This window comes from Hyperolius riggenbachi, chromosome 5, assembly GCF_040937935.1.
Source record: "Hyperolius riggenbachi isolate aHypRig1 chromosome 5, aHypRig1.pri, whole genome shotgun sequence".
In the NCBI taxonomy this organism is placed as follows: domain Eukaryota; kingdom Metazoa; phylum Chordata; class Amphibia; order Anura; family Hyperoliidae; genus Hyperolius; species Hyperolius riggenbachi.
This window is the reverse complement of record NC_090650.1, coordinates 372240087-373328440: the sequence shown is the minus strand read 5'-3', so window position 1 is coordinate 373328440 and position 1088354 is coordinate 372240087. Positions and strand designations below refer to the sequence as shown.

At 43.6% G+C, this 1088354-nt stretch overlaps 1 protein-coding gene and 2 long non-coding RNA genes across 8 annotated transcripts; 2 read left to right on the top strand and 1 right to left on the bottom strand.

The window, feature by feature from the left end:
• Window positions 1-118243: 118243 nt before the first annotated feature.
• RALYL (RALY RNA binding protein like) lies at window positions 118244-953449 on the bottom strand. 6 transcript variants are annotated; one of them, XM_068237569.1, is made up of 11 exons: window positions 952939-953447; window positions 952048-952108; window positions 700291-700375; window positions 584632-584910; window positions 318555-318630; window positions 243541-243588; window positions 194142-194299; window positions 171467-171580; window positions 133523-133692; window positions 129468-129523; window positions 118244-119447 (listed from the first exon to the last, which is right to left on the bottom strand). In XM_068237569.1, exons 4-10 carry the CDS (start codon window positions 584885-584887, stop codon window positions 129482-129484), a joined length of 864 nt encoding a protein of 287 aa, XP_068093670.1. In that variant the 5' UTR covers window positions 584888-584910; window positions 700291-700375; window positions 952048-952108; window positions 952939-953447; the 3' UTR covers window positions 118244-119447; window positions 129468-129481. The 6 variants fall into 6 exon arrangements, with proteins under 6 accessions (XP_068093670.1, XP_068093671.1, XP_068093672.1 ...); XM_068237570.1 differs by lacking the exon at window positions 952048-952108; XM_068237571.1 differs by lacking the exons at window positions 952048-952108; window positions 952939-953447 and adding an exon at window positions 951950-952036.
• LOC137519005 (uncharacterized) lies at window positions 262115-274301 on the top strand. The gene is made up of 3 exons (XR_011020943.1): window positions 262115-262313; window positions 264649-264837; window positions 273746-274301. It is a non-coding gene; the product is annotated as an uncharacterized lncRNA (long non-coding RNA).
• Window positions 953450-987275: 33826 nt separating the features above from the next.
• On the top strand, window positions 987276-1026571 carry LOC137517810 (uncharacterized). The gene is made up of 3 exons (XR_011020674.1): window positions 987276-987311; window positions 989977-990037; window positions 1026507-1026571. It is a non-coding gene; the product is annotated as an uncharacterized lncRNA (long non-coding RNA).
• The last annotated feature ends 61783 nt before the right edge of the window (window positions 1026572-1088354 follow it).

The window sequence follows — 1088354 nt, the reverse complement described above, 5'->3', positions numbered from 1 at the left end:
CTCCTAGGAGAAAACTCAGGTGAAAAAGTGAATTGCATACGGGCCCTGGGCTCTTATGCAATTCACTTTATCTGCTAAATTTTATCCTATGATATCATTTTTCATCTTCTGTTTAAAATAACTTTTTAGCAATCTGCAATTGAGAAGGTACTAAAAAATAGGTGAAAAGGTACTATCAAAATCAGGGCCGGGCCGAGGCAGAGGCGAGAGAGGCTCCAGCCTTAGGGCGTTGTGTAGGAAGGGTCGCACAACTCACTCAGCTATTATTCCCCTATTGTGTTTGAAACAGAGAGAAATGAGAAAAGGGGATACATGGCAGTGTCTGCAAGCCAGATAACTAGAGATCAAGGTGTTGGGGAGGGGACCCTGGGGCGCATGTTAGTCTAATAGCAATCAGTGTGTGACGGTTGGGGTGGGAGGGAGAGAGGTGTGCACTTTGGGTCTCAGCCTTGGGTGCTGGAGGACCTTGTCCTCCTGGCTCTGATTAAAATTATTTTGAGTATATTTTTGCTTGCTGGTGGTTTAAAAGGCATTTTATTGACAAGTTTGAAAATATCACCTAGGAGAAAACTCAGGAGAAAAAGTAAATTGCATATGGGCCATGGTGTGACCATGCTTTCCCTTGAAAGTGTAAAGATGTGTACTTATATCCATCTTTACGCCTGATGGTCTTTTAAACTGGTGATTTGAATGACTTGAAGTCCAAACAACAAGTTGTTCAGACGTCATGTACACACTGACCAACCAAGTGGCTGATGTGCTAATTTACCTAATTTACATGTCGTTTAACCAACTTGATAATTGAAAATGGACTGGAATGGATAGATAGAACAATGGACTAGACTGAATGTCTATTAGTGTCCAAGTAATAGGCATTCAAACAGCAAGTTGTTTGATCAGTCATTTAATACATAATACATAAAGTCGTTTGCACACACGTATGGAACTAATGCTGGGTACACACGTTAAGATTTCCCGCTCGATTCGCGGTTCGATTCGATTATTTAAAACATGCTCGATCGGATTACGATCGTTTTTGCATACTTAACATGGAAAAAAAACATCGAAATCCAATCGAGCATGTTTGAAATAATCGAATCGAACCGTTCGATCCCGCGAATCAAGCGGGAAATCTCAACGTGTGTACCCAGCATAACAGCCGTAGAACGACAGTTGGTCTAACCGATCCGCTGGGCAAATCGGCTGTTATCAGTCACTGGACAGCGCTTATACACATCTAACTTGTCGTTCAAATGACAAGTTGGATGACAAGTTGTTCAAAAGAGTTGGGCGTATGTACGTACCTTTACTCTGACCATTAAGCTACAATTTTACGATACTGTGAAACTCACTTCATCAGTGAAGTTCTGATGGTTCTCACCACCTTTCTTTAGTCTCTTGTCATCCAGTGGGGCTGTGAGGCATTTGATGAGTGCCTTGTAGACTCCCTAACACTGCTACTGCCAACTGAGAACGCCCTAGTGGCTGCAGCACTGGTGCTTTGAGTCCGCTTAGAGAAAAGCATGATATAAATGTTCAGTGTCTTGTTTAGGAATGCAACCAATCAAAAACTGTCACTGCTACAGCCCCTCCCACTTGCAGTCAGAACACCAGGATGATGCCATCCAAGCAGAAGGAGCTGCACCATGAAGCCTGAAACTAACTGCCTAACTGCGTCTGGTCATGTAATCCAAATTGCAAGACAAGATATCTAGCTGCAGAAACCTTATGTATTTCTCATAAGAAGTAACATCTGAGCTCTCTGGCTAGTAAGCTATTAAATGGTGTTTGTAGATTTGCGCTCTGAGGTGAACTGAGAGGAATACAGTATGTAGGCAGGCTACCATTGCTGACTCACTTTTGAAAAATGCCACTTGCCTTGCCTGAATATTGTACACATTCTCAGCCTTTTTTGATCTTTGAACCACAGACCCAGTGGTGTAGCTAAGGAACTATGGGTTGATTCACTATAACAAACAGTGTGCCTTATTAGAGTTAACATACATTATCAGAGTTAACATGACTTATCAGAGTTAACATGCCTTATCAGAGTTAACATGCCTTATCAGAGTAGCATAGCGAGCACTACGAACTTATGCCTGCTAATTGGCAATGATGAAAGCTCCACTCTTCCTGCCCTGAGCCCATCAGGTCCAATCACTATAAAGGACATTCTCCCCGCACTTTGATTGGCCCAATAGGCTGCCTGACAGGAAACTTGACAGGCAGCCTATTGGGCCAATCAAAGGGATAATGTCCATTAGAGTAATTGGACCAACCTCCAAGGTTTATAATTTTATGTTAATTACCGATATAATATGCATTGTACTTATACTGTTTTTATGTTGGATACAACACTGTACTATTTGTTACACTACTATGACTGTTGATCTTGCTTTTGTTTACGTTAAAACCAATAAAAAATTATTGAAACACATAAAGTGATTGGACCTGCAGGGGCTCAGGGCAGGAAGAGTGGAGCTTTCGTTTGTAGCGCTCGCTATGCTACTCTGATAAAGCATGTTAACTCTGATAAGGCATGTTAACTCTGATAAGGCACACTATTTGTTATAGTGAATTAACCTCTATGGACCCTAGACTAAGTTCTGCACCAAGACCTTTCAAGCAATCTATACAATTATGGTAATATGGAACAACCAGTGGCGTAACTAGAAATCTGGGGCCCCCAGCAAAGCTTTTATAGGGCCCTCCAACGTTCATACCCTTTCCCCTGCATACCCCTGGTGACCCTCACAGCCTGGGGCCCACCTTGCAAGAGTCATAATACAAGTGTGGACACTCATAACAAGTGTAGCGACAAAAACACCTGATCTGAAGAATGGACCCTTTATCAGAGGGAGTGACATAGTAATTGAGCCCCCTTACAGCTCTGGGCCCATATGCAGTCGCAAGGGCTGCTCCCCTGTAGATATGCCCCTGGAATAACAATACTTTTAGCCATAGATGCTGAACAAGCATAGAGATCAGATGTTTGACTGAAGTTTGACTGGATTTGCTGCATGCTTGTTACAGGTGTGTTATTCAAACACTACTCATGCATGAGAGATCAGCAGGATGCCATGCAACTAGTATTGTTTAAAAAAATATATATAAATATGGCATCCTCCATATCCTTCTAACTTCAAGTGTCCTTTAATTTTATACATACAGATATCCTTTAGGCTGCTTTCTCACCAAGACGTTGCGTTTAGGGGACGTTATAGGTCGCATAACGTGCCCCTAACGCAACGCCTGGTGGTGGTGGAGGAGGACGCTACCAAGAGCTGCGTTAAAAGCAGCTCGTGGTGCGCCCTTTCTGTCGCATAAGCTGCGGAGACCACATGAGCGGAGCGGAGCATCACGTGGTCCCGCCAGCCAATCAGCGGCCGCTCCCGGAAGTAAACACTGCAAGTGCAGTGAATAATAAGTAGCCATGTGCCTGGCTACGTAGCGGACTCTCCCCGCCTCCTCTCCGCTCATAAAATAAAAAAGAATCACCCATACTGAGCATGTGTAAACAGTCTAACGCGGCTTAAGCTGTTAGAACGCACAGTATGCTGCACTTCAAAAGAACGTGCAGCGTTACTGTGTAACGCAACGTGGGCACTGTGAACAGCCCATTGATTTTTCATTGCTGTGCGGTGGGGGTGCGTTACAGGCTGCACTAACGTCTTACTGTTCAAGCAGCCTTAAGGTAGAAATTACTCGCGGAAGAAAAAAAAGAGGTTCCCTTTAAATTTTGCTCCACGCTGAATTCTATCCGGGTTTTCAAGATTCCAAAACTCAGTTCCCAAATGGATCAGAAATAGAACACTTACTTCCAGTTTTCTTTATTTTCTCACATTGTCCTTGAGATGTCTTCGGAGCAAAGTGGTTCAACAGTGTCGGCAGCTCATATAAAAGGAGGAAAAAAATCATTTTTTTCTACAACATAATTGGCTTCAAAATGATCAGTCCAAAAATAGATATGAAAGGAACGCAGATTGCTTGCTTTTCTACAAAGTTCAACTTAAAAAAAAAAAAAAAAGAAAAGAAAAAATGAGAGATTAAAAAAGGCTTTATCAAAAAGATGCTTTGTATCATGGGTAGAAGTGATTGTACTGTTGCCTATAACATTTCTCAAATGATTGCAGTCATAATGGAGAAAAAGATGGAAGGTGATTGTTAAAGGGCAATACAATACCACGTAAAAGCCCATCTTTCTAACTCTAAGGATAGTATCTTTCTTCCCCCTTCATACTTATAAGTACTCCAGGAATCAAAAAGATGATGTCACACTGAAGCTCCACCAGCTTACCCAGTTCACTTTTAGCAGGAGTTTAGTTTTACTCTTATAAAACAGAAAGGACAGAATATGTCCAGCAATTACAGCATAAGAACTTACATGCACGCACGTGCATGCATGCACACACGCGTGCACGCACAGCACGCACGCACGCACGCACACACACACACACACACACAAAACACAAACCAAAAACAAAACAATAGTATACCATAATTCTATTCAAACCATTTTGGAATTTAATACTATCAACCACTTTTCTACTAAGGGTTTTTCACCTTAAAATCCAGAGCAATTTTCACATTTCATGCTGCTCCCATTCATTCGCCTTCAACTTTATCGCTACTTATCACAGCTAAATGAGCTATACATTTTTTTTGCCACAAATTAGGATGTCTCTGAGTGGTATTTTTTGCTAAGAATTATTTTATTTTATATGCATTGTAAAGGAAAGAAGAAATACAATTGAAAAATGTACAATTTCTTACTTTTCAGCTGTTAAAAAAAATTGGCCCTAGACTACGATACATACACTGACTACACGATACATACTTAGACATATGGCTATGGTAGGGACTAGATCGTGAGCTCCTCCGAGGGACAGTTAGTGACAAGACAATATATACTCTGTACAGCGCTGCGTAAGATGTCGGCGCTATATAAATACTAAATAATAATAATAAATTAAATGTAAAACCCACACATTTTATTTGGCCATTTGTGTGAGTTAATACAACTTTTAAATGATGTCCCTAATACAATGTATGGTGAATATTTTATTTGGAAATAAAGGTGTTTTTTTCCATTTTGTGTTTATTTATACTATAAAAATAATTACGAGCCCTTATTTTCAAAAATAACGGTAATATACCTTATTGACATACTTGTTTTCCCTAAGGTAACTATTTATGTATTTTTAAATGCTGCCACTTTTTTTTTTTTTTTTTTTTTTTTTAAACAAGTGTTTTATTTTGATAATAAACGTGGAGGGGTAAATAAAATGTTAAAGTGAGCCATTGGGTAACATGGACATTTCCTTCCTGGGCTGCACATCAGTTCAGTTATGCTGACAGGAAATCGTCCAGTGTAAGAAGACCCGACTGGTATAGTTCACACAAAGCAGGCCTGCAACCATTGGAACACTATAATGCTGGGTACACACTATGAGATTTTCTGGACGATTTACTATCAGATCGATTATTTCCAACATGTCCGATCTGCTTTCCGATCGATTTCCAAGCATTGTACGATCAATTTCCGTTCACTTTAATAGGAAATCGATTGGAAAATGCTCGGAAATTGATCGGAAAGCAGATTGGACATGTTGGAAATAATCGATCTGATAGTAAATCGGCCAGAAATTCGCATAGTGTGTACCCAGCATTAGGCTCCTTTCACACATCATCCATTGCGTTGTAGAATAATTCTGAAAGTCAGCTCACTGCCCATACAATTCTATGGCCTGTTCACACTTCTGCGTTGTAACGGATCTCTTAATTCTAACTGAATGTTGGTTGGAATCAATGTCTACGGCCAGTCTGCATTGCAGTTCACACTCATTATTATGCGTGTGTTGTGCAACAAACATAGTGTGAATCCAGCCTAAGAGAGGATTTCTATCCTTTTCTCACCTCTATAGAATGTCCCAAGACTCCTCCTTTGTAAGTATATTTACCAGAAAAAAAACATTGAAACCACCTTCCTATTATGGAATACACTCCACTTCACAAGACCTTGAACAGTGGCCTGTAGTATCTGGCACCAATATGTTAGCAGCAAATCCTTTAAAGTGGACCTGAACTCTTGCATAGTACAGAAGAAAACAGAAAAATGCCCCCCGTGTGTATTTACAGAGTTTAGCCTGTCTAATTCCCCCTCATCTGTGACTAATCACAAGCTGTAATTTTTATCGATCAGCTGTGTCAGCTGACTGCCACGGCAGATAGGCTAATTTGAAAACACCGGATATTAATATGTCTGCTTCATGGAATCGAGCCACTAAGTACGTCTTCTCTATCCACCATATTGTCCCCTGCAGACTTACTTATGTGATGCGGGAGATCAGGCGAGGTAGAGTGCGTAGGCCTTTGGTCACGGGAAATGCGGATGCTGCCACTGTCTGGGCTGTGTTGAGTGGATGCCACTTTCTTGGCGTTTTTTTTTGAGAGCTGCGAGGTGGGGAGGGAGACGCTGGGATTGCTGCTGGCGATTTCTAGTGTCTCTTTTGGCGAGTGGAGTTTCCGAGCTGCGCCCGCGTGTGCCGGGCGCCATCTTGGGGCCTGTTGTGTGTGCGGAGGTAGAGCCTGTGAGTGCAAAATATGTCTGAATGCTGGTCCGGCTGCACAGATCTCTGTTACGGGAGGTCACCCGTGACTCTCCTTTCAACATGGGACTCGATCAGGTACTGCACTGATCTGCGCTGCACTTTACAGTATTACTTTATAAAGTATTTAGTCAATGTGTGAATCAGAATCAGAATCAATTTATTTTGCCAAGAAAGTTTGCACTTACAAGGAATTTGTCTTGGCAGTTGCCAAACAAACACAAACAAACAACAACAACAACAAAATACAAGGACAGACAGTATGTATCTTACAAGTCAAGGACAGTATGTGAGTATAGTGGCAGTAAGCAAGGTGGGAATTGTTCATTTTCAGTTCTGTGCTAATTACTTTTAAGTCCTAGCAGCTATAGTGTGGTTTAGCATTAAGTATGGCTACCACCTGAGGAAAAAAGATGTTCCTGTGTCTAGAGGTTTTAGTTGTGATTGACCGGAATCTTACTCCTGAAGGCATGGAGTGAGCCGGGTGAGAGGAGTCAGAGGCAATTTTGGTTGCTCTCTCTCTGCACCTGCTAGTGTAAAGATCCTGCAGGGAAGGTAAGCGACAGCCAATTATCCTTTCCGCTGTTCCGATGATGCGCTGCAGCCTCCCCTTTTCTAATGCTGAGCGGGAGCCGAACCATACAGTCATAGATGATGTTATGGTGGATTCGATGATTGCAGTGTAGATTAGAACTGCACCATTCGATTTTTAGGTAGGCCAAACTTTCTCAGCTGCCGTAGATGGTACATCCCCTGCTGCGCTTTCTTGACGATAGTGGCAGTATTGTTATCCCATTTTAGGTTACACTGATTTACATTCTCACATTTATTACAGCTGGCAGCATCATAACTACTGACAAGGTGCATCACTGTTGGAAGTTTGATTGTTGGAAAGTGAGCAGAAACAACATCTGGTGTAAGCATCACTGGAAGGGAAGGGTTATATACAAATACACGGCAATACAGAGGACAAAGGTAGGCATGCATGGTAAAGCCGAAAAATGTCTCAACCTGCTCCTGCAAAAGTCCCGTCAGCATTAATTACTATTCCTCTTCTAGGCAGGCATTGACATTGGGGTAAGATGCAATGCAGCTTACAGCTTTTGCTGGTGACTGAATAAGGCCCAGTTCACATCTGCAGGTTTTTTTGCAGATCGGCCGTATAAATCCGGCCATCTGGATCTGGGAAATCGGTCAGTTTTTACAGCCGGTGTACTGTAAAACGTCCGTTTTTATAGGTTCCTATTGTGCTGCAAAACCTTCCGTTTCCGTTCCGCTGAGTGAAACGGTCCGGAAAATTGGGTCCTGCAGCATTTTATGGTCCGTTCAGCGGAAGGAAAACCGGAACTGTACGGCCAGATCGTCAGGTAAAAGCTAATGTGAACCGGGCCTTACGCTGTTTTTACCATATTTTGGGTTCCGTCCTTTGACGGTGCCCAAATTACTGTCATAATTCACATTACGGTCTATTGTGGCACCCAAATTTCCAGCGCCATTTTTGCATAACTTGCAAAGATAAATATAGGATCTTTTTCTGATGCTGACACCAGGATAATTACCATAAAAGTGAGTCTTCTGAAGAATGTATTACATTACAGTATGGTTCCTACCTTTGACATTGGATGGATTTTATTAACTCCTTTTGTCTTAAAGAGGCATCATAGTGACATATAGTAGAATGCACTAAATTGTTCAGGATGCCAACTTTTACATTACATTATCCTGTTTTCAGCATCAGAAATACGTCTTACAGCTATATATTGCTGTATATTTTTATGTAGCCATGCCCTCTCACTGATATCATGGTCTAGGCTGTTTAGCTATGTGGAAATCTCCTCCCAGTGCATTCGGGGAGTCCAGGTATTATTTCTACTTCAGAACACAAAATACACAAACATTCTACAGAGATGCACCTGACAGCACTAAAGATGTTGCCACCTCTAAAAAAAATTCAGAATGTAAATCAGAGTGAGGGAAGAGTTTACAATGGGCAAACAATCACTACACAATGTATAAAGTAATATTGTAAAAAAAATATATATATATTATTAATTATGTTATTTCCGGTACAGTTCTTTAAGCTTTTGAATTGATTTCTCAACTGTAGACTGATCATTTTTTATCAAAATAGAAAAAGTGCTTAAATAATATATTTTGCAGAAAAAGCAGTGCTTAAAATGATGACTGTCTCCAAAATTCCATTTATCTTTCAAAACATACCAAGTGAGTCACCTCAAGGCTTTTTTAAAAACTAATTATTAGAAAATTCTCTGGGAGGTACAATGTTATTATGTTTTTTTGGAATGAAACGTAGTGATTAATGTCTGTAAACTGCAGGTTATCTTTCAAAGTACAAATTTAGAATGGGAGCATCCTCTCTTATTGAATGTTAAAGCAGGTTCTAAAGTACTGAAATCATAGACTTACCTTTAATTAAAAGACGCTGGTGTGACCTTTCTTAAACTTACTAACAGAAAAATTATTTCCGACTAGAAATAACCACTAATCTTTTTCGGAAATAAAATGGAAATGTTCTAAAAATTTGGCGTTTTATTAAAGGGCTGTCAGAATGGGATGCGTCTCAGAATCAGATGCCAGACGTAGACTACTAGGGAGAGAACAGATTTGCAGTTTATTTCTTGTCTAAAAAAAAAAAACTCTGGAAACTTGGAGATTGTCTAAAGATGTTTGAAGAACTTTTTTGAAAGCACACCTGGAGAACGAGGGATATGGAGGCTGACATATTTATTTAATTTTAAACAATGCATATTGCCATAAAGGGAACCAGAGACGAACGATTCCAAATAAAATATACATACCTGGGGCTTCCTCCAGCCCCATCCGGCCTGAGCGATCCCACAGCGTCCTGTTCTTCCTCTACATTCACCTGCAATTAGCCCCGGAAATTCCTCCGGTCCAGGGCCAACTGCGCGATCTCCTGACACGTTGCGCTCATATCGCCTGGAGCGTTCTGCAACTGCACAGTACTACTGCATAGGTGCAGAACGCTCCCAGCACTGGGAGCGACACGGGGAGCATGCCTGGCCAGACTGCGCATGCGCCAACTGGCCCCAACAGACTGATTTTTTGGGTCCAGTACCAGGCAAATGGAGAGGAAGAAGAGGACGGCATAGGAGCAATCAGGCTGGAGGGGGCTGGAGGAAGCCCCAGGTATGTATATTTTATTGGGAATCATTTGTTTCTGGTACACTTTAATGGCTCCCCCCACAAACAGCAGGTTAGTTGTGACTGTCGGTTGGTAGAGTCCCGGATAGCCAGGACTCTACTGTACCTTATATTTATAGGCCTTTATTGTAGAGGTTCTCTGCGGAAAGAAGTAAACCAGTGGTGGATTGTGTAGTGTTGTAAGACGATACTTTTCTACATTTATTTATTGTCTATCATCATATTGTGGCACTCTGCACTCTGCAAAATCACCCCAACACGGTGACAGACAAGTGTTTGAGATCATTTTTTTTAAAGAGGGAGCCAGATGCCTCCATAGATTTTTAGAGTCAAAGTTAAACATATTCTTGGTAAAACACGTTATCAGAGGCTTAAAGTGGGATAAAACTCTTACATAACATTCAATAAAAATGTGCTTTCCTAATTTGTTTTACCCATAATGTTACCATTTGATTTTGTGCACAAGCAATATTGCCTGTTTACAATTTACAAGTTCCCAAAGTACAGTTTATCTGCTCTGAAAGCTGCCACTGCATTTTATTGTATAGCTGCTGTATTTATATATTAAAATCTATCTAGTGATCATTTGTCAGCTGTCTCTGCTTTTACTATGTGTGGCAGCTCAGTTCCAGCACACTGCTAATGTTTACATTCCTTTGTGAGCTACAATTAATAAACAAAAGATAAGATATCACATCTTTGGATGCGGCCAGAAGCTACTAGGGTGTGCCACTGTAGTGTGCTGAATAGGTGCTGGCTTACTGAACAGGAAGAGCTGAGATTCAAACCCAGGTCTTCTTCAGCACAGGTGTCATCAGTAGTCTATCAGTTATTCAAATGATTTTCCTATAGGCAGGTAGAGGTAAGAATCTTTTACAATTCCCTTGTAAAATACCATTTTTTTCAGACTATAAGATGCTGGGACTTTTTCTCCCCACTTTTGGTCTTACAGCACACACAGGGAGTGAAGCAAGGGAACACAGAGGCAGACACTGGGGGACACGGAGGCAGACACAAAGGAGGACATGGAGGAGAACACTGGGGGACTGGAGGAGGACACTGGGTGATGGGAGGAGGACACCGAGGGGGACAGGAGAAGGACACCTAGGGGGACAAGAGGGGAGCACAATAATTGGGGGGGGGGGGCATCTTCAAGACACTCCTGGACCATGGACGCAACAGGTTTAGTATATATTTGTTTCCCTGGTTTTTGCCCTCTAAACCCGTGTCTTATAGCCCAAAGCTCATAAAGTCCAAAAAATAAGGTATTGGACCTTTTTTTATGAATAAAGTAAATTTTGAATTAAATCATTAAAGGGACACTGTAAGGGGGTCAGGGGAAAATGAGTTGAAGTTACCTGGGGCTTCTAATGGTCCCCTGCAGACATCCTGTGCCCACGCAGCCACTCCCCAATGCTCTGGCCCCGCCTCCGGGTTACGTCTGGAATTTCAGACTTTAAAGTCTGAAAACCACTGCGCCTGCGTTGCCGTGTCCTCACTCCCGCTGATGGCATGAGGAGCGTACTGCGCAGGCCCAGTATGGTCTGTGCCTCCGCCATGCGCTCCTGGTGACATCAGGGGAAGCGAGGACACGGATATGCAGGCGCAGTGGTTTTCAGACTGTAAAGTCTGAAATTCCAGAAGTGAACCGGAGGCGGAGCCGGAGTATCGGTGAGTGGCTGCACGGGCACAGGATGTCTGTGGGGGACCATTTGAAGCCTTGGGTAACTTCAACTCATTTTCCCCTGACCCCCCTACAGTATCCCTTTAACAATATTCATAGACAGTACAACATTTATAATAATGGTGTTAAAAATTCGCATGAAGAACTATTTTTATGTGGCATTTAAAAAATGAAGTGGGGGGGGGGGTTAAAGGCACAGTAATTGTTAAGCTACATACAGTATAAAATATAGCTTTTAATTACAATATTAATAATTGGTCACATCATGTAACAAAATTATATATTAAAAAGTCCTTTTTGCATATTTGTCACAATCGGTAAGCGCGTAATAAGGACTTTTTAATATATATTTTTGTTATATGTGACCAATTATTAATATTGTAATTAAAAGCTATGTTTTATATGTAACTTGGCATTTACTGTGCCTTTAAATCCTCCCCCTTGGTTCTATATTTAAAAAATGCTTAGCGTGGTTTACCCTCTTAAAACAGAAGGTACTTGCGATAATTCAGATCTAAGTGTGTAATTGTGTTTACCCACAATGCACACTGCTGAATATGCAAATTATATCTTTATGCCCCTGAAGCCAGACTTACATCCAGAAGTGCTGGTGTATAACAAACCTATACAGTAGCTTTAACTTTTACAGAAACACATCAACCCAACATGCAGAAAGCCTGTTTTGGACAGTTGGTCCTCCTCAGTACATAGCAGGGATTGATATAGCTCTATGGGATAGGGCTTGGACCAGTACAACAGAGTAACCAAGCAGCTCAGGTTGACCCCAAACCATTAAGAAAGTATAGGGGACTAAAAGAGACTGAAAAGCCACACTAAGCATTGTTTTTTATGTCTCTTTTAGTCCCCTATACTTTCCTAGTGGTTTTTGGTTTCTTGGTTACTCTCTCCTTTAAAAAATGAGATACATTTGAAATTCTTGTACCTTGTTTTATTTTTCACTAGCTTTTAAAATAATGGTGTTAACTATTAGGCTGAATAGCTATTTTTAGGTTACATAAAAAATGAGATGCATTTAATACACTTGTGTAACTCCCCAAAAGATAGTTACAGATTACTTAAAGAGGAGCTGTTAGGTATAAGGTCTCAGAGAAAATAAACAAATATATCAGTAGCTAAAGATTGGCTGTACTTACATTACATATGCATTTCACTGTCCACGTTTGTACTTCACAGAATTTTTATATAGTATATGCAGAGATTGATGCTCCTGACAGCTCATGGCAGGTTCCATGTTTTTCTGACTTCTATGAAGCCAAATGTGTCGTCATGTCCTGCCTGCTTCCTGATCACAGAAAAGCTCGTACTGAATAACACAGTGTGCAGTAAATATTAATTAGCCATGTGGCTAGGAACAATAGCTGACTCCTGCAGTGTACTCTGCCCGGAGATTTATCAGTGCTACGCGCTGGACTGATTACAAGCTGCTGTAACGTCTCATTAGCAGCCGAGGGGAGGGCCCCAGAATGCTTTGCAGTATAGTATGCGACTTGCGTCCTGCTTGGGTCTAACAGCTTTGCTGATAAGCACACATCAAAGGTAAGAGAGATTTTTATCTTCAGTAATGCCTTTTTGGCTTCCTTCTACACTGTTTAACACAGGAGAATAGAGGTTTAAATTAGCTTCTGCAGCCTGACAGTTACTCTTTAAGCATTACTATTTGTGTGGAGCCTTTAAAACTAAGTATCATGCTGCTAGAACCAAAACGGTGCATGAGAAGGGCCAGTAAGCGAAGGAAAGGTTGCATAACCTGTTGTTAGGCGACCACAGTATGCAAAGTAGGGGAATTTGCTAGGACTTTCCCGGGCCCCCGCACAGCCTGTCAGAGAGAAACAGTGCAGGCACATGGGGCAGAGTCCAGAAGGGTGTAACTGGCGGGAACTAGTTGGAGCCAGTTGAAAAGCGGGAGAGAGTGTGGAAGGAGAGAGGACTTGAGCAGGAGCAAGTGGTGCGGAGCAGGGTGGGTGCCCAGACCAGCGCAGAGAAAGGCCGTAGCAGTCACCCGGAAGCTAAGGGGACCCGGCGCCCATACAGTAAGGACAGCGGCAGTTATCCGGACACTACCCAGAGGCCGGAGGCGGCAGACCCGGATTAACCTTGACCTAAAGACGTTCGCAGTCAGATGAGTATAGGCCTGAGAGCCACATCTAAGCCATAAAGTGTGTACAGTTAGTAGCCAGTGTCCAGTGTCACTTGCTGAAGATAGCAAACTATAACCTGGAGAGGCCCAGATTGTATCCCTGAGTGGTATTGCTAAAGACTGCCTATGTAAGAGTGCTGTACAGTCACATAGACTTTGTGCTGAGAATACAGTTATTTCTGCAGAAGAAAGCCGCTGATCTAAAGTGAGACAAGTTGCTATTGCTTATAAAAAGTCCAGACCCTACTGTCACTGAGAGACATTCTCTACTACCCGAGGTACCCTGCTAAGCTGACACAGCCCCCGCTTGCCTATGGTCCTGTTGTATAGAGATATTATCCCTGTTAAGTCCGTTTCAAGTCAAGAGTTAAACTTCAGATGTTGATGTGTTCTGCATGATTACAAAGAGTTTGATATTTAAAGAGAACCTGTCAGTATTACAAAGTTAAGTGAAGAGGAGGAGTTGCAAGTTACTTGTGATACTAAAGTGTGCTACAGAGAAAGTGAACTGTCATCTGATCAGGATACAAAGTTAACCTACTTGGATTACAAGTTTTGCATCAACTCTAATTCAGAGCTTATTCAGCCTTAAAGTCAAAGTGAAAGTTCTATTGTAGGAGGGTGGTGTTGATGGTATAGAGGGGTGCATCGGTCACTTTATATATTTTTTTTAATCTCTATTTTGCTTTAACCCTTTTTGATTATTTGATTTATATTTTGTTTTGTTTGTTGTTTTGGGGAGCCCAATCCAGAGGGGAGGTATTAAGAGTAAAGTGTATTGAGTGCTACAAATACAACCTAAAGAGTCTAAAATATCTTGGAGCAAGGTGAATGTCCTAATTGGACCAACCAACGAACTGTCAACTATTCAGTACCATATTGCGAACTGTCACGAGTTTCCCCCAAGGTTTTGCTGAGCAATATAGCTTGGACTTGGTTGCAAGGGACTGAGAACTGATTAGGTACTGGACTTAATTGCTCAGTAGACCAACCCTTTTCCCAGCCCATGCCCAACATCGGTACTGTGATCTGTATATGCTGTAAAGTGGTTGATTGTTGAATGAGAAGACCTATTGTAGCTCACTATAATTTCTGTGTAACTAACCGTTTCCTTCCGCAGGTTTTACCAGTGCACCGGCTGTGAAGACTAGATATTGTGTATTTTTGACATTTGATGTGCAAGGGAGGAGTATTTTGGCATTGAAGTGTTTTGGCTGATAATAATTTACGTGACCACTGTTTGGTTCCGAAATAAATCTTTGATAATTTCATCGGAGTCTGTGTCTGGTGGATTCCACTCAGCCGGAGCCTGGGGATAGCGGTTTTATACGGGTTACACTTGTACCTTGATTTTTTATTGTTTTGTATTCACATTTAGAAGAGTTGAATGATGTAATTATTCAGCAATCAGCACATGTGGAGCATAATACTCCAGTTTAAAAATCAGGATCCAGAACTGAGTAAAATGGCCTCAAGTTATAGTGATTTTCTAAACATCAACATAAAAAATGTATGAGAAAAAATTCTGACATTTGATAGTATCATTTTTAAAGAAAGTAAAACATTTATAAAATATACATGAAAAGCTGGAGTGAGAGCTCTCAAAGCAACTTAGAAACAGCAACAAGACTCGGAACAAAAACTATGAAATGGCTGCAGATCTGAGGCCGGTTTATTCAAGGATATGAGCAGTGAGTTTCTAACCTTGTGCAAGTTCAAATAATCTGGTCCAGGACCAGGGCTGGATTATTTCTGTAAAGGGCACAAAGGCCTGGGCCTTTAGCGGTTGCAGCCCTAAGGAGCACCTGGACATGAAATAGAGGTTGCTACATATGAAAGAGAAGGTTGCAGATGGAGAACAACACATAAAAAAAGGAACAACAACAATAGAAAAAAGAGCTGGCACCAGATGCCGGCAGAATGGATGACTGGGTGCACCGGATCATGTATTGCTTGCGTAACGTGCTCTCAGAGTAAGTCCATCCATATCAAAAGAAGAGACACTCGGCACTGTATATGCAAAAAATGAATACCTTTTAATCAACGGTGAGTAGACACACGTGTATACACAGTGGGGGTAAGGGAGGCCTAACAGTTGTTTCGCTAAAAAAGCTTCCTCGGAGGCCAAAAAAGCTGAACAACTTAATCCAGGTAATTCCCCGTTATAAATGATTTCACTCACCGCTTCACAGCGATGTGCAAAGCCCACACAAAGCAGCCGCAGCGTCCCGGCATCCACGCTCCGCCCCCCGGAAGTGACATTAGCGCTGATCAAACCAATTGGTGAGGGGCGAATCTCCTCGCTTCCTGCGCGTCATTACTTCCTGGATTGGACGTCATTGTGAGCCTGCCTATTGGCTGCAAGTGTTAGTCAGTTGCCATAGAGATCTAAAACCTTCACCAGGGCATACGAGGGGACACAATCGTCTCATACATAATAGACATGAATTTAGAGCATCAAAAGCTATTAACAAAGAAGGAAAAGATACTAACATCTAGTATTACAGAGAGATACATTAGTCAATACTTGGAGAGGAAACAATGAAGCTCATTTCTTTCATTCATTCCTAACGGACCACAGGCTCCAGTTTTAGAAATCAACCTAGATACATGTTGGAGCAACATTTGCTCCTGATTACCTCCCCTGCGTGGAATAGGAATTTGTTTTAGACCCATACATTTTAGAGAATGTGCATTACCATTATGACAGTCACGCATGTGCATAATAAATCTTCCTGCACCTATGCCTGTTCTGATAGAGTTCACATGCTCCTGAAACCTAGTACAAATCATGCAAGTCGTCTGTCCTATATAAAAACGATCACATGAGCAGGTTATTGCATACACAGTGTTTGTAGAGCGGCAGTGCAAGAACTGCTTAAAATAAATGGTTTTTGTGCCAAGACGTGCGCTTTTTCCAGGTTTAAATTGCTGGCAGTGATTGCACTTTCCGCATCTAAAGTTCCCAGTCGGGATGCGTTTCTGCAACCAACACTGCTCATGTGTCGTTCTGAATTCACTGTTAGTGACCACATCTCCAATGGTTTGAGCTCTCCTAAAGGAGATGAGTGGTTTGCTGCTAGCAAAACTTAAAGGCCCCACATTGGCCTAAAATTCGCACCAGTGTCTATAAACTATGGCTTTGATTCTGTCTGCCATTGGTGAATAGTCAAAGACACAGGTGAATTTATGACTGGCAGATCCTTGACTTCGTCTTGTCCTGTTCCTATTTGTCATTAGATCATCCCGGTTCCGAGCATCAGCCCTTCTGAATGCTTGATTCAGATCACTCATCATGTTTCCCCTAATGGACAGTCTGATGGCCAACTCTTTACTCTTGAGGACAAAGTCCTCTCTTTTTGAGTTGTTCCTTTTAAGCCTCACAAACTGTCCATAGGGGATTGCTTGGATCATGTGAGGAGGGTGGAAGCCAGTCTGGAGGAGCACGGAGTTGATCGCAGTTTCTTTCCTGTGTCCTCTGCTGAGGACACAATTATCCTCAACGTACAGTTCTAGGTCCAAAAAGCACAGATTTGGATTAGCCAAAACACCCGTTGAGCTCGTTACAATTGGTATGTGCAAGAAAAAAGGAAGCTGATGCCCAAGGGAGCTGAAAGAGAGGGGTGCTGCACATGGATGTTATACAAGAAAGAGGGGGCTACATGTGGAAATGGAGAAGCACTGCCGCACGGGAAAGGGTAGCCACAACATACTTGGCCTGAGTTCAGAAAAACTCTAAATCCGCCTTCGGCTAGCACATTGTCTGCATGGAGTTTGTATTTTATCCCGTGTTTGAGTTGGTTTCCTCTGGGTGCTTTGACAAGGCACTGTTTATATTTTTTCTGCTTTTGGCTTCCCTTCCATGTGCAATATCCATCCTCCTATTCCATGTACAGCCCCTCTACAAGGTGAAGCACTCATTTATAGCTGCCCTTTTCTTTCATGAACAGTTCCCTTGAACAGCAGCTTCCCTTTTCCCTGTGTTTCCCCCATTTTCAGCATCCCTTTTTCATTTGCAGCTTGCAGTAACCTCTCTTCTATGTCCAGCCTCCCCCTTGCGCAGCAGCCACCCAAGGCTCGACCTTTTGTACCCAGCTCTAAACTTCAGTTTCCTACCACATCCCAAATGTCTCGGAGGTGCCCAATAGTTAATATTTTTTTTTAAACCAGGTTAAACTGGTATAAAATTACTTATATCTCAACAGATGGTCGCATACAACAAATAAAGCAAATATTATTTTATTGATTGTTTTACATAATCACCATTTGTATGCACAGTCTATACAGTAGCCAATCATTTGAATAGGTAAGCACTGGCACCGAAACCAAACACCACATGGAAATAATAGCCACGTACCAGCTATATAGTAGCCAATCACCGGGCACCTTGACTGATAAATAGAGATGGCCCGAACGGTTCGCTGGCGAATGGTTCCAGGCGAACTTCCGGTGGTTCGCGTTCGCCATGTAAGGCAAACTTTTCCGGAAGTTCGGTTCGCCCCATAGTGCACCATCAGGGTCAGTGAACCCACCTCATCACTGCATATGCCTACCTGTTGTGTTCAGTGCACCCACCTCATCACTGCATATACCTACCTGTTGTGTTCAGTGAACCCACCTCATCACTGCATATACCTACCTGTTGTGTTCAGTGGCACGCTTTGCGGACATTCAGCGGAGAAGCAACTTGCCAGTGAGACGCTTGATATGTGATAGCCCGACTCGCTGGAATTTGACCCTGGTCATGTTCTCTCGCCTGCTAGAACAGGAGAAAGCCGTCACCCTGTACCTGTACAATTACAGTAGAAGGACACAATCTGGGAAGATGGGGATGTTGTGGCCCAACAACTGGACACTGATGCGAAATGCATGCAGGCTCATGCAGCCGTTTGAGGAGGTGACCAACCTGGTGAGTCGCAGTGAAGGCACCATCAAACTTGCCCTCCATAACAGATTCTCGTTAAAGGATTTAAAGTTGATTCATTTCACATATACAGCGGGACCTCGAAAGTCCTCCTGTATTGTTATTTTTGGTCACTACCTTGGGACGTGCATGTCTGCCTGCTGCCTTCCTTGGATGTGTGGTGGTAGCCGTTTGTTAGGCTCCAACTCCGGACCGGAATCGAACCAGGATTCCCCGGCCATTACCCGTGGTCACTCGCAATGGCAGACTTGCCCTCCATAACAGATTCTCGCCTCCTTGAGGAGGTGACCAACCTGGTGAGTCGCAGTGAAGGCACCATCAGACTTGCCCTCCATAACAGATTCTCGTTAAAGGATTTAAAGTTGAATCATTTCACATAAACAGCAGGGCCTCAAAAGTCCCCCTGTATTGTTATTTTTGGTCATTACCTCGGGACGTGCATGCCATGGCTGCTGCCTTCCTTGGATGTGCGGGGGTGGTAGCCGTTTCTTAGGCTCCCACTCCGGACCAGAATCGAACCAGGATTCCCCGGCCATTACCCGTGGTCACTCGCAATGGCAGACTTGTCCTCCATAACAGATTCTCGCCTCCTTGAGGAGGTGACCAACCTGGTGAGTCGCAGTGAAGGCACCATCTGACTTGCCCTCCATAACAGATTCTCATTAAAGTATTTAAAGTTGATTCATTTCACATATACAGCAGGGCCTCCAAAGTCCTCCTGTATTGTTATTTTTGGTCACTACCTCGGGACGTACATGCCATGCCTGCTGCCTTCCTTGGATGTGCAGGGGTGGTAGCCGTTTTTTAGGCTCCCACTCCGGACCGGAATCGAACCAGGATTCCCCGGACATTTCCCGTGGTCACTCGCAATGGCAGACTTGCCCTCCATAACAGATTCTCGCTGCAGGTACTGAACGGCAAGTAGAACAAGTATTTAAAGTAATAGATGTAAGCGTTAACAATGGTAGAGAAAGAACCATTGAAAGTTGATAAGGCAGTCAGACATTACCTGACATCACTGAGTGAGGAAGAGCAATCTCACCATGGTGCGCACCAGTCCAGCACGGCCGTCACTAAGCAAGCAGCTGTTTGCGGTGCATTACACAGTTAGTTTGGTGTGTCAGTATGAAGCAGTACTCTAATTACACTACCTGATTGTTGTATACACATGCAAGATGTTTTAAAGCACTTTAGGCCTGCAATTTAGCATTCAATGTGATTTCTGCCCTTAAAACGATGCTTTGCGTCAAATCCAGATTTTTTCGGGACTTTTGGCATGTATCCCACTCCGCCACGCCCCCCTCCAGGTGTTAGACCTATTGAAACATCTTTTCCATCACTTTTGTGGCAGCATAATTTCTTCTAGTTTTCAAAGTTCGCCTCCCCATTGAAGTCTATTGCGGTTTGCGAAAGTTTGCGCGAACCGAACCTTTTGCGGAACCCGATTCGCGAACCGAAAATCGGAGGTTCGGGCCATCTCTACTGATAAAGCACCCAAACATCTGGCAACACAAGAGCCAATCTATTGTATAGTCCAGTGACTGCGCCTGAATCAGCAGGGCGTGCCACATAGCTGCATTTTTACATTGTGGTCTGTGGCAATGGCTAATATACCAGAGGAGGCAAAATCACCTGACTTCAAAGGAGTGCACTGTAAGACAGTGGGAGAGAATGAGGATTCTTAGAAAAAAGCTTCATGTTGCATACATTGTATTCTGTATATATAGATTTTCCATGTTGTCTGACAGCTTCAGCAGTGTAATGCCTCTGAACATGTGGGGTGGGGGTGAAGCTTATGGGTGAGTTTTGGGGGCATGATATTGAATAAATGTCAGTGAATAAACTAACAAAAATAAGGTAATTTAGCTAATGCATATTTCACATTTTGCTTACACTTTATATTGCTTTGATTTTTCTGTAAAATATTGTAATGTTTTACCACAAATCCAGGCAAAGTCTCATTTTTTTCCATGAACAGTCTTGAGTTTTTGCTTTTCTAACTTTAAATGTATCTTTATAAAGTGGGATAAGTAAATTCACATGCTTCAAAACGTTTAAACAACTGTCAGACATTAAAATAGTAGGCAAAGAGAAATCCTCCTCCACACTAATTAGAACTTTGTAACTTTACTTTAAAACTTTTCTTCTTGCAGTGTAATCTGTCATTCCATAAAATCGAGAAATATACATAATGCAGGAAAAAATATTCTCCCCAAGAAAGCTAGCAGAGTGCACAATTTTCCAGTGCTGTGCAAACAGTGATAGTGACTTAGCGAGTGATACTATAAACAGAAGGTCAAACTAAAAGCTCAGTTGAAAAGCAATACTAAAGTAACCTAGAGTAAAATTTTATTTTCTGGCGTATAAGACTACTTTTTATACGCCGGGTGTCGTCTTATAGGGCGGGTGCCGAAATTGCCGAGCTGGACTGGAGAATCAGTGGTTGCCACATATGGTGGTGGTGGTGGGGGGGACTTAAAAACGTCTGCGGCGGCATCCCCGCCATATGCGGCGACCATATGAAAGCAGCAAGGACGGTGCTTTACAAGTATGGTAAAAGAAACTCCACTCACCAGGATTTGTGGTAAGAAGTATCTTACCTCAGGAAGTAGTATCTTACCTCAGGGAGTAGTTATGGCAAACTCTATATCTGCATTTAAAGAGGGCTTGGATGCTTTTCTTGCATTAACCTCCCTGGCGTTCTATTAAGATCGCCAGGGCGGCTGCGGGAGGGTTTTTTTTAAATAAAGAAAAAACTGTTTCATGCAGCCAACTGAAAGTTGGCTGCATGAAAGCCCACTAGAGGGCGCTCCGGAAGCGTCATTCTGATCGCCTCCGGCGACCAGAATAAACAAGGAAGGCCGCAATGAGCAGCCTTCCTTGTTTTGCTTACATCGTCGCCATAGCGAAGAGTGGAGTGACGTCATGGACGTCAGCCGACGTCCTGACGTCAGCCGCCTCCGATCCAGCCCTTAGCGCTGGCCGGAACTTTTGTTCCGGCTGCGCAGGGCTCGGGTGGCTGGGGGGACCCTCTTTCGCCGCTGCTCGCGGCGGATCGCCACAGAGCGGCGGCGATCAGGCAGCACACGCGGCTGGCAAAGTGCCGGCTGCGTGTGCTGCTTTTTATTTCATTAAAATCGGCCCAGCAGGGCCTGAGCGGCAACCTCCGGCGGTGATGGACGTATATATTCGTCCATACCGCTGAGGAGGTTAAAGGGCATCCACGACTATAATTTTTAGGTAATTCCTGGAAGAGTTGATCCAGGGATTTATCTGACTGCCATCTGGGGTCGGGAAGGAATTTTTCCCTTTTAAGGCTAATTGGTCCAGGCCTTGTAAGGTTTTTTTGCCTTCTTCCTGATCAACTGGGATATGTATCAACTGGGATATGTGCAGGTTTAGCATGGTGTTTTATTTTTATTTTATTTATTAGATTTTTTTATTATTATTCTTTATTTATATTTTTTCCTGGGTGGACTTGATGGACGAAGGTCTTTTTCAACCAAACTAACTATGTAACTATGTAAGTTACTTAACACGGTCCCGATGACGAGGTGTGGGGGCACCTCACTGGGAAGGTGTAAGTGAGGGATGGAGTGAGCTGCAGGCGTCCAGGACGCCCTGGTATGGAAAAAAGAGATAGAGTGGCGCTGTGCCCAGAAAAACATGTCTCATTTACCCCTCTGCCCTGCCCTTGTATCCTATTACCGTACCTCCTTCTCTGCCTCTCAGATCTCACTCCTGAGGACTGCAGTGAAGAGGCACAGGCACGCATGTGCAAGATCTGAGAGGCAGAGAAGGAGGTAATAGTATACAAGGGCGGGCCAGATGGATGAAAAAGGCATGTTTGCGCTACACAGTATGAAGAAAAGAGGTGCACTGGGCCACCACACTTGGTCACTCCGGAGTGCTCCAGACCCAGAGTAGGTTCAACAAGCCAAGTACTAAAGTAGATGAAAGCGGCTGGGCACATCCAGTAAAAAAAAGACCTTTATTGCAAATGATTAAAAACTGATATGAGGCTTCAAAGGCTGCAGGTGCCAGGAGAGAGAGGGACAAGCAGAAAAGAACAGTCGACAGCTGTTTCGCACTCAGACAAAAGAGCGCTTCCTCAGGACATGTGAGCCCCCCAAGAGTCACCCCTTAAATACTATACTCACGGTAAGCAGCAGCCGAGGGAGGAGGACGCCATATCGGACACACCTACCATCACCGCAAAGAGTCCTTCCTGAACGCCACCTGCGTTCCAGAGAGCGGAAGAGGCGGAGCGGAAGTGGTTTAATACCAAACCTAAAGGACCAATAGCGAGCGCATACAATGCGCTCTGTACGCTATGGCTGCACGGGCTGGAAGACCCCGCCCCTACCCCCGACGTAATGCAGGCAAAAGTTGGAGGTATGCCCCCTGCCTGCTCACAAGTAAGGGGGGAGCGGACCTCGGAGGTCCGCCTCCCCACATCAAAAAGAGAGCCACGGCATCCCCCGCAGCCAAATAGACTCAGATACAAAAACTGACAGCGATGGCTGTCTATGGGCAAAAAAGCAGTGGGGGCAAAAAGAGAAGGCCAAAAATTAGGTACTATGAAGTCAATGCACAAGGACACAATAGTGCGGGAGAATGGCTAAACAGACCCCAACGGGCTTAGCCCGCACAACAATACCTGGCCCCAGGAAAGGTACCACAGATAGGTGATGCTGCAGACGGCCTCCCCCTCCTCAGCGCCGACCCTAAACGTAAAAATAGGGGATAAGAAAGAGGAGATAAATACAAGTATATAACAATACAAAGTGAAATTATTTAAAAAAGAGAATAAACAACCATAGCAACTACAAGAATACTGATAAATCATTGCGTTCATTTAATCCCATAGGGCCAGTTGCCTCAAAGTAAGAGATCCAGAAGCTTTCCCTGCGTAGCAACTTTTTAACCCAATCACCACCCCTAGTGTCTTTTTCCACTACCTCCAATCCAAAAAATCTCAACTGAGAAGAATCACCTGAATGTATATTATTCATATGTTCCATAACCCTAGGGCACCCTTTGGCTCGAGGATTCCCCAGGGATCTACAGTGTTCCTGGTATCTATCCTGCATCATACGTGTAGATAACCCAATGTAAATAAATTGGCAGGGGCAGATGAGTGCGTAAATGATTCCTTTACTTTTACAGTTAATGAATTGTCTAAATCTAACCGTTTTTCCAAATCTAGCAAACTCCTTACCTGTAACCAAAAAGTTACAGCAAGAACAAGAATTGCACCTATAGTTCCCAGATGGTCTATTTCTGCCTAGCCAATTACAAGAGTTCTGACTCACAAATTCACTATGGGACAGTTGGTCTTTAAGGTTAGGGACTTTTTTATATGAAATACATGGAGTCTGTTTACATTTATCCACTAACAATTTGTCCTCTTGTAGGATCCACCAATTATTTTTAATAGATTTTTTAATCGTCTCAAACATGGGGGAGTATGTAAAATGCATAAAAAACCTATCCTGTCGTTTTTTTACTTTAGGAGTCAACAAAGACTTCTTATCTCTGTTGGCAGCTTTATCAAAGGCCTCAGCAATAATCTCTTCCCTATATCCTCTAGCCAATAATCTGCCCCTAAGGGATTCTGCCTGATCAATAAAATCTTCCATGGTTGTTGCGTTTCTCCTCAAACGGAGAAACTGACTATAAGGTAAAGATCTAATTGTTGATGGGGGATGGTAGCTAGAGGAATGTAGGATAGAATTGACAGCCGTGGGTTTTCTAAAGGTGTTGGTTATCACTGCCCCTCTACTTACATCGATGTCTAAATCCAAAAATTCCACCCGTTCTTCTCCCCATGTGGAGGTAAAAGCCATGTTTACATCATTCTCATTTATCTGGGCCATAAACTCCGAGAACGACACCTGGTCGCCGTCCCACACCACCAAGATGTCGTCAATAAAGCGAATCCAGAGTTTGATCCTCCCCAGGAACGCGCTCCCCGCCGTGAAGACGTGGTTGGCCTCCCAGTGGCCCATGAAGAGGCCGGCATAGGTGGGGGCCACTGGGGTCCCCATTGCCGTGCCGACCTCCTGACGGTACCACTGGCGGTCAAACAGGAACGCATTCCTGGTGAGGACAAACTCCAGACCCGCCAAGAGGAATCGCTGTTCCCCATCTGTGTACTGCAAAGACGGCAAAAATTCCGCTACAGCCCGTAGGCCATCGCAGTGACAAATCCTGTTATACAGTGACACAACATCTATGGTAGCTAGATGATAGGAAGGCTGCCATTCAAATACATTCAAGATATTTAACACTTCCACTGTATCCCCCACAAATGCTGGCAGGGATCTCAAGAGGGGTCTGAATTTAAAATCTAGAAATTGGGACAAGGACTCAGTTAAGGAGCCAATTGCCGAAACAATTGGCCTCCCTGGGGGCTTGTCTGCAGATTTGTGGATCTTGGGGATGGTGTACCATACAGGGCTTCTTGGGAATTGGGGGACCAATTTATTGGCCAACGTCCTATCAAGGATCCCATCAGTCACTGCCTTTGTGAGTAGATTTTTCAATTCCAGGCTATAAGACGGGGTGGGGTCACACGGTAGCCTTGTGTAGGTAGATCTGTCCCGTAGTTGTCTTAGACATTCATCCTGATAGTCCCCGGTAGCCAAGATCACTACCCCCCCACCTTTGTCTGCCTCCCTGATAGTAAGATCTTTATTTTCCTTTAACCATTTTAATGCTTGTATTTCTGATGCAGACAAGTTACTTGGGGTAGAGGGGTAGATGAGTGCCCTGCATTCCTCCATCACATTTTTAACAAAAAGTTCCACAGAACCCCCAGGGATAGCTGGAGGGTTGAAGGTAGAGCGGCTACCTATGTGATATGGAACCGGCCGGTTGGTATCAACCAAATTGGGACCATACTCGCCAGTTAGTTCACATAGGTCCTTTAAAGCTTCTGTGTCCCAATAGTTCCAACGATCACCCATTAGGGGGGGCACAGAGATGAAATTGGGGATAGTTTGGATTTGAGGTTTTTTCTGACTCTGGAAGAAACGATGAAGAGACAATTTTCTTGAATTGAAGAACAATTCTTGCTCGAATTTTATAAAATCAAAAGAGGCAGTGGGACAGAATGTCATACCCTTTGTTAACAGGGATATACAGGCAGGATTCAGATCGATACCCGATAGATTGTATACTTTTATTTCTTCCTGTTGCGTTCTGATCTCCTCAGTTGTTCCTTATTCCAACTGATTTGTTTTAATATGCCCCTTTTGTTTCCTCTTACTCCTCCTGATTTTCCTTCTCCCAAAGGGAGATCATCTTCAGATGAGCTGTTAGTATCTCTCCCGGAAGCCAAAGCACCACCAGACGAGCCCACCGAGGTATCTGGGTCAGAGGATCCCCTGTTTTTGGAGTTGCGCCTCCGTCTCTGATGTCGCTTCCTGTTTCCTCCATTGCCATTCCTATAACTGTTTCTCCATGAGAAGAACTTGTCCTGTTCATAGTCCAAACGATCTCTAACAAATTTCTCATTCTTATCTTTTTTTACTTGATCCTGAACAGGGACAAGTTTTCGCTCAATCCGGTCTATAATCTCCTGGAGCTGTTCCTCACTTGAGATCGCCACGATAATCGATTTTACTTTTGCAATTTCATCCGTTATTTCAACATAATCGATCTCATTTTCTTCTATTACAACGTCAAGAAAAGCTAAAATAAATCTCTTAAATAAGTTATCACATTTTTCCTTTGCAGATGGCCGTGTTCTGGCTTGCATTAGTTGTTTATAAAATCTGACTCCCCTTGGAGCACGACTATAATTTTTAGGTAATTCCTGGAAGAGTTGATCCAGGGATTTATCTGACTGCCATCTGGGGTCGGGAAGGAATTTTTCCCTTTTAAGGCTAATTGGTCCAGGCCTTGTAAGGTTTTTTTGCCTTCTTCCTGATCAACTGGGATATGTATCAACTGGGATATGTGCAGGTTTAGCATGGTGTTTTATTTTTATTTTATTTATTAGATTTTTTTATTATTATTCTTTATTTATATTTTTTCCTGGGTGGACTTGATGGACGAAGGTCTTTTTCAACCAAACTAACTATGTAACTATGTAAGTTACTTAACACGGTCCCGATGACGAGGTGTGGGGGCACCTCACTGGGAAGGTGTAAGTGAGGGATGGAGTGAGCTGCAGGCGTCCAGGACGCCCTGGTATGGAAAAAAGAGATAGAGTGGCGCTGTGCCCAGAAAAACATGTCTCATTTACCCCTCTGCCCTGCCCTTGTATCCTATTACCGTACCTCCTTCTCTGCCTCTCAGATCTCACTCCTGAGGACTGCAGTGAAGAGGCACAGGCACGCATGTGCAAGATCTGAGAGGCAGAGAAGGAGGTAATAGTATACAAGGGCGGGCCAGATGGATGAAAAAGGCATGTTTGCGCTACCACTCTGACAGTCTTGGAGACAGGGATAGCTGACCAATCCAAGCAGGCTTTGTATACAACAACCAGCCAATCGGCGGTAAGGTACATCTCTTGCCATGATTGGCTGGCTGTTGTATATTGGGTACCACATACAGTACAGCACCAGTACATACAGTACAGTATACAAATGTCCAACAGTCAAGAGGGGTAGTCTTATACGGCGAGTATATTTCTAAAAAATGTATATTTTAACTGGAAAAGTTGGGGGTCATCTTATGCACTGGAAAATACGGTAGTTAATTACTCACAAAACAGTGGAGTAAACAACGTGGAGAGGTACGAGTGAAAACACTAATACAGATCAAGATAAAATAACATAATTTTTATTCAATGCAGATCAAAAAGGATAGCACACCAACACACAATTAAAAAATGCAGGATGGCCATCCAGCATACATATAGCGCTGCCACACCCAGGGCCGGGCCGAGGCATAGGCTGGAGAGGCTCCAGCCTCAGGGCGCAGTGTAGGAGGGGGCGCAAAATTCATTCAGCTGTCATTCCTAATTGTGTTTGAAGGAGAAAGAAATAAGAAAAGGGGATATATGGCAGTGACTGCAAGCCAGATAACTAGATATTAAGGTGTTGGGGAGGTTGTGGGCCCTGTGGCGCCTCTTAGTCTAATAGCAATCAGTGTGTGACGGCTGGGGAGGCAGGGATGGAGGGGCGCACTTTGGTGTCTCAGCCTTGGGTGCTGGAGGACCTTGTCCCGGCTCTGGCCACACCAATCAACACTACACCACACACACAACACAAGAATCTCCAAAAAGTCTGTGCATCAAACCATATGCACATTACTGGGATTAACACATTTGCAGGGCCATTTTTCACTGCAATTCCTGGGTCTCCGTTGGCTTTTGCATTCGCGTTTTCCACAAATGTTTTCCCCCAATCTTTTCCATGTTTCTAGTGAGGAATATAGGGAAAAAAACGGAGAGCCCAATATAGTGTAGTAAGTATTGGAACAGGGAGGAAATATTGAATCGTAAGTATTATACTTACAAACCGGAGTTATCCCTAAAGCCTCATCTACACGGGTAGATGAGGCTGCGATCCGGCGGCTCGATTAGCCGCCGGATCGCCTCTTCCGCGTCCCTGCACGTGCCCGCCGCGTCACCGCTTGCTGCTCGTGCGCCGGATTCGATTCCGCGCTCGTCCCCGCCGGCGCCGCTTATCTTCCGCTCGATTCCCTGCCATTGTCCCCTCGCGGGGAACGAGCAGGGAATCGGCGGTGGGGAGATCCGTCCTGTCGGATCTTATCAATCGAGCCGCATCAGTGGCTCGATTGATAAGCCACATCACCGCCGCATCTACGCGTGTAGATGCGGCTTAAGGCAACCACTGTAAAGGCAGGTGGAGAGATTAGGCCTGTCCCCACTCAGCACTAAGATGTCGCTCTCTGTGAATAGAAGAAAAGGAGGGTGTACCACCCTTCCACCAAGGGTGAATATCTTGTTTTGTACAGGTGTACAGAGGCGCCAAAAGAGTAAAAATGGCTAAAATTGTTTAAAATGTTTCGGAGGCAGCGGTAGACCAGTCACTCTACAAAACAGCCACGATGCTGTAGGTTAAGGTAGTAACAATTTATTCATATACTCCTAGAAACATCTGGCAACACGTTTCATGGGCATAGTCCCGCTTCATCAAGCAATATACAACAGGAGTATCACACTGTAAATTGACAGAGATAAAAAGCAAGATCAGAAGGCTGTGTGTGGCATTACTGTGTGATATGCATGTGTTTCCATGTTTCTGGCGGCATGTACTGTATGCGAAAACGTGCATTGAGAGGGAAAAAGCATAAATCTATGCGAAATAGATCTATGTGGAATATGCTCCTTCCCAGCATGAGAAATGCTAGATTTCTTTGCACCATAGTCAATTTATGAGATACTGTGCTACTGATATGCCTACGCTGGGGAATGCCTAAATCATGGGTTCGCAACGTGTGGTACACGTACCCCAGGGGGTACCTCTGAGGGTTCCAGCGGGTACTCAGCTTGATATACTTAACCAAGAATAACAAATTTATAGTTTTAGAAAATGATAAATCTTATTTAAACAAGACCAAATTAGTATTTTAGGTAATTAAAAGCAATAGTAAATGTTTGGAAATTGTTTAGAAGCAATTATAATGTACTACGATTAAATACATATTTGTCGAGGGGTTCTTGTGTGATAATGTTTACTATGGTAGGGGGTACTTTGCGAATACAGGGTTTTAAAAGGGGTACATACCAATAAAATGATGAGAAACACTGGCCTAAATCACGCCTGCTGCAATCTAAATACCGTATGCATTCTTTTTTAAACTGTTCAACAGCATTTCAGAGGGAGTTGCTTGGCTGCCATGAAAGTTCCGTAGCATCGCTAAACAGAAGAACTCTATTTGACTTTTGTGTTGGGAATTGCAATTTAAACTTGTATCCTCTCCAAAGAGCTTATCTAGGCGTGTGTTTTATTGAACTGAGTAAAACGCGTAAAATGGATCATGTCAGGCTGAGGATTACAATGACCAGGATATTTCAGAAGCACCGCCAGAGCTGAAGGGGGTTTCTACCGTGTGAATTATATGCAGGTTGGCTGCTGTCTGTGTTATTTTTTGTGTCTGAATAGATTGCCCATTTGGATTGTCTGAAAAACACTGTGTGGAAAAAAAGGATACAATAAACTGGTGTATTCCACTTAACTGGTAGGAAGAAGAATGAAGCTTACTGTAAAATATCTAAGCTTGTAATATGAAGACTCTATTGTTGCAAAAGTTTACCTTGCTTGCTACAGTAGAACTTGTGGACATGAGCCTCATTTTCTGGAGATACGAATATTTACAACCTTGCTTGGGCGTAAAACAGTGGGTTGGGCTTGATGTACCCATGCTAGTTACTACTGTTTAAAGGGAACCAGAGACGAAGCATCCTCATGTATTTTACCATATATATCAGTGGGAACATAAGAGAAAACACCTACCCTGCTCTCTGTTTCATTCTTCACTGCTCAACTCGCTTCTTATCAGCCCTGAAAAAAATCCCCGACTGAGCATTCAGCCTGGCTTTGCTCAGGAATCTTTATAGCTGAGTTTGTGTTCTCTAATGTCTATTCAAGCCCAAGCCCGCCCGCTTGTGGCTCTGCTATAATGATTCAGCTATAATGATTCCTGAGCAAAGCCAGACTGAATGCTCAGTCGGGGATTTTATCAGGGCTGCTAAGAAGCAAGTTGAACAGTGAAGAATGAAACAGAGAGCAGGGTAGGTGTTTTCTCTAATGTTCCCACTGATATATATGCTAAAATACATGAGGGTGCTTCATCTCTGGTTCACTTTAATGAAGAACTGTAGTGAAAATAACATAATGAATAAAATTGCTTATTTTTTACAATATTCATTTACAGATTATTTAGTCAGTGTTTTCCCATTGTAAAATTTTTCCTTTCCCTTATTTACATTCTGAAATGTGTTCATTGGTGGCGACATGTATAGTTCTACCAGGTGATCTGGATGGGAGTGCTTGTTACTAAGGGTTCTAAGCACAGAGGGAGATATTTCTTGCTTGGTAGTTGAAAAAAGCCATTATTTCCCACACTGCAGCAAGATTCACAGACAGCAAACTGTCAGGACCATGGTAATGACATCACATTGTGGGAGGGGTTTTATCACAATATCACCCACTCAGACATCTCAGGTGATTTATTTTAGAAACGTTAAAGATTTCTCGTGGTAAAGGGAGTATCAGCTACTGAGTGGAATGACGTTTAATCCTTGCTTGAAGTTCCTCTTTAAAGGTATGCTTTTCCCCAGTGATGAGCGAAAATGCAAAAATTCTTTTTGCTGAATTTGCACTGAAAAAAGCACTAATTTCTTTTCGACGGGCGAATTTTTCGATCGAATATTTTTGCATTAATTTTCGCCTAATGTCCGTTATTTTCATGTTAAAATCATAGTTCATCGCGTACGTATTTCCGCGGAGTCATAGTATCGCTATGTGAAGCTTCGCCCGCTACGCGTAGTTGACGTATGTATTGCGAAGTCAACTATGCGTGCGGTAACTGCGTCTATACGGATCATTGCGCATGCGCAGAAACATTATTGCCCTTCTATACGTATACAATTCCGCATTGGAAGGTGGAATGTACGCATGTATTAGTTCACCCATGCGCATATTTAGCGGATTATTGCGGAAATGTTTCTGCAGAAAGGGCATAAGCGTCCGCATACAGCGAAGTTTCTGTAATTTTCGCTGCTGGTCGAAAACGCGAATATTTCTGAAGATTTTCGTGAAAATTCGCTGAATTCGAAAACGGGATTTTCAATGCCAAAAAGACTGGTGCGAAAATTCGCAAGCAACACTGCTTTTCCCATTTGTGCCCATTTGCAATTGACTTTTTCTCCTGAGTTTTCTCCTAGGTGATACTTTCACACATTGGCGTCAATTCACCAGAGAGGATTTACTAAGAGAAAAAAGGTAGGTAGTTTATCTCATGAGGTATTTTAACACTCTGGAGTCAATTCACCAGTGTGAGAGGACAGAGAGAAAAGTGTTGGATAGCAGGGGATAATGGAGAGATATGCATGAGGAAAGTGTGAGAAAGCAGAGAGTTAGGTCATCGGTATTAATGATTTACATGGGATACTTTTCCTCTCTGTAAGCTTAAAAGTGAAGCATTGTGGGTAGGAGGCAGAGTTTTAACACTACCTGACCAGAGAATTCCCGCCTTTTACTGCCGGATCATATCATAAATCATATCACGAGTGAGTCTGAACTTCTTCACCACCTCTGTCTCAGTAAAATTATCAAGAACTGTTCTCTCACGAAAAATACGAGGGGCGATTAAACAGACCCTCCTCCTGCGCCTTCGTCTCCTCATAATAGAAGCAAGCTCTAAGGCCTAGTGCACACCAGAGCGGTTTGGCTGCGTTTTGCGATCCGCTTGCGGCTGCGGATACGCTTGGGTAATGTATTTCAATGGGCTGGTGCACACCAGAGCGGGAGGCATTTTGCAGAAACGCATACTCCCGGGCTGCTGCAGATTTTGGATTGCGGAGGCGTTTCTGCCTCAATGTTAAGTATAGGGAAAACACAAACCGCTCTGAAAAACGGCACTTCAGAGCGGTTTTGCAGGCAGTTTTTGTTACAGTAGCTGTTCAGTAACAGCTTTACTGTAACAATACATGAAATCTCCTCACCAAAAACGCTTCACAAAACTGCAAAATGCTAGCTGAAACGCTACAGAAAAATAAGAAAAAGCGTTTCAAAATCTGCTAGCATTTTGCGGATCTGCTAGCGGTTTTTGGTGTGCTCCAGGCCTAACAGAGTAAGCTCAAAAGGCTCCATCTTCCACAGCAGCAGCTGCTGTGTGAAAACCACGATATCTCCAGGTTCATTCAGGGGATAAAGAGATGAAAAAATAACGAATGGCCACACCCCCTTTCTTCCCTGGTGAATTGTGATTTGGAGAAAAACTAACTACTAACTATCACTTATTTATCTCATACTTATCTCACATTTATCTCTTGCATTTCTCTCTGTCGATACTTCTGGAGAATTGCTATTTGGAGATATCACAGGAGGTAAATTACCTCCCAAGAGATAAATAGGTTGGTAACCTCTGGTGAATTGACGCCAATGTCATAATCAAAAAATGCCTTTTAAGCCACCAGCAAGCAAAAAAATACTCAAAGTACTTTTGATAGTACCTTTTCATCAACTTTTAGGTACTTTTTCAATTGTAAAATACTTAAAAGTTATTTTAAAGAGAATATGAAAATTATCTTTGAGGAGATAACTCGAGAAAAAGTGAATTGCATATGGGCCAGTATGTCTGAGCGGCAAAGAGCAGGAGGTGTAAGGAAGGAGGACAATGGACTTGGCCAGCGCTGGGACAAGATGATCTGGCAGTCTGGACCTTTGACGATGCATCGTGGAGCATAACATGCCTGATTATTATTATTTATTGTATTTATAAAGCACCGACCTAATATTCAGCACTGGACAATCAAAAGGGATGCAATATAATACAATACAATGGTAACAAAGGATGGCAGAGTACAAGACATGATCATGCGATTTGGCTACAGAGACCCAACAATTCTAGTATGCGAAGCAGCAAGTGATAGTTGCTTGGAGTGGGGAGGGAGGTGAACTGTTCCTACTAGTCTTCCGCTGCTCTTACTCTGCCATGGAGGGGAGGCCCGGCGGGGAGAGGGAGGGAGAACTTGGGCCCCCCTCCCCACGGCTGAGTCCCAATGTGGCTGCAGCTCCCCCCTCCATCACTGCTCCCCACTTCCCTCATTGCGTTCCGGGTGGACTCCTGCCAGGCCTGCCCCTAGAAACGGGGCTGGTGGTGCGACACTACAGTGAAGCATACAGTATGTTCACAACACAACCTGAACAGTGTGAAAGAGCTTTTAGAGATGAACATGCAGTTAGTTAGAATGAAAGACTAGTGGAAATATACACATTTGTTCAATTATAGAAACAACTACTGTATGTAGTATGAGAATTAACATATTGGGCTTGATTTAGTAAGCGGTGCTAACCTACTTAGCACGTATAAAGTGTTTAGGCGTGCTAACCAGGGTGCTAAGTAGGTTAGCACTGGACTAGATTGCTTGAGACACAACGCTAGATTCCCAGGATTAAATGTTGGTCAGGACCTTATCTTGTTGGAGTTTGTGTGTCCTCCTCATGTTGGAGTGAGTGTTCTCTGGATACTCTGGCTTCCTCACACATCCCAGAAAAAAGACTGAGGTGATATCTGATTTCCCACCAAAATATGACATTAGACCATAAGAGGAACATTAGAGCTTTTCTGAGGGGCGTTTAGTGATATGCATTGTTTCATGTACTCTAAACAGCACTATGGAACATGTCAATGCCTTATAAATGAATTATAATTATTATGAAAGCAACTTGTAGATCATCCATCACTGAGACAGATGTTCCCAATGGTGGTAGCAAATTTTATTATGTTTATTGGCATTTTTGTTTATCATGAGATGAACCTTGAAAGTTTAATGTAGTACAAATGAACTATACACAACAAACAAAACTGATACCAAAGATTATTGTAATTGTTGCATGTTGGTGCCTGTAAACTATTGATTCCTTTTTAGCGGTTTTGTGTTGAGTGGAATTTTGAGCATTGATACATATACTTAAAATACAGCGAATTTTGATCCAGAAAGTAACAGCTCTTTACTTTTATCTGCCATGTGATGAGGTATTCTTCCTGTGTAATGTAATTTGCATTTGACAGGTTTATCTCTTAATTCCCTGCACTGCTTGTCACATGACTGCAGAATGCCGGTTACTGTTTGCTCAGCAGCATTAACAAGAAGCCCCCCCCCCCCCATCCCTACTCCCTCTAAGAAAACTCTTTGAATGAGAAGGTGTGTCCAAACTTTTGGTCTGTACTGTATATACAGTGGGTTGCAAAAGTATTCGGCCCCCTTGAAGTTTTCCACATTTTGTCACATTACATGAATCAATGTTATTGGAATTCCACATGAAAGACCAACACAAAGTGGTGTACACATGAGAAGTGGAACGGAAATCATACATGATTCCAAACATTTTTCACAAATAAATAACTGCAAAGTGGTGTGTGCATAATTATTCAGCTCCTTTGATCTGAGTGCAGTCAGTTGCCTATAGACATTGCCTGATGAGTACTAATGACTAAATAGAGTGCACCTGTGTGTAATCTAATGTCAGTACAAATACAGCTGCTCTGTGAGGACCTCAGAGAATATTGGGAGCAACAACACCGTCAAGTCCAAAGAACACACAAGACAGGTCCGAAATCAAGTTATTGAGAAATTTAAAGCAGGCTTAGACTACAAAAAGACTTCCAAAGCCTTGAACATCCCAAGGAGCACTGTTCAAGCGATCATTCAGAAATGGAAGGAGTATGGCACAACTGTAAACCTACCAAGACAAGGCCATCCACCTAAACTCACAGGCCGAACAAAGAGAGCGCAGATCAGAAATGCAGTCAAGAGCCCCATGGTGACTCTGGATGAGCTGCAGAGATCTACAGCTCAGGTGGGAGACTCTGTCCATAGGACAACTATTAGTCATGCACTGTACAAAGTTGGCCTTTATGGAAGAGTGGCAAGAAGAAAGGCATTGTTAACAGAAAGCATAAGAAGTCCCGTTTGCAGTTTGCCACAAGCCATGTGGGGGAAACAGCAACCATGTGGAAGAATGTGCTCTGGTCAGATGAGACCAAAATGGAACTTTTTGGCCAAAATGCAAAAAGCTATGTGTGGCAGAAAACTAACACTGCACATCACTCTGAACACACCATCCCCACTGTCAAATATGGTGGTGGCAGCATCATGCTCGGGGGGTGCATCTCTTCAGCAGGGACAGGGAAGCTGGTCAGAGTTGATGGGAAGATGGATGGAACCAAATACAGTGCAATCTTGGAGGAAAACCTCTTGGAGTCTGCCAAAGACTTGAGACTGGGGCGGAGGTTCACCTTCCAGCAGGACAATGACCCTAAACATAAAGCCAGGGCAACAATGGAATGGTTTAAAACAAAACATATCCATGTGTTAGAATGGCCCAGTCAAAGTCCAGATCTAAATCCAATCGAGAATCTGTGGCAAGATCTGAAAACTGCTGTTCACGAACGCTGTCCATCTAATCTGACTGAGCTGGAGCTGTTTTGCAAAGAATAATGGGCAAGGATTTCAGTCTCTAGATGTGCAAAGCTGGTAGAGACATAACCTAAAAGACTTATTATTATTTTTATTATTTTTTTTTTTTAATTATTATTATTTATTGTATTTATAAAGCGCCAACATATTACTAGTGTACATGTAATATTTTGAGTTTTTTTTTTACTTTTCAATAAATTAGCAAAATTGTCTAAAATCTTGTTTTCACTCTGGTATTTCAGGGCACTGAGTAATTGGTACTTTGTATGGGATGATATAGAAAAGACTATATATAAGAAATATAAATATGTGACAAAAATATGCTGCTCAGAATTGCCTCTAAGTAGGGACTACAGGATAATGCCAGGTGGTCGCATGTTTTTCAAAAATGCATGGCACCTGCGTTGTTGGCCGCTTTGATGCTGACCCCATTCAAGTTTAGCACATTGAAATGCATGCAGCAGTGCATTGCCAGAACACACTGTTGGGCAGTTCATGAGTGAAGTCACCAGTGCTGCTGTCTATGCACTGTCTGAAGTCCTTGTGGATCGCACAGCCCCTGAGTGCAAATCCAACCTTTCCACAGTACACACAACACAGTTGACATTATTCTGTAAACAGGTTTTATTAATAGTAATAACACCATGATTGCTCTCTTGTTCCCATCACGCTTACAGGAGATGGGTGCAGAGAGTTTCGATGACTCGAAAGTTAATGTAATATCTGTTTTTTCCTAGACAACCCCTTCAGCTAAGTCTAGTTTTATAAACCTTACAAATTCTTGAAAACAGATCATTGATGATTAGACATAGTGATGGGCGAACACCTGGATGTTCGGGTTCGGGCCGAACAGGCAGAACATGGGCCAGATGTTCGGCATGTTCGGCCCGAACCCCGAACTCAATGCAAGTCAATGGGGACCCGAACATGCCGCAATACGGCCCCCCTATGGGGTCGCAGGCATAAGGGGGGAGCATGCCCCGATCGCGGGGGGGGGGTCGGAAATTCCCCCCACCCCCTCCGCTAGCGCTCCCCCCTCTGCCCGCTTCCCCATAAAAAAGTTGGCGTAAAGTTAAATATTACCGGTGGTGGCTGCTGCAGTGGCTGGCTGGCAGTGGTGTGAGTGAGGACTAGGAGGAGGAGTCCGAGTATGACGCGTTGAGGCCAGGCAGCGGGCGGTTCAGCGGTAGTACCCTTGTGGTACTTCCGCCCTTTCTCTGACCTCACATCCTCTACGTGATGACGCATACGATGGTACGCGTGACGCGTACCCTCGTATGCGTCATCACGTAGAGGACGTGAGGTCAGAGAAAGGGCGGAAGTACCACAAGGGTACTACCGCTGAACCGCCCGCTGCCTGGCCTCAACGCGTCATACTCGGACTCCTCCTCCTCATTCACACCACTGCCAGCCAGCCACTGCAGCAGCCACCACTGGTAATATTTAACTTTACGCCAACTTTTTTTATGGGGAAGCGGGCAGAGGGGGGAGCGCTAGCGGAGGGGGTGGGGGGAATTTCCGACCCCCCCCCGCGATCGGGGCATGCTCCCCCCTTATGCCTGCGACCCCATAGGGGGGCGGTATTCGGCCGAACAGGGCCCTGTTCGGCCGAACAGGGGCCCTGTTCGGCCCTGTTCGGCCGGGCATTTAGTAGTTCGGGCGAACCCGAACGGTTTGGCCGAACACCATCAGGTGTTCGGCCGAACTCGAACATCACCCGAACAGGGTGATGTTCTGCAGAACCCGAACAGTGGCGAACACTGTTCGCCCAACACTAATTAGACACAGTAGTAGTTATGGCATTGTTGTGAAATACCACAAATCGATGTCTTGGAAGTAAAGTATTGGTTTATTTACTGTACAGGAGACGAAATTTTAGTCTACTGAATAAGGCTCGTAACAGAAGTTATATACCCCAAATTACACATTACAATCATTCCTCCTACCAATAACCTGATTGGATCCTCACAAAATCTCTGAGTTAACTATTGGAATACAGAATACAGCATAAATGAATACATGAATACATATTAATATTTAAGTGGATGAGATCAGTCAGTCGTTAATTATTATTAGAGGTACATATTTCATCAGTAGCTTGTTTAATTTAAGGCTAGTTTGACTGGTGAGATTCACACAGCGCCATCCTTATCTACAAGACAGACAAATCTCCTAGTAGCACATTCCAAACCCCTGAGACCATGTAAAAAAAGAGAACAAAGGGAGTATGGCAAAATGGCTTACAGGTGGCCATTTTATTTATCAATTTTACTTCAGCATCTGCAGATGTCTGAAGCAACCAAACACAGCAGCAACAGTAACACAATTCCATCTGGGAGGAGCTGGTTACTAGGGATATAATTATTGTGCTCATCAAAGGAAAGGGCAACACAGTGAGATATTGTTTCATCCAGGAAAGTAAATTAAAAGCAGGGATGGTCGTAGTCAGCCAACTTCACTACGCTGGAACTACGCGTAGTTTTACGTAATTATGCTTCACCAAACTCTGGCTTCGAAATGAAATATTCGCTTTGTGTGCATTTCGTAGACTATGCGTTAAAATACGCAATTACGTGTAGTGCAAAGCGTAGTGTATGCAGATGCTGATGCCCTTATGCGGAAAATTTTACGCATTAATTCCTCTCTTTTTAAAGGTTATACCAGGAACTCTTCTATGCGTACATTCCCCTTTCCAAAGCGTACATTTATAAGCATACAATCGCATGCAGAAAAGTTGCCGTAATTAACACATACATAGTTCACTATTCCGCGCTACACATGTTAACTACGCGTAGTGGGCGTAAGCTACGCGTAGCTGTACTTCGCTACGCGTAAATTTGTAAGCATAGTTTTTAAACTTCGCCTACGAACTACGATACGTAGATGCGAACTACGATGCGTAAATTCGCACTGGCGTAATTTCTGCTCATCCCTGATTAAAAGTAATAATGGCAATGAAGCATGGAGAAGAAGTCAAGTGGCAAAAGAAATGAAAGAAGAGAGAGCAAAGAGGAAAATGAAGGGGAGGTGAACGGTTACATAAACCCATAGGATATTAGCATGCAGGTGTCTTGATAAACTAGAGACAGATAATATACATTAAGTAAAGGCAATTGAAATTCTAAAGGTGCTGCGAGGTCTTGGTGGAAATAAAGTAAAAATGGGGAAAAAAATGATCATAAAGTCATTTGACTGTGTCTGCCTTTGAAGAAATGAGGAGAAGGAGACTTCAACATTTTAGTGATTGCTTGGGGGCAGAAGCAAAGAAGAAGAAGAAGAAGATCACCATTAAAGATATATGCTTTGGAGAAATCCTTGATTCTTGGAAAAATTGAGGGCAAAAGAAGATAAGGATGTCAGATGCTAAGATGGACAGACAGCATATGTGAAGCCATGAACATGCTTATGCAACAGCTGAAAGAAGCAGTGATTGACCCACGCATCTAGGGCTTGATTCACTAAGACAAATAGCATGCCTTATCCAAGTTAACACGCCTTATCAGAGATAATTCGCCTTATCAAAGTTAACACTCCTTATCAGAGTAGCATAGTGAGCGTGACAAACTTATGCCTGCTAATTGGCAATGACGAGAGCACCACTCGTCCTGTCCTGACCACCTGCCGGTCCGTAGCGCTCGCTATGCTACTCTGATAAGGCGTGTTAACTTGGATACGGCGTGCTATTTGTCTTAGTGAATCAAGCCACTAGAGTGCAAAAGTACATACTGGTCAAAGACAGTCTGAGTCGACTAAAAGAATGAGATGGAAGAATGTGAAAATGAACTGATTATATGAATATTCGAAGCAGGGGCGTAGTAAATAGGGGGTGCAGAGGTAGCGACCGCATCGGGGCCCTTGGGCAAGAGGAGCCCCGAGGGACCCTCCCCCAAATACAGTATTAGCTCTCTATTGGTCCTGTGCTCATAATATCACTTCTATAGATCCTTTGAATAGTGGTAATCCTTAACAAACTGTTCCCCATCCCCTTCTTGCTCCTCTGACACTGTCATTGCCATTGGCAGGTTTTGGTGTGTCGTATCAATTGTTATGTATAGAGTGCTTGGGGGGCCCATTGTAAAACTTGCATCGGGGCCCACAGCTCCATAGCTACGCCACTGATTCGAAGAACTAAAAGGCAAATAAGTATGCAGTTGAAATCAGCTATATACAGCCTCAAAGACACACCAAAGTGTTTCTTTTATTTTTTCCACTTGGAATGTGATTAAGATGTGAGAGTAGTACCTACTGTGGCTTTACTGTTAGCAGAGGAATTATAGGTTGTGTCTAGACTAATTAGCTAAGGCAGTATATTTGGCAAAGGTTTCCCAAGGTATTGCTTTGTTCCTTTATAATGGAATAATTAGATCAGATTCATCTGCTAGGAGAAAACTGGGGAAGCTAATAGTTTTTTGTTTGTTTCTTCCTCCTTTTTATTTTCCTACTTTCCCTCTTCCCTTTATACTGTAAATGGCTTTTGACTTCTCTCTCTCTCTCAGAGATTTCTTCTTAAGTTTCTAATAACTTGTTCAGCTTGCACAGCTTGGGAATAGAACTAACACATGCTTGTCGATTATTTTTTCTTTCATCTGTGATTTACAAGTGTTTTCCCTACTCTCTGGGTTACTATTTTCATCTTTCCATTTCTATATATATATTTTTTGTTTCCTTTTGCTGTTTTGAATGTTGATGCAAAGTACAGGAGTGTATATGGGTAATATAGAGCCCATGGTAAACACTGAAATTGCCCCTCCCCCCCAGTCAGAGCCCACTTGCCCTCTAAAAACAGCATCCTTTCTCACGTACATGAATTATGGTTGCCTATGTTTTTTGGCTCGTAATATTGCTAAGTTACTTTTTCTCTTTCTTCTTATTCCCTCTCTGCCCTCTTTTCTAACGCTAAGCCAAGTGCACCCTACGTACATAAATTAAGTAGCCATGTTCCCGAGATGACCAAATTAATCTGATCTGAGGTCTGAGTGTTGGGGAGGCACAGGGCAGGCATGGCAGGGCAGCACAGGAGCAGGCATGGTGGTTCAGCACAGGGGCAGGCATTGTGGTTCAGCACAGGGGCAGGCTTGGGGCACAGCATGGGGGCAGGCATGAGCCATGTCTGCACCCCTCTAGATACGCCTCTGGAAAAGTATGTGTCCAAGGAAGCAGGAACCTGGCAATGAAGTCCGTTTTATAACTGGCCAGGCATGAGGTTCTTGGCTGATGTTTGTAAATAAAAATTGTATCTTATATATACATTAGACTTTCCAAACTACACATCAATTGTATGTATTTGTACTTGTCACTGGATGTCCTGATTGTAGAGTATGTTGAACTGCTCATTTATCCATGCGCTCCACCAGGGGCGTAACTAGAAATCACTGGGCCCCCCTGTGAAATTTTGGATGGGGCCCCCTCCCCCCATGTTCTGTCTAGAGAGGTAAACTGAGATCCAATGTTGATCAGTTGACTAGTGCACACTTGAATGTGTTTTCCCCATACAGATAAAAACAGAGAGCAGTGAAGCACTGCAGGAATTTTCTCTATCAATTACATTAGCTTCTGTGATAAAATGTGCATGTTTTCACACATTCAAACATACATGGTGTGCAGAAAATGCATACAGAAAAGTGACAGACTAGTGTGTAGCCAGCCTCAGCTTATTACACTCACTCTGTCCATCTCTGATAGAGCAGAATTGATTGGCTCTGCAGACTTCTCCAGCATCACTACAGTACACAGCACTTGGCCAGGGGTAGAGAGTTTGGGGGCAAGACCCTGCTGCACACTGAGTAGGCATATCTCCCAACTGTCCCTCTTTTGGAGGGACAGTTTCTCTTTGGGAGCCCTGTACCTCTGTCCCTCTTTCCTCCACATTTGTCCCTCTTTCAGGACTTTGTCCCTCTTTCTATGTAAATATATATATTTCTCTACTAAAAATGTGTTTGAATGACTCTAAACTTTATTCCCATCCTTTAAATTAATATATTACTAATTTTAAAATGTTAATATGAAGGAAAATGAACCAGGATAGAGAGGACCAGTGTGGTTTGAATTATAAAACACCATATTTTTCTTATGAAATCTTTATGGTATGCGTGACTAGGGGTGTGTCAGAGGCGTGATTAGGGGTGTGGCAGGGGTGTGGCTTACGTGTCCCTCTTTCTCATCTCAAAAAGTTGGGAGGTATGGAGTAGGGACTAGCTACAGAACAAATCTTTGTATGATTCCTTATCAGTGGCTGAGCAGATGCAGTCATTAGAAAAATTGTGCAGAGAACAGTAAGCTTTTTCTCTCAGTGCCCTTAGTTATCAGTCTCTCATGACAAGGAAAAGAAACTTCTCCCCCGACAGGGCCCTCAGCGGCTTCTGGGCCCCCCTGTGGCTGCATGCCTTGCAGGGTCTATTGTTACGCCCCTGCGCTCCACTATTATTATTTTGTACTAAGTACAAGGATACAGAAGATGTTGGTGCTGTATAAATAAATACAATAACGTATCTGTTGAACTGGTACAACATATAGTCTCTAGTCACAAAATTGAACAAAAACTTTTAGGGCACCTGATATGAACAATGCTAGTTGCCATGCAGAGTTGTTTTTAAATCAGAAAAAAAAACATAACCAGGCACATCGCCTCTGTCCCAGGAGAGGACGTCAGGATGTGTGCTCCTAATCCCTAGATAGGTTTGATGCAATGAATGTTTGCATGTCTGCACTATGCATGTTACAGGGCCAGAGTTAGGACACCTATGTTTACCAGGGTACTTCTGCGCAGTGTAGCATAAGAATGCATTCTTCAGTGAACTAAGACCCCGGCTTTTAACTTACAGTAGCTGTAGGGATAACAGTGGTGCCTGGATGAGTGAATGCATTTGTTTTAACATTTGCATGCAAACGTGCGAAGGGTTAATTGATTTTTGTTGTTTTTAAATCAGACACATTGCTACCTCAGCAACACAAACTTGTCTCATTAATGAGGCTCTCTTGCACCCTACTAATTCCCAGCATTTGACCGAACATCTTGGTTTGGAAGCCCAGCCCCTCCAAACCCTACCTTGCCTCCTGCTGTCCTTCCTATACCTGGCCTGTGCACCAATACCGAGGCTAGGCAGTGATCACATGGGGAGTGGGAGGGAGTTAGCATTTAAAGTGAACCCGAGGTGAAAATGATCTGATGAGATAAACAATTGTATCTTCCTACTCCTAAAAATTATTTTTTTAGATATCCCATGGTTTTATTTTATGTTTAAACATTTAGATAGCAGATTTAATATTTCATTGCCTCTGCGCAATGGCAGTTTATTAAAGAGACACTGAAGCGAGAATAAATCTCGCTTCAGAGCTTATATTCAGCAGGGGCATGTGTGCCCCTGCTAAAATGCTGCTATCCCGCGGCTAAATGGGGGTCCCTTACCCCCCAAATCCCCCCTGCAAAATCAACGACCAACTTGGTCGTAGATTTTGCTGCTGTTGAGGCAGGGCTAATGGCTGCAGCCCTGCTTCTCAGCGCCCTCTATCAGCGGTGCATCGCCTCCTCTCCCCCGCCCCTCTCAGCGAAGGAAGTCTGAGAGGGGCGGGGAGAGGCAGAGATACGCGCTGATAGACGCGCATGGAGGCAGGGCTGCGGCCATTAGCCCTGCCTCACCAGGAAGAGATCCCCGGGACTCCACGAGGGGATTTGGGAGGTAAGGGACCCCCGTTTAAGCGCATGATAGCGGCGTTTTAGCAGGGGCATGCATGCCCCTGCTGAAGATAAGCTCTGAAGCGAGATTTATTCTTGCTTCAGAGTCTCTTTAAGTGTTCCAGAGCTAAAATACATGAATTGACATTGTTTATTTATCCCTTGAAGTCGAAGTTCTCCTCAGTTCGTGCAGTTTTAAGCTTTAAGTTCGTGTTCAAAGTCCAAAAAGACTTGTTGGGGCCAAACAGAGCCCTGCTTGTGATAACAGCCAATGCTATTGAGGTAATATGGCCATATATTTTGCAGCATTACTGTCAGATACAGAAGCAGTGGCCCACTACAGTTCTTTTTTATTCTACCCATAATAAACTATTAAACCAAGACAGCCACCGTGCTCCTTGTGTGTTTTTATAGCTAGGTTTTCCGGGAGAGTGTTCTATTGCAAGAAATGGCAAGCGTGTCTGCCTTGGAAAGGTCGCCTACACTTGTCCTTTCAAATATAAAGCAGAAATATATTTTCTTTGCTTTCCAAACTTTTAAGTGTTTTGCTTTTGAAATAGTTCTGTGCGTCCATCAAATTTCAAGAACAAAGCAGAATAAAATGGGTAAGAGTGCAGAATATGCTTGACATCAGCACACCACATACAGCAATAAAGAGCACACACCACTCAACTCTGAGAAATCCAAATATTTGTCATGCTGACATTTCCCTGAATGATGGATGCGCACAAAATAACTATAGCGAATTATAGTTAAAAGCTGTCTCCCGGGTCTTCAGGGCTGGAGTAGCAGAACTGTATGATGATGATATACAAATGGTTTCCTCTTGTCTGCTTGTGCTTGGAGTCATAAATCAGGGATACGAAGGTTAATTAAAAAATAGAACATTTTCATTGACATTTATAAGTGAATGTGATTAATAGCTTGCTATAATTAGATATTCAAAGTTCCTAGACACAATAGCGCCACAAGAAAATGAAAACTACACATTTACATGACTTAGAGTGGGACACTGGTTTAATTTCAAGATTAGATCTACAGTACATCTTTGGCGTAAGGCAGATCTTGTAAATAGACCGTAAAGCAATACTATAAATAAAAATAATACTAAAATTCAGTGTTTCTTGCTGCTGTTTACCTTTATGGAAATTGCACACAAAGGATATATCGAGACTCTCTGTTTTACAAAATAGTCATACAAATTTGACATTAGAGATGGTCAGTGAGATGGTGTTAAAAAAAATTGTTTGCTCATTTATTTAATTGTTGAAGAGTCAGACACTGATGTGTTCCTATTTGTATTATGTTGCATATCACTACTGCATATTCTTAAAGGGGCACTACAGCGAAAAACTGTAAAATGTAAAATATGTTCAAACACATACAAATAAGAAGTACATTTTTTCCAGAGTAAAATGAGCCATAAATTACTTTTTTCCTATGTTGCTGTCACTTACAGTAGGTAATATAAATCTGACAGAAGTGACAGGTTTTGGACTAGTCCATCTCTTTATAGGGGATTCTCAGGGATATATTTATTTTCAAAAGCACTTAGTGAATGGCAGTTGCTCCGTCCAACTGCCAAAAAACTGTGTAGCGGGCAGGGAAGCTGGCCAACATCACTGTTTAAATCCTTTTTCGGGAATATCTTTATAAAGAATAAAAGCCTTGCTGAGAATTTCTACTGCCTACTGTAAGTGACAGCAACATAGGAGAAAAGTAATTTATGGCTCATTTTACTCTGGAAAAAAATGTACTTCTTATTTGTATATGTTTGCACATATTTTAAATTTTACAGTTTTTCGCTGTAGTGCCCCTTTAAACAGTTTTCTACACTACCCACTACAGCACAGATGTGAACATGGGAGGTAGCAGGGGGAGTAGCTCCTGCCATTGAGGTGGGCCCAGAGCTGTAGGGGGCCCCAACTACTTACCTTCCCTTCCTCCGATACCAGTGACTATACTTCACATCAGGTGTTTTTGTGGCTACACTTGTTATGGGTGTGAAGATCATGATGTCCACATTCGTTTTATGACCCTCGTGAGATGGGTCACAAGCCTGTGAAGGGCATCAATGGGAGGCAAGGGAAGGGGTGTCAAACTTGGTGGTGCCGCATCAAAGTTTTTCTAGGGGGCTCCATGAATTGTAGTTATGCCACTAGGAGGTAGATCCAGGGGCAAGTGTGACATTACCACAGTTGGCTAGGTTCATAGTCCCAGGGAGTCCACCACAGTAGGACAGCAGCAGGGAATGGGTGAAGGCAGCAGCACAAGTTCTCAAACAGGTCTTAGATGTGTGCGGTAACCAGTACATTGTTATATTTATTTGGAGTACAATATAAGAGGATGAAGCCACATCATGTGGAGAGGATTGTAGACCTGGTCTTTGGGGGCACAAGTGCAGCAGGCTCTTCTTCTGCAGGAACTAGCAAAGCAGTGAAAGGGAACACACACCCACACAACAGTCAGTGTTGCAAATGTGTCTGTTCCTCCCAATGACTCTCCCATGCTGTTTGAGAGTGAGCCTGAAGATCTTTCAGTGCAAGCAACAGAGCAGGAGTCAGCCTTTGATACGTTTGGAGCGTGTGGTCTGGTACCTGATGGGTGCTCTAAAAGCAGCAGATGCAACTGGATCAGTGGCTGCAAATGCAGAGGATAGCATAGATGAAATTGAGTGTGATGATGATCGTAATGTCACCTGGGAATTACCGCCATGTAGAAGAGCCAGCAGCAGTTCTGACACAGACATAGAGGAAATGCCACAGCAGACTAGGGATGGACGGGGACATCAATCTGCCTCATGTAAGTCAAAAAGAAAAGATAGAAGTGTAGGCACAAACAGTGGAACAGTCAGGGAGGATGTGACCATTGAGAAAGTGGAGCAGGAAGAGGCGGAAGATACGCGGCAGCAGACAAGGGAAAATGGTTGCATGCACCAGTGTGCGCTTTTTTAAACACTCTGCATCTTGTGCAGAAAACTGATCCACAGAGGATAGGCGAGATCTTGTTTGGGTACAATATGCCAGCTTTCCCACATGTGCAAGAACCACAAAATTTAGGGGGACCAGTATCTAAAATCTCTTGAAGGAGGTTAAAGGTCCGTACACACGCCGGACTTTAGGCAACGACGGGTCCGTCGTTGCCTCCCGCTGGGTGGGCGTGCCAGCGACAGTCCGGCATGTGTACGCTCTATCGTCAGACTGATACGGCTGTTTCTGAGCGATCCGCCCGGCGGATTGCTCAGGAACAGCCGTATCAGTCTGACGACAGAGCGTACACACGCCGGACTGTCGCTGGCACGCCCACCCAGCGGGAGGCAACGACGGACCCGTCGTTGCCTAAAGTCCGGCGTGTGTACGGACCTTAAGGCTCATCAACTCTTCCACCTCCTTCACCTTCTATGACTCCTTCTCCACCAACTCCCAATTGGTATTGCATCGCAGAAGGTCAGGTCAAGCCTGGTTGCCAGGGTTGAGGAAGTACCAGGTTCTGGCCGTGGCCAAAGATTTTGTGGGGTGAGACAACATTTGTGAATGCAAGCTGGGTACTCTAGTGACCCCTTATTTTCCCCCATCCCTCAGTCCCTTCAGCCTACTCTACCGAAGGTCTGCACAAGGCTTCTGACTATGGCGCCAACAAGCAAAAAAATCATTGTGGACTTTTGTGTTCTGATGCCATTGCCAATGCTTTTCACCCAGCTCATGCTGCCAGCTAGCAATGCGGCCTCCCTGGCGACAGCTTACCAGAGATCACATCGTTCAACTGCTCTCACTGACCCACACTCCACATCAGGTGTAGTGTTGGGCGAACACCTAGATGTTCGGGTTCGAGAACGTTCGCCGAACATCGCCGCGATGTTCGGGTGTTCGCGCCGAACTCCGAACATAATGGAAGTCAATGGGGACCCGAACTTTCGTGCTTTGTAAAGCTTCCTTACATGCTACATACCCCAAATTAGCAGGGTATGTGCACCTTGGTAGTGGGTACAAGAGGAAAAAAAATATTTGAAAAAGAGCTTATAGTTTTTGAGAAAATTGATTGTAAAGTTTCAAAGGAAAAACTGTCTTTTAAATGCGGAAAATGTCATGTTTCTTTGCACAGGTAACATGCTTTTTACCGCCATGCAGTCAAAAATGTAATAAAGAGAAGAGGTTCCATAAACAGGGACCGGTAACGCTAACCCAGCAGCAGCAGCAGCACACGTGATGGAACAGGAGGAGGCGCAGGAGGAGAAGGCCACGCTTTGAGACACAACAACCCAGGCCTTGCATGAGGACAAGAAGCGTGCGGATAGCATTCTTTTTACCGCCATGCAGTCATAAATGTAATAAAGATGAGAGGTTCCATAAACAGGGACCGGTAACGCTAACCCAGCAGCAGCAGCAGCAGCACACGTGATGGAACAGAAGGAGGCGCAGGAGGAGAAGGCCACGCTTTGAGACACAACAACCCAGGCCTTGCATGAGGACAAGAAGCGTGCGGATAGCATGCTTTTTACCGCCATGCAGTCATAAATGTAATAAAGATGAGAGGTTCCATAAACAGGGACCGGTAACGCTAACCCAGCAGCAGCAGCAGCACACGTGATGGAACAAGAGGAGGCGCAGGAGGAGAAGGCCACGTTTTGAGACACAACAACCCAGGCCTTGCATGAGGACAAGAAGCGTGCGGATAGCATGCTTTTTACCGCCATGCAGTCATAAATGTAATAAAGAGAAGAGGTTCCATAAACAGGGACCGGTAACGCTAACCCAGCAGCAGCAGCAGCACACGTGATGGAACAGGAGGAGGCGCAGGAGGAGAAGGCCACGCTTTGAGACACAACAACCCAGGCCTTGCATGAGGACAAGAAGCGTGCGGATAGCATGCTTTTTACCGCCATGCAGTCATAAATGTAATAAAGAGAAGAGGTTCCATAAACAGGGACCGGTAACGCTAACCCAGCAGCAGCAGCAGCACACGTGATGGAACAGGAGGAGGCGCAGGAGGAGAAGGCCACGCTTTGAGACACAACAACCCAGGCCTTGCATGAGGACAAGAAGCGTGCGGATAGCATGCTTTTTACCGCCATGCAGTCATAAATGTAATAAAGATGAGAGGTTCCATAAACAGGGACCGGTAACGCTAACCCAGCAGCAGCAGCACACGTGATGGAACAGGAGGAGGCGCAGGAGGAGAAGGCCACGCTTTGAGACACAACAACCCAGGCCTTGCATGAGGACAAGAAGCGTGCGGATAGCATGCTTTTTACCGCCATGCAGTCATAAATGTAATAAAGATGAGAGGTTCCATAAACAGGGACCGGTAACGCTAACCCAGCAGCAGCAGCAGCACACGTGATGGAACAGGAGGAGGCGCAGGAGGAGAAGGCCACGTTTTGAGACACAACAACCCAGGCCTTGCATGAGGACAAGAAGCGTGCGGATAGCATGCTTTTTACCGCCATGCAGTCATAAATGTAATAAAGAGAAGAGGTTCCATAAACAGGGACCGGTAACGCTAACCCAGCAGCAGCAGCAGCACACGTGATGGAACAGGAGGAGGCGCAGGAGGAGAAGGCCACGCTTTGAGACACAAAAACCCAGGCCTTGCATGAGGACAAGAAGCGTGCGGATAGCATGCTTTTTACCGCCATGCAGTCATAAATGTAATAAAGATGAGAGGTTCCATAAACAGGGACCGGTAACGCTAAACCAGCAGCAGCAGCAGCAGCACACGTGATGGAACAGAAGGAGGCGCAGGAGGAGAAGGCCACGCTTTGAGACACAACAACCCAGGCCTTGCATGAGGACAAGAAGCGTGCGGATAGCATGCTTTTTACCGCCATGCAGTCATAAATGTAATAAAGAGAAGAGGTTCCATAAACAGGGACCGGTAACGCTAACCCAGCAGCAGCAGCAGCACACGTGATGGAACAGGAGGAGGCGCAGGAGGAGAAGGCCACGCTTTGAGACACAACAACCCAGGCCTTGCATGAGGACAAGAAGCGTGCGGATAGCATGCTTTTTACCGCCATGCAGTCATAAATGTAATAAAGATGAGAGGTTCCATAAACAGGGACCGGTAACGCTAACCCAGCAGCAGCAGCAGCAGCAGCACACGTGATGGAACAGGAGGAGGCGCAGGAGGAGAAGGCCACGCTTTGAGACACAACAACCCAGGCCTTGCATGAGGACAAGAAGCGTGCGGATAGCATGCTTTTTACCGCCATGCAGTCATAAATGTAATAAAGAGAAGAGGTTCCATAAACAGGGACCGGTAACGCTAACCCAGCAGCAGCAGCAGCACACGTGATGGAACAGGAGGAGGCACAGGAGGAGAAGGCCACGCTTTGAGACACAACAACCCAGGCCTTGCATGAGGACAAGAAGCGTGCGGATAGCATTCTTTTTACCGCCATGCAGCCATAAATGTAATAAAGATGAGAGGTTCCATAAACAGGGACCGGTAACGCTAACCCAGCAGCAGCAGCAGCACACGTGATGGAACAGGAGGAGGCGCAGGAGGAGAAGGCCACGTTTTGAGACACAACAACCCAGGCCTTGCATGAGGACAAGAAGCGTGCGGATAGCATGCTTTTTACCGCCATGCAGTCATAAATGTAATAAAGAGAAGAGGTTCCATAAACAGGGACCGGTAACGCTAACCCAGCAGCAGCAGCAGCACACGTGATGGAACAGGAGGAGGCGCAGGAGGAGAAGGCCACGCTTTGAGACACAACAACCCAGGCCTTGCATGAGGACAAGAAGCGTGCGAATAGCATGCTTTTTACCGCCATGCAGTCATAAATGAAATAAAGAGAAGAGGTTCCATAAACAGGGACCGGCAACGCTAACCCAGCAGCAGCAGCACACGTGATGGAACAGGAGCAGGCGCAGGAGGAGAAGGCCACGCTTTTTGAGACACAACAACCCAGGCCTTGCATGAGGACAAAAAGCGTGCGGATATAGCAGCAATGCTTTTTGCCGCCATGCAGTCATAAATGTAATACAGATGAGAGGTTCAATAAACAGGGACCGGAAACGCTAAACCATCCCAGATGTTCATTGGTCATGTTACTTGGTTGGGGTCCTGGAGTGTTGCGTAGTCGTTTCCAATCCAGGATTGATTCATTTTAATTTGAGTCAGACGGTCTGCATTTTCTGTGGAGAGGCGGATACGCCGATTTGTGACGATGCCTCCGGCAGCACTGAAACAGCGTTCCGACATAACGCTGGCTACCGGGCAAGCCAGCACCTCTATTGCGTACATTGCCAGTTCGTGCCAGGTGTCTAGCTTCGATACCCAATAGTTGAAGGGTGCAGATGGATTGTTAGACACAGCTACGCCATCTGACATGTAGTCCTTGACCATCTTCTCCAGGCGATCGGTGTTGGAGGTGGATCTGCACGCTTGCTGTTCAGTGGGCTGCTGCTGCATGGGTGTCAGAAAATTTTCCCACTCCAAGGACACTGCCGATACCATTCCCTTTTGGGCACTAGCTGCGGCTTGCGTTGTTTGCTGCCCTCCTGGTCGTCCTGGGTTTGCGGAAGTCAGTCTGTCGGCGTACAACTGGCTAGAGGAGGGGGAGGATGTCAATCTCCTCTCTAAAGTCTCCACAAGGGCCTGCTGGTATTCTTCCATTTTGACCTGTCTGACTCTTTCTTCAAGCAGTTTTGGAACATTGTGTTTGTACCGTGGATCCAGAAGGGTATAAACCCAGTAATTGGTGTTGTCCAGAATGCGCACAATGCGTGGGTCATGTTCAATGCAGTCTAGCATGAATTGAGCCATGTGTGCCAGAGTCCTACCAGAATCCTCATCATCCTCTTGTGAGCGTTGTGATAGTTGTTGTGATGCATTATAGTCGTCACCTTCTTCCTGGTCTGCTTCTGCTGACCATTCGCGCTGAATTGTGGAAGTCCAACGTGCACCGCTCTGGCCCTCGTCAGTGGTGGCAGGAAATTCCTGCTCCAACTCCAGCTGTTCCTTCTCCTCTTCTTCGTCATAGCTGCTGGGGCCAGCGTTTCCTGAGACGGATGGCCTGATGTTGGTACCATCACGCTGATCGTTTTCTCCTTCAGATTCCTCCAGTTGCATCATGACAGCTGTTTCCTTGATTTTCAACATTGACCTCTTCAGTAAACACAGCAGTGGTATGGTAATGCTGACTGAAGAGTTGCCACTGCTCACAAGCAACGTGGATTGCTCAAAATTTTGGAGGACTTGGCAGAGGTCCAACATGTTGGCCCAATCGGATCCACAGAAGCTTGGCAGCTGGCCGGATGCGCCTCGGTACTGCGCCGTCATGTACTGGACCACTGCACTCTTCTGCTCGCAAAAGCGGGCTAGCATGTGCAGCGTAGAATTCCAGCGCGTAGGGACATCACACAGCAAGCGATGGTGGGGGAGATTGAAGCGCTCCTGCATCTTGGCGAGTGCCCCCGAAGCAGTACTTGAATTTCTACAATGTTTGGCCACTCGTCGCACCTTCAACAGAAGATCGGCCATGCCTGGGTATGTCTTCAGGAACCGCTGAACTACTAGGTTCATCACGTGCGCCAGGCAAGGGATGTGTGTCAGCTTAGCCAACCTTAAAGCGCGAATGAGATTACTCCCATTATCACACACAACCATGCCCGGTTTCAGGTCCAGCGGTGCCAGCCACAAATCCGTCTTTTCCTTTATTCCCCTCCAAATTTCCTCCCCTGTGTGCTGCTTATCCCCAAGGCAGATCAGCTTCAGCAACGCTTGCTGACGCATGCCAACAGCTGTGCTGCACTGCTTCCACGATCCTACTGCTGCTGGTGCTGGGTTCGTGTTTCCGGATGAGGTACAGCTTTGAGATGCGTTGGAGGAGAAGGAGTCAGAGAGGTAGCTGCTGCTGTTGTTATCCAGTGGGAGGGACGGCGGTGCAGCTGTTTGCGGCGTGGGCAACACCCGCGCCGTAGCAGGTGAGGAATCGCTGCCAGGCTCCACAAGGTTCACCCAGTGCGCGGTAAGGGAGATGTATCGACCCTGGCCGAATGCACTTGTCCAGGTGTCAGTGGTGAGGTGAACCTTGCAGGCAACGGCATTCTTCAAGCTTCGGGTTATTTTGCTGACCACGTGCTCATGCAACTCAGGCACTGCAGAGCGCGCAAAGTGGTAGCGGCTGGGAACCACGTAACGTGGGATGGCCACTGACATCATGCCCTTGAAGCTGTTTGTCTCCACCACTCGATATGGCAGCATTTCGCAGGCCAGAAGCTTGGCTATGCTGGCTGTTACTGCCACGGCCCGGGGGTCATTTGCTGGCAATTTCCTCTTGCGCTCAAACATCTCCGAGACAGACAACTGAACCGTAGGGCTGCACACTGAAGGGCTGTTGGTTGTTGTGTTTGATGAAGACTGGGAGACCTCAAGAGCACTACTCCGGAAAGTGACAGTGTCAGCGTCGTCTGATGTTTGTGAATGTTGTGAACCACGCAATGGCTGGGCTACTGCTGCTGCTGAGGCGGGTCTGGTGGTGAGTCTGGTGAACCCAAGGGAGGCAGTGTTGCTGGTACCCTGTCCTGTCGATTTTGACCACAGAGTGGGATGTTTGGATAGCATGTGGCGGCTCATGCTGGTGGTGGAGAGGTTGTTAATACTTTTCCCCCTGCTCAGGCGGGTCTTGCACACCTTGCAAATCGCCATGGTAACATCCTCAGTGCAGTCTTCAAAGAAAGCCCAGACTTTGGAGCACCTGCCTTGCTGGCAATTTCTGTTTGCGCCTCTTTTGCCTCTCACTTGAACTTCCACGCTTGTGGTGCCTGAAATTTCGCGCCGCCTACCTTGTGGCACAAGGCGAACTCGTGCAGCAGTGGGTTCTTCAACAGACTCATCTGTGCTGCTGCTACGACGGCGATGTTCTCGTTCACAAACAAAATCTGGGTCTCTGTCCACATTGTCCATACCCTCCTCTTCCATCTCCTCAAACTCGTCATATGTCATTGTGGGGGGCCGCCGCCGTGGAGTAGAGCTCCCCAGAACAACCTCTGCGCAGCTCACTCCAACGTCGTCTTCCAGAGCTTCTCGGCCGACCTCCTGCAATTGCAACCCCTCCTCCCCAACTTGCTCTGGGATTTGGGTTTCAAAGTCCTCGGACTCGCCTTGTTGTATTTCAGTGCCCGGTGCATTTCCCACAGTTAATGGTTGTGAATCCGGGCACAACATTTCTGGCTGTTCCTCCATTGACCTTTCAAAGGTGGAAGTTTGTTGGCCTGGGAATAGCTCCTGCGAATACCCCATTGTGTCCTGAGGTAATTCATCGGACTGGTTATCTGGCAGTTGTGTGCGTGGTGTCGCTGCCGGTTGTGTCAGCTTTGTGCCCACTGGCTCCTTGTAACTGGCTGAGGACTCGGACCTCGTGCGTGATGTGCTGGTGCTGCTTAACCCACTGCTGGACGCTTGAGAGGTCATCCAAGTAATTATCTGGTCCTGTTCTTTTGGATCTGTGAGGGTTGTTGTCCTGGACAACATGGGCGGTATTAAGTGGGTTTTCTTGGGTGCTCCCCTGTGGCCTGTACGTGAACCGTCAGGGGAAACACCTCTTCCCTTGCCCCTCCCTCTTTCACCGGATTTCTTCCTCATTTCACTTATCCTTACAGTACACGCTGACTGGCAGCAGTACAGTGGCAGTACAGAAATGCTATACAGTGGTGGGTGAGCGGTGTACCACTATTGCCAGCAGCGACACAGAGCACAATGCTATACAGTGGCGGGTGAGCGGTGTACTACTGTTCCCAGCAGACACAGAGTGGCAGTAAACACAATGCTATATAGTGTGGCTGAGCGGTGTACAGAGAGTGGCAGTACACACAATGCTATATAGTCTGGCTGAGCGGTGTACACAGAGTGGCAGTACACACAATGCTATATAGTCTGGCTGAGCCGTGTACACAGAGTGGCAGTAAACAATGCTATATAGTCTGGCTGAGCGGTGTACACAGAGTGGCAGTACACACAATGCTATATAGTCTGGCTGAGCTGTGTACACAGAGTGGAAGTAAACAATGCTATATAGTCTGGCTGAGCGGTGTACACAGAGTGGCAGTACACACAATGCTATATAGTCTGGCTGAGCGGTGTACACAGAGTGGCAGTACACACAATGATATATAGTCTGGCTGAGCGGTGTACACAGAGTGGCAGTAAACAATGCTATATAGTCTGGCTGAGCGGTGTACACAGAGTGGCAGTAAACAATGCTATATAGTCTGGCTGAGCGGTGTACACAGAGTGGCAGTACACACAATGCTATATAGTCTGGCTGAGCGGTGTACACACAGTGGCAGTAAACAATGCTATATAGTCTGGCTGAGCGGTGTACACAGAGTGGCAGTACACACAATGCTATATAGTCTGGCTGAGCGGTGTACACACAGTGGCAGTACACACAATGCTTTATAGTCTGGCTGAGCGGTGTACACAGAGTGGCAGTACACACAATGCTATATAGTCTGGCTGAGCGGTGTACACAGAGTGGCAGTAAACAATGCTATATAGTCTGGCTGAGCGGTGTACACAGAGTGGCAGTAAACAATGCTATATAGTCTGGCTGAGCGGTGTACACAGAGTGGCAGTACACACAATGCTATATAGTCTGGCTGAGCGGTGTACACAGAGTGGCAGTAAACAATGCTATGTAGTCTGGCTGAGCAGTGTACACAGAGTGGCAGTACACACAATGCTATATAGTCTGGCTGAGCGGTGTACACAGAGTGGCAGTACACACAATGCTATATAGTCTGGCTGAGCGGTGTACACAGAGTGGCAGTAAACAATGCTATATAGTCTGGCTGAGCGGTGTACACACAGTGGCAGTACACACAATGCTATATAGTCTGGCTGAGCGGTGTACACAGAGTGGCAGTACACACAATGCTATATAGTCTGGCTGAGCGGTGTACACAGATAGCTGTGTAGGCGTAAAGAAAGAAAAAAACCACAGGGACACCGGGAGCCCTTATAGTGTATTATCTCAGGTTAAAGAGATAAAAATAATAAGAATATTACTACTCACAAACTTAGGTTGCTTTATGAGGCAACCACTCAACTGCGCATGTGGGGAAATCCCGTCCCCACTCGGTCTTTGTTAGGGTCGGTCGCTGCTCCTTTAGACAAAATTCCTCACTTCCGAAGGTCGTGAGAGCCCCACACCGTGGGGTGAACAAACAGGTTACAGTAGCAGTAGGAGGCGCCCTTTTGTGTTGTATATCTTATTACTCTTGTAAAATGATAAGAATAGTAGTGTTTGCCTACCTTATTTGAAGGAGACTTCCAGATTTGTTAAAAGATTATATAAATACTTTATTACGATCAAGCACTTCCGACAACGCGTTTCGTGGTACAAACCGCTGCCTCAGGTCAAATAGTGTGCCCTTAAATGTAAATAGGAATGGCATTCAGAATCTCGTCGAACATAAAACATGATAAATTATATGCATATTTGTATAAGAGAGTACAGATACAATATAATAGTAAAAATTATATATAAAAAACGTAAGGGCTGGGTTTAAAACATTATTATAAATCAAAAGTGTAATAAACAACATAAGCATGATAAAACAACAATTATAAAATACTGTACAAAGCATAGTAGTAAGGCTGATGCAAAACCGTTGGGTAAGTATTATATGAAAGCACAGTTGGGATCATATCAAAGTGATGAGTGACTGTCTTATGACAGTGGTTAGATGAAAGCTACTATGGACTGCGTGGTATACTGAAGAGAAAGTATATGGAGTAAGGGATTGTAGTTAAGTAGAAATGAGGAGTAATGTACGGGGAGAAGTGTGGTTAGGATTACCTAATAGGCACAAATGCTGGCGTGGGTGGGTCACCTGGACAGTGATAAGGCTGAAGTAAGATCACACAATGTTTGTTAGGTGATCTCTGAGGTGTCTGGGTGGTCTGCAGGGGAACTGGCTGGTGACAGCGGAACGCTGTCCAAGCGAAGGATGGGCTACGAGGTGGGACCACACATCAGATGGTACTGGTAATGATGAGGTGGTGTCGGACAGAAGAAGGGAGTAATGTGGACCGGAGGCTGGGGTAAAGAAAGTGGCTGGTCGGCTTACCTTGCCGTAAGGGACAGAGATTCCGGGCGCCAAAAATGTAGGATGGTGTTGTGAGCGTGCATAAATACTCATGCACGCTCATAGAGGTCGCGTGATGACGCACGGGGAGGGGGCGGCGCCTATGTGTAGATGGATATGAGTCCGGGACATGTAAGCGCTCGCGTGAGGGGGCATGGTTAGCCGGGATCTCCATGGGTTAGAAGAGACGGCCTCTAGGGGGGGTGTGGGTGTATGTAAATGTAAACCCTGTGGCGTCCCCCTATTGGACAGGAAATTAAAAGTATGCACGTAGGAAGAACCGAGTGGCGTCGATCCCTAGATGGGTAGTCAAGGCAACCAGGACGCTGGGAGGGATGAGTGGGGAACAAAAAACGATGCTCCATGGTATGACTGAGAACTCGTGGAGCGGTGTGTATGTTAACAGGAACCAGTGTGTCAGAGGTGGAAGTAATGTGCAGTAGGGATAAGAGTGGCGTGTGCGCCCTAGTGTAGCTGCACAGGGGGTAGATAGATAGTAATATAGGGCATGCTTTAAGGAGAAATGTACATCTATACATAAGTATATATATACATACATACATACACACATGCAAAGGTAATAAAAAACAATTCACAGCAGCATGTAGTAGTAAATAGAGGTATCAATGAGAAAATAGTCAGTCGGGGCCAGAGCTGCAACAATATTGTGTATGTATAAATAGGGCATACTCAAGGAGAAATATACATCTATACATAAGTATATATATATATATACACACACACATGCAAAGGTAACAAAAATAATTCACAAAAGCATATAGTAGTAAATAGAGATATCAATGAGCATCTAGCTAATCGCGGTCAGAGTTGCAAGAATATTGTATATGTATTAATCAATAATTGTGATCCCTGGATAGATCAAATATATTTGGGATGGTATGGATTTAATATAAAGTTAGCATCGTGGGATATATACAAGTAGTTTAAGAAAGTTCGGTAGAATCCTGGCAGTAGAGGGGTACGTGTATTGGTAGTGGAGAACAGTAGGAAGGTACATATTTATGTGCACATCCCTGGGGGCTAAGTAATAGAATCTAGATTGAAATATATAAGTCAATGTAGAATGGTGTGTGTTGCTCGCTTTAGAAGGACATGTGGGTACGTGTGCCCCAGTTTGTTGTTGATGTACAACAAGGCAGGAAACTGCGGTGACGTATATATTGATCCATATGTGGGACCAGGGTGTAGGATTAGGGGAGGTAAAGGCAGGGGGGGGGGGAGAGGGGAGAAGGGGAGGTGTGGAGGGACAGAGGAGGAACGGGTGGGGTAGGAGGAATCGGAGAGTAGGGGAAGGGTATGTGGGAAACTGGGGGAAGGGGGGGGGGGGTTATTATGGGTAAAAGGGTGGGGCTGTAATATGGATGTGGCTATATAAATGGTTAGGACGGTTATGATGGTTATTAAGGTAAGGGAGCTTTACAGTGTTGTCGTCTTCGAGGAGATAGTGTTATAGGTTATGTTCTAGGCAAATGTTCAGACCTTCTGGTTGAAGGGTTCTTAGTTTGAAGACCCAAAACATTTCTCTTGCTTTTAGTACCGTATTTTTCGCCGTATAAGACGCACTTTTTCTCCCCCAAAAATAGGGAGAAAAAGTCCCTGCGTCTTATACGGCAAAGGCAGGGAATCCCCGACTTACGAACGCCCGCCGATACGAACCGCCGACCCACCGCCATGTCGGGGATTCCCTGCCTTTCAGTGCCTGCTTGGGTGCCTTCCTTCCTCCCTCCCGCCCGCCCGCCCGAGTTTTCTGATCCCCGATGTGCGTCATCAGTTCAAGCCAGTCACTAGAGCGCGAAGTGCCGGGGAGAGGGATGTCTCCAGTCATCGCGGGCGCATCGTGGAGGTAAGCTGCCGCTACTTCACACACCCGGGGGGCCAGATCCGCAAGGGGGAGGGAGCGCATGCTAGCGGGGGGCAGCACAATTATGTGGGATCGGCGCGGGAGCATGTGAAAGGTAAGTTGCCGCTATTGACACTCGGGGACGGACGGGGGGGATCAGAAAACTCTGGTGGGAGGGAGGGAGGAAGGCAGGGGGCCACAGGAGGCCACATGGGGGGACAGAGGCGATATGAGGGGCAAGTGGAGACACATTGGGGGCCACAGGACTGGAGGACATGGGGGGCACAGAGGCAACATGAGGGGCAAATGAGGACACATTGGGGGCCACAGGAGGACATATGGGGGGCACAGAGGTGACATGTGGGGCAAATGAGGACACATTGGGGCCACAGGAGGACATATGGGGGGCACAGAGGTGACATGAGGGGCAAATGAGGACACATTGGGGGCCACAGGAGGACATATGGAGGGCACAGAAGCACACATGAGGGGGCACATAAGGACACACAGGACACATGGGGGGGCACATGAGGACACATGGGGGGCACAGGAGGACACATGAAGGGCACATGGGGGGCACAGGAGGACACATGGGGGCACAGGAGCACATATGGAGGGCACAGGAGGACATATGGAGGGCACAGAAGCACACATGAGGGGGCACAGAAGGACACATGGGGGGGCACATGAGGACACACAGGACACATGGGGGGCACAGGAGGACATATGGGGGGCACAGGAGGACACACAGAAGGACACATGGGGATATGGAAAGCACAGGAGCACACATGAGGACACACAGAAGGACATGTACAAGACGCTCCTGGAATATGGACGCACCAGGTTTAGTATTTTTTTTCCCCTGGTTTTTGCCCTCCAAACTTGGGTGCGTCTTATATTCCGGAGCGTCTTATACGGCGGAAAATACGGTATTTCTTTTCTGTTGTGAGCATCTGTTGTTATATGTTCTATAGGGCAAACTTTGATCCCAGAGTGGTCCTGGTTGTGTTTCTCATTGCAATGTCTTGATAGGCCGTGTTTGTTGAAGCCTTTACTGATATTCCGCCTGTGTTGTCCCCATCTCTCTCTTAGTTGTTGTGTTGTCCGGCCTATGTACTGGAGACCACATACACATGTTAGCAGATAAATAATGAAGGTAGAGGAGCAATCCAAGTGTTGAAGTATGTGGTAAGAGTCTCCTGTCGTGGTAGATTTAAAGGACATCTGACCGTCTGAAATCTTCTCGCAGCAGAGGCATTTTTTCTGATTGCATCTCTTGACTCCTGTTTTCTCTTGTAGCTTGGATCTAGGCTTTACTGACTTCTTTAGTTTAGTGGGGGCGAGTTCATTTTTGAGTGATTTTGCTCTCCTGAAGGTACAATGTGGCTGTTCCTCGATAGTGCTTCTTAAGTAAGGGTCACTCTGTAGTATGGACCAATGTTTTGATAATATTTTTCTTATGGAGGTGTGGTTACTGGAAAAACGGGTAATAAATTTCGTCTGGTTCTGGCATTCGTCTGGTTCTTTGGGTCTTGGTTTTGTGGTCAGTAGTGTAGATCTGTCCGTTTTTCTTGCTTTCTTCCGTGCTGCGGTTATAAGCTTGGTGGGAAAATTCCTTTCCTTGAATTTCTTGGTGAGTGTTTTTGCTTGTAAGTCAAAGGTGTTGATATCTGAGCAATTTTTCCGAATCCTTAGGAATTGGCCGTATGGGATATTGTTCTTCCAAGGTCTGTGATGGCAGCTTTTATAGTCTATGTAGGCATTGGAGTCCACCGGCTTAAAATAGTTTTTCGATTTGATTTCTTCTCCGTTGGTGAATAGGAATACATCTAGGTACTCTATTTCTTTTTCATTGTAGTTTGAGGTGAATGTAAGGCCCCAATTGTTGTTATTCATATGATGTACAAAATCGGATATTGACGTGGTGTCTCCATCCCAGATCAGGATGAGATCGTCTATGTATCGACGGTAGTAGACGATTTTGGTGGTGAAGGAATTGTTTTGTTCGATTTTTAGTAGCTCAAACAGACCCATGGTGAGGTTTGCATAGCTGGGAGCCATGCTTGACCCCATTGCTGTTCCCCGTTTTTGTCGGTAGGTGCTGTCCATGAAGGTAAAATAGTTGTGAGTTACTATGTATTGGATGGAGTTGATAAGGAATATTTTTTGTTTCAATGGAAGGTTCGGGTCTTTCTCCAGAAAGTACCATACTGCCCTCAGGCCTATTTTGTGGTGGATGTTAGAATATAGGGCCGATACATCTAGGGTCACCCATTTGTAGCTTGGTCTCCATGGTATCTCTGATAGTTCTTTCAGGAGCTGTGTGGAATCCTTTAGAAATGACGGTAGTTCTCTTACTTTTACCTGAAGATGGTAGTCGACTAATTCTGATAAATGCGATGTTAATGAGTTTATTCCTGATATTATTGGTCTGCCTGGTGGATTAGTAAGAGATTTGTGAATTTTTGGTAACTGATAGAAGTGTGCTATTGTGGGATTATGTATTAGTGCAAACTCTTTTTCCGATTTGGTAAGAATTCCTTCTTCGTATGCCGTTGTGATTAGGTTCTTTAGTTCCTTGAAATAGATGTTTGTTGGGTCCTGGTCTAATACTTCATAATATTCTTCATCCTTAAGTATCCTATAGGCTTCGTTAATGTAGTCCTCTTTGTTCATAATAACAATTCCACCTCCCTTATCTGCTGGTTTGATAATAATTGTTGAGTTGCTTTTAAGGTGTTTTAATGCTCGTTGTTCAAGTCTTGTTAGGTTGGCTGTATGATTCAAAGTGTCGTCTCCTTTATTGGTTGCCTCATAAAGCAACCTAAGTTTGTGAGTAGTAATATTCTTATTATTTTTATCTCTTTAACCTGAGATAATACACTATAAGGGCTCCCGGTGTCCCTGTGGTTTTTTTCTTTCTTTACGCCTACACAGCTACCTGATTACCCACGGAGGTAACCCTAGAGGATATCACCGTTACCCACAGTTACATCGGTTGAGACCACTACGTACCAGACTAACAGAATGGAACTGTTTGAGGACCGATCCACACACCGGGCAAGATTATTTAACCAGTTCAAGAAAATAAATTTCAAACCCAGAGAGGAAGCAACTGATAAAAACGCGGAAACTGCAAGTAACACCAATCGGACTACCCCAGATCTGAGTCCACTTTTCTTTGCACTAGAGAGACTCCTGAAAACGGAATTTTTTAACCTAGCCGACATTTAGATGCAATCGGTTTACATAGAGGAAGAAATCTCACCAGGGGGCCTTAGAGACCCCACTGAATCCCCTTTCCCAAATGATGAGGTCTTCACAAAAGAATGGTATGAGTTCTTAGAACTCTGCTCTAAAGGAAAAATGGAAAGGATAATCAATAAACGGAAATCAATTCTAGCAGAGATACAGCCCCAAATCACCACAGCTAAAATTGAACTAGCACAATATAGTGAATCCATTGAATATAAATCCTTCTCACATATCCTGCATAACAAAATCACCAAATTTGAGTTGGACATCTCAGAGGGAAAACTAAACAAACTCAATAGGGACAGAAACCTATACTTACAAAACAAACAACGCTCACACAAAAAGGGAGTGTTTAACCATCCAAAAAACCCAAAGTCAGTAAACACACAAATCATACCCAATCAACAGAATCCCCAGACCAGCACCGAGAATACCACAACACATAGACCGTCCTCCCCTACATGGAGACCACAGAAAAGAAGAGTTGAGAGGAGATACTCCTACAAAGGACCAAAACAACAGACAGTGGAGGGCACCATCCGGGAAAATATCATAGAAAAACAAAAGAAAATAGAAAAGGTCCCACTGAAGGAACCAACAACTATCAAAACGAGCAAGAATCCGATTAACAGAATTCTCAACACTGAAACAATACAACAGGAACAACCACCAAACTCTAATACAAATACAGAACCTATAACAAGACGAACACATACCCCACTTAAAAGAGGCAGACCATCGGACGACGAAGATGAAGTATTCAGTACACCACTACTACACCATAAGAAAAAAGAACAGAAAACAGACAGACTATCTACAACATCAGATGATCTACTAAACCTCAGCATTTACAGCACCCAAGAAAAATCGCCGCCTAAGGAAGAACAATCTTCTGAATCACAGAAAAATACCCTTGACAGAACACATAAAGTACACACAAAAAATCCCTCTACTTCAAGGATCCCCCAGCCAACTAACTCCTATAGACAGATCAAACAACATACAACTAAATATATAAGACCTATTACGGAGTTCTTCACCCCTACACAGGAACCCGCAAGCAGTAGCTCGGAGTACAATACAACAGGAAGCACCTCAACGAGTTCTTTTTTAGAACTTCCCACCATCCTGAGGGACACAACTCCGCTACGACCAATGATGCCACACCCCCTCAATCACCTGGCACCCCCGGTCACTATAACACCAACGAGACCCCCCCAAAAACGTACGAAAAACGGAGAAAGAGGGGAAAAAGAGGAGGGAAAGGAAGAAACAAAAGAAAAAGACACGAAAATAAAGATGAATTAATGAGGAAATCAACAGAAAAGCAAAACGAAATTAGACCTAAATCCATCTTCAACCTTTCCACCTATACACTCAATAAAACCGAAGAGTGTGTTCTAGGCCATGGTCTGTCCTTTTGCCCCACCAAACCGGCCAGCCTATACGAACTGTTTGTTGATCTTAATCATTTCATACGGAAACTTACCTTAAAACGGTATTTTGCCCTACAAAGATTGAAAAGAAACCCTAAAAAAACCCACAACATTGGGGACCCGACACCAATAATACTCAATAATGAGGATACATCAGTTACATTCTATGACACAGGAGAAATGGAAATGGAAAGATATATACATACACAATTGAAAAATAAATCAAATTTTTATCCCACCACCTACAGAGGACCCCAAATAGAAAGTTTCTATAGTCAAGTCCTAGAGGAGTTCAGGAATATCAATAAAGGAGATGACACTTTGAATCATACAGCCAACCTAACAAGACTTGAACAACGAGCATTAAAACACCTTGAAAGCAACTCAACAATTATTATCAAACCAGCAGATAAGGGAGGTGGAATTGTTATTATGAACAAAGAGGACTACATTAACGAAGCCTATAGGATACTTAAGGATGAAGAATATTATGAAGTATTAGACCAGGACCCAACAAACATCTATTTCAAGGAACTAAAGAACCTAATCACAACGGCATACGAAGAAGGAATTCTTACCAAATCGGAAAAAGAGTTTGCACTAATACATAATCCCACAATAGCACACTTCTATCAGTTACCAAAAATTCACAAATCTCTTACTAATCCACCAGGCAGACCAATAATATCAGGAATAAACTCATTAACATCGCATTTATCAGAATTAGTCGACTACCATCTTCAGGTAAAAGTAAGAGAACTACCGTCATTTCTAAAGGATTCCACACAGCTCCTGAAAGAACTATCAGAGATACCATGGAGACCAAGCTACAAATGGGTGACCCTAGATGTATCGGCCCTATATTCTAACATCCACCACAAAATAGGCCTGAGGGCAGTATGGTACTTTCTGGAGAAAGACCCGAACCTTCCATTGAAACAAAAAATATTCCTTATCAACTCCATCCAATACATAGTAACTCACAACTATTTTACCTTCATGGACAGCACCTACCGACAAAAACGGGGAACAGCAATGGGGTCAAGCATGGCTCCCAGCTATGCAAACCTCACCATGGGTCTGTTTGAGCTACTAAAAATCGAACAAAACAATTCCTTCACCACCAAAATCGTCTACTACCGTCGATACATAGACGATCTCATCCTGATCTGGGATGGAGACACCACGTCAATATCCGATTTTGTACATCATATGAATAACAACAATTGGGGCCTTACATTCACCTCAAACTACAATGAAAAAGAAATAGAGTACCTAGATGTATTCCTATTCACCAACGGAGAAAAAATCAAATCGAAAAACTATTTTAAGCCGGTGGACTCCAATGCCTACATAGACTATAAAAGCTGCCATCACAGACCTTGGAAGAACAATATCCCATACGGCCAATTCCTAAGGATTCGGAAAAATTGCTCAGATATCAACACCTTTGACTTACAAGCAAAAACACTCACCAAGAAATTCAAGGAAAGGAATTTTCCCACCAAGCTTATAACCGCAGCACGGAAGAAAGCAAGAAAAACGGACAGATCTACACTACTGACCACAAAACCAAGACCCAAAGAACCAGACGAATGCCAGAACCAGACGAAATTTATTACCCGTTTTTCCAGTAACCACACCTCCATAAGAAAAATATTATCAAAACATTGGTCCATACTACAGAGTGACCCTTACTTAAGAAGCACTATCGAGGAACAGCCACATTGTACCTTCAGGAGAGCAAAATCACTCAAAAATGAACTCGCCCCCACTAAACTAAAGAAGTCAGTAAAGCCTAGATCCAAGCTACAAGAGAAAACAGGAGTCAAGAGATGCAATCAGAAAAAATGCCTCTGCTGCGAGAAGATTTCAGACGGTCAGATGTCCTTTAAATCTACCACGACAGGAGACTCTTACCACATACTTCAACACTTGGATTGCTCCTCTACCTTCATTATTTATCTGCTAACATGTGTATGTGGTCTCCAGTACATAGGCCGGACAACACAACAACTAAGAGAGAGATGGGGACAACACAGGCGGAATATCAGTAAAGGCTTCAACAAACACGGCCTATCAAGACATTGCAATGAGAAACACAACCAGGACCACTCTGGGATCAAAGTTTGCCCTATAGAACATATAACATCAGATGCTCACAACAGAAAAGAAATACTAAAAGCAAGAAAAATGTTTTGGGTCTTCAAACTAAGAACCCTTCAACCAGAAGGTCTGAACATTTGCCTAGAACATAACCTATAACACTATCTCCTCGAAGACGACAACACTGTAAAGCTCCCTTACCTTAATAACCATCATAACCGTCCTAACCATTTATATAGCCACATCCATATTACAGCCCCACCCTTTTACCCATAATAACCCCCCCCTTCCCCCAGTTTCCCACATACCCTTCCCCTACTCTCCGATCCCTCCTACCCCACCCGTTCCTCCTCTGTCCCTCCACACCCCCCCTTCTCCCCTCTCCCCCCCCCTGCCTTTACCTCCCCTAATCCTACACCCTGGTCCCACATATGGATCAATATATACGTCACCGCAGTTTCCTGGCTTGTTGTACATCAACAACAAACTGGGGCACACGTACCCACATGTCCTTCTAAAGCGAGCAACACACACCATTCTACATTGACTTATATATTTCAATCTAGATTCTATTGCTTAGCCCCCAGGGATGTGCACATAAATATGTACCTTCCTACTGTTCTCCACTACCAATACACGTACCCCTCTACTGCCAGGATTCTACCGAACTTCCTTAAACTACTTGTATATATCCCACGATGCTAACTTTATATTAAATCCATACCATCCCAAATATATTTGATCTATCCAGGGATCACAATTATTGATTAATACATATACAATATTCTTGCAACTCTGACCGCGATTAGCTAGATGCTCATTGATATCTCTATTTACTACTATATGCTTTTGTGAATTATTTTTGTTACCTTTGCATGTGTGTGTGTATATATATATATATATACTTATGTATAGATGTATATTTCTCCTTGAGTATGCCCTATCTATACATACACAATATTGTTGCAGCTCTGGCCCCGACTGACTATTTTCTCATTGATACCTCTATTTACTACTACATGCTGCTGTGAATTGTTTTTTATTACCTTTGCATGTGTGTGTGTATGTATGTATGTATATATATACTTATGTATAGATGTACATTTCTCCTTAAAGCATGCCCTATATTACTATCTATCTACCCCCTGTGCAGCTACACTAGGGCGCACACGCCACTCTTATCCCTACTGCACATTACTTCCACCTCTGACACACTGGTTCCTGTTAACATACACACCGCTCCATGAGTTCTCAGTCATACCATGGAGCATCGTTTTTTGTTCCCCACTCATCCCTCCCAGCGTCCTGGTTGCCTTGACTACCCATCTAGGGATCGACGCCACTCGGTTCTTCCTACGTGCATACTTTTAATTTCCTGTCCAATAGGGGGACGCCACAGGGTTTACATTTACATACACCCACACCCCCCCTAGAGGCCGTCTCTTCTAACCCATGGAGATCCCGGCTAACCACGCCCCCTCACGCGAGCGCTAACATGTCCCGGACTCATATCCATCTACACATAGGCGCCGCCCCCTCCCCGTGCGTCATCACGCGACCTCTATGAGCGTGCATGAGTATTTATGCACGCTCACAACACCATCCTACATTTTTGGCGCCCGGAATCTCTGTCCCTTACGGCAAGGTAAGCCGACCAGCCACTTTCTTTACCCCAGCCTCCGGTCCACATTACTCCCTTCTTCTGTCCGACACCACCTCATCATTACCAGTACCATCTGATGTGTGGTCCCACCTCGTAGCCCATCCTTCGCTTGGACAGCGTTCCGCTGTCACCAGCCAGTTCCCCTGCAGACCACCCAGACACCTCAGAGATCACCTAACAAACATTGTGTGATCTTACTTCAGCCTTATCACTGTCCAGGTGACCCACCCACGCCAGCATTTGTGCCTATTAGGTAATCCTAACCACACTTCTCCCCGTACATTACTCCTCATTTCTACTTAACTACAATCCCTTACTCCATATACTTTCTCATCAGTATACCACGCAGTCCATAGCAGCTTTCATCTAACCACTGTCATAAGACAGTCACTCATCACTTTGATATGATCCCAACTGTGCTTTCATTTAATTCTTACCCAACGGTTTTGCATCAGCCTTACTACTATGCTTTGTACAGTATTTTATAATTGTTGTTTTATCATGCTTATGTTATTTATTACACTTTTGATTTATAATAATGTTTTAAACCCAGCCCTTACGTTTTTTATATATAATTTTTACTATTATATTGTATCTGTACTCTCTTATACAAATATGCATATAATTTATCATGTTTTATGTTCGACGAGATTCTGAATGCCATTCCTATTTACATTTAAGGGCACACTATTTGACCTAAGGAAGCGGTTTGTACCGCGAAACGCGTTGTCGGAAGTGCTTGATCGTAATAAAGTATTTATATAATCTTTTAACAAATCTGGAAGTCTCCTTCAAATAAGGTAGGCAAACACTACTATTCTTATCATTTTACAAGAGTAATAAGATATACAACACAAAAGGGCGCCTCCTACTGCTACTGTAACCTGGTGTACACAGAGTGGCAGTAAACAATGCTATATAGTCTGGCTGAGCGGTGTACACAGAGTGGCAGTAAACAATGCTATATAGTCTGGTTGAGCAGTGTACACAGAGTGGCAGTACACACAATGCTATATAGTCTGGCTGAGCCGTGTACACAGAGTGGCAGTAAACAATGCTATATAGTCTGGCTGAGCGGTGTACACACAGTGGCAGTACACACAATGCTATATAGTCTGGCTGAGCGGTGTACACACAGTGGCAGTACACACAATGCTATATAGTCTGGCTGAGCGGTGTACACAGAGTGGCAGTACACACAATGCTATATAGTCTGGCTGAGCCGTGTACACACAGTGGCAGTAAACAATGCTATATATAGCGTGGCTGAGCGAGGTACACAGTGGCAGCAGTACACACAATGCTATATAGTGTGGCTGAGCGAGCGGTGTACTACTGTTCCCAGCAGCGACACACAATGACTGGGGGGACCCTGGCTAGCGTGGCTGGAGCGCGAACTAACCTGCCTGCCTACCCAAAGCTAAACCCACAGACAAATGGCGGAGATATGACGTGGTTCGGGTATTTATTTACCCGAACCACGTGACCGTTCGGCCAATCAGAGCGCGTTCGGGCCGAACCACGTGACCCGTTCGGCCAATCAGAGCGCGTTCGGGGGCCAAACCACGTGACCCGTTCGGCCAATCACAGCGCTAGCCGAACGTTCGGGGAACGTTCGGCCATGCGCTCTTAGTTCGGCCATGTGGCCGAACGGTTTGGCCGAGCACCATCAGGTGTTCGGCCGAACTCGAACATCACCCAAACAGGGTGATGTTCTGCAGAACCCGAACAGTGGCGAACACTGTTCGCCCAACACTAATCAGGTCCTCCATCCTTGGGCCTAATGTCACTGTGCTAATTGTAAAAACCTTTATGGGTGACATTCATTCCATGGATGGGATGGCACATGAGTGAGCAGCTTCTTTCAAGTGGAAAAGTGAAAATATACTGTACAATACTCATTCACACTCATTCATTTCATCATTTAACGATGTGTCCTATGCTCTGTTTGCTCACTTAACAGAGTCATGGGACACATAAGATTCTTGGGCGAAATATCACACAAGTGTCTCTACCAAGTTTTTTCTAGAGTATTCATTAGCCTTTAAATCATCCTTGAAAAATGAAGTGTTGGTATTAGGTTACTAGTAGGGAAAAGACTACGCACAGGCTAAGGGATTAGTAATGCAAAGGAAGGGGTTAAGGATAATAAGCTAGATAGGGTACGGATCATAGAAGGTGGTGAGATTGCTGTTAGGATGGGTGGGTGGGGGTGGCGGGTGTTGAGGGATGTGGACTAAACTATCCCAAGAATTCTTATATATTTGGGGAAGATTAAGTCAAAAGTATCTTGCTATACACTTCCACCAAATTCAGGGCAAAGAATCAGTCCACCACCAATTCACCATGCATCTTTATACAGGGTGGTGCACAAAAGACCGGCCCAGCTGCCTGTCACAAGCGCACATATACAGGAAGATGCCGGCCAGTCTCTGTGTGCCTCTTACTCTATCCCTGCTGTGCGCACCTTCTCTTGCTTAATTGAAGTCTGTGTTGCCTGCATTTACCCATACAGCAAATGCAGGTGACACAGGCTTCAATAAAGACGCATAGAGCAGGGATAGAGTAAGCGGTGCACAGAGACCAGCTGGCAACTGCTTGTATATTCTCTGCTCTTGACAGGCAGCCGGGGCTGGTCTTTTGTGTGCCACCCTGTACATGCTCTTATCACTTTTCTGACCTAGCACAATGGCAAAGTCAAGCGACCAAAACGCCCACTTATCAATAAATAAAACTTAACTTTTAATTGGTATGATTACATTGATTGGGCTGGCATAAGTGCAAGGGCAGTGCAAACAAAAAACAAAAGTGCACCCAGCGCTTGGGCAAAGGAGAATGCAAAGAAGCCCTGTTATAACAGTGCAGCACAATGGATGGAGATGCATATACACCACCACCATATGTAAACACTTGGAGCACTGTTGAAGGGGGCTGAGACCCCCTGAGGGGAAGTAGCCATGAGGACTGGTCTGAGTACTCTCCTGTCTAAAGCTGAGAGGTGGCTAGGAGCATATAGATTTCTGTCAATGGTGATGAGCCCCTCCAAGCAGTACATAGTGGCCTACACTCATAACCACATCCCAAATCCCATCATGTTTCGCCTCTAGAAGGGCTTTGTCAGAGGACAATAAATCATGTACAAAAATACACTAATGCAGTGAAGTGCGGAGTGTAGTGCATGCAGTGTAGCCCAAGTCTATGCTGTTTCCATAATTTGTATTTAAACTTTATCTTTGATAGCTTTTTATTGTCTTCCTCATTTTGAGCTTTTACTTATGAAACCACACAATCAGCTAATCACAGATAAGCTCCATGCATGTCAGTAGCTCCTGACACCTTCTAAGAATAATAAGTTACATTGGAAGATTCAAGTTTATTCATGCAGAAATTCCTCCTTAGACCATGGTAGTAAATAATTGATGGGCTACAAGTTAACATTTGGAGCATACGTGGTAGCAGACACAGCCAAAGTGTCATAAATGAATAACTAGTCTCATTAGTCCATGTGCCTTATAAAAAAGAGATGTCAATATAACCCCACATCACCCGTTTAATGGCTATAAAGGGAGAACAGAGCCAATTCGACATATACGTCAGTTGTTACTAATAGTGTTTTTTGTGAATGTGTTTGCTTTTCCTTGTAAAATGATTCAAATTAGTATTTTTGATTCATTTACATTTTTATGTATTTTGGAGTCCTGGTTTGTTGGCTGCTCTAGCCTGAATTGTGGCCATATTAGAGAGCGGCGATAAGCAAACTTCTCAAATTCTGCTCTGCCAAGAAGTTGATTTTGCCCCTGTGGGATAACTATCCATGATAAATAGCAGCTTTCTCAATAATGGCCCTAGGTCTGTCTAGTATATACAGGAAAAAATACTCCCTACTGAATTTTAACACATTTTCTCTTTTAGAACTTTAAAATACGCAGATTAAATATTTGAGGGTAAGCTAAGAGAATTGGGAAAGGGGGGGGGACGGGACTTCTTAACATCTTGGACCAAGAAAGAGTAATGATAATGATCATGATGATGATGATGTTAGAAATAAGATTATTTAAAATGTACCTGTAGGGAAAAAGTGCCCCCTACTTAGTGCTCTTCTCAGTAGGAGGAAGCCTCTCTATCCTCCGAAGACTTCCCTGTCCAGCGATGGGACCCCCTAAAACCCGCTCCTTGACAGCTTGCACTTGCACAGTATCACACACCCGCTCGGGCTCCAACTGAAAAAGCATGCTTCTGCACATGCCATGCCTTCTGCTCCTGTTTGTTCTGCCGAAACTTGAGAGGATCCCTGCTACTGCGCAGGCTCAGTGTGGCCGCACTTCAGAGGTCTCATTGCTGGATCGGCCTGGCAAAAGAGGACAGTGAGCCTTTTTAGGATCCAGAGGCTTACCTCTTCTGAGAAAAGTATGTGAAATAGCCTGCAGCAGCAAACCTCATAGGTTCTTAACCCATTCGCGTTCCGTCGTTTTCACTTGAGAAATGTTCACCTCCCATTCATTAGCCTATAACTTTATCACTACTTATCACAATGAACTGATCTATATCTTGTTTTTTCCGCCACCAATTAGGCTTTCTTTGGGGGGTACATTTTGCTAAGAGCCACTTTACTGTAAATGTATTTTAACAGGAAGAATAAGAAAAAAACGGAAAAAATTCATTATTTCTCAGTTTTCAGCCATTATAGTTTTAAAATAATACATGCCTCCATAATTAAAACTCACGTATTGTATTTGCCCATATGTCCCGGTTATTACACCGTTAAAATTATGTCCCTATCACAATGTATGGCGACAATATTTTATTTGGAAATAAAGGTGCATTTTTTCCGTTTTGCATCTAAATATAGAAGTATTTCATCTTTACATTGATATTTAAAAAGTTTAGACCCTTAGGTAAATATTTACATGGTTTTTTTTTTATTGTAATGTTTTTTTTTTTTTTTTTATATTAAACATTTTATTTGGGTAGTTTCGGGAGGGTGGGATGTAAACAAGTGATTTATAATGTAAATGTGTGTTTTAATTTTTTTTTTTTTTACTTTTAGTTGTAGTTTTACTTTTTGGCCACAAGATGGCGGCCATGAGTTTGTTTACATGACGTCACTCTAAGCGTAACAAACGCTTAGAGCGACGCATGGGGTACGTTACAGCCAGAAAAAGCGAAGCTTCCGAGAGAAGCTGTCGCTTTTTCAGCGGTGGACAGGAATCAGTGATCGGGCACCATAGCCCGATTCACTGATTGCCTGGCTAACGGACCGCGGGCCGGGAGCGTGCGTGCACGCGTGAACCAAAATAGGTTAAAGAGAATCTGTACTCTAAAATTTTTACAGCAAAAAGCATACCATTCTATTCATTATGTTCTCCTGGGCCCCTCTGTGCTGTTTCTGCCACTCTCTGCTGCAATCCTGGCTTGTAATTAACAGTTTTAGGCAGTGTTTACAAACAAACTAACCAGCTTGTGATAGGCTCACATAAGCAGAGCCTGCAGGGGGCCTGGAGGGGGTGTGTATAGCTTCTACCAATCACAAGCAGCCCTGCACATTCCACACATTCAAGCCTTAGCCCGACTGTGCCGACAGAAGAAAACAGATTAGATCAACAGAGATAACACAGCCACTGTGCAATTAGGAAAAGCTGCAGTAAGCCAGATCACATTAGAACAGGCAAAGGAACTTATTGGATAGAAGAACTAAGGATGAAAATTTTGTTACAGAATACAGAGTCTCTTTAAGGATTTTTTTCTCCGAATGTAGGCAGTTTCACAGCAGAGCACTGTGTACTATCTATCTAGCTATTATCAGCAGCAGTGTTGAGCTTGAATACTCACCAAAGCAATTTTTGCATCGAAAATGTTATTTTTGAGTTCGAAAATATATTTGGGAAAATACATTTCTATTTTCACAATATGGTCACCAAATACAAGTATTAGAAATGAACACGAAAACACAAGTTTTCGTTCTCTAAAACAAGGGCTATATTTGAAATGTGCTTGCTAATGTGAATATAAACAGGAAATAATTTCCTTCCACTCCATATTAGGACTCCCATGATTCCATGCATTACTATTGACTCAAGGACCTCATGAATAACGGTACAGCTGTGTGGCTGTCTGTGAATGCATTTACACAATTGTGCTTTATCTGTGTATGTGTGTTCGCAGAATACTTGAATCCTCAAAACTTGCAAAATTATTTGGATTTTTCACAAAAATGTGCAATAAGAATGTTGGCTTTTTCACTTATCACTGATAACCAGTGGGATGCACTGATATGGGCAGGGCCGGCCGTAGGTTTCACAGTGCCCTGAGCAAAACATGATTTTAGTGGCCGCACCCCCCACCCCCCCCCTCATCCTCTTCGCAGGTGCACACACACACACACACACACACACACACACACACACACACACACACACACACACACACACACACACACACACACAGACTCATATGCAATTCACCTTTTCTCCTGAGTTATCTCTTTGAAATCGTGACACATCACACCAAGTGCTCAGATCTCCGTGACACATCACATATGTATAATAGAAAAATACTAATAACCACAAATGGATGGAAAGAGTGCAGTATCCTGAATACACTTAAAAATGAAGGCTAGAAACTTTCAGGAATATTAATAAAAACAATCAGTGGGACAGTTAGCCCCCCATCCCCAATTTGGAATGATAGCGCAGCACCGACAATTTTCACCACGCTTTATAGCCGCAGTGCCCCCCCCCCCCAAAAAAAAAGAAAATGCCCTCGGACTCAGTATAGGTAGGTAGCCAGGTATAGGTGCCCCCTGTATAGATCTCATGAGAAGGTGCCCTCAATATAGGTAGCCAAGCATAGGTGCCCCCAGTATAAGAAGTCAGGTGTAGGTCTCCCCCCCCCCCCCAATAGGTAGCCAGGCGTCAGTGCCTCCAGTATAGGTAGCCAGGTGTTGGTGCCCTCAGTATATGTAGCCAGGAGTAGGTGCCCTCCCTCAGTTAGATAGCCAGCTCTAGGCGCCCCCTTGGAAGATGGCGCCCTGAGTGACCGCTCTGGGCGCTCAGGTCAAAGGCCGGCTATGGATATGGGAGTGGTTTTGGGAATGTGGGATGGGATGTTGTGGGAAGAGAAGGATTTGGGGCAGTGCAGTAGGGATGGTAGAAATATAACTAACTAACTTTGGAACAAGTACTTCATATGTTGTGTATTTTCCAGTCAGCCTCAATAAACTATAGTACTTATAGGTTTGTTGATTTTTATTGTTTGTGAGCGTGGGTTGCCTGAATAGAGAAACAAGATACAGTAGAAGCATTACAGCTCAATGATTTGTACTGCAAGCTAAAAACTTTACTCTTAACTAGATTGCTTCAAATGAGAACTAATAGTACACAACAGACAGTTGGATGGTAAATGCACTTAATAATAATGATGAATGAGGACATAATCATGCTAAGGCAAAGGAACATGCACTGCATTACGTCTAGGGATAATCATTTGATTACTGGGAAATCATTTTCTACACAAAACGTAAGTTTTGCCAGCGGCAGCATTGTTCTGAAAACGTGCTCCAACTTCACAATGTGTTGTTTGTATAAGATGCCTAAAGTGAGAGGGATATGGAGGCTGCAGTATTTATTTCCTATTGACCCTTTCCCTGCCAAGCACAAACCATGTACGTTTTGGCTGGCAAGGGCTCCAGCCCGCAACACTGTACCTAGTAATTTTTTGGCCATTTTGTCCCCCCAGGAAGCAGTGGGCCGTTATGATTCCTCTCTCCCTCCACATGGGCCCCCCTCCTGTGCGTCACTGCAGAGCTGGAACAGCAGTGCGGTGTGTAATTAAGTCACCTGATCGCTCGCTCCATGCCATGTGTCCCCGCCGGTAGCTGTCTTCTGTCTACTCCCTGTTTCCTGCATGATGTGTAATTACGCATCATACAGAAATCGGGTGGCCAGAGAGGAGCCTGCTGCCAGCGAGGACACATCACATGGAGCGTGTGAGCAGGTGAATTAATTACACACCACACTACTGCACTCCAGCTCTGTAGGGGGGCACAGGAAGGGAGCCCACGTGGAGGGGAGGGAGGATGATGTCAGCCCCCATCCCCGCAGTGGAAATTCTACCTGTTTCCTATACTGGGGCACCTATACTGGGGCAACTATCCCTGCTACCTATACTGTGGGCACCTATACCTGCTACCTATATTGGGGCACCAATACTTGCTACCTATACTGGGGCACCTATACCTGCTGCCTATACTGGGGCACCTATTCCAGGCAACCTGTACTGGCTGCACCTATACGTGGCTATCTGTATTGGCTGCACCTATACCTTATCTGGCAACCTGTACTGGGGGCATCTATTTCTGGCTACCTATACTGGCTGCATCTATATCTGGCGGCACCTATGTCTGGCGGCACCTATTCCAGTACAGGAAAAGTGGGATACCAATACATATCTGGTATTGTTGGATTCAGCTGAATCAGGACTTTCACAAAACAGTAACATTTTTGTTAGTAAATGTAATTTTTCTTTGAAAAAAAAAAAAACACAACAGAAAAATATTTTATTTTTCATTTAACTTTTTTTTAACTCCAAAATTTTGTTATACAGGTCCTTTGCATATTGTGATAAAATTCAGTATTTTCTGTAATGTACTGATAAACATTAGACTTCCATATGTTTTAGATTCTTTACACACAACTGAAGTAGTTCAAGCCTTTTATTGTTTTAATATTGATGATTTTGGCATACAGCTCATGAAAACCCAAAATTCCTATCTCCAGGGACAGGGGCCCAGACCTGATGATGTGTGAGGGGCCCCAAAATTTCTGATGGCGGCCCTGTCAATAACGCAAATGTTGACCGATCGATTTCCATCCGAAATCAATAAATTCAGTCGATCTGGCCTGGTGGAAGATTTTGCTCGATCGCAGGCGGGTCAGTAGCGCGTCATGAGCAACGATGAACCAATGCAGCATAGCGGCAGTGATACATTACCTGTCCGCCAGCGTGAGTTCCCGTCCGTACTGACACTTTCTCTGGCTGGTCTGAGCGCCCTCTACTGTTTGTACTTTCGCTAGTCACAGGAGACAGGAAGTAATGTGGAGACAGGCCAGCTGGAGAAAGTGTCAGCCCGGACGGGAACTCGCGGCGGTGGACAGGTAATGAATCACTGCCGCCCCGAGGAGCACATGGGGAGGCGAGCAGGCGGTACCTCCACAGGTTGTGAATGGATTTCAAGCTGAAATCGATTAAAAATCTGTGTGCAGTAATGGGCAGCCAATAGATCCCTCTCTGATCAGATTCAATCAGAGAGGGATCTATCTGTTGGTCGATCTGGTGGCAATCGACCATTGTATGGCTGCCTTAAAGAGGAACTCCAGTGAAAATAATGTAATAAAAAAAGTGCTTCATTTTTACAATAATTATGTATAAATGATTTAGTCATTGTTTGCCCATTGTAAAACCTTTTAAAGCCCCAATTTACATTTTGACATTTATTACATGGTGACATTTTTACTGCTGGCAGGTGATGTAGCTGCTGCATGCTTTTTTTGGCAGTTGGGAACAGCTGTAAACAGCTATTTCCCACAATGCAGCAAGGTTCACAGACAGGGAACTGCCAAGAGTACGTACTCAGAATTTCTTTGTGGGAGGGGTTTCCCCACAATATCAGCCATACAGCGCCCCCTGATGGTCTGTTTGTGAAAAGTAAAGATTTCTCATGTAAAAGGGGGTATCAGCTACTGATTGGGATAAAGTTCAATTCTTGGTCGGAGTTTCTCTTTAAACAACTGATCAGAACAACAAATGAAAGCAGCTAAAAATCTCACTCATACTGGCAGTGGATTGAGCCACAGAAAAGTGGTTCTATTATACATCAAGCACTAGAAAACCATAAAAGCCCTACACAGTACATTCATCTTTATTCTATTACTGATATTTTGATCAGAGAGAATTGATTTTGAGCAGCACTGGACCACTTTTTGCCTGTGTTTAGGTATCTTAATCTATCCCTAAATAAACTGCATTAAAGGAAAGTGACAGCATCATCAGTGGCGTAGCTAAGGAGCTGAGGGCCCCGATGCAAATTTTACAATGCCCCCCCAAGCACTCTATACATAACAATTGATACGACGCACCAAAACCTGCCAATGGCAACTACAGTGTCAGAGGTGCAAGAAGGGGATGGGGAACAGTTTGTTGATGATTACTACTATTGAAAGTATCTATAGAAGTGATTATTACCAGCACAGGACCAATAGAGAGGTAATACTGTAGTTGAGGAAGGGCCCTTCGGGGCCCCTTTGGCCTAGGGGCCCCGATGCGGTGGCTACCTCTGCAACCCCTATTGCTACGCCCCTGAGCGTCATCACTGTCACTGTTACATATAAAACACCAGGTGTTTTCACAGCAATTTTGCTTTTCTATGCTTAAAACTTAATTTGAGTGCTGTAAAGATGCTACATGCAGCGCTTTTGCAATTGTAAAAGAAAAAAACAAATTGCTGTAGTGGGGAAACTGTCATAGGATTGTCAAATCATTTTTTTTCTTTTTTAAACACTAGCAATCAGAAAAGCGCTAAGCACTTTAGGTTTAAAACAGCCATTATTCCATTAGGGCCTGAGCACAGTGACTCAGTTGTGTCCGCTTTTCAGTTACACATCAATGTTACAGATGCTGAAAAGCGGACAAAACTGCACTCAACTGCCTAAGGCCTCGTTCACATCTAGTAACGCAGATGGCTGTGCGATCCAAACGCAGCGCATCCGATCGCCAGCCATCTGCGCGGCTGACCGCTGCGCTGCTGATCCCATCCATTGACAGTGATGGGATCAGCTCTGCGCTTCCGGGAAAAATGCAGGAAGCAGTACGCAAGCACTTCCCAGCACATCGTACTGCTGCGCAGTGCAGTAGATGTGAATGGTAGAAGAGCAGTCTATGCCCTTCTGCCTTTCTTACGTTACAGCACATCATACACGCTTCCATATCCGCACGGAAGCGCATATGATGTGAACGAGGCCTCAGTGGGCTCAGGCCCTCAGTGAATGTCAGTCAGACTATGCTTCCACTTTGAGTTAGCTATGACAATTTACTAGCTGCAATGAAACTGGAGTAGCAGTTCCGCTGAATGCCAGATGGTGGCATGTAAGCCCCAAAGACATGAACCCATTGCAGTAATAGCTGGGGCTAAGCTGTAGGAGACACAGAAGGCTTTGTACACAGTGGCATTTGCATTGCCTTCCCTGTAAAAAAAAAAAAAGGAACACACCAGAATGGAAGAGTCACAAGTAGGGATGCTCATTCTGATTTCGCGGAATTTAAATTTCCGATCAGAAATCCGAATTTCCGAGCGGAACTCGGAAGTCGGAAAACGGATTTCTGCAGAAATAATGCATTACTGCAATTTGGTAATTTTTAGCCCAATTACAGAAGTTGAAATCAGAGCATGCAGAAACAACTCGGAATTATTTGGCCAATCAGAGAGGCAAAAAATGACAAAAAAACACTACTCAGAAATTGGATTTCTGTGGAAATACTGCATTACCGCAACTCAACAACAATTTTAGCCCAATCACAGAACTCAGAAGCAGTGGACCAATCAGAGAATGCTGGGTCAACTTGAAAGTATTTGGCCAATCAAATGCAAAAAAATGACCCAAAAAATACTACTCGGAAATCGGAAATCCGAACTTGAAAATCGATCAGAATTTCGTGAAATCGGTAATCAGCATTGCCGTAAATCGGAATTTCAGTGGAATTGGAAATTGACATTTCTGACCATCTCTAGTCAAAAGTACCTGTATGCCAGTTGCTTTACAGTGAAGTATAAAGTCAATGAAAAGTAAACTTCACTGTCGCTGTTAGTTAGTGATGGGCCGAACCGTTCGTCCGGCGAACTGCTCTGGGCCTCTTACTACTTCCAGGTCGCAATGACCCGGAGTAGTACGCCTGCGCTGCCCGGCGGATAGCGTCCTAGATTGCGCTCCTGTTGCCGGGCACTCTCACTCATGACGTCATGCACATGCGCAGAGAGTGCCCGGCAACAGGAGCGTGATCTAGGACGCTCTCCGCCGGGCAGCACAGGCGTACTACTCCGGGTCATTGCGACCCGGAAGTAGTAAGAGGCCCATGGAATAAGAGATGTTCGCCGGCGAACGGTTCGGGAACCGTTCTCCACATCTCTACTGTTAGTGTGCATATTTTGCGGTAATGGACTGCATTCAGTGCATCGGGTTGCTGCACGCCGCTGGATTGAACCGGACACGCTGGGAATGTCGCATAGCATTTACATTGCTGTGCCAGGTTCCACATTACAGTGCGTTTGTTACGTCACTCCACAATGCCCCATTGTGACCAGGACCTCAGGGCAGACATGACCCGACCCGGACACAGGAGTCCCTCTTTACAACCCTTCTCACATTTTACCTGACTGTGCAAATTGGTTTGAAACTGGACAGTGTACACGATAATTAAAAAATTCCAAGTAATGTAAAATTGCATATGGATGTACATTTAGCATATTCCTATGGCATACTGTGATTTGTAAAACCATTTGTAATTTCTACTTTGCTATTTTCCTGCATTTAAAAAAACAACAGGCACTACTTTTTCACATACCGCATGCAGTGAGTTCATTTGGATGGGTACGCGTATGTACTGCGCTTGTTTACGCAAGAATTTGGATGAAAAAAATTCACATATAAAATGCACATACAAAAATGCAAACGCCTACATAACCCACACAAAAGCATATAAAATGCATGCTTTTTCATTGATCCCCTCACTTTAAGTAACTCAGAAATAAGCACATTAAGATTGAGCTTAACATATGTCCGCTAATATGGTGCTGTAACACAATTCACAGCACCTGCCATGCCTTTCACCACCCCTCTGAGTTCCCGCAATCTATATTTTAATTCTGCAACTGGGAAACCTGTTGAATACTGTAGAGGAGGAAGAGGCAGTTATCCATCCAGTCTCTGTGATATCCCTCCCAGTTTCCACCCCTTGCCACCCAGTCTCCGCCCCCTCCAAGCACTCTGTTCACAGCAGCATTCCAGCTCTCAGTGCAGAGAAAGAGAGAGATAGCTGAGAGGTAAGGATGCTGCTGGATGTGGAAACGGTGACTTTGAAAGCGGTTCCGGGGTCAGCGCCATTTTAAAGATGGAGGACCCGTTATTTGTTCATAGACAGCAGCCAAACAGGGCTCTGGAGGAACATGACAGGAAGCCGGGCTGAATCTGCGGGAAGTAAGTATTTGAAAAATGGTTTTCTTTTTGTATAGGTCAGGGGTACATTAAAGGACCACTATCATGACATTTTTAATTTTTAAAGATTATTGCCAAACTGTTTCTGATGAAGCGAGGGTGATCCGTGTGAAACGCGTCAGCCACTGCATGCATTTTTTTTGTCCAATAAATGTTTGTTCCTCACCTACTGGTGCAAATAGCCTGTGATTTCCTAATATCCTGATCAGGCTGAGGACACATCTGTAGAGCTTCAGCGGCTTCCATATTGGTTCCCTGGATGGTGCTTCCACATGGGGAGGATGATCGGGATCGAGGCCAGATCCTCAGTGGTGTATCCACTAACATGCTTGCATGCTGAACTGTCCATATTGGCATTGTCAGCCCTCTAATAAAGTGAGCCACGCTCTGCAAGGAGGCAAGGATCTAGATTCTACTATTAAGCACGAAGAGTACCTCCTTCTTATCTTTTTTAAAGCCTATGAGGAGATGGACTAGTCCAAAACCTGTAAGATCTATTAGAGGTTACTACCTACTGTAAGTGACAGCAACATAGGAAAAAAGTAATTTCTACTGCATTTTACTCTGGGGGGAATGTACATGCTAGATTTTAAAGAGGAACTGTAACGAAAAGGTGACAAAAATAATTGACATATTGCAAAGTGAGACGTTAAAAAAATAGAAGAGAGATCAAGAAATGATTGATATTCATCATGCAATTTGTTCATATTATTTGACTCACATTCAGCCTGCATGTCATCATTTCTGCTACTGGCAGACATGAAAAAAACAAACAGACAACACCAACTGCCATTATCTATAACTATACCCCCTAACAATGCGATAGGCTAAAAGGTTGTTTTTTATAGAGATACATATGCACAGAGGGAGATACAGGTTACTTGCTTGGCAGTTGGAAACAACCATTATTTCCACAATGCAACAAGGTTCACAGACAGCAAACTTTCAGGACCATGGTCATGACATCACACTGTGGGAGGGGTTTCAACACAATATTAGCCATACAGACCCCCTGATGATCTATTCGGGAAAAGGCAAAGATTCAAAAAAAAAAAAAAAGATTCAAAAAAAGACATACGTCCATCGAGTTCAACCAGAGAACAAAGTACAACACCAGCTCTTGATGGGAAATAGGGTATCAGCTTGATAGTGGAACTTGAATGAACGACATGCTTTTATTTTATGCAGTGTTGGGTTTATTTTCTGTCAGTTTAGTTCAAATTGTATCGAGTTAGATTAGAACTTGCTATAAGAATCCTATTAACTTGCATACAAGGCTCTGCTCATCAGTATCTTCGCTGCGTTTGAGTTATATCTCCTGATTAGTGCGGCAGTCCACAGTTCAGGATATCTGATGTCTATGGTACCCTGGAAAATCATTAGGAAGGCTTCAGCTACAATAATTATCTTTTGTACTTCACTGCGCAGGCTAATGACCATCTGAATCCCCAGTAACCTTTTCATTAAATATGAGGCTTGCCTCCTCTCCGCAGAGAACTTCAAGCATAGATCTATTTATATAGAATATAGAGCCACCGGATGAACCCAGGCACATTTACAATAATGTACTTACGGGGCACAGCCTGATCAGCAGGGTAGGAAGAAGCAGCAACAAAGCACAATAATGACAATATTTATACTTTTATTTATTCACTCTTTTTTAGCTCATCTGGCTTATTTGAGGATGTCTTCCAGCAGCACAGATGGATGTGGATCATTATGCACAGAATACATTGCTGCTGAAATCACCGTCTTCCTTTGTAAGGCTCATGATCACTTGTAATTATTATTACTATCTTTTATTTGTATACCGCCAACATCTTCTGTAGCTCTGTACATAGTGAAAAACACAACAGTGAGGGCTCAGATAGATACATGCCAATGCTTGTCGATAGAGTAGTTTCCATTGCACATGAATTTTGCAATGTGACCCGGGAAAAGAATAGGATGCATGCTGCAGATATCCGCAGCACGCATGCGATTCCCCTAGGCAATAACATACAGCTGCATCTGGACTTCTGGAACACAACCTGAAGTCACCTGTGGCTATATGCGGCATGATGCAATACAATTGCATCAGCGCAATGGAAAGGGGCCCTAATACATGATTATACAGTCAGGACATCAAGCGACACAAGTACACATAAATACAATGGGTGTGTGGTTTGAGGCATTACTAATACTGGTATATTTGATAAGATAACATAAAACACTCAGGGCAGGTCCCTGCCCTAGCAAGCGAGCTTACAGTCTAGAGCAAAGGTGCCAAGCTCGAGGCCCGTGGGCCGAATCTGGCCCTCCTCACCATTTTATGTGGGCCTCAAGAGCTTCAAGTGTGCATGATTGTAAGCAGTAGAAAACAAGAGGAGATTGAGAGCACCAACCTGTGTTTTGCATGCGCTCACAGCAAGCTAGAAATTACAACATAGTAGGGTGCCCTGGCTGGCACTTGCACCAGCAGCATCTGGTGTTTCTCTGAAGACGTGTCACACGGCTGTCCCCAGTACAGCGCTGCTGCTGCTGATTGCAGCGCTGTACATGTAAATACACGGCGGCTTTGCCGTGTAACAGTCTTCCGAGCGGCGATTGCCGCTTGGAGACTGAAGGTGGAGCTCTGCTCCGCCCACCAGGCAGGAGATGGGCGCGCAGCCTGCGCGCGATCTCCTGCAAACTGTTGCCTTAGGACTTTACGCCAATCGGCGTTAGCTGGTCCTGGGGCTGCCGCCACGCCCATCGGCGTGACGCGGTCAGGAGGAGGTCAATGTAGTAATATGTGATTTAAAGGAGTCCAGAGTTACCGCCACCACCCCTGATGGAGAGCTTAAGGAGTTGAGGTTATTAGGATGTTTTCTACATTGATGGTAACTACAGGTCAGGGTGCGGAGTTAGAAGGTGGAAATATCCCAATTTCCATTTTATTTTTAACTTTTGTTAAGTTTGAGGAAACATGATGACATGAATGCAGACAGAGCAGACATAAGATAATAGTGTAAATAGGTCAAGAGCTGAGAGATAGATTTGACTGTGATCAGCGTAGAGTAGGGATGAGTGAGAATGCCTCTGGTAGTCTTTTCCATGAACTTTGGGTGGTACTGGTATTACACATTTTTGTCAAAGCTAATTAATTCCATTAAAGCCAATGGACAGATTTTAAAGGTTAATAGCAAAGCTCCTATACGTGTTAGAACCACCAGAAATGTGTTGGAGAACGGAGACAACAAGGGAAAAAATGTTCCCAAAGATCGAGTGGTTTTTCAGAAAATCGCAGTTAAAGTGATAGCAGGCAAATTGGAATTTTGCTTGATGGATTCAGGGCCGGATTTACTATAAGGCACTGTAAGCACATGCCTACAGGCGCCTGAGGATGGAAAGGTGGCTCACTCCCCTCCCCCAGTGCTTCCCTCCCTCCTTACCTATGCAGAGTCCTGAGGAGAGTGTAAATAAGATGTCACTCTGCTCTCTCATTCTACTGACGAGATCTCCCTTCCGTCAGGAGCAGTTCTAGCTAATTACGGTAGTACTTAATACTAGCTACCTAATAGTTGGGGCAACACTAGCACCTGAATATTTAGTGTACTTCTGGATACCTAATACTAAGGGGCACTTGTAGCTACCTATGATGGGCAAGGGAAGAAAAGGAGAAGTGACAGCTGGGCAAGTCAGCACACTCGCGGTGCGATTCGGCTGGGGTTTGTAGGTTCATGGTGGGTGAAATGTAAGGTGTCAGGACATCTGTGCCCATAGGCTCCTATGAGGTAAATCAAGGTCTGGATGGACAGCATGCAGAAGGCAGCGGAAAAATTAGGCCATGGAACTGAGATTGAGAAGGGTAGTGCTAAGTGTCAGCTCAGCCCAGTAGCATCAGTCTCTGCCATCAAAACAGCAGGACACCACATTGCCTTCTGGCATCATGAACTGAATGGTATCCGGAAAAAATGCCCCCATAAAGGCGTCTAGAAGTAGCACAGTGACATTAGGCCTAAGAATGGAAGACTAGAGATGGCGCATGGGCCAGTGAAGGGAATAGCTCTGTGCAGCTTCTTGTAACGATCTTAAACGTTACCTCTGTGGTGGAAAGCAGCGCAGCCATCCCGGGTGTTGCTTCCCGACTCAGCTGGGACAGGGATCTCTGTTGCAGCAGCTTGGGTCCACACGCCTGCGCATGGAGCAAAAGGACCTTTACATGGAGCTAAAGGACCTTTATGGGCAGAGGAGACAGATCAGCTGACTTTGTGGTCAGCTGACTTCCACCTGTCAATCTTCCTTGCAGGTTGGTTCAGCCCCTCGGACGGGGCTGCTTGAATCTGCGGTAAGTATTTAAACCTGGAGTTGTTACTCTGCCTTTGTCTGTCGTCGTGAACGCTTGTGTGTCAGCACTCAGACCATAGTTAGATCCCAAAGTGTGCTAGAACCGGCTGGAGCTGGGGATCCACACTTAGCCAGATTCTGTTGATAGCTTAAAGTACTAATTGTCTGTATCTGTGTTCTAGCATAGTTTCCAAAGGTATTGACGGCCACGGATCTCACACCTTAGCGTTAGGAAATTATACTGTATTATCTGTTATGACCTCCTGCTTGCCTGACTATTCTTCTGAACTCTGATCCTGTACCTTGCTATTCTGATACTCTTAAAGTTGCGAATGGTGTTGCGCCTAGAATTGAATGGTGCTGCTGAGTCTGAGTTATTGAGTATCCCAATCTCAAAAGGAAAAAATAGTGTAAATCTGTACCAGACTGCGCTTAGGTTAGATTAATTATATCAATTTATTAATATAAAAGTAAATTAAAAACACGATTTTATTACTATAAAATCACTGATAGTGACATTTGAACCTATAGAATTAGCTAACATTAGACCAGCTGTTATGTATCCTGGTATATTAGTGCCTCCAGATATACTCTGTAAGGGATCAATATCCCTCATAGAGGAACCTAACAATTGCTATAGCAATAAATGTCCAGTCTTCATAGAACTTAAATAACTGATGCTGTATGCGGGTGGTCTGGGATTAATATCCGTGCAACTCGTAATGAGAACAATTGTTATTTGGGAGAGATTCTCCTTAGAATGCTTATAGACAATCTCCTGCTGCTTGGTAAGCTTGTATTCTATATCCTGCTCACGGACGATCTTTCTCATATGATCTAGGGAAGATGTCTCTAATCCCTCCCTTGGATATATATTCCAAGATCCTGAATATCCGATATATTAATAAAGCATAAGTTGCAATAGATGGTCACATGACAGGGGTACCCCTGGATGATAACTCACGGTCCCAGCGTCTTGGTGGTTCTGTAGGATGCGTGTAGGAAGCCGCTCAATCCCACTGGCCCCGGCTGGCGGCTCACAGTGGGAGAGTCTGGACGTAGGTTTGGAACTCTTACGTCGGGCTAGCACGCCTGGTTCCAGTTGCTGACAAGGCGCCGTAAAGATTTGGGTTTCTCTGCCGGAGTTCTGTCTCTAGCCGGCAAGTTTCCGTACTCCGTCCTGTGGCCACACCTCCTACCATGTGGTGAGTGACGTCACTACTCAAGAGCCAATTGCTGACGCGTTTCGAGAGGTCCGCCTCTCTCAAAGCCAGCTCCGTGGGATAGAGGGATAGTATATATAGCCACTAGTAGCGTCCTTTTATGTTGTTATAGCGACGCCTTCATAGATGATTTAACTTTACACGCTTCTCCCACTGTGAGCCGCCAGCCGGGGCCGGTGGGATTGAGCGGCTTCCTACACGCATCCTACAGAACCACCAAGACCACGGGACCGTGAGTTATCATCCAGGGGTACCCCTGTCATGTGACCATCTATTGCAACTTATGCTTTATTAATATATCGGATATTCAGGATCTTGGAATATATATCCAAGGGAGGGATTAGAGACATCTTCCCTAGATCATATGAGAAAGATCGTCCGTGAGCAGGATATAGAATACAAGCTTACCAAGCAGCAGGAGACTGTCTATAAGCATTCTAAGGAGAATCTCTCCCAAATAACAATTGTTCTCATTACGAGTTGCACGGATATTAATCCCAGACCACCCGCATACAGCATCAGCTATTTAACTTCTATGAAGACTGGACATTTATTGCTATAGCAATTGTTAGGTTCCTCTACGAGGGATATTGATCCCTTACAGAGTATATCTGGAGGCACTAATATACCAGGATACATAACAGCTGGTCTAATGTTAGCTAATTTTAAAGGTTCAAATGTCACTATCAGTGATTTTATAGTAATAAAATCGTGTTTTTAATTTACTTTTATATTAATAAATTGATATAATTAATCTAACCTAAGCGCAGTCTGGTACAGATTTACACTATTCTGATACTCTGTTGCCGAACACCGGCTTACCCTTAGACTCTGCACCTGCCTCCTGATTCTGTACCCCGATATATCTGATACCCTATTGCCGAACCCTGCCTGTTTACTAGACTCCGCTTCTGCCTTCTGAATCTGTACTGTATCTGTCCGTGTGTTTACGACCTGGCTTGTCTGACCTCGAGAACTATCTCTCCTGTTAGGAGATAGTTCGCAGATCTGTCAGTGACACTTCCTCCATTGGTGTCACTCACGTTCTGTCCTTCCCTCTCCCTGTCTGACTCCTCCCCGTGGAGAGTCCAGACTATGGAAGGAACTTGTTGCTGAGCAGTATTCCTATCTGCTCTTGCACCTGTCTTTCAGGGGCGGTCCCCAAAGTATTACTGTTTGCACCTTAACACTTACACTCGCACAGGTGACCATTTGAGCCGTGTTATTTGTATCTCTTAGACTGCAGTAAGGTCTGAATCACCTGCTCCACGGGTGACCATTAGAGCCGTGTTATTTGTATCTCTTAGACTGCAGTAAGGTCTGAATCACCGGCTCCACAGGTGACCATTAGAACCGTGTTATTTGTATCTCTTAGACTGCAGTAAGGTCTGAATCACCTGCTCCACAGGTGACCATTAGAGCCGTGTTATTTGTATCTCTTAGACTGCAGTAAGGTCTGAATCACCTGCTCCACAGGTGACCATTAGAGCCGTGTTATTTGTATCTCTTAGACTGCAGTAAGGTCTGAATCACCTGCTCCACAGGTGACCATTAGAGCCGTGTTATTTGTATCTCTTAGACTGCAGTAAGGTCTGAATCACCTGCTCCACAGGTGACCGTTAGTACAGTATTTTTCTGTCTGTATCTTCCAGCCCCACTAGGGGGCCTTCTGTCTAGTCTGTTCTGTCGGTGTCCTGAGTGTTCCTTACCAACTCCTGTGGTAAGGTCCTGTAAAACCATTAGTGTTACGGTGGCACCAGACACACACTTACGCTCTGCTCTCGTTCTTGCTATACTGGCATTATTGGTGATACTGCGGATCACACATAATCGAGTATAGCGTCTGTATTCTTGGTGATTCCGCAGATCACCAATAATCAGTCATCTGAGTAGTGGCATAACCGTTACACTTCTGGTCAGGTTAGACCGCATTACTAACTGGCAGCTGAGTGGAGTCCATTGGCAATGCTACCCAGAAGTGCAAATACAAGTTGCATCAGTAAACTACTGAACGCAGCAGCAGCTGCAAGAGGAGAAGGCGGTGGGCCCTGAGACGGAGCATGGACCGCATTGCTAGCTGGCAGTGGTGGTGCAGTACTATTCAACACATAGGTTTCTTAAACAATTAAGTAACTGAGCAAACTATTTTTGCAACACTTCTGTGGTGCAATCAATGCTGAAGAAACCCTTTGCAACAGGTCACTGTCTTAAACAATTAAATTAAATGAGCATACCGTAACATTTTTTGCAACGCCTCCGTGGTGCAATCAGTGGTGGTGCAACCCTATGCAACATATCAGTGTCTTAAATGAAGTAAATAAATAAATGAGCATATTGGTTTTGTTTATGTATTAGGGTACTACAAAGACATTAGGAAAATAATTATCAAGAATGTTTACAAAATACTACAAATACATGTTTAGCTCTACCCGATGTGATTTAACTGGTTAAATTTAATGAGCAGAAGAGGATGTCATGTTACTGTTGCAGAAAAGGTGCCACTAGTGTTACAAAAACTAGGTCCCCAGAACTGGAGAATTAAAACCTGTCCTGGTGCTCCATATTTTTATCACACAGCAGTTAAACAAGGACTTTCTGCAGCTTGTAAGGCAAGTCAGTCAAAGCAGCAGGTGTCGCTCCTAACGGATTTCACATTTATAGTTTTAAAAAATAATCAATCTATTATTTTTAAAGAGGAACTTCAACCTTGGATTGGACTATATCCAAATAAGCAACCGATAGCCCCTTTCACATGAGATATTGTATACATCTTCTCAAACAGATTATCAGAAGCCTTTGTATGGCCGATATTGTGGTGAAATCCCTCCCAGAGTGTGATGTCAGGACCATGGCCCTGACAGTTCCGGTCTGTGAACATTGTTGCATTGTGGGGGAAACAACTGCTGTTACCAACTGCCAAGCAACCAGTATCTCCCTCTGTGAAATGTCAGTTTACTGAGAGTTCTATGCACCTGGCAGGACTAAAGATATCACCATTTGTGATGAATTCCAGAATGTAATTCAGGGAGAGGAACGGACTAAATATTCTATAAATTAATATTGTAAAAAAAATAGGCAATATTATTCATTAAATAATTTTCACTACAGTTCCTCTTTAAAGGGATCCTGTAGGGGGTCGGGGGAAAATGAGCTTAACTTACTTCTAATGGTCCCCCGCAGACATCCTGTGTTGGCGCAGCCACTCACCGATGCTCCGGCCCCGCCTCCAGTTCACTTCTGGAATTTCTGACCTTAAAGTCAGAAAACCACTGCTCCTGCACGCCCGTGTCCTCGCTCCCGCTGATGTCACCAGGAGTGTACTGTGCAGGCACAGACCATACTGGGCCTGCGCTGTGCGCTCTTCATGACATCAGCGGGATCGAGGACACGGCAATGCAGGCGCAGTGGTTTTCAGACTTTAAAGTCTGAAATTCCAGAAGTGAACCGGAGGCGGGGCCGGAGCATCGGTGAGTGGCTGCGCCAACACAGGATGTCTGCGGGGGACCATTAGAAGCCCCGGGTAACTTCAACTCATTTTCCCCGACCCCCCTACAGTATCCCTTTAAGGTAAGAATTTATTTTTATTCTCTAATTTTAGGCTCTTAAGTGCCTCTTTAATTAGCTCTATAATAATCAAGCTTAACAGTGTAGGAAAATTATAAAAATCAGATATTGCTATGCCATGATTATCAAGGGGCAGCAGAAGCTCAATAGGAGTGCATGTACTACAATAGCCCAATTAATGGAATCTCCTAAAGAGCAAATTGGTAGAATGCTGAGTCCTGAGTGCAGCTCACAACTGATTGGGACTAACCTACCTTCTGTATCCTAAAATAATGCCAACTCTGGTTAAAAATAGAATGTGCTTAATTGTCATACAATAAACTTAAATTATAATTGTTTGAATGCTCAGATGTAGCATCGTTTATAAAAGGAATTAATCATGACCACTGTTTTGTTTATTGGTAGACTAATATGATTGCTTTTCTAAAATGAAAATGGATAGAGTTTGTAGGCAGAACAGGCCAGGGCTGATGTTTACCAGTATATTGCATATCATTTGGGAGAACTCTATGCCTAACCAACCAACAGATGCCTTATGTCTCTCCTTAAAGTGGTATAAAACTGTGACTTAACATTCAATAAAAATGTGTTTTCCTACTTTTTATCACCCATTCAGTTACTATACCATATTTGCTTTTGTACAAAAGTAATATTGTCCATTAACAAATTACAAGTTCCCAGAGTACAGTTTATGTGTTCTGAAAGCTGCCATTGCATTTTATTCATAACAGCTTGTATCATATATTAAAATCTTCTAGTGATAATATTTCAACTGTGTGCATGCATGCTTGAAGCAGAGAGAGCTCGTTTAAAGCACAACTAGCATTGTAACAACCGTGGAATGTAAACAAAAGATAATGTTAACACCTCTTTGGATGCGGATCATAAGCTAAAGGAGCTTTCCACTGCCGAACAAAGCATTGTGTTTAACTGTTTGCATGCTGTTCTGCTACATTTTTTTGTAGTAGTAGGTTAAAGACTGTAAATAATATTTTACAGTAAAAAAGAAATGCTGAGTTTCAGACCACTTTAACCACTTTGTCCTCCTTGACGTATAAAAATGTCAAGGAGGACAGGCGCGCTCCCGCGGCCGATCGCGCGCGTGCACGCGCACTCCCGGCCGCGGAGTCGGTAGCCACGGAATCAATGTGTCGGGCTATGGAGCCCGATCATTGATTCCTCTCCCCCGCTGAAAAAGCGACAGCTTCTCTCGGAAGCTTCGCTCTTTCTGAAGCTGTGTCCCTCTAAGCGTACATTGTACGCTTAGAGTGACGTCATGTAAAAAAAATCGAGATTGCCATCTTGTGGCCAAAAAGTAAAACTACAAGTAAATACCCAAAAACATTACACTACACCAATATTTCCCCAAATAAAACACTTTTATATCTCACCCTCCCAAAAATGCCCACATAAAATGTTTAATAAAAAAAAAAAAAAACATTACTATAAAAAAAAAACACATAAATATTTACCTAAGGGTCTAAAGTTTTTAAATATCTATGTAAAGATGAAATATTTCTCTCTATTTTTTTTTTTATAAGCTTGTAAATAGTGATGTATGCAAAACGGAAAAAATGCTCTTTTATTTCCAAATAAAATATTGTCGCGATACATTGTGATAGGGACATAATTTAAATGGTGAAATAACCGTGACAAATGGGCAATAACAATACGTGGGTTTTAATTATGGAGGCATGTATTATTTTAAAACTATAATGGCCTAAAACTGACAAATAATGAATTTTTTCATTTTTTTTCTTATTCTTCCTGTTAAAATGCATTTACAATAAAGTGGCTCTTAGCAAAATGTACCCCCCAAAGAAAGCCTAATTGGTGGCGGAAAAAACAAGCTATAGATCAGTTCATTGTGATAAGTAGTGATAAAGTTATAGGCTGATGAATGGGAGGTGAACATTGCTCGGATGCATAAGCTGAAAACGACTGAGATGTTAAGTGGTTAATAAGGCAAAATCTTTGTTCATTATAAAATGACCATGAAAAAAGATGGATGCTCCCTAAGTCTTTTTGTAGTTTAATGTTATTAAAAAACATTTTACCATTTCTATCTGTAGCCAGCTAAGAATTTCCAAAATTGATTGAAAAGCAGACCTACAGTCTGGATTAACATACATTGAAGAAAAAAATGTATGTTTCCCAAATCCTTATGAACTGTAAGGATATTGCTTTTGCTAAAATGTCATGCATTTGGTAAAGCTATCATGCAAATACTACATTTTTACCAATGTTTTATTTAAGTTTTGGAAAGATGAAAATATGGTTTGAGTGGTTTTAGGGATACAATGGGCTTTAAATGGCCCAGAAGAGGCATGAACCTTCTTGCAGCTACTCTGAACAATACAATTGTAAAGCGCCCTGTAAGCTAGCACTACATAAATCTATAACAGTAGTAAAAATTGGATGCATTATTTAGCTGATGAAGGGATCTAGGGGGAAATAAAGAGAATGAGTCTCATCATCAGTCTTTGGGGTGACTCACAGGGCCACATTTCTGCAAAGGCTTCAAAGATTAACCCATTAGTAGCTTCAAAGGAATTGTCTCATTTGATAAAAGTGCAATGCTTTTGACCTCAGTCAGCAGAACTTGTTGTGCTGCAAATTCTTTGAATGCTTTGATGTCTCTCTGCTAGCAGAGGATGTAGAAACTGAAAGCAGAAGACTCCTATGATTGTCTCACACTGCCCCCTAGTGACAAGTTGCCCTAAATACACATTACAGCGGTACTAATTAGTAGTAAGGAAATGTAACAATAAATACAAGTGTGCTAAAATTAATTGGCCTAGATCACTTGCAAGCCTCTAAATACATTGGCTGCTAAAGAGTTGTTAGTGGGGGCAACATTTCCAAGGATGAGTCTACAAATGGAATAAAAGGCAAGCCAAAAGAGACTGCAGATGGAAGTAAAGGGCTGCTACACAGGAGAGCTTTAGTTTGAAGTCACCAATGGGGTAATGTTGGGAGTGGTGGGGAGCGGTAATCCAACATCATCTACTGAAACTGTCAAAAATGTTAGTAAATGGTGGGTGACCTGAGTATGAATTATAGTAGTACAGGTGGTCACTGTGGGGATACCACGGTCACCTGTATGACAAGGAGAGACCAGGAGCCAAATGGTGCAGTATTGTGGGGTATTAGATGTTAGATTGTAGTACAAGAGTATTTATACTCACAAAGGTGGGTTGCAGTCCCTGCAACCACCGTATATCGCCAACAGGGAAATAACCATCCCCGCTCCATATTCCAGGTCCTACAGGAACTGGATGGTCGCACTCCTGGTTGGTCCTTCTTGGTTGTAGATAACACCACACCTGGAAGGTGAACACCTCCAAAGGAGATAAAAACAGGGAACACCAAGAGCCCCAATAGTGTAATACGTACTGGATAAGGTGGCAATAAATTCGTATTGCTAGATACTCACAAGTCAGGGTCACCAGCAGGCAACCACTGTAAAGGCAGGTGGGGAGATTGTCCTGACCCCACTCAGGATTAAGAAGTCGCTCTCTATAGACAGGAAGAAAGGGCAGCAACCCTCCACCAAGGGTGGACTCAAAATTGTATACAATGAACAGAGGCGCCAAAAGTATAAAATTAGATTAAATGAGCTTAAAAACCAACTCAAATGGCAAAAATGAAGGAGGAAGTGGTGGTCTTACCTCCCTCAAGCAGACACGACAAAGACTGCGATTCAGACAGTCAAACGCATTTATTAGAAACTCCCCCAAAAACATTTGCAACGCATTTCGCAGGCTCAATCCCGCTTCATCAGGCAATACAGGGAGGAGTATCAAGCGACCTGCACAAGGATTCAAGTTAAGCACCTCCAAAGGAGATGTAATGTATAGTCCTGGGGTTGTGGAGACGCCCAAAAATAGGTAATGTAATGAAACAAAAAGATATATGGTGGAGGGAGGTGTCTTTACACTCCAGATGAAAGAACCCAAACAACAGGGTTCATGTAAAAAGATTAAATTATTTATTCAGCACGATTAAAAGCACTATTAATTATAGTCACAATGAACACCGGGGGAGCTAAGCTGCAATGGTCTGATCTGAGTTATATGACGGTGAGCTATGGCACGCTCTGGAGAGTGTTTGTGCTTGTAATTGCAGTTACTATTTAAAGTGGAACTAAACCAAGAACTTCCTCTCTGCTCTAACAGATAAGCAACTGGATAATAACATTTACAGAAAACATTTATTTGTTACAGCCTATAAAGCTCCTCAGAGTTGCTGTAGTATAGTTACTTCCTGGTTTGCTGGGAGCACATAATGGGTTAAACTCCTTTGTTAACATATACAATACAATACAATACAATACAATAACATTTCTATAGCGCTTTTCTCCCATAGGACTCAAAGCGCTTAGGCTCTCTCAGATTCAGTAATTAGTAGGATGAAGTATTCACACAACAAAAGTTATATTTCTGCAAATGCCAGACTGAACAGGTGGGTTTTCAGTCTGGATTTAAACACGTCCAGGGATGGGGCTGTCCTGATCTGTTGAGGTAAGGAGTTCCAAAACGTAGGGGCAGCATGACAGAAGGCTCTGGGACCAAAAGTTTCCAAGTGGACTCTGGGTATGACTAGATTATTAGAACCTGTGGATCTGAGAATGCGGGGATTGATACGCAGCTGTAACATATCTTTCATGTATCCAGGGCCTAGATTATTCAGGGATTTAAATGTCAGTAGGCCGATCTTGAATAGGACCCTCCATTCTATAGGTAGCCAGTGAAGGGAATGCAGGACTGGCATTATGTGGCAGTGACGGGGTTGGTTGGTTAGCAGTCTGGCAGCAGTATTCTGTATCAGCTGTAGGCGGTACAAGACCTTTTTTGGAAGGCCAGTGTAGAGAGCATTGCAGTAGTCCAGTCGGGATGTGATGAAGGCGTGGACTAAGGTTGGCAGATCTTCTGGGGGTATGAGGTGCTTGATTTTTGCAATGTTCTTCAGGTGAAAATAGGATGATTTCACCACAGCAGAGATTTGAGTTCTGAAGTTTAAATCCCCATCAATTAGAACTCCCAGGCTACGCACATGATCAGAGCTGCGTAGATCCGTGCCTCCTATTCCCAGTGGTGAAGACTGCAAGTTAAGTTGTTTTGTTATCATGTTCTGCCCTCCAATCAGAAGGACTTCAGTTTTGTCTGCATTTAGTTTCAGCCAGTTGTCATTCATCCATTGCTGTAGTTCACGTAAGCAGAAGCAGGGGAGAGAGGATTGAGCCCTGGGGCACCCCATACTTAAGTGTTACAGGGGTGGACAGGAAGGGCCCCATAGACACTTTGTGGGTTCTGCCACTCAAGAAGGATTGGAACCACTGAAGTACTATGCCATCAATGCCGCAGTATTCCTGTAGCCTGTTTATCAAGATGTCATGGTCAACTGTGTCAAAGGCTGCAGAAAGGTCTAGCAGTATGAGGATCGAGCACTCTCCTCTGTCTCTTGCCATGAGCAGGTGGTTGCATATTTGGATGAGGGCAGTTTCCGTGCTGTGGTGTTTCCTGAAGCCAGACTGGAATGGGTCATAACTGTTATTTTGTAGGATTCTGGCTTCTAGCTGGAGGTATACAGCTTTTTCAATTAGCTTGCCCAGAAAGGGGAGGTTAGAGACAGGTCTGTAGCTGGTCATTGCATCTGGGTCCAGGGAGGGTTTTTTGAGGAGAGGCCTGATGATTGCTTCCTTCAGTAAAGCAGGAAATATCCCTGATTGTAAGGAACAGTTAACAATTTTGAGGAATACCGGTACGAACAGGTCGGGGCAGTTCAACATGAACTGTGTTGGGCCAGGATCCAGGTCACAGGTAGTTAGGCGGACGTGAAGGAGGATGCTTGATGTGACTTCTTCATCAATTTCTTTGACGTTTGACCAAGGTGTTACGTTGTCTCTGCTAATGGTCTTCGGCGCTATATTAGGCTCAGATGCTGTAAGTTGGATGGCGGACCTTATAGCGGAGACTTTGTCTGTGAAGAAATGGGCAAATTGGTCACAGAGGTCCTTTGAAGACTCGATATTAAGTTTTTGACATGCTGGGTTGCAGAGTTTTTCCACTGTGCGGAACAGTTGGGCTGGTTTGTTAACTGCATTTGCAATCTCTTGTGATAGAAAGGATGATTTTTTTCCCGTGATTACCTTTTGGTAGCTCTTCAAGTGGAAGATTAAGGCATGTTTGTCTTCTGGGGACTGAGATTTGCGCCACAGCCTCTCAAGTTTTCGGCCTTGTCTTTTCAGCTCTTTTATAGCGTTATCAAACCACTGTGCATGATGGTGTGGAGTAAGATATTTGGTGCGCAGAGGAGCAATGGTCTCAAAGGTGGAGGACACACATTTGTTGTATTTAAACACCAGAGTATCAGGGTCCAAGCTGGAGTCAGTCAATTCATCAAAGCTAAGGTTATCTCGGATATGTTGAGGTGTTAGCCCTTTTTAGCGGCGATATGTTATTTGATTCTTGACCTGGTGTTTGACGGCTGGTATTGAGAGGGAGAAGTGGATAGTGTGATGGTCTGACCAGGCAACAGGATTAATTTCCACATTGGCTATTGACAGCCCAGTATGGAATATAAGGTCCATATGTAGCCTGTCTTAATGTGGACCCAAATTAAAAATACAAGATTTCAGAAATAAAATCTATTTTCTAAATTATAATCAAAAATAGCAACCTTTTTTTCAGCTGTGTGGTGACAAATATAAAATATCTTACATTTTTGGAGAATCCCCTCCATTCCTTTCATATTGCTGGGACAGAATCCGGCAGACTGGTGGAGTGGGAAGTGTCCGGCAAAGGAGTAATTGCTAATGGTTGCCACCTGTATAACCCTAGTTATGAAAAGAGAAGGGTGAAAAGCATGCACTGAAATGCTTGTAGGCTTGAAAGGAGTGTTTATTTATCTTTGTATGTGTCAGAGTGGTGCAACTAAATATTTTGAATTAAAAAAATGTTTGGTTTGGGTCCGCTTTAACATGACACTGTGGCACAGTTCAGATGGTGCTGACAGCTCAAATTACAGTGGCTCATTACAAGCAGATAATGGAGAATTAGACAGGCTGTTGTCTCTAAATACAAACAGGGTGGGTTTCTCTGTGTTTTCCTTCTCTCCTGTGGAAGAGTTTAGGTCCTTTTTAAGCATAATCCTAGCCACCACCGAGGTTTCAAACGGGCAAATTTCATCCCCCATTCGATCTAATCTGAAAGCTGCACGTACTCTACTGAGTGCCAGAAATATTAACACACTGATGGCAGTCTTATGAGTAAATAATCCCTTTAGAGACTCTCAACGTTCACTTAAAATATACTTCAAATTATGTTCACAATTGCAATGAATTAATGTTCCTCTGAAGGTGTTGATGAAGTCACTTGATAGGTCCAGAGAAACATTTGCTCAGGCCTTTGTGACATTATGAATGCTTTTAGTCTGGAAATGAATATTCAGCATTTCAGAAATATCTTCCTGTGCTCAAGCAGCATGGATTCCGCTGGCATATTTCATCTTCAAGACATATTACCTCTTTTTTTTAAGTTTCATAGTTCATTTTTCCAAGCGGTCTACTTATATGCTTCATGCACGACTAGTTATTCCTTTTTTTTGTTATCTTCTTATTTTTAAACTATTCCTAAATACAGCTGGGGCATAATAGTTTAAAGCTCGGCTAGCTTCAAATAAACAGCAGCAATCTGTCCTCAATGTGGGTTCAGAATCTCTGTGCAAATGAATAATCATTAAAGGGCAGGAGACTCGAGAAACTAAAAAGTGGGAAAGCTGTTCATCATTCTACTAAACTGTGTGAAGCAAGAATAATCCTGAATAATTTAACATAATCAACATAACTTAGACATCTGCTAGAGTTGGTGCCGCGTACAAGACAAGAATATTAGAATACCCATAGTAACCGCTGTTTAACTTGAAGCTAATTAAACTTTGGATGGGGATTTTTTTTTAATTATGCGCAAAACTGTTTCAGTTTGGACTTTATGATTACTTCTTAAACAGTTTTGATAAACACACAGAGATAAGAATTGACTTGAAATTAAATAAATTGATTTTCTGATGAATTTTGTGTGGAAGTAAAGTTAAATGCTAAATTATGGAAAGCAAAAGTAATAACAATGATCAGTGGTGTACCAAGGGTATTTGACACCCGGTGCTAATTATTTACAGACCCCCCATCAAATTGGGAGGGGGGTTAAAGGAGTCATCATGGGAAATCTAGTAAAATGAGTGGTACTTACCGGGGGCTTCCTTCAGCCCCAAGCTCCCAGGACCTCCCTCGGCGCAGCTCTGCCCGCAGCCGTTCGCCGGAGCTCCGACCCGGTCCCTGGCGATGACGTCAGAGCAACCTGAAGGTCGCTCTGTACTGCGCCTGTGTGATCGGCGCTGTCAATCACCGCCACGTGGGCCGGTGCAGAACTACTGTGCCTGCGCAGTCCGTTCTGGCCCACGTGGTGTTGATTGAAAGCGCTGATTGCGCAGGCGCAGTACAGAGCGGCCTCCAGGTTGCTCTGACGTCATCGCCGGGGACCGGGTCGGAGCTCCGGCGAACGGCTGCGGGCAGAGCTGTGGTGAGGGAGGTCCTGGGAGCTTGGGGCTGGAGGAAGCCCCCGGTAAGTACAACTCATTTTACTAGATTTCCCCTGATGACTCCTTTAAGGGGGTGGCATGACAAATGCATTGGGTCAACATTTTAAAAGTAGTGAGGGTGACATGCTCTTGGCCAGGGCCGGATTTACCATAAGGCACTGTAGGCACGTGCCTACAGGCGCATGATGATGGAAAGGTGGCTCACTCCCCTTCCCTGAGTGCCTACCTCCCTCTTTCCCTTTGCAGAGTCCTGATGAGAGTGTAAATGAGAGGTCACTCACACTGCTTTTGGCATTCCATTGACAACATTCCACTAACTTCAGACAGGGGCATCTCTAGCTACTTAATACTGAGATTCCTCTAGCTGCTAAATACTTGGGGGCACCTCTAGCTACTTAATATTGAGGGTACTTCTGGCTACCTAATACTAAGGGACACCTGTAACTACCTATGAAGGGCAAGGGAAGTTTGGTAGGGGTTTGTAGGTTGATGGAGGGCGAAGTCTAGGGTGCCATGACATCTGTGCCCATAGGCTCCTGTGAGGTAAATCCGGGCCTGCTCTAGGCACCACATTGTAAAATAGGTGTGACAGGATGTGGCCGGAGCTAACTATAATGTAACAGTGTTACTAACATGCAGTGGGACAGATTTCCTTACCATTAAATTGAGAAACAGGATCTTGCTTTCACTCACAGTAAATGTCAGTCATGTATTTTTTAACTTTCTACTCACAAGTGACACCAGGGACAGCTTAGATCTTCACCAGACGAGGTGGATGTTGTGAACATATTAAATCCAGAGCTTTGAGCTGAATGCCAGATAACCATATATATGCTGCCACGCCCATAATCCTAATTGCAAGCAGGCATAGGCTGGTGGACATGGTGCCCCCAAGGCCCTCCTCTGGGTCTCATGCACCCCGCTTTCTGTGACTCACTACCTTAGGCCATTCCAGAAGCATTTCAAAGCACAGGCACCACAGGGATTGCCTCCAGGGCAGAGCTGTCTAGAAAAGCACTGTAAATATTCTGGCAGTCCAGGAAAAAAAAAGTATATTTTTCTTGTCCTGAGAGACTGACAACTAAAAGCAAGACGTTTTAAATCAGGATGATACCATTTATTGGCTAACTAAAAATGGATAAAAATAAGCAAGCTTTCGGCCTTGCAGCCTTCATCGGGCTTACATCCTGTAAATAACAGGAAACAAATATGGCCGCTTCCATTTCCCCTTCCATTACAGTTGTCCTTTTTTTTAAGATTTCAAAAATTAACTCAACTTTTCATTTTATGCTTAGTTTCAGATTTCAAAGCAAACATAAAAATTTTAATATACATTCAAGTAAACATGTTGTTTTAAACCATTGGATATCTTTTTCCCATATAGATGAAATGTTCAGTGTGTGCGTTTGAGCTCTTAGATGAGTCATTACACACAGCTTTAGAAGACTGGTAGATTATTTTTTTCTTGATTTCCTCTGCTTGTAAATGAGGAGACATTTGTGTTGAAAGGTTGCCTTTTGTGTTGTATTCAGAGCTGATTATGTTTATTATAGAAATGGAGCCCCTTCTCTTGTATCAGACATGCCATCTGACCCATCTGCGAAGTAACAGGATTGTTAGTGTTCATATTAAGGTCGCAACATTTCATTTAATTAATATGGATTTTTCTTTACGGCATACTTACCCCTTGACCACCCCAACAAGGAATCAAAGAATGCCACCTTCTTACAGCTGCTACATAAGAAGTATGCAGTATAATCATATAATTATAGAGGAAATAAATGCCAGGTGTTTCATCATCATCATCGTGAAAATAAAAAAAATCTGTGAAGTACGCAGGATGGAAAACTTTAGATGATTGCAAAGGAATGTTCTGTAATTTTGGCTGCTGTAGATCATTGTACGGTGTACAATTTCTGACTATGCATTTTGAAATTTGAGTGACCGAAACATCTATTCAAATTGATAATTTGGAAAAATCTATGCTGTGGCACTACCGGTGTGTTCTTTGATTAGTTTCTACTTCGATCAGCATTAAATGTTTTGATTGGAGAAAAAATAAAACAGGATGTTCTATCGACAGGGCCGGGCCGAGGCATAGGCTGGAGAGGCTCCAGCCTCAGGGCGCAGTGTAGGAGGGGGCGCACAATTCATTCAGTTGTCATTCCTAATTGTGTATGAAGCAAAAATAAATAAGAAAAGGGCATACATAGCAGTGACTGCAAGCCAGATAACTAGATATTAAGGTGTTGGGGAGGTTGTGGGTCCTGTGGCCCTCTTAGTCTAATAGCAAACAGTGTGTGACGGCTGGGGTGGGAGGGATGGAGGAGCGCACTTTGGTGTCTCAGCCTTGGGTGCAGGAGGACCTTGTCCCGCCTCTGTCTATCGATTATTCAGAACTTGATAAATGTATGCAGTGACATAACAATAGCACTCTGAACCCACAATAGCATGGGGGAGTGGCCCAGGGACTGTGGGAACCCGCTTCTCCTAACTCTCCCCACCAAGGTGAAACATTTGCATCAGGCGCAGAGATATCAGGGGTAGCATTTTTGTACTGTGTCTGTGTACCTTCCTAAGGAGGAATGGAGTGGCTGAGGATGAGCAGTTTTGTTTGTCACAGATCCACCACCAGACAGCCAGCTGTGTTGAGCTGCAGCACATCACGTGAGAACATTAAATAAAGCAGAGTAAATTGTTGGGTGATGTGCGATCTTTCCAAATCGGAAGGGGGGGGGGCTGGCGAATCCTCACAAGTTTGCCTCAGGCAGCAAAAAGTCTAGAGCCAGCACTGGCAGCAGAGAGTAGGGATGCTCATTCGGATTCCGCGGAAATGCAATTTCCGAAATTCCGATCGGAAATTGCATTTCCGCATCGGAATGCGGAAATCGGTAATGCAAGTGCGGTAGGCGGATATCCGCCAGAAATCGCGAAAATTTCCGCCGGAAATCACGGAAATTCTGATAAGAGAGAGAGAAAACCAATCTTGCACTGCACCAAGGTTTTTTAATTTGTCAGTTCAATCTTCGTATATATGTACAAACAGAGCATTCCATCAATGTAAAAATTCTGACATACCCTTCAAGTCCTGGCTGTGGGGCAATGTGGGGACGGCAGCGGCTTGCCTGACGACCTGTGGTATTAAGTCGTTTGCTAGTTTCTCTGACAAAAAGCCTCTCTCTACCCCTCTCCTCAATAATGACCTCAAACTCCCCATGAATTTCAATGTGGGATTTCCTTTCAGAGGTTTATAAGTTTCCTCATCTCGCAATTGTCTCATTGCTTCCTCATTGTATTGTTGTGTTGTCATCACTACCAGCGCTCCTCCCTTATCTGCCTTCTTCATTAGTAGGTCTGGTCTATCCTTAAACCATTTCAGTGCTTTCTCATCATTTCTGTTCAAATTGGGTTTTGTTTCTTTATATTTCAGTGCCTTTAGGTCGTTCTCTATCTGATTTTGAAAGATGTCTATTGCTGATCCTGGTGTAACCGGGAAAGGTCTAATCGATCTACATGGCCGGAATTCCTCTCTTTCCTTTTCCTGTGTCTCATCCAATTCCAAATACTCTTGTTTATTACTCTCCATCCATAATTCCTCTAATATTTTTAATGTCCTTTTGTCTTCTGTATTCCAATCTGGGTTGGGAATGAAACCTACAGGACCTATACCTCTCCCATGATCCTTTCCTAACTGTTGATTAAATAACTTTCTTTTTTCAAAGTGACTCCTAATATTCATCCTCCTCACTCCCTTATATAGATCTATTTTGAAATTACAAAAATCGAACTTCTGTGTACATGAGAAATTTAAACCTTTCCTCAAGAGATCATAGCATTCTGTAGGTAGAGGTTGGTTGCTTAAATTTACGATTTCTACAGGTTGTTCCTCCTGTAGAACTTTCTCTTCTTGGGTCTCTGTTCGTCTTGATTCCATTCCCCTCGATCTCCTTTCCAACTGACTTGTTTTACCACGGCGGAACATGGACAGGAAGTTATGCGTAGCGACGTCACGTGCCCGGAACACGGAACTACTGCCCGGCAGTATAAAATTTCCCATGCTGGGATGTGTTGTGCGCACGGAGCCTCAGAGGAAGCTCGTACTGAGCGAAACGGTCGTCAGGCAAGCCGCTGCCGTCCCCACATTGCCCCACATCCAGGACTTGAAGGGTATGTCAGAATTTTTACATTGATGGAATGCTCTGTTTGTACATATATACGAAGATTGAACTGACGAATTAAAAAACCTTGGTGCAGTGCAAGATTGGTTTTCTCTCTCTCTTATCATCATATTGCATCTACTTTCTACGATCTGAGCATGCAAAAGGTGATACCCTGTACTCCAATACCATCAGGTGGAACCCTCCCCAGTAGTGGATATCCACTGTGCCCACCCGTTTTAAATCTATGTACCAGTATCACGGTAATTCTACCCGACTTTAACATCGATTTTCTCGAAAACTGTAAAGTCTTTTTGCAAACTTTTTTTGCATCTTCTTCACAAGATTCAGTTTAATAATCCCTGAAAAATTGGTGTTTCTAGGACTTAAGGGGGCTTTGTTATTAACCGCTAAATTCGGCGGATTTTTACTGTAATGTAAAATGCAGAAAATCTGCATCTGTCTATTTTCTGCATTTTACATTACAGTAAATAGCAAAGCCCCCATTAGTCCGAGAAACACCACATTTTCAGAGTTTATTAAACTGAATCTTCTGAACAAGATGCAAAAAAAAAGTTTTCAAAAAGACCTTATAGTTTTTGAGAAAATCGATGTTAAAGTCGGGCGGAATTTCCGCGATTTCCGGCGGAAATTCCGCATTGGAATGCGGAAATTGGTAGCGGAAAGCGGAATCAGTAATTGGCAATGGCGGAATGCGGATTTACCGCGGAATTGGAAATTGGCATTTCCGACCATCCCTAGCAGAGAGTGTGCAGTTGTGATGCATTGAGGTGGCACCACAGTGCTGGTACAGGTAAACATTACAGAACTTCTTGCACTAATCTGCATGGCAGTAGGGGCAGGGCCGATTTGTACTTTCCAGCACCCCCCCCCTTCCCTGCCACTGACTGCCCTCCCCCTCCCTCCACCCAATATCATTTGTCCAACATCCCATCACTGATTTGCAGGAGGAAAAGTCTGTTTTATGGCTGGTACACACAGAGCAATTTCCCATCAGATCGAAGGGGTCAAATCGATAATTTCCGGTCAAATCTTATTTGATTCTTTTTCTGATAAATTTTCCGATTCAGTTGTTTAAAAAAATTGATTCGACCCGTTGATCTGATGGGAAATTGCATGGTCTGTACCAGGCATTAGTGATTCATGTACATGTGTGTATGTTTCCTCTCAGCTGACAAATCATTGTATTTCCTGTCAGAGCAGCGAGTTCTTCAGTAGTGAAGTAGCATAGCTGAGAGCAATCAGAGAAGTGCTCATCTCCCTTTATATATACTGGGGGACACGGTTCAATTTTTTTTACTGATGGCTAACATGGTTCAATACTCTACCTTTAAAATGAGCCAGCAAGGGGTTAAATTTTAGGATAGAGGATTTTGCCACAAATTCCTCTAGGGTAAAAAAATCTTATCTCTTTCTGTTAAAGATTTAAGAGTCAAGGGGTGAGAGAAGAAGGAATGGAGGGCGGCTGGCCACCAATACTGTCTGACAACTGGAGTTCTAAAGTGGTCTCAATACACACCAGGAAGTAAGGAAGATGCACGGAGCTCTAGAATTCAGGCTGTGCATAGCAAAGCAGGGTGACTTTGGGCCAGAAGAAATTAATTACTTTGACATTTGGCTTCTTATCTCTCCCAAGTCCTTCCATCCTTCTGCTTTTTCAGCACCAAAGACCATGGTCTTTGTGGCCTTTCTAGAAATCCGACCCTGGGGAGGGGGTGGCGGGGGATGGTTTGTGTGTGTGTGGAGTATTTCTATTTCTATTTTTTCTTTATTGGCTGGTTGCACTTGTGGTGTGAGGAGAATTGATGGGCCTGTGGATCCCAGCTGGCAGTGTGTCCCCATATATTCTAGTTACGCCCCTAAATGTATGGCTACCTTTTGTCAGGCTTATTGAATAATAATCCGAACATTTGTATAGCGTTTTTCTCCTGTTGGACTCAAAGCACTCAAGAGCTGCAGCCACTAAGGGCGCACTCAAGAGGCCACCCTGCAGTGTTAGGGAGTCTTGCCTTGAACTCCTTACTGAATTGGTACTGACCCTAGCCAGGATTCAAACCCTGGTCTCCCATGTCAAAGGCATTGCCCTTAATCAGTACACTAACCAGCCACTATTATTAAAGTTCCTGGAAGATGAGTACAGTTCCAACTGTATGAATCAAACTTTATGTTCTTTCTGGCATAATATGTTTGTGTTATCTTACTACATAAAGTAAACAAGGAAACTTTGTGCAACAAACTTTCTTCGGTAGAGGGTTTTACGATTACTTTTTAAAATGATTGTGTATGGTTTCCTAAATTAAATTAAGTACTATGAGAGAAAATCTAAGCAAAAATTTGAAAACAGTAATTTATTGAATAGACCAAAATGATGCACATTATAAATATAACAAAGCACGTCTGTAAGAAGCGTGCGTCTTCCGCCACCTCCGTACAGCGCTAGACGATACAGAAAATGAATGCAGCGTAGTATATCAGTAGCTTGCAGTGTTTCTTGACAAAGGCTCCTCTGCTTAGAATGATTAATGATGATCCAAGCAAATCCATTTATATGCAAATGCCAAATATCGTCGTCATCCATATTTTAGGACTAACTGGACTATGGAAGAATAAAGTGTACAGCAAGAAGTAGCGTAATTATGGAAGAATAATTTATTACCTATTTGTACTGCTTCCTGATTACAGTCTCTGAGTGAGTTATAAGCAATCTGTATTCTTCGCTTTGCAGAAACAATTGACCTTTTAATACATTTGCTGCAAGGAAATGTTTGGTTTGCTGAAATCTCATTGTGCATCTACTGAACGAGCAGGACAAGCTGAACTTGTCAGTAATATCCTTGAAATTACTAATGATTCCTATTTGTCCTAACTTTAGAAGAGGTGGTTGGAAAGGAGGTCATTTAGGGTTAGTGGCATAGAATCAGTGTATAAAGATGCCTTCCTTCATGTTATGGCCAATCTTATGGACAGCTGCTTAAAGGGAAACTGAAGAGAGAGGTATATGGAGGCTGCCATGTTTATTTCCTTTTAAGCAATACCAGTTGCCCGGCAGCCCTGCTGATCCTCTGCCTCTAATATTATTAGCCATAGCCATAGCCCCTGAACAAGCATGCAGCAGATCAGGTGTTTCAGACTTTAAAGCCAGATCTGACAAGACTAGCTGCATGCTTGTTTCTGGTGTTATTCAGATACTACTGCAGAGAAATAGACCAGCAGGGCTGCCAGGCAACTGCTATTGATTAAAAGGAAATAAATATAGCAGCCTCTGTATAGCTCTTACTTCAGTTCCCCTTTAAAGCCACCCTGAAGCGACCTAAAAAAAGACTTAGATACTCACCTAAGAAGGCTTGAGATCCCATAGAGCTTTTCTGGCCCTCTTTGTCTCCTTGTTTCACCCCGTCCCCTGTTCAAAATTAGTGACGACCGTAATCGGCGAATTATGATTGCACAAAATCACAAAATGTAGTGTACATTTTTGCAGTTTTGCCCATATGTAATCACGATGTAACGCTGGGTAATACAGTATGATAAATCATAGTCAGATCATCAGCTATGGTCATACACGTAATATCAGATAATCTGTGGTACAAAAGGACTGAGGCAAGGCTAGGTCAATAACGGGCTGAGTTCATACACTGGTAGTCAGATGGCTGAAGTACACTGGGCTGAGACAGAGAATAAGTCGTTAAAAAGACTGAAGTCATATATATAAGATCAGATGGCTGAGGTACAGACAAGGAGGAGACAGAGTCAGAGTGAGGGGCTAGCCGGGTCATACACAGAAAAACAATCAGGAGAATATACAATATACAATATACAAGTCTGATCTAACTAGAGTACATATATATCAGTGTCTGTTATGTATGTATATATATATATAGCTCTGAAGACTAGCTAAACTAGGCTCAGCAGTAAGGTCGCTGCATTCCGCGATTCCGGACGGAGTTTGGTGATTCTGGTTCCGAAGCGATGGAACGGGATTGCTATAGCCCTAATTCGAAATTTTAGCGAAACAAAACAAAATTCCGCGGAATTTTACATTTTTTTTCCCTTCTTACTAATTCTTGCCTATTTTTTACTCAATATACTCCCTTACTCCCTCCTCCCGGAGGGAGGGAGGGTCTCGTCTTCCAGGGAATTGTAGGATTTCAAAAGCCAGCTTACATAACTTGGCCAGGAATTGAACCCAGGTCTTGGCTGGGAATTGAACCCAGGTCTAGTGCTCGGTAGGTAGCTCTCTTCACCACAATACCACCAGCAACACTACATGCTGAAGCCAGCCTAGCATGTACCATTATGATATATCCAAGAGAAAAATGAGCTTGCTTAGTGAATTGTAGGATTTAAAAAGCCAACTTACATACATTGGCCAGGCCCAGGAATTGAACCCAGGCCTACCACTCTGTAGGCTGCTATCCTAACCATTATACCACCAATACAACACACTACAATGCTACATGCTGAAGCCAGCCTAGCATGTGTCATTGTGATATACCCAAGAGAAAAATGAGCTCTCTCTTTCTCTCTCTCTCTCTCTAGGACTTGATGCCATTGAACTGAATTTTCAGCTTAAAACCATCAACGGATACTGGCAGAATTTCACAGGCAATTTCGGAATTCCGCCAGATTGAAAAAGCAATTCCGTTCCGACCAAACGGAATGGAATGACAAATTTCCGCCTAACATTGCGGAAAATACAATTCCGCGGAAAGCGGTGACCTTCCCTACTAGAGAGAGAGAGAGATAGATGAATCTACATGGCTATCTGGGGTTCTCTTCGGACAACTGTTGAACACAAAAGGCAAGGCCATGCCTGGGTGGGTTTGAAACACCAACCTTGCAGTTAACAGCCAAACGCACTAACCAATTGTGCCAACGAGACTGTGTACCACATAGACTGTGCATGCAGTTGCTGTTGAATGATTTTATGGGGATGTATGTGTGTCTTTTGGAGGGAGGAAGTAAGTCTGCTACAAGAAGTTTCAGCATATAGTGTTGGTGGTATGGATAGCAGCCTACCGAGCACTAGACCTGGGTTCAATTCCCGGCCAATGTATGTAAGCTGGCTTTTGACATCCTACAATTCCCTAAGCAAGCTCATTTTTCTCTTGGATATATCACAATGGTACATGCTAGGCTGGCTTCAGCATGCAGCATTGTAGTGTGTTGTGTTGGTGGTATAATGGTTAGGATAGCAGCCTACAGAGCGGTAGGCCTGGGTTCAATTCCTGCTAGGCTGGCTTCAGCATATAGTGTTGGTGGTGGTATAGTGGTGAAAAGAGCTACCTACCGAGCACTAGACCTGGGTTCAATTCCCAGCCAAGACCTGGGTTCAATTCCCGGCCAAGGTATGTAAGCTGGCTTTTGAAATCCTACAATTCCCTGGAAGACAAGACCCTCCTGGGAGGAAGGAGAAAAAGGACTAAGGGAACAGTCACTAGAGTCTATGGGCTACTATATAGCATAAACAAGGTTCTATTTGTGATTATTTTAAATTTTCCAGCGGAATCCAGAATTCCATGGAATTTCGTAAAAATCCGGCGGAATTTTAATAGCGACGGAATTTAGCTCTGACGGAATCCGTGAATTCTGGCAGAACAGAGTTTGCTCCTTCCGATCATCCCTAACAGTGAGCAACTGAATGCCCAGAGCTTATATAGCAGGAATAGATCACAGACCAAGCCCCCAGGAAAATCGGACCAATCAGCAACATTCCTGCAGCAAGGGTCAGCTGCCCGCAGGAATCAGCTGACACACCTCAGACACGCCTCCTTAACCTATAAAGGCAGCTCTGAGCTGCGCGTGTCCTCCTAGGGAGACTGCTAGAAACAATACGCTGACTCACATCTCCAGGGAAGCCAGGGATGCCTCTGAACAAAGAGGAAGAGGAAGCTTTCTCCAGCTGCTCAACACTGTCAGAGCAGCCTGCAGAGACAACACCAGATAAGTTTGTTACATAAGATTTGTAAATTCAATCGATTTTGTGTACAGTAATCCATTCGTAATTTTACAAAATTTTGTGCCGACTAACAGTTAATAGCAAAGCCCTATTACATGCTACTGTTGCCAAAATTGCTACATACGTTAAAAAGAATAGTGGGTGCAAGTCAAAGTTTTTGAGAAAATTGATTTTAAAGATGCAAAGGAAAAATTGGTCTTAAATCTTTTTGAAAATTTTTTTTACCTGTACCCACTATTCTCCTTAACATTTGTAGCAATTTTGAATGTATTGGGGCTGTGCTATTAACCCCTAGCAAGTCAGCACAAAATTACACAAATTATGTAAAAATGGCAAATTATGGTTCCTGATTACAATTACAGATGAAACTAATAACAATTTTTTCCAAAATTTCGCATTACGATTTTGCATCGTAATTGTGAATTTCGAAGCAAAATTATGACTATGCGAAATTTGTGCTAATCTCTATTCAAAATTTTTGCCTTCAGGACTCCTTGGAAGGCTTCAAAAGCACTGTGCTTACGAAGATGGGAGCATCTGTACTGTGCATGCATGAGCCCGCAATCGGGCATGTGCAGTAAGGATCCATCCACTCATCTTCTGAAATACTCAGGGACACAATGTATCTGACCAGCTGGTCAAATCTTTTCAGTGGGGAATTGGGGTGGAGTGAGGGGATGGAGAGAGGACGGGGAAGCCGCTATGAGATCCAGAACCTTTCCTCTTCGTAGGTGAGTATAAGTCTTTTTTTCCTAGGTCAGTCACCTCTGGTCCACTTTAAGTGCCTTTTTTTCATAAAAACAAAAATGTAAATTTCTCTAGCCAGTGCTGTTATGAAGTTACACCACCATGGAAGATGCGGTTATATGCTTTCAAAATAGTGTAATACAGCTCAACCACCCTAAGAAACTTTCCATTTGGAAAATCAGACATGTGACCCAGAATCCATTAACAAAAGCTTGCATAGAGAGTGGGTGTTCCCCAGTTATCTCTGCTGAACATACCCCACCCACCTTCTACCCAGGGCCAGCCCGCTCATGAGGCGGGGTGAAACTTTTGCCTCAGGCGGCACTTCTAGGGGGGCGGCAACCGCCCGTCCGTGGGTGTGGGGGGGAGCGGCCTGCCAAGCTGGAGGGGTAGAGGGCAGAAAGGGGGTATTGGGCCTGGCGGTGGGGAATTGGGGTCAGACCCCCCTCTCCCTCGCCTGGGTCCCCCGATCTGCGCTCCACCTCCAGCTTTAAATGGTTACATAGCAGCCGATAGTAAGAGGGACGGGCGGGGATCACTCACCTCTTCCGGTTCCAGCGTGTGCTCCACTGACGTCACTTCCTGCAACGCCGCCCACTGTATTGTAAGTGGACGGCGTTGCAGGAAGTGACGTCAGTGGAGTGCACGCTGGAACCGGAAAAGGTGAGTGATCCCCGCCCGTCCCTCTTACTATCGGCTGCTATGTAACCATTTAAAGCTGTAGGTGGAGCGCAGATCGCGGGACCCAGGCAAGGGAGGGGGGGTCCGACCCCCCTCCCCGCCGCTAGGCCCTTGTCATCATGCTGTAGTTGCACTGGTGGCAGGCCCGGATTTCCATCACAGGAGCCTATAGGCACAGATGTCTTGGCACCCTAGACTTTGCCCTCCATTAGCCTACAAACCTGCCAAACCGCACCACAAGTGTGCTGGCTTGCCCAGTTGTCACTTCATCCTTACTTCTCTTGCCCATCATAGATAGCTACAGGGGCCCCTTAGCATTAGGTAGCCAGAGGTACCCTCAGTATAAAGTTACACAGGAAAGGAGGGAGGTAGCAGTGTGTTGGACTGGGAGGTAGGAGAGCTGAGGCTATACACCTGCTGGCCAAGCAGCAGTAATCAGGTGCTGCTGCTCACAGTGAAGACAGCTACAGATTTCTATTGGGAGTGATAACACAGGGTATCTGCTGCTTGGCCAGCAGGTGGATTTTCTAAATTTTTCCACCTCCCAGTCCCACACTGGGAGGTAGGCACTTGAGGAGCAGAGTGAGCTGCCTTTCTATCATGAGGCACCTGTAGGCCCTGAGTAGTGGTCACAAAGAGTTAATCTCTCACCAGCATGTGGAGGTGGGAGGGGTCAAGAGATCTGTACCTACAGGTAAGGACTATTACTCCCTCCCTAACTACCTAATGGGTGTGGTCATAGGAAGGGAGAGGTGTCTGAACAGATTTCTTTACAGTAAAACTGCAACTAAAGGAGCTAGCCATCCAAGTAATTTCAGTTATATGTGCTGCAAAAAGTATAGATGGCTAATTCACAAAGCATTGCACATTGCTTGTTAATTCAAAGGTACAATTATCGGTATATGCATTCAAATTGGGAATTTGAGCTAAGGAAACTGAAATGGGAGACTGAACTAGGGCTGTAATAGAGTGTTCCCAGTTATTGCTTTTGTGGTCTCACTACTCGCTGCTGCCCTTCGAACACAGGTTCTTAGTATAGAGGGTAGAACTGCAGTTCTGCTGGGGGCCAATAGCTCTGTGAGTATACCGGGGGAATATGCTTGTTCTGGGTCACCTATCCTATAAATAATGAAGCTATGATAATCAGGACACTAGACACTAAAAGGCCAGCAAGACAAATTCTCGCCTGGCAGGCAAACTTTAATAAGGCAACAAGAGACAACAAGATAATCCTATCCTGAAGTCATTGTACAGCGTAGCAGTGGTAGTACACTGAGCTAAGTTCCATTTTTATAAAACATATGGAAGTTAGATCAAAGACAATGTTCACAGAAATTCTAACTTGGAGAACACACTCCTTAGCATGTGTATCTGTGCTGTGCAATTTCCTTCCTTAAAAGGACCCTGAACATGTTATAAAATCAGAATTTTCACTTATTTGGGGACTTCTTCCAGTCACCAGGGCTGCTTACCGCTGCATACGATATGGGTCATCACACCAGCCGGCTATGCGTCATGTTGCTGGTCAGTGCCAGAGTCTCGCGCATGCGCAGTTATCTAAGATTGAACCACGCATGCGCAGGACTCTCACACTGGCCGGTGTGATGATGCGTATCATCTGCAGTGGGAAGCAGCCCTGACAACTTCAGGCCCGAAGTGGCCACCATCGAGAACAGGAAGGAGCAAGGAGGACCTCGTGGGCTACGGTTGGCTGGAGGAAGGCCCAGGTAAGTGAAAATTCTGATTTTGTAACCTGTTCATGGTCCCTTTAACAAGATAGCTGCTGGAACCGAGTAAGAGGCAATATACATATTTACATCCAGCTGCAAAATCAGCGCCATTTCCAAATGGGAATTGTTCCGGTAAAGGAACAGAAAGCAATTGTGTGGCTTACGGGATGACCCACAGAATAAAGGCTGCAGCCCTTAAGTTCATTGAGATACTATATTTCAGTGAGGAACCACAGCATATCACTAACTACATAAGGATTGATGCCTGAAACAGCGTCATGCTGTAACACCTGTTTTTTGGGCCCAGTTTACCCTGCCAATTTTATCTTCAGCTTCTGTGCCTTTTGTCACATTATAGATTGAACAGTATTCCTGCTAGGATCTATTGAAAATCGATGTGCACTGTGGGGTAGGAATCAGGGGTGTAACTAAAGGGGAGCAGGGGGGGGGCAGAGCTGTAAGAGGGGCCCAATTAATACTTTTCTCAACTACACTTCCTCTGATAAATGGGTCCGTCCTTCAGATCAGGTGTTTTTGTGGCTAAACTTGTTATAGGTATGAAGATATTGATGGCCATACTTGTTTTATGACCCTTGCAAGATGGGCCCCCAGGCTGTGAGGGTCACAAGTTTTTGGCAAAGGAAAGGGTGAGAACATTGGGGAGCCCCATCAATGTTGTGCCCCTGGTAGGAATCAATTCCTTCCTGAATGGTTTCCTTTCAGAGAGGAGTTAACCATTTTGCCACATTGGGTGGCGATCTATAAGTGCATGGGTAGCTTTAGAGTAAATTTTTTGCAAACTTTCATCTGTGGGAATCACATACGATTCCCTGCCCGCATTTTGTCGCACTTTGTGCAATCTGCAGAGCATTTTAACTACCATTTGTTTTTAATAGTAGCCAATGATTTCTATTGAAAATCGTATGCGTTTTGCGTTAGTGCAGGTGGTATCTTTTTTTAAATGCTATGCGGAATCTCATATGCCTCTGGAAAATGCAGCAGCACCGCATACTGTCATCATATGCGATTCCACGTGCGTTTTTGTCTGTGACAAAACTGCATATTTTCTCAAGTGTTACCCCTGCCTTAGTTGTAACCTGTGATATTTTCCAGTTTTAGGCCTTTTCCTGCCTCTGTAGGAATAAGTAGGGTGCTACATCAGAAACAAGTGACATCATATCACCTTCGCTTTATTGCACCTTTACAACCTGTGTAAACAGGGCAGAATTACGTTACTAGCATTGATGTGCATTGGGATAGTATTCCAATAATTTATTTGGTCTCACAAATCATACCACTTATGATTTAAAGGGAAACTGAAGGTGGCAGTGCTTCTAGTTACCTGGCACTAGCTGTCCTGTTGACCTCTTTGGCTGCTTTATTATGTAAATCACACACCTGAAACAAGCATGTGGCCAGGGCCAATATTTCTGGTATGGTCACAAAGGCCTGGGCCTTGGGCGGCTGCCACTGTGGGTGGCATTGAAGAGAGAGGAGACTTGTGGGACGTGACGCATGCAGCACTCCGACACACTGGAACGCAAGGAAGAGGTGAGCCCCACCCGCTGCCGCCAAATTAACTTTTAAGCTGCACTAATAGTTGGAGGGGGAGCAGGGATGGGAGAACCCAGGTGAGGGAGGTGGGTCCAATCCCCCTCCCCATTGCTGTGCCCGCTGCTCCTCCTTCCTGGCTGCTGCCCCTTCCAGGCTACCTGTACGGGGGACACTTGTACTGCCTATACAGGGGGTAATTATACTACCTATATGGGAGGAAAGTGTACTACCTATACTTGAGGTAACTATATTACCTGTACTAGGGCAACTGTAATACCTATCTATACTCTACCAACTATACTAGCTACCTATACTAAGGCAACTATACTAGCAACCTTACAGGGGCAACTATACTGGCTACCTACACAGGGGGGGGGGGGGAATATACCTGGCTACCCTATACAGGGGCACCTATACGTGGCTACCTACTGATATTGACAATTTTCGGCTGTGCAGTCATTCCAAATGGATAGGGGGAAGGGGGGGGGGTGCCAGGCAATTTGCATTGTTTAAAAAAAGATACATATGTCAGCCTATATATTCCTCTCACTTCAGGTGTGTTTTAAACAGCAGTATGTTAAATACAGACATTTTGTTGAAGGACTTATGGGCCTTAGCTAGAATTAACAGACAGGCTCTCACGATGCCTGACTTTCTCCAGATCATCAGGTGGGTTGTTTGTTCAGTGTGTCTCATGTGAATGTTTGCAGATATCCAGGTGGTTTCAGAGAAAGCTCCAGATAAGAGCGTTTACTGCTTAAGAGAAAGACCTTGATATTCAGTTCTTCTAGGTTGATGCCGCTTCTCATGGGAAATGGAAAACAATTTTGTCCCCTCATTATTCTAATTATGTTGTTATTTCAATAAGAATTTGTGATGAGCCGCGTTCTGCATTCATCAGTTCTACATGCTTTGTGAACACCATATACAGGATGGGCTCAGCTCATTAAAATTTCCACTCACCTGTCAGACTCATCCCTAATTATATTAATAACTTTTGTTCTAGATTCACAGATCAAATAGCGTGTACAACTTACATCTCATAGCCTGTCCTGTACCCTAGAATGTTGACTCTATTGAATTCATTGGGTGACCATGACAATACATACAAGAAAAAACAAAACATCCGTATGCACAAAACTTTTTGCCCATCTATTTTTTTAGTGTACCTAGTTTGCAGCAAGGAGTAGAACAGTATATCTTCGTTGACCTCGTGTATAAGTCGACTCAAATATTTGCCCCTCTTAAGTTGGAATATTTTATTGACTCAAGTATAAGTCTACCCAGCAAAGTTAATGGCTGCACTTGGAGACCTGTAGGAGTTAATGACTGCACTGCATACAGTATTGCAGCCCTTAACCGCGACTGTTCCTAAAGTGCAGCCAATAACTCCTCCAGGCCCCCTAGTGCAGCAATTATTCACTCCTCTTCCTGCAGCCCAGTATTTTCCCCCTGCCCCTTTCCTGGCTAATTGTTGAGGCCAGGATTTTCAGATCTATGCTTTCTTGGCATTTCCTTTATCAAGAAAGTGTCACTTACGACTAGGTAAATTTCTGCTAATGGGAATGTCATTAACAGTACACACTTTACTCAGTGTGCTCAGTGCTGCTCGTGACTGATGTAAAAGTCGACCCTATACTTTTATTTAGTGAGTCAGACCTCTTTCTAGACTTATAGTTGATTATACAGTATACAGTAATAAGTTATAATTTCAATTATGAAACACAAACAAATTAATACATAAGTCCAAGAAAATATTTATTTACAAACATTTAAAAAGTATATTACACATTTCAACAAAAAAAAACAAAAAACATCCTTCTTACATAACATAGTTCTAGGTACGCACAAAGTAACATTTTTACTGTAAACAGAATTTAATAAAATATCATGATAATTGACAGAAAATTAATCATTATCATATAAATTGTTAATGGATATCAATGATTGATGAAGGATTGAAAGTGGAGTCCCTTATGTTGGCAGGATGGGGGAAGGGAATGGATACCAGTTGTTCCATGACATTTAGCGAGGGATGTGTAGGCCAAAGGATCACTAATGTGGGTAGAAGGAAAAACTTTGTTGAGTTGATCCCCATTTTATTTTCTGTGATAAATAGAGGATGTGAAACATTTTAGATCATATTCAATGGTAGCTCAGGTTAATAATCAGGTTGAAGATAACCACCCACCACCACTATAACATCTGCTAAAGTTGAGACCTAAATCTTTTAAAGGAAACCTGAACTGAAAATGGACTTTAACTTACCTGGGGCTTCTACTAGCCCCCTGCTGCCACCATGTGCCCACACTGTCACTAAGTGTTCCTCCAGTTCTCTGCAGCGACCCTCTTCTGGCCGGCCGACTGGTGAGTTGATGGGCCACTGTGCATGCGCAGAGTGGCCACGGTTATCCAGGATAATGCTCCCATTGCCAGGAGTGTTCTGCTCATGCTCAGTAGAGATTTTTTTGTACTGCACATGCACAGAGCGCTCCCATGCATGGGAACACAATCAGGGGGTGCACAAACTGGGGTAGCGTATCAAAAGGAAACTAGGGAACTAAGGTTAACCGGAGGATTGGTCAGTGATGGTGTGGGCACAGGGCAGAAACTAGGGAACTAAGGTTGACCAGAGGATTGGTCAGTGATGGTGTGGGCACAGGGCAGCTAGAAGCCCCAGATAAGTGAAACTCTCTTTTTCAGTTTAGGTGGAGGCAGAGCTTTCGTCTGCAGCTCTGCCTAAATGCACGTCAATCAGCCGCGGATCTCCGCCTCTCCCTGAGAGGGCCGGGGAGAGGTGGCGATCAGTACTGATAGACGCGTGTAGAGCTGAAAGCTCTGCCTCTCACGGAAGCGCTCCCCGCAATGTGCCCCAGGGGATTTGGGGGGTAAAGACCTCTTGTTCTGCCGTGGGATAGCTGCGTTTTAACAGGGGCAAACATGCCTCACATAAATAAAAGCCGTTTTTAAACTGGCTTTAGTGTCTCTTTAAACCACTGACAAGCAAGAACATACTGTACTAAGAATCAGTTTGGCAGTACTTTATCTTTTTGGTACTTTTTCAATTACAAAGTGCTGAAAAATTATTTTAAAGAGAAAATGAAAAATTATCTCCTAGGAGAAAACTTAGGAGAAAAAAAAAGTTATTTGTATATGGGCCAGAGAGTATGGGCTGCAGCACCTCCCACAAACATGGAAAAGTTGGGGACTTTGGGGATAATTTGGCCATAATTAATTTATTAGTTGTAGGGCTGAAACCAAGAAGGTGGCCAACTGGATAGCACTTTGTAGTTACAAATTCTGGGATTGATAATATGAAATTTTTTATAGGTTTACTATAAATAATAATTTATAACCTACATTTTATTGATAATGTACTTCCCCCATAAATTGGCCCTGGGCTGTGCCTTCAACATTACATTATAAGCTCTTTTAAGACACAGTGGGTGATATTATTCTTTATTATTTTTTGTGTAAAGTGCTGCAGAAAAGTGTCAGTGCTATACAAGTAATTAAAATAGAAAATAATAAAGGTTAGCTCTGGATAACAGACCTGCATGACTTAATTTTCAGACCCAAAGCCTGCTTTCCACACCTGATCTGCAACCCTACCTGAGCCGGCTTTGCCCTTCTCCTCCTAAAATACACACCGTGGCCCATATGCAATTCACATTTTCACCTGAGTTTTCTCCTAGGTGATATTTTCACAATTTGTAAATAAACTGCTTTTTAAACCACCAGCAAGCAAACAAATACTGAAAATAATTTGGATAGTACTTTTTCACCTACTTTTTGGTATTTTTTTCATTACAAAGTGCTAAAAAGTTATTTTAAATTGAAGATTAAAAATGATCTCCTAGGAGAAAAGTGAATTGCATATGGGCCTGTAAGTCTAACTGGAATGCTGAAAAGTAAATTGAACATATTTGCATAAACAAATATGTTCTCTTTTTTTTATTTTATTGAATCAATGTAAGGAACAGAATGTAATAGTCCTCAGTGCATAACAGAACAAAACTGTCCCTGCCCACTTATTTTTGGGGCCATGCAGATCACTATTAAACTAATTAAACTATACAGATGGAGGAGAGTTAGCTAGACTAGTGCTACTTAGGCTAGTCACACACCAGGACGTTGCGTTTAGGGGACGTTATAGGGCACATAACATGCCCCTAACGCAACGCCTGGTGCTCTCTGGTGTTGACGTCGGAGTGAGCCGCGTTGTGCAGCTCACTCTGGCGTCCGTGATGCCGTGATGCGTACTCTTGGACGCATGCGGCATCACGTGGTCCCGCCCGGCCAATCGCCGCACAGAGCGGCCGCTCCAGGAAGTAAACACTGCACGTCACTGAGTGCAGTGAATATTAATTAGCCATGTGCCCGGCCGCTCTCCCCTCCTCCCCAACATGACTGAGCATGTGCAAACAGTCTAACGCGGCTTAGCCGTGGAGAACGCACAGCATGCAGCACTTTGCTGCGTTACAATGTAACGCAACGTGGGCAGTGTGAACAACCCACTTGTGTTACATTGCTGTGTGTTGGGGGAGCGTTACAGGCTGCACCAACGTGCGCCTGTAACGTCCCTGTGTGCAAGAAGCCTTAGTCAAGAAATGAATCTTCTGATAATAGCAGCCATCACAAAAAGGGCAGTTTCTGGCCATTTTGTTGCCCTAAACCCCTAGGCAGTCTATATGCTGTTGTGCCCAATCCCATCTGGACTGGTTTTGGGCTGAAATCTAAGTACAGTATAATTTGTGAAATACCAGAACAAAAAAGTAATCAAATGACTTGTCAACTGACTGCACTTAACTAAAATAGACTGATTTACAGTAGCCATAATCTTCTATTAATTGTGGCCTCTTCACCTCCGACAGCACTAACCCTAACTAACTATAACTAACTCACTGTATTCCTCACACTTGAATCCTAACAGTTCACAATAACCTAACCTTAACCTTTTAAAATATCCCTAAAATTAATTGTCCAACCTAAATATTGCATCCCTAACAATATCTAATAGTTCTAAACTTAGCTAATAGCTAAAATAAATTAAACCTGAAAACATAGCACCAATTAAATTCTAACTTGTCCTTTAGCACACTAATCATAACTTGTCCTTTCCATATTGGTTAGTGTTTGGCATCATTGGAAGGGTAAGTTATTGGTTAGGGTTAATGCCTACTGCTAGCCTTAGGCATTGTTGGAGGGATAAGGGTATTTTTTTGTTTAGGGCTAGGTCAGTGCAGTCAGCTTTGGTGGCATACACATAGAAATTGCCCTTTTTACTTCTGTAAGCAATAGCATTTTACTGGGTAATACTAGCCAAACCTGAACCAATGCACAACCCAACTGCAAATAATGCAGTTTACCCATTTCAGACCCAAATTTTAGGTGTCCCACGTGTACCTAACTCAATGCAGGTCTCTCACCTGGATGCAACAATTAGTATTTCTTTGACTATGGCCTCAATTCACTAAGCTTTATCAAACACTTTACTGACGTTTGATAATTTACCTCATGGGTAAAATCTAATTTTGAATTCACTAAGGTGTTATATATTTATCGAATGTTTTATTGATAAAACATTCATCAAATCTGTAAGACCTTAGTGAATTCAAAATTAGATTTTACCGATGAGGTAAATTATCAAACTTTCGGTAAATTGTTCGATAAAGCTTAGTGAATTGAGGTCTAAGTGTTTTTTGAACTACAACTAAATAAAATTAAAAATTGATATATACCAGTCAAACAAACAATTTAAAAATATTTTGTCTGTACCTCTCTTCTATGTTTACATGTCTTAAAATACTCTATTTTAATTATGTTTAATAAAAGCAATGTTAATCTTTTGATAGCATTTATTTTATTATAATCTAGTTCTTTCAGAAACAAAACTAGTTACAACTTTCAATATTTACTGAAATGTTTGTTTGGGCTCATAATAAAATACCTGGCGATGATGACAAGGGCCACATAAACCCATAACTAGCAATTAGCAAACACATTTGTATTTAAATTGTCTAAATAAGGGAGTAAAAATGAAACCTTTACAGACAGTTAATAGTTTTACTAGTAAATGCTGACATATTAAGCTATTTACATTTTCAATAAACCATTTTGAAATTAAAGCACAACAGTGCAAATCTACTTATATACACATATATATCAGTGCAGACCATGAATAAAACTCACAGGCAGAAAAAAATAGTGGTGCCATTGGTATAGAAACAAAATGTGCTATTTGTAAAAAGTGGCTCTTACAAATATACATGTGTGTACAAATTTTCCATTATGATACAACTTAAATTAAAACGGAATTCCAGGACCATGAACAAAGTGAAAGCCATGGCTTTAATTAAGAAAAAAAAAGGTCTCCTAATCTTGTATTTAAGTGAAATTTGTGGTTACATTAATGCTATTGCCCTCTTCCTCCTTGCCTCCTTTTTGCTGCTGTCCCAGGGATAATGATGCAGCATTCACTAAAGCGGGCCTAAATTCCAAACTGTACTTTAGCAAATAGGTCTTTAAATGATTAATGCTGCAGAAAAGGAAGTTTTTATATTTCTCCTGTGAAATGTAAATACGTATATATATGTGTATGTATATATACATATATACTGTTTATTCCTGGAATTCCACTTTAAACAACAAAATTAAGGAATATGAAAAAGGCAAATGCAAAAAAGAAAAAAAAAAAAGATGCTCACATTACAGTGTAAATAATAAAACATACAATAATACCATTCAAAAACATGTAAGTCAAAGTCAGTACTTTTCCAAGTTTCTGTGCAGTCAGATCAGTAAACATACAATTTATATGCTTCTCACAATCCTCTGGATCATAATTAATTCATTCATATAGTACCTGTTGAACAAACATAAAAAATCTTTAATAATAATAATAATAAAAAAAAAAAATGAATAAACTTCAATGCATACATACAAATACTGAGCTAAACTGTTCCAAAAATAAAGTATAGTACAATTTCTATTTTTTGTTCACCAAAACTCTTAAAAGTAGCTCCTGCGAGAATACAAGTAAAATGGACTTGCGGTTTTGCTTCTATAAGTATGTATTGCATGGAAAAACACCAGAGGCTCATTGTTGCAAACAGCTACAGTATAGAGCCATGTCTAGAGTCATAGCCATAACCCTGCTGAAAATGTTGGTAAGGACTAAAGCTCTGCTCTCTTAATATTGATTAATAATCATTATGTAATATATTGTCATTACAAAATAGGTTTTTTTCTGTGTATAAATATAAGGTACAGTTATATAGTTTAGAGAATTTTAAAATATATGGCTTTATTTCTTTATTAACTTCTGTGCTAAAAAAACTGTATTGTTTTATAAAGATGATATAACATTTTACAAATTATTATTATTAATATTATTATTTAGTTTGTTGCTTAAAGGGGAACTCCAGTGAAAATAATGTAATGAAAATTTACTGTACTTCATTTGTACAATCATTATGTATAAATGATTTAGTCAGTATTTTCCCATTGCAAGATCTTTCCTCTCCCTGATTTACATTCTGACATTTACCACATAGCTGCAAGGCTCCCACAGTGTGATGTCAGAACCAGGTCCTGACATCACACTGTGAAACGGGTGTCACCACAATATCAGCCATACAGAGCCTCTTGATGATTTGTTGGAGAAAAGGAAAATAATTCTCATGGGAAAGGGGGGTATTAGCTATAGCTACTGGTTGGGCTGAAGTTCAATTTTTGGTTACGGTTTCTCTTTAAAGAGTAACTGTCAGGCTGCAGAAGCTAATTTAAACCTCTATTCTCCTGTGTTAAACAGTTTAGAAGGAAGCCATAAAGGCATTATTGAAGATAAAAATCTCTTTTACCTTTGATGTGTTCTTATCAGAAAAGCTGTTAGACCTAAGAGGACGCAAGCCGCATACTATACTGCAAAGCATTCTGGGGCCCTCCCCTCGGCTGCTAATGAGACGTTTCAGCAGCTTGTAACTCAGTCCAGCGCGTAGCACTGATAAATCTCCGGGGCAGAGTACACTGCAGGAGTCAGCTATTGTTCCTAGCCACATGGCTCATTAATATTCACTGCACACTGTGTTGTTCAAGTAGGAGCTTATCTGTGATCAGGAAGCAGGCAGGACATGACGACACATTTGACAGAAAAACATGGAGCCTGCCATGAGCTGTCAGGAGCATCAATCTCTGCATATACTATATACAAATTCTGTGAAGTACCAACGTGGACAGTGAAATGCATATGTAATGTAAGTACAGCCAATCTTTAGCTACTGATATATGTGTTTATTTTCTCTGAGACCTTATACCTAACAGCTCCTCTTTAAGGCCTATACATGCTTAATTGATATAGTCTGATGGGGATTGGAACCTGATTCCTCGGGTGACATCACTGGACCGAGGCCATGCAGACACGCATCACTTGGCCAAATTGATCCGCCTGCCAATTCGGTCTCTAGTCAGGGTCTACTGTACACACACGCCAGATCATTGGCTGAGGTGGCCGTTATTGGCTGGTTTAGCCAACTTTAATCTAGCATGTGTATGAGGGCTTTAGATTCTTATTTTATTGTTCTCCATAAATGTATCCACAGCATATGGTTCTCTATATATGTATATGCAAAAACATTTCTAGATACAACGCCTGTCCTGTCAACCAACAAGTATTGAGCCATTAAAAAATAATCCCATTATCTATATCAGGGCTGCCCAATAGGTCGATCGCGATCTACCGGTAGATCGCGACCGCCTTCTTGGTAGATCGCGGCCTCTTGGCCGCGTCTCATTAAATTTTGCGGCCAGCAGCATGTTTAGCTGCCGGCCAATAAGAATGCAGGGCAGAAGACGCGGCGAGGAGAGAGGGAGGAGAGAGGCGGCGCGGCCGCTACGTCATGGCTGGGGGCGGCGCCGGGCAGCCTGCAACGTGCGTGCTTGTAACATGCCCGGCGCCACCCCCAGCCATGACGTAGCGGCTGCGCCGCCTCTCTCCTCCCTCTCTCCTCGCCGCGTCTTGCCGTCTTCTCCCTGACGACATTCTTATTGGCCAGCGGACTGCCTGCCGGAGGTCCCAGGAGTCCAGAGGACCCTGGCTAACCTACGCTGCAGGTACATAAACCTGACTAAGCTACACTGAGGGCTACTATACCTGGCTAAGCTACATTGAGTGCCCCTATACCTGGCTAAGCTACACTGAGGGCCCCTATACCTGACTAAGCTACACTGAGGGCCCCTATACCTGGCTAAGCTACACTGAGGGCTTCTATACTTGGCTAACCTACACTGAGGGCCCCTATACCTGACTAAGCTACACTGAGGGCCCCTATACCTGGCTAAGCTACACTGAGGGCTTCTATACTTGGCTAACCTACACTGAGGGCCCCTATACCTGGCTAAGCTACACTGAGTGCCCCTATACCTGGCTAAGCTACACTGAGGGCCCCTATACCTGGCTAAGCTACACTGAGGGCTCCTATACTTGGCTAAGCTACACTGAGGGCCCCTATACCTGGCTAAGCTACACTGAGGGCTCCTATACTTGGCTAAGCTACACTGAGGGCCCCTATACCTGGCTAAGCTACACTGAGGGCTTCTATACTTGGCTAACCTACACTGAGGGCCCCTATACCTGGCTAAGCTACACTGAGGGCCCCTATACCTGGCTAAGCTACACTGAGGGCTTCTATACTTGGCTAACCTACACTGAGGGCCCCTATACCTGGCTAAGCTACACTGAGGGCCCCTATACCTGGCTAACCTACACTAGGGGCCCATATACATGGCTAAGCTACACTGAGGGCTCCTATACCTGGCTAAGCTACACTGAGGGCTCCTATACTTGGCTAAGCTACACTGAGGGCTCCTATACCTGGCTAAGCTACACTGAGGGCTCCTATACCTGGCTAAGCTACACTGAGGGGCCCTATACCTGGCTAAGCTACACTGAGGGGCCCTATACCTGGCTAAGCTACACTGAGGGCCCCTATACCTGGCTAAGCTACACTGAGGGCTTCTATACTTGGCTAACCTACACTGAGGGCCCCTATACCTGGCTAACCTACACTGAGGGCCCCTATACCTGGCTTAGCTACACTGAGGGCCCCTATACCTGGCTAAGCTACACTGAGGGCTCCTATACATGGCTAAGCTACACTGAGGGCTCCTATACCTGGCTAAGCTACACTAAGGGCTCCTATACTTGGCTAAGCTACACTGAGGGCCCCTATACCTGGCTAACCTACACTAGGGGCCCATATACATGGCTAAGCTACACTGAGGGCTCCTATACCTGGCTAAGCTACACTGAGGGCCCCTATACCTGGATAAGCTACACTGGGGGCCCCTATACCTGGCTAACCTACACTGGGGGCCCAAATGCCAGGCTAACCTACACTGGGGGCCCAAATGCCAGGCTAACCTACACTGGGGGCCCAAATGCCAGGCTAACCTACACTGGGGGCCCATATGCCTGGCTAACCTACACTGGGGGCCCATATGCCTGGCTAACCTACACTGGGGGCCCATATGCCTGGCCAACCTTGACTGGGGGCCCATATACCTGGCTAACCTATACTGAGGGCCCATATACCTGGCTAACCTATACTGAGGGCACGTAACCTATGCTGCAGGCACATACACCTGGCTAACCTACGTTGGGGGGGGGGGGCATGCTTAGCATTTGGGACGTTGGTAGATCTCCTGGCCTCGGCAAATTTTAAAGTAGCTCGCGAGCCGAAAAAGTGTGGGCACCCCTGATCTATATTATTAAAGACCCCTTTTTTTCTTATTTTGTACAACACTACAGTTGGAGCTTTAGAAATTAATAATAATAATAATAATAGTAATAATCATCATCATCAACTTAGGTGAATATAAACATGTATCTACATCATATTTGTTACTTTCAAAGAAGAAAATGAGAATTGTTTTTTAGCTTCTAGTTTGTAATCCACTGGTGAACATCCTGCTGAGAACACTTGAAAATTGCTTCTAAACAGGAATAGTAAGCTTTATCACACATTTTATATTCTCAGGTGTGTTGACCAAAATGCATCAAAGACAAAATGTAACTGATAAAAGGCATGTGCAACTTAGATTGGTAGGGCAATTTAACAACTGAAACATAAATAAATAAAAATAACAAACTGTCCTTAAAGTATACCTTAAAGGGGCACTACAGTGAAAAACTGTAAAATGTAAAATATATACAAATAAGAAGTACATTTTTTCCAGAGTAAAATGAGCCATAAATGTATTTTCTCCTATGTTGCTGTCACTTACAGTAGGTAGTAGAAATCTGACAGAAGTGACAGGTTTTGGACTAGTCCATCTCTTTATAGGGGATTCTCAGGGATGTATTTATTTTCAAAAGCACTTAGTAAATGGCATTTGCTCTGTCCAACTGCCAAAAAAACTGTGTAGCAAGCAGGGAAGCTGGCCGGCATCATTGTTTAAATCCTTTTTAAGGAATATCTTTATAAAGAATAAAAGCCTTGCTGAAAATCCCCTATGAAGCGATGGACTAGTCCAAAACCTGTCACTTCTTTCAGATTTCTACTACCTACTGTAAGTGACAGCAACATAGGAGAAAAGTAATTTATGGCTTATTTTACTCTGGAAAAAATGTACTTCTTATTTGTATATGTTTGCACAACATTTTAAATGTTACAGTTTTTCGCTGTAGGACCCCTTTAAGTGAAAATAAACTGATGAAATAAACAACCCCCTTCTCCTAAAACTCCTAGATTTCCCACAGTTTTAGGTTCTGTTTAAAAAGTTTAAAAAGTAGATGTATTGTTTTATCTCAGCTCAATAACACAGTTATGTCTCAGAGAGCTAAAATATATGAACTAATAACCTTTTTTATCTACCCTCTGCTCTCAGAAGCATGGTACTCTGCCAGAAAAGTGGTGTGTGGCTATAATTTCTTATCAGTGATTGACACTATAGTCTGGCTAAGTCCTGGGTGGAGAGACAATGTCAGTTGAATGGCTGAATATTAATACTTTCAGGCAGAGAAAGAAGAAAAGGACTTTGATAACCTAAAATAAGTCTCAGCAGGAGGGGCTACATACCAATATACAGTAATATATAGCTATAATGAGGCATTTCTGATGGTATTTCTTAAATCAGGATATTTAACATAGAAGTGAATATCTTGAATAATTTACTGCATTCTACTATATGTTGTTACAGTTCCTCTAACGCCAGAACCTCGTCTGTGACTGTCCTGCTTGTGTGTCCTATGACAGCACTTTTTTTCGATGAAGAGAAAACAATCAATTTTTTTTTCAATAAACATCTGATTGGATGTGTTAGAAAAATCAGATAGAGTATAAAAACTGAGTTTTATTCAATTGTTTGTTTGAAATTTTCTTAAAAAAATTATCATAAATGTTTTGATTTTTCTGATTATTTGATCAAGTGAAAATCACATTTGCCTGGTCCAAAATACCTCAAAAATTGAATTGGCCACCTAGAGAATTACTGTATTTTCTTTAGATCTGTCAGTCAAGCAATCTGTTGCTACAAATAACTCTCTGATTTATTCCAGGTTATTTTTAAGGTGGCTATACAAATCGAAGCAATCATTTTTTTTTCAATCAAAACAATTGTATAAGAAGTAAAAAAGAAACAAAAACAAAACATTTTTTAAGACTACCAGATTTTTAGTTCTTCATGAAAATCTGATCTGATGTGTTGAAAAAAATCAGAAAGAAAAATATAAAAACTGAGTTTTATTCAGTTATTTGTTTGATATTTTTGGAAAAAATGTATCAGTGTATGATATATTAGTTTGATTTTTTTGATTGATCAATGAGATTTATTGTTCGGAAAAAAAAAACACATTTAATTACATATGGCCTCCTTTAGAACACTAAAGTCACAGGCTGAAAAAAGTTTTGCAGATAACTTTTGAAAGACACAATCATTTAAATAGATACAAAATACAAACTGTATTCCTATTTACAGTAATGTCCAATCTAACAACATGTCATGATTTCTCCTTTCAGTTGTTTAGAGTAAAACCATATTTTTTTCCAATAATGAAACATAATAAATGCTCTAAAAGATAAAAATTATGTAAAAAAAAAAAAAAAAAAAAAAGAGAAACTCTCCACTTGCGTTGGATACAGAATTACTGCCAGCTACATGAAAAAAAGGATTTTATCTGCCATTGTTATATCACATTGTATGTCTGGGAGCTCACTGCCATTATCTGCAGCAGAAGCTTTGGTGGCTACTCCTAGACAAGCATTATGTGCCTAATAAAAAGGTGCTTTTAATGCATTACTGATACAATAGCAATCATTAAAATAAATGAACACGCATATGCTACTCAAGTTACGACATACATTCATGTCCTTCGCCTTTCAAGATGTCAACATTTATATTCTGCTGTAAATGGCACTCAGGGCTTTTATCATTAGGAAGATGGAGTTTGTACGTCTCCATGTGCAGGATGTGAAGGCCTCATGCTAATATTATTCTCAGCCTGGCTTTTCCAGTCATTATTTTTTTCTTTTCTTTTCAGTCTCCTGAGTTTTAGGATAAATGATTAAATATAAAAAGTATGTACAAACCTTGTAACACTAAAGTAGGTCAGGAACATTAAAGAGCAGTATTGAGCAGAAAACACCAGAGATCGCCATTATATTGACTGGTGAGATGTCTCTTTTTTTACATTTATTATTTGCTATAACTGAACTCTTGCTATAACTTTATTTTTTCAGCTTAGCACAGTGCTGTCAAACTCCAGTCCTCATGTACCGATGTCCTTGCACATTTCTGGCACAGCTCAAATGAATTGATGGGAGTGAATAAGGAAAGGTGTGGTCCATCAAGTAGAACACATTCCTAGATTTCTCTGTATATCCTAAACACTGGCATGGATGTGTCCCTTAAGGACTGGAGTTGGACAGCCCTGGTTAGCATATAGAATCTGCTCTGTGGGTTGTCCATAGAAGTTTTGGATTTTTAGTAGTAGTCCTAAATAAACACAGATTCCCTAGGTTGAGAAAGACCTGCAAAGTACAGCATTTAATTTTCTTAAAATAGAAGCAGTGATGATCGTAATTTGCTAATTACGATTACGCCAAATTACACATACATTTTTGCAATTACGCCTATATATAATTACAATTTCGTAATTCAATTGACTTTGTATAATCATTTGTAATTACGCATGGATTTATGCGTAATTTAGTGCCAACTTTGGCGGTGAATAGCAAAGCCCCCATATATGCTATTGCTACCAAAATTGCTACATATGTTAAGGAGAATAGTGGGTACAAGTAAAAAAAAACTTTTCAAAAAGACCTTGTGGTTTTTGATAAAATCAATTTTAATACTGCAAAGAAAAATGCTTTTTAAACCCAGAAAAATGTTTAAAAACCTTTTTTTGTATATTTAAAATCGATTTTGCTTAAAAACTACAAGGTCTTTTTGAACAATTCGTTTTGTAACTTTACCCACTATTCTTCTTAACATATGTAGACAATTTGGCAATAGCATGTATGGGGGCTTTGCTATTCACCACCAAAGTCAGCACGGAATTACGCGTAAATTACACGTAAATTACACGTAAATTCATGCGTAATTACTTATTGTGATAAATAACTATGCAATTACGCTATTTCACATTACGATTATGATGCGTAATTGCGTACTATGATGCGTAATTATGCATGGGCATAATTTCTGCTCATCACTAAATAGAATTTTTTGTTTCCTTTTTTTCTGCCTCATCAAGCCAGGCGTACACAAAGTACAATTTTATTGTACAAAGTACAACACAAAGCTAAATTATTCAGGATACTCATTTTTAGTGTTGGCATTTGAATTTGGGAACACTTGTTTTGGAACAAGAACAGCCACATTCATCACCATTTCAGCACTGGACAGCAGGACTGGGTGCGTTCCACCAGGATCTGATACTTCCTCCTTCCAGCTTGGAATCAGCAAGTATCAGAGGTAAATGAAACACATCCCATCCTGCTGTCCAGTGCTGAAATCGTGATGAATCTGGCTTTTCTGGTTCCAAACCACGTGGTCCTGAAATTGAACACCCACAGTAAAAATTAAGACCTTGAAATATTTAGTATGTGCAACCATATGTCATTACGGGTCTTCTTTAAATACTTTCATTAAAATAGTAGCACTGTGTGTATGCCTGGATTGATTAGGCAGAAGAAAATGACTTGTATGGTTCTGTTCACAGTCCTGAAGTAATGCACTATAGTCCTACTTTTTACTGTTGTAGTCTTACTTACTGTAGTCTTACTTACTATTTGGTTTCTGAACCACCTGGTCCCGAATTTGAACACCAACACTATTCATTGTATTGTAATTATCTTAAATTCAGCATCAGAAACATTTTTTATATCTATATATTTCTGTATATTGGTAACCCCGCCCTCCCAATGATACTTAGCCTATGCTATGATGTTATGCAGCCTTCTCCCTAAGAGCACTCTAGGAGATCACGTGATGTTCCTGCTAATTGTGCAGTAAAAATCTAATTGTGATTCACCTTGCCAGCAGTCAAAATGTTGGCATCTCTGATAAAATTAATAAATGTAAATCAGGGCGAGGTAAGTTTTTACAATGGGCAGACACTGACTAACAACTTTATACATTACTATTGTAAAATATAAGCATTTTTATTCAAAGTGTTGTACAGTAAAGTTCCTCTTTTTTAATTAGGCAGTCATTACGCACCATGAAGGCTGCAAAGCCGAAAGCTTACTTATTCTTATTCTTTTTAGTTAGCCAATAAATGGTATCATCCTGATTTAAAACTTCTTGTTTTAACCGAACTTACAAATAGATATTTGAAGCTGCTTTTTGCCCTCATTTCAAAGTATGGGTTGGTTCGGATTCTGGACTCTGGAGATGTCAGGCTGGTGAAAGGAAAGCCCTGTTTTTTTGTCACACTGTCTGCTTTATTATGAATTGTAGGTGGCACCAGTACAGAATGCAACAAACAGAAAGCACAGCTTCACAGAGGAACGGATTCTTTTACACGTTTCACACCAACAGGTCCTTGGAAGAAAAAAAAACATTTCAAAAGAAAATTTCCTTTGACACTTTTTCTTGTTCTCCCTCTCTAAAAAGTTGGATGCAAAGGGACATTTCCTGTTCCTCAATAAAGTGTTTGGCAAGGAATTTATTTCTCCTAGCCTTTGCAAAAGGGTCCCTTTTCCCACATTAAATTAACTTTTCAATTTAATATTTAATTAATGTAGGTAAAACACGCCTGAACTAAATTTAAAGCGTCAATTCAGTCAAAATTTCACAGTCTATGCTATCCTCTAATAGAAAGTTATAATTTGCTTGTCCGCTGGCTTCCGATGTGCATCTCCACCATCTTGCTGAATTGTGCCAAGGAGCTTTCGATATTCAAGATAAAAAAAGTGGCACAGTAGCGCCATGGCTCTTTTCTGCAAGAAGGCGGGGCTACATGCGGAAGCGGGCTGACACAGGGCTCTGGGATTGATTCAATAGAAAAAGATCTGGCAGGTAATTATTACTTTGAATTAGAAGAGGTTCCACAGAATGTGAAATTTTGACTGAATAGGCTCTTTTAATATAAGCGCTGGTCACACCAGGAGGGGAAGGGGGCGTTCGGGGGTTGGTTGGGAGATGGGTGGACTGCTAAGCTGAGTAGAGGGCACCTGGGGCTATGAGGAGCACTGAAAATCTTCCAAGCATTGGCAGCAGTTATATTTATTTTTAGTTCACTTGTGCTTCAAATATTTTTTTTTTTATAATTTCTGAAATTAGATACAATCTACTGATAAAAATAAACACACAAAACAGATCATAAACAGGGTACAGCATTGTTCCTTTTAGAAATACAATTATTATTCTAAAAACTTACCAGAAGTCATCATTTCAGTTACTTGTGTCTTCAATGTCTGATACATGATTTTCCATCTAAAACAGAATAAATACAAAATACATTCTGACTTAGTTGGGTTATGATACTTTTAGCTAGTAAAGGAAAACTATTATTAAATTGGTCACTTCTAAAAACAGGAAGGAAACATTCCTGGCAAAATACCAGACACGTTTCTAATGCTCGGTAGTATTAAAGTTTCACCTTAAATGCCCTTTTGTCCACATTATCTGTATGTCTGCTTTTGCTGCTGCTTATGACAGATGACAGTGGACTGAGCCAGGTAAAATCTCTGCAATCCACTCCCAGCACAACTTTAACAACTCTTTTTTTTTCTATCATTAGGGGACAATAGGGAAAAGAGGTGCTCTAGTTGGATAAAAGCATCTAAAAGCATCTTAGAAACAACAACAAAAAAAAAAATGAGGCGTCTTACCTCAATGACGAAATCTTTGTAATTTTACAAAAGATTTTTTATTTAGCACAGGCAACACGTTTCACGGGTCTGAGCCAGCTTCCTCAAGCCAATAACAGTGCCAAATGAATACATCTATTCAGCAAAGGGAGCCTCACTAATAGATTTATTCATTTGCCACTGTTATTGGCCTGAGGAAGCGGGCTCAGACCCGCGAAATGCATTTCCTGAGCTAAATAAAAAATCTTTTGTAAAATTACAAAGATTTCGTCAACATCTCGTTTCTTTTTCGTTTTTAAGCTGCTTTTAGATGATTTTAATCCAACTAGGGTGCCTCTTTTCCCTATCGTGCTTAATTTACCCCCACTCATATCCTGTTTGAGGGGTGGCAACAGAACATCCGTGGTTCCCTCCACGGTGAACATCTGTTGCCTTTTTTCTTCAAGAGAGCGACCACATCTGGGTCCTGGCTAGGACTACACTGAGTGGAGTTGGGTTAATGGTCTCCACCTGCTTTCTGTGGTCGGTTACCCCTTGCAACCCTCCTTTGTAAGTAGCATTTTTCTTATTTCACTTATCATACCTACTTTTGACATATTACCCTATTTGGGCTCCTGTTTTTTTGTCTCCTGTGCCTTTTCCCCATAAGGTGCCAAGACACCCCTACGACACTTCTATCATTAGGGGACTTTTCATGAAACAGCAACAAATACTATGTGAGAACATAACCCGTGTTGCTTTATACACAAACATGTTGCTCTATACACACACGTTTTATAAAGTTGCTCGTACACACAATGTTTCTGTTGTGTGTATAATGTGTGTTACGCTAATTGCATAATGCATGTTCCACACTTTCTGTAAAGGCCTGTAAATGTTATGTACACATCCTGAGCACAAATTACCAGCATTTTTTGAATATTCCCTTAGATGTGAAGTACAGCAGGTAGCTCTACCTGTTATCTGAATGACTGGCTTGCTGCCCAGTCCACATTGGCCATCACTAACAGCACAACGCATATAAATAACAGTTAACATGCTGTGTGTAAAAAACAGCGAGAAGTAAAAGATATATATGGGTCATATGCAATTAACTTTTTATCCTAATTTTACTCCTAGGATATAATTGTTCATCTTTGTTTAAAATAACTTTTTATCACTCTGCAATTAAAAAAGTACCAAAAGGTAGGTGGAAAAGAACTGCAAAATTATTCTGAGTATTTTCTTGCTTGCTGGTGGCTTAAGGCCTCTTTCACACCAAGACGTTGCGTTTTAGGGGACGTTAAGGTCGCATAACGTGCCCCTAACACAATGCATGGTGGTGTTGATGTTGGATGTCAGATTGAGCCACGTTATGAGGCTCTTGGTGCTATCCTGGGAAGTCCGGATCTTTTCAATGATTCGGATGATTCGAATTGGATCATTGAAAAGATCTGGATCTTTGAATCGAATCTTTGAATCATTTTACTAGGGAAGCAGGAAGCAGGGGTGCAGCAGAGTGAGAGGTGCAGGAGAATGAAGGCACATTGAGGGTGCTAATGGGGAAGGGAGAGATGCAGCAGGAATTGTGCTTCTGCACAGAAGCTGCAGTTCCTGTTTCTTCCAGACATCCACTGTGAACCGAATCCTTCATTGTGATGATGCGGATGATTCGACTCACAAAAAAGATCCGGAATAAAGATCCGAATCGTTCATGATCTGGACAACACTACAGTGCAATGAATATTAATTAGCCATGTGGCTAGGAACAATAGCGGACTCTCCCCTTACTGAGCATGTGCAAACAGTCTAGCAGCTAAAACCACCTATAACGCACAGCATGCTGCACTTTCTTTGAACGTCCAGCGTTACAATGTAACGCAACGTGGGCACTGTGAACAGCCCATTGATTTTTCATTACTGTGAGTTGGGCTGCGTTACAGGCTGCTCTAACGTGCGCCTGTAACGTCCCACTGTGAAAGCAGCCTAAAAGGCATTTTATGAATCAGATATAAAAATATCACCTAGGAGAAAACTTAGGAGAAAGTGAATTGCATATGGTCTATAGCCACATAAGTAAGAGCCTCACATTTCATTTATCAATTTGTCAAAATTCCTTTTAAAATGTGATTCTGTTTCCCATCTAACCAGACATGACTGCAATATTTAACATTCACAAGTACTTGCAGTTATCTGGGATGCACAAATATCTGTGTTACCTCCTGTCTGAAGTTATTTTAGTTACTTGTAGCAGAAGGGGAGCTGTCTATACTGTGACAGACTTCCTGTCATCTATATCTTGCTGTCAAGCAGGGATTTCATATACACAGATCCTCTTTACAAATGTATACAGCGCCCTTAGAGGCCAGAAAAATGACTGCTGAATGAAAAAAATAAATGGAGAAAGACCTCAAGGACTGGAAAGTAAGCACAGGCAGGGCCGTGCGGAGGGCTGGAGAGGTGCTAGCCTCTGGGCACAGAGCTGTGAAGGGCAGGTTTAGCAAGAAGCACTTGACAAAGGGTGACTGGCCCGAAACGTCGTCCTGACATGCTGTACAACCACTAGAAAATACAATAAAAATACTTGGTTATGCAGTATATCCGTGGAGAGTCGAGTTCTCTATGGGAAATTTCGTGCATGCTGTGGGGTGTAGCGAGAACCCACCCTCCATGATTCCTGTGCGGCCTGGCCCCTCCCCCGGCCATGGCAGAGGCGCGAGTGGAGCATTATAGAGCAGTTAGTCACCTTTTTGTGCTTCACTCCCTTCAGCCATGTTCAGCGTCCTGATACAAAAACATTTTGCTACAGTAGGGGCTTAATTTTAAAGGTTGTGGGCTCCCCAGTCAAATTCTGCTGGCTGGGCCCACCTGCAACCCACCCCCCTCCCCCTCAGCCCCATTTAGAGCAGGTGCAGCATCATACATTTTATGTATCTCGCAGACCAATATGTCTCCTGTCAGCTCCTGTCCCTGCATGTCAGTCTATCTTCTGTCTTAATTACCTCCTGAGCTGAGGGATAACTGAACACTTCATCCCAGCACACAGGTTTTATGTGCGCAAGGAACGGAGACTATGGCCAAGAAGGCAAATGTTCCACCAAAACCACACTGAGTAGATACAGGTATGAGGATAATGAACAGTCCAGGTTGGCAACAGGAGGTCAGAATAGCATAGTACAAAACGTAAGACACAGCTAACTCAGCATGGGTCCAGGGGTCATACACAGCAGATCAGTTGTATTGCAGTACCAGAGACTAAGGGCCCATTTCCACTAGCTGCATTGCCGCGGTGTAATGCAATCATCATGGCCAGCCAGGGGGTAGTTGCTTTTGGGATGTGGCGCAACACTATGGCTATGGAACTATGGATGCATGCTGTAGGAAACTGCAGCATGCTACCCATAATTTTAGTCGTGTCACATCGCACTGCGTACAGAAATTCACGATTGCGATAATGCAATGATCGCACTGCACCATCTGTAGTGGATACAGGCCCTTAGACTAGAGCAGGACAGGTTAAATTCCATGGTTGGTCCAAGCAGCAATCCACATTATGGTCAATAGGTCAGGCAATAGTCATTAACGAGAAATCCACAGAAAATAACAACCAGCAGAGCACAATGATTAGATAGCAAGATCTTACCAGCTCATTGCTTCCATCTTCATCAAAGTCTTCCTCTATCCCATCTGTCATCTCTTCTCCATCTGCATCGTGTTCTCCTCCAGCATGTTCCTCAATGGAATTCTCAGCTGTTTCCGACTTGCATTCTTCTTGAGCCAAATCTGAATGATCTTCCAATTGCTTTTTCTGACCTGCAATATGAAGATGCAATGATGCTATTATTTTGTTGTTCTTGTCTTAACATAAATAATATAGCTTCATTACGTTCTGTTTAAAAAGGCACCATCATCAATTCATATTGCTAACCTTCCTAAACTCTGGCAAGTGAAGAAGATAATTATTTACTTGAATTGTTGGTGTGCTTATACATATTGTGTTTGAAATAACTTAAAGGAGACCTGAAGTGAGAGGGATATGGAGGCTGCCAATATTTATTTCCTTTTAAAGCTGACCTGAACTCAGAACTTCCTGTCCGCTCTAAAAGATAAGCAACAGCATAATGACCTTTAAAGAAAAAAACATGCCTTTTGTTACAGCTTATAGAACTCCAGCAATAAATCTGCAGTGTGTCTGCTTCCTGGTTTCATGGAAGTAGAAAAAGGGTTAACATCCTGTGTTTACATATTAGCTGCGTCTGCCAAGACTGCCACATTTCTGTACTGACACAGCTGAGAGCTCAAATTACACTTGTGATTACTTCAGGATGAGGGGGAATTAGACAAGCTCTTCTCTCTAAAAACATACAGGGTGCATTTCTCTCTGTTTTTCTTTGTGTCCTGTGCAAGAGTTCCTGTTGATTTTTCTGCAGATGAAAATTTGGCCAATCAAAATTGGATACATGTAGCAGACTTTACTGGCCCAATTTCAGGAGCTGTGACTCAAATCAGGCTTTCCTTGTAGCATCCTTGGGGAAGGTGTTTTGTTCAGAGGTAACAGGAATTAATGGTTCAGCATGACAGCCATGAAACTATCATTTTTAAGCAGGGATAAAGACAATCGTCGTATTCATCTCACTAGAATGGTCCAGTAAAAAGAGAGGATCAGTATAACAGTCAAATAAGTAGGTTTATTTTTTTTAAAGGTAAAATAAACGTATGTTATAATGAATTGTTTGTGTAGTGCAGCGGATGCTGGGAATACACAATGCATTTTTGCGGTCGATTTGCCGTTCGATCATGTTTCGATTCATTTTTCCCGCTTGATTATGTTTTCTTATCAATTTCCCTTAACTTCTATCAGAAATCGAGCGGAAAATCAATCGAAAGTGAGATCGGACATGTCGGAAATTATCTATCGAACCATCTATCTGCCTAAAAAAATGCATGGTTTATTCCCAGCATAAGAAATAGAACACTAGTTGCAAAGATCTGAGTCTCATATTATTTCCAGTACAGGAAGAGTTAAGAAACTTCACTTGTTACGTATGCAAAAGAGCTTCTCCGAGCTCTCTGACTAATTTAGCTAGAGAGCAGTGCTATTTTCTGAAGCACTTAAACATCAAAGAAACAGTGAATGACAACTTCAGATGAGATTTTACTGCAGGGAAGTTCAAAGGGTCATTAGCTCTGCTCCGTTTCATAGTTTAGAGTGTAGTTTGTAAACTGCAAATATTAGAGAATGATGCAATGTGTTTTTTTTTAAAAAAAACCTATATAACTGAAAATAAAAATATGAGACTCTTTACTTTGCTACTAATATTATATTAATTATCTATACTATACATACAATTAATTATAGAATAAGTTTTTTTTTTCACTTCAGTGTCCCTTTAAGGAAGTTGGCAATAGTGCTTTTTATAGGTCTTTCAAGTCACGTTTCTTTCAAAGATAATGATCACAATGTAAGATTACATACACAGTGCCTGTGCTCTGAGAAGACTAAGGGCGATGACAGACCGCTGCAGCTCCACGTCAGTCAGTTATATGGATTGCTACACGGAGGCTTGCAGAGGAATTGGTATCCATCATCCGTTTAACAGTACCAAGGATGTTCACATCTGCTTTACCTGCGCAGCAATCCCATCTTACTGATTAATGTTTGTGTCTTGGCACAGAGATAGATTCAGAGAACGGCTAAATTAGCCGTGCAGTGTTCTGCTTTCAGAAAACAGGTCTGAATTCAAACCAATCAGAAACGTATTACCAGTACCACATCCTAAAAACATAATGGTAGGTTAACCGGAGTCCCTTCGTACAAAAGTAGAGGGTGTGGTACCAGTGAAGGACCTTCGAAAGGAGACAAAAAAACAAGACAGGGAAACCAGAAGCCCCTAATGGTGTAGTATGTCGAGTTTATGAGACACTCAACAATGGTAAGTGCAGAATGGTCACAAGGACATACCTCCCAACTTTTTGAGATAAGAAAGAGGGACACTTAAGCCACGCCCCTGCCACACCCCTGATCATGCCCCGTCACACCCCTAGTCACATATACCATAAAGATTTGATAAGAAAACTATGTTTAATAATTCAAACCACACTGGTTCTTTCTACCCTTGTTCATTTTCCTTCACATTAACAATTTTAAAATTTGTCATTTATCAATTTAAAGGATGGGAATAAAGTTTAGAGTCAATCAAAAACATTTTTTGTAGAAATAATATATTATATATATATACACATACACATACACACACACACATTATATATATATATATATATATATATATATATATATATATATATATACACATAAAAAGAGGGACAAATTCCTGAAAGAGGGACAAATGAGGAGGAAAGAGGGACAGAGGGACAGGGCTCCCAAAGAGGGACTGTACCTCCAAAAGAGGGACAGTTGGGAGCTATGCAAGGATAGGTTGCAAGATTGGCAACCACAGTGAAACAGCTGGTGAGGCAAAGCCTGTCCTCACTTGTGTTTTTTGGTCTTCGACAATGTGGGTCACAATCCAGAAAAAGGGTTCCAAGGAACCAATATACACGACATACATGACATACACGACCAGACCCCCCTCAGTACCCAGATATGTACTTGAGTCCTGAAAGAGGGACAAATGAGGAAGAAATCGGGACAGGGGTATTTTGTTTCCAACTAGGGACTGACCTTCCAAAAATGGGACAGTTGAGAACTATGATTAACAGCCAGCAGGAGAGCATAACTAGGGGGTGGCAGGCAGCAAGTTCACAAGTGTGCGTGCAGGGGAAGGGGGAGGGGGATAGGTCAGTGGAGAGGAGGGGTGTGGACTTCCTCCTCCTCCCCCTGGGTCCCCCTCCAATGCTCCCCTGCCTGTGTCAGACCCAGAGATCACTGCAATACTGTCTGGGGCTTACCTTCAGGTCTCTCCAATCTTCAGGTCCCTCGAACACTGTCTCTCTGCATGTCACACATGACGTGAGACCAAGAGGAAGACAGAGACCAGAGATGACTGCCACCTAGTGGCTGCAACGGGAGGACTAAAGAGACCTGACAGTGGAAGAGGTAAGCCCTAACACTGCGACAAGCTGATCTGTGGGTCTGACACAGGCAGGGTGGAATAGGAGGAGGGCCCTGGTGTAGGAGGACATCCACGTCATGGGAGCTGCTACCCCATAGTTATGCCCCCCTGCTGGCCATAAATCTCTGGTAAAGAAGCATACATGGGGCCCCATCCACTGTATTGATATTGATATGGAGCCCAAAAACGTAAAACAAGGACAGCTGCAGTGTCCAAGAGGTGTAATCATAGTAAGGAAACAGTTTGTTAAAAATTACCACCATCAATGCACACATAGGGCCTGATTCACAAAGCGGTGCAAAGTGTTTGCACGCTTGTGAAAAGCCCCTTATCACGCCTAAACTCAGTTTAGGCATGATAAAATGAAACTCGCGCGAAATTCCCGTGCGCAAGGTTTTGCACGCTAAATTCCAGCGCGCAAAGTTTTGCGCGCAGTGCACGCGATGCGCCCATTAAATCCTATGGGCGCTGCGAGCGGAATTACGTGATTGCGCACGTAAAACTTTACGCGCGGGACTTTGCACGCGATAAAGAGCACAAATCAGTGCTAACTCAGCGGTGCAAAGCTTATCATGCCTAAAGTCTTTTAGGCGTGATAACTGAGTTATCACCGCTTTGTGAATCAGGCCCATAGAGGTGTTCATTACCAGCATAGCACAAATACAATGCTAATAAGGTTGATGAAGGAGGGCCCCTAGCAGTGGCAACCTCTGCATCTCCTATTGCTACACCACTGATAAGTTATATCAAAATTGCTGAAGAGAACAGGAATAATGTTTTTTCTTACATTCCATGTAAGGTAGACAGGGTGGTCTTTTTGTCCTCTTCCTGCAAATATTACAGCACAGCGTAAATAACGATAATGCAGAAAAAATAGCTATTGATCAGCCATTAACATTATTTGAGGATACAATTTCTATGAAACCTTTCCATTACTATTTATGAAAGGCATAATGCTAAACTACAGTAAGTGTGGCCACTATAAATAATTCAGGGATGCCAGTGGCAAGGTATTGAAGAAAGAAAGAAGGCTTTTCAAAATCAGTCTTTGATTCCCCAAAAAATCTTGAGACCAGTCTAGCAACCCATACAGAGCAAATGAAACAAAGGACCAAATCAGCGAAAGAATCTTAAACATAAGCACATTTAGAGATGTCATACAGTGACTTTCGTTTTCCCCTAAACTTTATTCTCAATGGGCTCGATTCACAAAGCGGTGCAAAGTGTTAGCACCGTGGTGAAAAGGCCCTTATCACGCCTAAAGTCACTTTAGGCATGATAAGAAGAAACTCGTGCGAAGTTGCCGCGCGTACGCGCGTAAGTGCGCGCGCAACACCCGACGCTTCGCGCGAAGCTCCCATTAAGCCCTATGGGACTTTGCGCGCGCTCTCACGCGCGTACGCGCGAAAACTTCGCGCGAAGAGCAGGAAAAATCGGTGATAACTCAGTGGTGAAAAGGTCATCACGCCTAAAGTCTTTTAGGCGTGATAACTGGGTTATCACCGCTTTGTGAATCGAGGCCAATGTTTCAAAAGTTTATGAAAGATCTTCAGCTTTGCAACAAAGCTGTCTTGAGATCCTTACAACTCATCTTCTTAGACACATCCTAGATGTCTTTTCTGTTAAGAATCTATTGTACAGCGAACCTGATGCATCGGCGAGAGCTCTCGACTGATGGATAATCTTGTTGGAGTGCAGGCCGAGCCCATTGCTCTTCTCCTGCTCTGTCATGAGCCGCACCATTATTCCTCTGTTCCCCTCCATAGCATAATCCACATTATACTAGCAACCGGGGTTGCCCTGGTGACGCAGATTGCGCTAATTGCGCACGTGCTATAACTGCCATACGTTCCTGAGAATACTCCCAAGGTGAGAAAGAGAATGTAGTGTAAAAATATTATTTAATGAGGTTATGTTAATACACCCCTTTGTTACTTTTTGCTTTTTAATTACTATTTAAAAAAAAGAACTGTTTTCCAGCTGGATGTAGCTAGGTACGGATTGTTTTCTTCAGGCACCGGAGCTGTTTCAAAAGCGTTCTCTTTTCTTTGTGGGAGGGTTGACAGTAGGTAAGGGCAGTGGCATAACTACAAATCATGTGGCTTCCCGGCAAAATTTTGATGCCTCCTCCCCCCCCCCCCCCCAATGTTTACACTCTTTCCCTTGACTACCTTGGTGAAACTCACAGCTTTTGGGCCATCTTGCAAGGGACTTAAAACAAGTGTGGGCATTGTAATCCTCACACCCATAACAAGTATAGCCACAAAAACACCTGATGTGAAGGATGGATCCCTTTATCAGGGATTGAAGTAGCAGTTGGGGTTCCTTTACAGCTCTGGGCTCCCCTGCGGTTACAGGGGCTGCTACTGTGTAGAGATGTTGTGGACGGTTCGCCGGCGAACGGTTCCAGGCGAACTTCGGTGGTTCGCGTTTGCCTACCAAAGGCGAGCTTTCCCGGAAGTTCGATTCACCCCATAATGCTCTATTGAGCAAAACTTTGACCCTCTACATCACAGTCAGCAGACACATTGTTGCCAAACACACTGCTCTCAATGCTGGAGGCCCGTCCCCCCTCCCTCCCTCCAAGCAAGGTCCTTATACCATTTGACTCACTTATCTGCCTACACAAATTAGTTAAGGGACAGCTGCTACACACTCTGCTAGGGAGATTTTAATTAGCCTCTTGTGGGCCCCTCCTCCCTCCTACCCTTCTACCCTCCTACCTATTCCCTCCTCCCTTCTACCCTTCTACCTATTCCCTCCTCCCTCCTACCGGAGGGAGGATGGTCTCATCTGCCAGGGAATTCCAGTATTTCAAAAAACAGCTTACATACCGTGACAGGGATTTGAACCCAGGTCTCAGTGTATGGTAGGTAACTAACATATCCATTATACCACCAACACTACTAGCTGAAAGTAGCTGAAAGTAGCTGAAAGTAGTTGAAACTAGTCTAGCATGTACCATTTATGCTCAATGCAAGAGGAAAATTAGACAAGACAAATAACATTTATATCACACTTTTCTCCTGGCAGACTCAAAGCACCAGAGCTGCAGCCACTAGGGCACACTATAGGCAGTAGCAGTGTTAGGAAGACTTGCCTAAGGTCTACTACTGAATAGGTGCTAGCTTACTGAACAGACAGAGACGAGATTCAAACCCTGGTCTCCTGTGTCAGAGCCCTTAACCATTACACCATGCAGCCACTGCTTATAGATATGTAGCCAGACATGGCCTTGTCTTTTGTGTTCAACAGTTGTCAAGAGAAAAATTAGACAATATAGCAGTGTTAGGAAGACTTGCCTAAGGTCTCCTACTGAATAGGTGCTGGCTTACTGAGCATACAGAGCTGAGATTTGAACTCTGGTCTCCTGTGTCAGAGGCAGAGCCCTTAACCATTACACCCTGCAGCCACTGCTTACGGATATGTAGCCAGGCATGGCCTTGTCTTTTGTGTTCAACAGTTGTCCAAAGAGAACCCCAGATAGCCAGGTAGATTCATCTCTCTCTCTCTCTCTCTCTCTCTCTCTCTCTCTCTCTCTCTCTCTCTCTCTCTCTCACCAACACTACATGCTGAAGCCAGCCTAGCATGTACCATTTATGCTCAAAAATACAATTCCGCGGAAAGCGGTGACCATCCCTACTAGAGAGAGAGAGATATTAATCTACCTGGCTATCTGGGGTTCTCTTTGGACAACTGTTGAACACAAAAGGCAAGGCCATGTCTGGCTACATATCCATATGCAGTGGCTGCATGGTGTAATGGTTAAGGGCTCTGCCTCTGACACAGGAGACCAGGGTTTGAATCTCGTCTCTGTCTGTTCAGTAAGCCAGCACCTATTCAGTAGGAGACCTTAGGCTAGTCTTCCTAACACTGCTATCTTGTCTAATTTTTCTCTTGACAACTGTTGAACACAAAAGACAAGGCCATGTCTGGCTACATATCTGTAAGCAGTGGCTGCATGGTGTAATGGTTAAGGGCTCTGCCTCTGACACAGGAGACCAGGGTTTGAATCTCGTCTCTGTCTGTTCAGTAAGCCAGCACCTATTCAGTAGGAGACCTTAGGCAAGGCTTCCTAACACTGCTACTGCCTATATAGTGTGCCCTAGTGGCTGTCAGTGGTGCTCAGCAGAGCTCGAATATTCGAGTAGCTCGAATATTCGAGCTCTTTTTCAGCTATCCGAGCTCGGTATTCGAGCTCCGAATAGCTGTAGCTATTCGAATGGGCTATCCGAGTACACTCGAATAGCCCATTCACTATTCGAGCTATTCGAGCAAACGGCGCTATTCGAGCTCGGTACCGAGCTCGAATAGCGTCATAGCCCAGATTGATGTCCTTAGAGCCAATCAGAGGGCTCCCAGGCCCTCTGACGGCAGCCAATCACAGAGGGGGACCCTGGCCAGCCCCTACCCTATAAATAGCGGCCGCCATGTTCCGTTTCTCCATGCTTGCCTGAGACTTGTACAGAGAGAGAGTTGCTCCTTTGTGCTTTGGCTTAGCAAGTGCTCTATTGTGATCATTTACCTAGCGTTTTTGCTCACCTACACCTGCCATATACACCTATATTGTTGTTAGTTAGATAGACATTGTATTTTAGTTAGTAGCTTGTGTGTTACATTAGAGACAGGCAGCTGCTGCAAGCTTACAGGTTTAGGCCTCAGGGGGGCCTTGCCTCTGTGGGCAGCTGTCCTCTGTTTATTTCTCTCATCTATACCAGTATTTCTGCTGTCCTTTACTAATAGTATTGTAGTTATACTGTACTAGGAGTAGGACACTCACTGACTGTCACTGTTTATAGGCTACTAGCTAGCTCCTGCGTGTGTGCACTCACTCACTGTCTGTGTGTACACACACTCTATTTCCTTCTGATTACTGATAGATTATTGTTAGTTAGTTGTACTTACTGTTACTACTTACTCTTACTGTACTAGGAGTCTAGGACACTCAGTCAGACAGTCACTGTGTTCATAGGCTACTAGCTCCTGCGTGCGGTCACTCACTGTCTGAGTGTACACACACCACCCACACTCCATTTCCTTCTGATCGCTGATTGATTATTGTAATTAGTTAGTTCTACTTACTGTTACTACTTACTCTTACTGTACTAGGAGTCTAGGACACTCAGTCACTGTGTGTTCATAGGCTACTAGCTCCTGCGTGCGGTCACTCACTGTCTGAGTGTACACACACCACCCACACTCCATTTCCTTCTGATCGCTGATTGATTATTGTAATTAGTTAGTTCTACTTACTGTTACTACTTACTCTTACTGTACTAGGAGTCTAGGACACTCAGTCACTGTGTTCATAGGCTACTAGCTCCTGCGTGCGGGCACTCACTGTCTGAGTGTACACACACCACCCACACTCCATTTCCTTCTGATCGCTGATTGATTATTGTAATTAGTTAGTTCTACTTACTGTTACTACTTACTCTTACTGTACTAGGAGTCTAGGACACTCAGTCACTGTGTGTTCATAGGCTACTAGCTCCTGCGTGCGGTCACTCACTGTCTGAGTGTACACACACCACCCACACTCCATTTCCTTCTGATCGCTGATTGATTATTGTAATTAGTTAGTTCTACTTACTGTTACTACTTACTCTTACTGTACTAGGAGTCTAGGACACTCAGTCACTGTGTTCATAGGCTACTAGCTCCTGCGTGCGGTCACTCACTGTCTGAGTGTACACACACCACCCACACTCCATTTCCTTCTGATCGCTGATTGATTATTGTAATTAGTTAGTTCTACTTACTGTTACTACTTACTCTTACTGTACTAGGAGTCTAGGACACTCAGTCACTGTGTTCATAGGCTACTAGCTCCTGCGTGCGGGCACTCACTGTCTGAGTGTACACACACCACCCACACTCCATTTCCTTCTGATCGCTGATTGATTATTAGTTAGTTCTACTTACTGTTACTACTTACTCTTACTGTACTAGGAGTCTAGGACACTCAGTCACTGTGTTCATAGGCTACTAGCTCCTGCGTGCGGGCACTCACTGTCTGAGTGTACACACACCACCCACACTCCATTTCCTTCTGATCGCTGATTGATTATTAGTTAGTTCTACTTACTGTTACTACTTACTCTTACTGTACTAGGAGTCTAGGACACTCAGTCACTGTGTGTTCATAGGCTACTAGCTCCTGCGTGCGGTCACTCACTGTCTGAGTGTACACACACCACCCACACTCCATTTCCTTCTGATCGCTGATTGATTATTGTAATTAGTTAGTTCTACTTACTGTTACTACTTACTCTTACTGTACTAGGAGTCTAGGACACTCAGTCACTGTGTTCATAGGCTACTAGCTCCTGCGTGCGGGCACTCACTGTCTGAGTGTACACACACCACCCACACTCCATTTCCTTCTGATCGCTGATTGATTATTAGTTAGTTCTACTTACTGTTACTACTTACTCTTACTGTACTAGGAGTCTAGGACACTCAGTCACTGTGTGTTCATAGGCTACTAGCTCCTGCGTGCGGTCACTCACTGTCTGAGTGTACACACACCACCCACACTCCATTTCCTTCTGATCGCTGATTGATTATTGTAATTAGTTAGTTCTACTTACTGTTACTACTTACTCTTACTGTACTAGGAGTCTAGGACACTCAGTCACTGTGTTCATAGGCTACTAGCTCCTGCGTGCGGGCACTCACTGTCTGAGTGTACACACACCACCCACACTCCATTTCCTTCTGATCGCTGATTGATTATTAGTTAGTTCTACTTACTGTTACTACTTACTCTTACTGTACTAGGAGTCTAGGACACTCAGTCACTGTGTTCATAGGCTACTAGCTCCTGCGTGCGGTCACTCACTGTCTGAGTGTACACACACCACCCACACTCCATTTCCTTCTGATCGCTGATTGATTATTGTAATTAGTTAGTTCTACTTACTGTTACTACTTACTCTTACTGTACTAGGAGTCTAGGACACTCAGTCATTGTGTTCATAGGCTACTAGCTCCTGCGTGCGGGCACTCACTGTCTGAGTGTACACACACCACCCACACTCCATTTCCTTCTGATCGCTGATTGATTATTAGTTAGTTCTACTTACTGTTACTACTTACTCTTACTGTACTAGGAGTCTAGGACACTCAGTCACTGTGTGTTCATAGGCTACTAGCTCCTGCGTGCGGTCACTCACTGTCTGAGTGTACACACACCACCCACACTCCATTTCCTTCTGATCGCTGATTGATTATTGTAATTAGTTAGTTCTACTTACTGTTACTACTTACTCTTACTGTACTAGGAGTCTAGGACACTCAGTCACTGTGTTCATAGGCTACTAGCTCCTGCGTGCGGGCACTCACTGTCTGAGTGTACACACACTAAATTTACTTGTGATTACTACTGATTATTGTAACTGCTAGTTGTACTTCCTGACTGTTACTACTTACTTACTGTACTAGGGGACACTCACTCAGTCACCTCACCAACCAACCCACTCCATTAAAGTACCCCACTTTTCACCCGCCCTTTTAAAAAACTTTTGTCTATACGCCCAAAACATTGAAGATGTCTGGAAGTGGCAGCCAGCGCGGTTTGGGCAAGGGGAAGGGCAGCAAGGGAATCAGGAGGAGAGGGAGCAGCATTGTGGCAAGCCGCGGCCGCGGGCGCGCCACCATGCACAGTTCCGCAGCAGCAGCAGCAGCGTCAGTGGCTAACATTCCTCCCATAGCCACTGGCCGTGGACGCCTTGGGCGCCGCCCAGCAGGAGCATCTGCAACTCACGCTGCAGAGACACAGCAGCAGCAGCGTGTAGCACCTGCTCCCATTTTCCTCCAGCCGGGTCGGAAACGTCCCATTGAGGAAAAGGATGCAGACACTGTGGTGCAACTCATGACGGAGGATGAGCAGCCCGCCATCAGCTCTGCATCCGAGGCCTCCACCCTCACCACCACCACCACCCCTGTTCGCAGCAGCCGCCCAGCAGGGTCTGGGGAGGAGGCCAGTTCACCGTCACTCGCCGACCTGTCATTCAGCAGTCTTTTGACCCCAGGCATCATGAGTAAATTGTCTGCTGTTGTTGGCGATCTTGAGGAGGAGATGCTGATGGGCACTTTGGGGGATGAGGGATTGGACAGCAAGACTGTGGCGACAGTCAAGCAGCCCATCCATGCATCAGGAGAGGAGTTTGGGGGGTCCTCATCCCAGCAGGACATGTTTCAGGAGGGGGAGGATGATGATGACCCGGTGACAGACAGAGACTGGGTGCCACCACCTCCAGGGGATGTCGTCCTCAGCAGCTCTGAGGAGGAGGAGGAGGATGCGCTTGTGGGCCTTGCAAGGAGGCGCATCATTGCAAGCATTGGCAGCGTCCCACACCCTGCTGGTGTCTCAGGCTCAGCAGCAGCAGCATCAGCCAGTACCACCACCAGCACCCAAGCCCCCCCCCCAACCACCACAGGGAGACAGGCAGCAGCGCTTCCATGCCGTAGGGGGATGTTTCTGTCACCAATCTGGCGCTTTTTCACCATGCCCACTGTGTACAGCAAGTACGCCACTTGCAACCACTGTCAGCGGAAGTTGAGCAGAGGTGCAGACCCCTTAAAGTTCAGCACCAGCTCGCTCATCAACCACCTTGCGGCTAAACATTTCCACCAGCATGAGGAGTTCCAGAGGCTGAAGGCATCTGGTGCTGGCAGTGGCACCACACCCATCACTGCACAGCCTTCAGCAGCAGCAGCAGCAACAGCAGCCACCCGCCCTCCTGCTCCTCCAGCAGCACCAGCAGGAGTGCGGAAACGCACTGCTCCTCCCCCCTCTGCAACTCCTGCCGCCGACACTGAGGCCTGTTCTGGCAGCCAGTCCTCAGTGGCCTCCTCTGCTGTGTCTGCTGATTCCCGTGTCAGCAAAAGGCCACGCCAGAGCCTTTTGAGCGAGTCCTTCCAGGGGGTGGTTAGGGCTCTGCCTCCCAGCAGCCGTCGCGTGCGGCAGCTGAACGGCTTGCTGGCACGGGCCATGTGCTCCCAACTCCTGCCGTACACGCTCGTGCAGGAGGGGAGCGACATTCGTGCGCTGCTTGCTTGCGCAGCCCCAGACTGGCAGCTCCCCAGCAGACACTTTTTCTCCCGCAAGGCCATTCCTGCACTGCACCGCTTTGTGATGGCCAATGTGGAGCGAGGGCTGGAGCACGCGGTTGGTGAAAGGGTCCACGTCACCATGGACTCCTGGAGCAGCCGCTTCGGGACAGGCCGCTACCTGTCCTTCACTGTCCACTGGGTCAGCTTGGTGGAAGGGGGTGAGGATGGGAGAGCAGCAGCGGGCACAGCAGCAGCAGCAACACAGTGGGTGGTGCCACCCCGCAGGCTCAGGGGAACTGCAGCAGGTTCCTCCGATCCTCTGCCATCCTCCGGCACACCTGGCCAAACCCCCCGCCTCAGCAGCAGCGTGAAGGCCCGCCACTGCCAAGCGCTGCTGCACTTGGTCAGCCTTGGGAAGACCAAGCTGACGGCAACCCATGTGTTGGCCAAACTCCAGGAGCAGGAGAGGATTTGGCTGACCCCCAGAGGCCTCAGAGTCGGAGAGGTGGTGGCCGACAATGGGGCCAATCTGGTTGCCGCAATACACAGGGGAAACCTGACCCACATCCCCTGTCTTGCCCACGTGCTGAACCTGGTGGTGCAGAAGTTCCTGCGCACCTACCAGGGGATGGGCGAACTGCTGGAAACGGCAAGGAATGTTGTGCGTCACTTCCGGCGCTCGGCTGCAGCCTGTGCGAGCCTGGAAGACGTGCAAAAGGAGCTGGATCTGCCACGCCATCGGCTGATCCTTGACGTTCCGACTCGCTGGAACTCCACCCTGGCGATGTTGGAGCGTCTGGTTGAACAGAGGCACGCTGTCAAACAGTACCTTGCCCTGGCCACTGTTTCCGCAGCTCTGAGAAGGGACAAGACCAGCAACTTCCCGTCCATCGTCCCCGATGATGACTGGAGGCACATGCAGCAGGTGTGCTTAGTGCTGGCTCCCTTCCTGCAGGCCACAAACATGGTGAGCAGGGACCATGCTATGGTCTGCGAGTGGGTGCCCCTGGTTTCTCTGCTGAACAGGGCCCTCGATGCTTTGCTGGAACAGGGAGCGGCAGCCTTGGACCAGCAGGAGCGGCAACCAGCTGCGCAGTCCACCTCTGAGGGGGAGGAGGAGGAGGACTTGGTGGAGGTCCCTGACCTGGCTGCTGATGAGGGGGATCAGCACAGCGCAGCTGAGTTGGTGCGGGGGTGGAGAGAGGATGAGGCGGCAGAGGAGGAGGATGAGGACAGCACTGACGTCGATGTGCCAGCAGACGTGGCCCGCCTCTTCCCAATGGCAGCGCACATGCTGACGTGCCTGCGCAGGGACCCCAGGGTGATCCAGATGAAGCAGAGGGAGGACATCTGGATCAGCATGATGTTGGACCCACGCCTCAAGGGGAAGTTGAGCCAGTTCCTGCCGCCTGCAGGAGGAGACCCAGCGCAACAAATAAGGAGCTTGCAGCAGGCCCTTGTTGAGCGCTTGGAGGAAGCCTTCCCCCAGCCTTCCACCCCCACTGTCCAGCAGCCAGCACAGAGGCAGCAGCAGGTGCCTGCATCCAGCAGCAGCAAGCGCCCCACAGACCTGCTGTCTCTCAGCCACGAGCTCTACAGGACTGTAGAGGCTCCGGCAGCAGTGACTAGAGAGGAGATGCATGCAGCAGCATCCTCCTCCGGTCACAGCCAGCGCCTGACCCGCATGGTGGCTGACTACATGGGGTCGTACAGCGGGCTTGACAGCGATGCCCCTGTTGATCCCATGGAGTATTGGGTCAAGCGCATGGAGATCTGGAGCGAGCTGGCGCAGTACGCCCTGGAAGTGCTGTGCTGCCCCCCTTCCAGCGTGCTGTCCGAGCGCTGCTTCAGTGCAGCTGGTGGCGTGGTCACCGAGAAACGCTCACGTCTGTCTCACAAGTCTGTGGACAGACTGACGTTTCTCAAGATGAACCAGGCGTGGGTGGAAGGCGAGTTCCTGGCCCCTGTTGTCGGCGAGAGGGGGACATGAACTGGCTGCCGGAACCATCGTTAATGTGCCTTACCACCCTTTACCACCTCCTGGCTCCTGCTCACTAAGCCAGCCTGGTTCACTTTGACTATTACGTCGCCTGCAGCCACACATTTTACACCTACAGTGGGCTGCTGTGTACTGCCCTTCTGCTGTCTGTCTGTGTTTCCCACTGCCAGGGTATACAGATGATTTACCTTCTGCTGCACTCTGCCACCAGCTATTACGTCAAACAATGGCTATATTGGTTGCAAAACCAAAAACCAAAAAACCATAAAAAAAAAAAAAAGGTTTAATTTTTCTGAGGTGCCCGGGTTGAAAACTGTGTTGTCCCAGTTGTGTATTGGACACAATGTGGGCTGCACGACCGCTGTCTGGGACCTCCTGTTGTGTTTATTTACAGCCCTGGTATCACCGCTAGGTACCAGGGCTATTATGTCACGCTGCCTACCTGCTGCCACACTCACACTGCTCCTCCATACCTCCTCCTGCTGCTGCTGCTGCTGCTGTCTGTCTGTGTTTCCCACTGCCAGGGTAAACAGATGATTTACCTACTGCTGCCACTCTGCCACCAGCTATTACGTCAAACAATAGCTGCTCGCCTACTCCTCCATTCCTCCTCCTGCTGCTGCTGTCTGTCTGTGTTTCCCACTGCCAGGGTACACAGATGATTTACCTTCTGCTGCCACTCTGCCACCAGCTATTACGTCAAACAATAGCTATATTGGTTGCAAAACCAAAAACCAAAAAACCATAAAAAAAAAAAAAAGGTTTAATTTTTCTGAGGTGCCCGGGTTGAAAACTGTGTTGTCCCAGTTGTGTATTGGACACAATGTGGGCTGCACGACCGCTGTCTGGGACCTCCTGTTGTGTTTATTTACAGCCCTGGTATCACCGCTAGGTACCAGGGCTATTATGTCACGCTGCCTACCTGCTGCCACACTCACACTGCTCCTCCATACCTCCTCCTGCTGCTGCTGCTGCTGTCTGTCTGTGTTTCCCACTGCCAGGGTACACAGATGATTTACCTTCTGCTGCCACTCTGCCACCAGCTATTACGTCAAACAATAGCTGCTCGCCTACTCCTCCATTCCTCCTCCTGCTGCTGCTGTCTGTCTGTGTTTCCCACTGCCAGGGTACACAGATGATTTACCTTCTGCTGCCACTCTGCCACCAGCTATTACGTCAAACAATGGCTATATTGGTTGCAAAACCAAAAACCAAAAAACCATAAAAAAAAAAAAAAGGTTTAATTTTTCTGAGGTGCCCGGGTTGAAAACTGTGTTGTCCCAGTTGTGTATTGGACACAATGTGGGCTGCACGACCGCTGTCTGGGACCTCCTGTTGTGTTTATTTACAGCCCTGGTATCACCGCTAGGTACCAGGGCTATTATGTCACGCTGCCTACCTGCTGCCACACTCACACTGCTCCTCCATACCTCCTCCTGCTGCTGCTGCTGCTGCTGTCTGTCTGTGTTTCCCACTGCCAGGGTAAACAGATGATTTACCTACTGCTGCCACTCTGCCACCAGCTATTACGTCAAACAATAGCTGCTCGCCTACTCCTCCATTCCTCCTCCTGCTGCTGCTGTCTGTCTGTGTTTCCCACTGCCAGGGTACACAGATGATTTACCTTCTGCTGCCACTCTGCCACCAGCTATTACGTCAAACAATAGCTATATTGGTTGCAAAACCAAAACCAAAAAACCATAAAAAAAAAAAAAGGTTTAATTTTTCTGAGGTGCCCGGGTTGAAAACTGTGTTGTCCCAGTTGTGTATTGGACACAATGTGGGCTGCACGACCGCTGTCTGGGACCTCCTGTTGTGTTTATTTACAGCCCTGGTATCACCGCTAGGTACCAGGGCTATTATGTCACGCTGCCTACCTGCTGCCACACTCACACTGCTCCTCCATACCTCCTCCTGCTGCTGCTGCTGCTGTCTGTCTGTGTTTCCCACTGCCAGGGTACACAGATGATTTACCTTCTGCTGCCACTCTGCCACCAGCTATTACGTCAAACAATAGCTGCTCGCCTACTCCTCCATTCCTCCTCCTGCTGCTGCTGTCTGTCTGTGTTTCCCACTGCCAGGGTACACAGATGATTTACCTTCTGCTGCCACTCTGCCACCAGCTATTACGTCAAACAATAGCTATATTGGTTGCAAAACCAAAAACCAAAAAACCATAAAAAAAAAAAAAAGGTTTAATTTTTCTGAGGTGCCCGGGTTGAAAACTGTGTTGTCCCAGTTGTGTATTGGACACAATGTGGGCTGCACGACCGCTGTCTGGGACCTCCTGTTGTGTTTATTTACAGCCCTGGTATCACCGCTAGGTACCAGGGCTATTATGTCACGGCGAGCTGCCTGCCTCATTGACTGCCTGCTGCCACACACTCATCCTCCTCCTCCTGCTGCTGAATTTACCTCCTGCTGTCTTTGTGTTTCCACTGCCAGGGAGCACATACAATGGCGCTTCCAACATGCGTGCGCCCACCAGCTATTTGTTACGCTCAAAAATAGCTGCATTTCTTTAAAAAAAAATTGAAAAGAGAAATACGTGAAGAAGACGATATTGAAAAGGAAGGAGAAGATGAAGAGAAGAAGAAGAAGAAGAAGAAGAAGAAGAAGAGAAGAAGAAGAAGATGAAGAAGAAGAAGATGAAGAAGAAGAAGAAGAAGAAGAAGAAGAAGAAGAAGAAGAAGAAGAAGAAGAAGAAGAAGAGAAGAAGAGAAGAAGAAGAAGAAGAAGAAGAAGAAGAAGAAGAAGAAGAAGAAGAAGAAGAAGAAGAAGAAGAAGAAGAAGAAGAAGAAGAAGAAGAAGAAGAAGAAGAAGAAGAAGAAGAAGAAGAAGAAGAAGAAGAAGAAGAAGAAGAAGAAGAAAGAAGAAGAAGAAGAAGAAGAAGAAGAAGAAGAAGAAGAAGAAGAAGAAGAAGAAGAAGAAGAAGAAGAAGAAGAAGAAGAAGAAGAAGAAGAAGAAGAAGAAGAAGAAGAAGAAGAAGAAGAAGAAGAAGAAGAAGAAGAAGAAGATATAGAAGAAGAAGAAGAAGAAGAAGATATAGAAGAAGACGATATAGAAGAAGATATAGAAGAAGATATAGAAGAAGACGATATAGAAGAAGATATAGAAGAAGACGATATAGAAGAAGACGATATAGAAGAAGACGATATAGAAGAAGACGATATAGAAGAAGAAGATATAGAAGAAGACGATATAGAAGAAGAAGAAGAAAGATAAAGAAGAAGAAGAACAAGTATATACAGTAACACTACTGAACAAAATTAAGGACACAACTTCTCTTTCCACATTTTCTTTTAAAGGAACATCCCCACATAATCACTTGCTGTTGTTACTTGGAAAAAAAGAGGTTTCTTGCATCATTCACCCTCAAAACAAGTGTTGGAAGCTATTTAAGGCCAATTCGAATAGTCAGCTCGAATAGTTAGCTCGAATACCGACTCGAATAGTGAGCTCGAAGTCCGAGGTCGAATCGAATAGTAAAAATTATTCGACTCGAATATTCGAATGACCTCGAATAATTTACTATTCGAATTCGACCAAACTCGAATTTTAAAAAGGGGTATTTGAGCACCACTAGTGGCTGTAGCTCTGGTGCTTTGAGTCTGCCAGGAGAAAAGTGTGATATAAATGTTATTTGTCTTGTCTAAATTTTCCTCTTGCATTTAACATAAATGGTACATGCTAGGCTAGTTTCAGCTACTTTCAGCTACTTTCAGCTACTTTCAGCTAGTAGTGTTGGTGGTATAATGGATATGTTAGTTACCTACCATACACTGAGACCTGGGTTCAAATCCCTGTCATGGTATGCAAGCTGGCTTTTGAAATACTGGAATTCCCTGGCAGATGAGACCCTCCTCCCTCCAGTAGGAGGGAGGAGGGAATAGGTAGAAGGGTAGGAGGGTGGAGTGGAGGAGGGTGGAGGGTGGAGGGTGGAGGCCTAAAATAGGGGCTTATGTGAAAACTAGATTTTTGCCTGGGACTTTTGATGTGTATTTCATTGAATCATGTCTGCCTCCAGGTATTAGAGCCCTCGAAACATGTTTTCTATAATTTTTCCAGCTGTCAGAATTTTTTCTATTTTTCAAAGTTCGCCTCCCCATTGAAGTCTATTGCGGTTCACGTACTTTTTCGTGAACTGAACCTTTCACGGAGGTTCGCGAACAGGGTTCTACTCTCTACTCCTGTGCAGTTATGCCACTGTGTAAGGGTTTAAAAGAGGATTAGAGTCAAGGGTTTTAGGGTTAGGGTGAGAGTTTGGTCAGTGTTAGTTTGGTTGAGGGTCAGGGTAGAATATCTGCTGTAATATAGTCTTTAAATACAGCTGTGTAGACCCCATTTAGCAGTTGAGAAAGATGTTCTCTTCCCTTCCTCATTTTCCCCCAGCTTATTAGCTGCAGAATATCTTATATGTAAAATCCTCCTGTGTGGGGCAATAGCCCAGGTTATCAGAGTTGCTCAGTAGGATGACTGTCACCACCAAAAGACCATGTGGAAGACATGTTTCTTCTCCCATAGGATTCAATGGTCACATTAATCATCTGTTGCAGGACCCAATGCATTATGGGTTCATCTGCTTATTTTTGTTTTGGTATTATGGCCATTACTTATATCCAAACTCAATTCTGCATCTGTAACATGTCAGATTTTTACCGCTTTGTAATTAACGGTCGGGAAGACTTCCATCTCTTCACGAGGGATTCTCAGTGTTTGTGTTATTTCAAAGAACCTACTGAACAAAATCACTGGCAGGGAGAAGGTGTCCCAAAAAATAACTATGCATGTAATAAATGTAAAATGGCTTGCCTCTAAGAAGAAGGGACAACGGCAATATTAGAAATAAATTTTAATAATCAGACACGAAATCAATGTTATTGTTTCGTGGGGGCTGTCATCGGGGAGGAGGGGCGTGGATTTCTTCCTTCCTCCTCCACCAGGGGCGTTGCCCCTTCTTAGAGATAAGCCATTTTACATTTATTGCATCCATGGTTATTTTTTGGGGTACCTTCTCTCTCCCAGTGATATTATGTACAGCCCCCTAGCTATTAGAGGTTGCTGTCAATTGCTTGTTTTGTGTACCTAAACAACCCTTTTTTCTGGAGTGCGACCCATACATTTGAAGACAAAGAACCTGAGTGGGATTTCCTCACTTGCTTTCATACTGTGGTTGCTGGTCTTACCACCTTTGTGAGTACCTCATCACTTTGTATTTATCCAGAACCTGACTTTAACATACTACACCATAAGGGGCTCCTGGTCTTTCTGTGTTTTTCCTGTATCTGTAGGTAGTTTCAGGACTCCTCTGGACAATACACCTCCCTACACTACTGTGCAAAAGCTACTAAGTCCACCTGCCAAGATAGTATGCAAATGAGTAAGGAGGCTGGCCAGCATGTTATTGCAGATCATTTCCAGGTAGTAGCTTTGTCAAGAATAAATGAAATGCTGAGAATACCGTCAGATCTGTCAGCTTTTTGATATCTACTTTAAGTGAAAGAAAATAGTACACGTTAAGCTGGCCATACACTTATAGATTTCCACCCAATGTTCCAAAACGAACTATTCCTTTCCAAAAAAAATTTGGCATTGGATTCCTACCGTACACTACACATCAATTTCCAATAGATTTCAGCATGGAATCTATTGAGAGTCGATCGAAACTGCAGAGTTGCACTGTCCAATGCAGTGCAAATCTATAGGCCATTGATCTGCCAATACTCTTGCCCCGCCCTCATTTGTTTTTACATTTTCCAACTTTTTCTGATTGAATCTTTTGATTTTTGATTAAAATATATAAAAAATCGATCAATCTGACAATCGAAAATCGATTCCCAGCAGATTAATTGAATCTGCAAGGAAACAAATAAGAAAATTGATGAGAGTATGGCCACCCTACTCTACATTTACATGTGGTTTAGATCTTTTAATTTTTTTTGCAATGATGTATTTTAAAAGTTACCTAAGCACTAGAGAAAAGTTCCTCAACCATGTTCCTTACCTACGAGGTGGTGCCCTCAGCCTATATGACATGTGCCATTGTCTCCACTTGACTGGCAGCTTCTGCTGGCTTTTGTAATCCCTGGCAATGTCATGTGCGCGTACTGCAATGCATCCTGGGAGATGTAGTCCATGGATGCAAGTACAGCTCTGTCCTTCACAAAATACATGCAGATATCAAGTACTTCATATGACACGAGTTAGATTGGTGATGAAAAATTTGTGAGTCTTATAATCCTTTTCACACAGGAGGGGAAGCAGAACACGGTAGATTAACAGCCTGGCAACTGCTCCCATGCACCGGTTGGGTGCTTGCTAGCACTCGGCAAGGGTAGTGGAGAGGCAGCCCCCCCTGTATGTCACATTTGACCACAGTTGGCAGAACTGCCCAACAGGTCAGACAAGTGTGCAGTTCAGCCTCCTGTGTAAAATAGGCCTTACTGTGCTTTACCCTAAAGTCTAATATGTTGCTGAGAATCTGGCTAGCCAATACACAATTCTGAAATAGTTGCTATGTAAGGCATTGACTGATGCTCATTCACTGATCTTTGTACTGGGAGGTATAATTCGCTGGTCATTACTGACAGTGTTTGGCAAGCCGTAGGGTATCTGGAATATTGTTGTGTCTGAAAGTATCAACTGCTGCTTTGAGGATGGCTGCAAGGGAGTGACTTTGTTCAAGTATTACAGCCTCCAATGACACCTGGAGGATACTTTCCAAGCTAATACATGCTTGCGTGTCCTTCACCACTGAAGTTTGTGCTGCACCATGAATGAAGATACCACCAACTCTACTACCTCAAAGTCTGTATATGGATTAGATTTAATGAGGTTTGAGAATCCTGGAGAATTAGAATCAATTTTGTTTGGCTAAATAGGTTTGCACTTACAAGGAGTTTGAGACTTGGCAGTTGCTTAGACCCAGACAATAAAAAAGGGCATACAGTGAAGGTAACTGCAAGTCAATGACAGCATATAAGTTAAAGTGGTGGAAAACAGGGTGAAAAGTGTTTATTTTCAGTTCTATGCTGTAATGCTTGCCAGTTCTAGCAACTCTAGTGTGGTTCTACATTAACCACTGTGTGCGCTCAGGAAGGTATACAGTATCTATGCCCGCCCGCAGGACTTCAGTTCCTACCCAGGAGCATAGATATTCATCTTTTGCGGCGGATGGCCACCGCTCGCTCCCGCATGGGTACTCGCCGTTGCCCATTAGAGGGGAGATGAATGAATGGGAACGCAGTTCCCATTCATTGATCTAAGTCCCTGTGTCAATGATCGCCGGCATCAATGAGATGCCATGGTCATTTGTAACTTCCAAAGTAACACATCCATGCATTACTTCCTGTTAGTGTACTTATATTACACTAACAGGAAATAATGCACGAGGACATCTTGTGGCCAAATAGTAAAATTACACCTAAATTCATTTTAATAAAAAGACCCATATACACAATTCAAATTAACTCTTTACCTCCTGTTCTCTCCTATAGTTAAATAAATAAATTGGATGCATATAAAAAATGACAAATAAAAACATAATAATACATAAATAGTTACCTTAGGGACTGAACTTTTTTTTAATATGCATGTCAAAAGGGTATATTGTTGTCATTTATGAAATTATGGGCTTGTAATTAGTGATGGACTCAAAATTGAAAAAATGCACCTTTATTTCCAAAGAAAATATTGGTGCCATACATTTTACTAGGGAAATATTTTAAACATTTTAATAACCGGAACAAATTGGCTAACAAAATGTGTGGGTTTTAATTATGGTAGCAGGTATTATTTTAAAAATATAATGGCTGAAAACAGAAATAATAAATTGTTTCTATTTTTTCTTATTTTTCCCATTAAAATGCACTCAGAATAAAATAATTCTTAGCAAAATGTAACACTCAAAGAAAGCCTAATGGAAGTGACAAAAGATACAGATAATTTCCTTGTGATAAGCAGTAATAAAGTTATAAGCAAATGAATGGAAGTAGCGCTGAAAGCTGTAAATTGCTCTGGTACAGAAGGGGAAAAAACCCTCATTAGGGAAGCGGTTAATGCAGATCCGAGATGAAAAACTATAACAAGTAACTTGTCTAAATATTTTATCTAAAGTTTAGATGGTTTACACAACAAATCTAGCTGCAAACAGCTTAAACAGTAGATGATTATTTCTTCCTGTGATACAATGACAGCAGCCATGTTCTGCTTGTGATCATTACACACAGGCAAGCTGCTCTGCATTCTCCACCCCTCAGCCTGTGAAAATTTCACTCCCCTATCCTCCTCTCCCCTCTGCCTCTGAAATCTTTGGCTAGTAACCTCCTCCTTCCCAGACTGAGCTCCCATAAGCCCTTGCTACATGGGTCTCAGAGTGCCTAGGCGCCGGAGGAGCTGTGGACAAGGCTTGTTTAGTTTATAGGGAATTAGGGTATTAAACCCATTAAAACAAAAGTATTTGGCTTGTGGAATGCCCTATAAACTATGTAAGGAACACAATTATGCAATGAGTAAGAGTCTATATTGGATCCACTTTAAGCATGGCTACCACCTGAAGGAAGAAAATTTTCCTGTGCCTGGAAGTTTTTGTTGCAACTGATCGGTATCTTACTCATGAAGGCATAAGCTGGAAGATGGAGGGAGCAGGGTGAGAGGGGTCTAGGGCAATCTTAGCCACTCTCTTTCTGGACCTGCAAGCATACAGATCTTGCAGGGAATGTAAGCTACAGCCAATTATTCTTTCTGCTGATCGGATCATATGCTGCAGTCTCACTGTTTCTTATATGGAGCATAAGCTGAACCAGATAGTCATAAATGATGTCAGAATGTGAGCAATCCAACAAACCTGCCTGTTCTATTGATGTTCAGCTATCTAGACTTGTACTAAAATCTGAATCAACAGTAAACTCTATCCAGGAAATGTTTCTGCCTATGTCCTTAAAGAGGAACGCCAGTGAAAATAATGTAATAAAAAAAGGGCTTCATTTTTACAATAATTGTGTATAAATAATTTAGTTAGTGTTTGCCCAGTATAAAATCTTTGTTCTCTGATATACATTCTGACATTTATCACATGGTGACATTTTTACTGCTGGCAGGTGATGTCAGTGGAAGGAGAAGCTGCTTGCTTTTTTGGCAATTGTAAACAGCTGTTATTTCCCACAATGAAACAAGGCTACCAGTGTGATGTCAGGACCTTGGTCCTAACATCACACTGTGGGAGGGGTTTCACCACAATATCAGCCATACGGAGCCCCTTGAAGATCTGTTTGAGAAAAGGAATAGATTTCTCGTGGAAACAGGGGTATCAGCTACTGATTGGGATGAAGTTAAATTCTTGGTTACGGTTTCTCTTTAAAGAGAATCCGAGGTGGGTTTGAAAAATGGGGTGGGAGGGATGGAGGGGCGCACTTTGGTGTCTCAGCCTTGGGTGCTGGAGGACCTTGTCCCGGCTCTGGTTATCTGCATACAGAGTCTGGATCTCCCTTTACAGCCCAGCCTCTGTTGCTATCCCAAACCCCCCTAAGGTCCTTCTGCACTCTGCAATCCCTCATAAATACAGCCTCGCTGTCGACACACAGCATGTCGCAGCAGGCTGTGTTAATCTCTATAGTGTCAGTCTGCTGCTCTCCCCGCCTTCTGCAGAACTCTGGTCCCCACCTGCATCCCTTCCCTCCCCGCTGATTGGAGGGAAGGGACGGGGCAGGGACCGGAGCTTTGCAGGAGGCGGGGGGGGGGAGCAGCCGAGGCTGACACTACAGATGTAAACACAGCCCACACAGTGCGGCTGTGATTTATGTCTGATTGCAGAGTGCAGGGGGACCTTAGGGGGGTTTGGGATAGCAACAGAGGCTGGGCTGTATAGGCAGATCCAGCCTCTGTATGCAGATAACATTCTTCAAACACACCTCGGGTTCTCTTTAAAGTATTATTGCATAAAAATACAGATCATTTGATAAGGATTAAATTCCTCACTGGACTTTTTTGCTGTAATTCATCCTTCAAGGCAAGAGAAGCATGAAGAAGGATGGGAGGAATGATAGATGGGCGTTATATAGCAGAATACACAGGCAGGATAGAGAGATAAACAGACTCTCCATGGGCACAAGAAGGAACATGGCTCTAAGAAAACAGTTACACCAAGATAAAGGAGTATGATTCAAAGATAAATGACTTCAGCTAAACAACCTATTAAATGAGACACTAGTACATTAAATAAAAGGAGAGTGAAAAAAACAACATGGTGAATACAAGAAAACAATAGAAGTAAAGAACAACAAGAGAGATTATACTGAAGCAGGTTTGATCTGATTCCCAATTGTTTTTCTGATTGATTTTCTGATCTGATTCCAAATTGTTTTTCTGATTGATTTTGTATAGAAAGTGATCAGAAAATCAATCAGAAAAACGATTGGGAATCAGATCAGACCTGTCGGAAATAATCGATTTGACCGTAAATCCAATGTAAACTTACATTGAGTGTACCAAGCATAAAATCCTCATACACATGCCTGATTTAAAGCGGAATATAACCCTTCATTTCAACTTTGCTCTAAAACATTATTTACAGTATATTATATGCAACCAGCATTTTTTTTTTTACTAGACCAGCATTGGAAGGGTTACACAGAGCTTTAGGTTCCTGGAGAGAACTGCAGACGCATCCGAAGCTTACATAGATACATTTTGTTTACATAAATGTATCTAAGTGTTGAATGTGACTCACTCTCTCTGACTGAGAAGGAGCTGGAGGACAGCCAAAGAGTGTGTAACATTTATCACTTGTTACATTCTATTTAGTTAAATGTATCTATCTGAACTTCTGCATATCTCTCCACAGAACTTTAAACCTCTGTGTTTAACCCTTCCAATGCTGGTCTAGTAAAAAAAATGCTGGTTTCATATAATATGCTGTAAATAATGTTTTAGAGCAAAGTTGAAATGCAGGGTTATATTCCGCTTTAAGTTGGCCGAGGTGGCTGATAACTACACCCCCAGCCGACAATCAGGTGTGTGTAGGGCAGCCGGCAACCTCGATCCCCAATCCATGAACGATCCAGTGGGCGAATCGACTCAACCCCAGTGACATCGATCTCCTGCCGATCCCATTGTCCGCGCCGCTCTCCCATATGCCGTTTTACATCACACACGTGCCGCTCATTGTCCCTCCATCATACCCCAGCATAGTAACACAGCACGTCATCAGCTACACAGCTGACAGTTGTGTGTGCAGCACGCCCAGCGATGTCATCCAAGGGGATCAGATACATTTTGGGCTATGACCAATAATTTGTTGGCCTACCATGTTTCCCCGAAAATAAGACAGTGTCTTATATTTATTTTTGCTCCAAAAGATGTGCTAGGGCTTATTTTTGGGGCATGTCTTATATTTATATCAGGAAGTGTCTCTCAGCAGAACATTTGCTGTTGCTTTGTACTGTTCCTGGATTTGAAGGTATGCTACTGTACTGATCAGGCACCTGCCCCGTAATCCCAGCACACAGCTGATAACCTTGCTGTGTGCTGGGATGACTGGACTGGTGCCCGATCGGCGCTGTGTCACTGTTTCCTGGCCACCTCTTCCTCCTCTAACTTCCACTAGAGCTTATTGTCGGGGTAGGGCTTATATTTCAAGCATGCTCAAAATTCCAGCTAGGGCTTATTTTCAGGTTAGGTCTTATTTTCAGGCAAAGGTATATAAAATTGTCAGCAGATTCGAAGGGGAAATTAATATTATTCTGTTTTTTTTAATCCCTCTCACGTGCATGTGTTATGGCGCCACCGGTGAGTTGGTCGCAGGGTGAGCCATCTGCTGCCGCTCAAATTCCTGTCAGCGTTAAACACTATTCCCCCTCTGAGTTGTAGTAATCGGAACTCAAATTACCCTTCTGCACCCCGCGTACTATAACATTAATGCTACAGCGGGGCCTCCCAAGCCTCTGCTGTAGATCTTTGCTCTCATTGGGGTAATTGTGCTGTAGTGTGCGCTATGCACCCCTTACATAGCAGCGCTCACTGCCATGTAAGGAGCGTGCCTTTCTTAGTTACACGCATTGCTTCCTTAGCAATGCACGTAACATTAACTGCAGGTGTAATGTTACGTGCATTGCTAAGGAAGCAATGCGTGTAACTAAGGAAGGCATGCTCCTTACATGGCAGGGAGCGCTGCTATGTAAGGCGTGCATAGCGCGCACTACAGCACAATAACATGCTCTGCTTTAGCAGCTCAGCTTGATGAATCAAGCCCATTCTGTTTTATAGTCCATCAGGAATAGAGCTAGTGATTTTGTCATAAGCATAACCTACATTGTGCTGAATCAATACCTCTGCAGAAAATAAACCATAAATCCATTGGTAATTAAAACATAATTAACTAGCCTTACTCCATGCTTAAAATAATGAAAGGCAAGACAAATTCAATGAATGAATGATTTTTGTGCTCATGGTAGTTTTTCCCGTGCTTAGCAATTTAATTTGAAAAAGGAGCTTCTGAAGTACTTGTCTTACTAAATATGAATTCATATGAATCATAGTTCCTGCTGCTAGAATGTAAATAAAGATTTGACGAACAGACATAAAAACCTGCTTATTATTATGCCACAGACTGTCTATTGCTGTTTGCAGTGCCTGCCTGGCTGTGTTCACAATAGTATCCCTCAAAGCAAGACAGAGGGTATCATCAGTAGTGACATGGTGGACGTGTTAACGTATAGATGTATATGCATTATTAAAGGACAACTGTAGTGCGAGTGATATGGAGGCTGCCATATTTATTTCCTTTCAAGCAATACAAGTTGCCTGGCAGCCCTGCTGCTCTGTTTGGCTTCAGTAGTGTCTGAATAACACCAGAAACAAGCATGCAGCTAATCTCGTCAGATCTGACAATAATGTCAGAAACACCTGATCTGTTGCATGCTTGTTCAGGCTCTATAGCAAAGGCTAGCTGCACACTTAGAAGAAACGCTAGCAATGCGGAAAACGCTGCATTTTTGCCGCTAATGGAAGTCTATGGGTCGCATGAAAAAACGCATATAAAAAATGCATATGCATTTTGTATGCAGGCATTTTTAAAAACGCTGGTTTTGTTGCATTTATTAAAAAAACGCATCATAAATGCACATAATGAAAGTCAATGAGAATGCAACGTTTTGCGTTTTGTATGCATTTTTCATGCATTTTCTCAAAAAAAAAATAGTTTTGTGATGTTTTTCCACTTCCTGTTGTCTTCCTAGTGATTTGCATAAATCAAAATATAAAAATGCATACAAAACGGATATGCATTTTGTATATGCGAACCGCATATGCATAAAAACGCATGCAAAATGCTAGAAAAACCCATATGCGGGGAAAACGCAAACGCACTAAAAACGCACACAAAACAAATACCTCACATGACAGAAAACGCAACCTTTCACGCTCTTATGTCTGCAGCCAGAAAATAAGTAGTATCGGCAGAGGATCAGCAGGATAGCAGGTAACTGGTATCGCTTATAAATAAATAAATATGGCAGCCTTCATATCCCTCTCTCTTCAGTTGTCCTTGAAAGGAGGAGTACATATTCAAGCAAGCCCTCAAAACTTCCCTCTTCATCCTTCTTCGCCTAGAAACTCCCCTAGATACCACACGGCAACTTTCTCTGCTGAATACTTATTCTACAGCCCTGATGAAGAACGTGCAGATGTTCACCTGGCTCGGATTTGAACTGTGGACCCAGTGCTGCAAGGTGAAAGCGCCAACTGCTACGCCACTGAGCTGCCTGACATATATACATCTATATTAGAAAATGTCAGCTTTGAATAACTAAATAATAATATACCTTTGTGTTTTCACCTGTACAAGTTTTAAACACAAATAGCTTTGTTCCTAATATAGAAACATGCCAGCGAGTGCAGTTACTCTGAGTACATTGTATCACGCAGAAAGACACATATGCGTTAATTATGGCACTGAGCCAGTGCATTTCAATAGCACCATTCTGTATATGTGATGGGAAGGGTGCGCTATTGAAACGCACTGCAGGAGCAATTTCAGTGAACGGTAATGCAAACTATTGCTGAATGTGTTGTATAGCAGTGTTTCTCAACATTATTACATACTAGTATACCCAGCCCGTTTAGAAACAGGCTCTAGGTCTACGGCCACCGCCGCCAGTGTGCATGCGTGCGCACGCATCTGCCGCGCGCCCGGCGCAGGCGCGCACCCGCCCACCTCGCTTGCCCGCACCCACCCAGCTCCCTGGTCCCAGCTGTCCGTTACTGCGCACATGCGCAGTAACAAAAATCCTGGGACACAGGGACAAAACTGCTGGACGCAGCAACACTTAGCTTTTATTAGGTAGGATTATGTAGGGACAGGTACCCGACAAGTGCCTATGTTAATATTGTCAATCAACAGAAATTTGGGCCCCATCAGCATCTGACAAAATAGTGAAGGGCATGCTATTTGTTACATAGTTACATAGTTTGATTGAAAAAAAAAAACATCTGTCCATCATGTCCATCCAGAAATAACGAAAAAAATAAAAACACCATCCTGAAACCCGCACATATCTCAGTTGATGAAGGTTGAGAAGGCGAAAAACCTTACAAGGCTGGTGCCAATTAGCCTTAAAGATAGTCTGAAGCGAGAATAGATCTCACTTCAGACATAGCTAGCAGGGGCATGTGTGCCCCTGCTAAAACGCCGCTATCCCGCGGCTTAACGGGGGTCCCTGTCCCCCCAAATACCCTCCGTAATGCGGGGGAGCGCTTCCGCATTGGGGCAGGGCTAACCGCCGCAGCCCTGCCCCACGCGTGTCTGTCAGCGCGTATCTCCGCCTCTCCCCCGCCCCTCTCAGTCTTCCTTCACTGAGAGGGGCGAGGGAGAGGCGGCGATGCGCGTCTGATAGACGCGCTGTGAGGCAGGGCTGCAGCCGTTAGCCCTGCCTCTAGGAAGGGCTAATCTGTGACCAAGAAGACGACCAAGGTTTGCGGGGGGTGGGTTGGGGGGTCAGGGACCCTCGTTCAGCTGCGGGATAGCGGCGTTTTAGCAGGGGCACACATGCCCCTGCTATATATGAGAGCTGAAGCGAGATTTAGTCTCGCTTCAGTGTCTCTTTAAAAGGGAAAAATTCCTTTCTGACTCCAGTTGGCAGTCAGATAAATCCCTGAATCAACTTTCACTGCTTGCATAGTGGGCAGACCCAGCACCCCAATTGTTTGTATATGATTTATCTTTTGACAATAACAAGTGAGTATGTGTACCATGCGTTGAGGACCTAGGCTACATACAGTGACTCCAATAATACTTCAGACAGTATCAGTTATACAGTAACAGGAGATGTCCTGATTTATATACTATCAAATATTGTACTGATACCATACTTCGTATTATGTGACTTATTATGGCTATAGCATCTGGGATCTCTGATGCCTGACACTTACTTATCACTCTAAGGGCTCTTTCCCACTAAGACGTTGCGTTAGATGTGACGTTAAGGTTGCATAATGTGCCCCTAACGCAACGCATGTGAGCTTTGAAGCTGGACGTTATATAGAGCTGCGCTATGCGTCTCTTAAAGCGTCCGTGATGCATACTTTTTGACGCATACTAGCGGACGAAAACGGCGCATGCGCCAAAGGGCTGGAGACCATGTGATCGGAAAACTCTGCATCACGTGGTCCCGCCAGTGATGTCCGCACAGTGCAGTGAATATTAATTAGCCATCTGGCTACTCACAATACATATCACTGAGCATGTGCGAACAGTCTAACACAGCATGCTGCACTTTCATAGAGCGTGCAGCGTTACAATGTAACGCAACATGGGCACTGTGAACAGCCCATTAATTTATCATTACTGTGAGTTGGGCTGCGTTACAGGCTGCTCTAACGTGCGCCTGTAACGTCCAACTGTGAAAGCAGCCTAAGGGTTGGCCACGTTAGAGGAACCTTCAGTAACTAGCTACACCTCTTAGTAGTCTTTTGATCTGTTCATGTGAAACACCTCTGAGTTCGGTTGCATACAATAATTCACTTCGAAATTTCCAAATTTGGCTAAGTAAAAAAATTCAACAAACAATAAGGAGGAACTAGGAGCAGCACTAGAGTGGCCTCATGGCCTAGCCAAACTAAAGCTTTTGCTGAATCCTTATTGAAGTCATATAATGATTATTTTAGGTAAGTAGAATGGGAAATGGAGTTGGCGCTTGGCAGTGGTGGGAAAACGAAGTGCACTAAAAGCAAACTTTTTGAAGACCCCTTTCTACTTCCTATTCTTGTAACAATAATGAACGGCCGGTTTAAGGTGAAGCCCATTCTAGCAATTTTTTCTAGAGGTGAATGTAATATCTCCGGTGCTTTTAATCAAGCAGAACAAATATTTTAATAGGTATGAATAAAACATGGTATTATTTTTAAGTGTCTAGTCAAATAAAATGTCCTGATGTTCTATAGAGCAAGTATTTGTTTAGAGCTGTGGTTTAATTAAAAAGTAGACATATTACCCATAGACAATCACAGTGTGGGACTGAGCTCAGAGTTTTAGATGAAACAGTTAAAACACATAGGGCTCGATTCACAAAGCGGCGCTAACTGTTAGCGCCACTGTGAAAAGCCTTTAATGCCCGTTAAGTAGCTCTGCGCGCACTAACGGCCGCGCAGAGCTACTTTGTGCACAGCCCCGCTCAAGCCTTTTTTGTGCCCCTTAAGTAGCTGTGCGCGCACTAACAGCCGTGCAGAGCTACTTTGCGCACAGCCCCGCTCAGTGCGCGCACACTGCTGTGCACCTGTATTAGTGCGCGGTGCGACGATAACGGCGCATCGGGTGTCCCCGAAGCGGCACATTGATGTGCTGTTTCAGAAGCACCCAATGCGCCGTTATAGTCGCACCATGCACTAATACAGGCGCACAGCAGTGTGCGTGCACTGAGCGGGGCTGAGAATAATGTGTGGGCACAAACTACTTAGTGCCGTGGTTTGCGCCCACTAAGTGATAGGGCTCACTAGCAGCTTAGCGCCGGTTAGTGAATCAAGCCTATTTTGGTCTGCAGTGTTTTGGTCATTATTTGATTTTTTTTAGATAATGAGATCTTTAGGTTTCAAAATGTGATCCTAAGGACTCCTCTGTTTAATACTACAATTAAATTGCACTTTATCCTATACAATAAAACACAAGTGTCCCTGCGTCTATCCTTGTGTCAGTGCTTTGCGCTACTGCGCATGTCAAGCACTGACAGCCGTTGGGACAGGACGCAGGGCGGTTGGCTGAGCGTGTGCGCAGGACGGGTGGGTGGGTGTGGCAGGCGGCACCCATGCCGTGTGCGGTGGGTGGCGGCGGTGGCGGCGTGAAGAGACCTAGAGCCCATTTTTAAACTGTCTTTAATGATCCGCTCAGCTGGCTGCACAGGCAGACAGCTGTTTGACCATTCCTTGACTCTGTGGGGTGCAGGTCTCTGCAAGCTTCAGACCTGCTCTGCTGGGGAATTTGCATATACTGATTATGTAAATTCCCTAGTCGCCTCCCTTGAAGGCTTGCAGCATAAATACCATGTGATTCCACAGTCCTTCGCTGGTCATCATGGTTTGTTACTGTTGAAACAATCCTGGAGTGTCAGCCCTGCTATCGTTTGCTAAAGTTATCTTAGAGTAATTCTTGGGACTGCACTAGGCAGCTTCTCTAGTGCTAGTCAGGTTGCTGCATCTGTTCTGTCTGTGTTGCCTCTTTGCTGCGATTGTCCTGTCGCCAGCGGTGGTCGACAGGAAATCGTTCTGTCTGTCTGGGGGGTGCTAACCAGAGCAGCAGTTGCTACTGGTAGCCCCTTCTGTTCATCTGTTTGGATCGCACTAGCCTCTAGCGGTAGCGGCTGTGGATCCTTCTGATCTGTGTTCCTGGAATGTAAGCTAGAGCAGCGGTTGCTACTAGCTACCTCACCTATCTCTTTTGCAGTGAATCCTGCTAAACCTATTCTGTACTTGGTTCACACTCGCTCTGGCGGAAAGAGCAGTGGATCCTGCTAGCTCTGTTTCAGTACTTGGTTCGCACTCGCTCTGGCAGAAAGAGCAGTGGATCCTACTAGCTCTGTTTCAGTACTTGGTTCACACTCGCTCTGGCGGAAAGAGCAGTGGATCTTTCCTGTCCTGTCCCTGAACCCGGATCGCACTCGCTCTGGCGGAAGAGCGGTGGATCTTATCTGTCCTATTCCTGTTTTCCGTCCGTCCATCTATCTTGTCTGATACGAACGCTTGCTGTAGGCTCGGTGAGGTAACAGTTAAGCAAGCGCTCGCGTTCTCTATTTCGTGTTTGTGTGTCATTGGTTAGTTAGGGTGGCGTGCTTGTCTCTGTTGCGCTTAATGTGCGGAGACCGCGCCGTGAACGCGTTCTCTGTTGCGAATGAGTGCGGTGTTTGCGTTTAGTTAGCGTTTGTCATTTTCCTTATCTTCTCATTGTTGTTGCTGTGCCTTTGCTACTCTCGTGCTCTGTCTAGCTTAAGTCTTGTGTCACTTCTGGTAATCGCCTCTCTCGCGATTGCGTTCCTACTTTTTTTCTGCTGTTGTGTGTGCACCGTCGCGGGTTGGCGACTAGATTGGTGCACACACATACAATCTGTCCCTGTGCTCATTCTCATTTGCAATCGCTTCTCTTGCGATTGCGTTCTCACTTGGTTTCCTCTGTTGTGTGTTCACCGTCGCAGGTTGGCGACGAGAATGGTGGACATACATACATCCCTTCTCTGTGCTTATTCAGTCTTGTGCCGCTGTTAGCAATCGCCATCTCTTGTGATTGCTTTCCCACCTGATCTTCACGGTTGTGTGTTCATCGTCGCGGGTTGGCGAATAGATAGGTGGACACACATACACCCTGTCGCTGTGTTCTCTCTCTTTAAGGGCTATCTTGCCCTGCATTGCTTCTACTGGTACAATTCCTATCTGGCATCTGTGGCTGTGCAGAGGATATGTTCCTCTGCACTCCACGGCTCCATCTGCCGGCAGGAATTCCCCTCTACAGGTGCATTGCACCTTTTGCTGGGTTCTCTCCGATTATACGCTTGTGGAGGATTTCTGCAGTGTCAGCGCGCATCCTGTGCGCTGACCACGGAGAGAATTCCACAATCGTTACAGGTCTTAGGTCAATTAGTTTACAATAAAATGGGTTGTCAAATCTGTTTGAATTTGTCATACAGCAGATACAAAGTCGGTCTCAGCTCTGACAGAGGCTGATGCTGTTGAGGAAATGCTGTAAATATTGTTTAATGTTATACACTGTACATTGTTCTCACTTCCTGATGAAGCCTTTCGGGTGAAACATGTTGAAGTTTGCGTCACTGTAAATATTTGCACTCTTTATGTTTCTCGCAGTTTGGTTTTAGTAGCTTGTGCTGGGCAGTCTTACATTGACTCTTAGTGACTAGATAGTACCAGATAGCAACACATATGTGGCTAACCTTGTGCTATATCACGTTTGGGCCCCCTGCCCAATCAGCTTCACTAGATTTGCTTATCCCTACACATGTGTGAGATAGCTACGCCCTTCCCTGCTTGCTGACATTTAGGGGAGGTGGTGGATCAGCGAGGATTCGAACACGTGCATTTGACTTTGTATCTGCTGTATGACAAATACAGACAGATTTGACATTGAAAACTAATTTTATTGTAAATAAAATATAATTTTGTTGTAGTGCTAAAAAGGGGTGTCCTTGGGACCACATTTTGGAGCAACGTTTCCCTAGTATGCTTTTTCGGATATTTGCAGTCCATCTCCTGGTTTCAGCTAGTCTTCTAATAGCCCATTTTATCACACTAGAAAAATGATTAACAGATTGGGTATTAGGACGATTTTTTACTTTTATCAACCTTTTTTATTCTTTTCACCTTCACTGCATTACTTGACCTTTTACGGAAAAATGTCTTTCTAGTTAATTTTCATATAAATGTACTCAGATCTGAGCACAGTACTCTGATTTAATAGACATCCATGAAGCAAATACAATTTTACATTTAGTAATGGCTTATACCAGAGAACCTTCATTAGTTATGTTGGGTCTTTAAAGGACTTCTCCTTTCGGAACTTCATCAATATAATCCTCCTTTATGATGTTCTCATACAGCCTCATTTATAAAAGTGCCAGATTTCCTTCCTGGACTTTCAACAAAACAGCTGCTGGGAACACTCCATTTATGTCAGCAGTCCCGCGCGTCTCCACTGTGGCAGTACCTGGCTGTCCAGCAAACAAACAGACTGCCCAGCATTTGTGAGATGACCGGGGATGCAAGTCAAGGCATGCATGCTTCTATAATCAGGTTCATTTATTAACAAGGGATGACCTTCCTGTACTCATTGATAGGAGATGCAGAGGGAAGAATAGGTATCTACCTGGGCCATACAATATATGGTACCCTTGAACAGGCTTATTAATAATAAAGCTTTTGCAGTTGATGTTTAGAACAGCGGTTCTCAAAGTTCTGTGGCCTGTGAATGACTTTTCGGAATTTTGTCTTTCATCTAAATGTGGTTCCTTTCTCCTACCTGTTAGGCCTACAAAGAAGTTTGTAAGCACCCTGTATGAAGCACCTGAGAGGGTGATCACAGGCTGTTATTTGGCCATTTCAACTACTGTTCTTTCAAGCAGTCATAGGTGCGCTGTGTCCAGGCCTGCTAAAGCAGGTTCTACAGTATCTAATGAGGTCAAGTGCCTGGACTTCCAGAGTGCTATATTACACCTAGCAGTCTACTAATAGTGATGGCTGGACATCACGATTTTGCTTTCACCAACATGTTTGCAAATTTTACTGTAAAAATTTGCAAACTGGAAGTTCAAGGCGAGCCCCATTGACTTTAATGGTAGGCGTCACAAAACCTCCAGGGCATCTCTGATTGGCCCAATAGACTGCCTGTTACTTGACAGGAAACTTGACAGACAGCCTACTGGGCCAAAGTGCGAGGATAATGTCCTTTAAAGGGCAACAGAAGTGAGAGGACTGTGTAGGCTGCCATGTTTATTTCCTTTTAAACAATACCAGTTGCCTGGCAGCCCTGCTGGTCTGTTTGGCTGCAGAAGTGTCAGTAACACCAGAAACAAGCATGCAGCTAATTTGTCAGATCTGACAATAATGTCAGAAACACCTGATCTGCTGCATGCTTGTTCAGGGTATATGGCTGAAAGTATTAGAGGAATATAGGGTCAGCAGGGCTGCCAGGCAACTGGTATTGCTTAAAAGGAAATAAACATGACATCCTCCATATACCTCTTTCACCAGTTGTCCTTTAAAGTGATTGGATCCGCAGGGGCTCAGGGCAGGATGAGTGGAGCTCTTGTCATTGCCAATTAACAGGCATAAGCTCATAGCGCTCGCTATGCTACTCTGATAAGGCACGCTAATGCTTATAAGGCATGTTAACTCTGCTAAGTCATGTCAACACTGATAAGGCATGTTAACTGTGATAAGGCACACTATTTATTATAGTGAATCAACCCCCAAAGTGTCTGCAACTAGTGGGGCTTTGGAAGAAAAAGCAAAACAAAAAACATAAAAAGAAAAGAAAGAAAAGAAATGGTATGGCTATATATATATTGCTAATTATTATGGAATTATTATTGTGAAAAAAATAATTACTATTTAATACTTTAAAGCACAGGGCCAGCAGTAATGAACCTGCTATGAAGATGGAGCCCCAACCATGAGTCAATGTTACCAAAGGGCTGCATATTAGAAGTTACCATATGATGCAAAGCATTTCTATGCCACACCAAATCAAAACTCCATCATATCAAAAGCTTCCTTTTATAGTTACCATGAGTTACAAGTAGAAACTTCCAAGTGCTGAAGATACTGTTATGCTTATTGCTCCTCATTTTACTCAGTAGCTTCTGCATGCCTTCCTGTAGCTCTGAGTAGTAGTGGTGTGGTGCAGTGGTTACCTTTGAATTGTGTATATTTTACAAATCTCTCTCTTGGATCCATTACTTACTACACTGGATTGTCTTTTCGGTACTGTTGCACATTTTGTTCCCTGAGATTTTCTCCTCCTTAATTGCAGTTTTAATAACAAGATTTAGAGGATCACATTTTCACCAGCGTGATGCCTTAATAAATAAGATTCAGTGTATTTGCTACTTTCTTATAGTATAGCTCATAGATAATATAGCTCATAGATAGTATAGCTCATAGATATATAAAAATAGCTACATTCTTAATAAACTGATTATTTATATAACATCAACATCCTCCCCAGCACTGTATAGAGTATATTGTCTTGTCACTTAACTGTCCCTCAGAGGGGCTCACAATCTAATCTCTATCACAGTCATTTATCTATAGCATGAGCATGTATCATAGTCTAGGGCCAATTTAGGGGAAGCCAATGAATCTGTATGGTTTTGGGGGGATGTGCGAGGAAACCAGAGTGCATAGAGGAATCCTCCGCAGACAAGGGAAGAAAATTCAAACTCCATGCAGATAGTGCCCTGGCGAGAGTTTGAACCAAAGACCCAGCCCTGCAAGGTGAGGGCACTAATCACTACGCCACCCTGCCGCCCATAAAATTGCCCTATACAATAGAATCTCTTTACAGTAAACTATATAGTAAACCTCTGGCTATAGTAAACTCAGCCCCCAGGTCTCTACCATGCGCCTGTATGAAAACTACAATGTATAACGAATCCTGATATTGTAAACTTCTGATAAAGTACACTACTTGGCCAGGTCCATTGGAGTTTAATAGAAAGGAATTCTACTGTACTTCTCAAAACTCAGCATTAGCTGCGTAAAAAGCACAGTGAGCCCTGTGGCACTTTTATTCGTGCTATTATATAATGAACCTGGGCTGCCTCTTTTTATTGACTATGTCCCTGTGTACTGCCCTAGTTCACCTGGGCCCCCCACGCCCTCAGCTTGGCTGAGATAACTAATGATGTATGGACCCCCTGCAGCTCTTTTTTGCGCGAGGTCTGGATGGCGGTTAACGCTGAGATGTAAAGTGCTGGATCTCTGTTATTCAGACACCTGAGGTGGTCTACAGCCAGGATAAGCCTCTCTTTCACGCTCACATGATACATATCAGCTCCCGCTAAGTTCGAGGCACTTATTTCCAGACAGTGAAAAATCCAACACCAACCACGTTATTACCGAGCCGCTCTATGGCATTTATCACCCTGTGATATTACCTAGTTTAATGAATTATTTTAATAACACTTATCTTCAGCAAAGAAATAAAAAAAAAAAACACCTTATGGTATATTAAAATGACACAATCTACATTGCCACCAAACAGTAATACTTTTGTTAACGGATATGAAGACCAGCTATGTGATGTTGTGCTTATTTTATCTCAATTCCCATAACGTTCAATATCTGCTTCGTGTTCATAGATTTTCTATTCATTCCTAGAAATTTCGCGGCTCTGAGTTATGCTTTCCCTAGCTTTAATTTCCGTCTTAATGAGATTTCAAAGACTGTGCCATAAATCATTCGCACCAACCTGCTTCAGCCTTCTGCTGTTTTTCAATTTTTTCCAGCCTGCCCAGCAAAGAGTCGATCTTGGTTTTGATTTGGGTCAGTTCCTTCTTGATCGTCTGCAGCTCATCAGACTTCACTGGGGAAAGAGAAATGGACAAAAAAAAGCTTGAAAACAATAATTTTATCCCAAAGGACAGATAGCAAAAACCAGCTCAAATGTTCCGTGTATTACGGCGCAGTCATGGGGTATAATTTCCCTGCCTGCTATTTGCGATGTTGTAGGTGATTTTCTGCAGATATTTTTCCAGACGGAGAATAGGGTTCACATCAAGGATCCCAAAAGATGTCACTTTTCAAAGAGAGCCATCAGGCAAACCGAAGATTTAGTGCACTATCATTTTAAGTCAATGTTGCCATTTATTTTATCTGAATCCATCCGCTTCAAAGTGTAGCATAATAGTATGTATTTTCAGCGAGCACTGTATTATCCACGGCTGCACGGTAAGCGGTGTTTGGTTTAAATATGCGTCTAGGTTTTTTGTGCTATATATCTGACAAGGTCAAGAGCTGTGCATTGCATTTTATTCAGACCAGCCTCTTATATCCGCTTACCGATCATCTATACAGCAATGACTGTGGAACTTTGAAGTGTGGCTGCCGCCTAGAGCAGTCTGAACAAAGGTACAGAGTGGACAACACCACCAGGAGTGACATCCACAAGGTCATCGATGCTGAAATGTGTATTGGTGGTTACAGGAGAACTTTTGGGTTTATGGTTTGAAGACATGTTATATGTGGAGTATAATTTTGTGACACTTACGTACTTCACACTTTACAAAATACTTTTGGTGCTTTTCAAAGTGTGCAGCAGTTCCAATTTGTCCTGCTTGATCACGGCTCATGCCTGCGGACTAGCACTGAGCCAAACTGGCTCGGCTTATTCCACTGCGCAGGTGTGAACCGTCCAGTGACTGCATGTTGTGGCTGCTCTTACTCTAGTACAGGGACATGGCCACGAGCTTTGGAGGTCCCAGTGCTGGAACAGTGAGGTGAATGGGATGAGGGGAGCCTCTGGAGGACCTAGAGGTTTCCCTCTAGTAAAGTAAATATCCGAAATTTCCCCCCAAATACCTCAGGCTTGCTTTAAAGGATATTGTATGTAGGGAATGGTAAATTCTTCACCACAATATATCAAATGCTCAGAGGTAGGTATCCGCCAAACATCAAAACTAGAAAAGGCTTACCAGCTCCCAACAACCCACATTATAAGGTTGTGAAATGGCTCATGTCACAGATAACGTCCAGGGAACATCAGACGTCGTGAAGATCCAGTGGACATCCGTGTGGAGGTAAAGTTTCAGGAATTTATATAGGAAAACAAAAACGGCAATATCTAAGCGTAACCCGTTTATTTAGATAAAATTTCTTTAAAAGGCAGTAGACATAAAAACGATAACTCACATACGGGGCCCATAAACAGGGAACCCCAGAAGATTAGCGCGCATGTAATGGTCAATCGAAGATCAATAGACAATGGTGCCGCCTGTTACCTGGGAAGGTAACAGGCGGCACCATTGTCTATTGATCTTCGATTGACCATTACATGCGCGCTAATCTTCTGGGGTTCCCTGTTTATGGGCCCCGTATGTGAGTTATCGTTTTATGTCTACTGCCTTTTAAAGAAATTTTATCTAAATAAACGGGTTACGCTTAGATATTGCCGTTTTTGTTTTCCTATATAAATTCCTGAAACTTTACCTCCACACGGATGTCCACTGGATCTTCACGACGTCTGATGTTCCCTGGACGTTATCTGTGACATGAGCCATTTCACAACCTTATAATGTGGGTTGTTGGGAGCTGGTAAGCCTTTTCTAGTTTTGATGTTTGGCGGATACCTACCTCTGAGCATTTGATATATTGTGGTGAAGAATTTACCATTCCCTACATACAATGACTTTCTAAACCTGCGCTGACCTTTGATGTATGCCTGACTTCTGAACTTTTGGACATTGTTCTTCTCAGCGGCGGTTCCATTGTCCCTTGGCGCCGATATATTTGCTACTATATATTGCTTTAAAGGATACCCGAGGTGACGTGACATTATGATATAGACATGGGTATGTACAGTGCCTAGCACACAAATAACTAGGCTGTGTTCCTTTTTTGCTTTCTCTGCCTGAAAGAGTTAAACATTAGGTATGTAAGTGGCAGTTCCTGTCTGAGTCAGGACTGGGTCAGACTAAAGTGTGACCCTCACTGATAAGAAATTACAACTTAAACCACTTTCCTAGCAGAAAATGGCTGAGAGCAGGAAAGGGATAAAAAGGCTAAATAGCTCATAGATTTTAGCTCTGGCACACTTCAATGAATGTGTAATTGAGCAAAAACAACAAAACAGTAAAAACTTAAAAAGTAGATTTAAATATAAAATAAAACAGTATCTTAAAAAGTCATTTTTAGGAGAAGGAGGATAGATACAATTGTTTATGTCATTAGGCTTGGAAAAATGTAAAGATATGAAACCGAGAGCCCAATATAGTGTAGTACGTCTTAATGAATGGAATAAGACAAAACATCAACGAGTAATATACTCACAAGTCTGGGTTACCACTAAGGCAACCACTGGAAAAGCAGGTGGGGAGAATTATGACCTGACCCCACTCAGGTTTAAGAAATCGCTCTCTGTAGACAGGAAAAAATGGGGATACACCCCTCCACCAAGGGTGGACTAGATCAATGGATAATAGGGAGTAACAGAGGCGCCAAATTAGAGTAAAATGTTTTAAAAACAGCTTAAAAGGAGGGGGGTTGGTGGTTACCACCCTCAAGTATATAGTGACCAGCCAATGAGTCGTATATATATATATAGATAATACAATTTATTTTGCCTGGAGATTTTAAAATAAATTGTATTATCTATATATATATATATATATATATATATATATATATATATATATATATATATATATATATATATCTATATGTATACGACTCATTGGCTGGTCACTATATTCTTGAGGGTGGTAACCACCAACCCCCCTCCTTTTAAGCTGTTTTTAACACATTTTAATCTAATTTGGCGCCTCTGTTACTCCCTATTATCCATTGTTTATGTCATTAGTTTATTTTCACCCCATGTATGCTTTAAACGTTTACTATTATTATACTACTTATTATTAGTAGTAATAGTGTTGCTAGTGGTGGTAGAGGTGGTAGTAGTAGTATTATCTTAGAAATAGGAATAAATGATCCCAACCAATAATGTTTAATATCTTTCTTCAGAGCAAATCTTATTGCAGCTCCCATTTCTACGAAACAGTAAAAAGGGGCGCATGCAGCAAGTGGATGCATTTTTTTGAGATTCGGAGAGGAAATTTGGGCGCCCACTCAGTTAGGATGAAATATAGGAGATAGATGGCCTAACAGACCTTTGGTCTCTGAGGAAGCGGGCTGTCACACGAAACGGCTGTTAGGCCATCTAACTCCTTTATGCCTGTGTGCAACTTAATAAATTTGGAAGCATTTTGGAGCCCAGCGCTATTTTCTACTACAACATCTAGAAACTGAGAGAGAACCTGCAGTAATAAAGTACAAACTGGCTTATAGATCAATGGTATGTGTGATAGCAATTTTGTTTACTCAAAAAGGAGTTACATTTTAAATCCTGCAACTGCATTTCCTTTCTTGCAGTCTTATTCAAAGATCTATGCACAGACCATCGTAAAAATAAAAGCAACTTAATTCACAATGTGGAAATATTGGCACAGTGCCTGCTACGCCTATTCAAATGAGGCCTGTTCATCTTTATTAAGTGTGTCTGAGACAGGTGCTGAGGCAGAACAAATATTAGAGCAACCACCACAAATAAATGCTGCTGATGGTTTATTCAGAGTGAAGTGGCCATCATTGCTAGCTATTTATTGATAAAGCACATGCCTGACCCATTTATCTTTGGAATGTATATTTCTGGAGCACTTGGGTGTGAAGAAAAGGAAAAATATAAGCCATGGAAGCACTAGGATAGGAATCTTTTGAAAGGAACAGATTTGCTACTAATAATAAGATATTTTTTTTTGATTGAGGAGATAATGAACTAGCAAAGCATAAGCTTCCAGGCAGAGAGATTTCATTGGTCTCTGGTATAGCTCACAACTCATGATGGTGAACGTCTTGTGGTGCTGTTCACCCGGCGAACATGATGGTCAAATGTCTTACGCTGTAGTTTGCCAGCAGACTGGTGAAGCCAAAAACTAATATTTGCAAATCTCGATGCTGGTCCACTATGTGTCTGTCGACCTGCATTGCAAGTTTGTAGTAGTTACAGAGGCGCCAGCAGAATAAAATTAGTAATCTATTAAAACCAAATAAACAATTGGGGGACTGCAAATATAAGACCATAAACTGAATTATTATTTGTGTATTTTATTTTTGCAATGGTCTATGCAGTGTTTCTTAAAAGTGCAACAGAAAAAAATTACACACTTTGTAATGGGTGTGATGAGACTAAAAATATATGACCATGAGCTGAAGTAAAAAAGTAGGCTGCATGCAATACATTGCTACTAAATTCCTCCAGTCCCTGCAACTATAGAAAAAAATCAGTTCTTTTAACAACAAAAAATCTTAGCTATCTATTCAGCAGCAACACTATGTGCCTAGCTAGATCTAATTCCATATGCAGAGAGGAGTGGGAACAATTTTGGGAAAAGAAGTGTTCAGGCCGTGTAAGCAGGGGTTAACTCATCTAGACCTCTGCCTCCCTTCAGATGTGCTCCACTACACTCTTCAGCTTCAGATACTTCCACCTTCTTAACCGGAATGTTTTCTGTAATGGTGGAAGTGTTAAATGGTGGAGAGCAGAGTGGAGAGCAGAGTGGAGCACAGACACGGTGTAGGTGAGTTAACCCCTAGCCTGACAACAACAGAAAAAAGGCCTTAGAGGGGATCTAATTAACACGTATAAATACATCAGAAGGCAATATAAAAGCTTGGCGGATGAGCTTTTTGTCCCTAGGCCTTCACAAAGGACTAGAGGACATGATATGCGCATGGAGGAAAAACGTTTCAGCCATTTAGGAAAGGGTTCTTTACAGTAAGAGTGATTAAGATGTGGAATGCATTGCCACAGGAAGTAGTAATGGCAAATTCTATATCTGCATTTAAAGCAGGCTTAGATTATTTTCTTTGCATTGAAAGACATCCATGGCTACAATTTCTAGGCAATGCCCAGTGATGCTGATCAGGGATTTTATCTGATTGCCATCTGGAGTCGGGAAGGATTTTTTTTCCCTTTTGGGGCTAATTGGACCATGCCTTGTAAGGGTTTTTTGCCTTCCTCTGGATCAACAGGGATATGTGAGGGAGCAGGCTGGAGTTGTACTTTGTTTTCTGGTTGAACTCGATTGACGTATGTCTTTTTCAACCCAAATAACCATGTAACTATATAACCCCTGAACACTCAGGAACAATTTTGCTTTTCCCAAAATTGATCTTGCTCATTCCTGGTCACATATCTCTTATTTTGTAGAACTTTCGAGTGGCCAAATACTAAGTTATCAAGGTAGCCCATAGGATAACTGCTGCTGGTTTACACCCCTGCTGCTCTCTGGCTACTAAATTTGGACCAGTACATAATGGGATAGATCACCAAGTGCTATAGTTTCTTTTTGTTTTCGCACAATACTGCCAATGTTTGATTTGGCTAGAATTTTTTATTTGTTTGTTTTTTCAATAGAATTTAGTTTGAATTCAATAATTTCCCCTCGATCAGGGATGTTAAACTCCAGTCTTCAAGGGCCAAGGTCCTCGCACATTTGAGGCACAGCTCAAATTAATTGATGGGACCAAGTCAGGAAAGGCATTGTTCATCAAGTAGAACACATTTCATTATTTCTCGGTCCATCCTTAACACTGACATGGACATGGCCCTCAAGGACTGATGTCTGACACCTGTGAGCTGTGATCTATATAGTAGCACTATCTATTTTTCTTGATGCAGGATAATGGACTGAACAGGGTGGTGCACACTCCCTTCAAATGCAAGTATTTATGTACTGTGACTTGGACTGCATAGTGTTTTTGGGAAGATTCATTCAATTTGACCTAGAAAGTAGTGATGAGCACAAATTTTGCATAGTTGTAATTTTGCATTGATGCAAAATCATAATGCGAAATTTTAAGAAAAGTTGTAATTAATTTTGTCTGTAAATGTAATCAGGAACCATAATTTCACATTTTTAAGTAATTTTTGTCTAATTTTGTGCCGACTTTAGCAGTTAATAGCACAGCCCCCATACAGGATATTGTCACCAATTGCTACATACTGTATGTTAAGAAGAATAGTGGGTACAAGGAAAAAAATGTTTTCAAAAAGATCTTTCAAATAGTTTTTAAACTCAAAAACTAGTATGTAAGTAAGTATGGAGGCTTTGCTATTAACCACTGAAGCCGTTAATTACGCATGGGTGTAATTGCAAAAATTTACAAGGAATTTCACATAATTGTAATTAGCTGATTAAGATAATTACTACTAGAAACCAGAAGGTGATAGGTCAGTGTAGAAAAATGCATACAGGACATTTTAGCGCATTGGAGCGAATACGTTTGTTTAAATTCCTCGATCTCCACAGGTCCAGACATTCTTCCCGCTCGAGCATCTCCTACTTTTTGAAGTCAATTTTCTTTGATTGGTTTTAAGAAAGTTTTGCGGTTTACCCTTTCTTAATCATGAAAGGCTTTTTTTTTTTTTTTTTTTTTGTTTAAATATGGCTATTCAACATATTTTCTCATTGAGCCCTTCTCATCTGAACCCATCTTTACTTGCTTTGAAGGAAAGAAAAACTCATCAGCGCCATAAGTGATCTGTGAATTTGTTCAAATTCAATTTCAAAAGACGTATAATGAAAAGGCATAAAGATTCGGATGTGAGCAAAATGACTTCTGTTCGATGAATGACAAGGGAATAACTTTTCTAAGTACCTTTCAAACCATCCTGAAGTTAAATCCTCGGCTGCAATGGAATGAATAATTTGAGAATGAATAGAGCCCTTTCTGCGCGCGTAGATTCGTATAACCCATCATTCCGGCATCTGCTATCGGTGTCACAGCGGCGCAATAGAAGTGGGAATCCGCCAGCAACAAATGGCTTTGGAGTCTTAAAAAATAAATATTGTTTTATAAGAGACGGTAAGAAAACTTCCATTTATCTTTAGGCGCGGCGGCATTAGTAACGGAAAACAGGCCTTGCATTAAGCTAAAGAAATTCAGCTTTTCCGAGGCAATTTATTAACATAATGCTAACGGCGCCTTGGGAGCTTTTTATGGAATGGCAAAATATATAAACCTATTAATGGTATGTATTCACAGGAGGCTGTAAACTCATAGCCTAGCGGTATTTATAAAGGCATGAAGGATAATGCATGCCGCTGCTGTGGGCATTTGTTAAACTGATCAATATGAACTGGAAACGTACCACGTTCTTGCACAGTGTGGAAAATACAAACTAAGTAGGGCGTGTAAATTCTTCTATCGGCGTTTAGTAGGAGATTAGATTGTAAGCTCCACTGATGCTCAGACCGATAGGATTCCAAAAATAATTCTGGCATGATTTAAATGTACTCTCTTTAAAGTGCACCTGAAAACACACAGGGTGCCACTTTGTATCTCCATGTCTGACATCAATGCCATTCAAGACCAGTTCTAGCTACAATGTGGTCCTGGGCAATATTAACGTAGAGACTAGAAATGGCCCGAACCTCAGATTTTCAGTTTGCGAACCGCAAACACGAACTTCCGCGAAAGTTCGATTCAAGCGTACTTTCGCAAACTGCAATAGACTTCAATGGGAAGGCGAACTTTAAAAACTAGAAACCCTTATGCTGGCCACAAAAGTGATGGAAAAGATGTTTCAAGGGGTCTAACATCTGAGATTTTGCATGAATGAGTGGGATAGACGCCAAAAGTCCAGGGCAGAAATCACATTGAATGCTAAGTTGCAGGCCTAAAGTGCTTTCAAACATCTTGCATGTGTATACATCAACCAGGGAATGTAATTAGAGTTCTGCTTCACAATGACACACCAAACTCACTGTGTAACGCACCGCAAACAGCTGTTTGTGTTGTGACGGCCGTGCTGGACTGGTGCACACCATGGCCAGAGTGCAGGCCATGGCGGTTTTCAAGCCCTAATGGTCGCCGGGTTGTGGTAGCTCAATGATAGAACAACAGTGACTGCCCAGCTGATCAAATTTGGTCTGTCCACAATGAAGCAATGACCTTATTATCTTGGGTGTGCTCCCCCCCCCGAGACACTCATATAGCCATCGGTCATTGCTTCATTGTGATACGCAAGCCCCTTCACCTCAGCAAGGTAATGATCACGAAGGGGAATTGGCACATATACATGCCTTTTGTTTTGTTCTTGCAGCTGAAGTGCAGCCAGAAAAATTAGGCAGGCATGTACACGCACCAGAAAAAATTAGTATAGCGGCAAATTCTGGAATCCGCCTCGAGTCCTGGACCCTGCTGGTGGTGGCAGAGAAGGCAGTCAAGTGGCCTGCGGGCAGAGGTGCTGTATGGGGAGTGACTTAGTCTTGGGGCAGGCAGTCACACGGCGTGCAGGCAGAGATGCTGTGTGTGGGGACTGACTTAGTCTTGGGGCGGGCAGGAGCCCTCCGGGATCCATGCCTCATTAATTTTGATAAAGGTGAGGTACTGAACACTTTTGTGACCTAGGCAACTTCTCTTCTCAGTGACAATGCCTCCAGCTGCGCTGAAGGTCCTTTCTGACAGGTCGCTTGAGGCAGGGTAAGACAGAAGTTGGATGGCAAATTGTGACAGCTCTGGCCACAGGTCAAGCTTGCACACCCAGTAGTCCAAGGGTTCATCGCTGCTCACAGTGTCTACATCCAGACTTAAGGCCAGGTAGTCGGCTACCTGCCGGTCCAGACATTGGTGGAGGGTGGATCCGTAAGCGCTAAGGCGAGGCATTGGACTAAAGAATGTCCGCATGTCCGACATCACCATGAGATTGCTGGTGCGTCCTGTCCTTGCCTGTGTGGACATAGGAGAAGGATTACTGGCAGTGGTACCTTTATTGCGTTGTGCTGTGACATCACCCTTAAACGCATTGTAAAGCATAGTTGCCAGCTTTTTCTGCAAGTGCTGCATCCTTTCTGCCTTCAGGTGATTTGGAAACATCTCCGCCACTTTGCGCCTATACCGAGGGTCTAGTAGCATGGCCACCCAGTACAGCTCATTCCCCTTGGAACCGCTCACGGAGGAGGGAGGCTGTGATTGTGAATGATGCACCTGAAGGAGGAAGAGGAGAAAGAGGGTGGCTTTGCTTTTGTGTGCTGCTTTTCCTCAGGTGCTCTTCCCATTGCAGTTCGTGCTTTTTCTGCAGGTGCCTTAGTAAGGCAGTTGTGCCTACGTGGGTGTTGGCCTTTCCACGGCTCCAATTTTGGTGGCAGAGAGTACAGATGGCAGTGCTCTGATCTTTGGCATACACACTAAAAAATGTCCACACCGCTGAGCTACCCTGGGGTGTGGGCACTATGGTGGCCTCAGCAGCTGACGTTGAAGGGCATGTTGGCTGGCTGTCCATAGGTGGCGACACATGGCGCCGGACACTGCCACCAGCTGTTTCTGATGATGAGCTCCCCCTACTTCTTTCAGGAACTCGTCTCCTCCTACTCCTCTCTGACTCCCCTTTTGAACTGTCCCCCTTATTTTCATGTCTCTTAGGATCCCACGGGGCATCCGTATCATCATAATCATCCACCCCAGCTTCGCTTGCCTCAGACATAAACTGCACCAACAGCAGGTACTTCATCATCCTCCTCCTAACACCTTACGTCCATAGTTTTGCCTAACTCAGACATATGAGGTGATGTAACTTGCTTAGCGCCTTCATCTTGTTGTAACAAGAATGGCTGTGCATCAGTGATTTCCCCACCAAATAACTCCTGCGAAGTGTCAAATGCAGCAAGTAGTGTCAAGTGGTGCTAGTAGTAGCACTTGTGGCTGCGGAAGATGAGGTGTTCTGTGTTAAATAGTCAACCACGTCCTGACAATCTTGGGAGGTGATGGGACGTGCCTTCTTTTGAGCACTGTACTTTGGTCCAGGGCCACACAAAATCACAACAGCACAACCTCGCACAGACCTGCCAGGTGGCCTTCCTATGGGTCTGCCTCTACCTGTTTTGACCATATCAGGGGGATGAAGTGAAAGGTATGCACTGATTTGACTAATATAATGTGCAGTCACACAGGTGCAGTGAAAGGTATGCAGTGACTGGTATTACAATACAATGTGCAGCTGTCACAAAGTTGCAGTTAACCGGTATGCTTGGAATGGTATATTACACAGCGTGTTGTCACACAGGTAGTGTGAGCAATTATGCAATGACTGGTATTACAAATGTGCACCTGTCACACACAGACAGGTACCGGACAGGCACGGTGACACTGCGTGCGCTCACATAGGTAGGTGGGTGCACTGAATGAAGTGAACAACAGGTAGGTATATGCAGTGATGGGTATTACAATGTGCACCTGTCACACACAGACAGGTACCGAACAGGAACAGTGACACTGCGTGTGCTCATGTAGATAGATGGGTGCACTGACTAAAGTGAACAACAGGTAGGTATATGCAGTGATAGGTATTACAATGTGAAGCTGCCTGTCACACACACAGGTAGTCACTGAATATGCTGGGCCTGGCAGTGGCACAGTAGGAATTACCAAGGCTGTCTATGCAACACAAGTGTCAGTGGGACACACACACACCAAAAAAAATAGATCACAAGAACAAGATTAGCTCTCACAAGAGCTGTTGAGGGGTGCTTTTTTAGCAATAAGAATCAGCAAGGAGCAAGCTAAGAAGCCTACAAGAGCCTAACTAAGCTTTCCCTATAGCTCTCTGTGCAACAGCTCTCCTCTAATTACTGCAGGCACACGAGTGAGTCCAAAGCCTGGCGCTGCCTGCCTTTTATAAAGGGGGAGTGGAGTGTAGCCCGATTGGCTACAATGTGCCTGCTGATTGTGATGTAGAGGGTCAAAGTTAATCCTCATGATGCACTATGGGGGTGAATCGAACTTCCGGAAAAGTATGCGTTCGATAGCGAACAACCGAAATTCCCCGGTTCCCGTTCGCCCGCGAACCGTTCGGGCCATCTGTAGTAGAGACCTCTTAACCCCGCTTTCCCCCAAAACACTATTAATGGTAGTGGAGTAACAATAGACCTTGTGGGGGTGGTGGGGCAGGGCTATAGAGGCTCACTTTTCCTCCCCCCTCTTGTGCAGAGTAAGTGCAGGTAGCACGGTTATAAATACCTACGCCATGGTGCAATTTAAAAAACAAAGTAAGACAAAAAACTGAGCCCGAGATAGTATAGTAAATCACAACCAAGGGTGGTAGCAGATGCCAATCAAATAGGAGTAATACTAACAAACATGGGCTACCCAGAAGTAACCACTAAGCAGGCGGTGGGGAGATACAAACCTGCCCCCAGTCAGGATTAAGAAGTCGCTCGCTGTAGTAGGAATTTAAGGGGATGCACTGCTCCACCAAGGGTGGACACATATGAACCAAAAGGTTGGAAAACAATATAAAAACAATAACACAGAGTAGAGACACCAAGAGCCAAATGTAGTGTAGTAGTACTGGTAGTTGAAATTAAGTATGATAGAGTAATAAGCTATACTCACAAAGCAGGGTTACCTCAAAGGCAACCACTGTATAGGCAGGTGGGGAGATTAGACCTGTCCCCATTCAGAACTAAGTGGCTCTCCATAGATGAGGAAAAAGGGGGGTAACACCCCTAAACCGGGGTGGACTCGATATAGCATAGTATGGATACAGAGGCGCCAAAAGAATAAAAGTATCTAAACAGTTTTTAACATGAGGAAGCAGTGGTGGACTTACCTCCTCCAAGCAGACACAAAAATTGCCAGAGTGTTTGTCAAATACAAGTTTATTTACATACTCCGGGGGACTATGCTTTGTCAGCATTGTCCCCCAGAGTATGTAAATAAACTTGTTGTATTTGATGATATGAAGAAAAGAAGAAAATAGACAATCGAGAGCCCCCAATCATGTATTATTGGTGATACAAATTGAATATGCTGTTTAATGAATAATACTCACAAGTGTGGGTTGCCGAGAACAGGCAACCACTAGATAGGTGCGCGGGGAGATTAGGCCTGTCCCCACTCAGGCTAAGAAGTCACTCTCCGTAGAATTAGAAAGAAGAGTGTTCACACCCATCCACCAGGTTGATAAACTTAAATAATATGATACAGAGGCGCCTCTGTATCATAGTATCATTGCTGTATTTGACAAAGACATTGCCAATTTTTGTGTCTGCTTGGAGGAGATAAGTCCACCACTGCCTCCTCACGTTTTAAACTTTTTAGATACTTTTATCTTTTCGGCACCAGGAATCCACACTACGCAATATTAAAACAATATTTTTATCCTTTTCTGGCACCTCCGTTTTTCAAACTTGTAATGGATGCTGCATCTGGTTTCCTTTCCTTCGAGCCAGGCACTCTATGCTGCCATCCTGAGGATCCTGGCGACACGCATCAGGAGCCCGAGGATGTCAGCAAGCATACAATGCGCAGGTGCAGGAGGAGGAGGAGACTGGATGCAGCATGGACTAGGTAAATATAACATCATTCCCTGTGCTTACTCTGCAATGTAGGAGTGGAGGAGGATCACAACAACTGGCCTCTATGGGGGTTGTGAGCGAGAATGGCCCTAACACGAGCGGGACGGGGGGGGGGGGGGGGTGTACATAGCTCCACCACGAGCCCGGTTGTTTTTGACAAATCATCCCCCAAGGTCCACTCTGGTCCACCCCCCAACTTTAAACTGCACATACTGGGGTTGGCATGTGCAAGTCTTTAAAGGGCATACAATAAATAATGAAACTGTAAGGCTTTATTGATTGGTGGCTCATTTTGTAATTTTAAGCATAATGTAGACTTTAGAACAAAAAAGTATAAAATCTCTGCATGAATGACCCGGCACGGACGGGCAGAGTTTCCCTCCTGGAACCCTCAAGGTTTAGCTGCTTTTAGATTAAATAAGCAGCCCTGAGGCTGCTTCAGCATAATTCGGCTCTGACTCTGAAACATATTGCTTTCATGTTTGCATGAGGCCACACAAAGGGTTTTCCCTTTCTTGTTGAAAGCGCATTCATAGACGGAGGCAAAACGGCAAATATATAGCAACCCTAAGTGACCCATTATTTTCCGTTATGTGCAACAAATGGCTGGAGCTCACTGCTGTGAAAAGTTTGTTCAGTGCTTGATCATTAACCATCCTGCACAGATCTATAAGTAGACACAAGTTTAAAGCTAAAATCAGGATCATGGTAAAATAAACTAATGTCATACATTAACCCCTGATTAGGTACAATCTCACACAGAACAAAAGTTTACACCGACTTCCAGAAAACACTAAAAAAGTTGAGGCTCCCATAATGCAATGGTGGTGAAACGGGAAGGAGTCAAAAATATATTGTACTCATTACCGCAAGCCTACAAAAGTTGTATTTGTAAGCATGGATGAGACAAAGCAGGTATATTGGGCGTTGGCTACACTAGGTGCTCAAATATACCGTAATGTCAATTGCTGTATATGGTGCTTAACCTGGTGAGTTTGTCACCCAAGTTGCTAGCCGATTGCTAGCCTTCTAATAGTTTGGCTATGAGATTCAGCTAGTATTGAGTGGCTGTTACCAGCCAATCCAGTAATAATTCGGCTAATGCGTTCAGGTTGTATTAGCCTATTGGCTAATCTAGCTAGTACTGCCGATAGAGCATTATGGTGGTTCGGGCAACAGATCGGGGGTACAGTTAGGCAATAGGTGGGGGTTAGAGTTGTCAGTGTTAGGCATTAGAAAGGAGGGTTAGCTTTAGAATTAGGCACAGTTGATAGGAAAATATCAGTAATAATATATTACCAATATTTCAACTGTTGCCATGAACCCGGTGCCCAAATTAACAGCGATATAGCATAACATACTCTTGTTGAGATGCTTAAAGCAGTCTATTTCTTTGTTTAATTTTTGGAGGCTACTTAGCAGAGAACCATTTAAGCTCACAAATTTAATTTTACCTCTGAAAAATTAAAGTATTCAATGTGGCATCTTCTTCAATCTTCAGCTCTTGAAGTGCTGATGCATGGCAAGTTTGCTTTATGTGAAGTTTTTCTATGGCTGCCTACGGACTCCATGATATAACTCTATTCCTGGCCCCATGTACTCATTCAATTTGATTATATACCCACCGTGTACATTGGTACAGAGGCAGGAGTGGCAATACTCAGAAGACTGGCAGGATCATGCAGATAATCCTTAAAAGGGAGGTGCTCAAATGTATAAAAGGGGAACACCGTTAAAGTTACAGTAACAAGACATCGTAATTTACCTGAGACATGTCCCAGAATTAGGGTCCCAATCCCAGGCACAAAATATGTCCCAGGTGGGCCGCCGAATGTCTCAGCCACCGCACTCCATTCGCAACACAATTTGTGCCCACCTCCTAAAAACATTAGGTAGTGGATTGGGTCAATCTGATAATCCCTCTCTGCGATTGGGCGTCTCAGGACCTGTGGGTTTAAATAGAAGTAAATAGAAAGGTATACGTGTAGTCAATGCATTTCACAGGTCTCAGCCTGCTTCCTCGGGGCAGTACACACCTTTAGTATTGCTTTGGTCTGCTACAGCCACCCATGCCGACCACAGCAATACGAAAGGTTTTTTACTGACCTTAGGAAGCGGCCTGAGATCCATGAAACGTGTTGTCTACACGTATACCTGTCTATTTACAATAAAGAACCTTTTTACCTAATATGAGTCTAGAACAAAGGTAAGCCACCTCATTTTTCTTATATACATATATCATTACTATATTCCAAGGGTGCCTCCTGCAAAAACCCTATCCAGTCCAAAAAACATTCTCCCCCACAGATCACAGGCATAGCTGGAGGGAGCAAAGGGCTACTCCTTGCATGCAGGCTTTGCATTAAAGTCTATGTCCAGTCTCCATTGCTGTTCACAGTCATTATAAACGTGCGCAATATGCAATCCAGCCTCAGTCTTAACTGTTGAGGTAAAACCTGAACCCAGTGCCCTCACTATTTATTTATACAGCTCTGGAAAAAGAAGCGTTAACTGCAATTTATTTTTAAGTCAACACCTCTATGAGTATTGCGCAAAAGGTGGATCAACGCAACACCAGGCCGCCTCCGAATGGCCTCCATCAGAGATGCGCTGAGCCCCCCCAGGAACTACAAACGCACCTTGAACCCAAACAGAAGCTCTGCATATACACCAAAAGCATGGCTGTTAAGTGGGAGCAGCCGACCAAAAACGAATTACATTAGTACACAGCAAGGAAATGAGCAGCGCTACTTAAAAACAGACTAGTGCCTACCTGCAAAAGAGTGCAAGCCCCACTTGTGGGGTCGAATACACACCGAGCATACACATGACCTGTCTACCACTAGAGGAGGATGTTGGTTTCCATTAACAGCTTGCATGCAACCTATTAAGTACTCGTCCCTCCCACTGCGAAGAAGTCAATCCTCCATGGGAGGGGCCTAACACTAACTAAATCCTAACCTATGTATATGCATAGCCTGGGTGCGGCTAATCAAATAATTCGGAGGCGGCCTGGTGTTGCGCTGATCCACCTTTTGCGCAATTTTCAATTTTCGATTTTATTTGATTAGCCGCAGGTAGGCACTAGTCTGTTCTTAAGTAGCGCTGCTCATTTCCTTGCTGTGTACCTCTATGAGTATGACAACCGTTCCATGCCAATGTCTCTGAAATTACTACATAAGCACACGGCAGTCTACTTTATGAGGTAATGATTAAGTGATCACCTGAATCAAATCTCATTTAATAAGGAAACACTTCTATAATCAACACTCTCCTCTTGCAATGTCTCCAGTTGGCTGGAAGGGGAAGATGGTTGGTCACAAACAGGGCCGGTTTTAGCAACAATGGGGCCCCAGGGCAAAATAAACCTGTGGGGCCCCCCAACAGATACCCCAGAACAAAAATTGGCATTAACCTCCTTAGCGGTAACCCCGTGCTGGACACGGGGTAAGCCGCCTCGGAGGATATCTCAACCCCTGGTGGGGCGATTTTTATTCTGAAAAGTGCTGTACGCGCATGGCCGCGGCGATTAAGCTATACGCGTGGCTAGCAAACTGCTAGCCACGCGTACAGCTTGATCACCGCTGCCATGCGGCCATCGGCCGCACGCAGCGGCAAAAGAGGCCCCCCCCGCCAGAGCCCTGCGCAGCCCAGACCAATCACTCCCGGGCAGCGCAAAGGGCTGGATCAGGTGCGCCTGACGTCAGGACGTCGGGTGACGTCCATGACGTCATTCCGATCATCAAAAATTAAAAATCAAGTATACCTGCACACCAATTTTGTATGTTGCAAAAAAGTTTTATATTTAAATAATCAAAAAGCTAGACAATCACATGTAACAACAATATAGTAACAGCTGAGATAAACACTCAATTAAGACACTCTGTAAATGGTGGTACACCATAGAAGTACATAACATCAATGACTGCAGTGAACAGCAATAAGTCTAACATCAGTAGGACTAGGTGATGCCGGGGATGCCAAAAACAATTTTTTGTTTGTAAACCTATGGTGCTGACCACATGAAAATACAGCGAAAGAGATCCTAGTAAAGCAGCCACAATACAAGCTTGGAGGCACAGGATCCTACAGTATCTGTAGCAGAGTATCAAATGTCCATTACCCTGACAGCGCTGTTTCGGAAAATCCTTCGTCAGAGGGTCAGGAGACGCCCAAGGAGTGCTGTCAGGGTAATGGACATTTGATACTCTGCTACAGATACTGTAGGATCCTGTGCCTCCAAGCTTGTATTGTGGCTGCTTTACTAGGATCTCTTTCGCTGTATTTTCATGTGGTCAGCACCATAGGTTTACAAACAAAAAATTGTTTTTGGCATCCCCGGCATCACCTAGTCCTACTGATGTTAGACTTATTGCTGTTCACTGCAGTCATTGATGTTATGTACTTCTATGGTGTACCACCATTTACAGAGTGTCTTAATTGAGTGTTTATCTCAGCTGTTACTATATTGTTGTTACATGTGATTGTCTAGCTTTTTGATTATTTAAATATAAAACTTTTTTGCAACATACAAAATTGGTGTGCAGGTATACTTGATTTTTAATGTATTGGGGGGGCTGTCAGCCCTATTTATCTTACCTAGCACCCAGTCGCACTGATGTCATATGCTTGATTGTGGGTGTGCATACCATATTTTTATACGTCATTCTGATCATCGCCATGGCAACAGGAGAAGCCAAACAGGAGATCGCGTTCTATACGCGATCTCCTGTTTGCTTTTGTTGCCGGCGGCGATCGGACTAGAGGGACACATGTGCCCTCTAGTGGTGTTTCATGTAGCTACCACTTGGGTAGCTAAATGAAACAAAAAAAAAATTACAAAAAAAATGTAATGCAGCCTCCTTGGCGAAAAAATTGTACCGCCAAGGAGGTTAAGGGACCTATTTTGCAGCTGGTATAGTCAGGGTGTGAAGCCCCAATCGGTCAGAGCTCCACATTGTGGCTATCCCAGCCTGCATGGGGGACAAGGGGTTAAAAAGTTTCAGGAGGGTCGACCCCACACAATTAAAAAAAAAAATTCCCACACTCTAATCCTAAAAAATTGGGAAAATAGGAAAAAATGCCAGGGATCTTCATACTCCCATAATGCGGCTGTATAGCAATCCCTGGTAGCAGGGGCATATCTAGAAAGCCCCGGGGCCCCCTGCAAAAAAAAAAAATCTGCCCCTCCCCCCAGGGCCCGCTCAGGGACTTTTTGGGGGCAGGAGAGGTCGCAGCATAAGAGGAGAGCTGTGGTTTACACAGGAAGTTCCATAAAGCACTTAGTGATCGGAGACCGGCCAGAAGGAGGTATGTGCTTAGCTTGCCTACCGCCGCCGCCATTGCTGCTACGAGCACCACCAATGATTGCAGGAGGGGAGCGCTAAGAGGAGATCCTGAGGTGAGGGAGGGGGGGGGGAATTTCCCCCCTCCCCACCGATCTGCGGCCACAGCTCTCCTCTTATGCTGCGACCCCTCCTGCCCCCAAAAAGTCCCCGAGCGGGCCCTAGGAGGGCACCGGGCCCCCCCCCCCCCGCGATGGCAGGGGTCGCATCCCCTATTGTTACGCCAGTGCCCTGGCCAAAGCATTGCGGCTGCGGAGGGGTTTCCTGGAAACCCCGTCAGGAAATTCATTGCTCTTTCTTTTGATACATGTAAAAATTACACTACCGTTAGGTTTGCTACTAAAAGTGACATTTACCGCATTTAAAAGTATACTTTTTTCCTTTGAAACTTTAAAAACGATTTTCTCAAAAACTATAAAGTCTTTTTGAAAAATAGTTTTTTCCTCTTATTCCCAATAATCTCCATAACATATCCTGCAAATTTAGGGTTTCTAGCATTTAAGGTGGATTTGCTATTAACCATTAAAGTCGGCGGGTTTTCAAATGTGTATTTTTTTTCCTTTGAAACTTTAAAATAGATTTTCTCAAACTATAAGGTCTTTTTGAAAAAAAATTCCCCTCTTGTAGCCACTGGGAGCCCCTACAGGCTCTAGGGTCCTGGGGCAAATTGCCTCCTTTGCCTCTATGGTAGCGCCGGCCCTGGTCACAAAACATCAAGCAAAAAACTGGGTAAAAACTAGTGGAGAGCCCACCAAAGCTGTGATTGCAAATCAGCGTTAATCTAACAAACACTAATTTCTGCTGTTTAGTCAAAACATTATTGCCGGTTTGTTTAAGAGTGAACAGGGTATTTATTTTCTTTGAATTACGGTATTCAAGTGTTGCAAACACTTTATCCTTTTTCTTATTTTTCTCTTATTTTGATGTACTCTCATTTCCTTTAAAATTATGCTCTAGTGAACAATAATTTTGATTGAAAAATGAGAAATTTTGACAGAAGATCTTAAAAACTAAAACCTGGTACCCACTTTCAATTATGTTTCGCTGATCGCTCACTAATTTTACCACCTCCATGTAGTAGGAGTTTCAACAGACATTGAAGACTAGGGGCTTGTTTCACTAAACTGTGATAACTCAACTCATGGCCGCTTTTCGCGCGCATTTTCGCGTGATCGTGAATTATCGCGCGCAATCCGAATTTTTTTACGAAAACTGCTGTGATAGGAGTTATCACAGTTTTGTGAATCAATCTCTTTGAGCTGACTGTGTAGGTAAACCCTCATAACACATGCGGGTGGTAAAATTGGTCAGTGATTGGCCAATCATAATTGAAAGTAAGTACCAGGCTTAAGGCAAAGCTATTCAGTTCAGTACTTGCACCTATAAAGTTGAAGCTGTGGTCTCTTATTTTTATTTCCAGAGCTGCACATACACACCATATTCACTCTTAGTCCTAATTGTTGCTATAGGCTGTAGATGTGCATTATCTACTCTCTAGCTGCTATGGTCACTAACATTTGACAACAAAAAGCACTTTACTTAGGACTCTCTCACTTGAATGGCTGAGCAGTGCACTTTGCACGCTGTTTAGCCTTCAACCTGCCAGTCACCAAGTGTCTGCAATTTAATGTATCCAAATGGCACTTACATAATTATGCGTGTCAGCGTTTGACATGCAGCATGGTTACTAGGCAACAAAAAATACACCATGTCCCATTTCAGTATGGTTAATTCGAAGTCAAATTGGAGTCAATGGGGTTAACACCTTTCCACTGCCCATGCCAGGAGCTTGTAAGTGGTAGAAGCACCGCCAGCAGCTGTCTGTCAGAAAGAGCCCTAAGGGTGACCTATGTGTCAGGACAGGAGTCACTGAAGGGCAGAAAAGGGGTAGATGATGAAAAGGGTAGATGTGGATAAGCAGTAGGGACATTAGTGGACTGTAAAAAGTAAGCCTAGTACTAGTGAACAATGTTCATTCCCACTTTAACCAGTGGTCTCTTTACTGACGGTAACATGGATGATAGTCAGCTCTAGCCATGGCCGGATTTACAACTCAGAGACTTGTAGGCATGGGTGTTCTGGCACACTGAACTCCACCCCTGAACACAGGCCACACCCCCAAGTAAAATATTCTGAACTCTAAATCCTGCCTTATGTCACTAACTGTCCTTAAAATCTTACACTACAATCTCTGTCTGATTTCATCCTTAGTGACATGAGACAAGGATTAGGGTGTACGTGCCTGAGGTCAGTGATATGAGGTAAGAATTAGACTAAGTAAGCTCCTGAGGTCAGTGACCTGAGGAGAAGGGGCTGCCTCTCCCCCATATGGCACCTTTAGGCATGTGCTTACAGTGCCTTATGAAAAATCTGGCCCTGGTTCTAACATTACCTCCTTCACTCAATGATGCAATACTATAGTAATACTGCAGGTACATCTTTTGTTATTATACAGATGATGAGTTGATGACCTCATTTGAAAGGCAAAAACATTTTTTAAATCTAAACTTCAACTTTTAATTGTGATCATAAATTACAGCATTTCATGTAATGCTTCTGATGTCTATGCCACGAATACGCTGAACTAATCTCATTTCTATACACTCCGTGCAGGAATCGAATCATATATGCTTGGATTAATAAACTTACAAAGTCAATTCTGGAGTGAAATCATGTGTGAAAGAAAATTATTATGCTAACTCCATATTTCAGTGTACATTTTCAATGTGCATAAAATTATTTGTTTCAAACCACTAGAGCATCAAATAGATTTTATTATGCGTTACTAGGGCAGTTCAGTTTTATAATCTATCTTTTCTGTTGTTTATTCCCTACTTAACCAAAAGCAGCTCATAAACCATCGCCTAGCTTAAAAGGGGGTTTACAAATGGCCATTAAACGTTGGATGCATTGCTGTCACGGCCTTGTAATATAATGCACGCCTCACATGGTTTTCAAACTTCATGCTACGCTCTAGAGCAGGAGTTCTCAGACTTTTGCCAGCAAGACTTTTTTCCAATAGTGCTTTTCTCCTATTGGACTCAAAGTGCTTGCGAGGCAGCCACTAGGAAAGGCGTATTTAATATGTGTATTTTTCTATATGATACCATCAGCAACTCGTACTGCGCATGTGGAGGAGGCTTCCTGTGATGGGAGAGTGATTGAGGATGTGCATGGCCAGGGCCGTACAGTGGTCATCAACTGGATAAATCACCAAAAACAAAACTGAGTCGCTGAGGGGGACTCAGCGACTCAGTCACGGGCATTGTTCCCGTGATAGCTTGGACAGAGGGCGGCTGCAGGGGGTTGGTAGAAGCTCCAGGTAAGTAAAATTCTTTTTTGAAAAAATGATTCAAAGCCAAAGCAGATGCTTAAAGTGACCAATCAGCGCTATTGTTTTGAGCATCCGCTCTACTTTTGCCCCAATTTTCTGTGCACTTGTTTTGATAAATCTGACCCAGGGGTGGTCTCAAAATTGTCTTAACAACTAAAAACCAACAGTTATCCCTTCTTCCTCTGCAGGCAACCATTGATGGCTCAGAACTGAGAAGACAAAATTCTGCATTTAGGAGGACACTCAGTTACATTGACACACATTACATTACTTACGACAGTCATGTGACAGGGTTAGTGGTGGAGTTTGTGGCAGCTCTTTTGAGTAGTTGTGTGTAGAACATCACAATAGCCTCAATTCACTAAGATCATGCTGGAGATAATAAGGCAAGAGAAAACTTGCCACCACACAGTGAGACAGTTATCTTATCTATTCATTACTTAAGATACCTCCTCTGTAGTTATTTTCACACGCAGTTAATTAACAGCCTGTTAGAATTCTGGAGTTATTTTAACCCTCTGGGCGATACAATTATATCGCCCAGGAGGTGGCGCACCACTATTTTTTTAAATTTTTTATTTTTTAAATCATGTAGCGAGCCCAGGGCTCACTACATGATAGCCGCAGCGCAGCGGCATCCCCCCACCCACTCCGATCGCCTTCGGCGATCAGAGTTAGCAGGAAATCCCGTTCAGAACGGTATTTCCTGCTGGGCTTCCCCGGTCGCCATGGCGACGGGGCGGGATGACGTCACCGACGTCATGGACGTTGTGACGTCAGAGGGAGTTCCGATCCACCCCTCAGCGCTGCCTGGCACTGATTAGCCAGGCTGCGCAAGGAGTCGGGAAGGGGGGGGGGGCGCGGCACGGCGGGTAGCGGCGGATTGGCGGCAATAGGAAGTTACACGCAGCTAGCTAAGTGCTAGCTGCATGTAACAAAAAAAAATTATGCAAATCGGCCCACCAGGGCCTAAGAAATCCTCCTGCGTGATATACCCCGAGCTCAGCTCGGGATTATCGCTCAGGAGGTTAAGGACTGAAGAGTTAACTTTAGGTTTGCCTGAGGTAAAATGTTTCCTGGATACTACATGCCTCATCACCATGGTGATAACCCTAGAAACGTTATTAAAGACAGGAGATGAGCTTAGTGAATTGAGGCCAATGTCAGTTTGCTGGCATATGCAATTCTTCATGTCATACAGTTTCTCTAATCCTTACAAGTGTTTATTTCTTTTATGAGCTTTCTTCTTGATACATCTAAGCATGGTAAATTGTCATCACCCATTTTACATAATATTCCTAATATCCATGCAGGAAGCACTTAGCAGGCACTCACGTTTTGAACCTGATGAAGAAGCAGCTGACCGTGACGCCCCTTTTAAAGAGAAGACTCCTTTCCCTCTGCGTGTGGCGGGCACAGTTATCCTGGGGCGCTTCAATGGAATGACAGCCCGTGGTGGGGGTGGAACACGTCCATGTCCATAATCAAACAAACTTGAAAGTATAAAAACATAGTATTAATCACAGGTTCTATATGTCACTGTATTTTTCTGCAAACTATAACCAATTTCATGGAAAACTCTCAGATTTTTTATCAAACATACTGCAAAATAAGCGTAATATTTGTAGTGTGTATCTTTTCACATTCGTTAGTCCTTTAACAGGGGCGTCGGGCGTATCTGGGTAGTATAGAGCCAATGGCAAACCCAGTCAGAGCCCCCTTCTCCTCTAAAAACAGCATCCTTTCTCTAATACATTTGTTATGGTTGCCTGTGTTTTTTGGCTAAGGATATTGCTGAAGTTACTTTTTTGGAAATCTTTTTATTCCCTCTCTGACTGTCCTCTTTTCTAAGACTAAGCTGAATGCACCCTACATACACAAGTTAAGTAGCCATGCTCCCCAGATAACAGAATGAATCAGATCTGAGGTCTGAGTGATGGGGACAGGCATGGTGGCACAGAAAAGGGGCAAGCGTGGCGCCCCTGGTGCTGTGGCACCCACAGCACAAGCTATGCCTGCACCTCTCTAGATACGCCTCTGTCCTTTAAAGCTATTATCTGTAGACATTTTTATACTCCTACAATATCTCTCTTGTCACTTTTGTGCCCCCCCCCCCCAGCTATTAATATCTTCTCAGCTGCTGGATTCACACTTGTAGACATAATGCAGTCTACAGGTTCATGCTTGCTTGAGAGATTCCATCAACAGAATTGGAAGATTTCATCAACTGGCTTACATCACTGATGGTATTAGGCTGGTGCTCTAAATGCAAAGGAGCAAGGAAAACTGTGTGCCAGAGTCTCTGGGGAAATGTGGGTGCTGCTATAGGCACCCATACAAATAGCGGCTATGAAGGAAAATTTAGGCGATGTAGAGGCATGATACAATGGCTTTGCTAATTGCAGTTACAAATAGCAGGCGCAAGCGGCACCCAGATTTCACTGGTGCGCACATTTTTTTGCGGTGAACGCAGTGCATATATCGGTGGTTTTGCGACAGAGTAGAGAATTAAGGTTAGACATTACAGGGGGGAAGGAGCGTCAGTTAGGGTTAGCCATAGCTAGGCAGAGGGGTTATTAGATTTAGGCATCAGCATGGGGGTTGGTTAGGTTTAGGCATCAGTAAAGGGGGTCGGTAGGGTTAGGCATCAATGAGGGTTGGTTAGTGTTAGGTATCAGGGCGAGTGTCATTTAGGGTTAGGCATCAGTAGAGGGAGAGCTCTGTGTCAGAATACAGTCAGGTTTAGCAATAATAAAATATTGGTAACATTTATAGAGATTTTACGAGCAGAGCTAGTATTGCACCCACATTTCCCTGGTGCCCAGTTGCATGCAAATGCAAATAGTGGGGATCCATTTCAACATTTTAATTCCCCCTCATTCCAATGCAATTTCCCACCCATTTTCCCTCCCAGGCTCTGCATGTGTATATACTAACTAATTTCTCCACTCCCCGCACTTCATTCATCTGGCACATCCTCTCCTTGAGCTCCTCCACATGATTTTAGTGCTAGTGTTTGGTAGTCATATGAAGAAGAACGCAAAGAAGGGCAGAGAGAACATTCAGCCCAGCTGAGACCTCCTTTGCGTGTGGGCCCCACTGCAGCTGCTAAGGCTTTTAGGACTATTGATATGCCTTTGTTTTAAGTCAACTAGCGAGAGACAAACTTTGGGGAATGATAAAAATCACTCTGCAATAATAACTTCTGAAGGACAAAGTCGTTCTCATTTATTGCTAAATACGATAAAACATCAATATATTCTTGAAAGGTCACTGAGCTTATTGGGTAACTTAAGTGCTGCCTCATCTTGGTAAGTTATAGGATACTACAACATCCAGTGAATTTGTACGCTTTTTTCTAGTAAAATCAATCAGATCCTCTTGTTTCAAAAATACACAGATAACAGCTAACTACTAAGTGAAAGATATCTTTATTGCATATGTTAAGGCTCGTACACATGTCCAACATGCACACAACCACACGACCGACACGACAAACCACACAACCCGATGAACCACACGACAAACCACACAACCTGACGAACCACACGACCTGTATGTCCACACGCCTTGACAGCTAAACAACCAACTCAATTAACATACTGCGCATACAAGAGGAATGACGGACTATGCATTCAAAACAAGTACAAGTCTTTCAAATAACTTTTACACACGCACCAACTGCATGATACCAGACCAACATAGATCCAACAGTTGAATTCGGCAAACCGCCTGTTATCATTTGCTCGTCAAGTTGTTTGCGCGCGTACACATGTCTGATTGTGTCATCCAACAGACTAAAGTCAGATGATAATCAGACTGCAGATTGGTCTGTGTCTACTTAGCTGTACAGCCAAAGACAGAAGTCGGCCAAAGAGGGAACTGGCCGAGCATTTGAAATGTATTATGTGAAGCATCACTGGCAAAAGTCCAATATTGGTTGGCCAATGTGCATAATGGTTTTTCTCAGTGCTGGGCCGAAATTACGCATGAGCGTAATTACGCATCGTAATTCAATGTAAATTTACGCGTAACTTACGGTCTTACGCGTAATTATTTACGCGTAAGACCGTAAGTGGTATCGTAATTACACTGTCTACCGTAATTGCTAGGCATGCGTAATTTTACGAACACTTACGCGTAATTTTACGCGTAATTACTAACGTAAAATCTCCCATTTTCTAAGAGTAGCCAATCAGTCAACATCCTAAGCAACCAATAGTATCTTCTCCCGCCCTTCAGTATAAGCGTACGTTTTGACGCATACGAATGATATGTACGCAATAACTGTCACATTGACGGCTATTGTGTACATATCGTCCGCATGCGTAAAAAAATACGCATTAATGGGCATTACGGCACTACGCGTAACATTGTAGTGTAAGCGCCTTCATTACGGTATCCTTACGCGTAATTGCGTAAGTTTACGCGTAATTACAGTGATGTACCGTAGATAATTTCCTACGCCGTAACCGTAATTGCGTAATGCGTAATAGCGTAAAATTACGCGTAATGATCCGTAAGCATAGATTTTTCCATTACGACCAGCACTGGTTTTTCTGCCATTTCACTATTTGCCTAGTGTAGTCACTTTCTTGGACACAGAGACTTGGAAAGGTTAGGGTTGGGCAGAGGAGAGGGGGGAGGGGGGGAGAGAAGTGGTAAGCACAGGAGAGGGGAAGTTAGTGTCAGGCACAGGACCAGGGATGTTAGTGTTAGGCAGAGGTGAGTAGAGAGGGGAGATTAGGGGGAGGTTAGAATTAGTTACTAGAGAGGTAGTGGTTAATGTTAGGCATAGGCCTGCAGGTTGCACATTCGGGAGAAAAAACTTTCTTTGTCACTTCACCCTTACATCTGCCCTTGGCCACTTCCCATATTGGCCGGCCAACATGGGAACTGCCCACACCTCTGGCTTTGGCCATAACAAACAGAGTCCTGCACTCTGATGGATCTCACACTTTTAGCCTTACACCATCTTGTAGTGCTAAGCATTTCCACTGTAATACTCCTGTATAGGTTACTGGTCTAGGCATCTTGCTCAGTTCAATTCAAATGTCAATGTGTACTATTAGTATCGAAATTACCATGTGCATTATATAATTATTATTTCTGTATAAAGTATTAACCCTTGTATGAAACCTGTTATTTTTAATTGGGTTCCTCTGCTTCTGGCTTTCAAGACCACGTGACATAAATTAATTATGGTCATAGTATAATAAGAGACACTCGCCTCCCAAAGTTACCATCAACAACAGAGGGACTCCCATATTATATAAGATTACAAGATTTGAAAGATTAAGTCTGCCCGAGACACACAAAATGCTTCCTTTAAATAACTTTTTTTTGTAATTTCATGGGAATAGTCTCATCTGAGGGAAGTGTAGCAGCATGGTATGGGAAAACTGCCTGGGGGGACAACCACCTGGCTGGATATTGAAGGTACATTTTTATCATTCTTATCAGGGCTGGATTTACCATAAGGTACTGTAGGCACATGCCTACAGGTGCCTGATGATGAAAAGGTGGCTCACTTACCTTATACCCCCTCCCCCTGTCCTCCTTCCTTCCATAGGCAGAGTCCCAAGTGGAGCATAAATGAGAGGTTATTCCCTCAGCTCTCTGCATTCCACTGACGAGATCTCCATTTAGTTGGGGGCGCCTCTAGATGCCAAATACCTGGGGGCTACCTCTAGATACTAGTATTAGGTAGTGAGAGGTACAATCAGAAATAAGGGGACTCTATGACTATCAACACTGGGCAGGGTAAGTAAGGGAGAAATGACAGTGGGGAGATTTGTGCCCACAGGCTCCAGTGATGTAAGTCTTGGCCTGATTGTTATTTAATATTTCAAAAATACCTATACCAGTCTGTCTTCTGAAAGTAAAATACAGTAACAATGATGATAATGATTATCAAACGTGTGTGCATTATCTGCATACAGAGGCTGGATCTGCCTATACAGCCCAGCCTCTGTTGCTATTACAAACCCCACTAAGGTCCCCCTGCACTCTGCAATCCCTCATAAATCACAGCCATGCTGTGAGGCTGTGTTTACATCTGTAGTGTCAGTCTCAGCTGTTCCCCCGCCTCCTGCATAGCTCCGGTCCCTGCCGCCATTTCTTCCCTCCAATCAGCAGGGAGGGAAGGGATGCAGGCGGGGACTGGAGTTCTGCAGGAGGCGGGGAGAGCAGCAGACTGACACTATAGAGATAAACACAGCCAGCTCTGACAAGCTGTTTGTCAGCAGCGTGGCTGTGATTTATGAGGGATTGCAGAGTACAGGGGGACCTTAGTGGGGTTTGGGATAGCAACAGAGGCTGGGCTGTATAGGCAGATCCAGCCTCTGTATGCAGATAATATTGTTCAAACCCACCTCAGGTTCTCTTTAACTAAATATAATATTTTTTATTAATATTATGCATTTGTGTTTCCTTTCTCAAAAACAGAATATTTTATTCAATGGGTAAGAATAATAATAATACTAATAATACTTTAATATCACTTTGATTAAAAAAGGCTATATTTGCGTTCTCACAGCGTACAGCATCTTGTATTTGCGGGAAGCAGAGAGTGTGCTCATCTTGACAAAAAGGTATAACAAGCTATGACTAATCAGCAAAGCTTTGACATACAAATCTCAGTATTAAAGGAAATGTAAGATTTTTTTCCCCAGTAAATGCTGCTCATTCTTGTAGGCAAAGTAATTGCACATCAGCGATACGCATAACAGCTTACAAATTAAAATCAAGATTCTGATTAGTATTCTCATTACTTGCATTGTTCCCACTCATAACCTTTGCCAGGCATTTCACACCCTCCTGGTCACATTTCAGGAGATCAGCCTGAATATGTTGCTGTTACAGCTAGATCCTTGCCTGCCTAGATACGATGCATAATTGGAACACAAGAACTGGTCCTTTTGTCGGTATTTTCTATGTTTGATTTTTTTTAAGGGCCATTAAATCTAAATTGGTAGCAGATAAATGATGAACAGGCATTTTGTGAAACAATTCGAGAGATGGCTGTAGAGGTCTGTGAATTTTTTCTACTTCCAGGCAAGAAACCAAGCCATGCTTATATTATAAAAAGGCATACCCTACATTCTGATACACTCATTTCTATATACAGCAGGACTGCAAGTATCCAGCACAGGTGGGGATTGCTTAATGCCGACTTCGTGTGCTTGCCGGTTGCCCCGTGCAGCTGAAAATACTCACCTAGCCTTCAGGCACCATCTTCTACCCTTCCTGTAGCTACTTTCTGATGTCCTCTGTGTACGGCTCCCAGGATGTCACCTGACCTGCATCGTAGTAACGTGACATGCCGGGAGCTGTGCATGGACACTGGGAAGCCAAAGGGAGCTGCAGGAAGAGTAGAAGATGGCACCTGGGGGCTCAGTAAGTGTTTTCTGCCCTGCAAACTCCACAAAGCACTGTCCCAGTTACAGTGCTTTGGGGGGGTTAATGTAGCAACATCAGTAGTGTGCACACAGCTCTGGGTGTCAGTGAGCTGTGGAGAGTCACACACAAAAAAAACACAGGAGACCGATGTACTAGCCCTCAAAAGGGCTGTTTGCGGTGGTTTCACAGCAAGTGAGGAACAAGAACACAGGCCTAGCTAATGCTTCCCCTACCTATCTGCAGCAAGTCTGACCCTGCTCTCATTAACAGTCAGCAGCCAGCAGACAATGAATCCAATATGACTACCCCAACTGCTTTTTGAGATGGGGGTCCTGGAGGGGGTGCTAGCTGATTGGCTGCCATGTGTCTGGTGACTGTGAGGTAAGGGGTCAAAGTTTAGCTTAATGATGATGTATAGGGGGCAGGTTGACATTCCAAATGTTTGCTGTTCGTCGCACATGAACAGCGGAAGTTCGCAGAATACTGTTTGCCAGTGAACTGTTCAGGCCATCTCTAACTCCCGTAGGATTGATTGCTGTCGACAGTTGCTGTTGAAAGTTTTAAGGGGCACCCAATCCCCCTTATTAAAGGTAATTACTGATCTTGAGTTCAGAGGTAAATTTTTTTGAAAATCTTTCACATTTGTGTAAATAATTTATTTTATATTTTCATAAGAAAACACTGAAGATATGATGCTTTGAAGCAATGTAAAGTAGCCAGTGTACAGGTGTATAACAGTGTAAATTTGCTGTCCCATCAAAATAACTCAACACTTAATATCTAAACCGCCACTGATGTTCACCCCTGACACATGATAGCCGTGAGTTTGACTTTAAGATAGCCAAACTCTGGTTCCCCGGAAGACAAATTCGGTGCTTTAGCCACAAGGCAAGAGTTTGGCTATAATACTAATAATTCTAGCCACTTGGTGCACCATAGCCACAATTATCAATTGCAGTCTATGACGACGCTCAAATTCCAAATAGAAGGCAGCTCACTCGTCCAACCTTTCACTTTCTTTTATGTGATGCGGTTGTGGTTGCATGAGCCTCTCGCTTGCCCACTTAATTAGTATTACAGGAGGGGACAGACTGACACAAAGGGAGGGAGGGAGTTGAGCTTTACTAAAGATCACCCTTAATTTATGATGGGGAAGGGGGGGTTTATATAGAAAGGCAGCTAAATATATGCTGAAAAAGATACTTACCTAGGTAGAAATCCAAATAGAACTTTAGATAACAAAATTATTATAATGAGATAAACAGAGGAACACCAAGAGACCCAATAGTGTAGTATGTATTGACAAAGGGGATAATGACAAAGAGTAATAGTTGTTATACTCACAAGCATGGGTCACCAATAGGCAACCACTGTAAAAGGCAGGTGGGGAGATTATCCTGACCCCACTCAGGAATAAGAAGTCGCTCTCTGTAGATAGTAGAAAAGGGTCGCAACCCTCCACCCAGGGTGGATACAATATTATATAGGAGAGAACAGAGGCGCCAAAAGGATAAAAGGGGTTTTAAAGGAGCTTAAAAGCCAAAAAATTTGGTAATTAGAGGAGGCAGTGGTGGACTTACCTCCTCCAAGCAGACACAACACGACTGTACATTCAGTCTATTTATTAACGAACTCCAGATAAAACAAAGCAACGCGTTTCACGGGTCCGTGCCCGCTTCCTCAGGCAATAGAAAAAGGAGTTACAGCATCTAGCAAAACAAACAACACTCGGCACCTCTGGCACAGAGGTGCAGAGTGTTGTTTGTTTTGCTAGATGCTGTAACTCCTTTTTCTATTGCCTGAGGAAGCGGGCACGGACCCGTGAAACGCGTTGCTTTGTTTTATCTGGAGTCCGTTAATAAATAGACTGAATGTACAGTCTTGGTGTGTCTGCTTGGAGTAGGTAAGTCCACCACTGCCTCCTCTACTTACCAAATTTTTTGGCTTTTAAGCTCCTTTACAACCCCTTTTATTCTTTTGGCGCCTCTGTTCTCTCCTATATAAAATTATTATAATAGCTTAGGTTTGTTTTAATTAACTCATTAGCAGCTTCAATAGAGCGATCTTGTAACAAGTGTACTGCCTTTGACCTCAGTCAGCAGAAGTCGTGCTGTAAATTCTTGGAATTCTTTGATCTCTTTGTACTATTTATTAATTGTATTTATAAAGCGCCAACATATTACGCAGAGCTGGACATTCGTTAAGGTTACAGACAATATTTAGGGGTGACATACAGCAATAAGACAATACAGGAATACATGAAAACCAGATCACTCAGCACAGTATGAGTACAAGGTAATGCTTAAGCTGGCCACTAACTGTCCAATCTCTATCGAAAAATCGTTCGAGCGATCAGAAATTCTGATCGGAAGTGAAATATTGTGATACATCGTTCACTACACCATCAACGAACCAATCTTAGCTTCCTATCTATCACAACCAACAAGAAAATCCAAATTTTGGTTAAGACGAAAACTAATTCGGACATTTTTTTTCACTCGTTCATAATCGATTGTGTCCACCAATGGAAATTATTTACAACCAATCCAATCAGAATTTCTGATCGCTCGAACGATTTTTCGATAGAAATTGGACAGTTAGTGGCCACCTTTAGTCAGTCGCTGTATGGGAGCATGGAGATTAGGCAAGTAGTGTTCATTTAAGAGTTCACTCAGATCCCTAGGATGGGTGTACGGTAATGGAGGTGCATGAACAGGTAGGAGACATAAGGAGGAGGACTCTGACTGAAGGCTTACAATCTAGAGGGAGAGGTAGGGACATGAAAGGTAGGGGACCAGAGTTCAGCTGCGGGTTTAGAGCACTAGCTACTACTAGCAGAAAATATAGAAACCTAAAGCAGAAGTCCTCTGTTATTGTCTCACACTGCCCCCAGTGACAAGTGGCCATAAATACACACTACAGCAGTACTAATTAGAAGCAGGGAAATGTAACAAAAGGACTAAAATAATTGGTCTGGAACACTTGCAAACCTCTAAATAAAGTGGCTACTAAAGGTAAAAATAAATTGCTTCAAGCACTAAAATTTTATGAAAAAAAATATTTTTATTGTTTCTGTACAATCTCCATTGATTATATTCCAAGTAGGTCATATGTTTTATCTTCTGTCCTCATCGCTTGTTATTTATACTACAGGTGTTGCTTGCAGTAATAATTTATTACCTTTCAGGCATACATACTGTTATGTGAAAGGGAAATTCAAACTACAAAGGAGTTAAAAGTCATTCTGTAGATAGAAATTCCTGAGCCTGGCAGGGAAGGCATTTCAACCCACACAATCCACTGTATTTAATGTTGATTGGCATGTGACAGTTCTTCAGGGCTCGGCTTATGCCATATGCTCTCCTCAGTTCTCAAAGCAAAGTAAAAGGAGAGGAGATATGTGTACAGGGAGTACTGCGCTGTGCTTTTTTCCCCTACTCTTTCTCGAGTTGCTGAAACATATGGCAGCAACATTAAATCAGCTTAATGTGTCATCATTTGGGAAGAGCAGTCAATCTAATTCTTTTTTCACCCGGTGTAGTTGCCCATTATTCATGTTTAACGGAGATAAGTGAATAGTTCCTCTGAGGTACTATGTTTAATCTATGTACGCGCAGATGCCAGCCGCGGTAATGAATAAATAAACAGACTCTGCATACTGATGTTTATGAAAATGCATATTTGTTCATTAGAAGCTATGATTATTCAATTAAATAATCTATATATGCGGGATGTCTGATTGTGAATAACGATGTTACAGACTGAGTTATTCAATGGCGAGCATAGAGTGCGTGACGTCATCACACGCCTAAAAGCCTTCGTTCAGGTCGAGGTTATATAGACATTTAATGTAATATTATTTTAAGTTAATTATGCATAAAAGGTTTTGTAAAAACACATTTTAGCTTTTTTCAGAATTAAAAAAACAACAACAACAAGGTACATGCTTCAACAAGTCATTCATTCTCTTCACGTCCTCCATGATCTACTATTGCCTGCTCACTTCCAAAAATAATTGCTCACATGAGAGTACAAAGGGACTGTGGCGTAGCAACAGAGGATGCAGAGGTTGTGACCGCACCAGGGCCACTGGACCAGAGGCACTAGATAGCTATCTAGTGGTTGTGCTACTAATAAATCAAGCTATAATTGCAGAAATCCAGGTCGAGACCCAGTTGTTTGTTCTTTTCAGTGGTGGGCCGAAATTCACAATTAAACATCGTAATGCAACATTTCAGAGAAAATCTTAAGTAATTTCGTATGTAATAGTAGTATTATAAAATTTTGCGTAATTTTTCACATAATTTTTTGCGAAATGTTGTGCCGACTTTAGAGGTTAATAGCAAAGCCCCCATACTACCAAAATTGCTACATATGTTAAGCAGACTAGTGGGTATAAGTCACAAAAATAATTTTTCAAAAAGACCTTGTAGTTTTTTAGAAACTCGATTTTAAAAATGCAAAGAAAAATGGTTTTTAAACTGTCATTCTTCTAAGTTTAAAAAACATTTTTTACTTGCATTTTTAAAATTGAGTTTCTCAAAAACTACAAGGTCTTTTTGAAAAATTCTTCTTAACATATGTAGCAATTTTGGTGTCAATAGCATGTATGGGGCTTTGCTATTCATTGCTAAAGTTGGCAAGAAATTTTATTCGAAATTACGAATGGACTACACAATCAATTTATTTTGCAAATTGTAATTACGTATAAGTGCAATTGCGAAAATGTACGCGAAATTTAGCGAAATCGTCATTTGTTGATTACGATCACCACTAGACTTCTTTTCAAATTGTATTTTGACACCTGTTGCTGGGATTTGGGTGTTGGATGGTTGACTCCCTGGTTGAGAAAAGATTTGTGGTCTGAGTGATTGGGCAAATAATTTTTTTCCACTGGACCAGAGGAGCAGGAGCCAACTAGGGGCCTTCCTTCACCCATCTTGTTAGCTTTGCATTGGTGCTATGCTGGTCATGAACATCTCTGTATGTGCATTGCATGGTGGTAATCCTTAACCCTCCTGGCGGTCTAAAAAATTCCACCAGGAGGCAGCGCAGCAGTTTTTGTCTTTTTTTTAAACCATGTAGCGATCCCAGGGCTCACTACATGATAGCCGCTGCTCAGCGGCATCCCCCCGCCCGCTTCGATCGCCTTCGGCGATCTCCAATCAGGAAATCCTGTTCAAAGAACGGGATTTCCTGGAGGGCTTTCCCCGTCGCCATGGCGACGGGGCGGGATAAAGTCACCGACGTCGGGACGTCATTGGGAGTCCCGATCCACCCCTCAGCGCTGCCTGCCACTGATTGGCCAGGCAGCGCACGGGGTCTGGAGAGCGGGGGTCCGCCCGGCGCGACGGATAGTGGCGATCGAGCGCGGGGTGGCGGCGATCTGTGTGCTGACGCAGCTAGCAAAGTGCTAGCTGCGTGAGCAAAAAAAAAATTCAACAGATCGGGCGAGCAGGGCCGGAGAAAACCTCCTGCGCGGCTTACCCCGAACTACGTTCGGGGTTACCGCCAAGGAGGTTAACGAACAGTTCCCTTACTCTAAATGCATCTCTATGACACTGCAGCTGTCCTTGGTAGGCTTTTGGGCTCCATATAAATATGTAAAACTTGCACTGGGGCCCCAAGCTTCTTAGTTACACCACTGCACAGGGACAATACCGCTCTTAGTTGAATCTTTGCAGCTGTCACCACACAGTGAAGAAAGGGAATATGGGGCTTCAGACTTACTTGGGTCAGCGAGCCCTGGAGGTCGCTCAGGATCTGTGGTGCTCAACAAGATTTCGGATATCTGAACTACCCAGATAATCCAAACTTTTTCCACTATCCGAACTTTGAATAGCAATTCGGATATTTTTTAAAATCCGAATAGACTATCCGAGCAAACTCGGATTTCCCATCTGAAATTTGGGCGAATTAGATCCAGATAGTGAAAAGTGGTATCCAAGCGGCACTGCTCAGGATCTGTGAATTGGCACAGCGTGTGTTTTTCTTTCCTATGTGGCGTCTTTTTTAATGGGTACCCAAGGTGACATGTGACATGATGAGAGGAACATGCGTATGTACAGTGCCAAACATATTACAGGGCAACTGAACTGAGAAGGATATGGAGACTGAAATGTATTTCTTTTTAAACAATACCAGTTGCCTGGCAGCAGTGCTGATCTATTTGGCTGCAGTAGTGTCTGAATAACACCAGAAACAAGCATGCAGCTAATCTCGTAAGTTCTGGCAATAATGACAGAAACACCTGATTTGCTTCATGCTTGTTCAGGGTCTATGGCTAAAAGCATTAGAGGCAGAGGATCAGCAGGCTAGCCAGGCAACTGGTGTTGCTTAAAAGGAAATACATATGGCAGCCTCCATATTCTTCTCACTACAGTTGTCCTTTAAAAACTAGACTGTGCTCCTTTTTTTTCTTTTTCTGCTTAAGAGAGTTAACCTTCAGGTTTGCAGGACTATAGCGCAACCCTCACTGATAGGGTATTACAATCATAAACTCTTTCCTGCTGAGAACAACCTAAATACAGGGGAAGGATTAAACAGGTCAATAGTTCATATATTTTAGCTCTGGGACACGTAATAGACTGTCACTGAGCAGACACAATAAAACATTAAATCTACTTTGTAAATATTTAAAAAATAGTAAGGTAGGATTTTGGTAGTGACCATTCAGAAATTAGATAATACTTAATAGTTAAAGAGGAACTTCACCCTAAACAAACATACTGTCATTAAGTTACATTAGTTATGTTAATTAAGATAGATAGGTAATATAATCTCTTACCCACCCTGTTTTAAAAGAACAGGCAAATGTTTGATTTTGATGATGGCAGCCATCTTTTTGGTTGAAAGGAGGCGACAGGGCAACTGTCCTGTGTCCTGAGTACCTCTCCCAGTTGCTAGGCAACGTGCACAACAACATAGGAAATCCCATCATGCTCTGCACAGCATCAGGGAAGAAAAGCCTGGGCTTTTTTTCTTTGATGGGTGGAGCTTAGTTAAAAATGCAGCTAAAAATGATGCTTTGGTAAGAAAAACAAAGTTCTGATGCTGTGAAACTGTTAAACACCAAGCGTTTTCAGTTCTGCTGAGTAGATTTTTAGTCCGGAGGTTCACTTTAACATTGTTGTAATCTTTCGTAGAATCCCAGTAAGTATGACCATATATCATATCATACAACGTTCTCTTTTAAAACATTTTGTTATATACTTTACCCGTTAAATTTAAAGTCTAATCCTATTTATAAAACTATTTATAAAACCAAGAACTTACTTTGGAATGTGACCCAAATACCCTTAACTTGCCTTACACTATACCTAATATTTAAATAGACAGGTACAGCTGGAATTATATTATCCTCTCTGTGACCTTCTTCAGAGCAGTATTCAAGGACAAATTCAGCTCCTGTTTATCATTGCTATTGTTTGGCTTACATTCAACAGAATCCACAATACAAGGCATGATTGATTAATATTATTTACCTTTTCAAACTAGAAACACTAAATGATTAACTTTGAACTCAGCCCATAGAGGACTCTCTGGTGATAATCACCTGTCCAGACACCCACTATTGTTAGCAGCGCTGCTGGAGAGCATTGTGTGCTCGTAACACCCCTGGTGGTATGATTATTTCTGGATTTTAGGGTCTAAAAGCGGTGGAATTTTTTTGCAGGCTTTAAGACCCTAAAACCAGGAAAAAATCATGCTGCTAGAGAGCCTGCAGCAGCCCAGCACTCACTCACCTCCCGGAATCGGCGCCTGTTGTCATGACGACAAATGGCGGTCTCACCAGCGGGATGCAGAGCCTCCATAGCGGGTGATCGGATGTTTAAGATTCCGGAGGACTCCTGTGCTAAATGCTGCGATCATTTGAACTCTCGGTTGGGCCTGCCATGCTCTGCCGCAGGATGTCACGTGTACCTGCCAGCAGGAAAATGGATCAGGTAACACTCGTTGTCGATGTCGCCGTTATCCATCTTCCTGTGTCGTTAGGTGAGTATTCAGCTTTAGTTAACATGTCCTGATTCCCATCCATCATGTTCCAGCCAACCCGGACTGTTCACACAGCACTGACATCTACTACGGCGCTTTAAGAGAACCAGAGATGAAGCACCCTCATGAATTTTACCATATATATCAGTGGGAACATTAGAGAAAACACCTACCCTGCTCTCTGTTTCATCCTTCACTGCTCAGCCTTCTTGTTATCATCCCTGATAAAATCCCCGACTGAGCATTCAGTCTGGTTTTGCTCAGGAATCATAGCAGAGCCAGAAGGGAGCAGGCTTGGGCTTGAAAAGACATCAGAGAAGACAGACTCAGCTATAATGATTCCTGAGCAAAGCCAGTCTGAATGCTCAGTCGGGGGATATTATCAGGGCTGATTAGAAGCAGGCTGAGCAATTAAGGATGAAACAGAAAGCAGTGTAGGTGTTTTCTCTAATGTTCCCACTGATATATATGGTAAAATACATGAGGGTGCTTCGTCTCTGGTTCACTTTAAGGGCTCCTTCATATGGCCTGTCAGTTGCTCTCTTTGACCAGCCGCGTACTTCTTGGAGCTCAGTACCAGAGAAGGACATCACATCTGAGCGCTGGCACCAAGGCCGGATTTATACTTTTTGTACCTCTAGGCCAGGTATGTTGCTCCCTTTTTATCTGCAGCAGCCCCCCTCACATTCCATGTGCAGCCCCCTCTTCTATGTGAATCATCAGGTTCCATTTTTCATGTGCTGCTCTCCATTTTCAGCCTTCTCTTTCACATGTAGCAACCCCTCAACCCCACAAGGCCTTTGTGTCCTCCCTAGAAATCCCGACCTGACTGGAGCCCTGCTATAGTCACATGTCCTTTATAGTCTAGGACCAATTTCAGCAGGAAGCCAGTTGACGTGTGTATGTTTTGGGGATTTGTTAAATGTCTTAAAATAAATGAATATACGTCATTATTGATTTTAGCCCTATTTTATAATATAAAGCTGCATCTCATAGTTTATTGTAACTGTCTTCTGATTGGCTCATATGCCTGTAAGTGTGGGCTTATATCAGGCCCGGATTTACATCACAGGAGCCTATAGGCACTGATGTCCCAGCACCCTAAACCTTGCCCTTCATAAACCTACAAACCCCCCATCGAACTGCACCGCAAGTGTGTTGGCTGGCCCAGCTGTTCAGGTGGGTTCACATTGAAGACTGAATAGCGATTGCGATTTGAAGGTCAAAATCTTGTGTTTTACCTTGATTTGCACTTATGATTCCCTTTCCATACAACAAGAATCAAAGCGCAATCGCCAGCAAAGCACTGCATGCAGCGCGTTTGCGATTGATCGCAATCGCAAATGCTAACGGATACATTAGCAGCAGCGCTTTGCTGATTGATCAGCACAGCGCTTCCAAAGCGTCAAGTGTGAACCAGCCCTCACTTCTCCCTTACTTCCCTTTATAGCAACAGGTGTCCCTTAGCATTAGGTAGCCAGAGGTACCCTAAATATTAAGTAGCTAGTGGTTCCCCCAAGTGAAGAGAGATCTTGTCAGTAAAATGCCAAGAGCTGGGTGAGTAACCTCTCATTTAAGCTCTGCTCAGGACACTGCATAGGTAAGGCAGGAGAGAAGAACTAGGGGAGGGGAGTGAGCCGCCTTCCATCATCAGGCGCCTATAGGCACAGGCCTACAGTGCCTTATGGTAAGTCCAGTTCTAGCTAATATGCTATTAATGAGTGCAGATAAACAGCTTACAATAGAGAAAAAATGGAGCACATCAGAAGCAGTTTGCACATTTAAAGGATTACTGTTATGAAAAGTTGTATCATTTAAATGTACACATATTTATACACATACTGTATTTATAAGTAGTACAATTTTTCCTGATTAAAATGTACTATAAATAACTTTTCTACAATGTTCCTGTTCCTTACAGTACACAGTAAAAAAACAATCTGACACGTTTTGGGCTAGTCCACCTCCTCATGGGAGATTCTCAATATCTCTTTTATACTTTAAAAAAAAGTAATCCCAGGATCTATACGAAAATGTCAGCAAACCTGCTTACTCATTTGTACACTATTTTGGCAGACTGAGTATTCCATTCAGGTTTTGTACATAAAGGTAACCCTGAGACTCCCCTATGAAGTCCAAAACCTGTCAGATTTTACAGTCTACTGTAGGTAACAGGAATAGTAGAAAAGTAATTTATAGTGCACTTTAATCAGGGAGAACTGTACTTATAACTATGTGAGCACATGTACAGGTAATCCCCGACTTACGAACACCCGGCTTAAGAATGACCCGCTGATATGAACAGGATCACGTTGTGTTGACGTGATTTCTGTTTGAGGGAAGGTGGGAGTCCTGGCACGTGTCACCCGCAGCAGCAGCAGTGCTTGGCTCACCTACGAACCGAGTCCAGCTCGGTCTGTTCTCTCTCCACCATCATCTGGCTCTTGTGCACGGCATTTCTTCCTGTGTGTCTTGTGATATACAGGAAGGGATGCTGTTCACTAGAGGCTGCAGGAGAGTAGATAGATGGACAGCCCAGGACTTAGGCTGGAAGGTGAGTCCAGCACTGCTGCTGCAGATGAAGCACTACAAGGCTGGTGGACAAAGCGACACAGTGTGGGACAGAGAGACAGAGGGAAATAAAGCGGCACAGAAGGGGACAGAGGCACATAGAGGCATAGAGGGGCCAAAGAGGCACAAAAGGGACAATGAGGCACAGAGGTGACAGGGAGGAAAAGAGGCACAGGGTACCAGAGGCACAGCGGGGGACAAACAGGCATATAGGGGGATAGAGAGGCAAAGAAGGGGTCAGAGAGGCACAGAGGGGACAGAGAGGTGAAGGAGGGGGGGGGGGGGGCAATTGGGAGGCAAGGGGGGGGGGCAATTGGGAGGCAAAGGGGATACTGGTGGAATAGTGTTCTGACTTAAAGCAGGATTGCCAGCCACAAAATCAAATTCCATTTTAACACTACAATATATTTATAATGCTGCCAGTAATCTCACCCTGCAGTGCCAGCTCTCCAATCTACTCAGAAATCTCTCTGCTGTAATTATCTTATCTCAGTATACCAAGCTCTAATCTCTCGCCGATGCAGAAGTCAGTGAGAGGGGGAAGCTTGTCATCTCCCCTCCCACATTCCTGCTCCTCTCTGATTGGGCTGAGTGACGGCTGAGGTTGAAATCTGATGCTTGTGCTAACACATGGTTAGAAAGCAAGCCTGAATGACACAGTAGATTGGAGGAGAACTAAGGGAAGAAATAACATATGGCTGTGGGAAAAAAACATGGAGACTGCCAAGAACAGAATTCTCTTCATTTATTATATAAAATTCACTGAAATCAAAATGTGGACAGACCAAAACATCTGTTATATAAGTAGATCATGTACTTATCTACTTGTGTATGTGTTTTTTTTCCTGGCATAGTATGGCTGACCCTCCTGCCTTAAGAATAGATTCGGGTTAAGTTTTTTAAAGGGGACAACCTGTCTTTTAAATGTTAAAATTTTTCGCAAAAGTTATAGTACTGGGGATTATTCACAAAACCAAAGGTCATTGTGCGAATGTTTGTGCCTGTCAGAAAATGTAACAGGAAATGCTTGGATCCAGTCACAGATGCTACAGATGTATGCCAGGTGCTAGAAGAAGAGTCATCACACTAGTCTTGAGTCTCCCGTATAGCGTACCAATTGAACAACAACATTCACCTTGCTGTGCGAAGGAAGATACCCCCCCCATTTGTGAATCAGGTCATTGAGCACAGCAACATTTCACACAGCAGAAAGCTGACCAGGGCCTGTATAATACATTCTTGTTATGTTTGTGAACAGAAATTCAATTAGCATCCATTCCTCATACACAAAATGTGCATAATTACCGATAACTGTTATTTAAGCTGCTCTGGGTAAATTGTTTTAAAGTAGAATGCTACTTGATTCCAATCAGCAGATTAGCGTGTCAGACGTGTACTTCACGGTATGCTAATATATTGGAAAAGGCATCTAAATGCAGGACTGGAGAGTCAGTAATGGCCACATTTGTGAGAAGACATTATAATTCACTTTTGTGTTGCTCTGGCTCAATGGGTTTTGCATTAGGGAGGCTGAAATTCTCCTTCTAATTCCCTTTGTCCATTTGTTTCACATGGTTAAAGATTCACGGATTCATGCACAGGAAGCCAGAAATGCAGATTAGAACATTTCAAGTGCTTGTATCATAGGCAAAGCAGCGTTAAAGAATTCCAGAGCTGAAACAAAAAGTAAAAACAGGAGAGCAGGCGTATATATGAAGTAGTCCTCATACCCACCACTGCCCCTGTTCTCCTCTGTTACCCTCCTTCCTTGTGCAAATGCCCCTAGCAGCTACTTCCTGGTTGGCTGGGTCAGGCATTAGTGTGCAGGCGCTGGTCCCAGGGCCAGGCAGAGGCAGAGGCAAGAGAGGCTCCAGCCTCAGGGCGCAGTGTAGGAGGGGGTGCACAACTCACTCAGCTATCATTCCCCTATTGTGTTTGAAGCACAGAGAAATAAGAAAAGGGAATACATGGTAGTGACTGCAAGCCAGATAACTAAAGATTAAGGTGTTGGGGGAGCCCTGGGGCGCATCTTAGTCTAATAGCAATCACTTTGGTGTCTCAGCCTTGGGTGCTGGAGGACCTTGGCTGGCCCAGCTGCAGGTGTCCTTGATCAGCCTGCATCTGGGCCAGCGCCTGCACACTAATGCCTGACCCGGCTGACCAGGAAGCTGCCGGGGGCAATGGCGCAAGGAAGGAGGGGGATGGAGGAGAACAGGGGGAGTGGTGGGCCTGAAGACTACTTCATAAATATGCCTGCCCCTCCCATTTTTACTTTTCGTTTCAGCTCTGGTATCCTTTAAAGGCAAACTGTACTCCACCAAGCTGCATCTGCAACCGCTTCCTGAAAAGCAATCTGATATGAACAAGATCCAGACATATAGCTGTACATATGGTGCAGAGGCTCAAGTATAATAATGTACTGTATGCTTCAGAAGCGGTTTTGGCATCAATGGTTGCATGCTGAGCTACCAAAACAGTGTAAAAAGTGCTGGCAAAGAAATTATGAAAGTAAGTAAATGTACTCACAAACCCGGGTTATCTCCAAGGTAACCAGTGTAAATGCAGGTGGGGAGATTAGACCTGTCCCCATTCAAGATTAGGAAGTTGCTCTCTGTAGATCAGGAAGAAAAGGGAGGGGGGGGTGTCACCCCTCCAACCGGGGTTACTCAACTAAGATATAAAGCAAACAGAGGCGCCAACAGGATAAAACATACTAAAAAACGTAAAATTGCTTAGGAGGCAGTGGTGGACTTACTTCCCAAAAGCAGACACTAGAACTGTCGGTTTCAAAAACAGACATACATTTATTGGCATACTCCAAAACAAAGTTGCAACGCATTTCGCAGGTTTAACCCCACTTCATCAGGCAATAAAACAAGGAGTATATGGCAGCAATAGGTCAGACATAAGCTCAGCGCCTCTGTTGATGGAACAGCAAATTTATGTTATACAAGCTGTGCAGTGACTACATTCTATCAAAGTGTCATATCTTCTTGAAGACTCTCTGGTCCCTTGCAGCAGTTCCTTCCTCTTCCTGCTGTCACCCAGTGCCGGCACTACCATTAAGGCAAGGGTGCACTGGGCCCCTAGGCCCCAGTGCTCAGGGGGTCCCCCCCCAAGCCTGTCCCATCTTCAGCTTTTAAAAATGTAATACGGCCGGCCGGGCTGCCGCGTACCGCGGTTGATAGTTGGGCAGGCAGTGGCATGCAGAAGGAGAAAGAGTCTCTCCTAGTGTCCCTTCCCCCCCCCTCGCCTGCCCATATGCAGAGTGATGAGTGGAAGCAGGACATTACAACTCACCTGTCAGCGCTTCCGGGAACTTCTCCAAATCTTCTCTTCTCCCAATCACAGAATTCCGGGTCTCCTCTCTGCTGCCCCCTAGTGGTGTCTCACATTACTGCACCACTAAAGGAGTCAGAAAGGAGACACAGAACTCCGTGATTGGGAGAAGTTCCCGGCGGCGGCGCTGACAGGTGAGTGTTATTGTTGCTTCTGCTGGCATCACTCTGCATATGGTGGGGGAAGGGGGAGGCCACCTAAAATGGGGGGGGGGAATCTATACTAGGGGGAGACTACCTAATACTGGGGGGTACAGCTGTCGCTTTACACTTGGGGGGGGGGGGCACTACCTAATCCTGTGGGGCACACCTGGCTATCTTTACTGTGGGGAGGCTGCGTAATGTAATGGGGCACATCTGACTATATATATACTGGGCCGGGGGCAACAGTATCTTTGGGGGCATATCTGGCTATACATACTGGGGGGCTAAATAATCCTTGGGGACACATCTCACTATACTGGGGGTAGGCTATCTAATCCTGGGAGACATCTGGCTATCTATGCTGGGGGGACTACCTACGGCAGCGCAGTGGTGGAATCGTTCAGGGTGTCAAGGGGGCCCCCAAGTTACTTTTGCCTGGGGGCCCTACTGGAGCTAGAACCGGCCCTGCTGTCACCCACTCTCAGGCGCGTACTGTCCATGCAAACAATGCTCCCTGCAGCAGGAGGTGATCACCAGTGGAGTGCACCACCATGCATGTACAGAAGACACCATCTGCTGGGTCAGCAAGAACTTCGAGCCTGGCAGCAGGAGACTGGAAGACGAAACTGCTGTGCGGAGTGTCTTCTAGGGGCTTGAAGAAGCCTCAGGTAAGTAAATCTGCATATCTTTCAACAACTTTAAAGACTGGATTCCACGGCTCCCCCAAGGTTAATATACTTTCAATTACACTATTTTAAAAAGTAATACGGAGTTCATGGTATTTATATAGAGTGGGGCATAGTTCTGTATTAGCTAGGCCTATTAACACAACATTTTTAAACATCATGCAACCAGAAAAGCACAAGTATCCAGCATCAGCCAATCACCATCGGTGCCGGATAACAGAAACTACTGTATAAAACTAAGTTCTGACTCTGCATGTCCCCTGCAAAGAACTGTTTTTGGTAACTGATTGTTCAAAACTGATACATCAAACTAGAACATCTCTGGACACAACATTGATTTTTGTTGCTTTATACATACTTGACGCCTGTAATTGTTACTCTGCTTGATTACCACTATTGACATACTGCTTGTATTGCTGTATGGCGGTTCATTAAGACAAGAGCCACACCACAATATTCAGGATAAGCTTTTATTTGATCTAGCAAGCCATACTAAATCCTGATTCTACTGTCACAGGGGCTACGAAGTTACTGTTTTATTTACACAAAAAAGTCATAAAGATATAAACACATGCAATTATCAGCAAGATATTTTGTTGTACAAGAGCAAGGTCGGATTGGGACACTGAGGGCCAACCAGAGAGTTTTCAGCCTTGGGCCCACTCGCCCCATAATTTGAATCTCTCATACCTATGTACTCTGTTAAAGAGGAACTCTCAGTGAAAATAATGTAATAAAAAAATTGCTTAATTTTTACAATAATTATGTATAAATGATTTAGTCAGTGTTTGCCCATTGTAATATCTTTTAAATCCCTGATTTATATTTCTGACATTTATTACATGGTGACATTTTTACTGTTGGCAGGTGATGTAGCTGCTGCATGCTTTTTTGGCAGTTGGAAACAGCTGTAAACAGCTATTTCCCACAATGCAACAAGGTTCACAGACAGGAAACTGCCAGGAGTACCACAGTCCTCAGAGTTTCTTGTGTGAGGGGTTTCACCACAATATCAGTCATACAGCGCCCCCCTGATGGTCTGTTTGTGAAAAAGAATAGAGTTCTCATGTAAAAGGGGGTATCAGCTACTGATTGGGATAAAGTTCAATTCTTGGTCGGAGTTTCTCTTTAAGTACTGCTAAAGATGTAATTGGTACATACAAATAATATGGTTGGCAGTACATTAGACTATGGTAGGGATTAGATTGTGAGTTACTCAGCAACATGAATATGCAGGGGCGGTTCCAGGATTTGTTTAGTGAGGGTAGTGTGCAAGTGCTGAATTCACTAGGTGGGCAAATGTACATAACATAAGTAGAGGTGTTATTCAGACAGTGGGCCTGTCTAGAAAAACTTTGGATGAAGCCTCCTCTACTTTCATTAAAAGTAAGGCCAATGTTAGCACACTCATGGCAGGGATTAGATCAGTGCTGCATAAGAGGTCAGTGTTATATAAATACATAATAAGAATATGGAAGGACATTATACTAAGTATGGTAGGATTAGATTGAGAGCTCCTCTGAGGACAGTCAGTGACATGACTATGTACTCTGTAAAGTGCTGCAAAAGATGTCAGTGCTATATAAATATATAATAATAATAATATGGTAGGCCATTAGACTATGACTAAGGTAGGACGAGATTGTGAGTTCCTCTGAGGACAGTAAGCGACATGGCTATGTACTTAGTAAAGCGCTGCAGAAGATTTCAGCATGTGGAGAGATGTCTGGCGTAGAGCTGGTGGAGAAGAATCCATTTTTTTAAAATAGCTGCATTTCAGGCAGATGAAAGATTTGTAAAGAGATCTGTGCAGTAGTGCACCTGCCAGGCTTCTCTCCACATGCATGCAACATGCATGATGCCATCATGTCAATATGGACCAAAATCTCTGAAGGAAGAATAAAGCCAGTTCTGAAGGCAAAAAGGGGGTCAACTAAGTACTGTCAAGACGTACGTAATTAACTGGCCAACAAAAATGTACATTTTTTTTTGTCAATGTGTGTGTTTGGCCTCAAAATGGCACATGCTGGAACAATAACCTCAACATACTAAATACAGCAATCATTACCGTCAAATCATAAATTCAGCAATCACTGCCCTACATGAGAAACGTGGTAGGCATTACCCACATATGAAATGCAGCATATATTATTGGCTGTACTTTCTGTTTTTCCTAGGAAGAAGGTCACTGGAGCTAGTGGGAGAGGGAAAAGGTGACTAGCGCTAGTGGGGAGAGGGAGAAGGTCACTGGGGCTAGTGGGGGGAAAGAGAAGGTCATTGGGGCTAGTGGGAGGAAAGAGAAGGTCATTGGGGCTAGTGGGGACAGAGAGAAGATCACTGGGGCTAGTGGGAGAAGGAAAAGGTTATTGGAGCTAGTGGGGGTAGAGTGAAGATTACTGGGGCTATTGAGCAGAGGGAGAAGGTCACTCAAGCTAGTAGGGGGAAGGTCACTAGGGCTAGTAAGGGGAGAGAAAAGATTGCACATTCTCTTCTCCCATTTACTCTTCACCCATCCTGTCCGCTCCTAACCTCTCCTCTCCCTCCCCTTGCTCTCTTTGTGGTGTTCATACATCTGGCCTGTAGATGGCACTGTTCTGTTTGTATTGTTGTATACTATCATTCATACTGTTGTGGATTGTTTGTTCCTGTCTTGCCCTAGCTAGGAACATGGAGTGAAAACATGGTTTATGTAGAAAGCTGGTGAGTCCTGTAAATAAACCTAGTTTCAGTTTTTCCACATCCGTAACTACTGAACACAAAACTCCTCTACCTTCCTCTTCTCAACCATTTACTCCCATCCTCACCTCTTTCCTCCTCTCCTCTCCCACCCACTCCTTTCCCACTCTCTCTGCTCTTCTCCCTCCTTTTCTCCTCTTTATTCCTCACTCCAATCCTCCTTCCTATTGTAAATTTGTAAGCAAAACATTTACGTAGAATTGACTTAAAACAAGTATAGTTTTGCTTTTGCTAAGATGTTTACATTTCACTTATTTTAAACCATTATCAGCCACACTAACCTCCCCTCTCCACGGCTAATACTAATCTTCATCTCCATGGCTAACACTAACCTCCCTCTCCACGGTTAACATTAACCTCCCTCTCCATGGCTAACACTAACCTCCCTCTCCACGGCTAACACTAACCTCCCTCTCCACGGCTAACACTAACCTCCCTCTCCACGGCTAACACTAACCTCCCTCTCCACAGCTAACATTAACCTCCCTCTCCACGGCTAACACTAACCTCCCTCTCCACAGCTAACACTAACCTCTCTCTCCACAGCTAACACTAACCTCCCTCTCCACAGCTAACACTAACCTCCCTCTCCATGGCTAACACTAACCTCCCTCTCCATGGTCAACACTAACCTCCCTCCCCGGTACCTTACCGTCTAAGGCCCCCATTCACAGTGGGTGTTGCGGTCCCTGTCAAAGCAGGAACACAACAAACATAAGAACCGGACGCTAATATCTGCATGTTGCATTGCATACAGCATAGCGTACAGTCAATAAAAAGTGTGCTTTACTATTACTGTTAACGTGTGTATTTTGCAGTAACACACTGTATGCAATGCGTTGGGTGCCACTTGCTGTTAAACCACACCGGCCATACTGTGAACATCGCAGGTGTTGCATTGCAGTGCGATGTTCTGTGTTGCAATGTAGCCCTTACGTTGCACCTTAACACACCACTGAGAACATAGCCGAACACTAACCCTCAAGGCTTGGCTACATCATAGCCAACCCCCCTTACAGTGTAGCCACACTCATTACCAATCCATGTACTCAGCTATATCATAACCGAGTGACTGTGCCCAAACTAATCCCTTGGTGGCGTATGTTTGAGCTGTGCGCGGCTGCCCCCTCATATCCCGGGCAGTGTTAAATACTATTGCTAGTCGTGTCAACTCAAAGGGAGAAGCAATTCAGGGTTTGGCAATTACCTTTATAAGCCCTGCTCACTATAGAATTACTGCTATAGCGGCACCTAGTTTCTGCGCTGGGCGCCATAGCCACCTGCTTCACCTCTGTGTGCCCCATAGCCACAAATTTTTATTTAAATCTTTGGAGGGGGCGAGTAGCGACAGACCCATCACGCTAAACCACCTGATTCGAGGAGACACCAGCTTTTCACGCAACAAAAATAGAAATAGAATTCTATGTGAAGGTTTTCCGCTGCTACTCGTCGAATAAAAGCACAATACAGCTTGACGGCATCAGCTGAATCATATCTTCTAATTTACACGTTTTCCAACTGTATTTTTTCCCCCACGGAGGCACAACAATACAAATTGACATTTCAGTGTACCCAGGAGAAATTCATCTGGTTTAATTCTTATACACACTGCATTGTTGAGATTAGACAGGCAATCCAAACAATAATCTATATGTTGATGAGCCATTTAATGAAAGCAATATTATTTATAAAAAAATGAATAATGTCTGAAGAAGTGAAAATACTGTAGCTTGGAACTGAATAGCTGCAAAAAATTAATGCATGAATTTAAATCCTCTGTCAAGTTAATTACATATTATCTAGATAACTGCTATCAGCAAACGCCACAGTGACTTGTTAGCAGTGAAATGTGAAAAGTCTTCAGAATTACTGCGAGGATATTAACTCCTAAGTAGCTCTTAGCTGCTGTAATGACAGGAAGTCCTAGGAAATACACTTGTTCCATGTTGCTGATAAAAAGAGGGGGCAATGATAAGCGGAATTTCATTCTGGAAAAACAAGATTCCCCATTAGTTGAAAATCAGCCTTTACTCCATTACATCCCCTTCCATGCTTACACTTACTATGCATGGAAACAAGCTACTAAAATTATTTTCTGTTAATAGACTTACAGGAATTTAAAGCAGAGCTACAGTAGATCTCTTGCACTTATGGTAGTAATAATATCTAAAGCGAACCTGATCTCTAGTGATTTTTTTTTTTAATAATTCGTTAGGTGTACTTAGGGATGATCGTAGTCAGCCAACTTCGCTACGCTGGAACTACGCGTAGTTCTACGCAATTACGCTTCGCAAACTATGGCTACGAAATCAGAAACTTCGCTACGTTTGCATTTCATAGACTACGCGTTAAAATATGGAAGCTTTGCGTAGTGCGAAGCGTAGTTTATGCGGATGTTTATGCCCTTATGCGGAAACATTTCCGCAATAATCCGCTAACTATGCGCATGGGTGAACTAATATATGCGTACATTCTACCTTCCAATGCGGAATTGTATACGTATGTAAGGGCAATAATATTTCTGTGCATGCGCAATGATCCGTATAGGCGCAGTTACCGCACGCGTAGTTGACTTCGCAATACATACGTCAAATACGCGAAGCGAGCAAAGCTTCGCATAGCGGTACTATGACTACGCGGAAATACGTACGCAAAGTTTTTAAACTTCGTCTATGAACTACGATGCGTAGTTGCGGACTACGACGCGTAGATTCGCACTGGCGTAGTTTACGAGCAACCCTGCTTTATAGGGATGGTCGGAGTTCCAGTTTCTGTTTTCCCGATTTTAATTTCCGAGGAGGCTGTTTTTGGTCATTGCTTTTGATTGGCCAATTACTTCCGAGTTGACTCTGCATTCTCCGATTGAGCCAATGCTTCTGAGTTCTGTGATTGGATAAATTTACTGAGTTGCGGTAATATGAAATTCAATTTCTGTTTTTTTTAATGCCGGAGTTCTGATCAGAAATGCTGATTTCCAATAGGAAATGCGGAAATTGAATTTCCTCAAAATCCGAATTTTCATCCCTAGTTTATACTTCATTTATTGTTGATTCACTGACACGGTTTAGGTCCATCCACTCATTCAATCACTGTTGCTTACAGGGATCCAAACTTGATCCCCAAGGTAAATGTTCGAGGGGCAAATATTGTGCAGAAGTGACACAAACCTCCAGGCTAGCAACGCATTCTGTTGCTATGGAGCGGAGCAAAGGACTTATGGCACGGCGCATGACAGAATGGAACAGTGAGTAGAACAGTGCCCTTGGTCGGCCCTGGCTAAGACGATCAGCTGGGCTGATTATCCTCCAGTGAATTAAGGGTTGCATTGTACACATACTAGATTTTCAGCAATAGCTGCCCTGACTGGCCACCTTGACCAAGGAGCATCTAGCGTGTGGCAGTAGGACTTGTCTACCTGCGCTCTCTCCCTCCTGTAAAAAGCTATATCTCGGAGAAGCCTAGAGGCAGAAACTGAATTGCTTAAAATCAGAAAAAGTGTGTCAGAGAGAGGTAATATCAATTTTCAGAAATTACAGAGAACAAAGTGGCAGCCCCTGTGAGACAGAGAATGGCATTGGTGTTCAAATTCGGCATGACAAATCCTGGACACCCAAATACTGCGCCAAACACCACACCCACCTCAGCACCAGTTCAGCACTGAACAAATGGACAGGGTTGGGGGAGTTCACTGCGTGGGCTGCATGCCGTGTTTCACATGGCTCTGACATTTCCTCTTTACAGCTTTGGAAGAAGGAAGCATCGGAATCATATGAAATGCACTGTAAAGCGCAAGTAGTGAACTCCCTGGACTCTGTCCACTTGCCCAGTACTGAAATGGGGCTGAAATGTGGTGTTAGGCACAGAATTCAGGTGTCCCAAATTCAATATGCTGAATTCGAACACTCTACTAGAGACAATACATTATTGAACACTTTAGATAGCAGTGTTTATAAGCAAGACAATGTTATTTCAGTACGCAGAAAAAAAAATGGACGGAGAGAAGGAAACTTGAGCTCAAGTTTGTTTTGAAGGATCACTATTCACTATAGTAAAACATTTTTACATTCTGCTCTCTTTAAAGGAAAACTGAAGTGAGAAGACTATAGAGGCAGCCATATTTATTTTCTTTTAAACAATACCAGTTGCTTGGCAGCCCTGCTGATCTATTTGGATGCAGTAGTTTCTGAACAACACCAGAAACAAGAATGCAGCTAATCATGTCAGATCTGACAATAATGCCAGAAACACCTGATCTGCTGCTTGCTTGTTCAGTGTCTATGGCTAAAAGTATTATGTCTGGTACATATCATGCAATTTTCCCTAAGACTGACAGTCATTTTAGTCTATTTCTGATGGGTTCAACCTGATTTCCGTTTTTTCTGATTGATTTTCCGATCACTTCTAAGCAAAAGCGGTCTTATGAAAAAAAAAAAAGAAATCAGATCGGATCTGTTGGAAATAATTGATTTGACTGAATGGATAGAAAATTGCGGATTTTCAGAGATTCTCAGAGCCGAGCGCCGAAACTGGGTACCCCATAGCAGCAATGCAATGCTGCACGGGGCGTGTAGCGGTAGTTCGGGGCTCTGGCAGCTGCCAGACCCCGAATTACATCTCCCTCCGAGTTGCGACAACTCGGAGGGGGGATAGTTTGCCGCCTCTGAGTTTAGAGGCAGCGGTGAGAGCAGTACTGCTCAGGCGCAGTTCAAGAAAACTTCGTACTGTGCCGGCGCATTAAGACCTGATGACGTGCACGGGAGAGAACACACGTGCAGCAATGGCTGCGCAGCCTCAGTTCTAGTCGTCTAGTTAGATGAATAATTACAACGGCGCTGGCGGCGGGGAATGGAGCTTCGGAGGAGGACGTCAGAGGAGGATGGCGCGGGAGTTGGGACATTACAGCTGCAGGGGGCTGATAGAAGCCGCAGGTAAGTGTCAGTTTTAGTTTTTTTAAACCCACAAGAGAACCCCTTGAAGTCATTCTTGTAACAGCAGCAGAATAAAGTTACCAATATACTTTGGGGTTAATTCACAAAACCCCCATTAAAATTGCCACGAGCTGTCAGTGCGCAGACATTGTACAGAATCTACTGCCAGCAGTTAAAGATGTAAAATCTACATCAATAACTGTTTTGGATGAGCGTACAACAGCACAGCACGCGTACTCGCTGAATACACAATACAGGTCACATCAAATGAACTGCTTTACAATAAGCGTTCCCTTCAGATTCTTCCAAGGTTTAATATCCTTTTTAGAATTCATAGCCTGATGGTGAGAAGTGCAACTCGCTGACTGTGAAACCATCTAAAGGCATTAAAAAACAAAGAACTGCTGTGAACACTATTAAAACTGATTGTTTTAAACTAACGGTATTCTACAATTATCATAAGGCCTTTGTTAGAAGGAAAGCAATTATCTATTTAGGAACAAAAGATAGCTAATGCACTTACTGTTTACCAGGAATACAGATACATTTCAAGTTAATGTCAATTATTATATTAAAGTGTGGCCAGATATGCTTGGAACCATTCACACCTTCGAAAGCAAACAAATGAATAAAACATTTTTTTTTTTTGTAAATCTGATATGCTTGAACACCCGTTTCTTAGTAATGATTAGGTGAGAAAATAATTTACACAATAGTCATCACCCAACTCAATCAAAACAAAGCAATAAGTACTGTAAAACCGTAGCAGGCAGCACTAATACTGTAGTGTGCACCAATGGGGTAACTACAAATCATAGCCCCCACCAAAAAAAAACTTTGATGGGGACCCCCAATGTTCAAACCGTTACTCTCTGATGACACTCACAGCCTGGGGGCCCATCTTGCAAATGTCATAAAATAAGTGTGGACTTCATAATTCTCATACCCATAACAAGTGTAGCCATAAAACGAAGCATGGACCTCTTCAGAGGGAGTGAAGTAGTTGTTGGGGCCCCCTCACAGCTCTGGGACCCCCTGCAGTTGCAGTGGCTTCTCCTCTCTAGTTACGCAAGGGGTTCCGGTGATCACTGGACCCCAAATTACTTCTTCCTTCGAGTTATGACTCGGAGAGGGAACACTATTTGGTGCTGCCGAGAATTTAAATGGCAGCAGGGTGAGCCGTCATTCTGCTCACCCTGCGCCCAACTCACCGAGTCACCGGCGGCGTACATACACATACGCCCTTAAAACAGTTAATTTCTAGCCCTACGTCAAATCTGACATAGAACCCTCTAACAGTAAAGCTGCTTAGTATGTAGCTTTAAAGGGACACTTAAGTCAAACAAAAAAAATGAGTTTTACTCACCTAGGGCTTCCAATAGCCCACTGCAGCTGTCCGGTACCCTCGCCGTCTCCCTCCGATCCTCCTGGCCCCGCCGGCAGCCACTTCCTGTTTCGGTGACAGGAGCTGACATGCTGGGGACGTGAGTGATTCTTCGCGTTCCCAGACACATTAGCACCCTCTATGCTGCTATGTGGTATATGATATATGCTATAGCAGCATAGATAGCGCTATTGTGGCCAGGAACGCGAAGAATCACTCGCGTCCCCAGCCTGTCAGCTCCTGTCACCGAAACAGGAAGTGGCTGCCGGTGGGGCCAGGAGGATCGGAGGGAGACGGTGAGGGCACCGGACAGCTGCAGGGGGCTAGTGGAAGCCCCAGGTGAGTAAAACTCATTTTTTTTGTTTGACTTAAGTGTCCCTTTAATGTATATTAAAAAAAAAAAGCACTGATAGGTCCTTCTGCAACTCTACTTCCTGGTCAGGGTCTGTAGCTACAGACTTCTGAGCCTTGATACCAAATACGAACCTTGCTCCCACCAACTGTTCTTCATGTTACCTTGTGACATCAAGACTGATCCACAATGCAGATCTTTAGTAGGTTCAGGGCGTAACTACAAGGAAGCAGATCCTGCGAGTGCAGGGCAGACCAGAGCTGTTAGGGGGCCCCGACTCTGCTTCACTCCCTCCGATAAAGGGATCCATCCTTTGGATCAGGTGTGGTCACACTTGTCCTGGGTGTGAAGATAATGATGCCCACACTTGTACAATTGGGGGTTCCATCAAAATTTTTCTGGGGAGCCCCATGCGTTGCAGTTACACCTCTAAGTAGGTTGTGAAATAAATGATGGCTATATCAATTGTAATATCGACAACAAAATCAAATGGTAAGTGCTGTTTCTGTAAGCCTTCAGCTGGCCATACACCATTCACTGACAGAGCATTCCATCACCATACTCTGCACTCACGGTGATGCTGGTTGTCTCTATAATACACATGACAACCATATTTCAAAGATAAAATGATAGATCCTCTTTAACCAAATCCTGATGTCCGTGTTGGATGCTGTCATCTTTTCACCAGGTTTGCATTATGTGTTGTCTTTATGGATCATTACTCTACATTCATACTGGTTAATTATCACTCATTTCCAAGGGCTGTAATTTTTCCTCCTGAAAGCTTCCTTGATTTTGTATACAAATCAGTTCCATAATGGCCTCTCCAGTTCTTTGCTGTGCTTAACACTAACGATCTAATTATAATATACTCACTGGCTTGAAAAAAAAAAAGTGTATGTTTTGTAATGCCACAGGGAAGTATTTTATGATGAAATTGAGTCAATAAGTTAGGGTAGGGTAGCTGCTGAATGAGTTTATAAAAAATAACTAAAAAATTATTAGTTAACCTAGCAAAATGGATTGTTACGTTGTGTTCTATTGAGACTTGGGTCTTAAAGTATGAGGCTGGTCCTTGGCAGTGTTGCTTGCGAATATTTTCGCATCGAAAATTCTATTTTCGATTTTGATTTTTGTGAATAGCTTGTATGGCAAAAAATCGTTATTTCACTGGGAAAATTGCAAAAACCTGGAAAACCAATATTTTTATTGCAAAAATTTGCAAAAAACATGAAAAAAAAGACCTTATTTTCTATGGAATTTTCGCTCGAAGATCAAATTTAACATTATTTCGGTAAAATGAATGTGATTAGAATATTGCCATTTTTGCTCATCACTGATCCTGAAAAGGAATATGGCCCCCGGGGACACTCGAAATATAGCGGTGTTAGGTGCCCCTTCCTTTACCAGATTAGGTGGATTTAGTTCCTTCCACCCCCCAGATAGCAGCATACAGTGCACTCTGCCCTGTTCCCACAAATAGCAGAATTAGGCATCCTTTGTCTACCCCCCTCCCCGATCACAGCATTAGGTGGCCTCTGCCCCCCCCCCCCCCCCAACACACCAGATAGCAGCATCAGGTGACCTTTGCCATCCTTCCAGAGTGCAGCATTATTTGGCCTTTGTGACTTCAGCACCCATGTGATTGAAGGTGGAGCTGGTTGGGTCAGACAGAAGGGGAGTGGGTGGGAACCTGGTTATTGGTAGTGACTGAGCAGATCAGCTCAGCACCAGTTACCTTCTACATAAGCTTTTCTACATTTTTACATTTTAAAACTTAAAATAAAAATCTTGTACAATCTTACCACATGTATGTAGTGGCAAACAGAATCAGTAGAGAACAGTTTCTCAAACGTGCACGTGATCGTGCAAACCTTTGTTTACACGCAAACGTAATCCTTTACGCGTGCAAACCTTTGCGCGTGGCAGATCGCGTGATAACTGCTGTGAGGGCAGTTATCACACTTTTGTGAATCAAGCCCTATGAGTGAAATGGTGGTCAGTGGTCCTAACACACTTCTGAGTAAAATCATTTTTAACTGAAAATTAAAAAAATAGTATACTTAAATCAAAATTGCCCAAAATATATTCAGAATTTGATTACATTTTTAATGTACAGTTCATATGATTTCATAGGGTTGATTTATGAAACTTTTTGCCTGAGATTTCTCAAAATAAATAATTACACAAGAAGTTTTCACCACCTAAAGTACTACAAAGTCACTAAGAAAAGTAATATGAAATTAGGGCAACCTATTTTGAGTACTTGCTTGCTGGTGCCCAAAATAGTATTTAATTAATACGGTGTGAAAACCTCTCCTGTGAGAAAACTCAAAGCTAATTGGAGCAGGACTGACACCTAAATACCATTTCCAATCACCAAAAGGCAAAACAGTAATTAAAATATAATGTCCCCAAATAACTTAAATCTGATGATACTTTTCTTACCATGTTTTCAGTACATTTTCACTTGCTATGTGCTTAAAAGTTATTTTGTATAGAAACATCTCCTGGGAAGAACTCAAGAGAAAAGTTAAATTGAATCATTGCTCTTGCCTATAAAAAAACTTCTCAGCACTTTCCAAGCAAAAGAGGTATATATATATATACACACTAATTTGGACTTCCTCACATCTCCCCAGAGCTCTTGGGTCGTCCACTAGGCAGCTCAGTAAATTGGCTAAGTCGCGCTGTCGCACATGCGTGGGCCAGCCACAGTCTTTCCCCCGTCGCACTCCTGTGGCCGTCCTGCGCATGTGCAAAAAAGTGCAACTGAGTTACTGGGCTTCCTAGTGGACAGTGAGGGAGCCCACAACCCAAGGGCTTTTTGTGCAATAATTTTTTTATGTGCAATAATTTTTTTATAGAGATAAGGTGTAATACAGATAATGGAGGACCGTTTGTCATGCTATAACAATGTTTTGTGAATCAACCTTTACACCAATCGAAACATAACGCACCTTAAACTAATTTTGTTTCATCAATAAATATGCTATATTTAAGTTTTTAATGTGAACAAAAAGCAAAAAAGTAAAGTAATACACTCTCTACTCATAATTTATTCCTGAACCTTGTTCCACTGCTTATCAAGAACGTAAAAATGGCCATACAGATATGGGTTTCCTCCCAATGTTGTAAATCAGTCAATTCCTCTCATCTGAATAAGGCAATCGCTGTTCTATCATTTTAAAGTGAAACTCTGAAGTAGAAACTTCACTGTTAACAACATTTCTCCATTATTGCTGTAAAAATACGATTAGTCTGGCAGCCCTCCTGCTAAACTTTGGCAAGTGGCCTTCCCAGAGGCCAGATACCTATCCAGATATATTGTTGTTCTAGGGCTGGAGTCGGGGGCATGCACTTGTACTGCATGTACTGTATAGTGCTTCTTTAAAGGGGAACTTCAGCCTAAACATACATACTGTCATTAAGTTACATTAGTTATGTTAATTAGAATAGATGGGTAATATAATTTTTTACCCACCCTGTTTTAAAAGAACAGGCAAATGTTTGTGATTCATGGGGGCTGCCATCTTTGTCATGGGGGCAGCCATCTTTTTGGTTGAAAGGAGGTGACAAGGAGCAGGAGACACAGTTCCAACTGTCCTGTGTCCTGATCACCCCTCCCAGCTGCACACGCTAGGCTTCAAACATCAAATTCAAAATGTAAAAAAAAAAAATTGCACCAAAACAGCAGAACGAGGGCAACAACATCAGAAATCCCATCATGCTTTGCACAGCATCAGGGGAAAAAAGCCCGGGCAGTTTTCTTCTGTGCAGCTAAAAATAAGGCTTGGATAAGAGAAACAAAGTTCTGATGCTGTGAAACTGTTAAAGAAACACCAGGCCTTTTCAGTGCTGCTGAGTCGATTTTTAGTCCGGAGGTTCACTTTAAGCTGTATCTACAGTATATGCATAGCATTCACATCGAGCCTCTGAGGAAGCGGCATACTATTGTATTTGGGTACACCCAGCATTAAGGGTCATAACAATAGCCCCCGTGACCCCCACCTTCGTGGGGGAGGGGGGACACTGCTCCTGTGTTAATGCAGACTAGCAACAGCAGGTGCAGCAGCAGCAGAGCATTATGTTACCAGCCTCTGATGGTCAGCCAGCTCTTCTGCTCTCCTCTTTATTTTACAAGCGCCATACAGCACCACGCGGCTCCTGTCCCTATGTCATGTGACATGCAGGAGAGAGTGGCATGGTGCTGTACGGCACTTGTATAGTGAGGAGAGCAGAAGAACTGGCCGACCATCAGAGGCTAGTAATGTACAGCTCTGGTGCTGCTGCGGCTATTCATTAACACAGGAGCACCCCACTGTAGCCCCCAGGCCGGGACAGAGAATATGTCATACTGCATACAGATGGGGGGGCTAGGGAGCAGCCCACTGAAAGTAATTCCATGCTAGCTCCCCCCACAACAGCCCACTCCATTTATGAACCTTTCTTAGGGGGAGTTTTGTGTTATATATTTTTTAGTCAAGGAGCTCAGATGTCCAATTTTGGTAGCAGGTAAAAAGGGCGCCGGCTGAGGGTGGACAAAAAGGGCGCTGCCATAGACTAATGCAATTATCGTTAATATGGCAAGAGGGCAAAAAAAAGGGCACCGTAATAAATATCGTTAACAACATTAGAACATTATAGTTTCTGAAGTATGTCGTTTTAGAAGCTTGCAACGTTATAATTTGTGTCATTTCGTTTATATTTACAAATTTTATGTTATCAAAGATATTATCATTACTATGTGTAAAAGGGTGTTTCTGCAGAGGGAGTGGTTAGGGTTAGGCACCACCAGGGGGAGTGGTTAGGGTTAGGCACCACCAGGGGGAGTGGTTAGGGTTAGGCACCACTCGGGCGGTGGTTAGTTTCAGGCAACACGTGGGGGGTGGTTAGGGTTATGCACCACTCGGGCAGCGGTGGTTAGGCACCGCCAGGGGGGTGGTTAGGATTAGGCACCACCAGGGGGGTGGTTAGGATTAGGCACCACCAGGGGGGTGGTTAGGGTTAGGCACCACCAGGGGGGTGGTTAGGCGCCACCAGGGGAGTGGTAAGTTTTAGGCACCACCAGAGGAGGGTTCTGTGTGAGGGGAGGGTTGGGTCAAGCTGTATTGTTGAATTACGTAACGATATTCAACGTTAATATCTTTTCGTTATTTCTCATCTGTTTTTTACAACGGTATTTATCGTTAACAAAGCTTGACAACAATGTTTATCATTATCAGATTTCGTTAATAAACGACGCCATTTTGTTATCAACTCGGGCCCTTTTTCACGGTGCTCTTTTTTCATGCACACCCATTTTTTATGCCTTTTATAATGTTGTTAAAGTGTAACAGGTTACGGCAAATAAAAGTATTTACTAAGGTGAAGATGTCATGAGTAGGGATGCGGAATTTGGAAAATGGGAAAACAGAAATCAGAAATCAGAATTCTGTGGAAATCCAATTTGCTGCAACTCGGTGATTTTAGCCCAATCAGAAAACTCTGAAACATTGGACCAATCAGAGAATGTAGAATGTAGATTTTTTTCTGCAAAATTTTAATTGTAGACCAATCGCAAGACTGATTTTCCATTTTTTTTCCACTTTTCTCTATGTTTTGCACTCTCTGATGCATATAAATGAAAATGACTAATAAAATACTCCTCGAAAATCGGAAATCAGAAAATCGGAAATACAGAAAATCGGAAATTGGAATTTTTGCTGAATTGGAAATGGGCTTTTCCAGCCATCCCTAGTGAGGAGGACCTTCTCTGAACTGATTTATCACAAACTCCCTATATCTCAACAATGACATTTTACTTTGACATGCCAAATACAGGCAAACTAAGCTAAATGTATGTGTCATGGATCTAAGTTCAGTTCAGTGGATGTCATTTGAACTGGTGGAGCTAGTTCTTATCACCGTGTATAACGCGATAATAGAAAACCTGTTCTGCTACATTGCAAGCATTTTATCACTGTATTTTGACAGAAAGAGAAAAAAAAGTCATTTCTCCCGGTAAAATGACAGGATTAAGGAGAATGGTTTGTACTGCTGAATTATGTGCTATAAATAGGAGAGAAAGCAGCTGCGATGATATATCTTTTCTTGAAAGTTCCTGTGCTTTTCAGAATCGTCTCGCTAATATTTCACCGTGAACTTGGCCATTGTCACAGGAAAGAATTTGTTCCTGGTATTCTGCTCAGACACAAAGACGTTCTCTTTACAAAACTCGAGACACTGGATGTGTCAACTATCTCTATAACCAACCTTTTATCTGAGCGGTTTAAAAATATGTCTGCTGTGGATCATATTTTTGTTGTTGCTGAAGAAGAAAGTAAATGTGTGGATACAGATAACAATACAGAGGGTGCTCGATTTGCTGAACTGTACTTTTGCTCTGGCTTTGGACAGGGTTTGAATTGCTTTATTTCTTTAGTCGAGACGAGCTCAGCACAAAATGTACTTTGCAAATGCATTAGTGCTGCCGATATTGTTACAGCATCAATGAAGATTGCAGGTCCACACAGGTGACCCCTGGAATGGATATTGTACTTTAAAAGTGCTAGTGAGAGTGCATGTAATAGTGTTATAGCAAGGGAGTACTTGCGTAGGCTAAAAATCCTTCTCTGATCCTGTCCCCATTTCTCTCCTTACCATTGCAAATAGGGGAAGTTATCGGGATCAATGAGAAAATGAGAGAGAACACCGAGAGCCCAATATAGTGCAGTATGTATTGGATTGATGTGGGTGATGAGAGGCAAGTATGTAAAGGAATACTCACAAACATGGGTTACCACTAAACCACAACACCGGCTGGCCGACTTATGGTTGGTTTATACCAAAGGTGAGGAGTTTTGTTCTGCATGGGTTACCACTAAGGCAACCGCTGTAAATGCAGGTGGGAAGATTAGACCTGACCCCACTCAGGATTAAGTCGCTTTCTGTAGATCTGGAAACAAGGGGTTAACACCCTTCCACCATGGGTGGACTCGAACAATGTGGCCATGAACAGAGGCGCAAAAAGGCAGAGAGGCTCTAGGCTGAGACAGACACTTGTTGCAGTATGCTCTATCCACTATTGCATGATGAAGCGGGGCCACTCCTGCGAAACGCGTTGCAATGACCCTTTGGAGTGTATATATAAATAAATGTGCTTGTTGATATAATATCAACCTGTTTTGTATCTGCTTGGAGGGGGTAAGTCCACCACTGCCTCTCCCCCCCTTTTTTTTTTTTTGTAGCTACTTTTATCCTTTTGCTCCTCTGTTCAGTTCCACATTATAGGGATCAATGATACAGAGGCACCAGTGAGAATAAAAGCATCTAAAAACTGTTTAAAAAGGAGATAGTGGTGGACTTACCTCTAACATTCAAAACACCAATGGTGCCATTTCAACCAGTGTTTCTTTAATTACGAAAAAAAACCACAATAACTCTACCTCTATGACAGAGAGACACTTTTAACCTGAGTGAGGACAGGATTGGAATCCCCATCTGCAATTCTAGTGGTCGCCTGTGCGGTGACTCACTCTTGTGAGTATATTTCATTTATTGCACTTTCCAATTTTGTCCAGTACATACTACACTATTGGGGCTCTCAGTTTCTGTTTTATCTCTTTGCAAAAGGGGGACGTGGCAAGCAAGGGGAGAGTGGACGAATAGTGTATTGGTTAAGGGCACTGCCTCTGACAAAAGAGACAAGGGCTTGCTTGTTTGCTTGTTTAAGAAAAAAATATTTTAGGCAGTGCAGCTGTCAACCCCTCCTGGTCCCCAAGTGCAGCCGTTAACGTTGCTGGTTAGACTTATACTTGAGTCATCAAAAAATTCCAGCTTAAAATGAACCTGAGATGGCTCACAGTGCATTATTCATACTTACTTATGGCTTCCACTAGCTACATGAGGTGTGTGGACTCCCTTGCCGTCCCTCCTGGGCTTCTCCGTTCTCCCCTGGTAGCCGCTAAGTATAAATAATGCAGTGTGAACCGTCTTAGGATGACTTATACATGAATATGACTTATATTCAAGTCTATACAGTATACTTAAAGGGAACCAGAGACGAAGCACCCTTGTGTATTTTACCATATATATCAGTAAGAACATTAGAGAAAACACTTACTCTCTGTTTCATCCTCACTGGTAAATGTGTCTGTTATCAGCTGCAGGATAAGAATCCCGGACTGAGCATTCAGTCTGGCTTTGCAGGGAATAATTATAGCTGAGTCATTATAGCAGAGCCACAAGGGGGCAGACTTGGGCTTGAAAAGACACCAGAGAAGACAGACTCAGCTATAATCTTTCCATAGCAAAGCTAGACTGGGTGCTCAGTCGGAGATTCTTATCAGAGGTGATAACAGTCAGATTAAACAGAGAACAATGAAACAAAGAGCAGATTAGGTGTTTACTGCCATGTTCCCACTGATTTATAAGGTAAAATACAAGAGGGTGCTTCATCTCTGGTTCTCTTTAAATGTCAGTCATATCCAGATAACAATAACAAATGGTATACCTATTTATTACTACAGCTGTTTGCTTTATGGTCCGTGATGTCTGCATTGATAGCTTACAGTCAAAAAGATTAAACTAAATCCCTCTATTGATCTTAGGTAGAAGATACATAAATCATTTACCAGTAACATAAAATGTAAGAGCTCAGAGCACTAGTGTTTATTGTAATCTTCTATTTACAGTTACACAATAGTTTGCGTACATTTTCACAATTACGGCCATACGTAAATTTTGATTTGGACATTCAATTGATTTTGTGTAATCCATTTATAATTTTGCATAATTTTTGCATAATTTTGTGCTGATTTACCGTAAGCTATTGTTAACAAAGCCCCCATCCATTCTATTGTCACCATTTTCATGTATGTTAGTGATGACTATCGTGACCAAAATTGGCAACTGGCAAGTATGTTTAGGGGAATAGTAGGAATAACTCATAAAATAATTTTACAAAAAGACCAAGTAGTTTTTGAGAAAATAGATTCTAAAAATGAAAAATGACAATTTAAAAACCATTTTCCTCTGCATTTTTAAAATAGAGTTTCTCAAAACTACAAGGTATTTTTGAAAAATAATTTTTATGACTTATACCCACTATTCTGCCTAACATATGTAGCAATTTTGGTAGCAATAGCATGTATTGGGGCTTTGCTATTAACCTCTAAAGTCGGCACAAAATTTCGCAAAAACGTGAAAAATTACGCAAAATTTGATACTACTATTATTACATACAAAATTACTTACGATTTTCTCTGAACTTTTGTATTACAATTACGATGTGTAATTGTGAATCCCACTATTCCGCTTAACATACCTAGCAATTTTGGTGATGATAGCATGTATGGAGGCTTTGCTATTAACAGCTAAAGTTGGCACTAAATTACGCCAAATTGCAAAATTACAATTCCTGATTATGTTTACATGCGAATGTTTACATTCCCGAAATTTCGCATTGTGATTTTGCAGTGTAATTGTGTGAATCACAATGCAAAATTATGATTATGCAAAATTTGTGCTCAACACTAGATTACAGAGCCCCCACCAGTAAAGAGCTGTTGTTACTGAGCAGTGTCTATTGAGGAGGTATGAATCTTTTAGGGATTACATGCACATTAATAGGTAGAGGGGGCCCCTGAAAATTGTGGGGATGGGTATTTTGTTGAGCATTCCATTTGTAAAGTTCAGATTCAGAATAGTAAATATATGATTTTACAGAAACTGAAGTTGATATAATGGTAATTGTAGATTATGTCAACATTTTATATAATAAGAATGGGCTGAAAGTTCAAAATATGCCTCTATTCCACTAATTACACCCCAATTTCAGTGGCACCAGGGGGGGTGCGTTGGGGTGCTGAAGCCCCCCCTAAAATTGTCCAAGCACTCCTAAAGCACCCCCAGCGTGAACTGACTTTCAGCGTCTAATAGACGCCGCGTCAGTTCACTGGCAGCAGCAGCTCATAGCGCAGCTCTGGCAGTGGCAGAGCAGGGCTACGGTAAAATGGCGTCCAAAGCCCTGCTCTGCAGACTGAGTCTGCAGTACAGGGTTTCGGGTGCCATTTTCCCATAGCCCTGCTCTCAGCGTGGGAGGTTTCAGTTCAGGAAGTCGGGGACGCTGCTGGCTGACTGCAGAGGATTGTGGGAGCTGCGCACCGGATGAAGACCGGGACGGAAGGTCTTCTACAGGTGAGTACATTTTTTTATTTTTATTTATTAGCATTATTTCTGGTCAAGTCTGCCACATGATTGAAGTGTGTTCTGGTCAAGCTTGCCACATGGTTGAAGTGTTTTCTAGTCAAGTCTGCCACATGATTGAAGTGTTTTCTGGTCAAATCTGCCGACATGATTGCACATATTTTAAATCAAGTCTGCTACATGATTGAACGTGTTTTCTGGTCAAGTCTGCCACATGATTGCACATATTTTCTGGTCAAGTCTGCCACATGATTGCACATATTTTCTGGTCAAGTCTGCCACATGATTGCACGTATTTTCTGGTCAAGTCTGCCACATGATTGAACGTGTTTTCTGGTCAAGTCTGCCACATGATTGCACGTATTTTCTGGTCAAGTCTGCCACATGATTGCACGTATTTTTTGGTCAAGTCTGCCACATGATTGCACGTATTTTCTGGTCAAGTCTGCCACATGATTGCACGTATTTTCTGGTCAAGTCTGCCACATAATTGAACGTGTTTTCTGGTCAAATCTGCCGACATAATTGAACGTGTTTTCTGGTCAAATCTGCCGACATAATTGAACGTGTTTTCTGGTCAAATTTGCCACATGATTGCACGTATTTTCTGGGCAAATCTGCTCACATTACATGCATTTTCTTGAGAAAACCTGCACAATGTGAATTTTCTGGGGAAAAGGTCACCAAAACTTGGGCCCACTGTCTTTGCATTGCACTTTTAAATTAAAGCTAGCTCCACCCATATCCGGTCATAGCCACACATTTTTTGCAGAGGCACGCATCAGCTACCCCATAAGTTGGTCCAGCACCTGCATGGCACCCCCCAAAAAAATGTCCTGGAGCTGCCACTGCCTAGTTTACAACCCCAAAAAATTTGATATCAAAACCTGGTTGTACGGAAAAAAATGTTCTGCTTATCTAGTGTTCCTGGATATCAATTAGTTGGTGAAAAATTTTAGATATTGGGGCTAAGGGCTAGTTCATTCTGCTGTCATCCGTCTATGTCATTTAGTGACCGGATTCACCCTGCCCCACACTGAGATGAATGAAAGTGTTAATCTCAAAGCGTTTACCAGCAATTGCACAAGCACAGCCACCTATTGGATTTTTACAAGACGTTTCCGGTTCTGTATCCCCCTAGAGGCTGAAAACACCATGACAAAACTGAGGGAACCGATGCCAAATGAGATGACAATGTAGCAAGGATGGAACAGAGGCGCCAATAACAGGATAAAACCAATAAAAATCATTTAAAAGAGGAGGTAGTGGTGGACTTACCTTTCCAGTAAGTAGACACTGTATTGGTTGATGTAATGGTCAACAATGAAATTGATCTATACACAATGCAACGCATTTGGCAGGATCAAACCCGCTTCATCAGGCAATAACTAGTACTGGTCAGTGGAGCAGCCAAGCGCCTCTGCTAAATGAGACCCCAGCAGCCTACTGTGTGATCTGGCCCTAAAGCACACACATGCAATATGGTTCTCAGACAGTCCACACTGTAGAGAGAAGGAACACTCACAAAATAAGTTTTTTTTAGAGGTGTGTCACGACCAGCAGCCCAGTACCATTGGGGTCCAAAAGTCCCTCAAATACAAAAGAGGTCGGCGCCACCAGGAGTATTTACAGCTCAGTTACATTTATTGCACCAAAAACACATAACATAAGCAGTGACAGACTGCTATTTCGGACCACGTTCTTTATCAAGCTGTATGTAGTCCTTTATGCAGCTTGATAAAAGTCTGAAACTATGTTGTGTCTTTTTGTGCAACAAATGTAACAGCTTTAAATACTCCCGGTAGTGCCGACCTTTTTGTATTTGTAGATTGTTCTCAGTGGCGGAAGCAGACTGTATTGCACTCTGCCCTGAACGGTCGCCTGAGGGATCAAGTCCCAATCCATGTGGGTCACATTCTTGGTATATGTGCACACACCTTCACTACGATGGTTCTCAGGAAAAATCTTACCCCAAATGAAACCACAAACATGAAAATGAAAGTGCATAGATCTGTTGGATGCTAGTATGTCTACTAGTATATGCGCCTTCAGCCAGGGATGCTCACCCGGATTTTGGATATCCGGGTAATTTTTCAACTATCCGACTTGGATTTCGGATTTTTTTTTAAATCCGGATAGCTATCTGCAGATAACTAAAAAATCCAGATCAATTCAGATTTTAAACAGTACTATCCAAGCATCCCTGCCTTCAGCCTGTGATAGAAGACAATAGCAGTAACAAAAAAAAATAAAATATATATATATATATATATATATATATATATATATACACATTATATATATATATATATATATATATATATATATACACATTATATATATATATATATATATATATTATATATATATATATATATATATATATATATATATATATATATATATATCCTTGCAAACAGATGGAGAACATTCAAGCTAAATGCACATAATGTCTTTGGAGGGAATCAATCCCGAGACACCAATACTGCCAAACTAAAGGGCAACGGCTTGGCCACCATCTGCTAGCACAAGGCTACTGTTGTCGGCACTTGACCTTCATCCTTCATTGGCCACAATGATAAATCCCCGTTTGCTTTTACAAATTATGAATCAATTCCTTAGCTTGTAGCTGGATCAGACTACGAAATAATACTTTGAAACAGAGGAAATCTATAGCACTTTTTGAAGTCAAGTTTATCAACAGTAAAATATTAGCATTAGCAGTTTTGACATTTGAACCGAAATTAAACAAACCAAAGAAAGATACTGTGTTGCCTGCAGTCTTACTTATGTCCAGTATTTTTACTGAGCCACAGCTGTACAGGCCCTGTTACAAATAAACTATATCTCCATATAACAAGAGTTCCAGTTTCATATAAAAGAATGCAATGAGTTATTCAAGATCCCCACTTTTACATTCATTTTGGTGTCCGCATCAGAAACACTGCCTATATATATCTATTGCTGTATATTGCTATGCAACCCCACAGTCACCCAGTGATGGTTAGCCTAGGCCAGTGATGGCTAACCTTGGCACTCCAGCTGTGACAAAACTACAAATCCCATCATGCCTCTGTCTCCTCGAGTTATGCTAAGAGCTGTCAGAGTATTGCAATGCCTCATGGGACTTGTAGTTCCACCACAGCTGGAGTGCCAAGGTTAGCCATCACCTGCCTAGGCTATTTATTATGCAGAACTTCTTCCAATGCACTTTGGGAGACCAGGGGTTGTTTCTATTGAGTTCAGAACACACAGCAAACAAGCAGTCCAAGAAAGGGAAGTCCGCACAGTTGTCTCCAATATCAAAAGTGTATCAAAATAATAATTTATTCAGGACGTATCCACAACCATCAGAAAGCAATCGACTAACATGTTTCGGACACCAGGTCCTTAATCATAGTTGTTGAACAGCTTAACAAGTGAGGTTTAAAAAGAAAAGAGAGGGGGATGGAGCAGTGGAGGGCAGGACAAGGCCACTCCCACCAATAGGCGGGAGAAGGGGGAAAAAAAGCCTCCCTCATGCCTCTACACATACCCCATAATAAAGAAGCATATTAAAAACCACACATAATCTAAAAAGGAGCAAAATACATGTATGAGGAGTGCATTAGAAACAAGCAGTCCGCAGTAATGCATCTGCCAGCAGTAAAGATGTCAGCTTTAAAGTTTAGAATATAAACTTTAAACTTCAGAACATAAATCAGGATGAGGAAAGGGTGAGGAAAGATTTTACAATGGGCAAACACTGACTAAGTGATTTATAAAAGTAATTTTGTAAAAAATAAGCAATTCATTATGTTATATTCATTTAAGTTTTTCTTTAAGTGACAGGGTCACCAAGAACTGGACGAGAGGCAAAAATCATACTCAAATGGAAACAAAGACACTTATAACAGTACTTTTTTAGTAGCATTGGAAAATGGTAGAATACGTTTGAGAATAATGTTTGCATTCTCTCTACTTTCAGTAACAATGTCAGACTCAGAGTGAACCATCACAATAAGAACACAACAACAATATATCCCGAATGTTTATTGAAGGTGGCCACACACTATACAATTTTTTTAAAATACCATTTCAATTCAAGAATTGCAATCAATTTTTGTGACCGATTGTAACATTTCAAAAATTTGATCGATGTATGAAACATACGTTCGGTTTTTCCTCAGTTATGATAAAAAATATTGGAAACTCTCAGAAAATGAATTACCTTAAGCATATACTATACAATAATGCTCAAGTGTCGCTGTGTCTCTCCTGTCCATGTGTCCATGCTTTTGGCGCACCACACATACAGGAGAAGGACGGGCCAGGGGGGCAGGCGTGTGCGTGGGAGGCGTGCTCGGCTTTTGAGAAAGTGTGGCAGGGAGTGCGAGGGTCGTGGCCAAATCCTAGCGCCCATTTAAATGGGCTTTAGGCCTAGTATATTAATTTTTGACAATGTGCCACACACCATTAAACTTTCATACAAATTGATCAGAAAAATCCAGCCTTCCTGATCAACTTTTATCAAATGAAAATGGGAAATCTATCGGATTTCTTGCTCAAATAAAAAACAAGCTTGATATTTCGGGAAATCTGATCTTTATCGTATTGCTGTAAAACCGGATCATTTTATTGTAGTGTGTGTGGCTACCTTTACTCTTACCCACTCTGTTCAAAAAGAAAAAAAATATCACATAAAGCAATAAATGTAATAATAAACATACTGATAAATGTAACATGCATTACTCATCTTAAAGCGAACAGAGGGCTCCTTGACTGCTTATTATTTATAAAAACATCCCCATTACCAGTAGTCTTTTCCCCATATAAAGCAATGTTTGTTGCTTCTGCCAGGCATACATATAATAAAGGCCCCCTACAAAAAAGTGCACCGGATATTGCCGCTAGTAAAATACCTCCACACAGTGAGAGAGCTATCCTATCTCTTCATTCCTAATGTTACCTCCTCTGTAGTTAATTTACCTCCGCTGTAGTTATTTTCACACGCAGTTAATAAACAGCCTGTCTTTAAAGAGACACTGAAGTGAAAAAAAAATATGATATAATGAATTGGTTGTGTACTATGAATAATTACTAGAAGATTAGCAGCAAAGAAAATATTCTCATATTTTTATTTTCAGGTATATAGTGTGTTTTCTAACATTGCATCATTCTCTAATATGTGCAGATTACACAACACTCTGCATTCAAAATTATTCTTTCAGAGCAGTCTGTGAACTAATGACCTCTCTAGCAGATCAAAAGAAAACTGTTCACTTATAGTTGAGATAATAAAAGTCAGAAGACAGCCCTCTCCACGACTTTGAAAGTCGTAGAGATTAATGGCTTTTTTGCATAGAGATAACAACTGTAGTTTCTTAACTCTTCCTGTACTGGAAACAATTAGACTGATGTATCTGATCTTAATGTTTTATTTCTTAGCTGTGCTACACATACAAATCATAATATCATAATTTTTTTCTCGCTTCAGTGTCTCTAACTCTGGAGTCATTTTAAGGATTGTAGAGTTAACTTAAAGACAGAAGAGTTAACTTTAGGTTTGCCTGAGGTAAAAAGTTTCCTGAATACTACATGCCTTATCACCATGGTAACAACTCTACAAACGTTATTAAAGACATGAGATAAGCTTAGATAATTGAAGCCAATGTGTTCAATTTCTTAGTAGAAGAAAAAAAAAGTTAACAGTCTTGATACAAGCCTGCAGAAAACACTGCAGATCATTGTTAGGCCTCTTTTCCATTAGAAGCTGAAGGCAGTGAATTAACTGCCTGTCTGCTGCTCCCTTTCGCTGGACCACACTTGATAGCGCTCAGAATGGGCGGTGGACAGGTGCTCACTGCTTCCCCTGAGCATGGCAGTTGCCGTCCTCCGATGCAATGAGAATACACTTTTTTTGCCACTGGTTAATAAAGCCACCACACGTTAAACGTGACACCTGTGGTATTACCAAACACTGCCAATTGGCTGCATGTAATTGCAGCCAAGTGGCGCTTGCAGCTGGCAGCAGTTCAGCTGCCCGTGGAAAAGAGGCCTATGAAGACCAATGGACTTTAAGTAAACCTGAAGTAAAATGAAAAGAAACTTATGACATAAGCCAATGTATCTGTAGAACTGTTCGTAAACAGAACTTTCCTGGAATCCGATATTCTTAGTCTAGTTTTAAGGGTTGAAAATCACAGTTTGAACGCTGAGTCTTATTTAACATCACACTTACATTACTGCTGTTTGTTCAACTCCCACACAGAATGATGACCTAATGAACTTTTACTTACTATCTGACAGTGCGGAATGTTTAAACAGCTGCACAGACGTTTTACGACCTCTAATTTATTATCAGGAAATCTGCCTGACACAGACTTTTCTCTGACTACAAAGATAAAGCACTGGTTTATTAACTGTTGCAATGAAAGAACTAAATAAAAAGGGGAAGTTCTAAGTAGGAATGGTACTAAATTGGTACGTTGGTACGTTTAGGAGTGGTACGTTTATCTCATCATGTCACGTGTCACTTTTGGTACTGTTAAATTTCCTACCACTTTATAAAGTCTGAACCACAGCTATGTGCACACCTTAAATCTTTGTTTCTTAAAATGATCATTCTTGTACATCTAAGGTGAGGTCTGTCCTCGATAGAGATGTAGCGAACGGTTCGCCAGCGAATGGTTCCAGGCGAACTTTGGGGGTTGGCGTTCACCTGGACCAAGCAAATTTTTGCGGAAGTTCAATTCGCCCCATAATGCACTACGAGGGTCAACTTTGACCCTCTGCATCACAGTCAGCAGGTACATTGTAGCCATTCAGGCTACACTAAGTCCTGGAGCCCCCCCCCCCCTTACATAAGGCAGGTTTGCCGGCCATTACACCCACTCGTGTGCCTGCTAGAGACAGGCTAGGGACAGCTGCTGCAGACTTGTTCTCCTAGGGAAAGATTAGTTAGGCTCTTGGCTTGCTCCTGGCTGATTGTTATTGCTAAAATAGCACCCCTCAACAGCACTTTTGAGAGCTCTAATGTTTTCCTGATGTGTTTTTTTTTGTGTGTGTGTGTTGCTCACTGAATTATACAGCCCTATCTGTTGCAGCTGGACCTTGGTAATTGTTATTACTGTGCCAGCCAGGCCCTTCCTAACTATCTATACTGGGACATCTACCTATGCCTACCTAACTACTGGGGCACCTACTTACCTATACGGGGACACCTACCTACCTACCTATACTAGGGGACCTACCTATGCCTACCTACCTATACTGGGACTCCTACCTATGCCTAGCTAACTACTGGGACACCTACCTATGCCTACCTACCTATACTGGGACTCCTACCTATGCCTACCTACCTGTACTGGGACTCCTACCTATGCCTAGCTAACTACTGGGACACCTACCTATGCCTACCTACATACAAGAAGATAATAAGGTCGTTGCTTCATTGTGAACAGACCAAATTTGATCAGCTGGACAGTCACTGTTGTTCTATCATTGAGCTACCACAGCCCGGCGACCATATGGGCTTGAAAACCGCCACGGCCTACACTCTCACCATGGTGCGCACCAGTCCAGCATGGCCGTCACTACGCAAACAGCTGTTTGCGGTGCGTTACACTGCGAGTTTGGTGCGTCAGTGTGAAGCAGAACTCTAATTACACTCCCTGATTGATGTTTACACATGCAAGATGTTTTTAAGCACTTTAGGCCTGCAATTTAGCATTCAATGTCATTTCTGCCCTTAAAACGCTGCTTTGCGTCACATCCAGATTTTTCCCCGGGACTTTGGGCATGTATCGCACTCCGCCATGCCCCCCTCCAGGTGTTAGACCCCTTGAAACATCTTTTCCATCACTTTTGTGGCCAGCATAATTTTTTCTATTTTTCAAAGTTCGCATCCCCATTGAAGTCTATTGCGGTTCGCGAACTTTTTGGCGAACCGAACCTTCCGCGAAGGTTCGCAAACCAAAAAATCGGAGGTTCGCGACATCTCTAGTCCTCGATCAATGTAAAGACCTGTGGATTGGCTCTTGGATGAGCAACATATTTATCTCAACTGAGTGCAGGGGCAAACAGTGCCATCCAAGTATTTTCTGCTTTGGCTTATAACAGAAGGGCAGGTCCAATGCAGGAAAAAAGGGCACAGAAGCTCTTTGGGAAAAAATGCAGCCCCCATAGGTGGCTATTGTAACAGCAGCCATAGGCATCTATTATAAAAGCCGCAATTAGCGGCAAAAAAAGGAAATTTGGTTGCACGACAGCAGCCGCTATTGGCCGCCTTTGGGCCCCAAAATGCACCTTCTTTGCTTTTTATAATAGCCGTGAAATGCAGCAAATGTAGGTAAATTCACCCGATTAGCGGTAATTATTTGAAATATCAGGCACTGGGGCTTGCGGAAATGCAAATAGCGGCATTGCATAGTGGGTGTGGAGTGGATATGCCGTGGGGGGGGGGGGGGGGGTAAAGGTTTAGAGGGGTTTAGAAATAGGTGCCACCAGGGGGTTTATGCTTTGGCGCCACCAGGGAGAGTCTTAAGATTAGGCACCACTGGGGGGAGAGGGTCTTAGGGTTTAGCACCACCAGGAGGGTTAGGCATCGATAGAGGTAGGGTTCTATATGAGAGTAGGGTTAGGTTTAGCCATGGTAAAATATAGGTAAATATTAATGATATTTCACTATCGGAATATCGCTAATTTTAGCATGATTTTACTAGTGGCAAACCCCTGTGCCCTGCTTTCTAAGTGCCTTTTTTACATAAATGACCTGTACACAGAATAATTACCATCCAAAAATCTAGAATGATTATTTTGGATGATAAGATGAAGTCTTTGGTGAGTATGTAGCTTCAGGGGTAAAGCCACTGTTATTAACTCATGCATTCTGCACAGAGAAGTAATTATTGATGGTATAAGTCCTCCATGTTCCTTCTAACTCTTCACAAGTTATTCACATGTTATTAAAACTTTTTAGAAGGATGCACATATCCACCAAAATAGCAATGAGAAGAAATAACAGCACATACCGATTGTAGAAATCTTCTCGGTAGTAATCATAATCAAACTCATAGCCGCTGTGGAAGAGAAAACAAAGAGCAGTAATGATCTGGTGCCTCAAATAATTACATTCATTGATGTCTGGGGAATGAAAGTTACAATTTAGCTCTACAGTGAAAGGCATCATTTGAAGCCTTTATCTGAATGTGCACAGAAGATTAGTTAAGTATGGTAATTTCTGAGCCTTCCACAGTGTCACATCTAACTGCTATGCCATTGTGGCTAAAGAACATGATTAAATAACAGACCTTTTACCACTATTCAGTAAAAAGGGGAGATATTATTTACATGTTATTATCAACAAAGACTTCTGGGTACGTTTAAAAGAGATCTGATAGATATCCCTAAACAAAGCCCTTTTACTTACTAATGCCTACCCCCCCCCCCCTCCCCCATTGTAACTTCTTAAGGTGGCCATACATCAAGCGACTTGGTGGCCGATCGACCATCTGGTGACTTGGTGCCAGATATGAAGCCAGCAGAAAATAGAAAAAAACAATATCAAGGACTCAGCTATACAAAAAGTTATCATTTATTGAAATATAAGTAAGGTAATAGTCGATCACATAATAGTTCGGCTCAATAGTGGATGCCCATAGCCTACTTTGCATTCAGCTAGTGGGCGCCCAAACCGCATCCATTTGAAAAGGGCGCCTGGAAAAAGAGGTGCCTGGTGTAGCCCATATATGCCAAATTCAGCTACAAAAAGGATACCTGGTGTAGCCCATATGCCAACTTTGGCTACAAAGGGCGCCTGGTGTAGCCCATATATGTCAAATTCAGTTATAAAAGGCACCTGGTGTAGCCCATGTCAAATTCGGCTACAAAGGGTGCCTGTTGTAGCCCATATGCCAAATTCCACTACAAAGGGCGCCTGGTGAAGCCCATATATGCCAAATTTGGCTACAAATGGCACCTGGTGTAGCCAAAAAAGCTAACTTTAGTTTATAAAAGGGATGCTCTTATAGGCAAAATTTGTTGGGCTATAAAAGGGCTCTAGATATAGCTGAGAAAAGTGATTACTATGACCTAACTTCTCCCTACTCTCACACAGAACCCCCCATGGTGGTGCCTAACCCTAAGACAGCCCCTGGTGATTACTATGAACGTCTCCCTACTCTCATACAGAACCCTCCCCTAACCCCACCTGGTGGTTCCTAACCCTAAGACCCCCCCATGTGGTGCCTAACCCTTAGACTCCCCTGTTGGTGCCTAACCGTAAGACACCCCAGGTGGTGTCTAACCCTAAGATTCCGCAGGTGGTGTCTAACCCTAAGACTCCCCAGGAGGTGTCTAACCCTAAGACTCCCCAGGTGGTGTCTAACCCTAAGACTCCCCAGGTGGTGTCTAACCCTAAGACTCCCCTGGTGGTGTCTAACCCTAAGACTCCCCTGGTGGTGTCTAACCCTAAGACTCCCCTGGTGGTGTCTAACCCTAAGACTCCCCTGGTGGTGTCTAACCCTAAGACTCCCCTGGTGGTGTCTAACCCTAAGACTCCCCTGGTGGTGTCTAACCCTAAGACTCCCCTGGTGGTGTCTAACCCTAAGACTCCCCTGGTGGTGTCTAACCCTAAGACTCCCCTGGTGGTGTCTAACCCTAAGACTCCCCTGGTGGTGTCTAACCCTAAGACTCCCCTGGTGGTGTCTAACCCTAAGACTCCCCTGGTGGTGTCTAACCCTAAGACTCCCCTGGTGGTGTCTAACCCTAAGACTCCCCTGGTGGTGTCTAACCCTAAGACTCCCCTGGTGGTGTCTAACCCTAAGACTCCCCTGGTGGTGTCTAACCCTAAGACTCCCCTGGTGGTGTCTAACCCTAAGACTCCCCTGGTGGTGTCTAACCCTAAGACTCCCCTGGTGGTGTCTAACCCTAAGACTCCCCTGGTGGTGCCTAACCCTAAGACTCCCCAGGTGGTGCCTAACCCTAAGACTCCCCAGGTGGTGCCTAACCCTAAGACTCCCCAGGTGGTGCCTAAACCCAAGACTCCACAGGTGGTGCCTAACCCCAAGACTCCCCAGGTGGTGCCTAACCCTAAGACTCCCCAGGTGGTGCCTAACCCTAAGACCCCCCCAGGTGGTGCCTAACCCTAAGACCCCCCAGGTGGTGCCTAACCCTAAGACCCCCCCAGGTGGTGCCTAACCCTAAGACCCCCCCAATGGTGCTTAACCACCCTAGTGGTGCCTAACCCTAAGACAGCCCCTGGTGATTACTATGAACGTCTCCCTACTCTCACACAGAACCCTCCCCTAACCCCACCTGGTGGTTCCTAACCCTAAGACCCCCCCATGTGGTGCCTAACCCTTAGACTCCCCTGCTGGTGCCTAACCGTAAGACACCCCAGGTGGTGTCTAACCCTAAGACTCCCCAGGTGGTGCCTAACCCTAAGACTCCCCAGGTGGTGCCTAACCCTAAGACTCCCCTGGTGGTGTCTAACCCTAAGAATCCCCAGATGGTGCCTAACCCTAAGACCCTCCCCTGTTGGTGCCTAACCATAAGACACCCCAGGTGGTGTCTAACCCTAAGATTCCCCAGGTGGTGTCTAACCCTAAGACTCCCCTGGTGGTGTCTAACCCTAAGACTCCCCAGGTGGTGCCTAACCCTAAGACTCCCGAAGTGGTGTCTAACCCTAAGACTCCCCTGGTGGTGTCTAACCCTAAGACTCCCCTGGTGGTGTCTAACCCTAAGACTCCCCTGGTGGTGTCTATCCCTAAGACTCCCCAGGTGGTGTCTAACCCTAAGACTCCCCTGGTGGTGTCTAACCCTAGGACTCCCCTGGTGGTGTCTAACCCTAAGACTCCCCTGGTGGTGTCTATCCCTAAGACTCCCCTGGTGGTGTCTATCCCTAAGACTCCCCTGGTGGTGTCTATCCCTAAGACTCCCCAGGTGGTGTCTAACCCTAAGACTCCCCTGGTGGTGTCTAACCCTAAGACTCCCCTGGTGGTGTCTAACCCTAAGACTCCCCTGGTGGTGTCTAACCCTAAGACTCCTCTGGTGGTGTCTAACCCTAAGACTCCCCAGGTGGTGTCTAACCCTAAGACTCCCCTGGTGGTGTCTAACCCTAAGACCCCCCTGGTGGTGTCTAACCTTAAGACCCCCCAGGTGGTGCTCCCTTTTTTAGCAGAATTAAAAACCTTGTAGCCGAAAACCTTGTAGCTGAATAGAAAATATGGGCTACAAAGGGGCACCCTACTGTAGTCGAAAACATTGTAGCCAAATAAAAAATATGGGCTACAAAGGGGCTCCCTTTTGTAGCCAAAAAACTTGTAGCCGAACAAAAAATATAGGATACAAAGGGGCGCCCTACTGTAGCTGAAAACCTTGCAGCCGAATAAAAATATGGGCTACAAAGGGGCACCCTTTTGTAGCCGAAAACCTTGTATCCAAATAAAAATGATGGGCTACATAGGGGTGCCTGCTTGTAGCCTATATCAAAACTCGGGCGCCCTTTTCACCACCTTGTAGCCAATATTTGTAGAAATAACATTGATGTTTATGGAGGCACCCTTTTCATATAGGCAGCTCAGGCGCCCTTTTCAACTGATCCCCCCCCCCCCCCCCCCAACCAACTGCATCACCAAAATTACCCCAAACTATTTTCTTTAATGAATGTGGACTAGGAAGGGCTTGATAGTTTGACCTTTTTTTTTAATTGTTTATTATCCTAAATTAGTTGTGGGCACTGGTACAGCTAAAGAGTCATGGGTCCCAGTGCAAATTTTACACTGACATCCCCCGAGTACCGTATGCATATTATTAACATGATGCTGACCACTAAAACCAACTTTCCAAAAATAACCAATGTGTAAGAGAGGCGTATGGAGTCACATGTTGAAAATAAAATAGTTGGCAGGAATTTTAATAATCCGAGATATGCCAATGATACCACTCTGATGGCTGAAACTGAGGAAGAATCGAAGAGTCTATTCATAAATGTCAACCAAGAAAGTGCCAAAGCACTACTGCTTAACATAAAAAAAAACTAAAATCATGTAATCTGCTCCAATGAACCATCTACAAATCGATGGGGAAAAGTAGAAGTTGTAACAGATTTCATCCTACTGGGATCGAAGATATCTACAGATGGTGACTACTGCAGCCATGAACTTAAAGTACCCCTGACCTAGTCTCCAATACTTTTAATATATTTTGCTCCTGGTGCTGTGTGACTAGCACACAGCTCCCTCCTCCCACCTCCTGCGCCCCCACTCTGAGCGCGGCTCCCTTGCACGCTGTGTGCAGTGATTCATATGGGTAACTATGGCAGTGAGTGGAGGGGGCTAATTTATAGACGGGCAGAGGGGAGGAAGAACTGCCACTTCCTCCCCACCCATATTTGACATCCTGCCTCAGTCGAAGATTACGACTGAGCAGAACAGGGCCACAGAGACACAGGAGGGGGGAGGATGGTGCTGTGTGTTAGTCACACAGCACCAGTAACAAAACATAATAAAAGTATCAGGGGGGAGGGAACTAGGTCAGGGGTACTTTAAGAGACACTTGTTGCTTGGGAGGAAAGCTGTGGCAAATTTAGACAGGATACTTAAAGAGAAACTCCGACCAAGAATTGAACTTTATCCCAATCAGTAGCCGATACCCCCTTTTACATGAGAAATCTATTCCTTTTCACAAACAGACCATCAGGGGGCGATGTATGGCTGATATTGTGGTGAACCCCCTCCCACAAAAGTTCTGAGTACATACTCTTGGCAGTTTCCTGTCTGTGAACCCTGTTGCATTGTGGGAAATAGCTGTTTCCAACTGCCAAAACAGCAAGCAGCAGCTACATCATTTGCCAGCAGTAAAAATGTCACCATGTGATAAATGTCAGAATGTAAATCAGGGATTTAAAATATTTTACAATGGACAAACACTGACTAAATTATTTATACATAATTGTAAAAAATGAAGCACTTTTTTATTACATTATTTTCACTGGAGTTCCTATTTAAGAATAGAGCGGTCACCTTACCAAAAAAGATCAGGATAGCTAAAGCTATGGGGTTCCCAGTAGTAACAAATGGATGCGAAAGTTTGACTATCAGACAGTTAGGTCATGTGTATTAAAACTGATGATTTTGAACTGTAAGCATGGAGAAAGCTACAGAGTTCCCCAGACTTCCAGATGATCAATACTTAAAGAAATAAGGCCAAAGTGTTCACTTGAAGGGTTGATACTATTGTTAAAACTCAAATTAAATACTTTGGTCTCATAAAGAAGAATAGATTCTTCGGAAAAATCCGAGGTGGGCTCATAACATTTTTTAAAAATAGGCTACCTGATCCGGAGAGCTGAGCGGATCAGATAGCCACCAAAACCACAGCTATCCGCCGCTCCTGTGGGTCACACTGGCCCACTTTCACTTTCGTGACCTCTGGGTCACAATGCTGCAAGAAGAGAGATCACTGTCTCTCAACATGCAGGGAGGCAAGGGAGCAGCAGGGGGCATGGCCAGGGAGAGAAACCCTGCAGGAATGTCCCTGGTGGGCATTTTGAACAGGGAATCCCTCTCCTCTGTTTACCCTCAGAGATAGCGAAAAAAGTTTGTCACTAACTTTGGAGGGCTATAGCGTGGGGGAGGGGGGGGCAGAGTGGCGGTTGAGGGACACAAGGGCATATCATGAGGCAGAGAAGATGACTTTGTGTCCCATCTGCCCCTTAAGGAACTGCCTCGGGTTCTCTTTAATGTTTGGAAAAATTGAGGACAAAAGAAGAAAGAAAAGATTGTAAGCTCGCAAGGGCAGGGTCATCCTCCTAATGTTTACTGTTCTTGTAACAATATTTGTGCTGCTTGGAACTCTGCTGTACATTTTGACAAGTAGATGTACAGAGGCGCCAAAAGGATAACATATGCTAAAATGTTTAAAATATTCGGGTGGCGGCGGTGGACCGGCCACTCAGAAATAGACTCGATGCTGTCGCTTAAGCTAAAGACAGTTTATTCACATTCTCCATGAACAGAACCGCAACGCGTTTCACGGGTATATTCCCGCTTCCTCAGGCAATAAACAGATAGGAGTACACAGTACAGTCTCAAGGTCACGAATAGCGCCTCTGTTCACTACTGCAGCTAAAGAGGTCAGCAGGACAGCCAGGGAATTTGTATTGTTTAAAACGAAGCATCCATATCGCTCTCAGTTAAGGTTCCCTTTAAAATTATATCTCCCTCCAAGTTGCAACAACTCAGAGGGGGAAATGTATTTAACTCCGCCTCGGAGTTCAGCGGCAGCAGGGAGAGACGTAATTTGGCTCTCCTTGCGCCGAACTGAGCGGCGTCGCCACAATAGACAGAGACCATTTATATCACGCTTTTCTCTTGGCAGACTCAAAGCCAGGGCTGGATTTCTGGCAAGGCCACATAGGCCATGGCCTAGGGCACCAGAAATGTAGGGGCGGCTCAGTGAGGGGCAGTAAAGTTGTTCTACGCAGCCATCCCTATCTACAAGGACAGCTTTAACCTTTGAACTCTGTCCTGTACGCTGTACTGTCCTTGTATCATCCCTGTAAGACCTGTAAGCTCTATCCTGCAGGTACACATCAGCCTAACTCTTATGGTGACACAATGGGTCCATCATTAACGAGATAGCAAACATAACATAAAAGTTCAAAACATAACTTATGATCTATACGCATATTACTAAAATAGTTATTGTCTGTGGCAACCAATGATGGAAAGTAAGCAGAATTCTCATTGGGGCACACAGAGATAACAACCATACAGACAGTATAGTTGGCCTTGGGTGGTAAAAAGTACAAATCCGGTCCTGCTCAAAGCGCCAGAGCTACAGCCACTAGGACACGCTCTATAGGCAGTAACAGCATTAGGGAGTCTTGACTAAGGTCTCCTACTGAATAGGTGCTGGCTTACTGAACAGGCAGAGCCGAGATTCAAACCCAGGTCGCCTGTGTCAGAGGCAGAGCCCTTAACCATTACACTATTCAGCCGTTCCAATATGAACTCTTGACTGTGGGACACTCAGGGACTACTATGGGTCACTCAGGTCCAGAGGCCCTGGGCCTGGCATGGCCGTAAGCTCTTTATCCCTTATTGCTACACCAGTGGCTGGAACCTAAACAGAGGGATATGGATATTTCCTTTTAACCAATATCAGTTGCCTGGCAGCCCTGCTGATCTCTTTAGCTACAGTAGAGGCTGAGTCACACACCTGAAACAAGCATGCCGCTAATCCAGTCTGACTTCAGTCAGAGCACCTGATTTGCATGCTTCTTGAGGGGCTGAAAGTATTACACAGGATCAGCAGAAGAGTCAGGCAACTGGTATTATTTTAAAAGGAAAAATCCTTTTCTTTCTCCGTTTTGGTTCACCTTAGCTTGCTGGCTCCTCTGGTTCCTCTGACAGTCCATGATGAGACTATAATGCTGGGAATGACAAGCAGATTGCTCACAGATGAATGTGAAAAGCAGAGGATTCTGGGAAGCGGACATAAAGAAAGATATCATGTAGCTATCCTAGCAGTGTTTAAAAATGTATTTAATGAGAAGACAACATGAAATATAGCGGCATTAATAAGTTACATCTGAATTGGAATATATTAACTTGTAAAGAAGTGTAATGCAGCTGTATAAATTATCACAGTTCTGTGTTTGATGTTCTTCCCAGCACATCCATAAGATGAAAATATCTCTGTGCCAGAAATGATTAAATAAGATTTTCTTCATAGCTATAAATGCCCAAATACACCATCAGAGTTCTTTGTTCTGTGGAAGATGGGAGTTAAAATGCTGAGTGTTCTCTTGGTTCACCGTTGAATTATTGACAGGTCCCTGATGCCTGAGGGACAAACCAACAGTTTCCTATATCGTCTAGATTTTTCCTAAGGCCCAATTTTAAGCGTTACAAAAACTTGCCTCAAGTAAGTAAACCATCACTGCGCACAGCAGACAGTTTAAAAGCCAATCCAGTTGTCCATTTAACATATGCACTGCCATGTAAAAGTTTTCTCACCTCAGACCACTAATATAAATGGGCTTTGTTAAAATAATCTGACAAAAATTGTAAACAACCAGAATCATTAAAGAGGAACTGAAGTGAGAAGTATATGGAGGCTGCCATAGTTATTCCCCTTCAAAGAGGAACTCCAGTGAAATAATGTAATAAAAAGTGCTTTATTTTTACAATAATTATGTATAAATGATTTAGTCAGTGTTTGCCCATTGTAAAATCTTTCCTCTCCCTGATTTACATTCTGACATTTATCACATGGTGACATTTTTACTGCTGGCAGGTGATGTCAGTGGAAGGAGATGCTGCTTTTTTGGCAGTTGTAAACAGCTGTTATTTCCCACAATACAACAAGGCTCCCACGGTGTGATGTCAGAACCATGGTCCTGATATCACACTGTGGGAGTAGTTTCACCACAATATCAGCCATACAGAGCCCTCTGATGATGCATTTGAGAAAAGGAATAGATTTCTCATGGGATAGGGGATTTCAGCTACTGACTGGGATGAAGTTCAATTCTTGGTTATGGTTTCTCTTTAAGGCTGGTTTCACAGTGGGACGTTACAGGCGCACGTTAGAGCAGCCTGTAACGCAGCCCACTGCACAGTAATGAAAAATCAATGGGGCTGTTCAGAGTGCGGACGTTGCGTTACATTGTAACGCTGCGTCACAAGACAACGTACTGCATGCAGTACTTTAGACGCGGCTGAGCTGCGTTAGACTTCTTGCACATGCTCAGTAATGTTGGGGAGGAGCGGAGAGCGGCCAGGCACATGGCTAATTAATATGCACTGCACGTTATGACGTGCAGTGTTTACTTCCTGGAGCAGCCACTCTGTGCGGCGATTGGCTGGCGGGACCACGTGATGCCACATGCGCACAAGAGTGCGCATCACGGCATCACTGACGCCAGAGTGAGCTGCACAACGCGGCTCACTCTGACGTCCAGATCCAGCACCACCAGGCGTTGAGTTAGGGGGAAGTTATGCGACCTTAACGCCCCCTCTAAAGCAACGTCCTGGTGTGAAATTAGCCTAAAGGACATCCAAGGCAAAGGATAAAAACTAGCTTTACTTACCTGGGGCTTCTTGCAGTTGCAGCCCCTCTTCTGCTTCTATACACTGTTGGCTGCTATATGTGTTGGCGCCTACAGTATTTGGGCAGTACATCTTTGGTCTTAAATGGTTTTAAATGACATACAGAGAAATCAACAGCCAAGATTGGGCAGGTTGAGCAATTTGCCCAAATCAGCACAGACTTATTCTTTCTGCTGGATATTTCAGGACAATAGGTAGGAAAAAGTAACATGTTCACTTAAAGGCAATTTTCATTTTTTTTCCTGTATTGTTGGACTGTGTGAACATTTGTGTGTATTCAATAAGCAGGGGCGTAACAGTAGACCCCGCAAGGGATGCAGCCACAGGGGGGCACAGAAGCCACAGGGGGCCCGTCCCGAGACACTGACAACTAAGAGCATGGAGAGGAAAAGCTTTCTGTCCTCTGCATAATTGTTCTAATGACTGCATCTGCTCAACCACTGATAATGTATCATGCAAAGTTTTGTAGACAAACATTTGTAGACAGACCCTATTCAGTGTGCAGGGTGAGGGGCCCCCTTCCAAAGTTTTGCAGGTGGGCCCAGTGATTTGTAGTTAATAAGCATCAGGTCAGTGGGCCTAAGTACATGGAATCTGCAAAATTAATTTTCAGATTACATTAATTTTCAGCATGCTTGCTAAAAAAAATGCCAGCCTGTGGAATTCCTTCCAGGTGTGTGTGCCAACCCAGTAACCAGTCACAGTCAGTCACAGTCAGTTACAGCAGTTACTGATTAGCTAGAATTAAGACACTCCAGCCTGGGAGCTCATAGTTTGTCTTTGAGAGTTGAAATTTAAAGTTATTTTGGAGAAAAAGTGATTGTGTGAGTGAGTGAGGGAAGGCAGGAAGGTAGGTGTAATATTTTTGTTAGATTTCTGTAGGCAGACAGCAATGCAATATTGTCGGCCCGGGTCAGTGATGTACAACTCCTAAGAGCTACTGTAGCACAAATTGCCGTTAATGCTGGCTATTAAATAGAGGTATCAGAACATTGAGGCCTGTTTCACACCTATTAATAGCGGTGTGAGGCAGTGCAAGCACCGCCTAAATCTGCTTTCACGGTGCGGCGTCAAGGTCATATGCATAGATCCACCCCCTGCTCAGTGAGGTACTCCATGACATCAGTGTCAGTAAAATGGAGGATCACTGCTGTTAACATGCATCAGCGCGGCACAGAGTTTTTGCAACTTAATGAGATTAAAGGGGTTTGTAACCTCAAAAAAATGAATTTTTTTCAAAAAATAGTTAGTGCTTCCAAAATGCAAGTAACCCTCTTTTTTTTTCTAAAATAGATCCCTATATGTCCCCCAATTTTATTTATTTTTACCTGATCTGGGGCGAATTTGCCTAACTGCAGGAGCTGCGCAGTGCCAGCGGGATTGTGGGAAGATTTTTCTCTACCAAAGTAAAAAGATTATCTCAGTATGCAAATAACAGAAAGCATCGTATTTCAGATACAACAGGGACACTATGGCCAGATGATTATTGAATCCTTCCACTCCTCCCGTTAAAGTGGTTGAGTGACTGGCAAGAATTTACTGTGGCAAATCGTAGAGCTTGACTTCATATGTATTGCTCAATAAAGGTGCTATTTCACTTTAACTGGCTTTTGAATATACTCTTCACCCTAACTTGTACTGAGAAAAATTTTGAGCTGCTTTTTAAACAATGCTCGTAGCTTGGCCACTATGCTGATTCTCTGACATTTGCAGTTGAGAACACACATGTAACCAGTGAAGTCAGAATGACATTAAAAACACTTCTGCATTTTTTTTTCTGGGTAAGTGACTAAGAAAGCATTAAGTGCAGGGGAAAAATATACAACCAATCAAGCTAGGAAGTCAGCAATGACAAGTTTCTTTTTTTCCTAAGAACAGGCATCATTTGAAAACAAGATCAAATGAGATCTTGCTGTGTTCCTGTGATATTTTATACTTGCATTTTTATTATTTATATTTTATAGAACACTGAAATCTTCAGCAGCACTTTACGGAGTACATAGTCAAGTCACTAAGGCTGGGTTCACTCTTCCATAATCTGCTAATCAAAGCGAAACTGAGCCAATCAGCAGACATGCAAAATGATCCTATGCAAGACATCAGGATTTATTCATATCTGTCTGTTTGGAATTGACCTCTTCGTTAAGTTCTGATGAGTGGAGCTGAAGGCTCTGCGGGACCTGATAATTGTGGATATGGGCATGGATCGTTGATGCAGCGCAAGGCACTGAATCAATGAAAGCCTATGAGAATGGAGAGTGTCTATTCTCACTAGGCTGGTTGCTACATATTTTTCTGAACTGTATGACTCCCTTGTCTTCTGTCACTTTGGGTCCACCATCACTGGCGTCACTGCCGCTTGGGTCCACTGCTGAGGACAAGTGCTGGTATATGAATCAGAGCCACTGCAGAAGCATGGGGCTCTCTTTTGGATTGTGACAGACCAATGGGAATACTCACAAAGGAGCATGGCTGGTTCAACGCCCGATAGGGTCCAGGGGCAAAGGTAACCTGTCCCCACACCCCAGCAAACTCATCCCCTAGGCCCCCCAAGCCAACTGCCACCTCCTAATCTTCCCCTTTAACTCTGACATGCTCCCTGGGGCCCCTTCCCCTGTAACAGCATTGTTATCTCACCTGTTCCAGCGGCAGGGCCAGCGCTACCATACAGGCAAAAGGGGCAATTTACCTAGGGCCCCAGAGTCTGTAGGGGCCTCCTAAGGTGTGTTCTGGTGGGTGCACACATCTGTGGCTAAATGCACTCAATGCACTTCTGTCCTCATCTCTCTTCTGCTTCTATGCACTGTTGGCTGCAGCGGTGGCTGGCTGCATCTTCTCTGTGACTTGCAGCATGATATTACGTAATAACATGCGCCAGGTCATGGAGAACCTACCCCTGTGAGAATAAAATTGAGGATTGCATGGAGCCATAGATCGACACAGATTTGCTCCCCTTTCTTGTGCAGCAGTGCCCCTCCCATTCCATGTGCAGCCCCCTCTTACATGTGTATAATCCAGGCCCAGATTTACATCTTAGGAGCCTATAGGCACAGATGTCCTGCCACCTTAGACTTCACCCTCCATGAACCTACAAACCCTTGCCGAACTGTCCCAGCTGTCACTTCTCCCTTACTTCCCTTGCTCATCACAGGTAGCTACAGGTGTCCCTTAGCATTAGGTAGCCAGAGGTACCCTAGTACTAGGTAGCTAGAGGTATCCCTTCCTATTAGATAGCTAGGGGAACCTCAGCATTAGGTAGCTAGAGATGCCTCTGACTGAAAGGAGATCTTGTCAGTGGAATGCCGAGGCTCGGGTGACTAACCTCTCATACGCTCTGCTCAGAAGTCTGCATAGGGAAGGAGGGAGGCAATGGGGAGGGAAAGTGAGCCACCTTTCCATCATCAGACGCCTGTAGGCATGTGCCTACAGTGCCTTATGGTAAATCATGCCTTGGTATCATCCATATATGCAGCTCCCTCTTTCATGTGTATCATCCATGTACAGAAGCCCCTCTATTTGTTGAACAGCTCATTTGAGCATTAGTTCCCTTTTTTTTATGTGTAAGCAGCTCCTCTTTCATGTCCAGGTGCCCTCTTGGGCTGCAGCCGCCCAAGGTTTGGGCCTTTGTGACCTTTCCAGCCCTGCTTAGTACGTAGGCTATAGCTTCATGTGCAGCTGTGATACCCAGGGCCGGGCCGAGGCATAGGCTGGAGAGGCTCCAGCCTCAGGGCGCTGTGTAGGAGAGGGCGCAGAATTCATTCAGCTGTCATTCCTAATTGTGTTTGAAGCAGAAAGAAATAATAAAAGGGGATACATGGCAGTGACTGCAAGCCAGATACCTAGATATTAAGGTGTTGGGGAGGTTGTGGGCCCTGTGGCGCCTCTTATAGCAATCAGTGTGTGATGGCTGGAGTGGGAGGGATGGAGGGGCGCACTTTGGTGTCTCAGCCTTGGGTGCTGGAGGACCTTGTCCCGGCTCTGGCGATACCTGATGATGAATTTGGATGAATTCAGAGTATGGTAATATTGGCACTGATCTAACTGCAGATTGTTCCCTTTTGTGTGCTCTCTTTGTTTCTTTGTTTAAGAGATGTATTATTACATATATTTTATGTTCATAATAAAAACTGCTAGTAGGGTTTAGTCAATCATTGTGACAGGCAGACAGACAAGCTCCCACATTGGCCTCATCCTTATATCTGATGGTTCTTCCTTGCTGCAAGGAATTTGGAATTATTACTAACCAAGAAACACAGTTTTATATAGACAGTGTGATAGGAGATGGAAATGCTTGACATTCCATCATGTCCTCATGAACAAAATCTACGAAACGTTTTTTGTTAGATATTTTTGTTGTTGACAGTTACAGTATTGTATAAACTGTTATAAGTAGTTTTAAACACTTTAAAGGCACATTGAAAACAAAAAACTGTAAACTGTATGTCCAAATCCAGAGTTAGCCAACAGAAAAATCAATTACGTATCCACAAGCACTCTATACAGAACAATTAATACAGCGCACCAAAACCTGCCAAGGACAAGTATAGTGTCAGAGGTGCAAGAAGGGGATGGGGAACAGCTTGTTAACCTCCCTGGCGCCTGGCTCCCTGAAATCCGTCCTGCGCCGCTCACAGGGGGAGGGAGAGGGAGGGAAGGGGAAGGAGGCCAGGAAGCGCTGCGGAGGGGGGCTTTGAAGAGCCCCCCCGCAAGCGCAAGCAGCCGGCGGCGATCAGACCCCCCCAGCAGGACATCCCCCTAGTGGGGAAAAAAGGGGGGGAAGTCTGATCGGCCTGGCTGCAACCTGATCTGTGCTGTGGGCTGGAGAGCCCACGCAGCACAGATCAGCACAAAATTTCATGGTATAGAAGTGGTTAAAATCTCACCTAGGAGAAAACTCAGGAGAAAAAGGGAATTGCATATGGGCCCAGCTGTCTAGAGTTCTAGTTAAGTTTGAGACAAATGCTGGCACCACCTTCTATAGGCACAACAGGCACGTGTCTTGGAACCATATGATTTCCCTTTTTACTGTAGACTGGACCTATACTGAAATAGCTATATATAACACCAATATCCCAATAAAGAACAAACATTAACAACCAAATACAGAACAGGTGGACTATTTATGGTGTGGTAGGATAAATATTTACACTCATGTAGTACCATTCATGCCACAGAGGGAAAAACACGTTTTATTCACTCTTCATAAAATAACATCATGGAGCATTCAGATGTAAATTTCAATATATAATTTTCCATAAAAGACAATGGTTAAGCTAAATCATAGGTACAGTAACAACAAATCTTGATGCCCATTTTGTAGAGCTGCAATTATCTCTACAAAACAACTTCAACCTCAGCCATAATAATATAATACTTTGTATATAAGACATAATTACTAAAATGTAAAAAAACAACATGTGTAGAACCTGGTAGGTGTGAGTTCTGTGCAGGTCTTCAACGTAGGTGTCCACCAGAATGGTGGACCAGGAGCTTCTCTTCTGTATATCAGTTCTGTAGTCAGGGTACAGAAGTACTTCTGACACTTCCCCACTTCAGTGACTTTGTTTCAGTTGGTCACACATTTTTATACAAGCTTGGTTGAAGTTTTTACTCACCTCGGAAAGTGTTATTGCTTTTCTTCAAAACAGCTTAAAAGATACCCGAGGTGACATGTGACATGATGAGATAGACATGTGTATGTACAGTGCCAGGCACACAAATGATTAGGCTGTGTTCCTTTATTTCTTTCTCTGACTGAAAGAGTTAAATATCAGGTGTAAAAGTGGATGACTCAGTCCTGGCTCAGACAGGAAGTGACTACAGTGTGAACCTCACTGATAAGAATATCAAACTATAAAACACTTTCCTAGCAGTAAATGGCTTCTGAGAGCAGGAAAGAGATAAAATGGGTCAATAGTTCATAGATTTTAGCTCTTTAATGAATGTGTCATTGAGGGAAAACAATAGAACTGTTAAAACATAAAAAGTAGATTTAAACACAAAATAAAACTGTGGAATATCTTAAGTCATTTTAGGAGAAGGAAGTTAGATACAGTTGTTTATTTCATTAGTTTATTCTCGCCCCGGGTGTCCTTTAAGATCATTCTTGTCTTTTATGGAGAATTATACGATGGACATTAAAATGTAGTCTTCTACGGGCTATTTTAGAACTATTTAACAAAAATGTTTTTATTATAACCTGAATGTTACTGTATAAATCTTTATCCTAATTATCACTCCTTAAATAGCCCACCTGTTCTGTATTTGATTGCTTCTGTGGAGCATATCTAATCATTTTAGAAACCGGCTCTATAATTTAAATAATACCAGTGAATTAACTAGTGCTTTATTGTAAGCTATGATTAACTGCTTTAGAAATAACAATCAGAAGCTAGGGCAGGTGAAGACTAATTGCCATCTTAAAAAAGGATGGGTTAATAACGAATTGCCAGGCCAGCTACAAGGTGGTAGTAGTGGCTTCTCGTCTTGCTGAAAGGGATGACTGGCACAGCTGCTGATGGAAAGACACACAGCTAAAATGGTAAAGCATAAAATGCTACCAGCTAAAAAGACACCAGTCATCAAGACAATAAAGCCCACATAAAGAGGCATTCCCTGTTTACCGCACCATATTTCTTTCACTTTTTGTAATGTATTCCCATGGTGAGTAGTGCTACAGTTCTCAAACCTCCCACATGCCAAAAACATGCAGATAGGTTTAAACCCCCCCCCCCAGCCACCGGAAAGTGGCCTTATGCTGGGAATACACGGTTCGTTTATTTCTTATCAATCGAGCCACTGATGGCTCAATTGATAATTTCCGACAGGTCCAATGACCCCGCTCAATCCCCGCGGGCGGACAATGGGCAGAAAACGAGCAGAAGATAAGGAGCGCCCGCGGGGATGAGCAGGGATGCACCAGGATCGAGCCGCGCTCGATCCGGCGCATAATCTACTCAGTGTATTCCCAGCATCAGACTACAATAGGAACACAAGATAATGACTAACTACGAATGGGGTTAGATTGTGATCTCCTCTGAGCAGAACAATTAGCAACATGACTATACACTGTATATATAAGGCAGTGGCTCATCATAGCCTATTCTATCATTTGATTAGGATATTACTACTCAGGCTGCTTATCCTTTTTATAAACATGCTTACTCTTGTTGGATTTGCCTATTTAAAACATGTATAAAAAGATTAAGAATTCATTTCAGATTAATCTAAATTTTAAATAGTTTTCCATTGAAGTCAAGTCAATGGAGGCTAGTCAAACTGCTTTTTATAAAAGTAGAATAAGTGTTAGTTCTCCAGATGCAATTTGCCATCTACTAGCTGGTGAACTGCATGCATAATCTGTGAGAGGCCGTGCCCTCTAGTGGTTGTGTGTTGTAACATAGCTGTGTATTCAATTTTGTCTATAAACAATGCAATCAATTCCCGTATACAACAAAGGCTTTTACAGTTAAATCCATTTAGTTTGAGACCAGTACTACTTAAAGTGATCCCGAGAAGAAGCTTGGGATCAAAATCAGATACTTAAAGAGAGGAAAGCCTCAGGATCCTATTGAGGCTTCCCTCGCTACTCCGTTGTCCCCTGTTGCTGAGCAAGGCCCCCCTCCACGTTGGGGCAGCAAAGCTCTTCTTCCTGAAGCATGGGTGTGCAGTACCACAGTCAGAGCCCGCGGCTGCAACTAACTGCGCATGTGCGGGCGGGATAGGTCGGCTATTATAGGACCACGGTTAAGGAAGAGGAGCTGCGTGGCCCCGATATGATTAGTGACAACACTCAAGCACGGGGGACATCAGAGAGGAGCTTTAATAGGATTCTGAAACGTCCCTCTTTATGTAAGTATCTAATTTTGTACCTGAGCTTTGGCTTAGGTACTCTTTAATGTCTGTATTATAATTTCTCCACATCCTTCGAACATTATGAAGTTTATAAATATGACAGACTATGGTCATCAGACTAGGTACAAAAACAGCAGACCTTATTCAGAATCAGTATTACTACTGACCCTTCACTGATATATTTTATCCCAATCTGCACAGTTTGCATCACATTTTATCTGTGTTGGTTCTGCACACATTAATTCAGCAGATATTATCTACACAGCCCCACTGAGTACGGTAATTAATATACATTGTCAAGCAGGAATTAAATTACTATAATTGCAAATGCCCAATGAGCTAATACAAGATTCAATGCCGTCTTCATTATTATCAGAACAGAGAGAGTCAGCAGTCTTATCAATAGGAGCTTGACATGAAACTATAGAAATTGATAAACTGTAACAAATAGTAGTAATTAACTTAAAAATCAAACTGAGTATGAATTTCCAATTTCCATTTGCTTCATAGATATTATTCACATATATGCCTTTCAGTTTTTCTAATCACTTTTTTACACCTTCTACCCTAGGAAACCTCTCACATAACAAGATTATGAAAATGTACATGACATGTTAAAATCAGGCAGCTTATAGTATTTATACACTGCGCACGCTTTCCTAAGATGCCCATTAACTGTACAATCACCCAAACAATCGACTGTCTGATACGATCATTGCGATCAATCATAAATGTGTACATAGCTTAAGTCAACTGAGGAATCTACCAGCACAGTGGCGTAGTGGCTCGCATTCTCGCCTTGCACAGCTAGATCCCTGGTTAAAATCCCAGCCAGGGCACTATTATTATTATTATTAATAATAATAATTGTATTTATAAAGCGCCAACATATTACGCAGCGCTGGACAATAAACAGAGATACATACATTGCAACAAGGAGTGACAGACAGAGAGGTAGCAAGCGGTTATACAACATAGCACAAGGTTAGACATGCAATCAGGGTATAAAATGCGTTTTACAGAGACCCGGCAAAACAAGTCCGAGTTAGTCCATGAGAAGGGTGTCATTACTGGGTAGTAAAATTAAGAAGGACATACTAAGGGAGGGGGAGGCCCTGCCAAAGGCTTACACTCTAAAGGGTGGGGGGAGGGAGACATAAGGTAGGACTGTGGAAAGGGTGGTTGACAGAGAGTTAGAGTGTGGTAGTTGTATATGTGGGGTAGGCCATTTTAAAGAAATGTGTTTTGAGGGCTCGCTTGAAGGTGTTGAATCTGCACAAAGTTTATATGGTCTACCCATATCTGTGCGAGTTTCCTCCAGGCACTCCAGTTTTCTCCCACATCCCAAAACCATACAGATAAGTTACTTGGCCCCCCTAATATTGGCCCTAGACTATGATGGACATATGAAGAATGTGCACTCAATGTATTATCAACCACTAGTCACAGATTGGGTTGCCACTGCTTCTTTTGCATGTACATTTACCACTGACTGCCTACCATCATCTAATTCTGAAAACATTCAACTATTTTCTATAACGGTTTCTTGCTATAATCATTTTACTGCACTTTACGGGGGTCACACCATCACCTTGATGCCTTGTTCCTGCGCTGTCACCCCCCAGTAGCAGTATCTGACTGATCGGTCCACTGCAGGAGGCCCTCGGAATGGTAGCAGAGTACTCGTGAAGAAGGGTTGCCCCAATCTGCACCTGCACTAGAACGCTCTTTCGCATGCACATGCAGTCTCCCGAAGACTTCCAAAGCCTCCCATGGCAGTGGGTTCAAACAGGGGTGACATCGGTGGAAGAAGGCTTTATAGAACCCATTAGGTAAGTATTTGTTTTGTTTGGGTTTTTTTTTTGTTTCCCATTATCTTTAACCAGTACACTATCCAGCCTCTGATAGACTAGACAAGGTGGAAGACAGATGAGGGTGAATCATTTATGAGAATTGTTTTGTGAATGAACTCCAAAAATGAACTGTAATAAAGTACATAAGCACATTTGGCAAATGAAGCAGGTTTCACATTCACCACTTTGCTGTTATACACTGTTGGTATTCACTCATCAACCTAATTGCTATTAGAATTTGCCTTGTTGAATTGAGAGTTTAGCTGGGCTTTACAAGACTGCTTGCCGAGGCTCAATATGAAAATGATTGTTTTTATCAGGATGCTGGCAACTGCAGAGCCCTTGGCACTACGCTTAGCAGTTTAGGTGGGTACCAAGCAAGCCAAAGATTCTGGAATTGTTATTGTTTTATCCATTAATACAGCACTTACAATATTCTACAGAGCTTTAAAGAGAATATCAATTGGACAATTCCCATCACAGACTGCACCTCAGGATTATTTACAGTCCACCACATTCAGGTGTGAGTAATCCTATCAGTATATGGGGTGTGAAAAAAGAAGCTTGGACATTTGGTGGAGCCCACACAAGCACAGGGCAAAGCATACAGAGGTCCATCTGAACTGTCCTGGCTAGGCTTCAAACCCAGGATCTTACCACTTCAAAGAAAGAGTGCTGTCTCCTATATCACTGGCATATTCCTCCCTATTAGCAGACTGAAGAGTGACACTTGGTGGTTACCCGTGACCTCAGAGATTCTGAAAATGAAAGAGACCAGGAGCCCAATGGTGTGACTTCGCTACTACAAGTAGATAGATTCAAAGTAATATATACTCACAAAGGTGGTTTGCAATAACTGCACCCACCAACATAGCCTATGGAAAATGACCAAGGGATCCCTGAACTGCTGATCCGGCTATGTAAGTACTTAGTTTTCCTTGTAGTTATTAAAGCACTTGAAGGGTCTTCACAACTTATAAACCCTGAAGAGTAGAAACACCAAAAGTTCCATTATCAAAATCAAGTACAGTAGAATCTCGTTATAGTAAGTTCTGATATACTCAGATTTAGTAAAGCAAGGAGAACGCCAGCGCATACCACTAAGGCTGCATCTGAAATGACCACCAGCTCAGTGTGCAGCACCTATATAGACTTTCTGCACACTTCGCATTCAATTCAGATGCAAATCATATGCAAATCTGCTACTACTTATCATGCAAACAGGAAACTCAGGAGGAGGGGCTGGGAGCAGCTAACCTGACATGTTACATAGTTACAAAGTTAAGGAAAGGTGGGGGGGAAAGGCTGCGCATCCCTAAACACATGTTGCAATTGAATGGTTAATCGCACAGGCATACACCGCCTCTGCCAGACTGAAAAATGCATGCCCTGCATCCAAGACAAGTGCTAACATTTATTAAACTAGGACTTTAAACTTTGCATGCAAACCATATTGGAAGCTAAAGTACCTCCTAGTTTAATAAATGTTAGCACTTGTCTTGGATGCAGGGCATGCATTTTTCAGTCTGGCAGAGGCGGTGTATGCCTGTGCGATTAACCATTCAATTGCAACATGTGTTTAGGGATGCGCAGCCTTTCCCCCCCACCTTTCCTTAACTTTGTAACTATGTAACATGTCAGGTTAGCTGCTCCAAGCCCCTCCTCCTGAGTTTCCTGTTTGCATGATAAGTAGTAGCAGATTTGCATATGATTTGCATCTGAATTGAATGCGAAGTGTGCAGAAAGTCTATATAGGTGCTACACACTGAGCTGGTGGTCATTTCAGATGCAGCCTTAGTGGTATGTGCTGGCATTCTCCTTGCTGTTCTACCAAATGTAAGTTACACATTTTTTTTTTGCATAGCTGCTCCCGAGGTTTTAAATTTAGGTTAGGTCACTTGCCCGGAGGTCTGCCTCACCGTGGCGCAAGTGTCTAGTATAATATACTTTGCATGCAAACCATATTGGAAGCTAAAGTACCTCCTAGTTTAATAAATGTTAGCACTTGTCTTGGATGCAGGGCATGCATTTTTCAGTCTGGCAGAGGCGGTGTATGCCTGTGCGATTAACCATTCAATTGCAACATGTGTTTAGGGATGCGCAGCCTTTCCCCCCCACCTTCCCTCAGATTTAGTAAAACCTTTTGCCTTTGTCAGGGGAATGACGAAGGTGTGAAGATAAAACCCTGGGTCAGGAACTGAATTTCATTTGTAATATATCAATTTTTGTAACATAAGTGGTTTGGTCTTGTGCGTGCCGCCAACATTGGTGCAGTCTGTACTATCTTTCCTGTTATTCCTCCCCCTGTGCACAGAAACTGCGCTGGTCCACCTTTCCAGTAACGCAGACAGAAGGATGCAGATGGGAGTATAGCCGCTATGAACCAGAAAACAGCTGATCACTGCAATGCGAGCGAGTCCTGAACTTGTGGATGACTGGCTTTCCTGCTATCATTGACTTTAACACCATTAGAACTCCCCACTCTCCCGTACATCTGGCGGTGGTAAGAACACGATTGTGCTTTCCAGACTGTCTTTATACGAAGGACCGGGACTATCTCAGGTTCCTGGCTGCTGGTTGTTGCACCTCTACTATCCATATACACTAACCAGATACTCTGAAATACTGTCATATGGGTCAGAAAGAGTGACTCTCATACAACTACAAGAGATGCTTTATGTAGGATTAACTATATTTGTAAATAGGGATCTATTTCTAATAATTCCCAAATTCACAATTTGCGTAGAGGGATGTTGGATCACACCCCATTACACTTGTGGTGAAAGAAACGATGGAGGTTCAACCCCTTATAGCTCAGCATTTTCCTGAACTATCTTTGCTGATAGAAGCTAGCGCCAAGGAGATTGAAGCAACTGAGCTGCACGTTCCAAGAAGGGAGTCCCTGAACCCTCAAATGTAAATGATTACAATAAATACAATAGATGAAGGAACATGCGCTATTTCTAGATCAAAAACTTATTTTAATAGATTCCTATTATACAGAATATAAAACAAGGTTAAAACCACACCTATTGATCAATCACTCATGCACTCTTCCTTTCCTGTAAAAACCTGGCAAAAACCCCTCTTCCTATTCAATCTAGTTAGAACCAGCTGTTGCAATCTAGTATGTAGATTCACAGTTGTTAATATCGCATAATCCACATAGGTTATGGGATACGTCACTTCCTGTTGGTAAATCCAGTGTGACGCTCGCTGTCTGTCCCAGCAAGCCGTGTGCAGTTTCTTCTGGTGACGTCACCAACAGGAAGTGACGTATGCGACCCAGCGTTGCCGAGAGCTGAACGGACAAGGGAGCTCGGAAGCACCCGGAGGAGCTTATAATTCAAATACCCGGGAGACGAGCTTTTTCATCACAGAGGTACTCTGTTTGAACATAGTGTTACTGCAAAGTTGGACGCTATCAGATGTTTTCTATGAAACTGTCAGCATTTGCTAAAGACGGGCTGAGTTCATTGAAGCCGATATATATGCACTGTTGAAATTGGGATCCATTAACTTGATAAGTTGATCAACTTTTTTTCAAGGTTTTTTACATATGACCCATTTTTTATAAACTATTGCTGGAAACCCACCTTTTTCCATAAGCTATGTGGATTATGCGATATTAACAACTGTGAATCTACATACTAGATTGCAACAGCTGGTTCTAACTAGATTGAATAGGAAGAGGGTTTTTTGCCAGGTTTTTACAGGAAAGGAAGAGTGCATGAGTGATTGATCAATAGGTGTGGTTTTAACCTTATTTTCCTGAACTAGATAAGATTGAATTAAAATTGACTATACATTGGATAATACGATTAAGGAGGTTAATTGTAGGCCTTAAAAAATTTAATCTCAGACAGGTACACTAAAAATTGTGTATACTAAAATTGCTAAAAGCTTCCGTGATTTCTACGCCAATTCTTATATGTCCCAAGTAGTGGCCAATGAGGAACAAACAGAGACATCTCACTGATGTAACCAAGGGGGTTACTAGAAATCAATGGGCCCACCTGAAAAAGTTTGGATGGGCCCCCCTCCTCCTACACATTGAATAGGGACTGTCTACGAATGTTTTTCTACAAAACGTTGTATGAATCATTATCAGTGATATCAGTGGGCAGATGCAGTCATTAGAGCAATTGTGCAGAGAGCAGAAGGTTTTTTCTCTCCGTGCCATTAGTGGTCACTCTCTCAGTACGGGGCCCCCTGTGGCTTCTGGGCCCCCTGCGGCTGCATCCCTTGCAGGGTCTATTGTTACGCCCCTGGATGTAACATATCCTGGAGTACCCATCGAAGAAAGGAAATCTCTAAACACAGGTATCTCAGCTGATGAAGTTAGAGTGTCTATAATTGGGTATATCCACTAACCACACATACACAGTGCATGTAAATGTTACTGTCATAAACTGAAGGAACATGCATTGCGCAAATAGCACAACTTAGGTTATGTACACAAGATGTGTGATGCTTCTATACTGCGCATTAAACTGTTTGCAATGTGCTTTGTTTGCATAACAAGTGTTGCGATATGTGTGCAACTCATGTTATGTTGCTTGCATAAGAAAACAGTAAAATTTGCAGTGTGCTGTCTGCACACTGCATTTTTATCATAGGTAATGAATTTGTTATTGGTTCCTGCAAAACAAAATAATGTAGACTACAATCTTCTTATTAAAGCGGACCTGAACTCAGAACTTTATCTCTGCTCTAAAAGATATGCAACAGCACAATAACCTTTAAAGAGGAACTTTTCTATGTTACAGCTGATACAAATCCTGCAATAAACCTGCAATGTGCCTACTTCTTGCTTTTATGGAAGCAGACAGCGTTAACATCCTGTGTTTACAAATTAGCAGCTCTGCTATGGCAGAGGAAATTCCTCAGCTGACACAGTTGAAGAGATCAAATTACAGTGGTGATTAGTCATAGATAAGGGGCTAGACAGGCAAAACTCTCTAAACAAATATAAGGTGTAGTTCTTTATGTTTTCCTTCTGTCATGTGCAAGCGTTCAGATCCACTTTAAGAAGACTGGTGGGTGCTAAGGGTGTCTTGCCTAGGGCACCAAAATGGCCAGAAATTGCCCTGGATTAATAAATTAAAAACATGAGCCCTGAAGGTATGATATCTAAGTGGATAGCTCCAGACATCCTCTATCCAGTTATGTGGATCAAATTGACTAATAATGTCCTGCCTTTTTAGTTAAGTTATATTAAAAAACAAGGAGTATTTTGGAGAATTGGATAAAGACTGGAAGATATGCATGGAGTCTCCCCTCATCCATTTCCCCACGACTAACGAATGTAGGAGCCAGCTACTGCCACAAAATTGAGTTTGGCTACATAGTAGACATATTCCATTGCAAATTACTGCCGCTAAATAATTACTTATTATTCTATAGAGAAGCTCTGGTGCCCAACACCCAAATTACCTTCCTTGCCTTCCTGCCACTGATTTCCATAGCAGGTTATGGTGGCTCCCAAATTCAGACACGATCTGCGCCCAAATTAACTGATTTGTGTGAACTCATGTATTCTAAATTTAAAAAATTTTCGGGATAGTGATGATATAAGTCTATGCATTTCTGGGGCCCCTTACAATACAGTGCTTGGAAGTAGGGCAGTTTCTAGGCTAAATTTCACCCAGGGCGAGGGTGTAAAAATCGCCCCCCCATCCCATGGAGCCAGGCATAGGTGCCCGCAGTATAGGTTAGCTATGTAGGTGCCTCCAGTATAGTGTAGCCTGTATAGTTGCCCCCATTAAAGGTTAGATAGGTAGTTGCCCCCAGTATAGGTTAGATAGGTAGGTGCCTGCAGTATAGGTTAGCTACGTAGGTGCCTTCAGTATAGCTCACTCCAACCTGAATTATCACAAATTCTTTCTGTTTTAGGAAAGCAAACTTTTGTTTTTCTTAACATCTTAGTAAGGGGGCTTTTAGGACCATTGTAGTCCCTTACACACCCCAATGAGTTCTGGGTCACCATGAGCTTGCTGGTTAGTCTGTGCCTCTCGGATTTACAAGCCCTACTCCATAGAGCCAAATCAATCCATGCCATGCACTGATTAGGATCAAACAATCCGAAACAGTCTGTATGCATGTTGGATTATTATGGCTCTGCACATATTAACAAGCTGACACATCATTGCATTCCAGCGGTTCTGGAGGTGTGTTTAGCTTCTAAGGGTACAATGGTTAATTTGCATATATTCAGCAGTGGTGCCTGGGAGACATCTCGAGCTCACTCCAACCTGAATGATCGCAAATTCTTTCTGTTTTAGGAAAGCAAACTTTTGTTTTTCTTAACATCTTAGTAAGGGGGCTTTTAGGACCATTGTAGTCCCTTACACACCCCAATGAGTTCTGGGTCACCATGAGCTTGCTGGTTAGTCTGTGCCTCTCGGATTTACAAGCCCTACTCCATAGAGCCAAATTAATCCATGCCATGCACTGATGAGGATCAAACAATCCAAAACAGTCTGTATGCATGTTGGATTATTATGGCTCTGTACATATTACCAAGCTGACACATCATTGCATTCCAGCGGTTCTGGAGGTGTGTTTAGCTTCTAAAGGTACAATGGTTAATTTGCATATATTCAGCAGTGGTGCCTGGGAGACATCTCGAGCTCACTCCAACCTGAATGATCGCAAATTCTTTCTGTTTTAGGAAAGCAAACTTTTGTTTTCCTTCAGTATAGGGTAGCCCATATAGTTGCCACCAGTATGGGTTAGATAGGTAGGTGCCCCCAGTATAGTTTAGAATAGTTTAGATAGGTAGGTGCCCGCAGTATAGGTTAGATAGGTAGGTTCCCGCAGTATAGGTTAGATAGGTAGGTTCCCCCAGTATGGGTTAGAAAGGTAGGTTCCCGCAGTATAGGTTAGATAGGTAGGTTCCCGCAGTATAGGTTAGATAGGTAGGTTCCCGCAGTATAGGTTAGGTAGGTTGCCGCAGTATAGGTTAGTTAGGTAGGTTCCAGCAGTATAGGTTAGTTAGGTAGGTTGCCGCAGTATAGGTTAGTTAGGTAGGTGCCTGCAGTATAGGTTAGATAGGTAGGTTCCCTCAGTATGGGTTAGATAGGTAAGTTCCCCCAGTATGGGTTAGATTGGTAGGTTCCTGCAGTATAGGTTAGTTAGGTAGGTTTCCCGCAGTATAGGTTAGTTAGGTTCCCGCAGTTTAGGTCAGTTAGGTAGGTTCCCGCAGTTTAGGTCAGTTAGGTAGGTTCCCGCAGTTTAGGTCAGTTAGGTAGGTTCCCGCAGTTTAGGTCAGTTAGGTAGGTTCCCGCAGTTTAGGTCAGTTAGGTAGGTTCACGCAGTTTAGGTTAGTTAGGTAGGTTCACGCAGATAGGTCAGTTAGGTAGGTGCCCGCAGTTTAGGTCAGTTAGGTAGGTGCCCGCAGTTTAGGTCAGTTAGGTAGGTTCACGCAGTTTAGGTCAGTTAGGTAGGTTCACGCAGTTTAGGTCAGTTAGGTAGGTGCCCGCAGTTTAGGTTAGTTAGGTAGGTGTCCGCAGTTTAGGTTAGTTAGGTAGGTGCCAGCAGTTTAGGTCAGTTAGGTAGGTGCCCGCAGTTTAGGTTAGTTAGGTAGGTTCACGCAGTTTAGGTTAGTTAGGTAGGTGCCAGCAGTTTAGGTCAGTTAGGTAGGTGCCCGCAGTTTAGGTTAGTTAGGTAGGTTCCCGCAGTTTAGGTCAGTTAGGTAGGTGCCAGCAGTTTAGGTCAGTTAGGTAGGTGCCCGCAGTTTAGGTTAGTTAGGTAGGTTCCCGCAGTTTAGGTCAGTTAGGTAGGTTCCCGCAGTTTAGGTCAGTTAGGTAGGTTCCCGCAGTTTAGGTCAGTTAGGTAGGTTCCCGCAGTTTAGGTCAGTTAGGTAGGTTCCCGCAGTTCAGGTCAGTTAGGTAGGTTCCCGCAGTTCAGGTCAGTTAGGTAGGTTCCCGCAGTTTAGATCAGTTAGGTAGGTTCCCGCAGCTTAGGTCAGTTAGGTAGGTGCCAGCAGTTTAGGTCAGTTAGGTAGGTGCCAGCAGTTTAGGACAGTTAGGTAGGTGCCCGCAGTTGTGTGGCAGGCTGGGGGAGCGGACATAATAGTTACAACTCACCTCCTTCCACCGAACCCGCGCTGCTTCAATGTCCTTCCTTTCCCGGCATCTGTCTCAGTAACAGCGCTCCCTGTGATGACACGCGATACGTCATCACAGGGGGCGCTGTTACCAGGCGACGGACGCCGGGAAATGAAAGACATTGAAGCTGCGGGGGAACGGCTGGAGAAGGTGAGTGTTAATTATTATGTCTGTTCCCCCGGCCCCAGCGCCCCCGCCTGCCGCAAAATAAAGCGCCCCGGACGATGGCACGTGTCGCACGCCCATAGAAACGGGGCTGCTTGGAAGCCACTACTTGAGTGGGCTTTCTTCAGAAATTGTTATTTTCCCATTAATCTCTGATCATGCATTGCATCTGGCTTCCCCCATCTCACCTCTAAAGTACCAAACGTACAGTACGCTTGGATGAACTGAGTGAACATTTTTATAGCTCAGTATATGACATTTGCCAGTTGCATTTTCCAGAGAGACTTTGGGTGGAAGCAGGAAATGTTGGTGCCCGTGGCTAATGGATGATTAGGGCGGCGCTACAGGTGTGAACTAAAATATCCGCTATTGGGAACTAAAAGCAGAAATTTGGGCACCTGATAAGTTTTGAAAATTATAACTGCCTTATATAGTTTTTGAACTTTTTATCGCTTTGAAAACAGAACTTTAAAGTTGTTGAAATTGTTATTGTTTTGCAAGCTAGAAAGTTAGTGTTTTAAATATTTTCCAATTTTGAAAATTATAAGGTTTGAAAGGGGTGTGTGAGGCGCAGGAGCAGACTGACAACTCATGGGGCCCCCGGGCAATAGGAGATTATGGGGCCCCCATACCAGTGTTTCCCACCTTTCCCATTATATTTTTACAGACTAAGATATAATAATTTACTGACAACAGTAAATATGTTGTATTGTGATATTTTATACTTTCAAAAACCCCTGCACCGCGCGTAACGCGGCGCGCCAAAAAATGGGTGTGGTCACGCAACAGAATGTGGGCATGGTCATGGGTGGGGCAAAATATACATGACCTTAGCAGTGGTGTAAAAGGTCTGCCAGGGAAGTTTGATTTCTGCCATAGTGTTTCCCCCCAAAGTACATGTAATCTGACAGCATTTCACCAAAAATCCATGCAATTTGGCAGAGGTTCCTCCAAAATACAGATAATATGGCAGTTGTTCCCCCAAAATAGACGTCATCTGGCAGCAGCGGTTCCCCCAAATACACATAATTTGGCAGCGGCTCCCCAAAATATGCGTAATCTGGCAGCGGATCACCAAACATACATGTAGCAGCAGTGGTTCCCCCAAAATACACACAATCAGGAACCAGCAGTTCCCTCATTATACACAATCTGGCAGCAGTTCCCCAAAAATACACATAATCTGGCAGCTGTTTCTCAAAATACACTTAATCTGGCAGCAGCAGTTCCCCAAAAATAGGTGCCCCCAGTATAGGTAACCAGGTCAAAAGGTATCCCCAGTGGAAGTAACCAGGTCTATAAGTTTTCCCAGTGCAGGTATCCAGGTCTATAGGTGTCCCCAGTATAAGTAGCCTAGTCTACAGGTGTGCCCAGAATAGATAACCAGGTCTATAGATGTCCCCAGTTAAGATAGCCAGGTCTATAGGTGTCCCCAGTATAGGTAGTCAGGTCTACAGGTGTCTCCAGAATAGGTAGCCAGGCCTATAGGTGTCCCCAGTACAGATAGCCAGGTCTATAGGTGTCCCCAGTACAGATAGCCAGGTCTATAGGTGTCTCCTGTATAGATAGCCAGGTCTTTAGGTGTCCCCAGTATATGTAGCCAGGTGTATAGGTGTCCCCAGTATATGTAGTCAGGTGTATAAGTGCCCCCAGTATATCCAGCCAGGTGTATAGGTCTCCCCAGTATATGCAGCCAGGTGTATAGGTCTCCCCCAGTATAGCCAAGTCTATAGGTGCCCTCAGTATATGTAGCTAGGTCTATAAGTGCCCCCAGTATATGCAGCCAGGCTTGTAGGTGTCTACAGGAGGGGAGACAGCCAGTGAAGGAGGGCGATGGGCATAGCAGCAGAGAAAGGGGGACATTCCCCCCTCCCCCCTTCCCTCACCTTGGGAGCCCCCCTTCCTGGCTCTTCCCTCCAGAATCTGTAAAGTATCGGAGGGAGCGCTGATCTGTGTGCCACTAGTCTGGGCTTGAGAAGCCCAGACTAGTGGCACACAGATCAGCGCTCCCTCCGGTGGCTGTACAGCGGTAAGTCTCTGCCCGCTGTCAGCCGCTGCTCGCTGTGCGAGTCCGACACTTTACAGATTCTGGAGGGGAGAGCCAGGAAGGAGGGCCCCAAGGTGAGGGAAGGGGGGAAACTTCCCCCCTTCTCCGCTGCTATGCCCATCGCCCTCCTTCACTGTCTGTCTCCCCTCCTGCTCAGGGTTCTCTGGCGGGCCCCCCCTTAACACGGGCCCTCGGCCCGTGCCCGAGTGCCCTAATGGTCAGTCCGCCCCTGGTGAGGCGTCAGGAAGGTGCGTTTTAGGGTTATGCATCAAGAAGAGGGGTTTTAGGGCAAGATGTTAAGGGGGGTTTAAGGTAGGGCATCAAGAAGGGGGGTTTTAGGGTTAGTCATCAGGATAGGAGGTTTTAGGGTTAGGCATCAGGAAGGAGGGTGGCAAGTTATTTGTGAGAGTAGGGCTAGGTTTAGTTGTAGTAAAATACTGGTAAAATGTACCAATGTTTTACTATCGTCATAACCACTGTAAATATTTTTTCATTTTCATCTGTTGCCCAGTTCACAACATTATTTATAATTTACACTTACATTGGCTTCACCCGATGCTCATTTTCTCTTGCACCCCTATTTCATGCAAGTCTTTAAAACCACCCCTACACGTCTGGCAGCCCCCTATAAAACCATATTACTTCAGTTACATTAACAGTTTGCCGTAAAAAGTATAAAATACTTTAGGACTTAGGGAACTGTGTCCTTTAATGTCAAAGACATTTTCTTAAATACTTCATTTAAAAAAAAATGTCAGGAATCAAAATAAAAAAGTGCACCTAAAATGCCATTTAACTTCCTCCAGATTTTTTGACTTGACCTTTAAAGTAGATTTATGAAGCTGTCAGGATTAGTTATAAATATTTGGAGAATATGTTTGAGTGCCAGCAAATTTCTTCTCTCTCCAGTGCTGTTCTTCACCACTTAGCTCTTGAACTCAGACAATGCCATAACCTTGTTTTCAGAAAAAGTCCATTGACAAAAATATCACGTCTTCAGTTGCAGTGCGCCACATATTTCAAATAACGTTTTACTTTTCCTCCTTCTCTAACACTAAACAAACAGAATAATCAATCTATGTTTATAGTGGCTACCAAACTCCGGAACGGACAGGACACAACTCTCATATATCAATAACCAATTAATTGGATGCTCGAGGATTTTGCCCAAGGCATATCATATTCCATCAAGCAATCGTAGTGAAGCAGAAAAATCTCACTTAAGATGACTTTGCTGACAGGCACCTGTGACTCTGTGACCAAACATATAGAAGACAAAACTGCATTTAGCCGGAACCTTAGCCCAGAGCTTTCATCCATCATCTGCGCATAAGATTGCTCAATCAAAACTGCATCGTTTCCCTCAAACTCGAGTACCCAACTAGATAACCACAGAAGCATTCCGAGATCTATTAAATGTGTGCAGCTTGGAGTTCACCAGTTCATCCCTGGAACAGATCGCAAACCGTGATAATTGAAAATAGCTTTGTGTCGTGAAAATATTGGATTTCAACTTACAGGAATGCTTGGAGAAACAAGAGTTTGGAAGGTCTTGGGAGTTCTCTTCACATATGTGTTAGGTGTGTGACAAAGGAAACAATAACAATGCAAGTCTGATGGCAAGGACAGCTTCTTTTGCCACCATCAAGTTTGTTTTTGTTTTTTTTCTTCACCCAGTGTGCCACATACAAGGCTCAACCTGAGATACTGGCTGAGCACTGTCTGAGGTGCCAGGGACCACTGTACACATGCTAGATATTCGGCATAGGCGATCATTATCTGCCATCTTGGCCAAGTTTCATCTATCATGTCCACGCAGCATAACACTACTATATTCTGCAGTCATATTAGACAGATTCAGTCTGTGCCACCCCCTGTGCAGTCTGAACTGTAGGATGATGGTAGCCTCCAGGCAGCAGCAGTAAACGCAAAAAGCCTGAAACTTACTGTGTGCACAACATCAGCAGGAACAGGGGCGTAACTAGGGGGAACAGCCCCTAAAACCAGAGGAGGGCACAGAGGTGTATGTGTGTGTGTGTGGGGGGGGGGTGGGGGGGTGGGGGGGGAGAATACTAAGCTTCCCTTTCTCTGATACTCCAGATCAGGCGTTTTTGTGGCTACACATGTTATGGGTGTGGAAATCCTGATGGCCAGACTTGTTTCATGACCCTTGTGAGATGGGCCCTCAGGCTGTGAGGGTCAACAAGAAGAGGCAATGGAAGGGTTGTGAACATTCAGGGGCCCCATCAAAGTTTTGTTGGTGTCCCCATGATTTGTAGTTACGCCCCTGAACATCAGGTCATACAATTAAAATTTTAGGCTTCAGAAAAAAAATTCCCAGAACAAAGTAGCATTTGGGTGCTCTGATTGCCAAGCTATTATGTTGGAAATAGACGGCTCAATTCTGAGTCGTTTAGATGGCTCGATAGATAATTTCCTACACGTCCGATCTCCCGTCCGATCGTTTCACCACTCAATTCCGCATTGAACACAATGGAAAAAGATAAGAAAAACAAGCGGAAGATAAGAGAATCGACTTGCAGAATCGAGCGGGGAATCGATCGAGCGGAAGAATCGAGCAGTGTATGCCCAGCATAAGATTGTATATTTAGATCTGTGACTGTAAATGTAATGTAAAAGAATGGTTGGGAAAAGGGGTATAACATAGTCTAACATAGCTCATTGGTAAGCAGCCATCTTTCCAACCAACATTCCAAAAAGCAGATGAGGCTCAGCAATACGAGCGGAAAGAAGTCTGAAAATACACTCTACTACTCTTTTTATGTTATTGTTTTTTCTTCAAATGCCACTGATGCAGAATAAAATTCTTGGCAGAAGAAAAAGATTAAAAAAAAAATATTGCTTAGAAAGGCTCCTGCGGATTACTGAATTTTGTACATTGCTTTTTGCCGTCCTGATTAAGCCGGTTATTGTAGAAAGCTAAAGAGTCTGTCTGCAATACAAACTCTTGACATGGGAGACTTGCTTCGGGTGTCATCTTATACCATCACTTGTAAAGCTGAAAAAAATATAGGAAAAGTCAAGAAATTGATCTGTTCTTTTGAGGACAGGAAGCCAAAATGCCATTAAATGATACGAGATCTTTCATGTTCGGATACTTTCTCATATGATTGAATCAGATGCATTTGGCTTCCAGGCATATCACAAAATGGGCTATGTGCTGCAATAATCATCCAATTTAAACAGTGCACTCAGCTCATTTAGTTCAAATTTTAATTAGTGTAGAATGTTGCAATTATTGCTATTGGATGTTAACATGTTCTGCCAATCATTTTGATTCCTTTGTATTGCAGTTTGCTGCCGGCACCTCTAAAAAAGCCTTATTGTATTTATAAAAAGTTCCCAATTTTACCCAGAAGCCCTATTTAAAGTGTAACTACATTTTGTGACTTTAAAAAAAATACATATATAATACAAATGTTCTAATTCAATGTTATTAAAGGAGGCTGTTACATCCTAAAGTAGAAAATTGCCCCAAAAATAGTTAGTGCTCTAAAATATGTTACCCCCTCCCCCACCTTTTTTTCCCTAAAAATATGTCCTTACATGTCTCCCAATTTGTCCCCGTTTTACCTGGTCATTGTGCCTCTGCCTAACTGCAGGAACTGTACAGTACCAGCAGGATAGTGGTGGGGATTTTTTTTTTTTGTAAGCTACAGTAACAAGCTTATCTTAGCATGCAAATAACAGAAATCTTCCTATTTCAGATAAGATGCGGACACTATGACCAGAAGGTGATTGCATCCCTCCTCCCTTTGAAGAGTTTACGCAGCCATGTAATCTTGTTTTCTAGATTATGTTTGCTGTGGGAGGGACAGTAAACTGTGGTAGTAGGGAGGAAAAATTAACACTGAGCTGGGTTGAAAAAAAGGGGGAGAAGTGATGTCACTTTTGGCATCACAGAGAAACAGTCAACATGGGAACCAGCATAAATATTCTTTTTTCATATCACATTCTCTTATACCCGACAATGAACACTAAAACAAAAACAACAGGAAAGTTGAGCTAAATAAGTAATTTCTTCATGGATTTTTAAAATATTTCAACCCACTTTTAATTATTCTTTAAGTTCAGCGTGCATTCGACTAGGATTGTCTAATGGTGCTCTGCCCTAAATTCTTATCTTTGCATGCCTTGCTCTAATGAATGCCAATGTAGCCAATGAAAGAGCTGCTGTCTGCAAGTTGGATTAGCATGGCTCTATAAAATGATAAGCCAGTGGTCGTAGATATGTATTTGGCTGTCGGAGACCTAAAGGAATACTTTCCATATTCACTCAATGACTGAAATTGCTTCTTGCTAACACAAAGCAGAATAATTTCAAATACCTTCTGTTTTCCGAAGACAAACTTATTTTTCTGCAGTTAGTGTTTCTTATATGAGCATAGAATGTTCACACCTATCAATCAGAATGGTGATTTCTAGTTATGCCCCTGTGAGTAAGTGCACAATTTTTTTCTAAATTATATGTTTTTATTTGCAAACCCTCTGCTTAATTGCCAACAAAAGCAAGTAAGCAGGATGAGTATAGGAACACTTTAGAGCTGATGAGTAGATATAGTACTAGTTCTAATAATTTTATAATATAATAATACCAGAAATGTCTATTCAAGCACAAAAGTATGACACCACGTTTCGCTGGTGCTTGCCAGCTTCTTCAGGTCAGTAAAGATAAAAAAAGGACCTTTTTGTCTGGCTGTGATGAATGTGAGCATCTCTACCTAGATAGTGGTTTTCATGATTATGTTTTTGGCCAACAAAGATCTGTTCAGATAGCAAAACATCTTTTTTTTTGCCTCAAATGGTTGCCCCAAAATGCTGATATTTGCTTTTCTAAGTCCAAATAAAGACCATGTGTGTTGATGGTGTTTTATTGGAAAGACTAGAGGTGATCAATTTTGTCTACATAACTTCTCAAATGAGAATTAATGTAGGAGCATTTGAAAAATGTGCAAGTCTCTGATTGGCTGGTTAAGGTCCTTCATCTATGGCGCACTTGTTTCCTGTGCAATTTAAAGTAGTGAAAAAAAGCAGGGAAAAAAAATGTAACATGATCACATGCTCTTATCCCAGCCAGTAGAGCCCTCCACATCAATCACCTGAACACGATCACTAGATTCTCCACAAATTTTGTTCACTGAGAATTTCTGTAAAATACATTTACATCTCAACTAAAAACAACTTCATTTTCACATCCAAAACATCCTGCAACTTCCCCAGAAACTCTAACATATTCTGTCAAGGAATGTTAATCTCATTCTACATACTCTACTCCACCATACATAAAGCACAGCTGGAAGGTCCACCTACCCGCAAACTGCGGGAATCAGTCTATAGCGGCGCTCAGTTAGTAACGTCGGCTCAAGTCAAAGTTGCTTAAAAAACACAATAATTCGGCCTCCAACAATCGCTGGAAGCCGATTTCATTCCCCCACTATCCATGGCAGCCTGGAGGGGGAATAGTAAATAACCTCCCTGGCGGTTCATTAAAATCCGCCAGGGGGCAGCAAATACGTTTTTTTTTGGGGGGTTTTTTCCGCTCAGCGGCATCCCCCCAGCCCCTCCGATCGCCTCCAGCAATCGGAGATCAGGAGATCCCATGGCGACGGGGCGGGATGACGTCATCGACGTCGTGACGTCAAAGGGGATTCCGATCCACCCCACAGCGCTGCCTGGCACTGATTGGCAAAGCAGCGCACGGGGTCTGGGGGGGGGCAGCTGCGGTGACGCGGATAGCGGTGGATCGGCGGGTAGCGGCGGCGATCGGGCACTGCACGCAGCTAGCAAAGTGCTAGCTGCGTGCAGCAAAAAAAAAATCATGCACATCGGCCCAGCGGGGCCTGAGCGGTGCCTTCTGGCGGCATAGCCCGAGCTCAGCTCGGGCTTACCGCCAGGAAGGTTAAAACGGCCCGGACTTATGCAGAAGTAGGATCAGCTATATATCGCTGTATCCTGCACCCAAGTCTACCGGCGCCGATTTCAAATGTACTCATTGCAATATCCTCCTGGTGTTCTATTCTACAAAAAATGCTACATTCTACCATGCACACTGTTGACGTACCTATCCCTCTCACTATAGTCTTTGTCTGCTAGACATCTCAACAAAGACTTTACTGGCTTCCTATTCACTCCAGACAGACTTAAATACTAAACCTTTGTTGTCTTTTTTGATTAACCACAGACCCACCATCTCTTCTATTTTGTCTTGTACCACCCACTTCTTTGTGGACATGTAAAGGATTGCGGATATGCCACCGCGCGGCCTGGCGGCGGGGCAGCTGTCTCCGCGTTCAGACCGGCGGTTTCCACACAGCAGCATGCGTCTGGTTTGTCTGAGCCTTCTAGTGCACACAGATGGAGAGCTACGCGTGCGCTGGGAGGCAGGAGCTTTATGCCAGGAGGAGAGGGATCAGCTGATCAGGTTGGTCAGCTGATCCCAGCGCAGACTGTCATTGGCTGAGTAGTGCTGGGTGGCACTGAGGAGCGCTGTACTATATATAGATCTCGCTGGTCAGTCTCAGGTTGTCTGCCGTTGCGAATACATATGTGTGAGCACTCAGACCATAGTCAGATCCCACAGTGTGTTAGAACCAGGTGGACCTGGGAATTCACACTTAGCCAGATGAAGCTTGTGTCATTACTGTGTTATACTTTAGATCCGTTCCAGGGTGTTGTGACCAAGGACCTCACACCCAAGCTTAGGAATACTGTGTCATTGCTATGTTATACTTTAGACCAGTTCCAGGGTGTTGTGACCACGGACCTCACACCCAAGCTTAGGAATACTGTGTCATTGCTGTGCTATACTTTAGACCAGTTCCAGGGTGTTGTGACCACGGACCTCACACCCAAGCTTAGGAATACTGTGTCATTGCTGTGTTATACTTTAGACCAGTTCCAGGGTGTTGTGACCAAGGACCTCACACCCAAGCTTAGGAATACTGTGTCATTGCTGTGTTATACTTTAGACCAGTTTCTGGGTGTTGAGGCCACGGACCTCACACTCTAGACTAGACATCTGCTTTATCTGTTATGACCAATTGCTCTCTAGACCTCTCTCCTGCTTTCTGATTCGGTACCTATGCATATCTGCCTACCTGTTGCCAAACCCTGCCTGTACCTGGTTACCGAATCAGCCTTCTGTCTCTGTACCTTATCTGCTCGTGTGTTGCTGACCTGGCCTGGCTAACCCTTCTGGCTGTCACTCATACTTTGAGTGTTCAGTCTGTCTGTACTACCTGTGACACTACCCCGCCAAGGTAGCTGCAGAGACCTCCTGTTCCTCAGAGAGGCCTCTCGGCAGTCCAATCAGGGGCTCTCTCCCTTAGGAGTCCTTTGGCTGCAGTATAGCCTGATTCCCAGTATTGCAGGGAATCATTGGCTCGCAGGTTATCTCTATCCCCTTTCCTAGGAGATAGTTCACACCCTGCCAAGGGCCACCTGCTCCTCAGGTGGTCCATGCTCATTGTTATCTGCGTCTCCCGCCCCACGGGAGACAGCCTACTGTTGCACCAAAACACTTACACTTTATCAGGTGTCCAGAGGTTAGTCATACTTCTGTCATACTGATTCTGCAGATCATCAATAATCGGGTATATATCTGTATTGTTGGTGATACTGCAGATCACCAATAATCAGATTCTCTCTGTGTGCTGACACCGATTGTTACAGGACAGAAGGAAAACAGAGAGAAATGCACCCTGTGTGTGTTTAGAGAGTTTAGCCTGTCTAATTCCCCATCTGTGAATCATCACAAGTGTAATTTGATCTCTTAGCTGGTGCCAGCATGCACACTGTAGCTCCTCGACCTGCACATGCTCCAGCATAATTATGTTATTACGTAGCACAGTGTGGTGCTGAAGGGACTAAAAGTATCAGACTTTGTCTAACACTTTGAGGCACATAGCCACATGGATCTGGCAGTTGTGCCGGCAGCCAAATGTGCCCATATAATATTTATACTACGTATCACAGTGGAGGTGGATGGGGCCGGCAACAATCAAAGTGCTGATCTTAGATGCTTTGATCTAAAGAGGCTGACCTAGTGGCATCGATTTCTCACACGTCAGGCTGTTGGGCCTTTACTTAAAAGTGCCAGATATAGTCCCACACAGGATCAGGAAGGGCTAATACTTGGAATATCTGGAAGTTTAAACATTTCTCCTCTTAAGATAGCAACACAGTAATCATTCCGATCCACTATAAGAAAGCTTGGTGTACTTTCCTGAAGTCAGCTGCTCTATTGTATTTATGAAGATTCTCGGAACTAAAAGGATATTTACAGTAGGTGGTTTTACAAAAGTGGAATACAGGAAAAAATTTTTTCACAAAAATGTAATTTTCATGAATATATATATATATATATATATATATCAGCCTTTTGTTCTGTTTGCTAGCTGCATACATTGATTTTTTATTACCAAAGGTGATATGAGATGGATTTTTTGATTTTTTAACCTTAATAATAGCACAGACACTGCAGTGCTCTTGACATGAGCATGAAGCAGTACACATGCCTGTTTGATTACCCAATTTATTGGGAATATTGTGTGTGTCAGTGCGGTTCTGTGGTCTTGGTTCTGACAAGTGCAGAGGGTGCCCCTGACAGCTGCATCAGGCAGTGATGGGTATAAACACTAAGACGTTTTGGCATGAGGTTCTGAGTGACAGTCTGATAAATTAAAATTACAGTTGAAGAATAAGCTATAAACACTTTAAAGACTGTAAACAGCAACTCCATCAACTTTCCGTACAGATGACAGTACAATCTAGAAGGGATTGTATGCTTTTAGCAGAAAAAAAGAAGAATCCCTAAACCTTTAAAAGCCTTGCAGTCCAAGCATTAAACCCACATAAGGACTCCGGAGGCAAGTATATTTTTCCATAGGTGAAATGTTTTGGTCAGTCTCTAACTATAGTAAGTAACATAAAATAGTAACATTAGAGACTTTCTTGAAGGCTAAATAGTGATCTCCTAACTGCCGCCAGATGCTCCACAATGGGGCTGATTTGGCTGTCTTTGACCAGTGAGGCCTGTTGGGTGACCAGTTTTAGGTTCCTGGTGTGGCCCGGAGCTTTAAAATGAAAGTGAAAATAATGCAATAAAAAAAGTGCTTCATTTTTATAATAATTATGTATAAATGATTTAGTCAGTGTTTGGCCACTGTAACATCTTTCCTCTCCCTGATTTACATTCTGACATTTATCACATGGTGACATTTTTACTGTTGGCAGGTAATGTAGCTGCTGCATGCTTTTTTGTAAACAGCTATTTTGTAAACCGCTATTTCCCACAATGCAACAAGGTTCACAACCAGGAAATGCCAGGAGTACCACGGTCCTCAGAGTTTCTTGTGGGAGGGGTTTCACCACAATATCAGTCATACAGCACCCCCTGATGGTCTGTGTGCGAAAAGGAATAGATTTCTCATGTAAAAGGGGGTATCAGCTACTGATTGGGATAAAGTTCAATTCTTGGTCGGAGTTTCTCTTTAAAGAAGAACTGTAGTTAAAATAACAATAAATACAATTTCACTATTCATCTACAGATTATTTAGTCAATGTTTGTCCATTGTAAAATCTTTCCTTTCCCCGATTTACATTCTGAAATTTATCACTGGTTCTTTAGTTCTGCAAAGTGATCTGTGCGGAATGTTCATTACTGAGAGTCCTATGCACAGAGGGAGATGTTGCTTGCTTGGCAGCTGGAAAAAGCTGTTATTTCCCACAGTGCAATGAGGTTCCCAGACAGGAAACTCTCAGGACCATGGTCATGACATCGCACTGTGCAAGGGATTTCACCACAATATCAGCCATAAAGATTTCCCTGGTGATGCTCTATTCGAGAAAGGTAAATATTTCTCATGGGAAAAGGGGTATCAGCTACTGATTGGGATGAAGTTCAATCCTTTGTTAAAGTTCCTCTTTAAACGTTCCCTATAGAAGAGCACGAGCACGAGCACACACACGAGCACACACACACACACGAGCACACACACACACACACGAGCACACACACACACACACGAGCACACACACACACACGAGCACACACACACACACACACACACACACACACACACACACACACACACACACACACACACACACACACACACACACACACACACACACACACACACACACACACACACACACACACTGCATGATTGCAGAAAGAGCATGAGAACAAGAGCAATTCAAAATGACATCAGGTCAGGAATGGTCGGATATAAACACAACATGTGCACAAGCGGTTACTGTATATCCTTGAATATACGTCGACCTCGTGTATAAGTTGACTTCAATATTTGACCCTTTTAAGCTGGAATTTTTATTGAGTCAAGTATAAGTCTACCCAGCAAAGTTAATGGCTGCACTTGTGGACAAGAAAGAATAACCAGCTGCACTTGGGGACCAGGAGGGGTTAATGACTGCACTGCATACAGTATTGCAGCCATTAACCCCTCCTGTCCCTCAAGTGCAATAATTATTCCCCTTCCCCCGTTCCTTGTTGATTGTTGTGGCCAAGACTTTCAGACATGTTTTCTTGGCATTTCCTTTATCCCAAAAGTATAACTTACCACGGGGTAAATTGCTGCAAATCGGAATGTCACTAATAGTACACACATTACTCAATGTGCACAGCGTTGCTCATGACTCATGTACAAGTCGACCTCTATACTTTTATTTAGTGAGTCAGACCTAAATTTCTAGACTTATAGTTGAGTAACAGTAAATAAACAAGAAAAAACAAAAATCAAATCATAACACAGTAATAGCGACAGTAATGGAAGGTTGTAAGAAATACGTTTTTGTTTCATGCTTCCCAGAATGAAAAAGAAAAAACTCTGCATCTAAGTGCTAATATGTTACAAGAGAATAACACCCACCAACATAACAACATCAGCTTTACAACTAAAAAAATCAATGAAAAACGTATGTCTATAGAACAATGTGCGGATACTAGGTACAGTTATTAACTTCAAAAAATGTTATTCCAGTGTTTACAGCAAGCGTGTAAATACTTGAGAATAAGCTCTAAATACTTTAAAGTGTTAGTGTACTTATATTTAAGAGTGCTTAAAATATCTTAAAATTGGGCCCCAATCAATAAAGAATTTTACCTGCATTATTTATTTCACCTTCAAGAAATAGACATGTCGGCAGCAGTGTGATAATCATAACCCTAAGGCTGCTTACACACAGGGACGTTACAGGCGCACGTTAGTGCAGCCTGTAACGCTCCCTCAACGTACAGCAATGTAACACAAGTGGGCTGTTCACACTGCCCACGTTGCGTTACATGTAACGCTGCACGTTCTTTCGAAAGTGCAGTATGCTACGGCGTTACAGCGGCTTAAGCCGCGTTAGACAGTCTGCACATGCGCAGTCATGTTGGGGAGGAGCGGAGAGCGGCCAGGCACATGGCTAATTAATATTCACTGCACGTTGTGACGTGCAGTGTTTACTTCCTGGTGCGGCCGCTCTGTGAGGCGATTGGCCAGCGGGACCACGTGATGCCGCATGCGTCCAAGAGTACGCATCACGGACGCCAGAGTGAGCTGCACAACGCGGCTCACTCTGACGTTCCCAACGAAGAGCACCAGGCCTTGCGTTAGGTGCACATTATGCGACCTTAACCTAGCACCTAACGCAACGTCTTGGTGTGCAAGTAGCCTTAATTAATACAATTTTTTTTACCTCTTTAAATCCATCCAGCAACACGCACACAAGTGGGCTGTCACAACAAGCTGGGGGTAGGGATTGCGGTTTGAGTCCTACAGGAGAAAAGCGCTTTACAAATGTTTTGTTATTGTTGTATATACATGTTGCCATTTTGATGTAAGAGGTGAGATAACCGGCCTGATGCTGCTTTCTTATCTTATGAGTTCTAGCAGATCTCTGACAGAGGTTAAAATGCACACAGACACCATTGCTTTGGTTTCTCTCAGGAACACTCACTGTTTTTTTTCTGCTCTCTGAGTAAACTTTAACACTTCCTGGTTCCTGGTTGGACTATCCACAGACTTATTTCTACTGAGGTAAGTATTCAACTTTTTATTTTTAAACTTGACCCCGCTCCCTCAGTGAACTAGCGCCAGGGGCGCGAAACGGACGCTTGCCTGGAATCCTTCAGCCTGGCACCCACCTAGCCGCTCTTAGCTTTGCCTGACTCATGCACCTGTAAGTGTCTTAAACTTCCTAACCACTTTCTCCTCCTGGACGTAGAGCTACGTCCAGGAGGCCATGTGCGCTCCCGCGCGCTCCCATGGCCGATTGCGCGTGTGCACATGCAATCCCGGCCGCGGATCGTTAGCCCAGGAAACAATGAATCGGGCCATGGTGCCAGATCACTGATTCCTCTCCCCCGCAGGAAAAGCGTCAGCTTCTCTCGAAAGCCTTGCATTTCCTGCCGCCTACGTCCCTCTAAGCGTACATGTTACGCTTAAAATGAAGTCTTGTAAACAGACCTAAGTAAAACTACATCTACATTAAAAAAAAATATATTTACATTAAAAAAATTACTATTTATATCCCACCCTCCCAAAAATACCCAAATAAAATGTTTAATAAAAAAAAAACATTACAATAAAAAAACACATAAATATTTACCTAAGGGTCTAAACTTTTTAAATAGCTATGTAAAGATGAAATTTCTTTTTTTTATTATAAGCTTGCACATAGTGATGGATGCGAAATGGAAAAAATGCACTTTTATTTCCAAATAAAATATTGTCGCCATACATTGTGATAGGGACATAATTTAAATGGCGTAATAACCGGGACAAATGGGCAAATACAATACGTGGGTTTTAATTATGGAGGCATGTATTATTTTAAAACTATAATGGCTGAAAACTGAGAAAATGATTTTTTTTCAGTTTTTTTCTTATTCTTACTGTTAAAATGCATTTACATTAACCACCCTGGCGTTCTATTGAGATCGCCAGGGCGGCTGCGGGAGGGTTTTTTTTTTAATTAAAAAAAAACTATTTCATGCAGCCAACTGAAAGTTGGCTGCATGAAAGCCCACTAGAGGGCGCTCCGGAGGCGTTCTTCCGATCGCCTCCGGCAAGCATAAGTAACAAGGAAGGCTGCAATGAGCAGCCTTCCTTGTTTGGCTTTCCTCGTCGCCATGGCGACGAGCGGAGTGACGTCATGGACGTCAGCCGACGTCCTGACGTCAGCCGCCTCCGATCCAGCCCTTTGCGCAGGCCGGAACTATTTGTTCCGGCTGTGCAGGGCTCGGGCGGCTGGGGGGACCCTCTTTCGCCGCTGCTCGCGGCGGATCGCCGCAGAGCGGCGGCGATCAGGCAGCACACGCGGCTGGCAAAGTGCCGGCTGCGTGTGCTGCTTTTTATTTGAATAAAATCGGCCCAGCAGGGCCTGAGCGGCACCCTCTGGCGGTAATGGACGAGCTGAGCTCGTCCATACCGCTAAGGTGGTTAAGGTAGCTCTTAGCAAAATGTACCACCCAAAGAAAGCCTAATTGGTGGCGGAAAAAACAAGATGTAGATCAGTTCATTGTGATAAGTAGTGGAGGTGAACATTGCTCGGATGCATAAAGTGAAAACGACTGAGGGCTGAAGTGGTTAATAAACATGTGGAGCTGCAGGGCCAGGCCTACCTCTCCCTCCATTAAATATTTCTAAACTTCAGTAACGCTTTTAAACATACAAAACTAAAGTTTTCTGGTCTTCGATGTAAGTGCACATATGAGAGCTCTTAGTTGTTTTAATGCAGCAGTCCATGTCACACTAATAGGTTGTACTCGGATTTCTTGTAGTCACCCTCAGAGGCACAGGAGAAATCAATTAGAATGGCCGTCAAACATTTTGCCAGTTATTTTTGTACTCTTAAAGACAAAGTTTTGAAAATGGGCTTCTCCCACGCTTCCTTCTCACTTGCTAATCAGGGAAGCTGTCTAACCGCAGCATAGATGAAGGGAGAGTACAGGAGCTGCCATTGCTACCAGGGGAAATTAGGACACCAGTTCAAAAATAATCTATAGCAAAACCAGTCACATGTGGTTCAAGGAAGAATTCATGCGATCCAGTGGAGATTTCCTGCAGAAATGAAGCTTAATTGGTTGCCATGGGTAACCGATCTATTTTTGCTCTGGATTTTGCTGTTCTAGGTTTTGCATATCATTGATAACTGACTAATAAAGATATCACAGCAGTGAAAAGTTGTATAACTAACATTGCTGTGCAATAACACAACAAAAAGGTTCAATGAATAACACAAAAATTGTGTAACTCTGAATTAGTCTCTCTGAACAGATAAGCACAACTCTTTAAAGAGAAACTCCAGTGAAAATAATGTAATAAAAAAAGTGCTTCATTTTTACAATAATTATGTATAAATGATTTAGTCAGTGTTTGCCCATTGTAAAATCTTTTAAATCCCTGATTTACATTCTGACATTTATTACATGGTGACATTTTTACTGTTGGCAGGTGATGTAGCTGCTGCATGCTTTTTTGCAGTTGGAAACCGCTGTAAACAGCTATTTCCCACAATGCAACAAGGTTCACAGACAGGAAACTGCCAGTAGTACCACGGTCCTCAGAGTTTCTTGTGGGAGGGGTTTCACCACAATATCAGTCATACAGCACCCCCTGATGGTCTGTTTGTGAAAAGGAATAGATTTCTCATGTAAAAGGGGGTATCAGCTACTGATTGGGATAAAGTTAAATTCTTGGTCAGAGTTTCTCTTTAAAATTCCACCCCCCACTTTGCATTCAACTTAGATGGAATTCTAAAGGTGGGTACACACGTCAGATAAAAGTCTTTGGAAAATGAAAGATCACAGACCAATTTTACCCCCTTTCATGTAGTATGAGAGCCATACCTACACAGTCTATTCTATTGAGCTGAACTCCCCATCAGATAAAAATCTTTGCAAGATGCTGCACACAAAGACCGCTGTACACATGCAACAGATCAGTATCTGCAAAAGATCTGTTCCTGCAAAAGATCCATTCCTGCAAAACGCATTCATAGTCCATGATATCTGCAGACCTCATACACACCTTGTTTAACGGACAATTATCTGTAGATCAGATCCACCAGGTTGGATCTTCAGATCGGCAGATAATTGGCTGATCTGCAGATGAATGTCCATTAAACAAGGTGTGTATGGGATCTGCAGATATCAGACTATGAATGCATTTTGCAGGAATGGATCTTTTGCAGGAACAGATCTTTTGCAGATACTGATCTGTTGCATGTGTACAGCATCTTTGTGTGCAGCATCTTGCAAAGATTTCTATCTGATGGGGAGTTCAGCTCCATAGAATAGACTGTGTAGAGTATGGCTCTCATACTACATGAAAGGGGGTAAAATTGGTCTGTGATCTTTCATTTTCCAAAGACTTTTATCTGACGTGTGTACGCACCTTAAGTTTCCTTTAATAAATAAAGGTCGGAATCTGGCCCATTCTCCAGAGAAAACCTGGTTTCAGGACACAGTGCAGCACTGCTCTCTGAATGTCAAATAATGCCGATGTATTCTGTAATGAAAACATTGGCCTATTTTTACTCTGCAGCGAATTCCTCATGACAGCTCAGCCACTACTAAAGTGCATGGGGAAAAAAAACAGCCTCACCTCGCATACTAATAACTGCACTGTTAAATGCTCACCTCTTGTGAACTGGAATGCCTAAGAATGAAAGTAATGCCCTGCAAAATCAAGCAACTAGGCAGGAATATTCATGTAGAAATGAAAAAAATAATATATATAGACACACAGACAGATAGTTGTTATTCAATCTTGGTACAAAAAAAAGTTAGGTACTTATTGGTACCTCTGTAGGAGGAAGCCTCTGGATGATATTGTCTCCCTACACCCTTTCTGCGCTGTGCTGGGACCCTCTGTACAATCTTCAAAATTAAAGTTAAAGATTGCTTGCTAGTGTAGCGGAACTGCATCGCCGCAAAGTTTGGCCTGCGCAGAACCACGGAACCATTTGTTTGCAACTTTTTCTCTGTGCAGGAGCAGCTCCTTGCTGCTGCGTAGGTACGTACATTTGCATTTAAGTTTTAAAGTGAACCTGTGACTTTGTTAAATGCAGAAAATGGATACTTACCTAAGGAGAGCAAAGCTTCTGGATCCTAAAAAGGACTTCCCCCGTCCTTAGTCAGGTCGATTCAGCGATGCAACCCCCGAAACGCAGTACACTGTCCCTGCACAGTAGCCCGGACCTGCTCGGGCTCCGGAGGAAAAAGTCAAGCCGATCAGGTCGGTGCTACAGTGCAGGTGCAAAGGTTGAAAGTGGCTTTTCAGGGGGTCCCACTGTTGGAACAGGCCGGTGGAGGAGGAGGAAGGCTCACCAGGATCCAGAAGCTTCCTGAATTGAGTACCCTGTAGGCACACTTTTTCCCTTAAAGGGGAACTTCAGCCTAAACAAACATACTGTCATTAAGTTACATTAGTTATGTTAATTAGAATAGATGGGTAATATAATTTTTTACCCACCGTTTTAAAAGAACAGACAAATGTTTGTGATTCATGGGGGCTGCCATCTTTGTCATGGGGGCAGCCATCTTTTTGGTTGAAAGGAGGTGACAAGGAGCAGGAGACAGTTCCAACTGTCCTGTGTCCTGATAACCTCTCCCAGCTGCACACGCTAGGCTTCAAATGTAAGATTCAAAATGTAAAAAAAAAAAAAAAAAATTGCACCAAAACAGCAAAATGAGAGCAACAACATCAGAAATCCCATCATGCTTTGCACAGCATCAGGGGAAAAAAGCCTGGGCAGTTTTCTTCTGTGCAGCTAAAAATGAGGCTTGGATAAGAGAAACAAAGTTCTGATGCTATGAAACTGTTAAAGAAACACCAGGCCTTTTCAGTGCTGCTGAGTAGATTTTTAGTCCGGAGGTTCACTTTAAGGTGCACTTTAAGCTCAGCTTATAAAAAAGTTAATATTTCAATCAAAAATTGGTCAAGAATGCACTACTTTCTCAAACTTTTACCTTCAATCCAATGTTTTTTATTGAATCGAACATCTAAGTTGATGAAAACATTGCACAGTGTATGGCTGGCTCTATGAAGTGGTCGGTCAGCACACCAGCTTCTCAATGAGCGTAATTTATTTCCAAATCACATGTCAACACTAAGGTTAACAATTGTTTCGGGGCCACTCAGGGTCCCCTTCTTCAGAACTGACCGGCCACTTTTACTACTGGATTACAATGGGGTGTTGCTTAGTACCCAAGGTTATGCACCCGGAGTTCAACAAGGACAAGTGTGCCTATCTGCATCTTTTCACTTTTTTGGCTCTATGAAAGGACGTCTGAAGTGAGAGGGATATGGAGGCTGCCATATTTATTTCCCTTTAAACAATACAGTTACCTGGCGGCCCTGCTTTTCTTTCAGGCACCAGTAATGCCTGAATCACACACCTGAAACAACCATGCGGCTAATCCAGTTAGGCTTCAGCCAGAAACATCTGATCTGCATGCTTGTTTACTTGTTTCTATCAGGGTTTGAGAATTTCCGCCAGTCATTTTTTCGTCTAAAATGTTATTTTCAACATTGCATTACAAAATGTTATTTTCAACATTGCATTACAAAATTGATTTTGAACAGCATTTTTTTCTTGAAAGTCGAATTATACATTATTTTTGCGAAAATGAAGGCAAAAAGAATATCAACATTTTTGCTCATCACTGCTGTCTAGGAAAGGGATAAGCAGGGCAGCCAGGCAATCTGCATTGTTTAAAAGGAAATAAATATGGCAGCCTTCATATCCCTCTCACTTCAGGTGTGCTTTAAAGAGAATATGCACTGTAAAATTCTTACAATAAAAAGCATACTATTCTATTCATTATGTTCTCCTGTACCCCTCTGTGCTGTTTCTGCCTCTCCCTGCTGCAATCCTGGCTTGTAATTGTAATTGCCATTTTTATGCAGTGTTTACAAACAAAATACATAGCAAGTGATACACTGAGAGTAGCTCAGTGTGTGAGTCATACAGAGTGTGCATGGGCCTGGAGAGGGTGTGTATAGCTTCTATCCAATCACAAGCAGCACAGCACATTTCAGCCTGACTGCCTCAGCCCAACAGAGCCGACAGAGGATTAAAAGAGATAATACAGCCACTGTGCAAATAGGAAAGGCTGCAGTAAGACAGAGCACATTAGAACAGCTATAGGAACATATAGGATAGAAGAAATAAGGCTCAACATTTTGTTACAGAGTCTCTTTAAGAGCGTCTTTACAGCAGTGAAGACCACAGTGACAGTCTTATAAATGTCACAGTCTCCACTGTTTGACAAGGAGGCCCAACCTGTCTGCCAATCTGCTGTTTGTGCCATCTGGTTGGACTGTCTTGAGCCATGAGCATCAAAGAATGATCAGAATTAGAAATTTTTTGGGAAAGAAAAGGCATCTTACATATGCCATATGCTTTGTTTCAGCTGCACATTTAGCTTTTTGCTCAGAGTTCAGCTTTAAAGCCTCTAAAAATCCAATAATGCAGTTTATCATGCTCATTATGACACTTCTGGGAACTCAGCAAGAGCCCATTTGTCTTCCCATCAGGCAGCGCTGGGAGGTTGTTATATGATGCCAATGCCCAATGGAAATCTACAGCAATAGAAGTCTACATTAAGCATATGCTATTTTCTTCAGCCGCATAAGGTGTGCCCTGAATCTGAACTTCCCATATGACTTCTATACAAAACATTTGTGGTTATTTGTGGTTTGAAGTTCTATTTCACTGGCTTTATGCAACATGCAAATTTGTTTCCCAAGATAAATTTAAAATTCTACTGCTGCACCACACAAGCATAAATAAGTTGTGAAAACTAAGCAAGAGGCAGCGCTTAAAGTGTACATGAACTGAATTTAAAAATCCTCAACTGAAACTGGCACCATTCAGACTTAAAAGTCTCATACCATCATATAAATGTTTCCTACTCTCCTCGTTAGCGGATTACAATACAAGTCAAATGTATGTCTAAGGAGCCACATTGTGCCCGTGGCCAACAAACATGGCTACCGTATGTACTGTACTGATATGGTTACACACTACATGCCACAACAACAAATGACACACATTAAAGTGAACCTAAAGTGAAAAAAAAAACATGAAATAATGAAATGTATGTGTAGTGTGCATAAGTAATAGAATATTAGTAGCATAGAAAAGAGTGTCATATTTTTATTTCCCACTATAAAGCTTAGTGAAAAGGGGCGCCTAAGTGTAGATACAATTTGAGTTAAAAACAGTAAAAATATAAAAAGGAGAGGTGGCTCTCACTCAGTGCTTTTCGCTCCCGAATCCATTAGCACTTTGATTGGCCTGAGGAAGTGGGCTCAGTCCCACAAAATGCATTGCCTGTGCTAAATAAACTCTTTGTCTTATCAGACTGTTATTGAGGTAAGCCACCTCTCCTTTTTATATTAACTGTTTTGAACTAAGTTTTATCCACACCTGGGTGCCTCTTAACCCCATTGTGCATATATACCCCCAACTCATCAAGGTTGGAGGGGTTCTCCTGGCCTCACATAATGTTATCATGAGAGGCAGCCCTTTTCTCACCAGGAGAGGGACTGCATCCAGTCCAGGCTTGACGCGTACATTTAAAAAAGTCGCGGTCAAATTTAAGCGCGATTTATCGGGAAAAGAAAGATATCGTAATTTAAAAATATCGATAATGTAATGGTATTTGTAATGTAAAATCAATGATTCTGATTATTATTATTACAGGTATAAAACAGATGTGAGATGAAAACGAAAATATAACGTTAAATATCGTAATGTAATTCAACAACACATCTTAACCCAACCCTACTCTCACACAGAACCCTCTCTTGGTGGTGCCTAACCCTAACCACCCCCCTTGGTGGTGCCTAACCCCCCATGGTGGTGGCTAACCCTAAATGTACCTAACCCTACTCTGACACAGAACCCTCCCTGTACCTATTCCTAACCCTTAGACCCCCCTAGTGGTTCCTAACCCTAACCACCCCCCTGGTGGTGCCTAACCCTAACCACCCCCCCTGGTGGTGCCTAACCCTAACCACCCCACCTGGTGGTGCCTAACCCTAACCACCCCTCCCCCCCCCGGTGGTGCCTAACCTTAAAACTCCCCTGGTGGTGCCTAACCCTAACCACCCCCCTGATGGTGCCTAACCTTAAAACTCCCCTGGTGGTGCTTAACCCTAACCACCCCCTGGTGGTGTCTAACCCTAAATTATCGTAAATACTTCATATATTATTGTAAATAGAAATGTCAAATATCGTTATTACATCTGTACAGTGAATGTTCTATTTTCGTAATTACAAAATTATATGTATTTGGACAGAATTTGCTTACATTCCATCATTAAACATGTTCATTTACCGTTATTACAAAAGACTTTTTAAGTTATCGTTATGACTTACATCATTTTTCTTTATTTAACGTTCTGATATTCTTTCTGATATATTATCATAAACTTTAAATTACCGATATTACCGATTCCACAACAAAATTAGGAATATTACCGAGTTTACTTTATCGATTTACGTAAAATATCGATTTTAGGCACTTGCGCCCAAACGTATGCAAAATTGAGTGTAAATTTACAAAAACGATAATTAACATTAGAAATATAGCCGCGCCCAAATCTATTAGCGCTATTTTTAGCTGACACGGGCTTGACACCCCGAGGGGAGTTGGGTTACCTATCTCCATCTGCCTCAGCTGGTCGGTTGCCCCTTCTGCAACTCACCTTTGTAATTTTTGGGACTATTTGGACTCCCATTTTCTCTGTGTTCTTTTTTAAGGTGTCAAGAGCACCTCACTTTCTTCCTTGTCTCAGATCAGTACATAGTGATGTGTTACAGGTTAAAAAGTGATGTAATTATAAATGCCAGACTAACAATCAGCATTTTTAGTGAATTGACATTTCACAAAATGTTTTGTAAAATCAATTGTTTTCTGCTTTATTACTAGTGCAATTTCGCATAGACCTAATTTCACATCAAATAGGCATTAATGATTTGAAATCGTAATGCAAAATTTTGGAAAAAGCGTAATTTTGCCTGTAATTGTAATTATATATGTTATTGTCACCAAAATTGCTACATATGTTAAAGGGACACAGAGCAGTGCAGAAACTATGGAAAGATGCATACCATTTTGAAGCTCTCTTTCTCCTCTTTTCAACAATATATAAACTGCCGCCCTACGCCTTTTAGTTTTCGCTATTTTCGTGATCGAAGTCGCGGCAAATGCTATTTTGATTGCAAAAATAACGAAAACTAAAAGGCGTAGGGCGGTGGTTTAGGTGTCGTTGGAAAGAGGAGAAAGAGAGCTTTAAAATGGTATGCATCTTTCCATAGTTACTTGTATTACACAGGACGACTTTTCCCCAAGTCGGCAACTGAATGGAGCTGCTGACACTGGGGAAAGTGTTGTCCTGTGTAATACAAGTAACTATGGAAAGATGCATACCATTTTAAAGCTCTCTTTCTCCTCTTTCCAACGACACCTAAATCACCGCCCTATGCCTTTTAGTTTTCGTTATTTATGCGATCAAAATCGCTTTTGCTGCGACTTCGAAAACGAAAACTAAAAGGCGTAGGGTGGCGGTTTATATATCGTTGGAAAGAGGAGAAAGAGAGCTTCAAAATGGTATGCATCTTTCCATAGTTTCTGCACTGCTCGGAGTCCCTTTAAGGAGAATAGTGGATACAAGTCAAAACAAATAATTTTTCAAAAAGACCAGTTTTTAATTTTAAAAGATGCAATGGAAAAAAAAGGGTGATTAAACTGTCAATTTTCTGAGTTTCATAACCGTTTTTCCATCGAAATTTTAAAATCTATTTTCTCAAAAATCACAAGGCCTTTTTGAACAATTTTTTTGTTTACTTGTACACACTATTCTCCTTAACGTACGTTTTGCTATCCACTGCAAATTCAGCACAAATAATGCAAGAATTATGCAAAATTGCCAATTATTACATGAAATCAATTGAATTTACAAGTCATACTTACATATGGGCGTAATTGTGAAAATGTACATGAAATTTCACGTAAACATTATTATTAGCTTATTACGATCATCATGGTTTACCACATGTCCTAATGCTTAGTGAATTGAAGTCGCAGTGTCTCACAATGAATCTGTGGGATCTTGAGTCATATTAGGGAGCTTTCTGACTGCCCAGTGCAATCCTGTTGCAGCTGCCAAGTAGCTCCATTCACTAACTGTAAGCCTTAGAGTGTGAAATGGTTTTCAAAGCGCTTGTGTTTCCAGGGCGCTGACAATACTATCTTTATACCGCTGATGCCTTTCTGGGCTTTGATTCCCTCCACTGGAACACCGTTAAATAGAGCTGTCAAACAGATGTTTACATGCATAAAACCTGTCCGTGTAACTAATGCACTGGTTTTCTGGATGAAATGTCCTTCCGCAAAGCTTTTATCCCCTTGTAATTGTGTCATGTCTGCATGACGGGCTCTGCTTTATGCTATTTTTTCCAATGATGAACATTTAAAAGGATAATAATTAGCCATTTCTGCTGCATGAGTACTCAGCGCTCATCTTTAGACGTATTTATAAAGAGAGCTGAGAATTATTGTCTGCTGGGAGAGTCACAACACAGGAAGAACAATGCATTGTGTGTTTGTACAATACAAAGAGGTAGATACCTTTATTTTATGTTCAACAGGAACTTCTAATGCACTTCTTTTTGTTCCTAGCTAAAAATCAAACGTGTGATGAAAAAAACAGAAAATACAAAAACTTCAGAGATGTATTATTATGGTATAAAGAAATATGTCACCACAATACCTCTTGTTTCTCTTTTATTTTGATTCTTTGTTATATTTTTTATTTTATGTTCTACATTTTAGCTTTCATTTTGTTGTTACTTATTAATCCTGTTTGGTGTAGATTGTTGCTGCTGTCATGAATTGATTTTTTTTTTTAATGATTTAAATCTGTTAAAAGTTTTTATGTGTCTGAAAGTTTGGGGTCTATCTAGTACACGTGTTGAACTCCAGGCCTGGAGGGCCAGATCCATGCCAGTGTTTAGGACGGACTGAGAAAGTAAGGAATGTGTTCTACCTGATGGACCACACCTTTCCCGATTCAGACCCATCAAGTAATTTGAGCTGTATCAAAAATGTGTGAGGATCTCGGCCCGCGTAGGACCGGTTTTACATACCTTATCTAGTATCTGAATCCGTGTAGGTATCATTACAGAGAAAATTTAATTCAGGATTGAACTTCATCACAATCAGTAGGCAATGCCCCCTTTCCCTCAAGAAATCTTTACTTTTTCTAAAATGGATCATCTGGGAAGTCTATGTGGCTGATATTGTGGTGAAACTTCTCCCACAATGGAATGTCCTCGTCCTGACAAATGCCTGTGAACCCTGTTGCATTGTGGGAAAAATGGCTGTTTTCAACTCCCAAGCAAGCAGTTTTTCTCTCTATGCATAAATATATAGAGGATCTTCTAAAAAAATTAGCATCTTGTGATAAAGTTCATTATTTTCTGTAATGTACTGATAAACATTAGACTTTCATATATTTTAGATTCAAATACACACAACTGAAGTAGTTCAAGCCTTTTATTGTTTTAATATTGATGATTTTGGCATACAGCTCATGAAAACCCAAAATTCCGATCTCAAAAAATTTGCATATTTCATCCGACCAATAAAAGAAAAGTGTTTTTAAAACAAAAAAAAGTCAACCTTCAAATAATGAGCCCTATAGCTCGGGGTGACCCATGCGTCACTCCTTTCCCATGCAGTGCCCCCAAGTTAATGCGCAGTAGCAGAACGCAATGGACGTTAAAGAGGAACTCCAGTGAAAATAATGTAGTAAAAAAAAGTGCTTCATTTTTTATCATGATTATGTATAAATGATTTAGTCAGTGTTTGCTCATTGTAAAATCTTTCCTCTCCCCGATTTACATTCTGACATTTATTACATGGTGACATTTTTACTGTGGGCAGGTTATGTAGCTGCTCCTAGCTGTTTTGGCTGTTAGAGACGGAAGCGGGAAAAAAGGCCTGCGGTGGACAAAAAGGGCGCCGCCATTCACTCTCATAATAAATAACGTTTAATGGGCGCCGAGCAGGAAAAAAGGGCGCAGGACATAAATAACTTTTACAAACGGCGCCAGGAGATTTTTAATGATTTATAAGTGTGCTTGTGGTGATTTACGTTTATAAAATGCACCCGTGCCGAATAACGTTTATAAAAATACTAAACATATTTATCTTATTTAACTAATTAAAACATTATTTAAAGTTTTATCCCTTACTGTTTGTAAAACATTATTATTCACAAAATAAAGCGATCAGTACGTAACGTAAATTGCAATATATTTTTTGCAGCCACAATTAGTAAAACATTATTATCCACATAATAAAGGGGGGTCTTAGGTTTAGGCACCAACAGGGGGGTCTAGGGGTTAGGGGTAGGTACAGGGAGGGTTACTTAGGCACCAACAGGGGGGGGGGGTCTTAGGTTTAGGCACCAACAGGGGGGTCTTAGGTTTAGGCACCAACAGGGGGGGTCTTAGGTTTAGGCACCAACAGGGGGGGTCTTAGGTTTAGGCACCAACAGGGGGGTCTTAGGTTTAGGCACCAACAGGGGGAGTCTAGGGGTTAGGGATAGGTACAGGGAGGGTTCTGTGTAAGAGTAGGCTTAGGTATAGTTTTAGTAAAATTTTAGTAATAATTACTAATGTTTTACAACACTTATTACGAACGTAGTTATATTTATATCATCGTTATAAAGAATATTTTAAGATTTTATTATAAGAACAAACCATAAATGAAGGTTATTCACAATAATATACAATTATAACAATTAAACATATTATTGTTTTTTTTAATAAACGTAATTATAAGTTTAACTTTTGAAACAGGGAAGATTAACGTTTTCACAATTTCTGATTTCATAAACATTATTTAATGATTTATAATTTTGTTAAACATTATTTGTAAACAAAATATAGCACACTATTTTTATAAACCCTATTAATGATTAATTATTATTTAGAGTTTACACCCCGCGCCCTTTTTGTCCGGGCGCCCTTTTTGTACGTACGCGTTAGAGACAGCTGTAAACAGATTTTTCCTGTCTGTGAACATTGTTACATTGTGGCAGTTTGCCCAGAGTACCGCAGTACTCAGAGCTTATTGTGGGAGGGGTTTCAGCACAAAATCAGTCATACAGCACCCCCTGATGGTCTGTTTGTGAAAAGCATTATATTTTTCATGCAAAAGGGGGTATCAGCTACTGATTGGGATAAAGTTCAATTGCAGGTTGGAAGTTCTCTTTAAGGTAAGTGCCTGTTTTTAATTTTGGGAGGTGGGTGCGGATGGCCCTCCCAGGCGCTGGCGACGTTTGGGGGGGTCGTCTGTGCCACCCAGCCTCCCCCTCCGGGGTGTCGCTGTGGTCCCTAGGCAGTGAGAGAGCCTGGGGCCCCGCAGCCCGGGTTGTATGGGGGCATTGGGAAGCCTCCCCGTGGCGCTCCTGGATAGTGCTATGTAGCATGAATTAATTCCCGCAGGGCAACCGCTTTGCGGTATTAGTTTTTGACCCTGCAAAGTTTGGCATGTGAAAGCAGATGCAATTTTGCATGAGCAATGCCTCATGATAAGCCAATTTAGCCAGATTTGCACAGCCAAACTTGTAAGGGTTAAGCATGGTGTTGAGCACGCATAAATCTTCTCGTGGTTAGCACTTCAAATTATTATGTTCAGTTATGCACTCAATACTTGGTCGGGAATCCTTTTGCAGAAATGACTGCTTCAATATGGTGTGGCATGGAGGTAATCAGCCTGTGGCACTGCTCAGGTGTTATGGAGGCCCAGGATGCTTCGATAGTGGCCTTAAGCTCATCCAGAGTGTTGGGTCTTTCGTCTCTCAACTTTCTCTTCCCAATATCCCACAGATTCCCTATGGGGTTCAGGTCAGGAGAGTTGTCAGGCCAATTGAGCATAGTAATACCATAGTCAGTAAACCATTTACCAGTGGTTTTGGCACTGTGATCAGGTGCCAGGTCGTGCTGAAAAATGAAATCATCTCCATAAAGCTTTTCAGCAGATGGAAGCATGAAGTGCTCCAAAATCTCCTTATAGCTAGCAGCATTGACCCTGCCCTTGATAAAACACAGTGGACCAACACCAGCAGCTAACATGGCACCCCAGACCATCACTGACTGTGGGTACTTGACACTGGACTTCAGGCATTTTGGCATTTCCCTCTCCCCAGTCTTCCTCCAGACTCTGCACCTTGATTTCCGAATGACATGTAAAAGTTGCTTTCATCCAAAAAAAATTACTTTGGACCACTGAGCAACAGTCCAGTGCTGCTTCTATGTAGCCCAGGTCAGGTGCTTCTGCCTCTGTTTCTGGTTCAAAAGTGGGTTCATGCTTCCATCTGCTGAAAAGCTTTATGGAGATGAAGATTTCATTTTTCAGCATGACCTGGCACCTGCTCACAGTGCCAAAACCACTGGTAAATGGTTTACTGACCATGGTATTACTGTGCTCAATTGGCCTGCCCACTCTCCTGACCTGAACCCCATAGAGAATCTGTGGGATATTGTGAAGAGAAAGTTGAGAGACGCAAGACCCAACACTTGAGCTTAAAGAGAGTCTGAAGCGAGAATAGATCTCGCTTCAGACCTCATATATAGCAGGGGCACTTGTGCCCCTGCTAAACCGCCGCTATCCAGCGGCTTAACGGGGGTCCCTGTCCCCCCAAATCCCCTCCGTAATGCGGGGGAGCGCTTCCGCATTGGGGCAGGGCTAGCCGCCTCAGCCCTGCCCCACGCGCGTCTGTCAGCCGCGTATCTCCGCCTCTCCCCCGCCCCTCTCAGTCTTCCTTCACTGAGAGGGGCGGGGGAGAGGCGGCGATGCGCGTCTGATAGACGCGACTGGAGGCAGGGCTGCAGCCGTTAGCCCTGCCTCCAGGAAGGAACATTCTACGACCAACCTAGTGACCAACTTTTGCGGGGGGTGGGTTGGGGGTGAAGGGACCCCCGTTTAGCCGCGGGATAGCAGCGTTTTAGCAGGGGCACACGTGCCCCTGCTATATATGAGAGCTGAAGCGAGATTTAGTCTCGCTTCAGTGTCTCTTTAAGGCCGCTATCAAAGCATCCTGGGCCTCCATAACACCTGAGCAGTGCCACAGGCTGATTTCCTCCATGCCACGCCGCATTGAAGCAGTCATTTCTGCAAAAGGATTCCCGACCAAGTATTGAGTGCATAACTGAACATAATTATTTGAAGGTTGACTTTTTTGTTTTAAAAACACTTCTTTTATTAATCGGATGAAATATGCTAATTTTTTGAGATAGGAATTTTGGGTTTCCATGAGCTGTATGCCAAAATCATCAATATTAAAACAATAAAAGGCTTGAACTACTTCAGTTGTGTGTATTTGAATCTAAAATATATGAAAGTCTAATGTTTATCAGTACATTACAGAAAATAATGAACTTTATCACAATATGCACATTTTTTTAAAAGATCCTGTACATACTATCTTTTAGCCTATCACATTGCTTGAGGGTGCATTTACAGATAATGGCAGTTGGTGCTGTATGTTTTTTTTCATGTTTGCCAGTGAAGATGAAGATATGGATATATGAGGATATGAGGATATGGGCAGCACAGTGGCATAATGGTTAGCACACTTGCCTTGCAGTACTGGGTCCCTGGTTCAAATCCCAGCCAGGGCACTATCTGCATGGAGTTTCTTTGCTCTCCCCGTATAAGTCAATTAGCTTCCCTCTAAATTGGCCTAGACTGTGATACATACACTACATAAGACATAGAAAGACATTAGATTGTAAGCCCCTTTGAGGAAGAAAGGAGGAAGTGTTAGTACTCACGTGACCGCTGCTTGGAGCGCATCGTGGGAGGCGCCGAGGGACGACCGAAGAAGACGTCAGACAGGTAAGCTTGACCCCCCTGCCCATGCCTGCTATTTACATTTGAATGCTTTTGCAAAGGCAAAAATACAAACAAATGAATTTGTCCTGTTCTTATTTGCACTAATCTACAGAAAGTTGCCCTAGAGAACTAGAAAGTGTTAAGTTGAAAACTCAGTCAGCAGGAATCTTAATTTGCAACCGATCTAAGTAAATGATTCAAGTAAAAGCAAAATCTCCAAGAGTCAGTTAATTGGCTTTGTCATTTACTTATCTGCTAAAGTCGGAACGGAATTGCTATAGCTCTAAAACGGAATTCCGCGGAAAAATTTTTAATTCTGCGGAATTTTACGGAATTCAAATTTATTTCCTCACCTATTTTCTCTTCCTCCCTTCCTCCTCCCTTTCTTCCCTCCCTCATCTTCCAGGGAATTGTAGTATTTCAAAAGCCAGCTTACATTCCGTGGCTGGGAATTGAACACAGGCTGGGCTGGGAATTAAACCCAGGTCTCAGTGTGTGGTAGGTAACTGACTTAACCACTATACCCCCAACAACACTACATGCTGAAGCCAGCCTAGCATGTACCATTGTGACATACCCAAGAGAAAAATGAGCTCTCTCTGGGCTGGTGCACACCGAGTGTGTTTTTCTGCGTTTTTGCAGTCGCTTGCGGCTGCGGATACGCTTGGTCAATGTATCTCAATAGGGTGGTTCACACCAGAGCGGGAGGCGTTTTGCTGAAACGCATACTCCCGGGGTGAGGCATTTTTTGGATTGCGGAGGCGTTTCTGCCTCCAATGTAAAGTATAGGAAAAACGCAAACCGCTCTGAAAAACGGCAGTTAGAGTGGTTTTGCAGGTATTTTTGTTATAGAAGCTGTTCAGTAACAGCTTTACTGTAACAATATATGAAATCTACTACACCAAAAACGCTTCACAAAACCGCAAACTGCTAGCTGAAACGCTACAGAAAAATAAGAAAAAGCATTTTGCGGATCTGCTAGCGGGTTTTGGTGTGCACCAGGCCTCTCTCTCTCTCTAGGACTTGATGCCATTGAACTGAATTTTCAGCTTAAAACCATCAACGGATACCGGCAGAATTTCACAGGCATTTTTGGAATTCCGCCAAATTGAAAAAGCAATTTCATTCCGACGAAATGGAACGGAATGACCAATTTCCGCCTAAAAATTCAGTAAAATACAATTCCGCGGAAAGCAGTGACCATCCCTACAAGAGAGAGAGAGAGAGAAGAATCTACCTGGCTATCTGGGGTTCTCTTCGGAAAACTGTTGAACACAAAAGGCAAGGCCATGCCTGGCTACAAATCCTTAAGTAAGCTACTTTTTCTCTTGGATTGATCATAATGGTACATGCTAGGCTGGCTTCAGCATGTAGTGTTGTTGGTGGTATAGTGGTTAAGTCAGTTACCTACCACACACTGAGACCTGGGTACAATTCCCAGCCATGGTATGTAAGCTGGCTTTTGAAATACTACAATTCCCTGGAAGATGAGACCCTCCTCCCTCCGGCGGGAGGAAGGGAGGAGGGAAAAAAAGGAGTAAGTGAACAGTTAATAGGGACTATGGGTTACCATATAAGATAAACAAGGTTACTTTAGCGATTTTTTCAATTTTTCTGACGGAACCCGGAATTCCGCGGAACTTCATACAAATCCGGCGGAATTGTCATAGCAATGGAATTTAACACTGATGAAATCCGTGAGTTCCGGCAGAACGGAATTTGCTGGTTCCGATCATCCCTACTCGGAAGCATTGGAGCAACCAGAGAATGCAGAGTCAACTCAAAAGCATTTGGTCAGTCAGTGAATGCAAAAAATAACCAAAAAAAGACTCCTCAGAAATGGGAAAATGGAATTTTTTTTACACCTACTTTTCTGTGTTGAGTAATCATGTGATATATTGTAGCACTCGTGATAGTATATGACCAGTTTCTTGTTTACATTAGATCTTATACAAGAGATTGTTGCAAAAATTGTGTTGTGTTGTACTATAAAAACAAATGCAATTCTGCCGCCAGCCCCTTGAGTCTACAGCGGTCTGGAGGGGGAATAGTTATTAAGGCTGTCAGGAATTTTGTAGGAGCAGGACGGGACATTTTTCGGCTTTGCCCTGCGCCAAATTTTCCGGCGCCTTAATTACATGTATGCCCTTCTGCCATACTCTGTTTTTCCAGTTTGCAGGACTCAAGAAAATCTAAGCATGTTCATTTAGACAATGATAATTGAGATGTGGACTCTAATTAGTTTTCTTTTAAAGTAGGTCTCAATTTAACATGACTCTCGTTTGAGAGCGGCACATCTGGTACTGACAGGCTCCGTGCCATAGAAACGTTGGAAGAAAAGGTACGTTTCCAATTGCCAGGATTTTTTTTTCTGTCACAGTCTCATGATTTTCCAATTCACAGAGCGTTTAAAAATATACTTTCAGTTTGATTACTTTCTCACAGCAGTCCCTTGTTTCAAAAACACCTTTAGAGAAGCCGCCACCTGTCTGAATCACTCAGGAGAATTAAAATGCAAAGTACTATATTCATGAATAGTGAATAGATCAGGATTGCATAGAAGCCTAGAAGAGACGGTTATTCTCTGGAAATTATCTTTGCATAATGTTGGGGGAAAAAGCTGGGTACATTTTCTACTAAACAGTAATCACCACTTTCAGCAGCATAACAAGAAATGTTTCTCTTAGGGGGCTGCCAATTGCGGAAATGAAAGAATTTTGTGCTTAAAAATAAGAGGCATGTTCACATGATTTAGGAAGACGCTGAAGTGGTGCAGGACCATGTAATACACCGTTACCCTCGGCACTGATTTATTTACTTGTTTAGCAGAACTCTTGGAGAAGCGCATGACCGATTTCCATTTGAGATAGTAGGCATCTTTGGGTAAAGTAATATTGGGTAAGGGGGCCCCAACTATTCCATCAATCCCTCCGATAAAGGGGTTCACCCTTCAGATCCAGTGCTTTTCTGGCTTCCATTGTTATTGGCATGGTATTACGATGTCCACACTTGTTTTTTGACCCTTGCAGGATTGGGCCCCAGGCTGTGAGGGTCACAAAGGGTGGGAATACTGGGGAAAGGGTGCGAATCAAAGTTTTGCAGAAGGGCCTCATGATTTGTAGTTACACCACTGAGTGTAAGTCTATTTGTTATTTCCCCCAAAATAAATTCTGCCTAAAATCTGTATTTTTGGGGGGAAAGTTGCCATTGACCCCCTCCGCCATGCCACTGCCTGTGTTTCAGGACAGTTTTGGCACATTATTAAAAGAAATTGTGGCTGCAAATGTACCCTGAAGGTTTTTGAAGTTCACTTGCCACTATGGAAAACAAAACAAAAAATGGGATCTGCTGCAAAGTTCAGTTCTTCAGATGAAGGCGCTCATACTTGGCTGGATCTTCACAAGCTCCATATACTGCCCGATGAAGCGGGTTGTTACTCGTGAAACGCGTTGTTATTACTTTGGAGTCTATTTGAATAAAGATGTGTGTGTACTTGTGGGAGGTAAGTTAACCACTACCTCCCCCTTTTTTAAATGTTTTTTAACTATTTTATCCTTATCTGGCGCCTCCGTTTTAAACAATTGTTTATCCTGAGTGTCCAGCCTTGGTGGAGGAGTGTTCCCTGTTTTTCTATTTCTACAAAGAGCAACATTTTTAACCCAAGTGGGGTCGGGTCTTATCTCCCTACCTGCCTACTGAGTGGTTACTTTATTATTATTATTATGTATTTATATAGTGCCAACATCTTACGCAGCGCTGTACAGTATATATTGTCTTGTCACTAACTGTCCCTCAAAGGAGCTCACAATCTAATCCCTACCATTGTCTTGTGTCTGTGTATGTATCATGTAGAGTATCTATTGTAGTTTAGGGCCAATTTTAGGGGGAGCCAATTAACTTAATAGTATGTTTTTGGGATGCGGGAGGAAACCCATGCAGACACAGGGAGAACATACAAACTCCTTGCAAATAGTACCCTGGCTGGGATTCGAACCAGGGACCCAGCGCTGCAAGGCGTGAGCACGAACCACTACGCCACCATGCTGCCAGAGGTAACCCACCTTTGTGAGTATATTCTCATATATTTACTCTACTGACCAATTTGTTTGACATATTGCACTACTGGGGCTCTGGACACTGTAAAACTGGAACAATGAGTCTTCAACAGGGATATCTCTTACAGGTGGTGATAACCTTTTCCACACCCTTCAAATGCGGTATTCACCACTTGGTTGGGACCCTAAGTTAGATGGGTCAGCAGCGCATCAGGTGTGACCCTGATGAATCACTTTACATGACGAAACCAGTGGGGCATGATCTCACCTCAGAGGGAGTATGCTGAGTAACTGTACAATGTGGCGTGCTGGATGCATTGACTGCCCAGTGTGGTGCAGATGGGAGCTGGCCATGCAGCCATTGAACGGGGGAGCGTTCAATAAATGATGTGATTTTGTCCTTTTTAATTTCCTTACATGTGAGTGCAACATTTTAATACTGCCTGTAAGAGGTCTCCCTAGCAAGGTCTCATCATTCCAGTTTCACAGTGTCCATGCTGCTCTGAGCACGGAAATAGTGTGATTACGGTTTTCCTTATTGACTGTGTACTGACAATTGTGCACTATGCACTGGAGTTCTTTGGCTATTATTACTAAAGGCAACATGCTTTTAGGTTAGAAGTTGTTATTACTTGGAATGAGCAAAATCATTGCTGGCATTAATTTTGCAAAATTTTCTTCAACCTTCTGACTGGTCAGACTGAGTTTTACAAAACAGGCACGCATTCAACTAAACAAAACAATCATAATTTGAAGAGAGGGAAAGCCACCCACATCACCAAGACCTGTGCTCAGAAGGTATTTTTTTAAAAGGGGTGGGGACATGATGTATGTGTGCAAGGCATCCTGTGTAGCTCTTGTTATTGTTATATCAAAGGCTGCCCTGTGTGCCCATTAGCCAGTTTTTATAAGGAGATGCAACAGTATTTCAAGTGTTTAAATTATATGTGGTTTTAAAGCAAAACTAAAAATAAATGTATGAGATCAATAACTGTATGTGTAGTGCTAATGGTAAAATAACTTTTTCCGTAGACTCAATTTTCTTAACTAAATGGCAGCCACATCAGTGCTATGTAAAAGCTCAATCATTCAGCTTCCTAACACTGAAATAATGACCTTTAGAGCTTCCCAACACCCTCCTCGTGTTTGTTCAGCCAGATACAAGTGTTTTGGTTTCTAATTACCTTTCAGGAGACTTGTCCCTGCATCCAACTGCTGCACCAACATAGCCTATGCTAAAAGGACACCTAAACTGACAGGGATATGGAGGCTGCCATATTAATTTCCTTTTAAACAATACTAGTTTCCTGGCAGTTTTCCATAATGGCTTTGGCTGCAGTAGTGTCTGAATCATACACCTGAAACAAGCATGTGGCTAATCCAGTCAGACTTCAGTCAGAAACACCCGATCTGTATGCTTGTCCATGGTCTATAGCTGAGGGTATCAGACGCAGATGATCATAAGAATAGCCAGGCAATTATGGCAGTCTCCATATCCCTCAGTTCAAATATCCTTAAAGGGGAACTTCAGCCTAAACAAACATACTGCCATCAAGTTACATTAGTTATGTTAATTAGAATAGATAGGTAATATAATCTCTAACCCACCCTGTTTTAAAAGAACAGGCAAATGTTTGTGATTCATGGGAGCTGCCATCTTTGTCATGGGGGCAGCCATCTTTTTGGTTGAAAGGAGGTGACAGGGAACAGGAGACACAGTTCCAACTGCCCTGTGTCCTGATTACCCCTCCCAGCTGCACACGCTAGGCTTCAAATGTCAAATTCAAAGAGTAAAGAAAAAAAAATTGCACCAAAACAGCAGAACAAGAACAATAACATCAGAAATCTCATCATGCTTTGCACAGCATCAGGGGAAAAAAGCCCGGGCAGTTTTATTCCGTGCAGCTAAAAATGAGGCTTGTATAAGAGAAACAAAGTTCTGATGCTGTGAAACTGTTTAAGAAACACCAAGCCTTTTCAGTGCTGCTGAGTTGATTTCTAGTCCGGAGTAGTGTTGGGCGAACATCTAGATGTTCGGGTTCGGGCCGAACAGGCCGAACATGGCCGCGATGTTCGGGTGTTCGACCCGAACTCCGAACATAATGGAAGTCAATGGGGACCCGAACTTTTGTGGTTTGTAAAGCCTCCTTACATGCTACATACCCCAAATTTACAGGGTATGTGCACCTTGGGAGTGGGTACAAGAGGAAAAAAAATTAGCAAAAAGAGCTTATAGTTTTTGAGAAAATCGATTTTAAAGTTTCAAAGGGAAAACTGTCTTTTAAATGCGGGAAATGTCTGTTTTCTTTGCACAGGTAACGTTTTTTGTCGGCATGCAGTCATAAATGTAATACATATAAGAGGTTCCAGGAAAAGGGACCGGTAACGCTAACCCAGCAGCAGCACACGTGATGGAACAGGAGGAGGCGCAGGAGGAGAAGGCCACGCTTTGTGAGACACAACAACCCCGGCCTTGCATGAGGGCAAGAAGCGTGCGGATAGCATGCTTTGTACCGCCATGCAGTCATAAATGTAATAAAGATAAGAGGTTCCATAAACAAGGACCGGCAACGCTAACCCAGCAGCAGCAGCAGCAGCAGACGTGATGGAACAGGAGGAGGCGCAGGAGGAGAAGGCCACGCTTTGTGAGACACAACAACCCAGGCCTTGCATGAGGACAAAAAGCGTGCGGATAGCATGCTTTGTACCGCCATGCAGTCATAAATGTAATAAAGATAAGTGGTTCAATAAACAGGGACCACGCGGCAACGCTAACCCAGCAGCAGCAGACGTGATGGAACAGGAGGAGGCGCAGGAGGAGAAGGCCACGCTTTGTGAGACACAACAACCCAGGCCTTGCATGAGGGCAAGAAGCGTGCGGATAGCATGCTTTGTACCGCCATGCAGTCATAAATGTAATAAAGATAAGTGGTTCAATAAACAGGGACCACGCGGCAACGCTAACCCAGCAGCAGCAGACGTGATGGAACAGGAGGAGGCGCAGGAGGAGAAGGCCACGCTTTGTGAGACACAACAACCCAGGCCTTGCATGAGGGCAAGAAGCGTGCGGATAGCATGCTTTGTACCGCCATGCAGTCATAAATGTAATAAAGATAAGTGGTTCAATAAACAGGGACCACGCGGCAACGCTAACCCAGCAGCAGCAGACGTGATGGAACAGGAGGAGGCGCAGGAGGAGAAGGCCACGCTTTGTGAGACACAACAACCCAGGCCTTGCATGAGGGCAAGAAGCGTGCGGATAGCATGCTTTGTACCGCCATGCAGTCATAAATGTAATAAAGATAAGTGGTTCAATAAACAGGGACCACGCGGCAACGCTAACCCAGCAGCAGCAGACGTGATGGAACAGGAGGAGGCGCAGGAGGAGAAGGCCACGCTTTGTGAGACACAACAACCCAGGCCTTGCATGAGGGCAAGAAGCGTGCGGATAGCATGCTTTGTACCGCCATGCAGTCATAAATGTAATAAAGATAAGTGGTTCAATAAACAGGGACCACGCGGCAACGCTAACCCAGCAGCAGCAGACGTGATGGAACAGGAGGAGGCGCAGGAGGAGAAGGCCACGCTTTGTGAGACACAACAACCCAGGCCTTGCATGAGGGCAAGAAGCGTGCGGATAGCATGCTTTGTACCGCCATGCAGTCATAAATGTAATAAAGATAAGTGGTTCAATAAACAGGGACCACGCGGCAACGCTAACCCAGCAGCAGCAGACGTGATGGAACAGGAGCAGGCGCAGGAGGAGAAGGCCACGGTTTTTGAGACACAACAACCCAGGCCTTGCATGAGGACAAAAAGCGTGCGGATATAGCAGCAATGCTTTTTGCCGCCATGCAGTCATAAATGTAATACAGATGAGAGGTTCAATAAACAGGGACCGGAAACGCTACACCATCCCAGATGTTCATTGGTCATGTTACTTGGTTGGGGTCCTGGAGTGTTGCGTAGTCATTTCCAATCCAGGATTGATTCATTTAAATTTGAGTCAGACGGTCTGCATTTTCTGTAGAGAGGCGGATACGCCGATCTGTGACGATGCCTCCGGCAGCACTGAAACAGCGTTCCGACATAACGCTGGCTGCCGGGCAAGCCAGCACCTCTATTGCGTACATTGCCAGTTCGTGCCAGGTGTCTAGCTTCGATACCCAATAGTTGAAGGGTGCAGATGGATTGTTCGACACAGCTACGTCATCTGACATGTAGTCCTTGACCATCTTCTCCAGGCGATCGGTGTTGGAGGTGGATCTGCACGCTTGCTGTTCAGTGGGCTGCTGCTGCATGGGTGTCAGAAAATTTTCCCACTCCAAGGACACTGCCGATACCGTTCCCTTTTGGGTACTAGCTGCGGCTTGCGTTGTTTGCTGCCCTCCTGGTTGTCCTGGGTTTGCGGAAGTCAGTCTGTCTGCGTACAACTGGCTAGAGGAGGGGGAGGATGTCAATCTCCTCTCTAAAGTCTCCACAAGGGCCTGCTGGTATTCTTCCATTTTGACCTGTCTGACTCTTTCTTCAAGCAGTTTTGGAACATTGTGTTTGTACCGTGGATCCAGAAGGGTATAAACCCAGTAATTGGTGTTGTCCAGAATGCGCACAATGCGTGGGTCACGTTCAATGCAGTCTAGCATGAATTGAGCCATGTGTGCCAGAGTCCTACCAGAATCCTCATCATCCTCTTGTGAGCGTTGTGATAGTTGTTGTGATGCATCATAGTCGTCACCTTCCTCCTGGTCTGCTTCTGCTGACCATTCGCGTTGAATTGTGGAAGTCCAACGTGCACCGCTCTGGCCCTCGTCAGTGGTGGCATGAAATTCCTGCTCCAACTCCAGCTGTTCCTCCTCCTCTTCTTCGTCATAGCTGCTGGGGCCAGCGTTCCCTGAGGCGGATGGCCTGATGTTGGTACCATCACGCTGATCGTTTTCTCCTTCAGATTCCCCCAGTTGCATCATGACAGCTGTTTCCTTGATTTTTAACATCGACCTCTTCAGTAAACACAGCAGTGGTATGGTAATGCTGACTGAAGAGTTGTCACTGCTCACAAGCAACGTGGATTGCTCAAAATTTTGGAGGACTTGGCAGAGGTCCAACATGTTGGCCCAATCGGATCCACAGAAGCTTGGCAGCTGTCCGGATGCGCCTCGGTACTGCGCCGTCATGTACTGGACCACTGCACTCTTCTGCTCACAAAAGCGTGCTAGCATGTGCAGCGTAGAATTCCAGCGCGTAGGGACATCACACAGCAAGCGATGGTGGGGGAGATTGAAGCGCTCCTGCATCTTGGCGAGTGCCCCCGAAGCAGTACTGGAATTTCTACAATGTTTGGCCACTCGACGCACCTTCAACAGAAGATCGGCCACGCCTGGGTATGTCCTCAGGAACCGCTGAACTACTAGGTTCATCACGTGCGCCAGGCAAGGGATGTGTGTCAGCTTAGCCAACCTTAAAGCGCGAATGAGATTACTCCCATTATCACACACAACCATGCCCGGTTTCAGGTCCAGCGGTGCCAGCCACAAATCCGTCTGTTCCTTTATTCCCCTCCAAATTTCCTCCCCTGTGTGCTGCTTATCCCCAAGGCAGATCAGCTTCAGCAACGCTTGCTGACGCATGCCAACAGCTGTGCTGCACTGCTTCCACGATCCTACTGCTGCTGGGTTAGCGTTTCCGAAAGAGGTACAGCTTTGAGATGCGTTGGAGGAGAAGGAGTCAGAGAGGTAGGTGCTGCTGTTGTTATCCAGTGGGAGGGACGGCGGTGCAGCTGTTTGCGGCGTGGGCAACACCCGCGCCGTAGCAGGTGAGGAATCGCTGCCAGGCTCCACAAGGTTCACCCAGTGCGCGGTAAGGGAGATGTATCGACCCTGGCCGAACGCACTCGTCCAGGTGTCAGTGGTGAGGTGAACCTTGCAGGCAACGGCATTCTTCAAGCTTCGGGTTATTTTGCTGACCACGTGCTCATGCAACTCAGGCACTGCAGAGCGCGCAAAGTGGTAGCGGCTGGGAACCACGTAACGTGGGATGGCCACTGACATCATGCCCTTGAAGCTGTTTGTCTCCACCACTCGATATGGCAGCATTTCGCAGGCCAGAAGCTTGGCTATGCTGGCTGTTACTGCCACGGCCCGGGGGTCATTTGCTGGCAATTTCCTCTTGCGCTCAAACATCTCCGACACAGACAACTGAACCGTAGCGCTGCACACGGAAGGGCTGTTGGTTGTTGTGTTTGATGAACACTGGGAGACCTCAAGAGCACTACTCCGGAAAGTGACAGTGTCAGCGTCGTCTGATGTTTGTGAATGTTGTGAACCACGCAATGGCTGGGCTACTGCTGCTGCTGAGGCGGGTCTGGTGGTGAGTCTGGTGAACCCAAGGGAGGCAGTGTTGCTGGTACCCTGTCCTGCCGCGTTTGCCCACAGAGTGGGATGTTTGGATAGCATGTGGCGGCTTATGCTGGTGGTGGAGAGGTTGTTAATACTTTTCCCCCTGCTCAGGCGAGTCTTGCACACCTTGCAAATCGCCATGGTAACATCCTCAGTGCAGTCTTCAAAGAAAGCCCAGACTTTGGAGCACCTGCCTCCTTGCTGGCGATTTCTGTTTCCTCCTCTTTTGCCTCTCACTCTAACTTCCACGCTTGTGGTGCCTGAAATTGCGCGCCGCCTACCTTGTGGCACAAGGCGAACTCGTGCAGCAGTGGGTTCTTCAACAGACTCATCTGTGCTGCTGCTACGACGGCGATGTTCTCGTTCACAAATAAAATCTGGGTCTCTGTCCACATTGTCCATACCCTCCTCTTCCATCTCCTCAAACTCGTCATATGTCATTGTGGGGGGCCGCCGCCGTGGAGTAGAGCTCCCCAGAACAACCTCTGCGCAGCTCACTCCAACGTTGTCTTCCAGATCTTGTCGGCCGACCTCCTGCAATTGCAACCCCTCCTGCCCAACTTGCTCTGGGATTTGGGTTTCCGAGTCCTCCTCGGACTCGCCTTGTATTTCAGTGCGCGGTGCATTTCCCACAGTTAATGGTTGTGAATCCGGGCACAACATTTCTGGCTGTTCCTCCATTGACCTTTCATAGGTGGAAGTTTGTTGGGCTGGGAATAGCTCCTGCGAATACCCCATTGTGTCCTGAGGTAATTCATAGGACTGGTTATCTGGCAGTTGTGTGCGTGGTGTCGCTGCCGGTTGTGTCAGCTTTGTGCCCACTGGCTCCTTGTAACTGGCTGAGGACTCGGACCTCGTGCGTGATGTGCTGGTGCTGCTTAACCCACTGCTGGACGCTTGAGAGGTCATCCAAGTAATTATCTGGTCCTGTTCTTTTGGATTTGTGAGGGTTGTTGTCCTGGACAACATGGGCGGTATTGAGTGGGTTTTCTTGGGTGCTCCCCTGTGGCCTGTACGTGAACCGTCAGGGGAAACACCTCTTCCCTTGCCCCTTCCTCTTTCACCGGATTTCTTCCTCATTTCACTTATCCTTACAGTACACGCTGACTGGCAGCAGTACAGTGGCAGCACAGAAATGCTATACAGTACCACTATTCCCAGCAGCGACACAGAGCACAATGCTATACAGTGGCGGGTGAGCGGTGTACTACTGTTCCCAGGCCCAGCAGACACAGAGTGGAAGTAAACACAATGCTATATAGTCTGGCTGAGCGGTGTACACAGAGTGGCAGTACACACAATGCTATATAGTCTGGCTAAGCCGTGTACACAGAGTGTCAGAAAACACAATGCTATATATAGCGTGGCTGAGCGAGGTGCACAGTGGCAGTACACACAATGCTATATTAGTCAGGCTAAGCCGTGTACACAGAGTGTCAGAAAGCACAATGCTATATATAGCGTGGCTGAGCGAGGTGCACAGTGGCAGTACACACAATGCTATATAGTCAGGCTAAGCCGTGTACACAGAGTGTCAGAAAACACAATGCTATATATAGCGTGGCTGAGCGAGGTGCACAGTGGCAGTACACACAATGCTTTATAGTCAGGCTGAGCCATGTACACAGAGTGTCAGTAAACAATGGTATATAGTCTGGCTGAGCGGTGTACACAGAGTGTCAGTAAACAACGGTATATAGTCTGGCTGAGCGGTGTACACAGAGTGGCAGTAAACACAATGCTATATATAGCGTGGCTGAGCGAGGTGCACAGTGGCAGTACACACAATGCTATATAGTCAGGCTAAGCCGTGTACACAGAGTGTCAGAAAACACAATGCTATATATAGCGTGGCTGAGCGAGGTGCACAGTGGCAGTACACACAATGCTTTATAGTCAGGCTGAGCCGTGTACACAGAGTGTCAGTAAACAATGGTATATAGTCTGGCTGAGCGGTGTACACAGAGTGTCAGTAAACAACGGTATATAGTCTGGCTGAGCGGTGTACACAGAGTGGCAGTAAACACAATGCTATATATAGCGTGGCTGAGCGAGGTGCACAGTGGCAGTACACACAATGCTATATAGTCAGGCTAAGCCGTGTACACAGAGTGTCAGAAAACACAATGCTATATATAGCGTGGCTGAGCGAGGTGCACAGTGGCAGTACACACAATGCTTTATAGTCAGGCTGAGCCGTGTACACAGAGTGTCAGTAAACAATGGTATATAGTCTGGCTGAGCGGTGTACACAGAGTGTCAGTAAACAACGGTATATAGTCTGGCTGAGCGGTGTACACAGAGTGGCAGTAAACACAATGCTATATATAGCGTGGCTGAGCGAGGTGCACAGTGGCAGTACACACAATGCTATATTAGTCAGGCTAAGCCGTGTACACAGAGTGTCAGAAAACACAATGCTATATATAGCGTGGCTGAGCGAGGTGCACAGTGGCAGTACACACAATGCTATATACAGCGTGGCTGAGCGAGGTGCACAGTGGCAGTACACACAATGCTATATATAGCGTGGCTGAGCGAGGTGCACAGTGGCAGTACACACAATGCTATATTAGTCAGGCTAAGCCGTGTACACAGAGTGTCAGAAAACACAATGCTATATATATAGCGTGGCTGAGCGAGGTGCACAGTGGCAGTAGACACAATGCTATATATATAGCGTGGCTGAGCGAGGTGCACAGTGGCAGTACACACAATGCTATATATAGCGTGGCTGAGCGAGGTGCACAGTGGCAGTACACACAATGCTATATATAGCGTGGCTGAGCGAGGTGCACAGTGGCAGTACACACAATGCTATATTAGTCAGGCTAAGCCGTGTACACAGAGTGTCAGAAAACACAATGCTATATATATAGCGTGGCTGAGCGAGGTGCACAGTGGCAGTACACACAATGCTATATATAGCGTGGCTGAGCGAGGTGCACAGTGGCAGTACACACAATGCTATATATAGCGTGGCTGAGCGAGGTGCACAGTGGCAGTACACACAATGCTATATATAGCGTGGCTGAGCGAGGTGCACAGTGGCAGTACACACAATGCTATATTAGTCAGGCTAAGCCGTGTACACAGAGTGTCAGAAAACACAATGCTATATATATAGCGTGGCTGAGCGAGGTGCACAGTGGCAGTACACACAATGCTATATATAGCGTGGCTGAGCGAGGTGCACAGTGGCAGTACACACAATGCTATATATAGCGTGGCTGAGCGAGGTGCACAGTGGCAGTACACACAATGCTATATATAGCGTGGCTGAGCGAGGTGCACAGTGGCAGTACACACAATGCTATATTAGTCAGGCTAAGCCGTGTACACAGAGTGTCAGAAAACACAATGCTATATATATAGCGTGGCTGAGCGAGGTGCACAGTGGCAGTACACACAATGCTATATATAGCGTAGCTGAGCGAGGTGCACAGTGGCAGTACACACAATGCTATATATAGCGTGGCTGAGCGAGGTGCACAGTGGCAGTACACACAATGCTATATATAGCGTGGCTGAGCGAGGTGCACAGTGGCAGTACACACAATGCTATATTAGTCAGGCTAAGCCGTGTACACAGAGTGTCAGAAAACACAATGCTATATATATAGCATGGCTAAGCGAGGTGCACAGTGGCAGTACACACAATGCTATATATAGCGTGGCTGAGCGAGGTGCACAGTGGCAGTACACACAATGCTATATATAGCGTGGCTGAGCGAGGTGCACAGTGGCAGTACACACAATGCTATATTAGTCAGGCTAAGCCGTGTACACAGAGTGTCAGAAAACACAATGCTATATATATAGCGTGGCTGAGCGAGGTACACAGTGGCAGTAAACAATGCTATATATAGTGTGGCTGAGCGAGCGGTGTACTACTGTTCCCAGCAGCGACACACAATGACTGGGGGGGACCCTGGCTAGCGTGGCTGGAGAGCGAACTACCCTGCCTGCCTACCCAAAGCTAAACCCACAGACAAATGGCGGAGATATGATGTGGTTCGGGTATTTATTTACCCGAACCACGTGACCGTTCGGCCAATCAGAGCGCGTTCGGGCCCGAACCACGTGACCCGTTCGGCCAATCACAGCGCTAGCCGAACGTTCGGGGAACGTTCGGCCATGCGCTCTTAGTTCGGCCATGTGGCCGAACGGTTTGGCCGAGCACCGTCAGGTGTTCGGCCGAACTCGAACATCACCCGAACAGGGTGATGTTCTGCAGAACCCGAACAGTGGCGAACACTGTTCGCCCAACACTAGTCCGGAGGTTCATTTTAAAGTAACATCAATGAGAGAGCTGGGTTACATACCCACATGCAGCATTACATAGCTATAAGAAGCTTTTCTAGTGCTGAAATTCCTGGCTAATCTATTACGCTCGATGACCTCTCATCACAGTTCCGCTTTAACTGTTGCAAAGAAAATGAATCAATAAAAAATGAACACAGGCAAAATCTAAGTAGGACTGGTACTTTGTGTACTCATGTTTATCATTAAGTCATAAGTCACATCAGGAATGCTTTAAATTCTTTAACTACTCAAAAAGTACTTGGGTAAATAGGTCATAAATATTTGTACAAAAGGAACATGGCCCTATCGTTCTATTAAAACATACATTTTATTATCATATAAATCTAAAATAGACTGGGGCAACAAAGGATGACATATACTTCTAATAGCAACGCGGGTATCTAATATATACAGTGGCATAGCTAAGGAGCTGTGGGCCCCGGTGCAAGTTTTACATTGGGGCCCCCCCAAGCACTCTATACATAACAATTGACACGGCACACTAAAACCTGCCAAGGACAACTACAGTGCCAGAGGTGCAAGAAAGTAATGGGGAGCAATTTGTTAAAGGGTACCAGAGGCCCCAGAAAAAAGATTTTATACATACCTGGGGCTTCCTCCAGCCCCATACGCACGGATCGCTCCCACGCCGCTGTCCTCTGCTGCCTGGATCCGCCGGTACAGAGTCCCGTCATGGCCGCCAGTCGGCGGGCTGACGCGGCCAATAGTCTGCATCAAACGGAGCTCCCTCCATGTACGTGCATGTGCCTACTGCGCAGCCGCATGCGTACGGGTATGGAGGGAGTCCCTGTGATGCGGACAATTGGCCGCGTCCGCTGGAAGTGACGGGACCCGGTACCGCCGATCCAGGAAGCGGAGGATGGCGGCGTGGGAGCGATCCAGGCTTCTGGGGCTGGAAGAAGCCCCAGGTATGTATAAAAGCTTCTTTTTTTTATTATGTTCCTCTCTGGTTCCCTTTAATGATTACCACTATTCAAAGTATCCATAGAAGTAATTATTATGAGCACAGAGAGCGCTAATACTGCAGTTGAGGGAGGGCCCATCGGGGCCCCCTAGCCCAAGGGCCCAGATGCGGTTGCAACCTCTGCACCCACTATTGCAACGTTCCTGAATATATATATTTACAGCATATGGTCATCACTACTGTATATCTAGGACTCCCGAGGTCTGTATAATACAGGTAGAGGGGTCTGCCTGTGTCAGCTTGGGACTAATAAATTAGAGGGAGCAAAAGCTGTGCAAGGCCAATATGCCAAATGAGAAACCCACAGACTGATTAGTAAGCTGATGAGTTAGCAACTCTCACAGGCCGGCAAGTACCCTCTTACGACCCCTATAGCTGACATTAGCTTGGTGAAGAAAGAGACTGACGAACACACACTCTACTTGTTTCAGCTTTACGGCCTTCCTCAGGGGTATTAATATTTACAGTGCATAAGTATAGAAAAATGTAACAACAACAATCTCCCCCACCAACAAAAATAAGAAAACTGTAAGCAGAGCCGGGACCAGGTCCTCCAGCACCCAAGGCTGAGACACCAAAGTGCGCCTCCCATGCCTCCCACCCCAGCCGTCACACACTGATTGCTATTAGACTCAGAGGTGCCCTAGGACCCCCAAATCCCCCAACATCTTAATCTCTAGTTATCTGGCTTGCAGTCACTGCCATGTATTCCCTTTTCTTATTTCTATCGGATTCAAACACAATCAGGGAATGGTAGCTGAGTGAGTTGTGCACCCCTCCTACACAGCGCCCTGAGGTTGGAGCCTCTCTCGCCTCTTCCACGGACCAACCCCGACTGTCAGTACATATAGCCCAGAGCTCTTTAAATTCTTCCAAGTCCCAATCAGTACTAATAATGCATGCTTTGGCCGTAATGCCGTCCATTTTCTTTTCTTTTTGTTTTAAAGTGTGTGGTCAGCCATCACAATATAATGTGGCATCACCCTCACTGAAAGTCATTTCAGTGCCATCTTCAATTAGGCCACCCATTAAAAACAAAAGCATAAACGTGTCAGCTAAATGCTGATTCTGTCACTTTCTTTCAAAACTAATCAGTTGCTTTTTAAATTCAGCGTCATTGATGGCTGTCCTCGCAGTCAGAAGCTAATCGGCAGTGACACATCTTACCGCTCAAAGGCTGCTGAAAAGAAAATGTATTTGGGCTTTCAGGAAGTGCCATAATCACGCCGAGACGTTTAGCTGATGGATATTACATTCCGTGCAATATTCCAGGTCTTCATGCAAATTAGAGTATTAAACTGCAGCACTTCACTTTCCAAAGGGTTCTTAATTTAATTTAGGCTCATAGTGGAAGATTGTGCTTTAGAACCATTGTATATATTGTTGATGAACATTATGACATTACATAGATGAAGCACCACCATGGCTGAGGACCAGTTATAGTGGGATTTACATAATTAGAGCACAACATGGGGGAATAGAATGTCGCTTTTCGCAGCCATCTGTTTGCATTTGATTTCAGCCATTCGGCTTGGATACTTTTCCTTTTTCCTGATGAAACTGTATAAGTACATATCCTCTCCTGTGGCATCTAGTGCTTTTATTGGTTTTTCCATTAACCCTTTAGCAGCCAAATGAAGTAAGCCAAACTTCGGGTTCTGGCCGTAACATATATATTTTTCCCCTGGTTTTTGTCCTCTAAACCTAGGTGCGTCTTATGGTCAGGAGCGTCTTATAGTCTGAAAAATGCGGTACATTTTATCAATCATTTGAGAATACTTTCTTTTGTGTGCTGAATAATTTGCTTCAAAAATGTTTCTGCCACTTTTTAAGTGTTCCCTGCCATGTCTTTAGCTGTGAATTGTGTCTCTGCAATTCAACATTACCACAAGCACACCATAATCAGCGCTGAGCAATCACTGAATAGGTAGAATGGGCTATTCAGCGGACACTTTTACTGGTAAAAAAAAAAGAAGCACCAATCCTGTATTTTAAAACAGGGCTTGAACTAATGATGCGTTGGCATAGGTGTAGGTACACTTATACGTTAACATCAGACACAGATAAAGTTAATACAATATAATGGAGTAGGTTTCTTTTACCACATTGCTGTTCCATTACCCATTTTCTAGCCAAAACTTCAAAACTGATGGAAGCGAATAAAATATTTCTGCTGAAGCTAGACTAAGCGAAACGAAATGAACATACCTGTACAAAGAAGAGATGGGTCTTTTAGTTCCCAGTTTTGGTCTGTATGGCTTTGGTTCACCTGCCATGTTGATATCTGTAAAAAAAGAAAGCAGTTCTATTAGGACTATGGAGAAACGTATCCAAAGCTGTTAGAGAAACTGCAGAACATAATGACTCATCAGAATTAATGTAACGGAAAAATACAATAAAAAAACTAAGTAAAAGGGTAAAACCTCGCAACACCATATTGGTGAGGAAGAAAAGAGATGAATTAGTCATTAACTGTCCATGTAATGCAATACAGATGAGCTAATAGCAGCCAGTGAATATCTTATTTTTGTCACCACCAGATGTTTTTGGAATCTTTGCTTGACTGGCTGCATATTCATCACATAAAAGAAAAAGAAAAAGCACAACAACAATATCCAATTCTTACACATGGGGCCATATGCAAGTCACTGTCTCTCCTGAGTTTTCTCCTAGAAGACAATTTTTCATCTTCAATTTAAAATAACTTTTTAGCACTTTGCAATGGAAAAAGTAGTAAAAAGTAGGTGAAAAGGTGCTGTCCAAATTATTTTGAGTGTTTTCTTGCTGGTGGTTTAAAAAGCATTTTATTTACAAGTTGTGAAATTAACACTTAGGAGAAAACTCAGGAGAAAAGTTGAATTGCATATGGGCCTTGGTGTTGCTAACCATGTGAAATAGATGACTTTAGCTAAGGAGAATGACATTTTTTCCCAACTATTGAAATAAAAAAATGATGTAAAAAAAGAGTTAATGTTCGGAGATGAATCCAGTGACCTGCATTGCTCTGGCAGCATTGTTCTGGGTGAGGGATGAAGTGGTTCTCACTGCTCTTGGCAAAGTAGGGGAATGTAACTAATATATTCCCCCTACTTATAACCTAGTCTTCCCCCGGCTGCGTAATTCGGGGTCCGGTTTTATGTACATTTTAGTGTGCCGCCGGTGAGCAGGGCGTTGAGTGAGCCAAATGACGGCTCATCCTACTGCTGCTCAAATCCCCATTAATTACCATTCCCCCTCCAAGTCGTAGCAACTCAGAGGGAGAAGTAATTTGGAGTGCGTCGATTGGCGGAACCCCAAATTAACTTTACGCTCCCCACCCACTAGGGATGGTTGGAATGCCAATTTCTGATTCCGCGGTAAATCCACATTCCGTCATGTACCAATTACCGATTCCGCTACCAATTTCCGCATTCCAATGCGAATTTCCACCGGAAATCGCGGAAATTCCGTCCGACTATAACGCCGATTTTCTCAAAAACTATAAGGTCTAATTGAAAACTTTTTGCATCTTGTTCAGAAGATTCTGTTTAATAAACCCTGAAAATTTGGTGTTTCTAGGAGTTACGGGGGCTTTGCTATTAACCGATGAATTCGGCGGATTTTTACTGTAATGTAAAATGCAGAAAATAGGCAGATGCAGACTTTCTGCATTTTACTTTACAGTAAAAATCTGCCAACTTTAGCGGTTAATAGCAAAGTCCCCTTAAGTCCTAGAAACACCAAATTTTCAGGGTTTATTAAACTGATTCTTGTGAACAAGATGCAAAAAAAGGTTTTCAAAAAGACCTTATAGTTTTTGAGAAAATCGATGTTAAATTCGGATGGAATTTCCACGATTTCCGGCGGAAATCCACCTACGGCACTTGCATTACCGATTTCCGCATTCCGATGCGGAAATGCAATTTCCGATTGGAATTTCGGAAATTGCATTTCCGCGGAATCCGAATGAGCATCCCTACCACCCACCCACTTTAGCATTACTGCTATTGTGGCGCCCAAACACCTGCTTTGCCAGCTATTGCATACATCATATTCTTCATTATGCTCTGTTGACAAAACACGGAATCTTACAAAAAATGACCAATGTCTTCCACTTATAGAAATCACAGTTGTAAATATTTCAATATTTATTTAAAGAGACTAACAAAAATGTAATGCTTTGTTCTACCATTCTACAAGTTCCTAAACCTATTCTAATGTGCTCTGGCTTACTGCAACACTTTCTACTATCACGGTCTCTGTAATAAATCAATGTATCTTTCCCCTGTCGGACTTGTCGTCCTGTGTCTGGAAGGCTGCCAACTCTTCCGTGCTGATCTGCTATGCACTCCCCCACTGCAGGCCCCCTCTATGCACACTCCAGTGTGTGTGTTATTTACATAAGCCAGCAGCGTCTCTGCTTATCAGTGAAAGAGAGCTAGATAAAAATCCTCCCCGGTTAGGCTGTGAAAGGAGCTGGCTGACATACTGAGGAATTACAGAGAGGGGCACAGGCAGAGCTGTCTGCAGGAAGCCTGTCACTTCAGTGCATGAGAGCTGCAGGGGACAGAAGGTAAACACACAAATGATCTCTTGAGATTCAAAAACAAGGCTGTATACAGCCTGCTTGTGTATGGATGTATTTTCTATGTGTAGACATACTGTACATCAACCTACTTCCTGTTTTGGTGGCCATTTTGTTTGTTTATAAACAAACTTTTTAAAACTGTTTTTGACTACTTTTAATGTGACGGGGAGCGGCGAAATTGTGGCAGAGGGGAATATGAGATGTCTCCTAATGCACTGGTTTGTTTACTTTTGTGCAATTTTAACAATACAGATTCTCTTTAACACATCTATAAGGACCAGGAACAAAGGTGTGCATTCTTTTTATTTTATAAAGCACCAGTCTTGGGTGATACTTGTGGGAACATCTAAGCTCCTGTATGCCCACAAAACTAAAAAAAAAAAAAAAAAAAAAAAAAAAAAAAAAAAAAAAAAGGAAACCCTGAAAATCACCTACAAGAAGACGGACTAGTCTAAAACCTGTCAGAACTGTCAGATTTTTACTACCTACTGTAAGTCACTGTAACATAGGGAAATAAATAATTTACAATTTAACTGTACACCTTATGTGTATTTTAAATTTCACTTTTTTTTATATAGGCTACAATCTTCCTATTTACAAGACTGAAGGGGGGGGGGGGGAGGGGGGTTGGATATATAAAAGGTTGCATGTCTGGGTCATTACAATGGATAGAAAGGGCCCCGTGTTTTGACATCATGAGGCTTATTTGCCAAGCATCATTACACTGTAAATCATAGATACATTGCTGGGCCCCTGATGAATTTGTAAAACCTTTACCGATTTCTACAGTATGATTTTTCTACATTCAAAAACTGACAATACACTACTTTTTTTTTTTTTGGGGGGGGGGGGGGGGATTAGGCCTGATGATGTGTTTCCTGTTCCTGACTAATGAAAATGTTTGAAAAAAAGATGGATAGTTCAAATAAAAAAAAATTCCTAAAAAACCCGATTAAAACATAAGTAAAATGTACATGTAAAAATCCAAACATAAAAAAACACACAAACGTTTTTTCACAAATGCAATCATGAATCCTCCTCAATAGTGACACTATTTAAATACCTGTTACATAAAACAATGGACAAGCAAAGCAAGCAGATAATGTATGAACAGCTACATATATTAAACCTGGCTGCTATCCGATTCCTCATCTATTATTTTATATTACAGTATATATAGTTACGTTTTGTGCGGACTCTGCATGTATACACTTTCTTATATGAGTAAACTTTGTGGATCAATCCCCAATCAAATATAGGATTTAAAGCTCAGCAACTCCTTTCACTTTTCTGACTGGTTTCTTCACTTCTGATATGTGTCTGCTTTGTTTTGTGCTTATACCTACTTGAGAAATATTTACATAGCATTTTTCAGGATGCCCAAAGAAGCAAACAGTGTCCTCCATAAGGGTGGGGCTGTTTTGGATGCACCCCTGAACTGAACTTTCATAAACATACTGTATTACTGTATATACATGGAGCTAGTGCTACAGTATCTTCACAGGCGGATAGTCCTAGACAATTATCCTGGCAGAGAGCCCTAGTCCAGGGCTTTTCAACCTGTGGTACGCGTACCACCAGTGGTACTTTGCTGTTGGCCAGGTGGTACACACCAGGTTTGTCTGCCACTTATCATCCCATCTTGCCTCCACAAAGTTCAGCTCCCCTCGTTCGCTCCCCGCTGTGCTGCCCTGCAGCATACTTCAGACCTCAGATCAGTGTTTAAGAGACAGCCAGGCAATCGGTGCACAGTGACAGTGACAGTCGGGTTACTGCTGATCTGAGGTCTGAACTATTCTGCAAGGCAGCACAGCGAGGAGCTTTGGGGCTAAAGAGGCTTCCACCTTCCTCCACAGTAGAGGGGATCCAGCAAAAGGACGCCCAAAGGTCTCCTTGTCAGCATACCCGCATACGCCATAGCAACTCTCCGCTTTGATTTTGGTGGAAACAGCCGAGCCTGATCGGGTCCGCTCTACTGCGCAGGACCACGGGTGGTACTTCTAAATTTTCAGGTACAATTAGTGAAAAGATTGAAAAGCCCTGCCCTAGTCTATGCAACTGACAGAGCCCTAATCAAAACCACTGGTAGAGATGAGAGTCCTGCCTCTCCACAGCACAAGCAGGAAGTGCTTGCCAAACCTGGGCATTTCTCTTTGGAGAGCAATCGCCATACAGAATGCTTCAAAAATAGGCAGCTCTTACTTGTACATCTGACTGCCCTCACATATACGGAGCCAGCTTTACATATTAAACAGCAAAAAAAAACAAAATTCACATAATATGCTTTCTTAATACCAACCCCATTGAGCACTGCCATTAATGTACATGTTAATCACTTCAAATGATAAAATCCTTAATTTCCAAATGAGAATAGATGAGCAAGAGTTCGATGTCCCCAGTTCTATGTAGGGCCTCATTCTGAAGGGCATATTTAATCTCTTCAGTTTGGCTACACATGTTCTGGTGAGAAGCAGCATTATTTTTGTTATGAGTTCATTCTGCCAATGTATTCAGAATAAATTTACTGTGTTTACAGACCCGGCTACAAACTCATGGAAAGGAAGGCATTAAACAAGAGCTTTGTTCCTGAGAACGCTGATAAAACATTGGGCCTTTGAAAAGCCTCTTAAATTTCAGCTGCGGGTCACAGAGTACATGTACTGGGATTTTGTTTTGATGAAGAAAATTTAATCTTCTGTCAGTACACCAAAAACAATGAGCCTACACTCTGATTCAATAGGACTCTAAAATTAACTTTTACTTACACAAATGTGTGTACTTTACTTGATGCTTTAAAATTACATTTAAACAGAGTGTTTGTCTAGCCTGAGCACACCTTTTCCTGAAAGAAGTACGGCAGCACATAGAAGAGGCAATGCTCATGATGAAATCTCAGCTATAGTTTCTCAATAAAATGTTTTCTTAAAGGGTAAGGGCAGAGGCGTATCTAGAGGGGTGCAGGCATGGCTCTTGCCATGGGCGCCACAGCACCATGGGCGCCATGCCTGCCTTTGTGCTGCGCCACCATGCCTGCCCCTGTGCATTCCTATCGTCACTTAGACCTCAGATCAGATTAATTCTGTTATCTGGGGAACATGGCTACTTACTTTATGTATGTAGGACGCACTTGGGTTAAAGTTAGAAAAGAAAAGAGGACAGAGAGGGAATAAGAAGAGATATTTCTGAAAAAGCAACTGCAATATTCCGTGCCCAAAAACACAGCCAACCATAACATGTACGCGAGAAAGGATGCTGTTCTTAGAGGGGAAGAGGGCTATTACCGGGGAGAAGGGCAGAATTTCAGTGTTTGCCATAGGCTCTGTGTTACCCAGATACGCCCCTGGGTAAGGGCCCATTTCCACTAGATGCAAATTTTTGTGCATTTTCTGCACACAGATTAGTATATCAGTGTATTTCAATGGGCCGGTTTCCAATGGGTCCAGAATTCACATCAAGAAAAAAAATCTGGAAAGCAATGTTGCTTGTGCCAAAGTCCTTTTCGCATCAAGAATGCTAATTTCGAGAATTTTTATTTGCAAAAATACATTGTATTTTCGCAATATAGACAAAAGAAACATTTTTCTTTGTGATGTAAAAATTCAAAAATGTAAAAAAATCTGTAATTTTACCGCAAAATTTGTGAAAAGTGCAAAATTGTTTATTTCGTGTGAAAATTTGCGAAAAATGCAAAAAACAAAAACAAAACACAAACATAACAACATGAAACATTGCTTTAGCGAAAATGAATGCAAAAAGAATATTGGCATTTTTGCTCATCACCACTGGACAGCAGTGCTTCAAAACTTTGGACACCGTTTACGTGTGCATTTTTGTGTACACGTTTAGCCTTTTCACATCCATTTTCAAGTCAATAGAAAAAAAATAAGAAAAAAAAAACTAATTTAGTGATGGCACATGCAAATTGACAGGTAAAAAAAGCATGTGTGCATATGCGAAATTCGCATGCGATTTTGCGCCTAGAAAATACCATTTAAATTTGCATGCTTCTAGCAGCAACGCACCCTTAGTCTGCTTAAAAAAAATGTACAAGATCCTGACTACCGTATTTTTTGGACCATAAGACGCACTTTTCCCCCCAAAAAAATGGGGGGAAAAAGTCAGTGCGTCTTATGGTCCGAAGGTGTCCCACAAGCCATTAACTATCATGATCCTCTGCTGAAACAATAAACTCCCATCTCCAAAAAGGCCTCCCACGATAATCCCTCTGCACTTACATGAATTGCAGAGTTGTAAAGGCATCCAAACAGTAGCCAGCATTTCTGTGCATTAGCGGCAAAGAGAGCAATCAGCGCTGTAATTGATGGTCTCTGATGCCCTGTTGTGTGTCAGTCAACCCCGACAGGTATTCACACAGTACCCAGCATTACTGTGCATTAGCTGCAAGGAAGAGCGCATTTGCCGCTGTAAATGATCGATTCTGATGCCTTCTCGCGCCGGGACCCAAACAGTTCGCTTCCACCAATCATCTTCCTTTGGGAAACCTCTTAGCCAATCCTGAAGCAGTGTTTCTGAAAGCCACGCCCCCCGCCGTGACAGCGCCAATGTAAAAGTTCCCGATGGCTCTGTCGGCGGGACTTCATGGTGTGCGTGCAGCCAATCATGGCGCGCCGTGATGGTGGGGGTGAGGCTTTCAGAAACACCACTTCAGGATTGGCTGAAAGGTTTCCCAAAGCATGATGATTGGTGGAAGCTAACTGTTTGATTCTAATGCCTCCTCGCACCGGGACCCAAAGAGTTCGCTGCCACCAATCATCATGCTTTGGGAAACCTTTCAGCCAATCCTGAAGTGGTGTTTCTGAAAGCCACACCCCCACCATCACAGCGCGCCATGATTGGCTGCATGCACACCATGAAGTCCCGCCGGCAGAGCCATTGGGAACTCTTACATTGGCGCTGTCATGGCGGGGGGGGCGTGGCTTGTCATTGGGAGTCCCGATTCACCCCTTGGCGCTGCCTGGCACTGATTGGCCAGGCAGCGCACGGGGTCTGGGGGGGGGGCCTGCGCGCCACAACGGATAGCGCCGATCGGGTGCAGGCCGGCGGCGATCAGGGCCGGAGAAAACCTCCTGCGCGGCTTACCCCGAACTACGTTCGGGGTTACCGCCAGGAAGGTTATTAAGTGCATTGCATGCTGTGTGTACATGGAGCATTTCTGCCACAACACATAAGTAATAGTGGGCAACTGCTAATGGCTTAGTGGATGTTTTATTAGGAAATTGTCTGTAAATTGCAGGAAGATTATTGGGGATATTAGAGGGAGGCCTTTTTGGAGGGGATTTATTGGTAAAGCTGAAGTGTTCAGCAGCCTGGATGATTTGAATCTCCTCCAATTAGGTTACAAAGTGTTTCATTTTGTTTAGAAAGAAACAGCTTGGGGAAGGGGAGTTCCACAAGATGCCCCTGCACCATGGATGCATCAGGTTTAGCATATTTTTTCCCCCTGATTTTTGTCCTCTAAACCTAGGTGCGTCTTATGGTCCGGAGCGTCTTATGGTCCGAAAAATACGGTACTCTGTGGGGCAGTGTAGCAAAAAGCCAGTGAGTTACTCTGTAGACAAGAGCACAGGGGATGCAGGAGCCTATGAGAGTAGTAAGCTGGGTTGCCAGGAGGTGCCTTAATAGACTCTACTCGCACAAGGAGGCTGCTATCAGCCACAGTATATTCAGACTTGCAGGTAAATGCCCAACACCCTTTTAGGTCTTGGACCTTCAAAAAAGGGATCTATTTTGAGATCAGTACTGCACACAATGGACTTGATTCACTAAACCGTGATAACTGATATCACGGTCGTGCTAACGTTTTGCGCATGTTACAACGCATGTAATTTTTTCGTGCGCAAATGCGATTTTTGCGTGCAAATGGCCGCGATTTTGCGTACATATTCGCGTTTCCGCATGAAAAACTTTACGTTACGTTAATGATGGGAAATCTCCTTTCGATTTGATCGGAACATTGTATTGTGTGTACCATGCAGGATGTTTGATTGCCAACACAGATTTTTCCACCAAGTACTAAGTCATCTTTTTATAGGTGATCAAAAATACTCATTACAATGCACATCAAGCTCTGATTTCTGGACTATGGGTTTTTTTTAAGGTTCTTTTGTTGCAGACTGGTCTTTTCTTCGAGGGCAAACAAGCCAACCATTGGAGGGCAAATAAGCAAAATCAGCAAATACTTCTTTCCCCCACTGTATTACCAACTAATCACCATCAAATCTGTATCTGACCACACCATCCATGTCAAATTTCTTTCGGTCTTGTACCCATTTTACATGTTATTGCTATGACATAAAGTCAAATAAATAAATACATTATAAAGCCACATTGTGTAATTAAAACTTTATATTGCAAAGTAATTAACATTGTAGAGGCAGGTCTATCAGTACAATGAATATATACAGTACGTCTGGAAATCACAAGCCGATATCCAGTGCCATTACTGTATAGGTGGTAGTCACCTCCCCAAGCAGGTTTCTCCCAGTCCCCAGTGTTCCTCTTCTTTCTACAAAGGGACATTTGTCTCCCAGAACTACTTTGTGATTAGTGAAGATTTACCTACCCTGTCTCAAAAAATGGTTACTAATCCATCCTACACCCTTTTGGTATGCAGAATTGTGATAAAGGACCAGGGTAGCTCTGATTTAAATGGTCTCTATGCACTTATCATTGCCATGACTAGAGGAAACAGGGACAACTGATGTTAGACTTCATACTGGGCTAAAGGACAAGTGACCTGGACAAAAACGGTCGTGGACCAGACTATGCATCATCATCTTTCTTAGGACCTCTTTTCCATGAGCAGCCCTGTCAGCTGCTCCAATCCATCGACCAGCAAGGTCAGATTTGTTCTTTTTGTGCCCCTAGGCCAAGTATGTTGTGACTCCCCTTCCATGTACAGCAGAACCCCTCCCATTCCCAGTCCCTCTGCTTCATGAACAGCTCCTTTGGACATCAGATTCCCTTTTTCATGTGTTGCTCCCCTTTTTCAGACTTTTATTTCATATGTAACAATCCCTCTCATGTTTAGGTGCCCCTTGGGCTGCAACCGCCATAGGCCTGGGCCTTTGTAGCCTTTCCAGAAATCCAGCCCCGCCAGCCAGGCAATAGCCAGCACTCTGCACAGGGTGGTGGACAGGTGGTCACCAATGGATTTGCACCTGAGCATGGCAGTTGCCATCCTCAGATATGACATGAGATGGTTTTTGGCTGCCGGGTAACATTGCTGCATGTCAAATGGTATGTCGTTACCAAATGCTTCAATTTGGCTGCATGTAATTGCGCTTGTGGCTGGAAGCCGAGAGGCTGAACTGTTTGACAAAAGAGCAGTTGAGCCACCTGTGTAAAAGAGGCCTTACCAACAGGAATTTTTGTTTTTGTGTGTGCTTAGAGGAGGGCCAAACTTTATAAATATGGAGGGTAAATCACCAGTGAATCTATAGTGACTTTACTGCCAAACCTTGGCTTCTCCATTTTATAAATTAGCTCATACAAGGGGGAAAGAAGTCCGATGCCTATTTTTATGGAAATCGGGCTTAATAAATGTCTATTTACATAAGCCATAGAAGCAGCGCAATATAGCTTTGGGTACTTAATGAATAAATAATATACATGGGATTAGGCATGGCATAGGATTTATTATATTTATCACCCACATTCAAACATATTATCACGAGTCAGTCTGCTGTGCATCAGCACTGCGCTTCTCAGAATTCAATCTGTGTTGTGATTGCCATCATCTCGCTGGAAATGTAAAGCATTCACATTTGTATTAGCTGCTAGACGCTGCTTGATAATCTCCTCGACCAGTTCTACCAACAAACAAATCTATTCAAGGTGCAGCTAAGCAGCTTATGCATATTTTTTTTCCAGACAATATAAGACCTTGTTTGATTAACTGTGGGAGGACAGTTCTGCGAAACACCATTCTGCCTGTATGATAGATATCACATTTATTTCCCTTACAAATGACTTTCAGTGGGCAGAATCACCGCTACAATTATTATTATTCCCATAAATCACAGCTTGCTAACAATCAAACTGAAATATAGGACACAAGCAAGGCTTTTACCTTTTGTTCTAACCTGAAATTCAAAAAGCAGCATACAAAAACAAAACAAAAACAAAACAGAGATGCGATATGACATGCGAAGAGTGTGGTGGAGGCTAGGTGGAAATCCTGCTTCTGGAGTCCACTATCTGATGCTTGCCTGAGGAGAGTCCATATCTCCTCTTGTGTTTTAGCACATTCTGTTCCACTGGAAAGTAAATAATGCAGAAAAGCTTTAGTACTATTTTTGCAGTACATTTCCATGGTCTATAATGGTTATGATGCCATAAAATAAGTCTTAATTTTGTGTCAAACGAGCGGGAAAATGTGGTGTAGATGCAACTGCTCTTGGGTCTCCTCTCAGCTACCAGTCCCTCACATATCTGTATGGGTGCCTATAAAGTACTCCATTTTTGGCATGGATATCAATGGGAAGTATCGATGCCACAACATAGCCACTTGATCAATCATTTTGATCAATTATTGGAAGAAATCAGTTGGAAGGATTGATTGGATATGCTGGAAAATCCTTGATCGGGTGTGTGGTGGCAACGGTGTTAATTTTCCCCATGACTGATGGACCCCTGGCCGGTCTCCCACCAAGTGTCTGTATTGCCTCTGGGCCCATGGTGAGTACTGCATGCTCCAGCTGCCTTGCTGGTGTGTCTTTGTGAATGATCATTGTAAGTGCCCATACCACATGACACCAGCACATGTAGTGACGGTGAGGGTGCTAGGTCGATTAATTCTAAAACTAATTGAAAATTAGGTTATTGTAAGCGGGCAGGCAATAGTTCCCTATCTGATCAGCTTCAACCAGAGAAGGATCTGATTGTTAATCTTGGAGCAAGTATGGTTGCCATTTAGGAAGGGAAGATCTGGTATGTGAAGGTTTTCAAGAATCTTCAGAACTGGGGTTGGGACTTTACCTCCCACAATAGCTGAAAGCAGTGATGATAGACAACTTTTTCCTGTTGTGGCACATGGAAGAATTATAGGGTTGATATGGGAATTGTTTTATGTCACAGTGGGTATGTTAGTAAAAAAAAAAAAAATGTAAAATTCACTGGAGAACGATAAGAGATCCTTAACACCCAGTCCAACCCTGTACCACTAAAATATCAAGAGAGGTTATTTTGGTGCGCATCGCTGAGTGCTGTGCGGCGAACCTGGGCGTCATAGCAGCAATGCAGATAATGCAGAATGCTGCCCCAAGACTTAGCAAGCCAACGCCGCCATTGCCACATAACACAAATCCTTTGCTCACTACACTGAAGCACTTAAACAGCCAAGAAACAGTGAGAGGCACTTAAGAGAAGGTTTTACTGTAAGAAAATTCAAAGGATCATTATTTATGCTTTGTTTTATAGCTAAAAAGAGAGTGTAGTTTTAAAACCGCAAATGGGACAGAATGATGCAATGTTATAAGAAAAAGCTATATAACTGAAAATAAAAATATGAGAATCTTTTCTTTGCTGCTAATGTTCTAGTCATTATCTGTACTAAGCATACTGTACAATTCATGATTATATCTGTTTTTTTCCGCTTCAGGTTTGCTTTAATACTAAACAAGAAACAAATGAGAAAAAAAATGAATTTACAGTGATATACAATGGTTACCCATTACCCAGAGGATCTAGTTCAAACTCCTGACTCTAACATACAAAGCCCTCCATGAGTTGTCTCCTCCATACATCTCCTCACTAATCTCAAGATATTGTCCCTCCCGCAACCTCCGCTCCTCCCAAGAAATTCTCCTGGCCTCTAAGCTGATCACCTCCTCTCATTCTCACATCCAGGACTTTACACGAGCATCACCCCTTATCTGGAACTCTCTTCCACAGCCTGTACGTCATGCTCCAAACCTGGGCATCTTCAAACGCACTCTTAAAACACACCTTTTCAGACAAGCTTATAACATTATATAGCCCTTATTTACGTATCTGTCACAATGTAATCAGAGGCAAAGGGTCACTGCCTCATCCATCCTCCACCCCCTTACCTAATGTGTCCCTCACTACCCATTAGATTGTAAGCTCGCAAGGGCAGGGTCCTCCTCCTAATGTTTATTGTTTTTGCAACAATATTTGTGCTGCTTGGAACTCTGCTGTACATTTGTTAATTGTGTCTATGTTCCCCTTGTTGTCTTATTGTGCTTTGTAAAGCGCTGTGGAATATGTTGGCGCTATATAAATAAAAAATAATAATTCAAAGAAGTTTCAAAATTTTGTAAATATCTCCTCAGATTTTGGTAGCAGCATGCCCTTATTTCAGAGCTTTTCCATTTCTCTTTAAGTCAACCACAAGACCTGCTGTATTTGGGGAAATACGCCTGTATTGTAAGAAATATCCAGCAATTACTTCATAGTTCCAAAGTATATTGCAACAAATAAAACAACTGACAAAAAAGAAAAGTATTTGGCAATTTTTCTGCTGCAGGTCTTAGAATGAGGTCAGTTTGATTATGTTCCCGAACACGGCTACTGAAGAATAGTGGACTATGAATAACTATATCACAAAATACAACTTGAACTCTGATCTTGGAAATGTGAAGCTATTTGTTGTCTGAGTTTCCATAATGTAATGTTCCAACGCAGCCACAGTCATGTCTGAAATCTTTAATATATTATATTCATTATAACCCATTATATTCTACTCTCAATCATGGTAAGGCATGATTTTCTTGCTTTTGAAAGGCTTGATAATAATGGAAAAAATGATTGAGGTAGTAAGGAAATATACAGCAAAGTCCCTAGTATCTGGAACTTGCGGAGATCGCCTGATGTGCTTGCCGGTTACTTGAGAAACTGGCAGAAAAAGCACAAACCTCCCCCCTAAATACTCACCAAGCCTCCAGTGACGTCATGTAGCCTTCCTGTTGCTCCTAGCAGCTTTCTGGCATCCTCCGTGCATGGAAACCGAAGTGTCACCTGACCCGTATCGGGTCACGTGACACGCCGGGATCCATACATGGATGCTGGAAGCCAGTAGGAGCCCTCTAGGAGCTACAGGAAGGCTACAAGATGTCGCTGTAGGCTTGGTGAGTATTTTAATGCATGCAAACACCCCCGAAAAACCTGAAATCAATGTCCCCGTTATCCCTCAGGCATGCCGGTTAGTTGAGACTTCCGGTTTCTTGAGTCTCGAAAAGCGGGGAGTGGACTGTATATAGGTCCATATATAGCTTCAATTTACATGACTTCATTATAGTATTGGGGATTATGGATGCTATACATAATTATGTCTTTATAGACTGCAATGAATACTCAGAGAAAAGCAAATGAGTCATAAAGCCCTGCTCCACAATAGGGTTCTCCTCTCCACAACCAGTAGGTAGTGGGCCTGATCCAATTCACTTTTTCTCCTAAGTTTTCTCCTTGGTGATATTTTAACATCATAAATAAAATTCCTTTTAAGCCACCAGCAAGCAAGAAAATACTCAATGTTGACAGTACTTTTTCACCTACTTTTTGGTACTTTTTCAATTGCAGAGAACAATAGTTATTTTAAGCAGAAGATGATAAATTATCTCCAAGGAGAAAACTTAGGAGAAAAACTGAACTGGATCAGGCACAATTGGTCATACAATGGGTCATTTTAGTAAAGTTTCCCATTTCTCAAAGCATCTGACTGCAAAAATGCTGAGGCCTTAATTAGCCAATGCTTTTCCTGGCTGGGGATCATAACATTTAAACCAACCAAAAAATATATTTTACTATGACCTGCCCTTTCCCTACTCTCACATAGGGCTTGATTCACTAAACCGTAATAACTGATATCACTGCCGCGCTAGCATTTTGCACGCATTATAACGCATGCAACATTTAAAATTTTTGCACGCAAAACGCGAATTTCCATTCGAAAACGCGTATTTCCACACAAGAACGCGGCTGTTACATGCGTTATAACGTGTGCAAAATTGTAGCACCACCGTGATATCAGTTATCACGGTTTAGTGAATCAAGCCCATAGAGTTCAACCTGGTGATGCCAAACCTTAATGCCCCCTTTGGTGGTACCTAACCTTATCCCCCTCTCTGGTGCCTAACCGTTACCCTCCCCCCCAGTGGACGCCTAAACTTAACATCCCCCAGGGCAATTAGGCTTAAAGAGGAACTGTCGCAAAAATGTTATAAATAAGAAGTACATTTCTCACAGGGTAAAATGAGCCATAAATTACTTATCTCCTATGTTGCTGTCACTTAAGGTAAGTAGTAGAAATCTGACATTACCGACAGATTTTGGACTAGCCCATCTTCTCATGGGGGTTCTCAGGGTTTTATTTACTTTTAAAAGCACTTAGGGAATGGCAGTTGCTCTGTCCAACGGCCAAAATAGTGTGCAGCGAGCAGGGAGGGTGGCCAGCATCTTTATGTAAATCTTTTTCATGGAATGTCTTTATAAAGAATAAAGGCCATGCTGAGAATCCACTATGGAGTGATGGACTAGCCCAAAACCTGTCAGTAATGTCAGATTTCTACTACCTACTGTAAGTGACAGCAACATAGGAGAGAAGTAATTTATGGCTCATTTTACTCTGGGAGAAATGTACTTCTTATTTGTATGTGCTTTCAATTTTAAGATTTTCGCGACACTTCCTCTTTAACCCCGACTGTTGAAAGTTTGCAACCACTATTTGTAGCACCAGTCTGCATAGCGGGTGGCCCCAGCACCTGCTTTTTTAGTGGGTACCCTTTTCAACAGGATGCGTCTTGCGCCATTTTCAACCGCTTCCCTTGTCTGTTCCTGTGCTCTAAATCTTCACAACATTCCGAACAATTTGTAGATCTAAAATTTAAAAAATGATCACCTACAGTAAATCGGAATCATTTTTGTAGAACATAGAAAAATAATTGGGTGAACCAACTCAAAATATTTTTGCTGATAAGCTTTGAAGGCTCTTGTAGTTGAAGTGACAGTTTGCTGGCAATAAGTGAAGCACTAAATGTAATTATTTATCAGCCTGAATTGCACTGACCTTTTAAAATTGCTCTACGCTTCAACAGTTTCATACTTACTGTACTGTTGCCTCATTTGCACTTACAAAAAGTCATAATATAGACTCTAGCATACAGGGAATAAACAGCACAATAGAATATCTAATGAGTATCTCACCTAAATTATAAAGCATCCTTATGAAACTAACACAGCTCTTCAGCAGAAAATTGACAGTATTTTGGTAGAAATAATAACAGTATTCAGATGCCAATAATGGTAAAAGTTCTGATCACCTGAAATCATCAGAACTTTTAGAAGATACTAGTACTTTCCTATTACCAGTCAATTGACAAACTTGGAAAGAAGTGATAAAACCGACGACCTGTTTATCATTCACAAACAACATTCAGACAGGACAAAAAAAGGTTACAATGGAGGACAGTAGTGTTTGCGTAAAACACTCCCCGCAAGTTTTGCTAGCTTTGTCACTGAGAAATTGCAGCTCACAGCTCCAGTGCAGGTTACAAAGAGGCTTTACACACACTCGGGCAGGCCCTCTCCGCTGCCAAACTCTCATACTTTTTCTTACTTATCTCCTCACTGTCCCAAAACTAGTCTTTGCTACCTTCAACTCCCTCCACTGGCCCCCACCTCCACCTCCCACACTGCACCTCAGCCAAGGATTTTGTCTCCTTTAGTGAAAAAAATCACCATCAGAAAAAGCTTCACCGAGCAGCCGCCTCTCTCCATACAAACCCCAAACCTTATATCCTCCCTAACCATCTTCTCACCACTATCATAACTCATTGTCTCCTCTCTCATCTCTTAAACATGTCCCACTACATGCTCCCTTGACCCCATGCCCTCTCATGCCCCATGCCTCATTGTTCACCTATATTTTACCATCTCACCTGCCTTAACCTCCCTCTTTAACCTTTCTCACTAATTGTTTCTTTCCATCCAAAACACAAACAAGCCCTCATAACACCTATACGCAAAAAAAAAAAAAAATGCTCAACCCCTCTTCCCTGCCCAACTATTGCTCTGTTTCTCTCCTCCCCTCCTTTTCCAAATTACTAGAGCGCCACTTCTACACGGACTTAGTCCATAACTTCACCGCTAATTCTCTATTTGACGACCTCTAATCTGGATTCCGCCCAGCCAATCAACCAAAACCCAGTGTGCTACTTCCTGCTTAGCAGGAAGTACATCACTGAACGGGGGCGGCATTATGCTTAGGACCCTGTCGGCACACTCTGCTGCAGGGTCAAATGATTGTTGGACTTTGCATTGCGGTGGGATGTGGCAGAAGCATCGCACTGCAATGCAAAAAACGTGTAAAACCAGCCACAGACGGAATTAAAGCCTGGTACGCACTTTTGATTGGCCAATCACTGACCAGTTTTTCCACCTCCATGTAGTATGAGGGTCCCTTTACACTTAATCAGTTGCTCTCAGTTATAACTGAAAGGTCAACTGATTTTCAAAGTAATGCCCATGTTTTACTATGGCACAGTTCACACTATATGCATTTTAACGGAAAGATTTTTCAAAATGCACTGCTATGGAGAAGACAAAAAACCGCATACCAACTGATTAAGTGTAAAAGGACCATGAGAGTTTACCTACACAATCTGCTCATAACATTCAATATTTTGCCTCAATTCACTAAGCTTATCTCCTGTCTCTAATAACTCTTCTGAGCTGTTTCTACAGTTATCACCATAGTGATAACTGTAGAAACAGCTCAGAAGAGTTATTAAAGACAGGAGATAAGCTTAGTGAATTGAGGCCATATCTGTTCGGGACAGTTAAAAATGGCGCACAGCGCCAGGGGAATAAGAAGGGCGCCCCATAGACTTGCATTATATAACGCTATTTAGCGTTATAAGTGTTAAAAAATGGCGCAGGCAGTGTGCCTTACACTTATAACGCTAAATAGCGTTATAAAGCTTAAAAATGTCTGAGGACAGAGGGGTCGGGGGGAAGAGAGAGGCAGCGGACACTGGAGGGCATAGGCAGCGGACGAAGATGTGTGCAATATGCATACATTACCTTGTCCCGGGCCGCCGATCGCTCCTTCCCTCCGCTCCTTCACTTCCTCCATTCGTTTACTGTAGTCCTGCAGCCGGCCAATCACCATGCGGTTTCAGTCTACAGCAAACAAACTAGGAAGTGCAGGAGCGGAGGGAAGGAGCGATCGGCGGCCCGGGACAAGGTAATGTATGCATATTGCACACATCTTCGTCCGCTGCCTATGCCCTCCAGTGTCCGCTGCCTCTCTCCCCCAACCCTCGCTGCCTCTCTCCCCCAACCCCCGCTGCCTATACTAGCGACCCGCAGCCCCCTGCTTGCTTTAATGGCGTACCGTGCTGAACTAAATGTAGCATAAAACGCTATTTACCGTTTTAATGTATTTTCGGTAAATAGCGTTTTATGATACATTTATCGGCAGAACGGTGCGCCATTTTTCTCCCTGCGCCATTTTTAGATGGACCCATATCTGTTGACCCTCATATTACACGGAGGGTCAAAAACTGGTCAAAATGTAATGTGTGTACCAGACTTTACAACCATCTTTAGTCACGAAAAAGCAAATTCGCCTTTTCAATAACATTTCATGGCTGACTACATTGCAAGGCTAAAGCATGAATTTTCCTATTTGTTTAGAGTCCCCATTTAATAGGGAGTATAAAGGAAATGGGATTATATGCATTTGCAAAGCCCCCTATAATTATACCTTATTTCTTTAATTCTTCTTTGCTGCCTTTTTCTCAGCTACGCAAATCATGAATTCCAAAGCCTGCCACTGACCTGAATGGTCACAAAAAAACGGATATTCATAATGACTTGAAATATAATGAAACGCTGTCACCGATTTCTTTTTTTTTTTCTCTGGCATTTAATGGCTTTGCTATGGTAATTACAAAACAATGTGGGCTTCTCATTAGAAATAGGAAAATAAGAAACGGGCAATTAGGGAAACTTATCGGGAAGTAACAGCAAACCTAACAACCTATTTTCAATAGCGAGGCAGCTGTGTATTAATATATGGAAGGAGAGCTGGGCTTGGCTAATAATAGCTTGCGCTCCACAGTGCGCTTCAATTAATAATTAACATTGTAGCTCGCTATTATGAAACTTGGCATCTAATATTTGCAACAATGTTGCTAAGCTGGAAAGGCGCATTTTCTGCCTTTTTTGTTCTGCAGAAAATTACCTTCAATTGTTCATCCCAGGCATTTCTTCCCTTGTAATGGAGGGAAGGCATTGTATTGTGGTGTTTATTGCTGGAGTGTAGATTAATTTTTAAATCCTGTTTTTCCCCCCCACTAATTGGAGGTAGTGTTGGGCGAACAGTGTTCGCCACTGTTCGGGTTCTGCAGAACATCACCCTGTTCGGGTGATGTTCGAGTTCGGCCGAACACCTGACGGTGCTCGGCCAAACCGTTCGGCCATATGGCCGAACTAAGAGCGCATGGCCGAACGTTCCCCGAACGTTCGGCTAGCGCTGTGATTGGCCGAACGGGTCACGTGGTTCGGACCCGAACGCGCTCTGATTGGCCGAACTGTCACGTGGTTCGGGTAAATAAATACCCGAACCACGTCATATCTCCGCCATTTGTCTGTGGGTTTAGCTTTGGGTAGGCAGGCAGGGTAGTTCGCGCTCCAGCCACGCTAGCCAGGGTCCCCCCCAGTCATTGTGTGTCGCTGCTGGGAATAGTAGTACACCGCTCGCTCAGCATTCTGTTTACTGCCACTCTGTGTACCTCGCTCAGCCACACTATATAGCATTCTGTTTACTGCCACTCTGTGTCTGCTGGGAATAGTAGTACACCGCTTGCACAGCCACACTATATAGCATTCTGTTTACTGCCACTCTGTGTACCTCGCTCAGCCACACTATATAGCATTCTGTTTACTGCCACTCTGTGTCTGCTGGGAATAGTGGTACACCGCTCGCTCAGCCACACTATATAGCATTCTGTTCACTGTTCTGTGTCTGCTTGGAATAGTGGTACACCGCTCGTTCAGCCACACTATATAGCATTCTGTGTACTGTTCTGTGTCTGCTGGGAACAGTAGTACACCGCTCGTTCAGCCACACTATATAGCATTCTGTGTACTGTTCTGTGTCTGCTGGGAACAGTAGTACACCGCTCGCTCAGCCACACTATATAGCATTCTGTTCACTGTTCTGTGTCTGCTGGGAATAGTGGTACACCGCTCGCTCAGCCACACTATATAGCATTCTGTTCACTGTTCTGTGTCTGCTGGGAATAGTGGTACACCGCTCGCTCAGCCACACTATATAGCATTCTGTTTACTGTTCTGTGTCTGCTGGGAATAGTGGTACACCGCTCGCTCATCCACACTATATAGCATTCTGTTCACTGTTCTGTGTCTGCTGGGAATAGTGGTACACCGCTCGCTCAGCCACACTATATAGCATTCTGTTCACTGTTCTGTGTCTGCTGGGAATAGTGGTACACCGCTCGCTCAGCCACACTATATAGCATTCTGTTTACTGCCACTCTGTGTACCTCGCTCAGCCACACTATATAGCATTGCGTACTCTGCCAGTCAGTGTGTATATTGCTGGGATCAGTAATACTCCACTCACCGTCAACCACTATATGAGCTCAACATGAGTTCCCCAGAGACCTCCGCTGTGAGCAGCACTCCCAACAACAGCAACAGCCAACGCCCCACGCAAGCTATAACATCCACCCCAGCAGCCAGTGGTCAGCAGCAGCCCTCCCCGGAGGAGAACGTTGTGTCCATCAGTCCGTCGCCAGAGCGATTAATGAGGGCTGCCATTGAGGAGATGATGGGGCCTGATGTGGAGGAGGAGGTCTGGCTCAGGCCAGCATCCCAAGTTAATGTTGAGGACGATGAGGGGTCTGTGTCTGGGGATGTTGGGGTGGCAGAGGTGGTGGGTGGGTCAGACTCAGGAGAAGAGTTGTATGATGAGGATGATGATCGGGACCATCTGTATGTGCCTCAGAGTCCGACCCCGGAAAACATGTTGTATCGTGTGTTTAGGTACTAAAATCTGCGTTCCCTCCCAGTAGTGTTGGGCGAACAGTGTTTGCCACTGTTCGGGTTCTGCAGAACATCACCCTGTTCGGGGTGACTATATAGCAGACTATATAGCATTGTGTTTAATGCCACTCTGTGTACACGGCTCAGCCACACTATATAGCATTGTGTTTACTTCCACTCTGTGTCTGCTGGGAACAGTAGTACACCGCTCACCCGCCACTGTATAGCATTGTGCTCTGTGTCACTGCTGACAATAGTGGTACACCGCTCACCCACCACTGTATAGCATTTCTGTACTGCCACTGTACTGCTGCCAGTCAGCGTGTACTTTAAGGATAAGTGAAATGAGGAAGAAATCCGGTGAAAGAGGGAGGGGCAAGGGAAGAGGTGTTTCCCCTGACGGTTCACGTACAGGCCACAGGGGAGCACCCAAGAAAACCCACTCAATACTGCCCATGTTGTCCAGGACAACAACCCTCACAGATCCAAAAGAACAGGACCAGATAATTACTTGGATGACCTCTCAAGCGTCCAGCAGTGGGTTAAGCAGCACCAGCACATCACGCACGAGGTCCGAGTCCTCAGCCAGTTAAAGTCTGGGCTTTCTTTGAAGACTGCACTGAGGATGTTACCATGGCGATTTGCAAGGTGTGCAAGACCCGCCTGAGCAGGGGGAAAAGTATTAACAACCTCTCCACCACCAGCATGAGCCGCCACATTCTATCCAAACATCCCACTCTGTGGGCAAACGCGGCAGGACAGGGTACCACCAGCAACACTGCCTCCCTTGGGTTCACCAGACTCACCACCAGACCCGCCTCAGCAGCAGCAGTAGCCCAGCCATTGCGTGGTTCACAACATTCACAAACATCAGACGATGCTGACACTGTCACTTTCCGGACTAGTGCTCTTGAGGTCTCCCAGTGTTCATCAAACACAACAACCAACAGCCCTTCGGTGTGCAGCGCTACGGTTGAGTTGTCTGTTTCTGAGATGTTTGAGCACAAGAGGAAATTGCCAGCAAATGACCCCCGGGCCGTGGCAGTAACAGCCAGCCAGCATAGCCAAGCTTCTGGCCTGCGAAATGCTGCCATATCGAGTGGTGGAGACAAACAGCTTCAAGGGCATGATGTCAGTGGCCATCCCACGTTACGTGGTTCCCAGCCGCTACCACTTTGCGCGCTCTGCAGTGCCTGAGTTGCATGAGCACGTGGTCAGCTAAATAACCCGAAGCTTGAAGAATGCCGTTGCCTGCAAGGTTCACCTCACCACTGACACCTGGACGAGTGCGTTCGGCCAGGGTCGATACATCTCCCTTACCGCGCACTGGGTGAACCTTGTGGAGCCTGGCAGCGATTCCTCACCTGCTACGGCGCGGGTGTTGCCCACGCCGCAAACAGCTGGATAACAACAGCAGCACCTACCTCTCTGACTCCTTCTCCTCCAACGCATCTCAAAGCTGTACCTCATCCGGAAATGCTAACCCAGCACCAGCAGCAGTAGGATCGTGGAAGCAGTGCAGCACAGCTGTTGGCATGCGTCAGCAAGCGTTGCTGAAGCTGATCTGCCTTGGGGATAAGCAGCACACAGGGGAGGAAATTTGGAGGGGAATAAAGGAACAGACGGATTTGTGGCTGGCACCGCTGGACCTGAAACCGGGCATGAAGCTAGACACCTGGCACGAACTGGCAATGTACGCAATAGAGGTGCTGGCTTGCCCGGCAGCCAGCGTTATGTCGGAACGCTGTTTCAGTGCTGCCGGAGGCATCATCACAGATCGGCGTATCCGCCTCTCCACAGAAAATGCAGACCGTCTGACTCAAATTAAAATGAATCAATCCTGGATTGGAAACGACTACGCAACACTCCTGGACCCCAACCAAGTAACATGACCGATGAACATCTGGGATGGTTTAGCGTTTCCGGTCCCTGTTTATTGAACCTCTCATCTGTATTACATTTATGACTGCATGGCGGCAAAAAGCATTGCTGCTATATCCGCACGCTTTTTGTCCTCATGCAAGGCCTGGGTTGTTGTGTCTCACAAAGCGTGGCCTTCTCCTCCTGCGCCTCCTCCTGTTCCATCACGTGTGCTGCTGCTGCTGCTGGGTTACCGTTGCCGCGTGGTCCCTGTTTATTGAACCTCTTATCTTTATTACATTTATGACTACATGGCGGTACAAAGCATGCTATCCGCACGCTTTTTGTCCTCATGCAAGGCCTGGGTTGTTGTGTCTCACAAAGCGTGGCCTTCTCCTCCTGCGCCTCCTCCTGTTCCATCACGTGTGCTGCTGCTGCTGCTGCTGCTGCTGGGTTACCGTTGCCGCGTGGTCCCTGTTTATTGAACCTCTTATCTTTATTACATTTATGACTACATGGCGGTACAAAGCATGCTATCCGCACGCTTTTTGTCCTCATGCAAGGCCTGGGTTGTTGTGTCTCACAAAGCGTGGCCTTCTCCTCCTGCGCCTCCTCCTGTTCCATCACGTGTGCTGCTGCTGCTGCTGGGTTACCGTTGCCGCGTGGTCACTGTTTATTGAACCTCTTATCTTTATTACATTTATGACTACATGGCGGTACAAAGCATGCTATCCGCACGCTTTTTGTCCTCATGCAAGGCCTGGGTTGTTGTGTCTCACAAAGCGTGGCCTTCTCCTCCTGCGCCTCCTCCTGTTCCATCACGTGTGCTGCTGCTGCTGCTGCTGCTGGGTTAGCGTTGCCGCGTGGTCCCTGTTTATTGAACCTCTTATCTTTATTACATTTATGACTACATGGCGGTACAAAGCATGCTATCCGCACGCTTTTTGTCCTCATGCAAGGCCTGGGTTGTTGTGTCTCACAAAGCGTGGCCTTCTCCTCCTGCGCCTCCTCCTGTTCCATCACGTGTGCTGCTGCTGGGTTAGCGTTGCCGCGTGGTCCCTGTTTATTGAACCACTTATCTTTATTACATTTATGACTGCATGGTGGTACAAAGCATGCTATCCGCACGCTTCTTGTCCTCATGCAAGGCCTGGGTTGTTGTGTCTCAAAGCGTGGCCTTCTCCTCCTGCGCCACCCTCCTCCTGTTCCATCACGTGTGCTGCTGCTGGGTTAGCATTACCGGTCCCTTTTCCTGGAACCTCTTATATGTATTACATTTATGACTGCATGCCGACAAAAAGCATGTTACCTGTGCAAAGAAAACAGACATTTCCCGCATTTAAAAGACAGTTTTCCCTTTGAAACTTTAAAATCGATTTTCTCAAAAACTATAAGCTCTTTTTGCTAAATTTTTTTTCCTCTTGTACCCACTCCCAAGGTGCACATACCCTGTAAATTTGGGGTATGTAGCATATAAGGAGGCTTTACAAAGCACAAAAGTTCGGGTCCCCATTGACTTCCATTATGTTCGGAGTTCGGGTCGAACACCCGAACATCGCGGCCATGTTCGGCCTGTTCGGCCCGAACCCGAACATCTAGATGTTCGCCCAACACTAATTGGAGGTAATGATGTTCTTTGCTTGTACCAGGCGTGTGCATTTGTGTCTCGCACTTAGAAGACAGCGTGCTTATTTGGCTGTGAAACACTGTTTTGTTTTCATGTATTTTAAATCACATCATGCATTATGGACTACGTGATTTAGCGAGAAGCAAGGGTTTAGGAAAACAAATAGTAAGACAACACCACAAGGATTATTTCGGCATGTAAGTCATATTTAATTCAGAGTTCTGAAAGAGATAAAATTGACCCCATCACTGATCTGTAACTACAAAGCTATGTTCAAAATGAAAGTGTAATTACATTTTCACGGAGAAAAAATGATATAAATGAACACATACAGTATATCAGTGCTGCCCCTGATGAGTCATTCATGATGAAACCGGTAGGGCGGAGGTACAAGCAGAAAGGGAAGAGATGCCATGAGCTACATGTGACTTGTTTTACTAACATGCGCATATCTCTGGATGTTTGTAAGTGCACTACTGTTTGTTTTTAATATATATTAAAATGTTTTTTACTCTATGGAAGCCTCTTAAGTTTTAATAAGGTTGGCAAGAGCCAGGCAGCCATTGCCCACCGTGGAGCACACAAGCGATGTTGGCTGGTCTGTGAGGGGTCAGCATAGAGCTCCGGTGAGTGCATAGTTGTGCTTGGTGCATGCGATTTCACACTTGTGTGGGGTGATTTGGTTGGGTCACTCTCACATGAGGAGATGTGAATTTGAAACATATGTTGAAGGTTTTACACTATATGAACATGTTTACTTCCCCCTATGTGTACCGCTGTGAGACAGTGAGGTTTGAGACTACTTAAAGGGAACCTTAACTGTAAAAAAAAAATGAGTTTTACTTACCTAGGGCATCTCCCAGCCCCCTGCAGCCATCCTGAGCGATTGCAGTCACTAATGGCTCCTCTGGTCCCCCGCTGCCTGCTAGTTTGGTTTTTACCGACTGGGAGTCGGCTGGACGCCATTCGTATGTTTTAACGCATTCCTGCTGGTGCAGGAAGCTATTGCAGACATCGACAAGTAAATTTTTACGCGTTACGGTTGTAATGCGTAAAATTTTACGCATTATACCCGTAACGCGTAAAAATGTATTTGTCCATGTCAGCAACAGCTTCCTGCACCAGCAGGGATGCGTAAAAGCGTACACATGGCGGGCGGCCGACTCCCAGTCGGCAAAAACGAAACTAGCTGGCAGCGGGGGACCAGAGGAGCCATTAGTGAATTCGAGGGCACAGGATGGCTGCAGGGGGCTGATAGATGCCCCAGGTAAGTAAAACTCCTTTTTTTTTACAGTTAACGTTCCCTTTAAGGTGGCCACTAATGGTCCAATTGTTAGCAAAAAAGCATTCGAGCGATCAGAAATTCTGATAGGAAGTGAAATATTGTAATATATCATTCACTACACCATTAATGAACCAATCTTTGCTTCCTATCACAACCAACAAGGAAATCCAAATTCTGGTACGACGAAAATTCATTCGGGCGACATTTTTTTCACTCATTCATAATCGATTGTGTCCACCAATGGAGATTATTTACAACCAATCCGATCAGAATTTCTGATCGCTCTAATGATTTTTCGCTAGAAATTGGACCGTTAGTGGCCACCTTAAGGAAGATTGCAAGAGTCCTATGGTCTATACATGAGCGAGTCAAGCTGCCTGTAATTTGTCAGCGATAATATCTGGTGAGTGTAATTTGCTTGCCTAGTGTGGTGGAGGAGTTTTTCATATGTTGTTGGCACAGACACTGGAGTAAACTGAATTGCTATATGCAGATATAAGGCATTAACAGGACTTCACTATATGTTTATTTATTTTTCTATGAGGGTTGCTGATGTCCACACTCTCCTAGGATACCGGACATCTGGACAAGTGACTGATTTACTTAAAGTTCACCAGATTATGGTTTGCAAACTGTGGAGCGCTTTGTATTTCCTTTTTCATCTTTTTTTAGGAGTTCCAGGACTGTCACATTAGTTATTGCATTTATTGTACTATTATATATTTTTATGAGGAGGAGCACATCTACAACCTGTAATAACAAGAGCTGTAGTATTGTTGTGTTAGTCTAGTGTAGCGTTAGTGTACGGCAGTGTAGCGTAGATAGAGTAGCTTAGGCACAGTTTTGGGGGAAAAATTGCACAAGACACTCCGGCACTATAGACTCACCGGGTTTACTATTTTTCTCCCCTGTTTTTGTCCTCAAATCCTGGGGGCATCTTATAGTCTGGAGCGGCTTTTACCCCCCCTCAAAAAACGGTATGTATAATACTGCTAAATCATGAATTCTTGAGATAGTTATCCTAAGTATCAAGATAGCTAAAGTGATGTAGGCTAAGATTAGAAAAGGAAACAGAGGAAGATCAGTTAATATGTAAAAGACTTTCTTCAGTCTTAAAGTGAAACCGTAACCAAGAATTGAACTACATCCCAATCAGTAGCTAATACCCCCTTTTACATGAGAAATCTATTCCTTTTCACAAATGGTTCATCAGGGGACTCTGTATGGCTGATGTTGTGGTGAAACCCCTCCCACAGTGTGATGTCAGGACCATGGTGGTGACATCACACTGTGGGAGCCTTGTTGCATTGTGGGAAATAACAGCTGTTTCCAACTGCCAAAAAAGCAAGCAGCAACTCCTTCCAGTGACATCACTGGAGTTCCTCGTTAAAGAAAATTACTGTCACTATGGATTATGGACAGGGGCTCTGTGATTCATAACTGTGCGGAGCAATGGAGGAGGGGCAAGGGCAGGGTAGGTGGTTCCACAAAAACACAAAAAGGCTGATCTAGTTACAAACACAAAATGCACACCTGCTACAAAGGCTGAGATACAATGTATATATATATATATATATATATATATATATATATATATATATATATATATATATATATATATGTATATATATGTATGTATATATATATATATAAATATATATATATATATATATATATACACACAGGGGTCATCAAAAAATGACAGCCACTTGCTTTTATCTGACAGACAAGGTGTTCTTTCAGTATTATTTAACTTGCATCTCTCAGAATAATCTCTGCTCTCCTTGCACTGCTTGTTATGTGACTGCAGAACACCGGTAACGGTTTGTTCAGTAGCATTCACCTGAAGACCCTCAGCCCCTCCATCTCCTACATGAGCAATATTATGCTACTAGAACAAAAGGATCGAAAACCTTGTGAAAAAAATGATAAATGCTCAAATAAAGGAGGTGATTATGTGAAGAAACAATCAGGAGGTACAAGTGTCAGTAAAAAAAAAATTTCCCTAACTGATTGAATGAAAATAGCTGTTACTTTACAGGAGATGTGTGTGTGTGCGTGTATGTGTGTTTATGCCTTAGCCTAATGTCCTGTTTTTGATCTTTTTTTAAAGGTCAGCAGTGTTTCACAGCTGTTGACAGATTTCCCATTGTCGAGTTCAGGGCCGCTTACGTAAAATTATAGATTTCCGTTTGCATTATTTTTTTTTTCAGTGTGGTTGAATATAAAATCTAATAACTAACTTACTTAATGGGATTCGGGATTACCAGCTGCAGCAGAGGCAGCACTTAGATAATGTTTTTCAGATACTATAGGCGAGTTTCAGCCTAATGCCTAGTAGTAGAAAATCATGTTTTACATCAAACTGCATTCAGTAAAGTCTTGTTCAGGAACAATTATTGAACGTTCCTTTTCTCAGTGTCTGTGATACAGCTGTGATCACAGAACGATTACGTTTAAAAATGGGCCTGGATGACATTGCACGTAACACAATAAATATCTGACAGTGAGTAATAACCACAGTGCTTCCTATGCAGTAGAGAGAGAGGACAATTTACTAATATGAAAACCTACCACTGCAGGAAAAATATCCAGATAACAGACTTACTAAGAAGCTGCAGATTTTCTAACAGGCTACCATTGTCATTGCCAGCCTTCGCTATGTTCCTGGACTATATGGTCATCTCTGATAGCTGGTGAGGTTGTCTTTTTTTTATTAACATGCAAGGATATTTCATAAATATTTTCCCTGACAAAAATGTAAATGTTAAAGGTCTACTTATCACACAAATTTAAAAAATTTCAAATACATACACAGTAGAGATGTCGCAAACGGTTCGCCGGCGAACGGTTCCAGGCGAACTTCGGTGGTTCGCGTTCACCAAGAGCAGGCAAACTTTTCCGGAAGTTCGATTCGCCCCATAATGCTCTATTGAGCAAAACTTTGACCCTCTACATCACAGTCAGCAGGCACATTGTTGCCAGACTGCACTCACTCCTGGAGCCCCACCCCCCCTTATAAAAGGCAAGGTCCTTGTGACGTTTTACTCACTAGTCTGCCTGCACTAATTAGTTAAGGGATAGCTGCTGACAGACTCTGCTAGGGAGAGTTTAGTTAGGCTCTTATAGGCTTGTTCCTAGCTAATTGTTATTACTTCCCCTCGCTCCCTCCTCCCTCCCGGTCTCATCTTCCAGGGAATTGTAGAATTTCAAAAGCCAGCTTATATACCTTGGCCGGGAATTGAACCCAGGTCTGAGTGCTTGGTAGTCAGCTCTCTTAACCGCTGGTCCCCCACCAACACTACATGCTGAAGGCAGCCTAGCATGTACCATTATGATCTATCCTAGAGAAAAATTAGCTTGCTTAAAGATTTGTAGGCTTTTAAAAGCCAGCTTACATAGAGCTGACTGCCAAGCACTCAGACCTGGGTTCAATTCCCGGCCAAGGTATATAAGATGGCTTTTGAAATTCTACAATTCCCTGGAAGATGAGACCCTCCTCCCTCCGGCGCCCGGGAGGAGGGAGAGGAGGGAGGGATACACTGCCTGATGTTGTAAAGTAATGTAGGCCTGTAATTGAACATTGAATGAGATTTGTGACCCTAAAATAGGGGTTTATGTGAAATGTAGATTTTTTTCCTCGGACTTTTGATGTGTATTTCACTCAATCATGTCTTCCTCCAGGTATTAGGTCCCTTGAAACATGTTTTCTATCATTTTTCCAGCCGGTAGAAATTTTTCTAAATTTTGAAGTTCGCCTCCCCATTAAAGTCTATAGAGGTTTGCGAACTTTCCCGCTAACCGAACCTTCTGCGGAATTCGCAAACAGGGTTCACGAACCGAAAATCGGAGGTTCGCGACATCACTAATACACAGAGGCGTTGCTAGCCCCAAAGATCAGTGGCATGTGCCACCAATCTATTCTGGGGTGCCCGGTTGTCCCCCAGGCAGATTCATTGCTATGGAGCCTCTATGCTTGGATGCTGATGTGGTATGCTGGGAGCGGTGATGCATCCATGGAGGGTATGCTAGGTGCTGTGGTGCCTGTGTGGGGGCCTGTTGGGCAGGCCAGGATTTATCACAAAGGAGCCTATAGGCACAGATGTCCTGGCACCCTAGACTTCTCCCTCCATGAACCTACAAACACCTGCAGAACCACATCGCAAGTGTGCTGGCTGGCTTAGCTGTTACTTCTCCCTTACTTCCCTTGATTTTCATAGGTAGCTTCAGGTGCCCTTTAGTATTAGGTAGCTAGAGGTACCCTCAGTATTAAGTAGCTAGAGGAGCCCCCAACTGAAGGGAGATCTCATCAGTGGAATGCCAAGAGCAGGCTCAGAAACCTCTCATTTACACTGTCATCAGGACTCTGCATAGGAGAAGAGGGAGGAGGGCAGAGGGCACTCGGGAAGAGGAGTGGGCCGCCTTTTCATCATCAGGCACCTGTAGGCACGTGCCTACAGTGCCTTATGATAAATCTGGCCCTGATGCTGGGTGCTGTCTTGCCTTTATGGGAGCATACAGGGACCTGTGGTTATTCTATGAGGGCATGCTGGGAGTTGGGGTGCCTCAATGGGAGGCCTGTGGGAGCATGGGAGGGGGTCCACTAGAAGGTCAGGTAATGCTTTGACTGACAGTGCCAAATAACCTGGCAACAAGCCATCCTGCCCAGCAGAAAACCAGACCCACCAGCACAGAAGCCAAGTAGCTCTGCCTAGTTATGTTTAAGTGGCACTGATTATTTATGTGATATACTGCATTTATTTATTGTATTTATCGAGAGAGGGGCTTCCTACAACATTTTGCTGGGCAGACCTACTTAGACTGCTGTTAAGTTCATGTAAATTTGGCTCCACCCATGACCACACCCACATTCTCTTGCATGGCCACACCCATTTTTCATTTAGATTTCCCAAAAGTGCCCCGGACCTCTTAGGATCCTAGCAACGCTCCTGTCATACATTTGAAATGTACATTTCTCCCAGAGAGGGATGAGCAAAAATGCCAATATTCTTTTCGTATTTATTTTCAGGAAAATAATGTAAATTTGATTTTCTACTAAATAGCGCATAAAAATACGTTTTATTTTTTGCGTTTTTCGCAAATTTTCACGCTATAAGTAGAGTTTTCGCGTTTCCACAGTAAAAAGAATTTGGGGTGAAAATATTGTTTATTCATGCTTTTCGCTGTAAAATAATGAGTTTTTAAGAAAACTGCAAAAATGTGAAAATATAAGCTATTTTGGCAAAAATATTCTCAAAATCAAAAATAGCATTGTCAATGCGAAAATGACTGGCAAAAATTTGCAAGAGACATTGCTCCCAGAGTAAACTGCAAGGGGGTAAGTACAACTCATGCCCCCCCCCCAGCAAAACTTAAAGGCCCCCAATGTTCACACACTTTCCCTGGCCCACCCCTGGTGACCCTCACAGCCCGGAGGCCCATCTTAATAGGGTCATAAAACACCACACAGCCTGGAGGCCCATCTCACTAGGGTCATAAAACACCACACAGCCTGGAGGCCCATCTCACTAGGGTCATAAAACACCGCACAGCCTGGAGGCCCATCTCACTAGGGTCATAAAACACTGCACAGCCTGGAGGCCCATCTTACTAGGGTCATAAAACAAGTGTGGCCATAAAACCATCTGATCTGGAGGATGGATCCCTTTATCAGAGGGAGTGAAGTAGTTGGGGCCCCCTTACAGCTCTGGGCTGCTCCCTTGTAGTTATGTCCCTGGTAGGTAGTAGATATCTATTGGTTCTGACTAGTCCACCTCCTCATGGGGGTTTCTCAGAATTACACTTATTCTTTACAAAAGCAATCCCTGTAAAGAATCTACACAAAGATGCCGGACAGCTTCCCTATCCATTTGCACACTATTTTGGCAGTTGGACTTGCTATTTAGTAAGTGCTTTGGTAAATATTGTGTATCAATTGAGGAGGCATTAAACTTCAAGAATCAAATCTCAGTTGTTGTGATACAATCTTTTTCCCCCCTACAGAACATTACAAAAATTAAGCACCTCACACCTCTACAAGATCTTCATGCCTTCATCACATCCTGACTGCCTTGACTATTGCTATGCCCTCTGTCTTCCAAATGAAGACCTGTACCACTCGAGCTAGTACTACTGAATGCTATCGCAAAACTGTTACCAAAGCAACCCTGCCATTTCCATTTGGAAACACATATCCTTTGCTCACTCCACTGGCTGCCCATAAAATAGAAAGCCCTCTTCAAAACCATCCTGCTAATTTTCAAATCTCACAATTAGGGCACTAGATGCATAAAAGTTTGTTTTTGTAACTGCATCACTTCTCTCATCATAACCCCAGATCGACAGGATCTAATACCCCTAGAGTTCACCTTAAAAATTTCAGAGCCAAACCCTCCTTTCATGTTTTCCCTACCCTTTTGCACTGCTTATCACACCCAATCAAGACAGCTCCAACTCTGGAGGTGCTTAGATCCAAATTGATGGGATGTGCTTGTAGTAGCGCTGGTGGCTGCAGAAGATGAGGTGTTCTGTGTTAAATAGTCAACCACGTCCTGACAATCTTGGGAGTTGATGGGACGTGCCTTTTTCTGAGCACTGTACTTTGAGCCAGGGCCGTATGAAATCACATCAACACGACCTTGCACAGACCTGCTGGGTGGCCCTCCTCTGGGTCTGCCTCTACCACTTCCTCTACCCGTTTTGTCCATATCGGGGGGGGGGGGGGGGATGAAGTGAAAGGTATGCACTGACTTGACTAATACAATATGCAGTCACACAGGTGCAGTTAACAGGTATGCACGGAGTGGTATATCACACTGCGTGCACTCACGTAGGTAGGTGTGTGCACTGTGAACAACAGGTAGGTATATGCAGTGATGGGTATTACAATGTGCACCTGTCAGTCACACACAGACCGGTACCAGACAGGCACAGTAACACGGCATGCGCTCACGTAGGTAGGTCGGTGCACTGAAGTGAACAACAGCTAGGTATATGCAGTAATGGGTATTACAATGTGCACTTGTCACACACAGACAAGTAGCAGACAGGCACAGTGACACTGTGTGCGCTCAACTTACGTAGGTAGATGGGTGCACTGTGAATAACAAGTAGGCATATGCAGTAATGGGTATTACAATGGGCACATGTCACACACAGACAGGTAGCGGACAGGCACAGTGACACTGCATATGCTCAGCGCACATAGGTAGGTGAGTGCACTGTGAACAACAGGTAGGTAAATGCAGTAATGAGTATGTGCACCTTTCACACAGACAGGCACAGTGACACTGCGTGCGCTCAGCTCACGTAGGTAGGTGGGTGCACTGAAGTGAACAACAGGTAGGTATATGCAGTAATGGATATTACAATGTGCACCTGTCACACACACAGGTAGTCACTGAATGTGCTGGGCCTGGCTGGCAGTGGCGCACACAGTATGAATTATCAAGGCTGTCTATGCAACACTAGTGTCAGTGGGACACACATACAAAAAAAATACATCACAAGAACAAGATTAGCTCTCAAAAGAGCTGTTGAGGGGTGCTTTTTTTGGCAATAAGAATTTGCAAGAAGCAAGCTAAGAAGCCTACAAGAGCCTAACTAATCTTTCCCTATGAAAGTCTGCAGCAGCTGTCCCTTCTCTATTTACTGCAGGCACACGAGTGAGTAAAATGGCCGGCGCTGCCTGCCTTTTATAAGAGGGGGAGTGGCTCCAGGAGGGAGTGTAGCCATTCTGGCACATGCTAGATAGAAGACAAGTCCAGAAACAGAGGGAATTTTCTATGTATTCTTGAAATGCAGTTTAATTTGGTAGCTAATGTAAGTTATATTAAAGAGACACTGAAGCGGAAAAAAAATTATGATATTATGATTTGTATGTGTAGTACAGCTAAGAAATAAAACATTAAGATCAGATACATCAGTCTAATTGTTTCCAGTACAGGAAGAGTTAAGAAACTCCAGTTGTTATCTCTATGCAAAAAAGCAATTAAGCTCTGCGACTTTCAAAGTCGTGGACAGGGCTGTTATCTGACTTTTATTATCTCAACTGTTCCCGGACTATTTACTTTTCCTCTGCCAGAGGAGAGGTCATTAGTTCACAGACTGCTCTGAAAGAATCATTTTGAATGCTGAGTGTTGTGTAATCTGCACATATTATAGAATGATGCAATGTTAGAAAAAACACTATATACCTGAAAATAAAAATATGAGAATATTTTCTTTTCTGCTAAACTTCTAGTAATTATTCATAGTACACAACCAATTCATTATATCATATATTTTTTTTTTCGCTTCAGTGTTTCTACCACTTAAGGACCACGTGATTTTCTTCTGATCGGTGCTGCATGGACTCTCCAGCCCGCAGCACCGGTCAAGAAATAGCCAGGGCGATCAGACTTCCCCCCTTTTTTCCCCACTAGGGAGATGTCCTGCTGGGGGGGTCTGATCGCCGCCGGCTGCCCGCACTTTCCGGGGGGGCTCTTCAAAGCCCCCCTCCGCAGCGCTTTCCGTCCTCCCCGGCTTTCCCTCCCTCTCCCTTATCCTGTGAGCGGCGCAGGACGGAGTTCCGTCCTGCGCCGGATAGGATAGGCTTCTGCCTATCAGATGCCGGCGATCCCCGGCCAATCAGAGGCCGGGGATCGCCAATCTACGTCACAGCGCCGTATCATGTAAACAGCGGGGATTTCTTCCCCGGATGTTTACATTATGCGTGCGAGCTGCGATCGGCGGCTCGCACACTGTTCACGGAGACAGTCTGTGAACTAGCATGGAAAGGCCGCTCGATCGAGCGGCCGTTTCCATGCTATACCACTAACGACCCGCCGACGCCTATGGGCGTTAGGCGGTCGTTAAGTGGTTAAATGCTGACAGCTGGTATACAAAGCAGTTTTCAGTATGGAATATTTAACACTTTAAAAATAGCAAAAGTTGTCTGGCATTTACTAATTGCTTATTAAACTTGGAAACATCAACATCACTTAGAAACAGTCTAAACATTAATGAAAAGGTTACTGTCCCCAAAGACAAATCTGCATTAATTGAATTTTCTTGGATTATTGTTTTCCGTGCTGCGTTTGTACTTCTACAAATGATGCCGACTTAGTCAGATAGCAAAGTCATGTCGGATTCCTAGCAATGCACCGCTAGACTTAGTAAGCAGCCTGTAACATCCGCTCTCTCGTTCTCTCCATATCGGTTTCTAGGACTGGTGAGGCATAGCAATAAAGCTGCTTACGTTTAAAGGATAGGAAAGATCAATATAAAACCACAGCCTTTTTAAATTGTCAAAATATAAAATGTGAACATAAAGCTACGGTATGTTTGGATGGAATTCCTGTATAATCCAAGCCTGCCTGCAATGGAACCCTCCATCGCTTTGTACCAAGGAGAACAGCATAGCATGCTGGGTAAAATGCTGCATACCATTTTCAACAATATCTTCCAGGGCTATTTTCGACAGCAGGTTGAGCTGCACGATTGAGCGGCCTGTGAAATGGGGATTGACAACAAGTAAGTGGGGACATCCAAGCAATGGCGGAACTACCAATCATGGGGCCCTCCAACAAAACCTTGACGGGACCTCCCCATTTTTCATTACTCTATCTTAAAAGTACTCTAGTACTTTTGTTTGATTAACCGTTTCAGCCCGCTTTTTTCACCTTATGCATCAGAGCAATTTTCACCTTCCATTCATTCGCTAATAACTTTATCACTACTTATCACAATTCATTTATCTATATCTTTTTTTTTCCGCCACTAATTAGGCTTTCTTTGGGTGGTTAATTTTGCTAAGAATTATTTTTTTTATAAATGCATTTTAACAGGAATATGACAAAAAATTGAAAAAAAATAATTTCTCAGTTTTCGGCCATTATAGCCTTGAAATAATACATGCTACCATAATTAAAACCTATGTATTTTATTTGCCAGTTTGTCTCGGTTATTACACCATTTAAATTTTGGCCCTATCACAATGTATGGCACCAATATTTTATTTGGAAATAAAGGTGCATTTTTTTTTAGTTTTGCTTCCAGCACTATTTACAAGCTTATAATTTAAAAAATGTTTGTAGTATACCCCCTTCACATGCATATTTAAAAAGTTCAGACCCTTAGGTAACTATTTATGTTTGTTTCTTATTGTAATTTTTTTTTTTTCGTTAATTTTATTTGGGTAATTTTTTGGTGTTGGGGAATAAACCGTTAATTTTTAATGTTATAATATGTGTAAATTGCATAAAAAAAGGAAGTAGATGCAGTTTTACTATTTGGCCACAAGATGGCCACCTTGAGTTTTTTCTCCTTGTGCTTCTCGCTTACCAGAAGAACAAGGACAACGGGGGAATTTTTTTTTCTTTTTTAGAAAAACTGCGGTCTCATTAGAAACCGTCGGTTTTCCTGCCGGCAACTTAGAATCATGTTCCCGTTCACTGATCCCAGGGCTACCGGGGACAGCACGGGGACATGGGGGCTCGCCCGCGATCGCCCGAAGCGGTGCATCAGAGCACTCGCCTGGACGTGAGAATCACATCCGGGCGGCAGAAATGGTTAACCTGTAAAAAATAAAAATAAAGCCACTGCATTCCTCACCTACTCCTCTTTTCTGTTCTGCCGCCGTGTCATCTTGTATCTGCCGGCATTTTCGTTGTTATGGCACTGACCTGGAAGTAACCAGTAACCAGGAAGCACTTTCGGGTTAGCACCATAGCTGTGAAAATTTCAGCAGATAGAAGGGGACATGATGGTGGAACCAAAGAGCTGACAAGGCGAAGAAGACAGCAATGGGAACTAGGAGTAGGTGCTGCAGCTTTATTTTTACAAGTTAACCCTCCTGGCGGAATTTATTAGACCACGCAGCAGTTTTTTTTTTTTTTTTAAATCATGTAGCGAGCCCAGGGCTCGCTACATGATAGCTGCTGCTCAGCAGCATCCCCCCGCCCGCTTCGATCGCCTTCGGCGATCTCCGATCAGGAAATCCCGTTCAAAGAACGGGATTTCCTGGAGGGCTTCCCCCCCCGGCGACGGGGCGGGATGACGTCAGCGACGTTGTGACGTCATTGGGAGTCCCGATCCACCCCTCAGCGCTGCCTGGCACTGATTGGCCAGGCAGCGCACGGGGTCGGGGGCGGCGCGACGGATAGCGGCGATCGAGCGCGGGGCAGCGGCGATCGGTGTGCTGACACAGCTAGCAAAGAGCTAGCTGCGTGCAGCAAAAAAAAAAATGTAAGCAAATCGGCCCAGCAGGGCCTGAGAAAACCTCCTGCGTTGCTTACCCCGAACGACGTTCGGGGTTACCGCCAGGGAGGTTAATCAACATATGGCAGTACGAGGGGGTGCTGTCGGAAGCGTTCCTAGGGAGGATAACTGCCATATCCTCCCTACCCATATTCAAGGTTCTAGTCATTCGAAGTTTTCGGCTGACTAGAATGAGGACCCCTGGTGGCAGCACCCGGAGGGTGCTGTAACGTATGTTGCAGCACCATTCGCAAAACAGAACAGCAATCAAACCCCCTTGCAGGGCGGGGGGTACTCTAAATTTCAACACAAACAAAAATATATAAAAGAAAAAAGCACCACAAAGGGCTTGATTCAGTAAACCAAGCTAAGTGTTAGCACGCCTGTGAAAAGCCCTATATCACGCCTAAAGTTAGTTTAGGCGTGATAAATTCACATCGCACGCAAAGTCCCGCATGCTCAGCGCGATAAGTACGAAATGGCGCATTGCGGTGCAACGAAAACGGCACACGTGAGGCGCCTATAATGCGCCTATAAGGTCACACCTAATGCGCATATAAGGTCACATTGGGTGCGACGTAAATGGTGCTAACCCAGTTAGCACCTTAGTTATCTCACCCAAAGTCTTTAGGCCTGCTAACTGGGTTAGCACCATTTACTGAATCAAGCCCACAGTGTAATATTGCATATAACTCTCAGAAGGCCCCCACGTGCTCTTCATTCTGTGGTTTTAGCCTTTCACCATAGATATGAGTATCACAGTCCCTCACCCTCTCATGTGGCTGCCAAGTCACAGAGAGCAATAGCATTTTAAACATAGAAAGGATACTTCCACCTCTCCTTCAACTAAGAGCTTCCTCCACCACACTTCACATTTGGCCTCTCACTTTCTGTTCCGCTATCCAGGTTATAAGAAAGCTTGAAACACTTAGCAGCTCTCCTGAATCCCACAAGTAGCCAGGCAGATGGATAAATCCTGAGTGTATTGCATTAGCTTGTACACATCACCTAATATCTAGAGGAGCTCCTCAGTGTAAAAATGTAACATTAATGTAAAATTTTAAAAGTAGTGCGCTCACATATTCCAGGGAAAAACAAGCATGTAACATCTAGCAGACGGCCCACGTCTGACCCTAACAGCCTGGGGGCCCATCTTGCAAGGGTCATAAAACAATTGTGGATTTTATTGGATGCAGAGATTTATGCAAACTGTAAAATTTATCTTATCTGTATTTGTACACTAATAAAACTGTTTAAAAAAGACAACAAACTAACAATTGTGGATATTATAATCCTCACACCTAGGAACGGCTTCACTCTAGTTACAAACCTGCATCCAAATGGGTGGTCAGGGTTGGAAGCAGGCAGTAAGTAACTGCTCATCTCTACAGTCCAATGTAAAGGGGGCCTCTAACACTATTACACTATCCAGCCACAATAACTGATATATTAACCACCTTGCGTCCAGAGCTTGTTTCCCACTTATGGACCAGAGCAGTTTTTACATTTTAGCTATGTCCCTATTTAATCAGCAATAACTTTATCCTTACTTATGGCACCTAAATAAAATATATATTTTTTTTTCAAGACAAACTAGACTTTCATTGTATGGCATGTTCCTTTGAACAATTTTGTTTTCTATGCATTTTCATGGGAAAAAGAGGGAACAAAAATTGTAAACACATTATTTCTCAGTTTTATCAATTCCAATTTAAATTTTAAAAATAAAAAGGGCTACTGTAGATAACACACACAAATTTTGTTTGGCCTTTTCTACTGTTTATCACAAAACTTAGATTATGTTCCTGTCACAATTTATGTTGAAGATATTTGATTTTGAAATAATTCTACAGGGTGCATTTTTCACTATGATTTGAGAAAAGAAAAGTATTTTTAATAGTAAAAATCAATCTTATTGGTTCAGGGAACATATATTCCCTTTCACCAATTAGTGCTGCATCAGATAGTGCCAGAGGTGTGCACAGAAGCAAGCAAGCCCAATCGTGCACAGCTGGGCTTCTGCTACGTCCTCGTGGCTTAGATTAAGTCGCAGAGGACGTAGATATACTGTAGTGGTGCATAAAGTGGTTAACTATGGGCAGCACCTGGCACTTAACTGGAACAGCAGCGATGCAATGTGTACTCTGCTCTGGGAACTCTTCTTTTCTTCTATGGAGGCAGGAGAGGGGAGGATGACAAGGGGATGAACCGCCGAATAGTAGTCCTATCTGAGTGGTCAAATGGGCAAATGAGATCCAACATGGAGGACCTCTATAGGAGAAGGCAACAATATGCATCTCTGTACAATTCCCCTGGAAGTCTGAAGAGAGCATAGAAATGCAGAGTTGTGAAAAAGCATAGTTACACTAACGTCTGCATCACTTTCACAGGTCCACTGATTTACTGTTAAATTACTAACAACATTAACAAAGAAGAAGTAAAGAAAACATTAAAGACTTAAATTCGAGAAATAAAATAATGAAGCTTAGAGAGACATGAATTGTCATGCGGTGCGCTCATTCCTTATTTCTAACTTATTCTGTCTAGCTCCATCTAATAAGTATCTTTGATCCTGTTATCATCCAGTCATTACTGCTATCAGTATTCATCTATGCAACAGCAATCAATGTATTCAATCACCAAGAAAGAGCAGAAAGATAAAGGCGCAAGTAAGTGTATCAACACTCCAATATTTACCAGCAATGGCAGGATGCCTAGCGTCAGCAACAAGAGCTAAAACACTAAGGAGCACTATAACAACAAATAATCCGAATGTGCTATATAGGTGAAGGTGTCTTTCTCCATATGGGGCTTATGTAAAGGCTGCCTGTGATAAGCACAGCATTGAAGTGTAACGTTTAATAGCCTGTAAGAGTCAATCTGATTTGTGTTTAATGTTGTCAGATCCAAGACGAACAGTTGCAATGCAACAAGGCAGGTGGAGGGACAGGAGCGGTACACAAAGCAACAAGCATGATGGGACAATAACCTTAAAGTCTATTTTTATAGCATGAAAGAAAAAGGTTATTTCACTGTGCATGCATTGAAAATAAAAATAATCAGGGCTATATTTACAGATAAGCATGGTAGACCTGTGCCTAAAGGCAGCTGGTCAAAGCTGGATTTACAGCTCAGGAGCCTGTAGGCGCAGGCAGGCAATTCTGGCCCCCTAAACTCGGCCCCTCACCCCATATTAGGAAGGTTTCCCTCCTCCCCAGACCAGGTAGGCAGATTTTCCCCAGTATTTGGTAACCCCATAATCTAGGTGGTAGATGTGCCCCCCAAGTAGCCAGATATGCTCCCACCCCAGTATTAAGTACTCCCCCAATAGGTAAGGGGATATTTGGGGAGGGGAATCGCCTCTGCTTCATAAGGCGCTTGTAGGCATGAGCTATGTTTTGCTCCTAACTTAAGGAAATGTATGAACAGTTGCAGCAGATGTACTAAAAGTCCCCTAGCCTGTAAAATTTAACATTTAAAATGGATGTGTATGCATATGTATAAATTGCCCATTTGTTCCAGAGTAAAATGCACTATTAACTTTTTTCCTATCTCTCTGTCACAGTAGGCAGTAAAAATCTGACAGGTTTTGGAATAGTCCATCTTCTTATGGGGGATTCTCAGTGTTTTCTTTATGTTCAAAAGCACTTACTAAATGGCAGTTGCTTATTCCAACTTCCAAAATAGTGTGCAAGCAAGTCGGGAGGCCGGCAAACTAACAAAGATCCTTTTTATTGCTTTTGTAAAGAATGATGAAAATATTGAAAATCCCCCGATGAGGAGAGGGACTAGACAAAACCTCTCAGATATGTCAGACCTTAACTTCCTACTGTAAGCAACATAGGAGAAAAGTAATTTATGGTAAATTTCACCCTGGAAACAATGTACTTCTTATATGTATTACAATTTTTTGTGATAATGGTCCATTAAGATCTACTTGTATTGGCTTTTGTAAGTTTTGTAGTTTATTTCAGCACAAGTGTTTACTTTATCAGTATAAAGAGGGCTTGGCATCAGCAGTACTACTATTCACAGTGGTGAAGGCCAATTGTATGTAAAAAGGCACATCACAATAAGGCTTTTAATGTACGAAGCACATACATTTTGAATGTACTGTATGTATGTATGTAATGGTTATTGCATTTTTACCCATGGTGGCCTGTTCATTAATTAGTGATTAAGTAGGCTCACATTTTCTCTTCAAAGGTCAAAAAGGCCTTACTGGTAATTGTCCACACAAAGCTTGTCAGCATTACCAGTTGGGGGAGCTCTACAATGATATTGCATTTTCATTTGACTGGTTTCATATTTTCTTGATTAACAAAAAAAGCAGCTACAAATAAATAAATCAAATACACACGAAAATACACCACAAATGAAAATTCCAACAAGCGTTCTCTTTAAGGACTTCAAAATGAATTATAACCTTCAAACAACAATGTGTCTTCTTAAAGTGGATCCAAATTAAAAATACAAGATTTCAGAAATAAAATCTATTTTTTAAATTATAATAAATAGCAGCCTTTTTTTCAGCTGCATGATGACAAATATAAAATTTTACATTTATTGGAGGAACCCCTCCGTTCCTCTCATATTACCGGGACAGAATCCGGCAAACTGGTGGAGTAGGAGGTGTCTAGCAAAGGAGGAATTGCTAATGGCTGCCACCAGTATAATCCTAGTTATGAAAAGAGGAGGGTGAAAAGCATGCACTGAAAGGCTCATAGGCTTGAAGGAGTGTTTATCTTTGTATGTGTCAGAGTGGTGCAACTAAATATTCTGAATTAAAAAAATGTTTGGTTTGGGTCCGCTTTAATTAAAAATATTTACTGACATCTTGCTTCTTGTAGCTTAGATAGGCCATTTTGTAGTTTGTTTTTTAGTTGTAGTTTTGTAGTTTATTTTCTTCACCATTATTGCAGATTCATATCCCTAGGCTTAGCAGGCCAACAGATCGCTATTCCTGTTTTTTTTTTATCCTGTGACGTACTGAAAGTCTTGATGGGTTTTAAGGAGCTACTTTAGCATTCCACATCTGTAACTTTTTTGGACTACAATTCTATCTTCTGACCTAAGTAGGACATAATTGGCAAGTAGAAGTACACTTCACAGTGGTCATAATTCCTGTAAAACTAAGCTGCGTAGGCTCCTTTTTTTAACAAGCAGTTCCTTAACCATTGCTGGAATAAAACTGTACATTGCTTGACATACACAAGCCCTAGTATAAGCTGCTGGCAAAAAAAGCTTATAGGTAACAGCACAGAACAGCACAGGCTTTAGTTCTCCTGCTACGGAATCAATGCCGATATTGGGCTTACTTATTCACGATATAAATATATATAGATAGAGATAGATAGATAGATAGATAGATACACACACACACACACACAGTATATCAAGCTATATATACATACAATACAAAAACATTTCATTATGTGGAGGAGGGTTAGGCTTGCTGGAGTATGATTCACTAAACGTGATAACTCATATCATGGCCGTTTTAGGGCGCATTTTCACGTGATCACGACTTTTTGCGTGCATAACGATATAGTTTTGGCGCAAAAAGTCGCAATTGCGTGCGAACGCAAAAGCACACGCAAAAACGGCCGTGATATGAGTTATCACGGTTTAGTGAATCAAGCCCCATGTGTAGCCTCTAAGGAAGTGGGTAATCACAAACGGCTGTCTTGCTCCACCCACCGCCACTGTCTACCACCTTATCTGTACCCAACCTAATGCAATAAAGGTGAGTTATTGAGCTGCAGTGCCATTCTCTGCTATTGCGGAGGATCTTTACTGCTGACACTGGAATATGTTTTCTTTTTTCCCCCACTGTGAAGTGAGCAGGAACAACACCTGATATCCCAGAGTCCACTGGGAGGAGAAGTGTTTGTGACATCATATGTACATTATTCCATAGTGATGTCTATTAGAGGACACACACAGTGTGTACTTTTCTGCTGCACTGCTGTAAGTATTTTCCCACACGCAAAATTTACATTTAAAGCGGACCCAAACCAAACATTTTTTTAATTCAAAATATTTAGTTGCATCACTGATACATACAAAGATAAATAAACACTCCTTCAAGCCTATGAGCCTTTCAGTGCATGCTTTTCACCCTTCTTTGCATAACTAGGGTTATACAGGTGGCAGCCATCAGCAATTCCTCCATTGCCAGACACCACCTACTCCAGCATTTTGCCGAGTTCTGTCCCGGCAATATGAAAGGAAGGGAGGGGTTCCTCCAATAAATGTAAAATATTTTATATTTGTCATCATGCAGCTGAAAAAAGGCTGCTATTTATTATTATAATTTAGAAAATAGATTTTATTACTGAAATCTTGTATTTTTAGTTTGGGTCCACTTTAAGCGTGAACCAGTGGTTGACAATTGTAATTCATTTTTTTATGAAACCTTTTATGAGAATTTGAGTGTGAAACCTGCTGAAGACATGGGGAAACTTGCTTATACAGTGGCTTGCAAAAGTATTCGGCCCTTTGAAGTTTTCCACATTTTGTCACATTACTGCCACAAACATGAATCAATTTTATTGGAATTCCACATGAAAGACCAATACAAAGTGGTGTACACGTGAGAAGTGGAACGAAAATCATACATTATTCCAAACATTTTTTACAAATCAATAAGTTCAAAGTGGGGTGTGCAAAATTATTCAGCCCCCTGAGTCAATACTTTGTAGAACCACCTTTTGCTGCAATTACAGCTTCCAGTCTTTTAGGGTAGGTCTCTACCAGCTTTGCACATCTAGAGACTGAAATCCTTGCCCATTCTTCTTTGCAAAACAGCTCCAGCTCAGTCAGATTAGACAGCGTTTGTGAACAGCAGTTTTCAGATCTTGTCACAGATTCTCGATTGGATTTAGATCTGGACTTTGAATGGGCCATTCTAACACATGGATAGGTTTTGTTTTAAACCATTCCATTGTTGCCTTGGCTTTATGTTTAGTGTTGTTGTCCTGCTGGAAGGTGAACCTCCGCCCCAGTCTCAAGTCTTTTGCAGACTCCAAGAGGTTTTCTTCCAAGATTGACCTGTATTTGGCTCCATCCATCTTCCCATCAACTTTGACCAGCTTCCCTGTCCCTGCTGAAGAGAAGCAACCCCAGAGCATGATGCTGCCCCCACCATATTTGACAGTCAGGATGGTGTGTTCCGAGTGATGTGCATTGTTAGTTTTCTGCCACACATAGCGTTTTGCATTTTGGCCAAAAAGTTCCATTTTGGTCTCATCTGACCAGAGCACCTTCTTCCACGTTTGCTTTGTCCCCCACATGGCTTGTGGCAAACTGCAAACAGGACTTCTTATGATTTTCTGTTAACAATGGCTTTCTTCTTGTCACTCTTCCATAAGAGCCAACTTTGTGCAGTTCACGACTAATAGTTGTCCTATGGACAGATTCCCCCACCTGAGCTGTAGATCTCTGCAGCTCGTCCAGAGTCAACATGGGCCTCTTGACTGCATTTCTGATTAGCGCTCTCCTTGTTCAGCCTGTGAATTTAGGTGGACGGCCTTGTCTTGGTAGGTTTACAGTTGTGCCATACTCCTATTTCTGAATGTTTGCTTGAACAGTGCTCCGTGGGATGTTCAAGGCTTTGGAAATCTTTTTGTAGCCTAAGCCTGCTTTAAATTTCCCAATAACTTTATCCCTGACCTGTCTGGTGTGTTCTTTGGACTTCATGGTGTTGTTGCTCCCAAGATTCTCTTAGACAACCTCTGAGGCCGTCACAGAGCAGCTGTACTTGTACTGACATTAGATTACACACAGGTGTACTCTATTTAGTCATTAGCACTCATCAGGCAATGTCTATGGGCAACTGACTGCATTCAGACCAAAGGGGGCTGAATAATTACACACACCCCACTTTGCAGTTATTGATTTGTAAAAAAATGTTTGGAATCCTGTACGATTTTCGTTCCACTTCTCACGTGTACACCACTTTGTATTGGTCTTTCACGTGAAATTCCAATAAAATTGATTCATGTTTGTGGCAGTAATGTGACAAAATGTGGAAAACTTCAAGGGGGCCGAATACTTTTGCAAGCCACTGTAAGGCCAGAGTGATGTCATTGCAGGAGCTTTGGAGAATCATGGGAGTAAGAGAGGATTGTGGGAGGGAGGGGGTTTGCAGATGTGGGTGTAAATCGGTAAAAGGGTTTGAGACTCCAAAAACAGACTGGAAATATTGAAAGGGAAGAGGCAGGACCTTTACCTCAGAAAGCAAAATGTGTTTCATTAGTAATTTTCAGATGTGGTAGATGACAAGTAAAAACAGGCATGTACAGAGAAGGGGGCTTTGGGTGCACTGCTCAGACACCCTCTTTTTTATTTGCAATAGAAAATACGCTTAGGCTGTGCAAAGTAAATTCTGGCCCCAGCTGTTATAAGCTCCACCCCTAGCTGCAATAAGCTCTGCCCCCAGCACCCACAGTGACCTAACCCCTAGCACCCACAATGACTTCTCAGCGCCCATAATGACCTTTCCCTCTCGCTGCACTTACAATGGCTTCTCCCATAAACCACAGGGACCTTTCCATCCACCAGTAGAGATGGCCCAAACGGTTCGCCGGCAAACTTTTCCGGAAGTGTGATATAAAAGGCAGGCAGCGTCAGGCTTTTCACTCACTCGTGTGCCTGCCTTAATTAGAGAAGGGAGAGCTGCTGTGCAGAGACCTATAGGGAAAGCTTAGTTAGGCTCTTGTAGGCTTGTTAGCTTTCTCCTTGCTGATTCTTATTGCTAAAAAAAACACCCCCAACAGCTCTTTTGAGAGCTAATCTTGTTCTTGTGATCTATTTTTTTGTGTGTGGCCCACTTGCATTATATACAGCCCTGTCAGTCAGTCGCAGCTGGCCTTTGGCCCCTTGGTGGTATAATTACTGCTGTGCCAGGTGCACATTATAATACCCATCACTGCATATACCTACTACCTGTTCACGTCAGTGCACCCACCTACCTTCGTGATCGCACGCAGTGTCACTGTGCCTGTCCGGTACCTGTGTGTGTGTGTGACAGGTGCACATTGTAATACCCATCACTGCATATACCTACTACCTGTTAACTTCAGTGCACCTCCACCTACCTACATGAGCGCACGCAGTGTCACTGTGCCTGTCCGGTACCTGTGTGTGTGTGACAGGTGCACATTGTAATACACATCACTGCATGTACCTACCTGTTGTGTTCAGTGCATCCACCTACCTACGTGAGTGCACGCAGTGTGATATACCACTCCGTGCATACCTGTTAACTGCACCTGTGTGACTGCACATTGTATTAGTCAAGTCAGTGCATACCTTTCACTTCATCCCCCCCCGATATGGACAAAACGGACAAAACAGGTAGAGGCAGAGGTAGAGGCAGACCCAGAAGGCCAACCGGCAGGTCTGTGCGAGGTCGTGCTGATGTGATTTCGTACGGCCCTGGACCAAAGTACAGTGCTCAGAAGAAGGCATGTCACATCAACTCCCAAGATTGTCTGGACGTGGTTAACTATTTAACACAGAACACCTCATCTTCCGCAGCCACCAGCGCTACTCCAAATACCACATCTACTACATTTGACAGTTCACAGGAGTTATTTGGTGGGGAAATCACTGATGCACAGCCATTATTGTTAAAACCAGATGAAGGCGCTAAGAAAGTTACACCACCTCATATGTCTGGGTTAGGCGACACTATGGACGTAACGTGTGAGGAGGGGGATGATGAAGTACACTGGCGTAACAATAGGGGATGCGACCCCTGCCGTCGTGGGGGGGCCCGGGACCCCCCGAGGGCCCGCTCAGGGACTTTTTGGGGGCAGGAGGGGTCACAGCATAAGAGGAGAGCTGTGGCTGCAGATCAGTGGGGAGGGGGGGGAAATCCCCCTTCCCCCCTCCCTCACATTGGGCTCTCCTCTCAGCGCTCCCCTCCTGCAAGCAATCATTGGTGGTGCTCGTGGCAGCCGCGGCGGCGGCAGGCAAGCTGAGCACATACTTCCTTCTGGCCGGTCTCCGATCACTAAGTGCTTTATGGAACTTCCTGTGTAAACAGGAAGTTCTATGAAGCACTTAGTGATTGGAGACCTTCGGTGTAGTGTCAGAATGGGCAGCCCCGCAGATTGGGCAGCCCTGCATGCGCAGTAGGAGCCTGTGTCCCATTAAATTGTGCAGCCACGTAAAACGTCCTAAATATCTCCGCTTCCGCAGCACGTACACTCCCGAAATTTTCAGGGGAGGGAGGGGACCCCCAGATCTAGCTCTGTGCCGAATTGCATCCCCGAGCCCCGCTGGTTCCCGATTCTGATTGCAGCAAACCTATCTTGGGAACCAGCGGGGCTCGGGGGCTGCAATTCGACACAGAGCTAGATCTGGGGGTCCTCTCTCTCCCCTGAAAATTTCGGGAGTGTACGTGGTGCAGAAGCGGAGATATTTCAGATAAATTATGTCTAACTTCCCACTGAGCATGTGCGATACTCAGTGAGGAAGGCTGCTTCCGGGCTGCCCATTCTGACATTGCACCGGCCAGAAGGAGGTATGTGCTCAGCTTGCCTGCCGCTGCTGCTGCCACGAGCACCACCAATGATTGCTTGCAGGAGGGGAGCGCTGAGAGGCGTGCCCGAGGTGAGGGGGGATTTCCCCCCTCCCCACCGATCTGCGGCCACAGCTCTCCTCTTATGCTGCGACCCCTCCTGCCCCCAAAAAGTCCCTGAGCGGGCCCTGGAGGGGCGGGAGAGGGGCCCAGATTTTTTTTTGCAGGGGGGCCCTGGGCTTTCTAGGTACGCCCCTCATGAAGTACCTGCTGTTGGTGCAGTTTTGGAGGTGTCTGAGGCAAGCAAAGCTGGGCAGGATGATATGATGATGACGATGATACGGATGCCACGCATGTTCCCAATAGAGGAGATGAACAGGGGGACAGTTCAGAGGGTGAGTCAGAGAGGAGTAGGAGGAGATGAGTTCCTGAAAGAAGCAGGGGGAACTCGTCATCAGAAACAGCTAGTGGCAGCGTGCAGCACCATGTATCGCTACCTATGGTCAGCCAGCCAACATGCCCTTCAACGTCAGCTGCTGACGCCACCATAGTGCCATCACCCTAGGGGGGCTCAGCAGTTTAGAAATGTTTTGATGTGCCTGCCTCAGAGCAATGCCATCTGTTCTCTCTGCCTCCAAAAATTAAGCCGTAGAAAGGCCAACACACACACATAGGGACAACTGCCTTACAAAGGCACATGTAGAAAAGGCACAAACTGCAATGAGAAGAGCACCAGAGGAAAAGCATCACACAAAAGAAAAGCCACCCTCCTTCTCTTCCTCCTTCAGGTGCAGCATCTTCAGCCACTTTCTCCCTTGCACCTTCACAGCCACCCTCCTCCACTCCGCCTCTGACCTTGAGCGGTTCCTGCTCCTCTGCCCACAGCAGCCAGGTGTCTGTAAAGGAAATCTTTGAGCGGAAGAAGCCAATTTCTGCCAATCACCCCCTTGCCCGGCATCTGACAGCTGGCTTGGCGGAACTGTTAGCTCGTGGACTCCGAGGCCTTCCGTAAATCTATGGCCATTGGGACACTGCAGTGGAAGATGCCAAGCCACATTTATTTCTCTAAAAAGGCGATACCCAAACTGTACCATGAAGTTGAGAGGCAAGTGGTGTCATCTCTGGCACACAGCGTTGTGTCAAGGGTCTACCTGACCACGGATGCATGGTTTGCCAAGCACGGTCAGGGCAGATACATTACTTACACAGCCCATTGGGTCAACCTGGTGACCGCTGGCAAGCAGGGAGTACGTGGCTGTGCAGCGGACCACCTCCACGGCTTGCAGGTAGACCTCCTTCTACCTTCTCTCCTCCTGCTACATCCTCTTCGCTGTCGTCATCCTTCTCCTCCTTGGCTGAGTGGCAGTTCAACTACTGGTGCTGCGATCTCCTCTCCAGCTACACAGCCCCAGCTCCCCAGGGCCTATGCTGCATGCCAGGTACGATGGTGTCACGCCATCTTAGACATGTCTTGCCTCAAAGCGTAGAGTCACACTGGAGCAGCTCTCCTGGCTGCTCTTAACAAACAGGTAGCCCTGCACCAGCTGGAGATCGGCAACGTGGTGTGTGACAATGGCAGCAATCTAATTTCCACTTTCAATTTTGGGAAAGCTGACACATGTATCCTGCATGGCACATGTGCTGAATCTAGTCATTCAAAGAACGTCCTGAAGCAGGTAAGGAAGTTGTGTGGGCATTTCAGGCTTACATGCCCATGGCACATTATGCAGACATTCAGTGGAGAAACAAGTTGCCAGTAAGACGCCTGATTTGTGATAGCCTGACTCGCTGGAATTCGACCCTCCTTATGTTCTCTTGCCTGCTAGAACAGGAGAAAGCCATCCCCCAAGTACCTCTACAACTACAGTAGAAAGACACAGTCTGGGGAGATGGGGATGTTGTGGCTCAACAACTGGAAACTGATGCGAAATGCATGCAGGCTCATGCGGCCGTTTGAGGAGGTGACCAACCTGGTGAGTCGCAGTGAAGGCACCATCAGCGACTTGATCCCATAGGCTTACTTCCTGGAGCGTGCCGTGCATAGAGTGGTGGATCAAGCTGTGGAGGAGTGTGAACAGGAACAGTTACAGGAGGAAGCGTTGTGGGATAAATTCTCATCAGAACCGGATGTTTCCTCAACACCTGCGGCAGCACAGAAGAGGGAGGAGGAAGAGGAGAAAGTCGTGTGGGGAAGAGGAGTCAGACTCGGATGATGAGGAAGGTGTTTCTTTGGAGGAGGAGGAGGCGGCATAAGAACAACCGCAGCAGGCGTCGCAGGGGGCTTGTGCTGCTCAACGTTCCCGTGGTATTGTTCGTGGCTGGGGGGAGGAGGAGGACTTACCTGACATCACTGAGGAACAGCAAGAGGAGATGGATAGTAGTCTGGATCCAACTTTGTGCAGATGGTGTCTCATGCTGTCCAGCCTGTTGAGGGACCCCCGTATAAAAAAACTCAAGGGGAATGACAATTACTGGGTGGCCGCGCTACTAGATCCTCGGTATAGGCACAAAGTGGCGGACATGTTACCAACTCACCTGAAGGCAGAAAGGATGCAGCACTTGCAGAACAAGCTGGCAACTATGCTTTTACAATGCATTTACGGGTAATGTCACAGCACAACGCAATAAAGGTACCACTGCCAGTAATCCTTCACCCATGTCCACCCAGGCAAGGACAGGATGCTCCAAATATCTCAAGGTGATGTCGGACATGCGGACATTCTTTAGTCAAAAGCCTCACCTTAGCCCTTCCGGATCCACCCTCCACCAATGCCTGGACCGGCAGGTAGCTGACTACCTGGCCTTAAGTGTGGATGTAGACACTGTGAGCAGCGATGAACCCTTGGACTACTGGGTGCGTAGGCTTGACCTGTGGCCAGAGCTGTCCCAATTTGCCCTCCAAATTCTGTCTTGCCCTGCCTCAAGCGTCCTATCAGAAAGGACTTTCAGCGCAACTAGAGGCATTGTCACTGAGAAGAGAAGTCGCCTAAGTCACAAAAGTGTTCAGTACCTCACCTTTATCAAAATGAATGAGGTATAGATCCTGGAGGGCTACTGCCCTCTCCAAGACTAAGTCAGTCCCCACACACAGCACTACACAAACAGCTGTTTGTGATGCGTTACACAGTGAGTTTGGTGTGTCAGTGTGAAGCAGTACTCTAATTACACTCCCTGATTGATGTATACACACGCAAGATGTTTTAAAGCACTTTAGGCCTGCAATTTAGCATTCAATGTGATTTCTGCCCTTAAAACGCTGCTTTGCGTCAAATCCAGATTTTTCCCCAGGACTTTTGGCGTGTATCCCACTCCGCCATGCCCCCATCCAGGTGTTAGACCCCTTGAAACATCTTTTCCATCACTTTTATGGCCAGCATAAGTGTTTCTAGTTTTCAAAGTTCGCCACCCTATTGAAGTCTATTGCGGTTCGTGAAAGTTCGCGCGAACTGAACTTGTGCGGAAGTTCGTGAACCGAAAATCGGAGGCTTGGGCCATCTCTATCCACCAGCACCCATAGTGACCTCTTCCTCCTATAGAGACCTCTGCCTATACCCATAGTGACCTCTCCCTCCCCTAGCATCCACAGTGACCTCTCCCAGCACCCATAGTGATCTCTACCTCCCCCAGGGCCCACAGTAACCTCTCCAAGCAACCATAGTGACCTCTACCTCCTCCAGGACCCACAATGACTTCTCCCAGCACCCAATGTGACTACTACCTCCCCCAGGACCCGCAGTGACCTCTCCCAGCAGCCAGCACCCATAGTGACATCTACCCCCCAAAGACCCACAGTGACCTCTCCCAGCACTCATAGTGAGGGAGGAAGAGCAAAATGACTGCCATCAAGGGAAAGTGGGAGGTGGCAAAGACTGCCTATTGCCTAATACTGTTATCTGGGGATGGAGAATTACATACAATATTCATCACAATTGTATTAGTGCCACTTTTTGAAATTTGAGCACCACCCCCTTGAGGATCTTCTGCATGGATCTGAGAATAACTGTAGCAATCTCCATAGATGCTGTGGAGTAGGTAAGGGCCCAGTTTGTCCCACATCTGCCTTTTTTCTTTGTGCGGGGGCATATATTAGAGACACGACTGCCTTTGTATAGCCAGAACACTCCCGTTGGTGAATCACTCCTTGATTTTTCTGGTTTATTTATGTTATCTGCTATCCTTGCATTGTATTGATTTTTTCCAATAGAGGTCGACCTTTTCCATGACACAGTATAAAGAAATAAATAATAGATGCTTTACAAAAGCTCGAAAACTCCAGCATCAAATGGCAGTATGATACCCATTCAGTGCCGTGATGTTATCGCAGTGTCATCGTCACATATCACCAAATTCAGAATACATCCATTAAGAATAAAACATGTTGTAAGCAGAGCACTTTAACAAAAAAAAATATATATTTCTATCCTAGAAACCTTAACTCTTCCCTGCACTTCCTGTTCTGTGCCTATGTTATAATTTTGAGTGTTGGGAATGGAATGACCAAAGTACTGACCACTCTATTTCTAGACTATAGCGTGCTGGTGTTGTACCTGCCTTGAAACGCCAATCTTACGGAGATCCGATCTCAGACACTCCCATATTTTTGCCTGAAGAAGCAGTTTTTTTCCTACGAAAGTGGAATTGTACTAAAATAAAGCTGCTTTTTAAGGCGGAAAAAGCGGGGTTTTATAGGAACAACTTCACTATTCTTCAATCACCAATCTTCTAAGCTGCGGATATACAGTATGGACACGATTCAGAAATCCAATTTCACAAAGACTGCCTGACACATGTTTCACGGCTAAGAGCCGCTTCCTCAGAGGCACACAATGTACATAAACATCAAGTTCAGGTCAAGAAAAATGTCAGATCCGCAATCTGTCGTGATAGCTAGTGAAACAATCTACGCCAGCTCCATGCTAGGACAGCTATGTCATCCTTTTTCCATAGCTTTACCAGTATACCTTGAATTTGCATCAGAGAAAATATGTAAGCCTTAGCCTTTGTTTGTGGATTTCTATGCTTTTCTAGGTTTTAGCAAATTATTTTATGCTATGGGAAATCTTTGGGACTATTTTCACAACAACCTCACTTGACACCCCATTCCTGGTGGTTCTCAGCAGGTTTTCTTAAGCTATAGACCCACTACAATTTGCCTACAGGCCAAACAGGTCTATCGAGGACGCCATCAACATCACTCTGGCGCACATTACAGAACACCTCGATAACCCGAACACCTATGCCCGGATCCTTTTCCTTGATTTTAGCTCAGCCTTTAATACAATATGCCCAAACATCCTATACGACAACCTTGTTCATCTTGGCCTTGACCCCCTGCTGTGCTCCTGGATCAAAGACTTCCTCACAGATAGGACACAACGAGTGAGGGTCAGTAACTGCTCGTCACAGGATAGAACAACAAACACGGGAGCCCCACAGGGGTGCGTACTGTCCCCTATCCTGTTTTCCATCTACACAAACAGGTGCACCTCTTCCGACGACTCTGTCAAGGTCATAAAATTTGCAGATGACACCATACTTGGGCTCATAGGCAGTGACGGCGAACATGCGTACAGGGAAGAGATCGCAGGCATCTGCAAGTGGTGCAAAGACAATCAACTGGTACTCAACGCTACAAAAACAGTTGAGCTAATAGTGGACTTCAGAAGGCGCCCTCACCCACTCAACCCGGTCTCCATCGAAGGCATCGACGTCTCCAGGGAGTCGAGCATCCGTTTCCTGGGTGCCACCATTACGAAAGACCTTAGGTGGGCTGAAAACACTTCCAAGGCCCAGAAGAGGGCTCAGCAGAGGCTGTTCTTTCTGAGGCAGCTGAGGAAATTCGGGATGCTGCGGGAACTGATGATCACCTTTTACACCGCAACCGTGGAGTCTATCCTCTGCTCCTCTATTGTCGTTTGGTATGCAGGCGCTACTGCGAGCGACAGACTTAAGCTCCAGAGAGTAATCAATGCTGCTGAGAGGATCATCGGGTCTCCCCTTCCACCTCTGGATCTCCTACATACCTCCAGACTGTGGTCTAGGGCAAACAGAATATTGAACAGCCGATACTTCGACCGTCTGCCTTCGGGTCGCCGTTACAGATCAATCCTCACCAAGACCACCAGACATTTGAACACTTTCTTTCCCCAAGCTGTTCTCCTACTGAATTCGAGCTACCACCCTTGCAAAGCCCCCCCTAGCCATGCATTGATGCAGCACTACTGCCAAACTATGTTTACCCCCCCCCCCCCCCCCCCCGTAATCTGTTTGCAGTCTTTTTTTAGCTCCTTCTTCCTTCTGTGTGAACTGATCTGTATAAAATCTGTATCTGTATACTCCTGCCGTGTGTACCACAAAAAATTCCGGGTGCGTCAGTTGACGTACTTGGCGAATAAAGCTGATTCTGATTCTGATTAAATGATGAGGTAAGTGGATGTCCATCTGACCAATTTTATTGTGGTGGTGGAACAACATCACACAACATCACTTTGCTATGTGAAACCCTTATATAACCAAGTCCCAATGCTTTGACCAAGATCATAAGCAGCCCTGTTTCTAGGGGTGGGTCAGGTGGGTGTCTGCAGTGATGGAGGGGGACCAGATAAAGCAGGGGGCAGCAACGGAGCAATGGGACTCAGTTGTGGGGAGGGAGGTTCAGCAGCGGAAAGGGGTCTTAGTAAAAACCCACCTTCCAGGCTCCATGTGAGGTTCACGGAAGTAGTGAGCAGCACTAGAGAAAGAAGCCCCGCAGCACGTGGACCTTGTATGGAGCCCAGAAGGAGCGTTCTTAGTAAGACCCCTTGCCACTACTGCCATAAATTTCTGTAATGCAGGTGGAGCACTGAGGGGGGTCTGAGGAGAAGGAGGGAAAAGTCAGACCCGCTGCTCCCCCTTCCTTCACTGTAATACCTCAGCCGGGGGGGGGGGGGGGGGAGGTTAGATATAGATGTCCTGATCATGAGCATATATTCCACTCACAAGCTTCCCATCACCAAACCATCTGCCCATAGTTAATCCCAATTCCACCTACAACATATGGGGTCACTCAAGATCATTGGGGGCATTGGTTTTGGTGTGTCATTTATAACATGTAACACTTTTTAAAACAAGCACAATATGGACTATCCAAACGTATAGAGTGTCCGTTCCTTTACATCAACATTAATTCAAGAATGTTATCCCTATTTACCCACATGTCTTGATGCCCATCATTCACAAGCAGATTATGTCTTCCTCTTCCACCATGCATGTTAGAAAAGTGAATGCCGGCATCTGGCCAACAGCTCTAATCAACCACTTCTCATTTCTTTGTTCTGAGTTTATGGAAGGCTAACCAAGTCACAACAAGAAAACGCAAAACCAAGCAGTCCTCTAACAAAACAGACACCAGAGAAGAAAAAAAGAACAGAAAAAATGATATAAAGAAAGTGATAAAAAAAACAAACAAGAAAACTCTTTACCACTAGTTATATTAACAAACACATTGGTGTACAATTTACTACTGGAGCTTTGGCATAACGAGAATTTAAATTAACCTTTTTAGCACAACAGGCTTACACCCCCTTTAGTGACCAGGCTCTATTTTTTACAATTCAGCACACTGCAGCATTAACAGTTTACTGCTCGACTAGACAACTTAGCACCCAAATGAATGTTGCCTCCTTTTCTGCCCACTAACAGAGCTTTCTGTTATCTGTTCTGGGATCTGTTCGCTGCTGCAATTTTTTTTTATTACTTTAAAAACATTTTTTTGAATTAAATTATTTTTGTAATTTTCCTTCTTCCCCCCCTTCCCTCCCTCCCTTCGAGAACCAGCACTATGATCACCTCTCATAGGCATCAGCACACTTTGGCTTAGGGACATTTTTCACAGCGCTGCACAAAAGAAAAATACAGTTTTTTTCTCCTAACCAGCTGTAAGGCTGTTTAAAATCAGCGGGGGATGCGCGCACAACCGCGCTCATTCCCCGCTAATCTCCGCCCACTGCTCTGGATGCCAATCGGCGTTAGGCGGTCCTGGGGGAGCCACTCTGCGTCCACCCATCAGCGTTAGGTGGTCACAGAGTGGTTGAAGGACACCTGAAGGTGAAAATAAACTATTGAAATAAACGATTTTATCTATCTTCCTTCTCCTAAAAATGACTTTTTAAGATATTCCACAGTTTTATTTTATGTTTATATCTACTTTTTAAGTTTTAACTGTTTTATTATTTTTGCTCAATGACACATTCATTGACGTATGCCAGAGCTAAAATCCATAAACTATTTACCCCTTTTATCTCTTCCCTGCTCTAAGAAGCCATTTTCTGCTAGGAAAGTGTTTTATAGTTGGAATTTCTTATCCGTGAGGGTCACACTGTAGTCACTTCCTGTCTGAGTCAGGACTGAGTCAGCCACTTACATATCTGATATTTAACTCTTTCAGGCAGAGAAAGAAAAAAAGGAACACAGCCTAGCTCTTTGTGTGCTAGGCACTGTACATACCCATGTCTATCTCATTATGTCACATGCCACCTCGGGTTTCCTTTATACTGTGTTTATTCCAAACACATCTAATCCCATCCAGGTAACATAAAAAAGAAGTTCCTCTGTACATGATTGGATGACTAAAGTGAACACAACTCACAGGTCATCACTGGAACTCGCTTTTAGGCAGTCGCCATCACTCTCTCACACTTTCCTTGGACAAGAGACCACATTTCAAGCAGCACACGTTGGCTTAGGGGTGTTTTTCTACTGAGATGATGCAACAACTATCAAATTAGTGAGGAACCTGCTGTCTGCAAATTTTCAAAAATATGGCTTGCCACCCGCCATGGGCAGCCATTGGGTTGCACGTCAGCGTATGGAATTTACTTATGTAAATGTCAGGGCCATATTGCCACAATGATGGTGGGCGAAAGGGGTGGGGTAAAGGGGGAGGGGGCACCAGCTACAGTGGAAGGTTAAAGAGATACATTAAAGAATCTAAGAAATGTTATTTGTTTATTTTTAGTTATTTCAGTCATCCTCGGCATGTATGGGCTTCCCAGAGAAGTCAGAAGACTCTCTGCAGCTCAAGTGACTTGCAGTTGTCTCATCTATCTCTAGTTTAGAGGACAGTTAGCAGTCCTTGATCATGGCTGAGAATTGTTGAGTGTGAAATGCATTGAATTGTGCTGGTGATGCTGCATTTTGTATGTCATTTGTATTCAATAAAGTAGATTTAGTATTTTACAGCATGGCGCGGATCTCCTATATAAACACTTTAAGCTGGCTGGAAAAATGCGTGAAGTTGTGCTTGTTTGGCAGTGCACAGAACAGCAGAAAAAGACCGCCCCTATATGGGTCTGCCAACAGAGCACCAAATTATGTTTTTATTTCTTCAAAGCAATGCTTAGTGTGGTTTGCCTTCTTAAATCAGAAGGTATTTGTGACAATTCAGCTTTAAGTGTGTAACTGTGATTACCCACAATGCACCACTGCTGAATATGCAAATTATCTCTCTATGCCTTTGCAGCCAGGTTTACATCCAGAACAGCTGGTGTACAGCAAGCCTATAGCTTTAAATTTTACAGAGCCACATCAAACCAATATGCAGACAGCCTGTTTCAGACTGTCGGTCCTCCTTAGTGCGTGGCAGGGATTGATATGGCTCTATGGGATATGGCTTGGACCAGGACAACAGAATACCAAAGTAGCTTGGGGTGACCCAAAACCACTAGGAAAGTATAGGGGACCAAAAGACACAGAAAAGCCCTCCTACTAAAGCAGAAATACTTCGTGTTGCTTACCTTCTTAAAACAGAATCAATTTGCGATAATTCAGATTTAAGTGTGTAACTGTGGTTACCCACAATTCACCACTATTGAATATGCAAATTATCTCTTTATGTCCCTAAAGCCTGGCTTCCATCCAGAACTACTGCTGCATAGCAAGTCTATAACTTATACATTTTACAGAGCCACATCAACCCAACATGCAAACAGCATGTTTCGGACCTTTGGTCCTCATCAGTGCATGGCAGACGTTGATATGACTGTAGGAGGGCTTTTCGGTCTAATTTAGTCCCCTACATTTTCCTAGTGGTTTTGAGTCCCCCGAGCTGCTTGGGTATTCTGTTATTTCTTCACACAGATACATTTTTATCTTTATTTTTTATGTGATTGAGAACTAAAAATATGACCTTATCAACTTTTGAAACCTTTTTGTAAGGATAAGCATAAGCCTATGCAATATTTGTGCAGGGCTCCATTTCCCCACTTAATGACATTATTATTACCAGTGGTGGTTCCAAAATTGTAAGGAGATCTAAAGTAGATAGCTCATGTTACGCATGCCCAATCCAGGACCATTTTTACATCATGTGACTAACTTAATGTAATATAGAAGATATCAGAGAAGATTAAGACATCACTATACAAAAGAATCCATTCATGGCTCCACATATAAAATAAACAACATTCTTTTCTTTTTTTTTTTACATGTCCTAGTTTTAAGTTATTTTTTTTTTTAACTAATTGTGTCAAAAAGAGTGAAAGCTGTACAGAGGGGCATCAACATTCGCATGTGCCTAGGGCAGCACGATCTCCACACGCCGCTCTGACAGGTGATTAATGGGCAGCATTTTAATAGAACCACAATCATTATTTTACCCGGGGCTAGCTAAAATACTGATGTACGTGAATGTGTGTAAACAGAATCGCACATATTTATTTAATAATAAAGTAGCAGTCCAAGAAAAATAAATGGATAGGTAGGCAGTTTGACACAGAGAGGGTTTGTTAAACAGAGTTATAAGCAGTGGCAACACTGTACAGAACAACATTGAATGCATTCACTTCCAGGTTATCATACCTTAAAATGTTTATATTACTCTACCCTCCCTTTATAATACAGTATGCCAAATAAACAGTGCAGATAGATAAGAGCAAGCATAAGTATAACAAGTGAAGCAGCACCTTAGAAGAATTGGTTGGCACAATACACAAAACAACAATACACAATACAAAACACAACATACGACAATATAAACACACACACTCCTTAGAGAAATGGGTTGGCACAATACACACAATAATAATACAAAACAATATATGACAGTATAAAGTCAAAAATCATTTTACGGACACACACACACACACACACACACACACACACACACACACACACACACACACACACACACACACACACACACACACACACACACACACACACACACACACACACACACACACACACACACACACACACACACACACACACACACACACACACACACACACACACACACACACTCACTTTCTACATCACTTTAGGTGACCAAGAGAGAAGAATAATAATGTTTTGGCTAGTAGCACAGTAACACATAAAAATATCAGTTTAAACAATTTTCATTTTTTTAAGTCAAGTGATGCTTTGTAATCTACCTTACAGCAAAGAGTCCATACATCCTGCTAGAACTTAAATTTAATGCATTCCTCTTTGCCTCTATAAAGCGGATAATTTAAGAGAGTTTCCATAGTAACAAAGGAACTATTTTACCTAATACAGCATCCCCTTCGTTTTAAGCAGGATGCATCAAATCCCGTTGAGAATTTCTCACCTATGAATGTCATTTATTGATTCGTGTCTTACTTCATGGTGAAAATAAGGAATCACATATTACAGTTGTTTCTAAAGGGTGGTCGGAGAGGAGGATGAAACAGAAGGAAATAAACTAAAAATAAATAAAATGAAATTACTTACATCTCTGATTCCTGCGCTTACTCTTGTACATGGTCATGCTAGATGTATCTGACTTTTTCACAGAGTATTTTTTTTCTCTAGCAGGAACACAAAGAGAAGAGATTGTGGCTTGTGCTTTGCAGAGAGACACTTGGCTTAGTGCTGATGGAAGCTAACCAGCAATTTCACACTGTGAGCTCGGAGGAAACCATTCTAATGAAAGGCAGGGGGGTGCTGCAAGGAGCCCTGCATCTAGATAATGTAACACCAAACAGGATGGTACTGCTGCTTGTTAGACTGCCTTTTGCAAAGAGAAGGAACAGTCACCTGTGTATTTAGGTTTACATGCAGAGGGCAGGCTTGCAAAGGAAATGGGGCATAATAGAAAAAGACACAGGTTGTGTTTATACATTGTCTCCATTTTTCATCATGTTAATTTATGGATGTCCGTTTAAAGTGAAACTGCACTGATGAAGAATTCTTTGCAGAAGGCTTTAAAAGAGCAATCAAGATGAATTAGATGTACTGTCTGTGTTTCTGATTTCCCTCTTCACAAGATATCCTTTTAGGTGCAGCTGTGTGCTTACTAACAGTATGCAGACATTCCTTTGTGCACACTGATGACTGCATCAGCTCCTGTCCCACAGCCCAATGTTCACCATCATGAAAGAGTAAAAGATTTACAGAGGAACTTAAAGAGGAACTCCAGTGAAAATAATGTAATAAAAAAGTGCTTCATTTTTACAATAATTATGTATAAATGATTTAGTCAGTGCTTGCCCATTGTAAAATCTTTTAAATCCCTGATTTATATTCTGACATTTATCACATCGTAACATTTTTACTGCTGGCAAGTGATGTAGCTGCTGTATGCTGTTTTGGCAGTTGGAAACAGCTGTAAACAGCTATTTCCCACAATGCAACAAGGTTCACAGACCGGAAAATGCCAGAAGTACCTCGGTACTCAGAGCTTCTTGTGGGAGGAGTTTCACCACAATATCAGTCAGCGCCCCCTGATGGTCTGTTTGTGAAAAGGAATAGATTTCTCATGTAAAGGGGTATCAGCTACTGATTGGGATAAAGTTCAATTTTTGGTCGGAGTTTCTCTTTAAGTGAAAAGAGGAAAAAAATAATCAATACACTGCAAAGTGAGAAGTTAAAACATGGATGAGAGATCAAGAAATGATTGATATTCCCCATGTAACTTGTTTATGTTGTTTGAGTCTAGAGCCGGGACAAGGTCCTCCAGCACCAAAGTTTGCATCCCTCCCACCCCAGCCGTCACACGTGATTGCTATTGGACTAAGAGGCCGCCCACTCCCATACACTTTAATCTGTAGTTATCTGGTTTGCAGTCACCGCCATTTATCCCCCTCTTATTTCTCTCTGCTTCAAATACAATAGGGGAATGATAGCTGAGTGAGTTGTGCACCCCCCTCCTACACTGTGCCCTGCGGCTGGAGCCTCTTTTGCCTCTGCCTTGGCTCTGTTTGAGTCATAATCAGCCTGCACATAATCATCTTTACTACTGGCAGACATGAAAAAAGCAAGCCTGTACCAACTACCATTTATTTATAACCACACCCACTAACGTTGCGGTGGGCTAAAAGGTTGCTTTTTAAGGGCTCATTTCCACTTCCAACGCAGGTGGCCTTGGTGATGCACGGCTCTGCTTTGCTTCACAATTCGCTAAGAGTTGCTTGCAAATCTCATTCATTAGTTAATGAATGGGATCAAATGTGCCAAAATGCACGCTACCATGCATTGCGATTCCACTGTGAATACAAGTATGGAAGCATCAGACAGTGCATTCTATGCACTTCTGATGTCCATGTGTTCCTGCAATTATGCTGCGTTTCCAAAAGCGTGGCTAAATCGACAGATGGAAACGAGCCCTTATAGATATACATATGCACAAAGGGAGATACTGGTTGCTTGGCAGCTGGAAACAGCTGTTATTTCCCACCATGCAACGAGGCTCCCTCAGTGTGATGTCAGCCCCCTAGTGTTGTCAGCACCCTAGTGATGTCAGCACCCTAAGCTAGCACAACTGCGGTGCAATTTGGCTGGTGTTTGTAAGTTCACGGAATGCAAAGTCTAGGGTTCCAGGACATCTGTGCCTATAGGCTCCATTGATGTTAATCCGGGCCTGCCTCCGTGGTCTTCGCTCATGTGCGCTATCAGTTTGATATTAGGGATTTTTTACTTATTTACTGTATGTAGGATTTCATATTTGTCTGGGCTGTGTCTCTGATGCTCTCCTAGTTTTGACTCCTCAGGCCACCTCTCATCAGTACTGTAAAATTAATGTGGCAAATATATTTCTGTTTTCCATTACTGTGTATTGTCTTTCATTTGTGCTTCAACGTAAGCTATCCATATGACATGTATGTATGTCCAATAAAACTATTTGAAACTAAAGAGGAACTGTAGTGTACAAACATTTATGAATTAAAAAACTTATTTTTTAAAATATTCATTATAAATTTAGTTAGTGCTTTCCCATTGCGAAAATGTTCCTCACCTCGATTTTTATTCTGCAATGTATTACAGATGGCACCATCTTTAGTCCTGTCTGGTGATCTCTGCAGAATATTTTATTACTGAGAATTCTAAAGCCAGTAGAAAATATACCTGGTCTCGCAGAATGCTCTGGAAAGGAGGGGGTACCCACATATCTAATCAGCCTTAGCTAAGCATAATTGGAAGGTGGGGTTTCATATCAACAGGGGCGTGACTAGAAATCACTGGGCCCCCTGCAAAACCCCTCTTTCTGCTCATGTAAACTGTGAACCAATGTTATTTAATTGGCTAGTGCATACTTGAACGGGTTTTCCCCATGCAGATAGAAACAGACAGCAGTGATGCACTGTACACATTTTCTCTATTAATTACCTATAGTGATGATAACTGATATCACGGTCGTGCTAGCATTTTGCACGCGTTATAACGCACGTAACATTTTGCGGCAAAAACAGCCGCTTTTTTGCACGTGAAAATTTGTGTTAGCACGCACAAAATGTTATGCAAAATGCTAGCGCAACCGTGATATCAGTTATCACGGTTTAGTTAATCAAGCCCATGGTGTGCAGAAAACCGACAGATGAGTGTGCTCCCAGCCTCAACTTATTACACTCAATCTGTCCATCTCTAATACACAAGAGCCTGCTGAGCACTGAATAGGGACAGTCTACAAAACTTTTTTTTATATTAAAGTTTTATCGAGAAGCTCACAAAGTACAAACATTAGGCAAAATGCAGGATATGCACAGACATATGTATAAAAGCATCCATCTGAAAATGGCACCTGTGAATAATAGCGCACAGTGTTGCCGCTAATCCGTTTGCCGCTTATCGCTATTTAACGTTAAAGCCTTATTATTTAGCGTTAAAGCCTTATCGTTATTTAGCATTAACACACAGAACCCTCTCTGTACCTATCCCTAACCACTAACCCCCCCCCCCCGGTGGTGCCTAACCCTAACCACCCCCCTGGTGGTGCCTAACCCTAAGACCCCCCTGGTGGTGCCTAACCCTAACCAACCCCCTGGTGTTGCCCACCCCTAAGACCCCCTGTTGGTGCCTAACCCTAAGACCCCCCCCCTGGTGGTGCCTAACACTAAGACCCCCTGTTGGTGCCTAACCCTAAGACCCCCCCCTGGTGGTGCCTAACACTAAGACCCCCTGTTGGTGCCTAACCCTAAGACCCCCCCCTGGTGGTGCCTAACACTAAGACCCCCCCTGGTGGTGCCTAACACTAAACCCCACCCCTGGTGGTTCCTAACCCTAAGACCTCCCTGGTGGTGCCTAACCCTAACCTTGACAGTGTTACATTAAATCCATTCACCGTTTTGCAGTTAAATAACGTCTGCAGTTTGGCTTATGTAGGGCGCTATTGATAAATACCGTTAGTGTGTGCCACTATTGATAAATAACGTTAGTGTGTGCCGTTTTTCTTCTTTTTTCCCAGTGCGCCATTATTACGCAGTACTAACGATAAATAGCGATAAGCGTATCTTTTTAATGCGGCGCCATTTTTATGCATAGGTGCTGTGCGCCATTATTCACTGATCCCGTATAAAAAACCATAGCCAAAAATGACATCAAATACAAATTGGAATGTTGTGGGTTAATTTTTTCTACTAACGACTCAACCACCAGATGTTTCTGAAGTAAATATCTAGCTAACAAGCAACCCAAAAGTTTTTAGAGGTTATGTACCAGAGAAAAGGAGGAAGGAAAAAAAAAGATTAAAAAAAAAAAAGGAGAAGAAAAAGAAGAAGAGTGCCTGAGCCACTGACTGCCTGCCTAACCAATATTATGAGGCCACTAGGCTATGATACTCCTACTCAGCTATACTTTAAAGATGAACGTTCACAGATTTTTTTGAAATATGAGCTAAGTACCCGAGAGCAGTTCCGTAAGATGCTCCATCCTGTATACATATGACACCCTGGCAATAAATTCCTGAGACCCCAGGACATTAACATCTCTCCAATGCTGAGCTATTAAACATCTAGCAGAAGTCAAATAATGTCTACAAATCTTTGTCTGCAAAACTTTGTATGATTCCTTATCAGTGGCTGAGCAGATGCAATCATTAGAACAATTGTGCAGAGAGCAGAATTTTTTTTTTCTCTCTATGCCCTTAGTTGTCAGTCTCCCAAGACAGGGAAAATAAACGTTGCCCCCCACAGGGCCTTCCTGCAGCAAAATGAACCAAGTACTCCCATCCCAACAACAATAGAGACTAAATGACAAGGAAAGAGAAATAAAAGCAACAGAAGAAGGGGTTTACCCTTGCTTTGATTGCAGTCTATGTTAGCATACGTCTTTCTGCGTTTCTATCAACACACAGGATCTTTTCGGCCTACAGGCTTTAGAAGGGTAAAACTGGCCTTGGCCTATCGGCAGAACTTCTTTTCAGCTGCTCTTTGGAAAGTTTTTGCTATTTGAATAGTTTGATAATATTTGGCGTAGAATCAACAACTCAAAAAGTACTCGGGGAAATACAGTATATCACAAATACATGTTCCAAAAAGACTGGCCCCTAACGTACTATTAAAACATAACTTTTAAGGTTATCATAATCTAAAATGGGGTGACAAAAGACGACACATACATATAGGAGCAAAGAACGAGGGTGCCAGAAACAACGGCATAGGACCGTGTGCCTAGGACACCCGAGGTCTGTATTACATAAGTGAGAATGTCTGCCTGTGGGACTAACAATCTGAAGAGGTGATGCAGACAGACATCACCTATGACCTCATTAAGCTGACGTTAGTGTGGTGAGAAAGTGACCTACAGACACACACTACATGTTTCAGCCTTACAGCCTTCATCAGGGGCAACAATATTTACAGTGCTTTAGTGTACAAACTATAATAATTAGGGATGGTCGGATTCCGATTCCGCGGTAAATCCGCACTCCGCCATTGCCAATTACCGATTCTGCTACCAATTTCCGCATTCCAATGGGGAATTTCCGCCGTAAATCGCGGAAGTTCCGCCCGACTTGAACATCGACTTTCTCAAAAACTAACATCTTTTTGAAAACTTTTTTTGCATCTTGTTCAGAAGATTCTGTTTAATAAACCCTGAAAATTTGGTGTTTCTAGGACTTACGGGGGCTTTGCTATTAACCGCTAAAGTCGGCAGAATTTTACTGTAATGTAAAATGCAGAAAATAGGCAGATGCAGATTTCTGCATTTTACATTACAGTAAAAATCCGCCGACTTTAGCGGTTAATAGCAAAGCCCCCTTAAGTCCTAGAAACACCAACTTTTCAGAGTTTATTAAACTGAATCTTGTGAACAAGATGCAAAAAAAGGTTTTCAAAAAGACCTTATAGTTTGAGAAAATCCGCGATTTCTGGCAAAAATTTCCGCGATTTCCGGCGGAAATCCGCCTACCGCACTTGCATTACCGATTTCTGCATTCCGATGCGGAAATGCAATGTCCGATCGGAATTTTGGAAATTACATTTCCGTGGAATCCGAATGAGCATCCCTAATAATAATCCCCCCACCAACAAAATTAAAGCATATGTGGCCCAAGTCAGAGCTGCACACCACCCAACTCCAACTGCTTAAAGTGGACCCAAATTAAAAAAAAAAAAAAGATTTCAGAAATAAAATCTATTTTCTAAATTATAATAAATAGCAGGCATTTTTCAGCTGCATGATGACAAATATAAAATATTTTACATTTGAGAAACCCCTCCCTTCCTTTGATATTGCCGGAACAGAATCTGGCAAACTGGTGGAATCGATCTGTGAGGGCGCCCTTTGACCCTCACGCAAGTACGCTAGCTCGGGCTCTGCGCTGGCGCTCTCTGCTTTCATCATGTGCGCCCGGCTGATGCGTCCCAGGCGCACATTGATGGGACGCATCAGCCGGACGCACATGATGAGAGGAAGAGAGCGCCAGCGCAGAGCCCGAACTAGCGTACTGCGTGAGGGTCAAAGGGCGCCCTCACAGATCGATTACAATGCCGCCGCCACCGGAGGAATTACTAGGAACGGAGGGGGACGCAGCCACAAGGGAGGTGCGGTAAGGGACCACACACCTCCCCATACACAAAGCGTCCCCCCAGCTAGGTCTTACTTTCGGAGTAGGTCTTATATTTCAAGCACGCTTGAAATATAAGGGAGGCCTTACTTTCGGGGTAGGTCTAACTTTCGGGGAAACACGGTAAGAAAAATATGTTTTATAATTCAAACCACACTGGTTCTTTTCTATATTTACATAGAAAGTGGGACAAAGTCCTGAAAGAGGGACAAAGTCCTGAAAGAGGGACAAAGTCCTGAAAGAGGGACAAAGTCCTGAAAGAGGGACAAATGAGGAGGTAAGAGGGACAGGGCTTCTAAAAGGAGACTGTCCCTCTGAAAGAGGGACAGTTGGGAGCTATGGCTTATATGATACAGACCTCAGATGTCCACGGTCCATACGCTGTTTCTGGCACCCAAGCTCTTTGCTACTATATGTATGTCGTCTTTTGTTGCCCCAGTCTTTTTTAGAAATATAAAATAGACCGGGGCAACAAAAGATGACATATGATAACATTCAAAGTTATGTTTTAATAGTGCTTTAGGGACCTGTCCTTTTCCAACAATATTTGGCATAAGTGAACCTTAGCTCTTCAGTCTGTAGGTTAAACTGAAAAACACCAGACCGCCACCTTGCCTGCATCAGCAAGCATTACTGATTACCAATACCAAACAGATGCATCCATATCAACTGCTTGCAGAGGCACAAGATACCTTATCAAATACAGAGGTCTAGTATGAAGCAGCAGCTGGCATTTTAGGAATTCACTTTCGTGTTTTTTTTTCCATTAAGAATCCTTCACAGCATTCTCCCAATCTGTAGCTGAGCAGGTATAACATTTCTACAAGTGATAAGTGAAATCCACAGATTGAGAAGGTGTAGACTGGCGCCTGCCGCTTCACAGCCTGAATCATTCCCTCATTTTGCTCACTGGTTTGATTCTAAAATATGGATCAATCTGGAAGGCATTTTATTGTGATTAAGCCTGCCAGAACTTAAGAGTCAGATGACTCAGCCCAGCCCCCTCATTACTCATCAAAGCAGCTCAACCACCACGGCTGATGTGTCACCGTAGAACTATTTATAATGCCAAGTATATCAAGTATATTTGGTGTGTGATGGTTCACACAAAAAAAAGGGACCGCAATGCAATGTAAGTGTTGTATCAAATACATAGTGCAAGCTATGACAACTTCATGCCATGCGTAGAAATGTAGTCAACAATGGCGTGGGGAAAAAATGGCACACAGTGATACATCTTTTAAAACGATATTTATAGTTTTAAGGATATGCAGTAACTTTAAAATGTTATTTATCGTTGGTCTGACCCCCACCCCTCATGTCCTGCTGTGTCCCCCCGGTTCCTGTCTTCTGCCTCCTCTGCCCCCCTCGCACGTCCAATTTTTTCCTCCAGTGATTTCATCTCTGCCCCGGACTGGAGTGTAATGCTACAACAGTCCTACCCACGCAGATCTTACGAACAGCTGGTGGATGTATCTGCTCGCTGCTGCTGGAGACTTTCTGATCCACCAATCACGTGGGGGCGCTGCTCCAGAACCGCCAATCACCGCTGCTCATTTTTCTGCTCTGTCTGCTAATTGGACCCAATGCTCCCGCCTCCGAGACCATCGCGTCCAATTAGCAGATGGCAGCGAGCAGATACATCCACCAGCTGTTCGTAAGATCTGCGTGGGTATGACTGTTGTAGCATTATACCCCAGGCCGGGGCAGAGATGAAATCATTGGGGGACAAAATTGGACGTGCGAGGGGGCCGGAGAGGCAGAAGACAGGAACCAGGGGACACAACAGGACATGAGGGGCGGGGGTCATACCAACGATAAATAAAGTTTTAAAGTTACTGCATATCCTTAAAACTATAAATATCGTTTTAAAAGATTTATCACTGTGCGCCATTTTTTCCCCATGCCATATTTTCCTGACCCGACTTCAAACACAACATTTACACTTTGGGCTAGTGGTGTTAAAAACCACACATGTAGAAGTTGTGACTGCATCAGGGAGGGGCCTGTATGTGGCCCTCCCCAATAGTAGCCTTAGCTCTTGATTATTCCATAAGGCTGGGGCGAACAGAAACATGGAAATATGATAGAAAACCTATATTTATTCCTAGGTAAATAGAAGGTGAAATTACATTGCATCTCCCTCTGCCTCATCTGGTGTCTGTTTCTTACTCCCTCTCATAATGACAGAGGCCCAGTGCACACCAAAAACCTCTAGCAGATCCGCAAAACGGTAGAGGTTTTTGAAGCAGATTTCAGAGCGATTCTAGGCAACATGCCTAGCGTTTTTTGGAGCGTTTTTGTGTAGCAGATTTCAAATGTTACAGTAAAGCTGTTACTGAACAGCTTCTGTAACAAAAACGCCTGGAAAATCGTTCTGATCTAGTGTTTTTCAGAGCGGTTTTCCACTTTCCTACACTTTAGCATTGAGGCAGAAATGCCTCAGAAATCTAAAAAATGCTGCAGCCCCTGAGTTTGCGTTTGTAGAAAAAAAAGAACTGCTCTGGTGCACCATATCATTCACTTTCATTAGCCAAGCAGTTTTCCCCCTGCAACCGTTTTAAAAAAAACGCTCCTGAAGCGCTCTGGTGTGCACCAGCCCATAGAAAAAAGATTTATAAACTAAGACCCTGCTCTGCTCATCAGTTCTTTATGAAAAGATGGAAGATGGGAGATGGAGTGGAATGTCACCTAGAACAGGCATGGGCAAACTTGGCCCTCCAGCTGTTAATGGAATACTTAAGTCTAAAAAAAAAAAAAATGATATTTACTCACCCGGGGCATCCCTCAGCCCCCTGAAGCTGGATGGTGCCCTCGCAGCCCCGCTCAGATCGTCCTGTCCCCGCCGGCGGCTACTTTCGGGTTCAGCGACAGCCGCCGACAGGCTGGGAACGCGAGTGATTTTCCGCGTTCCCAGCCACTATATCGCCCTCTATGCTGCTATAGCGTATATGTTATACGCTATAGCAGCATAGAGGGTGGTATAGCGGCTGGGAACGCGGAAAATCACTCGCGTTCCCAGCCTGTCGGCGGCTGTCGCCGAACCCGGAAGTAGCCGCCGGCGGGGACAGGATGATCGGAGTGGGGATGCGAGGGCACCATCCAGCTTCAGGGGGCTGAGGGATGCCCCGGTGAGTAAATATTTTTTTTTTTTTAGACTTAAGTATTCAAGGAACTATAAGTCCCACAATGCATTGCAAGAGTCATACAGCCACAGTCATGACTCATAAAGGCAAATGCATTGTGGGACTTGTAGTTCCTTAACAGCTGGGGGGCCAAGTTTGCCCATGCCTGACCTAGAATGAATTTACCAAGAATGAATAATATTGGCATATTTCTGCTCGCCCCAGCCTTACAATACTGGTGGGATTGTAACTGGACATAATATGAACAAGTCAAGATGTCAGTCATAATTGTAACACCTTCTGCAACCAAGATATGGATTTAACTGTTTTAAAAAAGAAAATAATAACTACACAGTGTTTGATAAGTATGAACACAAGAGAACATGCTGAATCAGAATTTGTTATCATAGTCACTGTCTGATGTATTGCCAGGTAATCATCATATTTATTTATATTTCAGCCTGCTTTATTCCTCTAATGAGAGGGGTGGAACTGGATCAGATAGAGTCTGGCCCTCTCTCATTACAACTCCACCTGCAGGAGTGCAGGGGCTAACATTCTGAACACACAGACTTTCAGAGTCAATCCTTGGTGGTCTCCAGTTCACCCCTGGATATATTCTTCCCGGATCCATTTATCACAGTGGACAAACAGGACGCAGGAGAGGAGAAAGAGACTGATGTATAGACTATGTGGGAGGCAAGTATGGCATGTTTATTTACTTTTCAGTTCAGGTTTTCTTTAAAAGAGACTCTGTAACAAAATGTTCGGCCTTATCTCTTCTATCCTATAAGTTCCTATACCGGTTCTAATGTGGTCTGTCTTACTGCAGCCTTTCCTAGTTGCACAGTGGCTGTATTATCTCTGTTATATAATCTAATCTTCTTTCCTTTGTCAGCTTTGTCAGCTCAGGCAGGAATGTGCTGCTCTGCTGTGATAGGCAGAAGTTATACACACCCTCTCCACGCCCCCTCCAGGCTCTGTACGAGTCACAAACTGAGCTTCTCTCAGCCTATCACATGCTGGTTAGCAGCCATGTTTTTTGTTTGTAAACAGTGCCTAAAACTGTTAATTACAAGCCAGGATTGCAGCAGGGAGTGGCAGAAACAGCACAGAGGGGCCCAGGAGAACATAATGAATTGAATGGTATGCTTTTTATTGTAAGAATTTTAGAGTACAGATTCTCTTTAAGGGTAATAATCAGTAAGGCAATTTGGAAAGTACCATTTTTATGAAGAATGCTTCCTTTAAAGGACAACTGTAGCGAGAGGGATATAGAGGCTGCCATATTTATTTCCTTTTAAGCAATACCAGTTGCCTATCTTATATATTTAGCCATAGACCCTGAACAAGCATGCAACAGATCAGGTGTTTCGGCCATTACTGCCATACCTCCCAACTTTTTGAAATGAGGAAGAGGGACAAATAAGCCACAAACCTGCCACACCCTTAAAGGGGAACTGAAGAGAGAGGTATATGGAGGCTGTCCTGTTTATTTCCTTTTAATCAATACCAGTTGCCTGGCAGCCCTGCTGGTCTATTTCTCTGCAGTAGTATCTGATTAAAACCAGAAACAAGCATGCAGCTAGTCTTGTCAGATCAGACTTATAAGTCTGAACCACTGAAACACCTGATCTGCTGCATGCTTGTTCAGGGGCTATGGCTAATAGTATTAGAGGCAGAGGATCAGCAGGGCTGCCAGGCAACTGGTATTGTCTGAAAGGAAATAAACATGACAGCCTCCATATACCTCTCTCTTCAGTTCCCCTTTAATCCCATTCACGCCCCTGGCATACCTCTAGTCACGCATACCATAAAGGTTTCATAAGAAGAATATGTTTTATCATTCAAATCACACTGGGCCTATCCTGGCTCATTTTCCTTCATATTAACATTTGAAAACAAGAAATAGATCAATTTAAAGGATGGTAATAAAGTTTAGAGTCAATTAAACATTTTTTTTCAGTAGAAAAATACATAGATTTAGATAGATCTGTATGAGTCTGGAAAGAGGGAAAAATAAGGAAGAAAGAGGGACAGGGCTCCCAAAGAGGGACTGTTCCTCCAAAAGAGATACAGTTAGGAGCTTTTTTTTTTTTTGGTACACTGCACAGGACTGTGACCAAAAACTGCTGGAGTGCTGCAGCCCAAATAACAGTCATAAAAAAGCAAAAAGCTGGGCACGGAACATCCAATGCAAATTCGATTTATCGTCTTAAACAGTAAAATAGCATACAGGTTACAGTATCGTTACAGGAGAGATGTACCAGTCGTGGGTGTGTCTTCAGCTGTTCCAAGCACTTTGTCATGAAACAGCTCTCGCCCCCCCCCCCCACCCCCCACCACGACTTGTACATCTCTCCTGTAATGGTACTGTAGCCTGTATGCTGTTTTACTATTTAAGAAGATAATAAATCGAATTTGCATTGGATGAGCGTGCCCAGCTTTTTGCTATTTTATGAATGGACAGTTAGGAGCTATGTTATTGGCAGATCTGACGAGATTAGCTGCATGCTTGTTTCTGGTGTAATTCAAACACTAATGCAGCCAAATAAACCAGCAGGGCTGCTTGGCAACTGATATTGTATAAAAGGAAATAAATATGGCATCCTCCATATTCTTCTCACTTCGGTTGTCCTTTAACCCCCTTAGCGGTATGCCTGATACTGTGTCGGTCATACCGTTCTGTGGCCCCAGGAGTCCCCCTTAAATAAATGTCCCAAATGTGTGTAAATCCTCTAGCTAGCACTAGGCTAGCTAGTAAGAGTGTCGGGCACCCCTGGATCCCCGCCGATCCCCCCATTTATTCATTACCCCCCCTGGATCCAGCGTTCGCACAGCCTCCCGGCACAGCTCCTGTCTCTCTATGGGGAGGATCGGGTTTGCGAATGACGTCAGCGACGTCATGTGCGATTCTCCCCCTTAGAGAAGACCGGAGTTGTGCCGGGAGGCTGTGCCGATCGCTGGATCCAGGCTGGGTAACGTATAAACGGGGGAGCGGTGGCGATCAAAGGGTGCCGGAGACTTCTAGCTAGCCTAGTGCTAGCCAGAGGATTTACACACATTTGGGACATTTATTAAAAAAAAAAAAAAAAAAAAAAAAAAAAAAATCGGGCAAAAAGTAACAAAACCTCCTGAGCGGCGTAACGCTCAGGAGGTTAAAATTAACCACTTTACCCCCACGCGTACGGATTTCTCCGCCCCTTTTTTCCCTCCTAAAAAACAGGGACGGAGAAATCCGTACCTTCCGCGCTACCGCCGCTGTCCGCGCTCCCGCCGCTCGTGCGCGCACCCGCCGCTTGTGCACGCCGCTGCCCGCTCGCCCAGAGATCAATGAAAGGGAAAATCCATTCCCGTTCGTTGATCTAAGTCCCCACAATGATCTGCTGCTTCTTTCAGAAACAGCGAGATCATTGTGATTTGGCCAGCCTCCTACTGCTTCCTGTAAGCATCCTTCCGGATGCTTACAGGTCGCATGTAAACAAACACTCTGTGGCCATCTTGTGGCCAAATAGTAAACTACACCCTAAAAGCATTTTACATATACAAACATTACATTTACACAATAAATTAACTCATTACCTCCCACACTCCCCAATTTTTATTTTTTTTTTGTAATTAAAAAAAAAAAACAAATACAATAAAAAAAACAAATAGTTACCTTAGGGACTGAACTTTTTAAATATTAATGTCAAGAGGGTATAACACTGTTACTTTATAAACTGCGGGCTTGTAATTAGGGATGGATGCAAAACTGAAAAAAATGCACCTTTATTTCCAAATAAAATATTGTCGCCAAACATTGTGATAGGGACATAATTTAAATGGTTTTATAACCGGGACAAATTAATGGGTTAATACATTTCATGGGTTTTAATTACAGTAGCATGCTTTATTTAAAAACTATAATGGCCGAAAACTGAAAAATAATTTTTTCCCACGTTTTTTCCTATTTCCCCATTAAAACACATTTAGAATAAAATAAAGAAAGCCTAATTGGTGGCGAAAAAAACAAGATATAGTTCATTTCATTGGGATAAGTAATAATAAAGTTATAGACGAATGAATGGAAGGCGCACTGAAAGGTGAAATTGCTCTGGTGGTCAGGGGGTAAAACCCCTCAGTGGTGAAGTGGTTAAATAACCAGAGTGGAATTACACAATGCAAATAGTGAGCTTTTAGTAAAACTGTAAAGAATGGAAAGAAAACTGGTGACTAAATTGCTATGGAAAAATGTATGCTATTAAATAATTTTATGTTGCTTATTTGCTTTAGGACATTACTGCACTCCAGTGCCTTTATCATTATTGACCTTCTTAATGTCAAATAAATTGCTGACACCAATAATTCTGCAACTAATGGGCAGCAAAAGAAGTGAAATAAATGAGTGTTACTTTTTCCCCTGCAGGTTTTTTAGAAAATAAAAAAGGGGAGATTGCTGTTTTAAAGTAGACTGCTTCAACTTGCATTTCATAAACCCATCATCATATTTTTAACCAGCTTTCCCATGATAGGCCAAGGCTTAAGTGCTTTAGCAATAAAATGTCGCTGTCATGCCAGCTAAAATACAAGGAGCATGCTTTACTACAGCATAAATCAGAGCTGTTAAGTTGTGTGTAATCACACAAACAAAACGGCTTGCTTTACATTACAGCTGCATTAGTCCACATTTTACAACACTTTTAAGTATGTTTACTTCTCTATGCTGTAGGCTGGTTTTATTCCTCATAAGTAAAAACTCAATAGGCATTGGTGTGTACTTAGTAACCCCCTTTGGACGACTTTGTATTCCCAACTTTGGAGATAAACTTAGTAGAGATGGACCGAAGTATTCGCCAGGTGAATACTTTGCAGAGAACCAGCAGTATTCGAAATTTGCGTTCAACAAATTTTTTACAAAAAAATTTGCATTCGCATTTTTCCAATAGACTTTAATGGCCGCTGACTTTAGCGGTAAATAGCGAAGTCCCGTTACATGCTACAAACACCAAATTTTCAGGGTATGTGGAGGGGAACAGTGGCTACAAGAGGAAAAAAATGTCTTATAGTTTGAGACAATCAATTTTAAAATTTCATAGGAAAAAAGTAGACATTGAAATGCATTAAATGACAGATAATGTAGCAAACCTAAAAGGTAGTGTATATTTACATATAGTCATTGACCATTTAAGTCTATGGGAAAAATGCGAACGCCGGCCATTGAAGTTTATGGAAATTCTCAGATTTGCACATTTTTTTGGAAATTTCTGGGGAAATTGGCGGAAAACTGAAATCCACGGAAAGCGAATACCATCAGAATACAGCTAAATATCGTTGGAATACCGTAGTAGTGGAAATTTGCATTGGCGGAAAGCAGAATTTCGATGGAACCGGAAATCAGCACTTCTGACCGCGGAGCAGTACTTTTCAGCGCTGCTAGATTTGGGCGCAGCCAACGCCACCATAGACTGTAATGGGAATCCGTCTATAGCGGCGCTCAGTGAGTAACATCGGCTCCGTCAGAAGACAGAGCAGAAGTTGCTTAAAAAACAATAATTCGGCCTCCAGCAATCGCTGGAAGCCGAATTATATCATTCCCCCACTATCCATGGCGGCCTGGAGGGGGAATAGTAATGAATATGGCACGGACTTGTGCAGAAGCAGGATCAGCCATATATCAGCTGTATCCTGCTCCCAAGTCTACCAGCGCCGATTTCAAATGTACGCTCTGACCGTGCCTAGCAACCAGTCATCTACTATGCTTTTAGTTCTTAAGAGTAGAACAAGCTTAGCCTATAGCTTAAAGGACACCTGAAGTGAGAAATATGGAGGCTGCCATCTTTATTTCCTTTTCAACAATACCAGTTACTTTGCATCCTGCTGATCGTTCATGCACCAGTAGTGCCTGAATCACCCAACTGGAACAAGGATGTGGCAAATCCAGTCAGACTTCTGTCAGAAACATCTGATCCGCATGCTTGTTCAGGGTCTATGGTAAAATGGTAAAACTATTTGAGGCAGAAGATCAGCGGGGCAGCCAGGCAATATGCATTGCTTAAAGTGAATCAAATATGGCATCCTCCATTTTCCTCTCACTTCAGGTGTCCTTTAATCATCAATACTCTGTTTTTAGAATGTTGGAGGCTACCAGCAATGCAGACTGCAGAGGCTTTATAATACTTCAGTTTGAATGCTTTGAGTTATCAAACTGGCAATACATTTGTTTCCAAAACTTTCCACCCAGATTTCTCATCTAACACAGAGGCGATTGAGCAAGTGGCAGTCAGGAATCCAGTAAGCATGTCCTCAATACTCCAAGAAGATTGTAATCAATTTGACCTTCTGCATGTTCACATTTTATGCTCTTCCCAGTGAAGGAAGGCAGAAACTATTGCCTGATTACAGCCTAAAGTTGCTCAGGAACGAGAAGATAAATGTTCCATCTTGTAGCAGAACACCATAAGTGAATAAAGATTCCCAAAGGTAATGCTGATACATGTAAAATGCAACATTTACTTTTTACTGTCAAAAAAAAAAAGTTGAACAGCCTCTCAAGCAATAAAAAAAATGCAAAATGGGTTCTAAAATAGAGCAGTTTCATAAATTCGAAGAAAAACTGAACTCTTAGAAATCTGCTCTGATGACAACCCAAAAACATGTTAAGATTGTGAAATTTGGACCTGTACCGTTGGACACAATGCTAAGTCAAACAAATTATTTCCCAAATAAAGATACCGTATTTTCCGGACTATAAGACGCTCCTGACCAAGACGCACCAGGTTTAGAGGAGAAAAACCAGGGGAAAAAATATATACTAAAACCTGGTATCTTCTGGATTATGCATCCTTTGTACCTCATGCCCCCTTTTACCTCTTGTATCTCCCTGTGTCCCCATGTGTTCTCCTCCTATGCCCCTTTGCCCCCCCCCCCCTTGTGTCCTCCTCTAAGCCCCTTTGTGCCCCCGTGTCCTCCTCTGCATGGGCACACTACAGGGAGTCCCTGACATTGCAGTGGGTTGAAACTTAGTATTGGCAGGTGTTCACAAGTCAGGAACTCCCTGCATTTGGACTATAAGATGCAGTGATTCCCCCCCCCCCCCACGCTTTTGTGGAAGAAAAAGTGAGCCTTTTAGTCCAAAAAATATAGTAAGTAATGTAATATAAGTGCTGACCATATGACTAATGCCTAGGCATCTGGACAGGAAGCGTAAGAATATATATGCAACTCTGTTCATCTGACCTTTCCATAGTGAACATCAACTAGAAAACAGACTTGCATCACAATGTAAACTCTTCAAAGAGGGGAGTTAATTATCTTCTGGTCACAGTGGCCTTATCTTATCCGAAATAGAATGATTTCTGTTACTTGCATATTGAGATAAGCTTGCAACTGTAGCTAAAAAAAATAAACTATACACAATACTGCTGGCACTGCGCGGTTCCTGCAGCTAGACAAAGGCAACCAGACCAGGCAATAAGATAACAAAAATGAGGGACATATAGTGACCTATTTTAGGAAAAAAAAGGCCTGGCAGAGTATCCACTTACAGTTCAGCTTTGATGCCCCAATCTATCACCGCAGACTTCACCCTACGTGGTGCATCCCCGCTTGAACGGGAGGTGAGGAGACAACACCTACCTGAATTCGGTTACACCCAGGCCTTGTAGGCGCAAAGTATCAGAGCTGAACAAAGGGTAGGCAAATAAACCACACTACAGATAAGGCAAGGTCAAAACATTCCAAGTCAGCAACGGGAATCAGACGTTCGCAGTACCAGAAGGCTAGGCAAGATGAAATCCAGAAATCAGGCAAGAGTCAGTCAAGGCGGTGATCAAAGCGCAGTCCTAAACACAGGCAGTAGTCATAACAGGAAATCCAAACAGAACAATAGCATCCAGCACTTCACCAAAGCAGCTTAACACTGTAACAGGCAAGAGAACACTGCAGGAGCAAGACTTAAATACTGCTAGGAGAGAGGTGTGGCTACAGACTGGCTGGAGAGCCTGAGCTCTGATTGGCTGCAGCCTCCAGCAAGAACTTTCTCCAACATGCTGGACAGCTGCCTGATTGGCAAGTGTCCAGCCAGCCCTTCCCTCAACAGGTTAAACATCTGAGAGCTGATTAATAGGGATGATCACAGATATGCAATTTTTTCAGAGGTGATGCAAATTTATGCAGCTTGAAAATGGACCAATTATTTTAAACCTGGGTTTAAATTGATTGGTCTATTTTCAAACTGCATACATTTGCATAAAAATGTGCATAATTTCAGAAAAAATGGCATCTCATTGATCATCCCTACTGATTAGCTACAGCTTGCTGGATAGCTGAGCCCTGCTAGACTCTCCTCCTAAGTGCATAGAATGGAGGCTTGGCTGTACGTGTCCGTTCTTGCACAATGTGGAAATGTGCACGCGTGTACCCAGCCGCAGGGATGCCGGGGATGCCACTGGCTGCGCGTGCTGCACAGGAAGAGGAGACGCAGCGAGAAGACCTGGACAGTGGCGATCTCCACTGACTTGCATGGGACCCTTCAGGCAAGTCCCTGACAATGCTGTTTTTTATTTATTTTTGGTCACACTAACAATTTATTGTCAATTTTTGGATGTTACAACTCCTTGTTTAAAGTAAAGCCTGAAAACCAGGATATAGTTTGTGTGGCTGGCATTAGCTGAAATGACATTGATACAAATCCTGCATAGGACCAATGGGAGAGAGACCCAATCACAGAAGCTCCCCAGGAATTAGGCTGGCAATTGTAAGGGCCCGTTTCCACTTGAGCCGCACGCATCTGCAAGACGAACGACGGCACTTCCGGGTCTGCGGCTACACAGACGAATACCATCAGCCGTGCCATGCACGGCTATGGGATTCGCAGCCTCCCGCACCATTTCAGATGGCAATGTCAGCCGAATCACTAGCGCAAGCAGTGCCATTGTACCCTATGCAGAGTTTCCCTGTGCAATTTGCCTGCTAGGAAACTCTGCGGATTCGGTGTGGAAACCACGCCAGTGGAAACGCCCTTTAATGATGCAATATATGTCTGTCCTGGATCTCTGGCTTTACTTCAAGATGTTGGCTGCCTAGAGACATTCAAGATTACTGCACTACCACTTATGTTCTTGGACTTATATGTCAAGCTCAACCTTAAAGGGGAACTGAAGAGAGCGGTATATAGAGGCTGCCATGTTTTTTTTCTTTTAAGCAATACAGTTGCATGGCAGCCCTGCTGATCCTCTTCTTCTAATACTATTAGCCATAGCCCCTGAACAAGCATGCAGCAGATCAGGTGTTTCAGACTTTAAAGTCAGATCTGACAAGATTAGCTGCATGCTTGTTTCTGGTGTTATTCAGATACTACTGCAGAGAAATAGACCAGCAGGGCTGCCAGGCAACTGGTATTGATTAAAAGGAAATAAATATGGCAGCCTCCATATACCTCTTACTTCAGTTCCCCTTTAATAACATTTTCATCAGTAATCTACCTATGCATAGTTAAATTTGGCAGTTTAAGTCCGATTTAAGCTTTGCAAGGTTATTCTGGGTAAGAAATGGTTAAATGAAACTGTGAAATATCCGAAGAAAATTGATAAACTCCTGTTTTGCATACAAAAGGACTATAGTAATTAAAAGTGTCTTTTAATGAAATTTAAATTCATGCAAATTACACAATTACTTTTAAGCATGCGTGCATTGTTTATTGTGATTTATAAGTATAAATACCAGAGAACCATGCTTGTTTTATTACACTTGAGAAGTAAATTGATTTGCTTTGAACAGTCATATTGTAACGTAGCTCTAAATGTACTATGGAGGGTTTTTATGCTTTGTAAGCACAGGGCAATTATTTTGTACAGCTAAAATGCAACTGTCACATGTAATGAACCAAACTTTGTTCAACAGCAAAGGGTACATCATGCCAGGAATCTAAGATTAATATTTATTTTACAAAACTATATATCAAAAGTGTAAAGGTTTATGGCAAAGTATATTTACATAATCTCAAATTCAGAGCATTTTTTCCTCCTGAACGTATTCTTCCTGCAGGCAAGAGATACGCCGGTGAGACTCCACTACACTGCAGCAGTACAAAGCTTGTGGAGAGGAACAGGGCTGGATTTACAGTATACTTCAGGAGCTTGTAGGCACAGAGATTCTAGTACCTTAAAATTTGCCCCTCAACAGAGGCCACACTCCCAATTCCAGCTCTTATTTATTTATCCTACCTAATAAAACCTAAGTGTCTCTGCATCCCATGTCCCTGTGTGTGTGTTTTTTTGCTCTGCGCATGTGCAGGGACGCAGAGACACTGACATGCAGCTTGCAGGGGAGGATAGGGCCAGGAGAAGCAGGCGTGTGCGCAAGTGCGCGCGCATGGTGGATGTGTGCGTGCATGGCGGACGGGTGCGTGCGGTGGGCGCGTGTGCCGCGGGCGCATGCACACTGACCTGTGGCGGTGACAGACCTAGAGCCCATTTTTAAGCGGGCTTAGGTCGCCTAGTATCACATAAAGAGCTAAATGTACATACACCTAGCAGTGGTGTTAATCAAAGAGATGGCGTGCCCAGCTAAATCTTGGGCAAGGCCTCATCTACTTTAATAATAAAAAAATGTAATAATTGTATATATCACCCTAGTTACCATAAAAAACAGGCTAAAGACAATCTGAGGCAGGGCTACACACCACCTTACATTGCCTCAAGCCCACCCCCCCACCCCCACCAAGATTAGGGACGGCCCGAACATCCGATTTTCAGTTCGCGAACTTCCGCCACAAGTTTGGTTCACGCGAACTTCCGCAAACCGCAATATACTTCAATGGGGAGGTGAACTTTGAAAAATAGAAAAACTTATGCTGGCCACAAAAGTGATGGAAAAGATGTTTCAAGGGGTCTAACACCTGGAGGGGTGCATGGCGGAGTGGGATAGATGCCAAAAGTCCCAGGGGATAATCTGGATTTGACGCAAAGCAGAATTTTAAGGGCATCCAGAAATCACATTGAATGCTACATTGCAGGCCTAAAGTGCTTTAAAACATCTTGCATGTGTCATACATCAATCAGGGAGTGTAATTAGAGTACTGCTTCACACGGACACACCAAATTCACTGTGTAACGCACCGCAAACAGCTGTTTGTGTTGTGACGGCCGTGCTGGACTGGTGCGCACCATGGCGAGAGTGCAGGCTGTGGCAGTTTTCAAGCCCATATGGTCGCCGGGCTGAGGTTGCCGAATGACAGAACAGTGACTGTCCAGCTACGACCTTATTATCGTGGGTGTGCCCCCCCCCCCCCCGAAACACTTATATAGTTGTCGGTCATTGCTTCATTGTGATACGCAAGCCCCTTCACTGCGGCAAGGTAATGATCACGAAGGAGAATGGGCACATGTACATGCCTTTTGTTTTGCTGTTGCAGCTGGAGTGCAGCCAGAAAAATTGGCAGGCATGTACACGCACCAGAAAAAATTATTATAGCGGCCGCTGCTAGCAGCGACCTTAAAAATTCAGGAATCCGCCTGGAGTCCTGGACTTTGTTAGTGGTGGCGGAGAAGGCAGTCAACCGGCCTGCGGGCAGAGATGCTGTGTGTGGGGACTGACTTAGTCTTCGGGCAGGCCTGATCAGGCTTTGCAGACCAGGCATCCGTGGTCAGATGGACCCTTGACCCAACGCTGTGTTCCACTTGTCTTTCAACATCACGGTACAGTTTAGGTATCGCCTTTTTTGAGAAAAAATTGTGGTGTGTGGCTTTGCTTTTGTGTGCTGCTGTTCCTCAGGTGGTCATCCCATTGCAGTTTGTGCTTTGTAATCATGTGCCTTCGTAAGGTAGTTGTCCCTACGCGGGTCTTGGTCTTTCCACGGCTCAATTTTTGGTGGCAGAGAGTACAGATAGAGTACAGATGGCATTGCTCTCATCTAAGGCAGACACACACAAAAAATTCCACAGCGCTGAGCCCTGGGGTGATGGCACTTTGGTGGTGGCAGCAGACTGAGTGTTGCCAGAATCCGAGCAGGAGGAGGAAGATATGTCACGCTTCCGTGCGGAAGCTGAGAAAGATGAGGTGTTCTGTGTTAAATAGTCAACTACGCCCTGACAATATTGGGGGTTGATGGCACCTGCCTTCTTCTGAACACTGTACTTTGGTGGAGGGCCGCACAAAATCACGACAGTGCGACCTCGAACAGACCTGCCAGGTGGCCTGCCTCAGCCTTTTGTTTTGTCCATATTGGGGGATGAAGTGAAAGGTATGCACTTACTTGACTAATACAATGTGCAGTCACACGGGTGCAGTTAACAGGTATGCACGGAGTAGTATATCACACTGCGTGCACTCACGTAGGTAGGTGGGTGCACTGAACACAACAGGTAGGTATATGCAGTAATGGGTATTAAAATGTGCACCTGTCACACACAGACAGGTAACGGACAGGCACAGTGACACTGCGTGCGCTCAACTCACGTAGGTAGGTGGGTGCACTGTGAACAACAGGTAGGTAGGTAGGTATATGCAGTAATGGGTATTACAATGTGCACCTGTCACACACAGACAGGTAGCCGACAGGCACAGTGACACTGCATGCGCTCACATAGGTGGGTGGGTGCACAGTGAACAACAGGTAGGTATATGCAGTAATGGGTAATGTGCACCTGTCACACACACAGGTAGTCACTGAATGTGCTGGGCCTGGCAGTGGCACACACAGTATGAATTATCAAGGCTGTCTATGCAACAGTGGGACACACATAAAAAAAATTACACAAGAATCACAAGAACAAGATTAGCTCTCAAAAGAGCTGTTGTGGGGTGCTATTTTAGCAATAAGAATCAGCAAGGAGCAAGTTAAGAAGCCTACAAGAGCCTAACTAATCTTTTCCTATAAGAGAGTCTGCAGCAGCTGTCCCTTCTCTATTTACTGCAGGCACACAAGTGAATAAAATGGCAGGCTATGCCTGCCTTTTATAAGGGGGAGTGGCTCCAGGAGGGAGTGTAGCCTGATTGGCTACAATGTGCCTGCTGACTGTGATGTAGAGGGTCAAAGTTGACCCTATTGGTGCACTATGGGGAGACCGAACTTCCGGTAAAGTTTGCGGTTCTCCGCAATCGCGAACCCCCGGAAGTTCACCTGGAACCGTTCGCCGGCTATCCATTCGGGCCATCTCTAACCAAGATGAGGAGCAGGCAGCAAATGGCAGTGTGTCTGGCCGGAGTGCACTCCCTGATCTGTGCTGCAGCTGATGCGGTGCAGGGACAGAGAGAGGAGGATGCAATACTCACATCACACTACTCTCACTTTCTCAGGAGGCACTGATGAAGTCTCAGGTCTCCTCCCCTAACTACATTCCTGTGGCTGCTGGTGAGTGACATCGCCCTCCAGCTCTGCTAAAAGAGGGAACATTCGGGAAGGGAGAGGAGCAGCCTCTGCCACGTGAAGTGCATGTAGGAACGCACCTACAATGCCTTATGGTAAATCCGACCCTGGAGAGGAATTGAATAGGAACTCTGTGAATCTAATATCAGTAGGACACTGTAGCATGGAGCAGGCAATTTGGATGAGATTCATGGCCCAGAAACTATGTAGCCGAACTCAGTAGCTGCGTCAGTTGCAGCGGTGAAGTTTGGCTTCTGTGTAGGCGAACTCCAGGTAGAGGTAGTGGTTAGTGGCCAAAGTAAAGGAGATCAGCTACTGTGTAGTCTAACTCCAGTTAGCTGTAGTGAAACAAGGTAGTGAAGGTGACTGTAAGTTCAGCTACTATAGATAGCAGAGGTGAGTCCTGTTAGCAGTACTGGATAACAGTGGTATTACTGTTAGGCATGAGTAGGGGGTTTATTAGTGATAGGCATAGGTAGGGGGTAGGTTATTGTTAGGCATGGATGGGGGGGGGGGAGGTTAGTGTGAGGAGGACAGTAAATAAGATAGTAGAATATCGGTAACACAACCATTATTCCACTATCGGCAATATCTTGTGCCCCAATAACCATGCAGTGCTTTTAAATGTACACCTGTGGCAAGATGGTAAATGATCAACACCCGATAGATAATTTAAATTATTTATTAAATATTACGATGCCACAGAACCCATGCCTGAGGGGTGCAGATTAATTTGGCGGCGTTCAGTTCGGCGCGTTGAGAGCCGAATGACTGCTCTCACCGTTGCTGCTAAACTCAGGCGGTGTTAAATACTATTCCCCTTCCGAGTTGTCGCAACTCGGAGAGAGATGTAATTCGGGGTCTAGCAGCTGCCAGAGCCCCGAATTACCGCTACGCGCCCCGCGGAGCATAGCATTGCTGCTATTGGGTGCCCAGTTTTGGCGCTCAGCTCTCAGAGCCGTGCGCTGAAATCAGCTGATCCGATGCCTGAGGACTAAGGAAATAATTGGCTAGCATATCCTACTGATGGTCTTGTTAGTGGAATGTCCAGGTTGGCTAGCTATGTCTGGCATGATTGAACCCTCTATTTCCCTTGCTTTGTATCCTTCCATAGCTGTAAAAAAATAAGTATGAAGCATACCCACGGCCTTCACAACTTAAGCTACTTTGGCCATAGAGGGGTTCATTAATGTATGGAGTATTTTCCAAAGTCAGAATTTTAAATCAGCATTCTATCATTCTTCTGGCTCTGCTAAGTTGGTAGTTTAACATTTGTTTTTGGTAGTTGAGTTCTCACTAAGTTAACTCACAAGTCCACAGCTTTGTCCCCTACAGCTAATTAAAAAAGTCATGGTGCATTGGTTGTAGGCAAGAAGAACCTAGTTGGCAAATTAAGCCTTTTCTCTTCCATTCTGCTTGAAAAGTTGCTGCATGGGAATTGCTGCATGCATCAACGTCTATATAATTTAAGTGGTAATTCACATCAGTGATGGCTATGGAGTAGTATTTTTTTGTAGTTAAATAATTTTGTACCTCTTGTTGGTGACATCACGACTTGAAAATGTTAAAGCGGATCCGAGATGAAAAACTAAATAAAACAAGTGACTTGTCTATATATCTTATCTAAAGTTTAGATAGTTTACACAGCAAATCTATCTTCAAACCGCTTCAACAGTATATTAATATTTTTTCCTGTGATACAATGGGAGCAGACATGTTTTCTGCTTGTCACTATTACACAATTACACACACAGGCAAGCTTATCTGTATCTAGGCATGCTAATCTGCATATTCTGTGAAAACTCCACTCTTATCTCCTCCATTACACAGGCAACTGATCTGTATCTGCACTGCAGCTCTCAGATTGTGAAAACTCTGCCTCTGAAATCTATAGATAGTAACACCTTTTTCCCCTGCCCAGACTGAAATCCCACAATCCCTTGCAAGCGCCAAGGCACTCTGGAGAAGCTGTGGGCGTGGCTTGTTTAGTTTATAGGGAATTAGAGTATTAAAGCAAAACAAAACAAGTATTTGGCTTGAGGAATGCCCTATAACCTATATGTAAGGAACACAATTATGCAATGAGTAAAAGTTCATCTCGGATCCACTTTAAATGCTAAAGCTTGCTAAAAGTTTTTTTTTTGGGTGTGTGTGCAGGCTGTGCATGGCAATTTTACTGATACTTATTTAGGACAGGTATGTAATGAGCATTGTGCAGATAGCACAACTCGCATTACCTAGGTCCTATGTAATGCATGTGTTGCTAGCATACCACCTGTCACAGACCGCTAGGCTGGTCTGCGGATGGGGTAAATTGATCAGCGTCAGAAATCCTCTCACACGGTCATTTGTTCATCACGAAGGGTAACCCGCGTTCGCAATTTGATGAACAGACTCGCGAAGGGAGCGTTCTGATACCAACCGATTCACCACACACATACAATTCAAAGATCTGCCACCAAGCGAGTTACACAGCCCGCTACTGTAATTATACTAGGACTTCGAGAACGCTCTATTAACCCCTAGCAGTATGCAGGAACCTGGGTCAGATCGTTATATCTGGGCCGGGTTCTCGCATATGGGTTATAAGTGTATACTTCTATTAAACACAGGGTAGCGATTTCAGGAGAATAGGTACGATTGTGTATGTTCAGCAACAGGTCATAACCGCTAAACGATTTTTAAAACGTTTAATAACAAAAATGCATTACATACAGTTATATACACCTATTAACATATAAACACAGAGCTTAAAAATAAAAAGGAATCAAATCAGAAAATTCTTACTTAGCTAGCTGAGCAGTCGATTTGAAGCATGAAGAAAAATAGTCCAGTTTAAAGGTATGCATTCAGGTTAAAAGTCCTTTGTACACAACATGCGCCCGGTTCTCCTTGAGCACATGTCTGGACTTCCCTGGTCTATGGAAATTGAAGAACTGAGGAGGAGTTCCTCGCAAACACTTTTTACTGACCTGAGTTTTGGGGCGGTCACTACCTGGAAAGTAGGTGTGTTTAAGGCAGGGTTACCTCCTGGCAGTCAGGTTGCCACCCACAGACTCAGAGCAAGGAATGTACCAATAATTAATAATTTGTGTGACTCGGCCCGAGATTGGTGCATCGCAAATATGAGACCATATTCATAAGCAGCATGCGACTCTGTATTAAACGAGGCTATACATGCCTAGTCTAACGAATTCGCTCTACGCATGCCAGATAAAGTGGTTTCTCTGCAGATTCCTGATAGCTAAAAAATTGTAATTTAGGTGACTGATAGAACTGATTTCTAGATATAAGGAAATGTAATTTTTGTCTTGCTGTGCCAAACCTATTTTGAATTATTAATAAAGTAAATGTTCCCTTTGTTTGAAGCTATGAGCTTGGAGGGAAATTTGAATCTCAACCAGTTTGAGCTGGTTTAGTGGAGATGAGCTGAGTGACCAAATGGCCTCTGCCCAGGGAAGCTAGCCACTTGTGAAATTCTTTCCTGACACAGGATGTGGGGGAGGGCTGCTGCTCTCAGTAAGAGAGAGGGAAATTGACATCTATTGTGCATTTACCCAGGACTGACAGGAACTGTGCACGACCATGCGAAAATCGATGGCGATTTTGCGCACGACTTTCCGTAATATTCGTCACACCACCCATTATGCTAAATTCATAACTTACATTCCGCTGCCTGTGCTTAGCATTTTTACTTAACTTAAGTGAAGAATCAACCCCTAATGGTCAATACGCAATTTACCCTTTCTCCTAAGTTTTCTCCTAGGTGATATGTTCATAGATTGTCAATAAAATGCCTTTTAACCACTTAAGTACCAGTTGTCTTTGCCCCCTTAAGGACCAGAGACCACTGGTACCAGAAACGGCGGAATAGCAACGAATACAGAAAAATTGCCGCCCATAACTGCCACAATCGCCGTCACCAGCGCACACCAAGAACCTGGGCCACCCACTCTGCCATCTCTATGACGGCAGAGGTCCTGTGTGCCAGTCAGGAGCCGCTTTCATTGGCTCCTGACCCTGCCTATCAATGGGAGTGGCTTATGTTGATAGACAGGGTCAGGAGCCAGTGAAATCAGCTCCTGACTTGCTCACAGGGCTCTGCCGTTATAAAGACGTCAGAGCGAGTGATCTGCGGCGGGGACACAGCGGCGAGATCGTCGGGAGCAATGAAAGCGGACAGAACGCACAGCGTCAGTGGATTGAAATCTATGCCCTGGCGGCCAGGTAGCTATAAATACAGGGTGTAGATTTCAATCACTAAGGTCCTTCAGTAGTTAAAGAACCAGTATGCAATGAAACTGGAGCCAAATACCAAATAAAATGGGGCAGTACAATCTTTTATCATAAAATTCTTGCTTTCAGAGAAGAAGGTTCTCACTTCTATGTGAAATGTGAACCATTCAGTTTACCAAGAGTAGAGATACAATATTCCCTGTTTGTTTAAAAGCACCAAGCATAGCTGTATGCCCTCATTAGATGAAGAAAAGGAGCCATCAGACTTTTCAGCTACACAGGAAATGGCAGAAGACTTATGTTCTCCTGCACCATCAACATCAGCTGCAACTGGAACGGGAGGGAGACGAGGCAGAGAAAACTGCCCAACAACAGTCACATATAGATTTAGCATCAGCTGTTCACAGCATCATGGATTATTTAAAGGGGACAAAAAAATATATATATTTTTAGCACCAAACAAAACAAGAAACCCCTGCATTTAAATTGGTTAGTTAAATGACAGTAAATGTAGAACCAAGCGTTACCTAATTTATACCCTAGGATATATTGTATATGCAGCTGATAAATATTGTGATAAAAGCCATGGATCTAAATAATGAAAGCTCAGCAATGGTTGTGGCAGTTGAAAGCAGTCCCTTTCAACTGCCACAACCAGGCACATCTCATCTGCTACTACCTCCTGTAACGCATTACAAAACTCATTACATTACACAAACACACTGTTAATAAGCTGATTGGATTTTCTCAACAAAATTGGACTCAGACTATGATGGACATATGAACAGGGGCGTAACTAGAGGGGAGCAGCTCTGATCGTGGGGTGGGGGGAGGGGCAGAGCCTTGGAGGGGAGGGCTACTCGTGTTATGGGTTTGAAGATCATGATGGCCACACTTGTTTTATGACCCTTGTGAGATGGGCCCCCAGGCTGTGAAGGGCACCAAGGGGAGGCAAGGGAATGGTGTGATCAATGGGGGCCCCCATCAAAGTTTTGCTGGGTGACTTCATGAATTGTAGCTATGTCACTGCATATAAATATTGTTGTGGTTACACTGTGAGCATTTTTAAGGGTTTTTAAGGGTTTTTCACACTATAGAATGGGTAAATAAATGTGATTTTGTACCTGCTTTTCTCAAAGAGACTCGAAAGCCACTATAAAAATCAGTTTTTACCTTTTATTTCATTTAAGGATGATTGCCAGACATAAAACGCTGCATCCCCGTGTCAAAACGAGGGGTTTATACCCCCAAATCCCCTGTGCAAAATGCACGACTTTCCTGGTCATGGATTTTGCTGCCCGGGGAGGCAGAGCTTAACGCTGCAGCTCTGCCTCCATTCGCGTCAATCCACCGTGGATCTCCACCTCTCCCCTGCACCTATCAGTGAAAGAAGACTGAGTGGGGCGGGAAAAGGCGGCCATCAGCATGGATTGATGCGACGAGAAAGGCTGAGCTACAGCGGAAAGCTCTGCCTCAATCAGGAAGCGCTCCCCCAACATTGCCCCAGGGATTTGGGGATAATAGTACCTTTGATCTGCCGCGGGATAGCAGTGTTTTAGGTCTTGCAATGATCCTTAAAAGAAATAAAAGGTAAAAGCTGATTTTTATAGTGGCCTCAGTCTCTCTTCAAGGCTTGTCATGCTTGGTGAGGTACATTATAACATGGACATTGGCAACCACAATTCAATACCACCTGATGGGACTATGGACTTTCATATTTCCATTCAGATCGCACAAGATCATGACCAGACTATATATTCTGTAAAGTACTTGTAGAAGATGTCAGTGCTACTGTATATAAATACAGAATTCATAAGGTAAATAAGCAGCCTCGAATGTCTGACTTTGTTCAACAGAGTAACTGTAAGTGACTTTGTTCAGGTAGAGTTTTTCTATGAAGTCTCGCTGTGTTCTGATGTTTGACTCGAGTCAGAATTGTCGTCAGTAGCCATGTTACTACTAATGATGATGTTTAGTAGTGTATAGATTGATAAACTTGCAGTACATTTTTCTCATTTTTTCGAGTTCATCAGAGCAGATTGAGATCTGGATGGTGGTTACATCAAGTGTTATCACTCTCTAATAGAATTAAATATCATGTTATTTTTAAGGATGAGTGGAGAAGGAACTTAATGATACCCTTGGGTGTCTGTGATTGCTTTCCCAGCCTATTTATGGAATCACAGATTTTCACCCATTGTGATAAATGCTGGAAACTAGTTTGCAAAGCTTAGACTTTCCAGTTCAGGGATTTATTTTTTTCGCCTTCTGCTCTAAAGAAATAGCTTTTCTGACAGACTGACATTTCTATCAATTTCTGATGCAGGTAAATTGCTGATTGTGTAGCAAAGGTTATTTATTATTGATGTGGTTATTTGATAGCTTGTGCCCAAAATGGTATTTCTTTAAATGGTTATTTTCTGCAAAGGAAAGAAAATCATTTGAAGGCTTCAGCGAGTAAATACTGTAGGTCTCGGTGTCATTATATGGATGCTACTCATGGGACTGACAGAGTTTATTAAAATACACTGTACTCAAATCTAATGGTGGCAGATGATTAAAAGCATATTATTACAAGGAAATCATGCCTGTCTTGTTATTTTGGCATATTTTTACTGTAGTTGTGTTTTTAAACGGTTGACTGATAATATGGTGAAACCCCTCCCACAGATTGATGTCATGACCATGGTCCTGACAGTTTGGTGTCTGTGAACCTTGTTGCAAATTGGGAAATTATGTCTTTTTCCAACCTCCAAGCAAGCAATATGTCCCACTGTGGATAGAACTCTCAGTAACGAACATTTTGTACAGATCACCTGGCAGAACTGTAAAGATGTCACCGCCAGTGACGAATTTCACAAAGTAAATCGGGGTGTGCGGGCGTGTTCACACTACAAGAGTTTTTAAGCACTAGTGATTTTGAAAAGCTCTTGCCAATGCAATGCTATTGGGGATTTTTATAAAATCAAATCGCTCAAGTGGGCTCACACCCACAGCATTACATTAGCAAGAGCTTTTAAAACCACAAACACAATAAAAGATCTTGTAGTGTGAACCAATCCACAGGAAAAATTTTACAATGGGCAAATACTGACTTAAAGTGGAACTTAACTGCATATAAGGTAATTAATAAAATTGCTTTTTTTTTCTTTTCTCTTTTACAATATTACTTTATAAATTAGTCATTGTTTGCCCATTTTAAAATATTTCCTCATCTTGGTTTACATTCTGATATTTATGACAAGTGGCACATTTATGACAGATTTGGGAAGACCATCTTGCAGCCACATTAAGCCAAATAATATTTAAGATCATAATTTAAAGGAAACCAGAGACGTACAATTCGAAAGATTTGACACTTACCCGGGGCTTCCGCCAGCCCCATAAGCTCGTCTGAGTCCCTCGGTTTTTCTCCCGCGGGATGCCATTCAGTCACGGTCAGCCCCCATAACTGGCTCAGTCTCGTCAGTCTGGCTCTACTGCACATGTGCGGGAGGTCCGTGCATACGCACTAGACTGAACATCAGAACGAGGAAGGACGGCGAAGGACTCAGATGTGCTTACGGGGTGGAGGAAGCCCCGGGTAAGTATCAAATCTTTAGCATCTGTCGTCTCTGGTACACTTTAACCATGAAAAACTTGATTGCTAAAATCACTACAAACAAATTCTGTGGCACGTTATTTTAACCAGTTGAGCCACCACTATCCATGGCACATTTTTATCTTTGGAACATAGTCTGAAAGGTGATTGGTTATTGAAAACCATTTACCTGAATTCAAGTATAATAACATGTTAACCTTTATGAGGATAATTCAATATTAAAGAGAAAAATAAAAAATTTAAACACATCATACTTACCTCCAGTGTAGTCTACTCATCAATCTCTTTTTCCTCTCCTGCATCCTGTTTGTCCACTGTGACCAATGCAATTCTCAGTCCTCCATTTTGAAAATGGTCATTACCCCATAACAGCTTCCTGGTCAGCGCACTGTTAAGGCGTCACTGCAGGGCCGTACAACCTAGCACACAAGTGACCCCCCCCCTTTCTGCCCACCAACAGAGCTTTCTGTTGGTGGGTTCTGATTGCTCCCAGGATGTTTTTTTTTTGTAAATATTTATTCTATATTTATTTTTTTCAATACGGTAAATAAACCTATTTTATTTAGTTTTCTAACCCTCTCTCCCGCCGCCAGCCTATGACCGTGATCGGCTGTCATGGGCATTAGCCTATGAGAGCCAATCGCCCCCTTCTCCTCCAGGGAGACAGCCGTGTCACACGGCTGTACCGAGTACAGCGCTGCCTTAGATCGCAGCCCTGTACAGTGTAAATAGACGGCGGTTTTAACGCTGGAAGACTTTCTGATGACAGAGCGGAGCTCCGTCATTCAAGCAGAGATGTTTGCGCGATCACCTGCAAAACCCCGCCCATGGGTTTCACGCCAATTGGCGTGTAGTGGTCCTTGGGCTGCCGCCGCGTTTCCGCCAATCGGCGTTGGAGCGGTCGGCAAGGTTAAACTGTGATATACCCACTTGAGCCATAGGGAAACATGGACATTGCCTTGCACATTCAGTTGTAACTAACAGCAGCTGATATATAACTGACAGCAACTGCTTTATTTTAGTTCTGACAAAATATTGTCAGAACTGGAAGGGATCACTGTAAGAAGAAAGTGGTGAGCTTCTGAGAGGAACTGACGGCGAGGTAAGTATGTAATATTATTCATTTGCAGGTACAGCATGTGTTTATAATTTTACTCACTTCAGGTTCCCTTTAGGAAAGAAAAAACTATATAATTGTTGGGTTAACCTGTCTAGAGGATTAATAAATAATATTAAAAAATAAACAATTCATAGTTAGTACATAAATTGGTCATATCTGGAAAATAATGTGTGAGTGATTGTGATTTCCCCTTCGATTAAAGAGACACTGAAGCGAAAAAAAAATTATGATATTATGATTTGTATGTGTAGAACAGCTAAGAAACAAAACATTAAGATCAGATACATCAGTCTAATTGTTTCCAGTACAGGAAGAGTTAAAGGTCCGTACACACGCCGGACTGGAGGCAACGACGGGTCCGTCGTCACCTCCCGCTGGAACGCCCACCCAGCGGGAGGTGACGACGGACCTGTCGTTGCCTCCAGTCCGGCGTGTGTACGGACCTTAAGAAACTCCAGTTGTTATCTCTATACAAAAAAGCCATTAAGCTGTACAACTTTCAAAGTCGTGGAGAGGGCTGTTTTCTGACTTTTTTATTATCTCAACTGTTAGTTAACTATTTACTTTTTCTCTGCCAGAGGAGAGGTCATTAGTTCACAGACTGCTCTGAAAGAATCATTTTAAATGCTGAGTGTTGTGTAATCTGCACATATTATAGAATGATGCAATGTTAGAAAAAACACTATTTACCTGAAAATAAAAATATGAGAATATTTTCTTTGCTGCTAATCTTCTAGTAATTATTCATAGTACACAACCAATTTATTATATCATATATTTTTTTTCGCTTCAGTGTCTATTTAATATGCAGCCTTTTTTCCAGTGTACTATGGGAGATCAGATGTTGTTTGTAATTAGTTTGGAATACACAACAGACAAACATTCTGCACTATAAACCTTAGCTAAATAGTTTGTGGTATTTATCTTAATTACGGTGTATAAAACAGCACAGTAGTAACGTGCTGTCATGTCACAGAGACAAGAAACGTATTGGTTTCCATATGTACAGGCCAAAATCCCAAAATGTATTATAATTAGTCAGTTTTCCTTGTTTGCAGAAATCTTGATGCACAGATTGTGATATTAATGTCCTTTCTCCTGCTGTTGCTTACTTTGCTTCTAACCTCATTTTGGACTAAGGCTGGGTTCACACTGTGACGTGACGTACTGTGCCACAACCATTTTTATGGATGAAACAAAAAAAGGTGAGATGGAAGAAAAAGTGGGTATGACCCGATTGTACACAAATCACAGATAATTTTATTAAAAAATGCTTTATTAATCGTAGAAAATATATACTAAAACATACAATAAAAGATGTGCCCACCCCGCACCTCCAAGAACCCTGCCCACACAACCTGACTCCCCTAACCCATGCAATGACCCCGCTGTTGGATCTATCCCCTACAGCATTGATGATGACATGAAAAACTGTTAGGATACATAAATGAGTAGAGATAAGCGCTTAATAGAAATAAAGTTCATGAGATCTCCAGCCAGTTGTGTAAATATACGTCAATTTCCAAGAGCAGTCTCAGCTCAATTAGTCAGACAGAACACTGATCGATCTGTATATAGCAGCCCAAATGGATAGCACATAGATCCGCACATTTGTCATGAGGCTGGGTTGGAATGCGGAAAATTTCAAGATTGCCCAAACAGCATTTCAGTTCTTGAGAGCACACAAGCACATTTGCCAATTGTAGCAGAGTTAGTAAGCAAGTGTTCAAATGCAGATAAACAAAGTTCCAGCTTTTATGGAAGCAAGCACATTGCTCCGCTGTACAGGCAGTAGTAAATAGAAGCCATATGAAGCAAGCTCATGGGCACACAATTCAGGTGCAAGCAATTGGCATAAGCAGAGTTCCAGCTTTTATAGAAACAAACAGTTGCTTATTCAAATCAGCAATGACCATATATCAAGCAGATTGATGCCTCAGGCATGGGCTTACGTATTTCCGAGAGTAGTCCGGACAAGGCAGCGGCAAGATGCTTGCAGTGGCTGGGCTGGAGCGCTGGTATGCCTGTGTGATCCTGGAGGCCATGCAGAGAGAGGCAAAGTCCCTGTACAGGAGGGTGATGGAGGCCGGGACGCAGCACATGCGTCCTCGACCGGTTTCGCCGGACTTCCGGCTTCTACTGGAGGTATGCGTCACTCCCAGCATCCCCCGTGTGGGGATCTTAACCCCCCATCGGCCCGATGTCACAAATAGGCCGTCCCCGCCCACCCCCACAGGCGGCCAATGTCGGGCAGGCGGGCGGGGCGGGCAGACGCGACGGCCGGTCGCCTTAGCAACCAGCCGGCGCGTCCGCCATAGCCCCGCCCACCCGCCCGAACGCCGCACACGGGCGGGCGGGGCGGGCAGACACAGCAACGGGGAGCGGCCGGAAACCAAACAGCACCGCACCGTCCACCGCCGCAGCGTCCACCAAGCCCCGACCACACCAGGCGGCACCACCAGAGGGGGCGGGCGAGGCCGGACCAAAAGACACGCCAGGCCGAAGTTGGGGAAAGTTACAACCACACGGGTACCATGTTTAAACCTACATAGTTATCGATTTCCCACTGCCCATAAAAGGCCAGCAAATTATACTATATATGATAACCTTAATAACATCAATGTTTCAAATGGTTGATGGCAAACAAAATATACACCCTAGATTATAGCACACGGGGGAAACCCAATGAAAACCCCTGTAAAGTGCAGATGCAAAGAGCATCCTCAATAAAGGTACTTACTCCTGTAATATCAATGCTTAGTAATAGCAACGGCAAGAAATATACCACCCCCCCACAGAGGCCAGCCGAGTGCATCACAGAATGGACATTACTACGTAGAGATGGGTATAAAATCCGACTGGCAAAAATGAAGCATAACTAGTGTTTTCGTTCAAACCTGGAGGTAATGTTGCCTCCAGGTCAAAGATCCACCTAGATTCACGCTGAAGTAACAGTCTATCCATGTCCCCACCCCGCTCAGATGCATGGATGCGGTCCAAGCCAATAAATCTCATTTTAGCAGGATTCCCTGCATGCATGGTCTTGAAGTGCCTAGCCACCGGGGTGAGACTGGACGCATTCTTGCTCTTTATATTAGTTACATGATCCGAGATCCTGGCACGCAGCTCTCGTTTAGTTTTTCCTATGTAAAATGCGCCACACGGGCATATCAACAAGTAAACTACCAGTATAGTATTGCAGTTTACAAAATGAGCCAGCGTTCAATCTCTACCATCCGGTAGCCTGACCTCCCGACCAACATGTATGTACCTACACATGGTGCAACCGCCACACGTGTACGTACCCAATGCTTTGCAGTGCCTAGAAGTCGTTGAAGGGTTTCTAAAATGACTACTGACCAAACTATCTCGAAGAGAGGGTGATCGTCGAAACGAGAAAAGGGGATTTTCCGAGACATATCTACATAGTTTGGCATCATTAGTAAGAATGTGCCAATGTTTCTTAATTATATGGCTGATTTGTTGATGTTGAGCTGAGTATCTTGTGCAAAAACGCACAGCGTCACCCCCATCCCGTACCTCCCGGTACTTATTCGAAAGAAGGGATGCACGATTGCTTGCATCTGCCCTCTTGAATGCCCTCCTCAGAGTCCCCTCAGGATAACCCCTTTCCTTGAATTTGCCCTTTAATTTGTTAGCCTCAATCCTGAAAGTCGCATCATCCGAGCAGTTACGCCTCGCCTGAAGATACTGTCCCACCGGTATGCCTCTCACAGTATGGGAGGGGTGGAAGCTATCCGCTCTCAAAAGAGAGTTGGTAGCTGTCTCCTTTCTATATAAACTCGTTGATATAATACCCCCCTCCCCCAGAGAGATCCAAATATCAAGGAAGGGGATTGCATGGGGACTACTTTGCATAGTAAACTTCAAATTCCTCGAGTTTACATTCAAAGTATCGACAAATTGATCCAGAAGATCTTGACCTCCTGTCCAAAAAATGATGATGTCATCGATGTACCTGTGCCACGCCAAAATGTGGCACAGGTACATCGAGAGTCCATCACTAGAGAAAAGTTCACGCTCCCACTCCCCCAGGTACAGGTTTGCGTACGACGGGGCACAGGTAGTCCCCATCGCCGCTCCCTGCACCTGGAGGTAGTGGGACCCCTCAAAAATGAATATATTATGATTATTCATTATATCATATATGATATAATGAATAATATATTATTCATTATATCATATATGATATAATGAATAATATATTATTCATTATATCATATATTTTTTTTCGCTTCAGTGTCTCTTTAATATGCAGCCTTTTTTCCAGTGTACTATGGGAGATCAGATGACGTTTGTAATTAGTTTGGAATACACAACAGACAAACATTCTGCACTATAAACCTTAGCTAAATAGTTTGTGGTATTTATCTTAATTACGGTGTATAAAACAGCACAGTAGTAACGTGCTGTCATGTCACAGAGACAAGAAACGTATTGGTTTCCATATGTACAGGCCAAAATCCCAAAATGTATTATAATTAGTCAGTTTTCCTTGTTTGCAGAAATCTTGATGCACAGATTGTGATATTAATGTCCTTTCTCCTGCTGTTGCTTACTTTGCTTCTAACCTCATTTTGGACTAAGGCTGGGTTCACACTGTGACGTGACGTACTGTGCCACAACCATTTTTATGGATGCACCATTATCAAACTGTCATGATGAGATCTGAAGTCTGCACGGTCGACTACTATTTTGCATCAGAGACATACCATTCATCATATGGAGGGTTATTCAATCGACTTACTGCAGATGTGTCCACAGTAGACTAACATGGAATGAGTCAATGTGAACTGGTCCATAGAAAATCCTTGAACTCTTTGAACCATCTATTTAGTGTCTGAACCGGGCCTACAGCTTAGTACACATATTAGAGTGTTGTCACCTGAATTGACCTGTAAAACAGTTTTTAAACCATCATCTTACAGACAAGCTGTTTGGCTTTTGGCTGTCGTGCATTTAGATGTCCTGCTGTATGCAGAGTGTTGGAGGTGAAATAGTGAGCTGCATTTCACTGTGGGGACTTCCTTTGAAGTTCCTAGAGAGTAGAAGTGGACAAGACAATCCTTCCTGGCATATTGTAGCAGAAGCTCGAGATGTGGGGTGTGGGGAAAGACAGACAACCCGTGTGTACATATCAGAAATGATGATCTTGTCCAAGGAAGCTCTCTATGTTGTATGTGGCTAGAGTTATTGGAAAGGTTTATCGAGACTCTCATCTAAGCTCTATCTCTTCTCTGTCCCTTACGACCTTTGTCTAAAAAGTTCTTAAATATCTGTGGACATATAATCAGGTCCATAAATAGAGCTGTGATAGACAGCAGATATTGGATAAGGGGGTCTGATGGAGTTAAGATGCCAGCACTTCTGCATCTCTGCAGAAGGTCAGGAAGAGGCCTATCTAGAGGAGTGCAGGCATGGCTCCTGCCAGGCCAAAGCACCCATGGCCGCCACGCCCGCTCCTGATGCCTACCCCCATCCCCCATGCCTCCCCATCACTCAGACCTCAGTTCAGATTCATTCTGTTATCTGGGGAATGTGACTACTTAATATATGTATGTAAGGCACACTTGGTTTAGTGTTAGAAAAGAGGACAGAAAGGGAATAAGAAGAGATATTTAAAAAATAGTAACTTCAGCAATATCACAAGCCAAAAAAACACAGGCAACCATAACACATGTACGCAATAAAGAATACTGTTTTTTTATAGGGGAAAGGCCTCTGACCAGGGAGGGGGCGCAATTTCAGGGTTAGCTATAGACTCTATATTACCCAGATACGCCCCTGGGGTCAAGAGAAGAGGATAAGAAGAAATGTTCATATTTATATGTGAGAGAAAATATTTGTTTTGTGGATTTTCTGTCATTTCAAGTGGTTGTGTATGACCTAGACATTACTGAGGGATCAATGCAATCTAGTATTGAGGATCAGTGGTAAATAGACTTCCTTTTCAAGTAGCTACATATTGGTAGCTACTCGAATACGAAATGTTAATTACAGCACCTGTGACCTCGGGAGGGGGGTTAACTTGCACATGCTGCCATCTGATCCGATGCGCTCCAAAATGCTATCCACGCCGTGTTCCACATCACTACCATGCTTCCTTCTTCCGGGTTAAAGGAGGAAGCGTGGTAGTAACGTGGAACGCGGCTTGGTACAAGATGTGGGATGTGATTGGAGTTCATCAGATCAGCCGGCTGCATGGGTAAGTTAACCCCCCTCCTGCGGCTCAGGTGCCGTAATTAACATTTTGAAATTGAGTAGCTACGAGTATGTAGCTACTCGAAAGAGCAAGCCTGGTGGTAAATGCTCCAAACATGCAAATATCCATTGACCCTGAAAGTTAAGGACGTGCTAGCAAATGGAAGCTACTATTTGGCAATTCATTAGCGATTAGATGTGTTATTATAATGTGTCAACTATTTATTATGTTCATGTGTGAATGAATGAAGAATTTATATATACGGTATGTGTAAAATAAGAACATATTTATGAAAACTAAGATTGAAAATATTTGACTGCAGTTCATTTCATTTAAAGAACAGTTTACTTGATATTTGAAAAGCTTTCCTGGACAAAGGATAGTGGTTCTGCTCAGTGCACTGCAGGAATTCTCATTGAATGCACCAAAGTATCCTCTGCTGGGCATTGAACCAAGTTTGGAACTCACAGCTTGTTTTGCACATGTAATAGAAATTGTCCTAATGCATTTTTACAACAAATAATCCTGAAGCATGCAATAGTTTCTTGTGTTTGCATGTCACTACTGCCATCTAGAGGAGAATCCTACGCACAGAATCCTTCAGCGATGATCTTTAAAGGGACTCCGAGCAGTGCAAAAACTATGGAAAGATGCACATCATTTGAAAGCTCTCTTTCTCCTCTTTCCAATGATATATAAACCGCCACCCTACGCCTTTTAGTTTTCGCTATTTTCGCGATTGAAATTGCCACGGCCGCGATTTCGATCGCGAAAATAGAGAAAACTAAAAGGCGTAGGGCAACGATTTAGGTGTCGTCAGAAAGAGGAGAAAGAGAGCTTTAAAATGATATCCATCTTTCCATAGTTACATTGTATTACACAGGGCGACTTTTTGTCAAAGTCAGCAGCTGCATTCAGCAGAATGGAGCTTCTGACACTGGGGAAAGTGTCGTCCTGTGTAATACAATATAACTATGGCTTGATGGATATCATTTTAAAGCTCTCTTTCTCCTCTTTCTGACGACACCTAAATCGTTGCCCTACACCTTTTAGTTTTCTCTATTTTTGCGATCGAAATCGCGGCCGCGGCAATTTCAATTGCGAAAATAGCGAAAACTAAAGGACATAGGGTGGTGGTTTATATATCATTGGAAAGAGGAGAAAGAGAGCTTTAAAATGATATGCATCTTTCCATAGTTTCTGCACTGCTCGGAGTCCCTTTAAATGCTGTGTTTTCTCAAATACTGTGGCCTGCAACGTATAGCCTCAGTTTTAGCACCCTTTGTGTTCATTATTTATACATAAAGCTAAAAGCTCCCCCTTTGTGTTCCCAGTTGATGTGATTAGCTCGTCATGGTATGAAAGTATGCAGTCCAAGGGAACTTTTTTACCTATTTAACTGGGGCAAATCAGATATATTGGGATCCTTCTTCTTAAATAGTTAAATAGTTCCAGATTCCATCATAAGTACCCCGCCGTACTTGTACCCTCACTTCATCCTAGGCAACAGTAGTTGGGAAGAGCCCCTTCTTCACAGTAAAAATGGTCAAAGGAGCTCTGTAAGGAAAAACAGGAAAGGCTTTGCTGCCCTCTTTCATAGACTATGTCCCAGTGTTCTAGTCCACAGAGAAAAGGATTACTCCACACTGCTAGGCTCCAAATTTCCTGGGAAATTCAACCTTGAATGGGGAACAAGTACCACACGTAAGTGATACTTTGGAGGGAAGTAAGTGAGGCTTTGGAGGGAAGACGTACTCTTTTTATCAACATTATTAATAAAATAGTAATAACACCATTTAAAAATAAATAAAAATAGAGTGGAGAGATTTTATAATAATTTTCCATGACCAAAGTAAATACAGGGATGGTTTGGATCAGCACCCATCAAAGGAGGGAAGTGTGTGCCCAAGCTTGCAGCATTCCACACCACTGGAGCTGTATCTTGTAAGGAAATCCACCAGAAGCAGGCACCTCCAATATAAAGGTTTGTCCCTTTATTGATTACATCAATTAAAAGCAGCGCTTACAATGACAGACCGCTGTTTCGAGCTGGTACGCTCTTTATCAAGTTGTCAAAAGCTGCAATACATGTATCCACCAGCCATCACCCAATATATACACTACAGCAGCCTATCAGTGGTCAGCGTTTGAATCCTCCAATGGCAGCACTGCTCCAGCATAGAGGACCTGATGGGGAACAGTGTAAAAGACACCTAATCCCACCCCTCAGCTAAAGCCACTCCCACCGTCAAGAAAAAAAGGGAAATAAATATACCAAAATTCTCACCAAATCATCTCAAAAGATCACCTCATCCTCCCTGCACGAACCACCGTGCTCCAGAGAAACCCCGACTGTGTCGCCATAGCGGAAGAGACCGAAAACTGTATTGCTGTCACCAGCCAATCAACAGTCTCCGTCATCCACCAATCGCTGCATCCGCGTTTAGTTGAAATAACCAATCCGCGTACGCCAGAATGGCTGTGCGCGGACAGTGTAGACGTCACCACGCTCCCCCAGAGGGCCAATAGGCAATCTGCAAGCCGCCTGCCTATCGCTGACACTAAAAGTCAGCATAAGACAAGTCCTCCGGACGGGCCAATGTGAGGCTCGCATACCGCCAGCTAATCCCTGACCAAAGAGGTCAGTACGGCGGCCAATAGTACGCGTCATGGTCTCCTGCCCTTGCCTCTGCCTCCTGCCCTTGCGAGCTTACAATCTAGCTGGTAGTGGGTTGGAGACAATCTAGATCTCCCCCTCCTTTCTGAAGAAGATTAAAAGCCCCTGTTAACCCTAATTACAAAAATGTTACCAAAGTAAAAATCTTCTCAAACTAGAACTTTCATGGGTAGGTAGTATAACAGCTTTTAAGATGAATAACCTCCCTTAAATCATAAGATTTGCTAACCCATGAATCCTAATATTGTGTTAGAAAACCCATTCGCCCTTCCAAACCACTATCTTTACTCATTACCAGACCAAATCATCTAAGCTGTCTGCTGGAACAATGTACATTTTGGTGAGTACAGTGAAATACATCTGGGCACTCCTTTTGTCATACATTTCTTGAACTGTCTATCTTGAGAAAGGGAGTTGGTAAAATTATAAATTGTACAAAAAGTTATTGGTCATGGGAGAAGGGGAGGGGACTATATCCAAAGGATGTCTCGTAATGAATCCAAATGGATTTATCAATTGGAAACCTTAATGCCCAAAGGTTTAAACAGCGAGATGGAGCTGTTTGCCTTTTTTTAGTAATTTGAATTTTTTATTTTTAGGATCTTGAATTGTGTATAAGCGGGGGGTGGAGTGTATTTCAGCATATATATATGATGTATAAGTCTGATAATCAATCCTATAGATGTGTGGGAATGAACAATAATCACTACAATTCACATGTATAGTGCTTATGGACTACAAGAAAATGGAGACCGCCAGCAGATGGAAACCTGCCCTGAGTGGGGAGGGGCTGAGAGTAATCATGGTCAGAGGATTATAAAAATGGAAGGATCAAGCAGTCCCTATAAGTTTGAACCCTCCTGAAGAAGGCCGACGATTATCGGCAGAAACGCGTAGAGGTGCTAAAATCAAGTGTTTGGAGAGCTTGTAATAATCTGTATAGGTCCTGGAAGTGGCGTGCTGAAAGCGCGCAACAGCCGCCAGCAGAATCCCAGTAACCTAGAGTGGTGACGTCACCCAAGAAGAGTGCATGCGGAAGACTGTTAGACGTGCAGTGCAGCGAGCGGACCTTTGCTACTTACAAACGGAGGTGACGTATGCTGCACGAAGGACGCCAGTCGGGAGAGCGGCACACAGATTAAAACTCCCAGGAGATTGCCGCACGGGGCTGTTTGAAAGTTGAAGCAGGAACGGAGCTGCTATTCCATCAAGATCCTAAGTGGACCTGATCAGGAAGCGGTGTATCTATTCAGAGGAAACCGTGAGTGTATGACCATAGTTCATTTAGTGCAGAGTGTAAATGTCTGGCACGGACTGACCTAATTTAACACAGATATATATGGGACAACCCACCACATGTATCAGGAGATACGACTATATATTTGCTGATGAAGAAGGATTGATTTTTTGATGAATCATCACTTTTTAAGATTTTTTAGGACTTTACTGTATGTGGATCCAATTAATTAATTAATTTTTTATAATATAGAGAGGCCTCTCTAGGGATGATTATATGTGAATGTACGTAGACATTGGTGTAAATATATGTGCTTTTTATACATTTTAGAAGAAAGAAATAATTGGAAGTTATCAATAAAACATTTAGACATAGCGCGTGTCAGTAATATATAAGTGGCTATCTTGAGAAAGGGACTCTACAAGTGGCATCAAAACGTTGGCTTATTGTTTCACAATAAACCTGCATTTTGGAAGTTCTGTTCCTCACTTGTCTACGTAGGTTATGTGGTCTAAAAACATGAGGTTTACATGCTTGTAACTGATAAGGTTGGTTTTACTTTGTTAAATGACCGATGGTTATATTTTTATCACATACCTGCCTCATTTCCTTTACTACTAATTTGCATAATGTTTATACCGTGCTCAAGATTTCAATAGAAACTAAAGATGAAAACAAAAAATAGGCTGAGGGTGTCCCGTGGTCCAGAATGGTGAAAAACAGGATTATCTAATATTAAAATGTCATACATAACAAATAATACAGTACAGGCAGTCATAACTTGAAACCATAGGGCCCCATAGCAAAATGTTGGTTGCCCCCCCCCAAATAAAAAAATTATAAGACAGCTTTGTGCCCCTCTACCCCTCCCACACATGCCATTTTAGGTAGCCAGATGTGGTTATCAGCATTAGGCAACCTCCCAGCATTGGTAGCCACAGGTACCACCAGTATTACGTAGCTCCCCAGGACAGTTACACAGAAGTGCTCCTTACTACAGGTAGCCAGAGGTATGAGTAGTCAGAGGGGTCCCCAGTATCAGGTACCCCCAGTATAGATAACTTCTCTCCTTTGCTCCGCTCACATTACTCTGTACCTCTGGGGGCCCACTGCTTTCCCCATTTTCGCTGCCAGCCATTGACACTGGGTCCTCCTTGGCTATGGGCCCTATAGCAGTCGCTATGGCTGCTATATTGATCCCTATGCCTCTGCTTACAAACAATCAAGTTAAAATGTTTCATAAATACAAAGTTGAATACACATTACTGTTTATTATTATTACATATTACTGTATAAACGGTTATAAATAGTTTAACCACCTTGAGACCGCCTAACACCAATTAGCAGTTGCAAGGTGGCTCGCCCAGGATAATTGGCGTTAAGTCCTGGGGAAGTGGTTTGCAGGGATCATGCGCAGATGCAGTCTACCAGCAGCGATCGCCACTAGGAGACTGTTAGACGGCCAAACCACCATCTGTTTACATTGAACAGCGCCGCGATCTACGGCAGCGCTGTACTGGAGACCGCTATGTGGCACGGCTGTCCCCTGGGAGGCACAGAGAGCGATTGGCTCTCATAGGCTGATGCCTATGAGAGCTGATCACTGTGATTGGCTGCCGGGGGGAGGGAAAATAAATAAAATAAACGTTTTTATAAAAAGAAAAAAAATATAATGAATGAATAAAAAAATAAATACAGTGTGCAGCAGCAATCAGAGCCCACCAACAGAAAGCTCTATTCATGGGCATTTGTGTGCTAAGTTGTAATGCTCTGCAGCAAGCTTTTAAAGCTGCAGAGTTCTTATTTGTAAAAAATAGCCTGGTCACTAGGGGGATGTAAGCCTACGGTCCTGAAGTGGTTAAAACACTTTAAAAGTACACTGAAAAAAACCAAAAACATAGTTTATACTACTGTATATTTCCTAATCAAGAGCAGTCCAGCTATCCAAAAGTTAATGATTTAGCCACGCTTCACCACGTCACATTTCACAGGACTCCATTTACAAACAATCTCCCGGAATGCAGAGCAGGATCATCCACAAGGTAACCTAGGCAACTGCCTGGGGCCCAGTAGCCATCAACAGGCCCAGCTGCCACTTTTGAAATCAGGAAGAAAAAAGAGGGGACATCCGGGCACCTTCCGTCTTTTGTTTTTATTGCCAAAATATTACATCCATTCGGGTAACATACCACAGGTGTATTCAGCTGGTGGTCAATATGGTGGTGGTGAGTGGGAGGTGGGGGTGCCGGGCATCAGTTGGGGCTTGCGACGGCCGTTTCGCGTCTTGCTAGACGCTTGGTCACGCTGTGCTCCAGTAACTGGGGCAGCCTGCAAACTTCCGGTATATACGGCGGTGAACCCCGCCTCTTCCGGAAGTCACATGTGCCCATACTTGGAAACCAATAGGAGAGAGCGCTGGAAACCGGATGTCCGTCCCCGGGCGGAAAAAACTACAATTCCCATCAAGCAGTACTGGTGGGGGGCTGGGAGCTGGCGGTATGTCTCCGCCTCTCACAGGAACGCCAATGGCAAAAGGTCAAAAGACCGCTGCCTCCATCTGATAGGTATTTAACCCTATTATTCCGTCCTGCATAAATTTTGGCAGGATCTGCTAAAAATGGGTACGCGTTTAACCAATATCCACTCATGGGGATAAAACATCCGGACCAGTACTTCTCTCTGTGTTATGTGTTAAATGACAGTGAAAAAGACTGTGTAGTTAAAAGCACACACGTTAAAAACACACAAGACCTGGGGGAATGTTTAAGACCTAGCTGCAGCCAAACCAGCAAATTAAGCTACAGCACACCACTACTAAACTTTTTATATTTATCACTAGAAGAATATCAGGGCAGCGAAAATTATTATTTCACAGGGCTAAGCAGAAGATGGGGGGGGGTTGGGGTTGTTTTTGAAAGGAAGGGGACTTTAAACGCTGTCCCTCTAGGGATCCCCAATTCCCACACACCAATACCTGCATATTTTAATGCTGACCATCTATATAAATATCGTAAAAGGCATGTATCACAGATACCAAAGATGGCCATATGGCCAAATAGACCTGAAAATACCATTTAGGGATCGAGCATACAGGCCAATTCTATTTTGTCGTTTAGACCTGCTGGTCCCATGGCATCGGTACGTAGGATTATACATGTCTCCCTTCTGAGGAGCAACTTCTCCCTATCCCCCCCTCTTCTGGGGGCTTCGACCTTTTCCAGAATAGCGAATTTTAGACCATGGCTCATCCCTCCATGTGACTCTTTCATGTGGGACACCAATCTGGTACAACTCTTCCCAGCCTTAATGACACTCATGTGTTCACCAATACGTCTTTTCACTGGTCTAGTGGTTTGTCCTATATAGTATCTTCCACAGGGACAGAACAACACATAGACCACGTGATCAGTCTGGCAGGTGTATAACCCCTTAATTCGAAACTCAACTCCTCCTACCACAACAACCTTCTGCGTGAGCATTTTGGGGCACCATTTGCAATATCCACATCTAAAGTTACCTTTAGTGGCATAATGGTCTAGCCAATTTGATTGTCTAGGCGATACAAACTCGCTTTTGGTCAGAAACGTGCCCAAAGTGGGGGCTCTTCTAAACGCCACTCTGGGGGGTCCTTTTAACTTTCCTGTCAGCTCTGGGTCCTGCTGGACCATACTCCAATGTTTAAAGATACTCTCTCTGATTCTATTAGCCATTGGATTGTAATCAAAAGTAAAGACCATTCTATTCTCTCTTTCCCTTCGTATGTTTCTGCCTTTCAACAATGTTGCTCTATCTTTTTCAGCGGCCTGTTCTCTGGCCTTTATCAACAGTTGTGGATCATAGCCCCTCTTGACAAATCTGGCAGTCAATTCTGACGCCTGCTTATCGAAAGTCGTACGCAACTGATTGTTCCTTCTGAGGCGTAGAAATTGGCCATATGGGATCGCATCCACCACATGTTTAGGATGGAAACTTTTTGCATGAAGGACAGAATTGGTTGCGGTCGGCTTGCGAAATCCCTCACTAATCAACCGGCCATCCACTACTCTGAGTCTCAAATCGAGAAACACCACCTCCTCCCCTATCATCTCAGAGGTAAATTGCATGTTGATTTGATTAATATTTAAATAATCGACAAAATGTCCGAATTCTACTTCGGTACCAGACCACACCACCAGGACGTCGTCCACGTACCTGGACCACCGTCTGATGTGTCCCCGGAAAGGGTTGGAGTCCGAGTGCACAGCAGACTCCTCCCACGCCCCCAAGAAGAGGTTAGCAAAGGAGCACGCCACTGGGGTCCCCATAGCTGTCCCCGCGACCTGTTGGTACCAACGGCCATCAAACATAAAAGCGTTGTGCGTTAGCACAAAGTATAAACACTCGCAAATAAATTCAATAAATTTTTCATCCTTATTGGTCCGTTCTAAAAACTTCCTGACGGCCTGTACCCCCAGGTCTTGGGGAATCCTGCTGTACAGACTGACCACATCAATGGTGGCCAGCCTGTCTCCCGGGACCCAAGTGGCGCGCTCCACCGTCTGCAAAACCTCCAAGGTGTCCCTCAGGTACGAGGGCACACCAGCAAGCAGGGGGCGGAGGAGATGGTCCAGGTACCTGGACAACTTCTCAGTGAGAGACCCACAGCCTGAAACTATGGGACGTCCCGGCGGTGCAGTCATGGATTTATGTAATTTGGGGATGTGGTACCAAACTGGTCGTCTGGGGAAGGCCGGAACGAGGTCCCCCGCCAATTTCTTGGGCAAGAACCCCCTTACGGCCCCCTCATTCAACAGGGCTTTAAGGCCTGACTGGTATTGGTTGGTTGGATCACCAGAAAGCAGACGGTAGGTGCTCCTGTCATTAAGTTGCCTTTCGGCTTCCATTTTATACTGTTGAACAGACATTATGACTAGGTTACCACCCTTGTCTGCATTTCTTATGACCAACCTATCATTTTTCCTCAACCAGTCCAATGCCTTTCTCTCCTGATTACTCAAATTTGGGATGGCCCGTTCGTGGATTTGGGATTTTATATCTTTTAGAACGGCATCGAAAAAATGATCCAGATTGGACCCTGGGCTCACTGGGAAGGGTTGTACCGATCTACATGCTCTGAAGGTTTGAATTTCCCCCAGTGTAAGTTCATCCGTGATTGCGGAGTTAGACCAATCTATTCTTCCCCCCTCTTCCCAGAGTTCTGTCAATAAAGTTTCTATCTCCTCATCCGTGGGGTCCCACTGCGATACTGGACCTAGGTCCGAATTGCTAGTGGTTGATCCCTGTGTCATCTGAGGAAAAAGCTGTAGGTCACCCTCCACTGCCTGACTGGTGGCTCTTGGGGTAATCCCCGGCTCGCCTGTCTTATTGGCTGTTGTCATTGGGTGTTTATTCAATTTCAACGATGCTGTTCTCTCCAAGTCCTGTGCCTCATTATCCAATTTTCCAAACCTCTGGCAAATGACCAGTCTGCGTACAGACTTGTAAAGATCAATAGTGAAAGCCACCGTATCGAAATCTTGTGTGGGACAGAAGTTGAGTCCTCGGCTTAACCACCTTAGCGGTATGGACGAGCTCAGCTCGTCCATTACCGCCAGAGGGTGCCGCTCAGGCCCTGCTGGGCCGATTTACCTGAAATAAAGAGCAGCACACGCAGCCGGCACTTTGCCAGCCGCGTGTGCTGCCCGATCGCCGCCGCTCTGCGGCGATCCGCCGCGAGCAGCGGCGAAAGAGGGTCCCCCCAGCCGCCTGAGCCCTGCGCAGCCGGAACAAATAGTTCCGGCCAGCGCTAAGGGCTGGATCGGAGGCGGCAGACGTCAGGACGTCGGCTGACGTCCATGACGTCACTCCGCTCGTCGCTATGGCGACGATCTAAGCAAAACAAGGAAGGCCGCTCATTGCGGCCTTCCTTGTTTATTCCGGGCGCCGGAGGCGATCAGAAGAACGCCTCCGGAGCGCCATCTAGTGGGCTTTCATGCAGCCAACTTTCAGTTGGCTGCATGAAATATTTTTTTTTTTATTTAAAAAAAACCCTCATGCAGCTGCCCTGGCGATCTTAATAGAACGCCAGGGTGGTTAATAGGGAAATGCAAGCTTGTGGGATAGATTCCCCTGAAATATTCACTACTTGAAGTGTATCTCGTTGTTTATCGTCCACTAAGCGGTGGCTTTCCGCTTCTTCTTCGGTTGTTTGACATCCTTGATCCCCTCCCAATGCACCGTCTTTGAGGAACTTCCTCCGCGTGTTTCCCCTTCCTCGTCGGATTCTAGGTCTAAAGGGCTCGCTGCTCCTGCACATGATGAAACCGATGGGCCCTCCTTATCCTCCTTCTTAGGGATTTTTTGATTCTTTTTAGGTTTTCTCTTTGGGGGCTTTCTTGGTTGTTTCCCCTGGTCTGGGTCACTATCAGTGCCTGAGTCAGTGGTCCAGTAACCCCGACCCTTTGGATTTCTAGGAAGGGAAGTTGGGTTCCAATTGAAGATCTTGCCTTTTTCAAAATCCTCCTTGTCACGAAGGAATTTTTTCAGCTTCCTTGTTTTAATTTCGTCTTGGATTTTCGTTATTCTATCTTCAATTTTGGAGGTCACTAATGCAAACTTTTCTTTGGGAACCGAAATCTCATATTTGTGTTTGATGTCACTAAGGTCAGTTGATACTTTATTATACTCCAGGATGGTGCGTGCCAAAACTATGTTTTGCAATCGCCTGGCGAGGTCTAAATGCGCTTCTGTCCAGTCTTCTACAAATTGTTTATCCTCACGTTATTCGGATGGTTCCCAATACCGTCTGAACCCTCTGGCTACGTAGCCGTCTTCCTTGTATCTTTTTAGAGTGGTGACTGTCCAGAAAAGCTTAGTTTCTTGCTCGCTAAGTCTGCCCAATTTGGTCTCCAAAACCCGGGCCCCCACCTCTTTATTTGCTTCTGTCGATGTAGCTGTATTAGAGAAGAAATTCGTGAGGTCCTCTCTTCCAACCGCTACTTTCCCACTAACACATAACAGCGAATCGATATCAAGTGCATCTATCTCATCATCAGTATCGCTGAATTCTTCTGCGTTAATTACAGCCTCACTGGATTGTGAGGTCATTTTAGGGGTGCTCAACTCAGTCAAATGAAGAAAGAAAGCGCACAGTTTACATATGTAGATATAGTAAATTTAGAGTGGCACTGCCTATCATGCAGAAAATGTGTGGAAAAAGGCAGGCAAATAAACGTTTCTCTCACCCTTCCTCCGGTATCCCTCTGATGTTTAGCAGGCTCAGACGTGTGCACATCGGATCGATGAACTTGAAGAAAGGAACGGTTACTGTTGAAATCAGGAAGAAAAAAGAGGGGACATCCGGGCACCTTCCGTCTTTTGTTTTTATTGCCAAAATATTACATCCATTCGGGTAACATACCACAGGTGTATTCAGCTGGTGGTCAATATGGTGGTGGTGAGTGGGAGGTGGGGGTGCCGGGCATCAGTTGGGGCTTGCGACGGCCGTTTCGCGTCTTGCTAGACGCTTGGTCACGCTGTGCTCCAGTAACTGGGGCAGCCTGCAAACTTCCGGTATATACGGCGGTGAACCCCGCCTCTTCCGGAAGTCACATGTGCCCATACTTGGAAACCAATAGGAGAGAGCGCTGGAAACCGGATGTCCGTCCCCGGGCGGAAAAAACTACAATTCCCATCAAGCAGTACTGGTGGGGGGCTGGGAGCTGGCGGTATGTCTCCGCCTCTCACAGGAACGCCAATGGCAAAAGGTCAAAAGACCGCTGCCTCCATCTGATAGGTATTTAACCCTATTATTCCGTCCTGCATAAATTTTGGCAGGATCTGCTAAAAATGGGTACGCGTTTAACCAATATCCACTCATGGGGATAAAACATCCGGACCAGTACTTCTCTCTGTGTTATGTGTTAAATGACAGTGAAAAAGACTGTGTAGTTAAAAGCACACACGTTAAAAACACACAAGACCTGGGGGAATGTTTAAGACCTAGCTGCAGCCAAACCAGCAAATTAAGCTACAGCACACCACTACTAAACTTTTTATATTTATCACTAGAAGAATATCAGGGCAGCGAAAATTATTATTTCACAGGGCTAAGCAGAAGATGGGGGGGGGGGGGGGGGGTTGGGGTTGTTTTTGAAAGGAAGGGGACTTTAAACGCTGTCCCTCTAGGGATCCCCAATTCCCACACACCAATACCTGCATATTTTAATGCTGACCATCTATATAAATATCGTAAAAGGCATGTATCACAGATACCAAAGATGGCCATATGGCCAAATAGACCTGAAAATACCATTTAGGGATCGAGCATACAGGCCAATTCTATTTTGTCGTTTAGACCTGCTGGTCCCATGGCATCGGTACGTAGGATTATACATGTCTCCCTTCTGAGGAGCAACTTCTCCCTATCCCCCCCTCTTCTGGGGACTTCGACCTTTTCCAGAATAGCGAATTTTAGACCATGGCTCATCCCTCCATGTGACTCTTTCATGTGGGACACCAATCTGGTACAACTCTTCCCAGCCTTAATGACACTCATGTGTTCACCAATACGTCTTTTCACTGGTCTAGTGGTTTGTCCTATATAGTATCTTCCACAGGGACAGAACAACACATAGACCACGTGATCAGTCTGGCAGGTGTATAACCCCTTAATTCGAAACTCAACTCCTCCTACCACAACAACCTTCTGCGTGAGCATTTTGGGGCACCATTTGCAATATCCACATCTAAAGTTACCTTTAGTGGCATAATGGTCTAGCCAATTTGATTGTCTAGGCGATACAAACTCGCTTTTGGTCAGAAACGTGCCCAAAGTGGGGGCTCTTCTAAACGCCACTCTGGGGGGTCCTTTTAACTTTCCTGTCAGCTCTGGGTCCTGCTGGACCATACTCCAATGTTTAAAGATACTCTCTCTGATTCTATTAGCCATTGGATTGTAATCAAAAGTAAAGACCATTCTATTCTCTCTTTCCCTTCGTATGTTTCTGCCTTTCAACAATGTTGCTCTATCTTTTTCAGCGGCCTGTTCTCTGGCCTTTATCAACAGTTGTGGATCATAGCCCCTCTTGACAAATCTGGCAGTCAATTCTGACGCCTGCTTATCGAAAGTCGTACGCAACTGATTGTTCCTTCTGAGGCGTAGAAATTGGCCATATGGGATCGCATCCACCACATGTTTAGGATGGAAACTTTTTGCATGAAGGACAGAATTGGTTGCGGTCGGCTTGCGAAATCCCTCACTAATCAACCGGCCATCCACTACTCTGAGTCTCAAATCGAGAAACACCACCTCCTCCCCTATCATCTCAGAGGTAAATTGCATGTTGATTTGATTAATATTTAAATAATCGACAAAATGTCCGAATTCTACTTCGGTACCAGACCACACCACCAGGACGTCGTCCACGTACCTGGACCACCGTCTGATGTGTCCCCGGAAAGGGTTGGAGTCCGAGTGCACAGCAGACTCCTCCCACGCCCCCAAGAAGAGGTTAGCAAAGGAGCACGCCACTGGGGTCCCCATAGCACTCGGACTCCAACCCTTTCCGGGGACACATCAGGCGGTGGTCCAGGTACGTGGACGACGTCCTGGTGGTGTGGTCTGGTACCGAAGTAGAATTCGGACATTTTGTCGATTATTTAAATATTAATCAAATCAACATGCAATTTACCTCTGAGATGATAGGGGAGGAGGTGGTGTTTCTCGATTTGAGACTCAGAGTAGTGGATGGCCGGTTGATTAGTGAGGGATTTCGCAAGCCGACCGCAACCAATTCTGTCCTTCATGCAAAAAGTTTCCATCCTAACCATGTGGTGGATGCGATCCCATATGGCCAATTTCTACGCCTCAGAAGGAACAATCAGTTGCGTACGACTTTCGATAAGCAGGCGTCAGAATTGACTGCCAGATTTGTCAAGACGGGCTATGATCCACAACTGTTGATAAAGGCCAGAGGACAGGCCGCTGAAAAAGATAGAGCAACATTGTTGAAAGGCAGAAACATACGAAGGGAAAGAGAGAATAGAATGGTCTTTACTTTTGATTACAATCCAATGGCTAATAGAATCAGAGAGAGTATCTTTAAACATTGGAGTATGGTCCAGCAGGACCCAGAGCTGACAGGAAAGTTAAAAGGACCCCCCAGAGTGGCGTTTAGAAGAGCCCCCACTTTGGGCACGTTTCTGACCAAAAGCGAGTTTGTATCGCCTAGACAATCAAATTGGCTAGACCATTATGCCACTAAAGGTAACTTTAGATGTGGATATTGCAAATGGTGCCCCAAAATGCTCACGCAGAAGGTTGTTGTGGTAGGAGGAGTTGAGTTTCGAATTAAGGGGTTATACACCTGCCAGACTGATCACGTGGTCTATGTGTTGTTCTGTCCCTGTGGAAGATACTATATAGGACAAACCACTAGACCAGTGAAAAGACGTATTGGTGAACACATGAGTGTCATTAAGGCTGGGAAGAGTTGTACCAGATTGGTGTCCCACATGAAAGAGTCACATGGAGGGATGAGCCATGGTCTAAAATTCGCTATTCTGGAAAAGGTCGAAGCCCCCAGAAGAGGGGGGGATAGGGAGAAGTTGCTCCTCAGAAGGGAGACATGTATAATCCTACGTACCGATGCCATGGGACCAGCAGGTCTAAACGACAAAATAGAATTGGCCTGTATGCTCGATCCCTAAATGGTATTTTCAGGTCTATTTGGCCATATGGCCATCTTTGGTATCTGTGATACATGCCTTTTACGATATTTATATAGATGGTCAGCATTAAAATATGCAGGTATTGGTGTGTGGGAATTGGGGATCCCTAGAGGGACAGCGTTTAAAGTCCCCTTCCTTTCAAAAACAACCCCAACCCCCCCCCCCCCCCCCCCCCCCATCTTCTGCTTAGCCCTGTGAAATAATAATTTTCGCTGCCCTGATATTCTTCTAGTGATAAATATAAAAAGTTTAGTAGTGGTGTGCTGTAGCTTAATTTGCTGGTTTGGCTGCAGCTAGGTCTTAAACATTCCCCCAGGTCTTGTGTGTTTTTAACGTGTGTGCTTTTAACTACACAGTCTTTTTCACTGTCATTTAACACATAACACAGAGAGAAGTACTGGTCCGGATGTTTTATCCCCATGAGTGGATATTGGTTAAACGCGTACCCATTTTTAGCAGATCCTGCCAAAATTTATGCAGGACGGAATAATAGGGTTAAATACCTATCAGATGGAGGCAGCGGTCTTTTGACCTTTTGCCATTGGCGTTCCTGTGAGAGGCGGAGACATACCGCCAGCTCCCAGCCCCCCACCAGTACTGCTTGATGGGAATTGTAGTTTTTTCCGCCCGGGGACGGACATCCGGTTTCCAGCGCTCTCTCCTATTGGTTTCCAAGTATGGGCACATGTGACTTCCGGAAGAGGCGGGGTTCACCGCCGTATATACCGGAAGTTTGCAGGCTGCCCCAGTTACTGGAGCACAGCGTGACCAAGCGTCTAGCAAGACGCGAAACGGCCGTCGCAAGCCCCAACTGATGCCCGGCACCCCCACCTCCCACTCACCACCACCATATTGACCACCAGCTGAATACACCTGTGGTATGTTACCCGAATGGATGTAATATTTTGGCAATAAAAACAAAAGACGGAAGGTGCCCGGATGTCCCCTCTTTTTTCTTCCTGATTTCAACAGTAACCGTTCCTTTCTTCAAGTTCATCGATCCGATGTGCACACGTCTGAGCCTGCTAAACATCAGAGGGATACCGGAGGAAGGGTGAGAGAAACGTTTATTTGCCTGCCTTTTTCCACACATTTTCTGCATGATAGGGAGTGCCACTCTAAATTTACTATATCTACATATGTAAACCAGCTGCCACTTTCTCTGACCACTCTCCAACCTCAACTTACCAAAATGACTGTAGGAGGAAGTGAAGGCTAGTGCCTTGCCTTGGGCCCCATTTCATTGTAATCCTTTCCTGCCAGAACGGAACCTGTTTGTAAGTAGGGGACCACTTGTAATTCAAACCAGCCTGGCAAATCATTGAAGTGTTGCTTTTCTTCACACCCATAACCCTTATATTTCACCTGCAGAATATGTGCTTTATTCACAAAAGCAATCAAGACTGAGTATTCATTATGATATCTTCAATTGTTATCAGGGCAGGATTTGTACTCTTTACCGCCCAAGGCCACTGTCACCAGCCACCCCCCTTCAGTATAGGTAGCGAGATGACCCCTCCCCTCCAGTATAGGTAGCCAGATGACCCCTCCCCCCTTCCCTCTAGTATAGGTAGACTGATGACCCCCCCCAGGATAAGTAGCCAGCTGACCCCTCCACCCCTTCCCTCCAGTATAGGTAGCCAGATGACCCCTCCCCCCTTCCCTCCAGTATAGGTAGCCAGATGACTCCCTTAATCCCTCCTCTTCCCACCTCCACCCCCCCACCTTTCAGTATAGGTAGCCAGCTCGCCTTCACACCGCAGCAGCCATCAGTGTCACTCATTTCTCCATTTGTCTCCAGTGCAGCAGCTTCCTCTTCCTTTCCGTCTCCAATGCTGCCCAAGTCCATAGCCGCCGGCCACAATGCAAACGTGCACAGAGAGCAAGATGGCTACTGCACAGGCGGCTAGCAGCAGAGTACCGCGGTCAGTCGCTCGCCTGATCTCCCTGCATTGCAGCATTTGCAAGCTTGAAAGTGCTGCACCAATTTAGCTTGCTGCTTTGGTGCCCTAGCTCCTGTGGTGCCCTAGGCCATGGCCTAGATGGCCTTGGCCTAAATACGGCCCTGGTTGTTATCACAACATGATTCATTATTTGTTGTATTTTGTTGCATAAATGTTAGCTTCACAGAGAATACTGTTGACCTTACCACTGCGGAAAGGAACTTCCCGGAGCACAGAGTCTAAGTGACCACGGGTCTTCACCCACGACCCCTTGAGGGGGAAGCAGGAACACCCCCCTAACGGGGATGTCGGACTTCGCTGCCTAGTGCCCACCAGGTTGTGCCCAGGTCGTCCCAACAGTGGTTCAGAGAACAGCAACGCTGCAATATGGGATAGCAAGGTACAGAATCAGCAGGCGATATCGTGGTCAGACAGTTCCAAGGTCAGGGCTGGCAGAGTTCAATCAAAACGGTAAGGCAATCCAAGGGTCGAGGCAGGCAGAGTTCAATCAAAACGGTAAGGCAATCCAAGGGTCGAGGCAGGCAGAGTTCAGGCAACACGATAAACAGGCAAAGGTCAGGGCAGGCAGAGATCAAGCGGAAACAGGAACAGGCCGAGGTCAACAACAGGAATCAATCAGGATACAAGCGGGCAGAGACACAGGTTACTGCTAGCAAGCTGTATGAACTGACAGCAATGATGCTCATGGCTAGCTGGTTTAAATAGGCCGTTTGGCGCCAAGGACTGAACGCCACGCATGCGCACAAGCGGACGCATGGACGCATTGCGCATGCGTAGAAGCACGCACATGCGTACTATTGTCCGCATGGTACCGGGTGCGCGCGACTGCGCCTGTGCGAACTACACGGCGTGGTGACATCACGCCCAAGGAAGTAACGCCACGCGGGATGCATAACAAATGCCGGCCCCTCCTACGCACGCGAGTGCATACCGATCTCCGGGACTGACACGCAGGAAGCCGGTGAGTATGACATTGCCCCCCCCCTCAACGGCATCCTCTGGATGCCTCTTAGACCCGGTCTGTCAGGATGTAACTTATGAAAAGATTTAATTAATCTGGGTGCATGGATATTAGATGCAGGTTCCCAAGAGTTCTCTTCCACCTCGAACCCTTTCCATTTTATTAAATAATAAAGTGAACCTCTACTGAGTCTAGAATCTAGGATCTTTTCTACCTCAAATTCTTCAACTCCATCAATAGGAGGAGGTGGCACCACTGACCGGTTCTTAAAAGGGCTTGATATTACTTGCTTAAAACAGGAGACATGAAAAACTGGATGAACCCTCATGGTGTCTGGAAGTTTCAACTTAAATGCCACAGAATTAATCTGTTTTTCTATAGGAAAAGGACCCACAAATCTAGGACCCAACTTCTTAGATGGACACCTCAAGTTCAGATTAGCAGTAGAGAGCCACACCATATCACCAATTTGGAATTGAGGAGCTTCGCTTCTCTTCCTATCTGCTTGAGACTTCACCCTGAGTTGAGTCTGTTTCAGATTGGCCTGCAATCTCTTGAAGTTTTCCGTAAGACAGGATAAACGTTGTTGAACTTCTGGCAGTTGAGAATCACATCGTATAGTAGGAAGTATAGCTGGGTGGAAGGCATAGTTAGCGTAGAATGGTGTCTGTTTGGTGGAGGCATGAATACTGTTATTGTACGCAAATTCAGCAGTGGATAGTAGAGATGACCAATCTTCTTGTGAGGCAGATGTAAAGCAGCGTAAGTATTGTTCCAATGTCTGATTTGTTCGCTCTGTCTGTCCGTTAGACTGGGGGTGATAACCAGATGAAAATGACAGGGTGATACCAAGTTTGCTACATAGCTCCTTCCAGAATCTTGAGGTGAATTGAACTCCCCTATCGGAGACTATGTCAGAGGGGAGTCCATGAAGCTTGACACAATGGTTTAAGAAGGTCTCAGCAGTAACAGCAGCAGTCGGTAAGCTCTTCATTGGAACAAAGTGTGCCATCTTAGTAAACCGATCAATGATTACGAAGATAGTAGTGAACCCATCTGAAGGTGGTAAATCAGTAATGAAGTCCATAGAGAGCATGTCCCAAGGCCTAGATGGAATGGATAATGGAGCTAGTAGACCCCATGGCCGGTGGCGAGAGTTCTTGGATCGGGCACAGGTGGTACAAGATGAAACAAAATCTTTGCAGTCTTTAATAAGCTGGGGCCAAAAAAAATGTGTTTGGACTAGTTCCTGAGTCTTACTAACACCAAAATGGCCAGCGAGTAGGTTGTCATGGCATTGCTGTAATACAGTAGTCCGCAGATCAGCTGGAACATATACTTTGTTATCATGGAGGAAAATGCCATCCTGTGTCTGCAACTGCTCCGTAAGCTCAGCGGGAAGTGTAGAAGACTGTTGTTTAATTTGATCCAGTAATTCTGGTTGTAACAGAAGGAAGTTCATAGGAGAAAGAATAGTATCGGGGTCCGTCTCTGGTTGAGGATCTCCTGGGAACATCCGGGACAATGCGTCAGGTTTAACATTCTTGTTGCCAGGCCTGTAGGTTACATGGAAATCAAAACGAGAAAAGAAGAGCGCCCACCGAGCTTGTCTTGGGCGAAGGCGTTTTGCGGACTTTAAATATTCCAGGTTTTTGTGATCTGTAAAAACAACAATAGAATGTTGTGCTCCTTCCAGTAGATAGCGCCACTCCTCAAACGCAGCTTTAATGGCCAATAGCTCTCGATCAGCAACATCATAATTCTTTTCAGATGTATTCAACTTACGGGAAAAAAAAGCTACAGGATGAAGTAAGTTCTTTGGGCCAAAGCGTTGAGATAGAACTGCCCCAATCGCCACTTCAGATGCATCAACTTCTAAAAAGAAAGGCCGTGATGGGTCAGTGTGTTTGAGAACTGGGGCTGATGTAAACAGCTGTTTAAGTCTTTCAAAAGCGAACTGGGCATCAGGAGTCCAATAAAACTTCTGATGGGCTTTTGTGAGTTGTGTGATTGGGGAAACAACAGCAGAAAAGTCCTTGATGAATTTCCTATAAAAGTTTGCGAATCCAATAAAACGTTGTACCCCCTTCTTGTCAACAGGAGCGGGCCATTCCAGTATGGCGGATATCTTTTGAGAATCCATCTTGATTCCATCGGAGGAGATTTGTAACCCCAGAAACTGTACCCTATCCTGTTCGAAGGCGCATTTCTCCAGTTTGGCATACAGATTGTGGACACGGAGCCGGGTTAAAACCTTCTTGACGTGGAGTCGATGCTCACTCAAGGAAGAGGAGAAGATCAGGATGTCGTCAAGATAAACTGCCACGAACACATCAATGAAGTCTCGGAAAACATCATTAATAAAATACTGGAAGGTAGCTGGTGCGTTACAGAGGCCGAAAGGCATAACCGTGTATTCGTAATGTCCGTATCGGGAACGGAAAGCCGTCTTCCATTCGTCTCCTTCACGAATTCGAACGAGATTGTATGCTCCCCGAAGGTCAAGCTTTGTAAAGATCTTGGCGGTCCTCAGTCTTTGGAACAAATCTGGGACCAGAGGTAGAGGATAGCGGTTCTTAATGGTGATCTTATTTAATTCACGGTAGTCCACACACGGCCTGAGAGAACCATCTTTCTTTTCGACAAAGAAGATCCCAGCCCCAGCTGGTGAAGTTGAAGGACGGATGAATCCTTTGGCCAGATTCTGATCAATGTATTGTTTCAGCACTGCGGACTCAGGTTCTGAAAGGGGAAACACTCTTCCAAAAGGAATCTCCGCACCGGGGTGAAGGTCAATAGGACAATCGTAAGGACGATGTGGTGGCAAAGTGTCAGCAGCTTTTTCATCGAACACATCTCTAAAGTCCTTGTACTGAATAGGAAGCAGTGGTTCTAAGCTGGATTTGAGGCACATTAATTGGCCGGCTTTAGGAAGGCAAAACTGTTGACAATACTTAGATTGAAAGTTCACAGTTCCCGAACTCCAGTCGATAGTTGGATTATGAGCTTGGAGCCATGGAATTCCCAAGATGATAGGGAATAATGGAGAAGGAATCAGATCAAATGTAAGAAATTCCTGATGATCTTCGGAAATGGTAACAAGTGTAGGGTAAGTTTCCAGAGTGATGGGTCCAGTGCTCAGAAGAGACCCATCAGCAAGTTGTATCGGCAGAGGAATCTTCTTTTGATGGGTAGGAAGCTGTAGTTGTTGAGCAAGATGAATGTCCAAGAAACAGGAACAGGCTCCGGAGTCAATGATGGCTTTAACTTGGGTTATTGTGTTTGGGCCCTGTAAAGATAAAGACAATGGAACGTGAGAAGTTGAAGGATGAAGAATACGAGACTCCGTTGCAGTGCTTGACTCGAGCTTACCCGTGGGTCTCACAGGGCAGTTGTTACGGTAGTGTCCTGGAGAACCGCAGTACATGCAGAGGTTGGCTTGTCTACGTCTCTGGCGTTCTTCCATGGTCAATGGAGATCGGGCTAGTCCAAGTTGCATGGGTTCTACAGTATCCAGGTCAGAAGGTGGTGTAGAGGAAGGAGTAGCTTGTGATGGAGAGACACTATAAGCAGGAAGGTTCCAAGAGGTACGAGTGACACCTGATCTCTCGAGTCGTCTTTCTCTCAGATGCCTGTCGATCTGTGTTGCCAGTTTAATGAGTTCCTTTAGGGTGGCTGGAATGCCCACCCCGGCCAGCTCGTCTTTGAGTTGTTCCGACAGACCCAGACGGAACTGGAATCTCAGTGCAGCATCATTCCACTGGGTGTCTCCACTCCAGCGACGAAAGTCCGAGATGTATTCCTCCACTGGCCTGCGACCCTGACGCAAGTTCTGGAGTGCGCTTTCGGCTGAAGCAACTCGAGCTGGATCATCATAAAGTTCTGCGAGTGCTTCAAAGAAGGTCTCTACCGTGTTCAAAGCGGGATTGTCTTGTTCCCGCAACTGTAATGCCCAAGCTTGTGGTTCATTCTGAAGAAGGGAGATAATAGTACCCACTTTGGCCTGTTCAGTGGCATAAGTTCTGGGGTGCAATGAAAACAGTAGCAGACAGGCTCCTTTGAAAGTTCTGAACTTGCTACGGTCCCCGGAAAACCGATCTGGCAGAGGAGTCTTAGGTTCAGGCATGGGAGCGTTTACTGTGATGTTAGGTGCAGCGGTAGACGGTAATGCAGCAGGTAGATTTTGAACTTGAGTCTGAAGCTGAACAAAGTTACCCTGGATTTGTTGCACAGAAATGCTGAGTTCGGATACCAGTTTGCACAGCGTATCAATGTCAGGCGAATTCCCAGCAGTGTTCATCATGGCTGTCAGTTTCTGTTAGCTTCACAGAGAATACTGTTGACCTTACCACTGCGGAAAGGAACTTCCCGGAGCACAGAGTCTAAGTGACCACGGGTCTTCACCCACGACCCCTTGAGGGGGAAGCAGGAACACCCCCCTAACGGGGATGTCGGACTTCGCTGCCTAGTGCCCACCAGGTTGTGCCCAGGTCGTCCCAACAGTGGTTCAGAGAACAGCAACGCTGCAATATGGGATAGCAAGGTACAGAATCAGCAGGCGATATCGTGGTCAGACAGTTCCAAGGTCAGGGCTGGCAGAGTTCAATCAAAACGGTAAGGCAATCCAAGGGTCGAGGCAGGCAGAGTTCAATCAAAACGGTAAGGCAATCAAAGGGTCGAGGCAGGCAGAGTTCAGGCAACACGATAAACAGGCAAAGGTCAGGGCAGGCAGAGATCAAGCGGAAACAGGAACAGGCCGAGGTCAACAACAGGAATCAATCAGGATACAAGCGGGCAGAGACACAGGTTACTGCTAGCAAGCTGTATGAACTGACAGCAATGATGCTCATGGCTAGCTGGTTTAAATAGGCCGTTTGGCGCCAAGGACTGAACGCCACGCATGCGCACAAGCGGACGCATGGACGCATTGCGCATGCGTAGAAGCACGCACATGCGTACTATTGTCCGCATGGTACCGGGTGCGCGCGACTGCGCCTGTGCGAACTACACGGCGTGGTGACATCACGCCCAAGGAAGTAACGCCACGCGGGATGCATAACAAATGCCGGCCCCTCCTACGCACGCGAGTGCATACCGATCTCCGGGACTGACACGCAGGAAGCCGGTGAGTATGACAATAAAAGGGAGAGCTGATTTAATTTCAAAGCGCTGTACACCAGGAGAATGCAGTATTGTCCTTGTGAAAAGAGGTCGCTCATGTACTCAAGCCCAAACTGTAATACCATATATCTTATGGAAATCCAAAGTGCTTTATGGTGTTCTGCACTTGCTAATTACTTGCAATATGTGTCTCCTATCTACTCATCTACAGTCTGATGCAAGCAATGTTCTCAGCTGGCTCCCTTGTAACAATACCTTTAATTAATAACATTCCACTTAAATCATGTATAAAATACTGAGCACAGAGCAGACAGGGACGCCGTATCTTAATAAAAATCCTGCTTGGGTACCGAGGGAAAGCTTTTATCTTTTCCAAATAACTGGTGTAGAACAGATAATAAATGAAATGTAATAATTAATGAAAAGCAATAAACAAAAACAGTGTGCAAACATAGAGGGAGATGGACAAAGTCCTTCATACCAAATCCTGATAATACATTTCACAGTTACACAAAGAAAATGCTAGAAGCGTTATTTTTCTGTGACTTGCAAAGATATTTTTGTTTTATATATCTAGCTGTGTCATTATGTCATCAAGGAGATGATGATAATCCAAACGTGCATGCATATTTAATGCAAATGATATGCAACTTGGAATGTGTTCACTCGCAAATCACAGGCAAGACTTTCATCTGGCCCACTTTCAAGCTGCAAGGCTATGATAGCATCTTCAGTGGGCATAAGGGGGTCAGCCTCTCTCTCCTCCTATGTGAATATCCGAGCCGCATAGCAGAGCACATATACTTACTCCAGCATCGGGTCCTCTCATCCTCTTCACTGCAGCCGCTAAGCATCCAGAAGCGCCCCTCCTAGGGAGCCTACCGTGGGATGCTTCTGCACATTGACTGGCTGCAGTGAGGAGGATGACAGCGCTATAAGTATTTGTGGTCCAATGCATTGCTCTCCTATTTAGATGGTTAACCTCCCTAGCGTTCTGATTAAATGCGGTGCACGGCCGCGGCAGGGGTTTTTTTGGGCACATTTTTTTTTAACATGTAGCTAGCCTAGCTCTAGCTACATGCTTCCCCACTCCCTTCGCTATCCCACCCACCCCTCCGATCGCCGCCGGCGCAAATACCCAACAGGAAATCCCGTTCTGAACGGGATTTCCTGTATGGGCTTCCCCGTCACCATGGCGATGATTGGACTAACATCAATGACGTCATGTCGTCAGGGGGAGTCCCGATCCACCCCATAGCGCAGCCTGGCAGCGATTGGCCAGGCTGCGCAAGGGGTCTCCGGGGGGGGGGGCCCTCTTTCGGAGCTTGGGTGACAGACCCCATTAAGTTTTCAGAGGGGGGCGCCATGGTTTGTAGTTATGCCATGGTTTGTAGTTACAATTTGCAAAACAATTGCATTCAGGCCAGGCTTACTAGCATCTTATTGATCATCTCTAAGCAGTGTAGGCACTAATCATAGAGCCTAGGCTAGTCACTAATAATTTGAGCCAACAATTTAAATAAATATAAACATTTAGTTGCTGTGACTAGTTGCTAGTGCTTATGGGTAGTTACTATCACTGGCAACTTCATTAACCCCTTTATCCTATCTAGACTACTATAGTCGTCCAGACAGGAGCTGCGGTTGTCTATCTGGATGTGTATATATGTCCAGTGTTGCTGCAGCGAGTGTGCTCGCAGGTGCATGCTCACGCTGCTCATTCATGGTGGGATTTACATGGTGGCTAATGGTAAAAAATGACAGTTAAAAAGGGTATATTAAAAAATAGTGTATTACAAATGAGGGTATACTAATGTTCCTTGAATAAATAATGGTAAAAACATGAAAAATACATAAATTATAATATATTATTTCCAAATAATATATTGTTGCCATACATTGTAGTAAGAACATACTTTAAATGTTGTGACAGCCAGGACAAATGGACAAATAAGAATTGTGGGTTTTATCTATAGTAGCATTGTTTATATTAAACTATGTATAGGGCAGTGAGAGCTGTCAGTGTATTGCAATGCCTCATGGGACTTGTAGTTCCACCACAGCTGGAGTGCCAAAGTTAGCCATCACTGGTATAGGGGATGGAATTACAGAAATTGTGTGTTTTTTTTTCCTTTTTTTTCCCTTGTATCTCCCTATAAAATGCAAAGAAAATAAAGTAATTACTAAAAACAAGTATCATTCCAAAAAGCCTAATTTATGTTGAAAAAACAACAAGAGATAGATCATTTAGGTGTGATAAGTAGTGATAAAGTTATTGTCAAATTAATGGGAGTGGTGCTGACAGGGGAAAATTGCTTCCGTGCTTAAGGTGAAACCCCTTAAGACTTGAAGACTAGTCACCCATGTGACATGAGGCTTAAATGGGTTTTCACTTGAGATTCAACTCAGTTGTCCACTGTCCAGTGATATATGCTATATTTGTATTAAAGTAAAGTAACCCTTTAATCCTCTTTATAATTACGTGAGCAAGAACAACGATGAATCTGAATATAATAGAGTGACACCTAATGCAAAAGAGAGATAAGGAAGACTACAGGATCTTCTCAAAAAATTAGCATATTGTGATAAAGTTCATTATTTTCTGTAATGTACTGATACACATTAGACTTTCATATATTTTAGATTCATTACACACAACTGAAGTAGTTCAAAGCATTTTATTATTTTAATATTGATGATTTTGGCATACAGCTCATGAAAACCCAAAATTCCTATCTCAAAAAATTAGCATATCATGAAAAGGTTCTCTAAACGAGGTATTAACCTAATCATCTGAATCAACTAATTAACTCTAAACACCTGCAAAAGATGCCTGAGGCTTTTAAAAACTCCCAGCCTGGTTCATTACTCAAAACCGCAATCATGGGTAAGACTGCCGACCTGACTGCTGTCCAGAAGGCCATCATTGACACCCTCAAGCAAGAGGGTAAGACACAGAAAGAAATTTCTGAACGAATAGGCTGTTCCCAGAGTGCTGTATCAAGGCACCTCAGTGGGAAGTCTGTGGGAAGGAAAAAGTGTGGCAGAAAACGCTGCACAACGAGAAAAGTTGACCGGACTCTGAGGAAGATTGTAGAGATGGACCGATTCCAGACCTTGGGGACTTGTGGAAGCAGTGGACTGAGTCTGGAGTAGAAACATCCAGAGCCACCATGTACAGGCGTGTGCAGGAAATGGGCTACAGGTGCCGCATTCCCAAGATAAAGCCACTTTTGAACCAGAAACAGCGGCAGAAACGCCTGACCTGTACTTGACACTGGACTTCAGGCATTTTGGCATTTCCCTCTCCCCAGTCTTCCTCCAGACTCTGGCACCTTGATTTCCGAATGACGTGCAAATGTTGCTTTCATCTGAAAAAAGTACTTTGGACCACTGAGCAACAGTCCAGTGCTGCTTCTCTGTAGCCCAGGTCAGGCGCTTCTGCCGCTGTTTTTGGTTCAAAAGTGGCTTGACCTGGGGAATGTGGCACCTGTAGCCCATTTCCTGCACACACCTGTATACGGTGGCTCTGGATGTTTCTACTCCAGACTCAGTCCACTGCTTCCGCAGGTCCCCCAAGGTCTGGAATCGGTCCTTCTCCACAATCTTCCTCAGGATCCGGTCACCTCTTCTCGTTGTGCAGCATTTTCTGCCACACTTTTTCCTTCCCACAGACTTCCCACTGAGGTGCTTTGATACAGCACTCTGGGAACAGCCTATTCGTTCAGAAATGTCTTTCTGTGTCTTACCCTCTTGTTTGAGAGTGTCAATGATGGCCTTCTGGACAGCAGTCAGGTCGGCAGTCTTACCCATGATTGCGGTTTTGAGTAATGAACCAGGCTGGGAGTTTTAAAAGCCTCAGGAATCTTTTGCAGGTGTTTAGAGTTAATTAGTTGATTCAGATGATTAGGTTAATAGCTCGTTTAGAGAACCTTTTCGTGATATGCTAATTTTTTGAGATAGGAATTTTAGGTTTTCATGAGCTGTATGCCAAAATCATCAATATTAAAACAATAAAAGGCTTTGACCTACTTCACTTGTGTGTAATGAATCTAAAATATATGAAAGTCTAATGTTTATCAGTACATTACAAAAAATAATGAACTTTATCGCAATATGCAAATTTTTTGAGAAGATCCTGTACATTTTAACCCGCTCTCACCTAAAAACAGCATTTTTCCATTTACATTCTCCCAGCATACACTGAACCAAAAGCAACTTCAAAAATGCAGAAATCTGCATTTATCTCCTTGTTCCTCTGCAGCACATTGAACACTGTAAGGCCTCTCTGCATAATGGCCTGATTGTTAATTCTCTTCCACAGCAGGTGCTTAGAGATGAGAAATGTTCTGATACAACTTATAGAGAAAAGAAGTTGGCTCGCCGTTATTCCCTGTCCTCTCTCTCAAGAGCCAGAATCCATAATGATAGCTGCAATGTAACAATTGTGACATTCAGGCTATGCTAGCTTCTTCATCAAGTAGCCTAGCCTCTAAGGAGTGTTATCCATAAGCTTGTTTACTTCGCCGCTGTGTATCTCTGCATGTCCCTTGTATGCTCTGTCAGTGTGAGCTACCAGTAGCCTAATGGATAAAATAATCCTTATTAGTGCTGCTTTTCAGACTAGGCCAGTGAAATTCTCCCCAAACATCACTGGTTTGTTTTTGTTTTTAACAAAATGGCAATTATGGTCATGAGAAAGTTATTTGAGCAGCATGTTTAGGCCTCTTTCACACCAAGACGTTGCGTTTTTGGGGACGCTAAGGTCGCATAACGTGCCCCTAACGCAACGTATGGTGGTGTTGAAGTTGGACGTCAGATTGAGCCCCGTTATGAGGCTCTTGGTGCTATCCTGGGAAGTCCGGATCTTTTCAATGATTCGGATGATTCGAATTGGATCATTGAAAAGATCCGGATCTTTGAACTGAATCTTTGAATCATTTTACTAGGGAAGCAGGGGTGCAGCAGAGTGAGAGGTGCAGGAGAATGAAGGCACATTGAGGGTGCTAATGGGGAAGGGAGACATGCAGCAGAAAGATTGTGCTTGTGCACAGAAGCTGCAATTCCTGTTTCTTCCAGACAGCCACTGTGAACCGAATCCTTCATTGTGATGATCCGGATGATTCAACTCACAAAAAAGATCCGAATCGTTCACGATCTGGACAACACTACAGTGCAGTGAATATTAATTAGGCATGTGGCTAGGAACAATAGCAGACTCTCCCTTACTGAGCATGTGCAAACAGTCTAACGCAGCTAAAACCTCCTATAACGCACAGCATGCTACACTTTCTTTGAACGTCCAGCGTTACACTGTGATGCAACGTGGGCACAGTGAACAGCCCATTCATTTTTCATTACTGTGAGCTGGGCTGCTCTGATGTGCGCCTATAACGTCCCACTGTGAAAGCAGCCTTATGCTGGGAATACACGGTTCGTTTTTGCCTTCGTTTAAACCTTCGTTTCGATTGTGCCTTTTGTCCTTTTCGATCCCGAAATAATCGGTCATACGGTTAATATCACCACCCACGGTTTCGTTTTTTTTTTTCGATTCTGATGGTTTCGTTTTTCCAATGATCGAAGGCTGCAAAGAAACGAAACGAAAATCCCTTTTTACAGGGACGGACTAGCATAAACGAACATATAATCGATCTGAACAGCCATCAAGCCTACCAATGACTCGATTAGATGGATAAAGAGAGATAATATCAAACATGTTCGATCACTAGTCGTTCGTTTTTGGGGTCTATTAATCGAAACTATAATGAGATTATGACTATTTTCACATACGTTTTCAACACTCGATTCGTTTACCGAACGAATCGAAGGTTTAAACGAAGGCAAAAACGAACCGTGTATTCCCAGCATTAGACTAAAAGTATGTTGCTGGGTTGTAAATCTGTTTATTGCTTTGTGACAGGGACTTAGTGTACAACAGCAATTTCAGAATATTAAGCCAGGCACAGAACAGCACTGCTACTTTGTCTGCATAGTATGATCTAGATTACATTTAACTGTTCATTATCATTACTTTCTGCTCTCTGTAGGGCTTATTTAACTACATTTACAATGCAGCTCTATGGATGTTCATTTGGATTCCGTGCAAATAAAATTTCCACATTTCTCATCGGAAATCGGCATTTGCTATCGGAAAACGGAAATTGGATTTCTGTGGAAATACTGTAATATTGCAACTCGGTCATTTTAGCCCAATCACAGAAATCGGAAGCATTGGACCGATCAGAGAATTCAGCGTCAACTCTGAAGTATTTGGCCAATCAGAGAAAGCAAAAAAGGTCCAAAAAAGGCTCCTCAGAAATCAGGAAACGGAACTTGGATTTCTGCAGAAATACCACATTTCCGTAACTCAGTAATTTTAGGAATTTAACTGTGGATCACTGTTGGGAAGATGTGGGGCTGAAAGGGTTATAAATATTAATTTGCCAGGAAATGAGTTCTAAAATTCCTTCTACTGAAGAATTGCTCATGGATGTCTGGTGAAATAAGCTTTCCCTGTTGGGCAGTAGGCGAACTTAATGTTTTGATTACATTGGCTGATGTGTGCATTTACATGTGCATGGCCACATCAAATTCCGAGAAATGAGAGAAAAATCATTCCTCTTAACAGCAATGGTTCGGATCTTATGACCTCCAGTTCCAGGTAGCAGTAAAAGTCAATCAGCAGCACTTCCTTCAATGCACAGACTTTCCTTATAACTCTAATTAGAATGCAATCTAGACACCCCGGGTGCAATCTAGAGGCTCTAGTCTAGGCCATACAGATTCTTTAAAAATGTCCATTGGCAAAAAAACACCTTTTAGATGTTTAAAAAAAGGACAAACTTGGTCTGTTTTCCTGTTTTTTTTTTGTTTTTGTTTTTAGAGTGTTGCTGCCAAATATCAAATCAAATTGTTTTGTATGTGAAATTATACGTACACGTACAGCAGGTAGTAGAAATATGACATAACCGACAGGTTTTGGGTTAGTCCATCTCGCCATATCTCAGCAGGGCCTTTAATCTTTATAAAGACATTCCCTGAAAATGATTAATATAAAGATGCTGGCAAGCCTCCCTGCTCACTGCACACTATTTTGGCAGTTGGACGGAAAAACAGCCATTTACTAAGTGCTTTTAAAAATAAAGAGAACCCTGAGAACCCCCCCACCCTCTCCTATGAGAAGATAGTCCAAAATCTGTTGGTTCTGTCAGATTTCTACTACTAACTGTAAGTGATAGCAACATAGTAGAAAAGTAATTTATGGCTCATTTTACTCTGGGAGAAATGTACTTCTTATTTGTATGTGTTTTACATTTTAAGATTTTTGCGGCAGTTCCTCTTTAAATATATATTGTGTGGTGTATGTCAGAATTTACAATGCACAAAGTTGTTAGTATTGCATAGTAGCAAAAGAAGTTCTGTACCATGTTAGCTGTACAAACTAAGTAGGTAGAAAATAATGTTAAATTATGCAAGCTTGCTGATGTTAGCTGAAGTAAAAAACTGATGCAGGTAAAAATCTGGGAATTGCATGTAAACCATTTTGGGTTATTCCGTTTTCAGCCCTTGGCAGAGGCTTCTAAAAGATTTTGCCATAGGGGGGCAGGAAGTAGCTTTTAGTGTATCGTTTGCCACTGAGCCAGTCAATCAAAGAGAGGAGGGGTGAAGAGAAGAGGAGCAAACTGCCAAATACAGTATTCACGGTGACAGATGCTCTATGGCGATTGTCACCAGAGCTGTTACATTGAATCCCTCCTGCTTAGTACAGAAACCACCAGTTTCTACATTGGGTAAAAAAAAAGAGGAAAACAATCATAATAAGTTTCATTCTGGCTTTTTTCACTTTCGAATTTACTCTTTAGGTTTGCTTTAAGTGGGGAAAGAAGTTAGGTCCCCTGAAAGCTCGCCAACTGGACCAGTCTTGCGTTACTGGCACGAACACGATCAAAGAGTCAAGTATGGCCAGGATAGCACATGGGGTGACAGCCAATCAATGGAGGTGGCAAGGTGGAAGCTGAGGGACCTGCACGGCTACAAGGGGCTGGAATACATTCCAGCTAAGTTAAACTTAGCTTCTTTCTCTGGATTCGAATCTCGGGTCCTGCTGTTCAGTAAGCCTGTACCTATTCAATAAGGAATCCTTAGGCTACACTCCCTATCACTGTTACTGCCTACTGAGTGCGCCCTAGTGGCTGCAGCTCTAGTGATTTAAGTCCACCAAGAGAAAAGAGCAATTTAAATGTTTTGTCTTGTCTTCTCTCACATAATACTCACTCACTTTAAGTGAAACACTGTTGGCTCCACCTCTCATCTGCCAACATATGTTTCTTCTCTCCAACATGGACCTGCAGTGCCCTAACGCCAGCCTCTCCCCCCCCCCCCCCCTGCTCCTCACAGTGCTGCCTTTATCCGCACTCCTCACCACCAGCAGTCATGTCTCCAGCTGTATCCATATCTTGTGTGGTCAATAAATGCGTTCAGTGTGACAGCAGACTGTGGAATGTTCACTTTGTGGCCATGAATGTCAAAGAAAAGGTTATATTTGTGTATATAAAGAATATTGTGCTCCTGCAATGCATTAAGGAATCTATTACAATACATCTCGGAGCTATGTGACCTTTATAAATGCACTTGGCCTGCAGCCTCATGCAATTACATGGTTCTGCAATTCCTCTGTGAATAATAACAGCCATGTAATTTACAATTAGAGGTACTATACATCATCATAATACAACACACTTGTAATTATTTCCAATAAAGATTTGCCAATTATTTCTGTAAATGGTATGTTTATACTTCAGAAATTCCACTTTTTAAAGGGAACCTGAAGTGCTAGGGAAAATGGACTCTGCCCTGCTGTTCTCACACTTTTTAAAGAGAACCCGAGGTGGGAATTACTTTTACTATTGGGGCACAGAGGCTGGTTGTGCGCACTAAGACCAGCCTCTGTTGCCCCATCGTGTGCCTCCATGTCCCCCCTGCTCGCCGCTATACCACCCGCATTGCTGGCTGTGTCGCCAGCTCAATGTTTACCTTGCGCTGTCAGTCAGCGCCGCTCCTCCGCATCGGCGCCACCCGCCGCGTCACTTCCCTCCTATCAGCGGGAGGGAAGGGACACGGGCGGGTGCGCCGATGCGGAGGAGGCAGGGGAGCAGCGCTGACTGACAGCGCAAGGTAAACATTGAGCTGGCGACACGCTGCGTGTCGCCAGCAATGCGGGGGGTATAGCGGCGAGCAGGGGGGACATGGAGACACACGATGGGGCAACAGAGGCTGGTCTTAGTGCGCACAACCAGCCTCTGTGCCCCAATAGTAAAAGTAATTCCCACCTCGGGTTCTCTTTAAATATTATTTGCTTGATAGACATGTTGATCTTTTGGCTTCAGTGCAATGGCCAAGCAAATACCATTTTGTAATGAAAATCAAAATTCAGTAGAGTCCCTAGTATTTGGCACCAGCAGGGATTGCATGATGCCGGAAACATGTGCTTGCCAGTTGCTTGACCAACCGGCCTAAATACCTCTAACCTCCCCGTCTAAGCACTTACCGAGCCCCTAGCGACGAGTAGCAGCCTTCCTGCAGCACCTAATGAGCCCCTAGCGGCTTTCCGACTTCCCCTGTGCACAGAAGCTGGTGTCACATGACCCACATTGGGTCACATGACATGCCAACTTGCATGCATGGGTGCTGGAAGTCGATAGCATCCCGCTAGATGCTGCAGGAAGGCTGCTACACTTCAGTGAAGGCTCTGTAAGTATTTCAAAAGCCTCAAAATCCACCCAAAGCAAAGTCCCTGTTATCCTTCAGTCATGCCAGTTAGTTGAGACTACCAGTTGCCTGAGTTCCAGACAACAGGGTGGGATCTGCTGTAGCACCTTCTAAAGTCCCCTCAGAGTTTACATCATGGTTTACTTACACTATTTTAGGTAAACGTTTTTAAAAAGAGACCTTAGGCTTGGTTCACACTAGACATACAAACAGTCCATTTTCTGGGATGGAGACAGGTGGAGAAATATGTCATGCCCATGGTTTCTATGTTATCTATACGATCTATGTTATCTATAGGATCTGTTCAGACATGTAGCCATTGTCTCCATTGTGGTATCAGAACGTCTTTTCTAAACACAGTGGAAGTCTATAGAGATGGAGTAAATCTGTTCTTACTGGTTGTAACAAACATGGGAGAGGCAGCTGCGGTGAACAGCGCTACCACAGCAGCTGCCTCCATCTCCCTGCCTAGCGATCTATCCGTGCCTTGGGCGTCTAGCACGCCGAGGACGGGTCTGTCAGCCGCACATAGGGTCGCATTGTCGTGTGCGCGGACGCACAGACAGGACCTTTATGCGGGGTGGAGGCGCATCAGCTGACCGGCCGGTCGGCTGACGTCAGAGGAGACGCTCACCGCTGCTCATTGGCTGATGGGAGTTGGCGTGCCTGAAGGGTCTCCTCTGCTTCATAAGCCTTGCTGAATCACTCGCAACTTGTCAGCTGTTGCGAATACTTCATGTTATCGTGCAGACCTTTGATAGCTTAATTATTTAGCATTGAAAGACTGTATATTATCTGTGTATGACTCTGGCTCGTTCTGACTACTCTTCCGCTCAGTGATTCTGTACTTCTGCCCATCTGATCTTGCTGCCGGCTCTGCCTGTTAAACCTTCTTGTCTTTGCCTTCCGATTTTGTACTGTATCTGTCTGTTGCCAACTCGATTAGTCTGACCACTCTACTCTCACCAGAGGGCCCTTGGCTCTGGTGAGGGGCTCTGTACTGTTAGTACCCACCAGCTTCTCTGGTGAGGTATAGCTAAGCCTATCAGTACTACTGTTGCACCAATCACTATACTTTGCTATTAGCTATCACTTCAGTTGTCTGCTATACTTGCATTATTGGTGATTCTGCAGATCACCACATAATCAGGTATAGTGTATGGATTATTGGTGACACTGCAGATCACCCAATAACCAGACATCTGTTATTGCTGACACCTATCGTTACACTGGTGCTTCCAGTGGAAACTGGACATGCAAAAATATCAAGTTCACCCCCGCAACCATCCCAAATCAGGTCTCCCTATCTGTCCATTTTGAAAATGCATGGAGGAACAGATACAAAAGTGCATGTGCCTGTGACCAACTATACACATCGTCAATCAGGCAAAATGTAGACCTGTAGCCTAACCATCCATAAAATACCTCTAATTGGGACTGCAAATTTCAAAATGATCTGCTTGCCTATTAGAGACTTTCTTGATTGAGCAGCCATATTGGTTTTCTGGCAAGAATGGAATAGTATCTTTCGTCTTATTGTTCCCTTGCATAAACTTATGCTTCTTGATTCTTTGTGCATAGAATACATATTAGACTTTATCACTCCTTCAATCCTCCTGGGAGACCGACCTTCAGGTTTCTGAGTGGGGAGAGCATTTATTGGAAGATCCTGGTCTCTGTTTTTACACAGTGATGTGGCTTTGTTAAACACTTCCGATAGAGAGATGGTGATGACCAGATCAAAGGGTCATCGTTTCTCTATGTGGGAAGAGAATGAACAGCAGTCATGTCCGTGTGACCGTTGTCTCTGGCTGAATAGTCAAAACTAGATTTGTAGCCCTGAAAATGAAAATAAGAGTCAGAGACAAGTGGATAGAACAGTCTCAGATATGAAAGGAGAGCTAGAGAATGGAGTGGTGTTAAAAAGGATCTGTAATCAAGAAAACTTCCCCTGGTAGGTACTTACCTCGGGAGGGGGAAGCCTCTGGATCCTAATAAGGCTTCCACCGTTTTCTTTACCTTACCGGGATCCAGCAGTGACAGCCCCGAACAGCTGTGATTTAAATACTTACCTTCCTGGCTCCAGCACAGGCGTAGTAGCTTTCAGATGCGCTTTGGTGAAAATATCAGAGCCCGATCGGGTTGTGCCTGTGCAAAAGAGTGGACCCAATCTGGCTTGACTATTTCTGCCGGAGCCCATCGGAAAGCCGTTAATGCATCTATGCTGGAGCCAGGGAGGTAAATATTTCAGGCACTACTGCACCACAGCCAACAAGCTTGTCAGCTGAATTTTCAGGTGCTGCCAGCACTGGATCCCTAAGGCTTAGGAGGATGGGGTAGGCCTCATTAGGATTCAGAGGCTTCCCCCTTCCAAAGGTAAGTACCAAAAGGGTTTTTTTTTTGCTACAGTTTCTCTTTAAAGTAAGAGTAAAAGTGAGAGAGCAGAACTGAACCATATTATGGAGCAGTATCACTGGACAGTTTTGAGTCAAAGAGAAGAGGACTCAATGGACATACGTCTCTTTTCAACCCTAATTAACTCTGAATGGAGAGGTTTGGGTCAGAGAGAAAAGTTGGGCCAGTAAATGAAGTGGTGTAAAGGGATGAAGCCTGGTAAAAAAGAAAAGGAGTGCCTCAGAGAGCGATGTTTGGCCAGTGAATAAAGCATTGGGAGAAAAAGTCTTTAGTCAGACAAGGAATTAGGACCAGAAAATGGAGTGGTGTCTGATTAAGTGTTTTAGTTACAGAGAAACATAAGGCTGGATAATGGAATGCTGTCACACTCCACAAGCTGGATTCCTGAAATTATTATCTTATTTTAAATGATTAGAAATCTGTTGAGAAACACTGACATGATCACTATCTACTCTAACAATAGTTACTGTCTTTCCCCGAATATAAGACACTGTCTTATATTCTTTTACAGGGAGAAATATGTGCTAGGCCCTTTTTTTTGGGGGGGGGGGGGGGGGGAGGCGCTATGTGTATGGGTAGGCTTTTACCGCAACTCCCTTGTGGCTGCGTCCCCCTCCTTTCCAAGTATTTCTCCGGTGATGGCGGCATAGCATTCAATCTGTGAGGGCTCCCATTGACCCTCACGCTGCACGCAGTACGCTTTGCCAGCTCTGCGCTGGCGCTCCCTTCCTATCATATTCATGTGCGCCCAGCTGATGTGTCCCAGGCACACATTGATTATTACAAGAGGGGAGTGCCAGCGCAGAGCCGGCCTAGCGTACTGCGTGTAACGTTAGCGTGAGGGTCAAAGGTCACCCTCACCACTTGAATAATATGCCACCGCCACCACCACCGGAGAAATTACTTAGAACAGAGGGGGGCGCAGCCACAAGGAAGGTGCGGTAAGAGACCACACACACCTCCACATACACAAAGCATCCCAGCTAGGTCTTATTTTCGGGGTAGGTCTTATATTTCAAGCACACTTGAAATATAACCTAGGCTTTATTTTCGGGGGATGTCGTATAATAGGGGAAACACGGTAGGTGAAACTGAAGTCTTACTGAGGCTCACCACTTAGATATACTATTAGTTTCCACTTCAGAGGCAGAGCTAGCAAGCAATACAAACTTGCTATCACAGGTAGTAAAATATCAGTTTTATATGGAGTGGGCTATTATAATTAGCTATTATTTATAAAGAGCCAAGACATTATGCATGGCTTCACTTTTTAGTGATATTAACAACAGAATAGAAGCCAATCAAGCATGTTGGGATGTTGCCTTGTAGAATGGTAGAAGGACCCATATAGAATGAATGTAATTTTTTTAATTCCTTATTGTCTAAGAAGTTTCCTGCTTAATATTTTATTAGGGCACAGCTACAACAGCAATCTTCACTCCAGATACTGCACTTCCAGAAATTGCTTGCAATCAGTCACTGAACCTCCTGTGATCATAGTAACTGTGGCAGTGGGCTCCTGCGAGACATGATACATGATCATGGTAGTCGGTTAATTGAGCATGACGGCATAATTAATTGTACAGCGCATCTCACAGGAATCTCCGGCTAGTCACAGTGATCAATCATAGGGCATTTTTGGTCTCACAGCAACACAGTCAAAAGTCAAATTTTTTACTGACTCTTCTGTGTTTGTCTTGCACATATTATTTAACCACTTGCCGACCGCCTACTTCATATTGGCGGCGGCAAAGTGGCAGCCCCAGGACCACGTAACGTAGAATGTCGTCGGGTCCTGGGGCACTGTTTTGCCGGGGGTCGCGCGCTGGGATGCGCGCGCATCCGCCGGCAATAGGCTCCGCCCACCCGCGACGTCAACCCGCCGGCCAATTGGAAGCGCCGGCGGGTTGTTAACCCGACGATCGCCGGATAGGAAGCGTATAATACGCTTTGTAATGTTTACAAAGGGCTTGATTCACAAAGTGGTGCTAACCTACTTAGCGCGTCTAAAGTCTTTAGACGCGCTAACCAGGGTGCTAAGTAGGTTAGCACCGGATTTCTCAATCAGATCGCGCGCTAACTTTGCGCGCGCAAAGTTTTATGCGCGCTAAGTCCCATAGGCTTTAATGGGCACTTCGCGCGGTGCGCCCTGCGCTCTGTGCAGTGTGCGCATAAAGTTTTACGCGTGTAAAACTTTATGCGCATAAAGTTTTATGCGTGAAAAGCTCATTTAGATGTGCTAAGGGGGTTTTCAAAGGCGTGCTAACAGTTAGCACCGCTTTGTGAATCAAGCCCAAAGTGTATTATACAGGCTGACTCCTGCCCTGATGGTCCCAGTGTCCGAGGGACCACCAGGGCAGGCTGCAGCCACCCTAGTCTGCACCCAAACACACTGATCTGCCCCCCCTGCCCCCTGATCGCCCACAGCACCCCTCAGACTCCCCCTGCCCACCCCCCAGACCACTGTTTGCACACAATCACCCCCCTAATCACCCATCAATCACTCCCTGTCACTATCTGTCAACGCTATTTTTTTTTTTTAGTCCCTAAACTGCCCCCTGGGGACTCCTGATCACCCCCCACCCCTCATACTCTCCCCAGACCCCCCCCCCCCCCGCCCCGACCACCCCCCCCCCTGTGTACTGTATGCATCTATCCCCCCTGATCACCTGTCAATCACCCCCTGTCACTGCCACCCATCAATCACCCCCTGTCACTGCCACCCATCAATCAGCCCCTAACCTGCTCCTTGTGGGCAATCTGATCACCCACACCATTAGATCGCCTGCAGACCCGACGTCAGATCACCTCCCAAGTGCACTGTTTACATCTGTTCTCTCCTCTAAACACCCACTAATTACCCATCAATCACCCTCTGTCACCACCTGTCACTGCTACCCATCAGATTAGACCCCTATCTGCCCCTAGGGCACCCAATCACCCGCCCACACCCTCAGAATGCCCTCAGACCTTAGCCCTGATCACCTCGCCAGTGCATTGCTTGCATCTATTCCCCCCACTAATCACACCTTGAGACACCCATCAATCACCTCCTCTTACCACCTGTCACCCCCTAACACACCTACCCATCAAATCAGGCCCTAATTTGCCCCGTGTGAGCTCCTGATCACTCAGCCAAACCCTCAGATCCCCCTCAGACCCCCTTATGATCACCTCCCCAGTGCATTGATTGCATCTATTTTCCCCTCTAACCACCCCCTGAGACACCCATCAATCACCTCCTGTCACCCCCCTAGCACTCCTATCCATCAGATCAGGCCCAATACAACCTGTCATGTAAGAGGCCACCCTGCTTATGGCCGGTTCCACAAAATTCGCCCCCTCATAGACCACCTGCCATCAAAATTTGCAGATGCTTATACCCCTGAACAGTCATTTTTGAGACATTTGGTTTCCAGACTACTCACGGTTTTGGGCCCGTAAAATGCCAGGGCAGTATAGGAACTCCACAAGTGACCCCATTTTAGAAAGAAGACACCCCAAGGTATTCTGTTAGGTGTATGACGAGTTCATAGAAGATTTTATTTTTTGTCACAAGTTAGCGGAAATTGATTTGTATTGGTTTTTTTTTCACAAAGTGTCAATTTCCGCTAACTTGTGACAAAAAAAAAATCTTCTATGAACTCACCATACTCCTAACAGAATACCTTGGGGTGTCTTCTTTCTAAAATGGGGTGACTTGTGGGGTTCCTATACTGCCCTGGCATTTTAGGGGCCCTAAACCGTGAGGAGTAGTCTAGAATCCAAATGCCTCAAAATGACCCGTGAATAGGACGTTAGGCCCCTTAGCGCACCTAGGTTGCAAAAAAGTGCCACACATGTGGTATTGCCATACTCAGGAGAAGTAGTATAATGTGTTTTGGGGTGTATTTTTACACATGCCCATGCTGGGTGGGAGAAATATCTCTGTAAATGAAAATTTTTTGATTTTTTTTTTACACACAATTGTCCATTTACAGAGATATTTCTCCCACTCAGCATGGGTATGTGTAAAAATAAACCCCAAAACACATTATACTACTTCTCCTGAGTACGGTGATACCACATGTGTGGCACTTTTTTGCACCCTAACTGCGCTAAGGGGCCCAAAGTCCAATGAGTACCTTTAGGATTTCACAGGTCATTTTGCGACATTTGGTTTCAAAACTACTCCTCACGGTTTAGGTCCCCTAAAATGCCAGGGCAGTATAGGAACCCCACTAATGACCCCATTTTAGAAAGAAGACACCCCAAGGTATTCCGTTAGGAGTATGGCTAGGCGTAAGCTACGCGTAGCTGTACTTCGCTACGCATAAATTCGTAAGTGTAGTTTTGAAACTTCACCTACGAACTACGATGCGTAAATTCGCACTGGCATACTTTCTGCTCATCCTTGCACTGTATTCATTAAATTGTATACATTAAAGTTCTTACTTTTCAGTTCTACTTTTAATGACAAGTAAAACATGACAGGATCAGCTACACTCATGACTAATACTTTCGTGATGCAACACGAAAAATACCACCACACTAAGGCAGGCACTCTCAGTAGTGCCCCCTTTCTTTCAGTTCCACCCAAACAGCCGTTTTTTTCTTTTAGTGTTTTCCTTACAGTTCCCCAAATAATGGCTCCCCCCACCCACCAGGGAAACCTTACTTTTAGTATCCTCTGGTTAGTGCCCTTTTTCGTTAGTTCCTTCCCGATAATGCATTTTTTTCTTAAAATGCCCCCAATAGTGTTCCCTTTGTTTTTGTGTCACCAATACTGTCCCCTTTCCGAACATCTCCTTTAAAAATCTTATGTGGTTTAAACAGACTCTTAGATACATGGCACACAGTTTACATTGAAAATATTAATTCAAACACTTTAGGTACAATTTAGCTGGGTGTAAACTACAAAAACAAGCCATAGGAAAAGGAAGTTCTTGACCATGTGCCTTGCGTTTTTGCATTGAAATTGCTATTTCTGATTTCAAGAAAATATTAGGGAAAATACTTTGTATTTTCACAGTATGGTCAAAAGAAACACACTTTTCTTTCCGATGCAAAAATGAATGGAAAACAAAAATCTTTATATTTTTAGTGCGAACATTAAAAAAAAGTGAAAAATCACAAACTTGTTACAAAATGATTTTCAATGGCATTTTTGCTTGAAAGTCAAATTGTTCGTCATTTTTGCGAAAATTAATTTGAAAAGAATATTGTAACGATTGGTGTCAGCACGCAGAGAGAATCTGATTATTGGTGATCTGCAGTATCACCAACAATACAGATATATACCCGATTATTGATGATCTGCAGAATCACCAATAATAGAAGTATGACTAACCTCTGGACACCTGATAAAGTGTAAGTGTTTTGGTGCAACAGTAGGCTGTCTCCCGTGGGGCGGGAGACGCAGCTAACAATGAGCATGGACCACCTGAGGAGCAGGTGGCCCCTGGCTGTGTGTGAACTATCTCCTAGGAAAGGGGATAGAGATAACCTGCAAGCCAGTGATTCCCTGCAATACTGGGAATCAGACTATACTGCAGCCAAAGGACTCCTAAGGGATAGAGCCCCTGACTGGACTGCAGAGAGGCCTCTCTGAGGAACAGGAGGTCTCTGCAGCTACCTTGGCGGGGTAGTGTCACAGGTAGTACAAACCGACTGAACACTCAAGGTATGAGTGACAGCCAGAAGGGTCGGCCAGGCCAGGTCAGCAACACACGAGCAGATAAGGTACAGAGACAGAAGGCTGATTCGGTAACCAGGTACAGGCAGGGTTTGGCAACAGGTAGGCAGATATGCAAAGGTACCGAATCAGAAAGAAGGAGAGAGGTCGAGAGAGCAAGAGGTCATAACAGATAAAGCAGAGGCCTAGTCTAGAGTGTGAGGCCCGTGGTCTCAACACCCAGGAACTGGTCTAAAGTATAACACAGCAATGACACAGTATTCCTAAGCTTGGATGTGAGGTCCTTGGTCACAACACCCTGGAACTGGTCTAAAGTATAACACAGAAATGACACAGTATTCCTAAGCTTGGGTGTGAGGTCTTTGGTCACAACACCCTGGAACTGGTCTAAAGTATAACACAGCAATGACACAGTATTCCTAAGCTTGGGTGTGAGGTCCTTGGTCACAACACCCTGGAACTGGTCTAAAGTATAACACAGCAATGACACAGTATTCCTAAGCTTGGGTGTGAGGTCCTTGGTCACAACACCCTAGAACTGGTTTAAAGTATAACACAGTAATGACACAAGCGCAATCTGGCTAAGTGTGAATTCCCAGGTCCACCTGGTTCTAGCACACTGTGGGATCTGACTATGGTCCGAGTGCTCACACGTATGTATTCGCAACGGCAGACAACCTGAGACTGACCAGCGAGATCTATATATAGTGCTGCGCTCCTCAGCGCCACCCAGCGCTACTCAGCCAATGACAGTCTGCGCTGGGATCAGCTGACCAACCTGATCAGCTGATCCCTCTCCTCCTGGCATAAAGGTCCTGCCTCCCAGCGCGCACGCGTAGCTCTCCATCTGTGTGCACCAGAAGGCCCAGACAAACCAGACGCATGCTGCTGTGCAGAAACCGCCGGTCTGAACGCGGAGACAGCCGCCCCGCCACCAGACCGCGCGGCGGCATCTCCGCAATCCTTTCCAGTACCCCCCCCCCCCCGAGGAGTGGACTCCGGACACTTCCCACCAGGCTTCCCAGGATGTGAGTCATGAAACTCCTTTCTTTAATTCTTCCGCATGCATGCGACAATCTGGCACCCAAGTTCTTTCCTCCACACTATATCCCTTCCAGTGAACCAGATACTGCACGGAATTCTGCACTAACCGAGAGTCCATCTGCACAGAGTTTATACACTCACCTAAAGGATTATTAGGAACACCATACTAATATAGTGTTTGACTCCCTTTCACCTTCAGAACTGTCTTCATTCTACATGGCATTGATTCAACAGGGTGCTGAAAGCATTATTTAGAAATGTTGGCCCATATTGATAGCATCTTGCAGTTGATGGAGATTTGTGGGATGCACATCCAGCGCATGAAGCTCCTGTTCCATCACATCCCAAAGATGCTCTATTGGGTTGAGATCTGGTGACTGTGGAGGCCATTTTAGTACAGTGAACTCATTGTCATGTTCAAGAAACCAATTTGAAATGATTTGAGATTTGTGACATGGTGTATTATCCTGCTGGAAGTAGCCATCGGAGGATGGGTACATGGTGGTCATGAAGGGATGGACATGGTAAGAAACAATGCTCATGGAGCCCGTGGCATTTAAACAATGCCCAATAGGCACTAAGGGGCCTAAAGTGTGCCAAGAAAATATCCCCCACACCATTACACCACCACCACCACCAGCCTGCACAGGGGTAACAAGGCATGATGGATCCATGTTCTTATTCTGTTTACGCCAAATTCTGACTCTATTTAGACTCATCAGACCAGGCAACATTTTTTCAATCTTCAACTGTTCAATTTTGGTGATCCCGGTGGGGTCTTCTGCTGTTGTAGCCCATCTGCCTCAAGGTTGTGCGTGTTGTGGGTTCACAAATGCTTTACTGCATACCTCGGTTGTAATGAGTGGTTATTTCAGTCAATGTTGCTCTTCTATCAGCTTGAATCAGTCGGCCTATTCTCCTCTGCCCTCTAGCATCAACAAGGCATTTTCACCCACAGGACTGCCACATACTGGATGTTTTTCCCTTTTCACACCATTCTTTGTAAACCCTAGAAATGGTTGTGCATAAAAATCCCAGTAACTGAGCAGATTGTGGAATATTCAGACCAGCCTGTCTGGCACCACCAACCATGCAAGCTCAAAATTGCTTAAATTACCTTTCTTTCCCATTCTGACAATCAGTTTGGAGTTCAGGAGATTGTCTTGACCAGTACCACACTCTTAAATGCATTGAAGCAACTGCCATGTGATTGGTTGATTAGATAATTGCATTAATGAGAAATTGAACAGGTGTTCCTAATAATCTTTTAGGTGAGTGTATGTTCTCCCTGTGTCTGCATGGGTTTCCTCTGGGCACTCCAGTTTCCTCCCACATCCTAAAAACATACAGAAAAGTTAATTAGCTTCCCCCTAAAAATTGGCCCTAGATTACGATACATTCACTACACGATACATATATAGACATATGACTATGGTAGGGATTAAATTGTGAGCCCCTCTGAGGGACAGTTAGTGACATGCAGGCCCGGATTTACATCACATGCGCCTATAGGCACAGATCTCCTGGCACTAGACTTTGCTCTCCATGCACCTACAAACCCCCACTGAACTGCACCGCAAGTGTGCTGGCTGACCCAGCTATCTCTTCTCCCTTACTTCCCTTTCCTGGCATAGGTAGCTACAGGTGACATTTAATATTAGGTAGCCAGAGGTTCTCTCAGTATTCAGTAGCTAGAGGTGACCCAAAGTATTAGGTAGCAAGAGGTTTCTCCAGTTGAAGGTAGATCTCATCGGTGGAATGCTGAGAGTGGATTGAGTAGTCTCATTTAAATTCGACTTGGGCGTGTGAACGGGGAAGAAGAGAGGGAGGCACTCAGTGAGGGGAGTGAGCTGTCTTTCATCATGCGCCTGTAAGCACATGCCTACAGTGCCTTATGGTGAATCCGGCCCTGGTAGTGTTGGGCGAACAGTGTTCGCCACTGTTCGGGTTCTGCAGAACATCACCCTGTTCGGGTGATGTTCGAGTTCGGCCGAACACCTGACGGTGCTCGGCCAAACCGTTCGGCCATATGGCCGAACTAAGAGCGCATGGCCGAACGTTCCCCGAACGTTCGGCTAGCGCTGTGATTGGCCGAACGGGTCACGTGGTTCGGACCCGAACGCGCTCTGATTGGCCGAACTGTCACGTGGTTCGGGTAAATAAATACCCGAACCACGTCATATCTCCGCCATTTGTCTGTGGGTTTAGCTTTGGGTAGGCAGGCAGGGTAGTTCGCGCTCCAGCCACGCTAGCCAGGGTCCCCCCCAGTCATTGTGTGTCGCTGCTGGGAACAGTAGTACACCGCTCGTTCAGCCACACTATATAGCATTCTGTGTACTGTTCTGTGTCTGCTGGGAACAGTGGTACACCGCTCGTTCAGCCACACTATATAGCATTCTGTGTACTGTTCTGTGTCTGCTGGGAACAGTAGTACACCGCTCGTTCAGCCACACTATATAGCATTCTGTGTACTGTTCTGTGTCTGCTGGGAACAGTAGTACACCGCTCGTTCAGCCACACTATATAGCATTCTGTGTACTGTTCTGTGTCTGCTGGGAACAGTAGTACACCGCTCGTTCAGCCACACTATATAGCATTCTGTGTACTGTTCTGTGTCTGCTGGGAACAGTAGTACACCGCTCGTTCAGCCACACTATATAGCATTCTGTGTACTGTTCTGTGTCTGCTGGGAACAGTAGTACACCGCTCGTTCAGCCACACTATATAGCATTCTGTGTACTGTTCTGTGTCTGCTGGGAACAGTAGTACACCGCTCGTTCAGCCACACTATATAGCATTCTGTGTACTGTTCTGTGTCTGCTGGGAACAGTAGTACACCGCTCGTTCAGCCACACTATATAGCATTCTGTGTACTGTTCTGTGTCTGCTGGGAACAGTAGTACACCGCTCGTTCAGCCACACTATATAGCATTCTGTGTACTGTTCTGTGTCTGCTGGGAACAGTAGTACACCGCTCGTTCAGCCACACTATATAGCATTCTGTGTACTGTTCTGTGTCTGCTGGGAACAGTAGTACACCGCTCGTTCAGCCACACTATATAGCATTCTGTGTACTGTTCTGTGTCTGCTGGGAACAGTGGTACACCGCTCGTTCAGCCACACTATATAGCATTCTGTGTACTGTTCTGTGTCTGCTGGGAACAGTGGTACACCGCTCGTTCAGCCACACTATATAGCATTCTGTGTACTGTTCTGTGTCTGCTGGGAACAGTAGTACACCGCTCGTTCAGCCACACTATATAGCATTCTGTGTACTGTTCTGTGTCTGCTGGGAACAGTAGTACACCGCTCGTTCAGCCACACTATATAGCATTCTGTGTACTGTTCTGTGTCTGCTGGGAACAGTAGTACACCGCTCGTTCAGCCACACTATATAGCATTCTGTGTACTGTTCTGTGTCTGCTGGGAATAGTGGTACACCGCTCATTCAGCCACACTATATAGCATTCTGTGTACTGTTCTGTGTCTGCTGGGAACAGTAGTACACCGCTCGTTCAGCCACACTATATAGCATTCTGTGTACTGTTCTGTGTCTGCTGGGAACAGTAGTACACCGCTTGTTCAGCCACACTATATAGCATTCTGTGTACTGTTCTGTGTCTGCTGGGAATAGTGGTACACCGCTCGTTCAGCCACACTATATAGCATTCTGTGTACTGTTCTGTGTCTGCTGGGAACAGTAGTACACCGCTCGTTCAGCCACACTATATAGCATTCTGTGTACTGTTCTGTGTCTGCTGGGAACAGTAGTACACCGCTCGTTCAGCCACACTATATAGCATTCTGTGTACTGTTCTGTGTCTGCTGGGAATAGTGGTACACCGCTCGTTCAGCCACACTATATAGCATTCTGTGTACTGTTCTGTGTCTGCTGGGAACAGTGGTACACCGCTCGTTCAGCCACACTATATAGCATTCTGTGTACTGTTCTGTGTCTGCTGGGAACAGTAGTACACCGCTCGTTCAGCCACACTATATAGCATTCTGTGTACTGTTCTGTGTCTGCTGGGAACAGTAGTACACCGCTCGTTCAGCCACACTATATAGCATTCTGTGTACTGTTCTGTGTCTGCTGGGAATAGTGGTACACCGCTCGTTCAGCCACACTATATAGCATTCTGTGTACTGTTCTGTGTCTGCTGGGAACAGTAGTACACCGCTCGTTCAGCCACACTATATAGCATTCTGTGTACTGTTCTGTGTCTGCTGGGAACAGTAGTACACCGCTCGTTCAGCCACACTATATAGCATTCTGTGTACTGTTCTGTGTCTGCTGGGAATAGTGGTACACCGCTCACCCGTCACTGTATAGCATTGTGCTCTGTGTCGCTGCTGGGAATAGTGGTACACCGCTCACCCGTCACTGTATAGCATTGTGCTCTGTGTCGCTGCTGGGAATAGTGGTACTGTATAGCATTTCTGTACTGCCACTGTACTGCTGCCAGTCAGCGTGTACTGTAAGGATAAGTGAAATGAGGAAGAAATCCGGTGAAAGAGGGAGGGGCAAGGGAAGAGGTGTTTCCCCTGACGGTTCACGTACAGGCCACAGGGGAGCACCCAAGAAAACCCACTCAATACCGCCCATGTTGTCCAGGACAACAACCCTCACAAATCCAAAAGAACAGGACCAGATAATTACTTGGATGACCTCTCAAGCGTCCAGCAGTGGGTTAAGCAGCACCAGCACATCACGCACGAGGTCCGAGTCCTCAGCCAGTTACAAGGAGCCAGTGGGCACAAAGCTGACACAACCGGCAGCGACACCACGCACACAACTGCCAGATAACCAGTCCGATGAATTACCTCAGGACACAATGGGGTATTCGCAGGAGCTATTCCCAGCCCAACAAACTTCCACCTTTCAAAGGTCAATGGAGGAACAGCCAGAAATGTTGTGCCTGGATTCACAACCGTTAACTGTGGGAAATGCACCGCGCACTGAAATACAAGGCGAGTCCGAAGAGGACTCGGAAACCCAAATCCCAGAGCAATTTGGGCAGGAGGGGTTGCAATTGCAGGAGGTCGGCCGACAAGATCTGGAAGACGACGTTGGAGTGTGCTGCGCAGAGGTTGTTGTGGGGAGCTCTACTCCACGGCGGTGGCCCACAATGACATATGACGAGTTTGAGGAGATGGAAGAGGAGGGTATGGACAATGTGGACAGAGACCCAGATTTTGTTTGTGAACGAGAACATCGCCGTCGTAGCAGCAGCACAGATGAGTCTGTTGAAGAACACACTGCTGCACGAGTTCGCCTTGTGCCACAAGGTAGGCGGCGCGCAATTTCAGGCACCACAAGCGTGGAAGTTCAAGTGAGAGGCAAAAGAGGAGCAAACAGAAATCGCCAGCAAGGAGGCAGGTGCTCCAAAGTCTGGGCTTTCTTTGAAGACTGCACTGAGGATGTTACCATGGCGATTTGCAAGGTGTGCAAGACCCGCCTGAGCAGGGGGAAAAATATTAACAACCTCTCCACCACCAGCATGAGCCGTCACATGCTATCCAAACATCCCACTCTTTGGGCAAACGCGTCAGGACAGGGTACCAGAAACAACACTGCCTCCCTTGGGTTCACCAGACTCACCACCAGACCCGCCTCAGCAGCAGCAGTAGCCCAGCCATTGCGTGGTTCACAACATTCACAAACATCAGACGACGCTGACACTGTCACTTTCCGGAGTAGTGCTCTTGAGGTCTCCCAGTGTTCATCAAACACAACAACCAACAGCCCTTCCGTGTGCAGCGCTACGGTTCAGTTGTCTGTGTCGGAGATGTTTGAGCGCAAGAGGAAATTGCCAGCAAATGACCCCCGGGCCGTGGCAGTAACAGCCAGCATAGCCAAGCTTCTGGCCTGCGAAATGCTGCCATATCGATTGGTGGAGACAAACAGCTTCAAGGGCATGATGTCAGTGGCCATCCCACGTTACGTGGTTCCCAGCCGCTACCACTTTGCACGCTCTGCAGTGCCTGAGTTGCATGAGCACGTGGTCAGCAAAATAACCCGAAGCTTGAAGAATGCCGTTGCCTGCAAGGTTCACCTCACCACTGACACCTGGACGAGTGCGTTCGGCCAGGGTCGATACATCTCCCTTACCGCGCACTGGGTGAACCTTGTGGAGCCTGGCAGCGATTCCTCACCTGCTACGGCACGGGTGTTGCCCACGCCACAAACAGCTGCACCGCCGTCCCTCCCACTGGATAACAGCAGCACCTACCTCTCTGACTCCTTCTCCTGCAACGCATCTCAAAGCTGTACCTCATCCGGAAACGCTAACCCAGCAGCAGTAGGATCGTGGAAGCAGTGCAGCACAGCTGTTGGCATGCGTCAGCAAGCGTTGCTGAAGCTAATCTGCCTTGGGGATAAGCAGCACACAGGGGAGGAAATTTGGAGGGGAATAAAGGAACAGACGGATTTGTGGCTGGCACCGCTGGACCTGAAACCGGGCATGGTTGTGTGTGATAATGGGAGTAATCTCATTCGCGCTTTAAGGTTGGCTAAGCTGACACACATCCCTTGCCTGGCGCACGTGATGAACCTAGTAGTTCAGCGGTTCCTGAGGACATACCCAGGCGTGCCCGATCTGCTGTTGAAGGTGCGTCGAGTGTCCAAACATTGTAGAAATTCCAGTACTGCTTCGGGGGCACTCGCCAAGATGCAGGAGCGCTTCAATCTCCCCCACCATCGCTTGCTGTGTGATGTCCCTACGCGCTGGAATTCTACGCTGCACATGCTAGCCCGCTTTTGCGAGCGGAAGAGTGCAGTGGTCCAGTACATGACGGCGCAGTACCGAGGCGCATCCGGCCAGCTGCCAAGCTTCTGTGGATCCGATTGGGCCAACATGTTGGACCTCTGCCAAGTCCTCCAAAATTTTGAGCAATCCACGTTGCTTGTGAGCAGTGACAACTCTTCAGTCAGCATTACCATACCACTGCTGTGTTTACTGAAGAGGTCGATGTTAAAAATCAAGGAAACAGCTGTCATGATGCAACTGGGGGAATCTGAAGGAGAAAACGATCAGCGTGATGGCACCAACATCAGGCCATCCGCCTCAGGGAACGCTGGCCCCAGCAGCTATGACGAAGAAGAGGAGGAGGAACAGCTGGAGTTGGAGCAGGAATTTCATGCCACCACTGACGAGGGCCAGAGCGGTGCACGTTGGACTTCCACAATTCAACGCGAATGGTCAGCAGAAGCAGACCAGGAGGAAGGTGACGACTATGATGCATCACAACAACTATCACAACGCTCACAAGAGGATGATGAGGATTCTGGTAGGACTCTGGCACACATGGCTCAATTCATGCTAGACTGCATTGAACGTGACCCACGCATTGTGCGCATTCTGGACAACACCAATTACTGGGTTTATACCCTTCTGGATCCACGGTACAAACACAATGTTCCAAAACTGCTTGAAGAAAGAGTCAGACAGGTCAAAATGGAAGAATACCAGCAGGCCCTTGTGGAGACTTTAGAGAGGAGATTGACATCCTCCCCCTCCTCTAGCCAGTTGTACGCAGACAGACTGACTTCCGCAAACCCAGGACGACCAGGAGGGCAGCAAACAACGCAAGCCGCAGCTAGTACCCAAAAGGGAATGGTATCGGCAGTGTCCTTGGAGTGGGAAAATTTTCTGACACCCATGCAGCAGCAGCCCACTGAACAGCAAGCGTGCAGATCCACCTCCAACACCGATCGCCTGGAGAAGATGGTCAAGGACTACATGTCAGATGGCGTAGCTGTGTCGAACCATCCATCTGCACCCTTCAACTATTGGGTATCGAAGCTAGACACCTGGCACGAACTGGCAATGTACGCAATAGAGGTGCTGGCTTGCCCGGCAGCCAGCGTTATGTCGGAACGCTGTTTCAGTGCTGCCGGAGGCATCGTCACAGATCGGCGTATCCGCCTCTCTACAGAAAATGCAGACCGTCTGACTCAAATTAAAATGAATCAATCCTGGATTGGAAATGACTACGCAACACTCCAGGACCCCAACCAAGTAACATGACCAATGAACATCTGGGATGGTGTTGCGTTTCCGGGCCCTGTTTATTGAACCTCTCATCTGTATTACATTTATGACTGCATGGCGGCAAAAAGCATTGCTGCTATATCCGCACGCTTTTTGTCCACATGCAAGGCCTGGGTTGTTGTGTCTCACAAAGCGTGGCCTTCTCCTCCTGCGCCTGCTCCTGTTCCATCACGTCTGCTGCTGCTGGGTTAGCGTTGCCGCGTGGTCCCTGTTTATTGAACCACTTATCTTTATTACATTTATGACTGCATGGCGGTACAAAGCATGCTATCCGCACGCTTCTTGCCCTCATGCAAGGCCTGGGTTGTTGTGTCTCACAAAGCGTGGCCTTCTCCTCCTGCGCCTCCTCCTGTTCCATCACGTCTGCTGCTGCTGGGTTAGCGTTGCCGCGTGGTCCCTGTTTATTGAACCACTTATCTTTATTACATTTATGACTGCATGGCGGTACAAAGCATGCTATCCGCACGCTTCTTGCCCTCATGCAAGGCCTGGGTTGTTGTGTCTCACAAAGCGTGGCCTTCTCCTCCTGCGCCTGCTCCTGTTCCATCACGTCTGCTGCTGCTGGGTTAGCGTTGCCGCGTGGTCCCTGTTTATTGAACCACTTATCTTTATTACATTTATGACTGCATGGCGGTACAAAGCATGCTATCCGCACGCTTCTTGCCCTCATGCAAGGCCTGGGTTGTTGTGTCTCACAAAGCGTGGCCTTCTCCTCCTGCGCCTCCTCCTGTTCCATCACGTCTGCTGCTGCTGGGTTAGCGTTGCCGCGTGGTCCCTGTTTATTGAACCACTTATCTTTATTACATTTATGACTGCATGGCGGTACAAAGCATGCTATCCGCACGCTTCTTGCCCTCATGCAAGGCCGGGGTTGTTGTGTCTCACAAAGCGTGGCCTTCTTCTCCTCCTGCGCCACCCTCCTCCTGTTCCATCACGTGTGCTGCTGCTGGGTTAGCGTTACCGGTCCCTTTTCCTGGAACCTCTTATATGTATTACATTTATGACTGCATGCCGACAAAAAACATGTTACCTGTGCAAAGAAAACAGACATTTCCCGCATTTAAAAGACAGTTTTCCCTTTGAAACTTTAAAATCGATTTTCTCAAAAACTATAAGCTCTTTTTGCTAATTTTTTTTTCCTCTTGTACCCACTCCCAAGGTGCACATACCCTGTAAATTTGGGGTATGTAGCATGTAAGGAGGCTTTACAAACCACAAAAGTTCGGGTCCCCATTGACTTCCATTATGTTCGGAGTTCGGGTCGAACACCCGAACATCGCGGCCATGTTCGGCCTGTTCGGCCCGAACCCGAACATCTAGATGTTCGCCCAACACTAGGCCCTGGTGACAGGACCATATACTTTATACAGCACTACGGAAGATATGGGTGCTATATAGATGCTAAATAATAATAATATTTTAGCACCATCAATTTCCACGGTACTGTACAGAGTGAGAAAACAAACATGGGGCACATGAAAATACAGGTGTTGGTACACATAGAAATACAGACAATATAATAAGTTATAGTAACAATTGTATAGTGATGAAAAAAATGTACAGCAACATGCAGCACAGACAATGGAGAGCTGGCAATGCAAAAGGATGGAGTGCTAAGTTTAAAATACTCAGGTGATAGGCAGATCAGCAGTCATAATCAGAAAGACTTTCTCCAGTACACAATCAGCAGCATAGCACTGTATATTGTAAAGGAATGAAAGCTTGACTTCAATGGGCAATTGCAGGATTCAATAAAAAAAAAAAAGGAAGCTTACATTTAAAAGAAAGGTGAAAACATATGCTTGTCTGCCATCTTGTGGTCACAACAAAGATCTGCAAGCTTGATTTTCTTTCTACTTCAAATACTCATCTAAGTACAGTTTGTGTAACGTGCATTAGAGATGCAGTTCTTTACCTATATGCAGTATTTTTACGCATAATTTACGCATCAAAATCCACTTCAGTTATACAATATAAAAGAGGAAAAAAAGGTACAGTGTGTTGAAGGAGACTCTGTCAAGTGAATATTTTCTGAATCCCAACTCATAAAGCAACTCATTAGGTTAAATTAATGTACATAATGTGACACTAAAAAAAGCCTGTACAATAAAGCTATTCATGCAACTGCAAAAGGATAAGAAGCCACTTATAGGTAAACAAAAATAAAACTAGAGCACTAGGCTGCACCTGGTGCTCCAGCAATATGATATGGCTTGTGTGGACACAAATCAATGTGATCGAGTCACTCAGTGCACCCCGGATCACTCCGCATAGGACAGAGGACGCCATTCATACTTGGGAGGTATTCTATATACTCTTCAGAGGTACTGTACTGTTCATTAACACTGATCCATCTCCACCGGAACTTTGATTCAGTATCATTGCTGGTCTCTATGTTTTTGGATGAGACGTTGTTGGACTGAGTGACTTGATCAGATTGATTTGTGTCCACACTAGCCATATCATATTGATTGAGCACCAGGTGCTCTAGTTTTATTTTTGTTTTCCACTTTAGGGCTTGAGGACTGGCCCTGAGTTCACCTTGGCTGCTACATATCCACCAGTGCGCTACTGCTTTGTCTTATTGTAGGGATGGGACGACGAATCCGGCGAATCCACGAATCCCTCGAATATTAGGAAATATTCGAGATTCGTGGACTCGAATCCCGACGCCATTTTCCGTTCGCCGAATCCGCCGAATCCCGACGCTGCATCACCGCGCATCCGCCACTTCCCCCGCTCGCAATTGTCCTCCTCCCGCTCCCCGCAGCCTCCTCCGCTCGCCCGCCGCATAAGTAAGAGGAAGCAGCCTCTCACCACCAGCGTGGAGCCCGGAGCGGCAGACCTCCTGCAGACTTTCTCATTCCCCCTAGTGACCGGCTCTTACTACGCGTCATCAGTAAGAGCCGGTCCAGTGGCCACTAGGGGGAACTAGGAAGTGAAGGGAGAAGGCTGCCGCTCCGGGCTCCACGCTGATGCTGGAGGTGAGAGGCTGCTTCTCCTTATGTATGCAGGGGGACGAGCGGAGGAGGCTGCGGGGGGTGGGAGAAGGATATGTGCCACCCATAAGAAGCCCCCATAGCCTGCTATCTATACTGAAGCCCCCATACGAAGCCCCCCATAGCCTACTATCTATACTGAAGCCCCCCATAGCCTGCTACCTATACTAAAGCCCCCATAGCCTGCTATCTATACCGAAGCCCCCCATACTGAAGCCCCCCATAGCCTGCTACCTATACTAAAGCCCCCCATAGCCTGCTAACTATGCTGAAGCCCCCCATAGCCTGCTACCTATACTGAAGCCCCCATAGCCTGTTACCTATACTAAAGCCCCCATAGCCTGCTAACTATACTGAAGCCCCCCACACTGAAGCCCCCCATAGCCTGCTACCTATACTAAAGCCCCCCATAGCCTGCTAACTATGCTGAAGCCCCCCATAGCCTGCTACCTATACTGAAGCCCCCCATAGCCTGCTACCTATACTGAAGCCCCCCATAGCCTGCTACCTATACTGAAGCACCCCATACTGAAGCCCCCCCATAGCCTGCTACCTATACTGAAGCCCCCCATAGCCTGCTACCTATACTGAAGCCCCCCATAGCCTGTTACCTATACTGAAGCACCCCCATAGCCTGCTAACTATACTGAAGCCCCCCATAGCCTGCTACCTATACTGAAGCCCCCCATAGCCTGTTACCTATACTGAAGAACCCCCATAGCTTGCTACCTATACTGAAGCCCCCCATAGCCTGTTACCTATACTGAAGCCCCCCATAGCTTGCTACCTATACTGAAGGTCCCTATACCTTGCAACCTATAGTGAAGGCCCCTATACCTTGCTTGCTATACTGAAGACACCTTTACCTAGCTACCTATAGTGCGGGCAACTATTCCATGGATCGCACAATTCTTATGTGCAGGATTCGTTAGATTCGGGATTCGAAAGGTTCGAGATATTCGAGAACCTTTTTAGATTCGGATCCGGATTCGGATTCGAAGAAATTGTGGATTCGTCCCATCCCTATCTTATTGTATCACTTATAGGTAAAACTGCCTTTATTGTTTGAAAAGGCAGCAGGTACTCTAAGCTGATAGAAACCTCTCAAGTACATTCCTAATCCCCCTCTGACTAGGTTTACCATAAACCTTTTCAAAATATTAAAAGCAACTGAGCACCAGGATTTTTTTTATTTTTTAATCTACCCATACATTAGATTCCTAATGGAATGTGCCATTGTTGGGGGTTGGGTGAGCTTCACTACTTACCTAACGGATGCTCCTCCTCTGGGATGCAAATTCTTCTCTACTAACCAGTTGCATCTGCCAAATTTTTTAGTTCCTGGCAGTGTCTCACATGTACCGCAATGCATGTTGGGAAATGTAGTCCATGGTTGCAAGTACAGAGATGTTCATGCATCCACGGACTACATCTTCTGGCATGCATTGCAATGCACATGACACACTGCTGAGTACTACAAAATTTGGCAGATGCGGCCAATTTGCGGAGAAGATGGTGCATTCCATAAGGAACAGGGGCACCCCATAGGTCAGTAGTAAAGCTCACCCCAACCTACGTCTTCACGAATGGCACACTACATTATGAACATGCCTTACAAATCCGGGTGCGTATTTCCCTGCCAGATTGCAGATGCATTAAAATAGATTTAAAATAGATTTCACATAGCAACATAACTCTACTGGAAGGGGTTGAAGGGGAGTTACAGTATTGTGAAATAACTTACATTTTAATTACGAAAACATATACACATTCAAATTCAATGTGTGAGATAAATAAAAAAAAATTACTTAAGGCACATTTAAAAGGAACCTTTAAGTGACGTGATATGATAAGATAGGCATGTATAGATAGAATGCCTAGCACACAAACTTTCTGCCTGAAACCGTTTAATTGCGTGCGAAAATTCACGATCGCTCGCAAACGCAAACATTTTCATGAAAACGCCCGTGCTAACAGTTAGCACTCTTTTGTGAATCAAGCCCCAGGGCTTCTGAGAGTAGTGGATAGATTAAAAAAAAGGTCAAAAGTTCATATATTTTAGCACTCTGAGACAGGGAACAGACTGTTTCATTGAGCCGAGACAGTAAATCTCCTTTTTTTTAAACGTTTTTAAACATAACTTAAAACCATAGGACATAGAGGATAGATACAATTGTTTCTCAGCAGTTTATTTCACTTAAGTTTCACTTTAAAAAAAGCATTATATTAGAATGCTCAAATGGTTACTGACATGAGTTAAACTTCACAATGGACTTGTGGAGGAGAACACTCTTTAATTGGGAGGATAAAAGCAGTGGTTTATATGATTATGTACAAGATCTGCTATATGTAATATATGGGTCAAAGTACCAGGAGTCTGAAGGACTGAGTTAGGGAACACTTAAATAATACTGAGAGTGGAAGGGACACCAGTGTCTATAGGCATTTTAGGGAATATAATAGTAGCAAACTGTGAAACTTGTTGTTGTACTTGTTGTACTGTTGTTGTACAAGGTATAGAATAAATAGGTGTACATCAAAAAAGGGCGTCGGGAAAAAAGGGCGCGGGGTGCAAACGATAAGCAGTAATACCGTTTATAAAAATATTGTGTTGTATTTTGTTTACAAATAATGTTTTACAAATTTAGAAATCATTAAATAATGTGTATGAAATCGCCAGAAAACGTTAGTCTTCCCTGTTTCAAAAGTGAAACTTATAATTATGTTCGTTAAAAAAATGATAATATATGTTTAATCATTATAATTGTATATTATTGTGAATAACCTTCATTTATCGTTACTTCTTATAATAAAATCTGAAATATTGTTTATAACGATGATATAAATATAACTACGTTCGTAATAAGTGTTGTAAAACATTAGGAAGTATTACTAAAATTTTACTAAAACTATACGTAACCCTACTCTCACACAGAACCCTCCCTGTACCTATCCCTAATGCTAAGATTCCCCTGGTGGTGCCTAACCCTAAGACCCCACCCCCCTGGTGGTGCCTAACCCTAACCACCCCCCTGGTGGTGCCTAACACTAACCACCCCCCTGGTGGTGCCTAACCCTAACGACCCCCCTTACTGATCACTTTATTATGTGGATAATAATGTTTTACAAATAGTGACTAAAAAAAATATTGCAATTTACATTACGTACTAATCGCTTTATTTTGTGAATAATAATGTTTTACAAACATTAAGGGATAACATTTTAAATAATTTTGTGTGGATAATAATGTTTTACAAATAGTGACTGTAAAAAATATATTGCAATTTACGTTACATACTGATCGCTTTATTTTGTGAATAATAATGTTTTACAAACAGTAAGGGATAACATTTTAAATAATGTTTTTTAGTTAAATACAATAAATATGTTTAGTATTTTTATAAACGTTATTTGTCACGGGCACATTTTCTAAACTTACATCATCACAAGCACAGTTATGAAACATTAAACATCTCCGGGCGCCGTTTGTAAAACGTTAACAATCTCCGGGCGACCATTTTTATTTATTATGGGAGTGAATTGCGGCGCCTTTTTGTCCACTAGCTGCCGGCACCCTTTTTTCCTGTTACCATAAATAGTGACTCCGACTTGAGTAGAAAATAGTTTTAAGGTCCTATGTAGTCAGGCAGGCGGTATAATGGATTTTTAAATTATGTTCCAGAAGACCACAGGGTATGAACAGCGAGTGGAATGTCTCATATTTCTATGACTGACGTTTATGTTATTAGCCTTTTTAGCCATGTTAGTTATTAATATAACCAAAACATGAGATGCAATGTATATTTTTGTATCTTGATGACATTTCCTGCTCAAAATGCTCAATATTATCTGTATGCTTTTAGAGAACTGTCTCTTTTAGAACCTTGGATATTTAGTGAGGTTTTTTTTTTTTTACTAATCTGTTTTTCTGATTCGAAATTGACTGCTCTAAACCCTTCCTGAGTTAATACTAGTGAACTACCTATGAGTAAGCATGTACTGTGCGAAACGTTCTAGAGTTGCTTATAATTGCATGCACATCATTGTTTTACTAAATCTCCTAATTAGCAAGTATATCCATCATTTCTCTTATTTATCTATTGGTGTCAGTGGCTCTGAATGTAAGCACCCAGAGAAGAAGCAGGTAAAAAGGGTGCCAGAGGAACCCTGGAAAAAAACGGTGTGGCCATAGGCTGCAATGTTAATAGTCATGACATGTAGCTATTACCGGTAATTTTGGGCTCTAGGGGCCACCAAATATGCAAACTATGGCTACAAATAATGGGTGCTTCATGACATCAAATAGTGGGTGCTTTACAGTGCAGAAAATATCTTCGGACAGATTAAGGCAGGGGGTGTCTTTAGAGTTAGACACCATCGCGGGCTTGCTTCCTTAGTGTTAGGTGTGTGTGTGTGTGGGGGGAGGGGGGGTTTTGGCACCACCAGGCAAGAACTTAGTGTTAGGCACTGCCGGGTAGGGCTGGTTTAAGCTACATGTTGGCCTCCCAGGGCAAAAGTAGCTTTGTGCCCCCTACCCCCTCAGCAAAGTCAGCCCCTGGGGCCCCTGTCGCCAGAACCACCAGGTGGTCTCCCCCTGACTGCTCACCGTTGCCCCTGCATATTCCGTAGCTCAGCTGCTCAGTTGTAATAACTCACTTGTCCCGGCGGCTGCTCCGTCCCGATCTCCGTCTTTAGCCCAGTTGCCTGCGTCTTCTCCGTCCGGTGCATGTTATGTGTGAAAAACCTGCCCCACGCAGTGTGTGGCTGAAGATGGAGATCATGACAGAGCTGACACCAGGACAGGTGAGTTATTATAAAGCAGCTGAGCTACAGAACATGTGGGGGCCACGAGAGTAGTCAGGGTTGAGGCCACCTTGGGGGTCCAGTGGTGCAGGGACCCCTGGAGCTGTCGGAGCCCTTAGGCAATTGTCCCCTTTGCCTCAATGGCAATGACGGCCCTGGTTCCAGCCATGGTCCTTAGTGATAGGCAGCACCAGGGGATTCCTTAGTGTAAGGTAGTGCCAGTGAGTTTTAAGCATAGACAGATCCAGGGGGATCGGTTAGTGTTAGGCATTGAAAGGGAGGGCTTATGTTAGGGAAAGGTTAGGTTAGGTCATAGTGAAATATCGGTAAAGATTACCAATATTTTTCTGTCGGAACTAACTATTATGGGTAATTCTACTAATGTCTATCTCTGGTACCCTTTTTTCTGTGATCCCTTTTTAACATGTATGCTCCAGAGAAGCCTAATGCAGCTCGAGGTGTGAGAATGGGCAGAATTCCTACTGATTGTTTTTAACACTGGAATATTACAATGACTCCCACAGCCCTCACGGAGACATCAGAGGAAATACAATAATACAATAACATTTCTATAGCGCTTTTCTCCCATAGGACTCATATCGCTTAGGATCGCTCAGATTCAGTAGTTGGTAGTAGGATGAAGTATTCACACAACAAAAGTTATATTTCTGCAAATGCCAAACTGAACAGGTGGGTTTTCAGTCTGGATTTGAACACATCCAGAGATGGAACTGTCCTGATCTGCTGAGGTAAGGAGTTCCAGAACATAGGAGTAGCATGACAGAAGGCTCTGGGACCAAAAGTTTCCAAGTGGACTCTGGGTATGACTAGATTATTAGAACCTGTGGATCTGAGATTGCAGGGATTGCTACGCAGCTTTAACATTTTTCATGTATCCAGGGCACCCTTTACACTAAGCTGGCAATGTAGCACCTCTAGCTGCCCCAAATAACACTCACAGCCTCACCCACTGCTCGCTCCCTCGATCAGTGCCATGCAGTGAGTGCCGCACATGTGCCAACTTCTCTCTGGTCTGTTTCAAAGTACCAATGGGAATTGTAGATAGCAAATTAAAATAAGCCCTGGCAGAGACTTAAAGTTCCGAGTTTACACCATTTTATCAAAGCATTGGATTTTTCCCTAATCATCTGTCATTGCCACCATGGGAGTGATGAATCCGGCCACAGAGAGTCAAGTAAGCTGATTGCTCACCTGAATAGAAAGTGTCATTTGGATGTGTTTTTTTGTATATTACAAAGAGAGTTCTGGCTGTGCTGTTCACCTAATTGTAAACTGCTGTTATGGCTGCAAGTAAACTTATTTTGAGTCACCTCAATACAATACTATACAATAACATTTCTATAGCGCTTTTCTCCCATAGGACTCAAAGCGCTTAGGCTCTCTCAGATTCAGTACATTGTCTTGGAAAAATGTAATGTGTAATGAAATTAAACAATAGTAACAATAGTACCAGTCCAACTTCAGACTTGTCTGCCCCAACCATCCCCCCCATACCCCCTTTTACATGAGAAATCTATTCCTTTTCACAAACAGACCATCAGGAGGCGCTGTATGGCTGATATTGTGGTGAAACCCCTCCCGCAAATAAATTCTGAGTACCTACTCTTGGCAGTTTCCTGTCTGTGAACCTTGTTGCATTGTGGGAAATAGCTGTTTACAGCTGTTTCCAACTGCCAAAACAGCAAGCAGCAGCTACATCACTTGCCAGAAGTAAAAATGTCACCATGTGATAAATGTCAGAATGTAAATCAGGGATTTAAAAGATTTTACAATGGGCAAACACTGACTAAATCATTTATACATAATTATTGTAATAATGAAGCACTTTTTTTTATTACATTATTTTCACTGGATTTCCTCTTTAAATTAAAAATAGCATGAGACTTCAGAAAAGTGCTATGTACCATTACTGCAACACATACAAATAATTATCTCATAAGTTTATTTTCATTTAGGTTTGTTTTAAATTACAAAATAGCTTGTGTAGCCCATATAAATGTTATATCAACATCAGCCTGACATTTTACACTTCAAATTTATATCAGATGCAGAATTATACCATGGATGTTGAACTTGTAAATGTATAAATCCAGATAAGGAATAAAACCAAAAACCTAAATACCTAGTGTATATTTATTTGTGTTGCTATATAGCCATCTAGTGGGCATTTTAGAAAATTGCAGAATTCTATAAATATTGAGGCTTACTGTGCAGAATAAGACACATTAGGGAAGCGGGAAATAAGGACGCAGGCAGCTAGTGGACAAAAAGGGCGCCACCATTCACTTTCATAATAAATAACGTTTAATGGGCGCCGAGCAGGAAAAAAGGGCGCCGGAGATAAATAACGTTTACAAACAGCGCACGGAGATTTTTAATGATTTATAACTGTGCTTGTGGTGATTTACGTTTATAAAATACACCCGTGCCGAATAACGTTTATAAAAATACTAAACATATTTATCTAATTTAACTAATTAAAACATTATTTAAAGTTTTATCCCATACTGTTTGTAAAACATTATTATTCACAAAATAAAGCGATCAGTACGTAATGTAAATTGCAATATATTTTTTGCAGCCACAATTAGTAAAACATTATTATCCACATAATAAAGGGGGGTCTTAGGTTTAGGCACCACCAGGGGGGTCTTAGGTTTAGGCACCACCAGGGGGGTCTTAGGTTTAGGCACCACCAGGGGGGTCTTAGGTTTAGGCACCACCAGGGGGTCTTAGGTTTAGGCACCACCAGGGGGGTCTTAGGTTTAGGCACCACCAGGGGGGTCTTAAGTTTAGGCACCACCAGGGAGGTCTTAGGTTTAGGCACCACCAGGGGGGTCTAGGGGTTAGGGTTAGGTACAGGGAGGGTTCTGTGTGAGAGTAGGCTTAGGTATAGTTTTAGTAAAATTTTAGTAATACTTACTAATGTTTTACAACACTTATTAGTTATATTTATATCATCGTTATAAAGAATATTTTCAGATTTTATTATAAGAATAAACCATAAATGAAGGTTATTCACAATAATATACAGCTATAACAATTAAACATATATTATTGTTTTTTTTATAAACGTAATTATAAGTTTAACTTTTGAAACAGGGAAGATTAACGTTTTCACAATTGCCGATTTCATAAACATTATTTAATGATATATAATTTTGTAAAACATTATTTGTAAACGAAATATAGCACATTATTTTTATAAACGATATTAATGATTAATTATTGATTAGCGTTTACACCCCGCGCCCTTTTTGTCCGGGCGCCCTTTTTGTACGTACGCATACATTAGAGATGCCTCGAACCTCCGATTTTAGGTTTGCGAACCTCGAAAGCGAACTTCTGTAAAAGTTTGGGAACATGCGAACTTTGAGAATGGCAATAGACTTCAATGGGCAGGCGAACTTTCAAAACTACAAACATTAATTCTGGCCACAAAAGTGATAGAAAAGATGGGGCCTATCACTAACACCTGGAGGGGGGCATGGCGAAGTGGGATACACGGCAAAAGTCCATGGGAAATTTACGGATTTGATGCACAGCAGGGTTTTAAGGGCAGAAATCGCATTGCATTGCTAAATTGGAGCCATAAAGTGCTTTAAAACATCTTGCATGTGTATACATCAATCAGGTAGTGTAAATAGTGTACTGCTTCACACTGACACACCGAACTCACTGTGTAACGCACCGCAAACAGCTGTTTGTGTAGTGATGACCGTGCTGGACTGGTGCGCACCATGGCGAGAGTGCAGGCGATAGTGGTTTTCAAGTCCATATGGTCAAGCTGAGGTAGCTCAATGACAGAACAACAGTGACTGAGTGTCCAGCTGATCGAATTTGGTCTATCCACAATGAAGCAACGACCTTATTATCTTGGGTGTGCCCCCCAACACACTTATATAGGTCTGGTCAATGCTTCATTGTGATACGCAAGCCCCTTCACCGCGGCAAGGTAATGATCACGAAGGGGAATTGACACATGTACATGCCTTTTGTTTTGTTGTTGCAGCTGCAGTGCAACCAGAAAAATTAGGCAGGCATGTACACGCACCAGAAAAAAAAATATTATTGTTTTTGTGAACGGCCTCCGGCCGCTGCTTAACCTCCCTGGCGGTTTATTTATTTTGCCAGGGAGGCTGCAATGTGTTTTTTTTTAAATTAAAACAAAAATATTTCATGCAGCCAACTGAAAGTTGGCTGCATGAAAGCCCACTAGAGGGCGCTCCGGAAGCGTACTTTCCATCGCCTCCGGCAATCGAAAGTAACAAGATAGGCCGCAATGAGCGGCCTATCTTGTTTCGCTTTCCTCGTCGCCATGGCGACGAGCGGAGTGACGTCATGGATGTCAGTCGACGTCCTGACGTCAGAGCCGCCCGATCCAGCCCCTAGCGCCGGCCGGAACTGTTTGTTCCGGCTGCGCTGGGCTCGGGCGGCTGGGGGGACCCTCTTTCGGCGATCGGGCAGCACACGCGGCTGGCAAAGTGCCGGCTGCGTGTGCTGCTTTTTTCAAAACGAAAATCGGCCCAGCAGGGCCTGAGCGGCGACCTCCGGCGGCATACCCCGAGCTCAGCTCGGGATTACCGCCAAGGAGGTTAAAAATTCAGGAATCCCCTGGAGTACTGGACCCTGTTAGTGGTGGCGGAGAAGGCAGTCAAGCTTTTGTGTGCTGCTTTTCCTCAGGTGGTCATCCCATTGCAGTTTGTGCTTTTTCATCCTGTGCTTTCGTAAGGCAGTTGTCCCTACGCGGGTCTGGCCTTTCCACGGCTCAATTTTTGGTGGCAGAGAGTACAAATGGCATCGCTCTCATCCGAGGCAGACACACAAAATAATTTTCACGCCGCTGAGCCCTGGGATGATGGCACTTTGGTTATGGCTGCCGACTGAGTTTTAAGTGGAGTGCCAGAATCAGAGCAGGAGGAGGAAGATATGTCATGCTTCCATACGGAAGCTGAGGAAGATGAGGTGTTCTGTGTTAAATAGTCAACTACGTCCTCACAATATTGGGGGTTGATGGCACATACCTTCTTCTGAACACTGTACTTTGAACGAGGGCCACACAAAAACACAACAGCAAGACCTCAAACAGACCTGCCAGGTGGCCTGCCTCTAGCTCTGCATCTGCCTGTTATTTTGTCCATATTGGGAGGATGAAGTGAAAGGTATGCACTGACTTGACTAATACAATGTGCAGTCACACAGATGCAGTGAAAGGTATACAAACTTATGCAAAAAATGAGAGGTGTTATCCTTTTTGTTGGTGCAGTTTGGAGCTGGTACTCACTGGGTGCATTCCAGGTACTGAAGTGTATGGAGAAAACAAAAAAGAATACAATGTGCAGTCACACAGATGCAGTGAAAGGTATCCAAACTTATGCAAAAAATGAGAAGTGTTATCCTTTTTGTTGGTGCAGTTTGGAGCTGGTACTCACTGGGTGCATTCCAGGTACTGAAGTGTATGGAGAAAACAAAAAAGAAGCGCTCCAATAGCGCGCTACATTTTTTAATGAGGATACGCAATATAAAATTGCACTTACATTTAGATTTCTTTAAAATCAACATTTAGTGGCTTGCCCATGATCTTAACCCTCTGCCGTGGTCTGGCCAGGACCCGGAGATGAGACGTTGTTGTTCCACGTTCCGCTGGCTGCAGTGTCGCCAGGAGGGGAAGGAGGGGGCGTGACCGCTCACGTAAATGCCTCTACGTTACTCTAAGTAGAGGCATTTATGTGAGCAGTCACGCCCCCTCCTTCCCCTCCTGGCAACACCGCAGCCAGCGGAACGTGGAACAACAAGGTTTGCATCTCCGGGTCCTGGCCAGACCGCGGCAGAGGGTTACGATCGTGGGCAGGCCACTACATGCTGATTTTAAAAAAAACCTAAATGTAAGTGCAATTTTATATTGCGTATCCTCATTAAACATTTTAATGCACTCTTGGAGCGCTTCTTTTTTGTTTTCTCCATACACTTTTGTTTTCTCTATACACTGCAGTGAAAGGTATACACTGACTGCTGGTATAATACAATGTGCAGTCACAGATGCAGTGAAAGGTATGCACTGACTGGTATATAAAACAGTTTGCAGTCACACAGATGCAGTGAAAGGTATGCAGTGACTGCTGTTATAACAAAGTACAGCCACACAAGTGCAGTGAAAAGGTTGCAGTGACTGCTGGTATAACAATGTGCAGTCACACAGGTGCAGTGAAAAAGGATGCACTGACTGGTGGTATAAAAAACAGCGTGTGGTCACACAGATGCAGTGAAAGGTATGCAGTGACTGGTATATAAAACAACGTGCGGTCACACAGATGCAGTGAAAGGTATGCAGTGACTGGTATATAAAACAGTGTGCTGTCACACAGGTGCAGTGAAAGGTATGCAGTGACTGGTATTATAATACAATGTGCAGCAGTCACACTAGACACTGAATGTGCTGGGCCTGGCGCAGTATAGCAACTAGCAAGGGCCAGCTGCGACAGACAGGGCTGTATATGCAGTGCCAGTGGGCCACACACACAAAAAAACACATCACAAGAACATTATCTCTCAAAAGAGCTGTTTTGGGGTGTTTATCATCAACAAATATCAAGAAGGAGCAAGCTAACAGACCTCCTAACTATCACTGTCCCTAACTCTCCAATGACTTTCCCTTCTCTCACTAATACAGCAGCACACAGAGTGAGAAAATGGCACATGCAGCTGCCTTATATAAGGGGGAGGGGAGGCCTCCAGGAGGGAGTGCAGCCTGATTGGCTGCCATGTGTCTGATGACTGTGATGTAGAGGGTCAAAATTTAGCCCAATGATGTGGTATAGGGGGCGGGCCGAAGTCGCATAAAGTATGCGTTCTGACGCGAATGCGAACCCGCGATGTTAGCGCGTGAATCATTCGGGTCATCTCTAATATATATACAGTGGGTTGCAAAAGTATTCCACATTTTGTCATATTACTGCCACAAACATGAATCAATTTTATTGGAATTCCACATGAAAGACCAACACAAAGTAGTGTACACGTGAGAAGTGGAACAAAAATCATACATGATTCCAAACATTTTTTACAAATAAATAACTGCAAAGTGGTATGTGCATAATTATTCGCCCCCCTTTGATCTGAGTGCAATCAGTTGCCTATAGACATTGCCTGATGAGTGCTAATGACTAAATAGAGTGCACCTGTGTGTAATCTAATGTCAGTACAAATACAGCTGCTCTGTGAGGGCCTCAGAGGTTGTCTAAGAGAATATTGGGAGCAACAACACCATGAAATCCAAAAAACACACAAGACAGGTCAGGGATCAAGTTATTGAGAAATTTAAGCAGGCTTAGGCTACAAAAAGATTTCCAAAGCCTTGAACATCCCAAGGAGCACTGTTCAAGCGATCATTCAGAAATGGAAGGAATATGGCACAACTGTAAACCTACCAAGACAAGACCATCCACCTAAACTCACAGGCCAAACAAGGAGAGCACTGATCAGAAATGCAGTCAAGAGGCCCATGGTGACTCTGGACAAGCTGCAGATCTACAGCTCAGGTGGGAGACTCTGTCCATAGGACAACTATAAGTCATGCACTGTACAAAGTTGGCCTTTATGGAAGAGTGGCAAGAAGAACGGCATTGTTAACAGAAAAGCATAAGAAGTCCCATTTGCAGTTTGCCACAAGCCATGTGGGGGACACAGCAAACATGTAGAAGAAGGTGCTCTGGTCAGATGAGACCAAAATGGAACTTTTTAGCCAAAATGCAAAATGCTATGTGTGGCAGAAAACTAACACTGCACATCACTCTGAACACACCATCCCCACTGTCAAATAGGGTGGTGGCAGCATCATGCTCGGGAGGAGGGGGGGGGGGGTGCATCTCTTCAGCAGGGACAGGGAAGCTGGTCAGAGTGCAAACTTGGAAGAAAACCTCTTGGAGACTGCAAAAGACTTGAGACGGGGGCGGAGGTTCACCTTCCAGCAGGACAATGACCCTAAACATAAAGCCAGGGCAACAATGGAATGGTTTAAAACAAAACATATCTATGTGTTAGAATGACCCAATCAAAGTCTAGATCTAAATCCAATCGAGAATCTGTGGCAAGATCTGAAAACTGCTGTTCACAAACGCTGTCCATGTAATCTGACTGAGCTGGAGCTGTTTTGCAAAGAAGACTGGTCAAGGATTTCAGTCTCTAGATGTGCAAAGCTGGTAGAGACATACCCTAAAGGACTGGCAGCTGTAATTGCAGCAAAAGGTGGTGCTACAACGTATTGGCTGAATAATTACGCACACCCCACTTTGCAGTTATTTATTTGTAAAAAATATTTAAATATTTGGAATCATGTATGATTTTCATTCCATTTCTCACGTGTACACCACTTTGTGTTGGTCTGTCACGTGGAATTCCAATAAAATTGATGCATGTTTGTGGCAGTAATGTGACAAAATGTGGAAAACTTCAAGGGGACCGAATACTTTTGCAACCCACTGTATATACAAGACACATATACATATAACAATTTCACCCCCCCCTCCCCCCCCCCCCCCACACACACACACACACTCTTCTTCCATTCTACACTGACTTGGCTGGTTATATATTAGAATCAAAGACCTTAAATTAAAAATAGCATGAGACTTCAGAAAAGTGCTATGTACCATTACTGCGACACATACAAATACTTCTCTCATAAGTTTATTTTCATTTAGGTTTGTTTTAAATTACAAAATAGCTTGTGCAGCCCATATAAATGTTATATCAACATCGGCCTGACATTTTACAATTCAAATCTATATCAGATGCAGAATTATACCATGGATGTTGAACTTGTAAACTTGTAAATCCAGATAAGGAATAAGACCAAACACCTAAATACCTAGTGTATACTTATTTGTGTTGCTATATTGCCATCTAGTGGGCATTTTAGAAAATTGCAGAATTCTATAAATATCAAGGCTTACTGTGCAGAAGACATATACATTAAAGGACAACTGTAGCAAGAGGGCAATGGAAGCTGCCATATTTATTTCCTTATAAGCAATACCAGTTGCCTGGCTATCCTCTGCCTCTAATACTTTTAGCCATAGACCCTGGACAAGCATGCAGAAGATCAGGTGATAGCTGCATACTTGTTTCTGGTGTGATTCAGACACTACTGTCTGGAGTATGTGCCCAGTGCCCAACCTATATCAGTTATACACAAGTTTATGCTAAAACAAACCTTAAAATCCTTCCCCAGATTGTTGTTTTTGTTCCATTTACCCTTTTTTATTTATGAGCTGTTGCTGGCCCCTTCCTAGTACAAACTTTATTACTGCGAATTGTCAAAATTACCAGAATGACATACACCAGCTCTAATTTTCAATTAAAAGAATTCTGTGGCTACCACTGTCATACTGCCTGTCTAGGCCTTTAGTGTATAATTATTTTTAATTTCTGCAGTTTATTTGATAACCTTATGGATTGCGGACATTACCGGCTGGAAGTGTTCTGTAGTCTTTTTTTATAACCTTCTCTTGCTTTGTAAATATTTATTAGCTTTATTTTCAAATCTTCACCCAGTTGTTTGTTTAGAGTATATTCAGGTCAAACTGTATAAGCCAGTAGTTTAGAGTGTAACAAAATGTACTAAAGCAGACCTGAACTCAAAATTCCTCTCTGCTCTGTAATGACCATTAGAAGAAGAACCAAGAACAACATTTCTTTATTACAGCTGATACAAATCCTGCAATACATCTGAAGTGTTTCTACTTCCTGCTTTTATGGAAGCAGACATATTGTTAACATCCTGTATTTACCAATTAGCTCTCTGCAGTGGCAGAGGAGATCATGTTACAATTTGTGATTAGATACAGATGAGGAGGGATTAGATGGGTTTAACTCTCTAAATACCTACAGGGTACTGTTACTTAAGCTGGCCATACACTGGCCTGATTTGCCGCCGATTCGACAGCAGATTCGATCACTGGGATCGAATCTGCTGCCAATCGTTCGCGCTAAATGCACCCGCCGATCCAATTTTCTCCCGAAATCGGATCGGTCCGTCGATCTCGCCGTGCGGGTTACTTCCGTCGATCGCCCGCGGGTAGGGAGCGCGTCGCTAGCGGCGGCCGATCCGATACAGTTATACATTACCTGACGCTGGCTCCCAGGCATCTTCTCCGCGTCTTCTCCGCGCTGCACCGCTCTTGCTTCCATCCCAGCATACATTAACTTCCTGTGTCACTCCAAAGACCAGGAAGTTCAAATAGAGGGCGCTCTATTTGAACTTCCTGGTCACGGAGTGACACAGTGTACGCTGGGATGCGGTGCGGGGTGCAGCACGGAGAAGAGGACCCGGAGGCAGCTTTAGGTAATGTATGCAGGGGGGGGGGGGGGGGGACAGGCGGCAGTGGCAGCTTCACAGATTGTGATCGGTTTCAGGCTGAAATCGATTCACAATCTGTTTGCAGTAAAGGCAGCCATACGATCCCTCTCTGATCAGATTCGATCAGATAGGAATCTGTCAGCTGGTCGATCTAATGGCAAATCGATCAGTGTATGGCTACCTTTACAGTAGGCATAGAAAGCTGACAGAAGCGACAGGTTTTAGACTAGTCCATCTCTTTATGAGGGATCCTCGGGGTTTTCTTTATTTTCAAAAGCACTTTGTGAATGTCAGTTGCACCATCCAACTACCAAAAAAGTGTGAAGCGAGTAGAGAGGCTGGCCAGCATCTTTGTATAGATCCTTTTCAGGGAGTATCTTTATAAAGAATAAAGGCCATGCTGAGAATCCTCCATGAAGAGATGGTCTAGCCCAGGGGTCTGCAACCTTTAAGACATAAAGAGCCACTTGGACCCGTTTCCGAAAAGAGAAAAAAACTGGGAGCCGCAAAACCATTATAAAACAAATCTAACACTGCATATATTGTTTCTTACCTTAATGCTATATACAGGATCAGATATGACCCCAATATGCACAAATCGTTAGCAGATATGACCCCAATATGCACAAATTGTTAGCAGATATGACCCCAATATGCACAAATCGTTAGCAGATCTGACCCCAATATGCACAATCCTTCAGCAGATCTGACCTCAATATGCACAATCCTTCAGCAGATCTGACCCCAATATGCACAATCCTTCAGCAGATCTGACCTCAATATGCACAATCCTTCAGCAGATCTGACCCCAATATGCACAATCCTTCAGCAGATCTGACCTCAATATGCACAATCCTTCAGCAGATCTGACCCCAATATGCACAATCCTTCAGCAGATCTGACCCCAATATGCACAATCCTTCAGCAGATCTGACCCCAATATGCACAATCCTTCAGCAGATATGAAAAGAAAAACCCATTTACTCACCTAGTCAGAAGACCTCCTGTCACGATCTCCTCCTGTCCCGGCCTCCGCTCCCGACCTCCTTGTGGCGCGCAACTCCCACGATCCTCTTCCTTCCCGACGTCACGTCCTGCCTGCATTACACTGCAGGGCTACGGAAAAATGGCCGCCCTAAGCCCCGCACTGCACCGGTCCGGCGGCCTCTCTGATAGGCTGCCGGCCAGCGGCAGCACACGTCACACGCGCGCCGCAGCCACTGACACACACTACCTGAGCCACGGCCTAGGAGCCGCGGCAAAGGTGAAAAAGAGCCGCATGCGGCTCTGGAGCCACGGGTTGCCTACCCCTGGTCTAGCCCCAAACCTGTAGGTTCTATCAGATTTCTATTAACTACCATAAGTGCCAGCAACATAGGAGAAAAGCAATTTTTTTATTTATTTTAGGTGTTTATATAGCAGCGATGTATTACGCAGCGCTGTACAGAGTATATATTGTCTTGTCACTAACTGACCCTCAGAGGAGCTCACAATCTAATCCCTGCCATAGTCATATGTCTATGTATGTATCGTGTAGTGAATGTGTCGTAGTCTAGGGCCAATTTTGGGGGGAAGCCAATTAACTTATCTGTATGTTTTTGGGATGTGGGAGTAAACTGGAGTGCCCGGAGGAAGCCCACACAGACACGGGGAGAACATACAAACTCCTTGCAGATGTTGACCTGGCTGGGGTTCAAACCCGGGGACCCGGTGCTGCAAGGCGAGAGCACTAACCACTACGCCACCGTGCTGCCCACTACACCACCGTGCTGGCTCGTTTTGCTCTGGGAGAAATGTACTTCTTATTTGTACGTGTTTACACAAATTTCAAATTTTACATTTTTTTCGTGATAGTGGTCATTTAAGCACTTTAGTTATCACAATAACACTTAATGCTATTGAGGCCTACAGAGGTAAGTAGGAACTGTCAAGGATTGGCTTTTTATAATTTTTTGGCAAGTGAAAGGTTGTCCTATGGTTATTATTATCACAAATATACCCCATGCCACAATTTTTTAGGCAGCATTTTTTGTGTTAAACATATTTAGAAAGCATTATACACAGGATATAAATAAGCAGTGGTCCTTATAGCTTTTCCTGGTGTTCTACCCTCTCCTTTACAGTATCCCCCAGTGATTTAGTGGCTGGTCCCCTCCCACTCAATAGTCCAACTACCTGAAACCCACTTTGCTGGTAAATCTGATACCTGCGACTGGCCCACTAGTGTCCAAACCCACAACCCAACCTACAACTCATTTTTTTTGTATCAATTTTTTTTAAGGAAATACACATTAGAAATCGCATTGCTGTTAAAGGAATACTGAAGGGGGGTTGGGGGAAAATGAGTTGAACTTATAATGGTCCCCTACAGACATCCTGTGCCCACACAGCCACTTACCGATGCTCCGGCCCCGCCTCCGGTTCACTTCTGGAATTTAAGACTTCAAAGTCGGAAAACCACTGTGCCTGCGTTGCCGTGTCCTCGATCCCGCTGATGTCACCAGGAGCATACTGCGCAAGCCCAGTATGGTCTGTGCCTGCGCAGTATACTCCTGGTGACATCAGCGGGATCGAGGACACGGCAACGCAGGCGCAGTGGTTTTCAGACTTTAAAGTCTGAAATTCCAGAAGTGAACCGGAGGTGGCGCCGGAGCATTGGGGTGTGGCTGCACGGGCACAGGATGTCTGTGGGGGACCATTAGAAGCCCCGGGTAAGTTCAACTCATTTTCCCCTGACCCCCCTACAGTATCCCTTTAAGTAAATGAGACCTATAGTTATACACAAACCAAAGCCAAAGAAGTGTTGTGAAGATTTTTTTAATTGAAAGGACTACTGTAGGGGGGTAGGGGTAAAAAGAGTTGAACTTTCCTGGGGCTTCTAATGGTCCCCCGCAGACGTCCTGTGCCCATGCAGCCACTCACCAATGCTCCGGTTCCCGCCACCGGATCTCTTCTGGAATTTCCAACTGGAAAACCACTGCACCTGTGTAGCCATGTCCTCTCTCCTGCTGACATCACCAGGAGGGTACTTCGCAGGTGCAGACCGTACCGGGCCTGCGCAATACACTCCTGGTGACATCAGTGGGAGCATGGGCACAGCCATGCAGGTGCAGTGGTTTTCCGACTTAAAAGTCAAAAATTCCAGAAGTGATCCTGAGTAGATTGCCCGAACGGTTCGCCGGCAAATGGGAACCAGCGAACTTCCGTGGTTCACGATCAGAGAACCACAAACTTTTTCGGAAGTTCGGTCCGCCCCTATACTACATCATTAGGGTCAACTTCGACCCTCTACATCGCAGTCAGCAGGCACATTGTAGCCAATCAGGCTACACTCCCTAGTGGAACCCCACCCCCCCCTTATAAAAGGCAGGCAGCGTCAGGCATTGGACTCACTCGAGTGGCTGCAGTAATTAGAGAAGGGAGAGCTGCTGCAGACTCTCATAGGGAAAGCTTAGTTAGGCTCTTGTAGGCTTGTTAGCTTGCTCCTTGCTTATTCTTATTGCTAAAAAAGCACCCCTCAACAGCTCTTTTGAGAGCTTATCTTGTTCTTGTGATCTATTTTTTTTTTTGTGTGTGGCCCACCTGCATTATATACAGCCCTGTCGGTCAGTCGCAGCTGGCCTTTGGCCCCTTGGTGGTAATTCCTACTGTGCCACTGCCAGGCCCAGCACATTCAGTAACTACCTGTGTGTGTGACAGGCAGCTGCACATTTGTTATCCCAATCACTGCACCTGTTCACTGTTCAGTGCGCCTACCTACTTACCTACGTGAGCGCATGCATTGTTAATACCACCAGTCATTGCACCTGTTCACGGTACCTGTGTGTGACAGCTGCACATTTGTAATCCCAACCACTGCACCTGTTCACTGTTCAGTGCACCTACCTACCTACCTACCTACGTGAGGGCACGCATTGTTGATACCACCAGTCATTGCACCTGTTCATGGTACCTGTGTGTGTGTGTGTGTGTGTGACAGCTGCACATTTGTAATCCCCTCCCCATCACTGCACCTGTTCACTGTTCAGTGCACCTACCTACCTACGTGAGTGCACGCATTGTTAATACCACCAGTCATTGCACCTGTTCACGGTACCTGTGTGTGACAGCTGCACATTTGTAATACCAATCCCTGCATACCTGTTCACTGCACCTGTGTGACCGCACACTGTTTAGTATACCAGTCCGTGCATACCTGTTAACTGCACCTGTGTGACAGCTACACATTGTGTTGTAATACCAGTCACTGCATACCTTTCACTGCACCTGTCTGGACAAAACAACAAGCAGAGGCAGAGGCAGACCCAGAGGCAGGCCACCCGGCAGGTCTGTTCAAGGTTGTGCTGACCTGATTTCGTGGGGCCCTAGACCAAAGTACAGTGCTCAGAAGAAGGCACGTCCCATCAACTTTCAAGATTGTCAGTAAGTGGTTTACTATTTAGCACAGAACACCTCATCTTCCGCAGCCACCAGCGCTACTCCAAGTACCACATCCGCTACATTTGACACTTCGCAGGAGTTATTTGGTGGGGAAATCACTGATTCACAGCCATTATTGTTACAACAAAATGAAGGCGCTAAGCAAGTTACACTACCTCATATGTCTGAGTTAGGTGATACTATGGACGTACCTGCTGTTGGTGCAGTTTTGGAGGTGTTTGATACAAGCGAAGCTGGAGAGGATGATTATGATGATTATGGTGATACGGATGACATGTGGGTTCCCAATAGAGGAGATAAACAGGGGGACAGTTCAGAGGGGAGGTCAGAGAGGAGTAGGAGGAGACGAGTTGCTGAAAGAAGCAGGGGGGGGGGGGGGCTCGTCATCAGAAACAGCTGGTGGCAGTGTCCGGCACCATGTATAGCCACCTATGGACAGCCAGCCAACATGCCCTTCAATGTCAGCTGCTGATGCCACCATAGTGCCCACACCCCCGGGTGGCTTAGCGGTGTGGACATTTTTTAGTGTGTATGCCAAAGGTCAGAGCAATGCCATCTATACTCTCTGCTACCAAAAACACCCACATAGGGACAACTGCCTTACAAAGGCACATGCAGAAAAGGCACAAAATGCAATGGGAAGTCCACCTGAGCAAAAGCAGCACACAAAAGCAAAGCCACCCTCCTTCTCCTCTTCCTCCTTCAGGTGCATCATCTTCAGCTGCTTTCTCCCTTGCACCTTCACAATCACAGCCAACATCCTCCATTCCGCCTCTCACCTTGAGCTCCTGCTCCTCTGCCCACAGCAGCAGCCAGGTGTCCGTGAGGGAAATGTTTGAGCGGAAGAAGCCAATGTCTGCCAGTCACCCCCTTGCCCGGCGTCTGACAGCTGGCTTGGCGGAACTGTTATCCTGCCAGCTGTTACCATAGCAGCTGGTGGACTCTGAGGCCTTCCAAAAATTTTTGGCCATTGGGACACCGCAGTGGAAGATACCAGGAAGCAATAATTTCTCAAAAAAGGTGATACCCAAACTGTACCGGGAAGTAGAAAGGCAAGTGGTGTCATCTCTGGCACACAGCATTGGGTCAAGGGTCCATCTGACCACAGATGCCTGGTCTGCAAAGCACGGTCAGGGCAGGTACATTACTTACACAGCCTATTGGGTCAACCTGGTGACCAATGGCAAGCAGGGAGTACATGGCTGTGCAGCGGACCAACTTGTGACACCTCCATCCATGGCTTGCAGGCAGGCCTGCTGCCACCTCCTCTCCTTCTCCTCCTACTCCTCCTGCTACATCCTCTTCACTGTCGTCCTTCTCCTCCTTGGCTGAGTGGCAGCAAAACTCTACTGGTGCTGCGATCTCCTCTCCAGCTACACAGCCCCAGCTCCCCAGGGCCTATGCTGCATGCCAGGAACGATGGTGTCACGCCATCTTAGACATGTCTTGCCTCAAAGTGGAGAGCAGGGCCGGGCCGAGGCAGAGGCTGAAGAGGCTCCAGCCTCAGGGCGCAGTGTGGGAGGGGGTGCACAATTCATTCAGCTGTCATTCTCAATTGTGTTTGAAGCAGAAAGAAATAACAAAAGGGGATAAAAGGCAGTGACTGCAAGCCAGATAACTAGAGATTAAGGTGTTGGGGAGGTTGTGGGCCCTGTGGCACCTCTTAGTCTAATAACAATCAGTGTGTGATGGCTGGGGTGGGAGGGCGCACTTTGCTGTCTCAGCCTTGGGTGCTGGAGGACCTTGTCCCAGCTCTGGTGGAGAGTCACACTGGAGCAGCTCTCCTGGCTGCTCTTAACAAACAGGTGGATCAGTGGCTGACCCCGCACCAACTGGAGATTGGCAACGTGGTGTGTGACAACGGCAGCAATCTCTTTTCGGCTTTGAATTTGGGAAAGTTGACACATGTACCCTGCGTGGCACATGTGCTGAATCTTGTAATCCAGAGATTTGTGTGTAAGTACCCAGGCTTACAGGACATCCTAAAGCAGTCCAGGACATTGTGTGGGCATTTCAGGCAGTCTTACACGGCCATGGCACGCTTGGCCGCTATTCAGCGGAGAAACAAGTTGGCGGTGAGGCGCTTGATTTGCGATAGCCCGACTCGCTGAAATTCGACCCTCCTGATGTTTGACCGCCTGCTACAACAGGAGAAAGCCGTCAAACAGTATCTCTACAACTACAATCAAAGGACACAGTCTGGGGAGATGCGGATGTTCTGGCTGAAGTACTGGACACTCATGCAAAATGCCTGCAGGCTCATGCGGCCATTTGAGGAGGTGGCAAACATGGTGAGTCGCAGTGAAGGTGCCATCAGCTAATTGATCCCGTATCTAGCGGCCGCTATAATAATTTTTCTGGGGCGTGTACATGCCTGCCTAATATTTCTGGCTGCACTGTGGCTGCAACAACAAAACAAAAGGCATGTACATGTGTCAATTCCCCTTCGTGATTGTTACCTTGTCGCAGTGAAGGGGCTTGCGTATCACAATGAAGCAATGACCGCCGGTTATATGAGTGTGTTGGGGTTGAGGGGCACACCTGACCCAAGAAAATAGAGAAGGTCGTTGCCTCGTTGTGGACAGACCAAATTCGATCAGCTGGACACTCGGTCACTGTTGTTCTGTCATTCAGCTACCTCAGCCCGACCACATGGGCTATCGCATGCACACTGGCCATGGTGTGCACCAGTCCAGCACGGCCGTCACTACACAAACAGCTGTTACACAGTGAGTTTGGTCTGTCAGTGTGAAGCAGTACACTAATTACACTACCTGATTGATGTATACACATGCAAGATGTTTTAAAACACTTTAGGCCTCCAATTTAGCAATAAAATGCGATTTCTGCCCTTAAAACGCTGCTGTACGTCAAATCCAGATTTTTCCCCCAGGACTTTTGGCGTGTATCCCACTCCGCCATGCCCCCCTCCAGGTGTTAGACCCCTTGAAACATCTTTTCCAACACTTTTGTGGCCAACATAAATGTTTATAGTTTTCAAAGTTTATCTGCCAATTGAAGTCTATTGCGGTTTGTGGAAGTTAGCGTTTGCGGTTCCCAAACCGAAAATCGGAGGTTCGGGCCATCTCTAATCCGGAAGCGGGAACCGGAACATCGGTAAGTGGCTGGGCGGGCACAGGATGTCTGCGGGGGACCATTAGAAGCCCCGGGTAAGTTCAACTCTTTTCCCCAGACCCTCCTACAGTAGTCCTTTAAATCAATAAAAACAGATAAGTAACAGCACTCAAACAGAGCATCCACATCCCTGTCCTCTTCTGCTTTAGGCTGTGCTGAGCACAATTAAAAAGGCATTAGCACCATAAAATAAAACAAAATAAAATACAATAAAAAAAACATAAAACAAACCTCCACTTAAAGTGACTCAGAGATGAATAAAATAAAAAGTTTCATACATACATGGGGCTTCCTCCAGCCCCATCCGCATGGATCTCTCCCATGCCGCTGTCCTTCGCTGTCTGCTGCTCCGGTACCGGGTACCGTCACCTCTGTCAGTCGTGGGCCAGTCTGACGTAAGAGAAGTGCACTAATTAATAAGGAGAGGACAGCCACATGCTTAAGATTCCTGCCACTGCTGCCTTGCTTAACCCACAAGTGGTGCAGAAGAGAAAGTGAGAGGACAGCACAGCTAAATAGAGAGCAAAAGCAGACATCTTTCTCCATACCTACTCTGCTGAGCCTACCGTAGCAAAGTGGTGCTGGCAGAAACTCCCTCCACACATTCTCCTTCTTCCTCACACATGCAGCTCCTTCTCGACCCCTCCCACTGTCCCAGAGCAAATAAAACAGATGACAGCAGCCAGCACATCTTGCTCACCAGGGGGGCTTGCAGAGGGGAGGGGAGAGAGTGACAGCATCACTGGTGGATTGAGGAGGCAGCCAAGGCTGACATTGAGCAGGGAGGTGTCATCCACTCACTGCTTCCTGGCTGCCTCTTCGTACAGCACTGCTGTGTCCCCGCCTCTTCTCTCTGCTGATAGGTCTGATTTTAGGGGGATGTCTTATATTTCGAGCATGCTCAAAATATAAGATAAGGCTTACTTTCAGGGGATATCTTACTTTAGGGAAAACACGGTGATTATCAACAATTATTACAATATTGTTGTTTGTAATCTATATCAGACACACATAGTAGCCTGACGGCTCCACAGGAGTTAACTGCCCTGAAGTGGAAAGATATGGGGCCATTTGTAATTATTTTTTTTCTCCTGAGACTTCGCCTAGCAGATAATTTTTCATCTTTGATTTAGAATAACTTTTGAGCAGTTTGCAATGGAAAAAGTACTATCAAAAATGTTTTGAGTATTTATTTATTTTTTATTTTTTGTTGTTTGCTGCTATTTAAAAGGCATTTTTGACAAGTTTGAAAATATCACCTTGTACAAAACTCAGAAGGGAAAATTTGAATGCATATGGACCAATGTTAAGTGCTTTTTACAAAGGCTGACCTTGAGTTAAAATTTTGTGCAGCTCTATAAAGAGCGTACTTATGAAATCACCGCCGGGAGACTTGGGTGCAGGATACAGCCGATATACAGCTCACCCTGCTCCTGCACAAATCCCAGCGGCGCTAATGACTATTCTCCCTCCATGTCGCCATGGATGGTGGGGAATGATGTCATTCGGCTGCCAGCTAGACAGTGTTTTCAAAGTAACTTCAGCTCCATCTTTTGACGGTGCCGCAGTTACTCACTGTGTTGATATATCTTGATTATACAATGTTACCAAATCTACAGAGTATGGGCTCGATTCACAAAGCGGTGCTAACTGTTAGCACGCCTGTGAAAACCCCCTTAGCACGCCTAAAAGAGCTTTTCGCACGCTAATTTGCACGCGAACCGCATAGCGCACAAAGTTTTGCGCGCAAAACTTTATGCGCGCACTTCATAGAGTGCAGGGCCCTCCGCGCGAAGTGCCCATTAAAGCCCATGGGACTTAGCGCGTGATCTGATTGAGAAAACAGGTGCTAACCTACTTAGCACCATGGTTAGCGCGCCTAAAGACTTTAGACGTGCTAAGTAGGTTAGCACCGTATAGTGAATCAAGCCCTAAAAGGGTTAGCTGAGTGAATATACTTTGCATATACAGTTTAGGTAGTCTAGGGCCAATTTAGGGGGGGGGGGGGGGCAATTAACGTATATGTATGTTTTGGCCAATAGGCAGGGCCGGATTTGTGGAAAGGCCTCCGAGGCACAGGACTAGGGCGCCAGATTTAGCCAAAATACATGGGGCGGGTGACGCTATACTAGTCACCCACCGCCATAACTGTCAGCTACAGCTACTTACAGTGCAAGTCTGCGGCCGCCCGCCCCGCTTTGCTCTGTTACTGTGTAAACAGCTAGCGAGGGGCGGCCGCAGCTACTAGAAGTACTGATGTGATGTTGTGGTCCAGAGAGGGAGAGAGAGCCTGCAGCAGCCAGAAAGCAGACTCTCTCTCCCGAGTCCCACACAGTCCAGCGGCTTGCAGCAGGCGCATCACTCACCCGGCTGGCCGCTCATTTAAGTGACGTCAGCCTGGCTGAGCCAAGCCAGAAGTGTGCAGTGGATGGGAGGTCTGCCGCTGGGGCTGCTGGATGTTATCTATCAGTGCACAGGCGCTGAGCAGATCGGGACCTTCCCCCGTGAAAAAAGTTCACAGTCCTCCAGGGTGTCTGCTGTGTTGGAATTCGGGAAACATATACTTCAGCAGGCTGATGTAAGTCAATATTGCCTGCGTTGTAAAATGACTGTGTAGGAGACAGCTATTCTTTAGGGGGGGGGGGGGGGGGCGACTACCTACACTGAAGGGAGGTGGGATGCAGCGAGACAGCAAGCTGTACTGAAGGGCAGGGGGATGGGAGAGAGTGCTAAAGGGAGGGTTGAAAAAACTGAAAAAGAGGGAGATGGGAGAGAAAGCTATCTGTACTGAAGGGCGGGGGGATGGGGGAGAGCTAGCTATACTGAAGGATGGGTGGCTACCTACACTGAGGGAGGGGGAATGGGGACGATGGTTACTTATACTGAAGTGAGGGGGGGGGGGGGTGATGGCACCTATGCTGAAAGTGTACCTGAGACAGAAGCTTACCTGGGGCTTCCTTAAGCCCCCTTTATTTAATATTTATATAGCGCCGACATCTTACACAGTTCTGTACAGAGAGTATAGTCATGTAACACTAACTGTCCCTCAGAGGAGCTTACAATCTAATCCCACGGTTCCCACCCATAGTCATATGTCTATGTATGGTGTAGTGTCTTTATTGTAGTCTAGGGCCAATTTAGAGGGAAGCCAATTAACTTACCTGTATGTTTTTGGGATGTGGAAGGAAACCGGAGTGCCCGGAGGAAACCCACACAGACACAGGGAGAACATACAAACTCCTTGCAGATGTTGACCTGGCTGGGATTCGAATCGGGGACCCAGCGCTGCAAGTCGAGAGCGCTAACCACTACGCCACCGTGCTGCCCTTGAGGCCGCTCATTCCTCGCCATCTCCTCAGGGGACTCCAGTCATCCACAATAGTGCTCGAAAGCCTAGCTGAGTTGCAATTTGTCAAGCATGGCGTAGAACACTTCGAGGGTGGGGAGTGCGACGGGGGAGTGCTCCTGGCTGGGGCGCGCATGTGCGACAAAACGCAACTTGGCCAGGCTTTTGGGAACTATTGTAGGTGACTGGAGCCACCCGAGGAGACAGCGAGGGATGAGCGGCCTCAAGCGGGCTTAAAGGAATCATCCGAGGGTGGAAAAAAAAGATCTACTTACCTAGGGCTTCCTTCAACCCCTGACAGCCGATCTGTCCCTTGCCGCAGCTCCGGGGTCCCCTCTATTGCAGATGCTGACCTCACCAGGTTGCCATCTTTTGCGCCTGCACAAGTGTGCGGTCGCAGAAGAGGTCGGTATCTGCAACAGAGGGGACCCTGGAGATGTGGCGAGGGACAGATTGGCTGCTTAGCCTCAGGTAAGTATGGAACCTAAGACCAGGGCCGGCCTTTGACCTGAGCGACCGGAGTGATCGCTCAGGGCGCCGTCTTCCAGGGGGCGCTCCTGCCACCCTGGCTGCATATATGCTATTTAACTGGCTGCAGCACAGGCAACGGCTGGGTCCGTTTCGTGTGGTAGCTCCGCCCCCTGGTGCCGCTGGGGGTGATGGGGGCGAAGACCAGGAAACTGCTGTTGCGGCTCTGCCTCTTGAAGTGCTGGCACTGGCAGTACAGCTAAAAAAACTTTTGTAGTGGCGGGTCGCAGTATATTGTTGCTGCCTGTGCCTGCTGCACTCCGTGTCTGCATGCACCTGACTTCTCACTGGGCAGACCAGAGCAGCAGCATGGAGAGATGTCCTGGAACGCAGTGTTATGCTGGCTGGGATGAGTGCTGCCTGCTCCGCCCCCCTCTCCGTACACATCCTCCTCTCACTGCACGGGAAACTATCCGACTATCTGCTGTGCACATCTCAGCAGAGTTGACAGACAGGTAAATAAATCTTCACTACATGCATGTCTCAGTGACACTGCCTTACTGCTTATTGTGCTGCTGGTTCATTCAGTAAACTCCCTGAGAGCCACTCAGTAGGCTGTCAGCGGACTAACTTCAAGGGAACTTGTGTAAACTTCACTAAAAGTCAGCGACGCACACATAATCGTTTTTTTTTTTTTTTTCTTCACCTTGCATACTTCTTTAGAGCAGTCTGCATTGCATTCCTTTCTAATTACAGGAATGTCTGTGCCTGCTCCCCAGGGACTAGCTCACAAACTCGCCCCCCCCCCCCCTCCCCAGAGCCAGACTGTATCCCAGCACCTTGTTTTGAAGATGTCCTGCAGCATGAAGTGTATAGGTACATACACACATCTGATTTGCGCAAACAAACGGTCGTTCGGACGTCAAATTATGCGTGTGTACAGTCTGTCGTTCAGCTGATCAGAGCGGACTTGAGCAATCCGCTTGGACAGACAGACTGTACCCACGCCCGATTTGACGTCCGAACGACCAGTCGTTTGCGCAAATCAGACATGTGTATGTACCTTATCTGTACTTCCCCCATTTTCACTTCACCTGCTCAGTGAAGGCTAGTTCACACTTGAGCGCTTTCAGCACTTTGCTGATCGCTAGTGAACAGCAAAGCGCTGCTGCTAATGTATGCCTATGGGATCATTCTCACTGCAGCCTTTGCGATTTGCATAAATCGCAAACATGTTGCATGCAGCACTTTGGGGGCGATTGAGATGGGATTCTCGTTCTATTGAACAGGAAACACAACGCAAATCGCAGCAAAATCGTGATTCGCAATTTGCATTCTGAGTGTGAACTAGCCCTCTGTAATGCAGGGAACTCACCTCGCCGGACAGGTCAACCAGCTCCTCCATACTTCACGTCTCTATGACAACAGTGTCCTTTCTTGTCATTTGACCCGACGTCAGGCCATGTGACGAGAGGGGGCGCTGTCATCATGGAGACACGACGCATGGAGGCGATAGATCGCCGGTGGTACTGTCCGGAGAGGTGAGTTCTCTGTTACACACTGCTGGCCGCCTATACTAATGGAGGGGGCCAGAGGGGAGGGAGGGAGTGAAAGCCCCTTGGTCAGTGGCCACCTATACGAACTGGGGGAGGGGGGAAGCAGACTGGCCACCTATACTAACTGGGGGAGGGGGGAAGCAGACTGGCCACCTATACTAACTGGGGGAGGGAGGAAGCAGACTGGCCACCTATACTAACTGGGGGAGGGAGGAAGCAGACTGGCCACCTATACTAATGGGAGGGAAGAAAGCACACTGGCTACCTGTGCTAACTAATACTGGGGGGCTACCTAATACTTGGGGCACCTGTGGCTATCTAAAACTGGTGAAGGGGGAGGGGACACAAAGGTGCCTAGTAATTTTTTTTTTGGGGGGGGGCACCAAAATCTGGTTACGCTCAGGGCGCTGTGAAACCTAAGGCCGGCCCTGCCTAAGACACTTCTTGTTTCAGCTTTTCTTGAAGGAAAGGGGAATTGGTGAGAAAGCTAGCTAGATGGAGGGGGGGGGGGGGGTACCTATATTGAAGGGAGGGGGGATGGGGAGATGGCTTTGGGGGGGTGGTATGTGGTTTGGCAGGGCAGGGCAGATAAAATTGGCGCTGGACAATCACCATAAAAATGGCACCGCCATAGTTAATAGTGATGGCCACGATTAGCCAGGAGGTTAAATTATGGCTGATTGCGGCTTTTACTACGGTGACAGAGAGTAGGTAAACTTAGGCAGGGGGTTAGGCAACCAGGGTGGAGTGGGTAAGGTTAGGCACCTGGGGGTTTTAGGGTTAGGAAGAGGTAGATGGAGAATTCAGTGTGAGAGTAGGCAGGGGTGAAGGGATACATTACCTGGCCCTAAGCCTGTCTCCTTCTCATCCTAGTTAATTTGCAGGTGTCCTACAGCCAGTCCATCACCATGTGATGTCAGTCCCTGCATGGTGATTGGCCGTCTGAAGGACTACTGCAAACTAACCAGGAAATGGAGGAGGGGATGTGATCACTGGGACCAGGTAATATATGCAGATGGCTGCAATGACATCTTGTTACTAAGGTTATTTAAATCGTTAAAGGAATACTGTAGGGGGGTAGGTGGAAAAAGAGTTGAACTTACCCGGGGCTTCTAATGGTCCCCCGCAGACACCCTGTGCCCGTGCAGCCGATCACCGATGCTCCGGCCCCGCCTCCAGTTCATTTCTGTAATTTCCGACTTTAATGTTGGAGAACCACTGCACCTGCACTGCGGTGTCCTCGATCCCGCTGATGTCACCTGGAGCGTACTGCGCAGGCCCAGACCATACTGGGCCTGCACAATACACTCCTGGAACCATTAGAAGCCCCAGGTAAGTTCAGCTTTTTTTCTCCCTACCCCCCTACAGTAGTCCTTTAAATAACCTTAGTAGCAAGATGTAATTATCAGCATCACCCTGTGCCATTTTTTTGCAGTGCTATTTTTTTTACATACGTGGTCAGGGGGGCGGCTGGTGACAGTGGGCCTTGGGCGGTAAAATGTAGAAATCCGGCCCTGCCAATAGGAGGAAACCAGAGCACGCAGAGGAAATTCACACAATCACGGCGAGAACATACAAACTCTGTGTGGATAGTGTCCTGACTGAGATTCAAGCTGGAGACCCAGTGCTGCAATGCGAGAGTACTAACCACTATGACACATTGCTGCCCAGGGCCTGCTGGCTTTACTTATACAAGCATAAAAACCTACTACTTCACACAGAAGAATGAGTCTTTTGTGCTATACTCAGAACATCAACTGGCTCACTGCATAACAAAACAGTCTATACTCAGCGAAGCACACATACCTACAAACACATAGAATTTGTTTATGAAAACATTAATACTGTATCTGCCCAACAATCATTCTTTTTAAACAGCCACTAATTCAATTATCTGTGGAAAACTGTCGAATGGATATTTAATGCTGCATTTTCAACCAGTACCACAAGGTGGCACCAAAGCACTATCAAATGATTTTACCTGGTGTGAAGACAGAAATAATTTTTCAATCATAACATAGATAATTGAAATTAACCATTACTCATCTTTTTGCCTACAGACCATAGAATATATTGGTTTTTCTTGTCGATAAAAACTGTTGTAGATTGATAGAGGAAAATGTATAATTGCTTCGGCTCTCTAAAAAAAATCATGTTTCTTGCCTTATTTCCATTATATCTGTAAGAAATAAATTGCACCTCAACGTTTACATATTTCCTGAAGCACAGCGCTCTGACAGCCTTATAGTTCTGCCAGGAAAAAAATTACCTGCGGATATGTCTTGCGGATGGAAACTTTGTGCCAATCACATTCCTAGTTTAAAAGGTATCTTCCTGCTTTGGATGAAGGTGTTACGCCTGCGGTGCCTTGGAGCAGCAGGCAGAAACTAATAGGAAGCGGGGAACAGTGAAAAAGAGTTTTCTGATGGTTTCCCTCCCTGAAATGGGATGCAGAGTGGTGCATCCGAAGGGTTGCAGAGGCTGGGACAAGCATTGATGTTCAAAATTGCTCACATTTGGAATGGTGTTTCAAGTGATTTGAATCAGAACTTGAATCTTTGCATATTTGGACGAAGGCAGGAGGTGTTCGTTGACTCGTGTTGCCACCTTTGGCCGGTGTGCTCCACATCACATTCCACCTCTCTGCTACTTCCTTTTTCTGGCTGTGAGGGAGAAAGGATCAGAAAGCTGGAATGTGGCATGGACCGCAACAGCCAGAAGTGGCGATAAGGGTGAGGTAACACCCCCTGTCACAGTCGGCTATTTTAAAGTTCTGATCCATATCATTCAGAACACTGTGTGACTGAATCAGCGGCCCCTGGAGTAGAAGGCTGCCCCAGGGGCCAACCTTCAACCATTATAATAGCTATTCATTGGCGCTATTGGATGAATAGTGGAATGGTTAAGGGCTCTGCCTGTGACACAGGAGTTCAGGGTTAGAATCTTGGCTCTTCCTGTTCAGTAAGCGAGCACCTATTCAGTAGGAGACCTTGGGCAAGACTCCTTAATATTGCTACTGCCTACTGAGGGCGCCCCTAGTGGCTGCAGCTCTGGCACTTAAAATCCACTAGGAGAAAAGCACAATGTAAATGTTCTGTGTCTTGTCTACGCTGGTAATCACCTCCACGTATATGTGCTTTGAATGGTAATCATTAACCACTTAAACTCTCGGTCGTTTTCACGTTATGCATCCGAGCAATGTTCACCTCCCATTCATTAGCCTATAACTTTATCACTACTTATCACAATAAACTGATCTATATCTTGTTTTTTCCGCCACAAATTAGGCGTTCTTTGGGTGGTACATATTGCTAAGAGCTACCTTACTGTAAATGCATTTTAACAGCAAGAATGTGAAAAAAACTGAAGAAAATCATTATTTCTCAGTTTTCGGCCATTATAGTTTTAAAATAATACATGCCTTCATAATTAAAATCCACGTATTGTATTTGCCCATTTGTCCGGGTTATTTCACCATTTAAATTATGTCCCTATCACAATGTATGGCGACAATATTTTATTTGGAAATAAAAGAGCATTTTTTCCATTTTGCATCCATCACTATTTACAAGCTTATAAAAAAAAACAAACATAGAAATATTTCATCTTTACATAGATATTTTAAAAGTTTAGACCCTTAGGTAAATATTTGTGTTTTTTTTTTATTGTAATGTTTTTTTTTTTATTATTATTAAATTAATTTTGGGTAGGGTGGGATGTAAATAGTATTTGTTTGGGGTAAATATATGTGTATTTTCTTTTTTTTTTACATTTGGATGTAGTTTACTTTTTGGCGACAAGATGGCAACCTTGAGTTTGTTTGCATGACATCACTCTAAGTGTACAATGTACACTTAAAGGGACATAGGAGACAGAAAAAGTGACGTTTCCGAGAGAAGCTGTCACTTTTTCTGCGGGGGAGAGGAATCAGTGATCGGGCACCATGCACGCGATTGGCCGCGGGAGCGCACATGTCCCCCTGACGTAGAACTACGTCAAGGAGGACAAAGTGGTTAACAAACTGTTCCACTTCCCCTGCTTAATATTGTCTGAAACAGCAGCTGTCCATGGCATAATGTCTGTTTTCAGTTCTCCATACTGCTTGAGGCTGCGCTATGTAAAACCTGCACTAGAGCCTAGTGCTGCTTAGCTACGCCACTGAGAGTATGTTTTGTACCAGACAAAGGTCTCGTAAAAAAAAATTGACAATCAATATGAAACGTACAACATTGGTGTTCAATAAGCACAGCAAACTTGGACGAGTGGGCAGACAACGTATCCTCGTACATTAGCTTCTGCAAGGACTCCTGCATCCCAACTAAAACCATATATCCAAACGATAAACCGTGGTTCTCAAAAAACCTACGACAACTGCGACGCAGCAAAGAAGCTGCACACAAGTCCGGCAACCAGGAGGACTACAAGAGGGCAAGAAACGACCTAAACAGGGAACTGAGGTCCGCAAAGAAGTGCTACGCGGAAAAGCTGGAACAGAACCTCTCCTCAAACGACGCACGAGCTGTGTGGAAAGGGCTTAAGGCTGCCACCAACTATAAGCCCCCCCCCCCCCACAGCATGCTACACCCAGCACTGAGCTCGCCGAGAGTCTCAGCGACTTCTATTGCAGATTCGAGAACCAGCCAGCTCCTGCAGGTCTCCCACAGCCACCCGTACAGTTGCCGGCCACTGACTCCATGGGCCCAGACTCACCCCCACCATCAGTGAGGGAGGCTGATGTACTGAAACACTTGCTAAGGCTAAATGCAAGGAAAGCCTCAGGTCTGGACGCAGTGTCACCAGCTTGCCTGAAAACCTGCGCCCGTCAGCTCACTCCGACCCTCTCTTCCATCTTCACGAGGTCCCTCCAGGAAGGCATTGTCCCAGCATGCTTCAAGAGGTCCACCATTATCCCTGTCCCCAAAAAGCAGGGAATCCTCGACCTCAACAACTTCAGACCGGTGGCACTCACGTCCGTGATCATGAACGTTTTTTAAAGCATGGTGCTCCCCCTCCTCAAGTACGCCACAGAGGGACTGCTGGACCCACACCAGTTCGCGTACAGAGCTAACAGGTCCACCAATGATGCCATCAACCTCTGCTTGGAGCTAGTGTATGATCACCTGGATAGACCAGACTCCTACGCCAGGATCCTCCTATTGGATTTCAGCTCAGCATTCAATACCATCAGCCCCAAAATACTTCAAGACAATCCCGCCACGCTAGGTGTCCACCCCTCCCTACGCCGGTGGATCACAGACTTCCTCACCAACAGATCTCAGGTCATCAGGGTAGGAACTATCTCCTCACTACCTAGGACCACCAATACAGGAGCCCCACAAGGCTGTGTCCTGTCGCCATTTCTGTTCTCTCTGTACACGAACAACTGCAGATCCTCGTCAGACTCTGTAAAAGTAATCAAATTTGCAGACGACACAACCATCGTCGGTCTCATTACCAATAACGATGAGAAGGCGTACCGCCACCAGGTTGACAGTATCTGCCACTGGTGCTGAGTGAACGGATTGGTCCTTAACACAGCGAAAACTGTGAAGATGATCATTGATTTCAGGAGGCGTGCTCCCACCCTACCTCCAATCCATATTGATGGCAAGGAAGTGGAAAGAGTTCCCTGCGTCCGCCTTCTGGGCACAACCATCTCCAGTGATCTGAGGTGGAAAGCCAACACTGCCTCCACACAGAGGAAAGCCCAACAGAGACTTTTCTTTCTTCACCAACTAAAAAAGTTTGGTATGGCCCCAAAACTTCTGACTAACTTCTACTCTGCTACAATTGAATTTGTCCTATGCTCTTCCATCCTGGTCTGGTATGCCGGCTCCTCCGCCAGCGACAGGCTCAAACTGCAGAGGATCATCAGATCAGCAAAGAGGATCATCGGGAAAGCTCTTCCTACTCTGGACCTCCTCTACCACTCCAGGCTGAACACCAGAGCATTAAAGATCGCCAACGACCTCTCGCACCCTGGCCACCGCTTCTTTAGTCAGCTTCCCTCGAGCCGAAGACCCCGGTTTCGGTCCATCCTCACCAAGACCTCGAGACATAAGAACAGTTTCTTTCCCTCTGCTGTCAGCCTTCTGAACTCTCTCTCACGAATTTGCCCATCCTCACCCTACATATTTAAGCCACACTATAGCACGCTGAACTGAGGCACACTGCACATGGACGGCGATCTAGCTCCAGCAAACATTCTGCCTGTTCTTTGGGTGTATTTTTGATTTCTGATTTTTGATTTGTAAATAATGCTTCATTGTGTTCCCCTGCATCTGTTTTTGTTTTTTGGTTCCTTCTGACTGCATGTTCCATCCTGTATCTGTATTTTTATCTGTATCAGTCCCCTGTACGTGCCAAGCCCAATTCTGGGCACGACCCAGTCGTGCTTGGCGAGAATAAAGATTCTGATTCTGAACTTTCCAGTCTTTATGTCCATAAACAGAATCATCAGTTCAGTATGAGAGTGCAAAGAAAGGCCCAACAGTTTATCACAAACTACAATCAGGATATCCAGCAACACAAGTACAAATACATATATGATTGATGTGTAGTTTGAAAACATCACCAACATGTTCAATAAATAAAGTACACAGAAACCGCTGACCACTGCGGTGCATAGGAGTCAGCACTCTTGCCTGGGTACCCAGTTCGAATCCTAGCCAGGACACTAACTGTATAGAGATTGTATGTTCTCCCTGTGTCTGCGTGGGTTTCATCCAGGCACTCCAGTGTCCTCCCAACATCACCAAACCATACAGATAAGTTAATTGGCTTAACCCTAAATTGGTCCTAGACTACAATACTCACATTACACAATACATACACAGACATATGACTATAGTAACGATTGGATTGTGAGCCCGTCTGAGGGACAGTTAAGTGACAAGACAATATACTCTGTGCTGCACTGTGGAAGATGTTGGTGCTATATAAATGCTAAATTATAACAATAAAATTATGTTATTGGCCATTGGGACGCGATCATGGAGGCATGTGGCCAGGTTCACACATGCAGAGTAGCCCATGGCTGAGTTGCAGGCTTTAGTTGGGGGGCACAGTGGCACAATGGTGCAGACCAGGACAGGACAGCAAGTTACCCGATTAAGGCTGGTTTCACAGTGGGACGTTAAAGTCCCACGTTACAGCAGCAAGTAACGTAGCCTAACTCACAGCCCTGTATAATCAATGTGCTGTTCACAGTGCACACGTTACGTTACATAGTAACGCAGCACGTTTAAACAAAGTGCTGCATGCTGTACGTTATACTGGGCTAAGCCACATTAGACTGTTTGCACATGCTCAGTAATGTTGGAGGACCTCATCTGCGGCCAGCCACAAGGCTAATTAATATTCACTGCACTGTGGAGACTCGTGGTGGGACTGTAGTGTTGTCCGGATCATGAACGAATCGTTCATTTGATCCAGATCTTTCTTGTGAGTCGAATCATCCGGATCATCACAATGAAAGATTCGGTTCACAGTGGATGTCTGTCTGGAAGAAACAGGAACATACAGAATGTACAATGCAGGGAAAGTCCTGTCCAGCTAGTCATTTCACCCAGTCTGCTTCCCTAGTAAAATGATTCAAATGATTTGGTCCAAAGGTCCGGGTCTTTTCAATGATCAGATTCAAATGATCCGAATCCTTAAAAAGATCCGGACTTCCTATCACTAACCTGGAGCGGCTGCTTTGAGAGCTGCATAACGCAGCTCAATCTGACAACCAAATTCAACACCACCATGCATTGCATTAGGGGCACGTTATGCGACCATAATGTCCCCTAAAACGCAACGTCTTGGTGGGAAAGTAGCCTAAGAGTAAAGGGAGGTCTTATCCGGTATTGGTATTGTGTTCTTAATAAAGTGATAAGTAAGTGACACTTCAGTTCAACCAATATTAAAAAATAAAAATATTTGCATACTCAGTAAACCAAAATAACCCAGGAGATCTAGAAGAAGTAAAAAAGAAAAACAAAAAACAAAAACAAAAACATGTTAAATGATAGATAGCTTTATCTTATGGCTAACAACATTTTTCTCTCTTCTCTCGTTTTATAGTTTTCAAGATCTTTTATTATAAAGTTAATCTTCTGCCAACAGTTTTGAACAGGGGATCAGTACTGTAATTATAGTGGAAGTTCTGCCTCTAGTATCATCTGTGTGCATCTTCTAATAGGACTAACGGGACTGGACTGCAGGGTCAGACAGTTAGATAAAGCTTTATTCTGCCAATCAACACCAATTTCTCCAGACCGAGAAAATAATGTCTCTCGTTAAGCAGACAAATTAGGCAATCTCAGTTCACTCGAGAGGTCAGACTGCTTTAATTAGGATATATAACTTCAAAGAAAAGGTAGTTTTTTTTTCTGAGCGCAGGAAAACTCATAGTGTAGAGGTTTAGGAAAAGAGCAGTCACCTAATTACAAAGCTCTCCTTCTCTCACGGTGCAGTTTCTTACCCCGTACTGGGAAATAATGATTAGGTGGTACATGTCACCTCCTTTTTTTCCTGGACACAGAGGATAGCAGCTTGTATTCTGTAATGTCTGTGAAGTTACATTGGAAATAAAACTGAACATAGTAATCATGACTAGACTGCACTATGGGAAGTCCCTTGACAATGTAAAGAAAAAAGAAAACTTGTGGAAGCTCAAATATCAATGTGTAGAGATAATATCACAGCAAAACACGCAATGTGATCAGAGGATGAGCCCGTAAAGCTCATCTTAACAGGTACGTGAAATAAAGGCAGCAGGATATTTGGGAACTGAGAACTAGCCCATAGTAGAATGTTGGTACATGTACCGATATTCTACACTTACTGTGGTAATTTTTGATAGTAAAATGTTACCCTCCCCTCATTCACTGCCTAAAACCCCTGCGTGATGCCTAACCTTAACTGCCCCCCCTTGGCACAAACCCCCTTCCTGATGCCTAATCTTAACTGCCCCCCCTTGGCGCAAACCCCCTTCCTGATGCCTAACCTTAACTTCCGACCAACCCACCGCAAACCCACTGCAAAAATAACTCTAACACCATAGGTTAGCGCAGGCCTAGGCAAACTTTGCAAGACCCAGGCCGCATTCTGTGGACAACGGGCCGCATTCCTAACATTCCTGATATCCTCCTCCCTCTTATTCCCCCTCCCTGCCTGCAGAGTCGCGGGCTGGCGATTAGCGGGAGTTAACTCACCTACTCACAGTTTTGAGTCACGTCTCCATGGCAACAGGCCATCACATAACATGCATCACATGACATGCAAGCGTATCACACATTGGCAGCCAGCATGTAATATGCTGGCACGTCCCGACGGCGTGTCATGTGATTCCCTGTTGCCATGGAGACGTGACGCAGGAAGAGTGAGTAGGTTTGTTAACCCCCGCTAATCACCCATTCAAGACTATGCAGGGAGGGAGGGGAAAGAGAGGAATCTGTCCACCTGTCGGGAGGCCGGATGTATAGCGCACGATGGCTGGATCTGGCCTGCAGGCCATAGTTTGCCTAGTGCTAAGCTAGCGTCTACAATTTGTTTTTTTGTTTGTTTCACCCATTCAAGACTATGCAGGGTGGGAGGGGAAAGAGAGGAATCTGTCCACCTGTCGGGAGGCCGGATGTATAGCGCACGATGGCTGGATCTGGCCTGCAGGCCATAGTTTGCCTAGTGCTAAGCTAGCGTCTACAATTTGTTTTTTTGTTTGTTTTTCAAATAGTATTTTATTGATGCAAATAAAACATAGCCAACCATCAGTTTTTAGAAACATACAATAGACATAGCACCATCATTTTCATATTTTTCCACATAAAAATTATAACAAACCAATTAAACATCAAAAACCATGAGAAGATATGAATACCAAAGTTTGGGTTACGGTGCCCGTCAAGGTGCTCGCACCGCAACCTTTAGCACCTACTGTACTTGAAATAACAGTATTAAAGTCTACAATTAACACAAAACTAAACCCTCCTACCATCCACCAGAATCCGGTCAATCTTCCCCATACCGGTTCCCAACCGGCCTCCCCCTTCCCAACGTCCCACAAAAACATAAAAAATGTAAAACATGGTGGTTTAAATCTCCAACTTGCCCAGGTATCTCGCTATTTTGTCTTTAAGGTATCAGGTAGTCCCTTCAAATGGCCTCATGCGATGGATAATTTGATCCCTAGTGAAGTACGTTCTATAAAATTTCGCCAAACCTTTAAGAATTGTGCAATCCTAGATTCTTGGGGGTTGATTCACTAAACCGTGTGAACTCCTAGCACGACCACGCTCGTTTTGCTCGTGTTATAATGTGCATAATGGTTTCTGCACACAAACATGAATTTTTGCGCGCATATGCGGTATTTTGCATGCAAAAATTTGTGTTTGCATGCAAAACTTTACATCTGCACACGGAAACTGTTACGCACATTATAACATGCACAAAACACTAGCGTGGGCGTGCTATGAGTTAGCACGGTTTAATGAATTAACCCCTTTGTGTCTTTCTAAATTCAGGCGTTCCAGCTGAAGAATATTATTCAGTACCTCCAGTACCAAAGAGAATGGAGGAGGATCAGGGGAGATCCAATGTATCATAACAGCGTTTTGAGTGGCAAGAAGAAGAAAATGTTCAAATTTAGACAATGAAGGGGTGGTAGTCTCAAGAGTCCCTGAAGTGTGGAAGAGAATACGGCAGCATAACCAGAGGGCGTTTAATATTGAGTACTTGTTCTAAAAAGTTTAACATCTCTTTAAAAAAAAAAAAAAAAAGTTCCCCCTTCGTTTTTTTTTTGTTATTTCCCAACCTCTGCACATAAAAAAAAAAAATGTTTAAAAAAATAGGAAAATATGCCAGGGATCTTTATACAGCCATATTGCGACTGTATAGCGATCCCTATACAAAGCGGTGCGGCTCCGGAGGGGTTTCCAGGGGGTCCGTACGAAGCTTCGTCAGGAAATTCATTGCTCTTTCTTTTGATATATGTAAATTTACACTACCGTTAGGTTTGCTACATTATCTGTCATTTATTGCATTTCAATGTATACCTTTTTTTCCTTTAAAACTTTCAAATCGATTTTCTCAAAAACTATAAGGTCTTTTTGAAAAAAATCCTCTAGTACTCACTGTCCCTGTCTACATCCCCTCCAAATTTGGTGTTTCTAGCATGTATGTGGGCTTTGCTTTTAACCGTTAAAGTTGGCTGCCGTTCGCCTGCCATACAAGTCTTTGGAGCTCTTACTGCAAACAGCCGGTTCGCAATTTTTTTTTTAGAAAATTTGCAAAGCTGTTTTTGTAGAAAATTCTATGTTCGTAACATCTCTAGCTATGAATATGGTAGGGATTAGATTGTGGGCTCCTCTGACATTTTCTCCTGTGAGTCAGTGTTATATAAATACACAATAATAATAATTTTAATTTTTTCTCTTTTTTCCTCACCGCAAGACCGTGGTGTTATAACTGCAAGTATATGTCAAACACAAATTGACTAAAGCTCAGACCAAAGGGATGCAGGGATGCAGTAGTCCATACACGTTCCTTCTTTCCTCTCCTGGGAGCTCTGTATGCCGTGCTGCGAGTTATGCATGACTCCTAATTATTGTGGCTATGGGGTTTACCAAGGAAATATATTTGCATATTTTGAACTTGGGCATATTTTAGCAAGTACTAAAATTATCTGAGCCTATTTACAGAATGCATCATACTTCTGGGTGAATCTAAATTTTTTTTTTTTTTTTTTTTTTAGATTGAGTACAGTTTTCTATCATGGCATTGTATTGTGAAGATGCAGAAAGGTTATTGTATTGTTCTGCTGTTAAAGTGTAAAGCCCTACCTTTCATAGCATCAAAGTATATTACTAGAGCAAGCGGCGCTTCCCCTGGGAATGTTAACAGCTACCACTGCTGTACTTCCGAATAACAAGCCGGGGAAGAAAAAAACTGGCTTCGTGTTGAGAGAGAATATAGCCGGCAGTTTCTGGATTGATGGATGGTGGAAATAAATGTGAAATTGTAGTGAACTGTGTAATAGTGTAATAAATAAACAAGCATCATACTATTTGGGGATGCAGAGAATGCAATGCTTCACAGGTAACAGCAGCAGGGTATGGGTAGTCATGAGAGATAAGCTTCAATACTGAATTTTCATACAAATATCCATTGATGTAATTTAGCCAGTCAGGCCCAGCAGCTGCTGGTGGAGTAACCGGCAGCCAGCAGCTAATCCATCAACAACTCCAAGGCATGACTGATTGGCTTATTTTCAAGTTCTTTGAAATTTGAATTCAGAATTCAAGCTTATCTAAAGCGTCCAATAAACAGACCAGGGCCCATATGCAATTTACTTTTTCTCCTAGGTGATACAGTATTTTCACACCTTATCAATGAAATGCCTTTTAAATAGAGATGACCGTAATGACGTAATTACGATTTCGCGAAATTTCGTGTAATTAGTGTAATTACGATTATGGTCGTAAGTACATAATCGTAATGAAGAAGGATTTCGCGAAATTTCGCGTAAGTGTAATTTTCGCGTAATTTTCGCATTACAGTGGGTATTACGAAATTAATGCACATGGCCATGCTCCCAAGCGGAAAAGTTGACGCATGGATCAATGTTAGGTAGCCACCGACTTTAAGGGTTAATAGCAAAGCCCCCTTAAATGCTAAGAGCCTCAAATTTGGAGAATATATTAAGGAGATCAGGAGGAATAAGAGGAAATTTTTTTTTTTCAAAAAGACCTTATAGTTTTTGAGAAAATCAATGTTAAAGTTTCAAAGTAAAAATGTATACATTTAAAAACCCGCCGACTTTAATGGTTAATAGCAAAGCCTGCTTAAAGTTTAGGAACACCAAATTCCCAGGGTATATTAAGGGGATCAGTGGGAATAAGAGGAAATTTTTTTTTTCAAAAAGACCTTATAGTTTTTGAGAAAATCGATTTTTAAGTTTCAAGGGCAAAAATGTCTTTTAAAGAGACTCCGTAACAAAAATTGCATCCTGTTTTTTATCATCCTACAAGTTCCAAAAGCTATTCTAATGTGTTCTGGCTTACTGCAGCACTTTCTACTATCACAGTCTCTGTAATAAATCAATGTATCTTTCCCCTGTCAGACTTGTCGGCCTGTGTCTGGAAGGCTGCCAAGTTCTTCAGTGTTGTGGTTCTGCTATGAACTCCCCCTTCCAGGCCCCTCTATGCACACTGCTGGTGTATTATTTAGATTAGGGCAGCTTCTCTCTTCTCTCTTATTTTTTACAAGCTGGATAAATCGTCCTCTGAGCTGGCTGGGCTTTCACATACTGAGGATTACAGACAAGGGCAAAGCTGTTTGCAGGAAGAAAAGAGCAGCCTGAAACTTCAGTGCATGAAAACTGCAGGGGGAAAGAAACACACAAATGATCTCTTGAGATTCAAAAGGAAGGCTGTATACAGCCTAATTGTGTATGGATGTATTTTCTATGTGAGGACATACTGTACATCAACCTACTTCCTGTTTTGGTGGCCAATTTGTTTGTTTATAAACAAACTTTTTAAAACTGTTTTTAACCACTTTTAATGCGGCGAGGAGCGGCGAAATTGTGACAGAGGGTAATAGGAGATGTCACCTAACGCACTAGTATGTTTACTTTTGTGCAATTTTAACAATACAGATTCTCTTTAAATGCGGAAAATGTCCGTTTTTTTTGCACAGGTAACAATAGTGTATTATTTTCATAGATTCCCCCAAGTGGGAAGAGTTTTACTTACTTCGTTCTGAGTGTGGGAAATATAAAAAAAAAACGACGTGGGGTCCCCCCTCCCAGACCTCTTTAACCCCTTGTCCCCCATGCAGGCTGGGATAGCCAAAATGCGGAGCACCGGCCGCGAAAGCTTGGCTACCAGGAAAGCTTGGCTGCCCCTCCCCTTCCGAGACCCCCCAATCCATGGACCATGCGGGCTGGTATAGTCAGGGTGCGGAGCCCCACGTGGCCGGTGCTCCGCATTCTGGCTATCCAAGCCTGCATGGGGGACAAGGGGTTAAAGAGGTCTGGGAGGGGGGACCCCACGTCGTTTTTTTTATATTTCCCACACTCAGAACAAAGTAAGTAAAACTCTTCCTACTTGGGGGAATCTATGAAAATAATACACTATTGTTACCTGTGCAAAAAAAACGGACATTTTCCGCATTTAAAAGACATTTTTGCCCTTGAAACTTAAAAATCGATTTTCTCAAAAACTATAAGGTCTTTTTGAAAAAAATGTTTTCCTCTTATTCCCACTGATCCCCTTAATATACCCTAGGAATTTGGTGTTCCTAAACTTTAAGCAGGCTTTGCTATTAACCGTTAAAGTCGGCGGGTTTTTAAATGTATACATTTTTACTTTGAAACTTTAACATCGATTTTCTCAAAAACTATAAGGTCTTTTTGAAAAAAAAAATGTTCCTCTTATTCCTCCTGATCTCCTTAATATATTCTCCAAATTTGAGGCTCTTAGCATTTAAGGGGGCTTTGCTATTAACCCTTAAAGTCGGCGGCTTTTTTATATTATACGGAGCGTTACGGTTTAACGTGAAATTACGGTAGCGTTTAATGCGAAATTACGGCATGAACGAAACGCGAAATTACGCGTTGAAAATTACGCTTACGGTATTTTCAATTACAATTTTAATGGCAATTACGCTACCATAATTACGCATCGTAATCGCAAATTTCGCATGCGTAATTATAGTAATGCGAAATTACGAAAATTTCTGCTCAACTCTACTTTTAAAGGAAACATGAGACTACCAGTATTGTTGTATTTATACTTACCTGGGGCTCCCTCCAGCCCCATGAGGTTCCTGGGCTCCCTTGCCATCCTCTCCAGCCACTCCGTTGTCCTGGAAACTGCTCCGGTAATCTGGCCGAACGTGCTCTTCTGCACATGCGCGGATCGGCCACACACGCACACCATGCCGTGCTCCTGCAGACGAGAGCGTTCTGTGCCTGCGCAGTAGCACAGGGGCGCATACGCATGAGCGCATGACTGGCCGGGAGTTTAGGCACTTCATGGGGCTGGAGGAAGTCCCTGGTAAGCAGGGCTTCTCAAATCCTGAACCGGGAGACATCTGGATAGTTCTATCCAGATATCTCCCAGTAAATCTGTGCGGGGTGGGCGGGGGTCAATCTTACCTGTTTGACGTCTTCTTCGGTCCGCCCCTCCGTGGCTCCCCCCCTTGATGAGGTCCAAGCGGCGGTCACATGATTACAAACACTTTCTCCTTCCGGTTTGAAGGAGGAAGTATTGGAATCACGTGACGTGCGTGGAGCGCATCGTGGGAGGCGCCGAGGGACGGACGAAGAAGACATCAGAAAGGTAAGATTGACCCCCCCCCCCCCCCCCGCCCACCCCGCACAGGTTTACTGGGAGATTTCCGGATAGCAACTATCCGGGTACCTCCTGGTTCCGGATTAGAGCAGCCCTATTGGTAAGTATTAATACAACAATACTTGTGGTCTCAGGTACACTTTAAAGAGAATCTGTATTGTTAAAATTGCACAAAAGTAAACATACCAGTGCGTTAGGGGACATCTCCTATTACCCTCTGTCACAATTTCGCCGCTCCTCGCTGCATTAAAAGTAGTCAAAAACTGTTTTAAAAAGTTTGTTTATAAACAAACAAAATGGCCACCAAAACAGGAAGTAGGTTGATGTACAGTATATCCACACATAGAAAATACATCCATACACAAGCAGGCTGTATACAGCCTTCCTTTTGAATCTCAAGAGATCATTTGTGTGTTTACTTTCTGTCCCCCTGCAGCTCTCATCCACTGAATACTAGTGACAGGCTGATCGTTTCTTCCTGCAGACAGCTCTGCCCTGTGTCTGTAATTCCTCAGTATGTGTCAGCCAGCTCCTTTCACAGCCTAACAGAGGAGGATTTTTATCCAGCTCTCTTCTGTCACTGATAAGAGAGCAGAGACGCAGCTGGCTTATGTAAATAACACACACACTGGAGTGTGCATAGAGGGGCCTGGAGAGGGGTGTGCATAACAGATCAGCACAGAAGAGTTGGCAGCCTTCCAGACACAGGGCGACAAGTCCGACAGTCAGGGCGACAAGTCCGACATTGATTTATTACAGAGACGGTGATAGTAGAAAGTGCTGCAGTAAGCCAGAGCACATTAGAATAGGTTTAGGAACTTGTAGGTTGGCAGAAAAAAGGATGACATTTTTGTTACAGAGTCTCTTTAAAGGGAAAGTTTAGGGACTATCCCAAAAAAATAAAAATCCCCATCCACTTACCTGGGGCTTCCTCCAGCCCGTGGCAGGCAGAAGGTGCCCCCGGAGCCGCTCCGCAGGCTCCCTGTGGTCTCCGGTGGCGCGCCCGACCTGAGCCTGTGCAGTACAGCCCGGAGGACGTCCGATGACGTCAGCGCTCCGGCGTGAGCCGCATTTTGGAGTGCACAAGAAACCCGACCTGGCCGTCGGCCTGGCCAGGTCGGGCGCGCCACCGGAGACCACCGGGAGACTGCGGAGCGGAGCCGAGGGCACCTCCTGCCTGCCACGGGCTGGAGGAAACCCCAGGTAAGTGGATGGGGATTTTTATTTGTTTGGGATAGTCCCTGAACCTTCCCTTTAAGCTACTAGCATGCATAAAAGTACGCAATATAATTTTGACAGTACATTATCAACTGCTTTTTGGCACTTTTTTTCTGCTTTTTGGCAGTTTTTTTAAATTGGTATTTTAAATAGACAATGAAAAATTATCACCTTGGAGAAAAAGTTAATTGCATGTGGGCCTTGCTCTTACTTAGTCAACCTTTTTTTGCATATATGTAGAACAGAAAAAGGTTTTGTTCAGTGTGTGAAGGTGACTATAACACTACGCGGCTGAGATGATTAACTTTTTTCTCTTTTCTTAAAGGGACAATGAGCAGTGCCTGAATTTAAAAGAGTACACTTACCTGGGGCTTCTTCCAGCTCACCGTAGGCGGCGAGGTCCCCCGGCGTCCTCCTGGCTCCTCTCCTTCAGCCTCGCCAGTCCCCGTTACCGGTGTTACCCGGCGACACCCGGGCCGGCTCTTCCTGGTTAATGATGCATAGCGAAAACCTGCGCATGTGCAGACCTGTCACGCCAGCCGCCGTGATGATGCGATGCGACCGGCGTGATGATGCTATGCGTCATTAACTAGGAAGAGCCGGCCCGACACCCGACCCGGGTGTCGCAGGTAACCGGGGCCGGCGGAGGCTGAAGGAGAGGAGCCAGGAGAACCCCGGGGGACCTCGCTGCCTACGGTGAGCTGGAAGAAGCCCCAGGTAAGTGTACTCTTTTAAATTTGGGCACTCCTTTGTGTCCCTTCAATGTTTTCTACTTTGTACAATTCACATTTTATCAATAAAATGCCTTTTTAGCCACCAGCAACTAGCAAGCAAGAAATATGCTCAGAATAATGTTGACAGTACGTTTTCACCTACTTTTTGGTACTTTTTCAATTGCAAAATGTTGAAAAATTATTTTAAACAGAATATGAAAAAATATCTCCTAGGAGAAACCGCAGGGGAAAAAAATTGGATAGGGCCCTATGGCCCTTATTCAAACTTTTTCTCCTGGGATTTCTCCCAGAAGATAATTTTTCATCTCATCTAAAAAATATAAAAAATATAAAAATGGAATATCAAACTTATTTTGAGTATTTTGTTGCATGTTGGGAACTGAAAAGGAATTTTATTGGTAAAGTTTGAAAATATATCCTTGGAGAAAAGGTGATAGGATATGGTTCTATGAATAAAAAAAGGTTTACAAACACTGGCATATATTTCTAATACTGATATAGACTCAACTACTGCACTGCTCTACTACACCAAAAGTAACCAATTTTAATCCAACCAACCAAACTGTGAGTTTACAAGTCAAGGGTGTAACTACAAATCATCAGGGCCCCAAGCAAAACTTTGATAGGGCCTCTTAATGTTCACAACCCTTCCTTTGCCTCTTCTTGGTGACCCTCACAGCCACGGGCCCATCTTACGAGGCTCATAAAACAAGTGTGACCATCAGGATCTTCAAACCCATAACGTGTAGCCACAAAAAACACCGGACCTGGAGTATCAGAGAAAGGAAAGGTTAGTTGTTGGGGCCCCCCACACCTCTGGGCCCCCCGGAAGTCACAGAGGCTGCTCTCCCCTAGTTACGCCCCTGTTAGCAGTCTATCCTTGGGAGCACTGCAGCAAACAAAAATACGAACATTCAGGAGATAAAGCTGCTGCACATCAATATGATGGACACCGATATAGCAGAAAGTCTTCAGTGTGGATGCACATACAATATGAAGAATCTGCAATTACAGTAAAACTGAAGCAATCAAAATGAAAAGCCTGATACATACCTATGGAGAGGAAATGCTCTGGATCCTATTGAGGCTTCTCCTGTGCCTCTTGGTTTTCTCGTTCCATGTCTCAGAACCCAGTCACCTCCATTGTATGTATTCGACAAACTGGACCAAACTGGTCAACTGGTCAAATTCCTATATGGCTAATCAATTCCCTTACAAAAACGCCTGTCTTAGTAATTCTAATTGAGCATACATTATTGCAAGCTAGGTACATTTATTTTTAATTTGTATTTGATACATTTTATTTGTGAGGTAATGCACTATTCTAGTCTGATTTTTTGCATGCACCACTGAAGACAAAGTACCTTGCTACAATGATCTTTGGTGGGCCATACATGACCAGATCAGCTCAGGACTAACAAGAGTGCATTACTACCTATCAGGTCACCTTGTCTGGTGAGTGCACACCAGAGTGCGTCACATCAGCATGACCTTGAACAGACATGCTGGATGGCCTTTCTCTGGGTCTGCCTCTGCCTCTACCTGTTTTGTCCATATCGGGGGGATGAAGTAGGTATATGCAGTGATGGATATTACAATTGTGCACCTGTCACACACACACACACACACACACACACACACACACACACACACACACACACACACACACACACACACACACACACACACACACACACACACGTACCGTGAACAAGTACAGTGACTGGTGGTATGAAATATTACACTGCGTGCGCTCACGTGGGTAGGTGGGTGCACTGAACAACAGGTAGGTATATGCAGTGCTGCTGGGTATTACAAATGTGCACCTTACACACACATGTACCGTGAACAGGTACAGTGACTGGTGGTATTAAATATCACACTGTGTGCGCTTACGTGGGTAGGTGGGTGCACTGAACAACAGGTAGGTGTATGCAGTGCTGCTGGGTATTACAAATGTGCACCTTACACACACATGTACCGTGAACAGGTACAGTGACTGGTGAAATTAAATATCACACTGTGTGCGCTCACGTGGGTAGGTGGGTGCACTGAACAACAGGTAGGTATATGCAGTGCTGCTGGGTATTACAAATGTGCAGCTGTCTTACACACGTACTGTGAACAGGTACAGTGACTGGTGGTATTAAATATCACACTAAGTGCGCTCACGTGGGTAGGTGGGTGCACTAAACAACAGGTAGGTAGGTATATGCAGTGCTGCTGGGTATTACAAATGTGCAGCTGTCTCACACATGTACTGTGAACAGGTACAGTGACTGGTGGTATTAAGTATCACACTAAGTGCGCTCATGTGGGTAGGTGGGTGCACTGAACAACAGGTAGGTAGGTATATGCAGTGCTGCTGGGTATTACAAATGTGCACCTGTCACACACACACACGCACGTACCGTGAACAAGTACAGAGACTGGTGGTATTAAATATCACACTGCATACGCTCACGTGGGTAGGTGGGTGCACTGAACAACAGGTAGGTATATGCAGTGCTGCTGGTTATTACAAATGTGCACCTTGGCTTACACACACATGTACCGTGAACAGGTACAGTGACTGGTGGTATTAAATATCACACTGTGTGCGCTCACGTGGGTAGGTGGGTGCACTGAACAACAGGTAGGTATATGCAGTGCTCCTGAGTATTACAAATGTGCAGCTGTCTCACACACGTACTGTGAACAGGTACAGTGACTGGTGGTATTAAAAATCACACTAAGGGCCATATTCTATTGCTGAACTCGCCAGCGCTAAGCACTGGCGAGTTCTTAACTTAGGCGATGGGGGCATCGCCTAATCTAATAAAACTTTAGACCCCCCCAGGCGGAAAAGAACTCGCTTGGGCGATATAATCGCCCAGCGAGTTCTTAACACCGAATCCAATTACCCTTATCATGTCTCCGGGAAGTGATGCTTCCCGGCAGACATGAGCGTTAGCTTAGACCTGCAAAAAGCAGGTCTAAACTAGCTAACGCACGTCGTCGCCGCTGCATCTGGGGGTCTCCTTTATTAAGGAGACCCCCAGAGCTCCCCGTCGAGTCGCCGCACAGTTTAGAAGCCCCCGCGCAGCTCTGCACCGGCACCCCTGCATACATACCGCCGCAGATCACCCGCCGCCTCTCGCCGCAAAATCCGTCGCGTAATTACAGTGTATCTAACACTGTAATTACTGTCGGCATAGAAGGAGCCCGGGCAAAGCATCTTTGAATCTGCAGCCTGGGCTCCCCATTGGTCCGCTGTCTAAACCAATAAAATGGCTCAGACAGCGGACCAATGGGGAGCCCAGGCTGCAGATTCAAAGATGCTTTGCCCAGGCTCCTTCTATGCCGACAGTAATTACAGTGTTAGATACACTGTAATTACGCAACAGATTTTGCGGCGAGAGGCGGCGGGTGATCTGCGGCGGTATGTATGCAGGGGTGCCGGTGCAGAGCTGCGCGGGGGCTTCTAAACTGTGCGGCGACCCGACGGAGAGCTCTGGGGGTCTCCTTATTAAAGGAGACCCCCAGATGCAGCGGCGGAAGATGGTGGCGGGCGAGTGCGCATGTGTGGGGAGTGAGGCCATGGTGCTGATGGACAGCACCACAGCGTAAACCTCACTCCCCATCGCTCGGTAAAAGGGAGCATCGCTCAGGCTTTCGCCTGAGTAATGCTCCCTAACGATCGGCCATCGCGCGAAGGATATGGGCAATAGGATTTGCCGGTAATCCTCGCGCGATGGCAAGGTGATAAGTAGCTCGCATCTGCAAGCTACTTATCACCTTGAATAGGATATGGCCCAAAGTGCGCTCACAAGGGTAGGTGGGTGCACTGAACAACAGGTAGGTAGATATATGCAGTGCTGCTGGGTATTACATATGTGCAGCTGTCTCACACATGTACAGTGAACAGGTACAGTGACTGGTGGTAATAAATATCACACTGCGTGCACTCACGTAGGTAGGTGGGTGCACTGAACAACAGGTTCACTGTCACACACACACACACACATACCGTGAACAGGTGCAATGACTGGTGTTCTTAACAATGCTTGCGTTTACGTAGGTAGGTAGGTGCACTGAACAGTGAACAGGTGCAGTGATTGAGATGGGATAACAAATCTGCAGCTGCCTGTCACACACACAGGTAGTCACTGAATGTGCTGGGCCTGGCAATGGCACAGTAGGAATTACCCCAAAGGCCAGCTGCGACTGACTGACAGGGCTGTATATAATGCAAGTGGGCCACACGCACACAAAAAAAAAATATAGATCACAAAAACAAGATTAGCTCTCAAAAGAGCTGTTGAGGGATGCTTTTTTAGCAATAAGAATCAGCAAGCAGCAAGCTAATAAGCCTACAAGAGCCTAACTAAGCTTTCCCTATGTGAGTCAGCAGCAGCTCTCTATTCTCTAATTACAGCAGGCACACGAGTGAGTAAAATGCCTGACGCTGCCTGCCTTTTATAAGGGGGGAGGGCCTGCAGGAGGGAGTGTAGCCTGATTGGCTACAATGTGCCTGCTGACTGTGATGTAGAGGGTCAAAGTTGGCCCTAATGATGTACTATGGGGGCGAATCGAACTTCCGGTAAAGTTCGCTGTTCTCCATGATCGCAAACCCCGGAAGTTCGCCGGGAACCGTTCGCCGGCGAACCGTTTGGGCCATCTCTAGGCACAACTTGTCATAAAAACCTCCTGCCTGCCACGGGCTGGAGGAAACCCCAGGTAAGTGGATGGGGATTTTTATTTGTTTGGGATAGTCCCTGAACCTTCCCTTTAAGCTACTAGCATGCATAAAAGTACGCAATATAATTTTGACAGTACATTATCAACTGCTTTTTGGCACTTTTTTTCTGCTTTTTGGCAGTTTTTTTAAATTGGTATTTTAAATAGACAATGAAAAATTATCACCTTGGAGAAAAAGTTAATTGCATGTGGGCCTTGCTCTTACTTAGTCAACCTTTTTTTGCATATATGTAGAACAGAAAAAGGTTTTGTTCAGTGTGTGAAGGTGACTATAACACTACGCGGCTGAGATGATTAACTTTTTTCTCTTTTCTTAAAGGGACAATGAGCAGTGCCTGAATTTAAAAGAGTACACTTACCTGGGGCTTCTTCCAGCTCACCGTAGGCGGCGAGGTCCCCCGGCGTCCTCCTGGCTCCTCTCCTTCAGCCTCGCCAGTCCCCGTTACCGGTGTTACCCGGCGACACCCGGGCCGGCTCTTCCTGGTTAATGATGCATAGCGAAAACCTGCGCATGTGCAGACCTGTCACGCCAGCCGCCGTGATGATGCGATGCGACCGGCGTGATGATGCTATGCGTCATTAACTAGGAAGAGCCGGCCCGACACCCGACCCGGGTGTCGCAGGTAACCGGGGCCGGCGGAGGCTGAAGGAGAGGAGCCAGGAGAACCCCGGGGGACCTCGCTGCCTACGGTGAGCTGGAAGAAGCCCCAGGTAAGTGTACTCTTTTAAATTTGGGCACTCCTTTGTGTCCCTTCAATGTTTTCTACTTTGTACAATTCACATTTTATCAATAAAATGCCTTTTTAGCCACCAGCAACTAGCAAGCAAGAAATATGCTCAGAATAATGTTGACAGTACGTTTTCACCTACTTTTTGGTACTTTTTCAATTGCAAAATGTTGAAAAATTATTTTAAACAGAATATGAAAAAATATCTCCTAGGAGAAACCGCAGGGGAAAAAAATTGGATAGGGCCCTATGGCCCTTATTCAAACTTTTTCTCCTGGGATTTCTCCCAGAAGATAATTTTTCATCTCATCTAAAAAATATAAAAAATATAAAAATGGAATATCAAACTTATTTTGAGTATTTTGTTGCATGTTGGGAACTGAAAAGGAATTTTATTGGTAAAGTTTGAAAATATATCCTTGGAGAAAAGGTGATAGGATATGGTTCTATGAATAAAAAAAGGTTTACAAACACTGGCATATATTTCTAATACTGATATAGACTCAACTACTGCACTGCTCTACTACACCAAAAGTAACCAATTTTAATCCAACCAACCAAACTGTGAGTTTACAAGTCAAGGGTGTAACTACAAATCATCAGGGCCCCAAGCAAAACTTTGATAGGGCCTCTTAATGTTCACAACCCTTCCTTTGCCTCTTCTTGGTGACCCTCACAGCCACGGGCCCATCTTACGAGGCTCATAAAACAAGTGTGACCATCAGGATCTTCAAACCCATAACGTGTAGCCACAAAAAACACCGGACCTGGAGTATCAGAGAAAGGAAAGGTTAGTTGTTGGGGCCCCCCACACCTCTGGGCCCCCCGGAAGTCACAGAGGCTGCTCTCCCCTAGTTACGCCCCTGTTAGCAGTCTATCCTTGGGAGCACTGCAGCAAACAAAAATACGAACATTCAGGAGATAAAGCTGCTGCACATCAATATGATGGACACCGATATAGCAGAAAGTCTTCAGTGTGGATGCACATACAATATGAAGAATCTGCAATTACAGTAAAACTGAAGCAATCAAAATGAAAAGCCTGATACATACCTATGGAGAGGAAATGCTCTGGATCCTATTGAGGCTTCTCCTGTGCCTCTTGGTTTTCTCGTTCCATGTCTCAGAACCCAGTCACCTCCATTGTATGTATTCGACAAACTGGACCAAACTGGTCAACTGGTCAAATTCCTATATGGCTAATCAATTCCCTTACAAAAACGCCTGTCTTAGTAATTCTAATTGAGCATACATTATTGCAAGCTAGGTACATTTATTTTTAATTTGTATTTGATACATTTTATTTGTGAGGTAATGCACTATTCTAGTCTGATTTTTTGCATGCACCACTGAAGACAAAGTACCTTGCTACAATGATCTTTGGTGGGCCATACATGACCAGATCAGCTCAGGACTAACAAGAGTGCATTACTACCTATCAGGTCACCTTGTCTGGTGAGTGCACACCAGAGTGCGTCACATCAGCATGACCTTGAACAGACATGCTGGATGGCCTTTCTCTGGGTCTGCCTCTGCCTCTACCTGTTTTGTCCATATCGGGGGGATGAAGTAGGTATATGCAGTGATGGATATTACAATTGTGCACCTGTCACACACACACACACACACACACACACACACACACACACACACACACACACACACACACACACACACACACACACACACACACACACACGTACCGTGAACAAGTACAGTGACTGGTGGTATGAAATATTACACTGCGTGCGCTCACGTGGGTAGGTGGGTGCACTGAACAACAGGTAGGTATATGCAGTGCTGCTGGGTATTACAAATGTGCACCTTACACACACATGTACCGTGAACAGGTACAGTGACTGGTGGTATTAAATATCACACTGTGTGCGCTTACGTGGGTAGGTGGGTGCACTGAACAACAGGTAGGTGTATGCAGTGCTGCTGGGTATTACAAATGTGCACCTTACACACACATGTACCGTGAACAGGTACAGTGACTGGTGAAATTAAATATCACACTGTGTGCGCTCACGTGGGTAGGTGGGTGCACTGAACAACAGGTAGGTATATGCAGTGCTGCTGGGTATTACAAATGTGCAGCTGTCTTACACACGTACTGTGAACAGGTACAGTGACTGGTGGTATTAAATATCACACTAAGTGCGCTCACGTGGGTAGGTGGGTGCACTAAACAACAGGTAGGTAGGTATATGCAGTGCTGCTGGGTATTACAAATGTGCAGCTGTCTCACACATGTACTGTGAACAGGTACAGTGACTGGTGGTATTAAGTATCACACTAAGTGCGCTCATGTGGGTAGGTGGGTGCACTGAACAACAGGTAGGTAGGTATATGCAGTGCTGCTGGGTATTACAAATGTGCACCTGTCACACACACACACGCACGTACCGTGAACAAGTACAGAGACTGGTGGTATTAAATATCACACTGCATACGCTCACGTGGGTAGGTGGGTGCACTGAACAACAGGTAGGTATATGCAGTGCTGCTGGTTATTACAAATGTGCACCTTGGCTTACACACACATGTACCGTGAACAGGTACAGTGACTGGTGGTATTAAATATCACACTGTGTGCGCTCACGTGGGTAGGTGGGTGCACTGAACAACAGGTAGGTATATGCAGTGCTCCTGAGTATTACAAATGTGCAGCTGTCTCACACACGTACTGTGAACAGGTACAGTGACTGGTGGTATTAAAAATCACACTAAGGGCCATATTCTATTGCTGAACTCGCCAGCGCTAAGCACTGGCGAGTTCTTAACTTAGGCGATGGGGGCATCGCCTAATCTAATAAAACTTTAGACCCCCCCAGGCGGAAAAGAACTCGCTTGGGCGATATAATCGCCCAGCGAGTTCTTAACACCGAATCCAATTACCCTTATCATGTCTCCGGGAAGTGATGCTTCCCGGCAGACATGAGCGTTAGCTTAGACCTGCAAAAAGCAGGTCTAAACTAGCTAACGCACGTCGTCGCCGCTGCATCTGGGGGTCTCCTTTATTAAGGAGACCCCCAGAGCTCCCCGTCGAGTCGCCGCACAGTTTAGAAGCCCCCGCGCAGCTCTGCACCGGCACCCCTGCATACATACCGCCGCAGATCACCCGCCGCCTCTCGCCGCAAAATCCGTCGCGTAATTACAGTGTATCTAACACTGTAATTACTGTCGGCATAGAAGGAGCCCGGGCAAAGCATCTTTGAATCTGCAGCCTGGGCTCCCCATTGGTCCGCTGTCTAAACCAATAAAATGGCTCAGACAGCGGACCAATGGGGAGCCCAGGCTGCAGATTCAAAGATGCTTTGCCCAGGCTCCTTCTATGCCGACAGTAATTACAGTGTTAGATACACTGTAATTACGCAACAGATTTTGCGGCGAGAGGCGGCGGGTGATCTGCGGCGGTATGTATGCAGGGGTGCCGGTGCAGAGCTGCGCGGGGGCTTCTAAACTGTGCGGCGACCCGACGGAGAGCTCTGGGGGTCTCCTTATTAAAGGAGACCCCCAGATGCAGCGGCGGAAGATGGTGGCGGGCGAGTGCGCATGTGTGGGGAGTGAGGCCATGGTGCTGATGGACAGCACCACAGCGTAAACCTCACTCCCCATCGCTCGGTAAAAGGGAGCATCGCTCAGGCTTTCGCCTGAGTAATGCTCCCTAACGATCGGCCATCGCGCGAAGGATATGGGCAATAGGATTTGCCGGTAATCCTCGCGCGATGGCAAGGTGATAAGTAGCTCGCATCTGCAAGCTACTTATCACCTTGAATAGGATATGGCCCAAAGTGCGCTCACAAGGGTAGGTGGGTGCACTGAACAACAGGTAGGTAGATATATGCAGTGCTGCTGGGTATTACATATGTGCAGCTGTCTCACACATGTACAGTGAACAGGTACAGTGACTGGTGGTAATAAATATCACACTGCGTGCACTCACGTAGGTAGGTGGGTGCACTGAACAACAGGTTCACTGTCACACACACACACACACATACCGTGAACAGGTGCAATGACTGGTGTTCTTAACAATGCTTGCGTTTACGTAGGTAGGTAGGTGCACTGAACAGTGAACAGGTGCAGTGATTGAGATGGGATAACAAATCTGCAGCTGCCTGTCACACACACAGGTAGTCACTGAATGTGCTGGGCCTGGCAATGGCACAGTAGGAATTACCCCAAAGGCCAGCTGCGACTGACTGACAGGGCTGTATATAATGCAAGTGGGCCACACGCACACAAAAAAAAAATATAGATCACAAAAACAAGATTAGCTCTCAAAAGAGCTGTTGAGGGATGCTTTTTTAGCAATAAGAATCAGCAAGCAGCAAGCTAATAAGCCTACAAGAGCCTAACTAAGCTTTCCCTATGTGAGTCAGCAGCAGCTCTCTATTCTCTAATTACAGCAGGCACACGAGTGAGTAAAATGCCTGACGCTGCCTGCCTTTTATAAGGGGGGAGGGCCTGCAGGAGGGAGTGTAGCCTGATTGGCTACAATGTGCCTGCTGACTGTGATGTAGAGGGTCAAAGTTGGCCCTAATGATGTACTATGGGGGCGAATCGAACTTCCGGTAAAGTTCGCTGTTCTCCATGATCGCAAACCCCGGAAGTTCGCCGGGAACCGTTCGCCGGCGAACCGTTTGGGCCATCTCTAGGCACAACTTGTCATAAAATGCCTTTTAACCACTTTGTCCTCCTTGACGTATAAAAACGTCAAGGAGGACAGGCGCGCTCCCGCGCCCGATCGTGCACGCGCACTCCCGGCCGCGGATTTGGTAGCCACGGAATCAATGTATCGGGCTATGGAGCCCGATCACTGATTCCTCTCCCCCGCTGAAAAAGCGACAGCTTCTCTCGGAAGCTTCGCTTTTTCTGAAGCTATGTCCCTCTAAGCGTACATTGTACGCTTAGAGTGACATCATGTAAACAAACTCAAGAAAAAAGTAAAACTACCAGTAAAAGTAAAAAAACATTACAATACACAAACATTTCCCCAAATAAAACACTTTTATATCCCACCCTCCCAAAAATGCCCACATAAAATGTTTAATAAAATAAACAAAAAACATTACTATAAAAAAAAAACACATAAATATTTACCTAAGGGTCTAAACTTTTTAAATATCTATGTAAAGATGAAATATTTCTCTCTATTTTTTTTTATAAGCTTATAAATAGTGATGGATGCAAAACGGAAAAAATGCTCTTTTATTTCCAAATAAAATATTGTCGCGATACTTTGTGATAGGGACATAATTTAAACAGTGAAATAACCGTGACAAATGGGCAATTACAATACATGGGTTTTAATTATGGAGGCATGTATTATTTTAAAACTATAATGGCCAAAAACTGACAAATAATGAATTTATTCTTTTTTTTTTCTTATTCTTACTGTTAAAATGCATTTACAGTAAGGTAGCTCTTAGCAAAATGTACCCCCCAAAGAAAGCCTAATTGGTGGCCGAAAAAACAAGATATAGATCAGTTCATTGTGATAAGTAGTGATAAAGTTATAGGCTAATGAATGGGAGGTGAACATTGCTTGGATGCATAAAGTGAAAACGACTGAGAGCTTAAGTGGTTAAGCCACCAGCAAGCAAGAAAATAATTTTGATAGTACTTTTTCACCAATGCTTAAAAGTTATTTTAAGAGAATATGAATATTATCTCTTAGGGGAAGACTCAGGAGAAAAAGTTAATTGCATATAGGCCTTTGTGTCTGAAGTGTAATTTATTTTCAAATTGTGACTTTGGCTTCAATTCACTAAGCTTTATCAAACACTTTATTAAAGTTTGATAATTTACCTCATGGGTAAAATGTAATTTTGAATTCACTAAGGTGTTATAGATTTATTGACCATTTTATCGATAAAAGATTCGATAAAAGATTCGATAAATATATAACACCTTAGTGAATTCAAAATTACATTTTACCCATGAGGTAAATTATCAAATGTTTGATAAAGTGTTTAAAAAAGCTTAGTGAATTGAGGCCAATTTGTGTGGATGAAAAGAGTCGTACCCCTTGTTGGCTGCTAAGACTTTTATGTGATCCCCAGGAGGAATTTGTTAGGGTGATTGAATGAAGTATGGTTGAATGGTGAGAGTATTGGAATTTAATCTTACTATGTAACAACAGGGTAGACCCAAATTTCTAGCCCCAGGCAACCAGGTGGGCCACTCATTGTAGAATAGGGCCTCTTAGGGGATTGATTTATTTGTAGATTTACTTTCTCCTTTTTCTATTTTATGCTCACTTTTTTCTTTTACCCTCTGGTCTTGGTTATATATGATCTTTAATAAAATATGTAATAAAATAGTATATTCTAATTCCAACAATAATGCAAACTGAAGCTGGGAGCTGAGTTGTGAAAAAAAGAGAAAGATACTTGCCCCTCCTTGATGACATCCTTAGGTCTCTGCACCAATGCACCAAAGAGGTTGGAGCATGTTCACATGGGGAGGAAGTGACGTGGCCATTATTAAAATGTTCAGGTCTTTTTTTTTTTTTTTTTTTAAATAGTTTAGTAATTTAAAAATGTATTTATGTTTATTTATAGCACTATACATTTATATCCACAGTTACTGTCAAGAACTAATATATTATACTGGCTACACTTATTTATAAGTGAAACCTTAGCATTATTATTAGCATAAAAACAGGCACATATACGATTTATGTTAATGAGAAATAGATTTCAATTCATTGGTTTGATTTATTTTAATAGCGCCCATTAAATGTTTTATCCGAAGGCTATTTTATGTTCTCTCTGGCATCTGCTGCTCTGCGGCATTCTGTAAATGAAAATAAAATCTTTTCATAATTCACAATGATTGTAAAATGTGGCCATTGTTATCTGTGACTAATTGCTTTGTGGACAGCGCAGTTTCATAACGGAGATTTATCTGGACACATTTCTGAGCTCACAGTACATTATTTATTGGAATTAGATTACATTTCTGTTACTGGCCTATCTTCAAATGATTGCAATTCAGCAGAACAATCGGGCTCAGGCTAAACTTAAGAGTAAATGGAGAAAAAATGAAAACATTATACAAGTTTGCAGCCTGTCTTTTAATACAATTACAGAAGTTTGTCTTTAGTGCTGTTCCATTTTACAAAATGTTTGTTGCGTGATATTTTAAGTGTATTGTATACTTAACGAGGGTCCGTAATGACTCATAGCAGAACATAAAAAGATGTTCAGGATACCCGGAAATATCACAGAAAGCAAGAAATGCTAAATTTTTAATGTGAACCTCTAGACTAAAAATTGACTCAGCAGCACTGAAAAGGCCTGGTGTTTCTTTAACAGTTTCACAGCATCAGAACTTTGTTTCTCTTATACAAGCCTCATTTTTAGCTGCACAGAAGAAAACTGCCCGGGCAGTTTTCCCTTTATGCTGTGCAAAGCATGATGGGATTTCTGATGTTGTTGTTCTCGTTCTGCTGTTTTGGTGCAATTTTTTTTTTACATTTTGAATTTGACATTTGAAGCCTAGTGTGTGCAGCTGGGAGGGGTTATCAGGACACAGGACAGTTGGAACCGTGTCTCCTGCTCCTTGTCACCTCCTTTCAACCAAAAAGATGGCTGCCCCCATGACAAAGATGGCAGCCCCCATGAATCACAAACATTTGCCTGTTCTTTTAAAACAGGGCGAGTAATAGATTATATTACCAATCTATTCTAATTAACATACCTAATGTAACTTAATGACAGTATGTTTGTTTAGGCTGAAGTTCCCCTTTAAGCACCATTGAAAGTCTAATGTAACATGCATTCAGCTGCAAAACAAACAAAAGTAATGACTTTTTGAACTTTTCAGCAGTGTTTTCCTGGCCAGAAAAAAGTTTTGTGCCTTCTATTTACTTTTCGGGATGTTGTGCTAAATACCACTTTCTTTTTGACTGTCTCATTTGCATAAATAACTTTTACCACTTGTGCAGGAAAACACAAAGGACCTTCAGACACTTTCTTTGCAAATCTAGTGCTCTATGTGCCAGTGATTATCTAAACAATGTCCATGTCTTTCAGGTATCCTTTCAATCTAAAAATAAAATAAAAGTAAAATAAAAAAACAAAGCAAAACAAAAAAAGAACCAGAAGAAAATGAAAAAGCTACACATTCTCTTTACAGAGCACCTTCCTCTAGGAAAAAAAAAGTTTTAATTAAGACTCCAGAATGAAAACACAGAAAAACTGAAGAAAGGCAATGTATAGAAGTCATTAGCTAATTAGGACTACAAGCTATTTCTTGTTAACACTAAATGAGCTGACAACCTAAGAAAGAAAGGATAGTATTTATTTCCCTCCGCTACAAACTAAAGAGTGATGAGATTCTACTTGTGCACAACAGGCTGCAGAATGCTGTGAGTTCTCCCTTTTTTAATACTGACAAAATCATCAAGATGCCAGCCCTTATGCAGCCAAAACAAATAAAAGCAAATAAATATAAATGGCAGCAGAAATCAATCAAGTATGGGAAAGAAATAACAGTGGGGCAGATGAACTGACCCCGGTAAAAGTTATGTATGCAGACAGTGCTTATAAAAATGTTTGACGTTAATGCAGTGGCGTAGCTAAGGAGCTGTGGGCCCCGATGCAAGTTTTACAATGGGGCCCCCCATGCACTCTATACATAGCAATTGAAACGGCGCACTAAAAGCTGCCAATGGCAACTACAGTGTCAGAGGTGCAAGAAGGGGATGGGGAACAGTTTGTTAATGATTACCACTATTCAAAGTATCTATAGAAGAGATTATTATGAGCACAGGACCAATATAGAGCTAATACTGGAGTTGAGGGAGGGCCATTCGGGGCCCCTCTGGCCCAAGGGCCCCGATGCGGTCGCTACCGCTGCAACCCCTATTGCTACGCCCCTGCGTTAATGCAAAGAACATAACAGGCATTGTGCAAATAGCTCAACCTGCATTGTGTATGCAATGTGCACATTGCTTGCACATTATACAATCAACATGTGTATTATGTACATAATGTGAGTTGTGCTATTTGAGCAGCAGCCACTATCTACTTAACATCAATGCCAGTAAATGTATGTGCAGTAACACGATGTATGACACTATGTGCTAAGCATGAGTGCCACTGCAGGATGCAGCTACTGTCACATTTATTTTCAAGTGGAATACAACTCTGACATAACATTCAATAAGAATGTGTTTCCCTACTTTGTATTACCCATTCAGTTACCATATTAGTTGTGCACAACTAATATTGCTTGTTTACAAATTAGACGGTCCCAAAGTACAGCTTATCTGCTCTGAAAGCTGTCATTGCATTTTATTCATAGATTTTAATATATAACTACAGCAGTTATCTAGTTAAAATGTCTCATCTGTTTCTACTTGTCAGCTCAGTACAGTTCTGTTTCAGTTCAGTGGCTGGCTGTAACTAATTGTAGCAACTAAGAAATGTAACAACAGATAATGTTATCACCTCTTCTGATACGGATCACAAGTTGAATGGGCTTTCCACTGTTGAACAAAGTGCTGCTACTGTATGTTTAACTGTTTGAATGCTGTTCTGCTACATTTTTTGTGGTAGTAGGTTTAAGGCTGCAAGTAATCTTTTAGACCAAAGAAGAAATGCTGAGTTTCAGACCACTTTTAACCACTTAAGCCCAACTGGACGAGATTTCTCGTCCAGTTGGGCTGCGCGCACTCCCGCGGGTCGCGCGTGCTCCCGCGGGCCCCCCCGTGCGCGCCCCCGCTGCTGGCCGCTAGCCCACCGATCAGTGAAAGGGATTATAAATCCCTTTCGCTGATCGGACCCCCCCGGAGAAAAGCCAACAGCATCTCTTCAGATGCTGCGGCTTTTCTGAGCTCTGGGCTCCTTTCTTCTGCCTGGGAGCGAGATCGATCGCTCCCAGGACTTTTTGATTCTGGCCATCTTGTGGCCAAATAGCAAATTACACCTGAAAAAAAAATAAATTTCAAATTAAACATATAAATATATTAAAAAAACCCTGTTTACCTCCCACACCAAAAAATACCCACATACAAGTTTAAATTAAAAAAAAAAAAAATTACAATAATAAAATAAAAAAAAAACATAAATAGTTACCTAAGGGTCTGAACTTTTTAAATATGCATGTCAAAGGAGTATATCAATATGATTTAATAAATTATGGGCTTCTAAACAGTGATGGACGCAAAACGGAAAAAATGCACCTTTATTTCCAAATAAAATATTGTCGCCATACATTGTGATAGGGACATAATTTTAACGGTGAAATACCCGGGGCATATGGGCAAATACAATACGTGAGTTTTAATTATGGAGGCATGTATTATTTTAAAACTATAATGGCTGAAAATTGAGAAATAATGAATTTTTTCCATTTTTTTCTTATTCTTCCTGTTAAAATGCATTTACAGTAAAGTGGCTCTTAGCAAAATATACCACCCACAGAAAGCCTAATTGGTGGCGGAAAAAACAAGATATAGATCAATTAATTGTGATGAGTAGTGATAAAGTTATTGGCAAATGAATGGGGGGTGAAAGTTGTTCGGATGTAAAAAAATTTCAACCCTTCGGGCTTAAGTGGTTAAACATGCATTGAGCTAAGGTTAGCTGCCACTGAGCTTAGTACAGATCTTTTTGGTTCATTTAAAGTGGACCTGAACTCAGAACTTCCTATCTGCTCTAAAAGGTAAGCAACAGCATAATACATTTTAAAGAAAAAACATTTTTGTTATAGCTGATACAAATTCTGCAATAAATCTGCAGTGTGTCTACTTCCTGCTTTCATGGAAGCAGACATAGGGCTTGATTCACTAAACTGTGATAACTCATATCACGGCCGTTTTCGCGGCGTCGCTAATTTGTGCGTTTCCACGTGCAAAAACAATATTGTTTGTGTGTGGAAATTTATTATTATATTATCGTTTACACGCAAAGATTTGCGTTGGCACGCAGAAACATGCAATTGCACGCGCAAATTCTCTATGGCCCGCAAACGCGAAAATGCCTGCGAAAACGGCCGTGATATGAGTTATCACGGTTTAGTGAATCAAGCCCATAGGGTTATAATCCTTTGCTTACAAATTAGCTGCTCTTCCAAGGCATACAATTGTTATTAGACACAGATGAGAGGAAATTAAACAGGCTAAACTCTCTAAATACATACAGGGTGCACTACTCTGTGTTTTCATTCTGTCCTGTGCAAGAGTTCAGGTCCACTTTAATTCTGTTTCACCAAAACCTGCTTTCTCTCAAAGCTCCATAGTGATTTTTATTGATGTTCTTCAAACTTTCCCTCCAGGTGTTTGTACATCATCACTGCAAATGTATCCAGTAAATCACCCCTAATTAAGGCTTGAGGTGGAATTCTCATTTAAATATACTTTTTTTTGTACCTCTTTGTGAAGTTGGAAATGAAGTTTTCCTTTAAAGAGAAACTTTTACATGAGAAATCTATTCCTTTTCACAAACAGACCATCAGGTGGTGCTGTATGGCTGATATTGTGGTGAAACCCCTCCCACAAGAAACAAGAAAAGTACGTACTCTTGGCAGTTTTCTGTCTGTGAACCTTGCTGCATTGTGGGAAATAGCTGTTTACAGCTGTTTCCAACCAACAAAAAACCATGCAGCAGCTACATCACCTGCCAGCAGTAAAAATGTCACCATGTAATAAATGTCAGAATGTAAATCGGGGATTTAAAAGATTTTACAATGGGCAAACACTGACTAAATCATTTATAAATAATTATTGTAAAAATGAAGCACTTTTTTATTACATTATTTTCACTGGAGTTCCTCTTTAAATATACAACATTTTTTTAATTCTTCAATGGCAAACATTGCTTTAAATTCAGTCTGAGCATGGCTAAAGTCTACTTTAATATCCACTGGCAATAGCAAAGGAAAAGTCTAGAAACTCACACAACGAAAGGCATATACCTTATGCAAACATAATTACATAGAGAGAATAGACAGGCTAAAATGGCTGATGGACTATTGCACTAGTCCTAACCTTCATTTTAGGGAATGGATTAATAAACGACAGGTTGCCTAGCTCTTGCTCCTTTGGTATTTACTTCATGCTGATAAGGAAATCAGATAAGACGAGTGGTAAAAGGAGTGACAGGTTTATTGAGCACAATTTCATGGTTCCCTGTCTGTGCAAGTATGTACAAGTAAATGAGCCTCTGTGAGGCATTTTAAAGTAGGAGTGTCACCATGAAAATCAAATTTCAACTGCAACTGGTCTGAGTGTATTAAGTGATAAAGATGCTAATCCTGCATTCAAAATTTTCAAAACTTGTTCTGCTGTAATGATTTGGACTTATCACATGCTTCAAGAGGACTGGGCCTTTAGTAGTCAGTGCCAAACAGTTGCATGCTGGGGATTCTTTTTATCTATAATATATTCCTCCTCTTCCATTTATTTCCCTGACTAGCTGCCTATCTGAAACACGAGCCCCTGCTCACTTGTGTTTACAAGCAAGGCTGAGGTGACTCAGCGATTGGAGGAGAAAAGAAAAAAAGTAAAGGGCAGAAATGACATCAGGATTTAGCCTAAACTGTGGGCAAAAGACATGGCCCCCGCCCCCCACCAGGAACAGAATTCTCTCCATTTACTGTATAACATTCACTGAAATCAAAACGTGGACAGTACAATACATGTGTTATGTAAGTATCTACTTTATCTACTTATATATGTGTTTTTTTCCTTGGCATAGTATGGCTAATCCTACTGCTTTAAAGCAGATTTGTGGCAGCCTCCCTCCCAACACTGTGCGTATAAATAATAATTGCATGATACAGACCACCGAAACCAGATTTCCAGGGACAGCCACTGTGCAGGGGTGTAACTAGACTTAATTTTCCCCTGCAAAAATGATAGCATGGGGCCTCATTGGTTCCCATAGTACTCCAGTCCTTTAAGTTATGTGCCCTGTAGGCCTTGAAATCCTGACCTGATAACTTGTAGAAGTTTTTCTAATGATGCTAAATATAATTTTGCCCTCTCGAAGCACTAACACTACTAGTTGCAGTGCTATGTTACTTTCAAGAAACTATTGTAGATATTTTAAAACATGGGGAAGGGAGGTTCTAAGAATAAATATTCTTTAAATACACACAAACGGGAGTGAATGTGTTAACATTTAATCCCCTAGCACTCTCTGCCACCAAGTATAGCCTAATGCATGTCTTATTCACCAAATACACTCGAAGGGGCATTGTCAGATTACATTTGAGAAAAACCTGAACCTAAAAACAAAGCCTGTAAATTTTCTTCATTACTGGACTGGATTTATTCCAATCACGTTCTTTTAGATACTAATGGTTTGCAAACCTTTGCTTTATGTATATCAGACCAGGCAACACGTCTACAAATTTTGTTGATATGGAAGTTTGTGACATGGAAGCACCTAAAGCTTGAATTTTTTAAATACACCCTGGACAGTAGAGATGGCTTGAACTTCAGATTTTGGGTTTGCGAACTGAGAACGCGAACTTCCGTAAAAGTTTGAGTTCGCGCGAACCTGGCAAACCGCCATAGACTTCAACGGGCAGGCAAGTTTTAAAACATACAGGGACTATTTCTGGCCACAAAAGTGATGGAAAAGTTGTTTCAAGGGGTCTAACACCTGGAGGGGGGCATGGCGGAGTGAGATACATGCCAAAAGTCCCTCGGAAAATTACGTATTTGACGCAGAGTAGGGTTACAATCCCTAAAGAGCAGAAATCACATTGCATTCCTAAATTGGAGGCATAAAGTGCTTTAAAACATCTTGCCTGTTTCTACATCGCTCAGATAGTGTAAGTAGTTTACTGTTTCACACTGAGAGACCAAACTTACTGTTTAACGCATTGCTGCAAAGGCCCAGCAACTGACTGTGGCCTGTATGCAATGTAAGTGTAACCCACACAGATACTGTATCAATAACAGATAGAGTTAAAAGCTAAGCATGACTTGTGATAAACAGTGTGCCGGCTTGCTTGCAATAGTTAGAAGAGTATAGTAGAATGACAAAGCCCAGCAACAGACTGTGGACTATATGCAGACAGTGTGTGTAACCTGCACAGATATCAATAACAGATACAGTAGCAAGCTAAGCATAGCTTATGATAGACAGTTTTCTGGCTTGCTTACAATATAGATAGAAGCGTATAGTAGAACTACACAGTCCAGCAATGTCTGTGGCCGGCCTGTATGCAGTGTGACCAGTGACACACACACACACACATGCGCGCACACGCACACGCGCACACGCACATGCACACGCACACACACACGCTTTTGATTTGGGTTGCTTTCAACAATCAGCAATAAACAGAAGCTCTTTGATGATCTATGGGATTACTTATGATCTTTGATCTTCAGTGCTCTCTGGCCTGGAGAATCTTAAAGCCAATGGGAACCGTTTTTTATTTATTTTTAATAACGCACCATTTACAGTTACCTGTGCTATGATACTTAGTCCCCTTGTCCTTTCATTTGCTGCAGCCCAGCACCCAAAATCTGCTTTATAAAGATTTGACCACTTCGGTCGAATATGCTACTTTCCGGAGGAGGAAGAGCTTCTTCTCACTGCTCTGTCTCTCCTCTGTGACATACGGCCATCTCCTCCCCTTTTCCCTCCCCTTAGAGCCACGCTGCCAATAATGCCCGGCTCTATGCCCTGACTCTGAGAACGTGCATAGTGATGCTACATTCGATTGGGCCTGGAGGCAGAGCACGCACAATTCTACTCGGATAAACAAGGTATGAGTAGAATTATGCAACTGTTCTATATGCTCTTCTATACGCGTGCATGCGCACACATGTCCAAGCCTGCGCACCCATAATCTCTGTCTCTCTACCAGCGCTTGAGAGATTTTGAAAAGGGAACTGGGAAGCTGGGGACCCGGAAATAAAACTAAAGGTCGGCTGCCATCTTGGATTATACAGGCACCGATCACAGTCAAAATTAACGAATCCAGAGCCGGGGGAGCGTCGAAAAATGGCAAAAGGTACTTTTAAATAACTCTGCCAACACGTACATGTATTTATTTAAAAAAAAAAAAAAACGATTCCCATTTGTATTAAGATGTTTGAATAGACATGGTCTCAGACAATAATGGTGCAAAGAAACTTTTTAACACAATCTGAAAGACTAAAGCCAAAATTAATCATTGTTATAGACAAGCTTTCAGGTAGAACAATGTGTGTTACTTCTAAATACATTTACTGGAAGATGGCTTTGTAAGTGGTTACATGTTCAATTACACAGCTGTATAATTACTAATATTTTGATCTTTTGACATGTGGAAGATGTCACCAGTATGTGGGCAGATAACACTGCTCAGAAGTGTTTATGGAAGCGTGAACAGACCATATGGTGCCACAATGTGCACTTAAATTACGCTTTCCTATAAAGGGTAGGGGCATTCATTAATTAGCTGCTAGGGGAATTAAGGACATTATTGGATGGCCATACATTCCATACTCAATTTATTATTATTACCTAGTATTTATATAGTGCTGACATCTTCCTCAGCGCTGTACAGAGTATATTGTCTCGTCACTAACTGTCCCTCAGAGGGGCTCACAATCTAGTCCCTACCATAGTCACATCTCTATGTATGTATTGTGTAGTGAATGTATCATAGTCTAGGGCCAATTTAGAGGGAAGACAATTAACTTATCTGTATGTTTTTGGGATGTGGGAGGAAACTGGAGTGCCCTAAGGAAACCCACGCAGACACAGGGAGAATATACTGACTCAAAGCAGTTAGTGCCCTGGCTGGGATTAGAACCTGGGACCCAGTGCTGCAGGCAAGAGTGCTAACCACTACACCACCATAAATCTGATCTCAATCAGAGAGATTTTCTCAATCCCTCATCAGTTACACCAAGCCATAACGTTTTCAATCCAGGATTGGAGCAGCCACTAAAAGTTCACTTTAAGTTCAAAGGAGTGTAACCGTACTTTTATAGATAAGAATATCAAGTCCACATTGCTTGTGCTCTTTTATCAATTATGAAGATGAGTGTTCAGCTTGGCTTTCTAATCCATTATCTCATTAAGCGAGTTATTCTCATGTGGGTTCATTTGTGTTATTATACCACATAAACTAATTTAACGACTTATATTAGATTGTCTGTAGCGTTTATCGCTATTTTGATTGAATGTTTTGTGCCGAATATTAACAGCTTCATTGTCGTATGATTTTATGGGCTTATGTTAGCTCGATGATGTACGTTTAATTTCCAATTTCCATGGAATAGATTTTTTAAAGGTTAAGTTGGTTCAGAAGACTTGTTTTCAACATTTTAATTTCCTGCCGTTTGAAAAGTGTTTTGTTTGTTCCTTTGTTTTCACTTTAATTTTGTACATCGATGATCTGAAATATCAGGCTTCTGTTTCCTGGCTGCAGTGCTGATCTTCTGGCTGTGATACACGCTGGACCCTAGATTCATCACAATCGGAGTACTCAGTTTGCAAACACTAACTTCCAGGGCTGGATTTCCCATAAGGCACTGTAGGCTCACGCCAATTGCCGATGGTGGAGAGCTAATAACAGTACCTGACCCTCTTATAAGCTTAATCCTATAACTGGAACCCAGAATCTAATGTTATTTATCAGCATCTAATTTAATAATTCAGTCTTTCTGGCACTCCAGTCCCATGACTCCTATTTCTTCATCACGAACCCCCTAATGGACTTTCCATAAAATAAACTAAGAACTTGTGGTGCTAAGTGTAAAATTATTCATAGAGACCTAAACATATTAACATACTGTAGCATAAAAACATAATCTGTAATAAAGTTGTTATTTTTGAGCAGAGAATTATCCAGCAAATAAATCCAACTGGCTTTTATTCTTTACCGAACCAGTTGGTGTTTTTGCTGACTGACTGTAAAAGTGTAAAAAGTAATACGTTACATTTTTAGACACAATAAAATAGTTGCAAAGTCGGCTATCCAGCACTAATAGCACAGCACTGATCATCTGTCCAGTGTTGTGGTGGCACTGACACGGTGCATATAAATTATATATAAACTGGATTTCTAAATGTCATTTTGCAAAGACTCTAAAATAAAATGTCAATGATATGTAGCCAGTTGTGCTGACGCTGTGGGGGATTTATCTAGCAGCCTCAGGCTATTACAAAGGTCCTCTTTCCCCCAATGTCAAGGTGTACATTTCTCTTTCTTACCACATGTCAACTTCCTGCTTCCAGGCTTTTTTTCAATATATATGGCAGTAGCAGGAAAAAAGAAGTGAGCATCTACCCTCACGTCAATTGTTGCTGTGACTACAAAAATGGTATCAAACTCTATTTGAGCATACGTGACAAACTGTAACAAAAAAAAGCTATAAAACGGAAAATGTTGTATTTTGTACATGGCATCATCACATGGGGCGATGCTGTTATCCTAAAATATCCAGGGAACCCTTGGGCAACACATCTGAGCGGAACCATTACTGATGAAGCAATGTACTCTGGCAAAGCTTGGATGTAGATGTATCTGTTTATTTATTTATTTTCTTCTGCCTCTCTGTTATTTGTTTAGTCTCCAGCTAACTACATGATTTGCCTACGGGTTTCTGATGTTACAGTATTGGCAACCATTGGCATCACCCAGTGACAGGCAGCTTACAGGGCCAATCAAAGTGCAGGAATCTTATACTTTGAAGCTACTAGGCCCGCCGGGCTCCAGGCGGGTTCAGTGGAGTGCTTGTTAAGTGTAACGAAGTGCACTTTACACTATCTGAGCACAGCGTAATTTCACTGCGCACACTATGGCTGCATAGGGGATTATACCACTCCCTGCTGTCATTAAGCTGTGCCAGGGGTGTATCTGGGCAATATAGTGCCTATGGCAAACATTGAGATTGCGCCCCTCCCCCAGTCAGAGCTCCCTCCCCTCTAAAGACCGCATCCTTTCTCGCGTAGTTGTGTTATGGTTGCCTGTGTTTTCTGGCTCGGGATATTGCTGATGTTACTTATTTTGGACATATCTCTTCTTATTCCCTTTCTGTCCTCTTTTCTAGCTCTAACCCAAGTGTGCCCTACATACATAAATTTAGTAATCATGTTCCCCAGATAACAGAATTAATCTGATCTGAGGTCTAAGTGATAGGAATGCGCAAGGGCAGGCATGGCGCCTATAGTGCTGTGGTGCCCATGGCACAAACCATGCCTGCACCCCTCTAGATACGCCTCTGAGCTGCGCTTCTGTAGCAGCGCAGCTAAATGAATCAAACTAATGCAGTATAAAAGCAGCAGGATCAGACATACTATGCCAAAAAAAAAAAACCAACAATGAATATATAAGTAGATAAATACTTACTACTACTTACATAACATATCTATTGTACTGTCCACTTTTGGATTTCAGTGAATCTTGTATACTAAATAAAGGGAAAACTGTTCCTGGTATTTTACATTTGAATTCCCTTTTACTTAAACCAATCCTGTTGTCATTTCCACCCTTTCCCTTTGTTTTCTCCTAGAAACTGCTCTGTCATATCTAGCTTGCTTTGCAAACATATGCGAGTAAAAAAAAAGAATCCCCCCTTTGTACTTGGCAAAATAAATTATTCTAATTCTGATTCTGAATACACAGCGTAGATTATATTTCAACAACTCACTGAAGTGCCCTCAGCCAATCAGTGAGGAGCAGGAATGTGGGAGGGGTGATGACAAGCTTCCTTCTTGTCGACAATGTACCAAATAGGCTGACTGAGATAAGATTTATTACAGCAGAAACATTTATGATTATAGTGGAATGCTTGCAATGCAGGGTCACATTGCAGGCTACATAATAAATGCAGAGCAGTGGGTAAATGGAATTTGATTTTATGGCTGACAATGCTGCTTTAAAAATCATTGCACTATGTTAACTTTTAATCAGTCACAAAGGTAGAGTTGCACTTTAGAGAACACTCTGACAGATAATATAGCTTGTCTTCTGATAATCTTCATGTAACACGATGATACCGGGATCTAGTCAATATCAAATTAGCATTTACAGGATTTAATGAGAAAATTATCTGTTAAGAGGTTTTTAGTTGCATTGGATTGTACCTTGTAAGGATGCACACTACAGCAATTGCTCCAATTATCCTGATTAAGTAGTGATTGTACACAGCCACATCTCTTTTGAAGCTTGTAAAATCACTCTGTAAAGTTGCAGTGACTACATTAGAATTTATAATATTTCGCAATTCAGTTTCAAAAAGAATTCTAACTATAATTTTGTTTTGCTTGTCTGTTCCTACGTTTAGCTGGTATATATGTTACGGCCAGAACCCGAAGTTTGGCCAGAACTAGAAGTGGCCGGCCACTTCGGGTTCTGGCCGGCCAATGTGCGAACTGGCCGCTGCGCTGCGGCCAATGTGAGAAATGCAACAATTCCTGTAAGGTTAATGTTATGTTGTGGCCGCAGCGCAGCGGGCAAATGTATCACATCTTAGTTTATTCAATGAAATTAAGCCGCCGGCTTTTTCTCTGCCTCTCTCCTCCCCCCGCCTCTCTCTCCTCCCCCCGCCTCTCTCTCTCCTTCTCTTATGGGCAGCCGGCGAGGACACGCGTGTCCAGGAGAGACGTTCGTCGCGGCAGGAGAGCAGAGCGGGGAGGCTCCAGACATTGCTTCTGCCAGCACCCGCTCTGCAAGAACGGCAGGATTCCCTGCCGCGACGAACGACTCCGGAGGGACACGCGTGTCCCCGCCCGGCTGCCCATAGGAAAGCGAGAGAGGCGGGGGGGGGGGGGGAGGAGGAGAGAGAGGCAGAGGAGGAGAGATAGGCAGATAAAAAAAGCAGTTCGCACATTGTCGCCGGCTTAATTTCATTGAATAAACTAAGATGTGATACATTTGCCCGCTGCGCCGCGGCCACAACATAACATTAACCTTACAGGAATTGTTGCATTTCTCACATTGGCCGCAGCGCAGCGGCCAGTTCGCACATTGGCCGGCCAGAACCCGAAGTGGCCGGCCACTTCTAGTTCTGGCCAAACTTCGGGTTCTGGCCGTAACATATACATTAAACATACTTTTTAAAAAATTGTCTTTACACGAGTTTACCCAAAAGCCGAGGAAAAAAGTTAAACTACTCAAAATAAATAGATCTTTATAAAATGAAATATTGATATGCCTTTTCTGTCTCATTTTGAGCTCCCCGTGTCTCTTACTGGCCTTCCTGCACATTCCAATGATAGAGCAGGCCTCAGTAAAGGGCTGGGATAAGGACTTAAGGCAGAGATTCTCAATTGCTTGTTTATTAATTTAGTCTTTCCCCTCTCCCCCTTGATCACTTTCTTAGATTGATACTAAGAGGTGGTCCATAGCATCCTTCAAATCGGATCCTGCTTGCTTAGGCTGACTGAGAAAGGTGTTCCCTGTTCAACCACCCTCCAACCCCAAATGACCATACACTGCATTATGTCTCTACACAATCCCATGCCCTTCGTATGTTGCACCCTGACGAAGCTCACAAGGGGTGGTTGAAAGGTGTAGGTGGGGGGAAGGGGGTGTGGATTGTACTCTGCACCTGCATCTGAGCATCTCGGTAGCTGCAGCCTAAGCTGGACACTCGCACAACATAGCGACTCCATTCTCTGACAGGTGGATCTTCCGGTCCGAGTGGTTAAGCAGCACTGCCATACTCCTCTGCACAGCGATACTGCATACAACTGGAGAGGTCTTCTGCCACCTACAGTAGGAGTGGTGACACCCCACATGGGGGAAGTACCTACAGTAGCATGTGCTGCTTGTGCATATATTACCGCATGGTTTCAAGATTATCCTTGACTCCTGGCTACTAACATCTGCAAACCACATCCACTGCTCTTTCATACTCTGTCATCCCACCCTGACGAAAAACTGCTAGTGTGTGGTAACCGGAACCTTATGTGAGGTGTGGCACCAATGATTGAGCAGGTGGTGTGTGTGCAGAACACTCTGCAGTTCGATTTTAATCAGCGATGAGCAGAAACTACGCCATTGTGAATTTACGCATCGTAGTTCGCATCTACGCATCGTAGTTTGTAGGTGAAGTTTCAAAACTACGCTTACGAATTTACACGTAGCGAAGTACCGCTACGCGTAGCTTATGCAACTATGCATAGTTAACATGTGTATTGCGTAGTGAACTACGAATGCGTTACTCGCGTCTAATTTTCCGCGTACGATTGTATGCTTACAAATTTACGCATTGGAAAGCGGAATGTACGCATAGAAGAGTTCCTGGTATAAGCATTTAAAGAGAAATTAATGCGTAAAATTTTCTGCATAAGCATCCGCCTACACTACGCTTCGTACTACGAGTAATTGCGTATTTTAACGCGTATTCTACGAAATGCATACGAAGCGAATATTTGATTTCGAAGCCGTAGTTTGACAAAGCGTAATTACGTAAAACTACGCGTAGTTCCAGTGTAGCGAGGTTCCACCATCCCTGATTTTAATTGTTTTTAGTGGGCTGGATTTGGTTATTTAAGTTTTGTATTCACTAAAGCTGTTTTGATACGAGGTAGCCCTTGATTTATGAAACTTTATTTTTTGATTTCCTTCTTATAGTGCCACATATATTACAGGATGCATGGCAGCAACCTGGCCAACACCGACTGTCAACCCCAGTTTCTCAGTAAGATCAGCATACGGACAGCAGGAGAGGAGAGCATGGTTGGACTGTGCGGGTTGACATGTAACTCTGCTCTGTTATTTACCCCAGTAATAGGAATCAGGACTACCAGAAATAGGGAGTCGTTTTGATAGATTAGTGTTAGTCTGAGTGCCAGGAGCAATGGAAATAGTGATACTTACGGGCAAAATTGGGGCAACTGCCCAAGAGGAAAAGGAGAACTAGCTTACCTTACCCATGAAAAAACAGTGGCAGGAAAGACCAAGTGCTATGAGCTACTGCCAAATCTATCAGCAGCAAGGGGTTTTATTTTTTAAGTTTACATGCACTTTAAAGGGAACCTGAAGCGAGTAAAAATATTTAGAATAAACACATGACATAGCTGAAAATGAATATTACATACTAATCTCACCGTCAGTTCCTCTCTGAAGCTCACCATTTTCTTCTTGCAGTGATCCCTTCCAGTTCTGACAATATATTGTCAGAACTGTAATATACCAGTTGCTGTCAGTTATGTATCAGCAGCTGTCAGTTACAACTGAATGTGCAAGGTAATGTCCATGTTTCCCTATGGCTCAAGTGGGTGACATTACAGTTTAACAGTGTGCTGACCAGGAAAGCTGTTATGGGGTAATGGCCATTTTTAAAATGGAGGATGGAGAATTCCATTGATTGCAGTCAACAAATGGGACGCAGGAGAGGAGAAACCGATTGAGGAGCAGACTACACAGGAGGTAAGTATGACCTGTGTATGGATATTTTAAATTTTTATTTTCAGTTTAGGTTCTCTTTATATCCTAAAGAACAAAGATAATATAGCTGAAAATAGATGTGTAAAGTGTTTATTATTTTCCTCGGGATTAAGTACACTACACACACACTGTTATAAAAGTAAGCATTTATTTGGAAACTGTGATTATATAAGCAGGCTTGATCTGCAACACAAACAATTGTAGAGCTATGTGTCAAACACTATGGACATTGATGTCCAATTTGGGCTAAACAACATAATGTTCAAAAACAAGAAAAGGAGCCCAATACCAACAATATAATTATATAAGATGCTGAGAACGTCTCAATGTATCAAACAATGTTTATTAGGGACTTATCCATACATCACAAAAATAAGTTAAAAACAATGATTAAAACCCCTGTCTTAATCCAAAAGTAATTGGAAATCAACGCAGCAGCAGCGTGAAAGTGACTGGTGCTTATATAATTGTGCAAAAATTGGGACTAGCGTAATCCTGAAGTCAAATATACAAAGTGCAATATGCCAGTAAAAAATACAAAAATACAAAAACTATACACCTTAGTGTATAAAATTGTGAATGAAATTACTGATGAAAAAATATTGGCCACAATAGTAAATTTAAAAAAAACAAAGATAAATAAATCGTGCACAATAGATGCCAAACAATACTCTGTGATACTGGATGATGACTCAAAAACAATTGCGTAATGAAAGTGTTGGTCCCACACACTAGCACTATAATGCAAAATAAAAGTGCAAAGTGCTTACCATTAGTAGTGAAGTTGCTGCATGCGGAGAGACTGGGGGACTGCGCCTTGCGCGTTCGCAGCGAGCGGCTGCTTCTATGGAGGCTACGCTGTGCAATGCCGGGAGCCCTGTTATACTCGCTGCCCTCTCGCGATATGACGTGGCCACGTCGGGCGGAGCGGGACCGCGTCATATGACGCAACTCTGCTCCATCCCTGATCGGACTTTCGTGCGTTCCATACGGCGCACCGTAGCCGATCTGTTTACTATCCACATGCAACTGAGTAAATACATGTTGCACCATAACATATACATCGGGACAGTAGTACACAGCAATAAATATATGCATATATATAAATACATATTATATTCAATACAATTCTTGAATTTATAATAACAATGACCAAACCCAGTAATATACAAAAGAAACCTCAACAACAGAAAGGCAGTGCGATGAATGATCAAGATTCTGAGGTATTACAGCCAGGTTATAAATTTATCTGATTAAGGCCTGGGGCACACCAGAGGAGTTTTTCTGAGCATTTTGAGTTTTTAAATCTGCTGCTAATGCTATCCTATGTGTCTGTGCACACTGGAGCAATGAGGTTTTGTAAAAAAAACCATAGCATTACATTGGGAAGAGCTTTTGAAACCTCTAAAAGCTTTTCCCAATGTAAGGCCTGGTGCACACCAAAAACCGCTAGCAGATCCCCAAAATGCTAGCAGATTTTGAAATGCTTTTTCTTCTTTTTCTGTAGCGTTTCAGCTAGCATTTTGCGGTTTTGTGAAGCGTTTTTGGTGTAGTAGATTTCATGTATTGTTACAGTAAAGCTGTTACTGAACAGCTACTGTAACAAAAAACGCCTAGCAAACTGCTCTGAAGTGCCGTTTTTCAGAGCGGTTTGCGTTTTTCCGATACTTAACATTGAGGCAGAAACGCATCCGCAATCCAAAATCTGCAGCAGCCCGGGAGTATGCGTTTCTGCAAAACGCCTCCCGCTCTGATGTGCACCAGCCCATTGAAATACATTACCCTAGCAGATCCGCACCCGCAAGCGGATCGCAAACTGCAGCCGAACCGCTCTGGTGTGCACTAGGCCTAATGCTATGGGGTTTTGTACAAAACCTCATTGCTCCAGTGTGCACAGACACATAGGATAACATTAGCAGCAGATTTAAAAACTCAAAACGCTCAGAAAAACTCCTCTGGTGTGCCCCAGGCCTTAGTATTAAGTGAAAGTGAAATCAGAGTTTTGCAAAAAGGTCTGTCATTTGCGTCAACTAATCATTTTGATTATTTTGAAGTGCTAAAAGATGTATATCTATTTTGCAGGCGTCTGGTACTTAAAAAGATGTTTGACAAAACAGCAAGGACGACTGGTCAGATAGAAGAAGAGTTTCCAGACAATTTGGATAGACAAACCATGCGTGACCTGATTGATCTGATGAATGAGAACCAATCTCAGACACAGGTGGGTGGTAAAACCTTTTAAACCCAAATCGAAATATATGCCTACACTCAGCATGTGCCCCGAGGTTAAGATCTTCTTTGATCTAGTATGTAGAGATCTGGAGATCTTGGATCAACAGAAAATTAAAGGTGTACAAAATCTAAATTACTGTGAGAAAGCACGGAAGGGCAGCCGCTTGCTCTCAGAGCGGGGCGGCTGCTTCCGCGTCCTGCATGGCGGCGCGGCATGGAGGAACCGCCGCATGCCGCATAGACAGCGGTGAACGCGGAGAGGCCGCCGCGTGCAGTGCGGCGGCTCCCGCGGCGGGCATCAGGGACAGTGCTGGTGAGGCTGGGACTCATAGTCCACCAGGTTTGAGAGTGACGCGCGCGCGCGCGCAGAGAGGCAGGCCCTATATGGCAGCCAGAAGAAGGTCAGCTAACTGAGCGGGTCAGCTGACATTTCCATCGATCCTCATTGGTCCAGCAATTAGGGGAGGTACTGGAGAGTCCTTTTGTATATATGCTGCTGGCTGTTCACTTGCCCGTTGTCTGGCGTTGCGAACACAACGTGCTAGCACTCAGACCCTAGTCAGATCCTAAAGTGTGCCGGGACCAGCTGGAGCTGTAATCCTACACTTAGCTAGATTCTGTTGATAGCTTAAAGTACTAGTTTGATTGTGATATCTGTTATGACCTTTTGGCTTGCCTGATTATCTCCTGAACTCTGATTCTGTACCTCGATATTTCTGATACTCTGTTGCCGAACCCCGGTTTGCCCTAAGACTCTGTTTCTGTCTCCTGATTCTGTACCTCGATATTTCTGATACCCTGTTGCCGAACCCTGCCTGTTTATCAGACTCCGCATCTGCCCTCTGAATCTGTACTTTATCTGTCTGTGTGTTTACGACCTGGCTTGTCCGACCTCGAGAACCGACCTAACTGTTAGAGGCGGTTCCCAGTCCTGTTAGTGACACCTCCCCCTGAGTGTCACTATCAGAGAGTCCTTCCTATCTTAGCTTGACTCCTCTCTCCTAGGAGAGTTCAGGCTTTCGGAAGGAATCCGTGCAGTACTCCTTACTGCCTCGAGGCCTAGGCCTCTTAGTGTTACAGTTACACCAAACACTACACTCTACTTAGGTGTCCAGAGGTTAGCTAGTATATAGGATTATCGGTGATACTGCAGATCATCTATAATCTGGTATATATCTGTATTCCCAGTGATACTGCAGATCACCGGTAATCACATCCTCTCTGTGCTACACCGTTCGTTACAGAACGCCAGCATGCGTGGGGTAAGGTCCTTTCATGTATCCCTGCTCAAACCAGCAGTCCATGTGGGCCCCACTCCTTCTCCTCCTGTGATGGTAGATGAACGACCTGAATACGAGGTAGAGAAAATTTTAGATTCACGCATTGTACAGAACTCAGTACAATATCTGGTGCATTGGAAAGGGTATGGCATTGAGGAGAGACAATGAGTACCTGGGAGTCGCATGCATGCGGACGAATTAAGGAAGGAGTTTCACGCCTTACATCCCGAGAAACCTGGTAGGAGTTGTCCGGAGTCCACTCCTCGGGGAGGGGGTACTGTGAGAAAGCGCGGAAGGGCAGCTGCTTGCTTTCGAGCGGGGCGGCTGCTTCCGCGTCCTGCATGGCGGCGCGGCGTGGAGGAACCGCCGCATGCCGCATAGACAGCGGTGAACGCGGAGAGGCCGCCGCGTGCAGTGCGGTGGCTCCCCCGGCGGGCATCAGGGACAGTGCTGGTGAGGCTGGGACTCATAGTCCACCAGGTTTGAGAGTGACACGCGCGCGCGCGCAGAGAGGCAGGCCCTATATGGCAGCCAGAAGAAGGTCAGCTGACTGAGCGGGTCAGCTGACATTTCCATCGATCCTCATTGGTCCAGCAATTAGGGGAGGTACTGGAGAGTCCTTTTGTATATATGCTGCTGGCTGTTCACTTGCCCGTTGTCTGGCGTTGTGAACACAACGTGCTAGCACTCAGACCCTAGTCAGATCCTAAAGTGTGCCGGGACCAGCTGGAGCTGTAATCCTACACTTAGCTAGATTCTGTTGATAGCTTAAAGTACTAGTTTGATTGTGATATCTGTTATGACCTTTTGGCTTGCCTGATTATCTCCTGAACTCTGATTCTGTACCTCGATATTTCTGATACTCTGTTGCCGAACCCCGGCTCGCCCTAAGACTCTGCTTCTGTCTCCTGATTCTGTACCTCGATATTTCTGATACCCTGTTGCCGAACCCTGCCTGTTTATCAGACTCCGCATCTGCCCTCTGAATCTGTACTTTATCTGTCTGTGTGTTTACGACCTGGCTTGTCCGACCTCGAGAACCGACCTTACTGTTAGAGGCGGTTCCTAGTCCTGTTAGTGACACCTCCCCCTGAGTGTCACTATCAGAGAGTCCTTCCTATCTTAGCTTGACTCCTCTCTCCTAGGAGAGTTCAGGCTTTCGGAAGGAATCCGTGCAGTACTCCTTACTGCCTCGAGGCCTAGGCCTCTTAGTGTTACAGTTACACCAAACACTACACTCTACTCAGGTGTCCAGAGGTTAGCTAGTATATCGGATTATCGGTGATACTGCAGATCATCTATAATCTGGTATATATCTGTATTCCCAGTGATACTGCAGATCACTGGTAATCAGATCCTCTCTGTGCTACACCGTTCGTTAGAATTACCAAGAAAGAGCAGCCCTGAAATCACTTCGTAATAAGAAAAACATACTTATAAAAGAAGCTGACAAAGGGGGTAACATTGTTATCTGGCCGAGGGATAAATATTTATGTGAAGCACACAGACAATTAGACAATCGACAGTTTTATACCAGATTAAAATCAGATCCTACCAAACGCTTTCAGATCCAGTTGGGCCAAATTCTGGAAGAAGGATTGAGTAAGGGAATTATTAATGAGAGAGAAAATAATTTTCTTTGGGTGGATAAACCTGTCACCCCCACCTTTTACATGCTCCCTAAGGTGCACAAGGACGCCTCAAACCCTCCTGGACGACCGATCATCTCGGGTCGTCATATTGCGAGACGGCAGCGAGTATAACAGGGCTCCTGGCATTGCACAGCGTAGCCTCCATAGAAGCAGCCGCTCGCTGCGAACGCGCAAGGCGCAGTCCCCCAGTCTCTCCGCATGCAGCAACTTCACTACTAATGGTAAGCACTTTGCACTTTTGTATTGCATTATAGTGCTAGTGTGTTGGGACCAACACTTTCATTACGCAATTGTTTTTGAGTCATCATCCAGTATCACAGAGTATTGCTTGGCATCTATTGTGCACGATTTATTTATCTTTGTTTTTTTTAAATTTACTATTGTGGCCAATATTTTTTCATCAGTAATTTCATTTACAATTTTATACACTAAGGTGTATAGTTTTTGTATGTTTGTATTTTTTACTGGCATGTTGCACTTTGTATATTTGACTTCAGGATTACGCTAGTCCCAATTTTGGCACAATTATATAAGCACCAGTCACTTTCACGCTGCTGCTGCGTTGATTTCCAATTACTTTTGGATTAAGACGGGTTTTAATCATTGTTTTTAACTTATTTTTGTGATGTATGGATAAGTCCCTAATAAACATTGTTTGATACATTGAGACGTTCTCAGCATCTTATATAATTATATTGTTGGTATTGGGCTCCTTTCTTGTTTTTGATTATATAAGCAGGCATGAGAATACATTCCCCATCTGTTTTTGTACTCAGTTTGTGAACATTCCTGCTTTTAAACTAATTACAGATATTTTTGTTGCAATGTACATCAAACGGAATGAAAGTTTCATAGTTAGACATAGAAAACAGATGATTACACAGTGCTGCATACTTGAGTTGCAGTATAATTTGACATAAAGGTGACAATAAGCGTAGGAATGCTATTATAAAAGTTTCAGACGTTGCTGTGGCCGCAAACAATCTCAGCGTGCATTATGAGTCATTAACTGTAATTTAGGTTGGTTCTGCTTTATGTATGCTGTACAGCTAGTATTACTAGATAGCAGTGATCATGCCAAGAATAACATATATACATGATGAATTAGAGAAAACACAAGCCAACAAATCTGGATTATGCTGCAAGGCCTGAAGGGTGCCATGGCCAATAATAATGAGGTGTGGCAATAGGCAAGGGAGTAACTAGAAATCACCGGGACCCCTTCAAAAGTTTGGCTAGGCCCGGTCAGGGACGTTTTGGTGGGCCGAGGGGTCGCAGCATGAGGGGAGAGTGTGGCCATGCCACCAACATCAGCAGGAAATGAGGACAGTCCCCCCTCCTTACCTCCCTCCCCTCAGCGCTCCCCTCAAGCATGAATTAGTGGCAGCAGGCGGCGGGCAGGATCACATACCTCCATCCACCGCGGAGGTCGGTCTCTAAGATTGACGGAGGAGAGGCAGAGCTACTGCTCAAAGCCCTTCCTCTATGCGGAAGCGATCCCCGAATCTTCCCCAGGAGATTTTGGGGGGATTAACTGAGACTTCAGGCACAGAGATGCGGTGTTTCAGAGGGGGCATTCATGTTTAAACAGGAAGTAGCATCAGACACTTAGAGAGAGGAACCTCCGGTGGTGGGTGGAGGTATGTGATCCTGCCTGCTGCCACTAATTCATGCTGGATGGGAGCGCTGAGGTGAGGGAGGTAAGGGAGGGGGGGGAGGGGACTGTCCTCCTTCCCTGCTGATGTAGGTGGCCACGTTCTCCCCTCATGCTGCGACCCCTCCAGCCCCCCAAAACAACATTCATGCCTAACATCATTGTAAAATAAAAACTGTGTTTTCTGGAGACTTCAGAGTCTCTTTAAGTGGAACAAGGGGGTAAGCAATCAGTAAGGCAGCAGTTGTTTGGTATGGTGAATAGCATTTTCACCTTAAGGTCCCAAGTTTCAAATATGGGCCAGAACCCTACTTGCATGGAATGTTTATGGTCTCCCTAGGTTTGTGAGGGTTTCCTTCATGCACACAGGTTTCCTCCCACATTCCAAAAATAAATAAGTTAACTGGTTCCTTCAAAAACTGGCCTTAGAGTGTGACTATAGTAGGGATTAGATTATAATATCACGCATGTATCAATTTTTTTTATCACATCTTGTAGCATACTGTATGTTTGCCTTCAGCCTTTGCCTTTAGGCTTTTGAAGCATGTTTTTTGAAGTGTGAAAAGTGTCTCTTGAATGATCTGTCACAAGGCAAATGGTGTCATTTTCATACGTGTTTATTCTTTGTTTCATGTTGATTTCAGACCAGCATGCTGTGTTTTTCTGTGTCAATACATCCTAATGTGTCCATTGAGAGCATAATGTGCATTTCCTGAAAGCTGTACCTACATTTAATGAATGCCTTTTGCAACCTTCCTAGCCTTTCACTCGCAATAAAACAATGAGGCAAGTGTGTAAACTGCTATTCTGCACTGAGATAAGCAGTCAGGAGGGAAAGAAAAATAAGAATTGAACACATTGGAATAAAAACACATAACAGGTCCAAGTCGGTTTAGCTATGTGTTCTTTCTGTATGTCCTTCCTTTTACCTATTGCTTGTGGTTCTACTTACTTATTAATATGTGTCTAACACATCAATAATGTTATCATTTCAAGGAAAGTTCCAGATGTGTTTTTTGTTCAAGATTTAAAGAGACAAAAGCAGGATTTAAAGAGAGAAGAAAAAAAAAAAATGACGATATAATGATTTGTATGTGTAGTACAGCTAAGAAATAAAACATTAGGAGCAGAGACATAAGTCTAATATTGTTTACAGTACAGGAAGAGTTAAGAAACACCAGTTGTTATCTATGCAAAAGAGCCATTGAGCTCCATGACTTTCAAAGTCACAGAGAGCTCTGTCTTCTGAAGCTTATTTCTCAAGTGTCTGGCACTGTATTGTTTTTTTTTCCCCTGCAGAGGACAGGTTTACTGCTCTGATTGCTGAGTGTAATGTGTAAACTGCAAATATTAGAGAATGATGCAATGTTATAAAAAAAAACGATATAACTGAAAATAAAAATATGAGATTTTATTTGCTACTAATGTTCTAGTAATTATCCGTACTACACAACCAATTCATTATATCATCATTTTTTTTTTCACTTCAGTGTCTCTTTAAAGCATGACAACACTTCAAAGCTGGTGGAGCCATATCCTAAGTCTGTGTAAAACCGGAACAAGAAAAAAGGGAGCAGGAGCCCTTGCAGGAAAAAGGGTGCCACATAGGCGCCCATTATTAAAGCCACAATTTACTGCAAAGGAGGGAAATTCTTGCCAATATAGCGGCACTTCATGTGATGCCGTAATTTGCATATTGGCAAGCCTCAGCGCCCGCAATTTTATTGGGTGGTAGGCTAGGAGGCGGTGTTTAAGTGTTAGGTGCCACAGAAGGGGGGCGGGGTGTAAGGTTAGGTAGAGGGAACGTTAGGAGCAAGGCATCTGTAGAGGGAGGTCCTAGGGTTAGACATCAGTAGAGGCAGGTTTGAGAGTTAATCATCAGTAGGGGGAGGGTTATGTGTGAGAGTGGGGTTAGGCTAAGACATAGCAAAATATCCATAAAGATTCCCGGTATTTTTCTATTGGAATTAAGTAAAAGTAGAGTATCAGTAATTTTACTGATATTCTACTAGCGGCAATCCCCCCGCACCTTTTTTTCCAGGTGCCTTTTTCACGTTAATGCAGGTAAAGTATTTTAAATGCACAATTATCAAACAACTTTTGTTGTTGAAACAAGTTGAAACAACCCAAAAAAAGTTGTTTGCTATTGTTCAAGCAACTGATAAGACACAGCTCAAGTCAATCCAACTGTTGGATTGATTTGAGCTGTGTCTTATCATTTTCAGTTGTTTGAACAATAGCAAACAACATTTTTTGGTTGTTTCAACTTGTTTCAACAACAAAAGTTGTTTGATAACTGTGCATTTAAAAGACTTTTGTTGAGCGTGTGTATGGGACTTGACTCTGCAATCACCTGCTCCCTTGATACCATGCTGATTATAAATATCTGTATGTTGTATATGCTTTTTATTGTTATTGTATTATATATTATATCTCCTGTATATTGTCTTGTAAATCTTACTAATATTAAAAATGCGAAAATTTGGATGTTTGTTACGCAATCATGCAACAATGGCTGAACAGATTTGAATGACATTTGGCACACACGTGGTACATTACCTGGAATACCATATAGGATACTGTTTATCCCCATAACCAAAAAGTGGGTGGAGTCCAATACAAATTTCACTGGGAAAATGTAAAGTGCAGCCATTCTTACACTGTTAATGGCAGGGTTCTCAAACTTTGCACAGTTGGTCACTGGGTGACTGGGATTATTATTCAGAAAGGTGGGTGGAGCCTACAAAATACATCAAAATTTACCTATTGATTTTCAAGGGGAATATTTAATTGCTGTCATTCTTGCACTGTTAATGGCACAAGCCTCAATCCTGGTACAGTTGGTCATTGGGTGACTGGAGTTCAAATTCAGACAAAGGGGGTTGAGACACAGCCAATCAGATTTGTTTTCATTTTAACGCAAATTATTGATGCCAAAGACCGCAAAGCTCCCAAACTAGGTTATTGAGTATTTGAGTAATTGTGTGTTAGGGTTAGACAAAGTGGGCGCAGCCAATACCAGCCAAATACATATGTGGGCAACACTGGTCCATCAGCTAGTAGTTAGATAGTTTAGTCAGGGTATTGGTTGTATGTATGTATGTACATTACACGTCCTGGTTAATTGGTGATTCTCTGCACATAGCATGCTGTGCATATGGTTATATTTAAAGAGAAAATCCAGTGAAAATAATGTAATTAAAAAAAGTTCTTTATTTTTATAATAAATGATTTAGTCAGTGTTTGCCCACTGTAAAATCTTTCCTCTCCCTGAATTACATTCTGACATTTATCACACTGTGACATTTTTACTGCTGGCAGGTGATGTCAGTAAAAAGAGCTGCTGCTTGCTGTTTTGGCAGTTGGGCCCAGCTGTAAACAGCTATTATGTCCCACAATGCAATGAGGTTCACAGGAAACTGTCAGGACCATTGTGGGAGGGGTTTCACCACAATATCAGCCATACAGAGCCCACTGATGATCTGTTTATGAAAATGAAGATTTCTCATGGGAAAGGGGGTATCAGCTACTGATTGGGGTGAAGTTCAATTCTTGGTCACGGTTTCTCTTTCATTTCTATCTGTTATTTTTGTATGCATGATCTGGTTTTGTAATAAACACTTTATTGCATCATATTTCCTGGATCCTGTGACATTATTCCTGTAAATGATAGTCATCTCCTGTCCAGGCTTGCAACAATCACTCACCGGAAACATGCTATGGGTCTATGGCTAAAAATAATAGAGGCAGAGGATCAGTACGACAGCCAGGCAATTTTCATTATTCCAAAGTAAATATAAGTAAACCATCGGCTCAACTGTGATTACGTGATGTGCGTGTATGTTTTTTTTTTTTTTTTTGCTTGTATATCAAGACATTGCTTGTGTATCAAGTCAAAATTTCATATTGCAAAGCAATCTCAAACCAAGTGACTCCAAGGTTCTACTGTATGGCAGCCTCTCTATCCCTCTCCCACCATGCCGCACCGCCAATCTGCAGTGTGAAACCGGCCTCAGGAATACTGCTAGGTTACTTGCTTTCCTCCAAATACACCCTATACTGCAGTAGGGGCATTAAATTGTGAGCCCTTTGAGATTCTGTTAGTAACCATTCCATTGTTTAATATCAGCTATTAAGTGCTATGTAATATTTCAACACTATGTAGATCTTGGAATAACATATAAATAACGAGACTAAAAAATCAACTTATAAAATTACAAAGTAGAAGAAAGTTTATGAAGATTTCACTTCCTGTCTCTTCTTCACCACTAGGTGCTGCTGTGGCTTTAACTTTCCACCATTAGTTGTTTCTGTTCTCTTGCTGAGTTTCAGTGCAAATATACAGAAAGCGCTTATTAAATATAAAACAAACTAAAAATTCATAGAATCAATAGAGATCTAATGCCCAAAGTATTTACATGTCGAAAGATGATGCGAGAAATACTTATTAGAATCTTTCCAGACTCTCTTCTAGTGCTGCAGACTGAGGTGTGATGATTTGAGCATCCCTGCAGGGCATTTCAGCTCCTCATGAAGTTGTGCAGCATAGTATGGTGTCGGATGTAATTATCTGTAAAGCTCCATCTCTTACCACAGACTGAGTGTCTGGGTTTGCTTGTTGCAGCCCTACTGACAGTCGATATAGAGCTTCACCGTGCTGCAGGAAGTATGTACAGGACTGATCCAGTATCTTCATATTATTCTCGATCACTGAACTTATTTCAGTTAACCACCTTGGCTCAGGGATACTTTTCTCTGCAATCAGTGGTAACCCTGAGCTACACTTGTGGAGGCACCTAGGAGGGACGGGTGCAGAGTGCACATGTAACGATTGGTGTCAGCAAGCACAGATTTTCTGATTATTGGTGATCTGCAGTATCACCAATAATACAGATGTTATACCTGATTATGTGGTGATCTGCAGAATCACCAATAATACAAGTATAGCAAGACACAGGACACACAGGTGTAAGATAGTGTTTTGGTGCAACAGTAATATTGGAGGAGATACCCACTATCCCAGAGGCTCTGGTGGATGGGGGTATCTCTAAGGAACACAGTACTCTGTACCCCAGAAGGCTGGAGACTCAGAGCAATGGTGATAGTTTCACCCGAGGAGCGGGTGATACACAGTGAGACAATGTAAAGTGATCACTCGAGGGGCGAGTGATTCAAACTGTACTGCAGCAGGTGATTCCCTGAGGGGCAGGGAATCCCGACAGTGCTGTATTAACTAGTCACCTGAGGAGCAGGTGATTAAGACTGTACTGCAGCTATCCACCTGAGGAGCAGGTGATGAAGACTGTACTGCAGCTAGCAACCTGAGGAGCAGGTGATGAAGACTGTACTGCAGCTATCAACCTGAGGAGCAGGTGATTCAGACTATACTGCAGCTATCTACCTGAGGAGCAGGTGATAACTAAACTGAGAGTCCCTCACCAGGACTAAGCTCCCTGGTGAGGGCAGAAGAGTCAGACAAGCAGGTTCGCCAACACACGGACAGATACGGTACAGAGACAGGAAGCTAAATCAGAGTAGTAGTTCAGGCAGAGTCGGCAACTTATATCAGATAGGTAAAGGTACCAAATTAGAGAGCAGAAGAATAGTCAAACTAGCAGAAGGTCATAACAAATATACAATTCAATTAGTACTTTAAGGTATCAACATAATCTGGCTAAGTGTGGATCCCCAGCTCCAGCTGGTTCTAGCACACTTTGGGATCTGACTAGGTCTGAGTGCTAACACGTAGCATATGCAACAGCAGACGCGGAACAACTGACAGTCAGGTCCTATATATACTAAACGCGCTCTATAGCGCCGCCCCAGTCACTCAGCCAATCCAGAGCATAGCTGGAGTCAGCTGACCGCGTGATCAGCTGACTCCCCTTCTAGATGCATAAAGGTCCTTTCGCTCGGGACGCGCGCGTAGCCTTTAGTCTATGAGCGATAGAAGGACCAGGCAAAGCACCAGCATGTAACTGTGCGGCGGAAACTGCCGGCTGCGACGCGGAGATAGCCGCCATGCCGATTGCTGTTGCGGCGGTATCTCCGCTATCCATTACAGCACATCAAAGCTCTAAGATCACTCACTTACCTGGGTTACAGCCTCAGCAGCCCGTCTTCTGCATGTCCTCTCGGGACCCCATCACTATACCAAGTTCACCATCTGTCACATGACCTTCAGAGGGCAATCTCAGCATAGAGATGTAGTGCCCCCCAAGAGCACAGGAAGAAGACTTGCAGCATGTGGCTGAATCCTGGGGAGGTGAGTGATCTACGGGCTCAGCTGCACACTTTGCATAGGGGATTAGGGGTGGCCTCTGGTGACCTATAGTGAATGGGATGTGGCACTTCCTAACAAGCTGTACTGAGGGATGGGGAACAGTCTCTGGCTACCACTTACACTAAAATCATCAGGAATGATGTTCTCTAGAATCTGTCTTAAGGGAGAACTCTGAAAATCTTTTACTGAGACAGTGGAACCTTTCACATTCTTATAATCGGTAAGACAAACACCATAAAAATGCATCTCCTCCTAAAGCCAAAATTTGTGTAGTGCTTTTCTTCCTGTCAGACTCGCTTGAAAGCTAAAGCCACTAGGAGTGCATTAGTTTTGGACATGAGTTTCTGGAGTGATAGAATCAAGCCACATGTGCCATGTACCTGTGTGGGAGACACATGGGGTTGACCCGTTTCAGAACACTTACCTGTTGTAATCGTGTGGCTAATGTACACTCACCTAAAGGATTATTATGAACACCATACTAATACGGCTTTTGACCCCCTTTCACCTTCAGAACTGCCTTAATTCTATGTGGCATTGATTCAACAAGGTGCTGAAAGCATTCTTTAGAAATGTTGGCCCATATTGATAGGATAGCATCTTGCATTTGATGAAGATTTGTGGGATGCACATCCAGGGCACGAGGCTCCTGTTCCATCACATCCCAATGATGCTCTATTGGGTTGAGATCTGGTGACTGTGGGGGCCATTTTAGTATAGTGAACTCATTGTCATGTTCAAGAAACCAATTTGAAATTATTTGAGCTGTGTGACATGGTGCATTATCCTACCGGAAGAGGATGGGTACATGGTGGCGATGAAGGGATGGACATGGTCAGAAACGATGCTCAGGTAGCCCGTGGCATTTAAATGATGCCCAATTGGCACTAAGGGACCTAAAGTGTGCCAAGAAAACATCCCCCACACCATTACACCACCACCACCAGCCTGCACAGTGGTAACAAGGCATGATGTATCCATGTTCTCATTCTGTTTATGCCAAATTCTGACTCTATCGAGACTCATCAGACTAGGCAACATTTTTCCAGTCTTCAACTGTTCAATTTTGGTGAGCTCGTGCAAACTGTAGCCTCTTTTTCCTATTTGTAGTGGAGATGAGTGGTACCCGGTGGGGTCTTCTGCTGTTATAGCCCATCCGCCTCAAGGTTGTGCATGTTGTGGCTTCACAAATGCTTTGCTGCATACCGTGGTTGTAACGAGTGGTTATTTCAGTCAACGTTGCTCTTCTATCAGCTTAAATCAGTCGGCCCATTCTCCTCTGACCTCTAGAATCAACAAGGCATTTTCGCCCACAGGACTGCCACATACTGGATGTTTTTCCTTTTTCACACCATTCTTTGTAAACCCTAGAAATGGTTGTGCGTGAAAATCCCAGTAACTGAGCAGATTGTGAAGTCCTCAGACCGGCCCGTCTGGCACCAACAACCATGCCACAATCAAAATTGCTTAAATCACATTTCTTTCCCATTCTGACATTGTTTGGAGTTCAGGAGATTGTCTTGACCAGGACCACACCCCTAAATGCATTGAAGCAACTGCCATGTGATTGGTTGATTAGATAACTGCATTAATGAGAAATTTAACAGGTGTTCCTAATAATGCTTTAGGTGAGTGTAAGTGCTGTGTTTGAATAAACGTTGATTGCTTTTAAACTATATTATGCCATATATGCTGATATTTTATATTGCCGTAATAAATATTCCTGAGAAGTTACCCAAGTACAGGGGATTTTAATGTTGTCCATGCACAATGAATTTGCCACAGGTTTGGGGACACCTGGGAGGTCCCACAGGCCCTTTTTGACCTTTGTAATGCAGTCAACCTTAGAGGGTGAGTTCATTAAGAGGTTGGGGGTTCTTATGGTGGAAAAGTGTGACTCAAGCAACTGACAGGTTTGTATGTTGCAAACTGATGGTGATGTTAACTGGTGAATACATAACTGGTTTATGGACTGAGAAAGGGCATGTCTTGTTTTAATAGTGAACCACTGGATGATATTTAAATATTGGACTTTTATATATTAAATGTGCCCCAGTATCAGCAGTATTAGTTGACCTAGAAATACACATAATTAGGCAGCAGTTTTACCCAAAATACACAAAATGCATCAGCGTTGCCAACAAAATACACACAATGCGGCAGCATTCTAGCACAAGATACACATAATGTGCACTGCGCAGCATTTGCCACAAGCTACACAAAATGCTACACATAATGCAGCAGTGTTTCCCAAAATACCTGAAAGTTTCCTGTGCTCGCCTGCTGGCTGCTTAACACATTTTGCTGGATCCATGTTGTGCTGACTACACACAGATTAGTGCAAAACACATGTATCAGTCACAATGTGGGCTGCACCAACAATGCAAATGAAGGAGGGGTGGAGCTCCTCAGCCAACAGCCCAAACCAGCATCGCTCGTAGGCTTGCTCCATGCCACACCCCCACCTGTGCAGGTACTTGACCTGTGCTGAAAGACCTAAGGCTAAACCCTAATGTAATGATGGCAGACGGGAGCGTGTACTTGCAGCAGTCTCCGCATAAACGGCACTAGCCCTACCCACCCATGACTATTATGCGACAGTCACTGGTGCCCAGGCAGACTGCTTTTAAAAAGAAAAAATACTGGCAGCAGGCACCAGGCAACATGCAGGGCTCTCTCAGCAATAGGTTTGTAGTAGTGCCCCACATGTCTGACCCTAATGACGAGCCTGTTTGCTTATCTCCTATATTGGCTGTAAACTAGACTACCACCATGACTGTGGTAAGATTAGATTGTGAGATTTTTTAAGAGACAGAGTTTTAGACTATCAGTGCTATATAAACAAATAACAATAATAATGAACATTATTAGCCTTGCCCAGCGGTAGTTTATGGTGGTCAAAGCTCCAGCGGTGGCGCTAGGTAGCATGAGACAGATTAGCTCACAAAGCCAGTGAGCAGAAGGAAGAAAACAATACCACTGTTTTCTTATTTCTGAATGTCCATAAAGGTGTGAAGTATTTTTCTCCTGTCAATGGGGGGAGTCTTGGGAGGCTGTACTGGGATGTGAACGCTCTCTGGTATTCATCTTGTTTGATAAAATTGCGTTTGACATTTTAGCCATCATATCATCAGTTTCTCTAGGCAGCTCCCTCATGCATATACTTGACAAGTGAGGCTTACTATGAGATCTAAACACATACATGAACTTGAATCATCCTTAGCACTTCTTCCAGCATGACAGCGAAATAAAGACACATGGGTAGGACGCACTACATTTACAACTGCAAATGAGAAAAGCTCGGAGAGCTAGACAGAGACGCTGAGGTTTTCAACACTCATTTTCCTGTCTGTGGCGTGGACACTATCAGCTTCAGAGCTTTGTTTAAAGGTTTACATTGCCTTCTGGTACTGGAATAGCAGTGTCAGTCATTGATGTAATGTGTTAACGTATCTTGACAGATCTGTCCAAATATTTCTGACACAGTGGACAGGAGATGCTTTAAGCAGACTGGTCCTTTGTTTTCTCAGTATCAGTCTGTTAGCAGCAATCAATATAAACTTTTGTATAAGAGATTTGAGAAACAAAAATTGTTCTATGGTGTCTTCATATCATTACACTTTCTGCTCCAGGGAGACTTTTCCATTGACCTTGGACATTAGTATATATATTTGTTTTATTTGTACTGTGAAAGATGTCAATCGTGTCTTGCAAGGGGTGACTCTAAACATCATATTTCAAAACTGCAGCAGGAAGGGAAGGACTGAAATCAGATTGCTAAGATTAGTTGGTGATAAAGGACCACTCCAACAAAAAAAGTAAGCAGTTAAAATCTGTCAGAACCAACAGGTTTTGGCCTAGTCCTGTTCGATGTTGTTTTGTCTCATTTCTGGGGTAAAGTCTATAGGCTTTTGCAATTTTTCTTCCAGAAACAGGTGCGAAGGGACCCATGGTCTGCTCTAGTCCATTTCAAAATTAATATCCTCACCAAAGCGCAGGTAATCTTGCCCATTTTGTTTTCGTAGCAGCCAGACAGACCATTACCAAAGCTTGGAAGACACAATTGGTGCCTTTTGAAGAAGTTAAAAATTGGATCACTAAATATATGATCCAAGAACAGTTGTCTGGTATTCTTCTCGATAGATACGTCAAGGTAGACAACATTTGGAAGCCTTGAAGAGGCTATCTGGCTGCCACTGCTAATGGATGATTCCCTGGGATGGTCGGGCCATGCATGGAATTGTGGGCCTCCCTTTTTTTGGGTCTGTCTTTTCGTTTCCTTTTTTTTTCTTTCTTCTCTTTTTCTATCTCTCTGTCTTTTATATTTCAATAATGGGGACTGGGGGGGGGGGGGGGGAGTTTTCAGGGGTCCTTGCTAAGGGCTGACCAGCTATTCTGAGTCTGGGTGCCTGTAGGTTTTATGGGAGTTGTTCTTCTCCCTCTGTTCCTTCAGGACAGTTTATTGTGGTTAATGTTGTTTGTTTATTATCTGGTTTGTAACTCAAAAATCATAATGTACTGTTTCAGTTGTGACTGGGGATGCCATCCCCTGCTTTCACGTTCTGCTGCCTTCCGATGACTGTTATTTGCTTGAAGTGAAGCATGACCTATAAGAACAGAGTATCACAATAGGTCAGCCAATACAGTGATGGGAAAAACTGTTTGCCCCCTTCCTGATTTCTTATTCTTTTGCATGTTTGTCACACTTAAATGTTTCTGCTCCTCAAAAACCGTTAACTATTAGTCAAAGATATACTAAACTAGACATAATTGAGCACAAAATGCAGTTTTAAATTATGCTTTTTATTATTTAGCGAGAATTGTTGTAATTCAGCTTTATTTGAGGGTTTTCTAGCATGAACTGCCTTTTTAAGGTCATGCCACAACATCTCAATAGGATTCAGGTCAGGACTTTGACTAGGCCACTCCAAAGTCTTCTGTGAGAAAACGCAGAAAAGCAGCCGCAAGTACTTAGAGTAAGGCGGCTGATTCCGCGTTCAACATGGCAGCTTGCGCGCAGGGACCTGCATTCACTGGCCTGACGGAACGCAGAGAAACCGCCGCATGCCCAGAGAACAGGGCGGCGGATTCCGCGTCCGACGCGGCAGTTTGCACGCATAGGCCTACCTCTGTCAGTACTGCTGAATGCGGAGAAAACGTTGCACGCTTGGACAGCAGTGTGGCGGATTCCGCATCCAAAACAGCAGAGGCATTACAACACATGTCTGGTGTGGCTGGGACTGATAGTCCACACTGGTTCAGAAGGACGCGTGCGCGCGCGGAGAAGCAGAGCATTTATGACAGCCAGAGGGGTTCTCATTGGTCCAGCACTTAGGGGAGGCGCAGGAGAGTGCTGGTGTATATATACTGGGTGCTGGTCATTCCTATGGTGTCTGGCGTTGCGATCACTACGTGGTAGCACTCAGACCCTGTCAGTATCTGTGTTACATTAGACCAGTTTCCTAGGTGTTGATGATCAAGGAGCTCACACCTTAGTCTAGGAATTCTGTATCATTTGTGTTATTATCTAGACCAGTTTCCAAGGTGTTGATGGCCAAGGAACTCACACCTTAGTCTAGGAAGTTCTGTTATCATCTGTGTTATTATCTAGACCAGTTTCCAAGGTGTTGATGACCAAGGAACTCACACCTTAGTCTAGTAATTGTTGATTATTTGTTATGACCTTCTGCTTTCCTGACCATTCCTCTGATATCTGATTTTGTACCTTTGTCATTCTGATACTCTGTTGCTGAACTCAGCTAGTCTCAAGATTCTGCATCTGTCTCCTGTTTCTGTACTTTATCTGTCCGTGTGTTAACGACCTGGCCTGCCCGACCTCGAGAACTATCTCTCCTGTTGAGAGATAGTTCACAGATCTGTCAGTGACACTCCTCCATTGGTGTCACTCACGTTCTGTCCTTCCCACTCTCGGCCTGACTCCTCCCTGCAGAGAGTTCAGACCAACGGAAGGAACTTGCTGCAGAGCAATACTCCTTATTGCTCTGGCACCTGATATTCAGGTGCGGTCCTCAAAGTATTACTGTTGCACCAAAACACTCTCATCACTCAGGTGTCCAGAGGTTAGAGATATATCTGATTATCGGTGATACTGCAGATCATCAATAATCGGGTATATATCTGCATTCTCGGTGATACTGCAGATCACCGGTAATCAGATCCTCTCTGTGTTACACCGATCGTTACATCTTCATTTTGTTTTTCTTCAGCCATTCAGAGGTGGATTTGCGGTCATTGTCCTGCTGCAGCACCCAAGATCGCTTCAGCTTCAGTTGACAAACAGATGGCCGGACATTGTCCTTCAGGATTTTTTGGTAGACAGTAGAATTCATGGTTCCATCTATCACAGCAATCCTTCCAGGTCCTGAAGCAGCAAAACAACCCCAGACCATCACAATACCACCACCATATTTTACTGTTGGTATGATGTTCTTTTGCTGAAATGCTATGTTACTTCTGCGGTTCGCTGGAGTCCCAAAGCTTTAGAAATGGCTGTATAACCTTTACCAGACTGATAGATCTCAATTACTTTTGTTCTCATTTGTTCCTGAATTTCTTTGGATCTTGGCATTATGTCTAGCTTTTGAGGTGCTTTTGGTCTACTTCTCTGTGTCAGATAGCTCCTATTTAAGTGATTTCTTGATTGAAACAGGTGTGGCAGTAATCAGGCCTGGGGGTGAATGCAGAAATTGAACTCAGGTGTGATAAACCACAGTTCAGTTATTTTTTAACAAGGGAGGCAATTTCTTTTTCACACAGGCCATGTAGATTTGGAGTTTTTTTCCTCACTAAATAATAAAAACCATCATTTAAAACTGCATTTTGTGTTCAATTATGTTATCTTTGACTAATAGTTAACGTTTTTGATGAGCAGAAACATTTAAGTGTGACAAACATGCAAAAGAATAAGAAATCAGGAAGGGGGCAAATAGTTTTTCACATCACTGTATATATCCCCCAAATAACAGTAGCAGCAAAATGTCCCCCAGATAAAAACTAAAATCTCTATAGAGAACACTAAGAAAGCTACGTAGCCGAGCCCCCAGTAAGAGGCACCCCTTCACATGCCATACCTGTACCCCTGTAGATATGCCGCTGTCTGTGACACCACAAATTATCCTACACTATTCCCAAAGCATATCCACTTTGATGAACACTAGTTACATTGGTAAATAAATGACCTTTTATGCTTTGAAACACGAGTCATGTGACCTTTGCAGTACTTCAGCAATTATTTTCTGCCTGTATGGCTATCTAGTCAGAAAGGATCCAACTCACTTTGTTTTCTACAGGAGCAACCATGGCTGAATTTCTACTTTTCTACCCCCAGCACAATATTCTTGTGGCCCTTTCTATCTCCAGCAGATCCCTTCAATGCGCTTCCCGCCTTCTCCTATCGGGTCCCCCTTGGCTTCAATATGTAAGATCCATGTATAACCAAACCCTCTGTCAAAGAAATTGGGCTCTGGGAGCCACCAAAAGGCTAAGTCAAAGGATGACAATGGAGCAACAGTGTGGATGTTTTTCCAAAGCCAGAATTGAAGAAGGAAGTCTTTGCAATAACCCCATGTCCTCCATAACGTGTTTTGAAGTGGCTTTCCACTTTTTTAATGTTCCTATGAATAAGGGTAAGTCCACACTGAAGCCATTGCAATGCACATGTGGTGCATTTGCTCAAGCCAAATCAAACACATATTTGGATGTTTTGAGAGTAGGCTTATTGGCCACCTCAAGTTTGTTTCATATACATGTACTACATTTTTAACTGATCATTCAAAATTATGTTTTACTATTTGTCATGCCAACAGGGCTTTTTGTATCTTTGGATATATGTGATTGATGAGCTTTCCCTTGGCTGTTTTCAGGCTGTGTAGTTCAACTGTGACCATTGCGTAAGACGGTTGGTCAATGTAAATATATGTCACTGATCTTACTGCCACGATTGCTGGCCAGAATATTTTATTAGTCATTTTTTAAATCAGGGAATGCAAAAATAAAAAATTAAAAAATCGGAAAATGGAAATTGGAAAAATGGAAATCAGAAATATGGAAAATCAGTCTTGTGATTGGTTTAACCAGTTCGGCCTATCTGGACGAGCTTCCTCGTCCAGATAGGCACTGCTGCTGCCGCGGCCTCGTGCGCGCGATCGGGCGTGCCCCCGCGCGCGCTCCCGCTGCCCGCCGCCAGCCCCCCGATCAGTGAATGGGAATATAATTCCCATTCACCGATCTATCTTCCCCGCAGAAATACCGACGCTTTCTCTCCAGAGAGCGCGGTATTTCTGCCCCCAGGAAACATTTCCCCTGCTTTAAAGTTCCTAGATGCGAAATCGTTCGCATGTAGGATTTTTTTCACTGTGGCCATCTTGTGGCCGAATAGTAAACTGCACCACAATTCACTTTTAATAAAAAAAAATATATATTTTACATTTAAAATTAACAGTTTCCCTCCCACACCAAAAATTACCCACATACACTTTTTTTTATTAAAAATTTAAATAAAAAATACAATTAAAAAAAAACAAAAACAACATTAATAGTTACCCAAGGGTCTGAACTTTTTAAATATGCATGTCAAGAGAATATGTTATTATATTATTTAAAATTATAAGCTTATAAATAGTGATGGACGCAAATTGAAAAAATGCACCTTTATTTCTAAATGAAATATCGGCACCATAAATTGTGATAGGGACATCGTTTAAATGGTGTAATAAGCGGGACAGATGGGCAAATAAAATACATGAGTTTTAATTACGCTAGCGTATATTAATTTCAAACTATAATGGCCAAAAACTGAGAAATAATGAATTTTTTTCATTTCTTTCTTAATCTTCCTGTTAAAATAGATTTAGAAAAAAATAATTCTTAGCAAAATGTAGCACCCAAAGAAAGCCTAATTAGTGGCGGAAAAAACAAGATATAGATCAATTCATTGTGATAAGTAGCAATAAAGTTATAGGCGAATGAATGGGAGGTGAACGTTGCTCGGATGCATGAGATTTTCGGACTGCGGTGCTGAACCGGTTAAAATAACTCTGGTGATCAGATAATTCTGCATTCTCTGCTTGGTCCAATGGTTCTGAGTTTTTTTTAGTTTTTTTTTTAACCTCCTTGCCGGTTATCCCGAGCTCAGCTCGGGGTAACCTGCGCAGGAGGATATCTCAGGCCCCGCTGGGCCGATTTGCATAATTTTTTTTTGTTACAAGCAGCTAGCACTTTGCTAGCTGCTTGTAACTTTCGATCGCCGCCGCTCGCCGCCGATCCGCCGCAATCCGCCGCGCCGAGTCGCTCCCCCCCGCCCCAGAGCCCTGCGCTGCCTGGCCAATCAGTGCCAGGCAGCGTTGAGGGGCGGATCGGGATTCCCTATGACGTCCCGACGTCCATGACGTCGGTGACGTCATCCCGCCTCGTCGCCATGGCGACCGGGGAAGCCCTGCAGGAAATCCCGTTCTCAACGGGATTCCCTGCATACTCTGATCGCCGAAGGCGATCGGAGTGGGTGGGGGGATGCCGCCGCTTAGCGGCTATCATGTAGCGAGCCCTTGGCTCGCTACATGATTTAAAAAAAAAAAAATTAAAAAAATGTGCGGCGCTGCCTCCTTGCCGGATTTTTTAGACCGGCAAGGAGGTTAAACAAATAAAACTAATATAAAACCTACAGAGGGTCTGAAAATGAATGTCAATGTTGGCTTCAATATATTCTCTCATTTTATAGAAGGTAAACACAGTAAATTGTGCAACAGATGAAACCAATGAATCCACAGGGTGCAAACTTACACGGCATAAACTATTGACATGAAGACATAAAAAAGGTCATGTAATGTAACACTGACCTTTAAAAAGTCAAATAATAAAGGTATCTCAAGGTTTTATAGCCCACATTGAATGGAATTAAATGGCTATTCATAGCAGAGCTTCAAATCTACCATGAAGGTGTTGAAACCATGTATATGACATTTTAACGGTTTAATATATACGATTTCATTCCCATTAAGCTTCCTGCAAATAACTGAAAATAAAAGTGAATTTCAGTATGAATAATAACTAGATAAGAAGGGGAGGTCATGGTATATATGGCTGGTGGTATCATTTCAGATCTAATGCTGTTTTCTATACTTCTGCAAACCATTGACAATTGGCGATGTGCAGAAAGAATCTTCATTTGTATTAAAAACAGAAACAAATAATTGTCAATGCTTTTTTTTAAATTAAACATTTAATTCATATCTTTGAAGCTGTGGCAATGACACATTGAAAAAAAATCCCTTTGGTGAACAGAACATCCCCAAATTCCCACCTTCCTATATCAGTAAATGGCACTTAGATTGACTCAGTTTTAATCAGCTTGAAAACTTAACGAGGAACTGTAGCGGAAAGGGGAAAAAAACAAATCAATACATTGCAAAGTGAGAAGTCAAACAATTGAAGAGAGATCAAGAAATGACTGATATTTGCAATGCAATTTGTTCATGTTGTTTGATCCACAATCAGCCTATACATAATCATTTTTACTACTGTCAGTAATCCTGCGCTTACCAGGTCAATTGCTGTTTCCTCCGCTGGTAGCGCATCTGGGGCTTCTGATGCGGCCAGCCGCAGTGGCAGGGATGATGTCAGCAGTGTGCCTGCAGGGATCTGGTTGCATGATACTCTGACCTAAAATGAGGGCGGACACATGTGCTGGCAGCGCCGCCCCTCTTATGCTCTAAGGAAGCGGGTCAGCTGATCAGCTATCAGCTGACACGCAGGACTCCACCTCTGGTTCCTGATTGGCCAAGCAGCTTGACGGTGTGTTCTCCTGCTTACCCGGGCTATTTAAGCTCTGTTCTGACACTTGCTCACTGTCTGTGCTCTAGCTAACACTTTGCAGTGAAGGCTTCAGACCTTAGTTCCTTGTGTGGCTTGAACCGGCTGGACCCCGGGGATTCCATACCAGCTAGCCTACTATTATTATTAATATTATTATTACTGATTGTTATACTGTGTTTGACTTCTGCCTAATTCTCTGACTACTCTTTGCCTAACTATTCTGTACCTTTGCCAATCTGATCTGTTGCCTCAACACTCACTTAGCTCTTGCCTGCCGATTTTGTACCTTTGCATATCTGATTGTTGCCGACCTCTGCCTGTTCACTAACCTTGTATTTGCCTGTCGATTTTGTACCGTATCTGTCAGATCTGTTACCGACCCTAATTGCCTGACCATTCTTATTATCTGTACTCAGTGTTAGTGCTGCCTTCTACTGACACTGTCTGTAAGACAATTCCCGTTGAGGGAACGTCTGATATTGTCTGTCTGCTAGTGCTCACACACTAGCAGATCGTTACAACTACTTGCAGAAATGAAAAAAAAGAGACAGCACCAACTGCCAATATCTATAACCACACCCACAAACATTTTTTTTTTAATGGACAGATTTTTTATGGACAGATATGCACATGGACAGTGGGAAATACTGGTTGCTAGGCAGCTGGAAACAGCCGTTATTTTACACAATGCAATAAGGCTTCCACAGTGTGATGTCAGCACCTAGGTGCTGACATCACACTGTGGGAGGGGTTTCACCACAATATCCACCATACAGACCCCCCTGATGATCTATTAGAGACAAGGTAAAGATTTCTCAGGGGAAAAGGGGTATCAGTTACTGATTGAGATAAAGTGCAATCCTTGGTTACAGTTCCTCTTTAACATTTCTAACCCATTTAGACTGCTTGATGACCCCCAGCTGTCCTGCTTTCTGCTATCTTCATGTGGGGTGACAGCTAGGAAGTAGAGTGTGCTCTTATGCTTGCTTTTACTGTTGTGGTAAAGGTGTCACTGAAAGCCTGACAAGTGAGGCATCCATGTGAACCAGTTGAGTAATTTAAGTTCATGAGAGCTTTGATCTGACCAGTGATCTGTCCAATATTAGGCCTCTTGCACACTGCAAGTGATTCCAAATCAGATTCCGCTTTTTAATCAGTTTTTACATCCGATTCCAATTTGCAGTTTGCTCCCTGCAAATCGGAATCTGAATCGGATGGAAAAACTGATTAAAAAGCGGAATCTGAATCGGAATCGTGTACAGTGTGCAAGAGGCCTTCCCACTGAACATTATACTTTCCACTCAGGAGCTCACAGCAGCTTTGATGATTGAGTCTTTGCCCCTCAGTCTCTGAACCCTAATTGTCAGAGATACCAAAATCCTACCTGCTTCTTGGTCAGACCTCTCACCACTGGCTTTTGACTTATATTCTACTTAGAGGAACAGCTATGGACCTGGAGGCTAAATTACTTTCACATAAAGAATACCTGGCTCTAATTAGACAGCAATTTATTAATTTCTTTACAGAAAATTCAGGTTCAGTAAGCTTACCCTATGTTCTTTGGGAGGTGCATAAAGCTACTATGAGGGGCCATCTCATTGGAATGTCCTCCTCATTCAAATGCAAAAGGCTTCATAAAATTAACTTAGAGAAGGTTGAATCTCAATGTAAAACTTACCCTAGCCAAAAAGGCTAGTAGAGATAAAGTCAAAATTGAATTAGACCTTCTTCTAAATGACTAGGTTGAGAAGCACTTGCATTGGAGAAGTCAATACTACTACTACAACGCTAACAAATCTCTTACCATGTTAGCCTGCAGATTGAAAAACAAATCCCTGGTCAACCCAGTCACATAGCTGCATTGGGTATTATTACAACCAATCCAAGAACAATTACTGAAATCTTCTGCTAATTTATTAAATGGGATAATCTAGGTTGGTTTAGCTCTGGTTTCTCATCTCTAGATAGTTACAAAACAAGCACTTGTAAATACATACATAATACATACATAGTTTCCTTAGGGACTCTGATTTTTTAATATGTATGTCATTAGGATATATTACTGTTATTTTAGCAAATAAGGACTAATTATTGGTAGGGTACAAAACACAACAGAAAAAATACACCTTTATCTCTCACCAAACATTGTTTACATGTTGGAATAGCCAGTACAAATGAGCAACTAAAATGTGTGGCTTTTATCTATAGTAGCATTGCTTATTTTAAAATCATAGGGGATGAAATAGTAGACACAGTGTATTTTTTCATTTCTCTTTTACTTGTTTTTCCCTATAAAATGAATAGAAAATAAAGTAATTACTAAAAACAAGTATCACCCATAAAACACCTAATTTGAGGCTAAAATAAAAAAATATAGAAGACATACCGTATTTTTCGGACTATAAGACGCTCCTGACCATAAGATGCACTTAGGTTTAGAGGACAAAAGTCAGGGGAAAGAAAATATATACTAAACCTGGTGCATCCATGGTGAAGGGGCATCTTGTGGATTACGCCCCCTTTGTACCTGATGCTCCCTTGTACCCTGTGCCCTCCTGTGTCCCCATATGTCCACCTCTGTTCTCCTCTATGCCCCTTTGTGTCCCCCTGTGTCCTCCTCTGCATGTAAAGGGAGACCCCGACATTGGGGTGGGTTGGAGGTTCGTATTGGTAGGTGTTCACAAGTCAGGAACTCCCTGCATTTGGACTATAAGATGCAGTGACTTTTTCCCCACTTTTGAGGGAGAAAAGGTGAGTCTTATAGTCCAAAAAAATACAGTAGATCATTTTGGTGTGATAAGCAGTGATAAAGTTATGGCCAGGTGAAAGAGAGGAGCACTGAAAGATAAAAATGGCTCTTGGCAGTAAGGGTAAAATAGCCTGTGGGGTGAAGTGTACCCATTCAAAAGTCTGAATAATTAATGTACACTTTTAGAACCTTTACTTCTTCAATATGCAAGAGATTAATGCAAAGATGCTGTAAAGAAGAAAACCTCTTTATGACTTTGTAACCTGGGTTGATCAAAAATCATATTAATTGATACATAACATTGTCATACCTATATGCCTAACTGCGGATGTGCTTAACAGAACTCTGAAATGTATTCAGCATATTTCCTTATAAATGTAAAGCTTAGAATAGCTTTAATACAAGCCTTTTTCAATGCAGTCTAAAACTATTTCATTAACAACTGACCCTTAACACGTGAAATTGTATAGCTTGTGCCAACTTCTATAAAATATCCAATTTATTTTATTTTAATATTCAGCTTCATTCCAAACCACCTGAATCACATATAATGAAGATACACTATCATCTACCAAAAAGTCTATTGCAATAACGCTGGGCTTTGTCCTTGCACAGTCAAGACTCAGGACTAATTATATTTTCCTAGGCAATAATAGACTCCAGCACTGCTTGGCATACGCCCCTGCATTCGGGAAGATGCATTCAAAGGACATATCAGATCATACATTTGGATTTGTCTTGTGACAGCTCAGTGACACTGGTTTTTTCACCGGAGTTGTCATCATTTGCAGTGCATCATATTGAAGACAAAGTCAATAATTAGTTCCTCACATTCCCCAGCCATCATCTCCATGGCATAAAATACTAGTATCCCTCCCAGACTCATCAATCTCCTTAAAAACATAACCTGTCCAACATAAAATACTTTTCCCCTTCCAAGTCCTAGCAGCAGAAGCCTAAAACAAGAGGGAGAAGCCCCTGCAATTGCAATTGGAGGGTCCCAACTATCTACCCTCTTTAACTTCCTTTGATACAGGAGTCCATCCTCCAGATCAGGGCTCGTTCTGACCACAATTGTTAGGAGGTGCGGGCTATAATGGTTACACTTAGGAGACCCCAACAGATAGGTCCTTAGGCTTGTTGGTTGCTATGGAGGGAAGGACCATGAATTTTTGGGAGGGGGTAGGGTTGGAGGCAGCAAAGTTTTTTTGTGGGCCCATTATCTGTACTAATGCTTTTGCCTAGCAGTGCCCCCAGCGCAAAATGGGCCCTTTCCTTCTTGAAAAACTGTTGCCCCATTCATGTCCTAGCACAGTGTTTCTCAAACCTGTTCTTGTGACTCCCCAACGGTGCATGTTTTGCAGGCAACCGCACCCTTGTACAGGTGGGGTAATTAGTGTTTCAGCTACATGGAATCCACCTAGCTGAGACACTAATTACCCCACCTGTGCATAGGTGAGATTGCCTGCAAAACATGCACCGTTGGGGGGGACACGAGAACAGGTTTGTGAAACAATGTCCTAGCCCCCCCCCCCCCAAACAGCCTTCACAACACAACATATCAAAACTATTACTCAGGGATGGATTTCCTATAAGGCACTGTAGGCATGAGCCTACAGGCACAGGATGATAAAAAGGCTCCTCACTCCCCTCCCCAAGTGCCTATACATTTTTAAAAACTATATAATATTAATAGTAATCCAACCTTGATTTTGTAGGAGAAAAAGTAAGGGCTGAGACAACTACAAGGTTTGGCTGGATGCAAATAAAGAGTTATCTCTCAAAACGATAAAAAAGAACAGACCCTATTAGGACGGAGTTAACAAAATATGAAATACTATGGAAAGAGAAAAAGTTATTAGAAAGACCATTGTCTTGGCTTTACAACCATCTGGATGAGATGCACGTAAGCGATACCCATGAACAATGTATAAAAGGGGGGAAGAAAATATGGGGTGAGATTAGAATGCAAACATGAAATCAAATTATTAATAGGGTATGACTTTCAAACATTAGCCACCTACAATTTATGCAGTATAAAATCAGTGCTGGATGTGGTGATAACTCTCCAAACCTCACATACTTGTCATGGAACTGCCCTCAAGCCAAGCTATGGTGGACACAAACAGAAAAATGTATAGAAAAATACATAGATCAAACAGTGAAGTGTTGGTTGCCTTATTTGGTTATTGTCCCTCAAGAGGCAGCAAAGCAGTGGATACACACAGGGCCGGATTTACCATAAGGCACTGCAGGCACATGCCTACAGGCACCTGATGATGGAAAGGTGGCTCACTCACCTCCCCAACTGCCTCCCTCCCTCCCTATGCAGAGTCCTGAGCAGAACGTAAATGAGAGGTTACTCACCCTGCTCTCTGCATTCCACTGATGAGATCTCCCTTCAGTCAGGGGCACCTCTAGCTACTTAATACTGAGGATAGTTCTGGCTCCTTAATCCTGTAGCTACCTATGACAGGCAATGGAAGTGAGGGAGAAGTGACAGCTGGACCAGCCAGCACACTTGCATTGCAGTTCAGTGGGGATTTGTAGGTTTGTGGAGGGTGAAGTCTAGGGTGCCAGGACATCTGTTCCTATAGGCTCCTGTGATATAAATCCGGGACTACTATTATTGTGGATGCAGAAAAACTGTCTTCAATGAATGCCTATTGGCCTGTTTTCACTGAAGACAATTTTTCTCATGCAGATTTCCCATAGGCATTCATTGGAGTCAGTTTTCTGCATCCAGAATCCACGTGTAGTGGAAACAGGCCCTTAGAGATTTTTCCACAGCACCTAGCTCCTCCCAAGCACCAAAATAGACTAATCAACAAAGTCTTCTGCACAATGCTATGGTGCAAGAAAAGTGTTTGATGAAACTCCTTTAGCATAGGAATAAACAGGGCCACTATCAAACAACTTCTGTATATTCTTGATACCTGCTGCTTCAGCCCTGGAGAAGTTTCGATGTAGCTTTGTTTGATGCACCAGCCATAAATACATTCTGCATCAAAACCGCTCAGTGTGAGATCCATCTGATTCACCTGTCATAGCAGGGAGTAACATTACTGGATAGAAGGTGATCTAAATATCAATTAGTAGATATAATATATAGAAGTACAAACATAAAATGCATATACTATGTTTTCCTAGACTAGTTACATGATTAACTAACTTTGTACAGACTTCAGCATGTATTGTAAAGTGAATAAGTGGACGGATGCCTTTTCACGCTCTTAGGTTATCAATGTCAATTCCCTAAGGCCTTGTTCACATTATAGGCATTTTTGTAAAATTTTAAGTGCGTGCAATTTTCAAAATCGCCCTGAAAGTGCCTGTGCGCATGTGCAATGATTCTCTATGAGAGAGATCATATCAGAGCGGTTCGTTTGCGATCCACTTTAAAAAGCGGTGCTTGCGCCATTGTTGAGGTGATTTGCCTTAATGGAAGGTATAGGAAAAATGCAAAACGCTCACAAAATCGCTCTGGCAATGTGAATAAGGCCTAAGGGTGTATTCCCACTATATCTTTGTGTCAAAATCTCAAAATCACCAACCAAATTATTTGATTTATGTGTTTATTTCATAACTTGATTGATTGAGTGTATAGGAAAATCTAAATAAACTTTTCCTTTTCAATTTTATTTTGTGGAAATCTCAAAAACAAAAATTCTGATTGAGCATGGTGAAAAATTCTAAACATTAAAAAATGATTGTTTCTTGAACATCAGAACAAAATCAAATGATGTATGGCCATTATTATTATTGATTTATAAAGCGCCAACATATTCCGCCATATATTGTTTAATTTATAGACTGATCGAACAGAATTTTCTACCGTGCCTGATCAGGCTTTTATTGAACTATTTCTACTTGAGATTCAGTAGTTGAATGAAAAATCTTCTATATTGTCAATCAGTTATTGTATTGTTTTTTATCAAATAAACATAAAAAAACAACCATTTGGTAGAAATGTGTTTGGCCAGTTGAACTCTGACGCTACTGATTTTTTGGTGCTGTTGTGTGACTCAGACATTACTGAAGCCAAACAACCAGTGTGGCAACAAGGCAGCTGGCACTGGATTTTAAAAACAAAATGAAGGCTGGAAGCCTCCCAAGCAAGTAAAAATTCTCAATCATTTTGATAGTTCTTTTTCCGCCTACTTTTTGGTACTTTTTTGATTACAAAATGCTGAAAATCTAGTTTAAAAAGACGTTGAAAATGTATCTTCTAGGAGAAAACGCAGTAAGAAAAGTTAATTGCATATGGGCTCAGTTGTCTTTTCTATCTAGCTCAGAACACACAACACCCAACCATTTCCCAGCGATGCACATTGCCAGCACTTAAGTGGACCCAAATTAAAAATACAAGATTTCAGAAATAAAATCTATTTTCTAACCTATAATAATAAATAGCAGACTTTTTCAGCTGCATGATGACAAATATAAAATATTTTACATTTATTGGAAGAACCCCTCCCTTCCTTCCATATTGCCGGGACAGGATCCGGCAAACTGGTGGAGGAGATGAAAAACAAAAACAAAACACAGGCTGCTACTGATGATGTCACAGGGGGGATCTCAGCTTGTGTGAGATTTTACATAGATTATGCCCCTGTGAGTGAGGGTAGCTGATGACAAACACACCCATGATCTAAAACCTCCTACTAAGCTCAGAAGAAACGGATGCCACCTGGATAACTCTAGTTGTGAAAAGAGAAGGGTGAAAAGCATGCACTGAAATGCTCATAGGCTTGAAGAAGTGTTTATTTATCTTTGTATGTGTAGTGCAACTCCATTTTTTGAATAAAAAAAATTTTTGGTTTGAGTCCACTTTAAGATGTTATTCGAATGTAAATCGGGCAGAAGAAAGAGTTTACAATTGGAAAACAATGACTGAATAATTTAAAATGAAACAATGTAAAAAAATAAGCAATTTTATTTATTATGTCATTTTAACTACAGTTCATCTTAATGCTCTCAATAAAATGTAGCACAGATTCAGCTAAACTGAAACATGTTCTGAACTTTCTCCACAAGTTTTCACAGAACTCTGTACAACTTAATATGCTTAAGATTTATCGGACACAGGTAATATGAAGTAAATAACATTTTAGACAAAGATAACACCTCAGTGGTGAATCTAGATTTAATTTCATGTGACCTACTGCAGTTTGGGCAAAGCAGTAGGCACTCTCATATCAGGAATTTGTGCATCCAAGCTTTTTGACATAATGAGAATTATTCCTAACATTAACAATAACATAAATAGTAATACGATACTGAATTTCATACTTTACATATGGAAAGCAATACTGTCCTATTTATGTGATTGGAAGCATTAAGGCGTACCGCGTACATGAAGTGACATACTGTATGACATGATGAGAAACGTATACACATATAGTACCAGCCCTAATAAGAAATTATCCATCTTCCATTTGTGCAAGAGTAAAAAAATAAATAAATAAGCTTCAGTCCAAACTTCTGTAACAGCTTGTCTAATTCAGTCTAGTTTCCTGAAAACTAAATAGGAGATTGATATCTGTCGGGGAAAGAGGGTATCATAAAGTTTTACTGCAGGGAAATGTAATGCTTCTGTATCTTTTTTTAGCTTAAAGGGAACCTAAACTGAGAAGAATATGGATGTTTCCTTTTCAAATAATACTAGTTGCCTGACCCTCCTGCTGATTCTATGTCTCGAATACTTTTAGCCACAGCCCTTGAACAAGCATGCAGATCAGGTGCTCTGACTGAAGTCAGACTGTATTAGCTGCATGCTTGTTTCAGGTGTGTGATTCAGACACTACTGCAGCCAAAGAGATCAGCATGAATGCCAGCCAGGCAACTGGTATTGTTTAAAAGGAAACATCCATATTTCTCTCAGTTAAGGTTCCCTTTAACAAAGTGTGGATTCTAAACTGCCATTGTGACAGTCTGATAAAATCTTAAAAATTGGGTTATAAAACAAAACAAAAAAAAAACTAAAAAAAATGAGACTCTGTTCTATACTACTAATGTTCTATTGATCAAGTATCATCTATACTACACATACAATTCATTAACTCATAAGTTTATTTTCACTTCAGGTTCACTTTAAGGTGGTATAACAGTCGGAACACCTTTTTGCTTGGTTTGGTGTTAGTGTCCCTTTCCCTGAGGTAAGCTAGGCTGCAATGGAATAGGTTTAACTTTATCATTAATATTATTTTTTAATATTTATATAGCACTAACATCTTCCGCAGCACTGTACAGAGTCTTGTCACTTAAAGGAAACCTGAAGCAAGAGGCATATTTGGCAGGTTGCCATAATTTTTTTTAAGCAATACCAGTTGCCTGACTATACTGCTGTTCCTCTGCCTCTTATACCTTTAGACATAGACCCTGAAAAATCATGTAGCATATCAGGTGTTTTTGCCAATCCTGTCAAATCTGACAAGATTATCCACATGCTTGTTTTGGTGTAATTCAGACACTGCTGCAGCCAAATAGATAAGCACACCTGCCAAGCAACTGGGATTGTTTTAAAGTGAACCTCCAGACTAAAAATCTACTCAGCAACACTGAAAAAGCTTGATGTTTTTTTTACCCAAGCCTCATTTCTAGCTGCCCAAAAGAAAACTGCTCGGGCATTTTTCCCCTGATGCTGTGCAAAACATGATGGGATTTCTGATTTCTGATGTTGTTCTCAATCTACTGTTTTTTATTTTTTATTTTGAATTTGAGACTTGAAGCCTAGTTCACGCAGCTGGGAGGGGTGATCAGGACACAGGACAGTTGGAACTGTGTCTCATGCTTCCTGTCACCGTCTTTTAACCAAAAAGATGGCTGCCCCCATGAAAAAGATGGCTACCCCCATGAAATCACAAACATTTGCCTGTTCTTTTAAAACAGGGTGGGTAAGAGATTATATTACCTATCTATTTTAATAAACATAACTAATGTAACTTAATGACAGTATGTTTGTTTAGGCTGAAGTTCCCCTTTAAACAAAACAAAAATGGCAGCCCCCATATATTTCTGGCTTCATGTTCCCTTTAACTGTCCCTCAGATGGGCTCACAATCTAATCCCTACCATAAGCATATGCCATTATAGTCTAGGACCAATTTTAGAGGGAGGACAAATAAAGTGGCACAATCACAAAAAAATGTAACATTTTAAAATGCATGCAAAAACATTAATATAAAAAGTACATTTCTTCTAGAGTATAGTTATGAGCTATATTTTTTTCTCCTATGTTGCAGTCACTAAAAGTAGCTAGTTAGTATCTGACAGGTTTTGGGCTAATCCAACTCCTCATGGGGGATTTTAAGGTTTTCTTTATTTTCAAAAAAAAACTTCTGTAATAGCAGCTGCTTAGTTCAACTGCCAAAATAATGTGCACATGGAATGGATGATGGCCAGCATCTTTGGATGGATCCTTTTTAACGGAGTGCTTTTGTAAAGAATAAACAAAATGTTTAGAATCCCCATGAGGAGATGGACTTGTCCAAAACCTGACAGCTTTGTCAGATATTTACTAGCTGCTGTAAGTGACAGAAATATAGGAGGGCAGTAATACATAGCTTATTTTACTCTTAAAGAGATGTATTTTTTATATGTGTGTTTGCATTTATTTAACCTAACTGTATGTTTTTGACATGTGAGAGGAAACCAGAGTGCCTGGAGGAAAGCCATGCAGACACAGGGAGAACATACAAACCCCATGCAGATAGTGCCCTGGATAGGATTTCAACTAGGGACCCAGTGCTGCAAATCAAAAGTGCTATCCACTACGCCAATGTGCTTAATATCACAGGAACTGTTTAATTGGATCGTGCAGCTGGTCTAAAGCTGCAGTACACACACTTTATGCCAGGCTGTCACACCATAGCCATTGCTTATGAATAAGGCAGGATATGTTTATTTTTTAAGATCTCATTGGATTGTGTTAGTATGATCTCTCTGTGAAAAAAGATGTTCATTCACCTTCTCTGACTGACCCAAGAACACTAAAGAGATGACTGACACAGCAGAATCCAGTGTAGAGTCCGGGAAAAGAGAGATGAGCTAGAGAACCCTAGGGTTTGGTGCTGCTACTGGGAGGAAACACTCCATAAACAGTTAACACCTTTTTTCAAAATGTAGGCTGATTCCATCAATTATTTTTGGAGTACAAAAAATTCCGGGGGTGGAGGCTTACATTGTAGTTGGCCCGTAACACAGAGCATTTTAATTACAAATTTTCTATGTTTACTTTTAACATAGACTTAAATGGAAAATATGCGTTGCAGAATATTGACAGAAATTACTGCCTGCGTTTCATTTTTAAGTGAAAGCGCATTATTGGACATATATTAAAAATGACCTTGTTTGAACTATCAAACACAGTAACCCTTAACACAAAAATAAATACCATAATATCCAAGCAGGAAGCCAACAGGTTCTCAATAAATAAACAGGGAGATATTTATATTTGTGAAAATCAAAACTAAGCAAAACTGAATAATTAAAGTGCACTATCAATAAATATCTACCAGCTTTGACTGATATTAAAGTGGTCTTAAACTCCGACATAACATTCAATAAAAATGTGTTTGCTACTTTTTATTACTCATACAGTTATCATACTTGCTTATGTGCATAAGTAATATTGTCTGTATACAAATTACAAGTTTCCAAAGTGTAGTTTATCTTGCCCTGAAAGCTGCCATTGCATTTTATTCAAACAGCTTTTTATTATATATTAACATCTTCTAATTAGCTGTTCTGAGCTGTTTGTGTGCTTGAAGCACAGAGAGCTTCACAGAGAGCTCCTTTTCACTTGTTACACTGTGTTTACACACATGTATCAACATTGAAAGGCAAACAAAGATACTGTTATCTCCAGTTTGGATGCAGATTTGAAGCTGACGACTAGCAGGACAAACTGCTTTGTTTAACCAGTTCAGTGATGTTCTGCTTAAAAAAATTCTGGGATAGTAGCTTTCAAGCTGTGAGGAATCTTTTAGAGCAAAGTAGAAATGCTGACTTTCACACCACTTTATTGTTCCCCACTCTGTATAAAGACCCACAACTCCTCTTTTCAGATCTAGAAACCTTAGGGTTTTGATCTTTGCACAATTACTTCTTACACCTCATGCTCACATTTGTGAAAATGTGAGATAAGATGGTACTTTTCAGAATAGGATCATAACAAAAGGCAGCTTGAATTTAAGGATTTGTGGAACTGTAAAATGATTGTTTCTGTGTGTGTGTGTGTGAGCATTTCTGTGTGTGTATGGTGTGTGTGTGTGAGTGTTTCTGTGTGTGTGTGTGTGCGTGCGTGCGTGCGTGTGTGTGTGTGTGTGTGTGTGTGTGTATGGTGTGTGTGTATGGTGTGTGTGCGTGTGTGTGTGTGTGTGTTTCTGTGTGTTTCTGTGTGTGTGTGTGTGTGTGTGTGTGTGTGTGTGTGTGTGTGTGTGTGTATGGTGTGTCTGGTTTGAGTATTTATCACATCAGACACAAGATTTTACTAAAGTTGTGCTGAGAGTTTTGAAGATTTGAATTTTTTTTCCAAATGGAATAATAGGATGTAACAAATGGATATCGACATCTACTGCAGATGGGGTACCTGTTTTAACAGCAGGATCCATCGAGGGCCGGTTCTAGACGTTTTGCTGCCTGAAGCAAACCTGTGAAGATGCGCCCCCCCCCCCCCCACCCAACATCTTACTCTGCTTCATTTAATGTTCTCACATGACATGCTGCAGCTCAACACAATAGCACCATGGCTGGCTGTGAGTCTGTTACAAACACACTGCTCACCCTCAGCCACTACATTTGTCCTCAGAAAGTTACACAGTACAAGAATGCTGCCCCTGAAATCTTTGCCATCTGATGCAAATGTTTCACCTTGCTTCATGAGAGAACCAGCCCTGGATGCATCCAACTTAGGTGCTGGGCACTTCTACAAGCTCAAATGAAATTTCGCTTTCTTGTACTTCCCTGACCAGGTGGGTCTAGTTCTGAGAAATGCGTTATGATAGTTGTATTTTTGGATCAATAAAATTTCTTTGTTTTGCCTTTCTGAATCTTCTTGGAAGAGGTTAGTCCACCATTGCCTCCTCTTTTTAAACTGTTTTTAAATACTTCACTTTTGCACAGTGTTGTAATCCATCCTGAGTGGAGGGTAATTTTTGGTCCATCCCATCAGTGACTTTTTTTTTTACCCAAGAAGGGTCAGGGTTGTTCTCCCAACTAAATACCCCTTATTATTGAAATACCCCTTATTATTATCAATATACTACACTATGGCTCTTATTTTTTTCCCTCCATTTCTTCCCTTTTGTTTATTTTGTCTGAGATATCCAATAAAACTAGCCCTCCTGACCTTGGCACTCAATCTTAATTGATGACCCATAACCAATATTTACTGTATATTCTGCAGCCTGATTCAGCTATGGTGTCCCAAGTTACGGGGTGTGATGAAGTCTAGATCAATGATGCAGGAACCCACAAATAACTTACAACAACAACAATGTGTAAAACGTGTTCTTCTTTCATAGGACTAAAAGTGCATAGACTTGTCTCAAATCAAGTGTTATAGGGGTAAAAGTTATGTGATAAAAAAAATTGGATTTTTAGTTGTGATTTAAACTTTCCAGGAAGATGAAGCCAGGCAGAGGAGGCATACTCCTCTGTTGTTTTTGTTTTGTTGATTTTGAAATGGAGCTCTAACCTTGTCTAACACATTTATCAGCGGCCTTGAGTAGACTTGCTATACCATGGTCATATTTTTAGTAGTTGCTATCAGTGGAAATAGAAAAACAAGTTATGTATTCCGTACAGTCTGTTCTGTTTTTTGATACTTGTACATTGTGATCCTGCAGTGTCTTTGGCGTTTTTTTATCCACTGGATCACAGAGTGAGTTTGTCTTGTGTATCGACAATATTTCTGCTGTGAGCAATTTATAATTATGAGCCAGCTAACTCAAGTGATTTGGTACTGCAGTGAAGCTACTTATCAGAAATGTATCAGCATTTTATACTAGTCTATATACTTCTTGTAGTGAATTTTCATTTTATAATAACATAAGAATTAAAGGTATTTTTTCACTTTCTGCTATGTCCATTTTATGTCTGCATCTAGGGAGTACTGATTTTCTTTAGTTACATACTGGATTGATTTTGTTTTGGGCTGTTTACATGGGAGTTATGAATTGAGCTACATGTACCATTAAAACAAAAAAATGTACATGAGCTAGTGCTGTATACAAAAATCTATTCATGTGTATACATAGGCTTAAATACTGTAAAAATACATAAATAAATATATGCAGAAAATTACTAATGAAGTTAACATCTGGCCTGTTAACAAACCAAGAGTAAAAATATGCTAAAGTAAAATACTGTTTATTGATGCATCCCTAAAAAAAAGACCATTAAAGGTTCTTAAACAGTCTGCACACATAACATCAGAACACAAAGACAAAATAGATACCACTCTTCAATAATAAGCAAATTTACAAAGAAATATACATTCAGAGTTGACAGCCAATGTTGGGACTTGGGGGTTATGAAATGAGCTCCATGATGTACTGTTGAAACAAAAAAGGTACATGAACCAGCGCCGCTGTATACAGAAAAATATTCATGTGTATACATATGCTTAACTCATTAAGGACCACGTGGGATTATACTCCCAAAACTAAAATTCCAGTAACTACTCTTAATTACATAAAATAATATTTGAAAGCATTCCCAGGTATTCCCTGTGTGTAAAAACATTTATTTTCACTGCAGAGAGCAGTAGAAGCTTGCTTTTCTCATCGGCAAATGTATTCATTTCTGGCCTTGAGACACTTTCTGCCTGTGTCATTGCTCTACCCCATTCATTCATCCATTTCTGCTAAATAGACACATCACCCTGGCACCAGTCACTTAAGCAGAAAAGGAGGGTGGCAGAGTAGGGACACATGCAGAGTGATTCTTGCCAGCAATTATTACATTTGCTGATGCTGATGACCAGAGATAAGCAAGCTACTATTGCTCTCTACTGGCAAAATAAAAAATGTAATGCACAAGTAATGTGTGGGAATGCTTTCAAATGTTATTTTATGTAACTAACATTAGCTTTTATTGGCTCCTGGCCCTGTGATCACTGCAAGCCAATCAGAATATGCAACATTTCCCTGCATCCGAGTCGGAAAGAGAAACACTGAGTATTTTTTTGTCCATTAAGCTTAACCTAACAGTAGAATGTCTCCCTGAAATAACAACTCAAAAGATGAGGAAACATCTGCCACTTCAAAAAGAAAACACACAGAAAGGATAGCCACACACTTCCCTAAAGAAACATGGAGCTTTTCTACCATTTTCAAACATTTCCTTTGAGCAGTAGTACCGACTTTATTTAGCATCCTGTTATGTTCAGGCACAGAATTCTGTATTGAGGTATCGTATAGCTGTTCTTTATTATTCTTTACAGTATGTCGTTATTTGAACAAAGTATATCAAATGGCTATTATTAAACTAAATTGTATATGCAGTTGACCACAACAGAACACACTGATCCCTTCACCACTGTATTATCCTCTGATACTTGAGCAAAAATAAATAAGGAATTAATGAAATACAAGATGTATCCAGAACAGATGTAACCATTTACAACCTAGAGAAAAAGCAAGAGTTGTACATTGTTGATGACTGTACAATGCAAGCCTCTCGATCGATGAAGGTCACAGTTTTTTTTTCTATCTCAATAGCATCTTAACTGTAGTCACGTTTGATGGTCTTATGTATCTTATATGAAAAACCCACAGCTGCTGATATAAAAACCCATACAAACATCATCAATACTACTGCACAAAGCCAACAGAGATTCAATGCACTCTTACAGTAAAATAGCAAAAATGTTCACTTTATTCTCAGTTTAAGAACTGTGTGATGCATTAAGTTAAATTACTTTCCCAAGTTCTATTAGTTACTAGAATACATTTTCAATATATTTCCTCTTGTCTGTAATCTGTAACTTTTGAAAATGTAACTTTTCTTAAAACAAGATTGCACTGAGCACTACATTTGTAAGGTGCCCATCCTTTTGCTGCATTTAATAGGCATGTAACTTGACCCGAGAAAGCGACCTACGCAGTGAAACGCTATTTCCTATAAAAATGTGAACCTTTTACACAAATACCTTTGTGAGCCTCCTTGTCTAGGGTAAGATCCATTTTGTGTCTATCTTATATTTAGAGCTGCAATATCATCATTTTGGGCGCCTCCGTAGTTGTGCTTTTTTTGTGTTCCCTATCACTACTAACCTGCAATAGCAGGTATTCATCCCACAATTGGAATGTGGGTGATATTTTTTTTATGGAGCAGCGACCAACACCATTTTTCACAAAGGCCGAGTGGGTTCAGTACTTCCTCACATTTCCAGAAGAGTAGTTGCCTCATAGAGCAACCTACACTTGTGAGTGCATATTCTCACACCTTATCACCTTGCCAATTGATTGGCATTATTACACCAGAGCGGGCTCCCCGTGTCCTTGTGTTCTTCTTGTCTTCACCAGTACTGAACATTTCTAATGAGTTTGAGTGCTACTAAGTAGACTTTTCCTGCCTTTCCTTCCTGAATTAACAATAAGCAAGGAGTCTCCAAATCCATACACTCTACTCTCTACATTGTTTTGGAGACATTTGAAGCGATAAGTCCAGTCTCCAGGGAAGAAGTAAAAGATTGTCCAAAGGGTAAATTTTAGGCATAGTCAAATAAGCTGGCTAAGGCACTTTCTACAGCAGAAGGTGCCAAACAACCATTCCGGGCATACTAATATATATGGAAGTATTATACATAGCTTTTGGTTACATGTAGGAAGGGATGGAACTGTGGTGCAACTCAGTAGCAAGAATTTTTTGGATGTGACTCAACACTTAGCCATATAATAAAAACTTGACCAGCGTTGCGTATATATATATATAGTGTGTCACTCCCACCACCAACACCTAATGGAGAGCGGCTCACCAATTTTGTTTGACCACAAATCACAATGGTCAGATGCGCCTGTGGGGCATTCAAGGCTCCCCTCGCCTAAACGACCTGTTCCACCCTTGCAGCAGTCACCATTAAGAGATATGGATCCAGTACTTGCACTTTAACGTTTCAGATTTTGTAGACAATGCAGCGCTTAGAGTTTTGCCACGGGCTCTCCCCCGTCTGGAGCGCATGCTAATGATTAAAGTTTTGTTGTGAGCAGGGGAGCCAGGCAAATTTTAGCCAATCAAATTGCCCCATAGTAGCTAATAGCAGGGAAACGCCGCCGTAGCTCAAAGCCCCTGATGAGTCATGCTTGTGATGAAATCGATAGGGCGGAGCTACGAACACACAGAGCAGAGCAGGCAGCCGGAGGGTCTCCACATGGAGGGATTGATGATACTTGCTGGCCAGACCGGGAGGCCAGACAGGGGAGAGCCCGTGGCAAAACTCTAAGCGCTGCATTGTCTACAAAATCTGAAACATTAAAGTGCACGTACTGGATCCATATCGCTTAATGGTGACTGCTGCAAGGGTGGAAAAGGTTGTTTAGGCGAGGGGAGCCTTGAATGCCCCACAGGCGCATCTGACCATTGTGATGTGTGGTCCAACAAAATTGGTGAGCCGCTCTCCATTAGGTGTTGGTGGTGGGAGTGACACACTATATATATATATATATATATATATATATATATATATATATATATATATATATATATATATATATATATACGCAGCGCTGATAAAGTTTTTATTGTATGGACTTTACAACAAGGAATAGCTCGCCTATGTTTTTGACCTCAGCGAAGCATAAAATCGCATTGATTGGGACTTTTTATATGAATTGGCTTATGAATTGGGAAGGTGTTGAGAGCACCAAACTGGACTGATTCATTTTATTTGCATTTGGGCAGCTTGGTGTAGCTGCGAAATTGCAGGATTGTAGGATTGAATATTTTACATTTATATTTGTGATTTTATCTGGTTATACGTTTCTTTTGGATCAAGCGCAGAGCTAATACAGTCCTTTGGGACTGAAAGCATATTTTTCAACACTTAGCCAGTCCAGTCATTTCTTAACCCTTAAATTGCCCTTTATTAACATAAAACTGATGATATGTCTAGAATGCCAATGGTGATGTAGGAGATATTGATATGCTAAATCAGTTCATATCTGTTTTGGACTTTTGTTGATTGTCTCAATGTTCTACACACTTGCACAATGCTCAGCATCATGTATTATCGTAACATTTCTTCTGTGCAGTGTTCTAGTAGAATAGAAATTGATACAATGTAAAAGTAAGCTCTTCACCTAGGGCATTAAGACATCCAAAAATGGTCCTGGCTAATTAAACAGATAGCTTGAAAATGTTTCATAGCTGACAGCTTTTGAAGCACAATACACAAGATCCTACAGGACAATGCCCTTTAAATGGTACAAAAAAAAGTATATTACTTTATTAGAAGACAGTTCATGTGGCAGCATGGGTGTATAAAGGAAACCTTGAGAGGGTCTTTGTTTATTTCCCACCACTCCTGTAGGAATACATGGAGTGGGGTGTAACTATCCCCAGGTACCTTAATAACACCATACACTGTAGAGGAGTGGACAGGCTAGATACCGAGGTAGGACAAAGCTACCATGGCTATCGAGTAGAAAAACACTCGGTGTCCATAAAATTAGATAATTATCGCCTACAGCAAGTTTACACTCATAAAACATACAGACCAGACGGAGGATGCAATTAGTATCTAAAGAGGTGCTTATACATATATACAGTGACACAATCACCTGTGACTTGACGTGTTTCACCTTAAAGGCTTCATCAGGAGTGCTATGCAAGGTGCAAATGCTATCTACAACATGAACAATGTATACAGCTAATAATCCCCAAGGTTACATCAAAACAGCTTTTGAAGGACAAAAAGAAATTAAAAGGTAATATATTTAAGGATGATACCATGCATTGGCGCTTTTAACTTAATTGCCTAAAAAAATCACAATGTTAAATAGGAATGATAAAGAAACTAAACACTTGCATTTCCAATCTGTTGAGGTAGTCAATAAATGGTCTCATTCTTACGCTACGGTTTTTACTTTTAGTAATCAAAATGAGAAACAAAGTAGAGCAAAATCTGACTTGAAAAGATCTAAAAAAAAGTCAAAACCTCCACTGAAACCTCCACCAACACCAACAGCAGTTAACCAAAGCTGCAAAATACTCACTAGACCTAAATATGAATGTTCCTTTGAACTGCAGAACACTGGAGATCACTGGAAATACAAATTCTATTCTATATTTGTTTAATCATTTTCTGTAGAAAATGCATTCATTGATAAGTAAAAGAAACCCGCAAACTCTAACTAATCCAGTTAGAAAAAATGATTTAATAAATCCAAATCATTTCTAAATGAACACCCATGTTCTCCAATGTTCACCAGTAGTTCAAGCTCCTGAAACTAACTGGAATAAAAAAAAAATGGGAATGTTGGCATCAGTTTTTAGGTGGTATTTTCTATTAATGAAGACTTTAGGCAATGCAAGAAAACACTGCATTGATCACCAACATAATTAATCATAAGTAAAAAAAAAAGACAGAAATAAGACAATATAGTCATATCACAATGGACTAACCTAGAGGCTGGCCTCCTATGATCCGGGTATTTTCTCCAGCAACTGCTGCTCTTGCGTGTCTTTCACTGACGTACTGTACAAACGCATATCCTTTATGTACCGAACATCCAACTATCTTCCCATATTTGGCAAATATTGCTTCAATGTCACTCTTTTTCACAATACCAGTGTTCAGGTTGCCAATAAAGACTCTGGAATTGATTGACCTGGGATCGTTCTTATTGGTGACGTTGCTGGTCTGTGTTTTTCCGGTCATTATTATGTGTCACTTGCTGTCACCTACAGTAATAATAAAAAAAAAACACATTTAGTGTCATGAGTAATTTTCACAAACGGATTTTACAGAGTTTTACATCACTGCAGTAATTAAATGGCAAAGTACAGTTTTATTTTCACAAAAAACGAAATAGAAGATATTTAAAGGGTTATTTACCATACGGCATTTACGGATTTATGTACAGGGAACAAGGATAAGGTAAAACCAGCATTTAAATGGTTTTTTTTTTGTATTTGGATACCTGAAGCCAGGGCAACCGAGTAGCCCAACACTTAATGTGAGCCTTATGTGAAAATAAACTGATGAGATACATAATTGTATTTATCCTCCTATTCCGAATTTTTTTTTTTTAATTTTTTTTTAGATATCCCACAGTTTTATGCTACGCTTAAAGGGAACCTTAACTGAACGGGGGGTAAAGAGTTTCAATTACCTGGGGCTATTACTAGCCCCCTGCAGCAGTCTTGTGCCCTCGGAGCCGCTCTGGAATCCTCCAGTCCCTCGCTGTCACTTACTTTCGTTTTTGACGACTCACCAGTCGGCCGGCCGCCATGCGTATTATTGGACGCATTCCCTACTGCAATTAGCGTTGTTGCGGACCGCAACGCGTACAAAGATACGCGTTGCCGCATATCTACGCGTGCGGAATGCGGAAACACGTATTTTTGTAAATTAATTGCAGTAGGGAATGCGTCCAATAATACGCATGGCAGCCGGCTGACTGGTGAGTCGTCAAAAATGAAACTAAGTGACAGCGGGGGACCGGAGGATTCCAGAGCGGCTTCGAGGGCACAGGACTGTTGCAGGGGGCTGGTAATAGCCCCAGGTAAGTGAAAATCTTTACCCACGTTCAGTTAAGGTTCCCTTTAAAGCGGACCTGAACTTCCTTTCTGCTGTAAAAGATACACAACAGCATAATAACCTTTACAGAAAAAAACACATTTTTTTGTTACAGCTGGAACACATCCTAAAATAAATCTTCACTATTTCTACTTCCTGATTCCTGCAAGCAGACATATTGTTAACAGCCTGGGTTTTCAAATGAACTTATCTGCCATCTCTACCATGGCAGTCAGGTGACTTGGGGGATCACATCACAACTTCTGATCAGACACAAATGAGGAGGAGTTAGACAGGCTGAACTCGCTAAAAACACACAGGGTGCATTTCTGTTATGTTTTCCTTCTGTCTTGTGCAAGAGTTTAGGCCCACTTTGAAAACTTAAAAAAAAAAGATTTACAGTATTGCTTTGTCTCTGCTGCTCAATGACACAGTGTGTCTGTGTCTTAGAGAGCTCAAATACATGAACTATTGACCTTTTTAATCTATCCTCTGCAGTCAGAAGCGATTATCTGACAGGAAAGAATCTCAGCTTATATTTAGGTCATCAACTTCCCATGCATGCCCCCCAAAAGCACACTGTATGTAGTCATTTAGACTGTCAATAACTACCAAATTCTTTGTCAGGTTTTGGTGCTCCATAACAGTTGTTACATCTAGAGTGCTTGAGAGGGGCTAATGTAAAACTTACACTGGGACTCATAGCTCTCTAGCTTCTCCACTGCTTGTTTTTTGCACTTTCATCTTTCTGTAAAGACGAATGACATGCTGTGAACTGGCCTTCCATTACATGTTCATCATCAACAGTCCCTGTATTAATGCAATCAACGCCTACACATTGCATTACAATTAGACCATGTCTCTAGATATTCCTCTCCCAATCTGCTGGATGGAGATGATAATGAGCTGCGGCATGATCAGCTTTAATTTGGTGTTACCTGGTGACACACTCAAAAACAGTGAGCACCAGAATAATTCATAGGTTAAAATAACAGTAATAATATGTTATCTGTTTACTGTGTCTGACAGCAGCCTTGTGTCCTCATTTTACAGAGAGCTTTCAGCATTTTATAAAGGGCAAGGAAGGACATTTAATATTCATGCAAATGTGGAAACAACACATGCATGCAGTTAACCAGATATTCACTTGCATAACTGTATAAGCTAGTCTGAGCTAGTGACGTTCCTTGCATTGGTATGAAACCTCGAGGTTCTCAAACTCCTACCTTAGTCACAGGAGACTGCAGTGAGGACTGATGTACGGTTAGTATCGCAGACGGTACACCTGCATTTGCTTTCCAGATTTTTTGTAAAACATTTCATTGCAATCATCTGCATGCACAATCATATAAAAAGTATTTCACTAAGGGCCCATTCACACTTGTGCGCTTTACAAGCGATTTCAGCATCGCTCACTAACTACTTAATTAGGAGTCAGTCTGGTATAATAAATCCTGAAGCTAGAAATGATACCAGTTAGCTTGACCGAGCTGTAAATAAGCATTGAAATAACATTAGAGTAGTCTTATAGTGTTTAATATGAATTTTTTTTACTGCATTTTATAGGTGCTCGTCATGACCTTGTGATCACGAGTAAGTAGTTTTTTTTCTGATTACGAGGTCATAATCGGCATTAGTAATCAGCTCTCGATTATGAATGCCGATCACAAATGCACTCATGATTGCACTTGTTAGCCGACTCGTAATCACGAGTTACTCGTGATCACTAGTCGGTATTTGTGATTAAAAACCTGCCGACTTTAACAGTTTATAACAAAGCCCCCTTACATGCTAGAAACACCAATTTTGCCAGATATGTTAAGAAGAACAGTAAATGACAGTTAATGTATTTACTGCATTTGCATGTATACTTTTTTCTTTGAAACTTTAAAAACAATTTTCTCAAAAACTATAAGGTCTTTTTGAAAACATTTTTTTCCTCTTGTTGCCATTGTTCTTCTCAACTTATTGGGCAAATTTGCTGTTTCTAGCATGTAAGGGGGCTTTGGTAATAACCGCTAAATCAGCGTTTTTTGGCGGGTTTTTAATCACGAAAATTTTAAGGTCTTTTTGAAAACATTTTTTTCCACTTGTTCCCACTCTTCTGCTCTGCAAATTTGTTGTTTCCAGCATGTAAGGGGTCTTTGCTATTAACCGTTAAAGTCAGGGGGTTTTTAATCATGAATACCTACTCTTGATTCGTGATTACATGCGGTTATTCGACACAAAACCACACTCAAGTCGGCAATTCCTTTCTACTCGTGATCGTGATCATGAGTCCATTTGTAAGTGGGCGGAGTCAAATTTGTGATCACTCAAATTTTAGGGCAAAAAAAATTATTTTGGGTGTAGTCCCACTTTAACATAGATTATGCTTGTTACTTGTCTAATTTTAATTTGTCCCGTCTTGCACTAGTACTCTTATCATATATTATTTCTCCCTTGTTTATTAAACCATGCCATCTTCATTTTACAATCCCATTAGGAGTAAGTCTATTGGTGCTATGACAGTACAAAATATTCTCTTTATCATACAGTACCAAATGGTAAAATAAAATAGCAACAAAGAGCCTTACTAGAGCTGGAGAATAAAGACCAGGATGGCATCATATTGATTTTTTTTTTAAGTGCCCACCCACGTGGTATTTTTCCATCTGCCAGACACAAAAGCCTTATATTTTTATAATCATGTGAATTGACAATCAAGGCCAAGTAGGGAACAAACAGCCACAATACAAGTCTTTTATCCTTTTGTCCAGTAAATGGCAGCCAGAGCACATTATCATTTCTATCTAGTTAGATACCATTGACTGTTGTTGAGACAGCAGAAAAGGTTATGTAGTTCTTTGCTGCAATCAATGCATTGCTATCACAAGCTAACATTTTCTTCTATCCCCATATGGCAGAACAAAGAGCAGAAAGGGAGGAAAAATTGCCAGTTCAACCAGAATAACAGGGATTCCTAACAGAATTAAAAAGGACGATTTTGTATAGCTGGAGCCACGTCCCAGATTTGAGTGCATCATGCGACGTGTCAGTTCCTGTAAACCACTCATTGTGCCCCACATTCCTCAGAATGAGTCACAAACACATTGCACATACCATCTTTTAGATACGGTGCCTGCAGAAACATCCGGAATTTATTATATGCATTCTTAGGTTTGGTTGTTTTTTTTATTATTTTGTGTGTGTGTGAATAGTAAATTTGTGTTACTTGATTAAGTCATGTGGTGACAAACCAATTAAAGGAATACTATCGATACCCAAGTGTTCTAAAATGACAATGTACAAATAATGTCTAAGTAGCTGTGTAAACATTTTCCTACTTTTCATGTTAAATATCAGAGGCAAAAGCTGTAATTTATTGAGAGTAGGATTTAGCTATATTGGGACAAATCAATTGCAGAAGAGGTGTCTGTTTCAATGAACAGCCAGAGTTGCATATCAGACTACAGAAAGCAAATATCAAACATATCAATCAAACTCTGAAAGCAAAAACAGTATGAAAAGCTTTGCCAATTAGTTACATTTCCTCTGCTCTCCTCAGACACTTCAGTCAGAAACACAGGACACAAGAGCTGCAGCTGTTGGGAGCTCTCTCTCTCTCTCTCTGTCACACACAGAGCTACACATAGAGTTAACTGATCAAGTGTGAGGGGAATTTCCCCTCTCCTCATGGCTCAGTCAGCCATCAGTTTTGGCGTCAGTAAAGTTTGAAAGTATTTTGCTAACAGTAAACAAATAGGTTGCTACTAAAATGTATACACCAGTACTTAGCAGCACTTCCCAAACAATTTCTGTGTCAATTGAAAAAAATATGTGAATCGATAGTATTCCTTTAAGGGCAGAATATTATGTAACTGATACATACATCACTGCTAAACTGAGGGGCTGATTCAGAAAACGTATTCCATGAGTTACCTTCTTTCCTGTTTTTCATATAATCTGTTAAAAATAAAATCTTAAATGGGCACCATAGTGACATACAGCAGAATGCAGTAAATTATTCAAGATACACACATTTTCCTGGTTTCAGCATCAGAAAGACTTCTTATAAGTATATATTGCTGGACATTGGTATGTAACCCGGCCTTCCCATTGATGATTAGCCTATGCTTTTTAGTTATGCAGCCTTTTCCTCCCAGTGCACTCTGGGAGACTAGGTATTGTTTCTGCTGAAGTCAGAACACACAACATACAAGCATTCAGCAGTAATGCAGATTGCCAGCAGTAACGATGTTGCTACCTGTGATATATTTTAAAATGTCGCCGTGGACTCCGCACTCTCCTTCACTTCCCACATCCAAAACCTCACAAAGTCCTGCAACTTCCACCTTCGTAACATCTGTAAGATTCACCCTTTCCTGACCTCTGCCACCACCAAACTCCTCATCCATGCCCTCATAATTTCCCGCCTTGACTACTGCAATGCCCTGCTGTCTGGTCTCCCTATGACCCGAACAGCCCCACTGCAGTCCATCATGAATGCGGCAGCCAGAATTATCCACTGCTCCCATCGCTCCACCACGGCAGATCCCCTCCTAGAATCCCTCCACTGGCTTCCTATCCAGTCCAGAATCAGATTCAAGATACTGTGTCTGACCTACAAATCTGTCCACAAAACCTGTCCAACCTACATTTCCGATCTTACTCAGAGGTACACACCTAGCCGCTCACTCCGCTCTTCCAATGAACTTCGCCTAACCGCCCCCCGCATCACCCAGTCCCATGCACGCCTCCAGGACTTCTCAAGAGCTGCTCCAACACTATGGAACTCCCTACCTCCACCCATTAGGGCAGCCCCCTCCTTCAACATCTTCAAGAAAGCCCTCAAAACTCACCTTTTCACTCTGGCCTACTACCCCTCACAAGTGCTCTAAACCTACAGCTGAACTCTGGTCCCCTACCATTCGTGTCCTTACCTCTCCCTCTAGATTGTAAGCCTTTGGGCAGGGTCCTCCTCCTTTTGTGTCCTACCTGATCTGGCACCTCCATTACTGTGAACCCATGCCATGCATTTGAGTAAACCTAACTTGCCTAATCTCCTTTCTTCATCCAGTGACTGACTAAGCATTACCTTGTACTAATACTGTGCTGTGTGATCTGGTTTTCTTGTATTCCTGTATTGTCATATTGCTGTTTGTCACCCCTAAATATTGTCTGTAACCTAAATTAATGTCCAGCGCTGCGTAATATGTTGGCGCTTTATAAATACAATAAATAATAATAATAATAATAATGTAGATCATGGTGAGAAAAGATTTTACAATGGGCAAAAAGGTGCTAAATTATTTTTAAATGGACATTGTAAAATATATGCAATTTTAATTATTAAATTACATTAAGAAAAATCCCCCTTCAAGTACCCACAGACAAAAAAAAAAAAAACAAGGTAAGAAATTAGGCAGAAAAACTATTACTGAAATTAAGTCAACCAAAAGACAGTTTGATTTTATTTATTTTTTGCTTGGTATATACTAAAAAGTGGATTTATAAATGAGGATTTAAAAAAAGTAAGAGTTCCGTAAATCAACCTAATAGTTATTATATTAATGTTGCTAGAACAGTCTCCAGAACCCAAAATCCAAATATTGCATTTGTGCTCTAGCCACTCAGGCCCCATTCACAGTGGGACATTGCGAAGCTGCGTTCTAAACTCTTATAACGCAGCTTACCGCACTGCAATGATAAGCCTATGGGACGTTTACTGTACAACGTTAGCGTCACATTGTAACATGTAGCGTTATGGTAACTCACTGCTTACCTCTAAACGCACATGTTACTAGGTACAGGTAAGCATACTTTTCATTGCCTGTATGCTTACCTGTACTTACTGTATGCGCCGGTAAGGCAGCATTAATGTGCTTTACCACTTTTTTTTTTTTGCGTTGTCTTGTAATGCTGCGATGCGACTTTAACTTCACATTCCAATGCAACATGCCACTGTGACTGAGACCTCAATGTATGCAATTCATCAGCAACAAAACGTAACCCCAATAGTGTTACTCTGATTCTTTCCAATTCTGACTGATGTACTGTTGTCGACCGCTGAACGCCAATCAGCGTGAATGCGGCGGCAGCCCTAGGACCGCTCCGCGCCAATCGGACTTCTATGGGGTTAGCAGGAGAGCGCGCGCAGGCTGTGTACACATCTCCTGCTTGGAAGGCGGAGCTCCATTCCACCGTCAGTCTACCAGCGGCGAGGCCGCTCGGATACTGTCAGATGGCAAAACCGCCATCTATTAGGGTAGTACAGCGCTGCGATCTAAGGCAGCTCTGTACTGGGGACAGCCGTGTGACAAGGCTGTCCCCCTGGGGGACACAGAAGCTATCGGCGGTGATTGGATGAAGCCTATCACAGCCAATCACAGTGATTGGCTGACTGGGGGAGAGAGGGAGGGAGGGAGGGAAAATATTTAAAGAAATAGTGTTTTTTATTTCAAAAATTATAATAATATTTGTATAAAAAAAATAAACATGGGGAGCAATCAGACCCCACCAACAGAGAGCTCTGTTGGTGGGGAGAAAAGGGGAGGGGGATTCACTTGTGTGCTGAGTTGTGCGGCCCTGCAGCCTGTAGCCTAGCGCCCATTTTTTAATGTGCGGGCTTTTTTACTAGTGTCAAAATACTCCTTGTTTTTACTAGTAGACTGCACATTGCTTTCTTAGCTAAGCTTGGTTGGAATGAAACAATAGATAACAAAGGCACAATAACTACCAGCGAGGAACCTGAGTCAGTTCCAATCCTCGGTAAAAACAGTAAGGAAACCAGTACCGATTAATATTTTCCCTCACTTAAAGTGGTATGAAACTCAGCATTTCCTCTTTGTTCTAATAGATTATTTACAGCATAAAATCTACTCCCACAAAAAAAATTGTAGCAGAACAGGATTCAAACCGTTAAACAGTACCAAATGTTGTCATGCAAAATGAATAAACCCATGAGATAATCAATACAACCTTGTGAACTTTTTTTTTTTAACTCTATCCTGTTATCCCATAGTGTTTGGTCAGCCAGGTGTTTTGGCTTCTAATTACTTTTCTAGAGAGTTTCTGCTGCAATTTCATTATAATGGACTTTTCTTACAGCAGAGATAAAGCAACAGTTTATTGACCCTTGCAATGAAAAATAATTATATGAATAAGGGAGCACAGGTGCATTCTTAGTAGGAATATTACTATATGCACCCATATCTCATCTTTTTGCATCACTTCCAGTACGCCAAGAGGCATCATACATTCAATCTATACTGCTTATACTGCAAGGTCAATTTAAACATCTCATAATCCTACATACTGAAGAGAAGGCAAAGTGACCCACTGATAAGGATGATATAAGGTATACAGAAATAGTGAAAGAAAGAGAGAAAGGAGAGATAGAGATGTGTAGCAAGGGAGAGGGGAGTTTAGAGAGAGCCACACTAAGTACCTACCTTTGCATATTAATATTTTGGGAAAGGTTTGGAACTTACAAGTTTAGTTTATCTTGAAAGCTGTCATGTGTGGCACTTTTTGTTACTGTATGTGCACTCTTCTTAATGGAAAGCTACTAAATCCTCATAAATTTAAATATATTTGCAATTATTTGTCCAAAATATTCCTAGTACTTAACTTTGCTCCAGTGTCCCTAATTTACTGCAGCTGCCACAGCAGGCCTTTAATGGAGATTTGCAAATCCTACTAGCCTGAAGCTGCATACTCTTCATTTATACCGGTTGTCATTTAAGAGGTGGATGAGTAAGCAACATCACACCAATTTAAATGAGGCATCTCAATATGTCTTCTGGGGAGGTTCAGCTGTTCGGGGAAATACATTTTATATGAAGAAAGATTCACAAACGTCAACTGACAAATGATTTCCTGCTCATAGACAGCAAACAGCCACCTGAAGAACATTTCTACGTTCAGGCCATCTCCATATTGAACAATGCTCAAACATAGAGCCAAATTAAAAGTATTTATCATAATGATGATGAGTATTATCACTATTATTGTTTTTCTCCACAACTTTGAGCATCAAACGATCTTTGCATTTATATTCCGTGCAGTAAAAGTTTTAAAATTCTCTATTATTATTGTTATTGCTCGTAAACTACGCCAGTGTGTATCTACGCGTCGTAGTCCGCAGCTACGCATCATAGTTCATAGACGAAGTTTAAAAACTTTGCATACGTATTTCCGCGTAGCCTTAGTACCGCTATGCGAACCTTCGCCCGCTACGTGTAGTTGATGTATGTATTGCAAAGTCAACTACTGCGTCTATACAGATCATTGCGCATGCGCAGAAATATTATTGCCCTTCTATACGTATACAATTCCATATTGTAAGGTGGAATGTACGAATATATTAGTTCACCCATGCGCATAGTTAGCGGATTATTGCGGAAATTTTTCCGCATAAGGACATAAGCATCCGCATAAACTACGCTTCGCACTACGCGAAGCTTCCGTATTTTAACGGGTAGCCTACGAAATGCAAACGTATCAAAGTTTCTGATTTCGTAGCCGTAGTTTACGAAGCGTAATTGCATAGAACTACGCATAGTTCCAGCATAGCGAAGTTGGCTGACTACGACCATCTCTAATTTATTACAGTAGGTTTGCCCATACATAAATCAAACCACATCCAGTTTAGTTTGGATTTGGATTTTAGATCTATGAACATGCTGCCGTATAGATCAAAATGAATAATGAATGTATTGAGTGACAATAAGCATTGAATCACCTTGATAACAATATTAACAACAACGACAACATTATCATTACTGTACACACACACCCAGGCAACCACTTAAACACACATATGCAAACACACACTCAAAATAGTTTAAGAGGAACTGTAACCAGGGATTGAACTTCATTCTAATTAATAGCTGATACCACCTTTCCCACAAGGAATCTTTCTCAAATGGATCATCAGGGGAGTCTGTACGGCTGATATAGTGGTGAAACCCCTCCCACAGTGTGATGTCAGGACCTAGGTCCTGACAATTTACCGTCAGTGAGACTTGTTGCATTGTGAGAAATAACATCTGTTTCTAACTACCAAGCAACCAATATCTCCCTCTGTGCATATGTATATCTATAAAAACAACCGTGTAGTCTATCGCAATGTTAGGAGGTGTGGTTATACATAGTGGCAGCTGGTGCTTTTTTTTAGGTCTGCCAGTAGTAAAATGAAGGCAAATTGTGAATCAAACAATATGAATAAATGACATGGTGAATAGCAATCATTTATTGATCTCTCCTCTATTTTTTTACGTTTTACTTTGAGATGTATTTATTTATTTTTCCCCTTTTTTATAAAGTTCCTCTTTAAATTTGGGCAATCAATGTAAGTAAAAATCAGAATAGTGTTTAAACCAAATGTGCTAGACAGACGGACCCCGGTTACCATTTTTGGGATCCCACTTGGCTACTTCTCTCTGTACAGCTCCGTCTGCTCACATGCTCTGTATTTGCCAAAGCTCTCCTCTCATTGCACCTCCTTCCACTAATGTTATGTCTATGGATGTATGCCTGTTGTCCTTGCTATCAATATAAGCTAACACACACTGAAACAATCCCATATGCTTCAAATGCTGACTCAGTGCTCCCAGCTTAGAGTGCTGTGACAGTCAGTGGCTAAGTCCTGTTGCTTGAATGTTGTCTCTGTTCAGCTCAAGGGCAGTTTGGCTGAACAGGTCAAAAAGTTCTGGATATCGCAAGACAGCATAGAGAATGATGGGTAATAAATTCTGGTGGCATCTGGAGGGAAACTATAGCAGACAAACACAAAAACAAATTAACAAAATTCTGAATCAACTAGAGATTATTTGTATCAGTTAGGATTTATTTGCTCATTGACCATTCCTAGTATAAAGGAACTTGAAGTGGAATATGTGAACGCAACAAATTATTCAATTTACAGCCAGGTTTGTGGCATCCTTACTAGGCAAATAAGCGACAGCGAGGGCACACATCCATAAAACTTCCAAGCTTTATTTTAGTTCATTAAAAAAGCATTACAATGGCACACTTTTTCTCCTAAGTGTTTGCCAAGGTGATATTTTCACATCCTTCAATTGGTTAAATGTTCCTTTTCATCCCCTGACTACAGTTTGTGCTCCATTTATGGACCAGAGCAAATTTCACATTTCAGCACTTCTCCCATCCAACTTTATCACTACTTATCACACCTAAATGATCTATGTGTTTTTTTGCCACAAATCATGCTTTTATAGGTGAATTTTTTATGAATTATTTTATTTTGAATTATTTTATTTTCTTTGGAGTTTAAAAGGAAAAATAAGGGACAAAATTACACTATTTCTCCATTTTCAACCACTATAGTTTTAAAATAAACAATACTACTGTAGATAAAAAACACACACATTTTATTTGCCTATTTGTCCTAGTTATCCTTGTTTTTGGTTTTCTCATTGTAAACATAATTACAAAAATATACCTTTATGGCATACATATATAAAAAGCTAATGCCATAACATTACAATTTATGTTTTTTTCCTTTAGATTGCTTTAGATTCCATCACTCTAGTTCTTTTTTTTCTCTTTAAGTTTTTAATTTTTGAAACTATGTAGGTAAAGGAGGATTTTTGTTTTGTAGTGCACCATTCATTTTTTCCACTAAACAACACATTCTTTCATAAAAAGTTGAGTCACAGCTTTCTATGCAAAAAGAAAGTGAAAGTTATTTTTTCAAACAGACTTTCAATTAACGATCTCTGAGGCTATGTTCACAGTGGGACCTTGTGTTATAAAGTTGCAAAGTTACATTACAACACAACGTAACAAAAAAGTGGTAACGCAGATTAACGCTGCATTACTGTTGCATACAGTAGGTACAGAAAAGCATACAGTCAATGAAAAATATGCTTTCTTGTACCTGGTAATGTGTGCATTTAGAGGTAACGCACTACAGCAGTGTGTTACCATAATGCTACACTTTACAATGAAACTTCCCATTGTGAATGTCTCACACACTCTTCTTTGCAGTGCGGTAAGCCGTGGTATAAAACTTTATAATGCAGCACTGCAACACCCCACTGTAAGTAAGGCCTGTTGTTTGTTACAGCAGAGATCATTCATAAATCAGGCACTTTGATTGGCTTTGGGGACATATGTTTCCATTCACCAATCTGTGCTCTAACAGCTAGCAATTGTGGTAAGCTGCGCATAGAAAACAGAAGGTGAGTGTCTATGCCCCTACGACTTTAGATGAAGTCCTGCAAGGTGTAGGTATATTGCCCCAGACTAAATAAGTGGTTAAGCCACTAGCAAGCAAAACATTTTTTTTTAATAATGAGAATAATTTTCATAGTACTTTTTTTTAGGAGATCATTTTTCATCTTCTCTTTAAAATAACTATTTAGCAATTTAAATATTATCAACACATAGTGAAAAAAGTACTATAAAGATTATTTTGAGAAAAACAATTATTTTAAAAGCACGTTTTTACCTATATTTTGATACTTGTTTAATCAAAAGTGATGAAAAGTTATTTTAAAGAGAAGATGAACAATTATCTCCTAGGAGAAAAAGCTAATTACATTTGGGCCTCTGTGCCATATGCAATTCTTTTTTCTACATGCTTTTCTCCTAGGAGATAATTTTTAATCATCTCTTTAAAACACATTTTCAGCACTTCGCAATTGAAAAGGTACCAAATAGTAGATGAAAAAGTAGAATCAAAAGTATTTTGAAAATGAATTTTATTGATAAGGTGTGAAAATATTACCTGGAGAAAACTCCATAAAAAGTGAATTGCATATGGGCCTTTTTGTCTATTTAGTAAATATGGAATATCTGGTTTCACTATAATTTTGACAAAAAAAATCACATTTTTGCTCAAACAAGAATATGGGCAGAAAAAAAAGATGCTTAAAAATGTCTTCTCTGAAAAAAAGGATGTTTAGCACTTTAATTTATCCATTTTTGAATGTGTATATATTACATTTATATAACTTTAATAAATGCCCAGTGCTCAAACAAATGCAGAGCTCAATAGTAAAATCAGATTTTGGCCAGAAGACCTCAAGATAAAAATGGGTGATAGTTCAGTTTTCTACACATACAAACTTTCAAAGTTCAGATGCATAAGCAGCGATAATAGAAAATTAGTCAATGAGTGATTTCCACTGAGCAAACTAAAAATGACACGTCTTTCATTCAGGATTAGCTACTATGATAAGCCAGAAATATAATCCTGTCCCTAATGTCTAGAGTATAGTGCTCTGATGCACACCGAACACCATTAAAATAAATGTTTTCCAGCCAGCTTGAGTTCATAGAAGTTCTTTCTGATGTTGTTTCCTCTCCTGCGGTTCCAGTCTTGTCTGCTCTTCCCCAGCAACCTAAATATTGCAATACAGAGAGCCAGCTACTGTTGTCAACTGAGACCGAGTCAACAAGGCCAAAAGTGAAGATGGTTTACAACGTAGTTATACCGTATGAATGCCTGATACAGCCTGTGCTAAGTTCTAGTATCCTGATTTTGCATTACTATAGGCCCCCTATAGCAGTACAAACTCACTTATCTTCCCGCAAATCTCACCATCTACTGTAGCTATCTCTTCACTTACACAGCTCTAACTAGCTATAACAGCAAAATCAATATGTACAGTGACAGCTATTCTCGTACTATGGTAAAAACTGTACCAAGTTAGGCCAAAAACAAATGTGATGATAGGGATGGACAACACTGCAGATTTTCTGCACAGGAACTTAGTGAGATTATGGTTATCCATGACCATATAGATACAACCAAGGAAAGAGACACGGGGACCCAACTGCTACTAAAATCCCATGTTTTTCTGTGATGGAAAGCAATCACAGCTAGTGAAACAGACAATTGTTTAATGTGCTTCATCAAGTACCCAAATGCTGTTTTCCATACAGTTTGCCTGTTCTACTAGCTGTGATTACTCTCTGTCATGTAGTAAATGGGATATTTCTAGAATAGCAGCTGAGCCCCATGTCTCTTATTTTACTTTTCATGTAACAGGTCATTTAGTAGGATTCCTACTGCTACAACAAGCATGGCTTCTAGAACCTACAGCTCATCTCCAACTGCTAATCGGCTGTTACTTTGACCCAGGGATAGCCTGCTAAATTTCCATGTGAACTTCACAGTTGATTGGTTCAGCCATTCATGAATCAAATGACCTTTATGTGCCATGAATTCAAATTTAACTTGACTTTGAAGAGTTCCTTCCTTACAATGGTATCAGGAGTTTTTATTCTGGCTCAAAATGATGCTTATTCTTAGCTCCCGATACTCTTTCTGCTGCTTGCCCTTTCTTTCTGACCACTATGCCTGTCTGTTGCCTCTGTAGACCTCTTTTAGTCCTTGACTATGATTCAACTTCATAAATTGGTACTTTCTGTAGAATCCTGCTTTCCGGTGTTCTGAGATCTACATGTTGCTATTACAGTATGTGTCATTGGTCAGTAAAAAAATAGCTTAAGGATCATATCTATAGAAAATCTGGTAAAGTCTGACGATAAAGGCAACATCTACTTTTCAGATGAGATTGCCATAGGCAAGGCATGAATGCTAAGTATAAACTATTTGTGTCTTAGTAACTGTACAGTGGTTCAGTGTTGCTTTCAGTTTGCCCTAGGTGTTTTTTTCTCCACTTCTGCTGGGCACAGTAGAAAGAAGCTGGATAGTGGCTTGTCTTTTAATTACTTTGGGAATGCTGCTCAGTAGGGCTCCATGAAGCCTAAAGGCAGCAGCTGGGAAGCCATTAGAGCTCAAGCTGCACTCCAAGCACACATGGGAATTTAGTGTGGTGCACAACCCACAAAACTTAAGCCTAATATTTCATAAAGCTTAAAGGAAATCAGAGATGAATGCTTTGGCACAAAATAAACATATCCCCCGATAGATTAAACAAATCTGGTATTTTCGCCACTCAGGTGTGCCGTTTTTTGTGTTTTTCTTCTCTAAAACTCCATGCAAAACACAGTCAGAAAAGCATATTATTTAGTGATATGTGCAAAATGAAATCACCATTTCTAAAAATCTAAAAAAAACAAATATAGATATAAAAAAAGTTTTTCAATATACCCTTACATTAGCAGCTCCTCCCATCGCATCACAGCTCTCATTGATATTTATGCTCTAGGGGGTGGCTGTAGTGATCGTCAGCTTGCCAGCGGATAGCAACATGTATTAAAATGGATATTGGTAGGAAGAATTTTAGTGCAAACAACATTGGCAATTTATGTTTTGTATGTATGTATTATTTTTATTTATTTATTTAAGTATTTATACAGCACCCACATATTATGCAGCACTGTACAGAGTATATTGTCTTGTTACTAACTGCCCCTTAGAGGGGCTCACAATCTAGTCCCTACCATGGTCATATGTCTATGTATGTATTGTGTAGTGCATGTACCATAGTTTAGGGCCAATTTAGGGGGATGCCAATTAACTTATATGTATGTTTTTGGGATGTGGGGGGAAACTGGAGTGCCCAGAGGAAACCCATGCAGACATGGGGAGAACTTACAAACTCCTTGCAGATTTTGACCTGGCTGGGATCCAAACCGGGAACCCATCGCTGCAAGGCGAGAAGGCTAACCACTACGCCGCCGTGTAAAGTATGTATATACTGTATACTGTGACAGTTTTAGGAAAACAGAGTTTGGGAAAGTGATAGACAGGTTTGTAGATGTCCCATATTTCTATCCTCTGCCATTTTAAAACTCTGCTCTGGTATTTTGTGTTCTCCCAGAGACAGGGCCTCAGATGAGAAAGCAAGTTATTCAGGGAGTTACTCAAGTGTTCATGAAAGGCTAATGGGCTCAGCCTAAAGTCTGTCCTTTTCTGGGAAGCACCTGGCAAGTGCTGCATTCACAATCTAAGGTGTCTGTGTGCTGTGCTGCAAAATAATGACTTTTTTTAGCTGTTCATTTTGATTTGGGACAAACAATAGGTTTTCTTCCTTGTGAATAATTGATACAGAACAAAAAAATACTTTTGTTGGTCAATCACAAACAGACTTGCTTTGCGCTGTGCCAGTGCCAAAGGGCAAAAAAGAACCCTCTACCTACTTCCCATCATACTTATTGGTGATTTTTTTAATAAAGTACAGTACATTGTATATATTTTTCTTGTGTCATGGTTCTTATTTGTATATAGTATGTTGAACTGCTGATGTATCTATGCTATGTATAATGTTCCCCCATTATTATATGTCTTTGTACATTGTATAGTGCTACAGAAAATTTTGGCGTTATATATATAAAATTAATATTAATCCAACCATGACCTGGTAGGAGAAAAAAGGTGCCAAAGTAAGGGTCAAGGCAACTACAATGTTTGGTTGGATGCAAATAAAGAGTTATCTCTCAAAACTACAAAAAAAGAACAGGCCCTATTAGTACGGAGTTAACAAAATATGAAATACTATGGAAAGAGAAAAAGTTGCTAGAAAGACCATTGTCTTGGCTTTACAACCATCTGGATGAGATGCACGTTAGCGATACCCAAGAACAATGTATAAAAGGGGGAAAGGAAATATGGGATGAGATTAGAATGCAAACATGGAATCAGATTATTAATAGGGTATGACTTTGAAACATTAGTCACCTACAATTTATGCAGTATAAAAGTCTCAAAAGATGGTATCGGACAATGTAAGTGTGGCAGAGGGGTACCTTCAGGAATGACGATAAGTGCTGGAGGCTCTGGGGATAATTCTCCAAACCTCACATACTTATTATGGAACTGCCCTCAAGCCAAGCTATGGTGGACATAAATAGAAAAATGTATAGAAAAATACAAAGCTCAAACTGTGAACATTGATGAGTTGCCTACCTTCTCAAGAGGCAACAAAGCAATGGATACACACTGGTATATATTTTTCCTCTAGCAGCTAGAAAATTAATGATTAAGAATGAGAAAAGTCCTCATATGCCAACATTGATTGAATGGAGGAATTATGTATCATGGTTATTAAATAGAGGACAAAGATGCCATGGAGTCAAGGAAAAAACGGAACGATCCTAGACTCTTGTGGAAACAAGTAGTGTTGGGCGAACAGTGTTCGCCACTGTTCGGGTTCTGCAGAACATCACCCTTTTCGGGTGATGTTCGAGTTCGGCCGAACACCTGACGGTGCTCGGCCAAAACGTTTGGCCACATGGCCGAACTAAGAGCGCATGGCCGAACGTTCCCCGAACGTTCGGCTAGCGCTGTGATTGGCCGAACGGGTCACGTGGTTCAGGCCCGAACGCGCTCTGATTGGCCGAACGGTCACGTGGTTCGGGTAAATAAATACCCGAACCACGTCATATCTCCGCCATTTCTCTGTGGGTTTAGCTTTGGGTAGGCAGGCAGGGTAGTTCGCTCTCCAGCCACGCTAGCCAGGGTCCCCCCAGTCATTGTGTGTCGCTGCTGGGAACAGTAGTACACCGCTCGCTCAGCCACACTATATATAGCATTGTTTACTGCCACTGTGTACCTCGCTCAGCCACGCTATATATAGCATTGTGTTTTCTGACACTCTGTGTACACGGCTTAGCCTGGCTATATAGCATTGTGTGTACTGCCACTGTGCACCTCGCTCAGCCACGCTATATATAGCATTGTGTTTTCTGACACTCTGTGTACACGGCTTAGCCTGACTATATAGCATTGTGTGTACTGCCACTGTGTACCTCGCTCAGCCACGCTATATATAGCATTGTGTTTACTGCCACTCTGTGTACACGGCTCAGCCAGACTATATAGCATTGTGTGTACTGCCACTGTGCACCTCGCTCAGCCACGCTATATATAGCATTGTGTTTTCTGACACTCTGTGTACACGGCTTAGCCTGACTATATAGCATTGTGTGTACTGCCACTGTGCACCTCGCTCAGCCACGCTATATATAGCATTGTGTTTACTGCCACTCTGTGTACACCGCTCAGCCAGACTATATACCATTGTTTACTGACACTCTGTGTACACCGCTCAGCCAGACTATATAGCATTGTGTGTACTGCCACTGTGTACCTCGCTCAGCCACGCTATATATAGCATTGTTTACTGACACTCTGTGTACACGGCTCAGCCAGACTATATAGCATTGTCTGTACTGCCACTCTGTGTACACGGCTCAGCCAGACTATATAGCATTGTGTGTACTGCCACTCTGTGTACACGGCTCAGCCAGACTATATAGCATTGTGTGTACTGCCACTCTGTGTACACCGCTCAGCCAGACTATATAGCATTGTGTGTACTGCCACTCTGTGTACACGGCTCAGCCAGACTATATAGCATTGTGTGTACTGCCACTCTGTGTACACCGCTCAGCCAGACTATATAGCATTGCGTACTCTGCCAGTCAGTGTGTATATTGCTGGGATCAGTAATACTCCACTCACCGCCAACCACTATATGAGCTCACCATGAGTTCCTCAGAGACCTCCGCTGTGAGCAGCACTCCCAACAACAGCAACAGCCAACGCCCCACGCAAGCTATAACATCCACCCCAGCAGCCACTGGTCAGCAGCAGCCCTCTCCGGAGGAGAATGTTGTGTCCTTCGGTCCGTCGCCAGAACGATTAATGAGGGCTGCCATTGAGGAGATGATGGGGCCTGATGTGGAGGAGGAGGTCTGGCTCAGGCCAGCATCCCAAGTTAATGTTGAGGACGATGAGGGGTCTGTGTCTGGGGATGTTGGGGTGGCAGAGGTGGTGGGTGGGTCAGACTCAGGAGAAGAGTTGTATGATGAGGATGATGATCGGGACCATCTGTATGTGCCTCAGAGTCCGACCCCGGAAAACATGTTGTATCGTGTGTTTAGGTACTAAAATCTGCGTTCCCACTTCCCAGTACTGCCCGCAGTGCCCGGGTCCACGGATCCATATAATTTTTTGGGCAGCACTATCAAACTGTGGTACTATGAGTGAGTTGCCATGGTCCTTCTGTGCTGCCTGTCACACTCACCGTCTGTCTGCAGATGGATTGTTCAACAAAGCTACGCCATCTGACATGTAGTCCTGGACCTTGACCATCTTCTCTAGGCGATTGGTGTTGGAGGACGTGGAACTGCCCGATTGCTGTTCTGTGGGCTGCTGCATGGGTGTCAGAAAATGTTCCCACTCCAAGGACACTGCCAATACCATTCCCAGGGCCGGATTTACCATAAGGCACACTAGGCACGTGCCTACAGGCGCCTGATTGGTCAAAGGCGGCATTTCTTTGATGTCCCCTTTAAAATAGTGAACGTGTACTTATTTCCATAATGATACAGCGGGCGCAACTACAGTGAGGTGTGAGGGGCGGGCCGCGGGCGGGTAGTGATGATACACAGTACACACACACATTCATTCATTACGTCGCTCTCCCCGCCCACCGGCCGCCGTTTCCATGCCTGCACGCAGCGCTGCAAACAGCTGCGTGCATAGGCGGTGGGGGGAGCTGGGAGTTTGAGGAACAACATGGGCGGCCAAGGCGAGGCGGGCAGGCATGGCATCACTGGCGGCAAGTTGCACAGCACAGCGAAATTAGCCTGCCCTGCCTGCACTGGTGCGCCCAGCCCCAGAGCCCTGAAGGAGGGGGAGAATCGGGAGAAGAGGAGATGGAGGACGAATCAATCGGCAGAGCCGCACTAGAGCACCGCCTTCTCCATTCCTCCACGAAGCTGACTGTGACAGCTTAGCTGTGCATCACACATGGACGGCTGTGGCGCGGAATTTGATCCTTCAGAGGAGTGAGGATCACTGCATCATATCTTGAGCACAGGGAGCCCAAGCAGGAGGGGGAGAGCAGAAACTCGGGCGGGCACTCAGCTGTGCACAGTGAGCGGCCTGTCACACGCTGTGAACAGAAACTGAAGCCTGCCAGCCTGAAAGAGACACACAGAGGATGCAGCATAGTCAGAAGCAGCAGTGTGCACACAGAGACAGCCAGACAGCTGCCAGTCCAGAGCAATGACAGTGAGGAAGGAGGTAATGTGTCATGTATGGCCTCTTGTCTTTTGCCATTACTCACTCTCTATCTCTCTCTTTTTTTACTAGTATACTCCAACTCTCTGTCAATCTTGGTGCCTACCCTCTGTGTGTCCTCCACTGCCCACCATCTGTGTGCCCCTTACATGCCCATCTCATGTGTGTCTCTCGCATGCGCACCTCATGTGCTTTTTCTGCATGCCCACCCCATGTGCTTTTTCTGCATGCCCACCCCTTGTGCGTCCTGTGCATGCCCACCCCATGTGCTTTTTCTGCATGCCCACCCCATGTGCGTTCCTCACATGCCCAACACGTGTGTCCACCCTCTGTGTGTCCTCTGCATGCCCACCCCCGGTGCGTCCTGCACGTTCCCACACCTGAGTGTCCCTCAAGTGCCCATCCCCTCTGTGTCCCTGCATGCCCATCCATACACCTTTTGTATGTGTCCCCCCATGCCCACCCTCTGTGCATCCCCCATATGCTCATCCTCTTTGCATCCTCTGCTTGCCCGCTGTCTGTGCATCCCCACCCCTGGTTTATTCCCCCTGTGCCCACCATGTAGTTCCTACCGTAGTTAGTCTACTGTCCTAGCTCATTTTTATTATGAATTATATATGAAGCATTAAAATCTTCTACAGCACTTTACAGAATATATGTTACTGACTGGCCTCAGAGCCACTTACAGTCTAACCCTACCATAGTAGTCATAGAAGTCCTACCATATTATTATTATGTATTTATATAGCACTGACATCCTCTGCAGCACATTACAGAGTACATAGTCATATCACTGACTGTCCTCAGAGGAGCTCACAATCTAATCCTACCATCGTCATAATCTAATGTCCTACCAAATTATTATTTTGTATTTATATAGCACTGACATCTTCTGCAGCACTGTAAGGAGTACATAGTCATGTCACTGACTGTCCTCAGAGGAGCTCACAATCTAATCCTGTCATAGTCTAATGTCCTACCATATTATTATTATTATTATGTATTTATATAGCACTGACATCTTCTGCAGCACTTTACATAGTACATAGTCATATCACTGAATGTCGGCATGGTAGCACACAGTGAAATCCCTACCATAGTCTAACATAGTCATAGTCTGATGTCCTACCATATTATAATATATGTATACATTACTGAAACCTTCTGCAGCACTTTACAGAGTACATAGTCATGTCACTGACCATCCCTAGAGAAGTTCACACTATAATACCCACCATATTCATATTTTTATGTCCTACCATATTATGATTTATATGTATTTATATAGCACCATCTTCATCAGCACTGTCCAGAGTACATATTCATGTCACTAACTTTCCTTAGAGGAGTTCACAATCTAATCCGACCATAGTCATAGTCTAATGTCCTACCATATTATTATTATGTATTTATATAGCACTGACATCTTCTGCAGCACTTTACAGAGTACAGAGTCATGTCACTGACTGTCCTCCGAGCTCAAAATCTAATCCTACCATAGTCATAGTCTAATGTCCTACCATATAAGGGTTGTTTATAGCATGAGCATTTTGTTTCATAAGAATTAGGTGGGTGGGGGGGGGGTGTTTGTTGTACTGAGGGGCGGTGTTTGAGGGCGCCAGAACTTCTGTGCCTATAGGCTCCTCAGCTGTAAATCCGGCCCTGACCATTCCCTATTCGGCACTAGCAGCAGCTTGTGTTCTTTGCTGCCCTCCTGGTCCTCCTGGGTTTGCTGAAGTCAGTCTGTCGGCGTACAACTGGCTAGAGAAGGAGGAGGATGTCAATCTCCTCTCTAAAGTCTCCATCCTCAAGGGCCTGCTGGAATTGTTAAATTTTTGACCTGTCTGACACTTTCTTCAATCAGTTTTTTAACATTGTGTTTGTATAAACTGGGTATAAACCCAGTAATTGGTGTTGTCCAGATTCCAGAATAATGAATAATAATGAATAGTGAATAATGCGCGGGCCGCGTTCAATGCAGTCTAGCATGAATTGAGCCATGTGTGCCAGAGAGTCCTGCCAGACTCCTCTGTCTTCATGTTCTTGTAAGCGTTGTGATTGTTGTGATGCACCATGTTCGTCACCAGCATCACTTTCTTCCTCTTCTGCTGTCCTTTCCCGCTAAATTGTGGAAGTCCAACGTGCACCGCTCTGTTCCTCGGCAGTGGGGGCATCCAATTCCTGCTCCAACTCCAGCTGTTCCTCGTCCTGTTCTTTGTCATAGCTGGGACCAGCGTTTCCTGAGGCAGGCTGCCTGATGTTGGTATCATCACGCTGATCGTTTTCATCTTCAGAATCCCCCACTTGCATCATGCCAGCGGTTTCCATCTTCAACATTGATTTCTTCAGTAAACACAGCAGTGGTATTGTAATGCTGACTGTAGAGTTGTCACTGCTCAGTCACGCAACGTGGATTGCTCAAAATTTTGGAGGACTTGGCAGAGATCCAACATGGTGGCCCAATCAGATCCACAGAAGCTTGGTAGCTACTAGCTGCTGGAATGCGCCTCGGCACTGCGCAAAAGCGTGCTAGCATGTGCAGCGTAGAATTCCAGCGTGTAGGCAGGGACATCACCCAGCGAGCGATGGTGCGCTAGATTGAAGCGCTCCTGCATCTCTTGGTGAGTCCTTCAGAAGCGGTACTGGACTTTTAACAATGTTTTTTTTTTTTTCCTTCAACAGAAGATCTGCCACGTTGGAGTGAGGAGGACGCCGCCGACCCCGACACCAAGCTGAACCCCGGCGAACTCCAAGCAGAGGATCTTCAGGAACCCTCAAGGCTTTGAGCAAGCTGAGGAGGATCAGCAGTCCCAACGAGACCTCTCCTCATATGCGACTGAGTGCAGTGGAGCTCCCCAGAACAACCTCTCAGTTGTCACTTTGTCACTGGTCACTTTGTCATTTTGTCACTTTGTCAGTTGTCACTTTGTCACTGGTCACTTTGTCACTTGTCACTTTGTCATTTTGTCACTTGTCACTTGTCACTTTGTCACTTGTCACTTTGTCATTTTGTCACTTGTCACTTTGTCACTTGTCACTTTGTCATTTTGTCACTTTGTCATTTTGTCACTTTGTCACTTTGTCACTGGTCACTTTGTCACTTGTCACTTGGTCACTTGTCCAGATGATCTCGGTACACCTCCTGAGATTCAAATTCCTGCACACATTGCTCTGGGATTTGGGTGTGATGAATGATGCATCTAACTGGCCACCGGAGGCAATTAAGGCCTTCAAAACATTGAAAGCAGCTTTCTGTTCCGCCCCCATTTTGCGTCATGTTGAGTTGTTGACGTCATGTTCATCCTCGGCCTCGCCTTGCATTTCAGTGCGAGGTGCATTTTCCACAGAAAAAGGTTGTGAATCCGGGCACAACATTTGTGGCTGTTCCATTGACCTTTCACAGGTAGAAGATTGTGGGGGTGGGAATAGCTCCTCCGAATAGTCCATTGTGTCCTGAAAACTACTCATTGCATTGCTTTGCGCACACATTTTTTTGTCCTCATGCAAGGCCTGAGTTGCACCTGAAAGCGTGGCCTTCTCCTCCTGCGCCTCCTCCTGTTCCATCACGTCTGCTGCTGCTGGGTTAGCGTTGACGCCCGGTCCCTGTTTATTGAACCTCTTATCTTTATTACATTTATGACTGCATGGCGGTAAAAAGCATGCTATCCGCACGCTTCTTGTCCTCATGCAAGGCCTGGGTTGTTGTGTCTCAAAAAGCATGGCCTTCTCCTCCTGCGCCTGCTCCTGTTCCATCACGTGTGCTGCTGCTGCTGGGTTAGCGTTACCGGTCCCTTTTCCTGGAACCTCTTCTCTGTATTACATTTATGACTGCATGGCGACAAAAAGCATGTTACCTGTGCAAAAAAACATGACATTTTCCACATTTAAAAGACAGTTTTTCCTTTGAAACTTTACAATCAATTTTCTCAAAAACTATAAGCTCTTTTTCAAATATTTTTTTTCCTCTTGTACCCACTCCCAAGGTGCACATACCCTGCTAATTTGGGGTATGTAGCATGTAAGGAAGCTTTACAAAGCACGAAAGTTCGGGTCCCCATTGACTTCCATTATGTTCGGAGTTCGGCGCGAACACCCGAACATCGCGGCGATGTTCGGCGAACGTTCGCGAACCCGAACATCTAGGTGTTCGCCCAACACTAGAAACAAGTACTTCATTTATATTTGAAAGAATAGTATGCTAAAAAGTAGTAGTAATAAGGAAAGTGTTTAAGCTTGAAAGTTGGGGTGAAGGGAGAGGGTTGTGGGATGTATGTGAGAGAAGTGTGTGGTGTGGATGGCAATTGCCACTAGGGCCAAAACATGAAAGTAGTTAAAGAGGAACTTCAGCATTAACAATCATACTGTCATTAAGTTACATTAGTTATGATAATTAACCTCCTTGCCGGTTATCCCGAGCTCAGCTCGGGGTAACCTGCGCAGGAGGATATCTCAGGCCCCGCTGGGCCGATTTGCATAATTTTTTTTTTGTTACAAGCAGCTATCACTTTGCTAGCTGCTTGTAACTTCCGATCGCCGCCGCTTGCCGCCGATCCGCTGCAATCCGCCGCGCCGAGTCGCTCCCCCCCGCCTCAGAGCCCTGCGCTGCCTGGCCAATCAGTGCCAGGCAGCGTTGAGGGGCGGATCGGGATTCCCTATGACGTCCCGACGTCCATGACGTCGGTGACGTCATCCCGCCCCGTCGCCATGGCGACCGGGGAAGCCCTGCAGGAAATCCCGTTCTCAACGGCATTCCCTGCATACTCTGATCGCCGAAGGTGATCGGAGTGGGTGGGGGGATGCCGCCGCTTAGCGGCTATCATGTAGCGAGCCCTTGGCTCGCTACATGATTTAAAAAAAAAAAAAATTAAAAAAATGTGCGGCGCTGCCTCCTTGCCGGATTTTTTAGACCGGCAAGGAGGTTAAAGTAGATAGGTAATATAATCTCTTACCCACCCTGTTTTAAAAGAACAGGCAAATGTTTGTGATTTCATGGGGCAGCCATCTTTTTGGTTGAAAGGAGGTGACAGGGAGCATGAGACACAGTTTCAACTGTCCTGTGTTGTGAACTCCCCCCAGCTGCGCGGGATAGGCAATGAGAACAACAACATCAGAAGACATCCCATCATGCTTTGCACAGCATCAGGGGAAAAATGCCCAGGCAGATTTCTTTGATGGGGTGGAGCTTAGCTTCTGCGCAGCCAAAAAATGAGGCTTGGGTAAGAAAAACAAAGTTCTGATGCTGTGAAACTGTTAAAGAAACACAAAGCCTTTTCAGTGCTGCTGAGTAGATTTTTAGTCTGGAGGTTTACTTTAAGGAGTATTATGAGAAAAGAAGGGCACCAAATCTATAGGAATTTATATATTACTGTGTATGGGCTGTAATAAAAATGAGTAAAGTTATTGTGTGTTTTTACTATCTAGTATGATTTTTTTTACTGAACAATTATGCAAATTATGAGCCCACGGCTTTGAAATGACTTGATGTCCATGGTTCCATATACTGTGCTTTGCAGGCCTATAACTGCCCACTCAGGATGTGATCTCATCCCAAGCTGGCATTTTTGGCTTAAAAGCAATTCACCATCCTTCAGCTTAGAGAATCAGGCCCCCTCATGGCTACACTGATAAACTTGGGAGGCAGCTAAATAAAACAGAACATTACTTTTATCTGACAGTTAAAACATCACTATTAAGGCCAGATTTATACATTTTCTGCCCCAGGCCAAGTTTGTTGTGGCTCCCTTTTTGTGCAGCAGTGCCCCTCCCATTTCATGTGCAGCCCCCTCTTCAATGTCTAACATCCATGTAAATATGCCATTTCTTTAATGTACAGCTCCCTTGGACATCAGATTCCCTTTTTCATGTGTTGCTCCCCATTTTCATCTTCCTCCTTCATATATAGCAGCTCTTTTACATGTCCAGGTGCCCCCTAAGGTTGCAGCGCCCAAGGCCAAGGCCATTGTGACTTCTCCAGAAATCCGGCCCTGATGACTATTGTAGTAATACAAAACTGTAGTTTCAGATTTTTAATCATGGTTATTCATGAGTTTCTTTTTATTATGAAAGTGCATTTACACTTTAAGATACAAAACAAGTCTCCTCTTTTAAAATGATCCATTTAAAACATTTCCAACTTGCCTAACTTACAGTAATTAACTATCAAACAAACTTTGCCGTGTAGACCACAATCAATCTTCAGCAAGAAGCAGAGAGAAAATTACAAAGTTTCTTTCATAATGGATTAACTAAATAGCACAGTGATCATTCATTTTAATTAGCATGCTACTTAACATAAACCACTTTCCATTTCAAATTATAAATATTTATGCTGACAAGATTCATTCATTATTCGACCACAAAACATAAAGAATAAGGCTTTCTGATGTGTGATGTAGTTTTGGTGCCCAATGATGAACCCTGATTGGCTGATGAAAAAATACCAGCATACTGCCATATAGCCAATATGCACACTGTATTATGACTACAGGCTTGACTACAGAAAATAACATTCTAAATATCTAATATAATCTGTCTATCTTGAACTGCTGTACTGTCTTATTATTATTTTTCCTTTTTTTAACCAAATATGCATTACTGCTCCCTTGGTAAACATTCAGTCCTTATTTTATCCTAATAGACATAGAATAATATTTTCACATACAGTCATCCAATTCCAGTAACCTAAAAATTACCATTTTAGGGGGAAATGTCAAATCTGGGAAAGAAAGACCTACATTTGAATATAATGTGGAAATGAACAGAGGCACCAAAAGAATAAAAGTAGCTAAAACTTTTTTAAATAAATGGGGGAGACCAGCATATCAGACAGATACTTTTCATCTAGTGTTTTATATAATTCAATACTATGCACAATGGCAACATGTGCGCAGTAAAGCCATCTATCAAGTCAGTTTACTGTCATTGATATACATTCGCTCTGCCTCGGCTGCACTTTAAAATAAGCTTGTTGCTATTTTTTAACCATTGTTTTTAACAAGAAGGCTGTGATGATGGGCTTTCTGGTAAGACATACATAGTAATTCAGTCAACGTGCGCTGCACCTGGAAAGCAGCTTAGATACACAATGGGGCAGTGCACGGTAGAAGCAGTGATATCTTTTATGAGACATATTTTGTGTGGCTAAGCATTCTGATTCATAAATACCCCCCCCCCCCCCCCCGTCTGCTCAGAAACAATGCTGCATCAGTATAAAACTTGCCCCAGACAACTTCTTCTTATACAGCAGTCTGATTTAAGCAAAAAGTTGTTGCAAATGCAGTGATATATTTTGTGCAGGTGTTTGCAAAACTCTTGTAGTCAGCTGTCTAAAACCGCAAGCACAGAGGTCCCAAAAGCACAGAAAAGCCATTGAAAACTCTGTGATACTCAAACAGCAGTTGAATCTGCTTTACATAAGCCTTTGATTCTGCTGGAACCTTGCTCATAAACTCTGATTTACAACTGATTTACAAATTCTAGAACAAAGATTTAACTGTTGCTTATAAAGCAGCAGAATGTAGCTATTTCTGAAAGCCTGACTGGTTACCAAGAGCAGATCGTCTACTTTAGTCTGCAGTTTATTTACCGTTTGTTTCCCAGGTCAGAAGAATGAGCAGCGAGTCGATTACATGTTGTGGCGGCACTGCTCAGTTCGGCGCAGGGAGAGCCAAATGACGACTCTCCCTGTAGCCGTTAATCTCTAATAAAATACTATTCCCCCTCCGAGTTTTCACAACTCCGAAGGAAATGTAATTTGGGGTCTGGCAGCCGCCAGAGCCCTGAAGTACCGCTACACGTGGCACGCAGCATAGCACTGCTATGAATGAATTACCAATACGCTCAGCGCCGTGCGCCGAAATAACCTGCTTCAAGCTTGGTCACCTTGTTAGGTCCAAGAGATTTCTGAAGTGTATCTGACAAAAGTCTGCAGCATTACTAATTTGTGTATTTCTTTTGGGTATGTACAGTATCTCCAGTGTCATGTATCAAAGGATCTGAGCATGGGACATCAAGTCAACAATCCTGTTTCAATCATTTTTATAGGATTTTTAAGGAACAGTAAGAACAAAGAATATTGTAACATAAGTATACAACAATGTGAATAATTCAGTGAGTAGCTGCCAATTCATTCCCTCTCCTACCCTCAACCTCCCTGTTTACTGTGCACTCCCCCCCCCCCATTGACCTAATACAAGGCTTAAATTGAAACCAAACTCATGTGCAGCACACAATTAAAAGTCCTTATTTCACATATAGGGCCAGGTGCAATGACCTGCATTTTGCATTGTTATTACCGCTTGTGAAGCACCGTCCATCAAGTCCTTAGCACCATGGGAATTACTGTGGTAACACACTTATTCACAGTGAAGCTTACTTTTCATGGACTGTATACTTCATGCATCCTGATCCATTGCATTGGGTTCATGCTGTTACAGGAAATGCAACACAGCAGACACTGTGACAGAAGCCTAAAACAATAATATGTCCCTCAAAGGAGCTTTCAACCTTGATCCCTACCACATTCTAGTTTAATTATTATTATTTTATTTATATAGCGCCAACAACTTCCATAGCACTGTACACAGTACAAAACAGACAGAAGTGCGAGCACAGATACACGAGTAGCTGAACATATTGTGCAATCAGGACAACCAGCAACACAAGTACAAATAAATACAAGTGACTTGTAGGCATTACTAATACTGGTTACATTTGATAAAATACAACAGAAACAGGAAACACTAGGGGGAGGTCCCTGCCCTTGCAAGCTTACAATCTAGAGGATCAGTGGTAGATTAAGGTGAAATGGGGCTCTGGGCAAGGTAGTAACTTTTTGTGAAAACTTTTAGCAAGCTTATGTGGGAGATGGCTCAGAGAAGGCGGCATCTGAGCCCCTTGACACACAATAGGCCTTAAGCCCCTACCTAGTCTGCCTTGTAGATTATCCTGCTCTGTAGAGGTTTCTTATGCCCCCAGCATTGTCTAAAACCAGTTTAAATACAAAAGTGGATACACTGTGCCAACATCACAGAGCGGCACAATGGTCAGAGGGAGAAATGATCCTCACCGATCCCAGTAGCAACCATAAAGTAAAAAATCCCATCTTTAACTTAAATTTCACTTTCTTGCATCCCTGATCATTCTGTTGGCGTGTTAAGTTTCCTGGGATCCATGCAAATCATGTGGCAAATTACCCAGTTTGCATAACTCACTTCACACATGCAACACGTTTGTTACTAATCCATGTATATAGCAAGTTACATAGTTTGGGTACCATGCTACGCAAATTGCATAAAGCCCAGTAAATTGAATTCACACTGTCTGCGCGTAATGTCTTTACAACAACCGGTGTGTGTACACGTTGATCAGGTAGTGTTCAGCTTTATACAGGCCAGAAGTGACTAATCAGAATCAGAATCAGAATCAGAATCAGATTTATTTCGCCAAATACAGCAAGAGCTGTATTCGGAATTATTTGTGGTACACATGGCATAGACATAGTATAGGAAAACAAGACACACAACAAAACGCACAAAAATTTAGACAGCAGTAATGGTATACGAGTCCTGGGTCAACACATGGCACATTGTTGCATCCGTGCAGGGGCAGTCCAATTAGATTATTAATATTAATAATAATGATGATGGTGGTGATGATTGCCCCCCTTGCTAGGGCCTGCCAGTAGGCGGACCTGGCAGGGGGAGGATGGAGCTCAGCAGCTGGCCAGAACCAACTGAGGGCATGCCGGTAGGCGGGCCAGGCAGGGGGAGGTTGGAGTTCAGCAGCCGAACTGCTTGGGGGAAGAAGGTGTTCTTCCGTCTGGTGGTTTTGCATGGTATAGTACTGTAGCGTCGGCCCAGTGGAAGCAGCTTAAAGTAGCGACTGCCTGGGTGGGAGGGGTCGCGGGATATCACAGTGGCCCTCTTCAACATCCTAGCGGAATGGAGAAGGTCAAGAGGTGGAAGAGGAGACCCGATGATTCTCTCTGCATCAGCTATGACTCTCTGCAGTTTGTGTTTGTCCCTGGCCGTTGCGCCCGCGTGCCAGACGATGACTGAGGAGCAGAGGATGGATTCTATAGTGGCAGTATAGAAGCTGGTCAGTAGTTCCCTGGGCATGCCGAATCTCTTCAGTTGACGCAGGAAGAACAACCTCTGCTGAGATTTCTTCTGAATTTTGGAGGTGTTCTGCCCCCACTTCAGGTTGTTGGTGAGAGTCGTGCCGAGGAACCGCACGGATGTCACCTCTACTAATATAGAGGAGGGTACAATAGAGGAGTGCTGCTTAAGGTCTAAATGAGTGACACTTCCCTTCACACAGCTAACAGATAGCTTTCTGCTGTATTCTACAATTATCCACACAATATAGGGCCCTGACTGCGGCTTTATACAGGCCAAAAGTGAATAATATAGATAAGGGTACAGTAGAGGAGAGCTGCTTATGGTCTGAATGAGTGACACTTTACTTCACACAGTGCTGGCAATGCTGTGTACACCTGTCTCCTCTCCTACACCAGCTGAAGTGCTCTGCACAGTGGACACATGCTCTCTAAGCACGGCAATGTAAAAAGCAAGAAAAACATTGTACCAGCCCTTATGAGGGCTATTGGGTGAGATTATGTTGCACTACCAGCACTGTGTACACCTGTCTCTTACACAAGCTGAAGTGCTCTGCGTAGTGGATGCACAATCTCTAAGCACAGCAATATAAAATGCAAGAAAAACATTGTACCAGCCCTTATTAGGGCTATTGGGTGAGATAATGTTGCACTACCAGCACTGTGTACACCTGTCTCTTACACCAGCTGAAGTGTTCTGTGCAGTGGATACACAATCTCTAAGCACTGAAACGTAAAAAGCAAGAAAAACAATGCACCAGCCTTTAAAAGAGCTATTGGGTGATCAGGACGCTGTAGTAGCAGCAAGAAACTCCACTGGGGACAAAAAACACAGGCCTAACTATCGCTATCCCTATTAGCAGCACAGCTCTCCCTAATCTACCAAGCACAGCAGCCAAATGCAGACTGTAAAATGTCTGCCATGCAGGTATTTTTATAGGGGGGGTGGTCCAGGGTGGAGGGATAATTGATTGGCTGCCATGTGTTTATTGACATAATAAACACTGGGGTGGGGAGTCAAATTTTGACTCCATGATGATGATGATGTATGAGGCGGGTCAATCATGCCATATGTTCGCCTGTTGATGCGAAAGCGAACACACATTATTCACCTGGAACTTTCTGCCGGTGAACAGTATGGCTCATCTTTATTCCAAGCTACTTTGGCTTCAGACAGTGCTGTTCCAACTCCTTCTCCTGCTGCAACCCCCATGTTACCCCCAAAGATACCTTGTTACACCTACATTACCAAAAACATGCCTCTTTAACACTCTATACATTGGTTCCATTGCTGTAACATCCATGCCTTCCATCTAATCAATGGCAGAGTGTGGGCCTGAGCGGTGGGAGCTACATAGCGTGTCCCTTACCAGATGTCAGAGCAGGAAGCTGATTAAGTCCAGGTTAGATGTCCAGTGTGACATTATCACTGGAACTCTATGTAGGGTCCCTGTGAGCGCAAGAATGGGATTTAGGACCAACTCTATACCCTATTTAATGTGAACCAGAGGTCAGAGTGATATGGAGGCGGCCATATCTGTTTCTTTTTAAACAATACCAGTATCCGTTTCCATTACTGGCAGCCTTGCTGATCATTTTGGCTGCAGTAGTGTCTGAATTACACCAGAAAAAAGCATGCAGCTAATCTTGTCAGTTCTGACAATATTGTAAGACACACCTAATATCCATGTGCTTGTTCAGGGTATATGGCTGAAAGTATAGAGGCAGGGGATCAGCAGGACAGCCAGGTAACTGGTATTGCTTACATTGAAATAAATATGGCAGCCTCTATATCACTCTTACCTCGAATTCACTTTAAATAGGGTAGGACGCACAGAAAATGTAAGAGTAAATAGGATGTAGACAATAATCACACATCAGATCTTAGATTAGATATAAAAGATCCAATTATCTGCAATACCATGCTGTTTAACACAGACAGTTTTATTCCAGTTGAATTGAGGTTCTGATAGCGAGCACATGCCCTTTCTAAACACAGCAGGGAGGAATCAGCTCAAAGGAGGGAAGAAGGATTCTATAATGGTTACTGGCTTAGAAAGAAAATTAGAAAACTGTAAAGTGCAAATATTTTACCATAGCTTTCCAGTACTTATCTTATATTACAAGGTGTAACGTCTGATTACTGAACTGCATAAGACCAGATGGGTGGGCTGTGTCTTATTAACCCTACTGCCTTCACATCCAGACATACATCTATTGTAAATACACTCTAGCTAGCAACAGAAGTTCCATTTTATTGGACCAGGATAGAACAGAATGTAGAAAGAAGTACAAAGTTCAACAGCTGTATTCAGAGTGTAAACCAGCCAGAAACTAAGTTTCATCTCTAAATGATCTAGTTTTAGTAAACTGAAAAGTAAGTTTATTATAACCATGTTAGTGCATAGTAGTGTAACATTAAAATAATGGTTTAGTATTGCACTTGATACTATTTTTGTCTGTACTAAATAAAGTTTTTTGAAGGATTAGCTTTTGGAAACAAACCATCCTCTTGTCAGAACCACAAGTGCAGTATATTGCTTTTCCTCCAACTGGTCACAACATGTTTACAAACTATTGACACATTCTAACACTTACCATATATACTCGCATATAAGCTGACCCATGTATAAGCCGAGGTACCAACTTTTACCTCAGAAACCAGTAAAAAAAATGATTGACTCGCATATAAACCCCCCCCATATAGCCCCCTCCACAGTAACCAGATGCGACTTTTTCTGCTGAATGGAGCTGCTGACTTTGAGAAAAAGTCGCCCTGTGTAATACAATATAACTATGGAAAGATGGATATCATTTTAAAGCTCTCTTTCTCCTCTTTCTGGCGACACCTAAATCGTCGCCCTACGCCTTTTAGTTTTCGCTATTTTCGCGATCGAAGTCGCGGCCGCTGCAATTTCGGTCGCGAAAATAGCGAAAACTAAAAGGCGTAGGGGGGTGGTTTGCATATCATTGGAAAGAGGAGAAAGTGAGCTTTAAAATGATATGCATCTTTCCATAGTTTCTGCACTGCTCGGAGTCCCTTTAAGCATGGCTACCGAATGAGGGAAGAAGCTGTGCCTGGAGGTTTTTGTTGTGACTGAAAGGTATGAATCTCACTCTCAAAGGCATAAGTTGCAAGATGGAGTGAGCAGCGTGAGAGGAGTCAGAGGAAATCTTGGTCACTCTCTTTCTAAAGTTCCCTGTGTATATTATCTTTACATAAGTAATATCAAAAGGAGACTGAGCAGATTCATAATGGTTCATATGCAGAAATAAAGTTATATAGAAAAGACATCATTGTGGGAGCATCCATTCTGCTGTGGACTGAAGCCTAGCAGCATGGCTTGTGATCAAGTGTGCAATCTGAAATGTAATTGATTATTATGGGCAGATGTGCCCTTTGTTCTCTGTAGTTAAAATGAACCTAAATCGAAAAAAAAATGAGTTTAACTTACCTGGGGCTTCTACCAGCTCCCTGCAGCCGCCCTGTGCCTGCACTGTCACTGAACGATCCTTCAGTCCCCCACAGCACCCCTCTTTCTTCTAGATGCATGGCCACAGCCGTGCCACAGTCCGTGCCCCTCCTGATCGCACTGCTGTGGGTGGGAGCTCTCTGTGCATGTACAGTACAGGGAAATCTAACCAAAGACATGAGTCGGACATCCAAAAGAGGGGAACTGCGGGGGACTGGGGGATCCCTCAGTGATGGCTCCGGCACAGGGCCGCTATAGGGGGCTGGTAGAAGCACAAAGTAAGTTAAACTTCTTTTTTCCTGATTATGGTTCCCTTTAATCAAAAGCTAAGGGCTCTGGCCGGCCCATTCTCCAGTTTGATGGAGATTTGCATGTTAAGAGAAATTTCTGTTTATTACTTCTTGAGTAAATTTGTTATAAAGTAGAATATAAATTGAGTAAAGGCATGCAAAGCCCATGCTTGGACTCTGCAGTGTCAGCGTGACCTGATCAGCTTGTCAGTGAGTGTCATTTTGATGGATAATTCATAGAAGATTAGAAAAAAAGATTTTTCTTTAAAGGCTTTTCTGTATAAGAAAACATCTTGAACTTTTCACCATTTCTCAGACATCACCTTTAAAAGGCATTTTAAACCATAAATTGTAATAATAGCCTTGAAAGAGAACTTTTGAGATGAAATATTTATCATGAACTTCTTTTTTTCTATTTAAAATGTTTCAGTTTAATTTAGGTTTAAAGTGCTGTATTTTAAAGGTTCCATTATCTCAGCTTTAGCAAGCTGAGTTTTGGTTTAATTTCTTCATAGCACAGGGATAATTTACAGCATCATTTCCATTATAAACTGTAATACAAGTAAATTGAGGATACATGTAAGAAAGTTGCAAAAGATAATGTGTCATATGAGAATATATATATATATATATATATATATATATATATATATATATATATATATATATATATATATATATATATATATATATATATTGTAACTGCCTATAGACTGGACTCTCTATTGTAAATCACCAAGAAAGATGACGGGGCTATCGAAATCCAAAATAATAATACTATTTATGCTAATGTAGTGAAATAAACTCCATCGCAAAAAAAACAAACACTTATTACCATAAAAAATATGCTGTACTGAGTAGATAATTAGCACTGATGTTCGATGTCTGGACTCATATTCTGAAAATACAAATATAAGTTCCACAGCACAAAGCAGTGAGAAGTAAAAATAGTTTGTTGGACACTAATACAATATTAGCCGCGGGCTACACTAATATCTTGCAAATTGAACATAAGACTCATTTGGTTTTAGTGTTCCTAAATGTAGTAACAATATTTAGACAAAAAGTTCACTAATGCCTTATATTTATATATTTACATATCATATATATATATTTTAACCTCTTCCGGACTGCATTGGTAGAAATCTACGTCCTGTAGGTGTCTGCGCAGCTCTGAATGGTCGAAGATTTCTCCTTCCCTGTCCCGCGCTCCCGCCGATCTCGCCGCTCTGCACCTGCCGCAGTTCACTGGCCCTGCCATCTATAAGATGGCAGAGCTCTGTGAGCCGGTCAGGTGGTATTTTCTGGTACCAGCAGTCTCTGGTCCTTAAGGGGCCAGAGACTGCTGGTACACAAAGGGTTAAAAGTATGCCCTTAAAGCAAACCAGAGACAAATAAATACGACATAATTATACTAGGGCTTCCTCCAGCCCCCACAGCGTCTTCCTCTACCTTCTCCTGTTTCCGGGGAAGCCCCGTATGTTTGGCAAGTCGGGGTCCACTGCGCACACGTGGCCTGGCTGCGTGCATGCACCCTGCTGTGCTCCCATGGCTGGCAGAGCACTCCCAGCCACAAGAGCGGGACGGGGTTTGCGCGCAGCTGCACTTCGCATGCACCGACAGACCCCGTCTGGGCAAATTTACAAGGCTTCTTCCAGGACCAGGAAAAGGCAGAGGAAGACGTTGTGGAAGAGATCCATGTGGAGGGGGCTGTAGGCAGGGGCGTAACAATAGACCCTGCAAGGGATGCCTCCGCAGGGGGGACCAGAAGCCACAGGGGGCCCGTGGGGGAAACAGTTTGAGAGACTGACAGCTAAGGGCATGGAGGAAAAAAAACGTATTCTGCTCTCACAGCATTGTTATATTGACTGCATGTGTCCACCTCAAAGTTAAGGAATCACACACACACACACTTTGGAATTTATACACTGTCCCTGCTCCCTAGGGTTCGTAAAAAAACATCTGTCTTACACTGCAGCTAAGTTCTAAAGACTTGACAAAGACTTTACAACTTTTTTTCAAAATGTGACTCCTTTGTTTGTAGACTTTCCCTATTCAGCAAAAGTATTCCTAGATTGTTATCACATAGGCTAGTGACTTTATGACCTCTGAATACTTTTACAACTCAATGGAGTGGAGATTGATGTCTTAAGGTAGCCATACACTGGTCGATTTTCCATCAGATTCGACCAACACATAGATCCCTCCCTGATCGAATCTGATCAGAGAGGGATCGTATGGCTGCCTTTACTGCAAACAGATTGTGAATTGATTTCAACCTGAAACCGTTCACAATCTGTGGTGGTGGTGGTGCTGCCGCCACTCCCTCCCGCATAAATTACCTGCTCCGGCCGGCGTGAAACCCCCCCCCGGTCTCCGCTGTCTTCTTCTCCGCTCTGGTCTCCGGGCCTGGCAGGCTTCACTTCTTGCTGTCTGGGGGAGGTTTAAACAGTAGAGCGCACTCTACTGTTTAAGCTTCCTGCCGGAACAGGAAGAGGTGAAGCCTGCTGGACCCGGAGACCAGCGTGGAGAAGAAGACAGCGGAAACCTGGGGAGTCACACCAGCGGAGCAGGTAATGTATTGCAGCTGAATTGCGTCGGTCGTCGGGCACTCGAACGCCGCTAGTGACGCGCTCCCTACCCGCGGGCGATCGACAGTAATTTCCCGCACGGAGCGATCGACGGGACTGATCTATTTCGGGACCAAATAGATCGAAATTTAGCGTTAACGTTAACGATTTGACAGTAGATTCGATCCCAGTGATCGAATCTGCTGTCGATCGGCGGGGAATCGGCCTAGTGTATGGCCAGCTTTACTGTTGCTGCTTCATTGAGAGCTTGTGACATTCTGAATGTTTTGCCAAAGTTATATAGATACTATATCTTATGTTCAGCATGTCATTGTTGTACCTCCATATAGCATGTGCTCTCATGTAGTAAAATAATACAGCTGCGTGTGTATGTATGTACTGGAAGCAGAGCTGCAACAAGGGACTTGTCAGCTGCAAGGGGCTGGAGGAAGCCCCGGGTAAGTAGATCTGGGGGTAGCCTAGATTGCCTGATATTTCCTTTAAGTCTAAGTGTTTTTAACTGCATGGGGAAAACCCATTGGTCCTCAGTTTCCCTGTGCAGAAAGCGAGGGGGTGGGGGGCCCCATCCAAAGTTTCACAGGGGGGCCCAGTGATGTCTAGTTATGCCCCTGGCTGTAGGAAACCCCCAGGTATGTATAAATCTGTTGTATATATTTGTCTCTGGTACACTTTAATAATAAATATGTAAACATGACATTTATGAGGAGCGAGAAATAATATGTGAAAATGATCTTTATAATATAAGGCCTTATATACAAAAAATTCACAGAACAAAACTGCCAAACACAACTTATGTCCTTGCAAGGATATACAAATTCACAATAAGAGATGTGTTTTTAAGCCTGTCTGAAAATCAGCATGCCTAAAAGGTTTTCTTCCAGCATAAGCACAGGAGAAACACTACTGTAACCAAAGTCATTTGCATGATCCATGATATGAAACTATCATTACCTAAGAAAAAATTAAAAATAGGAATTTAATCCTTCCGTTTTATGAAGTCTCATTACAGATATGCTAATACCTCCTTCCTGTGTTTTGCCATCTGGAACCACATAAAATCGCTTAGCTATGGGAAATGGGCAAAAAGGAGTTAAAGGTACACACCAGGCAAGAGGGGAAACATAGCATGGAAGTACTTTGACACAGTTATCAGGAATTTGCTATTCATCAAAGGATTGCTTGTTTAAACCAGGACACCCCACTGTTTAAAATATTCTGGAATCATGTAAACTTGTGTTGTGGTAGAACCTAACCCTGATACCATAATTCAGCAAGCAAGACACTCACTGCTCCACAAATCAAAGTTTCACAATGTTTAATCTGTTACAGAATTTCTTGTTCTGCTACTTCGAAATGTAACTTTACAAACTGACTTTCCTGATCTTCTTAGCTAGGTCAACCATGGGTAGTTCTCAAGCATTGTAAACAGCTACATTGAAAGCCGCTACTGCACCTGCGTAGGTGCGCGGAGAATAAAAATTTACATCACCGCTGTTCGGGGGCTGCCAGCGCTGGACTCCGAAGAGTGAGAAAGACTGGGAAGCTTGGGGCTTTCCCCTCCCGAGGTAAGTACCCCCAGGGGATGTTTTTATACAGATTTTCTTTAACAAATAAACACTGCAAAAAGTACAGAAGTGCAAAGCCCAACTTTTAAGAATTTTCAATTAATGCAAATTTAGAAATGGAAGGCTTACACTGTTCCCCTGTGACTATCCTGGAACAGCAGGTCTTGGTGCTCCATGCAGTGGCGTATCTAGAGGGGTGCAGCAATGGCTCATGCTATGGACCACCATGAGATACTTCCTAAAAAGTAACATCAGTTATATCCCGGGCCAAAAAACACAGGCAACCATAACACCTGTACGCGAGAAAGGATGTTGTTTTTAGAGGGGATTGGGACTCTGACCCCGATGGCGCAATTTCAGTGTTTGCCATAGGCTCTATATTACCCAGATATGCCTTTGGCTCCATGTCATATAATTATACATATTATACAGAATTCATGGGGTGGGGACCCAATGTACATATTAAACAGTTATCAACTGCCCCAAAAGACCTGCCTGACAAGGGTTTATCAGAATGCTGAGAACTTAAAAAAACTAAACAAAACAAAAAACAAAATCAAAACAAAACAAAAAAATATTAACCATTTTGCAAAGTTGCATAGAAACACACACTGTTATACTGTAAGTTGATAATTGCTGAGGCTGGGAAGTGACGGCGCACCACTCCTCTACATCTGTGGGAACATGGCTGAGGTTAGAATGGGAGTTTTTGCATTATTAATGTAATTTTCAGGCATCTATTTCACAAAGAGTCACTGAAGCAAACATTTTAAAATTAAATATAATTAATTTCCAAGTAAGGATAGAAACCTCACAAATGTCTCTATAAACCAAAACATTTTTTCATACGGAAATAAAAGTTTGAATTAGAAAAAGTATTTAAAATATGACATTTATAATTAATAATTAATTACAGCTATGTAAAAAATTTCAAGGAGATCTAAACTGATTTATTTTTTAACTACTTAAGGACCGAGCTAATTGAAATCTACGCCCTGTTTTGGTGGTTACCTGGCTGGCAGGACGTAGATTTCATTTAGCCGCTGCTGCGTGCATCCCCCGTTTCTGTTGTTCCCTGCCGATCGCGAGGCTCAAACCTAATGTCTCTCGCCACAACTCACAGGCTCTGCCTGTCTCTATGACGGCAGAGCCATTTGAGCTGGTAGGGAGTCGATTTCATTGGCTCCTGGCCATGTCTATCAACGTAAGCTGCTTCCATTGTCTTACATTGATAGACACGGTCAGGAGCCATTGAAAGCGGCTCCTGACCAGCGCACATGACTCTGCCATCATAAAGATGGCAGAGTCTATGGCAGGAGAATCCCGGCGTGCGGCGGTAAAGGCGGGTATGCGCGGCAATTCATCGGGATTCCGTCGGTATTGTACCAGCGGTCTCTGGTCCTTAAAGCGGAATATAACCCTGCATTTCGACTTTGCTCTAAAACATTATTTACAGTATATTATATGCAACCAGCATTTTTTTTTACTAGACCAGCATTGGAAGGGTTACACAGGGCTTTAAAGTCCCTGGAGATTTTTGCAGACGCATCCGAACTTGAGTTAGATACTTTTTGTTTACACAAATGTATCTAAGTGTTTATTGTGACTCATCTCTCTCACTGAGAAGGAGTTGGAGGACAGCCAAAGAGTGTGTAACATTTCTAAATATATACATATAACTAAATAGAATGTAACTATCTGAACGTCTGCATGGAACCTCTGTGTTTAACCCTTCTAATGTTGGTCTAGTAAAAAAAAATGCTTTTTGCATATAATATGCTGTAAATAATGTTTTAGAGCAAAGTTAAAATGCAGGGTTATATTCTGCTTTAAGTGGACAGAGACCGCTGGTACTTAAGTAGTTAAAGTCTAGCAATTTTTACTATAAAATGTAAAGATGATAATTAAAAGTCCTCTGAAGGGAGAGGGACATGGGGGTTGCCACATTTATTTCCTTTCAACCTATACCAGTTACCTGGCTGTCCTGCTGATCTTTCACGCATCAGAGGTGTCTGAATGCAGCTTATCCATTCAGAAACACCTGATTTTCACCTGAACCGATCTAGTGTTCAAGCATGTCATGTACAGACATGCTTGGTAACCGGGTTTATTGGCAGTGGACATGGAATGTGTCGCTAGTGGCATTGGATTCGTTGACCGATGAGGTGTATGGCCACCTCAAGACTAAGATGGCCATATGACTATGCTGGAGATAAGATTTTGAGCCCCTCTTAGGGCAGTTGCTGACAAGGTAATATGCTGTGTAAAGCACTGCAGAGGATGCCAGTGTGATATTACTACAAAATAAGTAAATGTCAGTGGGATGTAGAATAGGGCATTTGAAACTCAAGGAGCAGCTGATTATCAAATCAAATAGTTGTTGCAGTTATAAATAGGTCCACAATTTCTCCATGCTGCTGAACACCAAAGAACGTGAGACGATTCAGTCCAAAACTTCCCCCCTGCAGCCTTAAAGGATACCCAAGTTAAAAACAAATTGTTCTCTTTTACTTACCTAGAGCTTTTTTTCAGCCCTCATAGTCTTGTAGGTCACTTGCAGTCCTCCAGTGAACAGGGTCCATTTTGTGGGCTGGTAGAGTTCACAACTTAGCTAAGTTTAGCTAAGCTTTCGCCCAGCGATGCATCTACTAGATCAGGCTCATGTGGTTGGCATCATTCCATTGCTAGCAAAATAGGTTAAGAGTCATAACCAAACATGCACAGAATGCTCTCAGCCATGGGAGTGCAATTAAGGTGGCACGATACCGGGCCAGTGCATGCACAGTAGTGTGTGATTTACCTAAGTTGTGCACTATATCAGGCCACAAAGCAGATCAAGGAAGAGGAACGGGAGAACAGTGAGGGACCTACAAGACTACAGGTGCTTGAAGGAGCCCCAGGTAAGTAAAGAGGGAAACTTTATTTTGAACTCGGGCATCCTTTAAAAGGAAACGCAAACTAAGTAGTGAGGGTAAAAATTAGGTCATACATAGGTGAAGACATATATATACTGAGCCTATGTTTCAGATTACTCCTGCGAGGCTCAGTATTGCTGCGGTAGCAGGCACGACATTAGAAATTTGCCAACAATTGACCTGTAGGTAGTAGCTCTGCTCATGAGCAGTCTGTCAGCTCTGAATGTTGTGTCCATGGCCTCAATTTTTGGTGCGCGTACGTCCATTCCATCAGATATTATGTCGCATGAGGATGGAGACCACAGGCATAGGATTCACAGCTTACAGAGTGCACATGCACAGAGCTACTACCAGCGGATCAAAGGTTGTTGACTTACTTAAGTCTCGCCCACTACCACAGAGAGACAATGCTTCTTGTGAGTAATCGGAAACATGGATGAGACTCAACATACATGCCCTTACTTATATATGACCTTATTTCACCCATAAGCAACTTATCTCGTTTCAGATGTCCACTGCTTTAGACTTAAGTTGGCAGAACTCATGCTGTTAATTATTGGAATGCTTTGATTTCTCTCTACTGGCAGAAAATATAGAAACTGGAAGCACAAGTTATTGTCTTACACTGCCTCCTAGTGACAAATGGTTATAAATACACATTATATTAGTACTAATTAGAAGCAGAAAACATTAACAAATAAGAAATAGAACTGATGCACTAAAATAAATTGGTCTGGAGCACTTGCAGGCCTCTAAATTGGCTGTTAAGTGGTTAAAAACTCACAACTCAGCTAGGGAAGAGTTCCCCAACCCTGTCCTCAAGGCCCACCAACAGTGCATGTTTTGCAGAAAACCACAAACATGCACAGGTGGAGTATATAGCGTCTCAGCAAAGCTGATTAACTACCTCTGTGGATTTCCACAAAACATGCACTGTTGGTGGGCCTTAAGGACAGGATTTGGGAAACACTGAGCTAGAGTATCCTTTATCAATGGGAATGATAAAATCAAGGGAAGAGCACCGCCGGCAGCTATGGGAAGGTGTGAGGGGGAGAGACCCCCACAATACAGTTAGTTGGGAAGGAATAGAAAAGTGGAGGCCGGCTATAAACTCCCTCACTAACATTTGCATAATCTTCAATGTTTTTGCTTTTTTTTTGTTTTTCTTGTTTTGCAAGCGGGGCATGTGTTTGCCTCCAAACACCAGACAATTCATTTTGTATTTAAATCCAGCGGATGTTGGGATCACCTGTTCATTGTCCTTCTGCCCTAGTATTTCAGCACTGCAATCTTTACTAATGAAAACACATGCTTTGTATTTCAGAAAACAAACATGTTCAAAATTCTTTCTGGTTTTTTTTTTCCCTCTTGTCCTTACATTGTTCTGTTTACATTTATCCTCGGCAGGCACAGCTGAAAAGCCAAATTGCCTTTCTTGAGTGGGTTATTGGCTCTTGATCTGCTTCCTTAATTGATGCTTAGTGTAAACTGCCTGATGCTAAAAGCTCGGAATGCCATATACAAGTTGCAATTTGTTATTTCAGTTCAATACCTTTTTTTCCCTCTCCGTTCAGTGAACCATGTTGTGCCGCATATATCATGTTAGTTTTCCAACTTCGTGAAAAAGGAAAAAAACAACATTCCCCCATCATTTAGAAGCCAAGTAATGTTATTTTGAAGGAAAGGCTGCAAATAAAATAATATGACCTTTAACAGAACCACAAGCATGAAAGCATTGAAATGGGAAAGTTACATGTTTCGCTGCCATTCTGTTCCCCAGATCGCTTGCTGTGCTAACCTTTCCCTGCAGAAAATCGCTTTGGCTAACAGCTGACTTCACTACAAATTTGGCATTTTCCCCAGCCACTGCATCACTCTACAACCCAGCGCTTCCATTGGTGGAATGGGCAGTGTTCCAATTAGACAGGAAGCACACAGCATCATTTTTCATTCAGCTTAAGCCACTCAGGGCATAGGACAATCCAGATACCCTCCATGTTCAATGAGAATCTTTAATTGCTTCAAATAAATGAATCACCTGCTGGAAGACAGCGGAGAGAATCTTTAGTGACAATATCCAATTTCCTTTCATCCTCTCTGACACTGGACCATTACTTTAATCTCACTGGCTAATATAAACAACGCTAAGTTAGCTGCACAGCATGCTTTGCATAATATGCAGATTATTTGGACTGCTTGATCTCAGCCCAGGATGACAGGGGGAGACAAATAAAGTGCTCGCTGCAGATTAAATATTAACATGGGTGTTGTTATGGATTTATTTGCTGTCTGCTCATCTAGGGACAGTCCTTAGCAAGATGATAAGCCTATATTAATTTTGATTAGCTTGATTTTAGACTTAATAGTCTGGAAATAAAAAAAAAAAAGTTCTCCAGCGGTTCATAAATACGATAAGCGGGCAGTGATGCTCGGATACCCCCAATCACGCATTTGAGTCAGAATCGAAATCCAGATACGCCATGATCGTGATTTGAATCGGAGCTCCGAATTTGACTCAGATTTTAGCCATGATTACATGTAGAATCCGTGATCAAAGGTGTGATCACGGATTTGACTTTAACGTTAATAGCAAAGCCCCCATACATGCTAAAATCACCAAAATTGTATGGATTATAAATGCGATCAGTGGCTACAACTTGAACATTTGTTTTTCAAAATGACCTTATAGTTTTTGAGAAAATCAAATTTAAAGTTTCAAATGAAAAAATAATTTGTGATATAAAACTGCTAAAACCTGCTGACTTTAGTGGTTAATGCAAAGCCCCCTTACATGATCACGAGACGGATTTGGACCACGATCACAAGTGAATTCGGAAACTGAATCCGTGATCGGGAGGCGATCACAAATTCGGTATCCAACCTTGTGATCAGAAAAAAATGCTCATGATCACGGGTTACCCGTGATCATGAGGCTGTGGAGGGCAACAGTGTAAGCTGGCTGATTTCAGTTCTTCTGCAACATACAGAATAAGTTCAAAAGGTAGGTATATGCAGTGAGGTAAGTTCACTCAACACAAAAGGCAGGTATATGCAGTGATGAGGTGGGTTCACTGAACACAAAAGGTAGGTACATGCAGTGAGGTGGGTTCACTCAACACAAAAGGTAGGTATATGCAGTGATGAGGTGGGTTCACTGAACACAAAAGGTAGGTACATGCAGTGAGGTGGGTTCACTCAACACAAAAGGTAGGTATATGCAGTGATGAGGTGGGTTCACTGAACACAAAAGGTAGGTACTGTATATGCAGTGATAAGGTGGGTTCACTCAACACAAAAGGTAGGTATATGCAGTGATGAGGTGGGTTCACTCAACACAAAAGGTACTAGGTATATGCAGTATTGGGTATTTCAATTTGCACCTGTCACACAGGTAGTCACTGAATGTGCTGGGCCTGGCTGGCAGTGGCACACACAGAGTATGAATTAGCAAGGCTGTCTATGCAACACAAGTGTCAGTGACACACAGAAAAAAAAATAGATCACAAGAACAAGATTAGCTCACAAAAGAGCTGTTATGGGGTGCTATTTTAGCAATAAGAATCAGCAAGGAGCAAGCTAACAAGCCTACAACAGCCTAACTAATCTTTCCCTTGGAGAGTCTGCCAGCAACTGTCCCTTTTCTCACTATTGCAGGCGCACGAGTGAGTGTAATGGCCAGCGGAGCGTGCCCTATATAAGGGGGGGGGGTGGGGCTCCAGGAGAGAGTGTAGCCTAATTGGCTACAATGTGCCTGCTGACTGTGATGTAGAGGGTCAATGTTGACCCTAATGTCGCACTATGGGGCGAATCAAACTTCTGCAAAAGTTTGCCTTCGCTTGCCAACGCAAACCACCGAAAGTTCCCCTGGAACCGTTCGCATGCGAACCGTTCGGGCCATCGCTACTATTTACCTGCATCAGTGTTTTACTTCAGCTTACATCTGGAAATATGCCTGAAGAAGGGGACTAAATCCCAGAAAGCTTGCATTATTTAACTTTATCAGTTAGCCATTAAAGGTAGGTATTACTTTTACAAGATTTTGTTTTTTTCTACCTACAGAAAAACTCGTTGAAATACTAAAACAATGAGTGTTTTAGACCGGAGGATCCTTTTTTGTAGAGATTCTGCGGAATTGAAAACTCTGCATTTCCAATCGGAAATCAGAACCAGGAAATCTTATTTACACGGAAATCCGATTTACCGCAACTTTGAAATTGTTGCCCAATCAGAACTGGGAAGCATTGGACAAATCAGAGAATGCATAATTTTTGCACGAAAGTTGGATTACTGTGGTAATTTTAGACCAATCACAAGACTCCGAAACCTTGCCATTGACCTAAAATTCCTGCGTTATTCCAATTACCGCTGTAACATTTTATGTTCTCTCGATCAGAGAATGCAAAATTTGACCATGGTAATTGGAATACCACAGAAGTGACCGAAAACAAGACTTCTCGAAATTCAGAAAAATAGAAATCCGAAAATCCGAAATCAGCATTGGCGGAAATGGAATTTTCATGAAATCAGAAACTGGCATTTCGGACCATCCCTACCTTTTGGTAAAATTTAGTCTCCTTGCACGCTATGCAAATTGCATTGTGATGCTATGCAATCACATTGCAACATAGCAAACAAAAAAACAAAAACAAACACATGGGCTACCAATTGCAAAGTGACTGTACAGTAAGACATACATTACAATGAAAGTATGCTTTACTGCCACTCCAAACTCCAACATTGCTCTGTAAATGCGCCGCACGTTGTGCGTTACACCGATGGAACACGCAAAACTCAATCGACCCTTAGGAATATCATTGCACCGTGATGCGATGATATTGTCATTGTGGCAAAAGAACCCCGGGGTGAAAGGAGCCCAAGTGATGTAGATTATTCAGTGTACTCTGTAAAACGTCTGGAAAATCCCAGCAGTGCACTGTATAAAAGCGTGATAATAATAATATACGCAGGGCCGGATTTACCTTAAGGCATTGTAGGCACGTGCCTACAGGCACCTGCTGATGAAAAGGCAGCCCATTCCTCTCCCTCCTATGCAGAGGCCTAAGCAGAGTGTTATGAGAACTTACATGTCTCTTGGCATTGCACTGCTGAGATCTCCCTTCAGTTGGGGTCACCTCTAGTTACCTAATACTTGGGGGCTCTTCTAGCTACATAACACTAAGGGTACTACTGGTTACCTAATTCTAAGGGGCACCTGTGACAAACAAGGGAAGTAAGGAAGGAGTGACAGCTGGGCCAGCTACTGCAGCCAGCACACTTGTGGGGCGATTCGGCAGGGGATTGTAGATCCATAGAGGGCGACGTCTAACGTGCCAGGACATCTGTGCCTATAGGCTCCAGTGATGTAAATCCGGGCCTGAATATATGGCTGGACTGGGTTGTTATCTTCTAGAATCTGTACGCAGCTTCAGAAACTGTATTTCAGTGCAGCTGTAGTGCAGCTGTAAGCAGCTTCCCCTTTGAATGGGATGAACTTAAGACACTCATCAGCTTGTCTGCATTCAGGCAGTGTTAGGAGGCTGTAATTGAACATTGTACAAAAATAATCAGATTCTCCCTTTTTTGAATCTAGCTCCTGCACCCCGTGGCGTAGCTAAGAAGCTGTGGGCCCCAGTGCAAGTTTTGCATTGGGGCCCCCAAGCTCTCTATACATAGCAATTGATACGCCACACAAAAACCAATCAAGGACAACCACAGTGTCAGAGGTGCAAGAAAGGGATGGGAAACAGTGTGTTAATGATCACTACTATTCTAATCATCTATAGAAGTGAATATTATCAGCATAGGACCAATAAAGAGCTAATACTGTGGTTGATGGTGGGCCCCTCGGGGCCCCCTCTAGCCCAAGGGCCCTGATGCGGTGGCTACCTCTGCACCCCCTATTGCTACGCCCCTGCCTGCACCTATACCTTACAAGGCATTAGACAGAATAACTTTGTGAATGCTTTCAAGTTCTGTTCAGTATCTGAACTGAAATACTGTTTTTGTCACACAAATCCAACCAAAGATCCAATATAGCTAACAAATAAATGCAGTAGGTTTCTAACGTTTGAAGTGATTTACACATATACTGTATTTCATGCATATACTTTTTTTGACCCACTCAATCCTGCTGTTTCTTAGTACTGTACTTTGTATCAAGATTTATAATGTGCCTACTCAACTGGGCATTCATCTGTCACTCTTTTGAGTACTAATGAATACTACATGGTGTTGAAATATACCCTGAGCCCCACAACCTGTAGACCTGCCGTAGGCCTAGTACAAATGAGGAAAGGCCCATGGGCAATAATTGAAGGATTCACTTGTTCTAATTAACTTCACAAGAAGTGATTGATTGGACCAGATCGTCAGTCTGAAATACACACATGAATGGGTGCGATGTGTGATCTTTTATTCCTCGCATGTCCCATCATTTCTGTGGTACTTTTTTATATGAAATGGACATATATCTGTATTGCTAGGTGTTATCACACTGTACATGAACTATATATTGTAAAAGGATTCCACAGTGTAAAAAATTAAAAACGTATGGTGGTGTAGTGCTGCGCTATCACCTTGCAGTGCTTGGTCCCCGGTTCGAATCCCAGCCAGGGCAATATCTATCTGCACTGAGTTTGTATGTTCTCCCCATGTCTCTGTGGGTATCCTCCGGGCACTCTGGTTACCTCCAACGTCCCAAAAATGTACAGATAAGTTAATTGGCTTCCCTCGAAATTGGCCCTAGACTGTAATACATACACTACACGGTACATACATAGACATAAGACTATGGTAGGGATTAGATTGTGAGCCCCTCTGAGGGACAGTTACGTGACAAGATAATATACTCTGTACAGTGCTGCAGAAGATGTTGGCGCTACATAAATACTAAATAATTATATGTGTATTTTGTACTTCCATTGTTGAATGTTTAGATTGTACCGTGTGTGAACTTCGTACTTAATTATGACCCCCACTATTGTCTTTATTGTACTCTGTACAATGCCACAGAGTATGTTGGCACTTTATTAATAAATACAATTAAATTATAATAAAATGTGTGAGAAAATCCATGCAAACAAAGGAAGAACATACAAAATTCATGCAGATGGTGTTCTGGTCAAGATTCAAAGTGAACCTCTCCTCTACCTACACCTAACACTAACTAATAGCAAATGTTGAGCTTGGCTACATAATGGCCATACCTCACGCCTCAGGTGCCAAAAGCCCCTCCCACAGAGCCAAAACTTTCTCACACAGTCACTTCTTTTCATGTGAAAATTTCAAGAAGCTTCCTTTCAAGCAAAAAGGAAAGATCTAAGTTATCTGGTTACTAAGCTGGTTGATGGTATTTTTAGATCTATTCCTTGATATGGCCGTTTAAAACGGAGTTGACATTTGTCCTTTAGATATCTGACTGTAGTACTTTCTGGCGCCCACTAACATACAGGTGTTCAGTGGAGGCTCAGAGCTGCAGATCTGAGACGTTGGTATCTTTTCTCAATATTTCCTATATTTTTTTGTTCACAGAGACATTTGATTCTCACTCAGTGGCTTAATGTTTGAAATAAATCACTACAGGTGTTCATACCACTGGTTGCCATGGTAACCATTTTGGTGCTTGGTTGGTGGCTGTTTTTGTAGTTTTCATTTTTTTAAAGGTTTCTATAAACGTCTTTCCCTCAATGAAATGTTAATTTCAGTTAATCCTTTTTTGACAGCTTTACCTCTGTCTCTTCCTCTTAGATTCTCCTGAATGTACTTTACTTTTAGTCTATAAATAGTGATTTTCCAGTATTAAGAATGAGATTCTGACTTCACTTCTGCTACGCATGTTATAAAATAATAAATTACTATCAATGATTAATTGTTAAAGCCACATTCAACATTTTTTTTATCCCCTTCCAAAATTACCTCTCCAAAAAACTATTTACCATACAGGGGACCAGAACTTTGCAGGGTCATGTGAGCGAACTGCCGGCCTTTCATTATTGCCACCCTGACACTGCCCATCTGTCCCCTAAGTCACACAGCCTAGCTACAGGAGAGGGAGGGTGACTGACATGGAAACCAATAAGCCTCTAATAGGTTTAACCATAGACTCTGAACAAGCATGCAGCAGACCTGGTGTTTCTGACATTATTGTCAGATTATTATTATTTATTATTATTTATTAGATTTATATAGCGCCAACATATTACGCAGCACTGTAGAATAAATAGGATTACAGACAATGATAACTGGGGTGACAGAACAATAGAGGTAACAAATCATAGAGACAACAATACAGGTAATAGCAATAAGATACACAACACAATGCAGATAGTAGTACAATGCCAGATCATACACTGGCGTGGTAGTGGTAGTGGTAAAAATTACCAGTTCCAAATTCTGGGTAAAGTGCACACAGTCAAGTAAGATACACAAGGGGAGAGGGCGCTGCCAAAGGCTTACAATCTAGAGGGAGGGGCTGGTGACACAAAAGGAGGGGGTGCATCAAGAAGTTATTGGCAGAAAGGATTAGGGCAGTGTTGAGTTGATGTAGGCCTCCTTGAAGAAGTGAGATCTGACAAGATTAGCTGCATGCTTGTTTCTGGTGTGATTCAGATACTACTGCAGCCACATACATCAACTGGGCTGCCTGGCAACTGGTATTGTTTAACCATTTAAGGACCGCGGTGTTAAACCCCCTAGTGAACAGGCCATTTTTTTACTAAATTGGCCACTGCCGCTTTAAGGCCTCGCTGCAGAGCCGCACAACATAGCACACAAGTGATACCCCCCCCCCCCCCCTCCTTTTCTCCCCACCAACAGAGATTTCTGTTAGTAGGGTCTGATCCTTGCCGGGGTGTTTATTTCTTTTTATTTATTTGGGTTTTTTTTCCTAGTAAATTATTTTATTTTTCTATTTATTTTATTATACCATTGCCCTCCCTCCCCCCGCCAGCCAATCAGCGCAATTGGCTGTTATAGGCTTCAGCCTATGACAGCGGATCACCTTTGTGCCTCTGGAGGGGGCAGCCGAGTGCCTTAGATCGCAGCGCTGTACCTAGTGAATAGATGGCAGTTTCACCATCTGTCAGTCTCCGAGTGGAGCTCTGTCATTCCAGCGGGGATGCGCGCGCATCGGCGGGCGAGATCCCCTACAACCCAGGCCCTAGCACTTTACGTAATCAGCGTGGAGTGGTCCTGGGGCCACCGCGGTCACACCAATTGGTGTGGAGCAGTTGGCAAGAAGTTAAAAGGAAATAAATATGGCAGCTTCCATATCATCTCACTTCAGTTGTCCTTTACAGCACAGTACCTACAGGGGCATAATGAAAAATCATAGGGCCTCAAAGCAGAACTTTGATGGGGCCACCCAATTTTCACATCTTTTCCCTTGCCTACCCTGGTGACCTTCACAGCTAGGGGCCCATATTACAAGAGTCATAAAACAAGTTTGGACATCATAATCTTCACACAACTGTAACCACAAAAACACTTGATCTGAAGGATTGACCTCTTTATCGGAGGGAGCAAAGTAGATGGGGCCCACCTTACAGCTCTGGGCACCCTCGCGGTCGTAGGGGCTGCTCTCTTGTAGCTACACTCCTGGGTGCCTATGCAATGCATTACTTGATTTTCATAAGCCATGTCCAGCAGGTTCAATCATAATGATTGAATCTAGCAGTTATTGATGTCCTAACATGGCCAATTATTTAGATCAATTTCCAACCAAAACGAGTTAGAAGGATAGATCTGGCATGCTGGAAAATCTCAGTTGCAAAGGCTCGTACTCACGGTGGTAATGGCATACAATTTCCCAATGAGCGATGGACCCCTGGCCAGTCTCCTCCAAAGTGAATGTGCATCCGTGGGGTGCGTGGTGAGTGCTGCATGCTCACTTATCATGCCTGCATGTCTCTTGGCCTCCTCCTGCACCTGGCACCTTTTTTGAATTGCCTCAGCCAACACATGTACCACATTACATGTTGTACGAGCCCCCTGCAGCCGTGCTGTGTCCGCGCAGCCACTCACTGATGCTCCAGCTGCCCGCATGCAGGCGCAGGACGCTATTGCGTACGGGAACTCAAACAATGGTACGTGTGGCCAAAGCTGTGCAGGTGCAGTGGCCCAATCGGCGAAAAACGTAAGTAACCCACAGCAGGGACCGGAGCATCAGTGCATGGCTGTGCGGCACAGGACAGCTGCAGGGGGCTGGTAGAAGCACCAGGTAAGTGAATCTTTTTTTTTTTAATAGGCTTAAGTTTCCCTTTAAGACGGGGATCCCCAACCTGTGGTCCGCGGCCCACTGGTGGTCCGTGGGACGCTCCCAGTTGGGCCGCAGGACTGTCCTCTTCAACCCAGTGGCGGACACAGGCAGCAGTGGGCCCCTGTGCAAAATATCAATTGTGGGCCCCCCTGACCTGCGGCGCGCGAAGCGCGCCGCGGCAAAAAATGGGCGTGGCTATAACCTACGACGCGCCAACCACGCCGCAGCAAAAAATGGGCCGTGGATAGAACCTGCGGCGCGTAGCGCCGCGGCAAAAAATGGGCGTGGCAATGACCGGATAAGGGCGGAGCTAACTGTAATTTAAAGTGATCCCGGGGTGAGAGTGATATGGAGGCTGCCATATTTATTTCCTTTTAAACAATACTAGTTGCCTGGCGGCCCTGCTGATCTATTTGGCTGCAGTAATAAACTGAATTACACCAGCAACAAGCATGCAGCTTAATCTTCTCAGTTCTGACAATATTGTCAGAAACCCCTGACCTGCTGCATGCTTGTTCAGGGTCTATGGTTGAAAGAATAAGAGGCAGAGGACCAGAACGGCAACCAGGCAACTGGTATTGCTTAAAAGGAGAGAAATATGGCAGCCTCAATATTATTCTCACCTCAGGTTCCCTTGAAAAGTGCAACGCAAAGACAGTGGGCCCAGGTTTTGGTGACCCTTTCCCCAGAAAATTCACATAATGTGAGCAGGTTTTCTCATGAAAATACACATAATGTGAGCAGATATGCCCAGAAAATACGTGCAATCATGTCGGCAGATATGCCCAGAAAATACGTGCAATCATGTCGGCAGATATGCCCAGAAAATACGTGCAATCATGTCGGCAGATATGCCCAGAAAATACGTGCAATCATGTCGGCAGATATGCCCAGAAAATACGTGCAATCATGTCGGCAGATATGCCCAGAAAATACGTGCAATCATGTCGGCAGATATGCCCAGAAAATACGTGCAATCATGTCGGCAGATATGCCCAGAAAATACGTGCAATCATGTCGGCAGATATGCCCAGAAAATACGTGCAATCATGTCGGCAGATATGCCCAGAAAATACGTGCAATCATGTCGGCAGATATGCCCAGAAAATACGTGCAATCATGTCGGCAGATATGCCCAGAAAACACATGCAATCATGTAGCAAATTTGCCCAGAACATACATGCAATCATGTGGCAGACCTGCCCAGAACATACACGCAATCATGTGGCAGACCTGCCCAGAACATACACCTGCTAAAATAAATAATAAAAAAAACCATTTACTCACCTGCAGCAGCAGACCTCCTGTCCCAGCCTCCATCCAGCGCGCAGCTCCCATGGGTGGTTGGGTGGATAGGTAGCCTGGTGGGTAGGTAGGTAGGCAGCCCTTAGCCGGGTGGGTAAGTAGCCTGGTGGGTGGCTGGGTAGCCGGGTGGGTAGCCTGGTGGGTAGGTAGCCTGGTGGGTGGGTAGGTGGGTGGTTAGGTAGCTGGGTGGGTGGGTAGGTAGCCTGGTGGGTCTTTAGGTAGGTAGCCTGGTGGGTTGGTAGGTAGCCGGGTGGGTAGGTAGGTAGGTAGCCTGGTGGGTGGGTAGGTAGCCGGGTGGGTGTGTAGGTAGCCGGGTGGGTGGTTAGGTAGCCGGGTGAGTGGTTGGGTAGCCGGGTGGGTAGGTAGCCAGGTGGGTAGGTAGCCAGGTGGGTAGGTAGCCAGGTGGGTAGGTAGCCGGGTGGGTAGGTAGCCGGGTGGGTAGGTAGCCGGCAGGGTGGTTAGGTAGCTGGGTGGGTAGGTAGACGGGTGGGTGGTTAGGTAGCCGGGTGGGTAGATGTGTGGGTGGTTAGGTAGCCGGGTGGGTAGCCGGGTGGGTGGTTAGGTAGCCGGGTAGGTAGCTGGGTGGGTAGGTAGCCGGGTGGGTGGGTAGGTATCCGGGTGGGTGGGTAGGTAGCCGGCAGGGTGGTTAGGTAGCTGGGTGGGTAGGTAGCCGGGTGGGTAGACGGGTGGGTGGCTAGGTAGCCGGGTGGGTAGGTAGCCGGGTGAGTGCGTAGATGTGTGGGTGGTTAGGTAGCCGGGTGGGTGGGTAGCCGGGTGGGTAGGTAGTCGGGTGGGTGGTTAGGTAGCCGGGTAGGTAGCCAGGTGGGTAGGTAGCCGGGTGGGTGGTTAGGTAGCCGAGTGGGTAGGTAGCCGGGTGGGTGGGTAGGTAGCCGGCAGGGTGGTTAGGTAGCCGGGTAGGTAGCCGGGTGGGTGGGTGGGTAGCCGGCAGGGTGGTTAGGTAGCCGGGTAGGTAGCCGGGTGGGTGGTTAGGTAGCCGGGTAGGTAGCCGGGTGGGTGTGTGGGTTTCCGGGTGGGTAGGTAGCCGGGTGGGTAGGTAGCCAGCAGGGTGGTTAGGTAGCCGGGTAGGTAGCTGGGTGGGTGGTTAGGTAGCCGGGTGGGTGTGTGGGTATCCGGGTGGGTAGGTAGCCGGGTGAGTGTGTGGGTAGCCGGGTGGGTAAGGTAGCCGGGTGGATGGGTGTGTAGCTATCCGGGTGGGGGGCCCGACTCCTATCCTCCCTCACTCACCTCGGGGCCCCCCTCCCGGTATGCGCGGCGGCGGCGGCGGCGGGCGGGAGAGCAGAAAATCCAGGAAGTCTCCGCCGGGGCTGCAGCAGACACTAGAGGCTGCTGCCGCTTGGTCTCCCGTGTCTCCAACTTTGTACACTGCTCGCTACTTCCTGGTTTAGTAGCGAGCAGTGTACAAAGTTGGAGACACGGGAGACCAAGCGGCAGCAGCCTCTAGTGTCTGCTGCAGCCCCGGCGGAGACTTCCTGTATTTTCTGCTCTCCCGCCGCATCGCATGAGGGGGAGGGGGGGGGGCGATGTGAGGGGGGAGGACAGGAGTAGGGGCCCCCCAGGTTAAAATAAAAATAAAAGGTAAAATTAAAAAAAAAAAACTGCAATACTTAATGGGCCCCTGAAGCAGCGGAACTTCAGGGGCCCTCGTGCGGCGGCACGGCCTGCACGGCCGTATGTCCGCCACTGCTTCAACCCCCCTCCCGCCCGTCCCCCGTCCCCACGGCCCCCGCTGTTATTACCTTAGCAGCGGCTGCTCTCCCCTCTCCAGCGCATGTATTTATTCAAGCAGCGTATCTCCCGGCTGCTCTGTGTGATGCGCAGGAAGAAGGGCTCGGTTACCATAGTAACGGCGATACATATCGCCGCTACAGGAAGCCGCTGCCCTGCTTCCTGTCGCATCACACAGAGCAGCCGGGAGATACGCTGCTTGAATAAATACATGCGCCGAAGAGGGGAGAGCGGCCGCTGTTAAGGTAATAACAGCGGCGGGGACCACCACCTGGCTATACCGGGGCGCTATCCTGGGGCACTATACTGGCTATCCTGGGGCACTATACTTGCTATCCGGGGGCACTATACTGGGGCACTATTCTGGCTATACTGGGGCACTATTCTGGCTATACTTAAGCACTATTCTGGCTAAACTGGGGCGCTATACTGGGGAACTATACTGGGGCACTATACTGGCTATACTGGCTCACTATACTGGCTATACTGGGGCACTATTCTGGCTATACTGGGGCACTATACTGGGGCGCTATACTGGGGCACTATACTAGGCGGCACTATACTGGCTATACTGGGGCACTATACTGGCTATACTGGGGCACTATACTGGCTCACTATACTGGCTATACTGGGGCACTATTCTGGCTATACTGGGGCACTATTCTGGCTATACTGGGGCACTATTCTGGCTATACTGGGGCACTATACTGGCTATACTGGGGCACTATACTGGGGTACTGGGGCGCTATACTGGGGCACTATACTGGCTATACTGGGGCACTATACTGGCTATACTGGGGCACTATACTGGCTCACTATACTGGCTATACTGGGGCACTATTCTGGCTATACTGGGGCACGATACTGGGGTACTGGGGCACTATACTGGCTATACTGGGGCACTATTCTGGCTATACTGGGGCACTATTCTGGCTATACTGGGGCACTATACTGGCTATACTGGGGCGCTATACTGGGGCACTATACTGGCTATACTGGGGCACTATACAGGCTATACTGGGGCACTATACAGGCTATACTGGGGCACTATACAGGCTATACTGGGGCAACTAAACTCCCTATACTGGGGCAACTATGCTAGCTATGCCACTGCACCCTCGCCAGCCCCCCCCCCCGTAACCCACTCCACTGTCCACTAGGACGCGCACCCCCCCCCCAATCAACACCCCCCCCCCCCCCCGTCAGGCCCCCCCCCCCCCGTGGCCGTCCCAGGAAAAAAATTTGGTCAGAAAGTGGTCCCCGGGCCAGGAAAGGTTGGGGACCCCTGCTTTAAGATATAAACAAATTTACAGACCAAAAGTTAGACAATTATATTTTCTGACCGCAGACAATATCTCTGCAGGAATATTCATTTAAGTTAAATGGAAGGACATAATGTGGAAATCAGACCAAAATGACCCTTTATGCTATTAAACTACTCAAGCGATACTCCCGACAAAAATAATATTCATAAATATTTAATCTCATTAAATACAAGGGTGATAATCTGGTTTTGATTATTATAAATACATGACTTTTTTGCATAGTCTTTATATTGAGTTACTTTGTATCGTCGAAAAAGACATTAGCGCTCCAACTTTTCTTCCTAAGCAGTTTACCTTAATTAGAAAACTTCCACCCGCATGTGTATTTGTGAGAAACTGCAATCTGGCCACAGCAAAAACTATTCCTGCCGTTTATTAGATTAGATGCTGACGTACTGTACATTATCATTTGTGCTGTTTAACTTTTTTTTTTTTTTTTTTTTTTTACCTTTACAGTGTTTGTGTACTTGTGTGCTTAAAACAACTTAAAATGAGACCCTGGACAGTGATGCAATTACAGATTTTACTTTGAAATTGAAGTTTATATATTTTTCTTGTTTATTTTACAAAAATGTTTTTCTTATCAATCATTCTCTTGTATTAAAGAGACACTGAAGCAAAAAAAAAAAAGAAAAGAATATAATGAATTGGTTGTGTAGTATGGATAATTACTAGAACATTAGTAGCAAAGAACATATTCTCATATTTTTATTTTCGGTTATATAGTGTTTTTTTATAACATAGCATCATTCACTAATATTTTCAGTTTATACACTAATCAGCATTCTAAATGATTTTACAGAGCAGGCCAGTGAAGTATTCAACTGTCCTCTGCAGAGAAAAAGAAAATACATCGATTGACGGTTGAGATAACAAGCTTCAGAAGACAGAGCTCTCTGCGACTTTGGAAGCCATAGCGCTCAATGGCTCTTTTGCATAGATAACAATTGGAGTTTCTTAACTCTTCCTGTACTGGAAACAATTTTAGACTTATGCCTCTGCACCTAGGGACATATGCAATTCAGTTTTTCACCTGAGTTTTCTCCTAGGTGATATTTTCTCAACTTGTAAATAAAATGCATTTTAAATCACCAGCGAGCAAGAAAATGCTCAAAATATATGCTACACATACAAATCATTATATCATAATTTTTTTTTTCGCTTCAGTATCTCTTTAAGCATAAACAAGTGGTATCAATACTTCAGTAAAGGGATGATAATGAGAGCGGAGAGCCAGTATGCATATGGAGAAGCGTTGGAGATGGTTTTAAAATATGTTATTCAAAAAGGCACATACTTTAAAGAAGACCTTTACTGTATATAACATCATGAGAAAAATGTGCTTATTTTTAAAATACTTATAAAATATTTTGTCATTGTACAATCTTACCTCACCCTGAGTTACATTCTTACATTTATCAGAGATGCCAACATCTTTACTGCTGGCAAAGTGAATTACTGTGGAGTTTTTCCCCCTCTGTCAAGTGAGCAGGAATGCATACCAATATACAGCAACATATGGATATAACACATTTTTTGATGCTGAAACCAGGATAACTATGGTGAAAATGGGTATCCCGATGCTTCAATAATTTATTGTGTTCTACTACAGGTCAATACTGTTCCTCTTTAATTTGCTAACTATCTGTATAAGCTCAGTGTAACACTTTAAACACGACTGAACTGAAAGGGATATGTAGGCTGACGTACGTATTTCCTTTAGATTGCCTGTACAAACATGAAGATCAGATATTTCTGACTGGAGTCTGACTAGATTAGCCAGATGCCTGTTTCAGGTGTGTGATTCAGACACTACTGCAGCCAAAGAGATCAACATGGCTGCCAGGCAACTGGCATTGTTTATAAAGATATAAATATGGCAGCCTCAATATCCCTCTCAATTCAGGTGTACTTTAAAGACCAAGGTACACCACTAAAATAATATTTAAGGAAACCCAGATTTTGTCAGTAGACAAATTATTCTTTTATTTGTGCACTTATTTCTATTGTTAAAGATGAAATTACCCAACAGTCACCTCGATTTAGCTTTCATTTATACATTGTATTGTATGTGTCCACCTAGTTCCTAATTATCGCATAGTGATGTACAGTTGTAATGGATTGCGGAGATGCCGTCGCGCGGTCTGGCAGCGGGGCGGCTATCTCCGCGTTCAGACCGGCGGTTTCTGCACAGCAGCATGCGTCTGGTTTGCCTGGGCCTTCTAGTGCACGCAGATGGAGAGCTATTCACACGAGCGCTAGAAGGCAAGCCCTTTATGCTAGTAGGAGAGGGATCAGCTGATCAGGTCGATCAGCTGATCCCAGCGCGGTTACTGATTGGCTGAGTGGCGCAGGGCGGCGCGGAGGAGCGCTGCAGTATATATAGATCTTGCTGGTCAGTCTCTGGTTGTCTGCCATTGCATATACTTACGTGTGAGCACTCAGACCTCAGTCAGATCCCACAGTGTGTTAGAACCAGGTGGACCTGGGAATTCACACTTAGCCAGATTACTGCTGTGTTATACTTTAGACCAGTTCTGGGGTGTTGAGACCAAGGACATCACACCCAAGCTTAGGATCACTGTGTCATTGCTGTGTTATACTTTAGACCAGTTCCGGGGTGTTGAGACCAAGGACCTCACACCCAAGCTTAGGATCACTGTGTCATTGCTGTGTTTTACTTTAGACCAGTTCCGGGGTGTTAAGACCAAGGACCTCACACCCAAGCTTAGGATCACTGTGTCATTACTGTGTTATACTTTAGACCAGTTCCAGGGTGTTGAGACCAAGGACCTCACGCCCAAGCTTAGGATTACTGTGTCATTGCTGAGTTATTCTCTAGACTAGTTCCTGGGTGTCGAGACCAAGGACCTCACACCTCAGACTAGGACTGTGCTTTATATCTGTTATGACTATTTGCTCTGTTGACCTCTCTCTTGCTTTCTGATTCGGTACCTCTGCATATCTGCCTACCTGTTGCCAAACCCTGCCTTTACCCAGTTACCGAATCAGCCTTCTGTCTCTGTACCTTATCTGCTCGTGTGTTGCCGACCTGGCCTGCCCGACCCTCCAGGCTGTCACTCATCCCTTGAGTGCTCAGTCTATCTGTACTAGCTGTGACACTATTCTACCAAGTGTCAGTTAGCTATTAGGACTCCTGCTCCTCAGAGAGTCCAGCCTGCTAGCAGCCAGTGGCCTCTATTCCTCTGGAGTCCCCTGGCTGCAGTACAGTCTATTATCTGATCACCAAGTATCACTGGTTGCCAGGTTCTCTCTATTCCCTCTCTCAAGGAGATAGTCCCTGCACAGCCGAGGGCCACCTGCCCCTCAGGTGGTTCCTGGCCAAGCTGCCTGTGTCTCCCGCCTCACGGGAGATAGCCTACAGTTACACCAAACACTTGCACTTCATTAGGTGTCCAGAGGTTAGTCATACTTGTATTATTGGTGATTCTGCAGATCATCCATAATCAAGTATACATCTGTATTATTGATGATTCTGCAGATCATCAATAATCAGATTCTCTCTGTGTGCTGACACCAATCGTTACAACAGTGTTTAAAAATTACTGAAAAATTCACCTCTCCAAAGTAACATTTATTAGCAGAAAGTGTCTGTAGCATCCTTCAGAGTGTCTATCTGGCTATGTCTCAGACATGCTGGAAGATCTACTGATTGACACTTCTTAAGGTGATGATAGGATTGGTGATTGATGTTTTTCTGCGAGTTTCAGACAACCAACTGGGCAAGCTGTACATATCTGGAATATATTGTTTATCATTGTTACCACAGATCAAGTCCACCACATGTTTCTTCAAACTCATGCCATGATAATACAAATTGAAAAAGTTTTTTTTTATTACTTTTCAGCGAAAAAGGGAAAATGTATTTTAAGTTTTAAGAAAATACTTTTTTTTTCGATTTCAATGTTTTTATTGAAGTTTTCAGAAAAAAAAAAGAAAGTAATAATCAATGTCAAAACTACAAATGGACCGTCTGACATATAGAAGAGTGAAAAATACATTCTGACAGCCTCTGATACCGTATCATCATACTGGGGGTTAAGTGGACCTGAAAGTGGCAGAGCAGCTATTTGTAGCACAAACAAAAATGTTTCTACACTATTAGTAGCATCTACTATTAGTGTCCACGGTTCCCAAAGCAGGCGGCCCTGGAACCCGTTATTTAGCGAGCTACCATCTTTTGTTGCGGGGGGAGGGTTATTAGGTGCTCGGGGAAGGGTTGGTAACTGCCGGGGGTGGGGTTATTAGTTGCTGGGGGAGGGTTATTAGTTGCCGTGGGAGAGTGTTATTAGTTGCCTGGGGGGAGGGTTATTAGTTGCCTGGGGAAGGGTTATTCGTTGCCAGGAGAAGGATTATTAGTTTCTCGGGGAAGGGTTAGTAATTGTTGTGGGGTGGGGTTATTAGTTGCTGGGGGGGGGGGGGGTCATTAGTTGCCCTGGGAGAGTTTTATTAGTTATTAGCCCACCAGGAGAAGGTTCTGTGTGAGAGTAGGGAGAGGTTAGATCTTGGTGAAAAATTGGCAAATATTGCCAATATTTCACTATATCAACTAGCTTGTAGAATATTTTAAAAGCATATTGATATCCAAGCCCCCCCCCCCCCCCCCGATGCGCACGCTATCCCCTCCTACCAATGGCTTGATTGGCCACAAATGCTGCCACTCACACACCTATTACAAGTGCCCTGCGTGTAAGCCCGGCTGCATCACCAGCTCGACGTACCGCGCTCCTATGGGCCGAGCTGGTGATGCAGCCGGGCTTACACGCAGGACACTTGTAATAGGCGTGTGAGTGGCAGCATTTGTGGCCAATCAAGCCATTGGTAGGAGGGGATAGCGTGCGCATCGGGGGGGAAGCTTGGATATATGTTTTTTACAAACATGTAGACGCCGATAGCGTGCTTGTCACAGGGAAGGGAATAAAGCTATGGACAATAGCTTTGTTCCCTTCCCTGTGATACAGACGCTATCAGCTTTTTAAATGTTAGTTGGCTGCAACCTATATAAAATCAGCAAGCAGGGCTTGCAAATGGGCTCCAGGCAGCCACCATTTTTCCGAAGCTGTGGGCAGGACAAGAGAGAAGGGGAGGGGAAGGCAAGAGAGGGGTGGGGAGGCTTTTCCGTCCAGCGCCATTTGCAGATTGTGACTGCATGTGGCTGGATGTGGGAGAAGGAACTCTCACATTTGCTTAAAAAAAGTTACAATTAGACTTAAAAAGCTTTTATAAAAGCTAGGAGGGGGTATAAGGGTGTTAGTAGTGCAGGAAATAGGTAGGCTGGTAGGGGGGAAAAACTGTTACTATTCTTTTTCATTATTTTTCTTGGTGAGGACAATACATTTGTATTTTGTGTGCTGTTAACAGTGTGACCAGCTGCGCCAGGCGACCGCACGGCCGACCCACCCAGTGCATCGCACATATCGTTAAAAAAAAAGTAAATTTTTTTCTTTCTTGCTGAGGACAATTCATTTGTATTTTGTGTGCTGTAACAGTGTGCACAGCTGCGCCAGGCGACCGCACGTCTGACCTAACCAGTGCATCGCACATTGCTACAAATATGCAACAAAAGATTTCGCATTAACTTTTTTAAATTAAGTATGGACACAGTCCCTGTCTCATTTATTAACCAGGGACTACCTGTATTTTGCTAGTATTTGGCCCCACCCACACCATGTAACAGCCACACCCACTTTCCAAAAGCCACGCCCACTTTTCGCTGCAGCGCTTTATTCCTCAGGGGGTACATTTGGTTAGGGATGAGCCACAAAGGGGCACACCTGCTAAAAAGGTTTAGAACCACTGTTCTACTACTGCTATAAAAAGCTCCCTTAACCATCTTTTTTTTTCTATTTTGCCCGTGCCCAAATTCAAATGTTTTAAAATGTACGCACGTCTAACAGACAGCAGAGTGACAAATACATTTTAACGATCTCCGATACCATATCAGCATACTGGGGATTAAGTGGACATCAAAGCTCTCTGTCAGATTTCTTTCCAGATCGATTATTTCCAGCATGTCTTAATTTCCGATTTCCCATTCACTTCTATTCACTTCGGAAATCAGATCGAACATGCTGGAAAGAATTGATCTGGCAAGAAATCTGCCAGAAAATCTCATGGTGTGTATTAGACATTACAGTGAGAAAAGAGGAACACAGCCTAGTGTTAAATGATGTACATACACATTTTTATCTTAAGACATACAGTAACAACAAAAGTTGTTTAGGTGATACCTTTGATGACTACCTGTACACAGTGCCGACTCCAGCTTCACATTTTTGGGGGGGCACAAGGGGGCACGATGGCTAGCTGGTGGAGACCATTTGGGTGTTCAAAAACAATGTTTGTATGGCGAGCATTAGATATATTTTACCTAACTCAGGTGATACAATTAATGCTAACTAGTTCAGCAATGATGGTAACCTTATGCAAATATCACTTTCAGAGGCTTTTGAGAAAAGTAGATTGTCCAAATGATGGTGCTATTATTGAAGAAAAATGACCTACATATATACAGGATCTTCTCAAAAAATTAGCATATTGTGATAAAGTTCATTATTTTCTGTAATGTACTGATAAACATTAGACTTTCATATATTTTAGATTCAAATACACACAACTGACGTAGTTCAAGCCTTTTATTGTTTTAATATTGATGATTTTGGCATACAGCTCATGAAAACCCAAAATTCCTATCTCAAAAAATTAGCATATTTCATCCGACCAATTAAAGAAAAGTGTTTTTAAAACAAAAAAAGTCAACCTTCAAATAATTATGTTCAGTTATGCACTCAATACTTGGTCGGGAATCCTTTCGCAGAAATGACTGCTTCAATGCGGCGTGGCATGGAGGCAATCAGCCTGTGGCACTGCTCAGGTGTTATGGAGGCCCAGGATGCTTCGATAGCGGCCTTAAGCTCATCCAGAGTGTTGGGTCTTGCGTCTCTCAACTTTCTCTTCACAATATCCCACAGATTCTCTATGGGGTTCAGGTCAGGAGAGTTGGCAGGCCAATTGAGCACAGTAATACCATGGTCAGTAAACCATTTACCAGTGGTTTTGGCACTGTGAGCAGGTGTCAGGTCGTGCTGAAAAATGAAATCTTCATCTCCATAAAGCTTTTCAGCAGATGGAAGCATGAACCCACTTTTGAACCAGAAACAGCGGCAGAAGCGCCTAACCTGGGCTACAGAGAAGCAACAGCTCAGTGGTCCAAAGCACTTTTTTCGGATTAAAGCAACTTTTACATGTCATTCGGAAATCAAGGTGCCAGAGTCTGGAGGAAGACTGGGGAGCAGTGATGCTCAGCAGAGCTCGAATATTCGAGTAGCTCGAATATTCAAGCTCTTTTTCAGCTATTCGAGCTCGGTATTCGAGCTCCGAATCGCTGCAGCTATTCGAATGGGCTATTCGAGTAAACGCGAATAGCCCATTCACTATTCGAGCTATTCGAGCAAACGACGGTATTCGAGCTCGAATACCGAGCTCGAATACCGTCATAGCCCAGATTGATGTCCTAAGAGCCAATCAGAGGGCTCCCAGGCCCTCTGACGGCAGCCAATCACAGAGGGGGACCCTGGCCAGCCCCTACCCTATAAATAGCGGCCGCCATGTTCCGTTTCTCCGTCCTTGCCTGAGACTTGCATAGAGAGAGAGTTGCTCCTTTGTGCTTTGGCTTAGTAAGAGCTCTATTGTGGTCATTTACCTAGCGTTTTTGCTCACATACACCTCCTATACACACCTATATTGTTGTTAGTTAGATAGACATTGTATTTTAGTTAGTAGCTTTTGTGTTACATAGAGACAGGCCAGCTGCTGCAGGCAAGCTTACAGCTTTAGGCCTCAGGGCCTGCCTGTGTGGGCAGCTGTCCTCCTGTCCTCTGTTAGTTTATTTCTCATTAGTATTAGACAGTATTAGACAGTATTAGATAGTATTAGACAGTATTTCTGCTGTCCTTTACTACTTAGTGATTGTATTTTGTATTGTAGTTATATACTGTAACTGTACTAGGACACTCACTGTCACTGTTCATAGGCTACTAGCTCCTGCGTGTGCTTGCACTCACTGTCTGTGTACACACACTCTATTTCCTTCTGAATAGTTATATACTGTAACTGTACTAGGACACTCACTGACTGTCACTGTTCATAGGCTAGCTCCTGCGTGTGCGTGCACTCACTCACTGTCTGTGTACTGTACGCACACTCTATTTCCTTCTGAATAGTTATATACTGTAACTGTACTAGGACACTCACTGACTGTCACTGTTCATAGGCTACTAGCTCCTGCGTGTGCGTGCATTCACTCACTGTCTGTGTACTGTACACACACTCTATTTCCTTCTGAATAGTTATATACTGTAACTGTACTAGGACACTCACTGACTGTCACTGTTCATAGGCTAGCTCCTGCGTGTGCGTGCATTCACTCACTGTCTGTGTACTGTACACACACTCTATTTCCTTCTGAATAGTTATATACTGTAACTGTACTAGGACACTCACTGACTGTCACTGTTCATAGGCTAGCTCCTGCGTGTGCGTGCACTCACTGTCTGTGTACTGTACACACACTCTATTTCCTTCTGAATAGTTATATACTGTAACTGTACTAGGACACTCACTGACTGTCACTGTTCATAGGCTACTAGCTCCTGCGTGTGCGTGCACTCACTGTCTGTGTACTGTACACACACTCTATTTCCTTCTGAATAGTTATATACTGTAACTGTACTAGGACACTCACTGACTGTCACTGTTCATAGGCTAGCTCCTGCGTGTGCGTGCACTCACTGTCTGTGTACTGTACACACACTCTATTTCCTTCTGAATAGTTATACACTGTAACTGTACTAGGACACTCACTGACTGTCACTGTTCATAGGCTACTAGCTCCTGCGTGTGCGTGCACTCACTGTCTGTGTACTGTACACACACTCTATTTCCTTCTGAATAGTTATATACTGTAACTGTACTAGGACACTCACTGTCACTGTTCGTAGGCTACTAACTCCTGCGTGTGTGTGTGTGTGTGTGCACTCACTGTCTGTGTACTGTACACACACTCTATTTCCTTCTGATTACTGTTTGATTATTGTAAATTCTACTTCCTGACAGTTACTACTTACTTACTGTAGTAGGGACACTCACTCAGTCACTGTTCATAGGCTAGCTCCTGCACGTGTGTGCGCGTGCGTGCACTCACTGTCTGTAGTGTACACACACTCTATTTCCTTGTGATTACTACTGATTATTGTAACTTCTAGTTGTACTTCCTGACTGTTACTACTTACTTACTGTACTAGGGACACTCACTCACTCTCTGTTCATAGGCCAGCTCCTGCGCGTGTTTGCGTGTGCGTGCACTCACTGTCTGTAGTGTACACACACTCTATTTCCTTGTGATTACTACTGATTATTGTAACTGCTAGTTGTACTTCCTGACTGGTACTACTTACTTACTGTACTAGGGACACTCACTCAGTCTCTGTTCATAGGCCAGCTCCTGCGCGTGTTTGTGCGTGCGTGCACTCACTGTCTGTAGTGTACACACACTCTATTTCCTTGTGATTACTACTGATTATTGTAACTGCTAGTTGTACTTCCTGACTGTTACTACTTACTTACTGTACTAGGGAGTCGGGACACTCACTCAGTCACCTCACCCACCAACCCACTCCATTAAAGTACCCCACTTTTCACCCGCCCTTTTCAAAAACTTTTGTGTTTACGCCCAAAACATCGAAGATGTCTGGAAGTGGCAGCCAGCGCGGTTTGGGCAAGGGGAAGGGCAGCAAGGGAATCAGGAGGAGAGGAAGCAGCATTGTGGAAAGCCGCGGGCGCGGCCGCGCCACCATGCACAGTTCCGCAGCAGCAGCAGCAGCGTTAGTGGCTAACATTCCTCCCATAGCCACTGGCCATGGACGCCTTGGGCGCCACCCAGCAGGAGCATCTGCAACTCACGCTGCAGAGACACAGCAGCAGCAGCAGCGTGTAGCACCTGCTCCGATTTTCCTCCAGCCGGGTCGGAAACGTCCCATTGAGGAAAAGGATGCAGACACTGTGGTGCAACTGATGACGGAGGATGAGCAGCCCGCCATCAGCTCTGCATCCGAGGCCTCCACCCTCACCACCACCACCACCACCACCCCTGTTCGCAGCAGCCACCCAGCAGGGCCTGGGGAGGAGGCCAGTTCACCATCACAAGTTGGCGACCTGTCACTCAGCAGTATTTTTACCCAAGGCACCATCAGGGTATTGTCTGCTGTTGTTGGCGATTTGGAGGAGGAGATGCTGATGGGCACTTTGGGGGATGAGGGATTGGACAGCAAGACTGTGGCGACAGTCAATCAGCCCATCTATGCATCAGGAGAGGAGTTTGGGGGGTCATCATCCCAGCAGGACATGTTTCAGGAGGGGGAGGATGATGATGACACGGTGACAGACAGAGACTGGGTGCCACCAGCTCCAGGGGATGTCGTCATCAGCAGCTCTGAGGAGGAGGAGGAGGATGCGCTTGTGGGCCTTGCAAGGAGGCGTATAATTGCAAGCATTGGCAGCAGTAGGCAGGTCCCACAGCCTGCTGGTGTCTCAGGCTCAGCAGCAGCAGCAGCAGCATCTGCCAGTACCACCACCAGCCGCACCCAAGCCCCCCCCCCCAACCACCACAGGGAGACAGGCAGCAGCGGTTCCATGCCGTAGGGGGTTGTTTTTGTCACCAATCTGGCGCTTTTTCACCATGCCCACTGTGTACAGCAAGTACGCCACTTGCAACCACTGTCAGCGGAAGTTGAGCAGAGGTGCAGACCCCTTAAAGTTCAGCACCAGCTCGCTCATCAACCACCTTGCTGCGAAACATTTCCACCAGCATGAGGAGTTCCAGAGGCTGAAGGCATCTGGTGCTGGCAGTGGCACCACACCCATCACTGCACAGCCTTCAGCAGCAGCAGCAACAGCAGCCACCCACCCTCCTGCTCCTCCAGCAGCACCAGCAGGAGTGCGGAAACGCACTGCTCCTCCCCCCTCTGCAACTCCTGCCGCCGACACTGAGGCCTGTTCTGGCAGCCAGTCCTCAGTGGCCTCCTCTGCTGTGTCTGCTGATTCCCGTGCCAGCAAAAGGCCACGCCAGAGCCTTTTGAGCGAGTCCTTCCAGGGGGTGGTTAGGGCTCTGCCTCCCAGCAGCCGTCGCGTGCGGCAGCTGAACGGCTTGCTGGCACGGGCCATGTGCTCTCAACTCCTGCCGTACACGCTTGTGCAGGAGGGGAGCGACATGCGTGCGCTGCTTGCTTGTGCAGCCCCAGACTGGCAGCTCCCCAGCAGACACTTCTTCGCCCGCAAGGCCATTCCTGCACTGCCCCGCTTTGTGATGGCCAATGTGGAGCGAGGGCTGGAGCACGCGGTTGGTGAAAGGGTCCACGTCACCATGGACTCCTGGAGCAGCCGCTTCGGGACAGGCCGCTACCTGTCTTTCACTGACCACTGGGTCAGCTTGGTGGAAGGGGGTGAGGATGGTAGAGCAGCAGCGGGCACAGCAGCAGCAACACAGTGGGTGGTGCCCCCCCGCAGGGTCAGGGGAACTGCAGCAGGTTCCTCCGATCCTCTGCCGTCCTCCGGCACACCTGGCCAAACCCTCCGCCTCAGCAGCAGTGTGAAGTCCCGCCACTGCCAAGCGCTGCTGCACTTGGTCAGCCTTGGGAAGACCAAGCTGATGGCAACCCATGTGTTGGCCAAACTCCAGGAGCAGGAGAGGATTTGGCTGACCCCCAGAGGCCTCAGAGTCGGAGAGGTGGTGGCCGACAATGGGGCCAATCTGGTTGCCGCAATAGACAGGGGAAACCTGACCCACATCCCCTGTCTTGCCCACGTGCTGAACCTGGTGGTGCAAAAGTTCTTGCGCACCTACCAGGGGATGGGCGAACTGCTGGAAACGGCAAGGAACGTTGTGCGTCACTTCCGGCGCTCGGCTGCAGCCTGTGCGAGCCTGGAAGACGTGCAAAAGGAGCTTGAGCTGCCACGCCATCGGCTGATCCTTGACGTTCCGACTCGCTGGAACTCCACCCTGGCGATGTTGGAGCGTCTGGTTGAACAGAAGCACGCTGTCAACCAGTACCTTGCCCTGGCCACTGTTTTCGCCGCTCAGAGAAGGGACAAGACCAGCAACATCCCGTCCATCGTCCCCGATGATGACTGGAGGCACATGCAGCAGGTGTGCTTAGTGCTGGCTCCCTTTCTGCAGGCCACTAACATGGTGAGCATGCTATGGTCTGCGAGTGGGTGCCCCTGGTTTGTCTGCTGAACAGGGCCCTCGATGCTTTGCTGGAACAGGGAGCGGCAGCCTTGGACCAGCAGGAGCGGCAAGCAGCTGCACAGTCCACCTCTGCGGGGGAGGAGGAGGAGGACTTGGTGGAGGTCCCTGACCTTGCTGCTGATGAGGGGGATCAGCACAGTGCAGCTGAGTTGGTGCGGGGGTGGAGAGAGGATGAGGCGGCAGAGGAGGAGGATGAGGAGGACAGCACTGCCGTCGATGTGCCAGCACACGTGGCCCGCCTCTTCCCAATGGCAGCGCACATGCTGGCGTGCCTGCGCAAGGACCCCAGGGTGATCCAGATGAAGCAGAGGGAGGACATCTGTATCAGCATGATGTTGGACCCACGCCTCAAGGGGATGTTGAGCCAGTTCCTGCCGCCTGCAGGAGGAGACCCAGCGCAACAAATGAGGAGCTTGCAGCAGGCCCTTGTTGAGCGCTTGGAGGAAGCCTTCCCCCAGCCTTCCACCCCCACTGTCCAGCAGCCAGCACAGAGGCAGCAGCAGGTGCCTGCATCCAGCAGCAAGCGTCCCACAGACCTGCTGTCTCTCAGCCACGAGCTCTACAGGACTGTAGAGGCTCCGGCAGCAGTGACTAGAGAGGAGGTGCATGATGCAGCAGCAAGCTCCTCCAGTCACAGCCAGCGCCTGACCCGCATGGTGGCTGACTACATGGGGTCCTACAGCGGGCTTGACAGCGATGCCCCTGTTGATCCCATGGAGTATTGGGTCAAGCGCCTGGAGATCTGGAGCGAGCTGGCACAGTACGCCCTGGAAGTGCTGTCCTGCCCCCCTTCCAGCGTGCTGTCCGAGCGCTGCTTCAGTGCAGCTGGTGGCGTGGTCACCGAGAAACGCTCACGTCTGTCTCACAAGTCTGTGGACAGACTGACGTTTCTCAAGATGAACCAGGCGTGGGTGGAAGGCGAGTTCCTGGCCCCTGTTGTCGGCGAGAGGGGGACATGAACTGGCTAAGAACCATCGTTAATGTGCCTTACCACCCTTTACCACCTCCTGGCTCCTGCTCACTAAGCCAGCCTGGTTCAGTTTGACTATTACGTCGCCTGCAGCCACACATTTTACACCTACAGTGGGCTGCTGTGTACTGCCCTTCTGCTGTCTGTCTGTGTTTCCCACTGCCAGGGTACACAGAATTACCTTCTGCTGCCACTCTGCCACCAGCTATTACGTCAAACAATAGCTGCTCACATTACTCCTCCATTCCTCCTGCTGCTGCTGCTGTCGGTCTGTGTTTCCCACTGCCAGGGTACACAGAATTACATTCCGCTGCCACTCTGCCACCAGCTATTACGTCAAACAATAGCTATATATCTGTGTAATTGGTTTTACAAACAAAACCAAAAAACCATTAAAAAAAAAAAAAAGGTTTAATTTTTCTGAGGTGCCCGGGTTGAAAACTGTGTTGTCCCAGTTGTGTATTGGACACGATGTGGGCTGCACGACCGCTGTCTGGGACCTCCTGCCTGCTGTGTTAATTTACAGCCCTGGTATCACCGCTAGGTACCAGGGCTATTATGTCACGCTGCCTGCCTGCTGCCACACTCACACTACTCCTCCATTCCTCCTGCTGCTGCTGTCTGTCTGTGTTTCCCACTGCCAGGGTACACAGAATTACCTTCTGCTGCCACACTGCCACCAGCTATTACGTCAAACAATAGCTGCTCACATTACTCCTCCATTCCTCCTGCTGCTGCTGCTGTCGGTCTGTGTTTCCCACTGCCAGGGTACACAGAATTACATTCTGCTGCCACTCTGCCACCAGCTATTACGTCAAACAATAGCTATATATCTGTGTAATTGGTTGTACAAACAAAACCACAAACCATTAAAAAAAAAAGGTTTAATTTTTCTGAGGTGCCCGGGTTGAAAACTGTGTTGTCCCAGTTGTGTATTGGACACGATGTGGGCTGCACGACCGCTGTCTGGGACCTCCTGTTGTGTTTATTTACAGCCCTGGTATCACCGCTAGGTACCAGGGCTATTATGTCACGCTGCCTGCCTGCTGCCACACTCACACTACTCCTCCATTCCTCCTGCTGCTGCTGTCTGTCTGTGTTTCCCACTGCCAGGGTACACAGAATTACCTTCTGCTGCCACACTGCCACCAGCTATTACGTCAAACAATAGCTGCTCACATTACTCCTCCATTCCTCCTGCTGCTGCTGCTGTCGGTCTGTGTTTCCCACTGCCAGGGTACACAGAATTACATTCTGCTGCCACTCTGCCACCAGCTATTACGTCAAACAATAGCTATATATCTGTGTAATTGGTTGTACAAACAAAACCACAAACCATTAAAAAAAAAAAGGTTTAATTTTTCTGAGGTGCCCGGGTTGAAAACTGTGTTGTCCCAGTTGTGTATTGGACACGATGTGGGCTGCACGACCGCTGTCTGGGACCTCCTGTTGTGTTTATTTACAGCCCTGGTATCACCGCTAGGTACCAGGGCTATTATGTCACGCTGCCTGCCTGCTGCCACACTCACACTACTCCTCCATTCCTCCTGCTGCTGCTGTCTGTCTGTGTTTCCCACTGCCAGGGTACACAGAATTACCTTCTGCTGCCACACTGCCACCAGCTATTACGTCAAACAATAGCTGCTCACATTACTCCTCCATTCCTCCTGCTGCTGCTGCTGTCGGTCTGTGTTTCCCACTGCCAGGGTACACAGAATTACATTCTGCTGCCACTCTGCCACCAGCTATTACGTCAAACAATAGCTATATATCTGTGTAATTGGTTGTACAAACAAAACCAAAAAACCATTAAAAAAAAAAAAGGTTCAATTTTTCTGAGGTGCCCGGGTTGAAAACTGTGTTGTCCCAGTTGTGTATTGGACACGATGTGGGCTGCACGACCGCTGTCTGGGACCTCCTGCCTGCTGTGTTTATTTACAGCCCTGGTATCACCGCTAGGTACCAGGGCTATTATGTCACGCTGCCTGCCTCATTGACTGCCTGCTGCCACACACTCATCCTCCTCCTCCTGCTGTTGAATTTACCTCCAGCTGTCTGTGTGTTTCCACTGCCAGGGAGCACATACAATGGCGCTTCCAACATGCGTGCGCCACCAGCTATTTGTTACGCTCAAAAATAGCTGCATTTCTTTAAAAAAAAAAATTGAAAAGAGAAATAAGTGAAGAAGAAGACGATATAGAAGAAGATGAAGAAGATGAAGAAGAAGAAGATGAAGAAGAAGAAGATGAAGAAGAAGAAGATGAAGAAGAAGAAGATGAAGAAGAAGAAGATGATGAAGAAGATGAAGAAGAAGAAGATGAAGAAGAAGAAGATGAAGAAGAAGAAGAAGAAGAAGGAGAAGAAGAAGAAGATGAAGAAGAAGAAGAAGAAGAAGAAGAAGAAGATGAAGAAGATGAAGAAGAAGATGAAGAAGATGAAGAAGAAGAAGATGAAGAAGATGAAGAAGATGAAGAAGAAGATGAAGAAGAAGAAGATGAAGAAGAAGAAGATGAAGAAGATGAAGAAGAAGAAGATGAAGAAGATGAAGATGATGATGAAGAAGATGAAGAAGATGATGATGAAGAAGATGAAGAAGATGAAGAAGAAGAAGATGAAGAAGATGAAGAAGAAGAAGAAGAAGAAGAAGAAGAAGAAGAAGAAGAAGAAGAAGAAGAAGAAGAAGAAGAAGAAGAAGAAGAAGAAGAAGAAGAAGAAGAAGAAGAAGAAGAAGAAGAAGAAGAAGAAGAAGACAATATAGAAGAAGAAGAAGAAGAAGAAGACAATATAGAAGAAGAAGAAGATATAGAAGAAGAAGATATAGAAGAAGAAGAAGAAGATATAGAAGATAAAGAAGAAGAAGAAGAAGAAGAAGTATATACAGTACTGAACAAAATTCTGGACACAACTTCTCTTTTCACCTTTTTTTTTTTAAAGGAACATCCCCACATAATCACTAGCTGTTGTTACTTGGAAAAAAAGATGTTTCTTGCATCATTCACCCTCAAAACAAGTGTTGGAAGCTATTTAAGGCCAATTCGAATAGTCAGCTCGAATAATGAGCTTGAATACCGACTCGAATAGTGAGCTCGAAGTCCGAGGTCGAATCGAATAGTAAAAATTATTCGACTCGAATATTCGACTGACCTCGAATAATTTACTATTCGAATTCGACCAAACTCGAATTTAAAAAGGGGTATTTGAGCACTGCACCACTACTGGGGAGAGGGAAATGCCAAAATGCCTGAAGTCCAGTGTCAAGTACCCACAGTCAGTGATGGTCTGGGGTGCCATGTCAGTTGCTGGTGTTGGTCCACTGTGTTTTATCAAGGGCAGGGTCAATGCAGCTAGCTATCAGGAGATTTTGGAGCAATTCATGCTTCCATCTGCTGAAAAGCTTTGTGGAGATGAAGATTTCATTTTTCAGCACAACCTGGCACCTGCTCACAGTGCCAAAACCACTGGTAAATGGTTTACTGACCATGGTATTACTGTGCTCAATTGGCCTGCCAACTCTCCTGACCTGAACCCCATAGAGAATCTATGCGATATTGTGAAGAGAAAGTTGAGAGACGCAAGACCCAACACTCTGGATGAGCTTAAGGCTGCTATCGAAGCATCCTGGGCCTCCATAACACCTGAGCAGTGCCACAGGCTGATTGCCTCCAAGCCACGCCGCATTGAAGCAGTCATTTCTGCAAAAGGATTCCCGACCAAGTATTGAGTGCATAACTGAACATAATTATTTGAAGGTTGACTTTTTTTGTTTTAAAAACACTTTTCTTTAATTGGTTGGATGAAATATGCTAATTTTTTGAGATAGGATATTTGGGTTTTCATGAGCTGTATGCCAAAATCATCAATATTAAAACAATAAAAGGCTTGAACTACTTCAGTTGTGTGTATTTGAATCTAAAATATATGAAAGTCTAATGTTTATCAGTACATTACAAAAAATAATGAACTTTATCACAATATGCTAATTTTTGAGAAGATCCTGTACTTGGCTAGTTTGCTGGCATGCTTTAATCCTTACTTGCTAGCGAGCTGCTCCTGGGTGGACAGATCACAGGCAAATCATTACAGCCCCTAACCTGTGTCTCATGACTCCTCAAGTGAGGGGAGGGTGAAGAGGCAAGAGGAAGAGAAACACTGTGTGTGTAATTCCTTATCTTAGTACCTAAGCATTGCATAAAATACAAGCTCTAGTTTATTGGTTATTAAAAAAAAAAAAAAAAAAACAGTAAGCCATCTTCAGACTCTATTCCTGTTGACTGACAAATGTTAGAAGCAGTGGTGGGCTGTAAATTTGCAGCTATGCATCATAATCGTAATGCAACATTTCAGGGAAAATTGTAATTGATTTAGTATGTAACAGTAGTATTTCATAATTTTGCATAATTGTTTGCATAATTTTTACGCAATTTTGTGCCCAGTGTAGCGATTAATAGCAAAGCCCCCATACATGTTATTGCTACCAAAATTGGTACTTATGTTAAAGAAAATATTAGGTACAAGTCAAAAAAACAATTATTCAAGAAGACTTTGTAGTTTTTTAGAAAATCAATTTTAAATATGCAAAGAAAAATGGTTTTTAAACTGTCATTTTTTTGTTTAAAAAACATTTTTTCTTTGCATTTTTAAAATTGATTTTCTCAAGGTCTTTTGGGAATTTTTTGACTTGTACCCACTATTCTCCTTAACATATGCAGCAATTTTGGTGTCACTACCATGTATGGGGGCTTTGCACTGCCAAAGTCGGCACGAAATTACGTGAAAATTGTGGGAAATTTTTGGCAAAATTATGAATCTCTATACGTAATCAATTGAATTTACAAATCGTAATTACGTATAAGGGTAGGTTATTCCTAGGTGGGGGGGGGGGGGGGGGCAGTGCCCCAGCATGCCCCAGATTGCCCCATTGTAGCGCCACCAATGATTGTACAAGATTTATTTGCAAGTTTTCGAAACTTTAAGTTTTTTCTTAAGGCATGATACAGAGCTGCATCAGAACCAGTTCTGTATCATGCCTGAAGAAGAAACTTAAAGTTTTGAAAGCTTTCAAAGAAATCGTGTACAGTTAGTCATTAAAGGTATTGCCTAAACAACTTTTTGTTGTTATGTCTTCATATTCTCTCCATGACTAACACCAGACCACATGCAACTGCCATGTTTATCTTATGACACATGTCAACTCAGGTACCCTTTAAGCATTTATCTAACTTGATATTATCATGGCTGGTTTAAGGGTACCCTGGGGCAATTACCCCCTTTGCCTGAATAGATACTATATCTGCAAATATGAAGAACGAATGTATTCCTTTTTTGTAAACAGCAGAGGTGAATTTGTACTACAGTATAAGGCAACATCGCATTGAAGTTGGTACTTCAGTGAAAACATTCCCTACCGACATCATAAAAGCTGAATAGTCTTTGTAACATCAGAGCTGGAGCAGTGCCCCCCTTAGAAACCTATCACCTATGTTTGCTTTGAACAGATCAAGAGTATGACCCGCAGAATCTTTTCATCAAGAAAACAAATTAATGCTCAAAGGAGATAAACACCAGCACACATTCACCTCTTTGAAAACTAAAAAAAAGAATGTTCTTCCATTCAAATCTCTAAGCCGTAACATGAAGCTAGTTGGTTCTGCTGCAATAAATTACTAAACTAATTATCTAGTAGCAGGCTAGCTGAATCATTTAAAGGGGTAATTAGCAATCAGATATAATGAGCACTTCTACTATTTCATGTCATACTGTATTTAGCTTCCACACAGCCTAAAGCAACTAAATTATATCTTCTTCTTGGTGGAGGGCAGTAGAATTATATTGAGTGCATCAGCCCATATTATTATTCTCCATTGTTTAATTCTTCACTGGACTGAGCAGCGAGCAGCCTCCTGTCAAACTTTTCAAATGTCTTATGGGCACTTTTAAACACATCATTATTTCGCCATGCAAATGTAAACTACCAGATAACAAAATGATGGGCCTATTGTACAAACATTATGGGGATTCTTAAACGGTGCCTTTGTAAAATCGCCTGCGTTTAATATACTTTTTAATTGAATATAGAAAAAGGAGTCGGTTGATTAAATGCAAACATAAACATGCTGGATAATATACTTACTCAATTAACAATCTCATAGCATTTGGTCCAGCTGAGTCTTCAGAAAGGCAGTGATGCTGTTTGTTCCTGAAGGAGCATTTGAAAAGCATCTATGGCCCGTATGCAATTTAGTTTTTCACCTGAGTTTTTACCTAAGTGATATTTTTCACACTTTGTCATAAAATGCCTTTTAACCACTTGAGGACTGGCGTGGAACCCCCCCCCCCCCCCCCTTCAGGACCAAAGCAATTTACCTTTTTTAGGTGGCCCCAGTAAAGATAGCCAGGCATAAGTATTCCTAGTATAAATAGTCAGGCATGGGTGTCCCCAGTATAGATAGGTGTCCCCAGTATAGGTGGCAGCCATTACTCACCTTCCTGGCTCCAGCGATGAGCAGCCCTCCCTGCCTCCTCTCTCGCCGCCATCCAGTCTCGCACTGCGGCTAAGTTCTCAGTCTCGGCGTGATGACGTCATCAAGCCGGGACCCGGAACTCAGCTGCATAGCGATGGATGGAACACGGGCAGAGTGGAGGAGAAGCGACGATCGCCGGAGGAACATCAGAAGAGGTGAGTGGGTCCTCTTCCTTCCTTCTGCTTCTGCTGCTTCAGAGATCACTATAATCGGCAGCGATCATACTGATCACGTGATCAGAAACCAATCGCCATGGCTCCTGATCAGTAAGGAGAAATGTCAGCTGTCATACGACAGCTTAATCTCCCCTCTAAGGTGCATGCAATGACGTTGGGAGCATTGGGACTTCAAGGACGTTACAGTTACGTCCTATCAGCCACACAGAGGACGTAACTGTAACGTCCTTGTCCCAAAGGGTTTGAACCACCAGTTAGCATGAAAATACACAAAATCATTTTGATAGTAGTTTTTCACCAGGTTTTTTTTTTTTTAGTGCTTTTTTATTTGTAAAATGCTGCAAAGTTATTTTAAAGTAAATATGAAATTATCTCCTAGGAGATAACTCAGGAGAAAAAGTTAATTGCATATGGGCCCATATCTTTAGTAGAAATTTGTGGACACTTGGTTATTTTGGTTTCACATATAAATAATGTTCTATTGCCTTAATACCTTTTGCAGAAAAGTGCAGGCTGTCTGAAAAGCAGCTAAAGGTTGTAAAGCTTGGAGTTATTTTTTACTTTGGATTGCACGCGCGCGCGCACGCACACACACACACACACACACACACACACACACACACACACACACACACACACACACACACACACACACACACACACACACACACACACACACACACACACACACACACACACACAGACACACACACACACAGAGACACACACACACGCACAAACAAGCACACACATACACACACACCATTGCATGCTTTATACTTCCATAAAAGCACATGCTGTCTAAGTGTTTATTTTTATTTATATTTGTATTTGTTCAGGGGTGATGAGGTTACTGAGTTAAGCAAAGGGATCAAGTGGAGAAAATTTTTATTCAGATTTGCTTTAAAAAGAAAAAAAACACAATTTTTATTTTTTACTGTGCAAGAGTGACTCCAAACAGCAGGAGCTTTACAAGTACTTTTGACAGGTAGCATGTCCTATATATTTATGACATCTGTATATTTGCCTGTTTTGCTGTAGCTGAAGTTTGCAGAAGGAAAAAACATAATCAGAATCTAAACTGAGATAAGAACCAGCACACCATGGCCTTGATTTACAAAGCCTTGCTAATGCATACCACGACCGTGCTATGCATTTAGCACGCAATGTGACGCGCGTGAAGGTTTGCGCGTGTAAAGATTGACGTGCATGCGCTAACGCGGCAAAGTGCACACATTATCTGCATGACAACCATCCTTAGCACGAGCACGTAAATCTTTATGCGTGCAGACCTCCGCGCGTGTCACATTGCGTGCTAAATGCATAGCATGGTCATGCTATGCATTAGCACGGCTTTGTAAATCAAGGCCCATGTATGAATGAATTAAAAATGTATCACTATAGGAATTAGTGAGTAACACATGTAATCAATACTCCCCCATAAATATCCAAGGGCTGCTGGACATGAATCACTTCATTACTCAGAGCCTGGTGGTAGGAGGATCATGGTGAAACTGAAATTGTAATAAAAAGCAATGATCTAGAATCTGTCTCTAAATTTAGTTTAATAGACACTCTAATGATCATTTTGGCACCAGTTGTGAGCAGATTTTTACAGTGTATCTTAGGCCCACCAATATTACAATATCAATATAGGATCCCCGACAGTCATTAACCCATTAGCCGCTTCAAATGAATTATATTGTTTGCGATAAGTGCACTGCTTTTGACCTCAGTCGGCAGAACTAATTGTGCTGAAAATTCTTGGAATGCGTTGATGTCTCTCTGCTAGCAGAAAATATAGAAACTGAAAGCCCTATGTTATTGTCTCACACTGCCCACTAGTGACAAGCGGCCATACATACACATTACAGCAGTACTGATTAGTACCTAGAAAACGTAACAAATAAGAAATATGGCTTGGAGCACTTGCAAGCCCCTATTGCCCCCTAAATAAATTGGTTGTTTAAGGGTTACATTGTTTTTGAATCATACCTTTAGCTCCCTGTATCATCTCTGTCTTTATATAAACATATCTTCTGAAACAATAATATAAAACCTTTTACTGCATTCATTTCTTTGCAGTACAACTCATAGCAATTTTTATAAAAGAAAATTGAGATTCTAAGTTTTATGGATTTAACATTTAAATTATAATCACATGTGTCTGACACTATGGGAAAATGATGTGTATATAAAATAATTTTACAGTTTTGGCACATCTGTCAAACTTGAGAATGTAACACGGGAATGTGAAACCAGGAGCGCTGTCAATAGTATTCATTGCCTGTCATAGTGCTTGTCATAGATAGTTTAGAATATTTCATGCCACCAATAGATAGTGAGAGGGTCCCACACCATCTCAGAATGTTATTGCTGACCCCACAAAGTGCATTGAGATTGCATGAAATCATCAAATGTATTATTTTTATTGTTACTGTGTATTTTAACAGTGCCAGCATCTTCTGCAGTGTCACTAACTGTCACTCAGAGAAGGTCACAATCCGGTTTTACTATAGTCTTATACTTCTATTGCCTAGCTGAGTGCACATTGGAATTATATTTGTGGCTGTTAACTACTTCTAACCACCGAGCTGTTTTCACCTTATAGACACAAGCACTTTTCACATTTCAGCACTGCTCTCCTTCATTCATCAATAACTTTATCACTATCTATCACACCTAAATGATCTATATATTGGTTTTTTTCTGCACAAATTAGGATTTTTGTGGGGTGATCACAATATTTTCTATGCATTGTAAAAGGATAAATACGGAAAACATTCAAAATACACTATTGATCTTTTTTTTTTTTTTTTTTTTCCATTGTCATTTTAAAATTAACAGTTTTAGAGAAAATCCACATATTTAATATACCAGAATTATCACAACATCTAAATTCTATGTGTTTTTGTGGGGTGGGGGCGCTTGCTATGTGCATTTTTGAGGGGAACATGCTAGCTAGTTAAGTGTGGTTATGCAGGGGAAACTCTGGCCACCTACATTGGCAGGAAGGGGGGACAGTCCCCCCTCCCTCACCTCTGGCTCTCTTCTCAGCATCAATCAGTGGCAGCAGGCAGGAACACATACCTTCATGCGTTCCATGCGGCAGAGGTTCTGCTCTCTAAGTGTCTGATGCTACTTCCTGTTTAAACAGGAAGTAGCGTGAGGCTCGTAGAGATCAAACCTACGCGGTGGATGGAGGTATGTGATCCTGCCCGCCACCTGCTGCCAATAATTGATGTTGGAGGGGAGAGCTGAAGGGAGAGCCCAAGGTGAGGGAGGGGAGGACTATCCAACCTCCCTGCCGATGTAGGTTGCCAGGCTTTCCCCTTATGCTGCGACCCCTCCTGCACCCCAAAACGGCCCTGAGCGGGCCCTGGGGCGCTCCATCCAATTTTTTGCAGTGGGGCCCGGTGATTTCTAGTTACGCCCCTGATAGCATCATTGGTTTCATTAACCCTTGCAATGAAAAAATCAACCTCAGACAATTTCTCAGTAGGACCAGTACTATGTACCTATGTTTATTTCAACATGTCATTTCATGTATGCTTTAATTAGAAGTAAAAATTGGAACTGGGTGATTGACGATCTAGATCATGCTTTAAGTATAAGGCTCCAGAGCTGGGTCTACAAGGAGATTAACAGAGTTCGGGTCAGTTATAAGCCAGAAGCCCAGCATCCATTACAGGAATAACACTTGAACCTTCTCAACTATGTCACAGCTTGGTAGGTTTACAGATTAAATGTTGCAAACACTGAATTTGAGTGACCTTTTTCATCACCTCCCCTTGAGACGGGCTATCACACACTCTGTTCTGTTTTCTTTAGTCTCTCGTCCAATACATTAAAGACCTAGTTTAATCAACTGCTACAAAAGGACCTCACCTGGTCTAATCAGCTGCTCTGAACAAACCAAGTCTAACTGACATCTGGAAAAAAGAGAGAAGATTCTGCAACTGCAACTGCATTGAGATTGCTCTTGAATTGCACATGGATTTTCCAGTATGCTTTCATAAAAAAGTTGTTCACTCTATCACATTAACAGCTGATTTAAAAAAATGTACTGTTTTAGAGAACTACAAAAAAAAAGATCTTTTGCTTAAAAAGTACCTAAATTATACATTACAGTTTGCTTGAAACCCTAATAAGTTGCCAAGATATATTAAATCACACATAATAAAGTATGATTTTCTTACCCCCAGGGTCCGTATTCCTCATATGGTCTTGATCTCCCAGCCCCTTGTCTGAAATTGTGGCAGGGCAATTATTCTTTCCTAAAGATAGGTGCAAAGGATGCTGGGGGACTGGTGTCCTAACTTTCCCCCTCCCCTTCCCCAAGTCCTGCATCCAGCCCACAAACACTGTGAGAAGAGGTGTCCAGGCAAGCAGACAAGACATCTTAAATATGAATTGTAGAAAAACAGACACACAGACACTCCTACACACTATGAAAAGAGATGTAATTTGATCCAGGAAGGCAGAGGGCAGGGAAGAGAGGGGCAGGTGGCGTACCAGGCTGGAGGGGATGGCAGAATGCTGAGAGCGAACTTACAAGACATCAGCATGAGGAGAAAGATGGAGGTGCTACTACAGATATAACTGTGAGTCTGTTCTAGACACTACCATGTACCAAGTGTAGACTTTATATGTTCATCTAACTGTACACAGTGCATAGACTACATATATGTATTGGCATGCAAACATTTTTTGGCCCAAGGTAGTCTTTAACCTCTTCAGGACCACAGTCTTACACCTCCCAGGGACCAGGCTTTAAAAGCTTGCTGCAGAGCCATACAAATTAGCACCAAATTATCCCCCCCCCTTTTCCTGCCACCAACAGAGCTTTCTGTTGGTGGCATCTGGTGGCTGCTGTGATTTTTTTTTTTTTTTTTTATGAATTTATATGTCTTTTTTTTTTTTTAATAAAAATGGCTAATTTATTTAAATGTATGTCTCTCCCCTTCCTCCATCCCCCCTGACATCCAATCATAGAGATCACCACTCATAGAGAGGGATCAGTTTCCATGGTTCTTCTGGGGACAGCTCAATAACAGTGCTGTCCCTCGTACAGCGCTGCAGTAGATCGCAGCACTGTACATATAAATAAATGTATTTTTGTTTGGTAACAGCCTGCTAGCCGCGATCACGGGTTGGCAGGTTGATTGCTGCAGCCTCCTCTCTCGCCCTGCAGGGAACGGGCAGAGCGAGCGCTCGTTCCCTGCAAATCTCGCGCATCGCAAGATGACGCAATCCTAGGTTAGGCGGTCCCAGGAGAGTCACAGAGTGGTTAATGAGTATAAACTAATTTAGCAAAGTTGCAAAGCTTCTGAGGTTATAACAAATGTGAGACAGATATGTTTCTATGCTGACTCACCACACTGTGTATCGAACACTGAGCCTAACACATGGCCTGATGAGCCAGAAAAATAATGGTAATTGCTGTTGCTGAAGAAATTACTCTTTGGTTTAGGCACAACATCTGCTGATTCAGTTTTCCTGCATGAAAAATCAGATAACAAAACTGACCACTCAAGATACTGAGCATATGTAGCACAACTACATGGCTTATTAGAAAGACAGTATTTATTCACTTACTTTTTTGCAAACTTTTAAATTTTCTGTTTTAGGCTCCCTGCACACTGCAAATCCATTTTCAAATTCTGATTCCGTTTCCGATTCCGATTTTCAATTCCGATTTTCCCTGAATACATTCAGCAGAAATACGGATCAAAAAAGCAGCATGCAGTAAATTTGGATTGTCTTTAAAGCGGTATAAAACCCTGACATAATATTCAATAAAAATGTTCCTACTTTTTATATGCCATGCAGTTATCATATTTGCTTTTGTGCATAAGTATTATTATTCATTTAGAAATTATACATTCCCAAAGTACTCTTTTTTTGCTCTGAAAGCTGACTTTGCATTTTATTTATAACTGCTTTATTCATGTTCTAACATAAGCAGAAATGCGTTCTGATTATCTGACTTTGTTCAGCAGAGCCTGCAGTGTCAGAAGTGTTTATTTACATTCCTCACTTGATACAATTATACACAAGATAACATTATCTCAAGTTCCGATGCGTCCAGCTTTGCTGGCAGGGAAGCTTCTAAGTCCTGTGTATAACCCTTTGAATGCTGTTCTAGTAAAAAAAAATATGCTGGTTGTATATAATATGCTGTAAATAATCTATTAGAGCAACTTTAATTGTTTCTTAAATAAATAGATAAATCACCAGTGATGCTCACTTTTCATTTTTTTACAGCTGGAAAGCTGATTTGTAAATGTGACCCATGTAATAACAAGCAGGCAAGGCAATTGAATAGCTCACTTGCACTAGGAGTAGAAGCGTGCACCTCCTGTGTGAGTCAGTCTGCAGCATGCATAATCTGATCTCTCTCTGCTCTCAAAGTGGGCCTACACTCTTGCACAACACAGAATGAAAAGTCTTTATTACACATATACTGTAGCTGCTTAATATTCACTGGTTCTGTTATTTGTTTGTTTAGCCAGATCAAACTTTCTTATCAGTAGCTTTGAAAAGAGACTGCAAGAGCTTTGCTGGGATCTCTGCCAGCTGTCACCTCATACATAAACACTGAGGTGTAAACCTTTAATTGCCCCCTGCAAAGTTTACCCAGGTTAAAGCAGGGGTCACGCTTGTCTTTCAGTTCTCTACACTTTTTAGAAAACTGAAAGACAAGTGTGACCCCCTGCCTTACTGCAACTAATGTAACTTATAAAGAAAACTGACAAATTGCGCAAGATGTAATTTTTTTTCTGTGTGCAAAATCTGCATTCAAGTGGGACTTAGCCAAATGATTTACATGAGTTCTTAATTAAAATCAGTTTTTCTGTACTGAAAACATGCACCAAAGCCGACAAGTGTGACCCCTGCCTCAAGATTCTTTTTTTCAGGAATTTCATAAATGGTAGCAAATAATTGTATTCCATAAAGATTCTAAAGCTGTGGATAATACTTTTGAGCAGATATCAATTGCTGAGTTTAGTTCCACTTTAAAGTGTACCAGAGATGAACTATTATAAAGATTTATACATACTTGGGGCTTCCTCCAGACCTCTCCGCATCGATCACTCCCATAACATCTTCCTCCGCCTTCTCCTGGTCCCAGTAGAAGCCCCATAAGTTTGAGGTTCCCCTGCCCCCCCCCCTCCCCATGTCGCTCCTTACGGCTGGGAGTACTGCACCTGTGCACTTGTACTGCACAGGCGCAGAGCACTCCCGGCCATGGCAGCACTGTAGGGCACCTGCACATGGCCGGGCCGTGCATGCGCGTTGTGCACCCGATTCGCCAAATTTAGAGGGCTTCTACCGGGACCGGGAAAAGGCGGAGAAGCGATCAATGCAGAGGGGGCTGGAGGAAGCCCCAGTTATGTATAAATCTTTTATACTAGTTCATCTCTGGTTTACTTTAAGCTCATTTTCAGTGCTGCATTTTCCTTTGCTTACAAACAACTGGTATTCAATGTGCCACTTACTGGCTGAAAGTGGTCAATATAGAATATTCATTAAAAGTAAATCCTACTACCATCCTGCTACCATGATTAAAACAAATACATATTCAAGTGTAAATATTTTGGTACTACTGAATGGTCATTAAGTTACTTATTCGATAAGGCAATGATAACAGCACTGATGATGCATAAAATGCTGTAGTCTACTGTAATAAATTAGTAGAGAAAAGTCAAACACTGTGGAGAGTGTGAAATTTGTTGGACTATGACTCCAGTTATTTTATGAACTCCGATAATTAGTAATCCTGGTATTTTGCATATCTTTTTTTAATTAAATGTTATTGAAGTGTTATTTAAAAATGTAGCCAGCTATGAGTTTCAAAAATTGACAGTAAGTTTAGATCGCACTTCCTTTAACCATAGCAGCTATGCGATCATTAGTGTAATTAGTAGAGCTCTTGTTAAGATCTTGCCCCACCTAGACTAATGGACAGTCTGTGTTTTAAGTACACATAAAACAAGGAAAGCAAGCTGAAATAATGTTGTATTAAGTGTTTTTTTGTTTTGTTTTGTTTTTTTCCAAGAAAACCCTTGTACAAGCTCATGTTTTAATGCATGTTGTGTGGAATTTATCATGACTTGAAATATCTAAAGTTTTGTGCATTAAAGGAAACCTAAACTAAATGAAAATTATCCACTTGAACTTACCTGGGGCTTCTACCAGCCCCCTGCAGCCACCCTGTGCCTGCGACGGGACAAACCGTCCCCTGCGGTGAGCCAGTTCTAGCAACTCGGCCAGTTGATGGTCACTGCGCCTGCTTGAGCCTGGCCACACACGTCCTTGATCTTGCTCCTGTTGCTGGGAGCTTCCTGCACATGCTCAGTGCGAGATTTTCTTTTATTAAAGCCCAGAGTTATTTACTATCGAAAACCATGATATGTACAGCAGGGCTTTCCCCATGCGTCCGGGTGTCTCATTTGGGCCACTTGATATTTTAAACATGTGACCGAGCTTGACAATGAGAGGCAGCAGGAGAAAAACCTACCTATATTTAAAAAAAATGGCAGTGATTAGTGGGTAGAGGTCTACTAAAGTTCAGCCACTTTAGTAAGATGAACGTACGCTCATTTCTAGGCACAAACTATTCATTAACTCCATTTGACTTAAAGTAAACCTCCAGACTAAAAATCTACTCAGCAGCACTGAAAAGGCTTGGTGTTTCTTTAACAGTTTCACAGCATCAGAACTTTGTTTTTCTTACCCAAGCCTCATTTATAGCTGCACAGAAGCTAAGCTCCGCCCTACCCAAAAAAATCTGCCCTGCATCTTACAAGCAAGATTGATGCAATACGTAATAGCTTCAACACGCAACCACTTTTACCAGCTCAACCATCACCTATACTGTAGATTCCTTCTATCCGCCTGCATCCTCGCTCACTACTAACTGCCTTCCCCCCGATCCACAAGACCACTCTCCCACTCTAATATCTTTTACCACACTCACTGAACAGTGTCTTTACTCACTACTCTCCAAAGCTCATCTCACTACCTGTGCCCTGGACCCCATTCCCTCCCATCTAATGCCCCAGCTTTCCTCCTCCCTTAATCCCGCTCTAACATCTCTATTCAATCTTTCTATCTCCACTGGCACTTTTCCTTCCTTATTCAAACAAGCTATTATCACACCACTTATCAAAAAACCCTCTCTTGATCCAGCTTCTCTATCCAATTACCAGCCTGTCTCACTCCTCCCCTTTGCTTCTAAACTGCTGGAACGTCACATCCATTCAGAATTGTCTGCCTTTCTCTCTACCAATTCCTTACTTGACCCCTTTCAATCTGGATTCCGCACACACCATTCCACTGAAACTGTCCTCACGAAAGTTGCTAATGACCTACTGGTAGCTAAATCCAAAGGCCAGTTCTCCATTCTAATACTCCTTGACCTTTCCTCTGCCTTTGACACGGTTGATCATGCTCTGCTTCTGCAGACACTGTCATCTTTAGGAATCAAGGGTCAAGCACATTCCTGGATCTCCTCTTATCTCTCTGGACGCTCTTACACTGTGTCCTTCTCTAACACCAATTCCGCCCCACGCCCACTGTCTGTTGGTGTTCCTCAAGGCTCTGTTCTTGGGCCACTTCTTTTCTCAGTCTACACCCGTGGCCTGGGACAACTAATTAACTCTTTTGGCTTCCAGTATCACCTCTATGCGGATGACACCCAAATCTATCTCTCAGCTCCTGATCTGGCATCACTACTATCTACAGTCCCCGACTGTCTACGTGCCGTCTCTGCATTTATGTCCTCCCGCTTCCTCAAACTTAACATGAGTAAAACGGAAATTGTGATTTTTCCACCATCGCTATCTACACCTCCACCAATTGCAACCATAACAGTAGACAACACCCCAATAACCTCAACCACTAAGGCCCGCTGCTTGGGGGTTATACTCGACTCAGAGCTCTCCTTTAAACCTCACATTGCCTCATTAACCACCACCTGCTATTTCCAGCTCAAAAATATATTCTGTATCCGTCCCTTCCTCAAACAAGAGGCCACCAAGATGCTTGTACATGCCTTAATCATCTCCCGCCTAGACTACTGCAACATCCTGCTCTGTGGGCTACCACAAAAAAGGCTAGCACCTCTCCAATCCCTTCTAAATTCAGCGGCCCGCCTCATTCACCTCTTCACACGCTCTTCCGATGCAGCCCCACTATGCCGTTCTCTCCACTGGTTACCTATTACCTAGAGGATCCAGTTCAAACTCCTGACTCTAACATACAAAGCCCTCCATGAGTTGTGCCCTCCGTACATCTCATCACTAATCTCAAGATATTGTCCCTCCCGCAACCTCCGCTCCTCCCAAGAAATTCTCCTGGCCTCTAAGCTGATCACCTCCTCTCATGCTCGCATCCAAGACTTTACACGAGCATCATCCGTTATCTGGAACTCTCTTCCACAGCCTGTACGTCATGCTCCAAACCCGGGCATCTTCAAACGCACTCTTAAAACACACCTTTTCAGACAAGCTTATAACATTCTATAGCCCTTATTTACTTATTTGATACAATGTAATCAGAGGCAAAGGGTCACTGCCTCATCCATCTTTCACCCCCTTACCTAATGTGTCCCCCACTACCCACTAGATTGTAAGCTCGCAAGGGCAGGGTCCTCCTCCTAATGTTTACTGTTTTTGTCACAATATTTGTGCTGCTTGGAACTCTGTTTTACAATTTGTTAGTATATCTATGTTCCCCTTGTCGTCTTATTGTGCTTTGTAAAGCGCTGCGGAATATGTTGGCGCTATATAAATAAATAATAATAATAATAATTTTCCCCTGATGCTGTTCAAAGCATGATGGGATTTCTGATGTTGTTCTCGTTCTGCTGTTTCGGAGTAAATTTGTTTTTTTTTTCAATTTTTAATTTGAGATTTGAAGTCTGGCGCGCGCAGCTGGGAGGGGTGATCAGGACACAGGACAGTTGAAACTGTGTCACATGCTCCCTGTCATATCCTTTCAACCAAAAAGATGGCTGCCCCCATGAAAACACAAACATTTGCCTGTTTTTTTTTTAACAGAATGGACAAGAGATTATATTTCCTATCTATTGTAATTAACTTAACTTATGTAACTTAATAACAGTATGTTTGTTTAGGCTGAAGCTTCTCTTTAAAATATAGCTGTTTTTACAAATGTCCAGTTAACTTTGTGTCCTCTAGAGTTGCTGCTAATCTCAACACCTGCAGTTCACTCCATTCCAGTTACATTCAGAGCAGGGTGGTGTGCGCTAGTATCAAGCAGCAGGAGCCAGCTGTTCAACATAATTACTCAGGTAACACATCTATGGAAGTGATGGAGGCATATGGTGGGGATGAGACTTTCACCATTAGATGATTGACAAACATGGCTGGTATTGGGAAGTTTCTACACCCCCCCCCCCCCCATACACACACACACACACACACACACACACACAAACACACACATTGACCGTTGGACATAGCACTCTGAATGTAAGGGTAAAGGGGTGGGTAGTGGCTGCTGAGATTAGAGGGAACTCTGAGTGTTAAAGGGATGAGCATATTTAGTTGTATAGGTACAATTATCCTTTAAGCTTTGATTTCCATCTAAATGATGATGCTTATCTGCAGTAAAGGTACAATGGGGCACTAGCAATGTTCCCTTCACATCTTAATAAATGAGCTGATTGATTAATAGTGATCAATTTGGATGGCCTTATCAACCTTCCGTTAATTTAGTTACAGGTCTGCAAATGCTCCAGGCCAATTTGTTTTAAATAGTTATTTTTATTACAGTTAAAGGTGCGAACACACGCACTACCGCTGGCAACAACGTGTCCGCCGGACCCTCCCGCTGGGCGGACGTTCAGCCAACAGTAGTGCGTGTGTACGTGCTGTCAGCGGACTGATAAGGCTGTTTCTGAACGATCCGCCGAGCGTCGCTGTCGGCTAAAGACCGCCCAGCAGGAGGGTCCGGAGGATCCGTTGTTGCATTTAGTGGTGCGTGTGTACACACCTTTAGTGACAAGGCAATTGTTTGTACAGTGCTGCACTAGATCACAGCGCTGTACACATTTTTTTTATCATTTTAAATGTTAATAACAGCCTGCCAGCTCCGATCGCTCCCCTGTGTTTACTGCAGGGAATGCATGCTCGAGCGAATGCTCATTCCCTGCAAATCTCGCCTCTCGCGAGATAACACCATATCCCGTGACAGAGGAACAAGGAAGCCACTCTGCAGCCACCGTCCTGCGTTAGGTGGTCACAGAGTGGTTAAAACTGTGCACATTTTGCTGCATAGCGTGAACCCCACACCACTGCATGTATAATGAAAGTCAAAGGGCCTTTTTTTTATTTTGGAGGGGTGTTTTTTTAAGTTTTTTTGCATTTCCGTTTTTGCATTTGAAAAAAAAACATCAGGCAACTTTTCTTCCGCATAGTCACATGCATTGCTAAGTCTATTGTATTTAGCTACAATTACAAAATAACACAAAAGAAAAAAAAACTGTCCATGGAAAACAAGAACAAAATGAAAATGTGATTATTTTGAAAAGCAAAAGTGAAAAATCGCCCATGATATTGCACGGTTAAGTGTGGTATTATAATAGTTAGGACTGCAGCAATAAAATAGAAGATAAGTAGTGTAGGAGGCAGTGCAGGTGTGTGTTTTCACCACTAGAGAGTAGTGTAGAAAGGCAGAAGATATAGCGGAGGACTTCTTCTATCAATTTCTGTATAGCCCAAAGTCACATGTTAATGTAATCATGTGACCACATGGCATTTTGAGTATGCTGGTCGGTGGTGCTGCTGCACTTTATCCCAGACGAGATAACTTATGTTCAATACCCAAAAGGTTGAAGATTTGGAAAGTTTTTCAGCAATGAATGAAACCGATCATCCTAAAGCATTTCAACCATCATTTAAAGGATACCTGAGATGAATACATAGAAAAATGTTTTACATACCTGGGGCTTCCTCCAGCCCTCTTAGGCTAATCAGTCCCTCACCATGCTTCTCTGCCCTCTGGATTGTCCGGTAGATGCCACGTTATCTTTGCCATTCGGTGCAGGCGCAGTTTAGCCGTTCGTGCTTCCCCCTCGCGCTCACATGGCTGGGAGCACTCTGTGCCTGTGCAGTAGTACTGTGCATGTGCAGAATGCTCCCAGCCACAGGAGACGGGATGAGTGGCCGGGGCCTAACGGTGCATCTTTACTCCATTCCAGTTACATTCAGGACAGGGCGGTGTGGGTGATGTAGGAACATAGCGAGGGACCGATTGGCCTGAAGAGGGTTGGTGAAAGCCCCATGTATGTATATTTTTTTCTATGTATTCATCTCAGGTTTACTTTGAAGGGAATCTGATGTGAAAATAAACTTATGATATAATGATTTGTATGTGTAGTACAGCTAAGAAGTAAAACATTAGTAGCAGAGATATGAGTCTAAGATTGTTTCCAGTGCAGGAAGAGTTAAGATACTCCAGTTGTTATCTATGCAAAAAAACCTTCACTGAACTCTCCGACTTTCAAGGTCGCAGAGAGCTCTGTCTTCTGAAGCTCATTATCTTAAGTGTCTGTCACTGTATTCTGTTTTTTCTGAAAAGGAAAGTTCAAAAGGTCATTAGCCTGCTCTGTGAAATCATTTATAATGCTGAGTGTAGTGTGTACACTGCACATATTAGAGAATAATGCACTGTTATATTAAAAAAACAACATATAACTGAAAACAAAAATATGAGACTATTTCGTTTGCTACTAATGTTCTATTAATTATCCGTACTACACAACCAATTTATTATATTGTAGTTTATTTTTTTCCGCTTCAGTGTCACTTTAAGTAGTGTGGTTGTTACGAAATTGATTGTTCAAGAACAATGTATTAAAAATGTATATGTGTGTTAGTCATCTGTCCAAAGATAACAGATGTCTTCTGATTAGTTTCCTCCGGGACCTGCTCATCCTCTTTCCACTGGCTTAGTTAGTGATGTAAAGGAAAGCTTTGGTATGGTGACTGCGACTGCTTAGCTCGTAATCAATACTGAAACCAAAACTTAGCCCACTAGAGCATAACAAACAAAGGCAAATTGTACTGTTTGTTTGCCTCTAAATTTAGTTCATCAGCTGCTCTGGGGAAGCAAGTCAAGGAAGCACTAACTAGAGAAAAAAAATCCTGTCAAATGATATTTAAGTCCACCAAAGTTAAGGTCAAGGTTAATAGCTAGTAACATTGTTTTAGATTTCAAGTGACAAACTGTAGAAAGCAGCCATTTGTCACTGTGAAAGAAAGACAAGCACATTACAGACTGACTAAACATTTCTTCAATAACCTTTCTGCTGTCAGTTTTCCTCAGAGCTACAGACCGCAGACACGTATTATTTCCAAGCAGAAGATTTATTATGAGTTGTAAAAACAGCTTGTGATTTCTTCACACTGCTGTCTGCACTTTTCTTTGGGCAATCTTCTGTTCGTTCATTAAGGATCGAAGATAACCCTGTGTAATGTGATTGGGATCGAACGGATCCCTGCTTGAGTCAGCATTGTGAACGGCAGCTGGCGAGACAGCAGTTAGCTGCTGAACGCAGCCCATGTCTGCTGTCTTGTAAAGCTGGCTATGATGTTCCCTGGATTGGTACATTTAAAGTGTACCCGAGATGACATGTGACGTGATGAGATAGACATGTGTATATACAGTGGCAAGCATACAGACACTTACGCTGTGCTCCTTTTCTTTTTTCCCTGCCTGAAACAGTTGATATTCAGCTATGGAAATTACAGTTTTTCTCAATTTGGGACACAATCGGGCTCACTGATAACAAATTACAGCTATAAAACACTTTCCAAAGCAGATAACTGGGCTTCTGACTGCAAGGGAAAATATAAAAAGATCAATAGTTCATGTAATGACCTTTTAACTATGGCCATTCGGACCTGGTTAAACTAATACTAACTCCCCCCCACCACTTACTCCTAATTAACCAGCCAAGTCAGACTGGTAATTAAAATTGTCAGAGTTTATTCTAATGGATTTCCCTATTAGTAATCAATGGGAAATGAATGCCAAGTAAATGTAAATGAAAGTAAGGTGGCTATTCTGCCCAATTGTTTGTTTCCGGCAAGTACTATGAAACAGATAAATGATATTCATCAATCATTTGTGATTATTTAATGGTAATTTGTGAGCAGTTGGCAACATTTTTTACTGCCAATCAGAAGACAGAGATCACTTTAATGGTATAGTTCAGTTCCGTTTAACCAGAACACTATGGCTTATGTTTAAATTACAAGGCCCTTCGTTCAGCAGTAATTCTCAACACGTTGTTGCAAGTTGCACGTTCATTCCTATACAGAGCTTGCCCAGCTTCCAGTCCAATCTCACTTATAATTCACAATTTCTTTACAGAAGTTATAAAAACCAGAGTCACAACAATAATTACACCAACACAACTGCATATTTTGTAAATAAGTGCTAACCTTATTGCGATGGAATTTACATCTAATCAACACAGCAGGAAACCTTTTCAAACCAGAAGCTACGGCACAGTGGCCATCGCGTCGCCCACTGTGTCCACTCTGTGTATTACATTTACCAACAGACAATACTTCCCCATTTAAAACAGCAGTCAAGCCTACTGGAGATCCGTTCGGAAGGTATCGCTACACAAGTGCCATTGTCAGCCGTACATCCGTATTTTGCTATTCGCCAGTTGAATCCTGCAGAAATGTGCCAAGCTCGTCTTATTTAAAAGATAGACTGTAATCATATTTTATCTAGCAAGGCATATACATATTTTTTCATCTGTTTCATTATCCAGTTTTTCACATTTTATTATTATTATTTAGTATTTATATAGCACCAACATCTTACGCAGTGCTGTGCACAGTATATTGTCTGTCACATAAAGGAGTACTGTGCCTGCGGTGATGTCAGCAGGAGCGAGGTCGCGGCCGCCAGGGCCACGCAGTGACTTGTGACATTAAAGTCACAAATACTGGAAGCAAGCCACAGTGGGGGACCGGTGCATCGTTTTGTACCGGCGTGGGCACAGGACGTCTGAGGGGGCCGGTAGAAGCCCCAGGTAAGTTAGCCTCTCTGGCGTTCTGGACAAGCTGGGCTCGTCCAGAGACGCCGGAGGTCACCGCTCAAGCCCCGCTGGACCGATTTAAATATTTTTTTTTTTAAACACGCAGCAAGCAAAGTTCTACCCAATAGCCGCTGCTCGCCGCTGATCCGCCGCTACCCGCCGCAATACAGAGACCCCCCGAGACCCAGTGCGCTGCCTGGCCAATCAGTGCCAGGCAGCGCTGAGGGGTGGATGGGGACTCCCTGTGACGTCACGACGTCGATGACGTCACAACGTTAGTCGCCATGGTGACGGGGGAAGCCCTCAAGGAAATCCCGTTCAGAACGGGATTTCCGGACGGGTCTTTGCACCAGCGGCAATCAGATGGGTGAGAGGGATGCCGCAGGGAGGGGGGAATAATGTAGCTAGCGCTAGACTAGCTACATGATAAAAAAAAAGTGCAAAAAACTTTCCTGCGGCCGTGGGAATCAGAACGCCAGGCTGGTTAAACTCTTTTTTTCTTTATGGGGGTTACAGTACTCCTTTAACTGTCCCTCAGAGGAGCTCACAATCTAATCCCTACCATAGTTATATGTCTATGGGCTTGATTCACTAAACCGTGATAACTCATATCATGGTCGCTTTCGCACGTATTTTCGCCATTGCGCACGAACGCGAAAACAGTCATGATATGAGTTATCACGGGTTAGTGAATCAAGCCCTATGTATGTATTGTAGTCTAAGACCAATTTAGGGGAAGCCAATTTACTTATCATTGTTTGCAGGAGGGAACCAGAGTGCCTGGAGGAAACCCACACAGACACGGAGAGAACATACAGATAGTGCCCTGGCTGGGATTCAAACCAGGCACCCACCACTACGCCACCTAATCCAATTACAAGAATATATTTCATTTGTATAAGGTTGGGAGCTCAAAAAATAATTTAGCGAGGCATCTGGAATATTGCCTTTGATCTCCTTCACTTGGCTGTGTAACATGTTTCAGGCAGACCTGTCAGCGAGCTCCTGGGTCATGATATTTATTGAACTAACAGAGTTGTTTAGCAAGAGTGGAAGCACCGCAGTGATAAGGTAATAATATCTCTTGAAGTGTTTACTGACAGTTGCATTTGGCTTGAATGTTGTACTAATAACATTTATATATGTATTACGTTTTGCTGATGTCTGTGTTAATCTGCATTGCACATTCTGTCTGTACATTAAAAGACAATTTTCAGGCACCGATCTAAATATACCATCTGACAGCTTAGTAAACCAGAGTTCCAGAATGTTACCGTTTTGTGTCAAACTGCTGAAATAAATAAATTAATAAATGACTCACATAGTCGGATGTTGCTGAGTTAAGGGAGCTTACAGCAAGCCTGTGGGCAGAGGTGTTGTTGGTGCTTTGCTTGTTATTTTATGCGGTTCACATTGCTAAGGGGGATCTCCGATCAAATCCTCTGAGAAAGTTGAAGCCTACAACAACTAAGGTTGCATAATACACACATCCAATTTTGATTGGCCAATCACTGGACAATGTTACCACCTCCTTGAGGAATGAGAGCCAACAGATTTTGAATACTAAGAACAAATTTTGTAGGTAAGCTCTCACACTACAGGGAGGCTGTAACATTGGCCAGTCATTGGCCAATCAAAAGTGGATGTGGGTACCAGGCCCCTGCAACAGGGAGTGTGTAGCAGAGGTCTCATACTAGAAGGGTTTTTTTTTTTTTTTTTAATTCAGCTAACCAAAGCATTTAGTGCCTATTCACACCATGGTGCTACATTGCATTTGAAAATTTCAGAGTTTTTTTATGTAAAAAAATAAATAAAAATAAGCCAGTCGTGCTAACAGCATAACTCAAGGTACAATGTTGCCGGTTGTAATGGTAATATTGCCAAGCGCTGTCTGCGCACAGCAATATCACCTCACGTTAGTGCATCAACCTCCTAGTGTCTGAAACATGTCAGCCATGCATTCTGTCTACTTCTGTGAATAAAGTGACTTTTTTTACTGTACTCATCCCAGTGTGCTGCAGACTCTCTACGTAGCAATGAGTGACCAATAACAATGCAACTGGGGCAATGGTAAGGAGCAATGAGACTTTCTTTCTTTCTTTTACATGAACATTGTTTACAAAAGCCGTTGTTTACCCTCTCATCTGAAGATATTTGCTGAAAAGACTATCCAGATTTCATCTTAATTTTTTCACATCGAGCTAGTTTAACATTTCTTACGACTTCTATTTCTAGACTCAAGTGTCTTCCAAACGCAGCTCTTCATATTTAGTATATTTATTATAAAATTGCTATTTAATCAAGATGAAGCACTAAAATGCTAAAAATCTCTTGCCTTCTAAAAAAGCTAATATGTAGTTTGTAATGGCAGAACTCATTAGGTTTCTAAACCATGGGCATGTCAATTTTAATTTAACGTTTAGTACATTAAAAAAAATCATAGTTACATTATGGGGTTAGTATTTATTTAACACAGATGAGTTTTTCATGGTATGTATCTTTCCTTCCCAAGGCCATACTTTATCATGCTCTTGGTACATCTTACACAGGCCAACAACACTGTCCTCTGATGACTAAAATTGTTATTACATAAAAAGTTTCTAATGGGGTTAAGTATAATTATATCTTAGTTAATTTTAAGCCACACTGGTTTTAGGGCCAATTTCCACTGGGAGTCATGGCCGTTTCCGATTCGCCCGCGGCTCCCATTCTGCATTGTAGCTGCAGCCCAAATTACTTGTAGAGATGGCCCGAGCCTCCGATTTTAGGTTCGTGAACTCGGTTCGCGAACCTATTGCGAAAGTTCGGTTCGCGCGAACTTCCGCGAACTACAATACACTTCAATTGAGAGATGAATTTAGAATATTACAAAAAATTATGCTGGCCACAAAAGTGATGTTTCAAGGGGTCTAATACCTGGAGGAAGTCATGGTTGAGTGGAATAGACATCAAAAGTCCCAGAAAAAAATCTGGATTTGACACAAAGCAGTGTTTTAAGGTCAGAAATCTCATTGAATGTTCAATTGCAGGCCTACACTGATTTACAACATCAGGAAGTGTAATCCTCCCCTTCCTCCCTCCTCCCTGGCATCAAGTCCTAGAAAGAGAGAGAGAGAGAGAGAGAGAGAGAGAGCTCATTTTTCTCTTGGGTATATCACAATGGTACATGCTAGGCTGGCTTCAGCATGTAGCAATGTAGTGTGTTGTGTTGGTGGTATAATGGTTAGTATAGCAGCCTACCACGTGGTAGGCCTGGGTTCGATTTCTGGCCAATGTATGTGAGTTGGCTTTTGACATCCTACAAATCCCTAAGCAAGCTCATTTTTCTCTTGGATATATCATAGTGGTACATGCTAGGCTGGCTTCAGCATGTAGTGTTGGTGGTGGTATAGTGGTGAGGAGAGCTGCCTACCAAGCACTAGACCTAGGTTCAATTCCCGGCCAATGTATGTATGCTGGCTTTTGAAATCCTACAATTCCCTGGAAGACAAGGAGGAGGGAGTGAGGGAGGAGGGAGCTGTGGTGGAGTGTAATATAAGGAATAACAATCAGCCAGGAGCAAGCTAACAAGCCTACAAGAGCCTAACTAAGGTTTCCCTAGCAGAGTCTGTCAGCAGCTGTCCCTTAACTAATTACTGTAGGCAGACGAGTGAGTAAAACGGCAGGAGAACCTTGCCTTTTATAAGGGGGAGGGGGCCTCCAGGAGTGAGTGTAGTCTGATTGGTAACAATGTGCCTGCTGACTGTGATGTAGAGGGTCAAAGTTGACCTTAATGAAGCAGTATGGGGGCGAATCGAACCTCCGCAAAAGTTCGCCTTCGCCGGCAAACGCGAACCACCCAAAGTCTGCCTGTAACCGTTCGGACCATCTCTAATTACTTGTGGTGCCATGCATGGCAAAGGGATTTGGCAGTGTGCTGCATAAATCTGCAGCATGCAATCCAAATTCGCACCAAAGTACAAGCACAACGGCAATCCATGTTACAGATGGGCAGGTTCCCCCCCCCCCCCCCCCCCCGCAGCTCACATGTGTCGAAATGCTCCAAATCTGTACCTGGTGGAAACAGACCCTCAGAGAGAAGCTAGGAATTAACAACTAACCCAGAAATGAACAAGTAACCCATCCCAGACACCTAAACCTCCTCCTTTGAGTCTGACCCCTCCATGACACCTAACCCTAACCACTCCCCATAACTAACCTAACCTAACGCTCCACCAACAACATAACCCATTTCTGTTGCCTAATTAAACATTCTAAACTAACTAAACCTGGCCTCCCCCTACCCTGTCCTCTAACCATTACTCTCCTACTCAATGGCTTACCCTAACTCATAACTCTAACAAATATTACTGCCAGTACCAGGCATTCTGGCTGTGTACTTGCTGAATGGTTGGAAACCAAGTTCAGTCTTCTAGAACTGAAAAGTATGGAGCACTTTGGCCATGTAATAGCCAGAGTCCCCGGACAAAAAATCACCACCAGCAGCTAAAAAATACATTTTTTTTCGCTATGGAATGGCGGACTGACAAGCACAAAACACGCTCCCTTCCAATGTGTCAAGATCACTAATCATAATTTAGCCTATATTTAAATGTAATGCTATCTGTCTTGAAAACAGTTACAGTATATTTATTGTCATTTTTGATCTTTTCATTAAATATTTCATTTTTAAAAATTATTTTCAATAATAAGACTACATATTCAATCTTTATTGAATATTTTAAGTGTTCCTAAAGATAAAGATTAAAAATAACTATACCATATTCTTGATATTTAATGGTATATAATACCAGGGCAGCACGGTGGCATAGTGGTTAGTGCTCTTGCCTTGAAGCAATTGGACCCTGTGTCGTATCTCCAGCCAGCCAGTTTTGTTTGTTCTCCCTGAGTCTGTGTGGGTTTCCTCTGGGCACTCTGGTTTCTTCCCACATCCCAAAAACATACAGATTGTTAATCGTCCACCCCCAACTATGATACATGCACTACACAATACATACAAAGACATAACACTATGGTAGGGATTATATTGTGTGCCCCTCTGAGGGACAGTAAAGTGACAAGACAATATACTCTGTACAGCGCTGCAGAAGATATCTGCGCTATAAAAATACTAAATAATAATAATAAATAATGTGGGTGTTCAAATTCAGGACCAAAAGGTTCGGAACCTGAACAGCCACATTCAGCACCATTTCAGTACCAAACAGCAGGATGTACATAGTACATAGTTCTATTTTGCTCTGATACTTCATGACTCCAAGCTGGAAGGAGGCAATATCAGAGCTAAATGGAAGACACCCAGTCCTGCTGTCCGGTGCTGAAATGGTGCTGAATGTGACTGAATATCTCTACTATTTCTAATATCTGTCTCTGAGCTTGCATTTTTGAGTATAGAAAGATGCGGTCCCAAAAAGCCATAATTTATATGATCCCAGTATATTCAATTTAAAATGAACCCGAGGTGAAAATAAACTGATAAGATAAATCCTTCTACTCTGAAAAATATTTTTTTTTAGTAATCTCACGGTTTTATTTTATATTTAAACATTTACAAAGCAGATTGAATGTTTTATTGTCTCTGCTCAGTGGCAGCCTATTAAGGGTCCCTAAATGAAAATACATGAACTATTAAACTCCCCCTCCCACCCCTGTGTCAGGAACTGGCCCCATGGCATGCCTGTAGAAATGGTTCCTGACTGGGGGTTGGACCAGATCGTGAGGGTAAGCAGCCTTATTCAAGCTAACACAAGGCTGTCACCCCTCGAAACACTTCTCACTGCCACCACTAGCTGCTGCTAGACATTTCAACAATTCCCACTCTGCTGTTGAGTGGTCTGCACTCCAGCGTTTTCGTATTTGGGTCAGCTTCGCGCTTAGACCAAATACGGGAATGCCACACACAACACAATCACGCAGTAGCAAGGCACAAACAGGCACTGAACTTGTAACGCAAATTACACAGCAGTCTCTCCAGACTATGAGTTTTGGCTAGTACAGCAGAAGTCAAACTTATTAAATAAATATGTAATATTCCAGAAAAAGTGGAACAGTGCAGACAGGAATATATACAAAAATATTTACAAAAACAAAGTACAAATTACAAAGACACACAAGACAGTTTGCAAAATTAAGATAGTTTCTAGGGAGTGTCTGCAATGCCTCAACCAAATAACTGTGTGTGCTAGGGCTCAAATCAAGAGCAATTATATGGTAGAGGAAGAAAGCCCTTAAAAATAGCACCTCCCACAGCAAAATTTGAAAAAGTATAACAAAAATCTTTATTCAACATTGGGTATATTAATAATCACAGTACTGATGATTCAATTAAGAATAAAACCATTTAAAAACCAAGCAAATATCCCTGCTGCATATGAAACAATCACTCTAAATGCAATATGTTGTATAATGACACAATGCTGCTGTCAGATATAAAACCCCACAGTAGGCTCAATATTGAGCCCAACAGGGGGAGAACCCGGGTTCAGTATACAACCTAGTGTGATACAGGACCAATAACCACCTGTGCAATAAAAAAAAAAACCCACACAAACAAATATCATATATATAAGATTATGAAATAAAGTGCACAATTGCCATCCAAGTATATAGTAATACTAGTGATAAGATGCCTAGTAAAAAATTAAGGCAAAGGAGCAGCCCATAGGAAAAAGAGCATAAAGTGGAGTAGTGCAAAAAGTAGGAGATACTTAGCCCAGAAATGGTGAAGTCAATCTCAGCAGCACAGCAGGGAACAAGGAATCCCCTCAGAGGACAAGAGCCCACTAGTTCCGCGAGAGTTTGCAAAATTAAAACGGGAATCAAACGTTACCAGTACGAGGTCTAATTTGGTTGTGGGAGGGGACAAATTTCTATTTTGATCAGGCTATGCGCTACCTCCAAGAGAAGATGATCTGTGACTGTCCTGGGCCGACTTATATAGCCCAATTTGTAGCCCCGGGGGGTACAAGTCCAGATATAATTTAATTTTCCAGAATGTGACAGCACATCCTTGCTTGCTATAATATGCAAATTCCAAAGGTTCCTGTTTTAGCTTTCAACTCTCCAGACAAGACAGTCTGAGTGTATAATGGCTGTTTACATATACACAGAGTTCAAACACATGCAACACCTTTTCAGCAGATTCAGGACAGAATAGAGGGTCGTTAACTAATTACCTGTTTCCTTGCTGAAGGCCACAGTGTCCAGAGGACACTGAATGCTAATCTACTTTACATGGCCATGCAGACAATCAAATTAGCAGCTTCCTTCAGCCTGATTCTGAAATAGTACACAGCAGACAGAAAAATGAAAAATATGCTTCTGTATTATCCCGATATCACAAACAGCTGATACATCATGACACCCTGGCTCACAGAAGTTGTATTCTGCCAGGAAAACTTTTATGGCTGTTATTTCCTTATCAGTGAGGTTTACTACATTCCTGACAAGGTACCAACAAGACAGAGGCCTTCACTTCCATGCCTAGAAATTAACTCTTTCAGGCAACAAAATAAAACAAGTAAAACAGCCTCATTATTAATATGTTTTGCACTGTACATACACATGTTTATCTCATCATGTCACATGTCTCCTCGGGTGCACTTTAAATACATGCTAGTATGAGCTATGGTTAATATCTAAATAAATTACTGATTATACTATGAAAAAGTAGCCAGATGACTGTACAGAGATAGCCACCCGCTATTAATATGTTCCTATGTGGTCCTGCACATGTGTGAAATAATAGTGTTTGTTTGCTGCTACTATGATGCATGCACCTATTATACCAGGAGTGCAGAAGCAGGTCTGTGTGTAGCCAGGTGACAATACATTTCACAAGACAAATGGCTCTTCGCAGTGCTTACTGTGGCGCAGCATTGTTTGCCTAGCACTGTGTGCATGTCATTTCAGCTGAGATAAATATTTCCTCTTTATCACAGCTAAAAATAATAAAACATTTGTTTTGAAAGCATTTCAAGAATAATAAAAAATCCTGTAAATTGTGCTTGATGATGAGAAATCTGCTATCGCAAACACTTTGCACATGCAGCATCTCTGTTTATGTGTCCAGTCCAATGATGGCGCGACTGATGCATTTTACTGAAATAAGTGAAATGAATCCTCCTGGTGCTCTGACCGGTCAGCTAGAATTCTGCAATCTGCCTGTTAGAATTTAAATTAAGATATGCATTCATGAACTAGATAAGTGGCCTTCTACATCAGTTCACATCATCCTTCTGCCCCCCCCCCCCCCTCCTCCCCCCTCCTACTTTGCTTGGAAATGCATTTCTGTGCTGGACCAAAATATTGTATTCCTGCCTCTTTGAAACCCTTTGTTATAGTAATAACCATTTAAAAACATACCATGCTTATAGCCTACTAATTTTACAGACATAATACAGCTTGCAGGTGACAAAACTTGAGAAATAGAAGTTTTACAAAATAAATCTCTGACTTGGGCTGTTGCTGAAGGAAACTCTGTTACTTGGTGGGGGGATTGCTATTTATTATTTGTGCACTCTATTTCTCCTGATGACGCCCCATTTTAGGGGTGAAACAATTGTAGAGTCGCACTGTATATATGTATTTATGCACCCTTATGCACTAGTTTTTCTTATACCCCAGTTTACCTTTTATGAAGGAAATATACCTGTATGTGTTCGACTCCTATGGGGTTTATACTGTGCTTATATGCCAAGGGACTACTCTGTTTATCACTGCCCCCCCCCCCTTCCAAAAGGGGGAAACAGCTGATGTCCCTAAACATATATAGGCATTGACATATTTTACGTGTACATTTACCTATTGTATGGACACTTGTGGAGGATTTGTTTAGTGACAAAAACGTTCATAGTATCTGAGACTGATAAAAATGATTTCCCGATTGCTTGTCTGAAGTAGCAGATAGCCATACTTTTTCAGAACAGAAACAAAGGTCATTCAGACCAAATATTGTACATATTGGTGTGGCCTGTTGGCAAAGTGTTACAAGTTTTACAAAGCACCCGGCTAAGTGATGGAGAACAGAAAACACTGAGGTTTTAGAGGAGCTTAAATGAACCAAAATAGTTTCTCCCCCACCTTAAACCACCACTGTAAACGATGTGCTAAATATACATTTCTCTACTCAAAATAGAAGGAATTTGCAAATATTTTGTTTTTTTTTTCCTTCTAATTTCCTACCCATAGAGTTATATAGATCCATACCTGAATCAGCTGTCTGCAAGTTGGAATACATGGCTCTGTAAAATGAATAGTCTGGCATGCCATATATCAGAAATTCTGAATGCATGGCTAATGTTTTGGGGAAATAAGGCAAATGATTTATATATTCACTAATTAAACTGAGGTGATGTATTATGGGAGTAACTTTTCAGTAATGTGAAGCTGAAGATTTGCAAATCCAATGTATTCCCCTACTGATAAAAGACAGGAAAAAAAACACATTTCACTTAATCAAAACTTTGGACAATAGTCCAAACATAATAGACAGTTTGACATATAATAGACATATAGCACAGAGGCAGGGATCATAACACACACACACACACACACACACACACACACACACACACACACACACACACACACACACACACACACACACACACACACACACACACACACACACACACACACACACACACACACACACACACACACACACACACACACACAGGGACTGTGTGCCTCTTAGGAGCTTTTAGCCACCTGAGGCCTGGAACCCACTACAAAACGCTATCGCTAATCGCAAGCGTTTTGTATGAGCAGTTTGTGAGCGATTTCATGAGCGTTTTAGGGAGCGATTTTAGAAAGTGTAAACAATTTGCCAGCGGTTGTGTAGCGATTAGCGATTAGCAATTTAAAGCCTGATTGGTCCTTTCATTTAATTTTAATTTTGTTACATGTGTACATTAACTTTAAAACGATAGTAAAATCGCTCCGTGCAAGTTTTGATGAGCGATTGCACTAGTGATTATATACTTTACATTGAAGCGCTAACGCTAACAAAATGCTGCATGTCCTACGTTTGCGATTTTGGGAATCGCAAACACTCCAGTGGAAGTTGGCACATCCGTTAGCACTAGCTGAGCGTTTTTGAAAATCAATGCTCTCAAAAGCCATCTTGTGGGTTCCAGCCCTGAGACACAGACCACAGTAGGGGTGCATAACCCTATTATTGCCTGCCAAAGGCGGAGATAAGGTAATCCAAAAAGTCCTGCTGGAGGCAAGGGCCACAAAAAAGAATGTCAGTCAGAGGTAAGTTAGAGCCTTTTATTAATTCAGGGAGGTCCTACTGGGCAAAGGAAGAGTGGAGATTAGCCCTTTATTATGCTGCCATGCCACGGAGACACCAGGGAAACCTTGTTTTATGAAGGGAAAGCTTTAATTAGCTTTTTCTAGTAGAAAAGCTTTTTTGGTTCCTTTTCCAAAAGCCTACTGGTTTTGGTTCTATATAACTTAACTGGATATTACATGACAGCATATAAAGCTTGGTTATTTCTGAAAGGGTATTACATACAGTAGATAAGACAGGAAAAGGATACAATGGTAAGAGCATTCATAGATACATTTTATGCATCAGACCAAGGCGTAATAGTGTGTTGAGTTCTTTGCACCTTATACACAAATTCACTAAGATGAGGTTTGGAACCTTAGAGACATGTAAGAAGGTCCTGTACTCTTTAGGGCTTACATTAAATTTAACCTGTCCTTTAATGCTTTAAAGCGAAATATAAATCAGCATTTCTTCTTTGCTCTAAACAATTATTAACAGCATATTATATACTACCACCATTTTTTTTTACTAGACCAGCATTGGAAGGGTTACATACAGAGCTTGAATGTTCAGTGCATTGGAATCTGGACGCATCCGAAGTTGTAGATAATGTTATCTTGTGTTTACTTAAATGTATCAAGTGAGGAATGTGACACATTCTATGACTGTACAGAAGCAGCTGGAGACAGAGAGACACTGAAAGCACAGAGGCGCTATTTGTGACCTTGAGACTGTACTGTGTACTCCTATCTGTTTATTGCCTGAGGAAGCGGGAATATACCCGTGAAGCACGTTGCGGTTCTGTTCATGGAGTATGTGAATAAATTGTCTTTATCTTAAGCGACAGCATCGAGTCTATTTCTGAGGTGCCGGTCCACCGCCGCCACCCGAATATTTTAAACATTTAAACATTTTAGCATATTTTATCCTTTTGGCGCCTCTGTACATCTACTTGTCAAGATATCCACCCTTGGTGGTTGGAAGGGTGACAAACCCTCCTTTCCTTCTTCAGAGAGCGACATCTTAATCCTGAGTGGGGACAGGTCTAATCTCCCCACCTGCCTATATAGTGGTTGCCTAAACGGTAACCCATGTTTGTAAGTATAATACTTACTCTACACTAATTCTCCCTGATCCAATACATACTACACTATATTGGGCTCTCGGTTTCTCTACTGAAAGCATGTCTGCCTTCAATACATCATGAATAAAACCAGTTATTAATAAAATGCAAAGTCAGCTCACAAAGCAAAACACTGTACTTTTGTGAACCTATAATTTGTAAATGAATAATAATACTAATGCACAAATGCAAAAATGATAACCGCATGGCATATAAAAAGTAGGAAAATGTTTTTATTAAATATTAAATTTTAAATGCAATGTGGTCAGCAATTTCACCAAAGTTGGCAGACACATCTGCGTAACGTATCCCATTATTCAGTTCCATAAAGTTAATGCAGGTCTCTGAATCATGCACATGGGACATAATTACAGAAGTTTCAACTGTTTCCAGTTTGTCTAAGTTATAATTATGTTAATAGTCCTATAAAGTAATCTTGGTGTAAACATATCCCTGATCAGAAAGTGGCTACTGACCAGTACATTGTTTTCGAGAAAACACTGTTCAGTGAGGCCTCGTTCACATCGGGCTGTTTCTGTGCGCTTCTCACAGCGCATTGCCCTGTGCATTCTGCAAGGTATTGATTTTTAGAGTTGGGCCGAACCTCCGATTTTAGGTTCGCGAACCGGGTTCGCGAACTTTCGCGGAAGGTTCGGTTCGCGTTAAAGTTCGCGAACCGCAATAGACTTCAATGGGGATGCGAACTTTGAAAAAAAAAAAAATTATGCTGGCCACAAAAGTGATGGAAAAGATGTTTCAAGGGGTCTAACACCTGGAGGGGGGCATGGCGGAGTGGGATACACGCCAAAAGTCACCGGGAAAAATCTGGATTTGACGCAAAGCAGCGTTTTAAGGGCAGAAATCACATTGAATGCTAAATGACAGGCCTAAAGTGCTTTAAAACATCTTGCATGTGTATACATCAATCAGGGAGTGTAATTAAGGTACTGCTTCACACTGACACACCAAACTCCACTGAACAGAACAGGTATGCAGTGGCGGGTTCACTGAACAGAACAGGTATGCAGTGGCGGGTCCACTGAACAGGTATACAGTGGCGGGTCCACTGAACAGAACAGGTATGCAGTGGCGGGTTCACTAAACAGGTATACAGTGGCGGGTCCACTGAACAGAACAGGTATGCAGTGGCGGGTTCACTAAACAGGTATACAGTGGCGGGTCCACTGAACAGAACAGGTATGCAGTGGCGGGTTCACTGAACAGAACAGGTATGCAGTGGCGGGTCCACTGAACAGGTATACAGTGGCGGGTCCACTGAACAGAACAGGTATGCAGTGGCGGGTTCACTAAACAGGTATACAGTGGCGGGTCCACTGAACAGAACAGGTATGCAGTGGTGGGTTCACAGAACAGGTATGCAGTGGCAGGATCAATGAACAGGTATGCAGTGGCAGGATCACTGAACAGGTATGCAGTGGCAGGATCAATGAACAGGTATGCAGTGGCAGGATCAATGAACAGGTATGCAGTGGCAGGATCAATGAACAGGTATGCAGTGGCAGGATCAATGAACAGGTATGCAGTGGCAGGATCACTGAACAGGTATGCAGTGGCAGGATCAATGAACAGGTATGCAGTGGCAGGATCAATGAACAGGTATGCAGTGGCAGGATCAATGAACAGGTATGCAGTGGCAGGATCACTGAACAGGTATGCAGTGGCAGGATCAATGAACAGGTATGCAGTGGCAGGATCAATGAACAGGTATGCAGTGGCAGGATCAATGAACAGGTATGCAGTGGCAGGATCAATGAACAGGTATGCAGTGGCAGGATCAATGAACAGGTATGCAGTGGCAGGATCAATGAACAGGTATGCAGTGGCAGGATCACTGAACAGGTATGCAGTGGCAGGATCAATGAACAGGTATGCAGTGGCAGGATCAATGAACAGGTATGCAGCCAGGGACAAGCTAAGGCTAACTAATCTTTCCCTATGAGAGACTGCAGTAGCTCGCCCTACTCTAACTAATGCAGGCACACGAGTGGCCACGGCCGCCGCTGCCTGCCTATATAAGGGGGGGTGGGGCTCCAGGGGCTAGTGTAGCCTAATTGGCTACACTGGGCCTGCTGACTGTGATGTAGAGGGTCAAAGTTGACCCTCAGTGCATTATGGGGCGAACCGCAATGGGGCGAACTTTTCCGCAATAAAGTTCGCGTGCGGTACCCGCACGCGAACCACCTAGGTTCGCGCGAACCAGGTTCGCCGGCGAACCGTTCGGCCCAACTCTATTGATTTTCCCATGTAATTAATGTGCCTGGTTCACATCTATGCGCTGCGCTAATCTGCGTTACAAAAAAAACCATAGCTTTATTGACAACTGCTACTGCTGCAATAAGCAAAACATGTTTAAAAAAAGCGCACCGCGACGCACTGATACGTGCAGCGTGCACAAGTGCATGCATTTTTTATCATGTGCTTTTACATGTTTTTCAATGCACCCAATGTGAACGAGGCCTAAGCGCACCTGTGACAAGGTGTACAAAGCAAATACATTCAACATTTTATATCACACAGCTGGTATAATGGATTGAAAGTCAAAGACATACCCTTTTATGCTGGAACTCCAGGAAAATCACCCATAACCAATATTTATACCTCACCTCCTAAAACCCCCAGTTTTAATGACAACTTGTTAAATGGAAATACCACTTTTATTAAGAAGAAATCGATACCACCGGTAATTACCCACCTTTCTTTTAAGAAGCAATAGAGAACATTGTTTCAGTACAGAGGTATGACTGCTGCAAGAGCTGCACCTGTATTCATACTGGCCAGGCCAGATGGAATCCCAACTTCGTACCTACCCTCTCTCTGATGCAGGGTTCTTCCCTCTTGGACCTCTAATAATAATGACCATGCAAAATGGTGCAGGGAGACAGGTGCTTCGCCTAACCTTCCTCTTAAACTAACCATCCCTCTACCTACACCTAAACACTAACCTACCACTACCTATGCCGAACTCTAGCGCCCTACCCAACTTAACTATTCCTAACACTGACCTACTGACTACATATGCCCAACACTACCCCACCTAGCCTAATGCTAGTGCCGATATGCAATATTTTACTTACCATACAACAAATCCAATCTGGACCCGACCCTTATTCTGGGACTTTTCTCCGAAACTTAAATTTTTATTTAAATAGTGATGGTACAACCTGATAGTGTGCTCAATATTCAAATGAAAACTAAAGTTTCGGAGAAGCATCCCAGAGTAAGGGTTGAGTCCAGATTGGATTTGTTGTATGGATTGCATGTTCTTTTAGAGGTTTGATTGACCTCTTACCATAACCTGAGACTCCCCTGCAGATATTGGTTATGCACTGAGGCTCGTGGATACACCTTGTTGTGTGCAATGTTTACTTATCCCCACGCCTATTTCTTTCTCTGCCGCTATCTGTGCCATCCCTGCGCCGCAATTTAGCATTTTCCAACGTCATTCCACTGCAATTGATCTTTTTCTAGGGTTTGGCTACAGCCTGGTGCGCAAATTATACGCCAGGTGCTGATACAGCTGCAATTATGGTCAGAAAGTACTAGCTTTGCCCCGTTCTGCTCCCCTAATCTATTCCATACCAGCTGGCTCCTGGGGAAAATTACATATACATGCTTGGCTTGAATGGATTGTTGGTTCTTGATATAGGCTCATTCTGAGCTTAGGTTCCAATCCCAGTTTTAGTTCACTATGAGACAATGTTTTCATACTGAATTATGGGCTGTGAATGTCTTCAAAAAAACAATTACTGAATGTCTGCTTTATGTCATTAGTTCCTTAACTCTATTGTTTGCACTTTACCACGTCTCAGCTCCCTTTCAAAATGCAAGGCCCTTAAAGCAACAGGTTATTTATTTGGGTTCTCACTTATGCATTGGGTTGGCTTCAATACACTGTTTGATTCTTTAAAGTGGACCTAAACCCAAAACTTCCTCTCTGCTCTAAAAGATATGCAACAGCATATTAACCTTTAAAGAAAAACATTTATTTGTTGCAGCCCACAGAACTCCTACTGATTTTCTGCAGATTGGGTACCTTCTGGTTTCATGGGAGCACATAAAGAAATAACCTTTTGTGTTTACATATAAGTACACAAGTTCGCACCCCCACGGCACACAGCTCAAATGACAGTACTAGCAGATACATGAGAATTAGACAGACTGTTATCTCTAAATACACACAGGGTGGGTTCTCTGTGTTTTCCTTCTTTTCTGGGTAAGTGTTTAGATCCGTTTTAACTGTGACAAGGAAAGTTCAGTGTTGATTGCAGCGCATAGCCAATAGCATTCACATATTAATATAGTGGCTGGATAGTGGCTGGATAGTGTACTGGTTAAGGGCTCTGCCTTTGACATGGGAGACCAGGGTTCAAATCCTGGCTAGGTCAAGTACCTATTCAGTAAGGAGTTCAAGGCAAGACTCCCTAACACTGCAAGGTGGCCTCCTGAGCGCATCCCAGTGGCTGCAGCTCTTGAGCGCTTTGAGTCCGACAGGAGAAAAGCGCTATACAAATGTTTAGATTATCAGATTATTATTTATTATTATTAATATATATGTCCCTTTACAGATAAGCCAATGTCTCCCTCAGAGCCAGCAGCATAATGTAACCATAGAGATGAGGGTATTGGGAAGATAAAGGTAGTGCCTCTATGCAGTGGCATAGCTAAGGAGCAAGTTTTACAATGAGGCCTCCCCAAGCACTCTATAAATAACAATTGTTGCAACACACCAAAACCTGCCAATGGCAACTACAGTGTCAGAGGTGCAAGAAGGGGATGGGGGACAGTTTGTTAATAATAACAACCACTATTCAAAGTATCTACAGAAGTGATTATTATGAGCACAGGACCAATAGAGAGCTAATACATCAACAGAAGAGAGTACAAAGAATCCGGGCACCATCAAATGCAAACACCACGCTTTATTTCATCCCCAACACAGACAGGATACAAGTGTAGAGGGCTGATCTAAGAGCTAATACTGTAGTTGAGGGAGGGCCCTTCGGGGCGCCTCTGGCCCAAGGGCCCTGATGCGGTAGCAACTTTGCAACCCCTATTGCTACGCCCCAGCCTTTATGATGCTGTACTGTTGTAGTGCTTTGTGATAAGAGGAAGTGGTTAGCTCCCTTGTTCACACATTTTGGCCTCAGAGAAAGCAAGTTTGCTAAACAGTGTCAGGATAAGCACCATTGCACTGCAAGGCCTCCTTCACCCTAGAGTATGTGATTTATATTTCATAGACAACACTACTGTGTCTTACAATTTAATGAATACTTTACATTGTTATGCTTGATGCTGAATTCTCCTTGTCATTGCTATAGACATATCTTCTTTCCTGAGCATGCAACCATTATTATATAGTTAGCTTGCAACTCTTGCTGGATTATTGCCCATTATCTACAGCAGTTGCTTTTCTTTTGTTTTATTCATTATTTAACTAGCTGTGTGGTGCCATGGTTCCTTTTGTTGTTTATGCTTATATCTAAAACACAAATAAAAAAAAGATTTTACCTAAAATTGTACTGTGTGAATTTAGCTTAAAACTCTAGGTGAAAATGACTTAGATGGGTTACTTTCTGCTTTAAGACAAGACCAACCACAATGGCTGGAATTTTTTTTTCAAAAACTCATTATTGGATGGTGTAAGTAAAATATATATTCAGAAAAAGGGAGTGGCAGGCAGATGATTAGGCCATTAGCTAATAAATATTTATTATAGGATCCCTATCTCGAAAACATTTTAATTTAAAAATTCATGGTAACACATACAAATAAGAAGTATGCTTCTTCCAGAGTAAAATACACTATAAATTGCTCTTCTCCTATATTGTTGTCACTCACAGTAGTTAGAAGAAATCTGATGAAACTGACAGGTTATTGACTAGTCCATCTCTTCATGGGGTTTTTCTGTATTTCTTAATTCTTTACAAAAGCCCTCCCTGGAAGGCATCTATACAAAGATGTAGACCTACACCCCTATCTATTTGCACACTATTCTGGCAGTAGGACTGAGCAACAGCCATTCACTAAGTGCTTTATAAAATAAACAAAACCCTGAGAATCCCTCATAAGGAGTTGGGCTAGTCCAAAACCTGTCAGTTCTGTCAAATTTCTACTACCTACTCTAAGTGACAGCAACATAGGAGAAGAGTAGTTGATAGCAAATTTTACTCTAGGAGAAATGTACTTTTTATTTATTTGTTCTTATGTATTTTAAATTTTACTATTTTTCTCAATAGTGGTCCTTTAACCATTAGAATCGGGTGTTGCTGGGTTTGTGTGGTGGAAAGATACCCTTTTTGCTCAAGAGAATTTCAGCTACAGTAGAATTTCATTTCAGGAAAACAACTCTCAGTCACGTACTTTACTCGAAGATTGGATCTGGTAAAATGAAATGCTGCAACTTTAAAGAATGTACCTATAATAACAGCTGCAGAGAAATCATGCCTAAACAAACAATAGGACAATTTTTAGAAACACTTAACTTCCTCTCTGAGGGAAAACAAATAGGCTTTGCCTTGCTAGCAGACACATATTCTATTACTTCACATGGAAGGTGATTTATTTTTTCAATTACATTGAAGATTTTTTTTTCCTTGTATTTTTTATGTCATTTATTTCCAGATCACATCACTGTTTCTATTTTACTAGTGGTTTCAACTGAACATTTACATGTGTGTAGTACGTGAAAGCAATTTCATGTCAACATGGAGCAGCAAAGTTTGATAGTCATTACAGGGTCAGCCTGCCCAAGAAGGGAATAATTACGTAACAGGAAAAAATGGGTTGAAAAAAATCAACAACTGGCTTTCTCTGGCCTTCCACAAACTGTGGTGTTTCCCTCACAGCAAATATAAGCTGCCCCATGTATGGGCCTACTCCCCAACTGTTGCCCCTAAAAAAAACCCAAAAAAAGAATAATGTGTGACCTGTGCATAAGCCGACAACCCCCCAATGTCTCTCCCCAGTCTCCCCCTTGTATGTGGTGCAGAGTATGGTGAATGTGATGCAGAGTGAAGCATGCATTGAAGAGTGTATGTTTGTGATGATGTTGTGTATGTATAGCAGAGTGTATGTGATGCAGCGTGTTATGAAGTGTACTTATAGCTACCTCTCATCGTTAGCCATTTTCCCATCTCCTTTGTAGCGCTCTATTTGCTACAGATCCAGGCTTCAGTGTCTTCTGGTCTCTGAGCAGCTATCTTCTCATATCCCTTGCAGCTTTGTACTCATGGCTGACACTTAGTGGGCTTCTACAGAACTGCAAGGGAAACAGGAAGTAGCTCCTGGGGCTGAGAAGAAAGTGAAACCTGGACATCTAGCAAGGAGAGCTGCATGGCAGACGTGGCCAGGAACGAAGAGAGGTAAATATCCCCACACATCCCCACATATGACTCACATATAAGCCCCCCCCCCCACACACACACATTTTTTAGACACTTTTATTGCTCCTAAAATGTAGCTTAAATGCCAGTATATATAGATTAGGGAAAGGTGGTACCCAAAATAAATAACCTGCAGACAGTGGCTCATTAAGGACCAGCGCCTTGACCCTGGCTCACAGTGATCACAGGGTCAAGAGCAGAGGAAGTTGTAGAGAAAGACTGCTACAATGCAGTTAGTACATTCACACTCACTTCAAGGTTAGTTATAAGTCAATATGGCAAATTTTGTTTTGTCATATTTTTCACAAAAGTTTCATATTTTGATGAGAATATTCACACAACTGTATGGACATGAGAAAATACATTGTTGTATAGATGAGAACACATGCTAAAATACGTATATAGGCATAAGAAAACATATTTTCCCAAAATCTACTTAGCGCAACAGAGTAAAAGTAGATTTCGCAAAAAGACAAAAAAAACAAACCTGGCCTTGAGAATTTTTTTTGTCACTGAGCACAAGAATACATCTATTTGATAAAAGTTCTAATTTTTGCAGAGATGTGTATCTTTTGAAAACCCAGAATATTTCCGCAAAACATTAAAATCAGTTGAAAATGTAAATTTTAATGAGAAAATGACTTGGGTGAAAATGCAAGCCCATCGTTATCAAAAGCAATTAAGCAAACCTGAAGTGAAAAAAAAAACACAAAAACAAAACAAAAAAAAAACTTATGAGATAATGAATTGTATGTGTAGTACGGATAACGAATAAAACATTAGTAGAAAAGAATAGTCTCATATTTTTATTTTCAGTTATACAGCTTTTTTTTTGTATAACATTGCATCATTCTGTCATATGTGCAGTGTAGTAACCCCACTGTCTTTTAACCCTCCTGGCGGTTTGCTAAAAAATCGCCAGGGGGCAGCAAATCTTTTTTTTTTAAATTTTTTTTTTTACATGATAGCCGCTGCTCAGCGACATCCCCCCAGCCCCTCCGATCGCCGCCGGCGATCGGCGATCAGGAGATCCCGTTCAAAGAACGGGATCTCCTGGAGGGCTTCCCCCGTCGCCATGGCGACGGGGCGGGATGACGTCACCGACGTCAACGACGTCGTGACGTCATAGGGGATTCCGATCCACCCCATAGAGCTGCCTGGCACTGATCGGCCAGGCAGCGCACGGGGTCTGGGGGGGGGGGGGGGCGGCTGCGGCGCGACGGATAGCGGTGGATCGGCGGGTAGCGGCGGCGATCGGGCACTGCACGCAGCTAGCAAAGTGCTAGCTGCGTGCAGCAAAAAAAAAATTTATGCAAATCGGCCCAGCGGGGCCTGAGCGGTGCCTTCCGGCGGCATAGCCCGAGCTCAGCTCGGGCTTACCGCCAGGAAGGTTAAGCTATAAAACATAGCAGTAATAATGACCATTTGAACTTTCCAGCAGTAAGACCTTATTTCAAGCTGTCTCTCACTGTTTCTTGGGCATGTAAGTGCTTTAGAAAACAGGAGTGTATTCGATCGAGTGGCTCAAAGAATTCAAAAAGCTTTTTTGCATCGATAACAACTGAAGTTTCTTAATTTTTCCTGTACTGGAAAACAGCATGAGACTTTTTTCTTTGCTACTATTTCTTAGTGGTACTACACATACAATTCATTATCTAATTTCACTATAGGTTTGCTTTAAGGAGTTACGAAGTTTTGTCAGTAATCATTTCTGCACTAGCCTGCATTTGTATCAGTGCTTTATATAAGTGCCAGCAATGTCACAATATGGACACAGTGACCTTTAGCCATGTCATGTGATCTCCCCTGCTCCATGCATGCTACCAACACAGGAGAGCTGAAAACTCCACTCCAGAGTCCACTTAAAATTCAGCTCACCCACCAGTTGTTTCTACAGACAATAAGCCCTCAAAAAACAAATGGCCAAACTTGAATCATAATAACAATGAATAATTCATCAAGTATCTGCCGAGTGAATCAAGATTTAATGTGAACTTCACAATCCCAAATAATGGCATGAAAGTGGTTACCGATCCCTTTCAACCTCCTGAAAAAGGCAGCTGTGTCTGCCACAATAACAATTTATTCACTCTGAACCTGCCGGAATGGGGGGGACACACGAGAAATCCATACAGTACGATACATGTTTACACATAAACAAGAAGCTTGGCATTTCACGTGCTTAATTATTTATGGCTTCAATCTATTACATTTGGCAGGTTAGCGTTTATTGAAGAAATAGAACGGTCGGCTCAGACGTTTTATGGTCTCTATCGTCCGTGGATAAATAGAGCATTAAAAGGCATGAAGAGCGGGTAATCTGTTTGATGGCTCAGATTTATATGGAATAATGGTCTATTTTAGCAGTATGATTACATTTATCTGTAGACCCGACCACTAACATTGTAACGCTGGCTGAGATCAGAGCAGCCCAGGCTGTCCGAGAAAACACTAAGAATGATCTCTATTCCCACTGTAGCTGAATTTAAAAAAAAAAAAAAACTCTTGATGATAAGGAAAGCTTCCAGTGCCTTTTAGCAAATACAGAAAAGAAAATAAGCCGAGAAGACAGAGTCTTTGACCTGCGCGATTCTTTTATGGTGCAGAAGCTCCATTTTATATATTCTTCTCCTGCCTATGTGTAGCATGATAGCATGATCACTTCCCAAACAAGAGGTTGTAGATAACAATGGATTACGTCAATCAATTAGAATGCAGGTGCCACAATAATATAGAATGAGAAAGTACTGTATTTTAAAGTCTAACTTAATATAGTATTTCATCTTATAATATGTTCTCTAAGTGCAGCACGGTGGCGTTGGGTCCTCCCCGGTTCGAGTCCCAGCCAGAGCACAATCTGCATAGAGTTTGTATGTTCTCTGTGTCTATGTGGGTTTCCTCCGGGCAAAATGTAAAAAAGAATAATCTTATATTGAGTGTAAAAGAGGTTAATGCAGTACCTTAACAATAGCCCTTGTGACCCCCGTGACGGCTATAAAGGCCCGCTCCTCCCCCCATTTTTTTTCCAAGTAAGTACAGAGAGCACTACCATATTTATCAAGTCCATGCTGCATCTTCTTCCCCCCACTGTTGTAACCACTGTGCCCACCCAGCCACAATAAAGGATTTTTATGTAGCTGTGCCCATCTCTTCTTCATTTTGTGCTGTGATACCTTGATGTGAACTCGAGCACGCTGCAGGTAAGCCCAGGTGTGGTCCTATCCCTGCTGCATTCTGGTGCTGGTATACTGTGTTTCTACTGTTTCATGATCCATGCTGCAGCGGGTCTCTTCCTGACTTCTGTGTGCTGCATGTTGACATCCTTAGGCTCCTGATTCATGTAACGTCATCAGGAGCCACACGGTGGCAGCATTGCGTGTGTAGCTCCGGGTAGGAAGAGGCAACCAAATGCAGTGCTGAGTAGGTAAATATAATAGCGCTCCTTGCAAGGGGTGGTGTTGTTTGCTGCTGTCTGTGTCCATGTTGTATAGATTAGTTTCCCCTATATTTACCTTCCTTTAGGCCTCATTATACCTCTGCAGCTTTACAATGAAATTTGGGGGCCTCAAGAAAATGAGAACAAGAAAGATGCAATGGTCCTTGTATCTTTTCCACACTGTTTTTTGTCCCCAGTGCAAAAATAAATAAATAAATAATGCAGGCGCTAAATTTCTCCATGCATACCGATAATTCAATGGGCCCTATGGGCTACCCAAATTTCCTGCTTCCGTAAAACACACACCATTCTGCACTGCATTGTGTGCACAAGCCCTAAGATTACAGACCAAACTGTAACGATGGGTGTCAGCACACAGAGAGAATCTGATTATTGGCGATCTGTAGTATCACCAAGAATACAGATATATACCTGATTATTGATGATCTGCAGAATTACCGATAATACAGATATATCGCTAACCTCTGGGCACCTGAAGCGTGTAAATGTTTGGTGTAACAGTATGGATCGGACCACCGGGGTAGCAGGTGGTCCAATAAGTAGAAACAGACTCTACTGCAGTCAAGGACTCCAGGAGGGAGCAGTCCTTGACTGGTTTGCAGCAGTGCCCCTTCTGAGAAGCAGGGGACCCCTGCAGGAGGACTGAGCACCCAGGGGTGGGTGACAGTCAGACAGGTCAGGCAGGCCGGGTCGACAACACACAGACAGATAAAGTACAAAGACAGACGGCTGGTTCGGTATCCAAGGCAAGCAGAGTTTGGCAACGGAATATCAGAAGTGCAAGGTACCGAATCAGAGATCAGAGGAATATGTCAGGAAAGCAAAGTCATAACAGATATCAAACAATGCCTAGTCTGGGTGTGAGGTCCGTGGTCTCTAAATCCTGGAACTAGTCTGACGTATAACAGAATGATAACACAAGTTCCCTAGTCTGGGGGTGAGGTCCGTGGTCTCTACACTCTGGAACTAGTCTAAAGAATAACACAGATGATACACAGTAAACTGGCTAAGTGTGGATTCCCAGGTCCTCCTGGTTCCACCACACTGAAGGATCTGACTAAGGTCTGAGTGCTAACACATAGGTATTCGCAACGCCAGACAACCAGGAACTGAACAGCAAGAGATATATATAGTGAAGCGCTCCTCAGCGCCGCCCAGCTCCCATCAACCAATCATCTGCTGAGCTGGGGTCAGCTGACCGTCCCGATCAGCTGACCCTTCTCCTATTGGCATAAAGAGCCTGTCTTGCGGCGCGCGCGCGTAGCTCTCCATCTGTGTGCACTACTAGGTCCAGATAACCCAGACACATGTTGCTGTGAGGAAACCGCCACTCTGTGCGCGGAAACCGCCTCCTTACTGTCAGCACAAGCGGCGGCTTCTCCGCAATCCTTCACACAAACATTATATGAACATACAATGCACATGGTCTTACTTACCTCTCTGTGCTGGCTGAGTACTAAATTACAAAACACTAAAGACTCAGAGGGTGTCTGCAGTATCAGGACTTTTGAAATATTTTAGTAAACAGCGGGCAAGGAGAGGTGAGTATTCTTTTTAATACAGTTCATGTCTGTTTTAACTTATAGTAAGCCATAATTAAATATACAGCATAGATGACACAGTTTACACACGTAACATAAAAAATAAACTTGATATGCGCTTGCCTTTCTGTAAAGCCAATTTAATGCAGCTTCCCCACTTCTGAAACCAGTTGTGTTACCGATAGCTTTGCTGTTGTTTCAAAGCAACCTGTAAAAAAAGAAAAAAAATCATAATGTAGCAAAATGCAGCAGTAGTGAATAAACACACTACAACAGAACATCTTTATTAACAAGACTCAGAAGCTCCAGAAGTCTCATAAACTAATATTGCTGGGCCTGTAAAACATGGAAAATAAAGTTATCCTGTAGTGTATGTTATTTACAGATGCATATAACCGGAGGATGAGAGAAGTTCTAGGCACAATAAATTCCCTGCTTTCACACAATCCACAGCATCCAGTCTGATCATCCATAGTACCCAGTTATATAATAGATATTGTGAAACTAGACATGGCTGGTTGCTAGGGGTAACTGCACATTGCATAGCATTAGTGCTGTGTTGACTGCTTCCTTCCTGAATAAACATGCTAGTCTTGTACTCGCCTCTGATTGGCTGCAGTGATGTGATCTACAGGCAACTCCAAATTATCTGTGGTTACCTTCTTGTATTCTATTCACTAATGTCCATTGTCCATTGCGCTTACCAAGCTATCACTATAGCAGTGTCTTTTAACCTAATTTCTCTCATTTGAAATAGGTATTTATTTATTTAATGATCACCTCTATATGTTCTGTGATAAGTTGTAATCAGCCTACACCTCTGTGAGACTGCAGTTGTCATTGGCAGCTTTGGTGCTCCATATCAATGTTATGCGTAGAGAGCTTGGGGGGGGGCCCAATGTAAAACTTGCAGTGGGGCCCATGGCTCCTTAGCCAGGGGCGTAGAAATAGGGGATGCAGGCCCTGCACCTGTGGGGGGGCCCGCTCAGGGCCGTTTTGGGGGGGCAGGAGGGGTCGCAGCATGAGGGGAGAGCATTGCACCCCTCCCTCACCTAGGGCTTTCTTCTCAGCGCTCCCCTGCTGCATCTATCACTGGCAGCAGCAGCAGGCAGGACACATACCTCCATCCATCCAGGTTCCGATCTCTAAGCTTCACACTACTTCCTGTTTAAATCGCAGATATGTGGCCACGCTTTCCCCTCATGCTGCGACCCCTCCTGCCTCCCAAAATGGCCCTGAGCGGGCACCAGGGGGGTGGGGTGGAGTCATTTAAATTCTTGCTGGGGGGCCCACTGGCTTCTAGTTATGCCCAGTCCTTAGCTATGATATTGTGTAGAAAAGATTGTCTGCAGTCCAATAATTCCACTGGATTTGACTGGCAGTTCCCACCGTTGGTCCTGATTTACAAAGTAAATGGTAAAATTGATGTTTGCATACAGCATCTCTTAGTTCCACTACGGCTTTTACAATTTACATAACATGTGCTGCACAAATAGCGTAACTCGCTTTCTGTAAACAAAACAAGCTAATTTATACAGTAAATATTTGCGGATGAAATGCAGTACCATATTGTCCTTAAGGTGGCCATTAACGATCCAATTTATAGTGAAAAATCGTTCGAGCGATCAGACAATTCTGATCGGAATTAAAATCGCTCACTACACCATCAACATACCAATCTTTTCTTACTATCTATCACAGCCAACTAGAAAATTCAAAGTTTGGTTTAACTAAAATCCAATCGGAAACTATTTTTATAATCGTTTGTAATCGATTGTGCCCATCAATGTAGATTATTTACAACCAATCCGATCAGAATGTCTGATCGCTCAAATTATTTTTCACCAGAAATTGGCCCGTTAGTGGCCACCTTTACATTACAGTGACAATTGGTCATTTGCTTTACTTTATAAATGCAGGTGAAAAAAAAGTAAATAATTAACCGCAGGCTCCTTGATACTGCGCATGCACGGGCAGGCTCGCACAGCTACTGCCGACCCCACTTCAGGAAGAAGACTTGCGCGGCCACGATGTGCAGAGGGGTCACGTTCAACAACGGGGTCCTATAGATCAGTGAGGGAAGCCTCGGTAGGATCCTGAGGCTTCCCTGCATTAATACTGGGGGATGGACCCCACCCTCCACCTTATATTTATTTTTTATTACATGACCTATTTTTGGGCGCCTCCATCCCCCAGTAATATACATTACATCTCCTTTGGAGGTGTTCACCTTCTGGGTGTGGCATGTGGTGTTATCTACAACCAAGAAGGACCAACCAGGAGTGCGACCATCCAGTTCCTGTAGGACCTGGAATACCGAGTGGGGACTGTTATTTCTTTTATATATTTTTAATGTGCTGAGTGTGGGAAATCTTGGGCTTCTCCCAAGCCTCTTTAACCCCTTGTCACCCATGCAGGCTGGGATAGCCAGAATGCAGAGCCCCAGCCGACTGGGGCTTCGCACCCTGAGCTATACCAGCCCTCTTGGTCCATGGTATGGGGGGCTCCAGGGGAGAGGGGTGGCCAAGCCTTCCCCTCTCCCCCTGAGCCCTTGTCCAATCAATGGACATGGGGCTCTTCCCCACTTTTGGTGTCCCAGGAAGAGGTGGGGCGATGACTCCCGGGGGGTGGGGCGATCATGGTGGCATCTGGGAGTCCCCTTTAAGAAGGGGACCCCAGATGCCCACCCACCTCCCAGGAAAAATGAGTATAGGGATACAAAGTACCCCTTAAACATTTACATAAAGGGTTAAATGAAAAAAAAACTATGAGAAAAGTCCTTTAATGTTTTTAATTAACCACGCCAATATCCTCTAATCTTGCGATCTTCTTAAGATGACTGAAGATCTCCGCCAGCCGCCACCACACACGTCGCCCCCGCTGCAGCTCTCAGCTATACTAAGTACAGCTGAGAGCGCATCTTATGCGGATGCTAATACCACCACCGGCTCCCGCTTTCCTCCCTGCCTCCCACACCTGTCACCCACATCCATGTTGGCACCCAGTGCATCCATGGGTGCACTGGGTACCAGCATGGTTGTGGGTGACAGGTGTAGGCAGGTGGAGAGGACAGCGGGAGCCGGCAGCGGTATTAGCATCCACATAGGATGTGCTCTCAGCTATACTAAGTATGGCTGAGAGCAAAAAGCATCTTTAAATTTCCCTCCCAGGCTCCCCATTGGTTCCTTAAACATTTTGCACACTCAGAAGGAGATCTATAAAACTCATTTTCTCAAAAACTATAAGATGTTTTTAAAAAAAAAGTTTTTTTCCTCTTGTAGTCACTGTCCCCCTCCATGTACCCTGCAATTTTGGTCTTTCTACTATGTAAGGGGGCTTTGCTATTAACCACTAAAGTCGGCAGCGGTTGAAACATTTCCCACACTCAGTATGAGATATTTAAAATTGATTTTCTCAAAAACGATATGGTCTTTTTGAAAAAAAAAAATCCTATTGTTCCCACTGTTCTTCTTAACATTCCCATGCAAATTTGGTGTTTCTGGCATTTAAGGGGGCTTTTCTATTAACCGTTTTTGATTTTCTCAAAAACTATAAGGTCTTTTTGAAAAAAAATTCCTCTTGTAGTCACTGCCCCCTTCTATATACCCTGCAAATTTGGTGTTTCCACTATGTAAGGTGGCTTTGCTATTAACCGCTAAAATCGTTGCTGTTCGCCTGCCATTAAAGTCTATTGTGCCCGCTGTGAACAGAACTTTTACGAAAATTCGCATTCGAGGTTCTGAGGTTCGAGCCATCACTACTTAAAATACCATTCTATAAAAACAAACTATAGACCATGTAAAATTATTCATATATTCACGTCATACAAACAGTCATGATACATTTTTTTTGTGCATTTATGCCTTCTGTACTATTATTCTGTGGCTGTACTATTATTCTATATATTTACAGTATTTATATTATGAAATGCTATTATCCAGCACTCTACAGAGTGCACTTGAACAATTTATTTTACTCACTGTCACTCAAAGGGGCTCATAGTGCACATAAATACAGGCAAGCCACATGGACGAAGAATACATTACACACACTGTAATAGAAATGTGAACCAGTCCTCAGTAAAATGATAAGTAGCTTGCAGCGTGCCATTCTAACATTTATGTCGCTTATGTTAGAATGGCACGCCCTGCTGCCGCTCAGATTCTTACATAGTTAAATACTATTCCGCTTCCAAGTCTTAGCAACTCGAAGGAGGAAGTCATTTGAGGTGGAACCTTGAATTACGCTTGTGCAGGGTGATAGCAGCACCCACCAGCAGCACCCACCAGTTCAGACACCAAGTGTACTGGTGAAACAACCTGCTTCAGCTATCTGTTATTGGATCAGGCAACGCTATTGTTACCTGAGTTTTGGACTCATCAGCAGTGATGCCCGTAATAAACTACTTACGATTCCGCAAACTTTTGCCTAATTTTCGAAATTATTCCTATAGTTAATTATGATTTGTACATTTCATATATTTCCCATAGTCATTTGTAATTACGCGTAAAATTTTGATAATTTTCGCATAATTTCATGCCGATTTAGTAGTGAATAGCAATGCTATTGACATCAGAATTGCAACATATGTTAAGGAGAATGTTAAACAGAAATAAAATCAATTTTACAAATCTAAAGAAAGAATGTTTCAACTCTGAAAAATGAGTTTAAATACCATTTTTTTCTTTGCATTTTTAAATCAATTTTCTCAAAAACTACAAGGTCTTTTTGAAAAAAAAATTTTGACTTGTACCCACTACTCTCATTAACATGGGAGCAATAGCATGTATGGGGGCTTTGCTATTAAATAACCACTAAAGTCAGGCACAAAATCATGCAAAATTTTACGGAAATTACGTGAAAAATTAAGCGAAATTATAAAATATTACAATTACATACAAAATGAATTACAATCTTCTCTGATATTTTGCATTACGATTACGATGCATAAATGCAAATATGCAACATTTCGGCCCACCTCTGCTCATCGTCAGCATGGAAAGTAAACCTGAACTGGAAATAAACTGAGGAGATAAACAATTGTATCTATCCTCCTACTCCTAAAAATGATGTTTTTAGATATCCCCTGGTTTTATTTTATGTTTGAACTTTTGCAAAGTAGAATGTTCAATGTTTTATTGTTTTTGACCAATGACAGTTAAGTGCCATAGAGCTAAAATGCATGAACTTTTGACCTTTTTTATCTACCCCCTGCAGTCAGAAGTAGTTCTCTGCAGGAAAAAGTTTTGTGGCCACAATTTCTTATCAGTGAGGGTTATGCTATAATCCAACAAGAGTCTAACAGTAAAGACTATGTCACTAGCATGCCTGATGATTACGGTAACTCTTTCAGGTAGGAAAAAAAAAAGACAAACATCGTAGTTATCAATTTGTTTGGCACTGTACATACACATGTTTATCTTATCATGTCACCTTGGGTATAATTTAATGCAGGCAAGTTAGGGAATGGGATAGGGCCCATTGTGTGTTGTAACTTCTGTTTTAGGTGCTCTAGATAGACTTTTAGACCCACTAGATAGACTTAAACTCCATTGGATGATCTTGTATTTTGTACTTGTTTTCTGTCTCGCTATTTATCTATTATTTAGCGTTGTGCAATAATAGCGTTGAATAGCAAAGCCCCCATACATGTTATTACTACCAAAATCGCTACATGTTTTAAAGGGATACTTAAGTAAAAAAAAAAAAGATTTTTACTCACCTGGGGCATCCCTCAGCCCCCTGAAGCTGTATGGTGCCCTCGCAGCCTCGCTCCGATCGTCCTGTCTCCGCTGGCGGCTAGTTCCATGTTCGGCGACAGCTGCCGACAGGCTGGGAACGCGAGTGATTCTCCGCGTTCCCAGCCGCTATATCACCCTCTATGCTGCTATAGCGTATATGTTATATGCTATAGCAGCATAGAGGGTGATATAGCAGCTGGGAACGCGGAGAATCACTCGCATTCCCAGCCTGTCGGCGGCTGTCGCCGAACCCGGAACTAGCCGCCGGCGGGGACAGGAGGATCGGAGCGAGGCTGCGAGGGCACCATACAGCTTCAGGGGGCTGAGGGATGCGCCAGGTGAGTAAATTAAGGAGAATAGTCAAAAAAATAATTTTTAAAAAAGACTTTGTGGTTTTTGAGAAAATCAATTTTAAAAATGCAAAGAAAAATGGTATTTAAACCATTTTTTTTGTATTTTTAAAATCGATTTTCTCGAAAACTACAAGGTCTTTTTGAACAATTATTTTTGTAACTTGTACCCAATATTCTTCTTAACATATGTAGCAAATCTGGTAGCACTATGCTTAAATTTATGCATAATTATGAATAATAATAAATAACTATGCAATTAATTCTGATATTCCACCGAGATTTCACATTATGATTATGATGCGTAATTGCGTATTACGATGTGTAATTAAGCATGTGTGTAATTTCTGCTCATCACTAAGCCTGGGCAAAAAGCAAGGCAACAAGTAATATGTGGAAAAATAGCATGCCTCTCCCCAATACTTAATTTGTTCCAAAAAAGCATATACTGTAAGGCAAGAAATAAAATAAGTTTTAGTTTGTCTAGTTGCCTTTTGCTTTTAAAGGTCTTCAAGTAACAGATGTGACTAAATAATAACTCTTATATGTCACAGTTGCTATACCTATTATAAAATGTCAAACATTTGATTACTATCACTCAGTACATCTCTTTAACCTGACAGAAAGCTGTGTTCTGTGGCTGAAATGAAAGTACTGTAGGTACTGCTGTCCATGGATGAGTCAGATATAAAAACATATAAAAAGTCAAAGCCTTATTTCCTGTTTTCACCTGAAGATAGTCATTTACTATGGCGAGCCTTGCCAAGTGCTGCGAATCCTTCGATCACTTTATGAATAGATCAGTGGCAGCAGGAAGGAAAAAGTGAGAGCTGTCTAACTTTTGGAGCTGCCTTTTTTTAATGTGAGAACCCCCCAATCTAGCCTTTTCATATCTTATTCCCCCATGCAGGTTGATATAACCCAGGAATTGCTCTATTCTATGTTCATCAACAATTAAGACAAGAGGCTGATCTCCACCTAGTGCTAGGTTTGTGAATGTATCCATCCCCATGCATGTTGGGGTAGGCCCAGAGAGGGTACATATGGAAGAACTAGGAGCCCCCTTTAATAATAGCAGAACTCTCAGATTTCCACCTGTTCCAAGGTAAATAGGTAATGGGTCATTTTGAACCCCAACCCATTTATTATGATATTTAAATGTTGAAAATTTTGATTTGAAATTAAAACAGTTAAATATTAACCTCCTTGGAGGTAATCCCAAACCGCAGCTCAGAGTGGTAATCCCGACCTGTGCTCGAGTAGCCGCCGGAGGCTGTGTGCAGAGCAATGCATGCAGCGGGGGTTTCAACATACCTCCCAGGGGAGTCCAACGTCGGCTGCTATTCTTCTTCCATTCCTGTGAGGCTCTGCTTCCTTCTGGTGAGATTACCGGCTGTCATCATGACAACAGCCAGGAATCTCACTTTAGAGTTGCAGCGCCACCCGCAGGATGGAGGAATAATTGCAGCGCTGGAGCCAGGGAGGTGAGTGGTTGTGGAACTGCTGCAGATCTCCCTGGCAGCATAATTTTTTTCCAGGTTTTAGGGTCTGAAAGGGTGCAAAAAAAGTTGCTCCGCTTGTAGACCCTAAAATCCAGAAAGAATCATACGGCCAAGGGGGTTATGTGATACACAAAAAAACCTTAATTGTTCTTTCCCTTTGTACACTTTTATTTGTATCTGATTCTGAATGCATCCATGTTTTTTCTTTAATGTATCCTTTCTTCTTTTGTATACTTCTAATGTTATCCTTTTTGTGGATCAGGTCATCTTGGCACCTTTTCCGCCACTCACTGCGCCTCAGCCACAGGCCGTAATGTTGTTGCACTGGGTAATTTCTCAAGAAAGCCCTGTAATTTGGGTGCCAGCAATAGCCAGACCCTGAATAATGTGTCTCCCCGGCATTGCAACAAGTCGGAGGGGGAATAGTTTTTAACATTATTCTCAAGTTTCAGCAGTAGCCGGTTAGCCATCCTTCATCTCACCTTCACCCAACTAAACAACAATGGGGTAATATGTATGCCCTCTTTGGTATACTTCTATCTTTTTGTGATGTCATCTTCTTCTGTATACTTATATATTCTTATATAATTTTCATCTGTAAATTTTAACTTTTTTCTGTGATCTGTCTTTTTCTTATTCCAATCTTGTGTTCTTCTATTCTTTTCTTCTACTGCCTTGTTTTCAACTGCCACATGCCATCCAACACTACCCATTGTTAAAATGATAGATAGTATCATCTTGAACTCACCATCAGGATTTCCTATTGGTCCATCGTAGATCGTAAGAATATCGGAAGGCAAACAGAAATAAGCAATCTAATGGGAAACTCAATATTTAAATTAGTTGCTCAGCTTTCTAACTTTTAAGGCTGGAACCCACTACAGCAATTTTTTGATCGTTTAGGAAGCGTGAGAAATCGCTAGAGATTTCCCTAAACGCTCTGCCAATGTAAATGGATGGTGCAAATTCCGCAGGACATGCAACATTTTGTTAGCGTTTGCGCTTCAATGTAAAGTATATAATCGCTGGCGTAATTGCTCATCAAAACTTGCACGGAGCGATTTTGCTAGCGTTTTGAACTTAATGTACACTGTAACAAAATTAAAATTAATAGAAAGGACCAATCTGACTTTAAACCGCTAATCGGTAATCGCTACACAACTGCTGGCAAATTGATACACTTTCTAAAATTGCTTCCTAAAACATTCAAGGAATCGCTTACAAACTGCTCATACAAAACGCTAGTGATTGCAATTAGCAATTGCGTTTTGCAGTGGGTTCCAGGCCTCAGCCAGGCTGAGTTTCCATTATTGCAACTTCTATCTTATGCAATTTTGCAGTCTGTTGAAATCAATAGACTGTATCCGAATAAATGTGCAGTGAAAGCTGGTGGTCTGCAGAATGAAATTGGATCATGCATGCAATTTCGCAATGTCAAGTTTAGCAAAAAAAAAGTCACTAAAATTGCCCACATTTTTTAATTCACGAGTTAAGAGGTAATTAAAGCAAAAAATATAGTAGCTAAAAAAGCGATAAAACAATGAAAAATCATAAACGTATCACAAAATGATTTCTGAAGGCATTTGCAGTCAAAAGTAGACTTTTTTATTATTTTTGTGAAAATGCAAAAAGAATATCAACATTTTTGCTTATCACTGAAAGTAACCTCCTGTAGGGGTAAATTTGCTGTAAAGTTTTTGTCCTCTGCAAAAGAATTGGAAACAGGGCTAAAATGTGTTTAACAGCAAAATATAGTTGCCTGCACAACTACTTGTTAATCTCCTCTGCTCCTCAGCTGTATTGATAATGTGCTGTGTAAATAATGAAGACCTCTGCTTTATTGAAAGTTACACAATAATAATACATTTTTTACTTCAACTTGTTAAAATAGTCGGCAGGCTGTGTTATTTTCCACAGCGTGGAATTGGCATGGGATCCAAGGTGCGTGATCCTTCGATCCGAAATTCTCCCAAAGCAGGTAATTAATATAAAGAAAAAAATGTTGTAGGTCATATGATGAAATGATTAGACTCATGTGAAATGCAAAGGCCAGTAATTATTTTCAAGCAAGCAAAGCGCAGATGGCTCTACTAGTAAATCTGTATGCAGCCAAGGCACAGGCAGGCTGCTGTGTGCGTACTGATAAGAAAAATAGATTTGTAAAGTGATTTGTTTATTAAAGGTAGTCTCCACTGTCATCCAGTCAGATATACAACCAGGGGCCTAACTACAGGGGAACGGTCCTTATGGAAGGATGGTCGGAAATGCCCATTTCTGATTTTGCGGAAATTCCAATTTCCAATTTACAGTTTTTCAGATTTTCCATTTTTCCAATTTCCGTTTTTTCATTTCTGAGGAATATTTTATTTATAATTTTGCATCAGAGAATGCAAAAATGAAGAAAAGAATTTTGGAAAAAATGAAAAATCAGTCTTGTGATTAGTCTAATATTAACACAATCTCTAATTGGTCCAATGCTTCCAAGTTCTGTGATTGGGCTAAAACTACCAAGTTGCGGTGAATCAAATTTCCACAGAATTCTGATTTCCGTTTTCCGAAATGGAGAAATATAAATTCCACAGAATCTGAATGAGCATCCCTACCCCTGAGACGACAGGGGGACCCAGAGCTGTAAGGGGACCCCAACTGCTACTTCACTCCCTCGGATAAAGAGGTTCTTCCTTCATATCAGGTGTTTTTAGGCTACACTTGTTATGGGTATGAAGATTACAATGTCTACACTTGTTTTATGACTCCTGCAAAATGGACCCCCAAGCTGTGAGGGTTACCAGGGGTAGGCAAGAGTAAGGGTGTGAATATCAGGGGGCCCCATCAAAGTTTTTCTGGGAGGCCCCATGATGCAGAGCCAGGACAAGGTCCTCCATCACCCAACGCTAAGACACCAAAGTGCGCCCCTCCATCCCTCCCACCCCAAGCCTCACAAACTGATTGCTATTAGACTAAGAGGTGCCCCAGGGCCCCCAACTCCTTAGTCTCTAGTTATCTGGCTTGCAATCACTGCCATGTATCCCCTTGTCTTATTTCTCTCTGCTTCAAACACAATGGGCTTCATTCACAAAGCGGTGCTAACTGTTAGCACGCCTGTGAAAACCCCATTAACACGTCTAAACCAGCTTTTCGCGCACAAAACTTTATGCGCGTAAAACTTTACGCAAATAAAACTTTATGCGCGCACTGCACAGAGCGCAGGGTGCTCCGTGCGAAGTGCGAAGTGCCCATTAAAGCCTATGGGACTTAGCGCGCGCATAGGACTTTGCGCGCGTAAAACTTTGCGCACAAAACTTTGCGGGCGATTTGATTGAGAAATCCGGTGCTAACCTACTTAGCACCCTGGTTAGCATGTCTAAAGACTTTAGACATGCTAAGTAGGTTAGCACCGCTTTGTGAATCAAGCCCAATAGGGGAATGATAGCTGAGTTAGTTGTGCGCCCCTTCCTACACTGCGCCCTGAGGCTGGAACCTCTCACGCCTCGGCCCGGTCGTGCCATGATGTGTAGTTACACCCCTGCATACAACACTTTTCCTTTTCACACTTTGGCCAACCCTGGTTAAGAAAAAACTACTATAAATGTAGGTTCTTATGCCCCAACTTAGCAGAAGCAGGTAGTTTAAGCACGGTGGTGCTAGCCAGTAGTCACTACTAAATATAGAAGTAGGTTTGTTGTATTTTTTTGAAAGTATGCGAGTAGTATTATCAGCTATTAAATGTGTATTTGTTGATAATAACACACAGTAAAGATTGTAGTAGATTATATCAGGGATGAGCAGAAACTACGTCAGTGCGAATTTACGCGTCGTAGTTTACATCTACACATCGTAGTTCATAGGCAAAGTTTCAAAACTACACTTACGCATTTACACGTAGCGAAGTACCGCTATATGTAGTTTGCGCCCGCTACGCGTAGTTAACATGTGTATTGTGAAGTAAACCATTTTTCCGCGTTCAACGGTATGTGTACAAAATTATGCATTGGAAAGGGGAATGTACGCATACAATGTACGCAAAGAGTTTCCTGGTATAAGCTTTTACAGAGGAATTAATGCAGAATTTTTTCCACATAAGGGCAAAAGCGTCCGCAGACACTACGCCTCGCACTATGCGTAATTGCATATTTTGACGCGTAGTCTATGAAATGCATACAAAGCGAATATTTGATTTCGAAGCAGTAGTTTGGCAAAACATAACTGCGTAAAACTACGTGTAGTTCCAGCGTAGCGAAGTTAGTTGACTACGACCATCCCTGTATTATATTATTGTATCTGCAATTTAGATAAGAGCTATAGAACAGAACTTAAGAAAATAAGGACAGGAATACCCAATAGTTAAAAACAATCTATAGAAATTTTGACAAAAATTTCCATATAAAAATGGTACAATTTTAGCTGTGGCCACAAAATGACTTTAACCCATTAGCAGCTTCAATAGACTTATTCTGCTTGGGGTAAGTGCACCTCTTTTGCCCTCAGTTGGCAGAACTCGTTGGGCTGTAAATTCTTAGAATGCTTTGATGTCTCTCTGTTAGTAGAAAATATAGAAACTGGAAGCAGAAGTCCTCTGTTATTGTCTCGCACTGCCCCCTACTGACAAGTGACCATAAATACACATTACAGCAGTACTTATTAGAAGCAAGGAAATTAAACAAATAAGAAATACAAAAATGTGCTAAAATAAATTGTCTGTTAATGGGTTAAAAAGGCTTTAGACTGACCAGAAGGGCACGATGATTTAAGTTAAAATCAAATAATCAAATAACTTTGTCTGATCTTGAGAGTCTTAATTTACAGCTCACACATTTTCTTATTTAACAGGGAAGATTATTACTGCTGGGTTTTTTTGTGTTTTTTTTTTTTTTTTTTTTGCACCTATCAGTATTTATTTTCTCCTACACAGTTTGTTGTGAGTTGCATATGAATTACAATACAGTTTGTATTACAAAAATTAGCATCTCAGTCATTGATCATTTCTAGTCCAGGATCCCATTTCAAAATGATTTATCAACTATAAGCCTGTGTTTTCTGTTACATGCAACTAACTATCTAAGGCATATTTTGAAGCAGCAGTCGGATCCTGCAAGAAGAAAAAATCATCCTTATTAAATTAGCTTCAAAATTACATGCAGCTTAAGGGGAGGAAAGTGTTTGCTCTCCAACACTGAATGTAGCTTTGAAGCTAATTTAATAAAAATCATTTTTGAATTTCTTTGTGCCACTTCAAGGTTTGTCCTGGAAAGATATTCTAAATCAGTCACATAAATACAGCAGATGTTATACCAAGTGGAACATTTTTTTTTTAATTTTTTTTGCAAACACAGACTTTGCATTACTTGTAGCACTTAAGAACTATAACCAGTAGCAATTCCGTAAGGGCAGTTTGAAAATATCTCTTTCATGTCCTCTTCTGCTCTGTCCTTCCTTGATTGTAAGGGTCTGCAATCCTCTAGCACCTCAGGGTCTGCTATCCTCTAGCATCTCTGGGTCTGCTATCCTTTAGCATCTCTGGGTTTGCTATCCTCTAGCATCTCTGGGTCTGCTGTCCTCTAGCATCTCATGGTCTGCTGTCCTCTAGCATCTCATGGTCTGCTATCCTCTAGCACCTCACGGTCTGCTATCATCTAGCACCTCAGGGTCTGATGTCCTCTAGCACTTCAGGGTCTGCTATCCTCTAGCACCTCAGGGTCTGCTATCATCTAGCATCTCTGGGTTTGCTATCCTCTAGCATTTCTGGGTCTGCTATCCTCTAGCACCTCAGGGTCTGCTGTCCTCTAGCATCTCATGATCTGCTATCCTCTAGCACCTCAGGGTCTGCTATCATCTAGCATCTCTGGGTCTGATATCCTCTAGCATCTCTGGGTCCGCAATCCTCTAGCACCTCAGGGTTGTCTATCCTCTAGCACAACAGGGTCTGCTATCCTTTAGCATCTCAGGGTCTGCTATCCTCTAGCACATCAGGGTCTGCAATCCTCTAGCACCTCCGGGCCTGCTATCCGCTAGCACCTCTGGGCCTGCTATTCTCTAGCACCCCAGGGTTGTCTATGCTCATGCTGTAGCACCTCAGGGTCTGCTGTCCTCTAGCACCTCACAGCCTGCTATCATCTAGCATCCCTGGATCTTCTATCCTCTAGCACCTCAGGGCTTTCTATGCTGTAGTACCTTAGTGTCTGCTATCCTCTAGCACCTCAGGGTCTGCTATCCTCTTGCAACTCTGGGTCTGCTATTCTCTAGCACCTTAGGCTTTGTTATACGGTAGCACCTCAGTGTCTGCTATCCTATAGCACCTCAGGGTCTGCTATCATCTAGCATCTCTGGATATTTTATTCTCTAGCACCTTAGGGTCTGATATCCTCTAGCACCTCAGAGTCTGCTATCCTCTAGCACCTCAAAGTCTGCTATCCTCTAGCCCCTCAGAGTCTGATATCCTCTAGCCCCTCAGAGTCTGCTATCCTCTAGCATCTCTGGGTCTGCTATCCTTTAGCACCTCAGGGTCTGCTATCCTCTAGCACCTCAGGGTCTGCTATCCTCTAACCCCTCAGAGTCTGCTATCCTCTAGCAGCTAGGGGTCTGCTATCTTATAGCACCCTAGGGTTGTTATGCTGTAGCACCTCACAGTCTGATAGCATCCACAGAGACCGTTCAAGTCTTCTAAGCCTTACTTATCTTTACCCTCCCAACTTCCCCCTTGAACTGGTCTGAGGCTGCGTACAGATATAAGCTTTTTTATGGTGTGCTTTAGTGTGGACTAGATACGTTGTTTTCCCTAAATGAGATTGCCAAGATAAAAAGCATGTGTGGTTGCCAGGGCCAGTTAAAGCAACAATGGGGCCCCAGGGCAAAATAAACCTGGGGGGCCCCCCCAACAGATACCCCGGAGCAAAAATTGGCATTAAGGGACCTTTTTTGCAGCTGGTATAGTCAGGGTTTGAAGCCCCAATCGGTCGGAGCTCCACATTCTGGCTACCCCAGCCTGCATGGGGGACAAGGGGTTAAAAAGTCTCAGGAGGGGGGACCTCACATAATTTTTTTTAAAAAAATTCCCACACTCTAAACATAAAAAAAAAATTGGTAAAATAGGAAAAAAATGCTAGGGATCTTCATACAGCCATATTGCGGCTGCATAGCGATCCCTGGCCAAAGTGCTGCGTATGGACCCCCTGGAAACCCCGTCAGGAAATGTTTTGCTCTTTCTTTTGATACATGTAAAATTAAGTGACATTTACCGCATTTAAAAGTATACTACTTTTTTCCTTCGAAACTTTAAAATCGATTTTCTCAAAAACGATAAGGTCTTTTTGAAAAATTGTTTTTTCCTCTTATTTCCAATGATCTCCTTAACACATCCTGCAAATTTAGGGATTCTAGCATTTAATGTGGATTTGCTATTAACCATTAAAGTCGGCTGGTTTTTAAATGTGTATTTTTTTTCAATTGAAACTTTAAAATCGATTTTCTCAAAAACTATAAGGTCGATTTGATTTTTTTTTTCCTCTTGTAGCCACTGGGGGCCCCTACAAGCCTCTATGGTAGCGACGGCCCTGGTGGTTGCTTATGTCTTCTGCATTGTGTCCTTTGTGTCTTTGCAAAATCCCTGTCATATTTAGTTGAGCAGTCAAAGGGTCTCTGAGCATTGTAAGTATGAAGCACAATTTTCAGTTAGTAAATTGATGATGGCATATAAAGTGACATTTATGAATCGCATCATTTTCTTTCATTGAAAGTTTAATGGATTTCTTTTTGTATGGTCTCTTGGGAATTCTTTGGATTAGCTTCCTTCGAGCAGTGTGATAGGCAGATTTCCAGATTACAAAAGGCTATCCACACATAAACACACAGGCCTGTAAATTTGGGTATTTGCTTGCATTTTTATTTTCTTCCTCAGCCAGTCAGCGCCGCTTCTCAGTAGCTGCATTTGGCAAAATAAATCACACAAAAGCTTTCCGTCTGGCCTCGGACTTAACACAAACACAGATAGCTCTGCTCTAAACACTGAAAAACACAGTCCATTTAGCAGAACAAACCAGAGTTGTTTTTCAGCAGCTCACTCTAAAGTGATCTTGCACCTCAGCTCCCATCTTTTCATCTCCATACAGAATTTCCCTTGTGCTGCCTCTCTTCTTTGGAACTCCTTCCTTCCCTAAATCCATTTAACCCTTCCTAAGCGTTGCAATCTTTAAAGAGAACCTGAAGGGACAAGTGACATGATGAGATAAACATGTATGTAAAGTTCTGTTCTTACCCACAACTGGCCTATGTTCCTTTTTTCTTACTGTAAGAATTAAGAATTCAGGAATATGAATAACACTTTCTCAGTGGTTTGCCTCATGTCGGACTGTAGCATAACTAAGTATAGGCTATAAATCTCTTGTATGGCAGAGAGAATCACTTTTGAGTGTAGAAAACAGATTTAAAAGGTTAGTATGGAACTCTAAAAACATTGCAAAACTGTCATCATTCATCTAAAACAGCTAAAACAATTAAAAAAAGAATTAAGCTTAAGATGCCCAAACAACTATCAATTTCCTCGTTCGATTAACAGCATATTTGATCACTCTAATAGAATCTGCTGTGAAATATCTGACCAATCAACTTTTAATCGATTCTGAGTGAAAAATCGATCAAAATTATTGACCACACAGGTTTTCAGATTTTGGTCTACTGGGGGATAGGAAGGTGCAGGATCAACAGCCCACAGTGTTGCTCTGCATTGAGCAGTGCAACACTGCACTTTTATTTATTCCGTTGATCATAATACCATCCAAAACGCCCTAGAGTCAACAGATTTTCATTAAGTTGATGGTTACATCAAATCTAAAGTCTAGTAATCTGTTGAAACAGTTGAGTGGAGGATAGGCACCTTTAAAGCTAATACACATGCTAGTGGAAACTTGGCCGAGGCTGACACTTCAACCAGTGATCAGCCTGTTGGATCTATCTATGCAATCAGGCACTGGCTGAGAACATTGCTCTCACCACTCATCCTGCCCACCACGTGATGTCACTCCCCCACCCTTCCCTTGGCTCTCCGCCCCCCCCCCCCACCTCCATCCCGAGAGCAACAAAACATATTGTGCAAACTTGTGATGTGTTTGTACAGCCTCATCCCTACCATGTCACCCGAGAGATCGGATCCTCATCCCTTCCAGATGACATACCCAGTACATGTGAAGGAGGCTTATTGTTTGCTCCTCTCCTAATCATTAAAACACAAACAGTCATGTCTTATATACAGCTTACCAATTCCCTAAGCCTTAAAGTGAACCTCCGGACTAAAAATCTACTCAGCAGAACTGAAAAGGCTTGGTGTTTCTTTAACAGTTTCACAGCATCAGAACTTTGTTTTTCTTACCAAAGCATAATTTTTTAGCTGCATTTTTAACTAAGCTCCACCCATCAAAGAAAACTGCCCTGGCTTTTTTTCCCTGATGCTGTGCAAAGCATGATGGGATTTCCTATGTTGTTGTTCACGTTGCCTAGCAACTGGGAGGGGTGATCAGCACACAGGACAGTTGGAACTGTGTCTCATACTCCCTGTCACCTCCTTTCAACCAAAAAGATGGCTGCCCTCATGAAATCAAACATTTGCCTGTTATTTTAAAACAGGGTGGGTAAGAGATTATATTACCTATCTATTGTAATTAACCATGTACCGCCATCCTAACGTATTAAAACGTCATGCTTACCGCTATTAACAGCAACATGACGTTTTAATACGTCGCGCATTCCCGCCGCTGCTACCGCCGTGTGTCCGCCGCTACCGCCGCCATTACCGTCGGGATCCCGTGCTGGGCGATTGGGGAAGAGGACTGAACAGTCCTCTACCCAATCGCAGTGCCTGGAGTGAATGGACGTGACCGCGAACAGCGGCTACGTCCATTCACATAAACAGGAAATGTAACAGTTTAATAAAGTGTGTAAAAAAAAAAAAAAAAAAAGTGAACACGTCCTATGAGTGTTCACCAGCGCCATCTTGTGGCCAAAAAGTATATTACACTTACAAAATACATACATTTTCAAGTATATACACATCATTAATAAAATTACACTTCCAACCCTCCCCCCCAAAAAAAACACTTGTAAAAAAAAAAATCAGCTTAAAAAAATAAATAAATAGTTGCCTTAGGGACTCAGCTTTTTTTATTCTATATTTTATGGGGGAAAATTAATTTTAATTTATTACATAGGGGCTTGTAATTATGGCCAGAACAAACAGAAAAATAACCACTTATATTTCAAAATAATATACTGTCGCCATACATTGTGGTAGGGACATAATCTAAACGGTTTAATTATCGGGACCACTGGGCAAATACAACGTGTTTGTTTTATCCACAGGAGAATGTTTAATTTTAAAACTATAAAGGCTGAACACTGAGAAATAATGATTTTTTTTCTTTTTTTTTCTGTTTTTCTCATTAAAATGCATTTAGAATAAAAAAATTCTTAGCAAAATGTACTATCCACAGAAAGCCTAATTGGTGGCGAAAAAAACGAGGTATAGATCATTTTCTTGTGATAAGTAGTAATAAAGTTATTAGGGAATAAAAGGGAGGAGCGCTGACAACTGAAAATTGCTCTGGTCCGTTAGGATAAAAACCCTTGGGGGTGAACTGGTTAACATAACTAATGTAACTTAATGACAGTATGTTTGTTTAGGCTGAAGTTCCTCTTTAACCGCTTGCCGCCCGCGTCACGCCAGTAGGCGTGGCCGCGGCGGCAGCCCTAGGACCAGCTAACGCCAATTGGCGGAAAGTCCTGGGGCAGCAGTTTACGGGAGATCGCGCGCATGGTGTGATTGCCGCTCGGGAGACTGTTACACGCCGTGTATTTACATGTGCAGCGCTGCGATCAGCAGCAGCGCTGCACTGGGGACAGCCGTGTGACACGGCTGTCCCCATGGGGGACAAGAGAGCGATCGGCTCTCATAGGCAGAAGCCTATGACAGCCGATCGCCGTGATTGGCCGGCTGGGGGGAGGGAGGGGATTTAGAAAAATGAAATAAAAGAAAATGTCAAAAAATATTAAAAAAACAAACAAACAAATATTTATAAAAAAAAAAATAAACACAGGGGGGGCGATCAGACCTCACCAACAGAGAGCTCTGTTGGTGGGGAGAAAAGGGGGGGGGAGATCACTTGTGTGCAGAGGTATACGGCCCTGCAGCTTGGCCTTAAAGCTGCAGTGGCCAATTAATGTAAAATTAGGCTGGTCACTAAGGGGGTTTACCACCATGGTCCTCAAGAGGTTAAGCATCTGTAGTAGAAGCTTGGTTATCTGGTACTGACGGATATCGGTTGGTTGATGCCAGATAGGTGTGCTTTCTGGTTGCTTGAACCATGAACTTTATATTAAATGTTAAAATGCAGTAATTGAAGTATATTAAACTTAGGGGAGCCATGGAACACAGTCTTTAAGCACAGCAGAGCCAACAAACAGACCAAGAAGTTGGCCTTTATCACCGTGAGTCCTGCCAGTGACTTGTGCTGGTTGGTTGAGACTGCTGGTTAGTTGGTTTCCAGAAAACTGGGACTCTACTGTATCTCTTACCTCCTTAGACTGTAAGCCTTAATGGGCAAGGCCCTCTCTCCCGTGGTACATTGTTATTTGTACAGTACCACAAAATATACTGAAATTATAAATGTTACTTTCAGGTGCTGGTTGATTACAGGCATAAGCGTTTATTCGAGGAGAGAGACATCTTTCTTACCATTCTTTCCTTTAGAAGTCTTACAGTAAGGAGACGTGGAAAACGGCAAATAGAAGCCAGGAAATATTTGAATAGAAGCAGTTGCTGTATTACTCCTCTTCTGACCAGTAATTGTTTCTACATAATGTATGTAAATAACCGGTGATTAAATATTCCCTCCACTGCCATGAGAACACATTTTCTACATTTTCCAGAAGAACTGAGAGGGTGAACAATCGGCGTTCTCTGCTGGAACCTGCCTCTGATGAATGCTTTGGAATGGAATGAATTTCCTTAATCCCTCCATTTGAAATCTTGCCATAAGAAGGCATATTCTATTTGCTGTGCATTATTTTAATTTATTGAAAGGTAAAATTGTTTTCCTGCGGTGGATAAGGATTCCATGCAGATTTACACTTGGCTAATTCCTTTCAGCCACGTTCCCTACAAGTGTTTTTTTCCTAAGATACTTATGGAGGGTCGCATTTAGAAAAAAGATTATTTTGGCGAGCCAATTGTTGAGGTCATAATACACCTAAGTGACTTGGTGAAAAGTACAAAGCATTTCCTGGGTGATATGGGCCTCTAAGCTTGGAAGTGTGCACATTTCATTTGTTAAAGTGTATTTGTTCAGCTTAGAACTAAGCTAAACTTTTTATTTCCTCTGTTGCACTCAGTTTCGGTTGGCTAAAAGAGTTTATACAAAATGTGCTGCAATATAAAGATTAGCAGGCCACTGTGTACTCAGCACTTTATGCTATGATATCCACCAGTGAATATTCTGTCTGGTTTATCTAATGCCTTTACAAGAAACAAAAGCAGGATGTGGCTTTAAAAGTCCACATTTAACGTAATTTGCTGATCTGTTCTTCTGTTAATGTTTATATTTCATTTGGTAGATTTTATCAGTTCATATTGATTTTCACCTATAAACGGATAACACCCTGATTTTAGGAGAGAACATTAAATGAAACGACACCGTCTATTTACGGTTTATGGAATAATGTCTTGGCACTGTTTGGTCACTCGACTGGCCACAGTGAAACTGGGCCCTGAGGGGTTTTCGTAAGGCTTGCTCACAATCCAACATACACAAGTGACGACGGAAGCTTTCTGTGAAGCATAATGGCCACTGGCATCTGACGGAAATAGTGAACGTCTGCCAGGAACAACTTGTAAAGCTGGACAAACATAACTTGATTTTCAGAACAATTATTGAAGTAGTGAATGATTAAATAAGAACATTTTGTATTTAAATTCAGCCAGACAAAGTAGTGCAGTAAAATTGGATTGTATATGATGGATCTGTACATTTTAACAAGCACAAGTTTTTAACTGTACTCACTTGTGTTTGAGAAGGGGGCTGGGGCAGAAAGGGTTTACTTTTTGCTGCGGTGCTCCACACTGCACTCCCTCCTCCTGAAACTCCCGCTTTGAAGTAGGAAGTGTTGGGAGTACAGCATGGAGCTCAGTGGCAGTAGCTATGCAGTTTTTTTTTAATCTTTTTATTTTTGAAAGAAACAGCAGTTATTTTAAGAATCAGCACTTTCCTACTTTGTATACTGTATGTACACTTGTGTTTGCCTAGTGTATTACATGAAATAAAGAAAACACATCTCCCAGTATGTTGTACATTTGTGACCGATCATTAACTAAATTTGATAAACTATAGAGAGAAGCTGCCCCCCCCCAAAAAAAAAAAAAGAAAAAAGAAAAAAATATGGGATGCCCGGTGATAAACAGGGAACAATGCATGTGCATGAACTATTTTTCTGTTCCTTTCAATAGACAAAACATGTCACTGCTCATGCAGCTAGGCATGCCTGATTATATGTAGCAGACCGTGGCAGATCTCAGTTCCCCATATTGCAGCTAATCACATGGTGGGCCGGGAGGGACTCAAGCTGCAGTGGCAATGCACCTGCACTAAGTTAAATGATCAGAAATTGCAATACCTTAGCTTTGTAAAACAATCTCCTATACTTATTCAAAGTCTTTGTTCAGTGGGAACGTAACGTCAACTCAGCCCATTAGAAAGGGTCTGTTTCTACCATTGTATACGTTGTATAATTGTTACTAAAAGATTGATATTTTCATTGTTTACTTGCAGTTATTAAAACTGCCATCTTCTAAAATATCAGCCACATAGTCTGAACATCCAATGGTTACTATAAAACTTCAAAATACAACATTCAACTCCATTAACGTTGAAATGAAATTAAACTTTGATTTGCCGAGAAGAAAATGTTAAGGCAGTAATGCAAACTACCGGTATAACAGAGTACTGTATATGAAAACAGCCCTCTCTAATGATGTTTATGGCAAGCGGATAAAGCTGTAACATGGAGGGAATTTATTACAACAGACAACAAGGTCAAAAAAAGTAGAATGCAAAAAAATATCCGAGCTGATACACAGTTTTGGATTTCTAGAAAGGCAACCAAGGCCCGGGCATTTGGCGGCTGAAGACCAAGGGGGCCCCTGAACATGAGAGAGGGGCTGCTACATATGAAAGAGGAGGCTGAACAGGGAGAGCAACTCATGAAAAGTGGAAAAAATGATGCTCAAAGGAGCTGTTCATGAAAGAGAGAGGCCACAGTACATGGAAGATACACATAGAAAAAGGGGCTGCACATGGAATGGGAAGGAGTGGGGCACAGCTGCACATAAAAGAGAAGCCACAACATACTTGGCCTAGTGACACAAAAAGTATAAATCCAGCCTTGCTGATACACTAATTACATAGGTAGATAACAGGATAAGAGGCACCCAATGTAGAAAAACACTGATATGAATATCACAATTGAAAAGTCTGAGAGGTGGCTAACCTCAAAGAAATGTCTAGGCTTATGTTCACAAACAATCATTTATTTGCCCAGATATAGACCAAAATTACATAACTAATCTAAACAAATGCCATGATAAGCATTCCCAGACTGGATGAAACAAGATTTCCTCTTTTTATTAAAACTACATACGCACATTATTATGATTTTGTATGTATATAGCACCAACATCTTCCGTAGTGCTGTACCCATTGAAAAAATAAACAAAAAGTGCAAAGCATAAATACATAAGAAGTCCCCCAATGCTAAACAATCAGGACATCCAGCACACAAATACAAATACATGCATAGCTGATGTGTGGTTTGAGACTTATACATACTGGTACATGTTCTTATGATGATTACAGCAGGACCAGCAGAGCAGGGACAAGGTCCTCCAGCACCCAAGGCTGAGACACCAAAGTGCGCCCCTCCATCCCTCCACCCCAGCCGTCACACACTGATTGCTATTAGACTAAGAGTGCCACAGGGCCCACAACCTCCACAACACCTTAATCTCTAGTTATCTGGCTTGCAGTCACTGCTTTGGATCCCCTTTTCTGCTTCATACACAATTAGGAATGACAGCTGAATGAATTGTGCGCCCCCTCCTACACTGCGCCCTGAGGCTGGAGCCTCTCCAGCCTATGCCTCGACCCGGCCCTGAGGACCAGAAATACTAGGAGGAGGTAACTGCCCTTGCAAGCTTACTATCTAGAGGGTAGTGGTGTAGAGACACTGGGGGTGGGGGGGTGGACAAGAGGTTAGCAGATGAGGCAGTGAGTCTCCAATGCCACACATAACACATTATAAGCTTGTCTGAAATTGTGTGCTTTAAGAGTATGTATGAAGGTTTCCCGACTTGGGGTATAAAGGACAGGGTGTGGGAGAGAGTTCACTTTTAATAACCCTCACCTGCATGGATAGTGATTCAACCTCCTGTTGGGACAGTCTTGAGCTTGACTGCACAAACATGCACCCTTTGGCTTCAACCAAAGAATGCATTCTGTTTGGGGGGTGGGGGGGAGGGGTTGGCACAACACATGATAGAGCAGCTACTGGTGGGCAGGGCCGGAGCTACCATAGGAAAAAATAGGCAGCTGCCCCAGGGCCCCAGAGCCTGTAGGGGCCCCCAAGATGTCCCTCCCCATCTTAACTGTTGCTCCCCAGGGACTCTGCAAAGTCTGTTAAGTTGGGAGGTGATTGGGGGAGGGTCAGCAGCCAGCTCAGGAGCCCAGGGGGGAAGTTTGGCTGCAACAAAGGGCCTCTAATGATGCTTTTTGGTCGGGGGGTGTCTGTTGGGGGGGCCCCAGGCTAATTTTGCCCTAGGGCCCCATTGTTACTTGAACCGGCCCTGCTGGTGGGTGGAGTTAGCAGTGGATCAATGCACTCAGCCTTTGCAATCTCTTAAAAATCCAGCATGGAGGAGAGTAATCCTACAGCACATGCAGGCCGAATTCACAGGGCATGCGGGCCCGTGTTTGCCCAGCTCTGGTCTATGTGCAATAAAGCTTTTCATAATTTATTTTTTTATGCTGCTTATCACATGCAGGCAGTATCAGCACAATCTATGTCCAACAATATTTGAGACTTTTCATAACTTTATTCAACAGTTATGCAGAAAGCCTGAAAGGGTCATTAAAGTCAAAACTATCTAACAGATAGTTAGATTCTTTGTGTCTTCCTAAAACTGAAGAAGATGACCTAGCAGTACTTAATGATCCGATCATGAAAGAGGAGGTAATTACAACTATAAAACCACTCTCAACTACTAAATCTCCAGGACCTGATGGCTTTACTGCCAAACATCAGCGCTTCTGCACGATTATATCACCTTACTTAACAAAACTTTATAATGATTTATTGGCAGGTAAGATATTCAGCTCAGAATTTCTGAGGCTCATTAGTATTATGTATTTATATAGCAATGACAGTTTGCCCAGCACTTTGCAGATTTCATAAATACATTAATGTCACTAACTGTCCCACGGAGAAGCTCGCAATCTAAAACCACTGGCATAGTCTAATACAGGCATGGGCAAACTCGGCCCTACAACTGTTACAGAACTACAAGTCCCACAATGCATTTGCCTTTATGAGTCAAGACTGTGGCTGTCAGACTCCTGCAATGCATTGTGTGACTTGTAGTTCCTATCCTTAACAGCTGGAGGGCCAAGTTTGCCCATGCCTGGTCTAATACATCTACCACAGTCTAAAATGCATAGAAAAATGTTTTTTAGACTTAGAAAAATACCAGTTTGAAAACCATTTTTCTTTTGCATTTTTAAAATCGCTTTTCTCAAAAATGACAAGATATTTTTTGAAAAAGTATTTTTTTACTTACACCCACTATTCTTCCTAAAGTGGACCTAACCTCATAACATTCTCTCTGCTCTTAAAGATACACACCACCATAATCACCTTTAAACAAAAACTTTTTTGTTACAACTGATATACATCCTAAAATAAATCTGCACTGTTTCTACTTCCTGATTCATGAAAGCAGGACCGGTTTAAGCAACAATGGGGCCCCAGGGCAAAATAAACCTAGGGGGCCCCCCCAACATATACCCCTGAACAAAAATCGGCATTAGGGGACCTTTTTTGCAGCTGGTATAACAGGGTATGAAGTCCCAATCGGCCGGAGCTCCACATTCTGGCTATCCCAGCCTGCATGGGGGACAAGGGGTTAAAAAGTTTCAGGAGGGGGGACTACACATAATTTAAAAAAAAAAAAAATTCCCACACTCTGAACATAAAAAAAAAATTGGGAAAATAGAAAAAAATGCCAGGGATCTTCATACAGCCATATTGCAGCTGTATAGCGATCCCTGGCCAAAGCGCTGCGGCTGCGTATAGACCCCCTGGAAACCCCGTCAGGAAATTTATTGCGCTTTCGTTTGATGCATGTAAAATTACACTACCGTTAGGTTTGCTACTAAAAGTGACATTTACTGCATTTAAAAGTATACTTTTTTCCTTCGAAACTTTAAAATCGATTTTCTCAAAAACTATAAGGTCTTTGTGAAAAATTGTTTTTTCCTCTTATTTCTAATGATCCCCTTAACATATCCTGCACATTTAGGGTTTCTAGCATTTAAGGTGGATTTGCTATCAACCATTAAAGTCGGCAGGTTTTTAAATGTGTATTTTTTTTCCTTTGAAACTTTAAAATCGATTTTCTCAAAAACTATAAGGCCGATTTGAAAAAAATGTTTTCCTCTTGTAGCCACTGGGGGCCCCTACAAGCTCTGGGGCCCTGGGGCAGCTGCCTCCTCTGCCTCTATGGTAGCGCCGGCCCTGAAAGCAGACATATTTTTAACAGCTTGTGCTTTCAAATGAGGTAATCTGACATCTCTGCCATTGCAGTCATGTGACACAGGAGAGAGATCAAATTACAACGTGTGATTAGACACAAATGAGGGGGAATTAAACAGGCTAAACTCTCTAAATACATTCAGGTTGCATTTCTCTCTGTTTTCCTCCTGTCCTGTGCAAGAGTTCAGGTCCGCTTCAACCACTTGAGGACCACAGTGGTAAACCCCCCTAAAGACCAGGCACATTTTAACTAAAATGGCTACTGCAGCTTTAAGGCTAAGCTGCAGGACCGCACAACACAGCACATGCGTCATCCCCCCCCCCCTTTTTCCCCCACCAACAGAGCTCTCTGTTGGTGGGGTCTGACCGCCCCCAAGTTTTTTTTTTTTTTTAATAAATATTTATCTTCATTTTTTTAAACAAAATATGCTTTTTTTGTTATTCCCTCCCTGCACCCAGCCAATCATGTGATCGGCTGTCATAGGCTTCTGCCTATGAGAGCCAATCGCTCTCTTGTCCCCCAGGAGGACAGCCGTGTCACACTGATCGCTGATCGCAGCGCTGTACAAGTAAATAGACGGCGATCACGCCATCTAACAGTCTCCTGAGCGGCAATAGCCGCTCGGAGACTGAAGAGGGGGCGGAGCTCCGCCCTCCAGGCATGAGATGCGCGCGCAGCATGCGCGCGATCTCATGCAAATTAGAGCCCCAAGACTTGACGCCAATTGGCGTTAGGCGGTCCTGGGGCTGTCGCCGCGGCCACGCCCGTTGGCGTTAGCCAGTCGGCAAGTAGTTAACACACGTAGCAATGTTGGTGTCAATAGGATGGGAGATTTGCTATTCACTGCTAAAGTCGACACAAAAATTATGCAAAAATGTATGCAAAATAATGAAAGATTACAATTACAGACAGAATTAATTAGGCTTTTCCCAAAATGTTGTGTTACAATTTTGCATCAGAATTGCAAATTTCGATGCAAAATTACGTCTATGTGAAATGTGTACTCATCACTAGCCGCCAGCAGCCGTCCCTCTGAACCAGTCCTAAGTCTACTGTAAACTAACTTGTCACAATTGTGATAATGCCAAACCTAACAGATTACAAAAAAAAATATGACATTTTCATGGCTGGGGAGACTGAATGTAATCAGGATGATGATGCATCCTAAACAATTGCATTTATTAACAGAATTACCTGAATGTGTTCCAAACTGATTTCTAAACAGGATATATTCTGTAGCTACCTAATTTATATGAGAGGTTAGAAGACATTGTGACCTATTTATGATGGCGAAGGGCTCTGTAAGGCTTATGGTGTAATGAATACCCTGATGGGTGGTCTTAAAGGACAACTATCAAAGTTAACTACAATTCTAAATGCCACATGTATTTCCAATAATTACTAGCAAATAGCAATACAACAGCTTTTTTTCAGCTTTTCATGTTTTATTTGAAGAAAATTACATTTACAGAGAATAGTTTTCAATGTGGGCATTAATGGAGGACTGTGTCCAGCACATCCAGCATACAGAAACAATCTTCACTGGCTCTAATACTGTGAGTAAAATATGTTCAAAATGATAGAAAGCAGAAACATAGCTTCAAACGTGTGTAAATAATCATCAGCTGCAGTTCTGTCTGTGCGCTCCAGTGTCTCTCTCTGCCATGCAGTCTAAAGTAAACAGTTTACAGCCAAGTTAGAGTTCAGCTCTGCCTTCCCCTCCCCCCGATACCGACACAAAATTGTTACAAACAGAAGTTAAACAAGGCATTTTTTCACACAGGCTGTGCTGATAGACCTCTGAAAAGCTTTCTAGTGTTGCTGGCTAAAAGCTCTATAGGTATGTGGGGTTTACAGAAAAACAGTTTCTTTGATCGTTGCCCTTTAACTAGAGGATTGATGGTACCTCTCAAATCCATCATATACAGAGGTTAATTTTCCCGTAAGTGCTCATTACTGTTATTAATTCATATGTCTTTTGTTGAAATTCTACTTTTTGGGGGTCTCATAAGGACCCCTATCTCAATGAAAACCTAGTTAAAAATTGATTACCAGTACAGCAAAGTCCAGGTTATCTATAACTCAACTAACCAGCAGTCTCATCTAACCAGCACAAATCTCTGGCAGTACTCACAGTGGAGAAGGCCATTTTTTAAGCTGTTTGTGGGCTCTGCTGGGCTTAAAAAATGGGCTCCATGGCTCCCCCAAGGTTAATATACTTTCAATTATTCAATTACTGTATTTTACATTTATTATATAGAAATCATGTTATGTTTATAGAGTGGGAAATAGCATTGTAGGCCTATTTAGCTAGGCCTGTTTTTAACACTGAGTCTCAAGAAACCAGAAAGCACACTCCCCAATTCCATGCCCCCCAAAGGATGGGGAAGGCAGCTTGTAAACTATCGTTACCACCACCTACTCTCGCCATGCAGAGTAGTGAATGTAATATTACCTGCTTCTTCCAGTGCAGTTGGTCTCCTTTGTGCATCACAGCACACTCGATCTGCTGCCATTACCAGCTCCCTATAACATGACCATGACAGTCATATGATTGGGGGCTCGGCCAAGGACAGCAGAGAGTGCTGCTGCTGCTGCCGCTGTAAATTCACGGTGCTGGAAGCAGGTAAATATAACACTCCCTGTGATACTCTGCATGCAGCTGGCAGTAGGAGGGGCCCCAAAGCCCCTGGCCCCCCTACAAACACCGGGTTGCAGGGGCTATTATTACGCCCATGCTTCAAGCTCTCCATAGTCTCACGATGGCAATCAACCTGATCGCCTGTTTATAGATCTTCAAATGGATTTTACTAGTACTACTTTCATTGTAGTGAATGCCATAGGCTACAGTAAAGAACAGTAATGTTTGAAACAAACATTCTGTTTTCTACTTTGCTGCACCTAACATATTCAAAATGTACAGTGAATATCTATGCAAAGCGTGTAGCCAGCTGCTTTATCTTACAAAAAAACAACAACAACAAAAAAACAACTATGGCTGGCAATCTTTTACTCCATTCAAGTGAACGGAGCCACAAATGATCACTTTAAGTAATTATTGTACTAGCAATCAAGCATTCATGATTGCCAGTGGGCAAAATGTGATCACCCTTTTTTGAATATGGCATTATAGAAGTGGAAAACATTTTAAAAAGTGTGCAACTTTGAAAAGGCCACATATTTCCTTTTTTTTACTCTTTGTTATAAACAGTACGTTCAATGGAAGGCTAAATTTCCCTAATATACCCCTATACTGCAAGAATTGCATAGCCGGGCTTTGGGACTATAGGACTATAGACTCCCCTGCTTAAAGGCCGTACTGAAATCTTTAAGTCTCACATTTTGTGGTCATAAATAAGAAGAAATCAAAGCTGGTGCTCTACCCTCTAACCCACCAGTTTATGGAACTAAGGTTTTGGGAGTCATATCAAGACAATAATAGTTTGGCTTCACCAAAAACACTAACACACACACACACATCTTGGAGGTCTTTCATTGGTGTGGCTCTCAAGGCTTTTTAGAATTTTCTGATTTATTGAGTTTAGTGAGTTTTAGATCACATTTAGATCACATTTATTTTTTCCCTTTTAAAACTCACTAGAGGCATTGCTATGAATTCATATTTTAGTTACATTCTGAAGCATTAACTTTCATTAAAAGAGAGAAATGCAGCAGGAACCGGGGGGAAGGGGGTGGGGGCGGCTGGTATATCCACTATGGCCTCGATTCATCATTCTTTTTGAGATAACTTTTTCCAGTTTGTTAAATTACCGAATTCGAAGTTTAGCGATTTCTAGTTGTATTCATCAAGGTTTTTCCTCATTCGGTGTGAATTCGATAACAATTCGGTAACCATTCGGTAACGTGTCGATATTTCCATTTTACAGTGGTACTTTAACACAAGGCCATAAGATTCCCATGGAATTGTGGGTAAAAGGCAGTCCTTTGAGCACTACGTAGCAACATTCTGAATAGGGCTTTACACCTTTTCTAAAAAATTATAGTGCAGCTAGCAAATTAGTTAACCCTGACACTGCCTGTGTTCGTTTACAAGATGATTCAAGAGAAATGCAGATGTCGTGTTATAGCAAATAAATCTATTCTCTTACAAATTTATATGGTTGCAGACCTTATTCTTGCCCTTCTGCGCCTTTGAATCACTCTCAGCTGATACATAACCACTTCAAATGGCTCCATCTTCTCTGTCAGCAATGATCTGACAGGAATAACGACAGAGCAGTGAAGGAGATAACTAATCCTAAATGTAACGCTAAACCACGCCCACTTTCTATTTCATGAATTGCACTTTATTCCGTTTTAGCGAATCGTTACCGAATCGTTACCGAATGTTCGCTAACAGCTGTAGATAACTTTGATGAATCCTGAAATGAAGTTAACAAATTCGGTATTTTACCAAACTGTTGTTAACAAATTTGCTAAGTGTTGATGAATCGAGGCCTATGGCCTCGATTCATCATTGTCTTTGAGATAACTTTTTCCAGTTTGTTAAATTACCGAATTCGAAGTTTAGCGATTTCTAGTTGTATTCATCAAGATTTTTCGGCATTCGGTGTGAATTCGATAACAATTCGGTAAACATTCGGTAACGTGTCGATATTTCCATTTTACAGCGGTAATTTAACACAAGGACATAAGATTCCCATGGAATTGTGGGTGAAAGGCAGTCCTTTGAGCACTACGTAGCAACATTCTGAATAGGGCTTAACACCTGGACCAGGATTCTGGAAGTGGTTGGGACAATCCCACAATTTGATAGGAGCCTTTTCTAAAAAATTATAGTGCAGCTAGCAATATTAGTTATACTTGGCACTGCCTGTGTTCTCTTACAAGATGATTCAAGAGAAATGCAGATGTCCTGGTATAGCAAATAAATCTTTTCTCTTACAAATTGATATGGTTGCAGACCTTATTCTTGCCCTTCTGCGCCTTTGAATCACTCTCAGCTGATACATAACCACTTTAAATGGCTCCATCTTCTCTGTCAGCAATGATCTGACAGGAATAACGACAGAGCAGTGAAGGAGATAACTAATCCTAAATGTAACGCTAAACCACGCCCACTTTCTTTTTCATGAATTGCACTTTCTTCCGTTTTAGCGAATCGTTACCGAATTGTTAACGAATGTTCGCTAACAGCTGTAGATAACTTTGATGAATCCTGAAATGAAGTTAACAAATTCGGTATTTTACCAAACTGTTGTTAACAAATTTGCTAAGTGTTGATGAATCGAGGCCAATATGTACACATGTTCAAACAATACTATAAATTATATATAGGCCTCGATTTATCAACACTTAGCAAATTTGTTAACAACAGTTTGGTAAAATACCGAATTTGTTAACTTCATTTCAGGATTCATCAAAGTTATCTACAGCTGTTAGCGAACATTCGGTAACGATTCGGTAACGAATCGCTAAAACGGAAGAAAGTGCAATTCATGAAAAAGAAAGTGGGCGTGGTTTAGCGTTACATTTAGGATTAGTTATCTCCTTCACTGCTCTGTCGTTATTCCTGTCAGAGCATTGCTGACAGAGAAGGTGGAGCCATTTGAAGTGGATATGTATCAGCTGAGAGTGATTCAAAGGCGCAGAAGGGCAAGAATAAGGTCTGCAACCATATAAATTTGTAAGAGAATAGATTTATTTGCTATAACAGGACATCTGCATTTCTCTTGAATCATCTTGTAAGAGAACACAGGCAGTGCCAGGGTTAACTAATTTTGCTAGCTGCACTATAATTTTTTTAGAAAAGGCTCCTATCAAATTGTGGGATTGTCCCAACCACTTCCAGAATCCTGGTCCAGGTGTTAAGCCCTATTCAGAATGTTGCTACGTAGTGCTCAAAGGACTGCCTTTTACCCACAATTCCATGGGAATCTTATGGCCTTGTGTTAAATTACCGCTGTAAAATGGAAATATCGACACGTTACCGAATGTTTACCGAATTGTTATCGAATTCACACCGAATGCCGAAAAACCTTGATGAATACAACTAGAAATCGCTAAACTTCGAATTCGGTAATTTAACAAACTGGAAAAAGTTATCTCAAAGACAATGATGAATCGAGGCCATAATCCCCTAAGAGTTCAATGGGGAAGAGACATAGGCTTCAATTCATCAAAGGGTGTTCGATAACAAAACCCCAGTCCTTAAAATACCGCATTCGGTATTTTACACTTCACTGTGCTAATTCATCAATATTTTCCCATGTGCGGTAGAGGTTCGTTAAGTTACCGAACTACTAGGCTTCAATTCATCAAAGGCTGTTAGATAACAGCAGAGTGGTGCAGAGCAGCTTGGAATGTCCCTGTGTTGTTACAAGCTGATAACAATAGAAGGCATCCAGACATCCCTTTACATGTAAAGGTGTTATAGTTACTGTTACTTGTACTGCCTCTGCAGCTCTGAATCTGTCCATCAGTCTTTCTTAACATTTTATTTATTTGCCACAACGTAGATGAACTTCCTGGAGACATTACAAATGCCATGCTTGGTGATTTCACCACCAGCATCTTTGCATTATCAAACAGGGCCTGAAAGGGTTACACCACCGAAGGGAATCTGGGGATATATTTTGACCCGTTCTCTCTGCTCACTGCCTGGGGTCTGAAAGCTTGTGTGGAGAAGCCTGTGTGACCTATCAGCGGCACTTGCAGGAGAACAGGGGCTGTTTCTATTGGCTGCCTGCTCCTGCTAATCATGAAAACATTCACACAGAAGGCTTTCGAAGCCTGTAACGACAGGGGAGAGCTTGAGATAAACACCGAATGTGTTAGCGAATGTGGGAACCTTGATGAATTAACATTTGTTGAGCACATGTCGGTAATTTATCTCATTGCTGTGTCATTTCAGCTTCTCATTCGGTAACAGCTTTGATGAATTAACATTTTCTAAAGTGCTCCCTTAAGTCAGCTGTTTTTAGCATTACCGAATGCGGTAATGCTTGATGAATTGAAGCCAATGGCTTCAATTCATCAAAGGGTGTTCGATAACAAAATCCCAGTCCTTAAAATACCGCATTCGGTATTTTACACTTCACTGTGCTAATTCATCAATATTTTCCCATGTGCGGTAGAGGTTCGTTAAGTTACCGAAGTACTACGGCTTCAGTTCATCAAAGGCTGTTAGATAACGGCAGAGTGGTGCAGAGCAGCTTGGAATGTCTCTGTTGTTACAAGCTGATAACAATAGAAGGCATCCAGACATCCCTTTACTTGTAAACGTGTGTTATATTTACTGTTACTTATACTGCCTCTGCTGCTCTGAATCTGTCCATCAGTGTTTCTTAACATTTTACTTCTTTGCCACAACGTAGATAAACTTCCTGGAGACTTTACAAATGCCATGCTTGGTGATTTCACCACATGCATCTTTGTATATTCAAACAGGGACTCAAAGGGTTAAACCACCGAAGGACATCTGGGGATATCTTTTGTCCCGTTATCTCTGCTCACTGCCTTGGAGGTCTGGAAGCTTGTGTGGAGAAGCCTGTGTGACCTATCAGCAGCACTTTCAGGAGAACAGGGGCTGTTTCTATTGGCTGCCTGCTCCTGTTAATCATGAAAACATTCACACAGAAGGCTTTCGAAGCCTGTAACGACAGGGGAGAGCTGGAGATAAACACCGAATGTGCTAGCGAAAGTGGGAACCTTGATGAATTAACATTTGTTGAGCACATGTCGGTAATTTATCTCATTGCTGTGTCATTTCAGCTTCTCATTCGGTAACAGCTTTGATGAATTAACATTTTCTTAAGTGCTCCGTTAACTCAGCTGTTTTCAGCATTACCGAATGCGGTAATGCTTGATGAATTGAAGCCATAGGCTCCCCTGCCACATATAATGCTTGGATGTAGATATAGGATACTATTAAAAATGTAAGTCTACACAGCTGAAAGAAATTTCCTACAAGCTACCAGGGATGAGTAGGCAAAATGTTAAAGTTTTTGCTTACTAAAATTTTTCACAACATTGCCATCTATTTCACTTTTAAATTCACCTTTTACATTTGTGTGAATTCGCCAGCAGATATTAATGTGAAATTGCATTGCAGTCAATGGTGCCAAATTTAGCAGTTATTTACACAGCCCCCATACATGAAATGGTGGGGGGGGGGGGGTCAAAAAGATTACGTCGTACTTGAGAAAATTGTTTTTACAGATATAATAGGAAAATTGACTTTTAAATGCGGTTAAATGACAGATAATGTATCTTCCCATCGGTACTGTACATTTACATATAGCCTAAGAAACAGCAGTGAATTCCCTGATGGGGTTACACTAACTGTGTAATGACCAACAGGAAACTGAGGCAAGTTGTAACTCTTTTTGCCAGGGATTGCTATACAGCCACAATAATGCTGTTATGCAGATAAGTCAAAGAGTGCTACTCAGAAACAGGATATTTAATCTATGTATTGTAGGCATGTAAAAAAATGTTTTTTTTTTAGATACAGATTAGTGTTGGGCGAACATCTGGATGTTCGGGTTCGGTGTGGTTCGGCCGAACATGCCCCTGATGTTCGGCATGTTTGAGCCGAACCCCGAACCCAACCCGAACATGTCCCTTTGGGGCCCCTATAGGGTCCCAGCATAAAGGGAGAGCATGCCCCGAGCGTGGGGGGGGGGTCGGAAATGCCCCCCACCCCTCCCCGCTAAGCTCTCCCTTCTGCCGGTACCCTATAATTAAATTTAAGTGCCCAAAAGTACCTGAGGAGGAGGAGGGCAGGAAGAGGGAAGCCGGAGTTCTTGGGCGCTAGTACCATCTGGTGCTTCCGCCCTCTCTTGACGCACTTCCTGTTTACATTTGAAGTCACGTCAAGAGGGCACAGAAGTACCGCGATGACGCGAACGAGGGTACGCGTCATCTACATGACACGTACCCTTGTACGCGTCATCGCGGTACTTCTGCGCACTCTTGACGCGACTTCAAATGTAAACAGGAAGTGCGTCAAGAGAGGGCGGAAGTACCAGATGGTACTAGCGCCCAAGAACTCCGGCTTCCCTCTTCCTGCCCTCCTCCTCCTCAGGTACTTTTGGGCCCTTAAATTTAATTATAGGGTACCGGCAGAAGGGAGAGCTTAGCGGGGAGGGGTGGGGGGCATTTCCGACCCCCCCCGCGCACGCTCGGGGCATGCTCTCCCTTTATGCTGGGACCCTATAGGGGGCTATGTTTGGCTGGACATGGCTGTGTTCGGCCGAACAAAGAAGGCCTGTTCGGGTTCGGGCAGCGTGCCCGAGCACCCTCCCGAACACCATGAGGTGTTCGGGGGGTGCCAAACCTAACCCGAACAGGCCAAAATCCGGGCGAACCCGAACAGTGGTGAACACTGTTCACCCATCACTAATACAGATGGAGGAGGCTGCACAGAAGCATGCCCGTGAAGAGGATCCCAGCCAGCAGCGGAAGGGTAATGGACATTGGTGAGCATCCAGAGGCTTCTCCTTACTGAGGTAAGTATCCAACTTTTTTATGTTACTGGTGTACTTTATGTGGCTGCAGAGCCAAATTATTTCTGCCACTGGAAAAGTCTGCCTTCTCCAGCTTGCAGGCTATGCAGGGCAGCTCAGGGAACTGTCATAGTTACCTGTTCCGAACGCTGACCAGCTTCCTCTCTTTATCCACCCATGGCGATACAATCCCGACATCCTCTTCTGACCATGTTATTATGTGTGATCGTGGCTCAGAAGACAGTGTAAACAGTGCAGCGCCATCCAGTGGTGGAAGAGGGGTGATGGTAGAAGCTTTTCCATTCACCCTCTTCCACCACCAGGTGGCGCTGCACCGCTGACACTATCTTCTGAGCCCCGATCACATGTAATGACATGTGATCGGAAGTCAGAAGCAGGTGACGGTAGTGTAGTGCCATGGGTGGATGAAGAGAAGAAGCTAGTCCAGTGTTCGGGAACAGGTAACTAAAAAAAATTGCTCCCTGCGCCGCTCTGCATGACCTCAGTAGGCAGAACAATCAGCTCTTCTGTCTGAGGTTAAAACGGGTGCAGCATCTTCAAATGAAATATTTTGTTTGAAGATGCTAATGGGTTGAAGACCTTTACTTCAACAACATCAGTGTGTTTTATTGCTGGCTGCATTACAATTAGTGTGCATACATTTTAGAGTGCAATAGGTTAATACTAGTATGAATTACCACATGTAGTGTGTTCCCAGTTACACAAACTACACAGAATGGCGAGTAGCAACTCATAGCAGCCAACCAAACTTCAGCTTTTTGCTTCCTTTCGAGACGCTGAAAGCTTCCCTATTTATTCTGACTGGCTGTCACGGGTCACTGTGCTGCTTTTGTTCTATTCCTTTTGAACCTTGTTATTAAACAATCCAAACAAACTGGCATGTTTAGGGCAACGCGATTCCTGCGATTCAGCCTCTGATAGCAAAGTCAATGGCAAGATCAGTGAAACAGGTTCCATCAGTTCCAAGTATTGTAATTTATGGCACAACAATTACAGCCAAATTAACAGCTCATTAAGACAATTTAAATAAACAGTGCAAAACTGCGAGACAATGCGTCAATGTTTTCACCACAGGAAAGCAATTATAGTTACATTAGCGGATAAGGATGAATAATTGAGAAAACACTGCCTTTAAAAGACGCCAAGCACAGCTTGTCTCATATCTCGTGATCAATAAATATCTACGACACATAGGCGCACATTATACTTCCCCTGTATGCAGTGGACAGTCTGATTTCAAGCTAACTAGGTCATGTATAACAAAGAGGCAAATCTGAATGCATACACTTCCACTGAAAGCTGAACAGCTGCTATTTTTAGAACCAGTACTGATTTTAGCTATGTCCTGTCAAGTGTGGTTTCACAAAAGGGGTCAAAGTAAGATTTATTGTCCAAAATTCCAACTTAGACTTTAGATAGCTGATGTGCAAATCTGTCATTTAGAAACTCCAGCCACCAGGCACACTGCTTGTTCTGTATGACTGGTTTACTTGAAAAGACTGTTACATATTGATATTTGAAATGATACTCACTCCCCCACCATGTCATTGGATGTCTTCTGGCCTGAATTTCAGGATCTTGTGGAAGTGGCCACAATACCACTGGGGCAGCCCGGGCAATTTCTCTAGGGCCCTGATGCGGTTGCAGGGCCTCCCCAGGTAACTCCAACAACTTAACTACGGTCCCCGGGGCAGAATCTTTGGCAGAGTAGCGTCAAACCTGTCCCAGTGAGCACACTCCTCTGTCAGGCTGTGGCTCCATGCACTCACTTTCCTTATCCTCACAGGGCCAACTCTCTTCTATGGCCCAGTGCATGTTATTAGGTAATAACATGTTGTGGGTCACGGAGCAGATGCGGGCTGTGGTGGATGAAGATGCAGAGAGCATGGAGCCACAGACTGACAGAGGACTGAAGAATCAGGGCCCTGGGAACCATAGGTAAGTTAGGGGGTAACCTGAGGGGCCTGGCAATAAGTTTGGGGGGTCTAGAGACGAATATAGGGGTGGGTCTGTTGTGGGGCACAATAATTTGTCTGAAGGCCCCATTGTAAGTAGAACTGGCCCTGTGTAGAACCCTCGGGGAGGGGGGGGGGCTAATGGCAATAATGTCAGGGGGGACAACTGACACTGCAGTGAGGGGCCCAGGGCTGGAAGCGCTGGAAGGGCCGCATGTGCTGGCTGCGGGCCTGTGGCTCACTAACCAGCCCACCGCATTCCAGCATTGAGAGAAGAGTGATATCAGCGCTTGAACATGGGGAGCAGATTAGTGAGCATGCTACACCGGACTTTCTATACTGAGGCTCCACCTATATCTGGCTACAGGCTACCTATACTGGGCCACCACCTAAACCTGGCTACCTATACTGGGGCTGGTACCACCTATACCTAGCTACCTATACTGGGGCACCACCAGTGGCGTAGCAAAGGGGGGATGCAGAGGTAGCGACCACATTCAGGTTCCTTGGGCTAGAGGGGCGACGAGGGGCCCACACCTCAAACACAGTATTAGCTGTTTATTGGTCCTGTGCAGGTAATGATCACTTGTTATCTAAACCATCCAACATATACTGATGCACCACCCATAACAGGCTACCTATACTGGGGGAAACTATACCAGGCTACCTATACCTGGGCACCACCTATAGTTGAATACCTATACTGGGGCACCTGTATCTTGCTGGCCTATACTGGGGCACCAGCTATACCAGGCTACCTATACTGGGGGCATCTACACCAGGCTACCTATACTGGCGCACCACCTATAGCTGGCTACTTATACTGGGGAAACCTATACCTGGCTAACTATACTGGGGGCACCTATGCCTTATGCCTGGATAACTATATTGAGGGCACCTATACCTGGCTAGGGCAAGGGGACAAGCTGAGACAGAAGGGGGCAAGAGGTAACACAGGGGGATAAAAGAGGCACAGGGGGAACAGAGGTTGACAAAAGAGGCACAGGGAGAAAAGAGATGAGACGGGAACATGAGGTCACATAGAGGGACACAAAAAAAGTACAAACTGAGGTGAGTCAGAGGGAGACAAAAGAGGCACAGGAAGAAAAAAGGAGGACAAAAGAGAACGGATAAAGGATAAGAACGGACCAACAAGTCCCTATCTCATTTGTTACCTGGGGACTACCTGTATTTTGCTAGTATTTGGCTCCACCCACAACATGGTAAGGTGTCAAAGTTTTCCTCCATGATGATGTATAGGGGCGGGTCGATTACGCCAAATGTTTGCAGTTCATTGAGTTCACTGAGAATGCAAACAGCAGAAATTCACCAGGAACTGTACACCGGCGAACTGTTTGGGCCATCTCTAATTAAGAGCAGAGGTGCATGTTACAATAACTCCTTTTCCATTTACTGCATTAAAGTCACAGATTCCTCTTCAAGTCCATTATAGAATGCATGTAACTAAATTCAAGGTGACAAATGGGGAGAAAGAAAATGAATGCTAATATGACTTTTTAAAATAGCAACCTATTACTGATTTCCATAAACGGTATGGGTGCCCTAATTTACTGGCGAATGCCAGCAAATTCATTTAATGTATGCCTTCATACCATAAAAATAAATAGGAGCAGGGTGAACTGGTGATTAACTATTTTGCCCACATTACTATTTTTAGAACAAGGTGCCATAATGTCTGATGCTAAGGGGCACTTACCACTTTCTCCTGTCGATTTTTGACAGGTTGGATCACTCTCTGATTGAATCCGCTAAAAATTGATGCTCCATTGTGCTAGTCCAATTAATATTTCGATCAAGTTCAGCAGAAAACCGGCCAATTGCACCAGATGGAAGATATTGATTGCCAGTGAGTCAGGATCGGTGGTCGATTGATGACCCATAGCATTGCACTTCATCCAACAGTACAACGCTGCAGTTCGATAGATTTTTCATAGATCATATGCTTACATCTATTAACATCTATGTCTTGTGTATGGAAGGAATATCAATCCTTCGCCAATCAGAGGGATTAAACTTTTGGCTACATCTGGTGCCCATCTGTAAGTGTATGGGCATCATATCAGACAGCATATGAATGGATTACAGGTTTCACAAACTACATCTGATGTCCTGATAACATATATGAGGATGGTAAATATATCACACACAGCTGTCTGTGTATGTGTGAATGCTGGGGGGGGGGGGGGGAGCAAGAACTCTGGGTATGTGGCACTCACTACAGATATGTGAGTAATTACACACAGCTGGGAGGAGACTAATGTGATCATAGATGCATAGGTAATACTCTAAAACATTGGTGGTGAGGGGTGTGTGGGGGGTGAAGTTTGGATTGCTGACACCACATATCTGACCACAGCAGTGGTTGGATCGAGTAATGATTGCCTCTGAAATAGGAGACCTGGGTTCAAATCTTGCCTCTTCTTGTCCAGTATGCCAGCACCAATGCAGTAAGGAGTTCTTGGGCAAAACTCTCTAATATTGCAACTGCCTACTGAGTGCACTATAGTGGTTGCCTCGCTAGAGCCCTGAGTCTGACAGGATAAAAATTCTATACAAATACTGGAATTATTATTATTATTATTATATGTGTGTGAGAGAGAGAGAGAGAGAGAGAGAGAGAGAGAGAGAGAGAGTGTGTGTGTGTGTGTCTGATATCAGATCATGGATATAAAAGTAATACTATAAAAATAATACTATCAAAAACAGCACCTGGTAACAGATCACAGGTATGTTGGGTGATGTGTAATACTTTCTGCACTTGGTGGCAGCTCCACAGGTAGTGGCAGGATGATTTCCAATAGATTTCATTCTGCAATCTATTGCAAATCACTGGACAGTGTGTGAGCAGGCAATAGACCCCTCTCTGACCAAATTTAATCAGAGAGGGATCTATCTAATGGTCGATCTGGCCATACATAGAATGATGTATGTCCTACACAGGTGCCGAAAGTAAAATACACATAACATAGGTCCGTGAGTGATTCTTTCACGCAGCCAGTCAGATAAAAGGGCAGTATTGGTGTACCATAGTGAATATGCACAAACTTATTTTATTGAAAAAAAAAATTGTGGGCAAAAAAACAATCAGGAGCCTCTCCGATCTCTTTATGGGGGCAAAATCAGTAATGGCTTGTAATTACGGTATTGGTCAAAGGGGAATGTGGAGTTCATCAAGCATATTTATATTGTAACTTTATTCATCCTTCAAAGTGTTGTCCAACAATTTTCCCAAGAGATGATCGAGTCATTTTATGTTTTTAAATGCCTTAAAATTTGAAGCAATGCTTTTTTCTTTTACATAAAATAAGTAAAACTACTTCATTTTGAAACAGATTTTGTCTAGTCTCAAGATATTATCTAGGGAGATAAAGGTATAGTAACTATTGATCCATGCCGGATATACCCACAAGAATTTTACCCATGACGTTGTGAATAAAAATTGTTAACAGACACAGATATCAAACTGAAGGAGACCTGTGGGAAAACCAGTTATTTGAAGAAAGGAAAAAAAAAACGATATTTCTAAGAAAACAAAGGCTTACGACTTAAATAACCATAAAATCCCCATACAGTTGAGGACATAAAATAAAAGGAGATCTAAGACAAGATAATGCCACACGGGTAAAAAAAGATGAATAAGAGCAAAAGAAAACCATACAGGATGCGCTGACGAGGAGACCGCAGCTTAACAGCCTTTACTCGCTACAAATTTCTAAGATATATGAAAAGCTTTAGGCAAATAGGCAAATATCGAAGAAGGTAACATTGTAATCAAAGAGAAAACCCTGGACATCTCTGGTCATGCTTAATGAAAGGGATTGCTCTTCTAAGAAACTTAATGTTATGGTTAAACACTGTAGTTCTTGTTAAAAGTGGATATTATAGTCAAAGTGGAGCTCGGGGCAAGCTGACAAAATCAAGGTAGGTGGAGTACTGGGAAATGTAAATAAAAGATAAAAATACATAAACAAAAAATGTAATTTATAGTGTGTGCTGGGGCAGTTGGCACTGGAACCTACTTGTTGCTGTCAGTAAATAAAACAAGGCGCATTAAATAAGTTCTACTGTCACTCATTCTTCATGGCGAATTAGGGCTGGTTCACGCTGGTAGTGGTGATGACTGATGAGTAGTGCACACAGCTTAGAATTGCTGCTTAATATGGTGGAGTACAGAGTGGTGTGACGCCCATGCAGCACAACACCACTTTGAACTATTTAAAATGTCTGCGTTTTTTACATGATTGCACCTGATGAAGGACGGTGACATCTAAGGTGGTTGTTCTACAAAACTCTTTGTTTAAAGCAGACCTCCAGTGTAAATTGCACATTCCACAAGTAATAGGATGTTATAAGTAACTCCGGTGTCTTTTTTCCTCTGAATCCCTCCCCAAGCCCCCTATCCACCGGTTTCCGGTGCATAGCCCAGACCCCTGCAGAAAATGCCGTGGTGTGTTCTCTATCTCCAGTACAAAAAAACACCATGGCATTTTTCAGCAAGGGAATAGAGCTATGGGCCGGAAGCTGGCGGATAAGGGGCTTAGGGAAAGAGTCTTGGGAAAAGACACAGCAGGTAAGTATCACAAATGAAGAGAAAAAAAAGAAGATCCTGACAAAACTGCTCCACTCACAAGTATGCAAAAACAACACATCTTTATTCAATACAAAAACATCAAAAACAATTAAAAACCAAATAACAAGTGGTCCTGCTGAAGGGTACCAATAAATATATACTATGATGAATAAGAACATATTGATCGGTATCCTTCTAATAATAAGCTATCCAATAAACATCCAGCAGTGATGCACTGGGAGAAATATTGGAGCTCACTCCAACCTGAATTATCACAAATACTTTCTGTTTTAAGAAAGCAAACTTTTGTTTTCCATGCATTTTAGTAAGGGGGCCTTTAGAACCATTGTAGCCCCTTACACACGCCAATGAATTCTGGTTCACCATGAGCTTGCTGGTTAGTCTGTACCAATAAACATCCAGGACACAACAGAAACCAACAAGGTCTCAATGAAACAGTGTGAATTATCCAGAATCAAAAATGATCATATGTAAACAGTATAAAGTCAGTCTCCTGAAGTACTAAGTTGCATGATGACATAACAAATAAAGATAATAAGGGGTAGAATAACCCACTAAGCAAGTGAAGCAAGTTAGTGAAGCAGATAGAACAAAATAATCAAAGTGTGAAGCAGCTGAGTGGTGCTTGTGTTAATAGACAGAATTCAAAATGTGTAAGAAGATGACCACTTGATAGATAAAAGTGGAATGTAAAAGCAGTGTGAAATAGCTAAAGGGAAAGTGATTGAAGCGCTAGCTAGCGCTATGTGGCCGCATACAGGAAGCTGTAAACCGGCTGAGGGGAAGGAAAGAAGATAAAGAAGGGCAGAAGTACCCCGAGTGCAGCAGGAGGAGTGGCCTGTAGTGAAACAGGGTAGGCAAGCTTACCGAATGGTGGGGAGAGCAGCGGGCCACCTGACGCCTTCGCAATTCGCCACTACATAACTGTATGTTTATGGGATGTAGGAGGAAACTATAGTGCCCGGAGGAAACCCACATAGACACGGTGAGAACATACAAACTCCATAAACATAGTGCCCTGGTTGGGATTTAAAATGAGGTCCCAGGGATGAAAGATAAGCGCGCTAACCACTAAGCCACCGTGCTGCCCAATAAACAACAAAATATGAATATCTCTACATATTAAAGGACAACTTAGGTGACATGTGACATAGATAGACATGTGTATGTACAGAGCCAAGCACAGAAATAACTAGGCTATGTTCTTTTTCTTCTTTCTCTGCCTGAAAGAGTTAAAAATCAGGTATGCAAGTGACAGTTTTTGTTTGGGTCGGGCTATAGTGTAACCCGCACTGATAAGGAATTACAGCCATAAAACACTTTCCTGGCCATAAATGGTTTATAGGAGCAGGAAAGAGATAAACAGGGTTATTAGTTCATTGATTTGAGCTCTGGCATACTTAAATACATGTATCATTGAGTAGAGACATTGACACAGTGAAAATGTAAAAAGTAGATTTACATCTAAAATAAAGTGGAATATCTTGAAAAGTCGTTTTTAGGAGGGGTAGGATAGATATAATTGTCTATCTCATCAGCTTATTTTCACCTCAGATGTCCTTTAATGAGTTCTCCATCAGCAAATGTACTGCTGCTGCGCAGAGGAACTCAAAACAATGTGAGTTCAGTTTCCTGAGGAAGGATTATACAAGAGCTCTTCCAGAGGCCTGGGGACATTGAATAAAAAAGGCTTCTCTTGCAGTGGATTAGTGATGGCTTTTCCCAGGCTAGGGGCAGCTGCAGAAGTTGGTAAAAGCTGCCGGCAGCCTGGCTGTTTGTAAACACAATGCTTCCCTAACTCTAGGAAATCCCACATGTGGGCAAAAATAAACAATGCGGTCCATCTGCTTTTCTGATTGTGATAATTTCTAAAGCATTTTAACATGGGTGGTTTCAATGTGTGTTTGTCCTTTAAATGCGGCTGAGAAAATCACAAACAAAAACAAAAATAAATAAATAAATGTTACAGGCAGAAATTGTGATAAAGGTTAATTCGTACTTCATGTGATAATTGAGAACTCATCAGTCACTAAGGCTTTTTGCTTTAAATAGCCTGACTAATTGCTTATTTACTCTTCCGCTGCTGAAGAACTATTAAGCTAGCAACAGACATTAGATGGCATTCAGATGTGAGGACACAGCAGACTTGTAGTATTGCTTTTCAGGTTAAAGCTGAAAATTCCCATAATACCTTGTGCCATAGCAGCAGCCAATCAGTGGGAGCAGGAGGCTCTGGAAAATGGAAATGATATTGGTTACGCAAAGTTTCCTACTGGTATGTAGCCACTTGCAATATCCGGGGTAAAGATATAGAGTCCATGTTCCAAATAAAACCATTTTGCTTCTATTTTTCCTCCTACTTAGGTCAGTGCTGCTGAGGAGATAATTAGGAGGTTTTAGGCTAAAGTACCTGTTTTGTACTGATCAGTTGTATTTGAAGGCCATTAGAATTTAAAAGCAGGGACAGCAAGTGCTAGTGCATAGCCGAGTTGCAAACCACACAACATACTCATTGCTTTGTGCTGTCTGAGGGGCTTATTATTCTACTACATTTGCAATTGCAGTATATCAGAGCAGACACTGAGCAGCATTGCTGCTTGACTACTACATAGTACAGCCAGGGTTGCTACCTCATCTCTTTAATATCGGCACATTTGAATTATATATGCTTTGTGGCTAGTTAGATGCAGTTCCAGACACTTATTATGTGTGAGAAGCCCCAGAACCTGTATAACTTAGATGTGTCAGTAATAAAAGGGATGCTGTGGCAACCCAGAGTACAGCCCTATTTATTAAAATGCTACTGCACATCCTCATGTCTTGCCATTATTACTGTATTACTCTTCTCTGCCAACTTAGAGACTGGCACAACCATACATATTGAGCTCCCAACCAGCTCCAATAGCATTGACTGAATATGTCTGTTTTTGTGTCACTTGTGTTTTTGCAAAATACAAAAGAAATACATGTTCATGAAGATGGACATTTTTTACAAAATAGCTTATTACATTTTATGAAAACAGGTGGAATTACCGGCAAGATCTTTCCTGCACTCAATCTCTCATTTCTTTTGAAACACTTCCATCTTCATCTCCCATCATTGGATGATTATGGTATATGTCCAAGTGAAACAAGTCCACAGGTATGCAAGTGTAGCTAGAGATGTAGATTATACATAGTTAAAAAGGAACTCCAGTGAAAATAATGTAATAAAAAAAGTTCTTCATTTTTGCAATAATTATGTATAAATGATTTAATCAGTGTTTGCCCATTGTAAAATCTTTTAAATCCCTGATTTACATTCTGACATTTATTACATGGTGACATTTTTACTGTTGGCAGATGATGTAGCTGCTGCATGCTTTTTAGGCAGTTGGAAACAGCTGTAAACAGCTATTTCCCACAATGCAGCAAGGTGCACAAACAGGAAAATGCCAGGAGTACGTACTCAGAGTTTCTTGTGGGAGGGGTTTCACCACAATATCAGTCATACAGAGCCCCCTGATGGTCTGTTTGTGAAAAGGAATAGATTTCTCATGTAAAAGGGGGTATCAGCTACTGATTGGGATAAAGTTCAATTCTTGGTCGGAGTTTCTTTTTAAGGTATTCTCTGCAGCTACAGTTCCACCAGCAGGATCAATTGCTTTGGTAAAGTAGCTCTTTATGTTATTTAGGGGAAATGCAGGAGTAACAGACAATGACAGTTCTGCTTATCAATGAGAGACACAACAGAGACCGGACAAGGTTTTCCAATGTTCCCTTCATCACTCTCCTTCCAATCAGCTGAAGGACCTTCCAGCATGAGATTGAATCTTGAAGCGGATAAAAATGGCTGGATTGGGCATCTACTTCCTCATTTCTCTGGGTAACTTAACAGCATGCACAACAAGAGAGGCTAATAAGGTCACCGTGGTAAACTAGATACTCTCAGTTTAATTTCTGGAGCTCATAGGTTTATGGGAATGTAGCGTAAGCTTAGATTTCAGGTTTTGGCTAGCAGTAATTAAAAACCCCAGCATATTATGATTGCCGGTTAAATAGATTTTTTTTACCTCAAGAGCTTATCAGCCTTCTACCCAAACTGAATCCATCGGTATAACTTAAGCATTAGCTGCCCTGAAAGAATGTCTGTTTTAACTGTTCAGTTTGTTCAATAAAGTTTATTTGAAAAAAAAGATGCAGCATATTTATTACAGGGCTGTGGAGAAGTAAAGATTTAATTGGGTCAGTCTGCAATATTAGTTGATGTCCCAGCATTAAACTTTGATCAGGAACCCAACCAGAGGTTTTTAGGTAATGTTCGCAGTGGTGCATTGTGGTCAATGTAATGGCTGCATTGTATCGCAAACCGTTGCAGGTTGCACTACAAAGCAACACCTATGCACAATTTATAGTGCAGCCAGTGTGATCTAACAATGTGCAGTGGCTTCTCAATGATGAAAAACGCATTTGAAGGTGAAGCATACTTTTCACTGACTGTATACTTTGTGTATGCAACGCAACATGCACATAACGTGTGATGCAATTTTTCCGTTCCATTGCAATATATTCCTGCTTTTACAGGGAACACAACATAATGCTCACTATGCCCGTAGCTTTACATTTTCACTATGAAAGAGGAGTGGCACATATATGGTACATATGTGGCATCATTTGATCAACTGGTGGTGCCATGCCACATATGTGCCACTCCATCGACCCTCTGCCCCATCTCCTCACCGGGCTAGTGGCATGTCTGTGCTGCCTCTGAACTGCAATGTCACCTCATGGATCGAGTCCCAATCCCCGCTGAGTGTCATGATTATGACACACCCATCTGACAGTACAAGAAACACTGTGTGATTAATATACAGATTAAAAGCAAATTAAGCTCAATAAAGTTTGCTATTAAAGGATACCCGAAGTGACATGTGACATGATGAGATAGACACGTGTATGTACAGTGCCTAGCACACAAATAACTATGCTGTGTTGCTTTTTTTTCTTTCTCTGCCTGAAAGAGTTAAATATCAGGTATGTAAGTGGCTGACTCAGTCCTGACTCAGACAGGAAGTGACTACAGTGTGACCCTCACTGATAAGAAATTCCCCTTTTTATGTTTTTCTTGCTATCAGAAGCCATTTTCTGCTAGGAAAGTGTTTTATAGTTTGAATTTCTTATCAGTGAGGGTCACACAGTAGTAACTTCCTGTCTGAGTCAGGACTGAGTCAGCTACTTACATACCTGATATTTAACTCTTTCAGGCAGAGAAAGAAAAAAAGGAGCACAGCATAATTATTTGTGTGTTAGGCACTGTACATACACGTCTATCTCATCATGTCACATGTCACTTAAGGTATCCTTTAATCTTTCCAAGGCATAAACAGAGGCATATCTACAGAGGTGCAGCCATGGCATGTGCCATGGGTGCCTTGTACTGGGGAGCTGCTCCATGGCATCCTTCATGTTCTCTATGCAGATAATAGTTATTATATGTGGGACATTCTGCTGCATGGCTGCCTCTTTTAGGGGAACAAGCTGCCTAACCAGGGGATTTGGGGGATATTTAAAGGTTGACACATTGAAATCAGGGATGCTCATCCGGATCTGGGTACCCGGGTAAACCCAGGTATCCGACCATTTTTCCGCTATCCGGATCCGGATACCTGGGCCTCTATCCGGATAGCACTATCCGGATTCTATCCGGATAGCTAGCTGCATAATCCGGATACCCGCGGGTATCCGTCCAGATATCCGGATCCGGATAGTGTAACTAGTAGGGAGATGATGTCATTCAGCCAATCAGAGGGCTCCCAGCAGAAGCCCTAGCAACCAATCACAGAGGGGAACCCTGGCCAGCCCCACCTGACCTCATTGAGCCAATCAGAGGCCTACCAGCCTAAGTCCTGGCACCCAATCACATAAGGGAACCCTGGCCAGCCCCCCTCTATAGCAAGGAGGGCTGGCATGATGAGACAGATCGTCCTTGCTTGTGTGGCTGGCTGGTCACTGACAGACTTGCTCCAGTGCTGGCTTAGCAAGTAGTGCTGTATACAGTGATAAACCTAAAGCTTTGAGTGCTAAACATCTTCACTACGCTATTGTTCTATTGTCTTTTTAGCTAGCTAGCTTGTAATTGTTTGCTTTCATTCACTCAGTTAGGTCCTGTCTGTGTCTGTGTCTGTGTAGGCCAGCAGGACAGTATAGGGAATAGGAGGATTACTGTGTTATTGTATTGTAGTTAGTACTGTAGTTAGTTGTTATGGCGGCGGCCAGGCGGGTACACACGGTGCGTTCCCGCACTCGATTTCCCGTTCGATTCTCGGCGACTTGATTATTTCTGACATGTCCGATTTGCGTTTCAATGGATTGTTAGGTCGATTCGCATGTAAAGTATGCTAAATCGACCTAACAATCCATCAAAACGCAAATCTGACATGTCGGAAATAATCGAGTTGACGGGAATCGAGCGAGAAATCGAGTGCAGGAGCGCACCGTGTGTACCCACCAGGCCGCCACCATAACACAGTGTGCACTGTCTGTCTTCTACTCTGCGGTCTGTCACTCCGTGCTGATTTGATGTAAAGTCCAACCCCGATTTTATTAAAGTAAAAGTACCCCACATCATCGGGTGACATCATCACAAATAAGTTGTACTATGTCTGCTGGCACTGGCAGCTGGGGGAGGGGCAGCAAGGGCAAGAGGACAGGGAGCAACATTACAGCCACCCTCAAAAGGTCTGCCGTGTCAGTGTCGACCCCAGTGGGTAGCCTACCCTCAGTCAGCGAGCTTTTCGCTCCAAGCGCCGCGATTGAACTCAGGGCTGTTAGCCGCAAGGAGTTTGAGGAGGATGTTCTGGGTTTTGAGGAGGGGGGGGGGGGGTATGATGTTAATGATGGGATGAAGGACCGTGACTACCATCCACAGGATGGGGATGTCAGCTCTGACTCTGAGGAGGAGGATGCGTCGGTGGGTTTGGCACGGAGGATCAGCATTGCAGACAGTGGTCATGGAATGCGGGACCCAACATATCCTTCTGCCGTTACCACCAGCCGTACCACTCAACCCCCAACCGCCACAGGGAGAAAAGCCGCAGCATCCCATTCTGGCCGCAGGAGAATCTTCACCTCCCCAATCTGGCCACCACGGTGCCACAGGCCACTGCTGCTGATACCGCCACCTATACTCAACCCAAAACACAATTGCGGTGTCATTTTTTTGGAGGTGTCTGGGCTGAAAACTGTCATGTCCCAGTTGTGCGATTGGACTTTAGACACAATGTGGGCTGCACGATCGCTGTCTGGAACCTAATCCTGATGTTAATTGACAGCTTTTTTTTTTTTTTTCTCATTTTATGTCCACCAAATAATTAATTAGTATTTCCCTTTAAAAAAAAACATGATGCTTCATGCATCATTTACCCTAAAAACCATTTTAAAGCTATTTAAAGGGCACTTCCGGGTTTTCTATCCGGATACCCGAATAGGTCGGGTACCCGCGGGTAATTTGGTCGGATATCCGGATCCGATCCGGATATCTGCAAGGTCGGATCCGGATACCCGGATCCGGATATCTGGGTACCCGGATCTGGATCCGGGCGGGTAATAAAAAGCACTACCCGAGCATCCCTGATTGCAATACTCCATTCTTACAAGCCATGCTTCACATCACATGTTAAAATATGGAATCAGCGGAGGGCATCATGAGGGGATGTTAGATGAAGATTGATTAATAATATTCATGCACTTTATGGTAGGTACATCTTTCCTGCCCACTGGGGACTCCCATTGTTTTTTTTTTTCCTCTTTCTCTTTTCTTTTCTATTTTTCCTCCTCTTTTTTTTTCTCTCTTCCCTTCTAACCCCTGCCGGGGAGATAGGGAGATGACACAGGTACAGAACACGAGACAGGTACTCACTGGCATACCACAGCAATTCAAGATTTTGTAAGGAGGAGTATTGAGATTAATTAGATATGGGATAGATTACTCATGACTGAGTCTGTAATAGAAATCCTGTGTCAAACTCATTTTTTATGCGTTAACTTTTTTACTTTGTCTATGTCTTGCTATTTCTTGTTGTATATGGAAAGTAAATTAACTTTGATAAATAAAGAATATATAAATAAATATTTTGAGTGTGCACAACCACCCTTCCCCAGAAGCTGATTTCAGTGTTTGCTATAGGCGCAATTTTCCACAGATACGCCTCTCGGCCTCTGGGCATAGAGCTGATGTGAAGTGGATACTTGTTTCCTCAACTGTAATAAAAAATAAAAAAAATGTAAACTAATCATAAAAGTGTACTGATAAAAATAAATGAGAAAGGGAATACATTACATATTATGCATAAGGCCTGGAAACCACTGTTGACCCATGGTAAATGGTAAAACATTGCCTAAAATGTTATATTTACACTCTAATATCGGTGGCACAGTTATTTAGTAGATTCACATACAAGAGTGTCGTGGGAAAAAGTATATAAATAAATCTAACATTTATGAATTCGATTTTGGCTCATATTAAAGGATTCTCTGATGCATACAAATGTATGCAAATATGTATTTTCATCTTCTTCACGGTTAATGGAGATTGTATTCGTGCAGCCAGTGGCATCTATAGCACACCTGTAAGAATGGCTGCTGGTGTTAGAAAGAAATGCGCTACTCTACAAAGACCAAGGGCTCGATTCACCAAGCGGTGCAAAGTGTTAGCACCGTGGTGAAAAGGCCCTTATCACGCCTAAAGTCACTTTAGGCATGATAAGAAGAAACTCGCGCGAAGTTGCCGCGCGCAAAGTTTTGCGCGCGCAACCGCGCGCGTGCGCGCGCAGCGTCCCCGCTTCGCGCGAAGCTCCCATTAAGCCCTATGGGACTTTGCGCGCGCTCTCACGCGCGAACGCGCGAACGCGCGTACGCGCGGTAACTTCGCGCGAAGAGCAGGAAAAAGCGGTGATAACTCAGTGGTGAAAAGGTCATCACGCCTAAAGTCTTTTAGGCGTGATAACTGGGTTATCACCGCTTTGTGAATCGAGCCCCAAGAGAGAGGCCTTACCCAAATTAGCTACACAATGGTTTTTATGCTGGTCTCACACATTTTGCCTTATGATATCCCAAGTGATGCAAAAATTGAATGGATAACTTATCCTGAAGGTATTCTAATTATTATTATCATGAGTTTATACGTGTATCTACGTTAAAGACATTTGGAAACTGGACTATTTTATATGGATTCATTCAATGGAACCTCGTTGTATTTTTAAATTTGTGCAAAACTGCATTTGCAAATTTTCTGCAATTAAAATTCAAAGGGCAGGTCTGCTTTTTGTAGGTGATGTGTGCATTGTGCTCCATTGCAAGTCAATGGAAACACAGAACATTTGCATACAAGTTAACATTTTGCATGAAAATTTACATGCAATTTTTAAGTTGTTCGGATTTGTGGAAAAAATCGTGATATAAAATTTTGCCTGCAAATGCATATAAAAATCACCAAAGCGCATAAAAAGTTCATATAAAAAAAAAATACAAAAATTACAAATGCAGAATGGCACATGTGGACAAGCACATGCATAAAATGCTAGGACAAAAAAAGGTTTAAAAGAAACCTTTTACATAAGGCTTTTCTCTTGTCAGACTTAAAGGGATTGAATAGCTAAGGAGAGCAGCAGCCACTTAGGGCACACTCTGTAAGTCAGCCTGGCAGGCAGTGTCAGGAGTGTTAAAGCACAGCTAAAGTGAGAGGGATATGGTGGCTGACATATTTATTTCATCTTAAATAATGAAAATTGCTTCTCGTTCAGGGCCGGCGGTACCATAGAGGCAAAAGGGGCATTTGCCCCGGGGCTCCGACCTCTGCTCGGGCTCCAGCAGCGCCGGCCCTGTGATATTTTCTTCTGCCCGCCTGCCCGCTCTGCTCCCCGGGGCCCTGCTGCAATTACATTAGCAGCGATAATTACCTTATCCCCGTCGGGTGAGCGGGCGGGCAGCGGCTGCACTAGGAGACATGCTGTCTCCCTCCCACTCTATGACCCGGTGCATGTTTACACATGACGCACTGGGTCATAGTAGAGCGGGAGGGAGACAGCATGTCTCCTAGTGCAGCCGCTGCCCGCTCGCTCACCCGACGGGGAAAAGGTAATTATCGCTGCTAATGTAATTGCAGCAGGGCCCCGGGGAGCAAAGGGATAATGGGGGTGGGGGACCCCAACACTGAAGTTTGCCCCGGGGCCACAGGGTCCCTTGAACCGGCCCTGCTCTCGTTCCTGCTGATCCTCTGCCTCTAATATGTTAAGCGGTAGACCCTGAACAAGCATACAGCAGATCAGATGTGTGTCTGATTGAAGTCTGTTTGGATTAGCCACACGCTTGTTTCAGGTGTGTGATTCAGACACTACTGTGGTCAAATAGATCATCAGGACTTCCAGGCAATCGGTATTGCTTAAAAATAATTACATATTGCAGACTCCATGTCCCTCTCAGTTCAGGTGCCCTTTAACCACTTTGGTACCAGCAGCCTCTGCCCCCTTAAGGACCAGAGGCTGCTGGTACGCTAAAACGCTGCATACCGACGAATCGCCGCAATAATCCGTCGCTCCCGGATGGGATTGGCTTACAGTAATGACAGGGCCAGGAGCCAATGAAAATGGCTCCTGCCCGGCTCAGAGTGCTCTGCCGTCATAGAGGCGGCAGGGCAGCACGTTGCGGCGAGTAGAAAGCGGCGGGAACAGGCGGGGGCGCGCAGTGAATGGGACATAGAGTTTACGTCCGGTCAGAACTGCAGCATCACCCGCCCGACGTAGATTTAAACTGCGTCGGTCCGAACTTGGTTAAGGAATCTTGCCTAAGGTGTCTTTACTAGCCAAGAGTAAAACCTTGGTTTCCTACATTCAGTATAATGCCCTAAAGTGTACCTGAGATGGGATAATTGGGTGTATGTATACTTACCTGGGGCTTCCTCCAGCCCTATGAGGTACGTGGGTTCCCTTGCCACCCTCTCCGGCTGCTCTTTTCACTTGCTATCCATCCTGGTAATCTAGCCAGTCATGGCCAGTCATGCACTCCTGCCTATGTGCAGGCCAACCATGCGTGCACTCGCGCCATGCTGCCGTATCTGGGAGCATCTGCGCAGTACTACTGCTCAGGCGCAAAACACTTCCAGCAGCGGGAGTGTGTTTCAGGGGTGTGCACCAGTTGGCGCACCAGCCAGCCAGTTTAGCGGGGGGGGGGGGCATATCAAGTGAATGGAGCAGCTATAGAGGACAGTGAGGGAGCCCACGCACCTCATGGGGCTGGATGAAGCCCCAGGTAAGTATAAATACACCGAATGATCCAGTCTCAGGTTTCCTTTAATTATACATGAGGAATATCTGTCTCACCCCCATACGGGTCAGAGAGTTGGGGTCAGGGGAAGTTTTAATTGCAATACAACCCATGTGGTTTATGCACTTAAATGCCCTTGCGGACTCGTTTATGTGGGTGAGACAACCCGAAATGGGAAGGTCCGCATCCAAGAGCATAAACGCAGTATTGCAGAGGTCCGCAAAAACCTTGAAAAAGGTGTTGAGAAACAGAATGTCCCTGTGGGTCGACATTTTGTTCATGCCGGACATACTGCATCTCAGCTGAGATGGATGGTGTTAGATTCTGTCCCTCCTCTGAGAAGAGGGGGTGATAGAGAAAAGGTATTGCTCCGCAAAGAAGTGGAGTGGATAAGAAAATTGGATTGTGTGAGCCCTAAGGGCCTGAATGAATATGTAAGCTATAAGTGCTTTCTGTGATTTTATTTCAGGAAAGAATAACTGGTGGGATTATATTTGCTGCGGGAAATACTGATGACCCCTCCACAGTTTATTGCAGGGTAGACGGTATAGTAGTTCCCTGTATAGGAATTGTATATATTGTTTATTATGCATGCTGATGATGTGATGTCAATTATGTATGCTAATGATGTGATGTTATACACTTGGGTAGGACTTCCTGTATGGGCAGTCCTATACAGTGGAGGAAATAATTATTTGACCCCTCACTGATTTTGTAAGTTTGTCCAATGACAAAGAAATGAAAAGTCTCAGAACAGTATTATTTCAATGGTAGGTTTATTTTAACAGTGGCAGATAGCACATCAAAAGGAAAATCGAAAAAATAACCTTAACCTCCTTAGCGGTAACCCCGTGTGTGACACGGGGTAAGCTGCCGGAGGGTGCCACTCAGGCCCTGCTTGGCCGATTTAAATAATTTTTTTTTTGCTGGATGCAGCTAGCACTTTGCTAGCTGCGCCAGCACCCCGATCGCCGCCGCCGCCGCGCGCCCGATCGCCGCTATCCGGTGCGGCGCCCCCCCCAGACCCCGTGCGCTGCCTGGCCAATCAGTGCCAGGCAGCGCCAAGGGGTGGATCGGGTCTCCCAATGACGTCCCGATGTCGCTGACGTCTGTGACGTCATCCCGCCCCGTCGCCATGGCGACGGGGGAAGCCCTCCAGGAAATCCCGTTCTTTGAACGGGATTTCCTGATCGGAGATCGCCGAAGGCGATCGAAGCGGGCGGGGGGATGCCGCTGAGCAGCGGCTATCATGTAGCGAGCCCTGGGCTCGCTACACGATTTAAAAAAAATAAATTAAAAAAAACTGCTGCGCTTCCCCCTGGCGATATTTTTCATACCACCAAGGGGGTTAAATAAAATATAGCAACTGATTTGCATTTCATTGAGTGAAATAAGTTTTTGAACCCCTACCAACCATTAAGAGTTCTGGCTCCCACAGAGTGGTTAGACACTTCTACTCAATTAGTCACCCTCATTAAGGACACCTGTCTTAACTAGTCACCTGTATAAAATACACCTGTCCACAGATTCAATCAATCAAGCAGACTCCAAACTCTCCAACATGGGAAAGACCAAAGAGCTGTCCAAGGATGTCAGACAAAATTGTAGACCTGCACAAGGCTGGAATGGGCTACAAAACCATTAGCAAGAAGCTGGGAGAGAAGGTGACAACTGTTGGTGCGATTGTTCGAAAATGGAAGGAGCACAAAATGACCATCAATCGACCTCGCTCTGGGGCTCCACGCAAAATCTCACCTCGTGGGGTGTCAATGGTTCTGAGAAAGGTGAAAAAGCATCCTAGAACTACACGGGAGGAGTTAGTGAATGACCTCAAATTATCAGGGACCACAGTCACCAAGAAAACCATTGGAAACACATTACACCGCAATGAATTAAAATCCTGCAGGGCTTGCAAGGTCCCCCTGCTCAAGAAGGCACATGTGCAGGCCCGTCTGAAGTTTGCCAATGAACACCTGAATGATTCTGTGAGTGACTGGGAGAAGGTGCTGTGGTCTGATGAGACCAAAATAGAGCTCTTTGGCATTAACTCAACTCGCTGTGTTTGGAGGAAGAAAAATGCTGCCTATGACCCCCAAAACACCGTCCCCACCGTCAAGCATGGGGGTGGAAACATTTTGCTTTGGGGGTGTTTTTCTGCTAAGGGCACAGGACAACTTAATCGCATTAACGGGAAAATGGACGGAGCCATGTATCGTGAAATCCTGAACGACAACCTCCTTCCCTCTGCCAGGAAACTGAAAATGGGTCGTGGATGGGTGTTCCAGCAGGACAATGACCCAAAACATACAGCAAAGGCAACAAAGGAGTGGCTCAAGAAGAAGCACATTAAGGTCATGGAGTGGCCTAGTCAGTCTCCGGACCTTAATCCAATAGAGAACCTATGGAGGGAGCTCAAGCTCAGAGTTGCACAGAGACAGCCTCGAAACCTTAGGGATTTAGAGATGATCTGCAAAGAGGAGTGGACCAACATTCCTCCTAAAATGTGTGCAAACTTGGTCATCAATTACAAGAAACGTTTGACCTCTGTGCTTGCAAACAAGGGTTTTTCCACTAAGTATTAAGTCTTTTATTGTTAGAGGGTTCAAATACTTATTTCACTCAATGAAATGCAAATCAGTTGCTATCTTTTATTTAAGGTTATTTTTTCGATTTTCCTTTTGATGTGCTATCTGCCACTGTTAAAATAAACCTACCATTGAAATGATACTGTTCTGAGACTTTTCATTTCTTTGTCATTGGACAAACTTACAAAATCAGTGAGGGGTCAAATAATAATCATTTCCTCCACTGTATATAGGGTGGAGTTGTGTGGGATGGTACACTTGAGGAAGGGTCAGGTGACCCGTAACATGCATGTGTCCATGCTCAAATAAACTACAACGAAAGTTTGAAGCCTGTGAAGTGCCTTTTTCTACATTATTGAAGATTGTTGGTCAGCAGGAGTGGTGTACCTGCAGTGAAAAGGGCACCGGCTAGTGCTGCCTTATCCAGGCGGCTGAACTGATTTCCAAGGTGACTATTGAATTCCTTTAACCAGTACACTAATGTTATCTTTCTCATAACCATGAAATTCAAGGATAACTGCCTACCCTACCCATTGAGCAACTGCCCACTGCTGTTGCCAGGAAAGTATGTGCTATGGAAATGAACGTGCTATTAGGAATGTAAGCTGCTATGTGTGCATCAACCGTTGGGATTAGAATCAAGCAATTATGATGAGCAATTTACTTTCAGCTTGAAGGTGCCCTTATTTTGTATACATCAAGCAACTCAGGAACATAACAACGCAATAATCTTGTACGTAACCTTCTAAAGGGTCTGTCCATGTTTGGTTGGGCTTCATCCATCAACTCTCTCTGTGTGCTATTGTGTTAGAGAAGAGGTAATTTGTCCTTAAAGTGGTCTGAAAATCTTACATAACATTCAATAAAAATGTGTTTTCCTACTTTGTCTTACCCATACAGTTATCATATTTGCTTTTTGTGCACAAGAAATATTGCCTATTCACAAATTACAAATTCCCAAAGTACAGTTTATCTGCTCTGCAAGCTGCCATTGCATTTTATTCAAGTTGCTTTTTATTAAATATTAACATCTTCTACTGAGCTGTTCTGTGAATGCTTGAAGCACAGAGAGCTCCCTTTCAGTTGCTACACACAATGTAGCAACATTGGAATGTAGGCCTCGCTGCAGGGCTGTCCAACTCAGCACACAAGTGATTTCCCCCCCCCCCCCCCCCCCCCATTCTCCCTACCAACAGAACTTTCTGTTAGTGGGGCCGAAACGCTCCCCCAATGTTTTTTACAAATGTTTTACTTCTTTTTTTTTTTTTTAAATAAAATAATGTATTTTTAAGGAATTTTGCCTCCCTCTCTAAGTCAGCCTGTCACAGCGGACCGCTCCATGCTGTCCCCAGTACAGCGCTGCTGTAGATCGCAGCACTGTACAATGTTTATAGATGGCGGTTTTGCCGTCTAACAGTCTTCGAGTGGCAATCCCTGTTGGGAGACTGAAGGCGGAGCAAAACTCCGTCATTCAAGTGGAGATGCGCGCGATCTCCTGCAATCCCCGCCCACAGCCATTCACGTCAATCGGCGTGGAGTGGTCCTGGGGCTGCTGCCACGTTCACGCCAATTGGCATGGACCGGTCTGCTAGGGGTTAAGCTAAAGGGACTTTCCCGTGCTGGACACAGAACTGTGTTTAACTGTTTGAATGCTGATCTGTTACAACCATTTTTGTGATAGTATTTTTAAAACTGTGAGGAATATTTTATAGCAAAGAAGAAATGCGGAGTTTCAGACCACGTTAAAAACTGGAAAAACGTTTCACACATATATAATACCACTTCTGTGAATAATCTGACAGATTACAGCCTGCTTCAGTTATTATTCTGAAAATATCTCCTTAGAAGAATTATTTGTAAGAACTGTTACATTCTTTTTTATCCTTTTGGCATTCTGTGTTCTCTGACACGCAGCTGTACACATTTTGTATCTGCAGAATCATTTATCTCGAAGATAGCCCTAAATCTATACCAACTATGCAGAACAGACGCATTCATTGCATTGTCTGCTAAATTAGTGTCGAAAGGGTAAGCAACTGAGCCATTGAATGACGGAATTAAAAATAGAAATTCAATATACTTGCTCCGATAATAGAGATACAATATACTGTACTCGGGAGACATGCAATTTCTGTTGACTTTCTTAGTCTTGTAATTTAAACCACAATTATAAACAATTTCTTTTGCAGCGCTTCCTCTACAATGCTTGTCAAAGACTGACAGATCCTTGAATTATTGTAATCAATAGGTACGTTAATCTAGAGCGCTCTGCTGCAAGGATCAGCATTTCCCAGTGAAATATCGTGGCTGATAGAAGCAGTGTCAAGGGGCACATTTCCAAGTTAAAATGTGCTCTAGCTGGATAGTCCTCTGCAAATTAACATATTATTTCTGAAGTGACAGAGGTCATATTGCTTTAACAAGGCAGAGAAAGTCGTGAAAGTCACCGGAAAGCTTGGAACGGTTCCAAAGACAATTCTCAGAATGCTGGAACAAAGCACTTTAGAGAATTTGACAAGATCAGATGATAGTATAAGCACGTGGCTTAGGAATTGTGGAGATACTTAACTCCACATAGAAGGACTAAAGAGAAGAGACTCCATACTAAGGCTTGGAGCAAGTTGACTGTGTATTTAACACAAACCAAACTAAGCAGTGAGGGGGAAAAAGTAAAAAAAAAAAGCTGAAGCACACTTTCATTGCGGTTTTGCATGTGTTTTTGAGTTTTTCCTACACTCTTCAAATGCATTTTTTATCATGTTTTCCATGTGTGCTTTTTTTGCATTCATTTTCAATTTTATAGATTTGGGCCCCAGAATGCACCTCAAAATCTTTACAGCCAGAGCCTTCTGTCATGCTGCCCCTACTCTTTGGAATTCCCTACCACACCCAGTAAAGACAGCCCCATCCCTGCAGTTATTGAAATCCAGACTAAGGCCTTGTTTACATTGCGTTCCACTCTCATGGGCGTTAGCAGTGGGCAGTTTTTGACGCGTCTTTTTTTCCGATTCCCGACGCTTGGGTGGGTGATTTGTTTTTGTGCTAAGCGGTTTTCTAAGCGGTTTTTCCTGAGCGGTTTTGTAATTCACTCCCTGACGTAAGTGAACTCTTTGACCCAGTCAGGAAGTGAACTCTTTGACCCGGAAAAGAATAAATACAATGTATTTATTCTTAAAAATGCAAAAGCAATCACTGCACAAAGCGATTTTGTGAGCATTTTGTGTTTTTCCTATACCTTCCATTGAGGTGAAATCACCTCAAAACTGGCCCAAGCAGCGCTTCTCTGAGCTGATTGAAAACGAACCGCTCAGATGTGAACTTTGTCATACAGAATCATTGCACAAGCGTTCTTAGGGTGATTCTGAAAATCGCCCACATTTGAAAACAGGGCACCCTTAGTGTGAACGAGCCCTCAAAGCCAAATGTTTAGCCTGGCATTTGCAGACTTGTAGAATTCTTCCTATTACCAAAATTTACCAATCAACCAATTACTGGTCTGAGCCTTGCTTATTCCGATTGTCGCCATGGTGATGAGAGCAGGATTTCCTGTTAGGTATTGTCGGCAGTGATCGGAGGGGTGGGAGGGATAGCGCAGGGATGGGGAAATCATGTAGCTAGCGCCATAAAAAATCATAACGCCAGGGTGGTTAAAGTCTGAAAACCACTGCGCCTGCACGGCTGTGCCCTCGCTCCCGCTGACATCACCAGGAATGTATTGTGCCTGTGCAGTACACTCCTGGTGACGTCAGCGAGAGCAAGGACACGGCCGCGCAGGTGCAGTGGTTTTCCAACTTTAAAGTCGGAAATTTCAGAAGTGATCCGGAGGCGGGGACAGGAGCATCGGTGAGTGGCTGGACAGGCACAGGACATCTGCGGGGGACCATCAGAAGCTCCAGGTAAGTTCAGCTCTTTTTCCCCCTACCCACCTACAGTATTCCTTTAAACAATTATTTTTTAAAATGATCACAAAAGAATGTGAAATCGTACACAAAAGAAAAAAGAATAAATGTCCCTTCAAAATGGGATTGGGAAGGGAGATTTGACACCAGGGCATTACATCATAGTTAGTGCCCTACTTATTGCCTGCTGTGATGAGTACAGGCATGTGCTATAGCACACACCCTATGCTCATCAGCACTGCAGTGCAGACTAAGGCCACATACAGACATCAGACCATAGTCTTTGGAAAATGAAAGATCACAGACCAATCTTACCACCCTTCCTGTAGTATAAGAGCCATACTCTACACAGTCTTTTCTATGGAGCTGAACTCCACATCAGAAAAAATCTTTGCAAGATGCTGCACACACAGATGCTGTACAGACACAAAAGATCAGTATCTGCAAAAGATCTGTTCCTGCCAAAAATCCATTCCTGCAAATTGCAATGATAGTCTATGAGATCTGCAGATCATCATACACACATGATTTAACTGACATTCATCTGCAGATCTGCAGATCTGAAAATCCATCCTGGTGGATCTGATCTGCAGATGAATGTCAGTTAAATCATGTGTGTACGATGATCTGCAGATCTCATAGACTATCATTGCAATTTGCAGGAATGGATTTTTGGCAGGAACAGATCTTTTGCAGATACTGATCTTTTGTGTCTGTACAGCATCTGTGTGTGCAGCATCTTGCAGAGATTTTTTTCTGATGGGGAGTTCAGCTCCATAGAAAAGACTGTGTAGAGTGTGGCTCTTATACTACAGGAAGGGTGGTAAGATTGGTCTGTGATCTTTCATTTTCCAAAGACTATGGTCTGATGTCTGTATGTGGCCTAACATTCATGTCCAACTGCTAAAACTGGTGGCAGAGGGACATGAATGTATTACAGTCAGGGCACAAGTGGCTGATAAAAACAAAGCAGGTTGTTTCGGGCACACTGCGCTCGGCCCTGAGGCGCCCCATAGCAGTAATGTAATACTGTTTGGGGCATGTAAGGGTAATTAGGGGCTTCAGCGGTTGCTGGACCACAAATTACATTTCCCTCTAAGTTGCGACAACTCAGAGGGGGAATAGTATTTCATGCCACTGGGGAGTTCTGCGGCAGCAGGGAGAGCCGTCATTCATCTCGGCCTGCGCCCAATTCACCAGCAATACGTACTTAAGTATGCAATGAAAAGGACAACATTTAGGAGGAAACATACAATATTTTATAATACAATTTTAACAGTAGGCTAATTTTCTTCACCTTACAAATTTTGTTAATAAACATGCACAATATTTATTTATGAATCTGCTTGCAGTGTGTCACCTTATACACTAGATGAGGTGGGGGTGCCTTGCCACCCTATGGAAAGAGCCACAGGAGACAAAAGACGGGAGCCCAATAGTGTAGTATGTTAATTATTGGTGAAAAAGTAATAAGAAAAATGCTACTCACAAAAGAGGGTTGCAAGGGGCAACCGACCACAGGAAGCAGGTGGAGACCATAAACCCAACTCCACTCGGGGTGGTCCTAGAGGGACCTGGAAGTGGTCTGTAGGGTAGCAAGGGAAGAGAAAGCACAGAAAAGTCCGGGAGCCCAATCTGGTGCAATATTGTTAGTTGATCGGGGTATATTCAAAAACAATTGAGAATATACTCACAAAGATGGGTTGCAGCAGAGGCAACCACTCGTAGTCGCAGGTGGGGAGAAACCATCCCCACTCGGCCTTTTAGTTCCTAGATGGTCGCTGCTCCAGAAAAATGATTTGTTCATCGAGAACCCTTCGACTAAATCACCCTTAATATATAAGGGATATCAACTATATTTAACACAGTAGGAGGCGCCTGGTCTAGATGAGGTCATTGCAGTAATAGTACTATATTAGAGTATGTATCAATTCCTATTTTTATCACTTGAAATATAGGAAGGTAAAGTCGTCCTACCTTGTTGATATTTGGCAGGGTATAAACACAAGCAGAGGTTCAAGATTAAGAAATCAGTTTTTATTGGTGCACTAGACAATGCGTTTCACGGCCGATAGCTGCTTCCTCAGGTCAATAAGAAGTGCCTTTAAGAGCAAATGGCAGCTCTCAGACATCTGTAAAACATATATATATATATATATATATATATATATATATATATATATATATATATATATATGTTTGTGTATATATATATACCGCATGTGTATTATAAAACACTCTAGACTCACATTACAGATCATTCTATGCATATCATACTTGTATGATTATCACCATATAACAAGTCACTCTAGGCTTACATTACAGGTAACTTTTATATTACCTGGAAGTGGTCGCTCTCATGAAGAAAAAAGGGGACAGATATCCACAGTGGTGAAAACCATGGGTGTTCTGTTACCACCCCTCGGACAGGATATGTACGGGAGTGTACTATGCACACTAAGAGGGAGAAGAGGCACCCTGGTTGTATAAATGCTTCTAAAAACTGTTTGAAAGCGAAAAGGATAACGAGGTGTCTTATCTCAATGACAAAATCTTTGTAAATTACAAAAGATTTTTATTTAGCAATGCGTTGCCTGTGCTAAATAAAACTCTTTTGTAATTTACAAAGATTTTGTCATTGAGGTAAGACACCACATTATCCTTTTCGCTTTTAAACTGTTTTTAGAAGCTTTTTTTACAATCAGGGTGCCTCTTCTCCCTCTTAATCTTATACACGAGGTTGCAGCCCAATACATTTTACAACACAGCTCATCCTGTTTGCCGTGTCTTTTGCATAGACATAAACAGTGCATAACATCCTAATTCTGTGGCTCTGCTTCTATTGCAAATCTCTTGCAGATCACTGAGAACCAAGCACCACAACAAGCTCCTGCACACATCGCAGTCATATAATATCCACTGCAAATCATATGCTACACCAGAAACTATTGATTCGCAATGCAGATGCACAAGAGCAATACATATTTCCAGTAGATCCCTATTCAAATTTCAGTTAATATATACAAGCTACAGTAGCCAGCAAAGACTCAGGCCAAGCTGTGTACATAGTAATCAGATAGATACATCCAAAGAAAAGGTGGCTTTAACTGGACACTTTTTCTATATTAGAAGACAGTTCATCAGTCACTATTGAGTTATTTCTTCAGTTCTAATGATTGTGCGAGATTCCTCAGCGTTTATATGTATAGACAATCCATGTATGGCAACTTTCTAGCTAATTAACACTATTATGCAGATGTTAATTGTTTAAGTGCTTTGCTGAAAATTAGAGTTGAGCTCAAATTTCACATAACTGTTATTTCAAATTGAAATTGAAGGGTTTCTAAAAGGGGAGTAAAATGGTCAGTTGATGTTTATTTTAAGGTGTAACTGTCGGGCATAAAATAAAAAATCAATTCTTTATTTTTATCTGGTAAACAAGTAATAAGGATGCTAACCAGGCAATCCAAAAGTTAAAATCACTTTTCTTGTTGGTAAATTATCTTTCCCCAGTTTACATGACTCTTATTTGGTACACACAACATTTGGTACACAAAAAAGGAAGTTGCAGGGAAGTTGTCCTTTTTTGCTTCTCTACTTTCCCCTCAGACTTAACTAATGCAGCCTGATTGACTGAAGCCTCTTTCCCTCCTGTTTTCTCCTCCCACACCTCTGTTCCTCTATGATTGGACAATATTTCTCATGCTGAGACAACTCACTTTCTATAGTGAATGGTGAGCAAATCAGGCAGAGGAGAGTAAGGGAGGAAATGACATCAGGATTGACTTCAAAATAGCCACAGTTAATATGGAAACTGTCTAGAATAGGATTCTCTCCTTTTCTTTTATACAATTCACAGGAATCATAATGTGGACAGTGCAATACACCTGTTATGTAAGTTGAGCAAGTATTTATCTACTTACAGTATATATGTGTTTTTATTAAGCTCTCATCACATCTTCTGTAGCACTGATATTCCAGATACCAGGGCAAGGTTTGGATCCTTAAAGAGGAACTCCAGTGAAAATAATTTAATATAAAAAGGTGCTTAATTTTTACAATAATTATGTATACATGATTTAGTCAGAGTTTGCTCATTGTAAAATCTTTCCTCTCCCAGATTCACATTCTGACATGTATTACATGGTGACATTGTTACTGTGGGCAGATTATGTAGCTGTTCTGGCTTTAACAGACAGCTATAAACAGCCATTTCCTGTGTGTGTCATTGTTACATTGTGGCAGTTTGCCCAGAGTACCGTACGGTACCAGAGCCTCTTGTGGGAGGGGTTTCAGCACAAAATCAGTCATACAGCGCCCCCTGATGGTCTGTTTGTGAAAATCATTATATTTTTCATGTAAAAGTGGGTATCAGCTACTGATTGGGATAAAGTTCAATTCTTGGTCGGAGTTTCTCTTTAAGGCAACATCTACCTCTGGATTAATACCATTACCTTGCTGCTTGTGTTACTGTTGTGCTGTACATTGAACATAGTAAAAATGCAAATTATTCCATCTTGTATGGGAATTTAATAAATTGCAGCTTGAAATTGGTACAATCAAAATAACTCCCTGTCGAGTAATTTCAAACTGCATAGAATTTGCTTTGCATTTTATTTGCATGCAGGATGGAATTATTTAGAACTCAATGACCTTTCCTGTTGTGCATGTCCCTCCCTGTTGGGTTTTGGAAATATTTCCCAGAAGACTGTACTGTACATTTACACTGAAAAGTTGCTCTTGCATCTAAACTGTGAATTCATCTGTGCAAAACAAACTCTCGTATGGCCGCTTTCATAGTGTACACAATTGCCTGATATGTTTCTACCTGGCTGGGTAAAAGGCTTTTTTTCTCGCAATATGTGTTGTTTTTGAAGGATTTTATTTGAGCTACTCTTAGTAAAAAGGGAATTAGTTTGTGACAGGTATATGTAGTTATATTATATATGTTCTAAGATAAAAGAAAGACTGTCATATTTGTACAGAAGACAACTTTACCATTCTATCTATCTATCTATCTATCTATCTATCTATCTATCTATCTACCTACCTATCCAAAAATCCATCCGTTCAATTTGTATTTTAAGTTAATTCGTTCATTATGTATGAAAACTTTTTGCAAATAATTTCAAATTTTTGCAAACTAAAAAAAAAGAAAATAAAATACTACTGCAACAATTTATAGATCCTTAGGAACCTCCCCCTGCCTTATGACTTATATTTCTCCTCCCAGTAAAGGCCCATACACATGCTCAGGTAATGTTGCCCGACAGGTATTGGGACCTGATCCTTTAGGTTGCATTACAGGGCAGAGGCTGTGCAGGCGCATTGTTCACTTGCAAGCAAGCAACGTGTTCTACTCTATCCTTGGGGTAGTGGCATGGAAGTGACATCACAAGTGGAGGAGAAAAATGTAATCTCCAGTGGCTTGGTCAAAATGAGCCACCAGGGCAGATCTTTGGCCGAGCAGTTGTGAGGCATAGACGGCTGCCGTAAACATGCCGGATTCTCAGCATAGGCGGTCCTTATCAGACGCTTTAGCCGAGTTTTATCTGGCATGAATACAAGCCTTAAAGGGAACCTTAACTGGCGGGGAAAAATAAATTCACTTACCTGGGGGCTTTCCCAAGCCTCCTGCAGCCGTCCTGTGCCCGCGCCGGTCCTTCGGTGCCCTCCGGTCTCCCTCCGCCGCTAAGTTTCGTTTTCGGATGACTGCCAGTTGTCCTCGGGCAAAGCGTCCTCTTCTTCCGCATTCCCCGTCGTAAAGAGCCGTAAAGCGCGTCCGCATGACGCCAAATGGCTCTTTACGACGAGGAATGCGGAAGAAGAGGACGCTTTGCCCGAGGACGACTGGCAGTCGTCCGAAAATGAAACTTAGTGGCGGAGGGAGACCGGAGGGCACCGAAGGACCGGCGCGGGCTCAGGACGGCTGCAAGAGGCTTGGGAAAGCCCCCAGGTAAGTAAATTTATTTTTCCCCGCCAGTTAAGGTTCCCTTTAAGTGTGGAGCCTTGCCTCAAGATAAGCTTATTAAGTCAGCAGCTAGAGGACATGACTTTCCCTGTGAAACAAACTGTAGTACATTGTTATAAAAAACAGTTTAAAATAGAGGAGGTAAAGGCAAACTTACCTACTCTTTCAGAAAAAACCCTCAATGCCGAGGTTAAAAACTGTAACTTTGTAAATGAACAAAACTCTCATAGATTGTAACACGTTTCTCAGGACTAGGTTCCCATCTCTTTAGGCATATAAAATGAGCAAAATCTCAAATGAATCATGGTAGAGCCGAGTTCCTCAGTGGTAATAACAATTCTAACATTCGTATAGCACTTTTCTCCTGTCAGACTCAAAGTACTCGAGAGCTAAAGCCACTAGGATTAGGTACTGACCTCAACCAGGATTGAACCCCTGGTCTTCCATATCAAAGGCAGAGCCCTTAAGAAGGAACTTTAACCTCGGACTGAACTTCATCCCAATCAGTAGCTGATACAATGTTTCCAATGAGAAATTGTTACCTTTTCTCGAATAGTTCATCAGGGGGGTCCCTCTGGCTGATATTGTGGTGAAACCCTTGTCACAGTGTGATGTCATGACCATGGTCCTGACAGTTTGCTGTCTGTGAACCTTGGTGCATTGTGGGAAATAATGACTGTTTCCAACTGCCAAGCAAACTATATCTCCCTTTGTGGAATGTTCAATAGCTGAGAATTCTATTAACAGACATCACCTGCCAGCAGTAAAGATGTGGTCACCTTTGATACATTTCAGAATGTAAATCAGGGAAAGGAAAGATTTTGTGATGGGAAAACTCTGAGTAAATAATCTATTAACCAATATTGTAAAAAATAAGCATTTTTATTCATTACATTATTTTCACTATAGTTCCTCTTTAACCAGTACACTATCCAGAAGGTCTTTGAGAGTCTGGGACTAGGAATTGATATAACAGATATTTCCCTTTTTAATTCACAAAAACAATTTTTTTTACAAAATTGTCTATGTATAAGAAATGTAAAATTATGTTCTAGAAATACATATAGAAAACTATGGCTAAATAGGAGTTTTTATTCTAGTTCAAAGTTACAATAGTCGACAAAACACACAACTGCCTCTATATATTTATCTTTCATTCCAATTAACCGCAAAGTCCATTTAAAAAGAAGACTGTGTCAGAATATTTGAATAACATATTGCTGATAAGAGTGCAAATGTATATCTTAGGGAAAGAGTTAAAATTGCAAACTCCAACATGGAAAATAAATTGGCCTTTCAAATGAAATCATAACTTGGAATTCCTGTGCCAACATCTCGTTTTCATTATCTCGTTCCTTTGAAAGTCCAGAGATGAGAAAGACTCCGTTACTGAGCTGTCTTGGCCTTTTTTAGTAATATGAAAATGATCCATGTTTCTCCATTGCAGCAAGTTATTGCACAGGTATTCTTTTTCATCTTCTCTTTGAGAGACGGAGATCAGTTAAAGGTCAGGAATCGAGATAAAGAATAAATGGAGTGAGACTTCGCTTATGCACACACTGTCAGAGGCCTCTAAGTCTCTTTAATCATAATGAATTGAGCTATGGCTAGGTAACCCTTTACTTACAACTGGGTAAATGTTCTGTGCCAATGTGCTGCGAAAACTGTGTTAACATGTAAAATGATGTGTGTTATTTATCTTTTGGTTTCTGTAGCAGATGTGCAGCTTAAGAAATGCATCCAAAGTTAGCAAGTAAGAGCCCTTTTTTTAGTAAAATAAACACTGGTGCAGCAGTTTCTAAGTGGATTATATGTCCTTAGCCACTTCAGCCTACAGGCCATTTTCCCCTTAACGCCAAAAGCCATTTTCCCCTGTCAGCACTCCTCCCATTCATTTGGCCATAATTTAATCACCACCAATTAGGCTTTTTGTGGGCTATACTTGTTTTCAGTAATTATATTATGTTCTATGCATTTTACAGGTGAAAACCAGAAAAAAATGAAAAACTGCAGTATTTCTCCAATTCTATCCCCTATAGTTTTAAAAAAGCAATTCTACTATAAATAAAACCCACCCATTTTCTTTGACCATTAGTCCTGGCTATCACAACATTTAAATCACATTCCTAGTATGATGTATGGCGGCAATATAATATTTGGAAGTAAAGGTGTATTTTTTCTGTTTTGGGGTTTTTTTTTGTGTATGGTCAATTGCAAGCCCTTATATTCTGAAATAACAGTGATACACCCTCATGACATACATATTAAAAAGGTGAATCCCTAAGGCAACTATTTATGGATTTTTTTTAATGTAGTTGTTTGGTGACTGGGGTGGGGGGTTTGAAAGGGATTCAGTGTATTTTTTTATTATTATAATTATTATAAATTTGTGGTGTGAGTAATTTCACTTTTTGCCATTAGATGGTTTACCAGGAAGTGTTTAACTTTTTTGTTTCATACTTTTATATTTATGAATGGCATGATCCCTGATTGGGGTCATGTCCATTCATTACAGGCACTGCGATTGGTTCAGGAAACCCTCAGTTCCCTTCCCCAATTGCCCACATGGAAAAGCCTCCAGGTAAGAGGGGGGTCGAGCACCCATGCGCCCACCCCTGCTATAACACTGGATGCGTATATGTGTCCAGTTATGCTTGAGCGGTGTCTATCTGGATGACTATAGTTGTCTAGATAGACTGAAGTGGTTACAGGACAAATAAAGTGAGAAGAATATGGAGTCTGCCATATGTAATGTCTTTTAAACAATACCAGTTGCCTGGCAGCCCTGCTGGTCTACTTGAATGCAGTAGTGTCTGAATAACACCAGAAACAAGCATGCAGCTAATCTTGTCAGATCTGCAATGATGTCAGAAACACCTGATCTACTGCATGCTTGTTCATGGTCTATGGCTAAATGGATTAGAGGAAGAGAACCAGCAGGACAGCCAGGCAATTTTCATTGTTTAAAAGGAAATTAATATGACAGCCTCCATATCCCTATCACTTCAGGTGTCGTTTAAAACTCAACTTTCATGTTTACAATTCAAGTAGGGGGAGAGCCAGGCAGTCATAAGACTGATGGGTTTAGGTTTAAATGGTACAAGGCACTGCAAAATTGTTGCGGTAAGCTTGGGTGTAACTACAAACCATGAGGCCCTCCAGGAAAAATGTAAAGCCCTCCCACAAGTGTGGCTACCATTCACCTCTTCCCTTTACAAATTTTGCCCCCCCCCTAAACAAGCGTGGCTAACATAGCTCCGCCTCCTTACTCATCCACCCTACCACCTCTTATAGCAACTGTGGTCACTGTAAGTCCTACCTACTTATACATAACTAGAGGTGCTGTACAACACCACCCCCCAAAGTAAGTGTTCCCACCAATCTCTCACCACCATAATAAACATGCCTTGTATATCTCCTCCTGCCCATACACACATCCCAATATATAACACTGTATGTTGTGCTTTCCCCTCTCCCAGGTCCCTCACTTCCCTTTTCTAAATGCTGTGTTGTGCAGTGGAGCACTGGTTATCTACCTTCTCCAGCGCTACATCAGATCTTCTCTCTTCCTCAGATGACATGGTATTATTAAGGAACCATACAGAGGTATCAGTACAGCATGCTGCTGCTGTTAAGAAGAAGGGAACCTGATATGGCTATGGAGCAGGTAAATAGTATATTGTGTGCTGTTATTTGATTGTAAAGGTGCAGTGACTGGTATATAAGTGCAGTGACTGGTATATAATATAATACTGCGTGCGGTCACGTAGGTAGGTGCACTGAACAGGTATGCAGTGATTGGTATTACAAATGTGCAGCTGTCAAACACACACAGGTACTGTGAACAAGTGCAGTGACTGGTATATAATATAACACTGTGTGCAGTCACAAAGGTAGGTGCACTGAACAGGAATGCAGTGATTGGTATTACAAATGTGCAGCTGTCACAAAAACAGGTACCATGAACAGGTGCAGTGACTGGTATATAATATAACACTGTGTGCGGTCACATAGGTAGGTGCACTGAACGGGTATACAGTGATTGGTATTAAAAATGTGCAGCTGTCACACACACAGGTACCGTGAACAGGGAGTCACTGAATGTGCTGGGCTTGGCAATGGCCCAGTAGGAATTACCAAGGGGCCAAGGGCCAGCTGCGACTAACTGACAGAGCTGTACATGCAAGTGTCTGTGGGACACACACAACAAGAAAAAATAGATCACAAGAACAACATTAGCTCTCAAAAGAGCTGTTGAGGGGTGCTTTTTAGCAATAAGTATCAGCAAGGAACAAGCTAACAAGCCTAACAAGAGCCTAACTAAGCCTTCCCTATGTCTCTGCAGCAAGCTCTCCCTTCTCTAATTACTGCAGCCACACGAGTGAGAGAAATGGCCAATGCTGCCTGCCTTTTATAAGGGGGAGGGGGCTCCTGGAGAGAGTGTAGCCTGATTGGCTACCATGTGTCTGCTGACTGTGATGTAGAGGTCAAAGTTGAGCCTAATGATGTAGTATAGGGGGCGGGTCGAACTCGCTAATAGTTCGCGGTTCACTGTGAACATGAAACACTGAAGTTCGAGTGTTCGCGTTCAAATGCGAACCGTTCGAGCCATCTCTAAAGCTCTGTGGGGTGGGGGCAGGACAGGAGCGGTAAGAAATCGATGGTCCATAACTTTACTCTGCACGAAGCAGTACATCACTTTCAGTTTGATAGCTTGGTAGAATTACACAGAAACCTATCAAAATTAAGCTTGCAGTGAGTCAATCACTGTCCAATCAAATACTAATAAAATAGCAATTAATTGGCTACCCTTTTAAACAGAAACTTCATACACCAATAAAGTGTTTGTTATACACCCCCCTCCCCCCACCGAAAAAAAAAGTCATGTGCCCCAGTGGGCTCCGCCAGCTTACCATTGTGCCCCTTTGTGTCCCCCCCAAAAATCTGAAGCTGGAGCCGCTACTGATAATAACCAGAGACTACTATGCTTACCCCAACTAACATTAGTGTCCTATTTTAGAACTGAACACACACTGTTAACTATGCATATTCAAGTTTACTTAAAGAGACTCTGAAGTCTCAAAAAAAAACATGTTTTTACTTAAGTAACTTCATTAGCACTAATGCCCTACCTGAAACGCTGCATCCTCACAGCTGAAATCGCTATTAAACCCCCCGAAATCCTTAGGGGAAGATTTGGGAAGCGCTTCCTAGTAGAGGCAGAGCTTTAGGCTGTAGCTCTACCTCTACTCCCATCAATTGGCGCTGATTGACGCCTCTCCCCGCCCCTCTCAGTCTTCTTTCACTGAGAGGGGCAGGGAAGAGGCAGCGTTTAGCTCTGATTGACGAGAATGGAGGCAGAGCTACAGCCTAAAGCTCTGCCCCCCCCCAGTAGCAAAATCCACAACCTAGACAGTCAAGGATTTTTGCCCTGGGATTTGGGGGGTTAAATAGCAATTTCAGCCATGGGCATGCAATGTTTTAGGGAGGGCATTAGTGCTAATGAAGTTACTTAATTAAAAACAGGGTTTTTTGAGACATCAGGGTCTCTTTAAATGCTTACCCAGAACAAAAATACAGATCAAGTGCTCTGACTCAAGTCTGGCTTCACCCACTGCTGGCTTGTTGTAGTGGAATGACTGCAGGCTGTGAATTGCAAGAGGTGTGTAAATACTGAAGAGAGATAATGGGCATGACATTCAGGCAAATTATATATATATATTTTTTTTAAAAAGACCAAAGCAATGTTCTCTCACTTCAGGTTCCCCTGAAAGTATTGGGTGAAAACAGAAAAACTATTACAAAAAATGCTTATAACAATAGCTTATGGGCACCTTCTGTTCACAATAAAGTTTCTTGCATCATGCTCCTTATCTGGCATGACTTATCTCTCCTCATCGGGCCTAACTCTGTCCTGGCTTATCTACCCATGGGCCTGATGCAAAGAATGCTGGTACATTTAGCATGTGGGGGCAGCAAGCAGCATTTTTACTAGTGCCAGTTTTCAGGGTAGCCATGCGGTTACTCCTTTAGCGCTATGCACGTTACCAGGATAATGCATGCATTGCTATGGTAACGAGTGGCATAAGATGGGTTACCATAGAAATGGGACCGGATGCACACTGAGGAAGCCCACGTACTTCAGGAGGCTGGAGGAAGTATAAATCCTTGTGTCTGTAACGTCTCAGGTACACTTTAAAATGCTGCATGATATCTTGAGGCTAAACAAATAAACAATAATAATAGATAGAAAATGTTGTGTCGAGAAGAATTCTGTTCTAACAATGCCTGCTGACACATATAAATATATGATAGTTTTTTGCAAGATTATGTAACTATAATTTCATGTCCATCATTTTATCTTCCAGTTTACCATAATGATAGGTTGTTTAGCTGCTAAGATGTGATAAGTGTGCTAAAAATAAAACTAACTGCCATCAGGAGAGCTATGCACACCTTACCTTTTTACTAATGTTCTGCATGCGTCATTGGCGCCAACAAATCCCTCATGACTATTACATTTAATAATAACAGAAGCATTGGGGAATAGTCAGATCTGCACTTGTCAACAATATAGTCAATCTACGATGTTCAGTTGTCCAACTTACTACCCTTTTAGAAGGAAGCTATGGTGCAGACTTAGGTCCAACTCAGATAAAACTTTTCAGGTGGATCTTGACTATGGTTCCATGATAGTCAACAGCTGTAGCTGTGTACAACCATTAGTTCACCACTAGGCCATATATTTCAATTAGAGCATTAAAAACAGTAGTTGGATTAGTGATTGGACAGTTGTTCATCACCTGTGGTATTTGATCGAAAGTTGTCAAACATTTCCAATTCCCAGCCCCCACGGCAGGGGTTTGTCAAAGTGTCTAATTTATATGTGGGTGTTGGGGGCTCATCCATCCGTTGGATGGTATTAAAGGGACTCTGAGCACCTCTCATGGGCATGCCTTTAAGACTCTGACCAGTACTGCAAAGTACTTAAAGATGTATACCTTTCTGTAGCTTGTGCTCTCCTCTTTCATTTGATGCCTGAATTGCCATTTACACCAAATATTTTTCATATGATTTCAATTCAAAAATCGCAGCTGCCATCTCGGCTATGTTATAACTTTCAGGTCACCCCTGTCTTCTCTGTTAAAGTAGTGCATCACTGAATGAAGCAGGAAGAGGAAGTGACACGTATAACCATTGCAAGAGGCTCCTCCAGAGGGGTCATAGCACGACTTTGTTGGAAGTCGTCTGGCTTAAAGGTCTGACCATGGGAGGTGCTCGGAGTCCCTTTAACCATAACCACACTGCTTCCCCACCATTCATATGAATTGAGACATACTCTCTGTACTTTCATCCTGGGTGCTAGGCCTACTCTCATCCCACATGGAGTGCTGATGGCTAAATAATCAGAAGTGATAGCAAGGCTGCAGAGTTTGGAGGTGTCCTCTCCTTGAGATTAGATCTTGTATTCTAGAGCTGAAGTGAAAGCAGAGGTGTATTTTAGGAGTCAGAGGTGGAGCTGGGGGTTGCAGAAAAACCAAGAACATCCCAAGCTGAAGATGTCAAATTCTTAATGCACACTCAGTGTAAACTATCAGACAGTACTACTTTTGGCACTGAATTTTCAAATGTAAATTTTTGTTTTATAGCTAAACTTGCTCAAAGATTGCACCTATGTATGCAGATGCTAGACCCCTGTACTTTGTTGGCTTACTGATCAGACATTGTGTTTTAAAGTGCATTGGAAGTGAAAAAAAAATTAGACACCTCTCTAGTGGGAAAGCTCTGGATAGTTCAGAGGTTTTCCAGATCCTCCTACAGTCCACTGTTCCAGCAAGAGTTGCAGCTGGAATAAGCAGCGCGGTGGCGTAGTGGTTAGAGCTCTTGCCATGCAGCGCTGGGTCCCCGGATGAGATGTACAGAGATGTAGAGAACTGTTCCAGGCGAACTTTGGGGGTTCGCGTTCGCCTGCACCAGGCGAACTTTTGTGGAAGTTCGATTCGCCCCATAATGCTCTATTGAGCAAAACTTTGACCCTCTACATCACAGTCAGCAGTCACATTATTGCCAAACACACTGCTCTCACTGCTGGAGGCCCACCCTCCTCCCTCCTCCAAGCAAGGCCCTTATGCCATTTCACTCACTTGTCTGCCTACACTAATTAGTTAAGGGACAGCTGCTTCCCTCCACCCTCCTCCCCTTCTACCTATTCCCTCCTCCCTCCTACCTATTCCCTCCTCCCTCCTACCTATTCCCTCCTCCCTCCTACCGGAGGGAGGAGGGTCTCATCTGCCAGGGAATTATACTATTTCAAAAACCAGTTTACATACCAAAGCTGGGAATCGAACCCGGGTCTAACTGTGTGGTGGGCAAGCACCCTAACCGCTGTACCACAACAGTACTAACTGAAGCTGGCCTAGCATTTACTATTTATGCTCAATGCAATAGAAACATTAGGTTGCTTAAAGGGAACCTTACTGAGAGTGATATGGATGTTTCCTGTAAACAATACAAGTTGCCTGGCAGTCCAGCTGATCTCTGTGACTGCAATAGTGGCTGAATCACACCCTGAAACAAGCATGCAGCTAATCCAGTCTGACTTCAGTCAGAGCACCTGATCTGCATGCTTGTTCAGGGGCTGTGGCTAAAAGTATTAGAGACACAGGATCAGCAGGCGATTCAGGCAACTGGTATTATTTTAAAAGGAAAAATCCATATCCTTCTCCGTTTAGGTTCCCTTTAAGGATTTGTAGCATAAAAGCCAACTCACATTGACTGGGATTTGAACCCGGGTCTCACTGTGTGGTGGGCAAGCACCCTAACCGCTGTACCACAACAGTACTAACTGAAGCTGGCCTAGCATTTACCATGTATGCTCAATACAAGAGAAAAAGTAGACAGTAAGCCAGCACCTATTCAGTAGGAGACCTTAGGCAAGTCTTCCTAACACTGCTACTGCCTATAGAGCATGCCCTAGTGGCTGCAGCTCTGGTGCTTTGAGTCCGCCAGGAGAAAAGCGTGATATAAATGTTATTTGTCTTGTCTACTTTTTGGAGGGTGGAGGGAGGAGGGTGGAGGGAGGAGGGAGGAGAGAGGAGGGAGGAGGGAGAAGGGAGGAGGGTGGAGAGAGGAGGGTGGAGGGTGGAGGGAGGAAGGTGGAGGGAGGAGGGTGGAGGGAGGAGGGTGGAGAGGGAGGAGGGTGGAGGGAGGAGGGTGGAGGGTGGAGGGAGGAGGATGGAGGGAGGAGGGAGGAGGGTGGAGGGAGGAGGGAGGAGGATGGAGGGAGGAGGGTGGAGGGAGGAGGGTAGAGGGAGGAGGGTGGAGGGAGGAGGGTGGAGGGTGGAGGGAGGAGGGAGGGCCTCTAGGTATTAGAGCCCTTGAAACATGTTTTCTATCATTTTTCCAGCCAGTAGAATTTTTTCAAATTTTCAAAGTTCGCCTCCCCATTGAAGTCTATTGGGGTTCGCAAACTTTTTCGCGAACCGAACCTTTCGCGGAGGTTCGCGAACAGGGTTCGCAAACCGAAAATCAGAGGTTCGCGACATCTCTAGTCAACATCTGTAAGGAGATTGTATGTTCTCCCTGTGTCAGTGTGAGTTTCCTTTGGGTACTCCGGTTTGCTCCCACATCCCAAAAACATACAGATAAGTTATTTGGCTTCCCCCTAAAATTGGCTCTAGACTACAACACATACACTACACAGTACATACATACTCCTCCGAACGCTGCAGAAGATATCAGCGCTATATAAATACTAAATAATATCCTACCCAGTCCCAACCCATGCATGTTGAGTTGAGATGAGTCTATGTCTATGGCTGGGAATGTCACCAAAAGAAGCTTATTCAACTGGTGAAAATTTAATAAGTCTAGAGGGACCCTTTGCTGAAATGATGGACTGTTAGAGGATTCGGAAAGCCTCTGGACCATTTAAAAGGCTACTACTGAGGTATTAATTTTTTTAAAACCATGCCAGGTGTACTTTAAATTCCTATTTTCTGTGAACTACATGTCTACTGCAGCCTGTGCAAGCATAGTGACTGACACAAGTTGCTGTTTATTGCTTGTGCATAAAACTGAATATTAATGATGTGGGTGAGAACCTGTGCACTAAAGAAACAAATGTAAAAACTATTTACAGGCTCGCCCCCTAGTTTCCAGAGGCCCTTGTGTGGTCATAACTCCCACATCTGCTGACGTTACACTACTCCTGCCAAGTTGGTTGGTGGTGCTAGTCTGGCTTGGCATTATTGCATTGGTTCTATCTACATTGACTTTATAGATTCCGTGTCTGCTTCAGGCTTCTCTCATGATCGAAAAGTATGCCGGTAAGTTAATTGGCTTTAAGCTATCATTAGCCCAGCCGTGAAAGAATGTGTATCACTGGCATTGGCGTGAATGGATCAGCGTGCAGAAAAGTGTCATCCTCACAAATGAGTAAAAATAACGCTATAAAAAGTCCCCAAGTGTCTTTTCTTAATGTGGTTTTTTTTTTGCCACAGCAACCTTGATGCTAAATAATGAGATGATATTGTAAGGCTCGCTTTCACGTTTTGCATGTTGGGTCCAGAGGAGATTAGTGGTTGGTCATTTATGCCGGTATAATTGCATTCCATGCATGGCCAGCATTACACCTGTTCCTATTCAAGGCAGCCTTTAACAATACACAAGAGCAATCTGAAATATTCCACTCAATACCTGTGGTATCAGTGGGAATAGTAAATTCCGCTACATTGCTAGGTAACAATAGCCTAAGACAGATGCATGCAGAGAGGAGATTTGAGAACCACGGGACACAGGAGCTGTATATGCATGGAGGAGCCAAGCTTCACAAAAGGAGAAAGATTCTGGCAGGGCTGAATGACTATGAGACAATGTAGTGTATCGTCGGAGAAGAATCTTTTCTAATTCTCTTTGATGTGGAGAATGAAGACACAGATATCCTGCCGGTGCAGTAATATCTTGCAGTGGTTTGAATAAACTGCTTTGATCATTATTGTCTTTTTTATACACCCCCCTTTCTTCTCTTTTCTACCTGGCTGTAATAAGTGAAGTGCTGCGATCCATCTTAATGAATTCTTCTAACTGAGTGCTTACGGGTTCAGTCGACCCAGAACTGCTTTTTCACTTTTTGGCACATGCAAGAGACTTAACTCTCTTGACAGTTTCTCATTTCTCGCAAGAACTTCAATGGTCAGATCTATGAGATCGGGTTCCAAGTTCTGTTCACTTCTGCCATGAGGAGGTTGTACTTGCTCTAATTTGTTTAAAGGAAAACATAATTTTGCTGTTTTAGGTTGTACGGCACGGCACCAGCAGCAAAAAAACAAAAGGTTAAAGTGGGATTGTCAGCCATAATATGTTCAGCGCTGCGTAATATGTTGGTGCTTTATACATACAATCAATAAATAATAAAATCCAATTCTGTTTACCCACTGCTCTGAGGTATTATGTAGTCCACATGCAGTCTGCATTTTAAGCATTCCAATATAATCATAAATGTTTCTGCTATAATGAAACTTATCTCAGTCAGCCTAGCTCTACTCTGGTACATTGCCAAGGAGAGGGAAGCTTTTTATCTCCCCTCCCACATTGCTGCTCCTCACAGATTGGCTGAGGGCAGGTCAGTGTGACAGACTGAGGCTGAGAAGGGAAGTACACCTGACCACTCTTCAGAAGCTGCTGAAATACGATCTATGCTGTGCTCACATGTACTTACAAAGCGAGCTAGATATAACAGTGCAATTTCTTGGAGAAAAAAAAGTAAGGGAGCAAATTACTTCAGGGTTGGCTTTCAGTCAGAGCCAGTAAAGAATGAACATACTTGAAACAGTTTTCTCTTTATTTACTATACAAAATCAACTTAACCACTTGCCGATCGCACACTCATACCATGCGGCGGCAAAGTGCTAGCTGGAGGACCAGCGACGCACATCTGCGTCGCCAGGTGCCTCCCTAATTAATCAGGAAAGGCCGTTTCCTGTTAGATCACGGAGCGGGTATCCGTAAATAGCCTGCAAGCCGCTGATCACGGCTCGCAGACTAAATGTAAACACAGGAGACGTTTGTCTCCTTTGTTTACATTGAACGGCGCTGCTGCTACAGCAGTGCTGTAAGGCAGATCGGCGATCCCCGGCCAATCAGCGGCCAGGGATCGCCGCCATGTGACAGAGGACAGCCTGTCACAGGCTGCACAGGACGGATAGCGTCCTGTGCAGCCACGATCACCAGGGGTGAGAGGGAGGAGAGGGAGGGAGGGAATTTCGCCACCGAGAGGGAGGAGAGGGAGGGAGGGAATTTCGCCCCCGCAACACCTAGGCAGGCAGGAGCGATCAGACCCCCCTACACATCATCCCTATAGGGGGGAAAAAAGGGGAGCGATCTGATCGCTCTCCCTGCAACCTGATCTGTGCTGGGGGCTGCAGAGCCCACCCAGCACAGATCATAAAATAACACGCTGGTCCTTAAGGGGGGGTAAAGGCTGAGTCCTCAAGTGGTTAAATCAAAACATGCACAGTCTAATACATATGTTATGTAAGTAGAACAAGTATGTATGTACTTATATATGTGTTTTTTTCCCCTTGGCTAGTATGGCTGACCCGGATGCTTTAATAGTTTGGCTGCAGAAGAAGCAAAGATATTTTAGAATAAGTTTAAACTGATATGCAAATCTCTTAAAGCAGAAAGTATTTACAAGCATTCAAAATACTAGTGGTTCTAGACCTCTATAGTTTAAAGGGAACCTGAATGGACCAGTTGCCTGGTGTCCCTGCTGATTTTTCTGGCATCACTTAAAGGGACACTTTAGTCAAACAAAAAAATGAGTTTTACTCACCTGGGGCTTCCAATAGCCCTCTGCAGCTGTCCGGTGCCCTCGCCGTCTCCCTCCGATCCTCCTGGCCCCGCCGGCAGCCACTTCCTGTTTTGGTGACAGGAGCTGACAGGCTGGGGACGCGAGTGATTCTTCGCGTTCCCAGACACATTAGCACCCTCTATTCTGCTATATGGTATATGATATATGCATAAATGGCGCTATTGTGGCCAGGAACGCGAAGAATCACTCGCGTCCCCAGCCTGTCAGCTCCTGTCACCGAAGCAGGAAGTGGCTGCCGGCGGGGCCAGGAGGATCGGAGGGAGACGGTGAGGGCACCGGACAGCTGCAGGGGGCTATTGGAAGCCCCAGGTGAGTAAAATTCATTTTTTTTTTTTACTTAAGCGTCCCTTTAAGTCTGAATCACACACCTGAAACAAACATGCAGCTAATAGAGTCAGACTTCAGTCAGAAACATCTGATCTGGATGATTGTTCCGGGTCTATGGCTAGAAGAATTAGATCAGCAGAACAGTCAGGCAATTCACATTATTTATAAAGGAAATAAATATGTCGGCCTCCATATTCCTTTTAGTTCAGGTCCCTTTTAACTATGTCCAAGAAAGTCACACACCATGCAGGATGCCAAGGTGCTGGACTGGTGCAGTCAATACAGTATAATCCAGAAGGTCCACACACTCAATAGATGAAAGGTTGTTTTTTATTTACATAATGTGCCGGATGTCCATTCCATCAACCAACAATTGATTTGGTGCCAAGGCGTGTCCGGTAATGGTAGCAATACAACATAGTGCAAGTCAGGTGTATAGGCAGTACATTCACATAAACAAAACCCCTGGGAATTCAAAAGTGCCGCCATTATCATCATCATTATCATATGGCAACAAATCCTAACTTGTTGTAAAATCACCATTGCAATAAATGGTAGAAGCCAGGGTTAAAGTCAGCGATCATCCAATGTGCCACTAAGAGGAGTCTCTTACCCAAATATGTCCAGATCACTGCCCATCATTGCCAAGTTGAGCCAATCTAATTCCTTTTAACTATCCCACATACAAGGTGGGCAGAAACTGAGTCCAGGATAATGGAGGGTAGACATTATCCTTGGAGACAAGGTTTATGAGGGCCTGAGCCCACCGATGCAGTTGTGTCCGCTTGTCAGTTACACATCAAAGTTAGAGATGCTGAAAAGCGGACAGAAGTAGATACAACTACGTCAGTGGGCTCAGGCCCTAATGCTACGTACACACATGCGACAACGATCGTTCGTTAAGAACGACGAACGAACTTTTAATTGATGAAAGAACGACCTAAGTAAAGGTAGTTTTAAAATGTGTGTAACGATCTGATTGTTAGAACGAACGTTACATCACAGAAAGCAACTATTGCGCCTGCGCATAAAAATGAGAAGTTTCATGGAGAAATAGTGAAATGCGCATGTCAAGCCTAGTACGAACGATCGTTTCCAACGATGTACTACTTTTGCAAACGATCGTCGTTGGTTAAAATCCGCCGAGACAGAACTTTCTTTTGTAGCGATTTGGCTCGTTCGTCGTTTGCCTTAATAGTCGGTGGTTCGTTTTTTGTAACGATCGTCGTTGGTAAAGATCGGGGAACGATAGTCGCATGTGTGTACGCACCTTTAGAAGTGGTGATTTAACCAACCAAATCCTACTGTTAAATGGAATACCAATAACAGGGGAAATAATTTTTCAAACTAGTGCTCACATTTTCTAACTACCACTGCTAGTAGCAAACACTTTTTGTTATATTTTTCAGAACATGATTAGAACCATGTTCTCCCTCCATAGGTGTAGCCAAGAGTTCTGTATTAAACTTGTTGGCCTCATTCCTAGAGATCTGTTATAGGAGATGACTGCTGCTTGGTTGACAATGCTTATAGCATCACAGTGTGCTTTTCACTTTCCTATTGAATATGCTAGTTATCAGCCAAGTTTCAGGGAAGAACAAAAGTAAGTTCAGGAGAAGTAAAATAAATATCAAAAACTTTTTTTAAGTGCTTCAGATGGTACTCTATGACCTAGTTTCCAGCCGCTATGCTGAATAATTCAATGGGAGATCAGAGCATACAGTTAAAAGGTTTATGCAGCAAATCCAAAATAGTTTAGTTCATGAAAATACTTACAGTACATCATTTGCTAAAGAACCATTATCACCTGCAAAGTCTGATGAGTGTTTAAATACCAATTGCTGTAAGCAAGTGTTTATGATGTTTTCTCCTTTATTTTGCTATGAGGCCAGGGCCGGGCCGAGGCATAGGCTGGAGAGGCTCCAGCCTCAGGGCGCAGTGTAGGAGGGGGCGCACAATTCATTCAGCTGTCATTCCTAATTGTGTTTGAAGCAGAAAGAAATAAGAAAAGGGGATACATAGCAGTGACTGCAAGCCAGATAACTAGATATTAAGGTGTTGGGGAGGTTGTGGGCCCTGTGGCCCTCTTAGTCTAATAGCAATCAGTGTGTGACGGCTGGGGTGGCAGGGATGGAGGGGCGCACTTTGGTGTCTCAGCCTTGGGTGCTGGAGGACCTTGTCCCGCCTCTGTATGAGGCCTATGAAGATAAATGTGAGGGTTTATCTGCACTTCTGTCCATGGAGAAACTTGCTGTTAAATCTCTGCTTACAGCATGACGGTGACCCTAAACCTGTAACTATGTCAGCAAGAATAACCACTTCGATGATTTCTCCATTCATCTGCAGCTTTCTCTCTATTGCTTGTATGCAGTCAGCCTAGGGAAATGGACTCAGAGCCCGCCATATCCATATAAAGATGCTGATGCTCTTGCCAGAGCTCTTTGATGCTTTTCTTTCTTGTAAGTGGCTTGTTTGGGTACAACAGATTCAGTTAAAACCCACCTCCAGGCACAGTTTTAGCTTTGTGTCAGCACAAGCTCCTAAAGGAGGAAAACTTTCTTTTTAAAGCGGACCTGAACTCAGAACTTCCTCTTTGCTCTAAAAGATACACAACAGCATAATAGCCTTTAAATAAAAACATTTCTTTGTTACAGGTGATACAAATCTATATATATAATAGAGTAAGCGCCTCAACCTTCGAGCAAGAAGAAGAAGTACTTTGCATGAGAAAATGTATGCGTGCTCAATCACCAAGTTTTAGGCTTCTTTTCCACAGACTGTTGAGCTGTGTGCTCAGCAAGCAGTTTCCAGGCAGCAGCAAGCAGTTTCCAGGCAGCAGCAAGCAGTTTCCAGGCAGCAGCAAGCAGTTTCCAGGCAGTAGTGAGCAGTTGTAAGAGTTTGAGAGGCATGTTACTGCCTATCAACTGTCCGTGGAAAAGAGGCCTACCCTAGCAAGTCTGGCTTTGCAAATCTGGCCTAATTGGCTATTCATGAGGCAATGCTCATGCAAATATGCATTTGCTTTTGCATGCCAAACTATGCAGGGTCAAAAAACCAATACTGCAAAGCGGTCGTCCTGCTACATGCCAGTGATGAGCGAAAATGCAAAAATTTGTTTCGATAAATTTTTACCGAATTTTCACCTAATTTCGTTTTGACAGGCAAATTTTCCATCTAATTTTTTCACGTTAATTTTCGCCTAAGGCCAGTCATTTTCGCATTACTTGCGTATGATTGCGGACATTTTCCACATAAGGGCATTAGCGCCCGCATTCAGAGAAGTTTCTTGCGCATTATTGCGGGCAATTTTCGGTATAAACGTCCGCATAGATTGAATTTCCATGCGGATTATTGTGGACATTTTTCCGCATAAGGGCATAAGCATCCGCATACAATGAATTTTCGATGCTGGTCGAAAACGCAAATTTCTGAAGATTTTCGTGAAAATTCGCCCAAAAAAGAAAACGGGATTTTCGAGGCGAAAATTCGCAAGCACTATCCAGGAGTGCCACGGGGAGGATTCCCAATGCCCCCCTTTTATACAACCGGGGGGACCACAGGGTCCCAGGCTCTCTCACTGCCTGGGAACCACAGCGACACCCCGGAGGGGGAGGCGCAGGCGACCCCCCCCAAGCGTGGCCAGCGTCGGGGAGAGCCGTCCACACCCACCTCCCAATATTAAAAACAGGCACTTACCTTAACGTCTATTGCGTTCTGCTACATGCGCATTAACTTGGGGGCACCACATGAGAAAGGAGTGAAGCATGGGTCACCCCGAGCTTTAGAGCTCAGGGCTGGCTCACATACAGCACTCCAGAGGGGGGGGGGGGGGACAGGTGCAGACAACTCACTCCAGGGCTCACACCACCGGAGCAAGCCATCCACCACCTGCCTCCAAAGGATACAAACTGAAAAAAATGCTTTCCATGAGAAAATTAATGCGCATGTAGCAGAACGCAATGGACGTTACGGTAAGTGCCTGTTTTTAATATTGGGAGGTGGGTGCAGACGGCTCTCCCTGGCGCTGGCCACGCTTGGGGGGGGGGGTCGCCTGCGGCACCTAGCTTCCCCCTCCGGGGTGCCGCTGTGGTTCCCGCGGTCCTTCCGGTTGTATAAAAAGGGGGCATTGGGAATCCTCCCTGTGGCGCTCCTGGATAGTGCTAATGTAGCATGTAGCAGTGTGCCTTGCGAATTTTCGCCTAAGTCATTTTCGCATCGAAAATCCTGTTTTCGTTTTTTGGCGAATTTTCACGAAAATCTTCAGAAATATGTGTTTTCGACCAGCATCGAAAATTCATTGTATGCGGATGCTTATGCCCTTATGCGGAAAAATGTCCACAATAATCCGCATGGAAATATAGACTATGAATGTATTTTGTAGGTACTGATCTTTTGCAGGAACGGATCTTTTGCAGATAATGATCTTTTGAATGTGTACAGCAACTTTGTGTGCAGCATCTTGCAAATATTTCTATCTAATGGGGAGTGCAGCTCAATAGAATAGACTGTGTAGGTGTGGCTCTGATACTACATGGAAGGGGGTAAAATTGGTCTGTGATCTTTCATTTTTCCAAAGACTTTTATCTGATGTGTGTACCGACCTTTATTCTTCTTGCTTCAAGGTTGAGGCACGTACTCTATTAGATAGATAGAAGATGCGGCGTATGCTACGACGCGGGACGGCTAGTACTACAATAAATCTCCAGTGTTTCGACTTCCTGCTTTCATGGAGGCAGACATATTGTTAACATTCTGTGCTTTTAAAAGAGCTTATCTGATTATCTGCCGTGGCAGTCAGATGACACAGGGGAGATATCAAATTACAACTTGTGATTAGACACAGATGAGGGGGAATTAGACAAGCTAAACTCTCTAAATACATACAGGGTGCATTTCTCTCTGTTTTCCTTCTGTCTTGTGCAAGAGTCCACTTGAATAATCTGGAACTGTCTACTGAAAGCATTAACTGCAGCCTCAGTGGGAAAAAAATATATAATTATGCTTATAGCAGAATTACGGTATGGCATAACATGATATAAAAACTTGTTTTCCTGCCCTTTATTGTCCATACAGTTATCTTGCTTCTGTACACAAGTAATGTCATTTGTGTAATAACAACAAGTCACCCCAGCTCATAGTACAACGTTACTTGGGGCTGCCATTGCATGTTTAACAGAACATCAAATTTATCATCTTTTTGATCAGTCCTGTATAGGCAGTTAGGCACAGAATACATTGTGTTTCTCACTAAGTCACTAAATCCTGCAGAACAAAAATCCTACGCTTTATGTTTGCTCAGTTCTATCATCTGCAATTAGTGTTCAAAGTACAATATGAGCCACACCAGAACAAGGTGAAAAACAGTCTTTTGCCCATTTAGTAAATGTTAACTAAAAAAGAAATCTTCATGCAGGTTATCATGGTGTGGCTAATCTTTAAGATTACGTAAATTCTGTCCATCAGCAATGCTGCAACTTTTGTCTGCTCAGTAGAAGGCAAAACTGCTATGCAAATACACTTTAAGTAATTAAGGATGTATTTAAATTATACTTAATTGATTTGTTTGTTGTTTTTATAGATTAAATATTAGAAAAGCTGATACCACACACACACACACACACAAAACACACACAAGCAGGCTGAGCACTGTCACACCATAAGGTCCTTTACATTGGGAAGCAATCTGCGAAAAGAAAGGTGACATCCTCCCCCTCCCCGCCCGCAAACATTACAGTGTGCCTTTGATCATAATTCCTGGTTGTATCAGGCAGCATAGAAAAGAAAGGGGATGGATTATAAAGGGCTTTAGGAAATGTTCATTTTTTGTTTTTTTTTTTACCAAAAAAAAAAAAAAAGATACATGTAGTCAAATGGCTGTTATAATAGTCAGCCATAAGTAGGGAAATATGCACATGTATGCCTTTTTTCTCTATTAAATTCAGTGGAAACGTACACAGCTATAGTAGCTGACCATAGCTCCAAAAGACAGATAGCTTGTTCTTAGGGCTACACTGCTTCCCACAAACACTCAAAGGTGCAACAACATCAATGTGAGGGAATCTCTTGACTTAGTCAATCACAGTCAAAAATGATTACATGAAACATTACTTATACAACTTAAAAGAGAAACTCCGACCAAGAATTGAACTTTATCCCAATCAGTAGCTGATCCCCCTTTTACATAAGAAATCTATTCCTTTTCACAAACAGACCATCAGGGGGCGCTGTATGACTGATATTGTGGTGAAACCCCTCCCACAAAGAAATTCTGAGTACGTACTCTTGGCAGTTTCCTGTCTGTGAACCCTGTTGCATTGTGGGAAATAGCTGTTTCCAACTGCCAAAACAGCAAGCAGCAGCTGCATCACTTGCCAGCAGTAAAAATGTCACCATGTGATAAATGTAAGAAAATAAATCAGGGATTTAAAATATTTTACAATGGGCAAACACTGGCTAAATCATTTATACATAATGATTGTAAAAATGAAGCACTTTTTTTATTACATTATTTTCACTGGAGTTCCTCTTTATGCTTCCTTGCTTTAACATAAACCTTAAAGTGATCCTTAAGTCGATCAAAAAAATGAGATTTACTCACCTGGGGCTTCCCTCAGCCCCCTGCAAACATAGACAAATGTGCAAACATAGACAAATAAGAAGTACATTTTTTTCCAGAGAAAAATTAGCCATAAATTACTTTTCTCCTATGTTGCTGTCACTTACAGTAGGTAGTACAAATCTGACAGAAGCGACAGGTTTTGGACTAGACCATCTCTTCATAGGGGATTCTCAGCAAGGATTTTATTTTTATAAAGATATTCCCTAAAAAGGATTTAAACAATGATGCTGGCCAGCCTCCCTGCTTGCTACACAGTTTTTATGGCAACTGGACAGAGCAACTGCCATTCACTAAGTGCTTTTGAAAATAAATAAATCCCTGAGAATCCCCTATGAAGCGATTAACTAGTCCAAAACCTGTCACTTCTGTCAGATTTGTACTACCTATTGTAAGTGACAGCAACATAGGAGAAAAGTAATTTATGGCTCATTTTACTCTGGAAAAAACGTACTTCTTATTTGTATATGTTTGCATATATTTTAAATGTTACAATTTTTCACCATAGTGCCCCTTTAATGCTTGCTGCTCACTGTTGTACTGTGACATATGTTGTTATGTTATTATGTACACTACATCAAATGCCGTTTGTGCCACAAATAATTCTGGGTGCAACACCAGTCATAGTTGGCGAATAAAGATGATTCTGATTCACGTTCTCTATATATTTAAATAGCGCATAACACAGGGGATAGGTAATGGGTGTTTTCTGCCTTTTGGGGGAGGACCAGTGAAAGGCCAGCCTGGAGACAGTCTTTGTGATTCACCAACACAGGTGCTTCATTTGTGCTGTATAGGCCATATACAGGCTACTTACAATATTTACAGAAAAAAACAGATATCAAAACATAAAAACAAAAACATTGCCATAAGAAGGATACCAAACTGCAACTTAGAGATGAGAATCCCTTCTATAGAGAGCAATCCTAGTGTTTGTACCAAATCAAAATAAACATCTGAAAAACACTACCCAGTCTTTTAGCAGGACAAATGCATTTATTTGTCAGTCCAGAAATGTAGAAAAGCTGGCTTGGAGGAGAAATAGTACATAAGAATAACACAAAATCACATTTGGAAAAGTATTGAGCTATCAGATTGTATCATATTACAATGGCCACAGTTTATCTACAAAAACTCCTCCATAATTATCCGATTCAGCTGTAAAAAACTAAGAAGACTTTATGATGTATAATTCACACCCCATTAGTGAAGAACATACAAGACAAAATCTACATCAAGAGCGACTGCTGGAATATGCACAATTACCAAGCATTCAGAATTCATTTTGTAGGGATAAAAACATGTCGCATTTAATTTATCAGATGCTATTTTTCATCAGACTTTTCTTTTGTTCAACGCTCTGAGAAACCTATAATGCGTTTTCACGTTTTTTACAAGTAAAGACATCAAAAATGAGGTTTGCAGAGATGGAAAGATAAGATATATCAAAACAAAATGCATTTCTCCAGCAGGAAGATGAAAAGCAAATTGACTTTGTATTGACACACACTAACGGAACAACAAGAACTAAGAGTCAACATGTTGATTTTCCCATTACCCTGGCCCAAATTGAAGCAAAAAGCAATGCATTCATAATAGAATTTGTAGCGCATGAATATGTTTCATCTCAAGCAAATGCACTTAATTTCAGTAATATTTGCTTAGTCTGTAGATGCACCAGTGTTAAACGTGACTTCATACAAGTGATTTAGGGTTTGCAAGCTTTCCATAATTGTAGATGATTTCATATCATCTCAAAGTCAGGCCATACATCAAGTTGTTTTTTATGAATTCTGCACTTAAAGTGGAACTAAACTCAGAACCGTTATGCTCTAAAATATAAGAAACAGCATGATAACCTTTAGACAGAAAAAAACAATTATTACAATTTATTGAAATCCTAAAGAAAACCTTAACCTCCCTGGCGGTAAGTCCGGCCTACGCTCGGGCTAGCCACCATAGAGGATCACATGGCCCCGGGAGGATTTTTTAAAATAAAATGTGCTGTATATGATTAAGCTAGCACTTGGCTAGCTAATTATGTCCCCCAAGTTTCGCCGCTCTCCATCGATTCCCCCCGATCGCCGCCATAATACATACCCCCCAGGGATCCCGTGATGGCACAGCCTCCCAATCAGCTCCAGGCTTCGCTATGGGGAGGATCGGGACTGCGCATGACGTCAGACATCATGTTCGATCGTCGCCATAGTGACGAGTGAAGCTGAATGGTGAAGCTGCGGCTCTCACGGGATAGCAGAGGGGTAAATATTGCCACGGCGATCAAGGGGTTTAGTTAGGTGCGGCGGGGCTTGGGGGACATAGTTAGCTATCGAAGTGCTAGCTAAAACATAAAAAACACATTTTATTTAAAAAAATCCTCCCGTGGATGCAGCCTCTGTAACTGCGTACCGCCAGGGAGGTTAAAGTTTCAACTTCCTGCACAGATATTTCTGGGATGTAACCATTTCAGGATAATTCCCCCTTCCAGACCTTGAATCACTACCTTCAAACCACAATAGTCCTTTCTATCATCATTAGATATGTTGTGACTCCATCATGTTAACATTTGAACATAAGAATATATACATTTAAGGGATAGGAAAAAAGCTCAAATAAACTCATTTTTATTTTAGTAGACAAATACATAACCATACATAGATCTTTACATCAGCCTTAAAAGAGGAACACATGAAGAAGAAAGAAGGACAGAGGGATTTGATCCCCAGAGAAGGACTGTCCCTCAGGAAAAAGGACAGTTGTTGGGAGCTATGCAGTCGCATGTCTTAGAAATCTGTGCACAAAGTATAGAGCTGCAGGCAGAGTAGCCGTTTTTTCCTCTGCACAGAGCTATCTCCTCTGTATGCCCAACTCCTCCATTTGCTCCCACCAGTTGACACAATCAGCTATGATTTTACAGGAAAAGACATACTAATGCCTATCGGCGGCTCCAGGATTTTTTTGGGGGGTGTTATGGAGGTGCTAGACCAACCTCTGGGGTGTGGCTATAGCCGTGGCACAAAATGAGCGTGGCCGAGCTAACTGTAATTTAAAAGTGCAACGCAAAGACAGTGGGTCCAAGTTTTGGTGACCCTTTCCACAGAAAATTCACATAATTGTGCAGGTTTTCTCAAGAAAATACACGTAATGTGAGTAGATTTGCCCAGAAAATACGTTCAATCATGTGGCAGATTTGCCCAGAAAGCATGTTCAATCATGTGGCAGATTCGCCCAGAATATACGTTCAATCATGTGGAAGATTTAACCAGAAAACACTTCAATCATGTGGCAGATTTAACCAGAAAACATTTCAATCATGTGACAGATTTGCCCAGAAAATACACCTGTTATGTTAATAAAAAAAAGAAAAACATTTACTCACCTGCAGAAGACCTCCTTTCCCAGCCTCCATCCGGCGCGCAGCTCCCACAATCCTCTGCAGCCAGCCAGCAATGTCCCCGACTTACTGAACTAAAACTCCCGTGCTGAGAGCGGGAAAATGGCGCCCGAAGCCCTGCAGTGCAGACTCGAAGTCTCCAGAGCAGGGCTTCGGACACCACTTGAACGTAGCCCTGCTCTGCCGCTGCCGGAGCTGCGGGCTGCTGCTGACGGTGAACTGATGTGGTGTTGGATGCCGAAAGTCAGTTCACGCTGGGGGGTGCTTTAGGTGTGCTTGGACAATTTTAGGGGGGTGCTTCAGCACCCCAAAGCACCCCCCTGGCGCCACCACTGCTAATGCCCCTGCCTAGCTATTCTCTGGTCAACTTCTGCAGGTGATGATGGGTAAGGGGAGGAGTTTGGACAGCTCATAAACTGCTGCTCAGTCCAGCCAACCATTTTTTGACTTAAGCCCAGGAAGTCCATATTGCAAACCCAACCAGCCAAATTATGAGAAAATGAAATAACCACTTGAGGACTGCGGTGTTAAACCCCCCTAGTGACCAGTACATTTTTTACTAAAATGGCCACTGCAACTTTAAGGCCTAGCTGCAGAGCCACACAACTCAGCACACATGTGATCCCCCCCCCTTTTCTCCCCACCAAAAGTGCTCTCTGTTGGTGGGGTCTGATCCCCCACCCACCAGTGTTTATTTTTTTTATAAATATTTATGTTATTTATTTTTAAACAAATCTGCCTATTTTTTTATTTTTACTCTCCCCCCTCCCTCCCCCCGCCAGCCAATCAGCGTGATAGGCTGTCATAGGCTTCAGCCTATGACAGCCAATCACTGTCAGGTCTCCCAGGGGGACAGCCGTGTCACACGGCTGTCCCTAGTACAGCGCTGCCTTAGATTGGAGCGCTGTACATGTATATTAGACGAGACGGCGGTTTCACCATCTAACAGTCTCCGAGCGGCGATCGCCGCTGGGAGCCTTCCAAGCAGGGATGGGCGCGCAATCTCCTGCTAGCCTCCTAGAAGGCCTATCCTGGGGCTGCCGCCTGGAGCGGTCCTGGGGCTGCTGCTGTGTCCATGCCAATCGGTGTGGAGTGGTCGGTAACCAGTTAAGCAAAAATGATTTATATGCAATGCGTAAAACAGTATGCATAGCAATGTATTATTATTTAGTGTTCATATAGTGCTGACATTTTCTACAGAACTTTACACATTATCTAGTCTTGTTATTAACTAGATCTTACAATCTAATCTGTACCATATGGTAGGGATTAGGTGGTAGCCAATGAACATATCTGTATGTTTTTGGTATGCAGGAAGAAACCCACACAGACACAGGAAGATTATACAAACTCCATGCAGATAGAAGTGCCCTGTCTGAGATTTAAACTGGGGTCCCAGCACTGTAAGGTGAGTGTGTTAACCACTTCCCCACCCTGCTGCCCCAGCATACACTGAAAAATAGGCATTAGAAACAAAAGCCTGTGACATCTTTCAAATGCATATGTTTGAACTGGAGCAAATTATTGTTATTTTATAGTTTTTGTATGGAGCTTTGCTGTAGGCAACACACTTTTTTATGTCCAGAGTAAATAAAAATGAAAATAAAAGAGATGTGTATGTCCTCAATTGCAAAATTCTCATAAAATATATTTGATTTTAATGCACCTACAGTATATTCAAGTCAGTATATTCAAGTCTTATGCAAAAAAAAACGATGCGGGTTACCATAAGTATGCGCTTTATAATTAATGCCGATTTTGACTACATCATAAAAAAGTGATTACTTTAATGCAAAACTTTTGGGCTTCATTGAAATTGTTTTGATATTCTGTTTATATGAAGCTATATCTTTATGGCTGCAAGCGCCGCAGAGCATGTGTTTTCATATATTTGCTCTAAATATTAAGTCTTGGCTTCGAGGCACAAGGTTCGCCTCGGCGAATCGTATCGCTGTGATGTTCCAGCTATGTAAAAGCAGCACATCCCATAATACAGCTTCACAAGGGTTTAAGTGGATATTGGGTGGCTATTTTAGTTGTAAGGTCAATATTAATTTTTTTCCCCTCTGTGTGATACTGAGGGCAGCACATAACTTTAATATTATTTCTAGGACACATTTTATTATTAATCAAATAAGAGAGTGCCAACATTTTCCACAGTAATGTACAAAGTGAAGGCATACAGAGATCACAAGCACACCTACAGAGAGTGTTCCTTACAAGATAATTGCCCTTTCATATAAAAGGAGAAAGAATCAATAATCTCCTGAGAATCCTGAACTTCTGTGCAAAAAAAAAGACCACTATTCAGCCTCTGGTATTAATGTAGACTTACCAGCTCCAGTGCTGTTGTTTATCTTTATTCGAATGTATCACACTTGTATACAGTGGAGTAAAAATAGGGGATGCAGAGGTTGTGACTGTGCCAAGCAGGGATGGTCGTAGTCAGCCAACTTCACTACGCTGGAACTACGCATAGTTTTACGCAATTACGCTTCGCCAAACTATGGCTTCGAAATCAAATATTCACTTCGTATGCATTTCGTAGACTACGCGTTAAAATACTCAATTACGCGTAGTGCGAAGCGTAGTGTATGCGGATGCTTATGCCCTTATGCAGAAAATTTTACGCATTAATTCCTCTTTAAATGCCTATATCAGGAACTCTTCTATGCGTACATTCCGCTTTTCAATGTGTACATTTGTAAGCATACTATCGCACGCGGAAATATAGATGCGAGTAACACATTCGTAGTCCACTACGCAGTACAGATGTTAACTATGCATAGTGGTCATAAGCTATACGTAGCTGTACTTCGCTACGCGTAAATTTGTAAGCGTAGTTTTGAAACTTCACCTACGAACTGCAATGCGTAGATGCGAACTATGATGCGTAAATTCGAACTGCCCTAGTTTCTGCTCATCCCTGGTGCCAGGGCCTCTTACACTGAGTGGCCCACATAGGGCCCTTCTTCAGATGTTTCATTAGCTCTTCACTGGTGCTGTAGTGGTAAATAACAAAATATTTTTTTACTCGGCTTACAGCATTCTCATACAGTTGCTGTCCTTGGAAAGTGAGTATTGGTGGTTTGAATTTAATTTTATTCTCTAGTATTTATATAGTGCTTACATGTTCTGCAGCACTGCACAGAGTATGTTGTCTTGTTATGTAACTGTCCCTCAGAGGGGCTCACAATCTAATCCCTACCATGGTCATATGTCTATGTATGTTTAGTGTAGTGTATTTATCGCAGTCTAGGGCCAATTTTTAGGAGGAAGCTACTTAAAGGGACACTTATTGGGACTCAGAGCTGAAATATTAAAAAAGGTTTATACATACCTGGGGCTTCCTCCAGCCCCATCCGATCGAATCTCTCCCACGCCGCCGTCCGCCGCTGTCTGTTACAGTACCAATTCACCATCTACATAAGCCCCAGAGCCCTTGTAAAGGCTGTGTTTTGATCTTGTGATATTCCTGTTTATTGTGTCCACCCAGTGCACTTTATCTGTTGCAGACAGGCCCAGTCAGTGCTTAGTGCTAGTGTTGGGCGAACGGTGTTCGCCACTGTTCGGGTTCTGCAGAACATCACCCTGTTCGGGTGATGTTCGAGTTCGGCCGAACACCTGATGGTGTTCGGCCTTTTAAGTTCGGGTTCGCCCCGAACTACTGAATGGCCGCCGAACAGGGCCGAACAGGGCCCCTGTTCGGCCGAACAGGGCCCTGTTCACCCGAACATGCCGCAATACAGCCCCCCTATGGGGTCGCAGGCATAAGGGGGGAGCATGCCCCGATCGCGGGGGGGGGTCGGAAATTCCCCCCACCCCCTCCGCTAGCGCTCCCCCCTCTGCCCGCTTCCCCATAAAAAAAGTTTAAGGCAAGTTAAATAGTACTTGGTGGCTGGCCTGGCACTGGCAGTGGAGTGAGGAGGAGGAGGAGTCCGAGTACAGAGTGACGCGTTGAGGCCGGGCAGCGGGCGGTTCAGCGGTAGTACCCTTGTGGTACTTCCGCCCTTTCTCTGACCTCACGTCCTCTACGTGATGACACATACGAGGGTACGCGTGACGCGTACCCTCGTATGCAGAGGACGTGAGGTCAGAGAAAGGGCGGAAGTACCACAAGGGTACTACCGCTGAACCGCCCGCTGCCCGGCCTCGACGCGTCACTCTGCTACTCGGACTCCTCCTCCTCCTCACTCCACTGCCAGTGCCAGGCCAGCCACCAAGTACTATTTAACTTGCCTTAAACTTTTTTTATGGGGAAGCGGGCAGAGGGGGGAGCGCTAGCGGAGGGGGTGGGGGGAATTTCCGACCCCCCCCCGCGATCGGGGCATGCTCCCCCCTTATGCCTGCGACCCCATAGGGCCCCCAAAATGGGCATGTTCGGGGGTCCCATTGACTTCCATTGAGTTTGGCGTTCGGGCCGAACATGCCGAACATCTGGCCCATGTTCGGCCTGTTCGGCCCGAACCCGAACATCCAGGTGTTCGCCCAACACTACTTAGTGCTACAGTAGTTCACCCTTCTAAGGGCTGTTTTTCTTTTTCTTGCTATTGTGATATTGCAATTCTATGTGTCCCCAATACACCCATTAGTTGTTGGAGACAGATCTGCTGGTCCTAGTAGTGCACCGACCATAACTCAATAATCCTTCACCACCACCACTGCATCTACTATCCACTACTGCCCGTGCCCCCTGTATAAGGTCTCAATGCAGAATCAGTATTTTTTGGTCACTTAATTGCCATTGAACTACCTCTGCCGACAATAGGGGCTGGAAAACCGCGATCACCTACACTCCCGTGAACGTGCGCACATGCACAGCGGCCACTACACACCACTACACACCACTACACAAAGATTGCCACCGAGAGGACTAACATTTATGTCCTAGAAGTGTCAACTAGCAAAAACAATGATTTGTTCACCTGAAGTTATCACTAAAGCTCTTTGTGGTTGTTTGTGGTGCATTTAATGCGATGTTTCGTCTGTGAGTGTGAACTGGGTCTAACCCTTACACTACCTTATTGCCGTGTACGCACGCCTAACATTTTAAAGCACTTAATTCCACAAATATGGAATGTACTGTGATTTCTGCCCTTAAGAGATTAAAGTAAGACTCTGCATCAATTACATCATTTTTGGTGGGACTTTTCCCATGGATCCCCCTCCGGCATGCCATGTTAGACCCCTTGAAACAACTTTTCCTTTCCTTTTATTCCCTGAAACAGTGCCTATAGGTTTTAAATAGGCCTGCCTATTGAAGTCCATGGCGGTTCGCCCGTTTGCAAACTTTTGCAGAAAATGTGCGTTTGCGAACCGAAACTTTGATGTTCGCTACATCACTAATAGTAAATTGGCTGCAGTGTGGTGACCCTTTATTTTGAATTTTTTTTTATTTTTTTTAGAGTTTGTACTTCTCAAATGTCCCCTTCATTTCCCCACATGTAAAATGTTCCTCTGTATTCTTAATTATCCTTCTGCAGATTACTATCCGCACTTCAGCATTCCTTGAATTCAGAGCAAGGGCTCTGCATAACTCGTTCTATGATGTAAACCATGAGAATGCCAGTACCTTAGATAGGGTTAAAATGAGTAATGCAAGCATATTGCATTATTGATTAGACGCACATTTTAATACATATGAATCATACTAAATTATAGGCACATTAACACTTGGAGGGTGTCAGCATATAAACTGGGCTTAGTGCCAATATTCCCCATAGTCATTGGCCAGATCTACATCATCAGCCTCATCATATAGCTGGTGCAAGGAATTTCTGAGACCGGAAAATTGTGTGCATGCCTTAGACCTTATTTGAGTAGTTTTTCACTCTTTTTTCTATAGATAGATTTATATTACAATTTAATAATTATAATTATTTATAATTTAGATAGATTCCAAGCATGACAAAGACTACCCTAAAGAGTACCCTATGTCAGGGTGTCTGCTCTTTGGCGGGAAATACACTCACTTCCTGTTATTCTCATAGGTGTCACAAATTATAGGAGTACAGGAGAACAACGGATAGGTTGCCATAGGCAGCAATAATCGTTTTCTTTACAACACTGTTTATACATTAGGCTTACAGACTCATATGCAAGTCACTTTTTCTACTGAGTTTTCTCCTCATAGATAATCTTTCATCTTCAACCGCCAGGCCAATAGGCGTGAATGCGGCGGCAGCCTCAGGACCACTCCGCACCGATCAGTGTGAATGGCTTCCTATGGGGCTTGCAGGAGAGCTGATGTGCTCGCATCTCCGCTCTGATGACGGAGCTCCGCCACGCCTTCAGTCTCCCAGCGGAGACTGAAATAAAAAATTAAGCAAATTTATTTAAAAAAGAAAAAGAAAAATATTTATAGAAAAAAAATAAACATTGGGGGAGCGATCAGACCCCATCAGAGAGCTCTGTTGGTGGGGAGAAAAGGGGGTGGGATCACTTGTGTGCTTAGTTGTGCGGCCCTGCAGCGAGGCCTTAAAGCTGCAGTGGCCTATTTAGTAACAAATGGCCTGGTCACTAGGGGGTTTAACACCTCGGTCCTCAAGTGGTTACATAAACTTTTTAGCACGTTGCAATGAAAAGAAAAGTACCAAATTAGGTGAAAAGTACTGTCAAAATTATTTTGAGTAGTATTTGTTTGCTTGCTGAGGGTGTAAAAGGCATTTTATTTACACGTTGTGAAAAAATCATCTAGGAGAAAACTTAGGTGACAAAGGGAATTGCATATAAGCCACAGTGTCTTCTGAAGATATAAAATGGCTGCTAAATAAAAACTAAAAACTTAAATGCTCTGAAGGCAAACATTTGAAATATTAAAAATGTAACCCAGGATTAAATTTCATCCCAATCAGAAGCTGATACCCTCTTAACCATGAGAATGAGAAATCTACCTTTTCTTGTATAAATCATCAGGTATGTCTGTGTGGCTGATATTGTGGTGAAACCCGCCCCACATGACATCACAGTGGGTTTTGAAGACGTACCCCTTTGCTAGTTGACTGTCCCAACTTCGGGCTATTGATGGTCTCCCAGAAACCAAAGTTAACATTCGCTGGAGAACATCTATTATTGTAATGGAGATGGTGTCATCTAGGGGCAAAAGATAAGACACCGATAATAGATGGCCCCCAATAACTGGTTAATCTCCTTGCCAGGATACTATAGATTCATTTAAGTGGGAGGCCCCTGAAACATGCTGTGATGTCATCCATTCTGTGGCTGAGAGCGCTGGTGTAACGGATGGACTCCTGGTACAGAGGTTGAGAGCAGGAAGGTCAGAGCAGAGGTCGCTGGCAACAGCAGCCACTTTCATATCTTAACAGTGGCTGTAAATGCAATTAAATGCGGGTATGTATGTATTTTTTAGTAAAGTTACACTATAAATGGTATTATTGTGGTTCTAAACAGTTTGCTACAGTGCAACTTAACACAATATGTAAGTGTTTTTGATAAAATTTACATTATGAAGCGTACTTTTGTGGTTATATTCACTTTGCTACAGTTCCCTTCCACTGCCTGAATCTGCCTTTCTGGGGTTTAATGTATTTTCAAAAGAGCCAATATACAGTACATCTGTACAGTTTGAGTTGTTCTTGTTTGGAGACTGCCATTTCCCGGGCATTTCAATCTTTTCAGCATTATAACATATGCATGTGTCAATGCAAAAAAAGGCAATGAAAAGTTTGGGTAGCGGGTAATACCGGTAGTAGAATATCAGTAAGGTTACTGATATTATGATTTAGGCCTATGTAACCTATCTCTCACACTTATCCTCTGCTTCTGATGCTTAGCACTAACACTCCCCTCCCTCCCACACACACACACATCTACTACTAGCACTAACTTCTCCTAGCTATGCCTGACACTAAGTTAAAGCCAAATCGGCGCTGGGAGAGTTGGGCGCAGGATACAGCCGGTATGGCTTATCCTGCTGCTGCACAAGTTCCCAGCGTTGTTAATTACTATTCCCCCTTTAGGTCGCCATGAATAGTGGGGAATGATGTAATTCAACTTCGAGCAATTGCTGGAGGCCGAATTATAGTGTTTTATATGTATAGTAACTTCAGCTCCATCTTCTGATGGCACCGAAGTTACTCAGTGCTGCACCCAAATCTGCTGCGCCGAAAACAACTGCCTGTTACATACATCCAATTTTAATTGGCCAAGGATTGGCAAATGTTACCACTTCCATGTAGTAAAAGAGTTTATCTGCACAATTTGTTTATAGTATTCAAAATCTGTTGTTCCATCATGCTACATTGAAGTGGTAAAATTGGTTAATCAATGGCCAAGCAAAATTGGATGTTTGTATGCATGCCCCCCCCTAACCCTTTGTGAATAATCACATACCCACCGCTCTCGTCAGTAGAGATGGCCCGAACCTCTGATTTTCGATTCGCAAACTTCCGCAAACATTCGCGAACATGCAAACTTTTTGCGAACCGCAATAAACTTCAATGGGGAGGAAAACTAGAGACATTTATGCTGGCCACAAAAGTGATGGAAAAGATGTTTCAAGTTTTTGCTAGGGGGAGTGGGATACACGTCCCAGGGAAAAATCTGGATTTGATGCAAAACAGCGTTTAAAGGGTAGAAATCACATTGCAATGCTAAATTGAAGGCAAAGTGCTTTAAACATTTTGCATGTGTATACATCAATCAGGGAGTGTAATTAGAGTACTGCTTCACACTGACAGACCAAACTCACTGTGTAACGCACCGCAAACAGCTGTTTGTGTTGTGACGGCCATGCTGGAATGGTGCGCACCATGGCGAGAGTGCAGGGGATATCAGTTTTCAAGCCCATATGGTCACCGGGCTGAGGTAGCTCAATGACAGGACAACAGTGACTGTCCAGCTGATCGAGTTTGGTCTGTCCACAATGAAGCAACGACCTTATTACCTTTGGTGTGCCACCCCCCGAAACACTCATTTAGCCTTTGTTCATTGCTTCATTGTGATACGCAAGCTCCTTCACCACAGCAAGGTACCAATCACGAAGGGGAATTGACACATGTAGATGCCTTTTGTTTTGTTGTTGCAGCTGAAGTGCAGCCAGAAAAATTAGGCAGGCATGTACACGCACCAGAAAAATTATTATAGCTGCCAAATTCAGGAATCCGCCTGGAGTCCTGGTGGATCCTGTTGGTGGTGGCGGAGAAGACAGTCAAACGGCCTGCAGGCAGAGATGCTGTGTGGGGAGTGACTTAGTCATGGGGAAGGCAGTCACACAGCGTGCAGGCAGAGATGCTGTGTGTGGGGACTGACTTAGTCTTCGGGTGGGCAGTAGCCCTCCGGGATCCATGCCTCATTAATTTTGATAAAGTTCAGGTACTGAACACTTTTTTGACTTAGGCAACTTCTCTTCTCAGTGACAATGCCTCCAGCTGTGCTGAAGGTCCTTTCTGACAGGACGCTTGAGGCAGGGCAAGACAGAAGCTGGATGGCAAATTGGGACAGCTCTGGCCACAGGTCAAGCCTGCGCACCCAGTAGTCCAAGAGTTCATCGTTGCTTAAGGCCAGGTAGTCGGCTACCTGCTGGTCCAGGCTTTGGTGGAGGGTGGATCTGGAACTAAAGAATGTCCGCATGTCCGACATCATCATGAGATCGCTGGAGCGTCCTGTCCTTGCCTGCATGGACATGGTAGAAGGATTACTGGCAGTGGTACCTTTATTGCGTTGTGCTGTGACATCACCCTTAAACGCATTGTAAAGCATAGTTGACAGCTTGCTCTGCACGTGCTGCATCCTTTCCACCTTCAGGTGAGTTGGTAACAGGTCCGCCACTTTGTGCCTTTACCGAGGGTCTAGTAGCGTGGCCACCCAGTACAGCTCATTACCCTTGAGTTTTTGTATACGGGGGTCCCTCAACAGGCTGGACAGCATGAAAGACGCCATCTGCACAAAGTTGGATGCAGACGTACTATCCATCTCCTCTTGCTCTTCTTCAGTGATGTCAGGTAAGCTCTCCTCTTCCCCCCAGCAACGAACAATACTACGGGAAAGTTGAGCAGCACAAGCCCCCTGCTACACCTGCTGCAGTTGTTCTTCCGCCTCATCCTCCTCCTCCAAAACAACACCTTTCTCATCATCTGACTCCTCTTCCCCACACAACTCTTCCTCCTCTTCCTCCTCCCCCCTCTGTGCTGCCGCAGGTGTTGAGGAATCATCTCCTTTTGCTTTTGCTTATGTGGTCTTCCCATTGCAGTTTGTGCCTTTTGGGCTCAATTTTTGGTGGCAGAGAGTACAGATGGCATTGCTCTGATCTTTGGCAGACACACTACAAAATGTCCACACCGCTGAGCCACCGTGGGGTGTGGGCACTATGGTGGCATCAGCAGCTGACGTTGAAGGGCATGTTGGCTGGCTGTCCATAGCTGGCGATACATGGCACCGGACACTGCCACCTGCTGTTTCTGACGATGAGCACCCCCTGCTTCTTTCAGCAACTCGTCTCCTCCTACTCCTCTCTGACTCCCCCTCTGAACTGTCCCCTCGGTCATCGTGTCTCTTAGGATCCCACGTGGCATCCATGGCAGTATCATCATCATAATCATCTTCCAAAGCTTTGCTTGTATCAGACACCTCCAAAACTGCACCAACAGCAGGTATTTCATCCTCCTCACACCTTACTTCAACACTTGAACAGTTGCAATGACTGGTGGTATTAACAATGCGTGCGCTCATGTAGGTATAGGTAGGTAGGTGCACTGAACAGTGAACAGGTGCAGTGATTGGGATTACAAATGTGCAGCTGCCTGTCACACACACACAGGTACCCTGAACAGGTGCAATGACTGGTGGTATTAACAATGCATGCACTCACGTAGGTATAGGTGGGTAGGTGCACTGAACAGTGAACAGGTGCTGTTATTGGGATTACAAATGTGCATCTGCCTGTCACACACACAGGCAGCCACTGAATGTGCAGGGCCTGGCAAAGGCACAGTAGGTATTACCAAGGCTGTCTATGCAACACAAGTGTCTGTGGGACACACACACACACACACACACACACAAAAAATAGATCACAAGAACAAGATTAGCTCTCAAAAGAGATGTTGAGGGGTGCTTTTTTAGCAATAAGAATCAGCAAGGAGCAAGCTAACAAGCCTGCAAGAGCCTAACTAAGCTTTCCCTATAGCTCTCTCTGCAGCAACAGCTCTCCCTTCTCTAATTACTGCAGGCACATGAGTGAGTCCAATGCCTGACGCTGCCTGCCTTTTATAAGGGGGCGTGGGACTACAGGAGGGAGTGTAGCTTGATTGGCTACAATGTGCCTGCTGACTGGGATGTACAGGGTCAAAGTTGACCCTAATGATGCACTATGGGGGCGAATCGAACTTCCAGAAAAGTTTGCGGTTCTCAGCGCTCGCGAACACCGGAAGTTTGCCGGTTCCTGTTCGCCGGCGAACCATTCGGGCCATTGCTACTCGTCAGTCACAATGCTCGTCCATCACCACAGGCTCCTCTCTCTGCCATCCCCCTATGACAGTAGAGTACTGTCACATGGTCAGGAGCTGCTTTCATTGCCTCCTGTTGTTTATCTATCAATGTAAACCAATGTGATTGTCTCACAGTGATAATGTGGTCAGGAGCCAAGGAAAGCGGCTCCTCACCTGCTTACAGAACTCTTCCGTCTTATAGGCAGGGCGCGTGAACGGCGGAGGGTGCAGAGTGGCAGCTTATGACAAGGAAGAAGAAATCTACGTCCTGTCATAGCTGCAGGACATAGATTTCTACCCCAAGAGAAGCCTGCACGCGGCGTCCCTGCAAACATGCTTCGCAGCGTGGAACAGATGTCTCTCTCAATAAGAAAAGGGTAAGGTCCCCTAAAATAAGTTGAATAATGTGTAATGCATAAGTTTGCTTTCTTTATTTGTATTGTGAGATGCATTAGGGCTCTTTCACATCAGAGCTTGCGTTGGAGAACGCTCAAAGCATACGTTTTGTTGTATGCCTTTTACTGCGTTTTGATATGCGTTGCACTGCAGTGAGTGTGCGTTTTTAATCCGTTTTCAATGCGTTACTGCACATAGAAAAACGCAGGTAATTTTTTTTTCTTTTAGTTGTCAACTTTCTACATTGTTCCTCTGTTGCATTCTGGGACTGATTGCCTGCGTTAACGGATTAAAAACGCGCATAGTGTGCGTTTTACATTGACTAACATTGTAACGCATAAAGCTAGCGTTGGCCAAAAAACTGCGCCTGGGTGCAGTGGAACGCAACGCACAAAAAGGCTGCGTTATATGTGAAAGCTAAAATGAAAGTCTATGGACTTTCATTTCACCTTGGGTAACGCAAACTTTATCCTTTGCGTTGAAACGCAGAAAATCTGCCCTAATGTGAAAGAGCCCTTAGTTCTCCGTAGATGAGAAAAAAGGGGGTTCAACCCTCCACCCAAGGTGGACTCAAAATTATGCAGGCGAACAGAGGCGCCAAATGGATAAAAGGAAGCTAAATGAGCTTAAAAACCAAATTATTGGTAAGTAGAGGAGGTAGTGGTGGACTTACCTCCTCCAAGTAAAAGCAAGAAGTTTTAAATCAGGATGATAACATTTATTGGCTAACTAAAAATTAATAAAAATAAGCATGCTTTCGGCCTTGCAGCCTTCGCCGGGCTTATATCCTGTTAGTTTGCAGGCTGGTGGTACAGACAACTTTATGCATGCAACATCAAAAGGGAAAAAATATATTTTTTTCAAGCATAAATACATGTCATTAAGATGCTTTAATTCAAACAGACCATCTAAATGGGATTAGAGGTTGTTAGCTAAGATAAGGATCCTTGTTTACTCCATGCTCACAGACCTGGGATTAGGATTGACCTAGAGGTATCGTAAATTCTTAGTTCACAAGTTCAGCTAGAATGGCTGAGAAAGTTCAAATATCATGAGCCTCATACCAATATAAAAAGTTGTTGTCCTTATTCAAACCCTTCTGCACAGCTTTGAACCAATTTATAAATTTTGTTTCTGCTATTAATCGATCATTTGACGTTTTGAAGCCACCCTTCAGGGAAGTGACACGAAGATCATCCATGCTGTGTCCGTTGGGCCGAAAGTGTGTAGCAACTGGGAGTCCAGATTTGGTATCATTAATAGTGTGCCTGTGTCCATTCATACGTTTGCGCAGAGGTCCCACATATTTTTTGTCGGCAGGGTGATGTTCCGTTTTGTTGAGGCCTATTCAAAGAACTCCTGACAATCATCTGTTTTAGATTGTGTGGTTGCTGATATGACAAGAGTGGAGGTTTAGGGAAAATCGTTCTCAGTCTGTGATCCTTGTGTAAAATGGGATGAAGTTCCTTAGCAATCCTCCTTAAGATTTCCAGGTGAGGGTTGTAGGTGACAACCAAAAGGGACACGTTCCTCTTTCTGGTTTTGCTTATATTTCAGGAGTTTACTCCTGGGGATGTTGCTGGCTTTCCTGATTTGGACCTCAGCCATAGGAGGACTGTAACCTTGTTTAATGAAAGTGTTCTTAAGGCGATCCAGGTGCTTGTCTCTGTCCATCCTGTCAGAACAAATCTGGTTGTACCTTATAGCTTGGCTGTAAATTATAGAGTTCTTAATGTGCTTGGGATGAAAACCGTCATATCTTAGGTATGTGGGACGGTCTGTAGGTTTGCGATACACAGAGGTTTGTATGTTGTTACCCCTGATGTATATGGTGGTGTCCAGATGGCTGTCAGTTTGTTCAGGAGGTGGGTAGTATCCTGTATGTATGTATGACAGCCATCTGCCCAGAACCTGAGGGAACCATATTGGCCACGATGGACGTGGAGTCGCTGTACACAAACATTCCCCATGATGATGGTATTGTGGCCTGCCGTAAATATCTTCAGGGTCAGGGCATACCTGTAAAGCCTATTGCTGGACTGATCAAATTCATTCTCACTCATAATTATTTCACTTTTGGACAGGACCTCTATTTACAGCAGATGGGCGTGGCAATGGGTTCGCGATTCGCACCACAGTATGCAAATCTCTTCATGGCCAAAATCGAAGAGGAATACCTCAATGCATGTGGCATAAAACCCATGGCCTACTTCCGCTTCATTGATGATATTTTAATCATCTGGTCCGCAAGTGAGGATGATCTTCTCCAGTTCCACAGGAACTTCAATGCCTTCCATCCTATAATCAAATTGAAACTTACCTACTCTCACTAGTGTTGGGCGAACAGTGTTCGCCACTGTTCGGGTTCTGCAGAACATCACCCTGTTCGGGTGATGTTCGAGTTCGGCCGAACACCTGATGGTGCTCGGCCAAACCGTTTGGCCGCATGGCCTAACTAAGAGCGCATGGCCGAACGTTCCCCGAAAGCAGCAGAGAACTGTTTGGGAGTGAGGTTCTCCAATTGTGTGTTTGGTAAGTTTTAGAGCAGTAGGAGACAGGCCTTGGAGGTGGCAGCTCCAAGGTTTTGGCTGCGCTCACATATAGTGTTAGATGCTGGTTCTGGGGCCCCGGGCAGTGAGAGTTCCCGGGGCCCCAGGCTGGCTCATGCACCATTGTTTTTAATTATTGTAGTATCCCATGCAGTTTAGTTAGGAGGGGGGCAGATGAGAGGGAATATCCTGCACGCCGGTGCCCCCTGCTGGTCATATAGCCATTGTCTATATGCAACTGAAGCCCTCTCCTACTAATTGGCTGACTTGCTCAGCTTTTGCTTGATTATCACTGCAAGCTAGGTGTATTATGTGTGCACTTCTCATTGGCTTATAAGCAGCCTGCAGGCTTTATAAAGCAGCAGAGAACTGTTTGGGAGTGAGGTTCTCCAATTGTGTGTTTGGTACGTTCGGCTAGCGCTGTGATTGGCCGAACGGGTCACGTGGTTCGGACCCGAACACGCTCTGATTGGCCGAACGGTCACGTGGTTCGGGTAAATAAATACCCGAACCACGTCATATCTCCGCCATTTCTCTGTGGGTTTAGCTTTGGGTAGGCAGGCAGGGTAGTTCGCTCTCCAGCCACGCTAGCCAGGGTCCCCCCCAGTCATTGTGTGTCGCTGCTGGGAACAGTAGTACACCGCTCGCTCAGCCACACTATATATAGCATTGTTTACTGCCACTGTGTACCTCGCTCAGCCACACTATATATAGCATTGTGTTTACTGCCACTCTGTGTACACGGCTCAGCCAGACTATATAGCATTGTGTGTACTGCCACTGTGTACCTCGCTCAGCCACGCTATATATAGCATTGTGTTTACTGCCACTCTGTGTACACGGCTCAGCCAGACTATATAGCATTGTGTGTACTGCCACTGTGTACCTCGCTCAGCCACGCTATATATAGCATTGTGTTTACTGCCACTCTGTGTACACCGCTCAGCCAGACTATATAGCATTGTGTGTACTGCCACTCTATGTACACGGCTCAGCCAGACTATATAGCATTGTGTGTACTGCCACTCTGTGTACACCGCTCAGCCAGACTATATAGCATTGTTTACTGCCACTCTGTGTACACGGCTCAGCCAGACTATATAGCATTGTTTACTGCCACTCTGTGTACACCGCTCAGCCAGACTATATAGCATTGTGTGTACTGCCACTCTGTGTACACCGCTCAGCCAGACTATATAGCATTGCGTACTCTGCCAGTCAGTGTGTATATTGCTGGGATCAGTAATACTCCACTCACCGCCAACCACTATATGAGCTCACCATGAGTTCCTCAGAGACCTCCGCTGTGAGCAGCACTCCCAACAACAGCAACAGCCAACGCCCCACGCAAGCTATAACATCCACCCCAGCAGCCAGTGGTCAGCAGCAGCCCTCCCCGGAGGAGAACGTTGTGTCCATCGGTCCGTCGCCAGAGCGATTAATGAGGGCTGCCATTGAGGAGATGATGGGGCCTGATGTGGAGGAGGAGGTCTGGCTCAGGCCAGCATCCCAAGTTAATGTTGAGGACGATGAGGGGTCTGTGTCTGGGGATGTTGGGGTGGCAGAGGTGGTGGGTGGGTCAGACTCAGGAGAAGAGTTGTATGATGAGGATGATGATCGGGACCATCTGTATGTGCCTCAGAGTCCGACCCCGGAAAACATGTTGTATCGTGTGTTTAGGTACTAAAATCTGCGTTCCCACTTCCCAGTACTGCCCGCAGTGCCCGGGTCCACGGATCCATATAGTTTTTTGGGCAGCACTATCAAACTGTGGTACTATGAGTGAGTTGCCATGGTCCTTCTGTGCTGCCTGTCACACTCACCGTCTGTCTGCAGATGGATTGTTCAACACAGCTACGCCATCTGACATGTAGTCCTGGACCTTGACCATCTTCTCCAGGCGATTGGTGTTGGAGGACGTGGAACTGCCCGATTGCTGTTCTGTGGGCTGCTGCATGGGTGTCAGAAAATGTTCCCACTCCAAGGACACTGCCAATACCATTCCCTTTTCGGCACTAGCAGCAGCTTGTGTTCTTTGCTGCCCTCCTGGTCCTCCTGGGTTTGCTGAAGTCAGTCTGTCGGCGTACAACTGGCTAGAGAAGGAGGAGGATGTCAATCTCCTCTCTAAAGTCTCCATTCTCAAGGGCCTGCTGGAATTGTTCCATTTTTGACCTGTCTGACACTTTCTTCAATCAGTTTTTTAACATTGTGTTTGTATAAACTGGGTATAAACCCAGTAATTGGTGTTGTCCAGATTCCAGAATAATGAATAATAATGAATAGTGAATAATGCGCGGGCTGCGTTCAATGCAGTCTAGCATGAATTGAGCCATGTGTGCCATAGAGTCCTGCCAGACTCCTCTGTCTTCATGTTCTTGTGAGCGTTGTGATTGTTGTGATGCACCATATTCGTCACCAGCATCACTTTCTTCCTCTTCTGCTGTCCATTCCTGCTAAATTGTGGAAGTCCAACGTGCACCGCTCTGTCCCTCGGCAGTGGGGGCATCCAATTCCTGCTCCAACTCCAGCTGTTCCTCGTCCTGTTCTTTGTCATAGCTGGGACCAGCGTTTCCTGAGGCAGGTTGCCTGATGTTGGTATCATCACGCTGATCGTTTTCATCTTCAGAATCCCCCACTTGCATCATGCCAGCGGTTTCCATCTTCAACATTGATTTCTTCAGTAAACACAGCAGTGGTATTGTAATGCTGACTGTAGAGTTGTCACTGCTCAGTCACGCAACATGGATTGCTCAAAATTTTGGAGGACTTGGCAGAGATCCAACATGGTAGCCCAATCAGATCCACAGAAGCTTGGTAGCTAGCTGCTGGAATGCGCCTCGGCACTGCGCAAAAGCGTGCTAGCATGTGCAGCGTAGAATTCCAGCGCGTAGGGAGGGACATCACCCAGCGAGCGATGGTGCGCTAGATTAAAGCGCTCCTGCATCTCTTGGTGAGTCCTTCAGAAGCGGTACTGGACTTTTAACAATGTTTTTTTTTTTTTCCTTCAACAGAAGATCTGCCACGTTGGAGTGAGGAGGACGCCGCCGACCCCGACACCAAGCTGAACCCCGGCGAACTCCAAGCAGAGGATCTTCAGGAACCCTCAAGGCTTTGAGCAAGCTGAGGAGGATCAGCAGTCCCGACGAGACCTCTCCTCATATGCGACTGAGTGCAGTGGAGCTCCCCAGAACAACCTCTCAGTTGTCACTTTGTCACTGGTCACTTTGTCACTTTGTCATTTTGTCACTTGTCACTTGTCACTTTGTCACTTGTCACTTTGTCATTTTGTCACTTTGTCACTTGTCACTTGTCACTTGTCACTTTGTCATTTTGTCACTTTGTCATTTTGTCACTTTGTCACTTTGTCACTGGTCACTTTGTCACTTTTCACTTGGTCACTTGTCACTTGGTCACTTGGTCACTTGTCCAGATGATCTCGGTACACCTCCTGCGATTCAAATTCCTGCACACATTGCTCTGGGATTTGGGTGTGATGAATGATGCATCTAGCAGAAAACAAAGCAAGCGCTCACCAACACGGGCCGCATCTGAATGACTCATCACCTCATATGCACCGCTTAAATAGCTCAAATACACACTCAGCAATCAGACAGATGCAAAACATATGCAAAACTAAATACTTACCATGCAAAACAGGATAGCACAATGGGTGCTGCTAGCCTGGTAGTTACAGAACTGTGGAAACAAAATATAGGTAAAAGGCTGCGCATCCCTGACCCAATACTGTACAATTGAATGGTTAATCGCTGTGGCGCACACCGCCCCCCCTGGACTGAAATGTACGCCCGCATCCAAACAATGCAATACTGGTCTATGGAGAAATTTTAGCTTCCATCATAGTTTTGCATGCAAAAATATAGATATACTGGACATCTGCACCAACGTTGAGGTAAATCTCCAAGGCAGATGTCCTAACACTAAACTGACCTAAGTTAAAAACAAACCCTGCTAATTTGGGGTATGTAGCATGTAAGGAAGCTTTACAAAGCTCGGGTCCCCATTGACTTCCATTATGTTCGGAGTTCGGCGCGAACACCCGAACATCGCGGCGATGTTCGGCGAACGTTCGCGAACCCGAACATCTAGGTGTTCGCCCAACACTAACTCTCACACAGAGATTAACTTTCTGGACACCACCATATACATCAGGGGTAACAACATACAAACCTCTGTGTATCACAAACCTACAGACCATCTCACATACCTAAGACATGACAGTTTTCATCCCAAGCACATTAAGAACTCCATAATTTACAGCCAAGCTATAAGGTACAACCGGATTTGTTCTGACAGGATGGACAGAGACAAGCACCTGGTTCGCCTTAAGAACACTTTCACTAAACAAAGTTACAGTCCTCCTATGGCTGAGGCCCAAATCAGGAAAGCTAGCAACATCCCCAGGACTGAACTCCTGAAATATAAGCAAAACCAGAAAGCGGAACGTGTCTCTTTGGTTGTCACCTACAACCCACACCTGGAAATCTTAAGGAGGATTGCTAAGGAACTTCATCCCATTTTACACAAGGATCACAGACTGAGAACGATATTCCCTAAACCTCCACTCTTGTCATATTGGCAACCACACAATCTAAAACAGATGATTGTCAGGAGTTCTTTGAATAGGCGTCAACAAAACGGAACATCACCCTGCCGACAAAAATATGTGGGACCTGCAGACACATTTACTCCACTGACAGGGTAACGATACCAGGTTCACAACAGGAGTACAGAGTACAAGGTACATTTTCATGTGGTTCCACCAATCTGGTATATCTGATCATGTGTGCTAAATGCCCCAATGTTATGTACGTGGGAGAAACTGGACAAACTCTGCGCAAACGTATGAATGGACACAGGCACACTATTATTGATACCAAATCTGGACTCCCAGTTGCTACACACTTTCGGTCCAATGGACACAGCATGGATGATCTTCGTGTCACTGCCCTGAAGGGTGGCTTCAAAACGTCAAATGATCGATTAATAGCAGAAACAAAATGTATAAATTGGTTCCAAGCTGTGCAGAAGGGTTTGAATAAGGACAACAACTTTTTATATTGTTATGAGGCTGATAATATTTGAACTTTCTCAGCCATTCTAGCTGAACTTGTGAACTAAGAATTTACGATACCTCTGGGTCAATCCTAATCCCAGGTCTGTGAGCATGGAGTAAACAAGGATCCTTATCTTAGCTAACAACCTCTAACCCCATTTAGATGGTCTGTTTGAATTAAGGCATCTTAATAACATGTATTTATGCTTGAAAAAAATATATTTTTTTCCCTTTTGATGTTGCATGTATATAGCTGTCTGTACCACCAGCCTGCAAACTAACAGGATATAAGCCCGACGAAGGCTGCAAGGCCGAAAGCGTGCTTATTTTTATTAATTTTTATTTAGCCAATAAATGGTATCATCCTGATTTAAGACTTCTTGCTTTTACTGATGGCTAGCACGGTACAATACCCTACTGTTACTCCTTCAAGTAGACACAATATGACATTGACTGTCTTTACTACAGTCGTTGTGTGTCTACTTGAAGGAGGTAAGTCCACCACTACCTCCTCTATTTACCAAGAATTTGGTTTTCAAGCTCATTTAGCTAACTTAGTGAATGGCAGTTGCTCTGTCCAACTGCCAAAAAAACTGTGTAGCGAGCAGGGAAGCTGGCCAACATCATTGTTTAAAACCTTTTTAGTGAATATCTTTATAAAGCATAAACGCCTTGCTGAGAATCCCCTATGAAGAGATGGACTAGTCTAAAACCTGTCACTTCTGTCAGATTTCTACTACCTACTGTAAGTGACAGCAACATAGGAGAAAAGTAATTTATGGCTCATTTTACTCTGGAAAAAAAATGTACTTCTTATTTGTCAATGTTTGCACATATTTTGAATTTTACATTTTTTCTCCATAGTGCCCCTTTAATAAGACCATGTCATAGACACAAGAATATATAATTATACATAAGAGATATTTTGCAAGATGAGTTACTTCAAGTGAAAAAAAAGCAAAAATCAATCTGAAATTGAATTTCAGAGAAAGCAGAAACAAAGTTAATATTGAAAAACTATGCCTGCTTGAGGTCATATCTACTGTGAATTTATTACACTGTATGAACTTTTAGCTAAGTGGTTTATTGCTATATTCTTTTCTCAATGCTTGCTGTTATTCCTAAGATTAATCTCTAAGTAGCTATTATAAAGAAAATAGAGCTGGGATATGAAAAAAATACATGGTTTCTGCTAATAATTCCAAATAGCAATTTAAAGAGAACATACCCCCATGTGCTGCAGTTTTTATAATTAGGGATGATCAGAAAGAGCAAATTCCGTTTAGCCAGAATTTGCAGATTCCGCCAGCGTTGAATTCCGTCGCTATGAAAATTCTACCGGATTTTTGCGAAATTCCGCGGGATTCCGGATTCCTGCGGAAAAATTAAAATAATCGCAAATGGAACTTTATTTATGCTAAATGGTAGCCCATAGACCCTATTGACTGTTCTCTTACTCCTTTTCTTCCTCCTTCCTCCCAGAGGGAGGAGGGTCTCGTCTTCCAGGGAATTGTAGGATTTCAAAAGCCAGCTTACATACCTTGGCCGGGAATCGAATTCAGGTCTAGTGCTTGTTAGGCAGCTCTCTTCACCACTATACCACCACCAAAACTACATGCTGAAGCCAGCCTAGATGTACCATTATGATATATTCAAGAGAAAAATGAGCTTGCTTAGGGATTTGTAGGATGTCAAAAGCCAACTCACATACATTGGCCAGGAATCGAACCCAGGGCTACCGCTCTGTAGGCTGCTATCCTAACCATTATACCACCAACACAACACACTACAATGCTACATGCTGAAGCCAGCCTAGCATGTACCTGTAACGATTGTGGAATTCTCTCCGTGGTCAGCGCCCGGGACGCGCGCTGACACTGCGGAAATTCTCCACAAGCGTATAATTTGAGAGAACCCAGCAAAAGGTGCAATGCACCTGTAGAGGGAAATTCCTGTCGGCAGATGGAGCTGTTGAGTGCAGAGGAACCGATCCTCTGCCCTGCCACAGACGCCAGACAGGAATTGTACGAAGGGAAGAACACAGGGCAAGGTAGCAATAAAAAGAGAGAGTGAAGCGACAGAGGGTATGTGTGTCCACCAATCTAGTCGCCACCCAGCGATGACGAACACACAACCATAAAGAGCAGGCGAGAAGGCAATCGCAGGAGATGGCGATTGCTAACAGCGACACAAGACCGAATAAGCACAGAGGAGGAATGTATGTATGTCCACCAATCTAGTCGCCAACCTGCGACGGTGGACACACAACAGAGGAAACCGAGTAAGAACGCAATTGCCTGAGACGCGATTGCGAATGAGAATAAGCAAAGGGACAGATTGTATGTGTGTGCACCAATCTAGTCGCCAACCCACGACGGTGCATACACAACAGCAGATGTGAAGTAGGAACGCACTCGCGAGAGAGGCGATTGCCAGAGGGGACACAAGGCTACAGCAAGGCAGAGCACGAGAGTAGCAAAGGCACAGCAAATCATACAATGAGAAGATAAGGAAAATAACAAACGCTAACTAAACGCGAACACCGCACTCATTTGCAACAGCGAACGCATTTGTAGCGCAGTCTCCGCGTGTTAAGCACAACAGAGACAAACACGCCTAACTAACCAACACAAGATGGACACACTTGCTACACGGTTGCCTTACCGCAGGCACCAGCAGGCGTAGACAGACAGACATACAAATGAACAACAGGAATGAGTCAAACAGGAACCACTGCTCTTACTGTCAGAGCCAGTGCGAACCAAGTACGAGAAAGATCCACTGCTCTTCCATCAGAGCAGTGAGATCCAAGCACACAACAGGAATGAGTCACACAGGAACCACTGCTCTTACTGTCAGAGCCAGTGCGAACCAAGTACGAGAAAGATCCACTGCTCTTCCGTCAGAGCAGTGTTATCCAAGCACACAACAGACAGAAGGAGTTACCGGTAGCAACCGCTGCTCCAGCCTACACTCCCAGACAGAACAAGGCAGATAATACTGTCCTGACTGCTCCTAACAAGGATGCCTAGCGCAGTCCTAAGAATTACACTAAGTTAATCTTAAACAATCCAACAGAGAAGGCTGACACTCCAGGAGTGTGTTAACAACCGTTATGACCAGTGAAGCCTTCTGGTCAGCAGGAGCCTTATATAGTACCAGCCCACAAAGGAGACAGCTGGGCAATTTGCATGTATGCAAATCCCTCAGCAAAGCAGCTCTGCAGGTTGCAATATGAAGCCAGGTCTCTTCTCCAGAGACCTGCATCTGTCAGACATAAGGAATGGTCAAACAGCTGGCTGAGCAGATCATCACAGTACCCCCCCCCCCCCCCAGGGACGGATTGCAGACGTCCCTCAAGACTGGTATTTCCACAAAACTCTAGCTGAAGACTCATGAATGTCGGGACAGCCCGACAAGGCCCAATTCCAGAGTCAGACAACCCGAAACCGACCTCATCGGAAGCAGAAGCCACCGAAACATGCCCATCAGTACCACAAGTCTCAGTGTAACACCCATCAGGGCTGCGAATGCCAGAGAAGAAGCCATTGACACCCACCGAGCCATGCCCACCACCTTCCAGGGACCGTCCAAAAATACCAAACCTGCCACAATACCCATTCAAAGTGTCCCTTTCCACAAACAACCCACTGCTGATCTCATCCAAGGTACCAGGAAATATTTCTCCCAGGATCTCCCAGAACACTTTGAAGCTCCGCAGAGATCCCAGGAGGGCAGAACGATCACCAGGCTCACATGGAGAACTATCAAGAACCCCTATGGAACCAATGACAATTCCAGGTTCAGAATTACCAGGACAAGCATCAAGATCAGGGCTTTCAGGGACCACTTCTGAGCATGCAGGCAGGCAGGCAACATCTGAACAGGTTTCCACCGAGGAAGCATCTGAGCAGGCTGGCAACCGAGACACACTTGGGCTTTTTGGGACACAGAGCACATCGGGGTACACTAGCACAAGGGAAACCTCAGGACACGTCGAGGAACTGCCAACCTCAGAGTCCGTCACGACAAGACCAAAACCAGAACCGGGCAGAGAATCATCACGAGAAGTGGTCACAAGCACTGGACTTTCAAAAGAAGGCTTGGACTCAAATCTAGAAATTTATGTAACTGTACTGGTATCTAACCCACATTCATCATTGACTACGCAAGACTGTAGCTCCTCCCGAGCTGCAACAGTAGTCCATATGGCAGCGACGTCTACTGAAGTGGGCAATACTTCAGATGGCTTATATTAAATAGATTGTTCAATGGTCACACAGCCTCGCAAAGTATACCAAGTTGCCATTTATTATATCAAAATTTCATAAGAGACACCAGGCCTCACATAGATGTAAATACCACATAGTAATTCATCACAGTAGAAAAAACACACATTTAAAAACAATGATCGGATTGCATATTGACGCAGACTGCGTTATCAAACTATATCATACCATAAGGATTTGATTCAGTGGATGTAGAGGCAGATTGTATCTGGCCAGATAGTAAAAAAGCTGCCACACTCAACTTCCGTCCGCGCACTCACTCAACACACATACATGTGCCATGTATCTAATGGTGGGGGGCCCCCTTTAAGGAATCAATATCTCCAGCAGTTCAGTCCTCAAAGAATGACATAGGGACTTGCAATGTCTGCCGTTAGTTGTACAACATGAGGGATTAGCTCTCACCAAGACTTGCTCACGTAGGCATCCAGTCACTGGAACTCCGCTGCCACCTGCAATGTGGTCCAGACCGCTTGGAGGACTTAGAAACGTTGTGCTCCCGGCTCCAACTACCCGCTCACTCCACCGCGGAGGACGCCAAGCCGGAGTTCCGTGACTCACGTGTGTGAATGAGTGCTGCAGGACACGCAGCTGCGTCAGCTCCGCCCACCGACGCGTTTCACGTCCGCATTGGACGTTTCATCAGGGTGTGGTCTTGCAACATAGACGTCGCCTCTTATATGGAACTGAAACTCCGCCTTTAGCATTACATTGCCTTGACAGCCATTCAGATTTTAAACACGGCATGGTGCATGCAACGCGGACTATTTTAGTTACATTTCGCAATATGGCAGTGTGAATGTGGGTTAAAGGTGAGCACCACCCGTCCATTAACGCCCATATCAGCATCATTCAGGACCGTCCATCATCCCATTTGATTCATACTGATTACAGTCCAGCAGTACTTTTCATGATCACATATATAAGTAGAAGTTCATTTCCATGATGTTTCCATTTGATCACCATTATTCCTATCCCATCAAAGTGAGCAGTTTTGTTTCATGATATATACAGAGCACCAGTCCCATCAGACTTACTCTTATCATTTTACATATATATCCATGCATATACACATGCATAGACACAGGGGTATCAACAGCAGGCACATAATGTCTCTGATGGCACCATGATCACTCACTGCGGATCCATTCAGACGCCATGCTTTACCCATCCATATGGATCACTCAAGATAGGGGAAGAAATATATTTATTATGAAAGGATAACTCCTTCCACAAAATACATACACCCATATAGGTTCTACACTGCATGGAGTACTATATCATAGATGGAAAGGTTTTAGTAGGTTAATACCTCTACTCATCAGTTATATTTATTGGCTCTCAGAAAGGGGGAAAGATCCAGTTCAGCATTTAGCCCACTGGGCACCACAGTGTTAAGTTTAAAGATCCACATTGCCTCCTTGCAATAGAGTATTTCGTCAAAATCACCCCGTCTGTTAGATATTTTTAATTTATAGATCCCCTTGACCGTGGTGCCACTTAGACTATTTTGATGATGTTCCTTATAATGATCATAAATAACCCCAATTGATTTACCTTTGGTTATCTTTGCAAAATGTTCGAGCACCCGTTCCTTTAGGGCCCTTTTGGTCTTACCGATGTATTTGAGCCCGCAGGGACATTGTATCATGTATACCACCTTTGTGGTGTCACAATTAATAAAAGAATTGATAGTGTACTCCTTGTCACCATTGCTAGTCTCGAACACATCGGCTCGATCCACATGTGGGCACAGTTTACACTTGGAGCATTTAAACATCCCCATTGGTTTCCTACTATCAAGCCATGTTGAGGGACCTTTCATTAGCTCACTATGCACTAGTCTGTCTTTTAGGTTAGGTGCTCGTCTAGCTGTTAATAATGGTCTGGGTCCTACTATTTTGGCCACCTCTTTGTCTGAGGTGAGTATTGGCCAAAATTTATTCAATAATTCACGTAGATTATTCCAGTGGGCTCCAAAGCCGGTCACAAGGCGCATATGTCCCCTCTCCTCATCCCTGGGCGGCATCCCTCCTGGCATTAGCAACTGTTTTCTGTTTAATTCCCACGCTCGCCGCAGGGCATTTCGAAGCAGTGAATGCGCGTAACCGCGTTCGCGGAAGCGTTGGTACATACTGCGGGCTTCCTTTCTGAAGTCCTCATCTCTACAACAATTCCTCCGAAGACGGAGGAACTGCCCATATGGGATTCCTTTCTTCAGGGACGACGGATGGTGGCTGGTTGCATGTAGGACAGTGTTGCCGGCCGTGGGTTTACGAAATGTCGTTGTTACAATTGTCTCGCCCTCAATTTTCAGCAAGAGATCCAAAAATGAAATCTCTATGCCGGATGAAAAGGTCAGACGAATGTTTTTAGTATTATTGTTCAATTTGAACATAAATTGAGCCAATTCAGCAGCAGTGCCCGTCCATACCACCATCACGTCGTCAATGAATCTTATCCAGAGGGCGACGTGTGCACCGTACTCAGGGCTGGGATATACCTGTTCCCGTTCCCAGAGTCCTAAATGTAAACAAGCATAGGCCGGTGCACACGACGCCCCCATTGAAGTTCCCCGCAGCTGTTGATAGAACTGCCCTTCAAAAACGAAGCAATTTCGGGTAAGGATTAACTTCATGGCCTCCAATATAAAAGCATTATGGGCCATAGAAGAGGGATGCCGCTCCCGGAGGAAAAAGGACATAGCCCGGAGCCCCTCCTCATGGGGAATCGACGTGTAAAGCGATTCCACGTCGATCCCGACAAGGATGGACCCCGGGGGTACCCTGAAACCGGCCAGGACACCCAGGACATCACGTGTGTCTTGTATATAGGACGGTAAGGCCTGGACTAGCGGGCAAACTTTTTTGTAGATTGTTCAATGGTCACACAGCCTCGCAAAGTATACCAAGTTGCCATTTATTATATCAAAATTTCATAAGAGACAACTAGCTTTGGATGAGTTGCAAAAAGCCCCTAACCTGGTAATCAAACCCAGTGATAAAGGGGGAAACGTTGTTCTCATGGATGAGGAAAAATATGTACAGGAGATTCAGCGACAATTGCAAGATACTAGCACATATCAAAAACTCCGGGAGAATCCATTCCCGGTAATTAAGGAACAGGTCAATTGCCTCCTTGATGATGGTCTTTCTGAAAAAATCTTGACTAAGAAAGAATTTGAATACTTGTCTGTGGTTACTTATAATGTACCAACATTGTATGTGATTCCTAAGATACACAAGTCCACGGTCAATCCGCCAGGACGACCAATCGTCTCGGTGATTGGTAGTCCAACTCAGCGTTTGGGACAGTATGTGGACAAAAAAGTTTGCCCGCTAGTCCAGGCCTTACCGTCCTATATACAAGACACACGTGATGTCCTGGGTGTCCTGGCCGGTTTCAGGGTACCCCCGGGGTCCATCCTTGTCGGGATCGACGTGGAATCGCTTTACACGTCGATTCCCCATGAGGAGGGGCTCCGGGCTATGTCCTTTTTCCTCCGGGAGCGGCATCCCTCTTCTATGGCCCATAATGCTTTTATAGTGGAGGCCATGAAGTTAATCCTTACCCGAAATTGCTTCGTTTTTGAAGGGCAGTTCTATCAACAGCTGCGGGGAACTTCAATGGGGGCGTCGTGTGCACCGGCCTATGCTTGTTTACATTTAGGACTCTGGGAACGGGAACAGGTATATCCCAGCCCTGAGTACGGTGCACACGTCGCCCTCTGGATAAGATTCATTGACGACGTGATGGTGGTATGGACGGGCACTGCTGCTGAATTGGCTCAATTTATGTTCAAATTGAACAATAATACTAAAAACATTCGTCTGACCTTTTCATCCGGCATAGAGATTTCATTTTTGGATCTCTTGCTGAAAATTGAGGGCGAGACAATTGTAACAACGACATTTCGTAAACCCACGGCCGGCAACACTGTCCTACATGCAACCAGCCACCATCCGTCGTCCCTGAAGAAAGGAATCCCATATGGGCAGTTCCTCCGTCTTCGGAGGAATTGTTGTAGAGATGAGGACTTCAGAAAGGAAGCCCGCAGTATGTACCAACGCTTCCGTGAACGCGGTTACGCGCATTCACTGCTTCGAAATGCCCTGCGGCGAGCGTGGGAATTAACACTAGAATTACCGAGTTTTCTACTTTCTGTTGCAAGGCTAGAGGTGTTATTCACTCCTGCTGAGATGTTCACAGGTCTTCAGGGTTGATTATCTTCAATCTATTGTTGTGCAAACTACCCATTACCTAAGGCCTTGCACATTTGTTTACACAAAGTAGCTGTGTGAGACTTGGATGGAAACCTTCAGACATGCCTGCCGTATCATATTACGCAGCACTGTACAGAGTATATTGTCTCGTCACTAACTGTCCCTCAGAGGGGCTCAAAATCTAGTCCCTGTCATAATCATACAGTATGTCTATTTATGTATCATGTAGTGTATGTATCGTCATCTAGGGCCAATTTTATGGGGAAGCCAATTAACTTATCTGTATGTTTTTGGGATGTGGGAGGAAACCGGAGTGCCCGGAGGAAACCCACGCAGACACAGAACTCTGTTGCCGATTCATGCAGCAAAATGCAATCAGAGGGCAATTGGCACTTTTGGCAGTGTTCCATTGACATGACAAATGATGACAGACTGAGGCATTCCATTGCCATGGCATTGATGGCAGTATGGCAGATACTGTAATGCAATTAGGCTGGCTTTTCACAACATATGAATGCTGTAGAGGTGGCCAAAAGGTGTGATGCTGTCCTGTCGGAGGGAGAGAGGCTGGCAGAGAACGTGGTCATGAATCTGATGGAGCCATTTTTGGATGATGGGAGAAATGTCACGACGGACAATTTCTTTACTTCACTGTCACTGTCGCACAGACTGCTGCGGCGCAAAACAACGCTATTGGGCACGGTGAATAAAGTCCGGCGTGAACTTCCTCAGCTTGCAAACGACACTGCACAGCGAGAGGTATTCTCCACTTCCGTGCTTAGACGTGGCAGTGTCTCCTTGACAATTTATGCACCTAAAAAAAACAAGACTGTGTGTGTTCTAAGTTCCATGCACCAAGACGTGACGATCAGTGACGGCAGAAAGAGGAAACCCAACACGATAACAGACTATAACCACATGAAGGTATGTGAATGTGTGTATAATTTTACCATGGCCGTTTCTAGGGCCGTGCAGGCGCCCTGAGCGCTGTTGGGAGGGGGGGGGCGCTGTGATGGAGGGGGGAGCTGCAGCCGCGGGGAGGGCAGCCCGACCTCTCCCTCCCTTCCTCTCCCAGGCCGCCCTCCGTGCTTCCCCCTCGGACTGCAAAGCAATGGGCAGGGAAGCGCTATACAAAACGACTCACCTCCCTGGTTCCAATCGCTGCTCTCTCGCCGCCAGTCTCCTCTCTGCACAGAGTAGACGCTGATACACACACAGGAAGCAGCGTGTATATCAGCGTCTATGCAGAGAGGAGACTGGCGGCGAGTGAGTAGCGATTGGAACCAGGGAGGTGAGTAGTTTTGTATAGCGCTTCCCTGCCCATTGCTTTGCAGTCTGAGGGGGGAGCACGGAGGGCGGCTGGGGAGAGGAAGGGAGGGTGAGGTTGGGCTGCCCTCCCCGCGGCTGCCCCCTCCATCATGGGGGGCACCTACCTAACCTATACTGGGGGGCGCCTACATATCTAACCTATCCTGGGGGGCACCTACCTATCTAACCTGGGGGGCAGCTACCTAATCTAACCTATACTGAGGGGGCAGCTACCTAATCTAACCTATACTGGGGGGCACCTACCTATCTAACCTATACTGGGGGGCACCTACCTATCTAACCTATACTGGGGGGGGGGCAGCTACCTATCTAACCTATAGTGGGAATATTAACTTATCTAACCTGTATTGGGGGCACCTACCTACCTACCTACCTACCTAGCTAGCCTATACAGGTGACAACTATACTGGCTACCTATATTGGAGGCACCTACCTAACTAACCTATATTGGGGGCATCTACCTATCTAACCTATGCTGGGGGCAACTATTCTGGCTACCTATATTAGAGGCACCCACCTAGCTAACCTGTACTGGGGGCACCTACCTATCTAACTTATACCGGGGGCGCCTGCCTATCTAACCTATACTGGGGGCAACTATACTGGCTACCTATACTGGAGGCACCTACCTGACTAACCTATACCGGAGGCAACTATACTGGCTCACCTATGCCTGGCTACCTATACTGGGGGGACCTATAGCTGGCTACCTATACTGGGGTACCTATTCTGGGCTACCTATACTGGGGGAATCTATACTGAGTGCAACTAGACCTGGCTAACCAATACTGCGGGCACCCATACCTTGCTTTGGGGGGGCGCAATTTTTACACCCTCGCCCTGGGTGCATTTTAGCCTAGAAACTGCACTGAATTTTACACCAGTGCTCAGTGGCGTCGCTATCGCTATTTTGGGGGGCCCTAGCGGACACCGCTGATATGCGGAAGTGACATCACTTCTGCATATTTGCGCCCGGCGCCCACTCTAACTGGTCAGGTCGCTGCTGGCTGCGAGGTGAGGGGCGCCTGTCACTCACTACCTAACGGGGGTCCCTGTCACTCACTATCTAACCTGGGGTCCCTGTCACTCACTATCTAATGGGGGTCCCTGCTGTCACTCACTACCTAACAGGGGTCCCTGCTGTCACTCACTACCTAACTGGGGTGCCAGTAATCAAAGAGACAATGCCCCGAAATAGATTAATTTCAATTATGCAACACCTTCGATTTGATGACAAGTCAACTCATACTGTGCTGCATGATCTGGTTTGCATGTATTCCTGTATTGTCTTATTGCTGTATGTCACCCCTAAATATTGTCTGTAACCTAAATTAGTGTCCAGCGCTGCGTAATATGTTGGCGCTTTATAAATACAATAAATAATAATAATACCTCTCGCTGTGCAGTGTCTTTTGCAAGCGGAGGAAGTTCACACCGGACTTTATTCACCGTGCCCAACAGCATTGTTTTGCGCTGCAGCAGTCTGTGCGACAGTGACAGTGAAGTAAAGAAATTGTCCGTCGTGGGTTTATATAAATATCATATGTATTATGACAATGACAAACCTTAGCAGACTCCCATCCAGTGACTGACTATGCATTACCTTGTACTCATAGGCCTGGTGCACACCAGAGGAGTTTTTCTGAGCGTTTTGAGTTTTTAAATCTGCTGCTAATGTTATCCTATGTGTCTGTGCACTGTGTCTGAGCTGTTACCAGACAGCAGCGAGCAGTTACCAGGCAGCAGCGAGCAGTTACCAGGCAGCAGCGAGCAGTTACCAGGCAGCAACAAGCATTTACCAGGCAGCAGTGATCAGTTATTAGGCAGCAGCAAGCAGTTACCAGGCAGCAGCGAGCAGTTACCAGGCAGCAGCGAGCAGTTACCAGACAGCAGCGAGCATTTACCAGGCAGCAGTGAGCAGTTACCAGGCAGCAGTGAGCAGTTACCAGGCAGCAGTGAGCAGTTACCAGGCAGCAGTGCTCAGTTACCAGGCAGCAGTGCTCAGTTACCAGGCAGCCGCGAGCAGTTGCCAGGCATCAGCAAGCAGATACCAGGCAGCAGTGATCAGTTATTAGGCAGCAACAAGCATTTACCAGGCAGCAGTGAGTGTCTGTGCACACTGGAGCAATGAGGTTTTGTAAAAAAAAACTATAGCATTACATTGGGAAGAGCTTTTAGAGGTTTCAAAGGACAGAATTCTCTGGTTGTGGGGGATGGGAGGTGGGAAAAAAGTAACTTAGACCCAAGGTGATTTAGTTCAAGTAAAGAAATGGAAATGTGCTTGTTTTCAGAACAAAAGAAAGAGAACAATGGAGTTGATAGCATGTTAAAAAACTCAGCAGGGGTGATACTAGGTGTGAGCTCCAGTGAATTAACGCAAATTTGCGCAACCCTGGTAAATCTAGTGTTAAACAGAAAACAGTTGCTAATGCCAGGAGGGATGCCGCCCAGGGATGAGGAGAGGGGACATATGCGCCTTGTGACCGGCTTTGGAGCCCACTGGAATAATCTACGTGAATTATTGAATAAATTTTGGCCAATACTCACCTCAGACAAAGAGGTGGCCAAAATAGTAGGACCCAGACCATTATTAACAGCTAGACGAGCACCTAACCTAAAAGACAGACTAGTGCATAGTGAGCTAATGAAAGGTCCCTCAACATGGCTTGATAGTAGGAAACCAATGGGGATGTTTAAATGCTCCAAGTGTAAACTGTGCCCACATGTGGATCGAGCCGATGTGTTCGAGACTAGCAATGGTGACAAGGAGTACACTATCAATTCTTTTATTAATTGTGACACCACAAAGGTGGTATACATGATACAATGTCCCTGCGGGCTCAAATACATCGGTAAGACCAAAAGGGCCCTAAAGGAACGGGTGCTCGAACATTTTGCAAAGATAACCAAAGGTAAATCAATTGGGGTTATTTATGATCATTATAAGGAGCATCATCAAAATAGTCTAAGTGGCACCACGGTCAAGGGGATCTATAAATTAAAAATATCTAACAGACGGGGTGATTTTGACGAAATACTCTATTGCAAGGAGGCAATGTGGATCTTTAAACTTAACACTGTGGTGCCCAGTGGGCTAAATGCTGAACTGGATCTTTCCCCCTTTCTGAGAGCCAATAAATATAACTGATGAGTAGCGGTATTAACCTACTAAAACCTTTCCATCTATGATATAGTACTCCATGCAGTGTAGAACCTATATGGGTGTATGTATTTTGTGGAAGGAGTTATCCTTTCATAATAAATATATTTCTTCCCCTATCTTGAGTGATCCATATGGATGGGTAAAGCATGGCGTCTGAATGGATCCGCAGTGAGTGATCATGGTGCCATCAGAGACATTATGTGCCTGCTGTTGATACCCCTGTGTCTATGCATGTGTATATGCATGGATATATATGTAAAATGATAAGAGTAAGTCTGATGGGACTGGTGCTCTGTATATATCATGAAACAAAACTGCTCACTTTGATGGGATAGGAATAATGGTGATCAAATGGAAACATCATGGAAATGAACTTCTACTTATATATGTGATCATGAAAAGTACTGCTGGACTGTAATCAGTATGAATCAAATGGGATGATGGACGGTCCTGAATGATGCTGATATGGGCGTTAATGGACAGGTGGTGCTCACCTTTAACCCACATTCACACTGCCATAATGCGAAATGTAACTAAAATAGTCCGCGTTGCATGCACCATGCCGTGTTTAAAATCTGAATGGCTGTCAAGGCAATGTAATGCTAAAGGCGGAGTTTCAGTTCCATATAAGAGGCGACGTCTATGTTGCAAGACCACACCCTGATGAAACGTCCAATGCGGACGTGAAACGCGTCGGTGGGCGGAGCTGACGCAGCTGCGTGTCCTGCAGCACTCATTCACACACGTGAGTCACGGAACTCCGGCTTGGCGTCCTCCGCGGTGGAGTGAGCGGGTAGTTGGAGCCGGGAGCACAACGTTTCTAAGTCCTCCAAGCGGTCTGGACCACATTGCAGGTGGCAGCGGAGTTCCAGTGACTGGATGCCTACGTGAGCAAGTCTTGGTGAGAGCTAATCCCTCATGTTGTACAACTAACGGCAGACATTGCAAGTCCCTATGTCATTCTTTGAGGACTGAACTGCTGGAGATATTGATTCCTTAAAGGGGGCCCCCCACCATTAGATACATGGCACATGTATGTGTGTTGAGTGAGTGCGCGGACGGAAGTTGAGTGTGGCAGCTTTTTTACTATCTGGCCAGATACAATCTGCCTCTACATCCACTGAATCAAATCCTTATGGTATGATATAGTTTGATAACGCAGTCTGCGTCAATATGCAATCCGATCATTGTTTTTAAATGTGTGTTTTTTCTACTGTGATGAATTACTATGTGGTATTTACATCTATGTGAGGCCTGGTGTCTCTTATGAAATTTTGATATAATAAATGGCAACTTGGTATACTTTGCGAGGCTGTGTGACCATTGAACAATCTATTTAATATAAGCTTACTGTATTGGTTAGCCTCCTCTCCATGGTGGGATATTAGTTCCAAGGAAGAGACGCTGCTTATTCTTAATTTAATTGTGCCAATACTTCAGATGGCCCTGCGGGACAGGAGGCACCTCCCAGAAGTTCTGCACTCTTAGGGAGCAAGTCAGAGACCTCCAAAACAACAGAGAAAGGTTCAGGCACATAATTTCCCAATTTCTCTGACAAAGAAATCAAGGATTCTGAACTATCCATGTTACAGGGCAAAACACCAGATACATTTTGCGGACAGAGCAAATGTCCCAGGGATGGTTCCACAATCCGCTGAGACTGAATTTTCTCTTTATGAACCGGATGCACATGAATATTTACTGGAACACACACTGACTCCCTAACTTCAATCTCACTGCACCCAGATTTCTGCGTAGCAGTAAAACTAGCTTGCAACTCCAAAACTGCAGAAAAACAGGTGAGTATAGTAGCAATACCTAAACGAGCCTCTAGGGACACTGCAGGAGATTCTAAGCAAAACCACATTGACTCATCCAGAGTACAGGGTGCGGAATCAGCATTTTCCTCAGAACAAGCAAGGGACTCACAAATGTCAGTGCGAGTGGAAATCAAGTTTTCATTCATGGTACAGGGTAGGCTCAGAGAAAGCTTCTCTGGACAAAGCAAAGAAGCTTCAGCATCAGATTAGCAAAACCGAAGCGCTGTCTCACTCTTAGATTCGGCTAACAATGTCGAATCCGAGGAGTCAGAACGCAAAACTTGCGAATCCAAAATCGCTTTAGGTTGTGAAACTGACGCTTCCATAGCGCAAATCTCCGCGATCTGCGGAGCAGACTGTAAGGCGTTCAAGACAGAAACACTGGAGCAACTGTCACGAGGCAACAGGCCCTTACAGGTGTGAACAGGGTGAGACAAAGACTCATTTGCAGAAGAAATAGCGACAACAACAGGAGAAACTTTATTAGACATATTAATTTTACTTTTGACGCTGCATAGCCTAGGAATTTTCCCCATAGCAGGATCACAGATGGAAGATCTTAAAGATCTGTTTCTAAATGACAAGGGATCCCACACATCTCTGAGAAAACTGGCACATTCATGCTGATCACAATCTGCAGGAACATCCGAGAAATAGACATTAGATCACATAGATTCAAACTGCACACAGTCAGGAGAGAATCTTTCAGGATTCGCACAGGAATCAACCACAGTGGTACACCCATTCATTTCAGATCGTACAATGTCAAGACTCACATGCTTTACCCCAGAAAGGCAGGAACAATCATCCGACAATGATGTCTCTTTATTAGAATCAATTGATTGGTGTGTGTGCAACTCATCCAAAATCGTCTGCCACACACACATCACTGGATCCACAAAACACCTGTCACACTCATCAGAATCTATCAAAGTGTACACGGAATTTATACAAGCGTTTAGCGTCTCTGCGCTTTCTGCGATATAGAAATCGCAAAACGCTTTCCAATCCATCTCGGATTCCTCAACCAAAGCTCCCATACCCCAGGGATCAAATGGGGGCTCAAACAACCCGGTATCTAAGTAGCTCTCATACGGGTTGGGGTCAGGTACCTGCATAGACTTTCTTACTCCTTTAATATAGAAAATAATTCTGCCTATTAAAAGATCCACAAAAGCTTTGGATTGGGGTAAAAACCCCGGAGACTGAGCAACATCATTGTAAACATCAATAGGGAGTGTCTTATTCAGATGCTTGCGATTTTTAGTTTTTCCCTTTTTAGCAACTTTGCATGTCGGCTGTTTAAATGCAAGTAAGGTATTCAGGCAGTTCTCTTGCATCTGTTTGAACTTGAAGTGGCAACGGAAACATTGAACTGATTGTCATACTGAATGGTTTTGCACATTTCAGACTTGACAGAATTAACCTCCTTATTTGTAGTTGCTATGGGCAATGGATTTCTTGGCTGAAAAGCCGAATCAGCAGATTGGCCTGCAAGCATCAACTCATTAACATATGGTAATGAGTACGAGGTGTTGCATAAACCAATCTGATCAGCATCTTGCACAGCAGGAAAAAACTCATAGAAATAAAATGGCATGCAAGTTCCAAGCTTACGAGAAAACACATGAGCCAGAAACCTGCGAGGGTTATGTCTCAGATTCTTGTGTCTGGCATACTCATCAGCCCACACAAACAGATCCCCTTGGAAAAGATTGTAAGCAATCTGACCACTCCAAGTGGATACATTGGTGGCCTGAAATTCAGGATTTGCCAAGAATCTGGAACATTCCGATATGAACTCATCTCTGGTTTCAGAGTCCAGTATCTTAAACCTCTTAAATATACAGAACCCATATTCGACCAAATCGTACAAATCGGAAATTCCCTCTACACTGGGAATTTCGGTTTGGCTGGTCATATTGTAACGATTGTGGACGCGCGCTGACACTGCGGAAATCCTCCACAAGTGTATAATTTGAGAGAACCCAGCAAAAGGTGCAATGCTGTAGAGGGAAATTCCTGTCGGCAGATGGAGCTGTGGAGTGCAGAGGAACCGATCCTCTGCCCTGCCACAGACGCCAGACAGGAATTGTACGAAGGGAAGAACACAGGGCAAGGTAGCCCTAAAAGAGAGAGTGAAGCGACAGAGGGTATGTGTGTCCACCAATCTAGTCGCCACCCAGCGACAACGAACACACAACCATGAAGAGCAGGCGAGAAGGCAATCGCAGGAGATGGCGATTGCTAACAGCGACACAAGACAGAACAAGCACAGAGGAGGAATTTATGTGTGTGCACCAATCTAGTCGCCAACCCGCGACGTTGCATACACAACAGCAGATATGAAGTAGGAACGCACTCGTGAGAGAGGCGATTGTCAGAGGGGACACAAGGCTACAGCAAGGCAGAGCACGAGAGTAGCAAAGGCACAGCAAATCATACAATGAGAAGATAAGGAAAATAACAAACGCTAACTAAACGCAAACACCGCACTCATTCGCAACAGCGAACGCGTTTGTAGCGCGGTCTCCGCGTGTTAAGCACAACAGAGACAAGCACGCCTAACTAACCAACACAAGACGGACACGCTTGCTACACGGTTGCCTTACTGCAGGCACCAGCAGGCGTAGACAGACAGACATACAAATGAACAACCGGAATGAGTCAAACAGGAACCACTGCTCTTACTGTCAGAGCCAGTGCGAACCAAGTACGAGAAAGATCCACTGCTCTCCCGTCAGAGCAGTGTGATCCAAGCACACAACAGACAGAAGGAGTTACCGGTAGCAACCGCTGCTCCAGCCTACACTCCCAGACAGAACAAGGCAAACAGATATTACTGTCCTGACTGCTCCTAACAAGGATGCCTAGCGCACTTCTAAGAATTACACTAAGTTAATCTTAAACAATCCAACAGAGAAGGCTGACACTCCAGGAGTGTGTTAACAACCGTTATGACCAGCCAAGCCTTCTGGTCAGCAGGAGCCTTATATAGTGCCAGCCCACAAAGGAGACAGCTGGGCAATTTGCATGTATGCAAATCCCTCAGCAAAGCAACTCCGCAGGTTGCAATATGAAGCCAGGTCTCTTCTCCAGAGACCTGCATCTCTCAGACATAAGGAATGGTCAAACAGCTGGCTGCCTGCGCAGCCAGCTGAGTGGATGATCACAGTACCATTGTGATATATCCTAGAGAAAAATGACCCTGCTTAGGGAATTGTAGGATTTCAAAAGCCAGCTTACATACATTGGCCGGGAATCAAACCCAGGTCTAGTGCTTGGTAGTGTAACGAAAAATCCGCAATGCCGGATGGATTGCGGAAATATGATCGTATCCAATCCGGCAAGCGGACTTTCCAACGCTGGATGCGGAAATTCGTCCGTATCCGCTGCGCAAACCCGTCCGAGCACTCTGCTCCAAACTCACCAGCATGTTGCTCACCAGGACTCTGCCATCTTGCCTCTAGGGGGCGAGCGCGCACGACAGACACGCCTTTATACTCTTAGAAAGTGTGTCAGCTGACCTGGAGATCAGCTGACATTTTAGCCTGCTCTGATTGGTTGCTGCCTGGGGTGGAGACTTCTCTCCCAGGCAGTATATAAGGAAGTGCTTTTCAGTCACACTTCGTCTGTGTTTGCGATACCCTGTGTCAGCACTCAGACCTAGTCAGCCTTGTCTCTGATATTGTGTTATATATTGGTTTATCGCCAATATATACACATATTATACTGTTTGATTTATCGTGTATGATTTTGTGCCTGTCTTGACTACTCTTCTGCTTCCTGATTCTGTACTTCGCCAGCCCGTACCGTTATCGACTATTGGCTTGGTTTCCGACTATTCTCTTGTCTCAGGTTTCTGTACTGTTGCCGCCTGATCTGTTGCCGAACTTCATTTTGTCTGACCTTTCTCCCTTCAGTGGAACGTCTCCCACTGTAGAGTTCTATCAGAGGCTTGCCTCTTTGAGACGACCGCCACTAGCAAACCCTTGCTGCTAGAGGCCGAGACTCCTCCACTCCGTCCTTTGGAGGATCTCACACACAGGGTTCCCATTCAGAGGTAACCACACCTCTGAGGAATTACAGTGTGGTGGATATTTCCACAGACTTGAATTTACAGTGTATATTATTATTGTCTGCTGTTCCAGCTTGCTGGAGGTTGTATCTCTGTGCCCTATAGAGATACTCTATTGTACCCAGCACCCTCTTGCATACGATTGTATCGTGTCACGCTATACTTGCATTATTGGTGATTCTGCACATCACCATATAATCAGGTATAGCATCTGTATTATTGGTGATACTGCAGATCACCAATAATCAGAATAGCGGTGCTTGCTGACACCAATCGTTACAGGTAGGCTGCTATCCTTACCATTATACCACCAACACAACACAAATGCAACACAGCATTTTTATAGTTACAGACCCCAAGCATGCTATTATCGTATCGGTTGTGACAATGAGATCCTGTTGCCATCTGGGCATCATTTTCTTGATCTACAAATTCTCCTAAACCCAACATTTGTTCTCCTATTCCTTGATCAGCCAATCATTAATTCACCTGATTGTGATACTCCCAATTCTGCAACCAGTATTATGGCCAACTAGTGGCATTACTGGTAATGCTGGGGGCAAGTCTGAGGCTTTATTGTGTTCTTATGTCCCACCTTTGAATTGTGAAATCTGCCAGAAGCACGATTATTGTACCATTAGATGTAGTGGTTTGGTAGAGCAGCTTACTCTAATAGTTTTGCTGCAAACTTTAAAATTCTTACCCAATTCCTTTAACTACTAAATTCAATGGCTTTTGGGTTCAGGACCTATAGAAGCCAACATTCTGGGACCAGTTTGACCAAACTTCCCTTGATCCAAACGTGTTCCAGTGTAAGCAATAAAACAATAATCTCTGTGCTTCAATTTATTGTCTTATTTTTATTAGTTCTGCCTCTCAAATCTAGCTCAGTGTCAGCAACCTAAACACGTTTTGAAAAATATATATTTTTTTCAATATATCAAGTTAGTCTAAAAATAGTATCATTCCTACTACAAGGTTATACTGTTATAAATATCAGTAAATGGCTCAGGGAGAGGTCTCCAAGCAGCCAAACTTACCTATAGCACTGCTTTGTTATAATGCTACATTCAGCTAATTATTTATTAAGCGGTACTTTTTCACTGAGTTTCCAATGTCTAGAACAGCAACAGCATTTTGTGTCAGGACTAAGAGCTGGATGGACAGTTGTGGCTCCTGGCCCAGATAATGAGGCACATTGTAGACCTCAACAAAAGCCTCAAAGAGATCCACCATATTTTGAAAATGCTGACAGCGCAAAAGGTACATTTTGCTACAAAACGGATTTAATGGCATCTAATCCCAAACTCGTAGCTGTATCAGAATTTTAAAAAAGAATAAAAAAGGTTAATGCTGAGTTACATTTGGAGATATTGAATGCTTTCTCATTGCAATTAGACTACAATTCTTTTTTTATCACTGGATTATTATTTATAATTTAATTATTTATTTTTCTAAAATGTACAAACTAGAATGCATTAGTGGGATACATACAGCACTATAAAAATTAAGATATAAAAAAGAAAGCTAATTCAGAAAAGCTGTGTTGCCAGCGGAACAATCCATACAAGTAGTGACACAAAAGGTCAAGAGGCAGAAAGGGATTTCATGTAAATGCGGGATGCTTAATAGCGTAAGTGCATGTATAGAGCCATAAAGGTCTCCAGCTATTCAGCAATTAGCTATTCAGGATGAAATAATATGGAGCAGTACACCAGAAAGGGGTGTGCTGACTTCAAGCCAGTGAAATGAACTTCCACAGCATCTCGTGCTGATTTTATCTATAAACGATAGCAATAAAACTTCCCTAAAGCTGTTGCAGTGGAAATCGAATATTTATGTGAAAACGTTCATCTTTTTGCTATAATAGCTGTACTGCCTTTTATATTTTTAAGTGTATTCACTACTATGTGAGCATTGGAAAAGCTTTTACTCAGCAGTGAGCTCAGTCTACCCAGTCTTTCAACCACTTCCCATCAACCACTGCCCGGGGATGAGTGAAAATGGTGATATTCTTTTCACATACATTTTCACAATCATAATGTAGAACTTTCCTTTCAAGGGAAAATGCCATTGAAAATAATTTTGTAATGCATTTCGGACTTTTTGCAGTAAAATTAGATTTTTCACATCCGAAAGAGAAATTTGTTTCCTTTGACCATATAGCAAAAATACAATATATTTTCATGAATATTTTCTCAAAATCAAAAATAGAATTTTTGATGCAAAAATTACTATGGCGAAATTTCATAAGCAATACTACCACTGCCACTATTTTCACTGGGAGACATTCTCTCACCCTCTCCCTGACCAGTCACGTTACAATATCACATGACCAGCCCCAGTTCGCCCATGATGCCAAGTGAGCAACTTCCTCAGATGGCAGAAGTCTGGGGGCAGCACCAGGCAGAAAAAGGAAGCGAAGAGAGTACCTGGCCAAGTTATACAGGGGGCAACTGTACCTGGCTAACCTATACTGGGGCAACTGTACCTATACTGGGCACCTACAATAATAATACAATACAATAACATTTCTATAGCGCTTTTCTCCCATAGGACTCAAAGCGCTTAGGCTCTCTCAGATTCAGTAATTAGTAGGATGAAGTATTCACACAACAAAAGTTATATTTCTGCAAATGCCAAACTGAACAGGTGGATTTTCAGTCTGGATTTAAACACGTCCAGGGATGGAGCTGTCCTGATCTGTTGAGGTAAGGAGTTCCAAAACGTAGGAGCAGCATGACAGAAGGCTCTGGGACCAAAAGTTTCCAAGTGGACTCTGGGTATGACTAGATTATTAGAACCCGTTGATCTGAGAATGCGGGGATTGCTACGCAGCTGCAACATATCTTTCATGTATCCCTATACCTGGCTACCTACCTATACTGAGGGTGTTTATTGGGGGACTCACTGCAGCTATATCGTGTGGTGCAAATTTTCGGGTGCAGGGCGATCATTCCAGTTTGAGGGGCGCGGGGGCGTCATCCTCCCAAGTCTGTTTCAGGCAGCAAAAGTCTAGAACCAGCCCTGCACGTGACCTGATTTGACCGCTTGGAAGCCAGCAACAGGAGGGCATGTGCCAACGAACATTTCGGCAATGCAAATTACTGCAAAAACATTTTCACCTTTTTATAAAAAGAAGACATGTATATATGTGATTTGTGGTGATGCAGAGTAAAGTGTAAAGCAGTTATCTATCACCAAGAATCCTGTAACTGTTTTTTTTTTTTTTTTGTTTCCGAAAATTGTGCTCCTCTAAATACCAGCATGTTTAGAACCTGAACTGAAAATTAAAAGTCAAAATAAATATAAACACATCATACTTACCTCCCGTGTAGTCTACTTATCAATCTCTTTCTCCTCTCCTGCATCCTGTTTGTACACTGTGATCAATGGAATTCTCCATCCTCCATTTTGAAAATGGCCATTACCCCATAACTGCTTCTTGGTCAGCACACTGTTAAACAGTAATATCGCCTTCTTGAGCCATAGGGAAACCTGGACATTACCTTGCACATTCAGTTGTAAGTAACTGACAGCAGCTGATATATAACTGACAGCGACTGGTGGAATATTTCAGTTCTGACAAAATATTGTCAGAACTGGAAGGGATCACTATAACAAGAAAATGGTGAGCTTCTGAGAGGAACTGATGGTGAGGTTAGTATGTAATATTCATTTGCAGCTACGCATGTGTTTATTTTCAATAATTTTTCTCAGTTCAGGTTCCCTTTAAGTGTAATCAAACTATGGAGTCTACTGTATATTAGAGACACAAATCTATAGTTGGACTTTCCTTCAAAGAATTTTAGCCAACGTTAAGCATTTGACTGGAATAGCAGTTTAGTTGGGCTCTGCCATAAGCCAAAGCATATCTTCAGTAATATGTGATTCATTGGCAAAAGCTGTAACATTTGGATGTTGGCACTCACCAGTGATAATCTTAATGTGTAATTGGTTTCACAAATTTTCACATAATTTTCACAATTACAATTACGATCATAATGGAAAAATTGCAATGACAAAAAAATGATGTGAAATTTTGTATAATTACAACCAAAACTGTGTGTGGCAAGCACCAATGGAGAAAAAATAGTGAAAAGACATGCTATAGACTCCAGTCACCTGTGTACTCCAGGTGTCTTCCAATACAAAAGTTCCAATGAGTCAGCAACGTCCTTAGTATAAAATAGCTCTTTTATTAAGTATCAAAAAGTTAAAAGCTCGTGATGTAGCAACCAGCGTTGCTGGTACAATTACTAATGCAACATACATACTGGGCCTGTTTGAATTCCAGCTTTTGTCACATGACACAGGGAGAGAAAACACAGAGAGGAGGAGCCCAACGGCATGGAGAAAGGGAGAGATAAGGGGCCTGATGCAATTGTCAGATTCGCCAGCGTTAAACGCTGGTGAGTCCGATAATCAGACGACAATAAAGTCGCCTGATGCAATTGCATTTAGCCCTAGGCAGGGTGTTAAAAATACTCACTTGGGCGATATTATCGCCCAGCAAGTTCCTTACACCCCATCCTAGTGCACTTTGCATGCCTCCGGGAAGTGATGCTTCCCGGCAGACATGAGCGTTAGCTTAGACCTGCAAAAAGCAGGTCTGAACATGCTAACGCACATCATCGCCGCCGCATCTGGGGGTCTCCTTTAATAAGGAGACGCCCTGAGCTCCCCGCCGGCCGCTGCTCATCTCCACAACCCCCCATGTAGCTGAAAAGATAATTGTAAGCAATTTCCCTACTGCCGCTTTACACCCGCCGCCTCTCGCCGCATGTCCCCGCTGTGTAATTACAGTGTATGAGTTACTGTAATTACACTCACTAAGAACAGAGTCCCGGCAAAGCATCTTTGAATCACCCGCCCGGGCTCCCCATTGGTTCACAGGCTGAGCCATTTTCATTGGTCCAGCCTGTGAACCAATGGGGAGCCTCGGCAGCTGATTCAAAGATGCTTTGCCGGGACTCTGTTCTTAGCGAGTGTAATTACAGTAACTCATACACTGTAATTACACAGAAGGGACTTGCGGCGAGAGGTGGCGGCTGTAAGGCGGCAATAGGGAAATTGCTTACAATTATCTTTTCAGCTACATGGGGGTTGCGGAGACGAGCGGCGGCCGGTGGGGAGCTCAGGGGTTCTCCTTATTAAAGGAGACCCCCAGATGCGGCGGCGGAAGATGGCGGCGGATGTTCGGCGGGCGAGTGCGCATGTGTGGGAAGTGAGGCATGGTGCTGATTGACAGCACCACAGGGTAAACCTTGCTCCCCATTGCCCGGGGCAAGGGAGCATTGCTCAGGCTTTCGCCTGAGTAATGCTCCCTAACGATCGGCCATCGCACGAGTGAAACTGGCAATAGGATTTGCTGGTAATCCTCGTGCGATGGCAAGGTGACAAGTAGCTCGCATCTGCAAGCTACTTATCACCTTGAATAGCATCAGGCCCAAGGTGTGTTGGCGGGACAGATGAGAGTTCTGCTGCCATTGCCAACGCCCTGGGGGTGCACAGATGTGGGAGACCTATTCCCCTTAACATACATAGCAATGGTGATGATAGCATTTATGGGGGCTTTGCTATTAACTGCTGAAGTTGGAACACAATTATGCAAAATCGCTAAATTAAGTTTTCTGATTACGTTTATTACAAACTAAATGAATTACGATTTTACCCCAAATGTTGCATTAAGATTTTGCATCATAATTGCGAATTAGGATGCAAAATAATGATTGGACGAAATGTATGCTCATCACTAGTAAATAGTTAATAGAAAAATTTTAAAGCGAATCCGAGACGAAAAACTAACTAGAACAAGGAACTTGTCTATATATGTTATCTAAAGTTTAGATAGTTTACACAGCAAATCTAGCTGCAAACAGCTTCAACAGTTTACGCTTATTTATTCCTGTGATACAATGAGGGCAGCCATGTTCTGTTTGTCACATTGTCACAGGCTGAGGGCTAAAGATGCTATCTGCTTGCCTGTGTGTAAATTCAGTCCCCTCTCCCCCTCCCTCCACCCCTCTGCCTCTGAAATCTCTGGCTAGCAACACCTCCCCCTCCTCCTGCCCAGACTGAGCTCCCATAAGCCCTTGCTACTGTCTGAGAATGCCAAGGCACTGTGAAAACCTGTGGGCGAGGCTTGTTTAGTTTATAGGAAATTAGAGTATTAAAACAAAACAAAAAAAGTATTTGGCTTGAGGAATGCCCAATAAACTATATGAAAGGAACACAATTATGCAATGAGTAAAAGTTTATCTCAGATGATACATACAGTATATGTGCATGAACTTTGAGAAATTCTTTAGGTGGGATGGACACCATCCATTTAGCAGTGAGACTGGTTGAAATTTGTTGCTGTATATAGATATACACATTTCTAGATTCAGAAACGTCAGGAAGCAAGGCCTAGTGTCTCCTACAATATTTACTACGGGATGATCTTTCTCTCATTGATATTCAAACACAGATGTCCAAAATAGAGAGATTAGTGGATTTTTATTGGTATAAGGACATTATACTGGCAAGCTGTGAGATAATCTATGGTAGGAATACAGCCAAGACAAATTCAGCGTGATATTTTATTCAAATATGACATTTCTAATTTGACATTCTTAATCAGGGTTGTTTTCTAAACAAGCATTTAATGAGGACTAGGCTTTTAACCTTCTTCAAAGTATAATTCCTATCTTCCAAAGAAGAAAACTGTCCATAACAAATCATTTCTATATGGTTCAAGTATTTAAACAACTTGCATCTCACAGAGACTGGTGTTTGTTTGGGCTATGCTCAGCAGCTGTGCATGTTTCATTGTGAAAGTTGTTTTTCTTTGCTTTCAGCTGACAGGGAAATAGGAGTGCTTACGCCAAATGCTTTACAGGAGAAGACAGAATCCCTTCAGATGTGTAGCATTCCAGATGTAATGAATGTTTTATTGACGGAAACCCAGTGAACGAAATGGAACACAATAAGTTTTATTCCCTGCTTTGCAGACTTGTGGAGACATAAACACAGGAAGACTGGGAGCCCAATCTGGCGCAATATCGTTAGGTCACCAGGAAAAAGGAAAGGATAGTGGTATGTATACTCACAAAGGTTGGTTGCTGTATGATGCAACCGCTCGTTAACGCATGTGGAGAAGTACAGTCCCCACGTGGTCTCGGTCAGTATGTTGATAGTTGCAGCTCCAAAAAAAGGATTTTTGGTACTGGGAGCTCCTCCCAGGGCCAATCCCCCTGGATAGGGGGATTTGAAGTACTATATCTAACTGGAGGTGCCCGAGTAAATATAGTGTATATGGTATATGCACTGCAAAAACCTTGCAGGTACCCTACCTTGTGGATGCCACAATCAGGACAACATGGATTGTCGAGATTGGGATAAAATTCAAATCTTTTTCATTTTTGCACTTAACAACACGTTTCAAGGCAATAGCCACTTCCTCAGGTCAGTAACCGTGCCTCCAATAGGAGTGTCTATGAGCCTCGGGCACCGTAAGGATTCTTGGATCACTGTAACCATAAAGTGATTAACTGGTTGCAAGATAGGTAAAATAATTTTCTAAAATTAAAAACCAGCAGCTCTGAATGTATATCTAGCTTGGGGTTGGTTCACAGGGGCGACTGCCAGGCGTCACGCAGCATCTCATTCAAATGCTTTTCTGAAAGTGTACTAAAAAGCATTTGACGGCTTTCAGGGGCTTTGTGTGGTGATCTGCACTTTTCCTTTTCACCCCCATGGGGAGACACATAAATGTGACAGTAAGCGACCCTGGAAGCTGCATGTTGCTTCCAGGGTTGACTAAAATGACAACAAAAATCGGGATCGGAACGTGCAAACGACAGTAAATGTACAGAACAAGCACTGCCATTCCCTAGCATGGGCAGCGCTTAAAGGACACCCAAGGTGAAAATAAACTAATGAAATAAACATAAAAATCCTTGTCCTAAAAAGGACTTTTTAAGATATTTCACAGTTTTATTTTATATTTAAATCTACTTTTTAAGTTTTTACTGTTTTATTGTTTTTGCTCAATGATAAATTCAATGAAGTATGCCAGAGCTAAAATCTATGAACTATTGAACCTTTTTATCTCTTTCCTGCTCTCAGAAGCCATTTTCTGCTAGGAAAGTGTTTATAGTTGTAATTTCTTATCAGTGAGGGTCACACTGTAGTCTGACCCAGTCCTGACTCAGACAGGAACTGCCACTTACATACCTGATGTTTAACTCTTTCAGGCAGAGAAAGAAAAAAAAGGCAGTTATTTGTGTGCTAGGCACTGTACATACACATGTTTATCTTATTATGTCACATGTCACTTCAGGCATCCGTTAACCTATAAGAGCCGCGGCCAGCGGAAAACGACCCCCAATCGCCCGTGTGAGCCAGCCCTTACCAGTGCATAAAACAATTTGCATGACTCTGCCCACATTCTGTTGGGATGCATTATGGGTGTTACCTTTTGATTTAGTAAGGTTATGTGCAATAAATCAATACATAAATCATACCTCCCAACTTTTTGAGATGAGAAAAATGGACACTTAAGCCACGCCCCTGCCACACCCCTGATCATGCCCTATCACACCCCTGGTCATGCATACCATAAAAATTTCATAAGAAAAATATGTTGTTTCATAAGTCAAACCACACTGGTCCTTTCTATCCTGGTTCATTTTCCTTCATATTAACATTTTAAAATTATTAATATATCAATTTAAAGGATGGGAATAAAGTTTAGAGTCAATCAAACACATTTTTAGTAGAGAAAAATAAATATTTACATAGAAGAAGGGACAAAGTCCTGAAAGAGGGACAAATGAGGAAGAAAGAGGGACAGGACTCCCAAAGAGGGACTGTCCCTCCAAAAGAGGGACAGTTGGGAGCTATGCATAAATTAATAAATGCATGGATAGAAACAATTTAAGGATTCCTTTACCATTACATTGTTTTTAATTATTATTATTTTAAAGATGCTAACTCCTCTGGTTCCCTTATAGTACATGCTTTCAAGTGAAGTAAGCAGGTTGCTGCTCAGAGAGCTATGAGTTCATAATATCTGGCGGACAGCCACGAAACACTGAAACTTTGAGTCTCCACATTATTCATAGACATCCAAGCACATCCTAAAAATGAAGGCAGCGAATGTATTATGATCAGTCCAATCCCATTTACTCATCCTTAATCATTAAAATTAATAAGCGACACATCTAGGCTGCTGCATACAGAGCATGACAGCACATAAAAATATGGAACTTCATGTTTGCAGGACAAAATTAAAATGTGCAGCAAGGTGAGACAGCAATGTGACAGACAGTCATGGGCAGCCAGTGGAGCTCTGTGTTTATCTAAGAGCTGCATTCAGGTGATTACCTCACAGTCACTGAAAGCTGACAATTCCCAGCATACATCTGTACGGATACATCTGTATCTGAAAAGGTTCCAGAGAAATTACACACATCCACTCGAGCACTTCTAAGCCTGTCAAGCAAGTAAATGTAACACTCCTGATAAACTATGTTTTGCAAAGATCTCAAACCTGGATTTGAACACGTTTACTTAATTCTCAAGTGTTCTCCCTATCTGCTGTGGTGTTTGAAAGGACTTACATGCCACATGCTCACCATTCTGCTGGAGATATCAGTTATTTCACAATTCAGCAGACCTGAGACAGTGTCAGTGCTGCCTGAAACACCACAATATTCATCATTCTGAGCAAGGTTCCTGCGCAAATGAAACACCTGCATAGGCCACGGAAAAGGTGACACCACTGTATACATGGCAGTTTGGAGCGGGACTTTTTGGCACAGGTTGAGATGAATGATGGATCACCTTGCTGCCACACAAATATGAAGGGGTGTTAAATACTATTCCCCCTCCGAGTCAGCGCAACTGGGAAGGAGAAGTAATTCAGGGTTGGGCAATCGCTGGATCCCCAAATTACCTGTGCATGTACTATTTCTTTACTGCTATAGCCCAGCCAAGCTTCAGTGCTATAAGGCACCAAAAAGGCGGCAAAAATCCCTGCTTTGGACACCACTAGGTATGCATCCTGAGCAGTCCTTCTTTTGTAACAGAAACTCCTAAAGGGTACCTGATCTACATATGTCTTTACATAAAAGGTATTTAACTGTTCTCCACAAGGGCCTGATGAGATACATGGTTTTACTTCTCTGTGAAGCCCCATTCCTCAGATATTCATACTTCCTGTCTACAGACTTGTTGCCAAGCATATCGAAGGAATGGAAGTTTACAAAGCCAAAGTAAAGTTTTGCAGCTGATCATGCTTCAGATGAGAACGTGCAAGTGCTTCTCTCAAAACACAAACAAAAAATAAATAAAAAAAACAATAAAAAACACATCATCTAGTTCATTTGGCCATTAAAGCAAAACAGTTGTATGGAGTCCACAGAAAAACAGTTGTATGGAGTCCACAGAAAAACTAAACTCTGACACTAAATATAGGCATAGCTGAGCAAATTATATGATCTAGGTACAACAGCATGTCTTCAGCACCTATGAGAACGCTGATTAGAGTGGAAACATACTCTTATATATATATAACAAAGGCCAATTTTTGGAAGAATGTGCAAGTAGAGATGGCCCGAACCTCCGATTCAATTTGCGCAAACTTTCACGAACCGCAATAGACTTCAATGGGGAGGCGAACTTTGAAAACTAGAAACATTTATGCTGGCCACAAAAGTGATGGAAAAGATGTTTCAAGGGGTCTAACACCTGGAGGGGGGCATGGCAGAGTGGGATAGATGCCAAAAGTCCTGGTTGACCCAATGGGCTGCGTAAGTAATGTAGCGGCCCTGACCGTGCTTGGCAGACCAGGCATCCATGGTTAGGTGGACCCTTGACCCAACGCTGTGTGCCAGAGATGACACCACTTGCCTCTTCACTTCACGGTACAGTTTGGGTATCGCCTTTTTAGAGAAATAATTGCGGCCTGGTATCTTCCACTGCGGTGTCCCAATGGCCACAAATTTACGGAAGGCCTCTGAGTCCACCAGCTGGTATGGTAACAGCTGGCAAGCTAACAGTTCCGCCAAGCTAGCTGTCAGACGCCAGCAAGGGGGTGATTAGCAGAAATTGGCTTCTTCCGCTCAAAGATTTCCTTCACGGACACCTGGCTGCTGTGGGCAGAGGAGCAGGAAGCGCTCAAGGGCAGAGGCGGAGTGGAGGAGGGTTGCTGTGAAAGTGCAAGGAAGAAAGCAGCTGAAGATGCTGCACCTGAAGGAGGAAGATGAGAAGGAGGGTGTTTTTTCTTTGGTGCGCTGCTTTTGCTCATGTGCTCTTCCCATTGCAGTTTGTGCTTTTTCTCCATGTGGCTTCGTAAGGCACTTGTCCCTACGTGGGTGTTGGCCTTTCCACGGCTAAATTTTTGGAGGCAGAGAGAACAAATGGCATTTCTGTGATCTGAGGCAGACACACTAAAGCATTTTCAAACCGCTGAGCCCCCCTGGGGTGATGGCACTATGGCGGCATCAGCAGCTGGCGTTAAAGGGCATGTTGACTGGCTGTACATAGGTGGCGATACATGCCGCCAGACACTGCCACCAGCTGTTTCTGACGATGAGCTCCCCCTGCTTCTTTCAGGAACTCGTCTCCTCCTACTCCTCTCTGACTCACCCTCTGAACTGTCCCCCTGTTCATCTCTATTGGGAACATACGTGGGATCCGTATCACCGTCATCATCATAATCATCCTGCCCAGCTTCGTTTGCTTCAGACGCCTCCAAAACTGCACCAACAGCAGGTACTTCATCATCCCCCTCAGCACACGTTACATCCATAGTGTTGCAGAACTCAGACATATGAGGTGGTGTAACTTGCTTAGCGCCTTCATCTGGTTGTAACAATAATGGCTGTGCATCAGTGATTTCCCCACCAAATAACTCCTGTGAACTGTCAAATGTAATGGATGTGGTACTTGGAGTAGCACTGGTGGCTGCGGAAGATGAGGTGTTCTGTGTTAAATAGTCAACCACATCCTGACAATCTTAGGAGTTGATTGGACGTGCCTTCTTCTGAGCACTGTACTCTGGTCTAGGGCCGCACGAAATCACATCACCACGACCTCGCACAGACCTGCCAGGTGTCCTTCCTCTGGGTCTGCCCCTATCTCTGCCTCTACCTGTTTTGTCTGTTTTGTCCATATCGGGGGGATGAAGTGAAAGGCATGCACTGACTTGACTAATACAATGTGCAGTCACACAGGTGCAGTTAACAGGTATGCACAGAGTGATATATCACACTACGTGCACTCACGTAGGTATGTGGGTGCACTGAACACAACAGGTAGGTATATGCAGTGATGGGTATTACAATGTGCACCTGTCACACACAGACAGGTAGCGGACAGGCACAGTGACACTGTGTGCGCTCAACTCACGTAGGTAGATGGGTGCACTGTGAACAACAGGTAGGTAGGTATATGCAGTGACGGGTATTACAATGTGCACCTGTCACATACACAGGTAGTCACTGAATGTGCTGGGCCTGGCGGTGGCACACACAGTATGAATTATCAAGACTGTCTATGCAAGACAAGTGTCAGTGGGACACACAGAAAAAAAATAGATCACAAGAGCAAGATTAGCTCTCAAAAGAGCTGTTGTGGGGTGCTATTTTAGCAATAAGAATCAGCAAGGAGCAAGCTAAGAAGCCTACAAGAGCCTAACTAATCTTTCCCTATGAGAGTCTGCAGCAGTGTCAGATTTCTGTTATAACTACACTGAAACCCTGTCTTCTATATTGTTTTTAGTTAACTATGATCATTCAAATAAGCCTGATATGTATGCATTTCAAGAATTAGTGTCAGTTATATGCTAGCTAGAGTTATTCCTTAAACAAGTGCAAATAGCAAAATCTTCAGAATATATTTGAAACTAGGCTAAGGGAAATTGTTTTTACTTTTATGGAGACTTAGATAACAGTTCCAGACAGACCAAGGTTGCCATGTCTTTCTTTGTTTTGGGAACAATATCTATCTATTTTGAAATTAGTGACGATAGCAAACATCATGTTATGGTTATGGTAGTTCATTGTGACTTTTATAAAATGTCAGATAGATAAAGCATTTTTAATCATAAGCTTAATATAAAATATTACACTGCCATCTGGCGTTTTTTTGTAATCTTTTATAAGTTTATAAAATTAATGATTTCTTATTATTATTAAAATTATAGAATGGAATTATTTAGATAGCTGATCAGTTTACACAATATTTGATTACTCTTTAAGGATAGTATAGTGTTTAAATAAGTATTAATTTACTGTAAGTCGGAATACTGTTGGTTACAGGCCTATGTATTTTGGTGGGTCAAGATGGCCGACAGCATTTCAGAAAGAAATGGGCATACCTCAGGCCAATTAAGAAACAGATGTCATAATAAGCAAACACAGCATGGAACATAGATATGGGAGATGTTTTTAATGCTGGAGACCCAGTGTCTCATGACATTTCTCTTATCGGGAGTTCATGATGTAGTCAAGATGTCTACCTGAGTGTGTACCCAATTAATTACGATATCGTCCTCATTAATTAAATGTCAAACGCTCCAAATAACGTTAGTTCTCACAAGATAAGGTAATTAAGGAGTTTATAAACAATATTATTATGACTTAGGTATTCAAAACATGATAAAGCATTGACGTACGGAGGTTTCAGCCAATCAGAACCTGGGATTCAGGGAAATTCTAGATTAGGCAGCCATATTGCATCCAATCCCTATAAAAGTAGGAGCAGAAAGCTCATAGTTTGCAGAAGCCCAACAATCTCCTGAGAAGACACATGAGGCAGAAACTACCTTCCCACAAGTGGTTCTAGATGCTGAAGAGATGACAGAGAAGGGGTAATATGCTTAATATTCTGGTGATTTACTTTATTAATTTTTCAGCATTATGTTTTGCTAAGATGTTAGCAAGAAATTTTTTTAGAAGTTATTTTTTAAGCCATTTCTTTAAGAAGATTACTACAAGTTTTACACAGCTATTAGATACACAGCTATTGACACAGATGGGACTACTTTTGATCTTATTCTACATAACACAACTGTTATATTCTTTTTTGAATGTACTTAGAAGATTGATGATCGCTTGGCTCTAAAGGCCATGATGAGATGGAATACTGTTAGAAGGAAACACTACTTGGAACTGTTCATATTTTGTATATATGCTGTATGATAAGCAAATACATTTTTTTATATAAAATCAAATACTGAGTGCTCTGATTCATTTCAAGGTACACCGTCAATCTATAATTACTGTTATAGAGGGTTCAGACCCCGTTATGCCGGATTTATATAATCACAACGCTTTAAAGGCTGGTCCTTTACTGAGTTAGCAATCATGAAAAAGGCAACAACCGCTCAGATTTTTGACAGCAGCAGCAGCTGTCCCTTCCCTAATTACTGCAGGCACACGAGTGAGTAAAATGGCCGGCGCTGCCTGCCTTTTATAAGGGGGGGGGAGTGGCTGCAGGAGGGAGTGTAGCCTGATTGGCTACAATGTGCCTGCTGACTGTGATGTAGAGGGTCAAAGTTGACCCTAATGGTGCACTATGGGGGCGAATCGAACTTCCGGTAAAGTTCGCGGTTCTCCGTGATCGCGAACCCCCGGAAGTTCGCCTGGAACCGTTCGCCGCCGAACGGTTCGGGCCATCTCTATGTGCAAGGAGAGATTTGCATTAAGTTTAGTGTTAGGACTCATTTAAGGTGCCTTCCCCACTTGCGCACATTGGAAAACGCAGACTGACGTGCATTATAATTAAGTGGAATTGCAATGCTTTTGCATATTTTCTGCTGAAACCATGTGTTGCGATGAATCACAACATATGGATGGGGACATCAGACAGTGCAGTCTATGCAAATGTTTTTTTTTTATATGCAATAAACCAAGTTTTTACTAGTAAGCATACTGGAATTTGTGCGCAGCTGCCAGCAGCCAACCTAGACATGTATGAGGCATGTCACTTTACAGGGATCAGGACCCAGTCCTTCTGGCAAAATTGTAGGGCCAAGGCAGTACAGAGGCATCCAGGGGCGTAACTACAAATCATGGGGACCCCCAGCAAATCTTTAATGTCCCCCCCCCAATGTTCACACCCTTTCCCTTGCCAACCCCTTGTGACTCTCACAGCTTGGGGACCCATCTTGCTAGGGTCATAAAACAAGTGTGGGCATCATAATCTTCACACCTGTAACAATTGTAGCCACAAAAACACCTGATCATGGACACCTTTATCAGAGGGAGTAAAGTAGTAGGTTACGCCCCTGGAGGCACCACTAGCCTACTGGCTAGCAACGTGTTGCTAATGGATGGGGCAACCGAGCAGTACATGAGGTAACTGGCAAAACCTTACAATGAAAAGAGGCTGTACATTTTTTTTAATGTCTATTAACATCAGGAATGATTCTAACACATGGAACAGCTAAAAGAAGTGCAAGCAAATATGGCTCTTTTGACACTACCATTCTGTTCTGCTACCTTGACAAAGGGGACCACTGTGGCCCTGAAACAGTCATTGTTTTATTTTGAATGGACAGGGTGTGGGATTCTAACTCTGCTTTTGAAACTTTTGATACCGGGAGTTAAGGTGAGGCGGAAGGTTAAGATTAAGGTTAGTTGGCCACGGGCTTAAGCTTAGATGCCCGCCGGGTGGTTTAACCCCCTTGGCGTTATGATTCTTTCAGACCCTAAAAACTTTTAAAATATCATGCTGCCGGGGAGATCTGCAGCAGTTTTTAACAATCGCTCACTTCCCTGGCTCCTGCGCTGCAGTTATGCCTCCATCATCCGGGTGGCGCTGTAACTCTCAAGTGAAATTGCTGGCTTTTATCATGATGACAGCCGGCGATCTCACCAGCAGGAAGCAGACCCCCGGAGGAGAGGAAGAAGAATGGCGGCCGACGTTGGGATGCCCTGGGAGGTATATAGAAATGACTTCTGCATGCTATACTCTGCACACAGCCTCCGGCTCCAACCCCGAGCAGAGGTCGGGATTACTGCTCTTAGCTGCGGTTTTCCGCCCCGACCCTAGTTCGGGATTACCGCCAAGGAGGTTAAAGTTAGGTACCCAGAAGGGGGGGGGGGGTTAGGCACCACTGGGTAAGTTGAGGTTTGGCACCCCAGGGGGATCTTTATGAGAGTAGGGAGAGGCTATATTATAGTCAAATATCTGCAAATATTACCAATATTTTGCTATATGAATTAAGTGGTAGAACATCTGTAAATTCACCAGCTATGTAATGCGCCCTTTTTAACAATATTTTTTTGGGGGAAACTAGTGCCTAAATTAGCTTGCGGCGCCTAGCACAGGCAGGGGAAAGAGATACTCAGCTAAGAATCCAGTAAGCTTTGGCAGCAGACTCCAATACAATCACAAGCACCTTATTCAGCTTTTATTAACAGGAAAATTGACTCCAGAAATGTTAAATAATGTACATTACTATTTATTCACACAGAATGAAAGTTTGTCCAAAAGATGGAGTTCCACTTAAAGAGCAGAAAGTAAAACGAAAGCTGATAAAGTTAGTAAACATCCTTAACATAGATTTTCAATAATTTGATAAGCAATATTCCTCCAACTGCTGCCAGTAAGTCAAGGATATCAGATAAATGATTTCATTATTAGCAATGAAGCAACTATTGAGAACCTGATAAAGCTAATGCATTTAGTAATAACTGATGATTTGCTTCTTTGAAAATGAATTGGCAGACTGCTATCTTACCAATGGGCTAATTATATTTCCTTGTGATGTCTTTCTTTCATTCGCTGAAGTCACTCACTAGATTTATACAATGAGGACAGGAGGTAAGTATTTTCTGTTTCATGGTTTTTAATGAGCTACAGGGTAATTACTAATTATTTTCTTTGATGGAAATAAATAGAACAATAAAGACATTGGTAGGTCTGAGCAAACAGGATATATTCACTACATAGAAAAAGAAGAAAGGTCAGTTTGATGGTGAATACATTGAGAAAGTACTGTATTATGAAACACCACCACCTGCCCAACTGAACACTATTGTTATTTTTTTATTAGTATTTATATAGCGACAACATCTTCCACAGTGCTGTACAGAGAATAGCCACTTAAAGAGAACCAGAGATCAATAAAAAAAAAGATTTTATACATACCTGGGGCTTCCTCCAGCCCCATCAGCATGGATCGCGCCCACGCCGCCGTCCTCCGCTGCCTGTATCCCCCGGTACCAGGTCCCGTCTCTTCAGCCAGTCAGGGCCAGTTGATGCACGTGCAGTGCGCTCCCTCCGTACTGCGCAGGCGCATGTGTAAAGCAGATGCCAGCAAGATGGAGGGAGCCCCTGTGGATGCGTACAACTGGCTGTATCCAATGGAAATGATGGGACCCGGTAGCGGCGATAGAGGCAGCGGAGGACAGCGGTGTGGGAGCGATCCATGCTGATGAGGCTGGAGGAAGCCCCAGGTATGTATAAAATCTTTTTTCATTTTTCAAGTTCCTTCATCTCTGGTTCCCTTTGACTGTCCCTCAGAGGATCTTACTAATCCCTCCCATAGTCATAGGACTATGTATACATCGTGTGGTGTATGTATCATTGTTTAGGGCCAATTTAGGGGAAGCCAATTAACTTATCTGTATGTTTTTGGGATTTGGGAGGAAACCTAAACAGACCTAAACAAAAATAAACATACCACAGAGAGATCTGCAGCAGCTTCACCATATAACTCACTCAAGCACGGGATTACTACTCTGAGCAATGGATTTCCATCCCCAGTCTGACTAAGGAGGTTAGTGTGGGGTGCCTCAAATGGGTGGGACTCTGACCACTACAGTATTAAAACAAGCACTGCAAACAATAGTTACAACATTAAAAATCAATTTTACTTTTTTACACTAATGCAAAATTGCAAATACTGATGTTGTACTTGTTTAAAACATAAACAAACTCTATTGAATTACTGACGATGCCAATGGGCATGTGCCTGAGTGGCTGATATCAGGGGCACAATTAGAGGGAAGTATTTCCTGGGATTGCAGGGGGGGGGGGGGGGGCAGAGCTATGGGGGAGGGGGAAACTACTAACATACCATTCCTCTGATACAGGGGACAATGCTTCCGATCAGGAGTTTTTGTGGCCACACTTGTTATGGGGTGAAGATCATGATGGCCACTCTTGTTTCATGACTTTTGTGAGATGGGCCCCCAGGCCATTAAGGGCACTAAGGGAAGGCAGGGGGAGGGGTGTAAACATTGGGGGGGAGACCTCAAAGTTTCACTGGTGGGACCCATTAATTGTAGTTATGCCACTGGCTGATATTATGGTGAGATCCCTCCTATATGTGACAGTTTCCTGTCTGCGAGCCTCTTTGCATTGTGGGAAATAACGTCTTTTTCCAAGTGCCAAACAAGCAATATCTCTCTCCGTGCACAGAATTCTCAGTTATCGAACGTTCCACCAGGGCCGGCGCTACCATAGAGGCAAAGGGGGCAACTGCCCTAGGGCCCCGACCTCTGCTGAGGCCCTGCAGCGCCGACCCTGGCTGCCTGCTCCTCCTGCTCGCATTGCTCCCTGGGGCCCTGAAAGTATATTAGTAGCAATAATTACCTCAGTCCCGGCATGTGAGTGGGCGGGAAGCGGCTGCACTTTGAGGCACGCTGTATGATCCGGTGCGTGTTTACACATGACACGCAGGGTCATAGAGTGAGAGAGAGACAGGGCGCCTCAAAGTGCAGCCGCTGCTCGCCCGCTCACACGCCGGTGTAATGACAGATGGGACTGAGGCAATTATTGCTACAAATATCCTTTCAGGGCCCAGGGGAGCAGAGGGGTAATGGGGGAGGGGGGCTAGAGGGCTGCGCAGGGGAGCCCCAGCCCTGCAGTTTGCCCCAGGGCCGCAGGGCCCCTTATACCCGGCCCTGCATTCCACAAGGACCAATTTCCAGGACTAAAGATGTTGCCACCTGTAATATATGTCAGAAAGTAAATCAGGGAGAGGAAAGAATTACTAGCAAACTCTGACTTCATGATTTCTAAATGAATATTGTAAAAATAAAAAAAGCAATTTTATTCATTACGTTATTTTTGCTACAGCTCTTCAAGCCTTTTCTTTAAAAATAGATGAACCACCATGTAAGAAACATCATGGCTTCATAAGGCTTCACAGGTTATTGTTTTATTTTCCTTCAATATTTCATTATTACGAGCATAACTGTTGTGCATTACGGCATGCAGTTAATTATTTACAAGTTAGTAGGGCAGGCATACAAATGATGTATTACATAGGCGGATCCTCTGCTGTGTAACTGTTCAATACCGTTAACTATGATATAGTAATTATCAATACTAGAAGCCTGTGGCAAAAGCATAACACAGCAAACACCCTGTCATTTTATGGGACATATCACTAGATATTAAATAACCAGCTGCTGCAAATTGCACATTTCCACCGTAATTGTGCAACAAAATCAACACAAAAAAGCCCATCAGACAACTGCTAAGTGTTTTATTTATTTAGTCTAAAAAAAAAAAAAAAAAGAAAAAAAAAAAAGAGGAGATGACAGTTTCTAAGCGGTTGGCAGATGGTTATACAGACTTATCAAGACATTCTCAAGCTCCACTGTATTCCCTTGCAGGAGTTTTAACTCATTGGTGCTATAAATATCTTATGCATTCTTGATGTGTTTTTGTCTTGTCTCCAACGAGGTAATGATTTCGTGTTTCCAATCCGTAAATATCCAAGCACATTTCTGTACTGTTTACTGCTCACAACATGCAGTTTAAGTATAATTGGACTGTTTATTAAAATGTACTTACAGACTTGGGTTACAATGGAGACATCCCAAGGAATCAAAGTAAAATTATTTCATTTAGATGTTTGTTGTGCTCCATGTAAAACTGACACCCCTGACCAGTCAACATCTAACTGGGTGACTAGCTTTAGACCAACGACTTTGTGACATGAAACATGCAGTGACATGGTGTCCTATGATTGGATAGCCTGCTATTGCACCAAACCCAATCTATCAACAGAGCATATTTTCAAAGCAAGCTCACATTATTAGTACCTGCTTCCTGTCGCAGTGTCATATTATTCGTGTCTCAGCAATGCGATTTAGTTAACCAAACCTTTGTCCTCTTTGCCCTCTGCTGGGCCTTTATTAAAATGGGAGTGTCAGAGCTTGTCACTCAGTCTGTACAGGTGTGAAAAACAAGCAACAACTGTTCTTGAGCTGTGCAACTAATTGCAAATTCTAATGAAACAAAGATGATCAGTGCCAGCAGAATAAATAATATAGACCACTGCTGGGAAAAAGACAGTGTACAATGCCCCAAATTATTAATCAACGCAAGTCTCAGAAAACCAACAGTCCAGATGTAATCAGGTTATATGCAGAGTTCAATCCCCTCTGTGAGTAGATTAAACTGAAAGAGGTCTAAGTTTCCGCCTGTCTCTTTCCCTGGGGAAAAGATGGGTGGAACCTTACCTCTTCCCTGCTGTTGATCACCATACAGGCATGCAACTTTAATCCCTTGATACCCATCTCTTGGGCCCTGCATCATTTGGATGTGGCCTCCCAATGACATCATTTAGATATATTTATTTCCTTTTAAACAATGCAAATTGCCTAGCTGACATGCTGACAATTTGCCTTTAACACCTTAAAACATGAATCCGGCATGCAGATCAGGTGTTCTGACCCAAGTCTGACCCAATTAGCTGCACGCTTGTTCAAGGCTCCCAACTGTCCCTCTTTTCCTCCTAATTTGTCCCTCTTTCAGGACTTTGTCCCTCTTTCTATGTAAATATAAATATTTATCTACTAACAAAAATGTTTGCTTGACTCTAAGCTTTATTCCCATCCTTTAAATTGATATATTACTAATTTTAAAATGTTAATATGAGGGAAAAGGAACCAGGATAGAAAGGACCAGTGTGGTTTTAATTATATAACAACATATTTTTCTCATGAAATCTTTATGGTATGCATGACTAGGGATGTGACGGGGTGTGATCAGGGGTGTGGCTTAAGTGTCCCTCTTTCTCATCTCAAAAAGTTGGGAGGTATGCTTGTTTCAGGTGTGTGATCCAGTTACTACTGCAGCCAGAGAGCTCAGTAGGGCTGCCAGGCAACTGGTAATGTTTGAAAGGAAATAAATATTGCAGCCAGCATATCCCTCTCACTTTAGGTTCCCTTTAAATAAAATGCTGTTTATAATACAGGTGACCATTCCTAAATGCATAATACAGTATTATTGGTTTGCTTTGTTGTCTCTGGCATTTTGTAGGTAAATGTAAACTAGTGCGGTGCATTCATAGGCATGTATATCCCGTGTGAAGGTCGTCTATTTTCCTATTACTCGTGTACATCTCTCCCACTGCAGCAATATTTTCTGATATATTTTCTTGCTCATTCTCGCTAGCTTTACTCTTTATATGTAACAGCATTTCCCCTGGTAGCCTTCCATCTCCTTTTCAACTTTGCAAGGATAAATTCTACTCTGCTAACTGAACCCGCTAGATATTGGATAACCTCTCATAAAAAGTTTTGCTAAGAATCCAAGTAGAGACTGGAAAATGCAATAAACATTTTATAGGTAAATCATCATTTCAATGCCATTTTTATCTCCGTGCAACAGGGTTATGTTTGTATTGTACAGAGCTGCAAATAGAAGCCATTCACCAGTGTTGCAACATTACCCTCTAGTGGTGGCCAGGATAATCAGCTACACAGAATGAATGGGGGTAAATAAAAACCTAGAAGTTGCAGGTTGTAGGGTGCTAAACCCAAAGTTCTACTTTTTTTCCCCACTGGCTGTTACTCGTGCCTCTAGTCAATAGCTAATATGTTAAATATCCCACTTGTTTGAATGTGGTTCTAGCTCTCTGCATCATAAAAGGACATCTACTTAAATTACAGCACACTAATTACTGCACCTACTTATGGGAGAAATGAAGAAAACACATTTGAAATGGAGCCATAGGCAAGGTGAAAACTCTAAGGGCTACTTCACACTCGTGGCACTTTCAGGGAGCTTGGTGATCGGCAAACGCTTGTACAGTGGAACCCTATGAGGATGATCCCACTGCAAAACGGTTTCTGAATTCAAATATGGTTGTCTAAGAATGTCCCTATATGCTGGCTATCACAATGCTGCTAAATTGAATTATATGTTATATTTGTAGTTAAATGTACTAGTAAATGTCCACTAGCACTTTTGAGGAATGCCTTTTGTCACTAGCACTCCTGACGAAGCCTCTACTGGAAGTGAAACATGTAGGGCAATTTGAAGGGTGCTATAAATATTTCATAGTTTAAGTGTAGCATTTGTATGGGCTGAGAGTAAGGGAAAGCAGGGAGTTTCACCAGCTAAACTCTGTACATATTAGGCCAGACCAGACTCCCTCCCCAGTCTGTATAATGCAGCATTGGGCTTCAAAATGTTGATCTTTTTTTTAAAAAAAGTCTAATTAAGAGCTAAGTTTTATTTTTTTTATCCTATTGGGACATTCTTAGACAGACAATTTATGGTAATGATCCCACTTCAGTGTTGCGATATGCAGGGCTGTGGAGTCGGAGTTGGAGTCTGAGTCGGGGCAATTTTGGGCACCCGAAATCGGAGTTGGAGTCGGAGTCGTTGATTTCATAAACTGAGGAGTCGGAGTCAGGAGTCGGAGTCGGGTGATTTTTGTACAAATTCCACAGCCCTGTTAAGTATTAGACTAAGGAGTCGGAGTCGAGGAGTCGGAGTCGGGGCCATTTTGGGCACCCGGAGTTGGAGTTGGAGTCGGAGTCGTGGTTTCATAAACTAAGGAGTCGGAGTTGGAGTCGGAAGATTTTTGTACCAACTCCACAGCCCTGGCAATATGTATTAAATGCTGCATTTTCTGAGTGATTCTGAGCATTCCTTCAAAAAAGCTTGGAAAATTGCTTTGTATTTTTATTATTCGTAATGTGAACTAAGCCTTAGGGTGCATACACATCCAATTTACCACTCCCATCATATGAGAGCCAACTGATTTTGAATACTATGAACAAATAGTGTAGGTAAACTCTCACAGTATATGGACATAGTGAGCAGCCATGTTCTGCTTGTCACATTACACAGCCAAGCTGATAGCATCTCCTGCCCTCTCCTCCTCCCTCCTCCCCTCTGCCTCTGAAATCTATGGCTAGTAACACCTCCTCCTCCTGCCCAGACTGAACTCCCATAAGCCCTTGCTACATTGCTCTAAGAGTGCCAAGGCACAAAAGGAGCTGTGGGCGAGGCTTGTTTAGTTTATAGGGAATTAGAGTATTAAAACAAAAAAAAAGTATTTGTCTTGAGGAATGCCCTATAAACTATATGAAAGGAACTCAACTATGCAATGAGAAAAAGTTTATCTCGGATCCACTTTAAAGTGAAGTTTAAACTGAAATATGTCTAAAACAAGATTTCCTCTTACCTGGTGCTTCTGCCAGCGCCCTGCAGCCTCCCTGTCCTGCGTCGTCTCTGAATGATTCTCCGGTTCCCCGCTGCGGCTCACTTTCAGTTTCTCTGCTTTTGAAGTTGAGGGTAATTGCGCCTGCACAGCCCTGGCCGCACGTGTCCTCATTCACTCTCCCGTTGCTTGGAACGTCCTGCACAGGCGCAGTACGAGAAAACCTCATACTGCACCTGCGCAGGAGGCTCTCGGTGAGGGGAACGCGAATGGGGATGCACATGGCCAGGGCTGCGCAGATGCAGTTACCCTCGACTTCAAAGACAGAGAAACTGAAAGTGAGCTGCGGCGGGGAACCGGAGAATCATTCAGAGACGGCGTAGGACAGGGAGGCTACATGGGGCTGGCAGAAGCCCAAAGTAAGTGAAACTTTTTTTTTTTTAGACTTACTTCAGTTCTGCTTTAACTGCCTTTTTCAAAATTGGAGTAGAGGCAGACTGATAGGTACATAGATTGATCAAAGCAGGTTACATCATCATAGCTTTAGTGCTATGCTGCATGCCCCTCACAAGAGTAAATCAGGGATCTGGTCATCATTTCATTACAGTTAGTTGATTGTTTGCTGTAAAATGCATGACAAGTGTGACAGCACCATATAAATACAAAATAATAACAATAAGGAAATGATAAATGCAGTTTTAGAAAAACACGTATCTGTTAGTATGGGCCTCAGCGGATGCAAAAAATTCCAAATAACAGTTCGATGTAGCAAAGAAAAAACTGAACATTTAAATCGTGTGCAAATGCTGCCAATTCATTTATTTTTATCTTGTTTATTTTCACTCGATTTGCATTTACCAGTCTGCTTTTGCCTAATTATTGTAATAAGAATAGAATATCTACATCGTCTGAGATTTTATCCAAGCCTCAAAGAAGCTGATACATGTCCCTCGGAAACAAGTAAAAGGGCACCATAATAAATAAATATAATGGGAGGCATATGAGCCTATGCCTTATTAACCACACCCCAGTACACCACTGTACACCTCTTGTGATCGTGCTCCCATGGCTGGGTGCATCCTGCTCTTTCACAGTTCACAAAGACTGTGCAAGCGCAGAACACTCCTGGCTATGGGAGCATGATCACAAGAGGCATGCTGTGCACCCGCGCATGTGTAAAAGCCAGCAATCTCGCTTGGGGTAGGAAATCGTTATGGAAGTGACAGCGGCACCATGGGCGTTGCTAGGGTCCTGGGAGATCCAAGGCATGGCTGGGCAACCAATGAGAAAACAGAGAAGCTCAATTTTACCTCATTGGCTGCCCGGTCACATGTGATGTCTACTGCTGGGCAGTGTTATGCATCTGTAACTCGATCTCCCGCGTGCCTTAGTCTCGTGCATGCTTCTGCCCCTTGCCTGCTCTTCTGGATACCGTGTGCTGCCATTGCAATGGAGATGCCTCTCTGGCATCCTCAAGCATGGCCACAATCAGAAATTTCTGGGCAACGTATTGGACAAACCTACTGTGCCCTCCCCTCAATTGGGAAGTTTGGGCCACGGAAATTGCTGCTAGTAAAAAATCTGTACATTTACTGGTAGTTTGCTACACTTAAACCTAACCCTATTCTTATACAGAACCCTCCCTCTACCGATGCCCAACCCTAACCACCCTCCTACTTATATCTAACTTTAACCACTCCTCTCCAATGCCTAAGCCTTACCAACACCCCCTTCCCCGGACAATGCCCAACTGACACCTAACCTTAAGAACGTCCGAGCTGGGGGGAGATTAGATTTACCTACCTGGGGCTTCCTACAGCATCTAGCAATCTATCCTGTCCCTCACTGTAGTTTCACTGCCCTCCAGGGTGTCGCCATCCCCTCCAAAAGATCCCCAACCACAGCTGTAGTTGCAGACTCTGCAATTGCATGTCCACGTGCCTCTTTCGATCAAGCTCCTGCAGCAGTGAATATTTTGGGCTTGTGCAATTCATCAATACTTAAACTGTGCAGGTGCAGAATGCTTCTAGCCATGAAAACATGATTGAGAGAAGCATGCAGATGCACCCACACAGTAGCTCATGAACACAGCTGTGGTCAAGGTTCCTTCGGGGGCACATTGGCATCCTGGGGGCAGTGGAACTACACCAAAGGACCTGATAGAATGCTAGGGACTGGAAGAAGCCTTAGATAAGCAAATCTAACCCCCACCCCGCCAACACCTAACCTTAATTGCTTCCTGCCGCAAACTTGATATACGCATCACATAAAGATAAAAAGTATCAGGTGCCGTGGCAAGGGCCAGGACAAAATTCTCCAGCAATAGAGGCGGAGAACCCAATGTGTTCCTCTTTGAACTGCACCCCCAGTATAGTAGTCAGAAGTGCCCCCCTACCACTCCCTCAGTATAGTAGTCAGAAGTTCCCCTCTCCCTCCCTCTGCCCCAGTATACTAGTCCTTACTTCCCCCCTCCCTCTCCCCCAGTATAGATGTCAAATGTGCCCCCCACCCTCTTTCCCAGTATGGTAGTCCTAAGTATCTCCCTCCCTAAAATATTTTTTCTACTTAAAACTGACTTTTTGAGTCTGCTTGGGGAAGTAAGCCCACCACTACCTCCCTTTTTAAATGTTTTTTAAATATTTAACTCTATAGTGGTGCCTCTGTTCTAATTGTATATCAATAACTTAAGTCCACTCTTGGTGGAAGGGTGTCACCCTGTTTTTCTCCTGCCTACTGAGAGTGACTTTTAACCCGAATGGGGTCGGGTCTAATCTTCCCACCTGCTGTTACAGCGCTCGCCTTACAGTGGTTGCCTTAGTGGTAACCCATCTTTGTGAGTATCCTTTCAAGATATTTATGTGGCACAATAATTGTGCTAACATACTACACTATGAACACACACACACACTTAGGTGCCGTAAATAAAGTTATTGCTGAATCTATAAAAACAAAGATAAAATGTCAAAAGCGCTCTTGTCCATAAGGTAAAACAACCCCTAGATGTGAGGTGTTTAAATAGTCCTAACACATAGCACTGTGTTGCTGGAATAACACTAGCAACATAACATTTAGTCTAAAGCATCGACATGCCTTGCCAAAATTTTACTAAAAACTTGTTTCTAAGTACATTTTACAATGTTATTGAACCATTGCTAATCAGTCTGTACTATTAATTAAAACTTAATGACCTGCATCTTTCCGTCATTAACAATGTGTGACTTATGACTACAATGGAATGTAAATGAGCTTAACCGCTTTACTGTATGAATGTTTACACTAAACAGCGAGATCTAAAATAAAATATAATGAAAGCATGATCTGTTTGTTTATATTTCATGTAATGTGTCATGCAGAGACACAAGCACACCCACAAACTCAATACGCTGAGTGAGTGTGCAGTATTTATCTGTAAATGCACATTTCTCCCATTTTATTTCCCTATGAGTTCAAATATCCATAACACACATGGGGGATGAATATCCACTTATAGCTCCAACTATTTAGTAAGTCCCTACACTGCAAATTGCAACTGCCTGAACTTTGACCTCTAGGGGTAGAAGCAGGGCTAGTTATAAATAAAATAGATGAAATGGAGTCCTGAGTAAAAGTTAACATGGTCCCCCCGACCCTCTTAATATAGACGTATCAGCCAGTAACTCCACCCCAGATAGCAGCATTTGATGACTTTTTTTTACCCCTTCCCCAGATACTGTGTTTCCCCAAAAATAAGACACTGTCTTATATTAATTTTTGCTCTAAAAGATGTGCTAGGGCTTATTTTCAGAGGATGTCTTATTTTTGGGCAAACACACTGGTATTTTTCCTATACAAAATGTACATACTGTATGCCATGTGCAACATACACAGAGCTTGTGGTTTGCAGATATTGGCTCTCAAATTACAAGAAATTGATTCTGCTGATCATGTGGGTAAAAGTTTATTTCTTGCAGGCAGAGAACTGTCAGTCTCCCCAGAGCTATGATAGGATAAGCTGTGTGTGTCCCCTGGGAAGAGGTGAAGAGGTGAAGTGCTGGTGATGCTTATCACAACAGATCAGAAGGGCTGGCTCCAACAAAAACACAAATTGCCTGACACATATTTAGGACTGTGTAGAACTCACATTATACTGCTGCTCTCCTGTATCCAGGCTTTGTATTGAGCGTGACTTGCTGGTGTCATGTGGGATGCTGCTAGGGCTTAAATTCGGAGAATGTCTTACATTTCAAGCATCCTTGAAATTCCTGCTAGGTTTTATTCTCAGGGGATGTCTTACTTTAGGGGAAACTCGGTAGAAGTATTAAGGAGCCTTTGTTTCCCCTCCCCCATAGATAGCAATATTTGGAGGCCATTGTTCTGACCTTACCCCAGATAACTGCATTGGATGACATTTGTTTCCCTGCCTCAACAGCAATAGCCCCTCCCCTAACTGGTTGAAGAGTGCAGGCTGCATAGTCAGGGGCGTCGCAAGGGCCTTTGATCCAGGGCACCAGCCTGGAACCTGTTGCCATGGTGCCCTGGATCTATTGAGTGGCAGGAGGGGGCACTGGGCTGTCTTTAGATCGCTGCAGGCACAGCTTCCATGTGCTTCCGACTTCCTCCCCGCGACGTCCGTCGTCTTGGCTACAGCGCCCCCTGTGATGACATCACAGGGGGCACTGTTACCAATGCAAGGGATGCTGCAGGGAGGAAGTCGGAAGCACATGGAAGCTGTGCCTGCAGTGATCTGAAGGCAGGTGAGTTTTTAACTGCCCACTTCCCGCCGCCGCTCCACCCAGTGCCCCCTCCTACACTGGGGGAACCTACCTATCTAATCTCCACTGGGGGAACCTACCTATCTAACCTACACTGAGGGAACCTACCTATCTAATCTATACTGGGGGACGCTGCCTATCTAATCTATACTGAGGGAACCTACCTATCTAATCTATACTGGGGGAACCTACCTATCTAATCTATACTAGAGGAACCTACCTATCTAATCTATACTGGGGGAACCTACCTATCTAACCTATACTGAGGGAACCTACCTATCTAATCTATACTGGGGGAAGATACCTATATAACCTATACTGGAGGAACCTACCTATCTAATCTACACTGGGGGAAGCTACCTATATAACCTATACTGGGGGAACCTACCTATCTAACCTATACTGAGGGAACCTACCTATCTAATCTATACTGGGGGAAGATACCTATATAACCTATACTGGAGGAACCTACCTATCTAATCTACACTGGGGGAAGCTACCTATATAACCTATACTGGGGGAACCTACCTATCTAACCTACGCTGGGGGAACCTACCTATCTAACCTAAGCTGGGGGAACCTACCTATCTAATCTACGCTGGGGGAACCTACCTATCTAACCTATACTGGGGGAACATACCTATCTAACCTATACTGGGGAACCTACCTATTTAACCTAGCTGGGGGAACCTACCTATATAACCTATACTGGGAGAAGCTGCCTATATAATCTATACTGGGGAAAGCTGCCTATATAATCTATACTGGGGGAAGCTGCCTATCTAGCCTATGCTGGGGGAAGCTACCTATCTACAGCCAAGCAAAGCCCCAGGGCCCCAGCCCAGCAATGCAGAGCCCTCAGCAAAGCAAACACCCCAGCCTAGCAAAGCGTCCTGGTCCCAGCCCAGCCCAGCACATCATACAGCCAAACAAGGCCTAGTAAAGCCCCCAGCTCAGCAAAGCCCCCCAAAATGCCCCCAGCAAATTTCCCAGCCCAGCAAAGCCCCAGCAAGTCATCTTGCGAAGCCAGGCCAGCTCAACATCACCGCCAGGCTGGCAAAGCATCACCGTCAGCTAGGCCGGCAGAGCATCACCACCAGCCAGGCCCGCACAGCATCACCACCAGCCAGGCCGGCACAGCATCACCACCAGCCAGGCCGGCACAGCATCACCACCAGCTGAGTACAGCACACAGGCCAGCCAGCCGAAGGCAAGACAGAAGCCAGGTGAGGGGCTTATATATGTGAAATACTGCCTATTGAATATATTTAAATTACGTCAATGCTAAATTATGAGCAATAAGGGAAAGTGTCCTAACATTTCCTTATTAGCTATAATAAGCACTTGTGCAAGCAGACAGCAGAAAAGATGATTCATTTATTTTCCAGGCCTAATAAATCACATTTATCAAGGTGAATTTGTTCTCTATTAAATGCATGCGTCCGTAATAAAAATTTCATAGATACAGCAATAAAATGAGAAGTTTTTTGCTTTCCTCCGATGCAGAAAAAAACAAAAACAAATATACGCCTTCCAATTCATAACCGAACGCTCCCTTACGTATAAATATACATTACGTGAGACATTAAAACAACTTTGCGGATTACACATTAGTTAATTGCTGTGTACATTAGTCAGTGTTTATTTTTAACCTACGCGTTTCAAGCCATCCTCCATAGAAAGCCTCCCTGTTTGCTCATGCTATCAATGTTTTGCAGCTTTCTACAAACACAGCATTCCTTCTGTTGCATTCTCCGTATAAATTGCTCTGCTTGACAGTTGTATGAATCAAGCATTAACAACCTAGATTGCACTGAAGTAGGAAAAGCATCAGAATGAAAAACTCCCATTTATCACTCTACTTTATCCCAGTGATGGGATTTTATGAGCACAATTTATCAATCCCAGCAAGGCATTAAGTGCCAAGTAAGGGCCTTATTCACCAAGAGTCGGAGATTCTGCACGAGGGAGATCTGGCTAAGTCATTCCATGTGGACTTCCAGTGACTAAACAGTTTTTAATAGCTAATATATCTAGACTCATCCAAATGGATGAGGTGATCAACAAACCCTAATGCATATGAATTATGACAGCAGAGGAAAAAATAAAAAAGATAACTTGCTTAACATCTGAAAGATATCTCCACTATTCGCTGTAATTTAAATGGTCAAAAAAGTAATTTTTTGAAAAAAAAAAAGTTAATTTCCTAAATATTATTGGAAAGCTACTTTACTAAACTTCGAATTCCGTTTTTACCTCAAATCCAAGCTCAGTGTATTCCCTTAGGGACAGATTCTTTATGTATAAAATGTTTAACTGTACACATGTTTTGTATAGGCGATTTGGGCTTTTTGGAACACGGGGATGGCAAGCAGAGTTGCTTGCAATTTTTTGCCAAAGTCATTTTGCATTGATATTCCATTTTTGATTTTGAGAAAATAATGGTCAAAGGAAAGAAATTTGTGAAAAAAAATTGTATTTTTAATGTGAAAATCGCAAAATGAATTATTTTTAATGCATACATTTGCAAAATCACAAACTTATTGTGAAAAATCATACACTTATTACAAAATTCATAAAATAACTTCACAAAGTTACTGTTGTACTAACAATGATATAAGCAATGTCATATGTGTTTTTATGTATCTTATACTACAGTCATGATATAAGTAAATTGTAGTTCCTTCCACTATTTTATATTTTGTAGATACTCTTGACTGACCTGAGGAAGTTGACATTTGGTCCATAAAACACGTCAGGAATTATAACACAATTGCTTTTGACTGACCTGACGATGCAGATGTTTGGTCCATGAAATGGTTATGCTATTATAATAAAAAAAAACTTTTATTATAGACCTTAAGTGGTCTGGTTCTTATGGAGGTTAAGTCTAGGTATGAGCTTCCGATTTAGGAACTTTGTTCCACATACATTGGAATAAAACCAGAGCATTTATACATGTGAGCCATGACAGGGCGGTTTAACTCACCTTGGTCGCCACCTCTGGCCACTGCACTCCATGTGGCATTCCATCACTCTGATACTTCCTCTATCTGGTTGTGAAGAAGGAAGTATGGGAGATGATGGAAAAATACGTGAAGCACAGTGGCCAGAGGCAATGAGCAAGGTGAGTTAAACCTCCCTGCCACTTCCCGCATGTTTATAGGCTCTGTTTCAGATCCGGGATATTTGGAACCAATTTTTTTGCTTTTGTGAGCTCATCCCCAGTTCAGTCCATCATGTATTCTGATTTTAAACTTTTTTTTTTTTTATATTTCTTTATGCCTCCCATATACCAGTTATTTTGCCACTTTGGTGAAAGGTTGGATCCTTCTACCCCTCCTTTGTTGGAGTGTGACAACCATAGGTACGATCGTGAGCCTCTGGTGAAGATGGGCATATGTTCCTCACTCTTATGTGTACCGTGTGTGGTTGATTTCAGGTGACCCAGTTTTGTGAGCACCTTATGCATTTATGTAAATTCCTCTTCATACATATTATCCTACTACACTAGGAGTTGCTCTCTGTTTGTGTTTTTGAGACAAGCAGTCAATTACAACACATACAACTCTCCTAACTAGAGATGATTTGAAATGCTGATTTCCAATTCCGCAGAAATTCCAATTTCTGCCAATGCCAATTACCGATTCCACAGATTTCTGATTTTAGTTTTCCGATTTCCGAGTTCTAATTTCCAAGTAGTATTTCTTGTCATTTTTTTGAATTTTCTGATTGGCCCAATACTTCTGAGTTTACTCTGCAATCTTTGATTGTTTCAATGTTTCCAAGTTCTGTGATTGGGCTCAAATTACCAACTTTTGTAATGCAATATTTCCAAAGAAATCCGATTTCTGAGTTCTGTTTTTCATGTAGTGTTTTTTTTGGCCATTTTTTGCATTCTCCGATAGGCCAAATACTTCTGAGTTGGCTCGGCATTCTCTGATTGGTACAATGCTTTCAAATTCTGTACTGGGCTTAAATTACTGAATTGCAGTAATGCAGTATTTCCACAGAATTCCGATTTTTGAGTTCAGTTTTCCAATCAGAAATGTGGATTTACGATTGGAAATGTGGAAATTTTAATTCTTCAAAATCTGCATGAGCATCCCTACTCCTAACATTGTACAATCATTTGCTACAATAAAGCCACAGAATTTGACATATGGACCCATATGCAACTAACCTTTTCACCTGGGTGATATTTTCCTAAATTGTAAATAAAATGCCTTTTAAATCACCGGCAAGCAAGAAAACACTTGAAATAATTTTGATAGTACCTTTGCACCTACTTTTTGGTACTCTTTCAATTGCAAAAGTCTAAACAATGATTTTAAATACAAGATGAAAAATGATCTCTTACAAGAACACCCAGGAGAAAAAGTGAATGCATATGGGCCTTGGTGTTTGAGATATGGTTGGTATTACAAGAGAAGACATCTTCTCCATAGTTCACTTTGCTATCAAGCAACTGTATTAAAGCCATTAAGCATAGCAGAGAGCTTGCAAACAAAACTGTAAGTGCCATTAGATTATCTTTCACATTTGATCTTATATGTTATATGTGGCAGTCCTTTCATGCATTACTATTGATTGATACATTCTTAAAAAAAAAACACGCACACAGAGAAGTAATTAATGGATGAGCTGTTTAATGGAAGAAGAATAAAAGGTGTAGGAAGGCTTTTCCGGAAAACTCTGCTAAAGCTCTGATTAGATATAATGTATCGCTTAAACCCTATACAAGACAAGGTACTAAAACTACTAATTCGAGATGAGATTACTTTTATGTAAGGATAACAAGAAGCAGTAAAGCCAAACTGAGATTCAGCGATATACTGTAGCATTAAACTCCGAACAGTATAAAACACTTAATAGTAAAGTAGTTAAGTGTAAAAATAAGCTTGCCAGGCCTGAATAAGAGACTGACTTCAACCAACTAACATAAAAAAGGGGCTAACAAAAAAAAAGAAGTGTAGGTGAGATGTCTTAGACCTTCTGCAAGATTAAAGCATAACCATAATTGTTTAAATGCTAAACCTTAGGGATGAAAAGATACATTAGACCTTGAAGTAGCAGCACACACAATGGGATGCAGTGGCAAACTTGGCTAAGATTTAATAAAATGTCCACAATTGTGTGTAGGCGTGCTGTAAATGACAAGAATGCTTTTTAGTTTTAGCAAGTTTTGAGTAGTAGACCTTGGGCAGAATGAGATTACATGGAAAACCCTTAATTGAGATGACCTACTTAAGGAAGAATGACCTCCTCAAACATGAGATTGAATGCTGAGACCCTTTTGGGCCACGGCGAGTAGGAAAATGATCTACAACTGCCTGTATAGAAGGAACTAGTTTATACCGTTATGACAGCTCTGGATTGCACTTGAGTCCTGACTAGTATACTGATGTCTGCTAACTACAATCACTTTTAACCTGGCAAAACAAACACAGAACACAGAGCGGTGAATTTCTTTAGCAACTATGGGCCATATGCAATTCACTATTTCACCTGAGTTTTCTCCTAGATGATGTTTTTAAATTTGTCAATAAAATGCCTTTTAAGCCACCAGAAAGCAAGAAAATGCTCAACATAATTTTGATAGTACTTTTTCATTTACATTTTGGTACTTTTTAGTGGAAAAGTGCTGGAAAGTTATTTTAATTTGAAGATGAAAAATTATCTCCTAGGAGAAAAGTCAGGTGAAAAAGTTAATTGCATATGGCCCAATGTGTGGAATAAAGACTTTTCATTGTGTGCTGTTTGGGTCTGCTCTAACATTCACAACGACATAACAGACCTCCCTGTGTTGATTTTTGTCACCCAAGGAAGTCCCAATCACAACAGGCAACATTACTCATGTAAAGTATGTGTGTACACCACAACTGTTTTACTTGTGTATCTGTGATTTGTAAATAAAGTTTTGGTGTGTTATATGCGTACAAGGCCACTCAAGGTGCTGCACTGGGGAATTCCGACCACAGCCTAATCCACCTGATCCCCACCTACAGAAGGCACCTTGAAACTACAAAGCCCGCCATAAAGACCGTAAAAAGGTGGACAGCCGAGGCCAAGATGGAGCTACAGGCCTGCTTCGAATGCACCGACTGGTCGGCCCTAGAGGCACCCTCCCTGGAGGAGTGGGCGGAGAACATAACATCCTACATCAACTTTTGCGAGGAGATGTGCATCCCATCAAAGACCTTCAAGATCTTCCCGAATAACAAGCCGTGGTTCAACAGCAAGCTGCGCCGACTGCGAAAACTCAAGGAGGTGGCGCACAAGCACGGCACCCCGGACGAGTTTAGAGACGCAAAGAACGCCCTAAATCGTGAATTGCGCGCTGCAAAGAGGGCCTACTCTGACAAGCTGGGTCACCTCCTCCAGTCAAAAAACTCACGCGAGGTGTGGAAAGGCCTCAGAGCAGCTACGAACTTCAAACCCACCCCCCAGCATGCAACCCCCAGCACCTCACTGGCTGAGGAACTAAACAGGTTTTACTGTCGGTTTGAAAACCATCCCAAGCAGCATGCTAACCCAGCACCCTCGACAAAGCCCTCCCCGAAGGTCCGGGCTGACCTAGTGCCAGTAGCGGTCCAGGAAGCAGATGTTCTCCATCACCTCCGCAGACTCAATGCCAGGAAAGCAGCCGGCCCAGACGGCGTGTCACCAACTTGCCTGAGAACCTGCGCAGACCAGCTGGCCCCCACGCTCACCTCCCTTTTTAATAGGTCCCTGGCGGAGGGCAGTGTCCCCTCCTGTCTCAAAAGGTCCACAATCATACCGGTTCCAAAAAAGCCAGGCAACACAGAACACAACAACTTCAGACCTGTGGCCCTCACACCCATAGTCATGAAGATCCTTGAACGTCTGGTTCTTTACCACCTGAAGTGCCTCGCCAGCCCCCTCCTCGATCCACATCAGTTTGCATACAGGGCCAACAGGTCTGCGGATGACGCCATCAACATCAGTCTGGCGTACATCACGGAACACCTCGAAAGACCAAACTCCTACGTTAGGATCCTGTTTCTGGATTTTAGCTCTGCATTCAATACAATCTGCCCAAACATATTGATCGACAACCTGGCACATCTCGGTGTCGACTCCACACTCTGCGCGTGGGTAAAGGACTTCCTCTCAAATAGGACCCAACAGGTGAAGCTCGGTAACTGCTTTTCCAGCGTGAGCACCACCAACACAGGCGCTCCGCAGGGGTGTGTGCTGTCCCCTCTCCTGTTCTCATTGTACACCAACAACTGTACTTCCTCCGCTGACTCCGTAAAGGTCATTAAATTTGCGGATGATACCACCATCATTGGGCTCATCGGCGGGGCGGGGGAACTAGATTATCGCAGCGAGATAGAGAGAATCTGCAGATGGTGCGAGGTCAACAAGCTCGTCCTAAACGCAGCCAAAACAGTGGAACTCATCTTAGACTTCAGGAGACACCCCCCCACACAACAACCAATTCTAATCAATGAGATTGAAGTGTCCAGGGTTTCTAGCGTCAGGTTCCTGGGAACAACTTTAACGAGCGACCTAAGATGGGCGCAGAATACCACCAAAATCCAGAAGAAGGCTCAGCAGAGACTATTTTTCCTGCGCCAATTGAAAAAATTTGGTATGCCTCAGGAGCTGCTATCCAGCTTCTACACGGCCACTATTGAAGCTACCCTCTGCTCTGCCGTTATTGTGTGGTATGCAAGAGCAACCGCCAGTGATAAGTATAAGCTTCAGAGAATAATTAGCTCAGCGGAAAGGACCATTGGCTCTCCTCTGCCACCTCTTGACCTCCTCTACACCACTAGAATAAAAACAAGGGCTAACAGGATCTCTCGGGACCCGTCCCACCCAGGCTGCCGCTACTTTAAGCTCCTTCCCTCGGGCCGACGCTACAGGACCATCCGCCCAAGGACTAACAGGCGCAGAGACACCTTTTTTCCCCAAGCAGCCCTCCTGCTGAACTCCTGCCTCTCATCGGTAGGCTAGCTGCATTCAGGTCAGATTAGCCCGGCCGAGGCACACTGAGCCCGGGCCAGTAAATAACCCAGCTGTCACCCTGGTGCACTCCTGGGTAGAACTCTACTCTAAGGGCTAAATGAAGCTTTTTATCCCTTGAACAGCACAATATCCAAACCCAGAGGACTTCTGATCATGAGCGAACTGCATATTGTACTGTGTTACTTGCCTGTCTTGCTTATCTTGCTTTTATCATTGTTATTGTCTTATGCCTGTCTTGCTGTATTATAGTTATTGTCTGTGCCAATCTTCTGTCTTGCTCTGTTGCTACTGCCATGTGAACCACAACCAATTCCGGGTATGACCTTGGTCGCACTTGGCGAAATAAAGATTCTGATTCTGATTCTGATGCAACGCATGCCTGAATACAAGGGACAGAAAACAGAATTGAGTAACTGGTTCTGATACATAGATCACAGAGAGTACAACCATGGAAAGTCTGTGTGTAGGTTTGGGAGGCAGTTAGTGGTGGTAGGTTGTGTTCAGATCAACAGACATGAACCACAAGCAGAGCTAGTGTAAACATACACACCCATATGCAATAAATTTTTTCTCCTAGTTTTCCCCAAGGTGATATTTTTAAACTTGTCAATAAAATTGCTTTTCAACCATCAGCAAACAAGAAAATGCTCAAAATAATTTGACAGTACCTTTTCACCTATTTTTTGGGGGAATTTTTTTCAATTGTAAAGTGCTTCGAAGTAATTTTAAATAGAAGATGAAAAATTATCTCCTAGGAGAAAACTCAGGAAAAATGTAATTGCATATGGGCCACAGTCTGTATAAAGTAAGGCAGGTGAGGGGTTCTTATATTTCTTCAGAGGGCCAATATCTGTAATGCACACAAAATTATAAAAACATAAAAAATATCTTCACAAAATACCCTGAAGTCAGTAGGCATAAGGCAACACATTTTCATAAAATGCATTGAGTAGTTGGCTATAATAAAATGTATTTTTGCAAAATGAACTACAGTCAACAGCCACAAGAAAACACATCTCTGAACAAGTTCTTTCCACAGAAATGTGAATCTTTCAAAAGCTCAATATCTTAAGTAATAATAATAATAAAAAGGTTGGCTCAGGTGAAATTGTAAATTTTGGTGTGAAAAGGACTTTGTCACAAATTTGCGACCATCACTGTTCAAAGATAATTTCTCTTATTCTCTAAAACAAACCTTTACTCGGGGCCTTCATAGTAAAATACATAAAAATGACATTATTAGCAACTTGAATTAACAGACATGTCAATCACAGTATAATATATTTACTGTTATTTTCTATATTTCTTATTTTGTTCTTTTTTCTCTTCTGCACGGGAACTGCCATCTTACTGGTGGTGTAAGCATCATGAGAGCAGGGATACATTACATAAGACTGAAGTGCTGTGCTGTATGCCACCTCAGCATGTTAGCAGATTTACCCGTCAGAGCAAAGCAGTTTCTGGTCTCTGTTTTAGTTGGGTAAGTTTCCTTGAAATTGGTTTAAACCCTCCCAGTGTACACATATACAGTAGCTGCCATTAAAAGTGATCTGATTGTTAGATTTTGTGCAAGAATCCCTAGACAACAGTCAGAGTATTGGTAAAATGCTGTTACTAAAATCCCACTTTCGAGTAAATAAAAACAAAATAGGGTTATTGGCTGTTTTGGTTTTTATGCTCAGTTACTTTAAGTATTGAAGATTCCTGATCCTTATCTTTCCTTATCATTTGTACTCCTTCCTAAACCCTAACGATATCTCCTTTCTAGTGCCTAACCACCACCCTTAACAAAAAAATATTTCCTAATGCCTAGTCCAATTGAAGCTAGTCATTTCCCACCCTTAATCTAAAACTTCCTAATCTGGATGCACAAGTCTAACTGGCAACTCTAACTGATACTCACCTTCTCTTGTCTTCTGTGGGCAATGTTTTAGTTATACAAAAGTGGCACATGAAAGACCGGCTCAGCTGCCTGTCACAAGCGCGAGTATACAGGCAAACACTGGCGGGGTCCCTATGTTCCTCTTACTCTTGCTGTGTGTTCCCCGGCTTTACTGAAGCCTGTGTTACCTGCATTTGCTGAAATATGAGAGCGTTACCCACACGGCAGGGAATGCATGAGACTTAGGCTTTAATGAAGCCGGGAGAACACACACATCATGGATGGAGTAAAAGGCACATGGGGACTAGCTGGTGTCTGCCTGTATTCTTGTCCTTGTGACAGACAGCTGGGATGGTCTTTCATGCGCCACCATAAAATAGCTGAAACAGTGCACCAGAAATTAGCACCCAGCAGTATCTTTAAGTAGTGTTTATAGCTTGTACCAAAGGTACCTTCTTAATTCCTCTTGTGCAACATTTACTTTAACGACTTCAGCATAGGGATGGTCGGAAATGCCAATTTCCTATTCCGCGGTAAATCCGCATTCCGCCATTGCCAAATACTGATTCCGCTTTCCGCTACCAATTTCCGCATTCCAATGCGGAATTTCCGCCGGAAATCGCGGAAATTCCGCCCGACTTTAACATCGATTTTCTCAAAAACTATAAGGTCTTTTTGAAAACTTTTTTTGCATCTTGTTCAGGAGATCCTGCTTAATAAACCCTGAAAACTTGGTGTTTCTAGGACTTACGGGGGCTTTGCTATTAACCGCTAAAGTCGGCGGATTTTTACTGTAATGTAAATGCAGAAAATAGGCAGATGCGGATTTTCTGCATTTTACATTACAGTAAAAATCCGCCGACTTTAGCAGTTAATAGCAAATCCCCCTTAAGTCCTAGAAACACCAAATTTTTTAGGGTTTATTAAGCAGAATCTCCTGAACAAGATACAAAAAAAAGTTTTCAAAAAGACCTTATAGTTTTTGAGAAAATCGATGTTAAAGTCGGGTGGAATTTCCGCGATTTCCGGCGGAAATTTCCGCGATTTCCGGCGGAAATCCGCCTAACACACTTGCATTACCGATTTCCGCATTCCGATGCGGAAATGCAATTTCCGATCGGAATTTCGGAAATTGCATTTCCGTGGAATCAGAATGAGCATCCCTACTTCAGCACCAGCAGTCTCTGGCCCTTTAAGGAACAGAGGATGCTGGTACCAAAAATGGGGCTTACCGAGGTCATGCCGCATGGAATTGTTACTGTCACTGTTTACGTCACTCACCCATCGCTAAAGCCCACTCAATCTGTCGTCACTATGACGGCAGAGCTCTGTGACCCGGTCAGGAGCTGGATTCATTGGCTTTTGACCCTGTGATCAATGCAAGCTAATGAGATTGTCTCACAGTGATCAAGATGTCAGGAGCCAATTAAATTGGCTCCTGACCGCCTCATGGAGCTCTGCTGTCAGAGAGACAGCAGAGCGAATGAGCTCTGACAGCAGTCCTTGGGTTCCATGTGGCGGGTCGTTGGTAAGCATGTTTTTTGTAGCATTAGTCTCTGGTCCTTCAGGGGCCAGAGACCATTGGTACTAAAGTGGTTAACTTAATTTCAGTGTTCGTTTACAAACATTTAGGATATAGTAATGCACATCAAGTTTTCCATTCAGGTGCAAGGCTAAGAGAATTTGGTTTTTCAGATTCCATGATCCACAAATGAAGAGTATTAGTGAACTGAACATTAACAGTTATAAGGAAATAATATTCTTCAAACAGAAATCCCCATTCTTTGGTTTGCACTAACAAGAAGGGTATTGATTGCACTCTGTCCCAAGAGAGCCCTTCTACAGATAGATCAATTATGAGTCAGTGTTGCTAATAAATAAATTGAGTCTACGGTTTGACAAGCAAGTCTATTCATAACTACACTTGTCTGAAACACGCAGCAGCCAACACTCTCAACTGCTACATTTTGGACTTAATATTCATCATTAAATATGCAGCTTTAGATTTTTTTCTCTTATAAAAGCCTCTATTTGATCAATGTTTAAGTGCTTTCTTTTTGTTTCACTTTGGGAAATGACATAGTTGATTTTAAGTCTAATTTTTTACTAATCACCAGAATAAAATAAACATTTGCTATAATAATATTCTTTTAATAATGTTCATTATCAACATCAATCTCATCTCTTTTGGTTCCAATGCACAGTGCAGCCGAGATGGCCTCATCAAAAGAGGAAAATGAATTTAAAATGTATCCGTATGCCAGGTTTGTCAGTCATGTGGCAGAAACTGGGCTACCATATGTTCCCAAAACAAGGAAAATAATTATATCTGACACTAAGCCAGCCTGTCAGCACGTCCACAAATACAAATAAATAAATATTGGATAACTAGCCTTTTTCTCAGATTTATTTTGACCTACATTGCTGAAATTATGCAACCTGTCTACTTAGCAATTTAAACAAGGATCCAGTGCAGATGTACAAACTCTGGTTTAATCCATATGTATATTCATGAAGAAGTTTCTTGTTAGCTGAGATGGGTGAAACTGTCCCATTTTTTTGTTTTGCACAGGATTTATTGGAAGTTAAAAATCTGTCCCAAAAATGAACTGTATACTTTGGAAAAACTGAAATACCTTGTAGCGAAGGTAAGGGGGAGAAAAGAGGGTGACACCATCCTACTTCATGCAGACAGATCTGATTCTTCCAGCACTATACTGGTGTTTGGGAGTCCTATATCCAGGACTGTGCCGAGGCAGAAGTGAGAAACGCAACACACTTGGGTGCAATGCAGTGGCATAGATAGAGATCATGGGGCTCCATAGCAAAAATTTCATGGGGCCCTCAGATTTAGGCATTCTTAAGCAACACCACCTGCCCCGACCTTATGAATATGAGTTAATTTGGCAATCAACACTGTGCATATTCCATGGGCACTGAGAAAAAGTTTTAGGGTGGAGGAACACAAGAAATGTAATGGTGAATACATTAAGTACCACCTGGCCCCCCTATGATCTAGGGCCCCGACTATGGCTATTGCTATACCCCTGGTGCAACAGTTAGGAGAAGTCATAGGGTGTATTGAAATCAGTGAAGCCATTCCCTAGAAGTATTGCACAACAGAGACATGCCCTGCACAGCCAAAGTGTACTGTCATCGCCTACGGTAAGTATGCAGGTAAGAACACGCAATTAGGGCTGAAAGGTCTCATCTGTAGCTGTCTACTCTGATAAAAAGGATACTGTCAGAGATTGGCTGGCAAGAAAATGAGCATGTGAACTTGTATTTGGGTAATAAGGGTGGGAGAAGGAATGGAGTTTAAATAGGTGACACCCCTCACTCAGCCTAACTAAGGATGGTCGGAATGCCAATTTCCGATTCCGCGGTAAATCCACATTCCGCCATTGCCAAATTACCGATTCCGCTTTCCGCTACCAATTTCCGCATTCCTATGCGGAATTTCCGGCGGAAATCGCGGAAATTCCGCCCGACTTTAACATCGATTTACTCAAAAACTATAAGGTCTTTTTGAAAACTTTTTTTGCATCTTGTTCAGAAGATTCTGTTTAATAAACCCTACAAATTTGGTGTTTCTAGGACTTACGGGGGCTTTGCTATTAACCGTTAAAGTCAGCGGATTTTTACAGTAATGTAAAATGCAGAAAATAGGCAGATGCGGATTTTCTGCATTTTAAATTACAGTAAAAATCCGCCGACTTTAGCGGTTAATAGCAACGCCCCCTTAAGTCCTAGAAACACCAAGTTTTCAGGGTTTATTAAAGGGGAACTTCAGCCTAAACAAACATACTGTCATTAAGTTACATTAGTTATGTTAATTAGAATAGATAAGTAATATAATCTCTTACCCACCCTGTTTTAAAAGAACAGGCAAATGTTTGTGATTCATGGGGGCTGCCATCTTTGTCATGGGGGCAGCCATCTTTTTGGTTGAAAGGAGGTGACAAGGAGCAGGAGACACAGTTCCAACTGTCCTGTGTCCTGATTTCCCCTCCCAGCTGCGCACCCCAGGCTTTAAATGTCAAATTCAAAATGTAAAAAAAAAAATTGCACCAAAACAGTAGAACGAGAACAACAACTTTAGAAATCCCATCATGCTTTGCACGGCATCAGGGGGAAAAAGCCCGGGCAGTTTTCTTCTGTGAAGCTAAAAATGAGGCTTGTATAAGAGAAAAAAAGTTCTGATGCTGTGAAACTGTTAAAGAAACACCAAGCCTTTTCAGTGCTGCTGAGTCGATTTTTAGTCCGGAGGTTCACTTTAAACTGAATCTTGTGAACAAGATGCAAAAAAAAGTTTTCAAAAATACCTTATAGTTTTTGAGAAATTTGATGTTAAATTCGGGTGGAATTTCCGTGATTTCCGGTGGAAATTTCTGCGATTTCCGGCGGAAATCCGTCTACGGCACTTGAATTACCGATTTCCGCATTCCGATGCGGAAATGCAATTTCTGATTGGAATTTCGGAAATTGCATTTCCGCGGAATCCAAATGAGCATCCCTAAGCCTAACTGAGCAAGTGAACAAGGTGTAAGCAGGGACTGATTTGAAGGTGACACCGAGAACGTTTGAGTATTAATTTAACCACTTCAGGACCACAGTCTTTTCGCCCCTTAAGGACCAGAGCCTTTTTCTCCATTCAGACCACTGCAGCTTTCACGGTTTATTGCTCGCTCATACAACCTACCACCTAAATGAATTTTACCTCCTTTTCTTGTCACTAATACAGCTTTCTTTTGGTGCTATTTGATTGCTCCTGCGATTTTTACTTTTTATTATATTCAGCAAAAAAGACATGAATTTTGGCAAAAAAATAATTTTTTTTAACTTTCTGTGCTGACATTTTTCAAATAAAGTAAAATTTCCTATACATTTGAGCGCGAAAGTTATTCTGCTACATGTCTTTGATAAAAAAAAAAACATTCAGTGTATATTTATTGGATTGGGTAAAAGTTATAGCGTTTACAAACTATGGTGCCAAAAGTGAATTTTCCCATTTTCAAGCATCTCTGACTTTTCTGCGCACCTGTCAGGTTTCATGAGGGGCTAAAATTCCAGGAAAGTACAAATACCCCCCAAATGACCCCATTTTGGAAAGAAGACATCCCAAAGTATTCAGTGAGAGGCATGGTGCGTTCATAGAAGATTTTATTTTTTGTCACAAGTTAGCGGAAAATGACACTTTCTGACAAAAAAGAAAAAAAAAAAAAGTTTCCATTTCTTCTAACTTGCGACAAAAAAAAATGAAATCTGCCACGGACTCACTATGCTCCTCTCTGAATACCTTGAAGTGTCTACTTTCCAAAATGGGGTCATTTGTGGGGTGTGTTCACTGTCCTGGCATTTTGGGGGGTGCCTAATTGTAAGCACCCCTGTAAAGCCTAAAGATGCTCATTGGACTTTGGGCCCCTTAGCGCAGTTAGGCTTCAAAAAAGTGCCACACATGTGGTATTGCCGTACTCAGGAGAAGTATTATAATGTGTTTTGGGGTGTATTTTTACACATACCCATGCTGGGTGGGAGAAATATCTCCGTAAATGACAATTTTTTATTTTTTTTTACACACAATTGTCTATTTATAGAGATATTTCTCCCACTCAGCATGGGTATGTGTAAAAATACACCCCAAAACACATTATACTACTTCTCCTGAGTACGGCGATACCACATGTGTGGCACTTTTTTGCACCCTAACTGCGCTAAGGGGCCCAAAGTCCAATGAGTACCTTTAGGATTTCACAGGTCATTTTGAGAAATTTGGTTTCAAGACTACTCCTCACGGTTTAGGGCCCCTAAAATGCCAGGACAGTATAGGAACCCCACAAATTACCCCATTTTAGAAAGAAGACACCCCAAGGTATTCCGTTAGGAGTATGGTGAGTTCATAGAAGATTTTTTTTTTTTTGTCACAAGTTAGCAGAAATTGATTTTAATTTTTTTTTTCACAAAGTGTCATTTTCCGCTAACTTGTGACAAAAAATAAAATCTTCTATGAACTCACCGTACTCCTAACGGAATACCTTGGGGTGTCTTCTTTCTAAAATGGGGTCATTTGTGGGATTCCTATACTGCCCTGGCATTTTAGGGGCCCTAAACCGTGAGGAGTAGTCTTGAAACCAAATGTCGCAAAATGACCTGTGAAATCCTAAAGGTACTCATTGGACTTTGGGCCCCTTAGCGCAGTTAGGGTGCAAAAAAGTGCCACACATGTGGTATCGCCGTACTCGGGAGAAGTATTATAATGTGTTTTGGGGTGTATTTTTACACATACCCATGCTGGGTGGGAGAAATATCTCTGTAAATGACAATTATTTGATTTTTTTTACACACAATTGTCCATTTACAGAGAGATTTCTCCCACCCAGCATGGGTATGTATAAAAATACACCCCAAAACACATTATACTACTTCTTCTGAGTACGGCGATACCACATGTGTGACACTTTTTTGCAGCCTAGGTGCGCTAAGGGGCCCAACGTCCTATTCACAGGTCATTTTGAGGCATTTGTTTTCTAGACTACTTCTCACGGTTTAGGGCCCCTAAAATGCCAGGGCAGTATAGGAACCCCACAAGTGACCCCATTTTAGAAAGAAGACACCCCAAGGTATTCCGTTAGGGGTATGGTGAGTTCGTAGAAGATTTTATTTTTTGTCACAAGTTAGTGAAAAATGACACTTTGTGAAAAAAACAATAAAAATCCAATTTCCGCTAACTTTTGACAAAAAATAAAATCTTCTATGAACTCATCATACACCTAACAGAATACCTTGGGGTGTCTTCTTTCTAAAATGGGGTCACTTGTGGGGTTCCTATACTGCCCTGGCATTTTAGGGGCCCTAAACCGCGAGGAGTAGTCTAGAAAACAAATGCCTCAAAATGACTGTTCAGGGGTATAAGCATCTGCAAATTTTGATGACAGGTGGTCTATGAGGGGGCAAATTTTGTGGAACCGGTCATAAGCAGGGTGGCCTCTTAGATGACAGGATGTATTGGGCCTGTTCTGATGGATAGGAGTGCTAGGGGGGTGACAGGAGGTGATTGATGGGTGTCTCAGGGGGCGGTTAGAGGGGAAAATAGATGCAATCAATGCACTGGGGAGGTGATCGGAAGGGGGTCTGAGGGGGATCTGAGGGTTTGGCCGAGTGATCAGGAGCCCACACGGGGCAAATTAGGGCCTGATCTGATGGGTAGGTGTGCTAGGGGGTGACAGGAGGTGATTGATGGGTGTCTCAAGGTGTGATTAGAGGGGGGAAATAGATGCAAGCAATGCACTGGCGAGGTGATCAGGGCTGGGGTCTGAGGGTGTTCTGAGGTGTGGGCGGGTGATTGGGTGCCCTAGGGGCAGATTAGGGTCTAATCTGATGGGTAACAGTGACAGGTGGTGATAGGGGGTGATTGATGGGTGATTAGTGGGTGTTTAGAGGAGAGAAGAGATGTAAACACTGCACTTGGGAGGTGATCTGATGTCGGACCTGCGGGCGATCTATTGGTGTGGGTGGGTGATCAGATTGCCCGCAAGGGGCAGGTTAGGGGCTGATTGATGGGTGGCAGTGCCAGGGGGTGATTGATGGGTGGCAGTGACAGGGGGTGATTGATGGGTGATTGACAGGTGATCAGTGGGTTATTACAGGGAATAACAGATGTAAATATTGCACTGGCGAATTGATAAGGGGGGGTCTGAGGGCAATCTGAGCGTGTGGGCGGGTGATTGGGTGCCCGCAAGGGGCAGATTAGGGTCTAATCTGATGGGTAACAGTGACAGGTGGTGATAGGGGGTGATTGATGGGTGATTGATGGGTAATTAGTGGGTGTTTAGAGGAGAGAAGAGATGTAAACACTGCATTTGGGAGGTGATCTGATGTCGGATCTGCGGGCGATCTATTGGTGTGGGTGGGTGATCAGATTGCCCGCAAGGGGCAGGTTAGGGGCTGATTGATGGGCGGCAGTGACAGGGGGTGATTGATGGGTGGCAGTGACAGGGGGTGATTGATGGGTGATTGACAGGTGATCAGTGGGTTATTACAGGGAATAACAGATGTAAATATTGCACTGGCGAATTGATAAGGGGGGGTCTGAGGGCAATCTGAGCGTGTGGGCGGGTGATTGGGTGCCCGCAAGGGGCAGATTAGGGTCTAATCTGATGGGTAACAGTGACAGGTGGTGATAGGGGGTGATTGATGGGTGATTGATGGGTAATTAGTGGGTGTTTAGAGGAGAGAAGAGATGTAAACACTGCATTTGGGAGGTGATCTGATGTCGGATCTGCGGGCAATCTATTGGTGTGGGTGGGTGATCAGATTGCCCGCAAGGGGCAGGTTAGGGGCTGATTGATGGGCGGCAGTGACAGGGGGTGATTGATGGGTGGCAGTGACAGGGGGTGATTGATGGGTGATTGACAGGTGATCAGTGGGTTATTACAGGGAATAACAGATGTAAATATTGCACTGGCGAATTGATAAGGGGGGGTCTGAGGGCAATCTGAGCGTGTGGGCGGGTGATTGGGTGCCCGCAAGGGGCAGATTAGGGTCTAATCTGATGGGTAACAGTGACAGGTGGTGATAGGGGGGGATTGATGGGTGATTGATGGGTAATTAGTGGGTGTTTAGAGGAGAGAAGAGATGTAAACACTGCATTTGGGAGGTGATCTGATGTCGGATCTGCGGGCGATCTATTGGTGTGGGTGGGTGATCAGATTGCCCGCAAGGGGCTGGTTAGGGGCTGATTGATGGGTGGCAGTGACAGGGGGTGATTGACGGGTGATTGACGGGTGATTGACAGGTGATTGACAGGTGATCAGGGGGGATAGATGCATACAGTACACGGGGGGGAGGTCTGGGGGGGGGGGGTCTGGGGAGAATCTGAGGGGTGGGGGGGGGTGATCAGGAGGGAGTAGGGGGCAGATTAGGGACTAAAAAAAAAATAGCGTTGACAGATAGTGACAGGGAGTGATTGATGGGTGATTAGGGGGGTGATTGGGTGCAAACAGTGGTCTCGGGGGTGGGCAGGGGGGGGTCTGAGGGGTGCTGTGGGCGATCAGGGGGCAGGGGGGGGGGAATCAGTGTGCTTGGGTGCAGACTAGGGTGGCTGCAGCCTGCCTTGGTGGTCCCTCGGACACTGGGACCACCAGGGCAGGAGGCAGCCAGTATAATAGGCTTTGTATACATTACAAAGCCTATTATACACTTTCCGTGCGGCGATCGGGCAGCTAGTAACCCGCCGGCGCTTCCGAACGGCCGGCGGGTTACAGCAAGCGGTGGGCGGAGCCAGTCCCCGGCGGCTGATCGCGTCACAAATGACGCGATCGCCGCATAGCCACTCCCGCAGCCGCCCCCGCCGATGGGCGTATTGCGGTCGTTTGGGCCCGGACTTTGCCGCCGCCCATCGGCTGGGGGCGGTCGTTAAGTGGTTAATCAATGGGGACCTTGAACAAGGGCTCTGGAGAACCTTGTCCCATACCTCTCCCGCATAGGAAATAACAGAAGAGAAGTTGAGAGTAAGGCCAACCCTACCCTGTTTAACTTAGTTTTTAAAATCTGTCTTCATGACCCATCAAGACTTGTTTTGTGAAAATCCAGTTAGTTAATCCACATACCTGACATACTAATTACCCCCTGTGAAAATATGTGAGGTTACCTACAAATTATTGGCTATTGGTGGGTTGTGAGGACAGGTTGGGGAAATACTGCCAAACAGCCTCCCACTGTGTAGCTTTCAACCTCTAGCACCAAACCCATGTACTCTCCAGGGCTAAGAATGTGAGCAGTCAAACTTGTGGTTTTATTTGACATGAACTCCCTCCAGTAAAGAAGATGAAGAACTGTACTTCCATCACACCTCTCTTCTGAAAAAAGGAGGTGGAGCCTCTGTGATGAAGCAACTTCCTTCCTCCACAAACATCCTTGGCTACATACTTTCACATCATTTGTGGAGTTTTGCCAAGGATGTTGGAGTCTGTGGAGGGTTTTGTGTTTGGCATTTCGGTGGCTACCTAAAGAGATGGCCAGAAAAAAAAAACATTCCTCTTTGGCACGCAATAAATTCTTACATTACTGCTTACTGTGAAATCCCGTACTGCATGCTGACAACTGCTTAAAAAAGAAAGAACATAGTTTGAATTTTAAACTTAATCTCTAATGGAGTCTCTGAGTCTGACCCCATAGTGAATAGTATATTGTCATTTACATAGTCATTAATGAGGCCCAACTGCAGTAGGCCTCTACTCCTTGCTGCTCCCCTAGGCAGCTCTAATAGCATAATTAGCACTCTTTTATTACAAGAAATGTCCATTCAGGGATACATAGAGATTACAGTACTGTTTCCTGGAACAGCGAATATGTATATAGTTGGCCTAAGGAGGATTTACATTTTTCTCCATAACATTTTAGATAGTCCTAAAAGGAAAACCTATGATTGAAGAAATAATCCCGCTCTAAACTCTCTCTTGCATTGCTGTCCTGCTGCTCCTTAGCAGTGTCAGTAGTCTGTGAGCCACACAGGGGGGAAATCATGCAGCCCATGGAGTCAGAATACCTCCCTCTGGGCCAGACAGTTGTTATTCAAAGTAAATACAGAAACAAATAGAATTGCCAGCTTCTGCATTCTTCTCATGGTTTTTTTTTTTTTTTTTTAAGACTCAGGATATCCATGACAACTAGTAAACTAGCATTTCTGGCAACACATCAATAATAACAGCCTGCATATTTCTCCTACAACATGATTCCATTATTTACAATCTATTTTTTTTTCCTTTTCAGCTATAGTTCACATACAGTGGTTGCGCTAATAACACAATTTGATCAACATAGTCAGCATAAGTAATGATAACATTACCATGTGCTGCCTGTGCACAACAATCTTACTGCTGGTTAGTGAATTTGGTCTCATATTACTGAAGGAGGCATTTTCTAAATGGCTGGGCAAATTAGAGTACTTTTAATAAGAACCAGCATCAGATACGTAAGAAAAAGTTACACATTTCCAATACTCTTATAACAATCTCTTCTAAGGCCTTGATTCACTGAACTTTTCACCTGAGCTTTCGCATCAGAGAGTTTTTCATATCTTAACAATAAAAAATTTGCCTCTGTAACATGCAGGAGTTTTATCGCCTCTAGATAGTTATCAGTGATATACACTTAAGTTTGACTGAAAAGAAACTAAACTGAAGAGAAATGGTCATTCAGAGCCCTGGGATTTTAACTGTTCTAGTGAGAGAAAAAAAAGGAGCACAATCTAGTTGTATGTAGGTTTAGGACTGTACACACACACACACACACATCTCATCATGGGCCTGATGCATGAATGTCTGGTAAATTCACCATGCACTATCTGGTACACTGTTAGCACTGCTTTGGTAGCTTGCGTTTCTCCTGTGGCACACCTAATAGTGTACTGGCTCGGTGAACACATGTTCCCTTTCACCTATTGCCAACATGTAAATCCCACTGTGAACAAGTGGCGGGAGCGCACGTGGAATTGCACATCCGCTGCTGATAGACAGGATGTACCGGTACATCCTAGCAGGATTAACAAACAGCTCTCAAACTAGACACAAAAACATGCAGTTTGAGTTAAAGAGTTAAGCTTATTATATTATATAAAACTACATTAAAAAAATCACTTGAATTTTTCATAATTCTGATGAAGTGCTTTTGGCGTTTTAGCTTATCATCAGGCAGCAGGAAATCTTATCCAGAAGTGTGAAGGCATGCTTCAATAAAGGTAAATATGTACATTTGGCTATCTATTCATATCCCAGCTGTAATTCTAACTGTGCTTTTGTCCAAAGTCTTACAGTATAAAGGTCAGCTACACATGTCCACTGGAGAGTTTCCAAAAGAAAAAGAAAAATCTGTCTTATCTCTCTTGATCAAAAGACATTTGAGTATTCCCACAAGATGAACTGAAAGTTGGTTTCAGAACTAGAAGTCCGGGGATTATGACTAATGAATACTCTTGGCTGCCTATAGCCAATTTATTTAGACAGAATTTTATTCATTCAGTGTTGACCTCCTACACAGCAATCACAACCGTCTAAAAAAATAACAAGAAAAGCTCTAATCAAACTGACAACTAATGAAGAATTCTTTTCTGTATTTTTAATGGCACAGGCGTCATCGGAAATAATAAGCAGCATGTTGTATTATTTATGTATAGAAAGGAAAAATCTTTCTGACATTCTAAGCAGACCGAAATACATTTATTTTCATTTGTTTCAATGATAAGTCAACTTAAAGGAAAAACAAAACGTGTTTTATTTTCTTCATAAAGCTCCCCATTACTCTCTCCTCAACCCAACTAGAAGTGACCTTTCAGTACCTGGCTGGTAAATTTTGGGTGATCTGTGGTCTGGTTCGATCAGCTAGGAGTATTTAAAAAGAATTATAGTGAAAATAACAATGAATGAAAATGCTTATTTTTTACAATATTTATTTGTAGATTATTTAGTCAGTGTTTGCCCATTGTAAAATCTTTTCTCTCCCTGATTTATACTCTGAACTATATAACTAGTGGTGAAATCTTTAGTTCTGCCAGGTGATCTATACGGAATGTTTATCCTTCAGATTGTCCACCTTTATAATGAATAAAATAGATTCTTTTTTACAATATTAATTTATATATTATTTAGTTAGTGCTTGCCCATTGTAGAATCTTTCCTTTCCCTGATTTACATTCTGGAATTCATCACTAGTGGGGTCAGGGTGACATCTTTAGTGTTGTCAGGTGATATTTGCATAAGAAACAGCTGTTATTTCCCACAATGCAATGAGGTTCACAGACAGGAAACTGTCAGGACCATGGCCATGACATCACACTGTGGGAGGGATCAGCTACTGATTAGGATGAAGTTCAATCCTGTGCTAAAGTTCCTCTTAAAGCACTCTACACACTTACTATAAAAAACACCTGAAACAATCATTCTTGATTGTTTCAGATGATCTTTCACCATACAAATACACCGGTTGACTCTGACATCAGCGTGTTCTAGCTCTATTGTGAGAGGACAAGTAGGAGTGTATGTCAATAGTTACCAGACATGACTTTCCAATGTACCTAATCACAAAGAAAGTCATTGGCAGGCTTGGAGAAACACCTGGTTATGCTTGGAAAAATCCCCCTAAATGATCTTCTATGATGTTTTAAGGTGTGTTCAAGCAATTTTGAAGTGAAAAATAATAAAACATTTAGATACTTACCTCAGTAGTGGTAAGGGCCTTCTTGAATCCTCCTACAGCCTACAATTGCAGCACTGGGTCCTTCTATCTCCTGACCATAAAGTGGCCCTGGGCAAACACATCTGCAATTCTGCATTCGGCATGTGTGAGTACAGTCCGTGCATGCCCAATAGAGGGAAGCACTCATGTCTGGGTTTTTTTCCTCAGTGCAAGAGTGCTTTCCTCTACAGGGCATTTGAAGACCATACTTAGTCATGTCCGGCAGAGATGCCCTTGCCCACATCCTGATTCACTGAGTCAAATAGGTATAGAGGCAAGAGAGTAACAATAGGGGCTGCAGCCCCTGCGCCTGCAGGGGGGGGGGGGGCGAGCCCTCCCTGGTGCCCGCTCAGGACCGTTTTGGAGTGCTGGAGGGGTCGCAGCATGAGGGGAAAGCTATGGCCACACTCGGCGGGGAGGGGGTACGGTCCCCCCCTCTCACTCACCTCGGGCTCTCCCCTCTGAGCTCCCCTCCAGCTTCAATAACTATATGTGTGCAGTGGCAGGAAGTAGCGTCAGACACTAGAGAGAGAAACATCCGCACTGGAACGCACGGAAGGTATGTTTCTCTGCCGCTGCACACATATAGTTATTGAAGCTGGAGGGGAGCGCAGAGGGGAGAGCCCGAGGTGAGGGAGAGGGAACCATCCCCCCTTCCCGCCAAGTGTGGCCATAGCTTTCCTCTCATGCTGCAACTCCTCCAGCACCCCAAAGCATCCCTGAACGGGCCCCAGGAGGGGGGGGCCGCTCAGAATTTTTGCAGGGGGGCCCGGTGGGTCTTAGTTACGCCCCTGTATAGAGGGATCAAGTGCTGGAATGGTGGGATGTAGGAGGATCCAGAAAACCTCTGGACTATCCAAAGGCTTCCATCTACCGATTAACTTTTATTTTTTGTGTACTTTAGGATAGACTTAGGTTGTACATGTGTAGGAGTCTATGGAAGGAGAAGAATATGGAGGCTGACATATTTGTCGCCTGTTGAACAATACCAGTTTCCTAGCAGCCCTGCTTATCTATTCAGCCGCAGAAGTGTCTGAAGTACACCAGAAACAAGCATGCAGCTAATCTTGTCAGATCTGACAATAATCTCTGCTGTGGTGAAATCATCCTATTTTCACCTGAAGAACATTGCAAAAATCAAGCACCTCATACCCCCAGAAGATCTGCCAACCTTAGTCCACGCCTTCATCACATCCCGACTGGACTACTGCAATGCTCTCTACACTGGCCTTCCAAAAAAGGTCTTGTACCGCCTACAGCTGATACAGAATACTGCTGCCAGACTGCTAACCAACCAACCCCGTCACTGCCACATAATGCCAGTCCTGCATTCCCTTCACTGGCTACCTATAGAATGGAGGGTCCTATTTAAGATCGGCCTACTGACATTTAAATCCCTGAATAATCTAGGCCCTGGATACTTGAAAGATATGTTACAGCTGCGCAGCAATCCCCGCATTCTCAGATCCACAGGTTCTAATAATCTAGTCATACCCAGAGTCCACTTGGAAACTTTTGGTCCCAGAGCCTTCTGTCATGCTGCCCCTATGTTTTGGAACTCCTTACCTCAACAGATCAGGACAGCCCCATCCCTGGATGTGTTTAAATCCAGACTGAAAACCCACCTGTTCAGTCTGGCATTTGCAGAAATATAACTTTTGTTGTGTGAATACTTCATCCTACTAACTACTGAATCTGAGAGAGCCTAAGCGCTTTGAGTCCTATGGGAGAAAAGCGCTATATAAATGTTATTGTATTGTTGTATTGTATTGTATAATGTCAGAAACTCCTGATCTGCTGCATGCTTGTTCAGGGTTTGTGACTAAAAGTATTAGAGACAGAGCATCAGCAGGATAGCCAGGCCATGTGTATTGTTTAAAAGGAAATCAATATGTCAGCCTCCTTACCCCTCTCACTTCAGTTGTCCTTTAAGAGCAAAAGTTAATTGCATATGGGCCAAAGGCCCTTATTTACTTTTTCTTTTAGGTTACCTACCAGGAGGAAATTTGTGATTTTCTGTTTAGAATAACTTTTCAGCACTCTACAATTGAAAAAGTACCAAAAAGTTAGTGAAAAAGTGAAGTCAAGTGTCAAATTTATCTCTGCTTAAATTGAGCACGCAGGGTCGGGCCGAGGCACAGGCAAGAGAGGCTCCAGCCTCAGGGTGCAGTGTAGGAGGGTGGCGCACAGCTCACGCAGTTATCATTCCCCTATTGTGTTTGAAGCAAAGAGAAATAAGAAAAGGCTATACATGGCAGTCACTGCAAGCCAAATAACTAGAGATTAAGGTGTTGTGGGATTGGGAGCCCTGGGGTGCCTCATACTAATAGCAATTAGTGTGTGACGGCTGGGGTGAGAGTAATAGGGGGGCGCACTTTGGTGTCTCAGCCCTGGGTGCGGGAGGACCTTGTCCCCGCTCTGTGAGCATGATCCAATTTCACTTTTTCTCCTCAGTTTTCTCCCAGGTGATATCTCACATCTTCTCAATAAAATACCTTTTAGGCCCCCAGCAAGCAAGAAAATACTCTATGGTCCTTGTAGTGTTGAAAAGTTATTTTATACACAAGATAAAAATTGTGTCCTAGGAGAAAACTTAGGAGAACAAGAGAATTGGAACAGGCCCTTTATGTTCCAACAATATGATTACCAACATAGGATTACCAACATGGGGCACACAATAGGATTACCAATACAGGACACAGACAGCAATACAGAACACTTCTTTTTGTAATGCGGAAAACGGTCAGAATGTCTGATTTGTTTCCACTGATTTTTTTTTAAAGAATTTCTGCAGCAACATATCTCCGTCATGAGGGGACATTTGTAGCTGTGGTGAAATTTGCCACTATTATAAATCTTTACCAGTGACAGAGACTTTGCAGCTGCGACCAGAGATTTGTCACAGCTATGAAGTCTCTTGAGTGTCATAGCCCCAGAACTTAACTGCCTAAAAAATAATTTAATAGTAAACATGTAATTTTCTGTAGGGATTTTCTGTCAAAACGACAGACAACAGTGCATAATAACTCACTGCACGGTTAGCTTTATATCACGCCACACCACATTTCAAGCCATTTTAGTACTCTAGGTGAGGAACCCACTGTTACCCTCTCTCCCCCATGCCAGTAGGAAACTGCACCAACATATTGTATTAATCCATTTTCTATTGTAAATATTTTGTTTGAAATACTGTTTGATTTTTGAAACCAGTGGACAGTGATGGAAAATTTTAGCATCCTATTGGACTCATATTATTATTATTTTTTATTTATATAGCACCAGCATTCTCTTTAGCGCTGTACATAGTACAAAACAAATATTGGGGAACATAGATAACAAGTTCAAAACACTGGCACTCTGGATCCTTTTTGTGACATAACAGGACACACAATAGTAGCAGAGATGGCCCCAACCAGCCACCTCTCTCAGGTTTAGACTAGTGTGCTTACATGGCTCTAGCCTTAAAGAGACTCTGTAACAAAATTTTCATCCTTATTTCTTCTATCCTATAAGTTCCTATACCTGTTCTAATGTGTTCTGTCTAACTTCAGCCTTTTCTAGTTGCACAGTGGCTGTATTATCTTTGTTATATGATCTAATCTTCTCTCCTCTGTCGGCTCTGTCAGGTTCAGGCAGTCAGGATGGAATGTGCTGTGCTGCTTGTGATTGTATAGCAGCTATGCACACCCTCTCCAGGCCCCCTGCACACTCTGCATGACTCACACACCGAGCTACTCTTTTGTTTGTAAACACTGCATAAAATGGCAATTACAAGCCAGGGAGTGGCAGAAACAGCACAGAGGGACCCAGGAGAACATAATGAATAGAATGGTATGCTTTCTATTGTAAGAATTTTAGAGTACAGATTCTCTTTAAGGTAGCCGTACATCAGGCGACTTGGTGGCCAATCAACCATCCAATTTCATTAGTATAATCAAATCGGATCAAAATTTGTGCTGTCCAACTGACAATGCAACCAATTTCTGGCCAAAATTGGTTGCATTAGTCAATCGCACATGCTGCAAGATGTAAGGCCAGCTTGTTTGATCAGGTGCACAGGGGTAACGCGTGTGATATCGGGATGATTGACGAATGTAACAAAACCCTCGGCGATGTCCCCCTAATGTTAACCTCTTAAGGACCACGGTCTTAAACCCCTTAGTGACCAGGCTATTTTTTACAAAATTGGCAACTGCAGCTTTAAGGCCTTGCTGCAGGGCTGTTGAACTCAGCACACAAGTGATTCCTCCCTTTTCTGCCCACCAACAGAGATTTTTGTTGATGGGCTATGATTGCTCCCAGGATGTTTGTTTATTTTTTAATATATTTTTTTAATTAATAGATCCTTTTTTATTATTTATTTCCCCAGCCCTCCCTCTTTCCCCCTGCCAGCTAATCAGCGCGATCGGCTATCAAAGGCTTCAGCCTATAACAGCGGATCGCTTTCCTGCGGCCCAGGGGGACAGCCGTGTCACACGGCTGTCCCCAGTACAGCACTGCCATAGTTCACAGCGCTGTACACAGTAAATAGATGGCGGTTTTGCCGTCTAACAGTCTCCTAGTGGCGATCACCGCTGGGAGACTGATGGCAGAGCGGAGCTCCATCATTTAAGTGGAGATGCTTGAATGCTTAAATGTCCCACTGGTGCCCAGTGCAAGTGATACATTACCTGTCCATGGCCTCCACTTGTCCTCCGATTGCTCCAGGCACACTCCGTTCTCCCTACATGTGCACCTCGTGTGGTTGCCTGGTAAGGGCAGGGTGTGTGACATTAGCCGTCACACACACACAACATTACTAGGCAACCACAAGGCAGGTGTGTATGGAGAATGGAGGGATCCCGGAGCCAGCAGAGGACAAGAGAGGTTGCGGACAGGTAATGTATCATTTGTACGGGGCACGGGGGATGGGGAGGTCGTGGAGACATTTAACATTAGAGGAGAACGTCAGGTCGGCGAGGCAGCATCACAAGACCGATTCCAGTTTAATTTCAGCATGAAATTGATAGGAAATTGGCCAGTGGTGAATGGGCAGCCAACGGATCTCTCGCTAATCAGATTTGATTAGAGAGAGATTTGTCTCTTGGTCAAATCTGTCCAATATCGCTAGATGTATGGTTACCTTTAGAAGCCAGTGTGTCGGGTCTGACAAAGGCTCACTTTAAATCTTCTTGTAGTGGTAATCAAGATTATAATAACAATAATATGGAAATTGTTTCTGTATCCATATTTTTTTTTAAATAAAGTATACTACTATGCATTAATGCTTATAAGAAAGCTCTGGATGTCCTTTGCAATAAAAGGTCCATCTAATAGTATGTCGATTTATGCAAGCCTAAGGCATAATGCAAATTAAAAAGTCAAGCATATATTAAATCTGCATTTTGCTTGAAGCGCTTCTATAGCTTCTGTCTGCCATATCACGACAAACACTGTTGTCTGGATTCTTCATCCGATTTTCATGATTAAGAAAGCTATAAATGTACAATTTCCACCCTACTTCCAGACAGAGATCAGCTTTCAAAAAGTCTGCAGAGAATTTACCTTTGCATTTCAAGCTTGTCAAACTGCCTGTTATACATATTTTAAACAACTGGAATTGTATTATTCTTTGTAAGGAAAAAAAAAAAAAACAATTTTCTTGCAGCAGAGGAACTTGTTTCTCTTTTATACATGATGGCGATATTGTTTAGTTTTACACGAATTAGCTGGTACAGGAATAGGCATGAAACATTCATACCATTATTTATTATACTTAAAAATGAACTTTACTGAATGTAACTTAATGAATAAAATTACTTATTTTTTTTCACTATACTACTTTATACACTTCGCGTTCCCATTAAGTTTCCTGACAATTCATTTCGGCTGTGTCACTATTGATACAGCAATAACTTTTTATTACTTATGCCACCAAAGTAATACATACTGGTATATTGTTGTTTTTTTGCTGTTGTTTTTATTTATTTAAGACAATCTAAGCTTTCTAAGCTTTCTTTTTGTTTCCAAGAACTTCCAAGAACTGTTTCATTTTATAGGCATTTAATTGTGGAAATTTAGGCATAAACACAAAAACATTACACATTTTCACATGTTTCACCCTTCCTATTTCTCACATAACAAGTGCCACAGTTGTAAAACACCTCAAAATACATTATTTGGCTTGTCCCAGCTAAAACGATATCATACATGCAATATTTTACCACTAGTTGGGTGTGTAGTGTTTACCATCATCGCCAGCCTGTGTGCCTGTAGCGATTGCATGTAATCACTAGGGTGCACAGTTTTATAACGTTTTATAACGTTTTATAACATTGCCAGTGAGCTAGGCATGGGGTGCATCCCAGCTCTCCCTGCTGCTGCTCAATTTCACATTGGCGTTAAATACTATTCCCATTTTGAGTAATAGTAACTCGATGGGAGAAATAATTTGGGACCTGGCGTTCACCATAACCCCGAATTACCCTTGTGCGGGGCACACAGTATAGCTCAAACTGCGCACCGAAATGACCTGACTCCAGTGCTGTACAGATGCATTGCTAGGCAACAACATGGCAAAGCATCTATACAGCATTGGGTCCCTGAGCTGTTGCCCCAGTGGTTGCATTTGACAACTATATGCGGCAGCCATTATAGGTGTCTACAAATCTGAAGGCCAAGTATAGTTGATACAAGGGGTTAGTTAGTTAGGTAAGGGTAACACTTCTCTACAATAAAATCTTTTTTTTTTGTTTTTTTAATGGGACACACCTTATTAATTATTTTAAATGTTTCATTAATGATTGCTGCTATGGTAGCAATCACTCACTATTGAATGGGTGGAAGATCACAGAGGTGGGTGATCTTAGTGGGTGATCTTAGTGCTGGACGGGAGTCTCACATCCAGGAATGATTAGGGTAGCTAATTTGGACGTGAGATTCACAACATGGAATCTGACATGGTTGATTATTTAGTCAATGTTCGCGCATTGTAAAATCTTTCTCCTCCTGATAATACCATATATGGGGGCTTTGCTATTAACCACTAAAGTTGGCACGAAACTATGTGAAAATTACGCAAAATTATGAATGGATTACACAAATTAAATTAAATGTCTAAATCGTAATTACGTATGGCCATAATTGCACACATTTACATGAAATTTTGCATACTAATTAGCATATTACAATCATCACTACTGATCATCTGCTTGTAGTACTTTTAGCCACAGACCCTAAACAAGCATATGCAGATAAGGTGTTTCTGACATTACTGTCAGATCTGACAGTGGCCTATTGTGTAAAAAATACCCTGGTCACTAGGGGGTTTAAGATCGTGGTCCTTAAGAGGTTAACATTAGGGGGACAGCGCCGAGGGCAGGGATGCTCAGCAGAGCTCGAATATTCGAGTAGCTCGAATATTCGAGCTCTTTTTCAGCTATTCGAGCTCGAATACCGAGCTCGAATAGCTACAGCTATTCGAATGGGCTATTCGAGTGAACTCGAATAGCCCACTCACTATTCGAGCTATTCGAGCAAACAGCGCTATTCGAGCTCGAATAGCGTCATAGCGCAGATTGATGTCCTTAGAGCCAATCAGAGGGCTCCCAGGCCCTCTGACGGCAGCCAATCACAGAGGGGGACCCTGGCCAGCCCCTACCCTATAAACAGCAGCCACCATGTTCGGTTTTTCTGTCCTTGCCTGACTTTGTACAGAGAGAGATCTGCTCCTTTGTGCTTTGGCTTAGCAAGTGCTCTATAGTGGTCAATTACCTAGCGTTTTTGCTCACATACACCTGCTATATACACCTATATTATTGTTAGCTAGATAGAGATTGTATTTTAGTTAGTAGCTTGTGTGTTACATAGAGACAGCTGCTGCTGCAGGAAAGCTTACACAGCTTTAGGCCTCAGGGCCTTGCCTGTGTGGGCAGCTGTCCTCCTGTCCTCTGTTAGTTTATTTCTCATCTATACCAGTGTTTCTGCTGTTTATTCTACCCTGTCTTGTCCTTTACTTACTGATTGATTATTGTATTTTGTATACTGTACTAGGGACACTCACTTTTACTGTTCATAGCTCCTGCGTGTGTGTGTGCGTGCACTGTCTGTAGTGTACACAGTACACAGTATTCCCTTCTACTGAATCATCTGATTACTACTGAATCAGATTATTGTATTTTCTAGTTGTACTTACTGTACTAGGGAGGGACACTCAGTCACTGTTCATAGGCAAGCTCCTGCGTGTGTGTGTGTGTGCACTGTCTGTAGTGTACACACACTCTATTTCCTTCTACTGAATCTGATTACTACTGATTATTGTATTTTCTAGTTAGTGTACTAGGGCAGGGTTTCTCAACTCGGTCCTCAAGTACCCCCAACAGTGCATGTTTTGCAGAAAAACACACAGGTAGTTAATGAGTTCTGCTGAGACACTAATTACCTCACCTGTGAATGTCTGTCCTTTTCTGCAAAACCTGTACTGTTGGGGGTACTTGGGGACTGAGTTGAGAAACACTGTACTAGGGGACACACTCACTGTTCACTGTTTACACTTACTGATTACTGATTATTGTATTTTGTATTTGTACTGTACTAGTAATCACTTAGCGATCTAATCACTTAGTGATTAGTGTCACCTCACCCACCAATTCACTCCATTAAAGTACCCCACTTTTTCACCCGCCCTTTTAAAAAACTTTTTTGTTTACCCCAAAACATCTAAGATGTCTGGAAGTGGCAGCCAGCGTGGTTTGGGCAAGGGGAAGGGCAGTAAGGGAATCAGGAGGAGAGGGAACAGCATTGTGGCAAGCCGCGGCCGCGCCACCATGCACAGTTCCGCAGCAGCTGCGTCAGTGGCTAACATTCCAACTATAGCCACTGGCCGTGGACGCCTTGGGCGCCGCCCAGCAGGAGCAACTCACGCTGCAGAGACACAGCAGCAGCAGCGTGTAGTACCTGCTCCTATTTTCCTCCAGCCGGGTCAGAAACGTCCCATTGAGGAAAAGGATGCAGCCACTGTGGTGCAACTGATGACGGAGGATGAGCAGCAAGCCATCAGCTCTGCATCCGAGGCCTCCACCCTCACCACCACCACCACCCCTGTTCGCAGCAGCCGCCCAGCAGGGCCTGGGGAGGAGGCCAGTTCACCGTCAGTTGGCGATCTGTCATTCAGCAGTCTTTTGACCCCAGGCATCATGAGTCAATTGTCTGCTGTTGTTGGCGATTTTAAGCAACAGACTGTGGCGACAGTCAAGCAGCCCATCCATGCATCAGGAGAGGAGTTTGGGGGGTCATCATCCCAGCATGACATGTTTCAGGAGGGGGAGGATGATGATGATGATGATGACGTGGTGACAGACAAAGACTGGGTGCCGCCACCACCAGCACCTGGGGATGTCATCATCAGCAGCTCTGAGGAGGAGGAGGAGGATGCGCTTGTGGGCCTTGCAAGGAGGCGCATCATTGCAAGCATTGGCAGCAGTAGGCAGGTCCCACAGCCTGCTGGTGTCTCAGGCTCAGCAGCAGCAGCAGCAGCAGCAGCAGCATCTGCCAGTACCACCACCAGCCGCACCCAAGCCCCCCCCCCCAACCACCACAGGGAGACAGGCAGCAGCGGCTCCAGGCCGTAGGGGGCTTTTCTTGTCACCAATCTGGCAATTTTTCACCATGCTCACAGTTGACAGCAAGTACGCCACTTGCAACCACTGTCAGCGGAAGTTGAGCAGAGGTGCAGACCCCTTAACCACTTGAGGACCCACCCTTTACCCCCCCCTTAAGGACCAGCGTTACTTTTTGTGATCTGTGCTGGGTGGGCTCTGCAGCCCCCAGCACAGATCAGGGTGCAGGCAGAGCGACCAGATCGCCCCCCTTTTTTCCCCATTAGGGGGATGATGTGCTGGGGGGGTCTGATCGCTCCTGCCTGCTGGGTGTTGCGGGGGGGGGGGCACCTCAAAGCCCCCCTCCGCGGCTAAATTCCTCCCCTCCCTCTCCTACCTGCTCCCCCCCCCGGAGATCCGCGCTGCACAGGACGCTATCCGTCCTGTGCAGCCAGTGACAGGACGTCCCCTGTCACATGGCGGTGATCCCCGGCCGCTGATTGGCCGGGGATCGCCGATCTGCCTTACGGCGCTGCTGCGCAGCAGCGCCGTACAATGTAAACAAAGCAGATTATTTCCGCTTGTGTTTACATTTAGCCTGCGAGCCGCCATCGGAGGCCCGCAGGCTATTCACGGATCCCCCCGCCGTGAATTGACAGGAAGCAGCCGCTCGCGCGAGCGGCTGCTTCCTGATTAATCAGGCTGCAGCTGGCGACGCAGTACTGCGTCGCTGGTCCTGCAGCTGCCACTTTGCCGACGCACGGTATAAGCGTGCGGTCGGCAAGTGGTTAATGTTCAGCACCAGCTCTCTGATCAACCATCTTGCTGCTAAACATTACCACCAGCATGAGGAGTTCCAGAGGCTGAAGGCATCTGGTGCTAGCAGTGGCACCACACCCATCACTGCACAGCCTTCAGCAGCAGCAGCAGCAACAGCAGCCACCCGCCCTCCTGCTCCTCCAGCAGCACCAGCAGGAGTGCGGAAACGCACTGCTCCTCCCCCCTCTGCAACTCCTGCCGCCGACACTGGGGCCTGTTCTGGCAGCCAGTCCTCAGTGGCCTCCTCTGCTGTCTCCGCTGATTCCCGTGCTAGCAAAAGGCAACGCCAGAGCCTTTTGAGTGAGTCCTTCCAGGGGGTGGTTAGGGCTCTGCCTCCCAGCAGCCGTCGCGTGCGGCAGCTGAACGGCTTGCTGGCACGGGCCATGTGCTCCCAACTCCTGCCGTACATGCTCGTGCAGGAGGGGAGCGACATGCGTGCGCTGCTTGCTTGTGCAGCCCCAGACTGGCAGCTCCCCAGCAGACACTTCTTCGCCCGCCAGGTCATGCCTGCACTGCACCGCTTTGTCATGGCCAATGTGGAGCGAGGGCTGGAGCACGCGGTTGGTAAAAGGGTCCACGTCACCATGGACTCCTGGAGCAGCCGCTTCGGGACAGGCCGCTACCTGTCCTTCACTGTCCACTGGGTCAGCTTGGTGGAAGGGGGTGAGGATGGTAGAGCAGCAGCGGGCACAGCAGCAGCAGCAACACAGCGGGTGGTGCCACCCCGCAGGGTCAGGGGAACTGCAGCAGGTTCCTCCGATCCTCTGCCATCCTCCGGCACACCTGGCCAAACCCCCCGCCTCAGCAGCAGCGTGAAGCCACGCCACTGCCAAGTGCTGCTGCAGTTGGTCAGCCTTGGGAAGGCCAAACTGACGGCAACCCATGTGTTGGCCAAACTCCAGGAGCAGGAGAGGATTTGGCTGACCCCCAGAGGCAGGCCCGGCCCTAGACTTTTTGCTGCCTGAGGCAATTTTCAAAGAAATCGCTGCCGCCCCCCGCCCCCTCCCCAAGCCGTGGGTGTGGGGGGCCGCCCGAGCTGGAGGGGACAGCGGGCAGGAAGGGGGTATTGGGCCTAGCGGCGGGGAGGGCGGCGGCGTAGCAGGAAGTGACATCAGTGGAGCGCACGCTGGCCTGGAACGAGGAAGAGGTGAGTAATCCCCGCCCATTGCCTCTTACAAATAGCTGCAGCCAGCACGGACCTTGTTAAAGCTGGAGGGGAGCGGAGGACGGGGGACCCAGGCGAGGGAGGGGGGGGTCCGACCCTCCTCCCCGCCGCTAGGCCCAATACCCCCTTCCTGCCCGCTGTCCCCTCCAGTTCGGGCGGCCCCCCACACACACGGACGGGCGGGTGCCGCCCCCCCAGAAGTGCCGCCTGAGGCAAAAGTTTCACCCCGCCTCATGGGCGGGCAGGCCCTGCCCAGAGGCCTCAGAGTCAGAGAGGTGGTGGCCGACAATGGGGCCAATCTGGTTGCCGCAATCGACAGCGGAAACCTGACCCAAATCCCCTGTCTTGCCCACGTGCTGAACCTGGTGGTGCAGAAGTTCTTGCGCACCTACCAGGGGATGGGCGAACTGCTGGAAACGGCAAGGAATGTTGTGCATCACTTCCGGCGCTCACCTGCAGTCTCTGCGAGCCTGGAAGACGTGCAAAAGGAGCTGGAGCTGCCACGCCATCAGCTGATCCTTGACGTTCCAACTCGCTGGAACTCCACCCTGGCGATGTTGGAGCGTCTGGTTGAACAGAAGCACGCTGTCAACCAGTACCTTGCCCTGGCCACTGTGTCCGCGGCTCAGAAAAGGGACAAGACCAGCAACATCCCTTCCATCATCCCCGATGATGACTGGGGGCACATGCAGCAGGTGTGCTTAGTGCTGGCTCCCTTTCTGTAGGCCACCAACATGGTGAGCAGGGACCATGCTATGGTGTGCGAGTGGGTGCCCCTGGTTTGTCTGCTGAACAGGGCCCTCGATGCTTTGCTGGAACAGGGAGCGGCAGCCTTGGCCCAGCAGGAGCGGCATGCAGCTGCACAGTCCACCTCTGAGGGGGAGGAGGAGGAGGACTTGGTGGAGGTCCCTGACCTTGCTGCTGATGAGGGGGATCAGCACAGTGCAGCTGAGTTGGTGCGGGGGTGGAGAGAGGATGAGGCGGCAGAGGAGGAGGATGAGGACAGCACTGCCGTCGATGTGCCAGCAGACGTGGCCTGCCTCTTCCCAATGGCAGCGCACATGCTGACGTGCATGCGCAAGGACCCCAGGGTGATCCAGATGAAGCAGAGGGAGGACATCTAGATCAGCATGATGTTGGACCCACGCCTCAAGGGGAAGTTGAGCGAGTTCCTGCCTCCTGCAGGAGGAGACCCAGTGCAATAAATAAGGAGCTTGCAGCCCTTGTTGAGCGCTTGGAGGAAGCCTTCCCCCAGCCTTCCACCCCCACTGTCCAGCCAGCACAGAGGCAGCAGCAGGTGCCTGCATCCAGCAGCAAGCGCCCCACAGACCTACTGTCTCTCATCAATGAGCTCTACAGGACTGTAGAGGCTCCAGCAGTGACTAGAGAGGAGGTGCATGCAGCAGCATCCTCCTCCGGTCACAGCCAGCGCCTGACCCGCATGGTGGCTGACTACATGGGGTCCTACAGCGGGCTTGACAGCGATGCCCCTGTTGATCCCATGGAGTATTGGGTCAATCGCCTGGAGATCTGGAGTGAGCTGGTGCAGTACGCCCTGGAAGTGCTGTCCTGTCCCCCTTCCAGCGTGCTGTCCGAGCGCTGCTTCAGTGCAGTTGGTGGCGTGGTCACCGAGAAACGCTCACGTCTGTCTCACAAGTCTGTGGACAGACTGACGTTTCTCAAGATGAACCAGGCGTGGGTGGAAGGCGAGTTCCTGGCCCCTGTTGTTGACGAGAGGGGGACATGAACTGGCTGCCGGAACCATCGTTAATATGCCTTACCACGCTTTACCACCTCCTGGCTCCTGCTCACTACTAAGCCAGCCTGGTTCAGTTTGAATATTACGTCGCCTCGCCTGTAGCCACACATTTTACACCTACAGTGGGCTGCTGTGTACTGCCCTTCTGCTGTCTGTCTGTGTTTCCCACTGCCAGGGTACACAGATTTTACCTTCTGCTGCCACTCTGCCACCAGCTATTACGTCCAACAATAGCTGTATGTTAAATTTGCTGTAAAAAAAAAAAAAGAGTAAACCATTAAAAAAAAAAAAAAGTTTAAATTTTTCTGAGGTGCCCGGGTTGAAAACTGTGTTGTCCCAGTTGTGTATTGGACACGATGTGGGCTGCACGACCACTGTCTGGAACCTCATGCTGTGTATTTATGGCCTGGTACCACCGCTAGGTACCACAGCCTATTATGTCTCGCTGCCTGCCTCATTGACTGCCTGCTGCCACACAATCATCCTCCTCCTGCTGCTGCTGCTGAATCTACCTCCTGCTGTCTGTGTGTTTCCACTGCCAGGGAGCACATACAATGGCGCTTCCACCATGCGCCACCAGCTATTTATTACGCTCAAAAATAGCTGCATTTCTTTAAAAAAACGAAACAAATATATATATATATATACTTTTTAATACTTTGTGATATTATTTTTAGAGATGTCCGGGTTGAAAACTGTGTTGTCCCAGTTGTGTATTGGACACGATGTGGGCTTCACGACCGCTGTCTGGAACCTCATGCTGTGTATTTACGGCCTGGTACCACCGCTAGGTACCACAGCCTATTATGCCTCGCTGCCTGCCTCATTGACTGCCTGCTGCCACACAATCATCCTCCTCCTGCTGCTGCTGCTGAATTTACCTCCTGCTGTCTGTGTGTTTCCACTGCCAGGGAGCACATACAATGGCGCTTCCACCATGCGCCACCAGCTATTTATTACACTCAAAAATAGCTGCATTTCTTTAAAAAAAAAAAAATAGAAGAGAAATAAGTGAAGAAGAAGAAGACGATATAGAAGAAGAAGAAGATATAGAAAAAGAAGATATAGAAAAAGAAGAAGATGAAGAAGATGACGAAGAAGATGACGAAGAAGATGACGAAGAAGTTGATGAAGAAGATGAAGAAGAAGAAGAAGAAGAAGAAGAAGAAGAAGAAGATATAGAAGAAGAAGAAGAAGAAGAAAAAGAAGATATAGAAGAAGAAGAAGAAGATATAGAAGAAGAAGATATAGAAGAAGAAGAAGAAGAAGTATACAGTACTGAACAGAATTTTGGACACAACTTCTCTTTCCACCTTTTTTTTTTTTAAAGGAACATCCCCACATAATCACTTGCTGTTGTTACTTGGAAAAAAATATGTTTCTTGCATCATTCACCCCCAAAACAAGTGTTGGAAGCTATTTAAGGCCAATTCGAATAGTCAGCTCGAATAATGAGCTCGAATACCGACTCGAATAGTGAGCTCGAATTTCGAGGTCGAATCGAATAGTAAAAGATATTCGACTCAAATATTCGACTGACCTCGAATAATTTACTATTCGAATTCAACCTAACTCGAATAATAAAAAGGGGTATCCGAGCATCCCTGGCCGAGGGTTTTGTTACATTCGTCAATCATCCCGATCCTGATATAAAATTATAATATTAAGTGGTAATGCTAAAGAATATACTAAACAAAAAAAATGAAATACCAGCCAAAGCAATTAGGAACACAATGGTAAGACCATGTAAGTAACAGCATTGCCATTCTGCAAAACTTGTTTTATTAAAAAAAGAAAACAAAAACCTCTCCCTTGAGAGTCAGCCAGTTCCATTTTTGGTTGCCAGTTTTCCCGGGTAAAACACTGGCTTTACAGTTGTGTTCCTGTTCTGTTTAAAACCCCAGCAGCATGTCTCATTTTTACACCCAGGTTAGTAAATTGAGCGTCAGCTGGAAGCTCATTATGTCCATACTTCCTAAACAGAGCAGAAAACCCAACTGATTACACAACACTCACAGCACTAATGCAGACTAATAAATAGCTACATGGGGCAGAACTGGATTCAGCTGACTCTAGTCCAATTAAATTCACCAGGGAAATTGTCCTACTGGCTGTAAATAGATCAAATGGGCACAGGATCTATCCAAGTTTTTTTTTTTTATAATATCTTTATTTTCAATTTTCAATGTTTCCAAAATACAAAAATTACATTTATCCAATAAATAAATAAAGGAAAGGGCTACAATAATACATCAGTTATCTTAAAAGAAGTTATATTAATACATATATGCTTTTCTTTTAAGTCACCTCCTTTTTCTTTCCATATTTTATACATCTTCAACACTTGTGCTGCACATAAACTTCTAGTGCAGATTACTCCCTTCCATAAATAGTTAACAGTCCTTATTGCATTCTATTAAAGGATTCACCATAGTAAGAGCCCCTTCTTCCACACATATAGCCATTCATTCCTTACCAACCACCAGTCTCTCATACTCCCATTTGCCTATTGGGTCAATCTAGTCTCTTATCATTTACCTATCTTTTACTGCTTTTCTATATGACTATAGCAGGGGTTCCCAGTTGTTCTGTCATCCTTCTTTCCCTCTCATATTCCTTTGAGGATTTGAATTCTTGCCATTGTATCCATCTCTCCTCGTTTCTTTCCCTATTTCCATGCAAATAGCTAGTTAGGTCTTCCATTTTCCAAACCTACTCTATTTCCCCAAACCATTCCCAGATCACAGGGCTCTGGGCTGACTTCCAGTGTTTTGCTATGAGAATTCTAGCCGCATTGACCAAAAAATCTCATCAATGATTTCTCATATTTCTATACAGGACAGTCATTGCAGTGTAGCAGAAAAAAGGCAGGGTCCTCCGGGGGATCTATCCCAGTAATTAAACTTATATATCCCCTTACTCCTGTCCAGAACATCTGTATTTCCTTACATCCCCAAAAATATGCAATAAGTCTCCCCTCTCTTTCCCACACCTCCAGCACAGCGCTGAGGTAACTGGGTACATCCTGCTCAACCCATCGGGTGTATAATACCATCTGGAAAAGATCTTATATCCTGCCTCTTGTCCCCTAGTTAAAATGGATGATCTACTCACCATTTTCGTTACATTATTCCATTGGTCTACTGAAAACATTCCCCCCAAATCCATCTCCCATTTAGCTCGAATCGATGTGGTAGGGTCTTCTGTTTCATTACGTAATGCATATATTTTTGAAAGCGTCCCTCTATACTGGACCCTTCCCATGCATAGCTCTTCAAATGGAGTGCACTTCCTACTCAATGTTTCCTTGGTACCACAGCTCTTTAAGAAAAACTTAAATTGTACGTGGCTACATTTTTCTATCTCCCCCTTCCCCTCCTCCATCTCCAGCTCCTGCATGGGAACCCACCTCCCATCTCTCACCAGATCACATGCCCTCAATTCTTTTTCTCCCCTCCATTTGGAGTAGCTTAATGGCTTCAAGCTTGGGGGAAAATTTATATTTTCTAATATGCCTATGCCAATCTACCATTTTGGTCAAAATTGCCACTTCATAGTAGCATTTCAAATTAGGGACCACCAGACTTCCCTTTACCCTTTCAGATGATTCTAATCTATTGCTTATCCTCATCCTTTAGCCCTTCCGCACAAATTTATTTATAGAGCTTGACAGTTCTCTAAAGAAAAGATATATATATATATACAGTAGCCTAGGAAAAATGTTCATTTTGATTTTGGCAATTCTGCCAAACCATGTAAAGTTTGCTTGATCCCAGGACCCTAAATCCCATTTCACCTGCTCCAAAATAGGGATATATGCTACCATTTCCTTCAGACTAAAAATAATTCTAACTTCTAGGTACCTTAGTATTCTGCCTGTCCATTTAAATGGGAAGTTTTCTTTTAGTAGGCCCTTTTGGTCATTATCCATGCCCCAGCTTATTGCCTCGCTTTTATCAAAGTTAATCTTTTAATTTGACATCCTATTAAAGGCCCGAAATGCCTTCATCAAATTTGGGAAAGAGACATGTGGCTCTATTAAATAGAATAGCATATCATCGGCGTATGCCGCCACCTTGTGTTCAGATCCCTTCACCTTAATACCCTGTATACCCTGTAATACCCTGTATGTTGTCCCGCCTCACCCTAAACAAGAAGGTTTTCAAAGACAGAGCAAATATTAATGGGGATAAGGGACAGCCTTGCCGGGTCCCATTCTTTATAAGAACGGTTTCCGAAAGGACCCCATTTACTCTCACCCTCGCATTTGGCTCGGAGTATAATGCCATAATCTTATTCCCCATATTCTCCTTTATGCCTATATATTTCACACCCCCTCGATGAAAGCCCACTCCACCCTGTTGAAAGCCTTTTCAGCATCCGTGCATAGAAACATGACAGGGTTGGAGTGTTAGGGAGTCTTGCCCAAAGTCTCATCCCTGAATAGGTGCTGGCTTACTTAGGAAGAGCCAAGATTCAAAACCAGGTCTACTGTGTCAGAGGCAGAGCCCTTAACCAGTATACCTTCCAGCCACTGATGATGATGATAGCATGTATGGGAACTTTACTATTAACCACTAAAGTCAGCATGAAACTGTGCAAAATTATGAATGGATTATGCAAAACTATTTAAATTTCCTAATTAAGTATGGCCATAATTGCAAAGTTTTATATTAAAGTTCATGTAATCCTAATTAGCAGATTACTATCATCACTACTAGTAGATGATGAAACTGTTTGTATGGTTACTAGGTTGCTTCATGTACCATGCATAAAGACTGCTAAATCATAACAAAAAAAAGTTACCTGGGAGGTATGCTTTAATGTACTAGGAGTACAATTAAATGGCATTTTGAATATAATGTAGTGATCTTTTTCTTTTATTTCCCTTTATTTCGTATTTTTTTATTATTTTATTACTAGTTTGGTGTTTCCTCTTCCCGGTCTGAAACATACAGGGCACTGGGGAAATCATGTTCTTTTTCATGGTACAGGTGCTACCTTTCATGACTACCTTTTCAAACTTAAGAGAGTCAAACCAAATTGTGTATTGAGATTTCCATGTCCCGAATCAATTTAATAAACACTTTTTATTTGAAGAAGATCGGCAGGTAAAGCTTCGACACTCCAGATGCATTATCGGCCAAAGTCATAAAGCAAATGTGACTTGACTGTAAAAGCCTATTACAATCAGCAGGAGACAGCTAAACATCTGTACAACTACATATTTCAGAGACATTATTTACAGAACTTAAAGATTGTGAGGACTTGCTAAGATTTATAATTAGCATGGAACAAACTAGCTGGCAGTAGTTCTGTCGATTGTTTCAAAGACTCCCATGTAATTCACCTTATTGTAAACTTTGAAATGTTAGAGAGGTTTTATGACCCCTGTTAAACAATTCACAAAATGAAGTCCCTTACCTAGAAGTGTAAATCCTTTATATAAAAAAGGTAAGTTGATACTTTTCTCTCGAATTTTAACAATCATACCCATCACTAAAAATGAATTCTACAAAGCATCCTTTACATTATATTGGCTTTTTAATTAATTTCCAAATACTTGTCTTTCTTTGTATGTAATCTGCTTTGAAAAATCACTTTAAGTGAACCCAAGGTGAAAATAAACTGAAATGAAAATGAGGTAAACAATTGTATTTATCCCCCCCCTCCCAAAAATCACTTTTTTTTTAGATATCCTATGGTTTGTTTCATATTTAAATATTTACAAAGTAGATTCACTGTTTTATTGTCTCTGCTAAATGGCCTATGGATTATTAGGTGTCCAAGAGTTAAATGAATATATAATAAATAAATAAATGAACTATTGACCTTTTTCTATTTCTCCCATAACCCCAGAAGTTGTATTCTGCCAAGAAAACTGTTATGGCTGTAATTTGTTTACCATAATCCTGACAAAATACTAACAAGACAGAAGCAGTCACTTGCATGTCTGAAAATTAACTCCTTCAGGCAGAAAAAAAAAAGAAAAACAGTCTGGTTATTGTTTTGCACTTTATATAAACGTTTATCTCATGTCGCACATCGCCTCAGGCACACTTTAAATATTTTTGTTGTTGTTTCCGAAAGATTAGTGTGTCTTACTCTCTGTAAAAATAACGTGCCAGAAAGTAGGATGAGAGGGAGAACTATCGGCTTGGAAGTTGCTTGGGCATCAGACTTTGCTAAAGGTCCAGGACATGCTAGATCTTTAGGCAACATTGGAGGTCCCCCATACATTTGGTAGATCTTTGGCCGAGGTTGTCTTTGTCAGCCATAAAGGCCAAATTTAAATGAAGCTTAAAACAACAAACTTAAAACAGAGTCTTAACACTATTCATAGGTTTTGCTACTAATAATGTTTGAATAACAAGATTTTTTTTTTTATCTCAGATGATAACTGATACAGGGATCCAAAAGATCTCTTAGAACTTATCTATGTTGATCCTAAAATTGAAAGGCTAGTGTGGAGTTACACAAATCATCCCTTCCCCATCCTTATGAGATTTTCTTACCCTATTACCCAGTTTCATCCATTCAGCCCTTGCTTTTCATGAAGCATGGGTCTCTGACAACTAAAAATCATGTGGTGTATATTGGCAGATGAATCTGCACTTAATTACGAAGAATGCAGCATAATTGTTCACACTACAATGCAAATGACAACTATAGCTTGGAACTGGAATAAAAATCTTCAGCTACTGCATTTGGTTGGTCCCAGAGGCGGATCTCCTATGACGCAGCCTGAGTCAGGCCATTCAGGTGGAAGATGCCTGGGAGTGCGCCAGGCAAAAACCAGAAGTGATACCGCCACCTGCTGTCTGTCCACCATTCATTCACCCACCGATCGCTGCTGAAGGAGGGGAGACTGGGACCCACTGCCAGAAGAGCCACCAGACATCACAGACCTGGGTAAGTTACCTGTCCTATACTGGGGGCACCTATACCTAGCTACCTATACTGGGGGCACCTATACTTAGCTAACTATACTGGGGGGCACCCAGACTTGGCTACCTATACTAAGGGCACTTCTGTACCTGGCTTCCTATATTGGGGGCACCTATACCTGGCTTCCTATACTGGGGGAACCTATACTTGGCTATCTATACTGGGGGCACCTATACCTGGCTTCCTATACAGGGGGTCACCTATACCTGGTTTCCTACCTACCTATACTGAGAGTGTTCTTTTTTGTTCACACTGTGGCTATAATGTGCAGTGGAAATTTTAGGGTGATGTGCAACCATTCCAAACTGGGGAAGGTTTTTTTTTTTTTGGAGGGGGGTGGAATCGCATCCTCTCAAGTTTGCTTCAGGCAACAAAAAGCCTAGAACTGGCCCTCGTTGGTCCAGTCTTGAGCTGCATTACATTTAACCACTCTGCGACCACCTAACGCAGGATGGTGGCTGCAAAGTGGCTTTCTTATTCCCCACAAATACACGGATGCGTGATCTCATAGTGCGCGTCATTAGCAGGGAGCTTGCGCTCGCTGGAATGCAAGCTTATGTAAACAAACACAGCGGGGCTTCATGATCAGCCTGCCAGCCCGCAATTGCAGCTGGCATGCTGTTTCAAAGAAAAAGAACATAAATAAATGTGTACAGCACTGTGATCGTGACCGTGGCGACAGTGTAGGCCGTGGCGGTTTTCAAGCCCATATGGTCGCCGGGCTGTGGTAGCTCAATGATAGAACAACAGTGACTGTGCAGCTGATCAAATTTGATGTGAGGTGGGTACACTGAACAGTAAAGGTAGTTATATGCAGTGAGGTGGGTTCACTCAACACAACAGCTAGGTATATGCAGTGAGGTGGGTTCACTGAACACAACAGGTAGTTAGTTGCAGTGAGCTGGGTTCACTGAACACAACAGGTAGTTAGATGCAGTGAGGTGGGTACACTCAACAGTAAAGGTAATTATATGCAGTGAGGTGGGTTCACTCAACACAACAGCTAGGTATATGCAGTGAGGTGGGTTCACTAAACACAACAGGTAGTTAGATGCAGTGAGCTGGGTTCACTGAACACAACAGGTAGGTACATGCAGTGAGGTGGGTTCACTCAGTAGTAAAGGTAGTTATATGCAGTTAGGTGGGTTCACTCAACACAACAGGTAGTTAGATACAGTGAGCTGGGTTCACTCAACACAATAGGTAGTTATATGCAGTGAGCTGGGTTCACTCAAGACAACAGGTAGTTAGATGCAGTGAGGTGGGTTCACTCAACACAACAGGTAGTTAGATGCAGTGAGGTGGGTTCACTCAACACAACAGGTAGTTAGATGCAGTGAGGTGGGTTCATTCAACACAAAGCTAGGTATATGCAGTGATGAGGTGGGTTAAGTAAACACAACAGGTACTGGGTATATGCAGTACTGGGTAGTACAATGTGCCGCTCCCTGTCACACACACAGGTAGTCACTGAATGTGCTGGGCTGCTGGCAGTGGCACACACACTATGAATTAGCAAGGCTGTGCATGCAACAAAAGTGTCAGTTTGACACACAGAAAAAAAAAGTACAGGATGAGCTCTGAAAAGAGCTGTTGAGTGGTGCTATAAAAGCAATAATAATCAGCCAGGAGCAAGCTAAGCAGCCAAGAACCTAACTAATCTGTCCCTAGGAGAACAAGTCTGAAGCAGCTGTCCCTAGTCTGTCTCTAGCAGGCACACGAGTGAGTGTAATGGTCGGCAAGCCTGCCTTATATAAGGGGGGGTGGGGCTCCAGGGCTTAGTGTAGCCTGAATGGCTACAATGTGCCTGCTGACTGTGATGCAGAGGGTCAAAGTTGACCCTCATAGTGCATTATGGGGCGAATCGAACTTCCACAAAAGTTAGCCTGGTCCAGGCGAACGCGAACCACCAAAGTTCGCCTGGAACCGTTCGCCGGCGAACCGTTCGGCCCATCTCTATCCGGCAGGTAGTGCTAATTACTATTCCTCCTCCAGGCCGACATGGATAGTAGGGAAAGATGTAACTCTGGTGGAGTTTTGTCGCCACCTGCCGAATGCGCCCGGCTAACTGATAAGTACTGTCATACACTGTAACATCAGTTCCAGACAGTGTTGCTCAATCAAACAGCTGCTATTTCATTCATTTTTTGCATTGTCTGACATGTATAGTTATAGCTAAGGAGCTTTGGGCCCCAGTGCAAGTTTTACATTCTGCAAGCACTATATTCATAACACAGTGGGACAGATTATCAAAGCATTACCAACAGTTTTTTCTTCTTAAACAGTTCTAACCAGCAGGGGGAACTGGTCTGCATGATACTAAGAACAATCCTAAATTCTACTTAATAACAGCAGTTTAGCGTGAATTTCTAGAACTGTTCTACAAGAAAGTGCAAATCCATTCCTAAACTGCTGCAGATGAAGAAGTGCTAAATAGCACTTTTACAGTTTGTGCAGCATTGCAGGCTTGACATGATTTGTGAAGTATACCCCCCCTGCTGGATCCTGTGAAGCTATTCTGTGCTTAACCCTTCCAGTGCTGGGCATTGATGCAATACAGCAGATGCATTAGTTACCTCAGCAACAGCATTGTCCCTCTCACACTGTACTGTCTAAGAAACCTTCCTAACTCCTCCTATCTAAGAACAGTCTAAAAAGGAAACTGCACTATTTGGTGATTTCTTAATATGTCTGAGACAGCTATGTGCGGATTTCTAAAAACCTACCAATATTTTGTCTGAGACACTGTTGATAAATGTCCGCCAGTGTTTCTCAAACCTGTCCACGTGACTCCCAATGGTGCATGTTTTGCATGCAACCTCATCTATGCACAGGTAGAGTAATTAGTGTCTCAGATAGATGGATTCCATGTAGCTGAGACACTAATTACCCCACCTGTGCATAGGTGTGATTGTCTGCAAAATATGCACTGTTGGGGAGTCACAAGGAAAGGTTTGAGAAACACTGACATAATGCACAGGGTGCAACAACAAACCTGCCAAGGCTATCCACAGCATGAGAGGTGTAAGCAGAGGAGCAGTTTGTTAATGCGTAACACTATTTAAATCATATGCAGGAGTAATCATTACCAGCACAGGACCAATGAAGAACTAATACTACACAATTGAGGGAGGGCCTCTAGTGGGCCTCTCTGGTCCAGGGGCCCCAGTCCGGTCACAACCTCTGAATCCCCTATTGCTACACCACTGGAAATGACTCAGATAAGAGTTGAAAAATTTTGCCAGATTATAATAAAAACTAAAAACAATCCAGCGCAGATGGCACAGGGGCTCATATGCAATTCACTTTTTCTCCTGAGTTTTCTCCTAGGTGATAATTTTTCATCTTCTCATTTACAATAACTTTCAGCATTTTGCAATTGAAAAAGTACCAAAAGTAGTAGAAAAAGTAATAACAACATTATTTTGTGTATGTTCTTGCTTGCTGGGGGTTTTAAAGGGCATTTTATTGACAAGGTGTAAAAATATCAAGTTGGAGAAAACTAAGGAGAAAAAAAGAATTTAATATGGGCTGGGCTGTCCTTTTCTCTCTACCCTTAAAGGACAACTGAAGTGAGATGGATAGTGAGGCTGCCATATACCAGAATAAGAATCAGACGTAAATAAATATTTATTTCCTTTTTGAGCAATACAAGTTGGTTACAAGTTTCTAAAAAAAAGTCTCTGTTGATCAGCGCAGATACATTCACAAGCTTTTGAATATATCTGCACTGATCAACAGAGATTTTTTTGGTTACTTTTAAGATTGATATTGGGCATCAATTCAGATCGGCTGCAATTGAGATTGAAGCGTGTGTGGAATTGCGCACAGAACTGTTTTTTTCTGGTTACAAGTTTCTGGTGTTATTCAGGCACTACTGCAGCGAAAGAGATCAGCAGGACTGCCAGGCAACTGGTATTCCTTAAAAGGAAATAAATATGGCAGCCTCCATATTTTTTTCTCTACAGTTGTCCCTTAATAAATCATCTTAGTAAATCAGGGTCAATATATTCTGATGAGATGAAATTTGTATAAAACAGACAAATGCTTTTTAGATTTCCCAGAATTACAAAATGCAAACTCTCCACTAACCTATATGAAGAATGATAGCATCATGATATGTACGCTGGTTAATTCAGTCTGCAGAGAATATGCCAGACCAACCTTGATTAATAAGCCAGAATAAAGATGGAAAATGGTGTGAAAGCCAATCTGGCAAATTATAAATGAGTCATATTACGGATGCTGAGTCATAACAGACTAATGTATTGAGAGGTCATTACTGGCCAGGGAGAGCTACTACAATGGTATGGAAGGTGATGAGTTTATACGGGACATGTCTATAAATAGCCAGCAGGAAACAGGGCACTCAGACAGAACTAAGTCTGGGAAATGGCATTTCTAAACAGGCTTGCACAGTTTAGTGCTTAATCTATAATTGTGGTTTAGGCTTCAATACAGTAAATTATGGTAACACAAATCATCATTTGTATGAATGTTCTGTTGGTCAAATATGATTTGTTTTAGGAAGTAATTTAAAAGCTTTATTGTTGCCAGAAAGCATAACTCATCTCAAAGTCTAATTACATTAAAATACAATTTTAGGGTTGGTTTTTGCAGCGGCCTGTGTTATTTGTAAGAAAAGGTCACTTCCTTCCTGTCTGGATGGAAAGTCAGTCAAGTGCCCATAAATAATTCCCTTTTTCTCCTTACTTTTCTCCAAGTTGATACGTTCATTCCTTATTGACAATAAAATGCCTTTTAAACCCCCCAGCAAGCAACAAAATAAACAAAAACATTTTGATCGTATTTTTTCTACTATTTTTGGTACTTTTTTTAGTTGCGAAATGCTGAAAAATTATTTTAAAGAGAATATGTAAAATTATCTCCTGGGAGAAAACTTAGGAGAAAACTAATTGAGAAATTGTAATCCTGAAAAATTGTGCAAAATTTCACATAATTATGACTACATACAAATTTTCATAATTACATTTATTTTTTGCAAATGTGATTATTTTTTGTGACAACATTCTTATAATTAAGATTTTTTTCGTCACACATTTTATTGCAGAACCCGAAAGTTAAGATTTTGTGTTACTCATAATTTTATGTCGTTTTTTTGTAATTACACAAATGACGAAAACATGTGTAACACGAAACATGAGATTATAATTTAGCGCAAAATTACAACAAAATTAAGTATGCATTTTCTAAAAATTACCAATTATAATTTTGTGTGGTAAATGCAAATTCTATGCATCTGCGCGTTTTATGCATCATTTATGCATATATCGCATCCCTGATTACCACTGCTAATTAGAGCTTTGCAAATCTATCAGCTAATCAAACAAATCACATGCTTGTCCATGAGTTCTCCTAGACATGACCACCACTACTCTTCACTGATGTGCCAAAAACTGAGACCTCGTCTAACTAGGGGTGCTCATTCGGATTTCACGGAATTTAAATTTCTGAATTTCCAATCGGAAATCCAAATTTCCAATTGAAACTCTCAAATCTGGAAAATGAAACTCAGAAATTGGATTGTACAGAAATACTGCATTACTGCACTTTGGTAATTTTAGCCCAATCACAGGACTTGGAAGCAATGGACCAATCAGAGAATGCAGAAACAACTCTGAAGTATTTGGCCAATCAGAGAATGCAAATAATGACCAAAAAACACAACTCGGAAATCGGAAATACAAACTCGGAAACCCGATTTCTGTGGAAATACTGCATTACCACAACTCGGTAATTTTAGCCCCATCACAGAAGTCAGAAGCATTGGACCAATCAGAGAATGCAGAGTCAACTTAGAAGTATTTGGCCAATAAAAGAATACAAAAAGTGACCAAAAAAACCCACTATTTGGAAATCCAAACGTGGAAATCGGAAACCGATTAGAAATCCATGGAATCTGTTACCGGCATTGGCGGAAATCGGAATTTATGACCATCCCTACATCTAACCACCGTTTGGCCTGTCACAGTTTGTACTTCTGTGTCCCATAGTTAAGCTTTAAAGTTTAAATTAAATCTCATGCCTTTATTCCACTTTGAAGTCATTTGTAAATGCTGCTAAAATCTGACTTACACATTCTTGTAATGTTTGCAGCCCTCCCTTCTTCACTCATCCGGCTTGCAATCTGTGAATGGAAAGCTGCAGGGGAGCCTTTCCTTCCTGAGAGGTTTTTTTATTTATGCAAATTATGCAGGCTCAGCATGCTGTCCTTCTGACAGCAACTACCTATTTTTCTGAAACATTGACAGGAGATTGACAAACATAGTTTACCTACTATGTATAGTTTTTAAATATTTTTTTCTGATACTGGCATGATGCCAATGGACTGGTGTAAAGATAATTTGGCATCCTATATATGCTAAATGTATATAAATCAGGTTTGTTGGCTTAGAAAATATGGTAATATACAGAAAAACAATTTATACACCATGTTCAGAAAGCTGTGATCAATATTTCACACTATAGTTCAACAATGAAAGAAGAGTACCACAAGGTTCAGTTTTAAACCCATTACTATTTAGCTTAAATTTAGAGGTAATATAGAGTTTGTACTGTTCCTGTGTTTGATGATTAAAAAGCATTGCATTATACTATACATGGAAGATGTCTCCACCACATCTACCTTAGGTGGCATAGTCCAATTGAATATTTATATTGCAAATGAGATGCAATGTGGATAAATGTTAGGTAAGGCACATGAATAAAAACATGCATGTTCAATAAGTTGGTATTTCAAAATCTATGGTTGGTAATAGGCTTGAAGTCTTGCAGCCTCATGTTGTAAATAGAGATGAGCTAGATTTTCACCAAAGTAATCTTCACATTGAAATTTTCATTTTCACATTCATTAAAAATATGTGGAAGCAATTTTATTATTTTTTTGATTAACAGCAAGTAAAAAGACAGGTACAGATGCTTGGCCAAGCTTGTAGCCTCAAAAATAAGTGCAATGATATGTACCTAACATTCAAAAGTATTGTGTTCAAACTCAAACAAGAGAACAATAAGCAGCTCTGCACATTCATGAAATAAAAAGAGATATAGTTTTCCAATATTTTGGATAGCTATTCCTGGGGCAACCCCAGAGCAGGTAAGTTTGTTACAGTCCAGACTCCAGAATGTTCTATCAAAAAGGAGGAATAAACAAAACAATAAACAAAACAATAGACAAAGAGTAATGTCTCTTTTGTAAATAAGATTCCTCCATGTGGCTTTGATACACTGCTAGCTTAAAAAAAAGGTTCCAAGTGTCTGAAGATCCCACAGTTTAACAACACTAATGCTTGGTACACACCGTGCGTTCCCGCACTCGATGCCCCGCTCCATTCCCGGCCGCTCAATTATTTCCAAGCATTTCCGATCGCGTTTCGATTATTGTTTCGATGATTCTCATGTAAAGTATGCCAAATTGACCTAACGATCCATCGAAATGCGAATCGGACATGTCGGAAATAATCGAGCGGCTGGGAATCGACAGGAATCGAGCGGGGAATCGAGTGCAGGAACGCACCGTGTGTACCCAGCATAACAGTGACATGAAGTACCCAGTCACTCCATGCAATTTTCTAAATAAACAGATGTAATGATGAAGGCTCAACTTGAACCACAGCTATCAATTCCCAGCGAATACTCACATTTTATGATCAGTTGCGGTTATCACGTATCTGAACACAACAGGTTATGGAACTCTTTAAAGGGGCACTATGGCAAAAACTTGTAAAATTTTAAATATGTGCAAACCTAGACAAATAAGAACTACGTTTTTTTCCATAGTAAAATAAGCCATAAATTACTTTTCTCCTATGTTGCTGTCACTTACAGTAGGTAATAGAAATCTGAACGAAGTGACAGGTTTTGGACTAGTCCATCTCTTCACAGGGGATTCTCAGCAAGGCTTTTATTCTTTATAAAGATATTCCTTAAAAAAGATTTAAACAATGATGCTGGCCAGCCTCGCTGCTCACTGCACAGTTTTTTGGCATTTGGACAGAGCAACTGCCATTCACTAAGTGCTTTTAAAAATAAATAAATCCCTGAGAATGCACCATGAAGAAATGGACTAGCCCAAAATCTGTCACTTATGTCAGATTTCTACTACCTACTGTAAGTGACAGCAACATAGGAGAAAAGTAATTTATGGCTCATTTTACTCTGGAAAAAATGTACGTATTTGTTTATGTTTGCACATATTTTACATTTTACAATTGTTCGCCATAGTGCCCCTTCAAGAGACTCCTGTAATGTATCCAGCAAGGTCATGATGTGTTCTGGCGCTGTGGAGAATTTCACTTCCTTGCCTCCCTTTTTAACTTCTAACTAGCTTTTATTCCACCACCATTGAATCTGTCCTCTGCTTTTCCATCCTAGTCTGGCATGCTGGATCCTACACCAGTAACAAATACAGACTACAGAGGGTCATCAGGTCAATGGAGATGATCATTGGCAGACCACTCCCACCACCTGACCTCCTCTACAACTCCAGACCATGCTCTACAGTGTTGAAGATTGTTAACGATCCTTTTCACCCAGGCCACCACTTCTACAGTCTGCTCCCATCAGGCCAGAGGTTTTGGGCCATCTCCACTAGGTCTGCAAAGCACAGGAACTTTTTTCCCTCTACGGTCAACCTCTTGAACTCCCTCCACACCCTTTTCTCACCAGTGTTCCCCAGACTTAGATCTTTGAAAACTGGTTGCTGTTTATGGATATACTGTCTGCAAGGCTGTAACTGCACAGTCTATTGAATCACTGCCTCTTTAATTGTTCCTGCTTACACCACTGTATACAGTGTTGTATACTGTACATCGTGTGCCTTATCTTCTACTTGAGCTAGGTATGTGGCAAATCCAATTCTGGGCAGGACCTAGCCATGTTTGGTAAAAATAAATTATTCGGATTCTGACTTGCATGATGTTCATATGATTTTCTTTATTTATCCAGCACATAGATAAAAAAAGGATGATATAACTGTTATTAAAATAAAACACAGCAATAACCTTTTTACAGAACAACTATCCTACATTAATATTACAACCCCCCCCCCCCCCACACACACACACACACACACACATACATACACACACACACACACATCCATTTATTTTTATTGAAAGGTCACCTGGACAAAATATTTAAAGCGGACCCAAACCAAACATTTTTTTTATTCAAAATATTAAGTTGCACCACTCTAACACATACAAAGATAAATAAAAACTAATTTAAGCCTATGAGCATTTCAGTGCATGCTTTTCACCTTTCTCTTTTCATAACTAGAGTTATACAGGTGGCAGCCATTACTTCTGAGATTAGTAGGAGGTTTTAGATCATAATTGTGTTTGTCATCAGCTACCCTCCCTCACAGGGGCATTGTTTATGTTAAATATTACACAAGCTGAGATCACCTCCCCTGTGACATCATCAGTAAGCAGCCTGTGTTTTGTTTTTGTTTTTTATCTCCTCCACCAGTTTGCCGGCAATATGAAAGGAAGGGAAGGGTTCTGCCAATAAATGTAAAATATTTTATGTATGTCATCATGCCGCTGAAAAAAGGCTGCTATTTATTATTATAATTTAGAAAATAGATTTTATTTCTGAAATCTTGTATTTTTAATTTGTGTCCACTTTAAGAACCTGTGCAAGACATATCATCTATCTTCTAAAAATCTAATTCCTGCCTTCAATAATCAGAATTGCCTTCCTGTCTGTGTATCTTGTTGTCACGCACAACACCGTGACCTCATACATATACCCTCATTGAAAATACATCCAATCCCACCACACAGAATACATGTTTATGCCTGTTCCCCAAGAAATATCTGAAGGTAAAACATTAAATTCCCTCTCCGCTCATCATAAAAATAACTATTTCTCTCTTGCTGCTTCAATTTCTGTTTTCTCGTTCTTGGAACAAGGTCATAAAATGTAATTTCGCCATATACTGCAGAATTCCAATAACGTTAATGCACACGCCACAGCCAGCACGCTGTCAGTTAAGTATGACATGCATGAAATAACTAAATATACCAATCCTAATTATTAGGTTTACATTGTGGTAGAATTTACTCTGCAGGACATTTGTAATCGGTGCTGTAATATAATGCAGCTGTAGAATGCAGTAAATTATTTAGCTATGGTAATTTTGCTGGTTGCAGCATCAGAAACACTTCCTATTTTTATGTATTGCTGCATATTGGTATATAACCCCACCCTTCCAGTGATGTCACAGCCTAGGATTTTTACATATGGAGAATTCTTCTCCCAGAGTCTTTTGGGAGACCAGGTATTATACTTTAGTGACATCCGAACTCTCAGTAAACAAACATATATATTTATATATTTGTACTTTACAGACATCGGGACTCTCAGTAGTGCGCACCAAACATTTCTCAGTAGTGCGCACCAGTAGGATTTCTCAAGACAGAGCCAGCCCTGGAACTCCCTTCCACCACCCATCAGACGTGCTCCTTCCTTCAATACATTCAAGCAAGCCCTCAAAACCCACCTCTTTAAGATGGCCTACAAACCCCCTACCACCACACAGTAACTCTCTGCTGAATATTTACTCTACAGCCCTGCCTAGTGTATATCACCTCTCTTTAGAATCAGGGGTGTCGAACTCAAATACAAAGTGTGACGAATTTGAGCTCTGGGACCAAGACGCGAGCCTACCTCAATGTCTAGTGGCCACCTCTCTCCTTTATAAAGTTTCCTGGTGTTTCGTGGCCCCCTCCTTCCCCTATCCAGTTCTCTGGTGTCTAGTGGCCCCATTCCCTCTCCTATACAATGCCCTGGTATCTAGGGCTTACCACCCCCCCCCTTTTACCATATGGCTTCTCTGGTGATCTAGGGCTTACCCTCCAATATGGCTTCCCTGGTGGTCTAGAGTGGGCTAAACATAATGCAAAATGGGAAAACCACCTGAGGGCCAAATCTGATGGCTCTGAGGACAACATTTGGCCCACGGGTCGGAGTTTGACATGTATGCTTTAGATTATAAGCCTTTTGCAAGGTCCTCCCTTCCCTTGTGTATTCTATTTCATTGTGTGCTCCTTTCCTATGAGTAACTCATACTTATATTACTGGACCTACCTAACCAGCCCATAATTCCATAATCATGTATTTTCTACCCAGTTTTCCTTGTATTGCTTTGTCCTATGTTGTATAACCTTGTTACGTCCGTCATCCTTGTATCATTGTATGTATTTATTGTCCAGCGCTGCGTAATATGTTGGCGCTTGATAAATAAATAATAATAATAGTGATGCACCTGCCAGCAGCAAAGATGTTGCCAACACTGATACATTTCAAAATGTAAATCAAGGTCGGATTTTACAGTGGGTCAACACTGACTAAATAATTGTACTAAATATTGTAGAAAAAATTAAATAAAAATAAGCAGTTATATTCATTATGTTATTTTCTTTACAGTTTCTCTCTAATATTTCTTTGCTATTCCCCTATTATGACAGCTGTGATTTACTGTGAGTGCAGCTTCACCTTTGCTTAAAAAAATAAATAAATGACTTAACAAGCATCATTGTCGCACAGAGCCATTTTATAGTTTAGGAGCTTATGTGTTATATTATAGGGGTAGAGTGATATTTGGGCAGACTTGTGCATTTACTGAGATGTGAATCCATTATAAAACTAACTTAGAGAAGTACTGTACTTCACCAGAATTCAGACATAGCGCTGTTTATAGTGTGTTACGGCTAGTATAACAACGTATAAAGCTTTCTACAGCTGTTAATTCACGTCCTAAAATGCTAAATTGAAGGTAGCACAGCTACACTAATGTCTATGGAAAAGAATGTAAGAAAAGATGTTCCCTTTAGTGGCCAGTGGGTGTCCTATCTTGCAGCCCTATTCAGACTTCATTAAAGTGAATATTGAAGTAGTGAAATTGATAGAGGCAATTTTCGCCTTTACGCACATTTCTACTAATTTACATGGTCCTTTGTAAACAGTGTAAATTATGGCTGATAAATGATGTGCTGAGCAGAGCTTCCCAGTAGCCACCAGCCATTTACTGATCAGCTTCAGAACCTACCGAATATAGAGAGCAATTTTAGAACAGTGGGCAGGGAGCCAATCCGTGCACTGCTATTTTAAATATCAAGAAAATATTTGTGAAAATACATTGTATCTTAGCAATATGGTCAAAGGAAAAACATTTTTCCTTTCTATGCTAACATTGATAATTTATTACTGCAAAAATTCACAAAAAGTATGAAAATCCTTTATTTAGCATGACAATTAGTATTATAAAATGATTTTTGATGGCCTCATCGCTCGAAAGTTGAACTTTACAATATTTTCACGAAAATGTATGTGAAAAGAATACTGGCATTGTCCCTTTGCCCTAGTGTGTGTGTGTGTGTGTGTGTGTGTGTGTGTGTGTGTGTGTGTGTGTGTGTGTGTGTGTGTATGGCGTGTCTGGTTTGAGTATTTATCACATCAGACACAAGATTTTACTAAAGGTGTGCTGAGAGTTTTGAAGAATTGAATTTTGTGTGTGTGAGATACTAGTGTTCACATTTGATACACCGCATGCATTTGCATTTATTTCACTGCTATGGTTAGCTCTTTATAGCAAGGCTGTGGAGTTGGTACAAAAATCAACCGACTCCAAGGCCGACTCCGACACCAGGTACCCAAAATGACTTAGACTTCTCGACTTCGACTCCTTAGTATAATACTTACCAGGACTATGGATTTGGTACAAAAATCATCCGACTTCGACTCCTTACTCCAACTCCTCAGTTTATAAAACCACTGACTCCAACTCCGACTCTAGATACCTAAAATTGCTCCGATTCCTCAACTCCTTTTTTTCCATAGCATCATATATTATTTTTTTTGTCTATTGGGCTCTACATTGTGTGGTTTAAGTCAGCTACACAGTTGGCACGCATGTGTGCAGCAGGGCTCAACCATGTCGCCCAAGTGCATCAGGTGCTGATCTCGACGGGTGACATCCGCTGTCCATGTGTACGAGCTCTTAGTGTTTTTTTATATTTTTTATATTCTGTAAAGATAGAAATTTTGAGGATTAATCCTTTTTTTTTTTTTTTTTTTTTTTTAATAAAGGCCTACTTTTCCATTGATGGCACCTGTACATTTTGATGGCACCTGTACATATTCTTGAATAAGAAAACAACAAAAACATTAACAACAAAAAATGCTGAATTTCATAAGGTAAGAGGGCTGTTTCTGGACATTTTAGTGCCCCAGGCAAGGCCACTTTTGCCTCCCACAATCTTGTGAATACGAATATTGTAAAGATTTTAGCATGCATTTATTTGTTTTGGAGGCACTAAAAAATTGATATGTCATATTCACAAATTAGGTTTTTTTTTCAAAATAATTTTATAAATCATACACTAATTGCTACCAGGCCAGGAACCCATCACCGGACCAAACTCACACAAGAACATAATTGTTATGAGGTTTATGTAACCACTTTATGTAAACATTATACTGTTTATGTACAGTTTAGGTTTTTACATACTGGAATATTATCCTGGAAATACAGAATCAATACAGAAAAAAGATCAAAAAACAATCAAAGCTAGCAAATATATATCACTTGCCATATTCATTGTTATGGTATTCAGGATTAGAGATGGCCCAAACCTCCAATTTTCGGTTCGCGACCGGTTCACGAACTTCCGCCAAAAAAATCGGTTTGCGCGAACTTCCGCGAACTGCAATAGACTTCAAAGGGGAGGCGAACTTTGAAAAATAGAAACACTTATGCTGCCCACAAAAGTGATGGAAAAGATGTTTCAAGGGGTCTAACACCTAAAGGGGGGCATGGCGGAGTGGGATAGATGCCAAAAGTCCCGGGGAAAAATCTGGATTTGATGTAAAGCAGCGTTTTAAGGGCAGAAATCACATTGAATGCTAAATTGCAGGCCTAAAGTGCTTTAAAACATCTTGCATGTGTATACATCAATTAGGGAGTATAATTAGTGTACTGCTTCACACTGACACACCAAACTCACTGTTTAATGCACCGCAAACAGCTGTTTGTGTTGTGACGGCCGTGATGGACTGGTGCACACAATGGCGAGAGTGCAATGGCCGCCACAGGCCGTGGCGGTTTTCAAGCTCGTATGGTTGCCGGGCTGAGGTAGCTGAATGACAGAACAGTGACTGTCCAGCTGATCAAATTTGGTCTGTCCACAATGAAGCAACGACCTTATTATCGTGGGTGTGCCCCCCCCCCCCCCCCGACATACTCATATAGCCATTGGTCATTGCTTCATTGTGATACGCAAGCCCCTTCACCGCGGCAAGGTAATGATCACGAAGGGGAATTGGCACACGTACATGCCTTTTGTTTTGTTGTTGCAGCTGCAGTGCAGCCAGAAAAATTAGACAGGCATGTACACGCACCAGAAAAAGTATTATAGCGGCCGCAGACCAGGTATCTGTGGTCAGATGGGCCCTTGACCCAATGCTGTGTGCCAGAGATGTCACCACTTGCCTTTCAACATCACGGTACAGTTTAGGTATTGCCTTTTTTGAGAAAAAATTGCGGCCTGTTATCTTCCACTGCGGTGTGTGGCTTTGCTTTTGTGTGCTGCTTTTCCTCAGGTGGTCATCCCATTGCAGTTTGTGCTTTGTAATCATGTGCCTTCATAAGGTAGTTGTCCCTACAAGGGTCTTGGTTTTTCCACAGCTCAATTTTCGGTGGCAGAGAATACAGATGGCATTGCTCTCATCTGAGGCAGACACACACAAAAATGTCCACACCGCTGAGCCCTGGGGTGATAGCACTTTGGTGGTGGCGGCTGACTGAGTGTTAAAGTGAACCTAAAGCCGATAAAAAAAAATGAGATTAACTCACCTGGGGCCTCCCTCAGCCCCCTGCAGCCGATCGGTGCCCTCGCAGCTCCGCTCCGATGTCCCAGGACCCGCCGGCAAACACTTCCGGTTTCGCCGTCACCGGCCGACAGGCATGGGAACGCGAGTGATTGTTCGCGTTCCCAGCCTGTATATCGCCCCCTATGCTGCTATTGCGGCCGGTGACGGCGAAACCGGAAGTGCTCGCCGGCGGGTCCTGGGACATCGGAGCGGAGCTGCGAGGGCACCGATCGGCTGCAGGGGGCTGAGGGAGGCCCCAGGTGAGTTAATCTCATTTTTTTTTATCGGCTTTAGGTTCACTTTAAGTGGGGTGCCAGAATCAGAGCAGGAGGAGGAAGATATGTCACGCTTCCGTGCAGAAGCTGAGAAAGATGAGGTGTTCTGTGTTAAATAGTCAACTACGTCCTGACAATATTGGGGGGTTTATGGCACGTGCCTTCTTCAGAACACTGTACTTTGGTCGAGGGCCGCACGAAATCACGACAGCGCAACCTCGAACAGACCTGCCAGGTGGCCTGCCTGTGCCTTTTGTTTTGTCCATATTGGGGGGGGATGAAGTGAAAGGTATACACTGACTTGACTAATACAATGTGCAGTCACACAGGTGCAGTTAACAGGTATGCACAGAGTGGTATATCACACTGCGTGCACTCATGTAGGTATGTGGGTGCACTGAACACAACAGGTAGGTATATGCAGTAATGGGTATTACAATGTGCACCTGACACACACAGAAAGGTAGCGGACAGGCAAAGTGCTACTGCGTGCGCTCAACTCACGTAGGTAGGTGGGTGCACTGTGAACAACAGGTAGGTAGGTATATGCAGTAAGTAATGGGTATTACAATGTGCATCTGTCACACACAGACAGGTAGCGTACAGGCACAGTGACACTGCGTGCGCTCACGTAGGTGGGTGGGTGCACAGTGAACAACAGGTAGGTATATGCAGTGATGGGTAAAGTGCACCTGTCACACACCCAGGTAGTCACTGAATGTGCTGGGCCTGGCAGTGGCGCACACAGTAGGAATTATAAAGGCTGTCTATGCAACACAAGTGTCAGTGGGACACACAGAAAAAAATAAAATAGATCACAAGAACAAGATTAGCTCTCAAAAGAGCTGTTGTGGGATGCTATTTTAGCAATAAGAATCAGCAAGGAGCAAGCTAAGAAGCCTATAAGAGCCCAACTAATCTTTCCCTATGAGAGAGTCTGCAGCAGCTGTCCCTTCTCTATTTACTGCAGGCACACGAGTGAGTAAAATGGCCAGCGATGTGCTTTTATAAGGCTCCAGGAGGGAGTATAGCCTGATTGGCTACAATGTGCCTACTGACTGTGATGTAGAGGGTCAAAGTTGACCCTAATGGTGCATTATGGGGGCGAACCGAACTTCTGGTAAAGTTTGCGGTTCTCCACGATCGCAAACCCCTGGAAGTTCGCCTGGAACCGTTCGCCGGCGAACCGTTCAGGCCATCTCTATTCAGGATTCCTTTGTCATGCTAATAATCCATGCTGATTCAGATGCTAAATTACAATTCAAATCTTTCCCTATAGAGTATAGAACCAGCAGTTGTGTATTAGAATTCCATAAAGCACTGTGCACTAAGAATAGCTCTGTAATACCCTCTCCTTTTGGTATAACGCACCATCTGCCTGGTTTACCTATGCCTAAAAACAGCCCTGGTAATAAATATTAGAAGCACAGCACATGTTCATAATCGATCAAGCGTACAAAGCTAAAAAAGCAATGGCAGATAACCCACATCACCATGTATGAGAATATGGCACACAGAAGAGCTAATGTTTTTGTTAACCAAACAAATTCTAAAGTTTCAGAAGCTTAATCAATTTGTTATACTTACAAAACGTAATATGCAATATAACTGGACAGTAACAGATAACCTATAAAAGAAAAACGACTACCTGGCTGGCTGGCTGGCTTCATGAATGCAATCAATCATAATAACAAAATGAAAATGCGGTTGTTTGTCCAATGCTAGTTAATTTTATCATTCCTTTAGGCAAGCAAGGAGTAATGCAATTTCTTCTTATCGTATTATTTTCTGAAGGTAAACAGAAACTTTACTTCTATATTCAGACTGTAACTTCTCTTCCAGAGCAAAAAAATTACTAATCTGTTTGGCTGACCAGTCTACTGAAAAAAAACCCTGACATTATAGGTAGTGCATTGCAGTGCGACGAACCCGGATACAAGCGGCTGTTACACCGCACCACAACACACCACTGAAAGTAGCCCAAAGCCTCATACACACATATAAAGGATGTCCCCAGAGAGGGATTACAACTCAACCCCCATATAAAGTGTACAGTACATTTCTCCCAGATTAAAATGCTCTTTAAATTACTTTTTTCCTATGCTGTTATTACTTACAGTAGGTACTAAAAAGCTAACAGATCTGTCAAATTTTAGACTAGTCTATCTCCTCATGGGGGAGTCTAAGCATTTCCTTTATTATTTACAAAAGCACTCACTGATAAGACTTTATACAAAGATGCCAACCTCCCTACTCATTTGTACATTATTGTACAATTATTATTTGTACAAATTATTATTTGTATTATTATTATACATAAAAAGCCAACAGTGGGCCCCTGTGCAGAATAAATGTAGGGTGCCCCATGCAAGTGGGTGTGGTCATAACAGATCATGGGTGGATACAAAAATTGTTAACAACATTAAAGTATGTGAACTTGCATTCTGTAGGCACTGTATTGATCTAGCACATATTTTCTACTTATTCATTATGTCTCTAACATAACTGGGCGACAAGCAACTATCACTACTCCTCCAGCTGTGTCACCCATATTGCTAAGAAAAAAAATTTAAATGGTAAAAAAAAACCTACCATACCATTATTTTTCATATTATTATTGTGTATCAATATAGCACTGGTTTCTTCCATTGTGCTTTTTACAGAGTACAGTTGTGTTACAGACTGTCCTCAAAGGAATGAACAGTCTAATCCCTACCCTAGTTATAGTGTAAAGTCTCCCTACCTTATTATCATTGTGTATTTATAGTATTTATAGTGCTGCCATCTTCTGCACCATACTTTACAAAGTGCATGGTTATAAAGATAGGCACATTGGGGAAAATGAACCAAGAGCATAATCTGGCCCTTACTGTTGTGCAGCTGCATGGGCCTCAAAGGACACAGGGCCCCTGTGAGGCTGCATGGGCTGCACGGGCCTACATCCGCCTCTTGACTGATGAAAACCTACTATCCCTAGATGTTTTGTCAGACTTTTATTGATGTTTACAGTTCTAATCCTCTTCAAGGCTATCCCAAATCCTGTACTTTGGGTTACACTTTAATGTTTTGCGCTTGAAACTGTAATAACTATCTTAAAGGAATACTATTGATTCACATATTTTTTTTCAATTGACACAGGAATTGTTTGGGAAGTGCTGCTAAGTACTGGTGTATACATTTTAGTAGCAACTTCTTTGTTTACTGTTAGCAAAATACTTTCAAACTTTACTGACGCCAAAACTGACAGCTGACTGAGCCATGAGGGGAGGGGGAAATTCCCCTCACCCTTGATCAGTTAACTCTATGTGTAGCTCTGTGTGTGACAGAGAGAACAGCTGTAGCTTCTGTGTCCTGTGTTTCTGACTGAAGTGTCTGAAGAGAGCAGAGGAAATGTAACTAATTGTCACAGCTTTTCATACTGTTTTTGCTTTCAGAGTTTGATATGTTTGATATTTGCTTTCTGTAGTCCGATATGCAACTCTGGCTGTGCATTGAAGCAGACACCCCTTCTGAAATTGATTTGTCCCAATATAGCTAAATCCTACCCTCAATAAATTACAGATTTTTCCTCTGATATTTAACATGAAAAGTAGGAAAATGATTACACAGCTACTTAGACATTATTTGCACACTGTCATTTTAGAACACTTGGGTATCGATAGTATTCCTTTAAGTGCATCAGACTAAAAAAAGGTTGATTGATGATGTTGATGATTTATCATGATTGCCATGACTGAGGAATTCTGATTCATGACAATCTCCAGCACAAGAATAACAAGCTATATGACTGCATAATGGCTTTCTGAAGAGCGCACCTACCCCATTGCCCCTGGCAATCTAGAAAAGTAATTTGCAAACGCAAATAGCCCCTGCGAATCATTAATAACTGCAGACATTATAAATGCATTTAAATCAATTCAATGACTTGAAAATTCTCTACCTGTAGACTTTACCATGTCATGATGTATACCTTGTTCGTCCAAAGCTGCATTGCGCAGAGCATGATTTATCTTAATAACATCCCTTTTCATTGCTCTCTATTTTATGCCTGACTTTTAGCAGATGTAGCCTGAAGAAACGTGCTGTCTACTAATTTAAGATCTTATAAATGATCTATAAAATGGCACTACCACCTCTTGCTTTCCACGGCCAATAATACAGCGCGCATTTACGGCACAAAAGAGCACCTTGCTGACTGCTCAAGCACTCGGATATATTGTCTCACTATCATTAAGTCATTTAAGATATTGACTCCAATGTCCTTATAGTTCTCAACTTATGCTTCTGCAGCTTTTTCATTCTGCTATGGCACCAATAATTAGTTAAATGGCCATTCGAAGATGACGTTGGTTGACCCTTAACATCCTTCTAAGCCACAACTACTACAAAAAAGGGCTCCCGCTTGGTATTTGCCTCTGCATTTTATCTAACACAACCATTAGTAGGACAGCAAGGATGAGATCCTAATATTTTTCTGGCTTGCCACAATTTTCACACAAAACAATTTAGTTGCAACTAAGGAACTTGATTTGTGATAAGAGTTTGAAAAATATGCATATAACAAAAAATGGAAAATATCTACTGTATTTTCGTCGCCTGGGCTTGCATACGGTGTAACAAGTAGAGATGAGCTCCAATGGCTGCCATGGTTTAGGTCAGTAATGGCTAACCTTGGCACTCCAGCTGTGACAAAACTACAAATCCCATCATGCCTCTGCCTCCCCGAGTTATGCTTAGAGCTTTCAGAGTATTGCAATGCCTCATGGGGCTTGTAGTTCCGGCACAGCTGGAGTGCTAAGGTTAGCCATCACTGGTTTAGGTGAACCAGCAAAAAAATCAATAGGGATTTTTTGCTAACTTGATTGGATGGTCAGCACCCTCTCGAACTGCTAGGTTTTAGGTAGATTGTACATACTACATAATACAACCACCTTTTTTATTCATTACAGGTTTGCTGTCCTGTGTATATAAGCTGTGTTATAAATTTTGTAAGTATACAGGAATCAGTCTGACGAAGGCATCATGGCCAAAAGCGTACTGATTTTCCTCTGAGTTAGCCAATAAATGGTATCATGCTGATTCAAAATGTCTTGCTTTTACTGATGGCTAACACGATAAAATATTCTACTGCTTCTACAGGTTTGCTTTAAGGCTTCTTTCAAATGGGAAGTGGAACTGCAGACAAAACGTAGTATCTGATTTTCCCATTTGATCCTTTATACAAAATTGTACTGTCTACTGTAGGAACCTTAGGTTTACTTCTTAGGGGCTTTGCACTCCCTTAACTATAGAACAATCCAGTCTCATAACCAGTCATTGCAAACAGTAGTGACTGTCAATGATATGCAAATCATGTTGGCTTTCATGCTGATTGTATGAAGCTTTGAAAGTAAAGTTCTTGCTGTCTTTAACTGACCTAGTTACAAGCTGCATACTATTTGCACGAAATGTGCACACAAGGAGTCTCGTTGACAATCTCTAGTAACTAGGGAAGAAGGAATATGGAGATCTTCATTTTACCATTTTCACAAAAGTTTCACCCTTTCACACTAATAAGAATCTTCATAAAATACATAGGCATAATGCAGTGTTTCTTAAACCTGTCCTCGTGACTCCCCAATAGTGCATGTTTTGCTGGCAATCTCATCTATGCACAGGTGGGGTAATTAGTGTCCCAGCTAGGTTTTTTCCATGTAGCTGAGACACTAATTACACCACCAGTGCATACAGTAGGTGAGGTTGCCTGCAAAACATGCACTATTGGAGAGTCATGAGGACAGGTTTGAGAAACACTGGCCTAAGGAAATACATTTTCAGGATACTTTTTTGTGTAAATGTGCATCTTGTCAAAATAACTTTTGTTAATTATATTGCCATTATATTATATATTATATTATCATTAATTATATTGTCACAAAACTTACAAGTCAGGCAAAAAGACACATTTTGATGCAAAATTTAGGCTCACCCCAACTAGTAACCCGCTAGGATTAGAATAGTAAATGATCCAAATGAGGTATGAGCTAAACTTCATAGCTTGTGTCGGTCATAAAGAAACAAGTTTTTTGTGTCCATAATCAGTCAAACCATTTCATACCTAAAAACAGTTTACACCAAAACAAGAACTTAAATAATTTTTTTGCAATGAATTCAATGCTGACACCAGACCTAAGTATATTCCTTCCGTCAACAGAAAAGGATTTTAGAAAACTTCAGAAGAGTTCATAAAAGCTTGTATTCTTTATTAGAAAAAAATCCACACAAAAGATATGAACAGCTACAGGTTCAAACTGATGCATGTCGGGCCTGTTTAACCTCATAACGACCGCATCAAGCCGAAGGGCGTGAACATGGTGGCTCTCCCAGGACTGCCTAAAGTTGATTGGCGTCAAGTCCTGGGGGAGTGTTTTGCCGTAGATCATGCATGCCGATGCGTCATCAATCTCCCATCGGTGATCGTCGCTAGGAGACTGTTAGACGGCGAGACCGCCATCTATTTACATGGCACAGTGCTGCGATCTATGGCAGCGCTGTACAGGGGACAGCCGTGTGACACAGCTGTCCCCCTGAGGTGGTCAAGAGTGATCCGCTGTCATAGGCTGATGCCTATGACAGCCGATTGCTGTCATTGGCTAGCAGGGAAAGGGAGGGCGGGGATAATATTAACCACTTGCCGACCGCCCACAGCCCATGGGCGGCGGCAAAGTAGATAGCTAAAGGACCGCAATACGCCTTAGGGCGTTGCGTCCTATTTACATGCCGGGGGAGCGATCACGTCATCGATGACGCGCGCTTCCCCCGGCAACTGGCTCCGCCCACCCGCCGTAACATCCCGCCGGCCATACGGAAGCGCTGGCGGGATGTTAACCCCGCGATCGCCGCTACAAAGTGTATAATACACTTTGTAATGTATACAAAGTGTATTATACAAGCTGCCTCCTGCCCTGGTGGTCCCAGTGTCCGAGGGACCACCAGGGCAGGCTGCAGCCACCCTAGTCTGCACCCAAACACACTGATCTGCCCCCCCCGCCCCCTGATCGCCCACAGCACCCCTCAGACCCCCCCTGCCCACCCCCCCAGACCACTGTTTGCACCCAATCACCCCCCTAATAACCCATCAATCACTCCCTGTCACTATCTGTCAACGCTATTTTTTTTAACCCCCCCCCCTGCCCCCTCCTGATCACCCCCCACCCCTCAGATTCTCCCCAGACCACCCCCCAGACCCCCCACCCCCTGTGTACTGTATGCATCTGTCCCCCCTGATCACCTGTCAATCACCCATCAATCAACCATCAATCACCCATCAATCACCCCCTATCACTGCCACCCAACAATCAGCCCCTAACCTGCCCCTTGCGGGCAATCTGATCACCCACCCACACCAATAGATCGCCCGCAGATCCGACATCAGATCACCTCCCAAATCCATTGTTTACATCTATTCTCTCCTCTAAACACCCACTAATTACCCATCAATCACCCATCAATCACCCCCTATCACCACCTGTCACTTTTACCTATCAGATCAGACCCTAATCTGCCCCTTGCGGGCACCCAATCACCCGCCAACACGCTCAGATTGCCCTCTGACCCCCCTTATCAATTCACCAGTGCATTAATTACATCTGTTCTTCCCTGTAATAACCCACTGATCACCTGTCAATCACCTGCCAATCACCTATCACCCATCAATCACCCCCTGTCACCCCCTGTCACTGCCACCCATCAATCAGCCCCTAACCTGCCCCTTGCGGGCAATCTGATCACCCACCCACACCAATAGATCGCCCGCAGATCCGACATCAGATCACCTCCCAAATCCATTGTTTACATCTATTCTCTCCTCTAAACACCCACTAATTACCCATCAATCACCCCCTATCACCACCTGTCACTGTTACCTATCAGATCAGACCCTAATCTGCCCCTTGCTGGCACCCAATCACCCGCCCATACGCTCAGATTGCCCTCAGCCCCCCCCTTATCAATTCGCCAGTGCATTAATTACATCTGTTCTTCCCTGTAATAACCCACTGATCACCTGTCAATCACCTGCCAATCACCTATCACCCATCAATCACCCCCTGTCACTGCCACCCATCAATCAGCCCCTGTCGCTGCCACCCATTAATCACCCCCTGTCACTGCCACCCATCAATCAGTCCCTAACCTGCCCCTTGCGGGCAATCTGATCACCCACCCACACCATCCGATCGCCTGCAGACCCGCAGTCAGATCACCTCCCAAGTGCATTGCATCTGTTCTCTCCTCTAAACACCCACTAATTACCCATCAATCACCCCCTGTCAGTGCTACCCATCAGATTAGACCCCCATCTGCCCCTAGGGCACCCAATCACCCGCCCACACCCTCAGACCCCAGCCCTGATCACCTCGCCAGTGCATTACTTGCATCTATTCCCCACACTAATCACACCTTGAGACACCCATCAATCACCTCCTGTCACTACCTGTCACCCCCTAGCACACCTACCCATCAGATCAGGCCCTAATTTGCCCCGTGTGGGCTCCTGATCACTCGGCCAAACCCTCAAATCCCCCTCAGACCCCCTTCTGATCACCTCCCCAGTGCATTGAGTGCATCTATTTTCCCCTCTAATCACCCCCTGAGACACCCATCAATCACCTCCTGTCACCCCCCTAGCACTCCTATCCATCAGATCAGGCCCACTACAACCTTTCATCTAAAAGGCCACCCTGCTTATGACCGGTTCCACAAAATTCGGCCCCTCATAGACCACCTGTCATCAAAATTTGCAGATGCTTATACCCCTGAACAGTCATTTTGAGACATTTGGTTTCCAGACTACTCACGGTTTTGGGCCCGTAAAATGCCAGGGCGGTATAGGAACCCCACAAGTGACCCCATTTTAGAAAAAAAGACACCCCAAGGGATTATGTTAGGTGTATGACGAGTTCATAGAAGATTTTATTTTTTGTCAAAAGTTAGCGGAAATTGATTTTTATTGTTTTTTTTTCACAAAGTGTCATTTTTCACTAACTTGTGACAAAAAATAAAATCTTCTATGACCTCGCCATACACCTAACGGAATACCTTGGGGTGTCTTCTTTCTAAAATGGGGTCACTTGTGGGGTTCCTATACTGCCCTTGCATTTTAGGGGCCCTAAACCGTGAAGAGTAGTCTAGAAAACAAATGCCTCAAAATGACCTGTGAATAGGACGTTGGGCCCCTTAGCGCACCTAGGCTGCAAAAAAAGTGTCACACATGTGGTATCGCCGTACTCAGGAGAAGTTGTATAATGTGTTTTGGGGTGTATTTTTACACATACCCATGCTGGGTGGGAGAAATATCTCTGTAAATGGACAATTGTGTGTAAAAAAAATCAAACAATTGTCATGTACAGAGATATTTCTACCACCCAGCATGGGTATGTGTAAAAATACACCCCAAAAAACATTATACTACTTCTCCTGAGTACGGCGGTACCACATGTGTGGCACTTTTTTACACCCTAAGTGCGCTAAGGGGCCCAAAGTCCAATGAGTACCTTTAGGATTTCACAGGTCATTTTGCGACATTTGGTTTCAAGACTACTCCTCACGGTTTAGGGCCCCTAAAATGCCAGGGCAGTATAGGAACCCCACAAATGACCCCATTCTAGAAAGAAGACACCCAAAGGTATTCCGTTAGGAGTATGGTGAGTTCATAGAAGATTTTATTTTTTGTCACAAGTTAGCGGAATATGACACTTTGTGAAGAAAAACAATTCAAATCAATTTCCGCTAACTTGTGGCAAAAAATAAAATCTTCTATGAACTCACCATACTCCTAACGGAATACCTTGGGGTGTCTTCTTTGTAAAATGGGGTCATTAGTGGGGTTTCTATACTGCCCTGGCATTTTAGGGACCCTAAACCGTGAGGAGTAGTCTTGAAACAAAAATGACCTGTGAAATCCTAAAGGTACTCATTGGACTTTGGGCCCCTTAGCGCAGTTAGGGTGCAAAAAAGTGCCACACATGTGGTATCGCCGTACTCAGGAGAAGTAGTATAATGTGTTTTGGGGTGTATTTTTACACATACCCATGCTGAGTGGGAGAAATCTCTCTGTAAATGGACAATTGTGTGTAAAACAAAACAAACAATTGTCATTTACAGAGAGATTTCTCCCACCCAGCATGGGTATATGTAAAAATACACCCCAAAACACATTATACTACTTCTCCTGAGTACGGCGGTACCACATGTGTGGCACTTTTTTGCACCCTAAGTGCGCTAAGGGGCCCAAAGTCCAATGAGTACCTTTAGGATTTCAAGGGTCATTTTGAGACATTTGTTTTTGAGACTACTCCTCACAGTTTAGGGCCCCTAAAATTCCAGGGCAGTATAGGAACCCCACAAATGACCCCATTTTAGAAAGAAGACACCCCAAGGTATTCCGTTAGGAGTATGGGGAGTTCATAGAAGATTTTATTTTTTGTCACAAGTTAGCGGAAAATTACACTTTGTGAAAAAAATCACTTAAGATCAATTTCCACTAACTTGTGACAAAAAATAAAATCTTCTATGAACTCACCATACTGCTAACGGAATACCTTGGGGTGTCTTCTTTCTAAAATGGGGTCATTTGTGGGGTTCCTATACTGCCCTGGCATTTTAGGGGCCCTAAACTGTGAGGAGTAGTCTTAAAAACAAATGTCTCAAAATGACCTGTGAAATCCTAAAGGTACTCATTGGACTTTGGGCCCCTTAGCAGTTAGGGTGCAAAAAAGTGCCACACATGTGGTATCGCCGCACTCAGGAGAAGTAGTATAATGTGTTTTGGGGTGTATTTTTACACATACCCATGCTGAGTGGGAGAAATATCTCTGTAAATGGACAATTGTGTGTAAAAAAAATAAAAAAATTGTCATTTACAGAGATATTTCTCCCACCCAGCATGGGTATGTGTAAAAATACACCCTAAAACACATTACACTACTTCTCCTGAGTACGGCAATACCACATGTGTGGCACTTTTTTGCAGCCTAACTGCGCTAAGGGGCCCAAAGTCCAATGAGCACCTTTAGGCTTTACAGGGGTGCTTACAATTTACCACCCCCCAAAATGCCAGGACAGTAAACAAACCCCACAAATGACCCCATTTTGGAAAGTAGACCCTTCAAGGTATTCAGAGAGGGGCATGGTGAGTCCGTGGCAGATTTCATTTTTTTTTGTCGCAAGTCAGAAGAAATGGAAACTTTTTTTTGTCACAAAGTGTCATTTTCCGCTAACTTGTGACAAAAAATAAAATCTTCTATGAACTCACCATGCCTCTCAGTGAATACTTTGGGATGTCTTCTTTCCAAAATGGGGTCATTTGGGGGGTATTTATACTATCCTGGAATTTTAGCACCTCATGAAACATGACAGGTGGGCAGAAAAGTCAGAGATGCTTGAAAATGGGAAAATTCACTTTTGGCACCATAGTTTGTAAACGCTATAACTTTTACCCAATCCAATAAATATACACTGAATGGGTTTTTTTCTATCAAAGACATGTAGCAGAATAACTTTCGTGCTCAACCGTATAGGAAATTTTACTTTATTTGAAAAATGTCAGCACAGAAAGTTAAAAAAGTCTTTTTTTTGACAAAATTCATGTCTTTTTTGATGAATATAATAAAAAGTAAAACTCGCAGCAGCAATCAAATAGCACCAAAAGAAAGCTGTATTAGTGAGAAGAAAAGGAGGTAAAATTCATTTAGGTGGTAGGTTGTATGACCGAGCAATAAACCGTGAAAGCTGCAGTGGTCTGAATGGAGAAAAAGGCTCTGGTCCTTAAGGGGTAGAAAGACTGTGGTCCTCAAGTGGTTAAATAGATAGTAAAATGTATTTAAAAATAAAACATAAAAAATAAATATCCCAGCAGGGATCAGAGCCCACCAACAGAGAGCTCTGTTGGTGGGCAGAAAGGAGGGGAATCACTTGTGTGCTGAGTTGTATGGCCCTGCAGCGAGCCCTTAAAGCTGCAGTGGTCTAATTAGTAAAAAATAGCCTGGTCACTAGGGGGGGTTGTAAGCATATGGTTCTGAAGTGGTATAACAACAGAGGCGCCAAGTAGAGTAAAATTAGTTAAAATTGTTAAAAAGGGGGAAGTGGGTGGACTCACCTCCCTTCTGAAAAAATGGCCAGACAACGGGCAGGTTACTTCAAGTTTAAAGTAACATTTATTATGAGCTCCAAAAGTGCAACGTGTTTCACGGGTAACAGTCCCGCTTCTTCAGGCAAACAATTTTTGGAGGGAGCTGGGGAAGAAAATTGTTTGCCTGAAGAAGCGGGACTGTTACCCGTGAAACGCGTTGCACTTTTGGAGCTCATAATAAATGTTACTTTAAACTTGAAGTAACCTGCCCGTTGTCTGGCCATTTTTTCAGAAGGGAGGTGAGTCCACCCACTTCCCCCTTTTTAACAATTTAACTAATTTTACTCTACTTGGTGCCTCTGTTGTTATACCACATAATTGTTTAGTCCACCCTTGGTGGAGGGGTGTATCCCCATTTCCTTCTATCTACAGAGAGCGACTTCTTAACCCTGAGCGGGGTCAGGTTACAATTCTCCCCGCCTGCTTATCCAGTGGTTGCCTTGGAGGCGACCCGTCCTTGTGAGTATAACCATTGTGTGTGTTTGCATCAGACATCACCTCATTAACATACTACACCATATTGGGCTCTCGGTTCTCCTCCTTTCTTTCAAGCATGGTTCTGAAGTGGTTAATACTACCAATAGAGAGATACACAAAAAAGTAATTTATAGTGCATTTTACTCAGGGACAAATGCATATGTATACATATATTTTAAATGTTATCATTTTTTGCTATAGTAACCCTTTATTTTAGACTTCAAAAAAATTAAAGTAAAATGAGTCCACCCATAGAACCTTAATAAGAAATAGTTACTTTCAACTTCAATATTATTCCGGGGCTCCACTGAGAATAATGTGTGCAGTCGGTAGTAGTCACAACATCTTGAGCTATTCCACACTATATATAATTAAACATTTCTCTGGGATAAAAGCCTGAGAATCCACATGCACAGATAACTATTTGGAAATGGTGCTGACAAAGGCATAATGTACTGCTGGCAAACTATAAAATGTCATGATATTTCAGAAATATTTTCACAGTGTTTACAAATTAGTCTTGGTGGAAGGATATCATGCAAATGTCGCTTCCACAGATAAGTAGTATTTTGCTCAATTTACGACGCAATAAGTATGGTGGGGAATTTTTTTTCTGGTTTAAAAAAATCATTTAATGAAAATGCCATATTTGAATAATTGTGCAATAATCATATTCAGCCATAGATAGAATACTAATGCGAGTATTTTTAAAAATGAAATGTTTACGCTGGCAGTTTATAGTTCACTGGTTTCCTTATTAATGTCACTGTGGGGAGACTGAAACAAAGACAGCATGAAAAACTATAAAAAGCTACCGTGTATTTTTGCAGTATTATAAACTCCTTGACTCTTCAATAGTAGGTGAAAGTTTTTGAATATAAATACATCCTCATTTAAAGCGTACCTGAGCTGAAGCTTGGGTACAAAATTAGACACTTCACCGATACATGTCAAAAAGCTAAAACTGACACTTACCTGGGGCTTCTATCGGGCCCCTGCACCTGTAATGTCCCACGCTGTCCTCCTCCGATGCTCTGTTCCCCACCATCGGTAATCTGCTAATTATTCGTCTAACTAGACAAACAGAACTGCGCCTGTGCAGCCATGGCCATGTGCGTGCTCGCTCCCACGTTCATCATCAGGAGCTTACAGTGCAGGCGCAGTACAAGAAAAGTTCATGCTGTGCCTGCGCAGTAAGCTCCCGATGACGGACATGGCCGCGCAGCCGTAGTTCTATTTCTTCTCGTTAGACGAATAATTACCAGACTACCAGCAGCGGGGAATGGAGCATCGGAGGAGGACGGCGTGGGACATTACAGCTGCAGGGGGCCGATAGAAGCCCCAGGTAAGTGTCAGTTTTAGCTTTTTGACAGATACCCGAGAAACCCTTTAAAGAAAAAGAAAAGTGAAAGTGGAAGTCAATATACAGCAAATTTTGGGTTGACAACTAAATAATAAGTAATCAAAACCTGAAGGGGAATTGATCTTAATACATATTTCAGGGACTACGTATGCCTACCAGACCCAGACAAGGGTCATATGTGAATTGATGCGGACTGAGATCTGTAGCTATTAGTTAAGATCAATTCCCCTTCAGGTTTTGAGTAATTTGTACAGATATATAACAATTTTTAACAGGGTTCCCTTTTTGCCCTGGAATATTTTTCCTTCTTTTTTAGGGGAACCAGCACGCTCTAGAGTGATTGTGGATGTATGTGTGTGTATAGAGTGTAGGTTAATCTATATGTACTCTTAACCATTTTAACTTGACAATAAAGTCTCCTATTAAGGAAATAAATGATTATGATTTTTATATCCAAGCGCACCTTTTTTAATTAATTGACTTCACATTTTTGAGGTGGGGGCAGGGGATTAACCCCATCTGGTAAGGTTGCAGCAGGAGGAAGATTCTTGTGTACAATATTAGCATTGTAATTGCTATAACAAATATTGCTGGAATTCTAGCAGCGCCCTCCATTATTTACTGTTTAAATAATAAGTAATGCAAAAAAAAAAAAAGTGCTCAAATGATGAAACAATTAAAGTGTTTAGAAATCCATAGCTTTAGGTACTTAATCAATGTAATTATGGACACATGGACTATTGGCATAGTAAATTTACTAATACTCTACTCTGCTTAATCAGGTTTGCCACAATGTTTTTACTGGGCACTTTCTCTTTTTATGATGCCTAACTCTCTCCCACCCAAAACAACAACAACAACAACAAAAGTCATATCTTCTGTTACATTCTTTCTCAGGTGCTCCTTTACTGAAGTAAGTATTGCTCAAACCTGAAGTGTGAGCAATATGAAGGGTGCCATGGTCAATGCCAGTTGCCTGACGTCTGTGCTGATGCTTCTAATACTTTAAGTCACTGGACCAGAATAGGCATCCAGATCAGATCCTTTGACTGCGGTCTGACTCCACTGGCTGCATACCTGTTGCAGGTGTGTGTGACTAAAACACTTAAAGGGAGGCTGAAATGAAACTGAAAAAAAAAAAAACAGATACTTATCTTAGGAGAGGTAGGTAATGGTCGTATAGAGCCTTCACTTTCCTCTCCTTGTCCCCACATTCCCCGTTAGCAGTATCCGACCAATTGGTCGGACACTGCTCTCTGCAGCTGTCCGAGGCTTCGGAGGTCTTTGGGAGCCCAAGTCCTCCCAAAGACAGGCCGCTTCACACTGCACATGCGCGAGCACCCTCGCTTGCACAACGGCACAGGCACAGTATGGAGCCACCCATCTTCAAGAGCACTCAGGCTCCCCAAGCCTCCTGCTGTGGGAGATTTGAATAAAGGAGCCTCCAGGGAAATGAGGGAACCAGGAGCGAAATCGGAAGGCTCTATAGGACCGTGAGCCTTCCCTCTACTTAGGTGAGTATCTGTTTTTTTGTTTTTTTATTTTATCTTCACTTCAGATTCACTTTAAAGCCAGAAGCTCAGCATGACAACCAGGCAACTGGCATTGTTTATAAGAGCATGAAAATGGTAGCTTCCATATTCATACCACTTCCAGTTCCCATTAAAAGGACTGTTGTTGACATGTTCCTACAACAAACCTCATAAATTCAGTTACCCCTTATTTTAATGCTACACAGGACACCATAGTGTTAGAATCTCTTTTGGATTGTTACTACTGTCTGTGTCCCCTGCGGGAAGATGTCCCTCAATTCCAATTACTAGTCATCATTTATTCCTTTAGATTTCTAGAAACACCCTCATCAATTCTTCCTAATTTCCATCCAGCTGTTATAATCTGTCTTTGTCCAAGATTTCCAGGGCAAAATCATTTTTTGCACATTGACTTGTGTAGCACATTCTTCAGCAAAGTTATAAACTCTGTAATCCATCCAATAAATTAACAGGAAATTCCAGGCTGAATATTTCCTTCTGGATTTCATTCCATTTCCATTTCTGGTCGCTCTTCAGTCATTAAAATGCAAATTAATTTCTTTACCGAAGTTCATTTCAAGACATTTTTAACTACCCAGAGTTGGTAATTACAGCAGTTGCAATAGTGTACCTTCTATGAAAAATTTAGATGCAGAATCCTCAGTATATTCCAGACGGAAAACATTGCACTGCACAGAATCTCAAAAAGACAGACAGAAAGACGAACAAAAAGAAAACACAGAGACAGATACACAAACAGACAGACAGACAGATAGATAAATAGAATATCAAAGACACTTAATTAGATGCTAATTTTGTTGCAGTTTGTATGTAGCTTGGAATTGAAATTATCAACAAGTATGTCTGTTTGGTCCAATTCAAAAACTGCATTCAAACTCCAACACAATTTGCATCACCTTAGAACATTATCTCATTGACCAATTACTACAAACAGACAGACGCATGCTTAGGATTTCTTTCTACTTCACCTCTAATAAAGTGACCTTGCATTGGATCCATTTAGATGAATCCACAATCTTTTTTTATTGTGTATACACTATTGTGTATACAGTGGCCCCAGACACCCCCCACTACATCAGCGAGAGTTCCAACTGGTAGATTAGCCAAGGGCATTATTGTCCTCCTCATCCATCCTGCTCCATCAAGAACCACACCCTGCTCTGTACATTAGTATTATGTCTGTGCAGCACTTTGGCCCTGAACTATTGCCCAAGAGATCAAGTACCAGTCCCTGCACTGAAAAGTAATCGTTAGTGTGTATGCAGTTGCACCTTTACCCTAAATGGATTTTCTTCTCTTTTGTTGAGACATATTAAAACTGGAGTGAATCTATGTAGCACAACCTAGCTTGCTCCCATGTTATCCTGCTCACCCCCTCCTTCCTGATTAGTCATGCTGTCTTCACTAGCAGTGCTGACTGAAAGCGTCATCAGAAGGGAAGGTGATCATGATGGTATGATGCAACAGCTGTCAGGCTAGACTGAGCTACTTTGAGAATTGCTGCAGCCTAATTTCAGAGCACTTCTGAAGTGGCATTACAGAGAGAGCAAGAATAATCAGGGGAAGAAGCAGCTGTTTCGGGAAAAAAACATGATTCACATGTATAACTGTAGAGTCACTCAGAATCTCTAGGAATATTAGCATTATAAATGAAATTGCTTGCGCCCTTTTTACGGACAGCCAGGTACTCTTCTAGGGAATAATACAAAAAAAAAACAGAACTTAACTTGAAAAGTCGAACCTTTGAGATTTACCTGCAATTAGGACTCTATGAATGATAGCAGGTGGTGGACCTGAGTCCAGAACCATATGCCGAGAAGTTGAACTTAATGAAGTAGTCAGTTACACTTCCTCCCTCCCGTGATAAGCCCTGCTGCTTCCAAGCATCACTGTTGGCAGTTACTCTCTAATCTAGAGTTACAAGGAGGGCTGTAGAGATGGACTATAAGATGCTCATTTACTACTTGCGTGGAAATGTAGTGCAACTTAGAAATGGGCAAATCAAAACTATCAGGAAGTGTATTTGACTGATCCAATGTCATACAGTTTGGATAATATTTTAATACAGATCGGAATTATTTGCAACTTATTGACTTACTTATCTTGAGAGGGATGGAGCCACAAGCAGAAATGAGAGTAAGGAGATGGAGGCAGTAGGGGCATAACTAGAGGGGAGCAACCCCTGTGATCTTGGGGGGGTCAGAGCTGTGGGGTACTCCATCTAATAAACCCTCCCTTCATCCAATACAGGGTACTATACTTCAGATTAGGTGTTTTTGTGGCTACACTTGTTATGGTCGTGAAGATCATGATGACCAGACTTGTCTTAAGACCCTTGTGAGATGGGCGCCAAGGTTGTAAGTTGCACCAATGGGAGGCAATGACAATGCTAATTCACTACTAATTATATGCTGCTGTAATATGCTGCTGTAATTTGGGTGCTACCATAGGGCACCAGAGCCACACAACAAAATGGCTGGTGCCCAAACTACCATGGCACTTCCGCCACCATTTTGACCTATTTTGAATTTGTTATGTGTTGCAGGATCATGGTTGCTACTTTTTTATTTGACCCATGGCACATGGGCCCCCTGGGCTGTGGAGGTCACCAAGAGATGATGGGGAAAGGAGTTTGAGTGATGAGAGGCCCCATTAAAGTTTTGCTGGGGAAGGGGGATGATTCGTTACATGGCAGGAATTCAACTTCCATGTCCAATATTAAAAAATAAGTTAAAAATATAAAACTACAAATTATATACACATTAAAATGCATAACATGAGTGTCACCAGCATTTAGCAGAATAATTTTCTCTATATTGGCTTGTGCAGGAAAAGTTAAAAACTCTGTCATCCATCCAATAATTTGACAGAAAATTCCACGCTGAATATTTTTCTTCCTGGAACTCTTCCCATATCCATTACTGGTTGACACTCATTAAAATGTAAATTAATTTTATCAAACTTTATTTGGAATACGTGTATGCTTTCACTCAGGACCGGATTTACATCCAAGGAGCCTATAGGCATAGATGTCCTGGCAGCCTAGACTTCACCCTCCATGAACCTACAAACCCCCCACCAAACTGCACCACAAGTGTGCTGGCTGGTCCACCTGCCACTTCCCCCTTTCTTCCCTTAATCGTCATAGGTAGCTACAGGTGTCCCTTAGTATTAGACAGCAAGAGGTACCCTCAGTATTAAGTAGCTAGTGGTGCCCCCGACTGAAGGGAGATCTTGTCAGTAGAATGCAGAGCAGAGACATGGGTGAGTAACCTCTTATTTATACTCTTCTCAGGACACAGCATAGGGGAGGAGGAAGGTAAGCACTAGGGGAGGGGAGTGAACCACCTTTCCATCATCAGGCGCCTGGAAGCATGTGCCTACAGTGCCTTATGGTAAATTTTTCCCTGTTTCCACGGAAACCATATATTATAAACCTCTTTGAAAAATGTATGGATGTGTTTGGCATCCCTGAAGTTGAGATAATGTGTTTAAATCTGGGAAATAAATAGGATTGTTGGAAAAGTTTAACCACTTCAGCCTTCAGTCGTTTTCACTTTATGCATCCAAGCAATGTTCACCTCCCATTCATTAGCCTATAACTTTATCACTACTTATCAGAATGAACTGATCTATATCTTGTTTTTTCCGCCACCAATTAGGCTTTCTTTGGGCGGTACATTTTGCTAAGAGCTACTTTACTGTAAATGCATTTTAACAGGAAGAATAAGAGAAAAACTGAAAAAAATCATTATTTCTCAGTTTTCAGCCATTAAAGTTTTAAAATATTACATGCCTCCATAATTAAAACTCACGTATTGTATTTGCCCATATGTCCGGGTTATTACACCGTTAAAATTATGTCCCTATAACCATGTATGGTGACAATATTTTATTTGGAAATAAAGGTGCATTTTTTCCGTTTTGCATCGATCACTATTTACAAGTTTAAAATAAAAAAGTATAGAAATATTTCATCTTTACATTGATATTTAAAAAGTTTAGACCCTAAGGTAAATATTTACATGTTTTTTTTTTTTATTATTGTAATGTTTTTTTTTTTTATATTAAACATTTTATTTGGGTATTTTTGGGAGGGTGGGATGTAAACAGTAGTTTGTAATGTAAATGTGTGTTGAGTTTTATTTTTTTTTACTTTTAGTTGTAGTTTTACTTTTTGGCCACAAGATGGCGGCCATGAGTTTGTTTACATGACGTCACTCTAAGCGTAACACACGCTTAGAGTGACGCATCGGGGAGGGAACAGCCAGAAAAAGCGAAGCTTCTGAGAGAAGCTGTCGCTTTTTCTGCGGGGGAGAGGAATCAGTGATCGGGCACCATAGCCCGATTCACTGATTCGTGGGCTAACGATCCGCGGCCGGGAGGGCGCGTGCACGTGCGCGATCGGCCGCGGGAGCGCGTGGACATGCACATGGCCTCCTGGGCGTAGCTACTACGTCCAGGAGGCCAAAGTAGTTAATAAGAGGAATTTTCTAAAAAAATAATCCACACCATTTTAAGTATTCGTTTTAATACTACCGTGCTGAAAGAAAACCCCATCAGCCCATTTTCCTGTTGCAAAATAACATAACTTGGTGCCAGTCATAATTAAAACCCCATTTTTTTTTAATGCATGCTCTTACATTTTTGTGCATCTGTGCAAAAATGCATTTTCTCATGCCAATAGAATTCAAGGCATTTGTTGAAAAGGAGTTGTCTTGAGTTGAGTTGTCTCAAGCCCATATATCCTCCCATATTATTTTTGATAAATCATGAGATGAACTGATATGGAGAGATACTTGATGCCACCATATTGGATGCAATCTTCACCTCTTGTGGAGTGGAATCTCACTGCTACGCCATGTGTGGTATCGAGTGTCTGTGCTTAAGTTCCAGTTCCTGGTGTACATCATTATCTTAAGAAGACATCACATAGATTATTATTTATTATAATTTTATGTTATATAGTGCTGGCATCTTCCACAGCCCTTTATGTGGATTATTATCTTGTAATTGACTGTCAGAGGAACTCACACTCTAATAATTACCATAGCCATATGTCTGTCAGGGAGAAGCAAGTTATGTTTTTGGGATGTTGGAGAAAACCAAAATGCCTGGAGAAAATCCCCCCAGACATGGGGAGAACATACAAACATTTTGTAGATGGCTGGGAGGGATTTGAACTGGGGACCTAGCACAGCATGACAAGGGTGCTATGCACTATGCTAGCATGCTACCCACAGTCATTGCTCCTTAGAGGAGATGGGGGCAAATGTAAGGCATGTTTTTTCCATCAATTCTTGTAATGACTGGCAAATTGTGCATACCAAGTGAGGGGTCCTCTTTGATAGCACAATTTTAGGCTAAGAAATAAACACATTATACCTATTTGCATAAATGTGGAACTTTTATGAACATTTTTTTTCTAACAACCGTATAAGTTACACATAATCTATGTAATTATCTTTTATGTAATTATCTTATTTGCAACTAGCTCCAGAGAGTACGAATATATATCAGTAAATAAACAACATACAAATGAACATTAGTACTACACATACAGAGCAGGGATGCTCGTTCGGATTCCGGATCGGAATTCGAAAATCAGTAATGCAAGTGCGGTAGGTGGATTTTTGCGGTAATCACAGACATTTCTGCCGACTTTAACCACTTCGCATCCAGACCTTGTTTTCAACATATTGACCAGAGCAGTTTTGACAGTTTAGCTATTTCCCTATTTAATCAGAAATAACTTTGTCCCTACTTATGACACAGAAATGAAATATATATTGTTTTTTTCAAGACAAACTAGGCTTTCATAGTATGCCATTTTTTCCCTCAAACAATTTTGCTTTCTATGAATTTTAATGGTAAAACAAAGAAAAAAATAGAAAAAACATGTATTTCTCAGTTTTACCAATTCCCGTTTAAAAATAAAAAGTGCTACTGTAGATAAAAAACACACATTTTGTTTGGCTGTTTCTACTGTTTATCACAAAACTTAAATTATGTTCCTGTCACAATTTATGGTGAAGATATTTGATTCTGAAATAATGCTACAGAGTGTGTTTTTCACTATGAATGAGAAAATAAAAGTATTTTTAATGGTAAAAATCAATGTCATTAGCTCAGGCAACTTATATTCCCGTTCACCAATTAGTCCTGCATCAGATAGTGCCAGAAATGTGCACAGGAGCAAGCCCAATCCTGCACAGCACTGCTTCAATACAGGTCAGTAGATTCTACTGACCTGTGGCTTAGATGAAGTCCCAGAGGACGTATATCTACTGACCTGTGGACGAAGTGGTTAACATTAATTTTCTCAAAAACTACAAGGTCTTTTCGAAAGATTTGTTTTTCCTCTTGTTCCCTCTCTTCTGCTTCACATATCCTGAAAATAATTTGGTGTTTTTAGCATCTACGGGGGCTTTGCTATTAACCGCTAAAGTCGTCTGTAATGTAAAATGTGGAAAATCCGCATTACCGATATGCCGTATGCCGCCGACTTTAGAGGTTAATAGCAAAGCCCCCATAGGTGCTAGAAACACCACATTTTCAGGGTATGTTAAGCAGAAGAGTGGGAACGAGAGGAAAACATTTTTTCAAAAATATGATACGATAAAGTTGGATGAAAAATTTCCACGAAAATCGGCATCAGAATGCAGAAATCGGTAACGGAAAGCGGAATTGGTAATGACAATTGGCAATGGCGGAAAGCAGATTTTACGTGGGAGCGGAAATTGGCATTTCCATTCATACCTAACACAGAGTACTTGTCAGATGGCTTCCTTTAGTGATGATCGTAAGGAGCATTCTACGCTGGAATTACGCGTAATTTTCCACAATTACGCATAGTTAAATTATGTTACGTTTCAACTTGCTCAACTACTAATGTGCACCATAATTACGCATTAATTTATGAAATTACGCAATTACGAAATTACGTGTAATCCATAACGAAGTTGTATGCAGACGAGGAAAAAGATTTCCACATTAATCCATCAAATGGGCATGCGTAGAAATCTCTTATTTTTTTACGCATGAACATCCGTTCACGTAAAAATATACGCATTAACACATGCGTAGTTGACCTCGAAATACACACGTGTTCTACGGGTAGAGGCCGTAATTACGTGTAGCGGTACTACGTTACGCATAAATTCGTAAGCGTAATTTTGGAACTACGAATTGAAACTACGATGCGTAGGCATCAACTACGATGCGTAATTACGCATATGCGTAGAGTACGAGCATCACTAGCTTCCTTACATAATCTGCTAAAACAACATGGGTCTCAGGGACTTTTAACAGGAAAATGTGTCAAAATATTCAGTCATTGGTAATTCGTTATAACTTAATGTCTAATATTTATTACAACATTTTAAAAAACATAGATGCAACCTTAACTTAAAACTAGAGCACACAGATACACCTCCTCTTGGTCCCCTCCATTGTGCCCCTGTCACACCATGGCTGCCACCTCAGCCAAGCACATGTGCACTGCAGTTCATAAAACAATTAAGCACATGTGCAGTTCATAAAACTTGCAACTGCACATGCCCAGAAGCTCGCAGCTATGGAAGCACGACTAAGGAGGCACTTAGCCAGACCCACACATGTGCAGAGCTTCAGGACTGAGCAAGTTGCAGACTTTATCGGGGATGAAAGCTGCAGGATGGAAGGGACCAGAAGGACACTGAGGAACCTCATATACTTCAGGGGGCTGGAAGAAGTCCCAGGTAAGTACAACTCAATGTTTTTTCCCTCACTTAACAGTTTCTCTAATTAAATTTTATTCTTATCAAGTATTGACTAATCCCCTACAGTTGTGTCTTTCATGTGTCATTTCTTACATAATGTGTCTACTTGGAGTTAAGAGTTGGGCCTTCCTATTAAAAATGTTGAGTCAACTTTTTTCCATTTTTTATATACTGGGGTTAATCTAAATAAAGCACTCCCAACTCCCATTTGGAGAACATTGGAGATGACCAGAAAACGTAATTAATCCGGCAAAATCTGCAGTGGAATTTTTGCTTTTGGTGAGCAAAATTGAAATCTATTGCTTGGGACAAATCAGAAAATAAAGAGAGTAACTGAAAGATAAGCAAAGTCCTGCTTTAAATGTTGTCTTGGTCCCCACTGAGGAATTTAGCCCTCCTCTTTGTTTCAGAAAGATGAAAAAGAGCCATATTATCACATCACGACACAACGCCAACTAGACAAAAATAAAAGACAGTACAGGTTTGCTTGATGACGTACGTTCTCTTCTCCAGAGTTTCTTTACCTACTTTAACCTTTTCCAATCCTTTTATCCAATCACATATTCCCCCCCCCCCCCCCCCGCTCCCTGCACTTACATTTTCCCGGTGTGCTGAGGGGTGTGGGTAATTGAGGTGTCTGGTAGCGGTGGCCATCCAAAGAGTCTGTACCTTCTCGCACTAGAGTGGGGAGGTGACCTGGCATCAGTGGTGGGGATCGAGGCCAGCACCATCTCGTGCACTGTACCTCCGCCCCCTGCACTCGCACTTGCATAATTTTGCTTTGTTATTATGTGGTGCTGCCGCGTACTACCTGAGAGGATCAAAGAGTCTAGATCTGGCAGTGGCGCACTTAGTGATCTGTCTAAATAATATTTATTTTACATGGCGCAGCAGTAGGGGATGGGACTGGCAATAATCAGAGTGTCATACAAAGTCAGATTTTATCTGGCAACAGCGCCATCTGGGGGCATCCACTTTTCCTGTTTCTGACACTGAACCTATAGAGGAAAAGGCCAATGTTGGACATAGTCCGACATAGAATTGGTAAGGGTTAAGGTGAGTACAAAAGCCAGGAGTCAAAGGTAAAAGAGCTGGACTATATAATTTATAGTTTCACACAGTCAGATTAAAAAAAAAAATCCCTTGAATTATTGTTATTGTCACCATGGCATGCAGTTTCAGTTCCCACATTGCCTTTAGCAACTAGTTTTTCGATGCACAGATATTTGTTGGCAGATTTTCTTCTAAACACGTTCCTCATAATTACCTAACGAGTTCTCAGCCTATTCCTCATCCAGGAATGGAAATGCTGCTTCCTTCCCCTTCTGCTTAACAAGACTAGCAACTTATAGCGAGTCGCTTCTTTCCAGATCACTGATGACTGATTAACAATGCGCAGGAGAAAGGCGCTATCGTGTGTCTAACCACAAAAGGTCATCCAAGGTGGTCTTTTCATACAAATATGCTCAGTGGTGGATGATGCACAGAAAGGAATCTCCCAGGAAACCTAGTACATTAAATTCAGAAACAAAAGGAGGTTTTTTTCCCCTTGTGTTAAACTGAAGCAAAAGCCACAACGTCATTGTCCGGGGTATAAGTGTTTAACAAACAAGCAGCATGGATGAACACGGTGTATGCTACGCAGCATACTTTATACGCCTTGTAATTAGAGATGGTCAGTGACATGCAAATCATTCCAGGCTGCAAATTCGGCCAACCAAAGGCACTTCCTGTCAATTCTGATTGGCCTAATTCCAATTTGCATACAATGTGCATTACATTTGCATGCAAGCCAGACTAATTAGCATCTAGTTGACCATCTCTGCTTGTAACATATTTAGGCAGGTTTCAGACTACTGGCTGGTGGCAGTGATGTGGGGCGGCCAGGGGGCAACACTGCACCGACAAAAACAGGCCTTCGGGGATTATCGCGTTTATATGCAGTAACCCCTCCTGGCTGACATCCAAACAGGAAGTTTGGTTGCGCTCACTTTCTATTTGAGAAATACAGAAGCATATTGTAAAAATACTCTTCCACGTATACACGCCGCAATGGCACCGCAAAATTGTTTTAAAACCCCTGTGTCGCTATAGACTTACATGACTTCCGGTCCACTGCAGATCGCCGCATGTGCCACAAGGTAATGTAGGTACACGGTCGCATTAGATGGTGGACTTCCAGTGCAGCACAGCTCAGGCAATGCGCAGGTAGTGCGCTGACCCATAGACTTACATTGCCCTGTGGTAGGAAGGCAGTAAAATGCCACACAGCACCGCCCCATGTGAGGAATGTGGGCAATACAGTAACACTAAGACACTTTAGGAGAGGGCCCTACCCATTTGAGCTTACGGTCTAAGGCATGTTCTTCTTAAGCCATCAGACCATTGGGACACCCCACTTTGAATTAGTTCAGTTAAACATTTAGGTTTCTGCATGAGAAAAGTGTTGTTATCATAGAGTAAGGGAAAAGAAAAATCTTTCATTAGCATTTATCCAGGAGTGACAACTAGGGCTTGCATGAAGCAGGTTGTTTTGGCACACGGCGCTCAGCGACGAGCGACAAAACTAGGAGCAATGCCCATAAGGGAATTTCAGGGTTCCGGACCCCGAATTACCTCACCCTCTGAGTTGTGAGGACTTGGAGGGGAATAGTATTTACCACCGCCGGCAATTTGATCGGCAGCAGGGTGAGCCCAGCTCACCGGATGCGTACTAATACATACGCGGCTTGCACCTTCTTGTTTTTAACACCCTATAAATAGCCTGAAATCCTGGGTTATAAATGACTGTTTTACTGGCAGTAATATATGTATAACAGCTCAAAAACCATAGTAGCATTGTGTTACACTTTGTTAGCCATTTGTATCGGCAGGAAATTTAGTATTAGGCTGGGTTCACATTACGACTGATGCACAATGGTGCGTTCCCAGTGTATCCTGTTGCAGCGGTTCACACTGCAGAGACTCTTGGCCATCGCTCAATGGTCTAATGACAGTTCTCCCTGGAGAGGGAGGATTCCTATTGGTATATCTAATGGAAAACCCCAGCAGTATGATTCTCCTGGGGCTCCCATTGGTATTATGGTGCTTGTCCACAAAATAATCGCCAAAATCGGGACCTCATTCAGAGCACTGAGGATTACTAGCGATCCCTCTCATCCAGGTTACCGCTTTTTCAGCCGACTCCGCTCAGGCCGGAGGTTCAGGTCCATCGCCACCAGGACCTCAAGGCACAGGAACAGCTTCTTCCCCTCTGCTGTTAACTCTCTAAACTCTATTCATAAACTCCCTACACACGCTGTTAATCCTCCCTCGCAAACAGGGTTGGTCAGAACCCGATTACATTGACGCACCTTACGCAATTTGTAAACCTGGGGATGAGAATGCGGAATCATCCAGGATGATGATCTATGGCAGTCCAAAGTTAAAAACATTTTATAGCAGTAGCGCAATTGTGTTTGAAACTGTATTTGTATTGTATTGTGTTCTGTTTAACATTTACACTGTGTTTTGTGTTTTTCTCAGCCCTGTATGCCAAGTCCAATTCCGGGCACGACCCAGTCGTGCTTGGCGAAATAAAAATGATTCTGATTCTGATTCTGATTCTCTGGTCTCTTCTCTGGTCCTGCATGTTTTGGAGATTTACATAAAAATAGGAAAATCAACCAAATTATCCGAAAAACATAAATTAGTCCACCAGTGTTTTGGAGAGAGAGAGAACACAAAAAGGTTCAATGTTTGGTGAGATATAAGGACAAGAATAAGAGTTACTGCTGTATGTGAACAATTTATTGACCTTAGACAGGCAAAGACACAATGCTATCTATGCAAAGCACCTAAAAACAATATTGGTGTCATATATTAATCTGATCAGTTGTTCCTAAATTCCCCCTCATAGGTGCTATGTATGGATGCTCAAGGGGTAGCAAACACTAATATCTACACATATCTTCAGGCACAATTCAAAATATACCATGATCTGACAGAATAATAATTTTACCCTACAGTGGAATAGCTAAGGAGCTGTGGGCTCTAGTGAGAGTTTTACAATGGGCCCTCTCAAATACTCCATACGTGACAATTGCCATGGAGCACCAAATCCTTCCAAGGACAGCCGTAGTATCAGAAAGGTGTAACCAAAGGAGGGGATAGTTTGTTAATGATTACCACTATTAAAACATTGTTTCCCCTATTGCTTCTCCACTGCCTTGTGTGTTAAAGAGGAACTCCAGTGAAAATAATGTAATCAAAAAAGTGCTTCATTTTTACAATAATTATGTATAAATGATTTAGTCAGTGTTTGCCCATTGTAAAATCTGTTACATCCCTGATTTACATTCTGACATTTATCACATGGTGACATTTTACTGTTGGCAGGTGATGTAGCTGCTGCATGCTTTTTTGGGAGTTGGAAACAGCTGTAAACAGCTATTTCCCACAATGCAACAAGGTTCACAGACAGGAAACTGCCAGGAGTACCACGGTCCTCAGTGTTTCCTGTGGGAGGGGTTTCACCACAATATCAGTCATACGGTGCCCCCTGATGGTCTGTTTGTGAAAAGGAATATATTTCTCATGTAAAAGGGGGTATCAGCTACTGATTGGGATAAAGTTAAATTCCTGGTCGGAGTTTCTCTTTAAATGGGATTTCTTTAACTAAAGTTAAAAATGTGGGTTCATGACCTTCAGCAGCTGACTTCCAACCATTCACAGTCGTATTGGTGTTTAAATTTGGGACCATGTGGTACAGAACTCAGAAGTTAGAAGGAAGAATTATCGGAGAGAAATGAAACACACTCTGTCCTGCTGTTTGGTGCTGAATGTGTGTGTTCAGGTTCTGAACCATGTGGTCCCAAAGTCGGTGACTGACCAACACTAATTAACATCAGGCTCAGTAGGAGGGGCAGGGCATAGACTGAACTCTATCATGAGATTGCAGCCTACATCAGTGGACATCCATGCAAACATTTGTAATTGGAGTTAATGAATAAAGGTAGGATAGGCAAATGAAGGACAAATGTACTGTATATGTGAGCACCGGAGGTGACAGCAGTAGATTCTCATTGGTGATGAGCAGCAGAATGTGAGGCAGAATGCATTGAGATCAGTATTGATCACACCTGTAATGCATTACACCTTTGACCCTATCTGTCTCTGCCTTTAACACAGGAGACCAGGGTTCGAATCTCAGCTCTTCCTGTTCAGCGCCTAGTGGCTGCAGCTCAAGTGCTTTGAGTCCACCAGGAGAAAGGCGCAGTATAATATGTTATTTGTCTTGACTGCAATGCCTTACATCTTGCTACTAAATTTTACTACTCATCACTAATTTCTGAATCAGATCTCTGCTGAAAGTTAATTGGGATTGAGTGGTGCAAGGTGGTAAATCAGTCAACTCCCTGATTGGTACCTGACTACTAGTGATGGATTACTTTCCACTATCAACTCTCATTCTGTTAGCTTAACCTTTTTCAAACAACGCAGGTCTGGCCACTTAGGGACTAGAACCTTTTCTTTTTTTAAAAAAGCTCAATGAAATGGGTCCCTGACCAAAGCACAAAACTCATAGCGGCGACAAAAGCATGATTGAGGCGCAAGTGCACAGAGCCACTGTGTATGTCCTGGCAGAAATAAGAAGCTGCAAACAGAACATAGGTTTTAACAGGCTGCATCTAGAACAGGTTAATGAATGCATTCCACACCTTTCTTCAGAAACTTAACTGCTCTACAGAAACACAGCAGTCTCTAGACTGACAGAGACACTGCAGTGTGTAGAGTAGTGCTTCAAGTATGTTTGTGGCACTACATTGCACACAAAATTTTGCAAACTGATGTGATCATAAGGTTATAACTTCTACTTTCACACCACAGATGGCATCCACATGAGACAGGCAAAACATTGCATTAGCTCACACTTTTTGCTTTAATAAGGACTTAATAAGAACTCGCCACAACAAATAACTGTTCACTTTCTCCACTACAAGAAGGCACATTTCTATACAGCAACACGCTACTCCACAATGCAGTGACCTTGCTTTACATATGACATATCCACTTTAAATGCAAAGTAAGCAAAACTGCCGGGATTCCATCATTAAGCAAATGAAATCAGCACAGTAATGTGATTTAACCTGGCCAGGATTTACTGTGATGGTGCCGAAGAATGAGCTCTGTTTTCCAGAAAGAATGCTTCTTAGATCAATCCACTGCTTCTGCTGTCCACAAGACCAGTAAATCTAACTACTATAGCTGTTAATTCAATAAATCTATCTGGACAGTGTGCATAATAACCAGTGATGCTTGCGAATTTGCGCCAAAGTCATTTTCACATCGAAAAATGCTATTTTTGATTGTGAGAACTTTTTTTTTTTTTGCAAAAATAGCTTGTATTAAATATAAAACATACTTTTACTGCAAAAAATTAGAAAACATGGAAAAACAATATTTTTACCGCAAACATTTTTACTATGAAAGCCCCAAAATTAATATTTTTACCTTGGAAAGTGCGAAAAAAACACCAAACTAATTTTCGAGGGCATTTTCACTCGGAAATGAAATCTAACATTATTTATTTATCTAACGTTATTTTCACGAAAATGAAAGCAAAACGAAGATTATTGGCATTGTCACTCGTCAGCCAATTATATATAAAGAAAAGGTCAGAATATATGTATATATATATATATATATACTGTATATATATATATATATATATATATATATATATATATATATATATATACACACATGCACACTCACACACGCAAACTTGCACACACATAATGTCTACTCATGCTGTCCTCTGTCCTCTTAATAGCTGCTGATAATACAGTAGTTGTTGGGTTGAGTTCTCACACTCTTATCGTTTAAGTTCAGCACCGAAATGGTTGAGGCCAATCTCATTTTAAAACTGACAGGCATTGTGTGTGATATGTCTTGTTCTATATCCTTTTTGTCATATTTCATCCTCTTAAATGACAGCATCAGTATCCCTGTCTGACAATGCTCGGGGGCAACAACACTTCCCAGTCAAGTGATGAAATACATAACTAGCCCTTGCATAATGACTCAATGTGTGTGTGTGTCTGCTTGTTTGTCCCATCTGCGGGGGAAACACAAGCGTAAACAGAACCAACCTTAACACTGTGTGCAGAGGATCGGCTGATTTGTCACAGCCATCGCTGACTACCCGTGACCAATAGAACATCATTCTGGCTTGTTATCATTACACCAACAGTAAAATAAAGCAACAAAAAAACAACAGAAAGATAACAGGCAAAGAAAACACTCATATCATGTGAAGGCAAAGCATTTTCTTCTCATCAGATCCCAGCCCTGTTCTGTGAATCATCACTTATTCTTCTAGAATAATGCAGGTATGGCAAGGCTGCCCCAGATACATTCCAAACACACTGCAGTTAACATAACACTAGACACCTGTTCTGACCTATGCAGAAATAACAATTATGGATACGATGAAAACTCGAGCAGCAAACAATCATGTGTCACAATAATCAAACAATTCCCAAGCAGGTGATTTACTTAAGAGCATCTATTTGACACCGGTGCTGTAAGCCTGTGTACCCTCCAAACATTCAATTAGCTCACAGCAGATTTCGGTTTCATTCCCTCCATTGTCAGCCGCATTTCTGAATGTGACAATGCAGGTTGGCACGATTGTTAAAAAAACACAACAATGGCACCTCTGCCCAGAGCAATCAACAAGCACTTGTAGCACTTCTAAACAGAACAAGCCGCCATCTGAATGCTGTTACACTGAATGGACTGCGTAGTTGAAAGACAGAAAATGTTCAACACACTGGGTGATTCTGAACAGGCATTAATATCATCAAATTATCAAAGTGAAACTGTTCTTTGAGAACTAATATACATGCTGAATTACATTACTTAGTAAAACATTGATAGACAACGCCACAGGCTGTATTTATTTTTAAAGTAAACTTGAAGTGAAAGGAACATGTAAGGTGCCATTGCTGGCTTCCTTTTAAGTATACCTGAAATGACATGTAACATGATGAGATAAGTGTACAAATGTATATGGTAATTCCTACCCTACATAGAACTAAGCTAACTGTAAGGGTTAAGAATTCAGGGATTAAAATAACAGCCTAAGTTCATACCATGTGAGTAATGGGGGTTGTGTGATGCATTCATTATAGTGTGTGCATAATATGACACACACTGCGTACATTAATGTGCATAATATCTTCATAGCAAGAACAATTGCTATGCAACGTGCATATTCTTGCATACATTATCCAGAAATGCACTATAGTATGTACATTAGGATTACATGATCTGTTACAATACAGACGTGAATCTGCCCATACAAATGAACGTCATGCGGCAATACAGCCAAATGCAATGTGCGCAGTGTGAGTGCACCCTTACTCTGCATTCTGACTGTAGTTCAACTCTCACTGATAACTAATGTAAGGTTGTAAAGTGCCTTTGAGGTTGTGAAAAACTCATCTGAGTATCATGAATAGATAACAGGTTTACTAGTTCAATATTTCTCTGTATAGAAAATGAATAACATTTAAAAACTACTACACAGCCACAGAGATTGCAGTAGGTTGACACTATAACGTAGATACATACGTATCGTATAGTGAACATGCAGTAGTTGATCTGAGCATGCCTCTTCCTAGGCATACTCTGTCAGTGTGCTCTAGCCAACAGACATTAGATGCAGGCAGGTAGAGAAAGGAAAGGCTGTCACTGCTGCAGTTGCTTAATTTATTGTTGCAAAAATATTCATAACTGTAAACTTGAAAGGTATATTAAAAAAAGTGGTACACATACCAAGGTAGCCTCCGGCAGAGGCAGTGCGCAAAACGGCCGTCAGGCATCCTGTACCCAGCACCCACCACCACCCAGTGCCTCTTCTCACCTTTGGTATGTGTACCACTTTTTTAATATACCTTTTAAGTTTACACTTATGAATATTTTTGCAACAAATAAATTAAGCAACTGCAGCAGTGACAGCCTTTCCTTTCTCTACCTGCCTACAAAATAAGATTATTGGTTTCCAAGAAAGTCCTATTTAGGATTGGGACAGAAGCGTAATTGTTTATCTCATCCGTTTTTCATCTGAGGTTTGTTTTATTAAGTTTTATCAACCTGTCTGCTGTGCTGATATCTGGCACTCACACCTTGTGATTAGATGTGCCCATACCTGATACATACAGCTGATAGGCACCATGGTTGATTGACCTGAAGAAGCAGGTTACAACCCCTGAAACGTGTTGTCCTTTTTTATGTTTTAATTAGGTATTTATCCAGATATTCTTGGCTGCCTGACTGTATCTGCATGAGAGATACGCCAACTCACACCTCTTTTCTTACTGGGTTTAGCCTTTATGTATTATTAGTGTTGGTGTTTAAATTTGTAAGAATGTATTTGGAAACCTGAATATCCCTGTACACCACACTTTAGCACCTGAAAACGTGGACAGGGTCCAAGGAGTTCACTCGCGTGTGGTTCACTCTGCGCGTCAGATGACTCCAATGCCCCTGGAGGAAGCATCCGAGTCACTTAAATTGCAACATGAACCACAAGCGAGTGAACTCCCCGTGACCCTGTCCACTGATTCAGGTGCTGAAGTGTGATGTGCAGTAGAATTCGGATAACCAAATGCATTCTCTAATGTGCATAATATCTTCATAGCAAGAACAATTGCTATGCAACGTGCATATTCTTGCATACATTATCCAGAAATGCACTATAGTATGTACATTAGGATTACATGATCTGTTACAATACAGATGTGAATCTGCCCATACAAATGAACGGCATGCGGCAATACAGCCAAATGCAATGTGCGCAGTGTGAGTGCACCCTTACTCTGCATTCTGACTGTAGTTCAACTCTCACTGATAACTAATGTGAGGTTGTAAAATGCCTTTGAGGTTGTGAAAAACTCATCTGAGTATCATGAATAGATAACAAGTTCACTAGTTCAATATTTCTCCGTATTGAAAATGAATAACAACTGATAGGCACCATGGTTGATTGACCTGAAGAAGCAGGTTACAACCCCTAAAAACGTGTTGTCCTTTTTTATGTTCTAATTAGGTATTTATCCAGATATTCCTGGCTGCCTGACTGTATCTGCATGAGAGATACGCCAACTCACACCTCTTTTCTTACTGGGTTTAGCCTTTATGTATTATTAGTGTTGGTGTTTAAATTTGTAAGAATGTATTTGGAAACCTGAATATCCCTGTACACCACACTTTAGCACCTGAAAACGTGGACAGGGTCCAAGGAGTTCACTCGCGTGTGGTTCACTCTGCGTGTCAGATGACTCCAATGCCCCTGGAGGAAGCATCCGAGTCACTTAAAATGCAACATGAACCACAAGCGAGTGAACTCCCCGTGACCCTGTCCACTGATTCAGGTGCTGAAGTGTGATGTGCAGTAGAATTCGGATAACCAAATGCATTCTCCTGGATTTAAACACTACTTTTTATTACATTTTTGTGCCTCCTACATTTGTCTGAATTTACGATTTCAAATTTGAAACACATTTTAGCACCACAGGGAACAGAACTCACCTGGGCTGAACTGAAATTTGCAAGGGGCAAATCGGATTCTGAAAGTATTAATTCCTTGGCATGCTGATACTTAGCCAAAATAACAAGTAATCCATCATTAGACTTCCGACTTAGATAAATCCTATGCAAGGTTAGGTTTGCCACGCATAGGGAGATAATACTCGTAGAGTAAAGAAAACTGTCCGATTAGAACCGAGATAGTTCTCTAATCTCTAATTTTTACTGTTATAATAAAATGCCATTTGCTCTGCCACTATGCTGATTTTTAACGCATTAGAGTACTTAAAATAACCTACAACAAGGCTATGATTATGAATAGAATGCACTTGTATTTACTTATTTAGATTTTTTCCCCCAAAATACAAGATTATCTTTATCGCTATTTACATCAATAAAACAAGGCAGGAGAAGCCCTGTTGATTGTTAAAAGGGACCCTGAGCAGTGGCTAAAAAAGGAATTCTGAACTTACCTTCCTCCAGTCCCCCGTAGCCCGTGAGGTCCCTCAGCTTCCTCTGGGTCCCCTCTGTGCGTCCTCTGGTGGCTCCATAAAGTGCGCAACTGTGCCTGGATCTGTGCGCATCTGCGCATGTGTGGCCCATCCGTACCTCCGGATCAATCACGCACCTGTCACCATGAGAGTTCTGCACAAGCGCGGTTCAGTATTTCAAGAACTGAAATTGCGCAGAACGCTCACGGGCCAAGCATGTGAATGATCTGTTTGCGTGGATGTGCTGCACATGTGCAGTTGCGCATGACTTTGGGCAAAGTTGCGCACCTTATGGAGCCAACAGAGGGAGCATAGAGAGGACCCAAAGAACACCGAGGGACCTCACGTGCTACGTTGGGCTGGAGGAAGCCCCAGGTAAGTAAGAATTCCTTTTTTAGGCACTGCTCGGTGTCCCTTTAAGAAGTGACCACTGACCGCCGCCGGCACAGACTGTGGCTTGTTCACTGTAAGTATAACCAGATAAGTACAGTGTAACACATTATTGTGTAGATACCGGGGTTGACATGTTTGTATCTTAAAAAAGAAACAAAATAAACAATGGAAATGTATTGCTTTATTGATCAGGGCCTCATGTTTAACTACTTAAGGACAGCGGTGATTGAAATCTACGCCCTGTTTTGGTGGTTACCTGGCTGGCAGGGCGTAGATTTCAATCACCGAGCAGAGCGCATCCGCTGTTTTCGTTGCTCCCGCCGATCTCGCCGCTAATTCCCCACCGTGTCCCATCGCAACTCATTTGCTCTGCCTTTCTCTATGACGGCAGAGCCCTGTGAGCCGGTCAGGAGCCGAATTCATTGGCTCCTGGCCGTGTCTATCAATGTAAGCAACTCCCATTGACTTACATTGATAGACACGGTCACAGGAGCCAATGAAAGCGGCTCCTGACTGGCTCACATGACTCTGCCGTCATAGAGACGGCAGAGTGGATGTTGTGAGGATCCTGGCATGTGGCAGTTGCAGTGGGTATATGTGGCGATTTGTTGGGATTCCGTCGGTATTGTACCAGCGGTCTCTGGTCCATAAGGATGCAGAGCCCAATGGTACCTAAGTGATTAAGTTATTTAAAAGACACGCATGCAATCTTGATTGTACAGTATTGCCAAGTGCCAACTCCATGTTATAGCAGGTAACTAAGTGAATATAGTTTAGTAGAATACTTTAGGTAGTGCATTATATTACCTGGAAGTGAATGTGCAATTAAAATTGCATCATGAATGGGCACATTAAGCTTCAGTTTTGTCTTAAAGGACATCCGAGGTGAAAATAAACTAAAGACATATACAATTGTATATATTCTCCTTCTCTTAAAAACAACTTTTAAAGAAATTCAACAGTTTTATTTTACATTTAAATGTATATTTTTATATTTAAATCTACTTTTTAAGTTTTTACTGTTTTATTTCTCATTGAAGTATGCCAGAGTTAAAATATATGTACTATTGACCCTTTTTATCTCTTTCCTGCTTTTAGAAGCCATTTTCTGCTAGGAAAGTGCTTTACAGTAGTGATTTCTTATCAGTGAGGGTCACACTGTAGTCTGAACCATTCCTGACTGAGACAGGAACTGCCACTTACATACCTGATGTTTAACTCATTCAGGCAGAGAAAGAAAAAAAGGAACACAGCATGGTTATTTGTTAAACAGAACAGCAATGGCAACTTTCATAGTTCTGTCACTTCAAGTTTCCTTTAATTCATACTCTTGTAACAAGTATAGAGACCAAAAGAACATGGGAACATCTACAAGTCAGTAACATAGAAGTTAGCATAGCCAAAGTATTATTCTTAAAGAACAACTGAAGTGAAAGGGATATGGAGGCTGCCATACTTATTTCCCTTTAAACAATGCCAGTTTCCTGGCAGGCCTATTGCTCTTTCTGGCTAGTAGTGTCTGAATCACATACCTGAAACCAGCATGCAGCAAATGCAGTCAAAATTCAGTCAAACATCTAATCTGCATGGCTAAAAATATTACAGGCAGAGGATCAGCAGGACAGCCAGGCAATCTGCATTGTTTATAAGGAAATAAATATGTCAACCTCCATATCGCTTTCACTTCAGGTGTGCTTTACGACTGCCGTCTTTTACAAGAAGTTTAGCAAAGATAGTCTCCATGTTTACTTGAAAATAAATCTGTCACCCAAAATAAAGATCACTTGTACAAGCAGAAGTTCACTGAACTTAAACCACACATTCCCATCTGAGTTAGACTGTACATTAATTACATTATTACATTGTAACATAACATTCATTTTGGGTGCTGCCATGTTGGAGAATTAACTCCAGTGCTGATGCTGAGAGGTGCTAAAACAACCAGCGCTGGCAAAGGTATGCCACTGGTAGCCTGCATGCAAAGGAATATGGAGGCTGCCATCTTTATTCCATTTCACAAATGTCAGCTGTCTATCTGCTAGCCCAGGCATGGGCAAACTTGGCCCTCCAGCTGTTCCGGAACTACAAGTCCCAGATTGCATTGCAGGAGTCTGACAGCCACAGTCATGACTCATAAAGATAAATGCATTGTGGGACTTGTAGTTCCGTAACAGCTGGCGGGCCAAGTTTGCCCATGCCTGTGCTAGCCGATCCTTTGCCATCAGTACACCTGAGCCTGCATTCCGACTCTCCATGCAAACTTGAAAGTGAGACCCTCAAACCAAGTAGCAGCTGATCAATCAGGGGGCAGCTGGTTAGTTAACCAGCAGCTTTGGGGCTCGGTTTCAAATCAGTGGAACTTTACTCTTTGCTAGCATCTAAGTCACAATGCAGTCAGTGCAGATGGACTTAAAGGGAACCTGAAGTGACAGCCAGGGATATGGAGGCTGCCATGCTGATTTCTTTTTAAACAATACTAGTTGCCTGGCTATTCTGATGATCCACTTTCTCTAATACGTTTAGCCATAGACCCTGAACAAGCATGCCATTGAGGTGTTTGACTGGCTTTGCCACATGCTTGTTTCAGGTGTGATTCAGACGCTACTGCAGCCAAACAGATCAGCAGGACTCCTAGGCACCTGGTATTGTTTAACAGGAAGTAAATATGGCAGCCTCCATAGCCCTCTCACTTCAGATTCCCTATAAGTCACAAAACCTGAACTGAATACTAATTGTTGGTCAGGAACTCAAACAGATAGGTAACCATGATATATATTTTTTTTCTTGAAAAAAGTAAATAAAGATGGCAATTACTTTATCCCATTCAGTACAGGTATCGTAAAAAAAAAAAATCCAAAACCAAAAAAACAACAAAAACCCAGAAACAAAAAATGTATGAGATGACATGAACTCTTAAAGTGGAACTGAACTCAGAACTTCCTCTCTGCTCTAAAAAATAAGCAACATCATAATAACCTTTAAGTAAAAACATTTCTTAGTAACAGCTGATGCAAATCCTGAAATAAATCTACAGTGTGTCTACTTCCTGCTTTCAAGGAAGCAGACATAGGTTAACATCCTCTGTTTACAAATTAGCTGCTCTGCCAGTTCAGGTCCACTTTAATTTAGATCACGCACCAACAGACCATTACAAAACAACAACAAATTAGTCACATAACTTTTAAAATAATGGACAAATTGACGACCATTATCACCCTTTGCCACAAATCAGTTTTTATAATTGGCAGGTGTTCAGCATTGCCTGGCGTTGGCGTTATTTACAAACCACATATTCAAGTCCTTTGCAATCAGTGAGAAATAACACTCAACCAGCCAACCATAAACTTCTATGGAATTCAAGGCTGGTTAAACGGTCTACCGTCTGCATGTGGCTGCTACTCTACCCAAGTTACAAAAGAGGAAAGACATGCTGTAGCATTTGATAAGTGATAACAGTAGCACTTACTGAATATATTAGAGACATATACAGTGAAAGGCAATAGCCAATCTAGTTGCTGTTCTTGTGATTGCAAACAGTGGAAACGCCTTCAAGAGATGAAGTACCTGCACTGTGAGCCTCTCAGACGTTCACTTCATCTTCTGTTGACAAGGAAACCAAAGCGCACTTCATTTTCCAGAAAAGGGAAAAAAAAAAAAATACACCTTCCACTGCCATCAATTGGAAATGTAAATATGTACACAGAGCAGATAGACATATATCACCTTTGTGACCCCAATTTATTGCAAGAAAGGACAAATCAAACAGGCACAAGAAGTGAATAGGTGAGAAGGGGGGTAACAATTAGAAAAAAATAAAAAAACACACATTGGCACCCAAAAAAAGTTGTCACTTTATGATAGGGTTAATAGAAATTTAGAGGGACGAAGAAAAAGCAAAAACAAAAAAAGCAAAAAATACATAAAAACTGTGATTTTGCCAGGGTCTCAAGAAAACAAAAAGAACATGAACATCTTGCAATAGAGCTTGCAAGATGACAAACTCTTGAAGACAGTGTGATTAACTGACAGTCAACTGCCAAGCCAGGTACTGACAAAAAGACAGATTTTTGTTTATAAAAAAAAAGAGGAATCAAGTTACCAGCATGCTTTGGAATGATTCAAAAAGGCATTTTTTTGGTGGTCGGTGAGAAAAAAAAAGGACCAATATATCTACTTTACACTGTGAACGAGAACCAGTTGCACATTGTGAGCTGTGGGAATCTCCCAGTAACCAGGAGACCCAGCATCAACATCAGCACCTCTCTGTCTAGCACCCAGCAGCCTGCAACAAAAACTTGCACTCAGGGTTGAAAAGCATGCCCCAGCTCCCATCTTAAACAAGCAGCAAAGAAGTTCAAAAGGAATAACAAGAAAAAAATAAGAACAAAACAAAAAAAAGAGGAAAAAAAAAAAGACAAAAAAAAAGGACAAGAATGTCACCCAGAAGGTACTCACCGAGTGGGAGTAAAATGTTGTAATAAAAATGAGATTTTTAGGAGTAAAATTACAGTATGGCGGTGTGATAAGGAAAGAGCAGCTTCTCCCTCGGTGTCTGCCTCGGGCACTGACACGTGACTTGGAGCCAGGCTGACTTGCAGGCAGAGGAGGTGGGATGTGTGGATGGGAGTATGGGGGTGCTGTGGGGTAGCAGTAAGGTAATGAGATGCTGGTGGTGAAGGTGGTGATGTAGGGTTGATCGCAGGCAGGGAGACCTCAGGCAGCTAGCTGAAAGTAGGAGAGATAGAGAGAAGGAGAGAGAGCAAAGCAGGTGTCTTTCTGGCTGTCAGCAGCAGGCTCCTTGGAAGAGATGCAAACAATACAGCAGGCAATGAATGAGACAAGTCAGCACAAGTTTCTCCTCCAGTCTCTGATTTACGCTCAGTATTTACAGCTGCCAGTCACTAAGCACGTTGCCTTCTGCTCCTGGTGGTGCTGATGCTGACAAGGATGCTGCTGTGAAGAGGAAGGGGGTGGAGTGGGGAGAGCAAGACTACAAGTACAGGCAGAGAGAGAGAGAGAGGCGTGCTGGAGGGATGCAGCTCACTGCAATGCTCCTGGCAGCCCTGTTCCATCCTGGAGATCGGACACTGTCAGTCAAGTCTGTGTGTGTGCATGTGATGGTGATGATGTGCAGCTAGCATGCCTGCATACACAGCCTGCACTTACCCTGTGCCTGCCTGGGTGAACACTGTGTTCAGTAATGTACTTTTACATGTACACAAGTACTTGTTTCTGGCAAGATGTGTTTTTACATTTTGGAGATTGTCTTCTCTGTCTTGTTTTGCCCCCAGTTATTCACATCAACCTCAAGTCTGTTAGCTCTCCTTTCTACACAGCCAACCATAGAGGAAAAGGAAGCTTTTATGGGATGGGGACATTTATAAGGGGGCAAGTTGGCTGTCTGCCAAAAAGACATTGCTTATTTTTTATTTTCTTAAAGGGAACTAGAGACCAGGGGAACCTTAAAAATGGAAAAAGATTGTATACATACCTGGGGCTTCCTCCAGCCCTATAAGCCTGGATCGCTCCCACGCTGCCTTTCTCCGCTGTCTCTATCCGCCGGTACTGGGTCCCGTCACTTCTGCCGGTACCGGGTGCTGTCACTTCCACTGGACGCAGCCAGTTTTCCACATCCACGGGGACTCCCTCCGTCTCTTTACGCATGCACCTGCACAGTATGGAGGGAGCACACTGCGCTTGAGTTAACTGGCCCTGACTGTCCGAAATGACGGAACCCCGTACCGGCGGAAAGAGGCAGCGGAGAAAGGTGGCACCCGGCTAACGGATTAGAACCGTTTTAGCTCACCTCCTCTTGATCCAGATGCCGGCAGCCATTCTCCTTCCTGTCTTCAGAGGCTCTGCATCCCTCTGGTGAGATTGCCATCTGTCGTCATGACGACAGGCAGCAATCTCACTATAGGGTTATAGCGCCACCCAGAGGATGGAGGGAGAACTGCAGTGCTGGATTCTAGGGAGATCAGTAAATGCTGGGCTGCCGCAAATCTCTCTGCAGTGTGATTATTTCTTGATTTTAGCCAGTAGTCTAGCAATATGGTGTGCAGAGGTTGCGACGCTCTGGGGTCCTTATGTATAGAGTGCTGGGGAAGGGGGTTCATTTTAAAACTTGCACAGGATCCCAGAGCTCCTAAGCCAAGCCACTGATTTTAGCGTCTAAAAGCATGCAAAAATTTGCACCGCTTTTAGACCCTAAAATCTGGAAATAATCAAACCGCCAGGGAGGTTAAAGAGAACCCGAGGTGGGTTTGAAGAATATTATCTGCATACAGAGGCTGGATCTGCCTATACAGCCCAGCCTCTGTTGCTATCCCAAACCCCCCTAAGGTCCCCCTGCACTCTGCAATCCCTCATAAATCACAGCCACGCTGCTGACTATAGTGTCAGTCTGCTGCTCTCCCCGCCTCCTGCAGAACTCCAGTCCCCGCCTGCATCCCTTCCCTCCCTGCTGATTGGAGGGAAGGGACGGGGGCAGGGACCGGAGCTATGCAGGAGGCGGGGGAGCAGCTGAGACTGACACTACAGATGTAAACACAGCCTCACAGCACGGCTGTGATTTATGAGGGATTGCAGAGTGCAGGGGGACCTTAGTGGGGTTTGGGATAGCAACAGAGGCTGGGCTGTATAGGCAGATCCAGCCTCTGTATGCAGATAACATTCTTTAAACACGCCTCGGGTTCTCTTTAAGGACATTTATAAAGCTTATGGTTGCATCTCTTCAGTAAAGGCTCATACACACATCAGACTATAGTCTTTGGAAAATGAAAGATCACAGACCAATCTTACCACCCTTCATGTAGTATGAGAGCCATACCTTCACAGTCTTTTCTATGGAGCTGAACTCCCCATCACCTGCAAATTGCATTCATAGTCTATGAGATCTGCAGATCCTCATACACACCTTGTTTAACTGACATTCATCTGCAGATCTGAAAATCCATCCTGGTGGATCTGATCTGCAGATGAATGTCTGTTAAACAAGGTGTGTATGATGATCTGCAGATCTCATAGACTATGAATGCATTTTGCAGGAACGGATCTTTTGCAGGAACAGATCTTTTGCAGATACTGATCTTTTGAATGTGTGCAGCATCTTGCAAAGATTTCTGTCTGATGGGGAGTTCGGCTCCATAGAATAGACTGTGTAGAGTATGGCTCTTATACTACAGGAAGGGTGGTAAAATTGGTCTGTGATCTTTCATTTTCCAAAGACTATGGTCTGATGTGTGTATGAGCCTTTAAGATTACCAGGTATGCAATTGATTTTACCGCTATCTTCCAATCATTACATTTATAAATAAGAGATTGTGAATTACAAACTCTTCTCACTTTTATAAATGTGTTGCTATAAAAAAAAAAAGTTGGCAGAATTTCAAAAGTGACAAACGTAGAAGCGAGGATCTTTTTATGATTACTGTTTATGTATCTGCCAACCCTTATTTCTTGAGATGTAGACTCGTCACTTCTTTAAGGTGGCCACACATAATCCAATCCAATCACAATCTGATACTGTGATTAATTTGATGTTACAAATGAATCTGTTCCTAAAAATACACTTTAACCTTACTTCTCATTGTCATAGAACAATCTATTCAGTGATCTTTTATCTAGGAAATTGATTGGAACAACTGAAAATTACAATTGTGTGTGAACCTATAGGCACCTGATAACAATTTAACCCTTTCAGCACCAGACAGTTCTGGCTCCTTAAAGTAGTTATCAGTCTAAACATGCAAAAAAAGTTTTACTCACTGGGGCTTTCTCCGGCCCCTTGCAGCCGACTGTCCCACGCTGACGGCTCCGCTCTCCGCCGCCGTCCCAGTCTCCCCGCACAATACAGAGGCCGAGGTCCTTACTGCCCCTGTGTGAAGCGTGCTGTCAATCATGGCCATGTTGCCCACAGCGGCGCAGAACTACTGCCCTGCGCAGTGCACCATGGACAACGTGGCCATGATTGACAGCGTCGCTTCACGCAGGCGCAGTAAGGACGACCTTGAGGACGGCCTCTGCACCGTGCGGGGAGACCAGGACAGTGGCGGGGATCGGAGCGGTCAGCGTGGGACAGTTGGCTGCTAGGGGCTGGAGAAAGCCCCAGGTGAGTAAACTTTTTTTTTATGTTTTGCCTGATGACTCCTTTAAAGTAAATCTGTAAGGAAAAAAAGTGCCCCCATGGGATACTTACCAAAAGGAAGGGGAAGCCTGTGGATCCTAATGAGGCTTCCCCATCCTCCTGTGTAGCCCCAATCCAGTGCTGGCTCCCTCAAAAATCTGCCGACATGCTTGTCGGGGGATGATCGCAGGTGCGATCATCCCCCGATATATGGCACACGGCCATATATGGCACATGACCATTTTTACCTTTGGGTACAGCGCAGGTGAGGTACCATCTTCCCCCTTGTGCTGCAGCAGAAATAGCCAAACCGTATTGGGTCCGCTCTGCTGCACAGGTGCGAGATTCCTGTTCTTGCGCAGTAGAGTGAACCCTATCGGGCTTGGCTATTTCCACCAGAGCCCGAGGCGGAAGATAGTACTGTGCCTGTTGTAAATATTGCCATCTGCTGCTGTTCGGGGGTCCCAGCAATGGATCCGTGTTGCACAGGAGGAAGGAGCAAACCTCACTAGGATTCAGAGTCCTCCCCCTCTCGAAGTAAGTACCCGCCAGGGGCTCCTCTTTTTTTTCGTACAGGCTCTCTTTAACAGTCGTCCTTTCCCTATTGTGCCCTGTGATTGGCTCACAGTAATCACATGGTCAGGAGCCAATGAAATTAGCTCCTGACCGAGATGTGGAAGCCCTGCTGTTACTGAGACAGCAGAGGGAGCGGATGCATCACCATGAACAGTGGTGCCCACAGCGAGGATGTGGCGTGAGTGTGCAGCTATGAATTGTTGGAATCTATGTCCTGTCAGAGCCGCACAGCCACCAGCAGGACGTAGATTTCCACTATGTCAGTCTGGAAGCAGGTCCTAAGGGGTGGATGAGGGAAAGGGGGGCTTACTGCAGGTGTTGGGGCAGAGAGGAGCTTAGTGAGGGTGCTGGGGGGTAGATGGGGGAGAAAGGAGCTTACTGATGGATGGATGGGGTAGAGGGGGAGGATGGGGGAAGAGGATGGGGAAAGAGCTTACTAAGAGTCTGGAGGGGATGCAGGAAGGAGAATTAAGGCTATTGAGGGTGGAGGAAGGGACTAGGAAAGAGAGAGGGCTAGAAAGGTGCTGGGCAGTGAGGAGAGAGTAGCTTACCTCTCAGATCCACCTTTTTGTTCATCTGTCGGGGCTTCATCTGGTGCAGCATTGTAATAGCTGCCAGCAGGCAGTGAATTGGCTAATTGTAGTGGCTGGCAGGCAGTGATAGGTAGTTTGTAGTGGCTGTTGGAGAGAAGAAGTGAAAGTTGACACTACAAGCATTTCGGTTTATTCCAAGAAAGAAAGTGCATCAGCAAAATTGTAGAAGTGCAATCTTGTGCAACAATTCAAAAAATGGGTGCACATACCGGTCCTGGTGGGCAGTTAGTGGGGTGCCTCAGTTAGGCATTTGTGCCCTGCACCCACCACCCCACTGACTGCCCACCAGGACCGGTATGTGCATCCATTTTCTGGCTACGTAATACTAAGGGGCACCTCTGGCTACTTAATACTGAGAGAACCTCTGGCTACCTAATACTAAGGGGCACCTGTAGCTACCTCTGACAGGCAAGGGAAGTAAGGGAGAAGTGACAGCTGGGCCAGCCAGCACACTTCTGGTGCAGTTCGGCATGGGTTTTTAGGTTCATGAAGGCGAAGTCTACGGTGCCAGGGCTTCTGTGCCGATAGGGTCCTGTGATGTAAATCCAGGCCTGAGTGACTGGCAGGTAGTAGTGGGAAGCGGTGATTAGCAGAGACAACAGTGGGAAAAGGGAGACTAACAGAGACCACAGCAATGACAGCAGGAAGGGGGAGACTAGCAGCAATGACAGCTGGAAGGTGAAGACTAGCAGCAACGACCAGGGCCAGTTTAAGGGGTTCTGTGGCCCTGGGGCAAACTATAGCATTGGGGCCCCCAGCGCAAAGCTTTCCCTCCCCCTACCCCCCGATATTACCCCTCTGCTCCCCGGGGCCCTGCAAGCAGCCATAAATATCTATTAGTCCCAGCGGGTGAGCGGACGGGCAGCGGCTGTACTCTGAGACACGCTGTCTCCCTCCCACTCTATGACCCGGCGCGTCATTTGTAAACATGCGCCGAGTCATAGAGTGAGTGGGAGACAGCGTGTCTCAGAGTACAGCCGCTGCCCGCCCGCTCACCCGCCGATACTTATAGTTAATTATGGCAGCAGAGGTCGGGGCCCCAGAGCAAATGCCCCCTTTGCCTCTATGGTAGCGCCGGCCCTGGCAATGACAGTGAGAAAAGGTAGACTAGCAAGTACAAGAGCAGGAAGGGGTGACAAGCAGTGACAAAGGTATCCAGGAGACAAGACAGCAGGGAATTACAGCTCTTACCTTCCCTGCTGGACTTCATGAAGGTGGGTGGTGCTGGCAAACTCCTTTCCTTCTATTCTCTGGCAATGCACATGCGGGGCAGAACTTCTTCCTCTAAATGGCTGGGCCATCACCTTCACCTTGACCAACAGATGACGGGGTCACACGTGGGGGTGGGGCCTTGACATGTGGGGCGATGCTTTAGAGTACAAATCACAGCAGTTTGTTGCCTATTGCCCCTTCACCCCTGTATTGCTGCGTGTCCACCAATCATGCAGCAAGGGGAGAGAGGGATGGCTGCACTGTGGCCCAACAGACAAGCCAGGAGAATCAGACACAAGCTGAGGGCGGGGCTAAATATCGAGCTGCCATGGTGCTGCAAAGTTTAAAAGTTTCACCAATGTAATTCACCACCGCAACAGCACTAACAGCACGCAACAGCACCTGGATGACCGCACAGCTCTCATTGCTTAAAGGAGCCATTCCATGAAAGCATAATTCAAATTTCCAGCTGGGGCTACCACTGATCAGGCCCTAGACTTTCCTTGGGCCCCATACTGCTGTCCCCCTTGTCCCCCCCTAATGGAGGCCCTTACTTCAACTCCAACTTGCATGCAGTGTTAGGGCCTGTACACACTGAAAAACGCAGGCAAAAACGCAAGCGCATGCGTTTTTAAAGTGCCTGTAGTTTTAAAAACGCATGCGCTTTTGCCTGCGTTTTTTGTGCGTTTGCGTTTTTCTTGTAATTGCTGATTGGCTAAAGAATCCTTTGTTTTTTTTCTAGTTTACATTTCAACAGGAATCAGGACATTGCAGAGTCTTCTGGGATACTGACTTCTGAAAAACGCAGGCAAAAACGCAAGCGCATGCGTTTTTAATGCGTTTTTCATGCGCTGCGCTTAAAAAAGCGCAGCAGGCACTGCGTTTGCGTTTTTTTAAAAACGCATCGCACCAGTGTGTACAAGTCATCACGATTTTCATTCTTTTTCAAAAGACCTTGCGTTTTTAAAAACGCATGCGTTTTTAAAAACGCAACGCAAGCGCAGCAGTGTGTACAGGCCCTTATGCAAATTCTATGCAGCTCTAGGGTACTCAAGGCACGGGCATGAAGTGTTGGTTAACTTACCTGGGGAAAATGCAAACACATGAAAAAGGCATGTAAAAACAAACACATTGTTTCTGTTTTTGGCTTGCTTTTGCAATTCTAGGAGCCTGTGTAGTGGTGGTCCAGGCATGCAACACAATCCTACCTCAGGAGGACGCCCTGGGGGGAGAGGTGTCAGCCTCTAATAACAACTGATTGTATAGTTAAATCATTAAACTTGGTCGAGGTGAACACCAACGTATGCCTCTGCCGAGAATCTAGCATGTGTACACTACAGTGGCCCCTAATGCCTTGGCCAGGGATCCAAGGGGTGGATAGAGTTGGCCAATCATTGGACTAGAGCATTGTTGCTGTTACTCAACCTGCCTGCCATGTGACTTCACTCAAACACCACTCAGACATCCCTCTGCTCCCCACCCCTTGCATAGCAACAGAACACATTGCTAACATGGAAGCTAGTGACACATCTATACAGTGTCTTACCCACAGTGTCTGCCCCGCAGTGTCACCTGAGGGATCAAGTAATTATTACTGGCAACATCCCTTGTACATGTGTTTTAGGCTTAAAGTGTACCCGAGGTGACATGTGACTTAATGAGATAAATATGGGTATGTGCAGTGCAAAACATATTACTAACCAGGCTGTTTTTCTTGTTTTATTTTGCTGCCTGAACGAGTTAATTTGTAGACATGGAAGTGACAGGTTCTGTCTTGTCGGTACCTTGTCAGGAATATAGTAAACATCACCGCTAAGCAATGTACAGCCATACAAGTGTTCCTGGCAGAATACAACTTCTGAGGGCAGGGAGTTAAAATACATGAACTATTAACCTTTTTCTAACTCTGGGGTACTTATTAGCTTGCCACTAGGCAGAGGCAACAAAGAGGCATTCAATCTAGTTTGTAAATGTTTAAAATATAAAATAAAACCATGGGATATATTTAACCACATCCGAACTAGCATGGTTGAAAGCCCAGTGTGTGCCAATCCTTTTGGCTTACACTGATGGACAGGGTCAGGAGCCAATGAAAGTGGCACCTGAGTCCTGACCGGCACACATAGCTCTGCTGTCATAGAGACAGCAGAGAGAGGGACCTGTGGCGATGGGAGAATGGCATGACTGGCGAGAGCGGCAGTTCAGTGCGATGAATCGTCTGTAAGCGCCGTTTTGAGGTAACAGCAGTCTCTGGTCTTTAAAGAATCGGAGATGAAAAACTAACTATAACAAGTAACTTGTCTATATATCTTATCTAAAGTTTAGATAGTTTACACAGCATATCTAGCTGCAAACAGCTTCAAAGGTTTATGATTATTTATTCCTGTGATACAATGAGGGCAGCCATGTTCTGTTTGTCACATTGTCACAGGCTAAGGACTGGAGATGCTATGAGCTTGCCTGTGTGTAAATTCAGTCCCCTCTCCTCCTCCCTCCTCCCCTCTGCCTCTGAAATCAATGGCTAGTAGCCTCCTGCTCCTCGTGCCCAGGCTGAGCTCCCATAAGCCCTTGCTACAGTGCCAAGGCACTGTGAAAAACTGTGGGTGAGGCTTGTTTAGTTTATAGGGATTTAGAGTATTAAAACAAAACAAAAAAGTATTTGGCTTGAGGAATGCCCTATAAACTATATGAAAGGAACACAATTATGCAATGAGTAAAAGTTTATCTCGGATCCATTTTAAGGGGCCAGAGACTGCTTGTACAGAAGTAATTAAAAAAGTCATATTTGTAGGAGCATAAATACAATTGTTTCTCTCATCCGTTTATTTTCACTTCGGGTCACTTTAAGAAAACTAAGCAAAGGTAAGTCATGAGTTCAGACAGATAAAAAGAGAAAATCCATAAGATAAACTCTGTGAAACAACCCCATCCTTGCATCTTATCTATAGTTTACTGACCCTTTCAAATGCTTATGTCCATTTCTTATCACCTGAGTCTGGAAGCTCCATTGGTCAGCACCTTCAACCCTACCGCATTTTACTACTGTAGTATTTTATGTGCATTTGTAATGGTGGTATGAACAATATAAGCATACTGATGTGCAAATACCTTCCCTTTTTATACTGTAGCCAAAGATAACAGCATTTTAATAAGAAGCAAGGTATACTTCTTTCAGAAATATCATTTGTACTGTAAGATGTTCTTTTTCATCTGCGGAATTAAGAAGACTGCGGGATTAGAAATGACTTACAAGGAAAACATCTCAGTTTGGAAATGATTTGCTTTATAACAAAATATGTAAAAGGGGATTTATACACACAGGCAGCAGAAGGAATGTGATGATTTGCGAAGGACTGTCACAGTTCTATTTGACAGCAGCAATGTGGGCTGTTCTTTACAGATCAGTCAGTAGGTGTAGCACTAACGTCTTAGAATCCAGTCTTGTGCCTCTTACTATGTCTGGCTGTGGAATGAAGTTATTGTGCAATGGAATAAGAGATTGCCCTCACAGTGGGCATAACAATGAAATGAACAGGTCAGGTCTCAGTGGATTATATACAGTTCAAAGAACAGGCATTGACCTCAGTATAAACTAGAGAGAAATGAAGACATTTTGCTCATCTTTTCACATTAAAAAAAGGGTATTCTAAAAAAAAAAAAAAAAACAGAAATCATTGTTAGCAGAGGACTTTTATAGGGGCCTATAATACTGCTTTGAGATACCTTAGTATTCAGCCTATTAATGCTACATCAGGCAGTTTCTTTAAAACAGCAACATTAGTTATTCTTTAACTGTCAGGGCAGATGATTTATTTAGAGGCTTGCAAGTGCTCTAGGCCAATTTATTTTAGCACTTTTTTTTCTTCATTGGTTCCCTGCTAATAATTAGTACTGCTATAATGTGTATGTATGGCCACTTGTCACTAGGGGACAGTGTGAGACAGTAACAGAGAATTTCTGCTTTCAGTTTCCTGTGCAGAGAGAGATCAAAGTATTCCAAGAATTTACAGCACAACTCGTTCTGCCAACTAAGGTCAAAAGCCGTGAAACTACTATTGCAACTACTAAAGCTAAAGGGCTTGATTCACAAAAGCATGCTAAGTGTTAGCACGCCAGTGAAGAGCCCCTTAGCACAAGCAAACTGCCCCTTGACGTGCTAATATGCACATAAGAGTGTGCGCGCGTAAAGTTTAGCGCTGTGCACGTAAAGTTTTGCGAGCAGTGCTTCATGTGCAAAAATCAGCCGCTTTGCATGCTAAGTAGTGGGATAAGCATACTTTGCACGCGATGTGGCTGATTTTGCACGCGAACGGAGCGTAGCGACATTTGTGTGCACCGCGTCACGCCATACGTGCGCAAAAATAGCACGCGAACAGCTTTGTCTGTTCAAACTACTTAGCACCCTAGTTTGCACGTGCAAAGCCTTAACACGTGCTAACTAAGCTAGCACTGGTTAAAGAATCGAGCCCCAAGTGTGGAGTAATGAAATTTCCTGTATTACGGTACTACAGTATCATGCTATAAAGTGTTACGGTTCTGATCCAGGTCTGTATCATGCCGGAAAAATAAATGTAATGCTTTAAAAGCTTGCAAGACTATGTACAGCTCAGTGAAATAACAATAGCCCCTACAACCCTTACAACCAAAAGGGGGCTAAAGGGGACCATTCCTCCTTCCCCCCACCTTACAGACTAGGGCATGGAGCAATGTGATTTTCACCTGTTCCACGCTGCATCAAATCTCCACTTTCTCCCGACAACTATCTTCCAGCTCCCGATGTATGTCATGTGATTATTATATCTGCTGTATACAGTATATTGCTGTATAGTGGTATGCCACCTGTATAGTGGTATGCAACCCCGCCGTCCCACTGTGTAGACTAGGCTTGATGTCACACAGCCTGCTCATTATGCAGAGGGGCAAAAAAAAAAAAAACAACAGTGATTTACCTTGCCAGCAGTAAAGATGTCGACATCACTGATACATTTAAGAATGTAAATCAGGGTTAGGTAAGATTTTACAATGCTCAAGCCTTGCTTAATCATTTGTACATGAATATTGTAAAACATAAGCAATTTTTATTTATTACATTATATTTAGTAAAGTACCTCTTTAAAGTAATTTCAGGACTACCAATCAATAGTTCATAGTGCTCTCATTGAAGCTTTCCAGGCTTAGACAGCCCACTTGCTCCTGCCATTTGTACTGGAGAGCTTTTTCTGAAGTCACCTCTACAACCAGTGGCAGACAGGTGATACTTAAAGAAGAACTTTAGCGAAGAGGGAAAAAAATAAATCAATACATTGCAATGGGAGCAGTTAACAGAAACAGAAGATAGATCAAGAAATGATTTATATTCACCATGTAATTTGTTCATGCTGTTTGATTCACAATCAGCCTGCTTGTAATCATCTTTACTACTGGCAGACATGAAAAAAAACAGACAGCACCAACTGCCATTATCTATAACCACAGCTCCTAACAATGCGATAGGCTAAAATGTTGTTTCTTTTTTAAATATACATATGCACAGAGGGACATACTGGTTGGAAACAGACGTTTTTTCCCACAATGCAATGAGGCTCCCACAGTGTGATGTCAGAACCTAGGTCCTGACATCACACTGTGGGAGGGATTTCACCACAATATCAGCCAAACAGACTTCCAATGTCTGGGAACCAGTATCAGCTACTGATTGGGATGAAGTTCAATTCTTGATTACAGTTTCTCTTTAACAGCCAGGACTGTAAATTGCACTGAGTATGCAGCAAACACCTTTAACCTCCCTGGCATTTTGATTAATTGCGGCGCACGGCCGCGGGAGGGTTTTTTTCAGCTATTTTTTTTTTTTACATGTAGCTAGCCTAGCGCTAGCTACATGCTTCCCCCCTCCCTTTGCTATCCCACACACCTCTCCGATCGCCGCCTGCGATCATACCCAACAGGAAATCCCGTTCTGAACGGGATTTCCTGTATGGGCTTCCCACGTCGCCATGGCGATGATCGGAATGGCGTCATCGACGTCGTGACGTCAGGGGGAGTCCCGATCCACCCCATAGCGCAGCCCGGCGGTGATTGGCCAGGCTGCGCAAGGGGTCTGTAGGGGGGCCCTCTTTCGCCGCGGGTAGCGGCGGATCGCCGGTGAGCAGTGGTGATCGCAACAAACACACAGCTAGCAAAGTGCTAGCTGCGTGTTTGAAAAAAAAAATATGCAAATCGGCCTACCAGGGCCTGAGCCTGAACTCGTCTGTAACGCCCAGGAGGTTAAGCACTGAGAAAAAATGTATTTTCTGAACACTGGCATGATCAGTACTATGTGGTTTGAAGCGCAGGCAATCCTTGCTATTATACTAGTATGTCTAACTAGGTTGCTAGACAGAGCAAATTGCCACCTGACATCCTATGAAGCGGCAACAATTACCATGCTCTATGCAGTCTATGCAGTGCTTGTCAAATTCATCTGATCAAAACTGTTAAATGCTATATGTGAATTTACGCCTGCTGTTACAGTCCAGCTTGTTATACCAACAGTTTTAAAGTCTTTAAAATGAGAGTCCACTTTAAATCAGGGTGGGGGAGGGAAGGATCCATTTGGTTTAGGTCTATATATTATTTACAAAGAGTCAAACATTTCAGGATGTCTACCTTATTTGTATGTGAAAACCAAAAGTGATTCAAAATCATAGAAAAATGCTTGGTGAATGTACAGTATAAGAGCTTTCTGCTTCTTTTATTTTGATAGGTTGTGCAGAAACAGGTGCAATGTTGTTCCAGTTTCAAGGCAATTTTAGGCATTTATGGTTGGCCTCAAATGGGATGTGAAGATCACTTTTTAATAATATATTCAAGATAGGTAATCCTGCCCTGTCAATTTAGCCAACAGCCTTGAAACGTGGGGCAAACAGATTGGAAGATGCCACTTCTATCTCTAATGTAATAATTATATGACAGCAGCTCCAGGTTTAATTGTGATAGCTTTATTGTGTTCTTGATAACAAGAACGGGAAAGTTTGGGAGTGCCGAAATTGGTGACCATGCTAATATCAGCGGGAATTTCAGCGGGGCAGTTAGGCATCAGATTGGGGAAGCAGTTAGGCTTAAAGCGGAATTGTCACCATAAAAATCAAATTTCAACAGCAACTGGTCTGAGTGTATTAAGTGATAAAGATGTTAATTCTGCATTCAAAACTTGAAAAACGTTTGTGTGATGATCGCTGCTGCAGCAGCTGTTGCTGGAAGTAGTAGTGCTGCAGCTCAGGCAGTTCTGATCTATTTCCATGCAAGCTGCATAGCTTTGTCTGTCTTTCCCTGCTGTCAGCTTGTGACTGATTATCATTCACCTGTGTGGGAATCTGCATGTCTGCTCCCATTGGATGACCTCAGTATAAAGATCAGCTTCCTGCAGGGTTTCCTTGGGTTTTCATAGCTTCAGTTAAGCCCGTCTTGCTGTCGCTTCAGCCCCCGATCGTGTTTCTTGTTCTAAAGATACTTTGCTGGTTTTGCATCATATATTGGTTCATTGCCAATATATATGCATACCAGCACGTTTATTATTTTCCTTGTATTCGTGTTACGTTGATACATCAGTGTCGCTGATATATACGTACACGAACTGTTTATTTCCTGTGTTCAGTTAGTCAGTTTTCCAGCACGTTTTGGTAGTTTGCGCATACCGTGAACACCCGTGCTGAGCTAGTTATCCTGTTCCTGGTCCTGTTTGTGGATTGCGTTCATCTCTGCGAAGAGATAACGAATCCTTCTGAATCCTGTTCTGTTACTGTTTGTGGATTGCGTTCATCTCTGCGAAGAGATAGCGAATCCTTCTGAGTCCTGTTCCCTGTATTACTCCAGTCCTAGTCAGCGTTCCTGCTTATGTCATATATCGGTTCATTGCCGATATATACATATGTTAGTCAGACCTTACAAATAGTTTCATTGATAGCTGTAATTGTAATACGCTAGGAAAACATACTTATTGTATATTTATCTGTGTTACGTTCATCTATCTCGATCCTGCTATTTCCTGACTATCCTGTCCTGTCTTTGTGAGGCACGCCATCGCCGCAACGCATTGGCTGCCTCATTCCAGTCTGTCTGGTTTTGGACGCTTGCTGTCGCTGAGTAGCCGCTAGCTAGCAAGCGTTCATTCTGTCTACCTGTCCTGATCTCCTCAGATCTGGTTTATGCGCTCAGCGCTACTTTGCGCTGAGACGTTATAACGAAAGCATTGTTTGTGGCTGTCAGATCTGCACCGGCTCTGTGCGCCACAATCTCCTATTGGAGTCAGTCCTCCCCTCCACTATACTAGGGATAGCCTGTTCCTTTGTGCTAGTGTGTGTACCTCCTCCACGTCAGCTCATGCGTTGCATGCTGACTGTGGAGAATACACCACCAAGCCTTACAGTTTGCTGCTGTTATGGTTTGGAGTTATCACATACTTTAGGAGCACTGGCCCTTTAGTAGTCAGTGCCAAACAGTTGCATGCTGGGGGTTCTTTTTATCTATAATATATTCCTCCTCTTCTATTTATTTCCCTGCCTAGCTTCTTATCTGAAACACCTCTGCTTACTTGTGTTTAGAAGCAAGGCTGAGGTGACTCAGCGATTGGAGAAGAAAAGTAAGAAAAAGGCAGTGCAGTTCCTAGTATACACCTCAGTGGGAGTGTCTGAAGACTCTGGGAGGAGGGCAGCTAATGAATACGCTATTAGCAAGAGAAGGGAGGGGGGAGATGAGAGTCAGGGAGGATATGATGTCAGCATTAGCTTGGCAAAATGGCCACTGCCTAGAATAGGATTTTCTGCTTTTCCTTTATAAAATTCACAGGAATCATTACGTGGATAGCACAATACATCTGTTATGTAAGTAGAAGTAGTATTTATCTACTTATGTATGTGTTTTTTATTTCTAGGTTAACATGGGTGTCGCTTGTTTTTTAAGTACCGAGGCGGATTTTCTAAATCTTAATAGGACACAGAGGCACGTTCTCTGCACAATGGCATGCCTCTGTGTCCTTCTGGTGCTGCTACCAGTCCCCCCCCCCCCCCACGGACTCTGCTGTCCCACCTGAAAAATAGCGCCAGGCTAGCAACAACCTGCTTTTTTTCACTAGCCTTCTGTTTAGCTTGTATTTGTCAATCACCATGCGCCTCCCCCGCCACCTCCATTGCAGGGCTCCCGCCTCTGTCCCCTTGCCCCCCGCCTCAGTAAACTTCCTCTAATCGGAAGCTAAGCCGCGACCCACGAAGTATGTCCGGGTACTTCTCTATGTCCTATTAAGAATTAGAAAATCCTCCTTGGGTTCTTTTTAAGGTGGCCACACACCATACTATTTTGTAAATATCTTTTCAATTCAAGAATTGCAATCAATTTTTCTGACTGATTGTAACATTTTAAAATTCTGACCAATGTACCACACACATATGAACAATTTTCCCCAATTATGAAAGGTCTGCACATCAAGAAATTGACAATCTACCACAGACCATTCAATTTTCATAAAAATGTATCAGAAAAATCCAACACTCCCGATCTTCTTTTATCAAATAAAAATTGGAAATTCGATCAGATTTCTTGGATGAATGAAAAAAAAAAAAAAAAGCTTTAACTTTTCGGGAAAACCAATCATTTTTATTGAATTGCTGTAAAAGTGGATCATTTTATTGTATGGTATGTGGCCTCCTTTAGGCATTGGTGGTGGTGGTGGTGGTGGTGGGGGGGTATTGGGCAGTTGGAGTTAAGTATTGGTTGGAGTGTCGGTTAGGGTTAGGCATTATTAAAGAGAGGGTTCAAGTGAGATTGGGGTCAGGTTAGGCGATAGTAAAATATCTATAAAAATGACCGATATTTTACTATATGCTATCTCCGGACACTTTCTTCGTGTACAAGAGAAATCGCCGCCAGGAGACTTGGGCACAGGATAAAGCTGATATACGGCTTACTCTGCTCCTGCACAAGTCCCAGTGGCATACATTACTGTTCCTCCTCCAGGTCCACATGGATGGCAGGGAATGATGTTATTCAGCTTCCAGTTATTGCTGGCGGACGAATCACAGTGTTTTAAAAGTAACTTCAATGTGCCCCGCTATAGCCGTAATTCCTATTACTGTCTATGGTGGCGCCGGCTGCACCCAAATCTCCTGCGCTCTAATCGACGTGCTCAACTTTTTTTGCATGTACACAATAAGAACTGGTCAACACTGACTGCTGTCTGTTTTTGCTTTTAGAATTTAGTTGGACTTTAAGTAGTAAAGATTGCTCGTTGATATGGGGAATGAAAAGTCAGATGAGTGAAATGAGAACCAAAGGGCATATTTTAATGTTCATAGAGTGGAGAAAAGATTGGTTAATAGTGCGGAAAGCAGCTCATTGGACAGAGACTTAATAGGACATAGGTCTTTATGGATATGATTTTATGGCTTATACTAGTGTTTGATTGAGAAGGGGGATGTCTCAGGCAGTAATGAACTATGACAGTAAAAATTTCATCAATAGCATTTTATAATGGAGAAAGCTGGAGATGAAGACAGAGAAGCAAATGAATACAAATAGTAGTATGGAAATGATTCATTTAGGCAGCTGTGTAAGCTACTCTATACAAAACACACACACACACATACATACACATACTGGCCAGAGCCGGGACACGGTCCTCCAGCACCCAAGGCTGAGACACCAAAGTGCGCCTCCCATCACTCAAACCCCAGTCGTCACACACTGATTGCTATTAGACTAAGAGGTGCCCCAGGGCCCCCAACCCTCCCTCCCCACCATAATCTCTAGTAATCGGGCTTGCAACCACTGCCATGTATCTCCTTTTCTTATTTATCTCTGCTTCAAACACAATGAATGATAGCTGAGTGATTTGTGCACCCCTCCTACACTGCGCCCTGTGGCTGAAACCTCTCTCGCCTCTCCTTGGTCCGGGCCTGATACTGACCCACAACAAAGATACTGTAACCCTCTAAAAGAGGGTCCCAAAAATGTTGCTAATGTAGCTGATGTATTTCTATGTGTGAGGTAACTTTAGCATCTAAGGCTGAGTTTCGCGTTAGAGGACTTTCGCCTGTGGAACTAAACTGGCACATGGGAGAGGAGTGGAAGCGTTGTAATGGTTGCATAGACTGTTGCTAGGCGACCAAAGCACTCAGAGCAGTGGAACTTTCCAGAAGCCCTGCGCGGCCTGTCGGAAGCTACAGCCCAGGCGCGGAGGGGCAGAGCTAGAAGCGTGTAGCCTGAGGGAACTGGTTAGAACAAGCCAGAGCGTGCCAAAGAGGAGAGAGGAACTTGGGAAGTCAAGAGGAGGTGAAGAGAGCGGAGAGGAGGCCACAAGGAGAATGGCCACAGCAGTCACCCTGGAGGCTAAGAGGGGACCCGGCGGCCATGCAGCAACCAGGCCAGACAGTGACGGGAGGCCAGAGGCAGCGCACACAGAGCAAATCCGAGCTGGCCCAGAAAGAAAGGAAATCCGGCAGCCAGATGAGTATGGGCCCTAGAGCCAACTACAAGTTACAGTATGTGTTCAGTTAGTAGCCAGTGTTCAGCGGAGGCTTGCTGAGAAATATAGCAACCCAGAATCTGAAGAGGCCAGGCCTGTTCATAGTTCTGTTACTAGAGACTGTCTGTGCAAAGGCCTTAAATATAGAACATTGTGTTGTTGAGACAGTTGTTGCTGCCAGCTAAAGTGAAGGAATCTGCTGCTGACTATATGAAGTGTATTGAGTGTGAAGCCTTTCTGTTACAAGACATTATCAGCCTCCATTAAAGAGGAACTGTCGCGAAAATCTTAAAATGGAAAACACATACAAATAAGAAGTACATTTCTCCCAGAGTAAAATGAGCCATAAATTACTTTTCTCCTATGTTGCTGTCACTTACTGCAGGTAGTAGAAATCTGACATTACCGACAGATTTTGGGCTAGTCCATCTCTCCTTAGGGGATTCTCAGCATGGCCTTTATTCTTTATAAAGACATTTTCTAAAAAATATTTATACAAAGATGCTGGCCAGCCTCCGTGCTCACTGCACACTATTTTTGCAGCAACTGCCATTTACTAAGTGCTTTTAAAAATAAAGAAAACCCTGTGAACCCCCCTATGAGAAGATGGGCTAGTCCAAAATCTGTCTGTAATGTCAGGTTTCTACTGCTAGTGCTTACTGTAAGTGACAGCAACATAGGAGAAAAGTAAGTTATGGCTCATTTTACTCTGGGAGAAATGTACTTCTTATTTTTATGTGTTTTAAATTTTAAGATTTTCTTGACAGTTCTTCTTTAATTACCCCGCTGAGCTGACACAGCCACCCGCTTGCTTTAGGCCTGATTCAAAGACAGTGTGCCTGTCAAGTCCGTTTCAAGTCAGGAGTTGAAGTTCATGTGTTCTTCTGTGCTATGTTCTGAAGTGTTACTGAAAGATTGATACAAGAAGTGAACCAAAGTGTGATTTATGCATATTACCTGAGTACACGGTCCTAAAGAAAGAGGAGGTAACTAAGGCTGTGAGAGTAAAGAGAAACTAGGGGTAGGACGATGAATCTGGCGAATCCACGAATCCCTCGAATATTGGGAAATAATCGAGATTCGTGAATTCGAATCCCGACGCCATTTTTCACTTTCCGAATCTGCCGAATCCCGACGCTGCATCGCCGCGCACCCGCCGCTCCCCCCGCTCGCACTCGTCCTCCTCCGACCTCCTCCGACCCCCCGCGCCTCCTCTGTTCGCCAGCATCAACTCACCTGAGCGGAGCGCAGAGCGGCAGACCTCTCACTGACTTCCTGGTTCCCCCTAGTGACCGGCTCTTACAATGATGTCATCAGTAAAAGCCGGTCCAGCCACTAGAGGGAACAGGGAAGTATCGAAGAGGTCTGCCGCTCTGCGCTCCACGGGAAAGGCGAGTAGATACTCATGCAGGGGTGAGCGGAGGAGGCACGGGGACGGAGGGGGCCGTGGGGGGGGGGGTTGGCGGTGAGCGGAGGAGGCATGGGGAAGGAGGAGGCCGGGGGCTGGCGGTGAGCGGAGGAGGCATGGGGAAGGCCCCTTTACCTACCTACAGGCCCCTATACCTACCTACCTAAAGGCCCCTATACCTACCTACCTAAAGGTCTGTATACCTACCTACCCATCTACCCACCTACAGGCCCCTATACCTACCTACCCACCTACAGGCCCCTATACCTACCTATCAACCTACCTACCTACCTAAAGGTCCCTATACCTACCCACCCATCTACCTACCTACAGGCCCCTATACCTACCTACCTACCTACCTACCTACAGGCCCCTATACCTACCTACCCACCTACCTACCTAAAGGCCCCTACTTACCTACCTAAAGGCCCCTATACCTACCTACCTACCTAAAGGCCCCTATACCTACCTACCCACCTACCTACCTAAAGGTCCCTATACCTACCTACCTAAAGGCCCCTATACCTACCTACCTACCTACCTAAAGGCCCCTACACCTACCTACCCACCTACCTACCTAAAGGCCCCTATACCTACCTACCTACCTAACGGCCCCTATACCTACCTACCCACCTACCTAAAGGCCCCTATACCTACCTACCTAAAGGCCCCTATACCTACCTACATACCTACCTATACTTAAGGCCCTATACCCTATATACCTATACTGAAGGTCCCTTTACCTACCTACCTACCTATACTGAAGGCCCATATACCCTGCTACCTGTACTGAAGGCCCCTATACCTAGTTACCTACCAATACTGAAGGCCCACATACCCTGCTACCTATACTGAAGGCCCATATACCCTGCTACATATATTGAAGGTCCCCCCACCTACCTACCTATACTGAAGGCACATGTACCTTACTACCTATACTGAAGGCCCCTATACCTAGCTACCTATACTGAAGGCACATATACCCTGCTACCTATACTGAAGGCCCCTATACCTAGTTACCTACCAATACTGAAGGCCCATATACCCTGCTACCTATACTGAAGGCCCATATACCCTGCTACCTATACTGAAGGCCCATATACCCTGCTACCTATACTGAAGGCCCATATACCCTTCTACCTATACTGAAGGCCCATATACCCTGCTACCTATACTGAAGGTCCCTTTACCTACCTACCTACCTACCTATACTGAAGGCACATGTACCTTACTACCTATACTGAAGGCCCCTATATCTAGCTACCTACCTATACTGAAGGCACATATACCCTGCTACCTATACTGAAGGCCCCTATACCTAGTTACCTACCAATACTGAAGGCCCATATACCCTGCTACCTATACTGAAGGCCCATATACCCTGCTACCTATACTGAAGGCCCATATACCCTGCTACCTATACTGAAGGCCCATATACCCTGCTACCTATACTGAAGGCCCATATACCCTGCTACCTATACTGAAGGCCCATATACCCTGCTACCTATACTGAAGGCCCATATACCCTGCTACCTATGCTTAGGGCCCCTATATCTTGCTACCTATACTGAAGGCCCCTATACATTGCTACCTATACTGAAAGCTACCCATATTGAAGGCACCCATACCTAGCTAGCTATACTGAAGGCACCTTTACCTCGCTACCTATGCCTGGGTACCTATACTGCGGGCAACTATACCACGGATCGCACAATTCTTATGTGCAGGATTTGTTAGATTCAGGATTCGAAAGGTTCGAGATATTCGAGAACCTTTTTAGATTCGGATCCGGATTCGGATTCGAAGAAATTGTGGATTTGTCCCATCCCTAAGAGAAACTGTTAGTATTAAAGAACATAAGTGAAAAAGGAGGAGTTGCATTATGTCTTGTGATACTAGAAGTGTGCTAAAGTGAGGAGTGAACTGACCTCTGACCAAGATACGGAGTCCACTTGCTTGGAGTACAAGTTTTGCAACAACTCTAAATTAGAGCTCATTCAGCCTAAAAGTCAAAGTGCACAGAGGGTGCACAGAGGGTGCAGAGGGTGGGAGGGTGATCTGAGTGGTATAGCTGGGTGCAATGGTCACTTTTATACTTTATTTTGTTTGCTTTTATTTTCCTAACCCTTTTTGATTATTTGATTTATATTTTATTTTGTTTGTTATTTTGGGAGGCCCTATCCAGACAAGTGTGATAAATGTAAAGTGGGTGTGTGGTAGATTATCAAGGGCAAAGCATCTGAGAGATCTTTGAGCAAAGTGAAAATCCTTTTTGGGATCAACCAACGAACTGTGCAACTATACAGCACCATCTTTAAGAACTGTCACGAGTTCCCCCAAGGTTTTGCTGAGCAATATAGCTTGGACTTGGTTGCAAGGGACTGAGAACTGTTTAGGAACTGAAATTGATCAGTAGGCCATCCCCTTTCCCAGCCCACGCCCCCAGCAGTGGTACTGTGATGTAAACATGCTGTAAAGTGATTGATTGTTGTACAAAAAACTTTTGTAGCTTTCATATATAATTTGTATGTAACTTAACCTTTTTATTCCGCAGCTTTTACCGGTGCACCTGCTGTGAAGACTAGAAAATTGTGTATTTTGACCTGTGATGTGCAAGGGAAGTGTGTTGTGTTGTTGAAGTGTTACGGGTTGATTCAAGCTACCAGTGACCACCTTTAGGTCACAAATAAATCTTTGATAATTTCATCAGTGTCTGGTGGATTCCCCTCAGCCGGATCCTGGTACTAACGGATAAATCGGGTTACAATACACACAATCAAAACTGAGCATATAATGAAAAATATAAACAGAAGGTATATGCAATGGAATGGAAATTATACATTAAAATGATCAGTAGTTCCCAAAAATAAAGGAAACTGACTGCTCCATCTGAGCAAACAGATGGAGTGACACCAGAGATGGATTAGGATTTAATGGGGTCCTAGGAAACGTAGTAGATTTTGGGCCCCTTGTAAACCTTTTGGTAAGCTGAATTGGAAAGAGATCAAAGAAGGTGGCAGGTGGACCCTTTGACACTCATTAGTGTCAAATGAAATCGGGCTGCCACCTGCGTGAAACTAGGGAGTGGCATGACATCAAAGCAGACAATAAGCAGGGCTGCTCAAATCCGGATCCGGGAGACATCTATAGTTCTATCCAGATATCTCCCAGTTACCTGTGCGGGTCAATCTTACCTGTCTGACATCTTATTTCCATCCCTCGGCGCCTCCCACGATGCGGTCCAAGCAGCGGTCATGTGATTACAAACACTTCCTCCTTCCGGGTTGAAGGAGGAAGTGTTTGTAATCACATGACGCGCATGGAGCGCATCGTGGGGGGTGCCGAGGGACGGACGAAGAAGACGTCAGACAGGTAAGATTTACACCCCCCGCCCACACTGTACAGGTTTACTGGGAGATATCCGGATAGCAACTATCCGGGTATCTCCCGGATCCGGATTTGAGCAGCCCTACTAATAAGGTCACTATGATATGGTATCTTGTCTCTCTCCCAGCAAATATTCAGTGTAAATGAACTCTGGCAGGTTTTGACAGCCTTATCTGAAATGCTTGCTTTTTACAGTATACAGTGGGTTGCAAAAGTATTCGGCCCCCTTGAAGTTTTCCACATTTTGTCATATTACTGCCACAAACATAATTCAATTTTATTGGAATTCCACATGAAAGACCAACACAAAGTGGTGTACACATGAGAAGTGGAACGAAAATCATTCATGATTCCAAACATTTTTTTACAAATAAATAACTGCAAAGTGGTGTGTGCATAATTATTCGGCCCCCTTTGATCTGAGTACAGTCAGTTGCCTATAGACATTTCCTGATGACTAAATAGAGTGCACCTTTGTGTAATCTAATGTCAGTACAAATACAGCTGCTCTGTGAGGGCCTCAGAGGTTGTCTAAGAAAATATTGGGAACAACAACACCGTGAAGTCCAAAGAACACACCAGACAAGTCAGGGATAAAGTTATTAAAACATTTAAAGCAGGCTTAGGCTTCAAAAAGATTTCCAAAGCCTTGAACATCCCACGAAGCACTGTTCAAGTGATCATTCAGAAATGGAAGGACTATGGCACAACTGTAAACCTACCAAGACAAGGCCATCCACCTAAACTCACAGGCCGAACAAGGAGAGCGCTGATCAGAAATGCAGTCAAGAGGCCCATGGTGACTCTGGATGAGCAGCAGAGATCTACAGCTCAGGTGGGAGACTCTGTCCATAGAGGACTACTATTAGCCATGCACTGTACAAAGTTGGCCTTTATGGAAGAGTGGCAAGAAGAAAGGCAATGTTAACAGAAAGCATAAGAAGTCCCTTTGCAGTTTGCCACAAGCCATGTGGGGGACACAGCAACCATGTGGAAGAAGGTGCTCTGGTCAGATGAGACCAAAACTGAACTTTTTGGCCAAAATGCAAAACGCTATGTGTGGCAGAAAACTAACACTGCACATCATTCTGAACACACCATCCCCACTGTCAAAAATGGTGGTGGCAGCATCATGCTCGGGGGGTGTATCTCTTCAGCAGGGACAGGGAAGCTGGTCAGAGTTGATGGGAAGAAGGATGGAGCCAAATACAGGGCAAACGTGGAAGAAAACCTCTTGGAGACTGCAAAAGACTTGAGACTGGGGTGGAGGTTCACCTTCCAGCAGGACAATGATCCTAAACATAAAGCCAGGGCAACAATGGAATGGTTTAAAACAAAACATATTCATGTGTTAGAATGGCCCAGTCAAAGTCCAGATCTAAATCCAATCGAGAATCTGTGGTAAGATCTGAAAACTGCTGTTCACAAACGCTGTCCGTCTAAGCTGACTGAGCTGGAGCTATTTTGCAAAGAAGAATGGGCAAGGATTTCAGTCTCTAGATGTGCAAAGCTGGTAGAGACATACCCTAAAAGACTGGCAGCTGTAATTGCAGCAAAAGCAAAGTATTGACTCAGGGGGCCGAATAATTACGCACACACCACACTTTGCAGTTATTTATTTGTGAAAAATGTTTGGAATCATGTATGATTTTCGATCTACTTCTCACATGTACACCACTTTGTATTGGTCTTTGACGTGGAATTCCAATAAAATTGATTCATGTTTGTGGCAGTAATGTGACAAAATGTGGAAAACTTCAAGGGGGCCGAATAATTTTGCAACCCACTGTATACATATTCTCATTTTATTAAAGAATACCAGAGCTGAAGAGAGTAGGAAAAACAGGGGGAGCAGGCATGTATGGAAAGCTATCCTGATACCCACCACTCCCCCATTCTCCTCCAGTCCATCCCGAACCCTGGATACCTAAATGCCCCCCGGCAGCCTCTTCTAGGCAGCCAGGCATTAGTCTGCAGGCGCCTGCTCAGCTGTGCAAGTCCTACATCACCTGCCCACATCCAGGAGCGCCATAATGCTGCTACAGACCTTTTAGCTGTATTAAGAATAATGGCAGTCAGGCCTGGTTCACACTTGAGTGAAAAAACGGTCTGTTCACGGAACGGAACAGTTACTGTACAAACGGAATGGATGCGAACGGATCCAGTGTTAACCTATGTTAACCTCTGTTCAAATGGATCAGTTCCGTACGTTCCGCATAATGGACTGCAAGTTTCACACAGCACAGTTTTTCTGGACACCGCAACCCAGCTGCTAGTGTTGGGCGAACACCTAGATGTTCGGGTTCGCGAACGTTCGCCGAACATCGCCGTGATGTTCGGGTGTTCGCGCCGAACTCCGAACATAATGGAAGTCAATGGGGACCCGAACTTTCGTGCTTTGTAAAGCTTCCTTACATGCTACATACCCCAAATTAGCAGGGTATGTGCACCTTGGGAGTGGGTACAAGAAGAAAACAAATATTTGAAAAAGAGCTTATAGTTTTTGAGAAAATTGATTGTAAAGTTTCAAAGGAAAAACTGTCTTTTAAATGTGGAAAATGTCATGTTTCTTTGCACAGGTAACATGCTTTTTGTCGCCATGCAGTCATAAATGTAATACAGAGAAGAGGTTCCAGGAAAAGGGACCGGTAACGGTAACCCAGCAGCAGCAGCACACGTGATGGAACAGGAGCAGGCGCAGGAGGAGAAGGCCATGCTTTTTGAGACACAACAACCCAGGCCTTGCATGAGGACAAGAAGCGTGCGAATAGCATGCTTTTTACCGCCATGCAGTCATAAATGTAATAAAGATAAGAGGTTCAATAAACAGGGACCGGGCGTCAACGCTAACCCAGCAGCAGCAGACGTGATGGAACAGGAGGAGGCGCAGGTGGAGAAGGCCACGCTTTCAGGTGCAACTCAGGCCTTGCATGAGGACAAAAAAATGTGTGCGCAAAGCAATGCAATGAGTAGTTTTCAGGACACAATGGGCTATTCGGAGGAGCTATTCCCACCCCCACAATCTTCTACCTGTGAAAGGTCAATGAAACAGCCACAAATGTTGTGCCCGGATTCACAACCTTTTTCTGTGGAAAATGCACCTCGCACTGAAATGCAAGGCGAGGCCGAGGATGAACATGACGTCAACAACTCAACATGACGCAAAATGGGGGCGGAACAGAAAGCTGCTTTCAATGTTTTGAAGGCCTTAATTGCCTCCGGTGGCCAGTTAGATGCATCATTCATCACACCCAAATCCCAGAGCAATGTGTGCAGGAATTTGAATCTCAGGAGGTGTACCGAGATCATCTGGACAAGTGACCAAGTGACAAGTGACAAAGTGACCAGTGACAAAGTGACAAAGTGACAAAATGACAAAGTGACAAAATGACAAAGTGACAAGTGACAAAGTGACAAGTGACAAAATGACAAAGTGACAAGTGACAAAGTGAGAAGTGACAAGTGACAAAGTGACAAGTGACAAAATGACAAGTGACAAGTGACAAAGTGAGAAGTGACAAGTGACAAAGTGACAAGTGACAAAATGACAAAGTGACAAGTGACAAAGTGACCAGTGACAAAGTGACAACTGACAAAGTGACAAAATGACAAAGTGACAAAGTGACAAAGTGACCAGTGACAAAGTGACAACTGAGAGGTTGTTCTGGGGAGCTCCACTGCACTCAGTCGCATATGAGGAGAGGTCTCGTCGGGACTGCTGATCCTCCTCAGCTTGCTCAAAGCCTTGAGGGTTCCTGAAGATCCTCTGCTTGGAGTTCGCCGGGGTTCAGCTTGGTGTCGGGGTCGGCGGCGTCCTCCTCACTCCAACGTGGCAGATCTTCTGTTGAAGGAAAAAAAAAAAAACATTGTTAAAAGTCCAGTACCGCTTCTTAAGGACTCACCAAGAGATGCAGGAGCGCTTCAATCTAGCGCACCATCGCTCGCTGGGTGATGTCCCTGCCTACGCGCTGGAATTCTACGCTGCACATGCTAGCACGCTTTTGCGCAGTGCCGAGGCGCATTCCAGCAGCTAGTAGCTACCAAGCTTCTGTGGATCTGATTGGGCCACCATGTTGGATCTCTGCCAAGTCCTCCAAAATTTTGAGCAATCCACGTTGCGTGACTGAGCAGTGACAACTCTACAGTCAGCATTACAATACCACTGCTGTGTTTACTGAAGAAATCAATGTTGAAGATGGAAACCGCTGGCATGATGCAAGTGGGGGATTCTGAAGATGAAAACGATCAGCGTGATGATACCAACATCAGGCAACCTGCCTCAGGAAACGCTGGTCCCAGCTATGACAAAGAACAGGACGAGGAACAGCTGGAGTTGGAGCAGGAATTGGATGCCCCCACTGCCGAGGGACAGAGCGGTGCACGTTGGACTTCCACAATTTAGCGGGAAAGGACAGCAGAAGAGGAAGAAAGTGATGCTGGTGACGAATATGGTGCATCACAACAATCACAACGCTTACAAGAACATGAAGATAGAGGAGTCTGGCAGGACTCTCTGGCAGACATGGCTCAATTCATGCTAGACTGCATTGAACGCGGCCCGCGCATTATTCACTATTCATTATTATTCATTATTCTAGAATCTGGACAACACCAATTACTGGGTTTATACCCAGTTTATACAAACACAATGTTAAAAAACTGATTGAAGAAAGTGTCAGACAGGTCAAAAATGGAACAATTCCAGCAGGCCCTTGAGGATGGAGACTTTAGAGAGGAGATTGACATCCTCCTCCTTCTCTAGCCAGTTGTACGCCGACAGACTGACTTCAGCAAACCCAGGAGGACCAGGAGGGCAGCAAAGAACACAAGCTGCTGCTAGTGCCCAAAAGGGAATGGTATTGGCAGTGTCCTTGGAGTGGGAACATTTTCTGACACCCATGCAGCAGCCCACAGAACAGCAATCGGGCAGTTCCACGTCCTCCAACACCAATCGCCTAGAGAAGATGGTCAAGGTCCAGGACTACATGTCAGATGGCGTAGCTGTGTTGAACAATCCATCTGCAGACAGACGGTGAGTGTGACAGGCAGCACAGAAGGACCATGGCAACTCACTCATAGTACCACAGTTTGATAGTGCTGCCCAAAAAATTATATGGATCCGTGGACCCGGGCACTGCGGGCAGTACTGGGAAGTGGGAACGCAGATTTTAGTACCTAAACACACGATACAACATGTTTTCCGGGGTCGGACTCTGAGGCACATACGGATGGTCCCGATCATCATCCTCATCATACAACTCTTCTCCTGAGTCTGACCCACCCACAACCTCTGCCACCCCAACATCCCCAGACACAGACCCCTCATCGTCCTCAACATTAACTTGGGATGCTGGCCTGAGCCCGACCTTCTCCTCCACATCAGGCCCCATCATCTCCTCAATGGCAGCCCTCATTAATCGTTCTGGCGACGGACCGATGGACACAACATTCTCCTCCGGAGAGGGCTGCTGCTGACCACTGGCTGCTGGGGTGGATGTTATAGCTTGCGTGGGGCGTTGGCTGTTGCTGTTGTTGGGAGTGCTGCTCACAGCGGAGGTCTCTGAGGAACTCATGGTGAGCTCATATAGTGGTTGGCGGTGAGTGGAGTATTACTGATCCCAGCAATATACACACTGACTGGCAGAGTACGCAATGCTATATAGTCTGGCTGAGCGGTGTACACAGAGTGGCAGTACACACAATGCTATATAGTCTGGCTGAGCCGTGTACACAGAGTGGCAGTACACACAATGCTATATAGTCTGGCTGAGCGGTGTACACAGAGTGGCAGTACACACAATGCTATATAGTCTGGCTGAGCCGTGTACACAGAGTGGCAGTACACACAATGCTATATAGTCTGGCTGAGCCGTGTACACAGAGTGTCAGTAAACAATGCTATATATAGCGTGGCTGAGCGAGGTACACAGTGGCAGTACACACAATGCTATATAGTCTGGCTGAGCGGTGTACACAGAGTGGAAGTACACACAATGCTATATAGTCTGGCTGAGCCGTGTACACAGAGTGTCAGTAAACAATGCTATATATAGCGTGGCTGAGCGAGGTACACAGTGGCAGTACACACAATGCTATATAGTCAGGCTGAGCCGTGTACACAGAGTGTCAGTAAACAATGGTATATAGTCTGGCTGAGCGGTGTACACAGAGTGTCAGTAAACAATGGTATATAGTCTGGCTGAGCGGTGTACACAGAGTGGCAGTAAACACAATGCTATATATAGCGTGGCTGAGCGAGGTGCACAGTGGCAGTACACACAATGCTATATAGTCAGGCTAAGCCGTGTACACAGAGTGTCAGAAAACACAATGCTATATATAGCGTGGCTGAGCGAGGTGCACAGTGGCAGTACACACAATGCTATATAGTCAGGCTAAGCCGTGTACACAGAGTGTCAGAAAACACAATGCTATATATAGCGTGGCTGAGCGAGGTGCACAGTGGCAGTACACACAATGCTATATAGTCTGGCTGAGCCGTGTACACAGAGTGGCAGTAAACACAATGCTATATATAGCGTGGCTGAGCGAGGTACACAGTGGCAGTACACACAATGCTATATAGTCAGGCTGAGCCGTGTACACAGAGTGTCAGTAAACAATGGTATATAGTCTGGCTGAGCGGTGTACACAGAGTGTCAGTAAACAATGGTATATAGTCTGGCTGAGAGGTGTACACAGAGTGGCAGTAAACACAATGCTATATATAGCGTGGCTGAGCGAGGTGCACAGTGGCAGTACACACAATGCTATATAGTCAGGCTAAGCCGTGTACACAGAGTGTCAGAAAACACAATGCTATATATAGCGTGGCTGAGCGAGGTGCACAGTGGCAGTACACACAATGCTATATAGTCTGGCTGAGCCGTGTACACAGAGTGGCAGTAAACACAATGCTATATATAGCGTGGCTGAGCGAGGTACACAGTGGCAGTACACACAATGCTATATAGTCAGGCTAAGCCGTGTACACAGAGTGTCAGAAAACACACTGCTATATATAGCGTGGCTGAGCGAGGTGCACAGTGGCAGTACACACAATGCTATATAGCCAGGCTAAGCCGTGTACACAGAGTGTCAGAAAACACAATGCTATATATAGCGTGGCTGAGCGAGGTACACAGTGGCAGTAAACAATGCTATATATAGTGTGGCTGAGCGAGCGGTGTACTACTGTTCCCAGCAGCGACACACAATGACTGGGGGGGACCCTGGCTAGCGTGGCTGGAGAGCGAACTACCCTGCCTGCCTACCCAAAGCTAAACCCACAGACAAATGGAGGAGATATGACGTGGTTCGGGTATTTATTTACCCGAACCACGTGACCGTTCGGCCAATCAGAGCGCGTTCGGGCCCGAACCACGTGACCCGTTCGGCCAATCACAGCGCTAGCCGGACGTTCGGGGAACGTTCGGCCATGCGCTCTTAGTTCGGCCATGTGGCCGAACGGTTTGGCCGAGCACCGTCAGGTGTTCGGCCGAACTCGAACATCACCCGAACAGGGTGATGTTCTGCAGAACCCGAACAGTGGCGAACACTGTTCGCCCAACACTACCAGCTGCATTGGGGGCTATAGAGAAAAATCCACCTTGGGGTGGAGATCTGGGACGGGTACTGTGGAACGGAACAGAAGCAGTGGAACAGAAACTAAGTGGCAACGGAGTGAAAACAGATCCAATCAACCAGTGATCAGATTAGTTTTCACAGATCTGTTTGCCACTCCAATGCAACTGTGAACCTATGAGAGAGGATTGCTGTGATTGGCTGTCAGGGGAAGGAAGGGAGGGAGGAAATAAAAATTAAAATAGACAATTTTATTAAAAAAATAAAAAAATAAACATCACAGTAGCGATCAGAGCCCACCAACAGAAATCTCTGTTGGTGGGCAGAAGGAGGGGGGGGAGATTCACTTGCCTGCTTAGTTGTATGGCTCTGCAGTCAGCAGGTAAAGCTGCAGGGCACTAAATTGTAAAAACTAGCCTGGTCACTAGGGGGGTGTAAGCCTATGGTCCTGAACTGGTTAATAGGTGATTTATAAAACTTCTGCTAATCAAGAGCATATACAAAATAAAATTTAAAAAAAGTGCTGCCTCCAATTGCCTAAACAAGACTTGAAAAACATGTACCAGCAGATGCAATTTAACACATACCATTAGCAGACACTGAACACATGTGGAGTTATTCTGTAATATTGAAGCTTTGAAGATTTGTTGCCATTGATTCTAGCTCTATATGCTGAAATGCTGTAATTCTTATAATAAATATTTTATTTCCGCTCCTAGTGAACAGATATATACAGAGTAACACATCAGCTGTATTATGTCCCTCCGGGAGCTTCATGGTGAGTCATTTCAGAAAGCAGAATGCACTGCCTACAGTATTTCAAAACACACATCTACATACCACGGATAATAAGCATCCCCAAAAGAGCTACACACTAGTCAAGTGCAATCAAAAGCCCCAAAAAAGTTTCCAGCACAGAAGTCACAATGTATAAAAATCACTGGAGGATGCATTCAGCCAGATGGCAAAGCAGTGCAAAGGAACATAAATTACAAGTTACCTTATATAAAGCAGTTCAAGTATAGCTCCATTCAGACAGCTAACTAAACAACATACTGTATGCGGGAAACAAATTTGTTGTCAAAAGTTCTATCAGTTTGTCTAGCCAGGCTTATTATTGAAATAGTCCTGAAATACAGAACAACCAGCTCTGTTTCCAGGGGTGTAAAACTTCACATCATGGGGCCCTTCAGGAAAACATTCAATGTTCACAACCTTTCCCTTGTCTCCCCTTAGTGACCCACACACCATGGGGGTCCACCCAGAGCCGGCCTTAGAGTACGCGGGGCCTGGGGCGAGTGTCATATGTGGGGCCTAGAGGAATAAGTGAAGGCCATGTACCGTACCACCACAGTCACGGGCTTGTCCACCTCTAAAGCAGTATGCCTTATTATTGTTTAAAAACTTGTTAAAGGCCCCTAAGCCAACCAATACAGGAACAATTACAATAGGTAATGTAATCAAACTGTACCTGTCTCTAGCTTCCCAGCCAGCCTCTATCTATCCCTAGCTCCTCATGAAACCTAGCACCAATCCCCAGCCAGTCTGGAAGCTCCAGCCTGAGCCCCCTCTAGCTCCAGTCCATGCTTGACTGACCTAAATGCCCCTGGGGCCCTCAGGCTGAGGCTCTTGCATGTTACCTTAATCTGACATTTGGCAAGCTTCATGTCAGTGCCAAAATACATTACAAAAGTAAAGCATGCTGAAGACGAAAACCTAAGCAATAAAAGTGTGTGTGTGTGTGTGTGTAGGGGGGGGGGGTGTAAAATATAAGGTGTGTAAAACAAAATAGGAAAATCTGAGTATTTGTGAATGGCACACTGCTCAGAACACAAACAGCTAGACTTCTGTAGTCCTTTCCTTCACCGCCACCAAAATGATCATGGTATGGCGGGCATGACATGGGGGCCCTCTTCATGTGCGGGGCCTGGGGCGATCGCCCCACTTGCCATCCCCAAAGGCTGCCTCTGGGTCCACCATAATACAAGGATGGCCATAAAACAAGTGTGACCATCAGGATATTTACACTCATAACATAGGTAGCCACAGAAACACCTGATCTTGAGTATCAGAGAAAGACAAGAGTTACGCTTTTCTCCTAGTGGATTAAAAGCACCAGAGCTGCAGCCACTAGGATACACTCTATAGGCAGTAGCAGTGTTAGGGGATCTTGCCAAAGGTCTCCTACTGAATAGGTGCACTGCTGGCTTACTGGCTTACAGTTAGAGCTGAGATTAGAACCCAGGTCACCTGTATCAGAGGCAGAGCCCTTAGCCAGTACACTATCCAGCTACTGAGAAGGGCAGGTTAGTAGTTGGAGCCCTCCAACACCTTTGGGCCCCCTTGCAGGTGCTGCTCCCCCTAGCTACACCACTGCCTATTTCCCATCCCTTTCACTACTCTGCAGCACAGTGATCAATGCAATCTCTTTCCTGTTGATTGGAGAGCGCAAACTACCAGTTGACTGATTAAATGATCATTTTACTATTCCCTGATGTAAAGAAGATGACATTGGAAAGGTAGGCATACTCTATGCCATTTATTAAAAATAGATTAGACTTCAGATTCAACGTTTCAATGATTACACATTGATTGGACATGTTTAACCCTTTCTGCTCATATGTCCCACAGGGTAGGATATTGCAACTTTTCCGCTCCTACCGTATGTCCCATGGTGCGGGACACAAATATGGCGGCAGTTTGCAGGCTCATATGCAAGGCCAGATTTACACTTTTACTGCCCTTAGGCCAAGTATGTTGGGGCTCCCCTTCCATGTGCAGCAATGTCCCTCACATTCCATGTGCAGCCCCCTCTTCCTTGTGTTACATCCATGCATGCAGCCCCTCTCTTTTGTGCAGCTCCCATGGGCATCAGCTTCATTTTTTCATTTATTGCTCCCAATTTGCAGCCTTCTTTGTCATATGTAGCAGCCCTTCTTTCATGTCCAGGTGCCCCCTTAGGCTGTAGCTGCCCACGGCCTGGGCCTTTGTGGCCTTTCCAGAAATCCAGCCCTGCTCGTAGGTTCCACACCAGAGGACCATTTGGGCAAATTACTGTTCCCCAATGGATTGAGACCATGCCCACACACAAAGAAACTGCTGAAAACTGGAAGTGCGCAATCAGGGAGGCAGTTACTGGCTGTGCGATGGGCAGGAAGCAAGTGACTGGCTGCGTGATTGGGAAATGTTTGCCCAGTTATTGCCAATGAGGTGATTCTCGTTCCTGAAAAGAGAATCACAATTGTAATCCCAAAAAAATCCCCAACTTTAAAAACGACACCAAAAGGACATCAAACTGACATAAAAAAATTACCATAGGTTAATGTGTTGTAAAGAAAAAACACATAGCTTGTTACGATATTAGTGACAATAGCATGTATGAGGCGTACGAGAGGAATCGGCGCGGGAGACTTGGGCGCAGGATACAGCCTATATATGGCTCATCCTACTGCTGCACAAGTTCCCGGCCATGTTAAATACTATCCCCCCTCCAGGCCGCCATGGATGGTGGGGAATGAAATAATTCGGCTTCCAGCAATTGCTGGAAGCTGAATTATTGTGTTTTAAAAGTAACTTCAGCTACGGCTTCTGACGGCGCCAAAGTTACTCCTTGTGCGCTGCTATAGCCGTAATTCCTATTACGGCCTATGGTGGCGCCGGCTGCACCCAAGTCTCCAGCGCTGGATTCACTGTGTTCGTGTATGAGAGCTTTGCTATTAACTGCTAAAGTTGGCACAAAATGCAAAATTACAGTTCCTGATTACATTTACAAACAAAATTAATTACGATTTTTCACAAAATTTCTCATTACGGTTTTGCATCATAATAGCAAATTACGATGCAAAATTACGATTATGTGAAATTTATGCTCCTTACTAACGTTGACTTGTAAAGCTCAGTAAGGGTTCTGCGCATGCATGGTTAAGTCTTTCGAGTACCATGCATGTGCTGAATCCTTACAGCTAAACGCGTGATGACGGGCCATGTGATGGACGGCCAGGTGCCTGGACTGCAATAGTGCAACTATGACCAAAGTCGTGCACCTACGGAAGTCACCAGCGGGACCATGGAAGGGACCCAGAGGACACAGATGGACCTTGCAGGCTATGGGGGCTGAGGAAGCCCCAGGTAAGTCCTGATTTCATTTTTTGATCTCTGCTCAGCATCCGTTTAAGGTTTGATTATTGAAGATTAATCAAGAGGGCCTTGATTTTCAGAGGATTTTAAATAATAATTTTTTTTATCAAACTAAACATCTCAAATCTATTAAAAATGCACAATAGTTTATGGTCAGCTTTACAAAGCCTTTTCCTCATTTCAAATGAGAAAAGGAGATACAGTATCTAGGTGATTATAGGTGCAGATAATTTACTTACTCCAACTGTCTAGCTAACTGACACTCGTGATTAAGAACTGCTAACATGTCCAATGAAGTCCATTCTGGCTGGAGTAAGCAGAATCTCTGTATTTGTAATTGACTATGTATCTCCTTGACTTACTGGAGCTGAAGAATCATTGCCCCTGTCACTACCATAACCATTGACTAGTGTAAATGTATATTGGCAAATACTCTGTAGCAATTTTGTTGAGAAGTGAGCTGACCATGTGATAATTTGCTTCACTAATGGTTACAATTTGGAGCTGACTGAAAGTCATAAAACACTAAAACTCAATAAAAAAAATAATTGTAGATTTGGCACTAGAATATTGGTATATCATGTTTACAAGCGCTTTGAGTCTGAGAGGAGAAAAGCGCTATACAAATGTTGGAATTACAACAAATCCCTACTATCCTGCACCAGAAGGGATCGCCTGATGCCAGATACATGTGCTATAGCTGTCCATAATCATCTCTTCTTTCCTAACAGCTAAGCTCCCTCTTCCTGAGACCCAACCCTAGTCTACCCTCACCTCCCCAAGGTAAACCTTTTCCTGATGCTTACTTTCATCTTTCTCTTAACATGAAACCCCTCCTGACACCTACTCCTAACCTGCCACCTAAAATAAAATCCCAAACCACTTAAGCAAAGACATTCGTGGGCACCAGATCAGGAAGCTTACAATTTAAATCTAGGAGTAACAACAACATGATGGTTACAGATGTAGATTTTAAATACATCACCCTTCCAGGGCTGCAGTCCGTCACAAAGGTGATAGTCAACAATTGTTTTGCGTTAAACACGCTTTTTCATAGACATTTTTCATAGACATTACTCCATGACATTAGGCCTCGTTCACATCTGCTGCGCTGAAAAAGGTGTGAAAGTGCGTGGTAAAAGACGCATGCGCTTGTGCGCGCTTTAGTGTGCGTTTCTGTGCGTTGCGCTGCGCTTCTTTAAAGCACGTTTTGCTTGTTGTACCAGCAGCAGTTGTCAATAAAACTTTGTTTTTGTATGTAAATGTATTTTTTTCTCCAATTAGGGGTAAAAAAGGCATGCGCTTCTATGCGCTTGAAATGCATGCAACCCTACGTTTCTGTAACGCTGCTCAGCGCAGCGCATAGATGTGAACCAGCTACATTTAGTTACATGGGAAAATAAATACCTTGCTGATCGCACAGGGCAGTGCGCTGTAAAAAGCGCACAGAAACGGCCCTGATGTGAACGAGGCCATGATAGTGATGAGCGTAATGACCCAATTACGATTATGCGAAATTTTGCGAAATTTCACGTAATTCGCAAAATTACGATTATGGTAGTAATTGAAATTTTGCGAATTTCACGAAATTACGTGAAATTTCGTGTTTATGGGGAATTTCGTAATTACGATCTTTTTTGTAATTACGATCATTTATGTAACACAAACAAATCAGAATTTCGTGTTTAACACGCAAATTCAACCTTTCTCAAAATTGTGTTCCAGTCCACAGGCTCCTGATACATTTAAAGCGACAGCACTTGCAGGTACCTTTGCATTATCAGATATTGCAAGACCCAAAACCAACTGTCTCGGCATGACTGCTAAGTGCACCTTGACAAAGAGCACCTGTCTTAGAATTAGCTGCAGGTAGAGCCTCCTGATGCATTTAAAGTGACAGCAAGTGCAGGGGCCTTTGCATTATCAGTCATTGCAATCAGTAATTGCAATCAATGTGTGACTTTCCTGGGTTTATTCATTACCTAAATGTGCACAATTACTATTAGAAATGAAATTACGTTTCTATGGAAAACATGAAATTACTAAATTTCGCGTTAAGCGCAAAACTATGAAACTGAAATTTTGCTTACGGAATTCCGAATTACGGTTTGTACGGCAATTACAAAATTACAAATTTGTGTTGTAGCAGCAAAATTTGCGTCCGTAATTAAGGAAACACGAGATTTCGAACATTTCAGCTCAACACTGCTCCATGGCATCTCTTTGTGATGCCTTACCGTCACCTTCCTCATAATATAAAGTACTTCCTGACCTCTAACACCTTAACCCTACCAGATTAATCTAATTTGCACCATAACTTATCTCCTAATACTGACCCTCTTAAAATAATGGCTAAAGCTAACTTCGAAGCCTAGCCAGTACTTACCTTCTTTTAACTTCACCTTGATTCTGAAAGGAGAAAAGCGCAATATAAATGTTATTTGTCTTGTCTTGTCTTGTCTAGTGCCAAATCCAGTAGCCAAATGGATATTATGGGTTTTATACAGCTATTATATGGCTATTATATGGCTGAACAGTTATAGGCTAAATTGCATACACTAAACACCAACTTTTAAAGTGGACCCAAACTAAAAATACAAGATTTCAGAAATAAAATCTATTTTCTAAATTATAATAATAAATATCAGCCTTTTTTCAGCTGCATGATGACAAATATAAAATATTTTACATTTAATGGAGGAACCCCTCCTGGGACAGAAACCGGCAAACTGGTGGAGTAGATGGTGTCCAGCAAAGGAGGAATTGCTAATGGCTGTCACCTGTATAACCCTAGTTATAAAAGAGAAGAGTGAAAAGCATGCACTGAAATGCTCATAGGCTTGAAGGAGTGTTTATTTATCTTTGTATGTGTTAGAGTGGTGCAACTAAATATTTTGAATTAAAAAAAATGTTTGGTTTGGATCCGCTTTAACCATTATCTACCAATCATGCCATGTCCTTGCTTTACATATTGCAGCACCAGTGATGTTCAAGCCCAATCAAAAGTTCAAAATGCAGTGCAGTATAAGTCTAAAGAGGTCAGTTATACACATGTCCATATTTTTACTGGCCGATGATTGAGCAGTTGTACCATATAAAAGTGTGCATGGTAATTTGGGGGAGAGATATTGCAGATGGTTGAATAATGTAATGCTACCTATATTCTACTATTGCTATTCAACATTGGTGCCTATAACAGTTCCCAATTTCTGTGTTGCAAATCGTGCCCAAATTATGTCTGATAGAGAGAGACATACCCGGGTTCGAAAGCCAGGCATATTAACTGGACAGTGCCCAATTTCTGGGCCACAATTCACCCAAAATGACCTGCTCCACTCCAGTGAAAGGCCGTGCTCTTAAAATGAACCCGAGGCCAGTGAAAATAAAAAGTTTTATACTTACCTAAAAGAGTGAAGCCTCTGGATCCTCCAGAGGCTTTCCATATCCTCCTTCTGAGGCCATTGCAGCTGCCCGGGACCTTCTGAAAGAGTGGGAATGCACTCTCATTCATGCAGGCCTGTGTGGATGAGCGGCCTTGGCTTACTGAACAGGCATGGCTGTACAGGTTTAGTACACAGCAAGGAGCGCGGCCACACAAACATATCCAGCAGGCTCTTATCGGATATGTTCAGAGGGAGGAGGGCACGGGAAGCCTCTGGACAATCCCTACATAGGTTAGTATTTAAATAAAAAAATAGAAAAACCTTTCAGTACCAGCGGTCTCTGGCCCCTTAAGGACCAGAGACTGCTGCCACACATAGCCGCTACCACCATACACACCATACACGCCACCTGTCGCCTTTAGCCACCCACTCTGCCGTCTCTATGACAGCAGAGCTCTGTGTGCCGGTCAGGAGCTGCTTTTATTGGCTCCTGACCCTGTGATCAATGTGAGCCAATGACATACCTCCAAACTTTTTGAGATGAGAAAGAGGGATACTTAAGCCATGCCCCTGCCACAACCCTGATCACGCTTATGTTACACTCCTAGGCACGCATGCCATAAAGATTTCATAAGAAAAATATGTTGCTTTATAATTCAAACCACACCCGGGCCTTTCTATTCTGGTTCATTTTCCTTCATACTAACATTTTAAAATTAGTAAATATATCAATTGAAAGGATGGGAATAAAGTTTAGAGTCAAACACAAATTTTTAGTAGAAAAATATATAGATTTATATAGAAAGAGGGACAAAGTTCTGAAAGAGGAGGACAAATGAGGAGGAAAGAGGGACAGAGGGACAGGGCCCCAAAAGAGGGACTGTCCCTCCAAAAGAGGGACAGTTGGGAGCTATGCAATGGGATTGGCTCACATTGGTAAGAGGGTCTGCCATTATAGAGACAGCAGGGCAGAGAGAGTGGAGGCGATGAGAGTGGCGACAGTGCATTGCTGCGGTGGGCTGAAATCTACACCCTGACAGGAATAACAGCCTCCAAACCAGGCGTAGATTTCAATCACTGCCGTCCGGAAACGGTTAACACCAATACACTATCCAGTGGGTCAAGCAACAACAAATAAGCAATGAATGGTTAAGAAAGGAATGTATTATGTTTGACCTCACCTTAATACCTTAAAGCCATTTCATTGTTCTCTGCCCCCTTTATCCCTCCTACCCTCTCCATCAAACAGTACCTGGTCCCCAGCTGTAGCAGGGATGTGTGGCTGTACTATGCTCATACTATATATACTGCAGTGTTGTTCAAATGATCGAGCAATGATGACTGGCGTCTGCTGGCCAGATAGAGGCAGGATATTGCTCTAGCTGGAAGTTAGCAATTGTGTTTGCTTGCAGTTGGCATTCAGTTTAGAGGTGGTGGGGTGAGTTCCCTGGAGGTGAGAGTTCCAGGGCTGCCCACACTTCCCTCTAGGTGTCGCATGGTGGTTTGAGGCCCCAGTGAGTGAGAGAGACCTGGGGCCCCTGGGCTGTCATGTGGACCAGTGTTTGTGATTTTATCATTAAGGGCGACCCTGCTCTAACATGTATGCATCTTTACACTGTGAAAAAGTCTCAAACTACATGTAAGAAATATATTTGCTTTTTCACATGATATACTGAGATGTTTTTCTATTGTGAAAGTGTGTTGAGGAACTTTATGTCTGTTTTTAAAAATCCGAATTGAATTTGGATCCGGATACCCAGATACCTGGATCCGAATCGGATATCCGAATCCGAACTTTTTGGTATCCGAGTAAACTCGTATATCCGAACCCAATATCCTGGATATCCGGTCGGATTGAGATATCCGGGTTGAAAACAGGGAGTGGCCTTCAAAATGGCTTAAAATGCTTCCAAAAGTCTCTGCAAATTACATAAATCCCTTTTGGAGGCCTCTCTCTCTCTCTCTCTCTCTCTCTCTCTCTCTCTCTCTCTCTCTCTCTCTCTCTCTCTCTCTCTCTCTCTCTCTCTCTCTCTCTCTCTCTCTCTCTCTCTCTCTCTCTCTCTCTCTCTCTCTCTCTCTCTCTCTCTCTCTCTCTCTCTCTCTCTCTCCGAGTTTGCTAAGCTAAGCACTAGCTTAGGAGGTGCTAGTGCTATTTGGATTTTAAAAACTATCCGAATTCCTATTCAAAGATCGGATAGTGGAAAAAGTTTGGATTATCTGGGTAGTTCGGATACCCGAATATTGGATGAGCACCACTGGATGCATGAGAGTGAAAGATCTATATTTCATCAAGTGTAGCATTAGGCATGGAACCCACTAGGAGCACTTTTCTGAGCCCTTTGTGATTTGAAAAGCTCTTGCTAATGTAATGCTATGGACGTGATCTCACTGGAGCGATGTGATTTTATAAAAAATCCCCATAGCATTCCATTAGCAAGAGCTTTTTTCAAATCACTAGCGCTTAGAAAAGGCTGCTAGTGGGTTTGAGCCCTGAATCTGAGAAGAGCAGGAGTCAAAAAGGTGAAAGCTTATAAAGCTCTGAATGTAAACTTATGTATGAAAAATTGAAATGCAGTCCTGTGCTGTATTTTTTCAAGGCATTTTAAATAGTCAAATACCAGAATCTAACCACACACAATTATTTTTGTTGCATTTACTTTAGACAGAATAATTGTCATCAAAACAATAAAGCTTAAAATAATTTTTAATCAGGCGTCGAATACATTAGCATAACATGAATAATTAAAATATTTGAACTGCAGATTATTTCTAGTGCCATCAAAACAACATATCCTTTATAGCTAACAAAGCGCGTACTATGAAAGGACTTGCAAACGATCGACATCAATGCGGCGTATAATTATTTGTGCACCTAAAGCCAGTATGGGCAAATAACAATTTCTGCATTATGGGGAATTAAAGAAACCAGCAACCCTGATTGTGTGCCATGCCATTCGAAAAAGAACACCTGGGGTTTAGTTCAAAAGGCCAATTAAAGATGAACTTTGGCAAAATAGGAAATAAAATTCACAATAAAGTAATTAGTAAAGAATGCTTAAATAGGCACCGTAGTGACATATAGGAGAATGTACTAAATTATTCAGAATACCAACTTTTACATTAATCATCCTGTGTTCACCAGCAGAAACATTTTCTATATCTATATATTGCTGTATATTGATATGTGGCCCTGTCCGCTCTTTGATATCAAAGCCTACGCTGTTTGGCAATGTGGAATTCTCCTCCCAGAGCATTCTGGGAGCCCAGTTATTTTTTTCTACTGGCTTTGGAATACTGAGTATACAAACATTCCGCAGAGCTGCATCTGACAGCACTAAGAATAATTTCAGAATGTAAATCAGGCAGAGGAAAGGGTGAGGAAAGATTTTACAATACTGACTAAATAATTTATAAAGGAATTGTGTAAAAAATTAAGAAATTTGTATTAATTACCTTATTTTCAGTGCAATTCATCATTAATGTTTTTTTTTTTACTAGTATGAATACTTGAATTGTATATCTTTATGTGGTTCCTGACTCATTCTTCAGTGAGAGAAAGTGGCATTGCACAGTAATGTTAGTGTAACAATGTGACAAAAAAGCTGATTAACTGTCTACTCTGATCAGCAGACTGGGGATCAGGATCCCATCAAATCCTGGGGCACCATAGCAAAACTTTTTTTTTTTTTTTTAGAATCTTTATTTATACCAAAAATGTTTTACAAAAAGTCATCAGTAATACATATCAATACATATCATATATCCTGGTATCCACCAATTACATCATTCTGGTCCCTTTTCAAGGAGACCATTTCTGCTAAAATGTAGATACTCCTAGTGGACATCTTATTAATAAGAGGGTGTTAACCTTATATCACCATATTATAGTATTAATTCACCTCCGTTCCCAACACTAAATATTCCATCACACTTTCTACCAACCACTCACGGTCTGATAGTCCTTCACTTCCACACACACCACTGCCATTCAGTCAGTCGGCCCCTCATAAGAGAGGTCACCCGGGAGGGGAAGGGGGAGGAGAGCCCCCGGAGCCACGAAGAACCAGAGTGCTTTCCTCTTTAACCTTTCTTTTTTCTTCCTTTTCCCCTAGTGAATGCCCATCTCCTCTTTCTCTTAATCCCTGCTCATCAAAGATGCATATTTCTCCGTGCCCACAAATACATTCCATTTTTCCCAACTCTTCTCTGTTAATTGTTCTCCTTCCCTATTTTCCTGTACCAGTTTCTCCATCTGGGAGATATGTGTTACCTCCCTCAGCCATTCCGCTACTGATGGGGGGTCCACTGATTTCCAGTGTCTAGCTATAAGTATTCTTGCTGCATTTATTAGATGTTTCACTATAGAATTCTTATATTTTTTAACACTAAAGGGGTTTACATGCAAGAGATAAAAGTCTGGGTCCTCTGGAGGGACTAACCCAGTTATTCTTCCTAGGTATTTTTTAACCTCTGCCCAAAACGTCTGGATTTCCTGGCACTCCCAAAATATATGAAATAAAGTTCCCCTTTTAGTCCGGCATCTCCAACACCCGGCATCCGCTCCTCTGAAGATCTTATTTAACCTATCCGGCGTATGATACCACCTACTTACCATTTTGACTCCTGACTCCTGGATTCTTGTGGAGATCGAGCTTTTATGGGCGAAGTATAGTATCCTCTTCCATTCGGTGTCTGTATATTCCTTTTGTAGGTCCCTTTGCCACTTCTCTCTCCACTTCAGAAGATTATACATTTCTGAGATGGAACCTCTATTTTGTCCTACTCCCATACACATTTTTTCAAAGGGCCTCCAGTCCGCTTTTGTACCTTGCGACCTTAGGAATGATCTGATTTGAATCAAAGACCATTCCTCCAGTCCAGGTTTCTGTAATGTCTCCTTAAGCACGGGAATTGAGACCCAGTCTCCTTCCTTAACCAACTTAAATGCTCTGATTTGTTTGGGGTCTCCCCACTGCATAAATGACTTATTATGCCCCGGACTGAAATCTGGGTTGTCTATTATCGGAAGGAGAGGCGAGGGTCGATTAATTAATTGAATTCTACGGGAGTACAAAGATAGCAATTCCAGGGAACATCTAAGGAAGCATCCTGCGGGGTGTACAATTGGGGTTTTCCTCTTTAACCATGGAATCCCTGTTAAGGGTGTCTGTATAAGATTTTGCTCCAATCTCACCCATATTTTATCTACTCCATTTCTGTGCCAATCTATTATCCTCTTTAGGGCTCCTGCTGCGTGATATATTTGTGGGTTAGGAACCGCAGTCCCGCATTCTCTTTAGGCTGTGTCATAAGCCTATAATTAATGCGTGGTGGCCTAGAATGCCAAATGAATTTCAAAAAATCTTTCCTCAATGTGTCAAAAAAGGCTTTAGGTACTCTTATCGGGAGAGACTGGAACACATGCAGCAATCTCGGCATGACGTTCATTTTTATGATGTTAATTTGTCCGAACCATGAGAATTCTGGTCTATTCCAGTGATTTAAATCCTTTTTTATTTCTTGTGCTACTGCTTTATAGTTGCTATGGTATAGTTTCTGAGTGTTCGGGGAGATGTTTATTCCTAAGTATTTTAATGTGGACGTCGTCCAGCTGAATGGGAAATTTCCTCTTAGATATTCCACCTCCCATTGTTCCATGGCCACCCCCATAGCTTGGCATTTAGACCAGTTGATCTTAAACTTAGATAAATGTCCATATCGTTTAAACTCAGCCATCAAACATGGCAGGGACACTCTTGCTCCTGTAAGAAAAAATAAAAGGTCGTCTGCATAAGCGGCCACCTTATGCATATCCCTTCCTACTTCCAAGCCCTTTATATCTAAATTTGCTCTGACCTTTCTCAGGAAGGGTTCTAATGTTAGCGCAAATATCAGCGGAGAGAGGGGACATCCCTGCCGAGTTCCATTAAAAATCTGTATAGGTTCTGAAGGTACCCCATTAACCCTGATTCTTGCCGAGGGGGAGGTATATAGTGCCAAGACTCTGCGCAGCATGTTCTCTCCTAATCCCACATGTCTGAGGGTAACTTCTATAAATTCCCAGTCCACCCTGTCGAATGCCTTCTCGGCATCTGTCGATAGGCACAAGACAGGGGGCCCAGATACTTCAGCCAATTGCATAAGCATCACTGCTCTCATGGCGTTGTCATAGCAAAACTTTTAATGCCCGCCTCAGATTTAATAGGTCTTCTACCGCTTAGCGGGGGTGGTGTATATCTACTGGGATCCTTCATAAAAAGAATAACCATATTCCCCTCAAACAACAGTTGCACCTACATTCTCCCCCACAACAGGTGTATCCATACTGTTCCCACCTCCTTACAAAACAAATATACCCATGGTGTCCCCTCAAAACTGATGTAATAACTGTACAGTGGCAACCTAAATCATTAGAATAACACTCCAGTGTATGAGTTTGTTAAGGGAACGGTTTGATGGAGAGAGTAGGAAGGAAGAGGGATGTGGCTTACTGCAGGTGGGGTATAAGCAAACTCATAATGCTTCTTTGTTGGCCATTCGTTGATAGTTTGTAGGTGTCGTTTAGAGACACCTCTATAGTTGCTAGATTGTTGTCCGAGATGGTGTAATTTCCCTCCAGTGTGTGTGTGGCTTAATAGTTGTGTTAGCTTTCATAAACAGCAGGAGTCCTAAACAGGACCTTGGGAAGGTCTATGTTAGGGCCCATTTCCACTAGCATTGTGGATCGCGTCACATCCAGCTGCAAGCACTTCCGGCCGCCGGCCGGATATCAAGATGCAGCGTCATGTGGCTTCCCTTCTGCAGCAATGGGTAATCGCATGCGTGCTGCGGAAAACTGCAGCATGATATCCCTAATTTCCCCCTTGTCGCATCGTGCCGGATCACATAGGTAAATTTGCGTCAATGGAAATGACTTTATGTGAATTGGTTGTATTTTCCTTGCGGTGCGATGCAGTGTGGTGATCGCATCTCATCATGTGTAGTGGAAACGGGCCCTAAGTCATGACTACTTGTAAGAGTACAGTCCCTCCCCCTTCCCCTTAGGAAGTGACCGCTATAGCCAAATTACCATATGCTCCTGTGCAGGGATTATTTTAGTAAAATGGAACCATGGGCATAGATGAATGGGGGGGGGGGGGTTCCCTTAGATTTTTATACTGTACTGACAGTAATCTTGTGACCTAAGCAGCTCCCGACTTGTGGACCCCTAATTGAAATATAGGGCTTGATTCACAAAACTGTTAGCATGGCTGTTAACATGGTTATCGTGAATTTTTTGCGCGTTAACGTTCACGTTCATGCGATAACGCAATTTTATTGCGCTAACGCGCAAAAAGTTTGCGTTAACGCGTGAACGCAAATTTTTGCATGCGATAACCCTTTTTCGTGCGACACCTCACACGAAGCACTTTTCACAGCGTGCTAACAGTTAGCACCGTTTTGTGAATCAAGCCCATAGTCTACACTAATCATCTACACCTACATAACAAACTCCCTGCTGAAACTTCTTGCTGGTATTTTGCTCACCATAAATTCACCCGATGCTGCCAGCACCTCTGCTGCCATTAAAATATTGTTTATGCCCAGGGCTGGATTTATCATAAGGCAATGTAGGCAAGTGCCTACAGGTGCCTAATGATGGAAAGGCGGCCCACTCCCCTCCCCTAGTGCCTCCCTCTTTTCTTCCCTATGCAGAGTCATGATGCAGTGGCAGTCTGACTGTCTGTACATAGTAACTGAAGCGAATCACTGGCTAATGAGCTGAATAATACCAGTGAGCAGTGATCAGTACAACGTAACTGAAGGGTATCACTGCGTAATGAGATGATTAATACCAGTGAGCAGTGAGCACAGTACAATGTAACTGAAGGGTATCACTGCCAAATGAGATGAATAATGCCAGTGAGCAATGAGCACAGTACACAATGTCACTCACAAAACTTAATGAATGAACAGCACTGGCAGTGGCAGTGTGACTGTCTGTAAGTAGTAGCTGAAGAGTGTGACTGGCTAGCTGAATACAAGTGAGCAGTATACTCTGAACCTGCCTGCTTGCACTAAACACACTAATCACCAGTACACTCTGACTACACTGACTACAGCAATGACTCACTGGCTAGCTAACTAAATACAACTGACAAGTACAATATAAGAGCACTGTTAGGAGAAAAAACGCTGGCTTTTGACACAGAAACCGCGCTTGCTGAAGGAACAATGGCCTGGAGATGATCCTCTCAGTACCAGAGTCTAGCAAAGACGGAGCTTTTCCATCATGGCCGCCGCTTGACATGCAGGAGGGGAGGGCATAGCCTCCCCTCCTGTGATTGGTTGCTAGGGCCTGGCTGGGGGCCTCTGATTGGCCCAGGGAAGTCACTTCCATCTACTTCCGCTATTCACAACCTAAACACGAGTTCTGCGCCGTTTTCATGAGCGTGAATGCGTTCATTCACAGTCTGCCGAAACGGATTTTAGTGAATGAAAATGGATCCACGGCGACAAATACCCGTGGCGGATAGCTGAAAAATGGTCGTGGAATCACGGAAAGTCGTGATCACGACCTCCATGCGAGCATCACTGCTTCTGTCCGCCTAATACTAAGGTGCAGCTGTAGCTACCTATGATGGGCAAGGGAAGTAAGGGAGAAGTGACAGCTGGGCCGCCAGCGCACTTGCGGTGCGGTAAGGTGGGGGTTTGAAGCTTCATGGAGGGGGAAGTCTAGGGTTCCAGGACATCTGTGCTTCTAAGTTCCTGTGAGTTAAATGCAGACCTGTTTACACCTATGTAATGAACTCCCTTCTAGAACTTCCTGCTGGCCTTTTGCTCACCATAATGAATAAGTAATGAATAAGTTGCTTGGGGTTCTGGACCATTGCCCAGTTGACCCAATGCGTGCCCTTCCTTTTCATACAACACGGACTGTGGTAAAGACAATTGCAGTGGATAAGGAAAACCTTAGAAAAAACACAAAGACACCGGGAGACCGGATAGTGCAATATGTTTAATAATTGCAAGATTTTGAAATTCAATGAAGTCAGCACTCACAAGTGGTGGGTTGCTAGAAGAGCAAGCACCAAACAGCGCTAGAGGAGGATAACCACCTCCAACCGGGTACAGCTCGCTGTCTGTACAGGTCACACTCTGCATATGAAGAACCTGAAGCCTGGAGGCCTGAAGGGAACACCCCTCGAAGGAGGGGTGTGGCTGTGAACAACACACGGAGGAGAGGCACCCAAGAGGATAAAATATTTAAAAAACAAATTGAGGTTGCTTACCTCATACAAGAATTCACGTACAGTACAGTAAGAAAATTAATTTATTGAGTGCTCAATAAATTCTTTTTCTTACTGTACCGTAAGTAGAGATGGCTCGAACCTCTGATTTTTGGTTTGCAAACCTCGAACGCAAACGCGAACTTCCACAAAAGTTCGGTTCTCGTAAACTTTCGCGAACCATGCCTTGTAAGGGTTTTTTCGCCTTCCTCTGGATCAACAGGGATATGTGAGGGAGCAGGCTGGTGTTGTACTTTATACTGGTTGAACTCGATGGACGTATGTCTTTTTTCAACCAAAATAACTATGTAACTATGTAACTATGAACCACAATAGACTTCAATGGGGAGGCGAACTTTGAAAACTAGAAACATTTATGCTGGCCATAAAAGTGATGGAATGGAATGGAAAAGATGTTTCAAGAGGTCTAACACCTCTAGGGGGGCATGGCGGAGTGGGATACATGTCAAAAGTCCCCAGGAGAAATCCGGATTTGACGCACAGCAGCAAGGGCAGAAATCACATTGCATGCTAAATTGGAGGCCTAAAGTGCTTTAAAACATCTTGCATGTGTATAAATCAATTAGGTAGTGTAATTAGTGTACTGCTTCACACTGACTGACCAAACTCACTGTGTAACACACCGCAAACAGCTGTTTGTGTACTGACGGCCGTGCTAGACTGGTGCGCACCATAGCCAGAGTGCAGGCAATAGCGGGTTTTCAAGCCCATATGGTCGAAGGGGAATTGACACATGTACATGCCTTTTGTTTTGTTGCTGGAGGCAGCTGCAGTGCAGCCAGAAAAATTAGGCAAGCATGTACACGCACCAGAAAAATTATTATAGCGGCTGCTGCTAGCAGCGTGCCTCATTTATTTTAATAAAGGTGAGGTACTGAACACTTTTTTGACCTAGGCCACTTCTCTTCTCTGTGATAATGCCTCCTGCTGGGCTGAAGGTCCTTTCTGACAGGACGCTTGAGGCAGGGCAAGACAGAAGTTGGATGGCAGCTGTCACACACACAGGTACTGTGAACAGGTGCAGTGACTGACTGGTATATAATATAACACTGCTTGCGGTCACATAGGTAGGTGCACTGAACAGGTATGCAGTGATTCGTATTACAAATGTGCAGCTGTCACACACACAGGTACCGTGAACAGGTGCAGTGTCTGGTATATAATATAACACTGTTTGCGGTCACGTAGGTAGGTGCACTGAACAGGTATTCAGGGATTGGTATTACAAATGTGCAGTTGTCACACACACAGGTACCATGAACAGGTAGTCACTGAATGTGCTGGGCCTGGCAGTGGCACAGTAGGAATTACCAAGAAGCCAAGGGCCATCTGCGACTGACTGACAAGGCTGTATATGCAACAAGTGTCTGTGGGTCATACACACACACAAAAAATAGATTACAAGAACAATATTAGGTCTCAAAAAAGCTGTTGAGTGGTGCTTCTTAACAATAAGTATCAGCAAGGAGCAAGCTAACAAGCCTAACAAGAGCCTAACTAAGCTTTCCCTATGTCTCTTTGCAGCAAGCTCTCCCTTCTCTAATTACTGCAGCCACACGAGTGAGTGAAATGGCTGACGCTGCCTGTCTTTTATAAGGGGGGGGGACTCCAGGAGGGAGTGCATCCTGATTGGCTACCATGTGTCTGCTGACTGATGTAGAGGGTCAAAGTTGAGCCTAATGATGTAGTATAGGGGGCGGGTCGAACTCGCATATAGTTCGCAGTTCACCACGAATGCGAACCAGTGATGTTCGCGTGTTCGCGTTCGAATGCGAACCATGCGGGCCATCTCTAACCGTAAGTGAATTCTTGTACGAGGTAAGCCACATCAATTTGTTTTTCATTTTTTAAATATTGTTTACTCTTGGGCGCCTCTCCTCCGTTTGTTGTGGTAAAGACAAGCTAGAGCTAACACAAAACAGTCATGCTGATGAATATACTGGCTGGCACTGATAAATATCCACACTAAAAAAGTACATAGCCAGAGTTCAGGGGCAAAAGTCAGAAAGAGACAAAGACGTACATTAGTGGACAAACTAACATTCATGAACTTCCTCAGTGCTGCTGATGTATAGTCTGATAGCCCTGACACAGGCAGCTAGATGGATAGACACAAACACACAGCCATAGACAGATAAACAACTTGCAGGCTGATTCATATTTCTGACAGAGTGTCTAGCACTAATTTACATTGATGGGCAGAATGACTGGTGTTGACACGGATAGATGGCCCGGAAAAAAAGTGGACACGTTATTTGCATTGACACAGACAGATATATGGCAAGACATAAATAGACGTACTGCATGTAGACAAATATGCTGGGTGACTATGACAGGCAGATTGGCTTTAAACAATGACAAAAGGAGAAAGGACAAGTTAACATTTAAAAAAATATACACTGTTGGGCAGTGAGGTGCTTATATATTCTTCAGGGCTTACAAATGGATTCTTTATACGTTTATATGTGTGCATTGATTACTGGATTACTCATGCAGAATGCTATAAGGGAGCAGAAACTGCAGCAGGTGGTTTCAGTGCACAGAAATTGTGAGCTGGAAGGGTGGGAGTATTTACCAGCAAACGTTTTGTTATATTAGTGGGTATTATGGCAGGGGTTGGTAGGTTAGTGTTAGGTAGAACTGTGGCAAACAGAATTTTCCGTTCGCGAACAGTGAACGTGAACTTCCGTAAATGTTCGCGAACAGGCAAACCCAGCAAACCGCCATAGACTTCAATGGGCAGGCAAATTTAAAACCTACAAAGACCACAAAATGTAAAACATTGTTTCAGGGGGTCTTGCACCTGGACTGAGGCATGCCTGGGGGAGATCCATGCCAAAAGTCCCACCAAAAATTACAAAGTTGATGGAAAGTCGGGTTTTAATCCCTAAAGGGCAGGAATCACATTATGCAGAGAGCTCTGGGTATCAGTGGGCTGTGGAGTGTCACACACAGAGAAATGCAATAGTGCTATAAGAATACAGTAAAATAATAATGCACTGGAGTTGATCTGTGCGTGCAACTTAACGAGGCAACAACAATAGCAGTATTGTGCACACAGCTTTGGGTGTCAGTGGGCTGTTGAGTGTCGAAAAAAAAAAAAACACCGGAGACCGACATGCTAGACAGTGCTGCTAATCCAGATTCCGGATATCCGGGTAACCTGGATATCCAAACTTTTTTCAGCTATCCGACCGGATTCGGATTCCGGATACCTGGACCCAAATCCGCATTGCACTATGCCGATATTTGGTCACAATCCGGCGGATATCCGGATCCGGATACTGTAACTAAGGAGATGACGTCCCTGACATCATTGAGCCAATCAGAGGGCTCCCAGGGGCTCCCAGCAGAAGCCCTAGCTACCAATCACAGAAGGGAACCCTGGCCAGCCCCACGTGACCTCATTGAGCCAATCAGAGGGCTCCAAGCCTAAGCCCTGGCACCCAATCACAGAAAGGAACCCTGGCCAGGCCCCCCTGTATAAAAAGGAGGGTTGCCATGATGAGGAAACTCATCCTGGGTTGTGAATGCTCACTAAGAGACATGCTCCAGTGCTGCTGGCCTAGCAAGTGCTGTATACAGTGATAAACCTAAAGCTGTTCAGTGATTAACCCCTTCACTATCACTACACTATTGTTAAATTGTTAATTAGGTAGCTAGCTGCAAAGGATTGCGGAGATGCCGCCACGCGGTCTGGCGGCGGGGCGGCTGTCTCCGCGTTCAGACCGGCGGTTTCCGCACAGCAGCATGCGTCTGGTTTGTCTGAGCGTTCTAGCGCACACAGATGGAGAGCTACGCGTGCGCGCTGGAAGGCAGGAGCTTTATGCCAGGAGGAGAGGGATCAGCTGATCAGGTTGGTCAGCTGATCCCAGCACAGACTGTCATTGGCTGAGTAGCGCTGGGTGGCGCTGAGGAGCGCTGCACTATATATGGATCTCGCTGGTCAGTCTCAGGTTGTCTGCCGTTGCGAATACATACGTGTGAGCACTCAGACCATAGTCAGATCCCACAGTGTGTTAGAACCAGGTGGACCTGGGAATTCACACTTAGCCAGATTACGCTTGTGTCATTATTGTGTTATACTTTAGACCATTTCCAGGGTGTTGTGACCAAGGACCTCACACCCAAGCTTAGGAATACTGTGTCATTGCTGTGTTATACTTTAGACCAGTTCCAGGGTGTTGCGACCAAGGACCTCACACCCAAGCTTAGGAATACTGTGTCACTGCTGTGTTATACCTTAGACCAGTTCCTGGGTGTTGAGACCACGGACCTCACACTCTAGACTAGGCCTCTGCTTTATCTGTTATGACCAATTGCTCTCTCGACCTCTCTCCTGATTTCTGATTCGGTACCTTTGCATATCTGCCTACCTGTTGCCAAACCCTGCCTGTACCTGGTTACCGAATCCGCCTTCTGTCTCTGTACCTTATCTGCTTGTGTGTTGCCGACCTGGCCTGGCCGACCCTTCTGGCTGTCACTCATACCTTAAGTGTTCAGTCTGTCTGTACTACCTGTGACACTACCCTGCCAAGTGTCAGGTAGCTGCAGAGACCTCCTGTTCTTCATAGAGGCCTCTCTGCAGTCCAGTCAGGGGCTCTATCCCTTAGGAGTCCTTTGGCTGCAGTATAGTCTGAATCCCAGTATTGCAGGGAATCACTGGCTCGCAGGTTATCTCTATCCCCTTTCCTAGGAGATAATTCACACACAGCCAAGGGCCACCTGCTGCTCAGGTGGTCCATGCTCATTGTTATCTGCGTCTTCCGCCCCACGGGAGACAGCCTACTGTTGCACCAAAACACTTACACTTTATCAGGTGTCCAGTGGTTAGTCATACTTGTATTATTGGTGATTCAGCAGATCATCAATAATCGGGTATATATCTGTATTGTTGGTGATACTGCAGATCACCAATAATCAGATTCTCTCTGTGTGCTGACACCAATTGTTACACTAGCTTGATTTCATTTAGTGAGTGGCAGTCAGAGTGTGTGCTGCAGGGCTGCTGCAGCTGCTATGTGTCTGTATGTGTGCTGTGCACAGACCAGGCCAGCTGCTGCCTGCTGGCCAGCTAGCCTTAGCTACAGTATAGGTTAGGTTAGGTTAGGTTAGGGAATAGGATTATTGTGTTATTGTGTAGTTAGTACTATAGTACTGCAGTCAGTGCTAGAAGTTGTTAGAGTAGTAGTACCACTGTGTTAGCTTACTACAGAACTGCTGTGCTGTGAGCAGTGCCAGTGTGACAGTTAGTGTGCTCTAGTGTCTTCTCCTCTACTGTCTGACTGTCACTCGGCACCTGGCACTTGGCACTTGGCACTCGGCACATGCCAAGTGCAAAGTGCCAAGTGCCAAGTGCCACGCGCAAAGTGCCAAGTGTCAAGTACAAAGTGCCACATGCAAAGTGCCAAGTGCACAGTGCCAAGTACAAAGTGCCATATGCAAAGTGCCACGTGCCAAGTGCCACTGCCAAGTGCCACTGCCAAGTGCCATGTCCGGCATGCTCCTCGCGTAACGTTACACCTACTGCTACTGAATTTCCCTGCTCCTGCTGCCTGTGCTGCTCACACCACCAGGGTGCCACAGGCCACTGCTGCTGTGCTGATACCACCTATATTTAAAACACAATTGCTGCGTAATTTTTTGAAGGTGTCTGGGCTAAAAACATTCATGTCCCAGATGTGCAGTTGGACTTTGGACACCAGGGGCTTGATTCACAAAGCGGTGCTAACCTACTTAGCACGTCTAAAATCTTTAGACGTGCTAACCGGGGTGCTAAGTAGGTTAGCACCGGATTTCTCAATCAGATCGCGCGCTAACTTTGCGCGCGCAAAGTTTTATGCGCGCTAAGTCCCATAGGCTTTAATGGGCACTTCGCCCGGTGCGCCCTGCACTCTGTGCAGTTTTACGCGCATAAAGTTTTATGCGCGAAAAGCTCGTTTAGACATGCTAAGGGGGTTTTCACAGGCGTACTAACAGGTAGCACCGCTTTGTGAATCAAGCCCCATGTGGGCTGCATGACTGCTATCTGGAACCTAGTCCTGATGTTAATTGACAGCCATTTTTTTTGGGGGGGGGATTTTAATTCCCCACATCATCAATTAGTGTTTCCCTTTAAAAAAAAAAATGATGCTACATGCCTCATTTACCCTAAAAAAAACTTTTAAAAGCAATTTAAAGGCCACTTCTGGTTTTGCTATCCGGATATCCAAATCCGCCCGGATACTGAGGTCGGATATCCGATTCGGATCGGAAAATTTTGAACTCAGATATCTGACCCGGGTCGGATATCTGGGTATCCGGATCCGAATTGGATCCGGATTTTGAAAAGGGGTATCCGAGCAGCACTGGTGCTAGCCCTCACAAAGGCAGTTTGGAGTGCTTTCACAGAAAATGAGGAAAAAAAACATGGGCCTAGCTAATGCTTTCCCTATCTATCTGCAGCAAGTCTGACCCTGTTCTCACTAACAGTCAGCAGCCAGCAGAGAATGAATCCAAGGAGGCCACCGCAACTGCTTTTTGATAGGTGGGTGGGGGGAGGGTCCAGCAGGGGGTGCTAGCTGATTGGCTGTCAAGTATGTCTGCTGACTGTGAGGTAAGGGGTCAAAGTTTGGCTCCATGATGATGTTTAAGGGGCAAGTCAAACACGTCATATGTTTGCAGAGATCATGAACAGCGGAAGTTTGCTGGATACTGTCCGCCAGCGAACTGTTCTGGCCATCTCTAGTTTTGGGCATTGGTAGAGGGAGGGTTAGTATAAGAATAGGTTGTGTTGTAATTATCAGTGGGGCATTCATGTGGGACTTGGTTAGGGTTAAGCATTGGTTGGGGTTAGGCTTCAGTGAGGTGGGGGTTTGTTAGTTAGCATTAGGTGTAGGTGGGGAGGAGGTCATTTAGGGTTAGACATTGGTGAGGGAAGGATCTTCTAGATAACCACTAAGAGTTTTTACCTATTGAAGAACTGAAGATTAGTGATGTCGCGAAGCTCCGATTTTCGGTTCGCGAACCCTGTTCGCGAACCTCCGCGGGAAGTTCAGTTCGCGAAAAAGTTTGCGAACCGCAATACACTTCAATGGGGACGCGAACTTCAAAATTTACAAAAATTTCTACTAGCTGGAAAAATGATAGAAGACATGTTTCAAGGCTTCTAATATCTCCCTCCTCCCTTCTACCTATTCTACCAACACTACATGCTGAAGCTAGCCTAGCATGTACCATTTATGCTCAATCCATTTATGCGCAAAAATACAATTCCGCGGAAAGCGGTGACCATCCCTACTAGAGAGAGAGAGAGAGATGAATCTACCTGGCTATCTGGGGTTCTCTTTGGACAACTGTTGAACACAAAAGGCAAGGCCATGCCTGGCTACATATCCTTAAAGAGACTCTGTAACAAAAATTGCCTCCTGTTTTTTATCATCCTACAAGTTCCAAAAGCTATTCTAATGTGTTCTGGCTTACTGCAGCACTTTCTACTATAACAGTCTCTGTAATAAATCAATGTATCTTTCCCTTGTCAGACTTGTCGGCCTGTGTCTGGAAGGCTGCCAAGTTCTTCAGTGTTGTGGTTTTGTGATGAATCTCCCCTCTCCAGGCCCCTCTCTGCACACTGTCTGTGTGTTATTTAGATTATGGCAGATTCTCTCTTCTCTCTTATCTTTTACAAGCTGGATAAATCCTCCTCTGAGCTGGCTGGGCTTTCACATACTGAGGATTACAGACAAGGGCAAAGCTGTTTGCAAGAAGAAAAGAGCAGCCTGAAACTTCAGTGCATGAGAGCAGAAGGGGGAAAGAAACACACAATGATCTCTTGAGATACAAAAGGAAGGCTGTATACAGCCTGCTTGTGTATGGATGTATTTTCTATGTGTGGACATGCTGTACATCAACCTACTTCCTGTTTTGGTGGCCATTTTGTTTGTTTATAAACAAACTTTTTAAAACTGTTTTTAACCACTTTTAATGCGCCGGGGAGCGGCGAAATTGTGACAGAGGGTAATACCACTGGTATGTTTACTTTTGTGCGATTTTAACAATACAGATTCTCTTTAAGCAGTGGCTGGATGGTGTAATGATTAAGGGCTCTGCCTCTGACACAGGAGACCAGGGTTCGAATCTCGGCTCTGTCTGTTTAGTAAGCCAGCACCTATTCAGTAGGAGACCTTAGGCAAGTCTTCCTAATGCTGCTACTGCCTATAGAGCGTGCCCTAGTGGCTGCAGCTCTGGTGCTTTGAGTCTGCCAGGAGAAAAGTGTGATATAAATGTTATTTGTCTTGTCTAATTTCTCTTTTGGGTTGAGCATAAAAGTATTGGTGGTATAATGGATATGTTAGTTACCTACCATACACTGAAGACCTGGGTTCAATCCCCAGCCACGGCATGTAAGTTGGCTTTTGAAATACTAGAATTCCCTGGCAGATGAGACCCTCCTCCCTCCATTAGAAGGGTAGGAGGGAGGAGGGAATAGGTAGAAGGGTAGGAGGGAGGAGGGTGGAGAAGCTTACAAGAGGCTAATTAAACTCTCCCTAGCAGCTGTCCCTTAAGTAATTAGTATAGGCAGGCGAGTGAGTCAAATGGCTCAAGGACCTTGCCTTGTATAAGGGGGGGTGGGGGTCCACCAGTGAGTGCAGTCTAATTGGCAATAATGTGCCTGCTGACTGTGATGTAGAGGGTCAAAGTTTTGCTCAATAGAGCAGTATGTGGCAAATCGAAACTTCTGGGAAAGTTCGCCTTTGGCAGACGAACGCGAACCTCCGAAGTTCGCCGGGAACCGTTCGGGACATCTCTACTGAAGAGCTTAACAAATGTCACTCAGCAACTACTGACTCCTTGAACCAATTGAATGACGGTCTGGTAATAATGCTAACTTATGTCTACAAAGCATGACAATGTTATAACAAGATTGAAAAATGCTTCAAGCTCACCATAATAATCAGAACTGTGGAAAACGAAACTAGTTGTGGAAGATCAAGAACAAACATTTTCAAATAGAACGGCTCATGTGCCAGAAGGGCAAATACTTATTTTTTTCAATTTATTTATTTAAGTATTTATATAGCGCCGACATATTACGCAGCGCTGTACAGAGTATATTGTCTTGTCACTAACTGTCCCTCAGAGGGGCTCACAATCTAGTCCTCACCATAGCCATATGTCTATGTATGTATTGTGTAGTGCATTTATTATAGTCTAGGGCCAATTTAGGGGGAAGCCAATTAACTTATCTGTATGTTTTTGGGATGTGGGAGGAAACCAGAGTGCCCGGAGGAAACCCACGCAGACACAGGGAGAACATACAAACTACATGCAGGTGTTGACCTGGCTAGGATACGAACCGGGGACCCAGCGCTAAATACAAACTGTAAGTGTAAAAGTAACTGAAGTACAGAATCAGATTTTATAAGTCAAGTAAATTTACACTTACGGGATATTTGACTTAGCAGTTGCTCAATAAAAGTAGACAAAATAATGAAACAAACAGTACAGAAATAGTTACCAGTATGGAAAGATTTCATTTTACAAGTGTACTTCACTGTGGAGTACTACTCTGTATAATAGCAGTTGCAGCATTACTGTTAGTGCTTTTGGGAATTCTGTGGTTCAAAGATCATAAAGAGAAACTGAACTGAAAATAAAAAGTCAAAATATCCACACACAGGTCATACTTACCTCCTGTGTAGTCTACTCCTCAATCTCTTTCTCCTCTCCTGCGTCCCACTTGTCCACTGTGATCAATGGAATTCTCCGTCCTCCATTTTAAAAATGGCCATTACCCCATAACAGCTACCTGGTCAGCACAGTTTTAAACTATAATATCACCCGCTTGAGCCATAGGGAAACATGGACAATACCTTGCACATTCAGTTGTGACTGACAGCCGCTGATATATAACTGACAGCAACTGGTATATTTCATTTCTGACAAAATATTGTCAGAACTGAATGGGATCACTGTAAGAAGAAAATGGTGAGCATCTGAGAGGAACTGGCAGTGAGTTTAGTACTTAATATTCATTTGCAGCTATGTCATGTGTTTATTTTAAATAATTTTACTCACTTCAGGTTCCCTTTATATGTATGACTGAAATTATGTTACCAATACACAAACACACACACACACACACACACCACACCATAGACACCATACACACACACACTTATCTTCTACCTACCCTTTGCTAAGCCTTTGCCAATAGCCCGTGGTAAGAGTGAAAAAGCCATATTTGAGCAACACTAATTATGATTAGGGATGATCAATCAGACGCAAATAATTTCTACCTGCATTCAAATCATAGGTAGAAGGCGGTTCTTGTAGGGACCAAGTGCACTTAAACAAGAACTAGAGAGAGACCAGGAGTCCAATTGTGCAATATCCTCAGGTATAGGGGGACAAAAGTTATATGATTATATACTCACAAAGCTGGGTTTCAGTTCCTGCAACCACCATAAGCCTGCAGGGAAATCACCATCCCTGCTCGGTGCTCCAGGTCCTGCCGGATACTGGACAGTCACTCTCCGGTAGCTCGATACACTTTCTTAAAGACAGTAAAGCTATTACCTCCAAAACATACTGTCCTCTATTCACAAAACTTCTCATAAATGACTTATTTATCACCTAATTGATAAAAATAACCTTTCAGAACATGTACAAGTAAAATAACCACTCAAAGTAAGTTGTTTCAATATTACTCTTTTAACCTAAATTATATTATATTTTTGCTCTTTGGGAGCTTAATAATGTAACATAGATAAGGTGAAAACAGAGGAAAACAGGTGAAAACCATACACACACACACACACACACACATCATATATATATACACACACACACACACACACACACACACACATCATACACACACTCACACATCATACACACACACACACACATCATACACACACACACACATCATACACACACACACACACCATACACACACACACACACACACACACATCATACACACTATATGAATACACAAACACATTGACACACACGCATTGTATACACACACACACACACCATGCATACACACACACACATCATACACACACACACATCATACACGCACATGCATCATACACACAAACACACTTACACACACACACACACACATCATACACACACACACACACACACTTACACACACACACACACATCATACACACACACGCACACACACACACATCATACACACACACATCATACACACACACACACACACACACACACACACACACACACACACACACACACACACCCCCACACACATTCACATACACACACATCATACATCATACACACACACATACACACACACACACATACACACATCACACTGCATACACACACACACACACACACACACACACATCATACACACACACATCATACATCATACATAACACACACACATATCACACATCATACACACACACACACACACACACATATTACACACATCATACACACATGCACGTTTTAGTAGGAATCTTAGTTAAGTTTCAGCTGAAACATACAGGGCTCATGTAAGTCATTTTGACACTTGACAAATGTTTAAAAGGTCATACTTCCTGTTATGGCATTGCTAGTCCAGGCATAAGGTCACTACAGTATATCGTGAACGAGTGTGTGACCTGTAAGATAATGCTGAAGAAAATGGAGATTGAATAAGAATCCCCATGAGCATCTTTGTCTTTATCTGTCGCTTGTTCCTTTGAGTCCATGCACACAAAAATATGTTTTTTTATTATTAAGAATACAATAAATAAAATGCCTACGGTCATAATAGCTTTAATACCGGGAAGGCCAAGCAGCTCTTGCAGAAGCTTTCTTCTTCACTGACAATTCAAATATTCTGGGCGATTTATACATGCACCTGCATTATTGAATTACAGGCTTTCTATTCCCCTCATTCAACTTTGCTGGAACAGGAACATTTCATGTCTTATAGGACTGACCTTGAGTGTACACTACACAGCAGTAAAACATGACTGACGGGTACAATGAATCCCGGCTACCAAAATATTATTTATATCAGGCTGATGATATTACTGTGCTGGCAGTTTTCCTTTTTGACACTGGCCTATAAAACAAGCCATAAATTATATAATCATGCAGTAAACTCTTGACAGTTTCTTCTTTTGAGGTTGAATGAGGTTGGTTGATTGATTTTGTGCTCCTGAAGATGGGAAAGGAAGCAGGTACTCTGCTAACATCTCTAGCACTGTACCTGACTTAAAGGACTCACGAGGCCAAAATCTGCCCCCAAAACGTAAGAAAAGTTAACTACCTGCATGACTTTGTAAGGCACGGAGGACGCCGTCCGCGCCCTCTGTGCCGTTCCGCCTGGTCCCCTCTGCTCAATAGCACCCCGAAAGGCTGCAACCCCACGGTCCAGGTCGGTATCTGCAGCCTGCATAAAGATGGCCGCCGGAGCTGGCCACGGCTGCGCAGTCCGCATAGCCGCTACTGCGGCTGCGCAGCTCTAGGGCCAACCCCCCGATCCACGTAACAGGCAGTGTGGATCGGAGGGTTGGCCCTAGAGCTGCGCAGCCGCAGTAGCGGCTATGCGGACTGCGCAGCTGTGGCCAGCTCCGGCGGCCATCTTTATGCAGGCTGCAGATACCGACCCGGACCGTGGGGTTGCAGCCTTTCGGGGGGCTATTGAGCAGAGGGGACCAGGCGGAATGGCACAGAGGGCGCGGACGACTTCCTCCGTGCCTTACAAAGTCATGCAGGTAGTTAACTTTTTTTACGTTTCGGGGGCAGATTTTGGCCTCGCAAGTCCTTTAACACCCCTAGGGGGGTCATTAAAGCTGAACTCCACCAGCTAAATATCTAATACAGTATATGTGATATATTTTAACTAAAATTAATTCTGTCTACTCCGTTCTGTTATTCAGGTCTCTGAAGGCCACTCATACAGCAGGGTTACTTATATTTTTGCCTCACCACTTTCACCCTGCCAGGTCTGCCCCCCTGCAGCACTCTAGTCCCTTGAACAGCACAACTCTTTAAAGGGAATCTGAAGGGAAAATAAACTTATGAGATAATGAATTGTATGTGTAGTACAGCTTAGAAATAGAACAACATAAATATGATATCTTACAGTAGTAGCACAGATATGAGTCTCATATTGTTTCCAGTACTGCAAGAGTGAAGAAACTTCAGTTGTTATCTATGCAAAACGACTTCTCTGAGCTCTCTGACCCAACTTGGCTCGACTACAGTGCTGTGTTCTGAAGCACGTATACATCAAAGAAACAGTGAAAAACAGCTTTAGATAAGGTTTTACTGCCAGGAAGTTCAAAGGGTCATAAGCTCTGCTTTGTTTCAAAGTTTAACGCCTTACGACCCCCTAATGCCGAAATGCGGCTGCAAGGTGGCTCCCCCAAGACCGTGTTACGCCGATCAGGGTCAAGTCCTGGGGGAGTGGTCTGCAGGGGATTGCGTGCTCCGATGTGTATGCATCCCCACTTGAATGACGGAACTCCACAATCGCTGCTAGCAGACTGTTAGGCGGCCGTCTATTTACATTGTACAGCGCTGCGATCTACTGCAGCGCTGTACTGGGGACAGCCGTGTCACCTGGCTGTCCCCTGGAGAGGCTCGCAACGTGATCCCCTCTGATAGGCTGATGCCTATGAGATTGGATCGCTCTGATTGGTCCTCAGGGGGAGGGTGTGTGGGGGGGGGGGATTATAAAAAACACTTTTTTATTAAGAATTAATTTACAATTAAATTAATGAAAAACAAAACAAGCTGCAGCAGCGATAAGAGGCCACCAACAGAAACAGAATTGGGGGGCGGAGATTCATTTGTGTGTTCAGATGCATGGCTCTGCAACAAGCTGTTAAAGCTGCAAAGTATTAAATTCTAAAAATAACCTGGCCACGGGGGGGGGGGGGGTACAATTGTATATATGAAAGCTTGTGATTTTTCAATATAATGGACCAAGAATAAGTATACATGAGCATTTAGATACAGTGTTGTTTGTAATTGCAAATATGACAGGATGATGCAATGGTATAAAGATGAAAAACTACTATATATAGCTTAAATTATAAATATGAGACTATTTTCTTTGCTACTAATGTTCGATTAACCTTTTGGGGACCGCCTATATTAGATCCTACGTCGCACTTGTGGCTGTTCTAGCCTGATGCTGCGTATGATCTTCGCCGCCCGCCGTTTCTGCTCCCAACACGATCGTGCGCACTCGAGAGGGGAGATTAAGCTGTCATATGACAGCTGACATCTCCCCTCATTGATCAGAAGCCGGGTCCAGGCTTGATGATGACGTCATCCCGGAACTGAGAGTCAGTACGAGCGGGGATGCCGGCCAGAACGGAGGGGTCGACTGTGGCTCATCGCTGGAGCCTGGAAGGTGAGCAAAGGCTGCTGGCTACAGGGGGGCATCTGGATCACACAGGGACACCATACCCAGCTAGCGACAGCAGGGATCCAGCTGCCTGACCCCCTGAATCTCCCCCCCCCCCCCCCCCGCGCTTGCAAATTTGCCAGGTCCTTAAGGGGGGTTAGGCGGCCGATCCCGAAGGGTTAATCATCTGTACTACACATACAATTCATTATACTATGAGTTTCTTTACCCATTCAGTGTCACTTTAACTGTTCAGTTTGGATTCCTAGTTCTCCTGGGCAGTACTGCCCCACACCCTTAAAGTGGAATATAACCCTGCATTTCATCTTTGCTATAAAACATTATTTACAGCATATTATATGCAACCAGCATTTTTTTTTACTAGACCAGCATTCGAAGGGTTACACACAGAGCTTGAATGTTGAGTGCAGTGAATTGCAGACGAACCTGAACTTTAGATAATGTTATCTTGTGTTTACTTAAATGTATCAAGTGAGGAATGTGACACATTCTCTGACTGTGCAGGAGCTGCTGGAGACAGAGAGACACTGAAAGCAAGTCTGCCTGCAAAACAGCAACAAATAAAACCAGTTATTAATAAAATGCAAAGTCAGCCTACAAAGCAAAAAACTGTACTTTTGGAAACCTAAAACTTCTAAATGAATAATAATACTTATGCACAAATGCAAATATGATAACCGTATGGCATATAAAAAGTAGGTAAACATGTTTTTATTGAATATTATGTCAGGGTTTTAAACCGCTTTAATTAGTGTTCTTATTTTGTTTTTTATGTAAATGTGTTAATGTAATGTAATATCGTAAGAGAACAGAGGCGCCAGCAGGATAAAAGGTAATACAAATTTTAAAATTTGCTGGGAGGCAGTGGTGGACTTACCTCAGGAAAGAAGACTCAAAATACTGTCTGAATTAAACAAATACTTACACACTCACACTTACATTTATCCACGGTTTCCAATACATACTACACTATATTGGGCTCTCGGTGTCTCCTATTTAATGTAATGTAATGTTTGTTAATGATTACTACTATTTAAAGCATGTATAGAAGTGATTATTACCAGCACAGGACCAACAGAGAGCTAATATTGTGCTTGAGGGAGGGCCCCTTGGGCCCCTCTGGCCCAAGGGCCCCAATGCGGTCACAATCTCTGCACCCCCTATTGCTACACCACTGGACCTTGGGTTCCCTTTAAGTGAATAATGTTTTAAAATGAGGTTGAGTTACCTAAGCTGGAGAACACTAGAAAATATAAGTCATCTTGCAAACCTGGATCTTTTAAATGCTGTTTGCTTATAGATAATAAAACCCTATCTTGTGTCATAGGAAATTATAGTAAGGATGTTTAGGAAATGCTTGCATATTCAGCAAGACGTACATTGAAAAAGGGAGTCCACGTTCCACACATTTGGGTGCCACTTCCGCTGTTCCATGCAGTGCACAAATTATCAGGTGGGTCCAAATTAGCTGCTTCAACAGTAAGAAAATCCAGTATTTAATATAACAAGTTTTTTCCCGAAAGGACTTGTAGAAAATATTAGATCCAGAAAAATACTGCTAAATGTTTCACTAATAAGAATTTAACTGAAAAGCTTATTACCGTAAATAACTTCAGTGCATGAACCTTATTCCATCTAAAATGCAAAAAAATCACGGAGAAAAAGGACTCAAGTTTCATTGCATGTTGTAAAAGCAAAGATTTAAAGTCCTAATTCACACTCACTTTCTTACTTTAATAAGCTATGAGGTGCATATTGCATAATGTTGTGTGCTCAGGACATAGGCCTCCTTAGATGCCCCCCATATAGGTTAGCTAGGTATAGGTGCCCCCGGTATAGATAGCCAGGCATCGGTGCCCCAAATATAGGGAGCCAGGCATAGGTGCCCCTAGTATAGATAGCCAGGCATAGGTGCCCCCAATATAGGGAGCCAGACATAGGTGCCCCCAGTATAGGTAGCCAGGCATAGGTGCTCCCAGTATAGGTTAGTCAGACAAAGGTGCCCCCAGTATAGCTAGCCAGGTAGAGGTTTCCCCAAACACCCCAGGTCAAAGTATTAGGTGGGAGAATGAACTGCTCAATTCTAGCTCTGGGTTTATCAGTCACAACTGGCTGTCAAGAATTCAACCTCTGGTGCTCAATATTTAGTGCTATGCATATAGATGGTAAAAGCTGAGCATCAGGATTATCCATAGAGGTTGCATGTCCTTTAGGAGTGTTAGTATTACAGGACAAAGTTGGGGAGGTTAGCTTTATTGTTTAGTGTCTGGTTATTAGGGTTAGACATTTGAAAAAAAGTTTAATTAGGAAGGGGTTCAGTTTAAGAGGCTTTGGGGAGTTAAGGAGGAAGGTTAGGGTTAGACTTCAGGAAGAAGCTAACTCTAAAGGAGGAGGATAGAGTCAGGTGTCAGGAAGGGTTTAACAATAATGGGGAAGGTCAGGGTTAAGAATTAGGAGAGAGTTACTGTTAATAGGGATTGTCAATAAGATGCAAATACCGTAATTCCACATTGATGCAGGATTATGCAAATTCTGCATAGAAATTGATGCATCTTCAAAATGGACCAAGTAAATTCCACCTTGGCGGGACTTGATTGGTACTTTCTGCAAACATTTGCATGTAGAATTTACACAATCATGCATCATTTTGAAATTATTTGCATCTTATTGACCATCCCTAGCTGTTAAGAGGGAGAGGTAAGGTTAGGCATGAGGATTTTGTTATGGAGATGGTCCCATTTAGCTGAACAACATGGGAGAAAACACAGAAGTGCCCCCCAGACAAGCGCTGAATAACCAATGAGCCACACCGGCATTTAATGAATAGTGCCCAAATGAAACATACACAACAAACCTCTTTTTGCCAATACACATTATTATTATTTTAGTATTTATATAGCGCTGACATCTACCACATCGCCGTACAGAGTATATTGTCTTGTCACTAACTGTCCCTGAGAAGGACTCAATCTAATCCCTACCATAGTAATCTGTCTATGTATATACTGTATTGTGTAGTGTATGTATCGGAGTTTAGGGACAATAAAGGCGGAAGCCAATTAACTTATCTGTATGTTTTTTTAAGATGTGGGAGGAAACTGGGGTGCCCAGAGAAAACCCACACAGACATAGGGAGAACATACAAAAATATACAATATACATACAGTAATTGCATATTCTTCTTGAACACGTTACTGTTCACAGAATATTTTATGTGGTTGCATTCCATTATTATTTAGAGTCACACAAATCCTAACATGTGGAAACACTTGTGTTGTTTATAATCTTAGAAATACATTCTCATAGCTTAGGTGAAAATAACATTTTCTATGAGTACAAATGTGTTAGAACAAAGACGGAAGAAATTTTAAAACATTTTCTTACAAAGCCGTAGTTATTGTGTGAAAAAAAAACTAAGACTGAACACTTTTAGAGTAATTAGGAATGTAATGCATTCAATAACTTTAGATCTTGTTCCATGGAATGAAAATGGCTTATGCTCTTGAAGGACAAGGTGATTTGAGCATGCAGCTGCAGCAGGCTTCTAATTGACATCAACATTGAATATTGGAAATCGGGAGTCCAGACGTTGAGTTGGGTGTCTGATGTGGGAGTAGTAACCGATTGGCTACATGAGTAGCTGCTCGGATACTATTTAGGCATGTAGTAGAGTGGCCAATTGGCTACAGATAGTGGGCCCCAAAGGGAGAGGTCAGGTTTAGACATTAGGTGGGGGGTTTGCTTTAGGCACTGGTAGGGGGAGATTAAGTTTAGGTATTAGGTGGTAGGGGTATGTTTAGACAATAGGAGGGGGGTTAGGCTTAGGCATTAAGTAGGAAGTTCCTTTTAAGGCCCGTACACATGGGCTGACTGATGTCGTCCATCAAGGATCGGGACCTGATCCCTCGGGCAACATCACTGGGCAGGACTATACAGACACGTGTCGCTTGGCTGAGTTGGTGTGCTTGGTGGATCTCTAGCCAAGCGGCAGTCATTCGTCAGGAGTTTGCTTTAGGCACTAGCAGGAGTGTTCAAGTAAGAACACTGGGTTTGTCAGCAGTAAAATATTGGTAATTTAAATTACTCCCGTTTTTACTATCATCAACTACTGTATGTCCAACTCATGTTGTGGTGGCACTATATGTACTCCTTGAAGGACACCTGCCACTGCCCTACTACTCATTCTCACAGGAACTTCCAGGATTTCTGAATTACAAGCATGCACTTATACATCTCATATACGGTAACTTTCTGCTGGACAGAATACGTCTTTTAAAAATGAAATGTTGTGCATATAAGAACAGTCACCTATGGGGGCAAAATAATGCAACCACTCTTGGTTGAAGCAAAAGAAAGGATGTTTTATATGAGGTAATATTAAGCAGATGTAGTTGTAGAATAAAAAAACTATTTAATGTAACTCATAATTTCCAATACAACTTTTTTTTGCAACCAGACAGCTCCCTAGTTCCAGTATTTATACAGCACTTTTCTCCTGTCTTCCTGAAGAGGATCTTCACTGCCACTGGTCAGTTCAGTTGACCAGTGAGAAGAAGTGGTTTGAGGACTGGAACGTTATGGTCAATGCTAAGGCCCAAAGGGTTTATCAGTGAGGGTGCTTGTCAATAAACAGGGTGCTTGGTTGGAGTACAGGGCTTAACAACATCATGACCAATGCTAGCACACACAACAGTTAGAAGATGACAAAGAAAGAGTATTGTTAGTGTTAGTAATCCTGTATAAAGGATATGGTTAGTTAGGCAGAGGTTAGATTCAAGGTGGCCATTAACGATCCAATTTCTAGTGAAAAATCATTCAAGTGATCAAATAATTCTGATCAGAAGTGAAATATAATACATCTTTCACTATACCATCAACAAAACAATCTTTGCTTCCTATCTATCACAACCAACAAGAAAATCCAAGTTTTTGTTCGACGAAAATCCAATCGGGTGACTTTTTCTATAATCGTTTGTAATCAATTGTGCCCATCAATGGAGATTGTTTACATCCAATCCGATCACATCCAAATAAGAAGTATCTGATCGCTCAAATGATTTTCCGCTAGAAAATGGACCTTTAGTATATGAGTGTTCGAGTCAGCTGGATAGCATACTGGTAATGTTGTTGCTTTTATAGTAGGATTAAAGCCTTTGACCAGGGTTTGAATCCTGACTCAAGCCAGCACAAAAAACAGTAAGGAGTTTTTGGGCAATGCTCCCTAATGCTCCAGGTCACCTGTGGAGCTTGCCCCACGAGGCTGCACACCTTAAGCGCTTTGAGTCTGAACAGGAGAGAAGCGCAGTATAGGGAAATAATTTTATATTTTACTAGTAGGGTAAAGCACACACAAAAACAAAAAAACATACTGCATAGTCAAAGCAACAGCATATGCCCATCGGCACCCATTCCAAACAAGCCCAACCCAAACCACCTTTTTGTACCAATCAGTGGGAGATGTGGGGCTGTGTTATTTAACAATGAAGTAACAGATACAGGATTCACACATCTGATACACATCAGATTTAAGTAAGTGGAGATATTCTGACATGTAAATTTGCATTAAGATCAATCCTATTGGTTAAATAAGATTCATATGTGATACAAAGGGGTGGCTGAAAATAAAGAGCACATGATTTTCTTCCAATAGGTTTAAACCAGCATTCCGTATTTTGTTTCAAAGAAAAATCAAAAACACAAAAATCCTCAGTGTTCTTCTGTTTCTTTTTTTTTTTTTTTTTTTGTACAATGCAATCACATTTTTCATATACCACTTTAGGCTGTACAATCCAGTACATGTGAAATCAATAAAGCACCCATGCGTGCTCAACTCTTTTCTATCACTCATTTTTTTTTCTGGTTTGCTACAGCAATGTGTGCCAGGAAATACATTAAGCATGCTTTATTATAATTAAGCAAGATTGAGCGTACCATAGATGAATGAGCATTTGAGCAGGCTTTTCTTCATTAGGACATTCAGAATCATAAAGTATCATCTACGTCCATGTCAGAACACAATCAGCCTCCCACTACCATCATTACATTAGATTTATTTATGATTGCTATTTAGTTTGTCCATATTCAGCACAAATGTGCTACTTTTTTATTTTGCTAAAGAGAATGTGAAGCTGCAAAAAAGAAAAACAAAAGAAAAGAACAGTGTGAAAAGCTAAATCCTCTTCAGCCTTAGCACAACCCTGCCCCATTCTTTTTTTTCTGTTAGCTCTGAATATAGCTAGGTTCTAAACCCACCTGGTGTGATCATGTTTTGGCCTCTGTCTGTAGTGATGTATGACAGCAGTAATGATGCCACCAGGTGACATGGCTTGACTTCTGAACTAGGAAACTCACTGATCCCAAAACATACTGTTTGGTTTACCATAAAAAAGTGGCCCTAGACTATGGTGAGTACCTCTAACCATAAATATGCCAAAACAAAACGGGTAAAACACAGGAAACCAGACCTGATGTCAAAATAATTAGATGGTGTAGGCTAAATAAGACATACCGGTATGTGGTATACTCACTTCAAGTTGCAGGTATTAGCCAAACACTTTTGACGAATTGGAGGATATACTACTTTTGACCACCGATCTCTACAGATATCTGACAATGATGAGGGCAAATGTGGTGAACGGTCAACTGGGCCTCCAACAGGAAAAAAGGAGTAACAACTATGCTGTGCAGAAAGTGTGAGTGAGTGATAAAGAAAAGAAGGTGTGCTTACTTTTTCAGGGGACAATGACATTGACCCTTATTCAATTCACTTTCTCTTCTAAATGTTTATCCTAGATGATATTTTTACACCTGGGCCCATGAGTTATTTCCTAGGAGATAATTTTCATGTTCTCTTTAAATTAACTTTTCCAACATATTACAATTGCGAGTTGGTGAAAAAGTTATATCAAAATTATTTTGAGTGTTTTTTGCTTGCTGGTGGTTTAAAGGGAATTTTATAACAAGGTGTAAATATATCACTTAGGAGAAATAGTGAATTGCATATGGGACCTGGGCCCATATGCAATTCAATTTATTTCTCAAGAAATAATTTTCATATTCTCTTTATTTTTTTTTATATTCTTTATTTATCAAAAAAAGTGTATATTTTCCAATGTCTTAAAGGAAAAGATCCAGTACAAAATCTTTACAAAATGTGTTCCAGAAAGAGTCCCTTCCTTCCCACATAATATCTTTCCCCAAGTCTGACCCATATCCTCTGTTCCCGGGACTATTCTTCTTGTCACACCTCCTACTCTTGTTCTATTATAGGTCCCGTCTCCTTCCTGTCCCGTCTCCTTCTTGTGTATTTGGGCTCATATTCTCTTTAAAATAACTTTTAAACATTTCACAAATGAAAAATGACCTAAAAGTATTTTGAGTATTTTTTATTTATTTATTTGTTTTGCTTGATGGTGTTTTATATGGCATATTATGACATTACTGACTGGTTTGGATGAGTCCATCTCTCCATAGGGGATTTTCAGCATGGCCTTTATTCTTTATAAAGACTCTCCCTGAAAAAAAGATTTATATAAAGATGCTGGCCAGCCTCCCTGCTCACCAGACACTTTTTTTGGAAGTTGGACGGAGCAACTGCCATTCACTAGGTGCTTTTGAAAATAAAGAAAACCCTGAGAACCCCCCATGAGGAGATGGGCTTGTCCAAAACCTGTCAGTTCTGTCAGATTTCTACTACTTACAGTAAGTGACGGCAACAGAGGAGAAAAGTTATTTTTGGCTCATTTTATTCCAAAAGAAACATACTTCTTATCTGTATATGTTTACATGTGCTTTAAATTTTAAGATTTTTGCGACAGTGGTCCCTTAAGTCACCTGTAAGTGAGACAGTACTCACAATAATGTTGGCAGTACTTTTACACATACATTTTCAATTACAGAGTGCTGAAAAATTATCTTAAACATAAGATAAAAACAATTTTCTTGTACGAGAAAATTTAGGAAAAAGTGATTTAGATCAGGCTCATTGAATTTTATGTTACTTTAACCACAGTGGCCCTTATTCTATTCACTTTGTATCCTTAGTTTTATCCTAGGAGATTTGTTTTTCACCTTCTGTTTAAAATAACTTTTCAACACTCTGCAATTGAAAAGTACCAAGCAGTAGGTGAAATGGTACTTTGAGTCTTATTCTGAGCATTTTCTTGCTTGGACTTCCTGTCAATTTCAGTTTGGTTCCCTTTTAAGCTGCATGCAATTTGAATTAGATGTGAATACAAGCTGGGCTTATTTACATCTCATTGACCATCTCTAGCAGAGACATTAGATTGCTAATTCCTCTACAAGTCAATTTCTAATACCAGTTATTCAATTAACTCTGTAAAGTGCTGTGGAAAAAAAATGTCAGTGGTCTAATGGCCCATACTCACGGGCAACTTTTTGGCCTGTCGCCAGCACACGTGAGCGTGTGCGCGACAGGCGGCGACAGCTCGTCGCCAGGTCCCTCTGCATACACATGGCGGAGGGACCTGGCAACTGATGCTGCGGAAGCTGCCGCTGTTGCTCCTCCCCCCGCCGGAAGCCCAATGTATTTCTTCTCTTGTTGCTGTCGCTAGTCCGCGTACTCACGCGGACTAGCGACAGTTGCGGCGGACTTGTGGCGGCGACTGTCGCCAGGCGATTGAGCGGTTCAAACGCCCGGCGACATCAGCGACGAGCGACAGTTCGGGGTGCGCGTCCGTGCAACGCCGCATACTCACGGGCGACCTGTCACTGCAACACGTGCGCCGCGTGTTGCGGCGACATTTGTAACCCGTGAGTATGGGCCATTATTCAATTCACTTGATCTCCTAGTTGAAATTTTCACACCTAATAAAATGCCCTTTAAAGAAGTTATCAGGCAATTCTAATTAAAATAAGTGCTACTTACCTGGGGCTTCTTCCAGCTCCAAGCATGTCCCTTGCTGCAGCTCCGCCGTCAGCCGTTCGCCGCCGCTGCCTCCCGGTTCCCGGCTATAACGTCAAGCCGACCTAGAAGTCGGCCTCTACTGAGCCTGTGCGAGCGGCACTGTCAATCACCGCCACGTGGTTTGGAACATATTGTGCAGGCGCAGTAGTTCTGTGCCTGCACAGTACGGTCCGGTCCATGTGGCAGTGATTGACAGTGCCGCTCGCACAGGCTCAGTACAGGCTGACCTCCAGGTCAGCCTGCTGTCATCACCGTGGACCGGGAGGCAGCAGCGTTGAACGTCTGACGGCGGAGTTGCGGCGAGGGACATGCTGGGAGCTTGTGGCTGGACGAAGCCCCGGGTAAGTAGCACTTATTTTCATTAGAATTGCCTGATAACTCCTTTAAGCCACAAGAAAGCAAAAAAAATAAAAAATACTCATACTCAATACTTTTCACATACTTATTGTTACTTTTTCAATTGCAGAGTGCTGAAAAGTTATTATCTCCTAAGAGAAAATAAATAAATAAATAAGTGAAACCAAAGGATGCAGATCTCTGTAACTTTGGAGCTGAGTGTTTGTGTGGTATAGTGTATATATATATATATATATATATATATATATATATATATATATATATATATATATATATATATATATATATATATATATATATATAATATATATATATATATATATATATATATATATGTATATATACAGTATATATATATATATACAGTGGGTTGCAAAAGTATTCGGCCCCCTTGAATTTTTCCACATTTTGTCACATTGCTGCCACAAACATCCATCAATTTTATTGGAATTCCACGTGAAAGACCAATACAAAGTGGTGTACATGTGAGAAGTGGATTGAAAATCATACATCATTCCAAATATTTTTTACAAATAAATTACTGCAAAGTGGGGTGTGCATAATTATTCCACCCCCTGAGTCAATACTTTGTAGAACCACCTTTTGCTGCAATTACAGCTGCCAGTTTTTTAGGGTATGTCTCTACCAGCTTTGCACATCTACAGACTGAAATCCTTGCCCATTCTTCTTTGCAAAACAGCTCCAGCTCAGTCAGATTAGATGGACAGTGTTTGTGAACAGCAGTTTTCAGATCTTGCCACAGATTTCCAATTGGATTTAGATCTGGACTTTGACTGGGCCATTCTAATACATGGATATGTTTTGTTTAAAACCATTCCATTGTTGCCCTGGCTTTATGTTTAGGGTCATTGTCCTGCTGGAAGGTGAACCTCCGCCCCAGTCTCAAGTCTTTTGCAGTCTCCTAGAGGTTTTCTTCCAAGTTTGCCCTGTATTTGGCTCCATTCATCTTCCCATCAACTCTGACCAGCTTCCCTGTCCCTGCTGAAGAGATGCAACCCCCGAGCATGATGCTGCCACCACCATATTTGACAGTGGGGATGGTGTGTTCAGAGTGATGTGCAGTGTTAGATTTCCGACACACATAGCGTTTTGCATTTTGGCCATAAAGTTCTATTTTGGTCTCATCTGACCAGAGCACATTCTTCCACGTGATTGCTGTGTCCCCCACATGGCTTGTGGCAAACTGCAAACAGGACTTCTTATGCTTTTCTGTTCAAAATGCCTTTCTTCTTGCCACTCTTCCATAAAGTCCAACTTTGTACAGTGCATGACTAATAGTTGTCCTATGGACAGAGTCTCCCAGCTGAGCTGTAGATCTCTGCAGCTCGTCCAGAGTCACCATGGGCCTCTTGACTGCATTTCTGATCAGCGCTCTCCTTGTTCGGCCTGTGAGTTTAGGTGGATGGCCTTGTCTTGGTAGGTTTACAGTTGTGCCATACTCCTTCCATTTCTGAATAATCGCTTGAACAGTGCTCCGTGGGATGTTCAAGGCTTTGGAAATCTTTTTGTAGCCTAGCTTTAAATTTCTCAATAACTTGATCCCTGACCTGTCTTGTGTTTTCTTTGTACTTCACGGTGTTGTTTCTCCCAATATTCTCTTAGACAACCTCTGAGGCCCTCACAGAGCAGCTGTATTTGTACTGACATTAGATTACACACAGGTGCACTCTATTTAGTCATTAGCACTCATCAGACAATGTCTATAGGCAACTGACTGCACTCAGATCAAAGGGGGCCGAATAATTATGCACACACCACTTTGCAGTTATTTATTTGTAAAAAATGTTTGGAATCATGTATGATTTTCGTTCCACTTCTCATGTGTACACCACTATGTGTTGGTCTTTCATGTGGAATTCCAATAAAATTGATTCATGTTTGTGGCAGTAGTATGACAAAATGTGGAAAACTTCAAGGGGGCCGAATACTTTTGCAACCCACTGTAGTATGATGGTACACTGCCAATAGTGGTTCCACCTTTTGGTTAGAAATCATGCCGCCGCCCTAAATACAACTCATTTCTAAAATTTACATTATTGCTATAATGTAGTAATATTTTCCACTGCAGTGTTTTAAGGCTCGGTGAACTACTCTACACTATGAGATTTCCTGGCAGATTTTCTGGCAGATCAATCATTTTCAACGTGCCTGATCTGATTTCTGATCGATTTACGTTTGTTCTCTGATCAATTTCCGAATGTTTTGCATCCACTTCTATCAGCAAATGATTGGAAATCAGATCAGACATGTTGGAAATAATCGATCTGCCAATAAATCTGCCAGAAAATCTCATAGTGGGTACCTAGCATTAGAGTTTTAGCTTATTCAGGACATTTCTTTTCTACCCAATTATGTCACTATACTGACCCATTCCCAACTGACTTCTTTAGGTTTTAAGCACTACAAAGTTTTTTGGGTATTTTGTTAAACATGTTACTGGCATCAACATTTTATAAAATACTACATTTTGCAGTTTCAACATAACCTATCTTGTATTTTGGTCCTTTCCAGTTAAATGTAGTATTTAAGAGAACAAAAAATAATTGCATTCAGTTTTTCAGTATTTATATTTTAAATATCAAAACTTAAAAAAAGAAGAAAAGAAAAAAGAAAAACAGGGTTACAAATCAGCTGTACATAACCCAATATTTTTATGTCATGAAACTTATTCAGGATGTGAATGTCACAATGAGCCAGTATGCATGTTATATTCCAGATGAAATGTTTATATGTAAAAGTGGAAAATGCTTTTTATCACTTGCACAGATTTTTACCATTTCTTGGAAATCCATTGAAATCAAGCAGTGACCGTTCGCCACATAGTACAGTATAGAACATAGAATTATCCTTTTAAATGATTAATGTACCTTCAAAGGGTTACTGAAATAGAAGGGTGACGGTTGGTTTATTTCTGGCTGAGTTTTTTTTTAATATTATTACCTATACTGTAAATGTGATGCTAACTTTTCCAAGTAAAGAGTTTAAGTGTACTCCTTCAGTAAATATATGCTAATTTAGGTATGAATGTAAATAGAAGCTCATTTATAATAATTAGGGAACTGCTAATCACCTCTGGTTGTTTATAAAGTAAAGCCATAAAATAATTAATTTCTCATCATGAAATAGTCTCAGGTGGTCCTAATGTCTGAAGAATGCAAAGAGATGAATGTAAGAACAAAGAACAATGGACAGCAATTATTTAATTACCATTAAAGTGTCTATCAACAAAAAGCGGGGTGCTTCAAGATGTTTATTTCTTTGGCAAATGTATGTTCTAGAAACATATGGTGTGTAGTAGGCCTTGCTAAATAAACAACAGAACAGAACAATTAATAAAAAATGTTTTATGGAAGGAATTGAATTGAATTTTTTTGTTTTCCTTCTGCCTACTTTTAGAGCCTATTCAAGCTTACAAAATGAAGAAGCAACTGCAGAGAAAAGGGTTGTGGTAGCACATAAGTAATTGACCTTAGTGAAATGAGGATTTTTTCCCCCAACATATCAGGGGGGATTTTTGGTGGTTCAACTCTGTACAACAGGTCAGTGACTAAACTGTGACTACAAATAAGGGATCAATTCTTTCTTACCGGCTATTAGGTGGGATTTTTGGCGGTGCAACTCTTTACAACAGATAAGTTAATTAAACTGTTAAACAAAAATAATATTGGAAATGTAATGTAGTACAGATTAACTAGCGAACAAGCTACCTAGTTGTAAGTAGTTTAGGTATTCTGCCTATCCTATTCAGTAAACACTATAAATCCCAGTTCTGCGCACATTGACTCTTAGAACATCCACTTTCAAGTTGATATAATAAAAGTAGCTAACAGCTACCATATTTGTCCCTGCAGCACAATACATTACTCTCCCTGTCTCTCTGTCTACCCCCTCTCACAATGCAGCACACAATGAAAAACACTTTCCTTCAAAATAAACAAAGCTTTGGTTTCAGAGGACTCTCATACACCATTTAAGGTGCTTATACACATTTGACAGATGTCGCTCATCATCTGTGTGGCTGACGATGCACTATGTTGCTATGCGGGCGACAAAGGAGAGACAACAAGTGGTGTGTGTGCGGGGGGGGGGGGATGACGACCGGAAACAGCGATGGGATTGGTGGATCAGCAGTGTTGGTGGTGAGCAGATCCTCCAAGCAGATTGCTCACGGGTTGAGGTCATGGGCTGCTGTACACAAGCCTGATTATCAGCTGCCTCGGCTGACTTAAAGGAACCCTGAAGAGATGTTGTGGCGATGTATATAAGCATACCCACGGCTATTTGGTTAAGAGGAGACTCTTACCGGCTCCTTAGGTAAGCGCTCCTGCTCCCATGCTGGCTGCTACCAATGACATGGGATCATCGACTCTGACTTAAAGTTGCGCTGTGACTCTGGAATGGGAAGCCAGCACATGCAGGACAATGGGTCCTCTCTGCGCATGTGCAGGCTTCCTGGCTTTTTCCTCATCTCCGCACGTGTATGGCAATATGACGAATGGCAGAGGTAGGGGGAGGAGCCAGGAATCCTTTGCATGCGAAGAGAGGACACACAGGCTTCCTACTCCGGGTCACAGCTCGACTTTAAGTCGGAGTCATCAATCCCATCTAATTGATAGTGGCCAGCCCCGGAGCAGGAGCGCTTACCTAAGCAGCCGGTAAGTCTCTCCTCTTAACCAAATGGCCATGGGTATGCTTTTATGCATACCCATGGCATCTGCTCAGGGTCCCTTTGAATCAGGCATGTGTACGGGCCTTTAGATTCCACTTATTAGCACTAATTAGTAGCAACACACTGCCATATCTATTTTTCTAGGACTATGATCATTTTTGTTTTTAGGAAGACAGCGTGTAAGAAAGCTACAACTTGAATCTAGAACACAGTGGTCTAAGACATGTAGGGACATATTCACAAAACCCACATAAATATGCACACATACATTTCACTGTTACTTATGCCAGGTATGTAGCGTGCACTGCATAAATAGAGTAACCCGCATCACCTAGGTAATGTGCACATCGCTGGTGTAACGCGCATTGTGCAAGTAGTAACATGCACATTAAATGAAATGGGCTGCACTGTTTGCACAGCACGCTATATCACTAGCATAAATAACATTACATTGATTTGCCTTTCTGAGTCAGTGCAGATGTGCATGCTATGACAATTTCTGGTCATTACTACTCAAAAATTATTTCTCTCTAAAGGTGCTTACACACCTTGACTTATGTCGCCCATCAGGGATTGGAATCCAAACATCTTTGATGATATCGCTGGGCCGGCCTTACAGATGCGGGTCAGCTAAATAACTGACGACACATTCTGTTTCTACGCGGGGGCAGCGTCTGGACAATGGAGCAGCGTGTGAGTGGCGTCACGCCGTGGACGGGGGAGAGGCGTTAACAATGAGATTGGCTGTTGGTTGGTTAAGTTGTGGGTCGGTTGTCAGCAGCTGCTGTAAGCTTGATTGATTATTGGCAGTGATTGTCCACTGCCACAGCTGGGTTTAATCAAGCATGGGCCTTAACAGTTCAAACAAAAAAAAGGATAAAGTTGAAATGAGACCCTAGACCGGATAGCACTTTTTGTCTAGTGCCAATGGTCACCTGGATTTTTAGTTAGATTTGGCGGGAGCTAGCATCCACCAGGCCCCTAGACTCTCTCCAGGGCTTAGGAGGCTGCCTAGAATTTCCTTGTGGATGATCCTGTTCTGGTTCAAACTGTGTTTATCAAGTGTGTCTCTTAAGCTACATGATGCTACATAGTAGCTTCTCCCTTCTCATTAGGAACATTTTCCCCTAAAATAGAAGTGAATTACATTAGGAAAAACTATAATGCTTTTATATTGCATGTATTACTCAAAGCAGTCTCAAAAGTGGATTCTTACTTTTCCTACAGTATAGCAAGAAAAACTCTTTGAATTTTAACTCCTTCAAGATAACACAAGGCTGTTTATCAGCAATACCCACTCCCTCTTTACTAACTGAAAATGTAAGCCTGTAGAAATAAGCTTTTTGGAAATTATGGTTTATCCAATAATCCCTTTGTCTCAAGAAGCTAATCTCTACTGAGACTGTGCTATGATCACTGTGAGCTGAGGAACTCCTCAGTAGGCGCTCGTTTTTACTGGCCGCTAGAAAAGGCTTTTGAAGCTTGAAGAACATTGGTCTAATTAAAAAGCAGAATAGTGCTTTAACATGTAGAGCCGTGAAAAGCAGGAAATATAGCCAATTAATGTACTGTATATCTTACCGTGCAAGGAGGAAATGGTAAGCAAATCCAATAAGGAATTATAAGTTCTCCACTTCAAAAAAAGCAACAAAACAATAGCAATAATAATAATAATACAGTTCAATCCAGTATAGATCTGGAGGAAGCCCCGATGGAAGCAAACAAATTGAGGCACAGAATCCCCAATTGTTTTTTTTTTTCTGGAAGCATTAATTAACCCCTTATCACCCATCCAGGCTGGCATAGCTAGGATGGCTGAGTCAACCTGCGTGGGGCTCCGCCATACTAGTCATACCAGCCCACATGGTCTGTGATATGGGGGGCTCTGTAAGAGAGGGGCGACAAAGCCTCCCCCTTTCCTACAGAGTCCTTGTCCATATCATGCCATGGATAACCGGCTCTTCCCCACCTCCAGTGTCTAGAAGGAGGTCGAGCGGGGGGGCGCAGAAATCCTAGGGGGCATATATGGAATCTGGGAGCCACCTTTAATGAAGGAACCCCCAGGTGTCCTGCCCTTTCCAGGTAAATAGGTATAGCAGGTCAAATTTGACCCCTATTTAATGTATAATAGAAAAAAAAACACTTTCTTCTTTGACTTCTTTCTTCTTTTTCTCCTTTAAATCATCTGTCTACTAGCAATCCCTTCCCCTTTAAGGACCAGAGACCGCTGGTAGAAGAAACAGCGGAATAACGAAGAATAGCGATGAATCGCTACACAAACCAGCTGCAATCACCGTCCACGCCACATGCCGGGAACCTCAGCCACCCACTCTGCCATATCCTGTAAGCCAGCGAGGAGCCACTTTCATTGGCTCCTGACCCTGCCTATCAATTTAAGCCTATTGGAGCTGCTTACGTTGATAGACTGGGTCAGGAGCCAATGAAATCGTCTCCTGACCTGCTCACAGGCCTCTGCCATTATAGAGATGGCAGAGCGAGTGAGCTGCGCTGGGGAGACAGCGCGGAGATCGTCCCGAGCAACGAAAGTGGCGAGAACGCGTGTCATCTGTGTATTGAAATCTACGCCCTGGCAGCCAGATAGCCATTAAAACAGGGCATGGATTTAAATTAGCGAGGCCTTTAACTAGTTAATTCTTCTGTCACTTCTTTCTTCTCCTTTAAATCTTGATTGAAGGGTCCTGACACACCGCATGTCCCACGCCACTCCTCCTTTCCTTCTTTGGCCAACTCTCTAGCAGTCTAATTGTAGTGTAAGTGTGTGTGCACACATCCAATTTAGATTCATTCATGTTTGGCCAATTTTACCACTTCCATATATTATGAAAGATTACGTACACAAAGTGTTCACATGTTGTTGGCCCTCATACTACACGGAGGCGGTAGGCTTGGCCAGTCAAAAAATGGATGTGTCTAGGTTCTCTAAAGCCTGGTTGTCTGTTGCATGCCCTGTAAGCTTAGGAACATAGCAATCAAGCAGGGATGAACAGACACTATGCCAGTGCGAATTTACGCATCGTAGTTCGCATCTACGCATCGTAGTTCGGAGGTGCGGTTTCAAAACTATGCGTACCAATGTACGCGTAGCGAAGTACCGTTACGTGTAGCTTACGCCCACTATACGTAGTTAACATGTATATTGCGTAGTGAACTATGCGTTACTCGCGTCTAATTTTCCGCGTGCGATTGTATGCTCACAAATTTACGCATTGGAAAGGGGAATGTACGCATAGAAGAGTTCCCGGAATAGGCAATTCAAGAGGAATTCATGCGTAAAATTTTCTGCATGCGGGCATAAGCATCCGCCTACACTACGCGTAATTGCATATTTTAACGTGTAGTCTATTGATTTCGAAGCCGTAGTTTGACGAAGCGTAATTGGGTAAAAATGCCCCTATGGGGTTCATTCAAAAAATCAAAAAGATAATCACAAACTAGTTGTTAAAAATATCAGAAGTTTATTATGGACTTGTCCAGAGACATAAAAACTATTTTCAGTTGTTTAGCTCATCGGTTTATTTTCACTTCAGGTTTGCTTTAACCTATTCGCGTTCCGTCGTTTTCACTTGAGAAATGTTCACCTCCCATTCATTAGCCTATAACTTTATCACTACTTATCACAATGAACTGACCTATATCTTGTTTTTTTCCACCACCAATTAGGCTTTCTTCGGGGGGTATATTTTGCTAAGAGCCACTTTACTGTAAATGCATTTTAACAGGAAGAATAAATAAAAAACGGAAAAAATTGATTATTTCTCAGTTTTCAGCCATTATAGTTTTAAAATAATACATGCCTCCATAATTAAAACTCACGTATTGTATTTGCCCATATGTCCTGGTTATTACACCGTTAAAATTATGTCCCTATCACAATGTATGGCGACAATATTTTATTTGGAAATAAAGGTGCATTTTTTCCGTTTTGCATCTATCACTATTTACAAGTTTAAAATAAAAAAAATATAGAAATATTTCATCTTTACATTGATATTTAAAAAGTTTAGACCCTTAGGTAAATATTTTAAAAAAAATTGTATTATTGTAATGTTTTTTTTTTTATAGTAAACATTTTATTTGGGTAGTTTTGGGAGGGTGGGAGGTAAACAATAGGTTTATAATGTAAATGTGTGTTAATTTTCATTTTTTTTAACTTTTAGTTGTAGTATTACTTTTTGGCTACAAGATGGCGGCCATGAGTTTGTTTACATGACGTCACTCTAAGCGTAACACACGCTTAGAACGACGCATGGGGGAGGTAACAGCCAGAAAAGGCGCAGCTTTCGAGAGAAGCTGTCGCTTTTTCAGCGGGGGAGAGCAATCAGTGATCGGGCACCATAGCCCGATTCACTGATCGCCTGGCTAACGAACCGCGGGCCGGGAGCGCGCATGGTTCCTGGACGTAGTTTCTACATCCAGGAACCAAAATAGGTTAAAGAAAAGGTAAATAAAAACCACTATTAGTAAGAAAGGAAAATTATCGGACCACTTTAGATGTTAATTTTTAAATGTACGTCCAGACTTTGAATTTAAATGGTGTAAATATCCAGTATGTATGGGTACTTTCATAGTTATATACAGTAGCGAGAAAAGTATGTGAACCCTTTGGAATTATATGGATTTCTGCGCAAATTGGTCATAATAAAATGTGATCTGATCTTCATCTAAGTCACAACAATAGACAATCACAGTCTGCTTAAACTAATACCACACAAATAATTACATGTTTCCATGTTTTTATTGAGCAAACCATGTAAACATTCACAGTGCAGGTGGAAAACATATGTGAACTCCTAGACTAATGACATCTCCTAGAGCTAATTGAAGTGAGGTGTCAGCCAGCTAGAGTCCAATCAATGAGATGAGATTGGAGGAGTTGGTTTCAGCTTCCCTATAAAAAACACACACCAGTTTTGGGTTTGCTTTTCCCAAGAAGCATTGCCTGATGTGAATGATGCCTCACACAAAAGAGATCTCAGAACACCTACGATCAAGAATTGTTGACTTACATAAAGCTTGAAAGGGTTATAATAAATGTATCTTCAAAAGCCTTGAAGGTCATCAGTTCACGGAAAGACAATTTGTCTACAAATGGAGAAAGTTCAGCACTGCTGCTACTCTCCCTAGGATTGGCTGTCATGTAAAGATGACTGCAAGAGCACAGCACAGAATGCTCAATGAGGTGAAGAAGGATCCTAGAGTATTAGCTAAAGACTTACAAAAGTCTCTGGCATATGCTAACATCCATGTTAGCGAATCTGCGATAAGTAAAACACTAAACAAGAATGGAGTTCATAGGAGGATACCACAGAGGAAGCTACTGCTGTCCAAAAAAAAAAAAAAAAAACCATTGCTACACGTTCAAAGTTTGCAAAAGAGCAACTAGATGTTCCACAGCAGTACTGGCAAAATATTCTGTGGACAGAGGAAACCAAAGATGAATTGTTTGGAAGAAACACACAACACAATGTGCTCTATTCACAAAACAAAAAATAACCTTTCAGCACATTTACAAGCAAAATAATCACTCAAAGTTGTTCCCGATTAACTTCATTTCAATATTACTTTTCTTACCTTAATTATATTATATTTTTACTCTTTGGGAGCTTAAATATGTAACATAAATAAGATCAAAATAGAGGAAAGCAGGTGAAAAAGCTTTGTGAATCATGCCTATTGTTTGGAGAAAAAGAGGCACAGCACACCAACATCAAAACCTCATCTTAACTGTGAAGTATGGTGGGGGTAGCATCATGGTTTGGGGCTGCTTTGCTGCATCAGGGCCTGGGCAGATTGCTATCATCGAAGGAAAAATGATGTTTATCAAGACAATTTGCAGGAGAATATAAGGCCATCTGTCCACCAGCTGAAGCTCAGCAGAAGATGGGTGTTGCAACAGGACAAGGACCGAAAGCATAGAAGTAAATCAACAACAGAATGGATTAAACAGAAGAAAATATGCCTTCTGGAGTGGCCCAGTCAAAGTCCTGACCTCAATCTGATTGAGGTGCTTTGGCATGACCTCAAGAAAGCATTTTGCACCAGACATCCCTAAGAATGTTGCTGAACTGCAACAGTTCTGTACTGTAAAGAGGAATGGTCAAGAATTACTCCTGGCCGTTGTGCACTTCTGATCTGCTACTACAGAAAATGTTAGGTTGAAATTATTGCTGACAAAATGAGGTTCAACCAGTTATTAAATCTAAGGGTTCACGTACCTTCTTCACCTGCACTGTGAATGTTTACATTGTGTGTTTAATAAAAACATGGAAACATTTAATTATTTGTGTCGTACTAGTTTTGGTGGACTAACTAATTGTCTATTGTTGTGACTTAGATGAAGATCAGATCCCATTGTATGCCCAATTTGTGCTGAAATCCATACAATTCCAAAGGGTTCACATACCTTTTCTTGCAACTGTATAGCACAGGATATAAAATCCACCATCTGGCATATACAACACAGTGAAGAGAGATCCAAATTGTGGAAATCCACTGATATTTTTTTTCCCTCCAGTTTTAAATAACAGCAGTATAACTTTAGCTGCACTACTTAAATATCTTACACAGAGCTTTCTTTTTTTTTTTTTTTTTTTGTGATAAAATGTTGCAGCTTAAAACTGAAGGATTTTTGATCACAGGACACAGGCGACACATGATCATTTTTACTCATCTTCTACTTTGAGCTGTATGTTTTTTCAGTCTTGAAACCTATTGCCGAGGTTCACAAATATTCATTTCACCGCTGGCAGCTCTGCAATGGCTTCCCATTGAGCCAATAGTTCCCACTGTGCTAAATCAGAACATCAGCAGGCAGCCAGCCCTTACTCTGCATGACTGACGGCGGAGGGTGTTACAATATAGCTGAATTAATGAAGTAATGGAAAAGTAGCCCCGCACTTACGAGCTTGACAAGCATTTTATTATATTTATGACAAAAGTTACATTATAGCCAGACATCATTTCCATATTGTAATCCGAAAAAAGGCATTGTATTAACAGCTTGATCAAAATCGATCTACTGCACACAAATTGCTGGCTTGATATATGCTTGGGTTGTGAGAATAATACTTTCTTGGAAATTCAATGGTTTAATTGGAGTCAGTTTAAAGAAAATAAGATGAAGGGATTATACCTGACATTGCAAATAGACTTTGTGTTTCCAAGGCACATTAGAAGAGGAATACCTGCACATGTAGAAAAGTGAAAGAAAGAAAGAGAGTGAGAGTCAGAGTGAGAGTCAGAGTGAGAGTCAGAGTGAGAGTCAGAGTGAGAGTAAGAGTGAGAGTCAGAGTGAGAGTAAGAGTGAGAGTCAGAGTGAGAGTCAGAGTGAGAGTCAGAGTGAGAGTCAGAGTGAGAGTGCGAGAGAGAGAAAGAAAGAAAGAAAGAAAGAAAGAAAGAAAGAAAGAAAGAAAGAAAGAAAGAAAGAAAGAAAGAAAGAAAGAAAGAAATAGAAAAAGTAAATTTAAGGGCAGCCATTTACCACTTGAGGACCCTGGGCTTAAACCCCCTTAGTGACCAGGCTATTTTTTACAATTAAGGCCACTGCAGCTTTAAGGCCTCACTGCAGTGCCATACAACTTAGCACACAAGTGATCCCCCCTTTTCTGCCCCCCAACAGAGTTTTCTGTTGGTGGGCTGTGATCGCTCCCAGGATGTTTGTTTATTTTTATATAAATATTTTTTAATCTTTTGGGGAATATAAATGCCTATTATTTTTTTTTTTAAATCCCTGCCCTCCCTCCCTCCACCAGCCAATCAGAGCGATCGGCTGTCATAGGCTTTATGAGTTTTTCCAATATCGAAACAACCGCATTTGCATAGTAATAAATAGATCACGCAGGTGGTATTGCAGTTGACAAAATGGCACAAAGACCAGCGTCTTCCCCTGGGCAGGACTATCTCCGATCCAATCAACAAGTACAGACAGTATACACACCCACCACAGCTAAAGGTCCCTCTAACTGGGCCATGTTGTGATAAAGATTTCCGAGTAAAGTGACTAGTAGTCACATTTTCTTTAATGGTTCTTGCACGTCTATAGGTTATCTGAGGCCTAACCGCACAAATTCCCTCGCCAGTGCATCACCCTGTAGAATATGCCAATGACGACGGAGTATACAGTCCAGCTGACCTACCTGGTCATTATACCTAGTGATCAGTCGCACCGCACCTCCGGAATCCACTCCATTAACTTTTTTGTTATTTTTATTCCTAATCAGTTGACCGCGATCTGAATATTTGGCCCATTTGTAGGCCTTTTTCAGCTATCTATTTTTATAACCTTGCTGGTAACTAAAGTGCTTACACTACCTGCTATTAATGTGCATAGACCCTTCCCTGGATCAAGTGATGACTGCTAACTAACCATCCAAGCTTGGCTCAAAACTAACTACTGTGGCTAATCAACTCTGCTGCTTGCTTCATCTTTCATGTATGGCAACAATGAACAATTATAAACTGTGACTGTTTCTGGTTTTATGAATGGACGTGGCCACTGATCACGGTCTTGTCCATTCATTCCATGCATTGCGATTGGGTAAAGGACCGCTCGGTCCTGTTCCCCAATCTCAGATCGTGGTGTCCCAATGGTTAATGGCAGGGGGCGCACACGTGCAGAGCGGCGGCGGAGCAAGCGACTTATTAAAACATCCTGGAGCCATTAACAGGCTCAAACAGGACATTTTAATAAGACAGCCTGTCATAAAGTGGTTAAAAGGAGAAAATATGGCAGCCACTATATCACTCTCACTTCAGTTCCCCTTTAAAGTCTGAAAACCACTGCGCCTGCGTTGCCGTGTCCTCGCATCCCCTGATGCCACCAGGAGTGCACGGCACAGGCACAGACCATACTGGGCCTGCGCAGTACGCTCCTGGTACCATCAGTGGGAGTGAGGACACGACGACGCAGGCGCAGTGGTTTTCAGACTTTAAAGTCTGAAATTCCAGAAGTGAACCAGAGGCGGGGCCGCAGTATTGGGGAGTGGCTGCGTGGGCACAGGATGTCTGTGGGGGACCATTAGAAGCCCCGGGTAACTTCAACTCATTTTCCCTTCACCCCCCTACAGTATCCCTTTAAGTAACTTGAGAACCTGTGGTGTGTGTGTGTGTGTGTATCTATAAGTAGACATTGGACACTGTAAATTTTGACATAGCTTCTGAAAGGAACCATGATCTCTGATATGTTACATTTATCTATGTACAGTATAACTGTAATTTCCGCTGCTTGCTAAGAGAGTCATAAACAGAGAGCTCCATCTTCAATTGCAACTATAGCTATATCAATGGCACATGCCAACAGTAAAGGATAACACACTCAAGGAATAAGGTCTACATGTCAAGTCCTACACAGGCTTCAGATGTTAAATATATTATATAAAATAGCAATGAATAATACATTCCTTGAGACCTAGCATCATGTAGGCGTGATACAAACCATGTGATATCATTCATGAGCAGAACAACATGAATGTGAATGCCAGTAAATGAAGGACATGGCCGCTGTCATACAAAAGCCATGAGTATGAACCTTCAGTGATCATATCTGAAGGATGCGATTCATGCATCCAGTAACACACAGAATCTAAAGTACATAAATCAATTTATTTTTCATTTTTCTGTGTACATTGTAACAATCTATGCATTAAGATTGCGATCATGACAAAAGAGCAATTTACATATACATACACAATCACAATAATATACATACAATCATACAATCAGAAACACGCAGTGCACCAATCCAACCACCCAGACTAACTAAACTAATATATACAATAACAAATATGCAAGCACGGATCATACAATACTGAATATACTGTACAATGGCAATACACAGGAATACAGATCACACAATATACACACACTGGCAAATATGCAGGAGCATTGATCATGCTATATGCACAAGAATAAATAAGCAAAATTAGTACACAGGAGAGTCATGTGACAGACCAAGAACAATAATCAGAATATTCAATATCAGTAATACAGACAGTAGGCAATAAGTATTGTCAGGCAGAAAGGAGGTCAGTTACCAAGGAATTAGATACAAGAGCAAGGTACAGGGTAGTGTTGGGCAAACAGTGTTCGCCACTGTTCGGGTTCTGCAGAACATCACCCTGTTCGGGTGATGTTCGGGTTCGGCCGAACACCTGATGGTGTTCGGCCAAACTGTTCGGCCATATGGCCGAACTAAGAGCGCATGGCCGAACGTTACCCGAACGTTCGGCTAGCGCTGTGATTGGCCGAACGGGTCACGTGTAGTGTTGGGCGAACATCTAGATGTTCGGGTTCGGGCTGAACATGGCCGAACTCCGAACATAATGGAAGTCAATGGGGACCCGAACTTTCGTGCTTTGTAAAGCCTCCTTACATGCTACATACCCCAAATTTACAGGGTATGTGCACCTTGGGAGTGGGTACAAGAGGAAAAAATTTTTTAGCAAAAAGAGCTTATAGTTTTTGAGAAAATCGATTTTAAAGTTTCAAAGGGAAAACTGTCTTTTAAATGCGGGAAATGTCTGTTTTCTTTGCACAGGTAACATGCTTTTTGTCGGCATGCAGTCATAAATGTAATACATATAAGAGGTTCCAGGAAAAAGGACCGGTAACGCTAACCCAGCAGCAGCACACGTGATGGAACAAGAGGAGGGTGGCGCAGGAGGAGAAGGCCACGCTTTGAGACACAACAACCCAGGCCTTGCATGAGGACAAGAAGCGTGCGGATAGCAATTTGCATTTTGTCGCCATGCAGTCATAAATGTAATACAGATGAGAGGTTCAATAAACAGGGACCGGAAACGCTAACCCATCACAGATGTTCATTGTTCATGTTACTTGGTTGGGGTCCGGGAGTGTTGCATAGTCGTTTCCAATCCAGGATTGATTCATTTTAATTTGAGTCAGACGATCTGCATTTTCTGTGGAGAGGCGGATACGCCGCCGATCTGTGACGATGCCTCCGGCAGCACTGAAACAGCGTTCCGACATAACGCTGGCTGCCGGGCAAGCCAGCACCTCTATTGCGTACATTGCCAGTTTGTGCCAGGTGTCTAGCTTCGATACCCAATAGTTGAAGGGTGCAGATGGATTGTTCAACACAGCTACGCCATCTGACATGTAGTCCTTGACCATCTTCTCCAGGCGATCGGTGTTGGAGGTGGATCTGCACGCTTGCTGTTCTGTGTGCTGCTGCATGGGTGTCAGAAAATTTTCCCACTCCAAGGACACTGCCGATACCATTCCCTTTTGGGCACTAGCTGCGGCTTGTGTTGTTTGCTGCCCTCCTGGTCGTCCTGGGTTTGCGGAAGTCAGTCTGTCGGCGTACAACTGGCTAGAGGAGGGGGAGGATGTCAATCTCCTCTCTAAAGTCTCCACAAGGGCCTGCTGGTATTCTTCCATTTTGACCTGTCTGGCTCTTTCTTCAAGCAGTTTTGGAACATTGTGTTTGTACCGTGGATCCAGAAGGGTATAAACCCAGTAATTGGTGTTGTCCAGAATGCGCACAATGCGTGGGTCGCGTTCAATGCAGTCCTAGGCCGAAGAGGTCATAGCCTAGGGTCACAAAACCTGTTTATTGGGCAATTTCAATGGTGGCGAGTCTGTCTACATAAATCGCAGCAATGGCCGTTAGCAACGTCTGAATCTCATGAAATGTCTCATGCAGGTAGAAGACATATTGTTAGACTTGGGCTCCAAAGATGGGTTCCCTACATCTCTGCAAACCAGAGTTACAGGGCTCCAAATTTGGTAAAATCCCCCATAGGCTTTCATTGGGCCTCCTATTTACAGTTCCAAAATCTCACATCTTTTCAAAGGGCAATTACTCAGCAGTGGCAAATTTTCTAGCATTGTAGGGACCCTTAGGGGGAACATGACTGGTGAGTTTCGGGCCCCTAGGCCAAAGAGGTCATAGCCTAGGGTCACAAAAACCTGTTTATTTGGGCTATTTCAATGGTAGTGATGGTGACGTACATAAATCGCAGCAATGGCCGTTAGCAAAGTCTGAATCTCACGAAATGTCTCATGCAGGTAGAAGACATATTGTTAGACTTGGATTCCAAAGATGGGGTCCCTACATCTCTGCAAACCAGAGTTACAGGGGTCCAAAATTGGTAAAATCCCCCATAGGATTTCATTGGCTCCCTATTTCACTTTCCAAAATCTCACATCTTTTCAAAGGGCAATGGCTCAGCAGTACCAAATTTTCTAGCATTGTAGGGACCCTTAGGGGGAACATGACTGGTGAGTTTCGGGCCCCTAGGCCGAAGAGGTCATAGCCTAGGGTCACAAAAACCTGTTTATTGGGGCTATTTCAATGGTAGTGATGGTGACGTACATAAATCGCAGCAATGGCCGTTAGCCAAGTCTGAATCTCACGAAATGTCTCATGCAGGTAGAAGACATATTGTTAGACTTGGATTCCAAAGATGGGGTCCCTACATCTCTGCAAACCAGAGTTACAGGGGTCCAAAATTGGTAAAATCCCCCATAGGATTTCATTGGCTCCCTATTTCACTTTCCAAAATCTCACATCTTTTCAAAGGGCAATGGCTCAGCAGTACCAAATTTTCTAGCATTGTAGGGACCCTTAGGGGGAACATGACTGGTGAGTTTCGGGCCCCTAGGCCGAAGAGGTCATAGCCTAGGGTCACAAAAACCTGTTTATTGGGGCTATTTCAATGGTAGTGATGGTGATGTACATAAATCGCAGCAATGGCCGTTAGCAAAGTCTGAATCTCACGAAATGTCTCATGCAGGTAGAAGACATATTGTTAGACTTGGATTCCAAAGATGGGGTCCCTACATCTCTGCAAACCAGAGTTACAGGGGTCCAAAATTGGTAAAATCCCCCATAGGATTTCATTGCCTCCCTATTTCACTTTCCAAAATCTCACATCTTTTCAAAGGGCAATGGCTCAGCAGTACCAAATTTTCTAGCATTGTAGGGACCCTTAGGGGGAACATGACTGGTGAGTTTCGGGCCCCTAGGCCGAAGAGGTCATAGCCTAGGGTCACAAAAACCAGTTTATTGGGGCTATTTCAATGGTAGTGATGGTGACGTACATAAATCGCAGCAATGGCCGTTAGCAAAGTCTGAATCTCACGAAATGTCTCATGCAGGTAGAAGACATATTGTTAGACTTGGATTCCAAAGATGGGGTCCCTACATCTCTGCAAACCAGAGTTACAGGGGTCCAAAATTGGTAAAATCCCCCATAGGATTTCATTGGCTCCCTATTTCACTTTCCAAAATCTCACATCTTTTCAAAGGGCAATGGCTCAGCAGTACCAAATTTTCTAGCATTGTAGGGACCCTTAGGGGGAACATGACTGGTGAGTTTCGGGCCCCTAGGCCGAAGAGGTCATAGCCTAGGGTCACAAAAACCTGTTTATTGGGGCTATTTCAATGGTAGTGATGGTGACGTACATAAATCGCAGCAATGGCCGTTAGCAAAGTCTGAATCTCACGAAATGTCTCATGCAGGTAGAAGACATATTGTTAGACTTGGATTCCAAAGATGGGGTCCCTACATCTCTGCAAACCAGAGTTACAGGGGTCCAAAATTGGTAAAATCCCCCATAGGATTTCATTGCCTCCCTATTTCACTTTCCAAAATCTCACATCTTTTCAAAGGGCAATGGCTCAGCAGTACCAAATTTTCTAGCATTGTAGGGACCCTTAGGGGGAACATGACTGGTGAGTTTCGGGCCCCTAGGCCGAAGAGGTCATAGCCTAGGGTCACAAAAACCTGTTTATTGGGGCTATTTCAATGGTAGTGATGGTGACGTACATAAATCGCAGCAATGGCCGTTAGCAAAGTCTGAATCTCACGAAATGTCTCATGCAGGTAGAAGACATATTGTTAGACTTGGATTCCAAAGATGGGGTCCCTACATCTCTGCAAACCAGAGTTACAGGGGTCCAAAATTGGTAAAATCCCCCATAGGATTTCATTGCCTCCCTATTTCACTTTCCAAAATCTCACATCTTTTCAAAGGGCAATGGCTCAGCAGTACCAAATTTTCTAGCATTGTAGGGACCCTTAGGGGGAACATGACTGGTGAGTTTCGGGCCCCTAGGCCGAAGAGGTCATAGCCTAGGGTCACAAAAACCTGTTTATTTGGGCTATTTCAATGGTAGTGATGGTGGTGTACATAAATCTCAGCCATGGCCGTTAGCAACGTCTGAATCTCACGAAATGTCTCATGCAGGTAGAAGACATATTGTTAGACTTAGATTCCAAAGATGGGGTCCCTACATCTCTGCAAACCAGAGTTACAGGGGTCCAAAATTGGTAAAATCCCCCATAGGCTTTCATTGGGCCTCCTATTTACCGTTCCAAAATCTCACACCATTTCAAAGGGCAATGGCTCAGCAGTGGCAAAACTCACCAGTCATGATCCCCCTAAGGGTCCCTACAATGCTAGAAAATTTGGTACTGCTGAGCCATTGCCCTTTGAAAAGATGTGAGATTTTGGAAAGTGAAATAGGGAGCCAATGAAATCCTATGGGGGATTTTACCAATTTTGGACCCCTGTAACTCTGGTTTGCAGAGATGTAGGGACCCCATCTTTGGAATCCAAGTCTAACAATATGTCTTCTACCTGCATGAGACATTTCGTGAGATTCAGACTTTGCTAACGGCCATTGCTGCGATTTATGTACGTCACCATCACTACCATTGAAATAGCCCCAATAAACAGGTTTTTGTGACCCTAGGCTATGACCTCTTCGGCCTAGGGGCCCGAAACTCACCAGTCATGTTCCCCCTAAGGGTCCCTACAATGCTAGAAAATTTGGTACTGCTGAGCCATTGCCCTTTGAAAAGATGTGAGATTTTGGAAAGTGAAATAGGGAGCCAATGAAATCCTATGGGGGATTTTCCCAATTTTGGACCCCTGTAACTCTGGTTTGCAGAGATGTAGGGACCCCATCTTTGGAATCCAAGTCTAACAATATGTCTTCTACCTGCATGAGACATTTCGTGAGATTCAGACTTTGCTAACGGCCATTGCTGCGATTTATGTACGTCACCATCACTACCATTGAAATAGCCCCAATAAACAGGTTTTTGTGACCCTAGGCTATGACCTCTTCGGCCTAGGGGCCCGAAACTCACCAGTCATGTTCCCCCTAAGGGTCCCTACAATGCTAGAAAATTTGGTACTGCTGAGCCATTGCCCTTTGAAAAGATGTGAGATTTTGGAAAGTGAAATAGGGAGCCAATGAAATCCTATGGGGGATTTTACCAATTTTGGACCCCTGTAACTCTGGTTTGCAGAGATGTAGGGACCCCATCTTTGGAATCCAAGTCTAACAATATGTCTTCTACCTGCATGAGACATTTCGTGAGATTCAGACTTTGCTAACGGCCATTGCTGCGATTTATGTACATCACCATCACTACCATTGAAATAGCCCAAATAAACAGGTTTTTGTGACCCTAGGCTATGACCTCTTTGGCCTAGGGGCCCGAAACTCACCAGTCATGTTCCCCCTAAGGGTCCCTACAATGCTAGAAAATTTGCCACTGCTGAGTAATTGCCCTTTGAAAAGATGTGAGATTTTGGAACTGTAAATAGGAGGCCCAATGAAAGCCTATGGGGGATTTTACCAAATTTGGAGCCCTGTAACTCTGGTTTGCAGAGATGTAGGGAACCCATCTTTGGAGCCCAAGTCTAACAATATGTCTTCTACCTGCATGAGACATTTCGTGAGATTCAGACGTTGCTAACGGCCATTGCTGCGATTTATGTACGTCAGACTCGCCACCATTGAAATTGCCCAATAAACAGGTTTTGTGACCCTAGGCTATGACCTCTTCGGCCTAGGACTGCATTGAACGCGACACACGCATTGTGCGCATTCTGAACAACACCAATTACTGGGTTTATACCCTTCTGGATCCACGGTACAAACACAATGTTCCAAAACTGCTTGAAGAAAGAGCCAGACAGGTCAAAATGGAAGAATACCAGCAGGCCCTTGTGGAGACTTTAGAGAGGAGATTGACATCCTCCCCCTCCTCTAGCCAGTTGTACGCCGACAGACTGACTTCCGCAAATCCAGGACGACCAGGAGGGCAGCAAACAACACAAGCCGCAGCTAGTGCCCAAAAGGGAATGGTATCGGCAGTGTCCTTGGAGTGGGAAAATTTTCTGACACCCATGCAGCAGCACACAGAACAGCAAGCGTGCAGATCCACCTCCAACACCGATCGCCTGGAGAAGATGGTCAAGGACTACATGTCAGATGGCGTAGCTGTGTTGAACAATCCATCTGCACCCTTCAACTATTGGGTATCGAAGCTAGACACCTGGCACAAACTGGCAATGTACGCAATAAAGGTGCTGGCTTGCCCGGCAGCCAGCGTTATGTCGGAACGCTGTTTCAGTGCTGCCGGAGGCATCGTCACAGATCGGTGGCGTATTCGCCTCTCCACAGAAAATGCAGACCGTCTGACTCAAATTAAAATGAATCAATCCTGGATTGGAAACGACTACGCAACACTTCCGGACCCCAACCAAGTAACATGAACAATGAACATCTGTGATGGGTTAGCGTTTCCGGTCCCTGTTTATTGAACCCAGAGCCGGGACAAGGTCCTCCAGCACCCAAGGCTGAGACACCAAAGTGCGCCCCTCCATCCCTGCCACCCCAGCCGTCACACACTTATTGCTATTAGACTAAGAGGCGCCACAGGGCCCACAACCTCCCCAACACCTTAATATCTAGTTATATGGCTTGCAGTCACTGCCATGTATCCCCTTTTCTTATTTCTTTCTGCTTCAAACACAATTAGGAATGACAGCTGAATTAATTCTGCGCCCCCTCCTACACTGCGCCCTGAGGCTGGAGCCTCTCCAGCCTATGCTTCGGCCCGGCCCTGATTGAACCTCTCATCTGTATTACATTTATGACTGCATGGCGACAAAATGCAAATTGCTATCCGCACGCTTCTTGTCCTCATGCAAGGCCTGGGTTGTTGTGTCTCAAAGCGTGGCCTTCTCCTCCTGCGCCACCCTCCTCTTGTTCCATCACGTGTGCTGCTGCTGGGTTAGCGTTACCGGTCCCTTTTCCTGGAACCTCTTATATGTATTACATTTATGACTGCATGCCGACAAAAAGCATGTTACCTGTGCAAAGAAAACAGACATTTCCCGCATTTAAAAGACAGTTTTCCCTTTGAAACTTTAAAATCGATTTTCTCAAAAACTATAACCTCTTTTTGCTAAATTTTTTTTCCTCTTGTACCCACTCCCAAGGTGCACATACCCTGTAAATTTGGGGTATGTAGCATGTAAGGAGGCTTTACAAAGCACAAAAGTTCGGGTCCCCATTGACTTCCATTATGTTCGGAGTTCGGGTCGAACACCCGAACATCGCGGCCATGTTCGGCCTGTTCGGCCCGAACCCGAACATCTAGATGTTCGCCCAACACTAGTACAGGGTACTGGAAATAGAACAATGACTAGAATCACAAGCAACCTAGCAAAATAATCTAGCAATATTCTTATGCCAGAAGCAGCCTTAAAGGAACACTGTAGGGGGGGTCAGGGGAAAATGAGTTGAAGTTACCCGGGGCTTCTAATGATCCCACACAGACATCCTGTGCCCGCGCAGCCACTCCCCAATGCTCCGGCCCCGCCTCCGGTTCATTTCTGGAATTTCAGACTTTAAAGTCTGAAAACCACTGCGCCTGCATTGCCGTGTCCTTGCTCCCACTGATGGCACCAGGAGTGTACTGTGCAGGCCCAGTATGATCTGTGCCTGCACCGTGCGCTCCTGGTGACATCAGGGGAAGTGAGGACACGGCAACGCAGGCGCAGTGGTTTTCAGACTTTAAAGTCTGAAATTCCAGAAGTGAACCGGAGGCGGGGCCGGAGCATCGGTGAGTGGCTGCACAGGCACAGGAAGTCTGCGGGGGACCATTAGAAGCCCCAGGTAAGTTCAAATCATTTCCCCCTAACCCCCCTACAGTATCCCTTTAAGGTGGCCATACACTGGTCGATTTGCCATCAGATCGACCAACAGATAAATCCCTCTCTGATCGAATCTGATCAGAGAGGGATCGTATGGCTGCCTTTACTGCAAACAGATTGTGAAAATCGATTTCAGCATGAAACCGATCACAATCTGATCCAAAGCCTTGAACATCCCAAGGAGCACTGTTCAAGCGATCATTCAGAAATGGAAGGAGTATGGCACAACTGTAAACCTACTAAGACAAGGCCATCCACCTAAACTCACAGGCCGAACAAGAAAAGCGCTGATCAGAAATGCAGTCAAGAGGCCCATGGTGACTCTGAACGAGCTGCAGAGACCTACAGCTCAGGTGGGAGAATCGGTCCATAGGACAACTATTAGTTGTGCACCGCACAAAGTTGGCCTTTATGGAAGAGTGGCAAGAAGAAAGGCATTGTTAACAGAAAGCATAAAAAATCCCGTTTTCAGTTTGCCACAAGCCATGTGGGGGACGCAGCAAACATGTGCATGAAGGTGCTCTAGTCAGATGAGACCAAAATGGAACTTTTTGGCCAAAATGCAAAACGCTATGTGTGGCGGAAAACTAACACTGCACATCACTCTGAACACACCATCCCCACTGTCAAATATGGTGGTGGCAGCATCATGCTCGGGGGGTGCATCTCTTCAGCAGGGACAGGGAAGCTGGTCAGAGTTGATGGGAAGATGGATGGAGCCAAATACAGGGCAATCTTGGAAGAAAACCTCTAGGAGACTGCAAAAGACTTGAGACTGGGGCGGAGGTTCACCTTCCAGCAGGACAACAACCCTAAACATAAAGCCAGGGCAACAATGGAATGGTTTAAAACAAAACATATCCATGTGTTAGAATGGCCCAGTCAAAGTCCAGATCTAAATCCAATCGAGAATCTTGGCAAGATCTGTAAACCGCTGTTCACAAACTCTGTCCATCTAATCTGACTGAGCTGGAGCTGTTTTGCAAAGAAGAATGGGCAAGGATTTCAGTCTCTAGATGTGCAAAGCTGGTAGAGACATACCCTAAAAGACTGGCAGCTGTAATTGCAGCAAAAGGTGGTTCTACAAAGTATTGACTCAGGGGGCCGAATAATTATGCACACCCCACTTTGCAGTTATTTTTAACAAAAATGTTTGGAATCATGTATGATTTTCGATCCGCTTCTCACGTGTACACCACTTTGTATTGGTCTTTCACGAGGAATTCCAATAAAATTGATTTATGCTTGTGGCAGTAATATAACAAAATGTAGAAAACTTCAAGGGGGCCGAATACTTTTGCAAGCCACTGTATATCGGCGGGAAAATCGTTAGGTGAATGGGCCCCTATACATGCTGCACAACACTCAGGTGACAGTTATGAAAGTCTCCAGAGTTCCATCTTCAGTTGATCTGATGAACTGCAGAGTTTCCAGTACAAGGAGAGACGCCTGCTGGTGGACAGCAGAAGTCCATGCAAAATCATAATGCTTTCACCAGCAGGAATACAAAGGCAAATATCATGGCATACACTTTATCCTTTACCATTATTATTTATTTATAGTGCTGATACATTTTCCAGGGAACTTTACAGGGTACAGTAAATAATGCACAGTCAAATGTTTCCACCACAATTAATAGCTTTTTTTTTGGGGGGGGGGGGGGGGGGGCTTTTTAATGGGAGTCAATTAACAATTAATCAGTTAACTTGTGAGCACAACCCATTCATTAAAGTAGGCACCACCATCAACAGCAATGTGAATTTGCAGCATCATTGACACCACAGACTGATTACATTGGGTCGTACATCAGGAGACATTGGCAGTTTTTGCTGGAAGCGCTGCCAAGGTCTTCTGCTGTACAAAACAAACATAAGTATACTTATGGCTAGATGCATCCACATGCTTCAGGTTGCATTCAAATTTTTTGATAAGGGACAAGTGCATGATTTGCATCTGATTTGTATTCAATGTGTGTATTTTAGCCCCTGTGGGGATCTGCACACCTCTGTTGGTTTCCTTTTAATTGCAGCCTAGTAACGCTGTCCATTGTTTTGCTGTCTTTTGATTATATTGGGTGCCAGGGTTTGACTATAACAATGACATAGCTCTGTCTACCGATGCAGCAGGGGTGGGGGTGAGTAGCGGAACTCTGTATATCTGCTAACATTTCATTCATTTTATAGATATATACCCTGCCGGTAGGGATGCTCATTCGGATTCCGCAGAAATGAAATTTCCGAAATTCCGATCGGAAATTGCATTTCCGCATCGGAATGCGGAAATCAGTAATGCAAGTGCGTTAGGCGGATTTCCGCCGAAAATCGCGGAAATTTCCGCCGGAAATCGCGGAAATTCCGCCCGACTTTAACATTGATTTTCTCAAAAACTATAAGGTCTTTTTGAAAACTTTTTTGCATCATGTTCACAAGATTCAGTTTAATAAACCCTGAAAATTTGGTGTTTCTAGGACTTATGGGGGCTTTGCTATTAACCGCTATAGTTGGCAGATTTTTACTGTAATGTAAAATGCAGAAAATCTGCTTCTGCCTATTTTCTGCATTTACATTACAGGAAAAATCTGCCGAATTTAACGGTTAATAGCAAAGCCCCCGTACGTCCTAGAAACACCAAATGTCAGGGTTTATTAAACAGAATCTTCTGAACAAGATGCAAAAAAAAGTTTTCAAAAAGACCTTATAGTTTTTGAGAAAATCGATGTTAAAGTTGGGCGGAATTTCCGCGATTTCCGTCGGAAATTCCGCATTGGAATGCGGAAATTGGTAGCGGAAAGCGGAATCGGTATTTAGCAATGGCGGAATGCGGAATTACCGCGGAATTGGAAATTGGGATTTCCGACCATCCCTACCTGCCGGTGATGTGCATAATCTTTTGCAAGATTTCTTTATGGATAGAGTGGACCATTGATGGAGTTTTGGTAGGGTTAGTGACCCAGCCTGCAGTTCCCCCTTTGCATCTGGAACACGTGAGTTGCTTGAAAAGACGAAGGGCTCTTTCACAGTGCAACATTAAAGTCGCAAGTTGTAAAATACTTTATCGCAGAGTAACGCACAGCAATACAAAGTCTGTGCGACATTCACAGTGCACACGTTGCGTTAGTGTGTAACGTGTAGCGTTATTAAAAATTGCTGCATGCTGTGCATTTAGCAATGAATCTGCTGCGTTATGTGTGTTGCACATGCTCAGTAATGTTTAAAAAAAATAAAAAAATGTAACGCATGCGCCGTTTTCATTCCATCAGTATGCAATGAAAACGGCGCACCAAGAGACACATAACGCTATGCAAAATAACGTCCAATTTCATAACCTACATGCGCTGCGTTAGGGGCACAGTGTGCGACTTTAACGTTGCATCAAATGCAACGTCCCACTGTGAAAGAGGCCTTACTGTATGTGGCCAAACTCTATATACATGTTAGGCATACAGTGGGGCTCGTATTACGAGTAGGTAAGGTTGGTTAATGTTAAAGTGGACCTGAACTCTTGCACAGGACAGAAGGAAAACATAGAGAAATGCACTCTGTGTGTATTTAGAGAGTTTATCCCGTCTCATTCCCCTTCATCTGTGACTAATCACCACTGTAATTTGATCTCTCAGCTGTGTCTGCTGGCTGCATCAGCAGACTCAGAGCATCTAATTTATAAACACAGGATGTTAACCCTATGTCTGCTTCCATGAAAGCAGGAAGTTGACACACTGCAGATTTATTGCAGGATGTGTATCAGCTGTAACAAAGAAATGTTTTTCTTTAAATGTTATTATGCTGCTGTTATCTTTTGGAGCAGAGAGGAAGTTCTAAGTTCAGGTCTGCTTTAAATGTAGGTGGGAAAGGGGGATAGTGTGAGGTATAGTTCTTGAAAGCCAACAGGAGAATATTAGTAATTAATCCGTAGTATGTTGAAGACAAGATTATTATTGCACCTCTGTGATTAAAAACTTTGAGTCAGAATTAACTTGAACCACTTAAGTACCAGCGGTCTTGCCCCCTTAAGGACCAGAGACCCCTGGTACAATAACAACGGATTTCCGACAAATCGACACGCATACCTGCCGCAATCACCCTCACTGCAGCACGCCGGGATCCTTATAGCATCCACTCTGCTGTCTCTATGACGGCAGAGTCATGTGAGCCGGTCAGGAACCGCTTTCATTGGCTCCTGACTGTGTCTATCAATGTAAGCCAATGGGAGTGGCTTGCATTGATAGACACGGCCAAGAGCAAATGAAATCGGCTTCTGACCGACTCATGTGGCTCTGCCATCACAGAGAAAGGCAGAGCCAGTGAGCTGCGGCGAGAGACGTCAGGTTTGAGCGGCCAATCGCAGGGAGCGACGGAAATGGCGGATGCACGCTGCGGGCAGTGAATGAAATCTACGCCCTGCCAGCCAGTAGCCCACCAAAACAGAGAGTAGCTTTCAATCATTATGGTCCTTAAAGATACTCTGAAGTGAAATTTTTTTGCTAAATTTACCTTTCCATTCGCTTCAGAAGTCTCACCAGCGCTAAACCGCCTCAAAAAACGAGCACTGCAGACCCCCCAAATGCCCGGGCAAACATCCACGACCAACTTGGTCGTGGATTGTGCTGCCCTGAGAGGCTGAGCTATTCGCTGCAGCTCCGCCTCTCCTGCTGTTGATCGTCGCCTCTCCCCGCCCCTTTTTGTGAAGAAAGAGTGAGAGGGGCGGGGAGAGGCGGCGATGCGCGGCGATTGATAGTAGGAAAGGCAGAGCTACAGCAGAGAGCTCTGCCCCTTCCAGGAAGCGCCATCCTTAGTCCCCCCCAGAGATTTGGGGGGTCAGCAGCCCTCGTTTTTTGCCGGGGATGCAGCGGTTTAGAGCTGGAGAGAGTACTGAAGCAAATGGAAAAGTAAATTTAGCAATATATTTTCGCTTCAGACTCTCTTTAAGTAGTTAAATCAAATCAGTTACATAATAGAAGTCTACTGTTTTCAAATTCTAAAAATGTTGGCATTCAAACAATGCAAAACGTTAACTATTATGTTCTTATTCATTTATATTAATGTATTCTGACTTTCTGATTCTTCCTTTGAAATTTGGCTCACAGAAGTAATAAAATAATATTCGAAATTGATATTAAACTGTGATCATTAACATGACATATTTTAGGATCTTGTTGGCCATTCATTTTTATAAGACCTACAAGTAGTTGTTAACATTGAGGGCATTTTGTACTGGATGAAACCAGTATTTTATCCTTTTAATGCACTGCAAAAGTAATTGAGTAATAGAAAGTGTTACATTAGGATTTCAATGAAAAATAAAAATGTATATACAGTATATCTTAAAGGGCACCTTCCAATGTTCAGCAAGTATCTGTAAAATAAAATCCTAAAGTGTCAAAATTGTTCTAGAATATGTTCCTGTTTTGAAAATATGACAATGAAACCATCTGTGGGCTTTAAGAGTGATAGCTTAAATCGGGATTGTCACCATAAAAATCAAATTTCAACAGCAACTGCTCAGAGTGTATTAAGTGATAAAGCATTCAAAACTTTGAAAAAATCCCTGAAACTAAACTAGCATCAAGCTTACTCACCACCCTTCCCACCTAACCCCACCCCCAGATCAACGTCAACCCCTACCTCAAGGCCCATAGAACTACAAGAACACAGGAGGCCACCATTTGCCGGTCCTCCTACTCTATTAGAAAATAAGCTTTCACGTAGCAAACACAAGAGGTATGCTTAAGAGTGCACAACAAATGCCTCATCTTGCACCAGCTTCATACTCCAACCCAGTTTCTGAGAATGCAAACCAAAGTAGCAAGAATACTCTGTATGCTATACGTCTGTGAGCTATTTAGGATAAAAATGCAAGTTGTTACCAGTTCGCTAACAGTATTGTACTGAATGTTTGTTTTAATTCATGATCGATATTATCAATAAAAACTTCATTGAAGAAAAAAAAACTTTGAAAAAATCTTCTGCTGTTATGGTTTGGAGTTATCACATAACTTAGGAGCACTGGCCCTTTAATTGCCATTGCCATCGGCTGACAAAACAGTTGCATGCTGGGGGGTCTTTTTATCTATTATGTATTCCTCCTCCTCTCTTTATTTCCCCCTCCTTCTATTGACATAAGACATGTGCACTTCCTAGACCTCAGTGGGAGTGTCTGAAGACTCTGGGAGGAGGGCGGATAAGGAATACACAATTAGCAAGAGGAGAAAAAGGAGTGAGGGAGGAAATTATGTCAGGATTAGCTTAATTCAAAGATAACCAATATGGAAACTGTCTAGAATAGTATTCTCTGCTTTTCCTTTATAAAATTCACAGGATTCATAATGTGGGCAGTGCAATACATATGTTATGTAAGTAGAACTAGTATTTATCTACTTATATACAGTATGTGTTTTTTATTTTTAAGTTAGCATGGGTGTCACTTGTCCTTTAAAGAGGGACTGTAGTGAAAATAACATAATTAGTAAAATTGCTTATTTGTATTACAATATTAATTTACAAAATTATTAAGTTCGTGCTTGCCCAGTGTAAAATCTTTCCTCTCTCTCACATTTACTTTCTGAAATTCATCACATGTGGTGACATCTTTACTGCTGGAAGGTGATCTCTGCGGAATGTTCGTTTACTGAGAGTTATAGAGCCAGTAGAAAAGATCTCTGGTCTCCCAGAATGCTTGGGGGGAGTATTCCACATTATAAACAGCCCAAGCTAGCCTTCAGTGGGTGGGTAGGACTACACACCAATAGACAGCAATATATAGCTATAGGAAGGCTTTTCTGATGCTGAAACCAGGATATTTAATGTAAAGTGGGTATCCTGAATAATTAACTGCATTCTACAATATGTTGTTAAATAATTGTACATTTTAAAAGTATTTGTTATCAGTTGGGGTGGAAATAGGATCCATATAAAATGGTAAGTCTTTTTTCAGTTGATCGAGCTTCAGTTACGGAATACAACGTCCTTCTGTTTTAAGAAGGCAACTTTCACCAAGCATTGCTTATTAGTAGGAGGGCTTTTCTGTCTCTTTTATCCCCCGATACATTCCTGGTGGTTTGGGTCACCCTGAGCTGCTTGATTACTCTGCTGGAATACAACTTAAAACTGTTAATGTACTTATACATAGATGTACAGAAAATTAATACATTTGGGCCTGGTTACACATACAGGGAGAGATTTATCAATGTATTACCAACAGTTTTTTCTTCTTAATCTGTTCTAACCAGCAGGGAGAACAGTTCTGCATGATAATAAGAAACTTCTTAAATCCTAGGTAATAGTGGCAGTTTAGCATGAATTTCTAGAGCTGCACTACAGTTAAGAGATTTGTAAATCCATTCCTAAACTGGCACAGATTAAGAAGTGATTGATAGCAGTTCTACAGATGTAGAACTGCTGGCTAGACATGATTGCAGAGTGCAGGCTATACATGATTTGTGATGTGCTCCTCCCACCTGCTGAATTCCTCTTTAGAGTCTGCTGGTATCAATACAGCAGGTGTGTTGGTTACCTCAGCAACAACAATTCCCCTCACACACTGCACTGTCTGAGAGACCTTCCTAGCTCCTCCTCTATTATACATCAGTTTTAGAAGGAATCTGCAGTATCTAATGATTTCTTAAAATGTCTGAGACAGTTCTGCATGGGTTTCTAAAAACCTACTAATATTTTGTCTCGGACACTCTTGATAAATCTGGCCCACAGTGTACTTTACTTGCATCATTGACTTTACCCATTTTTTAAGATACAGACATGCTGACTCTAGTACTATCTACATACAGTACATTAGGTACAGTAATGTCTAACATTAACACCCTTCCCACATGTATTTAACACTACCAGCCTCCCCTCCTACGTCTAACCAGAGGTGTGTCCAGGCTACACTCATTCCTCATTATGGCACACTTATCATGTCTCACTCACTGCTTTTGGGCGGGGGTGGCATTTAATACCCAGCACCAGGTATCAAATGGCCTAGGTCTGCCACTGATCAAATTAGAAAAAAAAATTCCCAAAAATTCAGCTAACAATCTATCTGAGTTCAGTTTCTGCCTGGCAATGTGTAAAGCTTCCCTTAAAGCATCATTGGCCAATCACAAGGCTCCCTGTTCCCAACAACAGTTCCTAGCAACCAATCACTGATCAACCTCACTGGATTAGAAAGCAGTGTCCCTGCAGCCAGAGCTTTGTCGGTTGTAGTCAGTGATGTTGTTAGGAACTGCTGTGGTTGCAATATTTGATATAAGAGGATATTGCTTGGTTGAAAACTTCTGGCTTACTTTTGAGTGGTATGAATATTTACAAAATGTTAACCATTGTTATGATGTCTGATTGTCATAGGTCTATGCTTATTAAGCAACTACCAAGACAAAGTGTGAACTTACTTGGCCAATACAATACAATTCTGACTCTAAATAAAAAGAAAGATGGCTTACAATGATGTGGTAGATTATAAGATGGACAGTGAGATATAATGTGTCAGAGCTAAACTAGCTGACAGCTGACTCTGAGGGCAGCTTGAGATTAAAGGAAGTAGCATACCAGAATCTGTATTGTCAGAGGAACTGACAACATATCTACTGTATGCAGATTAATCAAAGCTTTGCTTCCCAGAATATCAGAGCTCAATATCACCATTAACAAAGCACTTAAGACCCCAAACGTGAACTTCTCAGTTCCCACCTAACAATGTCCCCAGAGATGCCCTAATGAGACGACATCTCTACCAAATGAAAGAAAACCTCAAGGCAGCACATAATGAAGCCTCTGCCAGACCCTTTTTTTTTAAAAGATGATTTACATTATCCTCTGACAGATCCAGGTTTATTGCAAAGCAGAGAAAACAAACTTTCCTTGCTACGAAATCACTGAGGAATATCAATGTCTCTTAAAAATGGGGCTATCCTGTAAAACCAATTGTGCGGAAAAACAGTTTCACTCATATCATCAAAACCCTACTGGAAGTGCTCACCCTGCTAAGAAGCTGGAAGATTGTTCCACAAAACTGTCCATATCCACAGGTGCACAACAATTCACTTACCCACATGGGGAGGAATGGCACACTGACAATAGCTAATACAGTAATACACCCTTAGAATGTCAAGGACCCGCGTAAATAAAATATTATTATTATTACAGGGCAGTGCAGTGCGGACAGGGCAAGCAGAGCGGGCCACGAGCAGGCCAGGCATACATTTGCAGGAACGGGCATGGTAGAGTGAGCAGCAGGCTGAGGCCAATGAGGCAGCCCAGTGGCAGGTTGGCTGATGGCAGGATTTGGGCACAATGCAGAGGCAGGGCAGACAGTGCAAGAGACAGACCAGGGCCCAGTGCAGGAAGCAGACCAGGTCCAGAGAGAGCAATGTGGCAGAGTACAGCAGTGCAAAAACAGATCAGCATGTGAGTTGGGTTTAGTTCTACCATTTCCACTTGTCCTGGGGAAGGCCCAGTGCATAGCGGCAGCATGAGTGGTCATTGCAGCAAGCATACTGTGATACACTGCAGCAGCTTTTCCAGCAGTCCCCGTCATACCAACCCAATGGTGTGCGGCGGCAGATGCACTTCCTCTCCTTCCCGGTGGTGTGCGGCGGCAGATGCACTTCCTCTCCTTCCTGGTGGTTTGCGGCGGCAGATGCACTTTCTCTCCTTCCCGGTGGTGTGCGGGAGCAGATGCACTTCCTCTCCTTTCCAGTGGTGTGCGACGGCAGATGCACTTCCTCACCTTCCCGGTGGTGTGCGGCAGCAGATGCACTTCCTCTCCTTCCCGGTGGTGTGCGGCAGCAGATGCACATCCTCTCCTTCCCAGTGATGTGCGACGGCAGATGCACTTCCTCTCCTTCCCGGTGGTTGCAGCAGCAGATGCACTTCCTCTCCTTCCCGGTGGTTGCAGCGGCAGATGCATTTCCTCTCCTTCTCGATGGTGTGCAGCGGCAGATGCACTTTCGCTCCTTCCCAGTGGTGTGCGGCAGCAGATGCACTTCCTCTCCTTCCCGGTGGTGTGCGGCAGCAGATGTGCTGCCACATCGCCGGGAGATGACATCACTGTAATTACCAATTCTGTATTTTGTCTCCAATTCCGTATTTGGTATATTGGTGTATACAATTTGTCTGTATGTATGTATCCCATTTTAGTTTCTTACTGTGGACAGCGCCACGGAATATGTTGGAATTGTATGACTCAATAATAATACACACACAAACTTTAATTTTCAAACCATATTTACTTCAGCTACGTTGTAGGCCATACCATATTAGTTCATTTGGCTGTTGTTGTCCTCCAAAGAACCAGACAAAATTCCATTATTTTTCTTTGTGTAAACTTGTTTCTGTAAGCACCCACCACAAGGCTCTGATTTATAACTGTGTGCCCAGATCCTCTCCCCTGTATAAAGGGGTCACAGTCCAGAATTTCCAAGGAAGGATCGGCACCACACTGAGTACTGATAGCTTTGATAATTCATTAAGTTATAAAAGTGACGGGCAGCGACAGCCCGCTGTTTCGGCCTTTATGGCCTTGTATAGGCCAAAGCAGCGGCCTGTCGTTGCCTGTCACTTTTATGACTTAATAAAGTATAAGAGCTATCAATACTCAGTGTGGTGCATATACTTCAATGGAAATTCCATTATTTTTCTTTAGGCTTGTCTTAGTTAAGTCCTGAAAACATGTCTCAGATTTTATTACACAGTTCAAATTGCATTCAGACTTTCAATGGATATTTGCCTGTAAAGAAGGGAAAAGTTAGTTTTAGAACAGAAACTGGAAGAAATGGTTGATTAAACTGTAATTGTTATTCACTCGGTCTATTAGTGGCTTCAAAATGATAGAACCTCAAGAGAGATGTCCCAATTACCTACATGACCTTTAGCAATTGTTAAGATCTACTTACGTTATGGTATTTACGTTATAGTTGTTTCGCTATGGCATTTAATAGGACTATCCAATGCCTGTCTTATTTAATGGCCTAAGAACATTACCCATATCTCAAATTGTCAGCAGATGAATACAGGTATTGTTTTAGTTTTTCCTTTTTCTTTTTTTTTCTGTATTATATGCAGTGAATAGTTTGAAACATAAAAGAAAATATTACAGTTATCCTTACAGAGACATCCATGTACATAGTAAAACTGGAAATAGACAGCTTAAAGGGAACCAGAGATGAACGTTTCACACAAAATAAACATATCAGTCAATAGCTTGTAAAGAATAAATGCTCTACCTGATAATTTCGCCGCTCTGGTGTGCCTTTTTAGTGTTTTTTATCCATTATTGCTCCAGGAAAATCCAATATGGCCGCCGGCTCATATCCCTTCTGCTTCCGGGTTATGAGTTGTTTTGGATGTGCTGTCTAGGCTATATGAGACTAGGCTGCTATTTAGGCTATATAAGAAAGGCTGCTGCAGCCTTTCATCTGTGTGCTTTCATTTTGGTATGATGTGCAGCTGCCTGTAGGAAGTGTCTCTCATAGGAATGAAACTGCAGTCATCATCATTATCTTTGCAGAGTGCACACAGAGAACACAGATCATATTGCAGCCACACTTGTCTGTTCAGAGCTTCTCTCTCAGCAGCAGCAGCAGCCCCTCCCATGTCATCACAGCTCTCAGTATGCAAAGCAGGAAAGCTGAGCCAGGAGGTGGCAGGCTTGGGCTTGAAAAGACTCCACAGAAGAGTGACTCAGCTATAATGATTTCAGGTCAAACCTAGACTGAGCCAGTCAGGGATTCTTGTCACAGCTGCTAATAGACTAATTAAGCAGATAAGAATGAAACTAAAAGCAGGGTAGGTGTTTGCTGTCATGTTCCCACTGATAAATGTAGTAAAATACATGAGGGTGCTTTGTCTCTGCTTCTCTTAAAAGAGAAAAAAGGTGAGAGTTGTATGAAAGCTTCCATATTTATTCCCTATTCCAGTTTCCTGGCAATCCTTTTGATCTTTCTGGCATCAATAGTGTCTGGATCACACACCAAAAACAAGCATGCAGCTAATCTTGTCAGGGCAGTCAGAGCATCTGATCTGCATGATTGTTCAGGGCATATGGGTAAAAGTATTCGGCATACAGGATCAGCAGGACAGCCAGGCAATATGTATCACTTAAAAGGAAATACATTGTCCGACTTGATATCCCTTTTAAGTTGGTGAGTACAAACTTTACAAAGGCTAGACAGACAACAGTAGCATGTTTTGTTTTCATGTGATTATGATAATGGAATAGCAGCAACAATCATTAACGCCTCTTAAGCCTCGTACACACGCCGTACTACAGGGAGGGAATGACGGGCGGGTGTACCAGCGACAGTACAGCATGTGTACAGTCTGTCTGCAGACTGATAAGGCTGTTTCTGAATGATCATTTAGTCTAATAACAATCAGTGTGTGACGGCTGGGGTGGGAGGGATGGAGGGGCGCTCTTTGGAGTTTCAGTCTTGGGTGCTGGAGGACCTTGTCCCAGCTCTGTGCCAGAATCCAAGTGTGTCTAAAAAAAGTATTTCATGAAGTACAGCTTAATAGAAAATCAGCAGCTGAACATTTTAACAATTCAAGTCCATCTTAGAAATACAACCTTCAAATGTTATTGACCCTCTAAGTTGCTGATCAGGTACTTAAACAGTGACAGCTCCCATATTGATTGTCCTCCTGCAAGCACTTCTATGTACTTCATCTGAATCAACTACAAGCGAGAGGATAGTTGACAGAGGTATTAGATGCTGCTTAAAGTGTTTGATGGAAGTATATATTTTTTTAATGTCGTAACAGTCGTAACAGGTTTAGACTTCAAATTGTTCAGTTGTTGGTTTTCTATTGAGAAGCACTGCATGGCATTTTTCTTAATTTTGGCCATCAGATTTGTATCAATCAAATTCTCCTTTAAAACTAACCTAAAGTTAAAATATACTTATGAGCTAAACAATTGTAACTGCTGTATATTGTAATCCCAAATAGGACTTTCCTGGAATCACATTGTCTTATTTTATGTTTAATAGGTAACAAGCTGAGCTTAAAGGGGAACTGCAGCCTAAACAAACATACTGTCATTAAGTTACATTAGTTATGTTAATTAAAATAGATAGGTAATGTAATCTCTTACCCACCCTGTTTTTAAAAAATAGGCAAATATTTGTGATTTCATGGGGCAGCCATCTTTTTCATGGGGGCAGACATCTTTTTGGTTGAAAGGAGGTGACAGGGAGCATGAGAAACAGTTCCAACTGTCCCGTGTCCTGATCACCCCTCCCAACTACGCGCTAGGCTTCAAATGTCAAATTAAAAATGGGAAAAAAATTGCACCAAAACAGCAGAACGAGAACAACAACATCAGAAATCCCGTCATGCTTTGCGCAACATCAAGGGAAAAATGCCCGGGCAGTTTTCTTCTGTGCAGCTAAACATTAGGTTTGGGTAAGAAAACAAAGGTCTGATGCTGTGAAACTGTTAAAGAAACACCAAGACTTTTCAGTGCTGCTGAGTAGATTTTTAGTTACTTTAACATTTTATTATCTTAGATGATAACAGTTTTGAGCTTGAACCATTGACATGCCTATCTGTTTCCTGTCTTCAGAAATATTTATCTGCCAAGGAAGAGTTTTAAGAGTTGTAATTAGATATAAGTTAGGGTAATGCTATGTCTTAAAGAGACTCTAAAGCGAAAAAAAAATATATGATATAATGAATAGGTTGTATAGTACGGCGAAGAAATAAAACATTAGGAGCAGAGACATAAGTCTAATATTGTTTCCAGTACAGGAAGAGTTAGGAAACTTCAGTTGTTATCTATGCAAAAGAGCCATTGAGCTCCACGACTTTCAAAGTCGCAGAGAGCTCTGTCTTCTGAAGCTTATTATCTCAAGTGTCTCTAACTGTATTGTTTTTTTCCTACTGAGAACAGTTCAAAAGTTCACTAGCCTGCTCGGTAAAATTATTTAAAATGCTGAGTAGTGTTTAAACTGCAAATATTAGAGAATGATGCAATGTTATAAAAAAAATATATATAACTGAAAATAAAAATATGTGAATATTTTCTTTGCTACTAATGTTCTAATAATTATCCATACTACACAGCCAATTAGTTATATCATAATTTGTTTTTTCGCTTCAGTGTCTCTTTAAGCTTGACTGTGGAGAAATCACTGGGTTCTTAGCTCTAAACATTCTTAGGCCCAGTGCACACCGAGCGGTTTTTGGAGCGATCCGCCGGCCGCATCCGCCTGGAAAAATGCTTGTTGCAATGGGATGGTGCACACCGGCGGTTTGAGGTTTTTGCCAAGCCGCAAACGCGCCTCCTGCTGCGCGTTTGCGGTGTGCTAAAAAACCTCAAACCGCCGGTGTGCATCACACATTGAAATACAATAGCCAAGCGTTTTCACTGGCTGATGCGGCTGATGGATCGCATACCAAATCCGCTCGGTGTGCACCCGGCCAAATATCTGCTCTCTGCTCCCAAAACCGCTAGCGTTTTGACGATCTGCTAGCGGTTTTGGTGTGCACTGGGCTTTACTTCTCCTCCCTTATTTCCTCTTAGTCCCCAAATTCCGGACAACTTTTTTCTACCTGTCAAGCTTCCACACCCAACTCCCACTTTGTGCACTTCAGCCGAGGATTTTGCATCACATCCGATTTCTGCCAATGCCGATTACCGATTCTGTAGATTTCCTATTTCTGTTTTCCGATTTCCAAGAATTTAATTATTTGTCATTTTTTGCATTCTCTGATTAGCTAAATACATTGTACCAATCAGAGAATGCAAAATGTTACTGCAGTGATCGGAATACCATGTACATTTTAGGCCAATCACAAGACTTGGGAATACTCGGTAGTATCCGAGTCATGAGATTGGTCTAAAATTACCATGGTAATCCAATTGTGGCTGAAAAATTCAGCATTCTCTGATTGGTCCAATGCTTCCTAGTTTTGTGAATGGACTAGAACTACAGTTGCTGTATTTTCACATAAATCTGATTTCCAGTTTCTAATCAGAAATACCAATTTCCAATCGGACATGCGGAAATTTCAATTCTACCGAATCTGAATGAGAATCTATACACAAGAAACCTTTTCTGGACCGCACTGCCCACATTTACTACAGGCCTCTCCCTCTTCTTCCTTTCTCCACCAAACTACTCGAGTAACATGTTTCACTTAGCTCACTGATTGGCTACCTCCAATCTGGCTTCCATAGCAGTGGCTCTATTGAAATGTCCTTACTCATAGTTGTTAATGACTTATCGACTGCTAAGTCCAAGGTGCTCTACTGTGTGTTCTCATATATGGTGTCAATAATGATAATAAATAGGATTGGGACTTTACATGCATGTTTAACCTCATTGTGTCACATACCCCCTCAGGTGTGTATATGTCAAAAAAAGGTACATGTAAAAAAGGGCACTGGATGTAGCCACTAAATGTGATTTTGTTTATAAAAAAACGCCGGATGTATCTGATAAATGTGATCTTCTTTACAAAAGAAAGGCAGATGAAGCCGATCAATGTGATTTTGTTTATAAAAGAATGTCGGATGTAGCCAATAAAAAAAATTGTTTATAAAAATCTGTGCTGGATGTAGCCACTATTAGACTATAACCATAACCCTAACTCTAATCATAACCCTTCATGATGGTGCCTAACCTTAAAGTGGATCTGAATTTTTGCACAGGACAAAAAGAAAACATATAGAAATGCACCCTGTATGTATTTAGCGAGCTTAGCCTGTCTAATGCCCCCTCATCCCTGACTAAGCATAAGTTGTAATTTGATTCCTCAGCTGTCACGGCAGAGAGCTAATTGGTAAATACAGGATGTTAACAATATGTCTGCTTCCTTGAAAGCAGGATGTAGACACAATGCAGATTTATTGTAGTATTTGCATTAGCTGTAACAAGCAGAGAGGAAGTTGTGAGTTCTCGTCTGCTTTAATGCTATAGCAGCTGGATCCCAAACCTTAGGGCTCGTTTTCACTTGTGACTAACGCGTCTGCGAGATGCGCGGCGTCACTTCCTGGTGTGCAGATACTGAGACAAATCCCATCAGCCATGCCATGCGCAGCCTCTCGCACCATTTCGGATGAAAATGCTGGCCAGCGCGATTCGGCCGGTGGTGCCATTGTTCCCTATGGCAGAGTTTCCCCTGGCTATTTGCCTGCGGTAAACTCGGTGGATTCAGCGCGGAAAACGTGCGAGTGGAGACGGGCCCTTACAGCAGCACAGTGGATCATCCTGGGAGGACATTGAGGGAGCTGACAGACTACAGGGGGCTGAAGGAAGCCCCATGTAAGTAAAAATCATTTTGTCCTGTTCATCTCAGCCTGTTTACTTTAAACTTTGTAACTGTATTCAAACCCCAAATAAATGTTTTGGGTGGTATGTGCCTAACCCTATAGGAGTCAATGAAATAACATCTCTAATATGGTAGATAAGAAATTATGAAGTATATATAGAACCAGTTGCCAGGAGACACCTCATTAACTTACAAACACAGAAGTATTTTTGTATTACGTAACTGTAAGTGCCCGGTCTACTGTCAATATTTACTGGCAAATATTTGCTCACCACTAATTATTTTTATATTTCTTTTTATAAATGACTATCACCTTGCTGTGCCCCAAAATATTTATTTAGAGTTCTGTAAACTAAATGCCGTGTTAGATGAAGACAGACAAGGTGAATTACAGATGCATGAAATCCATTTTTAAACTGCGTGGTAAATGTAGTAAAAAAAAATAAAAAAAGACAAATATCATAAGAAAGATGGAATGTTGAATTCTGGTGGCACGGATGACTGGGATTACATTAACCTTTATTGCCAGAGCCATCTGCAGTAATTATCGTTCTTTGTGATTTTTGTATGAACTCGGAGAAGGTGTTATTGTTCTCCAGAAGGTTCAGAAGCTGCAGTTATTTCCCCCTTCAGTCTTTTATTTATTTATTTCAGCTAAGCCCGGCTCTTATCTCGCAATGACAATGTTATTACGAGGTGATCCACTTAACCTTTGGTGTCACAAAGCTCCGCCGAGGTGTTCTGCTTAGCGTTATGTTCTAGAACTGCATAAATAATTAGTGGCGCCTCAAGACTATTTTGTGCAACTCTCATAATAGGGTCTTCATTCTAAAAGGCTTTATTTAAGAATTAAACGCATATAAGTAAATAATGAAGTGCTACCCCGACTAAAGCTGGTTTGTATACAGAAGCAATTATACCAATTAAGATAACACTATGGTAGCGATAATTACCTAATGTGATGAAATGACAACTGCAATCCTGGTTTAATGTTATCACATTAAATGCATGACATTGTAAAGGTACCTACATACATCAGAGAGTGGGCATAATAGGCCAAGGAAATACCACTTCTGACCATCATGCATTGCGCATAAAAGTCCCCTACATGAAACATACAATAAGCACAGAATATTCTCTGTAGAAACTCTAAAAGGAAAATGGTTTTGCTGGTTCTGCTGGGACTGGAATTATTTGTTGATGCACTATGTGTGCCTATATGTGGTTGGAGTTAATTTTAGATGCAGTGTTTATGGACCAGGATTATCAAATACCTTTTTAAAGGAAAAAACTGTTAAAAGCTAAGTTTTAGATCAGGGGCGTTGCTAGGATCCTAAAAGATCGGGGGCACTCATGGGCACCGCTAGAAGGACCTGCGGCGCGCGTAGTGTGCAGCGGCAAAAAATGGGCATGGCCTGCAGTGCATGGGCGTGGCCATGGGTGGGACCAAATTACATGAACTTAACAGCGGTGTAACCTAATAATAATGGGCCTGCCCAGCAAAATGTTGGATGTAGCCCCCTATCCTTTAGTAGTTTATCAGGCATAGAGTAAAGATGCATACACACATTCAAGTTTGACTGGTCAATCACTGACCAATTTGACCAACTCTATGTAGTATGAGGGTCAACAGACTATGAACAGAGCTGAGATCTCATAATACCTAGAAGTATTAAAATTGGCTATTCAAAATTTTATGTGTGTACCAGGCTTTACAGCTAATACTGTACATAGTGGAGGTGGCAGGGATGAGCACACAATACAGCTGGTTTACAATCAGTACAGGCCCAGAGTAACCGCTTATACTGTGCATACTGGAGGTAGCAGAGATCAGCACACACTGCAGCTAGTTTACTCTCACTACAGGCACAGAGTAACAGATTATACTGTACATACAGGTGGTAGCAGGGATCAGCACACGCTGCAGCTAGTCTACTATCAGTCCAGGCACAGAGTAACAGGTTATACTGTACATACTGGAGGAAGCAGAGATCAGCACACGCTGCAGCTAGTTTACTATCAGTCCAGGCCCAGAGTAACAACTTATACTGTACATACTGGAGGTAGCAGAGATCAGCACACGCTGCAGCTAGTTGACTATCAGTCCAGACACAGAGTAACAGGTTATATTGTACATACAGGAGGTAGCAGAGATAAGCACACGCTGCAGCCAGTTTACTATCAGTACAGGCCCAGAGTAACAACTTATACTGTACATACTGGAGTTAGCAGAGATCAGCACACACTGCAGCTAGTTTACTATCAGTACAAGCCCAGAGTAACAACTTATACTGTACATACTGGAGGTAGCAGAGATCAGCACACGCTGCAGCTAGTTTGGGCACAGAGTAAGAGCTTATACTGTACATGCAGCATGGAGGTTGGGGCACAGATACACACACAAAATGGGGAATAGGGGAGGGGGCACAGACAGACACGCACAACGTGACACAAACACAAAGACACACACATTTGGGCACAGAGGGGGCATAGAGGAGGGGGCACAGACACACACACACAACGTGACACAAACACGCAGACAAACACATTTGGGCACAGAGGGGGCATAGAGGAGGGGGCACAGACACACACACAACGTGACACAAAAACACACCCACACATTTGGGCACAGAGGATGGGGCATGAACACACACACAACAAGCCAAGCAGATTATATACATACCTCCTCCCCCGTCTGGAGTCTCTTCAGTCTGCCACACACAGGGTTAACACCAGCTTCCGAGGCTGCATTCTCCCGAGGTCCTGACCTCCTGGCTGGATCTGGCTGTAGCTGTTCTTCTCCCCCGATGTACAGCTCTGCAGCAGAGGTTTGTTCAATCGCTCCTCAAGCCTCTCAGTCATGCTGCAGAGCTGAGCTTCTCCCTCAGTGTTCCCGCGGTAGCAGTAAGGTGGGAGGAGGGTCCATCTCTGGCTGTGCCTATGTGAGGAGTCCAGCGCTGCTGCAGGCTGAATCCAACTCCTCAACTCTGCCATGAGGGTCAGCCGGGGGTCAGCGGCAGCGGGCATCGGGCGGGCAAAAGGCATCTCCTCTACATGTGCAGGGGGCGGAGCTATTAACACTCCACGACTCCAGCCCTCTGCCTTCTCAATGCAACTCCACGCCCCCTGCCAGGTGCTCTGCTTCTGATTGGGGCAGGGGGCGGAAGTGGATGCCGATGCTGCCTGTCACTTTTTAAAGCTGATGGCGGGAGCCGGAAGATCGTGGCGGCCGCTGTATGGAGTGAACGGCGGCCGTGTTAATTATTATACATTAGGGGCACTTGTGTTGGGCACCCCATAAAATAGATTCGGGGCACCCTAAGGCCATGTTGGGGTGTCACGGGCCCCCCAAAATAGGGCTAGCGACGCCCCTGTTTTAGGTTATTATGTGTTACTCCTTTACACCCCATTTACACATTATATATGGATCTGAATATTCCTGGTGAAGAACTATCTACTCTGTTAAAGTGACCCTGAACAGTAACTAGAATAAAAAACTGCACTTTCCTTGGGCCTCCTCCAGCCCACCCTAGGCTGCGAGGTCCCCCGGCCGTCCTCCTGGCTCGTATCTGCGTCCCTCTGGTGGCTCCTGTTACCGGCGACACCCAGGCAAGGTGTCAGGCGACTCTTCCGGGATCTTTACGCTCGTCATCATCCCCCCGGATACCACGCGTCATTATGGCAGCCAGCATGACAGGTCTGCACATGCTTGGTTTTCTAACTCTAAACTGCGCATGCGCAGACCTTTCACGCTGGCCGCTGTGATGACGCATGGCGGCCGACATGATGACGATGAGCGTGAAGATCCAGGAAGAGGCGCCCGACACCCAGCCCGGGAGTCGCCGGTAATGGGAGCCACCAGAGGGACACGGACAGGAGCCAGGAGGACGGCGGGGGACCTCGTAACCTACGGTGGCCTGGAGGACGCCCAAGGTAAGTGACATTTTTTATTCTTGTTACTGTTACTGCTCAGGGTCCCTTTAAGACCTCCTCCTTTCTTCTACAGAGAAGAGATGGAAGTAACAGGCAGGCACTGACAGCAGAGGCGTAACTACTGGGGGTGCTGCCCCTACATCCACAAGGAAATCAAGGGCTGTGGAAGGTCCCAAATGGTAACCTTACAGTATGAGTACAAGGTAATGCTTAGTCAGTCACTGGATGGGAGCATGGAGATTAGGCAAGTTGAGTTCACTCAAGAGTTCACTCAGATCCATCATAACCTATGTAGATAGGATAACCCAGAGGTTTCCTCTGTCCCTGTTCCTCCTCGCCATTCCTCTGCTGGGTCCAGCTGAAAACCATAGAAAAGTAATTGTCCACAGCTTGAATATGCGCAGCAGCACAGACCTGCTTGGGCTTGACTTTTTCTCTCTAAGCCCAAGCGGCTTGATGCTACTGCACAGGTGCAAGCCATCTCTACCTGCATAGCAGTGGTGCTCAGCAGAGCTCGAATATTCGAGTAGCTCGAATATTCAAGCTCTTTTTCAGCTATTCGAGCTCGAATACCAAGCTCGAATAGCTGCAGCTATTCGAATGGGCTATTCGAGTGAACTCGAATAGCCCACTCACTATTCGAGCTATTCGAGCAAACAGCGCTATTCGAGCTCGAATACCGAGCTCGAATAGCGTCATAGCCCAGATTGATGTCCTTAGAGCCAATCAGAGGGCTCCCAGGCCCTCTGACGGCAGCCAATCACAGAGGGGGACCCTGGCCAGCCCCTACCCTAGAAATAGCGGCCGCCATGTTCGGTTTTTCCGTCCATGCCTGACTTTGTACAGAGAGAGATCTGCTCCTTTGTGCTTTGGCTTAGCAAGTGCTCTATAGTGGTCAACTACCTAGCGTTTTTGCTCACATACACCTGCTCTATACACCTATATTGTTGTTAGCTAGATAGAGATTGTATTTTAGTTAGTAGCTTGTGTGTTACATAGAGACAGCTGCTGCTGCAGGCAAGCTTACACAGCTTTAGGCCTCAGGGCCTTGCCTGTGTGGGCAGCTGTCCTCCTGTCCTCTGTTAGTTTATTTCTCATCTATACCAGTGTTTCTGCTGTTTATTCTACCCTGTCTTGTCCTTTACTTACTGATTGATTATTGTATTTTGTATACTGTACTAGGGACACTCACTGTTACTGTTCATAGCTCCTGCTTGTGTGTGTGCGTGCACTGTCTGTAGTGTACACAGTACACAGTTTTCCCTTCTACTGAATCATCTGATTACTACTGAATCTGATTATTGTATTTTCTAGTTCTTACTGTACTAGGGAGGGACACTCAGTCACTGTTCATAGGCTAGCTCCTGCGTGTGTGTGTGTGTGCACTGTCTGTAGTGTACACACACTCTTTTTCCTTCTACTGAATCTGATTACTATTGATTATTGTATTTTCTAGTTAGTGTACTAGGGGACACACTCACTGTTCACTGTTCACACTTACTGATTCCTAATTATTGTATTTTGTATTTGTACTGTACTAGTAATCACTTAGCGATCTAATCACTTAGTGATTAGTGTCACCTCACCCACCAACCCACTCCATTAAAGTACCCCACTTTTTCACCCGCCCTTTTAAAAAACTTTTTTGTTTACGCCCAAAACATCTAAGATGTCTGGAAGTGGCAGCCAGTGCGGTTTGGGCAAGGGGAAGGGCAGCAAGGGAATCAGGAGGAGAGGGAGCAGCATTGTGGCAAGCCGCAGCCGCGCCACCATGCACAGTTCCGCAGCAGCTGCATCAGTGGCTAACATTCCGCCTATAGCCACTGGCCATGGACGCCTTGGGCGCCGCCCAGCAGGAGCTACTCACGCTGCAGAGACACAGCAGCAGCAGCGTGTAGTACCTGCTCCTATTTTCCTCCAGCCGGGTCGGAAACGTCCCATTGAGGAAAAGGATGCATCCACTGTGGTGCAACTGATGACGGAGGATGAGCAGCCCGCCATCATCTCTGCATCCGAGGCCTCCACCCTAACCACCACCACCACTACCACCCCTGTTTGCAGCAGCGCCCAGCAGGGCCTGGGGAGGAGGCCAGTTCACCGTCTGTTGGCGATCTGTCATTCAGCAGTCTTTTGACCCCAGGCATCATGAGTCAATTGTCTGCTGTTGTTGGCGATTTGGAGGAGGAGATGCTGATGGGCACTTTGGGGGATGAGGGATTGGACAGCAAGACTGTGGCGACAGTCAAGCAGCCCATCCATGCATCAGGAGAGGAGTTTGGGGGTCATCATCCCAGCAGGACATGTGTCAGGAGGGGGAGGATGATGATGATGATGATGACGTCGTGACAGACAAAGACTGGGTGCCGCCACCACCAGCACCTGGGGATGTCATCATCAGCAGCTCTGAGGAGGAGGAGGAGGATGCGCTTGTGGGCCTTGCAAGGAGGCGCATCATTGCAAGCATTGGCAGCAGTAGGCAGGTCCCACAGCCTGCTGGTGTCTCAGGCTCAGCAGCAGCAGCAGCAGCAGCATCTGCCAGTACCACCACCAGCCGTACCAAAGCCCCCCCCCCCCCCCCAACCACCACAGGGAGACAGGCAGCAACGGCTCCAGGCCGTAGGGGGCTTTTCTTGTCACCAATCTGGCAATTTTTCACCATGCCCACAGTTGACAGCAAGTACGCCACTTGCAACCACTGTCAGCGGAAGTTGAGCAGAGGTGCAGACCCCTTTTAAAGTTCAGCACCAGCTCTCTGATCAACCATCTTGCTGCTAAACATTACCACCAGCATGAGGAGTTCCAGAGGCTGAAGGCATCTGGTGCTGGCAGTGGCACCACACTCATCACTGCACAGCCTTCAGCAGCAGCAGCAGCAGCAACAGCAGCCACCCGCCCTCCTGCTTCTCCAGTAGCACCAGCAGGAGTGAGGAAACGCACTGCTCCTCCCCCCTCTGCAACTCCTGTCGACGACACTGAGGCCTGTTCTGGCAGCCAGTCCTCAGTGGCCTCCTCTGCTGTCTCCGCTGGTTCCCGTGCTAGCAAAAGGCAACGCCAGAGCCTTTTGAGCGAGTCCTTCCAGGGGGTGGTTAGGGCTCTGCCTCCCAGCAGCCGTCGCGTGCGGCAGCTGAATGGCTTGCTGGCACGGGCCATGTGCTCCCAACTCCTGCCGTACACGCTCGTGCAGGAGGGGAGCGACATGCGTGCGCTGCTTGCTTGTGCAGCCCCAGACTGGCAGCTCCCCAGCAGACACTTCTTCGCCCGCCAGGTCATGCCTGCACTGCACCGCTTTGTCATGGCCAATGTGGAGCGAGGGCTGGAGCACGCGGTTGGTGAAAGGGTCCACGTCACCATGGACTCCTGGAGCAGCCGCTTCGGGACAGGCCGCTACCTGTCCTTCACTGTCCACTGGGTCAGCTTGGTGGAAGGGGGTGAGGATGGGAGAGCAGCAGCGGGCACAGCAGCAGCAGCAACACAGTGGGTGGTGCCACCCCGCAGGGTCAGGGGAACTGCAGAAGGTTCCTCCGATCCTCTGCCATCCTCCGGCACACCTGGCCAAACCCCCACCTCAGCAGCAGCGTGAAGCCATGCCACTGCCAAGCGCTGCTGCAGTTGGTCAGCCTTGGGAAGACCAAACTGACGGCAACCCATGTGTTGGCCAAACTCCAGGAGCAGGAGAGGATTTGGCTGACCCCCAGAGGCCTCAGAGTCGGAGAGGTGGTGGCCGACAATGGGGCCAATCTGGTTGCCGCGATCGACAGGGGAAACCTGACCCACATCCCCTGTCTTGCCCACGTGCTGAACCTGGTGGTGCAGAAGTTCTTGCGCACCTACTAGGGGATGGGCGAACTGCTGGAAACGGCAAGGAATGTTGTGCGTCACTTCCGGCGCTCGTATTTCCAAAGTGAGGCAGGCACACCATCCGTTTCTCGGGGTGCTTGGTGAGGTGGCATAGGCAGTGCCACACTCGAAGTCCAATCTCACAGATCTCACCAGCACACCACAGGTTAAAGCACACCTTTATTGTGCCAGTATCCACAGATTCCTGTGGATACTGGCACAATAAAGGTGTGCTTTAACCTGTGGTGTGCTGGTGAGATCTGTGAGATTGGATTTCCGGCGCTCGCCTGCAGCCTCTGCGAGCCTGGAAGACGTGCAAAAGGAGCTGGAGCTGCCACGTCATCGGCTGATCCTTGACGTTCCAACTCGCTGGAACTCCACCCTGGCGATGTTGGAGCGTCTGGTTGAACAGAAGCACGCTGTCAACCAGTACCTTGCCCTGGCCACTGTGTCCGCCGCTCAGAAAAGGGACAAGACCAGCAACATCCCGTCCATCGTCCCCGATGACGACTGGGGGCACATGCAGCAGGTGTGCTTAGTGCTGGCTCCCTTTCTGCAGGCCACCAATATGGTGAGCAGGGACCATGCTATGGTGTAAGAGTGGGTGCCCCTGGTTTGTCTGCTGAACAGGGCCCTCGATGCTTTGCTGGAACAGGGAGTGGCAGCCTTGGCCCAGCAGGAGCGGCATGCAGCTGCACAGTCCACCTCTGAGGGGGAGGAGGAGGAGGACTTGGTGGAGGTCCCTGACCTTGCTGCAGAGGAGGGGGATCAGCACAGTGCAGCTGAGTTGGTGCGGGGGTGGAGAGAGGATGAGGCAGCAGAGGAGGAGGATGAGGACAGCACTGCCGTCGATGTGCCAGCAGACGTGGCCCGCCTCTTCCCAATGGCAGCGCACATGCTGACGTGCCTGCGCAAGGACCCCAGGGTGATCCAGATGAAGCAGAGGGAGGACATCTGGATCAGCATGATGTTGGACCCGCGCCTCAAGGAGAAGTTGAGCCAGTTCCTGCCTCCTACAGGAGGAGACCCAGCACAACAAATAAGGAGCTTGCAGCAGGCCCTTGTTGAGCGCTTGGAGGAAGCCTTCCCCCAGCCTTCCACCCCCACTGTCCAGCCAGCACAGAGGCAGCAGCAGGTGCCTGCATCCAGCAGCAAGCGCCCCACAGACCTGCTGTCTCTCAGCAACGAGCTCTACAGGACTGTAGAGGCTCCAGCAGTGACTAGAGAGGAGGTGCATGCAGCAGCATCCTCCTCCGGTCACAGCCAGCGCCTGACCCGCATGGTGGCTGACTACATGGGGTCCTACAGCGGGCTTGACAGCGATGCCCTTGTTGATCCCATGGAGTATTGGGTCAAGCGCCTGGAGATCTGGAGTGAGCTGGTGCAGTACGCCCTGGAAGTGCTGTCCTGTCCCCCTTCCAGCGTGCTGTCCGAGCGCTGCTTCAGTGCAGCTGGTGGCGTGGTCACCGAGAAACGCTCACGTCTGTCTCACAAGTCTGTGGACAGACTGACGTTTCTCAAGATGAACCAGGCGTAGGTGGAAGGCGAGTTCCTGGCCCCTGTTGTCGGCGAGAGGGGGACATGAACTAGCTGCCGGAACCATTGTTAATATGCCTTACCACCCTTTACCACCTCCTGGCTCCTGCTCACTACTAAGCCAGCCTGGTTCAGTTTGACTATTACGTCGCCTGTAGTCACACATTTTACACCTACAGTGGGCTGCTGTGTACTAGTGATGCTCAAATACCCCTTTTTAAAATTCGAGTTTGGTCGAATTCGAATAGTAAATTATTCGAGGTCAGTCGAATATTCGAGTCGAATAATTTTTACTATTCGATTCGACCTCGGACTTCGAGCTCACTATTCGAGTCGGTATTCGAGCTAAGTATTCGAGCTGACTATTCGAATTGGCCTTAAATAGCCTTCCAACACTTGTTTTGAGGGTGAATGATGCAAGAAACCTCTTTTTTTCCAAGTAACAACAGCAAGTGATTATGTGGGGATGTTCCTTTAAAAAAAAATGTGGAAAGAGAAGTTGTGTCCTTAATTTTGTTCAGTAGTGTTACTGTATATACTTGTTCTTCTTCTTCTTTATCTTTCTTCTTCTTCTTCTCGATCTTCTTCTTCTATATCTTCTTCTTCTTCTTCTTCTATATCTTCTTCTTCTTCTTCTTCTATATTGTCTTCTTCTTCTTCTTCTTCATCTTCTTCTTCATCTTCTTCATCTTCTTCTTCTTCTTCTTCTTCTTCTTCTTCTTCTTCTTCTTCTTCTTCTTCTTCTTCTTCTTCTTCATCTTCTTCTTCTTCTTCTTCTTCTTCTTCTTCTTCTTCTTCTTCTTCTTCTTCTTCTTCTTCTTCTTCTTCTTCTTCTTCTTCTTCTTCTTCTTCTTCTTCTTCTTCTTCTTCTTCTTCTTCTTCATCTTCTTCTTCTTCTTCTTCTTCTTCTTCTTCTTCATCTTCTTCTTCTTCTTCTTCATCTTCTTCATCTTCTTCATCATCTTCTTCATCTTCTTCTTCTTCTTCTTCATCTTCTTCTTCTTCATCTTCTTCATCTTCTTCTTCTTTTTCATCTTCTTCTTCTTCTTCATCTTCATCTTCTCCTTCCTTTTCAATATCGTCTTCTTCTTCTTCACGTATTTCTCTTTTCAATTTTTTTTTTAAAGAAATGCAGCTATTTTTGAGCGTAACAAATAGCTGGTGGGCGCACGCATGTTGGAAGCGCCATTGTATGTGCTCCCTGGCAGTGGAAACACAAAGACAGCAGGAGGTAAATTCAGCAGCAGGAGGAGGAGGATGAGTGTGTGGCAGCAGGCAGTCAATGAGGCAGGCAGCTCGCCGTGACATAATAGCCCTGGTACCTAGCGGTGATACCAGGGCTGTAAATAAACACAACAGGAGGTCCCAGACAGCGGTCGTGCAGCCCACATTGTGTCCAATACACAACTGGGACAACACAGTTTTCAACCCGGGCACCTCAGAAAAATTAAACCTTTTTTTTTTTTAAATGGTTTGTTTGGTTTTTGGTTTTGCAACCAATATAGCTATTGTTTGACGTAATAGCTGGTGGCAGAGTGGCAGCAGAAGGTAAATCATCTGTGTACCCTGGCAGTGGGAAACACAGACAGACAGCAGCAGCAGCAGCAGGAGGAGGTATGGAGGAGCAGTGTGAGTGTGGCAGCAGGTAGGCAGCGTGACATAATAGCCCTGGTACCTAGCGGTGATACCAGGGCTGTAAATAAACACAACAGGAGGTCCCAGACAGCGGTCGTGCAGCCCACATTGTGTCCAATACACAACTGGGACAACACAGTTTTCAACCCGGGCACCTCAGAAAAATTAAACCTTTTTTTTTTTTAATGGTTTGTTTGGTTTTTGGTTTTGCAACCAATATAGCTATTGTTTGACGTAATAGCTGGTGGCAGAGTGGCAGCAGAAGGTAAATCATCTGTGTACCCTGGCAGTGGGAAACACAGACAGACAGCAGCAGCAGGAGGAGGAATGGAGGAGTAGGCGAGCAGCTACTGTTTGACGTAATAGCTGGTGGCAGAGTGGCAGCAGAAGGTAAATCATCTGTGTACCCTGGCAGTGGGAAACACAGACAGACAGCAGCAGCAGCAGCAGGAGGAGGTATGGAGGAGCAGTGTGAGTGTGGCAGCAGGTAGGCAGCGTGACATAATAGCCCTGGTACCTAGCGGTGATACCAGGGCTGTAAATAAACACAACAGGAGGTCCCAGACAGCGGTCGTGCAGCCCACATTGTGTCCAATACACAACTGGGACAACACAGTTTTCAACCCGGGCACCTCAGAAAAATTAAACCTTTTTTTTTTTTTTAATGGTTTGTTTGGTTTTTGGTTTTGCAACCAATATAGCTATTGTTTGACGTAATAGCTGGTGGCAGAGTGGCAGCAGAAGGTAAATCATCTGTGTACCCTGGCAGTGGGAAACACAGACAGACAGCAGCAGCAGGAGGAGGAATGGAGGAGTAGGCGAGCAGCTACTGTTTGACGTAATAGCTGGTGGCAGAGTGGCAGCAGAAGGTAAATCATCTGTGTACCCTGGCAGTGGGAAACACAGACAGACAGCAGCAGCAGCAGCAGGAGGAGGTATGGAGGAGCAGTGTGAGTGTGGCAGCAGGTAGGCAGCGTGACATAATAGCCCTGGTACCTAGCGGTGATACCAGGGCTGTAAATAAACACAACAGGAGGTCCCAGACAGCGGTCGTGCAGCCCACATTGTGTCCAATACACAACTGGGACAACACAGTTTTCAACCCGGGCACCTCAGAAAAATTAAACCTTTTTTTTTTTTTTAATGGTTTGTTTGGTTTTTGGTTTTGCAACCAATATAGCTATTGTTTGACGTAATAGCTGGTGGCAGAGTGGCAGCAGAAGAAGGTAATTCTGTGTACGCTGGCAGTGGGAAACACAGACAGACAGCAGAAGGGCAGTACACAGCAGCCCACTGTAGGTGTAAAATGTGTGGCTGCAGGCGACGTAATAGTCAAAGTGAACCAGGCTGGCTTAGTGAGCAGGAGCCAGGAGGTGGTAAAGGGTGGTAAGGCACATTAACGATGGTTCCGGCAGCCAGTTCATGTCCCCCTCTCGCCGACAACAGGGGCCAGGAACTCGCCTTCCACCCACGCCTGGTTCATCTTGAGAAACGTCAGTCTGTCCACAGACTTGTGAGACAGACGTGAGCGTTTCTCGGTGACCACGCCACCAGCTGCACTGAAGCAGCGCTCGGACAGCACGCTGGAAGGGGGGCAGGACAGCACTTCCAGGGCGTACTGCGCCAGCTCGCTCCAGATCTCCATGCGCTTGACCCAATACTCCATGGGATCAACAGGGGCATCGCTGTCAAGCCCGCTGTACGACCCCATGTAGTCAGCCACCATGCGGGTCAGGCGCTGGCTGTGACCGGAGGAGGATGCTGCTGCATGCATCTCCTCTCTAGTCACTGCTGCCGGAGCCTCTACAGTCCTGTAGAGCTCGTGGCTGAGAGACAGCAGGTCTGTGGGGCGCTTGCTGCTGCTGGATGCAGGCACCTGCTGCTGCCTCTGTGCTGGCTGCTGGACAGTGGGGGTGGAAGGCTGGGGGAAGGCTTCCTCCAAGCGCTCAACAAGGGCCTGCTGCAAGCTCCTTATTTGTTGCGCTGGGTCTCCTCCTGCAGGCGGCAGGAACTGGCTCAACTTCCCCTTGAGGCGTGGGTCCAACATCATGCTGATCCAGATGTCCTCCCTCTGCTTCATCTGGATCACCCTGGGGTCCCTGCGCAGGCACGTCAGCATGTGCGCTGCCATTGGGAAGAGGTGGGCCACGTCTGCTGGCACATCGACGTCAGTGCTGTCCTCATCCTCCTCCTCTGCCGCCTCATCCTCTCTCCACCCCCGCACCAACTCAGCTGCGCTGTGCTGATCCCCCTCATCAGCAGCCAGGTCAGGGACCTCCACCAAGTCCTCCTCCTCCTCCCCCTCAGAGGTGGACTGCGCAGCTGGTTGCCGCTCCTGCTGGTCCAAGGCTGCCGCTCCCTGTTCCAGCAAAGCATCGAGGGCCCTGTTCAGCAGAGAAACCAGGGGCACCCACTCGCAGACCATAGCATGGTCCCTGCTCACCATGTTTGTGGCCTGCAGGAAGGGAGCCAGCACTAAGCACACCTGCTGCATGTGCCTCCAGTCATCATCGGGGACGATGGACGGGAAGTTGCTGGTCTTGTCCCTTCTCAGAGCTGCGGAAACAGTGGCCAGGGCAAGGTACTGTTTGACAGCGCGCCTCTGTTCAACCAGACGCTCCAACATCGCCAGGGTGGAGTTCCAGCGAGTCGGAACGTCAAGGATCAGCCGATGGCGTGGCAGATCCAGCTCCTTTTGCACGTCTTCCAGGCTCGCACAGGCTGCAGCCGAGCGCCGGAAGTGACGCACAACATTCCTTGCCGTTTCCAGCAGTTCGCCCATCCCCTGGTAGGTGCGCAGGAACTTCTGCACCACCAGGTTCAGCACGTGGGCAAGACAGGGGATGTGGGTCAGGTTTCCCCTGTCTATTGCGGCAACCAGATTGGCCCCATTGTCGGCCACCACCTCTCCGACTCTGAGGCCTCTGGGGGTCAGCCAAATCCTCTCCTGCTCCTGGAGTTTGGCCAACACATGGGTTGCCGTCAGCTTGGTCTTCCCAAGGCTGACCAAGTGCAGCAGCGCTTGGCAGTGGCGGGCCTTCACGCTGCTGCTGAGGCGCTTGGGTTTGGCCAGGTGTGCCGGAGGATGGCAGAGGATCGGAGGAACCTGCTGCAGTTCCCCTGACCCTGCGGGGTGGCACCACCCACTGTGTTGCTGCTGCTGCTGTGCCCGCTGCTGCTCTCCCATCCTCACCCCCTTCCACCAAGCTGACCCAGTGGACAGTGAAGGACAGGTAGCGGCCTGTCCCGAAGCGGCTGCTCCAGGAGTCCATGGTGACGTGGACCCTTTCACCAACCGCGTGCTCCAGCCCTCGCTCCACATTGGCCATCACAAAGCGGTGCAGTGCAGGAATGGCCTTGCGGGCAAAGAAGTGTCTGCTGGGGAGCTGCCAGTCTGGGGCTGCGCAAGCAAGCAGCGCACGAATGTCGCTCCCCTCCTGCACGAGCGTGTACGGCAGGAGTTGGGAGCACATGGCCCGTGCCAGCAGCCGTTCAGCTGCCGCACGCGACGGCTGCTGGGAGGCAGAGCCCTAACCACCCCCTGGAAGGACTCGCTCAAAAGGCTCTGGCGTGGCCTTTTGCTGACACGGGAATCAGCAGACACAGCAGAGGAGGCCACTGAGGACTGGCTGCCAGAACAGGCCTCAGTGTCGGCGGCAGGAGTTGCAGAGGGGGGAGGAGCAGTGCGTTTCCGCACTCCTGCTGGTGCTGCTGGAGGAGCAGGAGGGCGGGTGGCTGCTGTTGCTGCTGCTGCTGCTGAAGGCTGTGCCGTGATGGGTGTGGTGCCACTGCCAGCAGCAGATGCCTTCAGCCTCTGGAACTCCTCATGCTGGTGGAAATGTTTAGCCGCAAGGTGGTTGATGAGCGAGCTGGTGCTGAACTTTAAGGGGTCTGCACCTCTGCTCAACTTCCGCTGACAGTGGTTGCAAGTGGCGTACTTGCTGTACACAGTGGGCATGGTGAAAAACCGCCAGATTGGTGACAGAAACTTCCCCCTACGGCATGGAAGCGCTGCTGCCTGTCTCCCTGTGGTGGTTGGGGGGGGGGGCTTGGGTGCGGCTGGGGGTGGTACTGGCTGATGCTGCTGCTGCTGCTGAGCCTGAGACACCAGCAGGCTGTGGGACGCTGCCAATGCTTGCAATGATGCGCCTCCTTGCAAGGCCCACAAGCGCATCCTCCTCCTCCTCCTCAGAGCTGCTGAGGACGACATCCCCTGGAGGTGGTGGCACCCAGTCTCTGTCTGTCACCGGGTCATCATCATCCTCCCCCTCCTGAAACATGTCCTGCTGGGATGAGGACCCCCCAAACTCCTCTCCTGATGCATGGATGGGCTGCTTGACTGTCGCCACAGTCTTGCTGTCCAATCCCTCATCCCCCAAAGTGCCCATCAGCATCTCCTCCTCAAGATCGCCAACAACAGCAGACAATTTACTCATGATGCCTGGGGTCAAAAGACTGCTGAATGACAGGTCGGCGAGTGACGGTGAACTGGCCTCCTCCCCAGACCCTGCTGGGCGGCTGCTGCGAACAGGGGTGGTGGTGGTGGTGAGGGTGGAGGCCTCGGATGCAGAGCTGATGGCGGGCTGCTCATCCTCCGTCATGAGTTGCACCACAGTGTCTGCATCCTTTTCCTCAATGGGACGTTTCCGACCCGGCTGGAGGAAAATGGGAGCAGGTGCTACACGCTGCTGCTGCTGTGTCTCTGCAGCGTGAGTTGCAGATGCTCCTGCTGGGCGGCGCCCAAGGCGTCCACGGCCAGTGGCTATGGGAGGAATGTTAGCCACTGACGCTGCTGCTGCGGAACTGTGCATGGTGGCGCGCCCGCGGCCGCGGCTTGCCACAATGCTGCTCCCTCTCCTCCTGATTCCCTTGCTGCCCTTCCCCTTGCCCAAACCGCGCTGGCTGCCACTTCCAGACATCTTAAATGTTTTGGGCGTATAGACAAAAGTTTTGTAAAAGGGCGGGTGAAAAGTGGGGTACTTTAATGGAGTGGGTTGGTTGGTGAGGTGACTGAGTGAGTGTCCCCTAGTACAGTAAGTAAGTAGTAACAGTCAGGAAGTACAACTAGCAGTTACAATAATCAGTAGTAATCACAAGTAAATTTAGTGTGTGTACACTCAGACAGTGAGTGACCGCACGCAGGAGCTAGTAGCCTATGGACAGTGACTGAGTGTCCTAGACTCCTAGTACAGTAAGAGTAAGTAGTAACAGTAAGTAGAACTAACTAATTACAATAATCAATCAGCGATCAGAAGGAAATGGAGTGTGGGTGTGTGTACACTCAGACAGTGAGTGCACGCACGCAGGAGCTAGTAGCCTATGAACACAGTGACTGAGTGTCCTAGACTCCTAGTACAGTAAGAGTAAGTAGTAACAGTAAGTAGAACTAACTAATTACAATAATCAATCAGCGATCAGAAGGAAATGGAGTGTGGGTGTGTGTACACTCAGACAGTGAGTGCACGCACGCAGGAGCTAGTAGCCTATGAACACAGTGACTGAGTGTCCTAGACTCCTAGTACAGTAAGAGTAAGTAGTAACAGTAAGTAGAACTAACTAATTACAATAATCAATCAGCGATCAGAAGGAAATGGAGTGTGGGTGTGTGTACACTCAGACAGTGAGTGACCGCACGCAGGAGCTAGTAGCCTATGAACACAGTGACTGAGTGTCCTAGACTCCTAGTACAGTAAGAGTAAGTAGTAACAGTAAGTAGAACTAACTAATTACAATAATCAATCAGCGATCAGAAGGAAATGGAGTGTGGGTGGTGTGTGTACACTCAGACAGTGAGTGCACGCACGCAGGAGCTAGTAGCCTATGGACAGTGACTGAGTGTCCTAGACTCCTAGTACAGTAAGAGTAAGTAGTAACAGTAAGTAGAACTAACTAATTACAATAATCAATCAGCGATCAGAAGGAAATGGAGTGTGGGTGTGTGTACACTCAGACAGTGAGTGCACGCACGCAGGAGCTAGTAGCCTATGAACACAGTGACTGAGTGTCCTAGACTCCTAGTACAGTAAGAGTAAGTAGTAACAGTAAGTAGAACTAACTAATTACAATAATCAATCAGCGATCAGAAGGAAATGGAGTGTGGGTGTGTGTACACTCAGACAGTGAGTGACCGCACGCAGGAGCTAGTAGCCTATGAACACAGTGACTGAGTGTCCTAGACTCCTAGTACAGTAAGAGTAAGTAGTAACAGTAAGTAGAACTAACTAATTACAATAATCAATCAGCGATCAGAAGGAAATGGAGTGTGGGTGGTGTGTGTACACTCAGACAGTGAGTGACCGCACGCAGGAGCTAGTAGCCTATGGACAGTGACTGAGTGTCCTAGACTCCTAGTACAGTAAGAGTAAGTAGTAACAGTAAGTAGAACTAACTAATTACGATAATCAATCAGCGATCAGAAGGAAATGGAGTGTGGGTGTGTGTACACTCAGACAGTGAGTGCACGCACGCAGGAGCTAGTAGCCTATGGACAGTGACTGAGTGTCCTAGACTCCTAGTACAGTAAGAGTAAGTAGTAACAGTAAGTAGAACTAACTAATTACGATAATCAATCAGCGATCAGAAGGAAATAGAGTGTGTGTTGTGTGTGTACACTCAGACAGTGAGTGCAGTGCGCACACGCAGGAGCTAGTAGCCTATATGAACAGTGACAGTGAGTGTCCCTACGGGTACAGTAAGAGTAAGTAGTAAGTAAGTACAACTAACTAACAATAATCTATCAGTAATCAGAAGGAAATAGAGTGTGTGTACACACAGACAGTGAGTGAGTGCACACACGCAGGAGCTAGCTAGTAGCCTATAAACAGTGACAGTCAGTGAGTGTCCTACTCCTAGTACAGTATAACTACAATACTATTAGTAAAGGACAGCAGAAATACTGGTATAGATGAGAGAAATAAACAGAGGACAGCTGCCCACAGAGGCAAGGCCCCCCTGAGGCCTAAACCTGTAAGCTTGCAGCAGCTGCCTGTCTCTAATGTAACACACAAGCTACTAACTAAAATACAATGTCTATCTAACTAACAACAATATAGGTGTATATGGCAGGTGTAGGTGAGCAAAAACGCTAGGTAAATGATCACAATAGAGCACTTGCTAAGCCAAAGCACAAAGGAGCAACTCTCTCTCTGTACAAGTCTCAGGCAAGCATGGAGAAACGGAACATGGCGGCCGCTATTTATAGGGTAGGGGCTGGCCAGGGTCCCCCTCTGTGATTGGCTGCCGTCAGAGGGCCTGGGAGCCCTCTGATTGGCTCTAAGGACATCAATCTGGGCTATGACGCTATTCGAGCTCGGTACCGAGCTCGAATAGCGCCGGGTTGCTCGAATAGCTCGAATAGTGAATGGGCTATTCGAGTGTACTCGGATAGCCCATTCGAATAGCTCCAGCTATTCGGAGCTCGAATACCGAGCTCGAATAGCTGAAAAAGAGCTCGAATATTCGAGCTACTCGAATATTCGAGCTCTGCTGAGCACCACTGCTGTGTACTGCCCTTCTGCTGTCTGTCTGTGTTTCCCACTGCCAGGGTACACAGATTTTACCTTCTGCTGCCACTCTGCCACCAGCTATTACGTCCAACAATAGCTATATGTTAAATTTGCTGTAAAAAAAATAAATAAATAAACCATTAAAAAAAAAAAAAGGTTTAATTTTTCTGAGGTGCCCGGGTTGAAAACTGTGTTGTCCCAGTTGTGTATTGGACACGATGTGGGCTGCACGACCGCTGTCTGGGACCTCCTGTTGTGTTTATTTACAGCCCTGGTATCACCGCTAGGTACCAGGGCTATTATGTCACGCTGCCTACCTACCTGCTGCCACACTCACACTACTCCTCCATTCCTCTTGCTGCTGCTGTCTGTCTGCCTGCTGTGTTTCCCACTGCCAGGGCACACAGATTTTACCTTCTGCTGCCACTCTGCCACCAGCTATTACGTCCAACAATAGCTATTTGTTAAATTTGCTGTAAAAAAAAAAAAAAAAAAGTAAACCATTAAAAAAAAAAAAGGTTTAATTTTTCTGAGGTGCCCGGGTTGAAAACTGTGTTGTCCCAGTTGTGTATTGGACACGATGTGGGCTGCATGACCGCTGTCTGGGACCTCCTGTTGTGTTTATTGACAGCCCTGGTATCACCGCTCGGTACCAGGGCTATTATGTCACGCTGCCTACCTACCTGCTGCCACACTCACACTACTCCTCCATTCCTCCTGCTGCTGCTGCTGTCTGTCTGCTGTGTTTCCCACTGCCAGGGTACACAGATTTACCTTCTGCTGCCACTCTGCCACCAGCTATTACGTCCAACAATAGCTATATGTGTAATTTGCTGTAAAAATAAAATAAAATAAACCATTAAAAAATAAAAAAGGTTTAATTTTTCTGAGGTGTCCGGGTTGAAAACTGTGATGTCCCAGTTGTGTATTGGACACGATGTGGGCTTCACGACCGCTGTCTGGAACCTCATGCTGTGTATTTACGGCCTGGTACCACCGCTAGGTACCACAGCCTATTATGTCTCGCTGCCTGCCTCATTGACTGCCTGCTGCCACACAATCATCCTCCTCCTGCTGCTGCTCTTGCTAAATTTACCTCCTGCTGTCTGTGTGTTTCCACTGCCAGGGAGCACATACAATGGCGCTTCCACCATGCGCCACCAGCTATTACGCTCAAAAATAGCTGCATTTCTTTAAAACAAAAACAAAAAATAGAAGAGAAATAAGTGAAAAAGAAGAAGACGATATAGAAGAAGAAGAAGATATAGAAAAAGAAGAAGATGAAGGAGAAGAAGAAGAAGATATAGAAAAAGAAGAAGAAGAAGAAGAAGAAATAGAAAAATAATAATAATAAGAAGATATAGAACAAAGAAGAAGAAATAGAAAAATAATAATAAGAAGAAAATATAGAAAAAGAAGATATTGAAGAAGAAGATGAAGATGAAGAAGAAGACGAAGAAGATGAAGAAGATATAGAAGAAGATATAGAAGAAGAAGAAGATATAGAAGAAGAAGAAGATATAGAAGAAGATATAGAAGAATAAGAAGAAGAAGATATAGAAGAAGAAGATATAGAAGAAGAAGATATAGAAGAAGAAGAAGAAGAAGATATAGAAGAAGAAGAAGAAGATATAGAAGAAGAAGATATAGAAGAAGATATAGAAGAAGAAGAAGAAGATATAGAAGAAGAAGAAGATATAGAAGAAGAAGAAGATATAGAAGAAGATATAGAAGAATAAGAAGAAGAAGATATAGAAGAAGAAGATATAGAAGAAGAAGATATAGAAGAAGAAGAAGAAGAAGATATAGAAGAAGAAGAAGAAGATATAGAAGAAGAAGATATAGAAGAAGATATAGAAGAAGAAGAAGAAGATATAGAAGAAGAAGATATAGAAGAAGATATAGAAGAAGAAGAAGAAGAAGATATAGAAGAAGAAGATATAGAAGAAGAAGATATAGATATACTATAGAGTCTCTATTATTTAGAGAAGAGAAGTTGATGAAAAAATTTTAGGGGGTGTATTTTAGTCCTCATTATCTATGTGTGCATTATGTTTATTTTACATTATGTTTACTTTTTTTTTTTTTTTTAAATCAGCATGCTTATAGAATTTATTTTAAATGTTATACTATTCTTCCTGTCAAAACTATAAAAAGACTAAAGGGTCATATTCTTAGTTATACCCCTAGCTAAATCTATCTATCTATCTATCTATCTATCTATCTATCTATCTATCTATATATATATATATATATATATATATATATGGCTAAGTGCCTCAAGAAGAAGTAGCGCCTGCCCCCAGGGCCGGTCCAAGCAAGAAGAAGGGGCTGGTCCAAGCAAGAAGAATATGTAGTGCCATATCAAACCAAGGGCTAAGAGGGATAATTTGCATATTCAGTAGCAGTGCATTGTGGGTAACCACAAATGTTCACTTATAGCTGAATTATTGCAGATTTGCTTCTGTTTTAAGAAGGAAAATACACCAAGCTTTGCTTTTTTTAGTAGGAGGGCTTTTTGGTCTCTTTTACCCTCTTATACATTCTTAGAAGTTCGGGTCACCCTGAGCTGCTTGGTTACTCTGTTGTACTGGTCCAAGCTCTATCTCATACAGCCTTATCAATTCCTGCTATGTACTGATGAGGACCAAACATCTGAAATAGTCTGTCACATGTGGCTTTGATATGACTGTGTAAAACTTAAAGCTATAGGCATGCTTGACTTACCAAGGGTGAAAAGGAATAATTTGCATGTTTAGTAGCGGTGCATTGTAGGTAATCACAAATGTTCACTTATAGCTTAAAATTTAAAGCTATAGGCTTGCTATACACCAGTGGTTCTGGATGCTTGCTTGGCTTACTAAGGGTTAAAAGGAATTATTTGCATATTCCTTAACAGTGCATTGTGGGTAACCACAAATGTTCACTTATAGCTGAATTATTGCATATTTCCTTCTGTTTTAGGAAGGCAAATTACACCAAGCTTTTCTTTTTTTAGTAGGAGGTCATTTTGGTCCCTTTTATCCCCCTATACATTCCGAGTGGTTTGGGTCACCCTGAGCTGCTTGGTTACTCTTGTATTGGTCCAAGCCCTATCTCATACAGCTGTATCAATCCCTGCCATGTACTGATGAGGAACAAAAGTCTGAAACAGGCTGTCTACATGTGGGTTTGATATGACTGTGTAAAATTTAAAGCTATATGCTTGCTATACACCAGTGGCTCTGGATGCTTGCTTGGCTTACCAAAGGGGAAAAGGGGTAATTTGCATATTTAGTAGCAGTGCATTGTGGGTAACCAGAAATGTTCACTTATAGCTGAATTATTGCAGATTTCCTTCTGTTTTAAAAAGGCAAATTACACCAATACAGTGTGCGGCATCGCAGGAAGTGACGACAGTGGAGCGCATGATGGAACACGGAAGAGGTGAGTCATCCCCGCCCGCTGCCTCTTACTAATAGTGGCGGCTGCTACTGTGCTTAAGGGGGAGGGGGAGGGGGGGGGGGGTCCTGGGTCCTGCTGAGCTTAAGCTGCAGGGGGAGCGCACATGGGGACCCAGGTGAGGGGGTTCCTGCTGAGCTTAAGCTGGAGGTGGAGCACACATGGGGGACCCAGTTGAGGGGGGGTCCAACCCCCCTCCCCGCCGCTGTGCCCAATACCCCCTTCCTGCCCTCTACCCTCTTATGCGGCGTATGCTACTCCGCGGGTCTGCTAGTATATATATATTTCACATTGAGTTTCACATGGAGTCTTGGCACTTTTATGGCAGTTTAACCACTTGAGGACTGCATGCTTACTCCCCCTAGTGTCCAGGCAATTTTTTACAATTCAGTGCTCTGCAGCTTTAATAGCTCGCTGCAGAGCCATATAACTTAGCACACAAATGAATCCCCCCCCCCTCCCTTTTTTTGTGCCCACCAACAGAGCTTTCTTTATTACTACTACTACTCACACAGATAGGTAAAGAAAGCATCAATGGGCAAACATTGACTAAATAACTTATAAATGAATGAAAAAACAACCAATTTTGCTCATTGTTATGTACAATAATGTTCCTCTTTAAAAGCATGTGGCACGTGAATGTTGGAGAGGAAGCATTTGGCTGTAGATGTTGCTGTATCAGTCCTTCTGTGGAGCTCCAACACTAGTTTATACAGCTTTTGCTGGGTAGATGAAAGTTCAGAGGTAATAAGTTTAAATAATATCAATAGCAGCACATTGTTGTGTGACATTTCTGTACGCTAGAATGTCAGCGGGCGCCTAGGGAAAGAAGAAGATGCCTACATTCTTTATTATGTATTTTTTCCTACAGGCATGCTACAAACTGCAATTGCATTTACAGATTTGCATTTGCATCTATGCTTTTGTTTCTTTCATAGAAACTTTGTGATTGTGACTTAAAATTACATTCCAAGCCTAACTTACTGATAAATCACATCAAGTAATCACACCACAGCAGAAGTATAGGAATGGAGACCACAGTGATGACTCATCAGTGTACTGTTGCTCTTTACACTCCACTCTGTACAGCAGAAAAAAAGAAAGGTGCAGTTGTTACTTGTGTAGTCTGCAGGGAGACATGGAACTGGCTGGGCAGAGTTTGAGCTGATCTTATGCTAGGTACACACAATGCATTTTTTTGGTCGATTTTCGTTCGATTGATTTTTGATACGTTTTTCCGCTCAATTTCCTGCTCGATTTTCTTATCTTTACCTATCAATTTCCATCCACTTCTATGAGAAATTAAGCGGTAAAATGATCAAAAGCAATATTGGACATGACGAAAATTATCTATGGAACGAATCTATTGAACGCAAAAATGTATTGTGTGTACCTAGCATTAGATTATATGGCACCCTATGCATAGTCTGAACATGGTGTCTTATTCAGAACAACAGAGAGAAAAGTGATAATGATAAAGCAGAGTCCCGGTTATCCAGAACTCAACTAACAAGCAGTCTCAACCAACCAGCACAAATCGCTGGCAATACTCACAGTGATGAAGGCCAACTACTTAGGCTATTTGAGGGCTCTGATGTGCTTTAAGACTGGGCCCCACTGTTCCTCCAAGGTTAATATAACCCTTTATTACTGAATTGTAACATTTTATAGAGTTCATGGTATGTACATAGAGTGAGGTATAGTTCTGTATTATCTAGGCCTATATTTAACATTAAGTCTCAAGCAACCAGAAAGTACACTTATCCGACATCAGACGATCCCCATCGGTGCCGGATAACTGAGACTCTACTGTATTACTGATGCTAAGCTGAAATGAGAAGAATCCACAGCAAGTACAAAATAGGGACCAAGAAACCACAATAGCTCAGGCAATCTTCATTAGATTACATTTAAATTGAAATTGAATACAATTTTGATACAACTGGCGCCATTACATATCAGCAGGGGAGCAGCTAGGCCCAGGCAAATTTACTGCATTCTACTTTATATCCCTACAGTGCCTCTCTAGGAAAGAGTAAAGCTCTGCAGGGTAAGTGTCAGCAACAGTACCTTCAAAAGGAACTCCAGTGAAAACAATGTAATAATAAAGTGCTTAATTTTTACAATAATTATGTATAAATGATTTAGTCAGTGTTTGTCCATTGTAAAAATATTTCCTCTCCCTGAATTACTTTCAGACATTTATCACATGGTGCCATTTTTATTGCTGGCAGGTGATGTCAGTGGAAGGAGTTGCTGCTTGTTTTTTTGGCAGTTGGAAACAGCTGTTATTTCCCACAATGCAACAAGACACATGTAGTGTGATGTCAGGACCTCAGAGCTGTGAGGCGCTGACATCACATGGTGGGAGGGGTTTCACCACAAAATCAGCAATACAGAGCCCCATGATGATCTGTTTGAGAAAAGGAATATATCTCTCATAGGAAAGGGGGTATCAGCTACTGATTGGCATGAGGTTTAATTCTTGGTTACGGTTTCTCTTTAGGATCCAGCAGTGGGGTTATGTGCATTCTAAGGTCCCTTTAACATACTTACTGACTCACCTTCTTATATAATCACACCACTTTCTATACTACTTGTGTACTAATACTACTAAGCTGTAAGCTGGTACATTCTACAATCATGTCATGTGGGCTCATTGACCTTTTCAGCCAGGTCCTATATGGCCCCACCCATCTTATATCATCTAAAATGATCTGTGTGGCACGCTTCAGACAAAAGGTCATCTTTTTTTTTCCAAGGTGAACATTTTCAGATGTGCTATATCTGGGTTATGAATTAGGCTGTTTGGATGGAATTCAGGCTTAATCCTTCATGGCTATGTCTTTTTTTAGCTCACTTGCAAGCATATGACTGGAAGATTCCCAACTGCCAGATTTAAGGATGGTAAAAGTCAAGGTCAGCTTAAAGCAAGAGATTCATCAACATAGGCGCAAAGAGCATCCAATCACTTTTGCTAGCTTGTGGTTCCATTGTGTGCAGGGCCCCATTGATCTCAATCTATATCTTGCTGGGTGATATACTTGAATTTCATTTCAGCAACTTTGCTAATTCATCCTCTCCTACAATGTTATTGTCCCACTGGGTCTTCTTATCCCACTGTTTTCAAATGTATTGTTTCTTGACAATTTTGCACAGCACTAACACATTGAACACTTTTGAGCGTTCTCATTGATTCTTGCCTTTTTGCACTGGCACCTTGTCCCTCCGTTGGGAACTTACATATACTGATATAGGTTATACTTAAACGACCACTAAAGGACCACTATTGCAAAAAAATGTAAAATGTAAAATGCATGTGTATGATCTGTACAAAATGTACATCAGATTTATCAGATTCGTACTGCCTATTGTACGTGACAGCAACATATGATAAAAGTAATTTATAGTGCATTTTACTAAATGTACTTCTTCAAATCATGTGCTTTTAATTTTACAATTTTTTGATAGAGTTGCATCCTACTTTGGTTTAAGTGAATATGAATTGATTATCATCTGTGGTTGGAATATTTGATTGGAAGTTACAGCAGTAGTAATTAACCAGAACGGCAGTTCAGGTCACACTTCACAATTCGGCTCTCCATCCACTCCGCTTACCTGCTCCACTGTGGCTCCCACCTCCCAGGCCTCCCACTACAGCTTCTGGGCACCTCCTACTTTGGTTCTCAGCTCCACTTTCAGCACCACTTCTGGGAGATCGACTGTAACAATCGGTGTAACACAGAGAGGATCTGATTACCGGTGATCTGCAGTATCACAGAGAATGCAGATATATACCCGATTATTGATGATCTGCAGGATCACCGATAATCAGATATATCTCTAACCTCTGGACACCTGAGTAATATGAGTGTTTGGTGCAACCGTATACTTTGAGGAGAGCACCCGCATAGAGGGTGCTGGGCAGTACGAGATACTGCTCAGAGAACAGGTTCCTTCCACTGGTCTGAAGCTCCCCAAGGGGCGGAGCCAGGCTGAGAGTGGGAAGGATGAGAAAGTGAGTAACACCAAAGGTGAAGTGTCACTGACAGTACTGGGAACTATCATCCAACAGGGAAGATAGTTCTCGAGGTCGGACAGGCCAGGTCGTTAACACACAGACAGATAAGGTACAGAGACAGGAGACAGA

Bases quoted from the DNA above. Each gene is read 5' to 3' on its own strand.
- RALYL (XM_068237569.1), bottom strand. From the start codon at position 584,887: ATGACCGGAAAAACACAGACCAGCAACGTCACCAATAAGAACGATCCC. The intron at 171,581-194,141 runs GTGAGTGCCTGC...CTCTTTCCCCAG, and splicing joins TTCTTCATCAGGTTCAAAAC to TGAAGTCTGATGAGCTGCAG. The intron at 129,524-133,522 runs GTAAGATCTTGC...ATTCTGTTTTAG, and splicing joins AAGATGGAAGCAATGAGCTG to ATGGAAAATCATGTATCAGA.